This window comes from Anabrus simplex, chromosome 1, assembly GCF_040414725.1.
Source record: "Anabrus simplex isolate iqAnaSimp1 chromosome 1, ASM4041472v1, whole genome shotgun sequence".
Classification (NCBI taxonomy): domain Eukaryota; kingdom Metazoa; phylum Arthropoda; class Insecta; order Orthoptera; family Tettigoniidae; genus Anabrus; species Anabrus simplex.
In genome coordinates, this window is record NC_090265.1 from 746,066,559 (window position 1) to 747,005,170 (window position 938,612).

Consider the following 938,612-nt stretch of genomic DNA (forward strand, 5'->3'; position numbering starts at 1 on the left):
TGTTCTCCTTTGCAACAAAGTTACTTTACTGTCTCTGACGCACACATGGTGCTACGTGAGGAGGTGGGGAACAGTGCCACTTAACATAGGGCTGGTGCTCAAGTTGGAGAGGCCCAGTTTAGTGCAATTTACATGCAGTCAGCTATGCAAAAACAACAGAAATGCAACAAAAGCACAATGTGTGGCATTAGGATGGCTCCCTTCAGTTCAACACATGTCCAGGAACTGAGACAAGCACAGGCATTATCATCAACAGACTGGTGTAGGCTACAACACTGATGGGCTCTGGCTGCTGACACATGCCATATTGGCTATTATTCTTGGATTTCTACACCATTGTTAGTTATTCTCACCGAGGCTGAGTTGACTTCAGATCCAGGTTTAAGTTCCTCATCTGGCCAGGAGGGAGGTGCCCATAGATCTTACTACTGTACAATAAAATGAAACAGGACCTACACAAACATGACACTACTTTATTAATAATTAGCACTTTACATGCCACAAGAAAATCAGTTCTATACAACGAAACATTTATATGAGAATCCAATATTTAAACTCAGGAAAGGAGAAAAGTCTTCCATCAAATCTAACAAAGGGTTACTTAACTATCTTTCTACATCTGTATCGCCCTCACTTCCATCATCATAGTTTTCTCGATCTATTTTGCTACCACGATGATTGTACTTATAAAGTCTTGGATCTCTGTCACAAATATCTTTGTAAGCATAGCACAACCGTCCATATTCCTCCACTGTCAGCTGATACGGGCGAGTGGTGGGGTCTACGTCAGCTCGTCGGTACATCTCCTGGCCGAATTCGACACGCTTTCCAGCAGGAAACAGCATTCTGAAAAACAGCACACACATTATTATTACATGCTTATAATTTGCATTAATAAAATATTTTAGAATGCAGCACCGCTGTGATCATCTGTGGATCCTTCCAATGTCTCGCTACTGAGCATAGCCACCTCCTCCTAAGATGTCCAGACACTGTCTTGTCAGCTGGTATCCCAGCTTTCAGAACTGTCATAATATTAGTCTGTTTAAACTCGGGAGATAAAGAGCAAGATGTCTGTAACAAACATTTCTTAGGATTCCTTCCAAAATGTAGAAGAAAATTCTTGGTGAATAACATCCTTTTTAGGCCTACTGAAGGGATAATTTGGGGAACATTCTCTTTTTAAAGTGCCAGGCTGAGTGGCCAATAACATTATTATTATTATTATTATTATTTCAAATCTCCTAGTATGATTTTTATCGGGTGAACCTTTGGACAAAGGGACGAAGTGGATGGTGTAACATCTGCTTTGCTCTGGGTCTCAGTAAGTTTATAGGAGGCCCCATGCCTTCCTGCTAGAATGCTTGAAATTTTAAAGATTTTATTGTTTCTGTCCAATTTTCTAACTGGTTGAAAAGTGTTCTGCTATTCTTCTGGTGTACCATTTTTCTGGAAATTATAACAGTTCTTTACATACATCATTCCAGCCAACAACATATTCTCTCCTAACTTCTCTGGAATTATTTTGGGAATGTTTAAAATGTAACATTTATTTTTTATGATATAAACGGCAAATCTTTTATTTTGTTTAGAATTTGCTTTACGTCGCACTGACACACATAGGTCTTATGTCAACGATATGATAGGAAAGGGCTGTGGCCTTAATTAAGGTACAGCCTGGTACATAAATGGGAAATCACAGAAAACCATCTTCGGGTTTGAACCACTATTTCCCGAATGCAAGCTCACAGCTGCACGGTCAACTCGCTTGGTAACTGAAGTCGGAGTTATCTTTGTTTTCAACACATATTCCCCAACTTTTAGTATATATTTTGACACGTTTCTGACATGCTACATCGAAATTCAATAAGGAAAACCGAGGGCTATATAAAACGAAGCATACGTACATCATTATAGATTGTTATGCCTTTCAGTGTTCACAATAATAATTATTAAATTAATGTTGTAAGGTCCACCTTTTTCAATAGTATATTATGCAATATTATTGAATTACATTACTAAACTAGGGACTAGTTTTGGCCTTGGCTGGCCATCTTCAGCCTTAATGTAATACATCTAATAACTAAACAAATGTAAAAACACACAACTGACATGAAAACTAATGTACAAACGCACAATTAACATTAAAATCTGGGATGAACTAAGTGTAAATTGTCAATTGTGTGTTTTTACATTTGTATGGTTATAGGGTTATCCTGAACTAGTACCAATAGGTAGCGCATGTCTACTACTCGGACTACTATTTGTTTCAGGTCTTGAAAGTTAGAATATCACTGCCATTTTATGCATTAAATGACTCGTAAGCTCATAAGTACTATTTAGGTATCCTGAGATTCAGTAAAAATGCCAGATTACTGTTGTGTGCCATTGTGCAAAAACCGTTCGTTCCATTCAATCAGAAGGAAGAATCTGAAACTGAGCCAGATTACGAAGAATGATAAGAGTCTGTACAGCACATTTTAGGAGCGATGATTATAGAATGACGTTATTAGGTACGTAGATAAGTATATAAATGATTACTAGTACGCCTATAGGCTATTTAACATTAAATGTGTTAAAGTGTGTGTAGAGGTACAGCAGAGGTAGATGCCACTTGCAATTGAATTTGTAATATTATCATTCGAATGACTATGAATATTTTGATTTTGTAGGTGAAAGGTCGCGGTTGAAATTACATGCAGTGCCATCTGTATTTCCCTGGACTCTTAACTAGGGTTGGGCAGACCGGAACATTCACTTGTTCCGCAACATTAGGAGCTTGAGGCGGAGTGTTTCGGTACAGAGTGCCGAGACACGGGACACAGAATTGTAACTGCATCCTAGAGAGAACTTCGAGAGGCAACAGGACATGCTCCGCTTCAGCTGGAATGTGCCTGAACCGAACGTGCTGTGCCAAGGCCGCACTAGATAGATTAGTTGGCCTTGGCTGTGTCTGCCTATCGATACCGGCTGTGTGCCTCGCTGTGCTGGAGTGTCAACATTTTTTCATCCAGTTATATCTTAAATTCCAAAGCGATGATCCATATTTTTCTTGGGCTTAAAAGTTTCCTAAAAGTCCAAATTAATTTTTAACGTCAATCCCCGAGAAAGTGTTGAGGGAAATTTTCGAGATACTGAAGAAAGTAAATGGATGTTGAGAGGGAAGGAATTCGAAGTGCAGAGAGCATAAGGCACATTGGGACGCAGGCGAAGCAGCTAAAGCAGTGCAGCGCAGAGCAGATTTTTGTAATCCACACAAATCACTGCACCATCGCAAGTTGACAGACAGGGCAGGATAGAGCAGAGCAGGTCGGTTTTGCACCTACTTCCGCCTACCTGGCGCAGTCTTCGAAACACAGTTTCCTGCGCACGTGTCACGCAGTTAGTTAAGAAATGGAGGAGAAAATTACCACAGCCATTCAGTATGTACGTATATATGTATGTATGTATGTTCGTGAGAAAATGGCTGAACAGAATTTAATGAAAATCGGTATGTAAATTCGGGGAATAAGGCACTACAGTCTAGGCTATAAATCATTCTATTCACGCTGCGTAATAAGGTAGTTTAGAGAAAGGCCTAAAATGTAATCCACCGAGCAAGTGGCCGTGCGGTTAGGGTCGCGCATCTGTGAGCTTGCATTTGGGATATAGTGGGTTCGAACCCCACTGTCGGCAGCCCTGAAGATGGCTTTCCGTGGTTTCCCATTTCCACACTAGGCAAATGCTGGGGCTGTACCTTAATTAAGGCCACGCCCGCTACCTTCCCAATCTTCCACCCGTCCGTCACCGAAAACCTTCGATATGTTAGTGCGACGTTAAACAAACAGCAAACAAAAGAATGTAATCCTCATATATCCGTGACCCAAGTTCTCGCAACATATAGAATTTAAGACAAAGATCTAATGCTGATTATGGAGAGCATCATCGCCGACTCCGTCGCCGTCATCCATCATCACATTTATGTGAAGAGATAAATACGGAAAATCATTTATCATATCTTGTCAAATATAAATGCAAATGCGTTCACAACAGATTGTCAATGTTGATTGATTTTAGTGTCTTGTGACAACTAGATGAAAATCTAGCAGTACATTTGTAAATACATATTTTTCCCTCTCCCCCACTGTGATCCTATTAATGAATTTACCATGGAAGTTGGTCGTGTGGTTAGGATCGCTTTGCTATGAGCTTGCATTCGGGAGATAGGGGGTTCGAACCCCACTGTCGGCAACCGTGAAGATAGTTTTCCGCGGTTTCCCATTTTCACACCAGGCTAATGCTGGGGGGGCTGTACCTTAATTAAGGCCACGGTCGCTTCCTTCCTATTCCATCATTGCCATAAGACCTATCTGTGTCGGTGCGACGTAAAAAATATAAAAAAAAATCATCATGAATTAAATTTTTTGCTTAGTCCATATGAACGCCGAACATCGGTAACATAGAGATATTGTTCAGTCTTGTAAACTGGCGAAGGCGGTTGTTATTATTGTGATTGTCTTAAGCTGAATAACCACGATGCCATCAGCACAAGGGAAATTGTGAAGATGACTAACAAACTGAGAAAAATCGCGAATGCTTGAAGAAAAAGAAAAAAGAGCCTCTTTATACTGGATGCCCCAGTATCACAGAGTCTAAAGAAAACATGTTATTTCTGAAAACCGATGAGACCCTGCGTGGCAATGTGCGCTCACGTCCACTTCGCAGTTTCGTAAGCTTCGCGCTGTTCGGCTCTGCTCTTCCCTGCTCTGTGGCCAACTGCTTCTCAATGTGCGCCTGGCCTAACAGCACGAAAGTACAACAATGTATTCATCCAGTTATATTTTTAATTCCAAAGCGACGACCCATATTTTTCTTGGGCTTAAAGTTTCCGTAAAGTCCAAATTAATGTTTAACGTCAATCTCCGAGAAAGTGTTGAGGGAAATTTTCGAGATATTAATTACTCACTAATTACTCACAATACAGGCCAATACATTCAACTGGTGAAAATATTCTTGAATTGGTTACTTTTAAACACCTGCACTGCCATTGTAACCGTGTTATGTGTATTTTATATTGACCGGAAAAATCTTAACCTAAAAGCAGCCTTTAAACGTGATTAGTGGGTGCGAATTTCAGTGTTCCGACTGTTCGTTCACGTTGGACCATGGCCATAACTACACACAGGCACACACCACACAGCACGTTCCGTACAGGCACATTCCCAGTTCCCACTGGCGCGGAGCATGTAATGTTGCCTTTCGAAGTTCTCTCTACACTGCGCAGTTACAGTCCCGCGTCCCGTGCGCCCGCTGCACAGTTCAGCTAGTAGGCGAAGGGCAGTGCATAGTGGCGCTTCTGATGGGACAGCGAGTCAGTGTCTCCGGCTCGCTTGAGAATGTTTCGGAACAATTGACACTCGGTGATCTGGAACAGCGGAACATAACTGTGCACCGGCACATTGTTCCGAAACAGGGACATAGTGCCCAACCCTACTCCTAACACCGGCTCAGTTGTAAATATGAGAGTGGTTAAGGCATGTAACAGAGGAAAGAAGGAAGATGATCTGATGACAACGCAAGACACAGCTGTGTTTCTGGACACCAATGACTTGCCTATAGCAGCATTTGATGAGTGTCAGTCATCTAGTGTTAACGAAAATATGAACCTTCCATTATCAAGCGGTGCCGGTATTGCATGCCAAACCAAAGACAGTGAGGGTGTAATTGACATTGAAAGACTTCTAACAATATCTGGTGCAGTGCAACTCTTCACAGGTTTTGACAACAGAACTCATTTTAATTTAGTGTTTCAAGCCCTGGGAAGGGGTAGATTTTGTCTGCAGGTATTTCCAATTCCACCAGAATACTGTTTCTTTTTAACAATGATGAAATTGAGAATGGCCAAAACAGATAAGGAACTTGCATATGATTTTGGTTTAAACATAACAACAGTAGGGCTAATTTCTTCTGTATGGATATATTTTATATATTGCCAGTTCAAAGAATTAAATATTTGGGTTGATCAGAAGACTGTGAGGGAAAACTCCCCTCTGGAATTTAAGAAGCAATATCCTAACACAAGAGTAATTTTAGACTGTACTGAAATTCCAAAGCCTAAGAGTTCTAGTGCCCAACAGGAAACATTTTCTACGTACAAAAACTGTAACACTGTGAAGGTACTGATTGGAATAAATCCATCAGGATTTGTTTCATATCAGATGCATATGGTGGATCAGTTTCAGACAGACAGATGTTTATAAAATCTAATATTACTGAGGATTTCAAATTCAAGACCTACTTTGCTCAAAGGGAGTAAGTGTAAATATTGCACCCTTCTTGAAAGGAAAAAGGCAGTTCTCCACTATGGAAAATACCATGACAAGGAAAATTGCTTCCAAAAGAATACACATTGAAAGGGCTATAGGTTTAGGAAAAACAAACAAAATTCTACAAACATAGCTTCACATAAGCAAAGTTCCTCTGTCAGGTAGGATTATTTTTGTATGTCACATGTTGTGCAATTTCAGGAGATCAATCATGTGATAGCTAGTATATATATATTTACAATAAAATTAGGCCTACTAAAGCAAAACATGGTAGGTAGACTATATTATGTTACAAGTTGCTGGAAGCATGATATAAAAACAATCTTATTTGTTCATTTATACCAAAGCCCGATGGACTTAGTTCTCCATTGAAGCTGGAATAAAGTACTCGTAGTAAAATTTCTCCAGCTGTGGTAGCATTTCTTGAATAAATTCCTCATTCCTTTCAATGTTTATTACTACCATATCAACAGCTGTGTAGACAGCAAAACTACATAACTGTCTATCAGTGATAAACAACTGTCCTTGCACTTGAAAATAATAGTTGTGTGACTGCTTTAAATGTATGCCATCTTTGTCCTCAATACTGGCAGATACTTTGTCATATTCATGGCTTAGCACACCTTTCAGTTCCAGCACTCTGTCCTTCCCAATGAGTCCATCACAACTTGCTGTTAGATAGTTTTTGGTGCAATGAATAATCAACCCACATTCGGATACACTATGGTCTGTAATTTCTTCATACCTCCTCCTTGCCAGACATTCCTTATCCAAACCTCACTTCATAAATTAATTTTGGTATTGGCTACCTGCAATTATTGTATGGGCCAATGTTTTGGCATTTTTAGTGTGGCATATTTTACCAAAATAACTCGCAGTTAGCATGTACTTCCTTTCCTTGTACCATAGTGCACATCTGGATTGCCCTCTTGTTTCCCTTTCTATATCTTTTATGGAATCCTCAGAGACAGACACCAACTCTGATAAATAATTTGAGTTTGTGTCTGTTCCATAAAACTTATGTGCAACAGACAAGATGTTAACATTTGATTTGGGAAGTGATGACAAATGAGACAGTTTCATTCCTGAATTTTCAATTAAATGTCGCACATATGACGCATAACCTTCCTCGTTTCTGAGTGAGGCGGGTCTTGGATCAAAACATAACCGTGAACTTGTTGCTATGGGCAGATTTGACACTTTTACAGGACTTCCATGTACTTTCCTTTTTTGTGCAGGCTGGTGAAATGTTTGTAAAACGTCAGTTGGTGTTTCTGAACATTTTATCAAACCAGTTTTTCTGAAGTATTCAAGGGCATAACAAAGGGCAGCAGTATGCTTACAACAGGCTTTGGGTCTAACACCTGCTACACACTCACAACTGCCAGAACCCAGCAATCTAGTAACAACTTAACAGTGTACTGTTTGTTTTTGGTGAATTGTGATCTCACAGAAGACAGTACAAATACCCCATCACTCTCAAACACACAATTAATGATTTTAATGAACCTTTCATTAAATAAATTACAATTTTAATCAATTTAATACATTTTAATCGTTACTTGGACATTGACTTGTTGGAAATTTTAACCCAACATGAATGAACATTTTATTTCATCACCATAATCATTACGTGTGTTTTAATTGTCCTGCCATTTTTGTCAATCTTTTACCTGAAGATGTTCCATAATCGGAACGACAAATGTTCTATTTTGTATACACCTAGAGATTAAGCTGGATTATGTCATGTAAACAATAAACTAGCTAAAGGAAATTGACAAGCATTGGAAGGTGGAAATCTCCTTATAACTTAACCTTAGTTGTGTTGAGCCAATACGGGACAAAGTATGAGATTTATAAGCTGAAATAAATTATATCCGGCATCAACAAAGGGCAGCAGTATGCTTACAACAGGCTTTGGGTCAAACACCTGCTACACAAACTGCCAGAACTGCCAACTCACAACTGACGTTTTACAAACATTTCACCAGCCTGCACAAAAAAGGAAAGTACATGGAAGTCCTGTAAAAGTGTCAAATCTAATTCTTCGCTAGAGCTCCATCGATCTCGGATTTTCTGAAAATGAAGTCCATCAAGTGGATATGTGATAATTTCACATGAGGCAGAAAGGGGAGTGATAAATCTTTAAAGTTCATGTCACTTGGAAATATACTGGTAACCCTATTTTCTGTTGGTGTCTCTGTTGTCTGATGTATTGCCATTTTCATATAAGCCCACAATCTAAAAAGAGCAAACATTCGTAGATAATTATAATACCAGTATGTACGTTATTAATTATATCCCTGTGTTTATTATTTAAAATACTTCCGCACAGACAGCGTGTAAAAGATCTCTATCGTACCTTTGACAAAGCTCTTGTTTATTACCACCAACTCTCCCATCTCGCTTCCTCAACTCTTCTTTTAAAGTAATCATTCATAATTTTACTATGCATAACCTAGGCCTAGTCACGTACTACATGTATTGAAATCAATCTCATTATAGTCCGAGTAGTATACTCATGCCATCTAGCAGCAAATGTTTGCATAGGATAACCCTATTAGATGTATTACATTAAGGCTGAAGATGGCCAGCCAAGGCCGAAACTAGTCCCTAGTTTAGTAATGTAATTCATAATATTGCATAATATAGTATTGGTGTCCCTCTACTTCTCTTACCCTCCATAATGGAGTCCATTATTCTCCTGGGTAATCTACATTTGCCTCATATACCGGGCAAGTTGGCCGTGCGGTTAAGAGCGCGCAGCTGTGAGCTTGCATCCGGGAGATAGTGGGTTCGAACCCCACTGTCGGCAGCCCCGAAGATGGATTTCCGTGGTTTCCCATTTTCACACCAGGCTGTACCTTAATTAAGGCCATGGCCGCTTCCTTCCCATTCCTAGGCCTTTCCTATCCCATCATCGCCATAAGACCTATCTGTGTCGGTGCGACGTAAAACAAATAGCAAAAAAAGAGAGCTGCATATGACCCGACCGCCGAAGCCGTTTATGAGCACAGCTAATGAAGTAAAGAACACAACTGAAATATACATCACGGCTTTTTTACTCTGAAAATCCCAATAAAGGAATTATCTATCAATCTATCTAAATTTAGCAATCAAGAAGCTCAGATGAAACTGGGACATAATCACCAGAATCAGACCATTCTCTCTGACAGAGCATTTACTTAAATCACAAGGGGGTGATTGTTGCTATGCTGTGGTAGTAGACATAGGTGTGATGATTCCGAAATATCAACTTGGTTATAAGGTTTGTGCGTTGAAAGCACGAAGAAAACACAATTTCAAAGTCAGTGGTATCTTTCTCTACACGTGTGAATTTCTCATTGAAATTATATATGTGTTATTACCATACCACAACAATGAACCACTTAGAAACTGGCAAAATGGCAGATAACCTCTCTCTCAGAAACTGGAAGTGAGAATGAAAAAAACATGTCTTCCCCTGTAGTGCATGATTTTAATGTTGGTGTATGATGCTGAATTATCTTTCTTAACTCTTCTCATAACCAAACATACACCACCCAGATTCATTGTAGCATTGAACTGATAATACGGTTAAATATCAAGGCAATGAAGTGGCAGCCACCACAACATAATAGTTACACCCAACAATTAGTTCGCTGAGGGCCCTGTAACGAGCAGGTTTAGGAGTATATACCATATTTATGCGAATAATTCCCGCACATTTTTTAAAAAAAATTTGGGGCACAAAATTGGGATGCGTTTTTTTTGCGTCAAAGTTGGCTCTTTTGTTTTTCACAATAAGCCTACCTAAAGTTAGGGTGTGGGGATTATTCGGTGGCGGGGATTATTTGCGTAAATACGGTATATTTCACGTCGTCAACTGTACGTGGGTTAGTCAAGAGTTGGAAAGGCAAACGTAGCTCCAAGTGGGAGAGCTCTGTAAGGAAAAAGTACATGGTTTTTTATCTATACTAACATATAAAGGTAAACTTTGTTTGTACGTAATAGCTAATCTCAGGAACTACCAGACTGATTCTAAAAAAATCTTTTACCAATGTAAATATTCATTATCCCTGAGTGACATGGGCTGTATTTTATTTTCAAAGCAATTCGAGGAGGGGGGGGGGAGGGGCACGGGGGGAGATATACAAATAATAGGCTAATACAGGTGAAATATAGAATTTGTCGTACACGGACGAGACAAAGCTCAATTTAACCCCCTTAACGCAAAGAACAAAACTCGGTAAGCCCTATAGGCCCTAAAACCAACCGTTATGGAGATATTTGCACCACACTACCCCTGCTCTAGGAATCAGTTAAAGAAATGAACTGCCGTAACCATGGCAATGTCAGCTCCAGGATTCTACAGCAGCGAAATTATCTACAATATATCACAAAACCCTAACATGTTACAGACATGAAAATTGGTATTTGGAGTCCCCCTTAAAAATAAATGAACACACTCTTTTTTGGAAAATCCATTCAAGGAGGTGAAAAGAATAAAAAAGCAGGTGAATTTTTAAAAAATGAGCAGCTTCCTCTTCTTCTAATGCTTTTCCCCACAACTGTGGGGTCACAGGTGCGAACCATGCCGCACCTGGGGATTTGACGCTGTTTTACGGCTGGATGCCCTTCCCGACAGCAACCCTATGTGCAGGGATGTAATTACTATTGCGTGTTCCTGTTGTGGTTGGTAATGTGGTGTGTTGAGTGAATATGAAGAGGAGTGTTGGGACAAACACAAACAACCTGTCCCTAAGCCAGAAGAATTAATGACACGCGATTAAAACTCCCAACCCATCCTGAAATCGAACCTGGAACTCTATGAACCGAAAGCCTCAATGCTGACCATTCAGCCAAAGGAGTGGTGCAGTTTTTAAAATGAGTATATCTACAGTATATCTTATAAACTTAACATGTTACAGACGTGAAAATTCGTATTTGTAATCACATTTAAAAATAAAGTAACACATACCTTTTGTTTCTGGAAAATCAACTTAAGATGGAGATCGAAACTAAGTGAAGAAGGAGTTGAATTCTCTTTATGAAGATACTTATATCTCAAAAACTAAGATGTTACAGACATGAAAATTGGCATTTGGAATCTCTTTCAGAAATAAAGAAACTTTTTTTTTTTTCAACTTAAGTGAGGACGGTTTCTCACATGTAGAGTTCCATGTCACATGTTCCAGATTTAGCCTGGTCATCTTAACCCCAAAAGGCAATGCCACAAATGTTATTTACAAAGAGGTTCTAGGGTAAATGAAATGCAATTTTTCAGTGAGTTTTTATACTTTAGTGATTTTCAGATAATGTCTTAGTGCAGTACTGAAGAACAATGAATTTTTATCAAATTACAAAATCCTCGCGAGCTAAGCCATAACAGCTAGTATTTCAATATTATTTGTACCATCCACTAACCTGATATGAGCATTGAAAGTAACAATATAATTAAAAATAAAATAATGCCATTTACTGTAAGGTAAAAACCATGTTTGTTAATAAATATAATGTTTTATTTTGCTTTAAATAAATAGTTTTAAAATACCTAATTTGTTGAATTAATAAACGCAGGCGAAGTATAAAAACTCACCGAAAAACAGCATGTAATAGACATAAACTTCAAATCTGACAGGATTATCCAAGTCCATTTAAAATTAAACCCTACCCAGAACATTAGTATCATTTAGTGCTATGGCCTACAAGTAGGTTGTGATAGTTCAGAGAAAGACCTATTGGAAGAGCAAGTTAGAGGTGAAGGAACCATTGTTATTGATGACATGAATGCCCAAGTAGGCTCTGATAGGCAAGGTTATGAGAGCATCATGGGCAAATATGGATGGGGACCAAGGAATGCTGAGGGAAGGGAAACAGACTCCTAGATTTCTGTCTGAGAAATAACATAGTTATTGGTAATACCTGGTATCACAAACAGAAGTCACAAAATCACCAGATATGGATGGAATGGGTAACAGGAGTCCATCATTGATTATATTATGGTAGATAAACATACACAAGAAAGGTTGCTGGATGTGAAAGTGATCCCAAGTGTGTCTCTTGACAGAGATCATAGGCTACTTGTTAGTTGTTTCAGGTTCAAAAAGTTGAAGGATAAAGAGAAGGCCACAGAATATCAAGAAAAATCCAGCAGTGAATACCAAAAACAGACATTGGAACAGTTGAAGAAGAATGGAAAAACAAATGGCAAAAGAAAATGGAAGGAGACACCAAGGTGGAATGATAAAACAAGAGACACAGTCCTTAAAAAGAACATTGCCTACAGAAAATATTTCAAAAGTCAAACAGATAAGGACAAGGAACTCTGTAAGTTGGCAAAAAAATAATCTAAGCAGGTTGTCAGAGCAGAAAGAGAAAAATGGTTGAATGAATGGAGTGATAAACTAAATGAAGACGCAGATGGCAACAGAGAAATGTTGTATGGAATGATGAATAAGAGGAGGGACAAAGAACAGACTAATTATCTGACTAGTGGTAGTGGGTATCTCATTACCAGGGACCTGAAAAATTAGCATCTATTACAAAGTTAAAATGGTGGTATTAATTTTAACGATTCCAAGTTTATGAAGTGCAATTATTGTCCATGGTTCACACACAATACAAATTCATTGTTCAAACGAAAGCACTATCAGTACTTCGGCATTAGTTTTTTTCAAATTGCACCGTCTGTCTGTAACCACTGTGTTGTAATGAGACAACACACGCTCGCTATCTACATTGTTCGTTGGGGTCCACAACAACAAGACAGTATTTAGCAAATATGCTGAACTCTGTCTGAACTGCAGTTAATGCAAGCATGACATCACATTTTTCACTTTCTTTTATCTGGGTTTGAATTGCATGTTTCAGAGAACAGTAACCAGACCAGATATCGTTTCGTGAGAGGTATGTTACTCCAAACAATTTCTCAAGCTCATCTAATTTATCAGTGTTATTCAAAATTATATTTTTTGGATCCAAAGCTTGAGAAATGCTTATGGTTGGGGTCTTTAGCTTTCAATGTGGCTAGCTTGCACTGTGAAGAATGAGCAGCTTTGACAAATGTGTCTCTATATGCAGCCTGCTGTAGAGGAGTGAGCTTAATCAAAGCATCATTAGTTGCTGCAGAAAAATTCCCCTAAAAAAAAATTAAGGTAAAACTGGGGTAAAGCAGATGAGAGGTAGGATACAGAGACCCTTCAAGTTCAGTAAGAAGGTCCACCAATCCAGCTACATGATCTGTGACAAAAACCAAAAGCCTATTCACTTCTTGGTCACTCAGATCAGTCAGGTACTTAATACCACAGTTGCTGATGTCTTTCATGTCAGACATCTTAAAAATGTAACATCAGTAAAGTAAACACTCAAATAGAAGACAGCCTGAAACCAGCTATTCCATCGTGTTATGACAGGTGCAGGAAAAAGCTTTGCTTCCTTTGAAGCACTATACTTTGATGTTCATCGTCATAATTTCTTCGCTCCAGCAAGCCGGGTGGGGTTGTGTACGAGCCTCCTCCAGTTTGTTCTATCCATCCACAGATGCTGCTCATATTTGTGACGCCAGTTCACATCTCTAATTTCAAGGTCCTTCATTATATGTTTTTCCCAAACATCATGAGGCCTTCCTCTTGATCTCTTCCTAGGAATATTGTGGTCAAAGTATGTTTGAGGGGTCCTGTGAGGTTTCATTCTTTTCATGTGAACATACCATTGCAATCTCTTCACTTCTACAGTCTCCAGCAATCTTCTTTCCAATCCAAGCTGCTTCAGATATCCACGTTCCCTACTTTATCCATTTTTGTTTTTTGTAGACAAGAACGGAGGAACTTCATTTCTGTTGCTTGAAGACGACTCTTTGTTGGTCCATTAAGTGTTACTGCTTCCAGGCCATACATCAATATAGGTACTAGATATATTTTGTACAAGCTGATCATGGAAACTAACGGAAATGTTTCATCCCAAAGTATTTGACGTACAGCGTGATAGAATTTGCAAGCTTTCTGTATTCTGTTACTGATCTCTTGATGTATGGTATTGTCTGATGACAGAACACTACGTAAATACTGGAAGTTGTCTGCAATATCCATCTCCTCATCTCCAATTTTTAGATGAACAGTTGGAGAGTTTCTACTCATAAACAAGCCAACTGTCTTCGTTTTGCTGATTTTGAGACCTAATGTTGTAAAAGCTTCATGCCAGAGATCTAGTCTAGTTAAGAATTGTAAATAATTATATTTTCACTTTCTTGTGTTCAAAAATGCAGACTTTACGATCGTAACCACGATTTAAATCTGTCATCCATGCGACCCAACTATTGCCAACCAAGCTGATCTTATGTGCCCAGCACTGTACATGCATTAAATGATCCCCTATGACCACACTTAATGTTTCATAACACCGGGTCATGTACGGGGGTCTGTTACTAACAAACACTTTAACTGCATCATATGGTACACTATAACTGCACAGAGCAGTTTGTAGCATTTCCTGCATCAAGATAGTTCACAGAAACAACGTGCAGCTCTCTTTTAGATCCGGCTGGGACTTGGAATATGATAAAAACACAACGGCCCATTCTATCTGTAGTTTCATCACAGAGTATGTTGATGTTCTTCCCCACTAGAGCCTCTGCTGTTCTTTTCTGGTGGTCAGATGCAACTTCTAGAAAGGAAGAAAGACCTCAAATTATAACAAAATAATTAAAAATTTCTGGATTAATTGGGTACGGAAATCGCACTCAAATTCGGCATCCTTCAATTTTGCGCGTGGTTTCAATGTCGTAATACCTAAACCGTACCCGATCAATGAAATCAAAACTTACCCGGTAAATATACTTCACGTAGAGTTTCCACACATGGCAGCTCTTCATTTGAAAACTCAGTAATCCAGGCTCTTAGCTCTTTGCTTTCCAGCTTTTCCAGAGGTATATTTGCTTTGACAAGTACATCGACTGTGCGTTTCGAGAAGTTATCTCTGGAAATTTTTCGTCTTTTACAACTATCTAACTGTGTAAGCACAGAAGATTGCTGCTTTCTTTGAGACGTACTAGCAGCAGGGATTGAACTTTTGTTATCGCGTCGCTTACACACGTGTGTAAATAATCGCTCGACTTTCTACTCTTCACTAGTTTCAATTTTGAAAAACAGGAAAACAACGCTGCATCTATCTTGTTATTTCCGTGACACTCTATTTACATTTCGATAATAATCGATACAGATCTTATTCCCCTTGCTATTCCCATTGTAAATATCACTTACCAGCAATCGATCGACTACTTTTCTTCATCGATCGGAACGGTCGAAAGATTTATGTATCTATCATATTTTGAGTATTTCTGATGATTTTGCCGAAATGTATGTTTTCGCCAATAAAATAGCACATTTTTGCAGAATTTGCACCAAAATCGCATATTCATACTAATTTTGCATTTTGGGTCACAATTCGCATTTTGTCACACTTCTATTTATGCATAAAAATGATTTTATTCCACATTAGAATTACCGTAGGCTTGGATTCAGTACAAGATTCAAAAATTCGCATTTATCGCAAATGCAATTTTTGCAGGTCCCTACTCATTACAGATGACAGAGAGATCAAAGAAGAATGGAATAATTATTTTGATAAGCTGTTAAATGTGAATGATATCACAAACATTCCATTAGATAGATTAGTTAATGATGGAAGGTTGGAAGACACTATAACAGATCTGACATGGAATGGTATAGAATACGCATGGAAGTATATCAAAACAGAAAAATCTCCAGATATTGATGAAGTGTGTGGAGAAATGATCAGGTTTATGGGAGATGCAGGAAAACAGTGGATATATAGACTTTTTCACAAGATATGGAAGGATGGGCAGATACCAGCAGATTGAAAAAAAAGGTATCATTCCACTCTTTAAGAAAGGTGACAGGAAGAAATGTTCCAATTACGGAGGAATTACATTAACTTCCCAAGTGGGAAAGCTGTATGAAAGAATTTTAGAAAGAAAAATAAGACCATTGATAGAATTAAAGTTATCAGAGGAACAATATGGATTCCGGAAAGGCAGATCAACAGTTGATCTAATATTTGGACTGCGTCAGCTAATGGAGAAGTATTATGAACATAATAAGGTCCTTTGGCTAGCCTTCCTGGATATCAAAAAGGCCTTTGACCCTGTAAGCAAGGACAAAGTCTGGGAAGTGTTAAGAGCCAGTGGAATCAATAATGACATAATAAAATGAATTGAGAATTTATATGAAGCCATCAGTAGTCGCATCAAAACACCATCAGGAATGATGGAACCCTTTAGAATAACTACAGGCGTAAGACAAAGTGGAGTTCTGTCACCTCTTTTCTTCTCTTCATTACTGTGATGAATGAGATTCAACAAGTATGCCAAAACGTTGCTGACAACAAAGTGAAAGTCATGCTATTTGCTGATGACATCTGTATATGGGGAGATTCCAAGGAGGAACTTCAGGATCAGATCAATGCATGTACAGTAACAGCTAAAGGGTACGGCCTAAGATTCAGTCAGGAAAAAAGTGAAGTGTTGGTTATGCAGAGAAGGTAACATTGAAATAGACAAAATGTCCGACAAATTCAAATATATAGGAAGCACGATATGAGCAAAAGGCTCCATTGAAGAGGAACTTACCAGCAGGATTCAAGCTAGAGGAACATTCTATAGAGTTGTTCGAGACCTAATATGGAACCCAAAAGCACCATTGAAATGCAAGCAAGCAAGCAAGCAAGCAAGCAATTTATCTGACTTATTACATGCCAATTTTGATATATGGGAGTGAGAACTGGACCATGAGGAAAAAGGATGTAGCAAGGATTCCGGCAGCTGAAATGAGAACATCAGGGACATGGCTCAGGTTGGCAGAATGTAGGACAACATAACTCGCGCAGACTCAAATGGTATGGTCACGTGCGAAGGATGGATCCTGATTGCATATCCAGAAAAATGTATGATTTGCAGTTAAAATATCTGAGACCAAGAGGGCAGCCCATCATAGACAAAGTGAGGGAAGCCCGTCTCCGCTGGCACGGCCACGTCATGAGAAAACAGGACGACTCAGTTGCAAAACAGCGCTCCACATCAACCCAGAGGGAACAAGACCACGAGGAAGACCGGCAAAGAGATGGACTGACAACATCAGGGCAGACATGCACAGTGTTGGTTTAACACCAGAAGATGTCAACGACAGACAGAAATGGAGGAGATGTAGCAAAGCAGCAGACCCTGCAAGTCGGGATTAATGCTAAGAAAGAGAGAGAGGGCAGCCAAGAATGCGATATACAGACATGGTGAAAAATGATATTCAGCAACGAGAAGGGGACTGGGACAGCATTGAAGAAGGAGAAAAGTACAAAGACAGAAGTTGGTGGAGGGGCTTCATTCGCTGACCCATCATATAGATGGAACGACGTGGGATATAGATAATCATTGTTAGCATTAACTTCATATCCGGCCCAAAAGTCCACCATTTGTTCTCCCGGTCAGTGGACAGGGGGTCGCTCAACTGTATGTGATTGCTGGAAAAGTCGGCGTTTGTGTAGTAGCTCAGATAATGACAGTTCGAATAAATGTTCAGTTCGTCAACGGTGAGTTGTTGTTGACCTTCAGAATATGCACGCAATAGTAAAGCTACGCAGCCATGCCCTTTATACACGTATTTGTACAAATATTTAACAGATTTGATTGAAGAGCAATGCTCAAGACTGATATGACAACAGTATTTTCTACTGAAAAATCTACAATATAGTACAATCCACCGATTATCAATGATAAATGTTATTGTGTCTTCTAAAAAAATAGGTTGCTAGTAACATTTAAATTACCATATTTACTCACGTATTAGACCCCTTCTCCCCCCACTTTTACAGCAAAAACAGTAAAGGAGGGGTACAATATGCGATAACCTCAAATTTTGTGCAGCGAACACATGACTTCTAGGCTATAAAGAGCTATAAATTTGTACATGTAAACATTCTAAACTACTCTTTAACAAACTTATGAATGTATTTGAGTTATAATGGCTATTTTCATCGGAAGGCGGTATTTTAAACTGTAAAAATCCTGCTACCGGTGCGTCGTCATTGCAAGTGATGTCTTCACTGCCATCTCGTCAGCCATGCATCGAGAGCATTTGAACCTTTTAAAAATAGTTTCGTTCCCGACTATAGAGTCTAAACAGTGCGAATCTATTCCCAAATGGTTTCTGGAGATGGTTTCTGATATTCCCAGTTGGTGTATGTGTAGCAGAAGCCACTCCTTCTGAATAAAGCCGGGTTGTAGAAGGCATGCCAAACCACCAGCTGATGACTAGCGTATGATACGAGTTGTACTTCCAAATGTAATACATAGTGACTGGAAGCATTCTTTTGATAACTGTGGCTGTTAAAAGCCAGACTTTTATTTTTAAGTATATTTCATGCTTATTCTCTACATTTATCACATCAGGATTTACGTGAACAGCTGTACATGAGATAAGAGAAACCGCATTGTTTAGGTTAAGTATGCTTTCGTCCAGATAGTACCAAAAGTTCAACGATGGAAAGAATAAAAATAAATAACAGGAAAGTTTGCTGCATTTATGGATATCTACAGGTGTGGCGGTAATGCGTTATATCATCATAATTGTTTTTAATTTCATACATTCGTTATCTCCATTTTTTATCAACGTATACCCTAGTATGTTTTGTTTGGCGTCTCCAAAAATCGTTTAAAGTACGTGGGGACAAAAATTATTATTTGGTAGTAAAACAATCGTTATAATTGATAGCTTTCATCACGTTTTAAACTTACTTCTTTCCAAAAAATTCCTATATCGGCCTGAGTTACGAGATATTAAACGATCACTTTCTTAATGAGCTTGCCTGCTATATAAATAGCAACAAGTGTAAATATTTCTCAAGTAAACTAAACTCGTTTCCTCATCCCGAGGTGGTGCAGCTCTTTTTAGACACACCCCCAGTGCTGCAATACTTGTATCCGCTCCGAAGCGGAATCGTTGTTCTTCTCTGCCGAATTACGTTGGTGGGTCTTGTATGCAAGATTTCCCCCCCCATTTTCTTCGTCTCGAAAAGCCAGGGGGGGGGGGGAAGGGTCTAATACACAAGTAAATACGGTAGTTTCCCCTTGAAAATCTTTTGGATAATTTTTAATACATTTTTGTTCTGGCATGCACGGGCTGTTTGGACTGATAGTACCGCAAGGTCTGTGTGCTATGCATTCCTGAATAACTTCAAAACGTTGAGGATGTATTTCTATCTGGAATTTCTGCACAAATTAAAGAGTATACATCTTCAGCTCACACTGTATTTAGAAGTGAGAGATATCGTCAGTATTAGATTTATTATTATTATTATCATCATCATCATCATTACTTTTTCATTTGTATATTTTATTCTTAATATCTTATGCTGGAAGGTCTCCATATATGATATGAGTAATTTGTTTCATACAAACTGATGGGAAAATCATTGCTATCGTAACTCAGCAAATTTGTATGACTCATGTATATCCCAAAGTCTGATGAGGTGGACTTGTTATTGTAGTCGAAAACTTCCGATAACTCGTGAAACACCCAAGTCTGTTGATGGTGTTATTGTCATGGGGCCGGGAAGGGATTCAGCGCGTGGTCTTCACATGAGCATCTACTCATGATTGGCTGGCCAGGATCAATCTAGGCAGATCATGTGAGAGGAAGGGGAAAGCTGATGTCTATTTAGGCATGTGATGATACAGCGAGGAGCCCACTGGTACCCTTACAACTTCTGATACAGTACTGGAGTTTGGCGTGCTTAGGCACTTGGTATTGTATCACTTGTGATGGTTTGGTATTATATGTTGGTGAAAGCTGTGAGGTGATATCTCAGACTTTCCAGAATTTACATTTTAGAACAACCAGTGTGTGTTATTCAGGTGAATGTATCTTTAAAACAAGCGTTAGTCAGTGAACACAGTATTCTGACTACAGGTGTGGCGGTAATTGCTATCAGTGTGATATAGTAAGTGCCAATTATGAGAATCTGCAAGTGATGTTGATACAGACACAGTTAAGGGTACTTATCTACTACTTCTTTTGTGCTGTAGATACTAATTCTTAATTATTTTGTAGTTTATGTATTTTTCCTTTATATTTTTCATTCTTTTAAATATCAAGTATTTTGGGTGATATGTCTACTTTGAATTTGAAAAATGATGAATGTTCTGTAAATTCTGATTGCTTTATTTTTTGGAGGTACTTACTCAGCGCCACGTATGCTGTACTTCTGCCTGAAACTGAAGATGTTCAGCAGCACTTTTTCAACCAGCTTGAAGGGAAGTGGAATAATAGGGTTGATCAGGGGCACGAAGTGCACCACACCAACATCCACATCAGGCTTAGGAACAAAAGCAGAACCTGGAACAAATATCACACATTTTCGGTTCTGTATTTATGTTAACATATGATTTACAGAGCACTCAAACAAAGACTACACGAATCACATCTACATCAATGTACTCAACAATGGTACAAGAAAAATGATGCCACTTAAATGTACATATATAAAATAAGAGTTTTGTCTGTACATTGCTCAGAATTTAAAAAGGATGGTATTTCTGTATCAGTCATGTCCACAGTAACAAGGAAATGCACTTTTTAATTTTCCGTAATTTGTCTGTCTGTCTGTATCACAAGAAAACGGCTGAAGAGAATTTAATGAAAATTGGTATGCAAAGTCGGGGAATAAGTTGCTACAATCTAGGCAATAAATAATTGTATTCATGCTTAATGAAATGGTAGTTTAGAGGAAGGCCTAAAATTTAATTCTCAAATATTTATGTTATTAGAGGTCATATCATAACGAAAATTGGTAGGCACAATCTAGGCCATAAATAATTGTATTCACACTGAGCAAAATGGCAGTTGAGGGGAAAGCCTAAAATTTAATTCACAAATATTTATGTTGTTAGTGGTTGTATCGATAACTAAAACTACATAACTAAAGTTATATACTATTAAATTTCTGATCATTTATGTCTACGTTGTTACAGTACTGGCTATGATCACAGAGATATTCACGAATTTGGATTTTTGTTATTAAGCCCATGTCAGAAAATGGGTAAACAGAATTTAATGGAAATCTGTATGTGAAGTCGGAGAATAAGGAACTACAGTCTACACTATAAATAATTTTACAAGACACCCTAATATCACAGAGTCGAAAGAAAACTAAATGTGAAGGCCTACAATACAGAAAGCTCATAAAATTGATCAACAATAACATTACATTGACCATTGTCTTTGTGATGTGCTTTATGCCTTCTGTTGCCACTCATCTCCGATAGATAGGATTACTGGTGAATACCGAGTATTTTTTAAAAAATTTGCCTTACGTCACACCGACACAGATAGGTCTTATGGCAACGAAGGAATAGGAAAAGGCTAGCAGTGTGAAGGAAGCGGCCGTGGCCTTAACACGTTAAGTGCCGAGCCGATTGTAGCACACTATTCCACTGGTGCCAGGCATGTTTTTGAATTGCATTCCGCTGGTGCCAAAGCAATTGTACGCGTTGTAGACTGTTTATATAATCTTGGGATGTTGCAACTCACACACCACACATAACACTATCCTCCACCACAATAACACACAGTTACATGGCAGATGCCGCCCACCCTCGTCGGAGGGTCTGCCTTACAAGGGCTGCACTCGGCTAGTAATAGCCACACGAAATTATTAATTATTATTATTTATCTTGGGATGTGTTTATATGATGTACTAAGTAAATTTTATCTCACCATACCATGGTCATGCGTGACGCCATTTGATGTCACATCAATTTTTAGGAAAGATAAAATATAGCGTGACGCCATATGGTGTCACAGAATTTTTTGACATGGAATGTTCAATACGAATTTCCAATACGGGATATTTATTTCCTAATTCAAATTAACGCAATATTTATGAAAACCTAGTAAAATGCAAAACAAGTACTTATATTGCATTACATATTGTTGTGAACAGTTTTCTGATAACTCTAAACAATGAAAATATGCGTCTCGGCATGCCCGAGTTCTTGTTACTCGTAATTTTTCAAACCTTATCGGCATCGTTATTCAAACATCGTCCTTTGTACACTTGTTTCATGTGCTGTTTTCATATTTACGTTTTGCACATCTGATCGGGAAGTTAAGGGAAACGCGCTAACTGTACGCTACCTGGCTGCTGGCGCAGCTCGACGCAGCCCGGTTGGTTCACGTCCGATGCTTCGCTCCTCCCTACCTCTCCGCCACACCCCGATACTCCCGTGGTACTTCTAATTTTATGACTATTTATTTGCTCAATTTTGGCGTTTAAACTTGCGCTGGGTACATGCAGTTTTCACCTTGGCATTCTACTGCCTCCCACGAATATTCCTACCAAATTTCAACCGAATCCGAGTGTAACATATGTATGTGTTCCCTCGTAAGATTATTACCAATCTTCCATTTTTTTATATTTTTGCACAACTATATAAACTGAGTGATAATACGTACGTAAACGAGGAATAAACAAAGCCTGGCGCGCTTTCACCTGTGACAAAGACCACTGGCCAGTCAGTGGCTTCGGAAGAATACTGTGGCGCCACATGGTGGCATACAGTAAAAATACATAGCTGGAATAGACCCTGAAGTTCGCCCTTCACGTAGTACCAATTTTACGCGCATAGATGTCACAGCTGATTATCTACGGCGCATCGCCTGAAACTCAACTGTGCCGCCATATGGCGTCACGCCAACTCTGATTCCAAGAACGGTGTGCCGCCATATGGCGTCACGCCATCTCAAATTTGTAGACCACCGTGACGCCATATGGCGGCACGTGGCACCCAACGTGTTAATTAAGTTTTAACCCCAGCATTTACCTGGTGTGAAAATGGGAAATCACGGAATACCATTTTCAGGGTTGCCGACAGTGGGGTTCGAATCCACTATCTCCCGGATGCAAGCTCACAGCTGCATGCCCCTAACCACACGGCCAACTCACCCAGTCGTACAGAGTGTAACAGCCTGCCTGAATATTGGCAGGAAGTAGCTGGGGAGTTAGATAACTTTCTTCTCTAGCATGCCATTCCTCTGGTTCATAAATTTTCTGACACTACTGGTATGTAACACACTGGTTCATCATAGCATTCGAGCTATTCAATCCCTACTCTGAGGCAGCGTGCATATTTAACGGAATAATGGCAGAGGAGTGTTCATGGCTGTCTACACCCTGGTCATTCCAGCTCTGGAACTTTGGACTGTTAGATCGGCACCGTAGTACTGTTCGTTCAAAGTGAGAAAATGTGCGGTTTTTAATTTGATCGAGTACTTTATATGATAACATTGCTTTCAATCGCTACTTTCCTACAGATGTTTTTGTAATGACCTATTTTGACTTTAGTTAGGAAAACCACAAGGTCAGTCTTTCTGAGAATCCTGTAGTGAAGCACTGGTACATCAGCTAGTTATCAATAAAATAAAGAACAAGCCACCCACCACTTTGAAAAAAGTTACATCATCTTCACTTTTGCTTTCTTTATCAAATCATAAACATTTACAAAAAAAAAAAAAAAAAAAACAGATCCTTAAAACTGCTCTAAAAACTAATAATACTCATTTGAAAAGATTTTATGACACGCACATTTTCAATAACAACCTTCATACATTACAAAGAACATGTAAATGCCGGCAGACACAAGGGATTTTTCTGTGACGAACGAACACATGAGTGAAAATAACCATACATTTCCCTCTATAAAACAAGATCTGGGAATGTTGCTGAACATCCTCGAAAATTTGCACATACATCGTGACCACCTACTCACATGGAAAACACCCTGATGAGAATGACACTTTCATTATGATGCTAAGTGGCCTACCTAGTTCAGGTGCACATTGCGGGTATGTCATCCGGACCAAATGATGTGGAGGTAACCAAAGATGCAAAAAAGATGTCTTTCTTGTCCGTGTGAGTCCCTGATTTCACCTCTGCAGGAGAGTTCACTATATCACACACGGACAAAGTGGACAGATTACACACTGTGGCAGGTGAGTGATACTTTTGAAACGTATCTGCTAAACTGTCTAAGATGTTCCTTTTGTCCTGTAATTCTTTCCTGTCCTGAAGCATAGTACATGGCAGGCGGGATGACCTGCGTTTGTTGTTCACAAAATTCCAAAAACACTTTTGGTTGGCAGCTAATTTTGATTCCATTCAAGTTATATAGTTCCTGTACTTTTTGAGCTGAAGACACTTAACTTCACTGCGTATGGTCGAAAATTGCACATAGTCACTATTATGCCCCATTGTTTGAAACTCCCTTCTTGCCCTCTCCTTTTCTTTTAATTTATTTATTACATCCGTGTCGTACCAGCACAGGTACTTCCGCGTGATAATTATCCAGTGTTCTCAATTACAGAGTGAAGGAGTTTGCCTCATCGGTGGAGGGGAAATCTTCGATTAAATTCCAAGGACAAAACGAAAGGACATCTCTCTTTGAGGAAAATCAGCCTCAGTCCAGGCAAATATTAACTTTCTCTGCAGTACGGCGCACATAACTCATGGTAAAGATAAAAATGAATTCTACAGCTTGACGGTCGGATGTCTCAAAGCAGTCCAAGTGTGCATAGCATTGCTCCAAGATAAGAACAAGGTCCAGGAAGTTCTCGTTTCTTGTTGGGAAGTGACACATTTACTTGAGTCTGAATTCACTGATGATTTCAAGAAGACTTCTTTGTTTTATAACAGGACCAGGATACAAAGCTAAGTGCCTAATGTTAAAGCATGACGAATAGAATACCAAGTGAGATCACTCACCGAGTTCATAATACCAATATAATGGTCCGTTATTGGACATTATAAATTTTCCAGCTAACTCATTCTTGGCTGCCTGCGTTTCGCCCTCGTGTGCTAAGTTAGGCTCGTCAGTTGGGACTTAGCACACCACCTAAGACGCAAGGCTAGTGCATACCGTGGAGGCCACTGCATAGGCTACTTGAAGCCACCAGCAGTGCCAATGCACTATGAGAGCTATGTCTCATATCCAAAAATTGATGCCTGCCTGGCCTGGTTATAACGGACCATTATATTGGTATTATAAATTTACTCATTCAGGACAAATATTTTAGATTCCCTATGGAAATCAACATCTACATCACCAAGTTCAAGCGCTCTCCCGCAGAGCGGCACTAGTGGAGCCTAATACCAACGCTACACGGTCAGCTGATTTAATGGAAATTACATTGATACGCAAATAATCAAATACAACACATGAATAACACTGTCAGAGAGTTATAAATAATATTATCAGTCTGCATGAAGAAATATATTTGAATTTTAATAAGAGAACACATGAAATAAAATGAAACATACGAAAAGCGAAAGCAATATTGTGCTTTACATAAAGAATCCTTTTTAAACAGAGCAAATTAAACATACACCAGACTTTAAATAACACTGACACTTTTCTCAAATAAATTAAATGAAACTAGTTTGAGGCCACTTTCGATAGTTTACGAGTAGACTTAGCAGATTGTCGAGCTTGCATTTCTCTGCGAATTTCTCCCGCTCTGAAGAAGAATCGGCATTATAGTGGGAGACCAGTTTTGGAATAATGTCCAAAGTGCGTTCAGTACAACAGCCAGCTCCTGATGGCACAACTGAAATCGCCTCAATCTAGTCAAAACACTCGTAAAAAATATCGCCTCGCATTAAATTGAATCTCTTCTCTTAGTTTAACCTCATCGAATATAACTATCCCGTACCGTTTATTCTCGTTCATTTCATCCTTAAAATAATCTGAAATAGCACTTAAGCAAAGAGGATTTACACCATAGGGACATTTAAGTCCTTTGCAGAGTTTCCTCAAATGGCTTTGTGGGGGAAGAGGTAATTCGGTGCCCTTAATCTGCCCCTGTAGGAAATTAATCCTAGCTTTGGCTGAGGAAAGACTGCATTTAGCTCACATTAAATTACGAGTTGCATTCTTTAGTTGCTTTCCGAGAGATATTATCATCTTTTAGGCATCGGTAAGAGAACTAGACTGACCCTGAATTTGACTACAACTAGGCTGATGAACTTGAACTTCACCGCCTACTATTGTCATCACTGCTTCACTCACTTCGTGATTCTCTTTCCTTATCCTCTTGATACTGTCCTCACTCCTTTTGCTACTGGGTGCCTTTTGCGATTTTACCTCAGTGGATAGGTATTTCGGTAAATTTGAAAATATATGCAGCACCGCTCCTGGTTTTATTTTCCACCTCACACTAGGAAGTTCAACATTTTCACCATTCAGAACGAAACAGTCCGCCTTTATAATTAAATCTGCCGAAAAATGCAGGTCACATATTCTGCTTTTGGCCGACAATTGCTTATCTTTCTGCGGAATAACTCTAGTCCACTTCTCAAACAGATTATTTCCCTTTGGCAGCATAAAAGATCGTCTACCATCATGCTTCCTTCCGTAACCCGATTTACAACCAGGAACGAAACAGTACGACATTTTCTCGAAATAGTAGAAAACTAGTTGATTGCACACACAAGGCACTGCGCAGATACTAACACGGACTTTCAGAAAATATTAAACTAATAGGCGTTAAAATTATCACCACGACTTCACGCACACTCGCTATACTTTTGCCGGCAATTGGGCGCACGTGTCGTTGCAGCTGGATCGTTGAGACTGCAGCGCCACACTCCGGCAGGACTTCCAACTACAATGTTAAGAAAGCAGAGTGATCACACTTGGTATTCTATTTGTCATGGTTAAAGACTCCGCACAATACAAGAATATCCTGTAGGTTTATGTGGCAGTATAAAGACAGCAGTGGGAATTGATTGAAGTATCTTAATTTATTGTTTTAAAAATTATTTTTTGCTGTATAAGATTTTATTTTACCTTTGGTCTTGGAAAAATTCTGTTTTAGAAACTATTATTTATAGGTTGTATCTAAATGATCATTTATCTGTGAATTTTTAATTTTTTGTTGTCAAAATTTGTGAAACGGCGTGTACCTACAGGTGCAGTTCTGGAAGCGCGTTTCCTGTTGAATAAACAAAGACTTTTCTCGAATATTTATCACTGTGTCGGCAAGAACGGAGAGACTTTTGATTGGAGAAAATAAGAGTTAATGTAACTGGCGAATGTGAAAGTCAAAAGTAAATTCTCATTGGTGGTTTGCACCATTCCCTGTTTCTGGATCTTACCCCGCTCTTTTGGTGGAAGCGAGGTAGGATCTGTGGTTTTGATCATCTGATCATCGTAGCGAGCGGTCGTGCTCCTACTTCAGTCCCCTTGTGGGAAAACCTGGTCTCAGGGTAAGCACTTTTTCTATGTTTAATTCGGTTTTTAACTTCATTTAAATGTAATCATTCCTTTTCTTACGCAGGATTTTATCCTCGAGTTTCACGTTCACCGCTAAAACGGCTTACCCATTTACACAGTCTACAACTTCCAGTCATTCAACTAAATGGCGTTGCTATCCCATTCTGTAAATCAGTAAAAAGCCTTGGAGTCACTATAAATGAAACTTTAAACTGGGATGAGCATGTCACTAATGTATGCAGGAAAGTTCATTCATCACTTCATCCCCTTACGATTCACCAGACCGTATTACCTCTCAACTTAAAAATAAGACTGGTTCAAACACTGATACTTCCAATTTTTAACTATTGTGATGCTGTGTTGCTGAATGCTACGAGTGAACAAAATAAGTAACTGCAGAGAACTTTAAACTCCTGCATTAGATTTAGTTTTTCATTGAATTTTGCTTCGCATGTATCCCCTTTTTATGCACAACTTTCTTGGTTAAAAGTAGAGCAGCGGAGAAATCAGCATCTCTCCAGTAATTTCCATTTTCTATCTTCCTTTCATGACCGTGACATGCGTTCTAGGTCAACAATTTCAATACCTCTACATCATACATCTGCCTTCAGTAATTCTTTCCTTGTGTCGGGCGCTAGAATATGGAACGCTTTACCCCCTGAAATTAGAAATTGTTTTTCATTAATTACCTAAAGATTTTCTCTTGAATACGTAGGCTATATTATGTAGTTATGTGTGAATGCGAGTGAATGTCTTGAGTAAATAGTTCCCAAAAGTTTACATAAATTACTGTTATATTATATGAATTCCATGTAGAGTAGTTAATATTGAATTTATTTTGTTCATTTTAGACTTAGGATGTAAATCTTTTAGTTTTAGTCTATATTTATATTATATTATACACAGTGTATTAAGTTTAAATATTAAGTCTGTATTCATTATCAAGCTGCATAATGCGGTTAGGTGTAAGAGACGGCCAAGAGCCCTAACTTCGGCACAAATAAAGACATCAATAAATAATTTGTCTAAATGACTTAACTTGTAGTTAAGATCTTGTACCTTTGTTTTGGAGGCAATACTTTTTATCCTTAACTTTGTATTGTAACTTGTAATTATCCCTAGGGTTTGCCTCCCCGTATTTTGTGCCGCCTTACATAAGTACTGAAAATCTATGCACATTACCTGAAGTGTATTAGGTAGTAATGCAAGTTTTCTGTACCTCTGTGTTTGGTCTTATTTCTACTTTTGTATAGATTGGGATTAGCCCTCATTTAAATCATCATGTATAGTTGAAATGTTTTTCTTGAATTCAAATTCAGTGATTAAATTTCCTTTAGCACACTGCGCATGTTTGCAGGCGTGGTTTTTAGCAGTTTAATTTCCCATTGTAAAAATATTTCTATTTTGAGTTCTTGATTTGTTTCCTTCTTAAAATCCAAGGAAAATTACCCTCTCCGTTTTTCTTCACAAAAGGATACGTTCCATTACCTCTCAGGGTTCCATGCCGCTTTTCACATCTTGTAGTTGTCACATTTCCAAACTTGTTTACATTTTGTGCGACAACACCTTTGTTGAGCCTAAAGTTTTTCTTTTACAGTGTTAAAAATTTCATAAATTTATCATTATTTTATTTGTGTAATCAAGCCAGTTCCCTGTTACAATGGTAGCAGAGCGTGGTTTTGTGAACGACAGAAGGATTAGTAATAAACTTTTAAATGCACTAATCTTGTATTTTTGTTCTTTCCTTTCATGATGTCTCGAGCTGTATCTACTTTCTCAAATGAGAAGGAAGAACTACGCTACAAACTCCGGATTCGTAATGTAAATCCCGCAAGGACTGTTAGGGACAATATGAGTTTTATTAGCTTCTTCTCTCAACTTACTGGTGGCTGTTCCTGAGCTAATTGAGGATAAATTGGGTGAGTCTTTGGACATGATTAAGGATAAATTGCCCAAGTTTAATGCTATAATTTTGTTTTTTCATTCTTCTGGACCTCAGAAAATCAATTAATGCGGGTTAAATCAATTACAGCATTACACGGATTGTATCCGTGATTTGTTGTCTCTTAATTTGCCAGAAAATGAGCGGGAGGAGTGTGAATTATTGTTGACATTTCCTGAATTATTTGAAAAAATTGGAAGTTTGCTCGAATTGTCTGATTCGATATCTGGTGTACAAGTCCCTACCTCTTCAGAATCTTCTGAAAGTGATTGTAATTACCAATTGCTTGAATCTCCAGTTGTTCCTCAAACAAGTGAAACTATCACTCCAAGTTTCTATTTCTAGAGCTTCTCAAGCTCTGACTTCAAGTGTTTTACTATCGTGCGGATCCTCTTTGTCTACCTTTTCACAAGCCATGTACCGTGGTCACAAGTACTAATGATGTTATTCAGGTATATCGTCCTAACTTTTCACATGTCGGTAATATTGCTACTTCTAGACATGGCACTCACATTTTCAATCCTTCTAGTATTACTCAAGTGTATGATTCTAATGAGGGCAACATTGTCCAAGTTTCTGCTTCTGCTCTCTTTTTGAGTGCTTCTGTGCCTATAACTTATGCACATAATATTTCTTCTGCACATGTTGTCATGCCAGCCAGTACAGTGGTACCTCAAAATCTTGAATCTTATTAGTGATCTCGAATCACCTCGGGAGCTAAATTTTATTTTGAGTTATTGAAATTTTGAGATAAAGAGAATACTGTTTTTGAGCACTTATAGCGCATAATTGAATCATATGTATCTACAGGCTTATACTGAATACTTCTTTTTTTTGCAAGTTGCTTTACGTCGCACCGACACAGATAGGTCTTATGGCGACGATGGGACAGGAAATGGCTAGGAGTGGGAAGGAAGCGGCCGTGGCCTTAATTAAGGTACAGCCTGGTGTGAAAATGGGAAACCACGGAAAACCATCTTCAGGGCTGCCAACGGTGGGGTTCGAACCTACTGTCTCCCGAATACTGGACGCACTTAAGTGACTGCAGCTATCGAGCTCGGTACGGTATTTTTTTACAGTATTTAAAACTATACTAACAAAACTCATATTTCATAGCCTGCTTCTCATGCCATAGTGCAAAATTATCCTCCTATCCAAACGCCCACTGTACCAAGTGTTCCTTTATGTTGTACAAACCCTCACCAAGTAGTCAATACCCCGATGGTTTTTCAAATTTGTGAAAACTTTTTTCAGATAAGAATTTCTGTGCCATTTACATTACAGTCTAATGCGAGTCTTATCCTCACTTTCAGTGCTCTGTCCTTTTCTAGAGTGCGCTCAAATCATGGTCATTATGCTGCTGCAATTCCTTTTCAGGACCACCTTATTCCTCCCCAGGTATCTTCTAGCCCTACCTTTTCCCAGATTTTCTCCAATTTACCTTACCCATTGACAACTATATTGAAAGGAGTGTCTAAATTTACTATTGATAAAGTTATTTCTTTCCTTCACTTTTTAACAGAATTTAAAGATCAGGCTATTGTTTATAATTTGAGTAACGATCACATTCTTCAAATCTTATATACACGTGTATCTGTAGCTCTTTCTGAGCATATCATTAGAGCCGTTTCTGAGAGATGGACTGTTGATCAGTTTCATGCGCATGTACTTGAATTCTTTATTCATTCTCGTGACTTGTCTTCATTAGTGCAGAAACACTATTTTAGAGTGCAGCATTTGAATAAATCTTGGTCAGAGTATATTCAGGATATTAAATTCTATGCTGGGATTTTTATGCTTAATTATTCTGAATCTCAAATGGTTGCCAGCATTGTTGAGGGTCTTGCTCCTAACTATCGGTCATATCACCATGACCAGCAACTTTTGCTCAACTGGAAGCGATTACCATTTTTGCCGAAGGTATTAGATATGCTGCCCAACTACGCGTTACGTTAGCTCCCTCTCCTATGAGTACAGCTTTTCTTCAGGTTACTAAAGCGGCTTCTTCCTTTTCTTCAAAGCCACATCATTCTCGTGCAAGTTTTAGTTGTGGTTTTCCTGAAAATTTCCAGAGGAATTGTCCTAATGGGTCCTTAGGCAATTCGAAACCCGATGTGGGTCGAGTTTCATCCACCAGTAATTCTTGTCAACACTGTGGATCGAATAGGTATTTCTCTAGGCAGTGCTCATATAATTCTTCTGGACCTGGACGTCCTGGCAAAAGTGATTTGAGGTGACTAACCACCAATTCTTGTGATGAATCTCAAATGGTTGCTTCAAATTTTGTTTATTGTAACTGTATGTTAGACGATGATTCGCCTAATTCTGGAGCTGATGTTATGTCTCAGTCTGAACCTTATATAAATTTTTCACAATCTTGTGGCATTTCTGCTATTCCCCCTTGTAAATTACCTTATGTATGCTTAGAGGTAAATAATGAACCTGTATGTGCATTGGTACATTCAAAAAGTAACATCACATCGATGAGTGAGGATTGGTATAAATCCATGAAAACTGTAAGTTACCTCCCCTGAAATCAGAATCCTTAACTTGCCACACAGCTACTTCTAACCCTTTCAATATAGTAGGATTTCTAAATGTCAAAATCAGAATCCATGCTTTTACATGGAAAATGCCTGTACTAGTTTCCAAAACTGTTATGATTTTGGATCTGCTGTTCAATGAATTCCATTTTAAATTTTCTATAAGTATTTCTAAGTTGTGTAATCATGTTAATGTTATTCATGAAGATACTGGTGAACCCAAAGCTTTTGATTTTGATCATTTGCCTGATGATCAGGCCAACCAGCTCAAGAATCTTTGCATAAATTTCCAGATGTATTTACTGACAAGTTACGTGTAACTAATGTTTTAGAGTACAAAACTGAAGTGACTGATGGCATCCCTGTTTGTTCTCTTCCATATCGCTTGTCTCCACCTAAAATGAAAGCCCTTCAGGCCATTATTGACCAAATGCTTGCTGATGGTGTAATACGTCCCTCCAAATCTGCTTATTCGCCTCCCATGTTTCTTATCCCTACACTGCAAGGTGGTTTCCACCTGGTCGTTGATTATCGGATGTTGAGCAGGAAAGTTGTCCTTCAGTCTGATCCTCTCAAATGGTTGCCTGATCTTCACTCTTGTTTTTCTTGGTTTGCTAACGCCAAAATTTTTACAACTTTAGATTTAAATCAGGCATATTATCAGATACATCTTGCTGAGGAATCCAAGCACCTCACTGTTTTTGCCACTGATTGGAACCTCTATGAAATTGAAAGACTTCCATTCGTCAGTAGTACTTGAGCAGCTGTCCTTACTTGTCTATTAGATAATATTCTATCAGACATTAAATTTAAGTTTGTGTACAATTAACTTGACGATTTGATCATTTTCAGTAAAACATTTGAAGAACACCTTATCCATCTCAATGAAGTCTTTGAAAGACTGCATAAAGCAGGCCTACACTTAAGACTAGCAAGGTTACTTTCACCCAATCCCAAATGTCATTCTTGGGGCATAACGTGTCAGAGAAAGGTGCCTCCATTGATCAATCTCGTACTGCTGCCATCGAAAATTTTCCTACCCTTAAAGATGTCAAAGCTGTAACCAGATTTATAGGAATGGTCAATTTTTTTCATACATTCATCCCCAATTTTGCTGAATGAGCAGCTCTGTTAAACACTGTGAGAAGAAAGGATGCCAAATTCGTGTGGGGTGATGCCTAAAATTGAAGCCTTTTATGATTTGAAATCTGCCTTATGTAACGCCCCTGTTCTGGCGATACCAGATTTTCCCACGCGTTTCATTCTTCAAACAGATGCCTCTTCAACAGGTATAACTGGTGGTCTTCTTCAGGAATTTGAAGATGGAAGTCATCCCATTTCTTATGCTTCACATAGTTTAAGTCCTGCCAAGCACATCTATTCCATTTATGAATTAGAAGCTTTAGCTGTTGTTTTTTCTTTAGAACGGTTCAGAATGTATCTTGAACATCTTACTTTCGATCTTGAAACTGATAATCAGGCCAAACCAAGATGTACTGGTTGTCTTGCGTGTTGGGCAGTATGCACCTCAGTATTTCACTTTAAAGCTCGTCACATTCGTGACACTGAAAATGTTGTACCCTCAGCAGAATGTTCTATCCAGGTAGTTCTGATCCTCAATCAGTCTTCAGATCCCTCCCCTAACCAAGTTTCAGCCTTTGTGAATGTAGTGTTAACTAACTTGCCTTTTCTTTTCAAAGAAATTTCCAAACATCAAGAAGATGATCCTGAATTGAAGGCTATTATTGACAGGATTAAATCTGGTGAACGTGTTAAACCTTATGTTCTTAAGAATGGTGTTCTATGTTGTCCTGCACGCAGCAGATGAGACCCCAAAATTGTTGTTCCATCTAACCTTGTTCCGTAAACATTTCATTTGGAAATTCATGGACGGTGAAATCCGTACTCTTGTCAATCTTGCAACATTAGTAAACCTGCACCTAATACCCGCCTAGGTCTGTTGTCATCTGAGCAAGCTTCTCGTACTTTGGAGAGATTATTTGTAGATTACATTGGTCCTTTCCTGAGGTCACACATCAGCCAACGTTTCATACGTGTGTGTGTGTGTTGATGCCTTCTTGCGTTTTACGTGGCTGTTCCCAACTTGTGTGGCTAATGCTTATACTACCATCTCTTTTGAAATAGATTTTTGCTTCTTTTGGACCTTGTCAATTCCTAGTGGGCAACAACACCAAAGTTCAGTTCTGTAATTTGTTTTGATTTGTCAGTTTCTCACATTACCACCACCCCGCATTATCCGAGTCCTAATTACACCGAAAGTGTTCACCGAAATCTTAGATCTGCTCTTATTGCTTATCGTGGGACTCATCGCTCAATTGGTTGTCTTTTGCCTTTAACCCCTTGAAGGTCACGGCACAATATATTGCGTGTAGCAGTAAGTGCCGCTGTGGTTACGGCGCAATATATTGCGTATCGGGATTTGAAGTGATATATCTTCGTAACTGAATGTCTTTGGACGAGTGAAAAACGGATAGCTCCCTACATCTGTTGGCTATATTTTGAAGTCGTTAGGTTATTGTTATCACCCGGGGAGTGCTGACTTGCTTACAAGCGACGATACAGTTCGTGAATTTCTTATGAATACTGAAAGCGATTGTTCAGTATTTGAAGACAGTGATGAAGACGATGTAAGAGGTATATCTGGAAATAATTCAAGTGGTGAAGACTTAAATAAAAGTGAGGATGAGATCTTACAGCCACCACGCCCGAAGCGAACGAACGTAAATAAAGCGCCTAGTAATCACAGAGTTTGGGAAGACGAGACTATAACTAACCAATTCACACCAACTGCTTTAGCTTCGATGGCAATAAGTCATGAAGTCATAAATTCAGAATGTTTCACTGACGAAAAATTCTTCAGAAATTGATATTTTCAAAAAATTGTTGTCCCCCTCTGTGGTGTAGTGGTTAGTGTGATTAGCTGCCACCCCTAGAGGCCCGGGTTCGATTCCCGGCTCTGCCACGAAATTTGAAAAGTAGTACGAGGGCTGGAACGGGGTCCACTCAACCTCAGGAGGTCAACTGAGTAGATGTGGGTTCGATTCCCAGCCATCCTGGAAGTGGTTTTCCGTGGTTTCCCACTTCTCCTCCAGGCAAATGCCAGGACGGTACCTAACTGAAGGCCACGTCCGTTTCCTCCCCTCTTCCTTGCTTATCCTTTCCAATCTTCCCATCCCCCACCAAGGCCCCTGTTCAGCATAGCAGGCGAGGCCTCCTGGGCGAGGTACTGGTCATCCCCAGTTGTATCGCCCGGCGAGGTGGTAGAGGTGGGGTCCCTCGTTGAGTCCGAGGGAAAAACCAACCCTGGAGGGTAAGCAGATTAAGTAAGCAAGTAAGGAATTGTTCTCTCTACCTTGTTCTGAGGATTATCATACCAAAAAACATTACTAAAAATGATGTTTCACAATTTTTGTGCTCAAACTAGTTGTTTGATGTCTTGGTGGTGGTGGTGATTATTGTTTTAAGAGGAAGTACAACTAGGCAACCATCCTCTATATAACACTAATCAGAGAGAAAAAATGGAAGGGGTCCGATACTTCGAAAAATGAAGATATCGACCAAAATAAGAGAAGGGCCACGAAGGGCGTGAAAATGAAAGACTCCCTAGCCCTCGCAAACCTAATAGCGTCGGGGTCGGAAAAGAACAAGAGTTGACCAAGAGAGGTCGGATAGGATAGATGAAGGTGAGGAGCCTGGCACAAGTAAGTGGAAGCAATGCCAGGACTCAGCTTAGGGCCTCGTGGACGCCAACCCACGCTCCAAAGTTCAGAGCCCCTGAGGCCCCTTTTAGTCGCCTCTTACGACAGGCAGGGGATACCGTGGGTGTTATTCTACCACCCCCACCCACAGGGGGGGTTTGATGTCTTGTTAACATACTATATTAAATTTGTTTCATTAAAATATAATGCTTCCTGAGGGTTGTTTTGCAAATATGTGCAATAACCTAAATTTTGAGGTGTGCAGTGGACTAAGAAACCTGGCCCTCAAAGGGTTAATATTGCTGTCCATGAGATTCACAAGCAAATGCCTGCTTCATTAATGCTAGCTTTTACTCCTAATTCTCCACTTTTGAATCTATGGTCCATTAACGATCTCCTTCCTGACGTCACCAACACAGAAATAATCCGTTCTACTTGGCATCGTGCACGTAAAAATTTGGAAGTTTATTAAGCAAAAGTTCAAAGCAACTACAATAACGGGCGAAGGCCACACAATCTGTCTGTGAGTGACCAAGTTTTTGTTAAAACTCATCCTGTTATTAGTAAGTTGGCCACCAGATTTCGAGCTCCCTGCACAATTTTGAAATTTCTTACCACGGTATATTTATTGGTGAGTGATCCTGAAAAAAAGAGGGTCAGTAGAGTGCATTTATCGCAGACAAAGGTACCCAAGTTGGTGATGTGCTGAACCCATAATTCTACCTTGCTAAAAACCTTGCAACTACAAGATGGAGTGCAACCATATTTTTTATTGCAAGCTCATCTCGCGTTCTGTGGCGTGACAACTCAGTGGGGAGCGAGTCACCAAAAATTCAAATGAGGTTGGAATATTTAGGCAACCTCGGGTAATTAATAACAAAATTCTGGATAATAACCCTCATTATGAGAGATTTTGGCACTGTCATTAACAAAGAAATAAGTAATTAAGAATTCTGGGAAATATCTGATGAAGCTAAAGTCCACAGGACGGAAATGTATTTAATTAGGCCTGGAGAGCAGTTTGCATCAATACTGGAAGAATAGTGCACACGTGTCAAGGAAACGCAGTCAAAATGTGCGGCAAACCTAATGCACAAAATTAATTAATTACGCCCCTTTAAGTTAAGGGAAAAATCAGCAACCACCACCATCATGACTGGAAAAATAGATGGAATTTCTGGAGCAAGTGTCGAAGAAATCGGTCCAGTGGTCTTCAATCGAAATGACTGCACCACAGTACATAACGCCAGGCAGAGCATCTCTAGAAAATGCATAAATACTCCTTCCTCAACCAGGAGCATCAGTCATCATTCAATGTTCCGAGAGTGTGAACTACATACATCAGGCAACATAAGAAGACTACTGAAAAGGGGTGAAACAGACTTGAATCTCTAAAGCTAGTAGGCTTGAGGGATGAATATTTTACCAAGTGGTAAATGGAGAAACGCAGACTAAATTAGCTATTTGAAACATCGTAGTTACGACATCTATCACGATCAGGGAAGAAAATTATAAGTTTAATTACTATAGGATTCCTGAACTTCTCACAGGGAGACAGCAGATTCATAGGTAGTTTTTGTGAATTACTGTGGACATTGTTATTTAATGTAATCGGTAAGGGAGGACGATAGTCTGGCGGAGATAAGCTTTGTGTCTCACAGTCAGTCATATCTGTAAAATACCTGGATAGAAAGGAGTTGGGAAGATTCCACAAACTGCGTTAGTTGAGTTCTCGATAAGAAGCGGGACGGTTTAACTGTTATATGTGTATGGAAAAATTTATGGTAACGTGTGTTGCTTGAAGCCAAGTGTAAAATCTGTGTATGTATAAGGTAATATATAAATGAAGAATGTATCCAGCAAATATGAAGGGCTAAATTGGAGATGGCTGGCACAAGATGAATCCAAGATAAATCCATGCCAAATGACTACAATCTTACAGGTCTGTCTAATTTAAATATTATGTTTTGTAGTTAGAGATGTAAATAGTTGTCCCTTTAAATTAATTAATAAATCAGAACATCGCTTTGTGTACGTGGCGTGTGTAATCAAGTATACTGCAATGATGAGGAAGTGTCTTGTCGTTATTTTAGTGTGGAGGCGAATTGTCTATTATTTATGTCAGGATGCAAGACTTTTAAAATGTGTTTAAATTTCTTTAATGTAAAAGTAAAGTTAAAAATTGCAATGAAAATAAATTAAATAATATTCAGACTGGTAAAAGTTACAATAATGATAACAAAGTAATCGTTATGAGTGTGATGAAGTCAAATATCAAATAGTAATAATAATAATAATAATAATAATAATAATAATAATAATAATAATAATAATATTCGTGACAGGATGAAATTGAGATGATAAATTATGTGTTCAGCAGTAATGTCAAGCGAGGTTTGCGGCTTATATCTAAATCCAGTGAAGTACGATAAAGTTGGCATTTTTGGGGAACTTAAATTCTGTGACACCGTGTATTTGTGATACAGAAAACCATAACGTTGGCTCAACAATACATTTATAGGATGCCCCGTGCATTATATAACTTAAGGATGAGTAGACACAATAACGATGACTCAACGACGGTCAAGTCATAGGTTAGGCACTTTTGCGAATTGACTTGAATGATGTTAGTGTTTGCAGTAGTGGATATGAATGTGAAAGATAGCAGGTACTATTTAGGCCATGTTTTGGCATAATTCTTACTAGCCAGAAGGTGCTCCCATAATAGCATTGCATCATACGTGGCATGAATGTAGGGGTTGTCCTACGTGGAAACCTAGCTAATGGAGACTGATTCTTACTGCTTAGCTGCGCGTGTTCAAGTTCAATGGACTTTCGTTTTCTATTTGCTTTTCTTTACTTTAAGATTTATCGTTCGGCTGTCCGATATTATGGTATAGTGTTATAGCGCTACCAGTGAATAAGATGTGTAGTACTAGTGCGTCTTATAATATCCATCTGTAAAGAAGAATTGCGCTTCGTTTGTGGTTTCCAGAGGGTATTTGTGATTTTATTTTGGGTGCTGAGTTTATGTTAGTGTTATCTAGTAAGTCCACGTTCATTTAATAGTGTTTTAGGGTCATATTTATTATCACATTTGTGCCCTAAATATCTGCCATCTTGTTCACTGCTACAAACGTTCCACAGATATCGCTACTTAGAGGGAAACTCATTATATCTATTTTAAACATTTTGCCCTAACTGGCACCCATTTTGTCTCGTCGACCATCACTACCATGGAGACCACAAAGATGATGTGCACTCTACTCTATTTTTGCACGGTTGCCTAGGTCACAGAGCCTGCCAATTTTGTCAGCCATCTTAAGAAGTACAATTTCTGGTACGATGAGTAGACAATCTCCAAGATGGTGTACCCTGGGCAACGGACTGCAAGAGCAGGACGGCAGAAAGTCTACACAAACGGTAACCGAACGAGATCTCGTATCTCTCCCGGTTTTTATGATCTACAAACTTATCCCAACGGCTCCTTTAAGAGCCAATTCACACAGAACTCAAAATGCACTGGACCTTGTGCCCGTATCCTACAACTGAACATTGAAGGCATATCCAAAGATAAATGTGAATACCTGAGTAAATTATCTAAAGAACATAAAATTGATCTCATCGCCTTACAAGAAACACATCTAAAAGATGATCAGATAAACTCTAGAGCAAGAGTACCCGGTTATAAAATTGTAAGCATGCTTGGTTCAGAGATTTATGGTTCTATTATGTACATTCGCCAGGACATATCAGACTACAGTGTTACTTCTTGCTACTGACAAAGTAATACTGAAATCATCTCTGTCAACGTAATGGGAACAACAATATCTGCAGTGTACAAACCACCATAAGAACGCCGGCCAGATTCCCCTTGGCAATTTCGACAGTCATCACACTTCATGGGGGTATGACAAAAATGATGAAAACGGAGAAAAGCTACCAGATTGGATGGACCAGATCCAACTTCATCTGTCCTATGACGTAAAAGACAAAAAATCTTTCCATTGTGCTAGATGGTGTAAAGACACCAATCCTGATCTCTGCCTAATAACAATGGATGCTAACCATATTCCTTTACCTCACACAAGATATTTACTATCAGGTTTTCCACGCAGCCAGCATCGTCCAATTATTTTAACCATCGGTTTACAAGTCCCATTAATTACAACAAAACAGAAACCCAGATGGAACTTCAAGAAAGTGCAATGGATGAAGTATTCTTACGAGGTGATTCTCATCTTTGCTGGATTCCACCTAAACTAGAGAATTATAAATGCCTTGTTGGAACAATTATTGGAGCAGCAAAACATAACATACCTCGTGGGTATACAAGGAACTACATTCCTTGCTGGAATGAAGAGACTGAACAGCTTGCTAAAGCACATGAAGAAAATGGAGATCTTGCCTTGGGCATTCAGATTCTACAATCCTTGAACACGCACAGAAGGGAGCACTGGCATAGCACAACACAAGGTCTTGATTTTACTCACTTCAGTCACAAAAGTTGGTCACTTCTTACAAAACTTGGAGCAGCAACACCACTGCCAATTTCCAGATCTGAATTTAATCCATCTTCCATCACACAACACATTAAAAAGAGGTCAGAAGATGTTCTGATAGATGCCTGCCAACACAAAATTATACAAGAGAGTCTTAAAGCAATCAATGATCAACTGGATGATAACCCATTTTATTCCTCTCCTTTTACGAGTGCTGAACTCAATCAAGCAATTCGATCTTTGAAATCTGGAAGAGCAGCTGGTCTGGATTGTATATTCCCACCTAGGAAGTAATGGCAGGAAGTGGCTCAGGAATTTCTTCTCTGATATCCTCGCCAAAGGACAAACACCACCAAAGTTCAAAATTGCAAAAAATTATCGCAATCCTTAAACCTGGGGAAACCAGCAGACGACCCAGCTAGCTACCGTCCAATTTCACTCCTCAGCGTTTGCTTTAAAATTCTAAAATGCCTAATTTACAACAGAATATACTGCACAATAGACAGCAGAATACCACCAGAACAAGCTGGATTCAGGGAAAAACAAAGCTGTTGTGAGCAAGTTTTAGCTTTAACATCCTCTATAGAATCAGGTTTTCAAAGAGGATTGAAAACATCTGTGGCTTTCATCGACTTAACTGCTAAGTATGATACAGTGTGGATTGATGGATTAATGTTGAAGATAAAACAAGCACTACCGTGTAGAAGACTCACTGCCCTGTTATCTACCATGTTAAGGAATCATTATTTCAGAGTGTGCAGGTGACAAGATGAGCAAGTCGTACACCATCAAGAATGGCTTCCCTCAACGATCTGTATTAGCCCCATTGTTCTTCAACCTACATACAAGTGATGCACTGGAAACAATGCCCCGTAAGTTCTGCTATGCTGATGACTCTGCCATAGCAATTCAAACTAACCATCTTGAAGAAGGTGAAAAAAATCCTGACACAGGATCTACAAAAACCAGAAAACTATTTCAAACAATGGAGGCTTTGCCCAAACCCGTCAAAAACGGAGGTCACAGCTTCTCACTTAACAATAGAATCTCCAAACAAGTGCTGAACATTACATTCTGTGGAAAAAGGGTGAGAAACAATCCTAAACCCAAATACCTGGGAGTTACTCTGGACCGCTCTCTGACTTACAGAAAACACCTCGAGAATACTGCAGGAAAAATTAGGACCAGGGATAACATCATTTGCAAACTAGCCGGCACAACATGGGGTGCTGATGCAAGTACTCCTCGTATGGCAAGTCTTGCACTGGTCTACTCTGTTGCCCAATACTGTGCACCGGTATGGTATAGAAGTGCTCATATCCACAGAGCGGATACTCAGCTCAATGGGACCCTTAAAGATTGTAACGGGCTCATTAAGATCAACCCATTGTGCCTTGGTTGCACATACTGGCAAGTATACCTCTTCCACAACTGAGAAGACAACAAGCTGCTGCCTAAACTTGGAAAACTTACTTTAAACACCTTCTGATTCACTCAGTACTGAGTAATCCACCAACCATGCGTCTGAAATCCAGGAAGCCTATTTGGGATGATAACATTATTAAGCAGCCAGGGCCTTTCAACATCAACAAAGTCTGGAAGGAAGGGTGGAGAGACTTCTCATCATCTCGTCAAATCCAATTAGATGATCCTTCTCAGCATGTTCCAAGAACTGATCTACTAAGAGCTACGTGATGCCAACTAAACCGTGTACGAACTGGTCATGGTAGGTGCAAAGCAACGCTGCACAAATGGGGATGGCTAGATTCACCTGCTTGCGACTGCGGAGCTCAAGAACAGATGATGAAACACATCATTCGGGAGTGTCTACAGCGTAGCTTCACAGGTGTTTGGGAAAGAGTTCATGAAAGCAACAGCTCCAGCACTTTCCTGGCTGAAGAGTCTTGATATTCATTTTTAATTTATTATGTACATATTTGTGTTAAATAATGTAGATAATTTATTCCATACAAAATAAATATATATAAAATGCCGCGTGTTGACACTTAGTTAATTTTTGTAGGATTTACACTACGAATGCAGTTTCGATTTGTAAGCTGTTAATATATTTTATTTTCATTTTTTTTCCGTTTCGTTTTCGATGGTTCATGTTTGTGGGTTACTGTAGTCACGTCCTAGTTCGTGAACCATGGGCAACGGCTGAGTGGCCTAGTAAGTGGTCCTGAGAGTCGGGATACCAGTTGCTATGGAATGGGAGTGGGCATCTCGGACATATTCTGAGTCGTGGCCCTCCTTGTGCTCAGGCGGCTAGGACTATACAATTCACCGGTGGTCCATAACCCGTTAGAGGAGATATCCTCACTTGGACTATGTGCAAGTAGGGTAGCATCCTGCTTCATGAATTTACCGAGCTCAGAACATTTTAAGCAAGCCTCGGACCTATGGGAGTAATGGAGTCCCACTCCCATTTGACAGGTGAGGGACTCCTTGGAAACAAATAGGTGAACGAAATGGAATTCGATGGGGAGCTATCAATATTAATGGGGCTTATGGAAAAAAGAAGGTAGAACTGGCTGAGTCAGCAAAGAGGATGCATCTGGATGTGCTAGGAGTAAGTGATATTCGAGTAAGGGGAGATAATGAAGAAGAGATATGAGATTATAAAGTGTACTTGATGGGTGTTAGAAAGGGAAGGGCAGAGTCTGGGGTAGGGCTCTTTATCAGGAATACCATTGCACGCAACATCATTTCTGTTAGGCACGTAAATGAGTGAATGATGTGGGTAGATTTGTCAGTTGGAGGAATTAGGACTAGAATTGTGTCCGTGTATTCACCATGTGAGGGTGCAGATGAGGATGAATTTGACAAGTTTTATGAAGCATTGAGTGACATCGTGGTCAGGGTCAACAGCAAGGATGGAATAGTGCTAATGCGCGATTTTAATGCGAGAGTTGGGAACAGAACTGAAAGATATGAAAGGGTGATTGGTAAATGTGGGGAAGATATGGAAGCTAATGGAAATGGGAAGCGTTTGCTGGACTTCTGTGCTAGTATGGGTTTAGCAGTTACGAATAAATTCTTCAAGCATAAGGCTATTCACCGATACACATGGGAGGCTAGGGGTACCAGATCCATTATAGACCACATCTTAACAGACTTTGAATTCAGGAAATCTGTTAGGAATGTACGAGTTTTTCGCGGATTTTTCGATGATACAGACCACTATCTGATCTGTAGTGAACTAAGTATCTCTAGGCCTAGGGTAGAGAAAGTGAAATCTGTCTGCAAACAAATAAGGGTAGAAAATCACCAGGACGAGGAAATTAGACAGAAGTACATGGATATGATTAGTGAGAAGTTTCGAACAGTAGACAGTAAGCAGGTTCAGGATATAGAAAGTGAATGGGGGGCATACAGGGATGCTGTAGCAGAAACAGCACGGGAATGCCTAGGAACAACTGTGTGTAAAGATGGGAAAAGGCGAACATCTTGGTAGAATGATGAAGTGAGAGCAGCCTGTAAACGTAAAAAGAAGGTTTATCAGAAATGGCTCCAACAAGGGCCGAGGCAGACAGGGATTTGTACGTAGATGAAAGAAACAGAGCGAAACAAATAGTTGTTGAATCCAAAAAGAAGTCGTGGGAAGATTTTGGTAATAACCTGGAAAGGCTTGGTCAAACAGCAGGGAAACCTTTCTGGACAATAATAAAGAATCTTAGGAAGGAAGAGAAAAAGGAAATGAACAGTGTTTTGAGTAATTCAGGTGAACTCATAATAGATCCCAGGGAATCACTAGAGAGGTGGAGAGAATATTTTGAACATCTTCTCAATAAAAGGAAATCATCCTGGTGGTGTAAACAGCCAAGCTCATGGGCAGGAGGAAAATGATGTTGGTGAAATTATGCTTGAGGAAGTGGAAAGGATGGTAAATAAACTCCATTGTCATAAGGCAGCAGGAATAGATTAAATTAGACCTGAAATGGTGAAGTACAGTGGGAAGGCAGGGATGAAATGGCTTCACAGAGTAGTAAAATTAGCATGGAGTGTTGGTAAGGTACCTTCAGATTGGACAAAAGCAGTAATTGCACCTATCTATAAGCAAGGGAACAGGATGGATTGCAACAACTATCGAGGTATCTCATTGATTAGTATACCAGGCAAAGTATTCACTGGCATCTTGGAAGGAAGGGTGCGATCAGTAGTTGAGAGGAAGTTGGATGAAAACCAGTGTGGTTTCAGACCACAGAGAGGCTGTCAGGATCAGATTTTCAGATGCACCAGGTAATTGAAAAATGCTACGAGAGGAATGTATGTATGTTGGGTAGTCAGCCCGAAGGCTGGTTTGATCCTCTGTAGGTCCGCCAACAGCTGTCATAAACAGCCTAGCCGTCACTGAAGAGGCGTACTAGGGAAATGAGGAGCGAGGTAGTTTCCCGTTGCTTTCCTCACCGAGCCAGCCGTTGCTATTACATATCAGTCTGCCAAGCCCACTGAAATGCATGTACCAACCAACCCTATGGGCGATACTTTCACACCATTCAAAACAGGGACTGGCCGCATAAGGAATGGTATTACTAGCATCACTCGTACCTCAGTCACTTTCATATTATCAAAGCCAAGGATGAGACTGAGACAGGTCAATCAAAGTAACAAATTTGATATAGCCCATACCAGAAGACATAGTGCACTGTAAACACTACATCTCGCCAGCAAAGGCATACGAGAGGAATAGGCAGTTGTATTTATGTTTCGTAGATCTAGAGAAAGCATATGATAGGGTACCGAGGGAAAAGATGTTCACTATACTGGGGGACTATGGAATTAAAGGTAGACTATTAAAATCAATCAAAGGCATTTATGTTGACAATTGGGCTTCAGTGAGAATTGATGGTAGAATGAGTTCTTGGTTCAGGGTACTTACAGGGGTTAGACAAGGCTGTAATCTTTCACCTTTGCTGTTCGTAGTTTACATGGATCATCTGCTGAAAGGTATAAAATGGCAGGGAGGGATTCAGTTAGGTGGAAATGTAGTAAGCAGTTTGGCCTATGCTGACGACTTGGTCTTAATGGCAGACTGTGTCGAAAGCCAGCAGTGAAATATCTTGGAACTTGAAAATAGGTGCAATGAGTATGGTATGAAAATTAGCCTCTCGAAGACTAAATTGATGTCAGTAGGTAAGAAATTCAACAGAATTGAATGTCAGATTGGTGATACAAAGCTAGAAGAGGTCGATAATTTCAAGTATTTAGGTTGTGTGTTTTCCCAGGATGGTAATATAGTAAGTGAGATTGAATCAAGGTGTAGTAAAGCTAATGCAGTGAGCTCGCAGTTGCGATCAACAGTATTCTGTAAGAAGGAAGTCAGCTCCCAGACGAAACTATCTTTACATCGGTCTGTTTTCAGACCAACTTTGCTTTACGGGAGCGAAAGCTGGGTGGACTCAGGATATCTTATTCATAAGTTAGAAGTAACAGACATGAAAGTAGCAAGAATGATTGCTGGTACAAACAGGTGTGAACAATGGCAGGAGGGTACTCGGAATGAAGAGATAAAGGCTAATTTAGGAATGAACTCGATGGATGAAGCTGTACGCATAAACCGGCTTCGGTGGTGGGGTCATGTGAGGCGAATGGAGGAGGATAGGTTACCTAGGAGAATAATGGACTCTGCTGTGGAGGGTAGGAGAAGTAGAGGGAGACCAAGACGACGATGGTTAGACTCGGTTTCTAACAATTTAAAGATAAGAGGTATAGAACTAAACGAGGCCACAACACTAGTTGCAAATCGAGGATTGTGGCGACGTTTAGTAAATTCTCAGAGGCTTGCAGACTGAACGCTGAAAGGCATAACAGTCTATAGTGATAATGTATGTATGTAATGTTTTCGTTATTCACATTCATGTGAGACGATCTGCCAATCACTTGTAGTTTAGTTTAATGGAACAAGTGTAGGAGACATATTTGTAATGGTAGTCGTAGTTATAGAAAATTAGAAAGATTTCATTTTATTTGTGTTATATTGTGAACTTGTATTCTAATAAACTTAACGACGTAACTGTTTCCTAACCTGAAAGTTGGTTTAGTAAGAACATTTTCAAGTGACATCACTTTTCTTTAACTTCAGTGTTTGTCATTTCTTCTAAATGCATAATGAATTAATATTTTCCTGCATTTCACAGTTTTGTTCCTTCAGGACGATGTAACATAAGATTCCCTCGGATCAAGTGTTGTTGGTTCCTTCTGAACATCTGTTTGGGGTGATGCATGTTTCAGCATTGGGATTCCTCTGTAACTTAAGGGTGTCACGAGATGACAATACATGGTGGAATTTTATCTTTGATGGTGACAATTGCTGTTAACTTGTGATGAACACCGTGCTTTCTAGTAATATTTTGCAACCTATCCAAAGCAACAGATAGTCGATTTGGTTTGATTAAGGATCCATTCAGGGGATGTTCCAATATCCGATAGGATAACTTTAATTAAATGTAAATCTGGAATTCTACTGGTTGAACGTCAGATTCTCCATGGATCGTGTGGATTAACTCTCACGTATCGTTTGGGTAAATGGTGCCCGATTTTCAGGTTTTATTCTTGTTTTTCAGGTTTTTGCTGTCCACGAATTTTACACTACGTTTTCATTCATTGAAAGACAGTAATAAACCATGTCAATAAAACTTTACCACTCACGTTATGCCTTGTGACTGCGCTAAATATATGTGAAAATTCTAAGTGACTTTCTTGCCAATTTAATAGATAAATAATCGTGATTTAAACTGAATAAGGAAAGCATATTTTTGCTCCTTATTTGGAGTAGTTATGCTCTCCTCTGAACCCTATTGTTTGGTTTATGAAGTGACAGAAAAAACTCGCAACTGTAACATGAATTAAAGTACCCTCATTTATTGGACATATGTATTTGTTACGGGGAATTTATCTCCAACCACCATCCATTGTTTGAATTGCCGATAATTAGTGTGACCAAGCACGTCTGCATATCTAAGACTTATCTGTTATTGTTACGTCAATAGCTTCGATTCTTCTCATTCGCTCAACAGCAAGTTGATTGTGCGGTGTGCAGCTTCCTTGCTCGCTGGGAGCGAGTCGTGAAGCAGTCGACCTTCATGATGGACGCATCTACCCATGTCCATTGGAAAACTTTGTGGAAGACATGACAGAGTTGGAGGAATGGAATTCGATACTCCAGGCTAATAACCATGTAAATTAAGGCTTTTGCCTTAATTTCAGTGTGATTCGTATTTTACTATTTATCAATCATTTGTATAAGTGTGATCTCTGAATTACTGGGAGCGTGCGCTTCATTTCAAAAATGACCTAAGAATGTAAGCTATGGGATTATATTAAATTGGACACTCAAGGATGTAAGTACAAATATCTTTTTAATTGTTTCAAAACTGTTCTACTGCCGGATTATTTGGAGAAGAAGAATCTGAGTAACATGCTATCATTTACATTAATATTGTGGGAAATTTCAGCAACGCTGTCAGAATTGTATCAAGCCAACCTCGCAACTGTAATTTGAAATTACGTCTACCTTTTCAATGACGTGTCGGCGACGGATTATTCATTAAATTAAACTGGGATTCCCAGGGCCTCCTATAATTTAAATTCAATAACCGGCATTTTGGTCCTCTACTAATATTTTGTTAGACAAAATGACAAATTAAAAACTATACATTATTATTGTAATACTGAGGTTGTAGGGAACTGAAATTTGTTTCTCCCATTCCTTAAAGATACTTCCGTTTACACACCTCAGTCTATTCATGTCCGTGTTTTCTTTTTCTTTTTTTATTACGTCACATTTATTTTATCTCCCTTGTTGCGAGCTGTTTGTGGCTTACCTTACAAAAAAAAAATCTCCCCTTCGAATTGGTGCTCTTTTCTCCGTCTGCGGTTACGAACTGTCTGCTTCCCGGCTGCTTGTATTACTGCTGTCACTGCTTGCCTGTATGGCGCATCCACTCTGACGTCACGCCTATAGTATGTTCTCGATCTACCCCGCTGGCATATATATATGGCCTTGTGTCGTTCATTCGGCAGGTCAGTTGTGGTATAACCTTGTTGAAGACAGTGGGAGCTGGAACTCTCCACACGGCTGGACCGTGTCCATTTTACTTGTAAACTTCGTACTGGACTTCTGTCAAGGGTGAGCAGACACTGTTTCTTTCTATCATTTAACGTGCCCTACCTTGGGCTTCGCCGTAGTAACAAAAATTGAACTTTGCTCCCTTCAGGATACATCTGAGTATTCATGCAGCGCAAATGTTCTGCCTTTTGGACATTCATATTCCTAAAATGTGGTGTAAATGGTGTACTGGACAGCTGATCTAATATTCTAGTCCATAAACATTCCTTACTTTTGTGATGAACTTTTGCATCGCGTCTGTTAGTGCTGGGGACTTGGCGGCTTGATCCTTATCCTATCCCATACCTCCGTTTCTTATTTCCTTATTCTATCCTTTATCTTCTATCTATTTTTATTTCTTTCCTTATCCCATCTATCTGTTAATTTTGCGTAAAAATGGCGCTTGCTCAAAAGATGTGGTCTGCTAATTTAATTTGTATGTTCATCGGTCAGCTTCTATTTTATTATCGCTTCTGCGCATGTGTGTGTGTGTTTTAATCCCTTCTGGGATCATTTGTTAGAATTCCTTTTTTTTCTTTTTAATCTACCAAAAGGATCAGTCCCTGAAACTGGAGACTGGTTTATTTCAATTCTGAATCTCTTGAATTGTTTGGCATGAGGTTACATTACAATGTCATATTGTAAATATTGTATCAATTTGTGAGCTTATCTTGCAACTTTGTATTCTACTGGCACGAGCCTGAAACTTTATTTGATGTACCTCCCTTCTAGCGTATTGTGTAATATAATGCAAAGAAACTGATTTCAGAATCTATGGGTTCCCCCCCCCCCCATTCTTTTTCTTTTTCCCCTAATTGCTGTGTCGGAACATATGTCCAAAGATTGTAGTCATTGGTGCTTAGGAATTCGATTATGACGATGTAATTAAAATTTGTATCACCTACGTGTCTTAAAATCGAACTTAACGCTTTTTATTACGCCATATGCTGGTTCATACTATTTGTTCTGATGTAAATATAATTTGTTACCCCTTTGAGATTGGTATAATATATTTGTTATTTCCAAACTTGTTTTCCAAAATTCTCTTTCTCGAGTTCCTTTCCCCTATTACTTCTGTTTTCACTGGTACCTACTACGGCAATTCTCTTGGGTAGCGGCCCTTTAACTTGTTTATGCACATGTATAGAGCTCTAAATTGCACTGTTTACGGTAATGTTGACACGATGTATTGAACTGTTATATTCTCATGTTGCACGCTTCTCGGCACTCTGCGCGGTTGTGTACTGTCAGTTCTGGGTACTTTGATATCTTGTTGTCTAGTGTCCCGATCAAGGGCACTTTCTTAAAAGCAAATCTCAATTACAACGCTATTTCTAGCAAGTTGATAGTAAGCAAAGGCACTATCAAGTACAAAGACCGTAACACCCTGTACGCTATATTTCAGTTGGCTTTGCCAGTTGTTAATGAATTATGTTAGCTTGTGTTTCAAGCTGTAGGCTTCATTGTGTGTACCGTTGTTCAGTTCATTGTGGAATATTAATATTCCCTTCGTAATTTGTAACCTATTTGGGGAATATTATTTTTTGGTCTCCTGCAATTCTCTTATCTGTTCATTTAATTATTTATGCGTGTAATATTTTATTTGCTGTCGTTGCATTTTAAATTTTGTGTGTGACCGTGTTACTGGGATGATTGAAATGTTTAGGTAGAGGGACTGGAAACAAATTTCAGTTTAGTCAGATTAATTGTAGTCTACCCAGTTAAACTTACTGGCCAGTAGTATGATTAACTCTTAACGTATAGATCCGTTTAACATTTGATATTTATTGGTTCTGATGCGAGCTGCAGACTTCGCTTATTTTTCAATGCATTGTAAGAATTACAGTAGCTTGTTATCTGGGTGTGTGTTCATAATTTTATTTTAAAAATAGACATTTGTCTCTTATTTGAATGAATTAATTTAACAAGAAATATTTTTTTGTTGTTAGTTCTTCAACTTGCTTATTTTCGTTACATTGTAAGAATTACGTTAGGTTGCTATCTGAGTGTACACTCATAATTGTAATAAATCTAAAAATAGATATTTAATGCCAATGTCAAAGAATTAATTTTAACATTAAATTATTTGTTCTCGATTTTGATTATTTTTCAACACATTGCAAGAAATTTTAAATCTTAAGTATCATTCATGATTTTTTTCTTTCCTAATTTTTTAAAAGTAAAGTTTGACTTATTGATTTTCTTAATTCCGTCCCTTATTTGGTAGTTAGCGATATTGACCTGGCAACCCCTCAAGTAGTAATTTAAGATTCTGTCCTCTTATTCCTTATTGTTCTGGGCCCCCCACATCGAAAATTTAATGCTACTGCCCCAAGGTAACTAATTTTGTGTCTTGTGCTCATATTGCCATTTCCTGTGTGTTCATTGTTGTGTATGTCCTTGGACGTTGCAGCAACGACCCCAAGATCTAGGAGTACGAATTTGCTTCACTGAGGAAGCCAAGGCAGACGACCAACGATGGAACGGTAAGTTCAAGAGTTCAGTGTATTCCTTCATCTGTGACCAGTTATACCCTACTTGTAAGAAAAGTCAATTATTTGAAGGCTGGCCAGCCCACATAGGTGTTATACTTAGTCCTTGCCAATACTTGGTTCAAACACCACAAACGACGGCTGTATACGTGGACGAGATCTGGAGACACAGGAAAGTATCAAATAGACTTCATTATGATTAGGCAGAGATTCAGAAACCAGGTGTTGGATTGCAAAACTTTCCCAGGAGCAGACGTGGACTCTGACCACAACTTGTTGGTCATGAAATGCCATCTGAAGTTAAGAAATTGAAGAAAGGAAAGAATGCAAAAAGATGGGATCTAGACAAGTTGAAAGAAAAGAGTGTGAGGGATTGTTTTAAGGAACATGTTGCACAAGGGCTAAATGAAAAGGCTGAAGGAAACACAATAGAGGAAGAGTGTATAGTCATGAAAAATGAAGTCAGTAGGGCTGCTGAAGAAATGTTAGGAAGGAAGAAAAGATCAACTAATAATCAGTGGATAACTCAGGAGATACTAGACCTGATTGATGAACGACGAAAATACAAGAATGCCAGAAATGAAGAGGGCAGAAAAGAATACAGGCGATTAAAGAATTAAGTGGATAGAAAGTGCAAGGTAGCTAAGGAAGAATGGCCGACGGAGAAGTGCAAGGATGCCGAAGGTTATATGGTTCTAGGAAAGGTAGATGCTGCATACAGGAAAATCAAGGAAACCTTTGGAGAAAGGAAATCTAGGTGTATGAATATTAAGAGCTCAGATGGAAAGCCACTTCTAGAGAAAGAAGACAAAGAAGAAAGATGGCAGGAACATATCCAACAGTTGTATCAAGGTAAAGATGTAGATAATTTGGTTCCGGAACAAGAAAAGGCTGTTGATGCTGTTGAAATGAGAGACCCAATTTTCAGGTCAGAGTTTGACAGAGTTATGAGTGACCTAAATAGGAAAAAGGCACCTAGAATTGATGACATTCCCTCTGAATTACTGACTGCCTTAGGAGAAACCAGCATGGCAAGGTTATTCCATTTAGTTTGTAAGATGTACGAGACAGGAGAAGTCCCTTCCGATTTTCAGCAGAATGTTGTTATACCTATTCCCAAGAAAGCCGGTGCTGACAGGTGTGAAAACTACCGCACCATTAGTTTAGTATCTCATGCCTGCAAAATTTTAACACGTATTATTTACAGAGGAATGGAAAAAAAGTTGAAGCTGAGTTGGAAGAAAATCAATTTGGCTTCAGAAGAAATGTAGGAACACGTGAAGCAATCCTGACTTTACGCCTGATCTTAGAGGATCGAATCAAGAAGGACAAGCCCACGTACATGGCATTCGTAGACCTAGAAAAGGCATTCGATAATGTTGACTGGACCAAACTATTTAAGATTCTGTAGGTAATTGGGATCAGATACCGAGAACGAAGAATTATCTACAATCTGTATAAAAATCAGTCTGCAGTGATAAGAATCGAGGGCTTCGAAAACGATGCAGCAATCCAGAAAGGAGTGAGGCAAGGCTGCAGTTTGTCCCCCTCCTTTTCAATGTTTACATAGAACAGGAAGTAAAGGAAATCAAAGAGGAATTTGGAAAGGGAATCACACAATCCAAGGAGAGAAAATTAAAACCTTGAGATTTGCCGATGATATTATTTTACCTGAGACTGCAGAGGATCTCGAGAAGCTGCTGAATGGTATGGACGAAGTCTTGGGCAAGGAGTACAAGATGAAAATAAATAACATACATACATACATAATCATTATAGACTGTTATGCCTTTCAGCGTTCAGTCTGCAAGCCTCTGTGAATTTACTAAATGTTGCCAAAATCCGCGATTTGCAACTAGTGTTGTGGCCTCATTTAGTTCTATACCTCTAATCTTTAAATCGTAGAAACAGTCTAACCATCGTCGTCTTGGTCTACCTCTACTTCTCTTATCCTCCATAGCAGACTCCATTATTCTCCTAGGTAACCTATCCTCCTCCATTCACCTCACATGACCCCACCACCAAAGCCGGTTTATGCGTACAGCATCATCCATCGAGTTCATTCCTAAATTAGCCTTTATCTCCTCATTCCGAGTACCATCCTGCCATTGTTCCCACCTGTTTGTACCAGCAATCATTCTTGCTACTTTCATGTCTGTTACTTCTAACTTATGAATAAGATATCCTGAGTCCACCCAACTTTCGCTCCCGTAAAGCAAAGTTGGTCTGAAAACAGACCGATGTAAAGATAGTTTCGTCTGGGAGCTGACTTCCTTCTTACAGAATACTGTTGATCACAACTGCGAGCTCACTGCATTAGCTTTACGACACCTTGATTCAATCTCACTTACTATATTACCATCCTGGGAAAACACACAACCTAAATACTTGAAATTATCGACCTGTTCTAGCTTTGTATCACCCAGCTGACATTCAATTCTGTTGAATTTCTTACCTACTGACATCAATTTACTCTTCGAGAGGCTAATTTTCATACCATACTCATTGCACCTATTTTCAAGTTCCAAGATATTACACTGCAGGCTTTCGGCACAATCTGCCATTAAGACCAAGTCGTCAGCATAGGTCAGACTGCTTATTACATTTCCACCTAACTGAATCCCTCCCTGCCATTTTATACCTTTCAGCAGATGATCCATGTAAACTACGAACAGCAAAGGTGAAAGATTACAGCCTTGTCTAACGCCTGTAAGTACCCTGAACCAAGTCCAAAACAAAAGTAATGGAGTGCAGTCGAATGAAGGCAGGTGATGCAGGAAATATTAGATTAGGAAATGAAGTCTTAAAGGAAGTGGATGAATATTGTTACTTGGGTAGTAAAATAACTAACGATGCCAGAAGTAAGGACATAAGATGCAGACTAGCACAAGCAAGGAAGAGCTTTCTTAAGGAAAGAAATTTGCTCACTTCAAACATTGATATAGGAATTAGAAAGATGTTTTTGAAGACTTTCGTGTGGAGCGTGGTATTGTACGGATGTGAAACATGGACGATAACTAGCTCAGAAAGAAAGAGGATAGAAGCTTTTGAAATGAAGAATGCTGAAGGTGAGATGGATAGATCGAATCACGAATGAAGAGATACTGAATCGAATTGGCGAGAGGAGATCGATTTGGCTAAATCTGACGAGAGAAGCGATAGAATGATAGGACACATCTTAAGACACCCAGGACTTGTTCAGTTGGTTTTTAAAGGAAGTGTAGGTGGTAAGAACGGTAGGGGCAGACCAAGATATAATATGACAAGGAGATTAGAGCAGATTTAGGAAGCAATAGTTACGTAGAAATGAAAAGGTTAGCATAGGATAGGGTGGCATGGAGAGCTGCATCCAACCAGTCTTTGGACTGATGACTCAAACAACAACATAATAGTTATAACAGTATGTCTATTTTGAGTTTTTGATTTGTTTCCTTTTTAAAATAAATGTGTATAATCCAGTTTTCTTTCTTTGCAAAAGGCTACGTTCCATTACCACTCAGGGTTCCATGCCAGGTTCCACATCCATTCTGTAGTTGTCATGTTTTCTAGCCTGTCGTTTACGTTTTGTGCAGCAACGCCTTTGTTGAACCTTAAGTTTTTCTTATACGGTGTTTAAAATTTAATGAATTTATTATTATTTTTATTTGTGTAATCAAGCCACCGCGGTTACAGTTTAAAACGGCAGTGACATTGGCCAGCGTTGCTCATAGGTTACTGATCCTAGCACTTCGTCCGTTGGCAGGTAGCAGCATGCTATAAACACAGCCCTTCCTGGTCTCGGGGTGGCCTTGAGCACAAGACACTCCCGGACTCCAGCTAGCTCTGGCTGGGAAACTGGCCCCAGAGCAGATTTCACAGCAACTTCACTTTACTACTATGGACCTGATGTATGTCTTGTCAAAACACACAGTAATCAGTAGAAATAGTTCATTATCACCAACAATCATTTAACCAACTTTCAAGTACACAAATACATCTTTTCTGGTGTCACTGAAAACGAGGTTGAAGTCTGTCAATGAATTACACATGCTCCCTACATTTTGGTAGAAGAAATTCAAACTGTGTTCTTTGCTTGGATATTTTAGTCAATGATAGTTTCAAACGTGTAAAACATACAAGACACTTCTAGATAAAATATCCAAGCATGCGAGTAAAACTATCAATCTTTTTCAGCGTCATGAGCAACAACTGAAAGTAAATGTCTAATTCCTCGAAATGCATACTACAATTCCTAAGAAAGCACTTAGAGCATCCTTACATGTTTTGACTAGCATATTTTGCTCTCACAGGACACTTATTATTATTATTATTATTATTACCACCGTGTTTTCGTAGAACGCAGAGGTGAAAGAAGGTGCTGGTGGGAATGGGTCTATCTACGATAGTCAAAGATTAATTTAAAACTTAAATTTCAACAAACAACAACCTTTCAGGTTCAGAGATAGTTTGCACAAAATAGAAAAACCAAGAATTGGTAATTTACAATTCTGAGGTTCAAGCTCACAATTTTCAAGCTCATAATTTACAAAGGTTCCAACATGGCAAATGTTGCGTTTAGTTAGACAGAAAAGGAGAGATATCTCCCAAAACACAATTATTCAAGAGCACTTTGCTCCAATGGTTACAAGTTACGGATTTCCAAGGCACCCACAAATATCAATTACATTACCAGAACAGACCTTACATGCTCTACAAATTCTACCAAGGAGACTGCGCTCCCAACCCTTACAGCCTGATTAAGGCAACTTTTAAGTTTACATTGGAGATTAGAGCGTCTTTGCTCAATAAAATTACATTTCTAGAACTCTTTAGGCACAACCTACAATTTACAACACCACATCAATTACCTTTAGTTTACACAGGGGTATCTCGTACCCATTCTACTGGACCTTTATTGAAATGAACAGGTTTAAGTACTGACCGCAAAAACAAAATGTATGGAGGCGGACACTTGCGCTCCTTGAAATTAAGAGGTTAAAACCCTACTTGGGCTTGTGGCCCGATGATGCAGAGGCTAATCCCACACTACTGAGGTGAGTAGATGTACAAGTTAATTTATAAGTTACAAGCAGAAACGGTTACAAAATCATAGTCACCCCAAGATTAATAGAAAGGGGAATTCAAGAGGGTAATGCACACTCTATCCCTGGATTAGGTGCTCGACTTACTTGAACTTTTACATTAGAAGGAAGAAAGTTTACATTTTAGGAAATTGACGGTTACATAGTTAAAGAATGGAACGTTCCCCTCGGGTCAGCTTGGGGTGATAACTACTTAGATGGAAAAACTGTTGGCCATTACCTTAGCTGATGTTCTGCCTGCCGAAAAATGAGGCCCCCGCCCTATGTCTTAACACACACACTCAGTAAGACGATGATCAGAAAGACAAGTTAACTCGAAAAGGCGTCAGCTTTTATACCCAAGAGGAGGGTTTGAGAAGGCTCTGGACTAAAACCGGACACACCCTCGCATTTTTATTGGCGGATAAAATAGGTACAAGAAGCGTTTGATTGGCTGAAAAATAAATACATGAAATTTATGATTGGTTAGAATCCCACGTTGGCGGCATGAATAAGAAGTGTTGCAAACCTTGAGATATCAAAAACTAAGAAAGTCCATTCAGATCAGAAAACCCCTAAACACAAAATTTCTTTCAATTACTAAGTTGGTCCACTTTGCACCAGAGTGCACGACATCAGTTTTTTAATAGACACATCTATGGAGAAAAGTCCAAATTTCTTGAAATAGTTGTTGCAACCAGTGATACAAAAAAAAAAAAAAAAAAATCCAGTCGGTTTAGGAAACTTTAAAATAACATATTACTCTTATCATTTAGTAGTGACATCTTTTGATAAACATCCCAACTTCTTGTACTAGATGTTTCAAGTTTATAGGATGGATAGCGTTCTTCAAGGCACTTCATTTAAATGTGCGGGGCTGAGGTGTACCTCCCGGTACAAATCTTCTTCTTCTTCTTCTTTCGAATAACCCATTTGGAGGGTACGATGAATGACCTTTGGTTACTTTTCATTGTGTTCGATTTCCTTTGCTTCCAAATTTCCTTCGTCCTTCGAGAGTGTCGTTCCTTCTCTTCTTGAGAATAAATGTATTTATTTTTCTAGATGTTGGTTTCTTCCACTCCTGAAATGTTGTCTTTTGAACTGCTTCTCTAAAAAGTGTTCTGTTTTTGATTTAGATTTCTGGTTTAGATTTTTAACAATTCAGAAGGTTGAAGATGCGCTTGGTTTGTCTGTTGTCATCCATTCTCTAAACGTGTCCACAAAAATTGTAGTCTTCTTTTCCTCATTACATCAGTTTTTCAATTTTGAAATATAGCTCTCTGTTTGATCTTAACCTGTAATCTGCAATATTATTTCGTTTAGCTCCCAATATTTTGCTCAAAATTCTTTTCAACCTTCTCTAGTTTTTCGAGATCTCCAGTTCTTGTTAGTTTATTTATAACTGTTTTTCTGGACATCGAGAAAGCATACTACCATGTATCACGCAGGCATATGTGGGAATATTTGCGACATAAGAAAGTGCCCGAAAGCGTAAATACAACAATTATACGAAGAAACCAAGATTGTGTTGAGATCTAGGATGGAAGGTCGGGTTGGTCTGAAACTAAGAGTAGAGATCATCACATAATAACCATCACTTCATAATGAATGAAGTTTTTAAGGCAGTTAAAAGAAGCACCCTAACTTTTGCTGATGATGTGATGATAAGGAGTGCGAAGTACAAGCTTTGGCATGAAGCTTTTACAACCTTAGGTCTTAAAATCAGCAAAACCAAGGCAGATAGCTTGATGATGAGAGGAAAGTCTCCAACTTTCTTCTAAGAACTGAAGATGAGATGGATACTGTAGACCACTTTCAGTAATTAGATAGTACTCAGTAAATACCATACATCAAGAGATTAGCAAGACAATACAGAAATCTTCCAAATTCTATCACAGTGTACGTCAAATACTTAGGAATGAAGCATTTCCGTTAGTTTCCAAGATCAGCTTGAACAAAATATATCTGGTACCTATATCGGCGTATCAACACTTACTGGATCAACAAAGTGTCGTCTTCAGGGAACAGAATTGAAGTTCCTCCGTTCTTGTCTACACAAAACAAAAATGGATAAAATATTGAATGTGGATATCAGACAGCAGCTTGGATTGGAAAGAAGCTTGCTGGAGACCCTAGGACTGAAGAGATTGCAATGGTATGGCCACAAGAAAAGAATGGATCCCAACAGGACTCCTTGAATATACTCTGACTGCAGTGTTCCTGGGAAGAGACCAGTGATGTTTGGGAGAAGCAGAGTTTCAAGGACCTTGAAATCAGAGATGTAAACTGGCATCGCATATATGAACAACATCTGCGGATGGACAGAACAAACTGGAGGAGGCTCGTGCAGCTTCCTGAAGCAAAGAAATTATGATGATGATCATCAACAGAAGTTCTCATCAGCCCGATACTTGTGCAATCTAATAGAAGGCAAGGGTAAAAGGCAGCCGCAACATAAAAAGTTTATGGAGAACAGCTCTAGGTATTTGTAGAAATATGTGGTTCCTGCATGATGGTGAGAGAGTAGTGGGACAACAACACAATCCTGATTTAAATTCCTTATTTCTGGAATTAGTGTACAAGACCTCACCGAAGTGGCCACATTAAACATGTTTTGAAAATATATAATCTGAGTACTCTCGTTTTCTAATCCTCTGCAACAGATAATGATAATTTGCAGTTGAAATAAGTTCCACAACTTAAAAAGTTTATTGTTAAAAAGGACATCAGTCAATGGGATCCCATGCAGAATGTTGGTATGTACTGAAGTCTAACTCAGCAGATATAAATTTGTCCCTGTTCAGCAGATTTATAAGTCATTTCTTCAGAGGGAGAAAGCGAGAACACGTCAAGACAACAGCCTGAAATACCTGTAACTTCATCAACTGCTGTTTTGGAACTGTACTTTTTCTTAAATTTACAATTTGCTTTACGTCGCACCAACGCAGATAGGTCTTATGACAACGATGGAAGAGGACTGGCCTAGGAGTGGGAAGGAAGTGGCCGTGGCATTAATTAAGGTACAAATCCAGTACTTGCCTGGTGTCAAAATGAGAAACCACGGAAAACCACCTTCAGGGCTGCCGACAGTGTGTTTCAATCCCACTATCTCGCGGATGCAAGCTCATGGCTGCATGCCCCTAACCGCACAGCCAAATCGCCCGGTTGGAACCATGTACAAAAAATCAGAATGAATTGTTGTGTTGTCGAAAGCGTATTGATGTAACAAGCACAACTTGCCACAATTTATTGCGATGATGATACACAATCTGATATTTAAAGTTAAAATCTTCATAATTCTTCCGTACTGAACTGAGAATCACAATACTAAAAAGAAAGTACAGAGGTTCCACCTTTTCAATACACTGTTATTTAGTTGTACCAATATTAAGTTACAACATGTTAGCTATGGGACCAGTTTTGACACATTTAAAGTGTCATCATCAGCCAATTACGAGAACTGGGCAAAAGGACTAAACCATAAACAATTATAAACACACATAACAAATATAAGACGTTATTCACAGTCAAAAGGATGTACGTAGAAATATCAACACTTTTTATACCTTACCTTACCTTACCTACGGCGCAACGGCCCGTTTCCAGGTCATGGCCTCCCCAGTTGCTCTCCGCCAAACTTGTCGAACTCACGCAGCAACTTTCCAATTCCGGATCTTGAGGATGTGCGCTGCGTCCTGATGTGCACCATCTTCCCATCTAATTCTCCATTCCCCTTGAACGCATATGGGTCCATAAATTCTCCTCAGGATTTTTCTTTTGAAGGAATCTATCTTCTCCACAGCTTTCTTTGGGAGAGTCCATGTATCACTTCCATACAGCACTATACTGCGTATGGGGGTTTTGAATAGCATAACTTTTAGGTTCTGGTTTATATCTCTACTTCTGAAAAGAGGTGGTACTGAGAAGTATGCTCTATTGGCAGCTTGAATTCTTGCTTGTATTTCTACCATTTCCTCATTCTTGTTGGTTAGATGTATGCCATCTACCACCTCCATTTTGGATCCTTCAGGGACAAGTTGGTCATCTGTATACTTCCTTCTCCCAGCCTGCACCATTACCTTCGTCTTTTGTTCATTGATCGTAAGTCCAATCTCTCTGCCTTCTCTATTTAAGTCTTCAAATACTTCTTTAACTGTTCTTGTTGTTCTTCCCATCAAATTAATGTCATCAGCATATCCAACTAGTTGAGCAGTTTTGTATTGAAGTGTTCCACTGGTGTCCACCCTTAACTTTCTAATCACTGATTCTAGTGCCAGGTTAAATAGAATTGAAGCGGTGCACCGAATAGGGGTCTATCCACCAAAAACTGTATTATGAGTAAATTGCGAAAAACGTAGTTAAACCAAATTTAGGTAAAAATTGTGCCATTATGTGCAGATTGATAACTAGTTTGTTGAGACAGTTAGACAGTCCACCAACTACGTTCCAAAGAAATTATTTATAACAAAAGGAAAAAAATGTGGAAGAGGTATCTAAGTGGCACACTTATTTTTACCCAAACAAGTACCGTTTATTGAGAACCAACCGATAGTTGCTCATACGGGCTGATTTAGATGTCATAGCGGATAGATACTCCAACGTGGGCTATTTTATGCACAAAAACAGTTTTATTTCTCCTCCTTTCATAAAAATAGGTCACATTATATCAAAAACATTGACCATTTTCATGGTTGCATAAGTTCATTTAGAGTTAAAAACAACAAAAACACAAAGAATAATAGAAAAAATTAAAATAGAATATAATGCCCAAAGAGGGGGTAAAATAGCAATCACTAAATCATTAGACACAGTTCACATTTACAAAGACAAAATACCTTCCTAGTAACTTCTATGTTCTGGCAAGATATACTGCAGCATGTCAGTCAAGTCTTTCTTCTTTTCCTCTATGAGGGGAAAGGGCATGTGATACGCCTTAGGTAGTTCCTCTGGAATAATTAGGGCGTTCGTGATCGCATTCCTTTTTTTCTGTGAAACTAAGTGGTGTGAATTCCACGGCTCGAACACATTGTGAGATTTACGCACACATATGGAATTACAATCATCTGCACTTAACTGAAGCCACATTACTGTAGTGATTTTGAGGTGTGGGTCTCTTTTTCCAATAGTTGAGTTGGAATTTGCACTGAACTCAAATGAAGTTTCTGTTCCAAGAGGGCAAAGTCCCTGTCGCATGGTAGAAATGAATGTCCCAATACAAGGAATTTTTGTTCAGCTGTAGTAAAATAGCCCAGTCGAATTAAGTAGAGCAGTAGAGACAATCCGCAAGTTGTTGTTCTGTCCAACACATCTGTCGGACCAAAGGACTCATTTCTTTTCGGTATGAGGGGTAAGAATGGAGAAGCGAGACCTCACATATTTTAAGAGGCAGGATGCAACTTCGTTGGAACCTCTTTTTCTAATAGTCTCATTCCATACGAACATATTCGCTCCACCTGTACCTGCATTATGGACAGCCATGTTGTAGCATGAATGCTGGCGTTGATAGAACATTGAATTGAGAGTGAGTTTAGGTAAAAATATAACTTGTTGCAGGTCAATGCACAATACAATGACGTTCGAATTTTTCTTTGCACAAATTGTGTCATAGCCTTCCTATGATGGAGCTCACTCTCACTGTATATCTTCTCTGTCTCCTCGGGTGTCTCAGCGGCAAGCTGTTTTACGTACAGCTTATCACAGTACTTGCAAGTGTCCGATCTCGGCTGACCGAACTTGAGCTGAAAATTGTTGTGGAATACATTTCGGTAGAGCCAAAATTTTACTTTAGAGTCACTATGTTTTTCTAAAAATAGTCAGTACATTGCTTTCAATATTCTTCCTGCGGGAATAATGGTTTTCATACGTTGGAAACGAGGCAATATGTTCCTGTATAAGTTGCTTATCGTCGTCTAATATTCGGTGTGGCCAATTTTTATGTAATCCCCGTCCATCTTTTGGGTTGCATATTCCACTTTTCATTTTCTTCTGTAAGTTTTGTACACGTTTATGACTAACAGCATAAACGTCACACAATGTTTTCTGGCACACACGTAAACGCTTTCCATTTACAGAAATTGTATACATGTAGGTGGCACTTCGTCTGGATTCGTCAGCATCTGCCCCTGTTCTACGTTGAACTGGAACAAGTGACATGCATGCAATAAGGATTGCCGATTGCTGATCATAGCTCCCGGCATAGTACTCTCAAAAGAGATCGTCCTTCAGTGCAGTGGTGAGTGTATCACATCCTTCATACTGGCATTTACATATTTTATTCTGTAACAATAAAACAGGAAAAATGTTTTAGTTTCGAAATATGTGCTGTAAGAGCCATCTGTATACTATTATGTTAGGTCTTATGGCGACGATGGGATAGGAAAGGCCTAGGAGTTGGAAGGAAGCGGCCGTGGCCTTAATTAAGGTACAGCCCCAGCATTTGCCTGGTGTGAAAATGGGAAACCACGGAAAACCATTTTCAGGGCTGCCGATAGTGGGATTCGAACCTACTATCTCCCGGATGCAAGCTCACAGCCGTGCGCCTCTACGCACACGGCCAACTCGCCCGGTATTATGTTTCTTAAATAATGGAAAAAAGTAACTGAAATATATTAGCGATTACATATAAACATACGCATGGAAATAAGTAGGCTATAATGAATAAATCAATAGAGGAATTTACGCTTAATAATGCGTCGTCTTGTTCTACATAACCCTAACCCCATGGCACTACAGCCCTGAAGGGCCTTGGTTTACCAAGTGAGCGCTGCTCATCCCGAAGGCCTGCAGATTACGACGTGTCATGTGGTCAGCACAAGGAATCCTCTCTGCCGTTATTCTTGGCTTTCTAGACCGGGGTCGCCATCTTACCCTCAGATAGCTCCTCAATTCTAATTACGTAGGCTAAGTGGACCTCAAACCAGCCCTCAGATCCAGGTAAAAATCCTTGACCTGGCCGGGAATTGAACATGGGGCCTCCAGGTAATAGTTAGGTACGCTACCCCTACACCACGGGGCCAGCCCTGTTTTAAATAGTCATAGAGAAATAATGCCCTGGTTAACAATATTCTATCTCTACTTTCCAATAAGCATACACGAAACTCTTTAAAACTGGATGGGATCAGGAGTTACGAAGAAATCGGCCATGGCCTGTTCGAAGGGGACTATCCATGCAGTTGCCTGGGAAACACGGTAAACCACGAGCTTGGTAAACAGCAGCACTAGTCATTAAGAGCTTGAAAAATCGTACTCGATAGATAGGGGCCGTATTTTTTGGTAATAGTGATATGCACAAAGTTTTTCATATCTTTTTTCTTGCCTATATTTGACCTTGTAGGTACCGTACCGTAACGTATTTTAGCGAAATGAACTCGCGATATATAGCAAAATGTGATTTATTACGCGAATTGCGCAAATAATCCCAAAATATACCCCACTTGGTACAAAAAATGCGAAATCGTACCGGAAAAGATCTCCAATAAATGCTTAAATGCTTCTGAAAACTTGACTATTGTAGTTTCCTTCTCAGTTGGTTGATAGCGCTGTATATTCTCGACACAAATGCACACAAAGTGATGAGCCCTGTGTATCGGAAGTATGTGTGTTCAGTTCCGTGATCTCTAAGGCAATCATTAAAAATCTATATCTGTTATCGATTACAGCAAATGTCGAGGTCGTAGCAAGATTGGTTGTAGATACAGCAGTGCGCATTATACTCTTTTCGCAGTGAAAGTTCGCCGCTTATGAACCTTTATCAGCAAATGTCCAGCATTTAAGTACAAAAATGCTGAAAACTAAAGTCACAAAAGTTTTTTCAATGGCCGAGGAATACAACAGTGAGGCGTTCTATGTATGTGATGCTGCAAGAAAGATTCTAATGTGTAAGTACTGTAATGTTCACATTACGTGAAAACGAAGAGACACGTGCGATATATACTGTTGGGAATCAGAAACACACAAAAAGAAGAAGAATGAAGCAAATTAACATAATTTTAAGCGGCAAATAGCAATCGGCGATGCTTTACACATTGCAAAGGAGTTGAAAAGTGATAGAGAGCAATTTGTAATAGACACAACAAAAGCATTTATGCAAGCCAGCATTTCTATAGAAAAATTGGATAATCCTGGCACGAGGACATGGATGAATATAAAAGGAAGCATAAATAGTACCATTTTTATTATAAAATATGACAATATTATTAGGCTTATTGTAAATAAATCGCCTGGTTGAGTTGAATTTTTTTTTTGCTATTTGCTTTACGTCGCACTGACACAGACAGGTCTTACGGCGACGTTGGGACAGGAAAGGGCTAGGAGTGGGAAGGAAGCGGCCGTGGCCTTAATTAAGGTACAGCCCCAGCATTTGCCTGGTGTGAAAATGAGAAACCACGGAAAACCATCTTCAGGGCTGCCGACAGTGGGGTTCGAACCTACTATCTCCCGAATACTGGATACTGGCCGCACTTAAGCGACTGCATCTATCGAGCTCGGTTGGTTGAGTTATAATACCGTTATTGTTTTTACATCCCACCAACTACTTTTACGGTTTTCGGAGATACCGAGATGTCGGAATGTTGTCCCACAGGAGTTTTTCACGTGCAAATAAAACTAGTAACACGAGGCTGACGTATTTGAGCACCGGACTGAGCCAGGATTGAACCTACCAACTTGGGCTCAGAAAGCCAACGCCTTAACTGTCTGAGTTACTCATCTCCGGCCGGGCAGCACCAGCATATCCATGAATATCTTCCAGGGATATATGGCTTTGCAAAATGCGGTGAAAGCACGTCTGATAGAAGAGAAGAAAGAAGACATTTTAGTGAAGTTTTAAGAGATTCAATAGAAGACCACAGTAAATTTGCACCCAAGTGATCGCAAGCATTATGGTTTCCGACATCAGCGAAAGGGGCTGTTTTGTTTACACAAAGATACTTTCTGACTTTCGCACAACTCTGAATCCTGATAATGTTGAAACCATGCCTAGTTTGTACTTTGGAGACAAGTCATTCAAAATGTAAAATCGTGTAGGCTATGTATAAATTCCTAACTTCCGTCTAACTTCATTTCGAGATTTCAGTGATTTATATAGGCCTATAACATTTTGTGTATTTGATTGTTCTAAGATTTAAAAACAATTTAATACATTACAACTGTTCACTTTCAAACCCCTAATCACAAAATTAGAAGGAATATTTCACAAGAAACATCAATCAGCATGACAATTTATTTCACGAAATACCTACCGAAATAGTGTCAGTTTTAACACCGAAATCAACAGTTTTATTTCACCACAAAATAAGGCCCTTATCGATAGACTACCAACTCCACTCCATACATACATATAGATCTCTATTCCATGCAAGCATACTCACTGGTTCTGGTGCTTTCCTCCCTGGAACTGCGGCACCTTTCCTTGAAGTATATGCTAATCCAGCATCCCTAAGATGTTTACGCTTGACGTCCTTCCATTTATTCACATTACGTTTGCGTTTCTTAGTTGAATTTTCATACTTTAATGCACTCGTCACAAGCAAAGAACTATGCTCCGCCATCTTGGACTGGAGTTAGATCCCTTTTCCACGCGAGACAGATGTTCTCCACCCCCTAGCACAGCAACAAGTTCCGAATTCTTCCACATGACTACGCCACTATGCAGAAATGTCCATATAGATCCTTATTCCGATGAAATCTCACTTTTGGAAAAAATGTCGGTTAGATCTCTTTTCGGCGCATCGCTTCAATTGGTGCCAGGTCATCTCCTTGCTTCAATCCCTGATTCACTTCGAAGAAGCTGCCTACTTCAGTCTCAATTTTCACTCTCACCATCGTATTTCTCATCATTAATTCCACGAGTCCCACCAGCTTTCCCGGTATCTTGAACTCTCTTAATATCTCCATTAATTTATCTCTCTCAATAGAGTCATATGCTTGTTCAACACTTTTTATGAAGAAATAAATTCAGCTGAAGTTCATTTGTAACGTGACAGTCTTGTATATTTCTGCTGTGCTGTAATCACGTAAAAAGACGTTGAATTGATGGTAAATAATGAGTTAAATAGCTTGATTCAACAAAAAATCTTGAGGGATGGCTCGTTAAAAGATTGATCTTGAGAGATGTAGTTTGTGTACAGTTGTTGCTAAGCAAGGTCTTATAGGCATTCGTTTTATTAGCATGTTGAAGAGTGGAAAGCGACATACATGAAGTCCTAGGATACAGTGTAGGACTTAAGTTCCTCAGTTTGATGCGGATATATGAAGCCTAAAGAAAAGGGGACTTACAAGTTAAATTATGAGGCTCACCTCTATCAGCATGTCATGATGATTGACATGAGTAGGGAAGGAAAAATGTGAAGCAAATAAGGAATAAGTAGAGGTAGGGGAGGGATAAAGGAAATATTTTGTGGGGGGGTGGCATGGAGGGGGGGATTGTCTAAGGTAGATCAGGGGGCTTTTCGGAACGGGCAAGTAGCGTGAAAAACTGCTGTGTAAGACGTGAAAGATCGATCGACTACTTGTCAACTTGAGGTTATTCAGATTGAGACGAGGAAGTCGAAAAGGGTGCACCTTAGACAATCCCCCCTCCCTGTCATCCCCTCACAAAATTTCATAAAAAGTGTTGATAATTCTACATACATCCCTTTGTGAATAACGTCTTATATTTGTTATGTGTGTTTATAATTGTTTATGATTTAGTCCTTTTGCCCGGTTTTCTTAATCGGCTGAAGATGACACTTTAAATGTGTTGAAACCGGTCCCAAAGTTAACATGTTGTAACTTAATATTGGTACAACTTAATAACAGTGTATTGAAAAGGTGGAACCTCTATACTTTCTTTTTAGTATTGTGACAATCCAATATGTTTCTGCAGCGACTTAATGCCGAATGTTGGACCCTAAAGGGGCCAACTGCTTTGGCTGGATGATGCCCCCACTGGAAGAAATTACATGGCAAGCCATCACACGTTATGCGCAATGGCAAAATGGGTGGAGGAGGAACTTATTTCCATCGTGGTTTGAAACGGTCAGAGGTGGAAAAGGTCAATGGAACATGCACAAATGTATTTCTCCTCTTGAAATGGTAGCTGTGACACTAAGGTGAGTACAATAAATACTTTAAATTAAGAAAGTCTCTGTACTGTAAAACAAGTGAAACAAACAATAAATAACTCCTCCTATCTAACTTAGGTTGGAATCAAATATTCCTTTTTATTCAGTGAAGTCAAGAACAAATGAAAATGTCCAATATTGATATTAATAAAATGTGTCTGTGCCTTTTTGTTCTCGCGATGTTTCCACTAAAGAAGATTTGAGTTCTAACCCCCAAAGTACTTTTGTTCAAGTTATCTGCACAGACATAGGCTGTCACTACTGTAACGGCCACAACATAGACTTAGTTATTAGAATTCTAATCAAATCTTTATTTTCCGTTATTAAATTGACCATGATGTATTCACAGTGACAGCTAACCTCCAAATGAGCGCCATCTTTTAACAGAGCATGCGTGTGATGTCACATATTTAGCACAAATTTTGCCTTACTTTGAAGCGCTATGTCATGAAAAGTGCCTTTCAGATTTTCACTTTTTTCTTTTGTGCAAATGGTAACCTCTTCTTTTATCTGTCAATTGAGATATTAAACATAATTGTAACTTAAATAATCACGGCAACATATGCGATCAACCCAAACACTACAAGCGTCATAAATTTTTCTTTCCATGTACCCTCTCTAAAATATAGGAAAAGTCACATGCACAGTATTGCAGTCCCATTAACAACTGTACAAAATGAGAGATTCTCACATACTTTGTGGCTGCAAAAATGGAAGAAAATGGGGTATAATATGCAAGTAAATACAATACTTAAACTATGTATGTACGTGGAAAGAGCATCCACCAAAAGCAGTGCCAGAACTGCAAAAAGGTCAACAGCAGTGTCACAGCAGCTATCGATACCCATTTTTCCATCCATAACGCATCATAAATCTGGACAGTAATCATGCTAGGCGTGCTACAATTCGTAACAATTATTTCCTTTTATTTGTAATCAGTTCGTGTAAGTTTTTGGTTCTTATCTCCCAGCACAGCTCTGAGAACTGCACTAGAGAAATGCTACCTCATGACTCTCCCTATTACTACTGCTCCCGCCTCTTACCGCTGCAGTTTGCTGCCCCCTCCACCAGCAGCCCCTTAACAGCTGACTCTGTATAAAACGGCATCGCTTCAAGGATCCAGGATCAAACCTGCCAACTTCAGCAGAGAAGGTGAGTGCTTTACCAACTGAACTACTCAGTTTTAAGGGACAAAAGAACAGTAGTACCAATAAGTATACAAGACAGATATGAACAGATCTATTACAGACAAGAAAATTGAAAAGGTGGTGGAATGGATATTTACGACTCACAGCCCAACAACATACATACCAGATATTGTGAATTTGTGATGTACTTTACACCAGTTCTGACACATCACTGACAAACGACACCGCTGGGGTGACATTATAGGTGCTGTCATACGCTCTGCTACTTCCTTCTGGAATGTCAGCGTCATCTTAGTGCGACCATAGACCCAAGCATTCTCCCTGTGAACAACACCACTACATAACTCTTCGCTCATCCTAAAATACCCCACAAATTCAGAGAGAGAGAGAGAGAGAGAGAGAGAGAGAGAGAGAGAGCATACATACACCTTCATTATAGACTGTTATGCCTTTCAGTATTCAGTCTGCTAGCCTCTAAATTTAATAACCACCACCAGAATCTTCTATTTGTAATTAGTTCTGTGTCCTAGTTTAGTTCTATATCTCTTATCTTTAAATTGTTAGAAACTGAGTCTAACCATCGTCATATGCATAGGTCCTCCCTCTACCTTTCTTGCCCTCCACAATAGAGTCCATTATTCTTCTATGTAACCTATCCTCCTCCACTCGCCTTACACGATTCCACCATGCGTAGAGCTTCATCCATGAAGTTCATTCTTAACTTAACGTGATATTTTTCTCATACGGACTTTGAACATAATCTTTGTTCCATGGAGATACAAGGTATAATAAAATCTCTGAGTACGACGTAACAACAATAGGTCAAGATGATAGTATATTTAAAAATGAAATAATAAATAGAACTGGGGAGGATGAATAATATTTCATAATTTATAGCATTATTTATTACAACATTACCACATCGATATACAAGATAACGCCTATTCGAAACCCCAAACTCAAAATATATGACTGGAGCAATACAGACGCTGTAAGAAGAGACTGCCTATTGTTGCTACCCCACACTCTTGTTTTGGAAGTTGAGAAGAGTGGCCGCGAAAGCTGAGCCTTGTTATTAACATTGATTAACACGTTGAGTGCCAGACCGAATTTCATAGGACTGCCGTCTAGTGCCGTGAGCTAATAACATCGAGTTACTCCCTGTTGCCAAAACGTTCACAGGCTTAACCAAGCAAATGATAGCTGAAATGAGGATGTATTTATGATATATTACGTCAACATATTATGTATATTAGGTAAAATATTGCGACCCCATATGGGGTCGCATTGGTCATTACGAATTGTACACGAACACGCGCCCCCATATGGGGTCGTACTTATACAGCAGTTACTGTCCCGACGCTCGGTCATACTTACCTTTTCCTTTGCAGGGACGCGTTACACGCTGTTAACTATGAGAGATATGTTAGCTTGTTCATACTGGGGCCGTAAAAAAATAGGATCCCCGATTTTAGGTCAGGAAATGTTTGTAAATGGCGATCTTCCGATTTTAGGTTAGGAAATTTTCGTATAAAATGTTGTTATATAAAGTTGTGAAAATCATGTAAATTTAGTTAATTAGGATGTAGCAGAATATTATTATAAGAATAATTAGTAGTTACGGAATATTGAATAAGTATGTAATTTTATTTGTATAACATTTAATTTGAGTGAGAGAAACCCAGCAGCGATGATAGTGCAACATGGGAAACCAGTGACTATATCGTTGAAGACGGTCATAATTGTTGCAACAGCTGGCTTGGAAACCCGGAATACAGCGGCGATGTGTATGCTGAAGACTGTAATTTATCAATATGGATGAACATGCGAAATCGCTATTTGCTCTGTACTGAGTTCAAAATTAATGTAACTATATACTACGTTTGCAACATTGTCTGACTTGTTCGATATATCGTCCAGACTATCTGCACTAAGTATTTTACTGCTCGATTTACTAGTAACGACTTAAAAAAGAAAAGGAAATTCGCAGCACTGCACAATTACATAAACAATCCGTGCGCGAGATAGACAATGACTTTTTCACCCTATATAGCACTCTTGACGTACCCATATGGGGTCGCGCCAAAACAAGAATTGAAGAATGGAAGGTGAACTATGTACGTACTTAAATAGACAACCAGCAGATGGCAGGAAGAGAACTTATACAGCTTCGAATCACATACTTACTGCGCACCCAAATGGGTTCGCACAGTTCTTGATTTAGAACGAACGTACGACCCCATATGGGGACGTGAAGTTCAAAAACTTGACTACTCTCACGTACCCATATGGGGTCGCTTGGCACTCAACGTGTTAATTGCCGTGTTCCTTATTTGCATCTCATCGCTATTTATACGACAAACGGGTCGCGACTGTCATGCGTTCGGTCTGCTGGAAATTCACGTTGTGAAATCTATTAACTGTGATTCTTTCAATTAGTTTTGGAATAATTTCATGACCGAGTGTATCTTACATTAAGCTAAATTTAACTTGCATGTGCCTGGCTCAGATAATCATATTCAATATTGTGTTTCAGTGTGCTGTAAATAAGAAAGTGTGTTCAATGTGTGTATTCAACGTCAACATGCAGTAAGTGTGTGAAGCACCGGACCAAACAGGATGGATTATAACTCATCTCCAGATCCCGGTGGCGGCTGGTTCGTCTAAAGATAAGTCCTTACCTCATTTTTACTAACCTCTTTCAGGTAGTATCTTTGTATTTTTGAATTTGTGTATATATTTCATGACAACGAGCAGAACATGTAGAGATTTCGGAAATATGAAAGTGATATCGTGTCGTCAAATAAACACGAGTCTAGGGATGTGAATCTTCTTTAGCATTTAAAGCCACGCGATCTTATTTTATTACATTGTAATATAGTCTTGAATTTCTGGAAGTTAGTCATCAAATATATGAATCGTAATGATGTTACAGTGGTCAGACAAGTAGGATCTTCGAAATAATAGTTATTCATGATCAAATTTATTATTGTGTACCCATACTGCTTAAAGCAGGAATTTTATTTCAGGGTAGTGTAGCTGAAGTAGGATAGTACGATATTTATTTACAGGAGCAGTGAAGACGATATTAGCCAAGAGTTATTGAGAATCTGAGTGTTATTATGAATCACCATTGTGTAGCTGTGTTATGATGAGTCTGCATATTTATTAAAGGGAGGAATTTGATGAATATAGAGTCTTCGCCTATATAAACGTATAGGTCATTTAGATGTATGAGTTAACATGGAAGTAATGGAATAGTACTATCCTTGATACGAACCCAAGGATATTAAAAACTGTATATCAAGTTCTGCTCTTGTTATTTTTCCTAGGTACATTTCTATGAGAACCTGACCAGATCCAGTGACCAGCATCATTGTAATGTTTGTGCATGTGCATGAATTTCTTTTACAGCTACTCGTAAGAGAGTGATCCAGAATCAACGATCCAGTGCGTGGTTATAAAATTGTGATATATTTTGGGATGTACTTTATCCATTCTAGGTATGAGCTGAGACCACACTATTATTATTTCCACGTTGGTGCATTATTCTTTCATTCTGAGATAACGATCTTTACATTCAAATCTTCAAATGAATTCTTGCTACTTCCTGATATCTACATTTCATTGTGTGTGTCGATAAGGGAAAAATCTCTTTCATATTTTATTGAATGTCTGTATGTTGATGCCATTAACGTAATGGTAACTCATCACTGATTTAATTAAACTACCTGAAGGCGTGTACTAATTGATGTGAGGATTTTTCTTAGAACCATGAGTGAAGGAATACTGGTTCATTAAATCACACAAGTTCAACAAGTGTTATGAAATCATTTAAATTATTAAATCATGATGTCACTGATTTATATAACTTGTGTTTACTATTTCAAGTCAGATACTATAGGCATTTAAGCCACCATTTCATTTTCAATCTAAGTTTGTCAATTCATTGATTTACATTATGAAGTTTTATTTAAAATTTTAATGTGGACCAACATTAGGAATTCTTATAAATTCAGTTGAATGTCACAGATTATGTTATTATTGCCATTGTTAACGAACACCATCGTTAAGCTTCCCACCATTATTGTAATCACTTCTCTCTCACAACAATGTAAGTTGAGCCTCCTACATATACCTTCATTACTATTATATTTATGCCATTGCACAAGACGCCTTTCTTTCTCAGGTACAATTATTAAGAATTTAGTGGTGACCTGTCATGAGAACCTACCCTTTTTATAGATAGGAATCTTATGTTCGTCGGAGCTAAGCCATACCATGCTATGATATGTTATTTACATGATGATATGCCAAACCTACCTGTAATTATGATATTTATGACATCCTATTTGATAATTCAGCTTTAGTTGTAACTAGCTGATGTACCCGTGCTTCGCTACGGAATTCTACAATGTATACGAAATTCTAGTGTACACATTGTGAGCAAGATTGTATTAAATTGCACAGCTCTTAACATTACCCTAGAAACGCGACGGGTAAGTCACCAAACATGTTTTCTCATATGAAGACTGAGTTAGGGAGTTTTCACTGTAATGGTTGCTTGCATAAACCACCATCAGTCACAATCAGGTTGGGTAGTTTTCATTATAATGGTAGACACTCACTCTCCACCTGCCTTTTTACATCCTCAGAAAGAATGTCTTAGTGGTTTTCCCAACTAAAATGAACATACATTACAATGACGTCAGTAGGAATGGTCCGATTAAAAGCAATGCTTTCATATGAAATACTTGATCAAATGAAACACCACACATTTTCTTACTTTTACCGAACAGGAATACACTGCCGATCTAACAGTCCAAAGTTCCAGAGCTGGAATGACCAAGCCGCAGACAGCCGTGATTCGTGAACACTCTTCGTCTTTTTTCGGCAGGGAAAGGGTCGAATAGTGGAGACTCCCAGGGCAGAAACTATGCCCTTTTACTAACCTGTTTCCTAGGAGAACCTGACGAGTCGGAAAATATCAATTCATTACACTGGCGGCGGGAAAATCTATCTGACTTGGAGGCAAATTTTTCCTTCATGCCAGGGGGGAAAACCACCTCTTCACTGATAATTTGGATTATAATGAATGTTCCTCTTTTTCTTTAAATTTCTTTCAAGACACATCTGAATCAGTAATATAGATATTACTCATGTTAAACAACCGTACACTGTATAATGAGAAGGTATTCAAATTTACCGAGCTCGATAGCTGCAGTCGTTTAAGTGCGGCCAGTATCCAGTATTTGGGAGATAGTAGGCTCGAACCCCACTGTCAGCAGCCCTGAAGATGGTTTTCCATGGTTTACCATTTTCACACCAGGCAAATGCTGGGGCTGTACCTTAATTAAGGCCACGGCCATTTCCTTCCCACTCCTAGCCCTTCCCTGTCTCATCGTCGCCATAAGACTTGACGTAAAGCAACTAGCAAAAAAGTATTCAAATTAAAATATAGGAAATTGAAGGACTTTTACATACTTTTACATGCTTATCACAAACTGCAGTTATTTACTTAATTTTTAAGTCCAAAGCTGAAGAGAGTTCTAAATATTTGTAGTACTTGTACATTTTAAATATCAAGAAATGTTTCCTAAATGGATGTCACAAACTTTCTGACATCGAAACAGAATTGCTTCACGTGGTAACCATCACAAAATGTATTACTGAAGACTCAAATAGAATTAAATATAAAGTGTTATGGGTTGGAATTTCTTACGTGAATTAAAACAAATGGTCTGTCAGCATTTACACAGAATTAAAAATTTATTTTGCAAGCCCTGTTGGAAGTTTCAAATCAACATTTTCCAAAACTCAAGTCTGATTTAGATACAGTGACACAGACACGTAAGTTAGCTGACAAATGAAAAACATACGACTTACATAATTTGTTTATATTTTAATGACTGAACAATGCTAGAGTTAGAGTATGACACAGAAAAGACAAACATAGGCAGATTATTTAAAAAAAACCACCTGTGGAATAAAGAGCGCGTTCACTATCGCACAGTGCCTCACTCGATCCCGACATTCTTCCATCACGCTTAAACATGTTGCAGGCGAGACGTACCCCCATGGTGACCGTGGAGGTCCAGCTCGTCCAACCCAGTGAAGAGAACAACGTTGAAACCAATTTCAGAGGCAAATCATACAGTGCTGCCCAGCAATTTCCCATGTGCACTTGTTAATATCTGTGGTTCCACAACCATACCACACAGAAACACCTCCTTCATTTTGGGTTTTGTTTGGACCAATACCACACATTTTGTGAACGACCAAGCTCATCAATCGACGATAAACAGAACATACCGAAGGAAGGATCGATCAGTACGCAAACACTGAGTCATCCTATTCTTTTGTTGTGTGTAAATGCTGCTGTTTTTAAGGATGAAATCGTGGTGATCTTTGTATTCACTACTGATAGCACTTTCTTAAGCCACATAGCACGGCGATCTTTGCAATCACATTTACTGATTTCTGTTCATCGGTTCTTGTTGAGTACACTGCAACGGAATGTTAGCATGAAGATGACGAAACTCAGCCGCAGCTTCTCTTGGTGTTCTACTACGACTCAACATGAATCTATCTGTAACACTCAATCAACTCGAAACAACAATGTTTAATTCCTGCTGAACTAAATGTAGCATTGTTGTTTACCATGGCCTACTTCAGTTCATATTGTTTTTATTCCACAGAAACCAATTCAGGAAAACTGGTACGGAGACAAAAGGTGGAAATTGTAGGGCCAGAAATACTGCCAACCTAACAGTACAACAGTATTTATTCCAATGTCAACTGACTTTGTGTCACACTGTATTTATAATGATTATGTCAACATCGCTGGTTTGAACCTGTGCATACAAAGAAAATCATACCTGAGAGAGATTGCTTGAAGCCACTTGATGATCAGAGGAGTCGACACACTAAATGGGAGATTGCCAATCAAGTGGATATTCGGAGGAGGTGCATCCCATGGTTTTTTATATTCTTGAGGGAAACTTTGGCTCATGTTGTAGCTCAAGACATCCCCAATAATAATGTCAACAGCGCCATCAGTGGCATCGGACAGGAGCTGAAATTATAGACTTGTTATATTATCTTATGGTAATTGTTACAGAGCACTGCTAATATGTGGTTCCTATTTTCTGTCACTATCAGTAATGTAACCTAACCTTCACTATCAGCCATACTGCTACTGACAGTAGTAAGGCCTGTCACTAACAGTAACCATAATGTTTGTCCACTGCACATTCCTTACATAGCAACCACGTAAATCAGGGCAGAGAGTGAGGAGAAAGTTGCACCTATCTTATATTCTTACATCACCACCTGGAACACTTTCCAACCGTAAATTAAGGAAAACTACATACTGCATGTATTTGTTCAAGTTCTGGTGTTAGTTTTTTAGTAGAGTACAAGAATACTTGACATTTCCTTCTTTATAATGTAGCATCGGGATGAATCGCACAGATGCATACAATCAACCATCAGCTTATGGTAATCTTGTGTTTGTGACACAAGGGCTAGGATTATAGGAAAGGAAGTGACCACAGCCTTAATTAATGTACAGCCCCACTGGAATTTTATTTTATTTCAATTTTTATATGTAAATAGAAAATATCCACAACTTTCAATTAGGCAATGGATTCTACTGTTCCCAAACATATTGTACAGAGGTGCCAACTATTACGGATTGCCCGTAATTATTACGGATTTCACCTCACGATTACGAAATTACGGCCAGAGGGGAAATTATTACAGAAAAGCTGACATTATAACGAAAAATAATTTTCTACGGAAAAAAAAAAAAGAAAAGAAGGAAAAATGTTCAATCCTTCCGAGCCTTTCTCCTAAATCATCCTGGTTTCAATACTTGTAAGTTGGCAACGATACTTATTCGATCGTGACTTCCTTTTGCTACCCATAAGCGTTGTAAAATTCATTATGAATGAAGGAGCTCAGGTGCTGCTCTTCTCCACTATAAATCGTTCAGTAAAGTTGTATTTGCTGTATTAAGTGTACCTGACAGTTGACAGAAAGATGAAGTGAGGCTACATTAAACACATCTGCACTGGAATCGCTTATGGTTCAGAAAACGAAAATGTCATCACAGTGGGAAGGGTGCTTCAAGAAAAACTACAGTGAAAAGCAGCTGCTGCATGAGAAACAAGCTATAAGGAATGTTTTATCACAGAACTAACAGGTTGTGTGCAAATGTTATTGTGTAATATGATATACTTTCAAATTGACTGCTAGAGGGACGGGCAAAAGGAGTGCCATTATTGAGAAGGAAGGAGCATGCTTTGGACTTGACTCAAAAAATTTTCGGGGGTGGAGGGCGATTACTGATAATCCATTTAATGTCAAAAACTTCATTTTTAGTCTGTATTGAATCCCGATTTACATTAAGGAGTGAGGGTAACTGTTTCCACCTATTCAATACTAAAACAGTGTGACGTCATTAATACATCACACATTTATTAGATTTCAACATTGGGACCAGTTTCGGCATTTGTGTTTGCCATCATCAGCCAAAGGAAAATTGTTACAAGGCTTTATACAAATCAATATTAACATAATTTTAAAATATATGTACATACAAATTGAACCATAGTCTTAATTAAATTATTTTGTAATTTGGTGTACACCATAAAACTTGGTATTTGAAATTACTAGCATATTTCTTATGCGATATATTACAATTTGTTAACTCTGCACAATCTTTTTGGATATGAATAGTTAAAATGTTGTCAAGTCCTATATAGTTATCACAAAATGCTGATTAAGCATCTAGTTCAATTAAAATCAATCTCTTAAAAAGTTTTTTTTACAGCTGCTTAGACCTTAAGGGCATATGGTTTTTCTTGGCCAATTATACTTTCTAGTTACTAACATACATTGAAATAAATTCGCCTACTGTCATATTTGGAACATTAAACATATTTGTACTTGGTATGGAGATTCATTGCAGTAGAAGTCTTTGGTAAAATCTATCTCTTAAAAAATTACAGCTGCTTTTGAGATTAAGAGTATTCCGTGTCTCTTGGGCAATTATACAACTTGGTTATTGACATGCATTAAAATAAATTCGGCTGATGTTCTTTTAAAATATTAAACATTTTAATGTTCGGTATGGAGGTCCATTGTAGTAAAGGTCTTTAGTGAAAAACAGTTCCTCATAAAATGAATGTTAGCGAACTATAAAAAAGGACGAAAGACTGCGAATCCTTCTGCACTTCATAGTTAGGCCTATTGCAGCCAAACACAGCACATGTTTCCACTGATGTTGAGAGGAGATATAAAGGAATGACACATGCTACTATTTACTTATGTTACTTTACTGCAAATTCATAAATAACACCAAAAACTTCACAAACAAATACCCGTGCTCTTATGACAGAATCAGTAACTCCAGGTCACACCGCTAGACCGAGCTCTAATCGTTGTCTCTCGATATCTTGCAGACTGTCGTGTATTATCTCTACTGTATTTGATGTGACCAAACCATCTAAGCCAATGAGTGATGATGAAGGCTTCTATGTTGTTCATGTGCGCCTTGTCAAGAACTTCCACACTGCTTATATAGTCACACCATTTGATATTCATGATGAATCTAACTTTCTGCTGATGGAAGCATTCCAGTTTCTTTATGTCACGACAATAAAGTGTCCAGGTTTCACATCCATATAGTAATGTTGTTATGAGTACAGCACAGAATGATATGAAACTATACCTAACTTGCAACTGTGCAAATCTAATATCATGTAATAAATCTGAGAAATGAGACCACTTTCTATTGGCCAGCTGTGATGAAGGCAAGTTTCCTATTGTCTCCGATACAGTTTGTGTCATGTCTGGTCTTAGGGCTGCCTGCCATGGATGGTAACAAGAAGAAAACTATGCAGTTTTAATTTGCCATGGCATACACTGGATTACCTAGCCTTACTTTCAGTCACATTTTAGCTGGAGTCCAGAGGATGCTAGAAGCCTATTGGCTGCTTTTGTGGCCAATGGTCTCGTCCAGACCATATCCTAACCTATCCAGGCCAATAACCTCCGAACAATGCTCTTAATTCCCTGATTTTGGCAACCATTGTTTGTTACTTGCGAGATCGTCTGAGCCATGCCATAGTAAATCTCAATCTATTAAAGAAACTATTTTAAAAATTTTATGTTTTATCCATCTTGTCAATAAACTTTTAATGACTGAAATTTATTTATTCATTCATACATGTTTCAGGAACAATATGCATTCCCTTCATCAGTGGACACAACATAAACTATTTTAAATAGTTTCTTTAATAGATTTAGACAAGTCAATACTGGATCAAATCCAATATCTCTTATGGTTAAGTTTATCAACATATTAGACCTCTACGTAAATTTTTGCTTGCTGGGTAGTGCAATATGTTACAGATTGAACATAGCGGCACCTTGAATAACCACAATGCAGTCAACAGAGGCTTGCCAATGTCAGTGCATTAAACAGCTAATGATGAAAGATAGGTTTCAGCTTTTCTTGCCATGTGGACAGTATGTGCTGTGTCAGTAGAAAAGCGCCTCTCAAAGAGAGTGTGACCCCAATGATTTCATGCCTGGATGTGAATTCATATATAGTTCTAACACATACACCACATGCCATTTCTGTTTGAAAATGCACCCCTTATTTTCAACACGGTGGGATTCCAACCCACCATCTCCCGAATAGAGGCTCACAACTACGCGAACCTAACTGCGTTGGTCAATGGACGTTTTACAACAGGTATCATTTCACATCATGTTTGCACGATTTTATCATTCCTAAACATGAACCCCCGTTAGTAAGATTACCAATTAGCCTAATCATATTATTCATAACAATAAAATAAAAAAACAAACCTCCAATGCAGGTATAAATCTCCTGTCCTTTTCAATCACGATGACATGCTTTGGATCTCTGCCTAGGATGGAGCGAGTGATTCCACCAGGTCCTGGTCCAACTTCACATACATAGCCGTCCTTAATTCTGCCAGCCGCTTTAACTATCCTTTCAATCACACGTTCGTCTAGAAGAAAGTTCTGGGAGAGCTGGCGTAGGGCTCTCAACCGATAAATTTTTATTATGTCTCGAATTGTAGGCAAAGGTGGGAGTCGAAAAGTCATCACAGCTTTATATGCTGCCATGATTAACTGAATATATATTATGTAAGATCTAACAAGTGAACAACTAAAGTCTTAACTTCTTCTATACCTGTAGTGTGTCAGTGTGAAGTTTTCTCTGGTTCGTCAAAGTCGTCTAAGAACTTCTCTTGTTTAACAGCATACATTGAATAAAAGTAAATCCCTAGAACTCCAAAACCCAAGAGACAACCAACAGATATGTTATTCCTTCTCATTCGCTGCAGTTTCTCTACTCGTTCTAGATTTTGTTTTTCTACCATCTTCATATACTCCAACATGGAAGGAGGAATGTTGGCTTTGTCCTTGACCAGATCAATCTTGTGCATTTTATCACTGTTTCCCATGATGAAATTTCTACAACAATATTCAAAATGCGATGTATTTATTACAATGTGAGTGAATATCCTTAAGCCTAATTCACACGGGGATGGTTTACTGGAGTCAAGTACTTAATGCAAGTCGACTTTCCTTCAACTTTCCGTGTATGATTAGGTCAGGACAGTCACGTTTTAACTTTCCTTGCAAATAAATTTGACCTGCCGAGCCGTTAACTTTTGCGGTTGTTAGATGCACCCTGCAAAGCCCTTCAAATCCGTCCATTAATCCAAGTTTCCCTCTTCTTCTTTTTAAGACAGTTTTGTAATTGATGCAACAGTAATGTGCAAATTAGCTGTACTTGGCATCTCCACTTTAATATACTGAATTCAAATTCAGTCACTAAGACTTAATAAATCCCAATATCAAACCACTGAAGTTCACGTGCTCTTTTACCAACAGTTAGCGAGCGCTTTCCCCGTCTGATTAAAAGTATTGGCTACAAGTTCCGAGGTTTCAAGTTCTTGACTAGTAAACTATCCCCGTATGAATTCGGCTTTAGAATTATAGATTTCCCACAACGCACATTATATAACATTAAGTACTAAATGATAAAAGCAATTACTTCCTAAGAAAACAACTTTTCACTACACTGCTACTTCATGTACATTAACTGAAGTGTGGTAGCACAAAACATATGAATTCAATAAACAATGCCGACAAGTATGTACGATACTTATTCAAATACCGTGACAGTCACAATCAATCTAGGACACCTTCGCCCATTTTTTATTACAGTGTTCACTGCAGGGGGGTGACACTTCATAGGGAGCGTCCGAAGCAGTTCTGAGATGGGCCAATCGATCTCCGCCAACTAATGAAAACTAAAATTCTCTTTTAGAGGGTTAATTTAGAAGGCAGATGTTGGCATTACACATTCAGTTGCGTGGTACAGCAAATTCAAAACACAACACTAGTGATGGGTTGCGACTGGAATCGCGAAGAATCGATTCCATATGCCTGGGGAATCGGGTACCCGATTCCGGAATCGATTCCGAGGAACTAGTAGCACCATCTATGATGCAGATACGTAAACACGTGCAGCACGAATGTGTTCTGTAATGTGAGTTCGTTTTGGTTTATAACCAGGTCTGTTTACAAGCCATGCCTGCTTTTATTGTAGTTTCCTGGAGTTATATACTCTAATGCGACTGTAGTTTCATCAGAAACTATGATCCTCTGTTTGAAACTATTCAAATTGTATTAAATCAAAACTTGCACGGCATTATGACATAATATAACAGTACTCTTTCTACAAAATACAATTGTACTAAGGAGACAACCTTAACTAATGTTAAGCAGTGATGAAAAGAAAAATAGTAATTCTGAGAGTTTCTCATAATAATATTTAGTAGTAGTATGAAATGTTCTTATTTTTCTACAACTTTTCCCACACCTATGGGGTCGCGGGTGCGAACTGTATCGCGCATGTTGATTTGGCCCTGTTTTACAACCGGATGCCTTTCGTGACGCCAACCCTATATGGAGGGATATAATCACTATCGCGTGTTCCTGCGGTGGATGGTAGTGTAGTGTGCTGTCTGAATATGAAGAGGAAAATGTTGGGACAAACACAAACACCCAGTCCCTGGGCCAAAAGAACTAATTGGAGGCGATTAAAATCCTCCACCCTGCCGGGAATCGAACCCGGGACCAGGGGGGTGAAACTCTAATAGGGCTTTTGGTTCCAATCTGTAGCTAGCTTCAGGTAGTTTCAGTCTCTTTTTCTAGATGGCGCTGGAGGTCATTCATAACGTGTAAATAGTTATATACACGTTCTGTAGATGGCACGCTATTAAGCATGAAATGAGCGTTGTTAATAACTAAAGGCAGTTTGTCTCGAAGTGAAGTATTTAAAGTATTTCAAGTCTAACCTCAATCAGTGGGCACTTCTAACAAATTAATTAGCCATAAAACGTCAAGCATTGTGGAGATAATATTGCTGAATTGCATCGAATTCGACTTTACCCAATCGATTAACCTTGTTCGAACTTATATCGATTTTAATCGATAGTTCCCATGATGCCAAATACAGTAGAGACAATACACGACACTGAGGAAGATATCGAGGGACAGCTATTGGAGCACACTCTAGCGGATAGACCTGAACGGTACTGATTCTGTCATAAGAGCACGTGTATTTTTGTGTGAAGTTTTTGGTGTTATTTATGCGTTTTCAGTGAGTTGACATAATTAAATAGTAGCGTGTGTCATTCCTTGATATCTCCTCTCAACAAGAGGGGAAAGGTATGTGCTGTGTTTGGCTGCAGTAATTACGAAGTAGAGAAAAATGCGCGCTCGTTCTTCAGGTTCCCTCGTGACAAGAACATGTAAGTAATATTGTGTATGCATATATATTCTTCCAGTGACAGAGATTTTTATAGTACTTCATAATCTTCTGACTTGCCCGACCCATGTTTTAACGGGCTTAAAATATAATTCGCATATTTTATTGTATAGTGCAGCAGTTAACCTTCAATACCGATGTGTTGTTGTAGGTGTGATCTGTGGGTTTTGAAATGTCACAGAAGCGATTTGGATAAAGTGTACAAGAAAGAAGGGACGTTACGCTTGTGTAAGAATTGTAAGATCTGTTCAGATCATTTCCAGGCCAGCGACTTTAAAAATCCTCGACTATACAGCCAAGGGTATGTTACATTTTTACTCTAATTGTATGTAAATATTCCTCAAAGCATCACTATCGACAACATTTTCAAACTTTTCTTTCTTTTATCCCTCTTCTCAGATTAAAGCCGGGATTTTATAGATTTTCTTTCTGTTAGTAGGCTTCATGTTAAGAGGAAAATTGTCCAGCTATTAAATGTTAATTCATTGCATCATATGTGTGAGGAATGTGCCGATATTTTTATTGACAAATGTCTTAATGTGATGATACATTGTTTTTAAATGAGGAAAAAAAGACAAATCCAACCATAAGATTTCAGGCAGGTATGCTAAAGCTAAAAAAGTAATGCATAAATGAAAAATCAAGCCATTTCACAGCAGTCCATTTCACACCTTGTTTATATGTCTAATTTCAGTCTTTGAATAATAACCTTTTAAATAATTCTTCATTCATTTATCCAGAATTGCTTTAGCAACTTCGAAGTTAATATCTCAATACCACTTTCTTTCTGGACGTAATTTATTTATCCATTTCCGTATATACATTTCCATTGATATTTGAATTTAGCGCGATTTGTTCAGGTCAAGTCACTAGGAGCGCCACCGTCGAATTGTCTCCCATTTTAGCAAGGCGAAATCCGTAAGTGTCGTGTATTGTCTCTACTGTATTTGATGATGCTACAGTATTTGTGTTGTTTGAATTCCAAGTGCTCATGTGCTTGTGATGTAAATCTTAGTTCCTTGTGCTTGTTTATTTGAAATATATCTTCGCCAGTCGTCCTGAAATCCTGTATTTCCTGTTTGAGTACACATCAGGGGCTGAAAGCTGAATGGTTCTATTAATGTAGTTCTATATATTTCCTGTCTCAGTGCATTTAATTCTGTTATTTTTATTTTCATGTGGTACTTGGATATTGATGTGATACCCCATTGTCTTGCATATGGTGTGCTCTGTTGTCTTGCTTCCGAAGGGATTTCTTATTTGTTATAATATCAGCTTTGTGTTAATGTGTCAATCATTCATTTGAAGTTAAAGTTGCTTTGAGGTGTGTGGTTATGTTCTCAGTAACATAGTATGCCATACGAACTAGGGGTATCAGATCATTATTTTCAACGTAGTAAGTACTTGGAAATAAAAATATATGAATTACAATGTATTGGGCATGTAAGTAGTAGAACTGCATTATTATCGCCGTTTGGCGGGGGTGGGGGGAGGGGCAGGGAAAGGAGGGGGGAGGAGCCGTAAGCATACCCGGATGTGCGTCACTGCGCCGGATGTTAATTCTGCGCGCTATCTGTTGATAGTAATACTAAGGTATTGCACCAGAATGCACACTGTGGCGCTATCTCGGAAAAGAGACTAAAACTACTAGCGCCAAGTGGCTTGGAACCGAAATTTATCATTGAGTTTCATCTCTATTCTATTCTATCCTCTTTGCCCGGGACCCTCTGAACCGAAGGCCTCAGCGCTGACCATTCAGCCAGTGAGCCCGACAGTGGTACGGTATGTTCATTGCAAATTAAATGCAACGGAAGCCAGTATGTTAGGAAACAAGTTGTATACTTATTAAAAATGTGACTTAATTCCACATATTTTATACGTTTATACTAGCGATAATTGAAAACCACATTAGGAAAATAATGTATGAGCATAATAACAATGCCGATTGCTACACCCAGTGTCGAAATGTGTAATGTGATTTCCAGACTACCAGGGTGGCATAATGTGGCATAATTCATTCACGACAACCAGTTACATATTTCACTGTATACAAAAGAAATAGTAAATATTACACGTTCGAATTTACTCCACTTATATACGGAAGACTCACTCTTATTGAGTGCGACCGGAACACTCTCGTGACGTCATCGGGAACCGATTCCTCGCATGCGACATTGAGTGCGACCGCGGAGTCGTAGGAACCGATTCTCGCGATTCCAGGCGTCATTCGCGCACATCACTACACAACACCGTTATCGTTGCGCGCGAAGGGACCTTGGTCGTACGGTATGTAATAGTGCTTGTTAGACGGAAATTTGTTGAGATTCTTTCGCATTGGACGAGATTTTTGATCCAGTTTTTTGAGAGTATGGTGTGAAATTATAATTATGCGCGTTCTTAGTGTGAAGAAATAGTATTATGATCATGAACGTACTTCACATTGAACTACCTAGCTGTTGCGAGTAAACGTCTGTGTGATTGTGCTTCTTACCTGCTGTTTGGAATAAATAAATTCAAAATATAAACTATGTGCATTATGCTATGTTTTACTTTCATCCTTTCCTTCTCGTGTTTTTCATTCCCATAATTTCAGTCTTTGAATAATAACCTTTTAAATAATTCTTCATTCATTTATCCAGAATTGCTTTAGCAACTTCGAAGTTAATATCTCAATACCACTGTCTTTCTAGACGTAAGTTATTTATCCATTTCCGTATATACATTTCTAGGGGTCTCTAAAGACTAGGTATGCTCGCCCGCCATTTTGGTTCATTCCTGCACTGCGTTGGTAAGGCAGTTGACCGCCCCAGCCTTGTATATCCCTCTTTTTTTACTGTCCTCCACGCTAGGAAATAATGCTAAACTAACATACTGTAAAAATATTCATTCTCAGTATTACTCAAACGGTTACTCAACATAAATATTAGTATATTTCGCACATTATTGTGTAATTTTTACTCGAGGCGGTGATCGAAAAGGAAGGTCGTTGATAATTTGCCTTTTAATAAACAAACAAACTAGGCATGTACTCTCATTGGAAAAATACACTGACTGACAGAGCAAATGCAACACCAAGGAGGAGTGGTTCGAAAGGGATGAAAGTTGTGGAAAAAACAGAGACGGCACGGACGAATAATTGATGTTTATTTCAAACCGATATGCAGGTTACACAATGCGCACGGCATCGACTCAGTAGGATGTAGGACCACCGCGAGCGGCGATGCACGCAGAAACACGTCGAGGTACAGAGTCAATAAGAGTGCGGATGGTGTCCTGAGGGATGGTTCTCCATTCTCTGTCAACCATTTGCCACAGTTGGTCGTCCGTACGAGGTTGAGGCAGAGTTTGCAAACGGCGTCCAATGAGATCCCACACGTGTTCGATTGGTGAGAGATCCGGAGAGTACGCTGGCCACGGAAGCATCTGTACACCTCGTAGAGCCTGTTAGGAGATGCGAGCAGTGTGTGGGCGGGCATTATCCTGCTGAAACAGAGCATTGGGCAGCCCCTGAAGGTACGGGAGTGCCACCGGCCGCAGCACATGCTGCACGTAGCGGTGGGCATTTAACGTGCCTTGAATACGCACTAGAGGTGACGTGGAATCATACGCAATAGCGCCCCAAACCATGATGCCGCGTTGTCTAGCGGTAGGGCGCTCCACAGTTACTGCCGGATTTGATGTTTCTCCACGCCGACGCCACACTCGTCTGCGGTGACTATCACTGACAGAACAGAAGCGTGACTCATCGGAGAACACGACGTTCCGCCATTCCCTCATCCAAGTCGCTCTAGCCCGGCACCATGCCAGGCGTGCACGTCTATGCTGTGGAGTCAATGGTCGTCTTCTGAGCGGACGCCGGGAGTGCAGGCCTCCTTCAACCAATCGACGGGAAATTGTTCTGGTCGATATTGGAACAGCCAGGGTGTCTTGCACATGCTGAAGAATGGCGGTTGACGTGGCGTGCGGGGCTGCCACCGCTTGGCGGCGGATGCGCCGATCCTCGCGTGCTGACGTCACTCGGGCTGCGCCTGGACCCCTCGCACGTGCCACATGTCCCTGCGCCAACCATCTTCGCCACAGGCGCTGCACCGTGGACACATCCCTATGGGTATCGGCTGCGATTTGACGAAGCGACCAACCTGCCCATCTCAGCCCGATCACCATACCTCTCGTAAAGTCGTCTGTCTGCTGGAAATGCCTCCGTTGACGGCAGCCTGGCATTCTTAGCTATATATGTGTCCTGTGGCACGCGACAACACGTTCTACAATGACTGTCGGCTGAGAAATCACGGTACGAAGTGGGCCATTCGCCAACGCCGTGTCCAATTTATCGTTCGCTGCGTGCGCAGCACAGCGGCGCATTTCACATCATGAGCATACCTCAGTGACGTCAGTCTATCCTGCAATTGGCATAAAGTTCTGACCACTCCTTCTTGGTGTTGCATTTGCTCTGTCAGTCAGTGTATTTGAAAATATAGCTTACTAATAAATCGTTTTTTATTATTATATTATTGATAAGTAGAATAGGTTGTTCGTAAGCATGCGCCGTGGTAGCGTCAAATGAAATGAGGGACGACCGTGGTGTTGATTTAGGCTACTGCCATTCTTAAATAATGGAATTTGACGTGGTAATCAGTCAGTGTCGAAGATATATACAGTATATTGTAATAGAAGATTTCGATACCAGTATTTCATACTTGCGTGAAATTGATTGAGCCCTATTTTCGATGTTGTCGAAATAATAAGAAAAATATTCTTCGAACAAAAATAACGGTGAAATGTGATGTACAAAGATGAACACACCCAAGTAACTGGTATTCTTTAAGTTTATTTCATTATTCTAAAATTTAGTCCCTTTTCTTATTTACCCGTATTTAAAAAACATTCGATGTGTAAAATTAATTTTTGGTGAGTGCTATGAATCTCATCAGCTTATGCAGTTGTAATGAACAGAGGATTTTAGTTTATTCAACCGAACATTCATGAAACGAATGTTGTTATAAATTACATTCGGGAAGAAAATAGGAATAAAGTAACTACTTCTATAGCTGAATCTCCTCCCCCAACCTGAAGTATTGCACTGATAATCAGTTACCAGTGACTAGTAAGGGGAGTGACCCATGTGCTGTGGTGAATATTGAAAATATTTGACGTTGACAAAGTTAACAGTATTTTTTTTTTACAGAGATTCCTCCGGTTTGAGGAGAAGTAGCGTGATTTCTCAACACGACAAAACAATATTTCATTCCTTGTTTACATTTTTCTCTTCTTTTCGGAACCAGACCCATACACTTTACCTCGTTCTCGTACATTCTTGTTGAAGTCCATAACAGCATAGGATCGAATTTTGAAGAAGTGCCCAACAATTTTTTCTTTTAAATTACAGCACGTTGGAAGACATGTACTGGTATATTTATCATTCAAAATTTTCTCCGTTACAAGATTTGCAACATTTTGCATTATATAATGCTTATAATCCCTATAGAAGACCTCACAGTTACAAATTAATTTCATAAGTTCATAACTTGGTGTCTTTAGACCACCAATCTTTTTAAAAAAATATTCGAATGTTTCAAATTTTGAGTCAGAAAACTCATAGTTTAAAACCTGCCTGCATATACGCCTACCACAGAGTTTTCAATAATGCATTTGTTGTACTACCACCAACATTAAACAAAATGTTTCTGCCATATGAAGTTAGTTTTGACAAATATTGTAATTGTGGTGTTTGGATGTTGAACTCGTGTTACCGGACTTTGGGGGCAGAACTGAATATTAAATGATCAACATGACTGAATTAAGGGGTGTAGTAGTGTCAGTGGGAGCTGGATGCAGGTTTAAGTCAGCAGTTGAAGTAGAAGGTGTAGCACAGGCAGTGGAGGCATAATGCAGATTAGTAGGGAATCTAAACAACCTGTATCCCGCAGTAGGGACATTCCTACTATTAGGTACAGAACCACCCACCATTATGAAATAAATATTCACACAACTATAGCACTATTCTGCCCCTGCGCGCGGTGAATAAAGCAATACGTTCAATGCGACCAAGCGAGCACCCGTAGGAGAAACTAGAGTTTGATCACATGGCCTGTTGCGTATGTATGAACCAAAATGGCGGCTAAGCATACCCATCTTTTAGAGCCTTATACATTTCCATTGATATTTGAATTTAGCGCGATTTGTTCAGGTCAAGTCACTAGGAGCGCCACCGTCGAATTGTCTCCCATTTTAGCAAAGCGAAATCCGTAAGTGTCGTGTATTGTCTCTACTGTATTTGCTACTAATTTGTCGCTGAAAACCGCGTTCACTGTTTGGCCGCTGTTCTGCTTTGGCTCTTGACGGACTTTAACATTGTGATGTACGGAGTAATTGTGATGTTGTGCTGATTTTATGCAATTTATTGTGAGTACTGTTTCTGTCGGTGAGTGTCCATGAGGTTGAAAAGCATGGTGCACTGTTGTCTACCTCTATATACTTCGGATACCGCTAAAAAGCAAGAAAATGTGACGTTCCATAATTTTCCTTCGGAGTGCGATTTAAGAGAGAAATGCAGGCAAGCTATTTCGAGGTACGAGTATGTAGCTTGCATTTTGATCCATCAGATTTCAGTGTAAGCATATCAATCAAGCGAATTCTTCCGTACGAAGTTCTTTCTGTTTTTTGCGTATATCCTGTCCACAACAGATAAGTGTCAAACGCAGGAAGGCTCCAGCGTATTGCCATCAAAGTTTTGTAAAATTTCTGATTCAGATAACGATGAACATACCATATCTTCAGCATATAACTGTTCTACGTCAGCCACAAACAATTTCTTTTTTGCTAGTTGCATTACGTCACATCGATACAGATAGGTTTTATGGCGACGACGGGACAGGGAAGAGCTGGGAGTGGGAAGGAAGTGGCCGTGGCCTTAATTAAGGTACAGCACCAGCATTTGCCTGTTGTGAAAATGGGAAACCACGGAAAACCATCTTCAGGGGTGGCGACAGTGGGGTTCGAACCCACTATCTCCCGAATATTGCATACTGGTCGCACTTAAGCGACTCTAGATATCGGGCTTGGTGCCACAAACAAAAAAGAAGTACTATAAGTCTCGTTTCTATCTCAAGGAAAGTCTACGAGAATCTATGTTAATTATAAATATATACTGATGAGATTTCAAATCCCAGATTACGGAAAACAGTCTTTATATTGAGAAGTAGGATACGGAAATGAAATCGTAAAAATGATTTGAGGTATTTGAACTTGAGCAAAAAGTAAACCAAATTGAAAATAATGGTACAAATGATCATTTAGGAGCTTTATTCCTTTTAGAACAAATTTAAACTTACGGGAAGAAAAATTCAAACACGGAGAAATGACACTAAAATGTTGCGTCCTCTGGCATAGGAAAGCACCTACCGGCTACAGATTTGAGATCCTTGCACTGCCTAACTGTACCATATCGGAAGATGCTGAAAAATTATATAAGATTTTCTAATGGCGAAACGGGCATGACATCGCTCTCCAAACAGCCGCTTCAATAGGCCTACGAATGTCGCAACATGAGATGTGTGGTGAAAAGGATAAGATAGCTGATAATTTATAAGATAGCGATTAAACCCAAAGTTATTTGTGATCGCAATCTCGATCAGTTTATCGGATACACTGAGGCAGAATTAGAGAAAACGGGAAGAAGTGACAAACTCGCTAACAAACTTCATTCGTGAATTACTGGTACTTATTTCGTTTAAGCAAAGTGTAAGAAATACGTTGTAGAAGGTAAGTCATACAACTGCTCTTGGTCTATTTTCTTATCTCACATCTGTTTGGTGTCTTATGAAATGACTAGTTTTAATTAATTTTTATAGCTTTTCGTACTCGAACGTGTTGCAATGAGCGGACGAGACAGCTCAGTAAAGATAACTATAGCGGCGCTCGTCGGAAGTATCTCGAGGCCGAATCTAGTGTGTTGTATTTCCCGGCCTTATGTATCTCGTAGGCAACGGTAGAGGGCGATGGCGCAGCGCACCACGTCCAGTCACTGGGTTGCTTTAAACTTCACCAATCAAAGGAACTGTTACAAAAAGGATAGATTATATGGTAGTGAGAAACGGAAGTACACACTAGTGTATTTCTCTTATATGATCCTTGTTGGGAGAGGTTGTCTCATGAGGCTCGGAAATCGAATCCTCACCGACCACTTAAGTTGTCAATGTTATTCCTCACTACTTCTGCTCAGACGGTGTTATGTCTCGGCTCATCATTCACTGTCTCATTGACAACTTACTTCCTCTAACCTAATCCTACTCACTACCTTACTCTACTCTACACGTGCAGACGTACTGAATCAGCACTTAACTTGAGATAGGTCAGGCTTGTCTCCCCCTCTTCCAACTCTACATCACCAGCCAAACGCTATCTGACAAAAGAAAGCCAACAGGCTGACAAACAATTTACCAACAACACAATTTAGAAGGAATACAATACGACTTACTTATCAATGAACTAAAATACTACTAATTATAAAATATGCAATACGTAAGGAGCAAAGGAACAAAACTGAACATATATATAAACGGGGCATAATACTAAATTTGTAATTATTGTCGCCCTTACTATTACTGACTTGAACTCTATAATATTCCATATCTTTTTATCCCTCTTTCATCACTTTCACCATCATTTACCCTTCTCTCATTCACCACTTTTATTTTCTTCTCCCACAAGCTTTTTACAATTGTCAATAATTTCGATAGTTTCCCTGGCCTTCTTCATTCCCTGTTCATTAATTTGACAAGAGTATAATATTCAGATTCTCTTTCCATCTCACTCATCTCTTCCGCTTCCAAGTATTTAACCCGTAATGCTCTTATGCTTTCACACTGTCTTAAGAAATGTGCATTTCCTAACTCCTTCTCACACAATAAACATGTATTTGCCACTTCTGTAAAAGCCTTATTTTTATAAACTCCCGTCAGCCACCAAATCAATGCCCTGTATTTTCTTTTGGTTAATTTATCATGTATTATTTTCATAGGTACCTGGATATATATTCATGAATTCCTCCAGATTTTTCCTACTATTACCCTCAGCTCTTAGCCTTTGTATTTCTATATCTGCTACCCTCTGTGCCACTTTCCTACAGACTTTTCTTTCTTCTAAATCTTTGTCCCAATAGTTCCCCATCCCAATTTCTTCTAGTACTTTCTTTAAGTTGCCCGCCCAGTACCCATTCTGGTACCTCATTTGGTGCAGGTAAGCTAAATATAGAGTTTCTCCCCCACCTCCCCTCATTAACCTAAACCAATATTTTATTACTCTCTTAATTATATCCACCTTTATATTAATTTCTCTGCACAGTAATCTAGCTCTACTATTCGCTGTACATGTTGGTAAACCTGTAATTATTTTAATAAATCTACTAGTAACTGAATCAAGCATTGCAGTTTCCTTTTCTGTGCCCCATACTTCTGCACCGTATAACATTTTAGATTTAATCACAGCATTGAAGACATTTCTTTGTACTCTAAAATCAATGTTAGGCATCCTGTTATCTAATATTCGAATGCTAGCTAGGGCTGCTGCACCAATCATTTTTGCTCTCTTGATGTGTTCAGACCAATTTCTATTTCCTGATATTATCATTCCTAAATATTCTAACTTGTTAACTACTTCTAGTTTTACTCCTTCCAAATACCATTTTTCCTTTTTTGCTAATTTGTTCCCTTTTTTGCACACCATTACTCTAGTTTTCTGTGCATTAATTTTCATATTCCATTCTTTACAGTACTTCTCGATACCATCAATACTTTTTTTGCATTGCAACTGGCGTTAGTGTGGACAGGAGTATGTCGTCAACAAAGACAAGACTAGAAATATCCTGATTTTCTAAACATTGCGGTGCAAATCTTTCCTCCACTTCAAATTCTAGTATATCGTTAAGGAACAATAGGAATAAAATCGGTGACAATTTACACCCCTGTTTCAAACCCATTTTGGAGATAATCTCTCTTACTACTACACCTTCTTCCACTTTCACAGTATACTTTACTTCTACTTCAGCATACATCTTTTCTATAGCTCTTATCATTTTACAGGACACTCCAACCTGTCTCAATCTAGTAACGACTGCCCCCCTGTTCACAGTATCAAATGCTTTTTCTAAATCAATTGATGCTATATAGAGTTTACCTCCTTTTTTCTTTACATATCTGTCAATAAGCGTTCTCACTATAAAACATTATCTAGTGTTCTTCTCCCTTTTCGGAATCCACTTTGAAATCTCGACAGGATTGAATGTCTCTCCGCCCAGTTCCTTAGTATATTTGCTAGTTTACCAGTATTTACTTTCTCCAATATATCCAATAATGTAATTCCCCTATAGTTTCCATGATTTAATCTGTCCCCTTTATTTTTTATATAGGGCATATTATTCCTTCTTTCCAAGCTCTCAGGAATACCCCTTTCTCGAAGATTTTATTGAATATCCTTGTCAAAATTTCCCACATGCCGTTTCGCTCGCCCACCTCTTTCCAGAAATTCATATGTGATACCCGAAATAGCTCCTGATTTTTTTTAGCTCTTTGCAACTGGTTCATTACTTCCTGAGTCGAAATAGCGTCATCTAATTCAGGCAGAGTGACACCCAAGCCCCCCGAGACGATAATCCCCTCATGATGCGCTCTCCATTTGTCTTCTTTCTTCAATAATTTCTCGAAATACTGGACCCGTGTACTATGACTTATATTGGTCCCCCCTGAGCCTGATTTCTTCTTGGACATCTGATTTTTATCCCATACTTTCCTACTGTAATTTTCGTTATACTTATTATTATTATTATTATTATTATTATTATTATTATTATTATTATTATTAATCGATACGGCCACCTGTGGGCCACGTTTACACAATCTTCCTTCTGTCACGCAGACTGATACCCTTCTCTTTACACTCTCGCCAAAGATTCTTGAGTCTTTGACTTCTTCTTGCTCGTTCTTCCACCGAGATGTTCCGTGGCTTCGCATGTTGCTCTTCAGACGCATCCCTCAATCCCGCAACCTTCTTCCTAAATGATGTCCTTTCTTTTATACCCTCCTCCTTGATACCTATTTCTGCCAAGTCATTGTGCACGTGTGTAAGCCATTTTTCCACCTTTCCTGCAGAAGAGGTATCCTGTTGGCCAATCTCTCAGGGTTCATTCTTTTGATATGTCCATAAAACGTTAGTCTCCTTTTTCTCATCACAGTCGTGATTCTTTCTACTGTCTTGTAGAGCTCCAAATTCGATCTTAACCGGAATGTGTTTGGGTCACTCGTCGACTTTCTAGGGCCTAAGATTTTTCGCAAGAATCTTCTTTCTCTTTTTTCAAGGACTGGGTCAGCCATCCTCGTCAAGGTTTCTGCTCCATAAAGGCACCCTGTTCTAACCCTGTGCAGTAATGTTTTAACTTGGCCTGAATTTGGAGAGACTTGGACTTATAGGTGTCATGACATAGTATGAATGCCAACTCCATCCTTCTCACCCTCTCCTTTAATCCCTCCTTTTCATCTCCATTGGGGGTGAGTATTTCTCCCAGGTATTTAAATTTTTGCACACGCTGGATATCCCCATACAATGTAACAAGTCTGTCCGTGTCGCCTTTTTTTTATAGAATCCATGAATGCTTTTCTTCGAAAGAGATTCTTAACCCTGTTTTGACTGCAACATTTTGTAGTTCTTCGACTTGTTTCTTGGCTGTTTGACGGTTGTCTGTAATAAGAACGACATCGTCTGCGAAGGCAAGGCAATCCAACATCATCGCATTTTTTCCACAACCTATCTTTACCCCATTCTTCATTCCAATTTCAGTCATTCTCAGCCTGCATTCCCTAATAACTTTTCTAAAATGCAATTAAAGAGTAGTGGAGAAAGGCTGTCTCCTTGCATCAAACCCGTTTTTATCTCAAATGGATTTGAGAGTTCGCCCATAAATTTGACTTGAGAAAATGTGTTTGTAAGAGATTGCCGAATTATGGACAGAGATTTCTCATCCACTCCAAACTCCTGCAGCCATCTTTTGTTGCCATTCCGACTTCGTCTTAACAATTCTCTGTATTCTTTCCTTTTTCTACAAAATTCGTTTCTAGCTACTTGACCACCATCCTCCCTGTATCTCCTAAGTGCCTTCATAACCTGTGACTTTTTCTTTGCGCATTCTGTATTATACCACCCACATTTTATCTGCGTTTTACCTGGATTCTGCCTCATACATTTTCCTGCCATTCCAATTACACTTTCTATCCGGGTTATGGCTTCTTCAACTCTATTCTCTTCTATCAGTTTTACAATACCTATTTTCCAGAACTCAAAATTCTCTCCATTGAAGTACTCTCTAAATTCATTCCCTAATTCTTCTTTCCAACGGTACCTGGGCATTTTCCTCTCCTTTACGCTATCGTAAACTCCCTGCTGCACTCTTATATCTTGAATCATTAATTTGTAGATACCTGCATATGATTTGCATCCACCCAATCCCTAACGCATATCTCTTTGATAACTTGCAAACTATCCCTACAACCTACAACTAGGTCAATTGTACTGCCCCCATTTTCTACTATATAAGTTAGTTTTCCCCTCTCATCCCCGAACCACCATCCATTCAATATATAACGCTCCTCTACCGCGCATAATTCTAGTAGTTTTTCTCCATTTCTGTTACATCCTTTATCTTGGCTATTTCTATTAACTACTTATACCTCGTCCTCACGTTGACTATAAACTGGCTTCTCGTCCCCTATCCTCGCGTTAACATCACCCATAATAATAATAATAATAATAATAATAATAATAATAATAATAATAATAATAATAATAATAATAATAATAATAATAATAATAATAATAATGCTTGCCTGATCATACGTACTTCTCATTGGTCTAATTTCTGTCGCTAAATTCTCAAAAAACTCATTCTGTGAAAATGGGGAGCTCGAAGGTGGATTGTATATAAAAGCTATACATATATCCTTCCTCCTATTGACCCTATCTAATATTCTTATCCAGATTAATTCTTTAAACTCAAATTCTAAGAGCTGTATCCTATCTTTTAAGCTGTTTTTAATGACCACCGAAATTCCTCCCGATATTCTTCCTCTATTGTATCTCCTTGATCCATATTGACTCCATACAATACACCCTTCTATCTTTCAGTCTTTCTTGTAATCAGCCCAAGTTTCTACAAGTCCAAGAATATCCATTTCTTCCCGTAGCTCTTTAAGGTTTTCGTTATCTATTTTGTTCCATATCCCTTCGATATTAATACATGATACCTTCAACTCTAGTTATTTTTTACTTTTATAATCTAAATTACCTGATTTACTTCTGGTCATTCTAGATATTTCTATTTGTTCTATTTCTACCGTATCCTCTTCTGGAGTTTTAGGCGTTTTGCCATTCTCTTCCCCCTTATCAGTCTGTAACTTATTTCTCTTTGCCCATAAATCTTTTACACTTAGGTTTTTACCCTTTACCATAGTCTCTCGTCTTCTTTCTTCAATCTCCTTGCTGACCCGTGGGCGTTGCTCGATAGGGCTGTCTTCCAGTGCATTGCCATCCGCTCCCTCGTGCGCTGCTGACTCCTCAACTCCTGTATCCACTCCTCTTTCTTCTGGCGTATCGCTTCCACCTACGTCATCACTGACTTCCGTCAGCGTTACCTTGCTCACTTCTGCTACTTCCTCACAGGTTACACTCTGCTGATGTTGGTTTTTTACGTCTATTTCCTGTAGCTGAGCTGGTGTCCACGTGCGCCACCAGCGACCATCTCCAACGATCAAACGCTGCCCTTCAATGTAGGACCTTAGGCCTTGAAATCTTGCTTTGCCTAGGTGACTGCGTAAAATGATTTGTTCCTTGATGATGCCATTGTTCATGTCCCTTCTCACCCAAATTTTCTCACCTTTGAAGTTGCTGGTATTTCTTAGCACTATTTCCGCCATCAGGGTTGATATTAACTTAACCTTGATCTGTCTCCTACCCTTCACTTTCCCCACTCTATATGCATCGTCTATGCCCACCTCACTAAAGTTTACCTTCATTTTACTTTGTATTACTTCTACCACTTTAAAATACGATTTCCCCCTAGCTTTCGTTGTTTCCTTCCGGCACACCATAAATAAAAGGGTTTTTCCTCCTGAGCTCTTGGTTAGTCCTGTTTTCAGACCACTTTACTTGTCTCAGTTCCTTCTCTAAATCGTTGGTCTTCAGTCGTTCTACTTCCTCCGTGTTATGAGCCACTCTCTTTTATCACTTTCATCTCCTCTTTAACACACTGCTTTAACTCTTGTATTTCCTTATTTATTTCCTTGGTTTGTTCTCAAATTAGGTCTCTTATTTGCTCATCCTGACATGCCTCTTGTATCAGTTCGAATTCTTCCCGTCCGATTGCACCAACTGGTCCAGGCCCAGGGTTCAGCTCCACTCCACCAATTTCCAATAAGTTTGCTATTACTGCGGCTACCAACAAGGTTACCAATACACCCATTTTCTGCACATTTTTTATCTCTCCTCTCACTTTTTCACATTTCACTCCTTCATTCCACCTTCCTGTAGCTGCCCTGTATTGCAGCAACGAATAGCCCATGTTCGTCACTCTATTCAGCACATCCGCTCACTCCACTGTCTCACTCACGACTGGGAGAGGTTATGTAGGAAAGGTACTTTAGGAATATTCTAGGCGTCTAAACTACAGTTATGAACAACAGAACAAGTACACATTTGTTAGTTTACAGGTATTTAACACAGGGACACAGTGTTCTACATCTTCACGCCAGTGCGATCTACCACGGCGATTTACCACTATAGACAAACATGACCAGAGCACAAATAAAGGAGGTAGAATCGTCCAGATTAAATCGGGGTATTACAATCGTGAAAAAATGTTAGTCAGTAACTCAGCTAAGTGAGCTGTCGGACGGTATACTAAACAAGAAATATTGAGAGGAAGTTGAAATCCGAGTGATATTCAAGTGGAAATGAAGCGTTGTTGTAGTCTGGGATATTTATCACGTTGAAACAAGATATGATTTACATGCCGACATAATTTCAACAATTACACAAGTTATCCTTAATCTTTAAACGATACAGATGTTCCGGTGTACAGGCATGATTCAAGCGAAGTCTGACTAGAGTAGTTATATGACGTCGAGTGTACTGTCCTTTTGCGAACCATGGTTTAATAGCAATGTATTTTGAATATTGTAGAAATGTTTACCTTTAAATTGTGCAGATTGGCGCCATTGTTCGTTCCACTTTTCTAGGATAACTTTGTGACACAGTGTCCATACATCATTTTTTGGGATTGCATTATAGTAGCGTAAGCCTTGTCCATCAGCTGTCTCGTTTGTCAGTTTGTCGACCATGACATTGCCTGCTATGCCAGAATGTTCGAGAACCCTCGTAAATAATACGGCACGATTTAAGATAGTTAGATCATACAATAGTTGTCTGAGGTTTTCTATACACCAATTGTCCGCCTTTGTGTGATTTTCTAATTCTTTAAGAACACTGAGAGAATCGGTACATATGAGAGCCTTTTGGATAGTGGAATGTTTAATATATATTAACACTTGACGAACTGCAAATATTTCCGCTGTGTATATGGATGCCAATTGTGGTAATATGAATTGCTTGGATAATTGCAACAGAGGGGAGTAATAAGCGTCTCCAACTGCGGATATGTCTTGATGTTTAGACCAATCAGTATGAAATGGAATATATTGTGTACCATTTCATTGCCCAGTTTGCGTCATGAACGGCAGTTACATCGCTGATATTTGCCATGCATCGCGGTAGAATGACGAAAATTATATGATAAAAAAGTATATTACAAGGAAAATATGCCGACATAACGAATCAAATGAGACATGAAGTACAATTATGACGATCAGACCTAAAGAATCCATGCGGCCGTGAGTAAAAATTTGTATTGTAATCCCGAGCTGAAAAGACATTCACTTAAAAAAAAGGAGAAGTCAATATCGGAACGAAATATCAGACAAGATTCAATACAAGAAGAGAAGAGATTATAGTTGGAGAAGAGAATTGCTATTAATACAATTACGACTATATATGAAACGTAAAGAAAATTTCGCCAAATCTCAAATACGAATTGGAAATATTGGGCGTGAAAGAATAGTAAGGAAGGAAGGACAGATCACGCAGTAGAAGTCGCCAAGTTAAGCTTGAAACTGTTGATCAGAAGCCCTTATATAAAAATTAGAGATTGCCAGCTAGCAATTTTAAAGTGAACGATAAGCAGAAAACATTCCAATTACCGTATAAAATATTGTATCTTCAAAAATTATTTGCTAGGGAGATAGAGAATATACGCAAGAGTATTCAGTTCCTAATTGAAATATGCATCTAATGCCGTCGTTCAGTATGTTTTTGACGCATGTAATCATCGGAGATTCCATGGCAGAGTAAATCAAGAAAATGGGATCGCAATCTGGAGGTACCCTGACCAGCCGTACTGCACGCCCGAGGCCCAAGTCCAATAACCAGTAATGACGTGCACTTGAACGCGAGATGCTGGCCAAAGAAGAAGTTCCAGGATGAAATCCAATCCAGCGGGTTAGCGAAAGCATAGTTATTTTACGTAGTTAAATTATTAGATTTGAATGAAAAATAGTGTGTGTTTAAGTTGAAATATGTGTACAGCTAGGTCAATGTCGTGGTCTTCGAGATATAAACTCCATGGATAGTGTCTTTGAAAAATAATCCATATAATCATGTGGGAATACGGATCTAGGTAGTCTTTGATAACACAAATTTTTACTCCATGTATAGGAATGTTTGTTTACTTGAAGAAAGCTTTGAAAATCAGTATTTTCAACGTTGTGATGGAGATATATGTATTTCATAGTGCAAATCAACCATAATGCAATGTAGAAAGAAGTAAGATCGTACTCTAGGACATAGGAACATGACATAACGTTTAATCGTCACCAAACATGAGTAACAAAGCCTGAGATTTTAATACATGCATTTATTACAGGACATGTATAATTGTTTGTGTTATTTAATATCGTAATCCTATAACATGCTATTACATTATGTTTAATGGAGTAGACGTACATTGCGCTACTCGTAGAGCAACGAATGATTAAGTGAATGAAATTGTTGATATGGTCAATGACATGATGATATTGTGGGCAAGAATACTGGTCGGATATATGGAAATATATATGAAGTAGGAGGAATTATGTTAGGTATGGTGCGCATACGGCGAAATACAATTTTATATGAGTAATTGGTGATATTTATGAAGCGTAATGCTGATGTTAGGTTAACGTTGTTGTTCTTGCCATATGAGATATACGGTAGCGTATCATGTTGGGTTAAATGGAATATGAATACGACTGTATGAGCTTATTGAACCTTCAGGCTGTTTATGGTGTACGATCATCGAGATTATATCCTAGAAGTAACGCATTTATGGTTGAAACTTAATATTTTTCTAGAGGAAGTTTACGTTAGGCTATCTCCAAGTTGATTTCCTGTCAAAGTCATGATTGGAAGTAGGAAACGTCTTCATAATTTAGATAACTACCGTCCGTAATTAGGCGACCTTCATATACAATTTTCGTCGAAATTTTTCGCGGATTGATGATTGTTTTTGAATCAAGGTATATCAATAGCTTGAGAATGACTTACTTGTTGACACACGAGTGCTACGTTAGGTTAATCCTACACATTTACAAGGAATATTATGAATATATAAGTTTACTTAGTAGACATAATACTTACCTTTAAGTTGATTTTCGTTGATATGTTAGTGAATGGCAATTTTAAGCCATGTTAAGTGGAACTCGCTCATGTTGCTTACGTTAAAAACACTTGAGGAAACCAAAACCAAAGATATTTAACCGATATCTTGAGAAAATCAAGGACAGTTAACTGATATTTAAGTGAAACTTTGAAGACATTTTAATAGTTTTTCAAGATGTTTCAAGGACTCTAAATGACATTTGAATGATATGAAATTGACATTCTTGATATTTAACTAGTATTTAAATAATACTTTCATGACATTTTTATAATTCTTCAAGATGATCCATCAATTCTAAATGATATTTGAAAGACACTTAAATGATAAATAATAATATTTTTCAATGACAATGTAAATAATATTTAAAGAAATATCCACTATATTTTAATTAGGGATCGGAATTCAGTGAATACGATTGGGCATGTAAATAATTTTGTAACTTCATTCCAAGTACAATCATTTTTTAATAAACTAGGTGATAAGGATTTTGATTGGAATTCTTGTTATATATTTATTCAGTACATAATTTGAAGAGGTATTTGTAGGAATACGTACATGTTGAACAGTGAATGAATCCAAGGTTATTCTTAGTTATTGACTACAGTTGAGCGGAGATGGTTTTGCGAATGAACTTAGAAAAGAAGCTGTGCATTTTCCTTAGTTGAGTCCACGTTAAAATACAAAGGAAATGTGTTTTTATCACAATCTTCATCCCTGATAGGTATCGTGCACCGAATTGATATATATGGCTGACATCAAAACATGAAAAGTAAGTGGTATTTGATTGAATGAGTAAAAGTAGGTGGAGGCGAAGGAGTACTTATGTCGGATGGGATGAAATATTCGTATGATAGGTCAAGTCTGGATATTTATATTATTATCAGGTTGCAGAGTTAGGATGATGTACCCATGTCTCATTCCCATCTGCATGATGACTTGATGATTGTGGGGATTCAGTACATTTATTTGACCGCCCAACATGAGATAATGTATTATTGGCCGGAGTATTTGAGGTAGTTGTGAGTAAAGGCACGATACCAATAATGTACCCCCGTAAGGTGCAATTGATTATATTGATCTAAGATAATTTTGAATAATTTAGTTGTTATCAGTCTTTTTTTGCTATTTGCTTTACGTCGCACCGACACAGATAGGTCTTATGGCGACGACAGGACAGGAAAGGGCTACGAGTAGGAAGGAAGCGGCCGTGGCCTTAATTAAGGTACAGCTCCAGTATTTGCGTGGTGTGAAAATGGGAAACCACGGAAAACCATTTTCATGTTATCAGTCTGTTTAAATTCTCGGAGATACTGGTATCTTCGAATTTTGTACGTATACTATTTGGTAATGGTATATTCGCACGAAACATGATAGAGTATTTAGGGTGAGTTCTTGTTTGAACAACGTTAGGTCGTAAATATGTAAATTGAACATATGCCCACAGGATTGCCGGATATTTGTCTTGTAACACAGTTCCACTTCCATAATATTCTGATAATAACTGCAGCTCGGGAAGAATCCGATGATGATATCTGGCCATTTCCTTGAGAAGATATTTATTAGCTACATATTTGCGTCGCAAAAGTAACGGTGGTTGGGTAACTTCAGCTAGTAAAGCATTAGGTAGGAGTCGAATTCATGGAACCTGTAATCAGTGTAACAGCTTTATACTGTACTTAGTCTAGTCGCTGCTTTTTATCTTCCGAGGCCATATCTATAAACTGACTACCATAGTCAAAAACAGACCTGATAATGCTTTTATATACAGTTAAAAGGGTAGCTGGTTCAGCTCGCCAGGTTCTGTTCGTTAAGGATCTTAATACATGTAGTTTTTGTTCTATTTTCCGACATATTATCGATCCCTACCCCAAGATATTTAACGGTTTGTTTAACGTAGATTTCCTGTTCACCGCATCTAATGGGTGACTTATCATATATACGTTTGGAGGTAAATATGAGAATTGAACTTTTAGCCGGTGCTATCTCTAAACCATTTTGTATCGTCCATTTCGGAAGTACGTCTAAAGTCTTCCCTAGAGTTATCCGACATTCTTCTATGGTATTGTGAATGCAGTAGATTACTATATCATCGGCATAATGCAGTATCCGAGCTGTTTTTTCAATTTCTCTTTCAAGATCTGCAGTATACAACATATACATAATCGGAGTTAAATTGTCACCTTGTGGAAGCCCAACGGATACAGTACGGCAATTTCTTTGATGGGCGATTTGAGGGAGGCATACTCGTCGACGCGTATAGAGTTGTCCTATGCTATTAATCAACGTGGAAGGAAGTTTCTGTAGTAAGATGGGGATATTACCATTGTCATAAGCATTTTTAATATCTAATAAGGCAGCCATAACGTGTTGTTTTCTGGATTTTGCTAACAATATATCGACTAATAAAATATTCAAAGCATCTGTCGTGCTGCGGTCTTTGAGGAATGCAAATTGGTACTTCGGTAGAAGGCCATAATATTCTAGAGCCCACATTATTCTGTTTAGAAATTTTTTAATAGTTTCCGAATACAAGAACTTACACAAATTCCTTTGTAACTAGTTGTATCATGTTTCGGTTTACCATGTTTCTTCATAGGTACTAATACGAAATAGTTCCACTCCATAGGTATATTTCCCAATTCCAAGATCAGGTCAAATTTTTGAAGGAGGATGTTTTAGCTTGTGGTGGTAAGCTTATAAGCATATTATATGATAAATAATCCATTCATGGGGAAGTGGTTTTCTTATTTTATAAAACAACATCGAATTCCGATGGGATTATTGGTCGTAGCAATGTTTGAAATTTATGCGTAATTTCAGTTATCGGATATTGAAGCAACGGTACTACATAATCTGGAGTTAGAGTTTGATAAAATTGAAGGGGAGTTGGACTATCCCAGTCGTTATTGGGAGTATTATTGCCGTTTGAGTTGCATAACTTTCGAATTGCAGACCAGACATCTTGAAGAGGAGATTGCCTATTTAATGAATTTGTGAACATTTTCCGAGGCAGTCGTCGTTTCGCATTGAATAATTTTGGATTTGGGCGGCTATTGTCTTGTATTGAAGATATGATGCCATTGTTCCGTCATTTCGGAATTTCTTCAAAGCATTTTTTCGATGCTGTACCCATGCTGAACATTCTTCATTCACCAAGTGGAATATGGCGACGGGTATTTAAGTTCAAGTGGATGGTACGTGGTTAAATACCCCGTTATAATATTTAGTAATGTCTGATATTGATCATTATTCCCGTTGTTATCGACAATGGACAATTTATCCTGAATATACTTTTGAAATAACGAAGTATCCATATGTTTTATTTGTTGTACACTCCTCGGAAATTATTGTGGCTTTCGGAGTGCGTTCAAGGTGATAGTAATGGAAATAGGAAAATTGCTTGCTTGTTGTTTTAAGGGGCCTAACACCGAAGGTCATCGGCCCAATAGGAAAATTATCACTTTGGTGGGTATCATTCCTTGTTTGCCACAACAGCTTATGTGCCAAATTAATAGTTGCAATAGTTAGATCGACAGCACTGGGATTTGTATTGAGCGCAGTGATCCGTGTTGGTAATCCATCATTCAAAATTGTAAGAGGGGACTCATTTATGATGTTCTCGATATCTCGGCCTATTTTGCAACAAGAAACACTTCCTCAAATCGGATTATGGACATTGTAATCGCCCCCAATAATAGTGCGCGTGTGGAATTGTGCGAAGAAATTCTTCCATTGGTCAAATGTCAGTCTAGTTTTAGGAGGACAATATAAGGAAACGATGGTTAAATTATTTATGGCAATTGCGATTGTTTGAACTTTGGGAATTTCATTTATGATCTCTCTGACTTGGAAATGTATAGTATTTTTAATGAGGATACACACACCATTCGCAACATAGCCATCTAATCGTATGACATTGAAACCAGTGACTCGGAAGTGATAATTTCGTTTTGAGCCATGTTTCACTAAGGATAACGACTTGAGGATCAATAACTTGTATAATATGGATTAATTCATGTTTCTTATTTAAAATACTCCGACAGTTCCACTGCAAAATTCTCATTTTAGTTATTTGTCAATAAAGTAATAACTTCATCGTGTAAAATTTAGTAAATGAAGCCACTGAACATTTTGTCCCATTTGATTCATTATGAAGTAAATTTTTTCGATAATTCTTGAACTTTCCCGTCAGACTGAATGCTTACATTAGAGGATTCGCCAGTCATAGAAACAGAAGGCTTAGGAACACAGTTCCCAGAACGGACTTGTTCTGTACTGGTAGAGAGCTATGAATTAGGGAGACATTCCCAGAATTTGAAAGTAACTGAGATCTGATTTCCGGAATAGATTGTTTATCTCGTGGAGGGTCCCTTATCGAATGGAGGTAGTTACTTCTATCGAAACCTGGTCTACAAGATTTTCGGGGTGGGCTATTTATAATAGCAGTAAACTTCCCTTTACGGGAGGGATAATGGCTCATGTTTACAACAAGAAGGCTCTAACGGGGGATAATGTTGTGGTATTGTTAAAGGATTAAACGCCTGTTCCAAACGAGCAAACTATTTTTTTACCTCCGAAAGGACTTATTCTTAACACTCACTATCCGTTTAATTTCCTTCTGTCGCTGATGTTCGGTACACCTTTCATCCCCTGCCAGATGATTACCTTCACAATGGATGCATTTATTTTTACCAGTGTCTGTGTACAGTCCTGGGTGTTATGATTAAATGCACATTTCCCACCGAGAGGTTCCCTAGCTCTACAATTTGTCGATGGATGTCCATATCTTTGGCATTTACGACAAAAGAGAGGTGCAAAAATGAATGCTTGTACTTCCAGAATTACGTTAAATATAGAAATGGTCTTAGGTAGGTTTTGAGATTGAAAAATTACCTTTACCGTACCGGTAGGTATGTATCTCCTTGAATGATCTTCGATTCATTCTTTGAACCGTTATCACCGGGTATGGTGAATCTATCTACTGTAAGACTTCAGGCTGTGATTTACATTGGAGGATGTTACAAACGCTTTCAAGTGTTTTTCTTGAAGAATCGGATTGGAAAGAAAATTGTTAGCATCCTTTCGAGTGGTAAAAGTAATTTGAATTCGGTTGCGGCCGTTTCTATGAATGGCTTTGATGTTGGGAATCTGCCGTTCATAAAAAAAGTCGGCCTAAAGCCATAGAGTGTAGGTATCCTATTTTTTCCGGATCATCCGATTCGACATAGAAAATATACGGCCCTATATGTGTTTCTGTATAGGTGTTGAGTTTATCAGTGTGAGACACTGCATTATTATCAACTCTTTCTCTATCCATAGCTTCTTGATTAGGTAACTCTTTATCAACAATCATCCTATCTAAAGAAACTGTTTCCAAGATTAGGTTTTCCTTAGATACCTGAATCGAATCTGGAGGTCTAACCAAACCTCCAACTCCACTATCTACAGACATCCCTTAAACTATTCACTCTACTACTTATCTATAGGTAGCCAGTGACAGGACGTAGTCGCTTCCAACACTCCGAACAGGTCACCACCAGTCAAGAACAGCGAACTGGTTCAACGATCTGCTACAGTTGAATGCTCGCACGACACTGGACGTTTTTTGGAGAAATTTTGGGATCTTTCACGGTTGACTTCTTCTTCCTGTTCTTTTCCTGCTTTCTTCTTCTTCTTGGTTAATTGTTGGACTTTGTCATACAGCGCTACGTCTTTTTCTTCTTGAAAGGGATATGGGCTTGTTATATCACGCAGATACAATACTTATAAAGAATTGTACAATTTCTACACTCGTACCAAATTCCTATAAATTAGTACACAAATGATGTTCTCAAGATTATATGATGGACAAGGACTTGCAGATTGAGTTAATCAGATAGTGAATTGACACAAAAATGTTTCCAAACCACACGAAATAGTTCACTAGAAAACGTAGCACATATATAACTATTTGTGATATAATTACATATATAATGCTCAGGATATATAGGAAACACACAAGGGCACAAGGTACTAGTCTTCACGCTAGAGTGACCCACCTCAGCGACTTTTTACAAGACGAACAAGCCCGGGTCAACATTTAAGGTATAAAAAGGAAAGGAAAGTGTGATTACTGAGGGGTTAAACATTAATATAGTGGGACGCTGTACTGAGGGAAAGTAATAACTGGACAAATAATGTTGGGAACATAGAATGAGGAAGGGTTTGTTGATGTCGGAAACAACTGTCCAATTCTCGTAACGCTGTGATGGGATGACGTCAATGAAAGTGGATCCGCGATTTGGGGGGGGGGGGGCGGGAAATATGACAATAGACAGTGGCTATGTGGAGTGGGTTAAAGGCGGGCGTGAGAGGGGAGGTAAGTAAAAAGATAGATTCGTAATATGAAGTATGCGAATTGTTAGGGAAAATATTAAGAAACAATTTAAATTATGTCGAGTAATGTTTCTAATGAATTATTAGAGGTGTATATTAGAGTCATCTAAGAAATGATTTAATATACTGAGTATCGTGGGAGAGGTATTGGAGACCAGACATGCAATGCACGTTGGTAGAGGGTAATTTAAATTTAGTAAGCTTGAGTATAGGCGGCGTCGAGAGGAGTTATGGAAAGGACATTGAATTATGAGATTAGTAATATCGGCATCTGCTGAACCACAATCACATAGATGATGCTGTTGTAGACGGAATCGAAATTTATAGAAGTGTGTGAGAGCGTAAAGAAGACGAATTCGTTAGATATTCATGATATGTCGACGGGTGTAGATTGCTTTATGATACCAGATAATAGTGGTTGTAGACTATGATAGAAAGTTTCCTTCAAGCGTGCAGATGTAGTCCGTTGGTGTTGCCATGATTGTTTTTGTTGGCATTTTATTAGAGAAAAGAAGTCAGGCGCTGGAGCAGAAAATTTGGAGGGGGGTGTATTTAATATGGAAGCCTTTTTGGCTAATCGATCAGTCTGTTCATTACCTGGTATGTTCTTATGGGCAGGTATCCAAATGAGTGTAATTTGAACACCTAATTGGTGCAAATTAAATAGGATTTGTTTTACATTATATGCATACCATTTTAAGGTAAACTTGTTGTTTTTTAATGATTGTAGCACAGATAGGGAATCAGTAGATATGTTGGCGGAATGGATCGATGCTTTTTTATGTAGAGTAACGTTTGACGTATGGCAAGCAGTTCTGCAGACAAAATAGAAAAATATGACGCTAACTGATACAATTCAACACACTGTGTTTGTTCGTAATAAAAGGCAGCTCCAACGCCACAAGAATGTTTGGAATCGTCGGTATGAAAGTTATTACTAACATGAACAGATAAGATACGAACTTTTTTAGAAAATAGGAGAAAATATATAAGCCGATATCGAAGCATAGCAAAGGATGAAGCTTTAGAAAAAATAATTGAAGGAGTGTATTGAAGCATGTCGTATGATATAGAGTAACATGGTAACACATTCCTACGAATTATATCAGATCTGAATCGGGAGATGGACTCATGAGCCCAAATTAAAGCCAGGGCTCTGCAATTTTGTGTGAGAGGTGATGGGAATGAGTCAGCAAGGAGTTGCATTTTGTGTACGAGCTTATTTGAGACAACTAGAAGTCGTTTTAGAAGATATTTAGTTGCAAGAACTATTCGGCGAAGCATAAGAGGAGGTTCACCTGTATCTACTAATAGTGCATTAGTAGGGTGGTATATAATGCGCCAAAACTAATTCGTTGTGCTTGATGTATCGTATTGAGGGATTGAAGTGCGGAGTGGGATGCAATATCAATTATGTGTGCACAGTAATCAAAATGAGCACGGATTGTTGCGCAGTATACTAATTTTCCTGTGAGAGGATCAGCTCCACAGGAACGACGTTTGATATCTTTTAGTAGTTTAATATATGTGGCAGTACTGTTTCGTAGGCGGTGCAAACGTTGGGAAAAAATAATTTTCGATCGATTATAATGCCAAGCTATTTATGATGCGCTCGGATAGGAATTTCATATGTAGCGTATTGTAAGGGTTCTGAATTATAGACATGCTTGTTAGTTAAAATTACCGCAGAGCGTTTATCAGGAGATTATGATAATCCATGTGTGCTTAACCAGGACAGGACTTTAATCAGGAGTTGAGTTATGCAATGCCGAGCGGTATCAACTTCTTTATGGGAAAAATAAATGACTATGTCATCAGCATACACTAGGATTCTCGCAGATTGGAGGGCTAGTTGTTCAAGGTCGGATAAATATAATGCAAAGCGTAGTCCACTCAAGATGTCTCCCTGTGGGAGCCCGACTGTCGATTGACGAGGGGATTGTGCACTGAGAGATGGTTTGAAAATAAGAGTGGGATATGTAAGCAGATTACGCAGAAGAGTTATGAAGGTAGTAGGGATTCCTTTCCGCGATAACACGTCCCATAACAGATGAAGGGGTACTGAGTCAAAGGCTCCTTGAATGTCAAGGAAGACAGCGACAGTGTGCAGTTTTCTAGATTTGGCGAATAATATATCAATGATAAGCATATTAATCTCAACCTGAGCATTCCTGCCTTTACAGTATGCGTATTGGTACTTTGGGAGGAGGGAATAATACTCTAAGAACCAGAGAAACCGTTGGATCATTATGTTGAGAAATGCTTTACGTGCCGTATACAAGATGCTAAGATTATGCCCCTGATATATTTAGCGGTTGTCTTGGGAAGACAAGGCTTTGGAAAAGGGGCTAAGAAAAAAGTGTTCCATTCCGGAGGAGGGGTGGAAGTAGTTAATAACAAAATTAAAGTAATGTACAAGTACTTGTAGGGCTTTGATAGGTAATTCTTTCAACATAGTATAAGAAATCTATTCGGGACCTGGTGTGGATGTTTTACAAGAGTTAAGAATGGATGTAAGCTCAAGGAGAGTTATGGGACGCGAAAGGACTGAAGACTGACTAGAAGAAGGAGAGAAACCTGGGGTGAAAGTTTGGACTACATGATCTGGAGTTAGGGATGTTAGGAATTCATTAAAATTATTCGACCTTATATGAGGACGTGGGATATGATTCGAAGCTCTGGTAAGACCACGGACGGCGTTCCATAACTGAGATGCAGACGTATGTGTATTAAGGAGGATATTAGGTTTTCCAGACCTTTCTTCTTTTTTGATCGAAGACACGTCTTACATGTGCAATATGATGCTTAAGATGAAAATAGTGTGAGGGAGGTACAGTTTTTCGATATATTCTGAAAAGTCTCTTTCGTTTGAGTCCTAATTGGTGGCATTCAGAATCCCACCAATTTAATCTAGAGGTGCAGCATGTCGTGTTATTCGAAGGTGTTTTAAAGGGGTGGGAGAGGTCAAGATACTTTACTATTGTTTGTATAATAGAATGATATGATAATCCTGTCACTGGGCACGTCTCCAGTTATTGTACCATGAATGGCTTAAAGCACGAAGCATCAGAATGTTGTAGGGAGCGAATTTGACCAGGTGAATAGTTGGTAGGAGGGTTATGAGTGATATGCCCATGTCCATAAGCATGATGGGAAAGTGATCACCGTTATGAGTGTCTCCTAAGACTCTTCACGTGGTTACAGAGGCGAAATTGTAACGACAAAGTGATATATCTACTGCGCTAGGCAAGGAACCTGGAGGTGTGAGTATAGTAAGGGAACCATAATTAAGAATCATGACATTGAGTTGATTGGCATCATTTAAGAACTTTGTGCCCTTGAATGTGTCCACATGAGCTCCCCGCTGAGTATGATGTATATTTAGGTCACCCAAAAGGAGTTGGCTATCAGATGGAAATTGGTTCAAAATTTTAACCATTGTGCGAAGGAGATGTAATTATCTGGTGTATTATATACATTTATAACGTTTGTGTTGTGATATAGAATTCCAAGGGCGTAGGCATGGGGTATGATATATTGCAGTTGTAACTGAGTGTATGATAACGAGTACAACGCTACGTCCAGTCACTGGTTTGTGGATTAAGCGTTGTCTAGGAGTGGTGTCAACTTATACAAAATTCGTTTCACTATAGAAGGGAAGGGGGGCAGTTGAATGGAGCTAACTCACAGCGGGTAATGATAAGAAAGCACAAACTTATTTAGGGTGTCTTATCAGGACAGAACACAAAACACTGGGACACAAGGTTCTAAATCTTCACGTTGGTGCGATCCGTCACGACGACTTATTACAAACGAACTAGACGGGACATAAATAAGGTTTGAGATGTTAATGTACATACCTGAATTGACAAGAGAGGGTCACAAAGAAATATTATATGCAATTAAAATTGGTGATTAATTCTGCAACGCGAACTGTCCTATGGCATACCAAACACCAAACATGTAATGGCAGTTGGTAGACCGCAGTAATAAGGTTAGACAGGAACTCGCGTCTTTGATGTTCATATGTCTGACATTGGAAGAATATGTGATTTAAACAACCAAGTGCTTGCCCACGTGGGCCACAGCCAGTTGTGGCGAGTAAAATACAGCGCCTACACAAGTTGGAGGTAGAAGTTTGAACCATCCGTGTAGAAAATAATATCCTGCTCGTGATTGCTTAAAGTAAAGTGAAATAGACTGTTCATGACGTGACTATTTGTTCGTAGTATTGAAGGACGATCTTCAAAGATAGTATGAAGAATGTCGGGTGTAAATGAACTAGCTAGAAAAGGTATGGAGTATTTCGCGTGATTCAATGTTTATACCATACTAGTACAAAAATAACCGAATTGGTTAAATGCCCATAATAGAGCCGGTTGATGGTCATCATTAACATTTCGACTTTGATAACATTCTTGTAACAGCTGTAATTTCGGAAGAATTGGGTGTCTATATTTAGTTAATTTGTTTAGAATATATTTGCTGGCGAGTAGTCAACTTCGAAACTTTAATGGCGGTTCCGATGCTTCAGCTAAACGTGCATTCGTTGGGGAGGAAGGCATAGCCCCCATGATTATTCGGATTATTTTAAACTGAAAGATATCAAGTTTTGCGTAGGTGATTAGTAGATGCTATATCAAAAAAGTGACAACCATATTAGAATACTGATCGGATTATGTTTTTGTATACCGTAAGAAGAACATATGGATCCGATCCCCATGTGCGTTTAGTGAGAGATTTAATAATATTATATTTAGTTTCTAATGAGGAAATAATGTATTCGATATGTTCTTTCCAAAATAATTTGTTATCAATTTTAATTACGAGCTATGTGGTCGAAGTTTTTATACTTATTTCATGAGGGCCAGACTTTATCGGCGTATGGTCATAATTTCGTTTCCTCGTAAAAATCATTGCAGAGGATTTTTGATAACCTATTTCTAAACTATGATGTAAAAGCCATCTATGGAGTATCGTTAATGTATTTTCAATGACCGAGCTCGATAGCTGCAGTCGCTTAAGTGCGGCCAGTATCCAGTAATCGGGAGATAGTGGGTTCGAGCCCCACTCTCGGCAGCCCTGAAGATGGTTTTCCGTGGTTTCCCATTTTCACACCAGGCAAATGCCGGAGCTGTTCCTTAATTAAGGCCACGACCGATTCCATACACTCCCTAGGCCTTTCCTATCTCATCGTCGCAATAAGACCTATCTGTGTCGGTGCGACGTGAAAACAAATAGCAATAAATAGTATTTTCAATGGTAGTACGGGAGTTTATTACCGATTATTTAATGGAATAGATAATGATATCGTCAGCGTATTGTAGGATTCTAGCGTGTTGAGTGATCACCTACTTTATTTCAAAAGTATATAACAGATACAAGATATCACCTTGAGGAAGCCCTTTGGAAGTGTACCTAGAATCTAGAATTCGTCCGTTGTTCTTTACAAAAATGTGACGATTAGTTAATAATTGTCTTATTATATTAATAAACGGAATAGGAAATTGCCACTTATGTAATTTAGCGAGAAGAACTCCGATGTCCACATTATCATATGCTCCTTTTATATCGAGAAACAGAGCTGTCAAAATGTCTGTAAAGAATATGTTAAGGGCGTCTGTCGTACTTCTATCTTTTAAACAACTAAACCGATAGACAAGAAGTACCGGTATATTATAGTATTCTAAACTCCATACAAGACGATTCAAGAGAATTCGTTGGAAAGTTTTACGTAGGCAGGATTCCAACGCGATCCCTCGATACCAGTGTGCGTCTTGAGGATGTTTACCATTTTTTAATATTGGTATGATTTGAAAATCATTCCACTCAACAAGAATTGTATGGCTATCGAGTATGTCGTTAAATTTATTTTCAGGTGTTTGCTTAGCGTGGGACGGTAGATACTTCAACATTTTATAACTTAAAAATCTCTGCCCGGGCTGGAATCTTTTCGATGTTCAAGTGTCATATCGAGTTCATTTATCGAGACATTCTGTAGTAGACTGGAGAATTTCACGGAGTAATGTATGAAACTATATTCGTAGGAAGTTCCCAAGTAATCCGGTGTCAGGTGGTGATAAAAATTGGGCAATTCAGATAGGGTCCGGTTGAGAGACAAGATTTGAATGAGCATTAGATGTTTGATGGCTGCCCATATATGTTTGATAGGAGTTTGTCTATTAAGAGATGTGGCAAAAATCTTCCACGCTGTTCGTCTTTTTCATTAAAAATATACTGTATGGAAGTGACTATTTTTAAACTGAATATAGTGATCGTATGTGCCATATTTTCTATATGCTTTTAAGGCAGCTTGTCTCCGACGGACTAAAGAAGCACATCCGGAATCCCACCAACGAAGGGAATTGTTCTGCTTTTTAACAATCTGCTTGGTTCGATGTGATAATAGGTATGTATATAGGAATGAATATATTGTAACAGTAGATAGTAGTCAAAAATATGTGGATTTGGAAGGGTAGAGCGTATTTTATCAGCAATAAATATTGTGAATAAGTCCGGATCAAACAAAGGGATATTACGGAATCTAGTAAAGTTAGAGACATTCCTATAAACTTGTGGGCCTATATCTATTATTATTGGGAACTGGTCACGTTGATGTAAATCATAAATGACACTCCAATTTGTTTTATGTGCTAAATCAACTGTGCAAATAGTTAGGTCTACAGCTTTCATTAATGTTAAGGCTGTTAAATTGTAGGAGAACCGTCGTTGAGGATAACCAATTCACATTTCACGGTGATTTTTTCGATATTCCTCCCTTTTGGGCAGATAGATATGCTCCCCCAGAGAGGGTTGCGGGCATTAACATCTCCAGCTCTGAGAGTGTTTTTTGTAAAAATTGCGAGAAAAAGATGTTCCATGGAGCATAATTTCCTTTTATCCACGGCGGGCAGTATATTGAAACCACATACCAATCTTTAATTTGAACAGCTATTGGTTGAGTGTCCGGTATAATATAGTTTAATGGAATTTCCTGAAAATAGATTTCTTGTTTAATTAAAATGCATGTACCTACAGAGATAGGAGCATCATGCCGTATCGCCGAAAAGCCTTTCATATGAAAATGACATTTCAACCATGTTTCGCTCAATAAAATTACCTCAGGATCAAAAGAATTTAACAGATTCACTAATTCATGTTTCTTATTTAGTATACTCCGACAGTTGGGAAGGATTACTAATCACCATAGTGTATTTACGCTTTCGAGGGAAGGTTTTTTGAGATTGTTGTGAATTCCTACTTGGTAAAGAGGGGAAGTGTTGTGGAATCATAAGTGGATAAGGCAGGGACTCTAATGGGGCAAAATAATGTTTTACTTCTAAATGTGATTTGTTTTCAATACTTGTAACTTTTTGATTTCTTTTTGTTGTTTGTGAATTTCACATCGTTCAGCCCCCGCAGGATGATTTTCTGCACAATTAGCGCATTAAATAGTAGTTAAATGCAGTCTTCGGTAGTGTGATTAAGGGAATATTTACCACACCTAGGCTCCCTTGAGCGACAATTTGTAGCGGTATGGCCATACCGCTGACAGCGTTTGCATAATAAAGGAGAGAATATAAAGGCCTGAACCTCTAAAATGACCCTAAAATGGAAACACTTTTCGGTAGATGCTGGCTTTCGAATATGACCTTCACAGTACCTGTATGGATATATTCAGTTTTGCCGACTTTCGAGGCTCGTCTATTGATACGTCGTACTTTCACAACAGGATATGGAGATTCTAAATACAGTAGGTTAGAATGTCGGATTCGGAAGGAGTAGTGTCTACCACCGGTACTACCCCTACTGGATGAATATTCGAGGACGGAATAAACGCTTTCATTATTTTCTGTTAGAATTGGTTGAAAAAGAAGTAATCTGGATCCTGTTTCCACCCTTTCTATGGATGCCCTTTACTTTACCAATTTGCCACTCATAGAACATCCGACCCCGAGTCATAGTTTAGTTTAGTTTAGTTTAGTTTATTGCCTTTCTTATATGGCGGGGCTCAGGCTATGAAGCCTGCTATTATGCCAAACCATATTATACAACAGCTTTATAAAATCATTTTTACATGTATTTCTAAAAATCACTAAAAGTAATTTACTTAACCTCTAAAATTTCTATCCTTATTGATAATTAAGAGCTAATTATTAAATTTTACGTTGGTGAAATCTACTTTTTACCTATTTGAATACCACATTAAACATTTCCTTTTAAATAGCCTCGGATTGCCTATGCCTCTAATTTCAGCTGGGATTGAGTTCCAGGAACGTATGGTAGCAGGTATGAATGAGTTGTTGTACGAGTTACTGTGGTGAATGGGAATGGACAAGAGGGAACGTGTGGATGACCTTGAGGGAGCTCTATCGGAAGGGGAGAGGTATTTAAAGTCTGTTCTAAGATAATCTGGTTTGCTCGTTTGCAGAATACTGTGGAGAAGGGAAACAGCGTGGTATTTACGTCGTTCAGTCAATCTTAGCCACGACAGCTGAGAGAGGAAAGGGCTAATATGAGTTTGTATTGGGATATTTAATACGAATCGAGCACAAGCATTGTAGGCTCGCTGTAGTCGACATGAATGTGTTTTGCTCATACTATTATAAACTACATCTCCGTAGTCAAATATTGGAAATATTAGACTCTGTACTAATAATTTTCTTGTGTTTCTTGGAAGGAAGTCCCTCATCCTTTTTGCAGAATGTAATGAGTAGAATACTCTTTGACAAATTTTTGTGACGTGTTTCGACCAACTTAAATATTTATCGAATACTACTCCAAGGTTCTTTACATGATCGCTAAATGTTACTGGTATTCCACTGAGCATAACACTGGGTATATACATGTTTTGTATTTTAGCATGAGATTTATACGTGCCAATTATGATGGCCTGTGATTTTGATGGGTTCATTTTCAGGCCATGTCTGCTAGTCCAGTCATTAACATTTGCTAGGTCTTCGTTTAACTTAGTGATTGAATTGTTTAAGTCATTAGGCTTTGTGTGAATATATAACTGTATATCATCTGCATACAGGTGATATTTACATTTGGTCAGCGTCTCAGATAAGTCGTCCATGTACAATGAGAACAAAAGTGGTGACAATACTCCTCCCTGAGCCACGCCCATCTTAGTGGTTTGCCACGAAGATGTATCGTTTCCCACTGATACGCGCTGCTGACGATCACTAAGATAGGAGTGTACCCAGGTTAAATTGCTGTAAGAAAATTTCAGCGCCTTAAGTTTAGCGAGTAATATGTCTCTATCTACACAATCGAAGGCTTTGCTTAAGTCCAAGAGAACAAGTATAGTCATTTGTCCTTTATCTATCGCTAGTTGCATGTCATTTGTCACTTTAACTAATGCAGTTGCAGTACTGTGGTTTTGTCTGAATCCCGATTGATATTTGTCAAGTAAGTTGTACTGTATAAGATATTCAGTCATTTGTTTATGTACTATTTTCTCCAACAATTTTCCTAATAGAGGAAGGATACTTACAGGACGATAATCTTCGGGACTGTTGGGGTTGTTGTTTTTAGGGAAAGGTCGGATGATTGCATGTTTCCAATTAGAAGGAAATACTCCAGTCATGAGTGAGTTGTTAATGATATGCGTGACCGCTGGAAGAATGATGTCTATGATTCTTTTTAAAAGAGACAGGTTAATTCCATCATGGCCAGTGGACCCTGACTTTATTTCACTGAAGAATTCCCTAACATCACTGGGGGTCACATGGGAAAAGTAGAACTGCTCGCCATTATGTCTTATTTTTGAGGATATTCTGTTAATTACTGCTGCTTTGGTCTGTTCGTCAATCTGAGAGGATCGTGAGCTAAAGTATGAGTTTAGGTCAGCTAGTGGTACATTACAGTTGTTGTCATTTGTCTTGTTTTTGCATAATCCCATTTCGCGAAGAGATTTCCAAATCTGAGTAGAATTTTGAGTGTTCAAAATATCATAAGAGTGACGTATTTTAGCATTTCTAATTAACTGTGTTGTTCTGTTTCGGAGTTTTTTATACTTTCCGAAATTGTCAGATGTAGGATATTTCACGTAATAATTATAGGCTGCGTCTCTTATTTTCATCTGGTCACGTATTTCTTGGGACATCCATGGGTTTGAAGGTCTCTTTACCCTAATAGTGCGTAGTGGTGCATGTCTGTCATACAGAGTCAGAAGTAGTTCGTTAAAATGATTTACTTTTCTGTCAATGTCATTTATGAATTGAATGTTGTGCCATGGTGTGTTAAGAGCATCTTCAAAAAATGCGTCTTCATTAAAGTGTTTAAAATCTCTATATGTAATTAATTTCGGCTTGAATTTAGGGCACTTCAAGGAATATGCAGCGTAAACCATGTCATGTCGGGAGAGACCGGGAACGGGCATTTGTCCATGAGTTAGGATTCGGTTGGTATTATTAGTAATTATTAGATCGAGGAGCGTGCGTGTGTTGGCAACATGGTGTGTAGGGTTTAGGGGTAGTATTGTCAAATTAATGGATGAAAACATCTCAGTCAATCGTTTTGTTTCGGTAGATTTGTTTGTCAAATCTGTATTAAAATCTCCCATTAAAATCAAATGCTCATACCTGGGTGTTAGATCATGTAGGGCTTCCTCTAGACTTGTGATGTTACCAGTCTTCGGTGGACGATACACCACACCAAGCAAGCACTTCGTACCGCGAACTATGAGCTCAACGAACAAGAATTCGGGGCTACTGGAGAACTCACTGGGGGATTTTAATATCACCTTATAATTCACATCATCCCGTATGTACATACCGACTCCTCCACCGAGCTTACCGCTCCTGTCATTCCTAACTAATGAATAACCATTCATACTAACAAGAGATGAAGGGATAGACTGACGCAACCACGACTCGAAGAATAGTATGGCATGCAGGTTGCAGGTTGAGAATATTTCAGAGAATTCCGGGAAATGCGGGAGAATGCTCTGAGTGTTTACATGAGCTATTTGTAAGGAGGTAGGGTAAGGCGAAAGAATGTCTTGAAGGTGATTAGCGGTACTTAGGGTGGGGGCTGGGAGATACAGGTAGTGACCTGCTTGGGACTGTGGGTTGGAGAGGCTGAAACTAGAGGCATTTGTTTCCTGGTTACTTGTTGCTGCCAACTTAAGATTTAACTGTGGTTATAAAAGGAAAAACTACACTAGATAAATTTAAGAAACTAAAAACTGAAATTAATGATAAAAATGTAGGCTATAGCTAGAGTTGAAATTATGATTAAAATTCTATACAGCGGTATTTAGTTTACAGAATGTCGGCTCATGGTTAGCAAATACGATCGAGATCTTCGCGGTTTGACACAGGTATTTTACGAGTTCCCTGCTTAACATAGATTATGCCATCCTTCGACCATACGTTCCGCACACTGAACTTACTTATAGCGTCCTGTAGAAGCCGCAGTCTCTCTGGGGTTAGGTCCTCTCTAATTGTTTTATTTGTACCCTTGAGTTTCTTTTTGTTTATAAACATCGCATTTCTTTTCCGGTACGAAACAAACTTCACAATTATGGGTCTTGGACGGCCAGTTTGACTTTTCCCTACCCTGTGCGATCTGTCTATTTCGTCCACTGAGAGATCCACCCCAATTTCACGAGCAATATCAATGACAATTTTGTCGGTGTTTTCTCCTGCAGTTTCTTCCACACCAAACACACGCAAGCACTGTCTTCTTTGGTACTGCTCTAAACTGTCTGTTTTAATTTGCAGCTCCCTTTTTAATTCCCTTATGGTCGTGTCTCTTTCTTTCAGCGCACGCTTTAGTTCCTCGATCACGCTCGTATTGAAATTTATGGTTTCTTTCAGTTGCTCTACAACTGTCTTCGTCACCTGATCTTGGATGAGGTGGCAAGCGTGTTGAAAGTCTCCTTACTGCACAGCGCTTCCTGCACTGCTTGCTTCACAATGGCTTCCATTGGCACCTCTTTAACTTTGGGTGGCATGGTTGTTTTTGTAGATATTTCGCTTCAGGTTTCACTGAACACTTCACGAACACTCTGACGTGAATAACTGTACGAGTTAGAGTAATATATCACACTTGCGACTGTCAAACTGCTAAAATTCACCTCCTAATGCCACACAAACCACGAGCCTCGTATTTCGTGACTATACACTATCCGCCATTAAAGGGTGAATACGTCCTGTTTTCTTATGAGATTCGGTCGATTCTACATATACTATGTAGGGACCAAGATGAGTTTTAGATTATGTATATACAGTAACTTGCTGACTTTGATCCGTGATCCGTATTGTATCTTGAGAAAGCTCACTTTGAGAATCAATATTAAGATCGTCCATTCGATAGTCCTCACTCATAGAATCATTGCCAGGATTGGGAGGTCTCCCCAAGGGGCGCTTCCACAATCTACAGACATGGTACACCGAAAGGTGATTACACTATGCTATCACCGAAACCACTAAAAGGGAAGAATTTCTAAAATACAAACACAAACACAAAACACTCTACTTATCTACAGACGTGAGCAGCCAAAAGCCGCTGCACCAGTGACCGGGTAGAGACGTGTGCACTGCACAACAGCCGAACACCGAATGCTCTTGTCTTGTCTTGTCTTGATAATTGTTGTTGTAGTTGTTGTTGGAGAAGTTATGAGCTCGATTATTTCACCCAGTCACAAAATGTATAATCGTGAAATAACACTGATAATTCACAATCACACGCAATTATATACGCGACGAAGGGCTCAAAAACAGAGTTGAACACCTTTTCTTGTCACACAGCATAACCGACAAAAGGCAAACAGAGGAAGTACGCAGAATCGAACACAGTGGAAGCAGGAGTATGTAAACGTGCCAAAATGAAAAATACGGAAGTTTACAAAGAAATATGAGCATCATCCAGATATTGATTGATAACGTCCTCTGCGAACCATGTGACCTTGCCGCGGTGGGGAGGCTTGCGTGTCCCAATGATGCAGATAGCCGAGCCGCAGGTGCAACCATATCGGGTGGGTATCTGTTGAGAGACCAGACTAACGAATGGTTCATCGAAAGGGGGATAGCAGCCTTTCGGTAGTTGCAAGGGCGGCAGTCTAGATGATGGACTGATACGGCCTTGTAATAATACTCAACATGGCTTAGCTATGTTGATACTGCTACACGGCTGAAAGCAACGGGAAACTACAGCCGTAACTAACTCCCGAGGACATGCAGCTCTCTCTGTATGAATGATGTACTGATGATGGCTTCCTCCCGGGTAAAATATTCCGGAGGTAAACTAGTCCCCCATTCGGATCTCCGGGTGGGGACTACAAGAGAGGGGGCGATCATCAGGAAGATGGATACTGACAATCTGCGAGTCGGAGCGTGGAATGTTAGAAGTTTGAATCGTTGTGGTAGGTGAGAGAATCTGAAAAGGGAGATGGATAGGCTCAAGTTAGGTGTAGTTGGTATAAGTGAAGTACGTTGGCAGGAAGAACAAGATTTTTCGTCAGGTGACTACCGAATTATCAACACAAAATCAAACAGGGGAAATGCAAGAACTGGTTTAATAATGAATAAGAAAATAGGGCAGCGGGTAACCTACTACGACCAGTATAGTGAAAGAATTATTGTCGTCAAGATAGACACCAAACCAATGCCCGCCACAATAGTGCAGGTCTATATGCCTACTAGTTCATCGGATGATGAAGAAATCGAAAGAATATACGAGGAGATAGAAGATTTAATACAATATGTAAAAGGTGACGAGAATCTAATTGTGATGAGAGACTGGAATGCAGTGATAGGCCAAGGAAGAGAAGGTAGTACAGTAGGAGAATTTGGATTGGGATAAAGGAACGAAAGAGGAAGTCGGCTGGTTGAATTCTGCACTGATCATAATTTAGTCCTTGCCACTACTTGGTTCAAACACCACAAACGACGGCTGTATACGTAGACGAGACCTGGAGACACTAGAAGGTATCAAATAGACTTCATTATGATTAGGCAGAGATTCAGAAACCAGGTGTTAGTTTGCAAAACTTTCCCAGGAGCAGACGTGGACTTTGACCACAACTTGTTGGTCGTGAAATGCCATCTGAAGTTGAAGAAAGTGAAGAAAGGAAAGAATGCAAAAAGATGGGATCTAGACAAGTTGAAAGAAAAGAGTGTGAGGGAATGTTTCAAGGAACATATTGCACAAGGACTAAATGAAAAGGCTGAAGGAAACACTATAGAGGAAGAGTGGAGAGTCATGAAAAATGAAGTCAGTAGGGCTGCTGAAGAAATGTTAGGAAGGAAGAAAAGATCAACTAAGAATCAGTGGATAACTCAGGAGATACTAGACCGATTGATGAACAACGAAAACACAAGAATGCTAGAAATGAAGAAGGCATAAAAGAATACAGGTAATTAAAGAATGAAGTGGATAGAAAGTGCAAAGTAGCTAAGGAAGAATGGCTGAAGGAGAAGTCCAAGGATGTCGATTGCTGTATGGTCCTGGGAAAGTTAGATGCTGCATAGAGGAAAATCATGGAAACCTTTGGAGAAAGGAAATCTAGGTGTATGAATATTAAGAGCTCAGATGGAAAGCCACTTCTAGAGAAAGAAGACAAAGCAGAAAGGTGGCAGGAACATATCCAACAGTTGTATCAAGGTAAAGTTGTAGATAAGTTGGTTCCGGAACAAGAAAAGGCTGTTTATGCTGATGAAATGAGAGACCCAATTTTCAGGTCACAGTTTGACAGAGCTGTGAGTGACCTAAATAGGAAAAAGGCACCTAGAATTGATGACATTCCCTCTGAATTACTGACTTCCTTAGGAGAAACCAGCATGGCAAGGTTATTTCATTTAGTGTGCAAGATGTATGAGACAGGAGAAGTCCCATCCGATTTCCGTCAGAATGTTGTTATACCTATTCCCAAGAAAGCCGGTGCTGACAGGTGTGAAAACTACCACACCATTAGTTTAGTATGATGCCTGCAAAATTTTAACACGTATTATTTACAGAAGAATGGAATAACAAGTTCAGGCTGAGTTGGGAGAAGATCAATTTGGCTTCAGAAGAAATGAAGGAACACGTGAAGCAATCCTGACTTTACGTCTGATCTTAGAGGATCGAATCAAGAAGGACAAGCCCACGTACATGGTATTCGTAGATCTAGAAAAAGGATTCGATAATGTTGATTGGACCAAGCTACATATGATTCTGAAGATGATAGGGATCAGATACCGAGAACGAAGGATTATCTACAATCTGTATAAAAGTCAGTCTGCAGTGATAAGAATCGTGGGCTTTGAAAAAGAAGCAGCAATCCAGAAAGGAGTGTGGCAAGGCTGCAGTTTGTCCCCTATCCCTTTAAATGTTTACATAAAACAGGCAGTAAAGGAAAACAAAGAGAAATTTTGAAAGGGAATCACAGTCCAAGGAGAGGAAATCAAAACCTTGAGATTTGCCGATGATATTGCTATTTAATCTGAGACTGCAGAAGATCTCGAGGAGTTGCTGAATGGTATGGATGAAGTCTTGGGTAAGGAGTTCAAGATGAAAATATATAAGTCCAAAACAAATGTAATGGAGTGCAGTCGAACGAAGGCAGATGATGTAGGAAATATTAGATTAGGAAATGAAGTCTTAAAGGAAGTAGATGAATATTGTTACTTGGGTAGTAAAATAACTAACGATGGCAGCAGTAAGGAGGATATAAAATGCAGACTAGCACAAGCAAGGAAGAGCTTTCTTAAGAAAAGAAATTTGCTCACTTCAAACATTGATATCGGAATTAGAAAGATGTTTTTGAAGACTTTCGTGTGGAGGGTGGTATTGTATGGAATTGAAGCATGGACGATAACTAGCTCAGAAAGAAAGAGAATAGAAGCTTTTGAAATGTGGTGTTACAGAAGAATGATGAAGGTGAGATGGATAGATCGAATCACGAATGTAGAGATACTGAATCAAATTGGTGAGAGGAGATCGATTTGGCTAAATTTGACGAGAAGAAGAGATAGAATGATAGGACACATCTTAAGACACGCAGGACTTGTTCAGTTTGTTTTTGAAGGAAGTGTAGGTGGTAAGAACGGTAGGGGTAGACCAAGGTATGAATATGACAAGCAGATTAGAGGAGATGTAGGATGCAATAGTTACGTAGAAATGAAAAGGTTAGCACATGATAGGGTGGCATGGAGAGCTGCACCAAACCAGTCTATGGACTGATGACTCAAACAACAACAACAACAACAACAACAACGTGTATTATGCCAGGAGTTATATCAGTAAGCAAACAGGAGACATTGGTTGGGAGAGGTTTATGGAGACTGACAAGACGAGAAAGAAGCCGGACGAAAAGAATCAAACACGGGGCATTGAAAGAATAAATGATCTGCATCAGCAGTCGGTGTACCACATACACAGGAGGAATGGGTGGAGAGATGAAATCGATGTTTATACAGAGGAGTGAGGGATGATTAAAGCGAAGGCGAATAATGTTTGTAATATGGCGGCGAGAATAATTACCCTTAAGATACCAAGGATGGAGAGGAATAAAAGGTTGAATATTGTAACAAAAGCGACCTTTATAAGAGGTAGAAAGTAGAGGGTAAATATCGGCAGAGGAACAGCAAGTTGAAGTTGGGAATTCCCTTCACGAGCAGCTCGCTTAGCGAACAAATCAGCTTGTTCATTCCCATAGATACCAGTATGGCTAGGGACCCAAACAAAGGTGAGAACAACCTCAGAGTGAGGCAGGGTATAAATAAGACTTTTAAGGTGATCGAAATACCTATTGAAGGAGAAATGAGAGGGCATTAACGATTGGAGCGCGCAGAGAGAATCCGTATAAATATCAGCTTGAGGTATAGAATGATGCTTAATATACAGGAGTGCTTGGCGAATAGCAAAGAGTTCCGCAGTGTAAAGAGAAAAGTAACTAGGTAAACGATATAGTTCAGCAACATGCGTATCAGCAATATACAACGCCGCACCAACACCAAAATAAATTTTTGCTACATCTGTATATATATATTGAGGCCAGGATCATTGAGAGAAACACGTAGTTTTTTAAGAGGAGGGCCATGCAACGAAAAACCCGAAATAGTGGAAGAAAAACTTGATGCAGGGGAGATAATGATAGAAGGTACCAAAATTAAACAGTCAAAGTTAACTGAATAAAATGGAGGAGCAAGAGTGCGTAAGACAGAATGTTTATAGGAGAGAAGAACGTGATAGGCATACAACAAAGTAGGTATCTTGCAACGACGAGCTTGCGATAGAAGGGAGTAATCATTTAATAACTGCAATTGGGGAAGCAACGGGTGTTGACCTATAGCAAAGCGTTTAAATAAATATTTAGATGTTATCATGTTACGACGAATTGGAAGAGGGAGCTCACCGGTCTTAACAAGAAGAGGATTAGTAGGGGTGGACAGCAAGGCTCCAACACAAATTCTCAGGGCTTTAAATTGAATCGTATTTAAGTGATTAAGTGATGAATCAGACGCTGAATCGATAACACGCGCACAGTAGTCGAGTCAGGAGCGAATAGTTGCCGAGTATAACAATTGAGCTGTACCTGGATCTGCAACCCACGATCGTCTAGTAACCGACTGGAGAATTTTAATATGCGCATCATAGGAATTACGTAACGAAGTGATATGATGTTTCCAATATAAGGGGCGGTCTAAAATTACGCCAATGTATTTATCAGGGGAAAAAAGGGAATGACATGTGGATCAAAAATAAATGACTCAGAATTAAATCTACGCTTAGAAGTAAAATGTATAGCACAGCGTTAAGAAGTTGAAAGTTAAAGGCCATGGAAATAAGCCACCTTATTACTTGTTCCATTAGCTTATATAGATGATGACGACACACAACTACGTCACTGTGAGAATAATAAATGACAATATCATCAGCATAAGAAAGAATGCGAGCATTTTGTGTTACTAAGTGTTCAAGATTAAAGATGGCGGATGACAGCTGTCAAAAAAGCACGTAGCTTTGTTTACCGATTCAAATCTCGCGCTAGTAAGGTTAAGTTGGCATCACTAAATTTAGGCCCGTCAAGATGGCAGCACTAAGGTTTGCGATACGTTGTTGTCTGTCAAGATGCACGTGGCTGTCAAAAAGCACGTGGATTTGTTTACCGATACAAATCTCGCGCTGGTTAGGTTAAGTTGGTACCACTAAGGTTTAGGCCCGTCAAGATGGCAGTACTGAGGTTAGCGATGCGTTGTTGTCTGTCAAAAAGCACGTGGCTGTCAAAAAAGCACGTGGCATTGTTTACCAATTCAAATTTCGCGCTAGTAAGGTTAAGTTAGCGGCACTGGAAGAGGCCTCTGGCTGCGGAGGAGGAGGCTCCTGGGAAGGCCCCTCGGGAGGAGGAGTAGGAGTGGGTCCCTGGGAAGGCCCCTCGGGAGGAGGAGGAGGAGGAGGAGCAGGCCCCTGGGAGCCGGAGGAGGAGGAGGCGGCTGAACTCTCCCTTTATACTACTGCTAATATTTTCCGATATATCCGAAATGGGCTCCGTCGTTTGAGCACGAGATTATGACACTCAGAATCCCACCATCGCAAACGGGAATAGGGACGAGTAGAGTGGGGGAAACAAGTTTATATGGATGGTAAAGATCTAGATAATCCTGTATAATTTGAAATATAGCAGAAAAGGGCAAACTATTATCTGAAAGAAGCTCAAAACGATGTGTAACATAAGAGATGAAGGATACGTGATCAAAATTACCGAGAGAGCAAACATTATTGACACAGGTATGAGAAGGTGGAGAGTGAGGAAACCTACCAAGACCATACATAACAATAATAGGGAAATGGTCGCTGGTGTGTGTATCAGAAAGGCGATGCCAAGTTACAACCGAAGCCATTGCAGTACGACATAATGATAAATCGGCGGCACTTGGAGGGGAGCGAGAAGTAGTAAGGCGCGTGGGAGATCCATAATTTAAAATGACAAGGTCATGCGATTAAGATGCAGCGAGGAAATAAGATCCCAGGGAAGTATTAATACTACTTCCCCATACTGAATGATGTACTGAAGTCACCTAAGAGGAAAAGCTCATCAGTAGAAGAAAATTGTTGTAAAAATCGATGCAACTGAATATGAGAAATAGAAATATCTGGTGGGCAGTAAAGTTTAATAATGGAAAGGCGATTTTAAAAGATATACCATTTACAAAGTTATGTGGTATACAATGTGAGATATGAAGACATTGGTAGGATAAATTATGGTGAATAAATAACGCGACACCACCGAAGTCAACACCATCACAACGCTCGACATTAAAGCCGTTTAAATAAAACTCAGAGGAGGGGAAAAACCAACTCTCCTGTAGTGCTATGAGGAAAGGGGTAGTTTCTGTTAACAAGAGTTGTAATTCATATCGTTTATGAATAATGGTCCTAACATTCCACTGCAGGATTCGTAACATCTAGAGAGAACATGTTATTAACACAATCCCGGAGCTGATAAAGGGTATGTGTAACATTTGGCTGATCCCCTAATAATTGAATAAGTTGAAGAAATAGTTGTTGAATGCCATGTTGGACATGAGCCTTTTGCGTAGCACAAGGGAACTAGATGATTGAGAAGGAACTGGAGGGGGACACTGAGAATTTCGGGACGTAGACGAAAGAGGGGACGGGGAGGATGAAGATTGTGTGGATGGAAAAACCGAAGTATGGGAAGACACTGGAATAGGTCGGATGAGATTGAGATGCCCGAACTTATCAAAGCCCGGGGAGGAAGAGGACGAGACTCTTTCATAATCATCTGAGTAAATTTACGTTTCCTTGGAATTTAAACTGGGGAAGAGGAACGATTAGAAGGAAGAGGTGAGAAATGATGGGAATTATTGGACAGGTCAAATGGTGGCGTCGGCATTCTAGCAGAAGCTTCAGAAAAGAAAAGATTTTCTGTACACATAAGTTTTTGATAGCAGTTTGCTGCTGATGTGCGGGACAGTTAGATGGATCAGCAGTGTTCCTGTTGACAGTGAACGCAGTGACGAATGTTTGCCTGACACTCAGATGTAAGGTGATATAACGAACAATGACCACAACGGGGTTGAAGTGGCCTGACGGTTTTTGATCGTATGCCCATATCGCTGGCACTTGGAGCATATTATCTGAGAAAATATGAAAGGGTGAACTTTCAGATGTACTTAAAACAACGATACATGTTGGGGGAGAATCTGAGAGAAAAAAACAATCTTTATTGTCCCAGTAGGAACATATGACACTCCACTGGGTTCAACAACCTTACGGTTAAGTCTCTTTACCGATCTGACCCGAACAGAGGATTTGAGATATTTGAGGATGTCAGAATCAGAAACGTTCTTTTCCACACCACGTATAAGTCCAGCGCGGAAAATATTTGGTCTGGGAATATAGGCTTTGAGGGAATGAGTTTCAAGCAACGAATGGCGTAAAAAGGATATGCTTGAATCGCGTAACTAAGTTCCACTAGTAATCTATTTCGTCCTTTATTGACAAGATATATTTTTCACAACAATATTATCATAGAACAATCGCCAGTAAAGTTTTTAGACCTAGTCGATTCCACAAAGATAAGGAAATGACCAAAATGAGCCTGCTGATAAATCTCCAACTTTACAGGAGGTGGAGGTGGTGGCGGAGTGTCATTAGGCTGTTAAGGTGTTAATTGATGTTGTAATGAATTCATATTGAAATTGAGATTATTCAAATCAGTTTGCATAGGCACATTTTCCTCATGATCGACATTTCCATTAGAAGAGGGATCCGGGGCCTCATCTCCTCCACTATCGGTATCCATCATCGAAGCCGGTACGGACTCTCACTCACACAAATCTCTCACACCACTTGACCACTTGTCACTAAAAGCAAACACCAGACTGCAACCAAAGAACGGCCCGCTACGTACGACACACGCGGACGGACTGTGTCTTGATAATTTAATGGGCTTTGCGTGATAGCGGTTTACCTGACGCTATAATCAAATACAGTAGAGACAATATGCGACACTCTGCGAGATATCGAAGGAAAACGATTAGAGCTCTATCTGGCGGAGTGACCTGGAGTTACTGATTCTGTCATAAGAGCACGTGTATTTGTTTGTGAAGTTTTTGGCGTTATTTGTGCGTTTGCGTTAAGTTGACATAAGTAAATAGTAGCGTGTGTCATTCCTTTATATCTCCTGGCAATACGAGTGGAAAGATATGTGCTGCGTTTGGCTGCAATAACTATGAAGTGCAGAAGGATTCGCGGTCTTTCTTCCGTTTCCCTCGTGACAAGAAAATGTAAGTAAATACTGTGTTTGCATATATTTCTTCAGGTTACAAAGATATATTTATAGTAGTTCCTAAACCTCAGACCTGCGCGACCCATATTTTAACTGGCTTAAAATATAATAAGCTTATTTTATTGTATAGTGCAGCAGATAACCTTAATACCGATGTGTTGTTTTAGGTGTGATCCGTGGGTTTTGATTTAATTAAGGAAAATGCATATGCTTATGTGTGTGGCTGGTTGTGGAATACCGTAATGCGTTATCAAGTACCGAAGAAAATAAGGGTGATTTAAGAAATGTACATACTTTGTTGAAACAATATGATGACATATCAGATGTAAGGCTTTTAAGCCATTTGTTCTATTAACCAGCGTTTCGTCTTAGGTCTGACACTAGACTCGTCAGAGTGGGATGTATCAGACCCTACCCACTGACGCTGAGTGTATGCAGGTGAGCTTGCCAGAAGCCTATTTATGGGGCACAGTCTGATAACTGCATACGGGAGATAAATCTCCACAATGGAATTATTGCCCGCCTAGCAATTCCGAATGGAAAATTATAAATTCCCATAGAGGGAATTAGATATTTTTCACCAATAGAGCATGTCAAAAACATATCAGAAGTAAGGCTTTTCAGGCATTTGCTCTATTAACCAGCGTTTCGTCTTAGGTCTGACACTAGACTCGTCAGAGTGGGATGTGTCAGACCCTACCCACTCATAAATAGGCTTCTGGTAAGCTCACCTGCATACACCCAGCGTCAGTGGGTAGGGTCTGACACATCCCACTCTGACGAGTCTAGTGTCAGACTAAGACGAAACGCTGGTTAATAGAGCAAATGCCTGAAAAGCCTTACATCTGATATGTTTTGACATGCTCTATTGGTGAAAAATATCTAAGTCCCTCTATGGGAATTTAGAACTTTCCACAATATGATGATGCAAGCAAATTTGCTTTACGCCAATGTAATGGCAAGTATTGCTTAATAGGGGGATTTTGAATGTTTTTGCAGCTAAATTTATGTATTTTCTTCCTGTTAGTAGGCTTCAAGTTAAATGGAAAATTGTCCAATTCTTAAATGTAAATTCATTGAATCATGTGTGTAAGGAATGTGCCGATATTTTATTGACAAGTGTCCTAATGTGATGATACAATGTTTCTAAATGAGAAAAAGACAAATCTAGCTAAAGCTAAAAAGGTAATGCGTAAATGAAAGATCAAGCCCTTTCACAAGAATCCATTTCACATCTTGATTATATGTCTAATTTCATTCTTTAAATAATAACCTGTTAAATAATTCTTCATTCATTTATCCAGAATTGCTTTAGCAACTTTGAAGTTAATATTTTAGTAACACTTTCTTTCTAGATGTAATTTATTTATCCATTTCCATATATAAATTTCCACTGATATTTCAATTTAGCGCGAATTTCCAGTTCATGCCACTAGGAGCGCCACTTGCGAATTGTCTCCAATTTTAACAAGGCTAAATCCGAAAGTGTCACGTATTGCCTCTACTGCATTTACTATAATGAACATCAAAGTGTGGAGGAGGCGAAAACGCAAGAGATAAAGTTAAAAAAGGAGGTTATGAATTCTAGACTAATCTACAACACCACCGAGCTCGATAGCTGCAGTCGCTTAAGTGCGGCCAGTATCCAGTATTCGGGAGATAGTAGGTTCGAACCCCACTGTCGGCAGCCCTGAAAATGGTTTTCCGTGGTTTCCCATTTTCACACCAGGAACCTTAATTAAGACCACGGCCGCTTCCTTCCTACTCCCTGCCCTTCCCTGTCCCATCATCGCCAGAAGACCTATCTGTGTCGGCGCGACGTAAAGCAACTAGCAAAAAAAAATCTACAACACCATTGCCGGATTAAGGTGTTTGGGGGCCCTGGGCTATTTAAAAATGTGGGGGCCTCTTCTTCGTAACATCACGTAAGACTAGCATACTGAAGTCGTTATAGAACTACTTCCACTTAAATTGGTGAATAGGGAAGTGTTGAAATAGACAATTTTTCTCTATTTTTCATGTTAATATTTCACAATGCCAAAACATATTTTACATTTGTCTCATCATCACTATCAAATCGACATACAAAGCAGAAATTACGTTTTTTGGCACCACTAGGATATTTTCTGTCTATTTTACAAGAACATTACAGTTTTAACTTACGAATAGTTCAATAATCAGAGGTGAACTGGAAATTCTCTTCCTGATGCAAAGATATAGTATAGCGTGCGCATTCCACCATGCTTCCGTTGTCCCCTCCCGCTCACTTCCTAGACCTCTTCCTCATTCCCCCTCTACCCGTACTCGCAAGCTGCCAGATTTAAATTTTCGTCAACAATAACCTTTACAATAATTACAGTGCGAAAGTAGCGAATATTCGTGTCTCCGGACGGTAACTTATTCTAGCAGTGATGAAATATTAATGCCGACAGCTGATAAGAAAGAAGGAAGAGTGCGTGTTCGATATTTTGCGAGCGTAAATATTCACATACATCCACGGAGGAGGAGCAGCAGGCCTTTTTATACAATTTTAGGTTCGGTCAAAGGGCGGGGCCCCTTGGCACGCGGGGCCCGGTGCTGCAGCTCCTTTAGCCCCCCGTTAATCCGGCCCTGTACAACACACAGGAGTAGCACAAGGACAGAAGGTACAAAGCTTCACACCAGAGCGACCAAGTGTATCTCGGCGACTTGCTACCTCACGAACATGACCGGGTCAACATAAAAGGTAGACAGAGATTAAAGGAAAGTGTTGGTGTCAGAAAGGAAATTCGTTAGAGCTACGACCGTAGTGGGCGTGGAAATGACTATCCAACATGACAACTGATTGGGTAACGCGAATTGTTGCCTAAAGAGCGGCTGTAACCATTTTATTCTACTAAATTCGAGCAACAGACATTGACACAAGATATGATTAATTGTAGCAATCGAAGTACGGCATTTACCAATTTCATACGAAATATCTGATTAGGCGTGCATATATGATTTAGCTGCAAACGAATAATATTAGTGATGTGACGTCTAGCATAGTAATGTTGAGTAAACCACGGATATCTCGGAATATTCGGAAGGAGCGTAAACAAACTACGACCTGTTCGACTCGAGGGGTCACTCCAATCATCCTGCCATAATTCTCTGATCTTATCTCGACAACCGCTCCAATAATCAGTGAAGAGTAACGCCAAATGGTACGCAATACACTGACCTTGAGCTGCCGCCTGAGCCAAGGTATCAGCCTGTTCATTACCTTTAATATTTGAATGACCCGGAATCAAATTAAGGTAACCCTTTTACCTAATTGGTGTAAATCGAAACAGTGTTTGCGAAGATTTTGAATATACCAATTTGTCCGGAAACTATGATTATTTAAGGATTGGACCACACTCAGGGAATCAGATGCAATGTAGGCACTGTCTAGTGGCTAATATTTTATGCATAGTAATTCTTGACGGATTGCAAAAGCCTCCGACGTAAAAATAGCTGTCTCCGACGGGAGTGAATATTGTTTTGAAATGTGTAAATCGGGTGAGAAAACAGCAGCCCCTACACCTGGAGGGTTGGGAAGTTTGGACCCATCAGTATAGAATATTGGTGAAAGGTAATGAACATCCTGGGACAAAGCTAGACTTACGTACTTCCCAGCACTGTGTGTCCCGAACGGACCAAAGTGTTGAGAACTACCGAATGATGGTAAAATAAGGGGAGGAACATGGTAGTTTGCTTGAAAGGGAAGAACATAATTAGATGTGGACGGGGTACGATTAATGGAAGTGCGAAGGGAGCTAAAGTAATTACATGCCCAGGCAAGTGCTGGGTAACGACGTAGGGAATTACCTCGTTCCTGATAGTAGCGTAAGAGTAATGATAATTTGGGAACGAGTGGGTGTGAGGTAAGAGCGAGAGTGCTGGGAATAAACTTGGAGGCAAGCATTTTTCTCCTCAAATGTAATTGGGAATTCCGCAGCCTCGATCAAGGTTGCATTATTGGGGGAATTTTGCAGAGCCCCAATACAGAGATTAATAAATTATACCGGAAACGAGTCCAGTTTAGCAAGCTTTTGATTGCCCGCCGTGTCTATGAAATCCGAGCCATAATCAAACGTCGAACAAATTATGTTTCGATACAACAGTAGCATAGTACTGGGATCTCTGCCGTAAGGCAAATAATAATGTTTTTTCGGAAGAGACCCTCCCACAAGGGATTGAACATGAGAGTGCTATAGCAATTTCCTTTCGAAATAAACACCTAAATATTTAGTCGACTGGACAATCAGGATCGAAAAACCTTGAATGAGGACAGGCGGGCGATCAGTACGCTGGGACCAAGAGAAAATTACCGCACTACATTTATCGTAGGCCACTTCTAATCGATGATTGTGAAGCCAAATAGCAAAATTCAGAAGAGTCGTATGTAAAGACTTGTAAATAGCTTCGAAGGACGGGAGACTAAGATATATAACCAGGTCATCGGCAAAGTGTAACATACGAGCACTGCGTGTTATAATTTTCTCTAGGGACTTTGAATATAGTGTAAATAAAATAGGGCTGAGAATGTCACATTGAGGAAGCCTCGTAGACGTCATGTGTGCCTGGATATGTTTTATTTCAAGAGTTCTGTGCGATAGCATGTTCAAGAAATGGTTAACAAAGAGGGGCGGGAAGTTATAAAGGAGCCATTTTTGAAGTCATACTTGGAGGTCAACATTATCATAAGCCCCACGTACGTAAAAAAATTTAGCCATCAAGGGTTCTTTCCGACAGCGTGCTAGAGTAATATCGGTTAACAAAACGTTAATAGCATAAGTGGCAGAACGACTCGGTAGAAAGGCAAATCGGTATTTGGGAAGTAAATTGTAATAGTCTAGAGACCATTTAAGGCGTTCAAGAAGATTTTTTGGAAAATTTTCCGCAGGCATTGTCCAAGGTATATGCCCCTATAACTGTCGGAAAGTAAAGGGTTTTTCCCTGGTTTCAGGAGGGGAACCAAATAAAATTCGCTTCAGGTGGAAGGAATCTGAGCAGACTCGAGGCAACGATTGAAAATCTGCAGTAAGGTCTGACGCGCCAAGGCTGGAAGTTGTTTTAATACTGAATACGATATATCATCCCGTCCAAGGGCCGAAGTATGTGATGTTTGGATAGCCAGATTTAATTCGTTGATATCAACTGGACTAAGGAGAGAAGAACATTTATTGGAGATAGGAAGAATATGGAAACTATAATGTGGGGATACAAAATCCGGGGTTAGTTGATGAAAGAAGCGTAAAAGAGCCTTCATATTGAAGTGTACAGTAAATGGAGTACGAATAAAACGGTTGGACAGGCCGGCACTCGCTCGCCATATACGTTTGGACGATGATTTTCTATTAAGAGAGGAAATAAATGCTTTCCAAGCCAGGCGGCGTTTTTTCGTTAAATACCTTTTTAATTTTGGCGACCAGTTCTTTATAATATAAGTATGCTTGGAAAGTTATAAAACTTCGGAGCGAAGTGCGGCCTTGCGTTGTGAAATAAAAGCAGCACACTCAGCATCCCATCAGCGTGCATATTGTATAGTTTTGGGCCGGAAATGTGGCCGTTTAGGATGGTACGGATCAAAATATTGAGTGAGAATTGATGTAAAAGTATTATAGGGCATCTAGTGACCGTCAAAATCAGATAACTTGTTAACCAAAAACTGTTGAAACTGGGTTGCATTGAAGGATTAACATGTGCCTACTCACTTTAAGCGAGGGCATAGCGGCAGGTTGACTGTCAGCAAAAAAATTAAGATGAGGAAATGATCACTCGAATGAGTGTCCTTGACTACCTCCCATTCGACTCTGTGTGCCAGAACGCTGGTACTTATTGTTAAATCGACAGCACTCTTATTTTCAACAGGTGACGTCACTCGAATAGGCGATCCGTCATTCAAAATGCGTAAGTTATATAATGCATCTATTTTAGCTATTTTATTCCCCTTAGGACAAGAGACCTCGCATCCCCAGCTCTGATGGTGACAGTTTGGATCACCCCCGAGATTAAAAGGGTGCAGAAATTGCGAGAAAATTTGTGTCCAATTAGAATATGAGCCTTGGATTTTCGGTGGACAGTAGAGAGAAATAAAATGGTGACCACCTGTGTACCTGGTATTCTGTAATGCAAAGGTGTCGAATGGAATTGTAGTTGTTTAGACACTAAAATACAAGCCCCATCCTAACCATAGTTATCATGTCGAATACAAGTCATATACGATTCTTGCTGTCCTGGAAACCAAATATTCCAAGTCCTGTATTGCATCCATAAGCGAATTTACGTAATTAATTTATGAATTAAAAGTTGAATATTTCGCATGTTGGAATACTACAGTAGGTTGTGAAAGATAGCAGTCACAAAGGAACATTCTGGCGCCAGTCAGTCGGCAAGGAAATCCTCGAAACTTCTCTCATGGCACGAACAACTTGTAGACCGACCTGAGTGCTAACATCCAATAAATTTTATGGTACCGCCTAGGAGTGGCAACTTTCTACTTGGTTCTCACGAGAAAATCACGCGTTGAGGCCTGACCTACTTAGTAGGACAAAGAGACGACGATAACACCCACCAACCCTTGGGAGAAAATGGAAGCATCCATGCTGCGAAGAGCGCGAAAGTCTCAGCCAATCACAAAATTCCAAATTTGAATGACCTGTCATAGCGGGAATCTACAGTCAGTATTTCGCTATTTGGAGCCCGGAGGAGTTGTGTAAAACAGTGTCCTGACTTCCTAATAATATTTAAAAATTTAGCGGTGCAAAGGTGTGGTTAATTATTGGCTAATTAATAAAATTTAACTTCACACGGAAGAGTAGTATCGCCCAGGAACTGAACCGTCATGGCGGGAAGAAGCCATTCGCTGGAAGAAAATAACGCCGGTGACGCGCGCCGTCGTGTGGATTACCCTGTGATCGTTTCCCACGGCGCAATATAACAAGTAAGTCAGACCGAAATTAGGAAGATTTTGTACATATTTCTCAAAGCTTTAACCTACGGATGTATGATAAAGCGCTCCCAAGTGCTAGATTACTACGCCACATCCCTTCCACAGAACTATTTTCGAGGTGGGGGGAGAACTGATTATAAAATCAGCGACCAGAATGGTGATTCTTCAGTGTGTTAGTGTGTTCAGTGTGTTTAGAGTGTGTCAGCTAATTCAGTTAGTCAGCTTTCAAATTCAGTCTTGTTTGAACTTTTCTTTGGTGAATTCCGAGTCTGGTAGGAAAGCGATCAGAGACACTTGTTGGCATCCGAGTGAGCCATGAATTTTATTGGGAGAGTAATATTTCAGGAGAAATGAACACCTTAACAAACTTTTACTTTACTTTGAGCTTATGCAGAGATAACAGGCAATAGCTACACTTTTCAACACTTGCCTTAAATGAACTCACATTACCAACCGAGAGGGACAATGGAACATGTTGCGACACGTAACTACGTAAAACCTTTCTAATCCACGTGTAGTTTGACATTTGTTGGAAAGCTATTTTATTCTTTTTTTCTGGAGGACGAACAGTATAAATTTCTCCACGCATCATTGGAAACTGTACTTTCAGCTTGCTTCTACCACTTACAATAAACTGTTATGGCTAGCGAGATGTTTCGGGGAGAAACTAGTTAAAGCAGACAGGGAGCAGAATGACTTTTCATTAATGGAAGGCCGCAATGTTAAAGACCTTGCGCAAACTGTTATGTTCCGAAGAGGTGAACAACCGGTAAGCTGTAAGTAAACAAACTGAGAGAGGTGTGGAGACCAGCAGGTGTCTTCAGGCAGGTAGCGGAGAGGAAACCTTCGACTTCACGTCAGGAGTCTATGCAGTGCTATTGTATAATCTTCACTGGAGTGCGAGAAAATGCGAGTGTTTATGTTAATGTGAGCGTGTGTAACGCCATGATAAAAATGTATCAAGTTTGCGTGTGTGAAAATTCGGAATACCACATCAGCTTCAAGATGGAATTCTAATTCATCATGACGGTGCCCGGAGGGTGATCCAACATGCCTCCAGCACCCAGGTATGAGCAACAACAAAAATAATGTGTAAATAAATATGTAGGACTGTGACTAATCGATGATCAAGTGTAGCTTAGACTGTTAGATAGGATTGTAGATAATTCACATAATAATAATAATAATAATAATAATAATAATAATAATAATAATAATAATAATAATAATAATAATAATATTTATTTTTTGCACTTTGAGCTAGGGTTATTTGCGCACTTCCTTTACGTAGATGTGTTTGCATAATTATTATGGATCATTTGTAGAAAGTCACTTTGACAGTTTAAGATGCTATATTATTAGATTTCAATGAGTGTAATGCCGATTTATAATAATAATAATAATAATAATCATGTTATTATAACGTTGGTTTTGAGCGATATTTCTGTTGGAGTTGTGATTTTGTAGACGCCGTCTTGTTGATTTTTAATGCTTTTTCCTACTTGCGCTTTCAATTTGTTTTATGTTGTAGAATCATCATTCAGATGACCGTTTCCGGTAGTTCTTATACCGTGTATTTTGCGACGATTTTTGGTGGACGCGAGTATTTATTTCTGTGTGTAGTTGCGGTTACACATTTTTCAATAGCCGTGTTTTTGAGAGGCAATCTCGTCATTTTAGTAAACAGTTAGTGACAGGAGGCCATTGATGAGTCAGCTCTGATATTTTGTGATATGTGAAGCAGAGAATGATCTAGAGATCGAGCTAAATGGATAATATCCCTGATGATCTACGTTGATAATGGAAATGTGATATTTGGACCATGTCATGAACTGTCGTAAGAAATAGAGATGTGCACGACAGATATTTCGCCCGCCGGATACGAGCGAGGCCGTATTATGAGGTACTACGTCGAGAATAATGATGAGTAAATAGAATTGAAAGATGAATAATTTAACCAAGAGTGTTAAATACGTTACGACATGGGTTATGATTGTAGGCAGAAGCCTGTATTTTGTTTCAAATAATTCCAGGGAAAGTAGATGCTCGGAATATATGTTAATTAAAGCATGTGGTATACGTGGGCAGAGCGACGAATCAATGTGCATTTTGACAGTCATGTAGAGTCATGGATGACATGAAATAGCAGTAATTATTGTCCATAAAGGTTAAATAGTGTCATGGCCAGACATTTGTCGTCGGAGGTTAGAGATTGCCGTCAAATTCACAATTTTGCTACTCGTAGCGGGGATAATTTTCTTTAGACTCCGATATTTGCGCATTTATTCTTATTAATTTTCAGCAGGCAGCGATGTTGGGATCTAGATTTGTTTATTTATTATTCATTCTTCGTGTACCTTTTTATTACCGTTTATTTGTGGGATGTGATGGTATGTGAAGTATTTGCACTTGGTTTGATGTAAATAGATAGGTGTAGTTAGGCTAGTTTTGATTTCTGTATTTTCTTTTGTTGGAGCAATGTTTCTCCATTAACAAGTTTAATTATGTAAATAAGATTCATGTGTTAGGATAAGAGATCATCGATTAGTTCATAGTAGTAGTGGTATGCTCATACCAGACATTCAGTAATTACCAAACCTTTAAAATCCACTACATTTTAATTAGGAAATGAAGCGATCTTTAATAAACCAGTTGTATAATAACTGCCGCAATGAATGAGGTAAATAAGATGGGGTCTGCCTCCATCTAGTGGTGGTACCACAAATAATGAGTTCGTAATGAAATGCAGTCAGCGGCAAATTAAGTAAAATTTTAATGTACAAGGATCGCTTTCATTTGAAATGTAAACATGGGGCACTTGGCCTAATTATTTATATTTTAAAGAGGTCTAGGCTATCACAGTCATGCAAGTGAAGTTTAAATAATTAAATGAGTGATTGTAACACTCAGGTTCATATTTCAATAATTTCCTTTTCAACCATGAGTAGTTGTGAATATGGCAGTGGTTATGTGATAAACGAAGTACGATGTTCATGGCTGTTTTCCTTGAATTATTCTTTATTTGTTACACATGGTTAGTGCAGTCCACGATTATTTTTTAAAGTTGGGTGTTTCCCAACTGAGTTACATGTGTTAAATATTTGATAAGCACCTCTGGGTCAGTGTTGGTTTGATGACTCAATTAATTGATTAATTAATTATTTAACTACTCTAATTTATTTTGAGAGACATTTTCTACGTAATACAATTCAGTATTTCAAATGAGGTGGTATTTCTGACCAGAGTCTTGAATTTATTCACGTCATCGTCTTGAAGACAGTGTCAACATAACCTGGAATATTTTAAAATTTGATTGACCTTCAGTCTGTTTTATTAGGCAGATAATTGAGTTATTGTAAGGCAGATCTTAAATCTTTCTTTTAAATTTCATTTCATTTCACTTTATTTATTTCACAAGTTTATTTTCAATTTTGACACTTTGCACTTTTTTCAATAAATCAGTTTATTATTTAAATTTTAATTCAGTCTTTGGGTACCGTCATTTATAGTTAGTTTACCCCATCTTTTCATTTCCTCACTCCCTGATCGACGTGTGGCCTGTCTTCGGGGATATCATCGGACGGTCCGCGACTGTGGAAGAAGAGTCTACATGCAGCGGTGAGTATCATTTAAATGTCATTTATTACAGGAGCAGGCGGCGCACAGAAGAAGGAAGAAGTTCACCGCATTTGTTGCCTTGAAAAGGGCACAGTATATATAACGCAAAAATAGACCACTTATGCCCGAGTGCACCAACCTCGGTAAAGAGAATACCGCGGTAAACTTCACAATTTTACCAGGGTAAAGTCGTATTTCTGTTGCACCAAGCTCGGTTTCGAGTTTACCGACATTTTACCGCGGTATAATGTTTACCGCCCGTGAACGAGCGGTTAATTAAGAAAACCGCGGTAAAGTTGTATTTGTGCTCTGTGGTTAAAGATTCCAAGATGGAGCTTAACAACTATAGGTTATATCTCCAGTATCTTAATCAGTTTGAAATAAATGAAGGGAGAATTATAGAACAGAGACACGATTCATTTGAAGAATTAAGCGATGTTTCGTTCCAGAGAAGATTTAGATCGCGTAAGGAAACGGTGAATTACATTTTAGATTTATTAAATGGTGAACAATTGGAATGCCCGACTGGGAGAAACTGTCCTATATCGCCTAGAAATCGTCTTTTAATAGCGCTGCGGTTCTATGCAACTGGAACATTTCAAGGAGTGATCGGTGACGTCTGTGTTGTTGGCAGAACAACTGTATGCCGCATAATACACAAGGTTTCTGATCTACTTGCGTCGTTATCGCCACAGTTCATTCAACTTCCACTTACGCAGCGGGAACAAAGAGAGGTTATGGAAGGGTTTCATACAATAGCTGGGTTCCTTGGTGTATTGGGTGCGCTGGACTGCACTCATGTGCGAATACAGTCTCCCGGAGGTGAAAATGGGAAGGTATTTAGAAATAGGAAAGGTTATTTCTCGCTAAACATGCAAACTGTGAGCGATTCGAACCTCACGATACGAGATATTGTAGCAAGATGGCCAGGGTCGACTCATGATAGCACAATATTTCACAATTCTTGGCTGAGAGCGCGTCTCGAGACGAGAGAAGTAGCTAATGGCTATCTTTTGGGTGATGGAGGTTACCCATGTAAATCCTTCCTCCTTACACCTGTTCAGAATCCCACCTCTCCAGCAGAACAATGATATAACAGAGCCGATATTGCCACAAGGAATGTTGTCGAGAGACAATATTGTGTGTGGAAAAGGAGGTCCCCTTCCATGCCTCTAGGACTTCGATGTAACATTCAAAATATGTCGAACATTATTTTCCATTTTAAGGAGTCGATAACTTGCTTGCGCCGTCACAAAATGTAAACACGAGGGACAAGTGACTGTCGAAACGATCACTGCTGGCTGGATAAACTAAAGACAAGTGACTATCGAAATGATCACTGCTTCCTGAATACTACTTCGAATTTCTTCCGAGGGGAATAATAGCGAAAAAATCAAGCGTCAAGAAACCGCGGTAACGAAACCGGGCGATAATAATGGTGCACTGCTTTTACGACAATACCGCGGTAAAAGTTTTACCACGGTTTCGTAAAGGCTGATAATTACCGAGCTTGGTGCACTCGGGCATTAATGTATCCCCCTGAGGGAGACCTTGCGAACTGGACCTAGTGCGTATTGGGTGGCTGGGAGCCTTTATGAATAATCGGCGATGAATTAATAAGTTCCACACAAGATTTAAGAATTTATTGGGCAGGTGTTTAGAATGGAGTTTCCGTAGAAGATCAATAAGGACATTATCATAGGCTCCTTGGATATCTAAAACGTTGGTATCAAGCTATGCTTTCTAATCTTTGCAAGCAGAATATCCGTGATAAAAATATTATGGGCATCCTGATTACTTCGTCCTGGTATGAAGGCATATTGGTATTTAGGTAAAAGATTATAATATTCCAGAGACCATATGAGACGATTTATAAGTATTTTCAAAAATACTTTTCGAAGACAGGATCCCAGAACAATGCCTCTATAATTGCGTGAAGTCACGGGATGATTGTTCGTTTTTTGGATAGGGGGTAAGAAAAAGTCATTCCATTCCGGAGAGGTCAGAGTTGTAAGCATATTTTATTATAAGTCGACAAGAATTTGTTTAGCTGTTGAGGGCAAGGCACGGATCATGGAGTATGTGATGTAATCGGGTCCAGGGAACGTAGATTTTTCTTGTTAATATTAAATTCCAGTTCCCTTAAACGAATGGGCTGCATTAATGTGCCAAGCTGAGGACTGGATGTCTGATTATTTAATGGGGAGGCTGGGAGAACGGTATCTGGCGTTAAATGATTATAAAATTCCTGGAGTGTTTCTTGATCCATAATAGTCGCTCCATTGTTATGATTGACGGTAGTCAATGATCTTATGGCCTGCCGTATAACCTTGAGTAGGTATGATAGAGGGAGTCTGGAACACCTCAGCCTCTGCGCCAGCGCGGGCTCCAGCGCCCCCCGCGGGCGCCTGTCACTGGCCAGGCTAGGTGCGTGTGGAATGTAGCTCCCTGCCAAGGCCTCTTGCTGCCAAGGCTACACAAGTGTGCAATGTTGCTCCTTGCGGCGGCTTTCTACTGCTAAACCTAGGTGTGTGTGTGTGTGTGTGATGGTTAACTACAGCTGTTATGGTGCTTGATTTAGTATCCTTTACTGAAGGCTAATGTGAGAGCATGCACGCAAACTATGTCTTACTGACCCGCACTCTCCCAGTAGGGATAAAACCCTATTGAGTGTAATTAAGTGGTCAGTTCATACATATCTTTATTTACTGAATTATTATTTTTTCTAACCTACTTACCTATTATCATTTATGATCTTGATTAGCACTCAAATCGTTCATGTTGGTGTCAGGAAGGGATCCAGCCGTAAATCTTCATGTTAGATAATCGCATTGTCCACGAACTTTCAATTCTTTATTTAGAGATATATTTTTTTCCCTACTAACTTACTTATAATTATTTTATGTTAATTATTATAAGCTACGAAATATAGCTGTACTACTTGTCACTATGGAAGTTAATTTTACTCAAATAAAGTCTGAAATCGGAGGTTGATTAAGAAATACCGTTGTTACTAGCCCGAAATACGTATACATACTTAAGGAATGTAAACAGGACGCCATTATGTTACATTCCGCTGCTTGCGCCGTCTTTTGTTTGAACTCCGAGGTCGACAACCAAACATGTCTGTGAATTCTTATTATCTTTGTCCAAGATTTCTAGCGCGAGTATTTTGTTGAAAGAAAAAATAGCATGATCTCTGAACTAATAAATCCTTTGATGAATCAGTTAGGGCACATGAAGTGACTGCTAGTCAAATTACATAGAATGAGGAAAATCAACAAAACGACACAAAAGAACTTTAGTGAACAAAGACATCACACACGACAGTGTTCGACCTAAAAAACCCGAAAGCGCTGCGACGTAGCAGAAATAGTGGTTATAAGGCAGTAAAGCATGTGTTCTCTAAATATTTGTGCAGAAGGGCAGTTTCTCCCATGCAAAATCTACACCCCGATCAGCATATTTTGAGAGAAACTCAGATGGTAAATAGTTAATTAGATGTTGTGGCATTCGAAGTAAACTGCCATGTTGTAACGATCACTCACCTATTTTCGGCTGCCGTCATCTGGAACTCCACCCATTTTCATATACTCGCCGCTACTTTACTCATCTAACCGGCTTTGGACTTTCACTGCTGCCTCGCCGTGTATCTGTCCTGGTGAATTGCTCACTACACACTGAGTCTCCACTGGATTACGTCACTCGCTGCGTCAGTGTCCGATATTTCTCGACGTTTTGTGTACTTTTTCCCTGAGCTTTTTTCCTGCAGCGGTATAAGGGCTTCCCCCACATACTCGGTCTTCAGTCCAGCGCTGACACCGAGTGTGGTTGGAGGGTCGTCTGAGGACTTCGCAGTATTTGCTGGGAAGCTCCACTTCTTTTATTTGCTGTATTGGGTGAGCAACAGAGTATTTATTTTATAATTAGGGCCTACCACTATTATTCTTCTCCTATGGATTTTGGAGTTATCTTCATTGCTGTGGCCGGTTTTCTTATAAGCTTGATATGAGTGATATTTCCCCTTAACAAAAATGAACATCGAGTAATAAGCAATTTCAAGGGTTAGTGAGTGATTGAACTTGTGGCCTGGACGGTACAACTTATCACATAAAACTGTTCCTGCATTTGGCAACGTTTATACTCAGGCGACTCCCATTATTGTGATCCCCGTCCTTGGTCCTTCCCGTGCCTTTCTTCTTCCTTTGTTTACCTTTTTCGAAATCTGTGTCAATATTCTCCGAGGCTTACAGGTTACCATGTTCATTTGATTAGTCACACATTATAACTTGTAAATGTTCTAGGGATTCTATTCTAATGTACGTCATTCACGATGAGCGTTTTCTTTTATGTGGCAGATTACAAAATTTTGAGTTGTAAATTTGAAATTGATTTCCTTGTAGAAACAATATACTGTTTTTATTACATCCACCAACCTCCAACTTCCACCGAGCCCTTTTCTACTTGAACGTCTTGTCAAAGAATCTTAATCAACTACTACGTTGTTGCTTTGTTTTTCTACGAATTGATAAATTTGTTTCTTTCTACATCTCCAACACGTCACAATGTGTTTAGCATGATGTTATAGCGTCACTTACTAGTGAGAAATATAGTACGCAACGCGTCAGGTCTAATATTTGGCGTACAAACTTCAGATTTACACTGGTGATTAGTGTTAGCTTGAGGGTTTTAGCCTCGCCAAACTCATTCTTTACTTGTCGCTTGTACTTGTACTGATCTTCAACAATTCCTAAACACGCACTGATGTCAACGATGCCGATACTTTCCTATTTATTCACACACATTTTTAATAGCAGGCTACAATTGACATTACGTCACACTGACATGTCTTATGGTACTGATAGAAGAGGAGGTGCGATTGTAGCTTTAAGGTACACCCGTTAGTGCCTGGTGTGAAAATAGTGAACTACAGAGAATTATTTTAGGACTGGCAACAGGGGGATCGAACTTACTCTCTTCTGGATGGCTAACTAAATATGTGAGCTAATTCGCTTTTTATATACATATTTTTAATGCTACGTGTGAGATAATTTTACTTAATATTACCAGACACGAGTTTATTGTGTGTAAAAATGTTATTTCTTACACATATGTTTAAATGGAACGCGTAGACAGTTCGCTTCGTCGCGAATATTAAACCAGATGTTACCTGCGAATATCTTTCCCCTAAACCCGGCCACTGCTGGTCAGGGCCGCGTCTTGACCGCTGTTCTATCCCCTTAGGCTACGAAGAAGGAAATGTTAGTGGAGCACTGATCTGAAGTTTTCGCGGGACGCAGGTTAATAGCTAATGTTGAACCCGAGCAGGTTTTTGAGAAAGTATTTTTTCAAATTACATGTAACCGTTAGAACGGATATATATAGTGCGTTTCTCTTGTTGAAATTACGACAAATTTCCGATCACAGCACACGATGTCAAATCTCCAAAGAGCTCTTTTTGACAGAATCGTAGCGTTGCAGGAGGTATTAAGATTGAAAGAAGAGTGCGAGTTACGAAACATTAGGGAAGTGGAGGGCGCGTTTGAACGCGCTGTAGTAAATAAAGTAACTGAATCTTCCTTGGTATATTCCAATCCCTAACTCTCCTTCCTATAAACGACCTTTTGTTACAGTATTTACAAAACAATAATATTCCTTTCCGTACATTCTTATTAAAGTCCACAACAGCATAGGATCGAATTTTGAAGACCTAACAATTTTTCTTTTCAATTACAGCACGTTGGAGAACATGTACTGGTACATTTATCATTCACAATTATCTCCTTTACAAGATTAGCACCACTTTGCATTATATAATGCTTATAGTCCCTATAAAGACCTCATAGTTGCAAATTAATTTCTTGTTGCCGGACTGTGGGGGCAGAACTGAATATTGAATTATCAATGTGACTGAATTAAGGGCTGTAGTCTATAATATCAGTGGGAGCTGGATGCAGGTTTAAGTCAACAGTTGAAGTAGAAGGTGTAGCAGAGGTAGTGGAGGCATAATGCAGACCAGAAAGGAATCTAAACAATCTGTGTCCCGCAGTACAGATATTACTCCAATTAGATGCAGAACAACCCACCATTATATAATAAATATCCACTCAGATATAGCAGTATTCTGTCCCTGCACGTGGTGATTAAAGCAATACGTTCGATGTGACGAAGCGAGCGCTCGTAGGAAAAACTAGACTTTGATCACATGGCCCACTGCGCATGTATGAACCAAAATGGCGGCTAAGCATACCCATCTTATAGAGCCTTAGTCTCACCAACACAGATACGTGAAGGAGTAGGAAGAAAGCGAGCGTACCTATATGTATATCTTTATTTCTTGTCTTTTATTTTCTTTCTTTCTTAGGTTAGAAAGAAGGAAGGGAGTCTAATTTAGGAGAAGAAAATATAAGGTTATCTTTAATTATATTTGTTTAATATAATTTATTACTTAATAGAGAAATGTACACTCAAGTTTGAGCATTAAATAAATTTCACATTTGAGTCTTTGCTATGGTCTGTAATTGTCCTGGTTCTTTTCGTGAAAGTTATGATGTGGTATCTACTGCACTTCTGTCCACACAAAGTGCACTTACAATCTTCGTCTGGCTCATGGAACTTGTGGTTTACGCATATCTTGTGGTGAAACCCATGTATGGAGAGTCGTGTTATCACGTGGCGCTGTGTGTTGCACTCTCTAGTCCATCTATCATCCGTCATCGCTGGTGAGGCGTAGAAGTCTAGGTCAATTTCACTTTTCTTCCTTTCCCTTATGTTGACTAGTGCCTTGCTTGCTTCCGTTGATTGTAGGTAGAATTGTGATCATATGTCTTGTATGAAATATGTCTCCCGCATCATTTCGTATACCATCCGGGAATGCGCCGTCTTTCCAATATATGTTACATAAATGTTTTGAATAAATTATTTATAGTTGAGGTGTAAATATTTCCTTGCTTGAGGTAATGTCTAGCGTTGTCATCAACAAAACAAACACCGCTGTTTCTTGAGGAAGGGAAGTCTGCAACAATAGAGAGAGGTCACTATAAGAAGGTAAATCTACTAGACATTAGAGTGGCAATTGAAAAAATAATATATATTATACTAGCGTACTTAAGCCCGCCTGGTGGCCATGATCGTTAAGGCGCTGAAGTCTAAAAACGGTCTAACACCGAGGTTAGCCGGTTCGAGTCCCGTTGGTCGAAAAAATTTTCACCATCAGAATGTTGGCCGGCAGGGTAGGGGAGGTGGTGGTATACAATCTCTAATGACTACATTGCGTGCCAAAAGCCTGGATTAAATTCCAAACCTCTCCGCAGTGCTCATATGGAGTGAGGGCATATGACGCTGTTGATGGTGATTCGTCCGTCGGATGGGGACGTTAAGCCTTGAGCAGACCCCTTGGTGCTATTCGACAGGAGTAGGCTATGTGCCGGCACCGGGTTTCACCCTCTCCCTACTATCATATATCACGTCATTCATTTCATCTCTCATTAACTCCTCTGATGAGGTTGACGTCAGGAAGGGCATCCGGTCATAAAAAAACCGCCACGACAAATTCATCTCACCTCATACCCGACCCCGTAGGGAAACGGGACAAGGGTTGGACAAACAAACAAACATTATACTAGCGTACTTACCGCCGATTTTTTAGAATACATATTCCATCGGAATACAAGAATTATGAGTAGCGTCGAAACCTAGCCAGGACACCAACACTTTGTTGCCCGTTCTGCCCAAAATTTTATCAATGAGGTATATTCTAGGATGTTTTGTCTTCTTCAGTTCTTGTTCATAGAACGCTCCATATATTGGTTTATTTTGATAGTCGTGAAGCAAGTAAGTTCTCGGTAATGTTTCTTTTACTTTTCTTACAGTAAATAATTCATTACTCCAATTAGGAATGTAGTCCTTTGTAAAATATCTCTTAATTTTTCTTATTCGTACTATGTCACCTACTTTAAATTTTGGTGGATAAGAAGACTTATTTTTCTTCATTTCTCGTAATGTTTACACAGTTTCAATTTGTTGTGTACCATTTGTGACTTCTAAAGGTTTCATACGAATCGTACAATGTTTTCGATTATTATATTCGTCTAATAGTTTTGGTAGCATATGAAGCCAGTGGTAAGAACCACATGCAGATAATTTCTGCCGCATCCACTGCTTCAGTGTTCGATTGAAGCGTTCATCTACGCTTGCCTTCAAGCTGCTCCCTGTCGAATAGTGTTTAATTTCTCTTTTTGTAATCCACTGTTGAAAAATCTGATTATACAATTCTTTTCCTCTGTCAGTTTGAAGATGTTTCGGATAGCGTTTACATTTTGAATAGATACGTTTCAGATTTTTTACTACTTCGTTTCCCGTTTTTGTTTTAAGTGGTACTGCCCATCCGCACTTTGTATAAACATCAATTACAGACAACATGTATTTATATCCACTTTTAACTTTCCAAAACAGAGACATATCAACAAGATCAGCCTGGTGAAGGTCATCTTTTGCCCAGCTAATTACACTCCGCCTTTCAAAATTCTTTCGCAGTGGAGCGTGGAGTTCTTTCGATATTTCTTCTCTGATTTTGTTCATGAAGTATGGGTAAAATAATTCGTTCTGTGTCGTCTATTCGTTTCTTAAATCGGAGTCGGTCTATAGCTAGTTGTTGCCAGTTGATCCTTCTCAATCAATCAATCAATCAATCAATCAATCAATCAATCAATCAATCAATCAATCAATCAATCAATCAATCAATCAATCAATCAATCAATCAATCAATCAATCAATCAATCAATCAATCAATCAATCAATCAATCAATACTGATCTGCATTTAGAGCAGTCGCCCAGGTGCCATATTCCCTATCTGTTGCTTTCCTAGCCTTTTCCTAAATGATTTCAAAGAAATTGGAAATTTATTGAAGATCTCCCTTGGTAAGTTATTCCAATCACTAACTCCCATTCCTATAAATGAATATTTGCCCCAGTTTGTCCTCTTTAATTCCAAATTTATCTTCATATTGCACCCATAAGCGAATTTACGTAATTAATTTACAAATTAAAAGTTGAATATTTCGCATATTGGGATACTACAGTAGGCTGTGAATCTAGCAGTCACAAAGGAACTTTCTGGCGCCAGGCTGTCGGCAAGGAAAATCCACGAAACTCTTCTTGGAGCACGAGCAACTTGTAAACCGCCCTGAGTACTGCATCCAATAAATTTTATGGTACCGCCTAGGAGTGGCGACTTTCTACTTGTTTCCCACGAGAAAATCACGCGTTGAGGCCTGACCTACTTAGCAGAACAATGAGACAACGATAGCACCCACCAACCCTTGGGAGGAAATGGAAGCATCCACGCTACGAAGAGCGCGAAAGTCTCAGCCAATCACAAAATTCTAAATTTGAATGTCCTGTCATAGCGGGCATCTACAGTCAGTATTTCGCTATTTGAAGCCCGGAGTAGTGGTGAAAAACAGTGTCCTGACTTTCTAATAATATTTGAAAATTTATCGGTGCAAATCTGTGGTTAATTAGTGCCTGATTAACAAAATTTTAACTTCACACGGAAGAGTAGTATCGCCCAGGAAATGAACTGTCATGGGGGGAAGGATCCATTCGCTGGAAGAAAATAACGCCGGTGACGCGCGCCGTCGTGTGGATTATCCTGTGATCGTTTCCCACGGCGCAATATAACAAGTAAGTCAGACCGAAATTAGGAAGATTTTGTACATAAATTTTGAAACTTTAACCTACGGATGTATGATAAAGCCCTCCCAAGGGATAGATCACTACGCCACATCCCTTCCACAGAACTATTTTCAAGGTGGGGGGAGAACTCATTACAAAAACCAGCGAGCAGGGTGCTGATTCTTCAGTGACAGTGTGTGACGGTGTGACTGTGTGTTTCACTGTGTATCCTGTTCGTGGGTTAGTTGAATCTTCAGTGTACTTAGAGTGTGTCAACTAATTCAGTTAGTCAGCTTTGAACTTTACTTTTGTCTAGTAAGAAAGCGATCAGAGACACTTGTTGGCATCCGAGTGAGCCATGCATTTTACCTGGGAGAGTAACATTTCAGAAATAAACACTTTAACAAACTTTACTTTACTTTGAATTTATGCAGAGATAACAGGCAATAGCTACACTTTCAACACTTGGCTTAAATGAACTCACATTACGAATCGAGAGGGACAAGTCCATGTTTTCAGCCTAGCTGCATAAAACCTCTCTAATCCACGTGTAGTTTGATATTTGTTGGAAAGCTATTTTATTCTTCATTTTGGGAGGACGATCAGCATAAATTTCTCCACAGCATTGGAAACTGTACTTTAGCTTGCTTTTACCACCTACAACAAACTGTTTTGGCAAGCGAGATGTATTCGGGGAGAAAATAGTTAAAGCAGACAGGGAGGAGAATGACTTTTCTTTAATGAAGGCCGCAGTGGTAGAGACCTTGAGCAAACTGTTATGTTCCGAAGAGGTGAATAACCGGCCAGCCACTAGGTAAACAAAAACTGAGAGAGGGTGTGCAGACCAGCAGGTGATTTCCAGGCAGGTAGCGGAGAGGAACTTCCGACTTCAGGTCAGGAGTCTATGCAGTGCGATCGTCTAATCTTCACTGGAGTGCGAGAAAATGCGAGTGTTTATGTTAATGTAAGCGTGTGTAACGCCATGAAAAAAATGTATCAAATGTGCGTGTGTGAAAATTTGGGATACCACCTCAGCTTCAAGATGGAATTCTAATTCACCATGACGGAGCCGGAGGGTGAACCAACATGCCTCCATCACCCAGGTATGAGCATCAAATAAAGTAATGTAAATAAATACGTAGGACCGTGCCTAATCGATGATCAAATGTAGCTTAGACTGTTAGGTAGGATTGTAAATAATTCACATTTTAATAATAATAATAATAATAATAATAATAATTTTTGCACTTTCAGCTAGGGTTATTTGCGCACTTCCTTTATGTAGATGTGTTTGCGTATTGTTATGGATTATTCTGTAGTATGTCACTTTGACAGTTTAGGATGCTATATTATTTGATCTCAATGAGTGTAATGCCGATTCATAATTGTAATAATAATCATCATGTTATTATAACTTCAGTTTTGAGCGATATTTCTGTTGGAGTTGTGATTTTGTAGACGCCGCCTTGTTGATTTTAATGCTTATTTTGCTTTTTTGTGCATTCAGCTTGTTTTATGTTGTGGAATCATCCTTCAGATGACCGTTTCCGGTAGTTCTTATCCCGTGTATTTTGCGATGTTTTGGTAGACGCGAGTATTTATTTCTGTGTAGTTGCGGTTACACATTTTTCAATAGCTGGGTTTTGAGAGGCAATCTCGTCATTTTAGTAAACAGGTAGTGCCAGGAAGCCATTGATGAGTCAGCTCTGATATTTTGTGATATGTGAAGCAGAGAATGATCTAGACATCGAGCTAAATGAACAATATCCCTGATGATCTACGTTGATAATGGAAATGTGATATTTGGACCATGTCATGAACTGTCGTAAGAAATAGAAATGTGCACGACAGATATTTCGCCCGCCGGATACGAGCGAGGCTGTATTATGAGGTACTACGTCGAGATTAATGATGAGTTAATAGAATTGAGAGATGAATAATTTAACCAAGAGTGTTAAATATGTTTCGACATGGGTTAAGATTGTAGGCAGAAGCCTGTATTTTGTTTCAAATAATTCCAGGGAAAGTAGATGCTCGGCAAATATGCTAGCCGTAGTACATGTGAGCAGAGCGACGAGTCAATGTGTATTTTGATAGTCATGTAGTGTCATGGATGACATGGAATAGCAGTAATTATTATCCATAAAGGTTAAATAGTGTCATGGCCAGACATTTGTCATCTGAGGTTAGAGATTGCCGTCAAATTCACAATATTTTTGCTACTCGCACCGGGGTAAATGTTTCCTGTAGACTCCGACTTTTGTGCATTTCATCCTTATTAATTTTCAGTAGGCGGCGATGTTGGGATCTAGTTTTGTTAATTTGTTATTCTTTCTGAGTGTACCTTTTATTACCGTTTATTTGTAGGATGTGATCGTATGTGAATTATTTATATTTGATTTGATGTAAATAGATAGGTGTAGTTAGGCTAGTTTTCATTTCTGTATTTTCTTTGTCGGAGCAGTGTTTCTCCATTAACAGATTTAATTACGTAAATAAGATTTCATGTGTTAGGATAACGGATCATCGATTAGGTCACAGTCAAAACCATAGTAGTGGTATGCTCATACCAGGCATTCAGTAATCACCAAACCTTTAAAATCCACTACATTTTAAATTAGGAAATGAAGCGATCTTTAATAAACCAGTTGTATAATAATTGCCGCAATGAATGAGGTAAATAAGATGGCATCTGCCTCCATCTAGTGGTGGTACCACAAATATGAGCTCATAATGAAATGCAGTCAGCGGCAAATTCAGTAAAAATTTTAATGTACAAGGATCGCTTTCATTTGAAATGTAAACATGAGGCACTTAGCCTAATCATTTGGATTATTTTTAAGAAGTCCAGGCTATCACAGTCATGCAAGTGAAGTTCAATAATTAGATGAGTGGTTGTAACACTCAGGTTCATGTGTCAATAATTTCCTTTTCAACCACGAGTAGTCTTGAATGTGATAGTGGTTACGTGGTAAATGAAGTACGATGTCCATGGCTGTTTTCTTTGAATTATTCCTTATTTGTTACATGGTTAGTGCAGTCCATGATTATTTAAAAGCTGGGTGTTTCCCAACTAAGCCACATGTGTTAAAGATTTGATAAACTCCTCTGAGTCAGTGTTGATTTGATGACGTAACTAATTACTTAATTAATGATTCAACTACTTTAATTTATTTTGAGTGACATTTTCTACGTAATACAATTCTGTACTTCAAATGAGATGGTATTTTCTGACCAGAGTTTTAAATTTATTCACGTCATCGTCTTGAAGACAGTGTCAACATAGTCTGGAACATAACTAATTTGATTGACTTTCAGTCAATTTTATTAGGCAGATATTTGAGTTATCGTAAGGCAGATCTTTATTTTCTTAGTCTCATTTATTTCACTTTGTTTACATTTTTCACCAGTTTAGCATACTTTCATTTTTTGGCACTTTGCACTTTTCAATAAATCAGTTTGTTATTTAAATTTTAATTCAGTGTTTGGGTACAGTCATTTATAGTTAGTTTACCCCATCTTTTCATTTCCTCACTCCCTGAGCGACGGGTGGCCTATCTTCGGGGATATCGGACGGTCCGCGACTGAGGAAGAAGAGTCTACATGCAGCGGTGAGTATCATCTAAATGTCATTTATTACAGGAGCAGCCGGCGCACAGAAGAAGGAAGAAGTCACCGCAGTTTTGCCTTGAAAAGGGCACAATATTGTGATCTTTCCTACTTTTATAAACGCCATTCAAACTTATTCGTCTACTATCAAAATCAAATCAATATAAAAATCTCTTTATTTGAAAATGAGGTGTTTACCTCGGTGGCAAATGGTACACTAAAATACATTATTGTCAAGCACTAAATATTAAATTAACAAGAGAATAAAATTTTCCTATAATACAATATTATATAATTTACGCTAACAATTTTTTCTATTAAACACACAGCTCATCCTTAATAAATTTACATTGTTTACAAAATTCTACTTATATCTCCTGTACTACTTACAAATATAGTCATCTGATATACAGTATGTGGAATTACTTCAAATGATACTGTACAACTGGTATAAGATTAAAATTTACATTGCATTTATTTACTTTTTATTTTCTTTACCCATTCTGGAACCTAAGTAGCATAACGACCTGCTGCGTCTTAACCAGAGCCCCTTTTACCACCACTTTTCAGAGTTCCTGAAGGGCCTTCACAGCTACCGTAGCGGTCCCAGGGCCCTCGAAGTCCCCACTGTACTTCACCCCTACAGGCAGTCCCCTACTTTGGCGGTCCAAACTCCTTAGACCAGGGGATGGAATTAATTTATTCACATACATTTTTTATTTACATTAACCTGCACTGGTCGAATGCCCTCTAACATTTCATTTATTTTCATTCCACGCCATCTCTCCGCTGACAGCTCGGAACATACCACTTAGTCGAGCAGCTCTTCTTCTTTCTCTCAATTCTTCCCAACCCAAACATTGCAACATTTTTGTAACGCTACTCTTTTGTCGGAAATCACCCAGAACAAATCGAGCTGCTTTTCTTTGGATTTTTTCCAGTTCTTGAATCAGGTAATCCTGGTGAGGGTCCCATACACTGGAACCATACTCTAGTTGGGGTCTTATCAGAGACTTATATGCACTCTCCTTTTCATCTTTACTACAACCCCTAAACACCCTCATAACGATGTGCAGAGATCTGTATCCCTTTATTTACAATCCCATTTGTGTGATTACCCCAATGAAGATCTTTCCTTATATTAACACCTAGATACTTACAATGATCCCCAAAAGTAACTTTCACCCCATCAACGCAGTAATTAAAACTGAGAGGACTTTTCCTATTTGTGAAACTCACAACCTGACTTTTAACCCCGTTTATCAACATAATTCTGTCTTCACATTCAATCTCATAGATTACTGATATATCCTCAGAGAATCTAACCGCTTTAAATCTATTTGCGAATGGAAGTTCGCCCCACCACGCAGTGTTCATTTATTCAATAAAACCCGATTTTCGAAGTTCTTCTTCGATTGACAAGATTTCGTTTTCGTGTGACGAATGACCTGCACTTCTAGATGCTATTAACTTTTTCAGTCTCTCCACTAGATTGTTTGGATCATTTAAATGAACAAATACTACCTTATTACTTTGTTCATTTTTCCACTTAGCTACTTTTGTTCCTCTTCCTGTAAGTTTGTATTTGGGTACACTTACCAATTTTGGTGTGTTCCTTCCTTTTCTCACTTTTACATTTTCTACTAATGGCTTGATAATTTTTTGAAATTTGAGCGATTTCGTGCCTCTCATTTGCTTGCCTGCGTCATTCTGTTTCCTGTGCACGTTAGTGTAATTTAATATATGACTGTAAGCTGACAGATCATTATCATCATACACGTTTGCCTCTAAATCTTTCTGAAATAGTAATTCAAGGAGACCTTCGATTAAAGGATAGTTGTAATTGTCAATTATGAAATTGTTATCGTGAAATAGTATTTTTTACTCCCTAAATAGTGTTCTTCATGAACTAGTCGTATCGCAAATATTCTATCAATTTTTGCCTTAATTGTTGGTTAAGATAATTTTGCAGGAGAGTCGTTTCCTTTTTTTTTTGAGAGCTGCATATTCAGATTCTTCTTCATCACTTATATAACTATTTAATTTTCCATTTTTCTTTGCACTTAATCCATTCGAGTTAACTGTAAGCAGCTGCAGTTTATTTAATGGTTCAGTTATTTGTTTAAATGTTTCTTCTAACTTTAATTGGTTTAATGCTATATCTGCTTTAAGAGAATTATATTTTTTACATCATTTCTTAATTTAGCTAATTTATTCTGTACGCGAATTTTTGCCTTAATGTTCGCCTGCATTTTTCCAGCTGAAGTTAAACGTCCATTGTTTTACTCATATACAGTATATTAAAAGAGTATATAGAGCGGAAGATCGTTGGTATTCCATTGCTCTGGATTTTTTAGGCGGAATTGAATTTCATCACTATCCTTTACAACATTTTGTGCACCTACTTCTAATTCGATTGGCTTGTTCACATGACTAATCATCGCATATACCAGAGAACTACGAGAAACTCTTAACGGTGTTAGTGTACCTGTGTAGGGAAGCTTATACATAAGACGACAATTTTGTAGCATATATATTGGTGACTGATTTGATGGTGGACTACTAATTTAAAAAAAGAGTTTTTCTTGGTTTATTGTGCAGTTCATTTTTCATCACTTCAAACTATTCTTTTGCAGTAGGAAACGTACCTAAGTACTGTTTGTTAACAACATCTTGCTCATGGATAGGAGAATCAATATTTGTAACTCGTTTGTTCTTCATATTTAATTCTCCGTTAGATTCTACTGGTAGATAATTTGTCTGAAGTTCAGATAAGTCAAGTTTTAACTCGTCAACTTCTCTCCGCGCAGGCGCATACGGTTCTAAAATTTTTTATTTGCAACAACTTTCTTATTTAACGGATTATGTACGTTATTAATTCGCTTATTTTCCATACTCAACGTGCCACCCACATCAACGTTTAGTTTCTATTGATTGCTTATTTCATTCTTCAGATTTTCAAGTTCCTCTCGCGCTGCTGAATGGTATTCCAGGTATGCTTTATCGATCGTATCGGTCGAATGAATAGGTTTGCTGATGTTTGTTACTCGTTCATTTTGCATATCTATTGATCCATCGTCATTCAGTTGAAGTAGCCTACCTTTTGTATGCTTTTCTAAAAATAAAAGTGATATTGCACATTGTTCCTCTTCAGGATCTGCTACACCCGATATTCTCTTGTTGTTCATGTAAAGGTTATTGTCATTCGAAGGAAGGTGATCTTCCACGATAACACGTTTAAGTGAGTCAACATATTCTGTGCGTGCTGAAACGTCATTAACTCGCTTCTCCAAATTTCCCTGTACATTGTTAGTGTGCGTCCGCATTTTGTCAAGCGAAACTGCTTCGTTTCCATTCATCGCTGGAGCTATTTCTTTCAGCCTTTTGTTCTTAAAATCAACTGTATCCTCATCTAATTCACATATGTCACGTATTTCATTTTTAAGATCTAAAAGTGTCACGTTGTATTTCTTCTTTATTTATACTGTCCTTGACGGTTTTTAACACATAATTTTTATTACAAGCATTTTCCATGTTTATAGGATTGCCGACGTTCTTAAACCGTTTACCTTGAATACTTAAGTTTCCGTCAGACGTTGATGTAACGTAATTTGTATTAATTGACATTTTTTCATCGACATGTGATTTAGTGGCAATATCACATCGTGATGATGGTCGCGTTACATACACGTTACTAGTTCTGTTGTTTGATGCCATCGTGATGTTCTTTCCCTACTCAACAATTCAAAAATGAGTTCGTTAATGCATACACTATAGTATTTATCTTATAAATAAAGTTGTAGGGGGTCCGCTGTCTGTAATTCCTTTTGTTTGCCAAATTTTCAAATATCTATCCGCTTTAGGTCAACTCAAGACCGAATAGGTGGTTTTTACTTTTCGTGTCTGTTTGTCTGCTCCACCATCACGTCGAAACGGCTGGATAGATCTCAACCAAACTTCATATTTAGATTATACTCATCCCGGGGAAGGTTTCGATATGTATATCATTTTAAAATCTTTGAAAAGACGGCGGTTTTATAGGAAAACCACAACGGTTTTCCTCCATTTTCTCTTATACTATTGATTTTCTGTAAACTCTGTGGACCGTATGTGAAAGGTCTCTTCATTATAAACAACTTTTGTTATGTTCATAATTTACCTTACTCTTCAAATGACGGAGACATTTACAATTTCCTGCCGATACCATGCTTTGCATTGAGTGACCGACAGACCGACAACGAATATATGGGTTACCATGGCAACGTCTCTGACTGCTTGGCAGCAGGGTAGTAACGTATTGCCATTTTCTTCATCATTCCTTTAAATTCGTGGTTGTTCCTTGGGTAGAAAGCAAGAGAGTCGTCAATCGGCCATTCTGCGGGATATTGGCGGAATGTCATTGAAGATTATAGCCGTTCTCGAATAGCTTAAGTAACAACACAAATATTCATCTTCTCATCTGATTACCTAAGAATCCCTGCGCCTAAATTTCTCTCCGATTACCGCTTACTTATATCCATAACTCACACCGGCATAATTTATTGAGGAGCATTTGATTTTCCAATACATTCACTTGGTATTTACATATTTGTCGTCATCCGGATGTCCTCAGTTATAATCCATTTTCTATTAATTTCAACTTACTAAACTGTATTATTTTCTTCCTTAATTACCACGTATGTATGCGAGTGCTAATCCCGAATGCTGGACACTCTTTTCTTTGAGGAAATATTCTAAGCTATGCAAATGTATAACTTTTGGCCCAGGAAAATTCCGAAATAGGGATGCAATTTTAACGACGGTGCAGACCTTCGTTTCGGGGTAATTGGTGGCTAATCAGTAAGTCGTATCACAAGTCAGAAAGCAAATGGCGATTCATTTTGGAGAGATCTACAACTTTTGTCTATGACTTTTCGTCGTATTTCTATCCCTAATACGTTAAATACAGCTGTATTTCTCGATTTCAAGTTGATTTTGTACTTTTACATATGTTATCATTTGGCACACTTATAGGAAAGGTAGAATCATGTCATTCAGCACGCACATTGATATGACCATTGGCCATGTTATAGCCAAATTTTATGATTCTAGCTGTCGCATGAGTATCAAAAATATAAAGTAGTATGTGAAAACTGTACAAAATTTCACCCCATTCAATGACTCTAACTCAATCTAACGCATAAATATAGGAGATACGAGAAGATGTCATAGGACCAACCATACAGACCACTGAAATGTGCGTCTGATGGTGAAGTCCGTTTGTAGATACGTCGTACAGTTTCAAAGCAGTAACTACTAGACTGTGTCTGTACATTGAAAATTTTGGCGAAATTTCCGTACAGTTATCCGTTTCAGGTGTAATAATGACCATCTGCATATATTCAGTTTTGCTGTCTGTCTGTTTGTTTGTTTGTTTGTCTGTTTGTCTATAACTTGGAAACTACTGGATATATTTCCACCAAACTTTGTATTTAGAAACCAACTGTCCTTTGGTAGGTTTAAGGGCAAATATTGTTTCTAAATCCCTGAATTGACTGGGGGATTATACGAAACCGAAACCGTGATTTTGCATTCCCACAAAATATACACAACCAAACTTAATGTAAATTTACCTGCCTTAATGGAAATTAATTTCTAAGCCTTTTTCCTCATGTGCATGATTTCAATACGAGGATTAATAAGGGAGATATCATTAACGGACCGTTTTCCGGTACAAGTCCCACCGGACTTAACTCAAGAGCGGGTGCGTGCAAAGCGTATTTTTTACAACTTAAAAACTACTGAAGATATTTCAGTCAAACTTTACATTAACATCCACCTGTCCAACGGTAGGTGTTAATCATCAATAATATTTCATGTTCCCGGAATGGACTGGCGGTTTATAGGGAACCGAAATGGTTATTTTACTCTTACACAATATATACAGTACAAGACCAACCTGACTGGAAATCGACCAAACGTGATGGAATTCCATCTCTAAAACTTTTTTCATGTGCATTTTTTCGACAGGGGGATTAATAAGGGAGATATCATAAACGGTCCGTTTTTCAGGTTAAGTCCAGCGGATATAGCCCAAAAGGTGTTGTACGTGGAGCCGGTTCCTTATCTATCTATGTAAATAAAATCGTAACGACTGTGTGCCTGTACATTGACTATTTTGGCGAAATTTTCATACAGCTACACGTTTAAGGGGTAATAATGTCCATCTGCACATTTTTTGGTTTAGTTTCTTGAAAGTCCTAATATTTACACTCCTCACCGAAAACCCAGATTGCGGCATAATCTGCCAGTCGAAGAAGGATATTGAAATTTGACAAAATTATACGTTTTAGCCTGTAACGGACGGAAAACTTCCAAGATCTTTAAATTTTTCCCTTTTTATCCCGAAGAATATCGAAATATGGAGGCAATTTTAATGATGGTGCAGACCTTCGGGAAGTATTATCACATAACGGATGGCACAATCCCCGTTCAATTTGGAGTGATCTACAACCTTGGTCTTACGACTTTTTGTCGTATTTCTATCCCTTCTACGTTTGATTTTTCTCTATTTCTCGATGTTAAGTAAATTTGGACTTTTCACATACATAATTCACACCTTCCATCACTTATAGGAAAGATAGAATCATCAAACTCTACACGAACATTGATCCACTCAGTAGCCATATGTGAGCCAAATGCTATGTATGTAGCTGTCACTTAATTATCCGAAAAGTAATGCAATGTGAGATTATCTTACACAAATTTTACCCTATTCCACGTTTCTAACTCAATCAGACCCATGAATAGATGAGATATCATAAGACCAGCAATTTAGGCCGCTAAATCTGGCGTCTTATGGTACAATCCTTTCTCGATAGCAGCAGTTAATCTGTAAATGAAGGTCTGCAATATTGTAAACAAGCACATACTTTCGTATGTCGAACTATATATATTTATTCAATGATGTCGATTTTGTAGCGATCGAGAAAGGGTGTGTCTGTTATTGAAATCAGTACTCCCCACACCGAGTTTGACTGGCAGTAGGAATGGGGTCCTTCTCCAATTCCTATGTAACTGGCATTAATTAGGCAGGCCTACCATTGTAATGAATAATTCACTTCTCGATTTGACTTGCAGAAGGCAAGGGAGAATGCAGTTTTGTTCAAAACTCCCCTTACGCCTCCCCTTCACATATGTCACGTATTTCATTTTTAAGATCTAAAAGTGTCACGTTGTATTTCTCCTTTATTAATACTGTCCTTGACGGTTTTTAACACATAATTTTTATTACAAGCATTTTCCATGTTTATAGGATTGCCGACGTTCTTAAACCGTTCAGGAAGAAATAATTGACAACTTCCCTATTCTCGAAGAGGTAAATGATCCTCTAGAGGGAGATAATAAACTTATTACTATTACTCATCAAAAGATCTATCTTCGCTGTAAAATGTCTTCAAACCTAGACGTAGATTTTGATGTTTCCGACTCAATTGCAGATTTATTAGTATTTTCACGTCAAAAGCTAATAATTTACATATTTCAGGGGAGATTATTAAAATTAATAACGTAAACTCGATTCGGGTATGTTGTAATCTCGTGTTAGGTTCAGGTTCCTACCTCAACGGTAAACAAACACATTCGTTATACAATTTTAAACCGCTTGTTTCAGCAGGCTATCCTATTGTAGTTCAACCATCAACTATAAGCTTCTTACCGGTAAACACTAGTGTTATTCAACATATATCTATCGTACTCGAAGATCAGTTCGAAAACCCAATCGACTTACAAAATTAGGATGTAACAGTAGAGTTAATTATTCGTCCAGTGAAAATACAGTAATCCTATATGACATAAAGCGTACATTTATGTACTATCATTCGAGTAAGGAACAACACCATGGCAGTAATTTACAACAACCGGGAAATAAAGCCAGGATTAAAAGAGAAAGCAGATAGAGTAGTGAAATATAGAGTCAAGCTAAAAAACAATGTCATCCTGTACGCTACAAGAAAAGGTTAGCCGCAAACTATAAAGATTTTTTGCAGTCACTAGGCTACCGACTACTATAAATTCTCTTTTCTATTTCAGAAACTACTTTATTCTCTTTTCGTGTGTAATCAAGGTAACATCAAGAAGAAATATGTTTAACGTAACAAAGCTGTATTTAATAACGGAGTAGCCAGGCAGGAAGTAAGGAGCTATCATCCATATGCGGGCACGAAATATGAAAACAACGATGAAAATTGAGTTCCTGTACCTCCTGAAGCCGATGTTCACATATAAGGTGGTACTGTTAAATCAAGCACAGAGTATACACCTTCAACTTCAGCCTCCCCGATCGAATTTTTGCAGCAAATCCCTCCGATGAAGTTCGTATTAAATTAAATGCGAAGGAAATTGAATGAACTCGAAAAGATTTTTTTACATTTACATAAGATAAAATATATAAATTATATTTCTCTATCAGAAACTGCTTTAGCCTCTTTTCGTGTGTAATCATGGTAACATCAAGAAGAATTATGTTCAACGTAACAGACAAAGTTGTATTTGAAAACAGAGTAGCCAGGCGGGAAGTAAAGAGCTATAATCTATATGCGGGCACGAAATATGAAAACAACGATGAAAATTGAGTTCCTGTACCTCCTGAAGCCGATGTTCACATATAAGGTGGTACTGTTAAATCAAGCACAGATAAATCACTTTCAACTACAGACTCTCCCGATCAAAACTTTGCAGCAAATCTCTTCGATGAAATTCGTATTGAATTAAATGGGAAGGAAAATGAAAGAACTCGGCGTGTAGATACGACTAGTGCTATAAACACTTTCGCCTCTTATTCTAAAAATGAAATGCTAGCGCTGCAAAATGACGATTATTTTCCCTCAATTTCTACACCACCAAACGAAGCGAATATTTCTCACGCAACTACAAAGCTGTTCCATACAATCACCCCACTGCGTGCTTTTTGCGATTTATCTGAGGACTACAAGAAACTATTTATAAACTGCAAACTTGAATTTATCTTTATTCGTTCTAGAGATGACAAATGTGCACTGTTTTCGGCCAAAATGTATATAAAGCTACTAAATCTAATACCGTCCGACGAGGAAGTAGTTAAACACATAAAGTTGATACAAAAATTATTCTATTCCTGTAGCATTTCGATCGTGGAGTTATCATGTGTTGCCCACTATTCCAAATTCAATGAAAATTAATTGCATGGTTATGACTACGTCACAAATAGAAAAACCGAGGGTTTTCATGCTTTGTTTCCAAACCGATAAAAAGAAAATTAATGCTTCTTCTTCTCAGTTCGATCACTGTAATATTCGATCCGTTGCCGTATTCTTAAATTCAAACTTTTATCCCTATGAAAAAGCTGTGGCTAAATTTAACAATGGTGATAGCAGTGAATTCTATGATATGTTCATCAAGTTTCGTAATCCGTATTATCAGCTTGACGATAATCGTTCTGAACCGAATATATCGTGAAGTGAATTTCAATCGCATTCTCCTATTGTTATTATTAATTGCATGGAACAGTTAGAATAGATAAAATCTTTCTCTGTAGATGTTCGCATTGAAATGGAAACAAACGAACCTATTCCAGCCAACACTACTCTGCATTGCATCTTTATTCATGATCGCATAATAAATTACAAACCTCTAATGATTGAAGTATTTTTCTCCCAATAATCTTGCACGAGTTTTTCTTCCTTTTTCTTTTCCTAACTGTATATATAAACGAGAGAGAGAGAGAGATGTTTCTCTGCTTCAGTTCTTCGATATCGGATACACCATGGGTACAAAACCTAGAGGAGTGATGGTTGACATTCAGAAATTACCTACTGGAGGTTACGAGATAGCTTGTTGTAATATAGATTCGTCTACAATTGTGTTATCTACAGCAATATTAGGTATGAGTGAACCTAATTTAGATTTCACCCTTACGTCGTTCTTCAATCTTCTCAGTGATCAACAATATCAATATCTGTTTGTGTGCAACTGTGTTAATGAATTGCGTCTAATGGCACTGCGAGAGTATGCTCGTTCATGCATAATTGACTTTAACACTATAGAAGGTGTGCCCCATTTAAGGACAATGCGTAACGGGTGTTTCCCTGTTGACTGTTTACCACATGTTGCAAGACATTCGGGCAGCTGTGCTATGTTCAACGTTCACACAGTTCATGGTTGGTTAAAATCATCAGATGTTGTGATGAGAATATTGTGTTCAGTAATAAACAAATTCAACAAAGAAGGTGTGAGCAGATTCAATAAAATTGAGTGGGCTTTCTTCCCTGAAAACATATTAACTATTTACGAACAACATGTTAAGTGCGCTCTGGCAGTATCTACCAGATCATCTGAAGGCGAACTTACACCATCCTTCTCTGGATTCATGAACCAACAACAACAACTACTATTAACGTCCGAGCTTGATATCAGCTACTAATTCAACAATATTATTAAGGTGAAGAAAATAGATAATGGTTTCCTTTTTCTTGCCGTGTTTTTTCTGTTTTATTCTGCTATCAAATAATTACCTTATTCTCATCTGCAGGTCTCCTCGTGGTGCAAGAAGTGCGAAGATTATACAAAAATTTATTTTCAAAAAACAACATTCTGCAGTTGATAATGTAATTTTATAGTTAAAATAAATTAGAGTTTAATTTAAAAAGAAATATATCTTGTTTTAATTCTCATACTCCTACTTTATTCAGAGTAAAAGGAATAAAAGAGAGGTGGCGCAGGAACTAATAGGGTAGGATAGTTGAACAAATCTAACAACTTTTGATCATCTAGTTTGGCTTTAATTTTCGAAAAAAGAAAGAGAAAGATTAAAGGTTTACAATGCACTTTAATATATAAAGAAAGTAGAAATACAGTACAATAGTTTAAAATAAAGAAAAAATGAAGGTTTAGAGTGCACTTTAAAATAGAATGTAGAAATACAGTACAATACATTGAATGAAAGAAACAAAAAATAAGTTTAATATTTATCTAGTATGAAATTCTGTAAGAATACAATTCTCTCTAAAATGAAAAGATTGATAAATTGAATACAGAAGAAACAAAAATTAAATTCTCTTAAAGAGCTTCTCCTGCTATTACTTGATAGTGAGGATGCACCTTTTTCTACTATCACCTGCAGATTAAATTACATTCTTTTTACATACAGATGGGTAAACCGACGAGGAAGAGGAGGAGGTGCTTACAAAAATGGGATACATAAAAGGAAGCCCACTATGCAAGATAGCCCCCCAAAAAATTTCTGCTATACATTGGTTATAATTTGTTAATATATGATTTTCTCTGCAGGACTGTAATGTCCAAATGGTAATGTATTAATTTTGTTGTCTGTGATGTACCTTTTGTCATCATTACATGAGAGTGCTAGTTTATTTTGACGAACCGTAAACACGAAATGAAAAGTAGAAGTGATGCACACTTGTAGTTTGGTCAGTCGTTCACTTTCATACAGACAACGTCTACACTGATCAATTGTAAGGTGATCGACAACATTTTTAACACCTTTAGCTTTACAAGTAGGTTTCCCTTTTTCACACAACCTAATAGCATACATCTTTGGTCGCAAACCTACAAATTCTTCAACGATACTTCCACCGTTTACATCTTTCATTAAACCTATTTCACCTGAATTTTTTCTTTCAATTTGGAAATGATTATTTTCGTCACAGTTTCCTGTGTCAAACAAAACTGAATTTGCCTTCACAAACTCGTATATATTAAATGGAAAATTGTATATTAAACTGTCGGTGTTAGTGTATAGTAGTTGTGAGTTTGTATGAGAGTTTTTTCTCAAAGTAACGTTTTAGTGAAAATCGTTCATTTTCATTTTTGACAAATCTATAATTGTAGGACCGAGGTAAACCGGTTAATTGTGAAGAATTTGAAGTTTCGTCATTTCGATAATCATACACTCTTCGTCCACTATGATACGGCGTTTGAAGTTCGCTCTTGCGGTCAACGTACGGGCAACAAAAAGACCCTCCTACTGTGTGACCCATTTGATGTCGCGCAGCTTCCTTACGTTCATTAATGAACGACCAAATATTGCGTTATTCATTGATTTATAGAAACGTTTCTCGAACTCATTTTTTGCTAGCTTTCGTTTCTCTGTGTTCAAATCAATGTAGCATTTTAACCATGGGCTCTGATTTAATTGAATCGCTCTGTAAATGCGAGCTACTTTCATACCTAATTCTACACACTCTTTTAATAGTCTATATTGAAGAACATACCATTCCTTGTTGTAAAGAGTGCTCATTAGTTTCGTAGATTTTTCAGGGCACAAAGGATAATCGGCATGTTTTTCATGAAGTTATGGGGGTAAATTAATTCAGCCTCTACCATATACCCTATATCTGCTTCATCTCCTACATTCATAATGTCCAAATTCTCGACGTTCTTTACCCATTGAAACACGCCCTTGGCAGAAACTGTTGCATAGCGAATCCATACAAATTGTTCACGTCAAAGTACATTATGTATGATTCTGGTTTGGACTTATCGTATGTTAACATGTACTTATTATTTGCTACTCCATGCCGCGTAACACATTGCACATTGCCACCGCGTATTGAGCGTTCGAAAAACTGCAGCATGTCAACATCTTGAAGTAATTCTAGCTGAACAGCTGTTATTTTTTTCATAGCACTCCAGGCCATAGACGGTGCCGTGTAGAAATGAGTGGCATGAATATCATATGCCTTTTTTCCACTCAATCTAAAATTTTCAAATACATCAGCCAAGAGTAAAGTATCGATTTTCAAGTAAAGATCGGAATATTCACACAATGATTTACAGTTAAACTTATTCCATATAAGGTGAGCAAACTCGTAGTTTTATTCCGACAGAGTTTCACCCTTCAAAGAGCTAAGGAATGAAATCCTTGGCGGTAAACTAGTGTCGTCTAACACCTCCATACTAGTGATATATTCGTATGGAAATATCCCTTTCCGAGAAGCAAGTTTAAACTCTAAATCATCAGTGAAATACCGTCTAGTTACAAGCTTTGAGTCCTCACTAAATAATAGTGCCATTTTGTCCAGCGAAATAGGAATGACGTTGTACGTGTCTATGAATCTTACTTCGACACATTGTTTTTGGTTATAACGTATAAAGTTTGAAAATCCCTTGTATCGCTCCATGTTCACTGCTAATAGTTTAATGTTCCCTCCAAGATTTGGCGCAGCATCCCCTCTCTTCCTATGCAGTTCTCTAATTATAAAATGTCCATCATAGTCTGTCAAATTACGGAATGCTACCGCCAAGGTAGAAATTTTACGATACTGTAAGTTACACGATTGATGTGCTGATCCCCTGTAGACACCCGATAAATGACAAAGATCGCGAACTTTAATTTCATTATCTGCGATTTCCTTCTCACATATGTGACATAATGTAGACGAGAGGAATTTTTTTTCTTGCTAAACAGTTAATGGTAACCAGTTTCGTTTCAAAATAATATGGCGTAAGCGTATCTACTAAGTTACACATCTCATCTACGAACCATTTAACACACTCACTACCTCGACAGAGTTTGAAAGAGCACAAATGTCTGTCAAAACTACAGTGTAAATAATATGCTAGGCTGTATGGCACATGTTCCTGCATTGGAGTTGAATGCGATGTGTTATCATTTGGAAAACAAGTAGACACAGGTTTCAGTATGTATTCTGTGTCAGCATACACACTAAAAGGCACTGTATCTTTAACCTTATACTCTGCAAAGTGAACTAGTCGTTCCCTATCCGAAGGGATTATACTTCTTGCACCGGAAATTGTTTACAGTCAATACTGTGAATATCTAATTTTTCCTCATTACGGAAGTAAGACAAACATCGTCTGAAAATATAAATTTTATTCCGACCCCTCGTAAGAGATGAGCGCACAAGACGTGGACGATTCTTAATTAAACAGAAGTGTGACGTCTCACTGTCGCCAATCTGAATCATTGGTAGATCTACTTTATTTTCACACGTTTTGTGTGAAACGTACAAAGGTACAAGAGTAAACTCTTTATTCACTTCTTTCTGTCCTATGCACACCCAGTTGTCTTCATCGTACTGCGCTCCAAATACATTCATGGAGATTTCGTTTTGATATTCAAATTTTCTAATATATCTCATTTCCATCGGGATTGGTATGCCTTTTAAATTTAAAATTAAATTATAATGTGGATAAGAAGAAATGCGATTCACGTTTTGTTTAGATGGAACCAAGCCAGCAACTAAACTCCATGCAAAGCAAGCCTCCCGTGTGTTCTGAAGATTAATAACTGCTTTCTTTTTTCTAATTGCTGAAGGCAACGTTAGACTACTCTGCGACTTACCCACGTGAAAACCAACATATTTATTAATGTTTATCCGCAATTCACGAATTCGTAGCAGAGACCAACCCGAATCACCAGCCTCGAACTCTGTCAATTTTTTCAGAATCGGTTTAGTTACATGCTCGTTGTACCAATCTCTTAAATTAGTAACCTGTAATTTCTGCATTCCTTGTATGAAAAGAACTGTTAGCGATTTTATCGTGAAGAACATGTTGTGTGCAGAGAACATTATTTACTTTTAATGCTTGTGTGTTAAGTGCTTTCTTCACATATTTATTAAACCACGCGTAAGATTTATCTAAGGAACTTTTCGGGAAGTAAGAAATAATTTTTAACATTTACCACCGCTAGTGTGTACACCCTGCGACGAAAGGCTTCCTCAATTTGCTTACACTGGAAAGCAGACAGATCTTCTATCTGAAGTGTTAGCCCATTAACATTGCTGACGTGTAAATAAATTTCTAACATCCGATTACGCAATTCCTCTAGCTCGTTATGATTTTCTATCAGCTCTAACTGAACAGCTTCTTGTCGCTCCTCGCTAGGTTCGAACTTATATGAAATTAATATTGATCCATTTAACTCCCTCATAAAATCACCAATGCGTTCAAGCGCTCTGTCAAAATGAGCTTGCATTCTTCCCCCATCTTCATCCGTCTGTAAATTAATGTCTAATTTTCTACGTTTGCTCGAAGGAAACTCCATGACTAAAAATGTGGTCACAAATTTCGTTCAGGTGCTAAATTTTTCTGCTTTCTCAAGACAAGTCCAACAGTTGCTGTAGCAACGACTTATCAAGAATGTACAATCTGTCATCACACAGTATAACCATCGAGCCAGCTCACTCCCTACTACATCTAGTGATCAGTGAACAGCTTCGCTTGGAAACTCGTCCTGAAGCTTCCCTAACAATGTATTCCGGTAATAGGAAATTTTATTCGATTCTTGTGAAGAAAAGGAAAATTCAATTTTGTATATTTCTTCGAATGTGTTGTACCCAACAAATAGTAAACATGTTCATTACTTGAAAATTCGGTGCGGATAAATCGCACAACAGCAGCTGTCACCTCCTGCTGGCTTTCATACGCTTTACTAAGGTTCGTCACATGTACTACAAAATTAAAGAGTGCACACCTTCTGTTTCATAGTTCAATACAATTACCAGAAAATTCTTGTTGTTGTTCTGCTCTCAGTTGTCCCCCTTCACTTTGATCATGCTGTGCACACTTGCGACGACTTCCTCCTCTCGATGTACTTGCAATCGTTGACTCTGTATGATTGGATATGCTTTATTTTCGGATCCAGCCTTAATTTCCACTTTCTTCCACTTCATCATAGCAACACGGACCTGAAAAGAAGCAGCACATACTATTTTAAATTAACAAAACAACTATACAAATAAGGAAAAAAGAAGTTACATATAAGAACGAAAAAACCTTCTGCATACTTAGTTAAAATAATCATCGTAATTGTCGGCATTCTACTGTAGGAAGCACACTTGATGGTACCCCCTCTCCATGCCTTTATACATAATTTTCAGGTTATTTTTAATAAATGTATTTCTTCTAATTCTTATGCAGGAATTTTTGCAAATTGCGCTGGTAGAAAAACACTCACGGTCTTCTCATCTTCACCCTCAATATCGGCTATTATTTTCCTTCCGAAACGTGTTTCCACTGGTCTCAGTTCTTTAACCTTAAATAGATGGTTAATTTGCAACTCGCTTAATTTTCTGTTATGAAACTGAGGTGCCTTCGCTATCTTATTTAATTTCAATAGCGTATCCATTCTGTTAAAATTGGTATTGCTTTTACAAAAAACAAACTAAATAAACTTAAACTCACTTACTGAAGAGGAAAGAAACATAGTAAAGTAGTTCTCTTCCAACTAGATGATAGTTAGGATGTCGTGCTCTGCTCCTTAAATACTCCCTGCCACCACCCTCACTCCTCACCAATTGGGTGGAGCCGTCGCTGGTTCACCTTCACTCAAAATTACAACTTGACACAAACGTCCTGTTCACCTTTCGCAGGGTATATAACCTTCAACAAGCTGCAAAGCAGATCTTGCATGTTAACAGCTGCACTGCACCCCTCCTTATTTTTTCCCTCACCCTCAATAGGGGAGGGGGGCTTCGGTAAAGAACAAGTTGCTTCTTGCACAAACTAACATCCTGTTCACCTTCCACCAGCAAGTGAACTTTTAATGCAAATCCAGTCGCCGCATGATCACTGCACCTCGCCCACAACAATAACCTTCAAGATATAATTGCCTCTTACATAAAGACCTCCCGGTCTGCAGTTAACATTCAACACGCGCCTAGCCTGGCCAGTGAGAGGCGCTCGCGGGGGGCGCTGGAGCCCGCGCTGACGCAGAGGCTGAGGTGACCCGGAGTCCCTCTATCTTACCTACCACCTTGGAATTTGTAGTCAATATTTATGAGGATATGAAAGATTTCCATGCTTCTCTCCGTTTATTATTAAAAGTTTGTCTCATGGTGGCAGTATGCTTTTAGAGAGAAAAATAATTTATAGTTTATTTTGATGTTAAGGCACGACGATATTCCCTAAAAGGTGCTTTCTCGTCGTAAGCGGTTGGGCAATGATTATCCCACCAATTAATTTTACCTACGGTATGAACAAATTTAGGTATAGTCACTAACAAAGGATGATACGTATCCAAATATTGTTCAATGAGGGCCGTTAATTGGAGATATGTTAGCGGGTAACCCCATGATGTTGCAAGTGAGTCAAAATATAATTATGAAAGGTTTAGAGGACAATATATATTGACTAAATACATATTAAAAAGGTGGCACTTAGTACATACAAACTGGGGATATTATGATGGATTGGAACGAGGTGATAGGACAAATTAGAAGCAAGTAAAATGGCTATAGCATCATAGCCATCTCCATTAAGTCTTTCAATGTTATAGCCGTTTATATGAAAATGAGATGTATGTTTAAACCATGTTTCTTGAAGGATGATTATATGTGGCAGATATTCGTGTATAAGAAATAGTAATTTATGTTTCTTGTTGATTATACTAGTACTATTCCATTGTAGGATTATTATCATACAATTGGAGGAAATTGGACACATTATCCCCTAATTTATACATCATGTTGCCCATTGAGCATTGGACCCTAAAATTTGTATCATTTGTAAGACATTATTATTAATTTCAGTTTGGAGTTGGTTCTTTTGCACTAAAATGAGGGTGATTGCACCCTGTTGTGTGATTGAACAGGTTGAGAGGGAGAAGAAGACTCTATAGTATTTCTTGGACTCTCTTCATTTACGTGGGACGCAAGGATACTAGCAGTTGGTGTATGTACAGTAATGGCTACGAATGATGTTGAAATACCCCTCTCGATCATATCCTGGTAAGGGTGTGGAACGTGGTTCTCGAAAGGTAACTGGTGTAAACTTCCTTTTTCTTGGGGTTTCAGGCCACGACTGGGGGTCAGGTACTGAAAGTGGAAGGAAGGGTTGTGGGTGGAGTTGGGGGTTATACTGAGGGGGGTTTAATTTCTCACTGGTCTCCTTAAATGAAATATTATCCGTACACATAAGTTTCTTGACATTCACTTGGTGAGCATGCATAGAACAATTGGCAGAGCCAACTGTATGATTACCCTGACAGTGAAGACATACGAGTAATTCCTGTTGACAGTCTTGAGTGAGGTGCTGTAAGGAGCATCTCCCACAGCGAGGGGTTCGTGATCTGCAATGAACTGCTAAATGTCCATAACGCTGGCAAGTTTGTCGGATGATCAGGTTAAAAATAAAAGGTTGTACTTCCAATACCACACTGAAAAGTGAAATCTGGTTGGGCAATTTTTGGGATCGAAAGTCCCGCAGGCAAATATTCTATTCCATTTTCAGTGACAACCCACCGATTTAAGCCTTGTACACTTTTAACTGGGAAAATAGACTCAATGTGATCCTGAATATCTTTAATGGTTAATGATTTGTCTACACCAATTATTAACCCAACTCTGAAGACATTGGAGGTTGTTTGCCCGGAGGATTGGGTGAGTTAGGTACTCATTAGCCTGAGTAGCATATTTAAAGATTACTTGTACTCTATTCCGGCTTTTTCGTACAATAGATTTAATTCCGGGAATTTTGGTGTCGTAAAAGGATAACCTAGGGCCAAAGGGTGTAGGTTGGCTAGGCTTTTTTAACCGTGGATTCTACATTGACCAAGAAAGGACCGAAATGCGTTCGTGGATATAGTTCTGGTTCTACAACGGGAGGAGTAATCTGCTATTCCATATTTGTAGATTGGTCAGTACTATTCAGATCATTAGTAGGAGGTGGAATAGGGTTTTTAAGGTGTAAACTAGTATTCACTACTTCTTCCCGTTCAAGTACTAGATTCGGTGGTCTATATGACCTCCCTCCTCCACTTTCGGATTCCATCTTCCAAAGCGAAACAAAGATGGACTCTGTCACACAAAAACGACTGCAAGGAAAAAAGATTACTAGTACGCGGAGAAATTTCACTACTCACACACACACACACACACACACACACACACACACACACACACACACACACACACACACACACACACACACACACACAAAACACACATACACACGAGAGCGAACCATTCGTTTCCAAAGCATTCGGCGAACTGATGATCCTCTTATACAGCCTGCTCTACGCCACTAGTTTGACCGTTGCCTACGTTATAACAAGGATCTTATTAGAGAAATAGACCCGTCTCTACTGTATAACAAATTTCGCTGAGAAAACAGGTCATGAAAGATATAGCGGCACATTTTTCTTTGCCATCATAAGGAAATAAATACCACGACAGCAACTCGTAATCAACTGGATAATGGCAGTTACTTTGTTAAAATTTTAATTGTGACAGAGATAATGATTGCATTTCGATAGGAACGAACCTATTATTACTAGCTTCCCCCCTCTTTTACTTGGAAAGTACATTCCAATTACCGTATTTGTATGTTGGCATTCTTTTTATTACGCTAGTCTGTATCGTTGTTTCAGCATTCGCATTTTAATGGAAATATATATATATATTAAATATGAAATGCATCATTGATTACTGAAAATGTTAATAGAGTTCATCTAATACCCCAAAACGCCCATACTTACCTAAATCAGATCTCACATAACCTCATTCTTTCGTTCTTTCAACCCTTCCCACGAATTTTATGTATGGGACTGGAAAACAAGAGGAGGAAGAAGTAAAACATAGCATAATGCACACGGTTTATATTTTGAAGTCATTTATTTACAAAACAACAGGTAAGAAGCACACAATCGTCGCCATAAGACCTATCTGTGTCGGTGCGACGTAAAGCCCCTAGCAAAAAAAAAAAAAAGAAGCACACATGCGCGCGCGCCAACAGCTAGTTCAATGTGAGAGAATATCATAATCATAATACCATTTCTTCACACTAAGAACGCGTATAATTCTAATTTCACTCCATACTCTCAAAAAAAGTAAAACTTGAAAAAAATAGACCTGGAATGAAAGAAATTCATCTTGTACAAGCATCAAGCAGGCTACTCACATCACTCTCTATAAATATATATAAAATAAGAGTTTTGTCTGTACATTGCTCAGATTTTTGAAAAGAATAGTATTTCTGTATCAGTCATGCCCACTGTGACCAGGAAATGCACTTTTTACTTTTCCGTAATTTCTGTCTGTCTGTCTGTCTGTCTGTCTGTCTGTACGTACACGCATCACGAGAAAACGGCTGAAGAGAATTTAATGAAAATCGGTATATAAAGTCGGGGTATGAACCACTACTGAATTTGTATTTTTGTTTCTAAGTCCATATCAACGCCGAGCCACGAGAGAATGGGTTAACAAAATTTAATGAAAATCGGCATAGGCCTATAGAGTCGGAGAATAAGAATCTACAGTCTTGGCTATAAACAATTTTATTCATTCTGGATGAAATTGTAGTTTAGGGAAGGCGCCTAAAATTTAATTTTTAAACACCTATGTTATTGGTCTATCCAAAATTACTACATAACAAAAGTTATAGAGAATACAATTTCCAGTCATTTGTGTTTTATTCATTTTTACCGTACCTACTATGATAAGAGTGGTATTTCAGAGTCGGAAGAAAACTAAATATGAAGGCCTACAATATCGAAAGCTCATAAAATTTATCAACAATAACATTACATTGACCATTGTTTGTTGTGATGTTATTTGTCGCTTATACTTCCACTCAACTCCGATAGATGGGATTATTGCTGTGTACGAAGTATAACATCCTGAGTGAATATTGGCAGGAAATGGCTGGGGTGTTAGAATACTTTCTTCTTTAGCATGTCATTCCTCTGGTTCATACATTTTTTGATACTGCTAGTACGTAACATGCTGGTTCATCATAGTATTCCAGCTGTTCGATCCCTACTCTGATGCGCTGTTTTGAATGAGCAGTGTGCCCACTTAAGGCAGAGGCTCACTTAGTAGCAGTAGTAGTGGTAGTGGTAGTATGACCTGGTCTAGAATTACAATATTGACCTATTCCAAATTATAGCACCACAGTTCACTAAATAACTCAAAATTCAACCCGGAAAGAGCAGTTTCTTAAGAAAAGCTTCTTCATCTTCACTTTTATTAAATTCTATATTCATTTTATTCCAAATTAGCAGTGAAGAGAGAGTTTCTGCTCTGGCTTGGAGGAAAAATTTGCCTCCAAGTCAGATAGATTTTTCCGCCGCCATTGTACTGAATTAAGATTTTCCGACTCATCGGGTACTCCTAGGAAGCAGATTAGTAAAAAGACATAGTGTTTGCCCTGGGACTCTGCACTATTCGACTTCCCCCGGATCACGGCTGTCTGCGGCTTGGTCAATTCAGCTCTGGAACTTTGGACTGTCGGATCGGTAGCGTTCGTTAAAAGTGAGAAAATGTGTGTTTTTTCATTTGATCGACTGTTTCATATGAAAGCATTGCTTTAAATTGCGCCGTTCCTACTGACATCATTGTAATGAACTATGTTCATTTCAGCTGGGAAAACCACTAAGACAATCTTTCTGAGGATATAAAAAGGCAGATGGAGTGTGATTGTCTGACATTATAATGAAAACTTCCCAGCCTGATTGTGACCGGTGGTAATCAAGTGGGCCTACATTTACAATTAAAATTCCCTGACACAGTTTTCATATTAGAAAAGACGTTTGGTGAATTTCCCGTCGCGTTTCTAGGGTAACGGTAAGAGCTGTGCAATTTAATACAATCTTGCTCACAACGTGTACACTACCTAACCTATAATTCTGTATACAAGGTAGAATTCCGTAGCGAAGCACGGGCACATCAGCTAGTATATAATAAAATAACACCAAAAGCAAATGTTTGCACTCTACGAACAAACTAGAAGGCATAACAAACGGGGTCAGTGAAATGATACTTCAAAACTGAAAATATACAGTACCTAACTTCAATCGAGTTGTCAAATATTGGAACATCCGCTAAGACCTGAATTTTTCGGGGAATGCTATTTATACTTCTCCTCTTCAAGATTTATAAACCTTTCAAAAATAGTGCTATTATTCACAGGGGTTATACTGCTCCACGCGAGCTTACGTCTGGTAACGATTACTAGATAGTTTTTTCGAGACATTTATTCTTCTCTTCAGGATTATAGAAACTTTTAAAACACAGTGCCACAGTCACACATACTATGCTGCTCCACACGAACTTACGCGTGGTAAAAGAACTATACATTATTGGTTATTTATCTGTGAATTGTTTTTCTGTTTTAAGGTGATCGGCTGATTATGACCCGGAATTTGGGTCGAAACCGGTACCGTTTATGATCAACTAGTAATGTAACCTTATATGATTAAGTTTACATGTTTCGAAAAGGTGGAACCATTACATAATTTTATTAATTTAATTCTGCAGCACTGGCGAGGCCTTTATCCGCTCCATCCGTCTCTTGACTTTATCTGCAATGGAAACCAAGGAATAAGAATTAATGTTCACTGTACCAACCCAAAAGACAAGTATTAAAAAAGAGATGCATTCATTTCGTAGTCATGAAGTGAGCCTAGAAATGTTAGTGCATGGATGATCCTTTGGTTATTCTGTTTGGAATTTTTTGATGATACATCACTATCTGACCTGTAGTGATCTAAGCATCTGTACACCTAGGATAGCCATATTATAGAGAAAGTGAGCTCTGGTCTGGAGACAAATAAGGGCACAGAATCTCCCTGTCAACAAAATTATACAGAAGAACATGGGTATAATTAAGGAAAGTTCCAAGCATTAGACAGTAAGAAGGTTTAGGATCATTATACCCAGTAATATTTTCACTGGAATTTTGGAAGGGAAGGTGCAATCAATGGTCGAGAGTAAGTTGGATAAACTGCCTTCGGTGGTGGGGTCATGTGAGGCGAATGGAGGATAGGTTACACAGGATAATAATGGTCTCCATCGTGGAGAGTAAGAGAAGTAGAGGAAGATAAAGACGATTATGGTTAGAGTCAGCTTTTTTGCTAGTGGCTTTACGCCGCACCGACACAGATAGATCTTATGGCGACGATGGGATAGGAAAGGCCTAGGAATTGGAAGGAACCGGCCCTGGCCTTAATTAAGGTACAGCATTTGATTGGTGTGAAAATGGGAAACCACTGAAGACCATCTTTAGGTCTGCCGACAGTGGGATTCGAACCCACTATCTCACGGATGCAAAACTGTATATAATGAAGATGAATGTAAGTATGAGTTACAGTATGTTTCTCTCATTGTTGGCCTCGTTCCTTCATGACAACTGTTCTTGAATCTCGGTTACGGTACACAAACCGAACATTGCCAGTTTACTTGTAGGCGTTGTCAAATTCTATTAAGACGTATTCATTAGGGTACAAGGAGAAAGTAGAGGTACGTAAACACTGGGTTTTGTACTATTGCCTGACATATATGACACTGAAGACTACTATATATTACTAGGAGAACACACGGCAACCATGTTTACTTAGTGACTGAGGGGTGATGACATCATGATGGGTTAGAGACAGTGAATTAATATCCAAAAACTATGTCCAAATTTTTGCTACTGCGCAAATAATTTAATATTTTAATATTTCATCGTGTACAAGAAAAATGATTGTGACGTCATACACCAGATGTTCCTCTATAGACAGCACATGTGGTACACCTGCGAGTATGCGACGTAAGCTAGGGCCGCCAACTCTTCCTCACGGGAGGAACGGGGGCGTAACACCCTCGGTCATTATGTGCTTGGAGTCATCTAAATATGCAAATATCCGTGGCTCGTAATGGATTATTGAAAAACATTGTGAAAATTGTAAGTAAAACTATTCAGGAAAAGGTAATCATATGATCAACTTTCTTCGTCAATAAACAGGTAAGTATTGGCGTTAGGGGTTCAAAGGAATCGCCAAGTAGTAACGCTCGTTAGGTTGGTACTTTTCGTGCGCAACTGTGGATCGAAAATGGAGGAACGGTTACCTGCAGCCGTTACCACTTGGTCGTGACAGTGTCATTACAGTCAATTCAAGTTTTGATGTTTATTTAATTAATTAATTTATTGATTGATTGATTGATTGATTGATTGATTGATTGATTGATTGATTGATTGATTGATTGATTGATTGATTGATTGATTGATTGATTGATTGAAATCGACTGGCATGATGTAGGAAGTGGCATTTTAACTTACAGCTTCAATCTGCATTTAGGGCAGTGGCAGATCCCCTATCTGTTGTTTCACTGCGTTCTATCAGTGGTTCTTGAATTTGACTTCTCCACTGTCAAGGGTCTGTTGGTTATTAGAAAGACCTGTAGGTATTCACTTTAGGCCAACCATTATTTTTAGAGATGCAATTCAATTAAAACTACTCCACTGTATGTTCATGTAATATTACTGGATATTGGTATCAGCAAATTACTTGTACTATAGGCCTATTTATTAGATTCATTCTGTACTGACAATCTCCACCTGAATCAGTGTCTAGCTGATTATTGCACACCTTCTAAGCTTCCTATTTTTTAGTGCTTGATATGGGTTCGATGTTCGTAGCAGTTACATTTCTTTTAAAGTATTAAACATTAGTGTTTATAGTAATATACGGGATTTAAGGTCTGGAGTAAAACAAAATATAAAAGGAGTACGAAAGGGCGTCACCCAGGAGGGATAACAGTTATCGTAAAAGACGAAATTTGCAAACAAGTGGAGATATGGGAATCAGGATGTGAGGAAATGATCTGGGTCAAAACCAAAATAGGAAATCAAAAGGGGAGAGATATAATTATAATGGGTGATTTCAACGCAAGGGCTGGCTTAAATAATGCATTATATGTTAAAGAAATCGGGGAAATATTAATAGAAAGAAGGAGAAGCAAAGACAAAGTGTGTAATAAAAATGGAGAGAAATTATTAGAAATATGCGCGATAGAGGAATTGTACATCTTAAATGGGGGATGGCCGGGAGATGAATCAGGCAACCTAACATATATAGTAGAGTCAGGAGGGAGTGTTATAGACCTAGTGTTGGCATCTAGAGAGGCTTTAACTCTTATTAAAGAAATCCAGGTAAAAAATTGGACAGCGTCCCATCATTTCCCAGTTGTTATTCGGCTACTGAGAGAGGAAGTAGACAAACAATTCTTTAATTATGAACAGAGAAAATTAGTAAGATACAGGTGGAGTGAGGAAAAGAGAGAACAATTTAGAGATTACTATAGGGGTGAAACCTTTGAAATTTTGAGAATAGGCATGGAGTATATGATAGAGGATAATAACCTAGATGAAGCAATAAGAATGCTTGAAAGATCAATAGAAGTAGCTGGTAAAAAGATGGTTGTGAGTAAGAGTAGACAATATAAAAGAAATGTATGGTATACGGAGGAGTGTAAAGAGAAGAAAAATCAAGTGATCAAGGCTTTAAAAAGGTATAGAAATGAGGGATCTCAGGTCTTACGAGTAGATTTTTGTAACCAGAGGAAGGAATACAAAGTTTTAATAAGCGACAGGAAAAGAAAATGGCAGGACAAAGAGTCAAACATATTACTTAAGTACTGTAAAGAAAATGAAACAAAGAAAGTATGGAACAAAATTAGCACAACATGTAAAGGTTATAAAAGCTATGATCAAGTAAAAATATCCAATGAGGAATGGTTAACGTATTTTAAGGGGTTGTTAGGGGGTAATGACACATGGGAAGAGAACAGAAACGAAATTGGTATACTAAGATATATGGAGTTTACGCTGCCTATACTAGACGATATAATAACCACAGACGAGGTACTAGATGTAATGAAAAAAGGGAAGGGCGGAAAATCAGGTGCTGCTAATGGAATTACGCATGAATTCTGGAAAGAGATAGGTAACAACGGTCAGAGATTGAAATAATAACTAAAATATTCAATAAAATATTTGAGGGAAGAAAAATTCCAAGATCTTGGCGGGAAGGAGTAATTTGCCCGATCTACAAATAAAGGGAGAAAGAATTAATACAAACAACTATAGGGGGATTACATTGTTGGACCCACTAAGTAAGATCTACACTGGGATTTTAGCTAAAAGAATTATGTAATGGGCAGAAGATTACTCTATTCTCTCGGTATACCAATCAGGATTCAGGAAAAGAATGAGAACTACAGACAATGTATTTATAATCAAAACATTAATGGACAAGTAAATAAGAAAGAAAGGTGGTAGACTATACATTGCAGCAATAGACCTACAAAAAGCTTTTGATTCAGTTAGCAGACGGGCGGTCGTTGTGAAGCTGGCTGGAATAGGAATGTCAATGAAAATGATTAAAGCCATAGAAGAATTATATGCCGAAGTGATATGTTCAATTAAAGTCAAAGAAGATTTAATGATAGGCAAGATCCACTCGAACATTGGACTTAAGCAGGGATGTAAACTATCACCAATACTGTTTTTGCTTTTTATTAATGATGTAATAGAATGCCTAGGGAAGGAGGATAGGACTAGCCCTTGCTTATACGATAAAGAGATCCCCGGCCTAGTCTTCGCAGACGACACCCTGCTGCTCTCACTAACAACAGTAGGTATGCAAAGTAACCTCAAAAATGGTGGAATACTGTAATACATGGAATTTGAAAATAAATACCAAGAAAACAAAAGTAATGGTTTGTAAAAGAGGAAATAAATTAAAAAGAAATGAAAGGCGATGGTGGTTAGATGGTGTTGAATTAGAAGTTGTAAATAAATTACAATATTTAGGAATGATATTAACAAAGAATGGGTTATGGAAGGAACAGATACGCCATGCAAAAATAAAAGGTTTGGCCGTCCTATCAAGTATAAAGGCCTTAGAAAAGAAGATGCCTAATTTAGAATACAAGCTACATAAAAATGTTTTTAATGCTCTTGTGGTATCAAAAGCACCGTATGGGGTTGAAATATGGGGTATAGAAGTTGATAAAAAGAACTAGATGTCATAAGTAACAAATTCTGTAAAATAATAATGGGTCTACCAGAATGTTCAGCAAATAGTGGAGTGAGAACTACATGTGGAGATATCAGCATCCAAGCAGACATAAGTAAGAACATAGTAAAATATTGGTTAAGATTAAAAAGAGGAGAGGGGAGGGAAATATTAAACCTAGCTTACCAGCACCAGATGAGACACTTGGATGAGGATTATTGGTTATCGAAAGTAAAAAGTATGCTAGACAAAATAGGAATGGGGCTATATTGGGATAAGGAGATGAACGGTAAAGAAAACAGCTTCATTAAAATATTAACGATTAGAGTAAAGGACATAGAGAGACAGACGATTAGGGCAGAATGTGAAACTAAAAGAACACTAGTAAAATTTTGTGGAATTATCCAAAACACGTCAATAAGGAAAAAAAGAATCACAAATAGGGAACTAAGAGGTGTGTTGTGGTGGCTTTTGGGTTTATACAATAATAAGGGAATAAGAGAGAACCATAACGTAAATCATTGTTTATTTTGTGACGACATAATGGGAGAAGCCCATTTACTGAGAACATGTAAGGGAACGGAGGCACTGAGAACTAAATACCTTGGAGATGAATATAAATTAAAAGTAGAAAGAGAGAAAGAATTTTATACAATAACCAAATTGTTAAATAAAGAATGGATCACCCCAGGAAAACTAGCTAAATTTTTCTGTATTCTAAGAAACATGTGGAAGAAAGAAATTAAAATGAGATTAGTAATAACAGAAAATAATAACAGTATTAGTAAATGATAGTAAATGTAATATACATGAGCATGAGGATGACTGTACAACAAGAGTTCTCGGAAATATCAGATATGTATTCATTATAGAGTTTAAGTCGCTAAGAACTAAGGGCGACTATAGTTATAAGTTTAGCATTTTCTTTTATAGTTGTTCAGTGTTCCTTCATACATTAGATATTGTATATTTCTAAGTAGTAGATTTAGTTCATCAATATGTTAACAGTAATGAGTTCCTTACAATTAGGTGTTTGCTGTTTGTTAGCCTGTTTTATTTTGCTGTGGGATTGTTAGTTAGTTTGTTTTGGCTGCTGTAGTACAGTAGAGTAGGGAGAGGAGGAGATAGGCCTAACCTATCTCAAGCCTAGTGTTGACTCAGTACTTCTGCATGTGTAGATTAGAGTAAGGTGTGATGACAATGTAAGTTACAAGTGCAGCAGAGAGATAATATGATGATTGTACAACAAGAGATCTCGGAAATAGCAGATATGTATGAGTTAATAAGATTTCAAGAAGTATGTGGCAGAAGGAAACGAATAGATAATAGCACTAACTGCAAGTATTGTTACTGTTAAACAAGCACTTGCGTCAAATATAGTAATGGTAAGATACATGGTGGCATTTAAGCAAGCATTGGAATAGATTGATATACCTGAAAAGCTTATTTAAATGCCTGTGAAGGCGCTTTTGTGACTTGCCTGAAAAGGTTTCACATAATATGTAGTATCTGCTGGAAAGTGGGTATTCACAATTATTTAAATTATTTCTGCTGTGAAGTAGAAGTGTGTGCTTTTTGTTAGTTTGCCGCGAGGTGAGCAGTTATATTGTTTGATAATGATCATTTTTCGTTAATTTAAGTGTATAAATAAACTAAGGTAAGATACATGTTGTCCTAGACAATATAGCAATGTTAACGTCTAGGACAAAACAAATTTTATTTAGTATAGTTAAACAAATGTAAGAGGAAAATGTAAAATGTTAGGCATGTATCACAATTGAACAAATTGCAATAAAAGAGTGCTCTCTCCCATAATTCCGGAATCCGGAACTAGGGGATGGGCGTACTCCATCTACTCTACTCTGGTAATATCATTAATACAAGTGATCATGGACTTCTAGTCTAGATATACCATATTGGTGTTAAATCACTCTATCAATATACTAGATATACTAATACATGATAAATTTTAGCATAGAGTATTGTAAGTAGCAATTCATTAACTTCATTAATTTCATCATCAGGTGACTGTTGCATTGCAATTGCTTTCACTTAAAATCAGACATCTTTTTCAATCATTCAACAGAAATAACAATTTTTGTCTGTTAATATAACTGAAGAAGGTGGTTTCATATTTTTAGGGAAAAGAAGAAATAACTTCATGCTAAAACTCAAAATTCTTACAGGTGCTGATTTGATATTTGACACAAATTTGAAGAGAAGACAAGATTATCATAGTGCTATGAACAACGAAAAATCTCAGATGTGGGTGGAAACACAATTAATCATAGGACTATGAATTATAGGACCCTGTGTATTGTGATGGATAATGTAGCATATCACTGTAAGCTTGTGGAGCATCAACCGGAAACGAAATGTAGGAAGGATCAATTAGTGGTAATTATAATAGATTGAATATATTCTACTACTTAATTATATTCAGTGATGTTACAGAATTTTATTTTTATTTTTCTTTAATTTATAGTCATGGGCGAGGCAGAATTGGGGTGGCTCCACCACAAAAATCAACAAAATATGAGCTGCAAATGTTGTGTCATATGCATTAAAGTCACTTAGAGAGGTACAGTAGCTTCTAAACTTAACTTTAGGTAGGGTAATGTACTTTACTTTCATGTATGCATAACAATATTTTTTTTAACCAGGTATATTGCTTTATGAGATTCTGCACAATGAAAGCCATACTGTGAATCAGAGGAGGAAGAAGAAGAAAGAAGAGGAGAAGCTGAGGAGTTAGCTGTACCGTTGTAAGAGCTATTCCATGAGATTAAGGGTTTTCCAACTTTGCTGGGAAATAATACATTTCTACTTGCCCTGTCCTTTCGGATATAAGAGCGTTACATTTGAAAATTGTAGGGAAATGTTACCTTTTTGGTAAACATAGCTATTTTATGCTGGTACCGCAGTCTAGGAGTACTACGTCTGGTTCTTATTAAGTGTTACGGTACTTTTGGGAGATTTCCACAGTTACAATAAAAATTAACTTTATTACTTTCAGAATATCATTAAATCATGTTTCGTCCCCATTGGAGAAAACCTTCAGCCATCAAAGTTCATAAAAAAGAAAAGAACCGATGTTAGGAGCGCGCAGCTGTAGAGTCGCATCCGGGAGATAGTGGGTTCGAACCCCACTGTCGGCAACCCTGAAGATGACTTTCAGTGGTTTCCCATTTTAACACCAAACAAATGTTGGGGCTGTATATTAATTAAGGCCACGGCCGCTTCCTTCCCATTTCTAGGCACTTCCCGTCCCATCGTCGCCGTAAGACCTAATTGTGTCGGTGCGACATAAAGCAAAATAGCAAAAATAAAGAAAACAAATATATTTAAACTTTGAGAGGCACTGAATATTCTATGTATCTGGTCCTGTCTATGTGTTCTGATCAAAATTTATCACATTATTACGCATGCATCTAGTTTTTTGTACAAGTTGCTTTTCGTCACACCGACGCAAATAGGTTTTATGGTACGATGGAACAGGAAAGGGCTAGGAGTAGGAAGGGAGTGGCCGTGCTTTATTTAAGGTACAGCCCCAGCATTTTTCTGGTATGAAAATGGGAATTCACGGAAAGCCACTGCCAGGACTGCCGACAGTGGGGTTCGAAACCACTATCTAACAAATGGTGGATACTGGCCGCACTTAAGCAACTGCAGCTATCGAGCTCGGTGCATCTAGAATGGTAGTGCATGGATCACCTGATAGATAAATTCACAACTACACAGCCAATACCGCGTAACTAACTCGCTCCTTACCAACCTCAGTGCTCTTCTCGAATCGAATCACTACTGATCTGCATTAAGGGCAGTCGCCCAGAAGGCAGATTCCCAATATGTAGTCCAATTGCCCTCCTCTGCGAACCATGTGACCTTGCCGCGGTGGGGAGGCTTGCGTGTCCTAATGATGCAGATAGCCGAGCCGCAGGTGCAACCATATCGGATGGGTATCTGTTGAGAGACTAGACTAACGAATGGTTCATCGAAAGGGGGGTAGCAGCCTTTCGGTGGTTGCAAGGGCGGCAGTCTAGATGATTGACTGATACGGCCTTGTAATAATACTCAACATGGGTTAGCTGTGTTGATACTGCAACACGGCTGAAAGCAACGGGAAAATACAGCCGTAACTAACTCCCGAGGACATGCACCGCTCTCTGTATGAATGATGTACTGATGATGGCTTCCTCCCGGGTAAAATATTCCGGAGGTAAACTAGTCACCCATTCGGATCTCCGGGTGGGGACTACAAGAGAGGGGGCGATCATCAGAGAGATGGATACTGACATTCTGCGAGTCGGAGCCTGGAATGTTAGAAGTTTGAATCGTTGTGGTAGGTTAGAGAATCTGAAAAGGGAGATGGATAGGCTAAAGTTATATGTAGTTGGTATAAGTGAAGTACGTTGGCAGGAAGAACAAGATTTTTGGTCAGGCGACTAGCGAATTATCAACACAAAATCAAACAGGGGAAATGCAGGAGTTAGTTTAATAATGAATAAGAAAATAGGGCAGCGGGGAAGCTACTACGACCAACATGGTGAAAGAATTATTGTCGTCAAGATAGACACCAAACCAATGCCCACCACAATAGTGCAGGTCTATATGCCTACTAGTTCAGCGGATGATGAAGAAATCGAAAGAATATATGAGGAGATAGAAGATTTAATACAATATGTAAAAGGTGACGAGAATCTAATTGTGATGGGAGACTGGAATGCAGTGGTAGGCCAAGGAAGAGAAGGTAGTACAGTAGGAGAATTTGGATTGGGACAAAGGAACGAAAGAGGAATTCGGCTGGTTGAATTCTGCACTGATCATAATTTAGTGCTTGCTAATACTTGGTTCAAACACCACAAACGACGGCTGTATACGTGGACGAGACCTGGAGACACTGGACGGTATCAAATAGACTTCATTATGATTAGGCAGAGATTCAGAAACCAGGTCTTGGATTGCAAAACTTTCCCAGGAGCAGACGTCGACTCTGACCACAACTTGTTGGTCATGAAATGCCATCTGAAGTTGAAGAAATTGAAGAAAGGAAAGAATGCAAAAAGATGGGATCTAGACAAGTTGAAAGGAAAGAGTGTGAGGGATTGCTTCAAGGAACATGTTGCACAAGGACTAAATGAAAAGGCTGAAGGAAACACTAAAGAGGAAGAGTGGAGAGTCATGAAAAATGAAGTCAGTAGGGCTGCTGAAGAAATGTTAGGAAGGAAGAAAACATCAACTAAGAATCAGTGGATAACTCAGGAGATACTAGACCTGATTGATGAACGACGAAAATACAAGAATGCCAGAAATGAAGAGGGCAGAAAAGAATACAGGCGATTAAAGAATCAAGTGGATAGAAAGTGCAAGGTAGCTAAGGAAGAATGGCTGAAGGAGAAGTGCAAGGATGTTGAAAGCTGTATGGTCTTGGGAAAGCTAGATGCTGCATACAGGAAAATCAAGGAAACCTTTGGAGAAAGGATATCTAGGTGTATGAATATTAAGAGCTCACATGGAAAGGCACTTCTAGGGAAAGAAGACAACGCAGAAAGATGGCAGGAGCATATCCAACAGTTGTATCAAGGTAAGGATGTAGATAATTTGTTTCTGGAACATGAAGAGGCTGTTAATGCTGATGAAATGGGATACCCAATTTTGAGGTCAGAGTTTGGCAGAGCTGTGAGTGACCTCAATAGGAACAAGGCACCTGGAATTGATGACATTCCCTCTGAATTACTGACTGCCTTAGGAGAAACCAGCATGGCAAGGTTATTTCATTTAGTGTGTAAGATGTATGTGACAGGAGAAGTCCCATCCGATATTCGGAAGAATGTTGTTATACCTATTCCCAAGAAAGCCGGTGCTGACAGGTGTGAAAACTACCGCACCATTAGTTTAGTATCTCATGCCTGCAAAATTTTAACACGTGTTATTTACAGAAGAATGGAAAAAAAAGTTGAAGCTGAGTTGGGAGAAGATCAATTTGGCTTCAGAAGAAATGTAGTAACACGTGAAGCAATCCTGACTTTACGTCTGATCTTAGAGGATCGAATCAAGAAGGACAAGCCGACGTACATGGCATTCGTAGATCTAGAAAAGGCATTCGATAATGTTGATTGGACCAAGCTATTTAAGATTCTGAAGATGATTGGGATCAGATACCGAGAACGAAGAATTATCTACAATCTGTATAAAAATCAGTCTGCTGTGATAAGAATCGAGGGCTTTGAAAAAGAAGCAGCAATCCAGAAAGGAGTGAGGCAAGGCTGCAGTTTGTCTCCTCTCCTTTTCAATGTTTACATAGAACAGGCAGTAAAGGAAATCAAAGAGAAATTTGGAAAGGGAATCATAGTCCAAGGAGAGGAAATCAAAACCTTGAGATTTGCCGATGATATTGTTATTTTATCTGAGACTGCAGAAGATCTCGAGAAGTTGCTGAATGGTATGGATGAAGTCTTAGGTAAGGAGTACAAGATGAAAATAAATAAGTCCAAAACAAAAGTAATGGAGTGCAGTCGAACGAAGGCAGGTGATGCAGGAAATATTAGATTAGGAAATGAAGTCTAAAGGGAAGTAGGTGAATATTGTTACTTAGGTAGTAAAATAACTAACGATGGCAGAAGTAGGAAGGACATAAAATGTAGACTAGCACAAGCAAGGAAGAGCTTTCTTACGAAAAGAAATTTGCTCACTTCAAACATTGATATCGGAATTAGAAAGATGTTTTGAAGATTTTTGTGTGGAGCGTGGCATTGTATGGAAGTGAAACATGGACGATAACTAGCTCAGAAAGAAAGAGAATAGAAGCTTTTGAAATGTGGTGTTACAGAAGAATGATGAAGGTGAGATGGATAGATCGAATCACGAATGAAGAGATACTGAATCGAATTGGCGAGAGGAGATCGATTTGGCTAAATTTGACGAGAAGAAGAGATAGAATGATAGGACACATCTTAAGACACCCAGGACTTTTTCAGTTGGTTTTTGAAGGAAGTGTATGTGGTAAGAACGGTAGGGGTAGACCAAGGTATGAATATGACAAGCAGATTAGAGCAGATGTAGGATGCAATAGTTACGTAGAAATGAAAAGGTTAGCACAGGATAGGGTGGCATGGACGGCTGCATCAAACCAGTCTATGGGCTGATGAATGAAACAACAACAACAGCAGTCCAATTGCACTCATTTTTGCCAATAGTCTCCCATGATCCACGCTATCAAATGCTTTAGACAGGTCAATCACAATACAGTCCATTTGACCTCCTGAATCCGAGATATCTGGTATATCTTGCTGGAATCCTACAAGTTGAGCTTCAGTGGAATAACCTTTCCTAAACCCGAACTGCCTTCTATCGAACCAGTTATTAATTTCGCAAACATGAATAATATAATCAGAAAGAATGCCTTCCCAAAGCTTACATGCAACACATGTCAAACTTACTGACCTGTAATTTTCAGCTTCATGTCTATGACTCTTACCTTTATACATAAGGGCTACTATAACAACTCTCCATTCATTTGGTATAGCTCCTTCATGCAAACAATGATCAAATTACTACTTCAGATATGGTATTATACCCCAACCCATTGTTTTTAGTATATCTCCCAAATCCTTATCAATTCCACCTGCTTTTCTACTTTTCAAATTTTGTATCTTACTGTAAATGTCATTGTTATCATAGGTAAATTTCAATACTTCTTTATTATTAGTCACCTCTTCTAAACCAATAGAGTCTAGTCAAAAAAACACAATTATAAAAATATGTGTGTTGTGTTTGAGTCATCAGTCTATAGACTGGTTTGATGCAGCCCTCCATGCCACCCTATCCTGTGCTAACCTTTTCATTTCTACGTAACTATTGCATCCTACATCTGCTCTAATCTGTTTGTCATATTCATACCTTGGTCTACCCCTACCGTTCTTGCCACCTACACTTCCTTCAAAAACCAACTGAACAAGTCCTGGGTGTCTTAAGATGTGTCCTATCATTCTATCTCTTCTTCTCGTCAAATTTAGCCAAATCGATCTCCTCTCACCAATTCGATTCAGTATCTCTTCATTCGTGATTCGATCTATCCATCTCACCTTCAGCATTCTTCTATAACACCACATTTCAAAAGCTTCTATTCTCTTTCTTTCTGAGCTAGTTATCTTCCATGTTTCGCTTCCATACAATGCCACGCTCCACACAAAAGTCTTCAAAAACATCTTTCTAATTCCGATATCAATGTTTGAAGTGAGCAAATTTCTTTTCGTAAGAAAGCTCTTCCTTGCTTGTGCTAGTCTGCATTTTTTGTCCTCCTTACTTCTGCCATCGTTGGTTATTTTACTACCCAAGTAACAATATTCATCTACTTCCTTTAAGACTTCGTTTCCTAATCTAATATTTCCTATATCACCTGCCTTCGTTCGACTGCACTCCATTACTTTTGTTTTGGACTTATTTATTTTCATCTTGTACTCCTTACCTAAGACTTCATCCATACCATTCAGCAACTTCTCGAGATCTTCTGCAGTCTCAGATAAAATAACAATATCATCGGCAAATCTCAAGGTTTTGATTTCCTCTCCTTGGACTGTGATTCCATTTCCAAATTTCTCTTTGATTTCCTTTACTGCCTGTTCTATGTAAACATTGAAAAGGAGAGGGGACAAACTGCAGCCTTGCCTCACTCCTTTCTGGATTGCTGCCTCTTTTTCAAAGCCCTCGATTCTTATCACTGCAGACTGATTTTTATACAGGTTGTAGATAATTCTTCGTTCTCGGTATCTGATCCCTATCATCTTCAGAATCATAAATAGCCTGGTCCAATCAACATTATCGAATGCCTTTTCCAGATCTACGAATGCCATGTACGTGGGCTTGTCCTTCTTGATTCGATCCTCTAAGATCAGACGTAAAGTCAGGATTGCTTCACGTGTTCCTACATTTCTTCTGAAGCCAAATTGATCTTCCCCCAACTCAGCTTCAACTTGTTTTTCCATTCTTCTGTAAATAATACGTGTTAAAATTTTGCAGGCATGAGATACTAAACTAATGGTGCGGTAGTTTTCACACCTGTCAGCACCGGCTTTCTTGGGAATAGGTATAACAACATTCTGCCGAAAATCGGATGGGACTTCTCCTGTCTCATACATCTTGCACACTAAATGAAATAACCTTACCATGCTGGTTTCTCCTAAGGCAGTCAGTAATTCAGAGGGAATATCATCAATTCCAGGTGCCTTGTTCCTATTTAGGTCACTCACAGCTCTGTCAAACTCTGACCTCAAAATTGGGTCTCCCATTTCATCAGCATCAACAGCCTCTTCATGTTCCAGAACGAAATTATCTACATCGTTACCTTGATACAACTGTTGGATATGCTCCTGCCATCTTCTTTCCCTAGAAGTGGCTTTCCATCTGAGCTCTTAATATTCATGCACCTAGATTTCCTTTCTCCAAAGGTTTCCTTGATTTTCCTGTATGCAGCATCTACCTTTCCCAGGACCATACAGCCTTCGACATCCTTGCACTTCTCCTTCAGCCATTCTTCCTTAGCTACCTTGCACTTTCTATCCACTTGATTCTTTAATCGCCTGTATTCTTTTCTGCCCTCTTCATTTCTAGCATTCTTGTATTTTCGTCGTTCATCAATCAGGTCTAGTATCTCCTGAGTTATCCACTGATTCTTAGTTGATGTTTTCTTCCTTCCTAACATTTCTTCAGCAGCCCTACTGACTTCATTTTTCATGACTCTCCACTCTTCCTCTACTGTGTTTCTTTCAGCCTTTTCATTTAGTCCTTCTGCAACATGTTCCTTGAAACGATCCATCACACTCTTTTCTTTCAACTTGTCTAGATCCCATCTTTTTGCATTCTTTCCTTTCTTCAATTTCTTCAACTTCAGATGGCATTTCATGACCAACAAGTTGTGGTCAGAGTCCACGTCTGCTCCTGGGAAAGCATACATAATACACATTTTACATGTATGAAAATACACTGTGGTGTTAAATTGAGAGCTGTCGTTAATGGACTATAGTGAAAAAACTTAATGTTGCATGTAGAAACACATAAAGTATAGTTTAGTGTTTGTTAAAATACAATACAATACAAATAAAATACAATACAATTATCAATCAATTATCTGAAAACAAGTCATAAAAAATTTCAACAATTTTGCAGAAGGCTGTGGTTCCTATTGGATTGGACTAATTTCGAGGGGGAACTTTTCTTAAAAGTTTTGCAAACTGAATGTTGGGCTTGGTTTCATTAAGATTAAAATGACGAAGTATCATCGTTAGTCCAGCATTAGTCTGGTCAGCCTGTGTGCCACCTTGAGTTGAACTGCATGGTGAAAGAAACATGTACCATGTACTTTTATCGTGATTTAATGCTATTCTGAAAGGAATAAATTTAACTCGATTCCCTCCAGATAATCCGTTGAATGTTCCTACCATCTGCATGAACCATGACTTGCCTATACATTACAGCAATATCTGCAGTGAAGGCAAAGGTATGCATTCTAAAACTTAGAATAACAGAGGAAAGATCCTCTTGTATTGTCGTTCCAACCATTAATATATCATTCAATGAAATATTGTCAGATATGTTAGCAGATGTATCAAATACAACCCTCGTTTTTGTAGGTGAGCTACTAAGCTTAAAACTGGATGATGGGGTAGATAATAGCTTCCACCTTCATTCCCTGACCTTAATCATTTGCCCCATGGCCTCTTACTCATGAAGAAAGTTACAATACTCGTCAAAAGTGAGGGCTGCCTACTGAAACGCAGTTCTGTTTGAGTTAGTCCTGACATGGCATGATTGAAGGTGTTTCCCAGAACCTCAGGTTTCTGCTTGAGGGGTAAGCGAACTATAAATCTACCTGTAGCATCCCTAGTGGTATTCTCTGTAACGTGCCTTTCTGTGGCTCTCTCTTCTCTTGTCATTACTGGGGATGTAAGCTCTTCTATTTCCCAGAACTGCTGTAGCTGGGTGTCTAACCTGCCCTGTGACTTCAAGAAACATGTGATTAGAGTACGACATTTCTCTTCCCTCTGGTGGCAGTGTCCAGCAATAATCCATCCTAGTTCAGTTTCTTTAAGAATAGGATAATCTGGTGATCGAGTTCTGCAACCAAGTTTCAATAAAAAAAATAAATGATGGGTGTAGAAGCAAAATTCACATTCTCCATTTTTTCAATTTTGAGTTCTTTGTGGATGCATGTTCTCTACCTTAATGGGCATCATATCCAATGAAGCAATTGTAGCGAAACTAACATTTTACTTGTATAAAATCATTCTGAAATTCAGGGTTAGTTGCCAAACTCACATTGTCCACTTCCCAGTACGAAGCAAAAGTCACACTCTCCGGTTACACCAATCATGTTGCTACACTTTTTTCCGAGAGCAGTGTGTGTATCCCATATTTACATTAGGTTACAGGTGTCCGACTCGTTGGCTGAATGGTCAGCGTACTGTTCTTCGGTTCAGAGGGGTCCCGGGTTCGATTCCCGGCCGGGTCGGGGATTTTAACCTTCATTGGTTAATTCCAATGGCCCGGGGCTGGGTGGCTGTGCTATCCCCAACATCCCTGCAACTCACACACCACACATAACCCTACCCTCCACCATAATAACACGCAGTTACCTACACATGGCAGATGCCACGTGTAGGGTCTGCCTTACAACGGCTGCACGCGGCTAGATATAGCCACACGAAATTATAAATTATAATTACTATTAGGTTACAGGTTATATCATATTGTTAGGTGAAGGCTTCATCAGTACATCAGTTATTGAATTAAGATAAATAGTTCCCAAAAATAAGGGTTATAAATGGAAGGTGTGAAACCATCTTCTCCAGAGGAAAGTAGTCGCAAGAGGAGTAAAGATCAATCTGAAAAGGAAACAAGGCGAAGCAAATGAGGTGAGTTGGATGTGCACTTTCTTGCTCTGGAGGTGGAGTATTAAGGGAAGGTTTCACTATTCCAAGTTTTCGTATTTACATTTTTTGAATTTGTTTTCTTCCAGATATTCTTCAAAGAGGTTACCAAAGTTTCCAGAATGCACTCACAGTCAGGGAGCCTTCTCATGCCGTAAAATTGGAGCTCAAGACCTTAGCAGGTTTCATGAGAGATTATTTTCATTAGGACACATTTTCCCAAGACAACTATGTTTCAAAATTATGCTTTACTCTTCAATAAACTGTATTTTTATTATTATTCTCCTCCAAGTGCCCGTTTTTCTTTTATTTATTTGCTTCTGTTCACTGTTTGAATTCTGCTTCTTAGCTTCGTATAACCTACTAAACATAATAATTTTTGTACAAAAACTTACATTATATACAGCCTTGTGATGCATAACTCACATTATCCAAAAACGTGGAGCAAAACTCACATTCTCCAAACTTAAAATGTAATTTGCCGTCTTTGCGTTTACTTTCCACAAGAAAAGATGCTCTTCGGCATTTATTATCACATTAAAGATGTAAATAGAAACGTATATAGCAAGATTCGTCCAGGTATGCACATTTGAGAGTTTTATCAGCTTTACCGTAAATCATGAAAAGTAGACAATGTGAGTTTTGCTTCTACACCCGTCAAAGGTTTTGCGTCTGTTAACAACTCAGTGTCACCTGGCTGGAAGAACTTGGGGTCAGCAAGCTTCAAGTCAGTGAGCAAGTTCCAATGTTCGTACTGAATATAGAGCTAATCACTCTACCCCACCAAGTCCCAAAATTATGGATGGTGGAAGCCTTTACCTTTCACCCTTCCAATGGCCTTCATGGCTTGTACGGAGATGACTTGCTTGCTTGCTTGCTTGCTTGCTTGCTTGCTTGCTTACTTACTTACTTACTGACTTACTGACTTACTGACTGACTTACTGACTTACTGACTGACTTACTTACTTACTTACTTACTTACTTACTTACTTACTTACTTACTTACTTACTTACTTACTTACTTACTTACTTACTTACTTACTTACTTACTCTATGTTCCTTTAAGGACCTTTACTTACTTACTTACTTCATGGCTCTATGTTCCTTTAAGGACCTTGGCCTCCTTGACCACAGCTCTCCAGTCGTCCCGATCTTCAGCAAGCCTACGCCACCTCCTGACTCCATCGGTCCTCTGATCAGTCTCCACATCCTCCAGCCATCTCATCCGGGGCCGACCTCTCCTTCTGCCCCCAGGGTGCCCTGTCAGTACCTTCCATGAAGTCTTCCCTCCTCCATCCGTTGCACATGCCCCAGCCATCCAATTTATTCTCATTTTGACTGAAGTCACCAAGTCTGGCTCCTAATACAATAATCTTATTTCTTCATTTGTTCTGATTCTCCATAAATCTTCCTCCTTCACCAGTCCAAATATCTTCCTCAGTACTTTCCTTTCCCACACATTTAATCTCCTCTCTGTGGCCTCAGTCAATACCCATGCCTCACTCCCATACATAAGTACTGGTTAAATTATTAATTTGTAGAGAGTCAGTTTTAAAACATTTACTTCTTAGAAGAGGGTACAGTGCTCTGTAGGACCTGCTGGCAGCCTTAATACGGTTTACAATATCTGTCTCAACTTTATTTTCTGATGTTATTACTGAGCCTAGACAAACTGCTTCAAAGGTGTAATCATCCACTTGGATTTTTTTTCGGTGTTCTTTCCACTTCTCTTCGTTACCATATAGGCTATTTAGATTTAGCCTCACTTATCTCTAAACCCAAAGACCCAGCTGCATCTTTCATCTCCCTTAAGGCAGTTGTAAGTGCCTCGTTACTTCTAGCAGTTTTCACCACACCATCTGCATAAGCCAAAGTTGGATCAGTCTATTACAAATATTACCACCCGGATTAGTAGTTATTTATCTTGCAGCTTTCTCCAGCACTATATTAAATACCACTCGTCATAAGGGATCTCCTTGCCTTAGGCCGTCAACGATTCTGAAAGATCTTGACAGACTTCCCTGTACTTTTACCTGACTTCTGCTGTTCTCCAGGGTCATCTTAGCCAACTTTATTAACTTCTGTGGGAATTTAAAATACTTCATTATTTCCAATAATGTCGATCTCTTTACTTTGACATAGGCTTGTTTAAAATATATAAAAAGATGTCCTAGTCGAACGGGTGAGTCACGAGCGAGACATTGGGAAGTGTGGACGTGTGAGTGAGTTGAGGAGTGCAAGATGGGAGTAACTCTACAGCAATACATGCTAAGAATTGGAAGATGGCATGGTGTAAAGCGGTGTTGGAAGAAAGGTGGAGCAGAGCGAGGGAGAGAAATAAGTGGTTGTAAAGGACTGTTGGAGATTATATTGTGTGCGACGGTTATTGCGACGTTGCTGGTGGTAAGAGGTATAGAAAAGAACCCGGGTCCAAATCAGGGACCGTTAGGTTGGGACGAACTTGAAGAGATCAAGAGAGTGGTGAAGGAGGCGAGCAAAGGAGAAGAAATAAAGGAAATGATGCAGGAACACCGGGTACCCCAAATGAAGGAGATGAATGACTTAAAAATTTATTAAATAAGAAATTGGAGGGGTAAATGACAAGTTAGCGGAAATAGAAGATGAGGTAGGGAGATTTGGAAAGAAGGTGTTGGTAATGGAATGAAAATTGACAGCAATGAAGAGAGAAGTGAGGTTAGCGAGGAACAAATCAGCAAAAAAAAAAAAAAATGTTTGTGTACGGTGCACCAGAGGAAGGAACAGAATCAAAAGTGGAGTTAGTATTGAAAGTGGTGGACATAGTTTCGAATAAAATGAAGATAAACTTCTCTGAAGTGGATATAGATGATATATATATAGTAGGAAGGAACAAGGGACATAGGCCGGTGAAGTTAAGATTAATTTCAACCCTGTTGGCCGACATAATTCTGAGGAATGCTGAAAATTTGAAAGGATCTAACATTTATTTGAAGGCTGAGACAGAGAAAGAAGACAGGATGCTGTTGGATATCTGTAAGCGGCATATGTGGCCGGCTAGAGCGCAGGGATGGTGAGCCAAGATAGTGGGGAAGTGTCTGGTGATTTCAGGCAGAAATTGGTCCCGATCTTAGGCACAGGAAGAACTGCTGAGGATGGAAAAATGTGAGGAGGAAATGAGTTGCAGAAATCGAGAGCAGGGCGACATCAGCGGGGAGTAGGAAGAGAGAAGACGGGACTGCGGTGTCAGCGGTCAGGTGGCGGGAATAGCAGAGACCTTGATGAGTCAGAACAACCCAGGAATGAGTGAATAAACAAATAGGACACTAGACCGAAGTGAAGTGTGTATAGGTAGTGAAGAGGTGATGGGAGGGAAAAGGAGTCAGGGTAGAGACTCAACCTCCCCGAATAAGAGAAATGCAGAAAGAAACTTAGAGAGAAATCAGGCAATGCATAAGGGGAGATCGTTAGATTTAAAAGATCTATGGGGAGGGAAAAAGGCATTGGCATGGAAAAGGGGAAGGATGGTGGGAGAAAAAAGGGGGGAAGGGAGAGGGATGGGGAGGAGCCACAAGGAAGAATTACGAGAAGTACGAGGGAAGTGGTGAAACGCAGAAGTATAGAGAGGGAGGGGAGGAAATGAACAACTAGAGATGGTGATAGGGGTGCTGAATATTGAGGGGTTGATGGGGGAGTTAGGGAATAGGGAAATTGTGCGTTTAGTGAAAGATTTTGAGATAATTGCTCTAGTAGAGACGAGGTTACGGAAAGGGGTTGAAATTACATGGGACGGTTATATGGTAGTTAACGTGTTAAGGAAAAAAATAGGGATGAGGGGCCTAAACCCAGGGGGCATAGTAGTTCTAATAAGAAATGAGGTAGCCGAATGGGTGGATATGTTACAGAGTAAGGTACAGGGGGTAGTGTGGCTGAGAGTAAGAATGGCGAAGGGGGCAGCGGAAGCAATTTGTATGGCCCTGCTTTATAACAATCCGAGCGATTCAGTTTATGCAAATACATATTTTTTGACGAATTGATTGAAGATATAAACAATATTAAAGGACTGTATGTAGAATATGGGATGATTTTATTGGGGGATTGGAATGCGAGAGTGAGCAATAGGGTACTGGTGTACGGAAAAGAAGTAAACGTAGGCGGGGGGCTGCAAAGAAAGAGTAAGGATAATGGTGTAAATAGTTATGGGGAAAGGTTATAGTGTTATGTGCTATATAACATTTATTTTAAATCGGTGGATGAAGGGGGATATTGTGGGGGATTTGACGTATATTACAACAAATGGAGTAAGTGTAGTGGATATAGGAATACGCTCAGAGGTAGCATTAAGAAGAACAGTAAGTTTTGAGGTGTTAGAATGTGGGTTAACGGAACATATGCCTATCAAAATAAAATTGAAAACTTTGGTTGCCGATGAGAAGGGCAAGATGGAGGAAAGTAGGGAGAGATAAAGGAATGGAGGATGGAAGTATGTATGGGAAGATAATGTGAAAGAGAAATTGAGACGGGATTTGAAAGAGGAGGGAGATATATTAAGGGTAGGAATTGAAAGGGCGGCAGAAGGGAATGGTATGGATAGGATGCTAGAATTAATAGAACTCCCTGTATGGAGGGTGGGGAAGAATGTAAGGGAAAGGGCAGAAAGAAAAAAGAACAAAATGAATGGGTGGTTTCATGAAGACTGCAGGAGAAAACGTGAGGTTGTAATGAGAGCCCTAGCGGAGTTTAGGAAGGAGGGGAGCAAGAAAAAAGGAAGGAATATTGTAAATAGAGAAGGGAATATAAGGAGGTATTGAATGAGAAGAAAAGATGGAAAGAGGCGGAAACTGAAAAATAAATAGAGAGAAGAAATTTGAGAGGATATGGGAGTCAATAAACAAGATTGAAAGAACGAAACCGGTGGGTAAGGGGGATAAAATAGGAGAAAACTAGTGGGTTAGGCATTTTGAAAGGCTTTTAAAAGGGGGGATTTTGGGTAGAGAAATAGACAAGTCATATGCAGAAAGGGAATTGGAATTAGAAATTCCAATTTTGGATGAGGAGATAACAAGGCAGGAGGTAATGAGAGTATTAGAATTGCTAGACCCAAGGCTGCAGGAGGTGTGAACGGTACCTCCAATAGTGTGTGGAAGGAGGTTGGGGCAAATGAATCGGTGTTGAGGGGGAGTGTGAAATTCTTTAATAGTTTGCTGGGAACGGGGAAATTTCCGAGGGAATGGAGGAAGGGGTTATTATGCCATATTTATAAAAATAAAGGGGCTAGTAGCGATCCTAACAACTGTAGATCATTTACACTCCTAGACGCGTTGTCGAAGGTGTACACAGGGGTTTTGGCGAATACGATAACAAATTGGGCGGAACACTATGGTAGGATATCTGAGTTTCAAAATGGATTTAGGAAAGGAAGGAACACAGTCGGTAATGTTTGGATTCTGGACACCTTGATTACAAAGTAAGTGAGAATAGCAGGGCGTAAAATATATGTAGTAGCGATTGACTTAGAAAAAGCCTTCGATACTGTCAGTAGGGTGGCACTATTTTTGAGAATGAGGGAGGCTGGAATGTCGAAGAAAATGAGGGTGGCAATTGAGGCAGTGTTTGTGATGATTAAATTGCAGGATGGAAGGATAAGTAAATATTTTGAATCGAAGAGCAGGGTGAGACAGGGGTGTAAGCTATCCCCGATATTATTTATAATATTTATAAATAATATTTTAGAGGGCCATGGAGGAGAGGGATGGCAATGTTCCTGGATAGGGAAAATGGAGGTTCCGGGGTTGCTATTCGCGGATGACCTATTGATTTTTGCTTTGACGGCAAGTGGGTTGCAAAAAGGGATGGACAAGGTAGTTCAGTATACTAAGAAGCGGTCTCTCGGAGTAAATGTAAGAAAGTCAGATAATGGTGTGTAGGAAAAGGGGTGGGAGAAAGAATAAGGAATTAAACCGGGGGGGAAATTGAGTATCTAGGTGTAATAATTAGTAAGAATGGTTCTTGGAAAGAGCAGTGTAGGAGGGCTAAATTAAACGGAAGAGTAGCTCTTGTGGCAGTAGGGGTATTAGAAAAGAAATTTCCAGATGTTAAATACAAAATTCAGAAAACGGTGTTTAAATAACTGGTAATGGGCAAAATGCTATTTGGGGTGGAGGTATGGGGGAATGGAGGAGGGCAGGGGTGAACTAAACCAGGTGGTACGTAATATTTTACTTCAGTCCATACCGTAGCAACTCAATGAGGGTGAAGTGACAGTGGTATGGCAGCAACCTAATAACCTCGTGCCCTTGTTTCTTCGCTACATCGTCGACTAATTTAGTCATACACGTATGCGCTTGGATATTTCTTTACTGCAGCCATTCTACTAACAGTTCTTTACGGGCGCTCGAAGTAGGGGTCTTGTTCATTATTACGGAGTGGTAAGGTGCATTGCCCATAACAATGACAGAACGGACCTTGAGCTGTAATAATCGTACTCGTGTCTTCGTATTGCATCAGCCTGGAAATAATTAATGCCTGTTACAGAAGATAGCTTAATTCGTTCCTTTCCCGGAGTGCTGTGAAACAAGTCCCTACTATCAGCCCCGTTTCCGCTACTGCTATGTACCTCAAATCCTTTTTACTTCTGTTCTTGGAGGCGATCACATTTCTGAATAACAGTACGCTTTGAAAGCCCAAATGTTTGACATATGCGTTCCACAACATGATCTGCAGGAACAGAGAGACGGCTATACAAGAGTACGAATTTCTTCTCTCTCTCTTAAAACTCGCGAGTTCTCCGCACTAATTCTGCTGCCTGATTATTAAGGGACACTCCTGGCGCAAAGAATTATCACTTTGTGCTTCATGACTATGTTGCCGTTTCCAAGACATCGCACTGCATTCGTTTGAATAAAATTATACAATTATCTCACTCAAAATGAAAACAAAACTTTCATAAACGAGCGCGAATCGCACTTGACCGCGTGCTAGCGGCGACAGACAGACAAAGCGGCAACACTTCAATACAGTAGTCAAACTAGTTATAGATGGCACCACTATACTACCCATATTGCCAACAACAATCAACTGAAAATAGTTCGTATTTATTTTGTGACTCGCTTAAACCTGATAAAAAATGTAAATGCTCATATTTACGTAGGTGGATCAAAAGGTTAGTTGCACTAACGCGCCGCAGCAGCGCGCTGTGTGTCGCAAAATTGGGCACAGCGGAGAAAGGGACACGTCTGTTAGGCAGGTCGCTGTGGTGTCTCGTCTAGTATTGTGTGAATAGCGGCCAAATGCAATGGCGCGTCAACTGGACGTTCACTCCAAATATGAGGTGCGTGAGACATTCCGATTGCTATGGATCAAAAGGAAGAATTGCACGGACATTCATCGTGAAATTAGTGCTGTGTATGGGGAGCGGGCCATTTCCCGGCAAGGTATCGTAAAGTGGTGTCAGCAATTCGAAGCCGGACGCACGGATATCACGGACAACCATCGCGAAGGCAAGCCCGCAACGTCCAGGACCCGTGCAAAGGTCAACAGTGTGAATGCGATCATTAGACAGAACCGGCGCATTAAACTGAGAGAAATCGCGACGCAGCTGAACATGTCGTATGGCAGTGTGTTCGCCATTGTTCACGAGGACCTTGGATATCGTAAGCTGTGCCGAAGATGAGTCCCACGTCTTCTCACCGATGAGCACAAGGGACAACGTTTCCAATCCTCCCTGGCATTTTTGCAACGCTATGCCGCAGACGGCAACTGGTTTCTGCGGCGAATCGTCACAGGCGACGAAACTTGGGTCCACCACTTCACCCCCAAAACGAAGAGAACATCAATGGAATGGGTGCACCCCTCATCACCAGAACGAAAGAATTCGTCTCATTTTGTACAATTAGGGGCTGTTGACCTAGATGTTATGTCCATTTAAACAACAATCATCATCATCATCATCATCATCATCAGATTTGTTATATATACACCAATCAGACTACAGACTAGGGAAGTATCTTTTATTAAGGTACGGTATATAATGTTTTTACATATATGTATAATTGAAGAACTGAAGATCCATGTACAGGTAAGTGGGTCGCCCTGTGGTAGAAGTTGAAACTGTGTAATTTGCGAGAGAGCAAGCCCATGTGGTAGGCCTATTACGCTTCATAAGAAACTGAGTGAACTGGCCGTGTAGTTCGATCCCATTGCTGTGAGCTTGCTTTCAGGAGATGGTGGATTCGAACCCCACAGTCGACAGGGCTAAAGTTTGTTTGTGTTTTAACACAGGAAGGCGCAAATACTAATATGTCTTCAAGTCACCGTAAGAGTGCAATATTAGACGCACAATCTTCACTGGCAGTGTGGTTGTAGCACTGTGTTATTGGTGCATGAATGTTTGTGAAAAGCTGAGTTGATTCGTACAATGAGTAAACGTGTCTGCTCACTTCCGTTCGTACAAGAGATATTTTGTATAGAACTGTGAAAAGAATTAATCATGTTATGCTTATAGATATTTCAAAAGTGATTTTAAGGTGTTCTTGTTTCTTTCCGTTTGTGCAAGGTATATTTTCTTGTAGAACTGAAACTTCCCATTCTTCTTGTTTCTTCTTCTACTGCTTCTTTATCTGTTTACCGTTCAGGTTTTGTTTTTCCTTCGGACTCAGCGAGGGTTCCCACTTTTGCAGCCTCAATGGCAGTGTCCTGGTGCTTCACATTCTTGGTCGGGGATATAACTGGGGAGGATGACCAGCACCTCGCCCAGGCGACCTCATCTGCTATGCTGAACAGAGGCCTTGCGTGGGATGGGAAGACTGGAAGGGTTAGACAAGGAAGAGGTAAGGAAGCGGCCGTGGCCTTAAGTTAGGTACCATCCCGGCATTTGCCTTCAGGAGAAGTAGGAAACCACGGAAAACCACTTCCAGGATGGCTGAGGTGGGAATCGAACCCACTTCTACTCATTTGATCTCCCGAGGCTGACAACTACCGATTCTTTCCCCGAAATATTCAACTGTTGTGTACCATTTTGCCAATCTCGGCACGGTGGTTCGCAGCCAGAAAAGATACGACCCCATGAAATACCGTCTAGAAGGAAATTAAGAGAAAAGCGGCTGTCGGCTTTATCTAGGCAAGGACCTAATAAAGGAAGTAATTGGAGTTCCTCAGATTACTCTCGCATCTGTACCTTTACACCTTACTTTAGAAGGTGATGGAGCCTCCATGGCTCAGTTAGCAGCGCGCCGGCCTCTCACTGCTGGGTTCCATGGTTCAAATCCCCGTCACTCCATATGAGATTTGTGCTGGGCAAAGCGGAGGCGAGACAGATTTTTTCTCCGGGTACTCCGGTTTTTCCTGTCATTTAATCTGTCATTCATTAATCATTGCCCCAGAGGAGTGCGACAGGTTTCGGCAGCCGGCACAATTCCTATCCTTGCCGCTAGACAGGGGCTTCATTCATTGCATTCCTGACCCGGTCGAATGATTGGTAACAGGCTGCGGATTTTTTTTCAGAAGGTGATTAAAGCCGTGGAGGATAGTGGATTCCTTGTGATAAGAATTGTGACGGACAATCACAAAACAAACGTCTTCAAGTTTGGACATTTTGGAAAACCTCAAATATCCAGACTATAACATCCCAGTCAACCTAGAAACAGGAAATCAAATCCTAATTTGGGGGTACTTGGTTCGTGTTGTTGAAGAGAGGATGGAGTGTGACATTTGCGACAGCAGCATCTCACTGCCTAGGGATTCGAAACAGCTAAATGGAATTGATTGTGCATCAGGACAGAGGAGGAGTTCGATACCCAAAACCTCGTTTTGTTCCTCTGGTGAAGTATCTGCAGGTGTTAGTTTAAGCTGCTGTGCCCTATTGTCGAAGTCCTCAAACTTACGAGCGTAATACAAGGATTTGCGACGTCTTCCCCAGAATGTGTTTTGTTACAGTGTGAGATCAAAGAACATCAGCAAACTGTTAGTGATATTATCCTAACCAAGTTCGTAAGACTTCTATTAACTGATATTGCGTTGGCAAGAAAACAAAAAGTACGGTACCAGTCCAAGCCTTCGTCCAGGAAAATCTTTAAATTGTGCATGAAGAGGCCAACTGAGACTTCATACAGGTAATATTGCCAATATTTAATATTACTTATGTCATTTACGAGCTTCAGTGAACATATGATCACACTACATAGTGTTTTGTAGGCTGTCGGTCATTAGAATAAGTTTGGAACATTGTGCGTCTATGCCTGCCATCTAGCGGAGAAATTTTGTTGCAGCCTAGTCGCAAAAAGCCTTGCTTATAGCAAGCAGTATAGAAGGATCGATACGGCGGTAATAGAAACACGATTGCCTCGTGATGTTTGTTTCCATGCACTATCGCAAGATAGCGTTAAGGAATACCAGGAAGCCTAGCTCGTTGCAGAAAGCTATCCTAATCCTAACTGAAACGGATCCTAGTTGGGCGAGAGTAGTAGCATACGTAGTGCAGTCAGTTCGTATTCAATCAATCAATCAATCAATCAATCAATCAATCAATCAATCAATCAATCAATCAATCAATCAATCAATCAATCAATCAATCAATCAATCAATCAATCAATCAATCAATCAATCAATCAATCAATACTGATCTGCATTTAGGGCAGTCGCCCAGGTGGCAGATTCCCTATCTGTTGCTTTCCTAGCCTTTTCCGAAATGATTTCAAAGAAAGTGGAAATTTATTGAACATCTCCCTTGGTAAGTTATTCCAATCCCTAACTCCCCTTCCTATAAATGAATATTTGCCCCAGTTTGTCCTCTTGAATTCCAACTTTATCTTCATATTGTGATCTTTCCTACTTTTATAAACACCATTCAAACTTATTCGTCTACTAATGTCATTCCACGCCATCTCTCCGCTGACAGCTCGGAACATACCACTTAGTCGGGTAGCTCTTCTTCTTTCTCTCAATTCTTCCCAACCCAAACATTGCAACATTTTTGTAACGCTACTCTTTTGTCGGAAATCACTCAGAACAAATCGAGCTGCTTTTCTTTGGATTTTGTTCCTTCGAGTCGTGCGTTTGTCTCGCTCGCGTGGTGCAGTATGTTCCCTATCCGACGTTTCTCGAACTTGATAACTTTTGTCATTTTCCTGATTTGTGTGTGTGTGTAGTGTAGTGATTTAGTGAATAACGACAATGGTGGGGTTGAGGTTCCCGATCTTGCCTCAAATATAAACGTTGCTCTTGAGGAAATAGTGAAAATGGCCTTCGATACGTCAAATAACTTTAATCACAATTCTTCTTTGTCGAATTCACCCCCTAGTGATCAGTCTACTGGAACTCCTTCTAATCCCCCTAACAATGTTGCTTGCGACACATACCCTCTATCATCCCGGGCCACATATCGTATTTGTTTCAGCCCAAGGTTCTAATAATATCGGAAACATACATCCAATGGCTCTTGGACGCTTACTATATGAAAGGCAAAAGGCCGTAACCGTATGCAGGTGACATTTAATTGTGCTCATCAGGCAAATGCTTTCCTGAAGAATCCATTTCTCTCAACACATAAACTACAGGCCTTTATCCCTAATTCCAACATATATCGCGTTGGAATTGTTCGGGGCGTTGATAAACAGTTAACGGAATCTGCCATCCTTAGCCTCATAAAGAGCGACATTAAGGTTAAATCTGTTCAGCGTTTAAAGAGAAAAACATTTCAAGATGGGGGAGGTAGTTTACTTTCCAACAGGCTCCATTAAGATTGTGTTCTGCTCAAAGGCTTTGCCTAATTATGTATCAATCTACCAGGTATACGTAGATATGGTTCCTTTGATTTTTTATCCTATAATCTGTTCTAAATGTCAGCGGTATGGACATACTCTCCGAAATTGTCAAGCTACAACATTCCGATGCCGTAACAGTTCGTAAAATCACAACACGTCTGACTGCCTTGAAAATGTTCGACAGTATTTACATTGTAACAGGGAACATTCGACTGGTTCCGCGGAATGTTCTGCACACAAGCAACATGTAGAAATTAAGAAGCTTATGTGTCTTGAAAGCATATCCTTTTTCGAAGCTTCTACAAGGTTATATCCTACAGACTTTCACGACTATAGCAATCTACAACAATTTCCACCTCTTGCACAACAACAGCATTCTCCAATAGCAGAAACTCTCCGTAAGAGAAAATTGACTCAAGTAATTGTAAAGGAATCACCTCCAAAACCCCCACCTGATTATGATCGGTCGAGTTATCTACAGATAGTACAACCATATATTTTACCCCGACAACCTCAGGTTCAATCCCAAACGTCCCCTGTAACCTCTTCTCAGCCAGTTCCTTCCACATCTCGACAGGGTGTTCCACTGCAACCCGAACAATATCCCATGCAAACAGTGAATTTGCAGACACAAAAAGAGCATTTCCAATGCTGTATTCAAAATTTACTGCTTCAAGTAACCGAGTTATTGGGTGATCAACCAATAGTATTACATTGGAATACATTCAAGCTGATGAGCTCCTTTAAAATTCCGTATTACAAACTATATACTCTTATCTTGATATTCATCATCCTTTGAAAGCACCCTTATCTGGAAATACGTATCATCCATATGTTTTAAGGTGGTGGGAGTCAGAATATCACCAGCTTGTCCTCAAAAGACGGAGGCTTTTTCGCATTCACCGAAAAACATTAACTCCATCTCATTTTTTCATTTGAAGCGTCATATTGCTTATACTCGCCAGATATTCAAACATAAGCGTCGCCAAGATTGGAAACTATTTATTTCCTCCTTAAATGAGCATCTTTCTGCCTCCCACCTATGGAATGCAGTCTGGGCTCTTACTAGAGTTTCTAATCATATACCATATACCTAATATACCTAATATTCTAAACGAATTTCTCACATCATTAACTACCGATTATGCCGTGCCATATTTCATCCCTTCAATATCTACTCCGTCTACCCATTTTTCGGTCCTTCTACACACAATAGATATCAATGAGCTCACAACAATACTACAACTCTGTAACTCTTCTTCTCCTGGTCCCGACTACATCTCGTATGACATGCTCAAGGCTTTGCCTGCCAGAGCACAACGGGTGGTATTATAATTATTTAACGATATTTTACGCTCCTCTGTTTCTCCCAAAGAATTGAATTATTTTTTCTTATCCCTGTGCCCAAACCTCGCCTACCTCTGTCAGATGCTAATAACTTACGAGGTATTGTCCTTGACTCCTCTATAAGGGAAACCTTCTTAAAATAATGTTACAGAGATTTATCTGGGCATTAGAGTACTACTCTCTTATGCCCAAATATCAATATTCGTATAGTAAAGGCAGGAGCTCTCGAGATGCCATCAATATGTTAATCATTGATATACTATTAGCAAAATCTCGAAAGCAAAGTATTGTTTCAGTTTTCCTTGACATTCGTGGTGCTTTCGATTCTGTGCCGCTTCACATATAGTGGGACGTTTTAGCTCAAAAAGGTAACTCAACTGCACCATAACATTTTATGATACGTTTACTTTTTCTGATGTCTTCACGTTCCTTGCGAACTCTTGTATCTTATCTATGAACTATTACTCTTTCCCATCCCGTGTAGGTACTATGTAATCTTTCCCTATTCAGGCAGATGGCATCTCGTACGATAGGAGAGGTCAAAGCATTTCTTTTCTTCCCCAGTCTTGTTGGTTTATCTTCCTGTTGGTGGTTGGGAGATTTTTGACTTGAGAAGATGGAAGGACTGGATTTCCAAGCCGCCTTTGTGGCATATAAACGATATTTTAAGAAATTCAAGATGTCTTTGTACACATCTCGACCTTATGAGAATGTTATTTGCTTATATAATCGAGGTAATTATTTTTCTTTAATCTTTTTAGTTGGGTTAGAAAGGCTTCCCTCATTACGTGTTTTTTCTAATTTATTCGTGTGTTAACCTTGATTTTCTTTTACAGATCCAATATATTTATTTTGTGAATTGAAGGTAACACGGATTCATGTGTGTGTATGTGATTGTTTGCTGTGTGCCGGCAGAGACATTTTCTCAGGTCGCTACATTAACATTCCGCTTGAGCTCATGTTGTATTATTTTATCGCGTGTTCTGCATAATTCATGTCCATTTCATAGACTTGGTATGAATTCAAGCTAACTACGCGATTTGCCTGCTTCTGTGTGTTACGGTGTTGGAGACACTTCGTCTCTTTGATGGACCACTTTCGGGTTCATATTGTCTGAGCTCGAGAGCGGTTGTTTATTTTATTATGTGCTGTGCGTTGACGCTCTTATAGATCCCTTTATTTGCGACGACCTGACCCCTTGGACTCTGTGTGAGCGTGGGTGGTTCTGACGCTTTATTCGTGATACCTTTTGTGCCTAATATGCTTATTTATTGCTCGTTTCACATTGCCGTCATTGGCTTTCCTTACCTATTTTCTACTTTAATATGTTTTATTCCTTGAGGGTTGCATTTCCATATTTTTGTTGTTTTGCGTGAAACCATGGTAACCGCCCCTTTTCCCTGTTTTTTTCTCTCTGGTTGAATTTTAAGAGCTCGGTGCACCCTTCCCTCTACTCCCATTTTATGCTCCTTCTACTTTATGTGATTGTATTCTCTGGGGACGGGATTTTATTGTTGGGAGTCTTGGTGTCTTGACTGAGGAATTGAATGAGAGTATGTTATGATATACTCTCTAAACTTATGACTGTCTTGACCTGACGTGCTACAAAGAAATGTTTTGTACCCACCTAAATTCATATTCTTCAACCAATTAATACAGATGCCAAATCCTCATACCAAACTTTCCGTCACGTCTTTTACAAAGGTAAGCGTGTGTGAAGATACTATTATCATTGAGTCTGGTGTATTTTTTATCATGGGCCACATATTATTTATATTACCTATTTGATTTTTGGCCTCCTTGTTTTACTTATACTATTTTCTTTTGATTTTTACTCCATAAGAAACGTATGTTCTTATCCCTATTACTGTTATGTTTTTGTTTCTTTGCGTCTCTTATATGTTTTTTATCTGTAAGAGGCCCGAGTCCAGTTCCTGGCAGTTTTCTTTTCGCTAGTTTTGACCGAATCCACTGCACTGGGTCTTCGTCGCGCTCTTAGTGTCTGTTCATAACCCAACTCCATTTATTCATCTTCTCCGTAATCTTCTTAACCATCGAAATCTTATTCTCAAACCACCTCTATCGGAGCATTTTATTCGTCAATCTTCAGTTGGGATCCCTCAGGGGGATATTTTCAGTGGCATCCTATTTGCCTTATTTTTATCTGGCCTAGAACAGGTCGTCACTCAATCTGCTCGCATTCTCATGTTTGCTGATGGCATAGTGATTTATACCTCAAATACCGATACTGATACGGCACGTCAATGCATCACAAAACTCATGTCTCAAGTTCAGCAGTGGCTATGTACCCACGGATTAAATTTATCCCCTTCCAAATGATCGGCTGTGATCTTTATACACAAACGCCAATTCAATACAGTCCCCCTAAGGTTTGCTAACTACGAAATTCCAATTCGCTCTTGTCATAAATATCTTGGTATCATGATTGGCAGCAAGTTAACTTTCACCCATCATCTAAACCGTCTCCGACACAGCACTGCAGCATACATCAAAATATTATAGCCCATCAGACAGCGTTCATGGGGATCTGATCCTACTACAGCGAAATTGATATTTCGTGCCACAATACGTGCAATGTTTGACTATTGTGCACACGTCATTGATCTGGCGTCTTCATCTTCACTAAAATTCCTGAACACCATACAGCATCATGCACTGCGAATCTGCTTTGGCGCCTTATCCACCACCCCAACAAATGCATTCTTGGTAGCAACAGGAGAATCTCCACTTGAGATACGTCGTCAGTTCCTTGCCTCCAAGTATATCCTAAAACGACTTATAGTAGTTTCAAATAACTTGGTATTTAAACTTCAACTACTTTCTGATTTTTTCTATGCCCAACAGGAGCAATAGTAGAGTACCACCAATTCTTTTGGCTTATCAATCTGTATCCTCATTTAAAACTTCTCTCATTCGTAACCCAGTACTTCCCCATTATACAGTATCTTATGATGTGATTCATACCTTCAATCAACATATCTCAAGCTTCTTCTTTTGCTGGTTTTTCACTCTTTTTGCAAAAAATCCGTATTTCCTCTTCTAATGCTGGACATAATTTTTAAACTGATTGTTCAAAAAATGCCTGTGGTGTTGGTGCGGCTTTTTACATTGGACAATCTCAACATGTAGGGTCATACCATTTATCATCATATTTCTCTATTTTTTCGGCTGAACTATTTGCCTTACGTCAAGCATTACTGTATATAAAACATTCATCAGTTCAATCCGCAAACATATTTACCGATTCCCTTGGTGTGTTACAATCCTTAAGGTCGACCAGATATACACTAAACTGGAACATATTAAGCCGTATCCTGCCGGCCCATATTAAATATTTAGAGTATTATTTGACAAAATATATAAATTTTATTCATATAAATTACAGTCATAAATGTTAAAGTATTGAATCCCAAGATAGATGGAGACATCACGTCGCTGGACATTGCCTAACACTTCCTTGTGACCGTGAGAATAGCTTCGCGTAACCAAGCGTTGGCAAGGTTCGGCACGTGTACTGGATGATGACCAAGCATTATATTCAGCCAATAAGAACGTGAGGATTTGGCAAGTATGGAGTCTACATCGCGCCAAGTCTCAATCCCAGGTTGACCAACGTGTACAGTTGCTGGTGTTAATTTCTGTCATTCATCGGATTTCCACAGGTCTAGAAGTGGAATATAATTAGAAATACGATATTATAATCAGAGGAAAAGATTTGCTATCATTTGAACTGTTTTTCATAAATGTATTATAATTAATATTGGGTCATCATACATAGCAAGCTTTCTGATTGGTGGTTTGTTTAGACAACCGGGAACCCCAGAGTTGAAACGGCGTTACCGAAGCTTCCTCGGTACCCGAGCTCTGGAGAGCGTCATTCTGACTGGATAGATTGGAGAGTGTGGAAGTGTATTCTGATCGGGCTGTTTGGATAGCGTAGAAGTGTATTGTGATCGCGGATATTGAAGTGTTATATCAGTAACAGTATCTAATTTTAAACAAGTGTTTCAGTCGTGCAGCTGGAAGATATAACTGTTCCAGTGTAAATAACTTTTCAGCAAGAAGATGGCTTCGCTTATGGAAGAAGGAAGTGCATTTCCACGTGTTGAAGCTGTAGTCGACATGGAGTAGATCCTTATATACAGCAGGGATGTGAGCTGCTACAATGTATCCCGGGAGTCGCCAGAAATTTAAGACAAGATGCTTGTGTTAATTATGGAATGTTATATGAATTATGCTAAAATACTAGGGCAGTTTAGATAGGGTTTTTATTTCATGTAAAGTAAGCCTGACGGCATGTGTTTGATTCATTTTGAAATTGTTGTATATACGGATAAGAGAATAATGCATGTACTTTTCATTTTCATTCTGATTTATGAATAGATAGTTGGGGTAATGAGGGATTTGTTAGGATTAGTTTGTTGTTCAGTTATGCATGTTTACTTAGAATATTCCGAGTTTTCCTTATATATAAATGCTAGGAGGATTAGATTGACAAATTCATCCAAGATTAATGTTGTATACTTACTACGTCATTTTATTTTGGTTATTCAGGGAGACAGGTGCAGCTAATTGCATGACGCATGGTATTTCAGAAGCTGTTCGAAGGAGCTGCATAACTACGTTGAAAGAATAGGATCTTCGAAGTTAGGTTGGAATCTGTTTTTGCCCAATGATTTGCACAGGAAACGAACCGGATCTCATAACGTAGAAGGCCAATGTGATTCATAAGAGATATGAGAAATAAGATTGCATGCGGAATGATAAAGTGTTTATGCAGGCCGATTGAATGCCTGATATGGGAGAGAATAATGTGCAGTGGATATGTACCTGCCAATTGTCTTCTGAGAGTATATTGTTATCAGAATTGACGGAATTAATTCCAGACTAATGAGTCTGATGTGTGTTAAATGGTAAAAGCATGCCAGGAAGGAATGATTATACGTGACTTTCCATATAGCCGACGAAAAACGTTATCTCATTGCAAGGTGATATATTGGCCGTGTTTGTATTAGACGGCGCGAATGAGATGGTATTTCCTTGTGACAATCTAGGGAGACAGAATCCATACTTTAGTACAGTGTTGAGTTCAACATTTCTTTTCAGCTCGCAGCCTACCCGGAAATAGATGACGGATGATCGCGCTGTTGAGCGCTCAAATGCAGCAGAAGGAGGCAATGTTGCCCATTGCTTTCTACATAATATTGGTGGCTATTTATATGTTTTCCCTTTCAGGATGATGTTGTATATTGTTTCTCGTTGTTTGAATACCTTGTCTCGTTGTTTTAATTGGGGAACAGCCCGAGTGCTAAATTTTATTGATGGTCAATCTAGTTCTGACTAGATCCTTTGTGGTGAACCGCGATTCACGTAGAATCTGTGTAGCATGTAAGACTTTTTCTCGTTATCCGATGTAAATAGATGTGTTTAGTGTCGCTTATTTGATTTGTTGTAAATATAGCGTAGGAAATGCCAATAGTATTTTACATAGTTCATATCACGTCCTATAGCGTCTTCGTTTTCCTTTTTCAACGTAACTTTTCTTTTTATTGTAATTTTCTTTAACGTTAGTATTCTTGGCGACTCTCGATTTATATTAAATTCATAACCGTATCGTTGTGATGAGTTAGAGTGTGACTCCATGCGAGATAACTACATAGCAGTGTATGCGTACACGTATTATCATATATCCCATGAACTATGGACAAATAAGTAGAAGATCAGTTTTGATAGTATAAAAGTATTCAATGTTGTGCTTGATACTTTATTTCAAATTTTGTTTCTTTAAATAATTAACGTTGTAAATGTTCTGATATTTCTTTGAATTTGAAATTTTATAATGGTATTTTAGTATTTCATTTTATTAATTTTCAAGTAAAATGATTTGGGGATATTTATAAATAAAATCATCTTACCGCATATGATTGTTTCTCATTCGTGTTATACCTCCATTCTCCTGTCATTTGCTTAGATTTAGAGTAGAACTCCAACTTTTATCCTGACCCAATCGACAACCAACCCACTCTCTGCCCAACCCTGAGTTAGTCGGATGTTCAGACAGGAATGGAGGCATCGTCCTAGAAGGTATTTACCCTTGGGTACGGTACAGTATTTTGGCACCGCAATTAGGGCAAATAGGCACTTTGGCGTATATTCGTATCCCGCTGGGAGTATTTTTGTGATACCCAAAGATATCTAGGTTGTACTTATGAATATGGGCAGATCAAATTGAGATTTACGATGGTGAATGTGGTTTGACGTGCCATTCCGAAGGCTAGATCGGATTAGGATCATGGTTCGAAAGCTGGAAGAGACCAAGAATTGGTATCCAGATAATTATTAAATTTAAAAATGATAGATAGGTAATTTCTAACCATAGGCGCAAATTAGGAATCTGGCAACCTAACGTTCAGACAACTTGAGTCTAGAGTCCCATGTTCAGTACTACGAATGATACTAGGCGGACATGAAAGGGCAAGATTTCATCGGAAATCGTGTTGTTAGAGAACAGAGCAAAATCTAAATGCATGGCGTTAGGAACATCGGCAAAAATGTTTGATTTAAACCATGTTAGGAAGAATGAGAAACACATAGCCGATAAGTAAGGCATGTCGTAGCGATAAACGAACTCTATTGGAGTCAGAGAACTATAAAAAGATTTCTCTAATGAGGTAGAATGGTCGATGATGTGTCCTTCAGACATGTGTTGATCTTGACATAGCCTGGAATGTGTGTGCAGAGCAAATTTCAAATTGCCAGTAATTATAATTCTATTTGACTTAGAGTAAGGCTAGGGAACTTAAGATCACCTCAGTCTTAAGAAAATGGTAGTGATATTTACAATAAATGGTGATGATTCGAGACTGGTAGACCTATGCTGGAAAATTAGCCTTGAATCGGAGGTATTTATGGTAAATATGGTCCAGTACTGTTGTCCAGTACTTAGCCTAGAGCCCAAAAGACAGGTAAATTAATAATGTTTGGATTATAAGAATTTGGGGCTACAATATTAGTAGGCTTTTAAAAATTAATGATAACGCGTTTGTTTGTTATTCGCGGTAGAATATACATATCCCGAATCGATAGGAAGCTTCTATATAGCGAATTTGAGGCCATGTTTTCTTTTCTGTGATGATTAACGTAAATCATAGAAGCTTATTAGTAAAGTAAATGTTATTCGGATGGAATACACAAGATACAGAATAGGATACTAGGTAGCGGGGAGCATCTCTGCGTTTTCTCAAAATACGTTTTGGTATGGCGTTGACGATGCAGGAGTTGTTGGAGGAAATGGACAAGAGGGCAGAGCAGGCCGAGAGAAGGGAGCAGGAGCGTATGGAAGAGACTAGACAGCTGTTTAAATAAGCGGCAGATAGGACTGACGAACAGTTAAAGCAGGTCGCGGAAAGGGCTGATGAACAATTTAAGCAAGCGGCAGAAAAACTGAAGAACAATTGAAACAGGTCGCGGAAAGGGCTTATGAACAATTTAAGCATGCGGCACAGAAAACTGTGGAGCAATTCAAGGGGGCGACCGTTGAGCTACAGGGAAAAATTGACGTTGTTCGTACGTGTTGTCTAGAAGGAATGGGAAAATTAGAGAAACAACTAGAGACAGTAGAACATTAAACACAGATGCACATTGAAAAAATTAAAGACACTGTTGAGGAAATCGCCGATCGGGTGACAGAACATATGACTAGCACAGATAAGCGACTGGGAGAGTTATCGTCTACTTTAGAAGAGGCTACAGCGAAAATTACACTTCAGCGAAGTGCAATTGACAAGCTGCGGATTGAGACGGAGACGAGACTGGAAGAGTTCACCGTGGACATTGGTAAACAAATTACAGAGGCTCAACAGAAGACGAAAGATAAAATTGACCTGAAACTTAAGGTGAAGCAAAGAGAGACCGAGGATAGACTGAAGGAAATGGAAAATCAGCTGCGATCTGAAATGCAGGAGGACATTGCAGAGACTGGCAAAGAAGTTAACAGTATGATAATGGCAGACAAGGAAAGAACTAAGGAAGACTTACAGGTACTTGGTTCGAGTCTGGAGACGTGGACATAAGTTTCACAGAAAATTCAAGTTAATATAGGGGATGTAGAGAAGGAAATTGCTTACATGAAAGATAAATTAGAATTGTTAGACTTGCGGACTGACAAAGAGCTCAGTAAATTGAAATGTACTATTCAACAAACCAGTGTGGAAAAGGCACCGAGTCAAACTAGTGATAACGTTGCGCTGAGCGATATTCTACAATTACCGCGTCAGGAGGTTCACTGTTCAATTCCCAACGAGACACATAACATTCCTATTTATAATATCTTGCGGAGTAACGAAGAAAAACCACGGAAATTTACGGGAAATAATGAAAGAACACCTAAAGCTTTCTTGAGAGAGATAGATGATTTTCTATCAGACTACAAAGTACCACCGGAGCGTAAATTGAGGACAGTAGAGAGATTTTAGGGTGATTCAGTGGCAGAATGGGCAAATGCTTTCCGTTACACGTTCACTACGTATGAGGAGTTTAAGGATGCTTTCCTTAAGAAGTTTTGGCACGTGTCGACGCAAAAATCACTGAGAATGGAACTATATTCGCGCAGGTATCCCGCCACGTCGCCAACGAAATTCTCACAGTTCTTCATTTCACAAATGATCAAATTTAGGGACTTAGACATGCCTCCGAGCGAGGGCGAAATTATCGCAACCATATATTGGCAATTACCCCTCGAAGTACAGAAGACAGTAATTGCAGCTAATGTCAAAACGGCAGCAGAAGCGGAATTGACCTTACCGCAACTAGACGTAACGACAAGTCATAATCAGCCAAGGTTGAGGCATGCTGAGGCTATCCATACGGTAGAGGTAGAAGGAGGAAGCAATCCACCGAAAATAAGGAAGCGTAATAATCATCAGAGCTCAGGGATTCAGACAGGGCCTCATGAGCAAATAAATGGAAATGCTGTACCTCAGGAGGGAAATTGGCAGTGGAGAGACAGAAGAGATCAATATAGAGGAAATAACTATCAAGGAAATGGCACAAATCAGCGAAGATATAGTTATCCAAGCGGACACAACGGGAGGACTTATAGATACAAGTATCGAAACTATAGTGGACCCAGAAGGCCATATTATCGATGGGACGAGTGTTCGGTCTCGTTTTCGAATTGCTTACTCGTGTTGAACGAGGCCGAGCTCTTCCCAGTCTACGAAATGTTCTTCATTAAGTGAAAAGGGAAGGCAAACGTAATGTACATTGCATCCTTCATTTATTCACAAAACTATTTACACTGTACAGAATATACATTAGGACGCCGTGGTCCATGTTGTAGCGCACAAACACAATACCATAACCCACGCTCGTCCAAGTCTCGGAACTCACTGACGCCGGTGAGGCGCGTGACTCTGTCCCCCTTCCACTGGGGCTGTAGCAGTCTGATTGTGCTGACCTCTGACGAAAAAACACATGGCGTTCAACATACCGCCCACCTAATTTATATATAAATTACAAACATAAATATTATTTAGAGCAATACAAATTAGCACACACACTGAAAAAGTCAAATGAAAAAACCAAAGTTTTAGCACATAAAATATTACACTTTTTCACTAATTACACTTTTTCACTATATACAGTTTCAACCTCTTCTGGGAAGACACAAAGTTTTGCAATTGGCCGTTTGAAGGTCCCCTTGGGAGTGCGAATAGTGGCAACTCGCACCAAGCCGTCAGCACCTGCGTGCGTATCTACCACGATCCCAGTCTGCCACACGAGAGGTGGCAAATTGTCTTCCTTGAGAAGAACCAGAGTTCCGGGTTGAAGGTTGACCCTTCCTGCTGACCACTTAGTCCGCTGCTGGAGTTGACATAGATAGTCCCTTGACCATCGCTTCCAGAAGTACTGTCTGCAACGCTGAAGTAGTTGCCACCTGGACAGACGAGAACCTGAAACTGTAAGTAAATCTGGCTCTGGGATGGTTGTGAGAGGTTCTCCAATCAGGAAGTGACCGGGAGTCAGGAATGAATAGTCATCAGGATTATCAGACAATTTGGTTATTAGTCTCGAAATCAGGCATGCCTCAATCTGGACTAACAACGTGGACATTTCTTCAAAAGTCAGTACAAGATTTCCTGCAACCTTCTTCAAATGGGACTTCTTCCTTCCCACGGCCCACCAAAATGAGGGGCATGCGGTGGAATAAAATGCCACTGGATTCCACATAGAGATGCGAAGTCATCCACCTTCCTCTGATCTACTTGAGATCTGAAAAGGGTGTGAAGCTCCCGTAGCTCGTTTCTTGCTCCCACGAAGGTACTTCCATTGTCGCTGTAGATATTTTGGCAAATACCCCGACGCGATGTAAATCTACGCAGAGCAGCTAGGAACGCATAAGTAGACAGGTCAGAAACAAGTTCAAGATGGATCGCCTTGGTAGCCATGCAGATGAATAGAGCAATATAACATTTTAGCTTTGTTTTGCTCTTACGAGTCCCTTGCTTAATGTAAAGTGGACCCCATAGTCAACTCCGCAGTTCAAAAATGGTCTGTTGGGTTCTACCCCGTGGTGTGGGAGTTGGCCCATGAGTTGACTTGATGTATTTGCCTTCAACTTGTAGCAAGGGAGACAGTTGTGTGTTATGTGCCTAATGACAGACTTACCATTAGGTATCTAGTATCGTTGTCTAATGGTTGCAAGCAAACGTTGGGGTCCAGCATGCAGAAGTCGCATGTGCTCACACATTACTAACAACCTGGTCACATGATGATTAGGTGGTAAGATGATGGGATGTTTCTGGCTGTACGGAGCTTGAGATTATTCCAATCTGCCACCCACCCTAAGCATCTGGTTTGCATCTACAAAGGGATGAAGAGACTTCAACTTGCTGTCCTTTGCGATCGGTCTGCCAAGTCGCAGATCTTGAAGCTCCTTACCATATTCTCGTTCTTGGGCAGTACGAATGGTCCTGTGCGATGCCTCTTGAAGTTCTACTACAGTCAGACTTCCCACCTGTCTCCTTGAAGCAGCAAGCCTGAGGTTGTTCATGTATCTCAGTATGAAGGCCATGACTCTCACCAGCCGTGACCAAGAAGAAAAGCGTTGGACGAAATCTTCAAGGAAATGACTGACAACAAGTAAGCAAACAGCTGGTTTCCGTTGCTCTGGTACATCAGTGAGTTCGGAAGTTTTCTTCATGTCGCTGACAGGCCAGGTTGACGGTGGCTGATAGAGCCAGGATGGTCCCGCCCACCATAACAGATTGTCTTGAAGAAGATGTGGTTCAATCCCTCTCGAAATGATGTCAGCTGGATTGTCCTGTGACGTCACATAGTTCCATTGTTCTACAGATGAAAGTTGTTGTATCTCAGACACTCGGTTACCAACAAACGTTTTCCAAGATGCGGGCTCTCCTGCAAGCCAAGCTAGTACTATGGTAGAATCAGTCCAATAGTAGTTTTGTTAAATTTTGAGGTTAAGTGCAGTTTTAACCTTATCCATTAATTTTACAAGGAGTAATGCACCACATAGTTCAAGTCTAGGGAGGGAAATCTGTTTCAGTGGTGCTACTCTAGATTTGGAGCTTAACAGCACTACTGTTACATTATCCTTGACATCTATACTCCGTAGGTAAACAGATGCTCCAAAGGCCCTTTCTGAAGCATCAGAGAATCCGTGTAACTCACATTGTTTAATCTCTCCGTCTCCCGTCACTCTTCGAGGGATGCGAATGTCGTTGAGTGATGGCAAATATGCATGAAGCTGTTCCCAAGTTGTTAATAGCTCAGGAGGCAAACTCTGATCCCAGTCCACTTTCGCCTGCCATACGTGTTGCAAGAAAATTTTACATTTTATTATTACTGGACCTAAGAGGCCCAAAGGATCAAAAATGGATGAAATGCAGGATAACACACTACGTTTTGTCCAGGTTGTGGTTTTCTGTGTGTGGCTGGTAGCTACAAACTGGAAGATGTCCTTTTGAGGATGCCACAGTAGTCCCAAGGCCTTAATGGTACCCTCTTCCTTGTCATCCAGACTCCAGGGTAGCTGTGATTCTTGGTGCTCAAGAGGTATGTGTTCTAAAAGAGTGGGATGGTTAGCACACCATTTACGAAGAGGAAAGCCTGTGCTACTGAGTAGTTCGATCAGCTCTTGTTGCAGACTGAGTGCATCACCAATGGTATCTGCTCCACTCAGAACATCATCAACATAGAAGTCTCTTCGTAATGTCTCCGACGCTCTTGGGTATTGCAGTGCACCATCGTTGGCAAGTTGTACCAGGCATCTCGTGGCTAAAAAAGGCGCTGCTGAGGTACCATAAGTTACAGTGGAAAGTCGATAAATCTGGATAGGTTCATTCGGAGATGAACGCCATACAATGCGTTGCAGATCTTGGTCATCAGGATGAACTAGAATTTGCCTGTACATTTTTGTAACATCTGCAGTGAGGGCATCCTTATGTGTTCTAAATCTCAAGATGATAGAATACAAGTCTTCTTGCACCATAGGTCCAACCATCAAGATATCATTCAGTGAGTAGTTACTAGTAGTTTTAGCAGAGGCGTTGAAGACGACTCTGACCTTAGTGGTAGTGCTGGACTGCTTAATTACAGCATGATGCGGCAGGTAATATGTTGGCTTATTGGTTTGCGTTGTCACAAGTTCCATGTGATGAAGATCAGCATATTCTGTCATTAACTCAACATAGTCCTTCTTCAAGTCTGGTTGGCGATGTAACAGCTGTTCAATTTGACTGAGACAACGAGTGGCGTATTTAAATGAATCCCCAAGTTCCTCATGGTGTGGTTTAATAGGCAGTCTTACAACATATCTTCCGGTGCTATCCCTAGTAGACCGGGCGAGTTGGCCGTGCATGTAGAGGCGCGCGGCTGTGAGCTTGCATCCGGGAGATAGTAGGTACGAATCCCACTATCGGCAGCCCTGAAGATGGTTTTCCGTGGTTTCCCATTTTCACACCAGGCAAATGCTGGGGCTGTACCTTAATTAAGGCCACGGCCGCTTCCTTCCAACTCCTAGGCCTTTCCTATCCCACCGTCGCCATAAGACCTATCTGTGTCGGTGCGACGTAAAGCCCGTAGCTATCCCTAGTAGTGTTGTTCACAAAGTGTTCTTCGCACTGACTTTCTTCCTTAGAACGCGGGGGAGACATCTTTACTTCCTCTTGTTGCCAAAATCGTTAGACCTGTACGTGCAGTTCATTGCCGCGCACAAGACAAGACATTACTTTTTTGCTGGTAGACTTTAGAGAGTGTGGTGGTATCTTGCCTGATAAGATCCAACCAAATTCAGTGTCCTGTAGTATAGGATGATTTTCTCTCGTGAGTTGACCACGACGCAGTATGTCAAAAAACACAGAAGCCCCCAGTAGTAAATCAACTTCACCTGGTGTACTAAATTGAGGATCCGCCAAGGGAATGTCCTGTGGTAGCTGCCAGTCAGACGTGTCAAGCTGTACTGTAGGGAGCTGACCAGTTATGCGAGGAAGTACAGCACAAACAATAGGGGTAGTGTAGTCTGTGACCCTAGATGTAACTTGGATTTGACAAATATGTGATGATTCAGTTGCCTTAGTATCACTAATTCCCCTTATAGGCATTGAGTGCCGACTCAATTCAATCCCTAAGCGATCTGCCAAACGCCTGGACATGAAATGCATTTGAGACGCACTATCAAGTAGAGCTCGGCACTGATGTGCATTCCCACGTTTGTCTGTGACCACTACGAGAGCTGTTGACAATAGAACCTCTACATGGGTATAGTTGCTCTTCACAGCACAGTAGGTTTGCTGCTGAGTCTGGTTGGTTTCTGATGTAGTAGAAGCATTGTAGGATGTACTCTGCTCCTTGTGCAACAGAGTATGAGGCCTATTATTGCAGATTCGACAATTTCCCGAACTACACTCATTTAAAGTATGATTAGCACCCAGACAGTTAAAACAAAGTTTACACTTCTTGGTGAAATCTATTCTATTTCCAACGCTGGCTTCACGAAACTTAGGGCATTTTGTTAGGATGTGAGAAGCCTTACAAAACTCACAATGAGTTGCTGTTGTGACAAAGGACTTCTTACCGCTCTTATCACCACCATGTTTGGATACGACCTGTTGCTTGTCGCTTTGGTGTTTTTCGGGGTTGATTAGCTCCAGAGGTTGACAACTATTCTCCAAGAAATCCTTCAAGGGAGGGAACTTATTATCTGAGGATTTAACTTCCCACTGTTTTCTTAGACCGAGGCTGATTCGATCTAGCACTAAGCGAGATAACAAAATTTCATGCAGAGGCACATCTATTTCCATTACTTCAATAGCGCTCAGGTTGCTCAGCAGTTGATTTAGCAACACTCTTAAATCCTTAGGTGATTCTGTTTTAGCTGACGGAAGATCTAGCAGTTGCTTAACGTGTAGGTCTACAATCAATTTGGGGTTATTATATCTCTGAAAGATTAATTCCCAAGCTACCTTTAAATTGCTTTCAGTGACAGGCAAGCTTTCAATTAATTTATGAGGTTCTCCCGATAAGCATTATAGTAGGTAATAGTACCTCTGTATGTCTGTTAAGGCGTGATTATTAATTACTAGGCTCTGGAAGGTATCTCGAAAATGAATAAATTCAGAAATAATTCCTGTAAATGTTGGCAGTGAAATTGTAGGGAGTCTTATTTCATGTATGCTACTGGTATTTAAAGAACTAGATGTTGCGGGGGAAGTTGCATTCGAATTTGCATTCAACAGAGTTTCCATCTTCGATTCTATTTCTAGGATGAGTTCTTTAGTGGATTCCCTATCTGCATCATGAACTTCTTCGGTATCGCTAATTTCTAACTGGGTTTGAACATCGTTGTATTCCTCCTTACTTGAACATAGCAGCCTTTGCCTAACTCGAATATCATTCATACTTGAACATAGCAGCCTTTGCCTAACTCGAATATCATTCAGATTTGAGCCTTCATTAAATGTACTGCCGAAACTAGCTATACGCTTTATACGAGACTTAATAACTGCTCTCTTTTTATGAGACTTTTTCGCTGGACAGGATCCATGGTGAAGGATAACAAGAAATAATGGATGTATTATAAAGGACTGGGAATGCCAGACTACTTACAGATCAGGAGGATGTATCCTTCCACAGCAGGGCTGAAAACCAAAGAGCACTGCGCGGCTGGGCTGCACTCTGGTGGCCACTTCTGGAACTACTGCTACGGTTCTGGATTACTACTCCTTGGAATCTCCACCAATTGTGTTGGCAAGACTGTATTCGTCCGCGCAAGATGGCGGCAACACACTCTTTAATCTCGAAGTTTAAAATGAATGAGAACTGTATTAGAACTCAGTTAATCACATCACAAATCACTGTGTTTCATGTAGAAAATGGTTGTGAATCACATACACGGCACGTTAGTTGAAGTCACTTATTTGTACTTTGTTGCGCAGTACCTAGCACGTGGGTGGTTAAGTTTGGAGGTAAAACGAACACATTCGTACCTTACACAAATGTAAAATCTTGTACATATGCCTAAATGCGCAGATTATGAGATGTAATATCGTCACTGAATCACATCGGGCATCGGAAGACCAAAATGTTCGGTCTCGTTTTCGAATTGCTTACTCGTGTTGAACGAGGCCGAGCTCTTCCCACAGTCCACGCAATGTTCTTCATTAAGTGCAAAGGGAAGGCCAACATAATGTACATTACATCCTTCATTTATTCACAAAACTATGTACACTGTACAGAATACACATTAGGACGCCGTGGTCCATGTTGTAGCGCACAAACACAATACCATAACCCACGCTCGTCAAATTCTAGGAACTCTGTTCTGTTCGTGAAGTTGATTTGGGCTCGTTATTTCACCCAGACAAAGTCTCGGAACTCACTGACGCCGGTGAGGCGCGTGACTCTGTCCCCCTACCACTGGGGCTGTAGCAGTCTGATTGTGCTGACCTCTGACGAATAAAACCACATGGCGTTCAACAACGAGAAAGCGATATCCCCGAGCAGGAAGAGGAAATTACCAGGAGAACCATGACCAAAGAAGCGAAGAGTCAAACGGTACGTTGAAGAGTTGAGAGGAAAAAGGCAGGAGGAAGACCGGTGGAGAGGAGCCATACAAGCCAGCAATAATGAAGACTGTCATGGGGCAGAAAGTGTTGCTTACAGGGAACACCGTGTAAGACAGCAAGAAAATAGGTTCAATCCCAATGCTCCTAATTATGAGGGCAGAGGGACGGACAAAAAAAAGCACAATAGATAATGAGGAAGATAGCCTGAATTTGACCGAAGGGGATAATAATGGATGGACTGTAGTATCTGTAGACTGTTGGATTGTAAGACCCGAGGATTTAGTTGAAGAAGAAGTACCACAAAATTACAAATCTGTAAAGCGCTTACCCGTAATTTATACCAGAGCTGGTCATTTACGTGTGAAAAATTTGGTGGACACAGGAGCGTCGATTAGTGTAGTGTCTCAGGCACTGATCAACGAACTGAAATTACGGATGAAAGTACTCACTATTCCTATATCAAAGCTAAAAGTCAGGGGAATTGTACCGGACAAGACTACTGTGTGTAAGGAGCAGGCTCTTTTGGACATCCAAATTGGAAATTTAGTCATGTCACATCCATGTGTAATTCTACCAAAGATGGAATTTAACTTAATTCTCGGGGCAGATTTTCTCGGAGAATACAATGCCTTGATAAACATGGGAAACTATAACATAATTTTGCGGCCACAAAATTCTAGAGAAGAGCTGAGATTAGAACAAGTTGAGGAAAATGTTGGAGATGAAAGGATTTGGACAGCATCTGTAACCGAGGGAAAAGAAGAATCTTTTGAATTCCCAGTAAATTTTGTAGAAAACTGTGATGAGCTAGTAGAGTATTTTGATTCTATGACGTTAAATTTAGAAGCCGAGGAGGATGAAAAATTTTCGAAATTGTTACCAGATAAACTAGCTGAGGCACCAGTGAGTGAAGAAGCCCGTGGGAAAATGAAGAAAATTTTAGTACAATATAAGAATGTATTTGGATCAAAACCAGGAAAGATACCTAATTATAAATACAAAATTATTGTAAATAACTGGGAGCCATTTAAACAGAGGCCATACCCCATTCCCGAGAAGATATTCCCTCAAGTGAAGGAGTTGGTAGATGATATGGAGAAGAATGGGATCATTACCAAGTCGCCTACACCATTTTTGAGTCCCATCTTGACTGTTCCAAAAGCAAACGGTTCTGTGAGGGTATGTTTGGATGCGAGAGAGGTCAACAAGCGCTTAGTCCCCGAGTATACACAAGATCCAGCAATCAAGGGCATTTTAAAGCGGTTTGGAGGCATGGAATACTTCGGTACCGTTGATTTAACTTCGTCATTCGATCACATTGAATTACATCCAGAATCTAGTATGTTAACCGGTTTCATGTTCAACAACCAGACCTATCATTTCTTACGTTTGCCCTTTGTGTTGAAAAACTCAAGTTCTGCTCTCATCCGTGCACTGGAAGATAACTTAAGTCCAGATATAAAAGCATTTACCATTATTTACATCGACGACATAATTTTCTGTTCAAAAACAATTGAAGAACATTTGGACAAAACAACGAGCTAGAAAGAGGACTATAGAGTGGCTAACATGGCTGCTACAGTGCTCTGGGTGGTGCCAAGGCGAAATAGCGACTCCATAGTTTAAGCGCCATTCATATAATTTCTCCGCATTCGGTGCGACACTTCTAATAGATTAGATCGAAGAAAATATGCTCTGTACGTGTGTGGCATGCAATTGCATAAATTGTAGAGAAAACACGAAGAATAAATATAATATTTTAGATAAGATTCTTTTATTACTAAAGTACACAGTTTTGGGCGATTAGCAGAATTACTTTGCCTGTGTAGCACAATCCAGCACGAGTACATTAGGCCTACTTTTATTTTCTTGTATTTGGTATTTGAAGGTGCTCAGATAGGTTACCTTTGTGTCAGTAGATTTACCGGCCCGTAAGGGAACTCCACCGGGGCAAATCTCCGGCACTTCAGCTTCTCCGAAAACCGTACTAAGTAGTCGGTAGGACGAAAAACCATTACCACTATTTATTATTACATTGTATCCTACAGAGCACATTTCCCCAGCATTTTGAAAATAAATATAAAGTGAACAACGATGTTACAAGACGCCTGCTGTCCAACGCCACACCTACAATATTTAGAATTTCCTAGTCACCTCATCCCCTTTGCCAACGATACGGAGTAATATGAGGACTTTCAGTCCTACATCACCACTACTACTGAGCGAGTTGGCTACGTGGTTCGCGGTATATAGCTCTTAGCTTGCATTCGAGATATAGTGAGTTCTAATCCCACTGCCGACAGCACTGATAGCTGGTTTTCCGTGGTTCCCATTTTCACATCAGGCAAATACGGGGGCTGCTGTGCCTTAATGCCGCTGACACTTCCTTCGCAGTCCTAGCCTTTTCCTATCCCATCGTAGCTATAAGGCGTGTCTGAGTGGGTGCTACATAAGGCAAATAAAAAATCGGCGTTACCATAATCTTCTTCCAAAGATAATCGAAGTGAATTATTCAGGAAAGTTAACTTATGAGATTTAAGATCATTATCACAAGAAGAACTGTTCTCTTTTTTAGCAATTATATCAAATTGTTTATCCTACAAATTCTTGTTCTTATTTTATTGTTATTATTATTATTATTATTATTATTATTATTATTATTATTATTATTATTATTATTATTATTATTATTATTATTCCTTCGTTATGCCCATTCATAGAGCGCGTTTGAACTTGTTAGTTGGTTTGATGGTTTGTGCCTTCTTATCCTCCCAAAATCTCTTCATGAATGCACTGTGTTGCATCTTGCGTTCTGTCGACCACTTCCTACCAGTTGTCTTTTTTGGTTTCTCCCTAAATTTATGATTAGCTACTTTGGTTCTAAAAGCTCCACGATTTTCCATGATGTCGTCTGTAATATTTATTTCTTGGAGGTCCGCCTTAGTTTCTTCTAGCCATTTTATTTTGACCTTCTTTGAGTTGATTACTTTGAATAACCTTTTAGTTAGTCTGTCGCTGTTCATTCTGTAGATATGGCCATAGAAATTAAGGCGCCTTTTCCGTACAGCATCAGTAAACCTGTCGGTGAAGGAGTAGAGGTCCGCTGTTTTCCTCTTAATCCACATTCCATTTTCTCTCGTAGGACCATAAATTTTCCTGAGAATTTTCCGCTCCTGCTTTTCAATTTCTGTAATTTTAGAGTGACCACCTAAGCATATGGTTTCTGAGGCATATAAAGCTTCGGGCAATACAACTGTCTTGTAGTGTCGTAATTTTGCATTACGCGATATGACTCTTTTGTTGTAGTAATTCCACGTCAGTCTGTATGCCTTATGTAGTTTGGTGTTTCTTTCTACATTGGCACTACTGTCTAATCCTGATGGTAGTATAATTTCTCCAAGGTATTTGAAGGAGGGCACCTGTGAAATTGTGCCGTTTTCCATCTCTAGCGGAGTTCTTTTGCTATTTTGACGTAGATTTTCCATGTACTTGGTTTTCTCGTAGGATATCTGGAGGCCTGCCTTTGATGCTATATTGTGTAGTCTCTGTATGGCATACCTTGTTTCATCCTTGGTCTTAGTAATGATTGCGAGATCATCAGCAAATGCTAAACATTTCACATTGACCTTGCTTCCCAAATTTCCGATGTTCACACCCTTGATATCCTTTTCCCACTCTCTAATAACTTTGTCTAGAACTAAGTTAAACAGAATAGGGGAGATGCTGTCACCTTGACGAACGCCCGTACATATTTCAAAAGGCTCAGAGATTTCTCCAAGGAATTTCACTTTAGAAGTCGTACTTGTGAGGGTCTGCTGGATAAGTGCTTCAAACCTTGTACCCCACGGCTCTAGAATACTTATTTTTCGTAAATTATTATTAGTTTTACGCCCTACTAACTACTTTTTCGGATAAGCTGAGGTGCCGGAATGTTGTCCCGCAGGAGTTCTGAGGGATTTGAGCACCTAAATACTATCGTACTGAGCCAGGATCTAACCTGCCAAGTTGTTTAGTGTCCGGCTTCTTGGCTTAATGATCAGCATACTGGCCTTTGGTTCAGAGGGCACCAGATTCGACCGGGTTGAGCATTTTAAACGGGTAGTCGACAGTTAATTCCTCTGGATCCGGGACTGGATAACCTTCTTCGTCTACACACAACAGAACATTCTACAAACCACTACAGAAGCACGCAATAGTAAATACATCACTCCACCTAGGGTTGGCGTCGTCAGGAAGGGCATCCGGTCGTAAAATTAGGCTAAATCCATACAAAATGCCAATTCCAGGTAAATGGAAAGATATCAGGATTTATTATTATTATTATTATTATTATTATTATTATTATTATTATTATTATTATTATTATTATTATTATTATTATTATTAAAGTTATATGAATTATTTCTCGATGTTGTTATATTGCTTTGCTCAAGGTTTTCAGTTCTATATTTTCATTCCCTGTAAGTGGGTCTAAATTTTTGGCAATGTCTTGTGATTTGTTTTGTAATTCGGACTAGTGGAAATGCGCTAATTTTCTTTCTTTATACAATATGTAAGTACGTAGCCTGTATCTTGTATTTTTTTAATGTCCTTTTAAACAGACATTGCGCATCTTTGAGTGCTTCCCTAATAAAAAAAACTGTGAAACGGTATTTATTCCCGCAGCCTCTGCACTTGCTTCATCACAAGCCTACTCGATTTGGTCGCTTAAAATATGGCGGACGTGGCTTTCAAGTAGATTCAAATATGGCGGTCCAATAGCCACTCTATAGTCCTCTTTCTAGCTCGTTGGGACAAAATCAACCGTCTTTTGGCAGACCTTAACCGTTGCAACTTCAAAGTAAATCTAGAGAAATCCCACTTTTGTAGTCGGAGTACGTTATTCTTGGACCATGTCATCGATGGACAAGGGATCAAGCCTAATCCGGCGAAAATATCTGCAATACAAAATTTCCCGAAACCTACCAGAATTAAGCATATCAGACAGTTTTCAGGACTTTGTCAGTTCTTCTCTGATCATTGCAAGTCGTATACGGATACTGTAGCACCATTACAGGAACTTTTAAAGGTGAACAATAAATGGAAATGTGGAGAAGACCAAGATGATGCTTTCAGAAAAACCAAAGAAATGCTGGCGAAGGCAGTGAAGCTAGGCTATCCTTCATACGACCATCCTTTCATTATCCAAACAGACGCCTCAAATGTGGGCATAGGAGCCGGTCTATATCAGGAAAATCCAGAGAACGAACCAAGGATCACAAGCAGGAAGTTACGTAACCATGAATTAAAATGGACCACAACGGAACTAGAAATGCTGTCCATTGTAGTCGCCCTAGGTCAATGGAAAAAGTATATTTACGGATTCCCGATCATCATTAGAACTGACCATAAGGCATTAACTTTCATCCTAAAGTCCAGTGTGGGTAGCGACAGGGTATACAGATGGTCGTTATTTGTGCAACAGTTCGATCTGACACTAGAACATTGCCCAGGCAAATTGAACACCGTGGCAGACGCACTTAGCCGAAACCTGGATGATGTAAAGCTACTGTAAATCTGGCGATGTTTGGCGAAGAAGACCAAAACATTTTAGACAAGTTACCAAGTTTAGGCCAAGAACAGAAAAAATATGGATCAACCAAATTATTAATTGATTACTTTAATAAGGAACTCAAACCCGGTACACCAAGTTTCATAGAGGCACAAAATAAGGCAGCCCAATATCATTACTTTAATAACTTACTACATAAATTCATTGATGAAGAACACACTAAATTTCGCATTGTTGTTCCACCAGTGTTCCAGATGGATCTGATATGGTTAGGGCATCATTATACTGGACACGCGGGTATAGAAAAAGTAACAGCTACTTTACAAGAAACTTTCATTTGGCCAAGGATGAGGCGCATGATTCAACAAGTTTTGCGAACCTGCGGCACATGCCAATGTATCAAACCTAACACCTTTCTATTAAAACAGCAACCGAGACCAGTATTGCCCACAATGCCCAGGAAACTGTTCGCAATTGATTATTTTCGTGCGTTGCCTGCAGGACGTCGTGGTGTGAAATATATTCTAGTCTGCATGGACGTATTCTCTAAATATGTACCTCTTTGCCCAGTACAAAAGGCTGACACTAAATCCGCACTACATCAGATTAAAAACAAAATTATTCCAAGAATGGGTAAGCCAGAGAGTAAACTAAGTGATCATGGGCCACAGTTCACCTCGCCAGCTTTCAAGAGGGAGCTAGAGAAAATGGAGATAACACATGCGTTGAGTTCAGTTAGACATCCGGAGTCTAACCCGAGCGAACGTGTCATGAGGGAGACAGCGAAGTACTGTCGAATCTTCATACCAAGAGAACACTGGAAATGGCCAGATGATGTACTAATTATTATGGAAAGCATTAACTCTACAAAGCATGAAAGTACCGGACAGATTCCCAGCATCATTCACCTCAATGAGTACCCACAGCGTCCTTGGCACGAGAAAATCCAATGTCCAAATGATCCACGACCGTCTGCAGAAATATGCATACGTGAAACTGCAGAAAGATTAAAGGCTCAGGCAGACAAGAGGCTACGCAGAAGCCGGAACAAGCGCTTCCATCGACAACTGCGAGTCGATGAGCTTGCACTGATAAAACGTCCTCAGAGCTCAGATGTGTCGGCACGTTTTTGTCAAAAGTTTGCTGAACTGTACATAGGTCCATATAAAGTAATTCAGGTTTATGGAAACAATTCTTACAAAGTTCTAAGCTTGGACGGATCGGTAGTGAAAGATTTTAACGCTTCCAACCTCAAGCTTTATTACCCCAGAGGTCAAATCAGAATAGATGACATCCCAGAAGAAAAGGAAGGAGAGAGAAGCAAAGATGATGGAGAAAAAGAAGAAGACCCGAATGATGGACCAGTGATGGTGGAAGGAGACAACGAAGAAGATACTGAGAATGCCAACTTTACGGAAATGGAAAGAGAAATTTATTCAGAAGAAGAAGATTGTGAAGAGTGTGATAGCGTGCAGCGACGTTCTCACGCCTTACTAGAGAAATACCACAATATCCGCCAAGACAATGAGCGATTATGGGAAGAAAATGCAAACCTGCGAGACGGCAAATAGTACTGAAAGAAAGAGATTCCATATATCCAGATGATCGTATACAGTCAAATAATATATATTTAAAAAGTATATACTACGTATTCATATTTTTCCCTGGGTAAGAGAGGGATGATCCGTATCCTGCCGGCCCATATGAAATATTTAGAGTATTATTTGACAAAATATATAAATTTTATTCATATAAATTACAGTCATAAATGTTAAAGTATTGAATCCCAAGATAGATGGAGACATCACGTCGCTGGACATTGCCTAACACTTCCTTGTGACCGTGAGAATAGCTTCGCGTAACCAAGCGTTGGCAAGGTTCGGCACGTGTACTGGATGATGACCAAGCATTATATTCAGCCAATAAGAACGTGAGGATTTGGCAAGTATGGAGTCTACATCGCGCCAAGTCTCAATCCCAGGTTGACCAACGTGTACAGTTGCTGGTGTTAATTTCTGTCATTCATCGGATTTCCACAGGTCTAGAAGTGGAACATAATTAGAATTACGATATTATAATCAGAGGAAAAGATTTGCTATCATTTGAACTGTTTTTCATAAATGTATTATAATTAATATTGGGTCATCATACATAGCAAGCTTTCTGATTGGTGGTTTGTTTAGACAACCGGGAACCCCAGAGTTGAAACGGCGTTACCGAAGCTTCCTCGGTACCCGAGCTCTGGAGAGCGTCATTCTGACTGGATAGATTGGAGAGTGTGGAAGTGTATTCTGATCGGGCTGTTTGGATAGCGTAGAAGTGTATTGTGATCGCGGATATTGAAGTGTTATATCAGTAACAGTATCTAATTTTAAACAAGTGTTTCAGTCGTGCAGCTGGAAGATATAACTGTTCCAGTGTAAATAACTTTTCAGCAAGAAGATGGCTTCGCTTATGGAAGAAGGAAGTGCATTTCCACGTGTTGAAGCTGTGATCGACATGGAGTAGATCCCTATATACAGCAGGGATGTGAGCTGCTACAATGTATCCCGGGAGTCGCCAGAAATTTAAGACAAGATGCTTGTGTTAATTATGGAATGTTATATGAATTATGCTAAAGTACTAGGGCAGTTTAGATAGGGTTTTTATTTCATGTAAAGTAACCCTGACGGCATGTGTTTGATTCATTTTGAAATTGTTGTATATACGGATAAGAGAATAATGCATGTACTTTTCATTTTCATTCTGATTTATGAATAGATAGTTGGGGTAATGAGGGATTTGTTAGGATTAGTTTGTTGTTCAGTTATGCATGTTTACTTAGAATATTCCGAGTTTTCCTTATATATAAATGCTAGGAGGATTAGATTGACAAATTCATCCAAGATTAATGTTGTATACTTACTACGTTATTTTATTTTGGTTATTCAGGGAGACAGGTGCAGCTAATTGCATGACGCATGGTATTTCAGAAGCTGTTCGAAGGAGCTGCATAACTACGTTGAAAGAATAGGATCTTCAAAGTTAGGTTGGAATCTGTTTTTGCCCAATGATTTGCACAGGAAACGAACCGGATCTCATAACGTAGAAGGCCAATGTGATTCATAAGAGATATGAGGTATGGGATATTTATAAATAAATTCATCTTACCCCATATGATTGTTTCTCATTCGTGTTATACCTCCATTTAGAGTAGAACTCCGACTTTTATCCTGACCCAATCGACAACCAACCCACTCTCTGCTCAACCCTGAGTTAGTCGGATGTTCATACAGGAATGGAGGCATCGTCTAGAGGGTATTTACCCCTGGGTACGGTACAGTATATATAATGTGAAGAACATCCTATACGACTTAAAACAATTAGGTTTTACTATCACGCTTATTTAGATACCTGTACATAAATGTATTCCTGGTAACGAACGAGCTGATAGGTTAGCGAAAGATGTTTCTATGTCATCTACCTCTCCCCTTACGATTGCTGCTCCAGCATCCGATTTCTGTACCTTGTTAAAACGACAAGAGCAAAGCACTTGGCAACGTTTATGGACCGAATCCGCAGTACATAAATGGGCCTTCTATTATCGTGTCCAACCTCTCTTACCCACAAAACACTGGTATGACACTACTACATACACACGTCGATACATTATAAATATCATTCGACTTCGTTTTAATCATGCATTAACACCTCAGTACAGATTTAGATTTCATTTTCTCGATCACTCAATCTGTGTATGTTGCCTCTCAGATGCTGATGCTAATCATTTGATCTTTTAATGTCCCGCATGCATATCCCCCCGCCGCCAATTCTATTCGAGATTATTCTATATAAAACACCCTCTTCCGATGTGTCTTGTTTACAAACCCAATCCCGAGATCCTACGTATTCTAAATCAATATTTAGTGGATTCAAATATTCAGTTACAATGACGTAATTCTCGTCTGCTTATATGTCATGTACTTCTTTCTAATCATTATGTCTGACACGGTTTTGCAAAATAAATCACTCCTACTATACAGTTCGTTTTGTTTACATAAATTGTTAGTGATACGATCCCTTTACGATCGCAACCGTCATTTGTCACGCTTGCAACTCACGGAATGAATCGTCTTCATCTTAGCATTTGTTTTACAGTGGTAGGACAACTGTCAATCAATCAATCAATCAATCAATCAATCAATCAATCAATCAATCAATCAATCAATCAATCAATCAATCAATGCTGATCTGCAATTAGGGCAGTCTCCTAGGTGACAGATTCCCTATCTGTTGTTTTCCTAGCCTTTTCTTAAATGATCGCGAAGAAATTGGAAAATTATTGAATATTTCCCTTGGTAAGTTATTCCAATCCCTAACTCCCCTTCCCATAAACGAACATTTGCCCCAATTTGTCCTCTTGAATTCCAACTTTATCTTCATATTTTGATCTTTCCTACTTTTAAAGACACCACTCAAACTTATTCTTCTACTGATGTCCTCCCACGCCATCTCTCCACTGACAGCTCGGAACATACCACTTAATCGAGCAGCTCGTCTCCAAGCTCCCAAGTCTTCCCAGCCCAAACTTTGCAACGTTTTTGTAACGCTACTCTTTTGTCGGAAATCACCCAGAACAAATCGAGCTGCATTTCTTTGGATTTTTTCCAGTTCTTGAATCAAGTAATCCTGGTGAAGGTCCCATACACTGGAACCATACTCTAGTTTGGGTCTTACCAGAGACTTATATGCCCTCTCCTTTACATCCGTACTACAACCCCTTAATACCCTCATAAGCATATGCAGAGACCTGTACCCTTTATTAACAATCATATTTATGTGAATACCCCAATGAAGGTCTTTTCTTATATTAACACCTAGGTGCTTAGAATGATCCCCAAACGGAACTTTCACCCTATCAACGCAGTAATTAAAACTGAGAGGACTTTTCCTATTTGTGAAACTCACAACCTGACTTTTAACCCTGTTTATCATCATACCATTGCCCACCGCCCATCTCACAACACTATCGGGATCACCCTGCAGCCGCTCACAATCTTGTAACTTATTTATTACTCTGTACAAAATAACATCATCTGCAAACGTCCTTATCTCTGATTCAACTTCTTTACACATATCATTGATACATATAAGGAAACATTAAGGTCCAATAATACTGCCTTGAGGAATTCCCCTCTTAATTATTACAGGGTCACTGTCACAGCTAACGTCAATTATTCGAAATCTCTCCTACTTACGACTCGGTATGTACTTTTTTTGTAGATCTTGGATATCATCATCGCACTTCCCTCAATATCTTTCCCAATATTTTGTTTTCCTACCGTCCTTTTGTAACCCCTAAATGTTGGTCGAGTCATGTTTGTCTAGTAACAAGTCGCCGAGGAGGATCAGCCAGGCGTGATGAATTGCACCTAGTGTTTTTCCTGTCAATAGAAACTAGGTTAGGTAGGTTTCCCTCACTCTTCCTATGTTTCACAGTAGATACTTGATTCCCTCACCTCTCTGTTTCTATCTGAACCCAGTGTTGTACGTACAAAAATGATGAGCTGTTAATTTATATATTATACATTTGAGTGTGGATTCAGCGAGTGGTATAATGAAGAACCATAATAGTTTTTGAAACTGGGTTAAAGTAAGTGCCCATTAACCTTTCAAATAGGGGAAGAAGAAGTAGTGCAGTCAGCTGATTGGAACAGTCTCGTCCGCGACATCGTACTGTACGGTTCGTTGTGTTCGAGGTTTCGTGTTCGGTGTCTGAAGTTTCTAGAACCTACTCCTTCATTCGAGTGCTAGCTTGCGTGTGATTGTAAAGTGGTGGCATGAGTTCTGATAGTGGAGGTACTCGGGACTTTCATCCCGCGTCAAATAGTAATGTTGCACGGGAAGAAGAAGTGAAAATGGATACAAACGTGCATGATAGTTCTACTACTACCCCTTCTTTGCAAACTTCGACCCAATGCAATAATAACCCTCCCCTTCCTGTCCAACCTCCTAATCCTATTGCATGTAATTTATACCCATTAAACCACCCGGGACCATATCTTGTTTTTGTTTCATCCACACAAGGAAATAACATTGGCAACCCGCACCCTATGGCTATTGGGCGTTTACTTCATGAAAGAAAATTTCCTGTTAAATCCATCCAGTATAAAGGCCGTAACAAGATTCAGGTAAACTTTCACTCTCCTAATCATGCTAATGACTTTTTGCAGAATAAGTTCTTTGATACACACAAATTGCATGCCTTTATTCCTCACTCCAATATCTTCCGAGTAGGCATTATACGCGGTGTTGAGAAAGATCTAACTGAATCCGATATTCTTACTTTACTTCAGAGTGACGTCAAAGTTCATTCTGTTCATCGCCTACGCCGTAAAACCCTCCAAGATGGTCAGGCAGTATATCTACCTACCGGCTCCGTAAAGATTGCTTTTTGCTCCAAAATTTTGCCCAAATATGTTTCAATCTATCACGTAATGTTAGAAGTCAATCCCTTTATATTCTACCCCATTATTTGTTCCAAGTGCCAGCGCTATGGTCACACCATACGCAATTGCCAGTCCACTAACTTTCGCTGTCGCAACTGTGGTTTGAATCATGCTACCTCAGACTGCCTTGCTAATGTCAAATTATGTGTACATTGCAATCGGGAACACGAAACGGGTTCATCAGATTGTGCTGTTCATCAGAAGCAAGTGGAAATAAAAAAACTCATGTGCACTGATAACATCTCCTTCTCAGAAGCTTCTGCTCGACTATTTCCACCTACTTATTCTGAGTATAATAACATACAACAATTTCCTCCCCTGCCCTCTCAACATCCTTCTCCCATACCAGACATCCCTCGCAAACGCAAATTCACACAAGTGATTGTTAAGGATTTGTCACCTAAGCCTTCTTCCGGATATGATAGAGCTGGCTATCTCCAGCTAGTGCAACCTACTACATCCTCTCGCCCCTCTCAATCTCTGAGTTCTCAATACCCCATTCAACCCAGTCAGACAACTCCCTCAACATCGAGCCCGTCAATGCCTCTGCAACCCGCACAGCATCACCCAACAGCTACTGCACTCCCACAGCGAGAACATGTTCAACAGTGTGTTCTCCATCTTCTCATGCAGCTTACTCAACTAATTGGAGATCTCCCCAATATCTTACCAGTTATTAGTCAACTTCGAGAAAGTTTACACCTTATCTTTAATACTGGTAGTACACATACTTCTATGGAATGCTAGGAGCCTACAAAATAAACAATACGAATTCAAAATTCTCATGCACGAAACATCTCCTCATATAGTCGCTTTGCAAGAAACTTGGTTTTCTCATACAACTAACTTTTGCGCTCTCTACATCCCCCATATACGTTGCTCAGATATTTCTTTCCATCTGTCCAAAGTCCCCCACTCGCACATATATCCACCCCTCCGTCGTTCCCCTGCCCTCTCCTGCTTATCCATTATATGTTGGCCCGGTGTGTATGTTTTGTAGAAGTCGCTGAGGTCGGCCACTCTAGCGTGAAGATTGGTATACCTTGTGTCCCTGTGCTTTTCCTATATCTCCTTTTCCTATATTTCCTATATCTCTCCTCTTGAACTACTTCAAGAGCTTTGAAACCATTTTGTGAGTCCGCTGCATGGTCTACTTCCCTCAATCTTGAAGTACTTCGTGCTCAGAACAAATTGTGAACTGCATTGGTGTACTACTTTATTGGCATTGTGTCCGCGTGTAGAACTAGTACAAACATAAAATAGTATTGTGACTGGGTGAAATAACGAGCCCAAATCAACTTCACGAACAGAACAGAACAGCTGATTGGAAGACGTCAAAGCTATCAACAAAGCCATGCGCTGTTATGTTTTGGTCGGTCAGTATTCTGTTTGATGTGTGCTTGGTTACTTCGGTGTGCTTGTAACAGAGTTGCAGAAATCCCTGTAAAATGCCTTTTATATCCAAAGATTGGCGTTCTCCCGGAGAAGAGTGGGTGAAAACAGAAGAGGGATGGGAAAAAAAGAAAATCCTGGAGTGCGGACACCAAGGCAGTGGAAACCAGCAAGAAAACATGGATCCGAGGTTTGTTTACACACTCACAGCTGATCTTGGCTTAAATCAATACGTCATTATTTCTTTTACTTTGTGATGCTATGTCGAAGCGTTAACGTACTTACAATGGTTTATCTTCTAAATTAAGTGTCTTGTGTGGAGAAATTCGCTGTACATCTTATTTCTTCTGAGACCTTGATGTAGCCTATATTTGGCATTCAGGGTGACTGTTGTGCTTTTCTCTAAAGAGTATTGCCATGTTCATATGGGAAGGACTTTCCTTGCACTGAAACTGTATTACCGTAACTCACGTATTTATAGTGTGGACGAATATCTGCATCCGTGGTTATTCTTTGAACATTATATTGTTTGTTATAACCAATGTTATTCATCAAAAGAGGAATATTATTTCTTGGTCGGGATATGAAAACGGGAAACGAAATGTTTTCCGCCTGCCACGACCTCGGAGAGACGTCGAACTTCAATATTATTTTCATAAAGAATTGGATTAATGCAACCCCATTACTCAGCTTTATCCCAGAACTCAGCCTTTCTGTCTCTACTTTCTTGTTATTTTCGGCTCATGGTTTATTAAAAAGACCTATCTGTTTGCGTACTGCTTCGGTCTGCACACCCGATATGCTTTGCACACGATGACCTGCTGGACACAAAGGCATTACGCAACTGTCTCAATGTACCGTACCTTATGCCAATGTTAAATACAATGGTACTGAAATATACGCGGAGATTATACTGGTACAAACAGTGCATTTTCTATCGTATAGTGCCAGACTGTACGTACTCTACCCTCCTCGCGTTTATTGTAAGCTATTTTTATGTGTAAACAATTCGTGTAGAACCAAGGCCGTACTCCGGATTTATTTTCGGGGTGGTGGTGGATGGTGTGTGTGTTTAAAAATTGAAAACTATAGCCTACATGCAAATAAAAACCTTATATTTTAAGTTATACAATATTTCTTCTGCTTCCGCTTTTATCACATTTGCGGGGTCGCACATGCGGATTTGGTCCTGTTTTACGGTCGGATGCCCTTTCTTACGCCAAACCTATATGGAGGAATGTAATGGCTAGTGCGTGTTTCTGTGGTGATTGGTAGTGTGGTGTGTTGTCTGAATATGAAGAGGAGTGTATTGTGACAGGCACAAACACCCAGTCCTTGAAATAGAAGAATTAGGCCTAATCAGAAGCGATGAAATTCCCCGACCCGGCCGGGAATCGAATCCGGAAACTTCTGAACTGAAGGGCAGTACGCTGACCATTCAGACACGGGAGTCGGTCTTATAAAATACTAGCTGATGTGCCCGTGTTTCGCTACGGAATTCTATATTGTATATAGAACTCTAGATTGAGTAGTGTACACGTTGTAAGATTGTTTTAAATTGCATAGCTCTTAACGTTACCCTAGAAACGCGACGGGGAAGTCACCAAACGTCTTTTCTTATGTGAAGACTGGATTAGGGAATTTTCATTGTAATGGTAGGCCATCTTGCCTACGGTACCATCAGTCACAATCAAGTTGGGGAGTTTTCATCATAATAGCAGATGCTCACACTTGCTCCCCACCTGTCTTTTTACATCCACTGTCTTAGTGATTTTCCCAACTGAAATCAACATAGGTCTTTACAATGACGCCAGTAGGAATGTCACGATTAAAAGCAATGATATCATCTAAAATACTCTATCAAATGGAAAACTGCACCTTTTCTCACTTTTAATGAACAGTAGTATGCTGCCGATTTAACAGTCCAAAGTTCCAGAGCTGGAATGACCAGGCCACAGACAGCCGTGAGCCATGAATACTCTTTAATTTCGGGGTAGGTGTGAATAATGTAGAGTCCTAGGGCAAAATCTATCTGTTTAAGAAGGGTACCCGATGAGTCGGGAAATGTCAATTTACTGCACTGGCGGGAAAAAATAACTATCTGACTTGGAGGCAAACCACCTCTTTGCTGCTAATATGGAATAAAATGAATGTAGAATTTATTACAAGTGGAGAGGAAGAAGATTTTCTTAAGAAACGGCTCTTTTCAAGGTTGAATTTTGAGTTATTCAGTGGATTATGGTGCTGTAATTTGGAATAGGCCGAAATTGTAATTCTAGACCAGGTCTTAAGTGAGCCTCTGCCAATATTCCGTTAAGTGTGGACACTGATCATTCCAATCAGCGTGTCAGAGTAGGGATCGAATAGCTGGAATACTATGATGAACCAGTGTGTTACATACCAGCAGTATTAGAAAATGTATGAATCAGAGCAATGGCATGCTAAAGAAGAAAGTTATCTCACTCCCCAGCCATTTACCACCAATATTCAGGCAGGCTGTTATGCTCGGACACAGCAGTGATGCCATAAATATATCGGAGATGAGTGGCAGCATAAGAAATAAAGATAAAAATTTCATGATGTTCCATATTGAACTGTATCACAATTTATTATTTCAATTTAATTGGCAGCATAAGAGACAAAGAATATCACAACGAACAATGGTCAATGCTATGCTATTGTTGATTAATTTTATAAGCTTTTGATATTGTAGGCCTTCGCATTTAGTTTTCTTGTGACTCTGAAATACCCCTCTGATCATAGTCGGTATGGTTTGTTGTTTGTCCAACCCTTGTCCCGTTTCTCTACGGGGTCGGGTATGAGGCGAGATGAATCTGTCGTAGTGGGTTTTGGGAAATTGTATTCTCTATAACGTTTGCTTTGTAGTCCTTTTCAATAGGACCAATAACATAGGTAATTAAAAATTAAATTTTAAGTGCCTTCCCCTAAACTACCATTTCATCCAGGGTGAATAAAATTGTTTATAGCTTAGACTGTAGTTTCTTATTCCCCGACTCTATATACCAATTTTCATTAAATTCTCTTTACCCATTTTCTTGTGGCTCGGCGCTGATATGGACTTAGCAACAAAAATACAAATTCACAAATATCTTTGTCATCATAGCCGGTACGGTAAAGATGTATAAGACATAAATGATTGGAAACTTAATTCTATATAACTTTAGTTATGTAGTATTTATCAGTAGGACCATTAATGACTAATATTTGGGAATTACATTTTAGGCCTTCCTAAAGATGGTCCTCTGGTCTTAAATCATTTACCTGCACCTCCTTCAGCCAGCTGGGATAAGATTTCCATTTTTCCTCTAAAGTAACAATCTATGCACCAATCTCTCTGGGTTCATTCTCTTCAGGTTAACCTTTGTTTCTCCTTTTATCGCATACAGTTCCTTGTTTGACTTTTTCTGAGGGCCCAAAATCTTTCTGAGGAACTTCTTTTCCTTTTTCTCAATTGACATATCTTCCATTTTTTCTAGTGTTTCTGCAGCGTAAAGGCCTGCCGGTCAGACTACTATGCAGTAGTGTCTCAGTTTAGCCTGGCAGGATTTGGATCTGTAAGTAGCATGGCTTATTTTAAATGCTTGCTCTCTCCCCCAGTGCTTTCTTTTCATTGTCGTTTGGGGTAATGATCTTGCCAAGGTATTTAAATATCGTGGTCCTCCAGAAAATCCCACCGGGCGAGTTGGTCGTGTGGTTAGGACCAATCAATCTTTTCAACACAATTGAACAGGAGTGGGGAAAGTCCATCCCCCTGCCTCAGGGCTGTTCTTATCTCAAATGGTTCTGACAGCTCACCCAGGGACTTTACTTGGAAGTGTGTGTCAGTGAGAGTCTCTTGTATTAGTGTCAATGATTTATCTTCGACTCCAAATTCCCTGAGCTTGTTTAGAAGTGTCTCACGATCCACTAAATCATATGCTTTCTTGAAATCCATGAAAGTCATAATGAATTGTTTCTGTCTCATTGCACTAATTATTCTTGTTGTTATTATAATTTTGTAATGTTAGTGAAATAGGAGGCCATACGTATTTTGTCTCGTTTATGTTATTATAATCACTTCATCCTTCAAGTCTGTCTGTCAAGAAATATATTTTTTTAACTGTGTAAATGAGTTGTGTTTTTAAATTTTGCCGTAAGTACTTACCTGATGTTGCCCTTTAACATAGCTTTATAAAGATATATTCATACATTTTTTAAAATGTTCGTATAAATATATTCACTAAAACACTTTTTTTAAATAGTAAAGATTTTTGCTCCCACTTTGGTAAGAAAGTGTTAATATTTCATACATAAAAAAAAAGTCTTGCATCACCTCGCACTAAAGAGTTCCTGATTCTTTACATAAAAACGAATCAGACATACAGAGGTACCATATCAGCTCAACAAAACAACAAATGGAGGTCCTCTATTTCACTTACTGAATACAGCACACACCAGTACCGGGTAAGTCATCCCCTTGCTTTGATGCATGTCTAAAATTGTCTTGGCATTCTGTTCACTAGTTCATCAATATAATGTTGGTCCAAATTGTCGTATACCTCAATGGTGATTCAGTGTAGATCTCGCTGAGTGGTTGGTGTGTCGTGTTGTCCATAAACAGCCTTCTTTGATTTATTCCAGGCATGTTTGATAGGGTTCGTGTCCGGGAACATGGCGGCCACTCTAGTCGAACGATATCGTGTCATTGACGAGAACAGCATGATGGATGTGAACATTATCGTCCATTAAGATAAATTCTCCTCCAAAATGCTGTCGATTCAGTGTTACTGTGTGTAGGAGGATGTCGTTCCTGTATCCCTGCATGACTAGGATTGGTGTATGGTGGCCCTAGAGAACCTCTACTTTCTGCATGTGCTGGAGAGTGTGTTTGAAGCATGAAACCCGACCAAATTGCCTCCAAATACGTTGCTGATGATCATCAGGAACAAGGGTTATGCGACTCTCATCAGTGACATGGACTTTATGCTGTTCCTAAAGAGACCATTCACCATGATGTTTGTCCCATCTGCGCCATGATGTCTATGTATGAGAGCTGGGCCTCACCATGGGTGTCGAGGGTGAAGTTGTGCCTCATATGGTGGTTTCTCACAGTTTGAGTTGAAACGCGGTTGTTTGTTTTTCAGTACTGCAGTCAAGGTTCCTCTGACCTGGACGACCAGTGCGAGACAAGCCATAAACAGTTCCTGTCTCCTGATATTGCTTCCATGTGATATAGATGCTGATTCCCATATGGAGCCTGAAATATTTGTCCCGAATGAGTAAATGACAAAGTCTCTCATAGTGCATTTGGCACTGTGAGCGGCTCCAAATGACCTACGTGGTGGCCTCCACGGTATGCACTAGCCATGCATCTTGTGCATCTTGATACGTGTGCAATTTACCAACTGATGAGAACAATTTAGCACACTGGGGCGAAATGCTGGAAACCAGGAATGAGATAGGTGGAAAATTTATAATGTCCAATAACGGACCAACTGTATGGGTACTGCCTCCATGTTCGAACTACATCACTGTGATTACGGTCCATACAATCAAGCAGGTGCCCTTATTGAACATCCTTCTTGACATAAGTAATGTGATTATGCGTACACGTTCACATGTTTACATTGCACGTCGTGCCATCCTAGATGATCACTACAATGCTTAGAACACACCTTGCTTCAACTGTCCAGGTGAGTTTGCCGTGCAGTTAGGGGCGCACAGCTGTGATCTTGCATTCGGGAGATGGGTTCGAACCCCACTGTCAGCAGACCTGAAGATGATTTTTCGTGGTTTCCATTTTCACATGAGGAAAATGCTGGGGTTGTAGCTTAATTAAGGCCATGGCCAATTCCTTGCCACTCCTAGGCCTATCCTATCCCATCGTTGATGCAAGACCTATCTGTGTCAGTGCGATGTAAAAAAAACAAAAACAAAAAAAAAAAACCATTTCAACTGAAATATTGCCTGGTATTTGAGCTTGGTGTTCTGCCTGTGTGTTGGAGTATGTGCAATTGAATCCATTATTTCAGAAAGCAGTCAAGTGCCAAAAAATGAAAAAATGAGTTAATTGCAGAATATGTTACTAGGAGGGTATACGCACATTTTGGTGCTGAAACCAGTGAAGAAATGTCCTCCTATAATGGTCAGGCATTACGTTGAATTTCGTATTTAGTTCAGAAACCAGTTAAGCGACACCACTTGGCTGGTTTATGCAGTAAACTGCTGGTACATTTTGTGATGTCCCGCACCTTGCCGCTTGGCGCTGCTGCTCTGAATCCAGAACAGCCAGCTGTTCAGCTGTTTATATTGTCATTGTTGTGTTTCTTGAATGGCATATTCATAGTTTTCTGAACAACTGATTGAAAAAGTGTTTCTTTTGTTTAGTGCAGTGTTTTTATAATAGTAGTGATATGTCTGAATGTTCAGAAGATGAACCTGTAACAAAAAGGAAATGAGGAGTGGTAGACACACAAACTCACACGTGTAATATTATTCGAAATGCCTGGATAAAAGGAGAAGGTTATCTTTCTTACTCAGGAAAGGAAATACCTGGTCTGAGCCCTATGTTATTGTTTGTTTTATGTGCCCCTCAATATCAAGAAGATACGTGACCTAAATGCCTTAAAACCTTACATGATAGGATATGAACAGTTTTAGGACAGCATTTTACAATGGCCTACTACAGGGACAGAATATGGTGTGGAGTTTGTTTATGAGGATTAATTACCTCCTGTCATAATAAGCAGGCATTGCTGATTTCATCCTTTTAATAATTATATTTGTAGTCTAAACCTATTCAAATATTTTCTGTTTACACAAATATGGAGTTTATGACAAAATCCTTTCAAAATTCAAGAATTATCCCACAAAAATATGTTTGTAACACTCGTTTATTTCAGAAACCAGTTAAGTGGAAAATGTTTCGGATTTTTTTACAGCAAAGTTAATAAGCACAAAATAGCTTTCCTTAGATAGAAAGTATTAAATGGTATAATACTTTCAAGCTAAAATATTAAAACCCCTGCCATAACATTTTGTCTGTTGCTAGACAGTTTTGTTTCATTTTCCCAAAAATGACATACTTGGCGCTTGACTGGTTTCTGAAATAATCGATTCAATTGTGAGTATGTTTGCAAATATTTGAAGGGTCATCTTTGTGGGCACCAAGATAGCAACACAATTAAATGACATACAGGGGTGATGCAAAACATTTTTTGATGTGTGTAAATTGTGTACACAAATAAATGTGCAAGTATTATTGTTCAGCATATTTATCTATCACGTTACATCTACTTATATGAGTATAATCATCTCCAGTTGTTTTACTCATTACTGAGCGCCACGACCCCATTAACTACTCTTCTCCGTCTTCTTAAGGTCTGCTGAAGAGGTAAATCAGTGAGCTTCAATCCATCTGCATGTTGTCCTACTCTGTGGTCTTATACCTTCCACCTTTACTTGCATGATACATTTTTCAAAATTTTCTCCGTCTCTTCTTGTGATGTGCCTGAAGAAATGAAGGATCATCTGTTTGACGGGAAGAAATATGTTTGGAGATATTGACTTTCTCAGTGTTGTATATATTCCTTCTTCTTTCACTCCTCTGTACACGCAGCATTCTGCGTCAACACATCTTGAATGCACTAATGCGTTGCTTGTCTCTGGCATTTAGGATCCATATAGAAATATGGAGGAAACAAGACCTTTGTGTTTGTTATATCCAGATCCTGGAGAGTTTCTCCCTACGTTTCTGCCTCACATCTTCCTGTGTGAAAGATCCACCTCCTGTCCCCTTAATTTACCTGCACTCCTCAGTCAGTTATCGTTACTTTGGACTTGCTAATGTTCATGTTTAGTCTGTACGCTGCGCTCCTTGGTCAGTTATCATTACTTTGGACTTGCTAATGTTCATGTTTAGTCCGTACACTGCGCTCCTTGGTCAGTTATCATTACCTTGTACTCACTAATGCTCATGTTTAGTCCGTACACTGCGCTCCTTGGTCAGTTATCATTACTTTGGACTTGCTAATGTTCATGTTTAGTCCATACACTGCGCTCCTTGGTCAGTTATCATTACCTTGTACTCACTAATGCTCATGTTTAGTCCATACACTGCGCTCCTTGGTCAGTTATCATTACTTTGGACTTGCTAATATTCATGTTTAATCCGTACACTGCGCTCCTTGGTCAGTTATCATTACCTTGTACTCACTAATGCTCATGTTTAGTCCATACACTGCACTCCTCGGTCAGTTATCATTACTTTGGACTTGCTAATGTTCATGTTTAGTCCGTACACTGCACTCCTTGGTCAGTTATCATTACTTTGGACTTGCTAATGTTCATGTTTAGTCTGTACACTGCGCTCCTTGGTCAGTTATCATTACTTTGGACTTGCTAATGTTCATGTTTAGTCCGTACACTGCACTCCTGGGTCAGTTATCATTACTTTGGACTTGCTAATGTTCATGTTTAGTCTGTACACTGCGCTCCTTGGTCAGTTATCATTACTTTGGACTTGCTAATATTCATGTTTAATCCGTACACTGCGCTCCTTGGTCAGTTATCATTACCTTGTACTCACTAATGCTCATGTTTAGTCCATACACTGCACTCCTCGGTCAGTTATCATTACTTTGGACTTGCTAATGTTCATGTTTAGTCCGTACACTGCACTCCTTGGTCAGTTATCATTACTTTGGACTTGCTAATGTTCATGTTTAGTCTGTACACTGCGCTCCTTGGTCAGTTATCATTACTTTGGACTTGCTAATGTTCATGTTTAGTCCGTACACTGCACTCCTGGGTCAGTTATCATTACTTTGGACTTGCTAATGTTCATGTTTAGTCTGTACACTGCGCTCCTTGGTCAGTTATCATTACTTTGGACTTGCTAATGTTCATGTTTAGTCCGTACACTGCACTCCTCGGTCAGTTATCATTACTTTGGACTTGCTAATGTTCATGTTTAGTCTGTACACTGCGCTCCTTGGTCAGTTATCATTACTTTGGACTTGCTAGTGTTCATGTTTAGTCCGTACACTGCACTCCTCGGTCAGTTATCATTACTTTGGACTTGCTAATGTTCATGTTTAGTCCGTACACTGCGCTCCTTGGCCAGTTATCATTACCTTGTACTCACTAATGCTCATGTTTAGTCCGTACACTGCGCTCCTTGGTCAGTTATCATTACTTTGGACTTGCTAATGTTCATGTTTAGTCCGTACACTGCGCTCCTTGGTCAGTTATCATTACCTTGTACTCACTAATGCTCATGTTTAGTCCGTACACTGCACTCCTCGGTCTGTTATCATTACTTTGGACTTGCTAATGTTCATGTTTAGTCCGTACACTGCACTCCTTGGTCAGTTATCATTACTTTGGACTTGCTAATGTTCATGTTTAGTCTGTACACTGCGCTCCTTGGTCAGTTATCATTACCTTGTACTCACTAATGCTCATGTTTAGTCCATACACTGCGCTCCTTGGTCAGTTATCATTACTTTGGACTTGCTAATGTTCATGTTTAGTCCGTACACTGCGCTCCTCGGTCAGTTATCATTACTTTGGACTTGCTAATGTTCATGTTTAGTCCGTACACTGCACTCCTCGGTCAGTTATCATTACTTTGGACTTGCTAATGTTCATGTTTAGTCCGTACACTGCACTCCTCGGTCAGTTATCATTACTTTGGACTTGCTAATGTTCATGTTTAGTCCGTACACTGCACTCCTCGGTCAGTTATCATTACTTTGGACTTGCTAATGTTCATGTTTAGTCCGTACACTGCACTCCTTGGTCAGTTATCATTACTTTGGACTTGCTAATGTTCATGTTTAGTCTGTACACTGTGCTCCTTGGTCAGTTATCATTACTTTGGACTTGCTAATGTTCATGTTTAGTCCGTACACTGCACTCCTTGGTCAGTTATCATTACTTTGGACTTGCTAATGTTCATGTTTAGTCTGTACACTGTGCTCCTTGGTCAGTTATCATTACTTTGGACTTGCTAATGTTCATGTTTAGTCCGTACACTGCACTCCTCGGTCAGTTATCATTACTTTGGACTTGCTAATGTTCATGTTTAGTCTGTACACTGCGCTCCTTGGTCAGTTATCATTACTTTGGACTTGCTAATGTTCATGTTTAGTCTGTACACTGCACTCCTCGGTCAGTTATCATTACTTTGGACTTGCTAATGTTCATGTTTAGTCCGTACACTGCACTCCTTGGTCAGTTATCATTACTTTGGACTTGCTAATGTTCATGTTTAGTCCGTACACTGCACTCCTCGGTCAGTTATCATTACTTTGGACTTGCTAATGTTCATGTTTAGTCTGTACACTGCGCTCCTTGGTCAGTTATCATTACCTTGGACTCGCTAATGTTCATGTTTAGTCCGTGCACTGCACTCCTCGGTCAGTTATAATTATTTTGGACTCACTTATGTTTGTGTTTAGTCCGTACACTGCGTTCCTCGGTTAGTTATCATTACTTTGGACTCACTAATGTTAATATTTAGTCCGTTCATTGCGCTCCTCGGTCAGTTATCATTACTTTGGAATCGCTAATGTTCATGTTTAGTCCATAGACCGCTCCTCGGTCAGTTATCATTACTTTGGAGTCACTAATGTTCATGTTTAGTCCGTACACTGCACTCCTTGGTCAGTTATCATTACTTTGGACTTGCTAATGTTCATGTTTAGTCCGTACACTGCACTCCTCGGTCAGTTATCATTACTTTGGAATCGCTAATGTTCATATTTAGTCCGTAGACCGCTCCTCGGTGAGTTATCATTACACAGTTCAAAAAATTAGGGAAACATGTTTTTGAACGTATGCCATGCTCCACAAAACAATACCTCACACCCAGGTATATTATCAACTAAACCTTTATTCTTTACTGTTGAAGTATACAAAAGAACATCAATGGATTCATGTTCATTTTCAGAACACAAACGGGAATGTCCAATTAGGGGTGGAAACAAAGCGATAACAGTCCTCCAGGGTGGATTTTTATCACAGTTGGAGAGCTTCAGTATGGTGTATGTCCTCCACGAGCATTTATCACAGCTTGGCACCTACTTGGCATGCTCCGTATAAGGCGACGGAGGTTACGTTTCGGTATCGGGTCCCATTCATCAATGACAGCCTGTTCGAGGTCTTGGAGTGTCTGTGGTGGAACAGGACACCCACGAACACTTCTGTCAAGCCTATCCCACTCATTTTCAATGGGATTAAGGTCGGAATTCACTGATGGCCATTCCATCTCTTGAATGTCCAGTTCTCGCAAGACAGCTCTGGTGATGCGCGCTACATGAGCCCTGGCATTGTCATACGAATTCAGGGCCATCACCGTATGCAGCAATCAACACATGCTGTAGCTGTATCTGCTTGATGTACACCGCAGCAGTAAGATTACCACGGACGACGACAAGATCCGTAGGGTCATCAATTCTGATGCCACCCCACACATCACAGAACCTTGTCCGAATCGGTCGCCTTCCTGGACAACATTTGGCATGCACTGCTCACCACGTTGTCTCCATACACGTTGACGTCCATCACGCTTTGTCAGGGGAAATCTGGACTCGTCTGTGAACAACACAGGTCTCCATTGGCGAAGTTGCCAGTTGATGTGGGTATGGGCAAACAGAAGGCGAGCTGCGCGATGTTGCTTTGTTAAACGGGGCACTCGAACAGGACGTCTGGGTCGTAATGACACTTCTCTTAACCTGTTCCTTACTGTCTGGTCAGACTGCGTGACTCCAGTGATCCTCCTGAGGTCTTGTTGCAGTTCTCTGGCAGTTGCTGAACGAGACCGTAATGCACAGATGGTCAGATATTGGTCATCATGGCCGCAGTAGTCTATGTACCTCACAACGACACACGGGCGCACTGCTATTCACTTTGTTTTGAAGCATCAGCTGACAGTTTAATGCATGGTTACGCCTACAGATGGAGCATAACTTCGATTTGACATACCCTGAGTAGCTAAGGTCTGTACAACTATTGGAATCCCATCTACCAAATTAACATTCACATACCAGACGTTACAAAACGTGTTCCCCTAATTTTTTTTTTAAACTGTGTACTTTGGACTTCCTAATGTTCATGTTTAGTCCATACACTGTACTCCTTGGTCAGTTATCATTACCTTGTATTCACTAATGCTCATGTTTAGTCCGTGCACTGCACTCCTCGGTCAGTTATAATTATTTTGGACTTGCTAATGTTTGTGTTTAGTCCATACACTGCGCTCCTCGGTCAGTTATCGTTAGTTTGGACTCTCTAATGTTTATGTTTCATCCATACACTGCACTCCTTGGTCAGTTATCGTTACTTTGGACTCACTAATGTTCATGTTTAGTCCGTATACTGCGCTCCTCGGTCAATTATCATTACATTGAACTCACTAATGTTCATGTTTAGTCCGTACACTGCGCTCCTCGGTCAGTTATGATTACTTTAGACTTGCTAATGTTCATGTAAGTCCGTACACTGCACTCCTCGCTTGGTTATGTTTACTTTGGACTCACAAATGTTCATATTTAGTCTGTACACTGTGCTCCTCTGTCAGTTATGATTACTTTGAACTGGCTTATGTTCATGTTTAGTCCTACACTGCCCTCCTCGGTCAGTTATCATTACTTTGGTCTCACCAATGTTAAGGTTTAGTCTGTACACTGCATTCCTTGGTCAGTTATGATTACTTTGGACTCACTAATGTTCATGTTTAGTCCATACACTGCGCTCCTCGGTCAGTTATGATTACTTTGACCTTGCTAATGTTCATGTTCAGTCCATACACTGTGCTCCTCGGTCAGTTATTATTACTTTGGACTCACTAATGTTCATGTTTAGTCCATACACTGTTCTTCTTGGACAGTTATCATTACTTTGGACTTGCTAATGTTCATGTTTAGTCCGTACACTGCTCTTCTCGGTCAGTTATCATTACTTTGGACTTACTAATGTTCATGTTTACCGGGCGAGTTGGCCGTGCGGTTAAGGGCGCGTAGCTGTGAGCTCGCATCCAGGAGATAGTAGGTTCGAATCCCACTGTCGTCAGCCCTGAAGATGGTTTTCCGAGGTTCCCCATTTTCACACCAGGAAAATACTGGGGCTGTACCTTAATTAAGGCCATGGCCGCTTCCTTCCCATTCCTAGGCCTTTCCTGTCCCATCGTCGCCATAAGACCTGTCTGTGTCAGTGCGACGTAAAGCAAATAGCAAAAAAAAAAAAGTTCATGTTTAGTCCGTACACTGCACTCCTCGGTCAGTTATCATTACTTTGGACTTACTAATGTTCATGTTTAGTCCGTAGGTTGCCCTCACTTTTTCAGTCTTGACAGGTGTCTAAGTGAGCAAGTTCGTCTTCGCTCCTGGCATGGACAGTAGTGTCATCAGCACATCTTAAACTCATCAGTCCGTATGTAGCATATGCTCTACATGTGGTTTTGTCTACTTACAATAAAACGAAATAATTTAAGGAAAAAAGTAATAATGGTAGGAAAGTCAAATGCTACACGAATAAAACAACTTAGTGAAACACACTAATTTTCTATGGTGAATTTTTAAAAATTATTTGAGCAAAATATAACACATTGAATGCATCAACAGGCTCGAGACTGAAGAGGTTAAATGATTTAATATATGTAAGTATATTGTTGGATAAAATCTGTTTAAAATCTCTTTACCCCACACACCAATAAACTATAACGCAACTAAAATAAATATAATTTTTAGGTCTCTTGCAATGTTGGAATAAGTAACTAGTGAAATTACAATCAAACTATCAATGCAGATTAATTAAGCAGTTATCTGGGAGTCAAAATGATGTGGTGGTAGGACTTATGATTTTAGACTAACCAGTTTCACTTCATTTCTCCATTGATTTACAGCAAGGATGACACTTCAGGTGAGGGAAACGTATTGAACTAAACATTTGTAACAGCGTTTTGTGTTCTGCTTTTGATACACCTAGTTAAATTAATAAAATTCATTGTTTGTTCGTATTGAACCAAGATTACATCTTTTATTATAATTTGTATCCACCTTATTCAATACATAAAAACTGTTGTTTAGATGAAATTACAACATATATTTCAATCAGAACTAGTTTCGACGCCCTTTTTGCTTCATCAGCTGATATAGGTTCTTGGAAAAATTGGCAATCACATAAGTTTATCTACGTCAAATTGAACACAATTTAAAACCATATTAACAACCTAAAACTGTGTTACAATTAAACTGTTTCAAAATCCATATTTTCTACAAGTCCAAGACTTGCGAGTCTTAAACCTTAAATTGATGAAAACCGGTTTGCTCACTAATAAACTAACGTGGATTTAAAACAACAACAACTTAAAAATAAAATAGTCTTGAAGAAACATTAGCTTAATTTAACACACTTCTTAAAACGTGACGTAGAATCGTATTAAAATAATTCAATAAAATCTTCAGAGTCGCTTTAATGGAGCAATCCTAGTGAGGTGGAAACGAGCAATCGGTCCTGTAAGATGTTAACAAGTACACCTCTTAAAAGTTCATGCGGATCATGTTTCAGATATACTTAAGAGTCTGAGAAAAGGAAACCAGAGGCATTTTTCGTAGTATAGGCTATAGTAACAAATTCAAACAACCGATTTGATTTTGTGCAGTTTGTAGTCTCCGACTTTTCAGTGTTCTATGAGACTTTGTCCCGATTAGCTGTCGCACTGTCGTTAATTATTCATGGTGGTTACTAAAACAAAATCTTTCCACATGTTGAATTTTCCTTTGAGTGAAACCCTTGCTAGAGTCGGCCAATTATTATGAGGCTAAACCCTGACTCAGAAGCATAACAGTCCACATGTACGCATTCCATTCTTCACACGATTAATTGTGTGCAGAATACCGCACCTGCACTGAACTTAAACCAGCACCCGTAATGCCTCCCCACTTTCAAGAAGTACTCACTTTCTCCACCGGGGCACTGCTAGCATGCACAGTGGTTACATTCAGGTGATTTTCTTGTTGATCAGCATGCTGTTTAAATATTTCACTCTCTCACTTCATCTACAGTGTTTCAACATAATCAGCATAAGAGTTTTGCAGAATACCTGACCTAATTCCTCAGCATGATTTGAACTGTCATTAGGATTGCCCTTTAAAACCTTCAAACTCTTCAAGACGGGGAGAACTGCGGTGGTTAAAGTCGAACAAGCTCCTGTATTAACAAATTTTGCAGCTTTACACACAAAATCATTTACAATGCTTATTGTTCCGGGGATTCTGTGGAACGCAGGGGTGAAAGAAAGTGTGGGCATGAATGGGTGGGTATAAAAGAGTCATAAGATTAATTTAAAGCTTTAAAATTTGAGTTACATTTCTTCCTTATATCTTTTGTTCTTCTTTTCAAATTTTGAACTTTACACTTTGCTAAACAAATAGTACATCAGGTACAAAATCTAGCTCGTGAGCTAGGGGAACAATCATAACAATCAGCTAACAACCAATTAACAACCTTGAGCTTGAAGCTTCCTAATTACAATTTTTTACATGAGCGCTGCAGCTCCTTTCATCCAACAGTCAAGGAGATGGATCTCCAAATTTTTACATCAGTGGAATAGCTTCATTGCTCTACAAATTTACATTTTTGTAGACTATTCTCGAAATTTACAATTTCCAGGCCTATCCAGGCACAACCTACATTTAACAAAATTAAACAGTATTCACTGTCTTAACTGCTCAACAGTCTAATTTGCCTTAAAATGAAATGAATAAGTTGAATTTAACAGGGGTAACAAGTACCCATTCTACCTGGCCTTTGGTAAAACAAACGGTTAAAGTTACTGGCCAAAAATCAAAATGGTGAGGAGGCGAACTCTTGCGCTCCTTGAAATTTATATGAAATGCTTAAGACCCTATTCGGGCTTATGGCCCAACATTACAGATGCTAGGGCCTATACTGTGGAGGCGACTAGATGGAGAAAAATATTTTAGTTACAGAAATTACAAAATAGATTTTAAAGGTTACAAAATCATAGTCACCTCAATATCAAGTTGAGAGGGAATACAGAGGGTCCCTCACTCTTTATTCCCTAAATTCAAATAAGTTCTGTAGGCTTGTTTGAAATTTACATTAAGAAATAAAAGTTACATTGTGAAAGAAATTTGAAACCTTGCCCTCAAGCTAGCTTTCAAAGACTATTATATAGTTAAGCCAAAACTGCCATTACCTTGAGCTGGTGGACGTCCCGAAGATAGACGAGGGAGCCTTTGCCCCTGCCTCCGTTATGTACACGCTGTAGACTGGAGCGATCAAAAGACAACATGCCTCACCAGCCCTGGGCTTTTATAGCAGATAGGAAGGTTCCAGAAAACTCTAGGCCAAAGCCCTGACACACTCCCAATTCTCATTGGACAATCAAATAAATATCAAAAACTGTGATTGGTTGCTTAAATAAATGTACAAAATTTTTCATTGGCCAACATCTTAAGTTGGCGCGGAGGTGTAGAGTGTTGATAACTTTTGAACACTAAAAACAAAGAATAACCAATTCAGTTTAGAAAACCTTGATATACAAAATTACTGTAAAACTTAATAGTTCATCTTCACCCCAGAGGGTACGACATAAGTTGATAGTAGCGACATCTGTTCACACAATTTCCGAAATGAGTTTCGGATTTCCTGACCTAGATGGCCTTCTACAAGGCACTCATTTTACATGCACGGGGTGGGTGTACCTCCGGTACATTTATAACCCACACCAACCGTTCTGATGGATAGAAGAGACATTAGTCCAATCTTGCTTAAAAATGATGTCCATTAGTGGAGAACTGTATTGTTCTTGTTGAATTGGGCTACGGCATGATTCACAAGTTACTTCTTTTCTTATTTCCTTCACAATGAAACCACTGAGGAAAGCAAGCGATGCAATTTTAATACACACTACCTCCAGAGCTGTAAAAGCAATAAGGATATTAAGTTTACTCCATAATAACAGTATGATGTCATCATCATTTTCACTTCCCGTTTCCAGCTTCCCAGGTCGGATTGTGAATCAAGAACCTCTATCGCTGCCTCTCTCTCCACCACTCTTCTCCTTTTTTAAGTACATCTTCTGGTTTTCCTCCCCTCTTCTCTATGCACTCCCACACTGAATCTGTCCACCTCTTTCGGGGTCTTCCTCGTGGTCTCTTTCCTGTTAACTTCTCTGATAAAGCTTTTTTTTTTTTTTTTTTTTTTGCACTTTCTCTTCTCCCATTCTCATCATATGCCCGTACCACTTAGCTTTGTTGTTTCTATCCTGTCTTGAAGTTTCATGATTCCTGTCCTTTTCATCTCTTCATTTCTAATTCTATCCTTTCTGGTCTTGCCCTCGATACCTCTTAGGAATTTCATCTCTGCTGCCTGTATTCTACTCTCCTCTCGTTTTGTTGTAGTCCATGATCCATCTGCATAATAGGTTGAATATAATATTTCTTACATTTATTTGGGATATCCTGGTTCCACAAAATACCCCTTACACTCTGGTAGAAGCTGTTTGCTTGCTGTATTCTTCTCCCAATTTCCTCAGTTGTATTTCCATCTTCTGTGATCACACTTCCCAAGTACTTGAAACTTTTAACCACTTCCAGAATTTTACCATTCAGTTTTATTTTGCCCCTTCTTTCTTTCCCCTTGTCATCACTATTGTTTTACTTTTCTCTATGCTTACTTTCATCCCAAATTTTTCTGTCTCATGATTCCATACATCTACTTGTTTTTGCACTTCCAATTCATCCTTACCCCATATCACTATATCATCTGCAAACAACATGGCTTCTGTTGCCTGTCTTCCCAATCACTGTTTAATGTTCTTATGAATTTCATCCATGATTATGATTATTAGTATGGGGGATAGTACACTTTCCTGTCAGAGATCAGTTTCAACTTTAAACTATTTGGTTTTTCCTATACTGGTCTTCACACTACTAACACAATTTTTGTACATAGATTTTATCATTTGCGCGTCCACTCTGTTAACTTGTTTTTTTCTTAATGTGTTCTATACCAACTGTCTGGGCACACTGTCATAAGCTTTCTCAATGTCAATAAATGTCATCACTATGTCTTTTCCAAACTCCCATCTTTTCTCCATCATATGTCTTAATGTAAAGATCAAGTCAAACTTTGATCTGTCTTTCCTCTGCAAATAACCTCAGCCTTTGTGGGCGGGGTTCACTTCCAAAGAGTAACCAGGGGAACCTGACCCCTACAGAGCGCGTCTGCAGGTAGCGGATGGGGGGTCTCTACAGTACGTAGGGCTGGTTGAAATACCCAATACAACCTGCGGACCAACAGGTAGCCCAATTCCTGGGGCTTTAAAATACTGGGACACCCTCTCTCCAGGGGTCATAAATATGGAGGGCCCTTGCCCTGGGTTATGGGTAAAGACCTCAACTGCATCTATGGCAGAGAAGATGGACTTCGGTACGGTGGAGATGGTGTCTGATTCCATGTTAGGGGCAGCCTAATTTGAACCTGGCAAAAGATAATAAAATGCCTTTGGAAGTGGCGAACCCATTGTACAAACATCCTAAAAAATGAGTGTGAGTGAATCGAGGCCTTGGAAAAAATAACAGTATGATTATTATTTACAATCTAACAACCAACAGTAAATAAATTGTATGAAGTGACTATACGTACTCTGGGGCTTGTGAAGATGTTGTAGGATGTTTGTTGCATGATACAACTAATAACATTCATCTCACGAGTATGTTCATTTTGCTGTTTCAAAGGAATTCCTATCTTCAACATTCTACTGAGGACAAGTACTGCAGCACTTGTATCCAGATTGTTGCCAACAGGGAAGTGTACTATACCCCATACCAGCCCTGTCCAACGCGATGCCCGCGGGCGCCATGGTGCCCGAGGTGTCCTTTTATGGCGCCCTTCACAATTAATTTCCAAATTAAATTTTACTTAATATTTGAAAACAATACTTTTGCATTTCAATAAATATTCTTACTTTTCTCTTCACAATACCGTCCTCAAAGTCCGGAAATTTGTTATATCCGTACCTTTAAATACACAAAGAGCTTTGAGTAAGCCATAAATGTGATCTAGGCCTAACTGACTCGTGTCCGCAATTAGTGAAGAGATAGAAGAAAGGTTCAGAAAGAGAGCTATTCGACATGTAAGTAGTTGCGACAAAAGAAAATCCTCCACAAACCTCTCACTGTGGGGGGGGCTAGCGCCCTCTCTACTCACGGAGCCAAATATAGCCGCATATTTATTTTGCCAAACAGAACCGCTTCCTTATGATTCACTTGATTGTAATGCCATAAACTACCTACCATGACACAGTTTCACCAGGACGACAATGGGACACCCAGTTTGCCCACAAAGTAACTTTAATCCCAACAAAGCTGTGCCATAAACAATGAACAAACCATTTATGAAAGTCTTGCAATTGGAATGTTCCCAGTTCCTAGCTTTCAGGCGAACATTCAGTATTACTTGTGAGCTTATGCAGGGTTTATGGAATACGTTTTGAGTGCCTTGTGTTGTGATAAGTTGTACATTCAACATGTTTCGTGTGCTTTTTATAAATTACTATTTAAAATTTAAATTATTCAGTTTATAATCAGTTATATTTCGTTAAACATAACTCTTCTTAACGTGGATAAAAGGCAAAGAAATTAAAACTTTAACAGTGAATGGGAGGACCAGCATTGCTTAATTGAAAACAAAGGAAAGTCTGTGTGTTTATTGTGTAATGCTAGGGTGTCTGTTCCTAAAAGAAGTAATGTACAGCGACATTTTTTGACTAATCACCAAAAATTTGACAGTGAATTTCCTGTTAATTCTGAACTAAGAAAACAGAAAATGAATGACCTAAAATCTAAATTAGCATTGCAACAATGTGCGTTTAAGATGCCAGTTCAGCAAACGCGTAACATGACAATAGCTTCTTACAAAGTTTGTTACGTCTTAGCTAAAAGGAAAAAAGCTTTCAGTAATGGGGAAGTAGTGAAAGAAGCTATGCTAAATGCCGCTGAATCTCTGTTCGAATCTCACAAAGATAAATCTGAATTGATATCTTCAATCAAAGGACTTCAGTTGTCTCACCAAACTGTTGCTAGGCGGATTGAACAGATTTTTAATAATATGGAATGTCAATTACATCAGGATTTGAAATCGTGTGAATATTTTTCACTCCAGTTTGATGAAAGTGCTGATATGTCTGACACTGCTGAGTTGTGTGTATTTGATAGAATGGTTTTTAATGATTTCAAAGTAAAGGAAGAATTTGTCGAGCTATGACCACTTCATGGACGTACTAGAGAAGAAGACATATTTAATGCTTTCGTTAAATTCACCAAAGAGAGTAACTTACCACTGTCAAAGCTTGTCGCTATAACAACAGATGGGGCACCGTCTATGACTGGTAGAAATAATGGATTTCTTTTTTTTTTTTTTTGCGCTAAGGATGAATCATTTCCAAAATTTCTTTCTTATCATTGTATTATTCACCAAGAAGCTTTATGCCAGGCCTTTCCAACTCGAGCAGTTAGTGCCGGGGCGCACCAGCGCTGCACTCAGCAGCACCGTTCCCCTCCTTCCGCACCTACCCCAAGCAGTAGTCAGTGCATGTGTACGTAAGAGACAGTACATTAATTCTCATACTCTCTCTGTATGTGTCATTCTCAGTGAAATCTATTTGATAGAACAGACAGTGGAGCAGTTGGTTTCTCCTTCGTTAAAAATGTTGCTTAATCCATCATGGGTGGATTCATATTTTGTTCTCAATACCGAAGGGAAAGCTCAATGCTTAATTTGTCATGTCATTTTAGCGTAAAGCCTTCAACGTTCGACAACACTACCACAATAAACGCCTTGCTGCCGAGACAAAACCTCTTATGTGAAATATTTTAGCTTAGAACTTTGGCCGGTAAAGTACTGTCATCTAAGGTGCAATGTTGTGTAAATATGGTCAAGGCATTCTCGCTCTTCATAATGAATGTGCTGCGGGTCAGTATATCTCCAAAAATATTGTCACATAGAAGGTTTTATCCCAGCAACGACAACATGTTTCCACCTATGATGACATTGTTGGCGCAGCAAGAACCGAACAAATTACTAAATTAAAATCGGAATTGCCAAGTTCTTCAGAGATACGTAATAACGTACTCATTAGGAATTGTTTTCCATGCAATTTAGGAGATTTGTTTTTGTTTTTCGTTTTGTATTATTAAGAAATGTTTAGAATTAGACTTAGATGTGCTGCTAAGAAAACACACCGAGCGAGTTGGCGGTGCAGTTAGCGGTGCTCAGCTGTGAGCTTGCATCCGGGAGATAGTGGGTTCGAACCCCACTGACGGCAAGCTGAACATGGTTTTCCGTTACAGACTTTGCACTCCGAACTCAATGCCCGATTCAAAGAAATGAATGATATGGCACCTCAACTTGAAGTATTTTTGACCCCATTTTCAGCAAGTCTTGAAAAATCACCATCATATTTCCAAACAGAGCTGATAAGACTTGAGTGCGGCCCAGTCCGAAAGGACAGGTACTACCACTACAACGGTGGTTTAATATCCTTTCACAAAGGTGTTCAACCACAAGAATTTCCAAAACTTCAAGCAGTTGCCTTAGAATTTACGCCAATGTTCGGTACAACGTATGCATGCGAACTGATGTTTTCAATTCTGAATTTAAATAAATTGAGAACTAGGACTTCTCTGTCTGATGCGGACTTAGAGGCTGTACTTAGAATTTCTACTGCCAAATCGACTGTACCCATTATTCGTAAATTAGTTGCCGGAAAACGATGTCAACAATCGACTTAAACAGTAAATGTACATTGAGGCAAATGCAAAGTATGTGCAGAATAAATTGTATGTTTATGTGTTCACAGAACTGTTATAAATAATATTGTTTTCATAAGCTGCGCGCTGATTTGACGACCTGTGGTTCTGCCTCTGCCACTTCCCCTCCTTCCCCCACTACCTCAACGGTGCTATAGCACAGCACCGGGGCTGCTGTGGGGCCGGCCAGGGCCGTGGGAGCACCTCGATTGGAATCGCTTGCTTTATGCGCAAAGGTTTTAAAGTTCGATCATGTCACGAAAATTGTAACTCATGTCGTGAGTTATATACGATCGTCATCTACTCGTCATTGATTGTTCAGAAATATTTTAAGTATGTCAGATTTGGAGCATGGTGACGTCATCCTTCATGCAGACGTAAGGTGGCTTAGTAGGTGGAAAACACTCGGACGGTTTTGCTGCCTGTTGGATGTGATACGAGACTATGAAATCATCTCCTGGGAAATATTATCACGAACTTGATGATATATCTTGGCTAATCGAATTAACATTCTTGGCAGACATCACCTCAAAATTAAATTGGTTAAATCTCGAATTGCAAGGAAAAGATCATAATATTTCAGGTATGATAAGTATTGTCAATGCATTTGAAAAGAAACTTAAGGTATGGATTGTCCATTTAAATAGAAATTTTCCAAATTTGAAATCTGTGGCAGATACAGTAGATGACGGCAAGCGTGATTTTTCATCTCTTGCCAAACATCTTGAAACTCTTGGGTCCGAATTTGGTAGCAGATTTAGCCAGTTTTTAATGCTTGAACCAGTGATCATGTTTGTCAATAATCCCTTCGCTTCTGTTGACGTTTTTGAGCTTGGAGGGAGGGTGTGTGAAATATTCGAAAATTATAATCCTGAAGAATTAGAAATAGAAATTTTGAGCCTTCAGTCAGACCTTTCTTTGAAATTCTCCTACGCAACATGTGGCAATTTCTGGACTCTGGTGGACGGTAAAAAATATCCCATTACCTGCAGTGTTGCTCTGAAGATACAATCTTGTTTTGGTTCAACCTATCTTTGTGAAGTCGCGTTTTCGACTATGAACATAATAAAAAACAAATACCGGTCCTGCCTGACAGACTCACACCTGGATGATGCGTTAAGAGCAGCCTGTTTCAGTTACACACCAGACTTTCCTCAACTTTCAGCGAGCATGCAGTGCCAGATTTCACATTAATTATGTGAGTAAATACATTTTCATATAAATTTTAATTCTAGATTTATTATTATTATTATTATTATTATTATTATTATTATTATTATTATAATAGTCGTTGTAGTACCGATAACAGTAGTTGAATTAGTGGAATCGTACCTGGCGCCCGCATACCCTTAGTTATCGTGTGAATGTGCTCGCATAGAAATGAACGTTGGACAGCCCTGCCCCATACTGTTCATCATAGTCATGGATGAAATTCATAAGAACATTAAACAGAGATTGGGAAGACAAGCAACAAAATGCTAAAGAACATTTTAGGGAATCACTGTTAAATATTGTAGGTAGCACAAAATGAAAGCGCAATGACAATAAGTATTGGATACAGAGGACTGTAGAGGATGTAAGCCTCAAAGTTTCATTGCTCATGGCATGCTTCCTTCACATCTTCAAGATATACCAGGAACTCAGTCTCCAGCCAGTGAAGCCTGTCATCAAATCTTAGCGTTGTTATAGCTCCTAACATCATGGATATTGAACCATTTCTGAATTATTTTCATGAAGTATATGATCGCTGTGCAGTCTTGGAATGGTTTTTGAGATATTCCAGAGCTATTATTACTGGTGTAGAAAATATGACCTCACGTTTCACATTCATTTTGTCTATGTTGTTTTGGCTTACGTATTTTCGAGTCGGAAAGCAAATGGTTTTACCACTTGATTTGCTTGCAATTCATATAAATTTCTTCACATGAGAGCCACTTATTGTGTCCTCTCTGCCAAACATGGTCTTGATATAGATGTTGATTCCCATAGGGAATCTGAAATACTTGTTCCATATGAGTAAATTTATAATACCAATATAAATGGTCCGTTATTGGACATTTATATTGGTAAAACATGGTCTTCTCTAAAAATGTGTTTCTTATGTTCTTTAAAATGTGACATTGGTCAAATGCAAGAAATAGGGGTCGGTTCGGGTCATTTGGATGGATTATTTGCGGCTTCAAATCTTGCTATTGGAAAGTCATCTCATCATATTAACGTTGGTCTTATAATTATTGGAAAGTAGACGTACTACAAGAAATCCACATGCCTCGATCTCTCTGATTACAGACAGTGTCAAATTATACATTTGCTTGCCTGAGATTTGTTTGGTAAAGATGTACGCGGCTGGCAGTCTGTACTTAGTGCATAACCCCGCTATCTTAAAACAAAGCAAATTATTGGTGAGAATTTCAGATTTCCTCACATTCTCTTCGCTCTTAATTTAGGATAAAGTATTATCTGGAACAGATGTGGTTTTGTGACCAAAGAAAATATCTAGCTTTTTGTCATATTGTACTTGTTTTATTGCTATTTCATCCACTATCATGGAACATACTCTTTCAGCCTCATTCAAATTCTAAGGGTTTATCTCTCCTTCACAAGGTTCGTAACTCCTCTGTTGCATGAAGTATCACCCAATTACCTGGACAGTGTGCTGTTAGAAGACAGCTTTAATGTTTTTTGTGGCGTACCTGTAACCTTTGGGTGATACGCAGACCCACACTACACTGTGTTTTACAGTGGATTCTGTCCATCTGGGAGAGCATTTCTCATAATTCACTATTTGGTCAAGAAGGAATGAAGACTTGGCATTTGAGGGATCTTGCTTGGCTATTTTTATTATTCGTGACAAGGCTCTCCACAATTTCAGTCACAATTTATTTTTTTCTGTTTTGAGCAGTTTCTCATCCAGATATCTACGGAACAATGCCAGTAATCGTTTCTGGGATATTCATGCAGGGAGACACCTAAGGTATTGCTTTCTTCAGAGCTTGCTTCAGTTGATTCATATTTCCGTTTCTTACCTGTGGCATTGATTGAATGCTTCATAATAGGTCTACGCTCTGGTTTGATCTGTTGGACTTTGTAAGATGAATAATTTGGAAAAACAGAGGGAAGAGCAGCATCCTGCAGTTTCTAATTTTCTATGCAGGTTGATAGTCGGACTCACGAAAATGAAGGCTACATACCATAGTAGATCTAGAATTTAAATTGGCTCTGAAGTCTGCTTTAAGCAAGAGTTCTCTGAGATCAGTTTGGTTGGAAAGTTTGTGAAATATACTCCTCTCAGTTTACTGTTCTGGCTTGTGCAGTTAGGCTATTGATAGCCTTCCAGTAAGTAGGAAATTAGATGAAAAGGTTATGTGAAACTCAAACGGAGCATGATATTTAAACATGTCTTGTAATTACACTGACTGACAGAGCAAATGCAACACCAAAAAGGAGTGGTTCGAAAGGGATGAAAGTTGGGGAAAAAACAGAGACGGCACGGACGAATAATTGATGTTTATTTCAAACCGATATGCAGGTTACACAATGCACACGGCATCGACTCAGTAGGATGTAGGACCACTGCGAGCGGCGATACACGCAGAAACACGTCGAGGTACAGAGTCAATAAGAGTGCGGATGGTGTCCTGAGGGATGGTTCTCCATTCTCTGTCAACCATTTGCCACAGTTGGTCGTCCGTACGAGGCTGGGGCAGAGTTTGCAAACGGCGTCCAATGAGATCCCACACGCGTTCGATTGGTGAGAGATCCGGAGAGTACGCTGGCCACGGAAGCATCTGTACACCTCGTAGAGCCTGTTGGGAGATGCGAGCAGTGTGTGGGCGGGCATTATGCTGCTGAAACAGAGCATTGGGCAGCCCCTGAAGGTACGGGAGTGCCACCGGCCGCAGCACATGCCGCACGTAGCGGTGGGCATTTAACGTGCCTTGAATACGCACTAGAGGTGACGTGGAATCATACGCAATAGCGCCCCAAACCATGATGCCGCGTTGTCTAGCGGTAGGGCGCTCCACAGTTACTGCCGGATTTGACCTTTCTCCACGCCGACGCCACACTCGTCTACGGTGACTATCACTGACAGAACAGAAGCGTGACTCATCGGAGAACACGACGTTCCGCCATTCCCTCATCCAAGTCGCTCTAGCCCGGCACCATGCCAGGCGTGCACGTCTATGCTGTGGAGTCAATGGTAGTCTTCTGAGCGGACGCCGGGAGTGCAGGCCTCCTTCAACCAATTGACGGGAAATTGTTCTGGTCGATATTGGAACAGCCAGGGTGCCTTGCACATGCTGAAGAATGGCGGTTGACGTGGCGTGCGGGGCTGCCACCGCTTGGCGGCGGATGCGCCGATCCTCGCGTGCTGACGTCACTCGGGCTGCGCCTGGACCCCTCGCACGTGCCACATGTCCCTGCGCCAACCATCTTTGCCACAGGCGCTGCACCGTGGACACATCCCTATGGGTATCGGCTGCGATTTGACGAAGCGACCAACCTGCCCTTCTCAGCCCGATCACCATACCCCTCGTAAAGTCGTCTGTCTGCTGGAAATGCCTCCGTTGACGGCGGCCTGGCATTCTTAGCTATACACGTGTCCTGTGGCACACGGCAACACGTTCTACAATGACTGTCGGCTGAGAAATCACGGTACGAAGTGGGCCATTCGCCAACGCCGTGTCCCATTTATCGTTCGCTACGTGCGCAGCACAGCGGCGCATTTCACATCATGAGCATACCTCAGTGACGTCAGTCTACCCTGCAATTGGCATAAAGTTCTGACCACTCCTTCTTGGTGTTGCATTTGCTCTGTCAGTCAGTGTATTTGTTTTAACAAATTATTGCCATTACATATCTTCTTTCTGAGGCTCGTTTTAGGTTGGAAAGCAATCCAAATTACTGTTCAGCTGGCTTGCTAAGCCTAACACTGGAGAGGAGCTTCTGTTAGGGTTTTTTCCCTTAGCCTTTGGCAGTCCCCTGCCACTTGTACAAGGGCAGTAGCGTTGGTATCCTGTTCTATTTAACCCCAGCCATTCTGAAGGTTGCCTTTTCTGCCAAAGGTGCCGTTATGGACTTCACCCGTAACCCTGGGCAAGGGGCTGCCTCGTCCGTAATCTCCACCGTTCCAAAGTCCATCTCCTCCGCTGAAGATTCCGTTGAGGTCTTCACTCGTAACCCTGAGCTGGGACCCTTACCATATGTTACACATATGGGCCAGTGTGCTCTGAGACTCACCTAGGCATGGGCGCCACTCCCTGGGCAGGGCTGCTACCATTACTATTTATCACCATCATGGATGAAATCATAAGTGAAGCAGAACACCAACATGGATCTTGAAGCATTTGCTTTTGCAGATGATATAGTTATCTGGGGAAATAGCAATATGGAAGTCAAGGAAAAGTTGAACGTCTGGAATGATCATCTGAAAAAATATGGACTGAAAGTATGTGCTACAAAAACTGCTGCAATGTTTGTTAATAGACAGAGAAGTAAAGATAATATAATGCTGGAGGGTGTACAACTGGAAACAGTAAACCATTATCAGCACCTTGGATGCATAATATCAAGTGACAACAGAATACAGCGTGAATTAAATAACCGTATTCAGAAATCCAGTCAATTCTATCAACAAGTTCAATATCTGCTCTGGAATAAACAAGTGCCACTAAGATCAAAAGAAACTCTGCTTCAAACATACTTTGTCCCTATATTGACTTATGGTTTGGAAACATGGACAACTACCAAAAAAGATGACAGCAGACTTCAGGCTTCAGAAATGAAGTTTCTAAGAAGCATGCTTCAAATGACTAGGAAAGACAAAGTAAGAAATGAGAATTAGGGAACAAGCTGGAATAAATCAGTCCCTGAAGGAGACCATAACTAGGGCACATTTGCGATGGTTTGGTCACGTCAAATGTATGACAGAAGGAATTGTAAAACAATAGTTGCATACTGAGATTCCTGGAAAGAGACCTGTTGGAAGACCTAGGAGGAGATGGTGGGACCAAGTGAAGGAAGATATCACATCCAAAGGAATCAACTGGGATGAAGTCTTGAAGGAGCAGTGGTACATGAATAGACTAAAATGGAGAGCGCTCGTAAACCATACCCGGGAATCTGGAGTGGCAACTTGATGATGATGATGATGATGACATATCTTCCTATGATGAAATACATTTTCCATACTTCCACTAATATCACAACTCAACGCAATCTCAGTAAACTACATGAAGAAACGATACTCAACACATTGTTTACTAATGTGCCTCCAGTGTGAGTCTACTGCATGCTGCTAGCGCCGCAGCTGCTAAAGTGGCATGCAAGCCGAGCAAAGTGGGGAGGCTGAGGTGTATAGTAGAGGGTGATGGTGTGACCAACTCGGTCCCTTGTATTGTAAATGTGGGTCGTTGAGGGGTTTGGGGGTAGGTCATTTTAACTTTCTCCTGTGTACACAAAAGCTTGGCCGATTGTCCACGTCCCGTTAATCTCTGTGAATAGACAGGCACCCTTGAAGTGCGGAGTCAGTAACAGTTATAGATTGTGATACAGAATCCCTGTGCAGTTCGTACTACATTTTAAAAAATACAAATTTTACTCATGATTCTTTTACCGATGACATACTTTGTACTGCATTGTCTTTAACCAGGCTTCCACTGCATTTCCACCCTGTTCATCTATGTGGAAGTTCCTTATATGTGGTAATCTAAATTCAGTATAGAATGTTTCCTTGGCTAGTTCATAGACCAATCTTGATGGAGCTGTTTTCTTACTCTCAGTGCATATTTCTCTCCTCTTAAGATCACTGGTTTTTAATTTTTTCCCAGTTGTGTTCTAATTGTTCTAATATCTTATGATATTGTGGTAAGTTTCATATGTTGGTAGCTCCTGTATATGATAGCTGTATGAAGATTCTCTAGTCTGCATTGTAATTTCAAGATGCTGATGACATGGTCATGGAAAAAAAAAAAGTCTACACATCAGTGTAGAAAAAACAGTTCAAATGACTTTCAGGAAAGGAGGAAAGAGCTGTGTAAATGACATATTATCACTTAAACAGGGACCTTTTGAAAATTGTAAACAAATTTGTAGTGTTACTGGGAACGGAAATTTCTATTGATAACACTGATGTTATTGATCTTGTCGCAATAATGTAAGGGGAGGTATAGGGCAGAATAGTTTTCTTTAGGAAATGCGTATTTGGTAGCCTATTGGTTGATCTTGGGCTGTTGAAAATACTGTAATGCTAGCGATGATAACTCCCATGTTTACTGAGGAACCACAGGTCTTGGCAGGTTCAGTTTTTGAAATGTCTTCATACTTATTTCTCAAACTTAATAGCAGTATTTTATTACTGAGGCTACTGTATCTTTATATCGTAAAATAAAAGCAGCTGGGTTTCTCAGTCTGTCTTCAAGCAGCATTAGTGACTTGTTCAGGGCTTCTCATACTCACCATTTCATTTTCATTTATCATTAATCTGTCGCCCAGGTACCAGATTCCCTATCTAGTGTTTCCTTACATAATTTAAAATAAGTTGGAAATTTATCAAACATCTCCCTTCTTTCCTCCCTATTCTTCTTCCTGTGATCTGGTTGAGCTTCATACCTACTTTCACCCCTATTGTACAAAATGTTTACTGGGAAATATTAAGTTGTTTCCTACAGGCTCTCTGCTTACCTACCTGCCACTTTATATATGTCAGTAAGGGCCTGTACTACGACAGTCAGATAAAAGTGCAGTTTAAATTTATGTGGCAGTTTGCACATTTATCTGCAAGTTGGATTGAAAACGCGTACTATGACTTTCGTTTATGTGCAGTCTGGGAGAATATTCTCGAGGTTAACTATGCCGGAGTTGTAGAGGCAGTTAATGCTCTTATTGTTATTGTATTGTTATGCGGAAGATATAGTAATATTTTTATTGCGTTGGTAATAAGGTTTCTGAAAATATAGTGACATTTAGCATGGTGGTATATTTGTTCCTGGTGTTTTCATTTGTTTAGTACTATTCCTTTTGAAATTAGATTACTAGAGTCCAATATTAGACTCTTATTAAGCTATAATATGGAAGTTCTGGTCAAAAATAGAATTAGGACTGAAATCTTCACATATGAAGAAATGTTAAAATAAGTTAACTATGTAAAGAAACTCAGAGATTGTTGTAGAAAATAAAAATACTGAAAGATTCAGGTTATGTATCTTATCAAATAATTCCTACGAGTAGCTGTTTTTGGATGGTTCTGTGGCCACCTCCGGCAAGGTCATTGCTATGCTGGCTAAGACTGCATGCTTAACCTCACATCTGCCATCTTTGAGGGGCTTAAACTTCCTTTCTATGCATAAGAGAGCAAGCCTAACCTCATGGAGGGGCCTAACCTCAGTTTTATGACGAGATGCTCTTCCTGACACCTAAGAGAGCGAGCTTAACCTTACAGACACTATATTGGAGGGACTTAACCATATTTTTTACACACAAGACAGCAAACCTAACCTCAGAGCCGCTATCTGGAGGGGCCTAACCTGTTTTACGGCCTGATGCCCTTCCTGACGCCATCTTGAGTTGTAGAGCAATGGGTATTCTCTAGACGTTATTTTGAGTAGTAGGGCAATGGAGATTAGCATAAGAGAGCACACCTAACAGCATGGAGGAGCCTAACCTCAGTTTTACGGCCGGATGCCCTTCCCGACGCCAATTGCGCAAGATGGCGGCTATACTCAGCTCCTTATGAGACGGCTTAAGGGCGCTTGCGCAAGATGGCTGCTGCTCTTAGGAGACGGCCAAGGGTGCTTGCGCAAGATGGCGGCTAACTAATTCTATAAGAACGGGTGAAAACCATGACGGTATAAGTAGCATTTTGATCACTCAGAGAAAATGGCATTTAAACATCTTAACACTCGTATAAAGTCGGGTATGGAATAAAACAAAAAAATAAATATTGCACATTTAATGGACAAGTGATTAGCATAACAGTCAGTCAAAATAAACTTTTTCCATTCATATAAGTACAGATACCAATGAAATTTAGTTCACTTGTATCACTCTGTCTCCAAATGTATATTAGATTGGGATCTCACAGACATTCCTTTACTCCTTTCTCAGTCACTCAATCACTTCTTCTTCTTCCTCCTCCTCTGATTCAATACATCCTTCTAATTGTTTCTTTCTGTCAGTGATCAATGACCGACATCTGCAAATTCGAGGGCAACCACGAGGACGGACAGTGGACTCGTTCAGTGTTTCCTTGAAGTACAATGCTTTTGGGTCACTTTTCCTGTACTGCATCCATCTCATTTTTAACCAGCTGACTTTTTGCCTATCTGTTTCAACTTTTTTGTTTACAAGAACTTCTGCTATCGGTTCAGCTGAGAAAATATTTTCTTGATCCATTTCAACAACATGAAACTGAGGTCTTGCTTCCTCAATTATCTGCATCCAGTCACGAGGCACAAACACATACTGGGTTTCCTTTTTCTCTATATGAGCAAAATCTGCATCATTTTCTAGATAGCTGTGGCCAGGCATCAGGAATTTATGGTCGACTACTTCAATGCCAGTATTAACAACAATGAAGAGCCAAAAGCGAGCAATTATCTGGTTTCTGTTTTGTCCACCGCAGCTATCAGGCAGTGAGGTGTTTTGTATTGGCTGGCAACGTCTTAATGTACCTTAGTAGGCATGAACCAATTTCTGAAGCACCGCGAGATGCAATATTCTCTGACCACATGTGCATGTACGCTTCGTCTGTTTTGCAATCATGTATGCCCAAGTTGTATATCCATCGCTGTCTCTTGTAATAAATAAGGTTTGTGGGCAGTGTCTTCTGAAGATCAAACGTTATGACATGAACCTGACTACGTTTTGCTTTTTCTATGTCCTTTCTCTTGGCGGCTCTTGCTTGATCAGCTCGTCTAAGATGCAGTTCCTTCTCCAGAAGAAGACTTTGTTTCTTAGTAGGGCAAGTCTCTGCTTTAATAGCATTTTCTAGTCTGTCACAAGTGTTACACGTATCACTTTTCAACTTATAGAATGACAGGTTAAACTCTGAGTTGAACACCCGGCGATATATACATGGTTTTACGGGTGAGATGCCATCTTCTGCACACTTTGTTGAATACAGTTCATACATTTTTGATACAGACAGATCAGGGGACAGATACGTTCTATTTGGGTTATGCTTGCGTGAATAGTGGCTGCAGTAATGTGAAAAACTCTTTATGTGATTACGAACAGGGTTGAGTTGGTCATCTGATAACTTATTTGCTGGAGCATGCTTACCACGCTTGTCAACAGGAGAAAAGCCTTCCACTTGATGTGATTGTAATGTAACTGTGGTAAAATGACGATTGGTTATATCCAAAATTTTAAGAAAAAACTCCTTGCATACTCTTTTCCCATCTAAGGTAATAACTGTGCTGTTCTTTTTTGTTTTCTTCGCTTTTTGTTTGTGGCGACTTGGTTTCACAACAGATACGCAATTTACAATGAAGCTGGTCTGTAACTGCCAAGACCCAGTTTTTCAATACTCTCCATGAGTTGCTTTTCGTCTCTCTTCTGTGAATTTGTTGCGCTGGTATCGGCAGTTATGTTGAAAAGGTTCGCAGGTCTTTGCAGGAACAATATTTCCAGATACAGATGTGTATTCTTGTCCGAAATTTCTTAGACTTTTTCTTTTATTTACTTTCCATGTCACTGTGTTCCGCTTCCTTTTCCTGGGTGTTTCCTCTCTGGAGTTGAAGTTGAAGGTGCTTCTTTGAAGTCCTCCTTAGGTAGTGATTGGGATGTTCGATGCACATTTCCGTCCACAGGGGAGATGTCTGTAAAAGATAAATGTTGAAAGCAGTTAAGACAGGATAAATTACATGAGTACCATTATTATACTGTATATAGATCTACAAATGTATATGTAATAGCAATAGATATCGGTGTTGAGATTTTGTTATCTTATGTAGAATAATGATGTTATTCCATTTAGATGTTTGCAGCATTGCGGTCATCAGGCCCATATACCTGCGCGCGCGCGCGCGTGTGTGTGTGTGTGTGTGATATATATTGGGGCTGCTATTGGAAGGAAGCAATCATGGCTTGGGGTTAGACACCATCCCCACATTTGCCCAGAAGAAGTGGAAAACCACGGAAAGTCACTTCTAGGAAGAGATTGGATTCGAATCCACCTCTACTTAGCTGGCCTCGGAGGCTGAGTGTACCACATTATTTTCAGACCTCAGACCAGAATTTAAATTCTTAGCAGAGCTGGAAATTGAATGCATGACCCTTGGAATATGGATCTCAAAAAGTACTCCTAGACAACAATGACAGCTATTGTACATGTTATGTTATTAAAGTACAATAGTTCCAAATACATTATTTTGTATGAAAATAACGGCTAATGCCATCAGTGTTCTTTAGCCAAGCGTAGGAGTTTGGTAAACGCAAGGTAACTTCCTTAAGTCCGGCTCCATGGCTAAATGGTTAGCGTGCTGGCCTTTGGTCACAGGGGTCCCTACTTCGATTCCAAATAGGGTCGGAAATTTTAACCATAACTGGTTAATTCCGCTGGCACGGGGGCTAGGTGTATGTGTGGTCGTTTTTATCTACGCGCAGGTCGCCTACGGGAGTCAAATCAAAAAACAAGTACCTGGCAAGCCGAACTTGTCCTCGGACACTCCCGGCACTAAAAGCCATACACCATTTTCATTTCATTACTTCACTACAACGATACACAGCTTCTACACGGCAGATGCCGCCCACGCTTCTCAGAATCTCTGGAGTCTAACTATAAGGGCTTGTGAAGAACACACAAAATTATTATTATTATTATTATTATTATTATTATTATTATTATTATTATTATTATTTCCTTATTAGAAAAAGGCAGGGCCAAGGGTGGCAGAAGGAAAGAGTAAAGAGTAAGGGAAACATTATCCATTCCCATACTCACGGCCGTGAGACCCTGATGGTTCGTTGCCTATTTGATACCACCGGGATTCGAACCTCAGACTTTTGAGTGGGAAGCCACCAACTAAGCCACTGAGCTAATTAATCACATCCACTATCTTTCTTATTAACAAATTAAATACCGCATTGTTAGCAATTCAGACCGTGAATAATGAGAACGTAGGTGAATGTCAACATGAGATATGTTTCACTGTCAGAACGGTATAAGTAGCATTTAACAGAAAGTAACCTCCCACTGGTGTTTAGGAATTTTCTGACATGTTATAAGAGTATCATCACACACAGTGAAGAAATCTCAGTCTATAAAAAATATTCCCTCTATAATTGTACGTGTAATTTTGACACGAAATATATGTAAAGACAGACACTGAAACATGTGAACTTTCATGAAAAACAAAGCTGTGAATATTACCTTCATCTGGAACATAATCGCCATCTACTGCTGAATCTTGTGTTGTAACGTCTTCTTCACTTGTTTCAGAATAATATGAAATCATTTCCAAAGCGGATTTCCCGATCTGATACGCATATTCTTCTTTGTAAAGCAAGCCAGATGCATGCTTGTCAGCTCCTTCCGCCTTCCTGTTACTTGCAAGGATCATATAAGCAGTGGCGTATCCTGGAATCTCCACTGAGGCATGCAACTAGTAACCATGCAGTTAACACAATGTATTAAGTAAATTTCAATTCTACTCACCCTAATTACATGTAAGTGAACTCGAGCCAAACAGTTTTACTGTAAGTTCCTGGATTGAACGTGCGTACACAATTCTTGTTTTCTATTTTTAAATTTACGAGAGTCCGCCTCTGTGGTGTAGTGGTTAGTGTGATTAGCTGCCACCCCCGGAGGTCCGGGTTCGATTCCCGGCTCTGCCACGAAATTTGAAAAGTGGTACGAGGGCTGGAACGGGGTTCACTCAGCCTCGGGAGGTCAACTGAGTAGAGGTGGGTTCGATTCCCACCTCAGCCATTCTGGAAGTGGTTTTCCGTGGTTTCCCACTTCTCCAGGCAAATGCCGGGATAGTACCTAACTTCAGGCCACGGCCCCTTCCTTCCCTCTTCCTTGTCTATCCCTTCCAATATTCCCATCCCCCGCAAGGCCCCTGTTCAGCATAGCAGGTGAGGCCGCCTGGGCGAGGTGCTGGTCATCCTCCCCAGTTTCGTCCCCGACGCAGAGTCTGAAGCTCCAGGACACTGCCCTTGAGGCGATACAGGTGGGATCCCTCGCTGAGTCCGAAAAGCCGAGGGAAAAAGCCAACCCTGGAGGGTAAGCAGATTAAGAAGAAGGAGAAGAAGAAGAATGTTTTTTGCTACGGGCTTTACGTCGCACCGACACAGATAGGTCTTATGGCGACGATGGGATAGGAAAGGCCTATGAGTTGGAAGGAAGCGGCCGTGGCCTTAATTAAGGTACAGCCCCAGCATTTGCCTGGTGTGAAAATGGGAAACCACGGAAAACCATCTTCAGGGCTGCCGATAGTGGGATTCGAACCTACTATCTCCCGGATGCAAGCTCACAGCCGCGCGCCTCTACACGCACAGCCAACTCGCCCGGTAAAGAAGAAATATACGAGGGAAGGTAGAGGTCTCCCGGCTTGAACTATTTGAATCTTTTCATCAAACGAACGGCCAGTAAACTGATTTACAATTATATCCGTTTTAGACTCATCCATCGTTAATACCACAATAAGCGCAAAATATAATAAAAGACCGAAAACGACGAATAGCACAGGAACAGCACACACAGAATGAACTCACTAATCAGCAAAACACACAATGAATTAACTCACTAGTTAGCCACAACTGAAGCACTGGAGGAAAGTCACCTCAGTGGCATTGGTCAGTTTCGTCACGTTGGGTTCTCGCTGGGGGATAATCTGTGGGTCCCGTTCGCTGTAAACATGTCGACTTTCTCCAAGTTGCTAACAGATGGCAGAGGGTAGCACGGGTATGCGGTGACAAATTCTGACCAAGTTTCAATTGCAGCGACATCGTTCGAAGGGTTTCAGAACTACGTCTGCCACCGAATGCAATTTTAAGATTGAATGCCTTGCATCCTTAACTCCGCCATGCTGTCTCTTTCTTCCTAGAGAGGAGTAGACGGCGAGACTACACCAGCACCACATGTAGTCAAGCAACGGAACTAGTACAGTTGCGCGGACCTTTTGAACTTCTGAGAGATGAAATCGTTAATATTTGACTTAAAACAACCTAAAATCGTACATCAGACAGTTCTTCGTGTTATCATAACGCATGCAGTGAATGCCTTGCATTCAAGGAGAGTACGCCCCTGCATATAAGAGAAATAGATCCGTCACTCCTGTATAATATAGTTCACTGAGAAAACAGGTCATGGAAGCTATAGTGGCCCCTGTATCTCCGCCAACATAAGGAAATAAATACCACGATAATACCTCGTAATAAACTTGATAATAACAGTTGTTACTTTGTTAAAATTGTAATTGTGATAGAGATAATGATTGCATTTCGGTAGGAAAGTTGTATCTAAAGCTTCTCTTGTGCCTTTTACTTGAAAAGCAAATTGCAATGATCGTATTTGTATGTTGGCAATACTGCTATAATGCTAGCTTGTATCGTTTCACCGTTCGAATTTTAATGTACATTTACATCTATTAAATAATAAATGCAACATTGATTACTGAAAATGTTAATGCAATTCATATAAAACCCCAAAACGCCCATATTTGCCTAAATCACGATCTAACGTAACCTCATTCTTTCACTCGTTCGTTAAACCCTTCCCACGACCTTTATGTATGGGAATGGAAAACAGGAGAAAGAAAGGAAGAAGTAAAACACAGCATAATGCACACAGTTTATATTTTGAATTTTATTCCAAACAGCAGGTAAGAAGCACAATCACACACACGTTTACTCGCAACGGCTAGGTAGTTCAATGTGAAATACGTTCATGATCATAATACTATTTCTTCACACTAAGAACGCGTATAATTGTAATTTCACTCCATACTCTCAAAAAACTGGATCAAAATTCTCGTTCAATGCGAAAGAATCTCAACAAATTTTCGTCTAACAAGCACTATTACTTACCGTACGACCAAGTTCCCTTCACGCGCAACGATAACAGTGTTGTGTTTTGAATTTGCTGTACCGCGCAACTGAATGTGTAATGCCAACCACTGCCTACTAAATTAACCCTCTATAAGAGAATTTTAGTTTTCACTAGTTGGCGGAGATTGAGGAGCCCATCTCGGAACTGCTTCGGACGCTCCCTATGAAGTGTCACCTCGGTTACTTGTACCCACAGAACACCAATATATAATAGAAGTGCACAGTCCATGTTAGAGCTTGGAAACAACAAGGTCTGTCTAGGGAGGTCAAGTCACGAATGCTACTTACGGAGCCGCCATATTGGGTCTTTAAGCGAGCGTAACCAAAGGCAAGTGTATTCGAATTTAGAGGATTCCGGTACCGTACATTGAAACACAAACAAAATACCAACTATTTTTCATAAAGAATTTAATTGGGCATCTACTAGTCATGTATATATAACTGTATAACACTTAAATGATATGAATACATTCACAGCTATTTGAATAGGAAGATAATTAACAGACCCTGAAAGTCATTTTTTTTTCTTTTTTGAGAAACAATAATCAAGAGAAAAGCTCATGTTCTTCTCTTTTACTTCCTTACAATTTGGTCTTACTGTGTTTCTTATTAATATCCTCTGTCAAATACGAAATCTTATAGACAGAAACATAGAAATCTGTACAGTACTGATGTCATATTATGATTACCGGTACATGAAATGCTGAACTTGAAGTACTGTATTTAAAGTACTAAACGACGGTTGTAATAAATTACCTTCAGCGTTTTCCTTATTAAGAAAGTAATTACCGATACTGCGTTTCTAAAAGGTTACCCCAGTATGTTGGCACACACTGAATGCCTCTTGAGTTGAGTGCATTAAATTATCTTTGGTAACTGTTGTTATCCATTCATGTGGTATTTCTTCGGTTGTAAGGCAAAAATATTCTGCACATATGCAACAAGTATGATGTTCTTAGCTACTCTTAACTAGTTTATTGATAACCCATGCAGCTGTATAGTACAAAGTGGTGGTGGTGTTTATAGTTTTAGGAGGAAGTACAACTGGACAACCATCCTCTATAAACAGTAATCAGAAGAAAACAAATGGAAGGGGACCAACATTTCGAAAAATGAAGGTATCGGCAAAAGAAAGATGAAGGCCGCAAAGTGCGTGGAAATGAAAAACTTCCTAGGCATCGAATGCGCTAATGCCGTCGCGGTCGGAAAAGAACAAGTGTTGACCAGGGGAGGTCGGATGGGCTAGAATAGTGAAAGCAATGTCAAGACTCAGCTAAGGGCCTCGTAGTCACAACCCAAAATAGATTCCCCCCCGTGGGTGGGGCCAATAGGACAACACCCACGGTCTCCCCTGCCTGTCATAAGAGGCGACTGAAAGGGGCGTTAGGCGCTCCTAACTAGGGAGCGTGGGTTGGCGACCACGGGGCTCTTAGCTGAGGCCTAATATTCATGCAAATAATAATAATAATAACGGTTAAGAAAATTAAAGCCATTGGTAGACACGATTCCATAAGAAATAGAAATTCAGTCACTATTAAAGTGAGTACATCTAGGTTAGGCTATTTTAGGGATTGCATTAGGATATTATGTTAGGCTACGGTACATTAAATTACAGTAGTTGGTTAGTGCGAGTGAAGCGAGTGTTGTGATCTTTAAGTATGTCCAGCCATATAATGTACTCTATAGAGCATTTAAGATTAATGAAATTTAGCTGTAAATAATAACTACAGTACAGTATAGGACTGCTATTATTAATAAAATTGTTGTAATGATGGCCAGCTGGACATAAATTGTTGGTTTGAAGTGATAGGCCTATTGTTTGTTGTGATTATAATTGGTAAATGAACAGGAACAAGCATTTCAAATATCTGTGAAACATTTCTACGTTGCATGTAGGGTTAGAATGATACTGTCTGTAGTTTACATGAAAAGGAATGGAATGAAATGGCGTTTGGCTTTTCGTGCCAGGAGCGTCTGAGGACAAGTTCGGCTCGCAAGGTGCAGGTATTTTGATCTGACCCCCCTGTAGGCGACCTGCGCGTCGTGATGAGGATGAAATGAAGATGACGACACATACACCCAGCCCCCGTGCCAGCAAAATTGACCAATTATGGTTAAAATTCCTGAACCTGCCGGGAATCGAACCTGAGATCCCTGTGACCAAAGGCCAGCACACTAACCATTTAGCCATGGAGCCGGACACACGAAAAGGAAATTTTCATAAACATCAATACTACTATTACACATTTCCTGTTACTTTTCTTGCTTGTTTTGAAAGACAATTCTCTTTCTTTGGGAGGTTTCCTATTATATGTCAAAGACTTAGGTGGATTAGGGACGTTGGAAATTATTGGGATGGAATTCCACTTGAGTAGTTTCCGTCCATCTGCCCTCTAGTTCAAATTGCGATTCTTAAGAACGATGCTAGAAGAAAATACATAATAAGACCTATAAATACAAAACATCGTTCATATAAACATACTATTATTCAGGAATAATACGAATGTATAACTTCACTAACCTCGCACAAGAAGCAATTATCTGTAGGTTGCCATTTGTCACGCCTACAGTTTTGTACCCACTGAACTCTCCTTTGCTTATCTCTCGGGAAGCGAAACACTAATTCCGTCAGCTGCCTTATTTTGACAATTTGGTGCGGCGCAGTACCCCGTTTTCCTTCAAAATACAAGTAACAACTCACATCATTACATCGGACACGCCCACATAACGATAATTGAGACCCAATATGGCCGCCACCGCAAAGGATTGTGGTAGCGTGACCAGACCTCCCTAGACAGACCTTGGGAAACAAAGATGACCGCAGCGCTCGTAGTGGTCTGGATGCTAAGTGATAGCACGGCCGAATGGATCCCTTCCTGCGCTAGCGAGAGCGACGCATCAAGTTGGCCGTGGTTATAGGTATGAGAATCTTAGCTTGCAAAGTACCTCCTGGTATGAGAACTTTCGTTTAGTTATATAGGATAGCTCGCCTCCCCACACGTTTCTCAATATCTTAACATCTTGAATAATATGTAATAGTCTACATTTTTCTCTCATAATGAATATGGCATGAATGAGCAATATGTTTTACTACTGGTCCATAAATTACTTTGTATTTTCAGACTTTCGTATACACAATGAAACGGAATTCAATATGTTAAAATACTGAGAAACGTGTGGGGACGCAGGATATTCTAAATAACAAAACGAAAGTTTTCATGCCAGGAATACTCTGCAAGCTAAGATTCTTACACCTATCACCGCGGCCAGCTCACTAAATTCGGAAACCTACAAGCTGAAAAATAAACTTTGTCATTGGGAACAGGACCACAACGTTGCATACAATGACATTGTGTGTTAAGTGTGGAATGAGGAGGTTTGAGTGGTTTGTATTCTGTGGGAGAAACACTAACATAATCTTATCAACCAAAAAAAAACAAAATCATGATGACATTTGAAGTTTATTGAATTGCAACTTAATACATTGAAAACACTACAAACATTAGAAATGACAACAGGAAAAGCAGATGAAACTGATCTTTCCATCAGAGAAAGGATAGGTACAGGAAAGAAGACAATCAGTCTGTCAATCAATCATCAACGATCTGCGTTTCGAGTTGTCGCAGAGGTGGTAGTTTCATTACAATGTTTACCACCATACAAGTCTTCAAATTGCCTAGGCCTTCATCAGTTAATGAAGACTACAGTACCATGGTTTCAGCAAAAGTACAAGCATCAATAAATTACATATATCTTCATTATAGACGGTTATGCCCTTCACCGTTCACCCTACAATCCTCTGTGAATTAACTATGTCTCTTCAGAGCCCTCTTTTCGCAATTAGCTCTGTGGTTTTGTTTAGTTCTTGCAACTAGCTCCGTGGTTTCGTTTAGTTCTACACCTCTGACTTTTAAGTGTTGGTAATGGTGATTATTGATTTGACAAGAAGTACACGTAATCAACCATCCTCTATAGGCCTATAACACTAATCAGAGAGAAAAAATGGAAGGGATCCGACACTTCGAAAAGTGAAGATATCGGCCAAAGGAAGACAACATACAAACATACATACATACATACATACATACATACATACATACATACATACATACATACATACATACATACATACATTATCATTATAAACTGTTATGCCTTTCAGCGTTCAGTCTGCAAGCCTCTGAGAATTCACTAAACGTCGCCATAATCCTCGATTTGCAACTAGTGTTGTGGCTTCATTTAGTTCTATACCTCTTATCTTTAAATCGTTAGAAACCGAGTCTAACCATCGTCGTTTTGGTCTCCCTCTACTTCTCTTACCCTCCATAACAGAGTCCATTATTCTCCTAGGTAACCTATCCTCCTCCATTCGCCTCACATGACCCCACCACCGAAGCCGGTTTATGCGTACAGCTTCATCCATCGAGTTCATTCCTAAATTAGCCTTTATCACCTCATTCCGAGTACCCTCCTGCCATTGTTCCCACCTGTTTTTACCAACAATCATTCTTGCTACTTTCATGTCTGTTACTTCTAACTTATGAATAAGACTAGCTGATGTACCCGTGCTTCGCTACGGAATTCTACATTGTATACAGAATTCGAGGTTAGGTAGTGTAAACGTTGTGAGCAAGATTATATTAAGTTGCATAGCTCTTAACGTTGCCTTAGAAGCACGACGGGCAAGTCACCAACGTCTTTTCTCATATGAAGACTGGGTTAGGGAATTTTCATTGTTATGGTAGGCCAGCTTGCCTACCGTCAGTCACAATCAGGTTGGGGAGTTTTCATTATAATGGCAGACACTCACTCTCTGCCTGCGTTTATAGATTCTCAGAAAGACTCTCTTAGTGGTGTTACCAACTGCAATGAACATGGGTCATTACAATGACGTCAGTAGGAATGGCGCGATTCAAAGCAATGCTTTCATATGAAATACTCGATCAAATGAAAAACCACACATTTTCTCACTTTTAACGAACAGTACTATGCTGCCGAACTAACAGTCCAAAGCTACAGAGGGGAATGGCCAAATCGCAGACATCCGTGATCAATCTTTGTCCTTTTTCCGGCGGGGGGATTCGAATAGTGGATAGTCCCGGGGCAAAAACTATGCCCGTTTACTTATCTGTTTCCTGGGAGTACCTGATGAGTCGAAAAATCTCAATTCACTACACTGGCGGGGGAAAGAACTATCTGACGTGGAGGCAATTTTTCCTCCAAGCCAGAGAAGAAACCACATCTTCGCTGCTAATTTGGAATAAAATTAATGTAGATTTAATAAAAGTGAAGAGGAAGAAGCTTTTCTTAAGAAACGGCTCATTTCAGGGTTAAATTTTGAGTTATTTAGTGAATTATGGTACTTCAATTTGGAATAGGCCTAAATTGTAATTCTAGACCAGTTCATACTACTACTCCTACTACTACTAACTGATCCTCTGAGTTAAGTGCGCACACTGCTCATTCAAAACAGCGCGTCAGAGTAGGTATCGAATAGCTGGCATACTATGATGAACCAGTGTGTTACGTACCAGCAGTATCAGAAAATGTATGAACCAGAGGAATAGCATGCTAAAGAAGAAAGTTATCTAACACATCAGCTATTTCCCGCCAATATTCAGTTAGGCTGTTATACTCGGTATGCAGCAGTAATACCATCTATCGGAGTTGAATGTCAGCATAAGAGGCAAAGAACATTACAACAAACAGCGGCCAGTGTAATGTTATTGTTGATCAAAGTTACGCGATTTCGATATTGTAGGCCTTCACATTATTAATTGTCTTCCTGTTCTGAAATACCACTCTTATCATAATCGGTACGGTAAAACTTAATAAAACATACATGATCAGAAATTGTATTCTCTATAACTTTTGTTATGTAGTACTTTTACATAGGACAAATAACATAGGTATTTAAAAATTAAATTTTAGGTGCCTTCCCCTAAACTACCATTTCACCCAGGGTGAATAACATTGTTTATAGCTTAAACTATAGATTCTTATTCCCCGACTCTATATACCTATTTTCAATAAATTCTGTTTACCCATTTTGTCGGGGCTCGGCGTTGATATGGACTTAGCAACAAAAATCCAAATTCATGAATATCTGTGTTATCATAGCCGGTACGGTAAAAATGCTTAAGACGTAAATGATCAGAAATTTAATTCTATATAACTTTAGTTATGTAGTGTTTATCGATATGACCACTAATAATATAAATATTTGAGAATTGAATTTTAGGCCTTCCCCTAAACTACCATTTCACTCAGCGTGAATAAAATGATTTATAGCCTAGATTGTAGCGGCTCGCTCCCCGACTTTACATACCGATTTTTATTAAATTCTCTTCAGCCATTTCCTAGTGATGCGTGTACATACATACAGACAGACAGACAGACAGAAATTACGGAAAAGTAAAAACTGCATTTTCTTGTTACTGTGGACATGACCGATACAGAAATACCATTATTTTCAAATTCTGAGCAATGTACAGACAAACCTCTTATTTTATATATATATAGACTAGCTGATGTACCCGTGCTTCGCTACGGGATTCTCAGAAAGACAGACTTGGTGGTTTTCCTAACTGAATTCAACATAGGTAATTACAAAAACGTCAGTAGGAATGTTTTGAAAGCAATGTTATCATATAAAATACTCTATCAAATGAAAAACCGCACGCTTTCTCACTTTCAACGAACAGTACTATGGTGCCGATCTAAGAGTCCAAAGTTCCAGAGCTGGAATAACCAGGTCGCAGACTGCCGTGAACACTCCTCTGTCATTATTCCGTTTATGCACACTACTCATTCCAATCGGTGCCTCAGAGTAGGGATTGAATAGCTCGAATACCGTACTATGATGAACCAGTGTGTTACGTACCAGATATATCAGAAAATGTATGAACCAGAGGAATGGCATGCTAAAGAAGAAAGTTATCTTACTCCCCTGCTACTTCCCGCCAATATACAGGCAGGCTGTTACAGTCGGTACGACCAGGCGAGTTGCCCGTGTGGTTAGAGGCGCGCAGCTGTGAGCTTGCATCCCGGAGATAGTGGATTCGAACCCCACTGCCGGCAACCCTGAAGATGGTATTCCGTGGTTTCTCATTTTCACACCAGTCACACCAGGCTGTACCTTAAAGCCAAGGCCGCTTCCTTCACACCACTATTCATTTCCTATCCCATCGTCGCCATAAGACCTACCTGTGTCGGTGCGACGTCAAGCAAATTAAGAAAACCTCGGTACGCTGCTGTAATCGTATCTATCGGGGATGAGAGAAAACAGAAGACAAAAAGCACATCACAACAAACAATGGTCAATGTAATGTTATTGTTGATAAAGTTTATGATCTTTCTATATTGCAGGCCTTCACATTAGTTTTCTTTCGACTCTGATATTAGGGTGTCTTACAAAATTATTGGTATCGTAGACTGTAGTTCCTTATTCTCAGACTTTACATACAGATTTTCACTAACACTGCATTAGCTTTACTACACCTTGATTCAATCTCACTTACTATATTACCATCCTGGGAGAACACACAACCTAAATACTTGAAATTATCGACCTGTTCTAGCTTTGTATCACCAATCTGACATTCATTTCTGTTGAATTTCTTACCTACTGACATCAATTTAGTCCCCGAGAGGCTAATTTTCATACCATACTCATTGCACCTATTTTCAAGTTCCAAGATATTAGATTGCAGGCTTTCGGCACAGTCTGCCATTAAGACCAAGTCGTCAGCATAGGCCAAACTGCTTACTACATTTCCACCTAACTGAATCCCTCCCTGCCATTTTATACCTTTCAGCAGATGATCCATGTAAACTACGAACAGCAAAGGTGAAAGATTACAGCCTTGTCTAACTCCTGTAAGTACCCTGAACCAAGAACTCATTCTACCATCAATTCTCACTGAAGCCCAATTGTCAACATAAATGCCTTTGATTGATTTTAATAATCTACCTTTAATTCCATAGTCCCCCAGTATAGTGAACATCTTTTCCCTCGGTACCTTTCTCTAGATCTACGAACCATAAACACAACTTCCTATTCCTCTCGTAGCATTTTTCAATTACCTGGCGCATACTGAAAATCTGATCCTGACAGCCTCTCTGTGGTCTGAAACCACACTGGTATCCAACTTCCTCTCAACGACTGATCGCACCCTCCCTTCCAAGATGCCAGTGAATACTTTGGCTGTTATACTAATCAATGTGATACCTCGATAGTTGTTGCAATCCTTCCTGTTCCATTGCTTACAGATAGGTGCAATTACTGCTTTTGTCCAATCTGAAGGTACCTTACCAAACACTCCACACTAATTTTACTACTCTATGAAGCCATTTCATCCCTGCCTTCCCACTATACTTCACCATTTCAGGTCTAATTTCATCTATTCCTGCTGCCTTATGACAATGGAGTTTATTTACTATCCTTTCCACTTCCTCAAGCATAATTTCACCAACATAATTTTCCTCCTCCCCATGAGCTTGGCTGTTTGCAACACCACCAGAATGATTTCCTTTTACATTGAGAAGATGTTCAAAATATTCCCTCCACCTCTCCAGTGATTCCCTGGGATCTATTATGAGTTCACCTGAATTACTCAAAACACTGTTCATTTCCTTTTTCCCTCCCTTCCTAAGATTCTGTATTACTGTCCAGAAAGGTTTCCCTGCTGCTTGACCTAGCCTTTCCAGGTTATTACCAAAATCTTCCCATGACTTCTTTTTGGATTCAACAACTATTTGTTTCGCTCTGTTTCTTTCATCTACGTACAAATCCCTGTCTGCCTCGGCCCTTGTTTGGAGCCATTTCTGATAAGCCTTCTTTTTACGTTTACAGGCTGCTCTCACTTCATCATTCCACCAAGATGTTCGCCTTTTCCCATCTTTACACACAGTTGTTCCTAGGCATTCCCTTGCTGTTTCTACTACAGCATCCCTCTATGCCACCCATTCACTTTCTATATCCTGAACCTGCTTACTGTCTACTGTTCGAAACTTCTCACTAATCATATCCATGTACTTCTGTCTAATTTCCTCGTCCTGGAGATTTTCTACTCTTATTCGTTTGCAGACAGATTTCACTTTCTCTACCCTAGGCCTAGAGATACTTAGTTCACTACAGATCAGATAGTGGTCTGTATCATCGAAAAATCCGCGAAAAACTCGTACATTCCTAACAGATTTCCTGAATTCAAAGTCCGTTAAGATATAGTCTATAATGGATCTGGTGCCCCTAGCCTCCCATGTGTAGCGGTGAATAGCCTTATGCTTGAAGAATGTATTCGTAACAGCTAAACCCATACTAGCACAGAGTCCAGCAAACGCTTCCCATTCCCATTAGCTTCCATATCTTCCCCACATTTACCAATCACCCTTTCGAATCCTTCAGTTCTGTTCCGAACTCTCGCATTGAAATTGCCCATTAGCACTATTCTATCCTTGCTGTTGACCCTGACCACGATGTCACTCAATGCTTCATAAAACTTGTCAACTTCATCCTCATCTGCACCCTCACATGGTGAATACACAGACACAATTCTTGTCCTAATTCCTCCAACTGACATATCTACCCACATCATTCGCTCATTTACGTGCCTTACAGAAACTATGTTGTGTGCAATGGTATTCCTTATAAAGAGCCCTACCCCAGACTCTGCCCTTCCCTTTCTAACACCCGTCAAGTACACTTTATAATCTCCTATCTCTTCCTCGTTATCTCCCCTTACCCGAATATCACTTACTCCTAGCACATCCAGATGCATCCTCTTTGCTGACTCAGCCAGTTCTACCTTCTTTCTTCCATAAGCCCCATTAATATTGATAGCTCCCCATCGAATTCCATTTCGTTCGCCAAGTTGTTTCCGAGGAGTCCCTCGCCTGTCAAATGGGAGTGGGACTCCATTACTCCCATAGGTCCGAGGCTTGCTTAAAGTGTTCTGAGCTCGGTTAATTCATGAAGCAGGATGCTGCCCTACTTGCACATAGTCCAAGGGAGGATCTCTCCTCTAACGGGTTATGTACCACCGGTGAATTGTATAGTCCTAGCCGCCTGAGCACAAGGAGGGCCACGGCTCAGAATATGTCCGAGATGCCCACTCCCATTCCATAGCAACTGGTATCCCGACTATCAGGACCACTTACTAGGCCACTCAGCCATTGCCCATGGTTCACAAACTAGGACGTGACTACAGTAACCCACAAACATGAACCAAGGAAGACAAGGGCCATGAAAATGAAAGACTCCCTAGGATTTGCAACCTAGTACCGTCAGGGTCGAAAAGAACAAAAGCTGACCAAGGGAGATCTGATAAAATAAGATGAAAGTGAGGAGCCTGACAAGTAATTGGACACAGTGCAGTACTCAGCTAAGGGCCCCATGGTCACCAACCCACGCTCCCAAGTTTGGAGCCACTAGGGCCACTTTTAGTTGCCTCTTATGACAGGCAGGAGATACTGTGGGTGTTATTCTATCCCCCACCCCCCCAAAGGTGAACCTGACCTTAAAATCCCTGAGAACTCTGTCTAATCATTGTCCTGGTCTTACCCTACCTCTCTTACCCTCCATAACCAAGTCCATTATTTCCCTAGGAATCATCTTCATCCATTAGTTCCTCCTGTGGGTGGGGCAATAGAACAACACCCACAATATCCCCTGTCTGTCATAAGAGATGACTAAAAGGGGCCCTGGAATTGGGTGCGTGGGTTGGCGACCACGAGGCCCTTACCTGAGTCCTAGCATTGCTTCCACTTACTTGGGCCAGGCTCCTCACAGTCTATCCTATCCAACATCCCTTGGTCAACTCTTGTTCTTTTCTAACTCTGATGGTATTACATATGGAGGTCTAGGAAGTATTTAATTTTCCTGCTCCTTGTGGCCCTTTCCTTTCTTTGACAGGTTCCTTCATTTTTCGAAGTGTCAGATCCCAGGACTCTCAGGACCACTTGCTAGGCAACTCAACCTTTGCCCAGGGTTCACGAACTAGGATGTGACTACAGAAACCCACACCATGAACCCATACAGTTTATACAGATAATATTTACAACCACACAAGTCTTAAAATTCCTCAGCCTGCGTATGACAATGTGTAACCTAATCAATGAAGGACAAGCAGTAGGCCTATACAATAGGCTATACATATATAATGCTTACAACCACACAAGTCTGAAAACGAAATTACCTAGGCCAACATATGGCATAGCAAACCCAATTGACCAATGAAGAAAATATATTGGTGCCAGCAAATAGGACAAGCAATCATACAGTCTATACAACTGCACAAGTCTTAAAACTACCTAAGCCTGCATACAGCTAACCTGATAATAAATTCTAGCAAAATTAACACTGTTTACAAACACAAACTGGGATTTGAATTTTTTTAAACCTTTTTGTCATGTCTAGCTGAATACTTTCTCTCAACCAAATGTTTACACTCTTTTAAATGAGAAATGGAAGAGCTGCCTACAAAATTACATTTTCAAGACAATGTTTCCTACAAAAGGAGTAGGCTGGCCTGGAAAATACACCTTTAAGGCTATCTTCTAATACTTCTGTATAACCATATTTGTCCAAAAATATATACAATGGGTCATGAACATGAAGCAGAAAATCTTTCATTTGTTCACTGGCATACTGCAAGTTAACTGATGAACTGTTTTCTTTGAAATATGTAAATAAATGGCCTTCAGTCAAGTTAGGTGAATATAGATTTCCCTTGCACACATCACACTCATTATTTATACCTAAAACTTTCAAAATATATCCTACATATGTCACAGCTTGATTGTCCTCTTAAAAGTTCAGAGTGGGATTTACTGGTCTGACTTGAGACAGTAATATATACCTTCATGATCAACAGAGCCAGTGCCACATATGTACTCATGGATTGTCATCATCAGCACTTTTAAAAACTGATATAAATTGCTAAGGGGAAAACAATTATCACTGTCACACTTACCCATAGTCTTGAAGGGCAAAGCCATATTATTTCCAGTACAAGTTTTGATAGGTATTACAAACTGAAAACATGTAGGATTTGTGTTGGAAATGCCATGCTGTCATATGCAACATAATGCATTCTCTAAGGGCTCCTGATTGACAGCTTTCATATTAAGATACCTGAATCCTACTTTCTTCTACCTATTCCACAAAAACATAATAGACCTTATAGTAATCTGCCACCCATCAATGAAACTGAATGTGCATGTCTTATCTTTACCAGTTTTAAGGTCTCTTATTTTCCAGGTACCTATCTCTTTTAGAATAGTGTTCCAAAACTCAATGTGTGGAGAATTTCCTGAAAGGGCACATCTATATATCTTACTTTCATGGGCATTCTGGTTACAACTGTTCAAAGAATCCAGAAGGTTGTCACTTGCTTCTACAAATTCTGCTATGTATATAGCTTCTGAGGGCAACACTTTGAATAGCTACATATGCTTCAATTACAGCTGCCACAGTATGGCTTAACTGTGCAGCAGCAACTTTAACTTTAATTCACTTAACCATCCTGGAAGTTTAAATGTTTTTTTCTCAGTTTGGGCAAAGACGACAGACTGGGCAAACTGGAGCAAATATTCATTTATAGGAAGGGGAGTTAGGGATTGGAATAACTTACCAAGGGAAATGTTCAATAAATTTCCAATTTCTTTTAAATCATTTCGGAAAAGGCTAGGAAAACAACAGATAGGGAATCTGCCACCTGGGCAACTGCCTTAAATGCAGATCAGTATTTATTTATTGATTTAAATCTTTTCTCTTGGTCTATATTGAATATTTAATGTACTTAAATTTTACCACCCTGTGATCATTAACCTGAATCTTATTTTCAATTAATGCACTTCTGGTATTTTTCAGAAGGGGAACATGATACATGACAACAATTGGTTCACTATTCACAAGAAAATGTAATGGACTGGGTCTATCTAAATTACCTTGACAATGCTTTCTGATTTTTCAAGCCATGGTCACAAATTGTGCAAACAACTTTCAACCCTTACTTATAACAAATTCAATCAGCTGTTGTAAGGCTACATTACATGCTGGTACTGAATTTGTGGTGAAATAATAGGCAATTGTACATGCTAAAAACTTGCAGGAGTACTTTAACCTCAAGGTGTTACCTCTCTGAAATAAAGAACATGACATTTATAAACAAAGTTTCAATACCGAAAACAAAGAAATGGAAGGAATGAAAAAGTGTAATTTAATACACTATTTACAATTTTATTTCCATAACTTACCTTCGCTGTACTTAGCATCTTCGGGCAGAAAATAACAATGTTTATGTTCTGATTACATGTAGCTTACAATGAAATTGCAAAACTACAGAACTCAAACATACAGCAACACTTGGACATTAAGCGTACCGTATCTAAGTATCTAAAAACTTTAACCGGTTCCTTCTTCGTTGCAACTTCTTGTCATAACCATACAGAATTAAACAGTAATAAACAGTACAGAACTGATTCTCCATTTTCCATTTTACCAGCATTTTACGAGCATAGGCCACGAGCACGAGGGAATCCAGCCAATCAAGACGCGACTCTACACCCTGCAGCGCTTCCAAGTGGTCTGGACCTGAAATATGGCTTGTTGTACTTTTGTCGTATCTCATCTTCACCCCCATGCTTGTACCGCTATGGCGTGAGAAGTCATGTGGAAGCATGCTATTTGTAGTTATACCACCTATCACTAGAGCGCAGAATATTACCGCCATCACTTGTATCTCTTTGCTGGTGGAAGTATACATTCTCCCGGAGTTACATCCTGCACTTAACTAATTTTTTTTAAAATGTCACTTACACCGTTATGGTTTTCACCCATTCCTAAGATGGCTGCTATACATAGGCTCTTATGAGACTCCCTAGGGATGTTTGCACAAGATGGCGACTATACATACCTTCTTATGTGACGGCCTAGGGGCGCTTGCGCATGATGGCTGCTGCTCTTAGGGGAAGGCCAAGGGCACTTGCGCAATATGGCTGCTATACATAGGCTCTTACGAGACTCCCTAGAGACGCTTGCGCAAGATGGCGACTATACATAGCTTCTTATGTGACGGGCTAGGGGCGCTTGCCCAAGATGGCTGCTATACATAGACTCTTATGAGACGGCCTACGGACGCTTGCGCAGGATGGCGGCTATGGAGAAAGATGCCGACCATGGGCGATTGCACAAGATGGTGGCTATACAAGGCTTATATGGAGAAAGCTAGCTTAGAGCCTACTGCGCAAGATGGTGGCTATACACAGGCTCTTATGAGACGGCCATGGGCGATTGCGCAAGATGGCCGCTATACATAGGCCCTTATGGATGGAGAGAGATGCCGGCCATGGGCGATTGCACAAGATGGCGGCTATACACAGGCTCTTATGAAGAAAGCTAGCTTAGAGGCTACTGCACAAGATGGCGGCTGTACATAGGCTGTTATGACTTCCTCCTCTGTCAAGGCATAGCTTTATGTCTCTATCAAACAAGTTTAAACATGCATTCTACTGCGCAAGATGGCAGTTATACACAGGCTCTTATGAAGAAAGCTAGCTTAGAGGCTACAGCACAAGATGGCGGCTATACATAGGCTGTTATGACCTTCTCCTCCTCCTCTGTCAAGGCATAGCTTTATATCTCTATCGAACAAGTTTAAATATGCATTACTATAACGACGCGATCTTATGCTTAAGGCTAGAGTGAGAACGTTCTATTATTCTGTTTTTAACCTGCAGCGGTGACGTCATCATAATTCATAGTTAGGCCTATACATGTTTAGCACTGTTCGTTTTCTCAAGCCTTAATAGATAGAATGAGTAAGTGTAAGAAGGCAAAGTACAACATTTTGAATGTAATACAATTTTTATTTACAATGTACTACAACAGTTTTCGTTTTGCTGCTGACAAGGTTGCTATGCTTCTTAACAGCTTTCTGCGAAGAGGTAGCATGCTTCCGAAATTGTAATGCCTCCTTAAACATTGAAATTAAACAAAACATTTAGAAATATATTATTCTAAGTATGTTATGCTTTACAAAGAAGATAATGCAGTTCTTACCTTGTTATTCATGTGGTTTGTTCCTTTTCTAAATCATCGTCATCATATACTAGAAAAAGTTGATCCATACACTGTGTACAGTGTTCAATCCTCGGATTACCGAGCTCGATAGCTGCAGTCGGTTAAGTGCGGCCAGTATCCAGTATTCGGGATATAGTAGGTTCGAACCCCTCTATCGGCAGCCCTGAAAATGGTTTTCCGTGGTTTCCCATTTTCACACCAGGCAAATGCTGGGGCTGTACCTTAATTAAGGTCACGGCCGCTTCCTTCTCACTCGTAGCCATTTCCTGTCCCATCGTCGCCATAAGATCTAGCTGTGTCGGTGCGACGTAAAGCAACTAGCAAAAAAACAACAACAATAGCAATCCTCGGATTTGGTCCATCCCAGTCATCATCACCATTTTCCCCTCGATGCTTGTAATGACGTTGACAGGTTCTGCATGAAGCTACATCGATTGACATTTTACTTTGGAGAGGAAAGATGTCTCGAAAATTATTTACGAAAGGAGCAGCGAACGTAGATAAAAGTCCTGATGGTAAACATTGAATCAGATGTTTCGGCATCTGAGATAAGGTTCCATGTTTATAGAACATCTTAATAGCCTTACTTACTATACTGCTAATAATAAGAGATGGCGTCTGACAGGTAAGGTTGGAGGGAGGAGCACTGCACGTGGCATTTCACGATGTTGTCACATTGCAGCATTCCTTTCTGTACATGCTCTTACCCCTCGCTTCCGGCTCACTTGTTTTCTCCGTCATTCTGACCGCTGTGATCTGTTGTAGACTGCCTGGCCAGGCGGTGTCGTCCCATTTGCGATCATTCTTATACAAGCAATCAGGCTCTTATCAGTGACATACAAACAGTCAGGTTGCTGTGAGGGAAATCCTTACTGAAGGATTAGGAAGACATCCCTCAAGTAACTGGCGAAACTGGGAATCTTACGAATCGTATGTTGAAAGTCATTAAATTACTTATATTTACCGTTTGAGACTGATGCGCTTATATCGGGACTGACAGGGAATAAACAGGACTCAAATAAACCTTTTATTTACCGAGCTGGATAGCTGCAGTCGCTTAAGTGCGGCCAGTATTCGGGAGATAGTGGGTTCGAACCCCACTGTCGGCAGCCCTGAAGATGGTTTTCCGTGGTTTTCTAATTAATTTATACAGAATGTTTCTACTGCCGGATGCCCTTCCTGGCACCAACCTCAGTTGAGGAGCTAATGAAGACGAAATGTGTTATGGTGAATAAAATTGGGTAAGGGGTGCCTATGGATAGGAACTGTACCGGCATTTGCCTGGAAGTGAAGATATTAAGCCACAGAAAACTATTCTGAGAAGAGCCGACGGTGGGATTCGAACCCACGCGTTTCCCGAATGCAGAGCTTGGCTCCATAGCCACAGAGCGTTAAAACGCGCGGCCACTCGGTCTACTTTCATCTATATAAATAAAATTATAATTTTTGTCTGTACGCTTCGATTAGATGTACAAGATCAACATCATCAAAATCTGTTTACCCTCCAGGTTCGGCTTTTCTCCCGGACTCAGCGAGGGATCCCACCTCTACCGCCTCAAGGGCAGTGTCCTGGAGCTTCAGACTCTTGGTCGGGGGATACAACTGGGGAGAATGACCAGTACCTCGCCCAGGCGGCCTCACCTGCTAAGCTGAACAGGGGGCCTTGTGGAGGGATGGGAAGATTGGAAGGGATAGGCAAGGAGGAGGGAAGGAAGCGGCCGTGGCCTTCAGTGAGGTACCATCCCGGCATTCGCCTGGAGGAGAAGTGGAAAACCACGGAAAACCACTTCCAGGATGGCTGACGTGGGAATCGAACCCACCTCTACTCAGTTGACCTCACGAGGCTGAGTGGACCCCGTTCCAGCCCTCGTACCACTTTTCAAATTTCGTGGCAGAGCCGGGAATCGAACCCGGATCTCCGGGGGTGGCAGCTAATCACGCTAACCACCACACCACAGAGGCGGACAGATGTACAAGATTCCAGAACTTAATGTTAAGAAAATGTTTAGATTACAATAAGTTGAAAAAATGACGATTCTATAATGATAGCGCGAAGAGATTATATTGCGTTCGGAAAATAGTGGGTTCGAATCCCATTGTCGGTAGCCCTGTAGATGGTTTTCCGTGGTTTCCTATTTTCACAACAAGCACGACGAGTCCTGGGCCTCCCTCTTCCTTGAGGAGTATTCATCGTACTCAAATATGAATTAAAATACAATGATTGCACGTGCGTACGTACGTAAATAGTATTTGAAATAAAATTAGAAACTTACTAACGGCCACTCACACTGAACTGCTTGCAACAAGATCTAGCTCACAAGTGAAGTGAGAGGTTTGGCAACTCCCAGCAAGACGAGCCTCCCAGAAGTTTTATCTCCATGGCAACCGCAGTCGCCCCACCCTCGTTTCCATGGCAACCACACAGCCACTCCCTTTATCCCGCCTCGGCAGGCAGTAAACGGACCTCCCTTTACGAAATGTAACAAGCCATCTCTTATTATTAGCAGTATAGTGTGAGATAAATAAGATGTTGCGTATGAGCATGTGAACAGCATGCACATTGACAGTTTTGTTAGTTGTTCGTACTCTTTCTGTCCATAGCGTACCGTACGATGTCGAAGCACACACTGTTGATAAAAAACTATTCCGTAGGAGGAGGGATTGAGCTAACCTCAGTAACTGCGAGGAGGAGGAACGTAGCTGACCTGTGAGGCAGAGAAGGAACACGGCTATGTCCGGTCGGAGGAGGAGGAGGAGGAAGCTGTTATCTTAACAGCTGATACATTTAAAAAAATAGTGTCGGGAACGGAGTATGTTACACAATAATACGCTTACGACGTAATTCTTCTTCTATTTCTTGCGTGTAAAAAGAAAGATTAAGCCCCTCCAAGATAGCGTCTCTAAGGTTAAGTTCGCTCTCTTAGGCGCTAGGAAGGGCATCTCGTCGTAAAACTGAGGTTAGGCTTGCTCTCTTACGTGTAAAAAGTAAGTTTAAGCCCCTCCAAGATGGCGGATGTGAGGTTAAGCATGCAATCTTAGCCAGCATAGCAATTACCTTGCCGGAGGTCAATGAGGAGGAGGTTTCTCCCGAGGACTGGAGGCGGAGGCGGCCACAGAACCATCCAAAAACAGCTACTCCTACCACACGGTATAATTTTTAATTTTGTCTAATACTATTTACGAGGGAAGCCTCCGTGGCTCAGCGCGTCGGCGTCTCACCGCTGGGCTCCGTGATTCAAATCCCGGTCACTCCATGTGAGATTTGTGCTGGATAAAGCGGAGGCGGGACAGGTTTTTCTCTGGGTACTACGGTTTTCCCTGTCATCTTTCATTCCAGCAACACTCCAAATATCATTTCTCCCAGAGGAATGCGACAGGCTTCGGCAGCCGGCAAATTCCTATCCTCGCCTCAAGATGGGGCTTCATTCATTCCGTCCCTGACCCGGTCAGTGACTGGAAAACAGGTTGTAGGATTTCATTCACTATTTACGAGTGCGCGTTACGGCGAAAATAAAGTTTATATTCGTAAATAATGTCACTGTATGCGGCGTAGGATCATTAATTTTTCTATTAATTCAATTTACTGTTGCTAATTTAATGAGTAGTTATTTTCTTTTTTCCAAGACAATGTTAGAATAGTAACTGACAAGCATTTATCTCACTTTAGTGTAAGTACTTAGTAGCAAGTTGTTATGAAGCCAAAGAAATACAACCTCCTTAACGTCCTCATTCGATGGACGAATCACCATGAACAACGTCGTATACCTTTACTCCATATGTGCCTCGCGCAGTGGCGTATCCTGGAATTCCCACCGAGGCATGCAATTCGTAACCATGCAGTAACAGAATGCATTAAGTAAGTTTCATTTCTGCTCACCCTAATTACATGTAGGTGACCTCGACCCTGCGATTCTTTTTGCAGAATTCCTTGGTGACGTCACTATAGAAGTCCTCACGTGTTTTCATCGCAACAGGAAGATTCTTTTCTATAGACATCATTCCTAATGCAGAGAGACGACTTTGAGAATTACGGACGAAATATTTTATTCGCTTTAGGGCAGAGAAAGAGCGTTCTACAGATGATGATGTAGCGGGAATAGTTGTAAGCAATGTGCACAACTTATAAAGCTCGGGAAGACCACTGTGGAGACCACTGGTCAATATGAATTTCTGGATTTGAGCCACAGTCTTATCTTAGAAGTGTTCAGAAGTGAACATTGCCCTCATTTCGGATTAAAGTCGTACTATATCAAAATATTTTCCATAAACTTAAATCAATTTACTGAATTGCTCTTCAGGAAAACCGCCAGAAAAAATGAAAATTTCTTACAATCAAGCATTTCAATGAAGAACAGATCTCCTAATGAACAGAAGCGATATTTTAACTGTGCTAGAATAATATCATGTACCGGGCGAGTTGGCTGTGCGGTTAGGGGCGCGCAGCTGTGAGCTTGCATCCGGGAGATAGTGGGTTCGAACCCTACTGTCGGCAGCCCTGGAGATCGTTTTCCGTGGTTTCCCATTTTCACACCAGGCAAATGCTGGGGATGTACCTTAATTAAGGCCACGGCCGATTCCTTCCCACTCCCAGACCTTTCCTCTCCCATCGTCGCCATAAGACATATCTGTGTCGGTGCGACGTAAAGCAAGTTGTAAAAAAAACGTAATATAATGTATTTCCAGGTAAACCCTCCTTCACTCATCTTTAATCGAAAATGAAGTTTCTTCCTTTTCCTTGGTGGATCAAATTTCTCTTCTCTTCTGTCCCAGATGTTAGCAAATCTACTGTTTCGCATTATAAATACTTTAGTTTCTAAAGAATTCACTTCTCTGGTGCAATATGCAATGTCTAGGGTCGTAGATTGAAGGATGTTATATTTAACATCAATCAATGGAAAAGTTTCATTAAAAACATTCAGCCGGGCTGAGTGGCTCAGACGGTTAAGGCGCTGGCCTTCTAACCCCAACTTGGCAGGTTCGATCCTGGCTCAGTCCGGTGGTATTTGAAGGTGCTCAAATACGACAGCCTCGCGTCGGTAGATTTACTGGCACGTAAAAAGAACTCCTGCGGGACTAAATTCCGGCACCTCGGCGTCTCCGAAGACCGTAAAAGTAGTTAGTGGGACGTAAAGCAAATAACATTATTATTATTAAAAACATTCAGAAAAAACTTGAACTGAAATTCCATTAACTTCGAGAGAAACCCGCTTGCCTCATTAATTGTATTGTTTTCCCAGCTTTCTCAGAAATACTTTCGTAAAGCTCTTGGAGAGGAACACGATATTCCGTGATGGTCTGTACTGAACGGCTAGAATAGTTCCACTTTGTTGCAGCTAGCTTAGGAAACCTTTTCTTGCCAATACTCTCCATCAGGTTAGTTCTCTTAGAAAAATTGCTGAAAAATGTCGCAAAGCCACTCATCGTTGCGAAGAATATACGACATTCTTTTGTGTATGACACGGTTTGGGCCGGGCTGAGTGACTCGGACGGTTGAGGGGCTGGCCTTATGACCCCAACTGGGCAGGTTCGATCCTGGCCCAGCCCGGTGGTGTTTGAAGGTGCTCATTACGTCAGCAACGTGTCGGTAGATTTACTGGCACGTGAAAGAACTCCTGCGGGACTAAATTTCGGCACCCCGGCGTCTCCGAAAACCGTAAAAGAGTAGTTAGTTGGACGTAAAGCAATTATTATTATTATTATTATTATTATTATTATTATGATTATTATTATTATTGACACGGTTTGAGGAAGGACTAAATTAGCTTGTGAGCGTAGCAGTGGGTGAATACCGTCTCAGAAACTACTGTTAGTTGCACACCATTCAGCTGACCTGCAAGCACCGCCGCTCCATCGAAAGTCTGCGCAACTAATTTTTCGCGGCAAAGTTATCCAGACACTCAATCGCAAGTTTCACCAATGCATTCGCTGTCCTATCAGAACTCACATTATAGAAACCAACAAATCTTTCAACAACATCACTATTATGAACGTATCTGAGGACAATAGATGACTGTGAAAAATTCGAAACATCAACAATCTCATCGATCACAATTACTACGAATTTAGCTTCCCCAACCTGAATCTTTATTTCAGCGGTCATTACGGTGCAGGTGCTTTGAATTAAATCGTTCTGAATGAGTGGAGAGTGTCCTGTAAATACACTCGCTGTTGTGAAGTGACTGTAATTTTTCATAAAACTCGGCTAACAATTGAATTAGTTCTGTGCAATTCCCTCTGTTGTTGGACCCGCTAGCCTCATTGTGCCCACGGAATGGTAACTCTTGCTTTCCCAAAAAGCATGTCACCGCAGTCAGCCGTTTCAGAATTCCCCTATTTTTCTTAACGCCTTCGTTGTTCCTTGGAACATTTTCCTGCTTCTACTTATCCAACTGCAAATCTATCCTAGTTTTACTAAAGGTACCTAAGGACATCCATGCGTGGATATGACAATCTGATTTCTCGTTCCTCGCAATAGCAGTGTACAGATTGTTTAGATCTGCATATCCACGTTTCTTGCTGTTCCAAGGGGAATTTTCAGCAAAAAACAATAAGTAAGGCCAACAGAATAATTTGCGTAGTGACTCAGAGCCACAGAGCCAAACAGTTTCACTGTAAGTTTCTGGATTGAACGTGCGAACACAATTCTTGTTTTCTGTTTTTTAAATTTACGAGGGAACTATTTGGATATTTTCATCAAACGAACGGGTAGTAAATGGCTTTTCAAATATACAATTATACCCGTTTTAGACTCACCCATCGTTAATACCACACTAATACCACATATGCAAAAAAATATAATAAAACACCGAAAACGACGAATAGCACAGTATCAGAACACAAAGAATGAACTCACTAATCAGCAAACACACAAATGAATGAACTCATTAGTCAGCCACAACTCAAACACTGGAGGTAAATCACCCCAGTGGCATTGGTCACTTTCGTCACGTTGGCTTCTCGCTAGGGGGTAATCCGTGGGTCCTGTTCCCTGTATACTTGGACATGCAGACTTCCTCCAAGTTGCTAACAGATGGCAGAGGGTAGAACGTGTATGGAGTCGTTGCCTACGAGGCAACGATGGAGTGAGAAAGTCTGACCAAATTTCAACTGCAGCGACATCATTCGGAGGGTTTCAGAACTACGTCTGCCACCGAATGCAATTTTAAGATTGTATGCCTTACACCCTTAACTTCTCCATTTGCGCGAGTTTTGGCAATGGTGTTGTTATTGCGAAGCTGCCATACTTACTCACTCAGTGGATGTCTTGAAGAAATGGGTGCAGTTCCAATCATAGTCTGTTGAAAACAGCAGTGAGAGACAGAGAGTGTTTATCAGTGTGCTTCGCTTTTACAAAAACAGTGTATGTGCGCATTGTGTTCTAATTCATAATTCTTGTGGTCTCTTGTACGTTTGTAGGTTTCTTCTTACTCGTTGAAGAAGAAACGCAAGATTTTTACGTCCGGCGAGAGAAATATGATTCTGTCTATTTATAAGCATTTCCGAGCGAATACTATTGGCGGCGGGATTAGTCTACCTCGTATGCTGACCCCAACTCTGATTCCGACTTGGGTGTGCAGCCACTCGATAGTGATGCAGATTAATTACTGCGGCACAAGGTAAGCTGACGCTGAAACCTCCTGCATGATGATGATGATGTTGATGATGGTGATGATGATGATGATGATAATAATAATAATAATAATAATATGTAATATTATTTTTTATAAAAATATATTTGTAATAATTAATTTATTGAAATTGTGCTGGGCAACGCGGAGGTGGGATAGGTTTTCGCCTGTATCCCCAACTTCCTCTGTCAGTTTCAAGTTAATTCCAGTAAGAGTACTTCTCTCGCTTATTCATCAATCACCCGTGAGTAGCGAGACAGGCCTCTCCGGCAGCTCATTTCAATCAGGAATCAGGCCATATATTTACATAATAATAGTGAATAATAAATAATAAAATGTTATATATATTGATAATAATAATAATAATAATAATAATAATAATTTAATGAATGTAATGCTTACTGTCTATGTCAAAAGAATTGGTTCGCAATGCTTTAACCGTGAAATTGTAGTTAGTACATTAAAAATGTGAAAGCCTCCGTGGCTTAGACGGCTGTATGTCGGCCTCTCACCGCTGGATTCTATGGTTCAAATCCCTGTCACTCCATGTATCATTTCCTTTCATCTGTCAGTTATTAATCATTGCCCCAGAGGAGTTCGACAGGCTTAGGCAGCGGGCTCAATTCCTATCCTCGCTGCAAGATGGGGCTTCATTCATTCCTTCCCTAACCCGGTCAATGACTGGAAAGCAGGTTGTAGGTTTTCACATTTAAAATGTAATTCAGTAAATTAATTGTTTAAAGATGTAAGCCGTTAAAAGACTGTATGGGATTCTAACACGCATACGTTGATGTGTTAATTATTTTAAATGCACTCGAGGTACAATCCGTGAGCTGTGCTGTATTATAGTGCTGGAGTACACCTTTGAATCGCGCGCCGGTTCATTTGGCAACCACGGCGAGTGTGACGAGGCAATGACGTTTCTTCCGCTTTAGTCTGTTCAAAAGGTGGTCCGGAGCGGAGAATAGAGGCGAGACTACACTAGCACCACACGTAGTCGAGCAACGGAACTGTAGATGGGCCGTCACAAGGTTGCACTTGACAGTTGTAATTAATGTTGGCACCAATACAAAAATAAAATGAAGAACGTCAGTCAGAATCACCAATGTACTACTTTTTATGTCAGATACAGTTATACATTTTATTCAGGTTAATTCGTATTTAATTCCGTATAGTGCTTTTAATATTTTATTTGCTTACACGAATATGAGCATTTAAAAAAATATTATAAGGTTTAAGCGAACCGCAAAATAAATACGAACTATTTTCAGTTGATTGTTGTTGGTGATATGGGTAGTAAAGTGGTGCCATCTATAACTCGCTTGACTACCGTATTGAAGTGTTGCCGTTTTCGTTTTGTCTGTCGCCACTAGTACGTGGTCATGTATGATTCGCGCGTTAATGAAAGTTTTGTTTTCTTTGTGAAATAATTGTGAAATTTTATTTTAACGAATGCAGTGCGATGTCACGGAATCGCCAACATAGTCATGAACCGCGAAGTGGTAATCCTTTGCGCCGCGGAGTGGCCCTTGATAGTTAGGATTAGCGCGGAGAACTCGTGAGTTTTACGAGAGGGAGAGGAAATTCGTACGCTTGTATAGCCGTCTCTCTGTTGCTGCAGATCATGTTGTGGAACGCATGTGTCAAATATTAGGGCTTCCAAAGCGTACTGTTATTGAGGCAGGTGTTCGCCCCCAAGAACAGAAGGATAAAGGGACTGGGGAACATAGCAGTAGCGAAAACGGGGCTTATAGTAGGGACTTGTTTCACAACACTCCAGGAAAGAAACCAATTAAGCTATCTCTTGTAACAGGAATGAATTCTTTCCAGGCTGATGCAATACGAAGCCACGTGTACGATTATTACAGCTCAAAGTCCCTTCTGCCATTGTTATGGATAATGCACCTTACCACTCCGTAATAATGGACAAGACCCCTACTTCGAAGAAAGCAATGGGAAACTACCTCACTCCTCATTTCCCTTGTACGCCTCTTCAATGACACCTAGGCCATCTATGACAGCTAATGGTGAACCTGTTGAGGATCCAACCAGCCTTCGGGCTGAATACCCAACACACCCCTACTTCGATCGCCCGTAAAGAACTGTTAGAGGAATGGCTGCAGTAAAGAAATATCACAGCGCATATGTGTATGACTAAATTAGTCGACGAGGTAGCGAAGGAACAGGGGCACGAGGCTATTGGGTTGCCGCCGTACCACTGTCACTTCAACCTGATTGAGTTGGTACGGTATGGGGTGAAGTAAAACATTACGTACGCATTAATAACAAGTCCTTCACAATTACTGAAGTGGAAGGACTGTTCCTGGAGAGTATTGCTCGAATGGATGCGGCTTCGTGGGGGAAGGAAGTTAGCCATGTCGCAACCTTCATTAACTCGGCAATGGCAATACATGGCATCATCAGTGACTGTCAAGAGTTAATGATCTGCCTAGACCCTAGACGACGATGACAATGACAACGAAGGCGACGGTAGTGATGGCAGTGATCTGGAGGGAATCGAGCCCCTGGCCTCGCGGATATATTTGGAATAGTACCCAAGCTTTTGACACGCACTCTAATGATTAGGAAATGTGTAATCACCTCTAGTACCCTACCGACTAACATTTAGGAGGCAAAAAAATGTTGGACTGTTGAGACTCGAACACATAGGCCAACATAACTGCATGGCAGCAGCAAACGATGGTGCCGTAATGACTACGGCTGCCTAGGGAGGTTGCTATCGAATTACTTGGGTGCAACTCATACAGTCAGTAGCAACAACTTTCTAGCTTGGGAAATCATGATATATTTTACAAATATATGCATAGGTTACATTATAACAACTTATTTTTCATACAGCATCGTGCAGTTGTAATTTCATCTTGATGTGTAGCCATCTTGATTCTAACCACAGAACACCAATATATAACAGAAGTGCACAGTCCATGTTAGAGCTTGGAAACAAAGATGACCGCAGCGCTCCTAGTGGTCTGGCTGCTAAGTGATAGTACGGCCGAATGGATCTCTTGCTGCGCTAGCGAGAGCCGCGCATCAAGTTGGCCGTGGTCATAGGTATGAGAATTTTAGCTTGCAAAGTCCCTCCTGGAATGAAAATTTCCGTTTTGTTATATAGGATACTAGCAAATGTACCCGTGCTTCGCTACGGTATTCTACATTGTATTCAGTTATCGAAGTAAATACTGTACATGCAGTAAATAAGATTCTTTTAAAATTGCGTGTCTCTTAGCGTTATCCGAGAAACAGCATGGGGAGGTCCCATACGCTGTTTCCAATGTAAAGTGTTTGTTACGGTTTTGTGATATAACGGCAGGCTCACTTGCCTACTTCCATTCACAATCGAGTTGGGAAGTTTACATTATAATTGCAGGCTCCATTGCCTACTGCGCGGTCACAATCAATGTGGGGAGTTTTCGTTATAATTGCAGCCCCCTTTCCTACTTCCAGACAGAAAACAGTTGAGGCGTTTTTATTATAATGGGAGGCAACTACTCTACTATGTCGAAATTGAGTTGTGCAGTTATCATTATAATGTCAGGCCCATTTTCCTACTGCCATTCACACCAAGTTGGTGAGTTTCCATCAATATAGCAGGCCACTATGCCTAATGCCAGTTACATTTTAGATGAGGACAATTGTTTATAATGGCGGGCACCCTTGCCTACTGCCAAACACAAAACTGCATGCTCCCTTGTTTTCTGCAAGTCAAATCGAGAAGTGAACTAATCATTACACTGGTAGGCCTTCTTTACTAATACTAGTTACACAGGAGTTGGTGCAATCTGCATTTTGGGCGAGGAGGGTAAAAATTAGGACTTTCAGGAAACTAAACCAAAAAAATATGCAGAGGTCATTATTGTCCCTTAAACGGAAGGCTGTACGAAAATTTCGCCAAAATAGTCAATGTAGAGGCACACAGTCGTTATGATTTTATTTATATAGATAAGTAATCTGCTCCACGTACAGCACCTTTTGGGCTATGTCCGCTGGACTTAACCTGCAAAACTGACCATTCATGATAGCTCCCTTATTAATCCTCCTGACGAAAAAATGCAGATGAAAAAAAAAGTTTTAGAGATGGAATTCCATCACGTTTGGTCGATTTCCAGTCAGGTTGGTCTTGTACTGTATATATTTTGAAAGAGTAAAATCACCATTTCGGTTCCGTATAAACCTACCTACCTTTGGAGAGGTGGATGCTAAATAAAAATGGTGGTTCGAATATCTTCAGTAGTTTTCAAGTTGTAAGAAATACGCTTTACACGCACCCGCTCTTGAGTTAAGTCCGATGGGACTTGTACCGAAAAACGGTCCATTAATGATATCTCCCTTATTAATCCTCGTATCGAAATGATGCACATGAGAAAAAAAGGTTTAGAAATTAATTTCCATTAAGGCAGGTAGATTTCCATTTTGGTTGTGTATATTTTGTGGGAGTGCAAAATCACTGTTTCGGTTTCGTATAAACCCCCAGTCAGTTCAGGGATTTAGAAACAGTATTTGCCCTGAAACCTACCCAAGGACAGGTGGATTCTAAATATGAAGTTTGGTGGAAATATATCCGGTAGATTCTAGCACTCGCGTACATACGGAGTAATTAAGGAAGAAAATAATACAGTTAAGAAATTTGAAATTAATAGAAAATGGATTATAACTGAGGACAGCCGGATAACGACAAATATGTAAATGCCAAGTATGTTTTGGAAAATCAAATGCCCCCCAATAAATTATGCTGGTATGAGTTATGAATATAATAAAGCGGTAACAGAGGAGAAATTTAGGCGCAGTGATTCTTAGGTAAGCGGATAAGAAGATGACTAATGGTGTTATTACTTAATCTATTCGAGGGCGGTTATAACCTCCAACGATATTCCGCCAGTATCCCGCAGATAGGCCGATTGACGCATCTCTTGCCTTCTACCCAAGGAACAACCACGAATTTAAAAGCATGATGAGGAAAATAGCAGTACGTTACTTCCCTGCTGGAAAGCAGTCAGAGACGTTGCCGTGGTAACCTGTAGGTTCGCTGTCAGTCTGTCGGTCACTCCAGAGCATGATACCCGCAGAAAATAGTAAATTTCTCCGTCATGTGAAGAGTAAGGTAAATTATGAACATAACAAAAGTTGTTTATAATGAAGAGATGTTTCACGTACAATCCACGGAGTTTACAGAAAACCAATAGTGTAAGAGAAAATGGAGGAAAACCGTTCTGGTTTTCCTATAAACCCCCGTCTGTTCAAAGATTTTAAAATGATATGCATATCGAAACCTTCCCCCGGGTTGAGTATACTCTAAATATAAAGTTTGGTTGAGATCTATGGAGCCGTTTCGACGTGATGGCGGAACAGACAAACAGACGACACGAAAAGTAAAAACCACCGATTCGGTCTTGAGTTGACCTAAAATGGATAAATATCTGAAAAATTGGCAAAACAAAAGAAAGTACAGACAGTGGACCCCATACAACTTTATTTATATAGATTCCGCCCCTCCTCGCGTTTCTCAGTATTTTAACATGTTGAATAACATGTAATAGCCTAAACTTTTTCTCTCATAATGAATATGGCATGACTGCGCAATATGTTTTACTACTGGTTCATAAATTACTTCGTATTTTCAGACTTTCGTATACATAATGAAACAAAATTCAATATGTTATTCAATGTGCTAAAATACTGAGAAACCTGTGGGGACGCGGGATATCTTAAATAACAAAATGAACGTTTTCATACCAGGATGTACTTTGCAAGCTAAGATTCTCATACCAGTCACCGCGGCCAGTTTGCTAAATTCGGAAACCTACCAGCTAAAAAATAAACTTTGTCACTGGGAACAGGCAGGGTGCGAAATCGCGGGGGTGGGGGAGATAGGGTTTTCCCCCACCGCCAATTTTATCTCAGAGGTCCCCCCCACCAAAATTGCCCGAGGGGGAATCTTTCATTATAAAGTAATGAGGAAAATGTATGATACATGTATGACTGAAATGAATATTCTTGCTGTACGGTACATATTTTCATAAAAACCTTGCCAATAATACACATAATATAGAAATAATAGAACGACTGCCAGACCTTGAGCAATAAAGCAACGTAGCGGTGGCAACTCTGCACCTACAGCCTATCATCTCTGTTTCAGTCTGCCAGGACCATCTGAAACCTGGGCAAAAATAAGTAGCTCGAGCGTACACCACTCCTGTACTTCTTAGAGAGGGTGTGTTTCTGATAGGTAGCCAATAGGACAATATACCCTTAAGAAGTGTACAAACTGACAAATATGTTCAGTCAGAATTTAGCCCTGGTAGAGGAAGGTTCTACTAATAAAGCAATAAATCAAGACAAACTTCGCCTCGCCTGGCCTTTCTTAGCAAAGGGACAATCTCTCATAAACCTCTCAGCCGATTTTCTTTCTTTCTCCTTTGCTGCACCGACTTCTCTCTTACTCTGCAGAACAGCCCTCCCGTCTGGATTTTAGATGAACTTCTCTGACGTTACCGTTGCCAAATCCGCCATTGACACCAGTCTGCAATCTGTAAGCTTGTACATGGTAACGAACAGTCGAGGTCGAGAATCTAGAAATGAAACGTGCGGTAAAAAGTAAGAATAGTTTATTTACTAACTTCTTTAAAACTGGGAATGATAATATACAGTCACTACCAATCATGACGCAAGCTCAATCAGTGACACATGAAGGTGATGTGCAGGAAAAATCCAATTAAAAAACCTAAATGTGATGAAGTGTTACATAAGGTGCCTGCGGAATGTCCTTTACACAGCGAGCACAATGTCGAATGCAGCAATGAAGAAAATCCAGGATCATCAATGCTGGTGGCATCCGAGAAGCTTTCGACGTCTTGGCAGAAAAATCGAGCCTGGCTGTTGTTTACTACCAATGAGAAAGACTGTCAAGTAATGATGTGCAGTGTGTGTGTTAAACATTCGCAACACGTGTGTAAAATGCTACCTAGTGTACCTTTCCAAGGCATATTTACATGAACCAGTTACCATTGTTCATAAATATGACGTTAGAATGGAGCACCATCGGTGAGCCTCGAACTCAGCCCGGTTTGTCGAAGCCTCACCCTCCCCTACTAGAATAATTCGCTAGCCGAGTCGGTATTGCATTTTCGGGTCTGTAGACTGTCCGATGGGGCGGTAAGTTCTTTAGTAATAGTCTCTATAGTAAGGGGAAAAGTTAATTATGAGAGGAATACCATTTCATTACTAATGAGAAGAGAGACAATATCTCGTATAACAAATTTTTACTTATACTAGTGAAACACATTATTTACATGGGTATGCCATACAAACACCTTACATACAGTAATTTGGGTGATCTTGACGTTTAAATGTTCGGTAGTCTTTTTCTACACTTCATTATACGTTTAAATATTCAAACTTAAGAAGGCGTTCCCTCTCGAACTATTACACTACCTCAGACTTAGAGAGGCGTTTTCTCTCTAATTATTTCACTTTACACTTACACTGATCACTTTACACACAAATCTATTCAGCATAGGCATACCCCGCTGTAATTCTGTTTGTTTGCCGAGAATTAATATATTCAAACTATATCAGGTTGTGATATAGGCCTACGAACACATATGAACTGAAATATACGATGTTTACTTGTGTGTACGCTCCCAAGCCTTTGAAAGTCGTGTACAACACTTCCCTATGTTAATCATTGCCGAATAGGCAATATAATAAACACGCTCATTTCATTAGGATTTTTATCAATACACATGACACGACAGTATCCACACAACGTTGCTACCTATGGACAAGCACTTAGCGACTTCAATACCAAAACATTATAAATATAGCATTACAACACTTCCTGCAAGAAAAGGGGCAAGAACAAATACATTTCACATACACACAATGAATCGCAGGTGGCCTTAGTCACCTGCCGCTTGTGACAGTAAGCTTTACCGTCTCCTGCAATGAACTCAGGACCTTCTGACCTGGAATTCCCTACACGCTGTGAATAATTAAAGAAATAAATTGGAGGGGTCCTTCATTTAATGCTCATCTGGAATCACCGCGACGTTGATAATACTTAAATCGATGCACGTAATCGTTGCACCGAGAGGTACGAAATAGCTACTTGTATCTGTTTACTTTCAGTGTAGAAAACACTTTTCTTCGTCCCTACAGCCAGGCTCGTAAATCTATTCAGCTGATGGCCTTCCAAGACCCATCTCTAAAGGGCGGGCGCTGGGCCGCTTTCATACAATGACTTCGCGGTAAACGACCTTGCTTTCTTTTTCTCGAGCCACAATGGCCTCACATTCAATATCGGCTATGTCCGGCCGTAATTAACATATTCACAACACGAGATCCACTTCGTGTACATTACTAAAGAGTTCCAAGGGAACTTCACATTTTTATCTCACAGTATATATCACGGGTATGGCCTACTCACTCGTTTCGTTTCTCCTCTCGATACTTCGAATACCGTGCTATTTATTGATGAACTCCTGCCACACGGGTCCAGATTAACTTGCGCATTCGCGAACTAATTAGCGATGTAAGATACCCACTGTCTCGATGCCTTGTTCCAGGTGCCTTAGTTACTAATTAGGAGGGATCTCTACCAGGTGAAGCGCACCCAAAAAAAATGAATTACTGAAAAATCTTGATGACTCGTATATGCTATGGAAAGATGATAACTGGAGTCACTTTTACAGAATATTTAAGCCCTCTCTACTTGACAACGCTTCACACTTAATTAAGCCAAGGTCCTTATAATTACGTCATGCATTATCGAACCCTTATACAAGGATGGAAGTAAAATATGGTCGTCCCAAAACCATGATGAAAGTATTCTATAAAAGACCCAAATAAAAATGAAATTATTATTATCCCTCTGAAATGGCGTGCTTGCAGTCTACGTTACATCTAAGTGGAAAATCTACATATTTACAATGGGACACGACCTTCAAAGATATAAATACTTGGAAATGTACTCAGCCTTCTGGATACCACGTTCACAGCTTTACAGGAGGGCACACCATGGGCTTAAGCTGCTTGCATCACGTCATCGGCGATGTGAAGACCCATGATGACTTCCTGGCAGGTCATACACATGACAGCGACGTTCCAGACGTTCTCGGCTACCAGGCGAAATTCCGGCAAACAGCTAGATGACTCGTTCACTCCGGTACACAGGCAAAACTCTGGCATTCAGCTGGATGTCGACGTTCTCATAGACATGTAAATGAGAGGAAGTTATCTCATGTGAATGCGTTAGTTTAATACACATCACAATTTGAATATATGGTTGGATCTGCTCAATAGCACGAGCATTCCAACCCAATGCCGGTATTGTCTCTGTAGCCCGACACTGCTCCCTTCTCATGTACCTATTCTTTTATAAACAGCATACAGCTATTCTAGGTCCTGAATAAAGAATGTCACTGGTTATGCCACTACTGGGTTAAAATTTCTCGTCTCACACGGCCGCACTTCATGCATATTCTATTTCACCTAGTCATGCGTAAGTCAGGCTCTCAACTGCATTATGGATTTATATACTTGACACTACCCTTAATTATGCCGACACTGAGCCGTTCACGCACTTTCTTTGTATCTCTCATTTATGTCGAGAACACACACGCAACTCCACGCACTGATAAACCTGGCTATTGAGGTTAATTGAGCCGTATTAGTTTAGGCACATATGAGGCTCGACGCACGACCTCTTCGACACACGGACAGTGGTCATTACGGTTTCGTGCTGCTCGTACTATATTAATTAGCGACACACTGTACTCGCAAAAACTTACTTAGATTGTGGGTATTTTCGCAGATGTTCACAGGCTTTAATAAATCATTGCGTTTCACTGCTCACTTTATAAAAATTATTTCTCCACAGACGACTCTCACACACTAATCACGACGAACCACTACCGAACTGGCATTTCACTGAAAATGCACTGGGGTGTCTGCCTCCCAGCTCTTGAATATATAAGCGAGCTACGCGAGAGGCTCGAATGCTGAGGGTGGGGGAAAAATGCAATTTCTTCTCAGAATTCGGTCCGGTAATATGCAACCTAGAGTAACGAACAGGGTATCAAAATGTAGCTCCTGTATTCCCATCTCCACTGAGTGACTGTTTTTAAAATAGCTTCGTAGATTCTCAAGCAATCTCAAAAGCGTCCTTTTGTCTCTGGCGGTGAATGATGACGAGCACAGGGGATTCCTTGTGTTCGCTGTCACGGTTAGGGTCCAACATCTGTTAGTCATTAAGACGCGCCCTTGTTTACAGCGTAGTTACCGCTCTGTCAGTTAAGTAGAGCACTTCTCGGTCTCATAATTATGCGTAAAATTCCCTGATTCAAATGAATGCTTGTGCTTAATTATCCATTGGGTATTTTGCGATTTATAAAAATTAACGGAAATAAAACAACTGAACGCGATAAGTTGGCAGTGGTGGATGAGCGAGGAAAACAGGGTATAATGTTAGTTTTCACGTTGGATATACTCTCTGGGCTCAGCTAGTGACCTAGATTCTCTGTCACGTGACAACGCGTCTCCTTTCATCTCGCTCGTGGTTGGAGTGAGAAAACTTCGAGTACAAGCGCTCTTGCACCGCCTTGCTGCTAATTACCAGCAACTAGAGCTCGGTCGCGCGACTCTGGATACTGCAAATCGAGTCCTGGTGCGAGCAGAAAAATTCTAACTTGGGCAGTTTTTATCGTAGAATGACGCGGAAAACGGCATATTTCATCTCCTGGATATCATGACATACCACAGGTGACGTGAACGGTCACACTAGGAACTTCATCTAATGATTTACCTTGGGCAAAAGACGGTGTAATTAGGAAAAATAAAAAGAAGAATCTGGACGCTGTTTATAAGCACGAAAATAGTGTGCAGCAGGATGAAATGTGTAAGAAATAGGTTCTAGAAGTGTGTGCAGCGAGTGCTCGTGATTTGTTTATGAAAAGTCGAAAGGAAAAGTTAGATACAACTGTTAAAGTGTTAAGGTCAGTTTATTTAGCAGTGAAAGGAGAGTGGAGTTTCCGTAATCATCCGGAGCTTATAAATCTACAGATGGCAAATGGCTTAGACATGGGGACACATCTTAATACAGACAAGACTACGGCAGGATTGCCCAATTTTATTGTGGAACAATTACGTTTAAAATTAGTGAATTTTATCGAAGTGACTGACTGTTTTTCAATTTCTGTGGACGAGTCTACGGATAGGTTTTCTGAAAAACATTTGATTTTGTACATTACGTACGTTGACGAACATAATGACGCTTGCTGCTGTTTATAAGCTAGTACCTACCTGTTCAAAATGCTGATGCTAAGTCACTGGAAGAGAAAATTGTCCAAGCCTTTTCAGAAAATGATATAGATGTAGAAATGCTGAAACATAACCTTGTGGGGTTTGGTTCGGATGGAGCTGCAGTGTTTACTGGCCGAAATGAAGGTGTTGCTGCTAGAATCAGGAGGAACATATCTCCGGCCTTGATCAGCGTGCATTATATGGCTGATAGAATGGACTTTGTTTCAGAACAAGTTTTTAGTGTTGTGAATGCTGTTCATAATTTTGAATGCGTACTAGACGAACTTTATAAACTTTTCAGTAGACCTTCTGCAGCTGCTGAACTGAGACATATTGCGGCAGTCACAGGTGTTTCAGGGTTCTTGACAGTCAAAAAACTCTTCCAAAGTTCGTTGGATTTCAAGTGAGAAGGACTGTTTATTGGAAGTTTTCAGACTTCCCTTGCATCATGGAGTACCTAATTCTTGAATCTGAAATCCGTGAAGTCTTGAATAAAGATCGTTGTAAATTTGCAGGGCTGTACAGAAAGTTGTCGCAGAGAAAAAATATTCTATTGTTGGATTTTCTGTTACATGTATCGTGTGTACTGTCCCTCCTAAGTACAACCATGCAAAAGGAATCGGTTTTTTATGGTGAAATCGAAAACAAGCTTAATTCTACAATATAGACCCTTAAGGAAATGCGCGTGAAAGACGATGTTTATTTGACTCTTTACAAGGAAGAGTATTTAACACAAATGAGATTCTGAGGAGGATGAAAAGATATAGTTTGACAGAGTAAGAGGACAAATAATTGAGGGTTTAGTAGATGAAGTAGAAAGAAGATTTCCTTCAAGTGAATTACTGAAGTGCTTTGCAGTGTTTGAAAAAGAAACAAGTAGTGTTATGGGCGGTTTGTATGGCAATTCTGATGTACATAAAGCAGCTAAGTTGTTTGCTTTGGATGGTGATGCTGTGGTATCGCAATGGAGGGAGTGTAAACTTTAAAGCCCTAAATGATTTGGTTCATTTGAAAGGATTAATAAGCAAAATTCGTTTAGTGCCTATGTCAACCGCCTCTTGTGAACGAGGTTTCACCGTTGCTCATAGCATCTAAACAACCGAAAGAAATCGCTTGTTGGTAAACACTTTGTAGGCTCTGATGACTATTAAAGTCAATGGACCCCCTTTGAGATTGTGGGATGCAGTTACTGTCGCTGATGAATGGGTGACCTCTGGGCATCACGTGGCAGACCAACGCTACCCATTGAAGAGTAGCAGCGAGGAGAAATACAACCTCAAAATTTTTCTTTGAGGTGAGTTTCGTTTTATTATCTTTCTTAACCTATAATAATTTCCTTTTCTTTAAAATGGGCCTGCATTTTTATTTTAAAGATTTTAAATGACTTAAGATTCTCCAAGATATCTCTGTGACGCAGTTGGTAGAACGTCGGCATCTTGGGAGGGAGGATGCGATCAGTAGTTGAGAGGAAGTTGGATGAAAACCAGTGTGGTTTCAGACCACAGAGAGGCTGTCAGGATCAGACTTTCAGTGTGCACCAGGTAATTGAACAATGCTACGAGAGGAATAGGCAGTTGTGTTTATGTTTCGTAGATCTAGTGAAAGCATATGACAGGGTACCGAGGGAAAAGATGTTCGCCATACTGAGGAACTATGGAATTAAAGGTAGATTATTAAAATCTATCAAAGGCATTTATGTTGACAATTGAGCTTCAGTGAGAATTGATGGTAGAATGAGTTCTTGGTTCAGGGTACTTACTGGGGTTAGACAAGGCTGTAATCTTTCAACTTTGCTGTTCGTAGTTTACAAGGATCATCTGCTGAAAGGTATAAAATGGCAGGGAGGGATTCAGTTAGGTGGAAATGTAGTAAGCAGTTTGGCCTATGCTGACGACTTGGTCTTAATGGCAGACTGTGCCGAAAGCCTGCAATCTAATATCTTGGAACTTGAAAATAGGTGCAATGAGTATGGTATGAAAATTAGCCTCTCGGAGACTAAATTGATGTCAGTAGGTAAGAAATTCAACAGAATTGAATGTCAGATTGGTGATACAAAGCTAGAACAGGTCGATAATTTCAAGTATTTAGGTTGTGTGTTCTCCCAGGATGGTAATATAGTAAGTGAGATTGAATCAAGGTGTAGTAAAACCAAGGCAGTGAGGTCGCAGTTGCAATCAACAGTATTCTGTAAGAAGGAAGCCAGCTCCCAGACAAAACTGTCTGTTTACGGGAGCGAAAGCTGGGTGGACTCAGGATATCTTATTCATAAGTTAGAAGTAACAGACATGAAATTAGCGAGAATGATTGCAGGTACAAACAGGTGGGAACAATGGCAGAAGGGTACTCAGAATGAGGAGATAAAGGCTAATTTAAGAATGAACTCGATGGATGAAGCTATACGCATAAACCGGCTTCGGTGGTGGGGTCATGTGAGGCGAATGGAGGAGGATCGGTTATCTAGGAGAATAATGAACTCTGTTATGCTGTAGAGGGAGACCAAAACAACGATGGTTAGACTCAGTTTTGTACCAGTCGTACCGGCAATTACTGGTACAAGTAAACAGGAACAACAGATAACAAGAAACCAGGAAGAAACTTAAAAGGGAGCGGCGAAATACTTACCCAGGATCAGAAAACTGGCTCGAAAACAGAGGCAACTAGATCGAGAACCAAAGAAGTACACGGTAGTAAATAGTGGAAAACATGAAAGAAAAACTCTGTTATTTTCTCAAAGGAGATAAATAGTTTAATTACTGCGTAAAACATTACATTCGATAATTAAGAAAACCAATGAGTAAAGATTAAAAGGTGCATCTGATAAAAATCCGGAAATTAATTAAATACTTAAGTGCCCACCACTGTAATTTATGAACCTGTGAGCATTATACATTTTTATCTCATCAATGTTTTCACTATGACCTCAGAGTATACATTTTAACAATAGAACACATGTAAAATTGTATATTGGCAATGCCCATCGCTGTGATTCTCCCTTATTTTTATACACTGACTGACAGAGCAAATGCAACACCAAGAAGGAGTGGTCAGAACTTTATGCCAATTGCAGGGTAGACTGACGTCACTGAGGTATGCTCATGATGTGAAATGCGCCGCTGTGCTGCGCACGTAGCGAACGATAAATGGGACACGGCGTTGGCGAATGGCCCACTTCGTACCGTGATTTCTCAGCCGACAGTCATTGTAGAACGTGTTGCCGTGTGCCACAGGACACGTGTATAGCTAAGAATGCCAGGCCGCCGTCAACGGAGGCATTTCCAGCAGACAGACGACTTTACGAGGGGTATGGTGATCGGGCTGAGAAGGGCAGGTTGGTCGCTTCGTCAAATCGCAGCCGATACCCATAGGGATGTGTCCACGGTGCAGCGCCTGTGGCGAAGATGGTTGGGGCAGGGACATGTGGTACGTGCGAGGGGTTCAGGCGCAGCCCGAGTGACGTCAGCACGCGAGGATCGGCGCATCCGCCGCCAAGCGGTGGCAGCCCCGCACGCCACGTCAACCGCCATTCTTCAGCATGTGCAAGGCACCCTGGCTGTTCCAATATCGACCAGAACAATTTCCCGTCGATTGGTTGAAGGAGGCCTGCACTCCCGGCGTCCGCTCAGAAGACTACCATTGACTCCACAGCATAGACGTGCACGCCTGGCATGGTGCCGGGCTAGAGCGACTTGGATGAGGGAATGGCGGAACGTCGTGTTTTCCGATGAGTCACGCTTCTGTTCTGTCAGTGATAGTCACCGCAGACGAGTGTGGCGTCGGCGTGGAGAAAGGTCAAATCCGGCAGTAACTGTGGAGCGCCCTACCGCTAGACAACGCGGCATCATGGTTTGGGGCGCTATTGCGTATGATTCCACGTCACCTCTAGTGCGTATTCAAGGCACGTTAAATGCCCACCGCTACGTGCGGCATGTGCTGCGGCCGGTGGCACTCCCGTACCTTCAGGGGCTGCCCAATGCTCTGTTTCAGCAGCATAATGCCCGCCCACACACTGCTCGCATCTCCCAACAGGCTCTACGAGGTGTACAGATGCTTCCGTGGCCAGCGTACTCTCCGGATCTCTCACCAATCGAACGCGTGTGGGATCTCATTGGACGCCGTTTGCAAACTCTGCCCCAGCCTCGTACGGACGACCAACTGTGGCAAATGGTTGACAGAGAATGGAGAACCATCCCTCAGGACACTATCCGCACTCTTATTGACTCTGTACCTCGACGTGTTTCTGCGTGCATCGCCGCTCGCGGTGGTCCTACATCCTACTGAGTCGATGCCGTGCGCATTGTGTAACCTGCATATCGGTTTGAAATAAACATCAATTATTCGTCCGTGCCGTCTCTGTTTTTTCCCCAACTTTCATCCCTTTCGAACCACTCCTTCTTGGTGTTGCATTTGCTCTGTCAGTCAGTGTATTTCGTTAAGCTATCAGGAGAAATATCCTAACAGATAATTTAAGCAGATAATATTCCAATAAAGACGTACTTTAAGGGCGTAAGCCAAGGTAACTAGAATATAAGGTAGGCTACTCCGGCGGTTGAAACTTCCATTGGCTGGAGCGCTCTGACGTCACGCGGTATGAACGATAGCGAGTAAGGAACACAGTCGCAGAACAGAAAGCCTGTGAATTCTCGTGCCTGTGAAACATCTTCTCAATCTTTCATCAAATAATAGTCTGGTTTAGTCCGATTCGATAAGTAACGGCACTTCCAATAGATTTAAAAACGTGAAAATGCGTTAAATTTCGTCACATGCTGAGCAGGTAGAACATTAACTATCAAATACATGACATATGATACGATAAGAAATAAGATATTGCCATGCAACTCAAAATAATTAATTTATTTCCTGATGAAGTAAATATTTAGATTAAATATCATAGGAAAATATGCATCATATCGACATCTTTATGGAATTATATTAAATTATTAAAACGTACGTGTCAGGAGACTTAATTACTTGATGAACCAGCCCAAAGCTTAGCCTTCGTGTTGGCATATTTTCTCAGTGCTAGCTCCTTACTCTTTGCATTAAAATGCCATATCCTAATAAATGTCCTGGTCCTTACGTAGAAACAAATTATTTTGTCATGGAATACTGGAAATTTTGACTTAATAATAGAAGTAAGAGTTTTCACTTTTTTGCATCTGGATACAGTCTTACAGTGAAACACACCAAATGAAATTTCGAACTGGGCTATATTTTTTAACCACGTGACTAGGATGTGTGAGGCCCCCTTTTGAAATAACCGAGATCCAGTAACAGGTCTCTTCTCGCACGAAATTTTTGTCTCTTTCTTCGTATTTACTGTATATCGGATCACGGATACTGTATTATTTCACTAGCTTCGAAATATATTCAGAAATATAAGTTATTAGCACATAATAATGTTAATGTTATTGTATTTTACGTCCCACTAACTATGTTTTTGAGCACCTTCACCACCGGACTGAGACAGGATCGAACCTGCCAAGTTGGGCTAAGAAGGCCAGCGATCTACCATTTGAGTTGCTACTCAGCCCGGCTATTAGCATATAACAATAATTATAGAAAGTATGATTTTCATTCAGTCGTTTATATCTGACACCTTTTTACCGTACGAGCTGTAATAATGGAGATATTCAAGAGTTTATTACAAAGTGTTTCAATAACCAAGCATTGCTGACGAGGAAGTATTGTTATGCCATCACAGTAGCAGACTAACTGGCTATGATGGTTTGGTGTCGTTATTGTCTTTATAATATGTGAAATAATAATAATGTTGTGTTAGGTCTCACTAACATTTACGGTTTTCTGAGACTCGAGGTGCCGTAATTTTGTCCCAGGGGAGTTCTTTTACGTGCCGACAATTTATAGCGGCACACACGTTTCCATAATGTGTTGACTGCATTTTAATCAGTACAGTGGTTCTACTTCAGATACTGACAACACGAACACTGTTCACGTAGTGAACCACTATAAAGTTACTATATATCCGTGATCCGATATAGAGTAAATACGTAGAAAGAGATAAAAATGTCGGTCGGTCGGTCACTTGCTTTCTTGGCTTACGCTGCGTGAACCATCAACGATAGACCCCAAGTGTAAGCGTACGAAATGTAGAGCATAGAATCCTCTACAAAAAAGTCCGGGATGGCACATACCTATTTCCAACCGGCTGCCCTCTAGAAGCGATTTTATGCTACAGTCCGCGGTAAAAAATATAACTCCTTAAAATTAAATAAATATTTCGATATTATTCTCGAGTTCCTCATCAAAATAAATTGTTTGACCTCCTCCAGTATTTTATAAGGATTACAATAACCTTGTCAGGACATTATTTGCATGAATGGTTCAGAAGTTATGATCATTTTAGACTGCAGTGGTAATACGTGTCAGCAGGACGGGCGACCGCTGTCTCATACCACATGACGTCACGCAGAAGGCGGACAGGGAGAGAAACAAGTGAGCGCGATGCGGGAAGAGACCCCTGTGAGCGTAAGCATCATAAATAAGGCTAAGTGAATGCAAAAGACGTAATATATTTTTATTCATAAAAGTTATCATACAGTTGTTTACTTCGATTCCATAGGTTTGTTTGTTTTATTCCAGCTCCAAAATGCCAAATAAAGGAAAGGAGCCCTATAGAAAAGAAAGTCTAACGGCTGCAGTTGCTGCGGTACACGATGGAGAGAAGATAAAAACTGCAGCAAGAAACTTCTGTTGTTCCTAGGTCTACACTTCAATGTTACCTTAAAAGACAACCTAAATATACATTTGGTCCCAATCCGATCCTTAGCGATAATAAAGAAGAAAGTTTGTTTAACTGGTTAATAGACTTGAGTAAGAAAGGTTTCCCTAGACAAAAAGATGATGTTCAACTCAGTGTGTAGGAATTCCTGAAATCAAACGAAAGGAAAACTCCTTTCAAGGATAACCTACCAGGAATTGGGTGGTACAAAGCTTTCCTTCGGAGACATCCGGTCCTATCAGAAAGAACATCTGAGACTGCAACGAAGGCTAGTGCTAATATAAGTGAAGCAGATATTAGAAGATGGTTTAAAGAGATTGAAACATATTTGAAATCAGATAATTTGCTTGATGTACTCCAAGATCCATCAAGAGTGTTTAATGGAGATGAAACAAACTTTCGACTGTGCCCAAAGAATCAAAAAGTCATTGCTCCAAGAGGTTCAAAAATGTTTATGAAGTTTCAATGGGAAATGAAAAGGAAGCCTTGACAGTTATGTTCACATTTGGAGCCGATGGCTCAATCTGCCCTCCAATGATAGTATACAACTACAAAAGACTGCCTAATGAGACTGTATAGTCTGTTCCAGATTCATGGGGCATAGGCTGCAGTGACTCGGGCTGGATGAGATCCGAAGTATTCTTCGAATTTGTGGCAATTGTTCTTCATCCCCATTGGTGAAAAAAAACTGAAATTTCCAGTGATACTCTTTGTGGATGGTCATAAGAGCCATCTTACATTTCAGCTTAGCGAGCTCTGTACTGAACTTCAGATAATTCTTATAGCATTATATCCAAACGCCACAAGAATTCTCCAACCAGCGTACGTTGCTGTATTTCAGCCAGTCAAGAGTGAATGGAAAAGGGAGTGCTAAATTGGCGTCGTGAACACCCTTCTGAAGCTCTCACGAGAAAAGACTTTGCTCCAGTGTTGGAAAAGATTGTGAATGAGAGAATAAAGCCAGAAACCTTGAAAAGTGGTTCTAGAGCCTGTGGTCTTGTTCCATGGAACCCAGACAACATAGACTTCACTAAATGTATTGGAAGAAAGTACAGTGTTGCCACTCCAACCGATATTAACAAAAATGTTAATAATTCGGATGAGAAGAACAAATTACTGACATTTCGAAAATTCTGCGGTATTGTTGGAGAGGAGAGAATTGAGCAGTTCAAGAATGTTGAGAAGGTAACTGAAGAATAACAACACAATGAAGAATTTTTTGTATTGTACAGACTGTTTGAGGAATTTTCTGAGAGAAATGATCAAAATTCGGAGTTTGATGGACAGGATGTAGAACTGCAAACCAGAGAAACAAATTTGGAACAAACTGTTCTGGAGAAAGTATATGTAGAACAAGAACAACCCACCCTCAGTACAGCTCCTCTACACATGAATGAATCGCCTCAGCCACGAACACCATCGTCAAACAGTGTGTTGAAGCGTTCGGATGTTAAATCACTGGAAGACTGTCTTGTATGGCCTGAAACACCCAAAAGAAAAATTCTACGGAATGTGCAACGCATGCCTTACGTGATAACTTTCAAGCAATGGAAAGACGTCCATAAAGAAAAGGCAGACACGAAAGCAATTGAGGAGAGGAAGAAGGAAGACAGAAAGAGAAAAGAAAAAGTTCCAAATAAACAAGAATGAAAGGGGAAACAAGAAAAGAAAGGATATTTTGCCTGTCACACGAGGGAGCAATGACCCCAAAATGACTGCAGCTACATCTGTAAAAAATATCATGCTATTTGAGAATAGCAATGAACAATCTGGTGAGAGGAATCATGGTGACGAACACTTGAAGCAGAACACGGAAAGTCTGGCTGAGGGGAAAGGAGTAGCTGATTGTGAACAAGGCAGTATTTCTACGAAAATCCTGAGGACAGGCGAAATTAAGACGGGAAGATGTTTCTACGGGGCGTCAAAAAGTAACTTCATGCTGGAGAGCAAAACTAACAATTCCCTTCAGAAATCCACCGAAATATTTTCTTCTGGACTTTGTTTCCAGTGTGGCGGTAGTCTTAATACTGAGATACAAAGAGTTTCCTGACAAATATGTCAGAAAATATTTCGCAAGAAATGCCTTCCCATGGGAAACGATTTGCATCCAACAGATAATGAATCAGAGGATGAGAACATTTTCTTCTGCATATATTGTTTGGACATAGTAGATTACAGTGAAAGTGATTAAACTAAGGAAATAATAGGTTTTGTGACTACTTAGAAGGTATTTTGCTCTGTGTCCATCACTGTGTTTCAAAGTGCCCAAGTTAGTCTTCAAAGTGCCCATCACTGACATTTAATGAATTTCTGAAATTAATATTTATAGAACCGGGCGAGTTGGTCGTGCGCGTAGAGGCGCGCGGCTGTGAGCTTGCATCCGGGAGATAGTAGGTTCGAATCCCACTATCGGCAGCCCTGAAGATGGTTTTCCGTGGTTTCCCATTTTCACACCAGGCAAATGCTGGGGCTGTACCTTAATTAAGGCCACGACCGCTTCCTTCCAACTCCTAGGCCTTTCCTATCCCATCGTCGCCATAAGACCTATCTGTGTCGGTGCGACGTAAAGCCCCTAGCAAAAAAAAATATTTATAGAAGGTCAGCTATTAATACTATATGTCTAACATAATAAAACTAGGAACACTTCACTATTCTCTTGCAACGAATGAAATATGTATCTCCATAATTATTCGGTGTATGTGAAATAAAACTATTCGAGCCCTCTTAAAGTGCCCATCACTGTATGGTTTACCGTAATTAATTATTGTCAAAACCAAACAATAGTTCCTCCTGGCAACGGTTGCCATAGAAACGTCAACAACATTTAGCGTACCGAAGCAAGGAAAGAAATACAAAAGTGAAAGAAGCACAGAAAAGGTAGCACAAACAGAACTAGATCCCGATCCACGGAGATCATCTCACGATCTCAAACCTTTAAAAATATTAATTACATAATTAAATTAATCTTCACGAAACATCTCAAACATAATTTGCAACGGCAAAATCGTTTTTAACATTAGTCCAAAGGTATTACCCCCATTGAAACTTTTATTCTTTGTAGTCATTAAACTCGAAGTTTTCATGTTTTTTAAATACACGTAACTTAGGTAAATTTTCAAGTTCATTTCAAATGGAGGTCGACCAGAAACGGTAATCGTAGAACACTTGGAGATCCACAAATTTAGTTAGAATTTTAGAGACGATGAAATCCAACTTCAGAAGAAAAAGGTAAAATATAAAAATCTTGTAGCGAGACTTACATTTGTCCACGGGGAGAAGGTTATTCCATGGCATCAGTAGCAATATCATTACTTACATAGTCCTGGCACAGAAATAAGTCGTATGAAAAACAGGCGTCCATTCGAGGTAATAATACATATACCCAATACATATCACGCAGGCATATTGTGATGGGTAAATGCCCTTACGAAGAGCAACCGCACAAGGCTTCCATACATCATGGTTGCCGACAATGAACTGAGGCTACGCAACAAGGCGAGCCTGTTGCAGACGCCGGTAGAACAGCGAGCGGACCGAAGATCGGCTGACCTGAGGCGGACCAATAGACGACAGGAAAATCGTGACTTACATCAAATTAAGACATTTGAAGAACTCCGCGGACGGACGGAATACAGATCCAATAAGCAACATTAGTCGTTCAGTACATAAAATAAAACCGTGTTGGAATAAATTCCAAATAGATACCAATTTCAAGGGTGAGTGACCAAGGCCTAAAATGTTTGGGGAGAAAGACTAAAATCGTGTCCCACCTGCGACAGTTTCAAACGATTTAACGGTCAAGAGGTATAGAACTAAATGAGGCCACAGCACTGGTTGCAAATAGAGGATTGTGGCTACGTTTAGTAAATTCACAGAGGCTTGCAGACTGAACGCTGAAAGGCATAACAGTCTTTACTTATAATGTATGTATGTATGTATGTATGTATGTATGTATGTATGTATGTATGTATTGAAAACACTGCAGACATTATAAATGATATCGCGTACTTTCAAGGAGGTATAGCACGATAGTATTTGCACGACCCAGGGCAGTGAGAACAGGGAAATACCCAATAGAAGGTCGTAGCAACACGTGGAAGATTACTAGAGCCCACCGAGGTTAGGTGGATTAAGAACAAACACATTACAACTAAGTAAAATAAGTTACTACTGACTAAAATAAAACAACGATTTGAAGGAAATACCGAATTTAATTGGAAAAGAAATGTTTAAGTCTTTCATTAAAATAAGTCTTTTGAAAAAAATTAAAGTTAAAATGCGGCGAGATCTCGTTTTTAAAAAAGATAAATAAAGAAATCCCTTAAACAGACCTTGGGATCCCAGAACTACAGCTAGTAAATTATAGTAAATTAATACAGCAAAAGGTAAAACTTGACTGCAGCACGAGAGGAGAAAACGGTTCCTTATGAGACAATCACTGGTTATAGAAGAGAAAACTCCAAGCAATATCTCCTCAGAATAAGTTCCATCAAGGGCAAACAGAGAAATTGAATTAATTCACAAATTAAGAATTAGCAAGAACGAAACGTGAAAGGAAATAAACATCAAACTCTAAACACGGATCCCGCGGTTGACTCAGCAGTCTTCACAATCGTCCAAATCAATCAACATCATATCCTTGACAACCCCAAATAATACTCACGACAGACAACGAGTCAGCTGTTAGCTCGTAACAGAGAGCTCCCATCACAGTTATGTTTACAAGTGCAGTCATGGAAACCGGGTCACATGACCCAAGCAAATGGCTGCCCAATAACAACCGAGGAAGTCAAATGAACCGTTTTCTTCTCACTAACTAACCTTTTTCCAGAATGAACTGATAACTTACACCAAATCGAAAACAATAAGAATTAACCCACCCATAATATAAAGCTTGATAAATACTGTTTAGATGCCACAGTCAATGAGTAACATCAGTTTTTAGCAGTTACATCTCATTTGAATTTTAAGATGAAAAGTACAACATAACTCGTTTTGAATTGATTAATAGGCGTAAACATAGCCAACATTTTACATTAAAGGAAACCCCAATGACTTAAATCATATCGTTAATATGAGTGACAATTAGTAATATCATGTCGAAACATATTCAAATGTAAATGCATCGATAATAGAAAGATCATGCACAAAATGATTTTGAATGTTGCTGCATCGAAGGTTCAATACAGTCCCACGGTCAGTTAGCATGCATTCTTCCGGTTTAATCCGGTTCCCAGATCAAAATTTAGGGTTAAGAGTACTCACAGATTCGCCGAAAATATTATAAGTAAAAGGAAACCCAGACATTTTGGGTCTCGCCGGTTGGCGAGGGATTTATCCAGTGTCGAACACCATGACTCCAGCTTCTTCTTTACTAGTTTTCAATATCCTTTTTCACCAGCAGCGACGAGATCGAATCCTTTTTAGTCAACCACCTTCAACAAAGACCACGATAATCAAAACAAAGACCGGTCGGTGTACATAGATATCCACGGAGGTCGTAGATCATGAGAACAAGTTGAGTACGGAGAATGCCGCTAGATGGCAGACCGATGCAGATAGCGGGTTTCACACCAGGATACAGCTCCCGTGAATCACGCAGATCCCAAGAGACTGCGGGCACATGCAACATCTAAGGTGATGTTCCATTACAATCAACGGGGCATGACGTTGTTGGAAGGTTGTTTTTGATAGATGAGTCAATTCCCAGGTACTCAGATACCTTTAAAATCTTCAAATACCGTCAGAGTCTCCCCCGCCAAGAGATTAACACGGGGATGGGCGGAACAGCGGAGTAGAGCAAAGAATCTTCATACTAACTTTTAATAAAATAAAATCCTCATGACTTGACTTGCAGGAAGGGTGAAAGATCAGATCATAATGAAACCTTAGAGACTTCACCGTAGACAAGTAGTACCAACCGTATACCGGTACTGGTGATTAAATATACGTCTGGGTCCGGAACCAAAATCTGCTGGACATGAACACACAAATTCGAAAGTCTTCTTCCCATAAAATAACGCCGAATTCCACTTTAAATCGTTCCTTTCGAAGAAAACTAGGTCACACTTCATTTTAGTTTTTTTTAAACAGATAAAAGCATAGGTTAATAAATATTCGGGGTTTCCACTCTAGAGAAAGGCATGATTCTCTTGTAAATTCAAACATTTATCTAAACACATTTATTTAAGGATAAAAGGAAACACACAAAAGGATCCACAACACGAAAAATTAAATCCCCAAACACATGACCAAAAACCAAGTTAAGAAAAATAGAGTATCAGTTTCATTCCAAGATAAATTCTAAGCATACCCAAAATCACCCCAAAAAATAATACATAGACCAAGGACAGGTCCCAAACAAATTCAATTAAATAGAAAACAAGGAAAGTTAAAATATACTTTGAACATAATAGCACAAGCACTACCAATCAGTGAGTTAAATGGTCAATATTTCAAAATCTTTGTTGTACAACCAACACTACAGAATCATTTCAAAACTTGGATCAACATCTCACGGATTCAAGGCATCACAAACAGGAAGGTAAAGGAGAATAGGATTCAACACTACCAATAGAAGATAAACACAGAAAGCACAGAATACCAATCAATGCCTATTCCATGACTATAAGATAAACCATTTTCAAGCAAGAGTAACTTTGAGCCGATCGGTTGGAGATCTTTTTTGAATCAAGATGGTAGGGCTGCGCATAGTCCATCCTCGACAACAGATTAGTCAAGAAATACCAAGCAAGAATAGTTTATAGATCAACAGCAAACACTCCTCTGAGTATAATAAACAACATGGAATTAACAGGACAGAAACGGAGCTAAAAAAACTCAGGAGGGAATACAATCCGGAATCTAATAACCAACCTATTATATGGCATCACTAAATAATTCATTCCACAATGGCACATCCAATCAAATCAAAAGGCAAAGCTAAGACCTCAGATTAGAAAACCAAGAAGGAAGATAAGGAGCGATGTCCTACACAACGTACACTACCGGATGTCCCTTACAGAACCACTGGGGAAAAGAAAACGCCAGAGAGTGGTACATAACATAAATAGAACCATGTAGTAAAACAAAGCAAACTCAAAATTACGTCGGATTAGCAGGTAACGCAGAGAAACGTGAGATGAAGCAACCAAGGTACACGAAACCAAGAAGAAATAAATAGCAAGACAAGTTAATTCACTATGAGTTGCAGATACACCTCTTAATTCCTCCCAAAATCTACTGAGACACAGAGGTACAATTAAAGGTAACACACTCCCATACCAAAGTGCCATAGCTACTAAATACTTGACACAATACTCATAGGAAGACCACAGACCAGACACATGGGTTAACTCATTAGAGTTTAAAAGATAAACATCTTCCACACCATGATCTTCAGCCATAATTCCATCTCAATAAACATTAAATTAGAATTACTCCACCAAAACATAAATCAATGCCCTTCGGCGTACCGATTAGGTCCAAGAAGATACATGCTTCGGAAAAGATCCCAATAGCAAAACCAAAATAATACTAACAACCAGTAGATAGGTAAAGTACATAATACCAGCAGTGATCTGCAACTCAAGAATGAAAACAAACCCTAGATACCACTAAGGTTGAAAGTTAAAGAAATTCAACAACCATACTCAAGTAGTGCACAACCCAATTCCATTACACCAGAAGTAGATATTAGAATTCCAATATAGTTTCCACCCAAGTAAGCAATGTAAATACATTTACCAGATAAAAAAGATTAGGGAAAGTTTCACGCTTAGAACAAAACCCAGAAGTGGTTCACAAGACTAACGAAGGAGAGAACACAAGGTCATTGAGCTATAGATAAGTACAAGGTATCAGTATGTAGGAAATGAAGCTCGATTAAGACACAGAGTCCATGCACTAGGCAAACGAACCATTATCTCCACCACTAACCAACCATACAACATCAAAGCCAATAACCACTCCAAAATAAACAACATACGACGTCACTCGAATCACTACCAATCCCACACACACACCCACACAATGAAAAGATGACAGATGGAAATCATTCACGCAGTAAACACACACGATTCATATCACCACAACTACTCTTGAGGGTAGCAAAGATCAAGTCACATCGCGATAAATTAATCTGGTGTTCAACATTCAATGCGGAAACAACCAGGACATGATTCCTTAGGTTAAATTACCCACTTAGTAGATAGAAACTATCCGAGAAGTACAATTAGCAAGGTAAACACGATAAATTACTAAAATGGTAATTCAGAAGTACACCACACAAGCATCAGTTTTCAAATAAATAATGATGATAATTTGGGAAATAACACAAGAACACTAAAACAGAGATTACCAAAAATTCACAAGTTACAAGTTCCCAATCAGAAAATCATCAATAAGTTACCAAATGAACCATCCGAAAATACTTAACACAAGGCAAATAATAAAGTCACTCACCAATCAGTAGTATGCAAAACAACTTCAACAGAGGGTGTTAATTCTCCACCCACGTTACACTTAACAAAAGGTTTCAAGAAGAAAAATTACCAATTAACCAGGTTTAATTTGAGAAAGGTGTACACGCCTAATACGTTTAGCAATTGGATCACTGACTAAGACGGATACCGGAGTTAGAAACTGCAACAAGGTACAGGGCCCTTGATACCTTGGGGCAAGTTTAGCAGAAAACTTATGGACAGCCTTGCTGATGGGGTAACACTTTACATAGACCTGATCACCAACTTTCAATTCTGATGACTTTCTGCCTTTATCGTACCTATTTTTAACCTTTTCGTAGGACACAGCCAAATTTTTCTTCACCTCATCCCAAATTTTTTGGACACCTTTGGGTTTAGAGAATTCAGGCAACAGATCTTCAATAGACAACAGATTAGACATAGGAGAATATGGAGTATAACAGAACATAAGATCCATAGGTGTCTTTCCGTGAGATTCATGAGTAGCACAGTTAAAGGCGTGGGCCAGCCAATGCAAACAAGAATCCCATTTGCATTGGTTGTCGTGATGATATGCAATCAGAGCAGATCTTAAATTTCTATTTAACCTTTCAGCATATGAAGGGTTCGGATAATAGGGGGTGGTAGTAACGTGGAAGATGGGCAATTCAAATAGATATTTCCTGAAAGAATTACTAGTGAAGGAACTAGCATTGTCCGAAACCAGAAACTTGGGAGGACCGAAGGATGAGAAGATGGAATTTAGGCAGTTAATAGAAGTACGGGAGTTGGTGGACCGGGTAGGGAATATCCAGCAAAATCTAGAGAAAGCATCAATACATACAAAGATATGGGTGTTTCCTAGGGAAGAGCGGGGGAAAGGTCCTACGTAGTCTATAAACAACCGTTCCATGGGGCGAGAGGCTTGGGAAGATGACAGCAATCCAATTCTGTTGTTCAAGTTAGGCTTACTAATGCCACAAGATTGGCAAGATTTGATCATCGTTCTAATGCCATGATCCATTTTCTTCCAAATGAAAAACTGCCGGATCTTTTGCCTGGTTTTGTAAGTACCTAGATGGCCACCAATGGGCGAAGAGTGATCGTACTTAAAAATGATGGGTACAAGAACCTTTGGAACAACGATTTTTAGGTTACGGTCCTTCCGGCCCTTACAACAAAGGACACCTTTAGACAGAGAATAGGGTTTTACTTCCGTACCATCATTAATTGCGTCTATGATCTTCTTCAATTCAGGATCCGACTTCTGATGATCTTCGAACTCATGATACAATAGAGGAAGGTCTGAAAGGATTGCGCCGACACCAACAGCATTGACTTCAAGTTCTCCCACATTAGGATTCAGTTCAGACTCGTCATTTCCTTCGAACATTCTACTTAAGCAATCTGCAATGACATTCTCAGAACCCCTAATATGACGAACGTTGAACTTGAAAGAAGAAATACGGAGCGCCCACCTGGTTATCCTTCCGGTTCTTTTGGGCCTATTTAGCACCCAAGAAAGAGCCTGATTGTCTGTTTCCAACTCGAAGTTCACATGCTCAATGAATGGTCTGAACTTTTCAAGAGCGAACAAGACTGCAAGACATTCTAGTTCATAGACAGAGTACTTGCCTTCCAAACTATTAAGGGTTCTAGATACATGGGCAATAGGTCTACGCTCACCATCATACTCCTGCAAGAGTACCCCGGCAATAGCCTTATTGGAAGCATCGGTTTGCACAACAAATCGCTTGTTAAAGTCAGGAATTGCCAACACCGGAGCATTGGTCAAGGCAGCTTTCAGAGAATCGAAGGCTACTTGTTGGGCGTTACCCCAGATGAACTTCACACCTTTGCGTCTAAGACAATTCAAGGGAGCAGCAATTTCTGCAAAATTTGGAATGAATTTCCGAAAAAAATTGACCATACCAATGAAGCGGGCAACACCTTTAACGTCCCTAGGAGGTTTGAAGTCCCTGATACCTTGAGTTCTAGACTGATCTATGGAGACACCATCTGAGGAAACTACATGCCCCAGGAAGGACATGCTAGGCTTTGCAAAGGCAACCTTAGATAGCTTGACAGTAAATCCAGCCTTCTTCAGGCGTACCAAAACTTCCCTAATATGTTCTAGATGTTCTTCGAAGGCGTTTGAAAAAATTACGACATCGTCCAAATAATTATACACAAACTTGAACTTTATGTCCGACAGAATGGAATTTAGCAGCCTCGACAACACAGCTGCTCCACAGCTCAGACCAAACGTTAGCCTCAGGAACTCATACAGGTTCCAGTCGGTTATAAAGGCAGTCAGGGGAATGGATCTCTTAGAAAGGGAGACCTGGTAGTACGCTTGGTTCAAGTCCAGAACGGTGAAAAACTTCGCCTCAGAAAACCATCCGAAACAAGTGTGGAGATCAGGCAAAGGAATCGATTGGAGTACTATCTTACTGTTTAGGGCTCGATAGTCTATCACAGCACGGAAACCGCCAGAAGACTTGGGCACTAAGAACACAGGAGAAGCATATGGAGAGGTGGAAGGTCTGATAACACCATCCTTTTCCATCTGTTCCTCAATCTTCTTCAATTCCAGCATACGTCGTGGAGACAGACGATACGGAGGAGATCTAACCGGTTGATGGTCTAGCAACTCAATGTCATATTCTAGGACATCAGTCATCCCTAATTTACTTGTTAAGACTTCCGGAAATTCTTTACAGAGGTTTCGCACTTGTTCAGCTTCAATTTCCCCAGATGTCCCAGATCAAGGCAATTCAGATCACTATCCTCAACAGATGGGTAACCTACACACGAAGAAATGGGTATCTTCAACGGAGCATCAACCAAAGCAAACTTAACGTCTGGAGAAAATTTAAAAAAGAAATTCTTACTCTGTAAGTCTAACACTAGACCTACGCTAGACAGAAAATTCGAACCAAGAATTACGTTACAAGTCAAATTAGGCGTTACCAAACATCTGACCTTCCAGGTAAATCTGCCAATCCTCAACTTAACCTTCACTGAACCTACAATTTTCAAAAACTGAGAGTTAGCAGTGACGCATTTGACATTCGTAGATTCCAGTTCCGGCAATTTACATGGAGATTTCATTTTATAGTACCATGTCGAATTAATTAGGCACACCATACTTCCGGTATCAAGTAAAGCGTTTACCGGTTCATTATTGATTTCTACGGGAGTACAAGTACCTTGGGAGGGAACATGAACAGAAATCTTGTTACATTGATGCGGGCAATTAAATTTTTCAGACGTCCAAGGATTTTCAACGCTAGGCCTGTTACATTCTAACTTGTTGTCCTCTAGTCATTGATTATTACTCTGAACTGACAAAGGACAGTTTTTCTTGACATGTTGTTTGGATCCACAGGAATAGCAACAACCAGAATGACGTTTAACAACTGGATAAGTGTTCCTCAAATGACCCCTAGATCCACAGTTAAAACATTTGTGAACATTTCCATCCCTAACAACTGAAGAGACAGTAGGATTATCAGGTCTAACAGGAGGAGGAAGGTTGACAGGTCTGGTAGAGTCACCATATTTGACGTCCTCAGCGAATGAGCATGCCTCTTCCAGTTCTCGGAAATTGGTGGGACATCGGGTTAAAGAGAGGTAGGAACGATACGAGGGTGATATGCCTTTTAAAATCCTAGCCACCATCTCACTTTCCTGAACAGAGATCATAAATACCTTGCAGTAAAATCTCAAGTCCAAAACATAAGACAACAAATTTTCATGTAAAAACTGAGTTCTGAAACAGTGTTTGGGAATTAAGCTCTGGAGAGCAAGAGATGGAATGAACTTCCCTAGTACCAGCTCATGGAAAGCATTGATAGATAGGTTCCGTGATATAGCTTCCGAAATCTCTCTTTTCAAAATCCCTTCACAGTGAGGGAATAGAGCACGAAAAATACCTAAATCGTCCACAGAATAAACATTAGCTGACTCCGTCAGCTCCACAAGAAATCTTAAAAACCTGATGCTTTCCTCAATAGAGTTAACAGAAAAATTATATACTCCTTTAAAAATCTCCTTCAAACAATTAGGAGATGACGCAGAATTAACTCGAGTTAGCAAGTTTTCCAGAACAGAAGTTGTGATACCACAGTTACATGGGTTATGAGGAGAGGATACAATAGTATCTGGAGTAGGTGCAGACGAAGGCGTAATGGAGTTAACTTTCTCAGAAATTCCCACATTACTAAACTCTTTGTTGATCAACAAAAGGTCAAGTTCGGCTGAAATGCCCGAAACAATAGTTTTTAACTTGATAATTCTGTCATAATTTCGTCCTCAGGCTTAACAGCAAGAATGTCCTGAATGCGCCCAGGATAGTGATGAGCTCTGGCCTTTAACCTGTTCACTTGGGCTCTTGAGGGAGGTAATTCAGAAAATTCCTCCCTAATGACGTTAATTTCTTGCAACGAGTCACATATCACACTTAAAATTCCCCACACTTAGTTCGATCAATAATAGACAGGTCAATGGGAACATGAACATTTGCTGTCAGTAAGGCAGCACACCCTCCTATGGTACCAGGTACCTCTAAATTCCGGATCGATAGTTCATATATCAACTCAGCCTTTCGAAGCTGATAGGGAAAAATCACAGTACGAGACAGTTTTTGGGTAAGGAACACTGAAGCAAAGATTACGCCCAATACACACTTCCTTCGCTAAGCTTATTTCCACTAAAGAACAGGTCGATCAACACCCCCAAAGAAAGGTTATGAGTGACGCATAAGAGCCTTCAGGCACCGAGAAAACAATAAGAGATCCAGTAACCTTTACTTCCCGGTTAATTTAGGGTATGCCAAACCCATAGAAACATCAAACACAAGACAGAAAGACACAGATGCACGCGAAGACAAATAACAGTGTGAGATATTTTCACCTTTCTTCATGCAAATAAAATTCTCAGTTACAGGACTGAGAAATTACTAAGAGAAAATCAAATAAAATAACTCACCGGTTGTCAGCCTTATGATTAGATCAAAGCAAATTTCCAGCAGCAAGCTAGCATACCACGCTCCCAAGCCAAAGAATCAGGAATACATAACCCTCAGATACCTCACACAGCAGCGAAGGGCTCCCCCAAGATGACAAAATGCACATGGAACAGAAATATATTTGCATTAAGACAAGTCGAATCTTGCCTTCCTCTTTACAACTAAGCACTTTCAAAATGTACCTTGTTATTATTTTAGTCAGTATCCAACAATTCTAAAGATAGGTAAAAATGACCTCGAACAGATTACCAAAGGGGAAATAGAATCACAGAGAAAATTAAAATTCAAAAAAAAAGAACCACGCTAACGGATACCAAAAACACTATCGCGTACTTTCAAGGAGGTATAGCACGATAGTATTTGCACGACCCAGGGCAGTGAGAACAGGGAAATACCCAATAGAAGGTCGTAGCAACACGTGGAAGATTACTAGAGCCCACCGAGGTTAGGTGGATTAAGAACAAACAAATTACAACTAAGTAAAATAAGTTACTACTGACTAAAATAAAACAACGATTTGAAGGAAATACTGAATTTAATTGGAAAAGAAATGTTTAAGTCTTTCATTAAAAAAAGTCTTTTGAAAAAAATTAAAATTAAAATGAGGCGAGATCTCGTTTTTAAAAAAAGATAAAAGGTAAAGAAATCCCTTAAACAGACCTTGGGATCCCAGAACTACAGCTAGTAAATTATAGTAAATTAATACAGCAAAAGGTAAAACTTGACTGCAGCACGAGAGGAGAAAACGGTTCCTTATGAGACAATCACTGGTTATAGAAGAGAAAACTCCAAGCAATATCTCCTCAGAATAAGTTCCATCAAGGGCAAACAGAGAAATTGAATTAATTCACAAATTAAGAATTAGCAAGAACGAAACGTGAAAGGAAATAAACATCAAACTCTAAACACGGATCCCGCGGTTGACTCAGCAGTCTTCACAATCGTCCAAATCAATCAACATCATATCCTTGACAACCCCAAATAATACTCACGACAGACAACGAGAGTCAGCTGTTAGCTCGTAACAGAGAGCTCCCATCACAGTTATGTTTACAAGTGCAGTCATGGAAACCGGGTCACATGACCCAAGCAAATGGCTGCCCAATAACAACCGAGGAAGTCAAATGAACCGTTTTCTTCTCACTAACTAACCTTTTTCCAGAATGAACTGATAACTTACACCAAATCGAAAACAATAAGAATTAACCCACCCATAATATAAAGCTTGATAAATACTGTTTAGATGCCACAGTCAATGAGTAACATCAGTTTTTAGCAGTTACATCTCATTTGAATTTTAAGATGAAAAGTACAACATAACTCGTTTTGAATTGATTAATAGGCGTAAACATAGCCAACATTTTACATTAAAGGAAACCCCAATGACTTAAATCATATCGTTAATATGAGTGACAATTAGTAATATCATGTCGAAACATATTCAAATGTAAATGCATCGATAATAGAAAGATCATGCACAAAATGATTTTGAATGTTGCTGCATCGAAGGTTCAATACAGTCCCACGGTCAGTTAGCATGCATTCTTCCGGTTTAATCCGGTTCCCAGATCAAAATTTAGGGTTAAGAGTACTCACAGATTCGCCGAAAATATTATAAGTAAATTAAAGGAAACCCAGACATTTTGGGTCTCGCCGGTTGGCGAGGGATTTATCCAGTATCGAACACCATGACTCCAGCTTCTTCTTTACTAGTTTTCAATATCCTTTTTCACCAGCAGCGACGAGATCGAATCCTTTTTAGTCAACAACCTTCAACAAAGACCACGATAATCAAAACAAAGACCGGTCGGTGTACATATATATCCACGGAGGTCGTAGATCATGAGAACAAGTTGAGTACGGAGAATGCCGCTAGGTGGCAGACCGATGCAGATAGCGGGTTTCACACCAGGATACAGCTCCCGTGAATCACGCAGATCCCAAGAGACTGCGGGCACATGCAAAATCTAAGGTGATGTTCCATTACAATCAACGGGGCATGACGTTGTTGGAAGGTTGTTTTTGATAGATGAGTCAATTCCCAGGTACTCAGATACCTTTAAAATCTTCAAATACCGTCAGAATGATAACAGGAGAAGCAGATGAAACTGATCTTTCCTTCGGAGAAAGGATATGTACATGAAAGAAGACAATCAATCAGTTATCACCGATCTGCATTTAGGGCTGTCGCCGAGGTGGTAGTTTCATTACAATGTACACAAACAATGTTTACGACCACACAAGTCTTAAAATTGCCTAGGCCTTCATCAGTTAATGAAGACAATACAGTACCATGGTTTCAGCAAAAGTACAAACATCAATAAAATACATACATACCTATATGTTCATTATAGACATTATAGCCTACAATCGGCTGTGAATTAACTGTCTCCTCAAAGCCCTCTTTTCGCATCTAGCTCTGTGGTTATGTTTAGTCAACACCTCTGACCTTTAAGTTATGATAGTGGTAATGGTGGTGATTATTGATTTAAGAAGAAGTACAACTAAGCAAGCATCCTCTATATAACACTAATTAGAGAGAAAAAATGGAAATGATCTGACACTTCGAAAAGTGAAGATACAAAGGGCACTAGGAAAGTTTTGCAATATGCAAAAACGTTTGGCTGGACACCCCTGTTATGGTGAGGGATGAAAAGAGGGGTGAAAACCGGTCTAGAAGACAGCAAGGCGAGACCTTCACACCAGTTGTTACCAAGCAGTGGACTGAAAGCAAGTTAAGATGCCAGTGTGGTCTAAAGGTGAATTTCGCGCAATTATCCACTACAATTTTGCTCGTGGATTAACTGTTGACCAGTGCTTGGAGGAAATGACTCCTTTGCTGGGGAAAGACTGTTCAAATCGGGCAACAAATTTCCGCTGGTATAAAGAGTTCCAGAGGGGAAATTTTGGGGTTGAAGACGATCTTCGTTATGGGCGACCGTCTGAATCAGTGACTGAGGAAAACATTGAAGCTGTGAAGAAAATGTTGCAGCAAGAGAGGCGGTTGACATATCGGCAGGTAGAAGAGAGCCTCCAAATCCCTGCACCAGCTATTCATTCAGTTCTACACGGCCATCTCCATGTTAGAAAGGTTTGTTCCCTTTGGGTGCCCCATTCACTTTCAGAGGAACAAAGGGCACATCGAGTGAAATGGTGGCCAAAAGTGCTAAAACGGTTTGAAAATGGGACTTCGCGTAATGTCAATAGCATCGTTACAGGTGACGATATTTGGCTTTATTATTACGATGTTCCAACAAAATTCCAGAACAAGGTGTGGCTGTTTGAAGATGAGGGTACTCCTGTGACTGTGTGAAAGTCAAGGTCAGTGAAGAAAAGTATGATTGCAGTTTTCTTCACTAAACGGGGCATCCTGACTCGGGTTGTGCTAGAAACACAAAGGACAGTTATTGTGAAGTGGTACAGTGAGACTTGTCTGCCTCAGGTCATCCAGGCTCTCAAGCAGCTCTCCGAGGTCACGGCTCAACACTTGGCTCTTGCATCACGACACTGCTCCAGCACATCGTGCTAATGTAACAATGAATTTTCTTGCCTGGCCAGAGTTGACTGTGCTTGATCACCCTCCATACAGTCCTGATCTTGCCCCATGTGACTTCGCACTCTTCCCAGAAGTGAAGATGAAGCTGAAAGGGCGGCGTTTTGCACCCGACGAGGAGCTTCTGCCAGCTTGGGATCAAGAGTGTGAAAATGTAACCGAGGAAAAGTGGCAGAGTTGGTTCAGTGACTGGTTTCGACGTATGGAGAAGTGTATTGAGTGTGGTGGAAATTATTTTGAAAAAGTCTAAAGCGTTCACCCACATTGCAAAACTTTCCTAGTGCCCTTTATATCGGACAAAGGAAGACAAGGGCCATAAAAATTGAAGACTCCCTAGGATTCGCAACCTAGTACCGTCAGGGCCCTAAAGAACAAGAGCTGACTAAGGAAGATCTGATAGAATAGATTAAAGTAAGGACCCTGGCACAAGTAATTGAACGCATTGTCAGTACTCAGCTAAGGTCCCCGTGGTCACCAAATTTGGAGCCCCTAGGGCCGCTTTTGATTGCCTCCTATGGTAGGCAGGAGATACCGTGGGTGTTATTCTACCCCTCCCCCCCCAACATCCCACAGGTGGATCTGACCTTTAAATCCCTCAAAATTATGTCTAATCATAATTGTCTTGGTCTCGCCCTACCTCTTTTACCCTCCATGACCAAGTTCATTATTCTCCTAGGAATCATCCTCATCCATTGTTTCCTCCTGTAGGTGGGGGCGATAGAATAACACCCACGATATCCCGTCTGTCAAAAGAGGTGACTAAACGGGGCTCTGGAATTAGGAGCGTGGGTTGGCAACCACGAGGCCCTTAGCTGAGTCCTAGCATCACGACAAGCACTTACTTGTGCCAGGTTCCTCCTATCCGACTTCCCTTGGTCAACTCTTGTTCTTTTACAACTCTGATGGTAATACATTTGGAGGTCTAGGGAGTCTTTCATTTTCCTGCCCTTTGCGGTCCTTTTCTTCCGGCAGGCTCCTTCATTTTTCGAAGTGTCAGATACCTTTAATGTTTTCTCTCTGATAAGTGTTGATAGAGGATGTTTGCCTTGTTGTACTTCCTCCTAAAACAACAACAACCACCACCACCACCACCACCACCACCACCACCACCACCACCACCACCACCACCACCACCACCACCACCACCACCACCACCACCACCACTCATCCATTAGTCTTCCCATCCTCTGGAAATGTTCACTAATCTTATCCATATACTCCTTTCTGATTTCCTCGTTGTAGATTTTTTCCACCCTTGACCGACTGCTAGTGGACTTCACTTTCGTTATCCTAGGTAAAATTCTGCAAAGAAGGGTGCTAACCTAATCTTTCTTACACATACTCCTAGTGAATGAAGATGCTTCCCTCTAATGGGTTATGGGACCAACGGTGGAATTTATAGTCCAAGCCGCCTGAGCACAAGGAGGGCAACTATATAATAATATGTCCGAGATGCCCACTCCTCTTCCATAGCAACTGGTATCCCAACTCTCAGGACCTCTTGCTAGGCCACTCAACCATTGCCCATGGTTCACGCACTAGGATGCGACTACAGGAACCCACACCACGAACCAATACAGTATATACAGATAATATATACCACCACACAACTCTTACAATTCCTCAGCCCTGTCCAACGCGGCGCCCGAGGTGTCCTTTTATGGCGCCCTTCACAATTAATTTCCGAATTAAATTTTACTTACGGTAATATTTGAAAACAATACTTTTGCATTTCAATAAATATTCTTACTTTTCTCTTAAAAATACCGTCCTCAAAGTCCGGAAATTTGTTATATCCGTACCTTCAAATACACAAAGAGCTTTGAGTAAGCCATAAATGTGATCTAGGCCTAACTGACTCGTGTCCGCAATTAGTGAAGAGATAGAAGAAAGGTTCAGAAAGAGAGCTATTCGACATGTAAGTAGTTGCGACAAAAGAAAATCCTCCACAAACCTCTCACTGCGGGGGGGGGGGGGGGGGGGGTCCAGCGCCCTCTCTACTCACGGAGCCAAATATATCCACATATTTATTCTGCCAAACAGAACCGCTTCCTCATGATTCACTTGATTGCAATGCCATAAACTACCTACCATGACACACTTTCACCAGGACGACAATGGGACACCCAGTTTGCCCACAAAGTAACTTTAATCCCAACAAAGCTGTGCCGTAAACAATGAACAAACCATTTATGAAAGTCTTGCAGTTGGAATGTTCCCAGTTACTATTTAAAATTTAAATTATTCACTTTATAATCAGTTATATTTCGTTAAACATAACTCTTCTTAACATGGATAAAAGGCAAAGAAATTATAACTTTAACAGAGAATGGGAGGACCAGTATTGCTTTATTGAAAACAAAAGAAAGTCTATGTGTTTATTGTTTGATGCTAGCGTGTCTGTTCCTAAAAGAAGTAATGTACAGCGACATTTTTTGACTAATCACAAAATATTTGACAGTGAATTTCCCATTAATTCTGAACTAAGAAAACAGAAACTGAATGACCTAAAATCTAAATTAGCATTGCAACAATGTGCGTTTAAGATGCCAGTTCAGCAAACGCGTAACATGACAATAGCTTCTTACAAAGTTTGTTACGTCTTAGCTAAAAGGAAAAAAGCTTTCAGTAATGGGGAAGTAGTGAAAGAAGCTATGCTAAATGCCGCTGAATCTCTGTTCGAATCTCACAAAGATAAATCTGAATTGATATCTTCAAACAAAGGACTTCAGTTGTCTCACCAAACTGTTGCTAGGCGGATTGAACAGATTTTTAATAAATATGGAATGTCAGTTACATCAGGATTTGAAATCGTGTGAATATTTTTCCCTCCAGTTTGATGAAAGTGCTGATATGTCTGACACTGCTTAGTTGTGAGTGTTTGATAGAATGGTTTTTAATGATTTTACAGTAAAGGAAGAATTTGTCGAGCTATGACCACTTCATGGTCGTACTAGAGAAGAAGACATATTTAATGCTTTCGTTAAATTCACCAAAGAGAGTAACATAACACTGTCAAAGCTTGTCGCTATAACAACAGATGGGGCACCGTCTATGACTGGTAGAAATATTAGATTCCTTTTTTTTTTTTTTTTTTTTTTTTTTGCGCTAAGGATGAATCATTTCCAAAATTTCTTTCTTATCATTGTATTATTCACCAAGAAGCTTTATGCCAGGCCTTTCCAACTCGAGCAGTTAGTGCCGGGGCGCACCAGCGCTGCACTCAGCAGCACCGTTCCCCTCCTTCCGCACCTACCCCAAGCAGTAGTCAGTGCATGTGTACGTAAGAGACAGTACATTAATTCTCATACACTCTCTGTATGTGTCATTCTCAGTGAAATCTATTTGATAGAACAGACAGTGGAGCAGTTGGTTTCTCCTTCGTTAAAAATGTTGCTTAATCCATCATGGGTGGATTCATATTTTGTTCTCAATACCGAAGGGAAAGCTCAGTGCTTAATTTGTCATGTCATTTTGAGCGTAAAGCCTTCAACGTTCGACAACACTACCACAATAAACGTCTCGCTGCCGGGACAAAACCTCTTATGTGAAATATTTTAGCTTAGAACTTTGGCCGGTAAAGTACTGTCATCTAAGGTGCAATATTGTGTAAATATGGTCAAGGCATTCTCGCTCTTCATAATGTATGTGCTGCGGGTCAGTATATCTCCAAAAATATTGTTTCATAGGAGGTTTTATCCCAGCAACGACAACATGTTTCCACCTATGATGACATTGTTGGCGCAGCAAGAACCGAACAAATTGCTAAATTAAAATCGGAATTGCCAAGTTCTTCAGAGATACGTAATAACTTACTCATTAGGAATTGTTTTCCATGCAATTTAGGAGATTTGTTTTTGTTTTTCGTTTTGTATTATTAAGAAATGTTTAGAATTAGACTTAGATGTGCTGCTAAGAAAACACACCGAGCGAGTTGGCGGTGCAGTTAGCGGTGCTCAGCTGTGAGCTTGCATCCGGGAGATAGTGGGTTCGAACCCCACTGACGGCAAGCTGAACATGGTTTTCCGTTACAGACTTTGCACTCTGAACTCAATGCCCGATTCAAAGAAATGAATGATATGGCACCTCTACTTGAAGTATTTTTGACCCCATTTTCAGCAAGTCTTGAAAAATCACCATCATATTTCCAAACAGAGCTGATAAGACTTGAGTGCGGCGCAGTCCGAAAGGACAGGTACTACCACTACAGCGGTGATTTAATATCCTTTCACAAAGGTGTTCAACCACAAGAATTTCCAAAACTTCAAGCAGTTGCCTTAGAATTTACGCCAATGTTCGGTACAACGTATGCATGCGAACTGATGTTTTCAATTCTGAATTTAAATAAATTGAGAACTAGGACTTATCTGTCTGATGCGGACTTAGAGGCTATACTTAGAATTTCTACTGCCAAATCGACTGTACCCATTATTCGTAAATTAGTTGCCGAAAAACGATGTCAACAATCGACTTAAACAGTAAATGTACATTGAGGCAAATGCAACGTATGTACAGAATAAATTGTATGTTTATGTGTTCACAGAACTGTTATAAATAATATTGTTTTCATAAGCTGCGCGCTGATTTGACGACCTGTGGTTCTGCCTCTGCCACTTCCCCTCCTTTCCCCACTACCTCAACGGTGCTATAGCACAGCACCGGGGCTGCTGTGGGGCCGGCCAGGGCCGTGGGAGCACCTCGGTTGGAATCGCTTGCTTTATGCGCAAAGGTTTTAAAGTTCGATCATGTCACGAAAATTGTAACTCATGTCGTGAGTTATATACGATCGTCATCTACTCGTCATCGATTGTTCAGAAATATTTTAAGTATGTCAGATTTGGAGCATGGTGACGTCATCCTTCATGCAGACGTAAGGTGGCTTAGTAGGTGGAAAACACTCGGACGGTTTTGCTGCCTGTTGGATGTGATACGAGACTATGAAATCATCTCCTGGGAAATATTATCACGAACTTGATGATATATCTTGGCTAATCGAAATAACATTCTTGGCAGACATCACCTCAAAATTAAATTAGTTAAATCTCGAATTGCAAGGAAAAGATCATAATATTTCAGGTATGATAAGTATTGTCAATGCATTTGAAAATAAACTTAAGGTATGGATTGTCCATTTAAATAGAAATTTTCCAAATTTGAAATCTATGGCAGATACAGTAAATGGCGGCAAGCGTGATTTTTCATCTCTTGCTAAACATCTTGAAACTCTTGGGTCCGAATTCGGTAGCAGATTTAGCCAGTTTTTAATGCTTGAACCAGTGATCATGTTTGTCAATAATCCCTTCGCTTCTGTTGACGTTTTTGAGCTTGGAAGGAGGGTGTGTGAAATATTCGAAAATTATAATCCTGAAGAATTAGAAATAGAAATTTTGAGCCTTCAGTCAGACCTTTCTTTGAAATCCTCCTACGCGACATGTGGCAATTTCTGGACTCTGGTGGACGGTAAAAAAATAACCCATTACCCGCAGTGTTGCTCTGAAGATGCAATCTTGTTTTGGTTCAACCTATCTTTGTGAAGTCGCGTTTTCTACTATGAACATAATAAAAAACAAATACCGATCCTGCCTGACAGACTCACACCTGGATGACGCGTTAAGAGCAGCCTGTTTCAGTTACACACCAGACTTTCCTCAACTTTCAGCGAGCATGCAGTGCCAGATTTCACATTAATTATGTGAGTAAATACATTTTCATATAAATTTTAATTCTAGATTTATTATTATTATTATTATTATTATTATTATTATTATTATTATTATTATTATAGTCGTTGTAGTACCGATAACAGTAGTCGAATTAGTGGAATCGTACCTGGCGCCCGCATACCCTTAGTTATCATGTGAATGTGCTCGCATAGAAACGAACTTTGGACAGCCCTGGTGTAACCTAATCAACGAAGGACAAGCAGTGTACAATAGGCTATGCACATATAATGCTTACAACCACACAAGTCCTAAAACTAAAGTACCTAGGTCGATGGATGGATGGATGGATGGATGGATGGATGGATGGATGGATGGATGGATGGATGGATGGATGGATGGATGGATGGAAGGATGGATGGATGGAGGGATGGACGGACGGACGGACGGACGGACGGACGGACGGACGGACGGACGGACGGACGGACGGACGGACGGATTTTTTTCCTATTCACCCCCTTAAGTGTATTTTCCAAAAACAAAGGAATACGTGTTTCTTTATTCTGAAAGAAGATTCCAGATAAACAAAATCATGTCTGTAACATCTTCAGTTTTTGAGATATAAGTATCATCATAAAAATAATTGAACACCTTTTTCACCTCCCCCCTCCCCGTTAAGTTCATTCTCCCCCAAAAAGCATGTTTCTTTATTTTTAAAGGACATTCCAAATACCAATTGTCACGTCTGTAACCTTCAGTTTTTGGGATATAAGTATTTCCATAAAAGTAATTCAATTCTTTCTCTTCCTTTCACTCCCCCCCCCCCCCCTTAAGTTAATTTTCGGAAAACAAAAAAATTCACATTCTTCATTTTCTCTATTGAAACGAAGTTGTGAACGACGTAGGAAAATGCAATAACAAGCGCACGACAGTTAAAGAACACACTCCTATTATATGTTTTTACTTGCCTGATTACCTACAGCGCTCTGCTTTTTATTTTACCCACTGTATGATGCTCTAACTTTGTTCGTACGGTGTAGTATACTACAAACACGCCAAAAACAGAAAAAGTAAACCGATTGTGTATGTATTCTATTGTAGTACAACTAGCAACAAACTGGACCTTCCACCTCGTCAACAACCAACATGACATATAGCCTATTCTGGTCAAGAACATGTCAGTTTTTGGCGAATATGAAAAAGTATCATTTGGTCATGTTGTTACCTATTACAGCCTTTGCCAGCTGAAAGAACATATGATTGCCGGGCTGAGTGGCAGGTTCGATCCTGGCTCAGTCCGGTGGTATTTGAAGGTGTTCAAATACGTCAGCCTCGTGTCGGTAGATTTACTGGCACGTAAATGAACTCCTGCGGGACTAAATTCCGGCACCTCGGCGTCTCCGAAAACCGTAAAAGAGTAGTTAGTGGGACGTAAAACAAATATCATTATTATTATTATTAGAACATATGATTGTCAAGTCATATCATGTTAAATACCATTTTCACTAAAAGTAAACATGTCAGCTTTTGCTATATGACTACAGAAATTTCTGGCCAATTTTTAGAAGAGGCTATTCAACGGAAGAATACCTTATGCTTGTGTGTAATTACAAAATCGTCTTCTAGGTACCGGATCTTCTCATTCTTATCCATGCAGCGAATTACGAAACTGTGGATCGCAGCGTGCTCATGATTGTGTCATGGATGTTAATTTCGGAAGGTCAGGGACGAGGTGGTATCCGTTGCCCTCTGCATCACTCCACACCTCCGATAACTGTCCAATTTCCTTTCTGTAATTCCAATATGACTGACTCAATTTTGATGGTAATGTTTTTTCTGTATGCTTATCCGATTATATCAAATGCCTTCAAAATATCCAGAAAACCTACTATGACGTTATCCTTGAGGTTAAGAATGCTACATAGAAATAGAAGAAAATCTACGTTGATTTTTATTAAAACTTACATTAATACCGGAATCTCGCATCTAGTGTTCTCTCGAAAATCCTTGTCAGAATAGAGCGGTTTTCAATGTTATTCTCATCACCTCGATTGTCAAGGAAGATTGCACGGGCTGTTTTGAAGCAAAGAGGAACATACGAATTAAGAGACATGAAAGTGCAAATGAGGGATAGAATTTGATTTTTTAACAGCCCTCATGATATATCTATCAGGCCCGGGAGCTGAATGGATCTTAATCGATCGCGCCGCATTTTGTACCTCGTGTTTGTTTATGCAGGGTGTCTGGTTACCGTCTGCTTCTTTCGCTTCTTCGGTGGTACTGCGTATTGCATCTTTCATGTAATTGATCCTTAAGGACCGTTAAAATAGAGAAAGTTATATACTGTAAATAGAAGCAAAATAAAACAAATATGTCTAGAGTTTGTAATACAGGTTCAGCTGCTGTATGCTCGCCACTTACCTCCCCATCCGACGGACGAATCACTGTTCTGTGTATTATTATTAAACCTTCAGCTCCATATGAAGACTGCGGGGACGTTTGGGAATTGAATCCAGACTTTTGACACGCAATCTTCTTCATGAGCATCCGTGGCTCAGGTGGCAGCGCGCTGGGTTCCCGGTCACTCCATGTGAGATTTGTGCTGGACAAACCGGAGGCGGGACAGGTTTTTCTCCGGGTACTCCGGTTTTCCCTATCATCTTTCATTCCAGCAACACTCTCCAATATCATTTCATTACATCTGTCATTCATTAATCATTGCCCCAGAGGAATGCGACAGGCTTCGGCAGCCGGCACAATTCCTAACCTCGCCGCAAGATGGTCATTGATTCCATTCCTGACCCGGTCACTGACTGGAAACAGGCTGTGGATTTTCATTTTTTTTCTTTTTCATTTACCTCTCCTTCCCCGCCCGCCAACATTCTGTTTTCCATCAACAGGACTCAACCCGGCTGTGTCATTCCATTATAGACTTGAGGCGTTAGCGAGGCGGGCAGATATACCGCGTTAATTCTTCTCAGTGTTCTCCATGATCTATGTCCCTATATGGAGCTGACCTTGCAGGTCGATCATTATGAATCACTGACTGATAACTTCGCACAGGCTGGCCTTGAGTTTCAGACCAGTCGTGCGTTTCTTCTTCCATATACGGAAACGGCCGTTCTTCCTGAACCCTGCCGCTGCTGCTTTATCTCCTCTTATGAACGAGAGGGACTGCGTCTGGCACAAACAGAAACATCCCGGCCAGACTCGCACGGAGCTGAACTGTTAAGAATCCGAAATCTGTCAACGTCAGTTTCAGCTATTAAAAATTATAAGGAAATGTTCAATCTAGTTGGTAGGATCAGCCTCTGGAAACAGGCACAGAGGCGGCACATCGTGCGATGTAACACATTTGGTGTCGCATCGACACAGATAGCTAGGAGTGCTCTGGTGGGATTCGGTTTGTAAGACGGAAAGTCGAAATTAACGCGCGAGGGACAATTATGATGATGATGATGATGATGATGATGATGATTATTATTATTATTATTATTATTATTATTATTATTATGTCCGACTCGTTGGCTGAATGGTCAGCGTACTGGCCTTCGGTTCAGAGGGTCCCGGGTTCGATTCCCGGCCGGGTCGAGGATTTTAACCTTCATTGGTTAATTCCAATGGCCCGGGGGCTGGGTGTTTGTGCTGTGCCCAACATCCCTGCAACTCACACACCACACATAACACTATCCTCCACCACAATAACACGCAGTTACCTACACATGGCAGATGCCGCCCACCCTCATCGGAGGGTCTGCCTTACAAGGGCTGCACTCGGCTAGAAATAGCCACACGAATTATTATTATTATTATTATTATTATTATTATTATTATTATTATTATTATTATTATTATTATTATTATTATTATTATTATTTGGAGCCTCCGTGGCTCAGACGGCATCGCGTCGGCCTCTCGCCGCTGGATACCGTGGTTCAAATCCCGGTCACTCCATGTGAGATTTGTGCTGGACAAAGCGGAGGCGGGACAGGTTTTTATCCGGGTACTCCGGTTTTCCCTGTCATCTTTCATTCCAGCAACACTCTGCATTATCATTTCATAGCTTTTATCACTCATTAATAAATCACCTTGGGAGTGGCGACCCCATTGTAATAACAGCCTATGTATGTTTCATTCATCACATCCCTGACCCGGTCAATTACTGGAAAACAGGTTGTAGGTTATTATTATTATTATTATTATTATTATTATTATTATTATTATTATTATTATTATTATTATTATTATTATTATTATTATTATTATTATTATTATTCGGCTCGTTTTGGCCTACTAGGGCCACGGGGCTCGGGGTCTTCTGCTTTTCCTTTTTCATTTTCCGCCTGTGTGCCTGCTTCCTCCCATTCGTCCACTTAGGTCTGGTGGTCCCTCTACTCTTTTTGCTTGTGAGGAACGGTGGGAAGACTCCCTGTAGGATGGCCTGTCGGTACTAAGATCGGTTCTCTGTGATCTCTAATGGCATCTGCAGTTCCTCTGGATCTGATTTTATTATTATATCTTTGTTTACTTTGTAGTTCAAAATATAGGTACGGCTGAAGAAGAAAACTTATTGACTATTTACAGAGTTTGACAAAACAGTAATATGCCATATTTTTTCTTTATTTTCTTTCCATGGAAAATACAACTTAAGAATGATTTTATCTACGGTGACTAAAATTATCCAATTTTCGCGGCTTGCATAAAAGTCATGGTTTGGCTTTTTAACCTTTTTTTTGTCATTTCTGGTAATCTTTCATGTTATGGTCACATTTTCCCGGGAATTTTCGTATTTGTGTCATATTTGTATCTTTTTTATTCCATTTTCGCATACCTGGCTGCAGTCGTTCCAAGGACGGATTTTTCACATCTCTTAATAATTGTTGTCTGTAATTTCTTTCAGTTATCTTTCTTAGAAATGTGTGTATGTGAATTAGGAGGGTAAGCTCTGTGGAAAGAGACAGATGCGTAGAAAGCGATAGAAAGGTGAGCCTCAATTGAACTCTAATGATTTGATGTATTTCAAATAATATGTCCCAATAACATCCTGCGATGTTGAGTGGTCTTTTTCCCGTTACAAGTCACTGTTGCGCGAAAATAGAAGATTGTTCCTATTCAAAAACTTTAAAAGTGTATGTAATTTGCAATTGTAATTCTTTCTGATCGTCCATCAAAATGTGACATTTATGTAATTCTGTGCACAGTCGAGAGTTACCTCTGGATTGAGTAATTAAATAAATTGAAAATATAACAATAATTAATATTATTACGTATTTATTATTACTGAATGTGCTAGATTCTAAAAGTATATTTACAATATAATGTTAATTTAAACAGCGCCAAGATTTTGAAGATTTCAGAAATGTTACCAGCACCTCCACCGCCTCAAGGGAAGTGTTCTGGAGAGTGAGAATTTTGGGTGGTGAGATACAACTGAGAAGGAGGACCAGTTCCTCGCCCAGACGCCCTCGCCTACTATGCTGAACGAGGGCCTTGGGGGGGGGGGGATGTAAAGATGGGAAGGGATAGATAATGAAGAGGGAAGGAAGCGGTCGTGGCCTGGAGGAGAAGTGGGAAACCGCGGAAAACCACTTCGAGGATGGCTGAGGTGGGAATCGAAACCCCCTCTACTCAGTTGACCTCCCGAGGCTGAGTGGACCCCGTTCCAGCACTCATAAAACTTTTGACAATAATTAGAGTTCGTCCGGCTAGAGGGAGCAATTGAAACGATGATAGAGACATCTAACAGCTGAATACCAAAGCATCTTGTAGTACACCAGTTCAAATTTGTTTAGGTAGATGGCCTTATAGAAGGCGCGCAGTTTAACTGGCCGGGGAAGGTGTACCCCCGATACAATAACAACAATGCTAATAATAATAATAATAATAATAATAATAATAATAATAATAATAATAATAATAATAATAATAATAATAATAATAATTCGTTGTGAAGCAGCCCTTGTAAGGGAAAGTGACATCTGCCTTGTGTGGGGAAATGCGTAATAATGTGACGGCTCCTTGATTGATTGGTCAGTGTACCGAGCTCTGCGAATGGTTAAATTCCAATGGGTCGGACTCGTCTTTATATATACGCACGTCAGGAAGGGCATCCGGTCATGAAAGTGGGCCATATCCACAATAACACTACTGACTGGCAGCTACACTACAATACGTGCGAGTTTCTCTTAGCTTTCTCTCTGTACCTAATTTCTCGTGAATTTGAGGCAAATACTAGTTGATACAGAACATGGTGACAGTCTCCCTTCCCTAGATCACTTTCTGTTAGGGCGAGTAAATGAGAGTCCCAGCTACTCGTATGTCCATTTATAGTATTTTTCAGGGAAAGTTTCCAGAACTCTTTACTGATATGTTGGGTTCCTGTACACACCCCCAATTTTAATTTGCTAGAGAAAATATGTACAAATTTCAGATAAGTTGATTACTATTGAACACGCGATGAATCGGAAAAATCTCTATTTCCTGCACTAGCGGGGATGCGGTATCTTGATCCACGTCAGAAAATAAATCCCCTCATCGCTTAATAAAGTTAAACAATAAGAATTGGAGTAATTAGGAAAAAGAGGGATAATTTCTCTTCGTAAGAAACGATTTTCTAGTTAGTGAAATTTGTTTTTTTATTTCAAAAAGCCCAAACATGACATGTTTTCCTGCAAAAATAGGACCTGCTTTAAGAGTTACGTCCACGTCGGTAGACTGGCTGACGAGGATTCTAGATTTGGTCATCTTCGCTGTTTTATTTATGCGAGATCTAAAGCTGAATACGAAGTTCGCGTCGTTTCTTTTTATTAGATTTCAGTATCGGAGCTCTAGTTTCAGAGCTGCGGGACAGGCTTCGGCTGCCGGCACATTTCCTATCCTCGCCGCTAGATGGGGGCTTCATTAATTCCATTACTGACCCGGTCAAATGACTGGAAACAGGCTGTGGCGGGGCTCTAGATGTCATACTTAAGATTTGTCTTCGAAAAACCCGTAATTTGGAAAGTGGTATAACACCGTACAGATTAGGCCTGTAGTATTACTTCGTAGATGTCTCAGGCAGGACGCTCGTTGTGTGATATCTCCAGGTAGGACATTATTGGTAGTAAGATGACCGAATGTAGGTCTTCTTTTGGTGAAAGTAATGACCTGTGTTTTTTATTTTCATCTTGTTTCGGACACACCACTTCAAAAATAACTAAATCCTTTGTTGCAACGCGAAGACAAGCATGCCTATTTCTCCTCTTAAAGCTAAAAATAGTAGTGCCATCTGCGTACTGGTGGATCTCCACTCCTTGACGGAGTGGACGATCATTCACATAAAAGCCGTATAATGCGAGAGAGGGAACTCCACCCTGTAGCACGACTAAGCGGTCGAGAGGTGGGCATTTCTCCTCCACAAGAGACATATAATTTCCTATCTTTTAAATAGGACTGTAATTTTGACTAAATAATTGAGAACATGGATTTTTTTTAAAAAAATGACTATTACATTTTCTTACCGGGCAGTGTCGAAAGTGTCAAACAGGGGTGGTATAGCGAATAAAACGCTATGTTTCGACTGGAACCTGATTTGTTCCGGTACTGTTACGTGCCGGCCACCTTCGGTACTTCCTGGAAGGGGTGTTAGCACCCCGAGGGTATGGCTGCACCTTTAGGAACACAAAACGGCAATGTTCCGTCTCTAACCGAGCTGTGAATATTCTAGTAACCCATCATCGAAATATACATACAAGGAGTTCTAGTATTGGAGGAGCGACTATACATACAAGGAGTTCTAGTGTTGGAGGATCGACTGCGTGGGGGGTGTTTCACCAGTCACTGTTGGAGTTGGTGACTGTAGTGTTGGTTGTGGCAGTCTTCCACCGCTGTCAGAGTCAGAGCCTTCCAATGAGCGATTGTGTACTCATGTTCATAAAAAATAGAACACTTTGAAAGACTAGAGAGAGGAAGTTCATATTCACAGGACATGTTCATTAGTATGTTCTGCAGAAATGATTAGTTTCAGTCACCTAGGTTCAGCAAGTGTCCTGTTGCCTAGTAGGCACTGGGTCCTCCATGGGCACTGATAACTTGTTCCGTGCGTGATGGCATTGACGCGTATAAGGCGCGAATGGCGTCCTAGGGTATAACCATCGATGCTGCGTTCACCTGGTTCCACAGTTTATCTTTCGTGGTTGGCATTGGGTCACAGCACCGCACCCGTCGTTTCACCTTATCCCACACATTATCGATAGGTGACAAGTCCGGTGATCGAGTGGGCCAGTGCAACAGTCTGACATCCTGTGACAACACGAAGGCACGTATTCGTGCAGCAACATGTGGTCGCGCATTGTCCTGCTGAAATATGGCGTCTGGGGTGTCATACAGAAAGGGTATGTCTACGGGTCGCAGGATGTCATTCACGTAGGTCAAACTGGTCACAGTGCGCTGGACACGCACCAACTGTGATTTGTGGTTGTATACCCAATAGCACCCCACACCATAAAGTCTTGGCGCTGTATGTCTTGTGCGAATGCAGTCAATATGATGCCTCTCCCTGCGGCAAACCAAAATGCGGTCATCATTTTCAAACAAACAGAACCTGGATTCGTTCCAAAACACTTTATGCTGCCATTTCTGTCCCCAGTGACGTCGTTCCATACACTATTGCAGTCTAGCATGTTTATGCACATCAGTCAAAGGTAGGCGGAGAAGTGGCCGACGCGCCGGTAACCCAGACCGTAATAAACGGTGACGGACGGTCACTCCTGATAGTGCACGATGTGTTACACTGTTGCGCCTGAGCCGAGGAGGACGCAGATCTGTCTTCCAATGCCATTCGGATGAGGTGTCGCTCTCCCCGATCGGGAGAGGGGGTCTAGGTGGTGCGGCCAGACCCATCTCGTCGTTTCTACGGCCTTCTGTGAACCATTCTGTACACGCCCGTTTTACTGTCGACACACTTTTTCCCACGCAAGCAGCAATTTCGCGGATGGATGCATCACGTTCTCTCATGCCAATAATGCGCCCCCTTTCAAACTCACTCATTTGACGGCGCGGTTCTCGCATACGTCTGGGAGGCATCGTGCACGTCTGCTCAAGTCATAGTTCGGTTTATAGCGAAACGAGAGCAGCAGGCACGTTTTACCAGTCGGTGGTGGTGCGCCGAAGTATCGATGTGGACCTTGAACCTGAGGGTTCAAATGCTAATGATTTCTTCAGAGCATACTATTGCACATGTCCTGTGAATATGAACTTCCTATCTCTAGTCTTTCAAGGTGTTCTGGTTTGTATGAACATGAGTGTAGCTTGACGGCAGTAGTGTTGGTTGTCTTCTGTGCCCCACCAGAGTCAGCCTATCGTTGTGTAGTATCTTGGAGTCACTGGCGTAGCCTAGGGGGGGGGGCAGACGGGCCACCCCCCCCCCCATGTTTTCCTGAAACAAGAGCGAGGATCAGCCGTTGTTTTACGTACGGTACAAACAACTTTAAAACTTACGCGGAAATGTTAAATTAATGTAGCGACAAAGAATCTACTAGCAAGGCTCAATAGGGCCATACATAATTATCCATATTTGTACTGCTTGAATGAAAGGAAAACACTTAGGATTGTGATGCGCGGGGATATTTCCATGTAGAGGCCTCAGTATTGGGAATGTAACCGTGTGTTGACGAATGTCAAGACATGAGGAAAGGGACAATTAGCAAGGGATTACTCAGTAGGGGGCCGGAACATGATTACCGAGATAATGCAGGCCACGGCCAGAAACAGTTGCAAGCTTACAACATCGTGTCAGCTTTTGCACATCGGTTCCCGGAAACAACAATGTCGTAGGAATCCTCGGGTTGTACCGTGGTTGAAAGATGTGCTGTGTTTAAGTTGCAGCGTTGGGAAGACTGTGACAGGATTGTGAGCTGCACTTAGTTCCTCATTTTGTGCCATATAAGTAACTTTTTTTATGTGCATCCTCGGTAAGTTATGAAAAAGTTTTTTTTTTAAATTCTAACAGTAGCAAGACAATCGTGGATGCGTGCCTAAGTTCGATAGGTAGGCCTATATATTTTGTCAAATACCCGGGAACTGATTGGAACCTCAAATGACACCATCAAAACTATTTTGTAATTGGCGGGCGTGATAACTCAGTTCCAATTGTTCTTTATATCTTTTCATCAGGACGGCCCAGGCTTGAATCGCAATCGATGCATGAAACATTTTTAAAATGGGAAACCACGTTCTATTGATACGGATTCTACTTAAAAAACACTAGATCCCGTCCCTTACCTTTCTTTGTACTTTTTAGCCATAGCCGCATCATTTATGATGGTGTATTTTGAGTATCCAACCATCTTTACGGCTTACCTTAAATGGTAAGTGGATGCAGTGGCGTACCCACAAAATAATTTCAGTGGATGGGGTGTAAGTCCAGGCCGGTAGCGTGGATACAACTTTTCCTTGGAAGGGGTTGTGAAAAGATTTTCTCATTTTTATTTAAAATTTGCTTTACGTCACACCGTAGGTCTTATGACGACGAAAGGAAAGGAAATGGCTGAGAGTGGGAAGGAAGCGACCTTGGCCTTAATTAAAGTACTGCCACAGCATTTGCCTGGTGTGAAAATGGGAAACCACGGAAAACCATCTTTAGGACTGCCGACAGTGGGGTTTGAACCCACTATCTCCCGGATTCAAGCACACAGCTGTGCACGTCTAACCGCACGGCCAACTCGCCCGGTGGATATGAAAAGAAAGCCGGTCTTACCGAGTGCGGTGACGGATCTTCAGTAGATATTGATGGTGTTGATTGTTTCCATTTTCACACCAGGCAAATGCTGTGGCAGTATTTTAATTAAGGCCACGGCCGCTTCCTTCCCACTCTCAGCCATTTCCTTTCCTATCGTACTCTTAACATAAACCGGCTGCATTATTGAAACTCTTCGTAAAATTGATAATATCGTTCTTCGTTTGTGAGGAAGTAGAATTTTCATTTAATTTGTCTTATTAAAAGCAACCACTTTGGTACTACGCCCCGTGCACACCCTTGCCTTAGCGATTCATGTTTAAACTTGTTCGATAGAGATATGCCTTGACAGAGGAGGAGGAGAAGGAGGAGAACGACATCGAGTACAGTGTTCGATTCTAGTCTTGTTATGTTTCAATCACTTCTTTTGTGATCTGCAGGTCTAAACATGCACAACTCTGATAACGTCATCGCTGCAGCACGTGCAAACTCTTGCCAACGAACAGGTTTAAACATGCAAATATATGATGACGTCATCGCTGCAGGTTAAGACAGTGCACACTCTTACTAACGAGCAGGTTTAAACATTCACATCTATGATGAGTCATCGCTGACACGTGCACTCTTGCCTCCGCGATGCATGTTTAAACTTGTTCGATAATGCTATGCCTTGACAGGTCGAGGAGGATGAGGAAGTCGTAACAGCCTATTTATAGCCGCCATCTTGTGTAGTAGCCTCTAAGCTAGCAACTGCCATCTTGTGTAATTAGCGTCGGGAAGGGCATCTTGTCGTAAAACTAAGGATAGTCCCCTTCAAGATGGCGGATGTGAGGTTAGGCTTGCTGTCTTGCCCGTCAAAAATTAGGTTAAGCTCTTCCAAGATAGCGGATGTGAGGTTAAGCTCGCTCTCTTATGCAGAAATCTACAAATCGGGCTAGCCCTACTACTATACTAGGGGTCAATGACCTCGGTTAGGTTCGCTCTCTTAGGCGTAGCGAATGAACTGAAGTTTTGTTGTTTAAAGATGATAGCTGACGGTATTTATCAAATTGCTCGCCACCACGTGCCTAAGAATGAGGATTAGTGTCGTAAAGATAGCAGCAAGATGCTGTGTTGATTAAAGTTGGCCGCTGTCAAGAAAGCACGTAGATTTTTTTCAAATTGCCCGCTACCACGTACCTAAGATAGTAGCGATGGCAGCACGATGCTGTGTTGATTAAAGATGGCCGCCATCAAAAAGCACGTGGCTTTGAAGAGCACGTGGAAGTTTTCAAATTGCCCTCCACCGCATGCATAAGGATCTTCATAACAGTAGCCGCCATCTTGTGCAGTAGCCTCTAACCTAGCTTTGTTCATAAGAGCCTGCGTATAGCCGCCAACGTGCGCAAGCACCCTTAAACCGTCTCATAAGCAGCTGTGTATAGCCGCCATCTTGTAGAATTAGATAGCCGCCATCTTGTGCAAGCACCCCTATGCTGTCTTATAAGGAGCTGTGTATGGCCGCCATATTGCGCAAGCGCCCCTAAGGCGTCTCCTAAGAACAGCAAACATATTGCACAAGCGCCCTTAAGGCGTCTCATACAGAGCCGTGTATAGTCGCCATCTTGTGCAATTGGCGTTGGGAAGGGCATTCGGCCGTAAAACTGAGGTTAGGCACCTCCATGCGGTTAGGTGTGCTCTCTTATGCGAATCTCCATTGCCCTACTTCTCAAAATAACGTATCGACAATACCCATTGCCCTACTACTCAAGAAAACGTCGGGAAGGGCATCAGGCTGTAAAACTGAGGTTAGGCCCCTTCAAGATTGCGGATGTGAGGTTAGGCTTGCTGTCTTGTGCGTCAAAAGTTAGGTTAAGCCCCTCCAAGGTAGCGGATGTGAGGTTAAGCTCGTTCTCTTATGCAAAAATCTACAAATCGGCCTAGCTCTACTACTATACTAGGGGCCAATGACCTAGGGTGCTGACGCAGCAGAAAAATAGTATACCTACTTGAGGAACACGCTGTGGAGTCAATGACCGCGGGTGCTGACGCATCAAAAAACTGTATACCTACTTGAGGAACACCCTGTGGTGCAGAACTCTCTTTGCTCCACCACTGTCGTCGATAAATGTACGCGCGCTTTAAAGTGGAAGTATGTAAATAGTTTGTGGTCTTTTTTCGGTACTTTTATACGTTTTTCAGCCTTATACGTGCAAAATATCTTTTCGTGTACTGAAAAGTGAAAAGGATTAAGAATTTGAGAAGTGGGACGTATACGTTGGCATATGCATCAATTTAATAACGCATTTGCCTAAAACTTGCTATGTCCCGGGTTGCAAGTCGGGTTACGATAAACATTCGAATGAAAAACGGCATTTTTTTTTTTACATCCAAAAGATCCCACTCTATTCTCAAAGTGATCGAAGGCTATCCCACGTCAAGATCTGCCTTTAAGTGGTAGTGCCCTTAACGTCATTTTTCAGTCAGATTAGAACCATGGCAAAAGCTGTTGTTTATGAGAATGCCAAAATCATGAGTACAGCTCAGGAAAAAATAACAGCAAACTTACCTTTGATCAGCCACTATTATCAAGTTGGGAGGATGAACATATGGTTCCTTTCACCAGTTCAAAATTGAATGTTATTCATCACTTCTGTGGGGCCCCCCTCCGTAGCGTAACGGTTAGTGTTATTAGCTGCCGTCCTCGGAGGCCTGGGTTCGATTCCCGGTACTGCCAGAAATTTAAAAGAATGGCAGGAGGGCTGGTATGTGGTTAAAATGGCACATGCAGCTCACCTCCATCGGGGGTGTGCATGAAGAGAGCTGCACCACCTCGGGATGAGGACACGATTTTACTTTACTTCTGTGGGGATATTGCAAGGAAAGTGACAGATTTTACAGCATATATTGCTTCTCTGCTTAACAATACAGAGGAGTCCGGCTCCAGGGCTAAATGGTTAGCGTGCTGGCCTTTGGTCACAGGGGTCCCGCGTTCGATTCCCGACAGGGAATTAACCAGAATTGGTTAATTTCGCTGGCACGGGGGCTGGCTGTATGCGTCGTCTTTTCATCCTCATCACGGGCATCAAATCAAAATACCTACATCTGGCGAGCCAACTTGTCCTCGGACACTTCCGGCACTAAAAGCCGTACGCCATTTAATTTAATACAGGCAGTCCTAACAAGTCTACCAGAATATAGTAACTCACCCAACTATCCCATTTACCCATCGAATTATTTATGTTTTCTCATGTATAGGAAGTTGTGATGAATTTTAGTGTGCAAGAAGCATTATAGGGAGAAATGTTTCAAGAATGCCTGGATAGTTTACCTCCAATTACTGTTTCTCTTGGATTTGGGTGCTGTACTGAACATGCTCAGGACTTGGTGACAAAATTAATTTTCCATTACAATACGATGCCGATTTTATTTCCGAATAAAAGTAGTACGACCGCAAAACATACCCGGAAAATGTCAAAGGTGTCCAGTTAACTGACTGTTGGGGTGAAGTACTGTCAAGATTCATTAAGCTAAGCATGTTGATATATTTTTAATTAGTTACATAGGAATTAATTGTGTATGCCATACCGGTACGTAACAATCATGTGGGTGCCTGCAGAGTTACTGTATAATATGTTTATATTACGTAGCATATACACTAACAGCTGAACATGGGTTTTTAAGGTTATAATTGATAATTGCAACTGAATTTGATTTCGGGATCTGTTAATGAAGTATCATTTTGCTCTATAGATACATACACGTTTGAGATATTCGTTAAGATACTGACGAACCAATTTCAGAAGTAATGTCATTAAATCATTTCTAAATGCAAATTTATATCCTACGTATTTTTCACTTATTACTTTCAAAACAAGGAACATTATATCTTAATTTGAACGAAACACAGATCGCACATAAACGCAGTCATCGGTCAGTAAACAGAATACATAGTCCTGAAACATCACAATAATTAACACACGGTTTCAAATTATTTATTTAAACGATAAATTCCGAATTAAGTCACATCAGATTTCATTTAGAATCACATGTTCGGAGACAACTGATCACCTTTTATCTACACCAGCGCCGCCTAACGTAGGAACATATCAACCAGCAGAAGTCGTCACACTGTGCATTTCTATTCGTCCTGAGTTGGGCTCCTCTACGTGCTCCCAGCTTGTTGTAACAAACTGACGGCGGCGAACAACAGCTCGGACTTCATTGCAAGTTGTCCTGGCTTAGGCGAATGGCCACAGGTTGAATATCACTTGTAATGAGTTGTTTTGGGGTGTTTTTAAGAAAACTGGGAATTTAAGTTAATTCTGTTTGGGTCTGACGAGCGCCGTTGTTTGACCGTGATTTAGCACAATCCTACTCCTTATTTTTCTTTCCTGTGCCGAGATTGTTGTAAGTTACAGGCGAGATGTCGTATCAATTGCTAATCCAGGACCACGCAGATCGGAATTTCCATATTTTTCCTCGATTATTGTGTCCATATCTTGTAAGATATTCTTCTGAAAACGTCGTTTTTGTTTTTCTTGCGAGTGGTGCCATCGGCACTGCCATGGACATCATGGCATTACCACGTTCTTCACCTGACGCCCCCTCATCGATTACAAGCATTTCACCTCACAGCTTCTTTGTTGTCTTTACTTGTATGTGTATCTTCCGAAGTGCCGATCCGTTATCGGATTTTGGTGGTCCACGTGGCAGTTCTCAACAGTGAATTGGATGAAGTCTGGAACCACGTCCTTAAATCCGTCGTATTCCTGTCCTTTATCTCAATTTCTTTTGTTCATAGAAGATTATTAAAATATTTCCAGTAGTTTTGCAGTTATAAGAAATGTGCTTTACACGTACCCGCTTTTAGGCTGAGTCTGCTGAACTTAGATCGGAAAACGGTCCGTTAATGATATCTCCCTTATTAATCCTCGTATCGAAACGATGCACTTGAGAAAAAGTTTTAGAAATAGGTTGCCATTAAGGCAGGTAGATTTCCATTTCGTTTGGTTGTCTATTTCGTGGGGGTGCATCTGCTGGTGTCATGCGGAGATGCAAGAAACTCCACTCAAGGGACGTAAAAGTTAGACGAGTCGGGTCACATTTTCACACCGTTGTACATAGCAATCTACTGTCCCCGTTAAAATGGGCGATATTGTGTATATTTTCAACAATTCGAAATTAAAAGTTGTATTGTCTGCTTGGAACTGCAATGTGTCATTGGGGAAGTAGTGGCGAGCTAAGAACGAGTTTTTTCGTCATTCAGAGGGGTGATACATGGCCCGGACCGTGCCAAGGTCGAAGCAAATCACGTGACTACCGCCGCACGCGCGCAACTCACATTCTGAATCTGGAATAGTCTGAGTCAATTAAATGAGACCATCAACCAATTATCGTTCTCGTTGAAGATCACACCTCCCAGGCCGATAAGATAAAAAGGCCTTGTTACGAGTAAATTGCTCTCTCTGAATATCCTTTGCTGTATTGCTCTCTTTCTCTGAATATTCTTCGCTGTGCTACTATTCTGAACTCTAGACTTGGATGTGCGACGCTACGTTATCTGACCACGTGGAGAAATGATTTCCAGTTCAAGTCGACGCCCGTTCTGCCAGAATTTAGCGAGATAATTGGAGTAAAACACGCCTTAAGAACCAAGTTAAGTGTGACTGTGTAGACGAGTTATTAACGTTCGACGTGTGCTTGTGCAAATACTAATCTTGTGATCTCAGTTACAGCTTGTGACCGGAATTCTACAGAAGTCGTCTTAGAAGCTGAACACCTCAAGATGGACAATTCCACAACCACCTATAACACAACTTCATCGAGGGACACCTGCTACAAAGCCTCCATGGAGCTGTAAAATATGAGGCGTATCTGGTAATTGGAAGGAGACTGACCGGAGGAAAATGCTGGAATAATTGACTGTCGACGGGGATCGAACTCCATCTAAAACTTGAGTACCTTTTAATTTAATTTATCTGTCTCACCTTTTGTACAACTAGAGGTCTTTCTTCTTTAAGTCGTAGATCTGTTAGTTTGTTGTAGTTAGAAACATTTCATTTTTCCACTTCTTAAGGTGTCGTGGTAGACTAGGTACGTGTGAATGAAATTTTGAATCTGTTAGAGTAGACATGTAGGTTGTCTTTGAATGATTTCCCATGCTTAGGAGCTTAATATTTAAAAATCACTGACCACACGATAAATCTACTTCTCTTGTAATGCTGAAAGTTATTGGACTGAAATTTGCGTGTACATTTTGAGTGAATAGGGTCGAACCTAGTGTCTTTCAAGATCACTTGTTGTATTTATGATGAAGTCATCTAATTTTATGATATTCCACGAGGATCAGTGGATGTAATAATCACTTAAATAATAATAATATTGACTAAAGATCGGATAAAACAGAATTAAACGCTCGTGAGCCATAAATTTACAGTAGAGTCCTTACATGTGAGATTGAATGTGCTCTGTTCATGAAGGGTCTGGAATATGACCAATCCTGAGGGATATTTGTTGTATAATTGAGCGATTGATGATTTAATGATGATATTTGACTTATTCTTGTGTATTGGGAGCGCAAGATAGATTATAATTATTGGAGTACGTGTTGCGAGTGTATTTCACAGGTAGGGAATAAAAATAATACGATTAAGGCTCACGCTCGCGATAGTTTCAACCTGTAGCCCAAGCGATGGTAGTGCTTATGGATTTTACTAGCATCTTCCATTATAATTTCAAGAGTTAGATGAACTCACATTGATATGTGAAATGTGTTTCTACCAAGTGATACCCATGACTTCGATCACTAGTCACCATTAATGAAGAATAATTTCAGTACACAGATTATTTCTGCTAGATATTACGTGACCTGACCACTCGTAAAAATCATGAATAAACTTGCCAAAACAGGATTCGATATAAATAATGTATATAAAATACGTGTTTCCTAGTGTGAATGTGTGTGTATATGTAAATACGTATATTTCTCTTGTATCATGTTGGTCCCATTTAATTTGATCTGGTCGTGCACTTGCTGCGACGCAGATTACATTCATCGTTGTGTGCTGCCTTAAGAAGTAATTTTCATGCCCTTAAGGGAAAATGTGATCAACTTAAGTCGATGAAGACTAGAAAGGGATTTATTTTCTTCATTAGCGAGATTTAAAAGGAAAGATCATCTCGTTATCTTACGAAGGCACTCGATTTGTAAATAAAATTTATTTAACTAGCTCACACGTGGATAACGTAAATTTCTGACACATTTATAATTGAACTTTGAAATATTTTAAGTTTAATTTGAATGGAAATGCAATACAAAGATCAGAAGTAGAAGTTCGTTAGCCGCATGATTACTTTGAGTTATGGTGAAACCAAGTCATTAATAATTAATTGGAAAATAATTATTCTGGAATGCTAATGACGATCGTTAGGTAAATGATGCAGTGGAAAATTAATGAGAACATGATCGTGTGACAGTGAAGCATAGGTTAATTAAATGATGAGAGATTAATAATAATAATAATCAGAATAATAATTAATTAATTTTGAGAATTTTGAAATCAATTTTCATTTTCTACTGAAGTTCATGTTGGTGTCATTGACTAATATTAAATACTGTAAATGATAAATTTAGTTGAGTTCATCTTAAAACCACGTGTTGAGACTACTCTGAATTGGTAAAGCTTATACACAGTTATTGTAAAACCCTCGTTAGCAAGACAGTTGTTTAATTATTTGATGAACCTCTATTTTTTTAAAATTCTTTCAATCAAATATTTTGATTTGGAAAGGCAAGAGGCCTAATTTTTCTTCGGTTTTCATTACAGCACAGTAAGGCTGGAGATTAAGAACACGTGTCACTCAAAATCGAGGAAGAAATACAATATTATGGAAGTTCTATGTAAAAAAAAAAAAGAATATCATTAAGAATATTTTCATTTATTATCTGCTTATGTGAATAAATGTCAGGGTGTTCCTTTAACATTTCTTTTTATCCTGCTTGGTCATCAACCCTTAACTTCCCTTAAATGCGTCTAGAAAGTGATAGCCAACGATCGAACGGTCCACCTCGGGATCTCTCGCTCGCTGGCTGGGCTTAGCTCGGGAATAATGGGGGCACTACTGACTGTTTTCGCTTGAAGTATTAGCTGAGGGAGGATAATCCAAAACCGTAGCGAGTAACACTTCTCGTACAATGGTCCTGCGATCGCCAACAGCTTCACTTTAGTTGTTGACTAGCTGGTGTACCCGTGCTTCGTTACATTGTATACAGAATTCTAGATGAAGTCGTGTACACGTTGTCAATAGGATTTCATTGAATTGCATAATAACATAGGAATTTAAAAATTACTTCTTTGGCACATTCCCCTAAATTACCATTTCGTCCAGCGTGAATAAAATTATTTACAAGCCTAGACTTATTCCCCGACTTTACACACCAATTTTCATTCAATTCTCTTCAGCCATATTTTCATGATGCGTGTACATACAGACAGACGGATAGAGAGGACGGACATTTAAAAAGTGTATTTCCTTGTTACTGTAGCCCCCGTGGCTCAAGCGGCAGAACGTCGGCCTCTCACCGCTGGGTTCCGTGGTTCAAATCCCGGTCACTCCATGTGAGATTAATGATGGACAAAGCGATGGCGGGACAGATTTTCCTCCGGGTACTCCGGTTCTTCTTGTCATCTGTCATTCCAGCAACACACTCCACAATCATTTCATTTAATCTGTCAGTCATTAATCATTGCCCCAGAGTAGTGCGACAGGCCTCGGCAAGTTGTAGGTTTTATATTCCCTTGTTACTGTGGACACGACCGATACAGAAATGCCATTATTCCTTAATTCTGACCACGTTACAGACAAATATATATATTGTGACCTTACACGGATTTCTGATTTAGGGTTCAAGTTATCTTACTATGCCGCGGCTAGTGTCATGCTGAGATGCAAGAAACTTCACTCAAGGGACGTGGAAGTTCGACGAGTCGGGTCACATTTTCACACCGTTAAACTTTGAGATGTTATTGACGTACGAGACCGCATATCCTACAACTAGTTAAGTATTGAAACAGGAACGCCCGTACTTCAGTTTATCGGAGAGCATGAGAAACGACAAGGCGTGTACGGCCCATGCTAAGAGAGTGAGAGAGAGGGAAGGGTAGTGAATTTTTTTTTTAATGATTAAGTGGATCCTTCAGTTTATGCAATAGATATGCAAAGAATTATGTCACCTTTTACAGCTGAATCGTGGAGTTGTCCTTGAAGGCGTGGAGGGGACGTCGTCCTGCGGCGGCTGCGTCGTCTTGCGGTCGGCGTCGGCGTTGTCTTCCGTCGTTGGTGTTTTCTCTGTATTAGTGTTGATGGCGACTCGAACCTGAGGCAGGAACGGGGAAATGTGGAGCTTCCACATCGGACGTCATGGGACTCTGGTGTGACACCTCTCTAAGGCGAAGCACACCGAAATAGCTCCCACAGTCAATGATGTTGAACGCACTTTGGCAGCAAGGATAAAGTCAGAATCACAGTTCCACGAGAATAAGATGGAAGGAATTATCGTATTTGGAATAATAAACAAACGAAAACAATCTAGGACCTTCCGAGGTGCAGTGATTAAGCACTTCACAAAGAAAATTAAATTCACCGGGTACAGTCTCTGCACTGTACACCATGAGCACAATATTCACACACTTGTTGAAATAAACGACAGTCCAAGTTCTGTTACGTCGTAATTTTCAGAAGATTATCACTGGCACTTAAGATCATACGTGATTCTGAACAGGTTATGATGGGAATTGGCATGGTCCCTCGGAAAGAAATCACGATACCGTATTCCACAAGTTAATACTGTCTTTAAGAGGGAATGTTGGCACAGTTATTACGAACACAGTTCAATGGATAGACACAGTCTTTAAATGAAATGCAGGCTGGCACAGTTTATGCTAGAAACACTATCGCTGTTTTCACACAGTCTTTAAATGAAATCAAGGCTGGCACAGTTTTATTACGAACACAGTTCAATGGATAGACACAGTCTTTAAATGAATCAAGGTTGGCACAGTTTTATTACGAACACAGTTCAATGGATAGACACAGTCTTTAAATGAAATCAAGGTTGGCACAGTTTATGCCAGAAACACTATCGCTGTTTTCACATAGTCTTTAAATGAAATCAAGGTTGGCACAGTTTATGCTAGAAACACTATCGCTGTTTTCACACAGTCTTTAAATGAAATCAAGGTTGGCACAGTTTATGCTAGAAACACTCATAGTCCACAAACGAAATATAATCGCCCAGTCGTACAGACTGATAAAAACGAAATTACGTTTTTGTTCATGCACAAAGTTCAAGCCCACGGAGAAAGCTTCTAACACTAACGTTTCTGAACTCAAGTATACAGCCGGACCGAGTGACGAATTATATCGCGACGTGCTTACTTGCACACATACACTGAACTCACGGCTTACTGCCGACTCCCCTCACTCTCTCTGCCTACGGCACACTTCAGCTGCACACTGCCCACACTGCACACTCTCTGCTTTACCCCAGGCTGGCGATTCGCTTATATTGCCGAAGGTCGGTGGGCGTGGCTACACATGTGGGCCCCAAGAAAATTTTATATCTTGGCCATCTTTACACCGATTGACATGAAATTTCGGCTAGCAGCGTTCATTATTCCTGCCTGCAAGGTGACGTTATTGAAAAATTGATATCACATTTCGTTCATGCTGCAATGTTATGGAACACGAAAGAACCTTCTGCGTGACGTCGCTTGTCCTTGGCCGGTGTTCTGGAACAGCGCGAGCTTGCTTGCAGTTCTCACAATGCCTGTGCGCTCGGCGCAAGTTTTAAATGCTTACGGCCGGGTGTTAGCGAGTTCCTCTTAATAAATGAATGAAACGTGAATGCTCGTAGGGCGTTCCCGTTTCAGTATATACCATACTATTATACCAGACTTAGCCTATAAATGAGAATTCCAGAATTATTTTTACTCTGGAGGGATAATCCGTTGTAATGAATATCATTTTTAACGAAACTGAATTACAAAATAATTGAAATAGCAACATGACTGGACAGGTGGTTAAACTTCAGCATGATCATTGACTGTAAAGAGCCAAAATCACGAATTTCGTTGGTTACGATGAACCATAATAACAAGCTTTCATGATACAATTAAAATACGTTGGTAGTATTATTAATATTGCATTCAAAGACCAACGATTCCATCAGAAGAAAGGAAAACGGAACATAAAAGTTGCTGAAGGCTTAACATTAACAGTAGGAGAGCTAGGCCGGTTCTAAAACAATGGGAGCTGCGTCAGCATTTTCCCCGCGGGTATCAGGTTACATCCGGGGACATTGACCCCATGACGTAATGACCACATGACCGTGACGTCACGACTAAGTGCTCTTGTTTGTAAACAAAGCCACGTGCTTAGCTACGTGCCTTTTGACATCTGTTAAGTTGACAGCTGTCATCTTGATGGATTCTAACCTTACTCTTAAGGACAACAGAACATCGCTAACCTCACTGCGGCCATCTTGATGGGGCTAAACCTCATTGCTACCAATTTATGCACGCGGGGGCGCGGAATTTAATATCCACGTGATTTTGACAGCTGTCATTTTAACGGACGCTAACCTCACTTTTTCCGACAAGATTGCTATCCTCAGTGCTGTCATCTTAACAAACCTTAACCTCATTGTTGCCACCTTATGCACGTGGTCGTGGGCAATTTAAAATCCACGTTCTTTTGACAGTTGTCAGGTTCAAACTACGTGGGCATGGATTTTAAACAAGTGAACGTGGTTAACCTCAGTGTTACCATCTTAACACAGCCTAACCTCACTGCTGCCATCATAACAATGTAAGGCGCGCGGAATTTAAAATCCACATGCTTTTTGTAGCTGACAGGTCCTTTGAGCACATAGAGGCGAAATTTAAACAAATGAACGCGGCTAACCTCATTGCTGCAATCTTAACAATGCCAAAACTCACTGCTACCATCTAGGAGCGCGGAATTTAAATTATCTTGACGAGACTTAGCCACACTGAAATTTCTTTTGAATGATCCTAATGCCAGGGGCCTAACCACAGGCAAGCTGCCCTTCTCGACATATCACCATCTTAGAGTTTCCCTTCTGTAAGTACCACCATCTTAAGGGAAGCTGCCCTTTACGACATACCATCATCTTAAAGCAAGCTGCCCTTCTCGACGAGGCTAGGGGTCTAACTACAGTAGAGCTGCCCTTCCCGATCCTACCAAGCTACCGCTGCTCAGCCCTCAACCGCGTTGCCAATTCGCTTAGTTATGGTGTATTGGTGTTTAGAACACAGTATGTTCCGACTGGGGACTTGCCTTGTCCTACAAAGCGACTGTTGCTCAGCCATCAGCCGCGTAGCCACTTCGCTTAGGTAAGGTGTGTTGGTGTTTACAACACAGAATGTTCTAACTAGGGTCTTAACGAAGTGTCTTGCCCTACCAAGCAACCGCTGCTCAGTCCTCAACACATTCCTAACTGCGTAGCCAATTCGCTTAATAAAAGTGTGTTGGTGTTTACAACACAGAATGTTCTAACTAGCATCTTAACGAAGTGCCTTGCCCTACCAAGTGACAGCTGCTCAGTCCTCAACACATTCCTAACTCCGAGTTGGCCGTGCGCGTAGAGGCGCGCGGCTGTGGGCTTGCATCCGGGAGATCGTGGGTTCGAGCCCCACTGTCGGCAGCCCTGAAGATGGTTTTCCGTGGTTTCCCATTTTCACACCAGGCTGTACCTTAAGGCCACGGCCGCTTCCTTCCAACTCCCAGGCCTTTCCCATCCCATCGTCTCCATAAGACCTATCTGTGTCGGTGCGACGTAAAGCAACTAGCAAAAAAAAGAACAAAAAAAAACCATTCCTAACTGCGTAGCCAATTCGCTTAGTAAAGGTGTGTTGATGTTTACAACACAGAATGTTCTAACTAGCATCTTAACGAAGTCCCTTGCACTACCAAGGGACCGCTGCTCAGCCCTCAACACATGCCTGGGACTTAACGAAGTGCCTTGCCCCACCAAGCGACCGCTGCTCAGTCTTCAACACATTCCTAATTGCGTAACCAATTCGCTTAGTATAGGTGTGTTGATATTTAGAACACAGAATGTCCCGACTGGTGTTTTAGCGAAGTGTCTTGCCCTATCAAAAGTCCGCTGCTCAGCTATCAACCGCGTAGCCAGTTCGCTTAGTAAAAGTGTTTTGGTGTTTACAACACAGAATGTTCTAACTAGGATCTTAACGAAGTGCCTTGCCCTACCAAGTGGCCGCTGCTCAGCCCTCAACACATGCCTGGGACTTAACGAAGTGCCTTGCCCCACCAAGCGACTGCTGCTCAGTCTTCAACACATTCCTAATTGCGTAACCAATTCGCTTAGTATAGGTGTGTTGATGTTTACACACAGAATGTTCTAACTAGCATCTTAACGAAGTCCCTTGCACTACCAAGCGACCGCTGCTCAGCCCTCAACACATGCCTGGGACTTAACGAAGTGCCTTGCCCCACCAAGCGACCGCTGCTCAGTCTTCAACACATTCCTAATTGCGTAACCAATTCGCTTAGTATAGGTGTGTTGATATTTAGAACACAGAATGTCCCGACTGGTGTTTTAGCGAAGTGTCTTGCCCTACCAAACGTCCGCTGCTCAGCCATCAACCGCGTAGCCAGTTCGCTTAGTAAAAGTGTTTTGGTGTTTACAACACAGAATGTTCTAACTAGGATCTTAACGAAGTGCTTTGCCCTACCAAGCGACCGCTGCTCAGCCATCAACCGCGTAGCCAATTCGCTTAGTAAAGGTATGTTGGTGTTTAGAACACAGAATGTTCCGACTTGGGACCTGCATTGCCCTACCAAGCGACCGCTGCTCAGCCATCAACCGCGTTGCCAATTCACTTAGTAAAGCTGTTTTGGTGTTTAGAACACTGAATGTCCCGACTAGGATCTTGGCTTGTTCAACCAAGCGACCGCTGCTCTGCCGCTCTCTTAGTAAAGGTGTGGTGGTGTTTAGAACACAGAATGTTCCGACTAGGGCCTTAACGAAATGTCTTGCCCTTGCACTGCTCAGCCCTTAACATGCCTAAGCGCGTAGGTAAGTTGTAGACATAAGGTTGTGGTAACAGAATATTAATATGCATGTGTGCTAGATAATAATCTTAACTCGGTACAATATTCCTCCGTGAGCCACGACAAGCAGTCGGCTCACACTGCTGTGTCTTCAGTAATTTAACACTAATTTTCTGTCGCGAGACACGTGCTAGCTACAGCTCGCTGCAAGCAGATAATCACTTCGAATTTACTGCGTGTTAAATGCAGATCTTTTGCTGTTACTAATTGCAAGTGAATTATAATTTTCCCTTTCAATATGTATGTATTGTTAATCTGAGGTAAGTATGTGTGTCATTTAAATTTGTACTGTCCAGTGCCAATGATTACACGTCATCGCCTTCGAAAACTGAGTGCATCTATGACCTCTTATCTTGTGTATGCGTGTGTAGTTTTACGATGCGGAGTAATAGTGGCTAGTGATTATTGTTATACCGTTTATTCACTTGCTGGAGATGCTGTACCTTAGTTCTAACTCTACTGTTGTAGTCGGTAACCTGCAGACTCTCCCTATATGTCCTGTAGTCGTCAACTACATGTCTTTAGGACCTTCAACAACTACACAGGGCTAGGTGTTACAGACAGATGCCCTTCTCACAAAAATGCTGGAGCTGTAACCACGGTCGCTTCTACTGCGTGTAGCTATCAGCTTGTAGCGCGTCAAACCCCACCTGCAGACTCAGATATGTGCCTCGTAGTACTCAACTACATGCCTTTGGGCACGCTGAGAGTGTTAAATACTGGGAGTTTGAGCAGCGGTTGCCAAGCTGTATGGTATAAAATTAAAGTATTACCTCAACCTCCACTTATAATTTCTGCATATAAGTCTAGGTACATCCTGTGATGCGCACGCGAAAATCTTGCTATGTAGCAAAAATGCTGAACGCTATTGTACTTTTGTTCAACACGTGCGGTGTCACATGTCAACGTCATGCAAGCAGAATCTTGCAAAAAATGCTGATGGATAATGAACTTTGACCGATACGCTGGTATATAAGCAGACGAGCAATTCTTCTCCCTCTCTTACTTTCAACGAAGCGGTGTTCGTGTGAAGTTAAACAGTTTGTGTGTTTGATATCTGCTGTCTACGAAAAGAATTCTTGCAGCTTCCTTTTTGTACATATAAGTAAGTTTGATTTTTAATGTATATTTTATTTAATTATTTATTATTATTATTATTATTATTATTATTATTATTATTATTATTATTATTATTATTATTATTATATTTTCTTTCTCTTTTAGACACAAACATATTAGAGCGTTGCTGCCCATATCCACAACGCAGGAAGCACTAGGGAGGTGGTTTGCGGAAAGGGAGTTGTTATCTGCCGCCTGCTCTATCATCGGTCTGCTAAAAGTCTTGCGGCTTGATTTTTAACATTAAAACTAAATTTGTTTAAAAGAACATTATTGTTATTATTATTATTATTATTATTATTATTATTATTATTATTATTATTATTATTATTATTATTATTATTATATGATTTTCATCTTTTAGATATTATCTTCAGCGGTATCCACAACACACAGAAAGGACTAGGGAAGTGGTTCACATCTTGGAGAGAGTTGTTATTTGCGGACTAGGACATTCAACGCGCACATTATTTAAATGTATGTTTCTTTTTATTATTGATTTATGTGATTGTTTTTTATAACAATCCAAAAATATTATTTTAATTCTTTTGTAGAAAATGGAAAGGATTAACGAACTAGGTCGCTTTACAGGGCCATCTTTAAGACGACTCAGTGATCTTCCACTTAATCAACCATTTAAAGTAATTTCACTTCGGAAAATAAGTACAAGATTTTGTGTTAGAATATTGTGCGTCTGTGAAGAATTCCAATTATTTTTACCCAATAGATTTAATGATGCGGTTCATGGTGTGGGTTACTGTAGTCACATCCTAGTTCGTGAACCATGGGCAACGGCTGGGTGGCCTAGGAAGTGGTCCTGAGTGTCGGGATACCAGTTGCTATGGAATGGGAGTGGGCATCTCGGACATATTGAGTCATGGCCCTCCTTGTTCTCAGGCGGCTAGGACTATACAATTGGGAACATGCATCATTTTCAAAAATATTTTTTTTGAAAAGTACACCAATGAAATAGTACGGAAACGTATTACATTGTGGTATGTTGCCTTGTTTTCTACCATTAAAAAAATATTTAATAGTGCCTTTCCGCAAGGCGAGTGAAACGGCCTCTGACGTAAGCGGCGCGCTGTGACGTCACGATCCAGTACCGCATGGAGCTCTACCAGCCGTTGTGCATCAGCCGTTGCTAAAAGCCGATTGTTTATTATTCATGATCGCGAATAACTTCGAAATGACAGAAGAAACGTTCAAAACAGCACAGTCAGACAATCTACCATGTGTAGATGTCATCATTCTTGAAAAATGTGACTTTTGTGGCCGCAGAAATTCGCGGATAACAAGCAAGTTTGTAAGTGGCGTCTTTTATATACGTGCAATGTACTGTAACCCATAGTATTAGGATAACAACGAACCTGGACAGATATCACATCACTTTCAACATTTCCTTCTAGACTGATTCCCCTATTAAAGAATAACATTACATTTTCGGGCTTTCAGCATTAGTAAAGTAAGAAATCGGATTTCAGCACTAACATAAACATATAGGTAGCATTATAGTACTAGTCCGCTTCTGTGGTGTAGTGGTTAATGTGTGTCACTCCCGGAGGCCCGGTTTCGATTCCCGGCTCTGCCACGAAAGTTGAAAAATAGTACGAGGGCTGGAACGGGCTCTACTCAGCCTCGGGAGGTCAACTGAGTAGAACGGTTTCGAATCCCACCTCAGCCATCCTCGAAGTGGTTTTTCGTATTTTCCTTCTTCTCCTCCAGGCACCTAAGGCCACGGCCGTTTCCTTCCTTATCTATCCCTTCCGATCCTCCCATCCTCCAACAAGGCCCCTGTTGAGCATAACAGGTGAGGCCGCCTGGGCGAGGTAATGGCCCTCCTCATCAGTTTCATCACCATACTCAAAGTCTCACGTTCCAGGACACTGTCCTTGAAGTGGTAGAGGTGAAATCCCTCGCTGAGTCCGAGAGAAAACCAACCCTGAAGGATAAACTGATTAAGAAAGAAAGAAAGAAGGAAAGAAAGAAAGAAAGATCATAGTACTATAGGGCTATAATCTATCATTCCCCCCCCCCCCCAAAAAAAATATTTATGGTTGGGACAACTGGCCTACCCACTTCCGGGGCCCATGAAAATTAAATATCTTTGTGGAGGGAAAAAATTAAACATGATAAAGATAAATATGACTTCATCTAGTTTTCACAAGTCGGGCTGAGTGGTTCAGACGGTTGAGGTGCTGGCCTTCTGACCCCAACTTCGCAGGTTCGATCCTGGTTCAGTCCGGTGGTAGTTGAAGGTCAGCCTCGTGTCGGTAGATTTACTGGCACGTAAAAGAACTCCTGCAGGACTAAATTCCTGCACATCGGCGTCTCCCAAAAATCGTAGAAGTAGTTAGCGGGGCGTGAAGACAATAACATTAATTACATTTGGCTTTTAACAAGCTGAGCATATCAGGAAAGAAAAGTGTCCTGGTGACATTTTAGTCGCTCAATACAGGAATGTCTTTGGGTGCTGTGACTGTGACTTTTACTTTTTTTTTTTTTTTTTTTTGCTTTACGTCACACCGTCACATATAGGTCTTATGGCGACGATGGGACAGGAAAGGCCTACGAATGGGAACAAAGCGGCCGTGCCCTTAGGTACAGCCTCAGCATTTGCCTGGTGTGAAAATGGGAAACCACGCAAAACCATCTTCAGGGCTGCCGGCAGTGGGGTTCAAAACCCACTATCTCCCGGATGCGAGCTCACAGCTGCGCGCTCCTAACCGCACGGCCAACTCGCGCGGTATTTTTACCCTTCGGTTTATTGACTTGGCTTGTATAACCTAAAACTTTGGCTAAGTAGGATAATATTTTAAACACCTACATCACTATTTTCACCTGTGTGCAATTATGTTATTTATTTCATTAATATTATGATAATTATTATAATTGAGCATTGTTAACTTATAAGACCCCCAACAGACAAGCATTGGTTTTGTGTAGAGTTATACGTTTGTTAAATTCACATTGTTTCCTTTCATGATGTACACGCCTATTCTTTGTTACATTATAGAATATTTAGATATAGCCTACATTTCTTTACCAATTAAGCTCTTCAATAAAGACATACATAACTGTCCCATGCCAAGATATACTGGTAGAATTAGAGCTGTCAAAAATGGTTCATAACCCCTTTGATTTATTATCTTGACATGGATCACCCAAAACATAGGTTAGGTTTGGAGGATACTTTAATAATCAGCATTATTTAATGCACTGTTTATTACTTTCATATTCCAAGATGTAATTGAAGCATTTAAATAAAGCATAATACATTAAAATTTCAAGTTTTACCACTAGAACAGCTGACATGGAAAAGTGATTTGTAAATTCAAACAAATTCATCTTACGTTAAAATCTTCAAAAAAATAAACTGTAGACTATTCCGATATATCACCAGCATTTCTCCGGCTCGCCAAAATCCATTTCTGCCTAGTTTTAGCGTCTTTGGAACATTTATAAACAATTTGTTTGGTATGGTATGCGAACATCGGAACTCTACACCATTTATAAGTTTTCTGCCTCACTGTCTGCGCAGGATTCATTTTAAGTCTAAAATATACCACTCAGATTATTATCCAATGTATAGACCTCGAATTTAACCATACCAGACACTAACATAAAGTAGAAATACGCGAAGTGTATCCTGCTTCTCACAGCACACTATGTGTTATTTCGTCTGCTAATTCAGTCAACCTGTACGATGACGTCAGACCAATGAGATCGCGTACTTGCGTGACGTGACATTTTCGTAGATTTTTATCATGTTTGGAGTTACTATTTGTACATTCTGATCACATTTTTGAATTCTGCATGAAATTTTGAATCAGATTAGCATATTTTTAATTAAAACCCCGGATCATGCATGTTCCCTATTCACCGGTAGTCCATAACCCGTTAGAGGAGAGATGCTCACTTGGACTATGTGTAAGTAGGGTAGCATCCTGCTTCATGAATTTACCGAGCTCAGAACATTTTAAGCAAGTCTCGGACCTATGGGAGTAACGGAGTCCCACTCCCATTTGACAGGCGAGGGACTCCTTGGAAACAACTTGGCGAACGAAATGGAATTCGATGGGGAGGTATCAGTATTAATGGGGCTTATGGAAGAAAGAAAGAAAGAAACAAAGAAAGAAAGTAGAAGTGGCTGCGTCAGCAAAGAGGATGCATCTGGATGTGCTAGGAGTAAGAGATATTCGGGTAAGGGGAGATAACGAGGAAGAGATAGGAGATAAAGTGTACTTGAGGGGTGTTAGAAAGGGAAGGGCAGAGTATGGGGTAGGGCTGTTTATCAGGAATACCATTGCACGCAACATAGTTTCTGTCAGGCACGTAAATGAGCGAATGATGTGGGTAGATATGTCAGTTGGAGGAATTAGGATGTGAATTGTCTCTGTGTATTTACCATGTGAGGGTGCAGATGAGGATGAAGATGACAAGTTTTATGAAGCATTGAGTAACATCGTGGTCAGGGTGAACAGCAAGGATAGAATAGTGCTAATGGGCGATTTCAATGCAAGAGTTGGAAATAGAACTGAAGGATACGAAAGGGTGTTTGGTAAATGTGGGGAAGATATGGAAGCTAATGGGAATGGGAAGCGTTTGCTGGACTTCTGTGCTAGTATGGGTTTAGCCGTTACGAATACATTCTTCAAGCATAAGGCTATTCACCGCTACACATGGGAGGCTAGGGGTACCAGATCCATAATAGACTATATCTTAACCGACTTCGAATTCAGGAAATCTCTTAGGAATGTAAGAGTTTTGCGGGGATTTTTCGATGATACAGACCACTATCTGCTCTGTAGTTAACTAAGTATCTCTTGGCGTAGGGTAGAGACAGTGAAATCTGTCTGCAAACGAATAAGGGCAGAAAATCTCCAGGACGAGGAAATTAGACAGAAGTACATGGATATGATTAGTGAGAAGTTTCGAACAATGGACAGTAAGCAGGGTCAGGATATAGAAAGAGAATGGGTGGCATACAGGGATGCTGTAGTAGAAACAGCAAGGGAATGCTTAGGAACACCTGTATGTAAAGATGGGAAAATGCGAACATCTTGGTGGAATGATGAAGTGAGAGCAGCTTGTAAACGTAAAAAGTAGGCTTATCAGAAATTGCTCCAAACAAGGGCCGAGGCAGACAGGGATTTGTACGTAGATGAATGAAAGAGAGCTAAATATATAGTTATTGAATCCAAAAAGAAATAGGAAGATTTTGGTAATAACCTAGAGAAGCTAGGTCAAGCAGCAAGGAAACCTTTCTGGACAGTAGTAAGGAATCTTAGGAAGGGAGGGAAGAAGGAAATGAACAGTGTTTTGAGTAATTCAGGTGAACTCATAATAGATCCCACGGAATCACTGGAGAGGTGGAGGGAATGTTTTGAACATCTTCTCAACGTAAAAGGAAATCTTTCTGGTGGTGTTGTGAACAGCCAAGCTCATGAGGAGAGGAAAATGATGTTGGTGAAATTACACTTGAGGACGTGGAAAGGATGGTAAATAAACACCATTGTCATAAAGCAGCAGGAATAGATGAAATTAGACCTGAAATGGTGAAGTATACTGGGAAGGCAGGGATGAAATGGCTTCAGAGAGTAGGAAGATTAGCCGGGAGTGTTGGTAAGGTACCTTCAGGTTGGACAAAAGCAGTAATTACACCTATCTGTAAGCAAGGCAACAGGAAGGTTTGCAACAACTATGGAGGTATCTCATTGATTAGTATACCAGGCAAAGTATTCACTGGCATCTTGGAAGGGAGGGTGCGATCAGTAGATGAGAGGAAGTTGGATGGAAACCAGTGTGGTTTCAGACCACAAGGGGTTGTCAGGTTCATATTTTCAGTATGTGTCAGGTAATTGAAAAATGCTACGGGAGGAATAGGCACTTGTGTTTATGTTTCGTAGATCTAGAGAAAGCATATGACAAGGTGCCGAGGGAACGATATTCGCCATATTGGGGGACTATGGAATTAAAGGTAGATTATTAAAATCAATCAAAGGGATGTATGTTGACAATTGGTTTTCAGTGAGAATTGATGGTAGAATGAGTTCTTGGTTCAGGGTTCTTACAGGGGTTAGACAAGGCTATAATCGTTCACCTTTCCTGTTCGTAGTTTACATGGATCATCTGCTGAAAGGTATAAAATGGCAGGGAGGGATTCAGTTAGGTGGAAATATAGTAAGCAGCCTGGCGTATGCTGACGACTTGGTCTTAATGGCACATTGTGCCGAAAGCCTACAGTCTAATATCTTGAAACTTGAAAATAGGTGCAATGAGGATGGTATGAAAATTAGCCTCTCGAAGACTAAATTGGTATCAGTAGGTAAGCAATTCAACAGAATTGAATGTCAGATTGGTGATAAAAAGCTAGAACAGGTTGATAATTTCAAGTATTTGGGTTGTGTGTTCTCCTAGGATGATAACATGGTAAGTGAGATTGAATCGAGGTGTAGGAAAGGTAATTCAGTGAGCTCGGAGTTGCGATCAACAGTATTCTGTAAGAAGGAAGTCAGCTCCCAGGCGAAACTATCTTTACATCGGTCTGTTTTCAGACCAGCTTTGCTTTACGGGAGCGAAAGATGGGTGGACGCAGTATCTCATTCATAATTTAGAAGGACATGGCAGTAGCGGGAATGATTACTGGTACAAACAGGTGGGAACAATGGCAGGAGTGTACTCGGAATTTGGAGATACAGGCTAATTCAGCAATGAACTCGATGGATGAAGCTGTACGCATAAACCGGCTTCGGTGGTGGGATAATGTGAGCGAATGGAGGAGGATAGGTTACCTAGGAGAATAATGGACTCTGTTGTGGAGGGTAAGAGAATTAGAGAGAGGCTGAGACGACGATGGTTAGACTCAGTTTCTAACGATTTAACGATAAGAGGTATAGAACTAAATGAGGCCACAGGACTAGTTGGAAATAGAGGATTGTGGCGTGTTTAGCAAATTCACAGGCTTGCAGACTGAACGCTGAAGGGCATAACAGTATTTAATGATAATGTATGTAATGTATGTATGTAGATTTAATGTGTTGACAGATTTAGAATTACATAATCTAAATCAACGATCCATTGGTACAATGTACTGTGGAATAGAAAACAAAACATGTATTATTAGTTTCATTGATACCTAATCATTGCAAGTAATTGGGAGACTATTCATACATGTTTTTCGTCACGTATACTAAGCGGTATTATAAGAAATTCATTAAAAAATTTAGATCCAATTTCTTTTTTTATTATCGTGCTATAATGTTTTTGAAGAAAAAGTCGCTTCTTTACTCACTACGCATACTGCGCTTAAGTAAATGCCTCACTTTGTTACCTGCGTAACAATTTTTCCCTCTCGGTAAATATTTTTGAACTAGCCACATGGCTGTAGAAAAACTGTGTTCTTAAAAGTGGTTCGCCGCTTCGTTATTCCTTCTTTTCAAAACTTATAAGCTGGAAACGTCTCCGCTGAAAAGGTTATTTGTTGTCCAGCTGACTGTGTGCACGTCCTGTCTGTGCCTTACTGTATTCTCCTGCACTCTAGTGGCGTAGGTATGTACTACCTCGCGAACTACGTTACCACTCGGTGGCTTTCCCTCTGTGTACATGTGATTGCTGCGGCAGTGGACTGTGGAATCTCGGGAAGAAAACGCCATTGCTGTTTTGTGAGAAGAAGGAGATGGATGTGTGGGGCTTCTCTCTCCCTAGCGAGATGATTTCTCCAAAAATGTTCGAGCCTGGTTAAGGTTACATTGGTAGGGCTTTGCCCTGGTGAAAATTGCAAGTTATTTTTGTTTAATATTCCTCGCCTGGAAATTGTATTTTATGCATTTCTTCAAAATACGCAAGTAAAATGTACTACCGAAGCGTCCTCGCAACTTCATCTGGATGAAACTGTAAGTGTTGTTCCAACTAAACTTTTACTGATTTATTGTGAAAGACCAGAAAATTTCCCTATGTGAAGAAAGTGTGTGCGACACGATGTAATTTGCGTCATCTAAAAACTAAGTCTTGCCTTGTGGAATTTCAAATTTTTGGCTTGTTAATTGGAACTTATAGCATGTGTAATTTACGTCTGTTAACTAGGGACTTGCGTGCTATGTGAACGAATTTTTTGGATCTTCGAAATCGTAATTTGAAAACTTGATGTTTATTAATGGCTTTCTAGGCCTAAAAGTTTTGTGGTAAAAGGCTATTATTTAACTGGAATAATTTACCAAGCGAGTCGCTCCAGGGATGTGGGGGTTACGTGTATATTCTGTTCCGGTTCTTCTTTTCTTGCTTCTCTATTTAATTTTAATTTTTAAATAAAATTTTTCTTTTATTGGTATTTGGGTAATTTTCTGGGTCCGGTTTTCTATAGTCCTTTGTAAGTATTCGCCTCTTGTTGTTTTGAGGCTTGTGATTGGCCCCTTCCTTCCCTTGACCCATTATTGTTCGTTGCCATGGCAATGCTAAGCTTGTTGATGTTGTGATGGGATTGATGATTTGTATTGATGTGCCTGTTATGAATTCTGCCTTGTGGGCGGTTTACCTTGGTCCCTTTTATTTTTCTTTGGCATTTTAATTTTTCCTTCTGCTCATTTTTCCTCCCGGTGTCGCGCAGCTTATTATTATTATTATTATTATTATTATCATTATTATTATTTTAATTTCGAGAAAAGTGTACGTGATACCTACCCATCCTTGTAGGGGCTCGTTTGGATACATCCTAAACAAGGTTTTCTGTATCAATTAAAACAAAAAACTGTTTCTGCCAAGGTTGTTTTTCTAGGTTGAAAAGATGTTTGAAAAACTTAGGTACTGGTCAAGGAAACCTTTTGGTTTGTAAGAAACCTTATGAGTTGATGAGGTGTTTCATTAATCTACGTAGTCTTACTAAGTCCTTTAAAAAAACTAAATAATTATTTTCTCTATTAACTGTCGACCGTAGGGTTTTGGTTTGAGTTTTAAGTTTTTATATTCAATTTTACTTTTCCAGCGAGGATATTCCTTTCAATTTTGTTAATTACTTAATTTTGCTGATTAAATATCTCTTTGTTCCCCAAGGTGTTGGTGTTTTCCTTTAAAGGGGTGATAATTTGATATGACCAGGTGCACTTTATCCGCTCCTCTGGGGGCTCTGTTCTTTTCTTATGGTAAGTGCCTTTCTTCCTTCTAAAGTATTAGTCTAGCACGTTTCCATGTATCTGAACCGTGCCTTGGGTGCATGGTCAGACCTTTGGTGCTGTCACTTGGGGTAATTGCGGCTTTAATTGCTCTAAGTGCTACAACTTGTTCATTCATTCTTTTTAAAGATAATGCGGGAATTCATGAAAATTTTAACATTTCATCGAAAATGACAAAGCTGTTATGTTCGGACAATATTTCAGAGTGATTTCGTGAACACATTGGTGGCGAATTGCTCGCCAAATTTTGATAGTTTGAAGAGGGTGCGAACAATAAAGCATTCCAAAGTATTTCTCATCTTCAGATTAATGTGTGTAAATTCGATCCGTTAAATTCAGATAGACAATGTATAGCACTTCCGCAAGCCTTTACGAATAAAAAAGCTCTTATCAATATTTAGAATAAAGATGAGTATTGCTTTCTATGGTGTATCACAATGACATTAAAACCAGCACCACGTAATCCTTCAAGAACTACACAGTATAAAGCTATGATTATTGAGTTGCAACAGATGTAAAATTTTGACGATGTTTCCTTTCCAATGGACTTAACAAACATTTCAGTATTTGAGAAAAAACAATCCTAATTTTTCGTTTTCTGGTCATGGGGGAAATTTTAAATTATTTGAGGATTCAAAGAGAGTAAAAACTGAAACTTGTAAAGTATCTTCCTGTGAAAGGAACGCTTTTATTTGGATTAATTTGTTAATTTATTGTTTCATGTACATCAACTATGGCGAGGGCTGTGCTGTTCCCATACCAGCTCAGGAAATCAGAGCTAGTTTATGAACTCACTATCAGGGGTATCAATCCTGCTAACACTGTTGCTGAGTGCGCTGCTTTGCTGACATCGCATGTCCAGGTTCCTATTAATCTAGATTCTGTAAAGATGTGCTGCAACTTTGGTGAGTCCCTAAATTTAATTACCGATTCTCTTACCGAAATTGAGATTGTCAGACAAGAATTCATTGAAACTTCCCCCACTAAGGGGCAGATTAACAGACTTAAGGCTAGGGTGTGGCATTATTTAGGTCGCATCCAAGATTTGATTACTATGTGTCCCCAACCCAGTCTTGTTTCTGAAAGTACTAAGCTGTTAACCATTGCTTCTGGTATTTCTGCTGAACTAGACATAATGCTAGCAAGTAAGGATATGGAGAATTTATCGGTTGTTGAGAGGGAAACCTCCTCATTTCCTAATTCTAACAATGCTTCTAGTCATGCTGATGCCTCACTTAGTAATCAAGCTTCATGTTGTGCAGTCTCCCCTGTTCTTGAGAATCTGTTAGCCCGTTTAGATTGTGCTCCTTCTCACTCTTCACTAAAGGATCTTTTCAACGGAGTTAAAAATTTCTCCGTCAATTCTATTGAAGAAAGTACCAGGTTTCTGAGGTTCCTGGTAGAAATGACAGAGTCGGGTAGTGTATATTCTGTTGATGACTTAGGAATTTTCCGAGCCCTATTGTCTCTCTCATTGTGAGGGAATTTTGAAACGTGAAATCTCTGAAGCAATTTCAAATAATTTAACGCTTATGGAATTTCATGAACTTCTATTATCTAAATTTATTCCTTCCTTAGCATTGCAAAGTTTGATTCCTCAGTATTGCTTTCGGACTCAATTGCTCCATGAAAATCTTTTAAACTATGTACTAGACTTGCAGTTTTATTGCAAGGTATTTCGAATTTCGGTGCCAGAAGAGGAAATGGTGGCCCGTATTCTGAAAGGTATTTCCCCTGCCTATCGATCCTAACTCTCCCTCGCGGAGTGTCCGACTAATTTTCTTGAATTAGAAGCTGCGTGTACCTTTGCTGAATATGTAAAGCACGGGGATGCAGCAAGACCTATCTGCCACCCTCCTCCTACTGTGAAGCCTGTTTCGCTTCAAACTAGGGATAGTGGAATTCCAAAAAATGTTATAATTGCGGGTCACGTGATCACCTTAGGAATGCTTGCCCCTCAGTCAAGCGTGCCTCTGGTCCTTGTTGTTATTTGTGCGGCTCGAGGCAACACCTTAAAAATAATTGCCCTACTTCGTTCCGAAAACGCAATCAATGACTAAGACCTAATGGTAATTCTGGTGAATCGCTTGCGCCAGAATTTTACGTGGATTCTGAAAAGGTTATTTGCCCGCAGGAATGTAATAAGATCTCTGCTTTGGTTGAGTCTAAAAGTACCTTCGCGAAGGTGGAACTTAATAATGAACCCGTTGTTGCTCTTATGGACTCGGGTAGCGTCGTCACCTTAATTGATGCTAATTGGTATGATGAAATGAGGTCCCCTTGTAAACTGCCAGAGTTGAAGAAGGTCAATGTTGCATGTGTCACGGCTAATAAGGATAATATGAAAATTCTAGGGTCCGTTGATGTGAAATTGCGGATTGGTAATTTTACTTGGAAGCTTCTTTGCTTGGTAACTCCAAAGCTAGCATGTAGCATGATTTTAGGTACGGACTTCTTGTCAAGAACTGGTTTAATTTTGGACCTCCAGGCTAGAAAATTTCACTTTAAATTTTCCCCAAATTGTAAATTTGATATTATCGATGCTCCTTTGGATACCTTCAGTGTTTCTTGTGTAGGTAGGCCGCTACCTAGGGAGAACAACGAAATAGATGAGTTGGATCTTAGTCATTTGGATTATCAGCAAGCTAATCGTGTGCGTGACTTGTGCCACCAATTTCCCGATGTGTTCACTAGCAAGTTAGGAGTTACTGATGTTCTTGAGTATCAGATTGAGCTATCTGATAACACCCCTGTTAGATCTCCTCCTTACCGTCTTTCACCACCTAAGATGTTAGAACTCAAAAAGATTATTGATCAGATGCTTGCCGATGGGGTCATTAGACAGTCCACTTCTCCTTACGCATCTCCAGTTTTTCTAGTACCTAAACCCTCTGGGGGCTATCGTGCTGTAATCGACTACAGGGCTTTGAACCGCAAGATCATCATGCAATCAATCCCTTTACCCGATTTGCACACTTGTTTTGGGTGGTTCTCAGGAGCCAAGTTTTTCACTGTATTAGATCTCAATCAGGCGTATTACGAAGTCCCGTTGTCTAAGTCATCCTTTCCACTGACTGCTTTCATTACTGATTGGAACCTTTACGAATTTCTGAGGCTCCCTTTCGGAATCTCTTGTGGTGCGGCCGTTCTTATGAGGCTGTTAGATTCGATACTCTCTGGTATTAAATTCAAGTTCGTCTTTCATTACCTTGACGACCTTGTAATATTTTCAAATTCCTTTGAAGAACATGTCGAACACGTTAGAGAAGTCCTGGATCGCTTGAGAAAAACTGGACTAACTGTTAAGTTGTCTAAGGTAGCGTTTGCTAAGCCGAGTATGTCTTTCCTTGGACATGTGGTTTCCTCTGATGGTGTCTCCATCGACCACTCTAGGACTCAGGCTATTAGGGACTTTCAACCCCCTAAAGATGTCAAAGGCATCGCACGGTTCGTGGGCATGGTGAACTTCTTCAGGAAGTTCATTCCGAATTTTGCAGAGATAGCAGCTCCTCTAAATCATCTCAGACGTAAGGATGTCAAGTTCATCTGGGGCCCCTCCCAGCAAGAAGCCTTTGAGACCCTGAAGCTTGCCTTGTCAAATGCTCCTGTGTTGGCTATACCTGACTTTAGTAAACGCTTTGTTGTACAAACCGATGCCTCAGGAAAAGCAGTTGCTGGTGTACTCTTACAGGAATATGAGGATGGTCGTAGACCGGTTGCCTATGCGTCTAGGATCCTCAATGATCTGGAGAGTAAGTACTCCATCTATGAATTAGAATGTTTGGCCGTGCTGTTTGCTCTTGAAAAATTCAGACCTTTCATTGAACATGTAAATTTCGATCTAGAAACAGATAATCAGGCTCTGTCTTGGGCCTTGAACCGTCCCAAAAGAACGGGCAGAATCACTAGATGGGCGCTTAGGATCTCAGCCTTCAGTTTTCAAGGAAAGCATATTAGGGGGTCGGAAAATGTCATCGCTGACAGCCTTAGTAGAATGTTTGACGGGAGTTTTGGTCTTGATGTAAAATCTAAGGTTGAAGAATATGATGAAACTAATGTTGCCAGTGTGCGTGCCATTCTTTCGGATCTACCTTTGTTGTACCATGAGTATGCAGATCATCAAAAGGCTGATCCTGATTTGAGAGAAATCATCGACAAAATTAGTGATGGAATTGTGGTCAAACCTTATTCTCTAGTGAAGGGTGTCTTATGCTGTAAAGGTCGAAGGGACGCTAATTTCAAAATTGTTGTTCCCAAGGTTTTAGTGCCAATCATCTTCAAGTACTATCACTCTTGTCCCATTGGTGGCCATTTAGGCACCTTTAAAACTAGGCAGAAAATTAGACAATTCTTCGTTTGGAAAAGAATGGATGGTGATATCCGAAACATGATTAGGTCCTGTAAAATTTGTTCTATCAGTAAACCTAGTTTGAACAACCGTGTGGGTCTATTATCTTCCTCACAAGCCTCTCGTCCTATGGAAAGGTTATTCATCGATTTTGTAGGTCCGCTCCCTCGCTCTACCTTGGGAAACACTTATATCTTCGTTGCTATTGATGCGTTTTCTAGATTCTCTTGGATTATCCCCACTAGATCTACGACTGCTCGTACGACTATAAGTTGCCTTAATTCTATCTTCGCATCCTTCGCCCCCCCCAAGTTTCTGGTTTCTGACAATGCCAGTGCTTTCACCGGTCACTTGTTTAAGAAGTACCTTTTTGAGTTGAGCATTTCCCATGTCACCACTACCCCATACTATCCTAACCCTTCTTACGCCGAGAGAATGAACAGGAACCTCAAATCTGCTCTAATTGCATATCATCACAATAACCAATCCAAGTGGGACTCTTGCCTGCACTGGTTGGCTCATGCCTTCAATTCTGCCACACACGAAACTCATGGTAAAACCCCCATGTCACTTATGTTCTGCTACACCCCGTACTCCCCTATATCCAATGTTCTGGGCATTGATGATCTTCTTCCAGACTTGTCTAAACCAAATGACGTTCAGAAAATCTGGGATGAAGCCAAGAAGAAGTTGTCAGTATCCTATGAGAAAGGCGGGGTTAAGTATAACAAGGGTAGAAAGTCACCTAGGCTGAAGGTTGGAGATCAAGGTTTTGTCAAGACCTATCCCATTAGCAAGGCTATTAACAAATTTTCAGCCAAACTTGCTCCTCGGTATCATGGTCCCTGTACTATTTTACAGTTTTTATCTCCGGTGTCGGTACTGGTGAGTGACCCCATCGCCAAGAGTATTAGACGGGTTCATTTATCCCAGTTAAAAACAGGTTAATGCATGTTTGGATTTGCGGATGAGAGCTACTTTTCAGTGAGCAAATTTGATAGGTCACCGTGGGTTATTATGTAATTATTCTGGTCTGGTGTGAATTTAATCATGTAATTTTTTTCTTCCTTTTCTCGTGTACTGTATTTATTTTGAGGAGTTTTCGGTATTGCTTATTGTACTTAACTTCTTTTCCTGTCAAACATGGTTGCTTAGTAGGGTGCGAATTTTTACCACGTGTTTAAGCTTTTGGTACCTTATCTGCTGCGTTCACGCCTCCGATGATTCTTGGCATGAGCATGTAGTACTTTCTAGCGTGTACTTGTTCTAATCATTGTATTTTAAAAATGTAATTGTGGTTTGCGAGAAGCGTATGTACTTTCTCTTGCTCTATTGGTACCCAATTTCTTAATTGTTAATATCCAACTACTCTTTGGGTCTGGGTGCAGGTCAGCTCCGTCTATCATAATTCGATTATATCCTGATCATTTACGTTTCCAAAATTTTGATCATAAATTTATTTATTTGCTCTTGAACTGCTGTTGCCTTGGTTTGGTACTCATTTTGGAAAATTGTAGGCAATTTCTGCTCTGTGCGTTGTTGTTAATCCGGTAGGAAAGCTGTTAGTCTCCTAACCCCTATTTATCTTGCCCTGTCCTAGTTTTTGTTCCTAGTTCTTGTTATCTGATTCCTTGCGGGTAATATTTCGGTTATCTATTCCAATTGTGGCATTGTTTGGTGTGCATTTGTTGAAACGAATTATCTTTTGGTTATCTTGTTGGTGTAAATTGACTAGGATCTGGATATACCCGTTGTTAGGTCCTGTTGGGTATGTTTTGTTTTGCCTGTGGGTATTGGCAATGGCGGAACTCTGTCAATCGGAATTGGTGGTGGTTGGCTGTTTGTCTTTACGGCATGGACTTCACAGTCTTCACTGCCTTCTGTCTCCAACTTCTGGTGACACGATTCCCTAGGTTGCGAGTGCTCTGGTGTCCTTCTCTGGGTCATTTCTGTTATCTGTTGTGAATTCCCGGTTTACTGAGTTATCTATTCCTAATCCTTCTTGTACCGATGGTTTTCTGGTGAGAAAAATCCTGCCCCAGCTAACCTTATTTGGTAAATTTTTCTTTGGGTTTTCCTTCCTGGTAGTGGCGGTTAACTAGGTGGTTTCTTGTCGTATTTCTGCTTGCAAGTGGTATTAATTCTAACCTCTTCTGAAGACCTTACCTGCCTGATTTTATTTCCTGAAGTGGTGTATTATTCTTGTAGTATGTTATTTAAACGAGTTGTAGCTCCATGTCGTCCTGCCCAGTCTATTTGTTATTGTGGTGTTTTGCACGTATTGCACTAATGGATCCTGAACCTGAGGAGTGCGGTCTCCTTTCGTGCCTAGTAGGTATAGGTTTCTGTCCTGACTTAGTAAAGTTGTAAATGGTACTGTGGTTTGGTTTTAGGTTTATTTGGTGAGGTGGAATGATGGCTTCACGACACGTTGTTGAGGGGAGTTGCTGTTTTCCTCCCTTTTTAGCTAACGCATGTCCGTTGTGGTCCATTATGGTTGTATTGTTGTCGTGTAGTATTGGTTACTTGTTATGGCGCTTCGGTATGGGCGGTGTTGCCTTTAATTTACCCTGTGTCCCCGTAGATTGGGAAATAAACTCTGGCATGGATTTACAATTCACTGTAGATGTGTCTTATCTGCTTGCATATAAAGTGTGATTTCTGTATGGCCTGGTCTGTTCTTTGATTTTAATTCTCTGCATACCCTAGGAATCTGACGTCTTCATGCAATTATCCTGTACTATAATGTTCTTCTCGAAACAACCTGCCAGCCTATTGGCCCTTTTCCTTCTGGAGTGTTTGAAAACCTTGGTTATCGGTTTGTTATCTTGTCGTCCTACGGTGCGGCAGTTGCGTATGGGATCAGCTGGGGTTTCATAGGCGGCATTGAAACCTTCCCACTATCTGGTGATGTGGTTGTTTAGTGGTGTTTCTTATTTCTCTGTTATTTGGGGTGTTTTCTAGCTACCTGGTTCGTGACCTACCTTTCATATCTTATTTACCTTGTACTATATTTGGTGAGGTACCTGTGACTGAGTGGCCACAGTGTGAGTCTACGGATATCACTTATTTCTAGTCCGGATTTGTCCGAGATTTCTTGTGGATAGCCGGTAGGGCATCTTGTCAGATCTGTGCTCCCATATTCAAAGGCGTTGGCTTAATTGAGGTGCTTTATTGAACCTTTTAATTGATTGAGTCGCCCATTGTTAAGGTATATGTTTGTATGTGTGGTAACATTGTGAGAAATATGATTTTAGATTGGGTAACACTCCTATTTCCTTTCGGCCAATTTCTGTCCCGTTTCATCATGGTGTTAAAGATTGTGTTTCATAACCTCTGCTACCCTCCTATTACTCTGTGCTTGGTGTTGCTTTTGGCTCGTTGCTGATGACCAACTATACGCGTTCCCTCCATCTGAAAGATCTTCAAGTCTCCAACTGCAGCCTCTACATTCACCTTGTCTTGAGTAATTATTTACTGTAACCCATGAATTTTGATCCTTACCTAGTATCCTATTTCTGGGAGTTTCTCTTAATGGTAATATAAAAAAAGGTAAACTATATCCAATCCTGTTTCTTGTTTATTTGGGTTTTGCATGGAATGTATACGTGGAATTAAAATTGATTTATTGCAAAATTTATTTCTTGACCATGGTCATGTACGTAAGGGTTTAAGTCTTGTTAATTGGCTCACTGATTGGTGGTTCTATTCCGTTTTAAATGAAACTAAAGGGAGGTTGTAAGCTTAATTAACTTATAGTTCTGTGTAACGTTTTTCAACATCCTTTTCCTGGGTCAGGGTCTTGGTTTCGTAATATTATGTATGGACGGGAGTTTCTCTTAGCATTTCTGTTATGGGAATCATTCTGCATCCTTGAGTTGGTGCTTGTCTGTAGGTTTTTTTCCTATGTAACGTTAGCCTCCTGGTTTCAGTTTGTCGATGGTGACGTTATTGTGTAGCCATCCTGGTAGGGTTGGTTGTATGTATTGAAAGGTGTTTAGTGTAGATAACTATCTTGGTTTCCTAGGTTATTGTTTTCCTTGTGTATTGAAAATTGTATCCTTGGCCATATATTTTAGTTGGCATGATACCTTAAATGTAATGTAATTAGGTATTTGGGTATGGATTGTTTAAATAATTATCGTATTCTGTTCCTGTGCCATACCGTAATCTTAAGTCATGTTAATCTAGTTTAAGGTTAGGTTAAGTATTTTCCGGTTGGACCTTGTGATTGTGTTTTACGCTCACCAATGTTGTTTTCTCTCTTCCCTTTCTGGGCGTTTTTCCTTTTTTGGGGTTGTCGTTACCATCCAAACCAAAGGGTGGAAACCAAATGAATAAAAAATTACAAATTTGACAAACATGTAGTGATTTAAGTATAGGTATGTGATCGAGTGCAGTTAAGACCTAGAAGGTCTAATGTTCTAAAAGCAAACATATATGAACTTTTCCTAAAGGTGTGTTTGTACCACAAGGTAGCGTAACCTTCGATCAGATGACGCATACGAACTTGCGGACGTTAATTGTTCACATTAAAGTTTAGCAAGAAATCTGGAGGATAAGTATCTCCTGTGATCTGGACCATTAATAAATTTGCCTGCGTCTTGTGTGTTGCACAGTTTGGTGCATGCGACTTCATTATTATTGAAAGTGGCTAGACATTTGGTGTCGTCTAAGTGAACTGTACTGTTTCTTTATTCTTATCACATATGTTCGGGTTCTTGATGATTGTTGGACTCGTCCTGCTGGTGGTGCATAAACTGAGACTGGCGATTGGTGGTCACTTTCACATTCGGACTATTCTGCCCAAAACTTGTTTGCTTCAAGACCACCGCCTTATGATGGTAAACATGTGCTGTACATGTCAAGTTTCGGGGAGGGAGACTGTTACCTGCGTAACAATTTTTCCCTCTCGGTAAATATTTTTGAACTAGCCACATGGCTGTAGAAAAACTGTGTTCTTAAAAGTGGTTCGCCGCTTCGTTATTCCTTCTTTTCAAAACTTATAAGCTGGAAACTTCTCCGCTGAAAAGGTTATTTGTTGTCCAGCTGACTGTGTGCACGTCCTGTCTGTGCCTTACTGTATTCTCCTGCACTCTAGTGGCGTAGGTATGTACTACCTCGCGAACTACGTTACCACTCGGTGGCTCTCCCTCTGTGTACATGTGATTGCTGCGGCAGTGGACTGTGGAATCTCGGGAAGAAAACGCCATTGCTGTTTTGTGAGAAGAAGAAGATGGATGTGTGGGGCTTCTCTCTCCCTAGCGAGATGATTTCTCCAAAAATGTTCGAGCCTGGTTAAGGTTACATTGGTAGGGCTTTGCCCTGGTGAAAACTGCAAGTTATTTTTGTTTAATATTCCTCGCCTGGAAATTGTATTTTATGCATTTCTTCAAAATACGTAAGTAAAATGTACTACCGAAGCGTCCTCGCAACTTCATCTGGATGAAACTGTAAGTGTTGTTCCAACTAAACTTTTACTGATTTATTGTGAAAGACCAGAAAATTTCTCTATGTGAAGAAAGTGTGTGCGACACGATGTAATTTGCGTCATCTAAAAACTAAGTCTTGCCTTGTGGAATTTCAAATTTTTGGCTTGTTAATTGGAACTTATAGCATGTGTAATTTACGTCTGTTAACTAGGGACTTGCGTGCTATGTGAACGAATTTTTTGGATTCTTCGAAATCGTAATTTGAAAACTTGATGTTTATTAATGGCTTTCTAGGCCTAAAAGTTTTGTGGTAAAAGGCTATTATTTAACTGGAATAATTTACCAAGCGAGTCGCTCCAGGGATGTGGGGGTTACGTGTATATTCTGTTCCGGTTCTTCTTTTCTTGCTTCTCTATTTAATTTTAATTTTTAAATAAAATTTTTCTTTTATTGGTATTTGGGTAATTTTCTGGGTCCGGTTTTCTATAGTCCTTTGTAAGTATTCGCCTCTTGTTGTTTTGAGGCTTGTGATTGGCCCCTTCCTTCCCTTGACCCATTGTTGGTCGTTGCCATGGCAATGCTAAGCTTGTTGATGTTGTGATGGGATTGATGATTTGTATTGATGTGCCTGTTATGAATTCTGCCTTGTGGGCGGTTTACCTTGGTCCCTTTTATTTTTCTTTGGCATTTTAATTTTTCCTTCTGCTCATTTTTCCTCCCGGTGTCGCGCAGCTTATTATTATTATTATTATTATTATTATTATTATTATTATTATTATTATTATTATTATTATTATTATTATTATTTTAATTTCGAGAAAAGTGTACGTGATACCTACCCATCCTTGTAGGGGCTTGTTTGGATACATCCTAAACAAGGTTTTCTGTATCAATTAAAACAAAAAAAACTGTTTCTGCCAAAGTTGTTTTTCTAGGTTGAAAAGATGTTTGAAAAACTTAGGTACTGGTCAAGGAAACCTTTTGGTTTGTAAGAAACCTTATGAGTTGATGAGGTGTTTCGTTAATCTACGTAGTCTTACTAAGTCCTTTAAAAAAACTAAATAATTATTTTCTCTATTAACGGTCGACCGTAGGGTTTTGGTTTGAGTTTTAAGTTTTTATATTCAATTTTATTTTTCCAGCGAGGATATTCCTTTCAATTTTGTTAATTACTTAATTTTGCTGATTAAATATCTCTTTGTTCCCCAAGGTGTTGGTGTTTTCCTTTAAAGGGGTGATAATTTGATATGACCAGGTGCACTTTATCCGCTCCTCTGGGGTCTCTGTTCTTTTCTTATGGTAAGTGCATTTCTTCCTTTTAAAGTGTTAGTCTAGCACGTTTCCATGTATCTGAACCGTGCCTTGGGTGCATGGTCAGACCTTTGGTGCTGTCACTTGGGGTAATTGCGGCTTTAATTGCTCTAAGTGCTACAACTTGTTCATTCATTCTTTTTAAAGATAATGCGGGAATTCATGAAACTTTTAACATTTCATCGAAAATGACAAAGCTGTTATGTTCGGACAATATTTCAGAGTGATTTCGTGAACACATTGGTGGCGAATTGCTCGCCAAATTTCGATAGTTTGAAGAGGGTGCGAACAATAAATCATTCCTAAGTATTTCTCATCTTCAGATTAATGTGTGTAAATTCGATCCGTTAAATTCAGATAGACAATGTATAGCACTTCCGCAAGCCATTACGAATAAAAAAGCTCTTATCAATATTTAGAATAAAGATGAGTATTGCTTTCTATGGTGTATCACAATGACATTAAAACCAGCACCACGTAATCCTTCAAGAACTACACAGTATAAAGCTATGATTATTGAGTTGCAATAGATGTAAAATTTTGACGATGTTTCCTTTCCAATGGACTTAACAAACATTTCAGTATTTGAGAAAAAACAATCCTAATTTTTCGTTTTCTGTGTATGGTGTTAACGGAGAAAGTAGTGTAGGTCCACTTTACACAGCTTCTTCTCGAAAACACCATATTCAACTTTTGTACAGTATGTTTGCAATGGAAACACAAGCCAGTACTGTCTTATAACCAATCCTTTTCGTTTGTTAAGCTCTCAAATTTCATCAAAGAATCACAAGAAGTTTATATGTCAAAGATGCCTGCAATACTTTTCAGCAGAAAGCATGTTAGCTACACACTTAGATGATTGCGCAACACACCCAGCCGTAAAACGTCTTCTACCAAATAGTGAAAATTCGGAAATGAAATTTGAGAATTATCGCCAGGAACCTGTTCCATTTACTGTTTATGCAGATTTCGAATGTTTTACAGTACCTTTTGATCGTTGCCAACCAGACTTTAGTGAACCATATATTGATTATATACAGTAGCACACTCCGTTTTCTGTAGCATACAAAGTTGTTTGTTCATACGATTCATCTCTATCATTTTTTAAAGATATATCGAGGAGAAAATTTATTGAATGGCTGTTAAATGAATTACAAAAGTTAGCACATCGTATTCATTGTCTTAAATCACATCCAGTTCCAATTGAAATGACATTAGGTGATATGATTTTACATGATCAAACCTTTGAATGTTACATATGTAAACAGCCTATTGCATTCCCAGAGATTAAGATTGGAGATCACTGCCACTTTATTGGAAAATTCCGTGGACCTGCACATCATTCATGCAAACTTCTATATCGTGTTCTTAAATTTATTCCTTGCTTTTTTCGTTACTTGTCGGGATACGACGCCCACTTCATTGTTCGTGAGTTTGCACAATCAAATTGCGCATAGTTCGATGCACAAAATCATGAGCGCTTCATTTCATTGAGTTATCATGTAGGCGATATTAGTATACGCTTTCAGGATTCGTATAAATTTATGAACTGATCACTTGATACACTTGTAAATGCACTTTCAAGCGACGACTTGAAATACATTCATGTGTATTTTCCAGATCCTGAGCAATTTAAACTTTGTATAAGAAAAGGTATTCTGCCCTATGACTATATTCAGAGCTTTCAAACATTAGAACAAACAAAATTACCTCCTCAGTCTGCATTTACAAGTGTATTAAGTGAATGTAGTACACCGTCACTCAGCTCATCGTCATACGATAAGCATACGGTATCGATTTCAGATGAAGACTATTTGCGTGCCTGCCAGGTGTGATCAACGTTTCATCTGCACACAATAAGGGGAATATGCAGACTTGTATTTAAAGGTAGATACACTTTTATTCTTTGATGTGTTTGAAAAGTTTCGTAAAAAGTGTTTAACTATTTACGGATTAGACCCTTGCTATTACTACACAGCATCCGGTCTCTCATGGGATGCGATGCTAAAGTGTACCGGTGTTTAACTTGATCTTACGGATGTCGACATGCTTTTGTTTTTTGAACGCGTTATTCGCGGCGGACTAGTTTCGCTTGTAAACAGGCATGCGATCGCGAATAATCCCTATATCTACAACTATAATTCATGGGAAAGAAGATTCTTACCTTATGTATTCGGTATCAATAATCTGTATGGGTGGGCAATGTCACAACCATTACCATGTAAAGATTTTGTATGGCTAACAGAAACTGAAATTGAACATTTTGATGTTTTTCAAGCTGCAAAAGATCCTAATCGCGGTTTCCTGTTAGAGGTTTCTCTTGCATACCCTTCTAATCTGCATCATTGACATTCTGACCCTCTTTTTGCTTTGAAAATATGATTCCGCCTAATAATACATCAAAGCATAGTAAACTGCCAGCTACTCTTTACCAAAAAAGCAGTATGTTATCCGCATACACTGTCCTGTTCAATAGTAGGTCCTTGAGCTGAGTCTAGACATGTGCGCTAAGCTGTTGTGTATCTAACCTTCTTGACCAACCCTTGTGGGGGATACTTCAGCCCTAGGGAAGCAGAATAAATGTTACTTCTAAGGATTAAAAGTGTGAAAATCAGAAAACTACGGAAACACATATTACATATACCGCGTAACCAAGTCGCTCGGTAATCGCTAATTTACAAAATATGAATACAGGTAACGTACATCTTCTATAATTTGCTAAGTGCGAAAATCAGAACTACGGAAACACATAATGCACATACCGCGTAGCCAAGTAGCTCGGTAAACGATAATTTACAAAATATGAATACAGGTAACGTACGACTTCTATGATTGGCTAAGTGCGAAAATCAGAAACTATAGAATCACGTATTTTTTATTAAACAATGTTTTAAAGACAATTTACAATAAAAATAACAAAAAGCACTGCATTTCATGATATAAAAACTGGCATAAAATGTCCAGAACTGTTCTTTTGTAACATGAACACTACACTACACTACACTACACTACACAACGACTAAGAACTCACTACATCGCTGTAGTCCGTCAAGATCGGGAAAGCAGTCTCTTTCTGCTTCACAGTCACAACCACGGCCTCAAGTGACCTTACTACCCCGGTATTCACCTTGAGAGGCTGGGGGAAACTGTGGGAAAACCCCAGTCAGGGAACTTAGTCACCTCTGTCGGACACCGGTGATATGCTCCACATAGATGTCGCGCGTGAAGCTAATTGTGTCCGACACACCCAGTTTCTTGAACAGATTGAGATACTTTTTGCTACAGATGGAGAGTAGCACCTTATCATTAGCTGGGTCCCAAGATCCTAATGACCCAACTAATATAGCGTCCACCTCAACAGATGTAAATCGAGAACGAAGAGCCGTCGCCAAGGTCGCATACTTGTCTCTTTTGGCCTGCCGGGCATCTTCGAAGGCGGATTTCCTGTTCTCAAATGGAATAGAAATGTCCAGAATCAAGGCTTTACCATCTTTTACTAGAACCAGGTCTGGTCGTAGATTGTCATGAACGACCTGGTTTTCACTGAAGATGTTATACCTCGTAGCAGTTGCCCTTTTAACCCTACTGACTACAGCATTGTGTCTCTGCTGATAGAGTGCAGAGTATCTCATGCAATGATTGACTACATGAGGCAGGGTTTCGTTATCGTAACCGCATCTCCTACACCTCTTGTTGTCATCAGGTGTTGAACGGCGACTCCCATTGAGCGGTAAAAGATTCAGCCTAGCTCGGTGGATAAATCTCCAGTCTGCAAATCTGGTGAATAGACCGGTCCTCAAGAAATGGGAGCTAGCTGTGTCTGCGGCTACACATTCCATAACTTTCCCTTGATTGGGCAGATTGATCAGTCTATTAAGGTGCTTGGACTGTAGGTTAATTCTGAGGGTCTTCAGCACCTTATGACGATCATTACCGAACAAGGTTTTTTCATTAATTGTTAAAGATGGGACGAAGTCTACAAACTTCCATGTAGAGTCGTTTCTAGACGATGCCTTCCGAGCTTGAGTCCAGACAGATTGTAAAGGATTAGAGTTACGTCTGAACTCGCCCTCGTTATGACCGTTTAGATAACCCGGAATGTCATCTTGATCAGCAGGTCTACCAATTATCTTATGAACCAAGATCTTCAGGTCATCCAAAGCAAGCTCAGCAGTGTATAAATCCGTGTATGTAAGGAGCTTGAACGCGTTGTCTTCTATCATTTACTATGTGCGAAAATCATAAACCACGGAAACACATAATGCACATACCGCGTATCCAAGTAGCTCGGTAAACGATAATTTACAAAATACATATACAGGTAAAGTACGACTTCAGTGATTGGGTAAGTGCGAAAATCAGAAAATATAGAAACACATTTTTTAATTAAACAATGTTTTTAAGAAAATTTACAATAAAAATAACAAAAAGCACTGCAATTTCATGATATAAAAACTGGCATAAAAATGTCCAGAACTGTTCTTTTATAACATGAACACTACACTACACTACACTTCACTACACAAAGACTAAGAACTCACTACATCGCTGTAGTCCGTCAAGATCGGGAAAGCAGTCTCTTTCTGCTTCACAGTCACAACCACGGCCTCAAGTGACCTTACTACCCCGGTATTCACCTTGAGAGGCTGGGAGAAACCGTGGGAAAACCCCAGTCAGGGTACATACCGCGTACCCAACTCGCTCGGTAAACGATAATTTATAAATATGAATACAGCAAAAGTAAAACTTCTCTGATTTGCTAAGTGCGAAGATCACAATCCACGGAAACCCATAGTGCACATACCGCGTAGCCAACTCGTTCAGTAATCGATAATTTACAAAATATGAATACAGTACAACTTCAATGATTTGCTAAATGCGAAAATCAGAAATAACAGAAACACGCTGTGCACATACTGCGTAGCCAACTCGCTAAGTAAACGGTATAGCTAAAGTACAACTTCAGGGATATGCCTTGTCTTGTACGAAAATAAAAAAGGACTAAACACCTTACCGCGTAGCCAACTCGCTCGGTTACGCATACCGCACAGCTAACACGCTCAGTAATTGCAAATACATCACAACACGGGTAATCGAACAGAACACTGATATACGCATACACGTCATGCGAAAATAAAAAACCATACTGCGTAGCCAACTCGCTCGGTCACACATACCGCACAGCTAACACGCTCACTAATTGCAAATACATCACAACACGGGTAATCGAACAGAACACTGATATACGCATACACGTCATGCGAAAATAAAAACCATACTGCGTAGCCAACTCGCTCGGTCACACATACCGCACAGCTAACACGCTCACTAATTGCAAATATATCACAACACAGGTTATCGTCCAGAACACTGATATACGCATACACGTCACTCTTCCTCTCAATAACCGGAACACACGGACAAGAATGTTGCGAGATACTACTATCATAATCTTTGTATGTATGTTGTCTCTTCCAAGTTATAAGTCCAAATGGGAGCAGTACTGTGAGTTTCTGCTACCGCTTGCGAAAACGTGAACGGAAGTGACAAGACAACTCAGCAAAATTACACATCACCTTGTTCCTGCATACACAAGTCAGACACACACATTTAGTTTGAAATAAAATGATGGATACTACGATTCAAATCTCGGTAACTTAATGTCCTGTTACTTGATATACTTACGCATTAGGAAGGGCATCCGGCCGTAAAACAGATTCTTATGTTTCTAGTAATTACATCTTAGCGTTCTTTTCAGGAAGGCCGACGATGGGGCAAGAAAGGGCTAGGAGCGGGAAGGAAGCGGCCGTGGCCTTAATTAAGGTACAGTCTAGCATTTGCCTGGCGTGAAATTGGGAAACTACGGAAACTATTTTCAGGGCTGACGACAGTGTAGTTCGAACCCGCTACCTCCTGAATGCTGGATACTGGCTGCACTTAACGTAATGCATGCAAGTACAGACTTCCAGCTGTGTGAAAAAACTACCTCACGCTTCTTTAGTGATGCCTAGGCTATCATAGCAGAGCTCATTGTTGACAGAAAGACTATCTTTGGTGGCTATGATCGTTAAGGCGCTGAAGTCTGGAAACGGTCTGACAGCGAGGTTAGCCGGTTCGAGGCCCGTTGGTCGAAAAAAATTTTCACCATCAGAATCTTAGCCGGCAGGGTAGGGGAGGTGGTGGTATACAATTTCTAATCACTAGATTGCGTGCGAAAAGCTTGCATTAAACTCTAAAAGAGTGAGGGCACATGACGCTGTTATCGGTTATTTATCCGTCGGATGGAGTCGTTAAGCCATGAGCAGACCCCTTGGTGCTATTCAACTGGAGTGGGCTATGTGCCGGCACAGGGTTTCACCGTCTCCCTACTATCATATATTACGTCATTCATTTCATCTCATTAACTCCTCTGATGAGGTTAACGTCAGGAAGGGCATCCGGTCATAAAAACTCGCCACGACAGATTCATCTCACCTCACCTCATACCCGACCCCGTAGGGAAACGGGACAAGGCTTGGACAAAATATTCGTTATTACATTACTTAAATTAATTATTTATATTCGTGATACTGCACGTTAGTGATGATAGCGGTGATTATTGTTTTAAGAGGAAGTACAACTAGGCAACTATCCTCTATGTGACACTAGTTAGAGGAAAAGTATAAAGGGGAATCAGTTACTTTGAAAAATGAAGATATCGAGTGAAGGAAGGCAGGGGCTACGAAAAGGCCTTGGCCTACAAGGTGACTACTGCTCTGCCAGAAGAACTGCAGCGGCGAGGCTTAGGCAAAAATCTATATTCTTTTTTGCGAAGTAAAGAGACAGGTGTTGTGTCTTCTATGCGGCTGCAGATTTTAGTCGCTTCTTACAAGTAAAAGATATAGTAGGTGCTTTTAAATTAAGTGCACATAGATGTATACAGGAAGAAGTAAGGCATCTAATTTCACTCAAGTTAGCATGACCTTGTGTGCAGCGGATACTGAGTAGGCACGGTGCCTGGCTCTTTACTTCGCAGAAAGGATAGAGATATTTTTGTAAGCCTTGGTTTGTGCAATTCTTCTGCAGAATACAGATTTTTGACAAAGCCTTTGCTCCTGCAGTTCTTCAGGCAGAGCAGCAGTCACCTCGTAGGCCAAGGCCTTTTCGTAGCCCCTGTCTTCCTTTACTCGATATCTTCATTTTTCAAAGTAACTGATCCCCCTCTATAATTTTCCTCTGACTAGTGCCATATAGAGGATAGTTGCCTAGTTGTACTTCCTCTTAAAACAATAATCACCGCTATCATCAGTAAGGTGCTGTATCAGGAAAATAAATAATTAATTTAAGTAATGTCATAACGAATATTTTGTCCAAGCCTTGTCCCGTTTCCCTACGGGGTCGGGTATGAGGTGAGGTGAAATGAATCTGTCGTGGCGGGTTTTTATGACCGGATGCCCTTCCTGACGTCAACCTCATCAGAGGAGTTAATAAGATGAAATGAATGACGTAATATATGATACTAGGGAGAGGGTGAAACCCTATGCCGCCACATACGCTACTCCAGTTGAATAGCACCAAAGGGTCTGCTCAAAATTTAACGTCGCCATCCGTCGGATGAATCTTCAACAGCGTCATATGCCCTCACTCCATATGAGCACTGCGGAGAGGTTTGAAATTTAATGCAGGTTTTTGGCACACAATCTGTTTATTAGAAATTGTATACCGCTACCTCTTCAAGATGAAGTAAATATCGTGATATATGATAGTAGGGAGAGGGTGAAACCCGGTGCCGGCACATAGGCTACTCCTGTCGACTAGTACCAAGGGGTCTGCTCAAGGCTTAACGTCTCCATCCGACGGATGAATCACCGATAACAGCATCATGTGCCTTCACTCTTTTGGAATTTAATGCAGGCTTTTCGCACGCAATCTAGTGATTAGAAATTGTATACCACCACCTCCCCTACCCTGCCGGCTAAGATTCTGATGGTGAAAATTTTTTTCGACCAACGGGCCGGCCGGCTAAACTTGCTGTCAGACCGTTTCCAGACTTCAGCGCCTTAACGATCATAGCCACCAAAGATAGTCTTTCTGTCAACAATGAGCTCTGCTATGATAGCCTAGGCATCACTAAAGAAGCGTGAGGTAGTTTTTTCACACAGCTGGAAGTCTGTACTTGCATGCATTACGTTAAGTGCAGCCAGTATCCAGTATTCGGGAGGTAGCGGGTTCGAACTACACTGTCGTCAGCCCTGAAAATAGTTTCCGTAGTTTCCCAATTTCACGCCAGGCAAATGCTAGACTGTACCTTAATTAAGGCCACGGCCGCTTCCTTCCCGCTCCTAGCCCTTTCCTGCCCCATCGTCGGTCGTCCTGAAAACAACGCTAAGATGTAATTACTAGAAACATAAGAATCTGTTTTACGGCCGGATGCCCTTCCTAATGCGTAAGTATATCAAGTAACAGGACATTAAGTTACCGAGATTAGAATCGTAGTATCCATCATTTTATTTCAAACTAAATGTGTGTGTCTGACTTGTGTATGCAGGAACAAGGTGATGTGTAATTATGCTGAGTTGTCTTGTCACTTCCGTTCACGTTTTCGCAAGCGGTAGCAGAAACTCACAGTACTGCTCCCATTTGGACTTATAACTTGGAAGAGACAACATACATACAAAGATTATGATAGTAGTATCTCACAACATTCCTGTCCGTGTGTTCCGGTTATTGAGAGGAAGAGTGACGTGTATGCGTATATCAGTGTTCTGGACGATAACCTGTGTTGTGATATATTTGCAATTAGTGAGCGTGTTAGCTGTGCGGTATGTGTGACCGAGCGAGTTGGCTACGCAGTATGGTTTTTATTTTCGCATGACGTGTATGCGTATATCAGTGTTCTGTTCGATTACCCGTGTTGTGATGTATTTGCAATTACTGAGCGTGTTAGCTGTGCGGTATGTGTAACCGAGCGAGATGGCTACGCGGTAAGGATTTTAAGTAGTTTTTTTTATTTTCGTACAAGACAAGGCATATCTTTGAAGTTGTACTTTTGCTATATCGTTTACTGAGCGAGTTGGCTACGCAGTATGTGCACATTGTGTTTCCTTAGTTTTTTATTTTCGTACTAGGCAAATAATTAAAGTTATACTTTTGCTATATCGTTTACTGAGCGAGCTGGCTACGCAGTATGTGCACAGTGTGTTTCTATAGTTTTTTGAATTTCGCACTAAGTAAATCATTGAAGTTATACTTTTCCTATATCGTTTACTGAGCGAGTTGGCTACGCAGTATGTGCACAGTGTGTTTCTGTCGTTTCTGATTTTCACATTTAGCAAATCATTGTACTTTACCTGTATTCATATTTTGTAAATTTCGTTTACTGAGCGAGTTGGCTACGCGGCATGTGCACTGTGAGTTTCCGTGGTTTCTGATTTTCGCACTTAGCAAATAATAAATATGTACGTAATCAGTTTTCATATTTGATAAATTATCGTTTACCGAGCGAGTTGGCTACGCGGTATGTGTAATGCGTGTTTCCGTGGTTTCTGATCTTCGCAGTTGGCAAATCACAGAAGTCGTACGTTACCTGTATTCATATTTTGTAAATTATCGTTTACCGAGTTTCTTGGCTAGGCGGTATGCGCACTATATGTTTCCGTAGATTCTGATTTTCGCATTTAGCAAATGATAGAAGATGTACGTAATCTGTATTCATATTTTGTAAATTATCGCTCATCGAGCGGTTAGGCTACTCGGTATGTGTAATATGTGTTTCCATGGTTTCTGATTTTCGCACCTAGCAAATTATAGATGTACGTAATCTGTATTCATATTTTATAAATTATCTTTTACCGAGCGAGTTGGCTACGCGGTATGTGTAATTAGAGCTTCCGAGACTTCTGATTTTTCGCACGTAGCAAATCATAGGATTTGTACGTTACCTGTATTCATATATGTAAATTATCGTTTACCTAGCGAGTTGGCTACGTAGTATGTGTAATGTGTGTTTCCATATTTTCGGATTTTCGCACTTAGCCAATCATAGAAGTCGTACGTTACCTGTATTCATATTTTGTAAATTATCGTTTACCGAGCTACTGGGCTACGCGGTATGTGCATTATGTGTTTCCGTTGTTACTGATTTTCGCACATAGCAAATGATTGAAGATGTACGTAATCTATATTAATATTTTGTAAATTATCGCTTACCGAGCGAGTAGGCTACACGGTATGTGTAATATGTGTTTCCGTGGTTTCTGATTTTCGCACGTAGCAAATTATAGAAGTTGTATGTTACCTGTGTTCATATTTTGTAAATTAGCGATTACCGAGCGACTTGGTTACGCGGTATGTGTAATAAGTGTTTCCGTAGTTTTTGATTTTCACACTTCCAAATCCTTAGAAGTAACTTTACTCTGCTCCCCTAGGGCTGAAGTGTCCCCTTCAAGAGTTGGTCAAGAAAGTTAGATACACAACAGCTTAGCGCACATGTCTAGACTCAGCTAAGAACCCCGTGATTTCGCCAATGCACACACAACAACTGCACAGGTTGCTCGGTTCCTACCTAAGGTAAGGGTGCCTCTCTAGGAGCTTTACTGTGCTCGACCCCCAACCACCCCGGAATAGTGTGTCCTACAAGAGTTGGCCAAGGGAGGTTACATAGACAACAACTTAGCATACATCGTATCTAGACTCAGCTAAAGACCCCTAGTTCGCTAACCCATGCAATCTCAAGTCAGGTACCCCTTTTAGTAACCTCTTTCGGCAGTATTCCATAAGATAACGACATCGTATTGTCTAAAGGTGTCCGGGTACGTAGCGCGTAGGTAGAGGCGGATTGCGCGTGGCGTCCATCTTGCGCATTAGCCCCTGGCCCAGAATTCCCTTTTTATCCCTTTTTTTCAATGCCTAGAATACGGCTTACAGTTAGTGTGTATTCACCGTATTATTGCGTTTAAGCAGGAAGAATGTCTTAAACCATATGTGGATAAATACTGAGTATCGTCAACGTGCTAGGACAACATTTGAGAGAACATTTTTCAAACTCTATCAATGGAAAAAAGTGTGGAAATTTTACGCAAACATTGTGACATTCATTTCATTAATCAATGGGATGGATGGTATGGGGCACGCAAGTACATCTCAAAACAAAATTTTAAATCCTATCATGTCATCGATCGCGACCTTATTTCTGTTGAAATATAAAACTGAGATCGTTTATGCGAAGCCAGTTTATTTGGGAATGGCCATACTTGATTTTTCAAAACTAAAAATGTATGATTTTCGTTATGGATTTGCGAAGCAACAGTTTCATGATCTTACACTTCTGTAATGGATACAGATAGTTTTATTTATTATATTCGGAATAGAGGAGTCTATGATGTCATGCGAAACCATTCTGAATACTTCGACACGTCTTCCTTTTTACCTTGTAATCAATTTCACATTAAACAACTAAACAAAAAAAAATCATAGGGCTTATGAAAGATGAATGTGGTATGAATATTATGACAGAGTTTATTTGGTTTAGTACCAAAAATGTATGCCTATGAGACTCAAAATTCACAATCTGTTTAAAAAAGCGAAAGGCGTACTTTCAAGCGTAGTTAGCCATTTACATGTTCGACACTATCGCAATGAACTATCAACAAAAATGCCGCCTTTTGTACGCAGAAAAGAATCCAACCACGCAGATATCTTGTTTTTACCATTGAGCAAAATAAATGCTCATTATCTGCATTTGATGATAAACGTGTATGGAACAGTGATTCCCTTACGAGGGTACCATGCGGGTACGGCAAGATATAGTTGTGCCGTGTGTAAATAATGTACATTAACATTCAAGATGTAAAATATGCACAAAATCACTCATGCAGAATGGTATAATTAACTTGTAATGATGAGTTGTTTTGTTATGTCATGTGCAATTATCTGTAAGAAGGGGAAATCACATTATCATTCAAGATGTAAAATATGCACAAAATCACTAATACAGAATGTTATAATTAACTTATAAATATTAGTAATGATGATGATGATAAATAATGCAAAAATTGGAATATTGTTTTATTTTAGATTGTCATCACACATCCTTTGTCCATCTATTTAAAATGTATTACATTTTCCGTACCGCATCCTCCACCTACCGCTCAGACATGATTGTCAAACGAAAAGGAATAGAGGTAAAAAGTATTGCCTTCTCCTTACCGCATCCTCCTCCTACCGTTGCCTTAAGATTGTGGTATGACAAGAAGGGCAGCTTGCCATGTGATGGTAGGTATGTCAAGAAGGGCAGCTTGCTCTAAAATTATGTTCTCTAAGATGGTATTATGTCAAGATTAAAATATGCACAAAACCACTTATACAGAATGGTATGATTAACTTGTAATGATGATTAGTTTTGTAATGGCAACTTGCTTTAATATTGTAATATGTCGAGAAGGGCAGCTCTGCTTAAAACTATGTCGTCTAAGATGGTGGTATATCGAGAAGGGGAGCTTGCCTCAAGGTGGTGGTATGTCGAAAACTGCAGTTTGCTATAAAACTATGTCCTCTAAGATGGTCGTATGTCGAGAAGGGCAGCTCGGGGAGGGCCATGACGAGAAGGGCAGCTTGCATGAATGCTATAACGGAGAAGGGTCTTGTCGAGAAGGGCGGTTTGCCTTGAACTATAGACCTTAGGCCCCCTCCAGTGTCGAGAAGGGCAGCTCCACTGTGGTTAGACCCCGTAGTAGGTGCATAAGGTGGTAGCAATGAGGTTTAGCCTCGTCAAGATGGCAGCAGTTAGGTCAGCGATGCCCACCTATTTAAAAAAGTGGGGTTAGGGTCTGTCAAGGTGTCAGCTGTCAAAAAGCATGTGGAATTTGTATTCTGCGGCCCTACGTGCATACGGTGGCAACATTGAGGTTATCGACGCTCTGTTGTCCTTAAAAGTGAGGTTAGGGTCCGTCAAGATGACAGCTGTCAAGTTAACAGCTGTCAAAATACGTGGCTAAGCACGTACCGTTGTTTACAAACAAGAGCACGTGAGCGTGACGTCACGGTCACGTGGTCATAACGTCATGGTGTCAATGACACCGGATGCAATTTGATACCAGTGAGAAAATGCTGACGCAGCTCCCAATTGTTTTAGAACCGGCTTAGGTCCCTTACTTTTAACGTTACAGATTCCATTATTTATTTCATTTACTTCCTGGTTAACAAATAACATTCGAAATATTTTTCTCTAGCACCTGTATTCGTTGACCCCAAAAATTCATGTCCTTCAATATTCCGTCATTTCTTTAAATCATCACATGATTCAATAAAATCTAATAAAATAACTTGGGTGCTCCAATGACATGCTTACAACGTTGTCGCCTGTATCAACCGTAAGATCGAAGGAATAGAAATAAACTGTGGTCCCTCTTTTAAATATTAAGATTACGTAGTGATATTAGGAATCAGCATCCTCTGGAAGTCTGCAACAGCTGCATCTAGACAATAAGTTTTCTAAAATGGTGTCATCAAGAACAATACATGGTCAAGAATTCCAATGACTCCGCACCCTCTAGTGTCCTCTGTGAGAACCTGAAAAAATCTACATGTAATGCTAACTACCAATTCTATGGGCTACTAGAAGAATATCATTAGCAGGAAATGAAGCTACACATTACCTTCAATAAGATTTACCCATCCCAACTGCGACATGGTTCACTTCTACATGGTATCATTCAGCATCGAAGATTCTATTCCACCCCTTCACATCTGCGTTTAACTCGCTTACGTTGAGTCCTGGGTTACGTATTTGACGACTATACCTCGGTATCTTCGAAAACATCATCAAGAAAGTCACCTGTCAATGCCTAAGTGCTTGTCTATCATCCCCACCATTAAATCCACATGCATGACGAAAATCAATCATATTACCCAATAACATATCAATGGGACTTCTTCGAAGATTGCATCATATGATTCAATGCACAACTTCCAATGAACTATTCTCCAATAATATCGCACATCAATCATTCGCTTAATTCGAAGACCCACCGGGCGAGTTGGCCGTGCGCGTAGAGGCGCGCGGCTGTGAGCTTGCATCCGGGAGATAGTAGGTTCGAATCCCACTATCGGCAGCCCTGAAGATGGTTTTCCGTGGTTTCCCATTTTCACACCAGGCAAATGCTGGGGCTGTACCTTAATTAAGGCCACGGCCGCTTCCTTCCAACTCCTAGGCCTTTCCTATCCCATCGTCGCCATAAGACCTATCTGTGTCGGTGCGACGTAAAGCCCCTAGCAAAAAAAAAATAATTCGAAGACCCTACTTCAAATCTCTCTCATTCCACGTGCACGTCATACTCTAGTAAAACCTAACTCATCTTCCAAATATTCAAGCACAGTATTATCGAAGACTAATTCTTACATACGCATAAAATCATAATCAGTGCGATAATACCATTATTCCTCTCACGAAAACTACGCATATGATGCCATGACTCCAATTTAAACACATGTTAACCATCTTATGGTCACCTCAAATATATGTGCCTATTCAATAAATAAAACGTTGAGGTTCAGTTACGATGCTAATATTCTACTAAATGTAACGACCACGTTTTAGAAAATGTCTTGCGTTTTATCTACTGTTAAACTCTCGAATTAAAAAATAGCACACGAAAATAATGATTTCTATATCTATTTCTATATCTGTTACGAAATAATGTGTGACGATCACACGGTATCATTCAAGTTGTTTACCTACACCTGTCACATTCTGACACCATAAAATGATCTACTCTATTTTAAGCAACTACACAGCAGAATACTTATCATACCGATGGCTTCGGGAGGATGGCATCTCCAAACTCTCGGGTGTAAATTTCATCACCTGGCCTTCATCTCAACACTCTCCAGACCCCTCAGGACCACATCCCGAGTTTAGGCCTGCGTTGTTTGGTTATTAGGCATCACATAACAATCTTTCATCATGTATGGCGACATCATAGTACCTGAAACTCGTAATAAGGAATTAGCACAATATCATATACATAAATAATATTTTACAATGTTTTGAATTAACACTCGCCTTATTATTTGAGAGAACAAGATATGTATTATCTCTTGCATGACCATCGTATGTGAATTAAACGTGGCCTGTATGATTTAATCCATTCCATGGCCTCCGTTATATACTTTCGCCATTGAGGTTATATGCCATCTATCGATATTTGTTCCTCTTCCGTTGAAATAAAATACAGCATTTATTCAATATTACCTCCTCGTACAAGGACATTCCGTTACCGACCGTGACTTATTGAATACCATGGGGCTCTGAACTTATGAATCCACCTGTGCTTTCAATTCGTTAGATGTGTTTATTCAACCGAGCGAGTTATTTCATTTATTGATGAAATGAAATGTCGTATGGCTTTTAGTGCCGGGATATCCCAGGACGGGTTCGGCTCGCCAGGTGCAGGTCTTTCTATTCGACACCCGTAGGTGACTTGCGCGTCGTGATGAGGATGAAATGATGATGAAGACAACACATACACCCAGCCCCCGTGCCATTGGAATTAACCAATTAAGGTTAAAATCCTCGACCCGGCCGGGAATCGAACCCGGGACCCTCTGAACCGAAGGCCAGTACGCTGACCGTTCAGCCAACGAGTCGGACATTTATTGATGTACCTGGACGTATGACATCCGGACTATAACAACTGGATGTATACTTTCGTATAATTTCATTAACTTTATATTACCATAAACTTCCAATGTTCTCTTTAATTCCGATCTAGCAACCATTGGAAGGTTATAATATATACAGTATATGGCACGTGTGCATTCCTGCTAAGGTTTTTGCAAAAATAGTCCCTACGCGTTCGGGAGTGCGATGATAGTCAAAATGCGGAGGTCAGCTTTTCTATACACCACCTTTATGTGAGCAATTCCAAGTAGATTAATTCATTATTGTGTCGAAATTCCGTGAGTTGAATGAATATTGAAACCAAGAGTTGTTCCACAAATTTTTCCGAACTTGTCTCCTGTTAAACGGGAATCGCAATGAGAAAATCTCTAGCTGCAATATATTAGAAATAAACGAGCTTGTTCATGATCAACCCCCTACATCTAAAATAATAAACCCTCACGTCTTGCTTCCCAGTGTCATTCTAAATTTGAAGATGATAACTAAAGAAAACAAAAACCAATAATCTAAGAATAATTCACTAGCCCCGAAGCTATGAATTTATATTGGATAGTTTACTGTGCGAATTGACAACAGCATGAATTCTTGTTTCAAGATACTTGCAGGGGTTTACATGGATCCCCTGCTGAAAGGTGTAAAGTGGCAGGATTCAATTAGGTGAACATGTACGAGGGCAGATCAAAAATAAGTTGCACTTCCCAGTTATGGCCATTTATTACACCACCTATACAACAGCAACATGACTATAACGACATACACTGTAACGTCACTTTTCCACATAGTTTCCAAGAGACTCCAAACATTTCTGCGAACGCACAACCAACTTGTCCATGCCGGATGCATAGAAATTTCCTCCAGCGTTCTGTAACCACTCGGAGACAGCGGCCTCCACCTCCTCATCGGTCTGGAAACGTCGACCACCGAGCTCCGTTTTGAGCTTACCGAACAGATGAAAGTCACATGGCGCTAGGTCGGGTCTGTAGGGTGGATGTTGCCAGACCTCCCACTTGAAACGCTGCAGCAGTTCTCTCGTTTGGCGGGCCTTGTGAGGTGTTGCGTTATCGTGCAGCAAAATCACACCGGCGCTCAATTTCCCCCGGCGCTTCTCTTTAATCGCTCTACGCAACCGGTGCCACGTTTGACAATACGACAGCGCGCTGATCGTCGTTCCTTTCGGCATGAATTCCACGTGCAGCAAACCCTCCATGTCAAAGAACACTGTCGCCATAACCTTACCGGCTGAAGGTGCCCTTCTTTCGTTGTGGTGATGAGGGGTGCACCCATTCCATTGATGTTCTCTTCGTTTTGGGGGTGAAGTGGTGGACCAACGTTTCGTCGCCTGTGACGATTCGCCGCAGAAACCCGTTGCCGTCTGCGGCATAGCGTTGCAGAAATACCAAGGAGGATTGGGAACGTTGTCCCTTGTGCTCATCGGTGAGAAGACGTGGGACCCATCTTTGACACAGCTTACGATATCCAAGGTCCTCGTGAAACAATGGCGAACACACTGCCATACGATATGTTCAGCTGCGTCGCTATTTCTCTCAGTTTAATGCGCCGGTTCTGTCTAATGATCGCATTCACACTGTTGACCTTTGCACGGGTCCTGGACGTTGCGGGCCTGCCTTCGCGATGGTTGTCCGTGATATCCGTGCGTCCGGCTTCGAATTGCTGACACCACTTTACGATGCCTTGCCGGGAAATGGCCCGCTCCCCATACACAGCACTAATTTCACGATGAATGTCCGTGCAATTCTTCCTTTTGGCCCATAGGAATCGGATTGTCGCACGCACCTCATATTTGGAGTGAACATCCAGTTGACGCGCCATTGCATTTGGCCGCTATTCACACAATACTAGACGAGACACCACAGCGACCTGCCTAACAGACGTGTGGGCAGTGTCTGTCCCTTTCTCCGCTGTGCCGACGTTTGCGACACACAGTGCGCTGTTGCGGCGCGTAAGTGCAACTAACCTTTTGATCCACCTACGTAGTAACCTATGCTAACGACTTGGCCTTGATGCCAGATTGTGCCGAAAGCCAGAGTATGATGCTGTCGATGTAAATCATCTGTCGGATGGAAACGTTAAGCCTTAATCACCACCTGTGGGTGGGGGGCGCAGACGAAGGATACACTCACGGTATCCCCTGCCTGTCGGCAGAGGTGACTAAACGGGGCTTCCAAGGGATGATGACATTGGAAGCATTGGAAGTACCATTACGTGCGACTTTACTTGCGATCAGTACTACTACTTGGGCCTGGTTTTGCTCCCTTTGAGAGCAATAATCACTACTGCCTGAGGATCGCGAACAACTGGGTCTTTGATTAGTATCAGCAGTGGAGGATCATTATGGGAGTCTGTGTTAGCTCTAGGTGGTATCGTAATGTGTCATACATCGTGGGTTACATTGCCTATAATTAGTAGCACTGTTTGAGTAACACCATGGGTGTAAACTTGGCCTGTAATTAGTTCCACTAAGTGACGAACACCACGGGTATACCGGCGGCCATAATTGGTGCCGCTATGTGAGGAACAGCATGGGTATACGTTGCTTGTGAGTAGTACCATTATGTGGGAAACACCATAGTTTGTGTTACCTGTGAGTGATGCCATTGTGTCTGACATACCATGGATCTGCATTACCTGCGATTAGTCGCACTATGTGAGGAACACCAAAGGTCTGTGTGGCTTGTGAGTAGTACCCGTATGTGCCGTCTTGTGTGACATACCATGAGTGTGCGTTACCTGTGATTAGTACCACTATACGAGGAACTATCGTTCTGCTTTCCCAGTGATTAGTACCATTTTGCGGGCCTTGTGACATGGATTTTGGACCCCTTTGGATAATAAGCATCATCGCAGTAATTAAGGCATTGTGAATTTGATCTAATGATTCTTTTTGTTTCACGGTATTTTTTTCATTATCATTCGTTTAGGATTCTAGTTGGTGAATACATTTTTAAGTTTTAATTTTAATTTCGTTTCACCTCGTGCCATTAGGGGCCGATGACCTAGCTGTTAGGCCCCTTTAAACATCAAACTTTGTCATCGACAGGAGTAAGTCGTATTTCACCTTCAGCATCATCTCACTCCCAGATGCAGCACGCGAGCCGGACGTCGGAAGGCTGTGTAGGCCTATATGTGATGCCATGAAGGAAGCTTATGCAAACGAGAAAGATGAAGGAAACCTGCTAGGGATGAAATAATGAAATTATTGTGGGAAAACATTCGATTTAACCCGTTCACAATGAAAGTTGATAGCTTTTATTTTTTTAGGACACGTCGTAACAACAGTAAGAAAGTTTTGGTGTTTATGTCTGTCGTGTAATTGGACCCAGCTTAACATTTCACTATTGGGGAAGTCGTCATTCAAACGGAATAATCTGGAGTAAACGTGATAGGCAGTCACTCACATAAGAGCGTGTGGATGAATCTGGAATGGTAGAATTAAGAGGTTGGTTCAAAACCCAGTTGGTGACAAAATGAAACCATGGGTATATTCGTATTCTTAAATGTAGGCCAATACGAGAATATTTACACGATAAAGTACATCTTGTCCTAAGCTTACAGCTTGCCACATTTCAGAGGATGCATGAAAGGTTGGCTTTTCAGTTATTTAGCAATACAGTTGCCAGTGTAGTTAAATTCGCCTGAGAGATTGAGCCTCAAGGATTTGAGAATACCGAACGCGAGACCTTATTAACCTTGGAGACGCATTTAACTCCACGTTGCCTGCGAAAAGTTCTGCCTGTCACAAAACAACTCTGGAATTCTTAAGGCATCACAACAGTAAAAAAAAGTGTCTACAAGAACAATGACAGGCACTCTTAAAATGTCCAAATTTGTGTGGAACAGAGGATTTAACCATGTTTTAACAGCTAAATTTAAACAAGATCCCTTGGAGCACCATTTCAGGATTTTGCGTTCGCTAATATGCGACGATCGTCCTTCCATTATTTAATTTTGCATTTGCTGCAGTCACTGTATGTTCGAACGAAAACTTAGTTTAAATTCGCCCGCGAACGACGGTCCCAAGTTAGAGCAATGAAGTAAACAATTCCGTGGGAGCGAAAATCAAAGATGAAGGAAAAATGAAAGGAAGGAAAGCTCATTAAACAGAATTGAGTGTTTTATCTAGCAGGCTACAGCGTTCAATCACCAGTCTGTCAAGGTTCTTGGGATAGCGATGAGAGTGCAGACCATAATTCGTGATGTAGGTCCTATGTGTCGACGCCGCAGACAGGTTGTTTCCAAGTGCTTTAGCTGGTAATCACTGGCACCAAGAATGTAACGGCTCTCATCTGAGAACACAACATATCTCCACTCCGCCCTCCAGTGAGCTCTAGGTTGACACCACTAATCGCAGATGGCTGTGATTCGGAGTTAGTGGGATGAACGCCACAGGACCTCTGGCTCGAGGCTGTTCCACATTCAGTCGATTTGCTACAGTTCGCTGTGTCACTCTGGTGCCAATTGAAGTTCTAATGGCTGCGCAGATGCAGTAACGATCGACTACAGCCATTCGGCGTGTGCGGCCGGTCCCCGATCTGCTTGAAACAGGGCCTTTCCGTTACCATTCTTGCTAACACCGATCCCTGCCAAGTCTCTCTGGAATATCTCGGAATGAATATCCACCTTCTCGTAGTTCTGTTACAGAGCCTCGTTCAAACTCAGTTAGCTGGTGATTCTGATACTGCTTTCTTCATCTCCTTAAAGGCATGTTTCACTCACACCTGCCTCACAATATCAACATCGGACAATGAGTAACGCTCTCAAAGTGTCCAGCGCATATTTAAAGAAAACATGCTTTGCAAGATCATAGTGGAGCTACTCTTCGCCAACTAGCGCGCAAATTTTGATTGGCGTCAACTTTCACACGCAGGCCTCCCGAATTTCCTTTATCTAGCACAGCTCGTTTTTGGTGTTGTGATGTCACTTCCCGCCAGTGTTTCTCGTACGGCCACTGGGATAACAGAGTGGTGTCAGCGGCTGTGACCCATGGCAGAGATGATAGATGTATTTTTTCGCTTTCTGCCGTATGTGTTGTCATTTCGCCGTGCCTTACAGCTTGTTTTATAGACGTGTAGCGACAGAATCTTGCAACTTTCAATTCTCCTCGCTATGTTAAAACATAGGCAGTATCATGGACCGTTACATTGACAGAGTTGAAATGTTATTTATATGGACTGTTGAGAGTAAAACGTGTACACGGGCTGACGTGCTTTCGGCACAGACTGGCAGGACGCGAGTTGCATTGTGTATATTACTTGTATTTTACTAAGCTACACTGCTGAGAGTAAGTTGTTTATGTCCTAACCTTTTGTTATTTGTTCCAGTTCCTTGGCCGACCTGGGCTTCGGCGGCATGGCTGGTAGATGGTGAGTGTTCACCTTACTCTTAATATTCCGCCTGGAGGACAAATGGGACATTACCGAGTAGAATAATTCACTTCGCTGTGTGGCCAAGTCTTTAAGGTCTCGCACTGTATTCAAGAAAAAATTTCGGAATGTTGACCGGCAGGGTGGGAGAGGTGGTCATATACAATTTCTAATCAGTAGCTTAGTAGAGCGTTCTTATGAAAATAAATTTGCTCACTTCAAACATTAGAAAGAATTAGGAATTAGAAAGATGTTTCTGAAGACTTTCATCTGAAGCGTGGCATTGTATGGAAGTGAAACATGGACGATAACTAGCTCAGAAAGAGAGGGAATAAAAGCTTTTGAAATGTGGTGTTACAGAAGAATGCTTGAGGTGAGATTGATAGATCGAATCACGAATGAAGAGATTCTGAATCGAATTGGTGAGAGGAGATCGTTGTGACTAAATTTGATGAGAAGAAGAGATAGAATGTTAGGACACACCTTAAGACACCCAGGACTTGTTCAGTTAGTTTTTGAGGGAAGTGTAGGTGGTAACAATGGTAGAGGTAGACCAAGGTATGGATATGACAAGCAGATTAGAGCAGATGCAGGATGTAGTAGTTACGTAGAAATGAAAAGGTTGGCACAGGATAGGGTGGCCTGCAAGCTGCATCAAACCAGTCTATGGACTGATGACTCAAACAACATTTTGCGTCAAAAAGCCTTTCTGCAGTGTTTATAGGGGGTGAGGTCATATGACGCTGTTGATGTTGGGTATGTTAAGTCTTAGCTGACCCCTTGGTATTATTTGACAGGAGTAGGCTATGTGCCGGCACTTTCCCTGCCTCACCACACATCAGGCGCGCAGGTCGTTCATGGGAACCACACATAAAGACCTGAACCAAACCCCTCTGAAGACCAAACGACATCTTGTATGTTGGGTATTGTGCCCCAAGGCTGGTTTGATCATCACCTGCCACACATGGTCTAGGCGTCGCTAAAGAGACATGCTCACCATTACTTATCAGTCTGCCAAGTCCAAGACCCTATACATGACATCGCTCATATCGACTGAGACATCTCGCTATACTATAGTATATGACACCAGTCATCACGAAATCTCCGGTACCACGGCGCGTACAAACTTGGAAATTTCGTACGTAGGTCTATTTTTATGTGAGGTTCTTGCTAAGAAAGGACTTTTGACAATTCAGTCTTTAACCGGGAAAAGTAAGAAACTTTTTTTTTCAAACCAAAACACATACAGTATTCTGGACGTGATGGCAAGCTGTTTTCGTTGCAATTAAAAATAAGTGCGATAGAAAGGAAGGTGGTTAAAGTAGAATTATAAGAGAGGCACAAGGGAGGTTATAAAAAGTAATTATAATCGGTGGAAAATAGTTAATAAATTTATATTCTGTGTAGCACGTGCTTGTCACGACCCTCAATGCTGCTCATTCTGACTTTTCACACCGTTTAACATCGCGCAACATTGTTGAGGTCTTTTCGGAGTCGTTCACAATCTTATAACTTATTTATTGCTTTATCCGCAAAAAGCCTTATCTCTGATTCCAGTTCTTTACTTACACGTCCTATCCTTTACATCCTTACTGAAACCGCTAAATACCTTCATAACCATATGAAGAAATCTTTACAATTCCGTTCATTTGATCACACCAATGAAGTTCTTTCCTTATAGGTAATGTCCCCGTTTATCCAGATTTACTCACTCGGCATACACGAGAATCCCTTAGCGGGGACCGTTCGTGTGGCCAGTCCATATTTAATAATATAAGAAGATGGGGTGATAAACAGGCATAAATAACAATCACAGAAATAGTGAAATGGCATTTATTACAAAATAAACTATATGAATACAAATAAATAGTTATCGATGAATTCTGATGATTAGTGAGTTCATATGTGACTGAAAATGAATTGTCTTCAATAAAGTGCTCCACTCTTAACTTTACGTTCTTCTTTCTACGAGGATTGGGGCAAGAGCCATGGCAACTTTTTTTCTTGTAAATATGTAAACGGATCACAAACGTATATGTGTCGTTTGGAAGTTCTGCAGGCATAGTGTGTATGCAGAACAACAGATGGCTCTGTGGTAGTTGGTAGTAGCGCAGCGAGGGCTGTGAAATCAGTCAGTTGGTGAGTGTCGTGCGAGATGGAAGTAACCCGTGTTGAGCAGCGACCTTACTTCAAAATAGCCGTTCTCCGAGGGAGAAATGCGATGGAATGTCACAGTGAATCAGTGGAAGCCGTTGGGAATAATGCCCTACCATACCGTACAGTAGCACGATGGGTAGGACAGTTTCAGCAAGAACGTGTGTCAACCAGTGATGAGCAACGTTCGGGACGACCTGTCAGTATGCGGACCGACGTGGCACGTGCCGTCATCGACCAGCTCCTGGATGAAGACAGACGATGGACGCTACTGGAGTTAGAGAGGACAGTGATGAGCAACGTTCGGGACTACCTGTCAGTATGTGGACCGACGTGGCACGTGCCGTCATCGAGCAGCTCCTGGATGAAGACAGACGATGGACGCTATTGGAGATAGAAAGGGCAAGTGGCATCGAGAAACGCACCATCCACAGGATATTGCGTAATACACTATAACTGCGAAAAATCGCATCGCGGTGGGTACCGCATGCACTGACGGAATTTCAAAGGTGGGTGCGCTATGCAGTATACTCCGACCACCTTGCACGCTGGCAACAGGACGGCGATCAATTCTTGTCATCGCCATCGATGAATTTTGGGTCAGGGCATACGAACCAGAACTGAAACGTCAGTCCGCGGAATGGCGACATGCTGGATCACCAAGGAGGCAGAAGGGCCGTCAGAATCTTTCCCCAGTCAAATTGATGGTGATCGTCGCGTATGACGTCAGGGGTGTCATTGTTTCCCACTTTGCTCCGTATGGCAGAACAGTGACCGCACAGTACTAAGGGACTTCCTGGTGCGACAGGTACGACGTGGCGTTCGGGAGATACGTACAGATCTTGTGGAAAGTGCAATAATCCTGCACGACAATGCAAAACCACATAAAGCAGAGTGTGTAGGGCAGCTACTGCGACGTTGGGGGATGGGAAGAATTGGAGCACCCACCGTACTCTCCCGACATTTCGCCCTGTGACTTCGATCTCATTCGAACGATTAAGGAACCACTACGTGATAGGCGGTTTGCAACACGGGAGGACATTGCTAATTGTAGAGGAGGCAATGTCCCTTACAAAGAAAGGGGATATAACTCTTGTCCTTGGTGATTTCAGTGCTAAGATAGGTCTCGGTGCATTGTTGGACAATATGGCCTTGGTGAGAGAAATGCCAGAGGTGATCGTCTAGTTCAGTTTTTTCAGAACAACAGCTCTCTGTTATTAATACCTTTTTCAAGCTTCATCCTCGGCGCTTGTATACATCGACGTCTCCTGCAGATTGTGAAGATCATATTGTCAGGAATCAGATATGCTTCATTCTCATCAAAAGTCATCTGAAAAGATACATGAAAGCTGTCAAAACCTACCCTGGGACAGATGTTAACAGCGACCATAATCCCGTCGTCATGGACTTAACACTTCATCGTTTTGTCAAGAACATACGCTCTGACAGACCTAAGCGCATCGATACAAAGAGCGTTGACAACCTCGTATTTCGAGCTCAAATAACCTTGAAGCTCGAAGAACGTATGAATACAATAAACAACTTGGAAACAGAGGATATTGAATCACAGTGGACTGCACTAAAGAACATACTCACTGATACTCAAGAGAATGAGGTACGACATTCGAACAGTTCAAGAAAACAGCCATGGATGACAGAAGATATTGTACAGCTTATGGACTAAAGACGGAAAGTGAAACATGTAAGGAAAGTCCAATACCAAGAACTAAACAGGACAGTGAGGAGGAAGTGTAGGGAAGCAAAAGAACTATAGCTCGTGGAGAGATGAAGAGAAATAGAACTTCTCCAAGAGAAACGTGACTTGTTTAATCTCTACAAGAAGATCAAGGAACTTGTAGGGAAAATGTCACAGGCCATGTAAAGCTATACTGAGGGATGCCAATGACACCATTTTGGTAGGAGTCGAAGACAAGTTGAAGTGTTGGAAAGAATATGTTGAAAAGCTATTTAGCGATGTAAGGCCAGACAACCCATCTTTTATTGGCGAAGGCAACGAAACAAGTCCAAATATAGCCCAAGAGGAAGTGCTGTATGCGATCAAACTCTAGAAGACTGGAAAAGCTGTAGATCCAGACAGGGTTCATGCAGAAACTCTCACTCATTGCTGAAGGCCATGGCAGAGTACTAGAGCTGCTAATTACATTATTCAACGCAATATATAAATCTGGTTGAATTCCATCTGACTGGCTAAGATCTACTTTTGTCACCATAACTAAAAAGGCCAGTGCGTCACATTGTGATGATTATCGTATTATCAGCGTAATGTCCCATGTGCTAAAGGTATTTCTGCGTATCATCCACACTCGAATATACCTCAAATGCGAACGCCAAGTTGGACATACTCAGTTTGGCTTTAGGAATGGACTGGGTACTCATGAGGCTCTTTTCTCCTTGAATGTTTTGATCCAGAGATGCCTAGATATTAATGCAGATGTGCACGCATGCTCCATCGACTACCGAAAAGCTGTCGATTGCGTATCTCATGAAAAACTTGTTGAGATTTTAAAATCTACTGGTGTAGATGTTGGTGATCTTCGTATCATTACCCATCTATAATGGAATCAGACGGCAGAGGTCAAAATAGAAGGAACTACCATTGAGAACATAGCTATACGAAGAGGTGTCCGCCAGGGATGTGTCCTGTCCCCACCCCTTTTCAACATCTACTCTGAAGCTGTGCTCTGAGAGGCTATGGGAGATAATCTAGGTATCAAGATCAATGGCTATGTCATTAATAACATCCGATTTGCTGGTGACACGATTGTGTTAGCCAGCAACCCTAGTGGTCTTCATATCATTATAAACAGCATCGTGAGTACCAGTGAAACCTACGGTTTATCCTTGAATATTAACAAGACCAAGGTGATTGTATTCTCGAAAACACCAAAACAGGCCTCCTTTACATCAACAACAACATCGTCCAACAAGTATCTTCCATCAAATATCCTGGAACTCTAGTGAACCAGCATTGCGATTCAAAATGTGAAATCTTATCCAGGACTGGACAAGCAAAAATATGTTCAATACCATGAGGACCTTATTCACCAGCCGAGAACTCAACCTCCAGCTCAGAGTTCGAATGCTACGTTGCTATGTCTTTCCTGTCCTTCTGTATGGTTTCGAAGGGTGGACGCTTAGCCCTTTATTGGAGAAGCGGATTGAATCTTTTGAAATGTACTTATACAGAAGAATACTCCGAATATCTTGAGTAGAAAAGAAGACAAATGAAGAAGTCCTCAACATCTTGAACAAGAGGAAAGAGCTTCTCATAACCATCCAGGAGCGTAAGCTCAGCTACCTCGGCACATCATAAGAGGTGAACGATACGAACTTCTCCGACTGATCATTCAAGGGAACCTTCCCAATGAATGAAAATTTATCCCAATCGCTTCTGCTAAAATTCCTTCTAATTTTATATTTTATTTACCTGGCGCATACTGAAAAATCTGATCCTGACAGCCTCTCTGTGGTCTGAAACCACACTGGTTTTCATCCAACTTCCTCTGAACAACTGATCGCACCCTCCCTTCTAGAGATGGGCACTATCGACTGATAACTATCGAACTAGTCGATAGTTGAAACTATCGTAACAGTCGACTACTTTCAAAAACAAGTCGACTGAATTCAGTCGCAGTCCCCGTCACGGATCTCTCCACGCTTTGCTCTCCAGTCAGCACAAAACAAGTCGACTGAATTCAGTCGCATTCCCGTCACGGATATCACCACGTTTCACTGTCCAGTCAGCACAAAACAAGTCGACTGAATTCAGTCGCATTCCCGTCACGGATCTCTCCACGTTTCACTGTCCAGTCAGCACAAAACAAGTCGACTGAATTCAGTCGTACTCCCGTCACAGTGACGCGGAAGCGAATGGAACTATCGGTTTATGGCCATTTCGGATATGTAATATATGTTAACTTTATAGGTACATACTTAATGTGGCGATTTTCTCTTGTCGTTTTATGTGCTCTTTATTTCGTTGCATATTTGTTTATATTAATTACGTTATTCATAAATAAGGCATAACTATAAAAATCTGCATAACTATAAAAATAATCTAGAAAATACAGTAGTAGTGTGTTTGGCTTGTCTCATATATATCTTGATTGTGTACTACAGCAACAAATTTTACATATTATTATTGTTAGCACTGTTCGAGAATAGAGTCTCATTGTTGTCTTTCTACCTTTCACTGTGCATTTAGCACCAAGAAAGACCATTCCTATGATGCTTATTCGTATTAAGGGCATCTCCCTATTTATTAGCGCCGTGTACGGACGAGTGCGTAAATCGGATTTTAATCTGCGCAACTGTGGATTCCTCGATAGTGTGATTATAAAAGTCTGGGATTGGGGTATGCGCCCAAGGTACAGTACTATTGTGGCATTTGCCGGAATGAATGTAGAAAACCCCATGGAAAACTGCGTTAAGGATATGGTATCCGCTGTCAGTGAATGGAATACGGACCTGGGACAGCTTCTTATTCCTAATGTGGAGTGGTGTGGACTCCTCGGCTGCGAACGTGGGTCCCTTTGAATAAATTTCTAAGTCACTCAATTTAACATTAATTTTGTTCTAATGGATGCCTATACAAGTGATTTCTAATTATTGGTAAATTGCGTTAAAATTCGTAAAAGTACGATTCTCCACTTTTGATACGGAGAGTATCGACTGGAAACATTCGAATGTTTTTTGCTCGACTGAAAACATTCGACTATTCAGTCGATAGTTTGAAGGGACTATCGCCCGACTAGTCGATAGTCGTTTTCAGTCGATAGTGCCCATCTCTACTCCCTTCCAAGATGCCAGTGAATGCCTGGTGTACTAATCAATGAGATACCTCAATAGTAGTTCCCTTGCTTATAGATAGGTGCAATTACTGCTTTTGTCCAATCGGAAGGTACCTTACCAGTAGTATAATTGGATGGTTCTGCCGCCACCACCGCCACCGGGCTCCCAGGGGCCTCCTCCACCACCACCACCACCACCCGGGAGGCCTTCCCAGGGGGCCTCCTCCACCTCCCGCGAGAAATTTGAATTGGTAAACAAACCCACGTGCTTTTTTTGACAGCCACGTGTTTTTTGACAGACAACAACGCATCGCTAACCTCAGTACTGCTATCTTGACGGGCCTAAACCTTAGTGGTACCAACTTAACCTAACTAGCGCGAGATTTGAACGGGTAAACAAATCCACGTGTTTTTTTACAGCCACGTGCTTATTGACAGACAACAACGTATCACAAATCTCAGTACTGCCATCTTGACGAGCCTAAACCTTAGTGGTACCAACTTAACCTTACTAGCGCGAGATTTGAATCGGTAAACAAATCCACGTGCTTTTTTGACAGCTGTCATCCGCCGTCTTTAATCAAGAGAGCACCGTGCTGCCCTCTTTAGCTACATACCTTTGAAATGTGGTGGCGGATAATTTGAAAAATGCTTTTTGATAAAAGCCATCTTTAATCGACAGGGCACCGTGCTGCACTCTGGTGACAGGTAATTCCACGTGACAGCAGCCATCTTTAATCAAGAGAGCGCAGTGCCGCACTCTTCAGTTGAAATGTGGTGGCGGCAATTTAAAAAATTCCACGTGCTCTTGTTTGGAAACAATGTCACATGCTTTTTTGACAGCTGGCATCCGCCATCTTTAATCAAGAGAGCACCGTGCTGCACTCTACAGCTACTTACCTTTGAAATGTGGTGGTGGCAAATTCCACATGCTCTTGTTTTGGAAACAAAGCCACGTGCTTTTTTGACAGGTGTCATCCGCCATCTTCAATCAACAGAGCACCGTGGTGCTATCATGCGGGCAATTTCGTCAGCTGTCATCCGCCATCTTTCAACTACAGAACACCGTGGTACCCTCAGGTGGGCAATTTCGTTAGCTGTCATCCGCTATCTTTAATCTACAGAGCACCGTGCTGCTATCATGCGGGTAATTTCGTTAGCTGTCATCCGCCACTTTTAATCTATAGAGCACCGTGTTGCCCTTTTTATCGTAGTAGTGGGTAATTTCTACGTCACAGCTGTCATCCGCCATCTTTAATCAACAGAGCACCGTGCTGCTATCATGCGGGCAATTTCGTTAGCTGTCATCCACCATCATTAAACTACAGAGCACCGTGCCGCACTCTTGCGAGCAATTCCGTCAGCTGTCATCCGCCATCTTTAATCAAGAGAGCGCAGTGCCACACTCTTTAGTTGAAATGTGGTGGCGGCGGCAAATTCCACGTGCTCTTGTTTGGAAACAAATCCACGTGCTTTTTTGTCATCGGCCATCTTTAATGAAGAGAGCACCGTGCTACATTCTTTAGTTGAAATGTGGTGGTGGCTAATTCCACATCCGCCATCTTTAATCTACAGAGCACCGTGACGCAGTCCTTAGTTGAAATGTGGTGGCGGACAATTTAAAAGAACATGTAAAGGAATACCTTTGTTCTAAGAGATAAGACTACAGTTCTGAACGGCCTGCGTAAGATAGTGATTGTTATAACTTCCTTTTTCTCTGCTCTGTCAAGGCATAGCTTTGTCGAACATACAACGCGATCTTATGCAAAAGACAGCATCACATATCGCGTACCTACAGTGATGCATGTTTAGACTTGATCACATACTGCTGTTCAAAACCTATAGTTCGATGTTGAACACTGCATTGCATGACTAGAATCAAACACTGTTAGAAAGAAAAAAAAATATCTTCTCAACATGCTTACTAAGCTGCTCTTCTTCCTCTGTCAAGTTACATCTCTATCGAACATGCATTGCAAAAGCAAGACTGTACAAGTTTAGCCTTGAACACATACTACCGTTCAAAAACATATATACATACTAGAGTTCGATGTTGTTGAACACTGCAATGCAAGACTAGAATCAAACGCTGTTCAGAAAAAGTAAAATTCTCTTCTCAACATACTTACTGAGCTAGACGATAACATACTTACGAATCTGCTCAACACCTTCTTTCTTGACATACTTACTCTTTTTCCTTGAGTGATAGAGTATTGAACAAAACTCTATCCTGCAAATAAGGAGCGGGAGGAAGGTAATATGTAATCAAAAAATAAAAGAATATGCCAATTCTACATTATTTATTTACATCTTGTATGTACAAGTTTTATCTCGAATCATTTTACCGTAGTGATGTTTGCGTACTTCTCCTATTCTCGATGCAATTCTTGTATGAACAAGTTTAAACTTGAATCATTTACCGTACTACGCTCTCAGCGTACCTCTCCCTATCTTTACACAATATGTACAGTGAATTGTGATGTAAGACAGCTTAACGTATATGTTACAAAGTACACACCTCTAGCATAATGTTTTCACACACACACACACACACAGACACACATCTGCCTTATGTAAAGTAGTACCTATCAATACTACTATGCCCCAGGCTAGAGTGTTGGTAGAATTTGGAATGACAAACCGTTTGCAATCATCATTATTAAGGGCTACCTTACTAATTAAATGAGTGTACAACTGGTGCTTCTTGCTTCTAATGACAGAGGTTTGCTTATGTATTCGAACTTTTAATACAATTGTTATAGTTTTCTAAACTTAGCTGATTCTGAACTACATTCTCTTTAACCCCCTTCAATCTCTTTATTTGTAGTTCATTTAAGAGTTTTATGCAATGTGACTTGGATTTAGTACCTACAAATGAATCGATAATATTTCCAGCACATTCCTCTTTCATTTTACCTAGAACCTTTTTGTTTACTAGCGGTAGATGATATTGATTATTTACAGGATAGTTACAAGTATCAAACCTACCCAAGTCTGGCTTTATACCATTGTAATAGTCATCAGTTTTGATTTGATAAATAAACGAATCGGTATCTGTGTAGAGCAATTGCGCATTATGAACGTACTTCTTCATCATATAATCGTAATGGAATTCATACATGAGTGTTTTAGCCAATTCAAGTACTGCAAAGCCGACGTAGGTAGGTTTGTCGTACTTAACCTTAACACGATTCATCTTTATAATAACTAAATTTTCGTGTATGATAGTACAGCTGTGGAAATTTGGTTTACTTATTAAATAGTTAGTACCATACCTTTTCTTAATATTTTCCCGGTTCGTAATCAATTTTACATCAACGCGTTTGTCAACATTTTCCATAGTCTTACCAAACACACCGTTATTCATGATCATGTAGAAATCTTTCTCAAACTCGTTAACTGCATTTGTTCTTAAATTATTATTGAGATCGATATATGGCTTTAGCCATGGTGACTGATTAAATTCTAGTACGCGATGAATTTTGGATAACTTCAAACCATGCTGCAAACACTGTTTTAAATTTCGGTAATGAATGATATACTTAGATTTATCACGCAAATTAGCAATTAGCATTTTTGTCGTTGATGTGATGTACGGGGACTTCATATTTTCAGGGCAGAACGGTAAGTCATTATGAGAAGTGTGTAACTCTTTAGGATACTGTATGTCAACTTCGAGGAAATAGCCTTTATTAGCTTCATCGTCTAGGGCGTGCAGCTGCAAATCTTCAATTTCACACTGCGTTAGCCAGCGGAAACCACTCACCGGTAGATGCTGACTCATCGCCCACCCATACTGATTATTAGCATCGAGATAAACAATATACTGAGATTCCTGACTAGAATCGAAACTCGGCATGTACTTATTATTTGCCTTAGAATACCGCCCGCTACTCTGACTTAGACCGCCTCGAATAGACGATTTTATAAAATGCACCATATCAATATCGGTTAGCAGTTCCAAATTCACCTGCGTGTATTTTAACATGGCATCCCAACTTAACCCAGGTGCTGTAAAATACTGACATGGGTCAAGGCTGTAGGTTTTCTTGCAAACACAGCGAAAAGTTTCGAAAACATCAGCTAACAAAAGTACATCCGTCTTTAAATATAAGTCAGAGTATTCACCTAGCGTTTGAATGTGGAACTGCTCCCAGATATGTTGCGCATGTAAATAGTCATCATCACTAATATCCGCTGAATTTAGCGAGCTGTAAATGATTGTTTCGATGGTAAAGCACGTTCTTCGAGGCATTCTAAGCAGTCAAGATATTCATAACAAAAAACACCCTTACGCCGAAGTAAATTAAGCTGCGCTTCTTCAGGAAAAACGCGTCGAATTTCTGTAAATTGTTCTAGCTGCAAATTACTAGAAAGTTTATCGAGGCTACTCGCCATAAAGCGAAACGAGTCAAGGAATCTCAGTTTTATAGAATGCTCCTCATCTACTTTTACACACTTTGTAAATGCATTGTACCGCTCTTTGTTCTGAGGGATTATATCTACTTTTTCATCTGAAGCTCCAAATTGTGAAATGATGAAATGTGAGTCGTAACCAGATAAGTTATGAAAAATTACAGGGATAAATTTTGGAACTCTGTACTTAAGATTGCAGCTATTATGAGCGGGACATCTGTACAAACCAGTTAAATGATCATGATCGAAAACTTTAGGGTAATTTTCGGAAAATTCCCCATCACAAATACTACATTTTGTAGCACGTTCATGTTCATGTAACTGCATTTCGGTGAGCGGTTTCATAGGAGCATTAGTATTTAGAATACTACCAAGACGTACTGCATCACTTTCAAGTCTTTCTAAAAATACTTTAGCAGCGTCAGGTCGTCGATACAGCTCTAACTTGTTAAGCGTACTATCATAACTACACTTGATGTAATACGCGAATCTATACGGGACATGCTTATGTGTAGTATTAATGAAAGAGTTGTCAGGATTAGGCGAGCATGTGCTGCATGGCTTGAGGACGGCTACAAAGTCTGCGTAAATCACGAAAGGTACCCACATCTGCTTGTTATAATTTGTAAATTTTAAAACATTATTGCCTGTAGTAGGTATCTCTGTACGTACATGATTGCAGTCATTCTTGGAATGATTCGTTAACTGATCTTCAGTTCTAAAATACTGCAAGCATCCATCACATAGCCACCTTTGTTACACCTGTTTGACAACTGACTACCGACAAGTCGACTCAAATTTTTAATCCAACAAAAGCGGCTATTCTCACTGTTTTCGATATAGAGTAAGTAAACATGAGTACTCTTCTTATGACATGTATAATACAGAGGACCTACTACAGACTTTTTGTCTACACCATACACATTAATGCTAATATTATTTAGTTCTTCAAAGCGCTTAATGTCCTTTAACTGCATAGGAAATGCTATACTATCTGAATTTAGTTGCGTTGAATAGTGAGGATACGATGATGTTCTATTCGCTACACGCGATTTCGCGGGATTTAAAGCCGATACCATCGCCCATGCTAAACACGCCTCGTCATCGTTTTGGATGTTCACAACAGCTTTTCTTCGCTGAATCCATGTCGGCAGTTCGATGTGCGAAGATCCTCGCATGGGATTGTACTTCTTGATGTTAACTTCTAGATACAAAATTCCAACTAAAGCGCACCCTGATTCCTTTTCCTGAAATTCCTCGCTCTTAGTTGAAATAATTTTCGAGGCATCCCTAAGTACATCACCAAAATTAGTCGACTCACTTACTACAAAATTCTTCGTATTAAATGATTTAATGTCAGTTATTTCGGATTCATCTGTGCTCTTAATATACAACGCAAAAAGTTCGAAATTAACTTTAAATAAATTATGATTAGCCAAAGTTTTGTCAAGAAGCTGTTGTACACCCGGTTGAACACAATTTAAAAAGTTTTCAGTACTTTGAAATTTCTGACGCACGAATTCTGCAACTAGAAATCCTACTTTTAAATGCAGTATTAATTTCCTCGATGTTTGTATTACTACCACTTCTAGAGGCATTATTTTTATGCGCATTACTCCGTAAGTATCCCTGAAAATATGAAGATGGTACATCAGTGTTACAGTGCTCGCAGTGAATAGTTTGGCATTTTACTACTCCTACTTTCTACAGCTACATCTGTATTTAGACGATTTTACGTACTACCTGAGGGTTATAGTTGTAAGTAGATACCTGATGTACCTCTACTAAGTGAGCTTGGTATTGCTCTGAGTAGTATAATTGGATGGTTCTGCGGCCACCTCCACCTCGGGCTCCCAGAGGCCTCCTCCACCTCCACCACAGCCAGACGCCTCCCAGAGGCCTCCTCCATCTCCCGCGGGAATTTGAATTTGTAAACAAAGCCACGTGCTTTTTGACAGCTGTCATCGACAACAACGCATCGCTAACCTCACTGCTGCCATCTTGACGGGCCTAAACCTCAGTGGTACCAACTTAACCTAACTAGCGCGAGATTTGAATCGGTAAACAAAGCCACGTGCTTTTTGACAGCCACGTGCTTTTTGACAGACAACAACGCATCGCTAACCTCAGTACTGCCATCTTGACGGGCCTAAACCTCAGTGGTACCAACTTAACCTAACTAGCGCGAGATTTGAATCGGTAAACAAAGCCACGTGTTTTTTGACAGCCACTTGGTTTATGACAGACAACAACGTATCGCAAACCTCAGTGCAGCCATCTTGACGGACCTAAACCTTAGCGGTACCAACGTAACCTCACTAGCGCGAGATAAACAAATCCACGTGTTTTTTGACAGCCACGTGCTTTTTTGACAGCTGTCATCCGCCATCTTTAAACTACAGAGCACCGTGCTGCCCTCTTTATCGCAGTAGCTGCAAATTCGTCACCTGTCATCGGCAGTGCTGCCATCTTGGCGGGCCTAAACCTTAGTGGTACCAACTTAACCTCACTAGCGCGAGATAAACAAGTCCACGTGCTTTTTTGACAGCTGTCATCCGCCATCTTTAACCCATAGAGCACAGTGCTGCCCTCTGTAGCTACTTACCTTTGAAATGTGGTGGCGGGTAATTTTTACGTCACAGCTGTCATCCGCCATCTTGCATCGCAAACCTCAGTGCTGCACTCTTTAGCTAGATACCTTTGAAATGTAGTGGCGACAATTTGAAAAATTATTTATGCTCTTGTTTGGAAACAAACCTATGCGCTTTTTTGACAGCTATCATCCGCCATCTTTAATCCAGAGAGCACCGTGCTGCCCTCTTTATCTACTTACCTTTGAAATGTGGTGGTGGCAAATCTACGCGCTCTTGTTTGGAAACAAACCCATGTGCTTTTCTTGACAGCTGTCAACCGCCATCTTTAATACAGAGAGCACCGTGCTGCCCTCTTTGTGCCAGTGGCAAATTCCACGTGCTCTACAAACTCACGTGCTTTTTTCTGACAGCTGTCATCCGCCATCTTGCATCGCAAACCACAGTGCTGCACTCTTTAGCTAGATACCTTTGAAATGTGGTGGCGGCAATTTGAAAAATTCTATGTGCTCTTGTTTGGAAACAAAGCCACGTGCTTTTTTGAAAGCTATCATCCGCCATCTTTAATCAATAGAGCACTGTGCTGCTATCATGCGGGCAATTTCGTCAGCTGTCATCCGCCATCTTTAATTCACAGAGCACCGTGCTGCCCTCTTTATGACATGTAGTAGCGGGCAATTTGAAAAGTTCTGTTAGCTGTCATCCGCCATCTTTACTCAAGAGAGCACCGTGCTGCCATCTTTAGCTAGATACCTTTGAAATGTGGTGGCGGCAAATTGAAAAATTCCACGTGGTCTTGTTTAGTAAACAAACTCACGCGCTTTTTGTCAGCTGTCATCCGCCATCTTACATCGCAAACCTCAGTGCTACACTCTTTAGGTACATACCTTTGAAATATGGTGGCGGATAATTTAAAAAGAAAAATTCTACAGCTGCCATCTCTCGACGCTAATTGCACAAGATGGTGGCTATACATGACTCTTTAAAGGTGCTTATGCAAGATGGACGCTATACATAGGTTCTTATGAGTCTCCCTTGGGATGCTTGCGTAAGATGGCGGTTGTACAAGGCTCCTTATGAGACTCCCTAGGGATGCTTGCGCAAGATGGCGGTTGCTCTTATGAGGCGTCTTAAGGGTCCTTGCACAAGATGACTAGAGACGCCCTAAGGATGCTTGCGCAAGATGGCGGACGCAAGATGGCGGCTATACACGACTCCTTATGAGACGCTTTAAGGGTGCTTGCGCAAGATGGCTGCTGCTCTTATGAAGAAAGCTAGCTTAGAGGCTAACGTGTCATGCTAGTTCGATTCATTAAATTTGGGGCTTAAATGCAAAATGTTAAATACCTCGAAAACGGTGCATCGTAGAGCAAAACGGACAAAATTTTTCTGCCCAATACCTCGGTTCGCAGTACGAGGAACATGATAGCATAAGAAAAACATAGTCTAATGATGAGATCAAGGGTTCGGTTCCTACTTAGGCCCTTTGGCATTCGCTCTGTTTTAGCTTGTATTGAAGCAAGTCTTCGTAACATGATCAGGTCTAGCTATGGTAGAGAGTATAACGTGCCGTGCAGGTTCGATTCATTCAATTTGGGGCTTAAATGCAAAATGTTAAATATCTCGAAAACGGTGCATCGTAGAGCAAAACGGATAAAATTTTTCCACCTGATACCTAGGTTTGCAGTATCAGGAACAAGCTATCTAATTCTACAAGATGGCGGATATACATAACTTCTTATGAGACAGCTTAAGAGCGCTTGCACAAGATGGCTGCTGCTCTTATGAGACTCCCTAGGGGTGCTTGCCCAAGGTAGCAGCGACAAGACGGTGACTATACACAGCTCCTTATGATACGGCCTAGAGGTGCTCACACAAGATGGTGCCTGCTCTGATGAAGAAAGCTAGCTTTGCATCGTGCAGGTATCTTTGCAGCACTAAACCTCATACCTTTGAAATATGGTGGCGGGTAATTTGAAAAATTCGACGTGTTTTTTCTTAACAGCAGCTATCTTTAAACAATAGCGGCAATACATAAGCTGTTAAGGCCTCTTATGTCAAGGCATAGCTCTATCGAACAAGTTTAAACCTGCATCGGGATAGCTAGAGTAAGCACGTGCTGCAGTGATGACGTCATTAAGCATGTTTAGACTTGCAAATTACTAAAGAAACATAATAAGACTAGAATCGAACACTGCACTCTATGCCGTTAACTTTATCATGTGATCGGAACATTGATTGAAGTGTTTAGAACACTAAATAAGTAGAACCGAACACTGTACTCGATACAACATGTGTTTAGAACATGTCAGGGGATACCTTTGTTCTAAGAAGATTAGAGTACCGCACATTCCTTGTAGGGCTAATAGGCTAAAGGGCAAAAGGAAAAAAGGGCTAATGGGCAAAGGGGCTAAAGGGCTAGGGTGCCTCTCCTCTCTTTATCCGGGCTTGAGACCGGCTGTACAACTAGAGGCGGAGTTAACACCCTAAGGAAGGGAGAATGTTGGGAAATAATCTATACGAATGTAGCTACTCGATCGACTATATACTACAGACGGATGATTTAGGTGAGGGTAAGCGCTTACTTAATAATGCCTATACGACGTAATTCATGCTCTATTTCAAAAATATCTTCTTTGTACTGTGTGTAACCAGCATCATGATAGGCTCTTAGCAGTTGTAAACGTTTTACGAGTACGTTGGGGTCTTTAGAGTATCTTATATCTACATAGGGTAACAGAGGCTTGTTGTGAACTTTGAGTCTATATGCAGGCAGTTGATGTGTAGGGACTTGTTTTGATGTAATACGTGCTTCAGAAGTAGCGTTTCTAGGTACAAACTTAACTTCTTTCGATAGCGATGAAGCGTTGAAATTTCCTTCTTCTTTACCTTGCATCTCTTCTTGAGATGTTTGCACTGCGACAGAACGTGTAGTAGGCTTAGGAAATGAAGTAAAATCATCAAGCTGTAATGGCAATGAATTTTTTTCTTCTTCTACTTTCCCTTTACTACTGTTTTGATCAACATCATTATCCTTATTATCATAATCATGATCTTGCCTCTCTTTATCTTGAAGTTTGTGCTTAGTAACAGAACTTGAGGCCGGTCTAGACAGCAAGGGAGAGTTAAAAATCTCTCGCAGAGGTGTACTTTTTAATCGTAAATCAGTGTTCGCTGGAATATGGTTGAGCTCTTTGTATTTTGTTCCCGATGAAGCTACATTACACGCATCCTTATGACGTTGAGCGTTGTATGCGTTCTTGAACCCTCTTCTACAATGTTTGCATTGAAAAATTGTCCGACATGATCTCATGACGTCTCCTGTGATAGGTTCGGGAAAATGCTTTTCCGCACTCTTCGCAAATATACCTAGAAATAGGTTTTTCCATGACGGACTTTTATCTTCTGCTAACAGATTCTTCTTTAAATCTACTTGGCATTTGTTACTCTCTACTTCGATGATGCGAACAGCTTAGCGATTAACAGTAAACTAATACAAAAGCGTATAACCAAGGTAGCAACAGTAAGGTTTAAGCCCATGAAGATGGCAAGAGTGAGCTTGGCGACGTTCTGTTGTTGGATTTTAAATTCCGCGCTATAACATGCATAAGGTGGCAGCCTTGAGGTTTACCGCCGTAAAGATGGCAGCAGTGAGGTTAGCGACGCTCTATTGTCCTTCAATATGAGGTTAGTGTCCGTCAAGAAGACAGCTGTCAAAAAAGCACGTGGCTTGGTTTGCTAAACAAGGGCACGTGGTCGTGACGTCACGGGCACGTAATCAATCCTTAGCTCGACGTTGTTAAGAGCAGCATTAGGATTGGCTATGATTAAAAGTCTTGGGAACAGAGCACCAGTATGAATTGCCATGTTTCAAAGCGTGTACACATCACCTATCGATTTTACATGCATCTACCGTCGTACTAAACTTCATCCGCTAGATCGTGCTGCTATCTTAGCATAACCTATACCCATAAAATTAAAATAAAATGAATAGCCATGTTTCAAAGCGTGTACACATTACTTATTGATTTTGCATGCATCGACTCTCGTACTAAACTTCTTCCGCTAGATTGTGCTGCTATCTTAGCATAACCTATACCCATAAAATTAAAGTACAATGAATAGCCATGTTTCAAAGCGTGTACACATTACTTATTGATTCTGCATGCATCGACTCTCGTACTACACTTCTTCCGCTAGATTGTGCTGCTATCTTAGCATAACCTATACCCATAAATTTATAGTGCAAAGAATAGCCATGTTTCAAAGCGTGTACACATCACCTATCGATTTCGCATGCATCGACTCTCGTAGTTAAACTTCTTCCGCTAGATTATGCTGCTATCTTAGCATGACCTGTGTGCATGAACTTAAAATGCAAAGAATAGCCATGTTTCAAAGCGTGTACACATCACCCTGAACTTCTTCCGCTAGATTGCACTGCTATCTTAGCATAACCTATACGCGCGAACTTTAAGCACAACAAATAACGATGTTTAACAGCGTGTACACATCACCTATTGATTTTACATGTATCGACTATTTTTTTACCGCCAGAGTGTACAACGATCGCATATGTGTATTGCTAACGTATGTGTATAAAGCTAAAGCACCAAGAATAGCTATATTACAAAGCGCGTACACATCACCTATCGATTTTGCATACATCGACTATCGTACTAAACTTCTCCCGCTAGAGTGTACAACGATCGCAATTGTGTGCTGCTACCTATGTGCGTGAATTTAAAGAATAAAGAATAGCGTGTACACATCACGTATTGATGACGCATGCGCCGACTATCGTACTCGGCTTCTTCCGCTAGGGCATGTAGCAATCGCTGTTGTGTATCCCTAACCCATGTGCACGAACTTAATGCACAAGGAAGAGCTATGTTCCAAAGCGTGTACACATCACCTGTCGATGATGTATGCATCGACTATCGTACTAAACGTCTTCCACAACAGCGTGCGATCATCGCTTGTGTGTGCTGCAATCTTAACATTACCTATGTGCACGAAGTTAAAGCACAAAGAATACCCAAGTTCAAAGCGTGTACACATCGCCTATCGATTTTGCATGCATCGACTTTCGTATTAAACTTCTTCCACTAGAGTGTGGGACAACCTTATAAGTATGTTTCTAACTTAGTATAACTTATACACATGAACTTAAAGCATAAAGAATAGTGATATATAAAAATCTTGTGAACATAGCAGCAGCAGTAAGAATAGCAATGTTTTAAAAGCGTGTACGCATTGCCTATCGATTGTACATGCATCAACTAGAGTACAAAACTTCTCCCGCTAGAGTGTGCTGCTATCTTAGCGTAACCTATGTGCACGGATTTAAAGCACGAAGAATAGTTAAGTTTCAAAGTGTGTACACAACACCTATCGATTTTGCATGCCTCAACTATCGTACTAAACACATCCCGCTAGAATGTACAAAGTTCACATGTGTTTGCGCTGCTACTTTAGCATGACTTAAGCGAACGAACATAAAGCACAAAGAATAGTGATGTTTGAAAATCTTGCGAACATAGTAGCAGTAAGATTAGCAAGTTTAAAAGCGTGTACATATCACCTTTTGATAATGCATACATCAACTATCGTACTAAACAACCTCTACGCGAGCGTGCGACCATCGCTTGTACTTGTGCTGCTATCTTAACATAACCTATGTGCAGGAACTTAAAGCATAAAGAATAGTTATGTGTAAAAATCTTGTGAACATAGCAGAGTGTTAACTACGTAGGTGTAGACATTGAACTTTGCATGCTGAAACAGCATACTACGCAACCGTGACGTCACAGCCACGTGCTCTTGTTTAGTAAACCAAGCCACGTGCTTTTTTGACGGCTGTCTTCTTGACGGACACTAACCTCACATTGAAGGACAATAGAGCGTCGCTAACCTCACTGCTGCCATCTTTACGGCGGTAAACCTCAAGGCTGCCACCTTATGCATGTTATAGCGCGGAATTTAAAATCCAACAACAGAACGTCGCCAAGCTCACTCTTGCCATCTTCATGGGCTTAAACCTTACTGTTACTACCTTGGTTATACGCTTTTGTATTGGTTTACTATTAATCGCTAAGCTGTTCGCATCATCGAAGTAGAGAGTAACAAATGTCAAGTAGATTTAAAGAAGAATCTGTTAGCAGAAGATAAAAGTCCGTGATGGAAAAACCTATTTCTAGGTATATTTGCGAAGAGTGTAGAAAAGCATTTTCCCGAAGCTATCACAGGAGACGTCATGAGATATCATGTCGGACAATTTTTCAATGCAAACATTGTAGAAGAGAGTTCAAGAACGCATACAACGCTCAACGTCAAGAAGATGCGTGTAATGTAGCTTCATCGGGAACAAAATACAAAGAGCTCAACCATATTCCAGCGAACACTGATTTATGTTAAAAAAGTACACCTCTGCGAGAGATTTTTAATTCTCCCTTGTTGTCTAGACCTGCTGCAATTTCTGTTACTAAGCACAAACTTCAAGATAAAGAGAGGCAAGATCATGATTATGATAATAAGGATAATGATGTTGATCAAAACAGTAGTAAAGGGAAAGTAGAAGAAGAAAAAAATTCATTGCCATTACAGCTTGATGATTTTACTTCATTTCCTAAGCCTACTACACGTTCTGTCGCAGTGCAAACATCTCAAGAAGAGATGCAAGGTAAAGAAGAAGGAAATTTCAACGCTTCATCGCTATCGAAAGAAGTTAAGTTTGTACCTAGAAACGCTACTGCTGAAGCACGTATTACATCAAAACAAGTCCCTACACATCAACTGTCTGCATATAGACTCAAAGTTCACAAAAAGCCTCTGTTACCCTATGTAGATATAAGATACTGTAAAGACCCCAACGTACTCGTAAAACGTTTACAACTGCTAAGAGCCTATCATGATGCTGGTTACACACAGTACAAAGAAGATATTTTTGAAATAGAGCATGAATTACGTCGTATAGGCATTATTAAGTAAGCGCTTACCCTCACCTAAATCATCCGTCTGTAGTATATAGTCGATCGAGTAGCTACATTCGTATAGATTATTTCCCAACATTCTCCCTTCCTTAGGGTGTTAACTCCGCCTCTAGTTGTACAGCCGGTCTCAAGCCCGGATAAAGAGAGGAGAGGCACCCTAGCCTTTTAGCCCTTTTGCCCATTAGCCCTTTTTCCCTTTTGCCCTTTAGCCTATTAGCCCTACAAGGAATGTGCGGTAATCTAATCTTCTTAGAACAAAGGTATCCCCTGACATGTTCTAAACACATGTTGTATCGAGTACAGTGTTCGGTTCTACTTATTTAGTGTTCTAAACACTTCAATCAATGTTCCGATCACATGATAAAGTTAACGGCATAGAGTGCAGTGTTCGATTCTAGTCTTATTATGTTTCTTTAGTGATTTGCAAGTCTAAACATGCTTAATGACGTCATCACTGCAGCACGTGCTTACTCTAGCTATCCCGATGCAGGTTTAAACTTGTTCGATAGAGCTATGCCTTGACATAAGAGGCCTTAACAGCTTATGTATAGCCGCTATTGTTTAAAGATAGCTGCTGTTAAGAAAAAACACGTCGAATTTTTCAAATTACCCGCCACCATATTTCAAAGGTATGAGGTTTAGTGCTGTAAGGATACCTGCACGATGCAAAGCTAGCTTTCTTCATCAGAGCAGCCACCATCTTGTGTGAGCACCTCTAGGCCGTATCATAAGGAGCTGTGTATAGTCACCGTCTTGTCGCTGCTACCTTGCGCAAGCACCCCTAGGGAGTCTCATAAGAGCAACAGCCATCTTGTGCAAGCGCTCTTAAGCTGTCTCTTAAGAAGCTATGTATAGCCTCCATCTTGTAGAATTAGATAGCTGCCAATGCCAAAGGGCCTAAGTAGGGATCGAACCGTCGATCTCATCATTAGACTATGTTTTTCTTGTTCCTGATCCTGCAAACCTACGTATCAGGTGGAAAATTTTTATCCGTTTTGCTGTACGATGCACCGTTTTCGAGATATTTAACATTTTGCATTTAAGCCCCAAATTGAATGAATCGAACCTGCACGGCACGTTATACTCTCTACCATAGCTAGACCTGATCATGTTACGAAGACTTGCTTCAATACAAGCTAAAACAGAGCGAATGCCAAAGGGCCTAAGTAGGAACCGAACCGTTGATCTCATCATTAGACTATGTTTTTGTTATGCTATCATGTTCCTCGTACTGCGAGCCGAGGTATTGGTCAGAAAAATTTTGTCCGTTTTGCTCTACGATGCACCGTTTTCGAGATATTTAACATTTTGCATTTAAGCTCCAAATTTAATGAATCGAACTAGCATGACACGTTAGCCTCTAAGCTAGCTTTCTTCATAAGAGCAGCAGCCATCTTGCGCAAGCACCCTTAAGGCGTCTCATAAGGAGTCGTGTATAGCCGCCATCTTATGTTCGCCATCTTGCGCAAGCATCCTTAGGGCGTCTCTAGTCATCTTGTGCAAGGACCCTTAAGCCGCCTCATAAGAGCAACCGCCATCTTGCGCAAGCATCCCTAGGGAGTCTCTTAAGGAGCCTCTTATAACCGCCATCTTGCGCAAGCATCCCAAGGGAGACTCATAAGAACCTATGTATAGCGTCCATCTTGCATAAGCACCTTTAAGGAGTCATGTATAGCCACCATCTTGTGCAATTAACGTCGAGAGATGGCTGCTGTAGAATTTTTCTTTTTAAATTATCCGCCACCATATTTCAACTTAAGTGTGTAGCACTGAGGTTTGCGATGTGAGATGGCGGATGACAGGTGACAAAAAGCGCGTGAGTTTGTTTACTAAACAAGAGCACGTGGAAGTTTTCAATTTGCCGCCACCACATTTCAAAGGTATCTAGCTAAAGATGGCTGCACGGTGCTCTCTTGATTAAAGATGGCGGATGACAGCTAACAGAACTTTTCAAATTGCCCGCTACTACATGTCATAAAGAGGGCAGCACGGTGCTCTGTGAATTAAAGATGGCGGATGATAGCTTTCAAAAAAGCACGCGGCTTTGTTTCCAAACAAGAGCACATAGAATTTTTCAAATTGCCGCCACCACATTTCAAAGGTATCTAGCTAAAGAGTGCAGCACTGAGGTTTGTGATGCAAGATGGTGGATGACAGCTGTCAGAAAAAAGCACGTGAATTTGTAGAGCACGTGCAATTTGCCACCGGCACAAAGAGGGCAGCACGGTGCTCTCTGGATTAAAGATGGCGGTTGACAGCTGTCAGAAAAGCACATGGGTTTGTTTCCAAACAAGAGCGCGTAGAATTTGCCACCACCACATTATAAGGTAAGTAGATAAAGAGGGCAGCACGGTGCTCTCTGTATTAAAGATGGCGGATGATAGCTGTCAAAAAAGCGCATAGGTTTGTTTCCAAACAAGAGCATAAATAATTTTTCAAATTGTCGCCACTACATTTCAAAGGTATCTAGCTAAAGAGTGCAGCACTGAGGTTTGCGATGCAAGATGGCGGATGACAGCTGTGACGTAAAAATTACCCGCCACCACATTTCAAAGGTAAGTAGCTAAAGAGGGCAGCACTGTGCTCTATGGGTTAAAGATGGCGGATGAGAGCTGTCAAGAAAGCACGTGGACTTGTTAATCTCGCGCTATTGAGGTTAAGTTGGTAGCACTAAGATTTAGGCCCGCCAAGATGGCAGCACTGCCGATGACGGGTGACGAATTTGCAGCTACTGCGATAAAGAGGGCAGCATGGTTCTCTTTAGTTTAAAGATGGCGGATGACAGCTGTCAAAAAAGCACGTAGCTGTCAAAAAACACGTGGATTTGTTTATCTCGCGCTAGTGAGGTTACGTTGGTACCACTAAGGTTTAGGTCCGTCAAGATGGCTGCACTGAGGTTTGCGATACGTTGTTGTCTGTCAAGAAGCACGTGGCTGTCAAAAAACACGTGGCTTTGTTTACCGATTCAAATATCGCGCTAGTTAGGTTAAGTTGGTACCACTGAGGTTTAGGCCCGTCAAGATGGCAGTACTGAGGTTAGCGGTGCGTTGTTGTCTGTCTAAAAGCACGTGGCTGTCTAAAAGCACGTGGCTTTGTTTACCGATTCAAATCTCGCGCTAGTTAGGTTAAGTTGGTACCACTGAGGTTTAGGCCCGTCAAGATGGCAGCAGTGAGGTTAGCGATGCGTTGTTGTCGATGACAGCTATCAAAAAGCACGTGGCTTTGTTGACAAATTCAAATTTCCCGCGGGAAGTGGAGGAGGCCTCTGGGAGGCCTCTGGCTGTGGTGGAGGTGGAGGAGGTCTCTGGGAGGCCTCTGGCTGTGGTGGAGGTGGAGGAGGCCTCTGGGAGCCCGATGTGGAGGTGGCGCAGAACCATCCAATTTTACTACTGCTCTGCATTATCGAAATACACCCCACAAACTTCACATAAAGCAGATGTTATGCTAGGGTGTTTTGTTTTTAAATGACGTTGGAGAGCATCTATTCTTGTAAATGTTAAGTTGCACTGCTCGCAGTGTAATGTATCCGTCACCTCATGTTTGGTTTTTAGATGGCGTGCGAGGCTATCCCGGCTTCTGAACGTTTTATTACACTGCGAGCAGGGGAACATCGTATCTTCAAGTTCTGAAGAGAGAACAACCATTTATCAATAGAGATTAGCCTAAAGTTGCAATGTTCGGAATAAAATAAGTTTCAACCTATAGAGGTCAGACATTGTCGTGGGTTTTGAAAAGCATGCAGAGAGAGAGAGAGAGAGAGAGAGAGAGAGAGAGAGAGATGAATGTTCTATACATAACGAAGTAGAAGCACTCTTGTTGTTAAAACTATAGTAACTCAATGTCCTTCCCTCGAGTTGCAATGAAGAAAATAAAATTCAATTATAATGAACAACCAGCACGAAGGATTGAAGAGAACAACTATTTATCAATGGAGATTAGCTCAAATTTGCAATGTTCGGATGAAACCCAGTTTCAACCTATAGAGGTCAGACATTGTCGTGAGTTTGAAATTATAAGATTAACCTCTTGTATAGCATGAGGATTGAAGAGAACAACTATTTATCAATAGAGATTGGACTAAAGTTGCGATGTTCGGAAGAAACCAAGTTTCAACCAATAGAGGTCAGACATTGTAGTGAGTTTTGAAAAGCAAACAGAGAGAGAGAGAGAGAGAGAGAGAGATGAATGTTGTATACCTAACAAAAGTAGAAGCACTCTTGTTGTTAAAACTATAGTGACTCAATGTCCTTCCTCGAGTCGCAAAGAAAAAACGAAAATTCAATTAATAACGGTCAACCTGCATGAAGGATTGAAGAGAGCAACTATTTGTCAATAGATATTAGCTCAAATTTGCAATGTTTGGAAGAAACCAAGTTTCAACCTATAGAGGTCAGACATTGTCGTGAGTTTGTAATTATAATATTAACCTCTTCTATAGCATGATGATTGAAGAGAACAACTATTTATCAATAGAGATTAGCCTAAATTTGCGATGTTCGGAAGAAACCAAGTTTCAACCTGTAGGGGTCAGACATTGTAGTGAGTTTTGAAAAGCATACAGAGAGAGATGAATGTTCTATACCTAACAAAAGTAGAAGCACTCTTGTTGTTAAAACTATAGTAACTCAATGTCCTTCCTCGAGTTGCAATAAGAAACGAAAATTCAATTAATAACGATCAACCGGCATGAAGGATTAAAGAGAACAACCATTTATCAATAGAGATTAGCCTAAAGTTGCTATGTTGGGAAGAAACCAAGTTTTAACCTATAGAGGTCAGATATTGTCGTGAGTTTTGAAAAGCATACAGAGAGAGATGAATGTTCTATACCTAACAAAAGTAGAAGCACTCTTGTTAAAACTATAGTAACTCAATGTCCTTCCTCGAGTCGCAAAGAAAAAACTAAAATTCAATTAATAACGATCAACCTGCATGAAGGATTGAAGAGAAGAACTATTTATCAATAGAGATTAGCTCAAAGTTGCAATGTTCGGAAGAAACCAAGTTTTAACCTATAGAGGTCAGACATTGTCGTGAGTTTGAAATTATAAGATTAACCTCTTCTATAGCATGATGATTGAAGAGAACAACTACTTATCAATACAGATTAGACTAAAGTTGCAATGTTCGGAAGAAACTAACTTTCAACCTATAGAGGTCGGACATTGTTGTGAGTTTTGGAAAGCAGACAAAGAGAGATGAATGTTCTATACCTGAAAAAGTAGAAGCATTCTTGTTAAATATGTTCGGAAGAAACCAAGTTTCAACCTATAGAGGTCAGACATTGTTGTGAGTTTTGACAAGCATACAGAGAGAGATGAATGTTCTATACCTAAGAAAAGTAAAAGCTCTCTTGTTAAAAATGTTCGGAAGAAACCAATTTTTAACCTATAGAGGTCGGACATAGTTGTGAGTTTAGAATTACAAGATAAACCTCTTCTATGTCTACGCCTTCTAATTCTCCTATATTATAATGCTAAAAACAATGTAAACATGAAATCGATAGAAAAATTTCGAATCATACCTTAAAATGTACGCGCTGCAAACTGTTACTCACATAAATAAAATGTGCACGTTCAAGCCTGTAACTCGAACGATAATATTCTTGTTGTACCTAAAAAGAACAAAAAATATATGAATGTGATGCAGAAGCACTTGTGATAATAGGATATGAAAGGGCAAGTGCTAGCTTAGCTATCTTTACAAACATACAACTCAAAGTTCGAAACATACCTTAAAATGTACGCGCTGCAAACTGTTACTCAGATGAATAAAACGTGCACGTTCAAGCCTGTAACTCGAACGATAATATTCTTGTTGTACCTAAAATGAACGAAAATATATGAATGTAGTGCAGAAGCACTTGTAATAATTAGATATAAAAGGGTAAGTCAGCTTGCCTAGCCTTCTTTAAGCACTTGTGATAATAGTATATAAAAGGGTAAGTCAGCTAGCCTAGAGTTACGATGTTCGGAAGAAACCAAGTTTCAACGTATAGAGGTCAGACATTGTCGTGAGTTTGAAATTAGATGATTAACCTCTTCTATGTCTATGCCTTCTAATTCTCCTATTCTAAAATGCTAAAACAATGTAAACATATAAGATCGATAAAAAAATTTCGAAACATACCTTAAAATATACACGCTGCAGACTGCAAACTGTTACTCGGATGAATAAAATGTGCACGTTCAAGCCTGTAACTCGAACGATAATATTCTTGTTGTACCTAAAAAGAACAAAAATATATGAATGTAGTGTAGGGATATGAAAGGCGTAAGTCAGCTAGCCTAGCTATCTTTAACTCAAAGATGTTTATTACCTAGAGTAGAAGTTGCTTTGCAAACACTAACCAACAGTTTAGGCTTACTTTAAGTTGAAGGCTGCAAACTGAAGAATAATATTCACAGCAGACAGTAATTAGTCGGTAAGTAAGAACGTAGATGATGTGCACACAATAAACGCACACAGAGAACTGTGAGCGCTTGACACAGGCTGCACCGAGTAAATATGAAGCTTGTTACTAAGCGGATATACGACTTGCAGACGCGTGCAGTAGACTTCATACTTTGCTGAAGCATCACATTCCGACAGCAGCTCGCCAGCCGGATGTAGCTTGTGTGTGTGTGTAGGCTTGCTTCAAACTTCATCTAAAAACACACATTCCAGATATTTGTTCTTGTTCAGGCACTCTAAAGTCTGCTTATTCGAAACCCGGTGCTAGTACATATCTACTCGCGAAGCATAACGCCTAAACTACACTAGGAAGCAGCTAGCTGCTGCTCTCCTACTCCTGTTTTACACCCGGATGCCCTTCCTGACATGAGATCTTAAGTCGCAAGAACCTGTTTCACAGCCGGATGCCCGTTCCTAACGCAAGAATCTGTTTTTACAGCCGGATACTCTTTTAGGATTTTAAATTTCAGTATGTAGTGTTTACGTCATGAACTATTCTTTTACGGTTAGATGCCCTTCCTGACGCTGAAAGACCAGGATTTAGCCAGGTAACCTTCCTGATGTAACAAGACTAGAATTTTTTTCGCTAATTTACTAAAGCATGTTAGGCCTAGGTGCAAGTTATGCTATGTAAACAATCGCTATCTTACGCAAGCTGCTCAGAACTGTAGTCTTGTAATTTTTTCTCTTAGAATGAAGGTGTACCCGAACACATCAATCAATGTTCTGATCAAATGTTGTATCGAGTACAGTGTTCGATTATATTCTTAATCACTTCTTTTGTAATATAATCTTCAGGTATTCCATAACATGTTCTTTTAAATTGTCCACCACCACATTTCAACTAAAGAGTGAGGCAAGGCGCTCTGTAGATTAAAGATGGCTGATGTGGAATTTGCCGCCACCACATTTCAACTTAAGAGTGCGTCACGGTGCTCTGTAGATTAAAGATGGCGGGTGTGGAATTTGCCGCCACCACATTTCAACTAAAGAGTGCGTCACGGTGCTCTGTAGATTAAATATGGCGGATGTGGAATTTGCCACCATCACATTTCAACTAAAGAGTGTAGCATGGTGCTCTCTTGATTAAAGATGACGGATGACAGCTGACGGAATTGATCGCAAGAGTGCGGCAGGGTGCTCTGTAGTTTAATGATGTAGGATGACAGCTAACGAAATTGCCCGCATGATAGCAGCACGGTGCTCGTTTGATTAAAGATGGCGGATGACAGCTGTGACGTAGAAATTACCCACTACTACGATAAAGAGGGCAGCACGGTGCTCTGTAGATTAAAGATGGCAGATGACAGCTAATGAAATTGCCCGCATGATAGCAGAACGGTGCTCGTTTGATTAAAGATGGCGGATGACAGCTGTGACGTAGAAATTACCCACTACTACGATAAAGAGGGCAGCACGGTGCTCTGTAGATTAAAGGTGGCGGATGACAGCTAATGAAATTACCCGCATGATAGCAGCACGGTGTTCTGTAGTTGAAAGATGGCGGATGACAGCTGACGAAATTGCCCGCATGATAGCACGGTGCTCTGTTGATTAAAGATGGTGGATGACACCTGTCAAAAAAGCACGTGGCTTTGTTTCCGAAACAAGAGCATGTGGAATTTGCCACCACCACATTTCAAAGGTAAGTAGCTGTAGAGTGCAGCACGGTGCTCTCTTGATTAAAGATGGCGGATGACAGCTGTCAAAAAAGCACGTGGATTTGTTTACCGATTCAAATCTCGCGCTAGTAAGGTTAAGTTGGTACCACTAAGGTTTAGGCCCGTCAAGATGGCAGTACTGAGGTTTGCGATACGTTGTTGTCTGTCAAAAAGCACGTGGCTGTCGAAAAGCACGTGGATTTGTTTACCGATTCAAATCTCGCGCTAGTTAGGTTAAGTTGGTACCACTAAGGCTGAGGCCCGTCAAGATAGCAGTTCTGAGGTTAGCGATGCATTGTTGTCTGTCAAAAAGCACGTGGCTGTCAAAAAAGCACGTGGGTTTGTTTACCAATTGAAATTTCCCGCGGGAGGTGGAGGAGGCCCCTGGGAATGCCTCCCGGGTGGCGGTGGTGGAGGAGGCCCCTGGGAAGGCCTCCCGGCTGGTGGTGGTGGAGGAGGCCCCTGGGAGCCCGGTGGCGGTGGTGGCGGCAGAACCATGTAATTATACTACTCTTACCAATACTCCATGCTAATCTAACTACTCTATGAAACCATTACATCCCTGCCTTCCCACTATACTTCACCATTTCAGGTCTAATTACATCTATTCCTGCTGCTTTATGACAATGAGTTTATTTACCATCCTTTCCACTTCCTCAAGCGTAATTTCACCACCATCAGTTTCATCCTCCCCATGAGCTTGATTGTTCGCAACACCACCAGGATGATTTCCTTTTACATTTAGAAGATGTTCAAAATATTCCCTCCACCTCTCCAGTGATTCCCTGGGATCTGTTATGAGTTCACCTGAATTACTCAAAGCACTGTTCATTTCCTTTCCCCCCCCTTCATCATCATCATCATCATAATCATCATCATCATCCTAAACCATCTCAAGTTTCCCGGGTGTGGTATATGAGCCTCCTCCATCTCTTCCTGTTCTTGTACCATTCTTCCTCCACCAACTTGTCCCAATCATGACCACTCAGCAGTACTTCGTTCTTAAATAAATCTATCCATTTCCTTCGTGGCCTTGCCACGGGTCGTCTTCCTTCTACTTTTCTGTCCTTCCTTGCAGTTCTGTTTATTGGCATCCTCTTCATGTGACCAAACCACTTTAGTCTTGATATCTTAATCTTATTGAGGAGAGAATCATCTATTCCTACTTCTTCTCTAATTTTCTCATCCCTAATCTTGTCTTTCCTGGTTTTCTGGATCATAGTGCGTAGGAATTTCATTTCAGCTGCCTGAAGTTTGGAATTATCTCTATTGGTCAGTGTTGTGGTTTCGAGACTGTATGTAAGAATTGGTGTATAATAGGACTTGCACAATGTCATTTTTGTTTTCATGGGTATTTGCTCATCCCACAGCAGGTGTCTTACCTGGTAGTAAAATTTTGTTGCCTTATTAATTCGATTGTTCACCTCTTGTTTTGCTAGGTTGTCATTTGATATAATGCTACCCAAGTATTTGAAAACAGGAACGCTGTCCAGTTGCGCTTCATTTAACATGACTATTGGCTCTACTCCTTCCCCATACACTTTCATCACCACCGTCTGGGTCTTGCTGATGTTTAAACTATATTTCTTAAACTCCTCATTCCAGCTTCGCATTCTCTCTCCCAATTCCTCTTCTGAGTCACTCCAGATCGCAATATCATCTGCAAATGTGAAGGCTTTGATATCTCCATATTCTTTCCTTTTAATAGATTTCATTACTACATCCATTGGAATAATAAATAGAAGTGGTGACAATGAGCTGCCCTGCTGCACTCCTCTCTTTGTTTCAAACCAGTCCGATAAACCAAATCCTACTTGAATACAGCTTCTATTCCCACTGTACAACATTTTCACTTTGTCTATGAGGCTGTCTCGCACTTGAAGTTCTTTCATGCATTGCCAAATTCTTTCCCTTGGAAACTATCGTATGCTTTATCAATGTCCAAAAATATTAGAAATAAAGGCTTGTTCTTCTCCCAGTATTTTCCCATTAGCATCCTAATTGCAAATATAAGGTCTGTAGTTGAACTTCCTGGTCTGAAACCATACTGTTCTTCTTCCAAAATTGGTTCAATACTATCTCTGATTCTGGTCTCTATTATTTTTTTCAATATATTCAGGACATGAGACTGGTGTGATACCACGGTAATTAGTACATTTTCGTTGGCTTTCTTTCTTGAACAGAGGTACAATGATGCCCATCTTCCAGTCCTTAGGAATAGTATTTTCCTCCCATATCTTGTTGAGCAGTCTGTAGAGCCATTGGATTCCTGGAATTCCCGCTGCTTTCAGCATATCTGCACTTAGTTCATCTATGCCCACTGCCTTTCCTTTCTTCATGCTCTTGAGCGCATTTTCAACCTCAAGCCATGTAATTGGTGGTGCAGCCGTGGTTTCTCGACTTGGCTCTTCTCTATCCATTGTTATGTTTTCTGTATCTCCATTCAGCAGCTTTTCGAAATAGATCTTGAGTTCTTGTTTAACTTCTCCCTCTTCTTGTGCCAGAGTTCCATCATCATATTCTATTGCATTTATGGTCTCTTGATCCCTTCGCTTGTTTTCACTACTCTGTATAGCAATTTCATATTTCCTCTACTGTCCTCTTCCAATTTGTCTGCAAACTCATTCCATTTCTTCTCTTTTTCTTCCCTTACAATGATTTTTATAGCAAGTTTCCTGTTCCTGTATACTCCGTGAAGTCTTTGTATTTCTTGTTCATTTCGTTCTTGTCCCTCTTTTTGTTTTTCCTTGTCCAGTGCCTTCTTTATTTGGTTTCTTTCTTTCACCCCTGTTTTCAATCTATCATTTCACCATGGTGTCTCCTCTTTCCTTTTGATAGAACTTGTAACTCCACATAGATTTTTCATTAACGCTGGTTACTTCACCCTTCGGCAAACTCTGTTGAATCCTTATTTTGTATTCTTCCTTTATTTGGACTTCTTGCAACTTCCGAGTTTTAACACTTGGTTTTTTCATAATATTTTTTTTGCGTTTCATTAGTCTTATGTTTAAAGTCTACTACCAACAATCTGCGGTCACTGTCCATGCTTTCACTAGGGATGACCTTTACATCTGTGATGTACCTGCCACGATCTTTATTCGTGATTACGTAGTCAATCAATGTTCTATACTGGTCATCCCAACTGTACCTTCCTAAGATTCTTTATTTCTGTCCAGAAAGGTTTCCCTGCTGCTTGAACTAGCCTTTCCAGGTTATCATCATAATCTTCCCACGACTTCTTTTTGAATTCAACAACTATTTGTTTCGCTCTGTTTCTTTCATCTACATACAAATCCCTGTCTGCCTCGGCCCTTGTTTGGAGCCATTTCTGATAAACCTTCCGTTTATGTTTACAAGCTGCTCTCACTTCATCATTCCACCAAGATGTTTGCCTTTTCGCATCTTTACACACAGTCTTTCCTAGGCATTCCCTTGCTGTTTCTACTACAGCATCCCTGTATGCCTCACATTCTCTGTCTATATCCTGAGCCTGCTTACTGTCCATGGTTCGAAACTTCTCACTAATCATATCCATGTACTTCTGTCTAATTTCCTCGTCCTGGAGATTTTCTACCCGTATTCGTTTGCAAACAGATTTCATTTTCTCTACCCTATGCCTAGAGATACTTAGTTCACTACAGATCAGATAGTGGTCTGTATCATCGAAAAATCCGCGGAAAACTCGTACATTCCTAACAGATTTCCTGAATTCGAAGTCGGTTAAGATATAGTATATTATGGATCTGGTACCCCTAGCCTCCCATGTGTATCGGTGAATAGCCTTAAGCCTGAAGAATGTATTCGTAACTGCTAAACCCATACTAGCACAGAAGTCCAGCAAACGGTTCCTATTCCCATTACCTTCCATATCTTCCCCATATTTACCAGTCACCCTTTCGTATCCTTCAGTTCTATTCCCAACTCTTGCATTGAAATCGCCCATTAGCACTATTCTATCCTTGCTGTTGACCCTGACCACGATGTCACTCAATGCTTCATAAAACTTGTCAACTTCATCCTCATCAGCACCCTCACATGGTGAATACACGGAGATAATTCTAGTCCTAATTCCTCCAACTGACAAATCTACCCACATCATTCGCTCATTTACGTGCCTAACAGAAACTATATTGCGTGAAATTGTATTCCTGGTAAAGAACCCTACCCCAGACTCTGCCCTTCCCTTTCTAACAGCCGTCAAGTACACTTTATAATCTCCTATCTCTTCCTCGTTATTTCCCCTTACCCGAATATCACTTACTCCTAGCACATCCAGATGCATACTCTTAACTGACTCAGCCAGTTCTACTTTCTTTCTTCCATAAGCCCCATTAATATTGATAGCTCCCTATTGAATTCCATTTTGTTCGCCAAGTTGTTTCCAAGATGTCCCTCCCTTGTCAAATGGGAGTAGGACTCCGTTACTCCCATAGGTCCGAGGCTTGCTTCAAATGTTCTGAGCTCGGTAAATTCATGAAGCAGGATGCCCTAGCCGCCTGAGCACAAGGAGGGCCATGACTCAGACTATGTCCGAGATGTCCACTCCCATTCCATAGCAACTGGTATCCCAACTCTCAGGACCACTTATTAGGCCACTCAGCCGTTGCCCATTTTTCACGAACTATGGCGTGACTGCAGTAATCCACACCATGAACCATGTGTACCTATCATACCTATCATAATATATTAATTTTTCTGGACTCTTTATGATAGTTTTTTGATGAGTATTTATGATAGTTTCTTGATAAGTAGGCTTTCTTAGCTTCTGTGTAATATTCATGTAACACACCATCTGTTTTTTCTTTCTTTCTTTGGTATCATTCTCTACTTTTAATTGCAATGAAGGGTATTGCACTTATGGCAGTTATTTACTTTGACTGTTAGAAAGCACTTTAATTCAATAAGGTTATTTTCCACTGAGACAAAAGCCAGACAAACTGACTTAATCTTTCTGCAGAAATTCCTCTCTCTCTACCTGTATAGAGGTATATCACTTGTTTAGGTCCGCCATTCAGTTCGGAGAGGGGGGGATTTACCACAAAGCTATGGAACTCGCTGTCAGGGGTTGGCCGTTTTTGCTATACTTTCCTTATTTCTATCCAGAACTGCGGTAAAAACAAGACTCAGTTTATGAAACACACTTAGATTTGGTGTCTGTGTTCAAGACATACATCAAATGTGATGGGAGGTATCTTACACACCAGCAGAATGTTTATTTCCTCTGTTCTCAGGAGCAGAACCAGGTTTCTTAGTTGATGGTGATGTTTGTTTCATCCAATGTTCTCACAAAATAATGTCTGTAAACTTTCACTCGTTCCCTGTACACATTGAAGCTACTCTTCTGCATGCAGGTTTAGTTGGTCTGTTATCTACTAAACTCGGGAAATAATGGTTAAACTGTAAATAAATGGTACTCTTTTATCATGATCACTTAGCCTCCTGCATTCTTTCCTTATGGCTCTTCACTCTTGTAACCCCCTCACCACAGTAGGTTTGTGAGGCCTAGGTAGTATTTCATTTCCAAGCCTTTCGTGACCCTCCTCCTCCTTGTTTTCATTATCCTTCTCCATTCTTTGCTCTGATTATTGTTATTAAAGGACGGTTGCCAAGTTGTACTTAAAACAATAATCACCACAAGCAGTCTCCAGTCTTTCATAGTTTTTGTAGAGTTTGCTCTTTCCTCCTCCTCACTGTTATGTAAAACTGCCCAGTATTACACTTGATCTTCTTTTCATTCCTGAACAGTCTGGAATTCACTTCATTTTTCTTGGTCTAGCCATCTCGCCCCAGGGGCTCTGAACTTTGTAGCGTGGGTTGGCGACCACGGGGCCCTCAGCTGAGTCCTGGCATTGCTTCCACTTACTTGTGCCAGGCTCCTCACTTTCATCTATCCTATCCGACCTCCCTTGATCAACTCTTGTCCTTTTCCGACCCCGACGCTGTTAGGTTTGTGAGGGCTAGGGAGTCTTTCATTTTCATGCTCTTCGTGGCCCTTGTCTTCCTTTGGCCGATATCTTCATTTTTCGAAGTGTCGGACCCCTTCCATTTTTCTCTCTGATTAGTGTTATATAGAGGATGGTTGCCTAGTTGTACTTCCTCTTAAAACAATAATCACCACCATCACCACCTCATTCAAGGGAAGATTGATGGGAAAAGATCTGTGGGAAGACGGTGAAATTCCTGGCTGAAAGACTTGCGGCAGTGGTATGGACATACATCGATAGAAATCTTCCATGCTGCCGTTTCGCGTGTAATCATAATCAATTGGATCGCCAACCTTCGGAGGGAGACGGCGTCAGAAGAAGAAGAAGTTGTCATTCTTTTGCACCGAGAAGGCCATATTGCCCTGTATACTACCGTAATAAATTACTGTTACGATATTTCAGTGCTATTCATTGTCCACACATGTAGTTAACATCTTGTCCTTTCGTCTGTATATGTCACATTTTCCAACCGGTCTGGTATCTTCAAGAAAAAAAGAATAGTTGCCATGACTTTTGCCCCAACCCTCGTATAAGTACAGAACAACTCTGAATTAATTTTTGGAAACGAATTTATTATTTACAGAAGCTTCTTCCGAATTATCTGGTAAGGAAAACAAGTTTTATCACAGTGTTCATCTCGTGATTTGAAGAAATAATCTTTAGCAATTCATTCTGTTTGTAAGTCTCGTTGATTCCGTTCACAAAATTCACTGGTCCAGAAAATTAGAGGGGCAACACGTGCATTACTTTTTCAGGAATGGTTGGAGTGAAACAGTAATTTTATCTGGAAAATTAACCCTTTATTTAACTGAAATGTACATATCCTGTTCACTTCTTATGACTTATTTTGGTGCTAAGACCAGAAATTCAACACAATGTCATAAACCAAAGTGGAAAGTCCTTCAGTGAATTCACACAGGGCACAAAAAGAAACATTTCAATGTCTGGTAGGCCCTCCGTGTGCACGTATTACTGCCTTACATCTTCGAGGCATGCTCCTCACAAGTCTGCGAACTGTTTCTTGTGGAATTTTGTCCCAGTCCTCAATAAGGACCTCTGCAAGTTGTTCATGAGTCTGAGCTGTTACAGGAGGGGCCCGAAGTTGTCTGTCCAGTATATCCCATAAATGCTCAATGGGATTGAAGTCAGGGCCCAGAGCAGACCAGTCTAATGTTTGAATGGCGAAGTCCTGTAGCTGGCTGCTGCTGAATGCGCTCTTGCATTGTCGTGTTGCAGAATAAACTGGGGACACATTACAACTGCAATCGGTATAACATGATCCAGTAAAATCTCGTTAATGTACCTCTGAGCATTAAGTCGGCCTCTGATTATCTAAAGGTCTTATCGGCCATCAATTGTGATGCCACATCCACACCATGACTCAGCCGCAGCCAAACCTGTCCATTTCCTGGATTGCTGCTTCATTATAACGTTCACCACGACGACAGTATACACGTATACGTCCGTCGCACCGTGTTAGACGAAAGCAACACATTGAGCCAGACACGCAGCTGCCAGTTCTTATGGTCCTCAGCAAATCACAGTCGATCTCTCTTGTGCCGAAAAAGTTAATCGAGGGACCGGATGAGGTCTTCTTGGTCTAAAACTTGCCTCTCGGAATCTGTTGCGTATTGTTTGGTCACTGACACTGCAACCAGTTGCTGCTCTTATATCATTTTGTAGGTCCCGGGCAGTCGCAGAGCGCCAACGGAGATAACAGTTCACCACATATCGGTCTTCTCTGGTCGATGTTTTCCATTTTCTCCCTTTCCCTGGCTCATGTGTATGTACCAGTTTCTCAAAATCGTTTCCAAGCCCTCCCGACAACAGAGGAAGCCACATTAAGCCCTGTAGACACTGCACGATTAGTTCAACCTTCGTGCAGTAATGTCACTGCGCAAACACGTTGTGCCTCATTTAAATACTTCATTTTGACTGATGGAACGTACCTAAAGAGTATAGAGACGTTCAATTCACTTACACTCACTAGATGACAGGGTTAGACATTGCTCTTCCATTTCACTGTGAGGCATAGCCATAGCTTTCCAACGAAGTATGGAGGATTCTTCTAATTCTGAAAATATGTTGGAAAAATAAGAGCAACAGTATAGCCTGTATCGTAATCACTGACTACTTACTTGCTACACGCGATCAAATTCTTGTCCCTCTTATTTTTTTTAGCAATGTATAAATTTTGTCTATTTTCTTGATCTCGTGATCTTGATTGAGCTGTCTTAATAAGAATATATTGCTACCCTAGTAATTTTTCATGAATTTATCTCTCAATTATCGAATGATGAAATTATTAAATTTTTAATGTGCCAAATTATCACATTATGAAATTATTTACACTCTTTCCACTTCTGGAAGAATAATCCTAACCAACGCTGAAACGGTTTCCACTTTGGCAGAACATAGTGTAAATCAGCATCCAGTAAACCATAAAATATGAACATACAATTCAAATAATATCACACATGAAGAAGTGCGGTTAGGATCGCGCAGCTGTGAGCTCGCATCCGGGAGATAGTGGGTTCGAACCCCACTGTCGGCAGCCCTGAAAATGGTTTTTCGTGGCTTCCCATTTTCACACCAGGCAAATGCTGGGGCTGTACCTTAATTAAGGCCACGGCCGCTTCCTTCCCATTCCTAGGCCCTTCCTATCCCACCGTCGCCATAAGACCTATCTGTGTCGGTGCGACGTAAAGCAACTAGCAAAAAATAAAAAAAACACATGAAGAAGCATGTCACGCGCTATTATACACTAATTTATTATTTTTAATTCATGATGTTTATCTCGTCTAATTCAGCAATATTCATTCGCACCTCTAAATTAGATAATTCACACGTATAGATTGGTGACTGAATGAAAGGCAAGTCACTCAGGTGTTGTAATCCATTTTAATAGTAAATTCAATCCTGATGAAGAAGTTATTTAAGTGAGTACTGTGCTGACAGCTTCATCCCCTGTTCTATCCCAATGGGTATGTTGTTAATATACTCTTGTGCGTCTGATACCATCGTTAGCTGGTTCGACTCCCGTTGGTAGAAAAACCATCAGAATTTTGGCCGCCAGAGTGGGAGACCGCTTTGTGCTATTCGAGAGGAGTAGGCTATGTGACGGCACCGGGTTTCACCCTCACGTCATTCGGTTCATCTCTTTAAGTCCTGTGATCCTCCGCTACGAGGATTCAGCTGACCCTGTAGATGCCTGGAGGCTGTTGGCATCGTCTGCAACTAGTCTGAGCGGCCAGCCTGTATATGGTGCACCGTTTGACTGAATTACCCAGCACGGGCCCGGTTGCCCCTGAAGTAGAATGTATGCAATAGATTGTCTTGTTATATCAACAAAGGAATTATTTGTTATTGTAAGATTATTATAAATAATGTTTAATATGTTTTATTTGACTGCCCCCGAGGTCTAACTTCCAATCATGTACCACTTAGAAGTTCGTAATTAACTTCTATTGGTTTCATTATTTTCGTAACTACAGAACTATATTGTGTAACAGTTACAGTAATGTAGTCGATTACAACACACACAATATCGAACTTAATTAAATTAAGCAAATATTCAAATAAAGTTTTAAACATATCAAAGCGCAAGGAGAGCACGTTCGTTGGCATTGCACACTGTGTGTCACACAGTTAAATGTTTCATTACTGTAATTATGTTTATATAATTTGGTGCAGGTCTTTTCCGAAAGCGTGTCGCTGTGTTGCTCGAGCTGTGCTACGAACTGTTTCGACCGCCTACAGTATTTCCGTGCAGAGCGACACGGGGCCCCTTATAGACCCGCCCCTGGTACCCAGGCGAATAGCAACAATTGAAGACATGCCCGGAAAAACGGGTTAACCCTCAAAATTAAAATATTCGAGTTATGCGCTGCTATCTGTTGTCGGATACGAGAGTTATCTTTTGAGATATTCGGCTATCCTCCAGGGATCATATTAGCTTAAATACAAAAGGCGAATATTCTTGCGTTTCTGGATTTGATCTATCTGTAATGTCAAAAACGGGCTAACCCACTGCTGCAACTGACATCTTTGGTATAAGCAGTGGGCGAATGTCTCGAGTAATTCAACAGAAAAACATACGTTTCTCCTCATGTAAGCTTGCATGTTTTACTTTTATTATGTACCACTAGGTAAAGTAGTAAATTCCCATTTCTGGAAATTTTGCAGAGTTTTACAATACAACCCAAGTTGTTTTCTACATTCATTATTTACTTATTAAAAGTGGACAAACCGAGCTTGATAGCTGCAGTCACTTAAGTGCGGTTAGTATCCAGTAATCGGGAGATAGTGGGTTCGAGCTCCACTGTCGGCAGCCCTGAAGATGGTTTTCCGTGGTTTCCCATTTCCACACCAGGCATATGCCGAGGCTGTGCCTTAATTAAGGCCACGGCCGCTTCCTTCCGATTCCTAGGCCTTTCTTATCCCATCGTTGCCATAAGACCTATCTGTGTCGGTGCGATATAAAGCAAATAGCAAAAAAAGTGGACAGAAGAGGATGGTACAGCAATCGCCCAAGTAAATGCAGCGATGAAAACCTGGCATTTGCTTGAGCTCACACCAACAGTTTTCCTGCTCAGTCCAGTCTTATTTGGTACCCGGACATACATTTTACAATGTGATTTTTTTAGAATTTGTTTTATATCACCCCGACACCGATAGGTCTGATGATGGTAGGATAGGAAAGGGCTAGGCGTGAGAAGGAAGCGGACATGGCCTTAATTCAGGTGCAGCCCCTGCATTTGCCCGGTGCGAAAACGGGAATCCACAGAAAACCTTCTTCAGGGCTGCCGATAGTGGGGTTTGAATCCACCATCTCCCGGATACAAGCTCACAGCTGCGCGCCCCTGACCGCACGGCCAACTCGCCCGGTTTTACCATGTGACCGGGACTTTAGTCTCATTGAGGAAAAAAGAGGCAAGTATCTTATATTTATGTTCCTGATCAATTGGTGGAGCTAGTCAAGAAAACTAGTTAAAAATCCTTTCAGTGTTGTCAAAATGACAACTGACAAAAATAGTGAGAGAATCTGGTCGAAGCAAGATTACTTGTTTGAAAGTAACTAAAGACCAACCTTTTAAGCTCTTTTTTGTAAGTATAGCTATGATGAAATTGAGAGTTATGATTCTGTGGATATTAGGAAAAAATTACCTTGTGCACATTCACTTAGTGGTCCAAGAGCTATAAATCCTGCAAAACTGAAAGATTTACAGGAACTGATGTATATTCCACCAGTTTATCATGAATACTACCAAAACCTTAAATCTTTTCCAGAATCTGAGACTATTCCTGATGAACCATTTTTTTATCATAGCACTGATTACTGTTAAATAACACCTTTAACCACAAATTTTCAGGAAAAGATACTGTTATGCTATTTGAGAAATGCAATAGACAAATTATAAAATGTTAAAAGGAGGGTAAGTGAAAGATTTAATGATTACTTTCGAGATATTAAAAAAAAATCATTACCATCTGTGATAGTTGTGTAAAGGTTTGAAGAAGTTTAATGTAAAGTTTCTCTTTGTTTATTGATAATGTCTTGTTTTGGGTGATAAAATATGAAACATTATACTGTCTGCTTGAAACTTATGTTTACAAAAAATGAATGAAGATAATGTCTTATATATTTTTTCAGCCTCATTCACAAACCTCAAATTTTCTCAGTTTATAATAAGTGTGGGTTAACCCGTTTTTCCGGGCATGTCTTCAATTTAAACATTCAAATTCCTGGCACAACTAGCTACAATAAGAACATCGTCTGGTACAGATCTTCCACTTCACACCCATGGGACACCTGCGCGTCTGTGTGATGTAATGAGGTAGGGAAAGAGCGAAACACGGTGTCGGCATATAGCCTACTCCTGTCTGTTCCATTCCACGGACGTCATATGCCGTCACTCCATATAAACGCTGAGGAGCGGTTTGGAATCGAACCCAAGCTTTTGGTACGCAATCTGGTAATTAGAAATTGTATACTACCTCTAGTACCTGGCGGGCAAGATTCCAGTTTTGAAATTATTCCCACCAACGGGCCTCGAACCGGCTAGACCATATCGACCTGACGACTTTCAAAAAACAAATAATTTTTCCCTAAACATTTGGAGGTGCTCTTATGGTACTTGTACACAGTTCCGTCGTGCGGCGCTGGCGCCTTGTGCGGGGTTAAACTATCAAGAGCTTCAATACTCTGGGAAATAAAAGTAATGCCTGACATCCCACTAACTACTTTCATGATTTTTGGAAACGCCGAACTGCTGGAATTTTCTTTTACGTTCCAGTAAATGTACCGCATAGCACAGAACGCTCCAACTTGGTCCGTGGGAATCTCTGCTCTTGGTGTCTCGTGCCTGCGATAGTATACTTGAAATCACATATGGAACATCTAAGTAAGAAGCATCATCACTGCCAACTTCATTTGGTACTTACGAAAATGTATTCGTACTACATACGAGGTAACGGCGAATCCTCGTTGCCGTAATCCTAAACCGCCGTTGTTCGAACCAGTCTCCAGATACGCTGTCACACTGCCGATATATAGTTCAATTCCTCGGATATCACGAAAAATGATGCTAAATGCTGTAGGATCGTTACAAATCACAATGCAACACAACATCCCTAACGTCAGTAGTAATACAAATCTTTTTTACAACTTGCTTTACGTCGCATCGACACAGAAAGGTCTTACGGCGATGATAGGATAGGAAAGGCCTAGGAGTGAGAAGGAAGCGTCGGTGGCCTTAATTAACGTACGGCCCCAGCAGTTGCCTGATGTGAAATGGGAAACCACGGAGAACCATTTTGGGGTTGCCTGTAGTGTGGTTCGAACCCATTAATCGCACAGCCAACTCTCCTGGTAAAAGAGAACTACTTGGAGATCAACGTCAGGTGAAAAGTATTAGGGCAGTGGGGCTCCCAACCTCGAGCCAATCAGAGGCCGCGAAGCGGGTCACGTGACTGCTGACTCAGCAGCGCGGGAAATTTGAATTCCACATGCTTTTGTTTGTAAACAAAGCCACGTGCTTTTTTGACAGCTGACAACTGCCATCTTTAAACAAGACAGCATCGCTAACCACAGTGTTGCTATCTTTACAGCACTAAACCTCATGGCTAATACCTTAGGCACGTGGTAGCGGGCAATTTGAAATTCCATGTGCTTTTTGACAGCTATCAACAATTTGAAATTCCACGTGCTTTTTTGACGGCTATCAAAGTGACAGCTGCCATCTTTAAACAACATACTATCGCTAACTTCAGTGCTGGCGTCTTGATGGGGCTAAATCCTTATAGCCTCCTCAGTCCTTATGTAGCATATGCTCTACATGTGGTTTTGTCTACTTACAATAAAACAAAATGATTTAAGGAAAAAAGTAATAGTGTTAGGAAAGTCAACTCTGAGTCCTGATGTAGCATATATGCTACACAAATAAAACACCTTAGTGAAACACACTAATTTTCTATGGTGAACTTTTTAAAATTATTTGAACAGAATATAACACATCGAATGCATCAACAGGGTCGGGACTGAAGAGGATAGCTACTACCTTATGCTCTTGGGCGCGCGAAATTTGAAATTCCACGTATTTTTTGACAGCTGTCAAGGTGACAGGTGTCTTTAAACAACAGACTATCGCAAACTTCAGTGCTGACATCTTGACGGGGCTAAATCCTCACGGCTACAACCTTATGCACGTAGTAGCGGGCAATTTGAAATTCCACGCGCTTTTTTCTGACAGCTGTCATCTTTCAACTGTGTAGCCGGACGGACGGACGGACGGACGGACGGACGGACGGACGGATGGATGGATGGATGGACGGACGGACGGACGGACGGATGGATGGATGGATGGACGGACGGACGGACGGATGGATGGATGGATGGATGGATGGATGGATGGATGGATGGATGGATGGACGGACGGACGGACGGACGGATGGATGGACGGACGGACGGATGGATGGATGGATGGACGGACGGATGGACGGATGGATGGACGGACGGACGGACGGACGGCGGAGGGATGGATGGATGGACGGACGGACGGACGGACGGATGGATGGATGGATGGATGGATGGATGGATGGATGGATGGATGGATGGATGGATGGACGGACGGATGGACGGACGGCGGAGGGATGGATGGATGGACGGACGGACGGACGGACGGATGGATGGATGGACGGACGGACGGACGGATGGAGGGATGGATGGATGGATTTTTTTTGAAGTGGCAGTTGATGTATAGTGTTCATAAGCTCCGTACTTAGCTCCTACGCATGTCCACCACAGATACACTAGGAACGAGCCGTAACAACTTGACTAGACGTATGCCGCCGTTGAGACTTTTCCGTGCATCGCAAATAAACGGTGCGTATCATCCTGTCCATGTGTACGAATACAACTGGTACATCCGTTTGTCGATGTACGTTTTATTTCAGTTTTTCAATTGTTAATGTGGATATACGGGATTTGATAAAAAAATTGAAGGTTGTGCGAATAACAGAGCCACATGTCGCGAACCAGGGTTTCCATGGTATAAAGTGTATGAATTGGTATAATTGCTTGCTTTTAGTTTGAGTTTCTTTAGACAGTTGCTCATTCCATTTATACCAAATATGATTGAAACATTGTTCTGAGCAAGGTAACGGTAATTGATATTGATGCCGTGACCTTCAGCAGCTTCGTTAGCTAGTGTGTCTGCGTATGCACTGCCTAGGATATTAGAATGACCTGGGATCCAAGTAAATACTATTTTATGGTTTTTTAAGGTTAGAACATAGCTGAGTTTTCGGATATTTTGTATTTACCAGTTAGAATAATTTTTCCGCCGGGCTAGGTGGCTCAGACGGTTGAGGCGCTTTGACCCCAACTTGGCAGGTTCGATCCTGGCTCAATCCAGTGGTATTTGAAGGTGCTGAAATTCGTCAGCCTCGTGTAGGTATATTTACAGGGACGTAAAAGAACACCTGCGGGACTAAATTTCTGCACCGTGGCGTCTCTGAAAACCGTGAACATGTAGTTAGTGGGACTTCAAGCAAATAACATTATTATAGAAGAATTTTCTAAATTTTCTAAACCTGCATGAATCACTGCAGTTTAAGGCCTGTTTTATGCTACAAATGATACTAATAACTGCAACTTTCAATTTTCTTCTTATGGGCATATCTTTTCTCTCATCCGGATGTCTGTTTTTAGTAATATTGTTTAGGATGTCAGGTCGATGATGCATAGGAATTTAGGTATTTAGGATGTACAAATGTTTGCACGATGTTATTTCTTAGGAAACTGAAGTGGACGAAGGCCCATAATAATGTGGGTAAAAAACTTCTTTAATTGTTTCATTGTGATAATATTATTTTAGTAGTTGTAGTGTTGGGAGTATAGAGTGATGACAATTTGACATTTTTATTGAAAGATATCCAGTATCTGCGTCCAAGTCGGAGTATGGATAAATCCCGATAGCGTCTCAGGGAAGAAATTATTCATCTCGTTATTATCATACTTATTTATCGCAGGTTCCGAAGAAGATTATAGGCAAGTCCTCTAAATTTCGCTTACTAGACGGATTCTGCCGGTGGATGTCTCCATTCGACATTCCATAATAAAAATAAACATTACCATCAGTGACTACATTGCCCTATCGCTACATATCTTATCCTAAATTCGAAATAGTAACTCAAAATAATATTAACACTAGTTAATTAGCATGCTAATCTGAATAAAATGGAAATAAAGTGTATTCTAGAGAGGAAAGAGAAAGGATGCTTAACAAATATTCAACACATATTTACATTTCTTTCTGGTGATGACATAATTGAAATGGGGTCTCTTTTTTGTATGTTAATACATTCATTAAATACCGAAAGTTGTTTTACATAATTAAATAACATAGTCTCATAACTTCCAAAATCATTATTCATCTCCACTGTCGAAAAGTTTAAGTTTTATGATATGAACAACATGCCATACTGAAAATTAAATGCTCACAAATTGATCAGTTTCCATGTAAATTCATAATTGATCTTCCAATTGTCCCTCCCTATACAAGGTTTTCATCTTTATTATTCTTTATTATGGGGAAAATTTTCATATTGGGTCTTCTTCTGGACATATTTTTGACTTATGAGAGACTGGATATTCGATAAGTTTCCTTACCATGGCGAAATATTTTTGTCCTACCATTAAAATATCGTTAAAAATGAAATATTTGTTTTTCACTCCTATATTAACGTATTTGCAACACTAGCAATCATAAACAGGCCAAATATACCTTTCATTATTCATTCCATTATTATATCAACCCGAAAGATGTGCCAAATATTCATATATTGTCCTACCATCAGTCATAATTTAATTTGATATCATATACCGCTGTACCATTAATTCAAATTAACTCAATATATCAATCTACTGTTTGCTTGGCAAAGAATGACTCTAAATACGACGATAATTCTTGACATAAATCCCTGCATGTTCACCATTAATCATATGGAGTCTGATAACTACACATATTATGTCACAAAATGTCACAAATTGACATCGAATCAGCTGGTATCTTGCTATTATGTTCATCTCAACATGACCTAACCCTACAATAGCCATTCCAAACACTATCCTCTTTTAACATGTATCTTAGCATGTGTCTTAGGAATTCGTAACATCTTCTTACACATATAACCTCGCGACGAAATAAACATTAAATCTCAGCATCTCTATTAATACATAATTCGAATCCATCTCTTCTTAATAACCATTCTTCACATATAGCATCTCATTATTCTTACTTATAATATCACTTTTGCTACGATACTACTTTCCCTTGACGATATTTCATCTATAATATACTTATAATCCAATTAGGATCCGTCTCTTCCTCTATTTCAAGTAAGTGCGGTCATGTTTGTTAATCTGATTTCCTCTTAAAGCTCATCTATGTTTTATAATACATGCATTCTTCCCAACGTCTCCAGGTTTATTACCGAATAGCCATTCCATGTAGATTGGTACGTTAAATCGATATACATTCATTCCACACATCAACATAACCATGTCACTTCACATTTGAGTATATATGTTACTTAAAATAATTAGTATTCGCGGTTATATGATCAAGACCTGCCACTAGCATTTAGAATTTGGCACGAATCTAAGCTAAACATTTCACCAATATAAATTATTTCTACTAATTATTACAAATACCTTTTCACAGGAAACGTATATCTCGTCTCTCCTCTGCGGACTGCTGCCTTCTGCTTAGACGTTATGCGTGCTCCATGCGGTTGAATTCCACCTCTCGAGACATCATCTCTGGTGCCAATACATGCTGCTGCTTGACCTCACTATGGTATCCCAGGCAATCTGCTCCCACAGTTTAGGCGGATCTCATGATGTCACAGTCGCTCATGAAATTAGAAAATTATATTATACTGTCAGTATATATAATTGAGTTATTCATTTTTAGCCTCTCAATATATCTATGTATTATTGTCTCTATGTTGATCTGCTTCTCTATAATTATGCAGATATGGCTTCTTTTAATAAATATATCTTTTACTCAGGCTAATTACGGATTCCAATTGCTACTTTGATTATGTTTCAGTGTTCTAGATTACTTGTAGGACGGAACTTTGTCTTCTCGTCTCTTCTTTCGGTGGGTTCAATATCCGCCTTCTTTAATATTTTTAATTTTAAAGATCTCCGATCCTTTCCGTATCTTGACTGCTGTTCTGCTATTATCTCCCTCGGAATATTACTCTAATCTTCTTATTTAAATTATTTTATCCCAGAACTACGATATATTCCTTCTTCTTGCTTCAGCGGTGATTTTTCCTATACGATCTTTTTCTTCAAGTGTAAAGAATTAATTAGTTTCAATTATTTTTAAAACAATACTTGTTCCATCTTAAAGTTAATTTTCATGGTCTTTCTAACTCTGCACCTTCTAGACTTAGATTGATTTGAATCTCGGTGACAATTATATGTATTTGTGTCGCCTGAAGTTGCCACGCGCCATTTTGTCTGCCCCTTTTCTTTTCGTATGAGCGCCTCGAATGTAACGTAATGGTACAGATATTTCCTAGCGATGATTTTTCTTTTGATGTGTACTGGCGGTTTTGATCTTTCAGTTAGTACCGCATTGTTCTTAATAGTTTTGTTTGAAAAATGTGTATGTTTTAATGAGTCATGAAGGCTGTATCAAGGAACATGCTTCCATTATCTAACACAGATGTAATGATACATTTAGTAGGATGTAAGGGTCAGCTCCCTCTTTTCCTCTCGTTAGAGATTCGATATATTTAGTTTATTGTTTAATCCTAGGATTATGTTTTCTATGTTAAAGTCCCATAATAGTTTTTTTTGTCTAGGATGATCCCTAAACATTTGGTTTTGTTTTGAATTTTAATTTCTTTTGATCTGTATTTTAAAGGGGAATGATTATGAAGTCTTTTATTTGTTTCAATTTATAAACCATTATATGTAAGCCAGGTATTTAAAATATCTAATGCACTTTCCATGTTTTGATGAGGATGGTCTACAGATTTATTGTTAGTGAATATAATCAGCAAACTGGATCATTCCTGCACACTTTGTAATTAAAACTTATAATGGAGAGGCATAGAAAATATATAGAATAGGATTTAATATATCACCTTGAGGTAGTCCTTTTGATTTACTGTATATCTGATGTAGTTTGAGTATTCATATTTTTTAAATACAGTGTACGTTGGAGACTTCAGTGCCAGAGTGGAAAGGGATAATCGGTTGTGGGAATGTATAATGGGCAAACATGGTATTGGTAATTGCAATGCCAGTGGTCTGCTACTTCTCGGCCTGTGTGCAGAACATGAGCTGTTCATCAGTAACACTCAGTTTCGCCTACCTAACCGTTACAAGATCACATGGATGCACCCACGATCTAAGTACTGGCACATCCTCGACTACGTCATCACCCGAAAGTGTGACAAGAAAGATGTTCTCATCACTAAGACCGCGAGGAGTATTGATGATTGTTGGACATATTACAAACTTCTGATCTGTCGACTCAGAATATCCTTCCACCGGAAACCAATTGTGCATCACCCAAGTAAGCTCCGACGCAAGTTTGCCACTTTCAAGCTTTCAGACAAATCTACATCGTCAGATTTCCAAAATACGATCATGGACCGTTTGGTTAGCAATCCAGTATGAACATATGACGTGGAGAAAGAATGGTCAACACGCCAAAGGGCTCTCATTGAATCAGCTGAGGAAATTATCGGCTACGAGAAGGGAAAGAGGCAAGACTGGTTCGATGACAACAATAAAGAAATTCTGAGCCTTTCAATGCCAAACGGGAAGCCCACCTATCCCTTCTTCAAGACCCAACATCCAGTGTGAAGAAAGCTGTGTTTCAAGGTGTGAAACAGAAATGTCAGACTCAAATAAGACAAATGAAGAACAACTGGTGGCAGGCGAAGGCTCTAGAACTCCAAAGACTGTCTGATGCCAGAGACCTGCGGAACTTCTACACGGGAATAAAAGAGATCTTCTTTCCATTTCGCTCTTCAACCCCCTCTAGGAACACCATGACCTTGATGTCGGTGTGGGGGCTTGTGTGCTTGTTGATCCCGAGGGCTGTGCCAGCTCAGGGTTACCCATGCTGAATTAGCCTCGGTGTAGGGCCAGACTAACAAGGTGTCCCCCGAGTTGCTTGAGAGATGTCTGTGCTCTTTATTCTTCATCACTATTTCTACCCTTCTATTCTAACCTTCTTAAATTCCATTCCTCTTCCTGTTTGGCCACCCTCTCTGCCTCGGGTAGATTAGGTTAGAACGGAGGTTTTATCCTCCCCAATCACAAGTTTCGGGTCGTGGCGAGGTGATGCATGGCTACTGGGAGAGTAGTTCCTAGCGAACCCCTCCAGATACCGGGCGCCGTCTGGAGTATATAGCCTTGCCTTCGGTACATCTCCTTGGCTCTGCCGAAGGTCGACTTCATATTTCCGGAGTATTCGTGGGACCAAAGACGGAACATCTTTCTCTTCCTTCTTTATCAAAGAGTGGCACCCTTCAAAAAACAGCGTCAAAAATTGAAAAAAAAACCGTAAGCGGTATACTCCAGTTCCTGTAGACTACATAAGTGACGACCGTCTTCCTCGATTCCTGGTGATTTCCAGGGTCGATGGTAAGTTTCCTTGACGAATGTCCTTTTATGATAAGCAATTCAATTGAAGAAATTGTTGCTGGTGAAGTCGACGAGATGCGCAAGCTCCGAGATGGATCCGTACTTATCAAGACATCTACGGCTGAACAGTCCAGACGGCTACTTAAAGCCAAGTTATTCGGAAAGGTAGAGTTGAAAATCGAGAAGCATCAAATCCTTAACTCCTGCAACTGAGTTATTTTCCACAGGGATTTGGTTAAGTCTTCCGATGATACTATGATGCGGCACCTAGCACGTCGGGGTGTAACCGATGTGAAGAGGTTGAAGAGACGTGTGGGTGATAAGCTACTCGATACGGGCGCTTTCATCCTTACCTTCGACGCTAAGACCGTACCTGAACGAATAAAGGTAGCAATTTATCGTCTGACTGTTCGTACATTCCAGCACCAATGAGGTGTTATAACTGTCAAACGTTTGGCCACAACTCATTGCGATGTACAGGTACGACGACCTGCAAAATGTGTGGGAAGTGCGAGCATGCTGGGGTTGACTACACACCACCACCTGTGTGCGTCAACTGCCCGGGTGCGCATGCTCCAATCTCCAAGGAGTGCCTCACATTCAAGCAGGAGAAGAAGATCCAGGAGATAAAAACGCTGGATAAGCTATCGTATCCAGACGCCCGGAGGAAGTTTAAGTCCATGGCTGCTCCGGAGTTCTCCATCTCCTTCGCTGAAAAGGCCGCAAATGTGCGGATTACTCCACAGAGTTTTGTACAGAACACCAGTACTGAAAATGCATCGATAAGTCCAAGCCAGCAACCAAATAAAGTAGCTAAAGAAACTGGAGCTTTAACAGCACAAGTATGGAAAAGTGCGTTATTGCCGATGTTGCCTGGGAAGGGTGCTTCCCGGGAACATTCGACTGGGAAGTCCTCCCCCAACAGAGCGGGGGGATAGACTTTCCCAAATAGGGCTGGAAAGTCCAGCTCTCCTTCCAATGCCCAGACCACAAAGGAGGAGAAGGTGAAGCCACAGAGCTCCCTTCAGAAATTGGACAAGAAGCCTTCTCCAACTCAATCGGGGGTCACAGGATCCCCGAAGAAATCCGGCAAACCATCTGCCGGTTCTCCTCCAAAAAAGAGAGATACTGTGGGTAAGAACGAGATGCCCCGACGCCCTCTTGTTCGATCACTTTCTGAGAACATCGTTCTCCCAGGAAGAAGGCCCACTGTTCCCGATCAATGAGATCACTGTTCGCGGAGGGTCCAGTCACCGCGCCTCCTTCTTCTGACGAGACAATGGAGACTGAGCCACTCATTGTCGTGGATGGTGATTGTGACAATAACGATACCGACAAAGACGGCGGAGGAACCTGGCAGGTAATGGACCGAACGAAGGGCAAGAAATTGCTCTGAATTCGAAGCTTTACCTATCCTATAGTTTACAACAACCTAGGAGTAGACTGGGGAAGGAAATTACAGTGTGCTCAGAATGCTTGTGTAAGATTTATCTGTGGACTTCCTTACGCTGACCATGTCACACCGTCTTACACGCGCCTCAGGTATCTTCGCCTGCAAGAACGACGCACACTTCATACTCTTTGCTTCTTGCATACTATTCTCAAAAGTTCTCAACCAGCCTATCGCCGTGATCGAATGAAGCTCCTCTCCACAGACATTAACAAAAATACCCGATCCTGCAGCACCATGTGTTTATCCCTTCCTGTATACTGAACAGCAATTTACACGAAATCATTCACCGTTACCGCAGCCCGACAATGGCATCTCTTGCCGGTGGACGTCAGAAGCATGTCCAGCAGCTTAGCTTTTAAACATGCCTGTGTCGAAATACTAGGTAAACATGCATGAATCATCAAATTATGACCTGAAAACACCTACTCCTACCGCCTCTTCATCATCACTTCCCTCTTCCTTTCACATTTCTTCTTCTCCTTCTTACTAATCCTTTTCTTCACCTCTCAACTGAAGGCGATATTTCGGTGTACTGTAGAAACTTTTTCTTAAGTAGTAGTTATAGTACTCATTATTCATAATGATATTCTTAATGTACTCTACGTACGATTTATATTATATAGAGGATATGATCTTTTTTTGAGTGTGGTTACTTTTGTTAATGCTATTACTGTTATTACTGTTCATATTATCATATTTTTATCATCAGTAGTTATTATTAAGTGTTCTAGGTTAAGACTGGTTAAGTGTAAGAAAGGGAGTACATCCCTAACTTTGCCAGGATAAATAAACATATTATTATTATTATTATTATTATTATTATTATTATTATTATTATTATTATTATCCACACAATAGCACTATTGCAGTGGAACTGCAGTAGTTACCACTGTCGGCTAGCTGATTTACGTCAAATGATATCCGTCTATGCGGCCTCCAAATTCTGTCTTCAGGAATCTCGTTTGAGACCTGGACACAACACGACTATGAGAGGATATCGTTTTTATTCCAAAGACAGAGCAGTCGTGGATGGCGCGGCAACTGGGGGCGTTTGTACCCTAGTTTGCTCCGACATCTTCAGCGAAGAAGTACCGCTCCGTACTCAGCTAGATGCAGTTGCAGTTCGCGCTCCGTTGCCAGTAAAGACAACGGTTTGCAACGTGTACATTCCACCGGATTATAACCTTGAAATTCGTGCACCACAGGATTTGATCACCCAGCTGCCTCCTCCTTTCCTCATGCTGGGAGACGTGAACGCCCGTAACATACTATGGGGTTCTCCGTCTTCCTGTTCTAGGGGAGGATGCTCGAGCGAATGATCAACCTGTTTGATCTTTGCGTGCTTAATACAGGGGAACCGACACATTTCAGCAGCGCACATGGCACATTCTCACACCTGGATGTCACTTTGTGCAGCCGTGCGCTAGTTCCCCTGCTACGGTGGCAAGTCCACGACGACCTCTGTGATAGTGACCACTTCCCGATAATTTTCTCTCTCTTGAATCAAAGACAGTCCGAAGTACCCAAGCGCTGGTTATTTCGGCGGGAATTGGCCAGAATTTTCGAAACACGCAGTGATGGCTGATGATATGCTGGAGTCTGTTGACGACCACGTTTCTTCCATTACTACTGGAATTTTGGCTGCTGCGGAGGAAACAATTCCTTCCTCATCCGGTATTCGTCGCCGGAAACAGGTCCCATGGTGGACGGATGAAATTGCAGCAGCCATACGTCATCGCCGACGCGCTTTTAAGCATTATCGTCGGAATCTTACAATGGCCAATCATATCACTTTTAACCGTCTGCGCGCGAAGGCCCGTTTTTGATTCGAGAAAGTAAGAAAGCTACGTGGGAAGAGTATGTGTCATCCATCACGGCACATACTCCGTCATCACAAGTGTTGACAAAACTCCGCCGTATTGTCCGAGTACAGAATGTGCCCTCAGTACCCGGAATCTCTATTAATGGAGATATAGTTACGATTCCTTCAGTCATTGCCGACCACACCGCGTCGCATTTCGGAGATATGTCCAGCTCTAGGAGATACGACTCTGCATTTCTTCCAATTAAGCGCGAAGCAAAGGCACACAATCTCTCTTTTGCCTCTAGTGCTTCGCATCCCTATAACGTGCCCTTCACGGAGTGGGAGTTGCGGCGTGCACTCGCGCTATGCAGAGATACGGCTGCTGGACCGGACAAAAAGTGAGAGATGTCTCAAGGATATCCTCACCCTATTCAACAGAATATGGAGTGAGGGAGTGTTTCCATCTCAGTGGTGATACCGATTCCCAAGCCAGGTAAGGATCCAAAATTTCTGGATAGTTATAGGCCAGTATGCCTTACGAATGGCCTCTGTAAGCTATTTGAAAGGATGGTTAACCGGCGTCTTGTGTTGGCCATGGAAAAGGAGGGTCTCTTGTCCAACTACCAGTGTGGTTTTCGCTCTCATCGGTCTGCCACTGATCATCTGGCCAGACTGGAGAACGCCATTCAGGAGGCCTTTCTCTGGAAGGAACACCTACTCGCCGTGTTTTTTGACCTGGAGAAAGCTTACGACACTACCTGGCCATGTGGGATTCTCTCCACTCTACGCCAGTGGGGATTTCGGGAAAATTTGCTAACGTTTATTGAGAACCTCATGTCCCTCCGTCTCTTTCGAGTCCGAGTAGGGAATGCATTTTCTCAATATTACGTTCAGGAAAAATGGAGTACCTCAGGGAGCTGTACTGAGTGTCACTCTGTTCGCAATCGCCATCAACGGCATAGTTGCCGCTGCTGGGCCCGCTCGCTATATGCAGATGACTTAGCTCTATATTACAGCTCCGGAAGGGTGGCGTCTACTGAGAGACAGCTACAGCAAGCTATTAACCGGGTCGACAGATGGGCCCTACTACATGGTTTTCGATTTTCAGCAGCGAAAACCTCAGTTGTACACTTCTGTCGATGTTGGCCAGTGCATCCCGAACCAGAGCTCCGCTTGTGAAACAGTGTCTTACCAGTGGTTGACACCTGCAGATTCCTGGGTCTCCATTTTTATAAGAGACTTACGTGGCAGCCCCACATCCGTCAGTTGAAGGTTGCCTGCACGAAGAGACTTAACATGCTTAAGTTTCTCAGCGGCACTTCGTGGGGGCTGACCGTGCGGTACTGCTACGATTTTACACGGCGACGGTCCTCTCCCGAATTGACTATGGAAGTGCGGCTTATTGCTCAACATCAAAATCTACGCTGAGCCTTTTAGACAGTATTCACCATAGTGGAGTAAGGCTGGCAACGGGAGCTTTCCGTACTAGCCCCATTCCCAGCCTGCTCGCTGAAGCGGGAGTTCCACTTTTACAGATAAGGAGGCAGCAGTTACGTCTCACGTACGCTGCCAAAATTCATGAAATGCCGCTACATCCAAGCTATGAATGCGTCTATCGTACCCAATACCACCAGCGGTGCCAAGACCGGCCGAATGCCACACGGCCGGTTGGGTTTCGGATTGATAGCTTGTGTCATGATTTGAATATTGATATCGGTGGTTGTTTTGAACGAACTCTTAGCGAGGTACCTCCGTGGTTGGTTCTGCGACCGGATATTCGTCTAGATCTGCTCAGTGGACTCAAGGTGAACACGGATTCTTCCGTTTATTGGAGTTATTTTCAGGACTTCGTTCACCAATATCCGGCTGCGAGACATATCTTCACGGATGCTTCTAAAATCGGAGATAATGTTGGTTGCTATTTCGTCATTGATGATATGAGCACGAAGATCTCGCTTCCTAAAGTATGTAGCGTGTATACTGCAGAGCTTTACGCCATCTTAGAGGCTCTGCAGTTTGCACTGCGTGACGAGAGAAGCCACTTTCTTAAGTGTACCGATTCGTTAAGCTCTCTGCAGTCTATTGAAACCTGTTTCCCACTGGTACAGCAGATACATGACCTTCTAGCCAGGTTAAGGTATGATGGCACCAGAATCACTTTCGCGTGACTTCCAAGCCACGTTGGGATTGCGGGAAACGAAGTTGCGGATGAAGCTGCAAAGGAAGCTGTATTTTTTACCTCCAAGACCAGTCAATGTACCTGCTAAGGATATTTGTTATCAGCTACGTCGAACCATCCTGGCGTCCTGGGAATCGGAGTGGCTAGCTATCCGAACTCCCAACAAGCTGAGAGCAATTAAGAAGACAACTACCGTGTGGCGGTCCTCTTCCCGACCTGCACGGAGAGAGGCTGAGGATAGGTCATTTACGATCCACGCACTTTTATCTCCTTAAGAGGGAAGACCCCCCCCCCAGTGTGTTCTTGTGGTGCAGACTTCACCGTGGCCCACATCCTCACAGAGTGCGCCGATCTCTCTGGCCTAAGACGGAGCCTCGGCCTGCAGGAAACACTTGAACGCATACTAGCCGATGACGCGACTACTGCTGATCTCGTCATCCGCTTTATGTGCGACAGTGGACTTATCAAGGGTATATAAATTACAAGTGTACTGTTACTCAGGGAACGCACGTTCCCTTTTGATTCGTTTGTAATTTTTTCGGCCTAATTCTATAATTGTTTTTTGTTTTATTTTGTACTGCGTTTACAAATCCCTTTGTTGAATAAATAATTTTGTTTTATATTTAAATTTCTTTTCCACTAATTTGTTCAGAGAGGATGATTACCTCGTTGTACTTCCTCTTAAAACAAAAAATCACCACCACCACCACCTCGCTTTTCAACTGAAACTCTGAAAACAGTTGATGGTGCTAACACTCTTACCGATGGGAGAGATCGTGGAGCGCTGAAAGGAACACTTCTCCACTCTTTTAAACCGAAGCTCCACTGCTGCCAATGACTTACTACGGGATGTGCAACAACTCCCTCCTCAACCATGGATGGCGATGCCACCAGGTTATTAGGAATTCGGTGTGGCACTTGATAAGCTGAAACCTAGGAAAGCACCTGGACCAGACAACATCCCTCTGGAACTAATTCAAAGTGGAGGCTTACCCCTGAAAACAAGGCTCTTTACTCTCATTCTTTCAATTGAAAAACCCAAAAAGTACCCGGCGATCTAAAAATGCCAATATCATGACTATTTTCAAGAAAGTTGATCGTAGTATTTGCGACAACTATTGTAGCATTTCTCTGCTATCCACTGTAGGTAAACTTCTCGCAAGGATCTTGCTTAGCCGCCTGCAAATCCTCTCCGCGAGGACTCTACCAGAGTCTCAATGTGGTTTCCGAGCCTCCAAAGGTACTGTTGATATGATCTTTTGTGCAAGGCATTTGCAAGAGAAATGCAGAGAACAACAGAAGCCTCTCTATTTCGTATTTTATGACCTGGAAAATGCCTTCGATAGTGTTACAAGACTCGCTATGTGGACAGTTCTGAGACGCTTTGGCTGTCCTGAGCATTTTGTGGGCCTGGTGCAAGCACTTCATGATGGTATGACTGGGCAGATTCTCCATCAAAATAACTTCTCCGAACCATTCCCAATCACAGTGGATTGAAGCAGGGTTGCGTACTTGCTCCAACTCTGTTGCCTTGTATCTGGCGGCCATGCTTCATGAAACAACAGACAACCCGGTGTAGATATTAAATACCGCTATACAGCTATTTCAAAAAGTTTGGACTTTTCTCCATAGATGCCTCTATTAAAGGACTGATGGCAAGCACCCTGGTGCAAAGTGAAACAACTAGAAACGTAAAGAAATTTTGTGTTCATACATTTTCTGAGCTGAATTGATTTTCTTCGTTTTTGATACTTCAAGGTAAACAACACTTCTTACTTATCCCGTCAACGTTGTATTCATGCCAATCAAAATTTTTGTGTATTTATTTTTCTGCGAATCATAGGCTTCTTGTATTTTTTCGACTGTCCAATAAAAATGAGAGGGTGTGTCTGGTTTTAGTCTGGAGCCTTCTTGAACCTTCCTTTCGGGTATAAAATCTGACGCTTTTTCGAGTTACCTTGTATTGATCGTCGTGCTATTGAATGTGTGTTCTAAGAGAGGAGGTGGGGGCCTCACCCATCGGCAGGCAGAACATCAGCTAAGGTAATGGCCACCAGTTTTCTATCTCTGTAGTTATCTCCGCTAGCTGAATCGAGGGGAATTTTCCAGTCTTTAACTATGTAACAGTCCATCTCCTGAAATGTAAACTTTTCTTTCTTCTCATGTGAAGGTTCGAGTAAATCAAGAGTACTTAACTGAAATTCGGGAATAGAGAGTGTGAGACCCTCTGGAGTTCCCTATCAACTTGTATTTGAGGTGACTATGTTTTTGTAACAGTTTTCTATCTGTAGCCTTGTAACTTAACTTGTCTATCTGGTCACCTCAGTAGTGTGGGATTAGCCTCTGCATCGTCGGGCCACTAGCCCAAGTAGGGTTTTAGTCTTTGATTTCAAGGAGCGCAAGTTTCAGCCTGCATGTATTTTGATTTTTGGGCCAATGACTGTAACCTGTACCTTTTCACGAAGGCCCGGTAGAATGGGTACTCGATAGCCCTGTATTATTTCTTAAAATGCAACTGCTACAGTCTTGTTAAATGTAGGTTGTGCCTAGAGAGGTCAGAAATTGTAAAATGTATTGAGCAAGACGCTCTGATCACAAGTGTAAAAGTTAAAGGCTGTACGGGTTTGGGAGCGCAGTCTCCTTGGTTGAATTATAGAGCATAGAGGCTCGTTTCTTGTAGTGTAATAGATATTTGTGTAAATACTGTGTGGTGCCTTTGTAGCGTTGGAGCAAAGTGCTCTTGAAAATTGTTTTAAGTATCCTGTAAAAGAAATTGTGAGATTCGTCTCCTTGACTGTCTAAACGCAACATTAGTAATGTTGGGACCTTTGTAAATTATGAGCTTGAAGCTCAACTTGTAACTTACCAATTCTTGGTTTTTCTGCTTTTTTTTTCTACCTTTCACAAATGAGCTCTGTGCCTGAAATCTTGTTGTTTGTTTAAAATTTAATATTTGAAAAGAAATATAACCTTTATTTTAAAGTTTTAAATTAATCTTGGACTGTCGTAGATAGACTCATTCAAACCAGCACCTTGTTTCACCTCTCTGTGATCTACGAAAACAGTAAGTAAAATTAGGCTGATAAAACTAACAGGACATGAGTTACCAGTTATGAGGCTCTGAGGTAGCTCTCTAGTTAGGTCTACACGAATGGAGTATAGCAGTCATCTTGCCTGGCGGCCCTTTCCTCAGTTCCCGGAAGTTGGGCTGATAAAACTAATAGGTCATAAGTTACAAGTTGTGAGTCCCTGAGGTAGCTGTCTAGTTAGCTCCACACAAATGGAGTACTATCCGCGAAATTTAAGTGACACTTCGTTTTAGGAGTGTGAGGGGCAAGGAGGGAAATCAACTCTTCCATTAGAACAGCCAAATGAATGGAATTGAAATCTGAGTTGTATCGATAGTGTGAGCTATATGAATTTTCCAAACCTTTATTATCCTAAAGTCCAAAATTGCGTCACACACGTGCACTGGCATTTTTCTTTATTTACCGTATCATATCAATCATAATGTAATAGAGTGGCCTACCTCCTTTTTACTAGGAGTGCGTGGATAGGCAGTTAATGTTTTAATTCTCTTAATTGTGGAAATAACTTTTACCGTATATGCAGCAGATCGTTCAATCGGCTTACTGTGGAGGAAGAGCAACTGTTTATTTCCTATACCCAGCAGTCTTCTACGTCTGCTATTATATTTCTGCCCTCACTGTGTATAGACAGTGACGTTCTTTTCCAAGTAGGATTTCTAATGTATTCATGTTATGTACTTAGATTTGTCACGATCGAGACAGTGTGCAGTGCGGATGTGCTAGCGGAAGTGTGGAAGGAGCTATGGGAATAACAATACAACTATACAGGTTAAGAATAGGGTGCTGGAATTGTGCAACGTGTAGTTGGAAGAAAGCTGGAGCAGTTAGAGGAAGAAGGACAAGCAGCTATAAAGGGATGCTAGAAATTATGTTGTGTGCGATAGTGGTAGCGACGCTGCTGGTGGTAGGAAGAGTGGAAAAGTACCGATCCTAAATACGGACTATTCGGGTGGGAGGAATTAGAAGCAATCAAGATAGTGGTAAAGAAAGCGAGCTAAGGAGAAGAAATCAAAGAACTGTTGCAAGAACACCGATCAAACCAATTGAGGGAGATGAAGGACTTAAAAATCTTTATTAAAGAAGATATTGGTGGGGTGAATGTCAAGTTAGTGGAATTGGAAGTGGAAGTAGGGAGTTTAAGAGAAAAGGTGGGTGCATTGGAAGAAGAACTAACAGTAATGAAGAGAGAAGCAAGCGGTGCAAGAAACATCAATGAAGAATGTGTTTATTTATGTTGTACCTGAAGAGGGAAAGGAATCAAAAGTGTAGTTAGTGTTGAAAGTGGTGGACATGGTTTCAAATAAAATGTAGATGAACTTTTCAGAAGTTGGTATTGATGACATATACTGAGTGGGAGAGAATAAGAGGAACAGACCGGTGAAAAAGGGACATATCATATCAACCCTGATGACTGATATAATTCTAATTGTGGGAATTTGAAAGGATCCAACATATACTTGAAAGCCAAAACAGGAAAAGAGGTGAGGAAACACATGGGAATTTTAAAGAGGCACGCAAGAGTGCAGGGATTGCGAGTAAGGATAGTAGGGAGATGTTTGGTGACATCAGACAGGAAATGGGCCCGATCGTGAACACCGGAGGAACTGCTGATGATGGACATATGAGAAGAGGAAATGAGTCGCAGAGTGCGAGAGAAAGACGTCACCGGCGGAGAGAAGAAAGGAGTGACAGCAGTGTCAGCAACCAGATGGTCGGGAATGCAGAGACCTTGGTGAGTCAAAACAGCGTAGAGGTGAATGAATCAAGAAATATGACACGAGTGGAGCAGAGTGAAATGAGTGCAGGAGGTGAAGGGGAGAGTGAAAGCAATAGGAGGCAGGGTAATTATTCAACCTCACCGAGTAAAGGGAATACAGAAAGGAAAATGGAGAGAAGACAGGCGCTAAATAAGGGAAGATCGATAAGTTTGAAAGGTTTATGGGGAGGGAGAAAAGGTTCTGGAGCGGAGAAAGGAAAGGAGGATAAGAAAGAGAAGGAAGAGGAGAGAGATTTGGAAGGATTGCAAGGAAGAGTGACAAGAAGTAGGGGTGGAAGTGGAGAAACACAGGAGCAGAGAGAGGATAGGGGAGGGAATAAATAATTAGATATGGCGATAGGGCTGCTGAATATTAAGGGGTTGATGGGGTAGCTAGGGAACAAAGACATTGTGGAATTAGTAAAAGATTTTGAGATAATTGCTTTAATGGAGACGTGTTTTGGGAAAGGAGTAGAAATTGAATGGGACGGGTATAGAGTAGTTAACGTGATAAGGGAAAAAATGGGTAAGATGGAAGAAACCCAGGGGTATAACAGTTTTAATAAAAAATGAGGGTAGAGAGGATACAGAGTAAGGTGGAGGGGGTAGTGTGGTTTAGAATTAAAATGGGAAGAGATGCACAGGAGGCAATTTTTCTGGCCCTATTATATAATCATCCTAAATATTAAGTTTATGCAAATACATTTTTTTAGGAATGGATTGAAGAAATAATACGATTAAGGGGTTGTACATGGAAGATGGAATTTTAATGGGGGATTGGAATGCAGGAGTGTGTAACAGACTACCAGATTATGGGAGGGAGAACACCGAAGTGAGGTGGTACCGAAGAAGGAGTAAAGATAATTGTATAAGTAGATATGGAATAAGGCTGTTAGAGTTATGTGCTATAGAAAGTTTATATATTTTAAATGAGTGGATGAAGGGAGATAGTGAGGGTTAACTGACGTACATATCGAATGGAGGGAGTGTAGTAGATAGCGTTAAGGAGAATGGTAAGTTTCGAGGTTTTAGAATGTGGGGCAACAGAACACATGCCCCTTAAGATAAATCTAAAAGGTGAGGACGATGAAGAGAGGAGAGAGGTGAGAAAAAGAAAGGAGGGTTATAAGAATGAGGGATGGAAGTATATCTGGAACGATACTACGAGAGAGAAACTGAGGTTGGAGCTAAAAGAGAGGGGAGATATCTTAAGGGTAGAAATTGAAAGGGCGTTGGAAGGAAATGACATGGGTAAGGTGCTAAAATTAATAGAACTAGTACGGAGTGTGGGAAATAAAGTGAAGAACAGAGTCACTGGGTGGTTTGATGAAGACTATGGGAGGAATCGAGATGTTGTAGGGGAAGCTCTAGCAGAGTTTAAAAAGGGGGGCAAGAGAAGAGGGAGGAATATTGTAAATTAAGGAGAGAATCCAAGGAGGTACTGAACGAGAAGAAAAAAGGGTGGAAAGAGGCGGAAGCAGAAATAATAAATGGATATTGCAAAGAGAAGAGAGTCGAGAGGATTGGGGAATCCATAAATGAGATAAATGGGGAAGGAGACATATATATATATAGAGAGAGAGAGGGGAAAATGAGTGGGTAGGATATTTTAAAGGGCTTTTAGGAGGAGGAGGAAACTGGTATGGGAAAATGGGCAAGACATATATCGTTAGAGGACTATAAATAGGAAATCAGGTACTAGATGACGAGATAACAAGCCAGGAAGTAATTAGGGTTTTAAGAAAGGCAAGAACAAACGCAGCAGGTGGTGTGAACGGTATTACGAACAGTGTATGGAGGGAAGTGTGGGCCAATGAACCGATGTTGAAGGTGATGCTTAAATTTTTTAACAGGTTGTTGGAAACAGCGAAATTTCCTAATGAGTGGAGAAAGAAGGTATTATCTCCAATCTATAAGAATAAAAGGGCTAGAAGTGATCCAAATAATTATAGAGGAATAACACTCCTAGACTCTTTGTCGAAGGTGTATACAGGGATCTTAGCGAATAGGATTAAAAATTGGGCGGAGCAATATGGGAGGCTGTCGGAGTTTCAGAATAGGTTTAGGAAAGTGAGGAACGCGGTGGATAATGTGTGGATTTTGGATACTTTGATCACAAAGTTTGTGAGGATAGTAGGGATGAGATTATATGTAGCAGCGATTGATTTAGAAAAATCATTTGATGCAGCGAATCGGGAGGCCCTATTTACGAGATTAAGGGAGATAGGGCTGTCGAAAACATGAGGGCGGCAATAGAAGTAATATATGAGAAAGTACTGGTGATGATTAAATTACAAGGGAGAGGGATGAGTAAGTTTATTGAGTCGAAGAGGGGGGGTGAGACAAGGATGTAAGTTATCATCGATATTATTTTTATTGTTTATAAATAATATTTTAGAGGCCTGGAGGAGAGAGGTGGCAATGTCCTTGGATAGGGAAGTGGGAAGTACCGGGCCTGCTATTTGCAGATGATCTGTTGATTTTGGCGTTAACAGCAAAAGGGTTGCAAAGAGGGTTAGACGAGGTAGTTGAATATACTAGAAGATGGTCGCTCAGACGCAGATAATAGTATTAGGAAAAGAAAAGCCGGGAAAGAAAAGAAAGTTTGGAAGGTAGAGCAGGAAGAAATCAGACCAGGAGAAAAATCGAGTATTTAGGTGCAGTAATAAGTAATAAGGGATCATGGAAAGAGCAATGTAGGAGGGCCAAATTAAAGGGAAGGGGACCACTGGCAGCAGTAAGGGTATTAGAAAACAAATTCCCTTGTATAGAATATAAAATCCAGAAAATGGTGTTCCAAACACTGGTAAAAGGCAAAATGTTGTTTGGTGTAGAAGTATGGGGATTGGAGGAGGATAGGAAAGAACTAAACCAGGTGGTGGCGATATTTAGCAAGGTTATGATGGTTCTACCAAACTGCACTGCAAATGCGGGAGCTAGATTAGTATGTAAAGAATCGATGGAGATTGCAATAGCTAAGAGTGTGATTAAGTGTTGGATGAGGTTGGAAGAAGGGAAGGGAGGGGGATTACTATAGAAAGCGTATAGGTTCCAGAAAAGTATGGAGAATGAAGGATACTGGGTGAATAAGTGTAAAAAATGTTACTAAATTTAGGTTTGGTTGAGTTAGGGTGCGCGTGGTGGGGAGAGGAAAGAATGGGCATGAAAAGGGGTAAAGGGAAGATTATTAGATATAGAAAGACAGAATTTAATAATGGAATGTAGGGAGAGGGACTCTCTATCAGTATTAAACAAATTGGTGGAAGTAACGAACCGGAAAAGGGAGTTTGAGGGCAGAAGAGCTCAAAGAGGTTTATATTGGTGGGTAATGGGAGTTCCGAAAAACAGACGATGGGTAGGACGAGAAAATAAGGATAGATATATTTTGTTTGGGGAGGGTTGGTCGGACTAGCATATATTCAACGAATGCAGAGCATTAGACGAGATTAAAAAGAAATTACTGAGTGAGAAAGAGATAGAAAAGGTAGGAAAGAGTTATAAGATGACAGCATGGTTGCGTAGAGAGTGGAAGAGAGAAGAAAATATATCGAAATATTTGAATGTGGTTAGAGCCAGATTTTTAAAGAAATTTAGGGAATAACGGGAATAATGAAGGAAAATGGGCCAATAAAAAGAGGAGAGAGATAAGGTAGGAAGAAGAGGAAATGAAAGAAAGAAGGAGCAGGGAGGGATGGAGCTATGTTTAGAACAGGGAGTAGGAGGTGAGAAAAACAGGGGGAGTTGAGTAGGAAGGTAGAAGGAGATAGGCGAAATGGCGAGTTGAATCTAAAAATGGAGTGCTCATAGAAAGAGGTAGTAAGATTTAGATGAACGAGGGAAGCATCTTGCCCAGAGGAAAGGTTATCCGCTCTGAGCAGGATGCTGCCAAGTAGAACGAAAGAGTTGTATTCGATATCAGGTGTATGTACTATGAAGAGATTGTTATAGTGATGTGTAGTGTATGGATTGAGCAAGACTTTGATGAATGAGGGAGAGCATCTTGCCCGGAGGAATAGTTATCCGCCCGCCCTGAGCAAGATGATGGTCAGTAGATCGAGTGTTATATACAAGGTAGATGTACTAAGAAGAGATTTTTTATTTGGTAATTGAAAATATTGAGAGGCGAGCAGGTAATATCTAGATCGGGGTGATGGTGAAAGACTTTGTAAAAAGTAGAAATTAGGTAGGAGAAGGAAGGCTCAGAGAGTAACTATTTATTTATTTATTTATTTATTTATTATTATTATTATTATTATTATTATTATTATTATTATTATTATTATTATTATTATTATTATTGTTTCGTTTCGGCCAACTAAGGACCACGTCATTTCAACTGTTTCCCTTGAGCTTTAATGTTGGTCCAGTACTCCTTCATTCGTATACGGTGTTGCTCCTTTCGTTCTTCCGTCCATGCCTTTCCAGTTTTCATCTTCGACTTTGGTAGGAAACTCTGATGTTCTTGGAGTTTTTTCTTAAGTGGGACACGCTCTTGGATATCCTCAAATGAGATCCCAATCTCCTGCAGAACTTTCTGTACCTCACTGAACCATGCCCCCTTTGCCTTTTTCTCTTGGAGGAAAGTGAAAATGCGGTTGTTTAACCGTGTTGAATTCATTCGGGCCATGTGTCCATAAAAAGCAATCCTCCTTTTTCGCATCACATCAGTTATTTTCTCCACATGCGAGTACAACTCCTGGTTGTGCCGTCTCCTAAACTCGCCGTTGTCTTTGACTGGACCTAAGATTTTTCTCAAAATCTTTCTTTCCTTGGCCTCCAATTTCTCCATCATGCCTTTTTTGTTCATGGCGAGGCATTCCGCAGCATATAGAGCCTCTGGCCGGATAACAGTGCAATAGTGTTTGATTTTTGCATTCAGAGATATAGATCTTTTGTTATAGACATTTTTACTCAGATGGTAAGCCATTTCCATTTTATTCATGCGTGAAGAAAAGGCTTCTTTTTCGGACAAGTTAGGTTCTATCCATTCACCAAGATACTTAAATTTTTCAACTCGCTTGACTTTTCCGTGAGTCCCTTCTAGCTCACTTGGCGCCTGTTTGATGTTCGTAATGAATTTCGTTTTCTCAGAGAAGATTTGGAGGCCCGCCTTTGCAGCTTGTGTTTGAAGCTGGTTGATCTGCTTCGTGGCCACATCCAAAGAATCAGCGAAAACCGCGAGATCATCTGCAAATGCTAGACAGTCAATTGAAAGGTTCTTGTTCTTGTGGCATAGTCTGACGACGCCTTCGACTCCTTCATAACTCATTTCTCTGCGCCATTCACGGATCACTTTCTCAAGAACGCAGTTGAACAACAGAGGTGAGAGACCATCTCCTTGCCTAACTCCTGTCCGTATTTCAAAGGCCTCTGAAATCTCTCCTCTAAACTTCACTTTTGAGATGGTGTTGGTGAGAGTCTGTTGGATGATCCCTCTTGTTTTACCGTCCAAGCCAAATTCCTGTAAGATCTGAAGTAGGGTAGTTCTATCAATTGAATCATAGGCCTTCTTAAAGTCGATGAACGTTCTACAAAAGGCTTGCTCCTTAGTTTAAGATATGAAAGGACAGATTTCAGATTCATAATCTGCTCCACACATGACCGTCCTTTCCTGAAACCTCCTTGGTAATCACCCAGCTCTGGATCTAGCTGTTCTTCTGCCCTGATTTGAAGAGCTTTCGAGAGGATTTTGTAGGTTATAAGTAGGAGGGGGATGCCGCGATAGTTGTTAACATCCGACTTGTCGCCTTTCTTATGAAGTGGGTGGATTAGGGCAGATGTCCAGTCACTTGGAAGTCTTTCAGTGTTCCAGATTTCATGTATGATGTCCGTTAATTTTTCCACCGCATTGTCACTAGCAAACTTCCACAATTCAGCTATTATCGAATCTTCACCCGGCGCTTTATTATTCTTCAAGGATTGGATAATCTGTCTTACTTCCTCTTTCGTAGGTGGAGCTGAATCTCGGTGAACTGTTGTTTTATCTTCAAATGTGAATCTGGACATTGGGGCCTCGCAGTTAAGAAGGGATTCGAAGTATTTTGCAAGGATCCGGCAGTTTTCCTTGTCGTTATGGGCTAGGTTTCCATTGGAATCTCTGAACTGTAGGCTCGGTGGGTCGTATTTCCTCAAGTTGCTTTTAAATGTTTTATAAAAGTCGCGTGTATTGTTCTTCTTGAAATCCTGCTCAATTTGAGCCAGCTGGTGTTTATCAAAAGCCCGTTTAACGCTGCGGATGGTTTTTGCTGCACACTTTCTCTCATTTAAGAAGTTTGTCCAGTTGACTTGGTTCTTTAGCGAGTTCCATTCCTGCCAGGCGAACTGTCTTTGCCTTATCGCTGCATCGCATTCACTGTTCCACCAAGCATGCTTCCTGGGCTTAGTAAGCTGAACCGTCTCTTTAGCTGTTTTGACCAGGGCCTCGCGCAGTTGTTCCCAGTTCTCTGCATCCACCGATTGTAGTTTCTGAGTGAATTCATGGTTAGATCCTAGTTTTTCTCTATAAAATCTTTCAATCCTTTTGGCTCGAACTCTCCTTGTGTTTCTCGGGAGCAGTTTGATTTTTATCTTGGATAGATAGTGATCTGAGTCCAGTTTTGCTTGTCTTAGAACTTTAACATTCTGAATTTCTCTTTGAGCCTTCCGCGCGATCGCGACATGATCAATCTGGAATTCACCAAGGTGGTGATTTGGGGATTTCCAGGTTTTCTGTTTCTTGGGCAGGTGTTTAAAAGCAGTAGACTTCATTACGAGGTTAAATGCCTTACACAGCTCTATTAGCCTTTCTCCATTACGATTTGTTCTCTGGTGAGCAGGATAGTTGCCAACGATGTTTCGGAACTTTCTCTCTTTGCCTTCTTGGGCATTGAAATCTCCAAGCATGATTATGGCATGTTTGTCTGGAATCTTGGATAAAATCTCCTCTAGTTCTTCCCAGAATCTATCAGTTCCCTCTGGGTCTCTCTTGTTCGCTTGGTTGATCGGCGCATAAACGTTCACAATAGTATACATTTTGTTTGTGCTTCGAAAGGACAGAGTCGAGACTCTGCTATTCACAGAGGTGAAATTTGTTATTGAGTCCAGAATCATTTTGTTGACTACAAATGCTGTGTCAAGGTGGGGGACAGTTTTTATGATACGTTTACCAGGTTTACCCTTGAAGATCCTGTAACCTTCAGATTCAAAGGCCTGCTCATCTGTAAATCTCGTTTCCTGAATTGCTGCAATCAATATTTGCTGTTGTGATAGGATATCTGTGAGCTGTTTCAGTTTTCCTACCTTCTGGAGAGAATTGGCATTAAAGGTAGCAAAGAAATTCTTGGCTCTATGTTTGATCTTTCGTGGAGTCTCCGATACCTCCAAGCATGTCGGTGCAGGCTCCCCAGAATCCGAAGGCCCGCTAACGTCGTACAAGACGACGGTGGATTGGTTACCACCTGGGGTAGTAGCTTTAGCTGAAATTTCCTCCATGCTTTTTTCACAGTTGAAAAACTGTAGAATGGGGTCGGTGATATTTCGCACCGACCAAGGTACTACCAAGGTTGTGAGCCTTGGAGCCCCCAGCACTGATCGGTTCACCGACCCAGTTTCCCGCTGGGATTGGTTACCCAACCTTCCACTGGGTTGCTCGGCTTAACAGGGGCACCTCGTGTAGGTTACGTGCTGGAGTTGGAGTGAAAGAGGCGAGTTGGATTCTCTTGCTGAATCCAATAGTTTATTGTTGCAGATGGTCGCAACGACGCATTTCACTCCCAATGGCCAGGGACGTGAAGTCCCTTCCTAGGTTGACTCCTAGGACCCTATTTATTTATTTATTTATTTATTTATTTATTTATTTATTTATTTATTTATTTATTTATTTATTTATTTATTTATTTATTTATTTATTTATTTATTTATTTATTTATTTATTTATTTATTTATTTATTTATTTATTTATTTATTTATTTATTTATTTATTTATTTATTTATTTATTTATTTATTTATTTATTTATTTATTTATTTATTTATTTATTTATTTATTTATTTATTTATTTATTTATTTATTTATTTATTTATTTATTTATTTATTTATTTATTTATTTATTTATTTATTTATTTATTTATTTATTTATTTATTTATTTATTTATTTATTTATTTATTTATTTATTTATTTATTTATTTATTTATTTATTTATTTATTTATTTATTTATTTATTTATTTATTTATTTATTTATTTATTTATTTATTTATTTATTTATTTATTTATTTATTTATTTATTTATTTATTTATTTATTTATTTATTTATTTATTTATTTATTTATTTATTTATTTATTTATTTATTTATTTATTTATTTATTTATTTATTTATTTATTTATTTATTTATTTATTTATTTATTTATTTATTTATTTATTTATTTATTTATTTATTTATTTATTTATTTATTTATTTATTTATTTATTTATTTATTTATTTATTTATTTATTTATTTATTTATTTATTTATTTATTTATTTATTTATTTATTTATTTATCAGACCTACAGTATACAAATACCCATTTGATCTGATAAATGAGAAAAATAACAATGTCCAGCCTATAGCCAGATTTAAACTACAATAATATGAACAACAGATACTGATAAATGGCAATGCACAACTCCTTACCGGAGATCAGATGGCCCTGGCACTGCGGCATTAACGGAACACGTATTTACAAACAGGCAAATTTAAAATTGTAAATTGTAATGGCCAGTTTAAATACAATGAAATGAAATGCGCCACTGAAAGGTGCAAAATTAAATTAAAATGAACGGCAGATGCTGGTAATCGGTCGACTTGACAATTTTGTGCACCCGCTGGGGTTACGCAACATTAACCATGTCCCAGATTTGCCTGCCTGAGTGAGCTAGTCTGGAACACAATTCCAATCTTAGCAAACCCAGGCATGATCATGTTTACTGCTGAGTGCGCCGACTTTTATGTTTACACAGGACAGTCCTTTAACATTTAAATTTCTTAATGACATTGTTCTGCTTACTCAATCTGGTACGCTGTACTGTCACTGTAACCACACAAGCACTGCACTGTTTAGAGCTCCATACTGCAATTAATAACAGCTCTAAGTACTTCCAGTAAACACATACCCTTACTTACTATAATCACTCTCACATATGACCCCTAATCACCTGTCACCCCTAACTTCTTCAACAACAACCACCATATAACATCACGAACCAATTTTACCATTCTCAAACTCTGATTTAATTCACAGTACATTAGCCTCTATAATTTTCTCCATCCAGATCTACCTAACCACTTTTGTTAACCTTATACCATCATAAACTCTCCGAGCTCATATCTCCTCCTCTTCTCTTATTCATCAACTTACTATGCATACTAAACACATATCACGCACAAATATCATCTAACATGTACATTTATCATTACGCCAATGATTCACTCCTCAGCCTTCAATTACTTTCATGCTTTCCTCATCAATATACCAAATATTCATCAGTTCATTACTCATACCAAACATACGTAGGTGGATCAAAAGGTTAGTTGCACTAACGCGCCGCAGCAGCGCGCTGTGTGTCGCAAACGTGGGCACAGCGGAGAAAGGGACAGACACTGCCCACACGTCTGTTAAGCAGGTCGCTGTGGTGTCTCGTCTAGTATTGTGGGAATAGCGACCAAATGAAATGGCGCTTCAACTGGACGTTCACTCCAAATATGATGTGCGTGCGACAATCCGATTCCTATGGGCCAAAGGGAAGAATTCTACGGACATTCATCGTGAAATTAGTGCCGTGTATTGGCAGCGGGCCATTTCCTGGCAAGGTATCGTAAAGTGGTGTCAGCAATTCGAAGCCGGACGCACGGATATCACGAACAACCATCGCGAAGGCAGGCCCGCAACGTCCAGGACCCGTGCAAAGGTGAACACTGTGAATGCGATCGTTAGACAGAACCGGCGCATTAATCTGAGAGAAATCGCGACGCAGCTGAACATGTATGGCAGTGTGTTAGGCATTGTTCACGAGGACCTTGGATATCGTAAGCTGTGTCAAAGATGGGTCCCACGTCTTCTCACCGATGAGCACAAAGGACAACGTTTCCAATCCTCCCTGGCATTTTGCAACGCTATGCTGCAGACGGCAACGGGTTTCTGCGGCGAATCGTCACAGGCGACGAAACGTGGGTCCACCACTTCACCCCCGAAACGAAGCGAACATCAATGGAATGGGTGCACCCCTCATCACCACAACGAAAGAAGGCCACCTTCAGCCGGTAAGCTTGTGGCGACAGTGTTCTTTGACATGGAGGGTTTGCTGCACGTGGAATTCATGCCGAAAGGAACGACGATCAGCGCGCTGTCGTATTGTCAAACGTGACACCGGTTGCGTAAAGCGATTAAAGAGAAGCGCCGGGGGAAATTGAGCGCCGGTGTGATTTTGTTGCATGATAACGCAACACCTCACAAGGCCCGCCAAACGAGAGAACTGCTGCAGCGTTTCAAGTGGGAGGTCTGGCAACATCCACCCTACAGTCCCGACCTAGCGCAATGTGACTTTCATCTGTTCGGTAAGCTCAAAACGGAGCTCGGTGGTCGACGTTTCCAGACCGATGAGGAGGTGGAGGCCGCTGTCTCCGAGTGGTTGCAGAACGCTGGAGGAAATTTCTATGCATTCGGCATGGACAAGTTGGTTGTGCGATCGCAGAAATGTTAGGAGTCTCTTGGAAACTATGTGGAAAAGTGATGTTACAGTGTATGTCGTTATAGTCGTGTTGCTGTTGTATAGGTGGTGTAATAAATGGCCATAACTGGGAAGTGCAACTTATTTTCTGATCTGCCCTCGTATTTCGCCAACGAATGACATAAGCTAGACATAGTTCACTCCTAATTCCAATAAACAACTCGCTAATTACTTTTCCAAATCTCCTTTGGACTTCCAGGCTCCCTAAGCTCATAACTCACCTTTCACCTTTTATTCATACGTCATACCAAACACAAATTCACATAGAATTAACATCAACTATTATTGCACCAATTAACCACTTTTTCCAGCCTTATGCCACCCTAAACACACCTCGAAACAAATAACACTATCAGATAACTCACTAATTACTTATCCTAATTACTCACCAGATACTCACTTCTCTCAGCCTTATACCACCACATTCATCAGTTCACTATTCCTACCAAACACAATTCACATACAAAAAGCATACAATCGCATCAACTATCGTTATACCAATTAACCACTTTTTCCAGCCTTATACCAGCCTAAACAAGCCTCCAAAGAAATAACATTATCAGTAACCCATTAATTACTTTCCCAGATTGCACACCAAATACGCACTTCTCTCAACCTTATACTACCACATTCACCAATTCACTATTCATACCAAACGCAGTTCATATGCAAGTGGCATAAAACTACCATACTTCACTCCCAAATCCAATAAACTAATTGCTTTTCCAAATTTCCTTAGAACTTTCAAACTTTCTAATCACATACCTCCTATTCCCCTCTTTTTTGTACATCGTACCAAGCACTGATTCACATGCACTTAACGTAAAATAATCGTAGCCTATTTCATAATAATACCATGCTCATCCCTTTTGTTGTCACCCTGCCTTCTGTAACAATTTTCGTATTTCTTACTAGCTTTATTAACGTTTTTACTTCTTGTAAAAACACCCTTCTCATTTCCGTCTATTCTCCACATGTCTCTCCACCTTCCTTCGTCCCTTAAACTTCTGCTCCACCCTTCGTTCCAGCGCCGCTCTATTCTCTTCCAGGTTACCTCCGAACGTTCCCTTTCTCTCTGGGCCGCCATTTCTTCACTGTTTCCACTCTGCTGACTTCCTTTGCCTCTAACTGCGACTGTGTCTGTGTCCCTAGGCCTATCTAATCTCGCCCCATTATCCACTGTTCCTTCCTTATCGGTGTTTATAATCGCACTTTCACGTGGCACCTCTCCCTGTCTCTCTTCGCACATCACACCGATACTTACGGTATTTACACTTCTACCACCCCCATCTTCTCCAATATCACTATCTTTCACTTGCCTGTTTTCCCCACTAATCGCTACACTTCCCTCCGTTTTCTTCGTCCTGTTTAATCTTCATTTCTAGGTCCATCAATCTATTCACATTCCAGGTTCTACTCCAGCTGTTGCTTGACACCACTAGTTCCTGTCCTCTGATGATTGCTCTCAGCCCATGATGTCTAGTTCGTATCATATGTTTTCTAAGAATTTTTTCGTTCCTAATCGCTTCAGTTCCCATGTCCCTCTTGATCCATATGTTTTCCCTCTGCATGTTACCCGCATTGCCAACCACTCTATCAGCCATCAATGTAGAAAATAGTTGTACTTTGATAGGCCTGTTGCCTCTAATTCTTCCCACTCTCTGCACATCATCTATGTCCGCTTCACTAAAATTGATTTTAATTTTCCTCTGAATTAGGTCTACTTTATAAATTGTTAGCACTTTGTCCTCCCTCTTCCCCTCAGGCACGCCGTATATAAATACGTATACAAATACGATTTAGAGTGTTGGCTTCCACTTCAGCTTTCAGTTTCAGCGTCTCCTCGTCTAATCTTCCTATTTTCTCTCTTAATACTGCAACTTCTTCGGTATTTTTCCTTACTTGCGATGCTGTGTCTTCTGCCCTTTCTCGGAACCATCACTTCATTTTTTCAAACTCCCTTGTTTGCTCTTTAATCATATTTTTGAGTTGCTCAAAGGGGCAGACTTCTACAACCACCTCTTTTACAACTCTTCTGATTGCTTCCATGTCTTCCCAGCTCATATTTCCTCCACTAGAAGTCGGACCTGGGTTCAGGTCTACCCCTCCAATCCATAGCATTATCATAATCACCGCCGCTGATAGCATTAATTCTCCTTTCCTTTCCATTTCTATTTTACACCCTCTTGTCTTCACTTCTTCTTTCTTCCCTGCCATCCTCCTATAATCGCCCTGTGTTGCTCCACACCAATCATTGTCTGTGAACTCCTCACTACCTTCCTGCACTCAGCACTTACGCTCCCTTCTCCCACTACAGGGACCCTCCGCTCAATACGTCTGCACTCGCCAGTGACTTAGGCTGAACTGGGAGTAACTATATAGAGGTTGTATAAATATTAAGTTTATGGTGCTGAACATTAGACAGATCACTGACATATCGCAGTCACATAGAAAAAACAGTTGCCAAACTTAAGACCCGGAATAAACTGCTGAGCAAGTTGGCTGGAACTTCATAGGGAGCTGACGCCAATACTTTGGTCATGGTGTACTCGGCAGATGAGTACTGTGCCGGAATAGCTCTCACTGCAACCTAATTGATATCCAGCTTCGCCAGGCAATGCGTATTGTATCCGGCACGCTGTATTCAACTTCAGCGCAGTGGTTGCCTCTCCATTGTAATATATGTCCCCCTCATGTAAGGAGACAACAAGTGAAGAATGAGGCCCTTCCTGTATGATACAACAAGATATAAAGCAGCACACTACAACTACACTAGGCTGAAATCAAGGAAACCAGCGTGGAAGACCGTTTTGGACCTGTCTTGTCCTCTGTTCAATTCTAGGAATGCCTGGAGAGAAGAGTGGCGGATGTCGTCTTCCCGTGGCTCATGTGACATCTCCGACCCCAACATAAAACTGGCTGGCTTCAGTTTGTCCCGTGCTGTCTGGTCAGCCCTGAAGAGAATCCGATGTTGTGTTGGTAGGACTGGCGACTTGAAAAGAAGACTGTTTCTCACGTGTACAGTTCTATGTCGCATGGTCATCTTAACCCCAAAAGGCAATACCACAAACATGGTTTACAAGGATTTTTTTGGGCAAATGAAACTCAATTTTTCGGTAAGTTTTTATACTTTAGGGATTTTCAGATAATGTCTTAGTACAATGCCGAGGAACGATTACTTAGATCAAATTACGAAATCCACGCGAGCGAAGCCGCGGGTAACTGCTAGTGGAGTATATATATGATTTTTCGGAATTTTGCTCTAAGCTTTTAACATTCAAGGACCGATCATTACTGGCAATGGGTACGTATTGGAAGGCGCATTGGTATTTGGAATCTCCTTTAAAAATAAAGAGGCGTCTCCGAAAACCGTAAAAGTAGTTAGTGGGACGTAAAGCAAATACAATTATTATTAAAAATAAAGCAATACATATTCTTTTGCTTTCGTAAAATCCACTTAAGGGGGTGAAAGAATTGAAAAATTAGTTGAATTATTTGTATGAGGATATTTATATAAAAAATTAAAGATGTTACAGACGTGAAAAGCACGACCGTAGGTTGGTAATGTGTTTTAGGTTGAGCCAGGGGTACTGTGATAATGTGATTGTGAGGGCCCACGGTAAAGGAGTACTTTTGGTTTTAGGGCTCTTTTGTCGCCTGTTATGTAAAAACCAACAAGGCATCACTGGTATATGTGTTTGATTGACTGTACAGTTGAAGGTGTGCTGTAAAACTACCTCTGTCCACAATCTGCATTCATTATTCCCTGACTGTTATGTCGGTCTGTGCTTCATAAAACTTATGAACTTCCTCAACACTCCTCCCATGGTCCCTGTCCTGTTAGAAGATAAGCCTTCATTGCGATTACGTGTGAGTACGTTAGCATCCTGCTGCACAGAATGTACTGATATATAGTGATGGTGTGATTATTGTTTTAAGAGGAAGTACATCTAGGCAACCATCCACTATATAACACTAATCAGGTCCGATAAGATAGATGAAAGTGACGAGCCTGGGGAAAGTAAGTAGGAGCAATGTCAGGACTCAGCTCAGGGCCCCATGGTCGCCAATCCACGCTACCAAATGAAGAGTCCCTGGGGGCCCCTTTTCGTCGCCTCTTACGACAGGCAGGGTATAACGTGATTGATAGGAACGGCGGATTGTAGGACAGGAATACTATTGCACGCAACATAGTTTCTGTTAGCACGAAAATGAGCGAATAATGTGGGTAAGATTTAGCTGTTGGAGGAATCAGAACGGGAATTCTCACGCTCAGAATACATTCGGGACATACAGCAACTGGTATCCGGACTCCCAGGACCCCTTGCTAGGCCAACCAGGACGTGACTTCAGTAACCCACACCACTAACAGTATAATGGAAGATTATTTTGTAAAAGTTGCTTTTATGAAATATCTAACATTTGTAAAATATTTAACTAGTTTCAGTCTAAAACGAAGGAAGGCGGGAAGTTACTTACTGTATTTCAGAGTGTAATTAAATTGTTGTAATCGACGTCATTTTCCATGCGTGTTGAATTCTGAGCCCGAGCTGAAGAGATGGAGGTTGTTTCGCGTTGCTTTCTTCACGGGGCCAGGAGCCGCCGCCAACCGACCCTATGAACTACACTGCGTAAGGGATGCCATACTGTTATGAGATTGAGAAAGAAAAATTAAAGTAACAAATATGATGTAGCCCACTGTATCTCCCTGGGTAGAAAGAAAGATGGATCACGATGATCCGGACACAATAATGAAAACGGCCTTGGACAGGCGCGCCGGACTCTTTACACGATGCCAGTTGATGACAGTTGTCCTCTAATTATTGTGGGACATACACGAGGAAGTAGTGGCCGAGTGCACAGCTCTGGGAGTGGGGGGTGCAGCTGGTTGTCCTGGAGACACGTAGCCATATTGTCTTCTGACATCAGCCATCCTGAATGTGACTTTTGAACGTAGGAACCTCCTAAATTCTACGACTCCTTTTTCCGACAAAGGCGTTTTTTGTTCCAAAATGTTCAAGCGCACCAATTATGTTTGGTTTACTATCTGGTTTATTTCAGGAAGGTGAAAGGAATACTTCTTAATATTAAGTTCGTTTATGTTTTAAGAACATGTTTGTTAATATCGCATCAAAAAAATGGTTGATTTTTCTGTGTGTTGACTAGGTATTTCTGCAAATTTTCAACTACTACACAAATAATGAACGACATGTTAGTGCACAAAGCTAATCACATTTGTCTCGATTATTTTGGATTCTAGAAGAAGTTACTGAACTGCCACCACGTCCTCTTTTCTAGCCACATTCCCATGTGCTAATCTGAAATACCGGGAATCGAACTCGGAGCAACGAGGATGGCTAACCGTTACGCTACGGACGCGGAATGCATTCTGAGTAATATGCCCTTTGTTTTTCTTCCTTCAGGTTGGACTACGAAGACAAGGAGAACTGCCCAGTAGATGAGGCGCTGGCTCTGCAGGCCAAGGGGATTGGTAAGTAGCTCCTAATCTCTTTTAATCCTCGCGAAGGATAATGATGATAATAAAATCCATCATCATCACCATCAAGAAGACATAATCACATCCATGAGGACTCCTGCAGGCTCGCCAACAAGATGTTGAGCACACAGGTAGAGGGAATGTCTCCAAGAACAAATGGATTACCGCAGTGAAATCGGACCTACAAGACCTATTCAGCCTGTTTATATTATATTAAATTTATGACTCTCTTCTAAGTTATTTTGTTGAATGATATTTAATAATGATCAACTAATGGCTGGGAAACATAAGTACCCATTCTGAATCTTGCTCGATGAATTTGTTCTTTTGTTCAAGCAAATTCAAAAATTCAAATAGTTGCATATGGACAAGAAAGCCGATCTTTCTACACTGATTTACCCTTGTGTGATGTTTGCCTTTTCTAAATAATTACTGAGTTTATTTACTATAACTGTCACTATAGTTAGTGGTGGTGATTTAGAAGTAAATATTGCGTCTTTTTCCTTACTGTCCTATGAGTCCTCGTGAGAGATTTGATTAGAATATCAACATCGCAAACTATTAGATTATGGTCACCGAAATCATTGACGATATTATGCAAATTACACTTACAAGGAACGCTAGTGTATCCATTAAACTACTCCTAGTACCTGCAGCCCTACTTTGAAATATACCTAGCCATCTCATTAGCAGTTGACTCTGTTCTAATTTATCTATAACCGTATCCCCATGTGTAGAACGTAGATTATGAGTATACTTAATCCAGTTGTCTTCTAGTATGTGTGCATGCCGGGTTGAGTGGCTCAGACGGTTGAAGCGCTGGCCTTCTGACCCCAACTTGGCAGGTTCGAGCCTGGCTTAGTCCGGTGAAGGTGCTCAAATACGTCAGCCTCGTTAAGGTGGATTTACTGGCACGTCAAAGAACTCCTGCGGGACCAAATTTCTGCAGCTTGGCGTCTTCGCAAACCGTAAAAGTAGTTAGTGGGACGTAAAGCAAATAATATTATAATGTATATGTATGTATGTATGTATGCATGTATGTATGTATATATGTATGTAATGTATGTATGAAGACGAATGAGTGCAGTATGTACTCTAACAAGCCAGCATGAGAATATCCTTTTCAAGATCAGCTAATTCAACTAATAGGAGATTTAAACGAAGCATTAATCGATAATAATATGTTACCTTTGAGCGAGTATTCGGTCCCTCTTTTATTTAGATTAAAATATTTCTCTTCTGGACATAACAAGAAAGACATGACTAGATGGTGCAGTTAAAATGTAAAATTAACACGTTTACTAAAATAAGAACCATCGCGAATAACTGAGGCTACGTTACTGTAAAGTTTAAATCGACATCCAGTTATAACAAATAAATCAATTGTTATAAAAAAAATATGTGTAATTTTTAACAAATGATATTCTTTCAAAAGTTTTCGGTAGTTAATTAATATTTTTAATTTAATCTTGAAATTCTTTCGGGTGAGCATTATCAAATACTCCTGTTCAGATATCTGTAAAAACTAAATTAGCATTAGAATTATCTCTGGTAACATATGCAAAAATAAATTTACATCATAAACAATTAGCTTTATAACTTAATATGAAATGTATTTCATTATTCAGCTACGCACACATTAAAAAATTGAACTTAAATGGACGAAATGACTTCACATTATGTTTCCACAATAAAATTCACGTCCCGTTTTCGTGGAACGACTGGAAATAATTACGCTCGCTTTCTCAAAAGATCAGAAACCTCAAAAATAACCGCCGCTGAAATGAACCTCAACAACGCTGGCAAAAATATACAAGTCAACAACGACACAAGAAGACCAAGAAGTGTGCAGAATTGAAGAGACATGATGCTGAAGAAAAAAGGACCTGGCTCAAACAACTAAGTCCAGATTAGTGACTAGTGGCTATATAAAATAATGTGGTCACTTAAGGCACATACGATCTTGGAAATATGGAAGGGATTTTGTGAAGTTGAACACTCGTTAATAAGCAAGAAACAAACACTCACATAAATTTTAAAAATAGAACACCTTTGAAAATTGTTCAGTCCAAATGAGAAAACATCTCCCCATCCATCGCATCATGGCTAAAATTATTTTTAAGTGCCTTACACAATTCATAAAAAATCTTCGAAAATCATGGGACGAATCCTCGAATTGCTTACAAAATGCTCCAAAATAATTGATTCTAAAGGCAGCTTTACTGTGTCACCATAACACTATCATTCGACTACAATCGTAGACGTAAATGTAGTCTTTGTTACGAGAATATCGTGGATTGCAGAGGTGTAAGAAGGTGCCGCGGTGACAGAGAAAAGATGAGAGCATAATTTAAACGCTAAAATTTTGAAATTTTATTTCTTTCCTTTCTTTTTCTGACTTTAAACCTTTATAAATAATCTGAATGAACAACAACAAATAACAGTTAAATGGAATAACGATGAGCTCGTCAGCTCTGACCACAGCAATGACTTAAAGTCAAAATTTAGTTAAGGTTTTCGATACAATAGCTTCCAAATGAATGAGCCTGGTAGCTCTAAAGGTACATTATTTCAAAGAGCATAATTGCTCCACTTAGGAGACTGAGCTCCAAACTCTACTAGTCCGGCCTCTCAGAGGCACAAGTTTCTTATCCAAATTTTACATTAGATCACTTTGAAAACAGTGTCTAGTGTCATTTCTGCTCGACAGTCTGATCCACGATTGTCTATAAGTAACTAGAATTTAAACAAGGGCAATAAGTGCCCATACTAAATTGCCTAAATATACAGAAAGAAAAGGTTTAAGAACATCGGCCATGAACAAAATTTTGGAGGCAAAGCACTTTCACTCCTTTTGACATACACTTTGAAAAATGCCTAAAATCCTATATGGGTTTATGGCCCGAAGTTACAGAGGCTAAGCCTATACTGCAGCGGGTGACTAAGATGGCGAAAATATTTTCTAAAAAAGTTTTGAAAAATTTAGTTTTAGAAAATCATAGTCACCTCCATACCAAGTTGAATGGGAATTAAAAGAACGTGAACACTCTTTATTCCCTAAGTTACATATTTATCGGCAGGGATTTGAATCGAGTAATTAGACTGCTTAAAAATTTTCATTTAAAAGGTGATATTGAATTTTACAAATTTACATTAAGAATGAATTTTGAAACGTTCCCCAAAGTTAACTTTGTGGAGCTATCACATATTTAAAAGATGTCTGCCATTACCTTGATCTGGTGGGCCTTCCGACGACAGGCAAGGTTCCCTGCCTTCACTAACCGTGTGACCTCTACACTGGAGCGATGAAGAAGACAAAATGGCCCAAAAGCGCCCTGTTTACAAACATTTCTGATTGATTAATAACTTAAGGTAGAAGGAAGTGAAAGAAGTGCTAGTAATCTTAGCACACAAGAAAACAATGTACAAACACTTCAGATTCACAAACTTAGACAATATTAAATTCCCTTAAAAAGGTGAATTGTCCGTCCTCCCGCCAGAGAGGGCACATAAGTCGACAGTAGAGACATCTGGAGATTAAAGGTTCAAACTATTTTAGATACACAGTTCAGGGGTTACCTGACAGATGACCTTCTAAAAGGCGCTCAGTTCGAAAGCACGGAGGTGTACATCCGGTACAGTCCTCATTTGCAAATTATGCACTTATTTAAAATATTATAATTATTATGATTGTTAATCATTAGGGGACAGATTTCTATGACCTAAAAATGTATGAAATATGTATGCATTTATGACCCGAAAAGGATAAAAATATGACCTAAAATTAAAATATGACTTAACGAATAGCATGCACATTACATAGAAACACTTTTATTACGATTGCTGTAGGCTGTAATTAATGTAGAGTTACAATAGTTTTAATGCTTCGAAATCCTTAACCTAAAACTGAATTGTAAGCAAGGACGGAAGAAATAATAATAATAATATATTTTATTGCAGCCAATGGCCAAAAGAACACAACATTAGTCATCTTTGCAGAATTCTGTTAGCGATTTGTGCCGACAAGTGATAACGTTCACATACACAGTCCGTGTCTGGTTGATGGAATTTCTTAGTTTTACACCCACCCCCATGACACTACAGCCCTTGAAGGACCTTGGCCTACCAAGCGACCGCTGCTCAGCCTGAAGGCGTGCAGATTGCGAGGTGTCGTGTGGTCAGCACGACGAATCCTCTCGGCCGTTATTCTTGTCTCGCCGTCAGATAGCTCCTCAATTCTAATAACGTAGGCTGAGTGGACCTCGAACCAGCCCTCAGATCCAGGTAAAAATCCCTGACCTGGCCGGGGATCGAACCCGGGGCCTCCGGGTAAGAGGCAGGCATGCTACCCCTACATCACGGGGCCGGCTAATTAGTTTTACACAACTTATAATGAAATCCATGTATGGCAAAGCGTGTAGCCAAGTGTCTGAGCTCATATCCTCTCCTCCTTGCTAGTTTTTGTAAATCATTGCGTCCGTCGAGTAAAATTTGCTCCATATGTCCCTCTTCTTTGTTCTTAATTTCCCTAGGAACTGTAAATATGTGGTGTAGTTGGTAGCTGTAGGTGATAACGGAGATCCTCTACGTAGAAAGTTTCACGAGTTAACTCATACACAAGCCGTGAAGGCGTATACTTCGAGACACATAGTACATTTTTCAGAAAAGGAGCTTTCACTTTTTCTAGCTGCTCGAATTGGCCGTACAATTTCCAAACCATAGGTGATCACAGGTGAGATTCTGAGGTCAAATACTCTCAGGGCTGTTTTGATAGACAACTTATTCAAATTCTTTATGTCGTCGATGGCTCTGATTTCTGCATTTGTCCAGTCATTTATGTGGGTAGAGAGTTATAATCGTGCAAGCAAAGAGGTTGAGTGAGTGCTGACATGGGGATTTCGACTGAACTGTTCCGGGTGACGATAGGTCTTTGGCACGGTAGAGGCAGGCCAGCGAGGCGTAATACGGAATACGGTGCCGGACAGAAAATGGGACTTGTTTCGATCCTGATGGCAGTGCTTCTAGTCATTGGAGGGGTAGAGATGAACCCCGGACCTGGTCTTGCTGGTGCAGTGGGATGGGAAGAGATGGAGAAGGTAAAAGAGATTGTCAAGGGCCAAGCAGAACAAACAAGAGAGCTTCTACCGGAACAAGCCAGTGAACCGAGAGTAATAAAGGACTGTATGAAAGAGGAGCTAATAAAGGTAACAGAACTGGTGGTCCAGAACAATAAGGAAATAGCAAGTTTGAAGGATAAGGTGAGGAGAATGGAAGAAGAGATCAAAGAATTGAGATGGCTAGAAAAAAGCTCCAGCAGGAAACCCGTAAGAAAAACATCTTTATATACGGGCTACCAGAGGACACTAAAGAATATACAGTAGCTAAGATACCAGAGCTAATAAATGGAAGTCTGAAGACGATGCTTAGCGACTGGGAAAGATAATTGGTAAGCGACCAGTGAGACTGAGGCTTGTTTCAACCATAATGGCGAAGAAGATCTTGGATAGCACGCGGCACTTGAACGGTGGGAGAATATGGATAAAACAGGAAATGGAGAGAGAAGGAACCAAAAACTGCTCCGGTTCCATATGGGTCAAGCTAGGCGTTCTGGTCTCATCGCCTATATAAGAGGAAATCAATTAGTGGTGGCTGATGGAAAGTGGAGTCGCACATGGTCAGTGGATCAACTAAAGGAGATGGGCGGCAACACCGAGAGGACGATAGCCGAAGGAGGAATGCGAACGTAGCGGACGGCTGAGTTCAGCGAGTTTAGCAGCGGGACTTACGTCGAACGAGGAAGTAAATCAAACTGCTGACTGAGAGGACATCAGCAGGGAGAACAGAACAGCCGTGTCGACTTGCAGCGGGAGGAGAGGACAGAGACTGGAAGTAAGGACGTATCGACCAAACGTAGACGGGTGAACCTGAAGGATTTCTGGCCAAAGGAGGGTAATTCAAATGAGGAAGTTTGTGATAGGGAAAGGGTGAGTGCACTAGAGTAGAGTTCTAGTGAACTAGGAGTAACCAAGGTTACGAATAGTAAGACTGGCACTCAGAGTGAAATGCAGGGGACGAAACAATAACTAGATTTGAAAATAGGGCGTGTGAATATTGAAGGTTTTATGACTAAATTAGGGAATGAATCTTTTAGAGAATTGATGGGTAGCTTACAGGTACTTGCTTGTATAGAAAGCTGGATGGCTCCGGGAAGTAAAATAGAAGTAGAAGAATTTACAGTCTATTCCAAGGAAAAACAAAAAAGGTTGCGAAGAGGTAGATGCCCTGATGGTATAATGGCTTTGATGAGGGAGGAGGTAAACAAAAACAGAACACACTGAATCAGGAGCAGAGGAAATTATTTGGTTAAAAACAAAATTTTCTGAAGAGAGTGAGTGAGATTTGTGCATTGGTTTCGTTTACAACCCGCCTGAAGGCTCTCCCTTTGCGAGAAAAAACTTTTTGATGAGTTAGCACTGGAAATTAATAGGGTACAGAATCTGAGGACGAAGGCTTTTTATTGATGAGGGACTTCAATGACAGGGTCGCACTCCAGAGGCCGTTGTATGACGAATTATACAGAGGAAATATATATTCATAAGAGAGGAAGTCAAGATAAGGGATTTAATAAAAATGGTGAATGATTATTAGAATTGTGTGGTATTGATGAACTATATATGTTAAATGGGTGGTGGTGTGATGATGAAATGGGGATCCTAACATATATAATAGAGACAGGGGGCAGTGTGGTTGGTATGGTAGTATGTTCACGGAATGTGTTACCTATGATTAAGAGTATAAAGGTCCAGGACTGGGTAGAGTCACATCATTTACCAATTATTATCACAATAGAATATATAGAGGGTAATGCTTGAACGAATTGTATAAAAAGTTGTAAAGAAAGACCAATTGCAAAATACAGGTGGAAGGAGGAGCTAGGGTAAGAGTTTCTGAATTATTATGAAGGACAAACATGTAAAATAGTGAACATTGGAATAGACTTAATGATTGAGAATAATCAGACAGGTAGGGTAGTAAAATTATTAGAACACACCATTAAGGTGGCGAGAGAGAAGATGCGGGTAAAGGAGGTGAAGAGGAAAATGGAGAAGGGGTGGTACAATCAGGACTGTAGACATAATACGTTTGGAGTAATGAAGGCACCAAAGGCGTACAAGAAACAGGAGGGAGACAGTCAGAGAATGGGATTCTGCACTAAGAGGAAAGAGTATAGAGAATTGTTGTATATGGCAAAATCTGAATGGCATCGGCAAAGGGTTGCTTGAGTTGAATAGAAATTCTAAACATAACGGAGGTAGGAAAGTGTGGAGTACGATTTGGTGGTTATGTGGTAAGCAGGAACTGCTCGGCAAACTGAAATAAGTCATGCTGACTGGGTCGAGTATTATAAGAAATTATTAGGAGGTGAAGACAGATGGAGGCCGAAAATAGAAGGGAGTGGACTAGCTCGGGGATTAGGATGTACTGTGCCTTCGTTAGATAAGGATATATCTGTAGAAGAAGTAAGAGGTCTTAGAGAAAGCTAGGAAAGGGAAAGCAGGAGCTATTTTGGGTGTATCAAACGAATTTTGGAAATATGTGGCGAAGAACAGACATATGCTAGAAAGTATTATTAAATTATTTAATAAAATATTTTAAAGGGGGAGAATTTCCTAAATCTTGGCAAGAGGAAGTGATTTGCCCAATTTATAAGAAGAAAGGAGAGAAATCAAACCCAAATAGTAGTTATAAAGGCACAACATTGCTAGATACCTTGAGTAAAATATACACAGGGGTGCTAGCAAAAAGGGTTATGAAATGGGCGGAGGGGGACTCGATTTTGGAGAGACTCCAGTCGGGTTTCAGAGAAGGGATAAGAACATCTGACAATATATTCATGGTGAGAACAATAATAGATAAATATGCAAAAAAGAAAGGCGGAAAATTGTACATCACTACTATTGATATGGAAAAAGCTTTTGATTCTGCGAGTTGAGAGGCTGTTGTGGCAAAGATGGGAAGAATAGGGGTGTCACACAAGATGAAGCATGTACTCAGAAGTTAAGTGCAAAATTAAAGTTAAGGAGGGTAAAGTAATTGGGGAGATACTCTCCAAAGTAAGGCTGAAACAGGGATGTATTTTAAGTTGTCCCCTATACTATTCTCTTCATATATGATATATTTCAGTCAAAAGGATTTACATCGGGGGTTTAGCCAAGTCTCAAGAATCAGGATAATTCGGGTCTCTTTTTTTTTTTTTTTTTGCAGATTACATCCTCCTACTCACACTGACTCCTGCGAGTATGCAGGGTAGTATAAATGAAGTGATAAATTACTGTAAAGATTGGAATTTAAAAATTAATACACAGAAAACAAAGGTAATGGTCAGTTAAAAAGCTATAAATTATCAAAGAAAACAGAATGGTGGATGGGTGAAGCAAAATTAGAAGATGTTAAGAAAATAGAGTATCTGGGAATGATAATAAGTGGAAATGAGAAATGGTCAGAATAAATAAAAAGAGCAAAACTGAAGGGTATGGGTTCACTGTTAGCTATTAACATATTAGACAAAAATATTCCAAACACTGATTACAGGGTGCATAGAAATGTATTCAATGCAGTAGTTAAATCAAAAGTATTGTATGGAGCAGAGATCTGGGGAGTTGAAGAAAAAGTTCTACACTTGAGGTAATCACAAGTAAATTCGCCAAAATAATAATGGGACTACCCAATTGTACAGGCAACTGTGGTGTAAGAATGATATGCAATTATGTAAGTCTTCAGGGAGATATTGTTAAAAATATAATTAAGTATTGATTAAGACTGAAGTTGGGAGCAGGAGGCGAAAAACCAACAACAAATGAAATATCAGAACCAACCATACTGGGTGGACGCGGTAAGGAATATTTTGGAAAAGTTATGGGAAATAGCTTGCTTAGAGCAACTAAGCGTATATAAAAAATTGTCCGAAGAGTGAAGGACATTGAAAAGCAACAAATTGTTTCACAGTGTAAAAATAAACGGTCACTAGCGGAATTTTGTAATGTAATAGGGAGAATGAGAATAAATATAGATAACATAACAAAAAGGGAAGTGACGGGGATAATATGGTGGCTAATGGTAATATACACAAATAAAGAACAAGGACGATAACACATGTTTATTACGTTCTAAAGGGACGGAATTGTGCCTAAGGTAACCTAGACAGTATAATTTTGTTGAAGTCTAGAGCTATTAGCTACGTAGATTATATTTATAGCATATAAATAATGATCCATCATATTCTATTTAAGTTGCATGTTCAGAAAAGACAATATGAATATTCAGTGGAGATGTTGGACGTGGTATGCATGGACTGAGGATGACTACTGTGGCGACCCTCACTTTGGGGTGTCACGTTTCCGGAGTATCCGATGGACCTCATGGCATGCCCAAGGAGTCTCATTTTTCATTTTCGTTTGTGTTTCGTTTTATAAATAGTTCCTTTTATTAACATAATTTTTCTAACATTTATCCCAGGCTATTCTTTCTCGGTTCAATTCCTCAATCATTTATTTGTTAAAATTGATCTATGATTTTTTCGTGACTCTGCCTGACTCTGTGTTTTCGAGATTATGGGAGATGGGTATTATTACAGAAAATATCTCTAGTTTGTAGTGTGACTCCCAAATACTTGCAGTTCGATACATTCTTTAGAGGTCTCCCATGTATTTGAAACTCTGATGCTTTACCTCCTTTCCTAAATGTCATTGAAACTGTCTTTTCCTCGTTTAATTGAAGTTTATTTCTCTTCTGTCGACTTCACCAACGCGTCAAGTGTCTGTTGCAGTTTTTCACTGGACCTCGAGGCAATCACGATATCATCTGCATATATATATATAAACCAACAACAAATGAAATATCAGAACCAAGGATACTGGGTGGACGCGGTAAGGAATATTTTGGAAAAGTTATGGGAAATAGCTTGCTTAGAGCAACTAAGCGTATGTAAAAAAATGTCCGAAGAGTGAAGGACATTGAAAAGCAACAAATTGTTTCACAGTGTAAAAATAAAAGGTCACTAGCGGAATTTTGTAATGTAATAGGGAGAATGTCCGAAGAGTGAAGGACATTGAAAAGCAACAAATTGTTTCACAGTATAAAAATAAAAGGTCACTAGCGGAATTTCGTAATGTAATAGGGAGAATGAGAATAAATATAGATAACATAACAAAAACATAACAAAAAGGGAAGTCATATGCTTGTTTTTTCAGGGATTACTTCTATAATGTCAGCCTAACAATTATATATAGTAATGGGCTTAGTGGATCCCCTTGTAACTACACCTGTGGTTTGTTGAATTGAGTTGGACTTCGCGATTCCGTCACTAATTTCTACGCAGTTTGAGGTCAGTATGTTCAGAATTGGTCGTTTGAGACTTATATTCAATCTCATTAATTTGTCTAGCTTTAAAACAGCTGCCATATTGTCAGGCCCTAACCACGTGCACTTGTTTGGCGTGCATTTTGAACAAGTGAACGTGGCTAACCTCACTGCTGCCATCTTGACAGGTCCCAACCTCATTGCTGCATCTTAACCACGTGGGCGCGGAATTTGAAGTAAGTGACGGCTGTCAAGATGCCAGCTGCCATCTTGACAGGTCCTAACCTTACTTTTTTGGACACGTGAGACGCGGAATTTAAGCAAGTGAACGTACATAACCTCACTCCTGCCATCTTGACAGGTCCTATTTTTTTACTACGTAGGCTTGGAATTTGAACAAGTGAACGTGGTAAACCTGACAGCCGCCATCTTGACAAGTCCTAACCTCGTGCGGCGCGGAATTTTGCTGATATCTTGACAGGTCCTAACTACGTGCACTTGTATTGGCGCGGAATTTGGAACGATCCCAAACCTGACAGCTGTTATCTTGACGGGACTTACCTACGTGCTTTTGACAAGCGAAATATTTGAACGACCCTAACCTCACTGCTGTCATCTTAACGGGACTTACCCATGTGCGACACCATCATAGAGGGCGCCTAGCTTCAGAGGATCCTAGTTTTAAGCTAGCTGCCCTTCTCGGTATGTCCCTTCCACGACACCATCTTATAGGGGTGAGAGGACCCTCCGACACTATCTTGGAGGGGCCTAATCTCAGAGGATCCTAGTTTTAGGGCTAGCTGCCCTTCTCGACATGAGCCTTCCCCGAGATTATCTTGGATCGTATCCGTCAGCGTGACGTCACGGAGGGGAGCTCAGTCAATCCTCTTCCTGATCCTTACAGTTTTATCGTTATCTCACACAGTTTTACGGAGGGATGCCATCCTGCGCAAGATGATCATCCCTCTCGGAGGAAGCCTAACTACACCGTCGCTAAGATTTTACGTCTCCATCCGACGCGTGACCACCCCTCGTGAACAAGATAAACATGTTGCTAATCTATACAGGTTCAGTTCTGTTACAGAGGACTGGGAAATGCATTGTGCTGTGACCTCTACCATGAGCAACATTTTGTGTGTGTTTAGAACGTATATATGTAGCAATTGAGGCTTTCACGGCCGGCGTTACAAATCATGTCAGCGTGCAGCTGCGGCCAGGTATACATAGGGACTACCAAACGCAGCATCGCCACACGACTGAAGGACCATAACAGACATAGCCGGCTGGGACAGGCAGATAGATCATCAGTCGCTGAACACTCGCTGCTAGCAGGCCATGACATACAGTACAGCAACACCGAAGTACTGTCAACTACTGTGTCTTATCACGCCCGGCTATAGAGGGAAGCCATTGATATCCTAAAGCATACCAACAGCTTCAACCGTAAGGAGGAATTTGAACGGGTAAACAAAGCCTGGTTTCCAGTCTTGAAAGCTCTAACCCTGAAGGACACGATAGGCGCGGCAGACCAGAAGAAAGCAACGGGTTATCAGCTGCCTGTCTCCGCCAAGGCAGGTCAGTGTACATCGGGCTCCCTAACGCTTCAACTATTGGCCGAAGAACAGGCAATCAGCGACCGCCCCCCACCATAGCGGCCAATAGGCGAGCAGCGTACCGTATCCTGCACTATATAAGTAGGTGGAATTACAACAGCACTTCATTCCACTGAGATCTTCGCTGCTATAGAAGTCAGTCGGAACCCTTGACAATGCTGAACGCAGTCTTCGGTGAAACGTCGGGACATTCACTCGCTCCTGGACCACGACCTACAAGCCCGGAAAACGCTGACATGATTCAGAACGTATATAGTCTGTTATATTACAGTAAAGATTTGAATAGTCAGCATACATTCCTATCGTGTTCTGAACAGATAAAACACCGTCGCTAAGGCTTTACGTCTCCATCCGACGCGAGACCTTCGCTCCCGAACAACAGCAATAATAATAATAATAATACCATTTACATGTAGCCTCTGCAGATCGTACCCGGGATCCCAGCGGCTGACGACAGTGCGATTCAACCTACTATCTCCCGGATAAGGACAACTCAGTCTACGTGATTACAATGCCCTCTACCAATAGCAACATCTTTTGTGTTTAGAACATATATAGCCTGTTGTTGTCTTACAGTAAAGATTTGAATACTGCATACATTCCCATCCTGTTCTGAACAGAAAGAATGTCGCTAAGGCATTACGTCTCCATCCGACGCGTGAAGAAAATCTGTAACACATACAACAGAAAAAATCTTTATCACAAATATAGATTCGAGCTCCCGTCTCTCTGATTTAGTCACCGTGACAAAATAAAATAATTATGGATTCGAACCCCTGCTCTCTCTGTTTATCGTTAGAATAAAAAAGTCTCTAATACATAAAACACATGGAATCGAACCCTGATCACTCTGATTAATGGTAGAATAAATATTCCAATCACATGAGGACTATAAAAAGTACTATTACTGTAATGGATTCGAACACTAATCAGTTTGGTGAATGTTAGATTAAAAAGAAAATCTCTAACACATGCAAAAGAAAAAATATACCAGGTGGCTCTCGAGCGCCGTACTTTCTACTTATAAATGCCCCGCATGCACAAATGATGAATGGGATGTCTACCAACTGATTTTCACAGGGGAACTACTTCCAGCGGGCAGGTTACGTCAGAATATGAAGAGATAAGACACGGAGTGTCGCTGGCAGCATGTTACCGGTCTAATGCACCCTTTGCATTAGTAAACATCGTTTTCGACCGCATAGTTCTAGGTTGGTGTATGGTACAGCTGCACTATATTTGCTGTCTGCATATCGGCAGTAGCTAGTGTGATCAGCAGCGACGAATACACAGACATTATTTTAAACTGGATGACCTGGTCGGAGTGCAACAGGAGCTCCAAACAGACGTACGCATTCTACTCAAATATTTCGCCGAACAGTATAAGTTTTTTTTCCATACAATCAACTTTTATCGAGTAGAATGTCTACACGTGTATAAATTAATAAGTTATTAGATTTCCTTTTCTGCATCTTTTGCGTGTCTACAAACAGTAGCGGGGGTTAGGGGGTGGAGTGATGTTATTCCACTTTAGCCAGCTGGAACTGGGAATTATTTAAAAAAAGCTATTTGTACAAGCCTTGTTGTCTTATCTGCTAAATATTTCCTTTAGTTTCTTTATTTAACATTTAGTGGTTTTGAATTCCACTGTCGGCAGCCCAGAAGATGGTTTTCCGTGGTTTCCCATTTTCATATCAGACAAATGCTGAGGCTGTACCTTAATTAAGGCCACGGCCGCTTCCTTCCCATAAGTTCTATCTGTGTCGGTGCGACGTAAAGTCAATTGTAAAAAAAAATATTTAATTGTAAATTAATGTAATTTCATCGCGAGAGAATACCAACTTTACTTTCACCGGACTAAATTCCTTCGTATTTATTATGTTATTTTATATGTAAATGTAATTAATCTTCCCCGTGGATTATTCGTAATAATAGCTTTTTGAGATTTTGATTCAATACTGTATAATACAATTTACACCATGTCTCACAAACATACTACGGGGCAGGTTAAATTCATTTCATTAATAAATAACATAACACAAAGAAATAATTTAGCCCAGTGAAAGGAACGTTGGTATTCTCTCCCGCTGAAATACAATTACAACTGAATTTTATTTTTTTTAATTGGCTTTACGTTGCACCGACATAGATAGTATTTATGGCGACGGTGAGACAGGAAATGTCTACGCGTGGAAAGGAAGCGACCTTGGCCTTATATAAGGTACTGTCCCAGCACTTGCCTGGTGTTAAGATGGGAAACCATTGAAAACCAACTTCAGGGCTGCTGACAGTGGGATTCGAAACCACAACCTCCCGAGTGCAAGCTCACAGCTGCACGCCCGTAACCCTACGGCCACCTCGCCCGGTACAATTAAATAGAAGTACGGCATGATTATGCAATTCAAAATCATTTAGTATTTGAATAGTCACTAAGAAACTAACAGACACTAAAGATACTGCCAGATTGATGAATGCGCGCGGCAAGTGGGTGAATTATAACTCAGTGGCCACGACCTTCGCAAAAATATATGTACCCCTACTACCTTTCCTCACAGCACATGCCGTAGTGCTATACAAATTGGTTAGCCGCGACGAACAACATTTGGTGCGTATTTCTGTCAAGAATTATGTTAATAATTAAAGAAAATAAAGGAAGGAATTAGCACATAAGATAACAAGGTTTGTACAAACAGCTTTTATAAAATAATTCCTAGTTCCAGCTGGCTAATGTGGAATAGAAATGTGATGTTTACTCCGCAAAGTGAGGGGGGGGGGGGAGGCGACTGTCCGTCCTCGCCCCACCCCCTAATCGCCGCAACTGTTTGTAGACACGCCAAAGATGCAGAAAAGGAAATCTAATAGCTTACTAATTTATACACGTGTCGACATTCTACTCGATGGAAGAGTTGCTTGTATGAAACAAAAACTAATATTATTCGGTGAAATACGTGTGTAGAAGGCATACGTCTGTTTGGAGCTTCTGTTGCATTCCGACCAGATTGTCCAGATTAAAATAATGTCTGTAAGCCTCTGTGGCTCAGGTGGCAGCGCGCCGGCCTCTCACCGCTGGATACCGTGGTTCAAATCCCGGTTACTCAATGTGAGATTTGTGCTGGACAAAGCGAAGGCGGGACAGGTTTTTCTCCGGGTACTCCGGTTTCCCCTCACATCTTTCATTCCAGCAACACTCTCCATTAACATTTTATTTCATCTGTCAGTAATTAATCATTGCCCCAGAGGAGTACGACAGGCCACGGCAGCCGGCACATTTCCTATCCTCGCCGCTAGATGGGGCTTCATTCATTCCATTACTGACCCGGTCGAACGACTGGAAACAGGCTGTAGATTTTCATTTTCAAAATAATGTCTGTGTATTCGTCGCTGCTGACCACACTAGCCATTGCCGATATGCAGACAGCAAATATAGTGCGGCTGTACCATACATCAGCCTAGAACTATGCGATCGAAAACGATGTTTACTAATGCAAGGGGCCCATTAGACCGGTAACATGCTGCCAGCGACACTCCGTGTCTTATTTCTTCATATTCTGACGTAACCTGCCCGCTGGCAGTAGTTCCCCTGTGAAAATCAGTTGGTAGACATCCCATTCCTCATTGTGCATGCGGGGCATTTATAAGTAGAAAGTACGGCGTTCGAATGCCACCTGGTATATTACAGATATAAATTCGAACTGCGAACTCTCTGATTTGATCACCATGACAGCGTAAAAATATCATTGATTCAAACCCTGTTTTCTCTGTTCTGCGTTAGAATAAATATCTCAAATACATACAACACATGGAATAGAGCCCTCTTCACTCTGATTAATGCTAGAATAAAAATACCTCACTCTATATTTCGTGTGCTGTCTACATGATTCAATATAACATTAACTTTAGGTCATAAACTCATAACTACTATAAAAGTCTCTTTCTATTACTGTGATGGATTCGAACACTAATCTCTCTGTTGAATGTTAGATTAAAAAAGAAAATCTCTAACACATGCAACAGAAAAATCTGTATTACAATTAATGATTCGAACTGTGATCTCTCTGATTTAGTCACCGTAAAATAATAAAAAATTATGGATTCAAACTCTGTTCTCTCTGTTCTGTGTTAGAATAATAAATATCTCAAATACACAAAACATATGGAATCGAAACCTGTTCTCATTGATTAAAGGTAGAATAAAAATACCTCACTCCTTATTTTCGTATGCTGTGTACACATGATTCATAACGCAGTTACCGTAAAAAAAATTACATGCATGAAATCGAACACTCCGATGTATAAGATAACAACAGGCTATACATGATAACAAACGCACTACTTCTTATTTTCGATTGAACACTTCTTTGATGTTATACACACAACATTCTCTATCGTAAATCCGAACACACGCAAAATACGGAATTGACTGTAGGACAAGCAAATGTTGTGAGCTGGCCTTATACACGTACATTTTATCACTACGCGTAAACACACACGAGTTTTAATTCTCTGCACACTTCATTCACAGATATCGCATTTGCAGTTTTTTAGTATTTAATTTTGATTACCTGAGATACTTATATGTGGAAAGGGGGGAAGGATTAAATCATATATTATAATATTTGTATGTAGATGTGTGCTCTCCATCAAGTGATAGAAAGAAATGATCGACACCTGGATCTGCCTGCACATCGCTAGAGGCTAGACCGTATGTTGACGCAGCAACACGCAGCGAGTAGAGCACATTTTAACTTACCTACAGTACCGATTCTATACAGTATTGAGAATTATACATTAAATTATCAAATTTGTATCGTGGTGTTATAAAAAATGTGAAAACCATAAAAATGAACAATATGACTATCTGTTGTATTGTTAATCGATTGTGACACTGTTTAATTTCGATTATCTCTCTATCTAATATCCTGACCTGTCTAGGGAATCAAAACCCGAGACCTGACCGGGGTCGCTATTTAACTATCGGAGGAAGGTACAGAATACTATTCTCTAGGGCTGCTGACAGTAAGATACGAACCTGCTATCTCTCGGATGTAAGATTAGCTGCCCTAACAGTTGTACTTCCTCTTAAAACAATAATCACTACTATCGAATACAAGCTTCCAACTGTGGCGATCTAACAGCACAGCTACCCTCTCGATATTATTATTATTATTATTATTATTATTATTATTATACCTGCCTCTGTGGATCAGTATTAGAGTGTCAGCCTCCGGATCCCAAGATAGCGGGTTCAAACTAGGCAGAGGCATTTGGATTTTCTTGAAGGGTAGAACAAACTCTATTCGACACGATGTCGGCATGTTATTATTTCTTTCGACATTTCCTCTGCTAAATAGGTCTTATAACGACAAACGGGGACGGGAAAGGTAGGAAGGAAGCGGCCGTGACTTTAATTAAAGTACAGCCACAGCATTTGCCTGGTGTGTAAATAGGAAACTACGGAAAACTATCTCTTAGGGCTGCTAACAGTGCGGTTCGAACCCACTATATCCCGGATACAAGCTCATAGCTGTGTGCCCCTAACTACACAGCCCACTCACTCTCGTGTCTTAAATTAAGGTACAACCTGAAACATGCTAATATGACATGTTCATTAAATTGATGTTTTCTATATTGCAAAGAACTTGTGTCAGCCTCACCTCAATTGACTTGTGTATTTCCATGGTTGTACCCTAGAGGGCAGCTCCCTCAGTCGTGTGCATGGAAGATCGTTCTTTCGGCGAGACCTTTTTCTTATCTCTATAGAGTGAATCTTGGCATTGTTATGTGTGCTGAATATAAAGATGGAGCCCTCGCAGATTGGAGCGGCGTTCTTATGTTATAAATGGGTTTATAACAGATTCAAACATGACCCATACTATCTTGCTGCTTATTATTTTAATTACTGATATGGCAGGTACGTTAATCTTTATTTTAACCATGCTTTTACGGTGTTTGTAAGACATTCTTCATTATCATGCATAGTTGATTGATATGCGTCCTTGTACTCAGAGCGAGAATGGGTTGTGTCTCTGTTGTTGATGTGATAGCATTGTATTCATGGCTGGGTCTCTGATTGATTTATTTTGGTGCACTGCATTGTAAAATACTGTGCCATCGTATGAATTTGTGCCCAGCGTCTCGGCTTGGAAATCCATTTCGGGTCGTACGGAGTGCAGAAGTGATGGGGTTATGCGTGACTGTTAGGTCACGAATATGTTGCTGCTAATTGCCTCTGCTGTGCACGCTATCCCTAACATATGTGAGACCCCATATTTGTGATCAGGTGAGTCACATTATACGAGATTGTGTTCAACTTATTTACTGGTGCAACTGCTCGTGTCATTTGCCGATGCCGACAGTGTGTATGTGTTTGTTTGCGTGTGTGGGCGTGTGAGAGGAGAGTAAGGATGACGTATCGATCAGTTTATTATATATTATAATCTTTTTCTGGACCTGATGCTTGTCGTGGGTACGGCTATTCTTGTTTTGCCTTGGTGTCCGTCCTGGCCGTGTGTTGACCTGGAGGCCGCCATGTTGTTTATTTTCATTCTGGCTATGTGCTTGCCTGTGCTTCTCTTTGGTTTTGAATTTTATTCTTTGGTCCACAGATGCTGCTATCTGTGCTAAGATGTGATCTTGCGTGTTTGTTTATGTTTCCCTGGGTTTGTTGTTAACTGTTCTTTTCTGCTTATCGCTGCGTGGGATTTATGATGTGCAGTAATTGTTGAGACGATGTGGAAATGATAATAGACGCGTGGGCTTGGAATTTCATTATGCTCGCTGAAAGAATGATTGAATTAATCCGTGTGGATTGTAATTGCATCACGGTATTATGTAGCGAGACTACAGTTGAAAAGGTGAGAGCGTTATATTAATAATTTCAGCCTGGTGACTTAAAAAGAAAAGATGTATTCACACATCAATGATATGATTTCCAGTTGGATGGGTGTTGAACATGTATGTATTATCTCTTTTTTGATTGCTGGCTTCATTTCTTATTTGTTCTCGTTTTGAATTTTTCTATTATTTTCAATAAACCCTCATTTGAATTTAATTTGTATTTTGCTGTTTATAGTCTTAGTGTTTATCCCTTACTGCATTGAAATGAGGGACATTTCCAGTTTAGGGCTGTGTCATGAGCCTTTCCTAGTCGAGGTCCACGCCTCGATTCTTCCTTTGAGCGTATCATAATATGTCTGATATCTTAAAAGGGAGGGGTTCGGTTCAAACCCCAGCATTTTCCTAGTGTAAAACTATAGAAAACTATTTTTAGCGGCTGACGACAGTGGGATTTGTCTACACACGGTAGCTGCGGCTATACGATTATTTGTTTCTTTCGACTCTCCTCAACTAGATCGGTCTTATGACGACGATAGGGGCATCAATTGCAAAAGCAGAAGTCAGTTTAATGTAGTCTTGGCCATCCATTAAGAGAGTCCGGAGTCGAGCTTATCACAAGAATGTTTTTGTTAGCAAATGACACTTCCTGTGTACTGCACTGCGCATTCCCTGCACGCTGTATGAAATGACCCAAGACAGTAGGAAGGAGAATATTATAAAATTAAACAGATAAGAAATGTTGCACCGACCATGTGGTGTAGGGGGTTGAGATTATTTCTAGATAGCTTTTAAGACAACAGCCGGCATGTCGTAAGAGGTTACTAGGAGGGGAACAATATGTACGTTGTCCGCCATTGTAGTAGTTAGCTGATACCCCTGGAGGCCGAGGTTCGATTCCCGGCTTTGGTACGGAACGTGGTACGGGTTCGCTCATCCTTAGGACATCGTGGCTTCTAAGCAAATGCTACAGCCACTAGTTAGCAGCCTGAGGTAGGTTCGATTCCCATACCCCTGTTCTTCTGAGTTCGATTCCCGGCTAGGCCTAGGGATTTTTACCTTGATCTGTTGGCTGGTTCGAGGTCTACACAACCTACGTCGTGCTGACTACGTAATCTGCAGGCCTTCTTGGGCTGTGCAGATGCTGTGCTCTTAGATGGTGCTTCGAACCTGGCAAAAGAAACTAGAAAAACAGGGGACATGTTGCTATGGGCAAGAGTGTATGTTATGTTGACCAAACGCCACCTCTAAATCTAAAGATCATCGGGCTGAACAGCGGTCGCTTGGTAGGCGAATGCCCCTTCAGGAGGTATTTACGTAGGCCGAGTTGTCCTCATCCAGGAGATAGTGGGTTCGAATCCCACTGTCGCTACCGCTGAAGATAGTTTTCCGTGGTTTTGAATGTTGAATGTTTATATTTTTATTTTTGTCGCGCAGGAGCACATAACAGTGAGTACACAGCTATAGATTTATCCACTGGTAGTGAAATAGCGACCCCCGGTCCACATCACGGCACGCAGGTCGTCTACGACTGTCAAATCAAAAAAGACCTGCACCAACTCTCTCCGGAGGCTGTTTAGAAAATTGCTTTACGCACACTACGGTATATAAAGGAATCGGCTGTAGACCTAAATTATGGTACAGTCTAAACATATTTTGCGACAGCCGCTTAGAGGCTGCGTATTATTATTATTATTATTATTATTATTATTATTATTATTATTATTATTATTATTATTATTATTATTATTATTCGAGGTGTCGGAATGTTGTCGTGCAGGAGTTCCGCTTCGGAGGCTGTTGCGCTACAAGATGGTAACAGGAAGGGACATGTTGCTATGGGCAAGAGTATATGTCATGTTAACCAAGCCTCACCTCGTGTAGGCAGCCATAAAGAATAGTTTCCTGTTCTTTCTTGCATGCAGATGCTGGGGCTGTACCTTACAGTAATTAAGAACACGGTTGCTTGTAAAAAAATCCCTGACATCGCCGGGAATCGAATCAGGGGTCTCCGGGTAAGAGGCAGGTCATAATAATAGTAATAATAATAATAATAATAATAATAATAATAATAACAACAGTATATCTGCTAGGTCTAAAATGTCGTTTAATTTTAAATAGGGTGTGTCGCTTACAGTCCCGAAGGGGTCTTAGCCTACTACGCGAACCATGCTCGTCCCCGAAGGCCTGCAGATTACGAGGTGTAGTGTGGTCAGCATGATAAAACGTTACGGGTATTAATCTTGGTTTCTCTAGACCGGAGTCCACTACCTTACAGTTAAATAGTTCCTTAAATGCAATCACGTAGGCTGAATGGTCCTTATCCGGAAGATAGTAGGTTCGAATCCCACTATCGTCAGCCGATGAGATCCCCCGTTCGTTCTGCAGAGGCTACATGGTATTATATTTATTATTATTATTATTATTATTATTATTATTATTATTATTATTATTATTATTATTACCTGGGGTGTCGGAATGTTGTCGCGCAAGAGTATATAACAGTGGCTACACGGCTATAGATTTATCTACCGATAGTTAAATAGCGACCCCGGTCAGGTCTCGGTTTTTGATTCCCTAGACAGATAATTATCGAAATTAAACAGTGTCACAATCAATTAACAATACAACAGATAGTCATATTGTTCATTTTTATGGTTTTCACATTTTTTGATAACACCACGATACAAATGTGATAATTTAATGTATCATTCTCAATACTGTATAGAATCGGTATTGTAGGTAAATTAAAATGTGCTGTACTTGCTGCGTGTTGCTGCGCCAACATTCGGTCTAGCCTCTAGCGATGTGCAGGCAGACATAGGTGTCGACCAGTTCTTTCTATCACTTGATGGAGAGCACACATCTACATACAAATATTATAATATATGATTTAATCCTTCCTGCCTTTTCACATGTAAGTATCTCAGGTAATCAAAATTAAATACTAAAAGAATGCAAATGCGATATCTGTGAATGAAGTGTGCAGAGAATTAAAACTCGTGTGTGTTTACGCGTAGTGACAGCAGCGGCTGCTGAGGGGAACTGGCGGAGGGGCACACTACTTTTTCACAAATTTACGTTCTTACTAAGCACACATGGGTAAAGAAATGCATACCTGGATACACATCATACAATGTTAAATACTTGATCATTACTCGCGTACTTCACTGTCACCTTCTTCATTTTAAGAGAAACTGTGGAATGAAATGTTGGTGTCAATTCGAAGGAGGCAGCGATCCAGACTCTTCATCACCCTAAATATCGTGAACTATTTAAATGTACAGCACCTACTGTCACTAACGTATCGTGAACTATTTAAATGTACAGCACCTACTGTCACTAACGTATCGTGAACTATTTAGATGTACAGCACCTACTGTCACTAACGTATCGTGAACTATTTAAATGTACAGCACCTACTGTCACTAACGTATCGTGAACTATTTAGATGTACAGCACCTACTGTCACTAACGTATCGTGAACTATTTAGATGTACAGCACCTACTGTCACTAACGTATCGTGAACTATTTAAATGTACAGCACCTACTGTCACTAAAGTATCGTGAACTATTTAAATGTACAGCACCTACTGTCACTAACGTATCGTGAACTATTTAAATGTACAGCACCTACTGTCACTAACGTATCGTGAACTATTTAAATGTACAGCACCTACTGTCACTAACGTATCGTGAACTATTTAGATGTACAGCACCTACTGTCACTAACGTATCGTGAACTATTTAAATGTACAGCACCTACTGTCACTAACGTATCGTGAACTATTTAGATGTACAGCACCTACTGTCACTAACGTATCGTGAACTATTTAAATGTACAGCACCTACTGTCACTAACGTATCGTGAACTATTTAGATGTACAGCACCTACTGTCACTAACGTATCGTGAACTATTTAAATGTACAGCACCTACTGTCACTAACGTATCGTGAACTATTTAAATGTACAGCACCTACTGTCACTAACGTATCGTGAACTATTTAGATGTACAGCACCTACTGTCACTAACGTATCGTGAACTATTTAAATGTACAGCACCTACTGTCACTAACGTATCGTGAACTATTTAGATGTACAGCACCTACTGTCACTAACGTATCGTGAACTATTTAAATGTACAGCACCTACTGTCACTAACGTATCGTGAACTATTTAAATGTACAGCACCTACTGTCACTAACGTATCGTGAACTATTTAAATGTACAGCACCTACTGTCACTAACGTATCGTGAACTATTTAAATGTACAGCACCTACTGTCACTAACGTATCGTGAACTATTTAAATGTACAGCACCTACTGTCACTAACGTATCGTGAACTATTTAAATGTACAGCACCTACTGTCACTAACGTATCTTGAACTATTTAAATGTACAGCACCTACTGTCACTAAAGTATCGTGAACTATTTAAATGTACAGCACCTACTGTCACTAACGTATCTTGAACTATTTAAATGTACAGCACCTACTGTCACTAAAGTATCGTGAACTATTTAAATGTACAGCACCTACTGTCACTAACGTATCGTGAACTATTTAAATGTACAGCACCTACTGTCACTAACGTATCTTGAACTATTTAAATGTACAGCACCTACTGTCACTAAAGTATCGTGAACTATTTAAATGTACAGCACCTACTGTCACTAACGTATCGTGAACTATTTAAATGTACAGCACCTACTGTCACTAACGTATCTTGAACTATTTAAATGTACAGCACCTACTGTCACTAACGTATCGTGAACTATTTAAATGTACAGTACCTACTGTCACTAACGTATCGTGAACTATTTAAATGTACAGCACCTACTGTCACTAACGTATCGTGAACTATTTAAATGTACAGCACCTACTGTCACTAACGTATCGTGAACTATTTAGATGTACAGCACCTACTGTCACTAACGTATCGTGAACTATTTAAATGTACAGCACCTACTGTCACTAACGTATCGTGAACTATTTAAATGTACAGCACCTACTGTCACTAACGTATCGTGAACTATTTAAATGTACAGTACCTACTGTCACTAACGTATCGTGAACTATTTAAATGTACAGCACCTACTGTCACTAACGTATCGTGAACTATTTAAATGTACAGCACCTACTGTCACTAACGTATCGTGAACTATTTAAATGTACAGTACCTACTGTCACTAACGTATCGTGAACTATTTAAATGTACAGCACCTACTGTCACTAACGTATCGTGAACTATTTAAATGTACAGCACCTACTGTCACTAACGTATCGTGAACTATTTAAATGTACAGCACCTACTGTCACTAAAGTATCGTGAACTATTTAAATGTACAGCACCTACTGTCACTAACGTATCTTGAACTATTTAAATGTACAGCACCTACTGTCACTAACGTATCGTGAACTATTTAAATGTACAGTACCTACTGTCACTAACGTATCGTGAACTATTTAAATGTACAGCACCTACTGTCACTAAAGTATCTTGAACTATTTAAATGTACAGCACCTACTGTCACTAACGTATCGTGAACTATTTAAATGTAGAGCACCTACTGTCACTAAAGTATCTTGAACTATTTAAATGTACAGCACCTACTGTCACTAACGTATCGTGAACTATTTAAATGTACAGTACCTACTGCCACTGAAGTCCTTCTGAAATACGTTCACAGCGCAATATACATTATGGAACTACCGTTGGATGGCCTTGTAATCCAGAAGTCCATTCAAATTACTGTACCGACTGATAGGCCTACTGCTGAGTCTACAGGACGAATGAAGAACAGTCTACTCGTCCTGGCCATACAAGTGAAGAATACGGTAGGGCCTTGTTCAACGACCGCAGTGTTATCCCTTTATTTAAACACGAATTCCATTCTTCTATGCCTTAAACTCTCAATCTTAGAAATGACTTTATCGTCAAAGTCAGGCATATCGTAAATAAGGTATTTCGCAATAGAAATCATTGCCAGAGCAGATAGTTGTTCTTTGGTCATTGTGTTGCGTAGAAATGTCTTAATACGAGCCAGTGTCGAAAAACAGCGCTCTGCTTCGGCTGTGGACATGGGTGTTGTCACAATTATCCTGAGAAGCTTTAGCGTTTCTTTGAACGTTGATTTCAGATTATTTTCTAAAATAAAAGCGAGGAGTGGTAGAGCTCCTTTGACTTGCTTGGAATCTGTCCGTTTATAAATCACTTCTAACTCCGTCTTTAGCCATTCTTTCTGCAACATTGAATAATGTAACACAGTAGAATTTAATACCTTTTGTGGAAAGTTTATAGAGAATTTGTCAAATGAATCGGAGTACAGTAGTGTTGCAGCTTCAGTATACCCAGTAAATGCAAACCTATCAATCACCTGATTCATTACGTCACATACTTCTTTCGCTGCAATGGTCCTTGTGTCACTTACTCTACGTCTTTTATCTGAATTATTGTAGTCCATGAGATCACATTAAATTGTATGTGTTTCTTCACGTTGTGCTACACACTTTGCGAAGTCAGAAATAGCCTTTTTTATTTGGACTGAATCTGTTCCGCGTTTTTGTAGCTGATTGTACAAAATGTCAATATGCGGCATTAATTTGTGAAAAATAGACAACCAGAACATGAATATGGTATCCTCAAGAGCACGCCGCAGTCCACTGGTTTCATTTGCGCTCACAGGCGTTTTACTTTCTTCTATTCTACGAAATCACTCAATCAGTTTATCTTTATTCTCGTAAACTATATTCACCGTACGAATGTTGTAGTTCCAGCGAATAGTGATTGTCCGAGGGAGTCTAGTCTTCATTACTTCATTCAAGAGGTCACTTCTGTGAGACGAGTTGGAAAAAAAAAAAGTTGTCATTGCGGACGGGTTACAGAAAAATAATTTGACTTGGGGATTGTACGAACAAGTCTTTTGCATTGTCAGATTTAGTTGGTGTCCATAACAATGAATGAAATGTGCATTAGGGTAGTGTACTTTCAATTTCGCCTGCACACCCCCTGTTCTTCCGCTCATTACGCTGGCTCCGTCATAACTCTGACAAATAAGTTTATGTGGTGTGTCCCTTAATATGGGATTAATTTGCTCTAACAGACATTGACTCAATCCATCCGCTGTCCTGTCGGTTGGATTCATGAACCCCCAGAATCCTTCATGGACGTGACCCTCTAATGCATATCGAAAAACAAGTACCAATTGGCATTTGTTTGAAACATCCGTTGTTTCATCTGCTTCTATTGCAACGAATTGGGATTCCCCAATTTCTGAAGAAATTTGTTCCGTGCACACATTCAACATACAGTCAAGAAGCTCGTTCTGAATGGTCTTTCAAGTACCTTTAAATACAGAAGCTTTGGCCAGGTGTTCTTTCATAGCAACGTCTATTCAGCCGTAAAATTTATGAGACCTTTGAAAATTCCAGGATTTAGAGAATTTTCTGTCTCATCATGGCCACGGAGTGCAACTTCAAATACGCCACAGAATTTTATGCACTGAATAATTCTGCGTAATATGTGCCTATTTTTCCTCACCTGATCATTGTGTTTGTTAATGGATTGGCGATAAGCAGAATCCAGTTGAGTCACTATATTAACTTTGCCTAGCACAGCTAATTCCATGCATGAATTGATATGTTGGGAGGAACTTTCGTGCTTTTAAATTTTTTCTTTCAAGTGTTTGAGATCTGTTGCTCCGGTTTTCGTCCACGTCAGGTCATGTCCGAATAACATGCACGGAAAACAGAAAAACGCATTCTTGAATCACAGCCACACAACCACTCGTATTCTGTGTACACCCCCTGGCTGGAATCTACGTCGATATTCACGCCCTTTATATTGTCCGACTTGCTCTAGTTGTAAATGAGGCGTTAGTCGACCGAGTGTCTTTATCTCAGTCTTTTCCGTTAGGAACAATTGAGAAAAAGGTCTATTTAAAATATTAAAATATTACTCACAGAATTCATTGCACGTAGCCTACAGGTTAATCATACCTGTGTGATATACCTTAAGTGGCTTTTCATAGGGATTATATATGTCCGCACACAAAACACGACAGATTTACGTTTAACGACACCACACTAAATATTACGAGATAGGATACTGACTAATTTCATTAGCCAGTACAGCATGTTTATCAGACCGCAGATGACAGACTTGGAACACGATGTTCTGCTCGGCGCGATAAGCCTTCGCGTATTTTCGGAATCGTAGCGGGCTGGCTTCGGCAATGACCCAATCTCCCATTCAGTGCATGTTAAAAATTAGTTAGTTCCACGCATGCGTGAACGAAAATTACCTAAGAAGGAGTCAGCAGCTAAGGGCACAGTGCCCAGCATGACCGACCAGCGTAGAGCCCGCCGGAGGAAGCAAAGTACATGTATGATGAAAACATTGACGCTCTAGCTGCATGCGGTGCCTAATATCAAAACTGAATGTATCACCATTCAAATTGCCATTATTTATAAAACCATGCATTAACAGTTACTTAGCTGGTGGGGCACGTGCCCTTTAGGGCGAGCCGCTATTGCGTAGTGATAAAATGTACGTCTATAAGGCTAGCTCACAGCATTTGCTTGTCCTATCATCAATTCCGTATTTTCCGTGTGTTCGGATTTACGATAGAGAATGTTGTGTGTATAACATCAAAGAAGTGTACAATAGAAAATAACAAGTAGTGCGTTTGTTATCATGTATAGCCTGTTGTTATCTTACATATCAGAGAGTTGCAGTGTTCGATTCCATGCATGTAATTTTTACGGTAACTGTGTTATGAATCATGTGTAGACAGCATACGAAAATGAGGAGTGAGATATTTTATACTACCATTAATCAATGAGAACAGGATTCGATTCCATGTGTTGTGTATATTTGAGATATTTATTATTTTATTCTAACGCAGAACAGGGAGAACAGAGTTTGAATCCATAATTTTTTATTCTTTTACGGTGACTACATCAGAGAGATCACAGTTCGAATCTATAACTGTAATACAGATTTTTCTGTAGCATGTGTTAGGGATTTTCTTCATGCGTCGGATGGAGACGTAAAGTCTTAGCGATGGTGTGCTTTTCTGTTCAGAACGCGATGGGAATGTATGCAGACTATTCAGATCTTTTTCTGGAAGATAGCAACAGACTATGTATGTTCTAAATACAAAAAAAATGTTTTCCTTGGTAGAGGGCACAGTACAATGCATTTTTTCGGTCCTCTGTAACAGGATTGAACCTGTACAGATTAGCAACATGTTTACCTTGTTCAAGAGGGGTGGTCACGCGTGGGAAGGAGACGTAAAGTCTTAGCGACGGTGTAGTTAAGCTTCCTCCGAGGGGGGCGGGCATCTCTCCGTAAATCTGTGTCAGATAACGGTAACACTGTAGGGAGGAGGAGGAGGAGGAGGGATTGAGCTGACTTCCATGACGTCATGCTGACGGATACGCTCCAAGATGATGTCGGGGAAGGCGCATGTCGAGAAGGACAGGTAGCCTTAAAACTAGGGTCCTCTAAGGTTTGGTCCTCTCTAAGATGGTGTTGGGAAGGGTATTCGAAAAGGGCAGCTAGCCTTAAAACTAAGGTCCTCTGAGATTAGGTTTCCTCAAAGATAGTGTCGGAGGGTCCTTTCACTCCTCCAAGAAGGTGTCGGAGAAGGGACATGTCGAGGAGGGCAGCTAACCTAAAAACTAGGATCCTCTGAGGTCCCGCGTCCCGTTGAGATGACAGCAGTGAGGTTAGGGTCGTTCAAAAATTCCACTTGTCAAAAGCAAATAGGTAAATCCCGTCAAGATAACAGCTATCAGTTTAGGGATCGTTCAAAATTCCGTGCCGAAACACGTGCACCTGATGGGACCTGTCAAGATAACTGCAGTGAGGTTAGCCATGCACACTAATTCAACATTCCGCGCCGTACAAGATTAGCACCTGTCAAAATTGCGGCTTTCAGGTTAGCCACTTTCACTTGTTCAAATTCCGTACCAAACAAGTGCACGTGATTAGGACCTGTAAAGATGGCAGCAGTGAGGTTAGTCATGCACATTTTTTCAAAATCCACTCCAAAACAAGTGCGAGAGCCATACAAGGCATTGTATAAGGAATGTTGTAGTTGCGTGCAAACACAAGTTGGCAGGACAAGTTGGTTCAAAATAACTAGTGGGCTGAGACAGGGAAGTGTTTCTATCACCAATCCTGTTTACAATAGTAATGGATGACATCATGAGAACAGCAAAAGCAGCATATGGAGGAAGAGAAATGAACATGATATTATTTGCAGATGATATTGTGATTTGGGGAGAAGACGACAGGAAGGTTCAAGAACAGTTGAATGTGGTGAATGGGAAGATTGAAGAATGTGGATTGAAAATAAGTGTAGAAAAGAGTAAAACTCTTGTTATGACTAGAGGGGAGAAAGAAGGGAAAGGTCAGATTAGACTTGCAGACAAGCCCCTCGAAGTAGTGGAAACGTTTAAATACCTGGGGAGTGAATTAATGGAGAATGCTCGACTGGATACTGAGATTAGTAAAAGGATTCAAGCTGGAAGTTGTTTCTATCATAGTGTAAGAAACATGTTATGGTACAAAGATGTGCCAATGGAAGCAAAGGATACTATGTACAAGATGTATTACGTACCCATAACAACTTACGGAGCAGAAACTTGGACAATGACAAAGAAGGATGAGAGTCGAATACAGGCAGCCGAAATGAAATTCTTGAGGAGTATGATACAGAAGAGTAGAAGAGACAAAATAAGGAATGAGAAAATCCGGGAAGAAATTGGAGTGGAAAAAATGAATGATAGAATAGAGAAGAGCCGACTAAGATGGTTTGGTCACATAAAGCGAATGAGCGACGAAAGAATGCCAAAAAAGGTGATGGAAATGCAAATCCAAGGAAGGAGAGGCCGTGGACGACCACGATTGAGATGGAAGGATACCATCCAACGCAGCATTATAGAAAGAAACCTGGACTGGGACACAGTGTTGGAGGAGGAGTGGTGGAAAGACCGAAGAAAGTGGAGAGGAACCATATTTGCCCCTACCCGGCTACAGCTGGATAAAGGGAAATGATGATGATTAAGATGGCAGCTGCATCCGGGAGATAGTAGGTTCGAATCCCACTATCGGCAGCCCTGAAAATGGTTTTCCGTGGTTTCCCATTTTCACACCAGGCAAATGCTGGGGCTGTACCTTAATTAAGGCCACGGCCGCTTCCTTCCAACTCCTAGGCCTTTCCTATCCCATCGTCGCCATAAGACCTATTTGTGTGGGCGCGACGTAAAGCCCCTAGCAAAAAAGATGGCAGCTGTGAGGTTAGCTACGTTCACTTGTTCAAATTCTGCGTCCCACGTGGCAAAAAATGAGATAAGGACCTGTCAAGATGGCAGCTGTCATCTTGAAACTGTCACTTATTTCAAATTCCGCGGCCACGTGGTTAAGATGGCAGCAGTGAGGTTGGCCACTTTCACTTGTTCAGAATCCGCGCCAAACAAGTGCACGTGGTTAGGACCTGTCAAGATGGCAGCTGTCATCTTGACAGCTGTTTAAATTCCGCGCCCCATGTGCTTAAGATGGCAGCAGTGAGATTAGCCACGTTCACATGTTCACAAACAGTAAGGTCACCTGTCAAGGTGGCGGCAGTGAGGTTAGCGACTTTCTTGTTCAAAAAGTGAGGTTAAGGTCCGTCAAGATGACAGCTGTCTATAGCACATGGCCGGTCACGTGGCCATGATGTCATGGGGTCAATGACCTTAGCCGGGGTCAATGACCTCGGGTGTTGACTCAGCAAAAACATGCTGACGAGGTGGTTTTAGAATCCTGCTAGCTCATTCTACTTGTAGGGATTCTGGCACCAAGTATCAGGCCTGTTGTATAATGTTAACAGATCTATCCGTTTCATTACTGCAACGTTACCGCAAGGATAGTAGCAATGACGTTACGCTTAACAAACGCCTTCGGGGTTACGAGAGCGAGAAGATGGAAGGGAGAACAAGTAAAATATTCAAAGTAGTAACACATTAAGAAATAAACTTACCCATAAACAAGCAGACATTTAGGGAAGCAAGCTGAAAACCCACCCCATGCAAAAAAGTATAGGATCCCAGGGATAATGTGGACTCTGATTACTGAAAGAAAGCACCGGTATACTTTAAATTAAACTTAGAATTAATTTTAAGAACAGATTACACCAAGAGAAAAAGGAAACCAATTCATTTGAAAAATATAAGAATATTTCTGGAAAATAAAAGAATACTTTAACAATAGAAAATATAGTAATTTTAAGGTAAATTACTAAATTGAGAAATAAGTTGGTACCAACATCATTGAACCTTTAACAAACTTTAACCTCCTAGAATTTAATAAATTTAAGTGTAGGACGAATAGCTATGATGAAAGAACGTGAAGGGTTTATACCGATTTCTAGTGGAGGTATAACCTACATAGAACAGAAACATAAAATATAGATTCAATTAAGCAGTCCAGTATAATGAGAGCGTAAGAACCACACCAAAGAAAAATATTAAACACACGAAAACAGAGCCCCGAATTTAAAAAAAATTAATCACAGTTCAAACAAACCAAAATCCAGAATAAAATCATGTGGATCAGAAAACAAAATAAATCAAATCACATGGACAATAACAAAATAGTAATAATCCCAGACTCAGAAACCAGTTGCGTCCATACGCTGAGTATCAACAACGATAAATCCATATATCAAAACAAAAACCAATCAGCGTCCCCATGCGAGAACAAAAGAAAGAAGGTGAAGCTCAGGTAACAATGACATAATTTTGTCATAGGGCAAAAATAGAGGGAGTACAAAGCATCAGTGCGATATTAAAGAAATGAATATAAAAGCTTGAAACACTCCACTAGAAACACATAAATTCCCGCGTAATTACAGGCCTTATTGGAAATATCACCTTTTTGAAAGTTACAGTTTAATCATAGATTTCAAAATAATTATGATGTTTAAACATTGAAGACGTCTCCAAAATATAACTGGACATGTCCTTTCAAATGACATATGTATGTCCGACTCGTTGGCTGAATGGTCAGCGTACTGGCCTTCGGTTCAACTGGTCCGGGGTTCGATTCCCGGCCGGGTCGGGGATTTGAACCTTTATTGATTAATTCCAGTGCCCCTGGGGCTGGGTGTTTGTGCTGTCCCCAACATCCCTGCATCTCACACACCACACATAACACTATCCTTCACCACAATAACACGCAGTTACCTACACATGGCAGATTTCACCCACCCTCATCGGAGGGTCTGCCTTACAAGGGCTGCACTCGGCTAGAAATAGTCACACGACATTAAACACACGCATATATATATATATATATATATATATATATATATATATATGAATTTAAATAATTAATATACTAATTTTTAAATGAATGGTTTAAAATATCAAAAGTGAATAAATAATAATAATACACTTTAAAAGTTAAGAAAAAGGAAGTAAATGGTTATTTACTCAGCGCATGAGGTCAACACGAGGCAATTTAGGAATGAAGATAATGCAACTAATTATTAAACCACAACGGAAGGACCACATAAAACCCGAAAGAAGGGGGGCAAGAAATACCAAATCCAGAGAACACAGGATAACTAATGGTAATAACTCAAGCACAAAACGAAATAATACAAGAATTCTTAATATACCAATCGAAATAATAAGAGAGGGACATAACATTTGGAAAAGTGAAATAAAATTTCAAGTACAGGCCTAAACAATGTAAAGTAATTTTAAAATATCAGCGAAATAGCGCTCAAACGGCGTAATAGGAAGAGAACACCAAACCCAACATCTTACCACTAACCCCATATAATTAAACGACCAATAATAAGGCAAATTACATAACCCAACAAAACACTAAAAGGTAGTGTTGAGGTATGCCATAGTAACTTACCCGTACTGACCCATACTCCGATAAATCACCGAAAAAACTATAAACAAAAAATAAACAAATTTACATATTTAAAACCCTAAACACATTCCTGTAATGATCAATATCACTTATTGGGATATAAGTGAATTCTTTGTCCGACCCTTGTCGGATTGGATTTGATTTTAGTAGATGAGAGTAGAGGCGTGGCTTGAAGCGTTCACACACAAGCAAGCAGCTGCTTTCATTAGGCGACCGTACTAGCGTTAGTATCGGGCGAATTACCTGCACTCCGGCGGGAGAGTTTGTACACGAGACGAGTAAGTAAATTCATTGCCAGATGGCGTCAGTGTCCACAACAGCCACATACAGCAGACACAGGCCGCAATGAAAGAATCTTTCGCACTAGGTACATGACGAAGAGATGTAGAGTCATATTTCAAATGAGCGGAAGAAAATGTAGACAATGTTCAAACACTTGGGAATTCAACTTGATGTGCCATCTAGACACATAATTTAGAATATCACAATTTATAGTGGAGAGTTTAATTTCTTATAATTATCTTTGTCACTTAATAACGTTATAATACCTTGGGTGTATTGTACTATATTTAAATATTTACAATATCCGTGGATAACCATTTTGCGGATTGGATAAACATTCGCGGATGCGGATGCGAGTGCGGATGAAGGAAGTTCGGATGCAGATATTATTTTGTATATCCACGCAAGGCTCTACTTATAGGCACGCCTCTTGTTGGTGTAATCTTGTAGTAGATTTGTGCTTGGGGCTTTGAGGGATGCGTGCAGCGCTTTCAGTGCAGTCTTTTTTGCCATGTTGCAATTTCCCTTGAACCAAGGCATTGCTTTTCTTTTAAATGGAGGCTCTGAAATTTCTGCGCCTTGTAATCAATCTTCTAGCTTGCTGGCTGCTTCCTCCATGTTGCCTTCCACATCCATCTTCATAATTGCCTGGTTGTCTGTCTCGCATACATCGTTTTGCAGAAATTTCCTCGATATTCTATGGGTTCAAGCTCCTCCCGATTATAATTACCTTGATTTCTACCATCAGATGTTTCCTTAATGGGTTCAGGATAATTTTCTGTCCCATTGGTTTTAGTTTATCCAGGTTTGTAAAGATCATCCTATGGTGCTGCTGCCATTATGACCTGTATATATTTTGTCTTCGCTTCTATTAACCATGGATAATCCTTCCTCTTCCAAGTATTCTAAGATTTGTCTTGATTTTTGCGAAGGAACATCCACTCTGCAGTTGAAGTCACCGCAAGGAGAATGTCATCATTTCTGTTTGTTGTGTTTTTCATGTATAATTTGGAGAGAGATGAACTTTTGTTGGAAGTACGCACAAATGAAAACACTCAGTTTAGTTTTTACTACTAAGACATTATTTGTTCTAAGATAACTTTTAGGGGCATAAATTTCGACGTGAGAAGGCATGTGATTCCTCCTTTTGGTCTTCCTGTCAGTCCTCGTTATGCTAGTACGTTATCTGCGTAAAGCTTGTTTGCTGCCCACTCTGAGGTCAGGAGGGTTGCTAACATTATTACTGCATCATAGGGATCAAAAATACCCTCTGGTTCTAAGTCGACTACATTTAACAGGCCTTCAACGTTCCATAGCAATAGCTTCACTTCCCAGTCTTTCATTTACCATGAAGGTTTACTCTCTATTTGAGCTGAAACGAAAGGGCTGAAAAATTACTTCCATTGGCCAGAAAACTCGCTTGTACACTTTATCTTTGCTTTCTAGAGGAATTTCGACCTTGAAAGCTTTATTTTCTCCTTTGGTTCTGAGTTTTTTAATATATTTTACTCCATATTTGAATCCCTTGTCCATCAAGTGGTCAAATACATCATTTGGATTTATATCCTGGCGTACTCGGACTATATAAATCCAAGCCGTCCTGTTTTCAGCCCTTAGTTTTAAGTTGCCTTTGGATGTTGAGTTCTTTGTTTCATTTGAAGTCTGGTATCTTCAGCTTTTCAGCAGACATAAACACCACAGTTATTTCATTGTTCAACATTCAATCAGTTTTACATTATACAAAAATGTGTTATTTTATTTAAGCTTTCATATCTGATCTAGTTTCTACTTTCAGGATTATTGCAATTTATGACCACGTGCATTTTAAGGTTATTTTCGACGATGATGGTTTTTCATGTCACGTATTCTTTTCCGGTAAGTAATTTGTTGAGCATTGCAGGCATTTAGCCCAGTTACATGTTCACAGTACCATTACATAAAACAAAGAACCATTAAACCCCGTGAAACTGAACAATTATAGACGAAACTAAAAGCACACCAATTACATTACTAAGCGGACCCTTGCACGGTGGATGACCAGTCCACATGTAAGGGCCAACCCTACCACCCTCTATTCTTACAACTAATTTGGTGCCCCCCACATGGGCGGGATACCAGGTACCATGCAAGGCACCACCCCTCACTTTTCCAGTACATTTTCTAATTGTTTATACTGCTGTTCCTTTCGCATGCTTGAAATCCTGTTCAGTGCATTTCAATACGTCCAATGTATCGCTTACTTCTGCACCTGAAACTTCCAGTTGCGTGATTGCTCCAGATAAATAATTAAAATGGCACTTTATGTAAGGTTCGCTTTTAATGCAGCGCTCGAACATACACTGCCTGACAAAAATGTTAAGCACCCAGAAGGAGTGGTGGAAAGTGAATGAAACTACCTATGCTGAAAGTCCATGCGCCTTTATTGAACTGATTACAATATGGGAGGAAAGAGACAAGACCTTTGGCAGTTAGAGGTGGAATGTTGGTGCAAGGTCAGTAGGGTGTCTTTGGATCGTCTTCTGAGGCAAGGTCGTCAACAGTTGTTGCAGCTGTCCCTCCAGATCCCGCAGGTTGGTACTGGGATGGAGTGCCCTTCCAATGTCATCCCACACGTGTTTGGTGATGGAGAGGTACGGGGATCTTGCTGGCCACAGGAGGACCTCAACATGCTCTAGGCAGTCCATAGACACACATGCTTTGTGTGGAAGTGCATTATGTTGTTGGAACACTGTCCCACGGTGCTGTGCCCTAAGGGGTAGGACGTGCGGACGCAGAATGTCTGTGGTGTGTCGCTGTGCCGTCAAAGTCTGCCGAAGCACTATCAGAGGTGAGCTGAACGCATATCCTATGGCTCCCTACACCATGGTGCCAGGGATTACGCCTGTGTGTCTTTCCACAACATGGGCAGGATATGCCCTCTGTCCTTGACGCCGCCAATCCTGCACATGATGGTATTCGGGAGTTATGGAGAAGCGGGACTCATCACTGAACATGATGCGACGCCAGTCGTCTTCTGTCTATACATCCCGGGCAAGGCACCACTCCAAACGCAGACGTTGGTCTTCTGGTGTCCATGGCAACCGACGCATGAGCCAGTACGACTTCAATCCGGCGGATACGAGTCGTCGAGCCACTGTACAGAAAGTCACAGGATGTTTTAGAGTCTCCACTACATGTCCGCGGATGGCGGGTGCCGAAGTTACGGGATCCCGCATTGCTTGACGCACCATACGACGGTCCTCCCTTGGGGTGGTGTTTTTTGGTCGACCCAAACCTGCACGACGTGATTGGGTGCCCTCATGTACCAATTGAGTTCAACATCGGGCCACTGTGAAATCTGAATTGCCCACATGCCTGGCAGTTGCACGATACGACCAACCAGCGTCATGCAGTGCCACAACGTGGCCTCTGTCAAATGCTGTCAGTTGGTGGATAGGCTGTCTAACGCGTCTGCAAGGTATCGCGGATACTTCTTACTGTACGTAGTCCCCTCTGTATGTCTTGCTTAACTGTCTGACTCACAGCAGTTGACTGGTAACAACTTATCAAGAACAGAACGGTGCCATCACGAATGCACTCTTGTGGGCGTTCTACACATTACAGACCCTTGTAAATCTAACCATTTACTCACAGATCAATGGTATGCATGTATACCGAAATGGGATAATATTGGATTAATCCTTCTGGACACATATTTTTTTTAGTCAGGCAGTGTATATCTTGAGTAGTTTTTATGGAGGATCAAAAGACTTACGATCCCTTCCAGGACATCTAAGTTGTTGCAAGAGTCCCCCAACTTGTTATAACTGGCTGGGAACGTAGGACGAATGATGATGCCTCTCCTTGAAATTTCTGAACACGAAGTGGAGCTTTGACAAACACTTTCTTACTATTCAGGGTAGCTATATCGAACTCCTTCGGCTACCCTGTGTGTGCAAGGCATGTGCAAGACATGTCACATGCATCAGTCCCTTGGCTGTCTTCACCATATACGGAGCAGCGTCAATTACAAATAGTTGCCCCGTTTGGCCACAACTGATTCAGTGAAGCACTTTTCGGCAGCAACTTTTACTTCACACAATTTACAAAATAATATCACTCCATCTGTACTGAATATGTTTTCACCGAACTCACGAACAAAACTTCGCAACTTCTCACTAACTAAGACTTTCGTTTTAGGCATATTGAAAACAACTGAATGACTGAAGCTCCCTCGGTAACCAATATCATTCAATGTGTTGAAGGAGAAGAGGGAAGATCAACGGAGAGAGAGATATGAACAAGGACAAATAACAGCCCGGTTTACAGGAATTGACGCAACCAGCTAACAATAGCTCTTACCTGCTAGAAACACTCCATACACTACTTATCAATAGTTCTTCAGTACAGTCTATCCTGAAAAATAATTTCTAGAGCTCCTTTGATGGTTATAAAACAAAATTCAAATGAAAATTACCAAAATATGCCGTTGTGAGATTTTGTTCAAAATATGCCGCAGAACGTTATGTGCCCAAGAAAACATGTTTAATTTCGATTGTCACGCTTGAAACCATGTTGAAAATACAAGACTACATGATATAACGTTAAGGAAAATAATATGACTTGTCATAGAAATCCGCCCGCTATTAATCATATTGCCATCGCACAGCGAGCGATCCAGAATGTTAAAGTTCTGAGAAATGCCATTCTAGACTCAGATCAGTATCTCTCACAAGTAGTATAATACAGGGATTCGGCGGCCAACTCCTCCTCCGGCTCTCGGGAGAGGCCTCCACCTCCCGCGGGAAATTTGAATTTTGGCGGGAAATTTGAATTTTGGCGCGAGATTTGAATTTGTAAACAAAGCCACGTGCTTTTTGACAGCTGTCATCGACAACAACGCATCGCTAACCTCACTGCTGCCATCTTGACGGGCCTAAACCTCAGTGGTACCAACTTAACCTAACTAGCGCGAGATTTGAATCGGTAAACAAAGCCACGTGCTTTTTGACAGCCACGTGCTTTTTGACAGACAACAACGCATCGCTAACCTCAGTACTGCAATCTTGACGGGCAAAAACCTCAGTGGAACCAACTTAACCTAACTAGCACGAGATTTGAATCGGTAAACAAAGCCACGTGTTTTTTGACAGCCACGTGCTTTTTGACAGACAACAACGTATCGCAAACCTCAGTGCAGCCATCTTGACGGGCCTAAACCTCAGTGCTACCAACTTAACCTCACTAGCGCGAGATTGTAATTTGTAAACAAATCCACATGCTTATTGACAGCTGTCATCCGCCATCTCTAAACTACAGAGCACCGTGCTGCCCTCTTTATCGCAGTAGCTGCAAATTCGTCACCTGTCATCCGCAGTGCTGCCATCTTAACAGGCCTAAACCTCAGTGCTACCAACTTAACCACACTAGCGCGAGTTTTGAATCGGTAAACAAATCCCGTGCTTTTTTGACAGCTGTCATCCGCCACCTTCAATCTATAGAGCAGAGTGCTGCCCTCTTTAGCTACTTACCTTTGAAATGTCGTGGCGGATAATTTGAAAAATGCTTTTTGACAGCAGCCATCTTTGAGCACCGTGCTGCCCTCTTTAGCTAGATACCATTGAAATGTGGTGGCAGGCAATTCCTTGTGACAGCAGCCATCTTTGAGCACAGTGCTGCCCTCTTTCTGGTGGCGGCAAATTCCACGTGCTCTTGTTTGGAAACAAAATCACGTGCTTTTTTTCTGACAGCTGTCATCCGCCATCTTGCATCACAAACCTCAGTGCTGCACTCTTTAGCTAGATACCTTTGAAATGTGGTGGCGGCAATTTGAAAAATTCTATGTGCTCTTGTTTGGAAACAAAGCCACGTGCTTTTTTACAGCTGTCAATCGCCATCTTTAATCAATAGAGCACTGTGCTGCTATCATGCGGGCAAGTTCGTCAGCTGTCATCCGTCATCTTTAATCCACAGAGCACCGTGCTGCCATCTTTAGCTAGATACCTTTGAAATGTGGTGGCGGCAAATTGAAAAATTCCACGTGCTCTTGTTTAGTGAACACTCACGCGCTTTTTGTCGGCTGTCATCCGCCATCTTACATCGCAAACCTCAGTGCTACACTCTTTAGGTACATACCTTTGAAATATGGTGGCGGATAATTAAAAAAAAATTCTACAGCAGCCATCTCTCAACGCTAATTGCACAAGATGGTGGCTATACATGACTCCTTAAAGGTGCTTATGCAAGATGGCCGCTATATATAGCTTCTTATGAGACTCCCTTGGGATGCTTGCGCAAGATGGCGGCTATACACGACTCCTTATGAGACGCCTCAAGGGTGCTTGCGCAAGATGGCTGCTGCTCTTATGAAGAAAACTAGCTTAGAGGCTAACGTGTCGTGCTAGTTCGATTAATTAAATTTGGGGCTTAAATGCAAAATGTTAAATATCTCGAAAACGGTGCATCGTAGAGCAAAACGGACAAAATTTTTCCGCCCTACACCCAGGTTCGCAGTATGAGGAACAAGAAAAGCATAGTCTAATGATGAGATCAACGCTTCGGTTCCTACTTAGGCCCTTTGGCATTAGCTCTGTTTTAACTTGTATTGAAGCAAGTCTTCGTAACATGATCAGCTCTAGCTATGGTAGAGAGTATAACGTGCCGTGCAGGTTCGATTCATTAAATTTGGGGCTTAAGTGCAAAATGTTAAATATCTCGAAAACGGTGCATCGTAGAGCAAAACGGACAAAATTTTCCCGCCTAATAGCCAGGTTCGCAGTATGAGGAACAAGAAAAACATAGTCTAATGATGAGATCAACGGTTCGGTTCCTACTTAGGCCCTTTGGCATTGGCAGCTATCTAATTCTACAAGATGGTGGCTGCTCTTATGAGACACAAGGTGGCTTGAGACGTCCTAAGGATGCTTACGCAAGATGGCGGACACAAAATGGTGACTATACATAGCTCCTTATGAGACAGCCTAGGGATGCTCGCACAAGATGGCGGCTAATCTTATGAAGAAAGCTAGCTTAGAGGCTACTGCGCAAGATAACGACTGCTGTTATGCGTGCGGTGGAAGGCAATTTGAAATTCTATGTGCTTAATCAACAGAGCACCCTGCTGCCTTCTTTAGCTGAAATGTGGTGGCGGATAATTTGCAAAATTCTTTTGACAGCTGTCATCTTTAAACAATGGCGACTATACATAGGCTGTTAAGGCCTTATCATCCTCCTCCTCCGCTTCTCATGTCAAGGCATAGCTTTATATCGAACAAGTTTAAACCTGCATCGCGAAGGCAAGCGTGTGCAGCGATAACATTATTGTGCATGTTTAGACTTGTGAAACATAAGAAGACTAGAATCGAACACTGTACTCGATACAACATGTGATCAGAACATTGATTGATGTGTTCAGAACACAAAATAAGTGATCAAGACTAGAATCGAACACTGTACTCAATACATCATGCGTTTAGAACATGTCAGGGGATACCCTTGTTCTAAGAAGATCAGATTGAAACATAACAATACTAGAATCGAAGACTGCAATCGATGTTGTTAACTTCAACATGTGATCTGAACATTGATTGATGTGTTCAGAACACAAAATAAGTGATCAAGACTAGAATCGAACACTGTGGTCGGTACAACATGTGATCAGAACATTGATTGATATGTTCAGGACACAAAATAAGTGATCAAGACTGGAATAGAACACTGTACTCAATACAACATGTGTTTAGAACATGTTAGGGGGTACCCTTGTTCTAAGAAGATCAGAATGAAACATAAAAAGACTAGAATCCAACCACTGTAATCGATGTTGTTAACTTCAACATATGATCAGAACATTGCTTGATGTGTTCAGAGCAAAAGTACAATTTTAATGATTTGCTTAGTGTAAAATCAAAAACTATGGAAACACACTGTGCACATAGCGCGTAGCTAACTCGCTCAGTAAGCGATATTGCAAAACTACAACTTCAATGATTTGCCTAGTGTAAAAATCAAAAAACACACTGTACACATACTGCGCAGCTAACTCGCTCGGTAAACGATATAGCAAAAGTACAACTTCAAATGATTTTCCTTCCATCATTCGTCTTGTGTGAAAATCAGTCGAACAAGTTATCGCATAAACATGTAACATGAAATATCAGTCAACCTGTTGGCATGGGTTACAAGCATGAAGCTTATGCGGGAAGTAAAATTAAACAGAACGGTAGTGCTATAAGAAATACTACGCTTACATTTAAGTCCCTAGCTGTTGAACAAGTTATTACATAAATATGTAACATGAAATATCGGTTCGGAAACATATTGTTTCAATCTGTTGACATGGGTTACAAGCATGTAGCTTGTGTAGGCGAGGGCTACTATGCAAAATGCTGAGCCGAAAAAAAAATCGTAATAGGGTATGGAACCGAGGGGTTACGTCTTATCAGAAGGGCAAAACGAATTAAAGGACTCTTCCTCCTCCTTACCGCACATTTCTTGTAGGGCTAATGGGCTGTAGGGCTAAAGGGCTAATAGGCAAAAGGGATAAAGGAGCAACAACCTCATCGATCGCTATCAGCAAGAACCGCTTGTACTTTGTTAAGTGTAGAAAATTAATCTTTATTGGTAAATGGTTTCATGTTCAGAACAAGGAATGGAACCTAGGGGTTACATCTTACCTAATAAAATCCCCGAGGTGCGATGAGTTACGTTTTCCTAACTAGTGTGTGGAACACTGAACTTTTCAAGATTATAGCAGGGAGGTTAGCAGTGTTCTGTTGTTGGATTTTAAATTCCGCGCTACAACATGCATAAGGTGGCAGCCTTGAGGTTTACCGCCGTAAAGATGGCAAGAGTGAGGTTAGCAATGTTCTGTTGTTGGATTTTAAATTCCGCGCTATAACATGCATATGGTTTCAGCCTTGAGGTTTACCGCCGTAAAGATGGCAGTTGTGAGGTTAGTGACGCTCTATTGTCCTTCAAAGTGAGGTTAGTGTTCGTCAAGAAGACAGCTGTCAAATAAGCACGTGGCTATGTTTACCAAACAAGAGCACGTGGCTGTGACGTCACGGTCACGTAATCAATGCTTAGCTCTACGTCGTTAAGAGCAGCATTAGGATTAGCTATGGTTAAAAATCTTGGGAACAGAGCAGCAGTATGAATAGCCATGTTTTAAAGCGTGTACACAACACCTATCGATTTTACATGCATCGACTCTCGTACTAAACTTCTTCTGCTAGATTGTGCTGCTATCTTAGCATAACCTATACCCATAAACTTAAAGTACAAAGAATAGCCATGTTTCAAAGCGTGTACACATCACCTATCTATTTAGCATGCATCAAATATCGCACTAAACTTCATCCGCTTGATTGTGCTGCTATCTTATCATAACGTATACGCATGAACTTAAAGTGCAAAGAATAGCCATGTTTCAAAGCGTGTACACATCACCCTGATCTGCTTCCGCTAGATTGTACCGCTATCTTAGGATAACCTATACGCATGAACTTACAGCACAGAGAAGAACGTTTAACAGCGTGTGCACATCACCTATTGATTTTGCATGCGTCGAATATTTTTACCGCCAGATTGTACAACGATTGCATATGTGTATTGCTAACCTATGTGTATGAACTTAAAGCATAAAGAAGAGCTATGTTCTAAAGCGCGAACACATCACCTATCGATTCTGCATGCATTAACTATCGTACTAAACTTCTTCCGCTAGAGTATACAACGTTCGCAATTGTGTGCTGCTACCTATGTGCGTGAACTTAAAGCACAAAGAATAGCGTGTACACATCACCTGTCAATTTTGCACGCATTAACTATTGTACTAAACTTCTTCCACTAGAGCGTGCGATCATTGCTTGTGTGTGCTGCAATCTTAACATAACCTATGTGCATGAAGTTAAAGCACAAAGAATAGCCAAGTTCAAAGCGTGTACACATCACCTATCGATTTTGCATGCATCGACTTTCGTACTAAACTTCTTCCACTAGAGCGTGTGACAACCTAATAAGTTTGCTGCTAACTTAGTATAACTTATACGCATGACTAGTATAATAGGATGGTTCGGGCGCCGCCTCCGCCTCAGGGCTCCCAGGGGCCCCTCCGCCTCCGCCTCACGGGAGGCCCTTCCAGAGGCCCCCTCCGCCTCCGCCTCCCGAGGGGCCTTCCCAGAGGCTTCCTCCGCCTCCCGCGGGAAATTTGAATTGGTAAACAAAGCCACGTGCTTTTTGACAGCTGTCATCGACAACAACGCATCGCTAACCTCACTGCTGCCATCTTGACGGGCCTAAACATCAGTAGTACCAACTTAACCTAACTAGCGCGAGATAAAAAAAATCCACGTGTTTTTTGACAGCTGTCATCCGCCATCTTTAAACTACAGAGCACCGTGCTGCCCTCTTTATCTCAGTAGCTAAAAATTCGTCACCTGTCATCGGCAGTGCTGCCATCTTGGCGGGCCTAAACCTTAGTGCTACCAACTTAACCTCACTAGCGCGAGATAAACTAATCCACGTGCTTTTTTGACAGCTGACATCCGCCATCTTTTATCAACAGAGCACAGTGCTGCCCTCTTTAGCTACTTACCTTTGAAATGTGGTGGCGGAAAATTTGAAAAATGCTTTTTGACAGCAGCCATCTTTGAGCACCGTGCTGCCCTCTTCAGCTAGATACCTGTGGTGGCAAGCAATTCCACGTGACTGCAGCCATCTTTAATCAAGAGAGCACCGTGCTGCCCTCTTTGTGGTGGCGGGAAATTCCACGTGCTCTTGTTTAGAAACAAACTCACGTGCTCTTTTCTGACAGTTGTCATCCGCCATCTTGCATCACAAACCTCAGTGCTGAACTCTTTAGCTAGTTACCTTTGAAATGTGGTGGCGGCAATTTGAAAAATTCAATGTGCTCTTGTTTGGAAACAAAGCCACGTGCTTTTTGACAGCTGTCATCCACCATCTTTAATCAATAGAGCACTGTGCTGCTCTCATGCGGGCAATTTCGTTAGCTGTCATCCGCCATCTTTAATCTACAGAGCACCATGCTGCCCTCTTTATGACATGTAGTAGCGGGCAATTTGAAAAGTTCTGTTAGCTGTCATCCGCCATCTTTAATCAAGAGAGCACCGTGCTGCCATCTTTAGCTAGTTACCTTTGAAATGTGGTGGCGGCAATTTGAAAAATTCTATGTATTCTTGTTTAGTAAACAAAGCTACGTGCTTTTCTGACAGCTGTCATCCGCCATCTTTAATCAATAGAGCACTGTGCTGTTATCATGCGGGCAATTTCGTCAGCTGTCATCCGCCATCTTTAATCCACAGAGCACCGTGCTGCCCTCTGCAGTAGCGGGCAATTTGAAAAGTTCTGTTAGCTGTCATCTGCCATCTTTAATCAAGAGAGCACCGTGCTGCCATCTTTAGCTAGATACCTTTGAAATGTAGTGGCGGCAAATTGAAAAATTCCACGTGCTCTCGTTTAGTAAACAAGCTCACGCGCTTTTTTGTCAGTTGTCATCCGCCATCTTACATCGCAAACCTCAGTGCTACACTCTTTAGGTACATACCTTTGAAATATGGTGGCGGATAATTTAAAAAGAAAAATTCGACAGCAGCCATCTCTCGATGCTAATTGCACAAGATGGTGGCTATACATGACTCCATAAAGGTGCTTATGCAAGATGGCCGCTATACATAGGTTCTTAACAGACGCCCTTGGGATGCTTGCGCAAGATGGCGGTTATACAAGGCTCTTTATGAGACTCCCTAGGGATGCTTGAGCAAGATGGCGGTTGCTCTTATGAGGCGGCTTAGGTGTCCTTGCACAAGATGGCTAGAGACGCCGTAAGGATGCTTGCGCAGGATGGCGGGCGCAAGATGGAGGCTATACACGACTCCTTATGAGACGCCTTAAGGGTGCTTGCGCAAGATGGCTGCTGCTTTTATGAAGAAAGCTAGCTTAGAGGCTAACATGTCGTGCTAGTTCGATTCATTAAATTTGGGGCTTAAATGCAAAATGTTAAATATCTCGAAAACGGTGCATCGTAGAGCAAAACGGGTAAAATTTTTCTGCCCAATACCTCGGTTCGCAGTATGACGAACATGACAGCATAAGAAAAACATAGTCTAATGATGAGATCAACGGTTCGGTTCTTACTTTGGCCCTTTGGCATTCGCTCTGTTTTCGCTTGTATTGAAGCAAGTCTTCGTAACATGATCAGGTCTAGCTATGGTAGAGAGTATAACGTGCCGTGCAGGTTCGATTCATAAAATTTGGGGCTTAAATGCAAACTGTTAAATATCTCGAAAACGGGCAAACATTTTTCCACCTGATACCTAGGTTTGCAGTATCAGGAACATGATAGCATAAGAAAAACATAGTCTAATGATGAGATCGACGGTTCGATCCCTACTTAGGGCCCTTTGGCATTGGCAGCCATCTAATTCTACAAGATGACGGCTATACATAGCTTCTTATGAGACAGCTTAAGAGCGCTTGCACAAGATGGCTGTTGCTCTTATGAGACGCCCTAGGGGTGCTTGCGCAAGGTAGCAGCGACAAGACGGTGACTATACACAGCTCCTTATGATACGGCCTAGAGGTGCTCACACAAGATAGTGGCTGCTCTGATGAAGAAAGCTAGCTTTGCATCGTGCAGGTATCTTTACAGCACTAAACCTCATACCTTTGAAATGTGGTGGCGGGAAATTTAAAAAATTCGACGTGTTTTTTCTTAACAGCAGCTATCTTTAAACAGTAGCGGCTATGCATAAGCTGTTAAGGCCTCCTCTTATATCAAGGCATAGCTATATCGAACAAGTTTAAACCTGCATCGGGATAGCTAGAGTAAGCACGTGCTGCAGTGATGACGTCATTATGCATGTTTAGATGCTAAGATAGCAGCACAAACCAGCGGAAAAAGTTTAGTACGAGAGTCGATGCATGCAAAATCGATAGGTAATGTGTACACGCTTTGAAACATGGCTATTCTTTGTACTTTAAGGTCATGCGTATAGGTTATGCTAAGATAGCAGAACGATCTAGCGGAAGAAGTTTAGTACGAGGGTCGATGCATGTAAAATCGGTAGGTGATGTGCACACGCTATGAAACATGGCTATTCTTTGTACTGTAAGTTCATACGTATAGGTTATGCTAAGATAGCGGCACGATCTAGCGGAAGAAGTTTAGTACGAGGGTCGATGCATGTAAAATCGATAGGTGATGTGTACACGCTTTGAAAAATGGCTATTAATTCTGCTGCTCTGTTCCCAAGATTTTTAAACATAGCTACTCCTAATGCTGCTCTTAACGACGTAGAGCTAAGGATTGATTACGTGACCGTGACGCCACAGCCACGTGCTCTTGTTTAGTAAACCAAGCCACGTGCTTTTTTGACAGCTGTCTTCTTGACGGACCCCAACCTCACACTGAAGGACAATAGAGCGTCGCTAACCTCACTGCTGCCATCTTTACGGCGGTAAACCTCAAGGCTGCCACCTTATGCATGTTATAGCGCGGCATTTAAAATCCACCAACAGAACGTCGCTAACCTCACTCTTGCCATCTTGATGGGCTTAAACCTTACTGTTGCTACCTTGGTTATACGCTTTTGTGTTAGTTTACTGTTAATCGCTAAGCTGTTCGCATCGTCGAAGTAGATTTAAAGAAGAATCTGTTAGCAGAAGATAAAAGTCCGTCATGCAAAAACCTATTTCTAGGTATATTTGCGAAGAGTGTGGAAAAGCATTTTCCCGAAGCTATCACAGGAGACGTCATGAGATATCATGTAGGACAATTTTTCAATGCAAACATTGTAGAAGAGAGTTCAAGAACGCATACAACGCTCAACGTCATGAAGCCGCGTGTAATGTAGCTTCATCGGGAACAAAATACAAAGCGCTCAACCATATTCCAGCGAACACTGATTTATGTTTAAAAATCACACCTCTGCGAGAGATTTTTAATTCTCCCTTGTTGTCTAGACCTGCTGCAAGTTCTGTTACTAAGCACAAACTTCAAGATAAAGAGAGGCAAGATCATGATTATGATAATAAGGATAATGATGTTGATCGAAACAGTAGTAAAGGGACAATCTTAATGTTCCATTGCCATTACAGCTTGATGATTTTACTTCATTTCCTAAGCCTATTACACGTTCTGTCGCAGTGCAAACATCTCAAGAAGAGATGCAAGGTAAAGAAGAAGGAAATTTCAACGCTTCATCGCTATCGAAAGAAGTTAAGTTTGTACCTAGAAACGCTACTGCTGAAGCACGTATTACATCAAAACAAGTCCCTACACATCAACTGTCTGCATATAGACTCAAAGTTCACAACAAGCCTCTGTTACCCTATGTAGATATAAGATACTGTAAAGACCCCAACGTACTCGTAAAACGTTTACAACTGCTAAGAGCCTATCATGATGCTGGTTACATACAGTACAAAGAAGATATTTTTGAAATAGAGCATGAATTACGTCGTATAGGTGTTATTAAGTAAGCGCTTACCCTCACCTAAGTCATCCATCTGTAGTATATAGTCGATCGAGTAGCTATATTCGTATAGATTATTTCCCAACATTCTCCCTTCCTTAGGGTGTTAACTCCGCCTCTAGTTGTAGAGCCGGTCTCATGCCCGGATAAAGAGAGGAGAGGCACCCTAGCCCTTTAGCCCATTAGCCCTTTTGCCCATTAGCCCTTTTTCCCTTTTGCCCTTTAGCCTATTAGCCCTACAAGGAATGTGCGGTAATCTAATCTTCTTAGAACAAAGGTATGCCCTGACATGTTCTAAACACATGTTGTATCGAGTACAGTGTTCGGTTCTACTTATTTAGTGTTCTAAACACTTCAATCAATGTTCCGATCACATGATGAAGTTAACGGCATAGAGCGCAGTGTTCGATTCTAGTCTTGTTATGTTTCTTTAGTGATTTGCAAATCTAAGCATGCATAATGACGTCATCACTGCAGCACGTGCTTACTCTAGCTATCCCGATGCAGGTTTAAACTTGTTCGATAGAGCTATGCCTTGACATAAGACGAGGCCTTAACAGCTTATGTATAGCCGCTATTGTTTAAAGATAGCTGCTGTTAAGAGAAAAACACGTAGAATTTTTCAAATTACCCGCCACCACATTTCAAAGGTATGAGGTTTAGTGCTGTAAAGATACCTGCACGATGCAAAGCTAGCTTTCTTCATCAGAGCAGCCACTATCTTGTGTGAGCACCTCTAGGCCGTATCATAAGGAGCTGTGTATAGTCACCGTCTTGTCGCTGCTACCTTGCGCAAGCACCCCTAGGGCGTCTCATAAGAGCAACAGCCATCTTGTGCAAGCGCTCTTAAGCTGTCTCATAAGAAGCTATGTATAGCCGTCATCTTGTAGAATTAGATAGCTGCCAATGCCAAAGGGCCCTAAGTAGGGATCGAACCGTCGATCTCATCACTAGACTATGTATTTCTTATGCTATCATGTTCCTGATACTGCAAACCTAGGTATCAGGTGGAAAAAATGTTTGCCCGTTTTCGAGATATTTAACAGTTTGCATTTAAGCCCCAAATTTTATGAATCGAACCTGCACGGCACGTTATACTTTCTACCATAGCTAGACCTGATCATGTTACGAAGACTTGCTTCAATACAAGCGAAAACAGAGCGAATGCCAAAGGGCCAAAGTAGGAACCGAACCGTTGATCTCATCATTAGACTATGTTTTCTTATGCTATCATGTTCGTCATACTGCGAACCGAGGTATTAGGCAGAAAAATTTTACCCGTTATGCTCTACGATGCACCGTTTTCGAGATATTTAACATTTTGCATTTCAGCCCCAAATATAATGAATCGAACTAGCACGATCTGTTAACCTCTAAGCTAGCTTTCTTCATAAAAGCAGCAGCCATCTTGCGCAAGCACCCTTAAGGAGTCTCGTAAGGAGTCGTGTATAGCCTCCATCTTGCGCCCACCATCTTGCGCAAGCTTCCTTAGGGTGTCTCGCGCCATCTTGTGCAAGGACCCTTAAAGCGCCTCATAAGAGCAACCGCCATCTTGCTCAAGCATCCCTAGGGAGTCTCATAAAGAGCCTTGTATAACCGCCGTCTTGCGCAAGCATCCCAAGGGCGTCTATTAAGAACCTATGTATAGCGGCCATCTTGCATAAGCACCTTTATGGAGTCATGTATAGCCACCATCTTGTGCAATTAGCGTCGAGAGATGGCTGCTGTCGAATTTTTCTTTTTAAATTATCCGCCACCATATTTCAAAGGTATGTACCTAAAGAGTGTAGCACTGAGGTTTGCGATGTAAGATGGCGGATGACAGCTGACAAAAAAGCGCGTGAGCTTGTTTACTAAACGAGAGCACGTGGAATTTTTCAATTTGCCGCCACCACATTTCAAAGGTATCTAGCTAAAGATGGCAGCACGGTGCTCTCTTGATTAAAGATGGCGGATGACAGCTAACAGAACTTTTCAAATTGCCTGCTACTACAGAGAGCAGCACGGTGCTCTGTGGATTAAAGATGACGGATGACAGCTGACGAAATTGCCCGCATGATAGCAGCGCAGTGCTCTATTGATTAAAGATGGCGGATGACAGTTGTCAAAAAAGCACGTGGCTTTGTTTACTAAACAAGAGCACATAGAATTTTTCAAATTGCCGCCACCACATTTGAAAGGTATCTAGCTAAAGATGGCAGCGCGGTGCTGTCTTGATGAAAGATGGCGGATGACAGCTGACAGAACTTTTCAAATTGCCCGCTACTACATGTCATAAATAGGGCAGCATGGTGCTCTGTAGATTAAAGATGGCGGATGACAGCTAACGAAATTGCTCGTATGATAGCAGCACAGTGCTCTATTGATTAAAGATGGTGGATGACAGCTGTCAAAAAGCACGTGGCTTTGTTTCCAAACAAGAGCACATTGAATTTTTCAAATTGCCGCCACCACATTTCAAAGGTAACTAGCTAAAGAGTTCAGCACTGAGGTTTGTGATGCAAAATGGCGGATGACAGCTGTCAGAAAAAAGCACGTAAGTTTGTTTCTAAACAAGAGCACGTGGAATTTCCCGCCACTACAAAGAGGGCAGCACGCTGCTCTCTTGATTAAAGATGGCTGCTGTCACGTGGAATTGCCTGCCACCACAGGTATCTAGCTGAAGAGGGCAGCACGGTGCACAAAGATGGCTGCTGTCAAAAAGCATTTTTCAAATTTTCCGCCACCACATTTCAAAGGTAAGTAGCTAAAGAGGGCTGCACTGTGCTCTGTTGATAAAAGATGGCGGATGTCAGCTGTCAAAAAAGCACATGGATTTGTTTATCTCGCGCTAGTGAGGTTAAGTTGGTAGCACTAAGGTTTAGGCCCGCCAAGATGGCAGCACTGCCGATGACAGGTGACGAATTTACAGCTACTGCGATAAAGAGGGCAGCACGGTGCTCTGTAGTTTAAAGATGGCGGATGACAGCTGTCAAAAAACACGTGGATTTTTTTATCTCGCACTAGTTAGGTTAAGTTGGTACTACTGAGGTTTAGGCCCGTCAGGATGGCAGTACTGAGGTTAGCGATGCGTTGTTGTCTGTCAAAAAGCACGTGGCTGTCAAAAAACACGTGGATTTGTTTACCTCTCGCTAGTTAGGTTAAGTTGGTACCACTGAGGTTTAGGCCCGTCAAGATGACAGCAGTGAGGTTAGCGATGCGTTGTTGTCGATGACAGCTTTCAAAAAGCACGTGGCTTTGTTTACCAATTCGAATTTCCCGCGGGAGGCGGAGGAGGCCTCTGGGAAGGCCCCTCGGGAAGCGGAGGCGGCCTCTGGGAGGGCCTCCCGTGAGGCGGAGGCGGAGGGGCCCCTGGGAGAACTGAGGCGGAGGCGGCGCCCGAACCATCCAATTATACTACTCGCATGATCTTAAAGCATAAAGAATAGCGATGTATAAAAATCTTTTGAACGTTGCAGCAGCAGTAAGAATAGCATTGTGTGCATTGCCTATCGATTATACATGCATCAACTAGAGTACCTAACTTCTCCTGCTAGAGTGTACTGCTATCTTAGCATAACCTATGTGCACGAATTTAAAGCACGAAGAATAGTTAAGTTTCAGAGCGTGTACACATCACCTATCGATTTTGCATGCATCAACTATAGTACTAAGCACATCCCACTAGAATGTACAACGTTCACATGGGTTTGTGCAGCTACTTTAGCATGACGTATGCGAACGAACTTAAAGCACAAAGAATAGCGATGTTTGAAAATCTTTCGAACATAGTAGCAGTAAGAATAGCAAGGTTTAAAAGTGTGTACATATCACCTTTTGATAATGCATACATCTTTTACCAGAGCGTTCGACCATCGCTTGTACTTGTGCTGCTATCTTAACATAACCTATGTGCACGAACTTAAAGCATAAAGAATTGTTATGTTTAAAAATCTTGTAAACATGGCAGAGTGTTAAGTACGTACATATAGACATTGAACTTTACATGCTGAAGCAACATACTGCGTGACCGTGACGTCCCAGCCACGAGCTCTTGTTTGGTAAACATAGCCACGTGCTTTTTTGACAGCTGTCTTCTTGACGAACCCTAACCTCACTTTGAAGGACAATAGAGCGTCACTAACCTCACTGCTGCCATCTTTACGGCGGTAAACCTCAAGGCTGCCACCTTATGCATGTTATAGCGCGGAATTTAAAATCCAACAACAGAACATTGCTAACCTTACTCTTGCCATCATTACGGCGGTAAACCTCAAGGCTGCCACCTTATGCATGTTGTAGCGCGGAATTTAGAATCCAACAACAGAACATTGCTAACCTCTCTGCTATCATCTTGAAAACTTCAGTGTTCCAAACACTAGTTCGAAAAACGTAACTCATCGCACCTCGGGGATTTTATTAGGTAAGACGTAACCCCTAGGTTCCATTCCTTGTTCTGAACATAAAACCATTTACAAATAAAGATTAATTTTCTACACTTAACAAAGTACAAGCGGTTTTTGCTGATAGCGATCGATGAGGTTGTTGCTCCTTTATCCCTTTTGCCTATTAGCCCTTTAGCCCTTCAGCCCATTAGCCCTTTTACCCATTAGCCCTACAAGGAATGTGCGGTAAGGAGGAGGAAGAGTCCTTTCATCCGTTTTGCCCTTCTGATAAGACGTAACCCCTCGGTTCCATACCCTATTACGATTTTTTTCGGCTCAGCATTTTGCGTAGTAGCCCTCGCCAACACAAGCTACATGCTTGTAACCCATGTCAACAGATTGAAACAATATATTTCCGAACCCTAATTGCATGTTACATATTTATGTAGTAACGTGTTCAACAGCTAGGGACTTAAATGTAAGCAGATTATTTCTTATAGCACTAGCGTTCTGTTTAATTTTACTTCCCGCATAAGCTACATGCTTGTAACCCATGCCAACAGTTTGACTGATATTTCATGTTACATGTTTATGCGATAACTTGTTCGACTGATTTTCACACAAGAGTTTACCGAGCGAGTTAGCTGCGCAGTATGTGTACAGTGTGTTTTTTATTTTTACACTAGGCAAATCATTGAGGTTGTAGTTTTGCAATATCGTTTCCTGAGCGAGTTAGCTACGCGCTATGTGCACAGTGTGTTTCCATAGATTTTTATTTTACACTAAGCAAATTATTAAAATTGTACTTTTGCTCTGAACACATCAAGCAATGTTCTGATCATATGTTGAAGTCAACAACATCGATTACAGTGGTTGGATTCTAGTCTTTTTATGTTTCATTCTGTTCTTAGAACAAGGGTACCCCCTAACATGTTCTAAACACATGTTGTATTGAGTACAGTGATCGATTCTAGTCTTGATCACTTATTTTGTGTTCTGAACACATCAATCATTGTTCAGATCACATGTTGAAGTTAACGACATCGAGTACAGTGTTCGATTCTAGTTTTGTTTTGTTTCATTCTGATCTTCTTAGAACAAGGGTACCCCCTAACATGTTCTAAACACATGTTGTATTGAGTACAGTGTTCGATTCTAGTCTTGATCACTTATTTTGTGTTCTGAACACATCAATCAATGTTCTGATCACATGTTGTATCGAGTACAGTGTTCGATTCTAGTCTTCTTATGTTTCGCAAGTCTAAACATGCACAATAATGTTTTCGCTGCACACGCTTGCCTTCGCGATGCAGGTTTAAACTTGTTCGATATAAAGCTATGCCTTGACATGAGAAGCGGAGGAGGAGGAGGAGGATGATAAGGCCTTAACAGCCTATGTATAGTCGCCGTTGTTTAAAGATGACAGCTGTCAAAAGAATTTTGCAAATTATCCGCCACCACATTTCAGCTAAAGAAGGCAGCAGGGTGCTCTGTTGATTAAGCACATATAATTTCAAATTGCCCTCCACCGCACGCATAACAGCAGTAGTTATCTTGCGCAGTAGCCTCTAAGCTAGCTTTCTTCATAAGATTAGCCGCCATCTTGTGCGAGCATCCCTAGGCTGTCTCATAAGGAGCTATGTATAGTCACCATTTTGTGTCCGCCATCTTGCGTAAGCATCCTTAGGACGTCTCAAGCCATCTTGTGTCTCATAAGAGCAGCCACCATCTTGTAGAATTAGATAGCTGCCAATGCCAAAGGGCCTAAGTAGGAACCGAACCGTTGATCTCATCATTAGACTATGTTTTTCTTGTTCCTCATACTGCGAACCTGGCTAATAGGCGGGAAAATTTTGTCCGCTTTGCTCTACGATGCACCGTTTTCGAGATATTTAACATTTTGCATTTAAGCCCCAAATTTATGAATCGAACTAGCACGACACGTTAGCCTCTAAGCTAGCTTTCTTCATAAGAGCAGCAGCCATCTTGCGCAAGCACCCTTAAGGCGTCTCATAAGAGTCGTGTTATCCGCCATCTTGCGCAAGCATCCTTAGGGTGTCTCTAGCTATCTTGTGCAAAGGCCCTTAAGCCGCCTCATAAGAGCAACCGCCATCTTGCGCAAGCATCCCTAGGGCATCTCATAAGGAGCCTTGTATAACCGCCATCTTGCGCAAGCATCCCAAGGGAGTCTCATAAGAAGCTATATATAGCGGCCACCTTGCATAAGCACATTTAAGGAGTCATGTATAGCCACCATCTTGTGCAATTAGCGTTGAGAGATGGCTGCTGTAGAATTTTTCTTTTTAAATTATCCGCCACCATATTTCAAAGGTATGTACCTAAAGAGTGTAGCACTGAGGTTTGCGATGTAAGATGGCGGATGACAGCTGACAAAAGCGCGTGAGTTTGTTTACTAAACAAGAGCACGTGGAATTTTTCAATTTGCCGCCACCACATTTCAAAGGTATCTAGCTAAAGATGGCAGCACGGTGCTCTCTTGATTAAAGATGGCGGATGACAGCTAACAGAACTTTTCGAATTGCCCGCTACTACAGAGAGCAGCACGGTGCTCTGTGGATTAAAGATGGCGGATGACAGCTGACGAAATTGCCCGCATGATAGCAGCACAGTGCTCTATTGATTAAAGATGGCGGATGACAGCTGTAAAAAAAAGCACGTGGCTTTGTTTCCAAACAAGAGCACATAGAATTTTTCAAATTGCCGCCACCGCATTTCAAAGGTATCTAGCTAAAGAGTGCAGCACTGAGGTTTGTGATGCAGGATGGCGGATGACAGCTGTCAGAAAAAAGCACGTGAGTTTGTTTCCAAACAAGAGCACGTGGAATTTGCCGCAGCAGTGAGGTTAGCGATGCGTTGTTGTCGATGACAGCTCTCAAAAAGCACGTGGCTTTGTTTACAAATTCAAGTCTCGCGCCAAAATACAAATTTCCTGCGGGAGGTGGAGGCCTCTCCCGAGAGCCGGAGGAGGAGGTGGCCGCCGAATCCCTGTATTATACTACTCTCACAGAAACTTCAGAAAGGTTCATGTGAAAAATATTGATAGATTTGATATAGAAAAGCTGAGGTCCGGTCAAGAATTCACATAAAAACTTGAATCCCTGAATCTCGTGAACTGAAAAATACAAGAGGCCCTGGTTGGAACAACAAAGGAGATTATTTTACTGCAAAACTAAGGAAACGTACATGATGGAACAGTGAATGTGATGCGGCAGTAATTCAAAGACACCTTCCTTGGCAGAGTTGGAACTACAATAAGAACGGCATTAACAGGACAAACCTCCTGAACGGCAGGAAAGATGCTTCAAAGACCATCCGGAGGGTCAAACGTATGTTTGACAAGATGCAACTAGTACAAGTTGAACAAGACTTTCAGAAGACCTATGCACGAAACTTCTATAGAAGCTTTAACAGCAATCTCAGTAAATACAACCCTCAGAAGCCCCAACGGTAAAATGGCTCACAATGATAAGAACAATTGCCAGATTCTGAAGACGTTGTGCCGTTTCATTCCAATTTATCATCACCGCTAACGAAAGAAGACCTCAAACATATTATTCAGTCATTTAACGACAACAAGGCACCAGGCGAGGACTCTTATGATTGCTGAACTTTGGAAGTATGCAGATGACTGAGGTCTGGATAAACTAACGGAAATTATCTGCGAGATCTAAGAAACAGGTATACTTCCGAATGGTTGGACTTCATCTTTCATTCACCCCTTCATAAAAAAAGGCGATGTAACTGACGTCTGCCGTGGTATCTCTCCTGATGATAACATACAAGTTTCTGTCAGAAGCCCTTCAAATGAGGGCAGAAGTACAACTAGACTAACGAATCGGGGAATATCACGGAGGTTTTAGGAAAGGGCATTCTTGCAACGAACAAATCTTGAACCTCAAATCCATCCTTTCGTAATTAAAACTCAGGAATAAAGAATTTTAGGTGTCATTCATAAACTTCAAGAAGGCATATGACTCGATAGATCGTATCACTCTAATCGGAATTTTCAAGGAGTTTGGCCTAGACAACTAAACCAGAATAATCATCCAACATCACTTCGAAAGCGAAGTTCAGAGGAGAGATTTCAGATGCCTTTGAATTCAAGACAGGAGTTAGGCAAGGAGATTGAGTGTCGCCTCTATTCTTCAACTGTGTTCTCGAACTGGTCATCAGGGAGTGGCGCAAAGAATTGAATAATCAAGAATTTCAAATCGGAGTCAGGCTAGGGTGCAAAAGCCAACATTTTTATGTTGATTGCCAAGCCTTCGCAGATGATCTTGAATGTTTTCGATTCGTTAAACACAGTCATAGGACAGGTTTTTCAGCTTAAAACACAAGCAGTGAGGGCAGGCGAAATAAGAAGACGAAATGTTTAACTAATATCAAGCTGGCACTCAGAGAGCTCACAGTGGGACAAGAAGAAAATTATACGAGTAGAAAAGTTCAAGTAGGCTATCCGAGGTAACACCAAACTTTAGTTTACGGATGAACAAAATGGAAATGGCGTACCATTTTTTCAAAGTCATCTACAGCAAAAGAAAAGGTGAGGCGTTACTGCAGTGTCATCCGTCCAGAGGTCTTACACGCTTCACAAGGTCTTGCAGGGAAAAGACAAGGCCTGATTGAGAAACTGGAGGCCAAAGAAAGGAATATTTTGAGAATGGCCTTAGATCCCGTCAAAGACAGTGGGGAGTACAGAAGACGGCATAACGACAAACTATATACCGATACCATCCGGAAAGTAAGAATTATCTTTAATGGGAATGTGCTGAAGTAAAAATTTGGGTCCCCTCCAATAGTATAAGTGTCATTAGAGCAATATGAACAAAGGGATTATTGTAAGATTATTGTTTTATTTGACTGTCTCCGTGGTTGAACAATGAACCACTTAGATATTCGTACCGTACTTAAAACTGGTTTCATTACAGAACTATACTGTAACCGATACTGAAGTATAGTTATAATAATTTATTCGTCTAGAACCCAGAAAAAAGATACGAACAAAATTCAAAAACTGTTCGAATAAAGTTTGGAAAATATCAAACCGCACAACTGCCAAGCCTGGTGTAAGTACACCATGGTATTACCGTAGGGCCGGCCTCCGTGGTGGAGGGGTAGCGTGCCTGCCTCTTACCAGGTGGCCCCGGTTTCGATTCCCGGCCAGTTCACGGACTTTTACCTGGATATGAGGGCTGGTTCGAGGTCCACTCAGCCTACGTGATTACAAGTTGAGGAGCCACTGACGGTGAAATGGCGCATCCGGGCTAGAAAGCCAAGAATAACGGCCGTGAGGATTCGGCGTGCTGACCACATGATACCTCGTAATCCGCAGGCCTCCGGGCTGATCATCGGTCGCTTCGGAGGCATGGTGTAAGTATAATGGTGAGGCGGTTCGCTGAGTCAATTTATTGTTCCGTTTTGCGCATGACGTCACGCTGGGAGGCGGCAAGGTGGGAGGACTGCACGTCTAATTGAAATACGTCTATGTTGATAGTTGTGTGCGTTGCTAGTCTCTATAAAAGGAACATGTGATACAATGCCGGATTGTGCTATGTATGATTCCAACAACCACTCCGAGAAAACAAAAGGGTTGAATATAAGCATGGCAGTTTCTAGAGGGGGGGCCAGACCTGGGGGTAAGTAGTAGTTTTAATATTTTGGAAGATAAATGGCGATTTGTATTCTGCGGTAGAATAACCCACGGTATCCCTTGTCTGTTGGTGGGGGACGGTACTACCGCTTTTACGTAATACACTTTTAAATCATTTTCTTGAAAGGAATACACGTGACTACACTAGATTTTTGCCTTTCCCTGAGAGCTAGAGGAGGGCCACGGCCCCACCTTGCCCCCGGGTATGGGCGCCCTTGAATATAAGGTATTTGGATTTCCACATGACAAAGATGTAGCGAGCTCGTGGGTGGGTGCTTGTCGTAGGTAGAGGAAGTTTAATTTAAATCACGGCAAGTTATCGTTTCTAAAAGTAACATAACAATTAAGCTGCATAGCTGTAAAATATTCGTTAAATTAATCTCATTAAAATTGAAACATTGGAATACGCCTACATGCATTTTCAGGCTGTAAATATTGTAGGATAATTACAGAAATGAATAATCAAACCAGGTAACATTTACGAATGAAGATTATTATTATTATTATTATTATTATTATTATTATTATTATTATTATTATTATTATTATTATTATTATTATTATTATTATTATTATTATTATTATTATTATTATTATTCCGGGGTATCCCGTGGAACGCAGAGGTGAAAGAAGGTGCCGGGGTGAATGGGTCTAACTACAATGTCAAGAATTGAATTTAAAACTTAAACTGAAGATTATATATTCAAAATTTTCAAACTTAACAATTTTACAGGTACAAGTAGCAATCGTTAAACAAGATGGGCAAAAATCCAAGATTCAGAATCTTAACACTTTGGGTTTTAAGCCCCTAGTTTTACATTTCCTGAGGTATAAGCTCAAATTTACAAAAGAGCACAAATTTATACAAGGGCAGAAATCCCCTAATTCGTGGAGCACTTGCTCCCTAAAAACAATATCAAGCTTCCCAGAGGCACATTTAAAACACTTGAAAAAGAGCTAACGTGCTCTCAGTTTCTCAAGCCTACTGAAGGCAACACCAAAAAACTTACACTCTTTGGCCTTCCATGGCCCAACTTACAAATTGAAACAGGGGTATCTGGTACCCAACCTATAGGGCCTTTGCGGAAAGAACAGGTTAAGTAAATGGCCCGAAACACAAACTGAATGGAGGCGTACAGTTCTCCAAGATAGTGAAAACTTAAAACCTAAAGGGCACTAGGCCGGTGAAACAGGGGCTATTCCCAAACTACTGAGGTGACTCGTATGGAAAGTAATTTACCACATTACAGAATGAAAAACAGTTACAAAAACGTAGTCACCTCAAACCAAGAAGAAGGGGAGCTTGAGAGGGTACATCACTCTCTATCCCCGATTTATAGTCGAAGATTTTATGAACCTTTTTACATTAGCCGGTAGAAGTTACATTTTAGAAAAGAAGGTTACATAGTTAACGTTTCGGACCCTTCCCTCTGGTTAAACTGCGGAGCTAGCAAGAAAGAAAGATGTTATGTTGCCATTACCTTTTCGATGTACTGCTGCCTGATGAAAAAAGGCCGCCCGCCTCCTGCTGTGACACACACACCCACACACTTAGTAAGATGACGATCAATTGGCCAAGAAACGAGAAAATCCGCAGTTTATAAACACTAGGGGAAAGTTCGAGATCATTCAAGATTAAACTAGCCACACCCTGTCACGTTTATTGGTCGATTTAAAAGTTACACTCAAAATCGAAGAAGACTGTGATTGGTAGAAAATTAATTACAGAAATTAAGGATTGGCTAGATTCAAAACTGGCGGAAATAAAAAGGAAATATTGCCAACCCAAAAATAAATGAACATCAATCAGAAAAAACTTATGAATACAAAACTTCTTTGAATTATAAGTTCTTATACCTCGCACCATGGTGCATGATCATTGTTTTAGTAGTGATATCCGTGGAAGAATATCCAAACTTCTTGATGGATAGCAAACCAAACTAGTAGAAATACAGTCAGTTCAGGAAACTTCACAATAACAAAATTACCTCATATTTTAGTGGTGACATCTTCTGAGTAAATTTCTAAGTTGGTGTAGTTTCAGTTTCACTGTTTCACCAATAGAGGAGTTCATTTAGGCGCTAGATTTAAATGCGCAGCGTTGGGGTGTACCTCCCGGTACAGTTATTATTATTATTATTATTATTATTATTATTATTATTATTATTGCGCCGTTCCCGCGTCCAGGTCAAGTCGCAAAGAAATACTGACTAGCTCAATTTATCAATCAAGTATCGATTTCCAGTCGTAGGTTCCGAGAGTAGAGTCATCAGTGAGATAAACCGTTAAATTCGCATAATATCAACTCGTTGGCCATCTCCATCTCGCGAATTAATTCATATCGCTTTATAAATGTCTTACTTAATCTATAGATATTTATAAGTACTTATTTAACGTAAGACATAAATTCATCTAACATCTCGTTATTAAATTAAAAGATCTTGAAATAGAACGGAAATTTAATTTTTTATAGAAAATCATACTATTTCTCCACCTAACTAATCTAGTTAATATCAGTTTGAAAATATTTAAAGATCTTTGATGTCAAAGAAAAATAAATCCTGACTTTTCTGTTGAAAAGTAGAAAATAATTCAGAGATGCTCATCATTATGACACATTATTAAATTAAAATCACGTTTAGGTTATTCTTTTCTCTGCTTGAACACAATATAATTCCCTAAATTATTTTCCTAAAATTTTAATATAATATATTGCAGATCTATTGACAAGTTATCAGTCTATTTGCCTGCATGTATCTGTCAATATTTTACAATTATATTCATATCACGTTCATTAATCGTTAGTATAAAGAAAGCATTCCTTTTCTTATTCATTTTTCGAGTATTTCAGATTGAATGTCTTTTATCTTCATACACACAAGGAAAAAAGGTAAAGAGAAGTCATTTAAACATTGCTTCATTTTCAATTAATGAAAAATTACCATTACTAATCATTATTTAGATCATCTATCCAAAATAAAAGATAAATTCCCAAAATTAAGCTATATATAAGCTATAATTTATATCATGTGCGATCTGTCAGCGTGTCACCAGTAACTCCTAACACCTTATTCAAGGTTTTTATGGAATCGAGCCCCACTGTCGGCAGCCCTGAAGATGGTTTTCCGTGGTTTCCCATTTTCACACCAGGCAAATGCCGGGGATATACCTTAATTAAGGCCACGGCCGCTTTCTTCCAATTCCTAGGCCTTTCCTATCCGATCGTTGCCATAAGACATATCTGTGCTGGATGAGGAATACTGAAGGATTAATATACGTTATGGAAAATACATTCACTCTTAACCTTAAACCGCGTCAACTAACTAAACATCACCATTAAAAGACATCCATCTCTTTTATCTCGACGAAATAGTAATCATCACCATCATTATTCTTCTTATTACACAACATATAACATATAACAATATATAACATCTATTTCATATGCTTCGTATCATATCTCATCCTTCATTTCAATAACCCCAATAATATATCTTAACTTGACGCAAATGACTTTGTAATTATCATTTATCCACTTATATATTCCATTTCCTTCTCAATTTTCTTCAGATTCATCTCCTAATGCTCATATGTCTTATGATATCAATATAACCTGTATATTGTATCGCATCATCTCCATTTCGTGGTATAACACCCTAATTCAAACATAACTTTAACCACAGTGTCGGTATAATATTCACAACCGAAGTAAATTAACTTCTTATTTAAATATAGGCAGCATTACGAACGCATAAGCTGGTTATCACTGATTAAATACATCCTAACCACAAGATTGTCATTTTAAGTTAGATGACTACCTATTATCCTCATACGCTGTTTTATCAATGCTATTTCACACATGAATTCACTCTTCTTGAATATAACTCTATGACAGCACTGCACACGTATTACATGCAATTAGATAATTGCACTTTTCAAAACAAGCTATTAAAGTTACTTACTGTAGTGTTATCTCAATAAACTTATCTTTTCTTCCCTGTATTCTCTCGCTGGTGTGTCCAAATGCGTTAGGGCATCTTGTCAGATACGACTGCTACATCGTTCCGGTCTCTGGGAAACATATGGGTAGGTCATTCCTCCTTCTCCGTCATGTAGGGATAGCTCCGCCGACTTCAGGTCACCATCTCCAGACAGTCCGCCTTTGTCTTCTTAGTGCATGATGCTGGCCATCTCTTGCGCAGTTAAGACAAAAATACAGATAAACATGGTCAGTTTCGTCATTTTAGTTATCAAAGCCTTCTAACATTCATAAACGTATTGGAAAAAATGCTTCTTTTAATTAGATTCAGCTCAAGTCTTGCAGATTATAGTACAGTACAGTATTTCTTATTTCTTTCCTGTAGCTTAGAATGTTATGTGCTACTTTCGCGTGATGTCTTGTGACGTAGCTGGTTACGTAATTATTTCCAACCAGTCTCAGCTTATTAATCCGCGATTCTTCGCAGATTCTTCGCAATACTTCTGTAGCCTTGCTCTATTTTCTTGATGTTATTTCTATTTCTTTTGGTTCAAGTCTTTTTCTATGAATACCGTCTTCTTTGCGTAGCAATATGTTGTACCGATCAGCTTGAGATGGTTTCTTCTGGAATGATTTTTGTAATAATAAATTTGTAACAATGCTGTATCCTTCATTGATACTATTGATACTTCTTGATACTATTTCTCGGCTTATCCCTGATATGAATGCGATCTTCTTGACATTGACGATTAACTTTGTGTGTCGTGTTTAATTTTCTCGCGACATAGCGTCCATTTTTGTTCCAAGATGTTCATTCCTAACAGTGAAATGGCATTATTATTATTATTATTATTATTATTATTATTATTATTATTATTATTATTATTATTATTATTATTATTATTATTAACTCGCTATGCTCTCCTCACCTCACTGAAGATAGTTTTGAAATTCCACTACGGCAGTAATTCCTCTGGACATTAAATATAGATTGAAAGGGTACATTTTGGGCAAACACTCGGCTTCAGTTTTTACTGTAAATAGAAATACAGAGCAGGATATCGATTAAGAGTGTCTGATTAAACCAATGCAAACAGAAACATACGCCTGTTTTATGCAGACTGCGTTAGTAAATGTTGCCAAACTAATTCCTGATATCGTGGATGTTCCTGACAAAGAATTAGTTTCTAGTTTATTTGTTGAACCAAATGGACATGGAAATGGAAATGACATAACAACACAATGATTTGTTACATGAATTGGATCTCGCAGGTTTCAAAGATGGAATGACCCACGCAGGTTTAAAATACATTATCGGATATGTTGCACACAGATCGACTCTAATGAACTTACGGAAGTTGCAACAACAATGGATGCTGAATTTAATAAATTTCATGGCAATTCGTTATCGGGTGGTATGTTTATATTCAGTGAATTAACCAGAAACACAATGGGTTTATCTCGAATCCGAACATATAAAGGTTGAGTAACTTAAACAGAAAAATAAGTTTAAGTAATTCACAGAGGAAGCTGGGTCGTAAAGTGTCAGAATTGTGGAATATAAGTGTTACCGTGTTTTTGTGGTAGTTATGCATGAAAGAAGGTGCTGGGTGGTGAATAGGTCTCAAGCTACTAAAGTGAAATTAATTTTTAAATTTAACAAGGTTATATTTTCTTTTCAAAATTAGGTAATAACAAATAAAACAGGTACTTAGTAGCCGAAACACGATTGAAAAATACATTTACATAGGTACCCCATTTGGGGCTTCAAAAGTCAGAAACATAATTCTTGAGCAATGAGCCCAACCTTACAATGAACACCATACAACAAAGGGGCCGAAAACCCCCAAACATGCCAGAAACATTTGCTTCCAATTACACCCAAAAGCCTCCTTGAGGCAGAAACACAATTTTCAAGAAAGGGCAACTTCCCCCTAAAATACAAGCCTATCATAGGCCACTCCGAACTCCACCTTTAAGCTGTCCTCAAAGGACATATACACAGGGGTAAAATACCCAACCTACTGAGGTCTGTTAAATGACAAGAAGGTTAATACATGACCTCTAAAATACAATTTGAGAGGAGGCGAACTTGCACTCCTAATACACTTTGCTTAAGACCTACTTGGCACTAGGCCGTTAATACAAGGGCTAATCCCATACTACAGAGGTGACTTAATAGCAATTTACATTACATTACGGAAGAATTGGTTGAGAAAAATAAGTTCACCTCAAGACGATGTGAGTGGGAGCTCGAGAGGGTTAAGCACTCTCTATCCCGATATGTCGTTTTAAAAGAGAATATATAAAAAGTGTAGTTACATTTTAGGAAAAGGTTACATGGTTGAACGCTTAGAACCCGCCCCGAAAGTTAAACTGCTGAGCTAGCAAAGAAAGAAGTTATTAATCGGCCATTACCTTGTTGTTGACCGCTGCCGAAGAAAGAGGCGCTTCCCGCCCCCTGCTATGTACTTAACACACTGAAAGATGGAACAGAAGTGGCGCAGAGACCCAAAAATCAGCAGTTTATATCCTCTCATGGAAGGTTCTAGGCGTTAGGGGAATGAAAACACCCGCCCACAATTATTTTATTGGCTAGGTTACAGAAACATATCCAAGTTGGGGGGAAATACATCGGATTGGTCGGAAATTACTAAAAGAAATTCGGGATTGGATAAATCTAAAACAAGGGGAAAAAGAGGGGTATACAGCCAACTTAAACAATAACAGAAAGAAATTTAACAAGAAACAAACATTTGAAATAAAAATTTCTCCAACAAAATAGTTCTTTGACTCCGCACTAGGGTGCACTATTGTTGATCTTCAGTAGTGTCCTCTAGGAGAGAAAGTTTACACTTCTTACTTCAGGCGAAACAAAAACACATCAAAAATGACACAGTTCAAAAACTCAAAATTTTCCACGTGGTGACATCTTCTGAGAAGGTAAAGAATTAACAGCGTAGATAAAGTTCAGCCCTCCTCCAGCAGAGGAGTTTCAACAGGCGCACATTTTAAATTAGCGGCGTGGAGGTGTACCGCCCGGTACAATAAGAAAAGAGTATATCTCGTAAACGGACTACTAATATTATTTAGTGGCGCGTTGCATTCTCGATTTCTTCAACATTGTTAGTGTATACCATATAATATGTACAGTATTATAGTAAAATATAGTAAGACAGAAGCCGCCTCAAATGATCCGCGCTCTGTCAAAAGGCACGATTGGTGCTCCCAACGTGACGTCATGAGCATGAGAGCGAGGAGACGGGACCTGCGCACCGCCTTACCATTATAATTACACCATGATATTTTGTTATCAAATTTCATTGCTGTAATTATTTTTTGATAATTTGTTGCAGATCTTTTATGTGGAGCGTGTTGCGAGAGACGGCTGTGCTGTGTTACATTCAACACAGTTACGATAATGGCAATTCATCTACGTAAAAATTTTAAAAACAAACAATTTCGTCGTGTTATGATTTTCTGACCATTTCCGTGCAGCGTGACATTAGGCTATGAACATCATTTATTACAGAAAGCTCTTGCGATCTGTGCCATGAATTGTATCCCCCCCCTTATTCCTTTTCTCCGTCTTCACTTTCATGATTGTAAATTGCCAGAGCTTTCTCTTATTTTTAATCAGTGGTTATTAATTGTTACTTCAAGTCTTATGTATTATGCCATTTAGGCATTTAATTATAAAAGTACCTCCCTCTTTTCCAACCTATGGCTCTAGAGTAATGGGATTTGTATTCCCGCTGCAGTACTACTTGAGCAACCGACCAGTGTGGATGTGTGGTAAGGCGAGTGCAGTATAACATGATTGGTATTGAGCAATATCGTGCGGCGATCGGCGGCTGGCAGAGCAGGCGCAAGAAGACGAAAAGACATGTGGCGAACAAGGGAGAGCTGGGGAAGATTGGCGAGGCTATCTTAGCAGCGACGGTGATAACTATGCTATTAATTATAGGGGGCGTGGAGATGAATCCAGGCCCTGACATGAGCTAGGAGGACTGGGAGAGGATCAGGGAGCTGATAGGAGACGCCGTAAAAACGTATACTGTAGATGCACTGATAAAAGAACTGAGAAAGGAACAAGCCAAGGGTTTTGAAGATATGAAGATGTGGCTCAAGGAACAGTCGGAAGTTACGGAAGAAAAGATTAGAGGATAATGAGAGAGCAACGGGAGTGCCTAAAAGAGCAGGTAAAAATCTGGAGAAGGAAGTGGCGTCTCTGAAGAATGAGCTCGGCCTCGTCAACCAAGAAAAGTTGAACAAATGTATATATATCTATGGATTACAGGAAGAGTGGAGTGAAGATAAAGTGAAGCTTATATATAAAGTGGTGGACCTCGTCCAAAATAAGCTGAATCTTAACTTCAGTGAAGTGGACATGGACGATGTCGAAAGAGTAGGAAAGAAAGGTAGGAGACCAGTGAAAGTGAAGCTGATACGCAAGGAATTTACAAGGTGAAAGGATCTGGATAAACAAAGACTTGGGAAGAGAAGAGAATAGGAAAATCTCGTGAAGGCATTTAGGCCGAGCTAGACATCAAGGCCTTAAAGCATTTATTAAGGACCAAAGGTTGGTGGTAACAAATGGTATCTGGTTGTGTGTTTGGTCTGTAACAAAACTAAAAGGTATGCAGGAAGAGCTGAAACAGGAAGAGGAACGATCGAAGCGACCAAGAGATAGACAGGAGTACGCCCAAGAGGAGGGAGGAAACGTGGTAACGATGGCTGAAGCGCCGAGACAAGAAAACAGTGCAGTGCAAGATAGTGTGAGTGGAAGATCAAATGTGCAGGTTCAGAAAGTGTTATCAGATAGTGTTCTGAAAGGAAAAGAGGATTCATTGATTGCCGACATGGGGGTGACAAGAAAGAGAGATTCCTTATGACCAAGGCGAGAAGCAGGAGCTTGAAGGACCTGTGGGGGAAAAGGAATAAAGGTTTAGAAGATAAAGAGAGGAAGGATGACAATAAAGTGTCAAAGAATGATGGAAGGCAGGTACAAGCCGCGAGCGAGAGGGTGACGAGAGTAAGAATAAAGATGGTGGTTTAGAGGGTAGGCATAAAAAGCCGTAACTAGGCTGGAAGGTAGGTTTTGTTAATATTGAAGGTGTATTGAGTAAAATAGGCAATATAAAAGTGAAAATTTTAATAGAAAGCTTTGATATTGTAGCGCTTTTAGAAACATGGCTAAAAGTAAGCAGGGAGATAACCTGGGAGGATTTACGGTGAGGCAAAAGTCAAGGAAGAGATTAAGTAAAATGTGCCGCGCGCCCGGAGGAATAGTCGTGCTAGTTAAAGACGAGTTGAACGAATGTATAGAGCATATTGAGGGTGACATTGAAGGTGCGATGTGGATAAGATTTAACATGGGGAGAGAGAAACATGTATGCTTGGCTTTTACCTACTGTCACTCCAAGGAATCTCCATATGCAAATAAGTTCTTTGAGGAATTATTATTAGAAACTATTATCATTAGAGGGAGGTATGAGGAGGACGGAATATTGTTATTTGGAGACTGGAATGCCAGAATAGGCGAGCGAAGTCCGAGGTATAGTAAGGAAGAAGAGTTGATAGTGGGATCAGGAAGAAGCAGTAAAGATAAGGTAATCAATACCTACGGTAGAAAACTTTTATAATTATGTGAAGTCGAGAATTTCTGCATTCTGAACGGCTATTGGGAGGGGAAGAGAGAAGGTAAAATGACTTATATTACTAAACAAGGGGGGAGCGTTATTGATTTAGTAATGAGTTCAGAGGACTTGCTAGATTCATTAAAAGCATAGTGGTGGAGGACTGGATTGAATCGCACCACCCTCGGTATGGGTTAGTTTGGTGAGGAGAGAGGAAAGCAAAGAGGAAGAGAGGGAAAGTACGATAGAGTGGGTTTGTGGTTATATTAAATATATATGGACAGAGAATTCAAAGGGATAGCTAGATGCATTTATGGATAAGGAGATAACAATTAGAATTGGCTGGGAAAGGGCGCTGATGGAAAATAATATGGACAGAGCGCTGGAGTTATTAGAATACGCTGTAAGGAGTGACACGGGCAGTCGAGCACAGCAGAAGGAAAACACGGAATGGGATGTTTGATATGACAGGTTGAGGTCTGCAGAAGAGCAGCGTTAGGAGCATTAAACTAGTATAGAGCAAAAGGAAGGAACAAAGATCGTGAAGCATTTTGCAGGCTGAGGAAAGAGTATAAAAGGAAAATTGCGGAGAAGAAGAAGAAGCAGCAGCTGTTGAAGTACCAATCAGAGCTAATAAATAAGGAATGCGGTATGAATCGGACTAAAAAAATATGGGAGAGAATAAATATGATCAGTAAAGGAGGGAAGGGTCTGAAGAAAATGAATATTGACTATATAAAATGGGTGACATTTTTCAGTGAGCTATTAGAAGGAAGGGACGACTGGGAGTATAAGGAAAGAAAACAGGCTTTATGGTCTAACGTGGAAGTAAGTATTCACGAACTAGATAGGGATATCATGATAGAAGTACAGGGGGTTAAAGGGAACCTGAAGATGAAATAAGCGACCGGGGGGGGAGGGGGGTGGGATGGTATCAGTAATGTATGCTGGAAACAAACAAGTAAATACGGCCAGATGGTAGAAGGAATTGTAAAGCTATTCAACAGGATTTTCAACGGGGCAAAGGTGCCGAAGGAATGGGGATATGGGATAATGTGCCCAATATATAAAAGGAAGGGTAATAGAAATTTACCTAATAACTATCGAGGTATAACTCTTTTAGATTCTTTGAGCAAAGTTTACATTGGAGTCTTAGCTAATAGACTAAGGGACTGGGCTGAAAATAACGGTGTAATTTCTAAATATCAGGGAGGATTCAGGAGGGGGAGACAAACAATAGATAATATCATGATTGTGAAAATGCTAGCGGAGAAATACACTCTGCGGGAAAGAGGCAGCATATTCTTGGCAGCGGTCGATTTTGAGGAAGCGTTCGATACGGTGAGTAGAAAGGAGTTAATAGAAAAATTAAAGAGGCTTGGAGTCTCTGGGAAAATGATACGTGCGATAGAGGTGCTGTATCAGAGAGTATATAGTAGCGTCAAACTACAGGACAATGTAATAAGCAAACCGATAGAATGTAAGCTGGGACTCGAACAAGGATGCAAATTATCGCCCATATTATTTATACTATTTATAAATGATATATTGGATGAGCATGGAGAGGCTAGGTGGGCTGTACCGGTGGTGGGTAATGTGGAGATCCCAGGCGAGATTTACCCTGATGATATTCTGTTAATGACGCTGACTAGGGGTGGATTGAAGAAAAGTTTGAATTGATTAGTAGATTATGCAAATAAGTGGTCGCTGAAAACTAACTATAATAAATTAAAGGTGATGATTGTATGTAAGAGAAGGAGGGTAAAAAAGTAAGGGAATGGTGGGTACAGGGGGCAAGAACTGGGGAAGTAGATAGATTAGAATATCTAGGAATGATACTGAATAGAAAAGGAGGTGGAAGCTGAGAGGGATTTCAGCCCTTGCAACAATAAAAATTCTAGTCGTCAAATATCCAGGAGCAAGCTATAAAATACTTAGGCTATTACTAAAATCTCTGGTCCTTAAGCAGAGCTTTATATGGGGTTATATGGGGTTGAATTGTGGGGATTAGAAAAGAAAAGGGTCAGCCTGAATCAAATAATATATAAATTCAGTAAGGCTGCTTTGAGTCTACCGCAATGTACAGCCAATGTGAGGGCACTAATCTTATGCGGACAGTTTATCGAGTTATACTATGTTAAAAGGGTATTAAATTATTGGTCTAGACTAAGACGGGGTAGCGGCGGTATTCTGTTGCAGGAAGTATATAGATATGAACTGGAAGGAATGTATGATGAGTGTTGGCTAGCAAAAATCAAAAGTTATGTTGAGGAATTGGGTATGAGATATATTTGGCGAGAGGGATGGAAGGGAAATAATAGCAGAATGCAGAGGGCCCTGACAATGAGAATTAAGGACATCCCGATGCAGAATTGTTTCGAAGAATGTAGAGAAAGGCCTTCGCTCAGCCTATTCTATAAGGTCTACAAGATCTCCAACTTAAGATTTGGGGATGGAAGATTAAAGGGTGGGTTACTATGGTGGCTGATGGGGATGCATCGAAATTAAGGATGGATCAGGAGCAATAAGAGCACTCAGTGTATACTATGTGAGGCTGAGCATGATGATTTACATTTACCTTGTGATTGTATAGGAACAGAGAAACTGAGGACAATATTCCTAAATGTTATGCAACAAAAATGTGTAGACAAAGGGATGAGCAAAAGCTTATTGTATGGGTAGCAAAACAGTGGAGAAACGACAGTGGCTTGAATTAGTTCTTATGCGCAGTGAAAAAACAATGTACCGGGCGAGTTGGCCGTGCGTGTAGAGGCGCGCGGCTGTGAGCTTGCATCCGGGAGATAGTAGGTTCGAATCCCACTATCGGCAGCCCTGAAAATGGTTTTCCGTGGTTTCCCATTTTCACACCAGGCAAATGCTGGGGCTGTACCTTAATTAAGGCCACGGCCGCTTCCTTCCAACTCCTAGGCCTTTCCTATCCCATCGTCGCCATAAGACCTATCTGTGTCGGTGCGACGTAAAGCCCCTAGCAAAAAAAAAAACAATGTCTCAGAGAAATGCGAAGTAGCATGTGATATAATAACATAGAATGTAAATAGTGGAGTAGCCGGCTTAAATAGGTCAGTAGCAGATCGGCACTCAGCACTTTAAATGTTAGGATAACGTCAGCGTGTAGTAATAATTCCATTAGACATGCTGACAGGATAGGAGGCAGAAGTAGGTTTTACATGGTTGCACCATCTTGCTCTTTTATTATCTTTTGTCCTAACTTTACGCTAATTATGTTCATTCTATTCTGCCATTTTAATTTTGCCTGTTTGTCATTGTTTAGCTCATATACCGTTTGCCGCAGTGCCATGGCCATTGGAACTCCGGGAATGAGTTGTTCAAGGCCCATATATCAGTATTAGTTGTTCATTCCATTGTAGTTTAATAATAACACAGTAGCTATAGGTGTGGCGTCTCACATGTGGATTGGTTACCGCCTGTGTGAAGGGTCTCAAGATTGAGTTAAGATGTTTAGTGTTATAGGGGTGGAGCTCACATTGGGCACGGTTTTCCGTCCATGTGAGTGTCCACATAGTATAGGGGTGGCACATGTGACTCGGTCTCTCGCCCATGTGAATGCCCACATACTAGATTTAGAATTTTATTTTATTTCATTTTAATTTATAATTTGGTTTTAATTGGGACATGTATATGGGCGGAAGCCTCTTATGTTCAACAATAAATAAATAAATAAATAAATAAATAAATAAATAAATAAATAAATAAATAAATAAATAAATAAATAAATAAATAAATAAATAAATAAATAAATAAATAAATAAATAAATAAATGTGTATTCCCGCTCTAGAGTAGTTCTTTCCCCTAGGTTGGCCGCCGTGCCGCTTACCTCCATGTCCCTTGGCTACTTGCCCCGCCTCTCCCTGGCGACCGATGAGAGTCAGCGGGCCCTGCATATATACCCAGGCATTTGCTCCGGCAGCGGCTTCGGATCGCCGTGTCACGCGAGTTGATCTGTATCAGCTGATTGTGCAGGCTCGCCCGCTCGAGGCTCGATTCCGGACCACAGGGGCACGGAGGTAAGCTTTCAGTACCTGTCAGAGTGAACAGGGGATGAAGGGAGGAATAAAGTTACTTAGAATGTGAACTACCTTAAACGGATATCCGGGTACGTTTGAGTGCTCCTCGTAAACTTGAACATTTGATTGTTTAGTGACCTAGAGTTCTCTCATTTTAAAATTGGTTGTCACTTTCTGGAAGTCTACGTATCTAGTCTCTGTCAGTATGGACTAGCCGTTTTGCCACCTAGGTTTATCGGCCCCATTTTAATTACAATTGTCGACCTGTATCGGTACGCGGGCTTTCCAAAGCTTTGATGGTTAACTTTGGATTTCCTCATTGAAGCCGCTTTACTATTTGTAAAGTACCAGTGCTTTCCTGAAATTTCCGAGTTTGTTGAAGCTTCCTCTCCCCGGATTGGAAGTCTTATCATGCCTGGGCTATTCCTATGTAAGATTAGTAAATTGTACGTCACTAATGTAGATTACAACAGGCTTTCGTGATTCGATTCGTATCTTGGTATTTCTCCAGAACTATCTGATACTCGCCCCATGATCTAAATGTGGGAGATCTCTCTCCGAGAACTAATTAGAAGTTGAGAAGCTTCATTTATGTGTGCTGATTCCCCCATTGGATGTTCAGGTCTTAAAACCCTCTTCTTACATTGCTGTGTAACTTGGTGTGTATTTCTAGCCATAAAAGGGAAAATAACAGAAGCAAAGCAAATTACTCCAAGTATTTGAAATAAATTCATGTGCAAACTTTTAACCTGGTGCAATTATGTCCTTATCCTGGCCCACGCCTTCTTCCGACTGCTACCCAGAAAAATCCCGTACACCATCGAAGAGCCGAAGAGAGGAAGAGGGTGCCCTAAGGCAGCATGGAAACGAACTGCTGAGGCTGCTTTAAGGAAAAGCGAAGTGTCGTTAGATCTGGTACAACGACGTCGGACATATTCTCTCCGAGTAGGCGAGCCGACGCTGAGTGCCCGTTCTGTGGGTACATATACGACCAGGAAAGAAAAGAAGAATATATTGTTTTTTATGTTTTTACATAATGACATCCGGGAGCGTGTCCCATTTAAGAAGAAACTTCAAACGTTCTAGGGTTTCGGAGACAAGCCAGAATTAAAAACTTGAAAGTCGTGGACGCAGGAGAGGAAAGAACGACACCGAGAACGCATACGGAAGTACTGGGCAGACCGGAAACAGCCAGTTGAAATAACGTGATCCAAAGTTGGCCGATTCGACACGAATGCACCAGGGGTGCACCTTCACCAGTGCGCCTTCAGTGAACACGAACTTTTAAAAACTTCCTTCTCCGATGGTTAGATGGCTCTAGCATCCAGTTTCTAGAGATCTCTTCAGGGCTAAGCCCAAATTAATTTCAGAAGATATTTCATGCGTTGTACTTGTAAACCTTTTTTTCTGGTTATTGCTTTTTATGTATCGAAGTTGTCAACACTTCACCTGGTTACTCTTCTGATGTAATCTGCCTATCACATGTTCTCTGGCCAATCAAACCCGGCGGTGTGTATGGAAATTTAGCCTATCAGTGCTCTGCATTTTATTTTTATCTGGAACTTCCCCCTACGGAACTATTTAAGGAGAGAACTTTTGGGCCGTCTTTTCTGATTTGCTCCGGTTATTGAAAGTGTGACTTGACGGAAGTTAGAGAGGCCAGGAGGTAAGATGTGGCCGGCTTGAAGAAGATTCAGCGCTAACAGGGGCCTGTTCCACAAAAGTATGGTCTTGTACATTACAAGTAAATTCTCTAGTAACTTGTACAAATACCAGAGTTTCTGTTCCACAAAAGAATTTTCTACAGTTGTACGTTACTACTCCATACTTACAAATTACTAGTGAATTTTTATAGGCGTGTTCCACAAAAGTACTAGTACTTGTAACTTACTAGCAAATTGAGAATAATTCTCTACCAGTGAAAGGACAGTAATATATAAATGTACTAGTGCTATTTAAATACGCTTATTTTGGATACATTTTGATAAATATGTGGTCTAGCAGTAGTGATAGTGATGGTGATGAAAATGAAAACTATCGTCTGTACAGGGAAAGAATAAACTTCCAGTTTAACACTGTATTTGAATACAATGAACGTTTTAGGTTAAGCACAATATAGTGGAAGAACTTTTGATAGATATTGGCCATAGCTTAAAATATCCTACGAACAGAAATAAATCTCTCTCTGCTAAACAACATTTACTAACAACATTACATTGGCTAGGAAATGGTGGTCAGTACCATGGTATACTGCAGATATGCTTGGGATGGCAAAATCTTTGGTCTGTGGTAGCTGCAATAAATGATATAAAATTTCCTCAAATTGTTTGTTGGCCTGAAAATACTGCAAAAAACATATTCCAAGAAGGACATTCCTGGAATCATTAATGAGCAGAATATCTCTTACATACGTCCAACTTTTCCCCTCAAAAGCTCCATGAGCTTTTCCCAAGTCAAATATTTCCATCCAACCATTTATTTTGTCTTGTTTTTTCAGACTCTCGCTGAATCTACCGAAACGAATATCTTTCCTACCTTCTATTTCCTTCAAAATGAATAACTTTGTTTCTCTTGACTTCATTGTAATAATTCATGCAGAGTTTGCAATTTCGTAACAATTAAGTTTGGCGGCCGAATATCGTTATTAGCGGCATCTGATTCCTAATGACAGACCAAGGTAGGTATGTTAGACTCTCGTAGAACATACGCGAGGATCGCGGAAGAACAGAATGGGTGATAATAACGGAGTAATTTCCTATCATCAAAGAAATAAACTGAAAAATAACATCGTAGCATTAAAAAATTCACAGGAATATTAGTTCTTTCAATCTTTGCTGCATAAGTTACAGTAAAATACGATATTACGATAAATGAGGCAAGCATAACCTAATTCAACGAATGGAATACGAAGATAAACAGCTGATTCATGCTATGACGTAGTATGTTTATTGATATGTCGTCACTTGTAAAACTTGTAACAATTCACTGGTAATATACAAGAGACTATCAATCTTTTGTGGAACAGAAATGTACAACTCCATACATTACAAGAACCCACACTAGTAACTTGTAATGTACAAGACCATACTTTTGTGGAATAGGCCCCAGGTAATGGCAGAATTTACCTAAACATGTGATTGAGCCTGCATGTGTTTCGAGGGGAAGATTTCAGCAATTTTCTTAATATCCAATATGTAATATTTTCTTTCAGGGCTGATATTTAGGACATTCTGCGCCGTCTTCGGACTCTATTTATATTCCCTACTAGGAAAATATTTAATGTACGGGATCACGTGTGTTGAACCTCGGCACTCTCCCCTTCTACTTTTGAGCTGGGTGACTAAAGTTTTAAACCTATACATTTTGGAAATCTTATCGGCTTTTAAATTTTCCGCTCTTTCGTCACCCCTTTTTGTTATGGGATTAGGCTCTGTATTGTTGGGCCTTAAGCCCCATTTTGGTTCTCTTATCTTTCGGAGTGTTCCTTAAGGAGTGCTGGATTTTTCGCCTCCTTGCCTTTTGTTAATGGCCTTTTTTGTGTAACCTTTTCCTTTTATTCTTAAGGTCTTGTAGTATGGGTAATTATATATATTATAATTATATATTTATTGCAGCTAATTGCCATATGCAAAGAATAAACATAATCATTCAATGCAGAACTTCATGAGAGGAATTTTCCTTCCTTTTCACCTTAGTACGTGATAGCGATCACACTGCTTCTCGCTCAAAGCACACATGCATCCCTCATTTGGCGAGTGATACTTCGTCGTGGAGCATAGTTTGAAGTGAAAACAATGCACAGTAAGCCTTGTTGATACGTGCCGTAACTCGTAGGAGGTTTCCTTACATTTGTCATTCATCATCGCTTCCGTGCTGTAGAAGTCCAACCAGATTTCCGACTTCTTTCTCTGATGTTCGCGAAATAAACTTTGGTATGCTGGAGTTGATGGGTGAGAGAATTTGTCCCGTATTTCCTCAAAAACATCATTTCCCTGGTTGGCTCATACACCAGTCTCGAAGAGGTGAATTTCGACAAACATAGGAGTCTCTTTAAAAATGTTGCTTTTATCTTCTCCACATCGTTTAAGTTTAAGATACTGGAGGTGCCGTAGGTTATCACAGGTACTATTTTCACTCTGAATAACTTCAACGCTGTCTGAAGGGATATTTTATATAAATATTTGATGTCATTAATAGCTATCACTGCTGCTGTTAATCTTTGTTTGATATGCGCTGGTAAATTGGTTCCTTGTATATGTATTGTTCTTCCGAGGTATTTAAATTTAATCACACTGGTTAGTGGTTCTCCATCCAAATATATCACATCACTTGCTGCATGTCTGCCTCCTTTCCTAAAGGTCATAGTTATGGTTTTACTTCTGTTTACAGTCTTGAATAAGAAAGTGGACAGAACGGATGTGCTAAGTGAGTGCTGCGGAATGGCGAACACCCTGCAACAACATAGAGCTGCGATAGGAAGTTGGCAGAGCAGATCAAAGAGCAATGAGATAAAGGATAAGAAGACGAAGGATACGAAAGAGGGGTTAATGGCAGCGCTGATTGTAGCAGTGGTGGTGGCAGTATTGTTAATGATAGAGGGAGTGGAGACGAACCCAGGACCGGGTCCAGGTAATGTGGGCGCTCTTGGATGGGAAGAAATTGAAGCAGTAAAGGAGCTGGTGAAGGAGGATTGTCAGGCAGACCAAGTACGGGATCGGATAACGAACCAGGCTGAGGATATGTATCAAGGAGGAGATGAAAGAACTTAAGAGGAAGGTGGAGAACAACAGATAAGAAGAAGAAGGAAGAAGGTCAAAAACCTGGAGGAGGAGTTGGTAAAGATGAAGATGGAAAGAATTAAAGGTGATCAGGAAAGAAAAAGGAAAAACTTTTTTTTTATGGAATTCAAGAAGGGGTCAGAGAAAATAAAGTGGACTTAGTGTATAAGGTGGTGGATGTGGTGCAAAACAAAATAAAGATCAACTTTAGCGAGGTTGATGATGTGTACAGAGTGGGGGAAAAGGAAGGGCATAGGCAAATTAAAGTGTCCCTATTATCCATCCTGATGGCGGATATTGTATTAAGGAACGCAGAGAATTTAAAAGGGAAGGAAGTGTGGTTGAAGAGCGATATTGGTAGTGAAGCAATTAAAAGAGCTGAGAAGTTTGAAGAAACATCTTTGGTTAGCGAGAAAGCAAGTTTTGAGGTCGGCAGTTGATAGTTGGAAACGGCCGGTGGTCACGTGTGTGGGGAGTGAACAAGCGCCAGGAAATGGATGACAAACATCAGCAGGTTAGCGTACAAGCGGCGGGTGAAGGTGAAAGGAATGTCGAAGGAAGTGCCGAGTGTGCTGACGCAGTAGTGAATAATTGTGACGAAATGACCGAAGTCCAGTGTCCAGAGGAGGAAGGAGCATCGGGTAGATCACCGAGTGAGGAGGGGTTGGTGCTATCACATGCAGGTGGGGCTGTGAAAGGAGAAGAAAGAAGACGCCGAGGAAGTCTGTGTAGGGGAAGGAGTCTAAGTTTAAAAGTCTTGTGGGTGTAAGAAAAACAAAGGACATTATGACAAGGCTAGTAAGGAGAGTGCCAAAATGAATAAAAAGGAAAAAGAGGTAGCTGAGAGAGAAGGAACGAGGGTAACGAGATGTAGAATGATCAACACAACAGAAGGAAATAAATTTTTAAGTGAGGAAGCGTAGAAGATGGAGAAGGGAATAAATAGCTATATTGGAAAATAGGATTTGTAATTTTGGGTGAGGGTAAAGCTGGGTGGGGGCGATCCGAAAGAGGTATGCCTGGCCTTTTTATACAACAACCCTAGTGGCTCACTATATGCAAAAGTATAGTTCCTTTGAAGAGCTGATATTAGAAATTGGTGGGATTAAGGAGAAGTATAAAGAAGCAGAGATGATATTGATGGGCGACTGGATTGCGAGAATACTGTAAAAGCAAAGGAGGTGAAAAGGTATGGGAGAGAATTAATAAAATTAATAGGGGAGAAAGGAGGTATAGTAAACCTAAAATTGATTATGAAACATGGATGGAATATTTCCGTAAACTGTTAGGAGGGAAGGATGGGTGGAAGGGGGATAGAGGGGTGGAGGCGATTGGGAGGGGACTGGCAGTAGGGAATTATGAGTTGGATAAAGAAATATCAGGGGAAGAGGTATTGGAAGTGTTAGGCAAAGCCAAAAATAGGACAGCTGGGGGTGGGAACGGAATAAAAAATGTATTTTGGAAAGAAGCGATAAAGAATAATACGATGAGGGAGTATATAGTGAAGTTATTTAATAAGGTGTTCGAAGGTAGCAATTTCCCGAAGGAGTGGAAAAAGGTATTATATGCTCTATCTATAAAAAGAAAGGAGCGAGGAGCAACCCCAGTATCTATAGGGGCATAACACTTTTAGATGCATTGAGTAAGGTGTATACGGATCTATTAGCGAATAAGTTGAGAAAGTGGGCGGAAGAGTTTCCTATCAGAGTGGGTTCAGGAAGGGACGTAGAACAATGGACAATGTGATGATAGTGAAGACAATAATTGATAAGTGTGTGAGGAAGGAAGGTGTATATAGCAGCGGTTGATTTTGAAAAGGCCTTCGACACAGTGAGTAGGAAGGCGCTGCTTGAGAGACTGGGTAGGGTGGGAATTTCCAAAAAGATGAGAGGCGCTATTGAGGCCATATATGAGGAATTGTACTGTAGTATAAGATTAGAGGAAGGGGTTGTAATTGCTCTAATCGAATCATATATAGGTCTAAAGCAGGGCTGCAAATTATCCCTGGTCTGATATTTGCAGGTGATTTATTATTGATGACGCTGGCGGGGGAGGGTTACAGAGAAGCTTAAATGTGTCGGAGTTCGCCAGGAAGTGGTCGTTGAGAGTAAATATTACTAAGATAAAGGTGATGGTATGTAGGGAAAGCAGGAATTGGAAGACAAAGAAGCATTGGGTGATAAATGGGGAGGTAATAGAGGAGGCAAATAAGCTAGAGTATCTGGGTTTTTGTATACTGTAAGTAGGAATGGTAAATGGTCCGACCAAATTAATGAAGCTAAATGGAAGGGGCTAGTAGCACTTTCAGTTATAAGAATATTGGAAAATAAATTCCCAGGGGTCGATTACAAAATACAGAAAATGGTATTTAAAACAGTGGTTCTAAGTAGGGTTTTATATGGAGCAGAAATATGGGAGGTTGAAAATGATCGTATTATATTAAATCAGATAGTAGGTATGGCAAAATTGTAATGGATCTCCCAAATTGTACGGCTAACGCAGCGGTCAGAGTCATGTGAAATAAGTGTATAGAGGTTGACATCATGAAGAGAGTGTTGGGGTACTGGAGAAGGTTGGTAACGGGTGGGGGTGGTTTACTCCTACAAACGGCCTACCAGCGCCAGCTGAAGAGTTCTCTTGGAGACTATTGGGTTGACAAGGTGAAAAATATCATTGAGAGATTAGGTTTAGGAAATTATTGGGGGAGGGATTGGGAAAGAAGGAATGCAGTTTGTTGGAGGAATACGTTAAAAAGGATTAAAGATATTCCCTTACAGGACCTGGAGGCTGAATGCGGGAGAAGGGCCACCCTAAACATGTTTATTAGAATCAAACAAATAGTAAGTGTAAGAATAGATAATGTGAATAGATTAGAGAGAAGAGCAATAATTTGGTGGATGTTGGATATTTACAGAAATAAAGGGTGGACAAGAATGAACCACAGCTCGATTTGTTTATTGTGTGGGGAGACAAGGGAAGAGTTCCACTGTTAATAGCATGTAAGGGAACTCGTGCGGAGAGAGAGAAATTCATAAGTTAGGGACATTTGGAAGCTATGAAATTGTCAGACAATGACCAGAAGCTTGTGAACTGGATAGCGAAAGAGTGGAAAGAACCTGGGTACTTAAACAAGATTTTAGAGGTTGTCAAAACACGCTGCATAAGATAGTAGTGAGGTAGATATATATATATATATATTGTTTCTCCTGTCGTAGTGATTGTGTTGCTGAGGAGGTAGGTCAGCAGGAAGTGATGTAGATAAGCAACAGAGAATTAAGATCTTCACACTGCTGGTTAGCAGAGTGGGAGAAATAACGGGTGTGTTCGAGCGGCGTCCTAGGTCAGGGCTCAGCTGCCTGACTTTGCCGAAAGACTCGGACAGCTGACCGAGGGTACACCCGCTCGGGCACACGCCCATTGTAGTAGAATGCTATAGTTAGCCATTTTTTGTTTGTTTTTGCCTTTTTCCGTTTTTCCGAAGAGTTTATTCAGTAGTTTTTTTCCATTATTTACATCTTGTCTTGATCGCATTGTGGTTTGCATTTTATATGTTTCCTTTTTTGTGTTTGTTCTCTTTTATTTTCTCCGTAAAGATTAATTAGGTTGAAAAACTGTAAAAGCTGGAGAAAATAAATCTACTACTACTACTTCTGTTTACATGAAGGTCATTTGTTTTAGCCCAGCCTACGAGCCGATCAAATGCCAACTGCAGAGCACGTATTGATCTGGACACTAAAACCATGTCATATGCATACATAAAAATGTTTGTGCCTTCTGTCTTCGTTGCCTGAATGACATCGTGTGTTACAACGTTAAAAAGGAGAGGGCTTGGTGGATCAACCTGTAGTACACCTGTAGTCTGGTCTATTGGATCGGATATTGTGATCGAATCGTCTATTTGCACCTCATTTTTTGCCAGGATGTTTTTATTAGTTGCAATATGGGGCTATTATTCCCTATGAGATCCTCAGTCTTTGATATGAGTTGTGTTCGACTAATTGTATCAAAGGCTTTCGAATAATCCACGAATATAATATGTAGCTTTTCCTTCGTGAATCTAAAGGCTTCATCAATATAATTCTGAAGACATTCTATAGCTTGTATTGTGGACCGGTTTTTCCTAAATCCAAATTGCTCTTCTGGGAGATGCTGATTTATTAAAGTATTCAGCCTTTGCGTTAATAGTTCGGTCAATATCTTCAATAATGTGCATTCTAGTGCTACTCCTCGATGTGAATTAGGGTCGCTTAAGTCTCCCTTCCCTTTATAAAGGGTCTTTATCGTTGAAGTCCGCCATCGATCTGGTATTTTTCCCTGTTTAACACATTCGTTGAATAAGCTAGTAAGGGGTTCAATGAGAACGGGAGCCATACTCTTCAAATGTTCATTATAGATAATGTCTGGCCCATGATCTTTGTTATTTTTCAAATATCTATTGGTCCGTCATTTTCGGTGCTATCGTTGATTATGCGTGGTCTCGTGTCCTCGAATGTCAAAACCTGTGTGCAATGAGCCGTCCACGTGTTCATGGGAATATTCCGAGGAAATGTTGGTCGTTTCGGCTTGATAACCATATAAGGGTTGTTTTCTGCCTCTTGTATCTGTCTTAGTTCCGTCTCTAAATTGTATTTCGGTTTAGTTTCCCTTATTAGCTTTTTTGTATTCCCTCCTTTTCCAGGCGTACATTATTAGTGCTTCTTCTAGCGTGTCTGCAGCAATATGGAGGAGTTTGCTTGTTTCATATCTACCTTGGTAACAGGACCTGTTGAACTATGGTTTCGCACTTTTCTCGGTTTGACTATATTTTATAGCGGAATTTAGGATAATGTTTTGTAGTTTCGATACTACACTATCAGTATCACCATCTTGAACATGTAGGGACACCATATCTATTAGTGCATTAGACTCTTATATTACCCGCATGTTTTTTTTCCTTGATACTTCCGAAATTTTAGTGACGGTTCTGGTTCTCTCTCGCAGCATCAGTGTTCTTGCCACTGGTGCTTCCTGGTTGCTGTACGTAGAACTGTCTGGGAAATCATTTCGCTGATGATATTCTGCTAATGACGCTGACTAGGGGTGGATTGAATAAAAGGCTGGATAAATTAGTAGATTACGCAAATAAGTAGTCGCTGAAAATTAACTATAATAAATCGAAGGTGATGATTGTAAGTAAGAGAAAGAGGGCAAAAAAGTAAGGGAATGGTGGGTACAGGGGACAAGAATAGAGGAAGTAGATAGATTAGAATATCTAGGAATGATACTGAAGAGAAAATGGGGATGGGACGACCACATCAAGAGATGCAAATTGAGAGGAATGCAGCTCTCGCAGCAATAAGAATTTTAGTCGCTAAGTACCCAGGAGTAAGCTATAAAATACTCAGGTTATTGCTAAAATCTCTGGTCCTGAGCAGAGCTTTATATGGGGTTGAATTGTGGGGATTAGTAAAGAAAAGAGTCAGCCTGAATCAAATAATGTATAAATTCAGTGAGGTTGTTATGAGGCTACCGCAATGTACAGCCAATGTGAGGGCATTAATCTTATGCGGGCAGTTTATCGAGTTATACTATGTTAAAAGGGTATTAAATGATTGGTCTAGACTAAGACGGGGTAGCGGCGGTATTCTGTTGCAGGAAGTATATAGATATGAACTGGAAGGAATGTATGATGAGTGTTGGTTAGCAAAAAACAAAAGTTATGTTGAGGAATTGGGTATGAGGTATGTTTGGCGAGAAGGATGGAAGGGGAATAATAGCAGAATGCAGAGGGCCCTGACAATGAGAATTAAGGACATCCAGATGCAGAATTGTTTGGAAGGATGTATAGAAAGGCCTTCGCTCAGCCTATTCTATAAGGTCTACAAGATCTCCAACTTAAGATTTGGGGATGGAAGATTAAAGGGTGGGTTACTATGGTGGCTGATGGGGATGCATCGAAATTAAGGATGGATCAGGAGCAATAAGAGCACTCAGTGTATACTATGTGAGGCTGAGCATGATGATTTACATTTACCTTGTGATTGTATAGGAACAGAGAAACTAAGGGCAAAATTCCTAAATGTTAAGCAACAAAAATGCGTAGACAAAAAGATGAGCAGAAAATTATTGTATGTGTAGCGAAACAGTGGAGAAATGACAGCGGCCTGAATAAGTTCTTATGCGCAGTGAAAAAGCAATGTCTGAGAGAAATACGAGGTAGTATATGATGTAATAACCTAGAATGTAAATTGTAAATTGCAAGATTGCAACTCAAAAACAGATGTACTTCTGGAATACCTCAAGACAAATTAACGAACGAAGTGAAAAGACATATACTTGTTATGGCTAGACAAACCCCAATTGCTTCGTTCGCTCTCTGTTCTTCTTACCTACTAAACGTGCATGTGGAAAGCATGGAAATAACTAATAGAATTATGTAGTTTTGCATATGGTGAAAGTCAATGTTGTCGACTGTTAGTTTGACTCCCATAATGAAGATTACATTGTAAGACGTGAGCGTAAGATTTTTTCATAACGCTTAATTCAAATAGAGTTTTAAAAATGGCTCCTATTAAAGTCATCCGTGAACTTCAAAACTTTTGAAATATGCATACTTTTTTTGCGCTTATTTGCGGCGATAAGAGAAATCCATTTATTTCACTGGCGTCGCATTGGCTATCGAGGATGCAATGCGGAGTCAGGTGTATAGTACAGTACATCATTCAGGTGGTGTCCTGGTCAACATGTGATATTCTGAATGGTTGGGTGGAAATAACCAACTTCGAGACTACACTTTCAATGAGAGTCGTATCTGATAGTGTTCACAATAATAGGAAATTGGAAAAAGTCATAAACTTGTTAGTGGAGGAGGACATAAAACACGAATACCGTTGTATCAGAATAGAAGCAGCACTAGAAACCCCCTCCAACCAACACTCACCAGAATGCAGGAAGTTCGACAACTAATAGAAGAAGGAATACTCTCATAGCATAGCCTTACCAAGACCCAGATAGAGACGGGCCGAATGCTACCGACGTAAGACGGAAGTTCTACATCATATCCATAAAGCGAAGAATGGAATAGCTTCAAACCTACAAACAGGAACGGAAAGAATACAAGAAACTCGTGGAAACATGTAGGGCTAACTCTCGAAAAGCAAGCTAAAAAGTCGATTAAAAATCCAAATCTTACGCCCCGGACAACCGCACTTTTCAGCAGACATACCCATCACCAAGTGGACAGTACCTCGAGAAACAACACCAGCCCGCGTTTCACAGCAGAGGATGGCGCATGGCTTTGGCAGACCTAAGTACTGTAGTTCCTGGATTTTTCTCGTTGGCCTATATATGGTTTTTACTCCATGGGACTCCAGTAGCCTCCCTATTCTGTCAGTTGTTTTCGCAATATACGGCAGGAAGGCTTTACCTGCCGTTCGCTCCACTTCTTTCTCCCTGGTTATTGGACGTATGGGATGGAGTGCTTGCTGGATATCTTTATGGCTATACTCGTTAGCGTGTCGGGCGATATTGAGGTGGTTGAGTTCCTCGTTTAAGTGCTGAAGTTGACAATTCTCCTAGCACGATCGGCTAGCGTCTTAATCATTCCGTACTTTTGTCGTGGGTGGTGGTTGGACGTCTTCTGAAGATAGCGGTCTGTATGGATCGACTTGCGGTACACTGTGTGTCCCAAGTTTAAATCGGCAGTCTTCATTACCAGAACATCGAGAGAAGGGAGTGTCCCTTCGTTTTCTGCCTCCGTAGTCTGAATAGTGTTAACAGCAATATTCTGGAGACTGTGGTGGGTACTCAACAGCTCCTCTTCGACCTATCTATCGCCCAGGTAGATTTCAATCCAAGTAGGTCTGACATCTCTGTGGTAGTGATTGGAGCGCCATCTTGTTGTAGGTAAAACCTTTCATTTCCAAATCTCGGATGACAGGTAAAATCGGTGTTTGCATTTCTTCAAAGAAGAATTTGCCAATCAAACCGCGCGATGACAGACCACACCACACATTAACACCGGGAAGACGATCATGTTTTTCCACGTGAACGTGAGGATTTTCAGGGGTCCAGTACACGCATTTGTGGCGGTTTACAGTACCGTTCATTTTGAATTGCGCCTCGTCAGACTACATAACCATCCCTGCACACCATTCATCCTCGCGGAGCATGCCGTCAAACCACTCGATCCGGGTCGTCCTCGTTCATAGCGCGCAGCGATTTGGAATGTATATTTTCCACTTTGCAACCTTCGGAATTTGTCGTACGGTTGATTGGCGTACCCCGCTTTTACGTGCACCCTGATCCACAGATTTTTAGGTGACCTAGTAATATGTTGCAACACAGCAGCGCTTGTTGATGTTTTGGTCGGCCAGACCTTTTCTTATGCACATCCTGAACAGCACCGTCAGCTTCAAATTTATCCCGAATACGACAAATTGTTGTACGTGTTGGTGGCTGAGTTCCGTACACATTTCTTCCATTGCCGTTGTACCTCTATAATGTTTTCGTACTTCCAGTATCATTTCAATACGCCTTACGTTGTTCAAACGACAATATTATTCCACTCATTGCTGCACTGCCATCTGCTGGAAAACGGGCGGCAAGATTGTCGCGCCATTCATGTGAGCATCATCTGTTGAGAAAACAATGGACTAGGCTACCATGAAAGAATTGCAACGACATGTCATTTTGTTCCAAAGATATTGCCTATCAAAGACTGCCTACATTTTTTCTGGACCCCACTGTAGTAGTCAGGTGGTCGTGGTGGTGATTATTGTTTTAAGAGGAAGTACAACTAGGCAACCATCCTCTATATAACACTAATCAGAGGGAAAAAATGGAAGGGATCCGACACTTCGAAAAATGAAGATATCGACCATAGGAAGACAAGGGCCACGAAGGGCGTGAAAATGAAAGACTCCCTAGCCCTCGCAAACCTAATAGCGTCGGGGTCGGAAAAGAACAAGAGTTGACCAAGTGAGGTCGGATAGGATAGATGAAAGTGAGGAGCCTGGCACAAGTAAGTGGAAGCAATGCCAGGACTCAGCTGAGGGCCCCGTGGTCGCCAAGCCACGCTGCAAAGTTCAGAGCCCCTGGGGCATGTAGTAGTCAGGGTCCACAGCAGTGGGCTAATGGGAGATTTAAATACGTGAGATGGAAATAGAATTGAAGGACATGACAAAGTGATGGGTAAATGTGGGGAAGATATGGAAGCTAATAGGGATAGGAAGCAGTTACTGGACTTGTGTGGTAGTATGGGATACTCACATTCTTCAAGCATAAGACTATTCACTGCTACACATGGGAGTGTAGGGGCGCCAGGTCCATAATGGACTATTCATGACTGACATTGAATTCAGAAAATCTGTTAGGAATGTTCAGGTATTCCGGGGAATTTTCTGATCTTTAGTGAATTAAGTATCTCTGGGCCTAGCATAGAGAACGTGAAATCTGTCTGCAGACAAATAACGGTAGAAGATTTCCAGTACGAGGAAGCTTTTCTGGACGGTAATAAAGAATCTTAGAAAGGGCGGGAAAAAGGAAATGAATAGTGTTTTGAGTAAATGTGGTGAACTCATAGTAGATTCCAAGGAATCACTGGACAGGTGGAATGTATAATTTGAAAATCTCCTCAACGTAAAAGGAAATCTTTCTTTTGATGTCGTGAACAGTCGAGCTCATGAGAGGAGGACAATGATGTCAGTGAAATTACGCTTCAGGAAGTGGAAAATGTGTTAAACAAATGCCATTGTAATACAAAGGGCACTAGGAAAGTTTTGCAGTACGCAAAAACGGTTGGCTGGACACCCCTGTAATGGTGAGGGATGACAAGAAGGGTGAAAACCGGTCTAGAAGACAGCAAGGCGAGACCTTCACACCAGTTGTCACCAAGCAGTGGGATTGAAAGCAAGTACAGATGCTAGTGTGGTCTAAAGGTGAATATCGCGCAATTATCCGCTACAATTTTGCTCGTGGATTAACTGTTGACTAGTGCCTGGAGGAAATGACTCCTGTGCTGGGGAAAGACTATCCACATCGGACAACAATTTCCCGCTGGTACAAAGAGTTCCAGAGGGGAAATTTTGGGGTTGAAGACGATCCTCGTTCTGGGCGACCGTCTGAATCAGTGACTGAGGAAAACATTGAAGCTGTGAGGAAAATGTTGCAGCAAGAGAGGCGTTTGACATATCGGCGGGTAGAAGAAACCCTCCACATCCCTGCACCAGCTATTCATTCAGTGCTACACAACCATCTCCATGTTAGAAAGGTTTGTTCCCTTTGAGTGCCCCATTCACTTTCAGAGGAACAAAGGGCACATCGAGTGAAATGGTGCCGAAAAATGCTAAAACAGTTTAAAAATGGGACTTCGCGCAACGTCAGTAGCATCGTTACAGGTGACGAAACTTGACTTCTTTTATTACGATGTCCCAGAAGAAGGTGTGGCTGTTTGAAGATGAGGGTACTTCTGTGACTGTGCGAAAGTCAAGGTCAGTGAAGAAAAGAATAATTGCAGTATTCTTCACTAAACGGGGCATCCTGACTCGGGTTGTGCTAGAAACACAAAGGACAGTTACTGGGAAGTGGTACAATGAGATTTATCTGCCTCAGGTCATCCAAGCTCTCAAGCAACTCCGTCGAAGGTCACGGCTCAACACTTGGCTCTTGCATCACGATAATGCTCCAGCATATCATGCTAATGTAACAATGGATTTTCTTGCCAGATCAGGGTTGACTGTGCTTGATCACCCTCCATAAAGTCCTGATCTTGCCCCATGTGACTTCGCACTCTTCCCAAAAGTGAAGATGAAGCAGAAAGGGTGTCGTTTTGCATCCGACGAGGAGCTTCTGGCAGCGTGGGATCAAGAGTGTGAAAATGTAACCGAAGAAAAGTGGCAGAGTTGGTTCAGTGACTAGTTTCGACGTATGGAGAAGTGTATTGAGTGTGGTGGAAATTATTTTGAAAAAGTCTAAAGCGCTCACTCACATTGTAAAACTTTCCGAGTGCCTCTGTAAAGTAGCAGGAATGGATAAAATTAGATCTGAAATGGTGAAATATATTGGGAAGACAGGGATGAAACGATTTCACAGAATAATAAAATTAGCATGGAGTGTTAGTAAGGTGCCTGGACGGAATCAGTAATTGCACCTATCTGTAACCAAGGGAACAGGCAGGATTGCAACAACTATCAGTATACCAAGCAAGGTGTTCACTGGCATCTTGGAATGGAGGGTGCGATCAGTGGTTGAGAGGAAGTTAGATGAAAACCAGTGTGGTTTCAGACCACAGAGGGGCTGTCAGGATCAGATATTCATTAGGCGGCAGGTAATTGAAAAGTGCTACGATAGGAATAGATAGTTATGTTTACGTTTCGTATATTTAGAGAAGGCATATGACTGAGTACCGAGGAAAATATTTTCGACGTACTACGGGACTATGGGATTAAGCGTAGATCATTGAAAGCAACCAGAGGTATTTATGTTAGGAATTAGGCTACTGTGAGAAGTGATGGTAGAATGAGTTTTTGGTTCAAGGTACTTACGAGGGTTAGACAAAGCTGTTATGGTAGCTTACTTGAATCATCTACTGAAAGGTATAAATTTGCAAGGAGGGATTCAGTTAGGTGAAAATGTAGTAACCAGTTTGGTCTATGCCGATGACTTGGTCTTAATGGCAGACTGTGCTGAAAGCCTGCAGTCTAATATCTTGGAACTTGCAAATAGGTGGAATGCGTTGTATGTTTGACTAAGTGAAAGAGTCCTCTCAGTTTTAATTACTGTGTTGATGAAGTGACAGCACCTCGTGGGGAAGACTGAAGGTACCTAGGTGTTAACATAAGGAATGGTCTCCATTGGTGTAATCATATTAATGAGGTTGTTACACATGGTCATGAGACTATTTTGGGGTTGTAGTAAGGATGTAAAGGAGAGGGCGTATAATTCTGTGGTAATACCCCAGTTAGAGTGTAGTTCCAGTGTAAGGGACCCACAGCAGGACTACTTGATACGAGAACTGGGAAAGGTCCAAAGGAAAGCACCACGATTTGCTCTGGGTGATTTGCGACAAAGGAGTAAGGTAAGGGTGTATTCTGCCCGAAGGCAGGTCCGAACCTGCGCAGAGGTGTGCCTGAGCTGGAATCTACGTACGATAGGGTGGCCAGTTTCTTTCCGCTCCTCCATTCCCTTACTCTCCACCAACAGCGCGTTGCAACCCATCCAAACCTTGACCACGCCCAATGTTGCTTAACGTCTGAGATCTCACGGTATCCAGTGTTTCAACACGGCTACGGCCGTTGGCAGGCAAAGGAGCAGTGTTACGAAAATTTTGGGAAGACTTGGGAGTTGGAAGTAAGGAAATGAGATGCTCAACTACGTGGTATGTTTCGAGCTGCCAGTGGAGACATGGCGTGGAATTAGTAGAATATAAACTTGAGTGGAGCTTTTGAAATGTAATATAAACCATAATATGAAGATAGAGTTGGAATTCAAGTGTACAATTTGAGCACGAGGAGTAAGGGAATGGAATAAATTATGAAGGGAAATGTTTGATAAATTTCCAAGTTCGTTGAAAATGAAAGATGATGCTTGTTGTTTTGAGGGGTCTAACATCGAAGGTTAGTTAGTTAGGTGTGTCACCTGGGCGACAGTCCTAAATGCAGATCAGTGATGATGGAACAAATGAAAGTTAAAATCACGACCCCACCCCCTGTGGGTGGGGGACGCAGACGAAGAATACACCCACGGTATCCCCTGTCTGTCGTAAGAGGCGACTAGAAGGGGCGACCAAGGGATGATCGAATTAGAACCATGAGACTACTTGTACTTTGTCCCACCACGCGGGGAACACCATAGGTCGCTTTTACTTGCGCTTTTACTTGTTAGGTACGAAATATGTTTGTGATTTGTAGCAACAGAGTGCGTTGCTGGCTTCTACAGTACCTGTGATTAGTACCACTATATGAGCGGCACCATGGTTCTGACTTGCCTATGATAAGTACCCACTCTATCAGGAACACCACGGAATAGTACGAGTCTCTGCGATTAGTACACCTAGGGGAGGAACACCATAGGTTAGCGTTTCCTGTAAATGGCGCCGCAATGTGAGAAACACCATAGGTCTGTGTTACAGGTGCGCATTACATTACTCGTGAGTAGTACCATAATGTGTGTGGAATACCGCGAGTCCACTCTACTTTTGATTAGTACCGCAACGTGACAAATACCATGGTTCTACTTTCCTAGCGATAAGTACCATTATGAGGGGCCGATAGCTTAGATTTTGGACCCCTTTAGACTACAAGCATCATCGATTCAGTATTGTGCTTTAGAAGCAGTCCCTTGGTCAGTAATACTATTGTTTTACGTCAGTTTCTGTGAATGTGAGGCATTGCAGGCGGATCCACTGATTGTTTTAAATTCATATCCATCCATCCATTCACTCTTCGCCCTCACGTTTTGAATTCTGGTCAGTGGAAGATTTTGGACTTTTAAATTGTCATTACTAGGGGGCGGATTTCTATGACCTAAAAATGTATGAAATATGTATGTATTTATGACCTAAAAACATAAAAATATGACATATAAAATTCAAAATATGACTTAATGAATAGCATATACGTTACATAGAAACACTTTTATTACGATTGCTACAGACTGCAGTTAATTTAGAGTTTACAAAGTTTTAATTCTTCGAAACCTTTAACCCAAAATCAACTAAAATTATGAATATTTCATGAACTCGTTAAGGTTACACTGCATATTCCTAGGCAAGGATGGACTCTGTGGAAGACATAAACACTACAGATTCAATCAATTTTAATTTATACCGAAAACATATCTTATTTGAATGAAACTTTCATACCTGATCTAGTCTCCATTATCAGAATTGTTGCAATTTATGATCACATGCATCTTAAGATTTTTGAATGATAATCCCCTTCTATTGTCGCTGAGTATCGTCTTGTAGCGAGAAAAGCTTCTTTCGACATCACATGATGTAACGGGAGCGTACTTGAATAGAGTTAAATCACTTGGATAAAATTCCTGGAAATCTGCAGATGAAGGGTTTCCACAAAGAATACCACTTATTCCACGCAGGTACACAAGTCCGCTATTTTTTTCAGTACATTTTATAATTTTCTACACATCCTAGATGCTATTGTTCCTTCCGCATGCTTTAATTCCTGTTCAATGCACTTTACAACATCCAGTGCATCGCTTAGTTCTGCACCTGAAACTTCCAGTTGCATGATTGTTTCAGATAAAGAATTAAAATTAGGTCCGCTTTTAATGTAGTGCTTGAAAATAAATCTTGAGTGGTTTTTATGGAGGACGAGTCTGCAGGATCAAAAGACTTCACGATCTTCTCCACGACATCTAAGTTGTTGCAATAGTACACTGTGGCTTCAAGCCAAGTCCCCCATCGCGTTATAACTGGCTAGGGAGGTAGGGGTAGTGAAGGTGTTTCTCCTTGAAATTTCTGAACGCGAAGTGGAGCTTTGACAAACACTTTCTTACAGTTCGATATAAATGTCGAAGGCATAAGCAAGGCAGTGAGTGATATACTTTCAAGAGTGCTGATTGACAACCAAGTGGATGTAGTACTTCTTCAAGAAACTCACTGTGAAGACCAAAGCCAACTTCTGTCCAGATGTAAGTTGCCAGGATACAGTCTTGTGGCAGCAACTTTCCATAAGAGCTACGGAACAGCAACTTACGCAAAGAACAACATCGAGCAGATAGAAGCTTTAAGTACAAGCACTGATAATAATATATTCACCATCAAAATTAGAGCTGCTGGCATAGAAGTTATCAACATCTATAAACCTCCCTCCCAGTCCTGGGTTAATGAAGCCATCCAGAATATGAAACATCCTACTGCCATCCTAGGGGATTTTAACAGTCGTCATACCATGTGGGGATATACAGATACCAATTCTGATGGCAACAGCATACTAGAATAGGCAGAGGCTGAAGATATTTTCTTGGTGTATGATGCCAAAGAGAGAGGTACCTTTCACTCTGCTAGATGGAAGCATGACTATAACCCAGACCTCTGTTTTGTTTCCAAGGAACTACATGGGAGACCTCTCCCCTGCAGAAGAAAAGTGTTAGACAATTTTCCCCGAAGTCAGCACAGCCCAGTTCTTTTGAAAGTTGGTATAGAAGTTCCAATTATAAGATCAAATCCAGTGCCCAGATGGAATTTTACAAAGGCTAAATGGGATCTCTTCACCAGTGAGATGGAACAGAATATCCAATGGATTCCACCAGCTCTTGATAACTATAACCATTTTACTGGGCTGATATGTTCTATAGCAAAGAAGCACATTCCCCGAGGATTTAGAAAGGAATATATCCCAGGGTGGAGCGAGAGGTGCAATGAGCTGTATGAAGAATACCAAAGCAGCAATCAAACGGAAGTCGCTGATGAATTACTACATTGCTTAGTCTCTGCCAAGAAGGAAAAATGGCATACATTGACGTCTAGTATTAACTTCCAACACTCCAGCAGAAAAGCATGGTCCCTCCTTAGGAAGCTGGGCAGTAGTGCCCCTAATTACCATAGCAAGAACTCTATAAAATAATGCCGGAACATATAGCAAACAGAATTGTTGGCTTAACCAAAGCATCAGAAGACACAAAAAAGGATGAAACAAGGCAAATCCTAAACGAGCTTAAGATAGAACTGTCCAGAGCTGAAACAAACTCGCAGTTCTCGGAGGATTTTTCTGTTGCAGAGATCTCAGCTGCTTTGAAGGAAACAAAATCTGGGAAAGCAGCAGGCTTGGATGGTATCCATCCCGAATTTCTGACGCACAGTGGTCCTATAACTATGGAATGGCTTGCTAAATTCTTTAATGACATCCTAATGAAAAGAAGACTCCCACCTCTTATTAAAAGAACTAAAGTAGTTGCTGTTGTGAAGCCTGGGAAAAGTGGCTGTAATGCGGAAGATTATCGACCTATTGCTCTACTGAGTATATGCTACAAACTACTGGAGAGATTGATCTATAACCGAATCTCAGCTACAGTACTTCAGCACATTCCAGTTGAACAGGCAGGATTCAGACCTAACAGGAGCTGTTGCGATCAGGTTCTGGCACTAACCAGCCATATTGAGCAGGGCTTTCAAGAAATAATGAAAATGGTTGCTGTGTTTGTGGATTTATCATCAGCCTATGATACAGTCTGGCGAAAAGGGATGATCCTGAAGTTCCTGAAAATTATTCCTTGCATGACCCTAGCTTTCTTGCTCAACAACATGTTATACAATCGCCTAATTCAAGTACATCTCAATGGAAACAGAAGCAGATTCTACAGATTAAATGATGGATTGCCGCAGGGTTCTGTTCTTGCTCCACTTCTCTTCAATCTCTACACGGCAGATCTTCCATCTACTACGTGCCGAAAGTTTATATATGCTGACGACTTAGCCCTAATAGCACAGTCCACAAACTTTTGAGACCGCTGAAGCCATTCTCACACAAGATCTCCTAAAAATGGATAGATACTTCAACACCTGGCGATTGAAACCTAATGTAAACAAAACAGAGATTAGTACCTTCCATCTAGACAACAGGAGAGCCCATTACATTCCACAAGTTCAATTTAGAGGCCAACAGCTAAAATACTGTCCTCATTCAAAATACTTGGGTATTGTGCTGGATCGCTATTTGACGTATAAAGAACACCTCTGCAGAACAGCATCAAAGGTTAAAACACGTAACAACATCCTTCACAAACTCAGTGGCACTAGTTGGGGAGCAAATGCTAATGTCCTCCGAACAACAGCTCTTGCCCTAGTATACCCCGTTGCAGAATATTGTAGCCCTGTATGGATCAACAGCACACACACAGGAAAAGATATCCAGCTGAATGATACCATGAGGACAGTGTCTGGCACACTCAAATCCTCACCACTTAAATGGCTGCCAGTATTAACTAACATCCATCCTCCTCACCTTCGAAGGCTAACTGCTCTGAAGAAGGTATGGTTAAAGTGTTCTGCAAATACACTCTTACCAATTCATCAGGACTGCAACCCTCAGAAGCATGTAAGATTAAAATCTCGACATCCATCATGGCAACTAGGAAAGAGACTGGCTGAATCACAGTACAACATGAATAATGCCTGGAGGGAAGAGTGGGCTGCTTCAAACCCTGACCAGCTAGGATTGATATCTGACCCTCGTAGGAAACTTGCTGGGTTCAACTTTCCAAGAAGTATCTGGGATTCGTTGAACAGGGTGCGGACCGGTCTTGGAAGATGCAACTTCTGGCTCCACAAGTGGGTAAAAAATTTCCAGCCCTCATTGCGATTGTGGTGACGTGGCTCAGACAGTCCACCATGTTGTAATGATGTGTCCACTTCTGAGCTTCCAGGGAGGATACCACGAACTTCATGCGGCAAGTGAAGAGGCAGTGAATTGGCTAAATTCTCTGGATATTAAATTATAAGTTAATTACCATCGATTGATCCTTTGTCCGATTGTTGTTTTTATCTACTTTAAGTGTATATAGTTTTAAGTGTGCATATATATAGTTTCTCTGTACCCCCTAAACGCCATACGAAATAAATAAACAGTTCGATATTAATTTATCAACTTCAGGGTAACTACTTCTAACTTCTTCAGCTGTCCTATGCAAGGTATGTGCAAGACATGTCACATGTATCATTTTCGGGTATAGCATTTTAAGTCCCTTGGCTGCCTTCACCACATACGGAGCAGCGTCAGTTACAAATAGAAAAACGTGCTCTCTCTTTGCCCCGTTTGACCACAACAGATTCATTGAATTGTCGGCGAGAACTGCAGTGGTGGAATGGTTTGTCTTCTCTAGCACTTCACATGTCAGGAGGAACGTATCTCCAGGCCGGTCTTCCTTCAGCGTGCCAACGATCACATTTGCTACATATCTTCCATCCACATCTGTGGTCTCGTCTATTGAAACCCATGTCTCCCACGCCACGCCTTATTATATCCAACATCTCTTCATAACAAGGGGTCAGATAGTCCTTCCTGAGAGTAGATTCGTTGGGAACAAGATGCTTTGTATATTTTTCAAGAAACTGTCTGAAGCTTCGACTGTTAAGTTTCTTTAAAGGAATATCAGCCGAAACCATCATCTTGCAGAGATCTTGTGAAAATTGTGAACACTGTGATGGGGTTTCGAATAGCAGACGTTGCCTATTTTCGAGTGCAGAATATCTAGTTACAAAATTCCTTTGTTTTACAGTATTACAGTGTTGTTGCACAGAGAAGCGTTTTTTGGCAGTAACGTTTACCTCACACAATTTAAAGAATATCACTCCATCCGTACTGAATATGTTTTCACCAAACTCGCGAACAAAACTTCGCAACTTCCCACAAATTGAGACTTTCGTTTTAGGCATATTGAAAGGAACAGAATGACTGAAGCTCCCTAATGACCAAGGTCATTCAGTGTGTTGAAGGTGGAAGAGGGAAGGGCGAAGCAGATAGAGATAAGAACAATGACAAATAACGCCAGAATTACCTCTGCTTCCGTGTAAACAATAGCCCGGTTTCCAGGAATTGACCCAGCTACCAAACAATAGCTCCTACCTGTTAGAGATATTCAATACACTACTTTAGAATGGTTCGTCAGTAGTATATTCCAGTCTATCCTGAAAAATAATTTTTAGAGCTTATTCTAATTTGTTAAAACGAAATTCAAATGAAAATTACCCAAATAAGCCGTTATAATAATATTTTGTTCAAAATATGCCATAAAACTTAAGAAAGACTAAATATGCATTTATATGCCCAATAAAACCTGTTTAATTTTGATTATCATGCTTGGAAACGTGTTGAAAATACAAGACTGTAAGATATAATGTTAAGTGAATAAATATGACTTGTCATAGAAATCTGCCCCCTAGTCATTACATTTCGTCTCATTTCGTACCATTAGGGTCCGATGACCTCGATGTTAGGCCCCTTTAAACAACAAGCATCATCATCATCATCATCAAAATCCCAACCCGGCAGGGACGCATCGAGACCCCTTGGACCAACCAATTTAACCATGGAGTCGAACAACGTTCGTTTTTCGCAAAGGCGATCGGCAATAATGACAGAGCTCTATGCATTCTTGATAGACTGAAGGCGGGTAATGTGTCCTGACAGTTACATTTTGTATAAATTAAATTTAAATTTGATTTTGTCTCGGATTGGGCTCTCAATTTCTGTCTGTCTGTTTGTTTGTTTGTTTGTTTGTTTGTTTGTTTGTTTGTTTGTTTGTTTGTTTGTTTGTTTGTGGTGACATCACGGGAAAATAAGATTTAACAGAATTTCTAGAAATTCAAGGACAGCCGGGTTGTACATTAGGTACATACAGACAGTTTTGCATCACGTCGGCCAGTGACTTCCTCACTCTTTACGAAAAAAGAAAGTGAGAGAACCATAAAGACATACCACATCAGTGTTATTTAAAGCCTAAGAAATGGGAGTCTTTACAAGAATACAGCTTTACATTCTCAATTTGAGTGACTGAATACAGTGCTCACGTCCCCTAGTATTAATGCATTCTGCCCACTGGTTCATCAACGTAATTTTGGTGCAAATTTTCCTGCTCCTTAGTGGTGGTTCCGAGTAGATCACGCACAGTGGTTGGAGGGTCTCCCAGGCATGTTCGATAACGTTCATGTCCACGAAACACGACGGCCACTCTAGTCGAGCGAAGGATGCCATTACCGAGAACCGCACCATGGACTCGTGCTTTATCGTCGAATAGGACAGCGTTTCCTCCAAACTGTTGGCGATAGGTGTCGGAGGATGTCGTCCGTGACCAGCCTTCGGATAATTATGCATATGCAAAGGCATATTTGGAATAATTGTATCCTAATAGTGCATATTTTGAAAGTATTCTGCATCATCTTCTGCAGGACAATATTGGAGAATTTCTCATGTATTTGAGATAACTTCAGTGCATGCCTGCTGGTTATCGCCTGTTATATAAGGGGGTAGCGTGTTTAAAATTAGCAGCACCTCTACATCCGGCCACGAATTTGTCTACCTGTAAGCCAATTAGGCACGTAGACTACTGATTTCTGGAATTTAACTTACGACAGGACTTTCATTCCTCTCTTCGTAAATATTTAAATACAATGTCCTTTCATGCGCAATTAGTTCTTATCAGCCCTGCTTTAGTTGTGTTGAAGCAGGTTGTGGCTCATAGGACTGTGTTGTTGCTACTTAATTTGTAATGCTTTAGAAGGAGAGAACTGTTACTTGTACCTGAGTTTGATGACTTTTGGACTCATGGAAGTATTTGTAATTATTGTAGCACAGCCAGTACGGCAACTAAAAAGTATCAAGCTCAACACTATCTTCAAGCGACGAAAGACAGTAAATTAAAAATGGTAAATTTGAAAGAAATACACCAGCCTCTTGTAACAACAGCTTTAGTTAAACCTGGACCAACGGGAAGTAAATTCAATGAAGCGTTTATCTTGGCGAAGATGCTATTGGCTAAGCTAAATAATAAGAACTTAGTTTATTTTCTGGAGGAGTATACGGAACAACCAGTTCCAGACGAATCAGCTATTAGGAAGAATTACGTCCCTGACCTTTATAAAGTGCCGTGAGGTAAACTAAGGGAAAAGGTGATGGAAAATATATTTGGGTGGTAATTAATTTTGTGTTAGGAATTTTAGTAGGCGAAGAAAAGGAAGACAAATCATATCTACCAACTATACGGCGAATCCCTCGCTACGTTGTTAAATGATGTGCTTAGTTTGTTGTGGCCATCACTTATTCTTTACGATCATGTTCTTGTGACTTGCATGGACGCTGCATATTATATGTGCAAAGCCATGGGACGTCACATGTGTAGCAGATGGACTTCGTCTAGTTGCTGAAGCACACTGGACGTCCTCTCCTGAAGTAAACATTTTGATCTCAACATTGAAAAAAGTATTTCTGAAGGCTCCACGTCGTACAGTTGGTTATGTCCCTCCCCCTACAAGATGAGGAGCGTGACTCGAAGTTGCTGTTTATTATGCCGATTATTTTGAAGGCCTCGATTCTTTTTATAGAAGTCTTCAGCAGAGATGGTTTTCGTGATGTACATCCCTTTAGCCATCACGGACTGTCCCTTCTCGTCAGTATTGGAATTCTTGAGGAAGTTCCGATCCCTAACAAATAAAGTCTTCTGGGAAAAAAAAAACTGCAAAGTGTTGTATTGAAAGCTCGGATTTCAGCACACTTATGACATTTCTGTGTTCTGGAAAGCAGAGAAAAAATTGACGGTACACGATGCGGGAAGTCTCTCTGCTCAGTTGTGTCATGTGATGTAGAGGGAGTGTTTTCTGAGCACAAAGCCATCTGAAGTGAAAATAGATGCACTGTTGCATCATATTGTGATTATGTGTAATCAAGGCTTGTGAGTTTCATTGAGAAACTGGAGCATTTTAGTTTGGTATGTCATGTAAATTATTTTATTTGGGCGATGTTTTGAAGTGGAACATATAAATAGACGTGTGTGCCCATATACTTGACCTTGCAGCCACAGCTACCCTCCACAGACCACTGGTATTTGTGTGTAGTAGTAGCCTCTAGTGTCCGGCTCCAAGGCTAAATGGTTAGCGTGCTGGCCTTCGGTCACAGGGGTCCCGGGTTAGATTCCCGGCAGGATCGGGAATTTTAACCTTAATTAGTAATCCCGCTGACACGGGGGCTGGGTGTGCGTGTGACGTCTTCATCATCATTTCATCCTCACACTCCCGGCACTAAAAGCCATACGCCATTTCATTTTTTTAGTAGCCTCTAGTCTTCCATCTGGTAAACTTGTTTAACAGAAATTGTATGCAGCGTGGTAGAAACGGAAGAACAAAAGTTTATCCGTTTATAGAAATAACCGCCTGAATAAACACTGGTTGTACGAGCGAGCTATTTTAGGTACAAAGAGTGATATAGTACCAAGAAATCAGTGAGATAATACAGAATATGATACCGGGGAAAGAAAAATATGTAAATCTTTGACATAATGATGGAACAAGATCAAAGTGTGAACATTCCAACATAATGTCTAAATTCGTTAAATTCACCTGGTATGCCTTCGCATAGGCTATATTGAAACAAAAAATTGGATACTATTACGAAATGTTGATGGCACACGATTATACGTGAAACAGCTCCTTAACAACATCATTGAGGCAGTAATCCTAAACGGCAAAGAAAAAGGAAAGTCGGTTTTCATACCAAGAATTCCATTGATCTCAATTGATTTGTCACGTTGTTTCCAGTGAAATTAGCTTATAGTATGTCTATCAGAAAGACTCAGAATGGAACGTTCCACCACTGCGGATATAATTTCAAAGATTATGGTTTCTCCCACGGTCAGCGCTACGTTGCTCTTTCACGTGTTGAATATGCAGACAATCTGTTTGTGCATGCGCCACAGAACAAGACATTAAATGTAGTGTAAAAATGTATTTCGATGCCATTACTTAGTATGTGAATTATGTATGTTCGCCGTAAAATAAAAGTAAAAGAAGAAATAGTGGTCTTTTAATGCACGTCTTCTCAATTATACCGAGAAAACCTCAGAGATGTACGAAAGAAACAAAACCAGCGAAGCGGGTTGTCTTCAGCGTGTACAGTATAAATGTCCTAATTAATATCAGATTGAGTGCATATTTGCGTGCATGATTTGGCATTTTCAAATATATAATCATGCCGGATATGATAGAGATATGGCAAGAAACTCGTCAGGAAGAAGGTGGGCTGGCGGGTGGATTTAGCGCTGCTTTACGGCCGGTTGCCCTTCCTCACGCCAACTGTATGTGGAGCGAGGAGAATGAATCTGACGCGATTAAAATCCCCGTGGCGCCCGGGATTCCTACCCGGAACCTCTGAATCGAAGGCGTCAACGCTGACCATTCAGCCAAAGATTCGGACAAGGCTTATGCGATACTCGTACAGGAAAAGAGCTTTATGGCAATTCTGAAGAGGCCATTCAGCATGATGTGCATGTTTGAGAGCATTGAGGATTCAGTGGAGCTGAGGGACATTCTGTACAACGTCTAAATAAGACGACACAGACATGTGGCCATTGCGTGGCCGGTAAACATGTCTCTATGTGGTGTTGGTGTTTTGACACTAATCAGAAGGAAAATGGAAGAGTTTCCACCCTTCGTAAAATGAAGGTGTCGGCAAAAGAAAGATAGGCCCCAGGCCTCGCAAAGCTATACTATCGGGGTCGGAAAAGAGTGTGGTCCGATAGCATAGAATAAAGCGAGGAGCAATGCCAGTACTCAACTAAGGGTCCCCGTGGGTGGCAACCGATGCTCGCAAGTTAAGTGCCTCTTCTTACGATAGGCAGGGGATACTGTAGGGGGAGATCACACGATCCTAATTAGGATTTAACTCCATCTGGGCAAAGGCGGACCGATCAGCTGCAGCTTTTCTGCAATGGCGTCCAGCTTCTAGTAATCGGTCACGGGCCATGAGCTCCTGTGAAGTTTCAACTAACCTGTTTTCTTCTTCCAGCTTTTGAGTGTCCTGTAGACGTCCAGTGTCCTAGGCGAAACGCGGCACGGATCGCTGCCTCACGTCTGCTAAAATTGCCGCATTGATAACTTGACGCTTGTGAATAATGTGCTACTTCAGAATGGAGTTAGCTCGGCCAAATTTGAATGACACGCAAGGCGAAGCAGTACAGGAAGCTCTGAGCACCAAGGAGATACGTGGCACGCTTGCCAACCTCATCCAGAGCCAGGTAACAAAGTCAGTTGTTGAACAATTAAAGGAGACTATTACGAGTGTAAATGAACTTAAGAGTGCTCTGGAGGAGCGAGACAAGACAACCCGTGATTAAAAAACTGAACTGCAGGATAAAACTGACTGACTGGAACAGTATGAAAGAAGGCAGTGCCTATGTGTGTTTGGTATACCTGAAACTGCAGACGAGAACACTGACAGCTTATTTCTTGACATTGCGAATGAAATCGGGGCCATTTTTTTCTGTGGATGGCATTGATAGGTCTCACAGGGTTGGAAGAACCAGAACGGGCGTCCGCGACCCTATAATTGTCAAGTTTGTATCATACCGTAACAGAAACGCTATATTCACGAACAAAAAGAAACTTAAGGGTTTCAATAAAACCATCTGCGAGGACATAACTTCAGCAAGACTCCGACTTCTCCAGGGCGCTGTCGAAAAATTTACAATCCAGAACATGGGCGCCCGCAGGATCTTTTCCGGGGGGGGGGGCACATTAACAATTTTCTTGAATATAAAAACCAATATAACGTCAGCAACATTAAATTGTTTACAGAAACTTCCAGTTATAACATATGCTAGATGACTGTTAGTAATTTCAGTTTATGAAATAATCTGGTATTATATTAAACAATTGAACATCAACATCTTGCGGGCGCCCATGATCCAGAACGTATGGTCTAGAGATGGAATCATATATGTAAAACAAGGAACCGTAAAATAGCCGTAACTAATCGTTCAGATTTGAAGAGTTTTCATTAGTCATGAGCAAACTCTCTGCCATAGTTATTTAAGTTCACTGAATTTAATTTTCCACATAGTTGTAGTTTTGATTTGGGTACTAATCTTATAGTTGTACTTCTTACTATCAGTTGTCATAAGACCTATTTTGAATTAATCGTTGCCCAACAAGGCAATTACACTAAGGGAACATCGATTAACAACATTTTTATTACATCCAAAAAGAATAATAATAATAGTTCGCGTGTCGTGACACTAGTTTTTCTCAGAGGTTCGGCTTACAACTGCCCGGTTGATCTGATCAAAAGACCCCGATTGGGGCGTGCCTCCCTGTTTTATACTTTCTCCCGGTCATACCCGAGCTTCTCGAAGGGAGTAAAAATTCTCCACTACGTGGAAACTGAGTTCCACCAATCAGAGGGCTAAAACCCCCATGACTCGTAACTTCTAGAAGGCGATCTACGCCCTTGTTTTACAGGTAGGTGCGGTAACTAACCATCGTTTGACCAAGCCATGTCATCTTATTGCACAATTGGGCTGCTCATTTCCTGCTTCCAGGCTCAATACTTCTCCCATATTCTAAAATCTTATGAGTTCTAAAATCTATTTTACATCAAATTCTCCTCTAATAATAAGCACACTCATTGTGTCAATTATCATCATAAAAAGGTATAAATATATACATATATTCTCCCATCAATACCTGGTCATGCATCAGCGACACCATGCCTCCTACGTTCCTGACCACAGGAAGTAGTTGTCCTGAGCTCGAGTCTGGGACGGACACGACACCTCCCTCTGTTGGGGAAAAATACCCTACTGCATTCATTTTCTTGCTTAAAGTCTGCCGGATGCTCTACGCTCCTGGGCTGGGGTGCGCTGCGCCAAGTCATCCCTGATATTCGTTCTGCCCACTTCATATAATTCTATTTCCAGTAGTGATCCTGAGTAGCTAGGTGACCTTCTAGCCAGTCTAGGATGTTGAAAATGGACAGGAATGTCCTCATCAGAGACCTTGGCTCTGTGATTGTTAGTAATTACGTTCTGAAAAATACATAAATTCGGCAGCGCTTCCTGTTGTCTTCTACACATTTGGATAGATACATCTCCTACAGCAACCACAACAGTAACAACAATAACAACAGATCAACAGAAGCACTACAAACAAAATACTACCTGTAACACTTTGAAATACATTTGTATGCTGTTGGGTCATTTGTTTCTTAAAGTCCTCTTCCTTTGTAAAACGAGGGTTTCTACTTCCTCGGTTTTGTGACTTTCCCTCTTCAAGTCATGTGTTGTTCAGTAAGCTACCTACCGTGACTGTTTAATTCAGGCACATCACCTAGTTTCATTTCCCTGTCTAATTGCTCGCAGTAGTCATAAACCAACATTATGTCTGGAACCAAGTCCATTTTAGTTGTGGTATTGACTCAACCTGTACTTTGAATCTTACTCGTGGGACTATACACTGTACAGAAGTCTGTGAACTGTATAACACCTACACCACTTAAACTTAAATCACTAGTAGTGTCCTGCATACACCTGTCACTTTTGTCTCTTCTGGTGACACAAAAATGAATCTACTATTATCAGTAGGTATCCGAATTAGTTCGTAAACAGACATCACACTTTTCTTACAATCTTCAGGAATATGACTAACACCAGTTAACAAGTTGACAACCCTTTGACATTACATTATTAATTGGAAAATTCGATTTGCATAATTTCTGTCCATTATCAGTTCTTTTGCACTGTTTCACTAGTTCTTCATTTAACTCGGCATTTGTTGCTGTCGATCAATTACCGTATAACATATTGCTTTTCATTAGAAATATACACATAATGATTTGGATTATTTCTCATGGGAGTAGGAAAGGGAATAAATTGGTATAGGTTGTACTTCATTCTGTTTGTTAGGGGAGTACGTAATACATATACCAAGTTATCTTGTGTTCATTACACACTCACTGTGGATATTTTAAAAATCAAGTACCCATATGTGGCTTGTAATTCATATGGCAGATCATACCCTTTCGGAAAATCCCTCCGGGCCTTCTTATATGTCCTTACTAAATCATCAGTACTCAACACTTGAACACTTACCGTGCCTGTCTGCGAATTTATAATACTGCCTAGCAAAATCTGATAATGCTAGTGTAATTGCATTAAAAATCCCTGTAACTGACTTAGGTGCTTATTTAAATTTATTTGCACCTCTGACTGTCTGAAAGCTTCATTCATTCCTGCCGTCTCATTCTGAATGAAATTCTTAAGCTGTTCGAAATTCTCACTTAGTTTTAGTTCATCTGCCGTGATGTCGTACAGAGTACTATTGACTGACTGTAGGTGGATTTAACCACCAACATTTGATCTTTTGCTATTCTAATCAAGGGCAACATGTTCCTGTTCTAACTCCTTAATTTTGCCTTCGTAATATGTAGCATCATTTTCATCTAAGATACCAAATAAGGTCTTTGCTAAGGTGCCTCCTTCATTGAATTACCTTCACCACTAGCCTGGCAGTATTCCTTTGTCTGACTACAAACACAAATTCGCTTTCGTGAACTGACACATCAGTGACATAGCTATATGGTAGCTTCTTACTCTTGGTTGAGACTTCACTTTTCTGGGCAGCTCTAAACAATTTCTTACAGCTATTGCTAGCCCGTATTAAAATATCCCCCTTATCTGTATGACGTTTACACGTCATTGCCTCTACAGTTCTGACCATTTATTCTGCCTGACGTCCCTGCGTCACTCCTCCTTGACTCACGGCTAAATGAATAGTATCATTGGCTCTCAATTCTTATGTGCCAACTGAGGATATCAAGGCCTGTAGTAAAATGCTAACAAATCGGCAATTCGCCTCCTTCTTAAACACGAGTGAGGTCTTAGTAAAGTAACCTCGCCGAAGTTGTATCCGGTATCTTCGGGGTCACAACCCACGGGATGGTCCTCGTCATGGCGAGAACAACCCCTTCGGTGGATTCCGTTCCCACGGGAATCACACCGCTTCGGGAAGACACCGGCTCATTGGTGTCATACCCCAGGTAGAATCCATCCTACGGGGTTCACACATCCCGTGGGGAACCTGTGCCGGCGCATGAAGGGCTAAGTACAAGGCCACTCCCTGTGGGGATCCATTAATCGCCTCCTACGACAGACTGGATCGCGCCGTGGTGTTATTCTGGGCGTGTGACTGTATGAGATGGAAAAATACCAAAGTGTACAGTGTTCTTTGCGTTAATCCCCGACACCACACGGGGTTTTACTCCAAGACAGCGTCCGATGTCCTGATCTTGTCACCTGGACCGTGTAAACCTTCCACATGTGAGGGATTTCGCTGTACATGCGAATTCCATCTCAGTAGAGATGGGCGTGAATGCACTTCACGCCTCCATTCGCCGTAATTACAGGCAGAACCTATCTACCTCATTACTCAGTACTTTCTTTACCTATCCGACTTGTAGTGACTGTAAGTGAAAGATTCTCTGAAAAGTGCAGATCTTATTTATTGATAATTCTAATCTCTACTTAAAATTTGAACTCCATACTCAGTTCCGAACCCTGTGGTTCCTTTCTGGCGAGTTTGACACCTGGACATACAGTCTCGCCACCTGTAGTCCCTCTGACGGGTACTTGGGATGTACCCGCAATGGTACTCCCGTATCAAAATTCCATGGTTCCTGGATCACTCAGGTTCAAATTTATATTACTTTCCTAATTTAGAACGTGACCTGACAGGATATTTCATTTAACTCCATCAGCGGTCATCGCTAATCCACAAACCCGTTGGAGTGAGGGAAAGTGTAACTCACTGCGGCCTAAATAGGAACCAATTCTCACGCCTTCGTCTTCAGTTGACGTACAACTTTAACCTCTTTTTATGAACCTTAATTTGCTTCCCTCGCTTATTTACCTGTAGCGTGCTATTCACTCCTGATACATCAGTTATCTTATAGGGGCCTTGGAACGGTACGGAAAGTTTATTCGAGCGTCCCCGCCGCAGGGCATCATTGCGTAAGAGCACAAGATCTCCTACCTTGAATGATATTTCATTTTGAGCGGTATCGTACCGTTCCTTTTCTTTTTCTTTACTCCTATTCATTGTTTTCCTAACTATCTCATGGCTTTCTTGCAGCTGTCTAGTTAGTTGCTCTAAGACATTCTGCCATTCGTTATAGTTCTGTTCAGGTTTCCTTTGGAGAACACCTGGAATATTCGCCTTGCGTCAAAATATCAATTCAAATGGAGTATAACCTGTGCTAGTGTGTTTGGTCGTGTTATACACGAACATCGCCATGGGGAGGTAACTATCCCAGTCATCTTGGGAACTACACACATAGTGTCTCAAATATTCTGCGAGTACCCTATGAGAGCGCTCCAGACTACCGTTAGACTGCGGCCTGAATGTTGCCGTGTGGATGTTCTTAATCCGTAATATTCTACACATTTTCTTAAAAACATCTGACAGAAAGTTTGCACCCGATCCGTCAGTATGGCGTTTGGTATGCCGAAAATGCTAATCACTTTATTAATCAGAGTTCGTGCTATAGTTTCGACACTTTAGTCCGGCATTGCACTTGCAGTCAGGTATTTAGATAGCTGGTCTTGGCAGGTGAGTATATATTTACTCCCTGCTTCGGTTACATTCATAGTGCCCACTACATCTAAGGCGACCTTTTCGAAAACTGTACTAGGTGTGTCTGTGATTACCATTGGTGCCCTCACTTCTGGCCCGGTAATCTTATTCTTTTGACACGACGGGCGTGAGCGAATATGCTCTTCTACGGTCTTATGCATTCCATCCCACTGGACGTGGTCCTTCATCCGGGCATAAGTTCTCGCAATGCCCTGGAGGCCTGACACTAGTGACTAATGATATTCTTTGATAATTTCTAACTTTTCCTGCTCCGTTAGCTCTGTGCTAGCTTTCTTAGCCTTCTCAAGTGACTCCTTCCATTCCTTAACTACATCATCCCCGCTCTCAGGCTCTGTCACCTCTGTCGAAGCGTCCTCGGATTCAGAGCTGAGTCTCCGCGTTCGCACATCACCTGGATTAGCGGGTAGAACTGGTGTCCCACTGGTATTCCGCTCCTCGCCACCAGTTCCCTGGTTGGTATCACCAGACCTGACCATTCGCACTTCCTGCTCAGATGCATCGATTCCAACCGGAATCCTACTCAAGGCATCCGCGTTGCAATTACGCTTGCCTTCTTTGTACACTATCTCGAAATCATACTCGGCTAATTTTAATCGGAACTTAATCAATCTAGATGATGGGTATTGAACATTAAATACCCACTTAAAAGGTTTGTGGTCAGTTACTATCGTGAAATGCCACCCGAACAGATACGGCCTGAAATACTTCACACTCCAAACAATCGCTAGTAATTCTTTTTCCGTCACTGAATGATTCTTTTCGGCCTTATTTAAGGTCCTACTAGCGTAAGCTATTGGTAAATCTTTACCTTTCTCTCTTGTGATAACACGGCTCCCAACGCCTCATTACTGGCGTCTGTCGTTAATATAAAGGGTTTCTCAAAATCTGGGTATAGCAGTACCGGTTTCTCTGTCAATTCATCTTTAAAATTTGAAAAGCGTGCTCCTGACTTTCCGTCCACGCGTATGGTACTTCCTTCTTAAGTAGCTCATACAATGGTTTCGCTATTTTACTGTAGATCGGAATAAATCTACGATTATAGCCTGACAGGCCTAGAAATCCTTTCAGTTGTTTCATAGTGATAGGCTGAGGAAAATCTCTTACTGCCTGAACCTTCTGGTTATCGGACTGAACACCGTCCTTAGTAATTACATGACCTAAGAAAGTCACTTCCGTTCTTAGAAATTCACACTTGTCTGGACCTAATTTGAGATTTACTTACCTCAGTCTTTGAAAAACATCACGTAGTTTCTGGTTATGGCCCTCTACAGTGTAAAGAAGACCAAGTGGATGGTTATAAGTAGGAATGAAGATGGCATTCGAGGTAATCTCACAACAGCGAAGGAACAGATCGCGAGAGTGGCAACATTTAAATACCTGGGATGTCACATCAATGATGACTGGGACCTTACTCACGAGATCCGATGCAGAATTGAGCAGGCCAGAACTTCTTTTCAGAGACTTAGGAAACTTTTGACAAGCCGTGACCTTTCCATTTCACTACGGACACGACTACTCCGGTGCTACGTTTTCAGCATTCTGTTGTACGGCGTTGAGGCATGGACACTAACTGAGACCATGTGCAAGAGATTGCAAGCATTTGAAATGTGGACGTACCGAAGGATGCTTAAGATACCTTGGACAGCTAAAATGACCAATATAGACGTTTTGCACCGTATGAACAAAGAACCAGAAATTCTCACTACCATCAAGAGAAGGAAACTAGAATACTTTGGTCATATGATGCGGAACTCTAAATACCACCTTCTGCAAGTAATACTCCAAGGGAAAATTAATGGAAAACGTGGTCCGGGGAGAAGTAGGACATCATGGCTCGGCAACTTGAGCCAGTGGTTTGGGGTGACAAAGCTTACTCTGTTCAGAACAGCTATGAACAAACAACAGATCATGCTACTGATCGCCAACGTTCTGCGAGGACATGGCACATGAAGAAGAAGAAGTGTTAGCATACACAATCAAACCATCCAAATATGCCAGGAATTTAATACATTCTAACCCTGTCAATGCAGTCTTCATCAAACGCGTGAAAGTTGCCGGGGCGTCACGCAATCCCATGGGCATCCTTTTATACTGGTAATGCCCACTTAGGGCAGAGAATGCCGTTTTCTCTCTATCCTCACTTTTTAACAACACCTGATGGTACCCACTAGCTAGATCCATAGTTGTATAATACTTTGCCTTTCCTAGGGCATCTAATATCTCCGAAATTAACGGAATAGGGAACGTAGTCCCTATAGTGACGTCGGAAGTCAACTACGACGCACCATTTTTGTTTGCCTGCTGCGTCTATTTTCTTTGGGACTAATAAGATAGGACTCGACCATGGGGATATCGAAGGAATTATGATATCGTCCTCCAGCATTTTATTTATCTGCGTCCTATCTCTTCTTTCTGAACCTCCGGTGACCTGTACTGTCTTACATTTATCGGTGGTTGATCTACGGGTGTGGGGATAACATGCTGCAGTACATCTGTATGCGTTAGCTTATCCCATTCTAAGTGAAAGATATCTTGATAAGCCGTACAAATTGCATAAATTTTCTCCCTGTCTTGAGGAGCTAATTGTTCTAACCTCAGCAGCTCCCGTATCCGCTGCGTTCGAAATTTGACACTATTATTATTGTTATTGTTACTTGGTCGGGCTCTTGGCTATCTAATGTCACAGTTCCTTTCACTCAGTGTACAGTTGCCGGAGGTTCACTCCCTACGTCCACGAGCTTGATAACAGAGCTTCGTAATCGCCACTCCTTGTCAGTGGTGTTTAACATGCTAACAAGGGAGATATAATCTTTGGCTCTCGTTAAACATTCAGCCAGATACACGCCTGGTTTCACTTCTTGCCGTTCAATCAAGCCTTCTGCCGCTTGCTTATCTACCTGTACCGCCTCAATCTTCTCTACTTTCGGGTCGAGTAATACCATCAGTTTCCTTTGCACCCATTGGGTATCTTTTAACTGCTATCACGACATAGCCCTCTCTACAATTCAGGACGCTATCCCTTAGCACGCTTTTCCCGATAATTCCGTCCTGTTTCACGTTAAACTCGTTATCTACCACATGAAAGTCCGGGCATCTACCTCTAACGGGAATTCGGATTTTTCCCTTGGTACGACTCGATCCCTTAGTAACTCCCTTCAATTCGAGAATTTCTATTCGGTTTATCCATGTTACATAAGGAGCACAAACTTCCTTTATAAGGGACACGTCGCTACCTGTATCAATTAAGAATCTTAGGACATCTCTACGCCCTGCTACTGCTACCAGCAGGGTCGCCTCATTCTGCTGCCTGACCTTGCCGGGACTGATGGTCCTCGGAGGAGCCCCAAGCGTCCCTGTCTTGTGACTCCTGTCTAATTTAAATCCTCCTTTTCGAAATAGAACCAGCACTCCTTAGCTGAATGTGACCACCTTTTACAGACTTTACGTTGCACTCTCTCGCGTGCCTTATCACGGGGTTTTCTTATCGTTCTGCGTATCCCTGTACTGACCCCTTGGCGAGCTCCTAACTCTGCTCCTAGGCTCGCTATTACATCTGGTGTGGCACTGCCATTGCAGGTGGCCAACCTCGCCACAGGCAAAACACCACCTGGGATTCGACTTTGGACATTTCTGTGGGCACTCCGCCTTTTTGTGCACTCTCGTTTCGCACTTAAAACATTTCGGTTTCTTATAATGCACGAGCTGTTGGTGAACAGAGGTACGCAAAATATTCACCTCCATACCTGCAGCTTTATTCCTATCCTGGTCAGCTAATCTCTTTTTACACTGCCGCGCCCAATGACCAAGCTTACCACAGTAATTAAATCTTGTTTCTTACCTGGAGTTTCCTTTACTCCTCGGGCCTTCCATCGTTTATGAGTTCCGGTTTTTGTGTATACAGTCCTTGGCCATGTGGCCTTCCTTCTTGCAATTAAAGCATATCAATAATACCCTATTGCTTTGGGAAGGTTTCCCAGGTTTTTATGTCCCCATTGTGGTCTTGACTTGCCACTGGCCTTTCGTGTGGCCCGCTGGCTGACAATACCAGCCCCCCTTTCTCGGAGTTGTGCTATTCTTGAGAAGTGCCTCTCTCTCCTTCTGAGAATTGGTTAGGGCCTCCTCCTGTCGAGCAATCACAACGGCTGCCTCAAAAGTTTGTGATCCTGCACCTTGCTCTGAATTCGCGCTGTGTGTGCCCCTTGGATAAATCCCGCTGTCGCGATTTTCACTAGCATTCTGGGCTGGCCTGTTCGGTACTCTACCGGTTAGTTTTCAAGAATCGAATTTCGAAATTTTACTGCCGTTTCTTCGATCCTATGTGCCCATTTTATTATCGTTTCTTTCGGACCTTGGCTTTTGTGAAATAGCTGGCACAAATACAAATCAAACGTACCCTGTTTTCCGTAATATTTCCACAGGGCTTCCTTAGCTCTTTCCCAGTTTATATTGCCCCTGGACAGTAATTTTTCGCGAGCGGAACCTGTAATCTTCGTAAGGATATATTTAAAAATTAACAGTCGGTCCCTATCTCTGATCATACTCTGTGCGGCATTTACATTGGCGATAAACTCGCGAAGCTGTTCTGGTTTACTACCACTTATCTCATGACCAATTAACCGATAGCCCTCAGTTACTGACACATTGAAATGTGCATCGTGCGCGTCCCCCGCGCTACTACTATCCGACATATTATCTGGCGTATCATTAGTAGCATTGGAATCTGCCATATTTACAACACTATATGGGTACTACTCACCTTGCCTGAATTAGCTACAATCTTCTCCTCGTGACCAGAGGCTGATGCTCCTCCAGGCGTCGTCCGCTCCCGGGCTGCTCCTCGGTTCAGATGTCTGCTACCTCCTGCGCTGGTTGGATCAGTAGGCCTCACAACTGCTGCTCTGGATCGGTCCTCTCGACTGCTGCTCTGGTTCGGCTCTGCGACAAATTCTTGCTTGACTGCGGGGCTCCAAAGGAATATGTTTCTCCACTGAGGTGGACTCGAACCTAGTACCCCACAGCTGCACACCAAACAAGTTGGCTCTACTGTCGCGACACTAGTTTTCATGACTGGCGTATTACATAATCAGATTGCTCCCCGAGCGGCTTGGGAGTTGTATACCATTGGCCTGGGTGAACCACTACGTGTGAAGAAAATCTGATGTCCTCTAATTCTCTTAATTACCATTTAATGCCATAAGCTAGACGCTCTTTACAATATGTACATGTGTACACTCAATCTAGACATGAAAGTTTATTCGATGACTTGGCATGGTCAACTCTGTATAGCTTTCCTAACCGACTTCTACTAAGTCCCAAACTTGGAATTATTATTATTATTACTATTATTATTATTTATTATTATTATTATTGTTATTATTATTATTATTATTATTATTATTATTATTATTATTATTATTATTATTACGGTGATCTGAATGCGCTGATTGGCAGAGGTTTGGCTTAAAACTACCCGGTTGATCTGATCAAAAGACCCAGATTGGGGCGTGCCTCCCTGTTTTATACTTTCTCCCGGTCACACCCGAGCTTCTCGAAGGGAGTAGAAATTCTCCACTACGTGGGAACTGCGTTCCACCAATCAGAGGGCTAAAACCCCCGTGACTCGTAACTTCTAGAAGGCGATCTACGCCCTTGTTTTACAGGTAGGTGCGGTGACTAACCATCGTTTGACCAAGCCATATCATCTTATTGCACAACTGGGCTGCGCATTTCCTGCTTCCAGAGTCAATACTTCTCCCATATTCTAAAATCTTATGAGTTCTAAAATCTATCTTACATCAAATTCTCTTCTAATAATATGCACACACATTGTGTCAATTATCACCATACATTGGTATAAATATATACATAAGTAGTATAAGTCACGGGTTCGGCCGCCACCTCTCCGCAGAGAGGCCTCCTTCTCCCGCGGGAAATTTGAATACTGGCGGGAGATTTTAATTTTGGCGCGAGATTTGCATTTGTAAACAAAACCACGTGATTTTGACAGCTGTCATCCGCCATCTTTAAACAACAACACATCGCTAACCTCAGTACTGCCATCTTGACGGGTTTTACGGCACTAAACCTCACGGGCAATCTTAGCGCGAAATTTGCATTTGTAAACAAAGCCACGTGCTTTTTTGACAGCTGGCATCCGCCATCTTTCATCGCTAACCTCAGTGCTGCCATCCTAACGGCACTAAACCTCAAAAACAACGCGTCGCTAACGTCAGTGCTACCATCTTAACGGCACTAAACCTTATAGGCACGTGGTGGTAGGCAATTTCCACGTGCTGTTTTGACAGCTGTCATCCGCCATCTGGCATCGCTAACCTTAGTGCTGCCCACATTACGGCACTGCGGGTAATTTAAAATCCGCGTGAATTTTTGACAGCTGTCATCCACCATCTTGCATCGCTAACCTTAGTGCTGCCCTCTTTACGGCCCTACCTTTGAAATGTGGTGGCGGCAATTTGAAAAATTCCACGTGCTCTTGTTTGGAAACAAACGCACGTGCTTTTCTGACAGCTGACAACAGCAATCTTTAATCATCAGAGCATCGTGCTGCCATCTTTATGGGACTAAACCTTATTCTTTGACAGATGGTGGTGGGTAATTTAAATTCTATGTGTTTTTGACAGCTATCAATCGCCATCTTTAATCCAAAAAGCACCGTGCTGCTATCTTTACGGCACTGTGGGCAATTTGAAAAATTCCGTCAGCTGACATCCGCCATCTTTATTTAACAGAGCATCGTGCTGCTATCTTTACGGCACTGCGCGCAATTAAAAAAATCCACATGCCTTATGACAGCTGTAATCCGCCATCTTGCATCGCAAACCTCACTGCTGCTATCTTTAGCTACTACCTTTGAAATGTGGTGGTGGATAATTTAAAAATCTACAGCAGCCATCTTTAATCATCAGCACCGTGCTGCCATCTTTAGCTACTACCTTTGAAATGCGGTGGCGGCAATTTCCACGTGGCAGCTATTATCCGCCATCTTTAATTAACGGTGCAAACAAAACCACGGGCTTTTCTGACAGCTGTCATCCGCCATCTTACATCGCTTACCTCAGTGCTGCTGTCTTTAGCTACTACTTTTATAATGTGCTGGCGGACAATTTGAAATATTCTACGTGCTCTTGTTTTGCTTGCGCAAGATGGCGGACAAAAGATGGCTGCTATACACGGCTCCATATGAGACGCCCTAAGGGTGCTTGCGCAAGAAGGCTGCTTCTGTATTCAGGAAAGCTAACTTAGAGTATAACGTGCCGTGCTAGAAACAACGGTTCGATTCATTAAATTTGGGGCTTAAATGCAAAATGTTATATATCTTGAAAACGGTGCGTCGTAGAGCCAAACGGACAAATTTTTTCTGCGAAATACCTAGGTTTGCAGTATCAGGAACATGATAGAATAAGAAAATTATAGTCTAATGATGAGATCAACGCTTCGGTTCCTTTTTAGGCCCATTTGCATTTGGTCTGTTTTAGCTTGTTATGTCGTGTCTTGAAGCAAATTTCCGTAACTTGATCAGGTCTTGGTATGGTATAGAGTATAACGTGTCGTGCTGGTTCGTTTTATTAAATTTGGGGCTTAAATGCAAAAGGTTAAATATCTCGAAGACGGTGCGCCGTAAAGCAAAACGGACAAAAAATTTATGCCCAATACTTAGGTTCGCAGTATCGGGAACATGATAGCATAAGAAAAAAATGTCTAATGATGAGATCAACGGTTCGGTTTTTACTTAGGCCCTTTGGCATTTGGTCTGTTTTAGCTTGTTATGTCGTGTCTTGAAGCAAGTTTCCGTAACTTGATCAGGTTTTGGTATGGTATAGAGTATAACGTGCCGTGCCGGTTCGATTAATTAAATTTGGAGCTTAAATGCAGAATGTTAAATATCTCGAAGACGGTGCGCCGTAGAACAAAACGGTCACAATTTTTCTGCCTAATACGTCATTTCGCAGTATCAGGAACATGATAGCAAAAGAATAGACTAATGATGAGATCAACGGTTCGGTTCCTTCTTAGGCCCTTTGGCATTGGCAGCTATCTAATTCTACAAGATGGCGGCTATACATAGCTTCTTATGAGACGGCTTAAGGGTGTTTATGGCTGGTGCTCTTATGAGACACCCTAGGGATGCTTGCGCAAAATGGCGGACACAAAATGGCGGCTATATACAGCTCCTTATGAGACGGCTTAAGGGCGCTTGTACAAGAAGATTGCCATACATAGGCTTTTATGAGACCCCTAGGGATGCTTGCGCAAGATGGCAGCGACAAGATGGCGGCTATACACAGCTCCTTATGAGACGGCCTAGGGGTGCTCGCACAAGATGGTGGCTATACACAGGGTCTTATGAAGAAAGCTAGCTTAGAGGCTAGTGCGCAAGATGGCGGTTGCTGTTATGCATGCGGTGGAGGGCAATTTGAAATTTCACATGCTGTTGTTTGTAAAATTCTACGTGCTTTTTGACAGCTCTCATCTTTAATCAACAAAGCATCGTGCTGCTATCTTTACAGCGCTAAACCTCATACCTTTGAAATGTGGTGGCGTGTAATTTGAAAAATTCCACGTGTTTTTTTTGACAGCTGTCAGCGGCCATCTTTAAACAATAGCGGCTATACATAAGCTGTTAAGGCCTCCTCCTTTGTCAAGGCATAGTTTTATATCTCTATCGGACAAGTTTAAACCTGCACCGCGAAGGCAAAGTGTGCAGCGATAACATCATTATGCATGTTTAGACTTGCAGATGACAAAATAAGTGATTGAAACATAACAAGACTAGAATCAAACGCTGTACTCGATACAACATGCGTTCAGAACATTTTTTGATGTGTTCATATCACTAAATAAGTAATCAAAACTAGAATCGAACTCTGTAATCGATACAGCATGTCTTCAGAACATGTCAGGGGATACCTTTGTTCTAAGAAGATCAGATTACCAAAGAAGTGATTGAAACATAACAAGACTAGAATCGAACACTGTATTCGATGTCGTTAACTTCAACATGTGATCAGGACACTGATTGGTGTATTCAGAACACTAAATAAGTGATCAAGACTAGAATCGAACACTGTACTCGATACAAAATGTGTTTAGAACATGTCACGGGTACCTTTGTTCTAAGATTAGATTACAAAAGAAGTGATTAAAACTAGAATCGAACAGTGTACTCGATGTCGTCAACTTCAACATGTGATTAGAACGTTGATTGATGTATTGAGAACACTAAATAAGTGATCAAGGCTAGAACAGAACACGATACACGATACAACATATATTCAGAACATGTCAGCGGATACGTTTCTAACGAAACAATGCCAGTTACCGACAAACCTAAGTAAATAATCAAGGGACCAGTTCACACACGGGATACATTCGATCAATTTCATATAATAGATCAGCATTTTTTTCCGTTAGAAGAACAATTTCAACATATCACTGCATAAAATAATGGCAGAAATTACAACGCAAGGAGTCCCATAAAGGCTAAATTACGCCGATCTAGACGACATTTTATCACTAGTGATATAATATATAATATAATATATAATATAACATATTACTGCATAAAATAATGGCAGGAATTACAACGCAAGGAGTCCCATAAAGGCTAAATTACGCCGATCTAGACGACATTTTATCACCAGTGAACTCGTTTTTCAACCATCACGTGCGATTTTAGCGTTTCTCATCATGTTTATTCTTAAAAAAACAGCAACATAGTCTATAATAAGAACTCACCCTGATATGAAAAACTGATTTTATCATAAACAGTCTTAATATAATCGAGCGTAGATATGTTGGACAACGATTTTTAAGAACATCTAATTACCATATACTATTTTTAACAAATAGTATAATAAGCGGGTTCTGGCGCCTCCTCCCGCGGGAAATTTGAATTCTGGCGGGAAATTTGAAATTTGGCGCGAGATTTGAATTTGTAAACAAAGCCACGTGCTTTTTGACAGCTGTCATCGACAACAACGCATCGCTAACCTCACTGCTGCCATCTTGACGGGCCTAAACCTCAGTAGGGCCAACTTAACCTAACTAGCGCGAGGTAAACAAAGCCACGTGTTTTTGACAGCCACGTGCTTTTTGACAGCTATCATCGACAACAACGCATCGCTAACCTCACTGCTGCCATCTTGACGGGCCTAAAGCTCAGTAGTGCCAACTTAACCTAACTAGCGCGAGGTAAACAAAGCCACGTGTTTTTTGACAGCCACGTGCTTTTTGACAGACAACAACGCATCGCTAACCTCAGTACTGCCATCTTAACGGGCCTAAACTTCAGTAGTGCCAACTTAACCTAACTAGCGCGAGGTAAACAAAGCCACGTGTTTTTTGACAGCCACGTGCTTTTTGACAGACAACAACGCATCGCTAACCTCAGTACTGCCATCTTGACGGGCCTAAACCTCAGTAGTACCAACTTAACCTCACTAGCGCGTGGTAAACAAATCCACGTGCTTTTTTGACAGCTGTCATCCGCCATCTTTAAACTACAGAGCACTGTGCTGCCCTCTTTATCGTAGTAGATGTAAAATTCGTCACCTGTCATCGGCAGTGCTGCCATCTTGGCGGGCCTAAACCTTAGTGCTACCAACTTAACCTCACTAGCGTGAGATAAACAATTCCACATGACAGCAGCCATCTTTAATCAAGAGAGCACCGTGCTGCCCTCTATGTGGTGGCGGCAAATTCTACATGCTCTTGTTAGGAAACAAACTCACGCGCTTTTTTGACAGCCGTCATCCGCCATCTTTAATCAACAGAGCACAGTGCTGCCATCTTTACCTAGATACCTTTGAAATGTGGTGGCGGCAAATTCCACGTGCTCTTGTTTGGAAACAAAGCCATGTGCTTTTTTGACAGCTGTCATCCGCCATCCTTAATCAACAGAGCACCGTGCTGCTATCATGCGGGCAATTTCGTCAGCTGTCATCCGCCATCTTTAATCCACAGAACACCGTGCTGCCCTCTTTATGGCTACTACCTTAAGCACGTAGTAGTGGGCAATTTGAAAAGTTCTGTTTGCTATCATCCGCCATCTTTAATCAAGAGAGCACCGTGCTGCCATCTTTAGCTAGATACCTTTGAAATGTGGTGGCGGCAAATTCTACATTCTCTTGTTTGGAAACAAACTCACGTGCTTTTTTGACAGCTACCATCCGCCATCTTTAATCAACAGAGCATAGTGCTGCCCTCTGCAGTTGAAATGTGGTGGCGGCAAATTGCACGTGCTCTTGTTTGGAAACAAAGCCATGTGCTTTTTTGACCTGTCATCCGCCATCTTTAATCAACAGAGCACCGTGCTGCTATCATGCGGGTAATTTCGTCAGCTGTCATACGCCATCTTTAATCTACAGAGAACAGTGCTGCACTCTATGTGGTGGTGGTAAATTCCACGTACTCTTGTTTGGAAACAAATTCTATGTGCTCTTCAGCTGTCATCCACCATCTTTAATCAAGAGAGCACCATGCTGCCCTCTTTGTGGTGGCGGATAATTTGAAAAATTCTTTTTTGACAAGCAGCTATCTTTAATCCAGAGAGAACAGTGCTGCCCTCTTTAGCTACTTACCTTTGAGGCGGTTAATTTGAAAAATTCTATTTGACAAGCTGCCATCTTTAATGAAAAGAGCATCGTGCTGCTATCTTGCGGGTAATTTTTTACGTCACAGCTGTCATCCACCATCTTGCATTGCTAACCTTAGTGCTGCCCTCTTTAGCTACTTACCTTTGAAAAAAATCTATTTGACAAGCTGTCACCCGCCATCTTGCATCGCAAACCTCAGTGCTGCACTCTATGTAGTGGCGGATAATTTGAAAAAATCTTTATGACAAGCAGCCATCTTCAATCCAGAGAGAACAGTGCTGCCATCTTTAGCTACTGCCATCTTACATCGCTTACCACGATGCTGCACTCTTTAGTTGAAATGTGGTGGCGGTAAATTCGAACAAGTTTAATCACGCATCGGGAAAGCTAGAGTAAGCACGTGCTGCAGTGATGACGTCATTGTGCATGTTTAAATCCGTTCGTTGACTAAAAGCTTTAGTCTTCGAGAAACAGTGATAGAGTGTGGAGTGCAAACATGACGAAAACATTAATAGTTGATGTGCAAGGCTTTAAAGTAAACGGAAACAAATTTGTGTTTAAAGAGGTGGCTGTGTTAGATTGCAGTGTGTTGTGGGCTCCAAAACTTGTTAGTTTAGTATTTAGTCCACCGTTCCCTTACTGTTTGCAAACAGATGAAGATAAAAAGCAGACTCAGTGGATTGAAAACAATTTAGGTTTGAAGTGGGAAGAAAAAGGAATACCTTATCGTTTTCTACCTTTAATGATGAATGCTCATTTGTCAAGAGCAGATCTTGTTCTTTTAAAGGGTTGTGAAAAGAAAGAATGGTTGCGTGATTTTCTACCATCATCATGTGAAATTATCGACATGCATGAATTAGGGTGCCCATCATTTAAAACTCTTCCGAAAGAGCATAGCAGAGAAACAAGTAAACAGTCTTTACAACATGTATGCATGCTCTTTGATTGGTTGTGTCGCAGTGCATGCCGGGAAGTGAACAACATATGTAAACTGCAGTGTCGAAATAACCTTAGTGTAAAAGAAACATTTGTAGAGTAAAGACATCATGTCATTTCTAACAGATACTAAGTGTAACGCAGTTGAAAAGGCGATCGTAAAGTTTTATGCATGCAAAAAGGAACTAAACACTTTTACTGAAGAAGAGTTAAATGCATTACCAAAGGCATTTTTGGTTAATGTAGCTGCGAATGCTGTAAAGAAGATTTGGGATAAGGTGCCCCGTGAGTGGACTCAAGATCCTGTTTTGTCAGAGCTTCAAACGTGTAGTTTACATCATGAACACGTGAGTTTAGGTAGACGACCTTCTGTGAGACAGTGCCGTACATGTCAACTAACTAAACTGTATCACGGACCTAAAACTAACGAGTTGTCTTCGCTTATAAACACTTATCATGGCTGTGGAGAGAGTAAACAAGGAAAAGGTGAAGAAACGTGCTGGGAGAAAGATGAGGAAGCATGTTGGGCGTGGACTCATCAATAGAGCGATTGATCTTTTCTTCGTGCTTCATCTCCCCTGCGCCGCTAGAACACGTTCGCCTGACACGTAGTTACATGCTGCCTGCATAGAGTATGTCGTATAGCTGTTAAAATCTGCTTCGTACAGTTATGCTGTGTGTGTGTGTGTGTGTTATTACCTAGTGCTTTAGCTGCTCAGAAGAATATAGCAGCACTTGTCGTTGTTGGTGTAATAAAACGAAAACTGAGTGATAAAGACCGTAAAATAAACAAAGGATAAAAATGTATATATATTCTAAAATAAATATGAATTGTGAAAACATATTACAGGTGTTGTTTAATCCTACAGCATATCCTAGTGACTTACAAGAAAGGAAACGTAGAGGATTAAAAGAAAACACACATAAGATTTAAAGTACATCCTCTTTATTAATCCATGAATTAAAGCTGTTATTAAAACCAAGCCATTTAACATACAATTTATTGCCACGACATCGAATAACACGTTCAACTAAATAGTGATCAGGATATTTTGTTTTCTGCAGTTCTTCGATGTAGAATCCTCCTTCAATAGGCTGTCCTCTGAGATCGCGAAGTAAATACGTAACTGGATTAGTAAGCTTAACACTTCTGATTTGAAAAATTTCAGTGCTCCAGTTAGGTGTGTATCCTTTTGCAAAGATAGACTTGTGTTTGCTGATGCGAACAAAATCACCTTCTTTAAAGCGATGGCGACGTGGATCAGCTGTTTTAATTACAAGATGAATAGCATTTATACGAGGTGTATTCTTTGTAACAAGACGTGGCTTTGTTCCGATAGTGCGATGAGGTGTATCGTTGTAGGTAGATAAAAGTCTAGGTAGCAGATCAATCCAACGATATGAACCTTGCGCTGTAAATTCTCGCCACATCATTGTTTTGAGTGTACGATTAAAGCGTTCTACAACACTTGCCTTGAGATTGCTGAACGTAGAGTAGTGTTGAATGCCAAGTAACTTGAGGTAAGAAGAAAAATCCTTGTTGTTAAACTCTTTACCTTGATCAGTTTGAAGAAGCCTTGGGCAGCGTTTCGATTCTTCAACAATATGTTTAAATGCTTCTTTAACTTGAGCTGCTGTTTTAGAACGCACGGGTTGTGCAAAAGCAAACTTCGAGTACACATCGATAATAGTAAGTAGATACTTATACCCCTTATTACTAGAAGCATATGGAATCATTTCTACTAAGTCAGCTTGCCAGAGATCATCTTTTCCTCGTGTAATAACGCGTCTGCGACAGTAGGTACGACGTGCTGGTTTATGTAACTTATGTGCGATGTTTACCTTTACAGGTGAGATCTTCTCTTGACGAGCCATTACAAAATAATACCGGCATAACGTAGTTCTCTTTCTATTTCTAGAATTTATGATCCGTGACCAGTGTGACCAGCCTCTTGCGATGCTCTTAAAAGTTGTAATCGTTCGACGAGTAAGTTTGGGTCATTCCAGTACCTTACATCCACATACGGCAACAAAGGCTTGTAGATAACATCTAGACTACGTGCAGTTGGAAACAGCTTAGAAATAAACTCACGATACTTGTAACTCTTATTCGCATTTACAGCTTCTGTTCTCTTGTAATTACGTCGTGTTACATCAGTAGCAAAAAGTATTGCTTTATATTTTTAAGATCATCTTATAAAATTATATCCTTGTCAGGTATTCGTGAGAAAAGAAGTTCTAAGAGTCCTTTCGTAGGTTTATAGGTAACACCTTTTACAATGAGTTTGTTGTTATTAATCTTAACATTTGAATTTCCTATCCGTAAACAGTCATCTTCGTAGCGAATACCGTAGGTAGTGTCAGTTTGTCCTGTAAAACGTTTTTCTATATAAGGTGCAAAGAGAGATCCATAGGTATCTTGAATAAAAGTTCTAAACTGATTGCGATACTCTGGTGTAATCATAACCTCAGACAAAGATGGTAGATTTTGCGTCGATGTAGTAGGTGTTTCAGCAATAACATCTGTAGTTAAAAACTCAACACGCTTAGATGGTGATGTATCATTAAGTTCTTCTTTCTCTTCCTTATCTTCCTCTTCCTCTTCTTGATCTACATCCTGCTTCTTCTCTTCCTTATCTTGTTCATGCTTTTCTTCTTCATGCTTCTCTTTATGATATGATGTTTGCATAGAAGCAAAACTTGAAGTAGACTGCGGTAATGAAGTAGAATTAAAAATTTCTTTGAGTGGTGTATTTAGTTGTGTTTTTAAAAATAAATCCGTGTCTGCTTGAATACGTTTAAGCTCCTTAAATTTCCGTCGAATATTGTTTCGAGCTTGGATGATATGTTTTGTGATCTCCTTGCTAGATGTTAACATGATGATGGTTTTTAATCAAGTAGTTACTGTAATTCTGTGTTAATGCGTATAAAATGATCGAAACCCATGCGATATCGTCCATGCTGTACATCACTTTCTTTATCAATAACTAAAAAGCTGTAACGGTGTAATGACCAACATTTAGCACACATACGTTGAAAGTCATCGAATGTCATATCAGTGTTAACATGATCGTTATACACATGTCGCATGTTGCGCTCATCTTGCCGAAAAAGCACAATAACATTTGCGTTGTCGCTTAGGCACACGAGAATAGGTTTGGCACAAATAGATGCAATCAACATATTTATGCCGACCCATACTAAAGAATGCACGAATAACGTTTTGCTGTTCTGTTGCGCCATCATCAAAGATCATAAGAGAATTAGGAAGCACATCGTCTGGTGATGGTACTTGCTCATGTGAATTAAATTTAAAATATCTTATTCCATCTTTAACTAGATCGTGCATTACAGTTTGTAGAATAGTATATAGCGGCTGATAGAGTGACTTTGCGAAAACGTAAATATTCTCGAAGCGTACACCATTTACAGAAGTAATAAGTGTGAGTAAAAGATTTGTTTTACCACATCCCGACGGACCTGATATAATACATCGAACAGTAAAAGGAAACAACGTTCCATGACGTTTTCTTGTAGTTGTACTAGAACTAGGTAAGAGATGTGGTACAATGTCGGTAACAGGTAGCGTGTCTTGCTGCTTTATAATCTTCATGATAACTGAATCATAAAGTACGTAATAGTAATATATATATATATTAAACGAAACAAGAGGCAACGGTTAGTTTATGATTTGCTCTTGACTAGTAAAGTCGTGTCCAGCATGGCGAAATAACGATATCCAAACGACACGAAGAAGAAGAAGAAGAAGAAGAAGAAGAAAGTAAAAACTGTTGGATGGAAAGATGTTATAAAGGCTGCGCAAAAAGCTATTCGAGGGGAATACAATCCTCGTGTAGCTATTACTAAGGCGTTACGCGCAGCAAGAGCGAGAATTTCTCCAAAGTGCAGAGCAATATTTAGTAAACGTGCACGAATTATTCCTGTACCAAAACGAGGAGGATTTCTTCCTGCGCTGTTTGCTGGCTTAGCAGCTTTAGGGTCATTGCTAGGTGGTGCTAGTGCTGTAGCGAGAACTGTCAAAGCTGTAGAAGAAGCGAAACAACAGTTGAAAGAGAGTGAACGTCATAACAAGACGATGGAGGCAATTGCGTTACGAGGCAAAGGTGTGAACATGAAGCTAGCGCCATACAAGAAAGGACTTGGTATCTACATTTCTCCAAAAAACGTCTACTGAATGCACTGCCATATCGAGCTCTAACGCATGATGAAGTTTTTACGTTTGCTAAACAACTAGGAATTCATTATTTTCGAGGAGTGTATATGCGCAATCAACTACCAGCGCGCCCACGTGAACGTGAAAGTGCCGTAATTAACTTGGACGACAGTCGTGGACCTGGAACTCATTACGTTGCTTATGTAAAATGTAAATCTAAAGTATGGTATTTTGATAGCTTTGGAGATTTACCTCTTCCTTTTGAGCTCATACGTTATTTCGGAAGCAGTGCAGACATTGTTTACAATAAAAACCGTGTGCAAAACTTTAATACACGCATGTGCGGACGATTATGTCTTATGTTCTTATATCAAACCCAGACAGTAGAGAAAGTGCATTAGTGCCTACGTGATGACGAACAGTGAAAGAACGTTTGCTGTACGTGGAGAAGGACCTGAAACAACCGTCTATTTTAATCCACCAATCGAACTTGGTTATCAGCCGCATAGTCTTGGACTAGTATCGTTTGAAAGCTACAATAAAATCTATAATGTGCGTGATGGTTTAAACAAGTTCTATTACGATGAGTATGTGCTAACACTACCCTCAGGTAGTTATACAGTAGACGATATTCACGACTATATTGAAAGTACGTTAATTGATCAGTTTGGGGAAGATAGTTTTAGTAATCATAATTACAAGTTCTCAATCACTATAAGCAACATTACACATAAATGTGTTATTGAATCATCATTTAAGATTGACTTCAAATCACAACCTGATTCGATTGGACCACTGCTTGGATTTTCATCGAGGGAGCTCCTACCGAACGTACGTTGCGAGTCTGATCAACCTATAAAACTCTTCGATGATTATAATGTGAACATTACTTGTAATATTATTACAGACTTGAATAGTAATCTACAACCTTCGCACGTCCTGCACGACTTTATTGTTACAGAGGAACGTGGATATACTATTTGTGAGAAACCAGCAGTAGTTCTTTATCATCCTGTGTCTGTAAAACACATTAGCAACATTACTCTTAGACTTGTAAATAAACATAATCAGCTTATTCATTTAGATCAGCACGCGTACGTAGCTTACAAACTACATCTTAAACCAGTATGAAAACCATCTATAAAACACGGTGTACATTCCGAAGACATACTACATGTGTGCAGAGACTCATCGAGTTAACAGATACCCATAAGCAGATACTCCAAGATTTAGGATATACACTACTACAACAGAATGGAAGAAATGCTAGACATTACGAATACAGTAGAAAGTCGTGAAGGTGTAGTACGAAGTGAGCTTCATTCCTATCAACCTTTTACGTTTGGATTAAATAACAATGATGAAATTCATTTTATTATTAATCAGCAAGATGTTTACACCTTACCACACGAAAGCTACCGCTATATTGAAGGACGACTAGAAAAGTCTGATGGAAGTGGACCAAGCACTTCACAACTAAACAACCATGCTCTAGCTTTTCTCTTTTCTGAAGCGCGATATGAAGTAAATAATGTTGAAATAGATCGAACGAAGAATGTTGGTATTACAAGTGCAATGAAACTCTACCCTTCTTTCTGTGATGAAGAAAGTAATCTTTTGCGGATGGCTGGATGGTGTCCAAAAGCTACTAACAACTGGATGATTAATGAGGATGGAACTTTTACGGGTATCTTATCACTGAAACATATTTTTGGATTCGCAGAAGACTTTACACGTATTATAATCAACGCAAAACAAGAGCTTATTCTAATCCGTGATCGAAGTGATTACAATTCTCTTAAAGCAGTAGAAACACCAGTAGAATCGAAAATAACACTGCATCGTATACTGTGGCGGATTCCACATGTAACCTTATCTGATCGTGAAAAACTTCGATTGCTCAAGATTGTAGAAAATGATACACCATTACCTATACGTTTTAGAAGTTGGGAGCTGCATGAATATCCTGTGTTACCACCTACAAACAAGCATAGCTGGGCTGTTAAAACATCACGTTTTACTGAGAAGCCCGTGTACATTATTTTTGGATTTCAAACTAATCGTAAATTCAATCACGAAAAAGATAGCTCACTGTTTGATCACTGTAAATTAAGACACGTTAGACTATATCTCAACGGAATTACGTATCCCTACGAAAACATACACATTAACTTTGAGAAAAATAAGTTTGGGATGCTCTATGACATGTTTTGTAAATTTCAAACATCGTATTATCAGAAAGAAGATCGTCCGCTATTTACACCTCAAGAATTTAAATATAAAGCACCGATTGTAGTTATAGACTGCTCTTATCATGAAGAATCTATAAAAGAATCTCCAGTTGATATTCGTTTAGAATTTGAAGCATCTGAAAACTATCCTGCTAACACAGCAGCCTATTGTCTTATTATTCATATGAGTGATGTTACCATCCGCTAACGAATATTGTTACTAGACTATAAATAAGAATAGATCTTTATCACTTTTATTAGTGTGTGCTTCGACATCGTACGCTATGGAACAAAACTGTAAATGTGCATGCTGTTTGCATGCTCATACGCAACATCTTATTTATCTTACACGAGTGAGTGAGGCTATTAAGATGTTCTATAAACATAGATCGTCGATGCCGAAACATCTTATTCAATACTTACCACCAGGATTTTTATATACGTACGCTGCCTCTTACGTACATAATTTTTGGGACATCCTTCCTCTACACAGTAAGATGTCGATCGAAGTAGCTTTATGCAGAACTTGTGAACGACATTACAAGCATCGAGGAGAAAATGGTGATGATGATTGGGATGGACCAAATCCGAGGATTGAACACTGTACACAGTGTATGAATGAACTTTCTCTAGTACCTCATGATGATGATGATGATTCCGAAAAGGAATAACAACAAGGTAAGAAGTATATGATCTTCTCTGTAAAGCATAACATACTTAGTATAATATATTTCTAAATGTTTTGTTTAATTTGAATGTTGCAGGAGGCATTTCAGAAGCATACGTTGTTAAGAAGCACACCAACCTTGTCAGCAGCAAAAACGAACTCTGTTGTAGTACATTTGTAAATAAATATTTGATCGCATTCAAAAATGTTGTACTTATTGCATTGCTTTACTCCGACTTACTCTTAAGAAAAACGATCAGGTCTAAACATGCACAATGACGTCATCACTGCAGCACTTGCTTACTCTAGGTTTCCCGATGCATGTTTAAACTTGTTCGAATTTACCGCCACCACATTCCTTTACACCGACTTACTCTTAAGAAAACGGACAAGTCTAAACATGCACAATGACGTCATCACTGCAGCGCGTGCTTACTCTAGCTTTCCCGATGCGTGATTAAACTTGTTCGAATTTACCGCCACCACATTTCAACTAAAGAGTGCAGCATCGTGGTAAGCGATGTAAGATGGCAGTAGCTAAAGATGGCAGCACTGTTCTCTCTGGATTGAAGATGGCTGCTTGTCATAAAGATTTTTTCAAATTATCCGCCACTACGTAGAGTGCAGCACTGAGGTTTGCGATGCAAGATGGCGGGTGACAGCTTGTCAAATAGATCTTTTTTCAAAGGTAAGTAGCTAAAGAGGGCAGCACTAAGGTTAGCAATGCAAGATGGTGGATGACAGCTGTGACGTAAAAAATTACCCGCAAGATAGCAGCACGATGCTCTTTTCATTAAAGATGGCTGCTTGTCAAATAGAATTTTTCAAATTAACCGCCTCAAAGGTAAGTAGCTAAAGAGGGCAGCACTGTTCTCTCTGGATTAAAGATGGCTGCTTGTCAAAAAAGAATTTTTCAAATTATCCGCCACCACAAAGAGGGCAGCATGGCGCTCTCTTGATTAAAGATGGTGGATGACAGCTGAAGAGCACATAGAATTTGTTTCCAAACAAGAGTACGTGGAATTTACCACCACCACATAGAGTGCAGCACTGTTCTCTGTAGATTAAAGATGGCGTATAACAGCTGACGAAATTACCCGCATGATAGCAGCACGGTGCTCTGTTGATTAAAGATGGCGGATGACAGGTCAAAAAAGCACATGGCTTTGTTTCCAAACAAGACCACGTGCAATTTGCCGCCACCACATTTCAACTGCAGAGGGCAGCACTATGCTCTGTTGATTAAAGATGGCGGATGGTAGCTGTCAAAAAAGCACGTGAGTTTGTTTCCAAACAAGAGAATGTAGAATTTGCCGCCATCACATTTCAAAGGTATCTAGCTAAAGATGGCAGCACTGTGCTCTGTTGATTAAAGATGGCGGATGACGGCTGTCAAAAAAGCGCGTGAGTTTGTTTCCAAACAAGAGCATGTAGAATTTGCCGCCACCACATAGAGGGCAGCACGGTGCTCTCTTGATTAAAGATGGCTGCTGTCATGTGGAATTGCCTGCCACCACATTTCAAAGGTATCTAGCTAAAGAGGGCAGCACGGTGCTCAAAGATGGCTGCTGTCAAAAAGCATTTTTCAAATTATCCGCCACCACATTTCAAAGGTAAGTAGCTAAAGAGGGCAGCACTGTGCTCTATAGATTAAAGATGGCGGATGACAGCTGTCAAAAACACGTGGCTTTGTTTACCTCGCGCTGGTTAGGTTAAGTTGGTAGCACTAAGGTTTAGACCCGTCACGATGGCAGCACTGCGGATAACAGGTGATGAATTTACAGCTACTTCGATAAAGAGGGCAGCACAGTGCTCTGTAGTTTAAAGATGGCGGATGACAGCTGTCAAAAAAGCACGTGGATTTGTTTTCCACGCGCTAGTGAGGTTAGGTTGGTACTACTGAGGTTTAGGCCCGTCAAGATGGCAGTACTGAGGTTAGCGATGCGTTGTTGTCTGTCAAAAAGCACGTGGCTGTCAAAAAACACGTGGCTTTGTTTACCTCGCGCTAGTTAGGTTAAGTTGGCACTACTGAGGTTTAGGCCCGTCAAGATGGCAGTACTGAGGTTAGCGATGCGTTGTTGTCTGTCAAAAAGCACGTGGCTGTTAAAAAACACGTGGCTTTGTTTACCTCGCGCTAGTTAGGTTAAGTTGGTACTACTGAGGTTTAGGCCCGTCAAGATGGCAGTACTGAGGTTAGCGATGCGTTGTTGTCTGTCAAAAAGCACGTTGGCTGTCAAAAAACACGTGGCTTTGTTTACCTCGCGCTAGTTAGGTTAAGTTGGTACCACTGAGGTTTAGGCCCGTCAAGATGGCAGCAGTGAGGTTAGCGATGCGTTGTTGTCGATGACAGCTGTCAAAAAGCACGTGGCTTTGTTTACAAATTCAAATCTCGCGCCAAAATTTAAATCTCCGCCAAAATTCAAATTTCCCGCCAGAATTCAAATTTCCCGCCAGAATTCAAATTTCCCGCGGGAGGAGGAGGAGGCCGCCGAATCCCTGTATTATACTACTTTAACATTTAAGCCATCCATTCCGTTTTACATTTTAAACAACCTGAATGATTAAAAAAATTGTTTTAATAGACATAAATAATCTTATTGATTATTTTTAAAGTGTTAAATTTATATATTTTTATCAATGTATATTAGACATTCTCTTGTGATATACACCAGGATCAGGGCCCTGACCCACCAATGATTTATGTTAACTATTGCTGATGATGCTCACAAAGTTGAGTGAAACATGTCCAATTTGTGATTAAATGGTTTCATCCTAAATATAAGGATTTTGTGTATTGGAAAGGTGGTTCATTAATTATAATAATTTGATACATACAAGCTCACCACAACACACCACAGACACCACTCAGCCATGACACTCTGCACCACTCGAACCCAGGACCATCCACCAATGCATATACGACCCAGCCCTGCCAAGCTTCCCACGCCCTGATCAGTCTACTCACCAAGCTAATAGCAACTCCGGATCAGCCTCTACTCCCAACTATGCCTGCCAAGCAACTGATCCTCAACTAAATCCCGCCCAGAAAACCGTCCCCGCCAAGTAACAAACAGCAAGAACTTGCCCTCACTTCCAAACTGCATAAGCACCTCCTTCGCTAAAGCTCTAACAAAACACTGGAACACTCGGAAACCGAGGCGGGTGCACCACAACGAACTGCCGCATTTCTTATGCTGTTTACTTCTAAATTCAACACCGCACTCTCACACAATAACGTGGCGTCAGCTAGTTATGTGTGAGACACTGCTTTACGATGTCGGTAAAGACCCACTGCAAACTTCCAAACGCACCAGGGCGTGGCTAGCTTCTGGATACCCCAGAACTACCACAACCGACACACACGTACTGCTGTGTCAACTTGACACTGAATGTAGCGAGTCCCTGGTCACACACACACACACACACACACACACACGACCACACACACAACGCACACGACTATAACACTCACATCTACAAAATAAAATACAATACAGTACACAGTACACACAAACTGTCAAAGCAACATCGGGCGTGGTCACCCACTGGATGGGTGGCCACGAGCACATATAATTTAAAAAAAACAACAAACTGCATACATACAACTGACACACACAACAGTCCGACAGAGGAGCGCGGAATAGCGCACCGGTATCGGCACGTCACAAACCATCTATCTCTTCGGAGATAGGTGGAACATACGGATAACCAGGGCGTCCACAGTATGCACTAGCCTTGCGTCTTGGCTGGTGTGCTAAGTCCCAACTGACGAGCCTAACTTAGCACACGAGGGCGAAACGCAGGCAACCAAGAATTAGTTAGCTGGAAAATTTATAATGTCCAATAACGGACCATTATATTGGTATTATAAATTTACTCATTCAGGACAAATATTTTAGGTTCCCTATGGGAATCAACATCTACATCATTTGATAGCCAGGCAGGCATCTATTTTTTGGAAATGAGACATAGCTCTCATAGTGCATTGGCACTGCTGGTGGCTTCAAATAGCCTATGCAGTGGCCTCCACAGTATAGAGAACACATAGACACCCACATAAATGGCAATCCCAGCGTGAAAGGCCCTGCTGATATTGATGCCCTAGTAACTGAAATAACTAACACCATTATTTCGGCCGCTGAATCTTCCACCGTGGGACCAGCAGTGGTTCAGTCCAGAAAGGACACACTGCCGTTAGCAATTCTGGACCAAATCAAAATTAAAAACAGTACCCGTAAACTATGGCAGACCACTCGTGATCCCTACTTCAAAGCCAAATGGCACAGACAAAGAAGAAACCTTAATATTCTTATCAGAAACCATAGGATAAACTCCTGGAAATCCAGATTAGCTGAGTTGAACGTGGCTGAGAACTCCCTTCACAGGATGGCTCGTAAATTCACTAGAAAACGGACTGGCATACCCCCCTTACATGGTTTACGAGGATTGGCCTATACTGATATCGATAAAGCAAATGCTCTAGCCGATACACTTGAAAATACCTGCATCCCAAACGACGATCCCTCTGACGATGATTTCATCGACCTAGTCGAGGATGAGGTTGAAGATTTAGGTGACACCAACCTTCCCCCTAACTTCAAATTTATCTCACCCCGTGAACTATATACAACTATTCTCAAACTCAAAAATAGGAAAACTCCTGGACTCGATAATATTTCGGCATCTTTCCTGAAAACATTACCAAAAAAGGCTCTCACATTCATCACCAAATTATTTAATGCCATATTCCGATATGGTTATTTCCCATCCCCATGGAAAACCGCTAAAGTCATTATGATTCCCTAACCACTTACTAATACTACCTTCCCTCAAAATTATAGGCCAATCTCTCTTCTATCTATACTTTCTAAACTATTCGAAATACTTCTACTCAACAGGCTAAACGTCATCATTGAAGAAAACCACCTAATTAACGATGAACAATTTGGGTTCCGAAGTAAGCACTCCACAGTTCACCAACTCATGAGACTTACGGAGGAAATCACCAAAAACTTTAATGATAGAAGGCACACGGGAGTCTGTTTTCTAGATATATCGCGTGCGTTTGATAAGGTATGGCATGAAGGTCTCATATTCAAACTCAATTCCCTCGGCTTACCCTCTTTCATGATCCAACTATTTAAAAGCTACCTTACAGATAGGAAATTCCAAGTCGAGGTTAACAAAACCTTATCGAGCCCACGCCCTATTCTGGCTGGCGTCCCGCAGGGCGGAGTTCTCTCCCCAATTCTTTTCAATTTGTACATGACTGACATACCTAAGCCAACGCACGCGAAGGTCTACATGTATGCTGACGATACGGCTATCTCCTCTGTCTCTTGGCAACCACCTAGAGCACAAAATTACATCCAAGATGCCCTCTCCACCCTCGAACCATGGTTTCTGAAGTGGAGAATCAAAATTAATGTAAATAAATGCAATGCAACGTTCTTTTCCAAACGCACTACGACTAACCCCCTCCCACTGGTCTTTTTCGGTGAAGTGATCCGGTGGAGAAATTCTTCTAAATACCTAGGTGTAATCCTAGACAGAGGACTTACTTTTAAAGATCACACCAGTTCGATTTCGGTCCAAGCGAACAAACGCTTATCCCAAATTATTCCCCTCATGAAAGCCGATCAAGGCCTAAATCTAGAAAACAGGCTCACGCTGTACAAGACATCTATCCGACCTATACTGGAGTATGCCAGTCCGGTCTGGGGAATGGCAGCCAAAACCCACCTGGATAAGGTGCAGCGCGTCCAAAACCGGGCGCTGCGCCTCATCTCTGGTGCACTATGGTTTGAACGGAATCATGACATCCACCAATTCCTTAGGATTGAGGAGATTAGATCCAGAATCAAGAAGACGTCCCGGAAATTCTATTCTGGGCAAATCAACAGGCCCAACCCACTCATCTCATCGCTGGGCAATTATGATACCGAAGGTTACCGCTATAAGCGTCCTAAGGCAATCTTAGATTAGTCGCCCCCCCAACAGGGCGCAGGTCATATCCTGACTAGTTCTGATTCCGTTTGTTAGCAGGTTCCCCCTACCCACCATCAATGCAGCTTCAGCTAAAGTGTTATGAGATAGCACCCAAGACCTCACTTAGGTCGGAGGGCTAAAATCCTCAACGGAACCCACTTGGATTCCGTCTGAGATTGGGGCATGGCCACAGTATGCACTAGCCTTGCGTCTTGGGTGGTGTGCTAAGTCCCAACTGACGAGCCTAAGCACACGAGGGCGAAACGCAGGCAACCAAGAATGAGTTAGCTGGAAAATTTATAATGTCCAATAACGGACCATTATATTGGTATTTTAAAGATGTAATATTACAAACATTTCATATCTCTAAATAATTATGTTAACAGATTTGAGAGCGCGTAACCTTCCTCAAACTAAATAGAGGAACTTGGAAATGTTAATAAATTTCAAGCGTTGATCAGTGCGCCGTCACGTACATTTACGACTTATACGTAATATAAATAATGAAAACTTACTATGCTGTAAAACATCACGGATCTAGAGGAAGCGCTACAGGGTTTGATATCCAGGTATGAACATGCGATTTTAATGGGATACTTTAACACTAGCCTGACAAATGAAACTACTAATACTAGGCGACTAACATGCATGTTTGAATCCATTAATATGACAATTGTGCCCTTACAACCCGAACACTATTTTGCAACCTCGCACACACTCCTCGACCTAATCATTGTAAACAATAATGACCGTATATTGTCACATGGACAGATCTTCGAGCATAGAAATACATAGAGAGGGCGCTGCCAGCAGAACTTGGCGCCAAGATACAAATCGGCTGATGTTGGGCACCTATGGTGAATATGCTCGGGCTGTCGGCGTAAGCGGGGAGATTTCAAGTAATCATTGTCGACATACGAGGCTTTTTCTATATAATTGTAATATGTTACAAACATATAAAAGCACGTATTTTCGTAAATGTGATAAGTGACCTGCGCCAATTTGAAGGAATATGGGAAAAATAGTCATATCTTGCTCTGCTTACAGTTGCAGTCTGAGATTTGAAAAGGGGAGTAAGATATCTTTTTAAAGGTAAAGATTAACATATGTAAATGAAATGACACTTCCTGACTACATACAATATCTAGCTTGCCAGGGAAAACGAGTATAAGTCAAAAATGACTTCTACTCTTCTCCCCTAGAGAGATATTAACACGTTTACTTATACCGTTAGAACCAAATGAAATATTGTACATATAGTTTAGTTCTGACTTATACTACTTAGGCCAAAGACCGAAATCCATTCCAGGACTCACATCGTGGACTTATCTTACTTTGAACATTTTCTGGCATACCGGTATTCATTTTTCCTGGTAGCCTAAATGTAAATTATTTCTGGACCTCACAGCATAGCCGTAAGTCGCGCACCATGACTGTTGAGATAGAAGGTTCCGATCCCGGGGTGCTGACAGTGGCTATCCTTAGAGTGGTTTTCCCCGGGTTTTCCCACATGAAAATGCCGGGATGGCACCTTGTTGACACCGAAAAGTACGGTAGTTACACACTTTAGGTTATCAGACAAATTCAACAAATACCTAATACTCCGTATATTAATACGGGGATGATGGCCAACATGTCCCAAGCCCCTCAAATGAATTAATATCATAATTTAATGCTAGATACAAAAGTTGGAGGAGGGGGAATATCAATGAGTTAATGTGGGATACTGTGCTGGGTATCACTCGCTAAACATAACTAATTATGTTATTCACGTATTTCAGTTTTTCCCTTCCTGCTGAGGAAGTGGGTCAAAAATATGAAGAGAGGGTTTTCAGCCATCAAACTTTGTTCAAAGCATTTTGAACCTAGCTGCTTCGGTAAAGAGAGGTCTGGCCATTCATTTCTTTTGAAAGGATCAATTGCGACTATTTTTGAATTTCCGGAACACGGTGGCTATGCGGCAGCTCGCTGGCCTCTAACCGCTGGGTTCCGTGGTTCGAATACCGGTCACTCCATGTGAGATTTGTGCTGGACAAAGCGGAGACGGGACAGGTTCTTCTCCGGGTACTCCGGTTTTCCCTGTCATCTTTAATTCTAGCAACACTGTCCAATATCATTTCATTTCATTTGTCAGTCATTAATCATTGCCCCCGAAGGAGTGCGACAGGCTTTGGCAGCCGGTACAATTCCTTTCCTCGCCGCTAGATGGGGCTTCATTCATTCCATTCCTGACCCGGTCGAATGACTGGAAACAGGCTGTGGATTTTCATTTTCTGAACAAAAAATCCAGTTATCGTAAGCCACCTAAAAGTCGAAATACCCCTCACTTCCAGTAACTGAAAGTAATAATAATTCAACTGAGGAGCAGACTCCATCCACCAGAAACATTCCCAGTATTAGCTCTAACGTTCCAGGCAAGTCTAAAATAAAGACGTTTTTACATTGGTAATTTTGAAGAAAGTGACATTAATTCCTAAAAAAAAAGGAAGTAGACGTCTCTTCAAGGCACGCAGCACATTTTTTTCTGAATGGAAAAGACTGAAAAACCTACTGAAGCAAAATGCAAATTTAATAAAAATTTAATTTTAAACTAATTAGTGGCTCATTTACAGAAGAAGCTAATGATAAATGAAAATGTTGCAGCAATGTTAAAGGCCAATAAAACTCTTTTAATACATAAATAAAATAAGAAGTGCGTTGAACAAGCACATATTGTTCATTCATCAGTAACTTAAAACAATATTTTCAAGACATGCAGTTCCCAGGTTTTCACAACACTCCTGATCTTCATCCTGAAAAGAATGGTGTATGACTTACAATTCAAAAAAGTATTTCCTACTTTGTATGATACATTTATGTTGACTGGCTGCATCTGGTTTGGTGAGTTGTAGCCTTCATGGCCTCTTGTATTTTATCATATTGCAAATTTTGATTTTTATGGATAGTTTTGTGAATGGTACATCTCATTAGACTCATTAACTCAGTTATAGTTTGATGTAGGCCGGCATTTAGAAGTGTTGAACAATTTTGTGGTGTGTGTGTGTGTGCTTATTCATGCATGATAGTGGCTGATAATCTAGATGTTAGGCCCTGTAAAGCACTAATTGCATCATGCATAACTGTATGGTACATCTATAGGAAATGTGAAAGTCTGTGAATAAGTGTGATGGTAGTGGTGATAACTGTTATTAAGGGCAGAACCAAGAGGTTATCAGCTGCATTAAGTATTGGTAGACCGGGCGAGTTGGCCGTGCGCGTAGAGGTGCGCGGCTGTGAGCTTGCATCCGGGAGATAGTAGGTTCGAATCCCACTATCGGCAGCCCTGAAGATGGTTTTCCGTGGTTTCCCATTTTCACACCAGGCAAATGCTGGGGCTGTACCTTAATTAAGACCACGGCCGCTTCCTTCCAACTCCTAGGCCTTTCCTATCCCATCGTCGCCATAAGACCTATCTGTGTCGGTGCGACGTAAAACCCCTAGCAAAAAAAAAAAAGGTATTGGTAATTTCAAATTTTCTTTGAAGATAATTATTATAAGTGTAATGGGGATGACTGCGTCATTTTCGGCCACATTTCTTGATTTATAAGGCTTAACCAGCATAATATCGGCATTATCACAAATGTTGGTTATTGGTATGTTTTTCCTAGTTTATTATTTTCAGAACTGTGAAAATATTTCAAAAATAACTATCTCGAACATATATTACGGAGAAAAATTAAACTCATGAAATTAGAAGACAAGTAACTAAAATAAGTTAACTACGTAAGGCCTACTCACGCCACCGTATCGCTCAACTGATATGAAAACACATCAAATTATCACACATATATAATGATACTTAACACTTCTCATACAAAAAGGAAAGGAAATGTTCCTAGAGAATTGTATATATCACCATCTTCAATAGTTTAAATCAGTTAATTACAAGGACCATGCTTAAATCGGGATTTAAAAACACTCCGTAATGCCCTTCTTACGGAAGACCGCCTTGTTTTGCCACAAGGTAGATAGAGTATTTTGCCATACATCAGTTGATCGCTCGGAGCTCGATGTTGGTGCCAGGCTTGGCCGGTAGAAACGTAGGGAGCGCCCTCTCCCTCTCCATCTATATGCTGGAAGGGACAGATGCCTGTGCCAGATCTTTCCCGCCCTGATATGATTTACGCTGCATACTCCTTGAAGTGTCCAAAATACAAGCCTAAGATAATCACATACAGGGATTTCAAACATTTGAACGAAGAAGCCCTCGTTTAGGACGCTTTGAGCACACCTTGTCACATAGTCCAGCATGTAAAGGACATTGACGACAAAGTATCTCATTTTAACGATCTTAACTTTATACGACAGACTTGCCCCATTACGTACTTCTCAGGTAAAGCGAACCTCTAACCCTTGGCTCAAACAAGAAATTGGAGATGAAAGACAGAGACGCAGATGTGAAACATCCAGCACAGGACAATTTTGAAAACTATAAAAGACTCCGAAATAAAACAACGCAAATGATAAGAAACGCTAAAATACGCTACTCGTACGAAATTTTAAATACACATAACTCTGCTGTTGTGTGAAAAACTCTCCACGATATGGGTCTAAATAAAACAAAGGATAGTAGCTGTAGTGTACCTTTGGGCGAACCGAATGATTATTTTAGCTCAAGAAACGTCCAGACGAACGGAAATACCAAGAGAGCCACTTTTGATAGAATATATTCAAAGAGAAAGCGTGGCGGAGAAACATTCTACTTCTCTCATGTGACTCCAGGTGATGTAAAGAGCGCCCTCATTGACATTAAATCAGGGTCTACTGGACATGACGGTATAAACCTATCCCTTTTAAGAAAAAATCTGGACATCATTCTTCCTACAATTACGCACATTATTAACACCTCTCTTATGACGGGAATCTTTCCTGAGAACTGGAAAAATGCCATCATCCGACCCTTGCCGAAAAACCCTTGACGATTACCGCCCTGTTAGTATCCTCCCTGTACTAGGAAAAGTACTGGAGAAACTAGTACACAAACAAATGACAGACTATGTCTTAAAACATAACTTACTCGACAGATATCAATCAGGGTTTAGATAAAATTACAGTACCAACACAGCATCAGTACAAGTAACTAACGACATTCAGCTAGCAATGGATAACGGACAAATGACATTTCGAAATCTTCTAGACCTTACAAAGGCATTTGAGTGCGTAGACAGAGACGTTTTACTAGCCAAATTAGAAATGATGAAATTTTCTAATAATGTATTATGCTGGGTACATTCCTATCTCAATGGACGTAAACAATGTGTGTCAGTAGGAGATAATATGTCCAGATGGCGAAATACTGAAATGGGGGTAGCACACGAGTAGTATAATTGGATGGTTCGGCGGCCTCCTCCTCCTCCGGCTCTCGGAAGAGGCCTCCTCCTCAGCCAGTGGCCTCTCACTTCCACCTCAGCCAGTGGCCTCCCAGTGGCCACCTCCACCTCCACCTCAGCCAGTGGCCTCCCAGTGGCCTCCTCCACCTCAGCCAGAGGCCTCTTCCAGTGCTGCCAACTTAACCTAACTAGCGCGAGATAAACAAAGCCACGTGCTTTTTGACAGACAACAACGCACCGCTAACCTCAGTACTGCCATCTTGACGGGCCTAAACCTCAGTAGTGCCAACTTAACCTCACAAGCGCGAGGTAAACAAAGCCACGTGCTTTTTGACAGCCACGTGCTTTTTGACAGATTTGTAAACAAAGCCACGTGCTTTTTGACAGCTGTCATCGACAACAACGCATCGCAAACCTCAGTACTACCATCTTGACGGGCCTAAACCCCAGTAGTGCCAACTTAACCTAACTAGCATGAGGTAAACAAAGCCACGTGTTTTTTGACAGCCACGTGCTTTTTGACAGATTTGTAAACAAAGCCACGTGCTTTTTGACAGACAACAACGCATCGCAAACCTCAGTACTGCTATCTTGATGGACCTAAACCTTAGTGGTACCAACTTAACCTCACTAGCGCGAGGTAAACAAAGCCACGTGCTTTTTGACAGCTACGTGCTGTTTTGACAGCTGTCATCCGCCATCTTTAAACCACAAAGCACTGTGCTGCCCTCTATATCGCAGTAGCTGCAAAATTCGTCACCTGTCATCGACAGTGCTGCCATCTTGACGGGTCTAAACCTTAGTGCTACCAACTTAACCTAACTAGCGCGAGGTAAACAAAGCCACGTGCAGCTGTCATCCGCCATCTTTGAGCACAGTGCTGCCCTCTTTAGCTACTTACCTTTGAAATGTGGTGGCGGATAATTTGAAAAATGCTTTTTTGACAGCAGCCATATTGCATCGCAAACCTCAGTGCTGCCCTCTTTAGCTAGATACCTGTGGTAGCAGACAATTCCACGTGACAGCAGCCATCTTTAATCAAGAGAGCACCGTGCTGCCCTCTATGTGGTGACGGCAAATTCCACGTGCTCTTGTTTGGAAACAAACCCACGTGCTTTTTTTGACAGCTACCATCCACCATCTTTAATCAACAGAGCACAGTGCTGTACTCTTTAGCTAGATACCTTTGAAATGTGGTGGCGGCAATTTGAAAAATTCTATGTGCTCTTGTTGGGAAACAAAGCCGCGTGCTTTTTTTTGACAGCTGTCATCCGCCATCTTTAATCAATAGAGCACTGTGCTGGGGGCAATTTCGTTAGCTGTCATCCGCCATCTTTAATCTAGAGAGAACAGTGCTGCACTCTATGTGGTGGCGGTAAATTCTATGTGCTTTACAAACCTATGTGCTTTTCTGACAGCTGTCATCCGCCATCTTTAATCCAGAGAGAACAGTGCTGCCCTCTATGTGGTGGTGGCAAATTCCACGTGCTCTTGTTTGAAAACATACTCACGTGCTTTTTTGACAGCTGTCATCCGCCATCTTTGAGAACAGTGCTGCCCGGTGACGGTAAATTCCACGTAGAAACAAAGCCATGTGCTTTTTTGACAGCTGTCATCCGCCATCTTTAATCCAGAGAGAACAGTGCTGCCCTCTATGTGGTGGCGGCAAATTGAAAAATTCCACGTGCTCTTGTTTGAAAACATACTCACGTGCTTTTTTGACAGCTGTCATCCGCCATCTTTAATCCAGAGAGAACAGTGCTGCCCTCTATGTGGTGACGGCAAATTCCACGTAGAAACAAAGCCATGTGCTTTTTTGTCAGCTGTCGTCCGCCATCTTTAATCACCGTGCTGCCCGGTGACGGCAAATTCCACGTAGAAACAAAGCCATGTGCAGCTGTCATCCGCCATCTTTAATCACCGTGCTGCCCTGTGACGGCAAATTCCACGTAGAAACAAAGCCATGTGCAGCTGTCATCCGCCATCTTTAATCACCGTGCTGCCCGGTGACGGCAAATTCCACGTGGAAACAAAGCCATGTGCAGCTGTCATCCGCCATCTTTAATCACCGTGCTGCCCGGTGACGGCAAATTCCACGTGGAAACAAAGCCATGTGCTTTTTTGACAGCTGTCATCCGCCATCTTTAACCACCGTGCTACACTCTATGTGGTGGCGACAAATTCTAAATGCTTTACAAACCCATGTGCTTTTCTGACAGAGCTGTCATCCACCATCTTTAATCACCGTGCTGCCCCGGTGACGGCAAATTCCACGTGCTCTTGTTTGGGAACAAAGCTTTTAATCCAGAGAGAACAGTGCTGCCCCGGTGGCGGTAAATTCCACGTGCTCTTGTTAGTTCGTGATTTAAAATCTAAGCTAGCTGTAAATCCCCGATTCTCGACAGATTCTTAATCCGAGTTGTCAGGAAGGGCAACCAAGAGCTTAGATACTGCTAGTTTTGCATCAGGGAGGGCGACTAGTCTTAAAAACAAATTCTTGCGATTTAAAATCTTAGTCAGGAAGGGCATCCGGCCGTAAAACAATAGTTCGTGATTTAAAATCTAAGAAGTGGATCTAGCTGTAAATCCCCGATTCTCGACAGATTCTTAATCCGAGTTGTCAGGAAGGGCAACCGGTCGTAAAACTATGAGGTTAGATACTGCTAGTTTTGCATCAGGAAGGACAACTCAACACATTCATGTGATTTAAACACATTTTTATCCCCAAGAGAATCGAACCCGAGACTACCGGGTGAGAGGCATGCATACTGTAGGCTATAGATTTGTCCTACAGTCCTCGAAGTATCGGCACAGTCATTCTGAGCGAGTTGTGTGGAATGCATGTGTTAGCTGAAATTGTATACGTATCTTCCGGCTCGACCTTGAACGAAGACACTGATAAGCGGCTTGTAACTCGCGAACGTCTTCTTATGTGAGTACCATTCAAGCTCTTAAAACACAGTACTAATTAAGGTTGTAAAATATTCTGAAATAGTCCACCTCTGTAGTGCAGTAGTTAGCTGCTACCCTCGGAGGTCCGAGTTCGATTCCCGGCTCTGCCACGGAATGTGTAGCATTTAGCCTATGTAAGTTCCTAACGTAAACTATCATGATTGTACGGAGAGGTTAAAACACACACAGTGCCTACTCCTATCGAAAGAACCTGCACGGTACCGGCATGTAGGCTTCTCCTGGTGAAGGAGCTTGCACATAGTTTAACGCCTCCTATCAACAGCCCTTACTTATTGCTAGCTTTTTTGCACACCCCGCCTCACACCATACGACCGGCTGCCCTTCCTGACTAGGATTTTAAATCGCAGTATACGTGATAAATTTGTTGTAGCGGGTTTTATAACTAGATATCCCGGTACCGATACATAGCCTACTCCCGACTAGAAGAAGCCTGCACAAGGCTTATTGCCTCCATCCGACAAATGAATCACTGTCAAGTCTTGTACTCAAAAAATCATTTTCGAAGGAGTCTGCACAAGGTTTAACGTCCCCATCAACAGCCCTTACTTATTGCTAGCTTTTTTGCACACCCCGCCTCACACCATAGTTTTATACGACCGGCTGCCCTTCCTGACTAGGATTTTAAATCGCAGTATACGCGATAAATTTGTTGTAGCGGGTTTTATAACTAGATATCCCAGTACCGACACATAGCCTACTCCTGACTAGAAGAAGCCTGCACAAGGCTTATTGCCTCCATCCGACAAATGAATCACCGTCAAGTCATGTACTCAAAAAATCATTTTCGAAGGAGTCTGCACAAGGTTTAACGTCCCCATCAACAGCCCTTACTTATTGCTAGCTTTTACACACACCCCGCCTCACACCATAGTTTTATACGACCGGCTGCCCTTCCTGACTAGGATTTTAAATCGCAGTATACGTGATAAATTTGTTGTAGCGGGTTTTATAACTAGATATCCCGGTACCGACACATAGCCTACTCCCGACTAGAAGAAGCCTGCACAAGGCTTATTGCCTCCATCCGACAAATGAATCACTGTCAAGTCTTGTACTCAAAAAAATCATTTTCGAAGGAGTCTGCACAAGGTTTAACGTCACCATCAACAGCCCTTACTTATTGCTAGCTTTTTTGCACACCCCGCCTCACACCATACGACCGGCTGCCCTTCCTGACTAGGATTTTAAATCGCAGTATACGTGATAAATTTGTTGTAGCGGGTTTTATAACTAGATATCCCGGTACCGATACATAGCCTACTCCCGACTAGAAGAAGCCTGCACAAGGCTTATTGCCTCCATCCGACAAATGAATCACTGTCAAGTCTTGTACTCAAAAAATCATTTTCGAAGGAGTCTGCACAAGGTTTAACGTCCCCATCAACAGCCCTTACTTATTGCTAGCTTTTTTTTGCACACCCCGCCTCACACCATACGACCGGCTGCCCTTCCTGACTAGGATTTTAAATCGCAGTATACGCGATAAATTTGTTGTAGCGGGTTTTATAACTAGATATCCCAGTACCGACACATAGCCTACTCCTGACTAGAAGAAGCCTGCACAAGGCTTATTGCCTCCATCCGACAAATGAATCACCGTCAAGTCATGTACTCAAAAAAATCATTTTCGAAGGAGTCTGCACAAGGTTTAACGTCCCCATCAACAGCCCTTACTTATTGCTAGCTTTTTTGCACACCCCGCCTCACACCATAGTTTTATACGACCGGTTGCCCTTCCTGACTAGGATTTTAAATCGATATCCCGACATAGCCTACTCCTACCGAAGAAGTCAGCTTAACGCCTCCATCCAACAAATGAATCACCCTCAAACACTCTTCAATCATTGTCGCTACTTCGGAAGATAGCGGGTTCGAACTGGAAGCCGTAAATGCTAGGCGAGGGGCCTGCGCGATCGTCATTACATGATCTAGCTTTAGCTCAATACCTACAGGTAAGGAATACCGCGTATGTACCCTCGAGAAGTCGAGGATCACACGCTAACTTTCCAAGGATCGAACTCTTAAATTCTGACACCTCGGTATCAACAGGAGGTTTGAATACGTCAGCCTGCAGGTAGGAGCTCTTGTTTGCATTCGTTCCGACTGTACCGCAGTTGTCAGCTCAGCGATTATCATATCCGCTTGGTAACAAGCGGCGAAGTGCTCACAGTTCTCTGTATGCGTTTATTACGTACACACGCATCTCCCGTCTGCAGTGAATATTATTCTTCAGCTTAAGGTAAGGTAGAACTGTTAATTACCTTTTTTTATTTGCAAAGCAACTTCTACGCTAGACATCTACATTCATATATGTTTGTTCTTTTTTTAGGTACCGTTCGAAAGTACGCAACAATTTTATTCATCCCAGTAACAGCCTGCAGCACGTGCATTTTTTTAAAGGTATGTTTTCGAACTTTGAGTTGTAAAGATAATTAGGTTAGATGATGTACCCTACACTACATTCATATATGTTTCTTCTTTTTTTAGGTACGACCAGAATATTATCATTCGAGTTTCAGGCTTGAACGCACGCATTTTATACATCCGAGTAACAGTTTGCAGCGCGAAGATTTTAAGGTATGTCTGACCTCTATTCGTTGAAACTTGGTTTCTTCTAAAACATCGTAACTTTAGTCTATTGATAAATAGTTGTTCTCTTTAATCCTCACGCTATAGACGAGGTGCGTACATAGCTATGTCTGCCCTCAACAGGCTGAAACTTGGTTTCTTCCGTAACTTTAAGCTAATCATAAATAGTTGTTCTCTTTAATCAACATACTATAGACGTGGTATAATTTCAAACACGTACACATAGCTATGTCTGCCCTCAACGGGCTGAAACTTGGTTTCTTCCGAGCATCGTAACTTTAGTCTATTGATAAATAGTTGTTCTCTTTAATCTACATACTATAGACGAGGTGCGTACATAGCTATGTCCGTCCTCAACAGGCTTAAACTTGGTTTCTTCCGAACATCGTAACTTTAAGCTAATCATAAATAGTTGTTCTCTTTAATCCTCACGCTATAGACGTGGTATAATTTCAAACACGCACACATAGCTATGTCTGACCTCAACGGGTTGAAACTTGGTTTCTTCCGAACATCGTAACTTTAGTCTATTGACAAATAGTTATTTTCTTTAATCTGCATGTCATAGAAGAGGTTAATCTTATAATTTCAAACACGCACGCATAGCTATGTCTGACCTCAGCAGGCTGAAACTTGGTTTCTCCCGAACATCGTAACTTTAAGCTAATCATAAATAGTTGTTCTCTTTAATCAACATACTATAGACGTGGTATAATTTCAAACACGTACACATAGCTATGTCTGCCCTCAACGGGTTGAAACTTGGTTTCTTCCGAACATCGTAACTTTAGTCTATTGATAAGTAGTTGTTCTCTTTAATCTACATACTATAGATGATGTGCGTACATAGCTATGTCCATCCTCAACAGGCTTAAACTTGGTTTCTTCCGAACATCGTAACTTTAGTCTATTGATAAATAGTTGTTCTCTTTAATCCTCACGCTATAGACGTGGTATAATTTCAAACACGCACACATAGCTATGTCTGACCTCAACGGGTTGAAACTTGGTTTCTTCCGAACATCGTAACTTTAGTCTATTGACAAATAGTTATTTTCTTTAATCTGCATGTCATAGAAGAGGTTAATCTTATAATTTCAAACACGCACGCATAGCTATGTCTGACCTCAGCAGGCTGAAACTTGGTTTCTTCCGAACATCGTAACTTTAAGCTAATCATAAATAGTTGTTCTCTTTAATCAACATACTATAGACGTGGTATAATTTCAAACACGTACACATAGCTATGTCTGCCCTCAACGGGCTGAAACTTGGTTTCTTCCGAACATCGTAACTTTAGTCTATTGATAAATAGTTGTTCTCTTTAATCTACATACTATAGACGAGGTGCGTACATAGCTATGTCCGTCCTCAACAGGCTTAAACTTGGTTTCTTCCGAACATCGTAACTTTAGTCTATTGATAAATAGTTGTTCTCTTTAATCTACATACTATAGACGTAGTATAATTTCAAACACGCACACATAGCTATGTCTGCCCTCAACAGGTTGAAAGTTGGTTTCTTCCGAACATCGTAACTTTAAGCTAATCATAAATAGTTGTTCTCTTTAATCAACATACTATAGACGTGGTATAATTTCAAACACGCACACGTAGCTATGTCTGTCCTCAACAGGTTGAAACTTGGTTTCTTCCGAACATCGTAACTTTAGTCGTTCTCTTCAATCCTCATGCTATAGGCCTAACTCACAGCCATGTCCAACCTCTATAGGTTGAACATCGCAACTTTAGGCTAATCTCTATTGGTTGTTCTCTTTTCAGAACTTGTTGCATACGCTGTTCACCTAAACACTTTATTCGAAGAAAGAGAAGACACTATGTTCCCATGCGAGCTGTGTAAGGCAATGTTCACAAGACGTGACAACCTTGCACGCCATGTAAAAACAAAACATCATCAGCTATCTGCTTGCGACTATAACCCAACTATGTTCCCCTGCGAACAGTGTAAGGCAACGTTCGTAAGACAGGATAACCTCGCACGTCATATAAAAGCAAAACACCCTAGCATAACATCTGCTTTATGTGATGTTTGCGGGCTGTACTTCGCTAATGTAGAGCAATACCAGGCTCACTTAGCAGAGGTACATCAAATATCTACTTGCCCTCAGGTAGTAGTAGGGAAAAAGCGTGCAGCTACTGATGTAGCTGTAGAAAGTACTAGTAGTAAAAAACCTAGGAAAAATGAACTTCAAACTATTCACTGCGAGCACTGTAACACTGATGTACCATCTTCGCATTTTCAGGGACACTTACGGAGTAATGCGCATAAAAATAATGCGTGTAGAAGTGGTAGTAACGCAAACATCGAGGAAATTAATACAGCATTTAAAAGTAGGATTGCTAGTTACCGAATTCGCACCAGTCAAAAGTTTCAGAGCACTTCAAACTTTTTAAATTGCGTTCAACCGGATGTACAACAGCTTCTTGCTAAATCTTTGTCCAATCATAGTGTATTTAAAGTTAATTTTGAACTTTTCGCCTTGTACATTAAAAGCACGGATGAATCCGAAATAACGGACATTAAATCATTTAATACGAATAATTTTGTCATAAGTGAGTCGACTAATTTTGGTGATGTACTTAGGGATGTCTCTAACATTATTTCAACTAAGAGCGAGGAATTTCAGGAAAAGGAATCAGGGTGGGCTTTAGTTGAGATAATGTATCTAGAAGTTAACATCAATAAGTACAATCCCATGCGAGGTTCATCGTACATCGAGCTGCCGGCATGGATTCAGCGAAAAGAAGCTGTTGTAAACATCCAAAACAATGACGAAGCATGTTTCGCATGGGCGGTGATGTCGGCTTTAAATCCTGCGAAATCAGACGTAGCTAAGAGAACATCATCCTATCTACACTATTCAACGCAGCTAAATTTCGATAGTATAGAATTTCCCGTACAGTTAAAGGATATTAAGCGCTTTGAGGAACTAAATAACATTAGTATCAATGTGTATGGTGTAGAGAAAAAGTCTGTAGTAGGTCCTCTGTATTATACATGTCATAAGAAGAGTACTCACGTTAATTTACTCTATATTGAAAACAGTGAGAATAGCCACTTTTGCTGGATTAAAAATCTGAGTAGACTTGTTGGCAGTCAGTTGTCAAACAGGTGTAACAAAAAGTGGCTATGTGATGGATGCTTGCAGTATTTCAGAAATGAAGATCAGTTAACGAAGCATTCCAAGAATGACTGCAATCATGTACGTACAGAGATACCTACTACAGGCAATAATGTTTTAAAATTTACAAATTTTCACAAGCAGATGTGGGTACCGTTCGTGATTTATGCAGACTTTGAAGCCATCCTCACGCCATGCAACACATGCTCACCTAATCCTGACAACTCTTTCACTAATACTACGCACATGCATGTCCCGTATAGCTTCGGGTATTACATCAAGTGTAGTTACGATAGTACGCTTAACAAGTTAGAGCTGTATCGAGGACATGATGCTGCTAAAGTATTTTTAGAAAGACTTGAAAGTGATGCAGTTCGTCTCGGTCGTATTCTGAATAGTAATATTCCCATGAAGCCACTCACCGACATTCAGTTAAATGATCATGAACGTGCTACAAAGTGTAGCATTTGTGATGGGGAATTTTCCGAAAATGACCCTAAAGTTTTTGATCATGATCATTTAACTGGTTTCTACAGATGTGCCGCTCATTATAGCTGTAATCTTAAGTATAGAGTTCCTAAATTTATCCCTGTAATTTTTCATAACTTATCTGGTTACGACTCTCATTTCATCATTTCACAATTTGGAGCTTCGGATGAAAAAGTAGATATAATCCCTCAGAATAAAGAGCGGTACATTGCGTTTGCAAAGTCTGTAAAAGTAGATGCTGAGCATTCTATAAAACTGAGATTCCTTGACTCGTTTCGCTTTATGGCGAGTAGCCTCGATAAACTTTCTAGTCATTTACAGCCTGAACAATTTACAGAAATTCGACGCGTTTTCCCTGAAGAAACGCAGTTTAATTTACTTCGGCGTAAGGGTGTTTTTTGTTACGAATATCTCGACTGCTTAGACCGCCTCGAAGAACGTGCCTTACCATCGAAACAATCCTTTTACAGCTCGCTGAATTCAGCAGATATTAGTGATGATGACTATTTACATGCACAACATATCTGGGAGCAGTTCCACATTCAAACGCTAGGTGAATACTCCGATTTATATTTAAAGACAGATGTACTTTTGTTAGCTGATGTTTTTGAAAATTTTCGCTGTGTTTGCATGAACACCTACAGCCTTGACCCATGTCAGTATTTTACTGCACCTGGGTTAAGTTGGGACGCGATGTTAAAATACACGCGTGTGAATTTGGAGCTGCTAACGGATATCGATATGGTGCACTTTATAAAAGCATCCATTCGAGGCGGTCTGAGTCAGTGTAGCGGCCGGTATTCGAGTGCTAATAATAAGTACATGCCGAGTTTCGATACCAGTCAGGAATCTCAGTATATCGTTTATCTGGATGCTAATAATCAGTATGGGTGGGCGATGAGTCAGCATCTACCGGTGAGTGGTTTCCGCTGGCTGACGCAGTGCGAAATTGATGCTTTACAGCTACACGCCCTAGGCGATGAAGCTGATAAAGGTTATTTCCTCGAAGTTGACTTACAGTATCCGAAAGAGTTACACACTTCTCATAATGACCTACCGTTCTGCCCTGAAAATATGAAGTCCCCGTACATTGCATCAACGACGAAAATGCTCATTGCTAATTTGTGCGATAAATCTAAGTATATCATTCATTACCGAAATTTAAAACAGTGTTTGCAGCATGGTTTGAAGTTATCCAAAATTCATCGCGTACTAGAATTTAATCAGTCACCGTGGCTAAAGCCATATATCGATCTGAACAATAATTTAAGAACGAATGCGGTTAACGAGTTTGAAAAAGATTTCTACAAGCTCATGAATAATAGTGTGTTTGGTAAGACTATGGAGAATGTTGACAAACGCGTTGATGTAAAATTGATTACAAACTGGGATAATATTAAGAAAAGGTATGGTGCTAACTATTTAATAAGTAAACCAAATTTCCACAGCTGCACCATCATACATGAGAATTTAGTTATTATACAGATGAATCGTGTCAAGGTTAAGTATGACAAACCTACCTACGTCGGCTTCACAGTACTTGAATTGGCTAAAACACTCATGTATGAATTCCATTACGATTATATGATGAAGAAGTACGCGCATAATGCGCAATTGCTCTACACAGATACCGATTCGTTTATTTATCAAATCAAAACTGATGACTATTACAATGATATAAAGCCTGACTTGGGTAGGTTTGATACGAGTAACTATCCTGCAGATAATCAATATCATCTACCGCTAGTGAACAAAAAGGTTCTAGGTAAAATGAAAGATGAATGTGCTGGGAATATTATCGATTCATTTGTAGGTACTAAATCCAAGTCATATTGCATAAAACTCTTAAATGAATTACAAATAAAGAGATTGAAGGGGGTTAAAAAGAATGTCGTTCAGAATCAGCTAAGTTTTGAAAACTATAACAATTGCATTAAAAGTAATCCACCTGTTTTGCATAAGCAAATGTCTGTCATTAGAAGCAAGAAGCACCAGTTGTACACTCATTTAATTAGTAAGGTAGCCCTTAATACCGATGATTGTAAACGGTTTGTCATTCCAAATTCTACCAACACGCTAGCCTGGGGGCATAGTAGTATTGATAAGTACTACTTTACATAAACATTATGCTAGAGGTGTGTGTACTTACGTTACGCTGTCTTACATCACAATTCGGGAGAGGAACGCTGGTACGGCAAGTCTAAACTTGTACATTCAAGAATTGCATCGAGAAGTACGCTAGGGTGAAATGATTCGAGATAAAACTTGTACATACAAGATGTAAATAAATAATGTAGAATTGGCATATTCTTTTATTTTAGGTTAGGTATCACCTTCCTCCCGCTCCTTATTTGCAGGATAGAGTTTTTGTTTATTACTCATAGAAGAAAGAAGGTGATGAGCAGTTTCGTGAGTATAGTTCGGTAAGTATCTCGAGAGCAGAATTTTTTTTTGTCAAAAAAGCACATAGCTTTGTAAAGCACGTAGAATTTGCCACCACCGGGGCAGCACTGTTCTCTCTGGATTAAAAGCTTTGTTTTCAAACAAGAGCACGTGGAATTTTTCAATTTGCCGCCACCACATAGAGGGCAGCACTGTTCTCAAAGATGGCAGATGACAGCTGTCAAAAAAAGCACATGGCTTTGTTTCCACGTGGAATTTGCCGTCACCACATAGAGGGCAGCACTGTTCTCTCTGGATTAAAGATGGTGGATGACAGCTGTCAAAAAAGCACATAGCTTTGTTTCTACGTGGAATTTTTCAATTTGCCGCCACCACATAGAGGGCAGCACTGTTCTCAAAGATGGCGGATGACAGCTGTCAAAAAAGCACGTGAGTACGTTTGTACGTGGAATTTGCCGTCACCACATAGAGGGCAGCACTGTTCTCAAAGATGGCAGATGACAGCTGTCAAAAAAGCACATGGCTTTGTTTCTACGTGGAATTTTTCAATTTGCCGCCACCACATAGAGGGCAGCACTGTTCTCTCTGGATTAAAGATGGCGGATGACAGCTGTCAAAAAAGCACGTGAGTATGTTTTCAAACAAGAGCACGTGGAATTTTTCAATTTGCCGCCACCACATTTCAAAGGTAAGTAGCTAAAGAGGGCAGCACTGTGCTCTATAGATTAAAGATGGCAGATGACAGCTGTCAAAAAAGCACGTGAGTATGTTTTCAAACAAGAGCACGTGGAATTTGCCGCCACCACATAGAGGGCAGCACTGTTCTCTCTGGATTAAAGATGGCGGATGACAGCTGTCAAAAAAGCACGTGAGTATGTTTTCAAACAAGAGCACGTGGAATTTGCCGCCACCACATAGAGGGCAGCACTGTTCTCTCTGGATTAAAGATGGCTGCATGTCGAAAAGCATTTTTTCAAATTATCCGCCACCACATTTCAAAGGTAAGTAGCTAAAGAGGGCAGCACTGTGCTCAAAGATGGCAGATGACAGCTATCAAAAAAGCACGTGGCTGTCAAAAAGCACGTGGATTTGTTTATCTCGAGCTAGTGAGGTTAAGTTGGTACCACTAAGGTTTATTCCCGTCAAGATGGCAGTACTGAGGTTTGCGATGCGTTGTTGTCTGTCAAAAAGCACGTGGCTTTGTTTACAAATCTGTCAAAAGCACGTGGCTGTCAAAAAGCACGTGGCTTTGTTTACCTCGCGCTAGTGAGGTTAAGTTGGTACCACTAAGGTTTAGGCCCGTCAAGATGGCAGTACTGAGGTTAGCGATGCGTTGTTGTCTGTCAAAAAGCACGTGGCTGTCAAAAAACACGTGGGTTTGTTTACCTCATGCTAGTTAGGTTAAGTTGGCACTAGTGAGGTTTAGGCCCGTCAAGATGGCAGTACTGAGGTTAGCGATGCGTTGTTGTCGATGACAGCTGTCAAAAAGCACGTGGCTTTGTTTACAAATTCAAATCTCCCGCCAAAATTCAAATTTCCCGCCAAAATTCAAATTTCCCGCGGGAGGAGGAGGCCTCTCCCGAGAGCCGGAGGAGGAGGAGGCCGCCGAACCATCCAATTATACTACTCACACGGTGGGGTGTTATCGCCCCTTCTGTTCTCCCTATACATGAATGACCTATCAGAACAACTGACGAACTGTAAATATCACTTATACGCAGACGACATCCAAATCTACATTCATGCCAAGCCGAATGACATGCAAGAAGCAACCATGAAATTATACGAAGACCTACACAGACGGACATGAGTGTTCACACAGAGGCCCATTGACCCTTTAGTCAGTATAAAATAGGCACGGTAGCAAACTGCGTACGTTGTTCGATCCATCGTGAGTTGAAGGGACACATTATGCACACATACGCTAAAATACGTGCAGTAAAATCTTGATCCGACATGAAGAGATGAGGAAAATAAGGCCGGGCAGTGGACAGAAGTCTACACACACCGATGAAAGCTATCCACAAAACAGAGTAGTACATATCAGTTCTGACTTGAACATTGAGGAGTGAACACAGTTACGAGCCTTGTTTATATTAGAAGTGGGTGCTGGTGATTTAAGATGGAATGGGGAAAATTAGGAAGGAAACTACAATTAAAGAAATAAAAATAATAGTGACTCTGCATGAAGAAGACAAATCATAGGCTACACCGAAATTGCACAAATAATTAAACGAAGCAGATACACAGTGTGCAGTATCAGTAAGAAGTACAAAACTTCAAAAACATTGATCGACGTCCCCGTAAGCTCACTCTGTGAGAAGATAAGACGGTAATTAGGACAGTGCAAAAGACTTCCATCCTAAGACCATTCGTAGAACTCTTCATAGAGCTGGATATCATGCCTAAAGTCCCAGGAGGAAGCCATTTACCACCCCAGTGAACAAAAAGAAGAGATTGGTATTTGCTCAGAAGTACATAATGAAGGATGACGACTTCTGGAAATAAGTTCTTTTTTCAGATTAAACAAATTAAACATTTTTCACCATGAAGGAAGGATGTCGGTGTGGAGGAAAATGAATACATAGTTTGAAACAGCCATCCTCCGGGCTACAGTTTAACACGGTGGCGGAGGTGTTATGCTGTGGGGGTGCATGGCGGCTTCAGGTGTTGGGGACCTAGTGTTTATAGATGGAACAATGGATCAGTACGTTTATTTGAATATTTTGAAAAAAATTACGACATAGTACCAAAAAAACTGGGTCTACAGGCTGATTACTACTTTCCGCAGGACAACGACCTGAATCATACTGCTAATAATGTTCGTTATTGGATTGTTTATAAAAGCCCTCCCCAGTTCCCCGACCTTAATCCCATTGAACATCTATGGGATGAACTCGAATGACAAGTCAGAAAGCACCACATATCCAGCAAAAACCAGTTGAAAGAATTGCTCCTTCAAGAATGGAATACTATTGGTGAAGAAGTCACAAGAAAATTAGTAGGTTGAATGCCCAACAGATTAAGAAGTGTTATTCGCAACAAGGGAATGCTCACACGTTACTAAACCGTACACATTTGGTGAGAAACGTGCAGTTTAAGTTGTTGTGGGAACATTTATGTCCATCCATAAAAAGACTAGAAGACTATCTTTATTTTTTAGCAAAGCAGTTCTTTTTAGTTGTGTGTATTCTGTAAGTAAATATACAGTTATAAACGAAATATATTATGTTAAATATGTATTTAAGAAACCAATTACTATTACCAATATGTGCATATGTCAAATGTCTCTACTGCTATGTGCACACTTCCTCCATCAGCTGTCCTGGTTTAGATTATGTGATAGATGTAAGTACCATGTTGTTTCTCTTCTGCACAAGATACTGCGAACTGGTAAGCCAGATTACCTCAGCATAAATTTCAACTATCTCTCTCCCTCAAGGTCATCAATACGATCCCTGCTGTCCGTCCCCACTCACCACAGCATTACATGTAACAACTCATTTTTTTTTTTTTTTTTGCTAGTTGCTTTACGTCGCACCGACACAGATAGGTCTTATGGAGACGATGGGACAGGAAAGGGCTAGGAGTGGGAAGGAAGCGGCCGTGGCCTTAATTAAGGGACAGCCCCAGCATTTGCCCGGTGTGAAAATGGGAAACCACGGAAAACCATTTTCAGGGCTGCCGACAGTGGGGTTCGAACCTACTATCGCCCGAATACTGGATACTGGCCGCATTTAAGCGACTGCAGCTATCGAGCACGGTCAACTCATTTGTACCGGGGACCCATAAATGTTTCCGGTTGAAAGTAGAGACATAAGCAACTTAAAGCTATTCAGAAGAATGCGCTGGAAATTTTACCTACATTGATATTAATGTACTCTAAAAAGCACCCTCAAATGTTAGATTATTAAGTTAAATGAATAAAAATGAATAAAATGTAAATGTAATGTTAGTAACATTATAGTTTGTCAGGCCCCGCGGTTTAGGGGGCAACGCGTCCGTCTGTCACCCGGCGGCCTTCAGTTCGATTCCCGGCCGGGTCAGGGTTTTTTAAATTGTAAAAGAGTAATATCCCTGGCCTGAGGACTGGGTGTTTGTGTCGTCCTTAACGTTCCTTTCCTCGCATTCAACTCTCTACATTTCCGCAATTCCAATTACACGCAGGTTCATATCATATGATGCAAGTAGGGGCAAAAGATCTCTATAGGTCGACGCCCCGAACAAATAGCATTTTACTTTTTTTTAAACATTACAGTTTAATTTTTTTGAGATACAGCGTTAAAAATAATAAATACTATACATTAATTTTAAAATGTTAAAATTATTTTATGATACTTTAAATTTCAGTTAAATTACATTTCACTTTAAATTATATTAAACTTATTTTTAATTTTAAGTAGTTATAAAGCTCATTATATTATGTTTATGCGGGTGTATATTATGGTTTGGCATAATAGCAGGCTCCATAGCCTTAGCCCCGCAATGTGCAGAAAGACATAAATAAATACTCAGAAAAATAAAATGTAGCCCCGTGCTAAACTGACAACGTGACGAGTGAGATGGATTCATCTGGGAGGGCTTCGAGAGGCTTAGTGTCGAGTATCATTGGTAAATCCTGTACTTTTTCAAAACTTCGTTATAGAACAAGGTTGGGTCAGAAGAAAAATGGAACAACTTGATATAAATATTAATGCTTAATTAAACTCCTAGGCTTTTATTCTAAACATCACAGGCTCACATCCCTTGATGGGCAACAAATGGACTTGTTGTTGTTGTTGTTGTTGTTGTTGTTGTTGTTGTTGTTGTTGTTTGAGTCATCAGTCCATAGACTGGTTTGATGCAACTCTCCAAGCCACCCTATCCTGTACTAACCTTTTAATTTTTTGCGTAACTATTGCGTCCTACATCTCCTCTAATCGGCTTGGCATATTCATACCTTGGTCTACTCCTACCGTTCTTACCACCTACACTTCCTTCAAAACCCAACTGAAGAAGTCCTGGGTGTCTTAAGATGTGTCCTATCATTCTATCTATTCTTCTCGTCAAATTTAGCCAAATCGATCTCCTCTCACCAATTCGATTCAGTATCTCTTCATTTGTGATTCGATCTATCCATTTCACCTTCAGCATTCTTCTGTATCACCACATTTCAAAAGCTTCTATTCTCTTTCTTTCTGAGCTAGTTATCGTCCATGTTTCACTTCCATACAATGCCACGCTCCACACGAAAGTCTTCAAAAACATTTCTCTAATTCCTATATCAATGTTTGAAGTGAGCAGTTTCTTTTCTTAAGAAAGCTCTTCCTTGCTTGTGCTAGTCTGCATTTTATGTCCTCCTTACTTCTGCCATCGTTAGTTATTTTACTACCCAAGTAACAATATTCATCTACTTCCTTTAAGACTTCATTTCCTAATTTAATATTTCCTGCATCACCTTTCGTTCTACTGCACTCCATTACTTTTGTTTTGGACTTATTTATTTTCATCTTGTACTTCTTACCCAAGACTTCGTCCATACCATTCAGCTCCTTCTCAAGATCTTCTGCAGTCTCAGATAAAAAAACAATATCATCGTCAAATCTCAAGGTTTTGATTTCCTCTCCTTGGACTGAGATTACCTTTCCAAATTCCTCTTTGATTTCCTTTACTGCCTGTTCTAGGTAAACATTGAAAAGAAGGGGGGACAAACTGCAGCCTTGCCTCACTCCTTTCTGGATTGCTGCTTCTTTTTCAAAGCCCTCGATTCTTATCACTGCAGACTGATTCTTATACAGATTGTAGATAATTCTTCGTTCTCGGTATCTGATCCCAATCATCTTCAGAATCTTAAATAGCTTGGTCCAATCAACATTGCCGAATTCTTTTTCTAGATCTACGAATGCCATGTACGTGGGCTTGTCCTTCTTGATTCGATCCTCTAAGATCAGACGTAAAATCAGGATTGCTTCACGTGTTCCTACTTTTCTTCTGAAAAGAAACTGATCTTTTCCCAACTCAGCTTCAACTTGTTTTTCCATTCTTCTGTAAATAATACGTATTAAAATTTTGCAGGCATGACATACCAAAACTAATGGTGCGGTAGTTTTCACACTTGTCAGCACCGGGTATCTTGGGAGTAGGTATAACAATATTCTGCCGAAAATCGGATGGGACATCTCCTGTCTCATACATCTTACACACTAAATGGAATAACCTTGCCATGCTGGTTTCTCCTAAGGAAGTCAGTAATTCAGGGGGAATGTCATCAATTCCAGGTGCCTAGTTCCCATTTAGGTCACTCACAGCTCTGTCAAACTCTGACCTCAAAATTGGGTCTCCCATTTCATCAGCATCAACAGCCTCTTCATGTTCCAGAACCAAAGTATCTACACCTTTACCTTGATACAACTGTTGGATATGCTCCTGCCATCTTTCTGCTTTGTCTTCTTTCCCTAAAAGTGGCATTCCATCGGAGCTCTTAATATTCATACACCTAGATTTCCTTTCTGCAAAGGTGTCCTTGATTTTCCTGTATGCAGCACCTACCTTTCCCTGGACCATACAACCTTCGACATCCTTGCACTTCTCTTTCAGCCATTCTTCCTTAGCTGCCTTGCACTTTCTATCCACTTGATTCTTTAATCGCCTGCATTCTTTTCTGCCCTCTTCATTTCTAGCATTCTTGTATTTTCGTCGTTCATCAATCAGGTCTAGTATCTCCTGAGTTATCCATTGATTCTTACAGTAGTTGATCTTTTCCTCCTTCCTAACATTTCTTCAGCAGCCCTACTGACTTAATTTTTCATGACTCTCCACTCTTCCTTATTGTGTTTCCTTCAGCCTTTTCATTTAGCCATTGTACAACATGTTCCTTGAAACAATCCCTCACACACTTTTCTTTCAACTTGTCTACATCCCATCTCCTTGCATTCTTTCCTTTCTTCAATTTCTTCAACTTCAGAAGGCATTTCATGGCCAACAAGTTGTGGTCAGAGTCCACATCTGCTCCTGGGAAAGTTTTGCAATCCAACACCTGGTTTCTGAATCTCTGCCTAATCATAATGAAGTCTATTTGATACCTTCCTGTGTCTCCAGGTCTCGTTCACGTATACATCGTCGTTTGTGGTGTTTGATCCAAGTATTGGTAAGGACTAAATTATGATTAGTGCGGAATTCAACCAGCCGACTTCCTCTTTCGTTCCTTTGTCCCAATCCAAATTCTCCTACTGTACTACTTTCTCTTCCTTGGCCTACCACTGCATTCCAGTCTCCCATCACGATTAGATTCTCGTCACCTTTAACATATTTTATTCAATCTTCTATCTCTTCATATATTCTTTCAATTTTCTCATCATCCGCTGAAGTAGTAGGCATATAGACCTGCACTATTGTGGTGGGCATTGGTTTGGTGTCTATCTTGACGACAATAATTCTTTCACCATGCTGGTCGTAGTAGCTTACCCGCTGCCCTATTTTCTGAGCGTTATTAAACCAACTCCTGCATTTCCCCTGTTTGATTTTGTGTTGATAATTCGGTAGTCGCCTGACCAAAAATCCCTCCGACTCGCAGAATGTCAGTATCCATCTTCCTGATGAGCGCCCCCTCTTGTGTAGTCCCCACCCGGAGATCCGAATGGGGGACTAGTTTATCTCCGGAATATTTTACCCGGAAGGAAGCCATCATCAGTACGTCATTCATACGGAGAGGGCTGCATGTCCTCGGGAGTTAGTTACGGCTGTAGTTTCCCGTTGCTTTCAGCCGTGTAGCAGTATCACCATAGCTAAGCCATGTTGAGTATTATTACAAGGTCGTACCAGTCAATCATCTAGACTGCCGCCCTTGCAACTGCGGAAAGGTTGCTACGCTCCTTTCGATGAACCATTCCTTAGTCTGGTCTCTCAACAGGTACCCATCCGATATGGTTGTACCTGCGGCTCGGCTATCTGCTTCATTGGGACACGCAAGCCTCCCCACCGCGGCAAGGTCACATAGTTCGCAGGGGACTTAGTAGCGTAGAACTAGTTGAGCCAGAGGTGGTAGTAGCAATGAATTGTGGTTATAGAAAGTCTGTTGAATTTGTAGAGGAAGGCACCAGGCAGTGATCTGTATCCTTTCCGTGACATCACACTCCAAAATTATGGTAATTCTTCCGTAGATCTTGGACTTTTTACTGTGTATGTAATTCCCTAATCAGAAATACCAGTCTCTGATTTATTTCTAAACTAAGGAGAAATATTGAAATAAAAAACTGCGTCGTATAAGAGAGTAAACTAATGTTCTTCTTAGAGGAGTGAAAAGTAACACGTGGGATCTACAAGCAGGAAATGCAGTACCTACCAGCGTAGCACTGGCAGGCGGGTTCATGCATGAAGGGCATTTTGAACATTTCATGGCGCGGATGCTGCTTTAAAAACTGACCATGTTGGATATTATTTCCAAAGCAGTGAACGTTTCTAAATGAAAAATATTATATATTTCAGAACTGATATAGACTTTACTAAACTCATTAATTATACAGAATGGTGACCATTTAAAATCGTATTTGTACTCTACTTTTTTACTTGTGCTATTCAAAGTCACAGCATGGGGTTCCCCCACCCCATCCCCATTTCTGAGGGAAAGGACAAAATCTTGTGTAGTTAGGTGTTTTTCTTTCAAGAATATGATTTTAAAGTCGATATTACGTAGAAGTCGTTCAGCATTAAAATAGCTTGTGTCTTCTTTGTCTCAAGAGGAAATAGTGGCAAACAGTTTGCTTTTCACATCAATACCAGTGTAAAATCTTATAAGGTGTGCCTTTTTAGTTTTTCGCCATTCATCTTCCAAAATACTAAAAATACTAGCCTACATACCCCCAGATCCAGACCCCACCCCCTATAAAATATCAGATAGGTGCCCTTGAGTCACAAATACAAAATTGAAAAACGTCTTGAGGGAGATCAAAGGTGGGATTCGAGTCCATCCCTCACGAACGAAAACTTCCAGCTAAACAGACTTACCGCATAATCAAACTTCCAGCTAAACAGACTCGTACCGCATAATCAACTCACTGGCTAGTCTATGTTGAAAATTAATTAATGTGTGTCATGTCTTGCTGAGCGTAGTTTGAGGGGGTGTTAGCGAGACCCTCATCCACAAAGGATATATTGGTGTTTGGTTTTAAAATGGAATCCTCTAAATGTCTGCGAGTTTCATGGTAACTTGTATTACAGTGTAATTAGATCTCTCATCTAACATAGCAGAGGAGCACAGAAGCGTGGTATCCTGGTGCTCATGTAGCAGTGGCACGTCCGCCACAGCCTCCCGCGTTCGGCCGTCGACTTCATGCATTGCTTTCCTTTCCGTCAAGTGCAGTCACAACTGGGTCGTCGACTCCTCAGTTCAAGTGTAGCAGCGTGCTGTTGGCGAATTTTCGCTCCGAACAACACGCGGTAGCTTCCGCATCAGTGAACCACGTGCTCACAATTGCAGTCCATAGCCACGCCGTTTTAAACGCGGGTAGGTCAGCTGTTTTTACCATTTTGACGCCAGTGACACTACTAACAGCACCCGAGGCGCGCTAAATATTCCCGGGTAGGAGTGTCGGTAAAGCAGTGCCTTATCGGTGAGCAAAGGAATGTGATTGACATGACGGTGGTACCAGTAGCTCATTTTAAACTTTGTTGGTTTTCCCCTTAACACTTCAAATACAATATTGGATGACGTTATGATCAAGTAAATTATCGGCCATATGGGCAATATTTGCCCACTTTAACAAGAATTCACATTTTTTTTCGTCGCGATTTTGAGAGGGTTGATGTCTGTCATTTGGTTTGGATTCAAAACATGCTAACCTTTATTTTTTCCACAAAAGCTTGCTACTTGTGTTAAGTAGGAGAACACCGATTTGTGCCTTCTCCTCGAGACCTGGAGGTGCCAACACTGTAAATGAAGTGATCTAATTATTATGTTTTTCTTTGCAGATGGTACAGTCCAACCTCATTGCCACATCACCATCAAATGTACTAGAGAGGTAAAGTAATTTGCAGTTTTGCTTTATTTAATAAGATTCTTTGTAGTCGAGTTCACAGTGCAATTGCTGTATCATTAAAAGGGTTTTCAAATTGAAGAAGTTAAGCTCGCACAAACTGCTGGGGTAATGTTTTAGTCAGAAATAATGGTTCAATGTTGCACTAACGCAAACTAGTTTTCGGCGACTCTAGGACAGCAGTGGCCATAGATTTGCTTGGCATCTTCAGATTTGCTGATTTATTTATTATTTATTTATCGTATGATGAATCAAAGTTATTTACATACACATTTTATATACAAAGTTTGTGGACCAATGTGTACAGTCACAAGCTCGTACAATCTTACAATTCTAGGTCTAGTTCTCAGAGCCATTCTATTGCTTCAACTGATGTATGATGGATGTCCGTTATCCTTCCTCTAAAAGCACGAAGAGGACAGTCAGCAACAATGTGGTGGACAGGCTGAAAAGATATATTAATTTATTTCTTCCTGACTTACATTTGTGGCGAAGTTAGGGCTCACGGCCCTCTGTTACACTTAACCACTATAAACAGTAAAATTTAAATATGTAAACATAAAAGACATAGAAATTCTAAAAAGAACTAATACTACGGACTGATAAATCTAAGACTAAACGTACATATCAGTACAGAAATTAGTGTGACAATAATAATAATAATAATAATAATAATAATAATAATAACAATTGGAGGACAAACTCACTGAAGTAACTACCCCAGGTGGTAACAAATCCACCTCCGCCTTAGGCGGTGTTAGTAGGCCTTCGGAGTCTGGAGAGCCCACACCAACATGCTTTGAGGACGAGTCAGAGCGTCCTGGAACTACTAGCAATAAGATCCGATATAAGGAACAGAACTATTTCGCCACATTGAACATCAACTCACTACTCAAGCTAGGCAAACTGAAGCATTTAACTGACACTTTGACTCACCACAAGATACTACTCACAGCAATACAGGAAACCAGGTATACAGATGAGCATGCCTTTGATTCGCAGGGGTACCGTATTTTTAAGGGAAAGATTGGGCGCAGGAGAATGAAGAATGTGCCACACCTGGGGACTGGGTTCATTGTAAGCCATAAGATACTGGACTCGGTAATTGACTTCAACTCGCCTAATAGTCGAGTGTCCCTTCTAACCTTCCGGTGCACAAACAAGATCTACACTGCAGTAAATGTTCACGCACCTATCAATGAGGACAATAAACGTAACCCTGAAAGTACCGACAAATTTTGGGAAGAACTAGAGGACATCATCAGCAAAGTCCCAGAACGTCTACTCGGGGACTTCAACGCACAGTTAGGGAAAGAGCGCAAATTTAGGAACATTGTGGGAGAATACCAAGCTCACTTACGAACAAATAGAAATGGGGGGCGTCTAGTGGGACTCTGCAAAGCCTTCAACCTGGTAATGAAGTCAACGGCCTTTAAGAGACTGCGAAAGAAACAGAAGACCTGGACGTCACCCAACAACCTCTTAGGAGAATTTCAGACAGATCATGTTGCTATTGCAAGGAAAGCTCATACAGAGATCCAGAATGTAAGACTGTTAAGAGGAGCAAATTTGGACTCCGACCACTACCTCTCCAAAATAAAGCTGAAATTTCTACCTAGGAACACTAAAAGAACCAAGCCAGTTAAACTTACTAAGTTTGATTTAGAAAACCTTGCAACTTGCAAACAGTTTACAGAGAAAATGGAAAGAATAGAATACAGAGACTGGGATGAATTGAGAGAAAATCTAGTTAAAGTAGCAACAGAGACTGCGCCATTACTAAAACAGAAGAAACATGCCTGGTGGACAGCTAGATGTGAAGAAGCGGTAATGCAGTGGCAGATGGCCTGGTTAAAGTGGAACTCACAGAAGACACAAGACAACAGAGTGAAGTTCTTAGAGCAACGGAAGATAACTGCCAATATCATCAGACAAGTGAAACGGTAATTCACAAAAGTTCAATTGACACAGTTGGATGATGACTTCAAGAGAAACATTTACAGAGGCTTTAAACGGAACCTTAGTCACTACAGTCCACCCAATCTCCATTTCCGTGGACCAAATGGGAAGATAGCCTATAATGACTCTGACAGTTGCCACCTTCTCGCCAAGTACTTCGAGGATCTCCTTAATTGTGAATCACCTGATACCTTTTTTACTTACCAAGACAACATCAAGCAACCAAACTCGCAACCACCATCCAAAGAAGAAGTAATACAAATCATCCAGACTCCGAAAAACAACAAAGCATCCGGAGAAGATTCAATAGTAGCCGAACTTTGGAAGCAGGCTGGAGACAAGACTGTAAGCAAGTTGACAGAAATTCTACAAAACATCTGGGAGACCGAAACATTACCTAGTGACTGGACCACTGCATTGATTCATCTCTTGCACAAGAAATGAGACTTGACTGACATCAATAATTATTGAAGAATCTCATTGGTACCTGTCACATACAAACTTTTATCTAAAGCCTTATTAAATAGAGCCGAGCCTCAACTAGACCCACAATTAGGAGAGTACCAGGCAGGATTTAGGAAAGGACGCTCTTGTTACAGAACAGATACTCAATCTTCAATCAGTATTACATCAAGCAAAAATGGCCGGTAAGAAATACGTTGTCATTTTCGTCGACTTGACAAAGGCGTATGACTCAGTAGACAGACCTACTCTTATGAAGATTTTGCAGGAACTAGGACTAGATGAGAAGACCCACAACCTAATCAAACCGACTTTAAGCAACACCAGGTCACGAGTAAAGTTCAGAGGAACCATATCAGAAAGTTTTGAAATTAAATCAGGAGTGAGGCAGGGAGATGGTTTGTCCCCTCTCCTCTTTAACTGTTCCCTGGAGAAGGTAATAAGAGAGTGGCGATAGGAATTAGCTAGAAAGGAGACTCGAAGTGGCATTTGTCTGGGATATAAGCGCAATGAGCTCAATGTTGATTGCCTGGCGTTTGCCGATGACCTGGCCATTATATGAAATTCAATAGAAACTTAAGTGAAACAACTAAATGTTCTCAGACAACAAGCAGCAAAGGTTGGGCTACATGTGTCTCTTGAAAAAACACAATTCATCACGAAGATCGGTGAATCTCCTTGTACGTTGCATCTGGAACAGGAAGAGATCAGGAAAACCAACAGGTTTAAGTACTTGGGAGAATGGTTGGAATCTAATCTCACTGAAGGAACAGCTTTGTCAACTCGAGTTAACAGGCTTGAAATGGCCTACCAACTGACGAAGAATACCTATAATAAAAAGTGTCTCTCTCGTAATACTAAGATGAAGCACTACCAGACAGTCATCCGCCCTGAAACCTTATATGCTTCAGAATGTTTAACACTCAACAGGAAGGGATTTATAGAAAAACTTGAAATCCGGGAAAGAAAGATAATGAGGAAGATACTGGGGCCAGTCAAGGAAGGGGACAGTTATAGAAGACGGCCTAACCAAGAGCTCTACAAGTACTGTGAAATAATAACGAATGTAGCATTCTATGGGCACATCTATAGGATGCATCCAACCAGGTTGACCAACCGGATTCTCAGCTACTGGCAAAATAGGAAGACCAAGTCACCATGGTTGATGGAAGTGAATAAAGATCTACAGGAACTGGTAATAACAGAAAGAAACTTAAAGGATCGGACAACACTCAGGAAGATACTTAAACATAAGGAGTTCCAGGATAGACTACCAACGAAGAAGACTGGCGCCCTTTGGACAAAGGAGAGGAAGGAGCAACACAGCCTGAGGATGCGCAACTACTGGGCAAACATCAAATCCCATTCCAAAATGTAATAGTTGATGTCGTGGTCCTTAGCTGGCCTATACGAAACAATAATAATAATAATAATAATAATAATAATAATAATAATAATAATAATAATAATAATAATAATAATAATAATAAATGAAGAAAAGCCATTCACACAACATACACACAGTGACTCACACAACTCAGTTTTATGTTCCTAGGAAAAACTTTCGTCAGGCAGATTTGAATTTATGAGACGAAGTAAGGTGCCGAATGTCCATTGGGAGTGTATTCAAGAGTCTCAATGCAGTAACTAAAAAGGAATGATTGTAGGAATTCGTTCGAATTAGTGGAATTTCAAGTAGGGAACCAGAACGGATACTAATTTCATGGAATGAGGAAAGGAAACGAAAATTAGAAGATAGGTAAGTAGGAGTGTTCGTCGAGAGCACTTGGTAAACAAGTGTCATTAAGTGAAAATTCCTTCGTTCATTTATGCGTAGCCATCCCAATGTTTTGAAATATGGTGTACCATGAGCGTCATGTCGCAGTTGGAAGGCATATCGTGTTGTGTATGAGTCATCAGTCCATAGACTGGTTTGATGCAGCCATCCATGCCACCCTACCCTGTGCTGTCCTTTTCATTTCTACGTAACTATTGCATCCTACATCTGCTCTAATCTGCTTGTCATAGTCATACCTTGGTCTACCTCTACCGTTCTTACCACCTACACTTCCTTCAAAAACCAACTAAACAAGTCCTGGGTGTCTTAAGATGTGTCATATCATTCTATCTCTTCTTCTCGTCAAATTTAGCCAAATCAATCTCCTCTCACCAATTCGATTCAGTATCTATTCATTCGTGATTCGATCTATCCATCTCACCTTCAACATTCTTCTGTAACACCACATTTCAAAAGCTTCTATTCTCTTTCTTTCTGAGCTAGTTATCGTCCATGTTTCACTTCCATACAATGCCACACTCCACACGAAAGTCTTCAAAAACATCTTTCTAATTCCGATATCAATGTTTGAAGTGAGCAAATTTCTTTTCTTAAGAAAGCTCTTCCTTGCTTGTGCTAGTCTGCATTTTATGTCCTCCTTTTTTTCTGCCATCGTTAGTTATTTTACTACCCAAGTAGCAATATTCATCTACTTCCTTTAAGACTTCATTTCCTAATCTAATGTTTCCAACATCACCTGTCTTCATTCGACTGTACTCCATTACTTTTGTTTTGGACTTGTTTATTTTCATCTGGTACTCCTTACCCAAGACTTCATCCATACCATTCAGCAACTTCTCGAGATCTTCTGCAGTCTCAGATAAAAGAACAATATCATCGGCAAATCTCAAGGTTTTGATTTTCTCTCCTTGGACTGTGGTCCCCTTTCCAAATTCCTCTTTGATTTCCTTTACTGCCTGTTCTATGTAAACATTGAAAAGGAGGGCGGACAAACTGCAGCCTTGCCTCACTCCTTTCTGGATTGCTGCTTCTTTTTCAAAGCCCTCGATTCGTATCATTGCAGACTGATTTTTATACAGATTGTAGATAATTCTTCGTTCTCGGTATCTGATCCCTATCATGTTCAAAATCATAAATAGCTTGGTGCAATCAACATTATCGAATGCCTTTTCTAGATCTACGAATGCATGTACGTGGGCTTGGCCTTCTTGATTCGATCCTCTAAGATCAGACGTAAAGTCAGGATTGCTTCACGTGTTCCTACATTTCTTCTGAAGCCAAATTGATCTTCTCCCAACTCAGCTTCAACTTGTTTTTCCATTCTTCTGTAAATAATACGTGTTAAAATTTTGCAGGCATGACATACCGAAACTAATGGTGCGGTAGTTTTCACACCTGTCAGCACCGGCTTTCTTGGGAATAGGTATAACAACATTCTGCCGAAAATCGGATGGGACTTCTCCTGTCTCATACATCTTGCACACTAAATGAAATAACCTTGCCATGCTGGTTTCTCCTAAGGAAGTCAGTAATTCAGAGGGAATGTCATCAATTCCAGATGCCTTGTTCCTATTTAGGTCACTCACAGCTCTGTCAAACTCTGACCTCAAAATTGGGTCTCCCATTTCATCAGCATCAACAGCCTCTTCATGTTCCAGAACCAAATTATCTACATCTTTACCTTGATACAACTGTTGGATATGCTCCTGCCATCTTTCTGCTTTGTCTTCTTTCCCTAGAAGTGCCTTTCCATCTGAGCTCTTAATATTCATACACCTAGATTTCCTTTCTCCAAAGGTTTCCTTGATTTACCTGTATGCAGCATCGACCTTTCCCAGGACCATACAGCCTTCAACATCCTTGCACTTCTCCTTCAGCCATTCTTCCTTAGCTGCCTTGCACTTTCTATCCACTTGATTCTTTAATCGCCTGTATTCTTTTCTGCCCTCTTCATTTCTAGCATTCTTGTATTTTCGTCGTTCATCAATCAGGTCTAGTATCTCCTGAGTTATCCATTGATTCTTAGTTGATCTTTTCCTCCTTCCTAACATTTCTTCAGCAGCCCTGCTGACTTCATTTTTCATGACTCTCCACTCTTCCTCTGTAGTGTTTCCTTCAGCCTTTTCATTTAGTCCTTATGCAACATGTTCCTTGAAACAATCCCTCACATTATTTTCTTTCAACTTGTCTAGATCCCATCTTTTTGCATTCTTTCCTTTCTTCAATTTCTTCAACTTCAGGTGGCATTTCATGACCAACAAGTTGTGGTCAGAGTCCACGTCTGCTCCTGGGAAAGTTTTGCAATCCAACACCTGGTTTCTGAATCTCTGCCTAATCATAATGAAGTCTATTTGATACCTTCCAGTGTCTCCAGGTCTCGTTCACGTATACATCGTCGTTTGTGGTGTTTGATCCAAGTATTGGCAAGGACTAAATTATGATTAGTGCGGAATTCAACCAGCCGACTTCCTCTTTCGTTCCTTTGTCCCAATCCAAATTCTCCTACTGTACTACTTTCTCTTCCTTGGCCTACCACTGCATTCCAGTCTCCCAGCACAGTTAGATTCTCGTCACCTTTTACATATTGTATTAAATCTTCTATCTCCTCATATATTCTTTCGATGCATATCGTATGCATGAGGTTTGTGCTCGCTGAAGAATCAAAGCTTGTTCAGCATTTAGATTGACTAGTACCGTATCACAGTAGTCTAAAATTGGGAATAGTAGTGCTTGGATTAATTTTAATTTAAGTTTTTGTGGAAATGATATTTTGTGACATTTCAGGGGATATAGAGCTGCATGAACCTTTCTACATACATTTGTTACGTGTTCATTCTAGGTCAGATTCTCATTGATGGAGATTCCAAGATTAGTTACATTTCTAAGGTACAGCATTGATTATGATTGGAGGAGGATTGATATTTCTTATTACATGTAATAATTTAGAGTTGCCCATGATAATACTTTGTGTTTTACGAGGATTTAAGAGTAAGTAGTTGTTTTTAGGATAGGGGGTAAGCCTTTCAATATCCGAATTAATATGCTGAACAGTTTCATGTAAATTGTTTGTAGTTGTGTGTTTGTATATCTGCAAATCATCAGCATATAAGTGGTAGTTGCAATACTGAAGTGTGGAAGATATGTCATTAATATGCAAGACGAACGGTAAGATGCACCACAGTCACAATTTGCAGAGGTAGCCCATCCCCAATTGTGTATCAGATGTCCACATCTGCCTTGTCCGGTTCGGATCCGGTTGATGATCCTCCACTGACGTCTGGGAAAGTCTAATCCTTGCATTTGCTTAGAAGGATCTTCAACTAGATGTATATTGACTACTGGAGACTGCTTCCACTGGATTTACCATGAACTGGTAACTTTGAAGGAGAAACTTTCAAGGTTAACTGCTGTGCGCCACGGTAGTTTCCTTGATTTCAAAAGTTTATGTTCTGCCTGTGCAATATCTTGGTGAATGAGTAGCTCTAGATTCTGTTGAATGATTTTCCATACCTTCAGAAATTCTTCTAATCATCTTACGGCTGGATGTGGAATATTGCTGAGAACAGGTAGCCACAGTGTGTTCTTACTCCGTATACATCCCGTGATTATTCGCATTGTTTGGTTGAGTTGTATAACTTTTTTAGTGTGAGCACTATTGATCTGGTTGGGACTGCAGTATTCCGCAACATAATATAATAGGGCTAAAACTATGGATCGTAGGATGTGAGTATTAGCTCCCCATGACGTACCAGCCAGTTTTTGTAGAATATCATTTCTAGTTTTGATTTTAGCAGGCACATTAGAAAGATGAAGGTCGGAGTTCTATCTATCGGAATTCCCAAGTATTTTGGTTTGTAATTTGACTGTTGTGTAGGTGGAATGCAGATACCACTGTTTTCTGGGAATTTAGATGGAGCCACCGTTTCTTAAAGTATAAATCGATGGCTTCGTGATCTGTGGGTAAAATAGATTCAGCGGCAGGAACGTCGGAGCATTGAATCAACAAACAAATCTCATCAGCATAAATTTGAGTTAATTCCGATAAGTCGTGTATGTATAGATTGAAAAGGAGAGTAGCCAGGACAGATCCTTGAGGTAAACCGTCATTTAATTTAAACACTCTCCTTCCGTTATTATCTGAGTCGATTTGCTGATGATGATATTTGAACTCCCCATTTCTTGAATGCAACCTCACATTTACACAGTACGTAAAGTGAACATTTTTGTTACCAAATTTAAACTGATCCCTCAGATTTGTTTTGAGAGAATTAAGAAGTCCTCTTCCTACAGATTGTCTGAAAATGTCACACAATTGTATTTTAGTACCTAACAAACAGATCGTGCAACTTTCCCAGTGATACGGTTACACAACAAAGTCATACCTTACAGTAAAACTGTCAAAACATCTTGGAATCTCTTTAGATAAACACCTGTCCTGGTCCGCACCTACTGTATCAACTTGCGTCACTGCATATCCTCAGCAAGTTCATGTTTATACATCAAAACGATGAAACAGTAGTTATGTGAATCGCTGTAATATAGTTCATAATGACTGCACTGATGAATCACTGCATAAGTTAGAACGCTTGCAAAATACATGTTGTGAGGTTCATCAGCAACCTCGTCCTGTACCAAACTCGGCTGGCTGCATCTACACTGCCTCAAACTTTAATTACCAATTCTCCATAAAGAACGTGTTTATAATTTCCCTTTACACGACGAAAAAAGCATGAACGCACGGAATATGCATATTCTTACATACCAAATCAAAAGTCCGTGAATGGAACAATCTGCCACAGGATGTCAGAGGGATATCAGTAAACGTGTATGCACAAAATACCTTATGGAAAGACACAAATGGAAAGGCATCACTTTCCTATTTCCTCGTCCTCTTTTCCCCGTCTGCTTTATCTTTCCCTATATGTGGGTGGAAACTTAGCATTAACATTGTATATGCGGAATGCTCTGCGGACGGGGTAGCCCTCCAAGCGGAGTCCTTGGACAGCTTCTTCTTCAGGAATTGCGGGATTGACTCCACGGACGACGCAGCTGAACATATTGGCTTGTGCTGTCGGTGGTGGCGATGGCGATGGCGATGGTGGTCGTGCCGTGTCTGCAGATGTGTCCAGGGCTGATAAGGTGGTGTCTTCCGACTGCTGGAGGGTTTCGGATTGATTCTGAGGTGGTTGTTGTGTCGGCTGGATGGGGAGAGTTGAAGTCATAATAGGGGAAAGATGGGTCATTACTGTAGTAGTGATAGGAACTGAAGGAAGTGGGTAGGCAGATGTTGTGGTAATGGCGTGGCGGTGGTGTCGGGGAAAGTGTAGAAGGAGGTTGATGTTTGTTGAGGCCACTGCATAGGCTACTTGGAGCCACTGGCAGTTCCAATGCACTATGAGAGACTTTGTCTCATTTTCATACATTGATGCCTGCCTGGCCATCAGATGATAAAGATGTTGATTCCTGTAGGTAACCTGAAATATTTGTTCCGAATCGGTAAATTTATAATACCAATATAGTTGCGTCTTGGTAGGTGTGCTATTTACCAACTGATGAGCACAACTTGGCACACTGGGGTGAAACACTAGCAACCAGGAATGATTGCAAGAAATCAGCTTCATTTCCCGTATCAAATCCTATTTACAAAGACTTAATAACAATAAAAATCTTCCACCTTTTTGATACTTACAGTATATCTGCATTTTACCAAATCAGTTAATCATACACAGTACATGTTTCGTTCCTTTTTAGAACATCTCCAGCTGTTTTACATTGCTTAGATGATTCACTAAGTATTTATCTTTTTAAGAACATCCTAAACAGGTGCCTTGTTTTTCTTAAATACTACGTAAATTTGAAATAAATTAAAATAAATTAAAAACAATGTGGATGGTTGAATGGGATAGTGAAATGAGAGGGAAATGGATATACTTATAGTTAGCCTATTTTTTAAAAAGCTATTTCTATTCATTTGAACAGATGTTGTAAAAAATGTTTCCAGCACTTTTATCACTAAAATATTCCGCCTGTCTTCTAATAAAAAGTTTGTGAAAAAATATAACTTTCCTTTGTCACTTGCTAGGTATTCACTTCATTTACTCCTTCCAAGGTAGCTGCTATTTGTTTTAAATTTACAAAATGTCTCTTGAATTCGGTCAGTTCAGGAACCTTAAAGCTGATTGCTGTTTTGCTATTAATAAAGGAGCCTCCCCATTATCTTGTTGTTGCCAAAATCAACTCCTAGTGTGACTTTGCAGGAGCTACGGCTGCTTCAGCTGCTTCAGATCCATTTCCCTCTCATTTCACTACCCCATTCAACCATCCACATTGTTTTTAATTTATTTTAAATTTACGTAGTATTTAAAAAAATTAAGGTGCCTATTTAGGATGTACTTAAAAAGATAAATACTTACTGAATCACCTAAGTAATGTGAAACAGCTGAAGATGTTCTAAAAAGGAACGAAACATATACTGTGTATGATTAATTGATTTGCTAAAATGCAAATATAAGTATCAAAAAGGTGGAAGATTTTTATTGTTATTAAGTCTTTGTAAACCAGGAATGAGTTAGCTGGAAAATTTATAATGTCTAATAACGGACCAACTATATTGCTTTTATAAATTTACTCTTTCGGAACAAATATTTCCTGTTCCCTATGGAAATCAACATCTTTATCAACAAAGTTATTCTTGTCTAAAACGTTTTGCTTGGGTTTTTATTAGCATCGTAAAATACAGAAAGCGGAAAAACATAATGCATTTGATTTGATTCCTTAGTTTATCATCAACAGAGTCATTACTTATCTTAATACCTAGAAACTTTGTCTTCTGTTTTAGACACATTTGCTATCAGTCCATGTGGATCATGTTTCAGATATACTTAAGAGTTGCTTCCTTTTTCCAGTAATCTGCGATCAGCACTAATGTATGTGGGAGGGATGTATTTACTTGTATGTAGCTGAAGATGTGTATGAGGATGAACACAAACACCCAGAAGAATTGACCAAACGGCCCGTCCTTGAAACGAACCCGAGACCCTCCGCCAGTATGCTGACCATTTATTCTGGGAGCTGGACTTTTAGATAAACTTAAAAACCTGAAATAAGCATTCTTAAGGGAATTTTCTATACTTTAGCCTATAGCAAAGAATTCGAATAACAATTTTTTTGACGCAGTATTCAGATTTTAGTCTCTAGTTTTTCATAGTCCTACTAGACTTCATCCCCAATAGCCGTCACCCATGCATGCATATAAATGAAAATTAGTTCATAGTGGTCACAAAAAATCATAATTTTTAATTTTTCCTTGAATAACTGAGTTTGTAAAACTGTTGCCTTAGTCTACTAACAAAACTGACTGACTCTGAAGCACGAAAATAAATACTCCCAGTGGGAACATCCAGCATGATGTAGTACAGATTGAAAGCCACAGAAATAGGTAGATATTTTAGTTATCCTCATCTAAAGTAAATAAATAGAGAAATAGAGGGAAGTTAGTTAGTCTAAAGTCGTATTAGGACATGACATGTCTCACCACCGTATCGTTCTGACTCATAGTTTGATCGCAGGTTACTTATTCTAACAGCACAACACACCCGCAAGTTTTATGGAAGTATAATGCCATAATAATCGTTATCATTATCATAATCTTCGCAAGAGTTACACTGTAGTTTGGAATTTGAGGATGAATTGATATTAAGCTGATTTTGTGCAGCAGTGTAACTAGACGTTAGGAAGTATTGTTGCTGCACGATTGATGAAATATTAACCTTTTCTTACAGAAGTTTCTTCCACACGAACACAAATCATTATCTTTCCTATTTATAAAAGTACGTATCAGTGAATATATTTATACTTATATTTCAAAATTTGTCCGAACAAATTATTGCTTACAGCGCTATGTCAAAAGACAAAGTTGGTACTTAAAAGAAATGTCCTCATGTGCACATAATTTTAAAAAATAATTCGTGACATGTGGACTTAGTATTATTTTTGTTGTTGTTTGAGTCATCAGTCCATGGACAGGTTTGATGCAGCTTCCATGCCACACTATCTTGTGCTAACCTGTTCATCTCTACATAATTGCTGCATCCTACATCTGCTCTAATCTGCTTGTCAGATTCATGCTTTGGTCTACCCCTACCGTTCTTACCCCCTACACTTCCCCCCAAAACCAACTGAACAAGTCCTGGGTGTCCTAAGATGTGTCCTATCATTTTATCTCTTCTTCTCGTCAAATTTAGCCACAACGGTCTTCTCTCAACAGTTCGTTTCAGTGTCTCTTCATTCGTTATTCGATCTATCCATCTCACCTTCAGCATTCTTCTGTATCATATTTCAAAAGCTTCTACTCTCTTTCTTTCTGAGCTAGTTATCGTCCATGTTTCACTTCCATACAATGCGACGCTCCAGACGAAATTCTTGAAAAACATTTTTCTAATTCCTATATCAATGTTCGAAGTGAGCAAATTTATTTTGTTAACAAAGGCCTTCTTTGCTTGTGCTAGTTTGCATTTTATGTTCTCCTTACTTCTTCCATCGTTAGTAATTTTACTACCCAAGTAACAATATTCATCTACTTCCTTTAGGACTTCGTTTCCTGCATCACCTGACTTCGTTCGACTGCACTCCATTACTTTTGTTTTATTTTCATCTAGTACTCCTCATCCAAGACTCTGTCCATACCATTCAACAAGTATTATTTATTTTCCAATAATTCTGAGCAGAAATATGGAAGGTCTAGAGAAAAAGTGAGCCCCATGCACATATAAAATGTTCCCTAGAAGATATAAAGATGAAGTATTATAACATATGAGGGGTGCTGGGGCCCGTCTTAGGTCTGGGGGCTGTACATGGTACACAGATGGCTCGCGGACAGAGACGGGCACAGGCGCCGGGGTCTGGGGGCCTAAGACAAGGCTCTCCCTACCTATGGGTAAATACGCTACTGTTTTCCAGGCCGAAGTATATGCAATACTGGCCTGTGCTGTATATATACGGAAAATGCCTGGACACAGAAGATGTATCACTATTTGCAGCGATAGCCAGGCAGCGTTAAAAGCACTATGTGCAGTTAAGACAACATCAAAAATGGTATGGGAATGCCAAAGGATGTTAGATCAGCTGTGTGAATTTAGCTCAGTTACCCTATTATGGGTCCCTGGGCACACAGGTATCAGTGGAAATGAAGAAGCTGACAAACTAGCGAAACAAGGCTCAAAAAGGTCCTTTTATAGGACCAGAGCCCTTCCTGGGAGTATCACTCCGAAGCGTGAAACTGGTAATATCCCAGTGGACAAACCAGTCTCACTTAGACATTTGGAAGAGGTTTACTATAGCAAGGCAGGCACGTGAACTTATCAAAGGGCCTAGCCAAAGTTATAAAAAGGTCCTGATAAATTTGAATAGGACCAGAATGCGAATGGTAATTGGACTGTTGACAGGCCACAATACCTTACAGAGACACCTACACATCATGAAAATCAGTCAGGATCCGATGTGTAGAAGATGCGGTAGGGAGGAGGAGACCTCCGCGCATGTGTTATGTCAGTGTGAGGCTCTTGCAAGCACTAGACATCGATACCTTGGCTCACATTTCGTGAGCCTGGAAGACATCAGGAATGCCAACATCCGGACACTGGTATCCTTTATAGGAGCACTAGGTCTGGACTAGGCAAACCCGTTTAAGGGACACAAAGGGTCTTCACAGACCTACGTGTGGAGCCCTGCGAAGGCAGGGTTCACCCATTCTTTATCTATCTATCTATAACATATGAGGGCCATCCAGAAATTAAGTTCCCTGTTTTTTGAAAAACGGTATAGGCGTGCTCGGTTCACCCGGAAGGACGTGGGTTGGAATCCCCGTCAGGAAGTCGGAAAATTTAAGAAACAAAATTTCCACTTCCGGAGGTGTATATGGCCCTGAGGTTCACTCAGCCTACACCAAAATGAGTACCAGGTTAATTTCTGGAGGCAAAGGCGGCCGGGCGTAGAGCTAACCACTCTACCCCATCATGTGCCGCGGTTAACAATGGTGGAAGCCTTTACCTTCCACTCCTCCAAGGGCTTTCATGGCCTGTACCGAGGTCACTTTGTCTTTGTCTTTTTTTTAAAAAAAGGACAACATAGTTACATAAAAAATGTTGGTACCTAATAGAGCAATGTTGGAGCTATTTTTACACGAAATCACCACCAGAATTGAGACACTCGTCGTACCGTATTCCGGCGTGTCCCTGTGAAAATGCTGACAGGAGGACAGGAATTCCTTGAGGTGCGAGAAAAGTTGATGTACGGTAGATGATCAAACACCTGCAGACCAGTTGCTGAGCGCCGAGCATTGCCATGGATCAACACAACACGTGCACTCAGCATTCTACGCCTCTTGTTTTGAATCGCCCATCGAAATGTCCATATAAACTTTATCATACGCGTGTCGTGACCTACCTGTCCTGAGAGACGTTCTTGTAGGTTGGTCACCAGGCAATTGGATGTTGAAGTATTACCTGTTCTGCCGAGCGTAAAGTAGGGAGGTAATTGTAGGTGTTACTCGGTCCCGCTACTCAAGAAATGAAGGAATTGATAATCTCCACTGTCTTTTATTTCCTAAGGCGACTAAGTCTACTATATACAAGTATTTACAAGTTGGATATGTCGTTCTGAAAAAAAAAAGAGAGAGCTTGCTCCACGCGCCTACTCTACGACTACGCGTTTATCTGTATTTTGCCCTGGTTGGGAGAGCCCCGCGCCATCATGGTTTAGGGTTATATCTCCTCTCTTAGAATGAAAGGTTGATCCCTTCCCATTACCTTAGGGGTTGGGCCTTATGGGCGTTGCTAAGCTACTCATCTAGTAGGTGGCGCCCTCAACCAAATAATTATTACAGTATGTGCTGCTCTCTAGGTACTACTCTCTCTGTCTCACTTTGCACTAATCTCTCCTTGTTTTTCTTAAGTGCAACTGTAATGGCCTTGGTCTCTTTGCCGGTATCGGCGAGCCGCCTGGCCCGCATACCAACTCTGTTTGTCCACATTAAACAAACAAGTAAATATCCGTTGTGGTCAACAAGTTTTCGAAAGCCCATTTCACAAGCTGCTCTCCACTACATGTAACTTCTTGAAAAGTTCCTTCTTCCTTCTAAATATTAATTCTGACTATAATTATTATGCAATTACTCTGCTACTACAATATGTCTCATATGGATGATTATTATTCTAATACTAGTTTGTTTTCCTTGACACCTTGAGATCGAGTCTCGACTGCGAAACCCGGCTGCCGTCCACCTGGCAATCCGCCGGTTCGAGCCCTTGGGAGGTCGGTACACGACATCTCTCCCCTTAGGGAAGAAATGGATGCAACCATACGTTGCGTCCATTTCTGTCCTACACTATTCACACTCTGATGTTGCCTGTGCGTAAGGATCGGCGATCCTGTGGTGAAGGGGAAGGTTGTTCTGTAATCTGGTTAATTCTTGTATCTATTTCTACTGCTTCTATAGATCTCACAGGCGTACTAAAGCGTCCCCCAGCAGGCCTGGAGTGTAATTCCATGATTTCCTCAGACATCTCCGAGCGTCCCCGGATCCGCCTGGGATGTTGGAATATAGTTAAATCTGCGTCTGAAGTCTTAACCGTATCACCCTTTGGAATAACTGTTTGCTTTATACATATATTTGGGCAATGAGCCCGTGCATCTTCGAACCATCTCTTTGCTGGAAACCCTAGTTTCGGACAGCAACAATTACAACAATAATATCCTAAAATAACAACAACACAATATATTTGTACACATTAATATGCTGATAAATCATTTGTCTTTGCATTTCTTCTTCCTTTTGTTTGACCATTTCTTCCACTTCCTGTGTCTTATGGGTAGCCCATTTTAACTCGTCAATGTTATTTAACAGGTTATTTAATGATAACATTCATTTCAGGTATCTGTTCTAACTTGATTTCACTACCTATCCTTTCGCGACAGTCATAATCAAGTGTAACTTCTGGTACAGAGTCTTTACTTTGTGTAGCGTTCACTTCACCTACACCTTGTATTTTACTATGCGGTCGATATACTGTACAGCCTGTACTTAAAACAAGAATACCAGTGCCTGCTAACTTAATATCACTGGTGGTATCTTTACACATACATGTTACCTTGGTTTCTTCTGGGGATACATATATATATATATCTATTAGCTCCAATAGGTATCCACATGAGCTGTTGAACTGGAAGTACTCTTTTATCACAATTATCTGGAATGTGACTAACCCCCATGATTAACTTAATCGCACAATTATTTTGAGTGAACACTGTATTAATGGGGAATTTAACATGACACAGTTTCCAACTGGGTGTTACTACCTTACATTGCTTTACCTGATCCTTACCTAACTGAACATAAGTTTGTTTTTCTTTGTCCATAAGGATGTAATCCTTGGTCTCTTGAAGATAAACAAAATGGTGTGGATTACTTTTCATATACGTGGGGAATGGAATCATGTGATACAATTTATAAATTACCCTATCTGTAAGGGGTGTCTTGATGATGTACACTAGATAATTTTTCTTGCGAACACTTCCACTGTGGCTACTTTGTAAATCAAGTAGCCGTAAGCTGACTTTAAGTCAAATGGCAAGGACAATCCTTTAGGGAAATCTCCCTGAGCTTTCTTATAACCTTTAATGATGTCATCTGGTGAAATTATTTGCATCTGTATGACTCCTACCTGTGTATTCATTATACCTGACAATACAACACTGTAATGCTCATACAGTTGTATGAGAAGGCCTTCAATCTCAATTAAATGTCTATTTACTGAATTTTCTAATTCTACTTGCTTAATTGCTACTGCAATCTGAAGCGTGCTATTCAAGATGAGATCTAATTTCTGCAATATTCTGAGTTAATCTTTGCTCATTTGCTGTGAAATCATAAATGGTGCTGTTCATAGATTGCAATGTTGATTTTACGACTGTCATTTGATCTTTTGCAAATTTCATAATTGATATTTGTTCTTGTTCTAACTCACTAATTTTTGACTCATTTTTGTCTGCATCATCCTGACTTGATGTTCCAAATAACGCCCTTGCGATGGAACGTACTCCGTTAATTATCCTCGTTTTCGAATAGTGTTATCAGTTTCCCCTATTGGTTTAGTAATCCGTGTAATTAATTCATTTGATTCCTTAATTCTATCCGATTGTGCACTTAGCATTTTAACATCCTGCTGACACGTTAAGTTAGTACTTCTTTCTAGCTGTGTACATATTAACTGAGTCCAGTGTATCTGTCTTTTGACATTCGAAAATACGTCACTTAATTTATTTAGATTCACATAAGTAACTAGTGTCCATTCAGTATGATATAATTGTATCTCACCCTGATTGTCGAAGTATGCCCCTGGAGTGTTCTCATATGGTATCACCTGGACACCCAGTACTTCTCCGGTTATTCCGTAGCGGTGCGACGTCACGACTATCACTGCTACTACAATGGAGAACAATCCTAGCATTCGCGCCATATCTTCTGTCTACCTGCAAGGTAAAGACAGGATATGCGTTACCCTTCTATCTGTGAATACTTTTGCTTCCCAGTTCTCACTTCACTCATCTGCAAATACAATTTCAAACGGTTCTTATGTACCTTAACACTTTTTCCTTTCTTGTTCATCTGTAGGAGGCAGTTCACCCCTGAAACATCTATCTCGTAAGGACCTTCGAATGGTGGGCTTAGCTTTCTGGATTTTCCTCTTCGCAATGCGTCATTGTGCAAGAGAACCTTATCACCTACCTGAATGGTGACCTCATTTTGCTTTTTGTCGCAGTGTTCTTTCTCTAATTCTTTTCGCTCAATTAAGGTCTTTCTGGCGGCCTCGTGATTTCGCCTAAGCTGTGCCGTCAGTTCCTCCACCACGTTCTGGTGTTCGTTGTAACTCATCTCGGGTGGCTTTTGCAGCACACCTGGAATATTTGCCTTCCTTCAAAACTTAATTGGTAGGGTGTGAACCCTGTACTGTGCTCTTTGTGGTATTATACAGAAAGCTAGCTGTGGGCAAATACTTGTCCCAGTCATTTTGTTCCCCTGAGCAGATATAATGCCTTAGGTACTCCGTGAGTACCTTATGGGATCTTACTATGCTACCGTTCGACTGTGGCCTAAAGGCCGTGGTATGCGTTTTTCGAATGCGCAGCGTTTTACACAGCGCTTTAAACACATCACTCATGAAATTACTGCCCTGGTCAGTGAGGATCTGCTCTGGTATCCCATAGATACTTATCACATTATCGACTAGCGTTCGTGCCACGGTTTCTGCCTCCTGATTGGGCATGGCACTCGCTACTAGGTACTTCGACAGCTGATCTTGGCATGTCAGAATGTACCTGTTTCCTGCCTCCGTCAATGGAAGAGGTCCAACCACGTCTAGGGATATCTTCTCAAAGACCGTGCTAGGTGTATCCGTAATCCTCATGGGAGCCTTGACGTCTGGTCTTGTCCCTTTATTCTTTTGGCAAGAAGGACATGTGTGTACATAGCGCTCAATGTCCCCTTTCATGCCCTTCCACTGAATTCGTTCACGTACCCTGGCGTACATGCGCGCTATTCCTTGGTGGCCTCCCACCAAAGAATCATGACATTCTTTCAAAATGGCTAGCTTTTGAGTTTCGCCTAATTCGTTCTCTTCCTCAGATAAGCTACCTTCGGACGAAATCTCCTCTGCGTTAGCGTCCTCGGAAACCTCGCTACCGTCCGCTTCAATTCCCTCTGCCGTAGCGTCCTCGGGTTTTGAAGACAGTACCTCCTCTCTACTCTCGTCTGAGGTCTGAGTTTCTCCCGTTGTCTCCTGATGAGACCTGTGCTTAGCCGAGTTAACCACTCGCGCTTGGCACTTGGGTTCAGTGGGATTCGTACTCAGGGCATCTGCATTGCAGTTCTGTATGCCCTGCTTATATACGACGTCGAAGTCGTATTCCGCCAGCTTCAGCCTGAACTTTAGCAGGCGTGAAGACGGATCTTGCACGTTGAAGACCCACTTCAACGGCTTATGGTCTGTCACAACAGTAAATTTTCTCCCAAACAAATACGGTCTGCAGTATTTTACTGCCCACACTATTGCCAACAATTCCTTCTCAGTTACGCTGTAATTAATTTCTGCTTTATTAAGCGTTCTACTTGCATAGGAAATTGGAAGGTCTTTCCCGATAGGTCCTTGTGACAAGGCTGCCCCAACCGCTTCGTTGCTCGCATCAGTGGTGACAACGAATGGTTTTTCAAAGTCCGGATACTGCAGTATGGGCTCTTCGATTAACTTTTGCTTTAGCGTCTGGAACGCTTGTTCCTGAACGTCTCCCCATAGAAAGGGAATGTCCTTCTTCTCTAAAAGATACAGCGGTTTCGCGATTTTGCTGTAGTTAGGTATGAATTTCCTATATTATCCACTCAGTCCGCAGAACTGCTTGATCCGGCGGCTAGTGGTCGGCCTCGGAAAGTCCTTAACGGCCTGTACTTTACGCGGGTCTGGTAAGACTCCTTCGTCAGTAATTACATGTCCTAGGAACGCTACCCCGGTTCTTAGGAATTCACACTTATCTAGCTGGAGTTTCAGCGTGTTCTCTCTCAGCCTTTGAAATACGTCCCTTAGCTTCGCGTTGTGCTCCTGCATTGAACTACCGTACACAATGACGTCATCCAGGTAACACAGACATTTTATACCTGTTAGCCCTGTGAGCACAGCGTTCATCAGTCTCGTAAACGTGGCTGGCGCGTCTTTCAAACCCATGGGCATCTTCCTGAATTCGTACTTGCGCCCTAGCGCAGAGAATGCCGTCTTTGGTCTATCTTCAGGCTTCGGCAACACCTGGTGATAGCCGCTCGCGAGATCTAAAGTTGAAAAATATCTCGCCTTGCCAAGGGCGTCTAACAGTTCTGAAATTAATGGCAGGGGATAACTGGTTCCTATCGTTATCTCGTTCAATTATCTAAAATCGATCACGACCCGCCATTTCTGTTTCCCTGGGGCGTCTAATTTCTTGAGTATTAAAAGTAATGGTGCATTCCAACCTGAGGTGCTAGGCGTGATAATTTCAACATTTAGCATTTTATCTATCTGAGCTTGTATCTCCCTCTTCTGTGCTTCGGGAAGTCTATATGGTCGTACATTCATTGAAGGTTGAGCTTGGGGTGTAGGGATCTCATGCTGTAGTACGTCAGTGTGAGTCAGTTTGTTTCCCTCAAGATGGAAGTTATCATTGTACTCAGCGCAGATGGCGTATATCCCTTCTTTATCTACCTGTGTGAGGTGATCAACTCGCAGACAGTCTATCACCCGCTGTGACCGGGGTTTCTGGATGGCCGGTTTTCCGTTCGCCACTCTACCGTTCTCTCTACCTTTCGCACTTGTGCTAGGCAGGTCTTATCTACCTCCTGCATATGCACTCGTGGACTGTGTAAAGTCACCGCCTTTTCAGTGGTATTCATCATCCTAACTACTGCTTCGTTGTGCTCTGAACTGGTCAGGCACCCTGCGGGTACACCCCTGGTATCACCTCTTCCTTCTCAATAATTACCAAAGGTAGATTTCGATCTACTTCTATGACAACGATCTTTTGTGTCCTTAGTTCGAGACGGATTAGCTTCGTCTCTCGCGCCCCCATGGGGTATTGTCGTCCATTTATGGTGAGATGACCCTCCTTATAGTCAATCACACAATCTGTCAGGATGTCTCGTCCAACTATACCATCCTGTGTTAATTGAAAGTCACTCCCTACGACATGAAATGTGTGATTTGTATTTCCAATGGCGAATCGCACAGTACCTTGAATGTAAATTATTCCTTTACTTACACCCGCTAATTCAATTTATTTCTTCCGTGAATCATGCATTCCTTGGGTACCGATTGCCTCTTTACTAGGCTGACATCGGACCCAGTATCTATCAAAAATCTCAACGGTTTTTCTTGGTTTGTAACCTGGATTAGCACTCTGCCTTCTATGTCAGAATTCTTGGGACCTTCTGGTCTGCGGGCCTCCGTAACTGTCCCCTTGCTACGGGCCCGTTCTAGTTTGAGCCGCCTCCGTGGCCTTCGTGGCGTGCGTACTGCCGCCCATCTTTTTGAACCAACAGTCTTGTGTTCGGTGTGACCACTTATCACAATGTTCGCATTGGGCTCTTTATCTTACGGCCTTCCCCCCTATGCGACCACCTTGAGTTTGGCCTTTCATGGCCCTGTTGCCCGTGGATTTGCCTTGGTCTTTTCGGCAATTTCTCTGAATGTGGCCCTGTTGGCCACACGAATAGCACCTACGGCTATCCGTTCGGATCACCGGAGTGCGTACACCTTGGGTGCGTGCACCTTGAGTGCGTGCACCTTGTTGACAGTTCACCTGTATGTGCCCTTTCCGGCCGCAACGATAACAAGTTCTGTTTTCCCCTGTCACTGGGTTTGGTCGTGTGCATACTATGCGCACTGTTTCTCGTTCCTCTGTTTCCTTATCCCTTTGTTTCTTTCTACAGTCACGTTCAATGTGCCCTGTCTTCCCACAATAGCGACATTTTAATTTACTGAATGTGCCCCCTGTAGCTGTATTGGTACTAGCGGTCTGTGTGGTGTGAGCCCCTTGCGTTCCCGTGTTCTTACAGTTCTTTGCTGTGTGGCCTTCTTTCTTACAATTTTAGCAGACCACCCTAACACTAGCATGTGTTGGCTTAGTATGCCACTTTGGTGCTGTACTGCGCTCCTGTTCTGGTTTTTGCTTGCTAAACCCTGAACTACGTTTGTGTTGTAGGCCCTCTCCTGCCTTCCTTGACATTATTACGGTTTCTTCCTGTTGTACAATTGCAACTGCTTTCTCAAAAGTAATGCCCTTTTCTGACTGTACCCTATCTTGTATTCTAGGGTTGGCTAACCCTTGTATGAAACTAGCAACATATATTTTTCTCGTTATTTTCAACTGTGCATCGCGATTTTCCTCTAATTCGTCCTCAAGTATTGCCTCTCTAAAAGAAGCTGACAATGTTTCTATTTTATGAGCCCAGTTTGCGACTGTCTCTCGCGGGTCTTGCGCTGTTGGGAACATTTGGCATATGTACAAGTCTAACGTGCCTTGCTGGCCATAATATTCTGTTAATGCCCGCTTGGCTTTCTCCCAATTATATATATCACGTCTGTACAATAATTTATCTCGGACTCTGCCCGTAACCTTTGTTAAAATATATTTACAGTATCCAGTATTCGGGAGATAGTAGGTTCGAACCCCACTGTCGGCAGCCCTGAAGATGGTTTTCCGTGGTTTCCCATTTTCGCACCAGGCAAATGTTGGGGCTGTACCTTACTTAAGGCCACGGCCACTTCCTTCCCAGTCCTAGCTCTTTCCTGTTCCATCGTCGCCATAAGACCTATCTATGTCGGTGCGACGTAAAGCCAATAGCAAAATATATATATATATATTTAAAAACAACTCTTGATCTTCATCCTTTATCATACGAACAGCAGCATCTACGTTTGCTATAAATCCATGCGATCTATCTGGTTGACTGCCATCAAATTCTCGTCCAATGAGGCGATGTCCTTCTACTAGTATTACAAAAGGCCCACTCATACTTACTGATTCCACCTCGTCAAGCATCTCAGTGCCTTGGTCTGCTGGTACTGAACTATTCTGTCGTGCCATTTGAAATAATGTTCAGCTTATCTTAATCTTCAATGCTGCTTCACTGCTGGGCTGGATGAGTAGTCGGCTGTAGTGGTGCGTCTCCATCGGATGACGTCGTCTACTGCTGGACTGCTACCTCTCTGCTGGGCTGGCTTAGTAGGCTGCGGTAGTGATGCTCCTCTTCTGCGATGCGCGGCACTCGGAACGAGAAATACGTGGTAGCGCAGTTCGGACAGTCTTCTGCGAAGTCGCGGTTTTCTCACACGGAAATCTTCTACGAAGTCGCGGTTCTCTTACGGACAATCTTCTACGAAGTCGCGGTTCTCTCACGTTATTTCGGTGAGTTGACTGTTCGAGAATCGAACTCGGGACCCTGCACTACCTGACACCAAATTTTTATATGCCTGTCGTGACCTACCTGTCCTGAGAGACGTTCTTGTAGGTTGGTCAGCAGGCAGTTGGATGTTGAAGTATTACCTGTCCTGCCGAGCGGAAAGTAGAGAGGTAATTGTAGGTGTGACTCTGTCCCGCAACTCACGAAATGAAAGAGTTGATAATCTCCACTGTCTTTTATTTCCTAAGACGACTAATTATTCTATATACAAGTATTTACAAGTTGGATATGTCGTTCTGAAAAAAAAGAGAGAGCTTGCTCCACGCGCCTACTCTACGGCTACGCGTATATCTGTATTTTGCCCTGCGGCACGTATAACTTCCTGACACGAACAGCTGCGCGAAAGAGCCTCGTTCTGCAAGTACGAATTACTGGTTGGGAGAGAGCCCCGCGCCATCATGGTTTAGGGTTATGTCTCTCTTAGAATCAAAGGTTGATCCCTTCCCATTACCTTAGGGGTTGGGTCTTATGGGCGTTGCTAAGCTACTCATCTAGTGGGTGGCGCCCTCAACCAAATAATTATTACAGTATGTGCTGCTCTCTAGGCACTACTGTCTCTGTCTCACTTTGCACTCATCTCTCCTTGTTTTTCTTAAGTGCAACTGTAATGGCCTTGGTCTGTTTGCCGGCCGTCGGCGAGCCGCCTGGCCCGCATACCAACTCTGTTTGTCCACATCAAACAAACAAGTAAATATCCGTTGTGGTCAACAAGCTTTCGTAAGCGCATTTCACAAGCTGCTGTCCACTACATGTAACTTCTTGAAAAGTTCCTTCTTCCTTCTAAATATTAATTCTGACTATAATTATTATACAATTACTCTGATACTACAAGTTGTCTCATATCGATGATTATTATTCTAATACTAGTTTGTTTCCCTTGACACCTTGAGATCGAGTCTCGACTGCGAAACCCGGCTGCCGTCCATCTGGCAATCCGCCGGTTCGAGCCCCTGGGAGGTCGGTACACGACAGGCGACTAGCCACTGCTGCTGCGCTACTGACACCAGGCGGGACTTGTTACGTCATAGATCTGTCGCGCATGCTCATATTTTCTCGTGTAATACTTTTACCTTACAAGAAAAGAAAGACGGAAACAAAATTTCTGTTCGACCTACGTAAATGAATCAACAATATGTGAAGTAGGCCACTTTATCCTGATACAACAATTATATTTATTATATTATAATAAATAGGGGTTGCCTGGCCGAGGCGGTATAGGCGGGCTCGGGTCGCCCGGAAGGACGTGGGTTCGAATCCCCGTCGGGAAGTCGTAAATTTTAAGAAATGAGATTTCCACTTCCGGAGGTTCACATGGCCCTGAAGTTCACTCAGTCTACACCAAAAAAGAGTATCAGGTTAATTCCTGGGGGCATAGACGGCTGGGCGTAGAGCTAACCACTCTACCTCATCAAGTGCCGAGGTTACGGATAGTGGAAGCCTTTACCTTCCACCCCTCCAAGGGCCTTCATGGCCTGTACGGAGATATAATTAAATATGTTTTGTCTCTACAGGTAATTTTGCAAATTAAACATATTACAAAAATTGTAAACAATATGCAATATTTCAAAAATTCGTAAAGCTATAAATGCAAGTTATAAATTAGTGAAATGTACATTATAATATATAAACAAGAACCAACTATTAAATATGTCACACAGATGGCACTACTATTAAAACATCACTTTTAAAAGCATACAAAAATAATATCATGTTATCCAGCAATAGAAGATTTTTAAATATGTATCACATTTGTAAATATCTTTATAATAATTTTACCGAAACAATTGTTTTCGTTCGTATTACAGAACTGTTAGTCTCGCGCTGCACGCTCGCCGTCCTCCACGTGCGGTCCACTTGATCCGTTGATTTGTAAATGGTACTGCTCCAAAACTATTTTAAAATTATTCGATTTACTCTACGTCGTGCCGATGCTGGTGTTTATTGCTTGAAGAACTATGCGACGTCTGCCTTTATATCGTAACTGACGAGTTGCGATACTTGGAGACATTTAAGAATGGCGGGAGGACTGGTACGAGGTTAGCCAAATGGCCTTTGATCCAAGGAGTTTTGGGTTCTATTCCCGGCCGAGTCGGGGATTTTAACATTCATCGAGGGCCTGAGTGTTTGTGCCGCCTTCGGCATAGGTACGGAGCTTTCCTCACAGACCCGCAGGGCGTCATCTCCAAAGACTTGCACCAGGCCACTCACGTGCCACTAATCGGAGGGAATGTGGAAGAACGAAGACATCGCAGAGGAAAGTTCATGACAGGGTAAATTAAATGGCGTATGGCTTTTAGTGTCGGGAGTGTCTGAAAACAAGTTCGGCTCGCCAGGTGCAGGTCTTTTGAATTGACACCCGTAGGCGACCTGCGCGTCGCTATTAGGATGAAATGATGATGAAGACGACGCACACACTCATCACCCGTGCCAGCGAAATTAACCAATCATGATTAAAATTACTGACCAGCCGGGAATCGAACCCGGGACCCAAGTGACCACAGACCAGCACGCTAACCATTTAGTCATGGAGCCGGTCCATGAAGGGGTGAGAGTTGACCACGGATGGTCGGATACGAAAGAAACGTGGTTGCCAGGTGCCTCGTACAACAGGCAGACGATACCATTCCCATCCCCATTGTTTTAATTTGCTCCTATAGTTTTTGTTTTGGAAGCCTCACCACCAATCTCCCTCCCCCAAAAAAAAAATCCTGGGTGCTGCCTTGCTCAAAAGTATACTAATTTGCTGTAATATTGTGCTTTTTCCCCTTGACTTTTATAACTTGTAATGCACAAGTAGTTACTGTCATTCCAATTGCGTTACTGATTAAGTGTAAGACATGACTTTGCCAGGATAAATAAATTATCTATCTGATATCTATTTTTCATACTTGTTCCGCTCGTCTCAGCTTACCAAATTAGGATAATATTGAGTGAATATGCCGGTGAAAAATTGCTACACAGTCAGCAACATTTTCCACTAAGGTGTTCTTATTTATCGCTAGACTGGGCATCAATCGATAAATCGTTCCCCTCGCTCTGAATAATAATAATAATAATAATAATAATACGAGGGCGAATCAAAAAGAAAGTTACACTTCCAAGTTATAGCCATTTATGAAACCACCTATATATAGGCAACACAGCTGTGACAACATACAATGTAAGTTCACTTTTCCACATAGTCCCCAAGAGACTGTAAACATTTCTCGGAACGGTCAACCAACTTTTCAATTCCGGATGCGTAGAAATCACCTCCAGTTCTATGTAACCACGTGGAGACAGCTGCTTTCACCTCCTCATCGTTTCAGAATCGTCGTCGTCCACTTCGATCCTTTTTCACCTTACCGAATACATGATAACCGCATGGCGCTAAGTCTGGACTGTATGGAGGATGTTGCCATACCTCCTACCTGAATCGCAGCAGCAGTTCGGACATTATGCGGGCCTTGTGAGGTACTGGTTATCGTGCAATAAAATTACACCGGCGCTCAATTCTCCCCGCTGAAACGATGAGGAGGTGAAAGCAGCTGTCTCCACGTGGTTACATAGAACTGGAGGTGATTTCTACGCATCCGGAATCGAAAAGTTGGTTGACCGTTCCGAGAAATGTTTACAGTCTCTTGGGGACTATGTGGAAAAGTGAAGTTACATTGTATGTTGTCATAGCCGTGTTATCTGTATACAGGTGGTTTCATAAATGGCTATAACTTGGAAGTGTAACTTACTTTTTGATTCGCTCTCGTAATTGTTACGGACACATCCGCGAAGAAAGAAGCGTGAGGGGAGAATGACTCGACAAAGCAAAAAACTTCAACGTAATGTACTTGAATTTGTGAAATATATCAATATAACAAGCAGTAAGAAAAGAGCAAAAGTTCAGGCAAGACGGCTCGGAAATATTACAAAATTGCGGAATTTAAGGTCCAAAGCAGAGCTCGTCAGCTCTTTAACAAGGGGAAATCACTTACAAGAAATAGTTCAACAGCTCAGAGTAATTTAATTAACATGAGCAACAGAAGCTCACGCACTTTACATAGAGGGTTTAGGTATGTTAAATACCACTCCAAAAAGGAGCTGCAGCTTCTCATACAGTTTGCAAGGTAGGTTACGAACCTAGTAGTCACATTTACAAAGTATTACCATTGTCTTGAACCCAAAAGTCCATTTAACGAAGTTTACATTTATGCTCATAAATGGGCTAGAAGGTTACATCATAATCAGAAAAGTAACAACCAGTTGCTTGAAAAATAGGTCGTATACTCGTTATTTACACGTCAGGGACAAGAAAATAGATAACAGGGGCAGAAGACCCACGCTACACGGCCACAAATGTTGGAAAAAAGAACTAGAAGGTAAATGTTATCAAAGGGCCGAAAACCAAAATGAATGGAGGAAAAATACAAGCACTCCAAATAACATTTTCACATTACATAATTGGGCATAAGGCCCGACGAAGCAGAGACTAATCCATACTACTCTGTGAGTAAGTATTGGAAGGAATTTAAAATAAAAAAAGAACAGGTTAAATTTAACTGTTAGAAAGCTTAGTCACCAGAATTTAAGTTGAGAGGAAGTTTAACTACGGTACGGCACTCGTGCTTCCTTATATTTTACAAGAATAGAATAGAATAGAATAGAACACCCCCGTCTCCCAGTTCCGGATCGCCTGAAACTGGGGAGAGAGCATTCGTTTATTACAGTTCATTAAGTTTGATACATGACTTGCATTTCCTTCTCACAGTTACTATATTAAATATAATTTATTTTGTCCTAGACGTTAACAATATTATATAGTCTAGGACAACATGTATCTTCTACTTCCTTAACTTATGTAATACGACAATTTCTATATTATTACATTTAATTTAATTAAACCTACTAGTGGTGCTAACACATTAATTATAATATAAACTAGCTACCTACTACTGCTGTCCGGCCGCGCCATTCCCCCTGAGTAGTATAATGGGAGAGTTCGGCGGCCTCCTCCTCCTCCCGCGGGAAATTTGAATTTTGGCGGGAAATTTGAATTTTGGCGAGAAATTTGAATTTGTAAACAAAGCCACGTGCTTTTTGACAGCTGACATCGACAACAACGTATCGCTAACCTTACTACTGCCATCTTGACGGGCCTAAACCTCAGTAGTGCCAACTTAACCTAACTAGCGTGAGGTAAACAAAGCCACGTGTTTTTTTGACAGCCACGTGCTTTTTGACAGACAACAACGCATCGCTAACCTCAATACTGCCATCTTGACGGGCCTAAAGCTCAGTAGTGCCAACTTAACCTAACTAGCACGAGGTAAACAAAGCCACGTGTTTTTTGACAGCCACGTGCTTTTTGACAGACAACAACGCATCGCTAACCTCAGTACTGCCATCTTGACGGGCCTAAACCTCAGTAGTACCAACTTAACCTAACTAGCGCGTGGTAAACAAAGCCATGTGCTTTTTGACAGCCACGTGCTTTTTTGACAGCTGTCATCCGCCATCTTTAAACCACAGAGCACTGTGCTGCCCTCTTTATCGTAGTAGATGTAAAATTCGTCACCTGTCATCGGCAGTGCTGCCATCTTGTCGGGCCTAAACCTTAGTGCTACCAACTTAACCACACTAGCGTGAGATAAACAAATCCACGTGCAGCTGTCATCCGCCATCTTTAATCCAGAGAGCACAGTGCTGCCCTCTTTAGCTACTTACCTTTGAAATGTGGTACGTCACAGCTGTCATCCGCCATCTTGCATCGCAAACCTCAGTGCTGCACTCTTTAGTTTGAAATGTGGTAGCGGCAAATTCCACGTGCTCTTGTTTGGAAACAAAGCCACATGCAGCTGTCATCCGCCATCTTTAATCCAGAGAGCACCGTGCTTCCCTCTAGCTACTTACCTTTGAAATGTGGTACGTCACAGCTGTCATCCGCCATCTTGCATCGCAAACCTCAATGCTGCACTCTTTAGCTAGATACCTTTGAAATGTAGTGGCGGCAATTTGAAAAATTCTTTATGCTCCTGTTTGGAAACAAACCTATGCGCTTTTTTGTCAGCTATCATCCGCCATCTTTAATCTAGAACGCACCGTGCTGCCCTCTATGTGGTGGTGGTAAATTCTACACGCTCTTGTTTGGAAACAAACCCATGTGCTTTTCTGACAGCTGTCAACCGCCAAAGAGCACCGTGCTGCCTTCTTTATGCCGGTCGCAAATTCTACGTGCTTTTTGACAGCTGTCATCCGCAAGAGAGCACCGTGCTGCCATCTTTAGCTAGATACCTTTGAAATGTGGTGGCGGCAAATCCCATGTGCTCTTGTTTAGTACACAAAGCCACGTGCTTTTTTTGACAGCTATCATCCGCCATCTTTAATCAATAGAGCACTGTGCTGCTATAATGCGGGTAATTTCGTTAGCCGTCATCCACCATCTTTAATCTACAGAGCACCGTGCTGCTCTCTGTAGTAGCGGGCAATTTGAAAAGTTCTGTTACTTGTCATCCGTCATCTTTAATCAACAAAGCATCGTACTGCTATCTTTAGCTACATACATTTAACATGTGGTGGCGGATAATTTGAAAATTAAAAAAACTTCCGTTAGCTATCATCCGCCATCTTTATTCAACAGAGCATCGTGCTGCTATCTCTAGCTACATATATTTAACATGTGGTGACGGCAATTTGAAATTCTATCTAGATGCCATCTTTAATCAACAGAGCACCGTGCTGCTATCCCTTTGAATTGTGGTGACGGATAATTTGAAATTCCGTTAGCTATCATCATTAAACATTAGTGCATTCGCTAACCTAACGTCTCATCTACTATCTTGAAGGAGATTATACGACACCTCCCCTACCACCTCCGCCTCCTCCTCCTCCTCCTCTGTCAAGGCATAACTTTATCGAACACGCATCGCGAAGGCAAGATGTGCAGCGATATGCATGTTTAGACTTGCGGATTACGAAAGAAACATAACAAGACTTGAATCGAACCCTGCACTCGATGTCGTTAACTTCAACATGTGATTAAAACATTGTCTGGTGTGTTCAGAACACTACATAAGTAGAATCGAACGCTGTACAACATGTTAGGGGATACCTTTGTTCTAAGAAGATCAGATTGAAACATAACAAGACTAGAATTGAACACTGCACTCGATATCGTTAACCTTAACATGTGATCAGAACATTGATTGATGTGTTCAGATCACTAAACAAGTAGAACCGAACACTGTACAACATGTTAGGGGATACCTTTGTTCTAAGAAAATTAGATTGCAAAATAACAAGACTAGAATCGAACACTACACTCGATGTCGTTAACCTTAACATGTGATCAGAACATTGATTGATGTGTTTAGATCACTAAACAAGTAGAACCGAACACTGTACAACATGTCAGGGGATACCTTTGTTCTAAGAAAGTTAGATTGAAACATAACAAGACTAGAACCGAACACTGCACAACATGTTAGGGGATACCTTTGTTCTAAGAAGATCAGATTGAAACATAACACGACTAGAATTGAACACTGCACTCGATACAACATGTGATCAGAACATTGATTGATGTGTTCAGATCACTAAACAAGTAGAACCGAGCACTGTACAACATGTTAGGGGATACCTTTGTTCTAAGAAGATCAGATTGAAACATAACAAGACTACAATCGAACACTGCATTCGATGTCGTTTACCTTAACATGTGATCCGATACAACATGTTAGGAGATACCTTTGTTCTAAGAAAATTAGATTGAAACATAGCAAGACTAGAATCGAACACTGTAAGAACATTGTTTGATGTGTTCAGAGCAAAAGTAGAACTTCAATGATTTACCTAGTGTAAAAATCAAAAACACACACTGTGCACATGTCGCATAGCTATCTCGCCTATCACTTGCCTAGTATGAAAATCAAAAACACACTGTGCACATATCGCATAGCTAACTCGGCAACACTTCAAATGATTTGCTTAGTACGAAAATAAAAATCTATACCGCGTAGCTAACTCGTTCATCACACTGCTAAGACGCTAGAGTAATTGCAAATACACTGATATATGTCATACGAAAATCAAGAAAGCATACTGCGTAGCCAACTCGCTCGGGTCACTCGCTTAGTAATTGCAACACGACTAGAACACTGATACACGTTACTCTTTTTTTTCTCGAAACACACACACACACACACACACACACACACGGATAAGAATGTTCCGAGCTACTACATACTTACATGTTTTTTTAAAAAAAAAATAGGGGGATGAAATATCATAAATTATACTACACATGTTGTCTCCTCCAAGTTGTAAGACGAAATACGCGCAGTACTGCGAGTTTTCGCTCTAGCTAGCGAACGGAAGTAGCATGATATCTCAGCAAAAAAAAAAAAATACGCGTGAGCTTGCATACATGCAAGTCAGACACAATGATGGATACCGCGATTCAAATCCTGGCAACTTATGCCGTCAGGAAGGGCATCCGGCGAGCATCTAGCTGTAAATCCCCGATTCTCATGTTAGAAAGGGCAACTTGTTGTAAAACATTCTTAATCCCAGTTCTTTGACGTCAGGAAGGGCAACCGGTTGAAAACAATAGTGTATGATGTAAGAGGCTAGATACTGCCAGTTTTGCGTCAGGAACGGCAACTAGCCTTAAAACAAATTCTTGCGATTTAAAACCTTATTTTGCGTCAGGAAGGGCATCCGGCTGTAAAACAATAGTTCGTGATACAGCGATGTAAAATCTAAGAAGAGCATCTAGCTGTAAATCCCCGATTCTCGTGTTAGAAGTTGTAAAACAGATTCTTAATCCGAGTTCTTTGACGTCAGGAAGGGCAACCGGTCGAAAACAATAGTGTATGATGTAAGAGGCCAGATACTGCTAGTTTGGCGTCAGGAAGGGCAACTAGTCTTAGAACAAATTCTTGCGATTTAAAATCTTAGTTTTGCGTCAGGAAGGGCATCCGGCTGTAAAACAATAGTTCATGATACAGCGATTTAAAATCTAAGAAGAGCATCTAGCTGTAAATCCCCCATTCTCGTGTTAGCAGTTGTAAAACAGATTCTTAATCCGAGTTCTTTGACGTCAGGAAGGGCAACCGGTCGAAAACAATAGTGTATGATGTAAGAGGCTAGAAACTCCTAGTTTTGCGTCAGGAAGTTCAACTAGTCTTAAAACAAATTCTTGCGATTTAAAATCTTAGTTTTGCGTCAGGGAGGGCATCCGGTTGTAAAACAATAGTTCGTGATACAGCGATTTAAAATCTAAGAAGAGCATCTAGCTGTAAATCCCCGATTCTCGTGTTAGAAGTTGTAAAACAGATTCTTAATCCGAGTTCTTTGACGTCAGGAAGGGCAACCGGTCGAAAACAATAGTGTGTGATGTAAGAGGCTAGATACTGCTAGTTTTGCGTCAGGAGGGGCAACTAGTCTTAAAACAATTTCTTGCGATTTAAAATCTTAGTTTTGCGTCAGGAAGGGCATCCGGCTGTAAAACAATAGTTCGTGATACAGCGATGTAAAATCTAAGAAGAGCATCTAGCTGTAAATCCCCGATTCTCGTGTTAGAAGTTGTAAAACAGATTCTTAATCCGAGTTCTTTGACGTCAGGAAGGGCAACCGGTCGAAAACAATAGTGTATGATGTAAGAGGCTAGATACAGCCCGTTTTGCGTCAGGAAGGGCAACTAGTCTTAAAACAAATTCCTGCGATTTAAAATCTTAGTTTTGCGTCAGGAAGGGCATCCGGCTGTAAAACAATAGTTCATGATACAGTGATTTAAAAGCTAAGAAGAGCATCTAGCTGTAAATCCCCGATTCTTGTGTTAGAAGTTGTAAAACAGATTCTTAATCCGAGTTCTTTGACGTCAGGAAGGGCAACCGGTCGAAAACAATAGTGTATGATGTAAGAGGCTAGATACTGCCAGTTTTGCGTCAGGAAGGGCAACTAGTCTTAAAACAAATTCTTGCAATTTAAAATCTTAGTTTTGCGTCAGGAAGGGCATCCGGCTGTAAAACAATAGTTCGTGATACAGCGATTTAAAATCTAAGAAGAGCATCTAGCTGTAAATCCCCGATTCTCGTGTTAGAAGTTGTAAAACAGTTTCTTAATCCGAGTTCTTTGACGTCAGGAAGGGCAACCGGTCGAAAACAATAGTGTATGATGTAAGAGGCTAGATACTGCCAGTTTTGCGTCAGGAACGGCAACTAGTCTTAAAACAAATTCTTGGGATTTAAAATCTTAGTTTTGCGTCAGGAAGGCTATCCGGCTGTAAAACAATAGTTCATGATACAGCGATTTAAAATCTAAGAAGTGCATCTAGCTGTAAATCCCCGATTCTCGTGTTAGAAGTTGTAAAACAGATTCTTAATCCGAGTTCTTTGACGTCAGGAAGGGCAACCGGTCGAAAACAATAGTGTATGATGTAAGAGGCTAGATACTGCCAGTTTTGCGTCAGGAAGGACAACTAGTCTTAAAACAAATTCTTGCGATTTAAAATCTGTAAAACATATTTTTAATCTCAAGAGAATCGAACCCGAGACTACCGGGTGAGAGGCATGCACACTAAACCAAACTGTAGGCTATATGTTACATTTTTTTTGATCCACAGTCTTTGAAGTTGTATCGGCGCAGTCATTCAGAGCGAGGTGCGGAATGCATGTGTTGGCTGAAATTGTACACGTATCTTCCGGCTGTAGTAACCTTGAACAAAGACACTGCGTGGTGATAAGCTACTTGTAACTCGTGGAACGTCTTCTTAGCTGAGTAGCATTCAGCCCGTGTAAGCTCCTAACATAAAATATCATGAGTGTACGGAGAGGTTAAAACACAGTGCCAGCATATAGCCCACTCCTATCGAAGGAGCCTGCACGGCGCCGGCATGTAGGCTACTTCTGTTGAAGGAGCCTGTACAAGGTTTAACACCTGCCATCAACAGCCCTTACTTAATGCTGGCTTTTTGCACGCCCTCAAACCCACCTAAGAATGTAATATACAATAGTAGGGAGAGGGTAAAACCCGGTGCCGGCACATAGCCTACTCCTACCGAAGAAGCCTGCACACAGCTTAACGCCTCCATCCGACAAATGAATCACCCTCAACACTCTTGTACTCACAATCATTTTCTAAGGAGTCTGCATAAGGTTGAACGTCCCCATCAACAGCCCTTACTTAATGCTAGCTTTTTTGCACACCCCGCCTCTTAGATCATACACCATAGTTTTACGACCGGTTACCCTTCCTGACTAGGATTTTAAATCGCAGTATACGCGGTAATTTGTTATAACGGGTTTTATAACTAGATATCCCGGTACCGGCACATAGCCTACACCTACCGAAGAAGCCTGCACAAGGCTTATTGCCTTCACCCGACAGATGAATCACCATCAACGTCTTGTACTCGAAATCATTTTCGAAGGAGTCTGCACAAGGTTTAACGCTCCCTATCAACAGCCCTTACTTAATACTGGCTTTTTGCACACCCTCGAAACTACCTAAGAATGTAATATACTACCGTAGGGAGAGGGTAAAACCCGGTGCCGGCACATAGCCTACTCCTACCGAAGAAGCCTGCATACAGCTTAACGCCTCCATCCGACAAATGAATCACCTTCAACACTCTTGTACTCACAATCATTTTCGAAGGAGTCTGCATAAGGTTTAACGTCCCCATCAACAGCCCTTTCTTAATGCTAGCTTTTTTGCACACCCGCCTCTTAGATCATACACCATAGTTTTACGACCGGTTACCCTTCCTGACTAGGATTTTAAATCGCAGTATACGCGATAAATTTGTTATAGCGGGTTTTATAACTAGATATCCCGGTACCGGCACATAGCCTACTCCTACCGAAGAAGCCTGCACAAGGCTTATTGCCTCCATCCGACAGATGAATCACCATCAACGTCTTGTACTCAAAATCATTTTCGAAGGAGTCTGCACAAGGTTTCACGCTCCCTATCAACAGCCCTTACTTAATACTGGCTTTTTTTTGCACACCCCGCCTCTTAGATCGTACACCATAGTTTTACGACCGGCTACCCTTCCTGACTAGGATTTTAAACCGCAGTATACGCGATAAATTTGTTGTAGCGGGTTTTATAACTAGATATCCCAGTGCCGGCACATAGCCTTATCCTACCGAAGAAGCCTGCACACAGCTTAACGCCTCCATCCGACAAATGAATCACCCTCAACACACTTCAATCATTCCCGCTACTTCGGGAGATAGCAGGTTCGAACTCCTACTGTCGGAAGCCGTACAAAAATAGCAAATGCTAGGCGAGGGACCTGCGCGATCGTCATAACATGATCTTGCCGGATGCCCTTCCTGACGGTATAAGTTGCCAGGATTTGAATCGCGGTATCCATCATTGTGTCTGACTTGCATGTATGCAAGCTCACGCGTATTTTTTTGCTGAGATATCATGCTACTTCCGTTCGCTAGCTAGAGCGGAAACTCGCAGTACTGCGTCTATTTCGTCTTACAACTTGGAGGAGACAACATGTGTACATATAATTTATGATCTTTCATCCCCCTATTTTTTTAAAAAATCATGTAAGTATGTAGTATCTCGGAACATTCTTATCCGTGTGTGAGTGTGTGTGTGTGTGTGTGTGTGTGTTTCGAGAAAAAAAGAGTAACGTGTATCAGTGTTCTAGTCGTGTTGCAATTACTAAGCGGGTGACCCGAGCGAGTTGGCTACGCAGTATGCTTTCTTGATTTTCGTATGACATATATCAGTGTATTTGCAATTACTAAGCGTCTTAGCAGTGTGATGAACGAGTTAGCTACGCGGTATAGATTTTTTATTTTCGTACTAAGCAAATCATTTGAAGTGTTGCCGAGTTAGCTATGCGATATGTGCACAGTGTGTTTTTGATTTTCATACTAGGCAAGTGATAGGCGAGATAGCTATGCGACATGTGCACAGTGTGTGTTTTTGATTTTTACACTAGGTAAATCATTGAAGTTGTACTTTTGCTCTGAACACATCAAACAATGTTCTTACAGTGTTCGATTCTAGTCTTGCTATGTTTCAATCTAATTTTCTTAGAACAAAGGTATCCCCTAACATGTTGTATCGGATCACATGTTAAGGTAAACGACATCGAGTGCAGTATTCGATTCTAGTCTTGTTATGTTTCAATCTGATCTTCTTAGAACAAAGGTATCCCCTAACATGTTGTACAGTGTTCGGTTCTACTTGTTTAGTGATCTGAACACATCAATCAATGTTCTGATCACATGTTAAGGTTAACGACATCGAGTGCAGTGTTCAATTCTAGTCTTGTTATGTTTCAATCTGATCTTCTTAGAACAAAGGTATCCCCTAACATGTTGTACAGCGTTCGATTCTACTTATGTAGTGTTCTGAACACACCAGATAATGTTTTAATCACATGTTGAAGTTAACGACATCGAGTGCAGGGTTCGATTCAAGTCTTGTTATGTTTCTTTCGTAATCCGCAAGTCTAAACATGCATATCGCTGCACACTCTTGCCTTCGCGATGCGTGTTCGATAAAGTTATGCCTTGACAGAGGAGGAGGTGGTAGGGGAGGTGTCGTATAATCTCCTTCAAGATAGTAGATGAGACGTTAGGTTAGCGAATGCACTAATGTTTAATGATGATAGCTAACGGAATTTCAAATTATCCGTCACCACAATTCAAAGGGATAGCTGCACGGTGCTCTGTTGATTAAAGATGGCATCTAGATAGAATTTCAAATTGCCGTCACCACATGTTAAATGTATGTAGCTAGAGATAGCAGCACGATGCTCTGTTGAATAAAGATGGCGGATGATAGCTAACGGAAGTTTTTTTTAATTTTCAAATTATCCGCCACCACATGTTAAATGTATGTAGCTAAAGATAGCAGTACGATGCTTTGTTGATTAAAGATGACGGATGACAAGTAACAGAACTTTTCAAATTGCCCGCTACTACAGAGAGCAGCACGGTGCTCTGTAGATTAAAGATGGTGGATGACGGCTAACGAAATTACCCGCATGATAGCAGCACAGTGCTCTATTGATTAAAGATGGCGGATGATAGCTGTCAAAAAAGCACGTGGCTTTGTTTACTAAACAAGAGCTCGTGGAATTTGCCGCCACCACATTTCAAAGGTATCTAGCTAAAGATGGCAGCACGGTGCTCTCTTGCGGATGACAGCTGTCAGAAAGCACGTAGAATTTGCCACCGGCATAAAGAGGGCAGCACGGTGCTCTCTGGCGGTTGACAGCTGTCAGAAACGCACATGGGTTTGTTTCCAAACAAGAGCGTGTAGAATTTACCACCACCACATAGAGGGCAGCACGGTGCTCTCTAGATTAAAGATGGCGGATGATAGCTGACAAAAAAGCGCATAGGTTTGTTTCCAAACAGGAGCATAAAGAATTTTTCAAATTGCCGCCACTACATTTCAAAGGTATCTGCTAAAGAGTGCAGCACTGAGGTTTGCGATGCAAGATGGCGGATGACAGCTGTGACGTACCACATTTCAAAGGTAAGTAGCTAAAGAGGGCAGCACGGTGCTCTCTGGATTAAAGATGGTGGTTGACAGCTACACGTGGCTTTGTTTCCAAACAAGAGCACGTGGAATTTGCCGCCACTACATTTCAAAGGTATCTAGCTAAGGAGTACAGCACTGAGGTTTGCGATGCAAGATGGCGGATGACAGCTGTGACGTACCACATTTCAAAGGTAAGTAGCTAAAGAGGGTAGCACGGTGCTCTCTGGATTAAAGATGGCGGATGACAGCTGTCAAAAAAGCACGTGGCTTTGTTTCCAAACAAGAGCATAAAGAATTTGCCAACACTACATTTCAAAGGTATCTAGCTAAAGAGTGCAGCACTGAGGTTTCGGATGCAAGATGGCGGATGACAGCTGTGACGTACCACATTTCAAAGGTAAGTATCTAAAGAGGGCAGCACTGTGCTCTATGGATTAAAGATGGCGGATGACAGCTGCACGTGGATTTGTTTATCTCACGCTAGTGAGGTTAAGTTGGTAGCACTAAGGTTTAGGCCCGCCAAGATGGCAGCACTGCCGATGACAGGTGACGAATTTTACATCTACTACGATAAAGAGGGCAGCACAGTGCTCTGTGGTTTAAAGATGGCGGATGACAGCTGTCAAAAAAGCACGTGGCTGTCAAAAAGCGCGTGGCTTTGTTTACCACGCGCTAGTTAGGTTAAGTTGGTACTACTGAGGTTTAGGCCCGTCAAGATGGCAGTACTGAGGTTAGCGATGCGTTGTTGTCTGTCAAAAAGCACGTGGCTGTCAAAAAACACGTGGCTTTGTTTACCTCGCGCTAGTTAGGTTAAGTTGGCACTACTGAGATTTAGGCCCGTCAAGATGGCAGTACTGAGGTTAGCGATGCGTTGTTGTCTGTCAAAAAGCACGTGGCTGTCAAAAAACACGTGGCTTTGTTTACCTCACGCTAGTTAGGTTAAGTTGGCACTACTGAGGTTTAGGCCCGTCAAGACGGCAGCAGTGAGGTTAGCGATGCGTTGTTGTCGATGTCAGCTGTCAAAAAGCACGTGGCTTTGTTTACAAATTCAAATCTCGCGCCAAAATTCAAATCTCCCGCCAAAATTCAAATTTCCCGCCAGAATTCAAATTTCCCGCGGGAGGAGGAGGAGGCCGCCGAACTCTCCCATTATGCTACTCCCCTGGTGAGAGAAAGGCCACCTTCCCTGTGATGGCACGACCGGTCCTACCTATGGGGCCCAAAAGAGAACCTCCGCTACCTCTACCAGATGACAGTGCAGCTCTCTCATCATTCCATTTTCGGCCGGCCACTTGGGGCTGGAACCGCTCTCGTCCTGTTCCCCGCCTCTCTCATTCCTCATCCCACATATATCTCCATCCTTCTTTGGGGTAGGCCCGTCCCATCCCACCCTGTTACGAGCAGGCCTTCCTCTCCTTTATCCATTTCCTGTACATAAATAGTGAGAAAGCAGCACATGCCCTCATATACACCACTAAGTGCCCTGAAAATATTTATTTCTCCGTACGTCAGTTCTCGTACATACTAACAATAGCAGTACTTTTAGTTAGTGCTAATCTCTTTTCATTTCTTTCTGCCACATGTTTCTTAAAATACAAAAAAAAACTTAGCTGTTCTTCCTGGGGTGTTCCATTCTTTATTTAACAATTTAGCTACTGTATAAAATTCCTTCTGTCTTTCTACTTTTAATTTTTATTCATCACCAAAATATTTAGTTCGCAGTGCATTTGTTCCCTTACATGTTCTCAATAAATGAGCCTTTCATTATTTCTCCACAGCATAAACAATGATTTTCATTATGATTCTCTCTCAGCCCCTTATTTTTATATAACCCCATTAGCCACCACACCGCACCTCTTAGTTCTCTATTTGGGATTCTTTCTTTTCTTACTGACATGTTTTGAATAATTCCGCCAAATTCTGCTAGTGTTCTTTTGGTTTCACATTCTGCCCTAATCACCTGTTTCTCTATGTCCCTTACTCTAATTGTTAATTTTTAATGTATTTCTTCTCTTTACTGTTCATCTCTTTGTCCCAATATTCTCCCATTCCTATTTTATCTAGCATACTTTTCACTTTCGATAGCCAATAATCATCATCTAAGTGTTTCGTCTGGTGTTGGTATGCTAGGTTCAATATTCCCCTCCCCTCTCCCCTTCTTAATCTTAACCAGTAGTTTACTACTTTCCTGCTTATATCTGCTTGGATGGTGATATCTTCACATATACTTCTAGCTCCACTATTTGCTGTGCATTCTGGTAGACCCATTTTTATTTTACAGAATTTATTACTTATTACATCTAGTTCTTTTTTATCGACTTCGATCCCCTTATTTCTACACCATACAGTGATCTTGATGCCACAAGAGCATTAAAACATTTTTGTGTAGCTTGTATTCCATACTTGGCATCTTCCTTTCTAAAGACCTTATACTTGATAGGGCGGCGAGTCCTTTCAATTTGGCACGTCTTATCTGTTTGTTCCACATCCCATTCGATGTTGTTATGATTCCTAGATATTCTAATTTATTTACAACTTCTAATTCAACACCTTCTAACCACCAGCGCCTTTCGTTTCTCTTTAATTTATTTCCTCTTTTACAAACCATTACTTTTGTTTTCTTGATATTTATTTTCAAATTCCATGTACTACAATATTCGGCCGTTTTCTTAAGACTATTTTGCATACCGACTGTCGTTAGTGAGAGCAGCAGGATGTCGTCTGCGAAGACTAGGCCAGGAATTTCTTTGTTGTTTAAGCAAGGGCTTGTCCTATCCTCCTTCCCCTGACATTCCGTTACATCATTATTAAAAAGCAAAAACAGAATTGGTGATAGTTTACATCCCTGCTTAAGTCCAATATTCGAGTGTATCCTGCCTACCATTAGATCTTCCTTTAATCGAGCATATCACTTCTGCGTATAATTATTATTCTATGGCTTTAATCATTTTATTTGACATCGCTATTCCAGCCGGCTTCGCAACGACCGCCCGTCTGCTAACCGAATCAAAAGCTTTTCGTAGGTCTATTGCTGCAATATATAATCTACCACCTTTCCTCCTTATGTATTTATCTATTAATGTTTTAATTATAAATATATTGTCTGTAGTTCTCATTCTTTTCTTGAATCGTGATTGGTACACTGAGAGTATAGAGTAATCTTCTGCCCATTTCATAATTCTTTTAGCTAAAATACCGGTGTAAATCTTGCTGAGTGTATCCAACACGGTAATACCCCTATAGTTGTTCGTGTTCGATCTTTCCCCCTTTCTTTTATATATAGGGCAAATTACTCCTTCCTGCCAAGATCTGGGAATTTTTCTGCCTTCAAAGATTTTTTAAAATATTTTAGTTATTATTTCTAGCATCTGGCTGTTATTTCCTATCTCTTTGCAAAATGCATACGTAATTCCATTAACAGCACCTGATTTTTCGCCCTTCCCTTTTTCAATGTATCTAGTACCTCAGCTGTGGTTGTTACATCGTCTAGTATAGGCAGAGTAAACTTCACATGTCTCAGTATATCAGTCTCATTTTTCTTCCTTTCCCATGTGTCTTTACCCCCTAATAACCCCTTAAAATACGTTAACCACTCCTCATTGGATATGCTTACTTGATTACAGCTTTTGTAATCTTTACATATTGTGCTAATTCTTTTCCATACTTTCTTAATTTCATTTTCTTTACAATACTTATGTAATAATTTTGCCTCTTTTTCCTGCCAGTTCCTTTTTTTCGCTTATTAAATCTTTGTATTCCTTCCTCTTTTTTTACAAAAATCTGCTCGTAAATCTTGAGATCCCTCATTTCTGTACATTTTCAATACCTTGATCACTTGATTTTTCTTTTCTTTACACTCCTCAGTATACCATACATTTTGTTTATATTGCCTTCTGTTACAATTTTTTTACCAGCTACTTATATTGATCTTTCAAGCATTCTTATTGCTTCATCTATGTTATTATCGTCTATCATATACTCAATACCTGTCTTCAAAATTGCAAAGGTTTTACCGCTATAGTAGTCCCTAAATTCGTCTCTCTGTTCCTCATTCCACCTGTATCTTATTACTAATTTTCTCTGTTCGTAGTTGAAATATTGTTTACCTTCATCTCTCAGTAATCGAAAAGCAACTGGAAAATGATGAGACGCTGTCCAAGTTTTTACTTGAATGTCCTTAATATAAGTTAAAGCCTCTCTAGGTACTAACACCAAGTCTATAACACTCCCTCCTGACACGACTGTGTATGTTAGGTTACCTGATTCGTCCCCCGGCCAGCCCCCATTCAAGATGTACAACTCGTCTATCGCACACATTTCCAGTAATTTCTCTCCAGTTTTGTTACACTCTTTGTCTTTGCTTCTCCTTCTTTCTATTAATAGTTCATCAGTTTCTTTATTGTATAGTGGATTATTTAAGCCAACCCTTGCGTTGAAATCACCCATTATAATAATTCCCGCTTCTTCGTTTCCTAATTTAATCTGGTTTACAACATCAATAAGTTCTTCAAAGAAGTTTTTCTTCACAAACAGGGACCCCGATGGGTGGTTGTAACCAAAACCAATGAAAATATCTCTCCCACTCTGGTTTCCTTTCTTTACTTTTACCCAAATCATTTCCTCTCATCCCGATTCCCATAGCTCTACCTGCTTGCATATTTCGTCTTTTACGATCACTGATATCCCTCCCGGGTAACGCCCTTTCAGATTCCTTTTATGTTTCGTTCTACTACAGACCTTAAAACCTGTTATTTGCACATTTTTGCTAGGCGACAACCAAGTTTGAACTATCCCAATAATATCACTATCTCTCATTAGATCTATAAATTCATCATTTCCCAGTTTGCTTAATATACCCTCGATATTTATTAATCCCACTACCCTGTCTAGTTATTTGTTCGTGGGTATATCTGATGTCGCCAAGGCCTTACTTCTCGTCATTCGTGCTTTTTATAACTGTATAATGGATCCACTTGGGGAGCTAACTATTTCCTCTTCTAACCCCCTAGCTTCGTCAGACCTGGTCAACCCTTTTTGCCCAAACGTCTTTCAAATTTAACGTTGGCTTACGTTTCTCTTCTTCTTTTCTCCCTGTGATGTCTTGCCTCCTAGGGACCACCTCTTCTTGAGTTAATCTCCTGAGTTGGTGTTGCCTGGTTTCGATCGCTGCGTCATCCAGTTCACTGTCCCTGCTTTGTTGGTTGCCACACACACCTGCTGACCCGGATCTACTGCCGTCACTCACTAGACCGCTGGCCTTCCGCATAGCTGACGCGTCCAAGCTCGCGGAGCCGACTAACAGTCCATATCCTGCTCCAAGAATCGGCCGCTATTATAAGTCTCCTTCCACGGAAAAAAATGATTTTAGGCCCGAGTTTCGCACCTTCCCTTGATGGAAACGTAATATTCGCATATTTTCCATTTCTTCTTGGTCCAATTCTTTTTTAATCCATATTTTGTGCCCTTCAAGTTTTTCGTGTTTTCCAAAAAAAATTGAGCCTTCAAACTAGATACCATACATACTTTCACTGGTCTTTTTCCCATACTCCTTCCTGATCTAAAGGCACTATTGATATCAGTCTCGTTGCTCTCGACCTTCAAACTCTCCCTGATTAGAGAAAGTATTCTGTCTAACATATCGTTAAAGTGCTGTCTTTCTGTTTCTATCAGCCCGTAGATTATTATGTTTCTCTTCCTATCTTCCTTCGTGTCTTTTTCTTTTCTTCGAGGTTCCTTAACCTTTTTTCTAGCTCTAGTACTTTCGTCCTCATTCCATCTATTTCGTTTTTATTCCGCAGTACGCTCTCTTTGATATACTTGAGTTCTGATTGTATGAATGTCTTCAAATCCTTGAATTCATTTCTTTGTTCCGTTAACATTTCCTTGGTCTTCTCCGCTTGGCATTCTTGCATGGCCTCCTTGAGCTTCTCAATATCTTCCCATGACAGCCCAGGGCGAGGGTTTAGCTCCACTCCACCGATCACTAATAGCACCATCACCACCACCAATGAAAATACTATTTGTGTAATGTTAAAACTGTTTTTCACCATTTGAGATGATTTCACCTTCCATCAGCCATGCCATCTGTATTGATCAATTGAAACTGCCATGTTAGCACACTCCTATACTTTTCACACGTTCAGCACTACGTCCGTTCACCTCGCGAGCTCAGTTGCAGCTGTTATATTTTACAAAATCCCATGAGGGCAAAATTCAAAGTCCGGTGACGGAGTATGGAGGCCTAGATTGAATTTAAAGTTTACCGTAAAATGCCCTACGTTATTACAATTTAAAAGTGATCTGAAACTGAAAATTACATTCTAAATGGCGTCGTAGAAATTTTCTCTAACTACACACGCAGATAAATACATGACTGGTATTCTGCCTTTCTCGCGCCGGCAAGTTCCCCACCACTCTCCTCTCAGTCGCACAATTCAAACTTCACTGCAGCCAGTTAATGAGCAGGACCCTCCCCCAGCGCAACTTTCCAGGAGGAATAAGAAAGGGAAGATGATAGGATGGTGGGATTCAGGAGAGAAGAAATATGATTGGATAGCAGAGATGGCAACACACAAACAAAAGAATACAGTTTACATGAACAAACTTAAAAACAAAAACTTTCTTAATAATGGACTGTGTTGGAAAAATGATGCTAGAGACATTTAGTTCATACAGTTTAAACTTCTTTCATCAGAGAGTTCATGAGTTTTGAAGTAGGTTACAATACAGTAGAACTGGCGGACGATACGAATAGCCGGAAAGGCCTAACTCACGGTTCAGATCTCCCCCTCCAAACGATTACATTTCCCAAGAACTTGTTAACGTAACTAGAAATCTTGAGAAATTTTGCAGTTCTCAGTTAATTTTGGAAGAATATCCATATTCATAATATCAGATTTGAAATGAAGTCGAGAAGATGTTTTTTGAAACAGCACCGAAGATATACGGCATGTCCGGCCGCCGTCGCCGAGGTCCAGGGTCGATGGTCGGACCCTCAATTACCCTCAGATGCAAGACCCCAAATACGTTGAGGGATGAAGCGAGTTCGAATTCTTGTCACAACCAAAGACCATGGCATCAGGCAACAATAGAGTGGTTGTGCTGAGATTAGGTTCCAGCAGGTTTCTCGAGCACGAGAACCGGGTGGACATCAATTAGGAGTTCGAAGGAGGAACTGGTGAGCAGGACAACAGCTGCTAACCTCCAAATAGATCTTACCACCACGGGAGTAGAAGTGGAAACTGTAATACAAACCACTTGACGACAGAATATTGTGGTGTAAACGTGGCTGTTTAATGAGGATGAAGTGGCATAGCCTAATTGAGAATTACTGGGTATTTTGGGGAGGCGGCGGCGGCATTTGCAGAATGTGGAGGAGGGAAGATTTTATAATATTAATAAAAACTTTAAAGTTGAAAAACCTTTAAAACTCGGGTGCATCCTAACTGAGATTAAATGGGTAAATTTACAGTAATTAAAGAATAAGACAGAGTGTAAAGTAGGAAAAGGCTAATCTGCCTTCAGCAAGTTCGAATATAAGGAGGCACGAACACATTTACAAAAATAAACTTAGACAGACTTACAATCTAAACTGAGAAAAGAAAGAAGACAATATGTAAATGATAGGTCCTGTCTTGTTTCGTAGGAATGTTGGGTTACAGCTGAAATATCTCCGGCTTGGTTCTTAGTGTGCCGGATATGTTCTTTAAGTGGGATAGAGTTCAGACGTTCCGCAGCTACATTCATTGTGGTAGACTCCAGGATGGTGGTGGTGATTATTGTTTTAAGAGGAAGTACAACTAGGCAACCATCCTCTATATAACTCTAATCAGAGGGAAAAATGGAAGGGGTCCGACACTTCGAAAAATGAAGGTATCGGCCAAAGGAAGACAAGGGCCACGAAGGGCGTGAAAATGAAAGACTCCCTACCCCTCGCAAACCTAATAGCGTCGGGGTCGGAAAAGAACAAGAGTTGACCAAGGGAGGTCGGATAGGATAGATGAAGGTTAGGAGCCTGGCACAAGTAAGTGGAAGCAATGCCAGACTCAGCTGAGGGCCCCGTGGTTGCCAACCCACGCTCCAAAGTTCAGAGCCCCTGAGGCCCCTTTTAGTCGCCTCTTACGACAGGCAGGGGATACCGTGGGTGTTATTCTACTGCCCCCACCCACAGAGGAGTAGACTCCAGGAGCCTGCAATTCTATTATCTTACTGGTGGTACATGACGGGTTAAATTTCGTTGTGGTTTATAGATAGTATTTATGTCATGTTTGTCCAGTATATTTCCGATACAAGAAGAGGCTGTTGATGCTGATGAAATGGGTGACCCAGTTTTGAGGTCAGAATTCGACAGAGCTTTGAGAGACCTAAACAGGAACTAAGCCCCTGGAATTGATGACATTCCCTCTGAATTAGTGACTGTTTTAGGAGAAACCAGCATGGCGAAGTTATTCCATTTAGTGTGCAAGATGTATGAGGCACGAGAAGTGCCGTCCAATTTTCGGCAGAATGTTGTTATATCTATTCCCAAGAAAGCCAGTGCTGACAAGTGTGAAAACTACCGCCCCATTCGTTTAGTATTTCACGCCTGCAAAATTTTAACACGTATTATTTACAGAAGAATGGAAAGACAAGTTGAAACTGAGTTGGGAGAAGATCAATTTGGCTGAAGAAGGAATGTAGGAACACGTGAAGCAATCCTGACTTCGTCTGATCTTAGAGAATCGAATTAAGAAGGGCAAGCCCACGTACATGGCGTTCGTAGATCTTGAAAAAGCATTTGATAATGTTGATTGAACCAAGCTATTTGAGATTCTGAAGGTGATCGGGATCAGGTACCGAGAAAGAAGAATTATCTACAATCTATATAAAAGTCAGTCTGCAGTGGTAAGAATCGAGGGCTATGAAAAAGAAGCAGCAATCCAGAAAGGGGTGAGGTAAGGCTGCAGTTTGTCCCCCCTCCTTTTCAGTGTTTATATATAACAGCCAGTAAAGGAAATCAAAGAAGAATTTGGAAAGGGAAGCACAATCCAAGGAGAGGAAATCAAAACCCTGAGATTTGCCGATGGTATTGTTATTTTATCTGTGACTGCAGAAGATCTGGAGAAATCGCTGAATGGCATGGACGAAGTCTTGGGTGAGGAGTACAAGATGAAAATAAATAAGTCCAAAACGACAGACATTTATTCTGACCATATATTAGTTGTAGCAGAGGTAATGATTAAATTGAAAATGGTATGAAAAGGAAAGAAGAGAGAAGAAATTAATATTGAGAAACTGAAAGATAAAGACAAGTGTAGAGAACTAGAGGATTAGTATTGTAACAATAATACATTAGGAAATGAAACAGAAAATGTAGAAAGGAGATGGGAAACTTTTAAAAATGGGACAAAAGAAGCAGCTAAGAAAACGCTTGGAGTCAAGGAGAGGAAAAGGGCAAAGAAGGAATGGATAACATCAGAAATGATAAGTAAAATGGAGGAACGCAGGAAATGGAAAACAGTAAATACAGAAGAAGGAAAGCGTAACTACAGGAAGTTAAATAATGAGTTAAGAAGAGAAACAGAAAAAGCAAAGAAGAAATGGTTGACAGAGAAGTGTGATGAGATGGAGCAACTGAAGAAAGAAGGGAAATATGACTTGATGTACAAAGAAGCAACAAATATAGTATTCAGAGAAAAGAGAAGGATCAACAGCAATACGGAAATAGAGGCTACAGATGGCACAATGGTATATGAACCCCAAGAAATAATGAAAAGATGGGAAGAATACATAGAATGGCTGTATGATTAGGACAATCAACCAAATGAAGAAGAACTTGAATTAGAGAAGGAAGATATGGTTAAAGGGGAAACTATACTGAGAAGAGAGATCGAAGCATCACTGAACGAAATGAAAAATAGAAAAGCAATGGGAATAGATGAGATTCCTGTTGAACTGTTAAAAGCGTTAAATAACGAAGGAAGAAAGGAGTTGATTGGATTATGTAATCAAATATACATGACAGGAAAATGGGCAAAGGTCTTTAGTGAAATCATTTTAATCCTAATGGAAAAGGAAAAGAACAGCAAAAAATGTGAAGAACATAGGACATTGAGTCTAATTTCACACGCAGCCAAAGTCTTACTGCGGACGGTCAACAGAAGGATATATGGAAAGCTGAATAACTTTATAGGTGAAGAACAGTTTGGTTTCAGGAGAGGAGTTGGAACAAGAGACGCCATTGGACTTCTGAGGGTGATAGGAGAGAGGTACACAGAGAAAACAGGAAGGTTTATGCTGTATTTATTGACCGTGAGAAGGCTTTTGACTGTGTCAGATGGGACAAATTGATGACAGTCCTGAAGAAACATGGAGTTGATTGGAGGGATAGAAGGCTAATAAAGAATTTGTATTTAAACCAGAGAGCAAGAGTGAGAATAGGAGATGAGTTGAATGAAGAAATTGAATTAAGAAGAGGTGTAAGACAGGGCTGCTCTTTATCACCGACACTGTTCAACATCTACCTCGAAGAAATAATCAATGAAAGTTTTAATGGAAATAGTGGAGTTTGTGTTGGAGGTAGGAGAGTAGAATGTATAAGATTTGCAGATGATATGGTTGTGATGGGAGAAAGCGAACGTGAAATGATACAAATGTTAGATAAACTCAACATGAAATTAGAAGAATATGGAATGAGAATTAATAAGAAGAATACCAAAAGTAAGATAATTGGAGAAAAAGGTAGTTGTCATATTAGTATAGGGGGAGAAGAAATAGAGCAAGTCAGTAACTTCAAGTGTTTGGGAAGTATGATCAGAGATGATATGTATTGCACAACAGAAATTAAGAAAAGAATTGCCATAGCAAAAGAAGGCTTTAAGGAAAAATCAAAATTATTTTGTGGACCACTAAACAAAGATTTGAGGAAAAGATTTGCTAAGTGTTACATTTGGAGCATAGCGCTGTATGGCGCAGAGACTTGGACATTGAGAAAGAAAGATGAGAGAAGATTGGAGGCACTAGAGAGGAGGGCACTATGGAGGAGAATAGAACGAGTGAAATGGGAAGACCGGGTAAGGAATGAGGAGGTATTACGAAGAGTTGGAGAAGAACGAAGTATGTTACAAATCATTAGAAGGAGAAAAATGAACTGGATCGGACATTGTTTGAGGAGGGACTGTTTACTGAAAGAAGGAATAGAAGGAATGGTGAAAGGCAAACGAGGAAGAGGAAGGAAAAAGTATCAAATGTTGGACAATATCCAAGGAAATAAATATTCGGACATGAAAAACTTGGCGCAGGACAGGCAACAGTGGAAGAGGTTGATCCTATGATAAGACCTGCCATAAGGCAGAATACCTAGATGATGAAAACGAAAGTAACGGAGTGCAGTCGTACGAAGTCAGGTGATGCAGGAAATATTAGATTGGGAAATGGAAGTATTAAAGAAGGTGGATGAATATAGTTACTTGGGTAGTAAAAAACTAACGATGGCCGAAGTATGGAGGACATAAAATGCAGGCTAGCACAAGCAAGGAAGGCCTTTCTTAAGAAAGTATATTTACTCACTTCGAACATTGAAATAGGAATTAGAAAAAAATGTTTTTGAAGACTTTGGTTTGGAGCGTGGCATTGTATGGAAGTGAACATGGACGATAACTAGGTCAGAAAGAAAGAGACTGGAAGCTTTTGAAATTTGGTGTTACAGAAGAATGCTGAAGGTGAGGTGGATAGATCGAATCGCAAATGAAGGGATACTGAATTGAATTGGTGAGTGGAGCGTTGTAGCTAAATTTGACGAGAAGAATAGATATAATGATACGACACATCTTAAGAAACTCAGGACTTGCGCAGTTGGTTTTTGAAGGAAGTGTAGGGGGTAAGAACGGTAGGGGTAGACCAAGGTATGAATATGACAAGCAAATTAGAGGAGATGTAGGATGCGGCATTAATGTAGAAATGAAAAGGTTAGCACAGGATAGGGTGGCTTGGAGGGCTGCACCAAACCAGTCTATGGGCTGCTGACTCAAACAACATCTTTCCTATCCTCTTCAATCCTTTTTCTGGGCGGGTCAGTTCTTCTTCCCCTTTGTTTTCTTCTACGACGGTATTTTCTTTGTTATCTTCTAATTTTCTAAAAGCTCGTCGGATGTTATTGAGCGAGTAGTCATTTCTCCCGTGAGGTGGTCTTTCCCTTCTTCATGGTGTTTGCGTCCAATTTTAGAACAGCCTACTTTTGTGATAGGTGGTGGTGAGAAGAGGCGTGCAGGTACCTATCTGTGTGTGTGTGGGCATTCTGTATACTGCGTGACTCGGAGTCGCAATAACCTGCAATAATTTGTCGACCATCTCAACTCAATTCATGTGAATATTCAGTTCACCATGGAAATCGAGGTAGACGGAAAAGTACCGCTCCTGTATGTCCTAGTAAAACGTAACACAAATGAGGCTGATCACCGAAGCTAATTCATGTACATTTGTGGTGACCAATTTCCTTTTTCCCATAAACAGGAATAGAAATAGGTATTTCCATGGACTCCCTAAGACGTGCCGCATTTTACGAAACGGTGTCCCTAGGTTGAACATCCCTAATCATTAATTAATATGTCCGGCTCCATGGCTAATTGGTTAACGTGCTGGCCTTTGGTCACAGGGGTCCCGGGTTCGATTCCCGGCTGGTCAGTAATTTTAATCATTATTGGTAAATTTCGCTGGCACGGGGGATGGGTGTATGTGTCGTCTTCATCATCATTTCATCCTCATCAGGACGCGCAGGTCGCCTACGGGTGTCATATCAAAAGACCTGCGTCTGGCAGACCGAACATGTCCTCTGACACTCCGGCACTAAAAGCCATACGCAATTGCATTAATTCATATTGTTACCGTGGTTGGTGGATCAGCAGAGGTGAAAGAAGGTGCCGGGATGAATGGGTCTAACTACTGAGTCAAAGTTAATTTAAAATTTTAACAAGGTTATATTTTCCAGAAAACAATAGAAATTTGATAACTTTTCACTTTAGGGAAGTTACAAAGACATAGCAATCTAAAAACAAAACTTAGAAGGATCCAAGAATTTTAACTCTCTTGGGCTACAAGCCCCTAGTTTTACAATGTCGGCTCCTAGCTCAACGCACACATTTGTTTAAGGGCAGCCTTCCCGTAATAACATGGAGCACTTGCTCCCACTTTGCAATGGCAAGCCTCCCAGAGGCATTCTTACAACACTAGAAAAGAGCTGACACGCTCTCAGTTTTTCAAGCCTATTCAAGGCAATATCAGACTTTACAATTACTTGCCATCAAGGCACAACTTACACAAATGAAACGGGGGTATCTCGTACCCAACCTACTGGGCCTTAGCAGAAAAAGAACAAGTTAAGTAAATGGCTCGAAACACCAAGTTGAATGGAGGCGTGTACTTGCACTCCTAAATATGCATTCTTAAAACCTAAAAGGCACTAGGCCGATGAAACAGGGGCTATTCCCAAACTATGGAGGTGACTCGTATAAGAATAATTTAAGACATTGCAGAAAGGAAGAAAACCAGTCACAAAACGTAGTCACCTCAAACCAGTATGAAGGGGAGCTCGAGAGGGTAAATCACTCTCTATCCCCGAATTACAGTTGCAGATTTTATGAAGTTTTTACATAAGCCGGCAGAAAATTACATTTTTAGAAAAGTAGGTTACATGGTAAAAGTTTCGGACCTTTCCCGCGGGTTAAACTGCTGAGCTAGCAAGAAATAAAGATGCTAAACGGCCATTACCTTGCTGAAGAACTATTGCCTGATGAAAGAGGCACCTCCCACCTCCTGCTTCACACACACACACACACACACACACACACACTTAGATGTTCATCAAATGGCCAAGAGCCGTGAAAATCCGCAGTTTATAAACCCTCGGGGAAAGTTCGATATCTTTCATGAATAATCAAGCCACACCCTCTCACTTTTATTGGCTACCTTAAAGTTACACACCAAATCGAAGAAGAAGCCGGTGATAGAAATTAATAACAGAAATTCTGGATTGGCTAAATTCAAAACTGGCGGAAAGAAAAGATAAATATTGCCAACCCACAAATGAATGAAAGAAATTTAGTAAGGAGAAAACTCATGAATACAAAATTTCTCCAAAACGTTCTTTCACTTCGCACCAGGGTGCATGATCATAGTTTTGGGTAGTACCTCTATGAGACAATTTCCAAATTTCTTGATGAACGAAAAACAAAACAAGTTGAAATACACACAGTACTGGAAACTTCACCATCACGAAATTAAGGTAGTGACATCTTCTGAGTAAAAGTTTAAGTAGGCCTCGTTCCAAGTTCAGTGTTTCTCCAGTAGAGGGGTTCTTTTAGGCGCAACATTTAAATGTGCGGCGTAGAGGTGTACCTCCCGGTACACATATGTTAGCTCCTCCTTACGGAGATACCGTACCTGGAGCTAGACATAATGGAGCTGCAGGAAGTTACGAAAAACTAGAAAAATTTTGAAAAATATTTTAGAGTTCACATAAAAAGTGTTGCTGTAAACAGTCAAAAGGGGCTTTGTACAAGCCCATTCAACCACGCTTTTGCCGAAACAGAGATGGAAAGAAGCGTGAGGTGGAATGGCTGGACAAAGCGAAATTGAAGTTCAAGAAAACCTATTAACATTTGCAATTTTTTTTCTTTTCACACCAATATTGATTTTATTCATTTCGACCCTTAGGATCTCGAGTGACTTGTTCAGCACGTCTTCATTCTTTCACTCCTCCTATTTCTCTCCGCGTCTGTGATTTGGATCTTGATCTTAGTATTGGTCCATTTATGACTTTCGACGAACCTTTTGTAAACTGATCTATCCTGCACAGCACAGTTGTTAGTGGATATTTATCTATAATGCTAATAGCCGTCAAATCCTCGTTAACTTCCTTCATCCAGTTATTTGTCGTTAAGCATGTCACATCCCATATCTTCTTTGTCAATATGTTGCCATCCATCCTCATCAAATGTCCCACAAAACTCAACCTTCCTTTCCGTAATACACTTGAAATTGGTTCTGCTTTCTCGTATACCCCCTGCCTTGATCTATGCACCCATATGTAACCCTGCTTTTAGGTACCCCATATATCTCTCAAGATACTTCTTTTCCCATCGAATACCAGCTCTTTTGCCTAAAGTCATGGTCTATCGTACGCTCGTATAGTGTCGCAGTTTGGCGCCCCTCGATAGGTTCTTCTTCTCATAGGTCATCTTGGCTGTGAATTGTAGTTTCTGCAGGAGTTGTGCTTTGTCTCCCGCACTCTTATTATTCTGTAGTTTGCCTGTTATATTACCGGAAACTGTAGACTCTCTCTACTACTTGATCTCCAACCTTCCAGTTGGCCTGTGAATTCAGTATCTTGGTCATCAGTCTCGGCTGGGTTTGCTAACGCCGTCTCTTGTAGCAATGGCATATCTGCTGCGGGGGCCAAGCAATCCACTGTGGCGTTGTGTTTGATCTTGTATCCAATCACTACATCAGCAACTGTCTGCATTATTTCACCACTTCATCCAGAACCAAGTTGTCAGACTCCTGTTTGAATTTCGAAACTGTCAAACAGTGTATTCTGGAATCTAACTTCGGCAGTTTCTAGAGTGTCTCTTACTAATGCAACTGGTGTTGTATACAATCATCTGGCACGCAGGATGTTCAGTATTGTATTCCTGTCTGCTAAGTTGTAGGCTTTGGCGATATCTACAAATGTCACTATCGTATTTTTCTTTTCCTATTTTCCTCTTGAGCCCAACCTGTGATGTCGCAAGGACAGGACTATGGTGTGGAGAGTTTGATGCGCGCCATGGAGTGTATTTTGATATGTACTGCCTCAGTGAATTGTGTGCAATAATGCTATTGGATATGAGGTCATACGCCCACCAGGACGACACGGCGCAGACCTGCTCCACTTACACAAGGAGTTTAGCCCCTCTCTTAAGGGTTTACAGCAGCTACCCACGCGGAGTGTTTGTTGTTCATGTCCCAACCCAGGATGCTTCATTAGTGATATTGTAGTGTGTTCCAGAGGGATAGATGTGCAACATAATCCTAATGTCCCGCATGCACATGGTTATGACAAGAAGACTTATTACGGTTGTACTCGGTCTCATCTTCAAAAACAAATCATTCACAAGACCTCAAGTAAATTTTCAGACCAACAATACTACCTTCTGTAAAAGTCCCACATATACATGTATATCGCTGTATCCCTTTAGTTTTTTGTGTGTGTGTATTCCTCAAGTTCATTTTAGCACACTTGGTAGTAGCTTACTTGGTATCCTTACCATTGTTGGCAAGAACCGAACACGAGCCAGAGCAGAGTGACGGGTGAAAGATTACCTCTTCCTTTCCATTAATTGCCCCCTGCTGAAGATTGGGTCCACTACCAGATGCATCACTGCAGGCACATGGGATTCAACACAAAATTATATTGTTTATGTACAAAAATAAGAACTTTTTTAACAATGGCGAGAATCATGCAAGAACTTTTCCTCAAAAGAAGTTCGCAATGACAGAACATAACTCTTAAAAGAAACTTCTTTCTATTTTAATTGTTTTATAAAATTTTTATATACTGATGATGATCCAAAGGATTGAAACATATCTATGCTTTAAACTATATATGTATTAATTTTAGAGTTAACAACATTATTTATTGAATAAGGCGGATAAAATACTATATTTTAATTGTAATTTGTCAATACAGACCAAAGCTGATTTTTATCATATCTAAACAAATTTTTTAAATGTGTGATGTGTACTTTTTAACTCCTGTTTTTGATTGCATCTTGTGTCATTTATTAGGACTGAGTGATACAACCTAAACAGTCTTTAACTCACCACGTCTGTAACTCCAGATTGCAGGGTTCAACGGTCTCAGTGATGCATTCAAGCGACTAGATTTCAGGAACGCAGTTCATGACATTCGTCGCTTCAACTATATCTGTAAACTCTTGGATCTGCTCATCAGTCAAAAACTGTCCATGCTCTCTGGTTGTGCCCAGAAAGTACTCTTCAACATGCTGGAGGAAGTAGCTTATCAAGGTAAGCTACTACTCTTTCACTTTCAGCTAGCATAACTGGATTATGCCGCCAGATTGGCTTTATACATCTTGTGCTCTGTTGCCCACGTCACAGATTCCTTACCAGTCTTTTCTTAAATTATTTCAGAAGCTTGTAAATTTATTGGATATTTCCCTCTTTAAGGATATTTCCCTAATTCCTCTTCCTGTAAATAAATATTAGCCCCAGCGTCTCCCCTTGAATTATAATTATATCTTCATCTTCTTTCCTAATTCTTAAAACACTGCTCAAGCCTATTCGTCTGTTAATGCCATTCCATGCCATCTCTCCTCTGACAGCTCGAAAGATGCCACTTATATTAAATAAAACTAGTTTATTTAATACCAATACTTTCAATACGGACCCAAAAATGATTTTTATCACATGTAACATGCCACTTAGTCGACCATTTAGACTTCCCAGACCAAAGTGTGCAACATTTTGCAACACTGTTCCCTTTTGGACATAATCCAGAACAAATTGTGTTACTTTTTATTTTGTTCTTTTTAATTTCTCGTATAAAGTAACCCTGTTGTGCGTCCCATACACTGCAACCATACTCTAATTGGTTTCTTGCCCTTGAAGTACTTTCAGTGATTCCCGATAGGGTCCATCTCACAAAGTGTTTAAGGTCCTTTTGTAGTCATCCACAATCCTCCAAACTCATTTACTACTCTACACAGTATAACATAATAACATAATCTCTGATTCCAGTCCTGTACTTATAAACATAATAACATAATCTCTGATTCCAGTCCTGTACTTATATCATTCATATATATAAGAAAACATAAAGGTGCAATAATGCCCTGCAATATCCATCCTCATAATCATTACCGGATTGGATAATGCTTCACCTACTCTAATTGTCTGAGTTCTATTTTCTAGAAGTTTAGGTACCCATTCCGTCACTCTTTTGTCTAGTCCAATAGCCTTCATTTTTGTCATCTCCCATTATCTACCCTTGGATAGGTTAATAGCGATATAGTCCATTTGACCTCCTGAATCTAAGATACCTCCTATATCCTGCTGAAATCCTAGAAGTTGAGCTTCAGTGGAATAACCTAAGTCAAACATGAACTGTCTTTTATCAAACCACTTAGTAATTTTCAGAGCTTACAATCAATACAGCCTGTAATTATCTGCTTTGTGTTTATCATCCTTTCCTTTACATACACGGGCTGCTATAGCATCTCTCTATTCATTTGGTAAATAAGAACATTAATCAAAAAATATTTCAGATAACATCCACCACTATATCCCAACCCATTGGCCATTCAATCCCAGCTGCTTTTCTAGCTTTCGACACTTGTATCTTTTTGTAAACATCTTTCTATAATCAAAGCTGCACACATCCATGAAAATTCCGTCAAAATACACGAAGTGATTGAAATGACTTACAAGTCATCCTCAATCATGCAAATTTCACAAACATCCAAGCAGAAGACTACGCCAATAGTAGTGCGAATGTTGCTGACGTATATGACTTGAATCGTTTCACTGAAAATCACCGGGAGCTGAAATCTGAAATGAAATGCTACAGTGAAAATGGTACCACAGTTTTCCCTCCATTATACACAAGTTTCCGTTGAGAACAGGTAGATGTAATACAGAACAGGGTAAAGTATATTGTGTACTGAAGTCCCCTAGAGTGCTGCATTGTGGGCAATAGACTTTGTTATACAGGCAGACAGTTGTACTTTTCACTGGTTTTCGTGCTCTGAAGCAACTTAAATTACTCAGAAAATTTACTGGAATTATAATTATTTTTTGAAATAATGAAGAATTTACTTCTGGACATGGGTTGTAGCACTACGCACATGATTTTCTGCCAGTATACTTGTTTTTCTTAATACTTTAAAGAAATCAGAATCACGTTAAACTAATGAAAACCGTTCAAATGTTGCACCACTTTACACTCAGCTCTTCACAAGTTCCCATATCCTTGTTGTCATCTTCCTGATTCTCCCCCTTCATGAAAGCGCACAGCAGCACCGTGAGACGCTTTTTAGAATGTTCTGGTGTCTTGTGGTTCGTAACGCTTTCTCATTCCACTCTGTAACACATCTCCAGATTCTCCACATACAGTCCTGAAAACTTCCTAACCAACTCTTAAAATCCAACTTTCCACTACTTGTCTACCTGCACCTCCTTCTTAATCTTTTTATTTCTGTGTTATGATATAGTGGGCCTTTAATTTACTTCTTTTTAAAGGAAGTCTGCAATTGTTTTAAACCCATCTCATATGCTGCTAAATTTTTAATTACCATTTTCCACTGATCATAAGAACAAAATCAGCTTTGTGATCGTTTATACCATCAGTCACTTCCGTTTCTGTATACAGCTCATCAGACTTAAACAGCAGTGCATCTCTCTAGCTGGTTCTATCACTTTCTGATTCAGCTGGCTTTCCCAGATTAACTTACCATTTGTTGGTCATACTTTCTGTCATTTTCATTAACCTCAAAGTTAACATTTGGTAAATTGAAATCACCTGCTACAATCACCACCCTTTCTGTTCCTTTCCCCGCATAGCATCAGTCCAAGCCTGTACACCACAAAAATTCAAGTTGCATATTATGTCATTTCTTATTGTTAACTTTTTCATAGCTAACAAATTCTTCTTTCCCGGTATGAATACTCTCCCTCCTACCATTATTGTTCTCTCTCTGTGATAAACACTCCAGTTCCCTGAGAACATTTCCGCATCTATAATGTCACTTCTCAGCCATGATTCGACTCATGCTACAATTCTGGCAAATAAATATATATTAAGTTACTTAATTTTTCTCATTTCTTACAATACTTATACGGTTTATGACATCCTTACTTGGCTACAATCACCGCTCCCTAGTGCACCCTGTTTCCCTATAACTTCTCTAAAAAACTCCCTAACTTGTACATACTATTGCAGATCAAGTTAGTGTAGATCCGTCTCTCTTACCCGGCCATTACGATCTAAAATTCTCACTCCCAATTTCCCACATACCCATTCCATAGTCTCATTTAAATCCTCAATCACCCTCGTACACAATATTCTACTGATAGCAATATTTGCTCCCGTGAACTCCTCCCGTCCTGTCATAACTAGATCACACACAGTACTTATTCCTGCTTGGCACTAACGTGGAAAACTACCACCAACTTATCCTTTCACTCCTTCTTCCCTCCTACTTTCCTCAACATCTCCCATAACACTCTCTCTACCATGGTTCACTTTCCCCTCAACCCCACCAACCTTCTTAGATCTTCCGGCTTTCCCCTGTGGGTGGGGCCTATCGTAAGAGGTTACTAAATGAGGCCCCAGTGGCTCTTAATTTGGGAGTGTGAGTTGGTGTCCACGGGGCTCTTTGCTGAGCCCTTGCACTGTTTCCACTTATCCCTTTCATCCTTCCTCTCTGACTGCTATTTTCAACTCTTGTTCTTTTCCAATAGCGTTCGAGGCCTAGGGAGTATTTCATTTTCACACATTTCAGATGGGATAGACACTTGAACTTCACAATCTGTGTTATTCAACTTATTCCCTTCAAGCAAACCACTGATTCTGTCGAAAAATCTCGAAAACTGTACTAGTAAGGCTTGACATCCCTGCCCCTCAACTTCCGGCAATTCGAGAGTCAACAAATCCCTAATTCTGTCCAGGTAATGTAGTAAGTGCGCCTTAACCCGCGCTAATTGGCCATGCGAGGGCTCAGAAGCACAAAAGGCCACAAGAATGGCGTTGAGTTCTGTTAACCTATCTTTAACCACGGACAAAGACTCACGCAACTCGTCCGTAGTTAACTCAGGTAACTCGGCAAATTAAGAGACCGTTTCAACAGGCTAGTGTCATCTCTGACATAGCCTGTCGAATTAATTTTTCGGATTTTCAATTCGTAAATTAGTTCTGACTTTCTCAAATGAAAAGGATTAGGAACAGAACGAGCCATCCTGACGGGTAGAAACAAAATTCAAAGCGATATACGACTTTCGAACTTAATGCAGAGTTAGGTTAAGCACGATCACCGTTCACTTTTCTTCAGCAACCACGCGATTGCTCTGCTAACAATATATGACCGGCATTTCAGCGGGTACACCAGACACAGTTAAAGGGAGGAAATTAAGTGCCATTACACGGTACCTAAAACACTACACACACAATAAAACATCTGATGAACTACGCGGAACTCCGCCGATAACAGCACCGGTAAACTTGATGATAATAAACCAGGAAAGTGGAAAGGAAACTGGGAAACCTTATCCAAGGGCCATGGAGGTGCGAAGGTTGCGGTTTTCCGAAAAGCCGACAGTGATCTATTGTTTTCAAAATATTATTTACAAATCGGGAATACAAATTAACTTCCGAAACAAATTCAGCTACACACCAAACCTAGACACACACACTACCCCACGACGTACACGTTCTTTGACAAATACAGTTTAGATGTTGCTAGACAAGAGCTTTGCCTTAAGTTCAAAGAGTTAAGCAAATACATCTCAGTACAAAACAAATTCCACAAATACAATATTGAAGGTAAGAGGAAGCACCAAATACTATTACATTTTAGAGTGAAACCAAAAATTGCTTTTCACAACTGATCAAAAGAGTGGCGATTAGGGCAAACTCCTGTGATACACCAACGAAAACTAAATGTAATTTAAAACGGACAGGGAACAGCTCAAGTGTTCCTATAGGTTGCATAACCCCTACTCAAGTGGTTAATACCCCGGTGGTCTCTCAGATTAGCGAGAACATTTCGCAAATGAGATTGTCTGCGCCTGTAACGTTGCAGGTTAACGGTAGCCCTACCTAATCTTCTGTAATCCATCCGTTTCACAAGGGCACCCGAATCGAAACTCGTGATGATTTCTGTGCGTGGATACTGACGCAAGTGGAAAATGATCCAGAGTTTGTATCTCACATTTTATTTTCGGACGAGGCACAATTTCATAATATGCACTACTGGAGTGTTGAAAATCCCCACTGGGTAAGACAGACAGCATTTCAGGCACGACGGGGAGTACATGTCTGGTGTGGTGTACTGAGTGATCACCTAATTGGACTATATTCCTTTGAGGATCATTTGATAGGAGCCCGGTACCTACAGTTTCTTCAAGACCAACTACCAATGCTGCTAGAGGGTGTGCCCCTGGATGAGCGTGTAACCATCTTGTATCAACAAGACGGAGCTCCCCCTCACATGTCAGCAGATGTTCGCAACTACCTGTATGTTACACATCCCGGTCGATGGATAGGAAGGGGAGGACCTGTAACCTGGCCTGCTAGATCGCCCGACTTGACGCCAGTGGACTTCTTCCAATGGGGCTATTTGAAGGATGTAGTATACGCTCAGCGTCCGGAAAACCCTCGAAGTCTTCGAAACCATATTACGGAAGCTTGTGAATCCGTAACACCTACAATGCTGCAAAGAGCCCGAATGGCAGTTCAACGGTGTGCTGAAACGTGCATTACTGCAGAAGGCCATCTATTCGAACACTTACTACGCTAATAAGCTGTTGCTCAGTCAAGAGGATTCAAACCCCCAACCATTCTATCCTCATACAGCCCTGCTTATAAAACATCCACATAAGCAGCCCTAATGGCTTAGAACAGTGTCAAAATAAATAAATCAATAAATAAATAAATAAATAAATAAATAAATAAATAAATAAATAAATAAATAAATGTATGAATAAATAAATCAATAACCCACGACGTGAGGGCATTCGGATACATTGGTTCTGTGGATGATTCTCGATGTACAAAATGCGAATAAAATTTACAGGCTCAAGTGGGATTCGAATCCACCTACCAAACGCAGCTATATTAACAGCACCGCACTTAACCTATGTCACCACGGCGTCTCCAGCGAGCAGGTTTCCAGAAAGTCAACTAGATGGACTACTACTTCCACTTTACAAATGCAGACACGTTTCCTATCAGTATGTCATCGCTTTTAGCGTTCATTTCATACCCTACTGAAAGCTAATAATTTGCACGAACTTTTTTACATAACCGTCTGACAATTTGATGCATTGTGTAAGTCCCTGTCGCATACGGTACATAGTTTTGGAACGGTAATGATGCAGTGAGTGATTAAAGGCGATTGTTGCTTGGTATACGGAGTAGTAGAGCAAGGGGGATTCTGAGCCACGTCAGCATTTTTCTGCTGTCAGCACCCGAGGTCATTGAACCCTAGTAGTATACCTATGCGGGTTCTGACCCGAGGTTATTGACCCCCTAGTAGAAGGGCTATGCCGATTTCCGGATTTTGCATAAGAGAGCGAGCCTAACCTCATAGACGTCATCTTGGAGGTGCCTAACCTCACTTTTACGCCTAGTTGCCCTTCCCGACGTGGAATGAGCAGAATTAGCTCTTGTTTTGCGTTGATTATAATACGTCTAAAGTCTTCTGAGAAGCCAGTAATATGTTTCAATTATAACATACCTGTAAAAGTTCCGTCCTCATTAATCATCCAGTTAGTAGCTTTGGGACGCCATCCTGCCATCCGTAAAAGATTACTTACTTCATCACAAAATTAAGGGTAGAGTTTCATTGCACTTGTAATGCCAACATTCTTCGATCTATCCGTTTCCACATTATTGACTTCATATCGCGCTTCAGAAAAGAGAAAAGCTAGACCAAGGTTGTTTAGTTGAGATGCGCTTGGTTCACTTCCATCTGGCTTCTTTAGTCGTCCTTCAATATAGAGGTAGCTTTCGTGTGGTAGGTTGTATACATCTTGCTGATTAGTGATAAAGCGAATTTCATCATTGTTATTCAGTTCAAACGTAAAAGTTTGATAAGAATAACGCTCACTTCTACACCTTCATGAGTTTCTACTATATTCATAATGTCTAGCATTTCCTCTATTTTGTTATTGTAGAGTATAACCTAAATCTTGGAGTATCTGCTTATGGTTATCTGTTAACTCGACGAGTCTTCGCAAACATGTATGTCTTCGGAATGTACACCGTGTTTTATAGATGTTTTTCATACTGGTTTGAGATGAAATTTGTAAGCTACATACGCGTGCTGATCTAAATGAATAAGCTGATTATGTTTATTTACAAGCCTAAGAGTGATGTTACTAATGTGTTTTACAGACACAGGATGATAAATAACTACTGCTGGTTTCTCGCGAATAATATATCCACGTTCCTCTGTAATAATAAAGTCGTGCAGGACGTGCGAAGTTTGTTGATTACTATTCAAGTCTGTAATAATATTACAAGTAATGTTCACATGATAATCATCGGTGTTATAGGTTGATCAGACTCGTAACGTACGTTCGGTATGAGCTACCTTGATGAAAAGCCAATCAATGGTCCAATCGAATCAGGTTGTGATTTGAAGTCAATCTTTAATGATGATTCAATAACACTTGTATGTGTGATGTTGCTTACAGTAATTGAGAACTTGTAATTATGATTATTAAAACTCACTTCTCTAAACTGTTCAATTAACGTACTTTCAATGTCATGAATATCGTCTACTGAATAACTGCATGATGGTAGCGTTAGCACATACTCATCGTAATAGAACTTGTTTACGTCATCACGCACATTATAGATTTTATTGTAGCTTTCAAGCGACACATTCCAAGACTATGTGGCTGATAACCGAGTTCGATCGGTGGATTAAAGTAAATGATTGTTTCAGGTCCTTCTCCGCGTACAGCGAACGTTCTTTTACCGTTTGTCATGACGTGCACACTAATGCTTTTTGTTTACTGTCTGGGTTTGATATAATAAGATAAGACACAACCGTCCGCACATGCATGTATTGAATTTTTGCACACGGTTTTTATTGTAAACAATGTCTGCTCTGCTTCCAAAATAACGCATGAGCTGAAATGGAAAAGTTAAGTCTCCATAGCTATCGAAATACCATACTTTAGATTTACGTTTTACGTAGGCAACGTAATGAGTTCCAGGTCCGCGACTGTTAAGTTACTTACGGCATTCTCACGTTCACGTGGGCACGCTGGTAGTTGATCGCGCATATGCACGCCTCGATAATAATGAATTACAGGTAGTTTAGCAAACGTAAAAACTTCTTCGATATTCGAGGTGGCAGTGCATTCAGTAGACTTTTTTGGAGAAATGTGGATGACAAGCCCTTTTTTGTACGGCTCAACCTTCATGTGTACGCTTTTGCCTCGTAATGCAATTGCCTCCATTGTCTTGTTATGACGTTCACTCTCTTTCAACTGTTGCTTCGCTTCTTCTACAGCCTTAACAGTTCTTGCTACAGCGCTAGCACCACCCAGCAAAGACCCTCAGCTGCTAGTCCAGCAAACAGCGCAGGAAGAAACCCTCCCCGTTTTGGTACAGGAATAATTCGTGCACGTTTACACAACATTGCTCTGCACTTTGGAGAAATTCTCGCTTTTGCTGCACGTAGTGCCTTAGTAATAGCTACACGCGGATTGTATTCCCCTCGAATTGCTTTTTGTGCAGCCTTTACAACATATTTCCATGTAACAGTTTTAGCTTTTTTCTTCTTCATATCGTTTGGATATCGTTGTTTCACCAGCTTTACTCGTCAAGAGCAAATTATGAACTGTCAGTTACCTGTTTTTTCGTTTGATATATATATATATATATACTATATATACGATTGCCTACTTTATTACTCAGTTATCATGAAGATTATAAAGCAGCAAGACACACTACCTGTTAGTGACATTGTGCCACATCTCTTACCTAGTTTTAGTATAACTACAAATGACGTCAAAGAACGTTGTCTCCTTTTACTATTCGGTGTATTATATCTGGCTCATCGGGATGTGAAAAGACACATCTTTTACTCACACTCATTACTTCTTTAAATGGTATACGCTTCGAGGATATTTACATTTTCGCAATCACTCTATCAACCGCTATATACTATTACACAAATTGTAATGCACGATCTGGTTAAATATGGAATAAAATATTTTTAATTCACATGAGCAAGTACCATCACCGGATGATGTGCTTCCCAATTCTCTTATGATCTTTGACGATGTCGCAACAAAACAGTAAAACGTTATTCGTGCATAGTTTAGTATGGGGCGACATAAATATGTAGATTGTATCTATTTATGTCAAACCTATTCTCGTGTGTCTAAGCAGTTGTTACGCGACATCGCAAATATTATTGTGCTTTTTCGGCATGATGAGCGCAACATGCGGCATGTGTATGATGTTCATGTTAATACTGATATGACATTCAATGACTTTAAACGTATGTTTGCTACATGTTGTTCATCACAACATTACGGCTTTTTAGTTATTGATAAAAAAGTGATGTTCAGTATGGACGATATCGCATAGGTTTTGATCATTTTATATGCATTAACACAGAGTTGCTTTCACCACTTGATCAAAAACCACCATCATGTTAACATCCACCAAAGAGATTACAAAACATATAATCCTTGCTGGAAGCAATATTGGACGGAAATTTAAAGAGCTTAAACGTATTCAAGCAGATACTGATTTATTTTTGAAAACGCAACTAGGTACACCACAGGAAGAAATTTTTAATTCTACGTTTTTGCCGCAATCTACTACTAGTTTTTCTATGCAAACATCATGTCATAAAGAGAAGCATGACCGAGGAAAGCATGAAGAAGAAGAGAAACATAAACAAGAACAGCTTAGAGAAGAAGAGAAGAGGTGAAGCAGGATATGGATGAAGAAGAGGATAAGGAAGATGATGATGAGCAAGAAGAACGTAACTATACTTTACCATCTAAGCGTGTTAAGTTTTTAATTTACGGATGTTATTGCTGTAACACCTACTACATCAACACAAGATCTACCTCCTTTGTCTGAGGTTATGATCACGGTAGAGTATCGTAATCATTTTAGGACTTTTATTCGAAATACCTATGGATCTCTCCTTTTGCTCCTTATATAGAAAAACTCTTTACAGGTCAAACTGACACAACCTACGGTATTCGCTACGAAGACGACTGTTTCTGGATAGGTAATGCAAATGTTAATATTAATAGGAACAGAATTATCATAAAGTGTAATCTATAAACCTACTAAAGGACTTATTTTCTCACGAATACCTGACAAGGATATAATTTCACAAGATGATCTTAATAAATATAGCAGTACTTTTTGATAATGGCGCAACACGACGTAATTACAAGAGGACAGAAGCTGTAAATGCAAATAAGAGTTACAAGTATCGAGAGTTTATTTCTAAGCTGCTTCCGTCACATCAACCAACTGCACGTGGTCTTAATGTTATCTACAAGCGTTTGTTGCCGTGTGTAGACGTAAGATATTGGAATGACTCTAACTTACTCATTAAACGACTACAACTTCTAAGAGCTTCGCAAGATGCTGGTCACACAGGTCACGAATCAGAAATTCTAGAAATAGAGAGAGTATTATTCAGTAATGGCTCGTCAAGATAATACCTCGCCTATAAAGATATCAATCGCACACGAGTTACGTAAACCAGCACGTCGCACCTATTGTCGCAGATGCGTTATTACACGCGGAAAAGACGATCTTTGGCAAGCAGACTTAGTAGAAATGATTCCCTATGCCTCTAGCAAGAAGGAGTATGAGTATCTTCTTACTGTCATCGGTGTGTACTCTAAGTTTACTTTTGCACAACCTGTGCGTTCTAAGACAGCAGCTCAAGTCAAAGACACATATAAACATGTTGGTGAACAATCGAAACCCTGCCCAAGACTTCTTCAAACTGATCCAGGTAAAGAGTTTTACAACAAGGATTGTTCTTCTTACCTCAAGTTACTTGGCATTCATCACTACTCCACGGTCAGCAATCTAATGCAAGTGTTATAGGTCGCTTTAATTGTACACTCAAAACAATGATGTGGCGAGAATTTTCAGCTCATTGTTCATATCGTTGGATTGAACTGCTACCTAGACTCGTGTCTACCTACAACGATACACCTAATCGCACTATGGGGACAAAGCCACGTCTGTTCAAAAGAATACGCCACGCTTAGATGCTGTTCACCTTTTATTCAAAACGGCTGTTCCGCACCGCCATCGCTTTAAAAAGGTGATTTCGTTCGCATCAACAACCGCAAGTCTATCTTTGCAAAAGGATACACTCCTAACTGGAGCACAGAAATTTTTCAAGTCAAGAGTGTCAAGCTTACTAATCCAGATACATATTTATTTCGCAATCTCAGAGGTCAGCCTATTGAAGAAGGATTCTACAACGAAGGACTGCTGAAAACAAAATATCCTTTTCACTATTTAATCGAAGTGTTATTCGTCGTTATGGAAATAAACTGTATGTCAAATAGCTTGGTTTTAATAACAACTTCAATTCATGCATTAATAAAGAGGATGTATTTTAAAACTGGAGTTTTTTATTCTCGAACCTCTACTTCTCCTTTCTTCTATGTTATAAGACAAGATTAAACATGCAAATCAACATTATTACTACTAGTTAATTGAGGACATGTTGTAGGGTAGGATTAATATTAAAAAATTAAAACAGCACCTGCAATATATTTCACAGTTCGTATTTATATTAGAATATATACATTTTTCCTCCAAGTAAATCTCTTCTGTACTTTCTTACATCGATTATTTTACTGTCTTCGCTGTTTAATGCCACTACCTAGTAACAGTTTTCCTTTCATTGCACCGGCAACGACAAGTGCTGCTATCTATTCTGCAACTGAAGCATTAGGTGAGGACATACGCTGCATAGCTTTACTAAGCAGATTTCCATCACGTCTTAGTTCAGGATTGTTTTGGCGATAAGCAATGTCATGCTCTTTGCAGGCAGCATCTAACATATTAATACCAGGATCAACACGTGCCAAGCGGACGTCATGTCGTGTTCCAGGGCCGCAGTACTGGTAACTAGGAAGTTGAAGCTCAAAGGGAAGAAGATCAGTCACCTTATTGATGAGTCCATGCCCAGCATGCTTCCTCACCTTTCTCCCAGCACGTTTCTTCACCTTTTTCTTGTTTACATTCTTCGCAGCCATGAGAAGTGTTTATAAGCGAAGCCAACTCGTTAGTTTTAGGTCCGTGATACAGTTTAATCAGTTGACATGTACGACACTGTCTTACAGAAGATCTCCTACCTAAACGCACGTGTTCATGACGTAAACTACACGTTTGAAGCACTGACAAAACAGGATCTTGAGTCCACTCACGAGGCACCTTGTCCCAGATCTTATTATTTACAGCATTCGCAACTACATTAACCAAAAATGCCCTTGGTAATGCATTTAACTCTTCTTCAGTAAAAGTGTTTAGTTTCTTTTTGCATGCATAAAATTTTACGATTGCCTTTTTAACTGCGTTACACTTAGTATCAGATGTAAATGACATGATGTCTTTACAAACGTTTCTTTCACACTTACGTTATTTCGGCACTGCAATTTACATATGTTGTTCACCTCCCAACATGCACTGCTACACAACCCATCAACGAGCATGCGCACATTTCGTAAAGACTGTTTAATTGTTTCTCCACTGTGCTCCTTGTAAAGAGTCTTAAATGATGGGTACGCAACCATTCCTTCTTTTCACAACCCTTTAAAAAATCTGCTCTTGACAAACGACCGTTCATGATCAAAGATAGAAAACGATAGGGTATTACTTTTTCTTCCCACTGTAGAAACAAATTCTTTTCTATCCATTGAGTCTGCTTTTTGTCTTCGTGTGTTTGCAAACAGTAAGGGAAAGGTGGGCTAAATACTAAACTGATGAGTCCTTTCGCCCACAACACAGTGCAATCAAATATAGCCACCGATTTGAACACAAATTTCTTGCCGCTTACTTTAAATCCTTGTTTATGAACTATTAATGAACTATTAATGTTCTTGTCATGATGGAATAAAGCGCTCTACACTATATCACAGTATCTCAGAGACTAAAGAAAAATTCACACATATACCATCTATAAAATCTTGAGTTTACTAGAGAGTGACCTTGATAACGAACAAGTCTAAACATGCATGGCCATGTCGACGTCATCGCTGCATGTTAAAAACAGAATAATCTTAGTATGGCACGTGGTCAGACCCGCCGGAAACAGTCTGTCGGATGGAGGCGTAAAGCCATAAGCATCAGATCACGTCATCGTAGTTATGTGGGTTTGGACTTGTTTGTCACTGTCGGATGGAGACATAAAGCCATGAGCTGACCTTTTTAAAATCACTCACGCTGTAACGTCACGTTACTAATCTGTCGGATGGAGAAGGAAAGACATAAGCAGACCACGCGATAACACAGGTCCACCTGAGCTGGACTCTTGTCGCCTCTAGTGGGAGGATCAACGTGGCGACGGGTAGGTCATTTGACCGTAACACTCCAAGATAGCATCGGGAGGGGCATATGTCCGTAAAACTATGCCATGTGTTGTTAGGCCCCTCCAAGATGACGTCAGGAAGGGCATCTAACCGTAACTGTGAGGTTAGGCCCCTCCTTGAGGTTAGACTTACTCTCTTTCGCGAATCCACATTGCCCAACTACTTAATATGGCATCGCTAGAATCCCCATTGCCCTACTACTCAAGATGGCGTCGGGGAGGGAAATTATCCGTAAAGGTGGGGTTAGGCCCCTCCATGAGGTTAGGCTTACTCTCCCGCGCGAATCATCATTGCCCTACTACTCAAAAAGGCGTCGCGAGCATACACATTGCCTTACTACTCAAGATGGCGTCGGAAAGGGCATCTCTCAGTTAAAGTGAGGTTAGGCCCCTCCATGATGTTAGACCCCTCCATGAGGTTAGGCTTGCTCTCTTAGGCGAATCCGAATTCCAATACTACTCAAAATGGTGTCGTGAAAATACCGAATCGTACCTTAGCCCCAAGTAAATCCCCGGCAACCAAAAACATCCGCGGAATATAATGCGTGAGCACAAAACCGTGAACCGTGACAGGGAAAAGCCGCATGACTAAGACCCTGAGCTGGAAATCGGGCTCTTAAAATTAGTACTAATAAGAGTCCAATGCTACTCGAATGAAATGCAAATGTATCAACAACGAGGTTTATTCAGTCAAAGAAAATTAAATTTAAAAAGTAGTGAATTAAATTGAAACAAGAATAGAAATTGTAGCAAATACAAACGTAAGTCAATCGTCGATCTTTGGGTAGTACCCACGACCATTCTTCAGCAAACATTCCAACATATAAAATTGTATTTCTAACTTGCTGAATGCAATTGCGCTGAGGGTTAGAACATTATTAAAATCATCAAGGACAATTTCTTTGTAATTACCAACGAAGGTCACTCTTCCCTGCGGATATGCCATTCCTGAAGAACATGCAATTTCATCCACCCGCATACATCTTATTTTTTCAACAATCCCATTCCCGTCGTTATCCGCCCACGCACCAAGGAACAAGCAAAAGTAATATTTGTTCCGAGAGCTCTAGGAAGTTAAAAAGGGGTAAGTGAGCTCATTCAGCAAAAACAAAATAAGTGACTGAGGTCAAAACTGTGTGAACAATGTAGGGACCGAAGAAATTAAACGTGCTGACAATAAAAATGAATAATATAGTGAGAGGCCAACACCGGCACGAAACTACAAGCCTCAGAACACAGATAAAATGGAAATGAATAAACGAAACGGGCAATCGATACGACACATATCAACACACCTCCGCACTCATCCACACCGCCATACATTTCGGTACTGATATGCAAATATTAGACAGGGTACACAGATCCAACAGTACCGTACCATAATTTCGTATTTATCGACCCCAAGGTCACCCAAGGGTTACGCAGATGGGCACAGGAACTTGCGTATGGTGCATGCACGAAGAATACGGTAACAAGACCGTGCAATACAACGCAGCGAAGAATTCCCATCACGACCGCGATTCGTACAAGGCAATAGAATTCTCGCGATGACACGAACGGCAATCACAATCTAATGGTTAAGGTAAGCGAGAAGGCTGACACAAATATACAATATACGCTGGACCACCTCATAATCAAAATACGTATCAACCAAGTACTAAAATTCACACGCACACAGTCCGATCATACAACGGAGTTAACATGGCATATCGAAAAATAAGAAAAAAAGCCAATATTAAATATAAGATAACTTACTAATACCTGGAGCTATCAAGGACTCAAACGTAAAAAATGAAAGTTAGTTAGAGATGCACGTGTAAAAACCTTCTTGTGTGTTTGAGTCATCAGTCCATAGACTGGTTTGATGCAGCCCTCCACGCCACCCTACCCTGTGGTAATCTTTTCATTTCTACGTAACTATTGCATCCTACATCTGCTCTAATCTGCCTGTCATATTCATACCTTGGTTCACCCCTACCGTTCTTACCGGCTACACTTCCTTCAAAAACCAACAGAACAAGTCCTCGGTGTCTTAAGAGGTGTCCTATCATTCTGTCTTCTTCTCGTCAAATATAGCCAAATCGATCTCCTCTCGCCGATTCCATTCAGTATCTCTTCCTTCTTGATTCGATCTATCCATCTCACCTTCAGCATTCTTCTGTAACACCACCTTTCCAAAGCTTCTATTCTCCTTCTTTCTGAGCTAGTTATCGTCCATGTTTCACTTCCATACATTGCCACGCTCCAGATGAAAGTCTATTTAAGAAAACTCTTCCTTGCTTGTGCTGGTCTGCAATTTATATCCTCCTTATTTTAGCCATCGTTGGTGATTTTACTACCCAAGTAACAATATTCATCGACTTCCTTTAAGACTTCATTTCCTAATCTAATATTTCCTGCAACACCTGCCTTCGTTCGATTGCACTCCGTACTTTTGTTTTGGACTTATTTATTTCCATCTTGTACTCCTTACCCAAGACTTCGTCCATACCATTCAGCAGCTTCTCGAGATCTTCTGCAGTCTCAGATAAAATAACAATATCGTCGGCAAATCTCAAGGTCTTGATTTCCTCTCCTTGGATTGTGATTCCCTTTCCAAATTCCTCTTTGATTTCCTTTACTTCCAGTTCTATGTAAACATTGAAAAGGAGGGGGACAAACTACAGCCTTGCCTCACTCCTTTCTGGATTGCTGCTTCTTTTTTAAAGCCCTCGATTCTTATCACTGCAGACTGATTTTTATACAGATTGTAGATAATTCTTCGTTCTCGGTATATGATCCCAGTCACCTTCAGAATCTTAAATAGCTTGGTCCAATCAACATAATCGAATGCCTTTTCTAGATCTACGAACGCCATTTTCGTGGGCTTGTCCTTCTTAATTCAATCCTCTAAGATCAGACGTAAAGTCAGGATTGCTTCACGTGTTCCTACTTTTCTTCTGAAGAGAAACTGGTCATCTCCCAACTCAGTTTCAACTTGTCTTTCCATTCTTCTGTAAATACGTGTTAAAATTTTGCAGGCATGAGATACTAAACTAATGGTGCGGTAGTTTTCACACTTGTCAGCACCGGCTTTCTTGGGAATAGGTATAACAACATTCTGACGAAAATCGGATGCGACTTCTCTCTCATACATTTTATACACTAAATGGAAAAACCTTGCCATGCTGGGTTTTTTTTGCTAGGGGCTTTACGTCGCACCGACACAGATAGGTCTTATGGCGACGACCATGCTGGTTTCTCCTCAGGCAGTAAGTAATTCAGAGGGAATGTCATCACCTCCAGTTGCCTTGTTCTTATTTAGGTCTCTCACAGCTCTGTTAAACTCTGACCTTAAAATTGGGTCTCCCATTTCATCAGCATCAACAGCCTCTTCTTGTTCCAGAACCAAATCATATATATCCTTAACTTGATACAACTGTTGGATATGCTCCTGCCATCTTACTGCTTTGTCTTCTTTCCCTAGAGGTGGCTTTCCCTCTGAGCTCTAAATATTCATACCCCTACATTTCCTTTCTCCAAGGGTTTCCTTGATTTTCCTGTATGCAGCATCTACCTTTCCTAGGACCATACACCCTTCGACATCCTTGCACTTCTCCTTCAGCCATTCTTCCTTAGCTACCTTACACTTTCTGTCCACTTCATTCTTTAATCGCCTGTATTATGCTCTGTCCTCTTCATTTCTATTATTCTTATATTTTCGTCTTTCATCAATTAGGTCTAGTATCTCCTGAGTTATCCATTGATTCTTAGTTGATCTTTTCCTCCTTCCTAACGTTTCTTCAGCAGCCCTACTGACTTCATTTTTCATGACTCTCCACTCTTCTTGTATTGTCTTTCCTTCATCCTTTTCATTTAGTCCTTGTGCAACATGTTCCTTGAAACAATCACTCACACTCTTTTTCTTCAACTTCTCTACACCCCATCTCCTTGCATTCCTTTCTTTCTTCAATTTCTTCAACTTCAGATGACATTTCATGATCAAGAAGTTATGGTCAGAGTCCACGTCTGCTCCTGGGAAAGTTTTTCAATCCAACACCTGGTTTCTGAATCTCTGCCTAATCATAATGAGTGTATTTGATACCTTCCAGTGTAGCAGTATCAACACAGCTAAGCCATGTTGAATATTATTACAAGGCCATATCAGTCAATCATCTAGACTGCCGCCCTTGCAACTTCCGAAAGTTAAAAACGCTGCTCCAATGTGCAGTGAAGCCATTTTTACAGTCCCCAAAATAACAACCACCAAAACAGTCAAGGAGATAATAGATGCCCAGGTTGCCGGAAGTTTGACCTTCGGCGACTAAAACCGAGATGTCCGCCATCTCTCATACACACATGGTAATATTAAACTCATGTCAAGTGAAGTGGCAAGACGCCATTACAATAATACTTTGTTCGGAATAAACCGAACTGGCATATCTACACGATAATAGCCAATGCAAGGTGGCTCAATACCCATTGATCTACTACTCAGGATGGCGTCCGGAAGGGCATCTAGCCATTATAGTGAGCTTAGGCCCCTCCAAGATGGTGACTCCACCTCGGGAAGGGCATCTGCCCGTAAAACTACATCCTGTGGAGTTAGGCCCCTCTATGATGGCGACTGTCCACGTCGGGAAGGGCATATGCCCGTAAAACTGAGGTTAGACCCTCCAAGATGGGGACTGTGAGGTTAGGCTTGCTCTCTTATGCATAATCCACGTTGGGAAGGGCAACTAGCCATAAAAGTGAGCTTAGGCCCCTCCAAGTTGGCGCCTGTGAGGTTAGACTCGCACTCTTATGCAAAATCCGCGAATTAGCATAGCCCTACTACTAGGGGTCAATGACCTCGGGCGCTGACTCAGCACTAAAATTCTGACGAGGTGGCTTAGAATCCACCTTGCTCTACTACTATACGTCAAAGGAGCATAGACCATAACGACTTTACTGACGTTTGGTGGGATTCCTAACAGCATACAACGTCAGGCGCGGCCACTTGTAAAATTGCAGTGGATTCGTCGTTAAGATAGGTTGTTTTTACATGTTTCATCTACATAGTATTTTCTTTTCCAGATAGTGAGTTATATGTGTACCAAGTTTCGTTGAGAGCTCTTCTGGAATATACCTATATTCTGACCTGGGGTACTATGCCACCACGAAAGCTAAAGCCAAGTATCCTTGACAACGAGTGTGGCAACGCCCGGTGCCTGTGCATGATTCTTGATTACCGGAACTTTCGGGGTGGTTTATTCGAGTCTAGAAAATTATAGCCATGTTACAGGCTTAAGGGTGTGGAGGAAAATTGAAGACACTCTATGCTACGGCAAATGAAATTCTCTCAAAAGGAGCAAACTCCTATTTAATGGCTTTGGTGACAAATAGAAGAACTGTAAATAAACTGATACATATGTTTGCATAGGTCATTAGGACCATATTTCGGAGTCCGTGACCCTCCGAAATAAAAGAAAGTCACATAACGAAATGATTTTGAATTAGTTTCAGACAAATACATCCCCATTAATGATCTAGTAAATTATTGTACTTACAAATGCGTCAGCGAACCCTATATTGCATTCCCTTCGACATTGGGAACAAAGTTAAAACTTAACAAGGATAATACTTGAAACTATTTGAGTGGTTAATGCCCACCTACCATTTATACTTGAAGCTGTTTGAGTGATTAATGTCCACCTACCATTTATACAAAAATAATAATATGAAATTGTACACTTAAATAGAATGGTCCAGTACTTGGGCCTGAGAAAATACGAACCCAGAATCAGTACCTGAGTGAAGGCAGAACTTACGCACTACATACAAACAAAACCATACATATCAGCAAACATGAAACAATAAAACTATTAAACAATACAACATCAACCACTGGGTGTGTGTACATTTCTGTCCAGGACAAGGAAAACCGGTCGAATTCTCATTGGTTTTGCCGAGAGTCTGATCATAGATCTTCTGCCCTTATGGCGGGTCGCTGAAAAAGAAAACCGTAAATACTTTATTCAAGAAAGGGGTTCCTTCCACTTACATCCATTAATTATTTTCCTGGCGTTACGGCCGAACTATTTCCTGGTATTTCAAATAAACCTTAAAACGATTTAAACCTCCCTTGTGGAATCTGAATACAGACTTTCTCAAATGTGTTTCCTTTCTCTCACTGGCGGTCGTCACTCCCCTAAAGAAGGCAATTCATTAACACTGACAGTTGAGGGTTGACACATAACAGACATTGTCCGCCCTTGGTATTGCTCGCGCAGTCCTTCACCACACAAAGCCCTTTTAAAATACCAACTCTACATGAAAACCCCATATAATACTTAAAACGTGTCATTCTACTGAGAGCATAATCTCTTAAATCCCATCTCGCACAAATATCGCTGCCAATACCGTTCGCGGGATAAATAAATCACAACTTGAAATAATCATATCGTTGAAAGGGATTTCCTTGCTATCCAATTCCTGCTGACACAGTCTCAAGAAATATAGACCGGGTTCAGGACCTGATCAAGCCGAATGAAAAACAACACTCTTGAACTCAAATGACCTGCCATATTAATAAAAATTAATACTTTAAAATTCATGGGAGAAGAGGAAATCAATATAAAAGTGCTACCTTACGGAAAGCTTCATCTAAATGGGGTCTTGGATGCGAATCCCAGCGTCGTCGTTCATAGCACACCGTACAGCAAATCTGCAGCCATGGACCTACTAATTCCTACTAATTTAAGAATATCGAGTGCATTCCTGATCCAACCAACCGGCTTCAAAAGCAGGCATTAATTAGACATGCGGTCATTATATCACTCACAAAATGATCAAAAATACATTCAATACATTCCCAAAATTCGAACTACACGATGACTGTGAACTAAAAATTAAAGTTATTAAAGATCCCTTCATAATTTCTTGCTAAATTTAACTAAATTAACTCTGTCAAAAGAATGCTTTCCGTGCACACAGTAGAGATGGAAAATCCTGTCGAAATGTAATGTGACTAACAATTTAAAGAAGGTTTTGTTTTAGTAAAGTGACGCATGACAGTAGGGTGTCCCTTATTTTTCAAAGTTTTAATTTTTAAATGCATCTGATTACTGCATTGTGCTTTCCGTTGGAGCCTCGGGAAGGCCCATGCTGAGAAGACTTAAAATTCCATTGCAGCGGCGATCGTCTTTGGAACATCATGTGTCCAGAATTGAGTCGCTGTTTGCTGGTCCATGGTTTGAATCTCGTTCTCAACTGAAGAAAGCTGTTACATCAACACACAGTATTAGCCACACGTTCGCGTAACTTCAAAACACACTAGAGTGATATAAAGGCTATCGTTACGCACTGAATTTAATTCCGATTATATAATAATAATAATTCTTCGGGGATTTTTTGGAACGCAGAGGTGTAAGAAGGTGCGGGCGTGAATGGGTGGACAGAGGAAAGATGAGAGCATAATTGAAAACACTAAGTTTTGACATTTTATTTATTTCCTTTTATTTTCTAACTTTGATAAATAATCTGAATGAACAACAACAAATAACACTTAAATTGAATAACGATGAGCTCCTCAGCTCTGACCACAAGAATGACTTAGGGCCGAATTCATAGACAGCACTTATAAGCCAGGTTTCATTTCATGTTACCTACTTAAGTACTTATTGCTATAGGTGGACCTCCCACACACACTTAAGTGACTCACTAATGTTGCAGCAAGGTGGAGGATAATGATTTTGCTGAATATGTTGCATTTCATTCAGAGAATGCTTTCCGTGCACACAGTAGAGATGGAAAATCCTGTCGAAATGTAATGTGACTAACAATTTAAAGAAGGTTTTGTTTTAGTAAAGTGACGCATGACAGTAGGGTGTCCCTTATTTTTCAAAGTTTTAATTTTTTAATGCATAGGTTATTGTTTTATTCATGTGGGCCTAAAACACCCGAAAATATTTTCTTTCCTTATATGGAACAGTGCACCCCGTGCCAACTCGCGCGCAAACATGTCCATACAAGTTGCGTCACAAGAGTTTTCGCTTATCGGGTAGCTAGCACGGATTGTTTTATATTTCGAAGATGTCAGTGGAACAAAGGACCGATAAAATAGTATTTTCTTGGTTGGTGAAGTAAATTACCAAATAACAGGCGCAAAATTACCAACTAATCGTCAAGTTCTCGCAGTTCTATTTTTCAACATACGTGAGGTTAAGTTGACCGTTAGTGAAAGCGCAAATCTTGTCATTCGGGAGTGCAATATATTCTGGAAGAGGCTAGAATACCTACCAGAGCTGTGCCTAATCGTGTTAAGAAGTTAGTGGATCTTTATCAGGTCTGGCGAGAATTGCAAAAAAAAAAAAGCAAGAAGATTCAGGATTTACATAGGCGCCGCGAGGAGAACTTTCAACTTGAATTAGATAATTTATTCGATACCGCACATGCTGATGCTCTTGAAATAACTCGAAGAAGATAAAATATTTTTGCAAAAGCAAAGAGAGCCAGGGCGTGCGGAGTGCCTAGCGTTTGTTGACAAGAAGTTGGCTGGAATTGAAGAATGGGACCAGGCTGAAAAAACTCGCAGAAGATAAAAAGAGACTAAAGCAAAGGCCTTTCGCGAGCTCATTGGAATCTGCAACTTTACAGACCTGTGGTACACATGAAGACGTAGAAGAACAATCTAGAAGCTCTGAAGAAAGCCTGGAAGAATCTCTGCCATCCACATCTCAATCTATAAGTTCTTTAGCTACGTCGACAAGAAGAGGAAGAAAAGATTTTATAACATCTAAATTAGTTGCAGCTTTAGACAGATGTCAACTAAGCATCAGAGATTCCGTTTATATAATTCAGTCTGTAGTAGAAGCACTTGGTCTTAGTTCTGACAATTACCCGATCAACAAATTTTCTGTTCAACGCATTCAAACAGAAATGAGAAAATATATAGCAGGATCCATTAAATCCGATATTCAAACTAACGTGCCCGAAGTAGTTACTGTTCATTGGGATGGAAAATTGTTACTTGCTCTGGACGTAAGAAGTTCTAAAGAAGATCGCCTACCAATTATTATTTCATATGGCGAGGAAGAACAACTTCTTGCTGTGCCGAAGTTAGACAACTATTCCGGCAAAGAGCAAGCGAAAGCAGTATCAAATGCCCTTCATGACTGTAACCTGGATGATAACGCACAAATAATGTGCTATGATACAACAGCATCTGATACAGGACGCTTGAACGGAGCTTATGTGCTTTTAGAGCAAAAACTAGAAAGAGAGTTGTTTCTCTTTCCTTGCCACCATCATATTTATGAACTGGTGCTCAAAAGTGTGTTTGAGTCAAAGATCCAACAAATCACTAGCAGTCCTGATATTCCGCTGTTCAAAAAGTTTACAGACAACTGGAATAATATTAATCCTAGTGCCATCGAACCGTGCACGGATTTTGTCCAACAGCATCTCTGCGAGGCAAATATTATTGAATTGGTGACGTTTTATAACAATGAGGTGGCAAAATCGACTGTACGAGATGATCATCGCGAGCTCATTGAGCTCGCTATGGTTTTTTTGGGTGGAGACATGAAAAATAAAATAAAAATCAGACCTCCTGGTGCAATGCATCAAGCACAATGGATGGCAAGAGTTATTTACTCCTTAAAAATGTGTTTACTGCAGTCCCGGTTTAAAATGAGCGCTAAGGACAAACACGCTTTACAAGATGTTCGTTTATTCATTGTGGCAGTTTACGTGAAGCCCTGGCTTGGATGCAGTTTTTCGATAAAAGCCCCGAATCAAGATTTTTGTCTTTTAAAAACCTTAAAGGATCACGGGAATGTTGACAAGTTGATTTCCAATGCGGCTTTAAACAAGTTCAGTCAACACTTATGGTACTTGTCAGAGGAAATAGCCAGCCTTTCAATTTTCGATGATGTTGATGAGCAGACCAAAGGAAACATTGGTGTCTTCTGGCATGGGCTAGAGCAATTTCGTTACTTTCATTGATCTGTCCCTGTCTTACCCTTGGCTTTGACAATATGAAAGTGACTGAGGTATGAGCGATGCTTCTGCAGACAGTCCCTGGTATGAATGGTGTGAAAATGTTGCTCATAGGGTTGGTTGGTGCATGCATTTCAGTGGGCTTGGCAGACTGATATGTAATAGCAACTTCTGGTTCGGTGAGGAAAGCAACGGGAAACTACCTCACTCCTCATTTCCCTAGTTTGCCTCTTAACCCCTCAGCGCCGACCTCTATACGTGGTATAGACCCTCTTTTCTTCCGTAGCCGCCGACCTCTATACGTGGTATAGACCCATACATGGTTTCACATTTACAGCTTTAGCTCGAAGAGTTTTGGGGTTATTGATATGCAAATTGTTTTGTTTCCAAGAAGACATTTTCGGGTTTATCAATGTTGTAAATAAGAATTGAAAAATCGTTACAATGTAGTTTTTTTGCAAGGATAATTATTTGTCAAATAAGTCTGAGCACTAATTTCTGCTTTTTTAAAGTCCGTTTGCTTCATTATTTCCCACAGAATAAAATAAAGAAATGATGATCTGAGAAATTTGTCTTTTCGTGTGATGTTCTTTGCTCCATTTGTACATTGGGAGTGCGGTTTATTTATTATATTTGTCTTTATTTCTCGGCTTGTAATATTTTCGTAACTCTCCACGAGCGCACTGTGTAGGCATGAGTTAGTGCTGCTTTCTGTCATACGATACAAGAACCAGTTGTTCATGGTATATATCTCGTTTGAAAGACGTTGTCTCGAACTTTTATCTGAAATATGTATCGAGTTGGTTTGTTTCGTCATAAATGTTATTCCCCTCATTCAGTTTCGTACTGCTGCCTTCGGTCTCGCTGCAGCTTCATCAGTCCGTGTGACGCGCCGCGCTCAGCCGTGATATGACTGACAGTAACGTGCTTGAAATATTGTATAATTCAGATGAAAGTTTAGTCGGAAGTAGTAGTGGCAGTATAAGCAGCAGTGATAATGAAATAGATGATGTAGCAGTGGTAAATGATGAGAGTGACGATGAGGAGGAAACAGTACTTGGAAATTTCGTGTAAGAGACTATAGATAATTATACAAGTCAAAGAGAAGTTTTCAACGGTGAATTCTGATTGCTAAATTCTCTAATAATACTCACAGAGGTCACAGAGGTCACAGAGACAAATATTGAGCAATTACCTGATCGGGTTCAGCTGGTGAAAGGTTTGTTTACAAAATACGCTCGGGAGGGAGAGGAACGAAATATTCAAGGCCGGCGCGCATCAGATAATACAGTTCCAAGGCTGGAGGAAAGACATTTTATCAGGAAATTAGCACCCAAGAGTCGGAAATCCAAACCTCAGAGACACTGTATCCTGTGTTCAAAGCACGGCGAAAAGAAGACGTCAGTGTACTGCTGCCAGGAGTGTGACTTGAGTCCCTGTCTCAAAGAGTGCTTCGAACTCTATCACACGGAACTAAATTACTAAGGAAATGTGGAACAATTATGTAATTATCTGCATATGCATAGTTCTGCCATAAGGAATTCCAAATTTCGTGAAAATCGGGCTACTCTTATACTTGTAGTAACGCTTTAAGTGAATCGATGCATTTCAGCTGATGGCAGAGTTGTCGAGGATCCAACCAGGCTTAGGGCTGAAGACTGAACATACATTATTATTATTATTATTATTATTATTATTATTATTATTATTATTATTATTATTATTATTATTATTATTATTATTATTATTATTATTATTATTATTATTATTATTATTATTATTATGCTTAATTAATTGCAAACGTATTATAAGTTGATAAGTTATCAAAACTGTAGGCCTATAGAATAGCAAAGAACAATACTGAGTTATAAGAAAAATGAACGTGTTGCACCACCACCATTTTAGGGTTGTTTTGTGCTTATTATATCAGGTTAGTCAACCAGTCGTTTGCCGGATTATATCAGACGTTTCTGAAATCATGGCATCGCACATCAAAACATACTATTTACATTTTATTGCGGAAGTTATTAGTAGGGATGGGTTGCGAACGGAGTGGCGAAGAGTCGAGACTGCTGCCTCTGGAACCAAGACCAACTACAATTACATCCGACCGTAATCCAGAATAAACATGGCGGACATCGGTGTGCGATATGAGAGGTTGAGGGAAAGGTTTTGGTCTGCATGTTTATTTCGATTCACCTAAAGAAAATAACACAAGTCGAACGTCATGAAATGCAACTCGCTAACTCAAAATATGAATAATTAAACACCAAAAGTAGCGTTATAGCGTATTGTAAGTCTAAATGAAATTGCAGAGGGGAAAATAACGAAGGAAGAATTATTGTATGAACGTCAGGTTGAAACAGACACAGAGTATAAATTTATTTCACATATGAATCTCCGGTCAGCAAATACGATATATAGATGTCAACAAAGAACATGATTAACCTTACATGAACACCACTATTAACCACAGCCCATTATGTAAAACACGCAAACAAATTTCTCCAACAAAATTTCAACCCTCGAAAATCCACCTGTATCGTTGAGTAGGTACAAGCGATATTTGTATGATACACTTGACCATCTAAAGCACTCGTCAGCTTAAAACTCACCATAATTGATGGCATAATTGTATTTTATGTACAAAAAAAACATAATCCTCATGTTCACTCCACGGGAAATGGGGTTAGGTTTAGTTTACGCATGTTCATTGTAAAACGTTGAAAATTAATTACATCATTCTTGCACCACCGTTTAAGAATAATTTAGTGTCTAAATCATAAATTTTAGTCATGATTTCTGGGACTGATTTAATGTTCTTTGTAGTAAGGTACGTTGGCTGATAAGGCAAATGCTAGGATAGGCATCATTAGTTTAAACTTCGGAAGTTTGCGCGACACTCGAATTAGATCACCACCTTCTATGGGTATATAATGTCTTCCCTGACAATACATTTGATTTCAAAAATGATAAAATGATTAATCCACACAACATTATTAGTCCTATGATTCGGTTCGAAGTTTTCCTTATGAATGCTCTTAACCCAATTTTGCCTTAATACTAGGTCTTATGGAAACGGGAACACTGAAGTTCTTACTTACATCCAGGCACACAGCACGTTAAACGATAAACATATTGCATAGGTAACTAAAAATGAAGAAAAAACTTTCAGACAAGAACACGAGAATCAACATTAATCTAATCACCACCAATATTGTTGGAATAAATAAGCTCTTTGAGAACAAATAGCTTCTTACGACACTGAAAGATTATCTGTAACCTTCTTAAGACTATAAATAAATATAATGTACGATTAATAATATTCAAATTTCCGTAAATATCTGGTAACAACACAGCTTACACAAATCAAAACAAACGGATATTAGCACTCCAGCTGCCGCCATTATGGACAGTTTCGATAGGTCGGTTAAGGTCTGAGATATTGTAGTTGGTCTTGCTGGAACCGACACACTCGACTCCAGTGTCGACTCCACTGATCCACTAACGCCTTCTACCAACTGTTTTCGGAACTGCTTGGAATTATAGTTCCACGTTCCTCCCTTGATAACTTGTAATACGGTGAATACAAGATGATTGCTAGACAGCAAACATTAAATATTGCTTCGGGTTATTATCATTGTTTTTGTTAATGTTGTAGGTCTATTTTGGCGACGTCGATGATGATGATGATAATAATAGTGGTAATAATAATCAGACAGCATACTTTTAAATAATCGCCAATATTAACTTCAATGACGTCAAATAGAAAATAAGGGAGTGCTTAGGGTATGAGTGTAGGTCGGTAGATGCAGAGTGGGTCTCGGCCCCCAAGTGGCCTCGGCTGGTTCGTGGTCCAGCAACTCTGCACTCTGAACGGCCAACCGAGCAGAGTGGCCACGGTTCTACCGCGGCTCTGCGCCTCTGCGTTCGGGAGACGGGACAGGGCTGGAACTCACGGCTGGCCCCAACCATCGGCTGTCCTGAGAATGGTTTTCCGTTCGCCTGCACTAAGGCGAATGCCGGGACAGTTTCCCTTCAGGGGAGGCATGAAAACATTCTAGTTGTAGTAGTATGATTTTACAACACATATTTTACCCATTATTGTCTATCATAAGAGCCGCCTCCGCAGTCTATTGAGGTCCCGGGATCGATTCCGGCCAGGTGAGGGATTTTACCTGTATCTCCGCTTCTAACCGGCACCACCTTCTAGGACCCCGGTAACATCCTAGCGGTGATGAGGTTAATAACCTTACCCACCAGTTGAGGTAAAAAAAAGAGAGAGAGAAAGAGAGAGAGGAAAAGAGAGAGAGAGAGAGTCTGGTGTGAAGGTTGCTATTGTGTCCGCCCCAAACGGGTAGATTAAGCGAACACAAGAGAGAACAAGGGCCAAAGAGAAACAACAAGTCACAGTACACCAAAAAATTCAAGGATAAAAACAACACCAGCCAACAACATGATACTAAAATGACCCAAAAGGAAAAAAGAGACACTTACCCAAAACGTAGAGGAAAAGCGGCTTAAGGCCCGTGGACACCCAAACAAAGAAATAGTTGCAGCGCTGCACCAAATGTGGTAAATGAAAACCAACTTTTAAGTGATATGAAAGAAAACTTTAATAGACATTTAAATGAGAGGTAACAATTCAAAAAGATAATATCTGGAGTGGACCTAGGTTCATCATTAAAAGGAGATTAAAGTCAGATAATAACTTGAACCAGGTTGTTTAAAAGAATGTAAATACTCGTTTAACAGTAATTGGATTAACTTGCAAGAAATTAATATGATTAGTAAATAAATAGCCAACAAGGCAGCTTTAAATAAGAAAATGTAGACTTCATTTAACAAATAATAAAGGAACTAATCCGTAAATGTCAACAAGGAAAAACAACAGTGACCTCCATACCTCAAACAAGATAATTAAAATATTGATTTAAATGTGATCGATCACGCGTTAAAGAGAAAAACAAATACCATACTTAGTAAACAATAAGTAGTTCCATGACCTTTAGGCCGGTTGCCTTTTAACTTGACCACAATTCGTTCCAATTTCTACCAAGGGCAATTTCCAAGGGCACACGAAAATACAGGTAGAAGTTACACATTTCGCCCAGACAAGGAACGAGACGAAACGACAAAGAGGTTGGCAGAAATTAATCACTTTATATGAAGGAAAATGGCAGGTAAAATTAAAATGAGCTTTACAGTAGAAGAAATTACAGACACGACGACATCAGATCAATAGGAAATGCATGGAGACAGGGAAAGAAGAACCCGAGCATACCAGACACATTACTGAAAACCCACAAGCTAATTCTGAGAGTAGTAGATTCATGTAGAAGAAATGGCCATATCCACAGAACACGGAGGCAAATCAAAGACAGACACGAACACTGCCCATACCAAGATGCCAACATCACCAACTAATACAACACAACAAGAATAACCCAACCATGACAAACCACACCGGACATGCGTCAGCCCCACTAAGGGATTAAAGGAACACAAACCATCCTCAACAACATGCCGTGAAGTTCTCATGCCACCCCAGAGTAAATCCCCAAAAACAATCCACGGTACCGTCACAACACAACCACCTTACATATGTCCAAAGCCATCCCAATCAAGGTTCAAAAGGGCATATACCACCCCTCAGGCAGAGGATCATCAACAACACAACACAACACAAGACCCAACAAGCAGATATGGTAAGGAATACTTGAACCCACAACTCAAAGGAATTAGATAAAAACCAATAGGTTAACAAAATTTTCAAAATACATATTCCAGGTACATAATTACCACGGCAGTGCACGATACCAAAATGAAAATAATAATCAGGCATAAGAAACACCAAATTACCAAGTAACGTGTTTACACTAGGATTAAATCCAAAGCAGTAGTTCAGAAAAGGTCAGTTAGATTAATTAATACACAGCAAGACAAGTTACGAGTAGGAAAACTAGAAGTGGCCCAGACACCAGATAAATATCCTTCAACTAGTTGATAGGTTACACGAGGAAGATGGTTCACGACACACCAGAAATAGCTAAACCCGTCCGACCAATAATCAGGAAGGGAAAAACCAGTTAAAACTATATAAGCTCAGGCACAAGGCCATCTAGTTATTCCAACCTAATACCGGCCAACATAGCCCAACCATAACTGATAACTGCCTCACAAACAGTTGACAGAAAGGATAACTCCAATCACAAACCAAGACCAGGCATACATACATATTCACGGATAGGATGATGAAATGAAAGGACACTCACGCTGACAACACACAGCACTCAGCCAAAGCACAAACACACAGAAGCTCGGTAATGATTGAGGCACATCATGTAGGCAGATTCAATATACCAAATTCCACACAAGGATGGGAACACGTCTCTAGTAACAGGTCAAATAACCCAGACATGATCTCACAAGGGTGCATATATAACGGCACACTAAAAGCCAACTACACTTCAGATAACAGTAACTTAAACCAAATTTAAAGAAATAATAATAGACAAGTAAGGTTAAGCAATTTCCAAATTAAAAAACCAACAAAAGAGCACTGAAGCACCACAGCCTTGATAAGTTTCAAAATACCATGATGTTGCTCACCAGATTATCAGATACTAACAGCCAAGAACGGTTACTGGCACGAAAACAACTGAGGTTAGCCATAAGTTAGTAGGGGCAAATAACTTTATATACCACACAAATTAATGGCAAGCACATACAATCATCAGCCTCAAGGTATCAGGCCAGAAATAATACCAAACAGAGAGAGAGTAGCATATCACCGTACACTTCAGCCCATAACCTTTTACACATATAATTAGACACAGTTGGACATGCCTAGTGGCTAGGTCATATTATTGATCGGTATCACACACCAGAGTTAACGCAGTAGAAAGAATTAAATTTAGAAGATAAATAAACGGTTAGCATGTACACCACCGAAGTACCATACAGGAAATATGCTAGAAATGATAATAACATCATTAAGTCTAGGAGCCAAAAGCAAGGCTAGAACAGATAACACAATAAAATGATCCCAGGTCACACAATGTCACTCTCCAAAAGCAACCGAGCAACATTCACATAACATAATGATCAGAAAAGCTCTCCAAGATAAAACCAGATTAATTCACACCGAAATCGCAACCACAGTATGCAGGTAGGCAGCGAAAATACAAGGTTGACAGCCAGTACTCATAATACAGGACATGTACTCAGCGGTAGTACACCAGTAGCCCTGAGTCAACCAAGTCATACTCCATTACAAGTCGTTCAATTATTTCAACTTCCACCAACCCCGAATAATTAATTACATGCAGTCACTCACCAAATCCGCCGGGAAAAGGAAGAAAAAATTACAGGTCACCTCGAAACAGCAAGGCAGAAGCAGAATTCACAGCACAGGTACCCATAGGGTTTCAAAATCATAATCAGCAAGTAGATAAGTCCATACAGCTCAGCATAAACACAGTTGAAGGCAACAGGGAACTCCAAATCGCAGGTACATGAAACAAATAACGTAGGGAATTACACGAGATCCTTGCATTTCCTTTTACAATAGTTATTGACAATAACACTTTTAGTTTCTTACTTTGATTTCCATCCACCAACATTCACTACAGCACTGCACCAAGCAAGGGTAGAAGGGGAGGGAAATTAGGCTGCACAAGGCAGAAACAACTAAGATTAGGCAGCAGAGCCACAACAACAACAACAACAACAACAACCACAGTACTGCTACCACTCTAACCGGCACCACCTTCTAGGACCCCGGTAACATCCTAGCGGTGATGAGGTTAATAACCTTACCCACCAGCTGAGGTAAAAAAATAGAGAGAGAAAGAGAGAGAGAGAAAGAGAGAGAGAGAGAGAAAGAGAGAGAGGAAAAAAGAGAGAGAGCCTGGTGTGAAGGTTGCTATTGTGTCCGCCCCAAACGGGTAGATTAAGCGAACACAAGAGAGAACAAGGGCCAAAGAGAAACAACAAGTCACAGTACACCAAAAAATTCAAGGATAAAAACAACACCAGCCAACAACATGATACTAAAATGACCCAAAAGGAAAAAAGAGACACTTACCCAAAACGTAGAGGAAAAGCGGCTTAAGGCCCGTGGACACCCAAACAAAGAAATAGTTGCAGCGCTGCACCAAATGTGGTAAATGAAAACCAACTTTTAAGTGATATGAAAGAAAACTTTAATAGACATTTAAATGAGAGGTAACAATTCAAAAAGATAATATCTGGAGTGGACCTAGGTTCATCATTAAAAGGAGATTAAAGTCAGATAATAACTTGAACCAGGTTGTTTAAAAGAATGTAAATACTCGTTTAACAGTAATTGGATTAACTTGCAAGAAATTAATATGATTAGTAAATAAATAGCCAACAAGGCAGCTTTAAATAAGAAAATGTAGACTTCATTTAACAAATAATAAAGGAACTAATCCGTAAATGTCAACAAGGAAAAACAACAGTGACCTCCATACCTCAAACAAGATAATTAAAATATTGATTTAAATGTGATCGATCACGCGTTAAAGAGAAAAACAAATACCATACTTAGTAAACAATAAGTAGTTCCATGACCTTTAGGCCGGTTGCCTTTTAACTTGACCACAATTCGTTCCAATTTCTACCAAGGGCAATTTCCAAGGGCACACGAAAATACAGGTAGAAGTTACACATTTCGCCCAGACAAGGAACGAGACGAAACGACAAAGAGGTTGGCAGAAATTAATCACTTTATATGAAGGAAATGCCAACGATACCAGGCAACAAAAATCATTCATCCAAGAAGCACACACGAACCAACAACAATCCCCATAAAAAACAAAAACGCCCACAACAATTACCCAAACACACGTTGCCATAGAAACAGACAAGCAAAGCACAGTCTACAAACGAGAAGTAAAACCAACGGTTTTAAATTAAAATAAAACAGAGATCCCAGAAACAATGCAAAAAAATCAAAGTAAGGAGAAATAAATCCCAGAAGGCAAGGAACCCGAAGGAAAGCTAACCCCGCTACCTTGGAAACAGCCCCTTGGTTCACACCTTATGGTACAATAAAGTGCAAAAAAACTTTTACTTAATTTTAAGATAAACATACTAATTTCTTTCACCGTGCGAACTGCATTCTAAAATGATTAATTGCCGAAACCGTTTCCTATGGTTCACAGACGCACACGATATCCAGCACAAATTTCGAAGAGGAAGTCTTAATCCAAATTATCATTAATATTATTATTATTATTATTATTATTATTATTATTATTATTATTATTACAGTTATCTTGAAGTACGCCGAAACACATTAATCTTCTTGCTTCCCCAGAATTACTTTAATCCAAAACAGTTACATACCTTTGAGCCCAGAAAAATTGAGAAGTTCAAACCTGGCCATTGTTATTGAAGAGCGGCAACCACGAGGTCGTGAACTAAAGTTGTTCACCAAGGATCCTAGAGAATTATCGTAGCAAAAACATAATCCAATGAAACAGTAGGAGGCCAGCAACTAATGGAATAAGGGATAATCCCTCTTAAGTTGGATTTCACGGGGGTTTCAGCACAACCACCCGCCGCATAGCGGAACACACACATTCACGTCCATCCATGGCGGGTACAGGACGCCGACTCGCTCGGAAGTAGTCGCTAGCAGTCAAGAGTAGACTCGCGTCACACCACACGCGCACGCGCAGTAGGCGCAGACCAATACTCAGTTCGGCAGCGCGCGGCATACCATAACAAAAGGGTATATTGGCAAAAGCCGATTGACATAGAATTTCCAAATGGCAACACACACGCCAGTTCGAAAAGATTATAGAGGGAGTCTCAAACTACTTAATACTGTCTCACGCTTTCGTGATGACGGTGAAACATGCGCGAATTATATACGGACGTCATTGGTATAGTTCAATCGTAAAACGTCTTTTGTTGGACGAATATTATTCAGTGTTCATTGTCGCACTGTATAGTCATCAACATGTATGGGAGACAACATTTGCGTAGTCGGTTAAGGCTTCGTTCACAGTGTTTATTTTTAATGGTTTCAACTATGTTCGAATTATGACAGTGGCTTTACTCAGATTTTTTTCATCTTCCATGTGCAATTCATAATGATTTACCATCGATATGTGTTTATCAGCTTCCTGATCACGACAGATAAAGACGTTTAATTAAATGCCCGTTAGTGCGGTAAGTGAGATGATCGAGTAAAGTTGCCCTTGCTACACCCTGCGTAAATAGAAAGTCAAGTTGCAGAAAGTGCTGATCCGTGTGAACTAAGTGCGCCTTCTTCCTTAAAAAGTAAACACCATGTCTCTGAAAGAAGTAGCTAAGAAGATATCGGCTTTCGAAGATCCCATGAAAGACTTTCAAGCTCGCCTAGACTCAGCAGACAGTGCCGCCAACCCACCGAACGTGCTTCAAGCGCTTGGCGGCGAGTTCCAGGCATTCAAGAAACAGGCCAACGAAGACATCTCTAAGCTTAAAGGGGAGTCGAAGGCTCTGGAAGATCGGCTTCAGAAACAAGACAACGTTTTAGATGAGGCCGAACAGTACAGTCCCCGGAACTACCTTTTATTGCATGGTGTCCCGGAACAGCCGTCCGAAGACGTTTACATCAAAATGCTAGAGACACTCTCAATAGAACTTTCGATTCTTGATGTGGATCGCTGCCACAGGCTGGGCCGCCGTAATCGAACGTCTGCTGAGGTGGTCTCACATGGAAATCGACCGGTCATTATCAAGTTCCATCGATACCATGATCGTGATCGAGCGTGGCGCGCGAAGCGAGCTTTGAAGGGCAGTGGACTCGCGCTAACTTAGTCCCTCACAAGTGTGAGAAAAAATATCCTTAATCAGGCAAGGGATTTATGGGGATTTATGGACGCATTTGTGTTTTACGGGAAGATGGAAGTAAAATTCAAATATGCACGATGGCTCAATTAGAAAACATTGCAGGGAGTAGGTTGAACATGTGAACTTAGTGAAAGAAATTATGTTTTTACTAATTAGTTTTTATGTGTGTGTGTGTGTGTGTGTGTGTGTGTGTGTGTGTGTGTGTGTGCGTGCTTTTGAAAGTCATTGGATATACTCGCCAGGCTGCTCGGGTAAGCTCATATTACTTCTTGCTTAATTTTATTTCCTACTGCTTAGTTTCAAATGTTTGTTGACCAGTACAACTGTAATACCATTGACCTGCATTCCTCTCCACAGCCCTCACCCACCAGAGCCCTGCAGCCAGGCCCACCGCGTAGCACTTCAAACCCACGGGCTCCGGCAGCCCAGCCCGTGCAGTGCCGTTCTCTTCTGACGCGGCCGCGTACTGGCCCATAGCACTGGTCTCATACAACCCACCGCAGTCCACCTCACTGGGCGGGCTCAGTGAATAACCTTGAGCACTTCTCCACAATAACATGTGCGCCGTGCACAATGAAATGTTCGCGTCACACTACTGTTCGGATCACTCACTCTACGAATTCCCGTACGCTAATAACACATTTCAAAATGGGCCAATCGCATTTTGAGATTTTTCCTGCACTGTAATAATAATAATAATAATAATAATAATAATAATAATAATAATAATAATAATAATAATAATAATAATAATAATAATAATAATAATAAACAAACAGAAACTTTGTTATAAACTAATATTCATTTGCAATTGACTGAAAATGAATCTAAAGAACACACGAAGCATATTCATAGGACTTCATTCGCGTTTACCTCTAAATAAAATACTGACTGAAATGACGTGCAATATGCCAACAACAAAAACAAACCTGAAGGTAGCTTTTATTTAGTGTGCGTAGTTTATTTGTCATTGCTAATGGGGGTGGAATGGAATTACTGTGAATGAAAAGAAGAGCATCAACATTGTCTGGTTGTAGAAGAGACCGTCGTGCGTTGAGAATGAAGCCCGCTGAACTGAAATTTCTCTCTGAAGCTGAACTTGATGCTTGCATACATAATACTTTCTTAGCGATCTGGTGATATTTTGGATAGTTTTGTTCATTTGTTCTCCAATAGGACACTATATCTATCTTCTTCCATTCCACAATTTTGCTTTAAATATCTTTCCAGCTCATCTGTTGGAATAGGAGCATTACGAACGCCAGTCCACGAAAACAAAACTTCATTACTTTGGCAGGTTGTGGCATAGTCGTGGAGTCTGATGACACACAAATATTAGAATACTCGTCATTCAATCACACCTCGTTCATAAGTTTTTTATCTAATCATAAAAAGACAAAATCAGTCCGACTCCTTTAATCTATATAATAAAGAGGGAGTGCGAATGTTTTAAGTTTGTGTATATCTAGAGGGTAATCTTAGAAACTACTGGACCGATTCTAAAAATCCTTTTACTTATGTAAATATACATTATCCCTGAGGGACATGCGCTGTTTTCAGAACAATTTGAGGTGGGGGCGACGGGAAAGATATAAAAACAATAGGCTAATATAGGCGAAATATCTAATTTGTCGTGCAAGGTCGAGACAAAGCTCATTTTCAGCCCCTTGACGCAAAGAACAAAACTCGGCAATCCCTACGGGCCCGAAAACCATGTTTTAATGCCCTAAAATGCCCTAATGGAGATATTGGCACCACACTACCCCTGCTCTCGGAATCGGATAAAGAAATTAACTGCCCCAACCATGGCAACGTCAGCTCCAGGATTCTACAGCAGCGAGATTATGCGTGTACGTTCGGGCATAGCTGCCAACCAAAATTGGTACACATAATCCCTGAGCATATCTAAAGTATATCTTAAAACTTAATATGTTACAGACGTGAAGTGGTATTTATAATCTCTTTTAAAAATAAAGAGATATGTATTATTTAAGGGGGGAGGGGGTAAAAAGGACTGAAATGTGGGTTCGCGTTAATTTTTAAGATGAGCATATCTACATTATATCTTAAACACTTAACATGTTACAGATGTGAAAATTGATATTTTTAATATTCAAAAAAACCGGGCGAGTTGGCCGTGCGGTTAGGAGTGCGCAGCTGTGAGCTCGCATCCGGGAGATAGTGGATTCGAACCCCACTGTTGGCAGCCCTGAAGATGGTTTTCCGTGGTTTCCCATTTTCACACCAGGCTGTACTTTAAGTATGGCCACGGCCGCTTCCTTCCCATTTCTAGACCTTTCCTCTCCCATCGTCGCCATAGGACCTATCTTTGTCGGTGCGACGTAAAGTAACTAGAAAAAATATTTTAAAAATAAAAAACAGGTATTATTTTGTTTTTGGAAAACCCACTTAACGTGGGGTTAAGAGGGACTGAAAAGGGGGTTGAATTATTTTTATTAGGGTACTGATATCTCCAAAACTGAAGTTGTTACAGACGTAAAAATTGGTATTTAGAGTCCCCTTTAGAAAAAAGAAATACGTATCCTTTTGGTTTCGTAAAATCCACTTAAGGGGGATGAAAGGACTGAAATATTAGTTGAATTATTTGTATGAGGATACTTATATCTAAAAGAACCTAAAGATGATGCAGACGTGAAAATGGGTATTTGGAATCATCTTTGAAAATAAAAAAACACTCATATTTGGGGGGTTAAATCAACTTCGGCGGGGGGGGGGGTGTTGAAATAGGTGTTCAGTTCTTTTCAAGAGGATACAAATATCTCGAAAACTGAAGATGTTACAGTCGTGATAATTGGTATTCGGCAGCTCCTTTATCAATAAACACGTATTTTTTGTTGTAGGAAAACCACTTAAGGGACTGAAAAGAATTGAAAAAACAGGCGAATTTTTAAAATGAGTACCGGAATATATACAGTGTATGTCGAAAACTTTACATGTTACAGACATGGAACTTGGTACTTGTGATGTCCTTTAAAAAGAAACATATCTTTTTTTGCTTTCGGAAAATCCACTTAGGTGGTGGTGGAGAAAGGGCTGATAAAGGGGTTACTTACATCTCAAAACCTGAAGATGTTACAGATGTGGAGATATGTATTTGGAATCTCCTTTAAAAATAAAGACACTTTTCTTTTTACTTGAGAGAAGACGTTCTCACTTCTACAGTTTTATGTCGCATGGTCGTCTTAGCCCTTAAAGGCAATACCACAAACGTGGCTTACAAAGAGTTTCTGCGGTAGATGAAAGTCAATTTTTCACTGATATTTTATACTTTAGGGAATTTCAGACAATGTCTTAGCACAGTACCGAGGAACGATTACTTTAATCAAATTACGAAATTCACGCGAGATGCAGCGGGTAACTGCTAGTGTATACATAAAATTCACCGCAGATCGTACAGCACACAAAATTAACGTCTTTCCCATCACCGTCAACTGCAGGCTTGAATACCAACCAATTACGACTTTTAGGTTTAGTTTCGGGTTCAGAAGTCTTGTATTGTGCGGTTTTTAGTTCGTTTGTTTCTTCTCCTTTTACTTCACTTTTTTTGCCGGAGTTTCTTTTCTTTTGGGACTACAGACCACATTCGTTTCCAATAACAGGATAGACGGAGAAGTCAAATTGAAAACCGCAGCAAACTTGATCGTTTCCACTCGACCGTAATGCAACGCACTCCGCTGACACGCAGTACACTGTACACATTGAAGCAGCCAGCCCATAGAACTACCACAGCGCTGTCCTTGGTTCACCGCATATGAATGACAAAGCGCTGGCCCAGACCGGCCCGTGCGATCACGTCACGGGCTTCGTATGTTCGAGCGTTTCAAAGCCCATTGCCGTCTATTGGTGAAGCAGCTCATGGTCTGGGCCACTCTGCAGGACTCTGTCACCCACCCCTTCTCTTTTGTCCCTGCCACCTTCAACAGGACTTGTGTTGCAAGAGCAGTTCAGTAGCCGCCCGCGGTCTTTACATTGTTGCCACCTAAATGGCCAGTCATTATTAGCTCATATGGAAGAGGTAGGGCTATTTTTGAAGTGAACAATGTACATATTATTGGAATCAGTTAAAGCTGGATGCGTACAGCCATGCCGTCATCGGCAGCTAACCTTGACGGATACTCAGTATTACGCCATGACCGCATTGACAAAATAGATGGTGGGCTTCTACTTCATTACGGAAAGGGCCTGAAATGTAAGATAATTTCCACTTCTGACCCAAGACTTACACTGCGACCAGAATTTAACTTATGTGTGTAGAATTAGATTGCCATAAAAAGATATTAATAGGGATTGTATACATGCCACCTAAAATAAGACTGATGATTTTGAAGAGGCATTAGCAAATCTTATCTCGGCATACGATGACATTATAATCATGGGCGACTTTAACACTGACCTTTTAAAGCAGACCAGTGACGCGAACAATCTACGGAATTTATATCTCGCTACAAACATGACAGTTTTACCCCCTCAACGCTACTAATCACGTTCATTACGCTGACCGCACAAGTCATACCTTAATTGATCTTCTTGTGGCAAATCAACCTCAGAAAGTAATTAAGCACGGACAGATCCCTGCTCCCGGCATCTCTTCACATGACCTATTTTACATGTGTTACTCTACGCGAATACCCAAGAACAAACCATCCTACATTACAATACGAGACTTACGTCATATCGACCGGAATAAACTGCGCCACGATGCATATAACTTGCCTTGGGACAGTATACGTAATTTTCAGAACATAAACTCGAAAGTAAACAAATTCAATTCATTGGCATGTATGTTGGGTATTCAGCCCGAAGGCTGGTTTGATCCATCCTCTACAGCTCTACCAACAGCTGTCATAGATAACCTAGGTGTCACTGAAGAGGCATACTAGGGAAACGAGGAGTAAGGTAGTTTCCCGTTGCTTTCCTCACGAGCCAGATGCTGTTATTACATATCAGTCTGCCAAGCCCACTGAAATGCATGCACCAACCGACCCTATGAGCGATATTTTCACACCATTCATAACAGGGACTGGCTGCATAAGGAACGGTATTACTAGAATCGCTCATACCTCGGTCACCTTGATATTGTCAAAGCCAAGGATGAGACTGAGACATGTCAATTTTATTCTAGCCCATACCAGAAGACACAGTGCACTGTAAACACTACATCCTGGCAACAAAGGCATAATTCATTGGCACTGGAAATATTTGATAAGCACGCACGAAAGAAACTGGTAAGAATCACTTGCCATTCATCCGCATGGCTAAGTGTAAGAGAGGGTCTTGAGCCCTAACTTCGCCACCTATCTGTCTACTATGCCGATACTTTCTGACTTGACACGTTTTATTTTATTTCAAATACCGGTACATCATTCGCTCGTCGTCTTCGTTAACAACGCCATATTTCATTCCACAATACTCTTAAAAATCCCAATGGGAAAATGAGCAGAAACATGCATGATATTTCATGTTATTTTCCGCGCTCCGACATGCTAGCGGCCCTGCAATGAGAGTCAAGTTAACTTGGAGTCGCGAGGCTTCGTGCGAAGCGACCATGCGGCTCCGCAATGCGCATCAGGTTAACCTGGAGTCGCGAGGCTTCATGCGAACCGAGCCCGGTACAGATGGGGAATCTGATTCATTTAGAAGAACCGATTCATTTGAAACGATTCACCAAAATGATTCGTTCATTTTATTCGTTCATTCGACTACCACGTGACGGAGAGCCGAAAGCGAAACCATGGACTCAGATGAACCATTGCGTTATGTTCTTTAAAACTGCTCCTGCTTTACAAGTTACAAGAAGTGAAATGTTCAAGGTAATTGCTAGCATTTTAACAAGGTTAATATCCTTTTTAGAGGTTAGAGTCGAAAACTGCAACACAACTGTCTGACTAATCCTTTCCAAACTTAAGTAGCTACCATTCGAAAATATACTACAATCGAATTTGAAATGTATAGTAGATATGAACGTTTTTGTGGCCATGTTCCACACGTTAGTTCATAGTAGTTCACGAGAACGGAAACGGGAACCTTGGAATAAACCTAACATTTCGCAACGAGCTGGAAGTTAAGTGTATATTCATCGCTCTCTACTATGACTGCGCTAATACGCCTTCCCAATACAGCGATATGAGCGATATGGACCTAGTTCCCATTTTTGCCATCGAGCGCTGCACCTCTGGCATTGAAACTCGATTTTACATTACAGCACACGTAAAATACTTTTTTATATTTCTGTTTAAATATATTGCAAGTCACTCGATAAACATATGTAAATCACACCTTACACCTTAATAAAGAAATACAGTGAAGAGCGTGCCCCTCCGAAGCGGACAAATCCAACCAACTTAAAAGAGTGCAGGCTAGACTGTTTCATTTCTACAATAGGGCTAGGGACCTATTGTCTCTAAAGTTAAACGATGATCGTGCTAAGGAGGCTAGGAATCTGGTTGAACATCTGTCAGATATGTCTAATAGAGTTAGTCAATTGTTGTCTGGGGCCACTACTCTCAAAACTGACCAAGTCCCTTTGATAAACTTGGCTACTGAGGAGGATTGTAGTAAAACTATAGAAAGTAGGAAATCTGGTGCAACTCAACAAACATCTGCCCCATCGGAAACCGAGTCTGGTCATCCAAGACAAATTCCGCCTTTCTTTTTGAATAATGCTGTGTTTGAAAATTCTCAACCTCCTATGCTGTCACCTATTATGTCACCCGGTTTCGGTAGTTTGCCTCATCCATTGGCTATGTTGCTTAAGGGCATTTCAAAATTATCAGTAAATTCAACTAATGAAGTCATTTCCTTCCTAAGGTTCTTAGTAGAATTTCAAGATCATGCGCTAGTGTTCTTCCTCTCTCATTCCCAAATACTTCAAATTATGTATCCTTATTCTGTAGGCGTCCTATCGGACAAAATATTCAAAGCCATAGCTGATAGAGCATATATAGAAAATTTCCACGCCCACCTCATGGCAAACTTTATTCCGGCTAGAGCAATGTCATCATTAATCCAAAAGTTCTATTTTAGAGTACAGCGGTTGGATAACAACCTAGCAGACTTTATCCAAGATATTAAGTTTTACACCAGGGCATTCGCTCTTCATTTCTCTGAAGACAAAATAGTGCAAACGATTCTCGAGGGCATCTCTCCGCCCTATAGGTCGTACCTGTGTTTTGCATCTCGACCTCAAACCTTTTCAAAATTAGAGGTAATGGCTGTGTCAGCCGAAGGAGTAAGGTACGCTGAGTCCTTACGGGTCGCTAAGGACCCCCCTTCCGTCTTCTAACAATTCTCGGCCACCACCTCGCCGAACCTCTCCAACTCGCAAATGTTATGCTTGTGGTTCAACTGAACATCTTCGCAATAAATGCCCATTGATGAAATCGAGGGGGACTAAGAACGGAGTAGGTTCATCTCAAGGTTGCTTTAAATGTGCCTCTTACTCACCTCGCCAAGAATTGCACTAATTACAATAACACACCCTCTTGCTCAACTTCTGTTGCTAACTCAGCTAACTCTGAGAATAGGAAATGACTAGCGTCATCGGCTGAGTCAGTATGTCCACCTTCCCGAGGCTCAGCCCCCGTTAAACCCAGTAAAAGTTCTGTTAAGGGTGAAGTTTCTTCTAATTTATAATTTGAAGGCCCCAGAGAATGCCTCAGGATTGCGGCAGAGACCCCTGCATTCGTGCCATGTCTGAAAATTGAAATAAACAACGAACCCGTCACTTCTCTATTAGACTCAGGGAGTGTGAGTTCCATTATTTGGGAAGAATGCTATTCTAAATTAAAAAATGCTTGTAAGTTTCCGGACTATAGTTCCTCTTCTGTTAAATGTGTTTCGGCTAACTCCTCTCCATTTGAAATTTTAGGTTTCATTTGGGTTAAAGTTCGTATGTCAAAATTTACCTGGAAAGTGAAATTGTTTGTAGCCCCTGTAATATGGGGGCTGATTTCATGTCTTCTACTGGTCTTGTGCTCGACATCCAGAGCAAGTCGTGCACCTTCAAATTTGCTTGTAATTTTAATATTCCCCTTTTGAAGTGTAGTTCTGTGGCATGTTCATCTGTGTCTCCTACACAGCGTGAGATGATGTTAGATCTTAGACATCTACCTGAGGAACAGGCTGAAGATATTCGAAGGTTGTGTCAGTCCTTTCCTTTCCTGATGTATTTTCTGATACTCTTGGCGTTACTGACCTTATCGAATATAAGATCGAGTTAACAGATTCTGTTCCAGTTAGGTTTCCAACTTATGTCGGTGCGACGTAAAGCAAATAGCAAAAAAAAATATCCGCCTTATAGGATTTCCCCACCTAAAATGAAGGCTCCTAAAGAAATCATCGATCAGATGTTAAAGGATGGTGTCATTCGACCTTCTGAGTCGGCGTATTCATCGCCCATTTTTCTTGTGCCCAAACCCCAAAGTGACTTCAGGCCTGTGATTGATTACAGGGCTTTGAACCATAAGGTGGTGTTACAATCTGTGCCCCTTTCTGATCTTCACTCTTGCTTTTTGTGATTTCGAAAAGCCAAGTTCTTGAACATCCTTGATCTTAATCAGGCATACAACCAGATACCTCTAACAGAAGAATCGAAACATCTAACGGCTTTCGCCACGGATTGGAACCAGTATGAATACAAACGTGTGCCCTTCGCGCTCCCCATGGGTGCAGCTGTTCTAACTAGACTGCTAGATAGGGTATTCTCGGACATAAAATTTGTATATCTGTATCACTACCTCGATGATGTCGTATTTTCTGGGACCTTTGAAGAACATTTAGATCATCTAAAGGAAGTACTCAATCGCCTTTGTAAGGCTGAGTTGACTGTGAAATTATCTAAGATAGCTTTTGCTAAACCTTCCATGTCATTTTTAGGGAATATTGTGTCGCCCGACGGTGTTTCCATTGATCATTCCAGAACACAGGCTATCCGCGATTTCAAACCTCCTAAGGACATCAAAGGCATTGCCAGGTTTATAGGCATGGTGAATTTCTTCAGGAAATGTATTCCTAACTTCGCTAACAGAGCGGTGCCCCTGAACTTACTGCGTAGGAAAGGTGTCAGACGTGAATGGGGGCCGTCTCAACAAGCCGCTTTTGAAGATCTGAAATTAGCTCTTTGTAACGCCCCTGTATTAGCCATGCCAGATTTCTCTAAGAAACGCCTCTCGTCATCAGCTGTTGCCGTTGTCCTTCTTCAGGAAACGGAACTCGGAAGGCGACCCATCGCCTATGCTTCTAGGACCTTATCGGCTCAAGAAGCCAAGTATTCAGTCTATGAACTTGAGGGTTTGGCAGTTTTGTTTCCACTAGAGAAGTTCCGCCTTTAACTGGAACATGTCAAATTTGACTTAGAAACGGATAACCAAGCCTAAGTTGGGTATTAAGTAGGCCTCGTCGTACTGGTCGTATAGCCCGCTGGGCCATCAGGATTTCCGCATTCCAATTTGATGTGAGGCACATTAGAGGATCTGAAAATGTAGTTGCGGATGGATTAAACCGCATGTTTTCACATGAAGTGGAGACCACCGAACAGAAATATAGTTCTTCTCTTCCCACGCCCATACCTTCGGGTGTTAATGCTATCCTGACTGATGTCCCTATGTTATTTCTGATTATTGAGAAATATCAGCGTGAAGATCCAGTGCTGGCTTCTATAATGGAAACCCTTTCTTTTAGGGAACATGTTGCCCCTTATGTATTGAGGAACGGGAGTTTGTGTTGCCCTTCGGGACACGATCAGAAGATGAAAGTTGTGGTTCCAGCTGTGCTTGTGCCTATGATCTTTAAATACTGTCATGAGACCCCATTAAGGGGGCATTTAGGCATCACAAAACTTGGGAAAAGATCCGAGAGATGTTCATTTGGAAAGGTTTTTTTGCTATTTTGCTTTACGTCGCACCGACACAGATAATTTGGAAAGGTATGGACGGTGAAATTAGAGAAATGGTGAAAGCTTGTAAATCTTGCTAGCTTAGTAAGCCCACCTTGTCCACTAAGCTAGGACTCTTGGCATCGCATCAAGCGTCTCGCCCCATGGAACGCCTATATATAGACTACATCGGACCTTTCCTACAATCCAAGGGGAACGGAAATAAATTCATTCTGGTGTGTGCGGACGGTTTCACTAGATTCTCATGGCTGTTTCCTACTAAGCTGGCCACCGCTCAGTCTACAATTTCTTGTTTGAATACTATTTTTGCTTCTTTTGGTTCTTGTCACTGTATAGTTTCTGATAATGCTAAGGCGTTTACATCTAACTTATTCCGTAAATTCTGTTTTGACCTGTCGATCTCACACGTAACAACTTATTATCACCCTTAACCGTGTCTGACTGAGCGGGCCAATCGTAATCTTCGATCTGCTTTAATTGCATTCCATCATGAAGATCATTCCAGGTGGGATACTTCCCTGCATTGGTTAGCTTTTGCTCTAAATTCGGGTGTTCATGAGTCCCACAAGTTCACTCTAGCATCTCTCATGTTTGAATTTGTTCCTAACACGCCGCCCTCTAATCTTTAGTCACTTAATGACATATTACTAGAGACAATAGATCCCGATAACCTTAGAGATCTATGGAAGAAGGCTAAAAGTAATCTTAAAGCTTCCCATGAAAAGTTTATAGAAAGATATGATCGTGGACGGAGGCCCACCAACTTAAAAGTCGGAGATCAGGTCATGGTTAAAAATGTTGTACCTGCAGGCAAGCTTGCCCCCAGATTTCATGGGCCGTGGATCATTTTGGATTTCCTAACCCTGGTTAGCCCCTACCTTATTTGTCAGTAACCCAGCCACAGAGAGGATATTTAGGGTTCACCTGTCTCAGGTGAAGCCAGTATAAAATCATTGGTGTATATTACATTAGCCACTAAATCTTGGCAGGAATTGAAGTTGATTTTTCTTTTAAGAGGGATAGTAGACCTTAAAATTAATTAGTAGTAATATGGAGGCCTACTGCCCCGACCACAGTAAAGTTATTCTATGTACAACCTTCCCCTCTGATATAACTGCCTGTTGTCCATTACGTGGTGGCCGTTACCTAGCCACGTCTCCCTAAGTCCATGTATTGCTGACACACACTCGCCATCAAAGCCGCCCGCCTCCCTACCTCCTGCAAAAATGAATATAGTACCCTCAAGCTCCATCAAACAATCTCTGTCGCCAAGATAATTATTGTTTCAGTGCCCTCTCAGCCGTCGGCAGCCGCGTCTCAACATCTGGCGAGAGATACCAGAGTGGGATATGGGCCCATTCCATTCTAGTCATGTCTCCTCCTGCGCGGTAACTCTATCGCCAACCCATCTGGGAAATGTACGTCTACATCTGATCTGCGGCGACCATCAACATGACTACCCCTCTCATAGTAGCGTGAAAGATGTATCTGAGGGTACTTGGAGGGTCCGGGGGACCTCACCTGGGTATCGGCAGCGGCGGCCGCTCTTGCGGTCAAACATGAACTGTGTATCCCAAACTTCTACGACGGCACGAACACTTCAAAACTAGTTTTCCAAATTATTTTTCTAAAAAGTGACTTTCAGCAAGAAATTTCTCATCTGTGAAATTCCAACATGTCCTTCAAAGTCCTATTGTGTCACCCCAAGGAAGGACCTTTGGAGGGGAGTTCTGTACTGGGAGGTACACCAAAACTCCGTACATTTAAAAGAAGCGCCTTAAAAACGCTACCTATCACACGAAACTTGAAAAAGCTAATGCATAAAAGTTGGGACATTGATCAGAAGATGTGACTACTAAATAACAGAGTTATATGTTATTTTAAAGTTTCGTAAACTGACTGGATTTCTTTGTTTTGTTTTGGTGTACATCAAGAAATTCTCACGTTTCTCCCTAGGTGTCTCTACAAAAAAGCTGTGATCATGCACTCTGGTGCAAGGTGAAATAATTAGTGATTTAAAGAAGTGTTGTGTTTATAGGTTTTCTCTACTGAATTGTCTTTCATTTATTTTGAAACTTCAAGGTTTGCAACAATTCCTGCTCATCCTGCCAGCTTTGGAGTCTGACCAATCAGAAATATTCTGTATTTATTTTCCAGCCAATCAATCGTTTCTTCTGCCTACTTTATCTGCCAATAAAAATGAGAGGGTGTGTCCGGATTTAGTCCACAGCCTTCTCGAACCCTCCTCTCGGGTATACAAGCTGCGGCTTTTTCAAGTTACCTTGTCTTATTGATCGTCGAAGTTCTGAGTGTGTGTGTGTTACGACAGGAGGCAGTGTGCCTCATTCTTCGGCAGGCAGAACATCATCCCAGGTAATGGCCACCAGTTTTCTATCTCTGTAGCTATCTCCGCAAACTGACCCGAGGGGCAGGTTCTGATCTTTAACTATGTAACCGTCTGTTTTCTAAAATGTAAACTTCTTCTTTCTCATGTAAAATTTCATAAAGACTTAAACTGTAATTCGTGGATAGAGTGCGTTACCCTCTCGAATTCCCCTTCAATTTATCTTGAGGTGACTACGATTTTGTAACTGTTTCTCTTCCTGTAAAGCATTAATGAACCTTTCTTTCTAGTCACCTCAGTAGTGTGGGGTTAGCCTCTGCATCATCACGCCACAAGCCCAAGTAGGGTTTTAAAACTTGATTTTCTAGGAGCGCAAGTATCGGCCTCCATACATTTTTGAGTTTGGGCCAGTAATTTAACCTGTTCTTCTTTTCATGAAGGCCCAGTAGTGTGGGTACTAGATACCCCTGTATCAACTAAATTGTAGATTGTGCCTAGAGAGGCCACAGATTGTAAGATTTTGTGTAAAGTTGCCTTGAGTAGGCTGTAAGAAATTGGGAGCCAGTCTCCTTGGTTGAATTCGGAGAGCATGTAAGCTCTTTTCTGGTATTTGTGTAATATTGAGTGGTGCCTTCGGAAGGCACTACTGTTGCTACTGTTGGAGCCAAGCGCTCTTGGAAATTTTGTATTGGGAAAATTCTCGCCTTATCTATCTAAACGCAAAAGTAGCGACTTTGGAAACCTGTAAATATGGAGCTTGAAGCTCAACACGTGTAAAAAACCTATCCTTGGGTTTTCTAGTCTTGTACCAAAATTACTATTGTACCCAATATCCTGTTCTTTTACTAAGTGGAGAATTTTGTTTGTTAACATTTGATTTTATGAAAAGAAATATAAACTTTGGTAGGTACCAACTGATGAGCCCAGCCTAGCACACGGGGCGAAATGCTGGCAACAAGGAATGAGTTAGCTGGAAAATTTATAATGTCCAATAACGGACCATTTATATTGGTATTATCTTCGCACTGTACTATTTTCCACCAAGGGTGTTAACTGACAATGATTCAACATGGTTGGCTGTATAACCAAGTGCATAGAGCACTAACCATAGTGTAGTCAAATATTACTGTTAGTCACAATGTCTCCTAGGTGCCCGTAGGCTCCCTTATCCCCCCCTCTGGTTACTGGTAGTGACAGGTAAGATTCTGGTTCATCAGAAATCACTTAATGACAGTGTTGGTTTAGGTTGTGCAGCAATGTACTCTACTCATTAATGTTAGTATCAAAATTACTGATAGGGAGGGTTGGATTAATTAATGAGAAAATTACTGTTAGTGGCAGGTTCCATTAATGCATTGCAGTCTGGAGCAACTTATGGGTCACACAGCAAGTATCATCACTTGTTGGCAGGGCATATGTTCAGTTAATGTGGCCTTTGTTTCAGCGCAGTGCCAAATTTTGAACTTGAGAACCGATCGTACAGCAGCACATTCAATGTTGAACAGCGGTGAAAGGATGAATTAATTTATCATGCCGGCTAGTGACAAAGCCAGTATTCTGGATTGGTTAGGTCTGACTAGCGATAAAACTACTGGTCTGGACTGGTTATGTGACCGTTCGTGGACGCGCGTGGTTCGAAAATAATAGTAAACTTCTTAATATGCTCAGCTAGAATTCAGTGGTTTGCACAGACTCCAATCTAGGGCATGGCCCTTCGATGAGAAAGCGGTCACATCCTCTCAATAATTAATCAGATGATGATCCTACATCTTATTTCAATATACTAGATTCTCACTTAAATTAGGCAGGAAATAAAAAACCGCAATAAGAAATTGGAAGGACAATAACTTTAATAAAACGATACTAACTGAATATAATTAAAACAAACTGAATAAGCAAACATATTTGAAAGATATTCTTATGCACTCCCTATCATGCTCTGTTAGAAATCAAGTCCTTCTTGAAAATTATCCACCATAACATTCAAACATTATCATCACTCATAACTCTCCTCGATACTTCGTTTAAATAATTATTAAACACATTGGAAAATCAGTAAAGTAAGTCTTCATTTCCTCTTAACTTGTTTGTTCATTCATTATATCTCACTTGTTAGCCGTACTTTGTCCTCCCTGCTCTACCTATTTATATTTGTTTCATTTTGTAAACACCTAGCTAACTAACAATAACTTGAATTTCCTAACGGTCTTTCAATAAACATAAAACCGACTCAAATAAATAACAATAATATCATCGTCTCATAATTGGGTGATCGCATGCCATCATCCATCCAAAGGCTCCGCATAGCTGCACCTGAAAATTAAGCACTAACTACTGGCATATTAAATGACCTAATGCCAGAAGGTCTGCGCCGCATCTGCACCTCTCCATCATGCTGAAAATAATGCTACTGCATGAAATTGCTACCTCAAGCAATGCTACAAGTATTAACACACACTTACAGGTGACAATGATCTCAAAAATTCTAACTACCGTTCGAGTAACTTGTCGAAGATCCTACTTACATGTTCGCTTAACTATTCCGCTACTTATGTTATATCAGAACTGAAATCATGACAGTTCATATGCTCAACAGAAATCTCTTCGAAATGCATTCAATCAGCATTAAATACATCGCTCATTTATTTAACATTCAAAATACGCGGCGGATATACCGTTCAATAACACCATCCTATCATATTGATCATCTCGAAGAATCAACTTACCAACGCAATACACAATTCAATAAATCATTCACTAATTATGTCGCACCAAATTATAACTTCAGATGAGCCTACATACACCTTGTGCCATCACAATATACACCGCATAAAAAATATCCTTTCCTAAATAAACAAGCAAAAGCAATTGAAGAGCTTCACTATTATACATACGAACATCACATAGTTCAATTGAATGAACACATCACAACACTCCGCGGAATTACTTACATTAAAGGATCATCACATCGATTATATTTCACACACGGATATACTGAAAAACTTACCTGTAACACTCAAGATCACACATTCGCTTCACAATTATTCCATTGATACAGGAACAACGCAGGAAAGATCGCGCCTAACCCCACTATTTACAGACGGCGAGCGAAATTCTAACATATGCGCGGTCGGACATTACAACATTAAATTAAAACCATTAACACGTTAGGTTATTCAAGTTATTCCCTTTACATCACCTGTGTGATATTAATATCTGCATCTACCAAGCAACTACAAGTAAAGCAAAAAGGACAAATGTACGTTTACTCATCATTAGAAGATCCAGTCTTCATTCCATCATGTGGGTAGCGGTGGTCAGGTCATTCGTTCATGCCATCTCGTCTATTTCAGCAGAGCTCGCATCCATCAAGGACCCTGCCAGTTTAAGCACACATTTCCTCCTTATTTATTTCTTGATTCATAACTATGGATAGCATTACTGGCTTCAATCCTGAAACTTGTACAAGAAACAATTAAAAAGAGTTCACACAGATTTATAATCCCACTTTCATGAGTTGATACTCGCCTACATAAATCAATGCTATATGACGCTTATTAAGCTTATTTAATGCTATTTAGCCCTTCGATCTTAGCAAATTCTCTCAGTTTTTATGCATGTACCAGAGCTATGCTCACTATTTGCTTCCTAACTGGTTTCTTCATGCAAGTATTGTCAGAAAACAAAATTCTATCTTCATTATTTTTACAATAATAATAAGATTGCTTTCCATGAACCACAGAGCCACTATATTAACTTCATTACATATGATTTTGACATTTGAGGAACTCGTCACCGCAATCACTCCTTCTTATTCACAAAGGAACACACGCTACGATTGTTTATTCTTCTGAACATGTGATACGTCACGCCCACTGATCTCTATACATGGATCGCTGATGGCAGCTCTCCGCTGCAGGAGAAAGTACGCCAAGTTGAACGCGCGGTTCGCCATGTTGGCGTACCCATCCTAGAGCTCTCCTTATGGGGAAGCAATGATAATATAGTCAATTTTAAATCTCAATTAATGGCGCATTGGAATAATTAAAAATATAGAGACATGTTCACTCAAAGCATCAGGACATTGGGATCACAGACACGTCATTCCGAGGTCAGTAAATCTCCGGGATAGCAATAAACATGAGTGTATAATAACGGCCGACAAATATTAACTTAAGTACTGATTACATGCAATTAGCGATCGATAACACAATACGAGCGAAAATCAGTTTCTGGAAATATTGCTGTAAATTGTATACATGTATGCCACGAAATTATGCATTCTTAAAATGAAAAAATAAATGAAATGGCGTATGGCTTTTAGTGCCAGGAGTGTCCGAGGACAAGTTCGGCTCGCCAGATGCAGGTCATTTGATTTGACACCCGTAGGTGACCTGCACGTCGTGATGAGGATGAAATGATGATGAAGACGACACATACACCCAGTCCCGGTGCCAGGGAAATTAACCAACTAAGGTTAAAATTCCCGAACCTGCCGGGAATCGAACCCGGGACCCCTGTGGCCAAAGGCCAGCACGCTAACCATTTAGCCATGAAGCCGAACATTCTTAAAATGATGTACCTATAAACGTAGCTCACCATACAGGCCTAGATTCGACATATCGTAATCGGTGCTTGATAATGAATTTCTGTTTCCATGAAATAACGAGCAGTTTATCAAATTTAAAAATATATAATTGAAGCAAATGTACACATTTATAAAACCAGCAAGTATTAAAAACTTGTCAATATATCACATTACCTACAGCTTAATTTACTATTACAGACCTCTTTAATTAAATTCAGCTAGCAAAGCAATATTGATAGTCATCATCAGAAATATGTAACACCAGTTTAAATAGTCCCAAATACCACGAATAGTATAATGGGATAGCCTAAAACACCCACCACACTTTCCCTTCTCCCACCACTCCAGTGTCTGAAACCCATAATTATTACTGATGTAAATAAGGTCTAGAATTCCTCCAGACTTCATTTTCTAAGATTGTTATACGGTCACGTCAATTATTTCATCAAACCCGTCAGTTTAATTATGACAAATAAATAAAAATATAAGTAAATCTTTACTTGCAGTTAATGTTCAGTAAAATTGAAAACAGCTGGCTGTACATCACTTCTAAGGCGTACGGTTTGTCCATTTCTATCAAAACAATCTTCCTCTAACATAAGTGATCCGAGCAGAGAACAGCTGTTTTAGAAGGCTCCCAGTTCTCCCGCCTGATAATCCTAATCGATGATCTTAGATGTTCGGGTCTCGAGAAAGGAAACCTACAAAAATTAATTGCCATTTTGCTCCCAGAATAGGCGAAATAAGATAAAATAAGCCTAAAACTCAAAACACTACCCTAGGAAGATTCTTATGTACAGAATAAAACTCCCCGATGAAATGATTTCTCCTTCTGCTGATCGGTTCTGTTTGTACAACCATAAGCTGAACACTGCGGTATGTTAATACCCCGTATGTTTCTTCATTCATATTTCAAATACACACATACATATTTAAATTGAATCTTGTAATTCACAAGCATACTACAAGGCAACGAACCTAAATTCGTAAAATACGCTACTATTTACTTTGCAATAACACAGCACAGAACACACGTGGAACTATAATCAAGAAGCCTGGCGTCACTGAACTAAGCATAAACAAAAGAAGCGCGCTCCTCGTGGTCTATTGCACCGTGCGCTCGCTGCCATCTTACTGCGCCAATCATCTTCTAATCGGCTTACTGCTACCCAAGCTACCAGCCATCCATGTATAGAGATCAGTGGTCACACCGTACGCCTACAAGATGGTCAACCGTGTATGATTCCAAGTTATTCCATGGCCTCCTTTGACGTCTTCCGGACTAAATATAATGTCTGACCTTTCTTCCTCTCAGCTGTTGATGTAATTATTTATTGATATCTGCTTGTAACTGAACTGTTCTTTATTCGGTCTGCTGTATACCACGGGGTTCTGAGCTTGATCTTCCGATGTCTATCCACAAGATCTACCATAGATTTGCGAGTTGTATCGGCTTTCATATATTATGAACACATAAATTAGCCGTACGTCGACAATTTACATTACTTCCATGCTGTCCACATGCATCTGTTTAACTTATGACTTTCAATGACTCCTTGACATACGATTACACGTCATTGAAAGGTCATAGTTAGGTTACTGTTAGCTACAAAACCATTGGTCTGTGATGTAGCAAACTGGGTGTGGAGGCATAAGCCCCCAGCCGCAGAGCAGCTGTCAGGCCTCTATCATTCCATAGGGTTTTAGCAGCACATTCTATGTTGGACAGTGGCAAAAGTTAACAATGGCATTTTAAAGCATGGCATGTATTCCATTACAAGATTTGGCAGGAAGAAAGCACAATTTGCAGGGTACTTGGCAGAATCCTCTTCAAGACATTCTTCCCCGCTAACACGAGTGTGTACAACTTTTTCAAGGCTGTGAGTGTGCTGTATCCTTCGCTACTGTTCTGTATTGTACATTGTTTCATTACAGATTGCATTTAGTTTGTTTATATTGTGCATGGGTTGGTAATAGAATGTATTTGACTTGACTGAATGGAATGATGTCATATCCTGTTGTATCTCAGCCAATGGAAATGGTACTGTGTGCTTGAGCTATGAAGAATGGCGCATGGTAAATTACATTAGGATTAGAACTTCAGTCTATGTCACGCAACATTAGTACACTGGTTACCGCTTGCATCGGCAATATCTACGCGCGGTATGACTGTCCTATGTTTATTTTTCTCGCAGACGACTTGCACGACTCGCCGATGCTGCCAACCACTGTACTTAGGAACTAGTACTGAGCCCTGGACCACAATTACATTTGTTGAGCCCTGGACCACAATTACATTTGTTTTCACATAGGTTAGGTTAGGTTAGGACTATGTTTAATTTTATCGCAGGTTAGGTTAGGTTATTTATTTTTCTCGCAGACGACTCGCGGCTAGGTTAGGTTAGCCCTGGACTATGTTCATTTTTCTCGCAGACGACTCGCACGACTTAGCCCTGGACCACAATGACGTTTCTCTTCACATTAATACACCACGGCATTCTATGTCGCTTACTGGTCACGAAATGATAGGATTGATAGAAGCAAAGCCTACTACTTCTTTTTTCGTACATAGCGCATCCAGTGCATCTGGCCATTGTTGATACAGAAAACATATCTAATTATATTGACATGGCATCGTACGATGGATGTGTTATTAATGTAACAAGTTTTTCAGCGAATTACAAGAACAACTTCAAGGATTTACTTCAATTCTATGTACGTCACAATTTGATTTCAAATAGCAGAGTATGTGAATGGTGTGTCCATCACGTCAAATTATTAGTGAATGAGAAGTTCAATCGTGTTGTTTTTTTCGTGTCGTCGCCTAACCTCCACTACATTAAGGTTGGTTCCATTTACATACATTCTTCTTCTCTGTTATACATTGTTTATCATTCACGTTACATTTCGTTGTGATTTTTTTCTTCCGGTGTCGGGAACGCTACGTACTACTAATAATTAGGCCTCTATTTCTTTTTTTTTCTTCAATCACGTTGTTATATAATCGTTAATAATCGTGGCTGGCGTTGGCACGAATGGACTCTGCATCGCCTGAAGATTTGCCCTATGAAATGTCACTACCATAGTTCAACATAGCCAGCAGGGGCGATTTCTCCGAGCATGCTATGCTTGCTGCGCAAGCGCAATATTTTTCTAAAGCATGCGAATAAAATAAATTACAATATGTACCGTATCTGTAATAGATCTGCATTATACAAATCGCATGTTGCATATATCTTGGCGAGTCCAGCGAGGCTTGCTCATGTCTTAGGAGCTTCAGCGGAGGCTGTCGACATAGCGAGAAATGTATGCGCGCGCAGGTTTCTTCTCTCCAAGGCCGGTTGCAAGCTGCGTTTGTAATGTGTAATTGGAAGCTCTGATCTGAGAGCTACAGATCTAGTGTGTTGTGTCAGTGAGTAGTGTACTGTAAGTTCCTGATCATCTATTCTGAATGATTTAACGTGCTGCAATGGGTTCCGAACCGTGCATTATTGACGGCTTGTTATCAAATCCATTTTCTCGGAGGAATATCCAAGAGAAAACAGACATTATTAAGAATGGCAGGCCCTGTCCGGCGCTGCCAGATTTAAAGACACAGCACAGGGAGAAAAATAGAGAATATGTACGTTCGTTCTCTGTATCTCAATATAATAATACGCACTGGTCGACAGGGTCCAAGAAACTGAATAGACTGTTTTGCTAGCCGTGTTTACTAGTTTCTGCTGATAACGGTGTATGGTGTAAAAGTGGCTTTGACAATTTTAACACCTTGACACTGTCCATTACAAGACATGAGAAACCTGAAAACCATGTGAAGTGTTTCTTGCAGTTAAATAGCTTTGGGCGTACAAGGATCGACCACCAGCTGGATGAACAGAAACGCATCAGTGACCAACTTCATAATGAAAAGGTAAAGAAAAATCGTGACATATTTAAACGACTGATCGATGCAGTGTTGTTTTTTTTTTTTTTTTTTAGCAAAACAGGAACTACCATTTCCTGGGCATGACGAGTCTGCAACTTCCGTAAACAGAGGGCATTACATCGAACTTCTACAAATTATAAGTGAGTATGATCCTCTTCTGGCAGCTCATCTGAAAGACTCCACCATTTTAAAGGGACGTCGTCTGCAATCCAAAATGATTTAATAGTAGAAATAAGTTCAGTAATTGTGAGAAGAATAAAGGAGGAGCTTAAACAAGCAACTTTTATGGCAATAATGTTGGACGAAACGTCCGATATTATTAATAAGTCACAACTCTCTACTTTACTCCATTTTGTAGATGAAAGTGGTGAAATTCAAGGGAAGTTTCTTGGTTTTGCTGACGTTAGTAAATATCGCACTGCTGGAGTCCTCTTAAATCATGTTCGTGCTATTTTAAAAGAGTTCAGTTGTGAGGAAAAGATTGTGGCTCAAACACATGACGGTGCTGCTGTCTTAGCCGGTCATATGAATGGGCTTAAGGAAATACTTCAAGACCAGTATCCATATGCGACATTTGTGCATTGTTATAGCCACCTATTGAATATAACACTACAGCAGTCTACTTCAAAAATCAAATAATGAACAATTTTCTTCCAAACAATGTCAGGAATTGCTTTTTTTTTTTTCAAAGTCTGATACCACATCCTCTGCAGAACGTTCTTTTTCAACACTGAGACGCATTAATACATATTGCTGCTCTTCGAGATTTTGTTTAGAAGAAGTTGCCAACAGTAGCACCAACGACATGGAATTTTACTTCACGTCTTATTAATACTGTGAAGGAATATTATGATACGCTGGTGAAATCCTTTCAACATGCACAGGATACTTCAGACGACTGGGATGAAGACACTACATTGAAATCACAAGGATTTTTGTTCTGTGAAGGAATATTATGATACGCTGGTGAAATCCTTTCAACATGCACAGGATACTTCAGACGACTGGGATGAAGACACTACATTGAAATCACAAGGATTTTTGTTCTTCTTACTTAAGTTCAACACTAGATTTCTGCTGGCAGTGTTCTCCAAGATTTTTTCTATTCTCCGATACTGTGTTCAATATTTTACAAACAAAAAGTCTGGATATTCAGTACTGTGGCAAGAAGGTCGAGGAGCTCTTTTTAAATATCAAGTCTATGAGAGATGAAGATTTTGCTGGTTTGTATGGACATGTTGATACTGAAATTGATGTTTATGGAGGACAGCCGTGCTCCAAAAATCGAAGAATTAGTGATGAAACAGAAAAATCAAAATACAAACGTCTATTCAATGAAATTATTGACAATGTACTTGTCCAAATAGGAGAGCGTTTTAAATGCATAAAGAAATTTGTGTTCTTCTCGCTGTTGGATTGGGATTTGTTTGAGAAGCACAGAAATAGGTTTCCAGACAGTGATGTTACTGCCCTAGAAAAGACCTATGGGTCATTTTTCGACATTGTTCGCTTAAAATTCGAATTAAGTGTGATGTATTCATCTTCTGATTTTAAAGAGAAAAGTGTTTCAGACTTAATGCAGTTTATGCATACTAATAAATTATACATGGGTATGCCAGAAATTTTCAAGCTAATCAAACTTGTAGCAACAATTCCTGCTACCACATCCTCTGCAGAACGTTCTTTTTCAACACTGAGACGCATTAATACATATTGCAGATCGACTCAAGGTCAGGAGAAGCTATCATCATTAGCTATGTTGTTGATTGGAAAAGGATTGCTTACAAAAATTAGATTACAGTCCTCTTTCTATGATGAAGTTATTGATGGTTTTATAAAGAGAAGCCGCAGAGTAGAGTTTGTTTTCAAGTAGGAAGATCTAATAAATAGTTGCAATTTTTCTGTGTACATAGTTTGACGTTTACTTGTTTAAATTATATAATCATTGGCTTGTCATGATTTGTTTATAATTATAAAATGTGTCTGATTGTTATTCTTTTGGCCATTTTGAAGGTGTGACGTAACCAGTTTGAATGCATGTTCATGTGATTTAGTGATTATTGGGTTTATAAATTTTATTCATTCAGAACTCTGCATGTCCCACCCCATCAACGTTCACAAATGGAAGAGCAAGCCTGACTTTCATGACCAGCATTCGCCCCTGATAGCCAGATATTCTTACTCTTATTTGTTTCATATGGTTATTCTTTGACATTGCCTCACTCTTAGGTCTTTTCATCGCGTAAGTTGGTCATAACTTCTGTCTGTATTGAATTATGGGAACGACATTTCAGTGGACTAGCCTTCAACCAATGGCAGCGTCCATTCGCCTATCGTCAGCCATGATTACTATGATACAAACTTGCGGGAGTCATAAAGATGTTCTCTTACAAATTACAAGACTGTCTCTTGACTTTTAATACCTAGACCTGTACACTATCCTTTAAATTGAGAACCTGTTCACGAACAGGTCTTTAAACTAATGCAAATGAAAGGGAAACATTCATAATGTTGCAAATAGCCTAATTCATGTATGAAAAACTTGCTATACTAGTTACCCGGTACCACACATTTGAAGAGATAGAGGGATATTATAATAATGCTATTGTTTTTACGTCCCCTTTTTATTAGAGACTTTTATAGCAGTCTGTATAGTAAAACAATGGAAATTTCGATAGCACATGACCTAAAAAGCGTAACTAAAGTTCCAGATATACTTCCTTCGGAAGTCAGATATGCTATAGGTAACATGAAGAAAGGAACTGTTGCTGGTGATGATGATCTTTCTGTTGATATTCTGAAGCTTACAGGTGATGAAACAGTAAAGCACTTGGCTAAAATCTTCATTTCTTGTTTACACAATGCTTCATACCCAGCATCATGGTATAAAGCAAAGAGTGCATAAAAAAAGGAAGTATTCACAGTATCCAAAACTATCGCCCTATAAGCTTGCTCTCTGTTTTGTACAAATTTTTTATGAAGATCTTGTTCACAGAATCAGCTCTACCCTTGACTCAGCCCAGCCAGTTGAACAAGCAGGATTCTGCAGCAGCTTAATACAATGGACCACATTCTGGCTCTGCATGAAGTGATTAGCAGAGCAAATGAATACCAGATGCCTCTGTGCATAGCCTTTGTTGATTTTGAAAAGGCAGTTGATACAATCAGCCATTCAGCTATCTTACAAGCCTTAGATGAGCACGGAATTGAAGTGGCTTATATCAGAGTTCTCAATAACATCTACAAGACCTCTTCAGCCTTTGTTAATGTCAGTGAAGCAACTTCAGAATTCCCTATCGGAACAGGTATTAAACAAGGTGATCCAATCTCTCCAAAGCTTTTCTCAGCTTTTTTTGGAGATGGCAATGTCGAAGTTAAATTGGAAAGGAAAGGGTATAAGGATCAATGGCAGAAGGTTTAACAACTTGAGATTTGCTAATGACATTTCATTACTGGCAAATGACAATGACAAACTCCAGACATTAGTTACTGATCTTGCCATGGAATGTGAGTCACTCGGCTTGAAGATGAACCTTTCCAAAACAAAAGCCATGTCCAACAAATGGGTCACAGCAGGAATTGTGAACATCAACAACGCCAGCTGATGAATATGAAAGGTGATATAAGACCAGAAATTTTTCGACGCATTAAGCTAGGATGGCAGGCGTATAGAAGAAACACAACTGTCTTCAGATCAAATATGCCAGTAAATCTGAAAAAAATAGTTTATGATCAGTGCATTCTACCCGTGCTGACTTATGGCTGTTAGACCTGGACACTGAACGAATGTACGAAAGGGAAACTTAGGACAGCACAGAGGGGCATGTAAACGTCAATGCTGGGTTTTACAAGGAAATATAAGAAGAGAGCAGATAACATCAGATCAGAGGAAGACCACCAGACAGATGGGACAAAGACATCAAGAGAATAGTTGGTGTTAGCTGGCAGAGAACTGCTCGAGACCATTCTACCTGGAGAGTTCTGCTAAAGACTTACCTCAGTTCACGACTTAAAGAGGCCACATCATGTAATGACAGAATTGGCTGATGATATCTTTAAAGTCCCACTAAATACATTTTGGTTTTCGGAGTCATTGAGGTGTCAGAATTTTGTCCCACAGGAGTTCTTTTACATGCCAGTGACACAAGGCTGACATATTTGAGCAGCTTCAAATACCACCAGACTGAGCAGGGATAGAACCTGCCAAGTTGGGCTCAGAAGGCCAGCGCCGGAGCCCAGCAGCGATATTATATTTTTTGATGATATAGATGTTGATTCTCATAGGGAATCTGAAATATTTGTCCTGAATGAGCAAATTTATAATACCAATATAAATGGTCCGTTATTGGACATTATAAATTTTCCAGCTAGCTCATTCTTGGTTGCCAGCGTTTCGCCCTCGTGTGCTAGGGTGGGCTCATCAGTTGGTACCTAGCACACCTACCAATACGCTGGCTAGTGCATACCGTGGAGGCCACTGCGTAGGCTAACTGGAGCCACTGGCAGTGCCAATGCACTAAGAGACTTTGTCTCATCACTAAAAATTGATGCCTGCTTGGCCATCAGATGATATAGATGTTGATTCCCATAGGGAATCTGAAATATTTGTCCTGAATGAGCAAATTTATAATACCAATATAAATGGTCCGTTATTGGACATTATAAATTTTCCAGCTACCTCATTCTTGGTTGCCAGCGTTTCGCCCTCGTGTGCTAGGGTGGGCTCGTCAGTTGGTACCTAGCACACCTACCAATACGCTGGCTAGTGCATACCGTGGAGGCCACTGCGTAGGCTAACTGGAGCCACCGGCAGTGCCAATGCACTAAGAGACTTTGTCTCATCACTAAAAATTGATGCCTGCTTGGCCATCAGATGATATAGATGTTGATTCCCATAGGGAATCTGAAATATTTGTCCTGAATGAGCAAATTTATAATACCAATATAAATGGTCCGTTATTGGACATTATAAATTTTCCAGCTAGCTCATTCTTGGTTGCCAGCGTTTCGCCCTCGTGTGCTAGGGTGGGCTCATCAGTTGGTACCTAGCACACCTACCAATACGCTGGCTAGTGCATACCGTGGAGGCCACTGCGTAGGCTAACTGGAGCCACCGGCAGTGCCAATGCTCTAAGAGACTTTGTCTCATCACTAAAAATTGATGCCTGCTTGGTCATCAGATGATATAGATGTTGATTCCCATAGGGAATCTGAAATATTTGTCCTGAATGAGCAAATTTATAATACCAATATAAATGGTCCGTTATTGGACTTTATAAATTTTTGGTTGCCAGCGTTTCGCCCTCTTGTGCTAGGGTGGGCTCATCAGTTGGTACCTAGCACACCTACCAATACGCTAGCTAGTGCATACCGTGGAGGCCACTGCGTAGGCTAACTGGAGCCACCGGCAGTGCCAATGCACTAAGAGACTTTGTCTCATCACTAAAAATTGATGCCTGCTTGGCCATCAGATGATTAGATGTTGATTCCCATAGGGAATCTGAAATATTTGTCCTGAATGAGCAAATTTATAATACCAATATAAATGGTCCGTTATTGGACATTATAAATTTTCCAGCTAGCTCATTCTTGGTTGCCAGCGTTTCGCCCTCGTGTGCTAGGGTGGGCTCATCAGTTGGTACCTAGCACACCTACCAATACGCTGGCTAGTGCATACCGTGGAGGCCACTGCGTAGGCTAACTGGAGCCACCACGCTGGCAACCAAGAATGAGCTAGCTGGAAAATTTATAATGTCCAATAACGGACCATTTATATTGGTATTACAAATTTGCTCATTCAGGAAAATATTTCAGATTCCCTATGGGAATCAACATCTATATCATCTGATGGCCAAGCAGGCATCAATTTTTAGTGATGAGACAAAGTCTCTTAGTGCATTGGCACTGCCGGTGGCTCCAGTTAGCCTACGCAGTGGCCTCCACGGTATGCACTAGCTAGCGTATTGGTAGGTGTGCTAGGTACCAACTGATGAGCCCACCCTAGCACATGAGGGCGAAACGCTGGCAACCAAAAATTTATAATGTCCAATAACGGACCATTTATATTGGTATTATAAATTTGCTCATTCAGGACAAATATTTCAGATTCCCTATGGGAATCAACATCTATATCATCTGATGGCCAAGCAGGCATCAATTTTTAGTGATGAGACAAAGTCTCTTAGTGCATTGGCACTGCCGGTGGCTCCAGTTAGCCTATGCAGTGGCCTCCACGGTATGCACTAGCCAGCGTATTGGTAGGTGTGCTAGGTACCAACTGATGAGCCCACCCTAGCACATGAGGGCGAAACGCTGGCAACCAAGAATGAGCTAGCTGGAAAATTTATAATGTCCAATAACGGACCATTTATATTGGTATTATTATATTTTTTCCCTACAGGTATATAAGTTATACAACAATTTCCCATTAAGTATTTGAAACCCATGATTCAATTTTCCTCTTGTGACACAATGGACCACTGGATGCTGAATTCAATGTTTGATGTTAATGCAAAGAACTGAGTGGATTTACTTCAGAGAAAAGTCTATTGCTGCCTCTCTAACAGTTCATTGGAATCAAAAATACATTCAGGAATGAGAAAGATAATCCAGTTAAAACAAAACATCCAGAGCAGTAACACAGATGTCTATAACCCACTAGTCATTCCAACATTTTTAGACAAGACTACATTAAATGCTCACACCCTTAATGAAATGTTGTCTCTTGAAGTTAATACAGGAAATTACAGTACAGATAACAATGAAATGACCATAGTTCCGGCTCCTTCTGATGTACATTGAAACTTACACTCAGTGGGAGATAGCTGGGAATCTTCTCCCTGTGTGAAACTGGTATTGAGGACAGCAAATCCAGTAAGATGTGAGGCAGATAGATGTCCTATGAAGATAACATCACATCAAATGAACTTCAGTACAAAAACAAAGAATCCAGATGTAATTACACTGCTGAATCATACATACCGTGCAGCCTTTTCTGCATGTCGGAGGGTCCTGGAGTCGATGAAACCACTTCATTGAATGATTTATCCCTACATTCGGAAGAAAGTTGAAGATGACAATGTTCTCTTCTGTTTTCCACAGAGATATCTCATGTCATAAAGCTTCTCCACAGGGAGCTGCAATAATTCCCTATTTCCACAATTTTGGACCCATGTGCGGCACCTAAGAAAAATAGACTTCAAGTTAGTAGCCTACATATTGTCTTCAGGTAATTTATCAGAATTATTTTCAATTCGATGTACGAAATAACTTGACCCCTGAATATTGTAATCGACTTTGAAATTCTTCCTAAATTGTATCTTAAATAAAACTCACCTATAATAGCAGAGTCCCTTGGAATCCTAAAAAGCGCTGTACTTTTTAACCAGTAAGTGTATTCCTGACATCCTGGCGCAACACACCATTTATGATGCGGCATACTGGATCAAAAATCTCATTCAGTGCAAAAGAACCTCAATAAATTTTCCTCTAACAAGCACTATCACTTGCCGTATGACCAAGTTTCCTTTGTGCGCAACGATAATGGTGTTGTGTTATGAATTTGCCATACCATGCGCAACTGCATGTGTAATGCCAACCACTGTCTGCTAAATTAACCGTGCAAAAAGGAATTTTAGTTTTCACTAGTTGGAGGAGATAGAGGGACCCATCTTGGAACTGCTTGTGATGCTCAGTATGAAGTGACACCCCCTCCTCCCTTCCCTGGTGTGCTCTTTAAGTGCTGTCTATGAAGTGTAAACTCATATAAGTGAATGAAAACTGCCATTAAATATTGCAATATCAACCAACGAATTTTATAACTCTGATGTATACAGTACCACATCCAAAGTGAACTTTAGAGGAAACATTTCAGACACATTTGAATTCAGGTCTGGACTTAGGCAGGGAGATGGACTCTGTGTACTTGAGAATATTATCAGCAGGGAATGTATATATCCATTTAGGAAACTAAAATTAGTTATATTTTGTATTAACTTTATGAATCATGATGTGTGGAGTTGAACAATGCCGTTTGTTTTGGTATTTCTCCATATTTTGGAGGTTAGCACATATTTTCCATATTCCTAGACATTGAAATCAATATAGTCCATATTTCAGCTAAAATATGTTAAATTAAGAGACTGTGTCTGTCCCATAATCCCATTCAACAACCGTGTCCCAATTATTTCATACCTCCATCGAGTTCATTTACCAGTCATTGACAATTTGAATTAGCAGCAAGATATCTACCAGTACAGTGATGTCCATTGAAGACTTTCAATATGCCTAAAGTAGCACAGTCAGTTTAAAATTAAAAAGTTACAAAACAGAATATAAAAATGGTGGTTTGTCAACTGACAGCAAGATATTATTTTGTAATTTGTGTCGGTGTACAGTGACATCTACATCAACCACAACATATTTCAACCAGTAAACATCAGGCTAACAAACAACAACATTTCAAGCAGAGACAATTGTTTCTGACACAACCAACAACTTTGAGTGTAACGTCCAACATCCCTGTCTTCAAAGTGAAGGGAAGTGCTTCAGGGAATTCTTCGAGAAATACTGAACGAACTAGCCAGATGAGTCAGCGTTCAGAAAAACCTATTGTTCAGCCGTATATGATGAAACTGCTTGGAAGTTAAGACAAGAAATTAAAGACTGTCTAATTTGAGTTTCCATTAATGAGATCACAGACAAAGAAGGCAATGTAATCATTGGTTTGTTGAGTGAAGATTACTGTAAGCATATTCTATTACACTGCAATGTTCTAGAAAAGTGCCATAACAAAACTCTTCAGTGAAGCTATGGCACCTTATATAAGAGCTTGATAAGCATATTTGTTGTATATCTTAAGATTTAACTCATGTAGCATATGCCTTTCATTGTGTGGCAGAAGTGCTAAAAGGCAATTACCCGAAAGTAGATTTTAGATTTGTTAGTTTCCTCAGTGAAAAACGTTTTTCTCAATGCCCACAGAAGAGTTCATCTTTTGAACGAAATGTACCCAGTAATTGCATTGCCAGCTAAGTCAGTTGTTACTGGGTAGCGTGCCATGCTGTGAATTCAAATGTTGAAGGTGCAACACATTGGGCATCACTAAAGCACTCAAAAGTCTCTCACTTCATGAAAGTTTAAAAATTGTGAATAATACCGTGGAACTACTGGATCTTGGTAGAGGTAAATTTGCAAATATATCAAAAAATGAAGATAGACCCTGTACTTTCAAAGATATGAAGAAAAAGGAAAGGTACCGGTAGCTGCAATGCTGTGTGAAGTTCAAACATGTCCTCATTACCTCTTCTGATGTCTGTCCTCAAGCAGTTGATGATGCTTCACTTCACAACACTTAAAAGAACATTTTTTTAATGTCTTTCTTTCTTTCTTTCTTTCTTTCTTTCTTTCTTTCTTTCTTTCTTTCTTTCTTTCTTTCAAAAGAGGCACCTGAGCCAAGGCTCATAATGGTGCAGTACAATTACATTTGGCAACAGAGATGAGATTTGAGAACATCAGCTTCTAGGACAAAGTAACAGGCCTACACTGTACATGGGTATCATAGTGATAGAAACCAAATATGAACAGCAGTGATATAGTATACTAAATCAGTACTCTATAAGCTTGACATTTTTACTTTTAGAAAATTAACATGCTTGGTTTTAAGGATTGATAATTTAGTGGTTTCTAATGTGCTCAGGAAAACTATTGAGAAACTTTACAGAGTAATACCATAAAGAATTAGTGCCATACTTAGTAGACTTTGATGATTTACAGCGAAGTTTAGTAGATCCTCTTGTACTATATGAATGTAGGCCTATATCAGAATTCAAGTTGCAAAGTGTGTTGGAATGAGCTTTTCCACTTTTCAATTTATACAACATATTAGCTGAAGCTTTCTTTACGAAGGCCATCTAGTGACAGCACATTACAATATTGATAGACCCATATGGTTGGTGTTAAGGTGGGTAAGTTGAAGAGTATTTTCAGTGTTTTCTGTAAGAGACTGATCTTTCTTTATTCTTTACTGCAGCATGCCCAGATATAAATAATGTAATTCAGGTGGCTTTCAATTAGTGCATGATAAATACTCTTCAACAGTCCATGAGAAACTTTGTATTTTAATCGGCTGAGAACACCAGTAGCAGGAGTTATTCTATCATACAGCATTGTGATGTGATTCTCCCACGTTAGCGACTCATTTTGTAATCAATTCTTTTGATAACAGAGAATGTGTTCTTCGAACTTCATATTAAAATGAGAAATGCAACATTAGGAGTACTTATTGAACTTTAATATTACATAGAAACAATTGTTTTTTGTAATGTTGAGTCCATAATTAAATATATCTGTACATATATGTATTTCATAGTACATATAGGCCTACATCCATTTCCTGGTTATCAGTGAGGGGCATAAAGAATGTACTGAGACCAGGCTGTAAGATAGTCGACTGCCCAGCATTGGCACAGCTGCAAAACAAATGAATCAACTCAAAACATCAAGCGAGCTAGTGGTGTAGTTCGAAGGGATCAACAAACTTCCGTAGAGGCAGTCTCCTTTTTTGGTAGAAGCCAAAGAAAGTAAGATTGTGCGGAAAGTCTTGTGCCCCATCAAAGAAAATGGTGAGTAGAGAAAACAGGCACAATCATGAGAAGTATTATTCATTTGTGGAAAAGAGAACAGACACCCGATACAGGCTGTCCAGTCAGATCTTTGCCTACTCTGGACAAGAAGATTGAAGTAGCCTGGTTCACTGAGGTGGAAAAGTGAGGATCACTACAGTCGTTGTGGTCTCACAAACTGCGCAGTTGAAACAACATGATCCATAGCTGCCATCATTCATACAAATACATCTCCTGAGACACTGCCTACCTCTACGTTGTGGACTCTGGCCAAAATTTAAAGACCTTTCCAATGAGAAAAAGGAGGATTGATCACTGCTATAATAAGGAAGAACCTAGAGAGATTGGCTCAGTCTTCATGAGAAAAGCAGCTCGATTTGTTCTGGGTGATTTCCGACAAAAGAGTAGCGTTACAAATGTTGCTAAGTTTGGGCTGGGAAGACTTGGGAGAAAGGAGACGAGCTGCTCAACTAAGTGGTATGTTCCAAGCTGTCAGTGGAGAGATGGTGTGGAATGACATCTGTAGATGAATAAGTTTCAGTGGTGTCTTTAAAGGTAGGAAAGATCACAATATGAAGATAAAATTGGAATTCAAGAGGACATATTGGGGCAAATATTCGTTTATAGGAAGGGGAGTTAGGGATTGGAATAACTTACCAAGGGAGATGTTCAATAAATTTCCAATTTCTTTGCAGTCATTTAAGAAAAGGCTAGGAAAACAACAGATAGGGAATCTGCCATATGGGCGACTGCCCTAAATGCAGATCAGTATGATTGATTGATTGATTGATTGATTGATTGATTGATTGATTGATTGATTGATTGATTGAATGATTGATTGATTGATTGATTGAAAACCCTTCCCAGAGATGCACAATTGTGGTATAAAATGAGCCAAAATTAAGGAGATACTTGTTTCTTGAAAAGAAAGTTGTGGAATTGGGGGATAATCCTAAGAAACAACTTATTTAAGATGTCGGCGGAAGGCAGAGTAGAAGCGTGAGGTTGAAAAACGTTCAACGAGCTTGTAAGGAAAATAATGTTGGCCCGAGAACAAAAACAATAGAATGTAGGTTGTGTATTCATAGCCCACAGTTGATTCTGTTAGGTCATCAACACAACATTAGTATTGTTTTAATAGGAAGTCTGACAAGAGAGCCCATCTAAGTGAAAACTGTGAATATCTAAACAGTTTTTGATGTTCTGACTGTGGCAGTGTCGGCCAGCCAGCAGAACATCCACATGCTCAACAAGCTGCTCCATCAGCTCCAGGTGATGGTAGACTGCGCATGCTGGGGTCGTCCTCTGGGGAGCACGGTGCTCTGGGAACAGCATCTCAGGACCATCAAGAGGATCCTGTCCATCGCCAATCGGATACAGATACGAGAAGTAAGTGGCAAGCAAGTTGAAACTGGTTTACATGTAATGAGTTGTGAGGAGGTGACTTTCCTTGGCTACTCAGGGAGTGCGTGTTTGTACTGCTCCCAACATCCCTGTACTGCACTGTATACAGCAGCAATGTGCTATTTAAAAGCATTATTTGCATACAGTTTTCTGAATTAAGTATTGTTTAAAGAAATGTTCCAGTCAAAAAGTATCAAGGTCCATTCTAGTGTGAGAGGTATGAAAATCATACAAGTAAAATTTTTGTAATTTTTCGTTTTAACTCTAGATAATTGAAAACCCCAATCTTAATTACAAGGAGTTCAAATTGTTCTACTCGAACTACTTGTAAACCAGTTTCTACTGTTGGATACTGATGACAGAAAGTAAGTTCTGAATGTGACCAGAATATGGCGTGATGATGTTTCCAGTGGTAAATAAACATGGCTGGATTGTTTTAACTCGTTTCAGAGAATACACATTATTACGGTATGAACTTACTTCCTGGATATCTCCAAAAATCTGGCATGAGGTCCATGTTTCAAAGCCAAACCTGTTGGAAATACCTACCTTTTTCCTTTCTCCCTGCAGGTATCTGCCGTGCAAAGTCCCGAGGCTTCCTCTCCTTCTCCCACACAGGTAATTATTTACTGCTGTTCTTGTTCTTCCTCATTATTGTACCCTCTCCTATCAACTGTTCTCTCGTCTAACGCTACCACAGGCACTAGCAAATTAAACATTCAAGAAATATTTCTTGAGATGATGCAGCTACCTACACCGCTCTGCAAGGGCACAGGGTCACGTGCCCCCACCCCTCCTTCCCCCTCTCCTCTCTTATAAGATATGAGCCTCCTTGCTTTTTAGGTAGAAATTAAAATTAGAAAACAATCAAAATTAAGGTATTTACATTGTCGCGGCATAAAAACAGCTGTGAGTCCCAGTGCAGGTGCACTACTTTGCCGCTGGGCACTTGGACCGCAGACATTGCAGGAGCCTCGATCGCAAGCCCGCTGGTGGCACTGTAGGGGATTCTTAATGGTGATGTCTTTTCACTCTGGAGTGTTCGAAGGCTGCAAACTTCCTGTTGTAGTGGCAAGTGCGAGTGTGATGTGTAATATTTATAAATCCAACAATTTAATCATTGTATTTAGTAGTTATTCCTCACAAAGTGGTATTCACATTGAATAAGTACTTACACAGTATTATGTAAATGTTTAAGTTTAAAAGACAGGGTCGTGGCGAAACAATAAGGTCCCAAAAACCACAGCTGTGCATTAAGCAGGTATTTATCGATAAAAGATCTTATGCCAAAATATTCAACAAATCTTTGTACAAAAAATGTGAATGGATCTGTGTTTGGGGGAGAAGGTATGTGGCAGATAAGGCCCAGTGTTAAGGATTTAAAACACTTACATGAGGAAATTAAGAAACATGGGCAGTCATATGACAGGCAACAGCTCTAATTCTGTTTGTAGACACAGCGAACAAGTGGACACGAATTGCTGTAAGGGATCATGATAAATCAGAATACTCAAATAATCCAGGCATTTTTATGGAGCCTATTGGTTGTACTGCCAGAATTGATTTAGAAAATGTGACTGTGTTTAAGGGCATATCAACTCAATTCAGAATGACTCGTCAGATGCTATGTTGCTTGTATGTCAAACACACACACAAAAGATGAGATCGGTAAAGTAAATTACTTATCTTTGCAAGCCTATGAGGTCAGGAAAGATTTTGGAGGTACACAATAGAAGTGCATAAGAGGACCCATGAAGATATGTATTAGTGTGGGTGGGTTTGTCCGGCCCCACGGTGTGGGGGGCAATGCGTCCGCCTGCCACCCAGCAGCCCAGGGTTTGATTCCCGGCCGGGTCAGGGTTTTTTAATTGTAAATGATTAATATCCCTGGCTTGTGGACTGGGTGTTTGTGTTGTCCTTAACATTCCTTTCCTCACATTCAACACTCTACACTTCTGCAATTCCAATTACACACAGGTTCATATCATATGGTGCAAGTAGTGGCTAAAGATCTCTAGAGGTAGATGTAATGAACAAATATATATATATATATTTTTTTTAATGGGTGGGTTTACGGGAAATCTAATGACCTAAAGTTCCATCTGATTCCTAGAAACCAAAACATCCAAGAACGGCAAACATCCTCCATGTTCAGGCTTCATGGTAAGTGGGTCCTCTCATCACCATCCTTGCCAAAATCATGCTATGCTTAACACTCTTATCACCCGAGCAAGGGTTAAACAATCAACTTGAGTTCATAATTAGAACATTCCTGAGTAATGGATAGATACTCAAAGAAACAGGTTGACGAAGTGCTGCACCCTAAGCCAAAAGACATTGTCATATAATTATCATCCTTTGAGTCTGGCCTTCTTGCATATGTAGATTCTGTCACAGATAAGATTGGCGATATTCTCAGAAGCCACAATGTCAAGACCATCTTTAAGCACTTCATAGGAACTTTAATATCAGAACATTACTCAAAATTGGAAAACTGAAGCAATTAACAGATGTAACGGACAAACTTGACACTCAAATTCTAGCATTAAAAGAAACTCGATTTAGAGATCAAGATGACTTTGAATCAGGAAATTGTAGATTCTACAAATCACTGCCAGCAATATCCACATCCAATAAACCTCCACAATTTTGCACAGCATTCGTATTCAGAAAAAATATTGCTTATCCCGTACTAAATTTCACGTCTCCTTATGAATGAATTTCACTTTTCTCGATTTAATGGGAAATGAGGCATATACATTAATCAATGCACATGCACCCACGAAGAACTATAACTGAAAAGACCCACAAAAAGTAAATGAATTCTGGGAACTACTAGAGGAAGTAACAAAAAAAATTCTGGGACACCGCGTCAAAGTGCTGATCGGAGACTTTAATGCACAAGTTGGTAGAGAAAAGAAATTTAGGAGGAACAGTGGGAATGTATCCAGCACATAATAGGACAAACCAAAATGGTGAAAGATTAACCGATTTTTACCAAACATTTGATTTAAAAACAATGTCAACACACTTTCTGGCACTACCCAGCAAGAAGAAAATGTGGACATCCCCCAATCATCAGTAAGGTCAATTTCAAATTGATCATGTAGCAGTCACCAGGCAGAATCAGAAAGAAATAATGAATGTTAAAATCAAGAAAGAAATTATAGATTCAGACCATCACTTATCACTAGTAAAAATAGGTTTCAACCAAACAATGAGAAAATATAAACTGTCAGAACAGCAAGGATCGATCCTGAAATCCCTAAACTAAATTCAGATATCTTTCTTGGAAATTTACCGTCACATATACCAGCAAATTGGAATGACTTCAAACATTCAAACTTCAAACCAGGCATCGCAAAAGGAGAAGAAAACATAGATGGTGAAAAGACACCTGTGACAAAGAAGTTGATCGAAGACTCAAGACATGGCAACAATCAAACTCTCACAAATCAGAAATTAGTTGGTAAGAATTCCTTAAAATTGAAAAAAAGATCATTCCAGAAGTTGCGGGGTTTGAAAGTTCCAATGACCAACTTCCTTTTACGATACTCGCACCAAATCCTGACTCAGCACCATCCCCCACCCCGCATTGGAAGAGGTTAAATTAATAATTCGGAACTAAAAAGACAACAAAGCACAAGGCGAAGATGGAATAAATGCAGAAATATTGAAATTAGGTGGCAACAAATTGGCCCTGATCCTCCACGAAATATTACAGGACATCTGCCATACTGAGAAAATCCCCAAAGAATGGAAGTGTGCATAATATTCACCTACTTCATTAAAAAATGGGACAAATCAGTTATGGACAACTACACAGGAATTTCTCTACTGTCGATCCTCTATAAAATCCTCCCTAAAGTTCTGCTTAATTGGTGAATATTAAAAAGAGAGATCGTATGTAGTGCAAATAATCAACCTTAAAACCATTCTTCAAATTCAAAAAATGAGACAAACAATTGTCACATTTATTGATTTCAGAAAGGCTCCATAGACTGACAGACAGTGTTTAACGTGCTAAAGGAATTGCAAGCTGACAAGAAAACAAGGAAACTGATCAAGCAAACATTGACTGACACAACGTTGAAAGTAGAAGTTTTAGGAGAAATTTCTGAACAATTTGAAAGCAAAACAGGGGTCAGACAAGGAGATGGATTACCTCTCTTACTGTTTTAATTCTGGAAAAAGTGATTAGAATATGGCAAAATTAAAGTAAAGTTATAAATATTGGCAGATGTCTCCAAAACAAAATTTACCGTAATTGCCTAGCATTTGCTGATGACATTGATATCCTATCCAACAACAGACATGAAGCAACTCAGTCTGTAAAAAAACTTCGTGAAATTGTAGCAAAAACAGTACTCCAAATTTCTTATGAAAAGACTAAGTATATGGAAGGGGCTAGATTAGGCTTCAACAGTGAACCGTTAATCACCAAACATGGAAATATCGCTGATGTAGACAAATTTAAGTATCTATGTGAAATAATTCAACCAGCAGGGTTAACAGCGACAGAATTGCAAAACTTCAAAGAGTGTAACCGGTTTCCAGTGGTAACACGATACACGGTTAAGAAAAGGGAAAATAAATAAATTACACAGCACTTTAAAACCTTAACACACAATAAAACATCAGGTGAACTGTGCCAATACAAACAAATAAACATCAGGTTGGGCAGCGTGAGGACTATAATAAGGGAATGTGGAGCGGGCCTGGGAAACCTACCAGCACCATTGGGATACAGTGATCCCTTGAGTCAAGATATTATTTCCAAAATAAACATTACAAAGAAATTCAAACAAAATCCATCTATCCTAACAATCCACTTACACTATTTTCAAAATACAAATTAGATGTAGTTTGCCAAGAGGTTAACTAAATATATCTTAACATAATGCAACTTGTACAATACAATTTTGAGGCTAAGAGGAACCACAGGCTTAACCACAATATTAAAAGAAAGTTATTGCACTTTCTGACAATCATGCCACATAATGGAAATAGGGGGAAAACTTGGTGCAGGGGCCAGTTCAACTTGTTCCCACAACAAAAATTCTTCTGATGCGGAGCAGAGGAAAAACTAGCGTGCATCAAGTGAGACGGACTCACTAGAGGTAAACCCCAAGGGAAATAATCTACAAATTACATGTTCTGCAAAACAGAGGAAAGGGGAATGCCTCAAAAGCAAACAGGCAGGTCCAGGTGAAAAACTAAGGCATCTGAGTAATTGAGTGGTGAGTCTGGAAGAGTAGGGTAAACTTCTATGTGAAAATACAGGCAACACTAAATATAAATTAAGGTGGAACTGAGACCAACAGTGCTTACCCCAAGGTAGCCCATCCCGGGAGGGAGGATTCGCCGCCGTGCATCTGATCGCTGGACTGACGAGAAATGGAAAGACCATGAAATCTCTCCTCACTCTCTCAAAAAGGCAAGGTTGGCACCGGTGTGATTACCGAGTGACCAATCAGAGCACAAGAGCTTTCCTATCGCCACCCAGATCCACCAATCAAAACTCTGTATCAAGTCACGATGTTTTCACAAAATTTCAGAACATTGGCAAACCTAATCGCGAACCTTCCATCTTCCAGAATTAGTAAAGACATGCTACTAGAATCGACAGGGGCCAACACACCCTGTTCCAAAAGTCTGCACCACAACACTTCCGGAACGTTACAAGATATCACTTAACCGTAATAATTTGCAATTTAGTAGTTACTTAGATAGATAAAGGGAATATGAATAAAATATTCTACAATAACATTTTACACAATACAGGTTAGGTAGATAAAGGGAATACAAATAAAATATTCTACAATAATATTTTACACCATACATTAAATGTTCTGGAAAGGATATTCTCCACAGGTCTCATCCTTCCTCCCCCCCGAAAACCGAGCTATGCTCGACAATTACCACAAGATTACTGGGTGGGGGAGGGGTGATCACACCCGGCAACTTGCACACCATAGCACTGATTTGTAAAACATAACTTAATGGCATTCACAAACTATTTTCATGTATATAGTGCACATATAGTTCTCGGAAAGTTTGACAGTCACCTTACTGACAAACATGATTTTCTTCAAGTTGAACTTCCAATAAAATAAAATAAACTGTCACTACAGCAAAAGAACATTCAGTAACTTGCAGTATTTTAAGGGTTACATATAAACACAACATAAATGTCGAAATGTGATAAGCATACTACAGTTCAAATATCCATTTCCAACATTCCAAAATTGCTTCAACCATTTTAACACTGTCCACAGAAAAGGATATACACTCATTCCTTCCACCAAACGTCAGTAATCCAGAGCCCGTTCGCTTTCTTGTAAGATGGCGTCCTTCTTAGCAAAGTTTTGGCATAAGATCTTGCATCAGTTTTCACATTAATCATAGGATCGAAATTGCGCAACTTGACCACAGGTTATTGCGGATGATGTGGGTGCCGGCACAGCCGTTTGCCAATAGCCTCCATTCAAGTTCAGTCCAAACCAGGTCACTAGGTAAGTTGCAGCGCAGCTCAGCCGTATCTTGAACCAACTGGTAATGGGCAGAGGGGTGAGGTGCAGTCTAGGTAGACTGCCTCCATCAGAACACTTGGCCACTGGATAGCGGTGCCGGATGGTAGCACCCAAGTCATACAGTGTGCCTCTCAACTTGGCAACTTGCCATCGGACGAAGTCAGTCACTGCAGTCACTGCAACATAAACCAACACACAGCAGACAGGGGAAAGCTACCCTGCCAGACTAGAAGATCTTGGCGACAACACTGCTTTCAAAGGATAGTTTGTGTTCTTTCTTTAATTTACTGATTAGCATAGAATCACCGACCTGGTGGCTCAATGCATTTCATGTAGAGAACCCCTCCCACACTGGGGACATTAGGACACCTAGCCCTGGGGCAAGCACTATCCTTTTCCTTTCGGGATCACTCACCAATAATGGCACCGGGGTAAGGAACTTTAAGATGGTGCAGGGACCTCGAAATCTGGGGGCCAGATTACTGATAACATGGTCCGCAGCACTACTGACGGGATGCATTTTAATAAACACCTGGTCACCCACAAACAGATCGTGCGGCCTTCGCCCGTGGTTGTAATTACGCTGAACTTAAGCGTGATAAATTTTCAAGTTTTTTCGCGCACGGTGCCAATTAGCTCGGATCTTTTCTGGGCTGGCATTTTCAGGCAGAAGATCATTAATTGACCCCATATTTGACAGTGGAGAATTTGGAGTAAAGGCCCACATTAACGAAGCAAGAGTTTGCTTGTGACATTCATGGACGGCAGTGTTAAAGGCCAACGACAACCAATATAGTGATGAATCCCACTTAGAATGGTCAGCGGAGTGATAAGCGATGAGAGCAGATCGAAGATTACGATTCACTCTTTCAGCATAATTTGGCCTCTGGTAATACGGTGTAGTGGTTACATGAGCAATGGATAGATCAAAACAGAAATTCCAGAACTGGACATAGGTAAAAACTCTTGCATTATCACTCACCAAGAATTGACAGGGTCCAAATGATGCAAAGATCTGTTTCAAGCACGAGATGGTGGTGTTGGGATTAGCCATACGAGTTGGGAACAGCCACGTAAAGTGCGAAAAGGCGTCAACACACACAAGTATGAAATGATGGCCGGTCCGTGATCTCGGGAAAGGCCCAATGTAGTCTATGAACAATCCATTGGACGAGAAGCTTGCTCGGAAGACAACAGACCTAGGCGAGTATTAGGAGTGGGTTTACTGATGTTGCAAGTTTCACAAGATTTAACAAGGGTACGGATTTCACCATCCATGGATTTCCAAATGAAGTATTTACGAATTTTCTCTCTAGTTTTGAAAACGCCAAGATGACCCCCCACTGGGGATTCATGAAAATAATTGAAGGGAGCCGGAACTAGGTTAGTTGGGGCGACAATTTTGGGGTCTCTGCGAAGCGAACAGGACAACACAAGACACCATTCTCAAGGACGTAAGGCTTCATGTTCTGCAGATTTAATCCTGTCAATAATAGCTTTTAATTCAGTGTCATCCTCCAGATGTTTAGTTATATCTTTGAAAAGGAAGGGAGAGTTAGAGTGAACTACATTCATAAAGGCCGGTACTTGTTCAGGAGAGGGGTCTGCAGGTTTCGATTGAGGATCAGAGCTCCCTGGATAGAATATCCTGCTGAGGCATCAGCCACGACGTTTTCAGTGCCACAAATGTGACGAGCTTCAAATTGGAAGGCTGAGATGCGTACTGCCCAACGCGCAAGACGACTGGTCCTTCTTGGCTTGGCCAGTTACCAACTCAACGCTTGATTATCAGTTTCAAGGTCGAAAGGCAGATGTACCAGGTATATTCTGAACTGTTCTAAAGAGAAGACAACAGCTAAGGCTTCCAACTCATAAATGGAATAGTTTCATTCAGCAGGATTCAGAGCACGAGAAGCATAAAAATGGGACGACACCCCTCTTCAGATTCCTGAAGGAGAACGCCAGATATGCCTATGGAGGAAGCATCAGTCTGAAATGAAACGTTTAGAGTAGTCTGACATAGCCAGTACAGGAGTGTTATTCACGTTGGGCATCACCCGAAAAAAATTTGGCATCCTTTTTTCTCAAGGCATTTAATGGAGCTGCCCGTTCGGCAAAATTGGGAAAGAATTTACGAAAAAATTAACCATACCAATAAATCTGGCTACAGCCTTGACGCCTTTCGGCGTGGGAAATTTTTGTATGGCGACAGTGCGAGACTGATCAATAGAGACACCCTTCCCCGACACAATATGGCCTAAGAAGAACATCTGGGGTTGTGCGAAAAGAAATCTTGCTAGCCTTAAGGGTTAGATCTGCTTTACGCAGCCTTTCAAGGACTTCATTGAGATGGGCAAGGTGTTCCTCGAAGGTTTTACTGAAAATTACCAAATCATCAAGGTAATTATACACAAATTTGAATTTAATGTCTGATGAAACATTATCCAGCAACCGAGTAAGGATAGCAGCGCCTGTCGATAGTTCAAATGGAACACTTTCAGATTCATAGAGGTTACAATCAGTAGCAAAAGTAGTAAGGTGCTTGGATTCCTCGGCAAGGGTACCTGGTAATATGCCTGATTTAAATCAGAGGTGGTAAAAATTTTGGGTTAGCAAACCAAGAGTCCAAATCAGGAAGGCGAACGGATTGGAGGACCACTTTACGGTTCAACATCCGATAGTCAACTACCAGACGATATCTACCTTGTGGTTTAGGGACAAGAAACATGGGAGAAGAATAATCTAAGGGCGTATCACTCCGTCAGCGAGCATTTGGTCAATAATAGCCTTAAGGGCTTTCATTTTAGGAGGCGACAGCCGATACGGAGGTGTGTGAACAGGTATGTTATCCGTGACTTCAGTTTTGTACTCTAAAACATTGGTGACATCTAACTTTTCGGTAAAGACATCAGGAAACTTACCGCAGAGTTTCCTAAATTGGTTGGCCTGATCGTCGGGCAAATGATCAAAATCAAAAGCTTTGGGTTCCCCAGCGTCTTCAGGAACAGCATTAACGTGACAAGGCAGAATAGGGGAGCAATCGCACAGCTCAAAGATTCTTGCAGAAAATTTAAAATGGAATCTGTTGAACTGCAGGTCCAAGATCATGCCAGTTTTGTCGATACAATTTACACCCAAAATGAACTGACAAGATAAATCTTTTGTCACTAGCACTGGCATTTTCCATGTGAAATCACGGACTCTTAGCTAGGCATCTAGGGATCCTACAATGTTCAATGATTTAGAATTAGCAGTATGGCAGGTTAAGGACACGGGTTCTAATGTAGGTAAATTGCAAACAGTTTTCATCGAATCGTACCAGGTCTCACTCATCAAGGTGATACTACTTCCAGAATCTACCAATGCATAGACAGGTTCATTATTTACCTCGAAGCATAAGTAAGGTAATTTACAAGATGGGATGACAGAAATCCCACAAGATTGCAGGAACTTGACACTTGTTTCAGACTGGGACCAAGCATCATCCTCAGAATTAGGTAAATCATCCTTCAGTGTACAGCTATGACATACAAAACAAGAAGCCACACATTGGGATTTACAATCAGAAATGGCGGTTAGTCATCTAGAATTACTATTGCCTGGAGGTCCAAAGCCTGAAGTATTACCTGGGCACTGCTTAGATAAGTGCCTATTTGACCCACAGTATCTGCAAGAAGTATTGGTGGAAGAGACTCTACCCATGGCAGGTTTTGTATTGCCCAAGGCCCCAACCTTAGGACAATTCCGCTGGAAATGATCAGTGGAGCCACAATTAAAATATTCGCGGCTTGGAAACAGGTGAAGGGGAGGTTTTAGTATCCTGAGGAGAAGACATGCTCATAGGAGGGGGGCTAATGGAACGTGTAACTGGTCGGCATTTCGAACACCTTCTGCAGAAACAGTGACAGGTTCCAACTGAGCGAAAGTTGCTGGTCGCAGTGAAAGAACGAGCTGGCAACCATTTGAGACTCAGAATAGTGGAGCATAAAATTCCTAGCTTGGAACGTAATGCCCTGAATATATTCATATAACGACTCGTTCTAATGCTGCACCCTGAAATAGTGCTTCTGCACTAGTGAAGACAAGGCGCAAGAAGGAATGAAAAATTCAATCATATATGCGTGAAACTGATCTACAGTTCATCTTTCCGAAATGGCTCTAACGAAATGCTCAGAAAGAGCTCCAGATACATGCGGATATAGGATTCGAAACACGTGATCATTACTGAGATTGTACACAATTTTCAAATCCTTAAACTCGATTAAAAACCGAAGGAAGGAAATAACCTCGTCAACTGAGTTAGCCGAGAATTTAGAGACTCCCTTAAACACAGTAGTCAACGGGTGAGGTAGGTTGAGAAAATCTGGGGGAAGGCTGGTGTAGGAAGTGCCTGGGAAGGCTTAGAGTGGTCCAGAGGGGTTACGGTGGCATCGTACCCTTGATTCGGGCGCCCTTGTGAAAAGGATGGAGTACTGAAAGTTAGGTTAGGGCTACCATTAGCCTGCAGTGTTACAGGTGCAGATAATCTCATCTGTGAAATGTTCTCGCTAATCTGAGAGACCATCGGAGCATTAACCACTTGTGTAGGGATTATGCAACCTAAGCACTTGATACAGGTGGCAGTAAGGCAGGAGGATGGTTTTGCACCGGATTGTGTAACAATAGAGGGCAGACATTGAGCCACGGTAGAATTACCAGTTACCACAGGAAAATTAGTAGGGATACAGACATGCAGAGAAGATATATTACCTGAATCACTTACAGGTGTCATAACTTTTGACAAGAAAGCAGAAGATCCCAGGCGAGCATTGCTCACATCAGACTCCTGAATAATACTAGCACTAGTGACCACTGTGCACGCATGAGAAGCTACAGATGCGGAACCAGAGTTCACACTTTTACACGATTCAGAAGGGGTAGACACTTGAACCTCAGAACTAGTGTTAAGCAACTCATTCCCTTCAAGCAAGCCTATGATTTTGTCCAATATTCTTGAACTAATAACGATTCATACTCCTGTCGCTCATTTGCCGGCAATTTAAGAGACAACAAATCCCTAATTCTGTCCAAATAATGTAATAACTGTGCCTTAACCCGAGCTAATTGGCCATGCGAGGGCTCAGAAGCACCGAAAGACACAAGAATGGCCTTAAATTCTGCCAATTTACCTTTAACCATAGCTAAAGACTCACGCAATTGTCCGTAGTTAACTCAGGAATGGTTACGGGTAAATTAAGGGGCTGTTTCAATAGGCTTGTGTCATCTCTGACATTGCCTGTAGAATTCAGTTTGCGGATACGAAGTTCGTAAATTAATTCTAACTTTCTCAAATGGAAAGAATTAGGAACAGCACGAGCCATCCTGACAGGTAGAAACTAAATTTCAAGGTGATTTACGAATTTCAGACCTTAAGCTCTTTTAGGTTAGGTACGATCACCGTTCACTTTTCTTTCATCCGCAGTCAATCACTTGCTCGGCTACCAATATGTAACCGGTTTCCAGTGGTTACACGATACACGGTAAGAAAATGGAAAATAAATAAATTACACGGCGCTTTAAAACCTTAACACACAATAAAACACCAGATGAACTGCGCCAATACAAACAAATAAACATCAAGTTGGTAACGTGAGGACTATAATAAGGGAAAGTGGAGCGGGTCTGGGAAACCTACCAGAGCCATTGGGATACGATGGTTGATTCGAGATATTATTTCCAAAATAATCATTACAAAGAAATTCGAACAAAATTAGATGTAGTTTGCCAAGAGGTCAACTAAATATATCTTAACATATTGCAACTTCTACATGGAGGGAATTTAGAATTACCATTTGGAATTGCTAGGCGGGCATTAATTCCATTGTGGAGTTTTATCTCCCGTATGCAGTTATCAGACTGTGCCACATAAGAGGCTTCTGATAAGTTCACCTGCATACACCCCAGCATAAGTGGGTAGGGTCTGACACATCCCACTCTGACGAGTCTAGTGTCAGGCCTAAGACGAAATGCTGGTTAATAGAGCAAACGCCTGAAAAGCCATACATCTAATTTTTTATCTGATTCCAGAGAACTCACATTGTCTGCCACGTGCCGCGACTTCTCGTCAGACGCAGATAGCAAGTAGGAGAATGAAGGCTGGAATAACAAGTAATGTATTTCAAATTCAGGAAATTGTTATCAAGGATAGCTTTTCTTTAAAGCAGATGTGATTCTAAAACTACGATGACTCGAATCCAAATTTCTTGTCCTATGGACGCTATTTGCTTTTACGTCGGACCGACACAGATAGGTCTTATGGCGACGATGGTACAGGAAAGACCAAGGAATGGGAAGGAAGTGGCCATGGTCTTAATTAAGGTACAGCTCCAGCATTTGCCTGGTGTGAAAATGGAAAACCACTGAAAACCATCTTCAGGGCTGCCGACAGTGGGATTCGAACCTACTATCTCCGGTATGCAAGCTTACAGATGCGCGCCCTTAACCGCACGGCCAACTCGCCCGGTGTCCTATGGACGGGAGCCTGTCTTTGAGGTCTCTGTCAGCCAGCTTGGACTACTTATTTACAATTCTTACGAGCGTTTTGCCCTAGTGTACCACACCTGTCCTTACCTCAGATTACCACACCTCTCCTAGATACTGCTGTTACTGCCCCAGTGTTCCACACCTCTCCTAGATACTGCTGTTACTGCCACAGTGAACTGCACCTCTCTTAGACACTGGTGTTACTGCCCCAGTGTTCCACACCTCTCCTAGATACTGCTGTTACTGCCCCAGTGTTCCACACCTCTCCTAGATACTGCTGTTACTGCCACAGTGAACTGCACCTCTCTTAGACACTGGTGTTACTGCCCCAGTGTACTACTCCTCTCCTTACCCCAGTGTACCACACGTCTCCTTGCCCCAGTGTTCCACACCTCTCCTAGATGCTGGTGTTACTGCCACAGTGAACTACACCTCTCTTAGACACTGGTGTTACTGCCCCAGTGTACTACTCCTCTCCTTACCCCAGTGTACTACACCTCTCCTTGCCCCAGTGTACCACACCTCTCCTTTCCCCAGTGTACTACACCTCTCCTTGCCCCAGTGTACCGAATCTCTCCTAGATGCCGGTGTTACTGCCCCAGTGTACTCCACCTCTCCTTACCCCAGTGTACTGAATCTCTCCTAGATGCTGGTGTTAGTGCCCCATTATACTACTCCTCTCCTTACCCCAGTGTATCACACTTCTCCTAGATGCTGGTGTTACTGCCCCAGTGTACTACTCCTCTCCTTACCCCAGTGTACTACACCTCTCCTTGCCCCAGTGTACTCCACCTCTCCTTACCCCAGTGTACCACACCTCTTCTTTACCCAGTGTACTACACCTCTCCTTGCCCCAGTGTACCACACCTCTCCTTTACCCAGTGTACTACACCTCTTCTTTACCCAGTGTACTACACCTCTCCTTGCCCCAGTGTACCGAATCTCTCCTAGATGCCGGTGTTACTGCCCCAGTGTACTCCACCTCTCCTTACCCCAGTGTACCGAATCTCTCCTAGATGCTGGTGTTAGTGCCCCATTATACTACTCCTCTCCTTACCCCAGTGTATCACACTTCTCCTAGATGCTGGTGTTACTGCCCCAGTGTACTACTCCTCTCCTTACCCCAGTGTACTACACCTCTCCTTGCCCCAGTGTACTCCACCTCTCCTTACCCCAGTGTACCGAATCTCTCCTAGATGCTGGTGTTAGTGCCCCATTATACTACTCCTCTCCTTACCGCAGTATATCACACTTCTCCTAGATGCTGGTGTTACTGCCCCAGTGTACCACACTTCTCCTTTCCCCAGTGTACCACACCTCTCCTAGATGCTGGTGTTACTGCCCCAGTGTACCACACCTCCCCTTACCTCAATGTACCACACCTCCCCTTACCTCAATGTACCACACCTCTCCTTGCCCTAGTGTACCACACCTCCGCTTACCCCAGTGTACCACAACTCTCCTTGCCCCGATGTGCCACATCTGTCCTTATCCCAGTATACCACACCTCTCCTTGCCTCAGTGTACCACACCTCTCCTAGATGCTGGTGGTTATTGCACCCTTCATAGGCAAGTTGAAGTACGTAAAGAGAGCTATGGCAGTCAAGGTGAAGTCTGTCTTCTCTCTTTCAGAACTAGATTGAATAGTCCATTGCCTTGTCAGACTCTGATTCTCATTTCAAAGGTTTTAGAAATGTATCTTTTGATATTGTGTTGGTTAGGGAATTTGCAAATTTACAGGATGGTTTCTAGGTTCAGGATTGTTCTATACAGGGTCTTCCTTTTTCAGAATCCTGCGTAATTGCCAATTAGGTGGTCTGTTTTTCTATTAGGTAGGACGTCAGAGGGGACCAGGCACTTTAATGATTTTTATCTTTTAGGTATTATTATCTGTGAAGATTTCTTTATTGTGACATTGATTGGTATTTTAAAAACTATTTTGTAGTTTAAGACTTATAGCTGTGTGTTTAATTTCAAGTTTTATGTATAGATTATTTTGTTTCTCAATAATTAAACTAATCTCGGTCAGTTTGGTCATTTTCTTCATCACCACTTCTTACTATTCCTGTGCAGCTGAACTGGTACTTAAGTGGCATCCAGGGTGTTACAGCACATATCAGCGACATCAACAAGAACACAGGCACTTATGGAATATGCTACAGATACCGCGCTCTGAGATCAAAATCCCCAAAATACAACCTAAAGAAGAAGGAACCAATAATAACACCAATTAACTTACTCTAAATTGAATAATAACATTTTTAATAATCAAACGACCATACAATAAATACATAAATACATATGTGAGGTAAATAAAATTGAATTTGTGTAACTTTAGAATTATCACCTTAGAATATGATACCAGATAATATTGTTTGCTTTACATCCCACTAACTACTTTTAGAGTTTTGAGAGAATATGATACAATAAATAATAACTACCACTCCTACAATCTAAATAATAAGGAATTTAATAATGTAAATAATGCCAAATATGATCATTTAGTATTTGAAAACATTAGGAGAAAAAGAAATAAATTAATCAAATTAGCTAAATTAGGTTAGTTTAAATTAGGTTGACCTAACTAAATGAAAGCCGAACTTGTCTGAGGTACGATCTTTAAATAATAATAATAATAATAATAATAATAATAATAATAATAATAATAATAATAATAATCAGCCTAAGTATAATATCACAATTTATGCCTCCATTTGCAATCGATGAAATAATTTGAAATCTGAAAATGGTGACCCAGGCACTCCGGGGACACATCAGAATTTTAAAATAATTCCCGAAAGGAGCAACAGAAAACATAACCGTGTGGCAGTCAAACTCTTGGTCAAAAGAACAAACTGGGTATCACGGAGCACAAGCATAATGTAGCAAACGAGAAGCATCCCGCAGGATAGGCCACACGTCAAATAAAAACAACACCACAACATAACACCTATACAGCAAGGCCGGCTAAAAGAATTGTCACCGAGTACTCTACCATTATGAGATAAGGTCACAATAATACTGTATACAATTTCTTAAATGACAATAAGTTTTACACCAGTGAAAAAATGTGCATTCTAAATAATTACCATAGACCTTTAGAGCAGCTTAAAGTCAAAATGTAGAATTAGTTTGAGCAAATAACTTATCTTAAGGTAAAATTAACATTGGGCTGAAATGAAGTTGGCTACCACTAACTAACATTTTAAATTAGCTCACCAGAATTGTATGAAATGAGGCATACAAACGTATACTGTATCTAGATTACTCAAATTTTAGTTCATTTATAATTAATAATAGTTAGAGTCCAGAACATTTTTCAGGTATCAACAATTGCAATATTTTAGGCAATCTTCCAAACTTGTGGCTGTTGTTAATATCGAATTGAGATCTGTCCCATCATAGTTAAAATAGTTATCTAGGAAATATTTCGAAGGTATCACTTTAATTCTAGATTACTCCGTAGACGTTAGGGGTAGTACATCATATTACATTGGACTGTGGACTCCGATAACTATGCTGATACCTGCCATTCTATATCATGGAGTGCATATAACTGACAGAGTAAAGATCATAGGTAAGTAATTTAATGTATTACATCATATTCAAGGCGGTAATATTACAGTCGCTGACTACATAATAACTGTATAGAAATCGAGATAGTAATTAGTATTTGTACGAATTTTGGTTGATATGCACACACGTACATTTGTAATCTCGGCCATTTTTGTCGTTTTCTCTTTCACACCTTTTACTTTTAGGATTTGTATTACCTGTTAGAAGTGATTTTTTTTAGTTTTCTTAATTGTGACGTTGACAAAAATGAAATGGCATATGGCTTTTAGTGCCGGGAGTGTCCGAGGACAAGTTTGGCTCCCCACATGCAGATGTTTTGATTTGACTCCCGTAGGCGACCTGCACGTCGTGATGAGGATGAAACGATTATTTTTTAATGTCATTCCCTCCACTAGGTGTGTGTTAGCCAACATATTTTTTTCCAGGTAGTATACTACTGTAAGTCATATATTCACCGAGTTTAGTTAACAGCTATACTAGAATATAATACATACATTCATAATCTCGGTCATTTTGGACTTTGTTTTTCACCCCTTCTCTACCTCCATTCTGACTGGCCTGAACTATGACTTAAACGACATCCAATGTCATGGGAATCCTGCCCCCACAGTCATTTTTTCAGATAGTAAGCCGTGCGTGTACTATGTTTGTTAGAGAGCGATGCTGGAACATACACACATTCATCCATCATCTTGGTTATTTTGGATATTTTCTTTTTCACCCCTTGTAACCGCTGTGCCAGTGCGGCTAAACTTGGACTTAAACGACATCTAGGGTGTCACTATTCATATTAGCAACCCCGAAAACTATGGATTCTACTTTTATGTTGGTCGTTTTCCATAATTTTTATACTTCACCCCCTTTCCACCCCTGCCCCACACATACATTGATAATCTCAGCCATTTTGGAAGTTTTTCACCCCTTCTAACCCTCCGTGCATCCGGGGTCTGAACTTGGAATTAAACGACATGCAGAATGTCACTGCACATCTCAGCGACCCCGAAACATATTGATTCGATACTATTTTGGTTTATTTTCATATGCCACTCTGGCATCTCTCCTTCACCTAGCTTATATTTATACAGCTGCCTACTGCAAACCAGGCCTGTATTCTACTGTAGAATCCTTTAGCTGACATTGCCATGGTTACGATTCCTAGAGTGGGGTAGTGTGATGCCAATATCTTCATAACGGTTGGTTTTAGGCCCTTCTTTTTCTTCATGGGGGTATAATAGTAGTTCCTAAGTAGCGTTGACCTCTAAGATCTTTAGCTACCATGTTTTTCCTTCATTCCCACCTAGATATACCTGCTCCCTTCACAAAGCTGCAGGTTGTTCTTATTGGTTCTTCTTGGATTTTTTCTCTTTCTTCACCTCGTAGTCCTAGAGTGGAGAGTCTGATTCTACTCAGTGCCTCACATTCGAAAAGTATGTGTTCAGCTGATTACTCTACTTCATTGCATTTTCTACATATGTTGTCTCTTATTACTCCAATTCTGTGTTTTTTTTTTTCAGATGGCAGTGTCCTGTCAAGATTCCTACTACCCACCTTATATTTTCTCTGCTGAGTTTCAACAGCTCTTTAGTATGCTTCTTGTTTGGTCCTTTTAAAAGTTCCTTTGCAAGCCTGCATCCTGGAGTATTTTTCCAGTTTTCCATTTGTTTCTTTTGTACCCATTTTCCTATATAGTATCAGGCTTAATAATAATGTTATTTGCTTTACGTCCCACTAACTACTTTTACGGTCTTCGGAGACACTGAGGTGCCGGAATTTAGTCCCGCAGGAGTTCTTTTAAGTATCAGGCTTGCCCATAGGAAATGCCGCATACAGGTTCTGGGACTACAAAATGTGTTTCTGCCCCTTTCCTGGCCAGTTTATCCGCCTTTTCATTTCCTTCTCTACCTGCATGCCCTGGTAACCATATTATTTTGACAGTGTTGTACTTTGTGAGCTTCAGAAGTGAGTGGCAATACCAGACAATTCTGGATATTATCTGGACTGCCTCTAGTGCCTTAATGACCGCTTGGCTGTCCGTAAAAATGAAAATGTTCTTATTCCTATAGTTCATTTTCACATTTTCTTCAGGACATGTTGTGATAGCTATCATTACAGCTTGAAAGCTGCCCAGGCTCATCTGGATTGATCTCTCTCTCCCCCATTGATCCCTCCTCCTTTACCATCCTCAGTCTTTGAGCCATCAGTCCACCACACTATATCTTCTTTTTCAGTATTCCATTTGTTGATATCCCATTTTTAAAATTTTTATTTTCTGGGTCTCAAACGGTTTTTTAAAGTTGTACTTTGGTATCTTATGATCAGAAGGCATGTGTAGAATTTCCTCTGTTTTTACTCTGTTAATTTTACAGTGTCCTAGATTGGGATTGGGTCTTAGTGCATTCCAGCACTCTGATTTGTGCCAATCTTTATGAACTCATTCTAGCCTGTCCTTTTATGAAATTGCATAGTGATGGGAGGTCTAGTAAAGTATTCAAGGCAACTGTTGGCATAGTTCTCATAGCCCTAGTTATGGCTATGCATGCCATTCTCTGTAGGCTATCCAATCTACTGCCGACTTTTCCTCGACTTACTTTCTGCCACCAGATGATTGCAGCATAGGCCATCAATGGTCTAATGATCATTGTATATATCCACATTACCATTGATGGTTTTAGGCCCCATGTCTTTCTAATGGCTCTTTTATATGCATTTAAAGTTAAAAACTTCATAATTGTTCCGTATTGAACTGAGAATCACAATGCTAAAAAGAGAGATGTTCCACCTATTCAATACAATGATAAACTGTTGCACAAATTAATGTCACAACATGTTTAATTTGGTTTGGGACCAGTTTCGACATATCTATGTCATCATCAGCCGATAGAAAAAACATGGCAAGAAGTATACAACTATAAACACACACACAAAAGAAAAAAAGCACATTAAAGGATAACTGTCGAAGTTCATGTAGCACTTTTCCATGAAGATAATTTTTGTAGAGATCATGAGCAGTGTGATGTTCTTGAGCACTCTTGCTGCATATCTTGAAGTTAAAAAGGATGCAGCATAATTTACAATTGTTGCTAGGCAAGGAATAAACTTGTTGCTAGGAAACGAATAACATGATTTTGTTTTTGGTACTACTAAAGGTGGATAGTGATATATATAAAAACTCCTAGAGTAAGTGTATTGTAGGGTATGAAGTTATCACTATTGATATGGATTTATGAGATCTAAAGAAAAGAAAATTAGAAATATAAAAAATAAAAACAGAGAAAAAATGGTAAGATAAGTAATACTATGAGGCTCACCTTGTTTAGCTTGCCATGAAGTGTAAGAGGAAGTAAGAACAGAAATTTGAGCACAGGTAGGGGTTATGAGGGGGGGGGGGGGTTAGGGAGTAAGGGGAGTAGTTTAAGGTGGATCAGTGGGGTGTTGTGATAGGGGCAAGTAGCACGAGAAGGTGTTGTGTATAACCTGTGCTCAAATTTCTGTTCTTACTTCCTCTTACCTCTTACACTTCATGGCAAGCTAAACAAGGTGAGCCTCATAGTATTACTTATCTTACCATTTTTTTCTCTGTTTTTATTTTTTATTTCTAACTTATTTTCTTTTTCTTTAGATCTCATAAATTCATATCAATAGTGATAACTTCATATCCTACAATATACTCTAGGAGTTTTTATATATATCACTATCCACCTTTAGTAGTACCAAAAACAAAATCATGTTATTCATTATCTAGCAACAAGTTTATTCCTTGCCTAGCAACAATTGTAAATTATGCTGCATCCTTTTTAACTTCAAGATATGCAGCAAGAGTGCTCAAGAACATCACACTGCTTATGATCTCTACAAAAATTATCTTCATGGTAAAGTGCTACATGAACTTTGACAGTTTGGGCTTTTTTTCTTTTGTGTGTGTGTTTATAGTTGTATACTTCTTGCCATGTTTTTTCTATCGGCTGATGATGACATAGATATGTGTCAAAACCGGTCCCAAACCAAATTAAACATGTTGTGACATTAATTTGTGCAACAGTTTATCATTGTATTGAATAGGTGGAACATCTCTCTTTTTAACTTTTACAGTATATGCATACAGCAAGTTCTTGGCCCAGGTTATGTTCCTTTATCTATGTGGATTCCAGGTTAGATTTTTATTTAACAGTACAACTAGGTGCAGTGCCTGTTCTTCCATATGTATATCTTGCCCAAAGAGCTTCAGTGATCTCTTTCCCTCTAATTTTTTCCTTCTTGTAAAAGGGACCAGAGTTATCTTGCTCGGGTTGATTGAAGTTGTTCTTCCCAACACCAGGTCTCCACAATGTTGAGTGGTCTTTGCATCAGGTCCTGGATAACACTCATCGTCTTACCTCGTACCACAGTCACTAGGTCATCTGCATATTATTATGTATAGAAACCCTGTCCGTTGAGCATAGGTATGATTTTGTTCACCACAAGGTTCCGCAGCAGAAGTGAAAGAACTCCTCCCTGAGCACAGCCTCGGGTGGCCCTAACCGTCAGCATTTCTTCAAACAGAGTTGCTTTTATCTTCCTTCCGTCTAACATAGATTTAATCCATTTGACGATGGTTTTACTCACCTTGCTCTTTTCCAATGCTTAGATCATAGGGTCATAGGTTGTATTGCTGAAGGCTCCTTCTATATCTAGAAATGCCACCAGTGCAATTTCTTTATATTCCAGACTTTCCTCTAGTTTACAAACCAACTAGTGGAGTGCTACTTCAGTGGATCTGCCAGGTCTATATGCTAACTGATTTTCATGTAACGATGAGTTCAGTTGCACCGTTCTTCTGATATATTTATCCAGAATTTTCTCCATTGCTTTCAGCATGAAGGAGGTTAAACATAATGGTCTGTATGCTTTGGCTTGGGCATAGTTTGCCCTTCCAGGCTTAGGTATGAATACTGCTTTAGCTTCAGACCATGATTTTGGCACGTACCGTAAAGCTAGACTAGCTCTGAAGAGGTCCGTCAGGGCATTGATGAGTACCTCCCGTCCTTCCTGTAGGAGTATCAGAAGTATCTCATCTGGCCCCGGAGCCTTTATAGGGTGAAACATGTCGATTGCCCATTTTACATGGTTGTGTTTTATTATTCTGTTGGCACAGTTCCAGTCTGCTCTTCGAGCTCCGATCTCTGTTCCAACCGTTTCTTCTTCTGTCATCTCCTCAGCCTCAGGAAAGTGACACGCCATTAGCATCTCCAGTGTGTCCTTCCCCGCCTGAGTAAACGACCCATCTGGTTTCTCCAGTGTCCCCACCTGATTTATATGGGTTGCTTTAAAAACCTTCTGGAACCTTGCTGTTTTAGTGTGTGATTCCACTTTCTCACAGAACAGTCTCCAAGATTTTCTTTTTGCTTTCCATATCTCTAGTTATACTCAGTGAGTTTCCTATGATACACGCCCCACATACAATTTCTAGATGATATTCTATACAACATCCTAACCTCTTTTTTCATTTTGGCTAGTTTATTGTTCCACCACCTTACCTTTTAGGTGTTTTTCTTTTCTTTGAGAGGATAGCTGTCATGGAATGAGTCTATAATGGCCTCTTCTAATAGTTCCACTGCCTCATCCAATTCTGTCTGTCCTCTCACATTAGTTGGAATTTTTTGTACAGCCTTCCCTAGAACTTCTCTGAATCTATCCCAGTTAGTTCTTTTTGGGTCTCTGTACATCTCAATCCCACATAGTCTCGCATCTATTGCAAATTGGATGTGCTGGTGGTCTGCCAATGATGGTTCCTCCAGCACCTTCCAGTCTTTAATAAAGTTTGCAATATGCGTAGTGCTTAGTGTAATGCCTATTACCTCCCTACAATTTTTATTTATAAATGTAGGATTGTTTCCAAGGTTTAGTATCGTCAACTCAGTTCCAATAATAAACTCTAGTAAAGACTCACATCTTGCATTGCAGTTCATGCTGGCCCATGCCGTGTGGTGTGAATTTACATCTGCTCCAAGGACTAGGTGTTCGCCTTTCCTCTTTGCGTTGCAAATTAGGTTCTCAGATTCTTCTGATGGGGACAGATTAGTTGAGTCATATGGGTAGTATGCAGAGCCTAAGGTTATTTCTCTGGGACCTTCCCAATTTCCATGTTTTATCTTGGCCGCCACTAAGTCCTTTGAACAATGTTCCTGCAATAGAAGGCATTTTAGTTTTCTGCTCCCAAGTAAACATGTTGTAGGCATATTCGATGTAGTATCATACATTAGCTTACCTCCAGATTCTGCCACTCCTGCTACTCTGCCCTTTACTACCCATGGCTCTTGTATAAGAGCCACATCGATAGCCTCGGACTTGAACTTCCTGACAAAATTGACCACAGCTGATTTTTTTATGTTGTAGGTTGACCTGTAGAACTTTCAGTACCATCCTTGCCAATGGTAGGTTTTGTTTTTTCCTTAATTACTTGAAATTTGATCTGCCCAAGTCCAACCTTGGCCTTAAGGCCTCTCTTCTTGAGCTGTTCAAAATCTCTTTCATTAAGGGCCAAAACAATTGTCCTTCCTGTGTCATCAGTAGTTGTTGCATTCAGCACTCTCAACTCTTTCGCCAGAAGTTTGGTGTCATGCTGATGTATCCTGATAAGCACATCATCAACCTTCATCTTGTCAAATGGAGGAGGAAACTTCCACCTCCCCTTTCAAAGTGTTGCAATTGGCCACTGTCTGTTCCAGCCAGCTTTTAGTTTCTGTATTTGCACAGATCAGTACCATTTCTCCACTTTCCACCCTTGGAGGCTCGAGGAAACCTGGAAGGCATCTGTTCGACAGCGGTTTCATTTGTGTTATAATAATAATAATGCTATTTGTTTTACGTCCCACTAACTACTTTTTCGGTCTTCGGAGACGCTGAGCTGCCGGAATTTTGTCCCACAGGAGTTCTTTTACGTGCCAGTAAATCTACCGACACAAGACTGACGTATTTGAGCACCTTCAAATACCACCGGACTGAGCCAGGATCAAACCTGCCAAGTTGGGGTCAGAAGGCCAGCGCCTCAACCGTCTGAGCCACTCAGCCCGGCATATCTGTGCTATCAGAGCAGATGAAAGTTCCTTCACGTCTTCCTCCTTCAGTCTGGAAAGGTTTTAGGTGTTATTGCTATCTTGATTGAAGTTAGTCTTTCCAAAAAGGACATGACCGTCTCTTCTTTCTGTTTCTTGGCAGGCGGTTTGGTAGCCGAACTTGATGGTGTACTATCCCCCGACCTTGGCCTTTTGGGCGTTGTCGGAGGGATAGCCTCTCGCCGATCCCTGTTCCTTGGCTTCTCCGTCCAAGTTCCAGACGCTATTTTAGCTTCCTTCCTTACTCTCTTCCTTTCCTTGTATTATGCACTGTTGCAAGGTGGTCTGTCAATATGAAATCTGTTTATTTTTGATTCAGAAATCTTCAGTTCTGTCTCTACGGACGTTCCTGGTTGACTTGTGGAAGCAGTCTGCTCTACTGGAGCTTCTGTTGCCATTTCTTGTTTTGAGTCTGCGACAGCCTGTCCAATTGGGACTTCTGTCTCCATTTTTTCATCTTGGGCTTGCTCCTGGATCTGCTCTACTAGAGCTTGCATGGCTTCCCTTAATGTCAAAGTTTTTGAAATTGGTTCTTTGTAAGCATCCATATTTCAATCAATCATAGGGTTTTTGGCATACATCCAGACATTGTCCTTCCATAACTCAGGCTCTCCATAGCAGAGACCACGCCCCTCAGTCGTCCATCCAGTGGTCCGCAGCTGGCCCGAACCTAGCCAGGGTTTTTCTCCCTTCAATAGGCCTACTCATATGATCTCCACTTGGCATTATCATGACTGAGTTCACAGCTATGACTTTCCCCCTAGGTTGGGATCACCCCTTTGTCAATCCGCAGCTTGTCCAGGCTACGTAGAGCAAAGTGATGTGTTGGTTCCAGCACCCCACAGTGAGCCTTCACCTCAATCACCAGCCCCACTTCACCTGAACCACCGTATCACCCATGTGGAGGAACCATGGATGCCTGTCTAGCATGTGTGGGCGAGGCCTCCACTTCCAAGCCTTGACTTGAGCTAGTAACAATTTTAGACCCTTAAAACATGGTTTCTTTCTTTGCGTCGTGAGCTTTGTTTCATTCCTGTACGATAAATTTGATGTTTTGCCTATATTAGCCTGTGGTAAACGGTTTGAAGGTCCTATTCACCAGTAGATCTCAACATTCAGCTACGAATTTGCATGTTTTCCCTGCATTTCTGTATGGAGAAGGGGACTGAAGCTTGCGAAATGTGCTTGTACAGAGTAATGCTCCGAATATCCTGGGTAAAAAGGAAGACCTCAACTTGTTAAATAAGAAGAAAGAGCTTCTAACATTTGTCAAGGAATGAAAGCTCAGGTGAAAGATATAAACTTCTCCAGTTCCAGTCGCTGTTTTGAGAGGTAGGACCGCCAACCTTCGAACAGAGACTGCGCCCTAAGAAGAAGAAGAAGAAGAAGGTTTGTTAATGTGCCAAAGGGAATTAAGAGGGTTGGTAAAATGTCTTGTAGGTGGGGTTATCTGCTGATTCCTAAAAGGCTAATATACAAAATTTGGTCCAGATTGGTGGAACAATATGAATTTACACAAGGAATAGATGGACGGACATTCTGCTTTACATACATAGATATATTTTAAAGATGACTGAGAGGAGAGAAATTCCTCTATAGATTTGTTCCCTTCCATGTGAAGTGGGTGAATTGATGCATATTTCCAATCCTTGGGAATTTCCTCAGTATGCCAGATTTCCTATGTAAGATTTCTTGAATATTTTGAGCTAGTTTGTCACCACAGCTGATAGACTGGTAGAAGAACACTACTTTTTCACAAATTTACATTCTTACTACACGAATGCAAGTAAACAAATGCAGACTTTGTTTTTCCTAACCTGATTGTTGTGCAGTTGAGTCACCATACTCCAGTATTCCATGCATGAATTAATATGTTGGGAGGAGCTTTCATATGTTTTAATTTTTGCTTTCAAGTATTTGAGATCTGTTCCTCCCGATTTCATCCAAGTTGACTCTGAATAATATTCATAGAAAACAGAAAAACTCATTATTTGACCCACAGCCACGCAAGTATTCATGTTCAGTATGGGATCGCTTTATATTGTCCCACTTGTTATAGTTTTAAACGAGGTACTGGTCGACCGAGTTTCTCCTATAGTCAGAGACACTTGGAAAAGTGGTCTTTTTAGAATATTACTCACAGAATTCAGTGTTTTAGAAGAACTACAAATTTTACTTACATCGCGTATAGGTTAATCATACCTATGAGTACATCTGTGATATTCCTAATTCGTCTCTTCATTAGATTACTATATCCACACACTGCATATTTTAACTACACCACACTCAGTGGCGTATACTGGGATCAAGACATGGGCTACCACTAGACTTAGGTTACCACATTTCGATGGTTGGGTTAGTGAACATCAAGCCTTCAGCATTTTGAGATGCAGCCAGTAGCCAATGGAGAAGCCTGCTGTGTTGTCAAGGCTGCTTCACAAGCTAATTGTAGTGTGCGACCTATGATCATGGGTTCAATTCCAACCAACAAAAGAGAATGCTAAACCTGAAAGATTGCATTTCATTTTAGCAGATCTACCAATAAAAAGAAAACTATATTGCTCCTATAACAGCAGCCCCGCAGTGTCATTCTACAAGGATGTAGAAGAAAACGGAATGGAAATACCAGCACTCTGTTATCTATATAATTAAGTCAGAAGTATGAGGAGAAATAATTTGTTTGGAGTTGATATGTCACGATATGAGTGTAAAAGGCCCTTGAAATAATTTGTTTGGAGTTTACAATGTTCGTTATTATTTGTTTCCAGATACTAGCAGTGGTGATCTGATGGACCGAAGCCTAGCAAACCCATTCCCCCCCCCCCAGTCCCCGCTTCTATCTGATATACAGCAGCAAGCAACGTGGGGCGAGCAGCGGGGAGAGGGGCGAGAGTCTGGGCTGCAATATCAGTCTCCGATGCCGTGCTCTCAGAAATATGTGCAACTTTTTTCTCACTGCTTTCAAGTTTTGTAAATGGAACAGTGTGTCAGATGCTTACATTATAATGTGCTTTAGACTTCCATCATTCTCTGATAGCCTTGGTAGACCTCAGTATATGCCACTGACCACACTAAACATTATGTAATAGGATATGGACTAATTTCATTAGCCAGCATAACACGCTTCTCATACAACGGATTTGCAACACATGCATTTGAAACAGATGTTGGATTCAGTGTATTTCCAAATGCCCTGTTCTGTGCATGTTAAGAAATAGCAGTAAGCAAACTTACTCAAGAAAGAGTGCACAGGGAAGGGCAGAGGCTGAGCAAGCTAGAGCAAGTCACTGTCAAACATTTCCACAATTATTCTATCTTCTCCTGATGCTTTGTTGTTTTCTTGTTCCTCTAGTTTGATTTTTTCTAATGTGGTGGTTTCTCAGTCTGGACTTAGTGTGAGTCTTTCAAAGGTGAGTGTAAAAGTTCCTTGAAATAATTTGTTTGGAGTTTACAGTGTTTGTTATTACACTCTATATAAAAAAAAAAAAAAGACGCACTGGGAAGGTGTTGTCCGATTGTAAGGAAATTACATATGCAAAGACATTCGGACCGAACATGCAAATGATTAAAGTTTCGTGTCTAATGAATGAATAGCGGGAGCTCCTGCACATCCGAACTGCACATGCATCAGGTTTATATAAGGCGCAATTCTGAAACGTATGCTCGAAGTAGCTGTTGCACTCGACTGCGCTATCTTAACGTCGGCTGTAAGAATGCCACGCCGAAGGATTCATGCTCATTACGAGCAGATGTCATGGTTTGAAAGAGGTCGTGCAATCGGATGGAAAGAAGCTGGTTGGTCGAATTGAGCTTTCGCTGGACATTTGGGTTGAAGTGATGCGGCGATCAGACGATGCTGGCAAGCGTGGGTCAACAATGGCAGGTATCAGCATCAGGATGGCAGTGGTCGACCGAGGGCCGCAACAGCACGGACAGACAGAGCGATTGTCAGAACAGCTGTCACAGCACCAGAGTCGTCGTTATCAACAATCCAGCGAGTGACCTGCACACATGTCCACCATGACCATCAACAGACACCTGAGCAAGAGGAATTTGCGCTCGCACCGCCCATTACGCCACTTACCACTCACGCCTGTTCACCATCAAGCCAGATTACAGTGGTGCCGCGCTCAAGCAACATGGAACTGTGCTGACTCGGGACGTATAGTATTTAGTGACGAGTCCCGTTTCCAACGGTGCCCTGGCGACAACCGCAGACGTGTTTGGAGACGTCCAGACCAGTGTGGGGATCCTGCCTTGACTATCGGACACCACACAGCCCCACAACATGCAGTGATGGTCGGGGGTGCCATCTCCTTTGATAGCCGGACCCCTCTGGTAGTCATTCCTGGCACACTGACAGCACAGCAGTATGTTGATGACCTTCTACGGCCGTGTATGTTACCATTCCTTCAGCGACATCCAGGTCTTACTTTCCAACAGGATAATACCCGGCCACACATGGCTTGTGTTGCTATGAACTGTCTTCAAGCTTGCTCTATCCTTCCTTGGCCAGCTCGGTCGCCTGATTTCTCTCCCATAGAGCACATTTGGGATGTCATGGGAAGGCGATTGCAAACATCCCGGAATGTCACCGTTTTAACCCAACAGTTGGAGACCATTTGGCACAGAATTCTGCAGGACACCATCCAGGAACTTTATCAGTCTATGCCACGTAGAGTGACAGCTTGCATCCAGGCCAGGGGTGGACCAACATCTTATTGACGTCCTCACTTTGTAACGCTCTAACGCTGCAATAAATCATTCGATTGTTCTGCACTTTTGATCGTTTGTTTCTCTATGTCTGTTCCTCACATCCACCGATTTTTATCGCCATCAGACAATTCCTTCCTGGTGTGTCGTTTTTCTTGTTATACATTGTATTTGTTTCCAGAGTCACATCCAGACATTTGAAACAGAGAATAGGTGCCTGGTAATTTTATTTATTTAATCTGACCCAGGACGTTCTAGGTTTGTGAAATGACACAGAATAATATACAGTGTATTTTAAATGAAATATGATGAATCAGATTAATCTTAAAAATAATACAGATTATAATTAAACATGTTAAATGACATGAACTCCATATAAATTATGTCGAAGAATTGAGATGGAGCATTTAATTACTGAGATGGCTATCTTATGTTGTAGGTTTCTCGACAGTTGATATGTCATAAAAGAATTGTTCTTCTCATATCAAAGAAAAGTCCAGTTACAATAAGTAATTTTTCGAAGAAGAACGGGATGGTTGGATTAAAAATGTTCTTTTTCTCGTTGACCACATCAGACGGCCAAGAGGCTGAAAATTCAAAGTGTACTATTGGATCAATAATTTCTGCTTTGTTCCTCCGTCTATCAATCGCTATAATATCAATCCTGTGAGTGCTGCCTCTATCGGCAACGTGTTGGACTTCTTCGTACACTTCCAGAATTTTGAGACGAAGAACATTAACAATCGCATTTCTGATGATATTCTAAGCAGTTCTCCTTGAGGGCAACTCCCCAGCCGAGCGTTTCGCCCTGGTGTGCTACGGTATGCACTAGTCATGCGTTTTGGTGGGTGTGCTATTTACCAACTGATGAGCCCAACTTAGCACACTGGGGCGAAACGCTGGCAACCAGAAATGAGTTAGCTGGAAAATTTATAATGACCAACAACGGACCATTTATATTGGTATTATAAATTTACTCATTCGAGACAAATATTTCAGGTTCCCTATGGAAATCAACATCTATATCATCTGATGGCCAGGCAGGCATCAATTTTTGGTAATGAGACAAAGTCTCTCATAGTGCATTGGCCCTGCCAATGGCTCCAAGTAGCCTACGCAGTGGCCTCCATGGTATGCACTAGCCATGCGTCTTGGTGGGTGTGCTATTTACCAACTGATAAGCCCAACTTAGCACACTGGGGCGAAACACTGGCAACCGGGAATGAGTTAGCCGGAAAATTTATAATGTCCAATAACTAGAGCCCTGTGCGGATATACAAAATAACATCCGCACTTCCTTCACCCGCATCCGCGAATGGTTATCCACAGATATTATAAATATTTACCTATGGTATATTACACCCAAGATATTGGAACGGATAGATCTGTTGACATAATGCAATAGACCACAACCCCTACAGTCACAGGTTTATGAGGGATTTTCTCTTGCGACAACTACCGATGTATTGAACTTTGTTCCTTTCTTCCACTAAGTGCGGGCAGAAGCCAGTTATGCTTAGGTGAGATTTACTGCTTTATGATGTCAAGGCACTGTATATCACCATTCTCCCATACCAATATCAAAGGTTGCCTAACTACAAGCAAAAGTAAGAGTATACCTGAGTGAAAATCAATAAACACATTATTTAGAAAATATCAGCAAAAATATACACACTGGCATACAGTTTGTATCCGCCAAGACACTAACTTTGTGGACATCCGCAGATATCTGTATCCGTGCAGGGCTCTACCAATAACGGACCATTTATATTGGTATTATAAATCATACTTGTCGGCGTGTTACTCAGAAGTTTTAGAATTTCTGTTAGTGCACTTCTGATCATGTTGTCGGCTTTTAACAGACTTGAGTTGGGAATTTTCTCAACTGAAACAGTCTGGAAGGCATGTATTAATGTCGGTCCAATAAACTGATTTAAATACAGTCAGTTCTTTATGTGGTTGGAGTGAGTCCTGATAATCTGATCTAAGTTAACTGTTGCCCCTAAATATATCATTTCTTCACTATTATTTATACTTGTAATGTTTTCAGAGACCATCACAGTTTCATCAGAATGAAGTTTACCATTTTTATAATAATGACATTTTATTTGTATGCATTTATATGCAGACGTATTTCTTGAAGCAGACTGATAACAGAAGGATTGAAGCTGCTGCTGTGATCACCAGATCATCGGCAAAGCATAGGGATGTTAAAGGAGTCAATTGAAAACCATACATTTCTGATTCTTTGATGTTAGTGAGTTCATCAAGGATGTGGTTTATTCCCCAGTTAAATGAAAAAAAAAAAAGTGAAAAAGGATCTCCTTAACTTCACATTATCTGTATGACCATGAGCAGTTTGAACTTGTGTTGTTTTTTCTCTGAGGAGGTTGACTATACTGAGAGTCAACTCAAGACCTTAGCGGTCCCTTTGATGTTAGTCAGACTTCTGGTCGGTGAAAAGGCTTCCACAGCGCCAAATAGTTCTCTAGGTTTGTTACTTGTTCCTGAAGTCAGGAACTTTCTTCAGTTTGGTTAGACATTCTGGTGAACTGACTTGACGAATTACATTTTTTTTGCCCTGTATAAATATGGAAAATATATAACAGGTTGTATGTTATTCGGGTTCGTTACCAACTCTTATATTTCATACATAGATGGCTATGAATATTTATTGTTCTCAGTGGTGTATGTAGCAAAATAATAATTATTTAATATGATATTGATATTGCACTGTGTACTTAGTAACCTTTGTTCGAGTTCATTCCATTGCTGATAAGTTCGCATAATATGTGCGACGTTGAAGATGGATCCAAGAAAACTGTTGGCAATACTGGCTGCAACAGCGTGTTCGGTATTCATAATGGCTGCCAGCTGTGAGCAAGACGTGTGATGCTGTGATGCTTGAGTCCCCTGTGAAATACTTTAACCCTCAAATGGTTAAACGACGATGCATCGCCCTTTTTGTACACGTTGTTGTGGTCAACGACGATACATCGACTGTTTTGCAGCCGTTCATTTGACACGCTCTCGTTATGCGTAGTGACACACAAATGTGCTCTATTTAGTATCATTTTAAACAGCAGATTACAGTCTCTCTTTTTACTCTAGTTGCTAGGTTGTAGACTGCCGTTTAAATGTACTGCACAGTCTTAAAATTCAGTCGTTAGGCTCGCTACCTTAACTGCGCAGTACAATATGGCGCCCTGCCGCGTCACGGTGTCGTTCTGTTGTACGCCCTGTTTTTATCAGTTTTGCGGAAATTGCGAGTAATTTATTTTTAAGACCCAAGAAATTTCGGTTCAAGTCCCATTCGGAAGATGTTGGATGAAATAATGAGTGACGCGAGTGATATGAGTGATAATGAGAGTGACATTGACAGACCTCCTGAAAAGCTGGAACGTTTATGCGTAATCTGTGGACCAACAAAAACGGGGAAGGACCTGTTATTTGTGCCCTGGTTGTAACTGTGCAGTTCACAGGGAGTTTCACCACAATTTGCAGCACTTCCGGAGGCCTGAAAGGAGAGGAAGAAAAAGGAGAGCACAGTCTAGTTCTGGTAGCTCCTCTGAGTGACGTTGCGGGGGCGTTCTAGTGCTTGTGTATATATGTATATCTCTCTTTATTTTCGTATATAACATCTAAAGTGTTTAAATTTTTTTGAAGTGCATAAAATTGTGCACAATATTGTGATTTGACTTTCTAGGGTAAGTCGAATATTTTAGTGTCTGGTATGGGCGCAAACATTTTGATAATATAATTTTGGAACACTTTTTTGGAAACTCAGGATGGCTGTAAAGATATAATGAAAGGTACAAAACAAAAATATATTTATTTCAATAGCCTATGATATTAAGATTTAATAAAATGTATTACACTGCATGATTTCCTTTTAAAACCTATTTTTAAGAATTTTTAGTGAAAGTATACAAAAATCCTGAAAATAGTGTGACAGTAACAGTCGTTTATATGGACCATTTGAGGGTTAAAGCTAACAAAAGTGGAGAAAAATTAAGTAGGAAATCTAAACCAAATTGTTTTAAACGTTTACAGTAGCCTACGAGATTAGAATCCGCTAAGAACTGTGGAAGACGTGAAAAAGACCGCACAGCTGACCGGCGTTGCTGTGTACAGTGTTTACGCCACTCGCGTGGAATTTAAACTCCACGGAAAATCCAAGTCTCCAGCAAAAGGTCGACGTGTCAGCTCAGTTCAAACTATGCACTCGTCGTAAATAACTCAGGAACGGCCTTAACACGGTGTGGGAATAGGATCCTTGGTGTATTCAATAATAATAATAATAATAATAATAATAATAATTTGTACTGCCCTCTACCTGCAGAAATGTTGTCATGAGGGGATCATGAGTTCGTTTTTACCTTCCGAATGACGAGACTACAAAATTTACATGCCTGGAAACATTGTATTTTGCAGTCTCACTCACAGGTGGATTTTTCAGCTTTTTGAACTGTGAGAAACTGCCACTGACAGTCATTGCACGAGAGCGGAATCATATACTTATGTTGTAAGTCTCCATGTGCCTCACACAAATTGCTTTATGAAATAAATATAAACCTTGCTTCTCTTGCCTCTGTATTCGTCTTTACTGGGCGAGTTGGTCGTGCGGTTAGGAGCGCGCAGCTGTGAGCTCGCATCCGGGAGATAAGGGGTTTGAATCCCACTGTCGGCAGCCCTGGAGATGGTTTTCCGTGGTTTCCCATTTTCATACCAGGCAAATGCTGAGGCTGTACCTTAATTAAGGCCACGGCCGCTTCCTTCCCATTCCTCGGCCTTTCCCATCCCATCGTCGCCATAAGACCTATCAGTGTCGGTGCGACGTAAAGCAAAATAGCAACAACAAAAAAGTATTTGTCAGTAATCTGTAGGTTTTACATGGTTAATAAAGGAATAAATAGGTATGGTACGTAATTAAAGTACAGCTATGTGAAAGGAAGTGATTTCGTTTGCTACCTCACGCATGGCGTTAATGATACGCTGGTTGTGGGGAGATGGAGAACGCCGACGGGAAGGGGGAACAGGGGACGTGCAGAAGGATACTTTTCCTAAGCTCTTGAGTTGAATTTCAGTATAGTAATCTCTTAATGGATCTGGGCAGTATAGAGTTCTCTATTCTCGCCTTACAGTGATTGTGTCCAATTTTGTTTTTGCTTTACTGGTGTCGAGGAATACTAATGCAGCCCAAAGTTTCTTTCATTACAGCAGTTCGTAAAATGCCATCAACAGTAGTCACGTGTCGTGACAAAACCTCTTTGGAACTGGTTCAAGGGGATGTATCGCCTTACAATTTTATCAAGAATTTTACTTAATATGTGCTGAATAATGGAGCAAATCATTCTCTTCACCACTTTTATGTTCTGTCTGCCTTGAGAATCTCAGTTCTGTAAATCTTGTTCAATTTCTGGCAGTCTGATTTGATCATATGTTTGTTTTTTGGATCCAATGATTTCTGAGGTTTGTTTCTAGATTTTGATAAATTCTTACCACTTTGATGGGAATTCCAGTTTTCTAGGCTCTAGTTCCAGGTTCTGTAGCCTTGTCACAGATGTCATTCCACTTAGGGATGGATGTAGGCTCTCCGGCGCCCGGGACAAAGATGTAATTCGGCGTTCCCTCCCGCTCCGGTTATCGCCGCAATGGCGTAGTATGAGCTCTGAAATAAACAAAATCAGTTGTGATTATATTAATTTATTTTATTAATTAACTGGTAGGGTATGAATTAATATAAATATCAACTTAATCAATCAATATTCTTAAACAACGCAAAATATTTAGTGTTAAATCAAAAAATATACCTAGGCGTACAAAGTCAAGTCTAGGTTTATTTTAACATACCATGATTTTCTCAACATAAGCATTCAATTATTGGACACATAAATAATGCCCAAAGTTATATTTAACGCCTTCGGTAAGTGTAATTCCAAAAAATAAACAGTATAAACTTGAATTTGAATAGATGAATTCAACCAATAATAAATAAATAAAGTTATACTTACACAATAACAAAGAAATGGTTAAAAGAAAGATTATTTTGCAATATACAGTTTTATTAATTTTCTTCAAAGTAAAATATTTTAAAAAATAAAATCTTTACACATTTCCTGAAACAAACCAATATGAAAAAAATTGTAACCTAAAACTTAGCTTTTCTTTCATCAAACGTTTTAATAATAGCATCGTATGAGATCTTAGACGCTACCGGTAACTGATATTCAGTGCTGATAATACTCAAGTTTGTGATGTGTTGTGCCGCCCTGTTTCTTAAATATGTTTTTGTTAGGTTCAGTTTACTAAAACTCTTTTCATTTCATGGAACTAAAGCAGACATTGTTATAAAATCCTAAGTGCCATTGTCACATTCGGATATGCATCCCTTAGTCCATTTTGGCAAATGAAGGTCAACATTTTTGCGGGAGTCCTGTCACGGTCGCCAGTTAATGCATCCACAAAGACGCACACGAGATGCTGTCAGTTGGTGCAATTAATTTTATTCACATAATATTCCCAAATTAACACACACATAACATTAATCATAGTATCGCAACAAACACTTCACTTCGAGAATATCAACAAAGCCGCCATTATTAAAAGCAACTACCAATCGCTGCTCATGGAGATTACAAATTTTAAACACAGTTGAAGACAGATGACTGCGTCAAGCATGTCACTTCAATATGGAGACTGCAACTATGGCATGTCAACACAAGAATAACTTCCAATCAATAACTCTCAGTAACTAACTTCACCGTCAAGATCGTCTCTTTATATAGGTGCCTGGCCAAGCTTCTAGAAAGTTACATTACAAAAAATATCTTCTAGAGTGTCTAATACACAGATTACAATGTACAGAATATTCTCAATCGTTCTTGTTCCTACACCATTCTGGAAGTTACAGTGTGTTTCACAATTATGGATTATAATTTATATATAGGTAAGAATAAATTATAATATTAATTTACAGGTATTTACATTAACGGAAACGCGATCATATCACACGTAATAATAATACTAATATTAAATGGATTTACATCACTTCAAAGCCATACATACAAATAATAATAATAATAATAATAATAATAATAATAATAATAATAATAATAATAATAATTCGAGCTCGATGTCTGCATTACTTACCCATGGGTGAGAGAATACTGTTTTCAAGTTATACCTGTTCCTTGCACTTGCGTCAACCTAAAACGTAATTTTACAAGCTTTTCTTTCAGCAAAAGTTTTGTTGATAATAGCATTGTGTGAGATCTTAGATGCTACCGGTAACTGATGTTCAGTGCTGATAATACTCAAGTTGGTGATGTGTTGTGCCGCCCTGTTTCTCTTTTCATTTCATGGAACTAAAGCAGACATTGTTATAAAATCCTATGTGCCATTGTCACATTCGGATATGCACCCCGTAGTCCATTTTGGCAAATGAAGGTCAATATTTTTGCAGGACTTGCTGTTTTCGTGGTTGGTATTAAATGGTATTTAAAATTGTGCAGTAGTTGTATCATTAATTTATCCTTACTAAGGTCATTATTATGTATATCAGCTAATTGCATTGCCCAAATTTTAATGTCATCATCCTTTAACTGCCCCGTGTAAAATCCAAACAAATTGTTCATGTTTTGTAACGCATGAAACTTGTTCCTGAGTTCGTTAAAGATATGGTCTATTTCTACAATCATGTTGTGGAACCGATTAATCACGTAGTTTCACAGTGTATTTTTAACATTAAGAAGGTTAATTTTAAAGAGGAATAAGAAATGTATAATATTAAAGTTACGTCACGTGTATTCATTTGTGAGGTGTCTTACTACAATATTCTTAACTCATATATTTGTGAGCTGGAGATAGTTCCAAGTTGAACTGAAACGAATACTCAATCATTAAAACACTATGATAGTACCTCTACTGTGTTGATTGGTAGAACATCCTGATAATATTTCAGCTAAATCATCAACACGGAAATTAAAATTACAAGCTTCTAACACAGGCGCTGAAGATGTAATGACTGGTGTTCTGTATATTACTGATGGTGGTTATGTTGTTTTTGTACTCAAGATTCATTTGATTCTTACGATACTTTGCCAGCATGTGCAGTGGAGTCCGATTGACGTATAACATTGTAACTTCAAATTTGACAAAAGTGTTGCCTTTCCAGGGATGATATAGCAATAATGAATGTTTATACAAAATGTTGATTCATGTGAACTTTTAATCTGTGCCCCATATTTTGATTTTGGATATCTGGGCACCCTAATTTACAAGCCTATACAAATAAAAAAAATTAAAACAACCTTATTTCACTTGCTACTCCTCAAAATGGAACAATACAATCAACCAATAATAACTCCATCTTTTTGGTTCACAGTAATTCATACAAAAGACATCCTGATCATGAAGCAAACCTGGTATTTATTTTAAATTCAGATCCAATCTGGCACTTTTCTATGTCCCAAAAAGCACTTTTGGTACTTTGAGACATACAGTGGAAGTCCAACGTGGCCTGCTTTACAAAGCAACTAACCTTCTTGGACATGTCTACACAAAAATATTGTCTGTGAGTGTAAAGTCTCTTTTTCTGCAGCACAATGTGAAGACTTTCCAATAATGTTTCATTGTATGGCCATATTTAGCAACATGTTTTTGGCATGTTCCCTCACTCCACATCTAATTAATAGGCTAATATTTGATAGTGATTTATTATTGTTATTATCGGGGTTAAACCAATTAGTGTTCAACACCAGGACCAACAAGTAAAACAGATGATTTGAAACAGCAAAACAAAACCTGTCAGATCGATTACGATCACAAGAACTGGTAGTACAGAGTTCGTGTTCCTGCGTGTCAAAATACTGGACACTCTGTATTCTCCCATACTAAACTGAGGGGCATATTGACAGGGTGCACCTGATGGCCTGGCCTTAAACATCAGGTGGGTAGATTGAAACTACAAAAGTTGCATGTTAATAGTGAAACTCAATAATGATTTTGTTTTGTCTGAATCCTTGGCTGAATGGTCAGTGTTTGAGGCCTTCCGTTCACAAGGTCTTGGCCGGATCAAGGATTTTAATGGCATCTTCTGGCTCGGAGACATGGTGTTTGTTCAGACAACACACCACACTACCAACCACCACAGAAGTATGCAATAGTAATTACTTGACGTCGGGTTTTTAGGAGCTTAAATGTTACTTAATTGCCTAAAATAGACTAGACTAAAATAGGTTCAAAAATATTTTTATGCAGCTTCAATTTCACGTATTTTAATAGACATCAATTAAAATACCATGTTTATTTTGTTAAATTGATAATAACTTGTTAGAGAGAAATATAAAACAACTTTCACTTTCCTCTTTGCTGCAAATGTCACAGGGTATAATTTTACCATCCGATGTGGAAACTCCTGTATCCACTTTTCAGTTAAAGACACTTGTATAATAAAGGTGCTAACGCTGGGCATTCCGTCCCACACGCACCCAGCGCTGTAAGTGGGCGGGCTGCTAGGCGATGAACGTATGCTATTAAACCACATTATTTTGTTCTACTATTGGCCGGGCTGAGTGGCTCAGACGGTTAAGGCGCTGGCCTTCTGACCCCAATTTGGCAGGTTCGATCCTGGCTCAGTCCGGTGGTATTTGAAGGTGCTCAAATACGACAGCCTCGTGTCGGTAGATTTACTGGCACGTAAAAGAACTCCTGCAGGACTAAATTCCGGCACCTCGGCGTCTCCGAAGACCGTAAAAGTAGTTAGTGGGACGTAAAGCAAATAACATTATTATTGTTCTACTATTGCATTGTTTAAACTATTGGTAAAATAGGGCTATATTCCTTGGAGAATAAATAATAGTAGTTAATGTATCATAATATAAGTCCGACTCATTGGCTGAATAGTCAGCGTTGAGGCCTTCGGTTCAGAGGGTCCCGGGTTCGATTCCCGGCCGGGTCGGGGATTTTAATCATCTCTTATTAATTCTTTTGGCCTGGGGACTGGGTGTTTGTGTTTGTCCCAACGCTTTCCTCTTCATATTCACACAACACACTACACTACCAACCACCACAGAGACACGCAATAGTGATTACATCCCTCCATATAGGGTTGGAGTCAGGAGGGGCATCCAGCCGTAAAACATGGCTAAATCCACATGTGCGACACAGTTCACACCCGCAATCCCACAGGTGTGGGAAAAAGCGGTAGAAAAAGAAAAAAATGTATCATAATATAAACTTGAATTTTCCAAGAATTCAGATTCTAAACTGAATTTTTGTAGTTTGAAAGTTTTCATGCTTCCTCATTTTAATTTTTCTTATCAATATTTCTTACTCCAAAACTTCATTTGCTCACATATCTCCTGCCTCAAATTATTTTATGGTTGATGAAAGCACTTTGAGTTTCCACTGAATGAAATAGAGCCAGGTCAGGGGTGAGAATACCTAAAGAAAAATTTTAAGATCGTCAGGCATTTGTCTTAACACATTCACACCCGTATCCGAGTTATTGCCTATATCGCGTGACCATGCTGTGGACCGTATCCGAGTTAACCCGGATAAGCCCAACCTTGAACTGGTGCCGTTCCTACGCAGCTGGGATCTGTTTTGGTCACAAATATGTGTGAGAGATGAAAGTAATACTCTTATGAATGCTTCTACTTATCAGAAACCATATGGCCACGGCGATTTTTGCTCCCGATGCACTTTCTTCGTTTTGTTTCTGAAGGTAGCCTAGTGCTGGCACAACTAGCTGCATAGTTGGTTTGTGATTGCACAAGCGTGTGTATAATCCTTTGGTATAATTGCGTTCTGAAGTGTAACTTAGCATGTAGGGACAATACAAATGATGCAAGTGATGCGAATTTACAAAGCACAGTTTTTCAGCTGCTTGAAAATTATCTTGGCCAGGGGTATACAGTCTATACGGACAATTATTACAAATAGCGTTGGACTCGCGAAACAATTACGGGAACAGGACACTGCCGTATGTGGAACAATATGGTCAAATAGGGGTGTACCAAAAGATCTAAAGGAACACCAGGCAATTCTCAAACGGGGGGAAAAGTGAACCCGTCATACAAGTACAGTCACTTCTCTCCGAAATCTCAGCTCCATCTACTTCACCAACTCCAAGTCAACGTTGCACAATTGTACCACAAAAAAGGGCACCGGCCAAGGGGTCCATCATTTAGGTTAGATGGGAAGAGAAAATACCATATTCTCTTGAAGTTTCCTTCATTAAATATAGTCAAGTTCCCCTGAAGAAGGTGCAAAGTGTGCTTCAAAAATAAAATTATTAGTGAAACACGTTATTTTTGTGGAAAGTGTGGTATTCCCATTCACCCAGGAAAGTGTGACATTTCCTAACATACCCTAGAGAGATATAGAGGACTTCATTAAGGTATGTGGAAATTTTTGTTTCCATATCTTGTTTAGTTTAGAACTTATTGTGAAAAGAATTCGTTGTTGTTTGCTCTGCCACTAACAGCTGGAATAGCTGGGCCAGCCCTTTAAATAGCTGCTCAGATGATGGGCGTGAATGTGTTAAGATAAAAGATATTGTAAATATCAGTGGTTCTATTCACATGCGGTTCCTGTATCTGTTCCTATTGAACAAAGTGGCAAATGGTGTGCTTTGTTCGTTTCTCGCTCCACCTCTAAAGTTTGTGTCATTACATCAGCCATTTCACCTGTTTTTACCTAGACAAAGAAGTACTGGAATCAGTTATGAGTGTCTTTCAGCTTCCTGGTAATGGGAACTGTGAACTTCCTTCATCTGTTCTCACATTTCATAACAGTAATGTGAGATCGGCTACCATGGTCAATAGACAAAGTACTTTTACACAATGTGTAAAATAAGTTTTGTTCTAATTGCAGAAATGGAAACTCAATGTTATTTTCTCAATAAAAACATTAAATTCGTACATGGAGAAGCATACATTTATGGATATGTATGCTTTAGTGGAGTACAAGAGTGTAGGTACTTTTTAATTTCGTGTGGCTATTTCTAGCCGAGTGCAGCCCTTGTAAGGCAGACCCTCCGATGAGGGTGGGCGGCATCTGCCATTTGTAGGTAACTGCGTGTTATTGTGGTGGAGGATAGTGTTATGTGTGGTGTGTGAGTTGCAGGGATGTTGGGGACAGCATGAACGCCCAGCCCCCAGGCCATTGGAATTAACCAATTAAGGTTAAAATTCCCGACCCGGCCGGGAATCGAACCCGGGACCCTCTGAACCGAAGGCCAGTACGCTGACCATTCAGCCGACGAGTCGGACAGTGTAGGTACTGATGAACAGTGACAGCCATGGTTACAATGGTGTAGCTTTTTTGTGTTAAAATAGCAAAGTAAAACGCACTACCAACCAATGAACTTGTTCAGTCACACTTGTTCTCCACATTTCTTAAAAACGGGGCATGTATTTTGTTTGGAAAACTTAAGGGTAATAAGGGACGATTCCATAAACTAAACCAAAGTATAAGTTCAGTGAAACAACATAATGAACATGGTTCATGTCCCAGAAACTTGCCCATTAAGCTGGCAGAAGCTGTTTTAAACATTGTTTCTCTTATGTTCTGCAACCTGAGAAGGTGCTAGCATTAGGGCCTAGGAAAATAGGAACATGCCCAGAGAGGAAGCTAGGTGGACCGAGGTTAGGGAGCTTTCCATCTGTAAATCCATCTCTTTTATTCACTGACAACAACATATGTACAACATTATAACTGAAGCACTCTTTCAAAAGTAAACCAATAAACTCCTATTGGCCTCTTACATACAAGAGAGAACAGAAGATCCATTTTCCCCAGAAAATATAATGGAAACAAGTAGTACTAGAAAGTAATATTAAACGTTAACATTAAAGAAAAAGAAATGGCCTTCAACTGGCCATAGACCCCTGGACTATGAACCCGGCCCATCCAAACAGCACAGCACACACTGAAGCACAACTCAAATCCACTTACACACCCATTCACGGCCACAAGCATTAACCTCTCACTCAATACACACACATACAACATTCACTCATGACTTACGCTCCGATGTTCGCAGCCCAGAAGCCTTGGGTTCGAAAGGAACCTCCCAGTAGTTGCTCAAGAGAGCGCCAAATAATTAGTGAGAATCTAACGCTGGATACAACCAGCCACCAAGACTACATTTGAGAAGGGAAGGGGAAGGGACAGGAGGGGGAACAACCAATGTAGAAACAATACACTCGACTCACAGCACAGGCGCACTTCAAGTGTCTGTAAGAGTCTTGTGAGAGAGCGTAATAGAAGTTTCTCGTAACGCAATTTCTTAAATACATGAAAATATCTGTGATATCCTCCCCGCCTGAAACTGGGCCAAGCCCATACAACACACTTCAGATATTTTTATTAGTCCATTGGGGATGCAATACACACATAGGCGTAGCAGTGAATAGCAAAGAAAACACTTCACACAGTAGCTGTCGATATACACGTAGCGAGACTTCTGGGAGGGAGCTGATGAGGTCAGTTACCCAACCGGTTTTTCCAGCACGCAACACATACACTCCCCAAGTGTGCCGACCGTTGATACGAGTTCATAGAAGGTAAACAGAGCGGGCAGCACATACTGCACACAGGAGACTAAAGCCTCCACCAGCTGGACAGCTGACTAGATTGAAGTGGTGACAAGCAGTCTCTCAGGACACCACACAGCATATCCTCGATGAGGCAGTGGAATAGAATAGTGCTGTCCACACATCACATAGCACAGCACCAAGCACCAAAGCGGGAGGCTGCAAACTTCTCCTAGTGGATCGACTGGCCATCTCGACTCATTAGGATCGGCTTTCAGGATTCTCCAAAGTCTTGTTAACACCACACTGGCTCCCAGGGAAATTCCTGCGACATAAATCAAACACAGCAGAAAGGCGGCACCAAAATGAGGTAAAAGGTTTGGGGAACAAGGAATACTTCTCAAACGTAGTAAACTAATGAACGACAGCACATTACACACACAGACATACTTAATCTAATATGAGGCCTCAAAACAAAGAATTGACACGTCAAACTAAGAAATATATACAGAACTTACAATAGTAAGTAACCTGGAAATACTTTACAATATACAAAATGTGCCCTGACAAATCATAGCTTCAGGCATAAATTTATGAAAATAAATAATACATATCCCATTATTGACCTGTATGTCAGCGGTCCAAACTTTTACTATCTCGGTCATCCGCTTCTGAATGTTACAATATTTAAAGGCAGAATGCCTCATAACTTTAGACATTACCAAGAGACCAATAGTATATTACCGAAACTTGGTGAAAACAGCTGTTACCAAGACATTCTCTTAATAAAGCATTAAGTGGCCTTTACCTGAGGAAGATGTACACGGGTCAATTTCCCGTTTGAATTATCCCGAACCAGAAGAGTGACGGGCGTCAAATACTTCACAATTTCCCACAGACCTTGATATCGTGGAGCTAGCTTAGCAGCCTGACGATTGGCCTTAGAACTCACAGGCTAATTCCTAATGAAGACAGAATCTCCAACCCTGAAATTACCAGCTTTGCGACCCTTATTATAATAACGTTCCACACGAGCGTGAGGAGCAAGGAGATTACGACGGGCTCTAGTCCAAGACTCACGGATGGAGGAGGGTTCAATAACCTCCGGCAAAAGGTCATTAATCGACCAGAGATTGGCTAATGGAGAATTAGGAGAGAACGCAAACATGAGTTTGATAGGAGTTTGCCCATGCGATTCATGCTTAGCCGAATTGAAAGCCAAAGACAACCATTCCAAATTAGAGTCCCAACGAGAGTGATCATTTGAGTGATAGGCAATCAAGGCTGATCTCAAGTTGCGGTTAAAACGTTCCGCATATGAAGAATTTGGGTAGTGGGGAGAAGTAGTAATATGGTCTATCCCTAACCCAAAACAGAACTTCTTAAATGCATGAGAAGTGAATACTGAAGCATTGTCCGACACTAGATACTGGCAAGAACCAAACGTTCCAAAAATCTGTTTTAAACATAAGACAGTACTTTTGGTTGTGGCATCATGCGTGGGAAATAACCAAACGAAACGGGAAAATGCATCAACATAAACTAGCACATATCTATGGCCAGACTGGGAACGCGGGAAAGGTCCTAAATGGTCTACAAACAGCTTCTCCATAGGGCGATTAGCTTGTTCAGAGGCAAGGAAACCTAATCGGGTATTCTGAGCTGGCTTACTTAAGGAACAGACAGTACAAGATCGAATGTACTTACAAATATCTCCATCCATACCCTTCCATATAAAATGATTTCTAATCTTTGCTCGAGTTTTGAAGATCCCAAGATGACCACCTAAAGGGGAAACGTGGAAATATTTGAAAATCATAGGGACCATGGCAGATGGAAGAACGACTTTCAACTTACGATCATGATGAGAAACACAAAGCAGCACACCATCCTTGATGACGTATGGCTTGACTTCTTCTCCCTCAGAAATTCTCCGGATAATGCCAGCGAGAGTTTCATCTTTTCCTTAATGCCACGCAATCCCTGAAACAATTCGGGAATTTCTAGAAGAACAGAATTAGCTATCTCAACCTTTTCTTCTTCTACCAGATCATCAGTACCAGGGTAAAACATACGACTCAGTGCGTCAGCAACAACATTCTCGAAGCCCTTAATATGCTTCATAGAGAACTTAAAAGCGGAAATACGGACGGCCCAGCGAGCAAGTCTACCAGTCGAACGAGGCTTCTGTAAAACCCAAGAGAGAGCCTGATTGTCTGTCTCAAGGTCGAACTCAGAGTGCTCAATGTAAAAACAGAATTTTTCCAAAGCGAACAAGACAGCGAGCGCTTCGAGCTCGTACACAGAGAATTTTACTTCCACAGAGGTTAACGTTCTGGATGCATAAGCAACCGGACGGCACCCTAGCTCATTGTCTTGGAGAAGAGCTCCAACAATAGCACTCCCAGAAGCATCCGTTTGGACAATAAATTGCTTGGAGAAATCCGGGATAGTTAAAACAAGAGAGTTAGCAATAGCAGATTTTAAATCCTCAAAAGCAACTTGCTGTTCCGATCCCCAAACAAACTTTACTCCTTTCTTCTGAAGATAGTTCAATGGAATAGCCCTCTGAGCAAAATTGGGCACGAACTTCCTAAAGAAATTACACATGCCAATGAAACGGGCAACGGCTTTCACGTTACGAGACGGAGGGAACTCGCTTATCGATTTGGTGCGATCAGGATCAATAATTACTCCACTAGATAACACAATATGTCCCAAGAACGAAATCTGTGGTCTGGTGAACGAGACTTTGGTAGGTTTGACAGTTAAACCTGCCTTCTGAAGACGGCTAAAAACTTCCCGCAGATGATGGACATGTTGATCAAAATCCTCACTGAAAATAATCAGATCATCTAAATAATTTATAACGAACTTGAATTTGATGTCAGAAAGAACTGTGTCTAACAAACGAGACAAAACAGAAGCACCCATGGCCAATACGAATGGGATTCTCTGGAATTCGAAAAGGTTCCAGTCTGTAGCAAAAGCTGTTAAATGCTTAGATTCCTCTGCCAGGGGAATTTGAAAATATGCCTGATTCAGATCTAAGGAAGTGAAGACCGTAGCCTTACTGAACCAAGCAAAACACGATTGTAAATCAGGCAATGGGACAGATTCAATAGCAGTATTCCTGTTCAGTACCCTACAGTCAATAACAGGACGAAACCCACCTTGTGGTTTAGGAACCAGAAATACCGGTGACGAGTAGGCAGACGTAGACCTCCGAATGATACCTTGATCTAACATAGCTTGGATTTGCTCCTTGAGGACTTTCATTTTGGGCGGTGCTAAATGATACGGTGGTGATTTAACAAGGGTGTGATTGGTAAGTTCGATCTTGTACTCGAGGACGTTTGTTAGCCCTAGTTTATCCGTTAGGACATCGGAAAATTCCTTACACAAACCCTGAATACACCCTGCTTGCTCAGACGTCAGATGAGAGACATCAGGTAGGACAACATCAACAGACGACAACATAGTCTCATTCGACTTGACATTTCCATTCAAAGGATGTTGATGAAACACAGGGATCAATACCTTGGGCTGAAACTGAAAATGAATAGATCCTGCAGACAAATTAAGAATGAGCCCAGAATGTGCAATGAAATCGGCTCCCAGAATGACTGCACAGGATAACTCATTGACAACCACGAACCTGAATTTCCAAGAAAAGGAAGCTATTCTTACAGAAACCCTAAATCTGCCAAGAATACCTACTTTACTGCCATTCGCCGTCACATACGTAGAAGACACAGGTTCTAGTTTATTAAACTTATTGGAGCTCTTTAAAAGTTCATAAAGTTCCTTATCAATCAAGGACACTATGCTCCCCAAATCAACCAGGGCAGACATGGGTACCTTGTTTAGTTTAACATTCAAATAGGGCAGTTGAGGTCGATGAATGGCCTTTACTCGAGTCCAGTCTCGCAAATTACTAGGAGACCCAAACAAACGGCTTTCAAACAAACTTGAAAGATCAGAACAACCTTCAGTTTCAAGAATGAACATCAGCGAATGACCATTGAGTGCGTCCGGCACTCCTTCTGCTACTCTGTTACATGATAGCTTTCCTAGTCAACTTCTGTTGGCGCGATCACCTGTAGATGATTGGGTACGATTTCGTTGAAGTACAGGACAATTAGGACATACATGTGTGTTAGACCCACACTCGTAACACTTACGTTCTACGGGCTGCGAACCGGAGTCACTACTGCTAGGTTTAGAAAACTGCCGCCGAGGACAAGCATTTCGTAGATGATCAGCCGATTTACACAGAAAACAACGTCGTGTTTTGTCTACAGAAAGTGAAACAGGGACAGAAGCGCTACTAGATGACAGTCTATCGATATTACGGAGTGAGTCCGCATATTTCACTCCTGCCGCAACACAAGCGTTTTCTAGCTCAAGGAAAGAATTAGGCCTTGATGAAAATGACAAATAAGACCTATACTCGAGCGTCAGACCTTCAACAATAGAACTCACAATCTCACCTTCTGAATATTTCAAGTGGAAAACTCTCGAAAACATTTTAATGTCCCGAACGTACTCTGAGAGTGCATTACTTCGTTGTACTCGAAAGAAATGTCGCTGCACTAGAGATGATAGTGCTCTGGTAGGAATACATTCACGTAACAGTTTCGCGTGGTAATCCCCAAGAGAATCACGTTCAGACATAGCCACAGCTATGCGACTGGCTAAGTTTCCAGAAGCATGCGGATAAATTATTTGAAATATCAGATCATCTTTGACACCATATACAGCACTATGCTCGAGAAATTCAATTAGAGTGCACAGGAACTCAATAACTTGTTCGATAGAGTCAATAGAATAAGACTTCATCCCTTTAATAAGTAATTGCAGCAGATGTGGTAGCTTTGCAAAATTAACGACTGAAGAAATATTCTTTGTCACACATGAATCATTGCCGGATGAAATGGGGTGACCAGGCGGTGGTTGCGAAAGTCCCTGTTCAGTAAGTTCAGCAACACCAGCAGGCTTATTTTAAACGGAGACAGAAAACAAGCTATCTCCCATCCCCAAAAGAGTCTCAATTTTATTCAACCACAAAACGAATAAGGTTTTCACATCATCGCCCATACTATCACCAAATAATGCCTGGAGATCAGACACACGGTTCCTGTAATGAAGCAGGCGAGCTTTAATACGACGAATCTGCTTTCGTGTGACATCACTTTGACCTTGACTAAACTCGTCCAACGTGGACTCTATTTGAGACAGTGAAACCCCGATACGACCTAACGCACTCTCAAGAACAATGAAAGGTTGACAGCTCGATAAACTAACAGGGTTACGTAACGAGGAACGAAGAAGTCTAATATTATCGTCTAATGTACCGGCAGGAGAAACGCCCCTAATACACAGTTCATATCCCAGCTCCTCGATTCGTAGCAATTCGAGACTGAAACAGTCGCGTATCTTATCGCCATTAATGGGTCCCATTGACCCTTGTGCATCTTTACTAGTATCAGTCATAATTGCTCCTTTAAATACGAAAGAATAATAGACAATACTGAATTTACTGATGGAAACCACGCTATGATGCTACCACCTGAAAAGGTGCTAGCATTAGGGCCTAGGAAAATAGGAACATGCCCAGAGAGGAAGCTAGGTGGACCGAGGTTAGGGAGCTTTCCATCTGTAAATCCATCCGTCTTTTATTCACTGACAACAACATATGTACAACATTAGAACTGAAGCACTCTTTCAAAAGTAAACCAATAAACTCCTATTGGCCTCTTACATACAAGAGAGAACAGAAGATCCATTTTCCCCAGAAAATATAATGGAAATAAGTAGTACTAGAAAGTAATATTAAACGTTAACATTAAAGAAAAAGAAACGGCCTTCAACTGGCCATAGACCCCTGGACTACAAACCCGGCCCATCCAAACAGCACAGCACACACAGAAGCACAACTCAAATCCACTTACACACCCATTCACGGCCACAAGCATTAACCTCTCACTCAATACACACACATACAACATTCACTCATGACTTACGCTCCGATGTTCACAGCCCAGAAGCCTTGGGTTCGAAAGGAACCTCCCAGTAGTTGCTCAAGAGAGCGCCAAATAATTAGTGAGAATCTAACGCTGGATACAACCAGCCACCAAGACTACATTTGAGAAGGGAAGGGGAAGGGACAGGAGGGGGAACAACCAATGTAGAAACAATACACTCGACTCACAGCACAGGCGCACTTCAAGTGTCTGTAAGAGTCTTCTGAGAGAGCGTAATAGAAGTTTCTCGTAACGCAATTTCTTAAATACATGAAAATATCTGTGATAAACCCTGACAACACTTCTCATTTGATTTCTTTTACTTTTACAGCCTGGGGATGATGTGTTTCCCAAACTTCAGAACCTGCCCGAAGAGTGTGTTCGAGAGGTACTGTTACGCCTGGCTGACCACAAGGACCTAGAGAATAGCAGCAAGGCGTACAACGTGATGCAGCGGCTTGTCGATGAGCAGCGCATCTGGCGAGAGCTTTGCCAATTCCATTTTACACCACAGCAGATCAGCTTTGTCCTGGAGCGAGACTTTGTTGGGCTGCCCAAGGACTGGCAGAGCATCTACCACAAGCTCAGAAAGTAAGTTGGCTTATGGCCGGTTTCCGGTACACCACAGTTACCTGTGAGTTACCTAAATGCGTTTGTAACTTTAACTGCGCTGTTAACTTTAATGAGTTTCCGGAAACTTAAATCCAGTTTTATAAGCCCTGGTAATAAATAGCGCTGTTATCGCGATGTTTAGTATCTGTCGTCCTCCAGTAGATGTCTCTATGCAATTGATTTTAGGATTATTTTGGTAATATCTAGTTACTTTTACTAGCAGAGGTTTTGTACAGTGAAAAATGGTTGGCAAATATGTACACAGTCATCTCAATAAATCTGATTAGCATGTAATAATCTCTCATAGGAATATATGTACGATCTAATAATGCAAACATTAGATATATTTCCCGTTCTTATTCACAGTATGCAGACATCGCCTTATATTTCACCTTGATTGTTGTCGTCAGTAAAATTATAAAAATACACAGCACTTACCAAACAGATCACTTTTCACTGATCCAGAACACAACAAAGGTAAATGAAAATAATCACATAAATGAAAATGTGCTACACACTTTGGAACATATCATTCCGGCACTGAAGTTCTGCACTGATGGTGCGATATCCATTTGTTCTCGCTCCAACTGTTACAGATTTTTTTGGTAGACCGCAAACAAGCCGAAAATTCCTACTTAAAACACGCATATGCCGTTTTCTCTTCAGGGATGCTGGATATGTACGGCAAGATTGCCGTTTTTTCAGTTTTTCTTCCGTATCTTATCGCCGAGTCTTACGTGCAAAATGTTGCTTATTCCTGCTCGTGTCTCTCTGGGAACTCGCTCACTTATCATTCTTCTTTGACATGTAATTTCATCTGATCAGATGCCAAACCCTTCAAGAATTCCATGTTTCTGGGCTTTCATGGCACAACTTTGACAACACGAAAGCATTACAAACTGCGATCTCCAATAGCCAAAAGAAAATAGCCATATCACTCAATTTTTCATTAGTACTGTAGTTCCCTAATGTACTCCTCGAACTGAGAATTTGTAGTTCATAATAACTGTAACGGACTAGTAATTTGAGAGGTTTTTCTTACACTGACCACGCAACACGCATTGATAAAAATACTCTCGTAACTGCTGACGTTAAGTCCACTTGAGAATTTCTATCGAACATAGCGAGCTAACCCTGACTCAGGGTGTGAAGTGTATTGACACAGATAAGATGATGACATAACCTATATCTCCCTGCAAGATTTTTAATTAAGTCCAGATGTTTTATGTTTATTGAGCGTCTATGAGACCTCACGTCACTGGTTAAAGAATATAATAACACTAAAAAAGGCAATGAAAAATCGACATTTATTATTCAGCAGGCTTATATTAAATGCATACCAGTACCGTACTTAAGATATTTATTATTTAATACAATGTAAATATAAATGGTAAATACTCCATAATTTCAGATTGGGTGTTAACTAACTGTTGGTGGGACTCATGATTCAAAGGCTGACGAAAGAGATCTTAACATTATAGCTATGGTACACCGAAAGATCAATTTGAGCCTGAAAAAATCTGTTTGATTCGAGTTCTGTTTTTTTTTTAATGACGATTCATTTCCCGTATTGCAAGATGCATCTACATTAGAGGCGCCATGCTTCGAGAAGATTATAACCTAAACAGATGATAGGGACAGATGACACCATACAAGTGGAATCAGTGACAAATGCAGGTGATAATGTGGAAGTAAATATACTGACCGAAATATTGTCAACTCCAGCACACCCAAGCACGTTAAAACTACAATGAATGGCTGTAAATATATTATAACCAGTTTGTTATCACTTACTAATATTTACGAAACTAATATAAGATCTAGTACGAAACGGTATGGAGTGGCGCCTCATAGTGGTATTTGTTGGAATCAGTTCTAACATAGAGGTAACTACAGCACTAGCTGCAGTTACCAGTCATTGCACAGATAACTGTGAAGAAGCCGATAAGTGTTGTTTCGGAAACACATTTTAAACATATCACCGGGTTAAGTCACTGATAACTACGCATCTACAGGTAACTGTCATTCCAGAAACTGGCTATTAGTCTGGTAGAACATCTACCACAAGCTGAGGTAGAAAGTTGGCTGAGTCTGTTGGAATGTCCACCACAAGCTCAGGAAGTAAGTTGGCTGAGTCTGGTGGATCTACTACAAGCTGAAGAAGTAAATTGGCTGAATCTGGTGGAATGTCTACCACAAGCTGAGGAAGTAAGTTGGCTGGGTCTGGTGGAACATCTACCACAAGTTCAGGAAAGGAGTTGGCTGAGTCTTTTGGAATGTCCACCACAAGCTCAGGAAGTAAGTTGGCTCAGTCTGGTGGAATGTCCACCACAAGCTCAGGAAGTACGTTGGCTGAGCCTGGTGGAATGTTTACCACAAGCTGAGGAAGTAAGTTGGCTGAGTCTGGTGGAATGTCCACTACAAGCTCAGGAAGTAAATTGGCTGAGTCTGGTGGAATGTCGACCACAAGCTGAGGAAGTAAGTTGGCTGGGTCTGTTGGAATGTCTGCCACAAGCTCAGGAAGTAAGTTGGTTGAGTGTGGTGGAATGTCTACCACAAACTAGGTCGTTTCATTAATTATGGAATGTTGTGATGTCGTATCACATGTCTATAGGGGGAGAGGTGGACCTGTCATCTTTTTTACTTCCTGTTCATCCTCAAGTTCTTCTGCTTTCTTATAAAACAGTATTATAAACTGCTACCTCCCCTCATGAAATTGTAGTGATATTTAATCCTTCTATGATAAACACACTTATTCTTCTCTCTGTCCAGCCTCCACCAACACCTTTTCTGTATAGTGTGCCACGGACAAAGTGCGGTTAGAACACCACGTATGTTCATAGACTGGTTCTATTGGATCTCCCTACCGAGTTTTTCGTCTCACTACTAGCAATGAGGGCTCTGTCATCATTGCTCTTCTGATGATAGTGTGGTGATAGTTGTACTATCTGCTGCTGATTTTCCTGTCTCATATCTTGCAATTATTTTCATGAGTGAACCAAGCAAGTTGCCCGTACGATTGAGGTCGCACAACTGTGAGCTTGCATTGTGTGTTCGAATCCCACCTTTGGCAGCCCTGAAAACCTTAATTAAGGCCATGGCTGCTACCTTACCAATCCTAGCCCTTTCTCATCCTTCCATTGGCGTGTCCAAATGGCACGTATGGCCAAACACTCACTCACTCACTCACTCACTCACTCACTCCATAGGCTTCTGAGGGACGTGAAGTTCCCGTGCCGATCTCACAATCCTCTTCTATCCTTTTCGATCTTGAGCCCGCTCTTCCCTGTTATCTATTTGGAGGGTCCGGCACATCTTGTAGATCTCTTTCTTCCAGGTGCTTCGGGGTCTTCCTGAAGGTCTTTTTCCATTAAGAGATGCCTTGTATAGATATACTGGTGCTCTGTTATCCTGCAACCTCAGTACATGTCCAGCCCAGCGCAGTCTGTTGGATTCTATCACACCCATTATAATGTGTTATTGAGAGAGGGTGTAAATCTCATAATTAGATCTTTTCTGCCAGCTTTGAGAGATAGGATCGAACCATGGGCCAAATATTATTCTATGAACTTTATTCTCAAAGACTTGCAACGTATGGCCAAAATTCTCAAAAATATACTCTTACGAGAAAATTATTGTGTTGTGTCCATCTTTCAACATAATACAACATTAAACAATTTACACTATAATTACAATAACGGAAAGCATTATTTATCACCAGTCTTCCTTTAGAGCATCTTCAGCTGGCTAGTGAATTTTTTTTTTGACCTAAGACATGCTTGAATGCTACTGAAATGGTAAAAATGATGGCTACGGGAACTCCTTAGCTATGGTGGACCATGTCAATATGTGCTCTGCAAACGCACACGCCAAAGTACGCACTCAAAAGCTGTGATAGTTAGCCTTGTAGCCTGTGTGCTGTGCATGTCTCGACAATCACGAGAACTTCTGGATGCTTTTCTCGTGAGACTCTCATGAGAACAATGGGCTTTGACACCTTGGCTGATGGGGACTGGCACTTTTAGTGAATATTGATGGATATCAAGAGGAAATCATGGACCTAGGAATATTTCATCGATGTCCCAGAAAATAAACTGCAATGTCGTGTACTAGTTTCCTGAGAGTGATTATCTTGAAATATCTCTATTCTGTCCATGCTAATTGATGGTGGGTGCCGCCATCTCTTCATTTACTTTATTTATTTGTTATTGTTTTGTCCAGACCACTTTATGTTTCTGAACTTCATAAGATTTGGAGAATCTTCTAACATTGTTTTATGGATTATTTCTTTCTTTCGTAATATTGTTAATTATTACTTAAATACCTTTTCTACATAACTCAACAAAGTTCCTAGATAATTAGTTCTGTAATAAAACACATACACTTTTGTTATTTAAGACATTTAATTCGATAGTCTTGCAGTTGGAAGGAGATGTTTAATTCATAATTTTATTTAACTTGAACTACCACCATTGTTTTGTTTCTGAAATATCTTCCGTTCATAACAATGAAAACCTGAATGTTCACATTTACTTGCTTAAATTCTTTTGGTTGTTCTTATTGGTTCTACAAACAGCGAGTGTGTGAAGCAGGTAGTATTTTACGTTTTATGTTAACTATCTTGATGCCATTGTTAGCCCATTGCTGTATCTCAGAGTTTATTTTGGCAGTACCAGTTATGTTAGATTTTTACATTACTGTTAGGAAACCGTCTGTGACAACAACCACAGATTTACAGCCAATTTCCATAGTGGAGGATGCCGGTTTTCTATATTTTGTTTCATTGCTTGATCCTACTTATAAAATTCGCAACAGGAAGAAGCTACGCCAGCTAATCAAGCCTATCTGTGAAGAAGAAGAACAGCACATTATGCTGGATTTGTCACATATCTCCTATGTATCATTGACAACTTAATTAAATTGCGAGGCATATATGGTGGTGACATTGATTGCAGTTGAAATATGCAGTCACTGTTGTTTGAAACGTGTCGTTTCCCGGAAAGAGACACGGTCTTAAACATTGGTGAAGCCTTAGATAGTGGAGAATTATGGCTATCACAACTGATAACGCTGCAGATATGACAGTAGCAATGCACCATGTCAGATGTTTTTAAACTTGAATGTTAAAGCGCCATTGCAGAACAACGTACAATCCAGTGTTGAGATAAAGCCCGACGGATTGTGGGTTACTTCAAAAGCAAATCTTCAGCAAATCCAGGGTCTTCTAAAGAAGCCTCAGCACAAATTAATTTGGGAAACAGAATCTTGATGGAACAGTACATCTATTTAAAAAACTATTTAAAATAGTTTATGTTGGGTCCACCTTGTCAATACACTTTTAATCATTGAAAATTATTTATTCATTCATGCATGTTTCAGGAACAATATGCATTACATGTTGGGACATCTTCACAAACAGAAGAATGTGTTGCTGCATGTGTATCAAGTTTATCTTGTGGCTTGGAAACAATTAAAGAATATGAGTGGACAGCCATGGATGAAGTGCTAAAGGAATCGGCAGCTGTTTCATCTTCTAAACTCAAGAAATATCCAGCAAGAATTATGCTTCCATTTTGAAAGTGACACCAGTTTAGCGCCAGCTAAAAACAATGCTGTTGGGAAAGAAAAGGACCTTCTGTGAGATTTTCACCGTCAGTTAAGTGGAAGGCTCGATTGTGTATATACTACCACTGTCATTGGTCCTCTCACTATTTATGTACATGTCCATGGAAAGCAGGAATTTTTTATTATTACCATATTTGCTTTTATTAATAGTGGCGAAGTTAGGACTCATGGTCCTATCTTACACTTAACCACACTTTTTAGCATTGTACATATGAGAGAAATATTTATAATCTTATCTTACAAACTAGAAGTATCATAACACAAATAATATAAGCAAAATAAATATTCTTATCTTAGGAACTACCATTACAAACTAGAGTAACATGAGTCAAAAGACGTAATATAAGAACAAAAAATATTCTTAATATTAGAAACTACATAAGCACAGTAAACGTGCATTCACACCACAAAATTCATTCAGTCTGGTGACACACAACAAGGAGATGCTCACGGCAAGACAACTTAAAGGGGTTTAGGCATTTTATGGCTCTAATGTTATGGGGGTGAGAGTTCCATATTCTAGCTCCATTTGCAACAAAGGAAAGACTGTATGCTGCTGACCTGCTGAGAGGGATAGCAAGTGTGCTGTCAGAGCGTGTGTTATGCTGGTGGAAAGAGGAAAGGAAATTCAGTTGTGAAGTAGTATAGGATATTCTCATTTAATACTCAAAATATTAATACTGCTACGTGGAGGGTTCTATACTGTTTGAATTTTAGAAAGGAAAAAATAAATCCAATACAAGAGTTCATAGCGTGTTATAATCAGTTTAGCTGTTCTCTCATGGCATCAGTTAGTACTACACCACAGTAGGAAAATATAGGGAGGATAAGAGTATTTATATGTGTGTCCATCCTGCATCCAGGTATGACACATAAGAAAAATACTCCGGTAGCTCGTTAACATCTCAGAGTAAATCTTCATGAAATAACTCGGCTTTACGTGAATTCAAAGAGAAAATCGACCGCGTGCAAAAATAATTCACCTCCGGATGAACGTCTCCATCCTATCGCATTTTCTGTCACCGCAAGTACCGTGATAAACTGCAAAAATCAACTTAAAACTAGATTAACCTACAACAACTTCCTATAAATTACTTACTCACATATTTAAAAATCAATAATAAGAAGTATATTAAATTAATTGAATTATGAAGAAAAGAGAAAGTAAGTTTTTCCAATATCTGTCCAATAAATCATACGTAAAATAAATTAACATTATATCTGCATTTAATTTAAGTTAGTGCTGGCTTAGTAAAGTTGAATTTCAATCCTAACACGAACTAACATCTCATTTCATATGAAAATATTAAGTTATTCATTTACAAGGTGTACAACTTTGCTTCCGCCGTTTTGTCCCCAACATTGGAGGCAGATTACTTACACATGTATCATTCAAAGTAGTGTCTATCGCTGGCCACGACTTTCTCCCATCTTCCGGGCAGTGTTCGAATCCCGTGTCAAAAAAATTGTTCATCTCTTGAAGCGATCCACGAATAGATCCAATTTGTGACTTTTTCATGAGATCAGAAGTGTCGGTCAGCCAGGCCATGCGCCATTGATCAAAACAGGTGATAATCAGAGGGAGCAATGTTTGGAGAAATACAGCGGGTGGGGTAGGACGTCCCATTTTAACATTCCCAGGTATGTTTTGACCTCTTATGCAACGTGGGGTCGAGTGTTGTCGTGTTGCAAAATCACTTTATCGTGCCTCTCGCTGTATTGCGGCCGTTTGTCTTTCAATGCTCTGCTCAAACGCATTAATTGCGTTCGATAACGAGCGCCTGTGATTGTTTCACTGGGTTTTAACACCTCATAGTATACGACTCCGAACTGGTCTCACCAAAAGCAGAGCATGATCTTGGAGCCGTTAATATTCGGTTTTGCCGTCGACGTTGAAGCATGGCCGGGATATCCCCATTTTTTTTTTTTGCGTTTAGGGTTATTGTATTTAACCTATTTTTCATCCCCATTCAACGTCGTATGGTTTCAACTCATACGGGACCCAAGTTCCTTCTTTCTGAATCATGCCCATGGTCTTGAGATGTTTTGAAATGGCTTGCTGTGTCACTCCCACTGATCGTGCCAATTCTTCTTGAGTTTGACGCAAGTCTTCACTCAGCAATGTCTCCGATTCTGCATCTTCGAAAACTTTCTCTCTTCCACCGCTATGCCGGTCTTCGACGTTAAAATCACCGTTCTTGAAGCGTTGAAACCACTCACGACACGTTCTTCCACTAATAGCGTCCTCACCATACGTACATGAGAGCATTCGATGAGACTCAGCCGCTGTTTTCTTCATATTGAAACAAAACAGTAACACCTCCTGCAAATGCCAAGAATTTAGCTCGTACACTGCCATACTCAATCGAGAACAACTTTATGGTGCAGACACACGTCAACTAAGTTTGAATGGGGTTATGTTGACCAAGGTCCAAGTTAATTGCCTGACATCTGCGATCTGTTTCGTTTGACCGCTAAGTACCGTTGTCGCCATCCATCGGCAAATGGCGGAAGCAAAGTTGTACACCTTGTACATCAATTAAATAATAATCAAATTTAAAAGAAATAAAATCAATCTTATCACTGATTAAAATACACTTAATTCATCTTTAAATGTTTTCTTTTAAGTCTCGTAATCTAAATTGTTTTATGTATATCGCATCTTCTTTGATATTCTCGTTGAATGACATGCTAAGGTTACTAATCCCTATTGCCATCTATAATCTTGGCACCTACCATTATAATCTTACTATATTTACATATTTGTAAAATCATATAGTATCTTTCAAAAATAAAAATAATCTAAACCTCATTACTAACTAAAGTAGTTAATTACTCTTGTTGACATCCTCTCATTCGTGTTTGACTTTACATGAAGCCTTATTTGCAATGACAAGTTAATCTAAGTGACTCCTTTGAATTTTAAATATGATAGCTTAATATTATCTCCGATGTCGGTGTTATTCTACATAGCTACACACTCATTTCATCCTTCAATTTTGTGCATTACTTCTGTATGATATTTGCTATTAGTATTTCCTTATAACACAGCTGTATTTTGATATAGCAGAAACCATCTACTCTAATATACGCACTTGGGTTTGCTATGCATACCTTGTTTCACGTTATTCCCTCAAAGTATTATTCACTCAATGTACTTGCTTCTCATATTTGATCCATAATCAGAATATTAACATTTAGCATCCTTTATTACATCTTGATTGCAACTATCTTCCTAATACTTCATTTCAATTCCTTCATATATCTTCTATATATTGCTCAATTCAATCAATTTAATAACAACATAATAATTTTTCTTCATATCATAACCTCTTCATATTTAACACAATTCCCATGATGTATTAAACTTCGTTGCAACTATATTCTCTTCATTGGATCATAATTCTTCACACAGAATAACATTTAATCTCTAGCATTATATAATACCATCTCATGACGTAATTTGACAAGGAATAACCCATATAAATTACACTTCCTTTCTATATCATTACATAGTGATGCTTAATTAGATCGGGTTCAAAACCCATTTAAGAAATCGAAAGCACACAAATACTCTCATTATGCTGTGTGAAATCTATACTCCTTCTTGCAAATAATCATAATTTCATTATTTATCATAATATACTCAACATACCGGTATGTATAATCACTTCCTCGAGATATATCGATCTTGTCACAACTAAATTTGTAAGATATAATTTCAAACATTGCACTTCACTGATCCACTTGCTATCTTAAATACTTCACACTTATTATAAATTTTAAGAGATTATAATATCTACCTTAATTAAGAACCAATATTTAGCAAACTTAGCTTGTCATTCAGCGGGTATGGCAATTTTTGGTAGCTCTCCGTGCTACATCTCTGGTCCTCCGCTGGTTGGATCTATGGGTCAGCTGGAGTACTCTCCTCCATCAGGTCTGGTCAGCTGGCTGGTTACATATTCATCTTCAGGTCGGTCCACCTCAAAATTAGCAAGTCATGATCATCTTCTGGCTTGAACTAGTGAATGAAAAAATGAAAATAATTCCAACAAGTAAGAGTTCATTTTTGGAGCTTCTTAAAATCAAAATATCACGTCAGTACTCTCGTATTTTCCTTGTTACTCTGATTTATGCCAAATATTTTACACTGTGTTCAGTGTATCTTCAATTTTAACTTTGCCTTATTATTTGAATCTATAATTTTACACGTTAATTCTGTTCTTGAAGGCTTATGCATTTCTTAATTTCTCTTCTTAGAACTGATTCTTGACTATTTTTCTCTCCTCAAAGCTCTATTGTTAATAAGTTTCGACTTGTCGTATTGCTCCTTGTCAGTCCAACTGGTGAATGTATTTTATTCAAATTTTGCTTACTTCACACCGTGATTCCTCTCTTCTACGGTGTATGAAGTGTATTATGCCATTTTTTTTTAGAACGGGTAATGTTTGCATATTTCGTTTATCTTGGCAATTATTCTTTTTTTCCGACGCAGCTAAATTGATGTGTGTCCGTTCTATATCTCATCCAATTAGTAAGTGTAGTAATAATATATTATATTTTACTTGTTTCATTTCAAACAATTCACTTGATACTGTTCTGTTCTCTCCTCACAGCCTTTTAAAATTTGTGTGTTCTTTACTTGGTCTTGGCCTTTTGTGAACTTTTAACCTATGGTTCATTACATACAATTCTGGCCTGTGTGGTCCATACCTCCACTTTGACGCCATTTTGGAACACGTCAGAAAATGCAATATTTAGTGGCAGCATGTTCTGATGATATTTTAGTGAGTGGAGGGAGGCATACACTTTTCTAAAGACTTTGGTAATGTGTTCTCCCCAGGTAAGACTCTCATTAATAATAACACCTAGATTTCTTACCGATTTTTAGTACGGAATAATTTTACCAGATAAAGTTAGTGGAGGAATATTTTTGCTTTTTAGCGCACTGATTTGTTTCATCTTCCCAACAATAATAGCTCTAGATTTTGATGGAAAAATTATCATGAGCATATGTACAGATATTATTTAAGTTAGAATCCATATAACCTATTGCTTGATTGATGTCCAAAATTTTGGAGTGATAATACATTTGTGGACCGTCAGCATACAAGTGGTATTTACAATGTCTTAGCTGTGTCGATATATCATTAATATAGAATACCAAGAGATGTGGTCCAAGTACTGAACCCTGTGGCACTCCTGAATATTTCATTACCAATTCAGATGACCTATTTTGAAGAATTACGCCTTGTTTTCGTTCGGTAAGATATGAGTGAAAGAATTCTAGAGCTTTCGGTCCAAGGTGAAGCGATTTCAATTTAGCAACCAGTATGTCTATACTTACTGTGTCAAAGGCACTGCTAAAATCAAGAAGTGCAAGTAACGTCACTTGCCGTTCATCCATCGCACGTTCATGTCGCCTGTAACTTTCAGTAGGGCAGTTTCCGTACTCTGTCCCTTTTTGAAACCCAGCTGTAAAGGGTCAAGTAATTTGTATTTATTTAAATAGTCAGTTAATTGCATGTGCTATGCGTTCAAGAGGCTTTGAGAGAGATGAAAGTATGCAAACAGGTCGATAATCTGTTATAAGCACAGGTGAGGGAGTTTTTGGAACATGTTTTATAATGGCATTTTTCCACATTGTTGGAAAGAGGCCACTTGTGAGGCAGGTATTGTATATATGAGTAACGACAGGAAGAATAATGTCAATGATGTGTTTTATTATGAGTATGGATATTTCATCAGGTCTTATAGCAGGTGATGTGATTGATAGTAGTTCACGTTTCACGTCAATCTCTCTGACTTCACAAAATTCAAAGAATGGCCTATTTGGTTCAGTAGAGAATTTCTAGTCTTACATATTGTTTGCATTTCCAATTTTATTATTATTTCAGAAAAATGAGCATTTAATCTCTCCAGAGAGATGTCTGGATTACATGGCTGGGTCAAAGCTTTCCCAATTCCAATGGAACAAATTTGTTTCCATGTGTTTGACACATTTAAACTTCCAGCCAGGTGTTGGTAAAAAGAAAATTTCTTATTTCGGGTTAGTACTTTGACTCTATTCTGAAGTGTCCGATACTGTTCAAGCTCACTGGGAGAGAGAGTGTGTCTGTAGAGCCGGTGTAATGCATCGCGGTGAGACATAGTTTGTTTCATATCCACGGTCAGCCATGGAGACGGAGGTCGGGAGACTTCGGCCATGTGCTCAGGTGCAGGTTTGTCAAGGAGGTCAAGTATACGTAAACTAAAAGTTTCAATTTCTTATCAAAATCATTTATATTTTTTACGTTATCCCAAGGGCTATTCAAGGCATCAACTCTCAGATGATCTAAGTTTGTGTATAATGTCCCTGAATGTGATGTATCTTGTTTATAATGGGGTACATTGAGTGAGTAAGACAAGTATATTAAGGTTTATGTTGATATGCTAGGGGTAGGGATCTGACCATTTGATACTATTTTCTGTGGCTTGTTAGAAATCATTAAGTCAATTAGTGTATATGAAGATGAGGTATGATTTGTTGGTCTTAGTGGAAGTATTGTCATGTCATATGTGTGCAAAATAGTTAACAGTTGTTTCGTATCTCCAGCCTATTCCAGTAAATTAGTATTGAAGGCTCCAAATATTAAAATATGTTCATAAGCAGGTGATAGTTTCTGTAGAATGTCTTCAATGTCTAAGAGGTGACCTACCTATGGTGGCCAATAAACTACTCCTATTAGCACTTTACTGTTGTCACAGTGATCTCTGACAGGTGACCTATCCATGGTGGCTGATAAAATACTCCTATTAGGACTTTAACTGTTGTCACAGTGATCTTTGCCACGTGACCTACCTGTGGTGGCTGATAAACTACTCCTATTAGGACTTATCACAGTGATCTCTGACAGGTGACCTACCCATGGTAGATGATAAACTACTCCTATTTAGACATTTAACTGTTTTCACAGTGATCTCTGACAGGTGACCTACCCGTGGTAGCTGATAAACTACTCCTATTTGGACATTTAACTGTTTTCACAGTGATCTCTGACAGGTGACCTACCCGTGGTGGCTGATAAACTACTCCTATTTGGACATTTAACTGTTTTCACAGTGATCTCTGACAGGTGACCTACCCGTGGTGGCTGATAAACTACTCATATTAGGACTTTAACTGTTGTCACAGTGATCTCCGACAGGTGACCTACCTGTGGTGGCCGATAAACTATTCCTATTAGGACTTTAACTGATGTCACAGTGATCTCCGATGGGTGACCTACCTGTGGTGGCCGATAAACTACTCCTATTAGGACTTTAACTGTTGTCACAGTGATCTCCGATGGGTGACCTACCTGTGGTGGCCGATAAACTACTCCTGTTAGGACTTTAACTGTTGTCACAGTGATCTCCGACAGGTGACCTACCTGTGGTGGCCGAAAACTACTCCTGTTAGGACTTTAACTGTTGTCACAGTGATCTCCGACAGGTGACCTACCTGTGGTGGCCGAAAACTACTCCTGTTAGGACTTTAACTGTTGTCACAGTGATCTCCGACAGGTGACCTAACCGCGGTGGCTAATAAACTACTCCTGTTAGGGCTTTAACTATTGTCACATTGATCTGTGACATTTGACCTAACCGTGGTGGCTGATAACTACTCCCATTGGGACTTTAACTGTTGTCACAGTGTTCTCTGTCGGGTGACCTATGTGTGTGGTGACCAATAAACTACTCCTATTAGGGCTTTAACTGTTGTCACATTAATCTCTGACAGGTGACCTACCTGTGGTGGCCTATAAACTACTCCTATTAGGACTTTAAATGTTGTCACAGTGATCTCTGAGAGGTGCCCTATCTGTGGTGACTGATAAACTACTCCTATTAGGACTTTAAATGTTGTCACAGTGATCTCTGACAGGTGACCTACCCGTGGTCACAGTGATCTTGGAAAAATTGAACTTAGGTCTCAGGTCAGCATAGTGCGCAGAAGTGCATTAATATCATCTCTTCAGAACAAGGCTACTCCTCCATCTCTCTTATCTATTCAGTCATGCCTGTAAATATTATGGCCCGTTATGTGAACCATACTACTAGGAATAGTTCCACATAACCAGCTCTCACTAACACAAGCTATATGTACATGGTTGTTTTCAAGAAGAGCTGTTAGCTCCTCGTGATGGGCTAGTAGCGATTGGGAATTTAAGTGAATGCATGCTCATGAGTTGGACTGAAATACTTTCACTGGCAGCAGGGTGTCTCTTTTCTCGAATAGGAGCGGTTAGGTGTAGGGGGATCATGAGGTCCTCAGCTGGCAGTGGCTACAACGGTACTCATCACACAAAGCAGAATACAAAGTAGAATACATGCTTCTTACCTTTGAATCTCTTCTAATGTCGCACCAGCTTTTCATACACTCACTGACATTCACACTCAAAAATAAAACACTATAATACAAACTTAAGCTAATTGTCACATTCTTTTGCTGTCTGCATCTAGCCGATTGAGGAGTATGTCCAGCTCCATAGGTGTGTTTAAATAGTGTTTCTTCCCGTCATTGTTCATTATTACTATTCGACCATCCTGTCTTCCCACCAGCTCACGCGCCTTGTTGAGCATCCCTTTCCGAGTAACAGTGAGAGACTCTGTGACCAGGAGATCCATCCCTTTGAGGGCACGTTTAGCCCGCCAGACCACATTACATTGATGATCGTAATCTATACTCTTCATCTCCATATTGACGAACTACACAATTAGAAATAGAAAAGGATTTCCACCTATCAATACTTATTTATTGCACTTATTATGCTACAGTACCAGTTTTGACCCCCTACATAGGGTCATCTTCAGCTGAAAAATACATTCACATCTATATCATGAAGCTATGATTAAAATTACATTGTCTAGGGAATGCCATATGATAATAAACATTTGGTCACATCCAAATGGGGCTTGTCGAAATGGGAACTGGCGTGTATGTCACTATGTGCGACAATGCAATAGTATGTCTATAATCATATGCTTTAGGTCTTAAAATTAGTTTATAAAACTACTTAAAACTAACATATATATATATTAGATAAATACAATATATGTAGGAGCACTTCATGCACATGAACGTTCGTGTCTTGCGTGTTGTTCAGTTCATCGGTTTACATAGTTGTACACTTGGTTGCTGTTTCTGGAGTTGGAATGATATGATTTGCTTGTAAAATTGTCACGTTGTATGTATAAAAGATTTTGTCTTCATGTATGTACATAGAATAAAACACTTTCCAATTTTAAAAAAGGGTGCCAGACGTATGGATAGAATTAGGCTAAAATATATATATTCAGCTCTGCCGTGTGTTGAATCTTGTTGCTTTAATATATAAGTAATAAAAATAGAATCATGTTGTCCTGTGACGTCCGTAAAATTTGAGTGGCATTGGGTTCAAAGTAATGGCTCTTTCCCATTTGTAGCTGTGCAGTGATGTTATATTATCTGTGGAAGATAAGATTGTGCTGTGAGTGATACTTTACGTTGGAGGAATGTCTAAGGGTTGTGTGTGCTAATTTGAATATGTACTTACTGTTATTGGTGTGGCTGAGTTGTGTTTGATATGCAAGCTCGTTGTGTACTATTTCGCGTTCTTCTTGGGCTCATATTAGCTGCTGTCATGTTCTGTTTATTAATTATCTTAAGGTAACATTTTTTTAGGGCCGGAATAACTGTATTGAAGATGATGTTAGTTTTTTCTGTAATTTCATTTATGTTGTAATTTGGATTGGTGTACTGATCTAGTGTGATGTAAAATTCTTCTGTTATGTTGAGCAGGGGACCCTTGGGGTTTATGTTCAGGATTTGCATGTCGTTCTCGATGTTTGTGACCTGTTTTTATAGTCTTCGACATGTTGGCCTATTGAGGAAAAATGATTATTTTTTTTTTGCTAGTTGCTTTACGTCGCACCGACACAGATAGGTCTTATGGCGACGATGGGACAGGAAAGGGCTAGGAGTGGGAAGGAAGCGGCCGTGGCCTTAATTAAGGTACAGCCCCAGCATTTGCCTGGTGTGAAAATGGGAAACCACGGAAAACCATATTCAGGGCTGCCGACAGTGGGGTTCGAACCTACTATCTCCCGAATACTGGATACTGGCCGCACTTATGCGACTGCAGCTATCGAGCTCGGTGATTGTGTTTTACCGCATTTATGTGTTCATTATATCGGGTTAGAAAGTTTCTAGCGGTGCGTCCGACATAGCCTGTCTCGCAGTTATTGCATTTGATACGGTGTACCCCTGAGTGGTTTTATTTGTTGTTGCTGTTGATTGTGCTGACATTGTGTATGATGTTGGTACTGTTGTGTGTAGTTTTAAATGCTATTCTTAAGTTATGTTTTTTAAAAACGTTAGTTATGGGGTATATGTGTACATTATTGAAGGTGAATAGTGCATAATCTTTCTTGGATTTGTCTGGATTTGTTAATTTGGTTTTGGGTTGGGATTTTATTTTGTGAATGATTCTGTTGACCATTTATTTCTTTTATCCATTGTTTTTAGCTATGTCATGAATTAGTTGTAATTCTTTGTTTAAATCTTCTTTTGTTAACGGTATATTAAATGCTCTGTGTATCATGCTGTAGTAAGCTGCTCTTTTGTGTGTGTTGGGGTGAATGGAATCTATTTTGATTTTGAGGTATGCGTGGGTTTTCTAAATATTTTGTCTGGTTATCGTTATGTCCAAGTAGTTCAGATTGCGATTGTTTTCGGTTTCTGTGGTAAATTTTATATGGGGGTCTATTGTGTTGAGTTTATCTAATATATCGGTTTCATTTGTGGATCTATTGTCGATGATGACGAAAATGTCATCAACAAATCTACACCAAAAAAATATATTGTCTATTTTACTAATTGATGTGTGCTCTAAATGGTCTATGTAAATTTCGGCGAGTATACCAGAGGCAGAAGATCCCATCGGTAAGCCTTGTTGCTGATAAATAGTATCATGAAATTTAAAGTACCGTAGAATTCCATTAGTGCGGCATCTGACAGTCCGGAACGCCCGATGGTCCGGCACCATTCCAGGTTTTTTTAAAATGTTATTATCTCTTAATAATGATCTCTCATGAACAATTTGATCCATTATTTGTCGAAACCAATCGTAGTGTATTTTTTATTATTTCAAAATTAATAGTGCAAATGTATCTGATACAATCCATTTGTTATGCATTGACTTCCTTAAATATCTCTACAGTATCTCTGGAAATATTCAGCCTAGAAGGCTGTGTACTATACTGAGTACTGGAAAGCCAACCATATAATAAAAAAACAGTTTTCAAAAATTGAATGTATGGGCCACGTTCAAAAACGGATGGAAACAAACCTTCAAAAATTGAAGCGGACAATAGGAAAAGTGAAGTTGTAGATGGAAAGACTCTAAATGTTAAAGGAACTTATAGATAAAAACATCGATGAACTCTGGCATTATTATGGAATGGCAATAAGAAACAACACGTTTGAAAAGAGGAGTGTGTTATTAAACTAATGTTTCTGCTAATCAACATTTTACTGCAAAACACCATGTTAGTGCTGTTTTCGCTGTACGCCTTAACCTACTTCGTAGTAAGAGGTACCGCCCGATAGTCCGGCAGTTTCGGTAATCCGGCACCGGGCCGGTCCCGAACGTGCCAGACTATCGGACGTCTACTGTAGTTGTTACTAATGGCAAAATCAAGTAATTTAATGACCTCTTCTATTTCTAAAGTGCTTAGAGTGCTGTGACTTTTTAGATTGGGTTCAATGATTTCTATTGTTCGTTTTGTGGGAATGTTAGGGTACATGTTTATTATGTCAAATAATGGGAGAATGTGGTATTGTTCAATCTTTAATCCTTTCATTCTATTACAAAAATCTATTGAATTCTGTACTGTTTTATTAGCTGAGAATACGTAGTGCTTTTTGAGGAATCCTTGAATAAATTGTGAGAGGTTATAGGTTGGGCTTGCTCTGTAGTTAATAATAGGTCTCATTGGTATATGTTCTTTATGCATTTTGGGATAAGCTTTAGCAATTGGTATTTGAGGATTTATTACTATAAGTTTAGAGGATTCTACTTCAGTTAAAAGAAAGTGTGTATTTTTTAATAAGGCTTTGAAGTTTCTTTGTATGTTATTAGTTGGATCTTTACGTTTGATGAGGAAAGTGTTATCTTGAAAACATTCTCTAGTTTTCGATATGTATTGGTCTTTGTCGATGATAACTGTAGTGTTGCCTTTGTCGGCTTTCATTATAAGTAGATTATTCTGTTTTATTTTATCTTTGAGTTTGTTTATGTGCGTTTTATTGGCCGAGTTATTGTTTTGGAAGTTACTTTGAATTTTGTCGATATATTGTAGGAGCCTTTTTTAAATATCATATCTGACTTCATCTCGTAGCTCGTGTGGGATTTTCTGTATGGTGTTTTCTATTTCAGTGATGGTGATTGTGATGTTCTGGAAGGTTGATGTTTTGCCCCAATTGTGCTTGGGTCTGTTGCTCAAGATAACAGTTTCAATTTCGTTAAAAGTCGTGTTTGTGAGATTTTTTTTATGGGTGGGTGGAATTTGTGTTCAGTGATTTGGTTGGGATGGGTTGGAGAGTTCGTGTTCGGAATTTCAGTTTGTGGGTTTGGTCTGGATGGTTGTTTAAGTGCTTCTAATTTCTTATTTAGTGTATTCTGTTAGTTAGTGGCTAAGTTTTTTATTTTTTCTGTTGTGATCTGTTGAAAATCATCCTAGTAGCTGTGTGGTAGCCCATTGAATGCTTTTAAATGTATTCGGTATAGTTCGTTGTTGAGATGTTGTTTTCTATGGTATAAAAACTTTATTTCTTCTTTCAGCCAGATTTTGTTTGTTCTTTTTTGCGTATTACGAGTTTGTATGGTGTGCCTGTGTTTATTATTATATTTTCTCAAACATTTAGGTTTTAGGTCATTTTTGAGACATTCCTTCAGAAAGGCAATGCTCTTAATCACGTTCGTTAGTTTGATCTTTAAGTTTTGATATCTATATGCATTCCGTTTTGCCTGGTTGGCTACGGTATCGTAATCTATAATCTTCATCTCCATATTGACGAACTACACAATTAGAAATAAGAAAGGATTTCCACCTATCAATATTATTTATTGCACTTATTATGCTACAGTACCGGTTTCAACCTCTTACATACGGTCATCTTCAGCTGAACAATACATTCACATCTATATCATGAAGCTATGATTAAGATTACACGCAAGACACGAACATTCATGTGCATGAAGTGTTCCTACATATATTGTATTTATCTAATATATATATAAGTTAGTTTTAAGTAGTTTTATAAACTAATTTTAAGACCTAAAGCATATCATTATAGACATACTATTGCATTATCGCACATAGTGACATAACCGCCAGTTCCCGTTTCGACAAGCCCCATTTGGATGTGACCAAATGTTTATTATCATATGGCATTCCCTAGACAATTTAATCTTAATCATAGCTTCATGATATAGATGTGAATGTATTTTTCAGCTAAAGATGACCCTATGTAGGGGGTCGAAACTGGTACTGTAGTATAATAAGTGCAATAAATAAGTACTGATAGGTGGAAATCCTTTCCTATCTCTAACTGTTAATTACATTGATGATAGCGAGTAAATTTCTTTATTATTGGCCTCTTCCCTGTTGTTAGAACATCAACAGCGATATTTACATTTATTTTGTGTTCTAATTATACTACAAACTTTAATGAAACTTATATCATTTCCAAGGTCTATTCTTCTGCATTAACTCATAAATTAATAACACAATTATTTCCAATAAATCTCATATTTTATGGGGGATTTTTCAGCCACATAAATGTCACCAAAAAAATAAAAGGCCAATAAAGGATCACTGTTCATAAAATTGTATCATTTCACTTATGTATAAGTATATATAATTTAAGTTTTGTCTGTGCATTTCTCAGAATTTAAAAAGAATGATATTTCTGTATCAGTCATGTCCACAGTATCAAGGAAAATGCACGAGAAAACGGCTGAAGCAAATTTAATGAAGATTGGTACCGTATGTGAAGTCAAAGAATAGTATTAAATTTCCAATCATTTACGTCTTATACATTTTTACCATACCAGCTATGATAACAGAGATATTCATGAATTTGGATTTCTGTTGCTAAGTCCATATCAGTGTCGAGTCACGAGAAGAAGGGTTAACAGATTTGAATGAAAATCTGTATGTAAAGTCGGAGATTAAGGAGCAATGAATAAGCTGGTACTATTTCTACAAAGATGCACAGGAAAATTATTATAAAAAGGTACTTAAATTTCTGATGAAATTGGATCTCGCCGTCGATGAATGAAACTGTTCACATGGTGATCTGCTTACATGGCAGTCTGCATCCAGTCGTTACCTCTCCCATGTCAGACAGTACCTACATTTTAACACTGCATGTTGACAGCAAAGTCCATTTCCAGATTCTCGTAGATCACTCTTTCAGAAGATGGGTGAGACATCCTGGCGAAGAGAATTGAGTATGTAAAGGTCCTCTTCTTTCTTGTCTTGATGAGAGCTGAAACTGACAAACACGGACTGACCTCGCACACGAGCATGTGGAAATTATCGTAGAATGATACGTAACTTGTCCTCAAAAATCTGCTGCACTCGAAGAATGTCACAATAGGAAGGGGATTTTATTCTTGAAGCAGAGGTATTTATGCATTTACACCAGGAGGTGTGTCCTTATATCGCATCGTAATTGGACATCGTACCTTTACCTGATATGTTCTCATAGTTCGAGAGAGTACTGTATTGAGAACATTCACCACACGCTATCAATTGGGGTGGCCTTGAGAAATTCCAAGTAGGTCACATGACTACAGCTGGCCGGTTGATTGAAAAATCAATACACTGTCCACCCTATCTGTTCAAACTGGTTCTCTGCACTAAAACACGACTGAGTTGAAATAAACTTGTAACATATCACCCATAATGAAAGAATGATAACATCCCTTTTGCCACATACAATAAAATATTCATTATAGGCCATATTTGAAGGGGATTTATAATAAGATATAAATATAAAAATAGACATGAATTAATGGGGCACTTCCTGACATCTTAGAAACTTTATCCCAGGTATCAGGGAAGCTGATGACTTCAGGATCCGTAGGAAAATTGAAAATTCACAAAATACTGTGACGGGGCCTCACTGCGAGTCTCAAATTTGGGGCTCAGCATAAGAACAAAGTTGGATGGATATTTTTATCCTATATGTTTCATGGGCTTAAAAGTTTCATGAAAGTCCTAATTTTTAATCCCCTCAGCCGAATGAAGATGGTGGTGCAATCTGCGAGACAAGCTAAAAAACGGAAATGTTGGCAAAATTGGTTTTTAGCCTGTAACCGACAGGAAATTACAAGATGTTATAATTTTTCATTTTTACCTCCAAAAAATATCGAAATATGGAGGCAATTTTAATTGCAAGCTGTTCACTTCATGACTGTATCGATGAGTTGGTAAAATTATAAAAACATTAACAATCACAGTACATGTTTTGACCACTTAGTGGTCATCTTCATCTGTGTCCAAAAAACCTTGATAATACATGAATAGTATGCATGTTAAAAACCTTGATCTTTTTTCCCATGAGAATTTTAAAAGACTTAAAAAAATCTATTACTATTTGATATCAAAAGATGAAAGGAGGTGGGGGGGGGGTAAGAGTTGGGTAAGAAAGGATAATTAGAGTATACTTAAAATTAAAATCTATGTCTACAATATGTTAAAACATATTCTTAATTAAACATTTTTGAAAATTTCTTTTAAAAGTCTATTGTGAAGCTCTTCTATATGATCACTGAGTGACTTGATCTGACTAGATGTGTGTACCATTGTAATTAATAATTTCCTTCTCAATTTGACTGGCAGAAGGCTAGAGAGCATGGAACTTTTTCAGATCTCCTTTACCCGATTGTGTATGGCAGTAGGCAAGGGTGCCCGCCATTATGAACAAATTTACCCATCTAAAATGTGACTGACGTTAGGCATAGTGGCCTGCTATAATAATGGAAACTCACCAACTCAGCGTGACTGGAAGTAAGCTGACAGGAATTAGGGAAAGGAGCCTGTGATTATAATGATAAGAGCACAACTCAGTATTGTCTAGCAGTAGAGAACATGCTTGCCATTATAATAAAAATTCCTCAGCTGTTATCTGTCTGGAAGTAGGAAATGGGACCTGCCAATGCAATGAAAACTCTCCATATCGATTGTGACCGTGCAGTAGGCAATGGGGCCTACCATTATAATGAAAATTCCCCACAGAATTGTGAATGGCAGTAGGCAAGTGAACCTGCCTTTATCATTACAACTCCACAACTCGCACTTTTCACTGGAAACAACTTTTGTGTACCTCCCTATGCTGTTTCTCAGATAACGGTAAGAGACATGGAATTTAAAAAAATCTTATTCACTGCATGTACAGTAATTTACTTTGATATTTGTATACAATGTAGAATACTGTAGTGAAGCACAGGTACATTTGCTAGTTTAATATAAGAGCCTGTAACCCCTAGAGGATGCGTGCCCTCACAGAAATGTGGGCTGGTTCAGACACCCACAGACCAACAGGCAGCTCAATTCCTGGGACACCCTCTCTCCAGGGGTCATAAATATGCAGGGCCCAAGCCCAAGGCTATGGCGTTGGTGGCAGAGAAAATGGACGGTTACGGAAGTGTCTGTACTCATTTAGAGGCAGTTAAAAGCAGCATCTGACTCGTAGTGAGCTGGGCAAATATGTGGATACTAACACGCTATATCTCCCCAGAAACACATGGTTTTGTAAACGATTCTCCTCAATTGGATCTCCGGGAGGGAATAATGTCCAGATCAAATTCAGATGAGATGAAGGAGGATGAAGAAGGAAGAGAAGATAAGGCTTGGATCATGGAATGCACTGGCAGAAGAACAGGTATGTGTAAAGTGAGAAGGGGAGTAAGGGAGACTAAGGAGCATGGAGAGAGCGGTAGCTATGGCATTGCAATTATCATAGGAAAACATATTGAATGTGGAGTACGTAAATGAAAGATTGGTGCTGATGAGATTAAGAGGTAACAAGAAATATTCATGCCACACACTGATGACGAAGTAGAAGAATATTATGAAAGGATTGAACAAATTATGCATAAGGAAAAGAGGAATGCAATGGGGGATTGGAATGCAGTGGAAAAGAAGGGGGAATGGTTGGAAGATTGGGATTGGGAAAAAGGAATGACAGGGGTGAAATTTTGGTTAATTTCTGCAAAGAAAATTTACTTGTGAATGGAAACACCTTGCCTGAACATCACACATGGGTTGAATGATGACAGATACCAAACTGATTATATCATAATTCAGGACAGGAAGAACTGCCTGAAAATGGCAGACACAGATTCAGACCGCAACTTGAATTTGCAAATAAGGTGTAAGAGAGTGAGAGGAGGATAACTAAGCGAGACCTTAGAAAGAATAAAGGAAGAAGGTAAGGATGGGAGTGAGTGCAATTGAGAAATGGAAGAAGTTGTAGGGGTGAGGAAGTTCAAAAGAATAAGGAAAGAATGGGCAAAAAATAAAATGCTGGATAAGAAGGAAGAAAGAATGAGATGGAAGACAGTAGAGACCAAAGAAGGGAAATGAATGTACAGAAAGTTGAACAATGAATTAAGGAGAAGAACAGAAAAGGCAAGGAAGAAACTAGAAAAGGAAGGAAAATATAGGCTAGCTGCTGATCTAGTCTTTGAAGCTCAGAAAGGCAGGACAGGTGTGGGAATAGAGAGAAGTGATGGTTTATAAACCTGAGGAAGTGACAAGAATACGTAGAATGCCTGTATCAGGTGGATCAACGACCAAATGATATTGAATTACAAGATGACACAAGAGGACAAAGGATGCTGCATCCGGGAAGGAGAGATAGAAAGGGCTTTAAGAGAGATGAAGAATTTAAAGCAAGAGTTGTTTTAGAGCCTTGGAAACAGTGGCATCAAAGAGTTAAGATACATGAGAAAGGTGAATAGCCAGATGATTTTCTCTCAGCAGAAATGAAACCAATTGAGAATTGCCAAGAAATGTGAGGATTTTTGAACCATCAGTTTGCTTTGTCATGCAGCAAAAGATAAACAGAAGACTGGAGAAATGCATTGCAGAGAAACAGTATGGATTTAGAAGAGGAAAAGGAACAAGAGATGCAATTGGAATTTTAAGAACTATAGGTGAGAGATAGATTAAAAGAGGAAGATAAATTGACTTGTAGTACAGTGGAATAAATTAATGGACATTTTAAGGAACAATGGAGTTGACTGGAGGGAAAGAAGGCTGATTAAGAATCTGTAGATACAAGTGCAGACGATTAGAATGGGAGTAAGGCAAGGCTGTTGTCTCTCCCTAATACTGTTTAACATGTATTTGGAGCAGAAATGTATAGAAGGAGAAAGAGAAGGACGGATTGATGGTAGGAGGACAAAATTTATTCAATTTGCTGATGATGTGGTGTAATCTTTTTTTGCAAGCTGTTTTTACGTCGCACCGACACAGCTAGGTCTTATGGCGACGTTGGGACAGAAAACGGCTAGAAGTGGGAAGGAAGCGGCCATGGCCTTAATTAAGGTACAGCCCCAGCATTTGCCTGGTGTGAAAATGGGAAACCATGAAAAACCATCTTCTCTCACGACACAGTAAAATAAATAGGCAAGAGTGTTAGCACAACCTGGGATAATAACAAGCAAATAAGAAATAATAATAACCAATATACATACCAGATATCCCAAAGAAAAGGCCGTCGCGATTTGCAGAAGCTAGGGCACAAGAGGCCAAGTGAATCAATTAAAACTAAGTTTAATTAAGTAACTGGCTGAACTAATAAACCCTCAATTAAATTTTTGAAAGAAAACTTTAATAAGGCAAAATCATTTAAAAGAACTTCCGACCTCCCAAAACTACAATTCAAATTCAGAGCAATTAATAAATGGAAGATTAATTCAAAATTAAAATCTTAAAAACAACTATTACAGTATGAACGCTGAAAACTACTCTAATGGACTATCCCGGTTACCCAAATGGTGCATGAAAACTGTCATAACCCACAACAACACGCAACTTCAGTAATCAGGAAGAAATAATCCAATGAACATGCAAATAAATCCGCAAGTAGGATAAATAATCAAATATCACACTAGCGACCGAAACTTTAATTAAGTGAGTAACTCAACACTGCAGAAAAGTCATCAACATGCACAAAAAAATCATCTCCATATCAGATGAATGTCAAGACATCAATAATTAGCTGATACTCATATGTCAAATACAACAGAGCAACGCCCCCCTACCATTTGCATTCTATTACACGGCTGTGTAACAGATGACAACCACCATGATCAAAATGGCTACTCGAAAGTACCGAGGAATTCATTAGAAAAGCTTTCATCTAAACCTTTTTTTTTTTTACTTGCTCGAAATGGCTTGAAAATATTTAAATAATAAATATGATTATTATGATAAATAAGAGAAAATGAAATTAAACCACCATCTAGGTTATACAGAGACTTCATACATAATAGCTTAGTTAGGAGCTCCTCAACATAAATTATTCATTTACGTGCATGAAACATTAAATAACTGTATCAAGAAGGTAAAACTAATATCATCCTTACAATTTAAAATTGAAACCCCAAACAGTTGAACATCATAGTTATGATGAAGACCAATTTTTAAATTATTTTTTTTAAACCTCAAAATTCCGAAGATTAGATACAGAATTTTTCACATATAGTAGGCCTTACAGGGTCTCCATGTCTCTTAACACCGTGAAATAGTAGTTTTCGTTGGCTAGGTTAAGCCAGTACTGAAGTGCTTTGAAGTCTACTTACGAGGTCGGAGGATTAGAATGATTAAATTTAAAAAACAAACCAAAACTTCGGGCCTTATGACCAGATGGAGAATCCATCAACCAAGATCGAGTCCCATTACCATCTTCACGTTCTGAAGTGATAATTTATTCCTTGATGCACAACCAGGAGCTTAGCTGCCAAAGCGTCTTCTTCAATTTCAGAATCAAGAATCAAAAAACAACTTCTCACATACATTGTCGAGCCACTGTTCATTGCATAACAAGCTTATCTTCTCGCGGCCAGAGAGCAGCACCAACTAGCCACCTTGTAATACTAGTACCAAGTCGACCGCTACATGGCTCACCATCACCAAATCAGAGAAAAGGCCATACAATCTCGATATTAGAACTCACGGTGATGCTGACAATCATATGAACGCATGAATGAGATGCAAAATACATCGTACTATGGCGAGGAGTAATTCTAAATCCATTACACTTCAGGGCTGCCGACAGTGGGGTTCGAACCCACTATCTCCCGAATACTGGATACTGGCCGCACTTAAGCGACTGCAGCTATCGAGCTCGGCCATGGTGTTCTTGGCACAGATCGAAAGAGCTATGCTTGGAATGATGCGATGTGTGAGGAATGAGAATGAATAACAAAAAGACGAAATGTATGGTGATAAATGTAAAGTTAAGACAGGAAGATATGGAACAATAACGGCACACATGAGATGCATAAGACTGGTATCACAATTGCCACGGAGGCATAGACAGGGAGGTGGAGCATGAGGAAAGAGGAAGCTTTTGGAGGAGGATGGAGCTCAGAAGAGTAATTCACAATTGAGAAATATCCTGGTGGAAAGGGTCACTTACAGTAGTGTGATAATAAAGTAAAGTTAAAACATAATTATCCAACAAAACAACAACAACAACAACAACAACAATCAATTCTATGGAAAGAAAATATTACAAGAAATCCAACTAGTTTAACATTCTAAATTAAGCAGAAAAACACACATTCAATGTCCGTCATTTACAACTTTCACTTTTTACTAACGATCTTCTTAAACAATTTGATACTGAGCTCAATAGCTGCAGTCACTTAAGTGCGGCCAGTATTCGGGAGATAGTAGGTTCGAACCCACTGTCGGCAGCCCTGAAGATGGTTTTCCATGGTTTCCCATTTTCACACCAGGCAACTGCTGGGGCTGTACATTAATTAAGGCCACGGCTGCTTCCTTCCCATTCCTAGGCCTTTCCTGTCCCATTGTCGCCATAAGACCTATCTGTGTCGGTGCAACGTAAAGCAACTAGCAATAAAAAATTGATACCAGAAGGAAATCTATCAAAGACTGCTGCACGTGATTTATTCCAATCCCTTATGGTCCTGTTTATGAATGAAAACTTGCCCACATCCGTATGCTGGTATCTGATCCCAATTTTTTGCTTGCGATCATTTTCCGATAAGTACAAGGGAGGTTCCATCCTATTCCTGACACTCCTCCAGGTGTAGCTCTTATAAAGACCACACAGGCGAGCGCTAGTCCTTCTGGATTCAAGACTTTCCCAATTAATGTTATTCCTCCTATTCCCAGTTACGGAAAGCGTCGCTCTTCTTTGAACTTTTACTAGGGAATTTATTAAACCTACGGATCCCAACACGCAGACCCATATTTGAGAATCGGTCTTACCAAACATTTATAAGCTTTACTTTTGGCACCAGAGTTAGCTTTCTTGAGATTCCACATAATAAAATGTAACGGTCTCTAGGATTTCTTAATTACATTTTCCACTTGCTCTGAACAGTTTAAGTCTTTTCTAATAGTAACACCTAAGTGTTTACAACTATCAACTTCAACAACACTTTCCCAGCTAAGTTTCCATGTTTCCTGTAATTCTTGTCATTCCTTTTTACTGAAATACAACTTCTTGCTTTTTCTGCTGTGAATTTTCATTTGAATTTCTCACGCCCAGAATTGGCTTTGACACTGGATGAGAAGAGATTGTTTACAAATGGATAGTATGGAAGTAGAAGAAGGGGATGCAGAAGATACCAGATAGTTGATGGTATAAGGATAGATGACAGTTACAAGAAAACAAAGAGGGTAGTAGGTGACAGAATTGCATGGAGACCTGCCCTAGGGCAGAACACTAATGATGATGATGATGATGATGAAGATGATTATATAAGACCAGATTTAGAAAATAAACATTTTGCTGGGAACAGAAGTGGCTGGAATAGGGAGCCAGTGTTGGAAACTGGTTTTCATTTTGCTTCCAGTAAGACAGTGTCTGTTGAGTGTGATGTTCTGCCAAGGATCACTGTACTTCTATATGTGTGGTGTTAACGGTATTGCATATCATGTTTGTTCTGTGTCAAATGAGCCCCAGGCAAAAAAAAGTAGTTTCCCATTTTCACACCAGGCAAATGCTGGGGCTGTACCTTAATTAAGGCCACGGCCACTTCCTTCCCACTCCTAGCCCTTTCCTGTCCCATCGTCGCCATAAGACCTATCTGTGTCGGTGCGACGTAAAGCAACTAGCAAAAAAAAATAGCAAATGAGCCCCAGAATGGAATGCTGTTGCTACTCAACATGTTTGTTTCTGTAGGTGAGGTCAGTAATTCCTGTCACATACTCAACGGTTCTGGGTTCTTAACACTCTTGCTACGAAGCCTGTACATTTTCTTCCCGAAAATCGCCAAGCCAATAGTGTCTATGGGGTCGCTCATTTCTACTAATGATATTTTGCTAAGCGGTGTTATTATGGGTCTGGACATCAGGGGATTATGCCTCGTACTGTTAGTAATGATACTGAGCAAGAGATGACACTCCAGTTGACGCCTTTCTCATGACAGTGGAAAAGAAAGCTCGCCAAAGTTTATCGCGCATGATCTTGAGGATTGTTTCGCTTGAAGAGAAATCCAGATTGCTCACAGGATGTATGTATGACCAGCAGACGTATATTTTCTGCAGGTTACCATTTGGTTTACGTAATGCTGGTTCAGCACTTATTCGAGCACTCGAGAGATGTCTGACAGAAGAGGTAAAGAGCTTCACCAATAGGTATATTGATGACCTGTTACTTGCAATGGAAACCCGGGAGGAACACCTGATTAAACTTGAAAAACTGTCAACTGTGACAAGGCTGACAAAGGGACGGAGTCAACCGTATTGCTGGAAGTAGGCCTAATATTTGTAGATATGGATGGAGTATTAGAGTATGAAGAATTAAATATATTTATTCGAACTAACTGACTTTAATAATTTCGGTATTAATTCATGTAACATACTTTTACTGTCCGTGATTTCATTAAGATTCTGTTCCTTATTGTACGTCTGATCTAAATAGATATATAAACTTTCTAATTCATTCAACATTCTCCCTTTTTCTATGTTTCTAATTATCGCTAGGTCTTTTTCTATGGATTCAAATCTGTGACCACCCCTTTGTCAGCCTCTTCACATTTGACTTCACCCATCCTCTCCTCCCTTCCACACTCCCCTATTCCTTCTCCTCCAAGTTCACTGCCACCTCTGCAGCCCAGTTACAACATGAGACTCAGAGCCAACAGAAGGGCAGCAACCAACACAACAGTAGATAACAAATAACAACTTTCAACTAACATGTAAGTCCTCATCTGTTTCAAATTATGTCATACGAATTCTCTCCTTACGTTCAATTTCTTAATTCATCTTTTCCTTCTCTTACAGAAAACATTATTTCAGTATCTACTGACATTTCCTGACAAGGTTTCAGCCAATAGTATTACCTACCAGTGCTAAGGGCCACTTCCACAATTTTTCTACTGATGCTTCTGTCTCACTTTATGCTCACGAATTTCATCAGCGGCCTTGGACATATTGTATTTATGACAATCATGTTTATGCTTGTGATCACGCCCTCATGTCGTTGGCTTTATATTATTTCCACTTTGGTATTCCACTGACATTTTAAATGAACTGTTTTAATTAGAATTTTTATGGAAGAAGTTTTAGTCTCCAACAAGATTATAGTTTAATCATTGACAGTGTTTCCATTAGCATTTTTGTATATTGTATCATTTTTCACATTTTTACGTCCTGAATTTTAATAACTGGCTAAACTTTTAGCTTCTACATTTAATATTAGTTGTACTCTTGATGACTGTTTTTAGGCTGAAGATGCCCTTAATTGAGGGTGAAATGTGTCCCATTTAACTGATAGTCTGTTTATGTAACCGCAATAAGTGAAAATAAAAGTATTGAATAGGTGGATTAAATTAAAACACCTTTATTGTTGTTGAACTGTAAATTTTCAATACGGATCAAAATGAGATTTATAACATGTAACATACCACTTAGTCGAGCAGCTCGTCTCCTTTCTCCCAAGTCATCCCAGCCCAAACTTTGGAACATTTTTGTAACGCTACTCTTTTATGGGGAACAAATCAAGCTGCTTTTCTTTGGATTTCTTCCAGTTCTTGAATCAAGTAATGCTGGTGAAGGTCCCATACACTGGAACCATACTCTAATTGGGGTCTTATCAGAGACTTATATGCCCTCTCCTTTACATCCTTACTACAACCCCTAAATACCCTCATAACCATGTGCAGAGATCTGTACCCTTTATTTACAATCACATTTATGTGATTACCCCAATGAAGATCTTTCCTTATATTATGACCTAGGTACTTACAATGATCCCTAAAGGGAACTTTCAGCCCATCAATGCAGTAATTAAAACTGAGAGGACTTTTCCTATTTGTGAAATTCACAACCTGACTTTTAGATAGAAGATAGGTGACAGATAGGCATGGACATGTTTATAAGTGCAGACCTTCATTTCGATATTTACTGCTCCTAAACGGTACATCATATCGACAAATAGATTGCGCCATCAGACTCTCCTTTTATCGTCCTTCATGGTTGTTCCTATAACAATTTCTCATATCTTCCTTATTTTTATGGGTTAGATTGAGTTTAAACTTTGAATAGGACATTATTTGGGCACATTTATAACATATTACATTATTTTTTGCATACTTACGTGGAAACTAGAATCATGAAATTTGGCTTGCATATGGTCATGAGTCGTGTCAATATGTGTGTCAAATTTGATGATTCTTTCTTAAAAGTGTGTCAAAATATGAGATATAGTATATGTGTGAAAAAAATACCTTGCGTACAGTCGAGAAATACAGCCAAATCTAACGTATAAGGGAGAGAGAGATACAACAAAAAATCATAGGACCAAAATTGTAGATCACTCCAAATTGAACAGAGATTGTGCCATCCGTTTCGTGATACGACTTACCATTTAGCCACCAAATACCTTGAAAGAAAGGTCTGAACCATCATTAAAATTTCCAGGAGAATAATAATACATTGTTTTCCACCTATTCAATACTTAAAATTGCCTCCATATTTCAATATTTTTCCGGAGGTAAAAATGAAAAATTTAAACATCTCTTAATTTTTCCATCAGTTACAGGCTTAAAGCTATAATTTTTCCAAATTTCAGTTTTGTAGCTCATCTGGCAGATTGTGCTGCCAGACTTTCAGAAAACTTTTAAGCCCATGAAACTATAGGTTGTCGTTTTGGATAAATATATCCGAATGCGTTCTTATGCTCAGCCCCAAATTTGAGACTCCCAGCGAGGCCTCTACAGGGTATTTTGAGAATTTTTTATTTTTGTAGGGACCCTGAAGTCATCAGTTTCTCTGGTACCAAGTGCCTCATTAATTCATGTCTATTTTCATTTCTATACCTTAATTTATATATACAGTACAGCAAATATAGATCATTCCAAACCGACTTCTGTTTCATTATATAGATTATATTTCAACCCCTTTCCTAGGGTTCTAGGGGCATCTTGCCCCCACAGTATTTTTTCCAGATAGTAGGTATTAATTGTACAACCCCCACCCCAAAGGGGGCCGAACTTGTACTTTAAAAATATCCGGTATATCACTATTCATCTCAGCAATCCCAAAATGTATGGATTCGACACTATTTTCAATTATTTTTATATATCACTCCCCCCTCGCCACCCATTCCGAGTCAACTCGTTGAAAACTACATCCTTGTTTTTCAGCTAAGTAGTTATTATCATAAATACAAATTTTTGAAGAAAGACAAGAAAAGGAAAGAGTATCCAGTGTTGCCAACTTATATTTTCAAGATCCGCTAAATACTACTGAAAATTCGCTAAAATTCCGCCAAGAAATCCACACACAGAGCAGGCCAGTTTATTAAACGGTCTTCCTTCATAGCAGGAATATAAATGCTACTCTCTCACAGTTCCATTATCTGTCGTCATTCATCAACTAAGAGATAAGTATCCTTTCCCCACCCATTACAAATTTATGATACCATGATCTCATAACATCAAATCCAAATAACATGTTTTCCTCATGTGAATGCTAGCTCCTGACAAAAAATATGGAATAGCTCTGAGACAGACCGAAGTACAAATTTAAAAAAATGTAAAATGGATAAAACACTAAATTCCGCTATAATAAATCTAGAATTCCGCCAAAAAGTCTGATAAATGATATATTTCTCCGCCGACAGTCTTCTAATTCCGCCAAATTTAGCGGAAAATTCGCTACGTTGGCAACACTGAGAGTAACACACAACTTTATTCAATGGGAAACATTTTTTGAAGGCCATCTAAACTAAGATATTTTCCATGTCATTTCTTTTTGTAAATAAGCTGTTCTGCACATATGAACTTAAATGTAAGGTCAAAGCAAAAGTTACGTGTGTTCCATTGCAGATCAACCAAGATCATGGTCGTTTAAAACATTTTGAATACCGAGCTTTGAGCCAGAAGTGGTGACACTAACATTACACAGTCAAGAGATGCTATATGAGATTCTTGTGTAAGAGAAACTCCCATCCCTAGTGATAAGTAGTGTATTTGTCTTCAACAGAGTCTGAATAAACTTCCCGATGCAAAACCTGCATGGAAGAATAAATGTCTTCTTGTTATTTTACCTGTCAAATTCTGGAAGAACGTTAATTGTCTCCCACGAACCACTGCTGGAAATTATTGAGCTGCTATCAACGTTCATTATCCAATGATTGCAAAATACAGATACACACAGCTTTCACTGTGAACAATTAATTAGAAACAAAGCTTCATATAAGTCGTTCTTCTGGTTCAGAAAACACTTCATGATGAATGCCATTGTAAAACAGTGACAATTTAGTTGGCACCCTTCTCCATGCTGCATGAACCTTGTAGTCGGAGTCAGCTTTTGCAGGTAGACGAAAGGTGGCTCCACGTCAATATTAGAGTATTTGCTTTTCCTGTGTTGCAGATCATTCGGCCTCCGTGAAGAGTATGCGGAAATGATTCAGCTGTGTCGAAACTGTCGTTGCTTGTTCTGGAAGTCCATCGGACACCCGTGTATCGTGGACCAAGACCCGGAGTTCCAAGAGAAACTGGAGAACGTCGACAAAAGCTCTCTTCACGTCCCTATTCCCCCGCAAGCCTTCCTCAAGTTCTTCTCTCTGTGATAGAGCACTGTGGTGAGAAACCATTGCCCGACATTTCTATGCTCTCAAACTTTGTTTTCAAGTCAAGACGACTTTTTAAGAGTTAAAATTTCCTACAGTGTTCGATAATGCTGTGTTTTTTTTTTTGTTTTGTTTTTCCTGATAGCAACCATTATGAACTACAAAGACTCATGGTGAGGCAGAATAGACAGCTTCAGCATGACAAACTACAGAGAGAGGTTCAGTGAGCTTTATCATATCCACTTTTTAAAAGTGTTAAGCAGTTAATATATCAATTCTCTTTATATCATGATTGAGATGAGTTCCTGTTTAATAGCTGAAAAACTGTGAGAGTTTATTTTCAGAATAGAATTTGCATCATCTCTACCTTGATAGTTGTCCAGTTGTTCATCGCTAAGCTGGGATCAATTATTGATCAAAACCCTTTCTCACGTAGAAGCAAACTCGAAAGTTCACTGTACTTTCTCTTTGCCTTCTGCTTCCAGTGTCAGTTGACAGTTCAGTTTATAGTATCTCAGTGGAAAGGATAACAAATCCATGAAAGGTTGTCATATACACTAGTTGGAAAATAACGTTCAAATTGTGACTTCAGAGAGTTGAGATGGGAGCATATGTGCGCGTGCATAAGAAAAGGGACCACTTCTCGGTCGACAGTTCATGAAATAATTGTAAAAAGCCACTCAAGGGAGTAAAGTGTTGAATTTTCGGTTTTGATACCCATGTATTGCTTAGACTGTCATCTACTCACTGTGTGAATTTAAAAGCCCTCTGACAATAATCACTGCTAAAACATGAGGTTTATTTAATAGGTACTAAGAAAAGGGACCACTTATCATATCGTAAGGGAGGCTCCACACACTTACTCGCTCGCACTCATAGCTGTGCGAACATAAGATATAATAAATAATAATAATAATAATCGTATGGCCTCAGCTGCCGTATGCAGACATTTCAATTTGACGCCATCTGGCTGTCTGCTCGTCAATTTCGACGTTCCGTTTTACTCTAGGCCCCCACTAGATGGCAGACCGGGTAAACCGAAACTCTCTTAGGCGTCTATGGCTGAGAGTTAATGAATTTTGTCGGGTAAACACCAAATGTGTCACCAGAGATCTTTTACATGCCGACATCGTACGACATGGAGTGTCGAATGGACTTTTTTCCGCCCTTCAAAAATCCGACTACCTCTGCCGGGTTTGAACCCGCTGTCTTGGGATCCGGAGGCCGACACTCTACCGCTGATCCACAGAGGCAGCTAACATAAGATATGATGACTCAGATATCTTATCTTTGATAAATAAACCCTAGCTGGGAGCTTTTAAAGGTAATAGGTCTGCTCCAAACATTTCCGATACCGATGTAGTCTTTCAGTGTATTTCATAGTGTGGAGAAGTGTGATGTTTTCCTTATTATTTGTACAGTTGTGAATTTAAGTTCATTAAAAAATTTAAAAATAGATTTGGTTCCAAAATAAGGAGTAATAATTCTCACTATGTCGGGGCCTAGTGATGCAGCTGATGTTATTGTGAAAGCTTTAAAACAATATACAGACAGTGACTTGCTGCCAGAACTGTTGTTGTTTGAGTCATCAGTCCATAGACTGGTTTGATGCAGCGCTCCATGCCACCCTATCCTGTGCTAACCTTTTCATTCCTACGTAACTATTGCATCCTACATCTGCTCTAATCTGCTTGGCATATTCATACCTTGGTCTACCCCTACCATTCTTACCACCAGCACTTCCTTCAAAAACCAGCTGAACAAGTCCTGGGTGTCTTAAGATGTGTCCTATCATTCTATCTCTTCTTCTCGTCAAATTTAGCCAAATCGATCTCCTCTTGCCAATTTGATTCAGTATTTCATTCGTGATCCGATCTATCCATCTCTCCTTCAGCATCCTTCTGTAACACCACATTTCAAAAGCTTCTATTCTCTTTCTTTCTGAGCTAGTTACCGTCCATGTTTCACTTCCATACAATGCCACGCTCCACACAAAAGTCTTCAAAAACATCTTTCTAATTCCAATATCAATGTTTGAAGTGAGCAAATTTCTTTTCTTAAGAAAGCTCTTCCTTGCTTGTGCTAATCTACATTTTATGTCCTCCTTACTTCTGCCATCGTTAGTTATTTTACTACCCAAGTAACAATATTCATTTACTTCCTTTAAGACTTCGTTTCCTGATTTAATATTTCCTGCATCACCTGCCTTTGTTCGACTGCACTCCATTACTTTTGTTTTGGACTTATTATTTTCATCTTGTACTCCTTACCCAAGACTTCGTCCATACCAATCAGCAGCTTCTCAAGATCTTCTGTAGTCTCAGATAAAATAACAATATCATCAGCAAATCTCAAGGTTTTGATTTCCTCTCCTTGGATTGTAATCCCCTTTCCAAATTCCTCTTTGATTTCTTTTACTGCCTGTTCTATGTAAACATTGAAAAGGAGGGGGGACAAATTGCAGCCTTGCCTCACTCCTTTCTGGATTGCTGCTTCTTTTTCAAAGCCCTCGATTCTTATTACTGCAGACTGATTTTTATACAGATTGTAGATAATTCTTTGTACTCGGTATCTGATCCCAATCACCTTCAGAATCTTAAATAGCTTGGTCCAATCAACATTATCGAATGCCTTTTCTAGGTCTACGAATGCCATGTATGTGGGCTTGTCCTTCTTGATTCGATCCTCTAAGAACAGACGTAAAGGTAGGATTGCTTCACGTGTTCCTACATTTCTTTGGAAGCCAAAGTGATCTTCTCCCAACTCAACTTCAACTTGTTTTTCCATTCTTCTGTAAATAATACGTGTTAAAATTTTGCAGGCATGAGATACTAAACTAATGGTGCGGTAGTTTTCACACCTGTCAACACTGGCTTTCTTGGGAATAGGTATAACAACATTCTGACGAAAATCGGATGGGACTTCTCCTGTCTCATACATCTTACACACTAAATGGAATAACCTTGCCGTGCTGGTTTCTCCTAAGGCAGAAGGAATGTCATCAATTCCAGGTGCCTTGTTCCTATTTAGGTTTCTCACAGCTCTGTCAAACTCTGACCTGAAAATTGGGTCTCCCATTTCATCAGCATCAACAGCCTCTTCTTGTTCCAGAACCAAATTATCTACATCTTTGCCTTGATACAACTGTTGGATATGTACCTGCCATCTTTCTGCTTTGTCTTCTTTTCCTAAAAGTGGCTTTCCATCTGAGCTCTTAATATTCATACACCTAGATTTCCTTTCTCCAAAGGTTTCCTTGATTTTTCTGTATGCAGCATCTACCTTTCCTAGGACCATACAACCTTCGACATCCTTGCACTTCTCCTTCAGCTATTCTTCCTTAGCTACCTTGCACTTTCTATCCACTTGATTCTTTAATCGCCTGTATTCTTTTCTGCCCTCTTCATTTCTAGCATTCTTGTATTTTCGTTGTTCGTCAATCAGGTCTAATATCTCCTGAGTTATCCACTGATTCTTAGTTGATCTTTTCTTCCTTTCTAACATTTCTTCAGCAGCCCTACCAACTTCATTTTTCATGACTATCCACTCTTCCTCTATTGTGTTTCCTTCAGCCTTTTCATTTATTCCTTTTGCAACATGTTTCTTGAAACAATCCCTCACACTCTTTTCTTTCAACTTGTCTAGATCCCATCTTTTTGCATTATTTCCTTTCTTCAATTTCTTCAGCTTCAGATGGCATTTCATGACCAACAAATTGTGGTCAGAGTCAACGTCTGCTCCTGGGAAAGTTTTGCAATCCAACACCTGGTTTCTGAATCTCTGCCTAATCATAATGAAGTCTATTTGATACCTTCCAGTGTCTCCAGGTCTCGTCCACGTATACAGCCGTCGTTTGTGGTGTTTGAACCAAGTATTGGCAAGGACTAAATTATGATCAGTGCAGAATTCAACCAGCCAACTTCCTCTTTCGTTCCTTTTTCCCAATACGAATTGTCCAACTGTATTGCCTTCTCTTCGTTGGCCTACCACTGCATTCCAGTCTCCCATCACAATTAGATTCTCATCACCTTTTACATATTGTATTAAATCTTCTATCTCTTCATATATTCTTTCGACTTCCTCATCATCCACAGAGATAGTAGGCATATAGACTTGCACTATTGTGGTGGGCATTGGTTTGTTGTCTATCTTGACGACAATAATTCTTTCACTATGCTGGTCATAGTAGCTTACCCGCTGCCCTATTTTCTTATTCATTATTAAAGCAACTCCTGCATTTCCTCTGGTTGATTTTGAGTCGATAATTCGGTAGTCACCTGACCAAAAATCCTGTTCTTCCTGCCAACGTACTTCACTTATACCAACTACATCTAACTTTAGTCTATCCATCTCCCTTTTCAGATTCTCTAATCTACCACAACGATTCAAACTTCTAACATTCCACGCTCTGACTCGCAGAATGTCAGTATCCATCTTCCTGATAATCGCCCCCTCTCGTGTAGTCCCCACCCGGAGATCCGAATGGGGGACTAGTTTACCTCCGGAATATTTTACCCGGGAGGAAGCCATCATCAGTACATCATTCATACAGAGAGAGCTGCATGTCCTCGGGAGTTAGTTACAGCTGTAGTTTCCCGTTGCTTTCAGCTGTGTAGCAGTATCAACACAGCTAAGCCATGTTGAATATTATTACAAGGCGATATCAGTCAATCATCTAGACTGTCGCCCTTGCAACTTCCGAAAGGCTGCTACCCCCGCCTTTCGATGAACCATTCCTTAGTCTGGTCTCAACAGATACCCATCCGATATGGTTGCACCTGCGGCTCGGCTATCTGCTTCATTGGGACACGCAAGCCTCCCCACTGCAGCAAGGTCACATGGTTCGCAGAGGAGGCTGCCAGAACTATTGAATGTTATTTCGGACTACTTCAGTGCACCCCGCGAGTTTGAAAGTGAAAATTTTGTTGAGGATAGTGATTTTGAGGAAAGCGAAACTCTTAAAATTTCCATAACAGATGAGTTGCAGGAGGACTCTGTTGATGCGGACGTATTTTACAAGATGTTCCCAAAGTTCAAACAGCCTCCGAATATACAGAGGAGATTAAAAAATTTGTAAAGAAGGGTTGTGGCTGTGCAAGAAAATGCATTGGTCTTTTTCCCGAAAGCTTCATTCATTCTTCGACAATAGAAGTTCAGGAACTGGATTACAATTGTGGAGAACATGTCAGTCACAATCGCATATTAATGATGGATGTGATGAATGCATTAGTATGAAACCAGCCAATGACGACAGCTACTAAGAGAAAAAATTATGACAGGAAAGAAACTTGCACTATCACTTCAGAGGGCAGGAGGTGTGTCAGTCATTCTTTCAATTTGTATTCGCTTCTCGTAGCATGAAGAGGCTAGAAATGTAAAGGAACAATTCAAGAAAGAAGGAGTGCAACCTAAAATTCACCGAAACGTAAAGACTTCTCAGATAAAATCTATTCCTTTTGATGATTGTAAACATGCAGTCAACTTTATGAATAATTTCAGTGGACACAATGCACTTGTCATGCCTGGCCGGATCCCTACGAAACGAAGAAGTGATCTCATGCTTCTCCCAAGTAGCATCTCCAAGAAGTACGTTCATACATTATACTCTGACAGTTGTAAATCATTAGAGAGAAAACCTGTATCACTCTCGTCCTGGTATTCCATCTGGAGTACATTGTGCAGTAACATAGTAGTTCAGAAGGCCAAGACTGATCTTTGTATGACTTGTAGAAGCAATCAAACTGTGACAGGGAAACTGTCAATTATGGATCAGGAGGAAAAAAGAAATCCAAAAGAGAAATACAACATCTTAATCACGTCCAACAACATAGACAATTGTAGACAAGGGATTAGACAACAGGAAATTCCTTTGTCTCTTGGGCCACATAGGTGTAACACACAAAGGCACAATGCATTTTAGTTTTGATTTTGCCCAACAGGTGCACTTACCATACGATCCACAAAAAGTTGGACCCATTTTCTTTCTTACAGGCTATAAAGTGGGTCTCTTTGGTGTAGCATGTGAACTGCTTAACAAATTTGTTTTGTACATTATTCCAGAAGCTTGTATTGCGGGTAAAGGAGTAAATAATGTCTTATCCCTTGTACATCACTTCTTGGAAAAATTTTCATTTGGTGAGGAACATTTAGAATTCCATGCTGATAACTGTGTTGGGAAAAATGAAAACATCATCATTTATTTATTTATTTATTTATTTATTTATTTAATAAATGTGCCACCAACAGAGACACGCTCCAATTATAGGTGACTTTTACAAATTATTTGAACAAATAACATAGAAATACAAAAAAAAAAAAAAAAAAGAAAGTTGAAAAGTTATGTAAATGAGATGATAATGCTCTGTATGAAATGGATGAAACAATATCTCATATGCAGAAGCCTGGCTAATAAATCAAACAAAAAAAATTGTAACAAAATCATGTAAATATTATACATATAAACAAATCACTGCGACGAGAAAAATTCTTTTAATATATTTACTTGTGTGTCATATTCATAAGCAAAGTCAAGATCTATATGATACTTATTAATTAAGTTATTGTATGTTTCACACATATTGATAAACGGAGAGTTCTTAAAAAATACAGTCTTGGAGACTGGAGTAATAAACAATTGCCGAAATCTTAAATTTCCTTTTCTAACATTAAAGCATAACTCGTGAAGCGAACTATTATCGTCAATTAATGCATTAACCATCTTATAGAGAGAAATTTGTTGAGCTATTACATGCCTACTGGCTAGAGATACATATTTAAATTCATTCAACAAAAATCCATATGAAACATAATTTCTAAAGGGGAATATTTTATATTTTTTGTAATAAATATATCTTACAAAGCATTTCTGCACCCTTTCAATTTGATTTTGATAAGATTTATAACATGGAGACCAAATTATACATGAATACTCAAGTTTTGATCAGACAATACTATTGAATAATAAGGTGAGTGCATACGTTTTAGAAAAATCTCTTGAATTTCTAATTATAAAACCCAATTTCTTATAGGAATCATTAACCTTTGTATTAATATGCTCCTTGAAAGACAAATTTCTTGTAACAATTACCCCTAAGTCATTAACAGAGTGAACAACTTTGAGTTCTTCATTATTAATTTTATATTTATAATTCAATGTATTTTTCTTATTTGAAATCTGAATGAAACAGATTTTATTTATATTAAGTTGCAAACAGTTTTAAATACTCCATGCGTTTAAGTAATCCAAATCATATTGTAATTTCAACATTTTTTATCTCTTTATAAAGTTTGACATTATCAGCATATAATAAACACTGACAAAACCTAATTCTAGTGGGCAAATCATTAATATATAAAATAAAGAATAAAGGACCAAGGTTAGACCCTTGTGGTACACCAGAAATAACATTGTATGTGAAAGACTCATGTTGATGATAGTAAACATATTGTTTCCGTGCACTAAGATAAGATGCAAGCAGTTTTAACCAAGGAGGGGTCAGACCAAAGCATGACAATTTTTTCATTAAAATGCCGTGATCTAATTTGTCGAAGGCTTTGGAAAAATCTGTGTATATTACGTCGACCTGTCCTTGATTATTCAAAACGGCATACGCATATTGTATAAATTTTAATAGATTAGTCGTAGTTCATCTACCTGGCATAAAACCATGCTGATTGATATGTATACCGACCCTCACATTATTAAATATATGCGTGTACATTATTTGCTTAAATACTTTAGCCGGTGCACACAAAATACAAACAGGGCGATAGTTTTCAATATTTTTACTGTCACCACATTTAAAAACTGGACACACTTTAGCTATTTTCCATACTTTTGGAAAGGTTTGCGTTTTTACCACAATGTTATATAAGGCTCGTAAGGGAAAATCCAACACATTAGAACATGCTTTCAGTATGTACGGCGGTATTCCATCAACACCACATGACCTTTTAGGTTTTAATTTTTTAATAGCTAACATATATTCCTTTTCATCCACTAATCCTAAAGATAACCGATAATTAACATATACATCAGATGAATCAGAAATATCATAGGTTGGTGGAGGTTTCGAATATACCGATCCAAAAAAGGTTGCAAAGCCATCAGCTATACTTTTATTATTATTAAGTAAGATATTGTTAAATTTCATGCCCTGTTGCAGACCCTCCTTGGTATTTCTTTTGCATTTCATATAGCTTCAGAACTGATTAACATCACTTTTGATATTCTCTTCAAGTCTAGAAATATAATTCTTATACGCTTTACTGATCATATGTTTAGTTTCTCTCCTTAACTGGTTAAATATTACCCTACTATAGTCTGAATGTTTCCTTCGCTTTCTGTGGATTTCCTTCAGTTTCAAGTTATTTATTATGTCTTTAGTAAACCATGGAGGATACTTTTTCTTTGTGTGAAAATTCTTCATTGGTACTGTTTCACAAAATACAGTGTACCTGAGCATAAAAATACTCAACAGCCTGGTCAGTGTCTGTAAATTCTACAATCCTAGACCAATCCATTCGCTCGAACATTTTATACATTTGAAAGAAATTAGCCCTTCTAAAGTCAAATAACTGCTTAGGTTGTTCAGGTAGTTGTGAAACATGGCTACGCTCTCTGTTTAATAGTACTGTGACTGCAATTGCAGGATGATAACTATCCTCCTTAATTAAGGGGCACTCATCTCTATATACTGTTAATGTGTTAACATTTGTAATAAAAAGATCAAGTGTATTTCCATTTGCATTAAGAATATTATTGACCAAGTGCAACTGATAGAGTGACATAAACTCAGCTAAGGATCTATATGCAGGTCCAAAATTTCTCAAGATTACTTTGCTCACCAGTAATTGCAAATTAAAGTCACCAGCTATAATAAGATCTAAATTGGAAAGGTCCTTATTAACTTCAAACAATCTATAGAAGTCCAAATATGCTTCCAGTTTGGTTGCAGGTGGAAAATACAGACATTATTACATAACTGTGACCATTAACTATAATTTTTACACAAACTGCTTCAGTATCACCAAAATCTACCGTTATTTGTCTTGATAATATAGAACCTTTAACAGCTATTAATGCACCTCCTCCCTTCTTTGTACCTCCACGATCTTTTCTATACACATTAAAATCCCTTCTAAACAGTTCGCTGTTAGCAACATGAGATTGTAACCATGTTTCCGTAATCAACAGAATATCGTATTCTGATTCACTATTGTTAACATAAAACTCCGAGATTTTATTGTTTAACCCTCTTACATTCTGGTAGTAAATATTAATTGCATTAAAAATCATTTTTCTCAAAACACAAAAGTTACACAGTCTCATGTAATCCATTCACATCGTCCAGGGTTTTTAGATTAAACACCTGCCGATCACCCTCTCTTTTTCGGAGTTTAATGTTACCTCCATGATCTACCCATAGAAAACCATAATTTCTCTCCTCCTTAATTTTTCGAGCTTGGGCAAGGACCTTTCTTCGTAGTATGCCTATTGATTTTGATTCGCGACCTTTACCGGCATCTCTGTCTTATGTTATTGGAGTATTAACTGAGTATTCACATATTTAAATATTGCTCCGGCCACTAAATTCTAAGCATCGGGTCGCAAGTCATACAAAGATTCCAAACTGGAATAGTATTTATGAACATAAGTTCCAACATATGGCATGTAATCATTTCTCAGGGTAAAAACTCGCTTCGTTGTTCCCATATGCATTAAATAAATCGCGGATTCCGTTGAAGAGTCGCCATCCGTTGAAACATTCATACCATATCTTTATGTCAAAAGAAATTATCCGATCCTCATCTAATATTCAGCGTAAGCTAACTCAGTAATTCCATATGCTATCCTATTACTACCTACTTAAAGAATAGAAATGCAGAATCAAATCTATATCTAATTTATTAGCATGCTAATGTATAATAAAATTGAATAATATATATTCATTGGCAATAACGAAAGGAAAATCATAGAATTATAAGTATCATTCTCAAAATGCTTGGTTTCTGGGATAAACATAATTGAAAGAACTTTAGATCTTCAACATATTTGCTTACATATTTGTTAATAAGCAAATTATACCATATCTTCCATGATTAAATTCATATAAGGGGAAAAAATAGGGATCAGAACTTTATTTAATCAAAGAGGAGTGGAATATCTTTCATTTAATGTTGTTTGGGATTTTCTTTGGGGCATAAGTTAAGTTTCATTTTGGTTTTTGGTCTATTTGACCAAAATTTTCTTGGACACATGTTTAGATTCATGTTTGGATTCTTGTTTGTGACTCACCACGTTACGAGATAAGCATTAGCATGTTTAAATATGGGTTCAAAACACCCATACAGTTACCAATATTCCTATTATAACCCAAATGAATAAATTAAATCAGTACATCACCATATGTACAACACCAACCAAATAAATCTAGTACCGAGAGCCATAGATATGATGGTACGTCATTCTAACCTGTGAAAATCGTGCCATACAGTCCTAGTCATGTGCCAAAATATTTACATACTCCCAAATATTTCTTCGCTGGGCCATAGTTTCGATAAAGCAAACCGTACTCCATATAAGCGCTAACGTGCTGACCTTCAAATACGTAAATGTGCGAGATTTCATTCTATTCCCAAATATATATATCGTAATGCATAACAAACACGTAACCTCTCCATATCCTCCTCTGAAAGTTACAACGAAACACATACTGCTTGGCTCGAGACATGCATTCAACTCAACATGGCCTATATCCTTTACTTGCAGTGCTAACCCAAATCTAAATATAATATGTAACACAGGAATTCGTATTTCAGTTATCTATCCCATTCTTAAATAACGAACAGAAACATATCTCCTCATTCTACTTATAACATACCACATTAACATTTCATTTCCTTTATATATATATATATATATTCCTCCATATTTAAAAAATATCATCATTCAATTCCACTAAAATAACCTCTGTGTTATGGACGCAATATTCAATATCCTGATTATTCTCTTATACACTGCAACTTCGTAATATTTCAAACACTTCTTTTCCATATTATTATCGTACTGGCCATGATTGGTATACATATTGACCTGAAGTTCTAGGTTACGTCTTATATCTCGCTTATATTTATACATCCATAACTGGTTAAACGCTTCACGGTCTACACGTATTAATTGGCACAAAACATGCACAAATACTCAGTCAGATCTAGTTTCCAATAACCTTAAAATTATCACATTAGCATTGCAGTTATATAGCATAAAATAGCACATTTCATCGGCTAATAATTGGCATTTATATTCATATATCCTTTCATTGGCACTTGATCTCTTATATCTAGCACTCCTGTACACCTATAAATATTTTTCATCAATTAATTTGAAATTCATTACGATGCAACTCATAATACTTATCTCGTAACGGGATTTTGCTGCTGGATCTTTGCTGGACTACGGCATCTTGGAGTAGGCAACCACTGCGATCCGAAGACTACGTCATCTGCGGCTTCAGCTTGGGTCTTGGCTTGAGCTAATCAGTCTTGAGCAAAACATTCCTTCTGTTTAAGCTGAGTCCATCTTGTCACCAGTCATCATGCAATCATAAAAGAACAAATACATAGTAGAATACTTAGTATACTGGTGAATAATAGGCAATTCAATTCGCAATATTTGTTTTTGGAAACTCGAGTTGGATGAAAATATTCTTTTCTTTAAATTTATAGATTTCTCTAATCTGGCCTATTCCTTGCTCTTTCTTTTGCTTAAACAGATATTGTCTCCCTCCTGGAAACAACAAATTATGCCGCTATGGTACTAATTTCGGCAACGTGTAATTCGGCTGAAGCTTCCTTTCCGTTTCTGAATTCTGGTCTCACAGTAACGACAATTTCTTTCAAATCTACTCTTTTTCCGTATTATGTTCTTGCAGATATAGTCTTCTATTCTGTTAATATACTAATATTTTCGTATTTGACGTTGAGTTGATCCTTTTTTATAATCTTTCTATAAGCTGTGCAACTTCCCTTCAACTTGTAACTCTATCTTCACAAAGTAGTCAAGAATCGTTCTCTTTCAAATTTTTCCGTCCATCATTATTTAACTCTTGAGATTCTTTTCCCTTGCGGCCGGGCGATATCGATTTATTAGATCACTATTCTGTGTACTTGCACCTGAAGCTATTGTCCGCCATCTTTGTCCACTGTATCCATTACATTGACGGCCGCTAATGTAACGTAATGGTACATTTCACCTCCACTCTTCCCTATACTTGTATAATGGACCTTTACGTTACATTATCCCCTTTCTTTGTATCTCATTTCATGTTTAATTATTTCTAATTTCTTCCGTATAATCATTCCTGATCGTTTTTATTCCCATTATCTGTCTGACATTCAATATATAGATCATTATCTTTCCCAGTGATTTCTAAGGTATTATTTGGCATTAATTTCACTTAAAATTTTGTCATCCGATTTCTTTTCTTTATTGCACCTATTATAACTAATTCTTAAAAATCCATGGTTTTCTTTTTCTTCTCGGAAACATCTATCCCTGCACTAAAATTTTGTGCATTCGGATTCAACCTTCGTTTCGTTGCCTCCATCTTCGTGTATTCCGGGAGTTCTAAGCTCTCCGCACCTTCTATATCACCAACCACTTCTTTGTCCTTAATCGCCTGTTCCCATTTATCCTTGTTATTTGTATTTTCCCTTAATTCTTGGATATACTTTCTTTTGGCAAATTCTCTACCTCTATAACTTTGTTCTCTCCTTCCTTCGTATGGTGGCCTTCTCCGAAAACTATTCCGAGCTCCGTTTCCTGAGTACCTATTATTCGTCCTATAATATGGTACATATCTATCGCTCGTTTGATATGTCCGTCGATTTACATATCCTTTCTGGCATTGGCATTCCTTCGCTTCTTTCCTTCCATCCATTTCCCGGTTTCTAACACCATTCTTAAGTTCTCTCCATCTATTATTCTTCACATTCTCCGGCGTTATCACATTTATCGATGCCTCATTCTCTGCATTCCTCATTAACCTGGTTGTGGGATGTGCAGTTGCCATGTCTAGCTGCCTTAGCCGGTCTTCCATTTCTATAGCAGTCTGAACATTTGCTACTGCCAAGTGCCTTTGCACCTCGGGAGGAAACTGCCTCTGGATTGTTTTTATTGCTTCCAATTCGCTTGGTGCGGCGTCCAGATCTTGAAATCGTTGAAATTGGAACGCGAAATAATCTGAGTATCTTGTTTGCCCATTAAATGCGAATTTCCGGGAGTATAGCTCCATCCTAAGCTGTAATTGTACCTCTGAGCTCCAATACCTTCGCAAGAATGCTGTTTTAAATTCCTCATAATCATGAAAGCTGTACCTAAATGCTTGGTACCATATACCAGGATTAGAATCTAAGTGTTTTTCAACTATTTTTAGCTTTCTTTCATTCGGAATCTGATTAGCCCTAAAATAATCCTCCATTTCCCGAAGAAATTGCTTAGGTGATAGACTTGCAGTGTTATCAAAATGTTTTGGTCTATCATCAACTGTCTTAATAATATTTATTACGGCTGTACCTCCACTGCTACAATTCCCGTTTCCAATTATTCCACCGTTGATAACCTGGTTGGAATCCGTCGTCATCGTCGGTGTTGTTTCCCTTTCGTTCATCCGAATATCCATATTCCCTAACATACTGGATCCTGTGTTTTGGTCATGTACCCTTAATTCCTGTATCTCTTTTCGGATAGTCCGCAACTCCCTTTCCGTATTGTTAACTCTACTGTCAACCTCATTCTTATTCCGCTCTACTTCCTCTCGGATTATATCTATTTTATTCGATACTTGTTCTCTCGCCAAGATAAAATTTACTTCTATTGACTTATTTGTATTTCCTATTATCTCATCTAATTTGTTCATCCTCTCTTGATATTGTTCCCATCTCTCCGTGGAATTTAATTTCAAGTTTTCCAAATTCTCCGTCAAACTTTTCATTTCCTTCTCCTTCAAAGTTCGTATAGCCTCTCTATTTTCCTTCAATTCCTTGCTGACCTCATTTATTTTTTTATTAACCTCTTCACTCCTGTTTTCCACAATTTCCGTCATTTGATTACGCAGCTCGTCAATGTCTGTTTTAATTTCCGTGACTTCGCTTCCAAATTTTTCAATTTCCGTTCTTATGACCTCTTTCATTTCTTCCCTCATTTCTTGTTGCCTCTCATTTTGCCTGTTAATCTCTTCTTGCTGCTTTTCCTCCTGCCTGATAATCATTTCTTGAAATCTCTCATTAATCATCTCCTGTAATCTTTCTTCCTGCCTGGTAATTATCTCTTGAAATTTTTCATTTTGCCTTCTTGTTTCCTCATTGTGCCCATTAATCATCTCTTGAAATTTCTCATTTTGCCTTCTTGCCTCTTCCTGTCTTTCCCTTCTTTCTTCCTCATTCCGTTTTCTTGCTTCCTCCTGTCTTTCTCTTCTTTCTTCCTCATTCCGTTTTCTTGCTTCCTCCTGTCTTTCTCTTCTTTCTTCCTCATTCCGTTTTCTTGCTTCTTCTCTCCCTTCCATTTTGTTAATCATTTCTTGAATTCTCTCCAAGATTCCCTTTTGATTATCCCTGACTTCCTGTATCGCTTCATATCTCTTCCTGATTTCCTCCTCAGTTACCTTTTGGTATCCCTCAAGTTGGGATTTCAGCTGGGCTAAATTCGACATCTCTATATTGTTTATAATTCTCTAATGTGCCTGTTAAATTCTCTATAAGCCTAACTTTCTCTATGAATCCGTAAATTCAACTAATTCAATCTCAAAATATTACTATAACACAGTCTGTCCGACTTAATTATACACTTATTCTACTACTTCTATTACTTCAACAAATTCTTTCTTAATTAGGAATGATCACCCAAGACTACTTTAGCTCAACCCAAACCAGCCTGTCCAAGTCACACAAGAATCCAAACATTTAAAATAATAATCATTTTCAATTATGTTTATCCCTTATTCACCTAACCTATATATACAATAAATAAAATTAACATTCCATTAATACATTTCCACTATCCTAAGTACCTAACGAAATTTTCTCGGAACAATCTAAATAAATGCATATTCAATCCCTTTCCTACATTATTCCTAGTATATAAGGAATCATCCTTCATCGCATGCCATATTTGCATCCGCAATCCATCATGCTTCATCTCATTCTTCCATACAGCCTCATAGTTACATTCTAATTCAATGTGCAACTTTCTTCTTGATTAGGGAATACTATATTATGTTTGCCATCCTCTTTTTCTATTATCTCTCTTCACCGCTATAATCTGACCTCATATATCTTCATGTCATCTATAATCTATCTTCTCAATATTCCTTTATCGCGATATATTTTCCTCCTCATTCCTTTTTCAACAGCTCACTTCACGAATAAAAGCTCAAAATATTACAGAACAGCCAGGGTACCCTTTTCAACTTGCTTGAGGCTACGGCATCATATAACCCATGTCCAATCCAATCATCCATATCTCATCCTCAATATCTGCTCCATAGTCAAATTATAAAACTTCTGTACACCCAGAATTCAATTAATCATCCGACCTCTTCAAACTTGCCTCACGATCGGGACAAAATTTAATGATATTTGGCGACTACGGTACCTTTCTCTTCAACTTGCACCACTGTTGGGGGCCAATTTTATATGGTATACGACGACCATGGTACCTTTCTCTTCAACTTGCCTCACGTATGGGCGCCAATTTATATATAAATATTGATTTTGATTCGCGACCTTTACCGGCATCTCTGTCTTATGTTATTGGAGTATTAACTGAGTATTCACATATTTAAATATTGCTCCAGCCACTAAATTCTAAGCATCGGGTCGCAAGTCATACAAAGTTCCAAACTGGAATAGTATTTATGAACATAAGTTCCAACATATGGCATATAATCATTTCTCAGGGTAAAAACTCGCTTCGTTGTTCCCATATGCATTAAATAAATCGCGGATTCTGTTGAAGAGTCGCCATCCGTTGAAACATTCATACCATATCTTTATGTCAAAAGAAATTATCCGATCCTCATCTAATATTCAGCGTAAGCTAACTCAGTAATTCCATATGCTATCCTATTACTACCTACTTAAAGAATAGAAATGCAGAATCAAATCTATATCTAATTTATTAGCATGCTAATGTATAATAAAATTGAATAATATATATTCATTGGCAATAACGAAAAGAAAATCATAGAATTATAAGTATCATTCTCAAAATGCTTGGTTTCTGGGATAAACATATTTGAAAGAACTTTAAATCTTCAACATATTTGCTTACATATTTGTTAATAAGCAAATTATACCATATCTTCCATGATTAAATTCATATAAGGGGAAAAAATAGGGATCAGAACTTTATTTAACCAAGGAGGAGTGGAATATCTTTCATTTAATGTTGTTTGGGATTTTCTTTGGGGCATAAGTTAAGTTTCATTTTGGTTTTTGGTCTATTTGACCAAAATTTTCTTGGACACATGTTTAGATTCATGTTTGGATTCTTGTTTGTGACTCACCACGTTACGAGATAAGCATTAGCATGTTTAAATATGGGTTCAAAACACCCATACAGTTACCAATATTCCTATTATAACCCAAATGAATAAATTAAATCAGTACATCACCATATGTACAACACCAACCAAATAAATCTAGTACCGAGTGCCATAGATATGATGGTACGTCATTCTAACCTGCGAAAATCGTGCCATACAATCCTAGTCATGTGCCAAAATATTTACATACTCCCAAATATTTCTTAGCTGTGCCATAGTTTCGATAAAGCAAACCGTACTCCATATAAGCGCTAACGTGCTGACCTTCAAATACGTAAATGTGCGAGATTTCATTCTATTCCCAAATATATATATCGTAATGCATAACAAACACGTAACCTCTCCATATCCTCCTCTGAAAGTTACAACGAAACACATACTGCTTGGCTCGAGACATGCATTCAACTCAACATGGCCTATATCCTTTACTTGCAGTGCTAACCCAAATCTAAATATAATATGTAACACAGGAATTCGTATTTCAGTTATCTATCCCATTCTTAAATAACGAACAGAAACATATCTCCTCATTCTACTTATAACATACCACATTAACATTTCATTTCCTTTATATATATATATATATTCCTCCATATTTAAAAAATATCATCATTCAATTCCACTAAAATAACCTCTGTGTTATGGACGCAATATTCAATATCCTGATTATTCTCTTATACACTGCAACTTCGTAATATTTCAAACACTTCTTTTCCATATTATTATCGTACTGGCCATGATTGGTATACATATTGACCTGAAGTTCTAGGTTACGTCTTATATCTCGCTTATATTTATACATCCATAACTGGTTAAACGCTTCACGGTCTACACGTATTAATTGGCACAAAACATGCACAAATACTCAGTCAGATCTAGTTTCCAATAACCTTAAAATTATCACATTAGCATTGCAGTTATATAGCATAAAATAGCACATTTCATCGGCTAATAATTGGCATTTATATTCATATATCCTTTCATTGGCACTTGATCTCTTATATCTAGCACTCCTGTACACCTATAAATATTTTTCATCAATTAATTTGAAATTCATTACGATGCAACTCATAATACTTATCTCGTAACGGGATTTTGCTGCTGGATCTTTGCTGGACTACGGCATTTTGGAGTAGGCAACCACTGCGATCCGAAGACTACGTCATCTGCGGCTTCAGCTTGGGTCTTGGCTTGAGCTAATCAGTCTTGAGCAAAACATTCCTTCTGTTTAAGCTGAGTCCATCTTGTCACCAGTCATCATGCAATCATAAAAGAACAAATACATAGTAGAATACATAGTATACTGGTGAATAATAGGCAATTCAATTCGCAATATTTGTTTTTGGAAACTCGAGTTGGACGAAAATATTCTTTTCTTTAAATTTATAGATTTCTCTAATCTGGCCTATTCCTTGCTCTTTCTTTTGCTTAAACAGATATTGTCTCCCTCCTGGAAACAACAAATTATGCCGCTGTGGTACTAATTTCGGCAACGTGTAATTCGGCTGAAGCTTCCTTTCCGTTTCTGAATTCTGGTCTCACAGTAACGACAATTTCTTTCAAATCTACTCTTTTTCCGTATTATGTTCTTGCAGATATAGTCTTCTATTCTGTTAATATACTAATATTTTCGTATTTGACGTTGAGTTGATCCTTTTTTATAATCTTTCTATAAGCTGTGCAACTTCCCTTCAACTTGTAACTCTATCTTCACAAAGTAGTCAAGAATCGTTCTCTTTCAAATTTTTCCGTCCATCATTATTTAACTCTTGAGATTCTTTTCCCTTGCGGCCGGGCGATATCGATTTATTAGATCACTATTCTGTGTACTTGCACCTGAAGCTATTGTCTGCCATCTTTGTCCACTGTATCCATTACATTGACGGCCGCTAATGTAACGTAATGGTACAGTAGGGACGTCAAACTGTGGTTTATATTCACCGTCTCATACTCAGAGAATCCGAGATGAGACGCATTTAAATCCCTATTAACCTTGCGTTTTTGAATGAGTTCATTCTTGACACTACGGTGTACAAACTTCACTACAATGGCACCTGAAGCTTGATGCAATTGCCTCTTCAACCTATGACATGCATCAATCGATTCATTCTTGAACTCCACATTTAATACTCGACCTACATGCTTAACAATTTCATAAACATCCTCATTAACTCGTTCAGGTATGCCTAAAATTTCAACCGTGTTACGACAACCATACTGATCAAGTTCATCTAACTGTATTTGTGTGTCTTTTAGTTGCTTCTTAAGATTTAAATTTTCTTCTCTCAATTTTTCCATTTTCTCCATGCACTGATTTATTACTTCCGACTGCTTTTTAATTAATGTTGCATTCTCATCCAATTTTACGTGAGCTAACTCCAAACTTTTGCCTAACTCTCGCTCAGCCTCTATACTTGATTTCTTAACCTCTGCAATTTCTTTCTTCAACTCAAGTAAGAGCTGATAGATGTCGCCAATAGATGGTGCTGTTGCTAGTTTCAAGCCATGTACACTATTTCGTCTTTCCTTTTCACAACGAGCACACCTCCAAACTTGATTTTCAGATTTTAATAAATTTAATTCAACGTCTCCTATATTAACACATTTGCAATGGAACCAACCTTGACAGTTACTGCACTGAATCTTAGAATTTATATCGTGCCTAGAAACAGCCTTCTGACATGCTACACAAGAGCTCATGGTGGCGAAGAATGGGATGACGATCGATATAAGAATCGATTGTGTAAGTTGACGGTAACTGCTCTTCACTACTCTTTGGAAATATGTTCAAGTTGGTAGCACTTCACCTCAATGTTTACATTAACAGATTCTTCCTCAAATAACTTAAACTTGGCTCGTAATACATCACTAATTAAGACCTAATAAAAATGTAATACGTACATAAATTCTTCAAACCTTAGTAATCCAGAGGCACACGGTTTCACTTCGTTATTCAAACTACGTACAACCAAAATCACAAGATATTGAGGAGCACTACCGTCACACACCCACTACTCAGCCATGTTCAACCATTTTCCGGTCAATCCGAACAGACTCCGGTCCCAATTAGTTCGGATTAACGAGATTCTACTGTAACTTAATTAACTTTTTAATGTGACAGTGATGCATGGGCAGTTGAGAGTTGCAAACATACGTCTGTCTCCAAGAGCTACGCAAGGATGTGCTGTCAAAGCCGTTCGTCATAATGAGATACCTCATGTGGAGAGTTATGACAGGAAAGAACAGCAGTTGAAAAATTTCATTTTTGCAAGTGGGACACACGAAATTTCAACCTGATTTGTATTTTGGTTGTTTCAAGAGAGCATTCCGAAAAAATGAAAGTTCAGTTATTGAAGATGTAATTAATGTTGCGCGTAAAAGTTATCAGGTTTCTAGGTCTGTTATTCCTGTCGCTGTTGGCATAGAATCTGGGAATGTAACAATTCCTACTTATGACTGGCAAAACAAGTTCTGTACTGGAATGAAAAACATTCCACAAATAACCCAGATACGTCACTTTGTGTATATAAAAGAGCACCATGGTGTAGTGTTGACAAAGAAATCCGTAGTTTCTGATGAAGTACCCTATAACATCCTTCCAGAAGATCCACCGTATAACTTCAGTGATCTTCTGCAAGTCATCAAACCTCAAGGATTTAGCATCGCTAGACATATGTATCTCCATGAAAAAATAGACCCTTCATATCAGAAGATAAGAAGATATACCATGTCCTGCTGTAACATCTTTCCCTGCTCCAACAATGCCGCCACTAACCATCTCAAGTGAAAATCTTACGGAGCTGGTTTTTGTTTCTCCTCCTCTGCCAATAATCACATCATCATCATCGTCTTCAAAAAGTGTAATGCCTAAAAATCAAGTAAGGCTCAGAAGAGAAAATCACTAACTCCAGAAAAATTCTCCCCAAGGAAGAGGTATCGATCCACCTGCAGCTACTGTGGAGAAGCAGGACATCGGAACCAGACGGTGAAAGGGCATATATTATGCCCAAAACCCATGCTTCAGCATGAATAACTGATATTCCCGTCTTATGCTGGCTGTGAATAACGATCATTAAGGTATGTGATAATTTTTGTAAAGTGCAGTAGTGTTCCAATTAGTTTTCTTCAGTGACCTTCCACAAGTCATAAAACCTCAGAGGCTTAGAAAAAATTAGCAAAAGCAAAGTCATCTCCGTACAGGCCATGAAGGCCCTTGGAGGGGTGGAAGGTAAGGGCTTCCACCATTCGTAACCTCGGCACGTGATGGGGCACAGTGGTTAGCTCTACGCCCGGCCGCCTTTGCCCCCAGGAATTAATGTGGTACTCATTTCTGGTGTAGGCTGAGTGAACCTCAGGGCCATATGCACCTCCAGAAGTGGAAATCTCGTTTCTTAAATTTTACAACTTCCTGACGGGGATTCGAACACGCCTTTACCGCCTCGGCCAGGCAGCCCCTAGAAAAAATGATACTGTAAATAATATCTGTTGGTAATATACGTTTAAAAAAATCTATGTCAGAATACCAGTCAACATGAAAATGTAAACGCCAGCATAACTTCCAAATAGTTTAGTAGTTATTTTTCAAAAAGTAACCACATTTTTAAACAGCTCTACTGAAAAGTTATGAAATCTTATGTTGTAACATTACATGCTAATTTAAGGTCTTAATTTCTTTCGGAGGCATTCAGTTCAATTACATATATTAGTTACATATTATGGAACACGACATGTGGTTCTTTTCATATGCACGCACACATACTTGTATGTTATCACATAATCTGAGGTCATTTTCTACAACAACAACAACAATAACAAAACCTCTAGAGTTGGAAATGGTGAAAACTGTTCATGTTTAATACAACTGACCCACCAACTAGGTTTCCTTACATACCCTTTTATTTTTTTCACGAGCATTGAAGATAGTCGCAGAGACAAAGATTTCATTCATTTAGTTTTGAGAAGATCTCAATTTACTTAACCACAACTCATCAACAAGGAGTGAAACATACTCTTCATTGATTTTGTTTCCAAGTAATAGGACATGACTTCTGGTCTTGTGAGAGCGAACAAACTTCAAAATGTAATAGAAGCTCTTTCTGCTCACAGCCTGATATTCAGAAGCCTTGCCTTAAAAGAAGGGAGGGAGGAGGTGGTACCAACATGCAGCAATAGCTACTGACATTTTTGGGGGACATGGGCATGGAGAAAGTTTAAGGAAGCAGAGATTATTATCAGTGGGATACTGAGTAGGACGGATGCTGACTGGACGGTGATTGAGGATTTAAATAAGACAACGGAATGGATATGTGGGAAATTGCGAGTGAGATTTGTACATCATAATGAGTGGGTACAAGATGGCCTTCACTTGAACTGCAATGGTACATATAAGTTAGGAGGTTTGTTTGGAAGAGTTATAGGGAGGTACATTAAAAAAAAACAGGGTGGACAAGGGAACAGTGATGACAGTATAGGAAGCAAGAGGATTAATGTTAAACTGCAGAAGGTGTTGTAAATAAAGGGACAGAATTAAGTAATTTAATAGATATTTATTTACCAGTTATTGTAATAGGAATTAAATGAGGCTGAGAAGTGATATTATGGATGCAGAATTCTCATGGAATTGGAGTGTTTACCGTAGAGACATGTTAAGAAAGATAGGAGCGGAAAGAAGAATTTGTAAGGTACAATAAAGTTAAGGATGAGAAACATGAAGTTCTAGGTGTGTACAGAGCTGGATGGTGCTAATAAGATAATGAAATATGTGGTGAACGACACAGAAAGAGCCGGGCTGAGTGGCTCAGACGGTTAAGGCGCTGGCCTTCTAACCCCAACTTGGCAGGTTCGATCCTGGCTCAGTCCGGTGGTATTTGAAGGTGCTCAAATACGACAGCCTCGTGTCGGTAGATTTACTGGCACGTAAAAGAATTCCTGCGGGACTAAATTCCGGCACCTCGGCGTCTCCGAAGACCGTAAAAGTAGTTAGTGGGACGTAAAGCAAATAGCATTATTATTATTATTGACACAGAAAGATGATATGAACTTACCAAATGTTAACATGGGAAGGACACGTGAATCAAAAAAGTGACGGAACCAACTAGACGGAAAAATATTCTAGACGTGGTGCTGATAAAACCAGATGACCTCTTTAGAGAAACTGAAGTGATAGATGGAATGAGCGATCATGAAGCTGTTTCTGTCATAGTTAAATCTAAATGTGATAGAAAGGAATGTTGTAAAAGTAGGAATATTAGACAGTACCATATGGTTGGTAAAAGAGGCATGGGGAAATTTTTAAAAAGCAATTATATATAACCAATTCAAAATGCATGTATGTCCAACCCTTGTCCCGTTTCTCTATGGAGTTGGGTATGAAGTGAGATGACTCTTCCTAGCGAGTTTTTATGACCGGATGCCCTTCCTGACGTCAGCTTCATCAGAGGAGTTAATGAGATGAAATGAATGATGTGATATATGATAGTAGGAAGGGAGAGGGTGAAACCTGGTGCCAGCACATAGCCTACTCCTGTCGAATGGTACCAAAGGGTCTGCTCATGGCTTGAATTCTCCATCCGATGGACGAATCACCATCAGCAGCGTCATATGCCCTCACTCCATATGAACACTGCAGAGAAGTCTGGAATTGAATCCAGGCTTTTGGCACACAATCCAGTGATTAGAAATTGTATATCACCACCTCCCCTACCCTGCCGGCCTATACTCTGAAGGTGAAATTTTTTCGACCAACGGTTCTTGAACCGGCTGACCACGGTGTCTGACCGCCACCAGGTGGACAATAACCAATTGAAAATGGTAAATCAAAATGTAAACAGCCTATGGGATTGGTTTAAAGCAATTGTTGAGGAGCGTGAAAAAAGGATGTACAGTATCTTAACCCATTTACGCCCAAATTATTTTTTTCTTCCGATATTGATAACTTGTATATATAAACACTTAATATGACCCATTATTCATGTACAGACGAACAAAACCATATTTACTTGTCTAGAACTCATGTAAACACATGAGTCATTAACGACCTGCCAAGCATTTGCTCGGGAAACAAGGAGAGAGAATATTCTGAACATCAACCTTAGCAACAGTTTATTTCTACAGACTTACAGTTCACTTACCTTTAGAGATGAGTATTATAATGACACAGAAAACAATAATTGTCATTGTTCTGTTTGATTATAATAATATTTAGTACCCAAAACACATAACTTCAGATTCCATAATTGACAGTGGAATGGAGACTCACTCATGGTAATTTACAAAACACCTGTCATCAAGGGGAACATTACACCTCACACAGGCCTTCACTGTTTTATTGCAACAAATCTTGCATCGGCGCTTAGGTTGTTGCCTTATCAGCAGGTGCCGTCGATGGTCCTTCCTCTGGCATTCCTTGATAATGTCAAGCGATGTAAGTCGACCTCTTCCCTTAGGAGCTGTCCCATATTTGTAGAGAATTGCCTTGGTTGCTTCCCAACGGAAAGTAAGGGCATCAAGAGACATACCGCAGCTCCTGCTAAGAATCCAGGCATTGTTCATGCATAAAACAAGCAACCAAAATAAAATAGGAATGTACCATTTTTTCCCCCACAAATTGAAATTCGTAAATCTGATATATTATGGTCATGAGATCAACTCCACTCATGCTTTGGTTGTACTTACGGAAAACATTTGGCTGTTTGACTTTTATTTCCCCTGCTGGCTGACTGAGTATCTTGTGACCTCTTGAAGGGGAGCTACACCAAACTGATTTGACATAATGTTCACTATACCACTGTCTTTCCAAGACAGAACTATCACACCATGCTCTTTATCAAAACAAGATTAAAAGTAACCGCGCTCTTTCTTTTAAATGACAGGCTTACCAGAAATAGGGCACTTTAGCATTCTGTTGCTTCTGAGAGTTCCTGTAGCATGATGGCCTTTTTCAGAGATCCTACATAGAAGCTTAGCTGACGTGAAAAATTGTCGAAATAGAAAGAAAAAGCAGTCCCAGTAAATACTTCAGAAAAAATAGCCACAAATGTCAACACTACTGCTTCACCTAATCCTACTCCTTTCTCCTCCTATATCCTTGGTAAATGTCAGCCTCATGACAGTAGCTTGTCCGCTGAGCGGCTACCCAGCCTTTGAAGCTGAAACAAATTGGTTTGCCGCGGATGAATTGCTTACACTTTACAATGGCGAAAAATGAAAGTATCCTCCTAATCAATACATCATATATTCCGTCATTAGACGGAGTAAACAAGATCAGACATGTTTCGGCTCGTTTGAGCCATCTTCAGTGAAAAAAATTAGGGGGGTTGGAATAATTTACATAATATGAGTTGAAAAAATGCTAAAAAACATAATGAAAGCGCAAATGAAAAACAAACAAAAGAGAGCCTATACGGAAACAAAATTAGCACAAATATACAATATTTACATCAATATGCAGAGCAAAAAACAACTTGTGACAAAATTCAGTGAAACAGGTGTTAATTTGAAATAATGATTGATACTAAAAACTGCGTTAACCTAAGAAACAAGGGAATGAGAAAACAAATGATGCAGATGGAAATGAATAATAGTAGCACATGGTGAGGTTGTGGACCTCATAGTTTCCAAATTATTGGTTTATAAAAATCACAAAACAGTTTGAAATCACTGTCAAAATCATCTTAGTGGAAACCCATCACATCAAACTGGTCAGGAGGAGAGCGGGAGCAAACATTTTGAGAGAAACCAAGCCTGAATTAACCTGCAGGCGAAAAGCCTGTGATAAGGAGAAAAAAACACCATGAAATTTAAGGCTTTAGAAAAAGCAGCATTCTCAATATCTTCTCAATCTAGCGGTCCCTTTCTTCATTATTGTTTCATAATGTTGGCTGGTGTTTTGCCTTATTATAGAGGGGTCGGAAGAGCCGCATATAAAAATATGAGAAGCTGTGTTAGGTAGAAGACAGATGTATAGTAAATTGTATTAATCTAGTGGAAACCGTCAATGAAGTTCTAATCTGTAATGGAAAAAATGAGGTTGTATGAGAAACATGGGTTGATAAGTAAAAAGTGTGGAATGGTTGTGAAGAAAGCTTAAACTTACGGTGTGCAGTAGGTGGTGTCCTCTCTAGTGGCCTGGCTTTCTCAAAGTAACGGTCTCGTTCGCGTGATCGAGTCTATTGTTGGTTCGGCTGTGTTTGCTAGGATGGAAGGAGCGGAGTGGGAAGGGGAGGTGCAGGGCTGGTTTGAGGAAGGGAGGGGTGTTGAGATGGAGAGATGGAGGTGGGTTTGTTTGGCAAATATAAGGAATGAATGTTTCAAGAGGATGTTAGTTTACTCGCTGACTTCTAAAGCTCGAATGGCGTGGCCTTCTCAAAGCGACGGTCTCGGTCGCGTGATCAAGTCTATTGTTGGTTGGCTGTATTTGCTAGGTTGGAAGGAGCGGAGGGGGAGGGTTGGTGTGAGGAGGGGGGGGGGGGGAGTGGTGGTGAGTCGGGGAGATGGAGGTGGGGTTTGTTTGTGTTATGGAAATTCTGACAAATGTATGGAATGAATGTTTCAAGTAGAATGTTCTTTTTCTCGCTGACTTCATTTAAATTGTGAGTGGGGTTCATAAACTGATCTAAATCGATATGGATGCTCTCGAGAATGTTGAGTAAGGTACCTTTTTGCTCATAATGCAAGATCTTCAGGTCTTTATCTATCGAAGTGTATTCGTGGCTGGATGCTTTATGGTGTTCGCTCATAGCTGAAAAACGATTATATTTGAGAGCGTTGCGATGTTCGGCGTATCTTATGACAAAATTGCGGCCTGTTTGACCTATGTAGCTGGAATTACAGGATTGGCACTTTAATTTGTAAACTCCGGAGTTCAAATATTTGTTGTTGATGTTGCTATTGTTATTGTTGACAGTGTGTGGATTGAAAATGAGTTTGGAGTTGGTGTGGGAGGTTCTGTAAGCTATTTTGATGCTGTGTTTCTTGAAAATATTAGAAATTTGGTAAATGCTACTATTATTGAAAGTGAATGTGGAAAATTTTTCTTTTGGAGCGGAATCTTTAACTAGGGTAGTCTTGGGTCTGCTTTTGTATCTATTGATGATTCTGCTGATGAAGGTTCTATTGAAACCATTGTGTTCTGCAATGCTGTAGATGGTATTAATTTCTTTTTTGTAATTCTTGCGAGATAAAGGGATAGTTAATGCTCTGAGGACCATGCTATTGTAAGCTGCTTTTTTATGTATGTCTGGGTGCACAGAGGTCTGATGGATGGTATTGATGGTGTGGGTGGGTTTCCTGTATATATTGAAGGATAAAGTGTTGTTGCTGTTGCGCCTAATGGTTAAGTCCAGGTAATTAAGGGCTTTATTGTTTTCTGACTCTATGGTGAATTTTATATGTGGGTCAATAGAGTTGAGAAATCCAAGTACTGTGTTGCTGTTAGTAACGTGGGAGTCTAAAATAACAAAGGTGTCATCTACAAAGCGTGTCCAGTGTTGAATGCCATTGATCTTGCCAATGATGTGAGAATGTTCTAAATGATCAATGTAGATGTCTGCAAGGATTCCTGAAGCTGGTGACCCCATGGGAAGACCTATCTGTTGGTAAATGACATTATTGAAAGTGAAGAAATTGTTGTTCAAAGTAAATTCCAGAATTCGAATAAATTCATCTATTTCGCCTATACTTAAATTGCTGAATTTGGAGAGATTGTTTTTGATCAATTGTACGGTGCTGTTAACGGGAACATTAGCGTACATGTTGGTAATATCAAAAGAATGAAGAGTGTGGTGTTTGGATAAATTAAAGTGTTTGATCTTATTGCAGAATTCTAAGGAGTTCTTTACTGATGTGTTGGCTTGAAAATGATAGTGTGACTTGAGGAATTTGTGAATGAATCGAGATACTTCATAGGTCGGACTGTTTCTGAAATTGATAATGGGTCTTATGGGGATGTCTGTTTTATGGATCTTGGGTAGCGCTTTGGCTGTGGGAAGTTTCGGATTCATGATAATCATTTTGGATTTTTCAAGGTCATTAAACAGAAATGAAATGTTCTTGATGATGGTTTTTAGGTCTCTTTGTATTTTATTAGTTGGATCTTTTTTAGAGGTTATGAAGTTGTTGTCTGCAAAAAACGTGTGTGCTTTATTAACATAGTCACTTTTGTCCATGATTACGGTAGCATTTCCTTTGTCGGCTTTTGTTATAATTAAGTCGTTTTGTTTCACTTTTTTCTTAAGTTTGTTTACTTTAGCTACGTGCAGTGTGTTGGGTTTAATGGTTTGTTGTTGATTGAGGATGGAAGATAGCTTGTGTTTGACTTCATATCGGACCTCTTCTTGTATACTTACTGGCAATTTATTAATGGCCAATTCAGATTCAGCTATGGTGGAAATTAAATTATCACGGTTAGAAGGATTACCCCAATTATGTTTAGGTCCCTTGCTCAGCACATCAAGATCATCGGCATCAAGAATGATTTTACTTAAGTTTACTACAGGTTGGTGAAAATCATTAGGCCTTGTGTTATTTGAGTTGTTATGTTTGCTAAGCATTGTTTTTGTTTTTGAAAGAGCATTCCATTTCTTGTCAAGTGTGTTTTGTTTCTTTAACAAAGTGAGGTTAAGTTTGTTGGAGACGTGTAATTGAAAGGACGTCCATTCGAGGGGGCAAAGGAGAGTGGAAACTTCTAAATGAGTTTCATATAGTTTGTGGTTCAGGAGAGATTTCTTTTTATGGAGAAATTTGATTTCCTCTTTAATCCAGATTTTATCGGTTTTAAGCTGAGTCGCGCGAGTTTTTGCTGTATTTCTGTGAGTTTTCTTGGTAAACTTTAGAAAGTTGTGGGTTACGTCATTAATCAAGCATTTTTTCAAAAAACGTAAGTCTTGCCCTAATTTGGCGACCTTTATTTTGAGATTGCAATAAAGGTTAGCTTTCTTCTTTGCCTGGATGGCATTTCCATTACCACCACCTACTGCACACCGTAAGTTTAAGCTTTCTTCACAACCATTCCACACTTTTTACTTATCAACCCATGTTTCTCATACAACCTTATTTTTTCCATTACAGATTAGAACTTCATTGACGGTTTCCACTAGATTAATACAATTTACTATACATCTGTCTTCTACCTAACACAGCTTCTCATATTTTTATATGCGGCTCTTCCGACCCCTCTATAATAAGGCAAAACACCAGCCAACATTATGAAACAATAATGAAGAAAGGGACTGCTAGATTGAGAAGATATTGAGAATGCTGCTTTTTCTAAAGCCTTAAATTTCATGGTGTTTTTTTCTCCTTATCACAGGCTTTTCGCCTGCAGGTTAATTCAGGCTTGGTTTCTCTCAAAATGTTTGCTCCCGCTCTCCTCCTGACCAGTTTGATGTGATGGGTTTCCACTAAGATGATTTTGACAGTGATTTCAAACTGTTTTGTGATTTTTATAAACCAATAATTTGGAAACTATGAGGTCCACAACCTCACCATGTGCTACTATTATTCATTTCCATCTGCATCATTTGTTTTCTCATTCCCTTGTTTCTTAGGTTAACGCAGTTTTTAGTATCAATCATTATTTCAAATTAACACCTGTTTCACTGAATTTTGTCACAAGTTGTTTTTTGCTCTGCATATTGATGTAAATATTGTATATTTGTGCTAATTTTGTTTCCGTATAGGCTCTCTTTTGTTTGTTTTTCATTTGCGCTTTCATTATGTTTTTTAGCATTTTTTCAACTCATATTATGTAAATTATTCCAACCCCCCTAATTTTTTTCACTGAAGATGGCTCAAACGAGCCGAAACATGTCTGATCTTGTTTACTCCGTCTAATGACGGAATATATGATGTATTGATTAGGAGGATACTTTCATTTTTCGCCATTGTAAAGTGAAAACCGTCAATACGGAATGATTCTAACATCTTGTAATGAATTGCTTACACTCGTGGCACCCGAAATACGGTACCATAGACTCATCAATAGATACTTTGTCTTCATTGGGAGCATTTATAAGAAATTACTTGTTTTTTTTTGTTTGTTTTTTTTTTGCTAGGGGCTTTACAGCTAGGTCTTATGGCGACAATGGGATAGGAAAGGCCTAGGAGTTGGAAGGAAGCGGCCGTGGCCTTAATTAAGGTACAGCCTCAGCATTTGCCTGGTGTGAAAATGGGAAACCACGGAAAACCATCTTCAGGGCTGCCGATAGTGGGATTCGAACCTACTATCTCCCGGATGCAAGCTCACAGCCGCACGCCTTTACGCGCACGGCCAACTCGCCCGGTAAATGACTTGTTTAGTAGATGAATAAAATTTCTCAGTTTACCTATTTTGTCACCTGCCGGGAGACCCAAATTATCACAAACATGAAGAAATCGGAATATTTCGTCAAACCTATTTCTACACATGCTGTTCTGAACAAGTTTGTTTCTAACATCATCTGAGTTCTCCCAAAACATCCTTCTTCGTGGTAGAGGCACATACCTTCTCAGAAATAGTATGCCGAGAAAAGAATACATCTCTTCCAACGGCAATTGAAACTGTGGATTATTGGTGTAAGAGGCTTAACCAACGGTATATTTCAATATTTGAAGAACTGTATCTGCTTCGAGAAATGCTTCCAAAAAATCTATAGGCTGTGATAGGATCGTAAAATTTCTTTTACCTGGATGACAAACATTGGACGAAGAAGAGGGTGGAAATTTCATATAATCTATTTCCTAATTGAAAGAATATGATTTAGCTGTCCCATTAGTACAATTTGGACCGATTGCAGAAACGATGTTTAGGCGATATCTACGGTTAAACAACACCTAAGTATGACTGCTGCATTGCAGAGACGTTATTTATCACTTGGACACTGTCTAAAACCGACGTTAGTTAAACACTGCAGAGAGCACTGTTTAACCTCCAATGAGAGGAGTGAATCACAATCAGAGGTTATGTACCATGAAACATGTAATTTGTATTATCATGTTGAGATGATTCCGGGAAGAAATCGCGGTAATTCATTTGAAATGAACGGGCAGGTAGAGCTTAAAATATGATTTTGCCTGTTTCTTGAGACTGACAAAGGGACAGTCCGGTAAATGTCAACTTCAATACAGTTCTTGGCAACCGATGTATTTTATTATGGATGGGGTGATTTCCATGGAATTATAGGTCACTTTGACTACATGTCAAAATTACTTGTCCCAATCGTCAGAGGGCTGTCATGTACATCAACCAGGAGGGATTCACTTATATTTACTGCCAAGTAAGCACACATAATAGTGAAAGCAAAGTAGGTTGTATGTAGTTTTTATATATAATCGTCGCGCTAATTCAGATAAGTTTTCGGCAACTATGAGATAGGAAAAGGCAAGTGGTGGTGATGGTGTTCATTATTGTTTAAAGAGGAGGACTGGGGAAGAGGAGTCGTGGCCGTCATAACAGCCCTAGTATTTGCCTGGTGTAAAAATAGGGAAACTAAGATCTCCAGAATGCAAGCTACATCTATATGGCCTGTACAACATATTCGGTTACACATTACTATTATTTCATCTTTCCTTCGTTGAAGCTATTTACGAGTAAATTACACTCACAGTAACAACGCTATAATCAAAAGCTACACTTCCCCGTGCGGTGGCGTGTCGCTTTAGTGTCGATAATATTATGAGATTTAAATTCCACCAAAAGCGATATTCTTATCTGTGGGCAAGTCATGCTCATGTTCAGCCATATTTGAGTAATGTGTAGGAAGACAAACAGCTGACTGGCGTTCAGCGCGTGCACCAACGAATTTCATTGGTTGCGACAAGCAAAGTGTTGCATGAAAGATACTTCTGTTTCCAATTTTTAAACAATATTGAAACTTTAAACGATGTCTAGTTAAACTACCATCAACCTGTTCATTTTCCGGAAGTGGTTCAGGTTCATCACTGAATTCGGGATGAAGTTCTGAATTGAAGTTAATGTTCATTGGTACCTGCATCACTAGCTCTGCTGGAGCTTGATGCTGAGCACGATTTAGTCTGTCAGGATCTGATCAGTCTTCATCACCAGGGTCAGCATCTGTTTCTTCTCCTCCATCTTCAGGCGGCCCAGTAAAGATATCAGCACCTGAGTCGGGGATATCTGAAGGATCGACCGCTTTGAGCTCATCCAGAATTTCTGCAACTGTTAGTTGCTGTACTCTGCAATAAATTACAGAGCAATTAGGAATACTAAGACTAATTATGTAAGTTTTAAACTAAACATATGGTCATTATCAAGTGAATGTGAAAGTCAGTGATAGTTCTCGGGTAACTGCCCAGTGGGTTGTTAGTGACCCACACTAGGTTCTATTGAAAATACCGGAAATTCTATGCAAGTTATGCAGATATCAAATTATGTATGTACCATATATTATTGAAGTTTTAAATAGTAAATACTTCAATGAATAACTTGCCAATGAGAATAGTTGTCAGTTCTACTTACATTTTTCTTCTGTGTGCAGAGGGCTGACAATCCATCTTTCTTCTATTGACTCCAGATCAAGAATAATTCCAATAATGAAGCAAATTCCCGTGTAAATGTATGACGAAATATATAATGGTTAACTTAATTGATCTTACATGTGTCAACAATGTGATAGGTTAAAGAAGGATAGCATAATTTGATGGGTTGAAAACGACCTACCTGGGCATAAATGGGTTAAAAGTGGTGAGGACCCATTATATTATAACAGGGAAAAAAGGAGATTTAGAAGGAGTTGCAGATTAAAAAAAAAAAAAAAGTAATGTTCTTTAAAATCTCACAAAAACATAAAAATATGATCAGCAATGAAGGGCTACATGAATGTTGAGCGCTGTTAGCACGACTTACAAAGTCCCATTGAGCTGAGAAGAGAGGGTTGGTGGTGATAGCCAACTTGCTCACCAATCCTGGGAGAGAAACATGAGGATAACATGATGGCAAACATAACTGAGTGACATTTTATTGGGAAATGCCATGGAAAGATTTATAAAAATACGGACAGTTTCCAATTTGATTTTTAATTCAGATACATTATAAATAGAAGCTTCAATAAAGTGACCTCCACCATACTTCAAACCTAAGGGACTGCTGGAAATGGAGACAGATTGAAGATTACCACAGTATTGTTCAGATGCTAACATCACGTGAGGGTTCTCTGCAGAAAGTTCAAATCTTACAGAATTTTTGATACAAAGTCCATCTGATGCACTTTTCTGGATAAATGCCTCTCTCAGCTGAGAAACATTAACGAAATCTGTTCTGGTCATGGCATGTACAATGAACGTTTTGTTTCTTTTGACATGTTTCAAGGATTGGCTCCATCGACTGAGAGAGTACACAAGATGTCAAAGTCCCTGTCGGATGGTAACATCGCGTGGCCAACTTGAGGAAAAATGTGCACTATTTTTTTGAAGATGCCTTTTGCCAAAAGTCTATATCCTGCTGCAACAATAGTCCAGTGTTTATTCTGGCCCTCACGGGGATGTCAACATGCTTCTGATTACTTTATCAGCATCTTTTAGAAAAGTAATTAATATCTTAGCCAGTTCAGCAATTTGAAATGGATAAATAAGAGTGGGGCAGATTATTGTATTTAGCATGACAGATTTCAGAGCAGTTCTAAAGCTGCCTCTTTATTTTTGCCATCTGCAAAACCCATTACCGTGAGGGGTGATAACTTTGGTGTAAGTGTCACTCCGTATTTCCACAGATTTCAGTAATTCATCGAAAATGTGATCAGTGATAGTGTTGGCGACAGTGGTGAACTCTGCATTATGCCTCTCCATATATGATAGGTTTAGTTTTGCCTTTATGCATCTTTACTTGTGTAGTATTGTCGGTTTGGCCGGGATCCCTTTGGCAGCCAATTAATTAGCCATTAATTAATACTTTATTAATGGTAATACCATTTTACATAACAGTAGAGAAGAATAAACAAAACAAAACGCACTAAAAAGAAAGTTCAATGGAGTATAAGTAGAAAAATATGTACAGATATATACACAGGTTATATTACAAGTAATCACAGGAAAGTAATAGTCAAATTTGGAGATTATGTAAGTGATTTCTCAATTTTGACAATGAGCAGTTAAATATATCAATATCCAGTTTCTTTAGAGATCTTGACATTCGTTCAATTGACCCATTGAATGCGTAGTTAGTTCTATGCCAATTTGTAGACAATGTATTCTTGAACCTTGTGCGTCTGTCTGGTACATGTACGTTAATTTTTGCAAGGAGTTGTGGACAATTCACCAAGGAATGAAGCAATTTAAAAATGAAGAGTGTATCCAATAATTCACGGCGTTGTGACAGGCTATGCATATTTAAGAACTGTTGTAAGGATGTATAATCAACATTATCATATGAGAATCCTGCTCTAAATGAATATAAATGAAGAAATTTATGTTGTACTGAATCTAATCTATGAATAGAGGTCTGATGAGAAGGGTTCCAAACAGGTGTACAGTATTCTAGTACAGGGTGTACCATAGACACATACAGCAATTGATAGGTAGCTAAGTTTGAAAATTCTCTAGAATATCTAGTAATGCAACCCAATCTTTGAAATGCTTTCTTACAAATATTTTCAATATGTTCATTAAACGATAGGTTATAACTGAATAAAACACCAAGGTCATTAACTTGTGAAACAGGAGTTAGAATGATGTTATTACTAAATTTGTACTGAAATGATATTTTCTTCTTGTTTAAAAAAAAAAACGATATTATTTTACATTTCTCATGATTAAGTTTCAACCCATTTTGAATGCAATACTTTTCCATATGATGTAAATCTTCTTGAAGTTTTAAACAATCAAGTGGACAATTAATTTGCATAAAAATGTTTGCATCGTCAGCAAACAAAAGCAATTCAGAATTCTTAAGTATATTTTTAATGCCATTTATGTAGAGAGTTAAAAGTAAGGGCGCAAGGTGAGACCTTTGGGGAACTCAACTGGTAACAATAATAGGTGCAGAAAAATTATTCCTTATTTTAACAATCTGCAGGCGATTTTTAAGATACGATTCAAACCATGAGAGGAGAGGCCCATTAATTCCATAGCCTGTTAGTTTTTGCAGCAAGATATCGTGGTCAACAGTGTCAAAAGCTTTTGAGAAGCCTGTATAAATGCAGTCCACTTGGGAGTGGTTCTCTATTGCATCCAAGAGGAACTGATAGAATAAAAGAAGATTGCTAAAGGTTGACCGTCCTGAAAAGAATCCATGTTGCTCATCAGTGATGATGTTTCTAAAGAGAGGTGTGATTTTGTCAAGAATTATTGAGTCAAAAATTTTGGAAATATGAGAAGAAATTATAACTGGTCTATATTGTTTTATGTCAGTTTTATCACCATTTTTGAAAACTGGACTAACAAATCCTTTCTTCCATTCCACTGGAAAAATGCCTTGGTTTAATGATAAGTTGAACAGATAAAAGAGTGCTTCACATAAAATAAATGAGCAGTACTTGAGTAGGTACGTTGAAACACCATCAGGTCCGACAGTTTTCTTTAATTCCAGAGATATCAGTTTGTTGTAAATTTCTGCCTTACTAATGTTTTTTATAACTGATAGATTGACAGAGAAAGGATAATCGTATGACATACTACTACTACTATTCTGATAAGAAGAATAAACGGATGAAAAGTGGTTAGCAAAAAGACTGACAATATTTTCTCCACTATCGGCTGTAAGACCAATATTATCAAATGCTTTGGATAAATCAAGAAAAACTATCGTATCTGTTTCAGTAATCCAGTGAGTAATCTAGTGAGAATTGACATATGGACGTCGTGTTGCACATTGACCTATCTATTATACCCTACGGGGCATAAAATAATAATGGATTACCAAACTTACCTGCTTACCTGTCAATAACTGCATCAGCCTAGCTGCAACCGGCAGACGGTCCATTAGGGGTTCTTGTGACGAGAGTATCATGGGACAGGAATTTAATTCTATTCCTTTAAATTACGAAATGAGGAACTCAGTTGCTATTTCAATATGTAATTTGGACCAAGCATAAGTTTCCTTTTTTCATGAACTATTTTCTTTACAATAGATCGCACTCGTAGTGCAAAGGATAAATGCCATAAAGGCTTACATCTATAATTTTCAAAGAATAAGATGAATGACATTACAAAAACAAAAGAAACTATCGTGATGATGCCCTGCGTAGGAGTAGATCAGTGAACACAAATATGTCCCGTATATGGAACAGCACCAATAGACCTACAAAATAAAAAGACATGATGCTAGGATTAGAGATATTTCGCAGAAATAAGCGTATTATTAAAGGTTCCCTCATATTTTGGGAAAATATTTACATCTAAATAGCAACACTGCATGTTACAAACACCAACTAAGATAAACCCAACACTGAAGCTACATGTTTCCCGACCACATATAAAATACATAGGGAGGTGAGTAATCTTTATACATACTAGATAAACTAATACTCCTAATTCCTTAGTACCAAGATAACATATATAAAAATACACATCTATATTGACAAGTAAGTGGAAAAGAAAAAGAGAAACAAAAAGGAAAGGAAGAATCATTGTCACACACAACTCTCAGCATGAAAGAAAGAATCCCTTACAATGTTGGCTTTTAAAAATGGCTGCAACTTCTTGGAATGTCATGTTGGGCCATTGACTGATCTGTCTAGCCATGAAACAGTAAAATGAAAATGTTAAAAGCCCACCTTTTCAATACCATGAATGTTTATTGATGTGAATATATATCACATAACGTCTAGAGAAGTTTGGTACTAGTTTCGACGCTCATTGCGCGTCATCATCAGCCAACAAATCAATTGAGCAAAATGCAACTTATCAAATAGCAATATCTAACACATGATAGCACCTACAAGACAAATGTTAAACTATGACTAGTTGAAATATAAAACACATGACAGCAAATACAAGGATTAATGTTGAAAGCTAAATTGGCAAAAGTTAAAACAATGAAATCAAAACAGAGAAGGTAACAATAGTTAGGGTATGATACACGAGAAAGTAGTACAGCTTGAGGTTTGTAGAACATAAGGCATATCTATAACATTTAAATGCACCAACTAAGGCAAATTTTAAATGTAACATTAAAATGATGAGGGTATGGTGCGTATAACTATCTAAAACATATGACAGCACCTATAAAGTCACTGTTAGATTGTAACCAGTTGAAATGATGTGGTGTGTCTGACTGTAAAACATAACATTTTTGAGAAGGTATCCCAGTTGTTGAGTCTTGATAAACAAAATAGTCCAGCTTGAAGTGCATAAATCATAAGGCCTCATATGTTATCAGTGGGAAGAATAATCTTGTTCTCTTAAGCTGCGGTAATTAACAGGCTTAATTCAGGTGGTTTTGAAGCCAACAATGTGGTCTTGTGAAGATCATAATTTGAATTAATGTCACGATTCCCAGTTCAGTATGGAAACGTGGAGACCTGACGAAAAGATTGAAAGCCAAATGAGGCATGATATAAATGTACATGGCCAAAAGAAATATAAGGGAAAGGAGGCGAACTCACCTCGAGTAGCGTGATCGCATAGGTGTTGAAAAGAGAGGAGCTGGGCTAATGAAGAGAGCAATAATGGAGGCCGAGTAGTGGAAGGGAAGGGAGAGTGAGGGGAGGGGAAGGGGGAAAGGAGGAGCTAAAGCTGAGGAGTAGGGCTATGGTGGGGCAGAGGAATGAGGTAGTGGGGGTAAATGACGGGGATGTGGGTTGCACATGGCTTGAAAGATAGCGCTAGTGTTTGGAAATCTGATATTTTTAAACAAGTTAATTAAGAAATCGAAAAGGATGTTAGGCTTGTCAGAGATTTCATTTAAGTTAAAGTTAGGATTAAAGTATTGATCGAAATGGATGAAACAGTTTTCAATTATGTTCATGAGAGGCCCTTTATTGGCCATTTGAAGGATCTCTAAATCGTGTTCAATGTCGGTAAACTTGTGGTTGGAGTCAGAGATGTGTTGACCTATTGCTGAAAATCTATTGTATCTTATAGCGTTGACGTGCTCTGAATATCTAGCGGTGAAACTGCGTCCTGTTTGTCCGACGTATGAGGAATTGCAGTCATTGCATTTGAATCTGTAGATTCTGGACTTTAAGAAAGTATTGGACATGTTAACTGATGGGGAATTGTGCAGAGTTTCAGAGTTCCTGTTATTTGTTCTGAAAGAAATTTTTACGTTACGTTTACTGAAGAGATTGGTGATTTTGTCGACATCTTTGTTGAAAGTAAAGGTGGAAGAAGTGGCGTCTTTAGATTTTTCTTTAGTAAGAGTCGTCTTAGGTCGGTGCCTGAATTTGTTGATAATCTGTTCTATAAAAGGTTAATGTAACCATTAAATTTGGCGATTGCACGAATAGTATTGAGTTCGTTGTTCAAGTCTTTCTTTGACATGGGTATTGTGAAGGCACGGTGGACTAAACTATTATAGGTAGCACGTTTGTGTGCTTGGGGATGTGTGGAGTTTTGACGAATGGTAGTTTCAGTTTGTGTGGGTTTCCTGAAGATTTTGTAAGAAAAAGAGGAAGGGTGTCTATGAATGGTCAAATCTAGAAAATTGATTAACCTGTTTGTTTCAGACTCAAGTGTAAATTTAATGTGGGGATCGATGCTGTTAAGATCGTGAAGGGTAGAGGCCGCGTTCTTAATTTCTTCGTTCATAATTACAAATGTGTCATCCACGTATCTCGCCCATAGTAGAATGTTGGGAAAGTTGTTGTTGATTTTAGAGTATTCCAGATAATCTAAATAAATCTCTGCTAAGATACCAGAGGTGGGTGAACCCATTGCTAATCCATCTTGTTGATAAATAGTTTTGTCAAAAGTGAAAAAGTTATTATTGACGACTAATTTCAGAATGGAGATGAAGTCATATATTTCAAGTTTGCTAAGAGGACTGTATTTCTTTAAGTTGCTTTCAATGATAGGGAAAAGCTTTGCTGTTTGTATGCTTGGATACATGTTGACTATGTTGAAAGAATGAAGGGAGTGGTTAGGTTGCAAGTCGAAGGTCTTTAGTTTGTCCATTAGTTCAATGGTGTTTTTAATAGACTTACTGGCAAGAAAATGGTAGTTTTTAGCCAAGAAACTTTGGACAAATTGAGAGGCTTTATACAGAGGGCTAGGCCTATAGTTAATAATAGGGCAGATAGGGATGTTGGCCTTATGGATCTTTGGGAGGGCTTTAGCTGTAGGAAGACCCGGGTTCATATTTAAAAGCTTAGATTTTTCGAGGTCTGTGAAAAGAAAGGAAGTGTTCTTTAGGGTTTGTTTTAATTGTCACTGAATTCGTTGGGTTGGGTCTTTCTTAATTATTGAAAAGTTGCTGCTGTTAAAAAATTCCTTAGCTTTGGAGACATAGTCAGTTTTATTCATTATAACTGTGGTATTATCTTTATCAGCTTTAGTGACTATTAGGTTGTTATTACTGATTTTCATTTTTAAGTTCGGCGATTCGTTTTTGTTCGGAAATCTGCTTATTGTCAGCGGGATTATTGGAGAAGAATCTTTGTTTACGTTGTCAGAGGTAAATATTTTGTCTAATTTCCTTCGAATCTAAGTTCGTTGTGTTGTTCTAACGGCATTTTGTTGCTGGCGGCCCCAGACTCAATAACTAAAGTAGTGGCGATGTTCATTTTGTTCAGGTTAGGCCAGTTGTGCTTTGAGCCTTTCAATAGAATGGCGGTTTCTTCTTCATTTAAAGTTACGTTAGACAGGTTAACTACAGGGGGGTGGAATTTCTCAATTACATTTATAGACAAACTAGTCTCTTTAGACTGGTTTTTCGGCGGAGTTGTGTTAATTTTTAAAGTGTTTAATTTTTTCTCTAATGTAAGTTGTTTCTGTGAAAGTTGGTCAAAACGTCTGTTGTTAATTAGGTCTTGGAAAAGATTCCACTGGGCACTAGGGAGCAAATTGGCTGCTTCAAGGTGAGTCTCGTAAAGTCTATTATTCAAGTAAGATTTTTTTCTTGTGTAAAAACCGGATTTCCTTTCTTAGCCAAATTTTGTTGGTTTTTTGGCGAGTTTTGATAGAATGAGGTGCGGAAAAGTGTTTTTTAACGGTGCCTTTTAAAAAATTTGGAGTCAAATCATGCGCAATACACTGCTTCAAGAAGCTGATATCTTTGCCCAATTTGGCGATGAAAGCCTGCCCCTCGCTTAAAAAAAATTCTAAACAAGGCAGCCAGCGACCCAGTTCCACTGTGTTCGGAACACAATATCACAAGAGGGTTCTCATTTCGTTTCCTTTTGACAAACCTAAAGCATAGAACAAAATAAGGAGCCAATTCTCATTCTATTATCTGGCTCTAATAACTGACTACCTCACGCCTAATTCATTTCATACAAAGTACTATACCATACTATTTCTCGTAAAATCACGACCATCTATACTTACCCTCCAGGTCCACGGTTCGGGTCCATGCTTGGCAGAGTGAAACGTAGTCAAAGATTTTAAAGACACTGCTTACAAGGTGGTTTTAATTTACCAGGATTCAATCAAATAGATACATGCATATAAATTGTATTCAGGCACCATTCTAACACTACGTTACGCAGATGTATCTATCCTTCCAAATAGAGAGAGCAATAATCCAATCCAAATAATCCTTAAATACAAGAAAATTTTATCCAGCGACAGATACTAAGGAATATACTGATGTAATATTCACTAAACGACCTTAAGTAACAATAGGCATTCTTCTTCCCGGCACGTAACATAGCTCACACCGCTATTTGCTACATAAAAACATCCATGCTTTACAATTTAGTGATATAAAATTCACCTTAATAACCATCCTGATGGGCTATAATCCCGTCATAATCAACTATTTACATACTTAATTACTACATTTCTGCGTAACGACCCCCTAACTCTTAACACATACTTACAAGTGTGGTTCACTTATCTATCATTTTGGTGACCTCCTTATCCCTCCGTCAGGGTTAGGCTGTGCCTGCTCAGCCCATCATGGTAGCGATGTGGTCCTGGGTCGATCCTCTGGGTCCAGTCTCCATGGGTAGTTCGTTCATGAGGCCGTCTTCCCGAGGGATGGCTCGTTCATGAGGCCGTCTTGAGGTAGTTGTCGGAAAGTCTCGTATCACACGTCACTTAAACACAGCACAGGTCTTTGCTGGAATGAAATGCCTAATTTATTAACAGCACAGCACTCCCGGTACCTTTATTTAAATTTTGATGCAGAATTCAGTACTGGTGATCTGCGACGTTAAAACTCATTGTTCCCCTTTATCTGCTTAACTGTGCACGAATGAATATAGGCAATATATCTATTATCTGAAATCAGCAACCTAATCGGTCGAACAAATTGTCATTATCTCATGCTCGACTGATTCAGACTCACAAGCCTAGCGGGAATAACACAAATAGCTTTAGTTTATACTCCCACTTCTTCCGCACTTTGCAATATACAGTATTTGTGGGGTTACCTGTACTGCTTCGTGATGAAGTCTATATATACGGCATTGTCTACAGTCGGTTACTTAGGCACTCGCGACCTCACTGTACAGCGTCTAAATACCATCATACGATTGAATAATTACTGGAAAGTCTATGGATCACCGATCCACAGAATCAACGTTAGCACAACTGCACTAAAGTAATCACAGTTTTTGCCCTAAACAAAGGTTTCTGGCGTAAATACAGACAGACACGCGACACGCACTAGCAGCAATCTCACCGTTGAATGAACAACCTCCCTCCATATCTCTCAGCTCTTATAGGGGAAAAAAGCAAAGCAACGCTCGAGAAACTCCCTCGAAACCCTCTTGAGTTTGGTATGCAGCCACTAAACAGTTTCCCACGGTGGTCGGATTATTACGTAGTTATTAATCTCATTACTTGTTAACAGCGTTAAACGTATCATTGGCTTCTTAAAATTCTGGAGATAATTTTCATCTTTTTATTATTCTGGAAGGCCTTTAGATAGAGGAGATATCACTCAATTCCCGTGATGTGGTGAACCTGACTATTCCCGCTTAAAATATTGTTAGGGTGGTATGGTACTTTCCAAAACAAAATTCCTTTCTCTCTTTCCTTCTCCCACATATCTTCTGTTTCACTCGTGCATAACCACACCCTGCCTAGGAAATCACCTCCTGAGTTCCCGCGTTCTATATGGAATCACGCCCTTACAATTGGCGTCACGTTGCGCAATATTACTTCAGCGTTAAATATCGCTCATTTATGAATGAACAGAATGGTACATTTACTTCCCTACACACCCAAAGAAAAATACTTTAAATCTTTTTTTTTTTTGTAGTTTTCTTTACATCTTATATTTAACGCTTATGTGTTACTTTTCATTCTTTCCGAGACATCCTGTGGAGGTTTCATAGCTTGCTCCAATGATTCCTCACGTTCCTTCCTTACTTCATAGTATGCATCTAACAGAGCTAAAAATTTTCTTTGATGTCCCAAACACTCATGGCATTCTATTTCAACTATTTCATTTATCGAACTACTCTGCGGCGAAACTATGGTACACTATAAATATAAAACTCGATAGTTTACAAACTTCCTAAAGAGTAATATTCTTTAAAATCTCACAAAAACATAAAAATATGATCAGCAATGAAGAGCTATGTGAATGTTGAGCATTATTAGCACGGCCTACAACGTCCCATCAAGCTGGGAAGAGAGGGTTGTTGATGATAGCCAACTTGCTCACCAATCCTGGGAGGGAAACAGACTCCACAAAGCCATGAACAGAACTGAACGTATGTTTTTATGAAAGAAAATTTTTACTATGGAAATTCCATTACTTTACTATACCCTGATTTTATTCTGTTTTTCTCAGATAAATGCTCAGTTTTATCTCAGAGGACCACTCGAGAACCGTGGACCATAGTTTGTAAGACTGTGATATTGATATTTGATTTATCGAGCCATCTCTTGGCCTCCTGTCTGCCAGAGATTCTTGTGTTGTTCATTAGCTTCAAAATATCAAGAGTTTTGTTGTCTGAAGGGAAACGCACCCAGTTGTACTTCCTCCCCCACCAAGTCCACCATTCCTCCTTGCTTTGGTTCAAAGTACACGATTAGGTCTTTTGTCAGCTTTGCATGAAAGTTAGTAGTGTTTATTGTTGCTAAACCAGAAGCTAAGTTTTTGCAATTTCTGTTTATGTCTGGTTGAACTATTGTATTAGTTTCTTATGTAAGCTCACTAGACAAGAAGTGTGCATGCACAGATGAATTGTTAAACCTGCAGTGAATGAGTCCTCTTGACTATAAGGCTGTAGCGATCAGTGGGACATTTGAAGGAATTGCGCGATCAAATCTTCAGCGAGTGGCTTAACCTGGATGCGCCGTATGTGCACAACCTTGTGGTGGTTATCAAGTCCAGAGGCGGAGTTAAACGGTATTAAATGATGCTTGTAATGATTTCTTCAGGGGTGACTAACTTTATATCCGGTGAGCTTATTACTTATGCTCGAGTCATTCGTATACAGCACAAGTTTAGCAGAGCCAATATGCGACTGTAAATCATTAAAAAATGAAAGGAACACAATATTTTTTTAAGTTTTCAAAGGAATCAAAGAAATGTCAAGAAAGTTTTCAAATGTTTTTTTTTTGCTAGTTGCTTTACGTCGCGCCGACACAGATAGGTCTTATGGCGACGATGGGACAGGGAAGGACTAGGAGTGGGAAGGAAGCGGCCGTGGCCTTAATTAAGGTACAGCCCCAGCATTTGCCTGGTGTGAAAATGGGAAACCACGGAAAACCATTTTCAGGGCTGCCGACAGTGGGGTTCGAACCTACTATCTCCCGAATACTGGATACTGGCCGCACTTAAGCGACTGCAGCTATCGAGCTCGGTTTTCCAAATGTTTAATTTGAGTTGCTGGCACTCTTACACGAGACGAGGACACAGTGAACATTGCTTCAAGGGTAACTGTTTCTAAAGGTAAGATTGGTTCATGTTAGGTGTTCAGTTAGATTATGAATTTGTGGAACGCAGTCATTGAATTTTAAAAAATAGACACTATTAATCAAAAGAAGAAATAGCGGCTCGCAATATAGATATTAAGGAAATTCCAAGTGTGAAAACACGAGAATAGTAGCCATTTTGTCTTAGCCTGTTAGATACTTCTAACAACGTGCCTTCAAATGTTTTGTTTCTCAAAATCTGTATATTATCTTCATTGAAATATCTATGCTTGCTGGAATGTGGGTCTGGCATACTGAGTATCTGTGCTGTTGGTTAGTTTCTTGAATTTTTATGTTAATTTGATGTGGAAGTGTTCCATTGTGTTCTGTTATTCATGTACACTTGTGAACCAAATGATATCAAGATATTCATAAAATATTTCCTTTGGTTAGAGTCTTTAAGAAAATCAATTTTCAGATCACCATGCTTTTACTGGTACAGGTAAATTTTGATAGAAGTGCTTCTTGAAAAATATCTGAACATCTGTACATTTCAACTACAGTCTTTACATCCTCCAAGTCAACCAGGCAGTTTCAAATACCCTCAGCATGTCTCATCATCATCTGCTCAGCGTTTGTCACGCAAGCCAGTCTCCACATCGACATAGCACATGACTTCTTGATGAAAAGTAAATAACATGGATACTGCCAGACGAGACGTAGACTTATGCTCTTCATTTCAGCAGAATAGAGTTGCTGGCACTCTTACACGAGACAAGGGCATAGTGAACAACGCTTCAAGGGTAACTGTTTCCAAAGGTAAGATTGGTTCATGTTAGGTGTTCAGTTAGATTATGAATTCGTGAAAGGCAGTCATTGAATTAAAAATAATAGACACTCTTAATCAAAAGAAGAAATATGTCTCCACCTATGATAATATTCATTAGTGCCTAGCGGCTCACAGTATGGATATTAAGGAAATTCCAAGTGTGAAAACACGAGAATAGCAACCGTTTTGTCTTAGCCTTTTAGATACTTCTAACAACGTGCCTGATGCAAGCACCCAGAAATACACAGAATGCAAGTTGCCCAATGAATATATCTACTCCATCTGTGAACGGAAGGTCGAACACAATCAGAAATGGCAGTGGAATGTGATGGAACCTGTCGGATCGGAAGTAGCATCACTAAACGTGGACTGAACCTGAACTTCAACAAGATCAATTAATACACTTTTAAAAAAAAAACCAACAGTATGCTATCACTGTGACATCACTGTGAACAAGATTTCATCCTGTACAAAACAGGAAAGACAATACAAAACGAATTGGAAAATTTGAATGAACTGGCAGAAGGTTTAAAAATTTTGAAAGACAATCAGCTTTTCTCAGGCCATTGTGAGATAGGTGTCAAGAGCCAAGTACAACCTTCTTTCAGAGAAAAGAAATGCTGATCTCCACACCGGAGGTCAGTGTGATCAAAGTAATAAGGTTAAAGAGGTTTTCTTCAGCGCTTGTGAGCCCAGGCTGTGGAAAAAGAAGAATCGACCACACGATCCTCTATGATGAAACAGGGAGAGAGGTAGCAGACAGCCTTGCCAAGTAGAGATGTCAACAAACAAAGAGGACAATGATGGCTTCCCAGAAGTGTCGAGCCATTATAGGATCAGAATCCACTATTCAAGCTGGAGTGAGGAAGGCATGGCTATCTCAGCACACAGCACCAGAAGCAATGACACGCTTTTTCCTCAAGAAGGGTATACCAGAAGAGCAACTAAACACCCTAGGAACTAAAGTAGGGTTCCAAATGCAATATTTTTCAGTCTCTAAAAATAAAAAATTCCGCCCTGAAGGAGTCCTAGTAAGGCCATTTCGTTTTCCTTGTAAGAGAGAATCCGGGCCATTCCAAAGGATTAGCCTCGATGCATAAGAATGAAAAAAAATATTAATTTTATCCATCATGCTGTGGATTATAGAATGTTTTTGTAATGTTATGAAAATGAGTAGAGGCAATATACTTCAGTCCGACATAATGTTAGTGGAAACATTTTTGAGAAAGGATACAACAATTTGAGGCTACTATAGCATCCAAGCTTATAAACTTCATAGTTGGTTCCGTATTGAATTAAGATTACACATAAAGAATTTTGGTCTGCTGACTTGCTTTTTCTGAAATAAGTGATGAAAAGATCAAATAAAATATTAGGTTTCTCAGTTATTTCATTGAGATTGTAGTTAGCGTTAAAGTATTGGTCCAAATGTATATAAAAATTCTCGATTATATTAAGTAGAGGGCTTTTATTAGCTATTTCAAGGATATCCATGTCTAATTCGATGTTCGTAAGGCGTAAAAATAGCTTTTAAAACATATATAAGACATATATCAAAAGATTTTATTTGTCACTGATCAACATAACATTGCTACATCTACAACAGTTCATATTTTCACCATTTCATATGTATATCATTCCACTACATCCCCAGTCCATTCCTTCATCTTTCATCTTACCGCACAACTCTGTTTTAGGACTATGGTATACACATATGTATCTTGGCTAGGCTGATGATGGCCCTAATAGGACCGAAACTAGTACCTTGTAATAGTATATTGTAATGTTTTTATAAACATTGCATGATTGTTAAGTATTGAGAAGGTGGATTGAATTTTGTATTTATTTTTTGTGCTACTATAGCAGTCATTATTTGCAACTCAGGGAGATAATGGGTGGCCAAGCAGGGCTGTATCCTGTCTGATTCGTCTTTAAACAATCCACACTACTGGAAATCTACTCGCACTAGAAACAAAAGACTTATTTATCATCAGGGCATATTTTCAAGGAGAAAGGACAGCCTTTGGCATTATTGAAAATCTTTCTGATTCAATCGCACATCAAAAGGTAGGAGAGACATAGCAAACACCAAGAAGAGGAGGATTTGACTCTACTCAACAATAGACAAGAGATGACATACATTTTGCAATCAACACGCATGCATCACCTACCACTAGTTACCAAGATTGCGTATGAAGCAAACTATCCACAAAAGAGAGATAGTAAAATGTTCTCTCAACATTAACTTTATCAAGGAAGGAGCAAATTGCCCAAGATACAGCAGCTATTAAAATGGTTAATATCATAAAGGAAGCACAAGTTGTAGCAACCTTGCTGTGACTCCGAATGCTACCGGAAACAGAGGCAGGTTCTGGAACACCTCCACAAAGCCACGGCTATGGTTATAACAAGTTCAATGTCGATAAATGAAACAGAAAGAAGACTTGCAGAGAAAGCATCAGTCAATCACTTTGAAGCACCAAAATTCTCTCATTCGTTGGTGATGCAAACATGTGAGCAGCACTTTTATTAAAGGCCTCTCTTTGGATTCCATCCAAACCAAAAAAACCTAATTTCCACAAATCACAGAAATAGAAGTGATAAACCACTGAAAGGATACAAAGCTGCAGGCGCAGATGGTATTTATAATGAGCATTACCTTACATGGTGGATATACGGACAGTCCTCTTCAACAAACGTATGGAAATGAGCACATTTCCAACAAGCTAGAGGTACTCTACAAAGGAAAAGGAAATGTAAATTCACCACATTCCTACAGGGGAATTGCGCTTGAGAACACTTGATTTAAGGTTTTTAGCAAAATTCTTATTAAAAATTTAACCGAAAAACATCTTGTGTAATTCCTAACCAGCAAGGGAAGGTCAACTCTTCATGCAGTTGAAAATGTACTGGAAGTTATCGGTGACGCCCTAAGATAGCAATACCATGTCATCTTTATTGACTTCAGAAAGGCCTTTCACCTACTGGACAGACAGATATTGATAAATAAACTCTCCCGATTGCTTGGAGCAGTATCCTAGTCCATGGATTTACAAGGTGATCCAGCCAGCCAACATAAAGGACAATCTTCCCTGTTCATTTATGCAGACAAGATCTACAAGCTACAACTGAACGAAAATAAAACAGTTCATATGACTTTCCAAAAAGGAGGCAGGGCAAAACTCTACAAAGAGTGAGACATTACTTCAGAGACCAGCGAAGTACATTTTAACCAGCAGTCATTGCAATTCCTGTTACGAGTGATATCAAATTGCTCTCTCTCTAGACATAGTGATAAAGCTTTTTTTTGCACCAAAATCAGGCCTATTCCAACATATGGCACACATTTCATCTGGCATCATATTACAAAGACCCATCTACAGTACAGCGATGAGAAGCAGTAAAGGCTACATTCCTGAAAAGAGCGCGTGGTATCTCACTCCTTCAAGACAGGCATACAAGCTTGCAGAGGAGCCATTTTTAACCAGAGCAACATATGAAACCTTCATACGAGAAAGAGTAGAGAAAAGGAATGCATTTACTGACCGCAGCTGGACTTGACCTAATCAGGATTTAAGGCACAAATTGTGTTCAACAAGGTCCTTTCACAAGCCTGTGCAGATATCATATCTTACAGTCCATCACTGCAATAGCCACTGTAAACAGTATTTAAATGTACATTTTGTAACTATGCAATAAATATTTATTATAATTGTTTCATCAATGTGTGAAGAGTAGTAGTCTTAAATATGAAAAAAATTAATACAGTACCGTCGGAGTCAGAAAAGAACAAGAGTAGATCAAGCGAAGTTGTATACGAGAGACGAAGACTGAGCCAAGGGAACCCTCCGGTTACCTCTTATGACAGGCAGGGGATACTGTCCCCACTCAAGATCTGCATTATGGAAGATTATGGGGAGAATTGATGGTGGAATGAGTTCTTGGTTGTTTCACCTTTGTTGCTCATAGTTTATACCTTGATCATCTTCTGAAAGGCATAAACTGACAGGGAGGGATTCAGTTAGATGCCGACAACTTGGTTTTAATGGCAGATTGTGTTGAAAGCTTGAAAAGAGATGTAGTGATGTGTGTTCTCGTGTAATAATGGAATGTTTGATGTGTTTCAGGAGACTCCAGAAACGAGCAGCTGTCTGGTGACACACCACACGACAACGCACCTTTACATGCATGATAACATTGCTAAGTCAAAGTGGCGAATGATATTTTTCTGCAATGGCGAGGAATGGGAAGAGTCTGTGCACTCTTTTAGTTTGTAAGATTTAGCAAATTGATAGTCTCTTTTATTATGTTTGTTTTAGAGTTGTTCCAGCAATTTTTTATGCTCATTTACTAGTCAGATTACATTATTCGGCAGCTGATACTGTTTGTTTGTTTGTTTGTTTTGTCTTCCCTACAAAGATGATGTCCAATGCATAATGATGTAGGTCTGAATTTTTTAGTGTTTTTTGTGTTTTATGAGCCGATTTTTAATTCTGTAAGCTTTATGTGATGATTATTTATTGTGTAGTAAATGCTGGATGTATGTTGACTTGAATGGTTTTGTAAAACCTTGGGTTGCGAGCAAGTTGTTCTGGGACGTTTTTGCAAGACAAGCAAAAATTTTAAATGAATTTTAACTTGATAAACGAGCAAGGTTTTTGCTGGTGTGTCTGCTGAGTGTTGCCAAAAAACAATTGTTGGGAGCGTCACTCATATAGTGAACATACTGGTCTGTAATCGCACGTAACTTTACTACAGCAATGGGCCTTGTAAAGGAGGAAGGAGATGATTGCGGTGAATGTTAAGAAGGAAATTGTTGACAAGTAGCATATGCGTGTGCCCGATATCGCAAAGGGTATGGATACAGGAAAAGGAGTCATGAGAGTATCAAAGCAATCATTATGTTTTGTAGAAGATGTAAGAAAGTTGCTTCTCCTATGTATTTTTGGGTTGTGGAACGATTCAACTGTGTTTCAATTATTTGATTACAAACACGTTTGCAGAACTAATTATGCTCGCAATCCAAGTCTGTACTGTATTTAGAACTCCTGTCCTATGAACAATTGAACCTCCAAGACAACCTTTGGGTGGCACAAATTTTTATGGCTTGTTGACATTTTAAATATCATTGCCTACAAAAGGAGACTTCGTGTCTCCAGATGTTCTGAAATACTGTTTCATTATATCATTGCCTCCACGTAACAAAACATTGAATAGAATTGTCATTTCGCCAACATATACCTTGTACAATTTTGTTTTACATTTTCAACCCTCTGATGTTTTTGTTGCACATAAGTTAGTCCTTGTCAGGATGAAATAACGTGACCCAGTGAGGAACTTAACAGCAGAGAACCTCCTTTTCCATGTCTTGCGTTGGGGGCTGACAAAGTGTTCCGATTTTTGAATGTGGGTAGCTGAGTGCAGTAGCTTCTGATTGAGTGGTTGCTACCGATGGTAGATTACACCGTGCTCCATCCACTGAATTCCGACTTTCATAATGTGTACATTGAAAGGTAATTTCATTTCAGCATTTGTGAAAGGTGTTTCCTTCTAGTTAATAGTACATTCCAGGAGCTACGTTAAATAAACAGCTTGGCTACTCACGTGTGAACAGAGAGAGATCGTCCTCGTTGCACTCTCATCATCTGTTAAAATATCTGACAAACTTTGGGAATTAACTCGTCATATGGTGAGAAAAAATAAGAAAAGTTAAATCAATCAATCATTGATCTACATTCAGGGCTGTCTCCGTGGCCTGACAGGTTCGATCCTGGGTCAGTCCGGTGGTATTTGAAGGTGCTCAAATACATCAGCCTTGTGTTGGTAGATTTACTGGCACGTAAAAGAACTCCTGCGGTTCTAAATTGCGGCACCTCGATGTTTCTGAAAACCGTTAAGAAGTAGTTAATGGGATGCTAAGCAAATATTATTATTATTATTATTATTATTATTATTATTATTATTATTATTATTATTATTATTATTAATAATATGATCTTAATGTAATATTGACGTTTTTACATTTTTACAGACCGCCCAGCTAACATAACCTAGGTATGTGCTAGTTACATAATATTAATACATATTTGAGTCATTGGATGCTCCAAATTTAAATTCAAATACTGTAAAACTGTTTATTCAAATGATAAATCTTTATTATTGTCAGCATTATTGCATCAATTACATAGGATTTTAAATATTAAGCTTGACTATTGCGTAGTGTCTGGATTTGTGTGGAATCGCGGGACTTCACAAACCCGTTGGCACTCCACAGAAATCAAGTGATAAGCCCTGGTGTTGTATGATAATGAACGAGCAGTAGAACACTAGAATTTCAGAATACACTGTTAGGTCTTGTTCGTGATAATAACACAAAAATAGTTCAATTTTGCAGTTAATGTTTACCTCTCTGATATTACTGTTAATGTCCTGCGGGGAATACATTAAAATTTTATCATATTCATTTGTACATAGTACTCCCTGTCCAGCTACTCATTTCTGCCACCCGGCTGACGAAAATTTCTGGGGAGAACACTGATAAGATTATTGAATACGGAACATGAAATATGAATGTCATTTCTTGCAATACACCCCTTACTTCCAAGTCTTCCCAGCCCAAAGTTTGTAACACTACTCTTTTATCACACAAAAACAAATCATATTGGCTTCCAATCCTCTTTAGGCCCTGGCCTCTTACCAGAGACAGGTATTCATCAACATCATCCAGTTCCTGCCGAGTCGGGGTATTTATGGCACTTCTTCATCTTCCTCTTTCCTTCCACGATATTGTCCCAGTCTAAATTTAGTATTCTTATGCCACTTTTCACTGATTCAGTCCACCTTGTTCTAGGTCTTCCTCTTGCTCTCTTGCCCTCGCACTTTGCCTCCAGCATTTGCCTTGGAATTCTATTCTCCTCCATCCTCTTTACATGCCCAAACCATGTAGTTTATTTTTTTCAGTTCTTTCATTTAGCTTACCTATCCCAACTTCCTTCCTAACATCTTCATTTCTCACTCTGTGTTTCCTTGTCATTCCTATCATTGTTCTTAGGAATTGAGTCTCACTGGCTTGATTTCTACTCTCTTGCCTGCTAGTCAAAGTCCAAGTCTCAGCTGCATAAGTCAGTACGTGTACATTTTAAAATTAGATGCACGGAACATACTAATGCCATAAAATACAACTGATTTTCTGCGGTAGGCCAGCATGTATATGATCTAAAGCATAAATTCACATCTATAGAACAGCACATTGAGATCTTGGAGAGCTTAGGAAAAGGAAGTTTGCTGGATGTTACGGAGGGTTGCTATATACACCTGGATCAGTATTTTAATCCAAACCTTAATTTAAATGAAATTTCTGAAAAATCAAATATTCTTTTTGATTTCCTTATTGAGTTTTTTAAAAATATACATATCCCGGTCAATAGGACGGTGTTTCATATTAAGCATAATAGCTTTACTAGTTGCTTTTTACGACCACGCCCTCCGGACCTCCAACAGGTTGCCGCTCCTCAGTTGCTTCTCCCACTTTCCCCTATTTCCCCCTTCTGTCCCGACCAACCTTGGACACTTGATTACTATCACAACACTGCTCGCTAGGCTTCATTGTGCTTCGCATGGACAGCGATCTTTTGAGGTGAGTCACGTAAAAACGTTTACGTTATAAGACGTAATTTTATATATTGCCTCTTCAGTTAAGTGATAGTTTATTACATTTCTAATGTTTCAGTCCGCATTGAACTGGGAACGTTGTACTTGTTAACATCTTAAAGAATCGATTGCTCATTTCCACCTCACTAGGATGGCTCCATTAAAGCGACTCTGAAGATTTTATTGAAGTATTTTAATACGATTCTACGTCACGTTTTAAGAAGTGTGATAAATTAAGCTAATGTTTCTTCAAGACTATTTTATTTTTAAGTTGTTGTTATTTTAAATCCACGTTATTTTATTAGTGAGCAAACCGGTTTGCATATGTTTTTATTTAAGATTTATGACTCGCAAGTCTCGGACTTGTAGAAAATATGGACTTTGAGACAGTATAATCATAACACAGTTTTAGGTTGTTAATATGGTTTTTAATTGTGTTCAATTTGACGTAGATAAACTTATGCGATTGCCAATTTTTCCAAGAACCTATATCAGCTGATGATGACGCAAACGGGCGTTGAAACTAGTTCTGATTGAAATATATGTTGTAATTTCATCTAATCAACAGTTTTTATGTATTGAATAAGGTGGATCCAAATTATAATAAAAGTTGTAATCTGGGTTCAATACGGACAAACAATGAAATTTATTAATTTAACTGTGTACATAGGGCATTTTGCACATTATCTCTTTACTTTTCACTGAGCTCGATAGCTGCAGTCGCTTAAGTGCGGCCAGTATCCAGTATTCGGGAGATAGTAGGTTCGAACCCCACTGTCGGCAGCCCTGAAGATGGTTTTCCGTGGGGTTTCCCATTTTCACACCAGGCAAATGCCGGGGCTGTACCTTAATTAAGGCCACAGCTGCTTCCTTCCACTTCCTAGGCCTTTCCCATCCCATCATCGCCATAAGACATATCTGTGTCGGTGCGACATAAAGCAAATAGCAAAAAAAAAAAAAAAAAAGTCTTTACTTTTCCTTGGTATTTCTTTGCTCCAAACAAGTTTTCTTACATTTTGGTAGAATGCATTACTCTGCTGTACCCTCCATCTCCATGTCCACCCTAGCATTTTGCATTAATTCATTTCTTAGGTATTTAAAGGTGTCCACAATTTCCAGACTCTGACTTCCAATTTTCACAATGCCCTTTCCTTGCCTTTCCCCTCTCGACTTCACCATAGTCTTGCTTGTCTCTGTACTGATTTTCATGCCATACTTATCAATTTTTTCGTTCAATACATCTAGTTGTTGTTGCAATTCTTTGCTGTTCTTTCCCCAGTTCACATCATCATCATCTGCAAATAGTAGTATCTTCATCTCCACAGGTTTCGTTTATTTCCTTTACAATTTAGTCCATGACCATAATAAATAAAATAGGGGACAGCACACTCCCCTGTCTTAGTTCAGTCTTATTTCTAAACCATTCTGTCTTTCCAACTGGGGCCAGAACCCTGCTCATCATTGTACATTGCTTGCACCATTTCTAACATTTCTCTTCCAAGTCTGTTTTTAGCCATGGTTTCCCAAACCACCTCTCTGGGGACACTATCATATGCCTTTTCTATATCTATCTTTCCATACTCCCAGTTCTTTTCCATCAACTGTCTCATGCTAAAGATTGGGTCCACTGTAGATCTCCACTCCTGAAGCCATATTGTTCCTCTTGTAACTTTCCTTCAATCTTCTCATTCTTCTTTCTAATATCCTTTCCAGTATTTGAACTACCGGCAGTATAAGTGTGATTCCTCTATAGTTACCACAAACTTTCTTGTCCCCTTTCTTAAACACTGGTATTATTATCCCTTTTCTCCCAAGTCTTCTGGGACACATTTGTTTTTCCCCATACACTTTATTAGCCGGTACAACCATTGCATACCAACAGGTCCAGCAGCCTTTATCATTTCCACATTGATTTCATCCATCCGTGTTGCTTTTCCCAACTTCATCTTTTGTACCGCTAAGTCCACCTCCCACATTGTTTCATCATCCTCTGTTGTTGAGTCCTCACACTGTATTGCTTCTATTTCCCCTGTACAGTTGTTCACATTCAATAGCATATCAAAACACCCCTTCCATCTTCTCCTTACCTCTTCCGGGTGTGTTAACAGTTCTCCATCTTCCTTTTTCACTAGCTTTATGGTAACTCTTTCTGTTCTCGTACTTCTTATAAGTCCATACAGCATCCTTTTACTGCCACTTACATCTGCTTCCAATTTTTGTGTAAATTCTTCCCTACTCTTCTTCTCCTACCACCTTCTAACATCTCCGTTTGCTGTTGAGATATTTCCTTTTGCTTTCTTCTGTTTGATCTCGGTTCCATTCTTGCCAGGCTGTCTTCTTTTCTTTCACCATTTTCCTCACTTCCTCATTTCACCTCAGTGTCTCCTTTCCTTTCACTCTTGTAGATGTCCTGCCACAAGCACTCTCTGCTGCCTTTTTAAAATTCGCCTCCTCCTCTTCTACATTTTCCACTTAAGTAACTGCTTCAATCTCTCCTGAAAATCTTCGTGTCCATTTTTGTCTTTCAATTTCCATGCTTTTATTTTGCTTTCTCTTATCTTTCTTAGTTTTTCCCTTTTTCTTAACCATGATTTTGCCACCAAAACTCTACGGTCCCCATCAAATGCTTCTCCTTATAAAACTGTCACATCCATCAACTTCCTGTGATTTGTCCTTTCCACCAAAAAGTAGTCAATTACTGATTTTGTTCTTTTGTCACCCCAGCCATATCTCGTAATTTTCCTGCTGTTTTTCTTTCGAAACCATGTACACCCACCATAAGTCCTTTCCTTTCACAGAAGTCCACTAGTTCCTCTCCTTCGCGATTCTTTTTCCCATATCCATATGGTCCAGTGACTTCTTCCTTTCCTTGTCCCTCGTTTCCGACCTGTACATTCAGGTCTCCCATAATAACCATTTCCACACATGAAATTTCTCTTTCTACTTTCTCCAAGAATCCTTCAGTGTCCTCTTCCCTGTTTCCCATCTGTGGTGCATACACTTGTCTGAAGTCCATCACTTCATCCTTCATCTTTAATCTAATCTTCATTTTTCTGTCACTCACACATTCTACCTCTTCAACATACTCCCCCAATTGCTTCGAAATGATTAGTCCTACTCCATTTATTGCTTCTCCAGTATAATGTGTATCCTTGCCTTAATTTCTTCCTTCCGTTACCTTTCCATTTCACTTCACTCAGCCCCATCATTTCCATCTTCTCCTTGTCCATGAAATCAACTACTTCCTCTGCCTTTCCTGCCAGGGTCATAAGATTTACTATTGCTATCTTAATGGTGGTTACTGGTTGCCCATTTCTCACAGTTCCCCGTTTTCCGAGGTTGATTTCCTAGTACCATACCATATATAGGCTATTATTACGATAGGTTGCCACTCCCAAAGGCATTTTATACCTACTGTCAGGTGTTATTTTAAGCCGCTCTATTGGAGTACAGACACCTTCTGTAGCCGCTCATCTGGAGTACAGATGCTAAAAGTTTCCCTCTTCCGCCATCAGCGCCGTACTGAAGTTCACCTTCTCCGCCACTGATGCTGTTGGGGTCTTCACTCATACCATGGGCTTGGGCCCTCCATATTTGTGACCCCTGGAGAGAGGATGTCCCAGTATTTTAAAGCCCCCAGGAACTGGCCTGCCTGTTGGTCCGTGGGTTGTATTGGGTATTTCAACCAGTCCTACTGAATTGTAGGGTCTCCCTATCCGCCACCCGGGGATGCGCCCTCTATGGGTTAACAGGCTCCCCCGATGGAGAGACATGTATTATACACTCTAAATACCCTCATAACTATATGAAGAGATCTGTAAGTACACTCCAACACATTTTAATTGCTGCGATATTACTTAGATTTGTTACATGTTCACACCCACCCCCATTCCCACACTTGAATGAGCACCGTTGAATGTGACATCTCTGCCCGTGTTGACCAGGTAAGTGAATATTGACTGTTTGTTTCCTCATCTCCACTTGCATGCAGTGCCCCTGTCATTGCTTTAAAACAGAAACTTGCAAACTAATTTGGTTCATGTGGGCGAAGACTGTTTAGTTGAGGGTTTCCTCATACACATGTGGTCTCATGAAATTTTTATAGAACATTTTATGTTCAATAATTGTAACGCACAATATCTTTAACGCAACATAAGCTGAGTGTCGGGAATGTTGTTTCCATACAGAGGAAATATGTTGTTTGGGTCAGCAGCCCATACACTGGTTTCATGCAGCCCTCCATGACACCCTATCTTGTGCTAAACTTTTAATTTCTACGTAACTACTAAATCCTGCATCTAGTTTAATCTTCCCTCAAAGACCAACTGAATTACTCCTGGGTGTCTTAAGATGTGTCCTATCATTGTATCTCTTCTTCTGGTCAAATTTCACCCAGTTGTTTTCCTATCACCAATTCAGTTGAGTATCTCTTCATTAATGATTCGACCTACCCATCTCACCTTCAGCATTCTTCTGTAACATCACATTTCAAAAGCTTCTATTCTCTTTCTTTCTGAGCTTGTTATCGTTATGTTTCGCTTCCATAAGGTGATAAGTCACTCATTTTAATTGCAGCTTTTTATCATTAATAAATTTTTGAGGTCAAAAGGGGGATTGTGTGAGCACCCATACAAGAGTGAACTATGCCCTCTCATTCCTCATCATCTCCTTGTAATCACGTGGTTGAGAACGTCTGATGCACTGGCGGCATTGTGCAGCAGGTAAGACACCCTTGCAAAGAGAACCATCACTTTTAAACCTGATGTTGCTAGATATGCTTAGAAATAGTACATCATTACATAGATATTCGTAGGTAATAAAGGTTTAAAAATCTGTAGGTGGGAGTAGGCACCCTAACTACTTGCACACAGAGCAAAGCTGCAGATATGCTATACCTAATGGACAAGACGTATTACAATCCATGTTGTATGATCACCTAGCTGCATGTGCAAAGTTATTTTCCGCCAATATTCAGGCTTGCTATGTTACTTGAGATGGAGCAGTAATCCCATCCATCAGAGATGAGTGGCAGCAGAAGAGACAACTCACATCACGGCAATGGTCAGTGTAATGTTATTGTTGATTAGTTTTATGAGCTTTCAATATTGAAGGCCTTCACATTTAGTTTTCTTCCGACTATGCAATATTAAAGCGTCTTATGTAAAGAGGGTCCTCCTTTCTTTCATGACTCCCTCTTGTCTTATTTTTGAAGCGATCATTCATTTATAATTTGTTCCCATTTTTATAATTATTATAATCATCTTCACAATAATTTTCCATGTTGATACGGACTGATGACCACGTGGTTTTACATCTTAAAACAATCTAAGCAACAAAAGTTTAAATTAATTATTCTATTATCATAGTCGGTACAGTAAAACTGCTTAAGACATAAATGATTGGAACTTATATTCTCTATAATTTTGTTATGGTATGTGATACTTTTTTAAGGAACCAGTAACGTAGATATATATTTAAAAAAATTTACACACCTTCCCCTAAACTATCATTTCATCCAGCATAAATAAAAATTATTTATAGCCTAGACTGTATTACATTATTCTAAGACTTTACATACTAATTTTTATTCAATTCTGTTCACCCATTTTCTCATGGTTTGGCATTGATATAGACTTAGGAACAAAAATAGAAATTCATGAATATCTCTGTTATCATAGCTGGTACGGTGAAAATAAGACATAAATGATCAAAAATGTAATTCTATATAACTTTAGTTATGCTGTATTTATTGATATGACCACTAATAACATAAGTATTTGAGAATTAAATTTTAATCCCCCCCGTAAACTACCATTTCACTCAGTGTGAATACAATTATTTATAGCCTAGATTGTAGTGCTTCATTCCCCGACTTTACATACTGATTTTCATTAAATTGTCTTCAGTCATTTTCTCGTGATGCACGTACATACATACATACATATACACATACATACAGAGACAATGAAAAAATTAAAAAGCGATTTCCTCGTTACTGTGGACACGACCGATACATAAATACCATTCTGTTTACATTTTGAGCAATGTACAGACAAACCTCTTATATACCATATATACGAAGGTCATCTGGAAAGTGGTACCCGTTTGCGCAATAAAGACACAGGAGCAAATATTAACAAATATACACATTTTTATTGGAAAGAACATACTTTACACTACTTCTCCACATAATCTCCAAGCAAATTTAGGCATTTGTCATAACGTGTGACGAGTTTTTGTATTCCAGCATCATAGTACTCCGCCGCCAGTGTATTGAGATACGTAGTCACGGCTTGTTGAAGCTCTTCATCGCTGTCAAATCTTTTTCCCGCCAGAAAGACTTTAAGCTTCGTAAAGAGATGAAAATCTGAACGGGCCAAGTCGGGGCTATACGGGGAATGGTCGAAGGTTTCCCACTTGAATTGCTGCAAAAGTTGTTGTGTTATCGCAGCTGCATGAGGCCTGGCATTGTCATGAAGGAGAATGACGCCTGTAGACAATAGACCTCGCCGTCGATTTTGTATTGCCCGCCGTAATTTCTTTAATGTTTCACAATACGCATTAGCATTAATTGTGTCTCCATGGGCTATAAAATCAATGAGCAGTACACCTCGGCGATCCCAGAAAATGGTTGTCATGAGTTTCCTGGTGGACACAACTGTCTAATTTTTTTGGTTTGGTTGGTGAATGAGCATGATGCCACTCCATTGACTGTCGTTTACTCTCAGGTGATGCATAACAAAACCATGTTTTGTCCCCAGTAATGATGCAAGTCAGGAAAGAGTCTCCTTCATCGGAATAACGTTCCAGAAACGTCAGTGCTGCAGCCATACGCTTGGTTTTGTGCTCCTCTGTAAGCATGCGAGGGACCCACCTTGTACAGATTTTTGAATAATGCAGATGGTCCTTGACAATTTCATGAGCAATTGTTCAAGACATATTAGGAAAATGTTCACAGAGTTCATCAATTGTGATGCGCCGATCATTCCTCACGCATTCGTCTACTGCGCTCAGCAGTTGGTCTGTAATGACAGATGGTCTCCCTGAACACTCCTCGTCGTGTGTAATCCCCCTCCCCAGGTTGAAGGTGCGACATCAGCGCCGAAACAGACGACTCGTCCATCACACTGTCTCCATACACCTCCGTTAATTGACGATGAATATCACAAGGTCGAACGTTTCGTGGATTAAGAAATGTAATCACGGCCCTCACTTCACAACTGGCGGGATTCTCAATTTGTTTAAACATTTTAAACAATCACAGATACAACACAGGCAATGCTAGCGTCATGCAACCTCGCACAGATAAGGCAGATAAGCCACTGATGTGGTCTGACCTTGCCCAGCGGCTACCCGAGTCGTCAGCGCTTAATGCGGCGCTAACGGATACTACTTTCCAGATGGCCCTCGTAGATAATTATTATTATGAAATATTTAATTAGTATACATATTACCGAGCTCGATAGCTGCAGTCACTTAAGTGCGGCCAGTATCCAGTATTTGGGAGATAGTGGGTTCGAACACCACTGTTGGCAGCCCTGAAGATGGTTTCCCATTTTCACACCAGGTTCTACCTTCATTAAGGCCACGGCTGCTTCCTTCCCATTCCTAGCTCTTTCCTGTACCATCGTTGACCTAAGACCTATCTGTGTCAGTGCGACGTAAATTAACTTGCAAAAACAAGGTATACATATTATTAGCATTATATCAGTAATTAATGATTTATGTAATGATCAAAGCTAAATGTTAGTACATGTTGTATGCAGTGACAGACACAAGAAGGCCAGTTTTACAGAAAAGAACTGAAATGCAAGGAGATAGTTATACTTAACGTAACCTAACGTCATTTTGATTATTTTTTGAGAAAGTGAATGGCGATTCGCAGGTGTGCTGTTTTTTTACGAATTCATTTTTGAAATTGTGCTTCCTCTGTGGAATAGTGGTAGAGTCTTGGTCCCCAGATCCCAAGATCATAGCTTTGATAATTTTTTGTGAATGAAATATTTCTTGCAGCCAATGACCATATAAAATACTGCATTTAATTTAGAATCCTCTTTGGTTCTAATGAACAGAAGGGGGACTCAAGGAGGGGAGCCTGCTATGTGCCATCCGCATCAATCATGTCCGATACTGCATAGTCAGTCTTGGTTTTCTATTAAAGTGCTTCTAGTTTTGCTATTAGGATACTTACTCCTCCTGAGAAGTCAGTAAATACAGCATGGGTTTTAATAGCCGTTCTGTAGGCACCAAACAGCGTGAAGAGTGGAAACAAAATTGCTTTTCTGGTAAATGATCATTCACCAGCAATATAAGTCTGTTGGTTATTAGGCCTGTGTTCACTTGAGCGCAGTTCCCCTGTAAATTTTAGGATCTCCAGCATCTCCTTTCCTTTTATAGAACATTTTAATCATTCATTTTCTCCAACTGTGTGGTATACTCGCCAGCCTGAGATGAGCTGGGGCTGGATTTGTTTGTAAAAGATTGTGTCCGGACCAAGTGCTTTCTTCTCTTTCCAGCTGTTGATTTCCTTCACTGAAAACAACATTTTTACAATTTGCTTTACGTCACATCGACACAGATAGGTTTTATGGCAACGATGGGATAGGCAAGGGCTAGGAGTGGGAAGGAAGCGGCCAAGGCCTTAATTAAGGTACAGCCCTGGCATTTGCTTGGAGTGAAAATGGGAAAGCACGGAAAACCATCTTCAGAGTTGCGGACAGTGGGGTTCGAAACCACTACTTCCCGAATGCAAGCTCACAGCTGCGCGCCCCTAACTGCACGGCCAACTCGCCCGGTCTGAAAACAACTGTACTTGGCCTGAGTGTCTACCAGACATCCATTGGGATATGCCATAAAGCGGGTAAAACTGATCACCGTCACAAATGTTAATATTTCCCGCATATTCGCACAACACAAATTCATTGATACATTTGTGGCACGTGCACAAGTGGTTCCAGTCTGCCATTCACAAGCTAACAGAAGCACCATTACTTCCACATGAATCACTGATGACCATAAGTAGGACTATCATTATGATATTACACGATAATGAAAGTAAGCTTTTTCGAGAGATAAAAGAGTAAACATTTTAAAACCAATCGTGCTGTGACATTATAAGAAAATTATTAGTGTCCCAGAGGAAAGAAAAGTATACATAGAAAATGCAGTCCAGGTGGTTTCTGAGAAATGTGCCTTCCCATTCACGACACTGAAGGAGTTGAACTTAACCCGTAGAGAGCCAGACAACAATATATCGTTGTTTCGTATCTACGCGTAAAGTGCCAACCACGATATATCATTGTTTGGATAGCGTGCAATTCTATACAAGTTTGTAGAACTCGGGCCGTCAGATTGCAACATTTTATGTACCCAGTCCATAGAGAATTGTCATTAGATTTGAACTACGTTGCTAGATAGTGCGTAAATTCATTCGTTATCATGCACTGAATTTCCAAAGTCCGCGTTCATCTACGACGTATGATCTCCATGCCGCGGGAGAAGTTATTTTGTTAGCGATGACGAACTGGCTGCATATCTTAATCATTTTTAGTAAAGAAGGGGATGATGAAGGCTCAGATAAGGAATTCACTCCTCCAACAAGTGAGGAAGGGGAAAGTGAAAGTGTTATTTGGAGCAAATACAGTAGAGACAATACGCGAAACGGATTTCGCCTTGCTAAAATGGGAGACAATTCGACGGTGGCGCTCCTAGTGACTTGACCTGAACAAATCGCGCTAAATTCAAATATCAATGGAAATGTATATACGGAAATGGATAAATAAATTACGTCTAGAAAGAAAGTGGTATTGAGATATTAACTTCGAAGTTGCCAAAGCAATTCTTGATAAATGAATGAATAATTATTTAAAAGGTTATTATTCAAAGACTGAAATTAGACACATAAACAACATATGAAATGGGCTGCTGTGAACTGGCTTGATCTTTCATTTATGCATTACTTTTTTAGCTTTAGCATTCCTGCCTGAACTTTTACGGTTAGATTTGTCTTTTTTCTCATTTAAAAACATTGTATAATCACATTAAGACACTTGTCAATAAAAATATCGGCACATTCCTTGCACACATGATGCAATGAATTAACATTTAAAAGCTGGACAATTTTCCTCTTAACATGAAGCCTACTAACAGAAAGAAAATTTATAAAATTCCTTCTTTAATCTGAGAAGAGGGATTAGAGAAAGAAAAGTATGAAAATGTTGTCGATAGTGATGCTTTGAGGAATATTTACGTACAATTAGAGAAAAAATGTAATATACTCTTGGCTGTATAGTCGAGGATTTTTAAAGTCGCTGGCCTGGAAATGATCTGAACAGATCTTGTAATTCTTATATAATTGTAACGCCCCTTCTTTCTTGTACACCTTATCCAAATCACTTCTGTGACATTTCAAAACCCACAGATCACATCTACAACAACACATCGGTATTGAAGGTTAACTGCTGCACTATACAATAAAATATGCATATTACATTTTATGCCAGTTAAAATATGGGTTGAGCAGGTCAGAAGATTATGAAGTACTATAAAAATCTCTGTCACTGGAAGAATATATATGCAAACACAATATTACTTACATGTTCTTGTCACGAGGGAACCTGAAGAACGACCGCGCATTTTTCTCTACTTCGTAATTACTGCAGCCAAACACAGCACATACCTTTCCCCTCATGTTGAGAGGAGATATCAAGGAATGACACATGCTACTATTTAATTATGTCAACTCACTGAAAATGCATAAATAACACCAAAAACTTCACACAAAAATACACGTGCTCTTATGAGAGAATCAGTACTGTTTAGGTCTATCCGCTCGAGTGAGTTCCAGTAGCTGTCCCTTGATATCTCGCTCAGTGTCACGTATTGTCTCTACTGTATTTGTTTGGAGTGATAACGGCGAGTTTTCTGTAAACACTCAACCACGTGCTCATTGTCCGAGTGTAAATATTGAAAGTGGTAATGACCGTCTGAGTGACAGTACTGATGATGACGGCTGTAACAATACCCAACAGCAAAAGTTTCATGTTTTCCATGAAATTCAATTAGATCAAGATGCAAAATACCAACCCTCACGTGATTATTATGATACTCCTGGCCCGAGACACGCCCTTTCGTCAGACGCAAACCTATAGCGTATTTTTATTTTATTTTTCACGGCTCAGTTATGGAACCTCATAACTACAGAGACAAACAGATATGAGAAATCATGTCTTGTCACCACATGCCAGAGCACAGCAATGGCGCCCGGTTACATTGATTGAAATGAAGGCTTTCATTGCTGTTTTGTTGGAAATGGGTATAGCTAAAAGGCCGAGCTTATTTTCTTATTGGGTAAAAAACTCGCGTTATATTCCATGGTTTGGAAATATGTTCTCAAGAAACAGATTCCAATTGATCTTTAGATTCTTTCATCTTGTGAACAATGATAATCTATCAATATCTGGTTACCCTGACTACAACCCATGTGCCAGGTTCGATCCCATTGTTGGCCATGCCAATTGTATATTATGATACCACTGTACATAACCCTTAAAATACTCAGGATAAAAATGTGAAACTTTACACGTTTATTCATCTGAAATAGGACATTGCAAAGAAGTCATCAATATATATCGTTGAGTTAAATTTTCTGTTTTTTTTCTGTTTTGTTTCTGATTTTTAAATTTTGATGTTTGAAAATAGTTTGGAAAATATTTTTTTCAAAATACCCAAGGGCATTTTAGTGTTTTAATTTAGTTCAGCAGTAAGAGTGTATTCTTGTTAACATTCAATAAAAATTTCAAGACAGTTATAACATTTGTCAACTATTTAGTCCAGAGAGTGAGAACCTGCAAAATTCTCTAAATCTGTCTGGCACTCTTGGCATACTCTGAGCACCCCAGCCTGGCACTAAGAGGGTTAATAACAGAGTATTGAAAGGTGGATCCTTCCTTCTATTTAATATTGTATATTTCTCTATTCAATATGGAACAATCATGAAATTTTTAACTTTAACTGAAGGAGCTGGATAAATTCACCATTGGAGGCCAACCAGAGATGCAGCTGCTATTGAAATACACGTGTTACTTGGGTGTCGGTGAATTCCAAATGGAGCACTTGAAGAGGACAATGCTGCTTAACTTGGGCTTTATCCAATTTCTGTTGACCATTTGCTTGGGCGATGTCATTAGTACCAAATAAACAAGGGCTGCCAATATTGGAGAATTAAGAGGTTTGGAGAGAGAAAATGTTTCTCTTATAAAAGATGTATAAAAAAAAAGAAAACCCCAAATGTTATTAATTGGAACAAAATAGAAATATCAGGATTAACTACCAACTGGATTTAGCAATAAAGAGAGTAAAACCGTTTTTCAGGCTGCTCGATTTTACCCCACATTGATCAATATTCAGAATCTTGTAATCTTAAGGTGCTGAATATTTCCAATGTACACAGTTGAATTGACAAAAGAATGAATATTTTAAAATCAAATTTTCAAAAAATTAAATTCAGATTAATGTATTTTAGAAATAAAAACCATATAAAAATGGTCAGTATTACGGTACACATGGAATGTTTGTCGCTCGAGGTTTAAGGCTTTGTACTGATTCTGCTCAGGTTTGTCCTTTACCTGATAGACACTTGTGGGATTGTTAAGACCGGGGTGTAGCTATGTCCAGTTGAACAAAGATTTGACTTCTCTGCTGCTGCTTCATTTACATTTCCATTGTTCCATCTTCCTCAGCCATCACTGCTAGATTGCAGCCAAACTAAACGTTACAACAGATGCGTGCGTGGTTATCATGGGTCTTCAAATATGACTCCATTGTGCACTCGATGTGTATAATGTCAAACATTTCAGCCTTTCTGGCAGAAGCGTCTGTCGTGTACCAAATACGCTTCATCATCATCATCATCATCATCATCATCATAATCATCATCATCATCATCATCATCATCATCAGTGTCCCACTCCAGTTGCCTGGGTGTGGTTAACAAGCCTCCTCCACTCCTTTCTGTCCTTCCACTTTTCCTCCTCCATTACTTCCGCCACATCCAATCCAGCTTCTCTAATATCCTTCCAAATCTGATCTGTCCACCCTCTTCTTGGCCTTCCAACTGGACTCTTTCCCTTAACTTCTCTTCCCAATTCCCTTCTTGCAACCTGTTCCTATCCCATTCTTTTTTACATGTCCAAATCATCTCAGTCTTGCTTTCTGTATCTTCCGTACTAACAGTTCTATATTTAGCTCTTCTCTGATTACAGTATAATATTTTGAATTCTATATCTTCTTGTCTTTTTAACCGATGTTCTTAAAAATTTCATTTCTGACGTGTGATGGAATTAAAGTAAAAAAAAACCCTCTTTTATTATCCTTTTCAGCTTGGTATTTCTACCTTAGAAATTTGTGAAACTGAACTTTCACCAAGGTATGGACTAAATTTATTTTATCAACGTTTGTGGGTCTGTTTGCCACTGCACGGTCTCGGAGCAGTCATGAACTTGCTGTCAGATCTCTTATTCTAGGTGTGGGATGCGCGCGCATCTTCCCTGGCATAACGAGGTGAATGTAGCGAGTCCTAGTAGGAAGCGAGAAGGTTGCCATCTGTGAAACATGGGGGCTGGTCGGGCTTTGTGCTCGCGCTTTGCCGTGAACTCAAGAACCACTATGGACAAAGGATAGAAGGAACTATCCTCCCGGGGCAATTTCTCGGAGAGTTTGTTTTATTGGAATTTCTTGGTAACTGATACATTCTCCAAAATGTATTTTATTATACTTGGAATTGTGTGATAATCACATAGCCTCGTGATCGTCTGCATTGGATATCTCAACTGCAACTTCAAGGCTGTAAGTTCTGCATTGTTTGTTACTCTGGCAGTTGCTCTAAGCTGGGAACCTCGCCTCTTCAACTGTGATTGATCTCACTTTAAAGAGAAGAATTTACGTTTTGGTGTACAAGAAGTTCGGAAACAGAGTTTTAAATTTTTCGGAGAACTGATTTCCGTTTGATCACTAATGTTTACGGCGTTCTAAAAACTAATGAATTTTATGTTATACTTCAGGCGTATCTTAACTACATTATGATTATTTTAGGCATTTGAAATCCAAATAATAATAATAATAATAATAATAATAATAATAATAATAATAATAATAATAATAATGTTGATGTGAGATAAACTAGCGAGGAAGTTTAAGTAACTGCATTTTTTCATTGTACCTATCGGGGTTTAAAGTATTTATTTCATTATTTAATGTTCAATTTTGGTTTCTTTCTCATCCATTTTTCTTTTGTTTTTACATTATTTGCATTGTCATGCTCGTGTCTTATGATTGGGTTATCCGAGTAGGCCTAATTATGGCATTGACCTGTCGCCTTGGTAATGATTATTGTTTTAGTGCTGTGATTTGCTTTGTTTTCATGGGATGCCTTGATATGAGTTCTTTAATTTTTCTGCTCGATACCTGGATGTTGTCTTCACCTACTTGAGCCTTTTTGCTATTTCTGTAGTGTCACTCATTTAATTTAAACTACCCTTGTGGTTATTTGGGATGAGTTTTCTTGTGAAAACTCCTCGAGAGATAAGTCTCTAATCTAGCAAATTTTAATTAATTGTAAAGTGTTAAACTAGTATACCAAGAATAGGAGAGTACTTTGAAAGATATTAAATATGCAAGACCGAGGTCTGTGAATTTGAGCAAATTGCTAAAAAGGGTTGTAAGGTTTTAAAATTTCTTCTTAAATCTTGTAGGGGTATCGGCCAATCCCTGCGCATGCTTTTTAACTGTTTCTGAAAATAACTAGTTTGTTCTGAGGATGTTCAGTTTCAATTTTACTTAATTGTTTTCCTAAATAAAATTTTGTTATTTATTTAAAAGGTATTGTGTTTATTCTTGGAGTAGTTAATCAAGTTTTAATACAGTAACCACGTTCCACGGTTTGTTATCACCTGCACTCATCATAGGTTATAAACTTCATGGTTCTGATCCGTATTGAATTGTAAGTACAATATAATTATTAAATTAATGCAGTAATGGTCCACCTTTCAATACTATAATATGTATATTCTAAATTACATTAATTAATTAGGGACTAGTTTCGGCCAGGTCTGGCCATCTTCAGCCTTAATGTAAAACATCTAATAACTAAACAATGTACATGCACACAATTGACATAAAACAAATGAAACAAATACAGTGGACGCCGTTTATTGTAATCACGGATAATGATATCAACTGTATTATATAATCACTTTTATGATGTCCTGCACGGATAAATACTAAAACATTGAAAATCTTCCGTTTATTGTGATCATGAATTCAGTTTATGTTATTATATTTGTTTTCAAGGATTTTGTTCTTAAATATGCGAGTATTATTGCGCCTTGCCTTAACACACTTCTTCAAATATGAAAGTGCTAAAGGCTGTAAAACCTCCAAGGAACGAGTAAGAGTTTTATGTTGTGCGAGTATGTCTGGTGAAAAGAAATGACTGTTAGTGATAGGGAAAAGTAAGAACCCACGTTGCTTTAAAGGCATCAATAAGTTTCCAGTGGACTATCATCCCAACTCTAATGCATGGACGACTGCCCTGTTTTTCAAATAATGGCTACTGAAGTGGGATAATACGTTGAGCTGTAAAATAGCTTTGCTGGTTGACAATTGTGCAGCACACATTGTGAATTGTGAGCTCAGGAACATCAATGTGGTTTTCTTACCGGTGAATACGACTTCATTAATTCAACCATGCGATCAAGGAAGCATTCACACTATGAAAGCGTATTATGGCGATGAAATGTGCACAAGAATCTTACAAAAAATAGAGGACTCACATAAAACTAGTGCCAATGTCCTTGCCAAAACAACCTGCCATGTCATGTGATATTATCTCAGCACATACTGTACAACAAGGAACTGTTTCCAGTATGGGGGATTTTTAAGAGAATTACCAGAAGTAGACGAGGATGTTGAACTTTGTCCAACAGGTTTAACGGAAGATGAATTTCAGGAATGGATGAACATTGATGAGGGAATTATTACTGATGCGAAACAGATAAAGATGACATATGTGAGGGAGTTCAGAGCACGACTAGTGCATCCGAGTGTTATGAAAGGTGCTGCTCGTAAGATCAGTCGTGCTGCAATAGTACTTTCTGACCCAGTGAGGAAAGCAATGGCAAACCACCTCACTCCTCATCTTGCCTAGTATGCCTCATTTTGGTGCTGCCATTGGTTTTTGTGGTTTCCTTATAACCGCATAACCTTTGGTGGTGCTATTTGAGGATCCAACCAGCCTCTGGGCTGATGACCTAACAGACAGACATGTGAGGGAGTTACTTCCGCAGAATTAGATATGAGAGGTGAAGAACACGGAGCATAAGATAGAGATGTTGATGATGACGATGTTGCCGAAACTTCCTGAACACCAACAAATGCTGAAATGCGGCAGGCGCTAGATATTAATGGACTTTTGAGGGACAAGCAGAAGCAGACAACGATTAGAGACTATTTTACATAGCTGAAAACAGTTACAGTAGTGCTGTGTACCGGTATCTGTTCCATTTTAGTGCATGTAGGTTATGAATCAGTATTTCGTTGTAGTGCATGTAGGTTGTGAATAAATACCGTAGGCTACCTACCAATTGTTATTTTTAGGCTACTGTTATCAGCTGGTTAATGTTATCAAATTATCTGCATCCCAGAGTGATCATAATAAGTGGCATCTACTGTATATACAAATTGACATTAAAAAATTGGGATGAAATTATGATTATTTTTGAAAATAAACTAGGTTCTAACTTCTTGAGTATGCTCATCATTGAGAATATTTCAAGTATTAATTTATATACACAGAACATCTAATCATTAATAATTCAATAGTAAATGGGAACTGGTAAAAGTTGATCCCGTAGTTCATCACCAAATCTATTTGAGTGGTGTTAGTCATATGCAAGCCATTGGACACCACGGTAAATAACCATTAGCTGACGGAGAACTGTTAGATGTTGTTTCATCATCAATCAAGGTAATAAAATGAGATGCTCTCGTGGTGCTTGTTAAATCATGCTGAAATGTTGTTGGACATTGTCAGGATGGCACATGAAGATGTGGTTAACACAGATACATTGTGTCTGAAATAAAATTTGCAATTCATTGCAGTGCCCATGAAGTTAACCTGAATAAATTAGATAAAATTAAATTAATGAATTGAATGAGAGAATGTGTTAGTTAGATGGCATAGGTTATATGAGACTTACCTCTCAATACAGCTTGAGGTGTGTGGCCTATTGTTGTGTGTGCTTCAGACTAACTGTTGTGAGATTCAAATGAAAAGGAAGGAGAGGGGAGGGGAAGGTCCTGAAGGAGAGGGGGAGGGGAGGAGGGTGGGGTGGGGGGAGGGGGAATTAAGGCGGGGCCGAAGGATGTGGGAAAAAGGATCGCTGTTGAGGAAAGGTGCTATGAACAACAAGCCATAATTCAGATTTTCATAATATTCACAGCATCTTTCCTCAACAGCCATCCTTTTCCCCCCACATCCTTCAGCCCTGCCTTAATTCCCCCTTCCTCCCCGCCCTCTTCCCCCCCCTCTCCTTCAGGACCTTCCCCTCCCCTCTCCTTCCTTTTCATTTGAATCTCACAACAGTTAGTCTGAAGCACACACAACAATAGGCCACACACCTCAAGCTGTATTGAGAGGTAAGTCTCATATAACCTATGCCATCTAACTAACACATTCTCTCATTCAATTCATTAATTTAATTTTATCTAATTTATTCAGGTTAACTTCATGGGCACTGCAATGAATTGCAAATTTTATTTCAGACACAATGTATCTGTGTTAACCACATCTTTATGTGCCATCCTGACAATGTCCAACAACATTTCAGCATGATTTAACAAGCACCACTAGAGCATCTCATTTTATTACCTTGATTGATGATGAAACAACATCTAACAGTTCTCCATCAGCTAACGGTTATTTACAGTGGTGTCCAATGGCTTGCATATGACTAACACCACTCAAATAGATTTGGTGATGAACTACGGGATCAACTTTTACCAGTTCCCATTTACTATTGTACCCGATGCATTTACTGGACGTATTAAAAATGGCGCCTACGGAAGGTAGAGGCCAGCCAAGGCAAAGAAATGTGTAATAGGATATCGATATTGATGTATGCTAGAAGGCCATGACTAACTTAAACCTACCACTATGAAGGCGGTGTACAATGGTGTAGAATCGATAGAATTGTTTTTTTAAAAATAAGAAGGATCAAACAGATTATTATAAAAACTGACTTAAAAAATTGACGTGGGAAGGACAAGATATCCCGAACATCGCTCTCAAAAATAAGCAAGATTTGCAATATCTAACGTGAAATTTTAAGCTGAGAGGACGGAAATATTAAAAGAATCGAAGAGATAAACGTTGAAATACCGTAAAGAGGGAATAAAATCCAGAAGATTTGAAAAGTCCATCCAAATACTTAGACGCAAAGTCGTTTGGAAACAAGAAGTGGATTGAGACGTGAGAGCTCGAGGTTGAGCTGTATTAAGTGGAAATAATAGCAAGGACAGCCTAAATAAAGAAGCAATCATTATAAAAAATATATTTATACTACGCAGAACCATGATGAATTCATATTTTCCAGAATCGACGCATATTGTCTACTGTGTTCCTGAACAGATGATGGCTTGCTAAATCGGCATAGACCAACCTGGAGGGAGATGTCATCCTGGCTGTTAAAACCACCCGACCCGTGTGGAGGAGGTCACTCTACTTGAGATACCAGTGGTGAAGATCCTGCCCAGTTCCCAATCCAAGGCCTGCGACCAGACCGAAGAGCAACTAAGGCCCGAGATATTGAATGGCGAGCTAAGTAATAGTATTAAGTAGTATAATTTCTTATGTAGAGTATTACCAGTATATGCAATAGATCTGAATAGCCTAAGCGTGAGATAATTAAGTGTGCATTGAATATAAGAAAGTGCAGTGTGAAATATTTAAGACGATATCTCGTGACAGAATGGTAACGTGTTTACTACATTATCTTATCCAAGGATGAAGGAATACGATTTAAATGTGACATAGTGTAACAGCTGTTTTCAAAGAATCCCGGTTAGTTAGAAAGATCCTTGAGTGATGTAATACCAGTCAAACCCAGTTACGTCACAGAGGGATGCATGTTTGAATTGGTTAAGTTAAATTACCATACTCTTTGCTGTGTGAATATATTGAAAGAATAGATACTGAATTTGGGGTTATATGTTGAATTGTATGACAAAATGCGTTTTGAGGAACGAATTCTGCGCTATTGGAGTGATACATATCGTTGTGTTTAATTAATATTGGAGGTTAAACGTGGTAATTATAGATGTTAAATGAATTAAATATGGGTTGAATTGAAGGTTAATAATGAAATAATGGAAGTATATATGGTATTTTAAATGATATATTGCGCAGATTAACAGGGAGTAAAACGTATATGATATATATAATGTGCGATATAGGAGCACATGTAAAGCGACTACGGAATATAAGTATGCCCCAGGGAGGAACTATAGCAAGGTATGGACAATAAAATTACGCATATTTTAATGAAGTGTGAAAGTGGTTTGACAATAATAACAACCGGTGATGGGTAAATGAATACATGATTGTATCATAATCTGAATGTATGGTAATTGCGTGGAAGATCAAACTTGTATGCAACTAGTATGATAATGTAGTATTGAAATATCTTTATGTAGGCATTTGCACATCTATATATGAAAAATGCTTATTGGCTATATGTATATTGAACTGGAATACGTTACATGAGAAATTATCTAGCTAGAGTAGGGAAATTATTCGAGATTTACGTAGGATATCATCGATGTTTTGTTGATCTGAAATATTATTAGAGCGAATATTTAGTTAGGAGCCGTAATTTAAGTGGCAATCGGACCGAGAAACTTAGTGCGTCATTCAATATTTCATTTTCTTCACTGTAGTCTGCACCAACGAACTCAGATAATTTTCAATGTAACTTAGGTCACTGATATTTGTATTCAGGACACTTTATTCAAAATTCAGTTCATTTCCGCGATAACTTGAACAATGTTATGGTTGTATTTTTGATGAGGGTGTATAATTAACACCGTGAGTGATGGAATAACTTATTGATATACCGAATCTTGACCGTGGTCTGAAGACTTTGATGTAATATATACTTAAGTGACCAGATGTAAATTTTAATAGGAAGATGAAACAAAGCAATAATTCATTTCAGGAATACGCGACCCAGAATGTTAAGATATGTAAACTTAGTTTAGGAGTAAGGCAGCGCTGACCTAGAATATTTGAATCAGTAATTAAAATATTTGTTCATTAGGTTGATAATTTGAAGATTATGAGCAATATTTGACATTAACCATTTCTTTCGCGAATCTTGATAGTTTATAAAATGTGTTTCTTGATTAATTTTTATAGAATGGAATGAGTTTTCATTTATAATGGTAGTCAGTAGTTGTACTTAGTGAGTAAGGTTCTCGTTATGCGGATGTGTTTTTTCGAAAGGTTGACAGATGTTTACGTTCGCAAAATCCACTACTGAGCGTTGAATTACGTAATTCTGAACCGCGTATGATGCCGTTACCTTCTCTTTGAACACACGTTAAACCAAAACATAGAAAAATTAACCATTTTTCTGGAGGCATGAATACCCTGAGATATGTAACTGACTAGTTGGGAAAATACTGTGCTCACCCTGACCCGTAGGGTGCACTATTGAATTATTAATGATTAGATGTTCTGTGTATATAAATTAATACTTGAAATATTCTCAATGATGAGCATACTCAAGAAGTTAGAACCTAGTTTATTTTCAAATTTAATCATAATTTCATCCCAATTTTTTAATGTCAATTTGTATATATTTGTTTCATTTGTTTTATGTCAAATGTGTGCATGTACAGCCCCAGCTGAAACTAGTCCCTAATTAATTAATGTAATTTAGAATATTACATATTATAGTATTGAAAGGTGGACCATTACTACATTAATTTAATAAATATATTACCTGCACTGTTCATGGTAAGTTCTTATTTATTGTTTTTTTCTTTCTTGTTGTGCTATTTTGGTGATATGTGCTTCCACATTTGTTGTATTTATTTGCTGACCGGTGTGGGCGATTTGCGGAGATCATGGGACTGGCTCAGTAAGTAGTAGCGCGTCGCGTGGTTTCCTTGTTGAACCTACGCTGACGGCTAGTTGTATTAGGCCAGACAAGCATCCAAGGAAAAAAAAGTATTACCAATGAATACTGACCTAGAAAATTTGTAAGTTGAGGTGAACTTTACTCATTATTTCTTGTTTCATGTATCACTACCAACTGACACACCCCCTGACACAAGTGAGATCAAAATGGCGTCCAGCTAGTAATGCCATGGGGAGACGTATCACAACAAAGAAGCAAACAAAATACAATGTCACAGAACACAGAATAAATTAACCCGAAAACAAATATGGAAGAGTGAATATTGAGTACAAGAGACCCATTTCCCAAGCAACAAAGGGGTGGGGTCAACAAGGGAACCAGAGCAAGCATCTACAAAAAAAAAATTTTAAAAATGTGTACACCCTTTTCTACAAAAACTACTGTAATGAATTCAATAAACTATACAAAACTTTACATCTTTAGCAGGAAATAAATTTGTGAAATAAAATCAATTTTATCTAGTAATAAGAAAATAAAATTAGAAATTTAAGTAAATAAAAACTTAAATCATCTTTTGGTTAAATATAGAGCCTTTAAATTAAAATAAATAAATAAATAAATAATCTTGAGGTAAATAGTTCAAAGTTTAAGAAAATATAATCTTATAAACCGAAATAAAAACCCTAGCGACCTAACTAAGAAAGGAGCTCCTTGAATAAACTTAAAATGTACCATATTACATGCTATTTACACTTAAAAATAGATTAATTTTCTCAGGACCATTCTCGATGGAGATTTTCACACCGAACACATAGCAGAAGAAGAAAAATGCCATAACACGTCACACCAAATTAATTTACCATGACATACCTTGCCGCAGAAATATCAGTCACATAAGCAAGCCCCCAAAAATAGACCTGTATTACCATAGCAAAATTAAACTCCACCAATTTTAAACACCAACAGAAAGAAACGAGAAATCATAATTCACACACCATACCCTTCAAGACAGAACCGGACAGGTAATACAAAATCTTAGTAATCACATATTCTCAAATACACTGTCGTAAGAGGCAACAACAATAGTCATCCGTACACAACTGCATTCAGAGGCAGAATACACACACTAGATAAGATAATCATAATAATGCAACAGTTACGTAACGACCAGGAAAAGATAAGAGCAGATTATCAACAATAGCGGATACGCCATGGCTCGAGGTGATATAAGGAAACCCAATAAATGCAAAAATGATGACACGAATGTTATAAAACCCTCCATCAAAAATGTCCTTACATTCTACTGAAGCACTATATGTTAAATTAATAATACCAACATTTTCTACCACCAAATAGACCAAAATATAACTATCTACCCTTAAATTAATTTTAATAATAATTATTATAATTTTGGGGGAAAATGAGTGTATCAACAAGAAATTGCTCGGTGCACAATTTAAAATGTACCGTCGCAAGGGAGAAACTAACCCATATTAAAATAATGAAAATAAATAGAACAAGATGTCAAAAAACAATTTATGTCAAACACCGGCAGAATTTACAAGCAACAGGCAGGCAGCAATAAATAAATGAAAATACCAGCATTAAGGAAAACGCATGCCAAATTTAGCAGAATAAAATAAATAAGATGAAAAATAAAATGGGAAATGATCAAAACACACCAAAAGGTCACCGGACAACATCACAATGCACATACGATGGCTCCAAATAGAAGTTCACATGACGAAAATGAACGAACATAAATCACACCTCGCAAAAATATGTACACCAAACTACCGAGGCACACACAAAAATTAAAATAAACAAATCAACAAATAAATAAGGGCGGTACATAAATGAAGAAAACTACATTACCATAATCCATAATTAATTAAGCAACCGAGCAACCACTATCACTCACAAAGTTAACACTACATTTAAAACTAATACCACACCATTTTCATATTAAACGCTAATGCTACTGGTATATATTATTTATAATCATCAATCCCTGAAAGGGATAGAGAACATCTTTCACCCAATGCCTGAACTAGGCAGGTTTAATACGCAAGCTGGCATTAGAGAGCCAGTTATGAGCATCATTCTCCAACAAGTTCAAATAGCAGACAGCCGTTCCACAAGCGGCCAGCACACAACAGCAGTCTAGTGAGTCACGCGCACTCTGTCCATCAGCGTTCAAACTCACTACAAATTCCACTGCGCGCGGATAGAAGGCCTTGAGGTTCACCTTTCAGTCAATTGAATACACAATGTTACCAACACAGAAGTATAAAATGTGCCATGCCTTTAGTTCAACAGCTCTTTTGAGAAGTCCAGCAATATAATACGAAGACGTGTACCATCAAATTTCAAGTTTATTCAATAATTATAATGCCACAGCTGCTTGGATCTTACTATCTTGTCTCTTATTAGTTACCAGCATTTCTAGTCCGTATGTTGCAATTGGTGTGAAATACTGTTTATATAATATTAATTTCTTTCTCTTGGGCACTTTGTCATCCCATAAAAGCTCTCTGAGTTGATGATAGAATGTTGTACCTTTACTTACTCTGTTATGAATTTCAGGGTTGATTTCATTACTTCTGTTAATAATGCTACCTAGATATGTAAACTGTTCTACATTCTCAAACCGTTCTCCCTCCTATGTTCACTTGGCTTCTCTTTTTCTCTTTTCCACAGTGCATGACTACAGTTTTCTTTTTTACTAATTACCATTCCAAACTTCTTCAGATTTTCATTCCAGATCTCCAGTCTCCTTTGTACTTCCTTTTCTCCCTTTCCGCAAATCACCACATCATGTGCAAATACCAAAGTATTCACTTCATCACTACTGATACTCTGTTTTACATGTTTTATGATTTCATCCATCAATATAATAAACAATAATGGTGACAGTGCACTTCCTTGTTTATTTTTTATTTTTTGGTATAAAATGTTTCAGAGTCACCACTCTCCACTTGTACACTGCTTTTACTCTCATGATACAACATTTTCATCTTGTTAATTAATGATTTTGGTACATTCCTTTTCAGTAGGCATTCCCATACATGTTTTCTCTGAACTGTATCATAAGCTTTTTACAATTCCAAAAATATGAAGATGATTTCCTCGTTCCTTTCCAGATGTTTTTTCCATTATTGTTCACACTGTAAATATCAGGTCTATTGTTCATCTACTCAGTCTAAGCCATATTGTTCTTCCTGAAACTGTGTTTCTATTATATCCCTCAGTCTATAACTTTCTCCATTATTTTTAGCCTATGTGATAATAGGGCACATTTCTTCCTATTTCCTTTTTTTAACAATGGTACAATGCTTCCTTGTTGCCAATCTTCAGGTATCCTTTCATCCTTCCATATGGCATTGAGGGCTCAGTATAACCACTGTAGTCCACTGCTTCCTGCTACCTTAATCATATCAGCATTGAATTCATCTCTTCCACTTGCTTTACCTTTGACCATTGCTTTCACTGCCCTTTCAAGTTCCAACCATGTTATTGGGTTCTCTTCTTTTTCTCGATCTATTATTTCCATTTTCTTATCTCCTTCTTCTTCTGAGCAGTTATCCTCATTATAAAATTTTTCAAAATACTTTGCCATCACCTTCTGAAGATGTCTTCTCACTCTAATGCCTTGATTACAATATTCGTCTGCCAGGAGTCTGCTCTGAGTTTGAAACTGTAAAAAGTTGTAACATGGATATGTTTTTAGGCTGCGGGTCTATCTAGCATGGTAACCGTGGCAACCTGGCTGCAATGGATGTGTCATGATCTGATACTCTGGTTTACACATTTTATGATTTTATCCTTGAATTTAAAAGGTATTTATTAATGTCACCTTTTACCTGATTAAGTGGTAAGGTTTTAGATACAGACTATTTGAACATTTTTTAAACAGCTGTTTACATTAGTTATGTGTGTGTTATTGGGTTCCAACTCCATATTAGACTGTCATATTATCAGATCAAGTGTCAAGTGTTAGATACAGACAGTATTGAACATATTATGTGTTGTTGTGATCATCTAGGTCCTAGCTTCTTGGGATTTAACTCCATTAGACTTGTTTCTATTAAGACATGTTACTATGTCCTTATCTAATAATGTCTTGTGAATAACTGAGTATGGCCGTCATATCAGCAGAAACTAGTACTATTCAAAGAAAAATTGTGTATTGAGTAGGTGGTAAAATAAAGGCTTTTAGTAAGAAAAGTAGTTCAGTTGTGCTGAGCGAAGCAAAGAATTTAATATCGATACTGTTTGATGGATCAGTTGGCGATGATTCGTGTGTAATTATTTGTGTTTGGTGAAAATATACAAGCAATCTGTAATAGTAGCAGTTACATTGGCTGCTGTGAAGGTACTACTATATGCAAATGTGAATTGTGGTTTGAATTTGGATTATTGTATACAAACTTGAAGGGTTATTTAAGTATTTGTGTGAAAGTTAAGAAAATAGCAGAATTATGAAGAGATTATTCATGAATCTCATGATCAGTCCACTGCAGGGATAGTTGGAGGATCACAGATCGCAGACTACCAGGATGGACTGGAACTGGACGATTTTCATACAGAGCTGAATGAGGAGGAAGAATCTTCAGTGCCAGACAAACTCTGATGACTGCGCTCCAGGGGTTAAATTCCCAGACCTCCAGTTTAGATGGGAAAATCTTGCTCATAAATTCCCAGATTTCAAATGGTTTTCTTTTTTTTCTATTTGTTTTATGTCTCACCTGATGTGAAAGGGGAAACCATGGAAAACCATCTTCAGAGCTGCCGACAGTGGGGTTCGAACCCACTATCTCCCAGCTACAAGCTCACCACATGATCAACTTGCCTGGTAATTTCAAATGTAGAATAAAGTGTAGCAGTGGCGGATCTAAGGTACCCATCATTATTTTGAGTTTCTGAGGTTAGGCTGCAAGCAAGTCAGGCGAGTTGCATTAAACCGCAGCACCTCTGATAACCTGCAGCTACGACCCTCTCCGCATTCAAGACACCATTATTCTCCATTCACCATACTTGTTTCTCTCTTTTCACGACCTTGCAGTGTCCTTGCTGGTTGGGAGTGAATAGTATGGTGATTGCAGCCTTCAAGAATTTGTGAAAAAGGAGTGGCAGTTGAATTTCATGTTTAAATAATTTGGTAAGTTTTGAAGATTATGCCTTAAAATTACAAAAAGAAAAGGAACTTCCAGATGGTCTGACTTTAGTCCTCACACTTGCAAGTTTGCTGGAATGTTGAAAGCTATCTGCCAATGGTATTTTTGGGTCAACATGCAGAAGGACATCATAACGAGCAACCAGAAGGCAGACTCCAGCTGCTGGCGACAATGACCACAACGCCATTGACCTGATGGGCCCATACCCCAGAACGCCGAGGAGGAAGACAGGATTTCTGATGATGATACTTGTTGTTTACATGGGGCCCCTGGGATTTCTAGTAGTTGATTTGGAGACACTGACACATCTGCAAGGGCAAGACAAACCGTGTAGGACCATGCCACGTTGGATTGGTGGGCATAATTCCGATAGCTGCCTTGATCCGAAAGAATTCAAGATTTCTATACCAGAAGCAACAACAGGACAAGGTATCCAGCTGCCAGTGGCAGCAGATATGAAATGATTCAGGTTTGGAGCACAGGACCACGCCTATTTACAACTTGAGAGCCAACCCAACAGAACAATGGAACCAAGAGCTGAAGTGGATTCTATGGATTCATCCAGTAGACAAAGAGAAACTGTGGGACTGTCTTTGCCTACCTACGAAGTTACAGATTATAAATCTCATTTTATACGTATTGATGGTTGAACTCTTACATTAATAAATACTATTTGTACCTACGATATATCAGCTTCCCAGCAGAGCCATTCCTACATTGCAACAGTGACTGGGAGATTAAGTCATCTCCCACTTCTGGTCAAAATGACACAGCAGTCTTTCTCACCGAATGGCAGAGAAAGCATGCGTTGGCTGGGAAGAGCACAGTTACCCAGGCCAACAGGTACTGGGAGCAAGATTGGTGGATTCCATGCAGGCCTCAACTGAAGTGGACAAACAGCTAGGACTGTTGAAGTAACCACGAGTCCAGGGAGCCAGATGCAGTGAGAGAATCTGTTCCAGCTGGATGGGACGCTGATGATAGTGTGGCACCTATGACACTGGACATAGAACAAACCCATCTTAACAAGGAGGAAACCAAACTCCCCACACCATGAACCTAAGAGTCGTGACAGGTGATGCAGAGCCAAGATACAATTTATGACCTAGGAAGTTTCGACGAGATGTGAAAAATTGTTTAAAATTATTGGGGACCTTTACTTAGTCTGTTGTTAATTTCAGGGTTGATTTCATTTCTTCCATTACTAATGCTACCCAGATTTGTAAATTGTTCTACATTCTCAAACCGTTCTCCGTTTATGTGTTTCAAGGATGTACAGGGAACTTCTAGGTGTGATTGTGCTAATTCAAGAGAACTCTGAAACAACAACTTACCAAGGATGTCTACATGTTAATTCTAGAACTTGTAGTAATACGATGTGTAACAACACCAGAATCATCTCGAAACTTAGCCAGAAAAGTACACAGCGGTACAGATCAGTGGATTATTGCCGCAGTTGAGATGGGGTTTGCTGTTCTGAGCTATCAAGCTGAGTGCAGCAAAGCAATTTTAGTATCAATACTGTTCGACGGATCAGTTGAGGATTACTTTATATATGATGAACGTGTGTGCTGCTCTACCTCAAAGCACAGGGTGTCTCAAACATTTTGGGTCAAATTGAAACTGGTGATAGTAGGTCCACAACCAATTATATTGAGATAAGGAACCAATGGTCAAAAATGCATATTTATTGAGTTATGGACCGCATAACGACAACATAGCTCATTGTAATTGTTCAAAGTGACGACCATCAGTCTCAATGCACGCATGGCAACAGTGCATGAAGTTCTCCCTCACTCTTTTGAAATCTATCTCTTCTTGTCTTTTTAACTGATTTTCTTAAAATTTCATTTCTGCTCCTTGGATCTTACTATCTTGTCTCTTATTAGTTACCAGTGTTTCTAGTCCGTATGTTACAATTGGTATGAAATACTGTTTATATAATGTTAATTTGTTCTCTTGGGTACTTTGTCATCCCACAAAAGCTCTCTGACTTGATAAAATGTTGTACCTTTACTTAGTCTGTTAATAATTTCAGGGTTGATTTCATTTTTTCCATTAATAATGCTACCCAGATATGTAAACTGTTCTAAATTCACAAACAGTTCTCTGTCCATGTTCACTTGCCTTCCTTTTTTTCCCTCTCTCTTTTCCACAGTGCATGACTACAGTTTTCTTTTTACTAGTTACTATTCCAAACTTCTTCAGATTTTCATTCCAAACGTACAGTCTCCTTTGTACTTCCTTTTCTCCCTTTCCCCAAATCACCACATCGTCTGCAAATACCAAAGTATTCACTTCATCACTACTGATACTCTGTTTTACATGTTTTATGATTTCATCCATCAATATAATAAACAATAATGGTGACAGTGCACTTCCTTGTTTGAGACTTTTTTTGTATAAAATGTTTCAGTCACCACTCCCCACTTGTACACTGCTTTTACTCACATGATACAACATTTTCATCTTGTTAATTAAAGATTTTAGTACATTCCTTTTCAGTAGGCATTCCCATACATGTTTTCTCTGAACTGTATAAGCTTTTTACAAACCCAAAAATACGAAGATGATTTCCTTGTTCCTTTCCAGATGTTTTTCCATTATCGTTCGCACTGAAAATATCCTGTTGTTGATCTATTCAGTCTAAAGCCATATGGTTCTTCCTCTAACTATGTTTTGTTAAGTACAATTTTGGAAAATGTTATGAAGTTACACACTACTGGCCTGAGCTTACCAATCCGCTTTTAGAAGAGATAAAAAATGAAAGGTCGATTCCACTATATCGCCGAGCGCAATTATCAACTCAATATCAATGCGTAAGAGGCAGAATGCTCCAGTAGACAAGTTTTGACTCACAAGGCAATAAACTCAGCAGAGCGGAGCGCAGAGGAAGGTAATATACACAAAGCCGTACTTCGGAGCATTAAAAAAAACACATTAATGGTGGGCCGTACCCAAGAGGAGTTATCGTGGTAAGTGCATGTTAAATCGTAGGAAAGGAATACCAGAAAAGAGAACTCCCAAAACACAGAATTTCTTTTTTTTTTGATAACACATATATTGAATAAAGTTTTCAAAACAACAAGATATAGATCCACAAAAGAGAGATAAACAAATCACGGAGACTATTTCAATAGTCAATAACCTAGTTTAGATAGGGACACACAGTAACAACAAAGGGTAAAAATGACCCGTAAAAATCAACATTATCTTTGGTTACAATTAAGGGATAAAAGCCCCGAGAATTACAACTGTCTTTGAGGTACAACCAAAGGGGTAAATGCCCCGTGAATTATATATATCTTGACTCGTACAAATTCGAGTGAAAAGGTTAAACCTAAACAAATCAATGTTCTTGTTTACATACAAGCTCCCAAGAGGCCCATTTGATGAACCGCAATAAGATAGTTAAAAAAACAATTGGCAGTAATATTAATTGAAAAGAGATTTAGAATACAAAAAAAGGAGTACTTTGTTAGATACTACCACAATCCCCCAGATTCGTGGTTCAGCTTAGACAATATAGGGAAAAATGTGAACATCGAACATACCCAGTGTAGATACATCACACCGAGCTTGATAGCTGCAGTCGCTTAAGTGCGGCCAGGATCCAGTAATCGGGAAATAGTGGGTTCGAGTCCCACTGTCGGCAGCCTTGAAGATGGTTTTCCGTGGTTTCCCATTTTCACACCAGGCAAATGCCGGGGCTGTAACATAATTAAGGCCACGGCCGCTTCCTTCCAACTCCTAGGCCTTTCCTGTCCCATCGTCGCCATAAGACCTATCTGTGTCAGTGCGACGTAAAGAAAAAAAAGATACATCATAAAAGGGTTAGCAGACCGCGATACACCATCATAAATAACAAAGGTGAACAAAAGGATAAAAATAATAAAGGAAGGGAAAGGCAAATGAGGGCAATGGGACGAAGAGAGAAGAAAAATCAGGAGGGATAAGGAGACAAAGTGCTGATCAGGCCGCGAAGCTCCCACATCACATGAATGGAAGGCAAAGTTCACACATTACACATCGCGAGTCCAATCCACATTCTCGATTCACCTTTCTATCTCGAGTTCGGAGTTTGAATTTTACCACAGTGTCAATTTCGTAATGCCCATTATAAAAGGGGGACTAAAGTTCGGATTCCAATTAACAAGCTGAAGAAAAAGGGCAAAATAGAATGAATGTTAATATGAGGAGAAATATGAAGTCTGCTCACCCAGTACGTAGAACGGAGAAATTTAAAACCAGTATGTACACGGGCCAGCCGTGCACACTTCCAGAGCTTCCACTGCCTATTACATCATTTGATCCACACCTGAACATCGAACAAGCACACGGAGCCTGTATATATACAGAACCGAGGTCGCCGTGGAACATGCTAGAAGCGATGACGTCACAGGGCCTCGCGTGGAGCGATGAAACAGTCCAAGCAGTCAAGCGGCAGGCGTGAAGGCAGACAGTTCATGTAGCGAGACGATGCGTTGGGTTTGAGCGTAGAAGAAAAATTAGGTAAGCGATTTGAACACGTTACATATTCCGCCCACCCGAAGAAATCCGAAGGATTAGAGTGGCTGATGACGAAACGGCGATGAGGAGTAGAGATGACGAGGGCAGTCCAGGAGATGCCAAACGATGTGGGCGTAGATGAAGAGTAGAGAATCCGATGACAGCATAGGCGACGGCAGGCAGAGAAGCAGATCCGAAGAATAATGAAAGACAGAGAGCTGCAGATCCCACGAAGTCGCAGCGCGGCGCCAACTCGAGGATAGGGCAGGCAGAAGCAGCAGGGCGAAAAGAAAAGAAAATGGAGAGCATGAGTGACCAGATAAAAAATAAAAGAAGGAAAAAAGAAAGGGCTGAAGGACGGGGGGTAGTGGGGGAACGGGAGGAGGGCAAGAGAAAGATGCGGATCGACAGGGTAAGGGAACATAATTAATTAAAAGGTCTGCATAACACGTTAAGCATAGAAACGTACAGATTATAAAAACAATTACACAAAAAGACCACATTAAATATAAAAAGGGGGAGGATCAGGCATGAAAATATATTTTTAGGCAGTGTGAGATGGAGCTGGGTGAGCAGAGACAAAAGAAGAGGAAAAAAGGGGAGAAAGGGAGAACAAGAAATGTGAAGAGAAGAAGGTGATGGACAGCGAATAAGTAGGCAAAAGATCAAGCCAAAAAAAAACAGAGTAATAACCGACCTGATCAATACTCATCTCCGCCCCCCCTGGGAGAAAAAAAGAAAGAGTAAGGGAGAAAAAAAGGAGGGGGGGAAAGAAGGGGGAAGGGATTAAGTATGAAACGGCTTTAGAAGAGAAAAATGAGCCTTTCGGAGGTCAGTAGGGGATTCCACAGACTGGAGCTGAGCGGTATTAGGCGAGGGAAAAGAAAGAATACAGAAGGGACCCAACCAACGAGGGGAGAGTTTAGCAGAAATATTCTGAGGTGCAGAGCTGAGGGGGTGGTTTTTAAGAAGAACTAAATCAAACAATTGAAATTTAGAAGGTAAGACACGAGAATTACACAGTTTCTTGTGAACTTCCCTGGCCTGAAGGAGCTTTTGATAAGCGGAATGCAATTGGGAATGATTAAGACGATCAGAGGGGGTGTCCAAAAGCGAGGGTAGATCCCACGTTAGAGCAAGAGGGGTATTCAACTCACGGCTGAGAAAGAGTTTAGCCAGTGTGCAACCGGTAGAGGAATTAATGTTGGAGTTGAGGGCCAGAACAAAAGAAGGAAGTTCGGTGTCCCATGATTTCTGGTTTTGGGAGTGGAAAATAGATAGAAACGTTTTCAGGTTACGGTGGTAGCGTTCAATGGTATTTGCCTGAGGGTGATACGGGGGAAGTGCAAACTTTTTTTATGCCGAGAGAAAAACAAAAATTATAGAACTGTCTAGAGGTGAAAATCGAAGCATTATCAGAAATGAGAACTTTAGGGAGACCAGTGATAGGAAAGATGTAATTAAACAAAAGATTGATAACAATTTGTGAGGAGATATTTCTCAAAGGACAAACAATAAGAAATTTAGAAAAACCATCTAATAGAGTGAAAATATATGAATTGGATTTAGAGGATTTGACAGTAGGCCCAACAATGTCAATGTAAAACTTTTCAGGCGAATAAGTAGCAGGAGAAGCGACATAGGAGCCGTAAGGAAAGTGATTTAACGGTTTATGTCTCTGACAAGAAGGGCAAGATCGAACCCACAAAAAATATCTTTACGCATTTGCGGCCAAAAATATTGGGAGGCAAGGCGAGCGTAGGTCTTAGCTCTCCCAAAGTGGCCGCCCATAGGCGAATCATGAAAATATTGAAATACCATAGATCGGAGAGTGGAAGGAAGAATGAGGCGCAAAGTAGCTTTAGGGGTAGGTTTAAAAAGAAGGAGTTGGTGGTGGACCCGAAATGGGCCAGAATAATTAGGAGATGTAATTTCTTGAGAAATTTGTTGACAGTACGGGTCAAGCTGTTGATGGTGCAAGCAAGATTGAAAAGAGAGGGTAAAGTTAGTTAAAGAAGAGACGGAAATAACAGAATTAACGGGAAGGGAATCAAGTTCGGAGGGTTGAACGTGGTGGTCATCAAAGAGACGGGAAAGAGCATCGGCGACAGAATTATTATAACCGGAAACGAATTTTAAGGAGAATTTGAAACAAGACAGGCGGAGTAACCAACGACCAGTACGACCAATTTTTGGGGCATTATGTAGTAGCCAAGAAAGAGCCTTGTTATCAATGCTGACAATGAATTCACGATGGTCGAGGTATTCAGAAAAGTGTTCTATTGAAAGAATAAGAGCCAGGGCTTCTTTTTCGTAAGTAGAATACTTGTGTTCAACAGGGGATAAGAGGCAGCTAAAATAAGCAACAGGAAGCGTACGGTCATTAACAGTTTGTTGAAGGACAGCGCCAATGGCAATGTCCGAGGCATCAGTGGATAGTTCAAAGGTAAGATTAAAGTCCAGAATTTGTAAGAGGGGAGCGTGGGATAATTTAGATTTGAGAAGATCAAAGGCCATTTGTTGCTGAGTGGACCAGTGAAATTTCACCCCTTTCCTTTTGAGTTTATTCAATGGATCAGCAATGGATGAAAAATTAGGGATGTACTTGGCGTAGAAGCCGACCATTCCCAAAGAGGATCGTAAATGTTTCAAGTTAGTAGGAGGGGTATCTTATTAATGGCGGAGACATGGTCAGGATCAACAGCAATACCATCAGAACTCAATATATGGCCAAGAAATTTAATCGAGGTTTGGGCGATAAAAACTTTAGAGGGATTAACGGCGATACCGACATTGCGAAGACGAGTAAGGACTTCGCGTACATGAGACAAATGCGATTCAAAATCAGGAGAAAAAACTAAGATATCATCAACGAAAGGAAAAATATTTATACTTAATGTCAGCAAAAAGGGAGGCCACAAAACGCTGCATTAATTGGGAGCCTAGATTAAGGCCAAAGGGAACTTTTTAAAATTGATAGAGCCCATTAGGAGTAATGAACGCCGTATACCGAGAACTGAGGTCATCTAATGGAAGCTGATTGTAGGCAGAATTGAGGTCGAAAATTGAGAAAAATTTGGAACTGGAAAAATGTTGGAATGCCGAGTTTAATTTAGGCATCAGATAGGTGTCATAGACGATTTTCTCATTGAGCTTCCTGTAATCAACAATGAACCTCGCAGAACCATCAGGCTTATCCACCACAAAGACGGGGGAGGCATAATCGAAAGATGATGGAATAATAGTATTGTCTTTAAGCATTTTCTGAAGCAACTGATTTAAAACTTTCATACGAGGAGGGCTAAGAAAATAAGGCGAAGAGCGAACCGGAGTAGAATCCACTAAATCGATATGTGCAAAAAAATTCTTAACTGTTCCCAAATCCGAGGTAATAACATCAGAAAATTCGATAAGTAAAGCTTGAACCTGGTCAGCATACATAGAGTTAATAGTAGGAAGTAGGGAATGTGAAGGAAAAGGAAAATCAGAGATGTTAATCAACGGAACAAACTTGTCCGAAAAGGAAAAAAACTTTAGACTGGGCGGAATCGAGAAGGAGACCAGTATTACAAGTTGTCCATTTCATGACCGTATCGATGTTTAATCACGAAGTAAGTATAAATAACCACCTAATCGATACTTTATTAATGCCTCAGGCAAAATTGAATAAAATTAAAACTTACAGGACATGTTTCGACCACTTAGTGGTCCTCTTCAGCTGTATAAATAAAGAACTGAAAAGAAAAACATTATGACAATAAGCACAAATAAAAGTTCTTTGGAGACTCTTTTGATAAAAATGGAGATCATCAGAATAGGTCATCTTGCCTCTCGTTCTTGTTTGGAAAAGATGTTTATTCTGCGCTGTCTAGAGGGTCTGTCTTTGAGCGCGACCTGGTGAAGTAACGATGTGATACAGTTTGACAGTTCATGGAAAGCTCTGGAGAGAAGGGAAGTAGAGTTTTATCGTCATCTAAAATAACATGTGAGGGAGGAGGGAGATTGGGCTGTGCTTCTGCGATGTCGTGTTTGATTATATCTCTTGTTCGTCTAGTCTGTTTCATGTCTACCCATTCTAAGTATTTGCTAATATTCTCATATAAGATGTTTTTATGCTCGTTGTTTTCGTTGAGATTCTCTTCACCGTTTTCCAATTTATCAAGAACGATGTGGATGTTTTCCAGGTTGTTCATAAGATTACCTTTATTAATCATACAGATAATTTGAAGGTCCTGTTTTATATTGGTGAATTTGTGGTTGGACTCTTTCATATGGGATCCCATGGCAGAGAATCTTTTGTATCTTTCAGCATTGACGTGTTCTTGATATCTCATTGAGAAGTTCCTTCCAGATTGTCCCACGTAAGTTTTTTTACATTGAACACAAGTCAGCTTATAAATACCCGATTCCTGGAATTCGTCATCTTTAAGTTTATTAGCTTTATTATGACTAAAGCATCTATGTTTCGTGTTGTTGTTTGTAGAGAAGGCTACCTTGGTATTGTGTTTCTTGAATAAGTTGGTGATTTCGTAAATCTTCGGGTTATTAAAGGTGAATTTTACATATCCTTTTTCTTTTTCTGAATGCTGTTTAAGTTTAATTTGTTGTTGGTATTTGCATTTAGTGATGATTTTATTGATGAATTTCAAACTGAAACCATTATGTAGAGCCTGTTGATGAATGAAAGAAAGTTCCTTTTTTCTGTCTGTTTCTGTTAGCGGAATTTCAAAGGCTGTTTTAATTGTGAAGAATTCCCACCCCCCGTCATGAACTTGTCGAACACGATGTTTACAGAACAAGAATTACAATTATTAAGCAACGGGCCTAATCACAATTGGCATAGTTTCAATAACAGACAAGTATTAATACAAACTTTAGCAGAAACAGAGACAGCCATACAAACCCTTCCAGTCGACATTCAGAATGACGTACGGTACGAAGCAAAGAAAAAAATTCCCTCCATAATTAGAGGGTTACTAATCAATTCCACAAACATTAAAATCGAGAAGGATCTTCAGCGTAAAATTAGACAAAGTGATGTAGTGATAACGAAAGCTGATAAAGGTGGAACAGTAGTAATATTAAATGAAACCGAATACATCAATAAAACAGAAACTTTTTTCACTAACAACAAATTTAAGGTAATTGAGAAAGACCCCACCCTAAAAATTCAAAAGAATTTGAAAGGGATACTGAAGCAAAGCTCCTTCCTTTTTAACGACCAAGATATTCAAAAACTCATTAATATGAATCCAGGACTTCCTAAAGCAAGAGCTATGCCTAAATTTCATAAAAAGGATACACCTATGAGACCTATAATTAATTTTCGAAGAAGCCCCACATACAAAATATCCCAATTTATTCATAGGTTCTTAACTCATAACTACATATTTTATACCAAATCTTCGATAAAAAACTCCAAAGAGTTCTGCATTGCTATTAAAGATTTCAAGTTAACTTCATCTCATGTAACAAGTTCCTTCGACATCAAGGACATGTACACGAACATTCCTATTAAGAACACCATTGAGATTATAAAGACGAATTTATTAATTCACAAACGTATCAGTATACCTGAAATAGAAAACTTCATTACTATCTTGGAATTCGTTTTGAACCACAATTTCTTCTCTTTTAATAATAAAATATATCAGCAAGATGGACTTCCAATGGGAGCGCCGGCTTCTGGAATTTTAGCTAACATTTACCTCGACTTTTTGGAACACACTCAGATTGTAGGTCACATTAAAGGACTCGATCTCTGGCTTCGATATGTTGATGATACCTATGCCATAATTAACAAGGAAATAAATGATAGTCACAGTATCCTCAATACTTTGAATAATTTAGACCCAAACATAAAATTTACAGCTGAAGAAGAAGAGAAAGGCATACTCAATTTTCTGGATATCCAAACAATTCGTAAAGACAAGCATTACTATTTAAAATATACAGGAAACCCACTTATACCCCAACTACAGTCAAAAGTGATTCTTCACATCCCATCTCGCAAAAGAAATCAGCTTATTATAGTTTCGTCAACAGAGCCTTTGAAATTCCGCTAACAGAAACAGACAGAAAAAAGGAACTTTCTTTCATTCGTCAACAGGCTCTACATAATGGTTTCAGTTTGAAATTCATCAATAAAATCATCACTAAATGCAAATACCAACAACAAATTAAACTTAAACAGCATTGAGAAAAAGAAAAAGGATATGTAAAATTCACCTTTAATAACCCGAAGATTTACGAAATCACCAACTTATTCAAGAAACACAATACCAAGGTAGCCTTCTCTACAAACAACAACACGAAACATAGATTCTTTAGTCATAATAAAGCTAATAAACTTAAAGATGACGAATTCCAGGAATCGGGTATTTATAAGCTGACTTGTGCTCAATGTAAAAAAACTTACGTGGGACAATCTGGAAGGAACTTCTCAATGAAATATCAAGAACACGTCAATGCTGAAAGATACAAAAGATTCTTTGCCATGGAATCCCATATGAAAGAGTCCAACCACAAATTCACCAATATAAAACAGGACCTTCAAATTATCTGTATGATTAATAAAGGTAATCTTATGAACAACCTGGAAAACATCCACATCGTTCTTGATAAATTGGAAAACGGTGAAGAGAATCTCAACGAAAACAACGAGCATAAAAACATCTTATATGAGAATATTAGCAAATACTTAGAATGGGTAGACATGAAACAGACTAGACGAACAAGAGATATAATCAAACACGACATCGCAGAAGCACAGCCCAATCTCCCTCCTCCCTCACATGTTATTTTAGATGACGATAAAACTCTACTTCCCTTCTCTCCAGAGCTTTCCATGAACTGTCAAACTGTATCACATCGTTACATCACCAGGTCGCGCTCAAAGACAGACCCTCTAGACAGCGCAGAATAAACATCTTTTCCAAACAAGAACGAGAGGCAAGATGACCTATTCTGATGACCTCCATTGTTATCAAAGGAGTCTCCAAAGAACTTTTATTTGTGCTTATTGTCATAATGTTTTTCTTTTCAGTTCTTTATTTATACAGCTGAAGAGGACCACTAAGTGGTCGAAACATGTCCTGTAAGTTTTAATTTTATTCAATTTTGCCTGAGGCATTAATAAAGTATCGATTAGGTGGTTATTTATACTTACTTCTTAAGGAGACCAGTATGTGAAAAAAAATCATATCCTAAGATAACCGGGAATGACAAGTCCTCAACAATCTGAAAAGTGAAAGGCCAAGAAAAGTGCTGTAGTTTAATATGTAACAAGATACTACCCAAAATTTGTAAGGGTTGATTAGAAACCGAAAGGCATCGAAGGGAAGATGGAAGATATTTCAAATGAGGATTATTGTGAAGTAAATCTTTATAAAATTGGGAACTAATAAGTGACACTGCCGCCCCAAACTCGAGGAGGGCGACAGAGGGAAGGTTATTAACAGTAAGCAAAACATGACAACTCGGGGGTAAAAGGGAAACAGAATTAAGAATGGATTGGGAAGATGGTGATACGGAGGTAAGCTGCGAAGAATGAGGCAGATTTTCCCCATGTGAACGCCTACTGCCTAAGGACGCAGGTGAAAGGCGTTTCCCGAAGGCAAATTAGTGCATTGACGGGCAATGTGGCCCGGTAATTTACAGCGATAGCAGGTTATGGGAGGACGAATACTAAGGGGGGGGGGGGGACTGCAGGCAAAGAAGAACGCAAGGGAGGAGCAGTAATAGGTGGAGGAGAGACGGAAACATAGTAGGAACGATCCCCTAAAGAATTTATGGTATGTTGTTGAGCGAGATTGTAGAGTTGAAAGAGGGAAACAGGGGGAGCAAGAACATTAAAAAGCATGCGGAATGATGGGGCGGCATAAAACTGAATAATAGAGATCAGTTCGGAAGTATTATATGAAATATTTAAAACATCACTATAAGTGATAATAGAGTCCAAATAGTCATGTGCCGGTTCGTTGGGTAGCTGGTGGCATCTGATGAACTCGGTACTTAGTTTGTGACGGACTTCTAGGGGTAAGAAATAATTGTGTATCGCATGTCTCAATTCATACCAATTTGTAAAGTTTGACATATTATCCAGCCAAAAGGTGGAAAAAAACCCCCGTAGTTTTGGTGGAAAGGAGGCCAATTAATTGGGGAAAAGAGGCAACTTTTATGTTTAAGAACTTGCGAACCGAAAACAGCCAAATGGTAAGATTTCGGGGATCTGTCGCTAATAGTTGGGGAACTTGTAATAACGACTGCTTAATAATTTGTACATTAAGTGCACTATCAACAGAGGGGGTAGTAGGTACCGGTGGTTGAGAATAAGGGGGAGGGGGACGGCCATGTGATGTAGTGAAACGAAGGTTTGGTATCATCAGATTGAAAATCAGGATTGTGGTTGGATGAAGACGAGTATAGGGAGGGAGAAGACGGAGCAGAAGAAAAGGAAATTAAATTCGGTACAGGAGGGTTGGGCAATGATAAATTTGGTGGTAGCGGAGAAGATAATAATGAAGAGTCTTCCCCTAAAGGGAAGTTATCGGAGAAGCAAGCCATAAACACGACCAGGAAGAAAAAAAGAAAAAAAGAAGAATGAAGATAATCAAAATAGAGGGTAATCTGCTACCATATGTTAAGTACAATTTTGGAAAATGTCATGAAGTTATACACTAGTGGCCTGAGCTTACAATCCCCTTTTAGAAGAGATCAAACATGAAAGGTCGATTCCACTATATCGCCGAGCGCAAGTATCAACTCAATATCGATGCGTAAGAGGCAGAATGCTCCAGTAGACAAGTTTTGACTCACAAGGCAATAAACTCAGCAGAGCGGAGCGCAGAGGAAGGTAATATACACAAAGCCGTACTTCGGAGCATTAAAAAAAACATTAATGGTGGGCCATACCCAAGAGGAGTTATCGTGGTAAGTGCATGTTAAATCGTAGGAAAGGAATACCAGAAAAGAGAACTCACAACACACAGAATTTCTTTTTTTTTTGATAACACATATATTGAATAAAGTTTTCAAAACAACAAGATATAGATCCACAAAAGAGAGATAAACAAATCACGGGGACTATTTCAATGGCCAATAATCTAGTTTAGATAGGAACACACAGTTACAACAAAGGGTAAAAATGACCCGTAAAAATCAACATTATCTTTGGTTACAATTAAGGGATAAAAGCCCCGAGAATTACAACTGTCTTTGAGGTACAACCAAAGGGGTAAATGCCCCGTGAATTATATATATCTTGACTCGTACAAATTCGAGTGAAAAGGTTAAACCTGAGCAAATCAATGTTCTTGTTTACATACAAGCTCCCACAAGAGGCCCATTTGATGAACCGGAATAAGATAGTTAAAAAAAAACAACTGGCAGTAATATTAATTGAAAAGAGATTTACAACGCAAAAAAAGGAGTACTTTGTTAGATACTACCACAATCCCCCAGATTCGTGGTTCAGCTTAGACAATATAGGGAAACATATGAACATCGAACATACCCAGTGTAGATACATCATAAAAGGGTTAGCAGACCGCGATACACCATCATAAATAACAAAGGTGAACAAAAGGATAAAAATAATAAAGGAAGGGAAAGGCAAAGGAAGGCAATGGGGCGAAGAGAGAAGAAAAATCAGGAGGGATAAGGAGACAAAGTGCTGATCAGGCCGCGAAGCTCCCACATCACATGAATGGAAGGCAAAGTTCACACATTACACATCGCGAGTCCAATCCACATTCTCGATTCACCTTTCTATCTCGAGTTCGGAGTTTGAATTTTACCACAGTGTCAATTTCGTAATGCCCTTTAAAAAAAAGGGGACTAAAGTTCGGATTCCAATTAACAAGCTGAAGAAAAAGGGCAAAATAGAATGAATGTTAATATGAGGAGAAATATGAAGTCTGCTCACCCAGTACGTAGAACGGAGAAATTTAAAACCAGTATGTACACGGGCCAGCCGTGCACACTTCCAGAGCTTCCACTGCCTATTACAACATTTGATCCACACCTGAACATCGAACAAGCACACAGACCCGTATATATACGGAACCGAGGTCGCCGTGGAGCATGCTAGAAGCGATGACGTCACAGGGCCTCGTGTGGAGCGATGAAACAGTCCAAGCAGTCAAGCGGCAGGCGTGAAGGCAGACAGTTCATGTAGCGAGACGGTGCGTTGGGTTTGAGCGTAGAAGAAAAATTAGGTAAGCGATTTGAACACGTTACAGTTTCTATTATATCCCTCAGTCTTTTGTCTACGACTTTCTCCATTATTTTTAGCCCATGTGATAATAGAGTTATACCTCTATAATTTTCACATTTTGTCCTATTTCCTTTTCTGAACAATGGTACAATGCTTCCTTGTTGCCAATCTTTAGGTATCCTTTCATCCTTCCTAATGGCATTGAGGGCTCGGTATAGCCACTGTATTTTACAAGGTCAAGGTTTGTAACCTAACAAAAGACATAGCCTTTTTAAAACAGTGTCTAGAACTAAAATTGATCCCAAAGTTTTTGAAGCCTACACAGAGAAAAAACTTAACTAACCAAAGTTTGAATAGAGTTCAAAACAAAGTCAACGACATTTGGCTAAGAAATGGAATTAAAGCATCATATAAAAAGAAGTCACTTTTAAATCTGCATTTATATAAAGTTCATTTAGCTCAGGCTTTACATCTGTTAGAATGGAACTCTTTCCAACTACATGTGGACAATAAATTGATTGTTTCTTTGGATAGGAAGCAAGCTACTCTTGACAAGAAACTATCTCAATTATGGTTTCCGAAGCGTAGTTTAGACACGTAAAAAGCGGTTCCCTCTCAGGACAACACACTTACAGTAGTTAATTTGACAGATGTTCAGTTCACTGAAGAAGAAATGGGAATCTTGAATAGAGGCTTAAAGCATAACTGGCCTAGCAAGAAAAAAAAATTATGAATACAGTAGCTGAGATCAAGGCTAACATTTCTTAACTCCCTTTGGAGACACAAAATGATACCAGATTTGAAGAAAAAAAGAAATTACCAAAATTAGCGGAAGAAATAGACGCAAATTTTAATTTCAACCACAAAAAATTAATCCATAACGTAAAAAAGAAAATAGACGACAACAACACAAAAGCGGACAGAGGAGGATCCACAGTTCTCCTAGATCAACACACATACATTAAAAAAAACAGAAGAATTTTTTAAGGATAAAATTTAAACAAGAGTCAACAAAGATCCAACCGCAAGAATTCAGCAAAATCTAAAAACTCTAATAAGAAGTTGTAACTTTCTTTTCAATGAACAGGTACAACAAAAACTTTTTAATAAGAAACCTAGTATTTCGACAGGCAGAGCCTTACCCAAGATTCATAAGAAGGAAAATTCCAATACGCCCTATCATAAATTGTAGAAACAATCCCACCTATAAAGTATCAAAATTCATTCACGGCTTCCTAAAAAAACATTACGCATTCAATAATAAACATCCCTTAAAAAATTCAGTTACTTTTTGCGAAATTCTAAACAAGTTTAACCTGCGGCCCAATCACACAATGTTCCCCTATGATGTTGTAAATATGTACCCAAACATCCCCACCAAAGAAACTGTAAGAATCATCAATGTTAATATCCATAAACACAGCGGCCTTAGTAAGATGGAAATTGAAGAATTCATGAAGATTTTAAATTATTTCGTTAACAATAACTATTTCTCTTTCAATGGAAAGTTTTACCAGCAAAAAGGCTTAGCGATGGGCGAACCCCTTTCTGGCATCCTAGCAGACATTTATATGGACACAATTGAACACACAAAAATTATAACACAAATAAAAGGTGTATGTTTATAGCTCAGATTTGTTGACGATACTTTCGTAATTTTCGACAAAGACGTCACTAATAGTGACGAGATTTTGGGAGTCCCTAAACAAAATTGATCCCAATGTTAAGTTTACTAAAGAGGACAAGGTCAAGAATTCCTTAAACATTTTGGTATTAACAGTTACACGCAGACATAATACCTTCGATTTTCGAATGTACAGGAAACCTACACACTCTCCCTTAACTATTATGAATTCATCCCTATACCCCCAAGTCCCAAAATCAAGCCTCTTTCTTCTATAATTTAATTTAGGCTATAGAGCTTTTAAAATTCCTCTTTCTCCCAACAATTTAAAAATTGAACTGAAACATATAAGGAATCTTGCTCAACTCAACGGGTTTAAAATTGATATGGTGAACTGTTTAATTAATAAAATCAAAATTAAATTTTCCACTAATCTCGTCCTGGACAAACCTAAAAAAACTAGTTCCACCACATTTACATATAATAACTCAGCCGTCCATCAGATTGCAAATACTTTAAAGAAGCAAAATATTAATATAGCCTTCAGGACAGTTAACACCAATCAAAACATATTTTTTAACCACAACAAGGTCAATTACAATAGCAACCATTATTCAAGGTCTGACATATATAAACTAACATGTACACAATGTAATTTTTCTTATACAGGTCAAATTGGACGGAGCTTTCACACAAGATATTTGGAACATTATAACGCTCAAAAACACAAGTACTCAGCGATGAGCCAACATATGAGAGAAACGGGCCATCACTTTACATCCATAGAGAAAGATCTTACCATCATTAGAAGCATAGGTAAAGGGAAATTAATGAACGAACTGGAAAATTTACACATCCTTTTGGACCAGACCTATAATAAAAATTAATCTAAATGATGCAAATGAAATTTAAAATCCTTTGTACGAATTAACACCTAGATTAATTAATATCGTGAAATCAAAACAAAATCCTTCAATTATTTAAATCTCCACACTAAATTGCTTCATCTACCATGCCAAATGTTAAGCCCGTCCATATCGCTTCTAGAAACTCCCCTCCAGCAATAGCACGTACGCCCATAGACCAGCGTACCCCCACTCTCCCTCCATGCCCTGCCCCTCCATTACCGCACCAATACAACACCAGGAATAGCACAACACATGCTCTAAATTGTTAATTAAATTTTCTTTTTTTTTTACTTCATTACAGATAATCTTAAGATCCCTCCCAAAGACCAAGCAACACATCAACAGGAATGATATTCATACAAGACTGTATCAAGTGTCTAGGATGTTCCTTCTCAATTAAGCAGCAGCCTAAAACTAAGGAACAGCCTAAAATTGTACTCTTTACTAGGGTTACCAACTCTAAATTTTCAAATGGAGGACTGACTTTTAATAAAAGGAGGACTTTTCATAAAAATGTTCTAAAAATGAAGGACAAATGGAATTTTAATATTTACATATAAAATTTAGTATTACATACCTTATAAATGTTATGTTGATGAAGATGCTGAAATTGTAGCTATTTTATCCTGATACTTATCAACTGCACCCACTGCACCCACCCATCGACAGCAAAGATGAATTATTTTCTTGTAATAAATATTTGTAAAACTCTGCACATGACATGTTTTTAAAGTTTTACTTCACTATTATAATACCCTTAAACGACTCGATCAGCAAACGGTTTCTTTCTTCTGACCACTGTATACTAATCAGGGAAAACACTCTCTCAATGGTTGCATTGCAACCTGGAATAGCGAAATAAAACTGACAAATTTTAAGCAGCTCACTAAATGTTTCAATGTCAGGGCTATATTTGAAAAACCCATACCACTGCTTATCTAATGTTGTATTTTATAAATTTCAGAACTCCTAGTGTAATTCTGAACATTGCAAAATTGGTCAAAAAGTTTAGAATCATCTATCTCCACACCTTCAGATTGCAAATACTCGAGACAAGGAAGAATATATTCAAACTGAATGTGTTTCACACTATGAAGCTTCGTCCATTGGAAACACTTAAATACTTGCATCATAGGGTTACACCACTTTAACAGGTATTGAATGCATAAAAAGAACATGTTCTACAAATGCAATGCATTCTCTTTCGAAGCCATTTTCACTGACACATTTCAGAGACTTTTTGACTTTAAGAGGTATGAATTTATTTTCCATCCTATCATTCATGTGGCCAGAGTTGAACCTAATATATCACAAACTTCTACTATATAGAGCATTTCTTTTTTCAATGAATGAAAATTTGTTGTGAAAAATGTGCATAGCTGAATTAACAAACCTCAGGTAAAGCTAAGAAAACTCATTTTCAAAAAAGGGACCTAATTATAGCAGGAACAGAATTTGAAGACTGAGAAAGGAAGTATGACTTTAGAGCTGCAAACAGTTTTAGCATTCTTTCTACAGCAGGAAACAAACTTAACCACCTTGTTTTGCTGTGACACAAAAGCTGTTCATAATTTATTTAAACAAACTCGTAGAATTCTTTGAGTTGTCCAGTGCGAATTGTATAGATATGGAAATAATTGAAGACTTTTAAAATTATACTCTACATCAACCGGCAGTACATCAGCACCTTGTTGAAAACAATTATGCAGTACATGTGCTGGGCATCCAACCCTGATTATATGTTCATTTAATTTACTTTTAAGTACTGAAAATATGTTTTTGCCTTCTCTATGATTAACCCCTCCAAAATTTACATTTGCATTGTCTCCACTAAAAGCAATGCATTTAGCAAAAATATTATGCTTCTTTAAAGTCTTGGAAACATAATTGGATATTGTCTCTGAAGTTTCATTAGGACATGTTTGTTAGTCAAAATATTGTATAACAATAGGGAAAAGTTTCAAAGCCCCATGGTTGTTAGCATCAGTACCCATTCCGAACAAAGGAATACTATTATTCAATGTTTTAGTGATAATGTCAGTGGAATGAGGGGCGATTACATTATTTATGATAGCTTTAGTTTTGGTTCGAGTGCATGATATTTTGTTAGCAATCTCAGAATCTGCAAACAGCACTTTATCCAACTTTGATGTGCAGTCCATAGACCTATACGACTGATGGTGAGAAACAGTGTGATATGCCACTGTTGCCTCTGTTGCCCAAACTTTTCTGCCTAGTGAGAAATGTTTATTCGGGAAAAATGAATCAATATTACTGCTAGAAGGACTGCTTCTAATTGTTTTTCTATGCTTTTCACTAGCAGTGTGTCTCTTGAGATCACCTGCACCTTTGTTTCCAACAGTTACATAATAGTCACAAATTCTAATATTTCGCCTCATTTTCGTTACATCCCTCTCTAAAACACGGGTACTTCTGTTTCAGTTTCTTGGAGATCTTACATTTACCCCTTTTGTGCCTCGCCACTTTTGAGTGATGATATACTGATATTATTCAAATTTAATAAAAAAATCACAAACACTCCACTCACTCAGAAGGTCCGAATCCAACTAGCACAAAAACAAAACTAGGTAATACCGCAGCCAGCATTACTTGACTGGTGAATATCCGCCGAGAATTCCCCGTCCCCGACTGAGCACGTTCAAATTCAGATCACTTCGGGCGGTGTCACCACTTTGGTGACAGACCTTTCAGACAGCTCTAACTTAAGATATGATTCATTATTAAGCGAGTAAATGACGTAGTCTGATAGGGGTATCCAGAATATGAACTGAGATAGATGAAGTGCAACAAAAATAACTTTGCAACAGAGAAAACAATAGGAAACTGAATGACTAAGAATACAATATGCAAAAAGCCGGACATTTAATAGCAAATAATAAATGCCTGCCGGACAGAGGACAAGCATGAAAAAAGGTGGACATGTTGGTTGGTCACCCTACTCTTTACAATTCCTTGTCGTTACATAAGACCCGTAGTCAAGACGCTTACAGTTTCATTAAAAACAACTTTCTTGACCAGTCTATATATAACAATCGGTTTTAAATCTCCACTAGTATTTGATAACACATTTCAACATTAGTTACGTCCAGAACATGAAATATGTGGGTCAAATAAGCCCCAGTATCAATATCCTCTTTTTTTTTAAGACTTATGTTAGAGGAAGAAGATCCATTTTAGTTTTGAACATATTTTTAAGTTAAATAGAATAGGACTGACAAGTTTTAACTGTGTAAAAAACACCGTTAATTTAAATTTTCATTCACAACAATCTTGACCAGCCTACATTTAACAATCAGTTCTAAATCTCCACTTGTGGTTGACAACACATTCTGACACTAGTTACGGTACGTCAAGAACATGAAATGATATAGGTGGGTCAAATGAATCCCGATATGTAATATCCTCTTTACCCAAGACTTATGATGGAGGAAGAAGATCCATTTTAGTTTTGGACATATTTTTAAGTTAGACAGAATAGGACTGACAAGTTTTAGTTGTGTTAAAACACCATTAATTTATGTTACCCACAGTTATGTTTAGTTCACATTTTAAAAATTATTATCCTGGCATGTTAGTCTTAAGAGATTATTAACGTTCGTATATTATACTATATATGGTTAGAAAGGTCCCAAACCTTGACCTAACGGTTATCTACAGGCTGAAGATGCCCAAATAATGGGTGAAACATGTACCTGACCTGATAAGTCTACATAAATTCATGTAGATTCAAACCACACTAAACATGGAAAGAATTGAATAGGTGGTTTTATTACATTATCCTTGAGATTCTATGCCTACAGCCACTGTAGTCGAATGCTTCCTGCTGCCTTAATCAGATCAGCATTGAATTAGTCTTTTCTAATTGCTTTACCTTGGGTCATTGCTTTCACTGCCCTTTCAAGTTCCAACCATATTGTCGAGTTCTTTTTCTCCATCTGTTATTTCCATTTTCTTATCTCCTTCTCCCTCAGAGCAGTCCTCATTATAATTTTTTACAAAATATTTTGCCATCACCTCCTGAAGACCCTTTTCATCATGTACTGTGGATCCGTTTTCTCTCTCTAATGCCTTGCTTTTTTTCTTGACTTATTCTTTTTGATTTTATTACTCTGTATAATAATTTCTGATTTCCTTGACTATCTTGCTCAATTTTGTTCGTAAACTCTCCCCAACATTTCTCCTTTTCTTTCTTGATACTCCTCTTTACTTGTAATTTCAGTCTTTTGAATTCCTTTCTTATTCTCATCCCTCTGATATATTTTTCGCTTTTCCTTATCCATTCCTTTCTTTTATTTCTTTTTTAATTTGTCTGTTCGCCACCGAGTCTCCTTTCCCTTAACCTTTGCTTTAGTTTTCCCCGCATACCTCAGTTGCTGCTTCCACAAATGTCTGTCTTAAATTGTCCCATTCTTCTTCTCCACTTTGTATTTCCTTGTTATGCACCTTCCTTTTTATCCAATCCTGGGATGTCATTCTTTTATCCTCCTCCTCCAATTCCCAGTACAATTTTATGGATTTTTACTTGTTTTAATTCCACAATTAATAACCCATGATCACCTTCCATACTTTCACTGGGAATTAGCTTCGTATTCATGACTTATCTTCCCCATTCTCGGTCTGTTATTATAAAATCGATGAGTGTTCCATACTATCCATCCCAACTATATCGGCTGATCTTATGGCTATTCCTCTTCGTGAACCATGTGTTCTTTATTATCAGGTTATTTCTGATACAAAAGTCCAACAGTTTCTCTCCATCTTCATTTCTATCGCCACACCCATGTGGGCCCAGAACATTCTCATATCCCATTCTATAAGTTTCCACATGAGCATTCAGATCTCCCATTATCGTGATCCCATCTCCAACAATATGTGTTTCCAGTTCATTGAGGAACTCTTCTCTTCCTTCCACGCTACATCCTTTCTGTGAAGCATACACCTGTACTATCTTCAGTAGTTCCTTGTTTACATGTATGTGCATTATTATAATTCTTTCATTTACATACTCAACTTCAGCTATTGGTTCAACATTCTGATTCACTATAAATCCCACTTCATTTCCTTTCTCTTTACTGTTATCCATCCATTACAAGGTGTATCCCTTTCTTAGTTTCTTCATTCCTTTCCCTGTCCATTTTACTTCACTTAATCCCAGGATGTTGAGTTTTCATCTCTCCATTAGATCAATCAATTCATTTTCCTTCCCATTCATTGTTAAAATATTTATTGTTCCATATCAGGTTTTGTTCTCTGATCTAACACTTGCACGAACTTCAGCATTACCATTATACTGTGTAACTGTAGACAGAGACCTGTCAGTTCCATTTCCATCTTTAAACTTCCATCCGAGGCTTGTGTTATAGTTGAAAGCAAGTACCAATTTACTCATCTGCTGACCTGCTAAGCCTAACACATCTGAGGATTTTCTTTCAGGGTTTACTCCCTTAGTGTTTGAAGATCCCTCTTCTCCACAAGGCAGTGGTTTCCTCTTCTAATTTTCCCCAGCGAGGATGGGTTGCCTAATCCACCATCTTCACAATTCCGAAGGTCTCCTTGTCTGCCTAAGACGCTGTTACGGTCTTCAGCCGTAACCCTGGGCATGGGTTCCACATTATACCCCGTGGGACTGGGTCCCTGCCTGAACTTAGCTCTTCTCCACATCAGCCTACTGATGTGGAGGATATCCACCCCCACAACGTTGATGCGCCAGACAAGAAATACACAAGTGAAGGATAGGGGAAGTGACCCTATCTCCCTTGAGCCGGGTTGATGGTTTTGTATGATGTCACAACCAAGGGCTGATCTTTCTTACT

General features: G+C 40.1%; 3 protein-coding genes across 8 annotated transcripts; 1 reads left to right on the forward strand and 2 right to left on the reverse strand.

Annotated features, from left to right (window-relative positions):
- Window positions 1–453: 453 nt before the first annotated feature.
- Window positions 454–79,405, reverse strand: mtTFB1 (mitochondrial transcription factor B1). Its single transcript, XM_067136155.2, has 5 exons — window positions 79,121–79,405; window positions 75,118–75,314; window positions 68,403–68,560; window positions 20,536–20,689; window positions 454–846 (listed from the first exon to the last, which is right to left on the reverse strand). Exons 1-5 carry the CDS (start codon window positions 79,403–79,405, stop codon window positions 606–608), a joined length of 1,035 nt encoding a protein of 344 aa, XP_066992256.2. The 3' UTR covers window positions 454–605.
- A 77-nt stretch (window positions 79,406–79,482) lies between these two features.
- On the reverse strand, window positions 79,483–80,529 carry Ccdc56 (Coiled-coil domain containing 56). Of its 2 annotated transcripts, none has more exons than XM_067136157.2 (2): window positions 80,466–80,529; window positions 79,483–79,756 (listed from the first exon to the last, which is right to left on the reverse strand). In XM_067136157.2, exon 2 carries the CDS (start codon window positions 79,744–79,746, stop codon window positions 79,483–79,485), a length of 264 nt encoding a protein of 87 aa, XP_066992258.1. In that variant the 5' UTR covers window positions 79,747–79,756; window positions 80,466–80,529. The 2 variants fall into 2 exon arrangements, with proteins under 2 accessions (XP_066992258.1, XP_066992257.1); XM_067136156.2 differs by having other exon boundaries at window positions 80,343–80,523.
- Window positions 80,530–232,657: 152,128 nt separating this feature from the next.
- On the forward strand, window positions 232,658–886,046 carry LOC136857483 (F-box only protein 25). Of its 5 annotated transcripts, XM_068225203.1 has the most exons (11): window positions 358,957–359,049; window positions 359,169–359,272; window positions 359,428–359,540; window positions 400,319–400,360; window positions 476,050–476,117; window positions 633,755–633,804; window positions 688,427–688,613; window positions 755,370–755,542; window positions 803,894–804,153; window positions 836,962–837,172; window positions 885,625–886,046. In XM_068225203.1, exons 4-10 carry the CDS (start codon window positions 400,347–400,349, stop codon window positions 837,158–837,160), a joined length of 951 nt encoding a protein of 316 aa, XP_068081304.1. In that variant the 5' UTR covers window positions 358,957–359,049; window positions 359,169–359,272; window positions 359,428–359,540; window positions 400,319–400,346; the 3' UTR covers window positions 837,161–837,172; window positions 885,625–886,046. The 5 variants fall into 5 exon arrangements, with proteins under 5 accessions (XP_066992260.1, XP_068081302.1, XP_068081304.1 ...); XM_067136159.2 differs by lacking the exons at window positions 358,957–359,049; window positions 359,169–359,272; window positions 359,428–359,540 and adding exons at window positions 232,658–232,707; window positions 232,799–232,913; XM_068225201.1 differs by lacking the exons at window positions 358,957–359,049; window positions 359,169–359,272; window positions 359,428–359,540 and adding exons at window positions 232,679–232,913; window positions 236,221–236,298.
- The last annotated feature ends 52,566 nt before the right edge of the window (window positions 886,047–938,612 follow it).

What these genes read in the sequence shown, in the direction of transcription:
- mtTFB1 (XM_067136155.2), bottom strand. Translation starts at nt 79,405, where the DNA reads ATGGCAGCATATAAAGCTGTGATGACTTTTCGACTCCCACCTTTGCCT. An exon ending in CTTCAAGCAATCTCTCTCAG is followed by an intron (nt 68,561 to 75,117) that starts GTATGATTTTCT and finishes TGTTGTTCACAG; the next exon opens with GGAGAATGCTTGGGTCTATG. An exon ending in TACAGCATACGTGGCGCTGA is followed by an intron (nt 847 to 20,535) that starts GTAAGTACCTCC and finishes GCTGTTTTTCAG; the next exon opens with AATGCTGTTTCCTGCTGGAA.
- Ccdc56 (XM_067136157.2), bottom strand. Translation starts at nt 79,746, where the DNA reads ATGGGAAACAGTGATAAAATGCACAAGATTGATCTGGTCAAGGACAAA.
- LOC136857483 (XM_067136159.2), top strand. Translation starts at nt 232,686, where the DNA reads ATGCGCTGTTATGTTTTGGTCG. An exon ending in TCTGCAGGCCAAGGGGATTG is followed by an intron (nt 476,118 to 633,754) that starts GTAAGTAGCTCC and finishes TTTTCTTTGCAG; the next exon opens with ATGGTACAGTCCAACCTCAT. An exon ending in CCATCAAATGTACTAGAGAG is followed by an intron (nt 633,805 to 688,426) that starts GTAAAGTAATTT and finishes CTGTAACTCCAG; the next exon opens with ATTGCAGGGTTCAACGGTCT.